This window comes from Xenopus tropicalis, chromosome 9, assembly GCF_000004195.4.
Source record: "Xenopus tropicalis strain Nigerian chromosome 9, UCB_Xtro_10.0, whole genome shotgun sequence".
NCBI lineage: Eukaryota > Metazoa > Chordata > Amphibia > Anura > Pipidae > Xenopus > Xenopus tropicalis.
The window spans coordinates 56,593,404-57,592,878 of NC_030685.2; the positions used below are offsets into that span (position 1 = coordinate 56,593,404).

A 999,475-nucleotide genomic window follows, 5' to 3' on the forward strand; every position below is an offset into this window, starting at 1 on the left:
GTTCCGGTTTTTAATTCATTTGTGCTTCTTTGATTCAGATCTTTTATTAAATGACTAGAGATTTGTGGTTTAAGTGGAAATTAGTTTATTTGTGGTTTCAAAAAACTCTAAAACTACTGAAATCGGAATATTTTGAAATGCACCTCCATTTAATTTAACATAAAAGACAAATAAAGAAGCAAACATGGTAGATTATTAAACATTTTTATTGCCTCAGAAGAAATGAATATAATTTTTGCCCTACAGGTTAAAAAAAAAAGTTGCATGCTCACTGCACGTAAATTAACTCTTATTCCTTTATAGAGTGTATTTGGCTCCGACTTTTGGTCAGAACTGCACATCACAACTGTACCAAACATTCCCTACAAAAGTGTGGGACAAGCATTTTCTACTGTTAGGAAAGGTTTTTCTTCATCTGTTCTTAAAATGTACCAGACTCACTTTCAATTGTTTTTCAAAACCCAGGCAGAATCAGATACCATTGATTCACTTATGAAGTACAGAGGAAAATGTGAGCCCACCTTCCTTTTGCTGGCGGTGAGTTACTGTAATTGGCTATTCATTTCTCTATATGCTCCATGGCTACAGCCCCCTAAATACTATACTGCCAAATTAATATTGGGATACAGACATATTTAAATGGCACCTATTGGTTGAAAATTGTGCAGGCTAATAAAGCACATTAACATTTAGTGCAAGAAATGGTCTTTAGAGCTATGCCATCTGCACCGCACATACGTGTGACAAATTGTGGCACCGGGAGCTCCCTCCTGGTGCAGATGGCATAGCACTCTTTGGAGCATTTTTTTGCCTCATCCAGAGTGCTGCCTCTAATCCCCCTCACCTCTAGTTTGAGAAAAAAATTTCACCAGTAGGTACCCTATAACATTCTTATTTGGCATATGCTGAAAATTGATTAATAGTGGCCCTTTTACTTGTTTACTATAATCCTTATTAAAGGATTGTTTGTAAACTGGAGGACTGCACTGCATTCTTTTTTTTGATTCATAATTTCATTATGATCCAATTCCTCAGTGAATGTATGTATGTATCTATATATAATTATATGGCACTACTGGTACATGCAGCTCTGTACAGTAAAACACATTAATAAAATAAAAATAAATGCAAAATACAGTTATATACTGTTTTCAGTGCTAAGAGGTCTCTGGCTTTCAGTTTGATAGATTGCTTTCTCTAACTGTAGTCCAATTTTACAGGGAGGGGAGCTGGTGGCAGTGGTGAGAGGAGCCAATGGGCCTTTACTGCAGAAGACAATAATCGAGCAACTGGCAGCAGAAAAGAAAGTTTTGAGCCAAGGCTCAGAGCGTCATGTGGTAAAGAGATATTTTAGTTTTAACAAAACCTTACAGACAGAATTGGTGATTAGATGTCAATGAAACATTTTTTGTGTGGATGGTACAATGTATATATGCTGATATAGAAGCTCCTTTTCTCTTTGAATTTGAAAGTCCGACCTGCTTCTACCTTTTTTCTGGGAGTTTTAGCTCTGCAAGTGAAAGGGGGGCATTATATGTATATATATATATATGTAACACTTGTTTGGCTATGGATTAGGTTAAACCAAGCTACTAGTTATATGGAGAGCATGTGTTACATGCAACTCCCTTTCTTAGGATGGGCCTTCGCTTAGGTGGAAGAGACCTGACCGGAGATGAGGGTGTATTTGAACTACAACTCACTGTAGCTGTGTAGTGCAGTTGGTAAGAATGGACGCCAGAAAGGTTCTTGCTGTTGAATTATTAACAAGTTTATTGTCCAAGACAAGATGTTAAGCAGGGTTATAAATACTCACACACAAGCAGATGCAGATGGTATAATAAAGATGGTATATAATAATATATATATATATATATATACAGTATATATCATATTATACAGGTATGGAACCTGTTACCCAGAATGCTTGGGACCTGGGGTTTTCCAGATAAAGGATGTTTCCATAATTTGGATCCCCAAATATTAAGTCTATTAAAAATTCATTTAAACTTTAAGTAAATCCAATAGGATTGATTTCCTCCAATAAGCATTAATTATATCTTAGTTTGGATCAAGTACAAGGTCCTGTTTTATTACAGTGAGAATTAAAAAAATTAATTACTTGATAAAAATGGGGTCTATGGGAGATGGCCTTCCCATAATTTGGAACTTTCTAGATAATGGGTTTCTAGATAATGGATCCCATACCTGTTTAGTGGATAAAGTACCCCATTTTGTAAAATATAAGGATATTATAAGTCACAGAGGCGTTCCATGACCATATAAAAGCATGAGCCCGAGTTGACTTCTGATATCCTCAGCAGGGGTACATTAATTATTAAAATAATAACCATATAATTTACAGGATAGTCATGACTCCTGTGTATTATATATGAATTTATGCCAGGGCCCTCTAGTAATGCAGGGTTTTCTGGGTACAGTTTAGCTGCAGTCAATACTACTATTACTATTATAACTACTGCTACTACTATAGTGTACTACTACTATACTATATTTTCCGCAACGATTTACATTCTAGCCGGTGGGATGGCATTGCAGGGAGATTAGTCGCCCGCGACAACAAAGATAGAGCAGACAGATTCAAGAAGTGGTTGAATGACTTTTTAGCAAGTAATACAGGGTTACTGAAATTAGCACTTAGGTGATCCTGGGACTGATATGATTACCATGGAGTCAGGATAGAATTTTTCCCTCTTAAGGAGGTTTTCAGGTTCTCAACCTGTGGGTCGGGACCCCTTTGGGGGTCGAACAACCATTTCATAGGAGTCGCCTAAGACCATCAGAAAACACATGTTGCCGATGGTCTAGATGTAAAGGTTGGAATTTTTTTTTCAACCCAAATTACTATGTTACAAAAATTATATGCAACAAACTTTCTCTAATTACCTCTGAGAATTTTTTTATAGAAGCTTACTAGTGATGAGCGAAATTTTTCACCAGGTTTCATTGGAAAAAAAACGTCTGTAGACTCCAAAGGCCACAAAAAAAAGTTGCACAATAAAAAAAAAAGAAAAATATTGATAATAAGAGCTGCAGGATAGGGATAGGAGGAGGAGATTTAGGGAGGTACTGGAAGTAGGGAGAATTGTTTTTACAAGGCAGACAAAGAAGGAGCAAAGGAGTTCTGGCAAGGTTAGAAGCAGGAGGAAAGGAGTTCTGATTAAGTTGAAGAGTGCAGGAACACTGGTAATTTGGGGGGAAAGAGAACAGGAACAAAGTTGTGTTTCAGAAGTAACAAGTATCTAGCGTGGAGATATGTTGGTCAGCTATGGAAAGTAATGGGAAAAAGAGTAAAGGCTGCTGAGAGCCACATTGGAGGGTGACCCAATTACATTTTTGGCATTATCATTATGGACTATGTTTTAACTGAATTTTAATACAGATAAAAGATGAGGCTATTCTAGAGGATGAAGATGAAATTGTCCCTGTCCAAGCACAGACTGAGGATGAAGAACTTGGTGAGAGTTTTAACTTCTTGGAACCAAAAATGTTATTATATTGTACCTGTACCTTTTTAATTAAAATTCATGATAAAGGATCAAATTGTTTATAAACCAGTAAAATAAAAGAATCCAGATAATGTTTCTTTGTGCACCTTATTCTTTTGCAATAACAGTCCCGGCAGGCAAATCTTACACCGTGGCCATTATTAAACCAGATGCAGTTGCACATGGCAAAACAGATGAAATTATAATGAAGGTGCGTACCTTGAGAAACATGTTTATTTAGATATAGAAGTTGCTGTTTATTAAGCCATTTTGTAAAGTGACTCAAAGGTATATTCAGAAAGTTAATTATTATCCAGTCTTTTTACAGATAAGAATTAGGACAAAAATGGGAAAACAGTATTCAGTTGTAATAAAGGGGCATGGCCCTTATTAGCTCACAATTTTATATGTACTGTAAGTGTCTATGGGCGCAGGGAGCATTGGTAGCCCTGTTCTCACTGCTTACTCAAGGCAGCCATTAAATACTAGGTTTTCTAGCACTCCAGAGCACTGTAATGTGCACTTTGAATGTGCGGGCAAAGGTGTAATTCACTTGGTGTAATTCACTAGGGGTGGGTACAAGGTGCATGCTGTGCTAATAGCTAAGTTTTGAACTTATTATACCAATGACTGTATCCTTCATTTCGTCTGCAGTCTCCGATAAGAAAAGTCAGTGATTGGTTGTTGCATTTGAATGGACTAAAGTGGCCCTGTATTTTAACAAAGATTAAGATTGTTTTTGCATGTGATGTTTTAAAGAAAGACACAGACACATTTATTTTATACAAGTTAACAAAGAGAAGTAAAATGTCCTTCTTCTGAACTATGGCAACTCTGTTTTCACTCTTTCAATAAGTCAGAAATGCATGTATGGATGCTGTACAGAGCTCAGACCTGCGGTACTAATCCACACACACATCAGCCAAAGGTATTCAGTATCCCAAGTCCCTCTAGTACACTAAATTACTGTAAATTTTGCCATGCCATTATTCAATAACTGATATTATTTTGTCCACCGTGATCATTACTAGAGAGCTTAACAAAATATATACATCTTTTCAGATACAAGAATCAGGGTTTGAGATTTTGGCCAACGAAGAAAGTACAATGACAGAATCGGAAGCAAGAGAGTTTTACCAGCACAGAGAAGGAGAGGTGAGTATAAACACAAAAGGTAACAAAAGGAGTAGTGGGATTTTGTAATATAGTACAGAAAACATTAGTGAGTTCACCAAAATGGTGTGCAGAGGCCTGCAGCTATTTGCACAAAAAAATGCAAAAAGTGCAAAAAAATGTTGATTTGCACACTGTGTGGGACATTGTAAATGAGTCCTGTTGTGTTAGTAAACTAGATACTAAAAACAAAAACCCTCAATAAATTAAATTCTACTTGGTTATCTATTAAATGCTTCCTGCGGATTGTAAAATTGGTGATTTATTGGCTAATATGGCACTATAGTATATGAGAGAGAATATATACAGATATATGAATGTATTTATATGGAATGCAACTCATTCACCTGTTTTGCACTTGCATATTGGTTTGTGTAGGAAAAATTCCAGGAGCTTATCCAATTCATGTCTAGTGGTCCATGTCATGTTTTAATAATATCTAAGTCCGATGAGGATGAGGATGTGATTCCAGCTTGGAGAGAATTTATAGGGCCAACAGATGTCGAAATAGCCAAAAAAGAAAAACCAGAAAGGTAAGTGTAAAAATATGGTCAGGAAGAGGCAAAATATTACACAGTGCGCAAAGTGCACAAAAGGCTACAGTTGGCTATTTTTTTGCACTTTGCTCACTGCTTGGGGCATTGTGCTTTTTGCCACAGACTGGTTTGAATTGGGTGGGCAGGGGGGGGGGCAGAGCTAGGCATGTAGGTGTGACTCTTCCAGCCTCTAACTTATATGTCATTTGCAAGTGCAAGTAAGGGAGCTGAAGAAGGCACTGCCCACATTGGGGCACTGTGCAAGGGGTGCAAGTTTTTGTTATATGAGCACCAAGGGGAGCGCTTTTGCATATGTACCCTTAAGGCTTGTAAACAAGCCCTATTATGTCAGGTCAGCTAACATAACTAACTTGTATGTTTTAAATGCACATTCTTAGCAATCTCAGTGCTAAACTTTTGGGATGTCTATGAAACCATGACTTTCTTGTTTTTGAGGGGAATATACAGAGATGAATATTTTATTTTACTTATTTATTCATATAGCACCACAAATATAGTATACAGTGCAAGGCATAAACACAAACAGTGGTATAGTTATTATAGTTATTAAATATACTAGTTATATATTATACAGTTATAATAGATACAAAGATGCTAGAAGTTTACACAATTTCTCTCCAGAAGAACTTACATTCTAGGGCAGAATATTTGTTAAATTTTAACATTACATTTTGTCTCCTGAGTTTAATCCTGTGACTATCCCATTTAGTATTTTACTATCTTGGTTCGCACACACCACTGATAAATCTCCTCTCTTTTTCACTTCTCCTATTTTTCTTTCTTATATTACTGTATTTCACAAACAATTAATAAAAAAATAAATGGTACAAAAAGTAATATTATCCAAGATATAGTCTTATTCATGTTATTCTAATAATGAATTCCAAGACTGATCTTTGCTGGGCAAAATCCAATTACCAATAATTTTGGAGAAATATGCTACAGATATGGGATCCATTTATCAAGTTCTGAATTATGGGAAGGCCATCTCCCATAGACATTTAAATCAAATAATTCACATTTTTAAAATTATTTCATTTTTGGATTACTTCTTCTTTAAAGGAGGCAACCCAATCCTCTTGGATTTATTTAATGTTTAAATGATTTTTTAATAGACATAAGAAAGATTTGGAGATCCAAATTATGGAACACCCCTTATCCAGAAAACCCCAGGTCCCAAGCATTCTGGGTAAAAGATCAGCCACTGAAATGTTTCTTGCATAGTAAATATTTAGTGAAAATATTGTTGATGCTGCATCTGCCTGCACTAACAGCACCCTTTTGTCTCCTACAGTCTGCGAGCTCAGTATGGCACAGAAGTTTTGTATAATGCTGTACATGGGAGCAATGACCGGGAACAAGCTAGCCGTGAGCTAGCCTTTTTCTTCCCAAATTTCAAGATTTCCAATGAGTCACCAAAGGACTTGACTTCAGTGAGACCAGAAAGAACATTAGCTCTGATCAGACCAGACATCTTGAAGGACAAGAAAGGTAAAAAAAAAGATCTATTGTGTCTGAATTAAAATCCACTATCATGGGCTTTGAAGAAACTTTTATGCAAGCAGATCTGGACTGGGAGCCAAAATAGGCCCAGGAATTTCAAGTACACTCAGGCCCAAACAGCCCCTCCAGCAGCCCACTAAATAATGACTGCCTATGGCATCTTACAGCAGCTCCTTTCGCATTTGTTAGAATCCACAGAATGCTAGTCAGGGCTTGTATACAATGACCAGGAAGGGACTAAAAGTAATCATGTGCAGGACCATGGGTTAACCCTTAGGTCGGGCATGTTGGGTTTGAAATTTGGGTGAACATTGTGGGGTTGGTTTTGGGTCTTGTGAACTACATTCTTGCTCTGCTCCTGAAGTTTCTCTGTCTAGACCCCTAAGGTGTGTGCAGATTAGTGTACATTGCAAAATGACATGGTTACAGGTTGTGTGCGTGTCCTACAATCGCAACATTTTGCGGGTTAGGGTTTCAGGAGCAATACTTCTTGGCCTGACAGTGGGCAAGGATGAATAATTTTCACAGGTTTGATTTACCTGCATGTCAAACCTTCCTTGGTTGTTACATGTATTGTAAAATTCTTAGATTGACCGTGTATATACTTATCCCCCTTATTCCTTTCAGATGAGATTTTGCAGAGTATAAGAGATGCTGGCTTCAGTATAGCAATGCAGAAAGAGGTTATGCTGACTGAGCAACAAGTTCAGGAGTTCTATATAGAACACATTGATAAGGACTATTATCCAGCTCTTCTTAAGCAGATGACCAGGTAAGGGACCTTGCAGCTGATTTACTAAACTGGGTCAAGGTGCTAAAAACAGGTACAAAGTGCTTCTGCCCCCCCCTCCACATCTGTATGGTGCATAGATTTGCAAACAGTGTACATGCACAATCAGCCTCTCTCATTAAACTTCCTCACATTAAGTGCATGTGCTCCTCATTGCTACTGACTGACTCAAGTTCACTTTTTGCAAACTCTACTCTTAAATTAGTAGAGGCAAATTAATGCACCACTGCTAAGGAAGGTATCTGTGTTAAGAGGCCACCTGAAGCTACAAAGCTCATCCTTGGGAACTCCGGCCAGCCCGATACCCGTGGGCCCAGGTACCAACCTTGGTACATCACTTGCAGGTTGTGGGCGGGTTCGGGTTGAGCTCTTACGCTCGCCCTCCCCACCCGCATCCTTACAATGCCGGTTGGCTCTTCCAGCTTCTGTATTTATAGGTGCATGCCTGGCACGCCCCTTTTGTGATGTCATTGTGGGGTGGGTCAGGCGCGGGTCTATAAATAGAGGGGATAAGCCAGGTCGAGTAGGGTTCGGGTTGGGAGGGTTAGGGTCAGTTACAGGTCACATCATTACTCCTTGTGTCAGAAGTACCAGCAGACAGCCAACAGAACAAACTTTGCACTAATCTTCGGTTAGGTGCAAGGGCTTAGGGGCATATTAACTAAAGTGCAAAAATGAAAATTTGCCACAGTATTGGAAATTTTCTGAAACTAAAATGAGTACCACACATTCATCAAAAGTGGTTTTGCCAGAGTGGCCAATTACCGTTATAAAGATACAGAAGACACTGTAACCTCTCGTTATCTACATCATATCCTCTGGGCTAATATATACATACCTCACTGCTTTTTAGCATTAATTCACAAGTGTGTTTTACTCATTACAAATGTATGCATAGTACTAAGGCTACAAAATAATGTGTATACTTAAAGTTGCCGGAAGAATGCTCCAGATGTTTTGACCCAAACTTTAGAGCAGTTAGATGAGGAGAAAATTCACACTTACGCAAATATGTCCTTTGTATATTCAATGCTAAATAAATGTGCCCTTTTACAATCTAATCTCCAGTTATTAAACCCATTCGTACCCACCAGTTCTTTAATGTATAAAGGAAATAAAAACAACTGAGCATTTTCTGTATTAAAACTGAAATTATGTTTGTAAAATCCTAGTGGTCCTGTATTGGCCCTGGCACTGGTAAAAGATCATGCAGTGGATCACTGGAGGAACATGCTAGGCCCTGCCTCATTGAGACAAGCTTTGAGTGAAGCACCAGACAGGTTGGTAGAAAATGTTTATATATATTTATATTTGTGCAGTTATTGTAAAGAAAGAATCAAAATTTCAGCTGTCCCAAGTACTGGACAATTAATTAATTTCTTTTATTTCTTTTCATAGTGAATATCTGATACATTACATGATAAACTAATTTAAAAAGTCTTGCTTAAAAGGCCAGTAACACTAAAAATAAGTGAAACAAAATAAAAATCTGCAGGAAAATGTGTCACAAAGCAAGTTTACTGGAGCTTTTTTAGCTTTTTTTTTTTTTTTTTAACTAGGAAACAATAGGTTTCATTAATGAGTAAACTGTTGTACAAATGAATTCCATTCATAAAAGGTACTCCTTGCACTTCCACATAGTTGCGCTTGGTGGCACTTGGTCCATCACGCCACCTTGTGGATTGCACATAGTGCAGTTATTGACACAGGGAAACCCTGGACCAATAGGCACTAAAGGTGATGGTAGCTTTAGGTTTTCCAGAGTGGCCTGCAGAACTTTTGTCTAAGGAATCGGGTGCAGATGTAACTTTTATTTTTTAATTATGAGGAAAAAAATGTTACGTTGTGGGTAAAAAACATAGTAAAATCACCCTTTGCACATTCACAAGATGCTCATTTTGACTCATAAATGATCCCTCATACTTTTCATTGTCACATTAATGAATGCCTGAAAAGCTTGTCTTTTAATAGATTTGTCCTGATTCCTAGTTTTATTTAAAGGTGTACTGTAGTTTTACACCTTTAGTTTTACACTTTTACTTTAAGGGTCACTGATCCTGTCAACCACAAAACTATTTTATTCCTTTTAGCTGAAAATAGGCAAGTTAAGATGGTCATACAATGAAAGATCTTTCCCCGTTTTGCCCACCTTGAGATAAACAATATCAAATGACATTGAAGGTATGCTGGCCATTGGTACAAAGACCGCATCAATGCACCACATATCGTTAGACCATCTGCAGCTTTTCTTGGCCCGTGTATGGCCACCTTTAGTATAAATAACAAAAGAAAAACTTTCCCTTCCTCCACCTACTGTTTTTGTTTCAGGATTTGCATTCTATTAAATCTGTCTCTGTTTTATAACTTCTCAGCTTGCGAGCTCAGTTTGCTCCCAATGACAGCGATATTAACCAACTACACGGCAGCTCAACTCCAGAAGAGGCTAAGAAGGAGCTCAACTTCTTCTTCCCAGTAGAACACACTCTAGCAACAATTAAACCAGATGCATTGGAGGAACACAGAGGTAAGAGAATGAAAGACTCCTAACCTCTAATATAAGCTGACTCAATATAACTCTATATAATTTCCCTAAGAAAAGTACTCTTTCTAAATTTTGTGTGTAATGTCTCTGACACCTGATAATTTTAAGGAATTTTTTAGGACTCAGTATTGAGTATTGAGGGATCCAGTAATGTCATTAGTTAAAGCCATTGGTTCCAAAATTGTGGGGCTCCCTAGGGGGACCAAGAGCAGTGCTTAAGGGCCAAAGGCCATGTCTTTTAGCAATTCTAGATAACCATGGAAGCTCAGACTGAAGGTTAATTAGGGTGATATTTGTCGTAAAAACTTTATATATCTGTCTGTGAAAAGCACTGGTTTGGACTTCTCAGCATAAATTTATATTGTAGGATTTATTTCTTGTATTCTCTATGTCTTTTTGAATTCTCATTCATTCTGGCTAGTTACCTCAGTAAGCAGGAACATATTTACCAAGCGTCAGCTGGTGCAGAGGGAGATATTTATTTTCTGTTCCCCAAAATGCTGGCTTCTATTCACTTCTGGGGCTAAGAGGAGATGTCTTGTAGAATTCTGTATCTGTGCTAACAGCATGGCACATGTAAATACAGTTTGTGCTCACATTACTCTGGTAGAAGAGATAAGCAAGTGTTTCTAGGATGGAAACATGTAAAAATTCAACCCTGCAAGCAAGTGGCCAAAAATCAGCATTTTTTTATTGTAATGTAACGCTTTTCTGACCCAATTTACCAAACCCAGGCTAGTAGTGATAATGTGAGCATGGGTTACATTGCGACACTTAATACAAAGGGGTGAGCCTCCGCTATATGGGAGAATTAGATGGAGCTGAGGGTGTAGTTGAACTACAACTAGCTGAGGTGTGTAGTGCAAATAGAGAATAATGGACGCCAGAGGATTCTTGCTTAATAACTATGGTATAATTTATTGGACAAAGGCACAACTTTATAGTGCAGCAGGGTATACTCACAGACACAGCAGTGTATGATGTCACAGATAGTACAGCAGATGTGACACTTTAGGCACAGAATAACCCACTTGGAGGATGCACAGAGGATTAGTTGACACCTGAGATATAGACCTTTCAGAAGGGAGTGTTCCGGCCGACTGTGGTCCAGGGGAGAGCTCCTAACACTGGTACCTGGCGTCTAATAAAACCGGTCCCTAAAGAACGACTACAGAGCCGGGGTGGACTAAACCCTTTGTTACAACTCCTGGTTGGGGCTATAGACTGCCCTTACTAAATAGACTGACTACAATCACCTCTCCTAGAGGGTGCTATAACAAATCTGTCTGTGCTGGCTTAACCTCGTTCACGGGGCCCTGTCCCCGACTTAGCACTAGGGTAGGTGGTCCCCTAGGGTACAAATGGCTTCTGGGCCTATGTTCTGGTCCAGGCTCAGTTGGGATCTGTCCAGAACACAGCATGCAGCCAAAAGAGGAAGCCACTTCCTTGTGCAAGACATTATATAGTCTGCCAAGGGGAGTGGTCAACCTGGGCTAAACCTATAGAGGGCAGCCTAATAACAGTAACCTGAGATCAGAGGGCTCTGCCCTATAACAATACAGATAAGATAAGAATAAGAGATAACACCATAGGGAGCTTAACCCTATGGGTCCCTACATTCACCCGGGGGAAAATTCCATTCCGACCCGGCAATGGCAAATAACATTAAGTACACATTTCAAGCAATAACAGTAGTGCATTGATTTAGTGCAAAAATACAGTACCCATACATCCGTTTCTGATACCCTCTCCTGAGGAGTATCCGGTACATTGGATAGCTGAAAAGGAAAATTTTAAGGCACAGAAAATTTTAACTGTTTCGTTACTAGTTACGTTTCTGTAAACCATTTACAATACATGAGTGTCACTATGGATCACTCAGGCACTTACTTATATAGATCCATGAAATACCTTCTGGCTCTGCAACAGAGGTATAACAGGCACAATACTTAGAAATCTTGAGTCACCTTCCTGCCCCTTAACAGTGGTGCTCAGGTACACACTTAGGTATCCTTGATATACCACCTGTAACCTGCAACAGGGATATAACAGATACACTTACACATGAGGACGATCCTGCCTTCACTCAGGGGTCCCCAGGCACATGCTTGGCTGTAAAGAAACTGTTATTGGGCACAATTTAAACTGTAATACATCCCCACCCATCAACTTTATTAAGTCCAGGCCTTCCACCCTAACCCAGTGTTCATGAATCTCCCGACATGCACTCTGTAGGTGTGGATTAGGCAGAGGGTTCTACCCTTAGATGAGGTAGATGAAAATAGAAGTTGAAGTGGGATGGGGCGCAGCAGTCTTTGTTTGTTCACCCAACTGGTAACTTTACAGTCTCTCCTTGAGAGAGTTCCAACTTAATAGAAAACAAGTCCACCACTGTGGACATAACTTGAAGAACTGGGTCACCCTATGGCGGCAAAAATACGGCAGTCTCTTTAGGGGTGCCCAAATATGGTGGGTAATCCCTTTAACAGCTAGGGACATTCTACCCACCTCCCACCCGGGGGAAAATCCCATCAGGGAGGGGCATCCAGAACCGCATGGGGTTTTCCACCCACCTAATGGAGGTTGCGGTCAAACCTGGCCTTTGTAGCCTCGTAAGAGATGTAGTAGCCCGGATGGGGCTTGTCGATCTTGCCTCCACTGGGGAGGTCGGATAACAAAGAGAAATTTCGGTCCTCTTGATACTTGCCACAGGAGCGAACCCGGTGTTTGAGGACGGTCCGGCCAAACCACCACTCTCGGGCGATGTTTGCAAGGTAGTCCACATCCTGGTGGCGTCGCTGTGGGTTGGTGGTAAGCAAGCCCCCAAAGCCAATCTTCTCCCTACGGGTCAGCTCCCCGTAGATCCACTCATCAAGGTGCTTGTCCACCTCATCGTATACCCACTCGGGGGCATAAGGCATATAAAATTGCCAGAGTTCATAAACTTTAGAGTTTATCAGTTTCTGCACCCGGGAAACAGCCCGGTACTTTTCAGGGTCTGCACGGCCTGGAGCCACCCAGCAGGTCTCATCCTTACTGAAACTGTATGGAGGTGGCGGGGTATCCGGCATCCCAATGGCAGCCTCAGATTCCTGTGGAGGCAACTGTGGAGGAGTGGCTTCCTCTCCCTGAGGGTCCCTCTCTATGGGGCGCCCGAATTCCATGGCACTCCAATTGGGTTTGGGGTATTTGCGCCTGGATTGTCCAGGTACTGGGATACCACCCGGTGATAATCCTCCACTAGCCCCATCTGGTGTGGTAGAGCGGCCTCTGCCTAGCCTGGCAGAGAGCCCCAGCAATTGTAGCTGTTTCTCCACAGGGGTGACTTCAACCCCCACAGAACTGGCTGTTGACTTTGCCTTCCTGTTATAGGGCCATATGGCCTCAGACACACTGTCCAGAACCTCTCCTGAGTGGTCGGAAGAGGACAGCAATATATCCCCAGATGATTCAGCCTGGGGTGGTGATACAATTTCCTTGGGTTCTGGGATAGGAATTGGGGTAGTAGGCCTCATGGGGCTTGTACTGGCTCTGAGGGGGGTCTCCACCCTCACTATGGGGTCAGTCCAGCATTTGTTGGTGCAGGCAGGGCAGCTGGCTCTCACATCCTGCAACGCTTTACTAACCTCCTGTCCACAGCACCCACAGAATGGCACTACCAGTTCCTCCCCTTCATCTCCGTACTCAACTCCAAAAGTGCCCAGCCACATATACCTTTTCTGTGGCGGCGGGCTATCAGTGCGGGTCGCCATCTTGGGACCAATGAAGTTATGGCTGCAGCCGCAGCAATGTAGTGCAAACCCCTGTTGTAAGATATCCCACACTGCAAGAGCCTCCTGTAGGCGTGCTCGGGGATCACTGGCCAGTCTAATGTACAGGGTTTGCAAGATAATGATTATTGGGTAGATCCGGATGCAGCCGCAATCCGGTCTAAGCACAGGCACAGTCCCAGTAGCGTAGGCTGTGACGCTGGTATTTATAGCTTCCTGCTGTATATGTCGGTCGCGGCCGCGATCCGACTCTTTATGCAGGTATGGGGTACCCACAGCCGTGGGATACTCACTGTGTCTTGCGCACCTCGGAGCGAGAGTACCCAGGCCGCAGCCGCTGGTCCTGGGGTGCGCAGGTATCCGTTCCAACTGCAGCCGCAGTGGTAGATAATTTCTGGCAAAGGTAGTGCAGGTGAGTTTAGCGTGTTGGCAGTCGCGCAACAAGTTAGCTCAGAAGCTTTGGAGGGAGCTCACCCACATGCGTCTCTTCTGCTCATGCAAGTGAGAGGCACAAGATGGCCGCCGTGACGTCAGGGTCACGGAAAAATGGCTGCCAAATCTCACAAACAACCCGCCTCTCGCGGGATTTCGTAGCAAAAGAGCGCCAAATTATAAGGGCGGTGATTGACAGATCCGCCAGCCAATGGGAGTAACGGGAGGAATCCTCAAGCCCAAACCCACGGCCAATTAGTTATCTGAGATTTCGATCAGGACTGCAGGCGCCTTTTGCCTAATGCGTCCGGCAGTGCCTGTCAGGAAAATTTAAAGCAACACACACACTTTTACTCAGCCCCTCAGGTAATGGCTCCGAAAATTTCAAAATGAATTTAACCCTTCGGGCCCCACGTTGGGCGCCATAAATGTAACGCTTTTCTGACCCAATTTACCAAACCCAGGCTAGTAGTGATAATGTGAGCATGGGTTACATTGCGACACTTAATACAAAGGGGTGAGCCTCCGCTATATGGGAGAATTAGATGGAGCTGAGGGTGTAGTTGAACTACAACTAGCTGAGGTGTGTAGTGCAAATAGAGAATAATGGACGCCAGAGGATTCTTGCTTAATAACTATGGTATAATTTATTGGACAAAGGCACAACTTTATAGTGCAGCAGGGTATACTCACAGACACAGCAGTGTATGATGTCACAGATAGTACAGCAGATGTGACACTTTAGGCACAGAATAACCCACTTGGAGGATGCACAGAGGATTAGTTGACACCTGAGATATAGACCTTTCAGAAGGGAGTGTTCCGGCCGACTGTGGTCCAGGGGAGAGCTCCTAACACTGGTACCTGGCGTCTAATAAAACCGGTCCCTAAAGAACGACTACAGAGCCGGGGTGGACTAAACCCTTTGTTACAACTCCTGGTTGGGGCTATAGACTGCCCTTACTAAATAGACTGACTACAATCACCTCTCCTAGAGGGTGCTATAACAAATCTGTCTGTGCTGGCTTAACCTCGTTCACGGGGCCCTGTCCCCGACTTAGCACTAGGGTAGGTGGTCCCCTAGGGTACAAATGGCTTCTGGGCCTATGTTCTGGTCCAGGCTCAGTTGGGATCTGTCCAGAACACAGCATGCAGCCAAAAGAGGAAGCCACTTCCTTGTGCAAGACATTATATAGTCTGCCAAGGGGAGTGGTCAACCTGGGCTAAACCTATAGAGGGCAACCTAATAACAGTAACCTGAGATCAGAGGGCTCTGCCCTATAACAATACAGATAAGATAAGAATAAGAGATAACACCATAGGGAGCTTAACCCTATGGGTCCCTACAGTAACTATAGCCACAACAAATGTATCAATGTAGTACCAGCTTAGCTAGAAATACTCTTTCCTTCTTTTTAATAGATGAAATCTTAGAGCAGATCCAAGGGACCGGATTTACCATCTCTCAGATTAAGGAGGCAAACCTGAGCAGAGAGATGGCTGAAGAATTTTACAAGGAGCACAAGGGGAAACCTTTCTTTGAACAGCTTGTTAACTATATGTGTAGGTAAGAAATATTTCTTATCAGAAGGTAACGATTTATAAACAATTCATCAAGCATACTCAATGCTAACTGTGTAAACAAGGTATTAACTTTTATAATATGTGTATTCAGGTAAACATTACCATTGGAAACCTTTGATACGCCCATTGGTTGTTTGATATTCCCACTGGTTGTTACACTACAATACCCAGCATCCCACGGGCTCCTTTACTGTAATGTCTGCTTAACTCAGGCCATCCTAGCATCCTTGAATATTTAATTGTGTAAATATGATACAAATCAAAGTCGCAGACTGTAACATAGGCATTGGCCCATCAGCATGTATTAAAGTGTTTTGTAATTCTGGCACAGGTTGTTATAGATACCTGGAAGTGTATGTCATCTGTGCCACGTGCAGTATAAAATATATAACTCAAAACAGTGTATGAGATTACACTACATAATGATGGCTAAACCAGAGTAACCACAGCAGTGTCTGACTGGGGTGTCCAGGGCCCACCAGGGCTGCTGCTTGGGGGCCCCCTGCCCCAGACCGGTCCTGCTACTCCCTCATTCCCCCCACCCTGTACCACACTTGCTCCTTGCAGCATTGATGGGAGGGGGAGCACTGGCGCCCACTGTTATCGGCAGGTGGATTGGGGCTGAGTCAGTGGGGACCGTGGGTCATACAAGGGCTGGGGCCCACTGGGTTTTTCCCGGTGCCCCACCTGCCCAGTTTGACCCTTTACCACAGGGAGCACCCAAATAATAGTAGCTGCTTAATTCTTTTAATTAATGAGCCTCACTAAGTTATTTATTCAGGGGGGTGTACGTCCTCCATATAAATGACTAAATGAAATGATGTACCTATAATTATGTAGTAACAATACTCACATCTTGATGGTGGGGTGAGGGCCCTAGCTTTCTTACTCACCTGAAAATATCTCCAGTACACTCAGTGTAAAACAAATGTACAGAGAGTCTCTGCTGTACATTGGCGCTGACCCCTGCAAAGCCTGCCTTTCTCTACAAGAATTCTCTCAATGTTTTGTTGTCTTTCAGGGGTCCATGTTTAATGATGATTCTCAGCAAAGAGAATGCAGTGCAGGAGTGGAGGTCACTAATGGGTCCCACAGATCCTACTGAGGCTCAGAAAGTTTCCCCTGATTCTCTAAGAGCCAAATTTGCTAAGAGTATTCTACAGAATGCAGTCCATGGCTCCTCCAATGGGGAACACGCCATGGAAAAGATGAAGTTCATTTTTGGAGACATTGACCTGGATCGCATTGTTCACGGTAATGAAATCTGACATGGGGCTAGCCATATTCTTAGTTTCCCAGGTGCCCTTAGCCATGTGACTTGTGCACTACAAGTTGAAGTGATATCACCCCCTCCCTTTCCCCCCAGCAGCCAATCAGCAGGACAATGGGAAGGTAGCAAGATAGCAGCTTCCTGATTGCTAAAATTGCCCCCATCCCCATTTAGAGATACCACTCAATAGTAAATATCCAAGTCCAGCTCAGCCAAGTCATGACTCTTCCAGTAGGAGAAACAATAAGTTACCTGAAAGCAGTTCTAATGTATTCCACAGGCTCTTTCTTAAAGCTCAGCACAATGCACCTAGATGGCTGCCTATACACCAATATTGCAACTTGAAAAAATAATAAATACATTATAATATAATATTTTTTTTGTTTCAAGGATAACATTTTATATTGTAGAATAAATTATTTGCAATGTAATAAAGTAATAAAACAATACCTTAAAAACCCTCTTTCTGCTCCTGGGCAAACTTAGTGCCTTTTATTACATAACCCCCATAATGTTTTCTTTAGTTTCCTTTCCATATAAATGTTTTCTTAATATGTGTTTTATTGACTACATAAATGTACATTTTATTAATAAAGAACCTCTCCTTTACCGGAGAGATACCTGTATCACTCAGTCATTTCAGTAAGTAGCTAGACAAATATGTTGTGGGCAGTGGGCTTTTTAATCTCTGAGGCGCTGCTTGTGCAAATCCCCAGCTGCCACATTGAAGCTGAGCGATCATCTGCAGCTATGGTATTGGCCACAATGACTAGACAGAGCTGCACCCTGTATGTGCTTATTGCCATGAACTGGACTAGCTAGTACATACCTTCTGCACCTGTTTTTAAAGGAGAAGGAAAGGCTAAGTCACTTGGGGGTGCCAAAATGTTAGGCACCCCCAAGTGACTTTAATCGCTTACCTTCTACCCCGGGCTGGTGCCCCTGTTAGGAGAGAACCACACCAGCCCGGGGTAGCTGTAGCAAACACTTTCTCCTTCCTCTTCTTCTGCTGGCGAAATCCCTGGGCCGGTGCATGTGCATTAGAGTGAAAAGATGACTTTCTTGTTAAAGTTCAGCTTTTCACTCTACTGCGCATGCGCGCGCGGAACAGGAAGAAGGAAGTGATCACTGCTACCCCGGGCTGGTGCTGTTTTCTCCTAACAGGGGCACCAGTCCAGGGTACAAGGTAAGTCACTTGGGGGTGCCTAAAATTTTGGCCACTTTGCAATTTTATCAGCTATCTGGTTGCTTGGGTCTTGTTTACCTTAGCAACCAGGCAGTGGTTTTAAAAAGAGATTGGTATATGAATAGGAGGGGGCCTGAATACAATGATAAGGAATAAAAAGTAATAATAATTACATTGTAGCCTCACAGAGCAATAGTTTTTTAGCTCAATGACCCCCATTTGAAAGCTAGAAAGATGTAGAAGAGGAAGGCAAATAATTCTATATATATATAGAACTATACAAAAAAATAATGAAGACCAATTGTAAAGTTCCTAGGAATAAGAAATTTTATAACCTATTAAAATTTAACTTAAAGGTGAATTACCACTTTAATGAGAAATGAATTTGCACTTTCAAAAAAGTAAAGTGAGAAATAATGTGTAAATGCAATTAGGGTCCTTTTCATTTTCTGGTGTTAGATACACTTTATATAGACTTGCATTATTCAGGCGGTAGAAATCAGCTACAGCAGTAACCTGCTATATTCAACCTGCTGTGTAGTCACTATGGTGTTAGAGAGTAATACTAACAATTGTAAAAAATGTTTCATTTGTTTATGTTTTCCTTCAGAATCATTCGGTGAAACACCAGAAACCAGTGCAAGTGATATCAGTAAGAATGCAGATGCACAAGGTGAAAATGTGTGAAAACTATGATTTCTGATTTCCTATATACGTCTTTCTCTGCCATTCTCATTGTATTTACCGACAAAGCCAGCATTTACCCCAAACATCCCACTCCCAAAGGGGGTCAGTGACCCGCTCTTATACTTCTCCGATGCAGAGTGTAACAGCCACACTTTCCCACACATGGAAAGCACCCTGTGCATGCCTGCCTCTCCTGGACTCATTGTCTCACCTGGACATGATTCATCCAGCTAGATTAATCACAGATTGTGTTCCAAACCTGACATTTTTACAGTTGTATGATTTCATTGAGGGTGGTTCTGTAGACAGCCTATAGGGTGTTGTGTATCATGCATACTGTGACTCTCTGCTGCACTAGTGTTGTGTGCAAATGAAGATTCCATTCAACCAATCAGATCTGTAAATATTGAAGTTATAATATATCCTAGTGAATTAATAGGTAATATAAGAAGTCTTTAATTTGCCTGGGATTTAATAGTTGGTCATATTTATTAAGGGGTTCATCATTTATTTTTCATTGATTTTTAGTTTATAATGATGTGAAGTTATAATCACTGGGGTGCCAGATGTTAGGCACACCCCTATGTTTATAACTGTTTACCTGATACCCTCAGGCCAGTGTTCCTGTTTGCTAAAAACTGCAGCAGCCCAAGGTACTTCTGTAGGAGCACCACAGAGCAATCTTCATGCACAAGATAATAAAAAAAGATTGACTTTTGCTTTAAATTCAGCGTTTTAGTTTACTGTGCAAGCCCACCCAATCTGAAGAACAAACAACAGAAGCACTGGGCCAGGGTATCAAGTAAGTGATTATAATCACTGGGGGGGCATACATTTGACACCCCCCGTGATTCTAACTTTACTTTTCCTTCAATGGGTTAAGAAGGCAATTATATATAAGGTACCAATGTAACTTGAAACTGTAATTGAATGTGGTTTTCTCCACAAAAGCTCTGAAATTGTATAGGGTAATATAGTAAGTCCTGAAGTTGCAACAGGTCTTGCAACCCATAGGAACCATTTATTAACATTTGCTATTAAACAGATAATCAGTAAATGCTATCTATTGATTGGTTGCATGCTCTTTAATAATTAAAGGGGGTTTATGCATTAATATCTTTTTTTGATGATGTAGATAATTGTATTTCAAGTTACATTTTGTCTTAATTTTTTAGGTTTTTTTGTGCTCTTTAGATGCTTTTGTTACAGTGTTACCTACACAAGTAGCATTATATTTAAATACAATAATATATACCTATACATACCTTCTGTATAAAATACTGCTGATAAAATGTAATGAAAAACTGAAATAAAAAATGCAAAAGTGTTGTGAAGAGCACTCTGTGCCATTTTGATATATGGGAGAGGTATACGTCCCTTTTAAAGAATCTATAATGCTGGCTCATTCCTTTTTGTGTATTTATCTACAGAAGAAGACCCTGAACAAGATGGAAGTTAAGGAACAGTAGAGCAATTTGCCTCCAGATAAATTCCTGCTGTATTACTCTTAGCAGCTAACAGATATTTTATATGGATTTGCTAATGGATAAAGGATTTTGCCCATTAATGTAACAAAAAGCTGTACAAGAAAAATCTATTATTGCGCTTCTTATCCTGTCTAGAATGGTTTTGTGCCAGAAATCTTCAGGCAGATAGATCACTGCTGATGGATCACTAAGATTCTGACTATGCAAACATATATAATCTGCATTTTGCACAGTTTTTGTGGTCCACCAATTTATAATGCATATTGCATTTCCCTGACTTTACGTGTTCCTGGATTTGCCACCACTTTTTCTGCTCTCCTGAAAAATGGGAAAATGGGGGTTGTACTGTACTGGACCAGATGAAGGCTTCCATCAGACGCTGCACAGCATTACAGTGGTTACACGCCATTATACAATCACCTGTCTGGCACTATCTTCATAAAAAAACGTTGCTGGAATGCCCTAAGATGTATGCAATAAAGGCATTTTAAACAAGAAATACTAATGGTGCAGTTCTAAACTGTTTTTCGTCTGGCACTTTCTTCAGGCATGGCTGTCCACAGAAAATTTTCGGGGGGGAGAGAAAATAAAAAAACAGTTTTAAATAAAAAACTGTTTTTATAAGACCAAGCCTGCATACAATAACTAGGTGCCAAGTTTCTAAGAAATCCATTTATTGACAAAGCCCATAAAGTTGAGTTTAACTTACATCATTGTATAACTAGGGGGACTGTTTAGAGAGTATAATAAAAGACAAACCCCTATATATAATTAAAGTTTGCATAGGTGCAAAAATCCATAACAACCAATAAAATAATTGCTTTACGACTTGTGCAATCTGTTGCTATGGGTTACTGCACCTGGGCAAAATGAGGGTTTTTTTTATATACAGTACCAAGTCTAGTAACCCCTAGTAGCAATTTAGACTTTTTTTCCCCAAATATGTGTTATCAATATGTTTATTTAATGGAGTACTCTATAAAAGAAAGCATTTTTACTTTCTGTCAGTAGTACATAACATTTCAGTTTCTTTGCACCTTCACATAATCCGGGGAATGTTACCTCTACTCTGTGCGCTCACACAAATTTACACAATTTATGCCAGTGTACGTGGCACTCAGTAAATATTGTATTGAAACACTTAGGGCAGCACTTGCTCTGCACTTATGTTTTTGTGCATAAACAAAAAATAATATATAGTTGCACAGTAAGCCTATTAGAAACAAAATGGAACATTGCATGTGAGTGTAATAGATACCCAAAATGTGATAATATCTCTGCCTAGGCAGCTGTGTTGGAAGACATGTCCAAATATATTGGGGGTGAGTGAGGTTGGATTTATACCAGGATTGTTCATTGGTACTGATATGTTCCTGGAGCATGTCAGGGGTTGCTATGTACAGATACACCTGTAACATTGGATTATGTTTAATTAACACCATCTGGAACTAGAAAGGGAATTTTGAGAATAAACTTCATGTTGGTTTGAAAAACGTGAAGTCACTGAATGAAATCTGGATGTTGGTGGCTCCACCCACTTTTTCTAATCTTGGATATCACAATTACCGTATAACGGTATAAGCCGATCCGAAAATAAGCCGAGGTACCTAATTTTACCTAAGAAAACTGGAAAAACTTATTGACTCGAGTATAAGCCTAGGGTGGGAAATGCAGCAGCTACTGCTACGTTCAATAGTCAAAATAAATACCAATAAAATTACATTAAATGAGGCATCAGTGGGGTATATGTTTTTAAATATTTATTTAAAAGAAATATAGTAAACAAGCTCAATCAACAACCAAGCTAAAACACAAAGGGGCTGATTTACTAAGACACGAATTCCGACCGAATTGAAAAAATTCCGATTGGAAAACGAACATTTTGCGACTTTTTCGTATTTTTTGCGATTTTTCGGCGCCTTTACGACTTTTCGGAAATTATCGTGACTTTTTCGTTACTAATACGATTTGCGCGAAAAAACGCGAGTTTTTCGTAGCCATTCCGAAAGTTGCGATTTTTTCGTAGCGTGAAAAGTTGCGCGACGTTTCGCGCAAGTTTTAACACTACGAAAAAATCGCAACTTTTTGCGCAAGTTTTAACGCTACGAAAAAATCGCGTTTTTTCGCAAAAATCGTATTGGTAACGAAAAAGTCGCGATAATTTTCCGAAAAAATTGCAAAATACCGATCATTACGAAAAAAACGCAATCGGACGCATTCGGCCCGTTCGTGGGTTAGTAAATGTGCCCCAAAGAGTTAAAATCCTTCAAAACTATGTATAGAATACAAAGTGCAATGTCTAGTGCAGAATGGGACAGGTGAGGATCGTAGATGAAGATGAATTTGGGGCGGGCCAGGGCACTGGAGGGTCTGGTTGCGGGTTTCCTAATTTGCACACAAAGGACAGAGGGTGCTAGTCTGGAGGGACCCATGGCACCCGACTCAAGTATAAGCCAAGGGTGACTTTTTCAGCACATTTTGGGTGCTGAAAAACTAGGCTTATACTCGAGTATATACAGTATATAGTAAAAACCACTGTGCAAAATGTAGGGTCCCTTATTTTACTAGTGTCTGAATAGCAGCAATTTACATTTCCCCACTGAAAGTCAATGAGTGACATCTGATTGGCGGTTGGTAGCTCCCCCACTTTTCCTACGGTAACTTTGAGTATGTAGTCACCCAGTCACTGTGCAACGTTTGGGAACCCTGGCAACAAACCAATAAAATTCAATAGGTGAAATCTGATTGGTTGTTGGTGGCTCCGCCCACTTTTTCTAACCTTGAACCGCAGTTACCTGGTGCCTAAGTTTGGGGACCCTGGCATTATTACTGTGAGAATGGCAGCAGGTTGAATTTTCACCATTAAACGTCAATAGGTAAAATCTGGTTGGCTATTCACAGCTCTGCCAACTTTTGGGCATCCAACAATCATCATATTTTCATTCAGGCTGAGCCCATAACTATGTGATTCAAGTTTGGGGGGGTGTAGCCTCAAAGCTGTAAGATTGGCAGCAGTTTGAAAATCTTCCCTGTCAAAGTCAATGGGATTGGGGTAATGGGTGTTCGGAACAGCTCCACAAAAAGATGGGGGCAGGATTGCTTAGAAAAGCACAAGCTCCGCTATAGGGCAGGGAAGAAGTGTGGAGAGTTTGGGTGTTGTACCCCTAAAACTGTAGAAGGGGTAGCGTTTAGAAAATGGGGGGAGCTAAGAAGAAGAATAAGCTGAAGTGGAAGAACAGTATGTCGGGTTTTCAAACCAACATAATAACTAAAAAACCATTACAAAGTTGCTTAGAATTACGTTTTCTTTTATTAGGCAAAAATATTTTTGGGGTTGACATGTCCTGAATACAGACTCATGTAAGGAACATGCTCCGTTATTAATTAATTATTAATTGATTCCCTGGGGAAAAAATAAAAGCCTACAGCAACTAGAGGCTTTATATAGGCTCCCTGATTGCTGGGACTCGGGAGGCTGCATGGAGACTTATCCTGGTCCCAAGAAGTTCTGCACTAGAGAATTGAACCGGAGTCCCGCTGGGTCACCCACGTTTAAGTTTAAGCCTCTAAAAACCCCATAGGAATGAAAAGAAAGTGGGTGAGTTTCTCTGTAGTGAACTTTTATCTCACATTTTAATAAATCTGTCCCTAAGTCTCTCTCTCACATACACACACAAGCAGATTTTACCTGCCCCAACACTGAAGCAGAGCCATATTCCAACACAGTGTCATGCAGGCCTCTTTGTGTTTGAGATGCTTCTTCACTAAAATAAATAAGTGTATCACTTCTGGTTAATGGTACAGTGCCAGCCTCTTGCTGTTGGAAGAATCGTGCCTGCTAACTTCGCTAAGCTGAAGGTCTGAGGAATGAGCACACATCCCTAAACATATTGATGAGTTTTACTTCAAATAATTTAATAAATTGCTACTTTATCAACAAAATATGGGGCCTAAGGTAAAAACAAAGCCTGAGACATCCCAAAAACTGCACTGTGCTTTGCCACACCCTTTAGCCATAATTACCCATATATGCCAGCATTATAAGCACATTAACTTCATCAGCACATGGCAGTAAGATTGCTGCAAAAATAAACACCGGCAGAGCTAAAACTAAAGATGGCAGTCTTTAAATTCTTTCATCCTAAAAAGACAGTATATTGATAGTGAGCAGCCAGCAGGGGAGGGCTAACTCCAGACATGCCGTTAAGATGAATACAGAAACGAATAGACTGAAAGCATTCCCTCACACTTGCACAGGCAGAATACCAACACCATGTTCTTCTTTCCTGCTTCTCCCATGGTTCTTGTCCCTCTCACCCTCTCTGCCTGGCTCCTGTAGAACGCATGGCCTTGTTGGATTTTTTTCTCAAGAAGTAAGTGAAGACAAGCAAGACAACATGGGACATTTAAACAGCTATTCGGGACAGCAGGCAGTGAACTGTAAAATGAAATAGTTGGGAGGAAGGTAAAATTCCAGGGGGGGCTATCTACGGACAACCATTACCTCAGGATAAAGTGGATATATTATTTATTACAAAACACATGGCAGATAACCTTGTGTACTGATGGGGTTTTCTAATACTTCAGCCTCTCACAGAAGCAACTAAGTTTTTTTCTTGAATTATATAATTTTCCTAATCTTAGCCTGACTGTACATAGATTTATATAACAACTGAAATAAAAATTGAGCTTTTTAAGACTGTACTGACTTTTTCACATCACACATTACAATCTCTCAACAAGCCATATCCATCATATTGGCATATGGGATGTGTAGCTTACCCAGTGCCAGTAATTCATACTGATGGGTTAAATCACACACCTTACTGTACTGCTGCAGATTTGTCACTGGCATCATTGTATTTTGACATAGAAACAGAGGAGAAGCATTGCTGAGGGGTTGGATATCAGGCTTTAGCTGTCATCATATTTGTCACCAGGTTATATTCTTCCCAGTCACTGAAGATTTGGATGAATTCCCAATGTGCACTCTCTATGGTCCATTCCTGTAGTGGAGAGAGTCAGCAGCTCCAACAGGCTACAGAGGACAGTGACGCCTTTACACTTTACTGACTGTTATGGAAGATAATGTTTAGGGTACTCAAGGGGCTGCATATTTTGCTCCCCACAGATCGGAACATAACCTGCTGTAACTTCGTATTTGTAACAGAACTTCTGGCCCAAGTCTGCACAAACACACACACAACATGATTTTACTTGCATTTATTTAAGTTACAGCAAGTTTACAAATATTTGTCAAATCTTGTTGCTCATACAGTGGCTTTTAGCATTCATATAAACTATCATGTGATTTATTTAACCGAATCTGCTGCATATTTGGAGTTGCCACTTCTTAGCTTGTATAAGTAGGATACTATAATACAAAAATATTAGATTTATAATAAAACATAACAAACCAATTTACAGGTTGATTTATTCACAGGTCATTTATTGTATATATAATCAAGGAGCAAATAAATGTGGAATTCAGTAAAGCGAGCAATGGCTGATTTAGCCTAAAAGAAAGCTAAAGTCGTGACCAGGTTCATGTTCTGAAGGAGATTTTCCCCTAAAGAATGATATAAAATGAAAGTAATTAATGTGATTTATTAAAATATTATTAAAATATTAGTGCAATGTGCGTTTAGTTATATTTTACTTTATTTGCTGAGCTTCCATTAATTTACAATCCGTTTGTCTAAGGGTCATACATTGTCTCCAGTGCGGGCAATGTGTGAAGTTAATGGGAATTGTAGCCAATTAACTGTTTCCTGTTCTAATCCTATTAGCAGAAGCTAGAATGGGGCATGTTCTCACAGTCTGGGAGAATGTGCAGCCAAACAGAGAACAGTTACATGGTTTTTCTCATAGATACAGTGCTTAATATTAGTCTACGGATTTAGTCATACTAAGCACAATTCCACAGAAAAATCTGCGGCTATGTAAGCCCTTCAGTGTATGTTAGTATTACCTTACAAACAGACGTGCTTTTGTTATACCGAGAAGAGTTGCTTTGTCACCTTCCACTAGCAGTAAGCAACCCTCCCGTAAGCCCTGAAAGAGAAAAACATATGTAAGAAATGAATTGCACAACCTAAACCCATGTTCAAAGGCAGCCCAGCTTCCAGGAAAGTGTTCATTTAATGACTGTCAATATTAAGCAAATTAATTTAGAAAAATTTTAAAAAAGTATTATTGCCCATATCTTATGTTTGGGATTCTACGTGGAACCCCAAAACTTGGACAGTGCTAGATATGGATATATTAGAGCTATACCAAATTGAACTCGGCTACCTGGATCCTGCAGCATTGCAAGACCAAACTTGAGCCAGAAAATATTTTATTATACATGATCTTAATTATTTAAAGGTATTGGTCATCATTACTTGAGTGAAATCCAAAAAAAGGATAATATTAAATTAAATGTATAGATCATTCCTGGTCTCACTGGCTTGTTACTGGGAGAACTCTTAGCTGCTTATCCTGGGCTGAGAAAAAGGAGTATTAAGTAAGTTGTTATAGCCCCATCATAATAATTTTCTCACTCTACTATATCTACAGTACTTGCAAGCAGAACTTACCAGGACAGGAGGAGTATCTAGTTCTTCATGATATTGTGTAATCCGCTGTTCCCTTGTCTCCTACAAACACAAGTTCATAATTAAGGCATAATTTTAATAAAAGTTTATAAATCATTTTTATATTATGCTACTAATTTTGCACGGAAGCATACACAGAACCTTTCAGTCACAGTAAACCCATATCCAGTGCATTTTATAATCTGGCTTATAAATCACAGGGAGATCTTCTGTTCAAAGTGATTAATTGAGCTGACCAATCAGAACTATGGTACAGGGGTCAAATACATCTATGGAACATCTTCTACCATGGGGCAATCTGTCTGAGAATCTAAGCTTTTGTAAAAATGAGCTTGAACATACCCCCATGTGCTTGCTGTTTACATCAGAATCCAGATAGTGAGGATTGATGTTGAAAGGCACCAAGTGAAGGGCTTGCAGAGAAGGCGGGTACACAATTGGCATATCATTGGTTGTGTTGATGCTAACTGTGGCAACATTGGTACCGGCACTGGATCCAATATAAGGAACCCCATCCTGGAAGTAGAGAAATACTTTATCTTTATTATTATGTAAAGTTCTCTAAACATTTTTAATAAGAATAATAAAAATATATACAGCAATACTTTAATTAATTAAACACGCTTTGGAATGGGCATTCTTTGCATTTGTGACCACTTAAGCAGAAATGACTACATGCTGAGCTTACATTCTTTGAACGATCAGAAAAATGATCTGCAAAAAAAGACTGCAATGCTTTTAGCTAGTACAATGGTGGTACAGTCATATTTATTGTGTGCTGGTTAGTATTGTATTGCTAGGGGCCATAGTGAGCAAAAATGCTACACAGGCCATTCTAGTTTGTCCATTTACCGTTTCAGATGATTATTATTCAACCTTATAAATATTTGGGATGGGGGCCAAAATAGATTAAAATGATGAAGAATTTTAAGGGAACTGGAAGCTTCTTTACAGCATGTACAAAACAGTTTTCCCCTTTGAGTTTTGATTTGAGCAGGAGGTACTCAAGGAAAAGAGCAATGACGGCTTTTCTTGTTGGTCTCCTCATGCATTTCAAAATAGGTTACCTCTAATACTCTCTTCCTGATGGCAGCTATCAAGTCACTATCATACAGAGCTTTCAGAAGCCGGAATGTGTTACCTCCACCTGTGGGGATAAAATAAGGGTATGTTTGGCTAATGTTACAAAAGCAAGTTCTACAGCAAACTGACCTAAAACTCCAAATGTAACAACCAGAGCCTATAAAAAGAGACACAAGTCCTTCTGAGAATCATGCCAGGCAAAGGGCGTTTGGCGCCCAAGGCAAGGGTGGCAATCTTCCCCCCCCTCTCCCCACACAAACATATAAACCAGGGCTGTGGAGTCGGAGTCGAGGAGTCGGAGGCAATTTTGGAGTCGGCAAAAAATGACTCCGACTCCTGCTAAATTTAAATGGGAATAAAAAAAAAAAAATAAAGCAAGTTTAAATGTCCCAATTCACAAACAGTCATAATTAATTACTTATCTGCTATAAGAATAAAGCCCAATGCACACAGTGCATAAACGAACACGTTGAGTGATCATGAAGCATGCTTTTCATTGACTGTATGAATGTATAAAATACATTAGCATATTAAAAACAGAGGAGTCGGAGTCGGAAGTATCAGAAACTGAGGAGTCGGAGTCGGAGAATTTATGTACCGACTCCACAGCCCTGATATAAACACTGCCCTACTACACCATTACCCTCTATCTGTAAGAGTTTGTGGTAGGGAAGCTGTTAGTTAAGTGAATTTGGTAACATAAGGTATGTTATAGCTAATCAGGAAAACCATTATCCAAAAAGCTCTAAATTATGGGAAGGCAATGTTAAGTAAATAATTCTATTTTTTTTAAAAAATGATTTCCCTTTTCTCTGTAAAAATACAACTGTATCTTGATCTTGAACTGATTTGCATGAATCCATAATGGTGGCAAAACAATTCTACTGGTTCTACAGATATGGGGCCTGTTATCCAGAATGTGCGGGACCTGGGGGTTTTTGGATAAAGGGATTTTCTGTAATTTGGATCTCCAAGTCTACTAAAAAAATGTAAACATTAAATAAACCCAGTAGGATTGTTTTGTCACTAATATGGATTCATGCAACTTAGTTACCTTCAAGTTCCAGCTACTATGTTAATCTTACAGAGAAAAATGAAATCATTTTTAAAAATTTGAATTATTAATTAAAATGAAGTCTATGGGAGAAGGCCATTTCATAATTCAGTGCTTCCTGGATAACAGGTTTCTGAATAATGGATTCAATACCTTGAGTTCATGTTTAAGTGATTTTTTTAAGGTCTGGACATCCAAATTAAAGAAAGATTAAATGTCCAGAAAACCCCAGGTCGCAAACATTTTGGATAACAGATCCAATACCTGTAGCAGCAGGCCAGGACAACTAGATTTCTCCAAATTACTGTGACCTAAATCCCAATAGGAAAAGATAGCTTGGGACTGCTGAAAAATTAAAACACCCAATAGCTGACCTATAACATGGGCTAAACCAAACAGTCACATTTTTATCATGAGTTTAATTGTGCCACCCAGTTAACTATTTCTTACAGTATAGTACTAGCATGGGAAACAACATTCTGCCACAGACATATATATTGTACTAACCAATGAATATGGCTTCTGCCTTTTTTACAGCATCAACAGGGTCAGGGCTTTCATGCACACTGTCCAAACCATATCCTGGAAAATAAAGATAATACTTATTTCAGTATTCATGTGTCACAAGTTAGGTAAAATAGGTATAAATACTGTATATCAGATGATCCTTATGTTCAGCTATGTACCGGAACATCAGTGAGTACAGGAAAACGTGCTTTGCCACCTATTTAAACAGGACAATTAAGAAAATATCTGACCAATTGCCTGTGGGCCAGTTACATAACAGTGCCTACCTTTTATGTGCCAAGACAAAAACTGGAGCTGGAATAAAATGCTAATTTATCAATTTCTGATTATTTATATAGTGCAGACATATTTCCGCAGCACTTCACAGAGACCATACATCATTTACATCAGTTCCTGTCCCAGAGGAGCTTACAATCTAGTCAGAAGCCAATTAACCTATCTGTATGTTTTTGGAGTGTGGGAGAAAACCAGAGTACACACGCAGACACAGGAAGAACATATAATCTCCTTACCGCAAGCGCTGTGGTTGAGATTGGACTCAGAACCCCAGCTCTGTAAGATTGAAGTACTACCCACTGAGCCACCATGCTGCCCCATTAGTCTAACTGGTCTAAGTATGTTAGCATGATAAAGAGTGGGTGTATACTTAACATTAAAGGGGCCATTTACAATGTACCAAGTAGTGTGCAAGTGCTAAAAAGTCTTTAATCTGCCCTTTTAGCAACCAGTTTAGATATTTACCCATAAGCCAGCAAACGGGCCCCATCACAAACTTACCCAGTGCTTCAAACTTCTGTCTTGCAGTTTTGGCATAGGAGTCTCTGTCATGGAGAGCATACGGAATAAACAGCACGCGTTTCACTTGTCTGGGAGGAAAAAAATATATATATCTTGCTAAATAATTACAACTGCTGGCATCACTGGTGAAGTGATGCAAAGAATGCTGGGAGGTTATCACTACAAAAGGAAGTATGTGTTCAAAGGGAATATTTATTGCAGATCTAGTCTTCCTTTTTTTTTTTTTACAAGGGGTGTTTACCCTAAAGCATACCCCCCAACTGTTCTTCTTCAGCAGTTCCTCTCCATATGCGGCTCCTTGCGCGGTGGTGACAGGCCCTTTTATAAGGTTGTGCCCCATGCGTATTGACGTCATATGTACGCACGGGGCGCAACCTTATAAAAGCACCTGTCGCCACCATATAAGTAGCCGTTTACGGAGAGGAGCTGCTGATGAAGGAGAAGGAGGAGCTTGTTTGGGGGGTACTGTCTCAATTGGGGGCACTTACTATGGGGGTGTTGTGTATAGGGGGTACTGTGTATGGGGGCAATTTGGGGCACTTTCTGTGGGGGGTACTGTCTATGGGGGCAGTTTCTATGGGGGGGCAAAACTGGTACATAGTTATAACAGACTTATAACTGACTTCCTTCTCTCTATATTTGTATTTTATATGTAGGAGTTGCTATATTATTTTCCTTAGGTAGTACAGTATGAGGGTATAGCACAATTTGTGTCTTATCCCACTATTTATAAAAGGAGTGTTTTTTGAAAAAAAAAATGGATGGGGTGTGATAATTGGGGCGTGGCCACAAAAGTGGGCGTGGTGAAAAGAAATTGCCGCGCTGCGCGCACCAAATCTTTTTGTCCCTCTTGACATTTTTCAAATGTTGGGAGGTATGCTAAAGTGACTTGTGGAGGGAGGCCAGAGTGCACCTCCTAATGCAGCATGCACATAGCTTGAATCATTCTCTGCCAGGGTCAGTACTTTGGGTGGTACCAGTGCCAAACAACACAAAAAGCAAGAGCAGAATACTTACGTCCCAAGAAACTTTAGTATGTGCTCTTGGCAGTGCTCCAGATAACCCCCTCCGTGCAATGTGGAGTTAGAAATAAGCAGCAAATGTCTCCTGATCGGCATCATGAATAATGTGTCTGTAGAGTCAGTAGAGAGGCTGGAAGCTGCTGGGACAAGAGGAAGGAGGTGGGGAAAGCTGCTGACTCAGTCGCACAAGACACACGGGAAGAGCTGAGATCTGCAAATCTTACCATAGTCTCATGAGGACAAAGTTTGTGCCACTTGCTACAAGAAACTATGTTATCTGCACAGAGATACAGGTTTTAAAGGTGTGTTAACCCCTTTGTTACCACAGTTCAACTACAAACCTTAAAAAGACAGTATACCCCCTTCTTCAACATACGTTCAATGTAAATGACATGTTGTGAACATACTTTTTGCCTAGTGTTTTAAAGGAGAAGGAAATAATAACTGGGTGGTGCCAAAATGTCAGGCGCCCCCCAATAATTATAATAACTTACCTGATACCAGCACCACATGGCAATCTTTTTCCCTCTTCTTGCAGGGTGCAAATGCGCAATAGAATGAAAAGCCAAACTTTAAAAAGCCAACTTTTTTTTTACTCTACCACGCATGTGTCAGCCCAGGCCTTTGAAGAATAAAGAAGGAAAAAAACACAATCACTCCGTGGTGTTCATACAGAAGTACTCCAGGCCAGTGCAGTTATCTACTAACTGGGATGGGGTATCAGGTATTAATTATAACCACTGGGGGATGCCTTGACAACCACAAGTGAATTTACTTTTCCTTCTTACTGTATTTTAAGCACCAGGCAGGGGATAGAACTGTAGCCACGGGAGGGGGCCCCAGAGGACATAGGGGCCTGGGCCATGGGGTCTGCTACATGGTAGTCCCCCTCCCAAGCCCCTTCTGGCTGCATGTCGCAAACAATATACCTAGTGAGTGGCTTAGCAAGGGGCCAGGGCTGGGGTGGGCATTGGGTAGAACAACTAGGTGCCCTGCAAGATTTTTGTGGGGGCCTGGCTCCTTCTAGTTAAGCCACTTTAATGACCCTTCATGTCAATAATACCCATTTCTGCCCAGACATGCTCCTAGTGAACTTAAAGCTTTGTTTACCTTCTGCTATGCACTGCTCCTTTTGAGTCCAGGGATTGTAAATAGTGGCTACTAAATACCACAGCCATTTTACCAAAACATACTCTATAAGTGCCAGTACAATTATTAAATAAAATAGACAACGGGCATATTAACCATAGTCTTGCCAATATTAACAACATATTATCCCACGGTGTGCAAATAATTACTATAGAAAATGGATAATCTGCACTTATTAACCCCAGAAGTGCTAGTACAGGTATGCAATCTGTTATCTGGAAACCTGTTATCCAGAAAGCTCCAAATTATGGGAAGGTTATCACCCATAGACTCCGTTTTAATCAATTCAAATTTTAAAAATTATTTCCTTTTTCTCTATAATAATAAAACAGTACCTTGTACTTGATCCCAACTAAGATATAATTAATCCTTATTGAAGGAAAAACAATCCTATTGGTTTTTTTTTAATCTTTAAATTAAAGAGATCAAAATTATGGAAAGTCCCCTTATTCGCAATACCCCAGGTCCCGAGCATTCTGGATAAGAGGTCCCTTGCCTGTATATTTACTACAGAAAATGGACAACCAAAGTATTTACCCAAGACATGTTAGTATAATCACATCAGAAATGGCTAATAAGCACTTCATTAACAGACAAGTCATTCAGGTGAATGCTGCTGCTCTCACGCTTCTCTCTCTCTCTGCCTCTCTGTCTCCACCTGGCTCCTTTAAAAGATCCAAGATGGAGATCTAGGATTTTTCCTCAAGGATCAAGGAGCTGAGAAGAATTCAAGACAAGCAGGGCAACATGGCACATTTAAACAGCTATCCGGGACAGTGGGTTGTGAGCTGTATGCAAAACTCCAGGGGGTGGCAAAGTGCCCCCTCCTGTCCCTATCTGTGGACGCCCATGGCTGCCAAACTGTTTTTTCACAAAGAAGTGGTTAAGGCAAAGTAAAATCATGGATTATGGTTAGGTATTTTGGTATTAGCTAATTTAAAAAAATACATATATCCATCAAGGTTTTAGAGGATGCCCATAAAATCTTGTAAAATGTATAATAACTGACTGCGCTGTTCTGCAGTTACTATTGCTGAGTATAATTCTATAACTAGGAACTAGGATAAAGTGCTCAAAAAGAGGCTCCCTGAAGTGAGATTTCATATTGTATATATATATATAATATATATATAGTTTACTGTTTTTGTGTTATTCATTTAAAAAGGAGAATATAGGTATGGCATCCTTTATCTAGAAACCCAATTTCCAGGACTCTCCAAACTATGGAACACCATCTCTCATGCAATCAGATGAGACTTGAGTTATATTACAGAAAAGCCCCTTATCCAGAAACCCCAAGTCCCAAGCATTCCAGATATTAGATGGGAAGAGATGAGACAGGTAAAAGTAGATAAAAATTGTGCAAGTGTCAGAAGGGTGGTTATGGGTTGGAGAAAGCTGAATAGAATAGACAAATATTTTGATTTGTTTAAGCTTATGCATGCTTTGTTATGAAGGTATTGATTAGAGCTATCAATATATGCATAGCTTATGAGAGTTGTCTTAGGGCAACTATAAACATGGGGAAGGGCCAATGGAGAGGGGCAGTGGGAAATAATTTTCAGAGAGATAACAATGTGACAATAGGTGGGAATACACAGGCATAATTAAGCTGCTGATTTGGCCACTTGGGAGTCAGCAGTGCTCACCCTGATGGCCTGTATCCCTGTCGCTGTGTTTGTGTTCTGATCGTTTGGCCCTAGTGGTGTGTATATATATATATATATCTATATCTCGTACTGCCACTAGGAGGCGCTCAATATCCAGAGGAATTGGGCAGCCAGCTGTTAGCCCATCCAGGTTCCAGTCTCCGCCTCCCTATAGAAGTGACTGCTTCCTGCCTAAGTCCTGTCACCTCTGCAAATTCGGTCCGAGCACTGAGTAGTAAGAACAATGGCAGCCCGGCTAAGGTTTTTGGGAAAATCTGTTCAACAGCTAAATGGCATCAGTGGCAAGCATGTCTCTGGTACAGCTAGAGCCGCCTCAGTGCCTGCCAGGTAAGCCAGTGCCCCATTCTACTCCCTGTGTGGTGCAATGGGAATGGCCGCTTTAGCAAGCGTTAGGCTGCTTGCCGGCGGGTGTTTGCCCCCTGCGTGTACATGAACACTTCCTGCCCTTACATTCAGCGCAGCTTTAGTTCCACAATGTTTCCTATGTAATATAAGGGCGTACATACGGGCGGGTTCGCTGCTGGTTTGACAGAGCCTGTGCCTGTGCTCTACCCCTTCAAGCTAAGTGTCTGTGTGACCGGACAGGGTCACCTCGCATTGAGCCGCCTCTTGCTTGTGTTTTTCTCACTCACCCACAGAGCTGAACTTTGCCCCACTTTGCTGGGCTTGAGTCACACACAGGCGGGAGGGGCGGGGCCGGCCGAGTCCATCATCAGGGGAGCTGCTCTGTGCCAGGCATACTATACCAGTTAGCTATTGGCTTCCCCCTCTGTTATTTAGCATTTCATTTCAAATCAAGTGCTTTTATAAGTGTGGTGCATGGGGCAGTTGTCAGTCATAGGCGGAGGGCGACCTTTTTGGTTTTTTCAGTTATTTAGCTTTTTGTTCAGCAGCGCTCCATTTGGTAGTTCAGCAGCTATCTGGTTGTTAGGGTCTTATTTACCCTAGCAACAGGTAGTGGTTTAAACAAGAGATGGGAATATGAATAGTAGTAATAATAATAAATAAATAATAATAAAATTGTAGCCTTGCGTACGATTTGGCTGCGGGGGTCAGTGCCCCCCATTTGAAAGCTGGAAAGAGGCAGAAGAGAAAGGCAAATTATTCAAGAACTATAAAAAAAATTTATTAGGAAGACCAATTGCAAAGTTGCTAGGAATAGGCCATTCTATAACATACTAAAAGTTAACTTCAAAGTGAACCACCATGTTAGATGTGTTTTAGTTAGTTTTATAGAGAGAGAGGCAGTGGGTACTGACATAGAGAATAATTTACCCCTGATGTAAAATGTGAGGATAGCAGAGGTTACTGAGGAATTCCATTATTTTATAAAAGAACAAGTGCTTGTATGCAGGTTAGGGAAGTCTGAGGGGTTGCATTATTTTTAAAATGAAATAAAGAATATAAAAGTTAACTAAGTATTGTGACACAAATGACATCATGAGCACCCTTATAACCAGTGACATCACGAGCACCACTTATAAGGCTATATTTTGCAGGATATATTACACTCTTGTGTATAAACAGTAACATAGTGTAGCAAATGTTATTCCAAGAGCCAATGCAATAGACTAATTTGGCTATCCAATAATTGTGGGAGCTGTGGTTCTGCAGTAGGTGGGGTCCTGTAGGGTGAAATATGAAAAAATATATATTTAAATTAGTACAGTGGGCTAATTTTGGTTTTAAAACAGTTTGGGGTGTCAATAAATATCTTGATATTTGAAATTCATCACAGTATAACATAATCAAAGTTAATGCAAAAAAGCACATGCTCATTTATAACACTTTGGGTACATGATAAAGCACTAATCCTTAAGTAGTACAATATAGCTTACTATACACAACAGAAATCTCCTTTCTGTAAAACCAATGGAGCTTCTAGGAGCACTTGCTCAGCTCGGAGCCTTGTGTTTTTTTGCCTTCATCCTATGCGTTTTTCTATTAAAAACTTTCTTCCATTGCAGACATTATAAATACATGTGCCAATTGCAGTGCAAAAAGCAGCAATACGTATTGTAATTCAGCACCCTATTTTAAAAAACAAAGTTTTTATAACAAATACAGTCTTTCTTTGAAAAATGTATTCAAGCCCATCTTGAGTTGTACACAACAGATTTGCCAGATTGTGTGAAGAAGATGGGAGTGTGAACTCTGGATTGGCGGTTCTAGGTGAGGCTGATCTCTCTAACAGCCGGGAGACCAGTTTCACTAGTAGTGGTGGGGAGGAGAGCAGAGCTAGGCCTAAACAGATGGTGGTTATAGGGGATTCGATCATTAGGAAAGTGGACAGGGTAATCTGTCGAGCGGATCGCTTCAACCGGACAGTTTGCTGTCTTCCTGGTGCCAGGGTTCGGCATGTGGTTGATCGGGTTGACACATTATTGGGAGGGGCTGGGCATGACCCGGCTGTCTTGGTACATATCGGTACTAACGACAAAATGAACGGTAGGTGGGGGACTTTAAAGAGTTCAGGGATCTAGGCTCTAAGATTAGGCAAAGGTCCTCCAATGTAATTTTTTCGGAAATTTTGCCGGTGCTGCGTGCAAGTTTAGGGAGACAGCGGGAGCTTAGGGAGCTAAATGCGTGGCTAAAGTCTTGGTGTAGGAAGGAAGGGTTTGGGTTCCTAGAGCACTGGGCTGACTTTTCCTTGGGGTACAATCTATACAGCCCTGACGGATTGCACCTCAATGGAAGGGGGTCTGCTGTGCTAGGGGAGAGAATGGTTAAGAGGTTGGAGGAGTGTTTAAACTAGACAAGGGGGGGGTGGGTGAGCTAGAATTCCATGGGAAAATTAGTGTAGACGGGGAAGGGGGACTAGCAAAGGGTTGTGGGGGAGGAGTGAGGGGGGCATATAGTTTATCAGATAAGGAGCTTCCGTTACAAGGAAAGCAGTCTCATAATTGCCTTAGCTCTAATTCTCCCTTAGCTAATGTAAACATCAGAGGGAGAAGTAATCATCTCCGCTGCATGCTGGCTAATGCGCGTAGCTTGTCGGGTAAATTAGGGGAGCTGCAAGCTATTGCATGTATTGAAAATTATGATTTAATTGGTATCACTGAGACCTGGTGGGATGATAAATGCGACTGGGCTGCGAATTTAAATGGTTATACACTTTTTAGGAGGGACAGAGAGATTAAAAAGGGTGGAGGGGTTTGTCTTTACGTAAAGTCAGACTTAAAGCCATGTAATAAAGACATTACCAATGAAAACGTTGAATCTCTTTGGGTAGAAATTTCAGTAGGGCTGAAGGTCACAAAGAAAATGATCATTGGTGTATGCTATAAACCACCCCGTATAGATGAGGGGGATGAGGCCCAGCTATTGTTGCAAATGGAGGAGGCTTCAAAACTGGGTCAAGTTGTTGTTATGGGGGACTTTAATTATCCGGACATTGACTGGAGTAATGGGGTCAGAAAAAGCTAGTAGGTTTGTAAATATGCTAAATGACAACTTTTTATTTCAGGCGGTTCAAGAACCCACTAGGAATGACGCTATTTTGGACCTGGTGATTTCTAATAATAATGAACTCATCTCTAACATTTGTGTGGGTGAGCATTTGGGGAACAGTGATCACAACATGGTCTCCTTTGAGATAATGCTGCAGAGACAGCGCTATAAGGGAGTAACTAAAACGCTTAATTTTAGACGTGCAGACTTTGCCAGTATAAGGGCATCTCTGCAATGTGTCAACTGGGAAAGGCTTTTCATGGGGTTAGACACAGAAGGAAAATGGAACATCTTTAAAACATTGCTTTGTAGGTATACACAACAGTATATCCCCCTTGTAAGCAAGGAGAGGCATCGCAAAGCAAAACCTTTATGGCTGAATAAAAGTGTTATTGTAGAGGTTGATAAGAAAAAACGTGCTTTTAGGGCATTCAAGTTAGCTGGGACAGCAGAAACTTTCATCAGGTACAAGGAAGCAAATAAAGCATGCAAAAAAGCTATCAGGCAAGCTAAAATAGAAATGGAAAGGGATATTGCTGCTAGGAGTAAAAAGAATCCTAAATTATTTTTTAATTATGTGAATAGTAAAAAAATGAAGCAAGAAGGGGTGGGAACTTTATTATCACGGGGGGGTAAGTTGGTTGATGAGAACGGGGAAAAAGCTGAAATTTTGAACTCTTATTTTTCATCTGTCTATACATCTGAGGAGCCAGATAATGAAGGCTTCCCTTGTAATATGCCCAGTTCTAGTAATTTAGCTACTGGCGCATGGGTCACTCGGGAGGAAATTCAAAAGAGACTTGAACATGTAAAGGTAAACAAAGGTCCAGGGCCGGATGGGATTCATCCCAGGGTATTATATGAGCTGAGCACTGTGATTGCCAAACCTCTTCACATAATTTTTCAGGATTCATTGAGGTCTGGCATGGTGCCAAGAGACTGGCGGATTGCTAATGTGGTGCCGTTATTTAAAAAGGGATCCCGTTCTCAGCCTGAAAACTATAGGCCTGTTAGTCTGACATCAGTAGTAGGAAAACTTTTGGAAGGGGTAATAAGGGATAGGGTACTTGAATACATTGCAGTTCACAATACTATTAGTTTGTGCCAGCATGGTTTTATGCGTAACAGATCTTGCCAGACTAATTTAGTCGCCTTTTATGAGGAGGTGAGTAGGAACCTTGATGCTGGAATGGCAGTTGATGTCATCTACTTGGACTTTGCTAAAGCGTTTGATACAGTACCTCACAGAAGGTTAATGATCAAATTAAGGAATATTGGCCTAGAACATAATATTTGTAATTGGATAGAGAACTGGCTGAAGGATAGAGTACAAAGAGTGGTTGTAAATGGAACATTTTCTAATTGGACCAGTGTGGTTAGTGGAGTACCGCAGGGGTCAGTCCTTGGGCCTTTGCTTTTTAACTTGTTTATTAATGACCTGGAGGTGGGCATAGAGAGTACTGTTTCTATTTTTGCTGATGACACTAAATTGTGCAAAACTATAAGTTCCATGCAGGATGCTGCCGCTTTGCAGAGCGATTTGACAAAATTAGATAACTGGGCAGCAAACTGGAAAATGAGGTTCAATGTTGATAAGTGCAAAGTTATGCACTTTGGTAGAAATAATATAAACGCAAACTATCTACTGAATGGTAGTGTGTTGGGGGTTTCCTTAATGGAGAAGGATCTAGGGGTTTTTGTTGATAACAAGTTGTCTAATGCCAGGCAGTGTCATTCTGTGGCTACTAAAGCAAATAAAGTGCTGTCTTGTATAAAAAAGGGCATTGACTCAAGGGATGAGAACATAATTTTGCCCCTTTATAGGTCCCTGGTAAGGCCTCACCTTGAGTATGCAGTGCAGTTTTGGGCTCCAGTCCTTAAGAAGGATATTAATGAGCTGGAGAAAGTGCAAAGACGTGCAACTAAACTGGTTAAGGGGATGGAAGATTTAAAGGAGAAGGAAAGGCTAAGTCACTTGGGGGTGCCAAAATGTTAGGCACCCCCAAGTGACTTAGAACGCCTACCTTGTACCCCGGGCTGGTGCCCCTGTACGGAGGGAACAGCACCAGCCCGGGGTAGCTGCCGGCGCTTCCTCCTTCCTCCTCGCTTGCGCGCGCATGCGCAGTAGAGTGAAAAGCCGAACTTAAACATTAAAGTCGGCTTTTCACTCTACTGCGCATGTGCCGGCCAGCGGATTTCGCCGGCAGCGCGCAAAGGAAGGAGGAAGCGGTGTCTACAGGTGCCCCGGGCTGGTGCTGTTCCCTCCGTACAGGGGCACCAGCCCGGGGTACAAGGTAGGCGTTCTAAGTCACTTGGGGGTGCCTAACATTTTGGCACCCCCAAGTGACTTAGCCTTTCCTTCTCCTTTAAGCTATGAGGTGAGACTGTCGAGGTTGGGGTTGTTTTCTCTGGAAAAGAGGCGCTTGCGAGGGGACATGATTACTCTGTACAAGTACATTAGAGGGGATTATAGGCAGTTGGGGGATGTTCTTTTTTCCCATAAAAACAATCAACGCACCAGAGGTCACCCCTTTAGATTAGAGGAAAGGAGCTTCCATTTGAAGCAGCGTAGGTGGTTTTTCACGGTGAGGGCAGTGAGGTTATGGAATGCCCTTCCTAGTGATGTGGTAATGGCAGATTCTGTTAATGCCTTTAAGAGGGGCCTGGATGAGTTCTTGATCAATCAGAATATCCAAGGCTATTGTGATACTAATATCTACAGTTAGTACTAGTGGTTGTATTTATAGTTTATGTATGTGAGTGTATAGATTGGTAGGTGTGGGTTGGGTGTGCTGGGTTTACTTGGATGGGTTGAACTTGATGGACACTGGTCTTTTTTCAACCCTATGTAACTATGTAACTATGTAACATGACCAGGCACATTCCTATAAATTACATTACATTTAAATGTAAAAATGAGTTTGAGAGCAACACAAGCATAAAAAAAGTTCTCGGGGGTGCCAAATACGGGCTATTTGGTGGTTTTGTTTGGCAATACACCTGGTTTTTATGCAAACAAAACTTGCCTCCAAACCACCAACATCCAAGGGGTTGGTGAGCAACACGTTGTTCCCGAGCCACTGGTTGTGCATTTCTGCTATAGAGAAAGCAGACCCGGCTGCAGGTGGTCCAGGAGTGTAGAGAGCCCTGGGCTTCCCTACTAAATGAGCTTTTTCAATGTATTTTAGCAAAACAGGTCTTCTGGAAAAAAATTTTGGGGGGGGTTAGGGATAAGATCTTTTTACTTTGAGGCCTAGGTACATCTAGTTAAAGATACATAAATGATCACACTTGTGACTGTTTTTTTTTTTTTTTTAGGTACCAGCACACCCAGCCCAAATCCAGTGATGAGAGGCCACGCTTAGAAACTTCTCAAGCCAAGTCTTTAATGGACATAGGCACAAGGCGCATCTTTAGCTCAGACCATGACATCTTCAGAGAAAGCGCAAGAAAATTCTTTCAGCAGGAAGTGGTCCCCTACCATGCTGAGTAAGTAGTCCGTGTCATACATAATACTGTGCATTGGCTTATATTGGGCAAATTACACATTCGGTACATTATATTGTAACTGCACATAGCACAATTTTAAAGTCTGGCTTGACGGTGTTGTATTGTTGAAAGAGTAAGTCTTGTTACATACGCCATGCTCAAACACAAAATGGCCAGTCTCTTTTTGTAACAGTGCATGACACTCTAAGGGGCACATTTACCAATCCACGATCTGTCCGAATGCATTTTTTTCGCAATGATCGGTACTTTCGTAAATTGTCGCGACTTTTTCGTAGCCATTACGATTGCTTCGCAAAATGTCGCAACTTTTTCGTAGCGCTACGACTTGCGCGAAAAGTCGCAACTTTTTCGCAGCTTTCGCGCCGAGTACGAAAGTTTCGGATTCATTCAAGCTTCAGTATCGTGACTTTTCTTGGACCAGGTTGGAGCTGCAGAGTGCCATTGAGTCCTATGGGAGGCTTCCAAAATCATGCTAAGTCTGAAAGTTTCGCCGCCGCTTACGAGCGCTCAATACGAAAAAGTTGCGACAAGATACGAGCGAATCGTAATGGCTACGAAAAAGTCGCGACTTTTTGCGCAAGTCGCGACTTTTTGCGCAAGTCGTAATGGTTATGAAAAAGTCGCGACAATTTACGAAAAGTCGTAACGGCGACGAAAAAATCGCAAAAAATACAAAAAAGTCGCAAAATGTTCGTTTTCCAATCGGAATTTTTCCGATTCGGATTCGTGGGTTAGTAAATCAGCCCCTAAGAGTTCATAACATTTATATAAGATAAATGTAATGGGAAAATGTATTTGCAGAAATAAAAAATGTTTTATGTTTCCCCATCAGAGTTTAAAAAACAGCTTTACAGGTATGAGACCTTTTATACACGTATAGGACCTGTTATCCAGAATGCTCCGGACCAAGAGTATTCCGGATAAGGGGTCTTTCCATAATTTGGATCTTCATACCTTAAATCTACTAAAAAACCAATGAAACATTAATTAAACCCAATAGGATTGTTTTGCATCCAGTAAGGATTATTTATATTTTAGTTGGGATCAAGTGCAAGGTACTGTTTTATTTTTACAGAGAAAAAGGAAATCAACTAAAAAAAAGAGAAAAAATTTTGATAAAAATGGAGTCTATGGGAGATGGACTTTCTGTAATTCGGAGCTTTCTGGATAACGGGTTTCCAGATAATGGATCCCATACCTGTATAGAAACCACATATCCAGAAAGCTATGAATGACAGGAAAGCTATCTCCAACAGAGCAAATAATTCTTAGTCTTTAATATTATTTCCTTTTTCTCCATAGTAATAAAACAGTACTGTGCACTTGATCCTAACTAAGCTGCAGAAATCCAAAGTGGTGGCAAAACAATCCCGGCTGCCAAACAACAGTTGCTTTGTGAGGCTACAGTTTTGTTATTATTGTTACTTTTTACTACTTATTTTTCTATTTAGCACCTCTCCTATACATATACCTGTCTCTCATCCAAACCACTCCCTGGTTGCTAAGGTAACTTGGACCCTGGCAACCAAATAGTTGCTGCAACCCAAACTGGAGAGCTGCTGAACTGAAAAAGAAATAACTAAAAAACTACAAATAATAAAATATGAAGACCAATCGCAAATTGTCTTAGAATATTGACATCATACTAACGGTTAACTCAAAGGTGACCCCTTTAAGCCATAACCATAGCCATTTCAACTTTTAGCTCCCTAAGATCACAAAATGGTGTATAATCTTGATGTCCACTGGATAAAACCAGTTATCTATTTTATCAAAAGGAGTACAAATGTTTTTTTTCTATAAAGTTTATGTAAAATAAATACAACATTCTTCTTTTTAGACTGTCCAGAGGTTAGAACAAATGGCGTTCAACAATACCCAGTTTTAATAATAATAGGGGTCTGATAGCAAGAACTTATAATGTAAGAGTAAACAGTGGTTTCCTCTCAAGGCAACTTTGGGTGACTTCAGGACACGTATGCCATCCCACCAGCAATTTACATTCTAGCCGGTGGGATGGTATTGCTGGGAGATTAGTTGCTCGTAGAGCTGGGCGGTATGACCAAAAATTTATATCACGGTATTTTTCAAAATTATATCTGTGTCACGGTATTTGACGGTATTTTTTTTCCATGCATGATTAGGTGTTAACCCCATTTCCTAATAAATTAGAGAATAATTACTGCAGTATTGAAAATCAGAGTCAGGCAAGCGAAGGATCAGCAACAGAAAGTCGTAAGGTAAATCAGGCAGGCTTAGTTTCCCAGGCAAGGCCGCAGACAACATAGCACAGGAGGAGGCGTTTGATAGCTTTAAATACCCCCCACGCATGCGCAGAACCAGCGCCGTCAGCGCGTCACGGACGTGCACGCTTTGACCTGGACGTGCGTGCGCAACGTCCCGCGGACAAAGGGACGCACGCACGCAAGGAGGCGCGTGGGACCGGGCCGCACGGGTGAGTACCCTGACACCCCGGTATTGCGGTATCTGAAAAATTACCGTAATATAGTTTTAAAAAAAAACACTGGTATTCGGTATTAAACGGTATATCGCCCAGCCCTAGTTGCTCGTGACAACAAATTCTCGGGGCGTCTAATCTCCCTAAGAGAGAGAGAGAGATCACTGCCCTAAGAGAGAGAGAGATCCTCTGCATTCACCCATTTCAATATATATAGCACATGCACAAGTACTAAAAAAACTACTGTTCAAAATATTAATAATTATTAGTAATTACTTGAAGTTCCTAAACCTGACTGTTTTGCCTGCTTGTAAAATAATCCATATGGTGCACACCATTTGCAGCAACAAAACCTATGTGCTAGTACAAAAAAAATGCACTGAAACAAGGACAGCACTCCTAGGATTTAAAGAATTGTGAGCAAAATGTAAATGCAAAAATAGAAAGGTTTATTACTCGAGGTTTCGGTCTCTATATATAATGTAATAAAAGGACATAATTTATAATTTTCCTGTTAAAGGGCAAAAGTCATCACCATCACTTTTTTTATTTTTTACATAGCCAGAAATTATGGGCTAAGGTTGTAACCTTTTTATGATTTAAAGCTTATTGTCTTGACTGTATTAAAAAAAAACAGCATTATAACTTCTATACAATATATGTTACATGACCACACAAAAATGCTTTTGACTTGATAAGGAAATGCATGGTCACCAAGTCATCCTTTTATTGGAAATGTTTTAAGAACATGCGGATAGAAAATAGGCAGTTGATGTGATCAAAATTACTTAACTCTCATTTGTTTTTGCTCATATAGGTGGGAAAAGGCAGGACAAGTTAGCCGGAACCTATGGGAGAAAGCTGGGCAGCAGGGTCTCTTGGGTACCAGTACCCCTGAAGAGCATGGTGGCATCGGTGGTGATATTCTGTCATCTGCCATTGTATGGGAGGAACAGTAAGTGTTATGTATATATATATATTCAATGTGTTGTGAGACTTCCTTACATGTATTTGATATAGGATGGAGATTGATAGGGATGCACCAAATCCAGGATTTGTACTAAATTCTACATTTTGTACTAAATGTAAATTCTAAATGCGTTCAATTCCCATAGTTCCACTCTCTGCAGTATTGATGGGCTTCAAAAGCCAAGGTCGAGTTTAAAGTTAAATGGTAAAATCCCACCTGAGCCAAGATTGTCTTTGATAAAGAGACTGAGTCTTGGCTAAAAGGGCACTGATAAACTTATGGCTGAATTATACTTGTGAATGTTTTTGCTCATTTGGATAGTCAGCAGTAGTGATGTGTGGGTCAAAATTAATTTGACCTGGTCAACCCAGGCATCTCTAGTCAGCAGTAACAGACAACATGAATGTCCTCACATGTTTCAAAGATAGTTCTTTTTCTTTCATGTTCAGTCATGGTGATTAATGATGAAAATTTTACTTGATGCTGAATTTTTCTTTCTTTCTAGGATGTACGTGAACTGCACAGGCCCTGGTTTCAGTCTGCACTCGGACATTGTAATGCCTTACATCTCAAGATATGGCAGCAAGAGCCAAGTAGAAAAATATATTCCTCAAATGACCGCTGGCAAATGTATTGGGGCTATAGCTATGACTGAGCCAGGCGCTGGCAGGTAATCTCATATCTAAGGCATCTGTAAGTAAATCTATAGCCACATATGAATGTGCATTATGGTAATGTCCAACTAAATTTTACTATAAACTTATATTAGAATTGTAAGCAGCGGCAGCTTCCAGCTTCGCTGCACATGAAGATGGAGTTTAATAGTGGGGGAGTTCACTTTTATAATAACTTTTAGTATGATGTAGACATTGTTATTCTAAGGCAATTTTCCTAATTCAGCAACTATCTGTTTGCTAGAACTTTATATACCCTAGCAACAGGCAGCAGTTTGAATGAGGAACTAGAGGATGAAGTACTGAAAGGACTAAAAAGTAACAATGAAATAAAATTGTAGCCTCACAGAGCAATAGTTTTGTGGCTACTGGGGGTCAGTGGACCCCATTTGAAACCTGGATATTGGCAAGAGAAGAAGGAATAATTTAAACGATTAAGTTAAGATTAATTGCAATGTTGCTAGGAATAGGGCATTCTATAATATACTAGGAGTTAAACTAAAGTTAAACATATAAATGTATATTTTTATATGGGTTTGTGTATATATCTGTCAGAGAAACAATACAATCTTTCAAAGAGGAAGAGCCTCTATTGTAGCTAAAGAGCTATCTCTTTAGCTTGAGGTTGAGAATATACAAAATAATTTTCATTGTTGTGTTTGTCTAGTGATTTACAGGGTGTTAGAACAAACGCCAAGAAAGATGGAAGCGACTGGATACTTAATGGCAGTAAGGTGAGGAATGTACTTTTATTTGATTTCAGCTTTCCTCCAAGCTTGACAAAATATACACAAATTGCTAAAAGAAAGAAAAGATAAAAATGTGTTCCATTTTTGAGGACATAGCTTATTATGTGCACATAACATAGAATGCAAGAGTGTACAATCATGTTATTAAGAATATTAGAGCTGCAGTTTTGATTTATTTAGCCAGCTTCCACTCACATGTGTACAAATGCACACAATACACTTTAAGTGCCTATAAGTACATTTTATTTGACTAGAAATAACCCTTGTTTATAATTCTTGCCAATAAAAATGTGTGCATTGTGATCCATTTTCTCTGCTTTGCAGGTGTTTATTACTAATGGCTGGATGAGTGATGTAGTGATTGTTGTTGCTGTCACAAACCGTGAGGCCCGCACCCCTGCTCATGGCATCAGCCTTTTCCTTGTGGACAACGGAACTAAAGGTTTCGTTAAGGGGAGGAAACTGGAAAAAATCGGCCTGAAGGCGCAGGTATAGATCTAGACATATGTTGAGAGAGTGGTATATTAGATGTATATAGCAGTGATTCCTAGAATGTGGGTCTGGTCCCTTAAAAGGTAGCTGAAATGTTATTTAGGGGTTTTGGGGGTTAATGTATATTGCCAAAGATAATCTTTCCAAAGATATTCTTGGAACTGTGGCTAAATGACTGATACAAGAATGTTTTATATATCTCCAACCTTGTTATGACCTAAGGACCATGATTTCTAAACTGTGGGCAGGCCACCTTATAAAGGGCATAGAGCCATGGCTGTAAAACCTGTCTAAAAGCCACTAAGAGACAGTTTTGGTTAACATTTATTTTCTTTCCCATATAATTCTGAAAATAAACATTTAGAACAAGGTGCTGGCTGAATACCTTTGATGCCCTCCCCAAATATCATGTCAGGGTGGGTTGCACCATCCATAATTTGTAGAAACTGCACTCAGATCATGTCTTTTAGCTTTCAGCCTTTTTATTCACATTCATGGATGTGAAAAGTTGATTCAGGGTTTTGTTAGGAATGGAAAGGGAGGTTTACCCCTTCCCCTGTGTCTATGGAACAGAGCACTACCAGCATATTGGGCAAATTTTAGTACAAGGGTAATAAGAAAATTGATTACTAAATAAAAGAGATAGTAAAAACAGCCTCTATTTTAGTTTCTTTCCTAGCTATTTGATAGGTCAGATTTCTCCTTTGCTTTGAGTGAGCTTCATGATGTATTTTCTCTGTGCATTCTGAGTGGGCTGATAGCACACCCAGCCAAAGAACTATTATTAATGAAATATTACCTACATTAAAATTTGACCCTTTCTGCAACTCGGAGCTATTATATAGCAAGAGCATTTCCTCTAAACAGTTGGCCAAAGCCAACAGAATCATGCATTATGTTGTATACAACCCAGCTCCCTTTGGCAGTGAAACACCTCGCTGCTAAGATTCCGTTTTTACAGGTGCTGGGAAACTTTTTTTTTTTTTTTAACTTCTTATCAGCTTTTAGGGGGAATTGTCTAAACAGAATACAGAACCACCTTGCTTACTTCCATAAAATGTCCATTATACTGCTGAATATATTTAATTGATTTTTGCTTGGCTTTTCATTTCAGGACACAGCCGAATTGTTTTTTGAGGATGTACGGCTTCCTGCTGATGCTTTATTGGGACAGGAAAATAAAGGATTTTATTACTTAATGGCAGAACTTCCCCAGGTTTGTTTAGAAGGGAATATTTATGACAAAGGATCTTGGACCACTATAATATACATTCTGTGTTTTTATTTGGGAGAGGACAGCATTATCCTTTAGAAACAGACTTTTTAACTACAATGGCTTCTATTTATGTTTTAGGAAAGGTTACTGATTGCAGATATGGCTCTCGCTAGCTGTGAATTCATGTTTGAGGAAACCAGGAACTATGTGAAACAGAGAAAAGCTTTTGGAAAGACTATTGCACATTTACAGGTAGGCAAGTCTCAATTATTCTAAATATTGAATAAGTATGAGAAGTTGCTTATGCAAATCCGAGTAGTAAACCACTTGTACTCCTCTTGTTGTAGGGCCAAACGTTAGAATTAGCCTGGATTGTCCCGATATCGCCCACCCGTAGGTGGGGATATCCGGAGAAGATCCGCTCACTTGACGACATCGCCAAGCTGGCGGATCTGAAGGTGTATGGGCACCTTTAGTTTAAAAAAATCACAAATCATCTCCTTTCTCTGCCCAATGTGCACGTGCATTTTTTTTTTTTTAATATTTGTTTACTAAGACTTGGGTGGCCGTGCATAGGCCTATAAAAGCTGTCAATTCGGTCCAGACTGAGTCAGCAGCTTATTGGCACCTGTACGATGCCCTCTGATGGGCTTGCCTGAACCAATATGTTGCAGATAATCAGCCAGATATTACTCAGGCAGATACAGGGCGAAGACTGCATCAGCTCAGTGCTGCGGCCCTTGTCCCTACAGCCTTCCTTCTGATTATTTGTTACTTTAAACAGGAAGAGCCCAGCTTGTCATCAGTGGTCAAGGGTTAATACAAGTATATAGCAAAATGTGCACGTGATATGGACTGCTTTTATACTGTTTTGTTCAGGGTTAAATACATGGACAAGGGCCACCTTTAAATGTTTAACGTTATACTGTCCTTTGGGTTTGATGGGTAGAAACTGAAAATATTAGGGACTACATTTATTCATTAATGTGGAAAACTTTGAACAAGATGACAAATTATGCCTAATTAAATTGCAAGACACATGTCCGATATTAGACTGGAGAAAGGTGGTGACAAAGGGTACACGATTACAGTATATGAGTCCAAGTCATTTGTTTTCGATGTTCTGTATATGATTGATACAAACTGCATTGACACACACATAAAATGATGACTTTTTTAGAATCATTCCGTTGTTTTAAAAATGTTACTTTCCTACTACAATGCAGACTGTACAGCACAAGCTGGCTGAGTTGAAGACACAGATCTGTATTGGTCGTACCTTCCTGGACAACTGTCTCCAGCTTCATGCAGAGAAACGTTTAGACTCCGCCACAGCTTCCATGGCAAAATACTGGTACGTATGGGAAAATAGATCCAACAAGCACTCCTAAAGCATAGTAACTGCCCTGAATTGCACATAGATGTTAAAAGAAAAAAGGATATTAGGTGCTATAATAGTCTACAGCTAACCTATGAAAATGAAGCATGGCTTTTACCAGCCATCTATACCTAACAGTCTATTCTCAACACTCAAAAACTCAGATGGCACATTTATTATCATGGATTCATAAGCCTTGTGCAGCCCATAAAGAACTTGATTTTAGTTTGCCCTCCTTTTCAGAGCTTTTAAGCTGTTTTCTGACTGTACAGTCAAGGAGATAACGTTCATAAGGAAAACAGAGCACTGTTATGATGTTCATCTAGGAAAAAGATCAAAACCCTTAGATAACCTTTCTCATATGTTCTCTGTGTTATTGTCTTTTGAACATATGCTTCTTGACCAGGACCAGAGTGGCAATCCATACATTCTGGCAAATGTCAGAGGGACTGTTTCAGATGCCATAGACAGTCACTATTTATTATGGCTTTTGGGGCCTATGTGTAGATGAAATGCCAGACCTATTTTACATCTCAGTCTGGGCTAATTCCTTGACTGTACATTAGGAAAAACTGTCCAGAAGGTGGAGCTGTTGTTAAAACATTCAATATAAGGGAAGCAGTATCTGTCTGCCTGTTTGCATTAAAATATGAAAGAAGTTATAGCACTCAACAGTTTTTGTGCAGTTAGTAGTTTTTATTTAGCCAATTTTGCCAAGGTGAACAAGATTGTTGTGGAAAACTAGCTAAACAAAAACAGAAATTGCACAGCAAAAATTGGTGAGTGTTACAACCTCTTTCATATTTTAATGAATGGCTGTGCGAATAGAAGCAGCACCACCTACAATTATCTGCACATGTAAAATGTGATTAGTTCTCCCTACCCATCTGTATTCCTATCTGTTTTCTTCCTGGCTTTGACTCGTCGATTAAAGCAGAAACCAGCTAATTTACAGAACCAGCAGTGCAGAAAGGGACAGACTGATACTGCTTACATTTAAATATTAATTTGATGACAAATTGTCATCACAGTGACAGTTTGTGATAAATATATACTGGAATGGTAATTAAAAAAACTTGTATTGGGCAAAACTTAATTTTTGGGTAGTAGGGTTTACATCCCCTTTACTTTTGTTTTATAAACCACTAGAGTGTTTTATTTATTGCCATAACCATCAGGAGTCAGGCCCCCTGCAGGGCCATGTCCAAGTATGCACTTGCAGCAGCCAACAGCATCAAAGTAAGCAGATTTATGCAATAATTGAGCAGAAGTTGATCATGACATATATACAGGAAATCAGAATTTAATGCTGACATTTTTAAAACTTTCATAATTTTTTTTAATCACTGGCATGTTGCATACTGAAGGAGATCTGTTGGTTAGTTTGGGACTACATCATGTAGCCCACAAAATATTGACTTTCTATGATATCTTACAGCAACTTCTATGGCATTTGTCAGAATTTATAGATTATCAATCTGGGCCTGTTTCATACTAAAAACTTAATTGGCTGGGAAAGCACTTGGGCTCCATTTTGCATTCTGTTGTTCCCTAGGCACTCAACAGTATACATAGCCAGGCATTTGCCATTTGCTTAACTAATCCTTTGTTCTAAATGAAGGTTGGGGCTCCAAGGTTTTGCCAAACTGGTGCTCAACTATTATAATAAGTGCACAGCCTATCAGCACTATTGCAGGATGGAGCACCTGCTGTATTATCCAATGATGTGGTTAGTTATAAAGAACTCTTTACCTGCAATAATGCCTTTATTTCAAGTAGTGTTTTGGCTGGTGACATTTGGATTGTTAATTTGAATTGCTGTCAGGAAACAGTATGAGCTGAACAGCAGAGGCCGCTGTTATTTGGTAACAAATTCTCTTTACTACAAGTACAATGCATTCCTTAATCTAATCCCTGTACATAAATACACACAGCTCATCATGATCACTTAGAAAGGGTCTTGTTATTTTCCTGTGTGGGTGCACAGATGAGAAAAGTGCCACAGATGAGTACCGTTAACATTATAATGTCCCTTTTAATGACAGAGAACAAAATATTTTCTGCCGTCAATTGGTTAAGCAATTTCCCAGAAAGTCCTGGTCACCATGGAGCTGCCCTTCTAGCTCTTTCACTAAATTGGTGTTTGTTTCCACTTGATCTTTAAAAGACATCTGCTGAAGAGAAGGCGAACTGTTAAAATTCCACCATTTATAGGCATATGAATCAAGGTTTCATTGAATACTGAGGTACATCCTCTGACAAAACCAAACTGCCAGGTTCTTTTACAACGCAAGGAACAAAAAAATTCTTCGGGGAAAACATTCCTGCATGTTGTGATAGTTACTCTCTTGTTTCAGCTTCTCTGCTATGTTTTCTTCCAAAGGTCAGTTTCTAAATAGGTTTGTGGTGACTTTGTGAGCTGGGAAGTGAGGTTATATTTCAAATATGTTACTTAGTAGTAGGAAAAGTAAAGAAGAGCACTGGGGCCACACAAAAAAAAATTCTGTTGAATTATGACTTTAGAAAGTCAAAATTATGACATTTAAACTCATAATTCTGACGTTTGCCAAAACCTGTTGTTAAAACTCATAATTTCGACCTTTAAAAGTCAAAATTCGACAGAGTTTTTTTTTGGTGGCCCCAGCGGCTCTTCCATTGAAAAATTCAACAGAATGTTTTTTTTTGGTAGCCCCAGCGCTCTTCCATTGAAAAGCAGTGGAAGTGAAAAATGCGGCAAAATTGCCAATATTTACTGCTGCTATCATGAATTATGCCAGTGTTTCACCTAGTGTGACTGATAGGTGAAAACAGAAAAAGGGAACAGTTTTGTGATTTATGTATTCATTTATTTATTTTTTGGAACTGGCACATTATATATTTTAGCTTTAAATGGTAGAACTACCCCTTTATTAGGGAAGACCTTACTCTTTCTTGAAATTGACATTATTTATGCTTATGTAAATTGACCATAACACATGCAGGCAATGTTACATTGTTCCCTTTGTTATAGTTATCGGCCCAACTGATCGGAATTGAAGAAAGCTGCCAGCTTTAGATTTCTGAGCATGTTAGTGTACACTAATGCAAAATCTCTTCTTTACCAGCTCAGAGTAACTAGTTGTTGTTCTTGAAAGATAAAGTAGTACTGCTCTTAATATATGTATATATTATGTTTGTATTTTGTATAGATTTGTATTCGTTAATTAATCTTCATTGAGTTCCCGAGATTTTAGGCCACTGGAGCACGTTTCTCCAAGTCATGCTTAGTACCTTTTTCTTACAGGGCATCTGATCTGCAGAATTCTGTGGCAACTCAGTGTGTCCAACTTCATGGAGGCTGGGGATACATGTGGGAGTACCCAATAGCAAAGTAAGTATAGATTTGCTTAAATCTTTTCCCCATCTTGTGTATGTATCTATCAGCATTGCTCTCTGGTGATTATACATAACTCCAGTGACTGGTCTTCATTCATTTCATATTCAAATGCTACTTTGTATTTATGTTTCTAATGCTTTATCTTGACATCAGTTGTCAACCCCTTCTTGTCTGCATACCATTGGGCTTAATTTGCAAGCAGCAAAACATTTGTAGGTCTCAAAAATTAATAAACCATTTATTTATTTAAAAACTATGTAGTTTTCATTCTGAATTTTTTTTTTACAGTTGAATGCATAATAACTTGGTTGCACGCAATCATTTGTAACATCAAATTGGAATGTCATAGATATGAGTTTATTATCATGCTGGGTTAGGTTAGATGTTATTTAGATTTAACACAATGAAGGAATACCAGTCTTTTTATATTAGAGGTTATATGAATGCCTGCACCAGCCGTGGAATATATTTTTGGGAGGGAGGAGGTACCACCATGCCAGCAGGACTCAAGTACAAAAATTTGCACCAGAAATTTAAGTTACAGGCACATTTAATTTCCTTTTTTTATAACCATTTTCAGCTAATAAATGTTGTCTCAAAGATTTGTCAGCCTTCAGGAAGGTCATTCTTGAGCTGAAGGTGTTTATCCATTATCACTACTCTTCATATCTGATCAGGCAAGCAAAAATAAAAAAAAGCCAACTTCAGAGCAGTCAAATTATAATTAGACCTCACTGTCACACAAGGTAAAAGCACAGTCTAGAACAGCTGATAATAGTACAGGTATGGGACCTGTTATCCATAATGCTTGGAACTTGGGGTTTTCCGGATAAGGGCTTTTTCCGATGTGGATCTCCATACTTTGTCTACTAACACTCAATTAAACTTAATATAAACCCAATTGGATTGTTTTACCTCTATTAAGGATTAATTATATCTTAATTGGGATTAAGTAGAAGGTACTGTTTTATTATTACAGAGAAAAAGGAAGTCATTTTTAAACATTTGATTTTGATTAAAATGTAGTCTATGGGAGATGGCCTTTCTGAAATTTTGAGGATAATTTTGAAGTTTCTGGATAAAAGATCCTAAACCTGTAGCAAAAAATACCAATCCAATAAAAAAAAAAATAGATTAGCAAAATGTTTGTAAAATTGATCCCCTTTTCCCTTTAATATTGTACAACTATAGCATGGGTGAAGCATGGCAGTTTAAAGCTCATCAGATGTTTAAAGCTATATCATATCATGTCTCATAACTTACTCCTTGCTGTTTTTTTATTTCTTTCAGAGCTTATGTAGATTCTCGCGTTCAACCAATCTATGGTGGCACCAATGAGATCATGAAGGAACTTATTGCCAGAGATATTGTAAAAGAAAAGTAGCCTTTCACTGAAATTCTGTTCTTCAACTCTGCCTTAATGTTTTCATGTGCCATTTTTCCACATTTTCATATAGGTTTCTTAATTTGTTGAGCAAAATGATCATAAACACATGGTTCCTTTTTGCGGTTACGGTTGTAGAAAAAGAATCTCAAATCCTGACAGTTTGCCAGTGGACTGGGTGGCTTTTGAGTTTCATTTTGAATTCTTTTCTTTGTAAATCTCTCTGGTAACTGAAGGATTAAAGTCTAGATCTCACTCAAACTAAGAGGAGGCAGCAGCAGCAAGGAATATTTCATGCCAGAGGAAATTGTTGCTAAACCATAGCAATCCTTTAACAGCATGTTCTTTTAAATTGAAAGGTATTAACAAGATATTAGCTGAGGCTGAAATAAAGTGGACATCTACACTGAAATACTTTAAGTATGATGTTGACAGTAGTGAGAAAGTCAGTGGTTGGTCTTTTTGTGTGTGTTTGTGTGTCTTAAGAATTATTTAACTTTAGTTCTGCAGCCTTTCAGTTTGGTATTTGCCAGTGGTTCAGCTGGCAGCCTGGATGGTAGATACCAGGGCTAGTGAAAAATATAAGTATTTAAAATTATAATAATCTATTCTAACTATTATATGCTCTTTCTAGCAAATAGGGTAAACCACCAGGGAAGTTACATACAGTATGTGTTGTGGCATTTTCAGATTACAAAGTGAAAGACTTTTTCATTAGTGTAACTTATAATAATAATAATATTAAGAATAACTCCTAGCAAGATTCAAGCACATGTGGATATTTTTCAGACTGCATTTTCTATATTGGAACTGTGACTAAATATGGAAGGATGCCAGTCCTGTTAGTTCTTGGCTTGAAAACTATTTTTGGGGGGACTGAGAAACACCAGTAATAGCTCCTACAGGCAGTTTGCATTACAATCAGCTGGAGGTGGCAGGGGTGGTTTTGGGTTAAGATATACTGGCAGAAAAATGCTCACGTACAATTTTATTTGGCTCCAAATTCAGCTTGTTATAGAAGCTTCACACTATAGGGAAGCTAGTGATTTCTGAATATAAAAATATTTCTGAGTATAAAGGTTTCTTTTGTGGGTCAGGATAATATTGTTTTGACTGTTAAGTAACATTTGAGCCTTAAAATCTTTCTCTCTGTGTAATGCATGAGTAACCATGCAGTATCTCAATCACCAGTTAGTGCCTGCAGGTATATTAAACCAAGGTTCCGCTTGGCTTCTGGTCAACTCAGGGCTGTAGAATGAATTTGTTCTTGTTGTCCAAATGATAGTAAACCAAATCCTGACCTCTGTGAAATCCATGTTTTGTAAATGATAACATTAATTGGAATAATTTTTCAATAAAGTAAGTGAACAATGTGTTGTGTTTATTAAAAAACATTTGTATAGTTCAGGTCCTGTTGTTATTTGAATAATAATTGCATGTAATTAGCATACTGCTTTACCAGTACAAAACACAGCATGCGCGGATGACAATGGTTGTTACAGGTATTGGATCTGCTTTCCAAAATGCTTGGGACCTGGGGTTTTCAGATAACTGATCTTTACATAATTTGGATCACCATACTGTAGGTCTGCTAAAAATCCTTTGCCGTAGCAAGGAAAACAATTTCTACAGTGCAAATTCATATAAAAGCAATGCTTAGTGAACACTAAGGGGCTGATTTACTAAGACACGATTTCGAATCCGAATTGGAAAAATCCGATTGGAAAACGAACATTTTCCGACTTTTTCGTATTTTTTGCGATTTTTTCGGCGCCTTTACGACTTTTCGGAAATTGTTGCGACTTTTCGTTACCAATACGATTTGCGCGAAAAAACGCGAGTTTTTCGTAGCCGTTACGATGCGCTCGTATCTTGTCGCGCCTTTTTCGTATTGAGCGCTCGTAAGCGGCGGGCGAAACTTTCAGACTTAGCATGATTTTGGAAGCCTCCCATAGGACTCAATGGCACTCTGCAGCTCCAACCTGGCGCCTGATTCACTAAAGTGCGTTAAAAATTATCGCACGCTTTTGCGCGGTAAATTTGCGCGCGATTCACCATAGTATTATCGCGTGCGAAAAATTGCCATTTTCGCATGGGTTATTTCTCGCGCTAGTTTTACCGTTATGCGTTAATTTCCGCGCTGAAAAGAATACGATCGCATGATTCACTATAACTTTTGCGCGCTAAATATCGCATTTCGGCTATGCGAAAATTAACACCTACTACAGGCAGGCGAAAAATTATAGAAAAGTGCAGTAAATGAGTTTTTTGCAATAAAATATGGACTTACAGTGTTATTTATTCAAGTATGTGTTTCCCCCAGAGTAACGCAGCCGCCAGTTTGCAGGGAAATGGTCATTTTTAATACAGTAATTTTCCGCAAGTATTGGCGTGTATGGCTAACATGGCGTGCGTTCATTTGCGCGACTATTTATATTTGGCTACAAGTGATGAAATGTTTCGGCAGGCATGGATTTGCAGCGAATTTTTGCACGTGCGTTGAATTTTTTCGCGGCGGATTTTTTCATGAGTTTTGCAAAACAATCTGCCAATGGCAAAACGCATGAAAAAATTCGCAACGCAAAAATTCACCGCACGTCAAAAAATAATAGCCACGGCCAACAATTTTTTTGCCGTTTCGTGGATCTAAAGAAAGATTTGCTAATTTTTCACCAAAGATAACCAGAACACATTTGCTCATCACTAGTGGCTACTATTTATAAGCATCTACTATTTATATGATACCATTTATATGCTACCATTTATATGTGGCTAATATTTATATACATCATTTATATGCAGCGGCAATCTTTATACACTATTTCTAAGCTACCATTCAAATGCGGCGACTATTCGCGTGCGTAATTTAGCACATGTACCAGCAAATACCGCATTGAAATAGTCTTTGCGAGTTAAATAACGCATGCAATATCGCGCGTAAAAAAGCGCGAGTATGCTTATAGTGAATCGTGCGAAAAATTGCCAAAACTAAGAGGCGGTAAAAATTTTAGCGCACAATAAGAATAGCGCATGTTTTATCGCACTTTAGTGAATCAGGCCCAGGGCCTGATTCACTAAAGTGCGATAAAACGTGCGCTATTTATAACGTGCGGTAAAAATTTTACCGCGTCTTAATTTTGGGGATTTTTCACACGATTCACTATAAGCATACTCGCGCTTTTTTACGCGCGGTATTTCATGCAATAATTGTCGCAACAAACCTATTACATGAAAAACGCGACAATCGGCAGCATAAAAATGGCGACATTTTGCCCTGGGAGAGCACAGAGTGCTAAAGAGGTGCTGTATAAAAGTTTATTTGCAAAAAAACCCCCAAAAATTATAAAAATCTAAGTAAGAAAAAAAAAGAAGTGCTAGAGATAATAAAATAGGGGGGGGGGCATTTAAGAATATTTAGCCAAATACTTAGGGGTCCGTTTGCTAAAGTGGCTTAAATTAAGTTAGAGATTTTAGACACAGAATAAATGGCAAATATGTTATGGGCACTTTATTAAACGGGGACAAATATAATATTGCAATTATTCTGGCAACAAAACATTGAATTGGCAGTTATCACACTCGCCAGAAAATACGCTACTTATTAACGCACGTTTTACTATTCAGCAAAATGGCCTCAAGACAAAATTGTTGCCAGAATATTTGCAAATATTTAACCCATATAGCATATTGATGTGTTACTGATAAATGTAAGAGTGTAGGAGAAACTACATGAAAGTATAGAATACCATATCAATGAAGGATAAATAATGAGACATTACTCATTACTCAGACTTAGCATGATTTTGGAAGCCTCCCATAGGACTCAATGGCACTCTGCAGCTCCAACCTGGCGCCTGATTCACTAAAGTGCGTTAAAAATTATTGCACGCTTTTGCACGGTAAATTTGCGCGCGATTCACCATAGTATTATCGCGTGTGAAAAATCGCCATTTTCGCATGGGTTATTTCTCGCGCTAGTTTTACCGTTATGCGTTAATTTCCGCGCTGAAAAGAATACGATTCGCATGATTCACTATAACTTTTGCGCGCTAAATATCGCATTTCAGCTATGCGAAAATTAACACCTACTACAGGCAGGCGAAAAATTATAGAAAAGTGCAGTAAATGAGTTTTTTGCAATAAAATATGGACTTACAGTGTTATTTATTCAAGTATGTGTTTCCCCCAGAGTAACGCAGCCGCCAGTTTGCAGGGAAATGGTCATTTTTAATACAGTAATTTTCCGCAAGTATTGGCGTGTATGGCTAACATGGCGTGCGTTCATTTGCGCGACTATTTATATTTGGCTACAAGTGATGAAATGTTTCGCCAGGCATGGATTTGCAGCGAATTTTTGCACGTGCGTTGAATTTTTTCGCGGCGGATTTTTTCATGCGTTTTGCAAAACAATCTGCCAATGGCAAAACGCATGAAAAAATTCGCAACGCAAAAATTCACCGCACGTCAAAAAATAATAGCCACGGCCAACAATTTTTTTGCCCGCACAACATTTTTGCCGTTTCGTGGATCTAAAGAAAGATTTGCTAATTTTTCACCAAAGATAACCAGAACACATTTGCTCATCACTAGTGGCTACTATTTATAAGCATCTACTATTTATATGATACCATTTATATGCTACCATTTATATGTGGCTAATATTTATATACATCATTTATATGCAGCGGCAATCTTTATACACTATTTCTAAGCTACCATTCATATGCGGCGACTATTCGCGTGCGTAATTTAGCACATGTACCAGCAAATACCGCATTGAAATAGTCTTTGCGAGTTAAATAACGCATGCAATATCGCGCGTAAAAAAGCGTGAGTATGCTTATAGTGAATCGTGCGAAAAATTGCCAAAATTAAGAGGCGGTAAAAATTTTAGCGCACAATAAGAATAGCGCACGTTTTATCGCACTTTAGTGAATCAGGCCCAGGGCCTGATTCACTAAAGTGCGATAAAACGTGCGCTATTTATAACGTGCGGTAAAAATTTTACCGCGTCTTAATTTTGGGGATTTTTCGCACGATTCACTATAAGCATACTCGCGCTTTTTTATGCACGGTATTTCATGCAATAATTGTCGCAACAAACCTATTACATGAAAAACGCGACAATCGGCAGCATAAAAATGGCGACATTTTGCCCTGGGAGAGCACAGAGTGCTAAAGAGGTGCTGTATAAAAGTTTATTTGCAAAAAAACCCCCAAAAATTATAAAAATCTAAGTAAGAAAAAAAAAGAAGTGCTAGAGATAATAAAATAGGGGGGGGGGGGGCATTTAAGAATATTTAGCCAAATACTTAGGGGTCTGTTTGCTAAAGTGGCTTAAATTAAGTTAGAGATTTTAGACACAGAATAAATGGCAAATATGTTATGGGCACTTTATTAAACGGGGACAAATATAATATTGCAATTATTCTGGCAACAAAACATTGGATTGGCAGTTATCACACTCGCCAGAAAATACGCTACTTATTAACGCAAGTTTTACTATTCAGCAAAATGGCCTCAAGACAAAATTGTTGCCAGAATATTTGCAAACATTTAACCCATATAGCATATTGATGTGTTACTGATAAATGTAAGAGTGTAGGAGAAACTACATGAAAGTATAGAATACCATATCAATGAAGGATAAATAATGAGACATTACTCAGTTCAAAAGTATAAAACTAAAAACTTTTACTTATAAAATAAAAAAAGGGGGGGGGGGGGAAACTTAGGGCTTGCTGCCCTTGAGTTCGGTGACTTCCCTCCTCAGTTCAGCAACTTCCCCCCGGAGCTGGGCCACCTCAGCCCTCACATTGTCCAGGTCCTCCTGCATGGACCGTGATCTTCCCTCGTCAGCAGGAGAACCTGGTGGCTGGCATCCGGGGGGCTGGGAGGGGAACTCAAGGGCTGGGGACAAACTGGGAGAGGAGTAAAGGGGGGGGTGTCCGGGGCCTCCATGGCCTCGGCGGCCTCCTCCGCCTCATCTGAGTCTGGGGCCTGGCTGGGTCCTGGGGCCAATAGTTGGGCCTCGGGGGATGGTGGATGGGCCTCGGGGGCCACAGGTTGGGCCGCTGGGGCCGGTAGAGGCTGGAGGGCCTGGGGTTGGGCCTGGGGAGGAGGCGCCAGCTGAAGTTCTGTGAAATAGTATTGCAAGATGTTATTTTGTGTAATATATTATATATATATATATACATTCATACACCATCATAAATAACGGGGCCCCTCACAACAACATTTTTTGGGCCCCCCTCCTCCCACGCCCCCAATGGCCCCTCCCCCTGTGAACCCTCACATCAATACAAAGGACACACAAACATTGTTAGCCAGGGCCCCCTAAAACATTTGTGGTCCTTCCCCCAAATGACTCACACTATGGGCCGCTCCCTGCTGCTTCCCCCCTGCTTTAAACTCATTTATGCATATGTATTTGACAATAGATATATATATATATACAATAGGAAGTGCTGGGAAGCTGCACACCATAAGGAACAATAATACCTGGGTGCCTGTGGCAAAACAAAATCTAGACAGGCATGGGGTGACAGCACACACAGGATTTTGACAAGGAGTCACAAATATGTGAAATAATATTCAGAGGTTTATTGTGACCAACGTTTCAGTTCCTCACTGGCATTATGGTTGAACGTGATGGACGTATGTCTTTTTTCAACCCAACTTACTATGTTACTATGTTACTTTCATCATCCCTGACATTTCTTACATTTGTACCTTTAGTTCAAATTACTTGCTAAATCTTTTACTGAACGTATACTGTAACAGCATAATAAAGTACAATAATTACCTTCTCTAATTTCAGCGACCAGTTCTGGGCTCCTGCGCTTAAGGTCGGACCACAGCCGCCGGAGCTGGTGGGGGCCCACATCAAGGGCAAACCTGGCGAGCAAACCCTCTCTTAGCTCAGCCAGGATTGCCCTCTTCCTCTCGTGGAGTTTGCTGCCTCCAGGCTGAATGACACAAAATGGCCCCAAGTCGCACATGTCACGAGATTACAAAATCGGCACAAAATGTCCGCAATTCGCGAGGTTACAAAATCGCGGAAAAAAAAATCGCCAAAATATACATAGTAATGTATTTTGCGCGAAAAAAATATTCGCCGCTACAGTACTGTATATTTTGGTGACAACATATTCACCGCTATAGTACTGTATATTAGTAGCGAAATTCCATACATGCCAAGACTTTAGTAAAATTGAGTAAAAAGACACATACTTGAATAAATAACACTGTAAGTCCATATTTTATTGCCAAAAACTCATTTACTGTACTTTTCTATAATTTTTCGCCTGCCTGTAGTAGGAGTTAATTTTCGCATAGCCGAATGCGATATTTAGCGCACAAAAGTTAGAGTGAATCATGCGATCGTATTCTTTTCAGTGCGGAAATTAACGCATGCGCTAAAACTTGCGCGAGAAATAACCCATGCGAAAATTGCGATTTTTCGCACGCAATAATACTATGGTGAATCGCGCGCAAATTATTTTGCGTTTTTTTATTTTTATCGCACTTTAGTGAATCAGGTCCTTAGCATGATTTTGGAAGCCTCCCATAGGACTCAATGGCACCCTGCAGCTCCAACCTGGCCCAAGAAAAGTCACCATACTGAAGCTTGAATGAATCCGAATCTTTCGTACTCGACTTTTCGCCCAAGTATTAACGCTACGAAAAAATCGGTAGATTTTGCGCAACTTTCGGAATGGCTACGAAAAACTCGCGTTTTTACGCGCAAATCGTATTGGTAACGAAAAAGTCGCGATAATTTTCCGAAAAAATCGCAAAATACCGATCATTACGAAAAAACCGCAATCGGACGCATTCGGCCAGTTCATGGCTTAGTAAATGTGCCCCTAAATCTATGCCACTACAGTACCTATTACAATAGCACGCTGGTCAATTTTACATTAAAGGGGCAGTTCAACATTAGGTTACTTTTAGTATGTTATAGAGTGTCCAACTTTATTACCCTTCTTTGCAACTTTTCATACAGTATTTGAATTATTTGCCAGCTTTTGACTCTTTCAAGCTTTCACATGGGGATCATTGACCCCAGAAGCCAAAACAACTGTTGCTCTGTGAGGCTACAATTTTATTGTTACTTTTTATTACTTATCTTTCTATTTAGACCCTCTCTTATTCATATTCTGCTGGCCTGAGGTCTTACGTAAGCATTTCACTGGGGAGAGGGAGTGTAACAAACTGGCACCCCCAGTGCATTTCCCTTTCCTTGTACCTTTAATTAAGATTAAAGAAAAGAGAGAGAAAAAAACATTTTCTGCCCTAGATCTTCAGGGAACTAGGGCTGAAATACAATTATGTTCTGCAATAAAATAACTGTTATAGCATTGGCACACAGTTGAATGCAAACACCATTTACCAAATTACATTAGTTATTTTGTAAGTGAAAAGTAGGAACCACTACTGCAGGAAACATATTTGCAAATGTTAATGCACAGTTACATATGATTTTACAAACTTTAAAACATAAGAATAAAGAAAATACTAATTGTGGCAGGTGCAAAATTTTGGCCACCCTAGTTAGTGTTTATTATTTTAGTGTAGTATAGTATTAGTACTAGTTTAGTATTTAGCAACCTGGCCAGTCAAAATTATGCTTGATGGCACCTGAGGCCATACAATGCACCCCATTCATACAAAACTTTTGTTCAGAGGAGTAAATAGAGTTTTATGGGGCCACTCTGCAGAGGAATTTTGGGGCCCTCACCCAACAAATTAGTTTAAAGAAAAAAAAACCCTTAGCTGTCAAGCAGGTCTAACTTGGCCTAAACCCCAAATCATAGTGCAGGGTGATTCAATAAACAGTGGGAAGACTTTTCCTAATACTCCACCCCTAATATATGATGTGGTTCATCCTTCTCCCCACTGAATAATGCAGCCTCCCTCCTCTGTTGTTCCCCTCACATAACACTGGAAAAAGTCCTAATAGTATAATAAAAAAAAACTGGTGGTCATACAGATCTCTCAATAACTTGGGAACTAGTGCTTTTTCACCAGTTTATTTGCTGGATCTCAGTCTCTCAGGTGTTACTTCATGGGTGGGGTGATAGCTGTACTTACATTTGCCCAGGGTAAATATAGGGTAAGCCAAACCAAGTCATACCTGCATTAATGCCATGTGAGGAACGTGCAAAATGTTGGTGCACTTCAAACCTGTGTGGCACACATGGAACAATATAAAATACCATTTTCCCTCATGCTAGACACTTGTTAGCACAAGAGGGGCAAAACTCACCACCACTGCTTTAGTAGAAAGGGAGCAGAAAATAATAATGACTAAAATGTTAAAATCATAACTTCCCTTGTTGCTCAGATAAATAAGACCAACCAAGGGGTCACCATTGTGGGGGATGTGCAGGAATCCTGTCAGAGCCCTAGCTAAAGTAGGGGGCCCAGACTGCTGTGAAAGGGGCTTGGCTTTTTAGTAAATGGATCAAGATAGAGTTTGGGCAGGGCCAGGGTTGAACTAGGGGGTGCAGGGGCCCCGCACCCCCCAAGGTGCCTCCTCCAGCCGCTTCCCCCGCAGGGGCCCCCACCGCCTCGCACCCTTAACCCCACCCAGAGGCCCCTGTCCGACGTCCTCCCCTGAACGAACGTATGTGAAACGCGTCAGGGGAGGACGCTGGAGGCCAGATGAAGCTGCAATAGGGTCGGATTGGATGGGTGAAGTTTAACCTTTCCCTCCAGCCATCCAATCCCTGTACAGCTGTAGAAAAGGAGCAGTAGTATTTGCTCTTTTTGGTGCCAATTTACAAAGTTTGGTTAACTATAAGGCTTACAGCAGGTTTGCCAGAGTTACATTCCTTTGTAATTACCCTCAGTTTGAGGGGGTGGGGTTTGATTAGTTGACCTTAACAGACTGTTGAAATAGAACCACTGGCACTCTAGTGGAGCTTGCTCTGGTGGTAGGTGCTCTGTAAGTGATTGCTCTTTAAGTGGGGGCTCTATAAGTGGAGTTATAATCACAGGAGTTACAAACTAAGGGAGTTAAAACAAGGTTAAAAAAATAAAAAAAAAAAAATTTTTTGTTTATTTAATAGCCTTTTTTCACCAATTTTTGTTTAACTGTTTCTGTAACTGGGAGAATGAGCGGCAGCAACATTGAAGGTATGACACAGTGCACAGCCTGCCGCATGTATGCAGTTGTGGAACAACAGTTCCAAAGTGCATACCTCTGTTGTGGATGTGAGCGAGTTGCCACTTTAGAGGCTCACGTTAGAGCACTAGAGGAACAAGTTGCAACACTGCGTTCTATTGACAATCTTGAAAGAAGTCTCTTGCTAACTGAACAAGAACTAGCGGGGTCAGATAGTATGGGGGGAGGGGAGCAAGGAAAGGATGATAGGGCAGTAAGCTGGGTGACAGTTAGAAAATCGAGTGTGGGGAAAAGAAAAAGGGAGGCTGCTCCAGGGTTTGCGCATCCCAACAGATTTGCCAGATTGTGTGAAGAAGATGGGAGTGTGAACTCTGGACTGGCGGTTCTAGATGAGGCTGATCTCTCTAACAGCCGGGAGACCAGTTTCTCTAGTAGTGGTGGGGAGGAGAGCAGAGCTAGGCCTAAACAGATGGTGGTTATAGGGGATTCAATCATTAGGAAAGTGGACAGGGTAATCTGTCGAGCGGATCGCTTCAACCGGACAGTTTGCTGTCTTCCTGGTGCCAGGGTTCGGCATGTGGTTGATCGGGTCGACACATTATTGGGAGGGGCTGGGCATGACCCGGCTGTCTTGGTACATATCGGTACTAACGACAAAATGAACGGTAGGTGGGGGACCTTAAAGAGTGAGTTCAGGGATCTAGGCTCTAAAATTAAGCAAAGGTCCTCCAATGTAATTTTTTCGGAAATTTTGCCGGTGCCGCGTGCTAGTTTAGGGAGACAGCGGGAGCTTAGGGAGCTAAATGCGTGGCTAAAGTCTTGGTGTAGGAAGGAAGGGTTTGGGTTCCTAGAGCACTGGGCTGACTTTTCTTTGGGGTACAATCTATACAGCCCTGACGGATTGCACCTCAATGGAAGGGGGTCTACTGTGCTAGGGGAGAGAATGGTTAAAAGGCTGGAGGAGTGTTTAAACTAGACAAGGGGGGGGTTGGTAAGCTAGATTCTTATGGGAGAGCTAGTGTAGATGGGGCAGTGGGACCAGTAAAGGGTTGTGGGGGAGGAGTGAGGGGGGCATATAGTTTATCAGATAAGGAGCTTCCATTGTTACAAGGGAAACAGACTAATTTTCACCTTAGCTCTAACTGTCCTTTAGCTAATGTAAGCTGTAGAGGAAGAAGTAGTAATCTCCGCTGCATGCTGGCTAATGCGCGTAGCTTGTCGGGAAAATAGGGGAGCTGCAGGCTATTGCATGTATTGAAAATTATGACTTAATTGGTATCACTGAGACCTGGTGGGATGAAAAATGCGACTGGGCTGTGAATTTAAATGGGTATACGCTTTTTAGGAGGGACAGAGGGATTAAAAAGGGTGGAGGGGTTTGTCTTTATGTAAAGTCAGATTTAAAGCCATGTAATAAAGACATTACCAATGAAAACGTTGAATCTGTTTGGGTAGAAATTTCAGTAGGGCTGAAGGTCACAAAGAAAATGATCATTGGTGTATGTTATAAACCACCCCGTATAGATGAGGGGGATGAGTCCCAGCTACTTTTGCAAATGGAGGAGGCTTCAAAATTGGGTCAAGTTGTTATTATGGGGGACTTTAATTATCCGGACATTGACTGGAGTAATGGGGTGGCTAAGTCAGAAAAAGCTAGTAGGTTTGTAAATATGCTAAATGACAACTTTTTATTTCAGGTGGTTCAAGAACCTACTCGGAATGAGTCTATTTTGGACCTGGTAATATCTAATAATACTGAACTTATCTCTAACATTTGTGTGGGTGAGCATTTGGGGAACAGTGATCACAACATGGTCTCCTTTGAGATAATGCTACAGAGACAGCGCTATAAGGGAGTAACTAAAACGCTCAATTTTAGACGTGCAGACTTTGCCAGTTTAAGGGCATCTCTGCAATGTGTCAACTGGGAAAGGCTTTTCATGGGGTTAGACACAGAAGGAAAATGGAACATCTTTAAAACATTGCTTTGCAGGTATACACAACAGTATATTCCCCTTGTAAGCAAGGAGAGGCATCGCAAAGCAAAACCCTTATGGCTGAATAAAAGAGTTAAGGTCGAGGTTGGTAATAAAAAACGTGCTTTTAAAGCATTCAAGTTAGCTGGGACAGCGGAAACTTTCATCAGGTACAAGGAAGCAAATAAAGCATGCAAAAAAGCTATCAGGCAAGCTAAAATAGAGATGGAAAGGGATATTGCAGCTAGGAGTAAAAAGAATCCAAAATTATTTTTTAATTATGTGAATAGTAAAAAAATGAAGCAAGAAGGGGTGGGAACTTTATTATCACGGGGGGGTACGTTGGTTGATGAGAACGGGGAAAAAGCTGAAATTTTGAACTCTTATTTTTCATCTGTCTATACATCTGAGGAGCCAGATAATGAAGGCTTCCCTTTTAATATACCCAGTGCTAGTAATTTAGCTACTGGCGCATGGGTCACTCAGGAGGAAATTCAAAAGAGACTTGAACATGTAAAGGTAAACAAAGGTCCAGGACCGGATGGGATTCATCCCAGGGTATTAAATGAGCTGAGCGCTGTGATTGCCAAGCCTCTTCACATAATTTTTCAGGATTCGTTGAGGTTTGGCATGGTGCCGAGAGACTGGCGGATTGCTAATGTGGTGCCGTTATTTAAAAAGGGATCTCGTTCTCAGCCTGAAAACTATAGGCCTGTTAGTCTGACATCAGTAGTAGGAAAGCTTCTGGAAGGGGTAATAAGGGATAGGATAGCTGAATACATTGCAGTTCACAATACTATTAGTTTGTGCCAGCATGGTTTTATGCGTAACAGATCTTGCCAGACTAATTTAGTTGCCTTTTATGAGGAGGTGAGCAGGAACCTTGATGCTGGAATGGCAGTTGATGTCATCTACTTAGATTTTGCTAAAGCGTTTGATACAGTACCTCACAGAAGGTTAATGATCAAATTGAGGAATATTGGCCTAGAACATAATATTTGTAATTGGATAGAAAACTGGCTGAAGGATAGAGTACAAAGAGTGGTGGTAAATGGAACATTTTCTAATTGGGCCAGTGTGGTTAGTGGAGTACCGCAGGGGTCAGTCCTTGGTCCTTTGCTTTTTAACTTGTTTATTAATGACCTGGAGGTGGGCATAGAGAGTACTGTTTCTATTTTTGCTGATGACACTAAATTGTGCAAAACTATAAGTTCCATGCAGGATGCTGCCGCTTTGCAGAGCGATTTGACAAAATTGGAAAACTGGGCAGCAAACTGGAAAATGAGGTTCAATGTTGACAAGTGCAAAGTTATGCACTTTGGTAGGAATAATATAAACGCAAACTATCTACTGAATGGTAGTGTGTTGGGGGCATCCTTAATGGAGAAGGATCTAGGGGTTTTTGTAGATCACAAGTTGTCTAATTCCAGGCAGTGTCATTCTGTGGCTACTACAGCAAATAAAGTGCTGTCTTGTATAAAAAAGGGCATTGACTCAAGGGATGAGGACATATTTTTGCCGCTTTATAGGTCCCTGGTAAGGCCTCACCTTGAGTATGCAGTGCAGTTTTGGGCTCCAGTCCTTAAGAAGGATATTAATGAGCTGGAGAGAGTGCAGAGACTGCAACTAAACTGGTAAAGGGGATGGAAGATTTAAGCTATGAGGTTAGACTGTCGAGGTTGGGGTTGTTTTCTCTGGAAAAGAGGCGCTTGCGAGGGGACATGATTACTCTGTACAAGTACATTAGAGGGGATTATAGGCAGTTGGGGGATGTTCTTTTTTCCCATAAAAACAATCAGCGCACCAGAGGTCACCCCTATAGATTAGAGGAACAGAGCTTCCATTTGAAGCAGCGTAGGTTGTTTTTCACGGTGAGGGCAGTGAGGATGTGGAATGCCCTTCCTAGTGATGTGGTACTGGCAGACTCTGTTAATGCCTTTAAGAGGGGCCTGGATGAGTTTTTGAACAAGCAGAATATCCAAGGCTATTGTGATACTAATATCTACAGTTAGTATTACTGGTTGTATATATATAGTTTATGTATGTGAGTGTATAGATTGGTTAGTATAGGTTGTGTGCTGGGTTTACTCGGATGGGTTGAACTTGATGGACAATGGTCTTTTTTCAACCCTATGTAACTATGTAACTAAGTAGGGAGGGCTAGATATGGACTCCAGCCATCTCTCTATAGCTGAGTGTGCAGCTGAGTGCCAGTGGAGGGTGCCCTGCTAATCTGAGTACAGCATGGCTGGGCCCCCTTACTATCCAAAACCCACAGTGTCTATTTTAGGACTTCTGAAAATCTGCATCCTGCTTTCACCAACATCTAAAATCTTTTTGTATTGTTATGAAATCTTTATCCTACCTCCACTGCTGCTGGCAACAGTTCCATTCCTTATTACTTTTTCCTTACAAGTGTAGCCCACTTATTATACGTTGTGGCACTACCTGCTGATCTTTTACTATACTTGGCGCTTTCAGGAGTCCTGAGCCCCGCTTACTTTGGGGGAACAGCTATTACTTTGTACTTTGGCGTGCCTCCACCCAGGATAGGGATAGACTGAACTATAACTCCCCTCCTGAGACTTAATATACTGCTCCTTTGTGGGGACTCCCAACACTCCTGGCACCTTGCCCCCCTCCCTGGGGTAGTTGCTTACCAGGCAGGTGGATCCTCCAGGAGAGATACACACACACTGATGTAATGCTGAACAAAGTGTTGTGTTTATTGGCAGAGTGGTAGACAGCTTTGGCATACAGGATACACAGGATATATCAGGATACTTTCTCTTTCCCTCAGGAGTCCCTCTCTCCTGGGATACCGGTAACACTCCAGCCAAATGACCCTCCCTTTGGGGTTCCCTCCGGTACTTCTCGCCAGAAGCCCCTCTCTAGGGCACTTCCCGGTACTCCCGCCAAGCGGACACCCCTTGGAGACCTCACTCCGGAAATATCACCCGGCTATCCCCCGGATTAGGTAAACTCCTATTCCTAACTCTTGTATCCCTGACTCCAGCAATCAGTGCTGGGAGATCTTAATCTCATCTGCCTCCTGGTGGGGCCAAGCTGCCCAGCTAAATAATCCTGTCTACCACTCCTAGAATGGTCTATAACACACATCTAACTCACCAGACCCAGCCTGTCACTATCCTCTAGCCAGAGGGGTCCCAGGCAGGAAGACCTGAAGGCACATGGCTGCACAGCCTTATATACTGTGTGCACCTTGTGGCCTAACTATTGAACTGCAGGGAAGCTAAATCCCTGTTAACCCTTATAGTGCCAACCACCCAAGGTGTCCCACTACTAAAGTGCTACCCTCCCTTGGGGTCTATCCTGGGGGCAACCAACCTAGGGGACCCAATTTTGGGGAACCCTACACAAGTCCCAGCTTTCCCATTCATCCTCCTCCCTGTACTGTCACCCCTGGCCCCTCCTCTGAGCAATGTCATGCCTCAACCTTCCTCCATCATTTCTATGGGCTACAAAATGATTGCTCCTCCATCTGCCCTGCTCTATCATCCCATAGACCGCCCCCTTGTGATGTCATCCCCCGAGCCCTCCTACCTCACTTTTCAAACATAGCAGAGCGGATGGAGGGCAAACAATTCTGCAGCCGAGACATCGCATTGATGAAGTCGCAGGGAGGAGGATGAATGAGGGAGTTGGGACCTATCAGGAAAAAGTAAGAGGAGATTGTATAGCTGGCATTGCAGACAGGAGGGAGGAGGAAGTATGGTGCAGACAGGACCTGTCAGCACAAAGTAAGAGGAGATCACATAAATGTAACCAGCAGTAGGGGACGTGCGATGAGGATTTTTTAGCAATACTGAGATTTTATAGAGAGGGCAGGATGCGCTAGAGTTTGGTGCATAGGTGCCCTAAAATGGACACTGGGCCCGGGACGACTGCTCCCCCCCCCCCTTTCCGATGGCGGCCCTGGGTACAGGGGGTACAGGGGGGTTCCTAAAGACCCGGTGCCTTATTTACGCCACTGATTTTGATTCAGTGTCAACCCCGTGTGTTTGGCAACATAAACGCAGCCCACTTCTCGGCTCCGATTGGCTGCTTCTCCACAATAAGCCTTAAGTCCCGCCCACATATACTACTAAATTGCCCTGGTACAACCTGAGTACTTCCTACTGCACTCCGACATTGGCTACAGAGCGACATTTCCAGAGCCCACCTCTCCATACATGACTCCTGATTGGCTTAGAGTTTGCAAGCTGTCCCTGCTTTGAATCGGCGGGGTGTGTTGCCTGGCATTAATATACCACATTGCACAGCCGGAGGCAGCAGTTCTGAGCGCTATGTCTCTGGGGAGGGCTGCTGGAATAAAGCAAAGACAAGAGATCTAGAGCGGAGTGCGCAGTTCTCAAAGCCAGCCGAACCGCGCAGATTGGGGTAAGGGTGCAAAGGGGGGAATATCCTGCTAAATAGTGCACTCCACTGGCAAATGGGAGCCGGGAGGGAGCAGAAATCAGTGCATGGCATCTCTGCGTCATATGTAACGAGCAGGGGCCACAGTGCGGGGCTGACGCACCAGGGCTGACGCACGGGCATTGTTTGGAGGAGGGAATGGGAACGGGACCATAGTAGCTCAGAGGCAGAGCTTTGGATGAGGATAACTTTTAGGACTGGGGACTGATGTGGCAACTTGACAACTGTGGCGGGGGATGTGTACAGGTTGAAGAGGGCAGAGCGGCCAAAGTGCTTTATAAATGTGTAGAAAGCATTTTCACTTTCTGGCAACTCTGCATTCAGTTTATCTGCACCTTCACATAATTCAGCTAATGTTACCTCTATTCTGTGCTCTCATGCAAATGTACACCATTTATGGCACCAGTACACATGACCCACAGTATATATTGTATTAAGGCAGCACTTACTCTGCTTAAATAAAAATATTTGCACACTAATCCTATTAGAAACAAAAGAGAACATTGCATGTGAGTTTGAGAGATGCCCACAATTTCATATCTCTGTTCAATCAGCATGTCATCATGACTTCAGTAGGGGAGGGGTTACTATGTACAGATACATTTGTAACATTGGCTGATGCTTCACTAACATCATCTGGAATGACAGATACAGGGGAATCAATGTGATCATAGCAGACACCCATAATTACCAGGCAGGAATTGTGGGATCATTTTGTCTTAAGGAATATAGGCTGATCTAAGGAACATGCTCCTACATTAATGGCAGGACTTGATGTTCTGGGGGAAAAAAAATCTACAGCAACGAAGGAATCCCAGGTTGCTGGTGCATGGGAGGCTAAGTGGATAACTTTGACTCTGAACCCTTCAAACCCCAACAGTCAATCCATTTAGATGAACCATTAGCTTACAGATATAGGAGAGTGGTGCAGTTTGGGCTACAACTCGGGTAATACAAAATGATAATTTAGAATTTCTGTAGATGGGTTTGCTATACTTCCAGCAATATTTACATATCTATCCTATCGTGATTCTGGGAACATGGGTGTCTGCAGAGAATTTTCCAGATGGGAGAGGTCATCAATCAAAAACAACCTGCTTTTTTAGACCAAGCCTGTATATAATAGCTTGGTTCCAAGTTTGTAGGAAATCAATTTATTGACAGAGCCAGTAATGTTGCGCGCAACTGACATCATTGAATAACTAGGGGGACTGTTTAAAGGAGAACTATACCCCCGGGCACTAAAAACCCCTTTAACTATCACTGCCTTGACCCCTCTCACCTCTCCCTTATTGCATAGTTCCTAAGTTTAAACACTGTCCCTATCGCTAACCCCTAGCTAAAAATGCAGAGTAGCGTAGCAGTGTACCTTTCCGACATTTTCATAGCAACTGAAGACACTTCGGGTCTCTCCGCCAATACAAACCTGCTTGCACATGTGCAGTTGGAGATAGCAGGAAATCCACTTAAACTGCGCATTCGCAAACAGGGTCCGTGTCGACGGTGAGACCCAAAGTGTCACTTGCTAAGAAGAAGTTGGCCAGGTACGCTCCTGCACTACTCTGCTGTTTTAGCTAGGGGTTAGCGATAGGGATAGTGCTCAAACTTAGGAACTATGCGATGAGGGAGAGGTTAGGGGGGTCAAGGCAGTGATAGTTAAGGGGGCTTTTAGCACCCGGGGGTATAGTTCTCCTTTAAGTAGAGACTATAATCATGAAAATGTGCAGCAGTAGACATAACACAAAAATAGGTAAAAAACGTTTACCAGAAGCAGTCACTTATGTGGCCATTTAAGCTGAAAATAATAAAGACCAAAATGCCCTCGACATGGCTTATATACAGTGGAGGAAATAATTATTTGACCCCTTACTGATTTTGTAAGTTTGTCCAATGACAAAGAAATGAAAAGTCTCAGAACAGTATCATTTCAATGGTAGGTTTATTTTAACAGTGGCAGATAGCACATCAAAAGGAAAATCGAAAAAATAACTTTAAATAAAAGATAGCAACTGATTTGCATTTCATTGAGTGAAATAAGTTTTTGAACCCTCTAACAAAAAAAGACTTAATACTTAGTGGAAAAACCCTTGTTTGCAAGCACAGAGGTCAAACGTTTCTTGTAATTGATGACCAAGTTTGCGCACATTTTAGGAGGAATGTTGGTCCACTCCTCTTTGCAGATCATCTCTAAATCCCTAAGGTTTTGAGGCTGTCTCTGTGCAACTCTGAGCTTGAGCTCCCTCCATAGGTTTTCTATTGGATTAAGGTCCGGAGACTGACTAGGCCACTCCATGACCTTAATGTGCTTCTTCTTGAGCCACTCCTTTGTTGCCTTTGCTGTATGTTTTGGGTCATTGTCGTGCTGGAACACCCATCCACGACCCATTTTCAGTTTCCTGGCAGAGGGAAGGAGGTTGTCGTTCAGGATTTCACGATACATGGCTCCGTCCATTTTCCCGTTAATGCGAATAAGTTGTCCTGTGCCCTTAGCAGAAAAACACCCCCAAAGCAAAATGTTTCCACCCCCATGCTTGATGGTGGGGACGGTGTTTTGGGGGTCATAGGCAGCATTTTTCTTCCTCCAAACACAGTGAGTTGAGTTAATGCCAAAGAGCTCTATTTTGGTCTCATCAGACCACAGCACCTTCTCCCAGTCACTCACAGAATCATTCAGGTGTTCATTGGTAAACTTCAGACGGGCCTGCACATGTGCCTTCTTGAGCAGGGGGACCTTGCGAGCCCTGCAGGATTTTAATCCATTGCGGTGTAATGTGTTTCCAATGGTTTTCTTGGTGACTGTGGTCCCTGCTAATTTGAGGTCATTAACTAACTCCTCCCGTGTAGTTCTAGGATGCTTTTTCACCTTTCTCAGAATCATTGACACCCCACGAGGCGAGATCTTGCGTGGAGCCCCAGAGCGAGGTCAATTGATGGTCATTTTGTGCTCCTTCCATTTTCGAACAATCGCACCAACAGTTGTCACCTTCTCTCCCAGCTTCTTGCTAATGGTTTTGTAGCCCATTCCAGCCTTGTGCAGGTCTACAATTTTGTTTCTGACATCCTTGGACAGCTCTTTGGTCTTTCCCATGTTGGAGAGTTTGGAGTCTGCTTGATTGATTGATTCTGTGGACAGGTGTCTTTTATACAGGTGACTAGTTAAGACAGGTGTCCTTAATGAGGTTGACTAATTGAGTAGAAGTGTCTAACCACTCTGTGGGAGCCAGAACTCTTAATGGTTGGTAGGGGTTCAAAAACTTATTTCACTCAATGAAATGCAAATCAGTTGCTATCTTTTATTTAAAGTTATTTTTTCGATTTTCCTTTTGATGTGCTATCTGCCACTGTTAAAATAAACCTACCATTGAAATGATACTGTTCTAAAACTTTTCATTTCTTTGTCATTGGACAAACTTACAAAATCAATGAGGGGTCAAATAATTATTTCCTCCACTGTAAGAGAGTTTCCATAGAAGGCTGGCCGTCCACTACTGTATATATTTTATGGTTTATAAATGGATATATTAACAGATGTATTGAGTTAGTTCAGATGCAGGAAGAGACAAACAGGAACTGGATAGAGCTAAAATATAAGAGACTATATGGGAAGTGAAATACAGAATAAATACAGAGGGCTCAGATTAGGATTTGGTGGGTTCCCTTAATACATCCAGACATGGCAGTAAGATTGCTGCACAAAATGGACAATAAGCACATTAAAGGAACAGTAACACCAAAAAATTAAAGTTTATAAAAGTAATAACAATATAATGTACTGTTGCTGTGCATTGCTACAACTGGTGTGTTTGCCTCAGAAAGACTACTATAGTTTATATAAGTAAGCTGCTGTGTAGCCCCGGGGGCAGCCATTCAATGGAGAAAAGGCACAGGTTACTTAGCAGATAACAGATAAACCCCCATTATATGGGGCTTATCTACTAGTTATCTGCTATGTAACCTGTGCCTTTTCTCCTTTTTTCCAGCTTGAATGGCTGCCCCCATGGCTACACAGCAGCTTATTTATATAGTAGCTTTTCTGTAGCAAAAACACCAGTTTTTTGCAGAGCAACAGCACATTTTATTTGAATTACTTTAAAACACTTTAATTTTTTGATGTTACTGTTACTTTAACCCTAAATATACCAGGGAGATCACTGCAGAAAATGGATAGATTGAAACAAGCTGCTTGCCTGTTTCTGCATCCTGCATAGCTGAAACTCCATTAATGTTTAAAGATGGCTGTGCATTCCACATTGGAAACACAAACACCTTTACATTTTTTCCTCCTAAGCAGAGAGAGGTTTTGGCACTGAGCAGCCAGCAGGGTCCAACAGAGCCATAAGAGAGGTAAGGGGGCTGTCAAATATTCTGTAGGATAACAAGTGAATTGGGCCGTTGGCCCTGTTTGATAGCAAAATCATACCTCCAAACATTTGAAAAACAGAGAGGGACAAAAAGATCTGCTGTGTGCAGCTCTGCCAAATTTTTTTCCCAAGACCACTTTGGCCCCTAAATACCACACCCATTTTACCCTGGTGTGCCAGTATAAATGCTACAGAAAATAGATGATCAGCATATTAACACCAGAAGTTCTAGTATAATTACTACATAAAAATAAACAATTAGCAAATTAACCTATTAACACTTCCTTAACCCCAGACAAGTAAGAAATGGATAAAAGCATTACACTTGCACAGGCAGAATACCAACACCAGAGTTCTTCTAGGACAGTGGACTGTAAGCTGTAAAACTGGACAGTTGGGAGGTATGCAAATTTCCAAGGGGGCAAGTGCCCTAGGGTTGTTTCAATAAATAGGCAAAAGGGGCATCTGCCCAGGACCCACCAGGATTGGGGGCCCACCAGCATATATTTCACATAGGATAACCTTTGACAGATGGCAGACCCCTCATTTTAGTCAACTGGGAGAGCATAACAGCATGGTTATTCTTTGTTTTGTCGCATCACCATTTTGTCATTTATCTTCTCCCAGGAGTGTTGTTCCAGGGCAGCCCACAGGCATCATGTCTACTTTAGTAAGCTCAGACCATTTCTTAATTGCCTGCCTTACTGTATTAAACTTCATGTGCTTGAGGGTTATTTTATAACAAATTTCATGGGGCACTGGGGGGCCCACCAATTACATTTTGCCCTGGGCCCACTGGTACCTTAAAGTGGCCCTGAGTGCCCCCCCCCCCCTTGCCACTGTTTCCTGACAACCAATCAATTTGTATGGGTTGGACATCTCTGCTTTATATGGTCTTCTATCCCTATAAAGCATATGCAAACATTAAAAATACACATAAAGTTGCCCAGGGTACTTTTGTAATATATGAAGTAGTGAAATTTGCTCCTGCTGATATGTTAATCTAACTACTATAGGAACAAAATCAGAAGGAAAACAGAGGACTTTTCTGATGTTGCTTTGCTCAGAAGGTCACAAGCCTCAGAGGACCTTTCTCATCTCTTTCCAAAGCCGATCAACTTCAACAGTTACAGGAGTTGACCAGCAGGTCATGCTGTTGTTACAGAATGAATTGTATTTGCCATTAAAAAGTTAAATAGCTCTGGAAATAAAATAAGTAAATTGCAAAAGTGCTTAGAAAAGCACCATGAACAATATTATATTTATTTATTTTAGTATATGTATATATATATATATATATATACATAACCTATTTCTTGCATTGTTTCCCCTCTCCTCTGTCTCCAGCCCTGGATAAATCAGTTATATATTGTACATATCTGCTAGTTACTTACACACCAAATGTGGCCATGTCGATAATACATTCAATGGAGGTCATATATACAACAATAGGATACTGTACCCTGGTACCAAAGAATCTAAAAGATTGCTCCATTGACAGTGCTGTTTTTAATTAGTGTGTATTTTATGTATTTAACTAATAAAGGTGTTTTTCTATATTTGCAGTGAGACCCCTTTATTGGTATCTTCCTGTGCTGTCAGGGTTTCTATTGGAGTATTTATTGCACATGATACTGGGGGAGTTCTTCAAGGATTAAGCCTTGTGTCAGTAATTGAATAATTATAGTGGACCCACAGTTCCGTCTTGGTTATTTATCTTGGTAAAAAATACCAGGGTGTGACTGTTTGTCAAAGTCACTATCATTCCATTATTTAACAAAATGGAAAGACTACATGCCATCTACACAAGAAGCCTTTGACAGTGCTGATGCTATAACTGATGATATCAACTGTGCTGTATGGCAACTGGAAAAATGTTGGTGCATACTAGAATAAAAAGAAGGGGAAGAAAGAACCTGTTTTTTAAACTATGCCTAAATGTGATTTTTGTCCTGGTTCTCATCACCCCTTTTTTTGGATGGTTCTACTTTTACTTTATAAGTAGTGTATCCCACACCAGTTTATTTTATAAAGAAGAGGTATGCCTGCTGAGGGTGAAAGGTTATGGTTTTTATTAGATAAATGCATTAATTTAGGGTTGCCTTATTTTCGTGAATGAAAAATAAAACTGGCCTTCTTATCTGTTAGATATTTTACCACCTGGACCCGATGGAAATCCTTCATTTGCAATATAAGATTAAAATTCTGTGTACTGAGTCTATAATGAGAATTACGTCTTGTTTAGTATTATTCAAAGCTCAGCATTTACTGGAATGTAACTGTGCTTATGCTGTTATTTCACTTTAAAAAGTCATAGCACTGTGTGGCCACATTAAAGTCAGCCCATTAAGATAAGGGATTTTGATAGAATCCCTAAAAACAATATAATAAATATAAAAATAATAAATAAAGCAAGTTTCTAATATAATTTTTTTTTTTTTTTGTTGAAATAATCCATCCGATCTCCTCTGCTGCCACAGGCAGTCTCAGTCAGCCAGCCCCTTGCTTCGTTTATTCTGTAATGCGATCTGTCTCCTATTGTGTGCAATAGGAACCAATCAGAGGCACGTATGCTCGTTGCTGGATGTCTATTCTCTGTTCCAACGGAGGTCTGGCTGCACAGAGAGATAAGGACAGCCGGTGGCTACCTAAGTTTCTTGAACAGCTGAGGTAGGGCTGGCTGAGGCTGCCTGTTAGAGGTAAAGAAACTGTATAGTTTATCTTTAATACTGTAAGAATAAAATAATGCATGTATATTGAAAATGTTTTAGGGATGCTATCAGAATCTGTTAATTTAATAGGGTGACTTTACACCCCCTTTAATATTTGTCAGTTTAGACTGCAGTTGAATCACTTCTATACCTTTTAAGGTTGGCCAAAGTACGCCCCCTGCATGAATCAAGAAGGTGAAAGGATGATTATTTTTGTTTTTATAGCTTTATTTGTAAAACCCCCATATATACAATAAAATGTACTAAGTTTGCCCATGTGCAGTAACCCATAGCAACCAATAAGTTGTTTTTGTTTTTAAACAGGGTGACCGGTAAATGCTACCTGCTAATAAGCTGCTGTGGTTTACTGCACCTGGGCAAACTAGAGGTTCATTTATAAACACTTAGCAAAATTGCACCCAGGCATTAGTTTGCTTTCATTATTCTACATGCAGCTAGCTGAAAAAACGTAATCATTGATTGGTTGCTATGAGTTACTGCCCAGGTACAAATGTATCCAGTTTTTCTTGTTTCTTAAAAAAATATTTTTTTTTTCCAACAGATCACCCAAGCAAAAATGACCCCTGCTCTTACAGAAACAGTCCCACAGGGGCCTGGGGCTCACCTGGCACCATCCTTTGCCCTACAGAGTCTAAACTCTGACACTATTATTTGCATGGATAACTCCCAAGCTGTGGAGCATATCAGCCTTCCGAAAGCCAATGGTCCCAAGGTTGCAGACAAAAAGCAGCTTCTCAAAACAGAATTTATGAATGGAAACAGCATTGGCTCTCAGACTTCAGGGCATTATCAAACAGTCTTTCTTTTGACTTCCAACACTGCTCTGAGTTTGCCAAATAAAGGCAGTTCTACATGGAAGATGGAAAATCAAGATGTTTGCAAGCAGAGGTTTCATATAACGAAAGGCTCCCCCTCTCTGCCTAATGGTATGAGTTATCAGCCTGAAAGGAAAGCTAAGAGAGAACTTTTCCCTGGGTGCGTGAGCCAGCTTTTAGCAGATGTGCACAAGCTCTGGGATGTATCTTTGACTAAGACTCAGGGTACTGAAGGAATCTGCTTACCAGAATGTATGTTAAATGGACATAGAGGTACTGAATCTCTGGCTGTTAGCTCTTGCCCCTCACTTATTTCACATGTCTCTGCAAATGTACCCAGTGTTGCCTCCGTGAAGGCAGTAGGTACAAATTTGCTTTTGAAATGTCTCAACCATCAGCAAGTGCTCCTAAATCGGGCAAGAAGAAATCAGAAGCGTTTACAGTCTTATTTGGCACAGCATGCTGTACAGCATTTCAACCAACAAATAAGAGCCTTTGTGAATCACCAGATCCATGACAAGCCAGCTGGAATTTTTGATAGCCAACCAACCAAAGTGATCAACAATAATCTAAATGTAGGGTCAAGTGGAATAAGTTCAGCAACAAGCGATGGGTTAAAAAATGGAGTTTATCATTCAGTGAAAAGGTTTTCAGTGTCTGCAAAGGAAATTCTCAAACAGATTAAGAAAGATTTTGATTCTGATGCCACAGGGAGCAGTTCTGATGAAGACTGGGATGAAAAGGCTAGACAAAATTCGGATGAATGGTAGGTTTGGAAAAATTGTCTCCCTTTATCTGCCTCTGCTACCTGGCAATCTAAATGTGTTTATTAGAATGTTAATAGCATGCTAATTGATGGAAATTATTATTTAGTGCCTGATAAAAATGCGCTGTTTAGTAGCACAGAAGAATAAAAGAGAACAAATTGTTTGGCATTTACACTTTTGGGTATTGTCTCTGCATCTTTTTACTCTAAAATCTTTTTAACAAAATGTGCAGTTATCCCATGAAAATCACTGAGAATTGTTTGTAAGAAGGCATTTGTACAAGATTGTAACTGCATTCATCATTATTTTAGGCAGAACCTTCCACTGTGTTCCATACATTTACAATTTCGTTTATTATTTTATTTAGACCACTATTTTACATTGATTATTTATTTCAGACCATTTAGAGTCTGATTTCTGCTACTATTTGATTATGCAATGAAGAAAACTACTAAAATTATAGGTAAATGGCATTGCTGCAATGCCTTCAGACAGGACCTCCAATGTATTACCTCCATAAACTTTATGGGCACGGTCACATGTGATAGATGATTCGCCTTTCTCATCCACAGCTCTACAAACAGGTACTGTGTCGGCTTGTGTGCAGCTACACTGAGAGGACCTTGGTTTGTTAAATGTGAAAGCATGCATTTTTGGGGCAAAATCTGCCCATTTTAGCTGCACACAGACCTATACAGTGCCTGTCTGTGGAGCTACACAGAGCTGCGTAGGAGAGTGGATCCACTTATTTTCAGCCTGCATAGGAAACTATTGGTGATTCCAGTTAACTGGTACGCAAAGGTATTATCAGGCATTTTGTCTCCTATATTTGGTTTTTAAAATAAATAAAAAAACTAAAACAGGACCACTGCTGCACCACTGTTTCTTTTTATTTGTAACATGGTTATGTGCTAACAGGGTCCTAACCAAATGTCAGAAAAAAAAACATAAGAAAAATAAAAATGAATTAGTGGTTGACTTGATTAAAGTTATATACAACTGCAGGGGAAGACACGGTTACTATCGTTAACATCAATCAAGAGTGCTGTACAACTTCCTTGACAGAATCATAATATGAGACATATTATGAGATATATTTATTTCTTATCAAATCTATACACTAACAGTACAGTTGAGACCCTTTGATTTACAGCTTTGATCTTCCATGCTATGTCAGAAAGAAAAATATAGCAGTAATTTCACATACTTACACTCAGCTGGGGTTATCCCATAGCACCCAATAAAGGCATGGGGGTATTTATGAAAAAGTTAGAGCTCACTACAGTACGCTAGAGTGAAATTCCGCCACTCTACACCGATTGCTATGGCATTTTTAAAGGCGTATTTATAAAAGGGTGAACTTTAACTGATTGATAAAAATGGAGAGTAGCAGAATTTCATTCTAGCAGACTGTAGCGAGCTTTAACTTCACTCTTTGCATCTGGGCACACTTTTATTTGTGCCTTTTATTACATACATAGGGATGCATCTATTAGAATAAGCCTGATCACTGTGTGGGTGGTTTTTCTGAATTTTACATTAGGAGTTTTTAAGTATAATTTTAAATGATTCTCAAATCTTTTCCGCCTTATTTGACGCCATATTATAGTGCCATCACTTTAAAGTGTCATGGTGGATAGCTGGTCAAGTTACAGATTAAGATTTCCTGTCTGATTAGGTAAATACGTGTTAAGGTGGCCATACACGTAGCTATAATGATCTTTCCAGCAACGTTTAGGGCTGAATCGTCAGATATGGAGGTAGAAACAATATAAATTCTACCTCCACCTGGTGATTCAGCCCTAAAAGTAGATTTTGCTTGGGCACCAATCAAAATCTTTTAACATTCCCGATTGTCCAGGCGACCGATATCCACAGCCTTTGCGATAAAAGTATAAACTTCCAAGTTCAAGTTTCTTGTTACAATATAAAAATGGCTTTTCTTTAATTAATATGTGAGCTGACTCTTTGTCGTCACCTTTTAAGTGAGAAAGCAGTAATGGGCCTACCTACCTATAAGCTGAACAGTCTGACAGATGTTTGGGTTGGCTCCCAGTTCTGCTGGTACTGCTCAGCCCAGCTGCTCTTTTACCAACCCCCAAGCATGAGTATTTGTGCACAATTAAATTGCTAAGGCAAGTAACAGCCTGCGTGTAGTCATGGCTTATTAAACAGAGTTCACTTACTGCAGAGGAATCCATAAAACAAACAGCTTCCCGCATTCCTGAGCTCCTGGTGGTAAGCTATTAACCATTTCTAGAGGAAATAAACTTTTACTTGTTTAGCATTGCATAGGTTTTCTTTGGAGGAGGGGCTTTCATTATTAAAGCAATATTTCCATGCCCTCTAACAGCTGCCTTTGTGCTGAAGTCCCTTCAGGCCTGGATAAGTTGTTTTTCATTATAATTTCAATAGCAAACATGTAAGGAACACACAAGATGTAGCTGCTGCTGAGATTCCAGCACACCTTTTCCTTTGTATAGTATCATTGTGCTAGTTCCAGCCAGTCTGGTTTCCCCTATTGATTTGTACTGTGCTCTTACAGGCAACATGGAGCATGGAAAGATCTAAAGAAAATGGCACACAAAGAATTATGTGGCTTCATAATAATTTACTTTTTTCATGGGTAAAAAGTTTTGGGGGCCCATGTAATAGAACATGTTGCCAAGAAATAGTTTATTTATAGGTGCTGGATGTACAGATACAAACGCTAAATATGAAGTCACAAAAGCCTCCTTTTAGTACAGATTTATAAGTACAAATTTAACAAAGCAGTAAATTGGTAAGTGATTTCCATTCTTTCTATATTTGTGCTTTGTGAATCAGTTATCAGAATAGTAAAAATCAGATCTTTTATTCTGTGTTGTTGGTGTAGATATGAGAATCACAAGGTTGTGGGAAAAGTCAGCACAGATGCAGGCAGACAAGTTGCTTAGCTTAATTGGGCTCTGCGGTGGCATTTAAAGTGCTTACTCTTCTATTAATTGCCAGCTGTGATCTGAGCGGTGTATATTGCACTGCCATGGAAACTTAGTTATCTCTCATTAGCCAGCTGGATATAGGTGTTTGTTATCATAAGCAAATGATTCCTACGCTTCTCAACAGCTGGCTTTTTATTATTTACTGACAAAATGTATCTTTAATTCTAGAAAAAAAAATGTGTGTGTATGTGTAATATATATATGTACTGTATGTATTAAGATTTAGGTCTTCCCATCTCTGGTCGATTGGCACATGTGATGTCTGTCCTGCTTTTCTTATATAGGCACCTGAGGATTGCCCCCTACTTTTTGTAGGATCTCTAAAGAGCTGTAAATTTATAGTACTTCTCAAATTAAACATAAAACCTTAATTTTTTTTATTAAAACATCCATACCTGTCAATTAAATATTTCCTGTCCGGCCTCTATACCTGAGGCACAAAACTACTTTAAATTCTGCACTTCCTAGACGCCCCTACCCTTCTTACATTTCCCTTGTGTATTCACTGTCTATAAGTATGTAGCCTGTGCAAGGGAACATGCATCAGGTCTTCCTTTCTAACTCACACACAATATTAACAGAGTGGGGGTGAAATCTGTAATTGTAAAGGTTCGTCCTCGGGAGCGCTTCGTCTTGTTTCCCTGTGGTAGAGCACACCTGCATTCAACCGCAGGACGAAATGCACTTCATTTGGTGCATGGAAGCACCAAATGCAGGTGGAACGCAACACGCTTACATGCGCCTGTATGAGTACAGGTACATTTCAAAGACTGAATAGCATTTTGTTGCAGGGTGCATTCCATTGCAGGAAATTCAGGGTGAAACTCCTGTGCACTGGGCCAGGGAACTTCTGTAGAGCAATCTTCAGGTGCACACCTGCTGCAAAGAAGGAAGAAGATTGCTCTACAGAGCAAGAGAGGGAAAACAAATATCTGTTCCAGAAGAAATGTTCAGTGTAAAAGCAGTGAATAAAACGTGATTCTGTTACCCTTCTTAGTAAAGGCTCAAATTATGTTCTGGGCAATATGAAACTATTCCAGAGGGTTTCCGTTGTTAACCATTGCATTGTTTTGTGTGGCTTTTTGTAGTAATGCTGAAAGGAGCTGGCTTTCTGTCAGAACCAGAATTGGGAGTCGCTGGGTCTGGCTACAGTCTCAGATTTCTGAACTAGAGTACAAAATCCAGCATCTCACAGATCTTCATTCTCAGATACGCAAGGCAAAGGTATTGTCTCTTTCTTTAATGCAAATGTGCCATCAACCATATTTACACTTTCTGATGAGAATAGATTTTTCATATAAAAATAAGTTTGGCAGTACCATCACTTTCTAGGATTTTCTTATATATTTATAATCCAAAACAGTTTCTAAAAACAATCCACCTGAGGCTGCATAGGTCATTGTTTGGGCAACAAATTTAAGATGTATCCAGGGATCAGAAAAGACAAGCAGGAAAACTGCACTGCAATCAGAACTTCTAATCTGCTGGATAGAAACAGTTGGTGTGTCATTTCAAATGAGTCTTACTGATCCCTTTATACCGTCCAGATGGAAAATTGATCCTATTTATAAACATGAAATAATACTGGCCAAGGAAATAGTATGTTGAGTACACAGACTATTCTGTCAGTATTTGCACTGATGCAGATAAGTGGTATTCTATTCTTCTAAGTCAATCATAATAAATTCAAGCAAAAAGTGCCATCTTTATCACCATGACTATGGCCTACATAATGTTTCTCTGCAAGCAATCCCTTGACATGATTTTAAAGCCTGTAAATTTATACTGTATCTGCATGTTTTCAGCCTAATAGGTGAATGACAAAGGCGCATCCATTTTTCCACTGGTGGACAAATGTGCTGTTGGCTTAGGATTGCTATTGTAATTCTGACTACTGGAAATACCTCCATCAGAGCAAGTAATATAGCAACTTCCATTCCAATATACCTGCAGAAATTCAGAAAAGGGAAAAAAAATGTCATGCTCGCCATTATTCTTTTTTCTTGTCCACTCTTTATATCTGCATTAAACCCAGGGGACCTCCTCAGCCTTCCCCCATGACCAGATAGTACCTTCTCAGCTTTTTTTGTGTGCACTGCGTTGGCATGGTAGTTCCCAAAACTGTGGCAGGCACTTTCCTTGTCCTTTAAAAACTTTAATAAGAGGAGAAAGATAGAAGGTATCTCTCAGAGAATTCAAATCATATTGAGATTCCAGAGGGGCCTCTGAAACAATTTAAGGAGAGGAAAATACTTCCACTGAGAAATACACTGTTGTTCCCCACTTTTCTGATAACCACATACATGCTGTATACAGTATTACCGGCAAGCCAAGTGACAAAATGCAGATGAAGAAGCTCATATATTTCCAGGTTCAAGGTTACACTATGGAAATACACATGTTGCCTAGAAAACACCATTTTCCTGAAGTACCTTTAACACAAGTCAAAACTTCTGAGGATCCAAAAACAGTTTTATTCCAGAAATTGTGACAGCAGGACCCACAAGTTTTTCCCAGACAGTAAGGTATTATAGCAGCTAAAATACTCTAAGAACTTAGCATGGAGCCAGAATATTTCTCCCATGTAAGTGAACAAAAGGTAAAGATCACCTTTTCAGGCCAAAAGTGCTTTGGCACTAAAAACTGACAAGTGTGCAGTTTGACCAAGCTAAAGACTGGCTATATCTGTATTATATTCATTGTCATTAGTGCAGAGCTCAGGCAGCAGGCTTAGAAAATCGGGTGTGACACCACCATGACAAAAACATGTGGCAAAGCCAAATATTTACCACATCACTGTCCATCTCTAGGCATAGTATAGATCAGTGCTGTCCAACAGACCCCCCTCTGTGTGGCCCCCCACCTGTCTGGCTGCTTTGATGGCTTACCTTTGAGTAAGGTTTAAATGGTATCAATACTGAGATTAACTGCCCCCCTGCATGGTTCCACCTCAGATTCAGGCTGTAATCCCCCTGTATTGTTTAAAAATGTAATCCCCTGTACTGTTCACACCTTTTAATCCCTCTATTGTTCACCCCCTGCAGTGTTCACACCTCAGGCTCGGGCTGTAATCACCCCGATTGTTCACTTCTTCACACCTCAGACATTGTAGGTACTGCCTGGACTATGCTGCCTGTGTGTATGGCACACACAGGGAGCATAGGGTAGGCAGATTATGGCACATAGGCAGCATAGGGAAGGGAGGGTATTGCACAAACAGGCAGGGTAGGGCAGGCAGAGCTTGGCACACACAGGCAGCTAAGGACAGGCAGAGTATGGCGCACACAAGCAGCATAGGGCAGGCAGAGTATGGCACATAGGCAGCATAGGGCAGGCAGAGTATGCCACAAACAGGCAGGGTAGGGCAGGCAGAGTATGACACACACAGGCAGCTAAGGACAGGCAGAGTATGGCACACACAGGCAGCATAGGGCAGGCAGAGTGCTGCCTGTGTGTGCCATACTCTGCCTGCCCTATGCTGCCTGTGGGAGGTGAACCTGGCAGGGGTTTGTTCTGGGAGCTTGTTTGCAAAAAGGCATTAAATGGTCCCTAAGGTGTGTAAGGACCAAGCATTTGGGTTTTTGCTGCACTACCACCATTGTGAAAAAATAGGTGTGGTTTGAAGTGGGTGTGGTTTTAAAAAGGGGAGTGGTCAAAACTGGCTTCCATTAGCAGCCCTCCACCATGTATGCTAGAGAAATTCCGGCCCTCGGCACCGCAGAAGTTGGACAGCACTGGTATAGATTAATACAGATTTATTTGAAAAACATGGGAGATATGTCATCTCTTTTAAAAACATATTTTTTCTTTGAAATGAATTTCACAGTTTGCTTGAGGGCTTCATTGAACTTTGTTTTATATCCTAGGGGACACTGAAGTTTGAGGAACCCTCTAAAGGCAATTTTAAGCAGAAGCTGTGGCTGCCTGATTCAGAAATGTTATTAAGTCTTGCAGAGAGGATGCCAAAATCCCCACAGGGAACAAATCCGTCTCCAACAAATGATTTAGACATGTCACCAAGCAGTCCAACACTGCTACTGAGGAACATAGAAAAGCAGGTAAGGAAATAAAATGTTGTTTGATGTGACCTTTTATGTGTAGCATAGGGAGAGCAACATAATTGTGATTCATAGAAACGTAAAGGAATTTCACTTCAGTTAAAAGCATTCAGCACTTGTGTGAATTAATTTGTAACTTCTCCTGAGGTGTTGGGGTAGTAAAACTCTTTTGTTTCTACCTGCATATCTGAAAATTCAGCTTGTAGCATTACAATCTTTCCACTGGTAGCAGAAACAAGCTAAGGTCCCCATACACATTGAGATTTGCTCGCTTGGCGAGATCGCCAAGCAAGCGGATCTTCACCCGATATCCCCACCTACCTACGGGTGGGCGATATCGGGGAGTGTGTAGGCTAATTCGATCATTTGGTCCTGGGGCCAAACAATCGAATTATATTGGCGGCAATTGGGCAGTTGGTTCAGGGACTGCATCAACGAGCCAATGCGGTCCCCTATCTGACTAGATTTTCTAACCTGCCCGATCGAGATCTGGCCAATTTCAGGCCAGATATCGGTCGGGCAGGCCCGTTGGTAGTCCCCATACACAGGCCGATTAGCTGCCGAATTGGTCTAAGGGACCGATATCGGCAGCTAGAATCGGCCCGTGTATGGGGACCTTTATTTGTATTTTACATTATACTTGTTAATTTAATGTATTGGGCATCCCCAGTAATTATAATCACTTACCTGATTTCTCAGGATTGTGCTCCTGCTTGCTGAAAAGTGCACTGGCCTGGGTTACTATTGTGTTAAACATGTTAAGGACAGTGTCACATGGGGCTGTTTTGACCACATTTAAGCAGTGTAACTCCTCCATAGACTTACAATGAAAGATCTTATCCCAGCACTTGTCACATAATAATTGGTCAGTATCTATGGGGCTTTTAGCTCACTTTAAACGCCTTATTTCTGATTACCCAAAAACATGGTGTTTAAGGTAATATTATACTTTCAAAATGAAAACTTAACATAAATAAATATCAGTATATATTGCCTTTTTACATCTTCTCTGTTGAGCCACCAATTTTTTGATATTCTGTTTGTGACTCGCTTGATCACCTGACAGAAGTAGAAAGGCTCTAACTGTAACAGGGAAACAGGTGTATTCATTGGCTGATGTGACCTAGTTTGTGTGTTAATGTCAATGTCTCATATGATCCAAAGGGGGGAATTGAGAATTTAAAGGATAAAGAAAGGTAAAAACTAAGTACGCTTTATCAGAAGCACTCACATATATGCTGCACTGACTTCTCTGTCTAAAGATTTGTTGTGTCTGTTTTCCTGTGCCAGAGACACACAGCTCTCTCCTCTCTCCTGCCCCCCCTCCCTCAAGAATGCTAAGAACTCACCCTCCCCTTAGGAATGTGGATCTGAGCCAATCAGCAGGAAGCTGACTCTGAGTCTTACAAACTGAGCATGTACAAGGGTCTTGCTCTTGGTGCAGGAGTGAGGCATTATGGGAACTTTCTTTACAGAGCTCAGCGTTTTTTCTTCCTGTCTGGCTTCTGATCATCTGAACAGGAGAAATATGGGGAGACTTAAGGGCACTATTGAGAGAACTGAAGGTATGCCTGCAGCTAAGATTAACTCTTTATTAGCCTTTCCTTCTCCTTTAAAACTGCAGTTTTTTATGGTATTGTCCAATGCCACATATTGCTAGAAATATAGGTTATATATTCAGTGATATACTCTCCCTTTATGCTCAAAACAGTCCCTTGTGACATTGCTTCAAAATTACCCTCCCCTAAAACAACTGGCAGCCTTATTGGAATCACATGAGCAAGGGTTTAAACTATATCGACTTGACCCCTAACATAGCTGGAGGTCACAGATTCCTTGATAATTATGCATCATGTGGTGCTAGGGCAACGTAAGCGCAATGCTATCTGTATTAATGCCAAATGAATGGCAGATTAGAAATTAGGAATGTTGCCCCAGTACCTCTTGGTACATAATATTATTTGTGGTTTTGGTAAATAGCTGCCTAGCTGGAGTTCAAGATGCTCATAACCTATATCTTCTTCTGCTTTGTCTATACATAATGCCTCATTTAAAGTAATATTGAAACTCTATTTTATATGTGTATATGCAGATATGAAGGAGGAAGCCTCTGCACCCAAAGCCGGCCTTAAGCTAATTATATCTATTGGGCCCAATAGGGCCCCTTGCCCATGGGGGCCCAGCACCAGGGGGAATAAGTACATAAAGCTGTCCAGCCCACCCCCAACAACGATTGCCCGATAATTCTGCTATTTGTTCTGGGACATTAAACACAAAGTGGGCACTGCATTCAGTCAGTCACTGTGTAGACTGTGCTTGAGGGGCCAATAATCACTGTCTCACACTGTATATCATATGCTTGGTATGTCAGTGCCCAGTGATTGGGGGCCACATTGTGCCATAAAATGTTGAGGGGCCAATGGAACAAGAGAAAAATAGATGAAAAGGCAGCGTTGCAACATCAGTCACTGAGCGAGAGGCGGGGACTTTTTGCCCACCCAACCCTGGAACCCTGTGCCAGCTGGTAGCACCTTGTATAGGGGGCTGCGCCAAAATGGTCCCAATTGGGCCCCACAGTTTATAAGACTGGCCCAGCCTGCACATCCATTAACTGTAGGATCAATACATAAAAACAATCCTGAAATTATAATAACAATTTCATAAACAATTTGAAACTTATAATACTCATTGCTGTATGTGAAAAAGTATAATTTCATGTCATTCCAAACCACAATATAATATGTAAGGAAAGTGCATAGCCCTAAAATCCATGTCCACTCATCTAGAACAACCTCACTTGATTACTGGTGGGAAAGTACCATAATCCGTGTTACTTATCAGTTTCCTGGGAGAATTAATAAAAAATGTGGTACTAGTGAAAAGGGCTATTGTTATCTAAAAAGGAAAAGAAATGTGTGTTTCCTCATGCTGGCAGCCCTCCAAAATCTATTACCTTAAAACCGGTAACCGGTTAACCATTACCAGAGCATTTTTAGACCTGTGATAGGTGGGGATTTTCCATTAGAAGCTGGCAGTTTTTAGTGAGACCTCATCTCACACATATCACATCAACATTAAGATCATTCATTCCAGCTAGACTGCTCATAGATTCTAGTGCAGTAAGGCAGGTTTAACCTATGTTAAATATAATAATATATTTGACTGGGTCTCAAAAGAACTTATAATAACCGATTAATATTAATTGTACCATTGTTGATGTCCACTCCAAATTAATCAATGCTTTCAAAGATAAAGATATTTGTATAGATAATTACAATGTAAATCAATATTTGTTTATCTGTTTTCTGATCTCTGCACTCACTCTTAGTTCTGAAACATTGTAGCAGAAGTCAGTTCTCCTTCAGGTCTTTTAATTAGCAGTCTTCTGCTGTATTGTTTCAGTAGGCAGAACCAGCAGTGCAGAGATTTAAAGCTCTGCTGAGCAGGTCACTCTTTACCTCTTGTATTTTTTTGTGTTTTTGTATCTAATCTGCATGTTTGTTGTATAGACCTATTTACTGTACAGCAGTGTGAAATATGTTGGTGCTTTATAAATATGTATTTGCATTGTACAAAACCAATTTCTGGTTGATAGCTCTTTTAATATAGAATGTGTGCAATTGTGTGTCTCTGTTATGTGTCTTGTATTTCAGAGTGCTCGGTTGACTGAAATAGTCAGCAGTCTAACAGTTCCACTTCTTTCTCCGAATGATTCTGCCAAATCTAGTGTGTATAAAAGAGTGGCCAATGGATTCTCTGATAGGTAACTTATAGTACAACAGCAACACTGAAGATGCACCCTATTCTAAGTTTGAAAAGTAATATTGGTAAATATTTACCTTTCCATATAAGATTGGAGCAATATTGATTTGTTTATTTAAAACAGCTGGCACTCTAATGATGTGAGTGGCAAACATATCTTAATGATGCACTGTAGAAATTACCAATCCTGCATTGGTACAGCTTGTTATTTCATGTTATTACTTAATTATTATTTCATGTTATTACTTAATTATTATTTGATGATAGACATCAGTTTTCAGATTCAAAATTTTATTTTGCAAAAGAAATATAATAATTACGTTTGAGTGAGGTGTTTTTCTTGATAAGAAAAAACTCAAATTAGAAAAAAAAATCATTCACAACAGATATTACAAAATCCATTCATTTATACAATCTAGACCCTAAAAATAATATAGCTTGAATGTTAGAAATACACCTCTAATTGACTTCATAGACGCTGGTCAAGATTTCTTCAATTGGTCACAAATATGAGAAATTCAAATTAAAAAAAAAATCTTAGTTTGCTTTTTTCTTTATCAATTTTTTATTGCAGACAATGTGATTTTGAACTTTACTAAATCTGCCCATAAGCCCTATCGTTTTTTTTTAAGTTCTACTAAAAAATAACATTTAAACATTAGATTGAAAAAAAATAGGATTGTTTGCCATCACCATGGATTTATGCTACCTTATGTGCTGTCTTATTCATCATGAGAAAACATAATGAGGAATTGTTTAATGACATCTCAATGCCATATTTCAGAGATTTCTAGTAAGTAGATTTTATATCTGTACAGGTATGGGACCTGTTATACAGAATGCTTGGGACCTGGGATTTCCTGAATAAGGCATTAAATAAGGAAATAATTTTTTAAAACGTTATTTGATTCAAATAAAGTCTATGGGAGATGGTTTTCCCATAATTTGGAGCTTTCTGGATAGTTTGATGTAGGAAGTAGGAATAGTGAAAATATATTTTGGTTTTCAGAAGTTTCATCTAAAACAATTAAATATATGAGCATTGTGTAAATTTTGTAAATGGCAGATATTTTTTGTGTTCAAGGATGCATACTGATGGATTTCCTTCATTTAATGAATTCTGTGAGCAACAAGTGAAACGAAGGAAAAAAGTTAGAGTAAAAGCCTCCTCTGCTTTGGGAAGCAATCTGTGCAGCTCAGCCAGAACCAGACCCCTGCAGGCATTGAAAAAACGGAAGCTCTACAAACTGAGTGCAGAATATTCTTATGTAAATAAAGTGAGTTATAGCATAACCAGCACCATCAGCAACTAATCACAAGAATTATACAGAAAATATTTGTGTGTTTAAAGTTCTCACAAACCTCTCTTTTGCTACAGGTGAATCTCTTCTCCTCACCAGTATACCAGTATGAAGAGCTGCCTTCTAACGGAAACCACTGCTCTACATGGAAATGTTCCAAGGTGCTGCACAGGCCCTGGTTAATGGCACAAAATGCCTGTGAGGCAGATTCATGCTTTCATCCTGTCTTGTCATTTCCTTATGGTAAATTACTAATATTTTCTGCTAAATGGTTTATCCAGAATCCAGTACTTAATTTTTTAACCTTGTTGAACATTGACTGGCAATTATTTAATTGATTCCTAGAACTTCCGCTAAATGTACACCTTGCTGCATTGCCAATGAAGAATCATAATATTAAGGGAAATTCAGTGGACTCCATAGCGCTCAGAGGGGAGCTGGATAAAAGCCAATCATATGGTACGTCTTTAGTAAAACTCTGCTTACAAATTCAGCAAAGAAAGGAGAAGGAAAGGTGAAATCACTGTGGGGTGCCAAATATTAGGCACCCTCCACTGATTATAATCACTTACCCTCTACCCTATACAGTGCTTCTGTTAGCAGAAAACTGCACCGGTCCTGGGTACTCCTGAGCAAGCACTATGGAGCAACCTTCTTCCTTCTTTGTATCAGGTGTGCATGCACAGTACAGCGAAAAGCTGGATTTTTCACTTTATTGCTTATGCGTCAGCAGGAGAACCTGGCCAGGGTATCGGGTAATCACTAGTGATCCCCAGTAAAGTCACTTTTCCTTCTCTTTTAAAGGAGGTACTATAAGGGGTTTGTATATCATGCTGTATAAAATTAGTTCTGTCAGACAAATGGTGTACAAAGCAGTTTAATATAGATGGTGAAATTATAAAGCTGTGTATTTTTTTTAATGTTGCCAAATGTAACAGTTATTGTATGCTGTTGCATCTATGATGTGTTCCATTCAAGTCGGTCAGAAAATTTTAAAGGAGAAGGAAAGGTACAATCACTTGGGGGGGGTGACAAGTGCCTGCGCGGTAAAGTGAAAAGCCAAACTTTAACAAAAAAGCCGCTTTGGCCCTGTGATTTTAAAGAAAGAGCAAGTGAAGAGGATCTCTCACTCACATGTACCCCAGGCCAGTGCAGTTTTCTGCTAACAGGAGCACCAGGCCAGGGTATCAGATAAGTGATTACAAATCATTGTGGTGCCTATCTTTTCGCACACCACAGGGATTGAACCTTTCCTTCTCACTGCAAGTAAATTTCTGCTGTAAAAAATTACATTCAATAATGATGTTTTTTGGTGAAGGATCTCTGTTTGAAGCAACTGCTGGTTTTTAAGCTGGAATTTTACACAGGCTGCTTTTATGCTGAAAATTTGCACACAGATTGATAAATACAACATTTTTTACATAGTTAAGTTGGGTTGAAAAAAGACTGAAGTCCATCAAGTTCAACCCTTCCAAGTAAACCCAGCGCACACAAACCTATACCGACCTATGTATACACTCACATACATAAACTAGATACACCAACATCAATACTAACCGTAGATATTAGTATCACAATAGCCTTGGGTACTGTGCTTGTTCAGGAAATCATCCAGGCCCCTCTTAAAGGCATTAACAGAATCTGCCATTACAACATCACTAGGAAGGGCATTCCCCAACCTCACTGCCCTCACCGTGAAAAACCACCTACACTGAAAGTCCTGTTCCTCTAATCACAAGGGGGGTCTCTGGTGCGCTGATCGTCTATAATCCCCTCTAATGTACTTGTACAGAGTAATCATGTCCCTTCGCAAGCGCCTTTTTTCCAGAGAAAACAACCCCAACATTGACAGTCAACCCTCCATCTCCTTTACCAGTTTAGTTGCACTTCTCTGCACTCTCTCCAGCTCATTAATATCCTTTTTGAGGACTGGAGCCCAAAACTGCACTGCATACTCAAGGTGAGGCCTTACCAGGGACCTATAAAGGGGCAAAATTATGTTTTCATCCCTTGAGTCAATGCCCTTTTTTATGCAAGACAACAGTTTATTTGCTTTAGTAGCCACGGAATGAATTCATTTATACACAATAGATTAATTTATTTTATTTAATGAAATAACAAATTGAACAGATATAGCACTTTGGCACTGGCACTTTATTGAATTGATTGTAAGAAAACTTGATTTGAAATTGAACACTTTTCAAACATGTGCACTTTATAATTAATAAGCACTGATCCTAGATTAGTCTATGAATTATATATACCTAATCATAGTAGCAATTAAGGCAGATAGTGTAAGTTTTTAAATATTGTAATTCTAAAATAAAGGGGTTGTCTTTCCTTTACTCTTTTTCTTTTTTATGTATATTACACCCTCAAGGATACGCTAATCTTGGAGAATCTGTATATTATATGAGCAGGGCTCCTATACCCAAGATTAGTTCAATCTAATGTACAGCCATATTGTACAATATATGATCATTCAACTTGTTTCACAGATAGAGGCAAGTGTCTTAAATGGGTTAGTTACCTTTAAGTTAACTGTCAATATGTTATAGAATGCCTTATCCCTATTAACTTGCAACTGATTTTCATTATTTATTTTTAATAGTTTTTAAATGATTTGCATTCTTCTTCTGACTCTTTTCAGCTTTCAAATGGAGGTCACTGACCCCAGCAGCCAAAAACTACTGTTCTGTGAGGCTACAGATTTATTGTTACTTTTTATTACTTATCTTCCAGTGCAGGTCCTTTCCTATTTATATTGCCATCTCTCATTCAAACCACTGCTTAGTTGCTGTGGTAAACAAGACCCTGGCAACCAGATAGCTGCTGAAATTCCAAACTTGAAAGCTTCTAAACAAAAAGCTAAATAACTGAAAAACCAAAGAAAATTAAAACATATCAATAGCAATGTCTACAGCATACTAAAAGTTTATTGAGAGGTGAACTACCCCTTAAATATTTATAAATGTTTTTAATATTTACAAACTTTTCAGAAGCTTCAGGTCTATTAGTATGAACATGTTCACATGTATAATCTGAATTAGTGATTTTCAAATAGAGTTTAACTACAAATAACTTCAGCATATTTGTAAGTATTGACTGTATACATAAAACAAATATGCATTTAACATAGACATGTTTTTTATTGAGAAACTAAAAAGGAAAGGTGTCTGGGTATTCAGACACCAGATAAACCTGTTTCTCTAAGCGGGAGGTCCATTTCCAAGAATGTGTTTGCATGTAAAACTTGCTCCCCCAGGGGTTTAAAAAATCTGTGGGATGCTAGAATCCTTTTCTTTAAATCTATTAAGGCTGCTTAACCCTTTTACTGCCAGCCATTTTGGTCAAAGCGGAACTTGTATTGCCAGACAGTTTTTGAACATTTTGCACTGTTTCACTTTAGGGGCCTTTCCTCGGGGGGACTTTTAGTTTACCAAGGAAAACAATATATCGTTTTTTTCAGAACAACCTAAGCTTTCAAAATATGGTAGAATTTTTGTGTAATTCCAATTCTGTAACAAGATATAGGCTTCTAAATGTCTAAAAATGCAAAAAAAATCAAATTTTCCATAATATAATCACACATACTAGAAACAAAAATTATTTTATGCACGAATATACAACTGATTTGGAAAGTCCCATGTCTCCTGAACGTGCCAATACCAAATATATATAGTTTTATGGAGATTTCTCACTTGTATAGGTCAAAAACTCCCAGCAGTACACTACCAAATTCCCAAAGCACTGCTCCAAAAAAACTGCATACTTTGGATTTCAAGGCCAAAATTCCACTAACAGAAGGTTTATCCCAGAAAATTGTACATTTTTGGAAAGAACAGATTCTGGGGAATACAGAATAGGCACAACTGTCTGTCTACTCCAAACTATCAAGTCGCAATGCTTTCCTAAAGTTATTGGTTTTTATCAAAATTTGTGATTTTTTTTAAAAATCGCTTCAAAGCTTCTAGTCTATAGTATCTTATCTCCTACAGGTCATAAAGTAACCAAATAAAACACCCTAAATATGAATGCCTGGGGTCCACTGAACAGTTTGATGCCCAATATGTATAGGTTTACCTAAGTATGTGGCATGTAGGGGCCCCAATGTGAACATACCCCATATGAACTGTCATTTCTGTAATTTCAGCTTCTGCAAAATCAACACATTTACATCATTATATGTGGGATAAAGCTAGTAAAAAGTATGCTCACCCCAGAAAGTCATATATTTTTGGAAAGTACACATTCCCCCGAATCTAAAATGGGTACCCATGTCTTTCTACTCCAAAGTACCAAGCCGCACAGCTTTTCTAAAGTTAGCAATTTTGATGACATTTCCAAAAATCCCCTCAAAGCTTCCACTTTGAAGCATCTTATCTCCCACATAGCATTAGGTACCAAGATAAAACACCCTGAATTTGAACGCCAGGGGTCCACTGAACAGTTTGATGCCCAATATGTATAGGTTTTCCTAAGTATGTGGCATGTAGGGGCCCGAATGTGAACATACCCCCATATATACTGTCATTTCTGTCATTTCAGCTCCTGCAAAATCAACACATTTACATCATTATATGTGAGATAAAGCTACAAAAAAGTACGCTCACCCCAGAAAGCCATATATTTTTGGAAAGTACACATTCCCCCGAATCTAAAATGGGTACCCATGTCTTTCTACTCCAAAGTACCAAGCCGCACAGCTTTTCTAAAGTTAGCAATTTTGATGACATTTCCAAAAATCCCCTCAAAGCTTCCATTTTGAAGCATCTTATCTCCCACATAGCATTAGGTACCAAGATAAAACACCCTGAATTTGAACGCCAGGGGTCCACTGAACAGTTTGATGCCCAATATGTATAGGTTTACCTAAGTATGTGGCATGTAGGGGCCCCAATGTGAACATACCCCCATATATACTGTCATTTCTGTCATTTCAGCTCCTGCAAAATCAACACATTTACATCATTATATGTGGGATAAAGCTACAAAAAAGTACGCTCACCCCAGAAAGTCATATATTTTTGGAAAGTACACATTCCCCCGAATCTAAAATGGGTACCCATGTCTTTCTACTCCAAAGTACCAAGCCGCACAGCTTTTCTAAAGTTAGCAATTTTGATGACATTTCCAAAAATCCCCTCAAAGCTTCCATTTTGAAGCATCTTATCTCCCACATAGCATTAGGTACCAAGATAAAACACCCTGAATTTGAACGCCAGGGGTCCACTGAACAGTTTGATGCCCAATATGTATAGGTTTACCTAAGTATGTGGCATGTAGGGGCCCCAATGTGAACATACCCCCATATATACTGTCATTTCTGTCATTTCAGCTCATGCAAAATCAACACATTTACATCATTATATGTGGGATAAAGCTACAAAAAAGTACACTCACCCCAGAAAGTCATATATTTTTGGAAAGTACACATTCCCCCGAATCTAAAATGGGTACCCATGTGTTTCTACTCCAAAGTACCAAGCCGCACAGCTTTTCTAAAGTTAGCAATTTTGATGACATTTCCAAAAATCCCCTCAAAGCTTCCACTTTGCAGCATCTTATCTCCCACATAGTGTTAGGTACCAAGATAAAACACCCTAAATTTGAACGCCAGGGGTCCACTGAACAGTTTGATGCCCAATATGTATAGGTTTACCTAAGTATGTGGCATGTAGGGGCCCCAATGGGAACATACCCCCATATGATCTATCATTTCAGCTCCTGCAAAATCAACACATTTACATCCTTTATGTGGGATAATGCTACAAAAAAAGTACATTCACCCCAGAAAGCCATATATTTTTGGAAAATACACATCCCCCCGAATCTATAATGGGTAAATATTTCTTATTGCTACAAAGTACCAAGCTGTAAAGCTTTCCTAAGTTTGCAGATTTATATGACATTTCGAAAATCGCATAAAAATGTTGCAATTTGCCGCATTTATCTCTCACAATTTCTTGATAAAGATCAGATAAAGACAAATCACCCCAAAAAGGAACACCAGAGGTCTACTGAACAGTTTGATGCCCAATATGCATAGATATACCAAAGTCTGCGGTATGTACTGAACCCAAAATGAAAATAGCGCATAAGGATTTCTCGCCTGCCAGCTCAGCTTTTGCACACAGAGCCCCCTGTCAGTGTATTATGTGCCAAAACTTCCCCTAACCATACAGTGACCCCCACAAAACCATATATTTTTGGAAAGTACACATTCTGACAAATCCAACAAGGGTAAAGAGTCCTTTCTACACCAAAGTACCAATCTGCAGAGCTTTCCTAAAGTTATTGGTTTTTATGACATTTCAGAAAATCGCCTAAAAATGTTGCAATTTGTCGCATTTATCTCACACAATTTCTTGCGTACAAAGGCAAGTCACCCCAAATAGGAACACCAGAGGCCTACTGAACAGTTTGATGCCCAATATGCATAGATATACCAAAGTCTGCGGTATGTACTGAACCCTAAATGAAAATAGCGCATAAGGATTTCTCGCCTGCCAGCTCAGCTTTTGCACACAGAGCCCCCTGTCAGTGTATTATGTGCCAAAACTTCCCCTAACTATACAGATCCCCCACAAAACCATATATTTGTGGAAAGTACACATTCTGACAAATCCAACAAGGGTAAAGAGTCCTTTCTACACCAAAGTACCAATCTGCAGAGCTTTCCTAAAGTTATTGGTTTTTATGACATTTCAGAAAATCGCCTAAAAATGTTGCAATTTGTCGCATTTATCTCACACAATTTCTTGCGTACAAAGGCAAGTCACCCCAAATAGGAACACCAGAGGCCTACTGAACAGTTTGATGCCCAATATGCATAGATATACCAAAGTCTGCAGTATGTACTGAACCCTAAATGAAAATAGCGCATAAGGATTTCTCGCCTGCCAGCTCAGCTTTTGCACACAGAGCCCCCTGTCAGTGTATTATGTGCCAAAACTTCCCCTAACTATACAGAGACCCCCACAAAACCATATATTTTTGGAAAGTACACATTCTGACAAATCCAACAAGGGTAAAGAGTCCTTTCTACACCAAAGTACCAAGCCGCAAAGCTTTCCTAAAGTTATCGGTTTTTATGACATTTCAGAAAATCGCCTAAAAATGTTGCAATTTGCCGCATTTATCTCACACAATTTCTTGCGTACAAAGGCAAGTCACCCCAAATAGGAACACCAGAGGCCTACTGAACAGTTTGATGCCCAATATGCATAGATATACCAAAGTCTACGGTATGTACTGAACCCAAGAAAAAGTCGCGATAATTTTCCGAAAAAATCGCAAAATACCGATCATTACGAAAAAAACGCAATCGGGCGCATTCGGCCCGTTCGTGGGTTAGTAAATGTGCCCCTTAGTAATACAATAGGTGCCTTGTTTAGTAAAATCTTTACTCCGATTGTTTGTTTTTTTTCTCTGTGAAAAAAAGTTCTCCTGCTATCTGTTTATAATGTCCTCTAATGTAAAGAGTAAAGCTTTGTGCACATAAGAGACACAATTTGCAATTATTTAATTAGCGGCCTGCTGTATTTCTTTAACTGAAAAAGAAAATATATTATCAATTATAGTATCTGCCTCTTGGAGCACGGAATGCACGTCCAGTTATAGCCCTGACCCACAAACTCCTGCTCACAGCTGGGAAAGAAGGCACCGGAGTGAGTCTGAAGCTGGTCAGTTCTGGGAAAAGGGGGGAACTTGTATTGCATTGTTCGTGCAGGTGGTAACTATTAATATATTTTACCCCCATGCAACAGATCCCAACATGCCTGTGACATTAAACTCTTTTACAGATGCAGCATTACTTGAGAGTGGCCTCACGACTCCAGTCTCCACTCAGAAATCCTCTGCCCAGGTAGGAATGGGATCCAAATGATTGACATTATGTGCAGAAGTGATAGAGCCATTGGATATGCCAGTTTCCAAAACTGCTAGATAAAAAAGGGTCATTCACTGATGTGGGTGCATAGTGCAAAAAACAGGCTCAAGCTGCACCTAGGTAACCCCATGCCCCCTGCCTTGTGTGGCATTCAGATGTGTAAGTTAGAAAGCACCAGCAGCCGCAAGCTGCAAAATACAGGGCTGCCTTGCGTGCCCCAGCGCTCTGCACTTCACACCTTAATCCTGACTTAAGTGCATGTGGGTTCATTGAAATGGCCCCAAAGTTTTATGTGTGCATCAACTTACTGCAGTTCAGCTGATTATTTGTTTCTTTTTTTTTTCTGTTATCAGCAACTTCTAGCGCATGAATCCAGCAGCATGGTCTGTGCAGCGAGGCGCCGGTTAAGGAGTGGGAATTCTTATGACATCAACAACATTGTGATCCCAATGAGTCTTATTGCACCCACAAAACTGGAGAAACTGAAATACAAGGAAATCATTACTCCTAGGTCATTTTGCAAAGAACAATTTTAATTTTATTACCAAAAGATATATGTATAAAAATAATATAAATATTCTATTAATGTAATAAACTTTGTGTATGTATCTTCTCTCTTTAAGGAAAAGTCAGACAAAGTGTATATCTGCTTCTCTTAGCCCTGTGCTTTTCTGCCTGGCTGAGAGCGGATTCGCTTCCATACACCACTCAAGTGTCTGCACTAAAAGCTATGGCAACAGCCTGAGTGTGCACACAGAGCGGAGGTTGGCCTAGAAAACCTTTGCTTTCATGTTTTCCGGGCCAACCTCTGATCCGCTTTGTGTGCGCACACTCAGGCTGTTGCCATAGCTTTTAGTGCAGGCACACAGAACGCTGTACAGAAATGGATCCACTTCTCTCAGCCAGGCAGAAAATCGCAGGGCTGAGAGAAGCGGATATACCTTGCTTCGTCTGACCTCGCCTGAAAGAGAGAAGATACATACACAAAGTATCCACCAATATAAGTTGTAGCACTTTCTGCTTCCTTGTAGAAGTGTATTTTGCCAGCTGGAATTCTCGATATCCAGCACTAGTCCTGCATCAATAATGATAAATAGTGATGAGTGAATCTCTTTTGTTTCGTTTTAAAAATTAGCGAAACAGCAAAACTTTGTGAAACACATTGAAGTCAGTGGGTGTTTTTTCACAGTGACTACACAACTATTTTTTTTTTTTTTTTGCAACTTTTGGGGTCTATCTGTATTTTTTCAGCGAAACCTCACGTAACAATTCGCTCATCACTAATGATAAACACAGTGATAAAGATTAAAAGGTTATAAAAGGAAGCCCAAGTAAAGTGAGTACAATCTCTCCACTTTGCTTTTAATTTATTATTTTAACTGGGGGGGGGAAATAACATTTGATCAAAAAGACATTTTCTATCAACAGTATTGCTTTAAGAAATGGAAACGTATGCAGTATTTTATTATGTTAAACACATGATCCTTTTGCTGAAATGTATGAAAGAGTTGTAACTTAGTGAAACCAGGTTGTGCCTGGCTTGTCTGTTATAACTAAAATACTTAGGTCATTCTGTGAAATGCTTTAGTGTGTTTGAATATCTTTATCCCTTTCTCTTACAGCTGGAAGGAGGTGGTGCTAGAACCTTTGGAAAGTCCTGCTCATGATATGGTAAGATGGAACTTGCTAACTCTGCTTTTCTCTGCTGCCTGAACCTCTGGGTATAAAATAGCAAACATCAATCTGGAAAAACACTATATTTCAAAAGCTCTCACTTTTGAATATGACACTTGAGTAATAGGTTTTATATTTACTTTACATCTTTCAATCATAAAAAAACCCACTAGTGTCCTAAAAGTGGATAGTGTTCGTAGAGCTTAAAAAACAGAAATTTCCTGTATTTGATAATATACAAATGTTGACCTCTACTGGTAATAGCATAGAATGACACTCACTCTATCCACACGCCAATAAGAATATTATAGGAATAATGGAACTAGTACTGTGCAAAAATGTTGCGTGTATTTAAGAACACTGCTCATTTCATTTGCATAGTAGCGTTGTTGGATGTAGAAAGCATTTCAGTGATATGCACGTAATCTTTTCACTATTATACACTAATTAGAGAACAGAAATTTACTTTAATGACTAAGTAACTTTGATGAACATGTCCATTCTAGCAAAGACCACTTACAATTTTAATCAGTACTGCCCTATACAAAATGTCACAATTTGTTTCTTCTGTCTGCTACATAAACTAATACAGTGACATCCACAAATGAAAGTCACAATGATCCCCCCACCCAGTAAAGGGCTCAATCAGTACCTGAAACCACTGAACTTAAAACAGCACTGTTACCCCCTCAGCAATGAATAGCTCCAGCAATTTATGAAAAAGTTACTGGGTTTGAGGCTGTAGTTGCAGTGCCCACAGTAAATTTAACTGGTAAATGTACAAACTATTGAAGTATTGAGCAGAACCCCCCTACTTCCATTGGTCATGATTTGTACCCTTGTATGTTCCATGAAATTCACAGAGGAATAAAGACTCTGGGAACCTGTTATTGCATACTGATGCCCTTTTCTCCCAGAAAAATTGTGTTCCTTAATTTTTTTCTTAATATTCATTAAGCGCTGGCTTGTGGTTCTGAGACTTTACTTAGAACAGATGGCACAGATGTTCAGTTACATGTACAATATCATTTGTAACCTCCTTGGCACGATATTGCATCCATTGTGCTCTACTGCAAGCTGTGGATATTAGCAGTTATAGAAATGTTACAAAAACTCAGCACTTTAAGGGGGATATTAATCACGCTGTGAAAAGTACATTGAATTCAGTACATTTTTAATGTATTTTTGGGAAATAATGTTGTACACAACAATTATGCTGTACATGAATTTAGATCATTCACATGGAATTGGCTCTACAGTATTTCCTTTTTGCATTTGTAATGCTCTTTACCAGTGTTTTGATTTTTTTTTGCCTGAATAATTGTGTTTGTATATTGTTTTTGTCCGAATTTTTTGTATTTTTGCATAGTAGCCCATCACTACAATAACTGTTTAGATTTTCCAAATTTTGTTTTAAAATATGTGGGCAGCACATGATGGTGTAATGGCATTGCTTCCTTTAGCTTTCGCTGCACCTCTTCCATAGAGAAGAAGGCAGAGAACTAGAAAGACAGAGACAGTAGCTGACATTGCTTTTGCTGTTCCTGTGAATGCCCAGGAGTCAGCTGTCCCTGCTAGGATCCGACTGCCTAGAGGTTTCTTTGGTTGGGCTGACTTTCACTCTTTTTATATTTCTTCCTTCCATGAACATATGTATCTACACTATGGGAATGTTTGCCAAAAAAATGTGATTACTTTTGTTTTCACACTAGTTGTTGTGATGTGTGATGGCAAAAAAGTGAGATCAAAAATCCACATTTTTTCAAAGTTTATAATCTTGCTAAACTATAAAGGTTGTGGCTGTGGCGCTGCTTAGTTGGTGATTCTATAGTACATACTTGGAAACTGAAAAGAGTTGGAAGTAGGCAAATAATTAAAAAAACTATAACAAACAAATAGTGAAGACCAATTGAAAAGTTGACCATTCTATAACATACTAAAAGTTGACTTAAAGGTGAACCACCCCTTTAAAGCTACTTATGCAGAGCTCTGCCCTAGTTCTGTCAATGTGACTTTTGGCCACAATAACAGGTAATATATTTGCAGCCAGAAGACTTATCAGATGAGGCCTACATTTCCCGTCATGAAAAATACGAGCTGAAAGAAAAGGCCCGGTGGTCATTGTGGGATCATAGCAAGCGGCCAAAGAGGAACAGGTTTGATTAACTCAATTCCAAATATTGCAGTAGGCTCAAAAGTTTCTATATTAAGTGTGAAGAAGTTCATGCAATAAGGCTACTCTCCAGCCTCCAAGTAATAATACTGTTGGACATTCACTGACCCCAGCACGAAAAAAAAATACTGTGAGGCTTTGATTTTATGGTTATTATGTTTTACTGTTTTTTATTGCTTATGTTACTTTTTAGGTGCACTAATGTGTATCTTCCATTTTGACTCCTCCCTGGTTACAAGGATAATAAACCCCTAGCAGCCAAATATGTGTTTAAATTCAGTGCCCGAGCGGTGCAAAACAAATTCTAAATTGTCTTAGAATTCTGCTTACCTTCATTTTAGAGTTCATAACATTTACAGCATGGTGGCTTCTTTTTATACATTCCAACTCTCTTACAGTGTAGCATGGAAATGAATCAGCTTTTGCATGCCGGCACTTTTTGTGTAAAAGCAGCATATTCTGTCAGAGTCACAGCAGGGCACAACTTGTGTTACAATATCCAGTAGATATCATTATTGTGTGATAAAATAATGGTGTGTTTTTGCTTTTAGATCATCAAGTTATAGCTTTGGCACCTCTCCAAGAACTGTGTTGCTTTCCTGTGAATGCAGCTGTAGCCCAAACTCTCAGGCTCCGTCAGAGGCTCTGCCTAGTGATACAGGAGGCTATAGAACGCTTCATTTTTCCCATGAATCCCCAAAAGGAAAGGTAGATTTTTTTAAGTGTCTGTGAATATTTGAACATCAGGCACACTGATGTGCCTCACAGTCCCGATGGCTTTTGGGAATATAGTTGCATGAAAAACAGTTTTGCTACTTTTAACACTGGTTATGGAGGTCTCCTGTGATATTTGTGTTGCGGTATGCTCATATTCTAACATATTCTATAGCACTTTCCAGTTACTATACATCAATCATATCAGTACCTGTCCCAGTGGTGCTTATAGTCTATGGTCCCTATCATATATAGGCACTATAGTGAGTTTGTCATGAGCATATTAACCTTCCCGTATTGTTTATCTTCCAGTGTAATGAAAAGCGTGTACATTTTTCAAAAAGTGAAGACTATTCTATCCAACAGAGGTGAAGCTAAGAATAAACACCCATATGCCTGGGTGCAAATTTTGCTGCACCCTCTCACCTCAGCCATTACCCACAAAGACCACATAATCCCCATCCCCACAGCCCATTCAATTGCATAGCCTATTCTGGAGTATTTTAGGAGAACTTTGAGCAGTTCTAAAATCGTTGTGTGAGTGTATCTCTTTCATTTATTTATCACTTTGTCTCATTAACTGCTCAGACAATTCACTGGGAGCGCAGAGTCTTCCCATTGACAGAAGAACCTGCCATGGAGTTACTAGGCAAATGTCCTTCACAGGCCCAAGTTAGCACAGTGGACAATCAGCAGTGCCCGAAAAATGACTGTGACTACACATGACGGCCCTGTCTATAATCTTTACTCCAACCCTGCTACAGAGATGGAGAAGTAAAAAGGTAAATATGAGCTGTGACTGTGCAACTTGTGAGTGCAAAAGTGAGCAGACCCACTCCTCATTTGTATGCAAAGCAGAGGGAATACTGAAAGGGAAACCCAGTTTCACTCTTAAAATGCTCACATTCATGGAATACCCTGTACCTGTACCCATTGGGTTTAGAGCACAGCCAAGGCAGTTGCTGAATAGTTCTCCCTTCCACAGAATTTCAGATTTTCAAAGAATTTTGTGCTACACTGACAAGCCCCAACCTCATCTGTAAGAAACTGCCCTGGCTGTGCCTATTTGCACTATTCTAGGTTTAAATTTGGCCCAAGAAGTTTGACACTGTCCAAATGGGCAAGGAGACCCAGGTAATCTAAATCATTAATATAATGTGCACCTTAGAGCTTTTACAAAGCAAGGTTTTACATTTTGTATTAATGAAAACTACTTTTCTTTGTTACAGTAAGTGGAGCTGCAGAAGTAGTGCATCCAATTGATACACGAAAGTGATCTTCCAGCCAGTCTGTTCCTAGTATTTCTGCTCATCATCAAGTGCCTGAAGAGTAATTTGGTTGTGCAAAGAGGGCAATACAATATCAGATCTGGGATGTACATGGCTACTCTTGGTGTAGAGCTCCATTCTGCAAAGAAGACCACTGAAGCATTTTCAGAGTTATGGAACACAAATTAAGTTGATGTTGATTTTATTAGCAGCATGAGAATTTTAGATTATTATAGTTTCCCTGCTTGGTTGCACAGGTACACAAACAGAAGTTCCCTTTCAGAGTCAATAATACAAAGAGTAAATGATTGTGTCAGATGAAGTATTGCTCCATCACTTAGGCAGAGAAAATGAACAGAGCGTATTACTTGCAAGAACTCTAGTGCACATTTCTTTATTTCCCATATAGAGCACTCGTGGGGCTACTTTCAGGTGCTTCTCTTTGAACACAATGGGAAAATATAATGATTCATTCAGGGTCTCGTGACACTGCAATCTGCAGGTTGTAGTACTGGCAGTTCAGATCTATATGGGACACCTGGCACCATGTTTAAAGGTGATGTAAACTTTTCTTTTTCCAAGCTTTTTCTGGAGCACTTGTATAACTCTTTTTTTCATGAAAAAAAAATCCCATTTTATTGATCTCCTTTAGCTAGCTCATATTGCAGTCAAATGTCTGGGAGAGATGTCATTCACAAGTTGCTCTTTTTAAATTTGTTTTTTCTTTAAATTAGATGAAAATTGTTCTGCAAATATTATTTTAACCTACTTCTAATTCAGTTTCAGCTACTATAAGTTTTAAAGGAAGTATCTGCAAGAAATAGCACACCCATTGTTTTAATAAATTATATATATTTAATGAAAGGTAATACGACCCCCTTTAAGATATAGATGGGAAAATATTATTAGTCTTTTTAATAAGTGCATGGCTTTATCCTACTCCCCAAGTTCTCCAGTGCCATCACCCCAGTTTCACTATAAATGCAAACAAGATGAAACTGCTGTCTGCTCAGTATGCACCCAGACTGATGTCTTTTAAAGCCATGTTGTTCGCCGAGGTGGCCCACAGTGGGGGAGGAAAGCCAAGTGGTGTAATTGACATTTGGTACACTTCTGCCCTGCGTCTGGCTGCACTCTGCACCCTGGGCTGACAGAGTGAACACAGGCAGCACTGTATTCATAGGGATGGCTTGTAGGTTGCTTTGCTCTAAAACAGAGTACAGAGACCTTTGGCAATTTAGGAAGTTAGTGTTCAAGACAAACTGAGTGCAGGCTGCTTGTAAATGACCCCTAAGGTCACACAGGTGACACAGGAGCTAATAAATAGGCATTAGCAAATATGAACCATTTCTCCAAAATCTGGACCAGCAAGTATTCAAAAGACACACAGAAACCTTGTCTCTGTAATGTCCTGATTTTTTTATTTAAATAAAAATGTTATTCTCAAAAACGCTGTTTTCATTTGCATTGATACTTAAATATTGGTTCCAAGATATAACTTTTACAAAGATCCCTCAAGGCCACAGTGGCATTATCCCAGCAGCTGTTTGCACAGTAGTCACAAGAGTGGCTGCATGGCAAGCTTGTTATCTAAATGGTTATAACTATGGAATGTTTATTATCCCTTCCCAGAAAATATTTAATGTTTTCCAGAATTTGTCAACTGTTGACAAACTTACACATTTACAAGTGCAGTTGTGGTCCCCGCAGTCCGTTGCACGTAAAACCACTTTCATTAAAAGTACTCGTGTCAAAATGTGCTCCTCACACATTACAACGGTTTAGGTGCCTCAAGGAAGTTACATATAGGACTTGTATGTTCAGTAAAATCGATGGAAGCGCATAAAATGAAACAAAATAAAAATATAGTGCAGATCAATAGAGTAATGGATAAACTAAACACATAAGTGCTTAGCTATATACCAATAAGAGTGCGTGGCCCCAAATTGTAAGCTCTTTTGGGCAGGGCCCTCTTCACCTCTTGTATCGGTTATTGATTGCTTTATATGTTACTCTGTATGTCCAATGTATGTAACCCACTTATTGTACAGCGCTGCGGAATATGTTGGAGCTTTATAAAAAAATGTTAATGTAATGTAATATAATATATCAAATGCTCACCAGACCACCCTATAAAAGAGCATATAGGCCAAACGAGCAGGGCATTGATTGGAGATGGATCAAATTCCACAATTGTATATAGGATAGAAGATGAAGCAAATATAGTGTAAAAACTTTTAATTTAGATATAAAACCCTGCTCAATGCAGGCTACTTACAGTGTAGTAGTAATGTAAAAACAATGAACAATTGAAGTATCACAAGTAGCTCAACGCGTTTCGCGTGCTCTCTACACACGTACTCTCATTTTTGCTCCTGAGGAAGCGTGTAGAGAGCACGCAAAACGCGTTGAGATACTTGTGATACTTCAATTGTTCATTGTTTTTACATTACTACTACACTGTAAGTAGCCTGCAATATCTAAATTAAAAGTTTTTACACTATATTTGCTTCATCTTCTATCCTATATACAATTGTGGAATTTGATCCATCTCCAATCAATGCCCTGCTGGTTTGGCCTATATGCTCTTTTATAGGGTGGTCTGGTGAGCATTTTATATATTATATACACAGATTTGGGGCCACGCACTCTTATTAGTATATAGCTAAGCACTTATGTGTTTAGTTTATCCATTACTCTGTTGATCTGCACTATATTTTTGTTTCATTTTATGCGCTTCCATCGATTTTACTGCACATACATTTTGAGGCTCATCAAAAGGGGAGCTGATATCAAGAGGAAGCAGCACGTGATTACAGGTGGTTTTCACCAAATTGAAGATTTAACAAACACGGATTTTCACCAAGAAGCGCTGGGTTTATTGGGTGTTTTCACTCTTTAAAACACATATAGGACTTACCTCTGAGTTTCAGCATAACATGCAAAACCTGGGTGCCCAACCTAGTCTCCTAGCAGCACCCACACAATAAGCTGATACATTGCTGCACTGTAGGCACATTTAGTATCCAATCAGATTTATTTGCTGCTGTATGAAATTAATCAACACAGGAAGGGAAAGCCACAGACCCAAACCCACTTTGCAGTTAGTCTCCATAGTAACTATGATGAAGAAACTAAATGGGACTTCAGAATTTTGTTTAAAAATAAAAAAAAATCCTTTATTTAATAGCAGCTGCCGTTTGGCTCAGGGCAGAAGTCACCATAACAAACGTAAAGCCTTTCCCCTGTAACTATTCCAGTGACCCCATAGCAAGTCTCCCCATTCTTACTTATTCAATACGGCCCAAACTAAAAAATAAAAGGTGCCCAACACATGCACAGCATTCAGGATAGGGTGCCCACCTTACTACTAGCACTTTGTCCCACCCTAGGTCACTCCTGGGCTGTTCTATCACAGAATGCTCCTGAGCAGAACCATCACAATCCCACTTACAATGCCATAACTATTGGGGTGTGGGGGTGCTACAGAACCTCAGCCCCCCAGGAGGCACCTGCAAAGTCATCAACCAAAAGCAGCCTGTTTGCCTACACTAAGCCAGGACGTGGCAGCATAACCACAGAGGAACTGACCCTACAATCAGAAAGGGACCCAAAGACAGAGGGGGACTAGTAAGGCCCATAACCCCCTCAACTCACCCCAGTAGCATGCAATCCCTGTTACAGACCCCCACAACCCATTTCCTCATCTTATCTTTCATTTTTACATCTAGTGCTGAGGAAGGGGGTCAGTGGACCCTACAAGTGCTGGTGTGTGGGGCCCACAGGTCCTTAGTTACACCACTTGCCTGCGCACCCACACTGAGGGAGCACCATTTGTACACATTACCTGAAGGGATAGTCCCCCATTATGCACACCTATTATAGGAGCAGTAAACCTCTGCAGTAGAAATCTCTCTGCTTGTGAAGGAGGGCCCCCATGCCTTTAGTCTCTAGTTACACCACCACCAATCCAACACATAACAGAGCTGTACTGTAAGGCATTAGGACCGAAACATAGGAGCATTGCAAGTCATTGAGGAAATACTGTGGCCCCAATCTGCAGATTGCCCAAACAGTCAGAAAGCAAGGCTGCTTATCATTTAACAGAAAGATTGGGATAAATGCCACTTGCTCCTCACCAGATCCCGCAGCCAACATTGGGGGACACGTTTGCCCGTGGGAGACCAGTGTTACCTGACTCGTTAAGGCTCATTTACAAACATAGAGTTTGGAACAAATTGCACCTTCCAAACTCTAATCACCATTTTTCCCAAAATGCAGCATTTTTTCCCCAGAATTCCCGGCAGTCATTCGCCATATTGTGACCAGCACAACTGTCCGTGATGCGCCAATAAACAAGCTAATTGCAGTTAACATTTTCACAGTGGGGATGGCGTCACGGCGTACATATCGTCGTTGTCTCTATAGATTAAGCAAAAGAACATCATTTTAATGAGCAACTAGATAGACAAATTGGCCAATAGAAAAAATGGCCAATGAGACAATCTGCAGTTGGTCTTCATCTGAAACACCCAGACTGACCTCTGTAACATGGGCAACCATGGCAGTCACTATCCTCAGCCAGACACTACAGTCCCAGGGCAGGGCCCTACCACGTTGGCTGCCCGAGGGCAGCCATTTTCTAGTATGTCTGAATGTAGACACCTTCAATTGCCCACCCTTTAGGCCTTGGGGTGACTCAACAAAACATTGCCATTTTCAGTGCACAGTGCTTGTCATCAATATTATCCCTGCCTCTTCCTCGTTTTCCTTAATCAAAGCAAAAACAAACATATTTCCCCCTTTGTAATAGACTCTTCCACCATAACTGGTATGCAAATGAGCTGCAGATGCTGGGTATATATAGCCTTGCCCAGTAGGGCACACAGCTCTACTGCTGCTGTGGGAGAGGGAACTGTTATTTAATGGGGGGGGGGCAGCATCACTGCTGGCTGCAGGTTTACCTATATTGATATTTTTACATAGGATTTAGATTCTATTCTGCTGATGAGGCCTAGTTTAGGTGCATTGCTCTATCTTTGACCATCAGGGACTCCTAATGACATAACCTTAATGCAGCTTACACAACTGCAAAGGGAACATTTGCTACAAAACATTGACAGTGTCCCTGTCATTTAGCCAATTGTCATCTTTTTTATTGCTTTGTGTTAAATACCAGGGGTTTTATTCCATTTATTGCTTTGTTGGCACAGACTGTCTTTAGCTGTTTGGCAGATTGTAAAGGCTATACTTGCAATTGGTCTTGATCTGAGACAACTTGCAATGGGTCTTCATTTATTTTTTATTTTATTTAGGTTTCTGCTTTGCATTCCTACAGTTTGGTTTTTAACAGCAATCCAGTTGCTAGGGTCTTCTTTACCCTAGCAACCAGGCAGTAAATTGAATGAGAGTCTGGGGTTGGCTGCATATTATGGTACACTGGCTCCTGGGCAGGTTAAGGGCCAGAGTCCCACAATGAAAGCAAGCTGCAGAGCCTTTTTAAGGCCTTGGTGGGCCCTGGGCCAAAATCCAAAGAGTGGGGCCCTGTTATCCTGCTGCATGCAGCATGGCAATATTTTTTATTTTTAACTACACACACTTTTTGCCCACACCCGTTTCACCAAAACATAAACCCAGACGTGCTAGAATAATTAATACAGAAGATGGATACTCTGCAAATTTACTTAGACATGCCAGTATAATTAATAATGTAAATTAAAAATGTTATCCCCAGCTGTGCCATTATAATGACTGTGGAAATGGCCAATCAAGAAAAAATGGCCAATGAGGCAATCTGCAGTTGGTCTTCATTTATTTTTTCATTTATTTCGGTTTCTGCTTTGCATTCCTACAGTTTGGTTTTTAACAGCAATCCAGTTGCTAGGGTCTTCTTTACCCTAGCAACCAGGCAGTAAATTGAATGAGAGTCTGGGGTTGGCTGCATATTATGGTACACTGGCTCCTGGGCAGGTTAAGGGCCAGAGTCCCACAATGAAAGCAAGCTGCAGAGCCTTTTTAAGGCCTTGGTGGGCCCTGGGCCAAAATCCAAAGAGTGGGGCCCTGTTATCCTGCTGCATGCAGCATGGCAATATTTTTTATTTTTAACTACACACACTTTTTGCCCACACCCGTTTCACCAAAACATAAACCCAGACGTGCTAGAATAATTAATACAGAAGATGGATACTCTGCAAATTTACTTAGACATGCCAGTATAATTAATAATGTAAATTAAAAATGTTATCCCCAGCTGTGCCATTATAATGACTGTGGAAATGGCCAATCAAGAAAAAATGGCCAATGAGGCAATCTGCAGTTGGTCTTCATTTATTTTTTCATTTATTTCGGTTTCTGCTTTGCATTCCTACAGTTTGGTTTTTAACAGCAATCCAGTTGCTAGGGTCTTCATTACCCTAGCAACCAGGCAGTAGATTGAATGAGAGTCTGGGGTTGGCTGCATATTATGGTACACTGGCTCCTGGGCAGGTTAAGGGCCAAAGAGTCCCACAATGAAAGCAAGCTGCAGGGCCTTTTTAAGGCCTTGGTGGGCCCTGGGCCAAAATCCAAAGAGTGGGGCCCTATTATCCTGCTGCATGCAGCATGGCAATTTTTTTATTTTTAACTACACCCGTTTCACCAAAACATAAACCCAGACGTGCTAGAATAATTACTACAGAAGATGGATACTCTGCAAATTTACTTAGAGATTTCAGTATAATTAATAAAATCTATGGCAGCTGAAAGCAACTGTCATGGGAAAAAAATAAGTTTCTTATCACTGATGGGGCAATTAACCGCCTACCCTTCAGAAAAGTCATAGCACCCGATTCCCGAATAAGCCGCACGGTTTGACACCTCATTCATGGGTCTACGACAAAAGGATGTTAATTGCCCCCTGCTGGGGCAATTAACCGCCCACCCCTCAGAAAAGTCATAGCACCCCATTCCCGAATAAGCCGCACAGTTTGACACCTCATTCATGGGTCTACGACAAAAGGGGGGCAATTAACCTCCCCCCCCTGCTGGGGCAATTAACCGCCCGCCCCTAGAAAAGTCATAGAACCCCATTCCCGAATCAGCCGTACGGTTTGACAAGCAGGCATGCTTATGGTGGTACAGGTATGGGATCCATTATCTGGAAACCCATTATCCAGAACGTTCCAAATTACAGAGAGGCCATCTCCCATAGACTCTATTATAAGCAAATAATTCTAATGTTTTAAAATAATTTCCTTTTTCTCTGTATCAATAAAACAGTGAGTTTGTACTTGATCCCCACTAAGATACCATTAATCCATACTGGAGGCAAAATAATCCCATTGGGTTTCATTAATGTTTAAATTATTTTTAGTTGACTTAAGGTATGGAGATCCAAATTACAGAAAGAAACTCCAGGTCCCGAGCATTCTGGATAACAGGTCCCATACCTGTATCATAAATCGTGAGCTGCCCTTGAAAGTGCAAAATATAGGATTTGTGGGGAAATGTAGCCATTGAAAAAGTCATAACGACAACCGCTTCAGCCCATTTCTGGGCCGTGCGGTCACCGGGACATAGGGAGGTTAAGTGACTTCTGTCCAGGGGTCACAAGGGCGTAACCTGTGGTGAGGCATATTTCTAGCTATGGGGGGATTAGAACTACTGGCTGGCTGGCTGGCTGGCATGCCTAAGGCGGGTGCCTTGACCACTAGGCCACGCTTGCTCCTCCCGCTTGTAGGATGTTTTTTTCGTCCGCTTGTCATCGTCATCTTGGCAGTTGGCCTATCCTAGCCGACTGAATGAAATGAAGGATTTTAGCGCAGAGAGGGAATGTTTTAGAAACGTGAAACTTACCACATTTGAAGAGGTTTGAAACCTGTGTCAGAAGATACCCCGCACAAGGGTATAAGTTTTACGCCCGGGGCAAGAGAGGTCCCCAAATTTGCCCCATTAACTAATAATGGGGATTTTGGCGAATAACTAGTTTGTCGTAGACCCATGAATCAGGTGTCAAACGGTGCGGCTTATTCGGGAATGGGGTTCTATGACTTTTCTGAGGGGTGGGCGGTTAATTGCCCCAGAAAGGGGGAAATTAACCGCCCATAGACTTAACATTGAGACCCCAGCAGGGGGCAATTAACCACCGTTTGTCGTAGACCCATGAATGAGGTGTCAAACCGTGCGGCTAATTCGGGAATGGGGTGCTATGACTTTTCTGAGGGGTGGGCGGTTAATTGCCCCAGCAGGGGCAATTAACTACCGTTTGTCGTAGACCCATGAATGAGGTGTCAAACCGTGCGGCTGATTCGGGAATGGGGTTTTATGACTTTTCTAGGGGCGGGCGGTGAATTGCCCCAGCAGGGGTGGGAGGTTAATTGCCCCAGCAGGGGGCAATTAACCACCTTTCGTCGTAGACCCATGAATGAGGTGTCAAACCGTGCGGCTGATTCGGGAATGGGGTTTTATGACTTTTCTAGGGGCGGGCGGTGAATTGCCCCAGCAGGGGTGGGAGGTTAATTGCCCCAGCAGGGGGCAATTAACCACCTTTCGTCGTAGACCCATGAATGAGGTGTCAAACCGTGCGGCTGATTCGGGAATGGGGTTTTATGACTTTTCTAGGGGCGGGCGGTGAATTGCCCCAGCAGGGGTGGGAGGTTAATTGCCCCAGCAGGGGGCAATTAACCACCTTTCGTCGTAGACCCATGAATGAGGTGTCAAACCGTGCGGCTTATTCGGGAATGGGGTGCTATGACTTTTATGAGGGGTGGGCGGTTAATTGCCCCCACAGGGGTGGGAGATTAATTGCCCCAGCAGGGGGCAATTAACCACCTTTTGTTGTAGACCTATGAATGAGGTGTAAAACTGTGCGGCTTATTCGGGAATGGGGTGCGATGACTTTTCTGAGGGGTGGGCGGTTAATTGCCCCAGCAAGGGGGAAATTAACTGCCCATAGACTTAACATTGAGACCTCAGCAGGGGGCAATTAACCACCGTTTGTCGTAGACCCATGAATGAGGTGTCAAATCGTGCGGCTTATTCGGGAATGGGGTGCTATGACTTTTCTGAGGGGTGGGTGGTTAATTGCCCCAGCAGAGCAGGGCGGGGCGGGGCAGGGCCCTACCACGTTGGCTGCCCAAGGGCAGCCATTTTCTACTATGTCTGAATGTAGACACCTTCAATTGCCCACCCTTTACGCCTTGAGGTGAATTAACAAAACATTGCCATTTTCAGTGCACAGTGCTTGTCATCAATATTATCCCTGCCTCTTCCTCGTTTTCCTTAATCAAAGCAAAAACAAACATATTTCCCCCTTTGTAATAGACTCTTCCACCATAACTGGTATGCAAATGAGCTGCAGATGCTGGGTATATATAGCCTTGCCCAGTAGGGCACACAGCTCTACTGCTGCTGTGGGAGAGGGAACTGTTATTTAATGGGGGGGGCAGCATCACTGCTGGCTGCAGGTTTACCTATATTGATATTTTTACATAGGATTTAGATTCTATTCTGCTGATGAGGCCTAGTTTAGGTGCATTGCTCTATCTTTGACCATCAGGGACTCCTAATGACACAACCTTAATGCAGCTTACACAACTGCAAAGGGAACATTTGCTACAAAACATTGACAGTGTCCCTGTCATTTAGCCAATTGTCATCTTTTTTATTGCTTTGTGTTAAATACCAGGGGTTTTATTCCATTTATTGCTTTGTTGGCACAGACTGTCTTTAGCTGTTTGGCAGATTGTAAAGGCTATACTTGCAATTGGTCTTGATCTGAGACAACTTGCAATGGGTCTTCATTTATTTTTTATTTTATTTAGGTTTCTGCTTTGCATTCCTACAGTTTGGTTTTTAACAGCAATCCAGTTGCTAGGGTCTTCTTTACCCTAGCAACCAGGCAGTAAATTGAATGAGAGTCTGGGGTTGGCTGCATATTATGGTACACTGGCTCCTGGGCAGGTTAAGGGCCAGAGTCCCACAATGAAAGCAAGCTGCAGAGCCTTTTTAAGGCCTTGGTGGGCCCTGGGCCAAAATCCAAAGAGTGGGGCCCTATTATCCTGCTGCATGCAGCATGGCAATATTTTTATTTTTAACTACACCCGTTTCACCAAAACATAAACCCAGACGTGCTAGAATAATTACTACAGAAGATGGATACTCTGCAAATTTACTTAGAGATGCCAGTATAATTAATAATGTAAATTAAAAATGTTATCCCCAGCTGTGCCATTATAATGACTGTGGAAATTGCCAATCAATAAAAAATGGCCAATGAGGCAATCTGCAGTTGGTCTCCATTTATTTTTTCATTTATTTAGGTTTCTGCTTTGCATTCCTACAGTTTGGTTTTTAACAGCAATCCAGTTGCTAGGGTCTTCTTTACCCTAGCAACCAGGCAGTAAATTGAATGAGAGTCTGGGGTTGGCTGCATATTATGGTACACTGGCTCCTGGGCAGGTTAAGGGCCAAAGAGTCCCACAATGAAAGCAAGCTGCAGGGCCTTTTTAAGGCCTTGGTGGGCCCTGGGCCAAAATCCAAGAGTGGGGCCCTGTTATCCTGCTGCATGCAGCATGGCAATATTTTTATTTTTAACTACACCCGTTTCACCAAAACATAAACCCAGACGTGCTAGAATAATTACTACAGAAGATGGATACTCTGCAAATTTACTTAGAGATGCCAGTATAATTAATAATGTAAATTAAAAATGTTATCCCCAGCTGTGCCATTATAATGACTGTGGAAATTGCCAATCAATAAAAAATGGCCAATGAGGCAATCTGCAGTTGGTCTCCATTTATTTTTTCATTTATTTAGGTTTCTGCTTTGCATTCCTACAGTTTGGTTTTTAACAGCAATCCAGTTGCTAGGGTCTTCTTTACCCTAGCAACCAGGCAGTAGATTGAATGAGAGTCTGGGGTTGGCTGCATATTATGGTACACTGGCTCCTGGGCAGGTTAAGGGCCAAAGAGTCCCACAATGAAAGCAAGCTGCAGGGCCTTTTTAAGGCCTTGGTGGGCCCTGGGCCAAAATCCAAAGAGTGGGGCCCTATTATCCTGCTGCATGCAGCATGGCAATATTTTTTATTTTTAACTACACACACTTTTTGCCCACTCCTGTTTCACCAAAACATAAACCCAGACGTGCTAGAATAATTACTACAGAAGATGGATACTCTGCAAATTTACTTAGAGATGCCAGTATAATTAATAATGTAAATTAAAAATGTTATCCCCAGCTGTGCCATTGTAATGACTGTGGAAATGGCCAATCAATAAAAAATGGCCAATGAGGCAATCTGCAGTTGGTCTCCATTTATTTTTTCATTTATTTAGGTTTCTGCTTTGCATTCCTACAGTTTGGTTTTTAACAGCAATCCAGTTGCTAGGGTCTTCTTTACCCTAGCAACCAGGCAGTAGATTGAATGAGAGTCTGGGGTTGGCTGCATATTATGGTACACTGGCTCCTGGGCAGGTTAAGGGCCAAAGAGTCCCACAATGAAAGCAAGCTGCAGGGCCTTTTTAAGGCCTTGGTGGGCCCTGGGCCAAAATCCAAAGAGTGGGGCCCTGTTATCCTGCTGCATGCAGCATGGCAATATTTTTATTTTTAACTACACCCGTTTCACCAAAACATAAACCCAGACGTGCTAGAATAATTACTACAGAAGATGGATACTCTGCAAATTTACTTAGAGATGCCAGTATAATTAACAATGTAAATTAAAAATGTTATCCCCAGCTGTGCCATTATAATGACTGTGGAAATGGCCAATCAAGAAAAAATGGCCAATGAGACAATCTGCAGTTGGTCTTCATTTATTTTTTCATTTATTTCGGTTTCTGCTTTGCATTCCTACAGTTTGGTTTTTAACAGCAATCCAGTTGCTAGGGTCTTCTTTACCCTAGCAACCAGGCAGTAGATTGAATGAGAGTCTGGGGTTGGCTGCATATTATGGTACACTGGCTCCTGGGCAGCTTAAGGGCCAAAGAGTCCCACAATGAAAGCAAGCTGCAGGGCCTTTTTAAGGCCTTGGTGGGCCCTGGGCCAAAACCCAGAGTGGGGCCCTATTATCCTGCTGCATGCAGCATGGCAATATTTTTATTTTTAACTACACCCGTTTCACCAAAACATAAACCCAAACGTTCTAGAATAATTACTACAGAAGATGGATACTCTGCAAATTTACTTAGACATGCCAGTATAATTAATAATGTAAATTAAAAATGTTATCCCCAGCTGTGCCATTATAATGACTGTGGAAATTGCCAATCAATAAAAAATGGCCAATGAGGCAATCTGCAGTTGGTCTCCATTTATTTTTTCATTTATTTAGGTTTCTGCTTTGCATTCCTACAGTTTGGTTTCTAACAGCAATCCAGTTGCTAGGGTCTTCTTTACCCTAGCAACCAGGCAGTAAATTGAATGAGAGTCTGGGGTTGGCTGCATATTATGGTACACTGGCTCCTGGGCAGGTTAAGGGCCAGAGTCCCACAATGAAAGCAAGCTGCAGAGCCTTTTTAAGGCCTTGGTGGGCCCTGGGCCAAAATCCAAAGAGTGGGGCCCTGTTATCCTGCTGCATGCAGCATGGCAATATTTTTATTTTTAACTACACACACTTTTTGCCCACACCTGTTTCACCAAAACATAAACCCAGACGTGCCAGAATAATTACTACAGAAGATGGATACTCTGCAAATTTACTTAGACATGCCAGTATAATTAATAATGTAAATTAAAATTGTTATCCCCAGCTGTGCCATTGTAATGACTGTGGAAATGGCCAATCAATAAAAAATGGCCAATGAGGCAATCTGCAGTTGGTCTCCATTTATTTTTTCATTTATTTAGGTTTCTGCTTTGCATTCCTACAGTTTGGTTTTTAACAGCAATCCAGTTGCTAGGGTCTTCTTTACCCTAGCAACCAGGCAGTAAATTGAATGAGAGTCTGGGGTTGGCTGCATATTATGGTACACTGGCTCCTGGGCAGGTTAAGGGCCAAGAGTCCCACAATGAAAGCAAGCTGCAGGGCCTTTTTAAGGCCTTGGTGGGCCCTGGGCCAAAATCCAAAGAGTGGGGCCCTATTATCCTGCTGCATGCAGCATGGCAATATTTTTATTTTTAACTACACCCGTTTCACCAAAACATAAACCCAGACGTGCTAGAATAATTACTACAGAAGATGGATACTCTGCAAATTTACTTAGAGATGCCAGTATAATTAATAATGTAAATTAAAAATGTTAGCCACAGCTGTGCCATTGTAATGACTGTGGAAATGGCCAATCAATAAAAAATGGCCAATGAGTCAATCTGCAGTTGGTCTCCATTTATTTTTTCATTTATTTAGGTTTCTGCTTTGCATTCCTACAGTTTGGTTTTTAACAGCAATCCAGTTGCTAGGGTCTTCATTACCCTAGCAACCAGGCAGTAGATTGAATGAGAGTCTGGGGTTGGCTGCATATTATGGTACACTGGCTCCTGGGCAGGTTAAGGGCCAAAGAGTCCCACAATGAAAGCAAGCTGCAGGGCCTTTTTAAGGCCTTGGTGGGCCCTGGGCCAAAATCCAAAGAGTGGGGCCCTATTATCCTGCTGCATGCAGCATGGCAATTTTTTTATTTTTAACTACACCCGTTTCACCAAAACATAAACCCAGACGTGCTAGAATAATTACTACAGAAGATGGATACTCTGCAAATTTACTTAGAGATTTCAGTATAATTAATAAAATCTATGGCAGCTGAAAGCAACTGTCATGGGAAAAAAATAAGTTTCTTATCACTGATGGGGCAATTAACCGCCCACCCTTCAGAAAAGTCATAGCACCCCATTCCCGAATAAGCCGCACGGTTTGACACCTCATTCATGGGTCTACGACAAATGGTGGTTAATTGCCCCCTGCTGGGGCAATTAACCTCCCACCCCTGCGAAGGCAATTAACCTCCCACCCCTGCAGGGGCAATTAACTGCCCACCCCTCAGAAAAGTCATAGCACCCGATTCCCGAATAAGCCGCACGGTTTGACACCTCATTCATGGGTCTACGACAAACGGATGTTAATTGCCCCCTGCTGGGGCAATTAACCGCCCACCCCTCAGAAAAGTCATAGCACCCCATTCCCGAATAAGCCGCACAGTTTGACACCTCATTCATGGGTCTACGACAAAAGGGGGGCAATTAACCTCCCACCCCTGCTGGGGCAATTAACCGCCCGCCCCTAGAAAAGTCATAGAACCCCATTCCCGAATCAGCCGTACGGTTTGACAAGCAGGCATGCTTATGGTGGTACAGGTATGGGATCCATTATCTGGAAACCCATTATCCAGAACGTTCCAAATTACAGAGAGGCCATCTCCCATAGACTCTATTATAAGCAAATAATTCTAATGTTTTAAAATAATTTCCTTTTTCTCTGTATCAATAAAACAGTGAGTTTGTACTTGATCCCCACTAAGATACCATTAATCCATACTGGAGGCAAAATAATCCCATTGGGTTTCATTAATGTTTAAATTATTTTTAGTTGACTTAAGGTATGGAGATCCAAATTACAGAAAGAAACTCCAGGTCCCGAGCATTCTGGATAACAGGTCCCATACCTGTATCATAAATCGTGAGCTGCCCTTGAAAGTGCAAAATATAGGATTTGTGGGGAAATGTAGCCATTGAAAAAGTCATAACGACAACCGCTTCAGCCCATTTCTGGGCCGTGCGGTCACCGGGACATAGGGAGGTTAAGTGACTTCTGTCCAGGGGTCACAAGGGCGTAACCTGTGGTGAGGCATATTTCTAGCTATGGGGGGATTAGAACTACTGGCTGGCTGGCTGGCTGGCATGCCTAAGGCGGGTGCCTTGACCACTAGGCCACGCTTGCTCCTCCCGCTTGTAGGATGTTTTTTTCGTCCGCTTGTCATCGTCATCTTGGCAGTTGGCCTATCCTAGCCGACTGAATGAAATGAAGGATTTTAGCGCAGAGAGGGAATGTTTTAGAAACGTGAAACTTACCACATTTGAAGAGGTTTGAAACCTGTGTCAGAAGATACCCCGCACAAGGGTATAAGTTTTACGCCCGGGGCAAGAGAGGTCCCCAAATTTGCCCCATTAACTAATAATGGGGATTTTGGCGAATAACTAGTTTGTCGTAGACCCATGAATCAGGTGTCAAACGGTGCGGCTTATTCGGGAATGGGGTTCTATGACTTTTCTGAGGGGTGGGCGGTTAATTGCCCCAGAAAGGGGGAAATTAACCGCCCATAGACTTAACATTGAGACCCCAGCAGGGGGCAATTAACCACCGTTTGTCGTAGACCCATGAATGAGGTGTCAAACCGTGCGGCTAATTCGGGAATGGGGTGCTATGACTTTTCTGAGGGGTGGGCGGTTAATTGCCCCAGCAGGGGCAATTAACTACCGTTTGTCGTAGACCCATGAATGAGGTGTCAAACCGTGCGGCTGATTCGGGAATGGGGTTTTATGACTTTTCTAGGGGCGGGCGGTGAATTGCCCCAGCAGGGGTGGGAGGTTAATTGCCCCAGCAGGGGGCAATTAACCACCTTTCGTCGTAGACCCATGAATGAGGTGTCAAACCGTGCGGCTGATTCGGGAATGGGGTTTTATGACTTTTCTAGGGGCGGGCGGTGAATTGCCCCAGCAGGGGTGGGAGGTTAATTGCCCCAGCAGGGGGCAATTAACCACCTTTCGTCGTAGACCCATGAATGAGGTGTCAAACCGTGCGGCTGATTCGGGAATGGGGTTTTATGACTTTTCTAGGGGCGGGCGGTGAATTGCCCCAGCAGGGGTGGGAGGTTAATTGCCCCAGCAGGGGGCAATTAACCACCTTTCGTCGTAGACCCATGAATGAGGTGTCAAACCGTGCGGCTGATTCGGGAATGGGGTTTTATGACTTTTCTAGGGGCGGGCGGTGAATTGCCCCAGCAGGGGTGGGAGGTTAATTGCCCCAGCAGGGGGCAATTAACCACCTTTCGTCGTAGACCCATGAATGAGGTGTCAAACCGTGCCGGCTTATTCGGGAATGGGGTGCTATGACTTTTATGAGGGGTGGGCGGTTAATTGCCCCCACAGGGGTGGGAGATTAATTGCCCCAGCAGGGGGCAATTAACCACCTTTTGTTGTAGACCTATGAATGAGGTGTAAAACTGTGCGGCTTATTCGGGAATGGGGTGCGATGACTTTTCTGAGGGGTGGGCGGTTAATTGCCCCAGCAAGGGGGAAATTAACTGCCCATAGACTTAACATTGAGACCTCAGCAGGGGGCAATTAACCACCGTTTGTCGTAGACCCATGAATGAGGTGTCAAATCGTGCGGCTTATTCGGGAATGGGGTGCTATGACTTTTCTGAGGGGTGGGTGGTTAATTGCCCCAGCAGAGCAGGGCGGGGCGGGGCAGGGCCCTACCACGTTGGCTGCCCAAGGGCAGCCATTTTCTACTATGTCTGAATGTAGACACCTTCAATTGCCCACCCTTTACGCCTTGAGGTGAATTAACAAAACATTGCCATTTTCAGTGCACAGTGCTTGTCATCAATATTATCCCTGCCTCTTCCTCGTTTTCCTTAATCAAAGCAAAAACAAACATATTTCCCCCTTTGTAATAGACTCTTCCACCATAACTGGTATGCAAATGAGCTGCAGATGCTGGGTATATATAGCCTTGCCCAGTAGGGCACACAGCTCTACTGCTGCTGTGGGAGAGGGAACTGTTATTTAATGGGGGGGGCAGCATCACTGCTGGCTGCAGGTTTACCTATATTGATATTTTTACATAGGATTTAGATTCTATTCTGCTGATGAGGCCTAGTTTAGGTGCATTGCTCTATCTTTGACCATCAGGGACTCCTAATGACACAACCTTAATGCAGCTTACACAACTGCAAAGGGAACATTTGCTACAAAACATTGACAGTGTCCCTGTCATTTAGCCAATTGTCATCTTTTTTATTGCTTTGTGTTAAATACCAGGGGTTTTATTCCATTTATTGCTTTGTTGGCACAGACTGTCTTTAGCTGTTTGGCAGATTGTAAAGGCTATACTTGCAATTGGTCTTGATCTGAGACAACTTGCAATGGGTCTTCATTTATTTTTTATTTTATTTAGGTTTCTGCTTTGCATTCCTACAGTTTGGTTTTTAACAGCAATCCAGTTGCTAGGGTCTTCTTTACCCTAGCAACCAGGCAGTAAATTGAATGAGAGTCTGGGGTTGGCTGCATATTATGGTACACTGGCTCCTGGGCAGGTTAAGGGCCAGAGTCCCACAATGAAAGCAAGCTGCAGGGCCTTTTTAAGGCCTTGGTGGGCCCTGGGCCAAAATCCAAAGAGTGGGGCCCTGTTATCCTGCTGCATGCAGCATGGCAATATTTTTATTTTTAACTACACACTTTGCCCACCCGTTTCACCAAAACATAAACCCAGACGTGCCAGAATAATTACTACAGAAGATGGATACTCTGCAAATTTACTTAGAGATGCCAGTATAATTAATAATGTAAATTAAAAATGTTATCCCCAGCTGTGCCATTATAATGACTGTGGAAATTGCCAATCAATAAAAAATGGCCAATGAGGCAATCTGCAGTTGGTCTCCATTTATTTTTTCATTTATTTAGGTTTCTGCTTTGCATTCCTACAGTTTGGTTTTTAACAGCAATCCAGTTGCTAGGGTCTTCTTTACCCTAGCAACCAGGCAGTAAATTGAATGAGAGTCTGGGGTTGGCTGCATATTATGGTACACTGGCTCCTGGGCAGGTTAAGGGCCAAGAGTCCCACAATGAAAGCAAGCTGCAGAGCCTTTTTAAGGCCTTGGTGGGCCCTGGGCCAAAATCCAAAGAGTGGGGCCCTGTTATCCTGCTGCATGCAGCATGGCAATATTTTTATTTTTAACTACACCCGTTTCACCAAAACATAAACCCAGACGTGCTAGAATAATTACTACAGAAGATGGATACTCTGCAAATTTACTTAGAGATGCCAGTATAATTAATAATGTAAATTAAAAATGTTATCCCCAGCTGTGCCATTATAATGACTGTGGAAATTGCCAATCAATAAAAAATGGCCAATGAGGCAATCTGCAGTTGGTCTCCATTTATTTTTTCATTTATTTAGGTTTCTGCTTTGCATTCCTACAGTTTGGTTTTTAACAGCAATCCAGTTGCTAGGGTCTTCTTTACCCTAGCAACCAGGCAGTAGATTGAATGAGAGTCTGGGGTTGGCTGCATATTATGGTACACTGGCTCCTGGGCAGGTTAAGGGCCAAAGAGTCCCACAATGAAAGCAAGCTGCAGGGCCTTTTTAAGGCCTTGGTGGGCCCTGGGCCAAAATCCAAGAGTGGGGCCCTATTATCCTGCTGCATGCAGCATGGCAATATTTTTATTTTTAACTACACCCGTTTCACCAAAACATAAACCCAGACGTGCTAGAATAATTACTACAGAAGATGGATACTCTGCAAATTTACTTAGACATGCCAGTATAATTAATAATGTAAATTAAAAATGTTATCCCCAGCTGTGCCATTGTAATGACTGTGGAAATGGCCAATCAAGAAAAAATGGCCAATGAGACAATCTGCAGTTGGTCTCCATTTATTTTTTCATTTATTTAGGTTTCTGCTTTGCATTCCTACAGTTTGGTTTTTAACAGCAATCCAGTTGCTAGGGTCTTCTTTACCCTAGCAACCAGGCAGTAGATTGAATGAGAGTCTGGGGTTGGCTGCATATTATGGTACACTGGCTCCTGGGCAGGTTAAGGGCCAAAGAGTCCCACAATGAAAGCAAGCTGCAGGGCCTTTTTAAGGCCTTGGTGGGCCCTGGGCCAAAATCCAAAGAGTGGGGCCCTATTATCCTGCTGCATGCAGCATGGCAATATTTTTATTTTTAACTACACTTCCCCCGTTTCACCAAAACATAAACCCAGACGTGCTAGAATAATTACTACAGAAGATGGATACTCTGCAAATTTACTTAGAGATGCCAGTATAATTAATAATGTAAATTAAAAATGTTATCCCCAGCTGTGCCATTGTAATGACTGTGGAAATGGCCAATCAATAAAAAATGGCCAATGAGGCAATCTGCAGTTGGTCTCCATTTATTTTTTCATTTATTTAGGTTTCTGCTTTGCATTCCTACAGTTTGGTTTTTAACAGCAATCCAGTTGCTAGGGTCTTCTTTACCCTAGCAACCAGGCAGTAGATTGAATGAGAGTCTGGGGTTGGCTGCATATTATGGTACACTGGCTCCTGGGCAGGTTAAGGGCCAAGAGTCCCACAATGAAAGCAAGCTGCAGAGCCTTTTTAAGGCCTTGGTGGGCCCTGGGCCAAAATCCAAAGAGTGGGGCCCTGTTATCCTGCTGCATGCAGCATGGCAATATTTTTATTTTTAACTACACCCGTTTCACCAAAACATAAACCCAGACGTGCTAGAATAATTACTACAGAAGATGGATACTCTGCAAATTTACTTAGAGATGCCAGTATAATTAATAATGTAAATTAAAAATGTTATCCCCAGCTGTGCCATTATAATGACTGTGGAAATGGCCAATCAAGAAAAAATGGCCAATGAGACAATCTGCAGTTGGTCTCCATTTATTTTTTCATTTATTTAGGTTTCTGCTTTGCATTCCTACAGTTTGGTTTTTAACAGCAATCCAGTTGCTAGGGTCTTCTTTACCCTAGCAACCAGGCAGTAGATTGAATGAGAGTCTGGGGTTGGCTGCATATTATGGTACACTGGCTCCTGGGCAGCTTAAGGGCCAAAGAGTCCCACAATGAAAGCAAGCTGCAGGGCCTTTTTAAGGCCTTGGTGGGCCCTGGGCCAAAATCCAAAGAGTGGGGCCCTATTATCCTGCTGCATGCAGCATGGCAATATTTTTATTTTTAACTACACCCGTTTCACCAAAACATAAACCCAGACGTGCTAGAATAATTACTACAGAAGATGGATACTCTGCAAATTTACTTAGAGATGCCAGTATAATTAATAATGTAAATTAAAAATGTTATCCCCAGCTGTGCCATTATAATGACTGTGGAAATTGCCAATCAATAAAAAATGGCCAATGAGGCAATCTGCAGTTGGTCTCCATTTATTTTTTCATTTATTTAGGTTTCTGCTTTGCATTCCTACAGTTTGGTTTTTAACAGCAATCCAGTTGCTAGGGTCTTCTTTACCCTAGCAACCAGGCAGTAAATTGAATGAGAGTCTGGGGTTGGCTGCATATTATGGTACACTGGCTCCTGGGCAGGTTAAGGGCCAGAGTCCCACAATGAAAGCAAGCTGCAGAGCCTTTTTAAGGCCTTGGTGGGCCCTGGGCCAAAATCCAAAGAGTGGGGCCCTGTTATCCTGCTGCATGCAGCATGGCAATATTTTTATTTTTAACTACACCCGTTTCACCAAAACATAAACCCAGACGTGCTAGAATAATTACTACAGAAGATGGATACTCTGCAAATTTACTTAGAGATGCCAGTATAATTAATAATGTAAATTAAAAATGTTATCCCCAGCTGTGCCATTATAATGACTGTGGAAATGGCCAATCAATAAAAAATGGCCAATGAGGCAATCTGCAGTTGGTCTCCATTTATTTTTTCATTTATTTAGGTTTCTGCTTTGCATTCCTACAGTTTGGTTTTTAACAGCAATCCAGTTGCTAGGGTCTTCTTTACCCTAGCAACCAGGCAGTAGATTGAATGAGAGTCTGGGGTTGGCTGCATATTATGGTACACTGGCTCCTGGGCAGGTTAAGGGCCAAAGAGTCCCACAATGAAAACAAGCTGCAGGGCCTTTTTAAGGCCTTGGTGGGCCCTGGGCCAAAACCCAGAGTGGGGCCCTATTATCCTGCTGCATGCAGCATGGCAATATTTTTATTTTTAACTACACCCGTTTCACCAAAACATAAACCCAGACGTGCTAGAATAATTACTACAGAAGATGGATACTCTGCAAATTTACTTAGAGATGCCAGTATAATTAATAATGTAAATTAAAAATGTTAGCCACAGCTGTGCCATTGTAATGACTGTGGAAATGGCCAATCAATAAAAAATGGCCAATGAGTCAATCTGCAGTTGGTCTCCATTTATTTTTTCATTTATTTAGGTTTCTGCTTTGCATTCCTACAGTTTGGTTTTTAACAGCAATCCAGTTGCTAGGGTCTTCATTACCCTAGCAACCAGGCAGTAGATTGAATGAGAGTCTGGGGTTGGCTGCATATTATGGTACACTGGCTCCTGGGCAGGTTAAGGGCCAAAGAGTCCCACAATGAAAGCAAGCTGCAGGGCCTTTTTAAGGCCTTGGTGGGCCCTGGGCCAAAATCCAAAGAGTGGGGCCCTATTATCCTGCTGCATGCAGCATGGCAATTTTTTTATTTTTAACTACACCCGTTTCACCAAAACATAAACCCAGACGTGCTAGAATAATTACTACAGAAGATGGATACTCTGCAAATTTACTTAGAGATTTCAGTATAATTAATAAAATCTATGGCAGCTGAAAGCAACTGTCATGGGAAAAAAATAAGTTTCTTATCACTGATGGGGCAATTAACCGCCCACCCTTCAGAAAAGTCATAGCACCCCATTCCCGAATAAGCCGCACGGTTTGACACCTCATTCATGGGTCTACGACAAATGGTGGTTAATTGCCCCCTGCTGGGGCAATTAACCTCCCACCCCTGCGAAGGCAATTAACCTCCCACCCCTGCAGGGGCAATTAACCGCCCACCCCTCAGAAAAGTCATAGCACCCGATTCCCGAATAAGCCGCACAGTTTGACACCTCATTCATGGGTCTACGACAAAAGGGGGGCAATTAACCTCCCACCCCTGCTGGGGCAATTAACCGCCCGCCCCTAGAAAAGTCATAGAACCCCATTCCCGAATCAGCCGTACGGTTTGACAAGCAGGCATGCTTATGGTGGTACAGGTATGGGATCCATTATCTGGAAACCCATTATCCAGAACGTTCCAAATTACAGAGAGGCCATCTCCCATAGACTCTATTATAAGCAAATAATTCTAATGTTTTAAAATAATTTCCTTTTTCTCTGTATCAATAAAACAGTGAGTTTGTACTTGATCCCCACTAAGATACCATTAATCCATACTGGAGGCAAAATAATCCCATTGGGTTTCATTAATGTTTAAATTATTTTTAGTTGACTTAAGGTATGGAGATCCAAATTACAGAAAGAAACTCCAGGTCCCGAGCATTCTGGATAACAGGTCCCATACCTGTATCATAAATCGTGAGCTGCCCTTGAAAGTGCAAAATATAGGATTTGTGGGGAAATGTAGCCATTGAAAAAGTCATAACGACAACCGCTTCAGCCCATTTCTGGGCCGTGCGGTCACCGGGACATAGGGAGGTTAAGTGACTTCTGTCCAGGGGTCACAAGGGCGTAACCTGTGGTGAGGCATATTTCTAGCTATGGGGGGATTAGAACTACTGGCTGGCTGGCTGGCTGGCATGCCTAAGGCGGGTGCCTTGACCACTAGGCCACGCTTGCTCCTCCCGCTTGTAGGATGTTTTTTTCGTCCGCTTGTCATCGTCATCTTGGCAGTTGGCCTATCCTAGCCGACTGAATGAAATGAAGGATTTTAGCGCAGAGAGGGAATGTTTTAGAAACGTGAAACTTACCACATTTGAAGAGGTTTGAAACCTGTGTCAGAAGATACCCCGCACAAGGGTATAAGTTTTACGCCCGGGGCAAGAGAGGTCCCCAAATTTGCCCCATTAACTAATAATGGGGATTTTGGCGAATAACTAGTTTGTCGTAGACCCATGAATCAGGTGTCAAACGGTGCGGCTTATTCGGGAATGGGGTTCTATGACTTTTCTGAGGGGTGGGCGGTTAATTGCCCCAGAAAGGGGGAAATTAACCGCCCATAGACTTAACATTGAGACCCCAGCAGGGGGCAATTAACCACCGTTTGTCGTAGACCCATGAATGAGGTGTCAAACCGTGCGGCTAATTCGGGAATGGGGTGCTATGACTTTTCTGAGGGGTGGGCGGTTAATTGCCCCAGCAGGGGCAATTAACTACCGTTTGTCGTAGACCCATGAATGAGGTGTCAAACCGTGCGGCTGATTCGGGAATGGGGTTTTATGACTTTTCTAGGGGCGGGCGGTGAATTGCCCCAGCAGGGGTGGGAGGTTAATTGCCCCAGCAGGGGGCAATTAACCACCTTTCGTCGTAGACCCATGAATGAGGTGTCAAACCGTGCGGCTGATTCGGGAATGGGGTTTTATGACTTTTCTAGGGGCGGGCGGTGAATTGCCCCAGCAGGGGTGGGAGGTTAATTGCCCCAGCAGGGGGCAATTAACCACCTTTCGTCGTAGACCCATGAATGAGGTGTCAAACCGTGCGGCTGATTCGGGAATGGGGTTTTATGACTTTTCTAGGGGCGGGCGGTGAATTGCCCCAGCAGGGGTGGGAGGTTAATTGCCCCAGCCGGGGGCAATTAACCACCTTTCGTCGTAGACCCATGAATGAGGTGTCAAACCGTCCGGCTTATTCGGGAATGGGGTGCTATGACTTTTATGAGGGGTGGGCGGTTAATTGCCCCCACAGGGGTGGGAGATTAATTGCCCCAGCAGGGGGCAATTAACCACCTTTTGTTGTAGACCTATGAATGAGGTGTAAAACTGTGCGGCTTATTCGGGAATGGGGTGCGATGACTTTTCTGAGGGGTGGGCGGTTAATTGCCCCAGCAAGGGGGAAATTAACTGCCCATAGACTTAACATTGAGACCTCAGCAGGGGGCAATTAACCACCGTTTGTCGTAGACCCATGAATGAGGTGTCAAATCGTGCGGCTTATTCGGGAATGGGGTGCTATGACTTTTCTGAGGGGTGGGTGGTTAATTGCCCCAGCAGAGCAGGGCGGGGCGGGGCAGGGCCCTACCACGTTGGCTGCCCAAGGGCAGCCATTTTCTACTATGTCTGAATGTAGACACCTTCAATTGCCCACCCTTTACGCCTTGAGGTGAATTAACAAAACATTGCCATTTTCAGTGCACAGTGCTTGTCATCAATATTATCCCTGCCTCTTCCTCGTTTTCCTTAATCAAAGCAAAAACAAACATATTTCCCCCTTTGTAATAGACTCTTCCACCATAACTGGTATGCAAATGAGCTGCAGATGCTGGGTATATATAGCCTTGCCCAGTAGGGCACACAGCTCTACTGCTGCTGTGGGAGAGGGAACTGTTATTTAATGGGGGGGGCAGCATCACTGCTGGCTGCAGGTTTACCTATATTGATATTTTTACATAGGATTTAGATTCTATTCTGCTGATGAGGCCTAGTTTAGGTGCATTGCTCTATCTTTGACCATCAGGGACTCCTAATGACACAACCTTAATGCAGCTTACACAACTGCAAAGGGAACATTTGCTACAAAACATTGACAGTGTCCCTGTCATTTAGCCAATTGTCATCTTTTTTATTGCTTTGTGTTAAATACCAGGGGTTTTATTCCATTTATTGCTTTGTTGGCACAGACTGTCTTTAGCTGTTTGGCAGATTGTAAAGGCTATACTTGCAATTGGTCTTGATCTGAGACAACTTGCAATGGGTCTTCATTTATTTTTTATTTTATTTAGGTTTCTGCTTTGCATTCCTACAGTTTGGTTTTTAACAGCAATCCAGTTGCTAGGGTCTTCTTTACCCTAGCAACCAGGCAGTAAATTGAATGAGAGTCTGGGGTTGGCTGCATATTATGGTACACTGGCTCCTGGGCAGGTTAAGGGCCAGAGTCCCACAATGAAAGCAAGCTGCAGGGCCTTTTTAAGGCCTTGGTGGGCCCTGGGCCAAAATCCAAAGAGTGGGGCCCTGTTATCCTGCTGCATGCAGCATGGCAATATTTTTATTTTTAACTACACACACTTTTGCCCACACCCGTTTCACCAAAACATAAACCCAGACGTGCCAGAATAATTACTACAGAAGATGGATACTCTGCAAATTTACTTAGAGATGCCAGTATAATTAATAATGTAAATTAAAAATGTTATCCCCAGCTGTGCCATTATAATGACTGTGGAAATTGCCAATCAATAAAAAATGGCCAATGAGGCAATCTGCAGTTGGTCTCCATTTATTTTTTCATTTATTTAGGTTTCTGCTTTGCATTCCTACAGTTTGGTTTTTAACAGCAATCCAGTTGCTAGGGTCTTCTTTACCCTAGCAACCAGGCAGTAAATTGAATGAGAGTCTGGGGTTGGCTGCATATTATGGTACACTGGCTCCTGGGCAGGTTAAGGGCCAAGAGTCCCACAATGAAAGCAAGCTGCAGAGCCTTTTTAAGGCCTTGGTGGGCCCTGGGCCAAAATCCAAAGAGTGGGGCCCTGTTATCCTGCTGCATGCAGCATGGCAATATTTTTATTTTTAACTACACCCGTTTCACCAAAACATAAACCCAGACGTGCTAGAATAATTACTACAGAAGATGGATACTCTGCAAATTTACTTAGAGATGCCAGTATAATTAATAATGTAAATTAAAAATGTTATCCCCAGCTGTGCCATTATAATGACTGTGGAAATTGCCAATCAATAAAAAATGGCCAATGAGGCAATCTGCAGTTGGTCTCCATTTATTTTTTCATTTATTTAGGTTTCTGCTTTGCATTCCTACAGTTTGGTTTTTAACAGCAATCCAGTTGCTAGGGTCTTCTTTACCCTAGCAACCAGGCAGTAGATTGAATGAGAGTCTGGGGTTGGCTGCATATTATGGTACACTGGCTCCTGGGCAGGTTAAGGGCCAAAGAGTCCCACAATGAAAGCAAGCTGCAGGGCCTTTTTAAGGCCTTGGTGGGCCCTGGGCCAAAATCCAAAGAGTGGGGCCCTATTATCCTGCTGCATGCAGCATGGCAATATTTTTATTTTTAACTACACCCGTTTCACCAAAACATAAACCCAGACGTGCTAGAATAATTACTACAGAAGATGGATACTCTGCAAATTTACTTAGACATGCCAGTATAATTAATAATGTAAATTAAAAATGTTATCCCCAGCTGTGCCATTGTAATGACTGTGGAAATGGCCAATCAAGAAAAAATGGCCAATGAGACAATCTGCAGTTGGTCTCCATTTATTTTTTCATTTATTTAGGTTTCTGCTTTGCATTCCTACAGTTTGGTTTTTAACAGCAATCCAGTTGCTAGGGTCTTCTTTACCCTAGCAACCAGGCAGTAGATTGAATGAGAGTCTGGGGTTGGCTGCATATTATGGTACACTGGCTCCTGGGCAGGTTAAGGGCCAAAGAGTCCCACAATGAAAGCAAGCTGCAGGGCCTTTTTAAGGCCTTGGTGGGCCCTGGGCCAAAATCCAAAGAGTGGGGCCCTATTATCCTGCTGCATGCAGCATGGCAATATTTTTTATTTTTAACTACACACTTCCCCCGTTTCACCAAAACATAAACCCAGACGTGCTAGAATAATTACTACAGAAGATGGATACTCTGCAAATTTACTTAGAGATGCCAGTATAATTAATAATGTAAATTAAAAATGTTATCCCCAGCTGTGCCATTGTAATGACTGTGGAAATGGCCAATCAATAAAAAATGGCCAATGAGGCAATCTGCAGTTGGTCTCCATTTATTTTTTCATTTATTTAGGTTTCTGCTTTGCATTCCTACAGTTTGGTTTTTAACAGCAATCCAGTTGCTAGGGTCTTCTTTACCCTAGCAACCAGGCAGTAGATTGAATGAGAGTCTGGGGTTGGCTGCATATTATGGTACACTGGCTCCTGGGCAGGTTAAGGGCCAAAGAGTCCCACAATGAAAGCAAGCTGCAGGGCCTTTTTAAGGCCTTGGTGGGCCCTGGGCCAAAATCCAAAGAGTGGGGCCCTGTTATCCTGCTGCATGCAGCATGGCAATATTTTTATTTTTAACTACACCCGTTTCACCAAAACATAAACCCAGACGTGCTAGAATAATTACTACAGAAGATGGATACTCTGCAAATTTACTTAGAGATGCCAGTATAATTAATAATGTAAATTAAAAATGTTATCCCCAGCTGTGCCATTATAATGACTGTGGAAATGGCCAATCAAGAAAAAATGGCCAATGAGACAATCTGCAGTTGGTCTTCATTTATTTTTTCATTTATTTCGGTTTCTGCTTTGCATTCCTACAGTTTGGTTTTTAACAGCAATCCAGTTGCTAGGGTCTTCTTTACCCTAGCAACCAGGCAGTAGATTGAATGAGAGTCTGGGGTTGGCTGCATATTATGGTACACTGGCTCCTGGGCAGCTTAAGGGCCAAAGAGTCCCACAATGAAAGCAAGCTGCAGGGCCTTTTTAAGGCCTTGGTGGGCCCTGGGCCAAAACCCAGAGTGGGGCCCTGTTATCCTGCTGCATGCAGCATGGCAATATTTTTATTTTTAACTACACCCGTTTCACCAAAACATAAACCCAGACGTGCTAGAATAATTACTACAGAAGATGGATACTCTGCAAATTTACTTAGAGATGCCAGTATAATTAATAATGTAAATTAAAAATGTTATCCCCAGCTGTGCCATTATAATGACTGTGGAAATGGCCAATCAAGAAAAAATGGCCAATGAGACAATCTGCAGTTGGTCTTCATTTATTTTTTCATTTATTTCGGTTTCTGCTTTGCATTCCTACAGTTTGGTTTTTAACAGCAATCCAGTTGCTAGGGTCTTCTTTACCCTAGCAACCAGGCAGTAGATTGAATGAGAGTCTGGGGTTGGCTGCATATTATGGTACACTGGCTCCTGGGCAGGTTAAGGGCCAAAGAGTCCCACAATGAAAGCAAGCTGCAGAGCCTTTTTAAGGCCTTGGTGGGCCCTGGGCCAAAATCCAAAGAGTGGGGCCCTGTTATCCTGCTGCATGCAGCATGGCAATATTTTTATTTTTAACTACACCCGTTTCACCAAAACATAAACCCAGACGTGCTAGAATAATTACTACAGAAGATGGATACTCTGCAAATTTACTTAGAGATGCCAGTATAATTAATAATGTAAATTAAAAATGTTATCCCCAGCTGTGCCATTATAATGACTGTGGAAATGGCCAATCAAGAAAAAATGGCCAATGAGACAATCTGCAGTTGGTCTTCATTTATTTTTTCATTTATTTCGGTTTCTGCTTTGCATTCCTACAGTTTGGTTTTTAACAGCAATCCAGTTGCTAGGGTCTTCTTTACCCTAGCAACCAGGCAGTAGATTGAATGAGAGTCTGGGGTTGGCTGCATATTATGGTACACTGGCTCCTGGGCAGCTTAAGGGCCAAAGAGTCCCACAATGAAAGCAAGCTGCAGGGCCTTTTTAAGGCCTTGGTGGGCCCTGGGCCAAAATCCAAGAGTGGGGCCCTATTATCCTGCTGCATGCAGCATGGCAATATTTTTATTTTTAACTACACCCGTTTCACCAAAACATAAACCCAGACGTGCTAGAATAATTACTACAGAAGATGGATACTCTGCAAATTTACTTAGAGATGCCAGTATAATTAATAATGTAAATTAAAAATGTTATCCCCAGCTGTGCCATTATAATGACTGTGGAAATGGCCAATCAATAAAAAATGGCCAATGAGGCAATCTGCAGTTGGTCTCCATTTATTTTTTCATTTATTTAGGTTTCTGCTTTGCATTCCTACAGTTTGGTTTTTAACAGCAATCCAGTTGCTAGGGTCTTCTTTACCCTAGCAACCAGGCAGTAGATTGAATGAGAGTCTGGGGTTGGCTGCATATTATGGTACACTGGCTCCTGGGCAGCTTAAGGGCCAAAGAGTCCCACAATGAAAGCAAGCTGCAGGGCCTTTTTAAGGCCTTGGTGGGCCCTGGGCCAAAATCCAAAGAGTGGGGCCCTATTATCCTGCTGCATGCAGCATGGCAATATTTTTATTTTTAACTACACCCGTTTCACCAAAACATAAACCGAAACGTTCTAGAATAATTACTACAGAAGATGGATACTCTGCAAATTTACTTAGACATGCCAGTATAATTAATAATGTAAATTAAAAATGTTATCCCCAGCTGTGCCATTATAATGACTGTGGAAATTGCCAATCAATAAAAAATGGCCAATGAGGCAATCTGCAGTTGGTCTCCATTTATTTTTTCATTTATTTAGGTTTCTGCTTTGCATTCCTACAGTTTGGTTTTTAACAGCAATCCAGTTGCTAGGGTCTTCTTTACCCTAGCAACCAGGCAGTAGATTGAATGAGAGTCTGGGGTTGGCTGCATATTATGGTACACTGGCTCCTGGGCAGGTTAAGGGCCAAAGAGTCCCACAATGAAAGCAAGCTGCAGGGCCTTTTTAAGGCCTTGGTGGGCCCTGGGCCAAAACCCAGAGTGGGGCCCTATTATCCTGCTGCATGCAGCATGGCAATATTTTTATTTTTAACTACACCCGTTTCACCAAAACATAAACCCAGACGTTCTAGAATAATTACTACAGAAGATGGATACTCTGCAAATTTACTTAGAGATGCCAGTATAATTAATAATGTAAATTAAAAATGTTATCCCCAGCTGTGCCATTATAATGACTGTGGAAATTGCCAATCAATAAAAAATGGCCAATGAGGCAATCTGCAGTTGGTCTCCATTTATTTTTTCATTTATTTAGGTTTCTGCTTTGCATTCCTACAGTTTGGTTTTTAACAGCAATCCAGTTGCTAGGGTCTTCTTTACCCTAGCAACCAGGCAGTAGATTGAATGAGAGTCTGGGGTTGGCTGCATATTATGGTACACTGGCTCCTGGGCAGGTTAAGGGCCAAGAGTCCCACAATGAAAGCAAGCTGCAGGGCCTTTTTAAGGCCTTGGTGGGCCCTGGGCCAAAATCCAAGAGTGGGGCCCTGTTATCCTGCTGCATGCAGCATGGCAATATTTTTATTTTTAACTACACCCGTTTCACCAAAACATAAACCCAGACGTGCTAGAATAATTACTACAGAAGATGGATACTCTGCAAATTTACTTAGAGATGCCAGTATAATTAATAATGTAAATTAAAAATGTTATCCCCAGCTGTGCCATTATAATGACTGTGGAAATTGCCAATCAATAAAAAATGGCCAATGAGGCAATCTGCAGTTGGTCTCCATTTATTTTTTCATTTATTTAGGTTTCTGCTTTGCATTCCTACAGTTTGGTTTTTAACAGCAATCCAGTTGCTAGGGTCTTCTTTACCCTAGCAACCAGGCAGTAGATTGAATGAGAGTCTGGGGTTGGCTGCATATTATGGTACACTGGCTCCTGGGCAGGTTAAGGGCCAAAGAGTCCCACAATGAAAACAAGCTGCAGGGCCTTTTTAAGGCCTTGGTGGGCCCTGGGCCAAAACCCAGAGTGGGGCCCTATTATCCTGCTGCATGCAGCATGGCAATATTTTTATTTTTAACTACACCCGTTTCACCAAAACATAAACCCAGACGTGCTAGAATAATTACTACAGAAGATGGATACTCTGCAAATTTACTTAGAGATGCCAGTATAATTAATAATGTAAATTAAAAATGTTAGCCACAGCTGTGCCATTGTAATGACTGTGGAAATGGCCAATCAATAAAAAATGGCCAATGAGTCAATCTGCAGTTGGTCTCCATTTATTTTTTCATTTATTTAGGTTTCTGCTTTGCATTCCTACAGTTTGGTTTTTAACAGCAATCCAGTTGCTAGGGTCTTCATTACCCTAGCAACCAGGCAGTAGATTGAATGAGAGTCTGGGGTTGGCTGCATATTATGGTACACTGGCTCCTGGGCAGGTTAAGGGCCAAAGAGTCCCACAATGAAAGCAAGCTGCAGGGCCTTTTTAAGGCCTTGGTGGGCCCTGGGCCAAAATCCAAAGAGTGGGGCCCTATTATCCTGCTGCATGCAGCATGGCAATTTTTTTATTTTTAACTACACCCGTTTCACCAAAACATAAACCCAGACGTGCTAGAATAATTACTACAGAAGATGGATACTCTGCAAATTTACTTAGAGATTTCAGTATAATTAATAAAATCTATGGCAGCTGAAAGCAACTGTCATGGGAAAAAAATAAGTTTCTTATCACTGATGGGGCAATTAACCGCCCACCCTTCAGAAAAGTCATAGCACCCCATTCCCGAATAAGCCGCACGGTTTGACACCTCATTCATGGGTCTACGACAAATGGTGGTTAATTGCCCCCTGCTGGGGCAATTAACCTCCCACCCCTGCGAAGGCAATTAACCTCCCACCCCTGCAGGGGCAATTAACTGCCCACCCCTCAGAAAAGTCATAGCACCCGATTCCCGAATAAGCCGCACGGTTTGACACCTCATTCATGGGTCTACGACAAACGGATGTTAATTGCCCCCTGCTGGGGCAATTAACCGCCCACCCCTCAGAAAAGTCATAGCACCCCATTCCCGAATAAGCCGCACAGTTTGACACCTCATTCATGGGTCTACGACAAAAGGGGGGCAATTAACCTCCCACCCCTGCTGGGGCAATTAACCGCCCGCCCCTAGAAAAGTCATAGAACCCCATTCCCGAATCAGCCGTACGGTTTGACAAGCAGGCATGCTTATGGTGGTACAGGTATGGGATCCATTATCTGGAAACCCATTATCCAGAACGTTCCAAATTACAGAGAGGCCATCTCCCATAGACTCTATTATAAGCAAATAATTCTAATGTTTTAAAATAATTTCCTTTTTCTCTGTATCAATAAAACAGTGAGTTTGTACTTGATCCCCACTAAGATACCATTAATCCATACTGGAGGCAAAATAATCCCATTGGGTTTCATTAATGTTTAAATTATTTTTAGTTGACTTAAGGTATGGAGATCCAAATTACAGAAAGAAACTCCAGGTCCCGAGCATTCTGGATAACAGGTCCCATACCTGTATCATAAATCGTGAGCTGCCCTTGAAAGTGCAAAATATAGGATTTGTGGGGAAATGTAGCCATTGAAAAAGTCATAACGACAACCGCTTCAGCCCATTTCTGGGCCGTGCGGTCACCGGGACATAGGGAGGTTAAGTGACTTCTGTCCAGGGGTCACAAGGGCGTAACCTGTGGTGAGGCATATTTCTAGCTATGGGGGGATTAGAACTACTGGCTGGCTGGCTGGCTGGCATGCCTAAGGCGGGTGCCTTGACCACTAGGCCACGCTTGCTCCTCCCGCTTGTAGGATGTTTTTTTCGTCCGCTTGTCATCGTCATCTTGGCAGTTGGCCTATCCTAGCCGACTGAATGAAATGAAGGATTTTAGCGCAGAGAGGGAATGTTTTAGAAACGTGAAACTTACCACATTTGAAGAGGTTTGAAACCTGTGTCAGAAGATACCCCGCACAAGGGTATAAGTTTTACGCCCGGGGCAAGAGAGGTCCCCAAATTTGCCCCATTAACTAATAATGGGGATTTTGGCGAATAACTAGTTTGTCGTAGACCCATGAATCAGGTGTCAAACGGTGCGGCTTATTCGGGAATGGGGTTCTATGACTTTTCTGAGGGGTGGGCGGTTAATTGCCCCAGAAAGGGGGAAATTAACCGCCCATAGACTTAACATTGAGACCCCAGCAGGGGGCAATTAACCACCGTTTGTCGTAGACCCATGAATGAGGTGTCAAACCGTGCGGCTAATTCGGGAATGGGGTGCTATGACTTTTCTGAGGGGTGGGCGGTTAATTGCCCCAGCAGGGGCAATTAACTACCGTTTGTCGTAGACCCATGAATGAGGTGTCAAACCGTGCGGCTGATTCGGGAATGGGGTTTTATGACTTTTCTAGGGGCGGGCGGTGAATTGCCCCAGCAGGGGTGGGAGGTTAATTGCCCCAGCAGGGGGCAATTAACCACCTTTCGTCGTAGACCCATGAATGAGGTGTCAAACCGTGCGGCTGATTCGGGAATGGGGTTTTATGACTTTTCTAGGGGCGGGCGGTGAATTGCCCCAGCAGGGGTGGGAGGTTAATTGCCCCAGCAGGGGGCAATTAACCACCTTTCGTCGTAGACCCATGAATGAGGTGTCAAACCGTGCGGCTGATTCGGGAATGGGGTTTTATGACTTTTCTAGGGGCGGGCGGTGAATTGCCCCAGCAGGGGTGGGAGGTTAATTGCCCCAGCCGGGGGCAATTAACCACCTTTCGTCGTAGACCCATGAATGAGGTGTCAAACCGTCCGGCTTATTCGGGAATGGGGTGCTATGACTTTTATGAGGGGTGGGCGGTTAATTGCCCCCACAGGGGTGGGAGATTAATTGCCCCAGCAGGGGGCAATTAACCACCTTTTGTTGTAGACCTATGAATGAGGTGTAAAACTGTGCGGCTTATTCGGGAATGGGGTGCAATGACTTTTCTGAGGGGTGGGCGGTTAATTGCCCCAGCAAGGGGGAAATTAACTGCCCATAGACTTAACATTGAGACCTCAGCAGGGGGCAATTAACCACCGTTTGTCGTAGACCCATGAATGAGGTGTCAAATCGTGCGGCTTATTCGGGAATGGGGTGCTATGACTTTTCTGAGGGGTGGGTGGTTAATTGCCCCAGCAGAGCAGGGCGGGGCGGGGCAGGGCCCTACCACGTTGGCTGCCCAAGGGCAGCCATTTTCTACTATGTCTGAATGTAGACACCTTCAATTGCCCACCCTTTACGCCTTGAGGTGAATTAACAAAACATTGCCATTTTCAGTGCACAGTGCTTGTCATCAATATTATCCCTGCCTCTTCCTCGTTTTCCTTAATCAAAGCAAAAACAAACATATTTCCCCCTTTGTAATAGACTCTTCCACCATAACTGGTATGCAAATGAGCTGCAGATGCTGGGTATATATAGCCTTGCCCAGTAGGGCACACAGCTCTACTGCTGCTGTGGGAGAGGGAACTGTTATTTAATGGGGGGGGCAGCATCACTGCTGGCTGCAGGTTTACCTATATTGATATTTTTACATAGGATTTAGATTCTATTCTGCTGATGAGGCCTAGTTTAGGTGCATTGCTCTATCTTTGACCATCAGGGACTCCTAATGACACAACCTTAATGCAGCTTACACAACTGCAAAGGGAACATTTGCTACAAAACATTGACAGTGTCCCTGTCATTTAGCCAATTGTCATCTTTTTTATTGCTTTGTGTTAAATACCAGGGGTTTTATTCCATTTATTGCTTTGTTGGCACAGACTGTCTTTAGCTGTTTGGCAGATTGTAAAGGCTATACTTGCAATTGGTCTTGATCTGAGACAACTTGCAATGGGTCTTCATTTATTTTTTATTTTATTTAGGTTTCTGCTTTGCATTCCTACAGTTTGGTTTTTAACAGCAATCCAGTTGCTAGGGTCTTCTTTACCCTAGCAACCAGGCAGTAAATTGAATGAGAGTCTGGGGTTGGCTGCATATTATGGTACACTGGCTCCTGGGCAGGTTAAGGGCCAGAGTCCCACAATGAAAGCAAGCTGCAGGGCCTTTTTAAGGCCTTGGTGGGCCCTGGGCCAAAATCCAAAGAGTGGGGCCCTGTTATCCTGCTGCATGCAGCATGGCAATATTTTTTATTTTTAACTACACACACTTTTTGCCCACACCCGTTTCACCAAAACATAAACCCAGACGTGCCAGAATAATTACTACAGAAGATGGATACTCTGCAAATTTACTTAGAGATGCCAGTATAATTAATAATGTAAATTAAAAATGTTATCCCCAGCTGTGCCATTATAATGACTGTGGAAATTGCCAATCAATAAAAAATGGCCAATGAGGCAATCTGCAGTTGGTCTCCATTTATTTTTTCATTTATTTAGGTTTCTGCTTTGCATTCCTACAGTTTGGTTTTTAACAGCAATCCAGTTGCTAGGGTCTTCTTTACCCTAGCAACCAGGCAGTAGATTGAATGAGAGTCTGGGGTTGGCTGCATATTATGGTACACTGGCTCCTGGGCAGGTTAAGGGCCAGAGTCCCACAATGAAAGCAAGCTGCAGAGCCTTTTTAAGGCCTTGGTGGGCCCTGGGCCAAAATCCAAAGAGTGGGGCCCTGTTATCCTGCTGCATGCAGCATGGCAATATTTTTATTTTTAACTACACCCGTTTCACCAAAACATAAACCCAGACGTGCTAGAATAATTACTACAGAAGATGGATACTCTGCAAATTTACTTAGAGATGCCAGTATAATTAATAATGTAAATTAAAAATGTTATCCCCAGCTGTGCCATTATAATGACTGTGGAAATTGCCAATCAATAAAAAATGGCCAATGAGGCAATCTGCAGTTGGTCTCCATTTATTTTTTCATTTATTTAGGTTTCTGCTTTGCATTCCTACAGTTTGGTTTTTAACAGCAATCCAGTTGCTAGGGTCTTCTTTACCCTAGCAACCAGGCAGTAGATTGAATGAGAGTCTGGGGTTGGCTGCATATTATGGTACACTGGCTCCTGGGCAGGTTAAGGGCCAAAGAGTCCCACAATGAAAGCAAGCTGCAGGGCCTTTTTAAGGCCTTGGTGGGCCCTGGGCCAAAATCCAAAGAGTGGGGCCCTATTATCCTGCTGCATGCAGCATGGCAATATTTTTTATTTTTAACTACACACACTTTTTGCCCACACCTGTTTCACCAAAACATAAACCCAGACGTGCCAGAATAATTACTACAGAAGATGGATACTCTGCAAATTTACTTAGACATGCCAGTATAATTAATAATGTAAATTAAAATTGTTATCCCCAGCTGTGCCATTGTAATGACTGTGGAAATGGCCAATCAAGAAAAAATGGCCAATGAGGCAATCTGCAGTTGGTCTCCATTTATTTTTTAATTTATTTAGGTTTCTGCTTTGCATTCCTACAGTTTGGTTTTTAACAGCAATCCAGTTGCTAGGGTCTTCTTTACCCTAGCAACCAGGCAGTAGATTGAATGAGAGTCTGGGGTTGGCTGCATATTATGGTACACTGGCTCCTGGGCAGCTTAAGGGCCAAAGAGTCCCACAATGAAAGCAAGCTGCAGGGCCTTTTTAAGGCCTTGGTGGGCCCTGGGCCAAAACCCAGAGTGGGGCCCTATTATCCTGCTGCATGCAGCATGGCAATATTTTTATTTTTAACTACACCCGTTTCACCAAAACATAAACCCAGACGTGCTAGAATAATTACTACAGAAGATGGATACTCTGCAAATTTACTTAGAGATGCCAGTATAATTAATAATGTAAATTAAAAATGTTATCCCCAGCTGTGCCATTATAATGACTGTGGAAATGGCCAATCAAGAAAAAATGGCCAATGAGACAATCTGCAGTTGGTCTTCATTTATTTTTTCATTTATTTCGGTTTCTGCTTTGCATTCCTACAGTTTGGTTTTTAACAGCAATCCAGTTGCTAGGGTCTTCTTTACCCTAGCAACCAGGCAGTAGATTGAATGAGAGTCTGGGGTTGGCTGCATATTATGGTACACTGGCTCCTGGGCAGGTTAAGGGCCAAAGAGTCCCACAATGAAAGCAAGCTGCAGAGCCTTTTTAAGGCCTTGGTGGGCCCTGGGCCAAAATCCAAAGAGTGGGGCCCTGTTATCCTGCTGCATGCAGCATGGCAATATTTTTATTTTTAACTACACCCGTTTCACCAAAACATAAACCCAGACGTGCTAGAATAATTACTACAGAAGATGGATACTCAGCAAATTTACTTAGACATGCCAGTATAATTAATAATGTAAATTAAAAATGTTATCCCCAGCTGTGCCATTGTAATGACTGTGGAAATGGCCAATCAAGAAAAAATGGCCAATGAGGCAATCTGCAGTTGGTCTCCATTTATTTTTTCATTTATTTAGGTTTCTGCTTTGCATTCCTACAGTTTGGTTTTTAACAGCAATCCAGTTGCTAGGGTCTTCTTTACCCTAGCAACCAGGCAGTAGATTGAATGAGAGTCTGGGGTTGGCTGCATATTATGGTACACTGGCTCCTGGGCAGGTTAAGGGCCAAAGAGTCCCACAATGAAAGCAAGCTGCAGAGCCTTTTTAAGGCCTTGGTGGGCCCTGGGCCAAAATCCAAAGAGTGGGGCCCTGTTATCCTGCTGCATGCAGCATGGCAATATTTTTATTTTTAACTACACCCGTTTCACCAAAACATAAACCCAGACGTGCTAGAATAATTACTACAGAAGATGGATACTCTGCAAATTTACTTAGAGATGCCAGTATAATTAATAATGTAAATTAAAAATGTTATCCCCAGCTGTGCCATTATAATGACTGTGGAAATGGCCAATCAAGAAAAAATGGCCAATGAGGCAATCTGCAGTTGGTCTCCATTTATTTTTTCATTTATTTAGGTTTCTGCTTTGCATTCCTACAGTTTGGTTTTTAACAGCAATCCAGTTGCTAGGGTCTTCTTTACCCTAGCAACCAGGCAGTAGATTGAATGAGAGTCTGGGGTTGGCTGCATATTATGGTACACTGGCTCCTGGGCAGGTTAAGGGCCAAGAGTCCCACAATGAAAGCAAGCTGCAGAGCCTTTTTAAGGCCTTGGTGGGCCCTGGGCCAAAATCCAAAGAGTGGGGCCCTGTTATCCTGCTGCATGCAGCATGGCAATATTTTTATTTTTAACTACACCCGTTTCACCAAAACATAAACCCAGACGTGCTAGAATAATTACTACAGAAGATGGATACTCTGCAAATTTACTTAGAGATGCCAGTATAATTAATAATGTAAATTAAAAATGTTATCCCCAGCTGTGCCATTATAATGACTGTGGAAATGGCCAATCAATAAAAAATGGCCAATGAGGCAATCTGCAGTTGGTCTCCATTTATTTTTTCATTTATTTAGGTTTCTGCTTTGCATTCCTACAGTTTGGTTTTTAACAGCAATCCAGTTGCTAGGGTCTTCTTTACCCTAGCAACCAGGCAGTAGATTGAATGAGAGTCTGGGGTTGGCTGCATATTATGGTACACTGGCTCCTGGGCAGGTTAAGGGCCAAAGAGTCCCACAATGAAAGCAAGCTGCAGGGCCTTTTTAAGGCCTTGGTGGGCCCTGGGCCAAAATCCAAAGAGTGGGGCCCTGTTATCCTGCTGCATGCAGCATGGCAATATTTTTATTTTTAACTACACCCGTTTCACCAAAACATAAACCCAGACGTGCTAGAATAATTACTACAGAAGATGGATACTCTGCAAATTTACTTAGAGATGCCAGTATAATTAATAATGTAAATTAAAAATGTTATCCCCAGCTGTGCCATTATAATGACTGTGGAAATGGCCAATCAATAAAAAATGGCCAATGAGGCAATCTGCAGTTGGTCTCCATTTATTTTTTCATTTATTTAGGTTTCTGCTTTGCATTCCTACAGTTTGGTTTTTAACAGCAATCCAGTTGCTAGGGTCTTCTTTACCCTAGCAACCAGGCAGTAGATTGAATGAGAGTCTGGGGTTGGCTGCATATTATGGTACACTGGCTCCTGGGCAGGTTAAGGGCCAAAGAGTCCCACAATGAAAGCAAGCTGCAGAGCCTTTTTAAGGCCTTGGTGGGCCCTGGGCCAAAATCCAAAGAGTGGGGCCCTGTTATCCTGCTGCATGCAGCATGGCAATATTTTTATTTTTAACTACACCCGTTTCACCAAAACATAAACCCAGACGTGCTAGAATAATTACTACAGAAGATGGATACTCTGCAAATTTACTTAGAGATGCCAGTATAATTAATAATGTAAATTAAAAATGTTATCCCCAGCTGTGCCATTGTAATGACTGTGGAAATGGCCAATCAAGAAAAAATGGCCAATGAGGCAATCTGCAGTTGGTCTCCATTTATTTTTTCATTTATTTAGGTTTCTGCTTTGCATTCCTACAGTTTGGTTTTTAACAGCAATCCAGTTGCTAGGGTCTTCTTTACCCTAGCAACCAGGCAGTAGATTGAATGAGAGTCTGGGGTTGGCTGCATATTATGGTACACTGGCTCCTGGGCAGGTTAAGGGCCAAAGAGTCCCACAATGAAAGCAAGCTGCAGGGCCTTTTTAAGGCCTTGGTGGGCCCTGGGCCAAAATCCAAAGAGTGGGGCCCTATTATCCTGCTGCATGCAGCATGGCAATATTTTTATTTTTAACTACACCCGTTTCACCAAAACATAAACCCAGACGTGCTAGAATAATTACTACAGAAGATGGATACTCTGCAAATTTACTTAGAGATGCCAGTATAATTAATAATGTAAATTAAAAATGTTATCCCCAGCTGTGCCATTATAATGACTGTGGAAATGGCCAATCAATAAAAAATGGCCAATGAGGCAATCTGCAGTTGGTCTCCATTTATTTTTTCATTTATTTAGGTTTCTGCTTTGCATTCCTACAGTTTGGTTTTTAACAGCAATCCAGTTGCTAGGGTCTTCTTTACCCTAGCAACCAGGCAGTAGATTGAATGAGAGTCTGGGGTTGGCTGCATATTATGGTACACTGGCTCCTGGGCAGGTTAAGGGCCAAGAGTCCCACAATGAAAGCAAGCTGCAGGGCCTTTTTAAGGCCTTGGTGGGCCCTGGGCCAAAATCCAAAGAGTGGGGCCCTGTTATCCTGCTGCATGCAGCATGGCAATATTTTTATTTTTAACTACACCCGTTTCACCAAAACATAAACCCAGACGTGCTAGAATAATTACTACAGAAGATGGATACTCTGCAAATTTACTTAGAGATGCCAGTATAATTAATAATGTAAATTAAAAATGTTATCCCCAGCTGTGCCATTGTAATGACTGTGGAAATGGCCAATCAAGAAAAAATGGCCAATGAGACAATCTGCAGTTGGTCTTCATTTATTTTTTCATTTATTTCGGTTTCTGCTTTGCATTCCTACAGTTTGGTTTTTAACAGCAATCCAGTTGCTAGGGTCTTCTTTACCCTAGCAACCAGGCAGTAGATTGAATGAGAGTCTGGGGTTGGCTGCATATTATGGTACACTGGCTCCTGGGCAGGTTAAGGGCCAAAGAGTCCCACAATGAAAGCAAGCTGCAGAGCCTTTTTAAGGCCTTGGTGGGCCCTGGGCCAAAATCCAAAGAGTGGGGCCCTGTTATCCTGCTGCATGCAGCATGGCAATATTTTTATTTTTAACTACACCCGTTTCACCAAAACATAAACCCAGACGTGCTAGAATAATTACTACAGAAGATGGATACTCAGCAAATTTACTTAGACATGCCAGTATAATTAATAATGTAAATTAAAAATGTTATCCCCAGCTGTGCCATTGTAATGACTGTGGAAATGGCCAATCAATAAAAAATGGCCAATGAGGCAATCTGCAGTTGGTCTCCATTTATTTTTTCATTTATTTAGGTTTCTGCTTTGCATTCCTACAGTTTGGATTTTAACAGCAATCCAGTTGCTAGGGTCTTCATTACCCTAGCAACCAGGCAGTAGATTGAATGAGAGTCTGGGGTTGGCTGCATATTATGGTACACTGGCTCCTGGGCAGGTTAAGGGCCAAAGAGTCCCACAATGAAAGCAAGCTGCAGGGCCTTTTTAAGGCCTTGGTGGGCCCTGGGCCAAAATCCAAAGAGTGGGGCCCTGTTATCCTGCTGCATGCAGCATGGCAATATTTTTATTTTTAACTACACCCGTTTCACCAAAACATAAACCCAGACGTGCTAGAATAATTACTACAGAAGATGGATACTCTGCAAATTTACTTAGAGATGCCAGTATAATTAATAATGTAAATTAAAAATGTTATCCCCAGCTGTGCCATTATAATGACTGTGGAAATGGCCAATCAAGAAAAAATGGCCAATGAGACAATCTGCAGTTGGTCTTCATTTATTTTTTCATTTATTTCGGTTTCTGCTTTGCATTCCTACAGTTTGGTTTTTAACAGCAATCCAGTTGCTAGGGTCTTCTTTACCCTAGCAACCAGGCAGTAGATTGAATGAGAGTCTGGGGTTGGCTGCATATTATGGTACACTGGCTCCTGGGCAGCTTAAGGGCCAAAGAGTCCCACAATGAAAGCAAGCTGCAGGGCCTTTTTAAGGCCTTGGTGGGCCCTGGGCCAAAATCCAAGAGTGGGGCCCTATTATCCTGCTGCATGCAGCATGGCAATATTTTTATTTTTAACTACACCCGTTTCACCAAAACATAAACCCAGACGTGCTAGAATAATTACTACAGAAGATGGATACTCTGCAAATTTACTTAGAGATGCCAGTATAATTAATAATGTAAATTAAAAATGTTATCCCCAGCTGTGCCATTATAATGACTGTGGAAATTGCCAATCAATAAAAAATGGCCAATGAGGCAATCTGCAGTTGGTCTCCATTTATTTTTTCATTTATTTAGGTTTCTGCTTTGCATTCCTACAGTTTGGTTTTTAACAGCAATCCAGTTGCTAGGGTCTTCTTTACCCTAGCAACCAGGCAGTAGATTGAATGAGAGTCTGGGGTTGGCTGCATATTATGGTACACTGGCTCCTGGGCAGGTTAAGGGCCAAAGAGTCCCACAATGAAAGCAAGCTGCAGGGCCTTTTTAAGGCCTTGGTGGGCCCTGGGCCAAAATCCAAAGAGTGGGGCCCTGTTATCCTGCTGCATGCAGCATGGCAATATTTTTATTTTTAACTACACCCGTTTCACCAAAACATAAACCCAGACGTGCTAGAATAATTACTACAGAAGATGGATACTCTGCAAATTTACTTAGAGATGCCAGTATAATTAATAATGTAAATTAAAAATGTTATCCCCAGCTGTGCCATTATAATGACTGTGGAAATGGCCAATCAATAAAAAATGGCCAATGAGGCAATCTGCAGTTGGTCTCCATTTATTTTTTCATTTATTTAGGTTTCTGCTTTGCATTCCTACAGTTTGGTTTTTAACAGCAATCCAGTTGCTAGGGTCTTCTTTACCCTAGCAACCAGGCAGTAGATTGAATGAGAGTCTGGGGTTGGCTGCATATTATGGTACACTGGCTCCTGGGCAGGTTAAGGGCCAAGAGTCCCACAATGAAAGCAAGCTGCAGGGCCTTTTTAAGGCCTTGGTGGGCCCTGGGCCAAAATCCAAAGAGTGGGGCCCTGTTATCCTGCTGCATGCAGCATGGCAATATTTTTATTTTTAACTACACCCGTTTCACCAAAACATAAACCCAGACGTGCTAGAATAATTACTACAGAAGATGGATACTCTGCAAATTTACTTAGACATGCCAGTATAATTAATAATGTAAATTAAAAATGTTATCCCCAGCTGTGCCATTGTAATGACTGTGGAAATGGCCAATCAAGAAAAAATGGCCAATGAGACAATCTGCAGTTGGTCTTCATTTATTTTTTCATTTATTTCGGTTTCTGCTTTGCATTCCTACAGTTTGGTTTTTAACAGCAATCCAGTTGCTAGGGTCTTCTTTACCCTAGCAACCAGGCAGTAGATTGAATGAGAGTCTGGGGTTGGCTGCATATTATGGTACACTGGCTCCTGGGCAGGTTAAGGGCCAAAGAGTCCCACAATGAAAGCAAGCTGCAGGGCCTTTTTAAGGCCTTGGTGGGCCCTGGGCCAAAATCCAAAGAGTGGGGCCCTATTATCCTGCTGCATGCAGCATGGCAATATTTTTATTTTTAACTACACCCGTTTCACCAAAACATAAACCCAGACGTGCTAGAATAATTACTACAGAAGATGGATACTCTGCAAATTTACTTAGAGATGCCAGTATAATTAATAATGTAAATTAAAAATGTTATCCCCAGCTGTGCCATTATAATGACTGTGGAAATGGCCAATCAATAAAAAATGGCCAATGAGGCAATCTGCAGTTGGTCTCCATTTATTTTTTCATTTATTTAGGTTTCTGCTTTGCATTCCTACAGTTTGGTTTTTAACAGCAATCCAGTTGCTAGGGTCTTCTTTACCCTAGCAACCAGGCAGTAGATTGAATGAGAGTCTGGGGTTGGCTGCATATTATGGTACACTGGCTCCTGGGCAGGTTAAGGGCCAAAGAGTCCCACAATGAAAGCAAGCTGCAGAGCCTTTTTAAGGCCTTGGTGGGCCCTGGGCCAAAATCCAAAGAGTGGGGCCCTGTTATCCTGCTGCATGCAGCATGGCAATATTTTTATTTTTAACTACACCCGTTTCACCAAAACATAAACCCAGACGTGCTAGAATAATTACTACAGAAGATGGATACTCTGCAAATTTACTTAGAGATGCCAGTATAATTAATAATGTAAATTAAAAATGTTATCCCCAGCTGTGCCATTATAATGACTGTGGAAATGGCCAATCAATAAAAAATGGCCAATGAGGCAATCTGCAGTTGGTCTCCATTTATTTTTTCATTTATTTAGGTTTCTGCTTTGCATTCCTACAGTTTGGTTTTTAACAGCAATCCAGTTGCTAGGGTCTTCTTTACCCTAGCAACCAGGCAGTAGATTGAATGAGAGTCTGGGGTTGGCTGCATATTATGGTACACTGGCTCCTGGGCAGGTTAAGGGCCAAAGAGTCCCACAATGAAAGCAAGCTGCAGGGCCTTTTTAAGGCCTTGGTGGGCCCTGGGCCAAAATCCAAGAGTGGGGCCCTGTTATCCTGCTGCATGCAGCATGGCAATATTTTTATTTTTAACTACACCCGTTTCACCAAAACATAAACCCAGACGTGCTAGAATAATTACTACAGAAGATGGATACTCTGCAAATTTACTTAGAGATGCCAGTATAATTAATAATGTAAATTAAAAATGTTATCCCCAGCTGTGCCATTGTAATGACTGTGGAAATGGCCAATCAATAAAAAATGGCCAATGAGACAATCTGCAGTTGGTCTCCATTTATTTTTTCATTTATTTAGGTTTCTGCTTTGCATTCCTACAGTTTGGTTTTTAACAGCAATCCAGTTGCTAGGGTCTTCTTTACCCTAGCAACCAGGCAGTAGATTGAATGAGAGTCTGGGGTTGGCTGCATATTATGGTACACTGGCTCCTGGGCAGGTTAAGGGCCAAAGAGTCCCACAATGAAAGCAAGCTGCAGGGCCTTTTTAAGGCCTTGGTGGGCCCTGGGCCAAAATCCAAGAGTGGGGCCCTATTATCCTGCTGCATGCAGCATGGCAATATTTTTATTTTTAACTACACCCGTTTCACCAAAACATAAACCCAGACGTGCTAGAATAATTACTACAGAAGATGGATACTCTGCAAATTTACTTAGAGATGCCAGTATAATTAATAATGTAAATTAAAAATGTTATCCCCAGCTGTGCCATTATAATGACTGTGGAAATGGCCAATCAATAAAAAATGGCCAATGAGGCAATCTGCAGTTGGTCTCCATTTATTTTTTCATTTATTTAGGTTTCTGCTTTGCATTCCTACAGTTTGGTTTTTAACAGCAATCCAGTTGCTAGGGTCTTCTTTACCCTAGCAACCAGGCAGTAGATTGAATGAGAGTCTGGGGTTGGCTGCATATTATGGTACACTGGCTCCTGGGCAGGTTAAGGGCCAAAGAGTCCCACAATGAAAGCAAGCTGCAGGGCCTTTTTAAGGCCTTGGTGGGCCCTGGGCCAAAATCCAAGAGTGGGGCCCTGTTATCCTGCTGCATGCAGCATGGCAATATTTTTATTTTTAACTACACCCGTTTCACCAAAACATAAACCCAGACGTGCTAGAATAATTACTACAGAAGATGGATACTCTGCAAATTTACTTAGAGATGCCAGTATAATTAATAATGTAAATTAAAAATGTTATCCCCAGCTGTGCCATTATAATGACTGTGGAAATGGCCAATCAATAAAAAATGGCCAATGAGGCAATCTGCAGTTGGTCTCCATTTATTTTTTCATTTATTTAGGTTTCTGCTTTGCATTCCTACAGTTTGGTTTTTAACAGCAATCCAGTTGCTAGGGTCTTCTTTACCCTAGCAACCAGGCAGTAGATTGAATGAGAGTCTGGGGTTGGCTGCATATTATGGTACACTGGCTCCTGGGCAGGTTAAGGGCCAAAGAGTCCCACAATGAAAGCAAGCTGCAGGGCCTTTTTAAGGCCTTGGTGGGCCCTGGGCCAAAATCCAAGAGTGGGGCCCTGTTATCCTGCTGCATGCAGCATGGCAATATTTTTATTTTTAACTACACCCGTTTCACCAAAACATAAACCCAGACGTGCTAGAATAATTACTACAGAAGATGGATACTCTGCAAATTTACTTAGAGATGCCAGTATAATTAATAATGTAAATTAAAAATGTTATCCCCAGCTGTGCCATTATAATGACTGTGGAAATGGCCAATCAATAAAAAATGGCCAATGAGGCAATCTGCAGTTGGTCTCCATTTATTTTTTCATTTATTTAGGTTTCTGCTTTGCATTCCTACAGTTTGGTTTTTAACAGCAATCCAGTTGCTAGGGTCTTCTTTACCCTAGCAACCAGGCAGTAGATTGAATGAGAGTCTGGGGTTGGCTGCATATTATGGTACACTGGCTCCTGGGCAGGTTAAGGGCCAAGAGTCCCACAATGAAAGCAAGCTGCAGGGCCTTTTTAAGGCCTTGGTGGGCCCTGGGCCAAAATCCAAAGAGTGGGGCCCTATTATCCTGCTGCATGCAGCATGGCAATATTTTTATTTTTAACTACACCCGTTTCACCAAAACATAAACCCAGACGTGCTAGAATAATTACTACAGAAGATGGATACTCTGCAAATTTACTTAGAGATGCCAGTATAATTAATAATGTAAATTAAAAATGTTATCCCCAGCTGTGCCATTATAATGACTGTGGAAATGGCCAATCAATAAAAAATGGCCAATGAGGCAATCTGCAGTTGGTCTCCATTTATTTTTTCATTTATTTAGGTTTCTGCTTTGCATTCCTACAGTTTGGTTTTTAACAGCAATCCAGTTGCTAGGGTCTTCTTTACCCTAGCAACCAGGCAGTAGATTGAATGAGAGTCTGGGGTTGGCTGCATATTATGGTACACTGGCTCCTGGGCAGGTTAAGGGCCAGAGTCCCACAATGAAAGCAAGCTGCAGGGCCTTTTTAAGGCCTTGGTGGGCCCTGGGCCAAAACCCAGAGTGGGGCCCTATTATCCTGCTGCATGCAGCATGGCAATATTTTTATTTTTAACTACACCCGTTTCACCAAAACATAAACCCAGACGTTCTAGAATAATTACTACAGAAGATGGATACTCTGCAAATTTACTTAGAGATGCCAGTATAATTAATAATGTAAATTAAAAATGTTATCCCCAGCTGTGCCATTATAATGACTGTGGAAATTGCCAATCAATAAAAAATGGCCAATGAGGCAATCTGCAGTTGGTCTCCATTTATTTTTTCATTTATTTAGGTTTCTGCTTTGCATTCCTACAGTTTGGTTTTTAACAGCAATCCAGTTGCTAGGGTCTTCTTTACCCTAGCAACCAGGCAGTAGATTGAATGAGAGTCTGGGGTTGGCTGCATATTATGGTACACTGGCTCCTGGGCAGGTTAAGGGCCAAAGAGTCCCACAATGAAAGCAAGCTGCAGGGCCTTTTTAAGGCCTTGGTGGGCCCTGGGCCAAAACCCAGAGTGGGGCCCTATTATCCTGCTGCATGCAGCATGGCAATATTTTTATTTTTAACTACACCCGTTTCACCAAAACATAAACCCAGACGTGCTAGAATAATTACTACAGAAGATGGATACTCTGCAAATTTACTTAGAGATGCCAGTATAATTAATAATGTAAATTAAAAATGTTATCCCCAGCTGTGCCATTATAATGACTGTGGAAATGGCCAATCAATAAAAAATGGCCAATGAGGCAATCTGCAGTTGGTCTCCATTTATTTTTTCATTTATTTAGGTTTCTGCTTTGCATTCCTACAGTTTGGTTTTTAACAGCAATCCAGTTGCTAGGGTCTTCTTTACCCTAGCAACCAGGCAGTAGATTGAATGAGAGTCTGGGGTTGGCTGCATATTATGGTACACTGGCTCCTGGGCAGGTTAAGGGCCAAAGAGTCCCACAATGAAAGCAAGCTGCAGGGCCTTTTTAAGGCCTTGGTGGGCCCTGGGCCAAAACCAAGAGTGGGGCCCTATTATCCTGCTGCATGCAGCATGGCAATATTTTTATTTTTAACTACACCCGTTTCACCAAAACATAAACCCAGACGTGCTAGAATAATTACTACAGAAGATGGATACTCTGCAAATTTACTTAGAGATGCCAGTATAATTAATAATGTAAATTAAAAATGTTATCCCCAGCTGTGCCATTATAATGACTGTGGAAATGGCCAATCAATAAAAAATGGCCAATGAGGCAATCTGCAGTTGGTCTCCATTTATTTTTTCATTTATTTAGGTTTCTGCTTTGCATTCCTACAGTTTGGTTTTTAACAGCAATCCAGTTGCTAGGGTCTTCTTTACCCTAGCAACCAGGCAGTAGATTGAATGAGAGTCTGGGGTTGGCTGCATATTATGGTACACTGGCTCCTGGGCAGGTTAAGGGCCAAAGAGTCCCACAATGAAAACAAGCTGCAGGGCCTTTTTAAGGCCTTGGTGGGCCCTGGGCCAAAACCCAGAGTGGGGCCCTATTATCCTGCTGCATGCAGCATGGCAATATTTTTATTTTTAACTACACCCGTTTCACCAAAACATAAACCCAGACGTGCTAGAATAATTACTACAGAAGATGGATACTCTGCAAATTTACTTAGAGATGCCAGTATAATTAATAATGTAAATTAAAAATGTTAGCCACAGCTGTGCCATTGTAATGACTGTGGAAATGGCCAATCAATAAAAAATGGCCAATGAGTCAATCTGCAGTTGGTCTCCATTTATTTTTTCATTTATTTAGGTTTCTGCTTTGCATTCCTACAGTTTGGTTTTTAACAGCAATCCAGTTGCTAGGGTCTTCATTACCCTAGCAACCAGGCAGTAGATTGAATGAGAGTCTGGGGTTGGCTGCATATTATGGTACACTGGCTCCTGGGCAGGTTAAGGGCCAAAGAGTCCCACAATGAAAGCAAGCTGCAGGGCCTTTTTAAGGCCTTGGTGGGCCCTGGGCCAAAATCCAAAGAGTGGGGCCCTATTATCCTGCTGCATGCAGCATGGCAATTTTTTTATTTTTAACTACACCCGTTTCACCAAAACATAAACCCAGACGTGCTAGAATAATTACTACAGAAGATGGATACTCTGCAAATTTACTTAGAGATTTCAGTATAATTAATAAAATCTATGGCAGCTGAAAGCAACTGTCATGGGAAAAAAATAAGTTTCTTATCACTGATGGGGCAATTAACCGCCCACCCTTCAGAAAAGTCATAGCACCCCATTCCCGAATAAGCCGCACGGTTTGACACCTCATTCATGGGTCTACGACAAATGGTGGTTAATTGCCCCCTGCTGGGGCAATTAACCTCCCACCCCTGCGAAGGCAATTAACCTCCCACCCCTGCAGGGGCAATTAACTGCCCACCCCTCAGAAAAGTCATAGCACCCGATTCCCGAATAAGCCGCACGGTTTGACACCTCATTCATGGGTCTACGACAAACGGATGTTAATTGCCCCCTGCTGGGGCAATTAACCGCCCACCCCTCAGAAAAGTCATAGCACCCCATTCCCGAATAAGCCGCACAGTTTGACACCTCATTCATGGGTCTACGACAAAAGGGGGGCAATTAACCTCCCACCCCTGCTGGGGCAATTAACCGCCCGCCCCTAGAAAAGTCATAGAACCCCATTCCCGAATCAGCCGTACGGTTTGACAAGCAGGCATGCTTATGGTGGTACAGGTATGGGATCCATTATCTGGAAACCCATTATCCAGAACGTTCCAAATTACAGAGAGGCCATCTCCCATAGACTCTATTATAAGCAAATAATTCTAATGTTTTAAAATAATTTCCTTTTTCTCTGTATCAATAAAACAGTGAGTTTGTACTTGATCCCCACTAAGATACCATTAATCCATACTGGAGGCAAAATAATCCCATTGGGTTTCATTAATGTTTAAATTATTTTTAGTTGACTTAAGGTATGGAGATCCAAATTACAGAAAGAAACTCCAGGTCCCGAGCATTCTGGATAACAGGTCCCATACCTGTATCATAAATCGTGAGCTGCCCTTGAAAGTGCAAAATATAGGATTTGTGGGGAAATGTAGCCATTGAAAAAGTCATAACGACAACCGCTTCAGCCCATTTCTGGGCCGTGCGGTCACCGGGACATAGGGAGGTTAAGTGACTTCTGTCCAGGGGTCACAAGGGCGTAACCTGTGGTGAGGCATATTTCTAGCTATGGGGGGATTAGAACTACTGGCTGGCTGGCTGGCTGGCATGCCTAAGGCGGGTGCCTTGACCACTAGGCCACGCTTGCTCCTCCCGCTTGTAGGATGTTTTTTTCGTCCGCTTGTCATCGTCATCTTGGCAGTTGGCCTATCCTAGCCGACTGAATGAAATGAAGGATTTTAGCGCAGAGAGGGAATGTTTTAGAAACGTGAAACTTACCACATTTGAAGAGGTTTGAAACCTGTGTCAGAAGATACCCCGCACAAGGGTATAAGTTTTACGCCCGGGGCAAGAGAGGTCCCCAAATTTGCCCCATTAACTAATAATGGGGATTTTGGCGAATAACTAGTTTGTCGTAGACCCATGAATCAGGTGTCAAACGGTGCGGCTTATTCGGGAATGGGGTTCTATGACTTTTCTGAGGGGTGGGCGGTTAATTGCCCCAGAAAGGGGGAAATTAACCGCCCATAGACTTAACATTGAGACCCCAGCAGGGGGCAATTAACCACCGTTTGTCGTAGACCCATGAATGAGGTGTCAAACCGTGCGGCTAATTCGGGAATGGGGTGCTATGACTTTTCTGAGGGGTGGGCGGTTAATTGCCCCAGCAGGGGCAATTAACTACCGTTTGTCGTAGACCCATGAATGAGGTGTCAAACCGTGCGGCTGATTCGGGAATGGGGTTTTATGACTTTTCTAGGGGCGGGCGGTGAATTGCCCCAGCAGGGGTGGGAGGTTAATTGCCCCAGCAGGGGGCAATTAACCACCTTTCGTCGTAGACCCATGAATGAGGTGTCAAACCGTGCGGCTGATTCGGGAATGGGGTTTTATGACTTTTCTAGGGGCGGGCGGTGAATTGCCCCAGCAGGGGTGGGAGGTTAATTGCCCCAGCAGGGGGCAATTAACCACCTTTCGTCGTAGACCCATGAATGAGGTGTCAAACCGTGCGGCTGATTCGGGAATGGGGTTTTATGACTTTTCTAGGGGCGGGCGGTGAATTGCCCCAGCAGGGGTGGGAGGTTAATTGCCCCAGCCGGGGGCAATTAACCACCTTTCGTCGTAGACCCATGAATGAGGTGTCAAACCGTCCGGCTTATTCGGGAATGGGGTGCTATGACTTTTATGAGGGGTGGGCGGTTAATTGCCCCCACAGGGGTGGGAGATTAATTGCCCCAGCAGGGGGCAATTAACCACCTTTTGTTGTAGACCTATGAATGAGGTGTAAAACTGTGCGGCTTATTCGGGAATGGGGTGCAATGACTTTTCTGAGGGGTGGGCGGTTAATTGCCCCAGCAAGGGGGAAATTAACTGCCCATAGACTTAACATTGAGACCTCAGCAGGGGGCAATTAACCACCGTTTGTCGTAGACCCATGAATGAGGTGTCAAATCGTGCGGCTTATTCGGGAATGGGGTGCTATGACTTTTCTGAGGGGTGGGTGGTTAATTGCCCCAGCAGAGCAGGGCGGGGCGGGGCAGGGCCCTACCACGTTGGCTGCCCAAGGGCAGCCATTTTCTACTATGTCTGAATGTAGACACCTTCAATTGCCCACCCTTTACGCCTTGAGGTGAATTAACAAAACATTGCCATTTTCAGTGCACAGTGCTTGTCATCAATATTATCCCTGCCTCTTCCTCGTTTTCCTTAATCAAAGCAAAAACAAACATATTTCCCCCTTTGTAATAGACTCTTCCACCATAACTGGTATGCAAATGAGCTGCAGATGCTGGGTATATATAGCCTTGCCCAGTAGGGCACACAGCTCTACTGCTGCTGTGGGAGAGGGAACTGTTATTTAATGGGGGGGGGCAGCATCACTGCTGGCTGCAGGTTTACCTATATTGATATTTTTACATAGGATTTAGATTCTATTCTGCTGATGAGGCCTAGTTTAGGTGCATTGCTCTATCTTTGACCATCAGGGACTCCTAATGACACAACCTTAATGCAGCTTACACAACTGCAAAGGGAACATTTGCTACAAAACATTGACAGTGTCCCTGTCATTTAGCCAATTGTCATCTTTTTTATTGCTTTGTGTTAAATACCAGGGGTTTTATTCCATTTATTGCTTTGTTGGCACAGACTGTCTTTAGCTGTTTGGCAGATTGTAAAGGCTATACTTGCAATTGGTCTTGATCTGAGACAACTTGCAATGGGTCTTCATTTATTTTTTATTTTATTTAGGTTTCTGCTTTGCATTCCTACAGTTTGGTTTTTAACAGCAATCCAGTTGCTAGGGTCTTCTTTACCCTAGCAACCAGGCAGTAAATTGAATGAGAGTCTGGGGTTGGCTGCATATTATGGTACACTGGCTCCTGGGCAGGTTAAGGGCCAGAGTCCCACAATGAAAGCAAGCTGCAGAGCCTTTTTAAGGCCTTGGTGGGCCCTGGGCCAAAATCCAAAGAGTGGGGCCCTGTTATCCTGCTGCATGCAGCATGGCAATATTTTTTATTTTTAACTACACACACTTTTTGCCCACACCCGTTTCACCAAAACATAAACCCAGACGTGCCAGAATAATTACTACAGAAGATGGATACTCTGCAAATTTACTTAGAGATGCCAGTATAATTAATAATGTAAATTAAAAATGTTATCCCCAGCTGTGCCATTATAATGACTGTGGAAATTGCCAATCAATAAAAAATGGCCAATGAGGCAATCTGCAGTTGGTCTCCATTTATTTTTTCATTTATTTAGGTTTCTGCTTTGCATTCCTACAGTTTGGTTTTTAACAGCAATCCAGTTGCTAGGGTCTTCTTTACCCTAGCAACCAGGCAGTAGATTGAATGAGAGTCTGGGGTTGGCTGCATATTATGGTACACTGGCTCCTGGGCAGGTTAAGGGCCAAGAGTCCCACAATGAAAGCAAGCTGCAGGGCCTTTTTAAGGCCTTGGTGGGCCCTGGGCCAAAACCCAGAGTGGGGCCCTGTTATCCTGCTGCATGCAGCATGGCAATATTTTTATTTTTAACTACACCCGTTTCACCAAAACATAAACCCAGACGTTCTAGAATAATTACTACAGAAGATGGATACTCTGCAAATTTACTTAGAGATGCCAGTATAATTAATAATGTAAATTAAAAATGTTATCCCCAGCTGTGCCATTATAATGACTGTGGAAATGGCCAATCAAGAAAAAATGGCCAATGAGACAATCTGCAGTTGGTCTCCATTTATTTTTTCATTTATTTAGGTTTCTGCTTTGCATTCCTACAGTTTGGTTTTTAACAGCAATCCAGTTGCTAGGGTCTTCTTTACCCTAGCAACCAGGCAGTAGATTGAATGAGAGTCTGGGGTTGGCTGCATATTATGGTACACTGGCTCCTGGGCAGGTTAAGGGCCAAAGAGTCCCACAATGAAAGCAAGCTGCAGGGCCTTTTTAAGGCCTTGGTGGGCCCTGGGCCAAAATCCAAAGAGTGGGGCCCTGTTATCCTGCTGCATGCAGCATGGCAATATTTTTTATTTTTAACTACACACACTTTTTGCCCACACCCGTTTCACCAAAACATAAACCCAGACGTGCCAGAATAATTACTACAGAAGATGGATACTCTGCAAATTTACTTAGACATGCCAGTATAATTAATAATGTAAATTAAAAATGTTATCCCCAGCTGTGCCATTGTAATGACTGTGGAAATGGCCAATCAAGAAAAAATGGCCAATGAGACAATCTGCAGTTGGTCTTCATTTATTTTTTCATTTATTTCGGTTTCTGCTTTGCATTCCTACAGTTTGGTTTTTAACAGCAATCCAGTTGCTAGGGTCTTCTTTACCCTAGCAACCAGGCAGTAGATTGAATGAGAGTCTGGGGTTGGCTGCATATTATGGTACACTGGCTCCTGGGCAGCTTAAGGGCCAAAGAGTCCCACAATGAAAGCAAGCTGCAGGGCCTTTTTAAGGCCTTGGTGGGCCCTGGGCCAAAACCCAAAGAGTGGGGCCCTGTTATCCTGCTGCATGCAGCATGGCAATATTTTTATTTTTAACTACACCCGTTTCACCAAAACATAAACCCAGACGTGCTAGAATAATTACTACAGAAGATGGATACTCTGCAAATTTACTTAGAGATGCCAGTATAATTAATAATGTAAATTAAAAATGTTATCCCCAGCTGTGCCATTATAATGACTGTGGAAATTGCCAATCAATAAAAAATGGCCAATGAGGCAATCTGCAGTTGGTCTCCATTTATTTTTTCATTTATTTAGGTTTCTGCTTTGCATTCCTACAGTTTGGTTTTTAACAGCAATCCAGTTGCTAGGGTCTTCTTTACCCTAGCAACCAGGCAGTAGATTGAATGAGAGTCTGGGGTTGGCTGCATATTATGGTACACTGGCTCCTGGGCAGCTTAAGGGCCAGAGTCCCACAATGAAAGCAAGCTGCAGAGCCTTTTTAAGGCCTTGGTGGGCCCTGGGCCAAAATCCAAAGAGTGGGGCCCTGTTATCCTGCTGCATGCAGCATGGCAATATTTTTATTTTTAACTACACCCGTTTCACCAAAACATAAACCCAGACGTGCTAGAATAATTACTACAGAAGATGGATACTCTGCAAATTTACTTAGACATGCCAGTATAATTAATAATGTAAATTAAAAATGTTATCCCCAGCTGTGCCATTGTAATGACTGTGGAAATGGCCAATCAATAAAAAATGGCCAATGAGGCAATCTGCAGTTGGTCTCCATTTATTTTTTCATTTATTTAGGTTTCTGCTTTGCATTCCTACAGTTTGGTTTTTAACAGCAATCCAGTTGCTAGGGTCTTCTTTACCCTAGCAACCAGGCAGTAGATTGAATGAGAGTCTGGGGTTGGCTGCATATTATGGTACACTGGCTCCTGGGCAGCTTAAGGGCCAAAGAGTCCCACAATGAAAGCAAGCTGCAGGGCCTTTTTAAGGCCTTGGTGGGCCCTGGGCCAAAACCCAGAGTGGGGCCCTATTATCCTGCTGCATGCAGCATGGCAATATTTTTATTTTTAACTACACCCGTTTCACCAAAACATAAACCCAAACGTTCTAGAATAATTACTACAGAAGATGGATACTCTGCAAATTTACTTAGAGATGCCAGTATAATTAATAATGTAAATTAAAAATGTTATCCCCAGCTGTGCCATTATAATGACTGTGGAAATTGCCAATCAATAAAAAATGGCCAATGAGGCAATCTGCAGTTGGTCTCCATTTATTTTTTCATTTATTTAGGTTTCTGCTTTGCATTCCTACAGTTTGGTTTTTAACAGCAATCCAGTTGCTAGGGTCTTCTTTACCCTAGCAACCAGGCAGTAGATTGAATGAGAGTCTGGGGTTGGCTGCATATTATGGTACACTGGCTCCTGGGCAGGTTAAGGGCCAAAGAGTCCCACAATGAAAACAAGCTGCAGGGCCTTTTTAAGGCCTTGGTGGGCCCTGGGCCAAAATCCAAAGAGTGGGGCCCTATTATCCTGCTGCATGCAGCATGGCAATATTTTTTATTTTTAACTACACACACTTTTTGCCCACACCCGTTTCACCAAAACATAAACCCAGACGTGCCAGAATAATTACTACAGAAGATGGATACTCAGCAAATTTACTTAGACATGCCAGTATAATTAATAATGTAAATTAAAAATGTTATCCCCAGCTGTGCCATTGTAATGACTGTGGAAATGGCCAATCAAGAAAAAAAGGCCAATGAGACAATCTGCAGTTGGTCTTCATTTATTTTTTCATTTATTTCGGTTTCTGCTTTGCATTCCTACAGCTTGTTTTTTAACAGCAATCCAGTTGCTAGGGTCTTCTTTACCCTAGCAACCAGGCAGTAGATTGAATGAGAGTCTGGGGTTGGCTGCATATTATGGTACACTGGCTCCTGGGCAGCTTAAGGGCCAAAGAGTCCCACAATGAAAGCAAGCTGCAGGGCCTTTTTAAGGCCTTGGTGGGCCCTGGGCCAAAACCCAGAGTGGGGCCCTATTATCCTGCTGCATGCAGCATGGCAATATTTTTATTTTTAACTACACCCGTTTCACCAAAACATAAACCCAGACGTTCTAGAATAATTACTACAGAAGATGGATACTCTGCAAATTTACTTAGAGATGCCAGTATAATTAATAATGTAAATTAAAAATGTTATCCCCAGCTGTGCCATTATAATGACTGTGGAAATTGCCAATCAATAAAAAATGGCCAATGAGGCAATCTGCAGTTGGTCTCCATTTATTTTTTCATTTATTTAGGTTTCTGCTTTGCATTCCTACAGTTTGGTTTTTAACAGCAATCCAGTTGCTAGGGTCTTCTTTACCCTAGCAACCAGGCAGTAAATTGAATGAGAGTCTGGGGTTGGCTGCATATTATGGTACACTGGCTCCTGGGCAGGTTAAGGGCCAGAGTCCCACAATGAAAGCAAGCTGCAGAGCCTTTTTAAGGCCTTGGTGGGCCCTGGGCCAAAATCCAAAGAGTGGGGCCCTGTTATCCTGCTGCATGCAGCATGGCAATATTTTTATTTTTAACTACACCCGTTTCACCAAAACATAAACCCAGACGTGCTAGAATAATTACTACAGAAGATGGATACTCTGCAAATTTACTTAGAGATGCCAGTATAATTAATAATGTAAATTAAAAATGTTATCCCCAGCTGTGCCATTATAATGACTGTGGAAATTGCCAATCAATAAAAAATGGCCAATGAGGCAATCTGCAGTTGGTCTCCATTTATTTTTTCATTTATTTAGGTTTCTGCTTTGCATTCCTACAGTTTGGTTTTTAACAGCAATCCAGTTGCTAGGGTCTTCTTTACCCTAGCAACCAGGCAGTAAATTGAATGAGAGTCTGGGGTTGGCTGCATATTATGGTACACTGGCTCCTGGGCAGGTTAAGGGCCAGAGTCCCACAATGAAAGCAAGCTGCAGAGCCTTTTTAAGGCCTTGGTGGGCCCTGGGCCAAAATCCAAAGAGTGGGGCCCTGTTATCCTGCTGCATGCAGCATGGCAATATTTTTATTTTTAACTACACCCGTTTCACCAAAACATAAACCCAGACGTGCTAGAATAATTACTACAGAAGATGGATACTCTGCAAATTTACTTAGAGATGCCAGTATAATTAATAATGTAAATTAAAAATGTTATCCCCAGCTGTGCCATTATAATGACTGTGGAAATTGCCAATCAATAAAAAATGGCCAATGAGGCAATCTGCAGTTGGTCTCCATTTATTTTTTCATTTATTTAGGTTTCTGCTTTGCATTCCTACAGTTTGGTTTTTAACAGCAATCCAGTTGCTAGGGTCTTCTTTACCCTAGCAACAAGGCAGTAGATTGAATGAGAGTCTGGGGTTGGCTGCATATTATGGTACACTGGCTCCTGGGCAGGTTAAGGGCCAAAGAGTCCCACAATGAAAGCAAGCTGCAGGGCCTTTTTAAGGCCTTGGTGGGCCCTGGGCCAAAACCCAGAGTGGGGCCCTATTATCCTGCTGCATGCAGCATGGCAATATTTTTATTTTTAACTACACCCGTTTCACCAAAACATAAACCCAGACGTGCTAGAATAATTACTACAGAAGATGGATACTCTGCAAATTTACTTAGACATGCCAGTATAATTAATAATGTAAATTAAAAATGTTATCCCCAGCTGTGCCATTGTAATGATTGTGGAAATGGCCAATCAAGAAAAAATGGCCAATGAGACAATCTGCAGTTGGTCTTCATTTATTTTTTCATTTATTTCGGTTTCTGCTTTGCATTCCTACAGTTTGTTTTTTAACAGCAATCCAGTTGCTAGGGTCTTCTTTACCCTAGCAACCAGGCAGTAGATTGAATGAGAGTCTGGGGTTGGCTGCATATTATGGTACACTGGCTCCTGGGCAGCTTAAGGGCCAAAGAGTCCCACAATGAAAGCAAGCTGCAGGGCCTTTTTAAGGCCTTGGTGGGCCCTGGGCCAAAACCCAGAGTGGGGCCCTGTTATCCTGCTGCATGCAGCATGGCAATATTTTTTATTTTTAACTACACACACTTTTTGCCCACACCCGTTTCACCAAAACATAAACCCAGACGTGCTAGAATAATTACTACAGAAGATGGATACTCTGCAAATTTACTTAGAGATTTCAGTATAATTAATAAAATCTATGGCAGCTGAAAGCAACTGTCATGGGAAAAAAATAAGTTTCTTATCACTGATGGGGCAATTAACCGCCCACCCTTCAGAAAAGTCATAGCACCCCATTCCCGAATAAGCCGCACGGTTTGACACCTCATTCATGGGTCTACGACAAACGGATGTTAATTGCCCCCTGCTGGGGCAATTAACCGCCCACCCCTCAGAAAAGTCATAGCACCCCATTCCCGAATAAGCCGCACAGTTTGACACCTCATTCATGGGTCTACGACAAAAGGGGGGCAATTAACCTCCCACCCCTGCTGGGGCAATTAACCGCCCGCCCCTAGAAAAGTCATAGAACCCCATTCCCGAATCAGCCGTACGGTTTGACAAGCAGGCATGCTTATGGTGGTACAGGTATGGGATCCATTATCTGGAAACCCATTATCCAGAACGTTCCAAATTACAGAGAGGCCATCTCCCATAGACTCCATTATAAGCAAATAATTCTAATGTTTTAAAATAATTTCCTTTTTCTCTGTATCAATAAAACAGTGAGTTTGTACTTGATCCCCACTAAGATACCATTAATCCATACTGGAGGCAAAATAATCCCATTGGGTTTCATTAATGTTTAAATTATTTTTAGTTGACTTAAGGTATGGAGATCCAAATTACAGAAAGAAACTCCAGGTCCCGAGCATTCTGGATAACAGGTCCCATACCTGTATCATAAATCGTGAGCTGCCCTTGAAAGTGCAAAATATAGGATTTGTGGGGAAATGTAGCCATTGAAAAAGTCATAACGACAACCGCTTCAGCCCATTTCTGGGCCGTGCGGTCACCGGGACATAGGGAGGTTAAGTGACTTCTGTCCAGGGGTCACAAGGGCGTAACCTGTGGTGAGGCATATTTCTAGCTATGGGGGGATTAGAACTACTGGCTGGCTGGCTGGCTGGCATGCCTAAGGCGGGTGCCTTGACCACTAGGCCACGCTTGCTCCTCCCGCTTGTAGGATGTTTTTTTCGTCCGCTTGTCATCGTCATCTTGGCAGTTGGCCTATCCTAGCCGACTGAATGAAATGAAGGATTTTAGCGCAGAGAGGGAATGTTTTAGAAACGTGAAACTTACCACATTTGAAGAGGTTTGAAACCTGTGTCAGAAGATACCCCGCACAAGGGTATAAGTTTTACGCCCGGGGCAAGAGAGGTCCCCAAATTTGCCCCATTAACTAATAATGGGGATTTTGGCGAATAACTAGTTTGTCGTAGACCCATGAATCAGGTGTCAAACGGTGCGGCTTATTCGGGAATGGGGTTCTATGACTTTTCTGAGGGGTGGGCGGTTAATTGCCCCAGAAAGGGGGAAATTAACCGCCCATAGACTTAACATTGAGACCCCAGAAGGGGCAATTAATTACCGTTTGTCGTAGACCCATGAATGAAGTGTCAAACCGTGCGGCTGATTCGGGAATGGGGTTTTATGACTTTTCTAGGGGCGGGCGGTGAATTACCCCAGCAGGGGTGGGAGGTTAATTGCCCCAGCAGGGGGCAATTAACCACCTTTCGTCGTAGACCCATGAATGAGGTGTCAAACCGTGCGGCTGATTCGGGAATGGGGTTTTATGACTTTTCTAGGGGTGGGCGGTGAATTGCCCCAGCAGGGGTGGGAGGTTAATTGCCCCAGCAGGGGGCAATTAACCACCTTTCGTCGTAGACCCATGAATGAGGTGTCAAACCGTGCGGCTGATTCGGGAATGGGGTTTTATGACTTTTCTAGGGGCGGGCGGTGAATTGCCCCAGCAGGGGTGGGAGGTTAATTGCCCCAGCAGGGGGCAATTAACCACCTTTCGTCGTAGACCCATGAATGAGGTGTCAAACCGTGCGGCTGATTCGGGAATGGGGTTTTATGACTTTTCTAGGGGCGGACGGTGAATTGCCCCAGCAGGGGTGGGAGGTTAATTGCCCCAGCAGGGGGCAATTAACCACCTTTCGTCGTAGACCCATGAATGAGGTGTCAAACCGTGCGGCTGATTCGGGAATGGGGTTTTATGACTTTTCTAGGGGCGGGCGGTGAATTGCCCCAGCAGGGGGCAATTAACCACCTTTCGTCGTAGACCCATGAATGAGGTGTCAAACCGTGCGGGTTATTCGGGAATGGGGTGCTATGACTTTTATGAGGGGTGGGCGGTTAATTGCCCCCACAGGGGTGGGAGATTAATTGCCCCAGCAGGGGGCAATTAACCACCTTTTGTTGTAGACCTATGAATGAGGTGTAAAACTGTGCGGCTTATTCGGGAATGGGGTGCGATGACTTTTCTGAGGGGTGGGCGGTTAATTGCCCCAGCAAGGGGGAAATTAACTGCCCATAGACTTAACATTAAGACCTCAGCAGGGGGCAATTAACCACCGTTTGTCGTAGACCCATGAATGAGGTGTCAAATCGTGCGGCTTATTCGGGAATGGGGTGCTATGACTTTTCTGAGGGGTGGGTGGTTAATTGCCCCAGCAGAGCAGGGCGGGGCAGGGTGGGGCGGGGCAGGGCCCTACCACGTTGGCTGCCCAAGGGCAGCCATTTTCTACTATGTCTGAATGTAGACACCTTCAATTGCCCACCCTTTACGCCTTGAGGTGAATTAACAAAACATTGCCATTTTCAGTGCACAGTGCTTGTCATCAATATTATCCCTGCCTCTTCCTCGTTTTCCTTAATCAAAGCAAAAACAAACATATTTCCCCCTTTGTAATAGACTCTTCCACCATAACTGGTATGCAAATGAGCTGCAGATGCTGGGTATATATAGCCTTGCCCAGTAGGGCACACAGCTCTACTGCTGCTGTGGGAGAGGGAACTGTTATTTAATGGGGGGGGGGCAGCATCACTGCTGGCTGCAGGTTTACCTATATTGATATTTTTACATAGGATTTAGATTCTATTCTGCTGATGAGGCCTAGTTTAGGTGCACTGCTCTATCTTTGACCATCAGGGACTCCTAATGACACAACCTCAATGCAGCTTACACAACTGCACAGGGAACATTTGCTACAAACCATTGACAGTGTCCCTGTCATTTAGCCAATTGTTATCTTTTTTATTGCTTTGTGTTAAATACCAGGGGTTTTATTCCATTTATTGCTTTGTTGGCACAGACTGTCTTTAGCTGTTTGGCAGATTGTAAAGGCTATACTTGCAATTGGTCTTGATCTGAGACAACTTGCAATGGGTCTTCATTTATTTTTTATTTTATTTAGGTTTCTGCTTTGCATTCCTACAGTTTGGTTTTTAACGGCAATCCAGTTGCTAGGGTCTTCTTTACCTTAGCAACCAGGCAGTAGATTGAGTGAGAGTCTGGGGTTGGCTGCATATTATTGTATTGTCTGCAAATTTACTTAGAGATGCCAGTATAATTAATAATGTCAATTAAAAATGTTATCCCCAGCTGTGCCATTATAATGACTGTGGAAATGGCCAATCAATAAAAAATGGCCAATGAGACAATCTGTAGTTGTCTTTATGTGCACACTATGGGTACACATAACGACGTGGCCACCAAATGCCCCCAAACAGGGGCAATGCATAAGGGCAATTTCAGTTGAAAATTTGGGGGCTGCGCTCTATGTGCACTACCTGAAGTTTTTGTAGTCTAAACAACCCCATACCTGTGAATTAACCCCAAACAAAACTATATATTTCCAAAATGTGCACACCTTCAGCTATTCAGAGACACCACTCTTCTCTTTCTAAATAGAAAATTGTGGCCGCAGTCCCTTGCAGAAGTCAGCGCTTTGGTCAGAAATTAAGGAAAAACCAGATACAAACCTAGATTTCTCCCCAAAATCTCCGTGGCAACTACCAAAATCTTATTAAACATCAATCTGCAAGTTCCCCTGAATAAAACAATACCCCATATGTATGGGTGCACATAAACATAATCAAATCACGAAAATGCAATAAAACCACTAAAAGCAATGAAAGAACAATAATTGCAATGAAATCGGTGGTTAGAGCCCTGGATCCACCAATGTCACTGAAAAACTAACCTTTTTTGGGGCACTAAATATGCAATAAAGAACAATGCAAAGAAAACACAATAAAATAAGTAAAATCCAATAAAATCACCTAAACCAACAGAAGATCTACCAACGACACTGCAGAAGCAACCTTTTTTGGGGCACTAAACACGCAATAAAGAACAATGCAAATGTAATAAAATCAATAAAATAATAAAATGCACTAAAACCACTAAAAGCAATGAAAGAACAATAATTGCAATGAAATCGGTGGTCAGAGCCCTGGATCCACCAACGTCACCGCAAATTCAGCACCCAATAGCAATAGAAAAGTTAAAATGCAATAAAATAATTAAAAAACAGAAATCAATTATGAAAACACAAAAATGCAACCAAATAAATCAAATAATTACAGAACAAGCTCAGAAATAAAGGTTTAGTGAAAAAAAAAAGACTGCCAAAGAAAGCAAAGAAAGAAAAGTATAAGTGTAAGTGTGTGTGTAAGTGTATGTGTGTGCTTGGCAAAGTTGTCTGTAAGTGTGTATGTGTGCAAAAGTGTGATAATGAGAAAGACAGAAGAAAAAATAGAAAAAAAAATTAGACAGTTTAGATAGAAATAAGCAAAATAAACAGTGGTGTAGAGTTGTAGTTCAGCTCACCCATGTCAGGCAGGCGATCAGGGGCGACCAATCCATCAGAAAGGCAGCAGGGGGGTCCAGCAGTCCACGTGGCAGGCAGGAGAGAAGGAGGCGAAGGGGGCGCTATTTAAAGGGACAGCAGTGGACATGTCATCATCGCGTGCCCACTGCTGTCTGGCTGGGGGACCGGATCAGCGCGGATCGGGGAGCCGATCGGTAAGTATGACCTTCACTGCTCGTTGCCAAGGGGGTTGTGGGGGGTTTACAAGCGCTGTGCTGCTTTAAAAGCGAGCACAGCGCTTGTAAATCCGAAAGTGTTGCAGGACGTAGATTCTACGTGTGGCACTTAAGTACTTTGGTACCCAGGACGTAGAATCTACGTCCTGTGGCACTTAAAGGGTTAAAGGAACTAAACTAAACTAAAACCCCAAACAATATAAGTCTCTATAAAAATATATTGCATAAACAAGCTCTTATGTAAAACCCTTATTCATCTAAATAATACATTTTCATAAAAATATACTTTTTTAGTAGTATGTGCTATTGGGTAATACTAAATATAAAATTGCCATTTTAAGAATTAAGGGCCGCCTCTTGGGATCATAGAATTCACAGTGCACACAAACAATCCAAGGTACACATACATGCTAGGCCACATCAGCCAATTAATGGACAGAGGAAGAATGAATTTACCTAATCTGACACACATCCAACCCAAACCCAAAATAAGACACAAAGTTTGCCCTGGAGCCGTAACCCATAGCAACCAATAAAATGTTTGCCTGTAAACAGGTGACCAGTAAATGCTACCTGCTGATTGCTTGCTATGGGTTACTGCTCCTGGGCAAATTTAGTGCCTTTCATTACATCACAATCATCCCCTTATTGTTCTCTGCCTGCCCTGACGTAAATGATTGCTCCTTTACTCCATCTGCCTTTTCAGTCATTGACTTTTACTTAGACATGACTATGACATGAATAAGACTTTGCAAAGGGTAAGAAGCACACCAGTGTGTCGGCAATGCCTTTAAATCATTTATTTGCAGAAATGAACAAACAGCACAAGCTTTTGGGGGTGACCCCTTCTTTAGGTGCAATACGTATTGCACCTGAAGAAGGGGTCACCCCCGAAAGCTTGTGCTGTTTGTTCATTTCAGCAAATAAATGATTTAAAGGCATTGCCGACACACTGGTGTGCTTCTTCCCCTTTGCAAAGATACATGGAAAAGGCTTGGGAGCGGCTGTGGAAGTCAAGCACCCTTTGAGAACATGTATGTAAGTTGTGTGCTGAAGATTTTTCTTTATGAATAAGACTTTACCAAAGCTTCCTCTTGTTCCTAACTATATATGTATAAGGGAAGCATCTAACCCCCATTATAATTCCTGGCCAACTAAACCTGAATGCAAAAGGTTCTGCAATAGGTCAATAGCACAATAGTCCTGGGGTTAAGTTAACCTTTCAGTGAAATGGAATATTAGTGCTATATAAATAACATGCATACAAACATGATGTTTAAATAATACACAATACAATACCACTAGGGATTTTGCTCAATTACTGTATATACTCAAGTATAAGCCTAGTTTTTCAACACCCAAAATGTGCTGAAAAAGTCAGCCTCAGCTTATACTCGAGTCGGTTGCCATGGGTCCCTCCAGACTAGCACCTTCTGTCCTTTGTGTGCAAATTAGGAAACCCGCAACCAGACCCTCCTGTGCCCTGGCCCGCCCCAAATTCATCTTCATCTACGATCCTCACCTGTCCCATTCTGCACTAGACATTGCGCTTTGTATTCTATATAAACTATATATAGTTTTGAAGGATTTTAACTCTTTGTGTTTTAGTTTGGTTGCTGATTGAGCTAAGGGGGTAGTACTCTTAAGGTATCATTGTTGATACCATATTGTTTTTGTTGACCCTCTTCTCCACTTACAGAGCTAGTTTACTGTTTTTCTTTGAAATAAATATTTAAAAACATAGGCCCCACTGATACCTCATTTAATGTAATTTTATTGGAATTCATTTTGATTATTGAAACTTAGCAGTAGCTGCTGCATTACCCACCCTAGGCTTATACTCTAGTCAATAAGTTTTTCCAGTTTTCTTAGGTAAAATTAGGTACCTCGGCTTATATTCAGATCGGCTTATACTCGAGTATATACGGTAGTCTCATGTGCCCTCAAGTAGTTCTATGCTGTGTTTACTAATCATAGAGAAACTGTCGGAACTCTCCTAATTAGTGGCTGAGACATTATACAATGTATTCAATACTTGTATTAAATACATCATAAAATTCTCCCTTTATGAGCATATCATACCCTGATTATCTATAGCTGGGAATTTCAGTCGGCCAGGTGCTGAGTTGACTGCAGGGGCTCAGTTAAAGGATGGGAAAACAAAATGTGTTACTGTGTTGATATACATGATTACACTTAAAGGGGTGGTTCACCTTTAAATTAGTTTTTAATGTGTTATAGAATGGCAAATTCTCAAGCAACTTTTCAACTGGTCTTAATTTTTTTATAGTATTTGAATTATTTGCCTTCTTCTTCTGCCTCTTTCGTTTTCAAATAGGAGTCCCTGACCCCAGTAGCCAAAAACTATTTCTCTGTGAGGCTACCATTTTATTGTTATTTATACTTTTTATTATTTATGTTTCTATTCAGCCACTCTACTATTCAAATATAAGTCACTCTCTCAAACCACTTCCTGGTTACTAAGGTAAATTAGACCCTAGAAACCAAATAACTGCTGAAATTCCAAACTGGAGAGCTGGGAAACAAAAAGTAAAACAATGAAAAAACTGCCAATAATAAAGAATGAAGACCAATGATCTCAGAATAACACTCTCTATATCACGTGTCAAACGCAAAGCCTGCCTGGCTGTTTTATGTGGCCCCTGGTGACTGTGACTGACCGTGCAGCAGCACCAATCACCTGTCTGGCTGCACTGCTCCAGTCTTAGTGGCGCTGTGAGTTTGCCTGACTGTGCAATTTCCCGACTGCACCGCTCCAGTCCCAGTGGTGCTCTAAAAGGCCTCTCTCGTTCTGCCCTGCAGGGTTCGTGATGCGGAATAACATAATACACACAACGCACCCTGCAGGCCAGAACATAAGCGTCCGCCTGGAGTGCCACTTGGGCTGGAGCGGCACAGTCAGGCGATTGGTGCTGCATGGTCAGGCACAGTCACCACAGGCCACATAAAACTGGCAAAAGGGTCCTCTTCCACACCACTGCGACCCCATGCAGGAAGTTTGCACCTGGTGGGTAAGTCCTGTCTCACAGCTCCCACAGTTTGTAATTTAACTGTTTTGATTACAGTTTGCTTTGTGCTTGTTGTTATTTTCAGAACATGATTAATGCACGAGGATGGTGTGTGTTTCAGGGTGAGGAAGGATTTATCCTTCTACTACTAAAGCTCCCAACACGTTAAGACTCGCTCGTTTGGCGAGATCGCCAAGCGAGCGGATCTTCACCCGATATTCCCACCTACGGGTGGGCGATATCGGGGAGCGTGTAGGCTAATTCAATCGTTTGGCCCCAGGGTGGCAATGGGGCAGTTGGTTCGGGGACCGCATTATCCGACTGAATCTTTCAATCTGCCCGATCAATATCTGGCCTATTTCAGGCCACATATCGGTCGGGCAGGCCCCTCGTTTCTGCCCCTACAGGGGCCAATAAGCTGCCGAATCGGTCCAAGGGACCGATATCGGCAGCTACAATTGGCCCGTGTAAGGGGACCTTTAATAATAAAAAATTTGGCCTTTGATTGAGTTTGACACCCCTGCTCTATATCATACAGAAAGTTAACCCAAAGGTAAATAACCCCTTTAAATGGCCTCTCACAACAATGCAATATATTTATAAGAAGACAATAATATAAAAGCAAGACTTTTTCTGATTCCCATAGAAATGCTCAGCTAACGCTGTTTCTACTCTCTCATAACATGTAGCATACATACGCCACTCATTCCATCTACTTAAGGGAATACAGTATGGGATCCCTTATTCAGAAAGCTGTGAATAACAGGAAGACCATCGGCCAGAGAGAGTCCATTCTAAACAAATAATTTTAATTTTTAAAAATGATCTGTAATAATAGAACTGTACCTTGTACTTGATCCTAACTAGGCTACATTAACCCATATTGGTGTCAAAACAATTCTATTGGGTATATTTCATGTTTAAATTATTTTTGGCAGACTTAGGGTATGGTATTCCAAATTACAGAAAACTGGAAAACTCCAGGTCCCAAGCATTCTGGATAAAATATCCCATACCAGCATAAGTGCTCTTATTAATATACAGAGCAATGTCCACTCATCAACATTATTTTAACCACAATACAGCACAATACTGGGTACCGGAAAATAGCGTGCTGTACAAAGTGCATGTAATTTACCAATACAGGTGCAAATAAACAAACTGCCTTTTAGCATTTGAATTTTTGTAGCGTTTGTGTGTGTGAATTTGTGTGACTTGCTAATTTCTTGCTTTAGGCACTAGTTACAGTGTTAGCATGAAATTCACTAGGCAGGTTGTACAGGTATGGGATCCATTGTCTGGAAAACCGTGCCTCTTCTGCCTACCCCAAGTTTCTACCCCCAAATTACAGGCAAATTAGGGAGTGTTGGTGGATGCAGGCTGCAAAGGAACCCCGTACTGACCAAATGCCCTATGGTAATATTGCGCAAATTAGTGCTCCTGCATTTGTGGCAGACGTAAATGAGTGTAAAAGCAATGAGAATTATTAAAAATCATGGGTAAAGTAAAATTGGAGTTAATTGCAACTGCACCATACAACTCTCTAAAGTTCAATGGTGAGATGACCCACCAGAGTTCCGTGGTATCAGATTCTGGTACAGAGGGGTGTAGTTTCACACAATCCTTCAATGATGATAACTGAAATTTAGAAGAGATGTATATAAGAACCGCTATTCGCTTTACTAAAGGAACATGCGGCTTCAGACAGAGATCACACCCTCTCACAGGAAACTAAAGTTTAGGAAGCCCCAGAACCAGTAACAACTCACATCACACACAAGGCATGGTATTTTAACATAAGGCAGAGGCATTCTGGGAACTGTAGTATTCTATATGAAAGATAGCATATAATACAAATCTGTAACATACATTCAGCATTAATAGTGTGAAATACAGAAAAACCAATTCGGGGGCATAACAGAACCAAAGTAGAATTTTTGTGCCACAAGCACCAGATAAAGGGGATTGTTTCTCAGAGGAAACAATTTGCAAACGTGTGCATCGTCGAAAGTGACATCATTCGCAAGTGCAATTGCTCTGTATGACGTCACTACCGCTCACTGTGCGTCTGAAGAGAGGCAAGTGCGGGATTGTAAACAGTACTGGGAGACTGGGGATGGGTTGAAAATTCGTCAGATACCTGACAATTTCGGGAGCATTGCCAGCTCTAAATCCTGCCCATTGCATCTTCCTCTCCGTGCCTCTACCTATCAGCCCCCCAAATCTCCTCTGGATTCCGGGTCCACTTCCCAGAGCTGTCAACTTTTTGGGAGTGGCACCCAAAATTTTGCACCTGCACCCAGAACGGATGTCACACTCCGCCGCCTCACACTTCCGGAAGTGACGCCACACGCACGCGCAAATGTGCACAAGTTTGGGGGATGGGATACAAATTGGGAGAATTCTATTGGGCCACGGGGGAAAGAAGCCAAAAGTGGGTAACTCCCGAAGAAATAGGGAGCATTTTTTTTAATTTCCTCCATGTAAAAAATTGTATTCTTGCAGATATTTGTGTTTTTAATGATTATACTCCCTTGTAACTGCACTGACTGGCTCCACGTTTGTGAATTGCCCCCTTAGTGTTTCTGTAGTAAGTAATTGCGAAACTTGGATACAGTCACCTTAACACTCCCACTGGTAAAGACAGATATCTAAAACAGTAAAAAGTTCATCCCCTTTTGTGCAACCAGCGTGGGGCCCACAGCTGAGTACAGAAGGGTCACCTATTGGGGTTGACTGTGCTAATTATTGGCAGTTTGTTCTAATTTTGCATGTACAAGTTACACTTTCAAATCTCAACACTGAATTGTGAGACTGATCTGAATTTCAGCAGGATTTAAATAAGACAAAACAGCTGCTACTTTGTAGTAAGTGTAAATGATGACCGCCTCTGTCCCCAAGTCTGCAGCGCAGCTGTTGCCACCTAAGGACATTTACCACTACACTCATGGAAAACTGCCATGATTTTACTTTTTAATATATATTCCATTTCAATGATATGTTTGAGCTGGTTGAAAGTATATACAGTATTTATACTTTGTAAGTGTAATTGGCTTCAACAAAAACAAATTGAAAAAGTTCCTCTATTTTAATTTTTCATTGTAGTTAGCAGCAAGCAGATACTCACACACTGAGCAGTGATGCAGGATACTATTTGCGGCATATAATTTGCCTGTATCCATGCATAGGGAACCATGTGCACTTGTTATAAGTTTTTTGACTGCCGGGTGGAACACAGCAGTGGTCCACGTTACATCCAGTTTTAGATCAAGTGATCATTTCTGAGTGGAGGCCTATCTGAGAAGGGTGTTCTGGCCAACACTGTATCCAGACACTATTTCTCTCTCTCCGGCCTCCCGTCACCTTATAGCTGTTTTTCTGTTGCTTCTGCAAATTCAGCAGGTACATGCACAGTAAGTGTTCAGTGATGTCACTGGGAGCTTGTGCGCATGGAATGTGTCGTTACTTCCAGTCATGGCCCTGGGCCAAATGATCAGACACAGCAACAGAAATACAGGCTGCCCCTGAATTTTTAAAACTGCCCAATTAACATCTGCCCAATTTTCAGCCTGCCCTACCAATTAGCTTCATTATGTCCAAGTATAGCCAACTTTAGTCAGTGACTATTCACTTTACGTACTTAGCCTGTGTCTCAAGACTAAGGGGTTATGTAATAAAAGGCACTAAGTTTGCCCAGGAGCAGTAACTCATAGCAACCAATCAACAGGAAGCATTTACTAGTCATCTGTTTAAACACAAACATCTTATTGGTGGCTATGGGTTACTACTCCTGGGAAACATATAGCCTTTTATTACATATGGGGGATCTATAGTATAGTATAGTATGTTCTTTGCTGCTGCTCAGCCACAGCATTTTAATCTGTACAGTGGCCTATCTACCAGGGGAGCAGCTGGTGCAACTGCATCCGGACCCATCCCCCAATACGGCCTGCCAGAGTCACTACATTGAGGGGTGAAGGTAAGAGTGCATGCAGCATGCAGTGTGTCCCAGTGGGGGTAGGGGGGTCAGACTGGGGGCATAAACTAGCCAGTTCAGTGGGTCAGTAGACCCATAGTTACCACTGAATCTGTATTACAAAGCAGTTGTATTTGAATCTTTTCTAGGACAAGGTGCACAATAGCTATGAGCACAATCCCTGTTGATTGATTAAAGCAGTGATCTGCATATAGAGGAAGTAAGGGAAATCACACTACTTGGCTTAAGGTATTTTGCCTTGAAAAATATAAAAACACAAAAATGCTGCCGTTGCTCTGTATAGGAATCAAGGTAATGTCTTACCAACACTTTGCAAAGTGGCAGTATAACTTCCTTCTTTCCAATCTTAATTCCTTTTTTACATTTTGCATTTCTACTAGAGGAACCTCGTTTCCAGTAGTGCAGCATCTTTACCTCTTTGAGAGTAAATAACATCATGATATCATTTAAGGTATTGTACACGTTTAATGGCTGTAAACCCAGTAAGTGGTTCTGTACATTTCTCTCATGGGAAACATTAACAGACTTTCTAGAGTGGCAGAGGTTAAAACACATCGAATAGTTCCATCTGCTAATGAGATTTTGTCAGTTGTCATCCGGTATCACTGAGGTATGGCGAACAGCTGAGTGTGTGGGCAGGTGGGATTCTTCCTCTTCAGGCTTTATTTGTTGGATGGTGCCCAAATAGTCTCTTATCTCTCTATCTGTGTTCTCCATGTCTCTAAAATCTCTATGCAATTGTGCATTGCATTCAATGGAGTGTATGTGAGGAAAAGACAAATGAGAGTGTGTATACGTCTAAACATAATACTTACATTTTACACATACAACCTTTGTGCCAAAACCAATCTCACTGCCTGACAGCTAATGCTTTGAAGTTTCCCATTCTACACCAAGCAAAAAGAGTGGATGGTTAGGAAGAAAACAATATATAACATGCTATTGATGCTACATTGTTTAGTCTAAACACATCTATAATTATGTAATGGTTTTGGCCTTGCAATGCACAGGTGCCATTTTTCCCTGGAAATGTGGCCATGTTATTCTCCCTACTGCTTAAATAGGCTTATATTGTGGCTAAAGCATTTGCAAATGATCTATGGGGTAATTAGAAAGAGATACAAGAGCGTAATAGCAGAGGCACCACATCCAGCTTCTGTTTAAAAGGAGCATGCTGGGTCCAGTAAAGGTGCTTGGCTGATGTACAGTTTCAATGTCTTTTATCTTCCCCACACAAGAGGATTCTAGCTATACCAAGCAAGAGAAGCAAACTTTTAGTTTAGCATGTAATTAGAAAATGGCATCAACTCTGCCAAATACTTCTTCATGCGTGGGTGGAGGGTTGATTAAACTGATTTCACAATAACTCATGTATAGAACTCAATCATAACATTTACATTTCTAAACAGAAACTAGTATTGTCATACATATGGTACAGGTATGGGTTCTATTATCTGAAATGCCTGGCCTTGATTTCTGGATTTCCTTTCCTGGGATAGATTTCTGGATAAGGGATCCCATACCTGTACTAGGACAAGGCAATACAAAAATCTTGTATTGTAATTATTTTCAAAAAAGTGTATATCCAACAAGTGTATAATTATGGTAAAGGTATAATCAAAGATGAATTCACATTTTAAGCAGTCAAAGGAAAGTTTAGTTTATTAAATACATCTGGCAGGTTCCATAAAGAAGGGTACATTCCAATACAATGGGGCCTGCCCAGACTTTGTTTAGTTCAGGGAGAAATACATTAGCACAACTTATAGTAACCTATTAGGAGCTATCTTTAACCAGTTGAGTGTAATTTTAAAGATGAAAGCAAATGTTTAATTGGATACTAACAGCAGAACATAAAACATGTTACTGTTTTGAGAATTTTGTGGAATAATCTTGGGGCTGTGTGCTAAGACTTCAGAGCAGGTATATAGTTAGTCTGTATATGAAAGTGCAATATCATAGCACCTTGGTCAAAAAGTTAGAAATATAAGATAAAGGATTGTAATTAGTAATCCTTTGCTCACTGCTAACAATTGGGGAATGTCCTGATAATATTGCCTTTTTGGAGACCCTATATTACTTAAGAGGTTAAAGGATTACCAGTTAGACAAGAGCTGCACTTTATTTTAGACACTAAACACTTAGGTTATATGAATCAGCATCAGCACCCTCTTTATCACCAAGTTCACCTGACAAGTATCAGAATACAATGAAATAGAGAATGAATGAGGGCACCAACCTAACTTGATAAAGTGCTAGGGCAGGGATTAAGGAAATGTTAAACCAAAAATTGCCATAATGATTTACAAGAGGGGTGACCAACCTTTTGTGCTTTAAGCTGTTGTTGGATAAAAACTCCCAGTTCAGTAACTGGAGAAGGGCTTTCTAATGAGCACATTTATTATAAATATGAAATAGTATTGCATAGAGCCTACTGCAATAGCTTATTCCAGATGTTTCAAAAAACTCCATCAGCATTCACATCATTAGTGGTGATATGAATAAATATTGAGAGGAAAATAGACCAACAATTAGGAATTATGTCATATTAGCTACTCCTTTATATATGTTGTGCTCAAGACTTAATGAAAACATCCAAAGTTTCTTTTAATAAAACTTTATTTTTTTGAATACAGAAATAAAATAATTTAACCACTCCACTATCAGAAGGGCCAGTTACTGGAACCTCTGGTAGTGCAGAATTGCAGTGATCTTGAAAAACTGGCCCAAAGCCTTTGGCAGGTTAAATAAAAAGACTTGGTAGCCACCAAATTAGCAAAGGTGTTTATTGACATGTCTTTTTTTTTTTTTACAGTGCTCCATGGTATGGTACACAGATCTGCCTAGAAGATTTCGCCACCAACTTTGTCGGGGGTTGCATCGTCCTGTTTGATCCGTTTTAAATATTGGCAGGGTTCATGAAAGTAAATGTTGAAATTCCAGTGATGAAAAATAAAAAAAAAATGGTGGGTGTATTGTACAGTTCAGTTCCGTATAGTTAGTTGTAACCAGTTGCTGGTTTTTGTACAGTTCTGGTGCTCCCGGTGTTCTGAGACATTCTTGTGACAGTTCTAGAAAGAAGGATGGAAGAAATTATTGTCACTTGGAGAAGACACAACACATGGCATTCAGTAAAACAGGTGCTATAAATGGGAAGAATTATATTTAGTGCATAAGGCACAAGTACAGTGCAACCCAGGAGCACAAACACTGCAGCAAGTTTCATTGATAGTCATTAAAGCTGTTCTTTGTGTTTAATCATGCAAAGTGGAAGTGCCTCAAAACGATTTTATTAAGTTATAAACTTAAAGTCATACTGGATAAGGGTTTATTTTGTGGTTTTCATTATTCACCAGCTAGATGTATAACTAAAAGACTAGTAACCAATTTAGTTGGATTGTTACAGCTTATGGGCAAACATCCCAAGCATTATGCATATCCATGACCTGCTCTATCCTGTTCTATCACTAGAGAACAAACTAACTTAAAGTTTCATTTTTAAAGCTAATAGCCAGTGTGGTTTCACTTAATACAGAATTGCCTATTCTCATATACACATACACACATTCATTATTACTTTGAATACCCATTAATAATTAATTAATGCTAAATTATTGAGCTGCCCTGTGTAAAAATAGCCCTAGGAGCTTTGTTCATTAAAAGCAAAGAAGAATGGCACATACCTTGAGATATCCGCTTAGACGGACATGATGTGTTTCACAAAGGCTGTGGATAAAAGTAGGATGAAGAATTATAAGACATACATTGAATGAGCAACTCATAACACAACAGAAGTATTTAAATTCTGCTTAGCCTTAACTTTCTAGACTTCAAACCCATGTCCATGACTTCCAAACATACTCAGCTAAATGTTTAAAAGCTCCTGGAGAGGTGTAGGCTCCAGATGCCTGTTCTTTAGGAAGGTTGTTGGGCATGGCAAATATGATTATCAGTTCTGTGTACACTGCATCTTCTTAATGACAACAAAGATAGTATGTATAAATTAGCCTTATGCGGCATATTAAGACAAGACAAAAAGTTGCAGCGGTCAGCATAAGTAGCTCCGAAGATCACAGGAGTTAATACTATGGGAAAGTAACACTAGGTAAAAAAGTCCTTAATGCAGGAAATGAACAGCTACCTTCATAGTTGATACAGCCGTTGGAGTCTTCCTGACCTGCCAGAAGAGCTTCTACTTCCTCCTCCCTCATCTTCTCACCTGTTTGGATAAAGTCAATGCATTATATTAGTTATTGTTTTTTTGCAGGACCTTGGAAGATGCACTGGCAGGCAGAAGTGGAGTCCTTACCCAGAGTGGCCAGTACGTGACGAAGCTCAGCACCCATAACAGTGCCGTTGCCTTCCTTGTCAAAGACACGGAGACCCTCAACAAAGTCTTCAAAGGAGCCCTGGTCCTTGTTGTTGGCAACGGCCTGCATCATGGGCAGGAACTGCTCAAACTCAATCTTCTTGGCGTTCATCTCTACAGAAGAAAAAATGATACACGTAAGGTTTAATGGAGGAATTGAAAACATATGAACATATTGATATGCTTAACAAGGTCAGTTGGAAAGTCCTGTGCTTCATAGATACTAAGCAATTCTGTAAAACAAATAAAACAAGTGTTTACAGGGGCTTTACCTCATGTACAGTGATAAAGGTCTGGGCAGCATGATATATGCCAAGGAGCATAGTCTCCATTATGAACTGGGAGGATTATATTTGTATATATTTGACTATATATATGGTCTCACTACACCCAAATAACATTTATTAGTATTTTTTCGCATTGACCTCAAATGCTTTATAGTCATATTGAATGCTGTGGTTTTTAATTATAGCAAATTTAAGCTCCAAGTATCCAAGGCCCTCTACTCACCTTCAGCAGAGGGGTTGCCCAGGACCTTCTTGACCTCAGCATTTGTGGGGTTCTGTCCCAGAGCTCTCATCACATCAGCTACCTGGTTGAGGGCAATTTTGCTGTCTCCTGTCCTGTCAAAGAGCAGGAAAGCCTCTTTGAAGTCTGTAGAAAAAAAACATTAAAACATTAGAATTGATGTGTATAGGGTTAAGCTGGCTATGCACCAAAGATATTTGCCTGGTTGGGGCAACAATTGGATCATCTTAGGGGGCCTATGCAGGCACATTTGGAAAAATGATCATGCCACTGGTTTGCCCTATATATGGATCAATAAGCTGACACAGGCCTTGTAAAGCTCCAATGTACAGTGAAAATGGTAAACAATGTTTTTTTAATTAAAGTGACAGCAATATGAAAATTGTTCTCTACTCATAAGTAGGAGCTGCCATACTGATTGCTGTGTCAGAGGTATTCTCTACAGACATTCATAGAAGATGACAGAAAATTCTTAACAGATGTAGCCTACTAGGAACACTTAAGCCACATAAAGAATTATGGTAGTTCCTGCTCTTTTGACTACATGTGACTATGCATGTTATTTATACATATTTAAGACATGTATACAGATTAAAGGGAATATAAATAAAAAACAAATCCAAGTTACCAAATAGGGCAAACTATGCAACCCCATTTGTCCTATTAGTGTCCATCCAAACTCATGGAAAATGAAGTGAGAAAGAGATTTTTTGCGTGATGCACAGCTCCTCTTCATTTGGGATATATGAAACTGGGTTATTTTAAGAGTAGCAGTGATGGGCTTCCAAATGTAGCCAGAGATGGTTTTTACGAGCCCTGTAATAGCTGCTAATGTTAGCAAAGGGTCAGGCCTCTTGTAACTGGATAGCCTGCAGTAGAGATCCGGCCGAGGAGCAGTACTGTAACCCGTCTGCTACTGCTGCCCAGTATGATAATTGCCATTCTTGGCATACACACCTGTCAGTACTGGGCTCTTTTCTACAGCATCTGTCTTCACAAATGCAAAGTGACAGGCAAGGTGGGGAATCTGGCAGCTTCATTTTCAAAGGGAGCTAAATATGCCAGTGTGTTACTGACACTTATCTTCTGCCTTTACAGCTACAGGGCCCCATGCAATGCCAGCAAATGGAGCCTATTCAGTTAAAGCAGTATGTTATATTTGGGGCCCTGGAGGTGTGGAGTTTTAATATCACTAGCAAAGCACAACAGTCAAAGCTGGCAGGGGATGCTGGGAGTTGGAGTTCAGAAGAGAGTGAGGGCTCAATAAAACAGCATGAAGTTGTACAGGAATAGCAGAACTCCAGCTGATGTTTAACTGTAACTCCCAGGTCAAACCACTCCAGCATGGAGGGGGAATCTGTTTCCCATTGTATGCCTTACATCCTAAGCTGTGAGTGGGCTTTAGTGTAGGACCTGGTAGGAAGTGAAGAGTGCAACTGAAATATCCCCTGCTTGCATGCAAAATTATGTCAAGGGTTCAGTAGTTTTGTTTTTAAATTATATTTGTGTAATGGTAGTTCCTGCAGTTATTTCCTATAGAAGAAGAACACCCAGGGCAGTGCAAGGTGCTCTAAGTATAATGCAGTATTTTACATAATAAGGAGTTAGATACATTCATTCATTGGCACACAGTTCTGCCATATGAAAGACCCTGGTACCAGTGCCCATTATAGACAGCTTTTATCTAAAGAGCTTCCAGACTGCCTCCCTTACAACTTACCATCCTGCTGATCCTGGGAAAACTCGATCTGTCAAAGAAAATGAGCCACAGAGAAAAACATGATTTACTATGGCCTATTGTATGTTTAGGTTCCCAGCATTCCGAAGTCCAAATATGAAACTCGTGCAAACAGGACTGGCAGGCAGCTGGAACCCAGACTGGGCCGGTAATAAAGACAAGACCTATACATCCTGTTTTGTCTATTTCTTTTGATTAACATTGAGATCTTCAATGGTTTTTGGGCAAGACCAAGGAAATCAATAGATGGAAAAACCATAGCAAATTTAAAGGCTTTGCTGTAGCTCCAGCTTAAAGTGACATTGCACTTACCAGCAACTTCATCAGCGGAGAAAGACTGCAAGGGAGAGAGAGAAAAGACAGAACTAGTATTGTTGCCAATGCACTGACAGACTGGAAACATTGCTTTATACGAAATGCACTGTGTGATGGGTAAACTATACTAAGCATCTAGGCACTACACTTTCACATTCTGCTGTCCAGAAACAATGAGTTTATATGCTTCATGTCTCAGGGAGACATTACTGTAGGTAATTAGGGCATCCATTTAAAACCCTGTTATTTATCCTTTCTTCCTCCGATGTTGCTAGACTACCGCTCTCAGCTAAATTCAACATACACACAAAGGTAGTGCAACAACATATGGGGAACTGAGGTTAGAAAACAAGGATTAAAAGGGACAGTAAAACATCAAGATAGATAGGTCTTGATTGCATTCACAAAAATATATATAGTATATACATGCATCTATATGAAGGCATATGAGCCCATTGCCCGACACCTAGAGTATATTATGTTTTGGAACATGTTACATGTATATAGCTGGCTTTATATCAAGCAATGTCAGAACATAATATTAGCTATAAAGCAAGCTTATTCTTAAATGTTGTAGTCCCCTATCATAGCACCATAACATAGGTTACTTGGGCCTAAAAGTGCTGGTAAAAACAAGTTTGTATTTATACAAAATCATTAGCCATCTTTATGCAAGTTGGGAAATGGAAAAACAAATATTTTTAATGATTGTAATAATCATTAAATTGTAGCTAAAATCAGTATTAGAAGCAGAGTCTATGCTGGGCCTGGTATGTTGGTGTCTGATAAATAGGCTGCAGTTTCCAAATGAGATAAAAAGGAAGAGTTAGAGCAGAAGAGTAATATTTGCATTAAGCAGACAGAATGGCTGTAGTTTAACAAGACTCTCCTGAAACTCTTCTCCCTTTAGTATTTGGAAGAAACTCTGTGGCCCATAGGCTAAAGCTGTAGAGCTAAGGGCCACAGTGCTGTACTAGGCAGCCTAGAGCTTGGGATGCTAGAGGAAAGCAGTTGCACCCACCATGTTGAGCTTGGCTTGGGGAGACGAGCAGGGAGCTGAGGGATGTCCGACCGAGGGCTTGGAGCGTGTGGTCCTTCTGCTCTGGCCCTTCTCCTCTTATTTAACCGGGGGCAGAGACACGCCCAGGCGGATCGGGTGTCAGATGGGCAGCTGGGCCCGCCCCCTGGGCACTTTTTAGCTTTCTTAGGGCAAAGGGAAAGGAGGGATCCCGTTGCACTTCCAGCACTTGGGAGGGCTATTATTAGCTCGGCCGGGCCCTGACTCGCTTTCATGGCTTTCACCATCATCAGCACATTTTCTCCGGGGAGGGAATTTTAGACTTTGACTAGATCTGCCAAATTTGGGGTATATCCGAGAGACCCTTAGCTTTGTTTATATGTAATGTCTTGATAAGTTAACTCACAGTATAGCCCTGCTCTTATTGCCTGTCTTCCTTACATCGCCTGCTGCAAAACTTCCGAAGTCTCCTTACAGCTTTTTATGGGATGTTGGGTGCTGTAGTTCAATTCGTGTCTGCAATGCATTACCCCGATAGGCCTTATCGTCTTTATTCTGCCCTCGCTTTCTTAATATGGAATAATTGTCATCGCTTTTTTGTACTGAAGATCTAAATCCAGCGATTTATCAATATAAAGCCAATACTTATAACCTTTACTGTTATCAATACAAGGAGTTCTAAATGCCGTTGGGGGTATTTTCGTGTTCATGTATCAAGCAAATTTAAGTATATACACGTATTTAGCGCATTTACTACACATATAAGGTATTTGAATTTAGAATACTTATATAAATACAATCCTACTTGCTAGAGCAGAACAGGTCCGACCTGTTCTGTTACTATCCCGCTTTAAGGAAAATCTTATTTATTCCTACACCGAGTATATTATTATATATTATTGTGTGTTTGATTATTATAGTATTAGGCATGTGATATGTAGACAACGTGAGCTAAAAATAGATCATTTATTACATAATTAAACGAAACTGGGAAAGGCCAAGCTAAAGGTTTAGAAACGTCTACACATAAGTAGGCGAGAGGCGCCATCTAGTGTCCATAGTGGAAACTTGCATTCGTAAGCCGCAGAGTTTAGCAGCTAATAAAAGGATTTGGGTGAATGGGCAGTGGGGATAGGGAGCGTTACTCGATGCTTGTTTAGTAGGAAGGGTGTAGGTTATACACGTATTCAAATTAAAGCATATACTTGTGACATTTATGTTTAACTTTAAGAGTTTATTTAAGCCACTTCTGCTTTAAAGCAAAATGATCTGTGAGCCCAACAGTAGTGCAGGGTCACTGGACAAGTGTGTTGTTGCCACCCCGGGGAACCAAAGGTTAAAAAATGTCGCATTTATATATAGACTGCTCTGAGTCTGCTGTCAGGGCGCAGATTTGTCTATAGATAGTCATTTCTGCTCATTTAAGGTAAAATGGCAAGAGCTTTCTTTAACACCAGATGGATGCACAGGGAATCACAGGTTGACTGCAATGTTCCCTGTACAATGGCATGTGCTGACATTGCTCAGTGTTATTTTGTTATGTGGTGACCTGAATTACTAATAGGTTCTCTCTCCTACATGCTTTTAAGTACTAATAATACGCAACACAAAAAATGTACTAAAAATAATGAGGTACAGCAAAACACCAGTGTCCTCAGCCAGGCAGTTGCTGGCTGAGAATTCTGGGACTTACAGTACTGGACTAAGAGAAAAGCCACCAATTGGGTTGATCTTGTTTTAAAAATGTACACTCATATGTATATAAGGCAGCATTTGTGCACCATTACATGCCATTAAATATAAATAAAATCAATTCCAGCAGTGGTCAAATTAAACCTATTTGCCTGCTAATATTGTAATATTGTGTCTTTAGACATAAATCCTATCTTTCCTTGCATCCTAAATCCACAGCTTTTGCTGCTGCAGCGTGCATGTGTGCTAATTGTAGTACAGTCCCTTCTGTCAGTGCATTGCACCAAGTTATGAATGGGTTAAACTCTCTCTTGTTACCAACCGTGCCGCCTTCCATCACCGAGAAGTCTCCTGGCAAGTGAATCAGTTAGGAACACATTGGTACATAACATGCTCAACCCAAACACATGCACATAAACAAAAGCCAAAAATAATGTCACCATATGTGCAAAAGGCTTGGCCTTTAATAAACAACACTAGGTACTTGGTACAGCTGCTTCAGAATGCCAACTCCCAGTGTACCCTCTGCTAACTCAGCTCAAGAGGGATGCTGGGAATTAAAGATTCGAAACAACTGTTCTGGTATATACTATTGCCCCTTAGGGTGCAACATGCTGGACTAATATTCAATATGCTGTCAAGATTAGATTGTAAGTGTTAGTATCATAATAAAAGTAAAGATTTTATTAATATTATGTGTGGTATTTCTAGAGGTGGGATTTGGTGGATGGGGCTAAAAGTTAAATATAACTTCCCTGCAATCAGGTCCTTTTAAATAAATGGGCATAAGAAACATGTACCCCGGGTGTCAACCCAAACTTTTTATCTGCAATAGCCAGATCTTCCCAAAATGGTAACCCTCTAATCTGGAAGAGCTTTAAACAGTTGTATTCCATAAAAAGGAGTAATAATCCCTTCACTAGCACCGCCATCCAGGTCAGGTCTGGACTTAGATTCATAATAGGCCCTGGCATTTCTGATACACAGAGGCCCCAAAGCTTCCCACAGGCCCAATAAATAGTGACTGTCTATGGCATTTTACAGCAGCCCTTTTGGCATTTGCCCAAATCTACAGATTGCCAGTGTGAGCCTGATCCATTCCATACATTGAAAAAGCACAGGCATCAAAAGTTGGCCACTGTGAGTTTGTAGGGACCTCACTAATGGGATCTTGGGATAGCCTTCAGCAAAAAATAGAAAATGTGTGTTGTGAGGTACAAAACTCTCTAAAGGGGAAAAATTCTAAAAAAGCTCAGGACTGTGCTAAAATTTGTGCATCATTAGGTGTATGTTATAAGTCTCTGGCATTGGCAAGTCACTCTGTATAATATGGCAATGTTTTAACTATAGCTTTAATTTGGTAGACTGGGTAGGCAAGGGGTTAAATGTATGGATTTGTTGGTTTCCTGGTGTTTAATTCGTTTGTTACCCTCCATACATTGTACAACAGTAAGTGTGCCGCAGACATAGTCCCACAATATCTAAAGGGTTGCTAGTTTCCCCCAGTACTCTGGTGAATGCCAGACAGAACAAACACCTTTCTAGGCTTATAGTGCCAGCCAAAGTAATCCCTTTCCTGGGCCCTTTTATCTCCTGGCATGCACAAACAAAGTCTGGCTATGTGGCTCCAAATACTTCAGAAAACCAAATGTAAATGTAACCTTCATTCTGCCAGTCTGTTTATGCCATGTACATAGCTATCACTGCTGCCATCTGTCACATTCTATTTCAGAGGCATGTTCCTGGCATGGATACACAACTCTGCACTTCAGCTGGACTACAAATCCCAGCATCCCGCACCAGCTCAGTTGATATAGGAAGGGGTGGGGTTTTGGGAATTGTAGTTTCACAACAGCTGGAGCAATGAAGGTTTCCTGTGTTTGCCTAATTATCTTTGTATTAGCAAGTGGCTAAAATAATAACAGTTAAGTTATGGCAACTGGAGGCCTAGTGAGAGCATGCTGCTTTCTAAGAAGTTTTTATGGGCACTATTAACTCTCTTCCATCGCATAATTCATTTTCATAATATGGCCACCAAGCCTGTAGTTTAGTGAAGGGCTGTCCAAAGGGAGGGCCGTGGGCCAGATGTGGCCCCCCATAGGATTTTGATGCCCCCCAACTTGCTCAGAGTCTCCATAGACTTCCCTATATGACATCATTATGTTAATTTAATCAGGCCCTATAACATACAGTATGAGCTATAATTGGCCCACTGCATGTAATTAATTGGACAGCACTGGTTTAGTGGATAACCATTGCATTACATGGAATTAGTTGGCAGCACTGATTTAACCATGTTACTACTTGGAAACAAGTCCAAGTGTAAGAGTAGGCCTAACTAGTCTTATAGTATGACTTTTATATTATATTTGTATACATATACAGTATATTTTGAGTCAGTCCCTAAGCTCAGTAACTGACAGCAGCAGTAAATAAAATGGGGATAAGTTGAAGATCACAAGATCTGTTAAAGCCACAGGCCTTCACCGCTAAAGAACTATGGTGGCCTTTTCTAGTAAAGAAGCCCAAAACACAAGGTATAGTATTTCAGTATTAAGTATTTTTTAAGCTTTAGTTCTTCATTAAAGAGGGAGACCTATGATATATATGTATTCATTAACTTTGGAGACAAACATCATCAGTGATGTTGACCAAAACAACCAATCTGACCAATCTGCTTTTGTTTTCTAACTTGTAGGGGACCATTAAAATCAAATTGCCAATTGGTTGCTATGACAACATTACCAGTGATATTTGTCTTCAATGTTAATAAATACGCCCCCTAGTGTGTGGATGCATAGATTTGGGAACAGCCTGTACAGGAAGAATAAATATGTAATTGGCAGGTGTAGGACCCTTAAAATATGCGGACACGATCTCCCCTTTAAAATAGGATATGCTTTTAGTAAGAGCAGCTGAATATATCCAAATCATTTTACAAGTGTCCACAGTTAAGAGGATGTCTTGTTCCCTGTGTTCCATGGAACTAAAAGACTTTTTAGTCTGACAGTTGCAGCTGCCAGTTTGCCTTGCTAAATCATAACTTCAAAACTGGATAAAAGATATAATATCTAATACATACACACTGCAGGGCTGATTAGTTGCACTACATTACACTGTATCTGTACAGTTTTCTGTATAAGTATGTGGTATGCATCCAAACTAATCATTAACTAGCCCCTCAATGGGCATATTATACATTTTTAGGGAGGAAATATCAATGCCAGGGGAGCCAGCAGCTGCTGGGGGTCATATAAAATGTACATGATGGGTGGCTGTGAAATGTGTCACTCTGCACTATGCATTTTAAAATGGCAATCACCAGTAAATAGGAGGGTCTGCTAAGCTGACAGTTGGTTTAAGTGTACCATTGGGACATGCTATTACATATACTACCTGACATGACCAGCAGATAGCAGTGGTGGGCAGTAAAAAAAAAGAAATAGCTGCAAGGTTTGGTACATGTATGGGATCTATTATCCAGAATGCTTGGGACCTTGGGTGATATAATAAAGACATGTAGGTTGGGGGCAACATTAATTACATAGCATAACTATCATTATTAAACAGACAGTAATGTATGAGCATTCTTAGAGCGTATTATATACAGGAAAAACCTTCTGTGAGAAGAGAACATTCATAGACTTCATTAAATACATCTATACATTAATCAGCCGGTGCTAAAGCATTACAGCAGCTCCATCTATTGTATTAAATCATATAGTCATATATATTGCTTGTGTGTTTAAAATGGCAAGCAATACATTGCAGCTTTAGCCTGCATTTATATGAAAAGAAAAACTCAAAGCTTTCCTGTATATAAAACAGAAAATAATTACTGTGTTTAACAAGATGATATTTTCTAGTGAACTCTAAATGCTGTATGTAATGAAAAGGCAGCCTCTACAAATAAATAGGAAAGGAAACATAGGAGAATATGCATTGGGACACTGTATGTGGCAGCTCTTCTAGTGATGGTTTTGTGCACCCAGTATCCCCATTATAAACCATTAGTTGTAATCTGCCAAATTGTTGCTTCTTTTCTTCATAGATACAGCAGCTGCTAGCCATAGTGCTTAGGGCTGTGCTAGGCAGATATAGGACAAAGCTCCAGACCTGCCATTAATATTCCTTATTAGGAAATTTCCCATCAGATGCAGAGTGATCCCCATTTAAACACCAATCAGCCAGTCAAGGAGGTTGGGTTATTTTGGGAGGGTTAGTGGAACTATCTTGCCACCTGTCATTCTCAACCCCACACACTTAATAACGTTTCACAAGCAGAGAAAGGAACAAGCTGTCAGACCACACAGAAAGCACCATTTCCAGCAAACACTTGCAGTAAGGATATGCTGTGTGCAGTCACTGACATATATGGGGCAACAATTCCCATTCACTTTTTTAACTCATGTCTTAGGGCTCACACACTGTACATAGTGCCAGAACTTTCCATTTAACCTTCAGCAATGGGCTCTAACAGTACTTGTAGCTGTTGTGGAAGGGGTAAGTAAAATGGCTTTCTAAACTCTTCCAGAGGTTCAACAATAATAATAATAAATAAAATATTTTGTATAGAACTAATAGTCATTAACTAATTATTTTCTTAAATGGGGCACTAAATAAACAGTTGTTATAATGTTTTCTGATAGCACCCCTGGACCTGGACTGAACTTACCCAACTGCTACCCTGTTCATTGTAAACACCCCAACTCTGTTACCCTGCACCAAAAACTGTTACCCTGCTTACTGGGAGCCCCTTAAAACTCTAATGTGATCCTGCTTACTGGGAGCCCCCTAAAACTCTAATGTGACCCTGCTTACTGGGAGCCCCCTAAAACTCTAATGTTACCCTGCTTACTGGGATTCCTCCAAAAACTCTGTTACCCTGCTTACTGGGAGCCCCCTAAAACTCCAATGTTACCCTGCTTACTGGGAGCCCCCTAAAACTCTAATGTGATCCTGCTTACTGGGAGCCCCCTAAAACTCTAATGTTACCCTGCTTACTGGGAGCCCCCTAAAACTTTAATGTGACCCTGCTTACTGGGAGCCCCCTAAAACTCTAATGTTACCCTGCTTACTGGGAGCCCCCTAAAACTTTAATGTGACCCTGCTTACTGGGAGCCCCCTAAAACTCTAATGTTACCCTGCTTACTGGGAGCCCCCTAAAACTCTAATGTTACCCTGCTTACTGGGAGCCCCCTAAAACTCCAATGTTACCCTACTTACTGGGAGCCCCCTAAAACTCTAATGTTACACTGTTTACTGGAAGCCCCCCTAAAACTATAATATTACACTGTTTACTGGGAGCCCTCTAAAACTCAAAAAATCTAAAGTTACTGTGTTTCCTGAGAGCACCTGTAAACTCAACTGTTACCCTGCTTATTAGGAGCACACTAAAATACTACTCTGCTTACTGTTTTCAACCCAAAACATTAATGTTACACTGCTTACAGTTGGCACCCCAAAACTGTTCTCCTTCTTAAATCAAAAGTAATCTTTTTTTAATCTACCGCAGTAATGTAATAGTGGTAAATAAGTATATAGAGATAAATAAAAAGCTGAAATATATGTGAAGTCTTGGGTATCACTTCCACAGCTATCTAGACCCTGTGGAAGCAATTATTTATGTCTGAAAAACTACACTAAATCTGTGAAAATCTGCCCATTGTTTAGCAGCTGAAGTGTAACAGTGCTGGGCAGCTGATGGCTACTCTGTTGCAGAAATATTGCCTGTTTCTAGTTAGAAATCTCCAAGTCCCAAGACTGCTTATAGTTGCATAGACTGCCCATACTTTTGCCTTGTTGAGTGTGAGAGACCCCAATGCCATGTCCCTGACTGTCCCGTAACCACACACAGCACATCTCTTTGCAAACCCTGTTACCTTGACGCTGGACAGATCGAATGCAGGTTGTTTGGGCTTTTCTGGTTCTGGGGCAGGTGCAGGTGCTGGGGCAGCAGCGGGTTTAGCCTCAGGTTTCTTCACATCCTTCTTGGGTGCCATTGTGCTGGTTTTAGTTTAACAAGGGGTAGAAATAAAAAAGGAATCCAAAAAGAAAGCAGCCCAAGTGTTTCTTGAGGGAGGAGGTAAGACCAGGATGATCTTCAGCCCAGAGCCTAGAAGTGGGACCAATGTGTTTTTCACTATAAGGCCATATTTATATTTCACTCAGTACATAACACAATCTCCACTCATGCTGCTGGATTGGACAGTTCCCCAGGCAAGGAGGATGTCATGAGGGCTAAGTCTATAAATGGAATATGAGGGTCAGAGCAACATCAACTGATGGGACCTATTTTTTTTAACCTCCACGGGTATTTAGGATAAGTGCAAAGGACAAACACACATGATAAAGAAGCCTGGAAAGCAGTTGTTGACATTTTGTTACAGGTGGGAACATTCTGCTCCCCTTCCCCCCCCCCCCACTGGAATGTTAGATCTTCCTTGGCCATTAATCATGAATTCGCCCTCCTACACCCCCCTCCTCCCTCACCACCTCCCCTCATTCCCAGCAACTAACCCTTTAAATGTTACTAAAGCCTCCCAATGGATTTGATTTCATTCAGGAATTTTTGACCTAAAGGTTTGGTATGCAGCACCCGAGTAATAATATGGAGCCCCCCTTCCAATACTCCCTGATCCTAAAGTCTCCTCCCCAATTCTCTTCTTTTTCATTTGCAGAAACTGTTGATCAAGCAGAGAGGCAGCAGAAGGTTTAAAAATAAAGGCAGACGTATATGGCAAGTCGTCCTTGTCACCTCCTCCTGTTTCATAGAGAATGTACTGTACGCACAGGCCCCATCCTATCGGACATCTCCTGTTGCTGCTTTTGTATATTAATTACATATCGAAACGGAGCCATCTCTTTATTTATTTCATATTGCGTATCCTGCAAGATGAAAGTAAAGCCACAAAGCAAGTATTGAAGAATGGATGAACCTTAGGTTTAGGATAAAATCAACTATGCTAATATATATACAAAGTATATATATTGCCATGTATATGTGTGTGACCTTACTGTGTGTGCGCATAGCTAGAAAGACTTGGATGGATGTTCCTCTGTAAAATTAACAGAACCATATACAGGTATGGGATCGATTATCCAGAAACCAATTATCCACAAAGCGCCAAAATACAGAAATGCCATTTCCATGGAGTTCTGTTTAAGCAAACAGTTCTAATTTATAACCTATTTCCTTTTTTCTGTAACAATTTTTTTTAGTAGCCATATGGCATGCTGCTCTAATGAACCCTTTGCAAGAAAACTCCTGGTCCCAAAGCATTCCAAATAATCAATTCCATACCGGTATTTTTTTATAGGTTTATCTTACACCAGTATTAGTGCATTCTGCACTGTTGCCAACTATATGCTGCCTTTGTATGCCAAATGGCCAATAAAATATCTCCATGCAAGGCATTGAAGTGCTCTGTTACAAGAAGAAAATGGCACATCCGTTATAAGTGCTCGGTGCAGCGGTGAGTGACATGCCGTGTGTGCCCAAGTGTGTATGTGTTTGTCCTCCCTTGTGCCGCCACTGTACGTGTAAATACGTTCGTGCCAAACCCAGTCACTCTGATCATCTCTCCCTGTCTGTGAATGAAAAGCTCCTCGCTCAGCTCCTTCCCACAGGATGGATTATTTTCTGGTGACTTTGGGATAAAATCTGACACTTAAATAGGGCTGCAGACTCCAGCTGTTTCCCTCTAATATGTGCAAAGCAATCACTGCCATAATTCATGTCCTTGTAAATCCGTGCTGGGAAAGGTTTTATATTTAGAAAACACCTTTGGCATCTTTGTGCCAACGTCTTGTTTCAGTTCTTCGCAAAACTATATTTTGCTCTATAATTAGCCCTTTGTAGTGAGGGAGCTCTCCAGAGCAGGCAATTAATTGGTTAAATAAAAGTCTAATAATTTGATTGCATTTATTTATCATTATCTGACATTATCATGGTTATTAGATGTCCAAAGCAATTACTGCAGGGGAATTAGGATCAGGTATAAAACATATATAAATATGATGTGTCTCATCTGAAAACTCGCTTCTGGTTTATATGGGTTATGGCATTTTAAAAGCAAGCTACAATATAATAAAGGTGCTGTTGTGTTTGTGCTATTTCACACAATTATATTGGCACAGTATATAATATCTACTGCCTACTGTGGTGCCAAACTCACTCTAGTTAAATCACACACTGTACGATCAATATCATGCCAGGGAACATGGTGGGAACCCAAAATAACCTGCTCCTCCCCGAAGAGCTTACTTGGTGTGTCAGCAAGATTGCAAGAAAATGCCTCTTCTTCAACACAGTCCTACTGCCTCTCAGGGTTAGGTGCGTGGGAGTGCTACAGTGGGTTTTCCTAGCTCCTAAGCTCCAGGGTGCATTATTATTTAAGGAAGGATTAAAAGCCTGTATATATACTGTATATATAGGGTTATGTTCAGCAAAAGGTAGACTATAACTCATCACAGGTTCCCAGAGGGAAATACCACCACTCACTTGCTTGGGATTTTTAGGGACATATTTATGAGATAGTAAAAGTGAGAGGTTACTATTTGATAAATAGTAAGATCCGTGCTTCAAATGGCAGTGTGTGGCAGCTACCAGAGGTGGCAAAACACTACTCTCTTCCACCGCTGTTCCACTTGCTCACTGCCTCTCCACTGCTCTCGCTTGCCCATTCAAAGAATAAGTCAGGGCAGGCAGGAGCGACATGTGTTATGCAGTCATTTTTTGGGGAAAATTGTGCCCCACGTAGTAGCACCCTAGGCAGCTGCCTATCCTGCTTTCTCCAAGTTCTGGCCCTGTTAGAAAGAGTATGAATTATCATTTCACAACAACACCTGCTTACGTTCCAGTGTATATGGATGAAAAAAGGTTTTAAAACTGACGGTGAGCATAGTTGTTTGGAGCAGAGTTGCTATGACCCAGGCCAAAAAAACCCACTGGTTTGAGAACTCCACCCTCTCACCACCCTATGTGTTGCTCCTGAGTACCATAAAAAAAAGATATTAATTAACTCTCATTACATTATAATATTCTCGTTATAATTTCCATTTCTCTCATCCATTCCTCAATCAAACAATAGATGGCAATAATACAAACAACATATAGGAGATGGCAGAATAAGTATTCTGGATTATTTGCCAGTTGTTCTGCTGGCGAGGCTTAAAGGATTTAAACTCTTGCCAAATTACTTATCAGTCATTTTCTCAACTTGGGCATCCATACAGAAAATAAAGGGTTTTTCACTATGCAAGGCCTGCAGTTATTATATTCTGACACAATTAGCTTCAAGTACATAGAAAGATAGTAAAGCATTTGCCTTAGTACAGACATATGCAGTCCAACTGTTATATCTTTGAATTACTACAGTATATGCTAAACTGTAAAATAATTCTAGAATGTGTGCAGTTTGCAGTCACCCAAGTACATAAATAATCCCTTCTTTTACCCTACATATATTCCCATTTGCATTCATTGATCTGTGCATTACTGTGTTACATTATTACACAGTAAGTATGTGCATTTCCTCCAGCTTTATGAAGGGCACCATAGATGTTGACCTGTATATATATGGTTTCAGCAATGTTCTTGGGATTAAACAGTAAAGAATGCCATGGTTTGCCTGATGGTATTAAAGGGAACATTAATGTACTTTACAAACCATATAGAATTGAAATTTTCAGAATGGAATATGTGTCATTTTGGAAACACATCCTGCTATCCCATTGGATTTCAATTTCAATTCAATATCTTTCAGAGAATCATTTGTACATAGTCTAACACATTGTCCTTGGTGCATTGATGCTTTTATTTTAATGACCTTCAGCAAAAAGTGATATCAGGGCTCCCCCATTGGATGAAATTTTAAGCAGATGATTTACTCCTGCTGCCCAGTTGGGCTGCTACTTGCTGCATCAGATTACTTATGTACCTCTTTTAATAAAATCTTGGATTGTAGTTTGACCTTTCAGTGGACACAATGCTTTTCCATCTGTTTATCCCTGGATATCAGAGGAATTAGCACTTCGGGCTGCAGTCAATGGAGATACTTGAAGGCAGATGGAGAATATGTTGCTATGCCCGAATAACAGCTCTCATCTATGTGAGCACTGAAAGAAATTCTAATGAAGGATTATCACACTTCAGTGCATAATAACATAATTTATTTTCCTTCTGGGCACCTGCTTTCCTTCTTCTGGCCCTTGTGATCTAATAAGTCTTTTTATATGATACTACAGCTTGAATATATGTTCCTATCCTAAAGAATAAGAGATTGTCAGGGGGTTGCATATGAGATAAGTTTCAGCCACTGGGTACAGTTTCAGCATTGCTAATTCTTGCCATTATAGAGCACTAAAATTGTTTTGTTTTTGAATGAAATCCATTTCCACACCATTGTACACAGGCTCATTTGTTCAAATGGAGATATTTAATTTAGTATAAACAAACCCCACCATTCCCTAAACGGCAACCTTTGTTAGAATTTTAGATAACAAAGCAGCTCATCATACACAGTGCATATCTCTAGGCTGGTACATGTGCATTGGAACTGTGGGGCCAAGGGAACTGCCCCCCCCCCAGAATTTTCCTGCGGGCAGCCAGGCCAGAACACAGGGAAGCTAGAAAACTTTCATGCAGCAGCAAACTCCCACAGCCCCTAGTCTGTTTTACTACATACTCTCTTAAACTAGAAAGTAGAACAGGAAGTTAGTTGGTTTTAATTTGTTGTTACATGCAAACATAGTCACACTTGCCTGCCAAAGTACTAGAAAATCTCTTAGTGGGCCTCAACCCTAATTGGCATCACCCAAAGACAGTTGCCATCGTTAAACTTATTTCCACCACATGACCCACATAAAATTCACCTTACTGTTTTACAACACATTTCTGTAGTTACAGACACATTAAATGTATGCCAGTGGGCCTTGCAGCTGCTGTGTTGACTATTGGTTATTCTAAAGAGAAATCTTCAAACAATTAAAATACATTTTTCTTCTCATATTCAATTTAGCCTTGTATATCAGGGTTATGCAGTCATTTTACAGTATTTGTCTTTCATACATTGGGCTGGATGCAATTCAATGCGAACGGCAGACAGCAGAAACTCAACAGAAGTCTATGAGAAAATTTGGAATTTAATTAGATTTTTTTCATCAAATTGAATCTGGACCATTGTTGTGAGATTAGTTGCAAAAAAATGTGCTGTGGTATAACCCGGAGGTTCAGGTCCTCACAGCAAAATCAATTTTAGGCCTCCTTAACCTCTAATATAAGACATTTTTTATAAACTGCTTATCAGTCTGTGCTCTACTGTGCCCCCCTGTACATCCTTGGCTCTTTAGCAGTTGCAGGATGTGCTTCCTTTATAGAAAAGAATGACTTTTCTTCAAAAGCTAAAAATATACCAGAAGTTTCACTTTACTGGGAACCCCACTATCTTTTCCATACAAAGCAACACAAAAACCAATTGGTTTATTAAAATTGATTCACACCCTAAAATGTGGCTTTAAGAATAGCAGGGGTCAGAACAGGAGAGAAAGGAGTGACTGGCATATTGCCAACATTTTTAAGTAGATGTCAGCACAAGGAAATGAGAGTCATGACTGGCTTTATGAATGACTAAATGCCAGTTAGGGAATATAATGGTACCCTTCCTCATTATTTACAGATCGGCCTCTTCAGGCAGAAGAGGCACCTGCCTGTGGTGCAAAGATGGGGGGCGCCAGGCAGACACTCTTGCCCCTGCTACTTGCCCACGACTTGCGCGGCAGCCCCCCCCCCCCCACAATATCACAGCGCATGTGTGTGTGCAGCTTCATGGGTGCGCATGTGGAGGGGAGGGTGCAGCTGACCAAGTGCCCTAGGCAACCCGGCCGGTCACCTCGACCCGCCCCTGGATCTTTTTTAAGAATGAATGACTTACTGTAATTTCCTAAAGATACATCCTTATCCATGTTATTTCTGTCACATCTGACTTGCAGCATGTGTAAAACTATTAATTATCATTTACCTCTCTATGGACACAAAGACATAAATAATCTCTTTTGTTTTGCCCACCTGTTGGAGTATAACCAGTTGTACTGCATGTTAGCTACAATGAGCAAATGCACAGGAGGCTGACAAAGTTTACATCCGTACAAAGTGCCACATAATTTTGGCCCTTTCTTGTCTCCTTCCTTATGTTTTTAGCTTTTTGGAAACCATACAGTATCCCTCATGTCTGTGTGTATTATAAGTCATTCTTATACATCCTGGGGTTTCTCTTTTTGAACCTGTAATTTAGCACTTCTGCCATTAATGCATGGAAGCACAATGCATAAGATAACTTGTGGGCAACATACACAAGCATGCTGCATAAAAAAGATATATTTAGACTACCAAATAGCATTAAAATGAGGCTACCCCCACTTTCCCCATTCATTTCATACTGCAGACATCCAAAATTGATTTCTAAAGCACAGACTGCTAAGGAGCCCTCTCCCTGATACATTTCTGGCAAATTCTTGTAAATTGGTTAAGACTTGAGGATTTGTTAGTTTGAAGTAAAATGAGAATTTTTTAACTCCCACTACAACCTGATTCTATATAACATTCAAAGTTGCTGTATGTGCATGATGACATACATGTTTGAGTTTTCCTTTTAGATACCAGTTGCTAATTTAGTTCATGCATAACTATGCCCAAAACTGGGCATTATTTAACTGGGTGATGCAGTTGATGTGTGTTTACTCACCCAAGTGTTGGAAGGGAGAAACTTATGGAACCACTATGGATGTAATCTTTTTTTTATGTTTTAGTTTCAGTTGTTAGCTACGTTTTCCAATACCCTATTAAAGTTTGATATGCAGATATAGTTGCAATGTATCTGGGGGGAGGGGTTCTATGAAAACTATATGATTTTATAATAGGACCCAATAACATAATAAGTTTTGCCTGCCATGAATCTGATTAAGGACTCTTAACATTTCCAGATGAATTTCCATGATGGCAATCATTGTGATTAAAAAATAGATCAAAACAAAACAAAGAAGCTTTTTGTACAAAATCAAACTTGCCTGAAAAATATATTCATCTTGTTTCAGTGCATAGGACAACAATACTAGGGCTTGCTTATTTATCTATTTAGGGCTTATTTATTATAACTGTATACACAAGTACAAGAGCAGCAAAGGAAGCAAAATCACACCCTGTATTTTACAGACAGCACTGGCCATAGGCAGAAAGGCTGCTACACCTTGCACTCACTGCTACCTGTGCCAGGCTCAGGCCTAAGATTGAGGCACCTAAGTCAAAGCCCTGGCCCAATCACCCCAGCATGCCCCCCCACTTGCAGACAGGGCAGAATTAGGGTAATACAGGCAGAAGAGCCCCCCCCCCCCACCATTGTACCCTAGGCCCATGCCTAATCCTAATTTAGGATTTGATACAGTGGATGCCCATGTGCCACCCCCAGCCCACCCCTTCTGAATACAGTGTTGGAAAATGCAAGCAGTGTTGTATTCATAGTAGGGCCTTTGTGTATTAATCATTGTACAGCAGGGTGCAAAATAGTCCATTTCTTGTACTTTGTACCCTTAATCTGTACTTGATCTTATTGTTTGTGGGTCTGTGGTAGGAAAGAGACTGTAAGGTCCACTGAAGCAGGGACTGGTATAAATGATTAAACAATCATTATATATATATATATATATATATAGATTTATGGTGATAATATAAACAAAAAGAAATGGCTAAATTTATGCTAATATAAACTCAAAACAAACTGAGTAACAATTCCAGTATTATACAAATTTGGGTCCCAGGTCAAAATGTTTTTGGGGTCCCCATTGCCAAAACCTTAATAAAATATCAGAACACTTTGCGGCGATTCACTAAAGGTAGATAAAAAGAGTGCTATTTCTAGCATGTGTTAAAAATATTATCACTTCTTATTTTTTTAGAGTTAACGATCAATTCACAATTCATTAAGAAGCGATGTTCTTGGCATTATTTATCTGGCGATGAGTGATTTTAAGCGATATTGTCCACCATGTGCAATATTTTTCGCCACACTTGATATTAGCACACGCCATTACGCATGTAGCAGTTACTTTCTGAAAACTACTTTTCTGAAAATTACCATTTCCCTGAAAACACAAGCATGCATCACTCTAGGAAGATCACATACTTGAAAAAATCCGACTGCAAACTCCATCTTGTCACCACAGACAATCACCAGCAGCAATTTTGTTCAGTAACGCCTACTCCTGGGAGGCGCTAAGTTTCACAGTAATTATCGCCATATTTTATGGCGTTTACCGCTTCATATGTGTTTGTGAATCATGCGTTAGTATTATTTCTATGTGTTAATTACCGCAATGCAATAAAAATAATGCACTGCGATAATGCGCTTTTTAACGCATGCAATATGAGTGATAACGCATGCGAAATTACGTTGATGAATCGGTACTTATTTATTGCATGCTTTTTAACACAAAAAATAATGCAATAAACATTAACGATCTTTAGTGAATCGGCCCCTTTGTATAAAATCTTTCCTTCAGTCAGTACCCCTACTAGTTCCACTTATACTCTTGGGCCCCAGTAGCCAATGGTTCTTCCGTCTGCAATGTGTCAGGGCTTTGAATGGCAGTTCTCCTATAGTTAGCAGTCTTTATTCATTATCATTTTTTTCTATTTTTTGCAAACATGGCACAACATAACTCAATCTACTTTCTAATGTAATTAGCTTTGCCTGTCACATGAATCTAATAGAGGTTAAGCTCTGAAAGTTTGCAGTGACTGAGGAAACTATCTGGGCCAAGCTTTTACTGTCTAATTTGCTGTCTAATTCTCTGTTTAATCCACTGCTAAAGGCACTTGGAGACTGTTGCGCTCCTTGCTGGTGTGACATGACAACCTGGACGTGTTTCTGAAAATAATGGCAGCAGCTGAAGAAATGATAGCCCCACTGGCAGCTGGCATGTTCACTTCGACCTTCCCCCACCCCATGTTCACCGCTTCTTCGCATTTAACTCTACTGCTCCTTACAAGGTTTTATTTTAGCTTCCGAGCAATGGGGGGGGGGGGGGGGGGGAGAGGGACAGTATTTGCTTCAGTGTTTAAATATATACCAGGGTCATTCGTTCTACGGCTTTCTAAGCAGGGGCCCTGCAGGAAGATGCCACTTAGGGAATAATGGGGGCTGGTATTTGTTCAGTTGCTGGGAAGGTAAATGTGTGGTTATATTTGTGAAAGCAGCAGGGAAAGAGTCAATATGCTACAGAACAGGTGAAGGGTCCTATCACAGAAAACAAGGCAAGGTTGGGGAAATCCCTATAGATAACTACATTGCAATAAGGGGAAAATGTAACATGCAGTGGTGTAACTATATATACAGCAGACCCCGCGTTCATGGGGGGCCAGGGCAGCAGGGGGGCCTGGACCATGGGGGTCTGCTGTACCTTAGTCCCCCTCCCCAACCCCTCTCCTACATTAAATATAGTGGCGCAGTCAGAGCCAGGAGGGGGGACAGGGGAGGAGGGACTGGTCGTGCCAGGCCCTCTCAAAAGATTTTTCTGCAGGGGGGCCCAGCACAACGTAGTTACGCTGCTGATAACATGAACATGTATCTCTGTACAGGAAAGGAACTTCTTATTAAATCCAACTCCAACTGAACAGAAACCAGGACCAACATTTCACAAAAGCCTTTTCCCAAAGTTTAAATAAATACAAAAATGTTTGGTGCAGGGCTGTGACTAACACACCAGAACTCATTTATAACAGAGGAACAGTGGCACAGTGTTCCTTGACATCTGAAGGACAAACACTATGGAAGAAGGTTTACCAAGCAGTTCTCTAAATGCTCCTCACAGCGTTAACAGCATTTCCTCAGCAGTAGGTGGCAATGCCAGGGTTCCTGTGGTTGGAGTGACCTTGAGTCGTATCATTGCAATCTTTCCAGTGAATACCTATTGCATGCTACTGCTCCAAAATCTCCTAGCAGAAGGTGATGCACAAAAAGTGTAGCAAATTGTATTTGTGCACTTTCTTGCACGCACCCTCTTGTGCCCCATCACTGCCTGTAGGCCTGTTAAACCACACAAAATAAATGTATGGTCAGATACTCTTTCAGTTATAAATGGCCCCACCCATAAATGGCACTTGCAAATGTCCCAGGCCTGTAGCTAAAAGAATCATTATATTCATCCATTAAGAAGTACAGCAAATGTAGTAACTTTATTAAACAAAACAAACATTTCATACTTTTCCCTGAATGTAAGCCTATTGTCGTATGGGGGGCCTGTTGATAACTGGTTTTATAGTGAACACTATGGCAGCTCCCATACATGGACATAAGACGATAATGCCACCTTCACTGAATATTTACTAAAACAAAACTAATTCCTAAAAAAAAGACTTGTCTGTACATCAGTGAATATATCGGTATTATGACTTATTCATAAGTATATCCAGGCCCAGATTTGAGAAAAGGCCACAAAGGCCCGGGCCTAAGGCAGCAAAAATTTAGGAAAGAATGGAGCCACGCTGGGTGGGCAGGAGATTTGTAATATGGTTGAATTTCCCGCCCTCCAAGATAATAGTCCAGCTCCATTCTTTCTTTCTGGCAGTGTGGGGATGATGGCAGGCAGGGAGTTATTGCTGTCGGCTTGTGGCGCAGTCATAGGGCGGGGGGGCAAAGTGAGGGTGGTGACGGCAGCAGTGAGGGGGTTGGGCATGAAGGGGTGCACCAGCTAGGGGCGAATAATTTAAAAATCCAGCCCTGAGCATACCATAATTACTCATATGCCAAATGCCAATTTGCTCCTGTCTACCTTGTGGTCAGTGCATACTGACAGGAAAGGCACCTGGAATTGACAACCACAGGTCCAGATTAAAAATAGGCCCTTGCATTTTAAGTATATAGAGGACCAAACAGCACCCCACCAGCCCAATAATATTGTCTATGGCTTATCTTACTATGGCTTATGGCTATTACTAATGGCTATCTTATAGCAGCCCCTATGGCCCTTGCCATACTTCACAGATTGCCAGTCAGAGCCTAACAGCCAGTGCCAGACAAAATCAAACTCAACCTGAAAATCACTTAGGAATTAAATATCCAAGGCCTCCATGGTGCAGTTCTTTTACTATGTGTTAAAGGTTATTTTGCATTGGAGCAGCTTCAGTTCCCAACAGGTGTCCAAATAAGAGGATATTTCTCTGACTTTTTTAAAGTACATTTGTGGCAATGGGGGCTCCTTGGAATGTGAACATACATGGGCTTGTCTGTTGTCACATGCGCCTTTTCTGTTTTGTGATACAGAAAAGCAGAAAGTATATGCTATAAATAGTATGTTACCATCTGGCAGGCCCTCCCTGTTGGTGACATCAGTGGCAGGCTCCTCCCCCTCTGTGACATCACTGGTGGGTTTGGGTTCAGTTCAATGTAAGGGCCACAAGCTCAGGTGGGTGTAGGTTCCTTAGAGGTTGCTTAGGGTCACGTGCAAGTTATAGTTTTTGTGACCTGCACATGAAGTCTTTGCATTTCTAAAGACCTGCACCTGTAGGCCCTCAACCACAGGACAGGGTGAAAAGTTTAAAAAACATGTCTGTCTGTGCCTGTTTTATGCACTTATGAACTTTGGTAATAAATCAGGTCTTTAGGGAGCATTTATAGATTTAAAGAAAAACGTAAAGTATGGCAGCCATTCCCAGTGAGAAGAGAAGGAAAGTAGATATGGCCATTATCTGAATAAAAAGTAATCAAACAACTAAATCAGGTTTCCTAGAGATGTGTTATAGAGTGAGGAAGTGCAAGGGACCTAAGACATAACCTTGATGGATGGATATGGATGATGTGCTGGTAAGAGGATCATTGAGACATTAGAAAAGTAACATTGTTTATCCAAAGAAACTCTGTCATAACAGGAAAACATATATTTTAAGTAAAGGAAGTCAAGATCACCTAATGGCTTTCTCCACTGGTGTTTGGCTATTCAGAAGTAAATATGCCATGGTTGGGGGTTCAGTAGATGGGTGTGAAAGGGGTATCATGAGTTGATGAGAGGGTATCTTTATAGAGGGAAGCTGTCATATTCAGACTGGAGGGTGTTCATGTGAGGGTGTTGAGGTGCTAATTGTAGTAGGTCTATTATACATGTATTATACATGCCTATGCCTACATATGCCAGATAGTGGTGGGATACACTACTTCTTCAGTTAGTATAGAGAGGGTTATTGCATGCTAAAGTAAGGCACACACTTTACAAAGAGCTCTAGATTGCTTGCCAAAATGTTTGCTAGATGTTTTGTAAAGATTCAATATGTCTGGCTGGCCATAGACATGCATGGGAAGTAGTTATTCATAGTGCTGATATAAAACATAGAATGATAGAAATGTAATTTAAACCATAATGAAGTATATAACTTTGTAAATGTAGTTGCAGTTGAAGCCATTTCTACTGCAGATCTGTTATTCAGCTAGCTTCTGTTATTAGAAGCCTTCCTACAAGGAATTGAAAAGGAATGTAGATTGGGTTGTGTATATGGTATACATAACATTCTATTGTCAAAGTGACGAAATTAAATGTACAGCATATGAATACACACAAAGTAAACTGGTATTCAAAAATCGCATTTACATTAGCAAGGAAATCACATAATGCAGTTGGATCAAGTTTTGATGCAGCCAGTAACCTAGGTTGCATAGATAACACATGGAAAACGCTAATATTTATGAAGCCTTGGAAATAATGGAATAAAGGGCAGGCTAAATAAAATAGGCAGATTATTATTAAGCATGACATGAACTTGTAATAAACAAGGCTGATTTTTGGAAATTCGTTTTAGTGCAAATGTTTTGCTTCTTTATGGATGTGCTATAAATGTCCCTGTCCAAGCACCTAGTATGTTTTTTCATGCTGTAATATAAGACCGGTGATTTTGCTTGTGATTTCTTTAGCCAGATGAATTTGTAATTAGCATATTGATTGGCTACTTGGCTTAGGAAGATGTGTATTTTACAGCCTACGGTGTGCATGTTATGTGACACCCAATGGGCCAGGGCAATATCCAGTTTCAAGCTGGTACTGAAGGATTCCAAGAAGTGTTGTTTCATCACTTCAGTCTACTACCTTGTGGCTGCTAGCACTGAGGCTAGTACTGTACTGTATTAAGTCACACAGAGACTCTTAAAAGAGGATGGGCAAGTTTAAAAAGAGGGAGGTCCATCAAAGAACATGGTATCATAACAAGGCTCTGAGTCTGGCTGAGTTTGAATTAAATTCTTGCATGGAATTATCAGCTTAACAGCATATTATGGTGCCACTTTAAAGAGGGCTTCCCCAGGTTCAAATAGGTTACCATGTTAGTGCACTAGTTACAAGTACAGTTCCTCCCAATGCAGTAAAAACATCACTGCCAACATGTCAGGCTGTCAGATGTCAGATTAAACTAGCATAGTGTACAGGGGCTCTCCCAAAAGTACATACCTATGCCCTATATTAGAGAACATATTGTAACCCTTTATATGTTTGTGTGTCAACTTTGTTAAAGAGATTAGAAATACAATAATCTATGTATCATTGGAACAAAAGCTCCGTTTTCTTCTTTACCAAATTTCTACATTGACTCCGTGGGGATCATTTATAAAATTTGCACGGTTTTTCCCCGAAACACATTTTGTACTGCTGTGCCCCTCTTTTTTGTGAATCACAGTTAAACTGTGCAAATAAGATAGCGGTTTGCGTGAGCATGCCCTCTGTGCTTGAATATTGTGCTGATTTTCACTTTGTGATTATAAATTCTCAATTTGCAAAATCAGTGTGCGCATAAATATTTGCAATTAGTGAAAATGCCATATTTTAAAATTTCTTAAGAAAATTTTCATTGCGAATAAAAATTCACAATCATGTTTGCACATTAAATGCACCAGTCTTGTCCAGCTTTGTTAATATATACAGGGGCTGGGAAAATAAGTTCACTGTGCGAATAATTCTGTGTCCAATATAATTTATACCTATACATATAATATATATGCTTCTGTGAAATCAGTGAATTCTGCCCCAACTGTTTAATACATACCAACAACTTCTACTGTGATATAATGCACACTTGTGCCCACAACACTGCTGTAGTTTCCCTGAAGCACATTTGGTATTGCTGTGAACAGTGCTACAGAGGTATTTCAGTGCCATGAAAGTGTGCACAGTACAGCAATGTCAATTGTGCACCAGGGAAACTACACCAGCGCCCTTGCAGTACATTGTACACTTCAGCTGCGCAGTCAATGCTGCCTATAAGCTGGAGGCGCATGCAAGTTATAAGAGCAGTGTACAGTAAATTATGGACACAGATAAATATGTATGTACACATATAGTTAACTACTTACACATGCCCACCCATAGCTATGGAAACATTTTTTTAGAAATGACTGTGAAGGATAATTTTTGCTTACAGAGTATGATTTTTGTTTGTTTTCAGCAATACATAGGAACAATAGAATAACAAGAATCACAGAACTTTAATGACTGCCTGATGGTTTTTAGTCCTTGGCCTGTTGGTTTGTCCATTTAGAGGCTGAGAGTGGGAGAGAGGTGGAACAACTGGTGAGGCTCATAATAGCTCACATCTTGCTTAGCACCTAAGGCTCATCCGCTCAAGGAGTTCTAATTCAGTCATAGTGAAATGCGTCTCCAGGCAGCTAGGGGAATGCCAGGCATTCTCTCCTCCAACATGTGTCTCAGCTCCAACTGGGGAGCTCTCCAGGGACGGTCAGTTCAGGACTCTGTTAACTCCTTATTTGCTGTGTGAGTCGTACAATATGTATGGGTGTAGGTCCTTGTGTTGGCCCTGAGCCAGAAATGATTATTGATGGTCGCAAGTAGTATGAGAAAGTTGTGTCAAACAAACAAGGCTAAACTTACTGTCGGTCACACACCCCTTTGTCGTACTTACTAAACTTACAGCAAACAAAGAGAAACTCATTTCTATGAAATTTAGCTTTGTTTTGTGAATTGAATTCCAAAGCTTCTGCACAAAGGTAAATTAAAATAAAATAAGCTATAGTTATAGAATAAAAACTAACTAAATATGTATATGTGGATTTATAATTTTGTGGGCACCACATTTTATGTTGTTCATACTGGTATATAAGCTTTGGTACTCCTGGGAAGCCTACATGGTGCCAGAGAATACCCATACCAATACTACTCTCTGGGTTCTGGGGTAGCACTCCAAACAATTGTAGCTGCCAGTGAATACTGCCTTCAGCTCTGCCTTCATAATCCCTAAAACACAGCTTTCATCACTACCCTGCAACTACTTCCAATGCTACTTCTAATTCTATCCTGAAGCTGCCAGGCAAACACACTTCAAATGCTACCATTAAACCACCATCAATACCACTTCTAATGCTTCTCTTCAGCTGCCATTAAATACAGTTTCTAATCAGAGATGTAACTTGGTCCCGGTTCCCTTGCAAAAAAGCCTTTTGAGGGGGCCCAGCACGACCATTCCCTCCTCTCCTGCCCTCCCTCCCAGCCCTCTCATGCCGCTATATTTAAAGATAGGAGAGGGGTCGGGGAGGGGCGACTACGGTACCGGGCACCCCAGTTGCCTGGACCCCCTGTGACCAGGGGTCTGCTGTATACATAGTTATGCCACTGTTTCCAATGCTACTCTGCAGTTGCAAGGGAATGCTACATCCACAGCTATGTCACGGCCACCAGACAATACCACCAAATTATTGGGAAATACAACTTCCATTGGTATCCCACACCCAGCAGGCAGCTAAACTGCAGCTGCCGGGAAATAGCACTTTGAGTGCTACCCAGCAGCAGCCAGGAAATACCAATACTAGTGCCACACGCTAACTGCTACCTGGCTGGGTCTCAACCTAGGGTCAAAATTGACCAGGTCCCTGACCACAGCCCCCCTATACCTAGACGATTCATGTCTTTTCATGTCTTTTGTGGTAACATTTTTAGTGTAAAAAAACACCATTTTTTCACGATTTATTAAGCGACAAAACCGTGACAGCTCTGAAAGAAAAAAACACTATCTAAAAGCTGTCGGTATTAAGGTTCCTTGTTTTTGTTGGTGTCTTTGGAGAACTTTCAAGTAAAATGATGCTGTGGAAATTATGATTTCAACTACTATAGATACATTTTTTATAAAAATTAGAGACTGGTTATATTTGTTTTGTGTGTAAAAAATTAATATAAGCCAGGCTTTATGTATTAAGATTATTTTCCCTTTAAGTGTTTTATAATTGTGGCCAATCATTCATCGCCCTGCCTCGTTGGAAAGATGTTAAAGTTTTCAAGGTTTGACCAGCTGCCAAGCAGCCCACATACCGGGCGCTGTCAGCATACAATGCATAACTCCAGAAAATACTAAGTAGAAACATTAGTGATTGATAAGTAACAATTGTCTATACATTGCCTCTTGATAGCTTTTTTTTGCTGAAAATCAGGATTTCCTAGCTGGTTTTTAATTTTAACTTCCCGGAGGAAGAAAATTATGTGCTATATACAGACCCTAAAGTGTAAAGATTATTATAATGTAAGTAACCACTATACTAACCCTATACTATATAACACAAAATGTACATTGCATTATTTTAACCAACTTAAACTTTAATTAAAAAAAACAAACAAAAAACTCATATTTAGGCTAATGAGATGAGCTACTTTAATCCTATATGTACCATAGTAAGCAATTTGGATCTAATAGGCCCATTGCCATGTCAACAATGCACAGCATAGATAGAGCCAAGTAAAACTTAGAACGCACTGTGCTGGCAATACGGTAGTTTTATGCAGGAGCCATAGATTCTGCATTTAATGGCGCTTAAGATTAAGTAGCTGGTCAACCCAGAGCAAAGATCCCATTGGTGGCATTCCAAATCTTATACCCAACAAATCTGTAACAATATGGCTCTCACATAACAGACCACAGAGCAGGAATGCTAATGATAGCAAAGGTTGTATATAGAAGGCCTGTCTTTTACAAAACCAGGTGTGTTAAAAGCCTGACTAAATAGAACATCCAGTCCCTTTCAGACAGTTCCTTCCTTACTACTTTAGTGAAACCCTATGAAGCTGTATTGCTCTGTTATCTTCATAAATATAGAAGTATGAATTTTGATCATTTTGATTCCCACTACAGTCATTGCCTAGATATGTAGCTAAACATCAGCAAAAGTTATGGACTGAACATCTCTCATTCAGTGTGGATATTTCTCTGACTACTAATGCTGACTGCACATTAGACACACAGTGTAAGGCTGATGGCAGTCACCCCCTCTTGCAATAACCCTCTCCAGTTGAATGCCCTGTTATCATACCATTCTCTACTATTCCAAAATGTTATTTTGCTAATCTCTTACTCTCTTAATACAAAGTTAGTTGGATCCAGCCTCAAAGGACTGCCACACCACTTAATCAGCCCAATTATGCCAAAATATTGCTTTTCCATCTCAGGTTCCTCCTCTGCTATGGGGAGCCTGACTGCAGTACCCCCCCCGTACCCCCCGAACAGAAGATACTGCTAGGCTGGGGCAGAACATAATCCTCCCCTATCCTGTCCCCTAACTTATAGACATAATATAGACATCTCAGCACTTTGCACCTTGAGCTGCACTAAACTCCACAGGTGCAGGTGCTTTGAACTTTTTGCACCCTTTTGGACTCAAACACAAATCTGTGGATTTAATCGTTTGATAGCAAAAGAGTCTAAAATGAATAATATGTGACAATTATTTTAGTGTTATTGTTAGATATAATGTTTTCAGATAACAGTTACATGATTCACCTCTTAGCAGGCTGATGTTTACCTCTCCTATTCAGTAGGTCATTCTCTGAGCCAATATATTCACTGACTATACATCAAGTTGTAGCTATGGATATTAACTTAGTTCAGTTAAGCCTGCCAGCATGGCCTCTTCATTGTCTAAAAATACATGATCCCCATTGAATCATTGACTTCAATTAAACTCTGCCACCTAGCTCTCTGTAACTATTATGCTGGCAAAGCAGGTTCTATGTTGTAAGCAGGCTAAGGGTTAAGCAATCCTCTGTCAATGGTTTGGGCCTACATACTGTGATGAGTAGGGATGTAGCGAACCTCAAAAAAAAAGTTCGCAAACGCACGCCCAAAAGCGTGAATATTCGCGAACTTTGCGAACCCTATAGACTTCAATGGGAAGGCGAACTTTAAAACCTATAAAACCCATTTCTGGCCAGAAAACTGATTTTAAAGTTGTTTAAAGGGTGCCACGACCTGGACAGTGGCATGCAGGAGGGGAATCAAGGGAAAAAATTTCTCTGAAAAATACTTTGTTGATACAGCGTTGCGTAAAACCGCAAAGGCAGCTGGCAGACCTAGCGGAAATACGCAGCATTTTTTGCTATTTTGCACTATTAGCACCATGGAAACGGGATTTGCTTACACCAGTACTAGGCTGAAAAACGCCATGTGTGGCTTGTGCGACGTTTTTAGGCCGAGAAAAAACGCAGAGAAAAAACGCAGCGGAAAAAAAAACACAGCGAACCCAAATTGCGAACATACGTGAAAAGTTCGCGAACTTGCGAACATCCGATGTTCGCGCGAATTAGTTCGCCGCCGAACAGTTCGCTACATCTCTAGTGATGAGTTGAATATTACCTGGCTGCTGATGAGCCAACAAACAACAGGTGTCCTGCTCCTAAAACCTGCCAGTGTTTGTATGTATGGGATCCATTATCTGAAAACCCGTTATCCTGAAAGCTCCAAATTATGAGCAGGCCATCTTACATAGCTTCCATTGTAATCAAATAATTTAAATGTTTTCAAAATTATTTCTTTTTCTCTGTCATAATACACAGTGCTTTGTACTTGATCCCAACTACGAGAATGAATTCTCATTGGAGGCAAAACAATTCTATTGGGTTTAATTAAATTTCAATGATTTTTTAGTTGACTTAGTTAGAGACAGATCCCTTATCCAGAAAACCCTAGGTCCCTAGCATTCTGAATAACAGATCCTATACCTGTACTGAATAGTGCTATGTGCATTTGCACACATTTTCTCACAATGCAGTTGTGATGTATTTGAGCAATCTTTAACCCTGTTAGGCTAGTGCCACACAGGGTGGATTCTCAGACAAAAATCTGATAGTTGTGGCTGCACCTGGAGCCATTGCATCGGCCCAGGTATAAGCAGACTTTGGTGCAAAACTACATATTTGAGCAGCCACAACTATCAGATTATCAGAAGAAGCCTTGTGCTTGCTAGGCGTTTGTTCTAAGCTTTTTATGGGGCTAACCCCTAGAATTGTGGTAGCTAAACCATAGCTGGGATGGAAGAACACTGAAAAGGTCTGGTGGCTATCTTGAGTGGTTCTTGCCTTTTGTCTTAAAATGTCTCCATCTGAGGCAAAAAGTAATATTATCTTACATCTACTTGTAATGCTGACCCTTTTAATTGTGTTAAGCATTTATCACAGTGAAGAGATTCTCACATTCTTCGCTGTCAGAAGCAATTTCAGAGGAATGTAGCTCCAAAATTAATTATTCCAAAACTAACTATGCGTCTAAACCAGATTACTGACTAATTTACTGCTAATACATTTTTTAAGTTATAGTCAACGCTCGCTAGATTTTAAGAATAAAAGGTTTATTTGTGAGCTTCTTCACCTAATATTTATTCCTACTGCAGACTACCCAAACATGCTGTTGGTTATTAGGTAACACTGTTAATAATTGACTCATAATGAAACCAGCCAGTTAGCATAGGTCAGTGACTCACAGCCTGAGTGTGTTGAATGAAGATACAAAAATGTTAGGTTGGGCAGTGCTGGGCAAAGTAGCATTGGTGCCTTTGGTAATACTACTTGGACCAGTGCCCTACTTTCCCCCATTCCCTGCTCTCTAAACCCCAACCCTTCCCTCCAAAAACAGTCCATAATTGAGTCTCCCCTCAGTTGTGCCCAAAGCATGCACCTCTCCTGTCTACCCCTAGTTCTAAGTTGAAGAATTGACAAATAAATCATTAACAGTAAGAAGAAATGATAGAAATTTTAATGAAGGCTTAATAAATCTGCTACATTCAATAAAAAGTCACAATGTGATAACTGTGTATTACATGTGAAATGTGGATATTTATTCCCATTTATGCCTGTTTTTACATTTATATTCCATTTAAGCATTTGCCTGTTTCCTTTAAACTTGTATTTTGGTATTTACTGGATGGAGGCTGAAGAAGTAATTTTTAGCTTCAAATCACTGCTTTTACCCAAAATGCAGCATTTTCCCCCACAATTTAAGCACCATTGTGGCTGTATGCCATGTTGCATCCTCCGCAGCTAGCATTTGTTTTGGTAAATCTCATACAAGTTGCAGCACATACAATTTCCCCATATTTGTGCTGGAATGGCATCACTTACGGTACACAGCAAAATAAAGGAATACACAAACAACTTGCTTGCCACAAGGCACCTATTGGACACAGCCTGCTAAGGGAACAAACTGGAATGCAGAGACCTGTATGAATACTGTGCTTCATGTGTCTGGCAGTGCTGCAATAATGTGGGGGGATTCTTCCCCCCATTTCCCAAATACTATTGTCATTTCTCTCAAGGTTCCTCTCTGTTGCATTCACCCACAATTAACCTGAAATCTGCAATTAGTTTTTCCAATCATATTCAGTCTTCTCATATTAATGGGTGTTCAATAAATGGTATCCAAACCAAAGGAACTAACAAACGTCCCTGGGACTGCATTGAAAGACAGTATGACAATATGAGACCTGATAAGCATCTGTTGGCAATAGGCTGTCTGGAGTCACTATTGGCAAAGCACATGTATGAACTATAAAAAGAGTTTTCCATACATAGATGTGGCCTTTGATATGGCTAAATGTATGGCAGTAACTGCAGTTTTCATTCTGACTTGCAATGAAATAAGTTTAGAATAATGCAGTTTGTTTGAAGATGTCTTCTCTAGAATGAACACAATAGCAAAAAGGATAACAGTGGTACAAAGTACAAAATAAGTGAATTGATTAATTAAATGTAAAGTCGTTTAGCAGTTCAGCAATTTATCACAACTGCTATTTTTAGTTGTTCCAGGGCTCACCAATATATAGCATAGCTCTGACATGGCACATTTAGTGCACTCAGTAAGATGATATGCCAGAATATATCACAGAAAGATATATTTTTTATTGTTTTAAAACTTTACTGATTTTATATTGGTTTATTATTCAGGAATTTCTGATAATTCCAGTGGCCCCTTCTATGTGCTACATAAAATCTAGGCCTTGCTTTAATAAAACCTATTCTGTGGCTCTAAAGTATTGTTCACTGAAGCTGACGATCAGTGCAGAAAAGAAAAAGTATCACTGTGGGGCGATGAAACAATAAATATGACTGTAGCATTTTACAGGCAGAAAGATCATGGGCGTCTGCAAATAGGGGCAAAAGGGGTACTTACCCCCCCCTCTGAAATTATAAGTACCTCCCGCTGTCCTGTTTTACAGCTCACAGCCTGCTGTCTCAACTTCTTGCTCCTCAAGAAAAAATCCAAGATGGCTATGCGTTTCAAATATGCCGATTTGCCATTTTCTGTAGTAATTATACTAAAATGTTTGGGGTTAATATGCTGATTATCCAGTTACTGTAGTATTTATACTGGCACAACAAGGATTTAGATGCTAATTATCCATTTTCTGTAGTAATTATACTGGCACATCTGGGGTTAATATGCTGATTTCCCATTTTAGGTAGTAATTACCCTGGCAGGTATAGAGTTTATTTAGTGATTATAATGGCTCATTTGTGGCTAATATGCTTGTTAACCGTTTTCTCTAGTAATTATATTGGCACGTCTGAGGTATATTTTGGTAAAATAGTTGTGGTATTTAGGGGCCAAAGTGGAAGTGGGCAAAAAAAATGACTCTGCATTGTATGTGGCAGATATTTTTGTTCCTCCTTCTGTCTTGTATGTTGAGAGGTATGCTTTTGCGCTTAAACAGGGGTATTGGCCCTGTTCACTAGCTGCCCTACAGGATAGCTGACAGCCCCCTTACCTCTCTTTTGGTCCTGCAGGTTGCTCACTGGGGGGGGGGGGATTAGGCAGGTCAGGGGCTTCTATGAACAGCTGACCAGACACCTTAAAAGTGAGTGGCACTACAGAAAACTTTAGGAAACGGGAGGGGAGGGATTGCACACTGCATCGTATAGGACCCCTAAAGGAAGCCTTTTGACCCTCAGCTTTCCAGAGAGTTGAGAAATGGTCCTTGCAAGGTATAAGCAGATTGTAAAGTAGCCCAATGACCCGTAGTAAAACGTAGGGAAGCAGGGGCATGACAGATACGTTGGTCAGACTTAGCCACTCCCAGTTGCAGGTGATTGGTTAATTCGTAAGGGGTATAAAATGCTGGTAACTGTTCCCGCTTCTCAATCCATTTTAGTCAGCATAGTAAAACGCCCACCCTCCCTCCCTATAGAAGTGGAGGTAGCGGAGTGTCGTTGGCGGGGTGATTAAGTTGGGGGAAAACAATGGTTGGGTTAGGAGGGGAGTTTTATAGTTAAGTGGGGCTGGCATGCTTGGAACCTCAGGGGTAAGAAAGTGGATTAGGAGGTGAGTTTTGTTGGGTAGTTGGTTCCGGGCCAGAAGGGCAGCTGGCAGCGCCAGTTGGGCTGCGCAGTTATTGGATTGTTACAGTGTTTGGTTATTTAAAAGTTGATTTGTTTGTTATACAAACATTTGTGTTATGTTTGAGATGTTGTTTCACATTTGTTATTTATGTTATGTTTTAAATTAAAACTTTGATTGTTGTTAATAAAGTTTCTGCGGCCATTTTTATCCCAAGAATTGGTGTCTGTGTGTTTATTGGGGATGGTAAGTAAAGAGGTAAAAGGGGGGGTGTTGGTTGGGAGAAGGGCGGGTCAAGATCCAACGTTACTCATGTCATGGTTTATTCTCAAACTAAGAAATTATATATATACATCTGGGGGTTTCCAGATAAGGGGTCTTTCCATAATTTGGATCACCATAACTTAAGTCTACTAAAAATTATTTAAACATTAAATAAACTCAATAGGATTGCTTTGCCTCCAATAAGGATTAATTATATCTTAGCTGGGATCCAGTACAATGTACTGTTTTATTATTACAGAGAAAAAGGAAATCAACTTTAAAAATATCATTCATTTGCTTATAATGGAGTCTATAGGATATGGCTTTCTGGATAATGGGTTTCCGAATAACTGGTCCCATATCTGTATACTATATATATATATATATACGTGTTCAGCTAGTGTTAATGCTAAAAAGAGAGGGTTCACTAAAAGGGGTTTTCTTTTTTTATACTGACCTATTAGTTGCTAATATTCAGATATGTGAAGCTGTATGACTCTGCAGAACAGACAAATCAGTAGTATTAGGGGTAGGGCTGTAACTCTTAAAATAAATAAAGATGCAGCCGATGCAACCATCCAGCCTTTACTTGCTTGGGATTTGATCTACATTGTCAGTTCTCCAGAAGCATCCCTAGAGTTATTTATGGGCCCAGCTCCAAACCATTTTTGATCTACATGACCAAATCCCATATTAAATTACTGCTAGTCATTACAGCCCCCGTGGCACTGCAAAGACTGCGACAAAACCCATTGACTGCACAACGACAAGAGAAGACCAATCAGAGGCACCCGCAGACAAGGAACTCCAACACCATTCATTTGACTCCCACCCCTTCTAAATGTTAGCTCAGAGCAGATGGAAGTTAACTCATTCAGAATCTGGCTGCATTTGATTTCAATTTGAATTCAATTCTAGTTTTTAAAAGTGGAAAGATTCTTCTGGAGATTTTTGTCTTTCTGACCTTACTGAAATATATTCTCTCAATGTTTTTAGGAAAAAAAATATCCAAAAGTTTAGTGGCCTCAGTTTGTTCTACTTGTCATACATAGCGCAGCAAGACGGGGCTTGAGTGTTGTATAGCTATTCTCTACTATGGTGCTATAATTTACTGAAGGGTGCCACACTGCTACAGATGTAGTTTGCCTATGGTGTACATTAGCCTCTTTAGATGTAAGTGTGTATACATGTGTGTTAGGTTTTGCCTTCAAGCAGGCCTTCATATTATGGGAGTTCAGTCGAAATAAATGCTGGCAAAGGCACCCAAAAGCAGCAGCACCCACTGATTTCTAAAGTCATGTGATATAGTGGTTTGTGCATACTTGGAGTGCAAACAAGTCCAGCTGTGATATCAGAAGTCATATCTGCAGTGGGCAAATGTTGCATGCCCTTGTGAGCTCTTAAATCTGATTTGTATAAAAGCAGCCATGCAGACTGGTCAAATGTACACAACCTAGGACAGAACAAGGCCAAAACATGGCGCAAGCTTGCAGCTATGATTTTAACCATGTATAAAGCATGGGTGGGTTCTCGTTTTGGTTTAGGGGAGAGTTTTAATGTTTAAGCCATACCTTGGTGGAAGCATCTACTGTGTCATGATATTCATATGTACCTGTGACTCTAGGTGCAACTAGTAGGGCAAAATGTATAGATATGCCTTTATATGATATTCATACCATTAACTTGGCCTGATTTATTGAGTGCAACTGGTCAACAGTAGACCTGGCAATACAAGGATCAGTTTAATGTATTTAGATGTCCTTTGCAGCTGGCACAAATTCCAATTTGACTCATTAAGACGTGGCTAAACCAAGCCCTAGTGAGCAGCCTACAAGATAATTGGTAGGCTGACAGTGCTTAGGTCTAGGTCTGAGATTGCCTATTGGTATCATAGAATATACAGTACTGTATATCATTATTATCTAGAGCAGTTCTGTCCAACTTCTATGGTACAGAGGGCCAGAATTTTTCTGACCTACATGGCGGAGTGCCAATAATGGAGGCCAGTTTTGACCACTCCCCCTTTTAAGCCACACCCACTTCAAACCACACCCATGTTATTACAAACGCTTTTAAGATCATACCCACACTAATGGTGGTAACACAGCAAACCCAAATGGTTGGTTCTTACTGTTGGGATATCACTCTTCATTCATATGTGAAGTAATTATATTATGTCATATTAAGCCACACCCTTAAATCCTTATGCCTCCCCCTCCCCTGTGGATAGTACAGCAACATAAGGCAGGCAGAGTATGGCACACACAGACAGTATACATTGACACAATGCTGGCACTGCTCCTACAGTCTGAGGTGTGAACAGTTTAACAATGTGAGTGTATACCAAAGGAGTATGTGGGGGCTTACAGTCTGAGCCTTAAGTGTAAACAATGCAGGGGGTGAACAATGCAGGGATTAAAAAGTGTGAACAGTACAGGGGATTACAGGTTTAAACAATACAGGGGCCTGAATCTGAGGTGTGAGCAATGCAGGGGGCCAGGTAATCTTAGTACTGATACAATTTAAAGCTTACACAAAAGTAAGCAGTCTCAGCAGCCAGACAGGTGGGGGGCCACACAGAGTCGCCAGTTGGACACCATTAATCTTGAGACTTCATAGCAATTGAAGAGTACAGCAAAAAAAGAAGAGCCATAGCATAATCCCATAATTATAAAGCTTTACCTGTGCTACTTCCTGTGCAGAGGCACAAAAGATTCACTGTCCTGTCCATGGGGCTGCACTATTATTATGCAAACATAGCAGAAGGCCCTATTCACCCATGCATCCTTTTAAATGAACTTTAAACACAAAATATACTAAGGGAACCCCAGAGGAAGGACCCCAGAGGTCCGAAACATGTAGTGCAATGCATCTCTAAATCAATAAACTACACAGAACACATTTGGCTCTCCAGTGGATTTTTTTTTTTTAAATGAGCCCAAAATGAGGCCTATTCACTTGCTTTTGCTTGACCTTCAGCATGTACAAATGCCCCCCCCCCCCCCCATGGTATATTCCATAGTTATAGGGGCCCCTTAATACAACATATTACTATTTCTGCGTGGAATAACTTGATAAAAGAAAACAGACACTCTGATCCACTAACTCTAAATCCAGTGTCCAGTGGACATTTTAGTTCAAGACTGGCACTGAGGTCAATCATTAGATCATAGGTTACTGCAAAAGAAAAATGTTGATGTATCAGTAATTTATCAATATTTCCAAGAATTGTTAACTCCAAATCTCCCCTTTGTAGGTTATCAAGCTGGGCTTCCAGTAATAGTGAAGACACATGAAGTTACTTAGTAGCAGCTACTTGTCATGGCTACTAAATGCCAAAAAAATATCCAGCCATAAACAATACTAAAAATTGTGTCTGCTAAAACACATGTAGAGACAATTATCAGTAAAAGATCAGCATTGTCTATTTTAGTAGTTGTGACAAGTAGCTGCTACTAGTAGCTCCGTGTGCCTTCACCCTAATATCTTGTTGAGCCAATAGGCAATTAGGGCATTACTTTAGAGGAAGCAGACCCTGCAACTGATGGGGACACTGACTGATATGCAATCAATATACTGTACATTTATGAAAAGATGTCTAATTCTCAATATTTAGTGGGCATAAAGTGATATTACTGTGGGGCCCAGTACTTTAGGGTTAAATGACTGTACACATATGTACCCATAACATGCAGAGTGAGTGGTTTGAGAACAAGTACAGTTTCCACCTGTCCTGTTTTGATACTGTAACAATCATCCAATCACAGATCCCTGTGTCATAGATCCACCACCTGATGCCTGCCCTGCAAAAAACTGTAACAAATGCCAAATACATGTGGATACTTTACACATTACTGTTCAGCAATTTGGGCTGATATGTTGCTATGGGGTGCAATTCAAAAATTGTGTACCCCAAAGCAAAATTTCTCTGTTGACTATGTAATAGCTAAATTACTGTAGGCTTCCAAATCTGCGCCACCCCAAAGTAACTTTAATAGGGATATTGAAAGAAATGAGTAAATGTTTTACCTTAATCTTGGGGTTTGGTAACATCTGGGTAGTAATAAAACGTATTTCACATACTGTATACAATTGTTCTGTGTCACCACAGTTATTAAACACAACACGTGGTACCACTGGTATAACCAGTGTCAGACTGGCCCACCAGGATACCAGGAAAACTCTCAGTGGACCCAAGTGTAAGTGGGCCTTGCTCAACCAACCATTTGCCTTGTATGCCTATACCATAGCAATTACTCAATTCTATATGAAAAGAAATTGAAGAAATGAAGGAAAAAATAGATAATAGTATGTAAAAAGAAGTAATTAAGAGATTAAAGAAAGTGAGTGAACAGAGAAGGGGAGAATGGGCCTAAGGTCTTAGGGTTTTCTGGTGGGCCCTTGGCACCCTAGTCCAACACTGGGTATAACTCTTGAAGATTGCACACTCATGTGTACTGCAGGTACTGACTGGGCTCTGCATGTCTCAGTAACCAAGCAGTCATTCCAGACCAAGATAAAATATCTCATACACTCAAATATCAACACTAAAATCGTTTTGGAGGATACCAGATAGTTTTTATAAGCTTTGGTGAATTTACTGCAGCTGAATTGAGCAGCCAGATAAAGGGCTGCCTACAGGCTTACTAATGATGGTAAGGATACAATCAGCCAAGGCTCTGTACCCACAGGCATTGGCATATTTTACAAGTTTGATTGACGCAGATAGAGAGCTAAAAATTTCTGGTTCTGTATAGTTGAAACAGGCCTGAATATAAGCAGCACTTATTTCCATGTAGCTCCCATAAATAGTCATTGAAATATGAGGGCAGAGATGATTTAGATTCCTTCCATGCATGCTGTCTTTAATACCTGTTTTATTGTCACAGCATGTCATGCTATGTGGGACAAAGAATGGGAGTTCCCAGTTCTTAGCAAGGGAGGCAGAACACAAGCTGATAAAAGCTACTGACGGACAGAGTTGGCAGCTTATCGGCCCGTGTATGGTGCCCTCAGGCAGGCCTGCCCAACTGATACCTGCCAAAACTCGTCCAGATGTCAATTGGGCAGGTTTAAAAAATACAGATGGCCTGTATCTTGTCAATGTGATCGGATTGTTTGGGCCAAGGGCCAAACAAATATATATTGCTCACCTCAAGTGGGCATATTGGCAACTTGTCAAAGAAGTGGATCTTTCAGTATATGGCCAGCTTTACTTGGAGGAAGTCACACAAGTAATGTAAGCTGGAAACTGGAGCTATAGTTGACTAAAAAGATTGTGCCCATCTAATACCAAATGCAGAAATATATTAACTAAAGTTCCAGTTTTTTTACAACATGTAAGGCTTTTGTGACCCTTCTGTTTGCTTTCTCCATAAATCTTTCTTGCTCCAGTTTTACGCTATGGTAAATAACCCTGTGAGTGAGAGGCAAGGGTTCTGTCTAGTTGTCAGTTGGTTTAAGGACAGCATCCCTGTTGTTTAATGTAAGTCGTGTATCAATCCCAGTTATTTTTACGCTTTACGCTTCTGATAGGCTGATGCTGTGCCTGTAGGTGCACACAACACAGAGCAGAAGACAGCAGACTGGCTAGTGTGCCACTATTCCTAACCATGCACTAACAAGTAACAAATGGCAGCCATAGCTAGTCCTATATTCACACACTATCCTTGCATTGTGTCCAAAGTAAGGTTAAAAAAAATATTGCTATCTTAAAAAAGGCCCTGCATCCATCTTCAACAAAAAGATGTAGAATGTCTACAATAATTTAAAGTTCCACCAGGTACATATTATCTAGAGATTGAGTGAGGGAGGTTAGTTATAAAGTATATGATATAAATTGTAGGGAACTCCAGCAGAATTCTCATGATGCTATTTTAATCCATGTTTAAACACTTGTCTGTACAAAGGTTTCAGACTTCAATACAAACCTTTTGGTGCACAAGTATCCCAGTCCAGCTGGTGTAAAGCTGCTTTAACAATTAGCATTCTTCAGCATTCAGGTACGTTTGTGCTGCCCTCTACTGGTAAATAAAATATCTACATGCATTCTAACTTTATTATAAAGTGGTTTACCAGCTTTTTATAAAGCCATTTCATAGGAGGAGGCAAGGGCTAGAGGTATAATTTCCAGGCTAACTGTATGAGAAATACAGGACAATGATTTAAGAAATGCAAGGACTTAAAGCATTTCAGGAGAGTGAGGAGTAACAGCCGCACAAGAATTGAGAAACTGCGATGACAGACATATGTTCAGTGTTTAGGCAAATTGCGATGATCTGACCGAATGCCTCATCAGATTATTACCCAGCAGCACTGTTTTGTCGCGAAACAAATTGAGCTTGTTTTGGGATGAGAAAACTCTTACACCCCTCTGCAAAACAGGAATGATTAGGCATGATTAGTGAGTCAGACCTCAGAAAACAAAAGGGACATTTTTGTGTGTGGAGTTGGAGGAAAGCAATTTTGCCTGTGTAACAAAACTGAGTTAATGACTTTACATTGACAACTTGTACTGATTTGGAGTATAATCGATTGAAGGAGAAATGGCACACACTCCTTAATCCACTAAAACTTGTCTTTATTGTAGAGATCTAAAACAAAAAGTCCTACCCACGTATCTATTTTGGTATTTAATTGGAATAACAGTATAATGCCAAACAAAACCTCTGTATGCTAGAAGTGGAGTAAGGCTTTTCTGAATCTGAAGGCCAGGAGGTGCAGTGGCATCGATGTCATTAATATAATGAATAATTCACAACATCCAAAAACACATTCTTTTCTATAAATAAGAAACTGAAATAAACAGATTTTGAGTTAAACAAAAAGCAGCCACAGGTTTTGTGGCAAATAGTTTATTAGGAAATTTGAAACACAAATCAGCATCTATCAAGAAAGGCTAATAGTGCCTCATCCAGTACTGAAACTTTAGCAAGCATAGCAAATACCAAGAAACAAATAATGTTAGTGTCACATCACTAAAGCATTCTTAATATTAATTATTAAGAAAAGATAATATACAACTTGGAGTAGTTATTTAGTAACACTTGTGCTCCTTTCTCCAGTCCAGTATCTTTATCAGTCGCTTAGCAGTAAACTTGTACTAGTTCCAAACCTGTAACAAGTCATTGGTTACCAGAATAGGACAAACTTTCTTACTGTCTTACTACAAATCCCTAAATGCACTTGCCACTGCAAAATTGGTATTTCCTATGCATGGTTTCATTACATATTTACATACATACAGCCATAGAATTCAATCCAGTAAGAGGGATTCACAGTCTGACATGTTCTTAAAGGAAAGAAAATGAAAGTCTGCCCTGTATCTGGCTAAGGGCAGGTACTGTCAGGCAATTTAGAACAAGCTGTGGGCTGGCCAAAAAATGAGGCAACTTTCAAAACACACCTGCTAGAATTTGGCTAAAATGGGGGTTCTACTTATATATATACATACACATATACATGTAGTAGAACCCCCATTTTAACTATACTCTAGCAGGTGTGGTCCATTCTCTCTATATAAGACAGGCCATATATATACTTGGGGGGAAAAGCTGTGAGAAGAATGCAGCAGTGACAACTGCGGTGTCTTTATGTTTTAAACGGTGTGTTTATAGGGATATAATTTACAGTTTGGTAAATATATATAATCTACAGTTTATAAATTATATAATTATAACCTAGACACAGCAGTTGTCACTGCTGTACTCTTCCCTCAGCATTTCCTTCCTGTCTGACTTTTATAATACCTTTACAAATTACAGTAGGGGCTGCATTATCTACTAAATGTGTATGTATGTATATATACACACACACATACACAGTTGTGTTCAGAATAATAGCAGTCCGACATGAGATCACTAACCTGATCAATCACTGTTTTTAGTAGAAATTATATTTCTACATGTCAAATAATTTATTAGTAGGTGTAGTAGAGTAATATTTATCCAACAGACAGTCATGACATGCATGCTGCTGATTCTGTGTAATTGAATCATTAACTGAACTTATTGTTAAAAATAATAGCAGTGTGGGGTTTAGTTAGTGAGGTAAAAAAACAGGTGTCAATTACAGCCCTTTTTTAAGGAAGGTAGGCAGCAAATGTTGTGCATGCTGGTTATAGTGCATTTCTTCTGGGTCGTTCCAGTTGTTTAGAAAAACAACATACTTTTATTAAAACGTTGATTTGAGAGGGGAAAACATATAAAGAAGTGCAGAGAATGATAGGCTGCTTAGCTAAAATGATCTCAATTGCTTTAAAATGGCAACCAAAACCTGAAAGACATGGAAGAAAATGGAAAACTACCATTGGAATTGATTGAAAAATATCCAAAATGTCAAAGACTCGGCCAATGATCAGCGAGTATTGTTACAATTAGAACACACCTATGTGAAGCCAAGCTATTGGCAAGAACCCCTGCAAGTCCCATTGTTGAAAAAAAGACGCGCTAAAGAGGTTACAATTGCCAAAGAACATACTGACTGGCCTAAACATTTGGTGGACTGATGAAAGCAAGATTGGTTTTTTTTGGGTCTAGTGGCCACACACTGCTATTATTCTGAGCACAACTGTATATATACACATATATATATATATATATATATATACACACACACATATATATATATATATATATATATATATACACACACATATATATATATTTATTTTGGTATGGCCTACATTTTTAAGGTTTTTGAATTACTTAAAGGAGAAGGAAAGTTACAATAACTGGGGGGTGCCTAAATGCTAGGCACAGAGTGAGCGTTCCTACTCTTCCTTCGGTCTTCTCACATATGAAGTAGAGTGAAAAGCCAAACTAACAAAAAAGCTGTTTTTTTTTTTGCTCAACCGTGTGTGTGCGGGCCCCAGGGATCACTGCAGTTTTCTACTAACAAAAGCATGGGTCAGGGGTTTCAGGTAAGCGATTACAATTACTGGGGGGTGCCTGACATTTTGAATTCCCTAGTGATTTAGCCTTTCCTTCTCCGTTAAACTTTTATTCACAAGACCCTTTAGTGTGGCATTTAAAGTATGATCTTGTTGCTAGGCTCACTCACTAGCAGCAAAGCATTTGGTTGAAGGTTAGAATAGAGTAGGGTAAAAAAGTAGCCTCTAAATTCAGATTACTGCAGGTAAACCACATTTTTGATTAGAAAGCAAATGTGAAATCCCATGTCCTATTGGTTACAGTCCCACCCAGCATTGTAGGAATTACTGCAACCACCACTTGTATTTTGGCAAGCAACCCTACTCCCTTCATGTGATCATATCATTGGCCTGCAGAGGGGTGTAGAGCAGAAATTTCTAAAATTAATATTGCTGACACTTTTAAGCCAATCAATCACTCAGGACACATAACTGCCCAAGATTTGAACTGGAAATCAAAGGCTTGACTCTTTATCATGGTAAGGATAGTTTTTGTCTTCAATTATACACAATAGGATGAATCTCCACACAAAGTGCCTTTATGATCTATAACATTCTAAATGTAGAATCATTTTGATCACTAGAATAATGAACTACGTTTTCCTTCAATATATACAAAGTCCCTAAAGTCTAAAGGTGGCCACACACGTGGCGATCTTTTGTGCGACCATTGGCCGCACGAAAGATCGTCAGATCCGCCACTAACCTTCAGGGCTGAAACAGGCAGATAAGGAGGTAGAAACAATCGGATTTCTACCTCCTTCTGCCGATTCAGCGCTGAAGGCAGATTTTGGTCAGGCGCCTTCTATGGTGCCGATCAAAATCTTTTAACCTGGCCGATCGGCGAGTCGACCGATATCAGCAGCCTCCTGCGATATTGGTCGACTCACCGACTTGCCATACACGCACAGAATATCGTACCAAACTAGGTTTAGTAGGTATTATCGGTGCGTGTATGGCCATCTTAAGGAATGCATTGTGGCTTGCTAAACTACAGCCTTTACCTCTTTCAGGTAATAAACCAATGACTTGAATTCAAATAAAACCACTTGAGTTGGGGCGAGTGGCCTCAGGGATGCCGCTTTTCTTTCTGAGACTGATAATGGCATCTAGCAGCAAAGGTTTAGTTACATTCGAATTAAAGAAGTGCATTCAAACTTAGCAATATTCTTTTAGCAAAAGGTTGAATACTGCAACATAACTCATTAAAAGGAATTCAAAACTAGAGCTGCTTAGGGAAGCCATAAACTGTTAGGTTGAGATTTTGTGTAAATGCTACTTAAGTCAAGCTAGTTATGACATGAGAAAAAGTTATAAGCTACAGGAACACCCTTTCCCTGCAATTCTCTCTTGAGACTCTTCATCTGCAATTAGTTTCTTATAAAGCAAACAAAAAATACCAAAGCCTGTGAGTGCCTCTGTACAGAAAACACCATTTCTACCACAGGCTTGCCCAAGCTGCCGCTGTACTTGAGCTACAACTCCCTGCATAAAGTGTTTTTCAGGTAAACATAAAAAGCAGGGGGGTCATAGGTTAGACATCCCTTGCCAGTATGTACATGCACAAGGAATACAGCTATGTACAAAGCTGGATGTGACCACTGAATACATAAATCCTGAGCTGACTACTTTAAAGACTCATTGGGAATCATTAATAACATGTCTCGCCCCAGGCAATGTTTGGCAACACTGAATAGAGTTCAAGCAAATCCATTTTCTTTACATTTCAAATGATGGAAATTTCGCTTTTGTGGGCTCCAGTAAATCAGAGAGGAAATAGATAGTTCCAGCCATTCCTACCAAAGAAAAAAAGGAAACAGAAGAGCATAGTAAATACTCATTTTTGGGCCTGAAGTTACAAATGCTTTGGAAATAGAAAAAAAAAAATGAAAAAGTGTTATATTAAATAATATCTACTCAAATTTTCTAGCTTAATTATCCTGGCGTATCTGACTTTTTTTATCTGATTCTAAACCTAAGGGTTAGCACCCAAAACTGGGTCCCTGTGCTATTTAAGGTGGGTCCCCATGAACTTTTTTGTAATACAGAGGCACCTCTTTCTCATAGGCAACAGCAATTCAAATATGATATGGTGTTAATTCTATACCAGCTCATGGGTGCAGATTTCATCTGGGTCCCATTCAGAAAACATTAGGAAACTGCTGTATATATGTATTTCTATTTATATAGAGAGGCAGCAAAAGAGAATAAGAATATATATAATTGTATATTTTAGAAGACTCAGAGGTGACTTCTAATTTATTATTTTAAAGTGCTACATTATTTTTATTCAACACAAGTTTCAGTGAGCCATATACAAGATTTACTTTACCTTCAAAAAGTGAATAAGGGGTGTCTGCAGTTCTGCAACCATGTGTCCCATAATCCATGCACCACTCTGCAAACTGCCAGCAAAAATATAACATGGAAATAGGCAACATGTAGGGCTTATGTCATGCATTATTTAAAAAGCATCCAATGGGCAATTTCCTTTTATAGTAAACTACCAAATTTGAAACTGATTGTGCACATACTACAGCATTCTGTGTATCCTCTACCGCCACATAGGTAAATGGGAAGGGTAAGGTTTCTTCTACATAAGCATGGTTAAAGTCACTTTACTTTATATATTAACATTTAAAAATAGGTTATTCTAAACATTTCCTATTAGCCATATTGATTACTCTTGATGTATACATTCATCAAAATAAATGTGAAATATTGCCAATATTCAGTAAAAGGTACCTTGCAGGCTCTGTAGAGAAACTTGACATCTTTGGTCAGGTTGTAAAGTGCTAGGAAGCTGTATGCATTCCCTGCTGCTCCATGGCATAATCCATAACCTTTCTTCAGCAAACCATAATGCCAAGCCACCTCAGCACATTGTAAAGCATCTACCAGATACTGCTGTTCACCAAAAACCTTAAGAAAAAAAAAATTCAAAATTTATATTTTTAACATTATGTTATTATAGAGTCCATTACTGATTTTTTTAACCTTTATATGACATTTTAATGGCTAGCATGTACTAGGCATTTTGATTGCTACTAAGTAGAAGGAAGGAAAATTCTGGCGGAACACTACTTATTTCAACAAGAAGTATTATAAAGAGCCTTTGGCAGGCGAGACCTGACAAAAATATAAACTAACAATACTTAGTGGCTACTGCATTAGCATGTTTCCATTTCTACAGAATGGGAAGCGGGTGACAAAGGGGGCAGTGGAATTGGGTTTGCTGCAGTTTCCCCTTAAGTGGACTGCAGTTACCAAAACAGGTGTGCACAGGGTCGGACTTGGGGGTGTAGGGCCCACTGGGGCTTCTGCCTCAGGGGCCCTGCACCCCCCAATGGCCCCCGCCACCATCGCAACCCCCTGCAGGGGCTCCCACCACCCGTCTGACCCCCTCCCACAAGTGCATATCTGCAGAGCGTCGGAAAAGAGACGGGCGGATCGGTGGGGCACCCAGCGGGGATTGGGTCTGGGTTGCCGGGGCCCTCCGGGTTTTTTTCCCAGTGCCCCAGCAGCCCAGTCCGACCCTGGGTGTGCGCAATAAGGGGTTCTTAAAGTCAACTGCCATCTGAGGGCCTGGCCTGATGCCAATGTGCTTTTGTACAGAGTGTGTTCCCTACACTAAAACAGTGTCATTTGAGGCGAATTGCTCAACTTTCCCCATGGCAGAATTGGCACAATGGGCAATTTCAGGTATAGGATCTATTATATGGAATGCATGGGAGCTAGGGTTTTATGGATAAGAGATCTTTCCTTAATTTGGATTTCCAAACCTTAAATCTTTTAAAAAAAAGTAAACAAACCCAATAAGATTGTTTTGCCTACAATATCGATTCATGCAGCTTAGTTACTATCACATACAAGGTACTGTTTTATTATTACAGAGAAAAAGGAAATAATTTTTTAAAACTATAATTTCCTTAAAATGTACTCTATGGGAGATGGCCTTTCCATAATTCCGAACATCGTGGATAAAGGGTTTCCAGATATGGTGTCCTATACCTCTACAATTCTAAGTGGCATTTCTAGATTTTTTTCTAGTTGTAGTTTCGGTAAGAAATTAAGGATTAGTCCTAGTACCTTGTAGGCCTGAATAAGCATGTAAATGACACCAGGAGCCCCATGGCACCAGTGTACAAGCAGGTCCCGACGGTCACCAATGCAAGCAGGGAAGTTGCCAGATGGAAACTTGAGACGGCTGACGTATTCCACACTTGGCCGAACAAGGTTCTGCAACTTTTCACTACTGATGTTACATTCAGGCTGAGGAGAAACATGGAGACAAATTATACTGAACTAGATCTATGTCCTGGTGCACCATTATTAGCAAATAAAACCCAATCAAAATCCAAAGTTCAGTTTATTTTTCATTACTTTGCAGTTCCCTCAGCTACCTAGCTTTCCATTGTAAAAAAGCTTTGCATTGGTAAATTATAATGAGTTAATAGCATTCCATTATTTAGTAGTCTTGTTCTCTGCTTCTTTATGGTTATACAGCTTACCCTGCTGCTACAAGGCAGTTCAAATTATTATTCAAGTCATTTTCTATGGCATTTTGCTCACCTGCATTAGAAAGTAGTATATTCCTGCTAATCCATGGGCAGGTCCCACATAGTACTCTCTGTACCATTCGTACATCAGAGGGCTCTGGGATTTTAGGTTCCTTCTCCCCGACAGTCTGTCTCCGGACTCCAGCACAGTGTTACACACCTGAAGGAAGGACATATGGTAAAATGTTATGTTCCAAAAATACTTAATGCTTTCTACTAATTTCCATTATTTTGTGTTCTTGCTTTGGATCCGTCATATTTAGACAAGGTCCATTCAGATAATTTGTATGTTACAGTATATAATGTTCTCACCCTATACCCTCCATTCACTGTGCTGGTATCAATTACCCTGCATGGGTTCTTAACATTTTTTTTTCTTTTTTGTTATTGAAGTGGTCATCATATAACATCATATTCCATTTTAGAGAGAACATACGGGGGGTAATTTACAAAGACCAGGCAAATTCCCACCTGGGCAGTAACCCATGGCAACCAATCAGGTATTTGCCAATATTAACCTTGCAGTCCATGTCATTTCTTTGAAGATTAGTATTAAAGGACAAGGAAAGTCTAAGTCACTTGGGGGTGCCAAAATGTTAGGCACTCCCAAGTGACTTAAATCGCTTACCTTGTACCCCGGGCTGATGCCCCTGTTAGGAGAAAACAGCACCAGCCGGAAAAATGCATGCGCAATAGAGTGAAAAGCTGACTTCTCTGTTCAAAGTTCGGATTTTCACTCTACTGCGCATGCACGCGCAGCGAACAAGGAAGAGGGAAGCGATCGCTGCTACCCCGGGCTGGTGCTGTTCTCTCCGAACAGGGGCACCAGCCCGAGGTAAAAGCTAATCGATTTAAGTCACTTGGGGGTGCCTAACATTTTGGCACCCACAAGTGACTTAGACTTTCCTTCTCCTTTAAGTTCTAGTGGGTGAGGTCTCACTGCTATTACAGTGTAAAGCAGGGATCCCCAAGCTTTTATACCCATGAGCCACATTTCAATGGATAAAGTGTTGGGGAGCAACACAAGCATGAAAAAGGTTCCTAGGGATAGCAATATGAGCTATGATTGCCTATTTGGTAGCCCCTATGTGGGCTGGAGCCTACAGAAGGCTCTGTTTGTCAGTACACCTGGTTGTTATGCAACCAAAACTTGCCTCCTTAGCAGAAATTCAAAAATAATTACCTGCTTTGAGGCCACAAGGGGTTGGAGAACAACAAGTTGCTCACAAGCCACTGGTTGGGGATCACTGGTGTAAAGCAAGGATAGATGCCTGGGGATGCCAGTTAAGTCAAGCCAGGGTGACCAACTTTTAAGCCTCGCCTAGTGTACATCAATTTGTATAAGTGTACGGCTTGCTTTATCAGTGTTTGGCAAAAGTATATTTAGGGGGATACATCTGTGACATTTTTTTCCTAGGCATATCACAGTTCAGCACAAAATTTAATTCTCAAAAAAATGGTACAAGCTTTGTGATACATTCACATAATATATGGACTGTACCTGTTGGATGTAGCTAGAGGGGATCTTCTCCTCTCCAAACTGTTTGTTGACAAAAAGCAGGGAGTACAAGTATCCCATACGCCCATAGAGAAGCTCATCTGGGAGTCCAGAGTCTGGCCTTACCACAGAAGGATACATTTGAATGAGGCTGCAGAGATGCAAGATGTTGTAAATCTGATAACAGGCATTTAACAGACATTTCCTTCTATGTAGTAAATAGCATTAGCGGAAAGAATATTCGGAAAACAAACAAATTTTCTTCTGCGCAACTAATTTTTCCTTTGCTCACAATTAAAATATACTTTGCGACTACTTAGCAACTACTTTGCAACTCAACTGACAATTGATATGAGATTGTGTGATCTGATGTGTGCAAAGTGAATGTTATAATGAAAAAGCAGTTACGTTATGAGAAAAAATTTGCAACACTGTCCCAGGTGTTTTTAAGACATTTGCAATGTAATAAACTGCACAATGGCCATTATAGCATTGCGGAATGCCTGTTTTTATTTTGCGATTTTTTTATTCTTTTTACACATTCAATGACATATCAACCTAAAGCAGGCAAAAGATGCAGAGATTTGGTTGGACAGTTAGGCTGTCAAAAAGTGCAGCAGTTCCTCTTCACATCATGATATTCTGCTTGGTCAGAACAACTTGGAGAACTTGGAGAATTGGACATACACATGTATAATTACTTGTATGGCAATTGTCCTTTCTGCATGGGGGTTAAATGGTCAGAGTATTATATGGGTCAGCCCATGTGTGGCCACTGTTAGGCAGAGGGCAGGAGGGAATGTCTAGGTGGTTTTACAGAAGAATTTGGCAATAGCATTGTAGAGTAGTTAATCTAACAGGAGACAGTGGCAACATTTATTGCATAAAAGAAAAACATGCATAGAGGTACACAGTGTCATAACTGTAATACAGTGGAAAGGAAATAAAGAACCAAATAAATATTTTTCCCAGAAAAACTGCAATAATTATCTGACTTGTCTAACATTGCTGATAGCATGTAAAGAGATTAATAACACTGGCATCTCAGAAAAGGAAATATTCCAATATACTCCAAGCTGGACAGGGGTTCCCAAACTGTGGTTTGTATTTTAAAGCTATTGAATAGTTTTAAACTATTAATATAATTACATTTGTAGCATGCAGATGATAAGTACCTTTTGACGCAATCTTCAGCTTCCTTTATATGCCCAACCTTCTGAAACACAGCTGCTCCCACTGCATAAGGTCCAGCGTCTCCACACAGAAATGTGACATCACGTCTTGTCAGGCAGCGCAGGCTCTTGCTGATATACTCATGGGCCTTTTGCAGAAGGGATGAATCCCCATATATATCAGACAAATGCAAATACAAGAGAGCAATGCCTGAAACACACAATGAATAACTAGAGAGCTGCTACAATGACTATGTGACTAAGTTCAATTACCTTGGTTAGTTATACTTCTTGGAGTGAAGAATATATTTCTCTCATTAAACATTTCTTATTTCACATTAAAGGGCAAGGAACACATAGCTGCACAGTTGATTTAAATTTTACATCCTCCACTGCGGTTAAAACAGGGCATAATAGATCTGACGAGGTTTGGGCATGTTTAGCTGGGCACAACTAATTATTCTGTGCCGCACTAATGAAACAGGTGTCAGCGGATAAAACACCCAAGTGCTTGTGTCATTTGTAAATTTAATTGATGGAAGTATAATTCAAATTTTGGAAATGTGTACATAGGAATGCACTTAATCTGAATTTTTATCTGCATAATGAATGCTCCAGAAACTGTGCATTTCAATTTGTGCTTTGAATCTGAAAACAAGCTTCTTGTTTTATCTCACCAATAGAAGCTTCCCCCCTAATGTTGTATATTCTCTCCAGTGAATACACTACCTGCCCAGCCTGTGTACACAGTGTAGTCTCCAGGGTCGGCAGATTTGAGTCCTTTTTCCATAGCCTGTAGCAGCTCCTTGATCTTATTGTTAAGGCAATGAACAAACTCAAACGTCAGCTAGAAAGGATAAAGAGAAAAGTACGTTAATGACTTATTTAAATTTAAACTTGTTACATTCAGTTAATGGGCCATACAATAGTTTGGGAGGAAAACATGTCTTATAAGGGAACTGAAACTGCAAATTAATCATGATTGTCCTGACCCACTACATTCCTGGCATTGCCCAGGAAGGTCTTCTACCCCTAATTATATGACATACAACACAAACAGCTTTAGCCTGTCCTTGTTTGCATTAAACTAAAGGAAATACCATCTAAAAATCTCTGCAAATTTATATTCCATGTGTTCAAGTCAAACCAAGAATCACATCTGCATCCGTATGGAGTGGTACAGAAATAGATTTTCCCTTTTACAATTGAAAATCAGTGCAGTAAGGGGCAAAAGCCTTACTTAGTGTGCATTGTAAGCATTAAGGGGAAGCATTTATAGCATTAGCCAAAAAATAGTAGGTGGAAAGGAACAAACAGTGGCAGATTATGCTACTTAATTCTTTTCATGCCATGGATTAATATAAAATAAGCAATATACTGCATATGTATACTTGTATGTGCACAGCACTCTAGCACAGATGGGTGAGGGTTATTTGCCCTTTGGCTATTATAGATGTACAGCTCAGTTCAGTGGACAAACACAATCTTCCTCCCCTCCTAGAAAGAGGTTATACATCATCGTCTGCACTTCCTATAATCCATGTGCAGGAGGCAACACACTAGTATTTCTTTGAGACTCCATTATAGGTAACGCACAACTAATTATACCACTTACTTGACCTGTGGAGTTAAAGGATGTTGAGACCTCCTGACTGTAATCAGGATAGGGATTTTGAAGACATCTCTGCTCCATGATGGAACACAGTCCTAAAGGAGAGACACAAGAATATAAAAAGAATTAGTAAAAAAACAAAACAAATACTAAGTTTGTATGATGCTGGCGATTTAAAGCATCAGAATATTATATATATGCCTATATATATGCATTCACCTTTCTCGGTAGAGACGCACCAAGGAATAAGTGTTATATAAAGTCATATATTAATGTCAAGAAGAGTCAATTAAAGAAAATAAATGATGCTAATTACACAAATGAGTTCAACTGGTATCGGTTATTGTGCCTACAATATATGCTTATTTTCCCAGGTACCTACATCCAGTTTAGGTGTGGTTAGCTAGGCAACAAGCATAGTGTTGACTGATACAGCAATTTCAGATGGGATGTTTGGTTACCTGCAGGAAATCTGTACTCTCTGGAGGTGACAAAGCTCAAAAAATACTTTTTTTTCAAATTGGCAAAATGGGAATCAGGGGTAAAAGATAGGTGTATCTTTCCCATGGGAAAATGACATCCCTGTATTTTTTTATCAATTAAACTATACTTTATGCCTGGTGATTCCCGTTTACTGTGCCTCAGGTAAAAGGAATAACAGAGCTTAGTCACCTGGGGGTAGTGGAGATTTCCTGTGAGTGAAAAAGCACCCAGTCTGACATAACCCTTAGAAATTTTTTAAAACCAAAAATAAAAAAAGGAAGAGGAGGTTAAAATACAAAGATGGCAAGGAGTGGGGAACCAACTATACTTTCCAGTATCTTCCATTATAAATGTATATTGCATAAGGATGTTTAAAGGACAAAACATGTAATTATCACCTCTATTAGATATTATATTAAGAGTCAAATGCTTGTGTTTGAGAATACTACATCTGCAGACAAAACTGTTACTTTTCATTTTTTCACCACTTCAAATGGTATTTAATGTGCCCACCTCTAGTATTCAGAAACTTTCCACAAGAACTTATAGCTAATAAGGGTAATATGGTAGCAGTTTTATTGTGCACCCATAATTTCTAACCTGGAGGATTCATCACTAAATTAAGCTGGCCCTGTCTGGGCATGACCGAGGACAGATAGAAGCTTCAACCCTGATTATAGGGCTTGTAGTTATGAACTGACACCCAATAAGTTAAATTTGCTCCAGGATATCTTTGGGACATAAATAGGTCACTCTGCCTACAGCTCTTTGTGAGCATGTGCATTAGCTGTAAACGGAGCCAGGTGTTTCTATATAATTTAGTGTTGTTATGGCTGAGGCTATATTATTATATATAATGTGGTGTTAACAATGATTACAGCACTGTTTGTTAGGTTTATACATTCCACCCTATGTTCCCTCTAATGCATGATTATGCACACAAAATTATTTTGTAGGCTCATTACAAATCATTGTGCGCATTTTTAAAAACAGCAACCCTGTCTGTTTATGCACTAAATAAGGGTTGGCAACCGACTAAAAAAAGTTGGCAACCGAGCCTTTACACTTGTGTCTGTATCTTTATTTCCCCTGGCAGTACCGCTACTAACTGCATGTTGCAGGGCTGCACTGATTGCAAGGAAATTAAATTGCAATCAGGGCAGCATTGCTAGCTGTGTTTTCTAGATGTGTAACCTGTTAAACCTACAGTATAACCCCCCCCCCTCGGTCTGTACCCAAAGACACAGTGAATGCGGATGTAGCCTAAGTTGCCATATGTTGTTAAAATCTATAACACAGCAAACACAAATACCCATGTGTATGAGGGTACAATCAGGTAAGTGATTTGCACTCTACTCCGCCTTCAGTGGGTCTTGCTGCATTTTAATGTGCTCTTATGTAAAGTGAATATATGGGTGCCACTAGTGATTTCACAAACTAATTTGTGAAAAGGCAGTATTTTGCAAAACACTAGATAGATGTTTTTTCTAATAACAAATGCATGAAAATTAATTGGCTGTTTTACTTTTTTTTTTTACAAAAAAATGATGGATAAAATGGACAGATAAGTGTTACTTTGTATGCTTAAATAATACTGACACTGTGTCTAACATATTGATGTCAGTAGATGGCGCTGTTTTCTTCACTTTAAGATGGAAGTGTGTCCCAGGTTAGCTTGAAAAAAAGGCCAGTGGGGCCTAAAAACTACACAGCTTTATATCTGCCGGTTCAGTATCTGCAAATGAAACGAGAAACTCTGCCACACTCTGGGGCAGCTCTGAATCACAGACCTGAATATGAGGTGTATGCCTGAGCATAAACATGTTATACAGTATAACCACCTATGTATGGCCACCTAATTCATTGTAATGGCATTACAGTTTCACAGCCAGACCGTTGCTATTTCCACTGAAGTATTTCCATTACTGCCTAATTAAGAGACCATTGAGACCATCAATATGGGGTCTCAGTGCACTTTAGATTCTCCCGTGTACACGCTCTCACAGATCACGTTATCTCCCATAGTAGAATGCAGGGAGGTCCAATGCCCTTTCTTATATCTCAAATCACAGTTTTTCATAGTGAAACCATTAGCACCAACTTAGTAAAGGGCAAAAAGTTAAATGTACTTGCTGACATCAGATATTGCTTAGTTTCCTGTTAAAAAGCCATCTTAGTAGAGGCAAGAACAATTTCTTCCGATTTGATCATCAGTTTTACCAGCAGGTTAGAGGTATGGCCATGGGGGCCACCTGCACTCCTATATATGCCAGACGGAAAGCGGAGAGGGGAATATTTAATTACTTCCCCCACAACTCCAGACAAAATAGAACATTTTCTACACAAGCGCTTTTGCAAATACTGTGCAGGCACACCAGATTCTGTAAAGATTATTTTATTACTGCATGAAAGGTTGAAGCAGGAGCAGAGTTTGGTGACCAAGAAAAACTGCTGGGTGACATTACAGGTAAAAAAAACACCTGGTATATATTAAAGGGGACATATAGGGTATAAAATTACCATAATAAGCACTTTTACAATTAACACTTTGTTTTTAGATTTCAAGATCATGCATCCTGAGCACCCTCCACTGTTTGGGCCAGTAAATGGCTTTGTACTTTAAAACTAAGCAGTGACATTTGCACCGGAAATTTTTGGATGGCATCACTTTTTGCCTGTGGCGACTTCTTTAGGCTCAATACTGCTGTGTGAATTGGTGCTGCCTGCAGTGGGGACTCTGGAACCGTAATTAATGGCATCAATTTATATGACTGCGCCCACTTTTGCAACTGCAATCATAAATAAGCCCTATAGTAATGTGATTTGAAATATCCTAACAGGCCTATAGATTTTAGGTTGACAAGGGAATCCCTTTTTGTATAATGGCATCACACCAGCAATATACCAATCATTCTGCACTATACCAAAATAACTTTCTAATTTCTTCTTCTTATTTTACTTCTGTTATTTTTAGGGATGCACCGAATCCCGGCGTTTTAAGGATTCGGTTTCGGCCGGATGTGCAGTCCCGGGAGAACCGAATCGACATCCTAATAAGCATAAATTTGCATATGCTAATTAGAATTCAGTTCGGGATTCGGCCGAATCCTGCTGGGTGGGTTTGGAGGTTCCAAAAAAATAGGTTCGGTGCATCCATAGTTATTTTTTTTTTCTTTGTCTACACATATTTTCCCTAGGCAAACAATTTTTATTTTACGCTGGTTAATGTTCTAAACCACTGTCCATTTCCCTTTTGCTAAGAACTTGTCTCTGGTCTACCTTCAGCTGTTTTTTCCATTCACTTAGCTATGGTCTCCATATTATCTTACTGTTACCTCATGGCCAGCACGGCCCCCTGAATCAGAAATACTACACAGCCTGACGGATATCAGGGCAGGTCAGACCAAATAACAAACAAATATCTGACCTTTAAGTAAAAAAGTCATACTAGCAGAAAATCTGCAAGTAACTTAAGGATTATGACACATTTAGGAGCAAATTTATAGCACAAATATCAAACTGGGGAATCCAACAATTTTCCAACAGTCAGAGAAATTACAAAATCATCAAAGCAGATATTTAAAGAGGCTCTACTCTAGAATTGCTAATTCTAAGCAACTTTTCAGTTGGTCTTTATAAAAATCTTTTGCCCTGTGAGGTTACAATGTTACAGTTACTTTTTATTAATTATTTTTCTATTCAAACCACTCCCTAGTTGCTAGGGTAATTCGAACCCCCAGCAACCAGATAACTGCTGGTATTATGCAGAGTTGCTGAGCAAAAAGTGAAATGAATCAAAAGCCACAAATAATGAAAAATTAGAACAGCTGCAAATTGCCTTAGAATATTACTCTCTACACAAACTTAAATACAGGTATAGGACCCATTATCCAGAATGCTTGGGACCAAGGGTATTCCGGATAAGGGGTCTTTCCATAATTTGGATCTCCATACGTTAAGTCTACTAAAAAATCAATAAAACAATAAACCCAATAGGATTGTTTTGCATCCAATAAGGATTAGTTATATCTTATTTGGGATCAATTACAAGGTACTGTTTTATTACTACAGAGAAAAGGGAAATCCGTTTTAAAATTCTGAATTATTTGATTAAAATGGAGTCTATGGGAGACAGGCTTTCCGTAATTTGGAGCTTTCTGGATAACGGGTTTCCAGATAAGGGATCCCATACCTGTACTAAAAGTTAGCTCAAAAGGTGAACAATCCCATTAAAGCAATGGAATGACTAATATACCACTGGTTAAAAAAAACCTTACAGGTTCTGAAAAGAAAAAGAGCTGAGGATAAAAATCACTTGCAGGCCCTTAAGTCTGCATAAATAAGAATTCTTTTTCCAGCTTACTCACGGACAAAAACAAGAACTTACCTGCTGAATTATCTTTGAGTCCGTCTGTACAGTTTCCCACACTTTACCAAACAACTTCCAACCAGAGACACCAGACAATGATTTAAGGTCTTTTGTTCATAGGAAAAGAAATTCCTGGGAAGAAGGAAAACAAACATTCAGAAATAATGTTTTAGAAATAATTTACTTTTTCTTTGTAATAATATAACAGTACCTTGTACTTTATCCTGACTAGAATGTAATTAATGCTCTTTGGGGCAAAGCAATTCTATTGGGTTTATTTAAAGGAATACTGTCATGGAAAAACATTTTTTTTTTAATAAAACACATCAGTTAATGGAGCTTCTCCAGCAGAATCCTGCATTGGAATTGGTTTTTCAAAAGCACAAACAGATTTTTTTAGAATTTTGAAATTTCACATAGGGCTAGCCATGTCTTAATTTCCTAGGGTGTCACAACCATGTGACCTGTGCTCTGATAAACTTCAGTCACACTTTACTGCTGAGCTGCAAGTTGGAGTGATATCACCCCCCTCCCAGCAGCCGATCAGCAAACCAATGGGAAGGGAGCAGGATTGCAGCTCCCAGTAGATAGAATAGCACTCAATAGTAAGAAATCCAAGTCTGGCTTGGGAATCCTCCAGTTACATGGGAGTAGGAGAAACAATAGGTTACCTGAAAGCAGTTCTAATGGTTATGAAAATCAAAAATGTCCCCACAGGAATAACTGGTGCTGAGAAAAAAAAACTCTGTGCTTGTCCAGTTTAGAATACCCAGATCTACCCAACCCTTCTGGTCATACGCACATGTTGCTGCCCTCCTGGATTTGCAACCACAATTCACACTTAGTAAATGCAACAAAAACCAATTTAACATGAATTTTCTTAATCATTATTATTAACATTTATTTATAAAGCGCCAACATATTCCGCAGCGCTGTACAATAAGTGGGTTTCATACACTGGAAATACAGAGTAACATATAAAGCAATTAATAACCGACACAAGAGGATCAGCCTTATTTTATAGAAAGCCCTGGAGACCCCACAAGAGAATGCTGCTGTATAATACTACTTTGTTGTTTGTTCTCATTACAACTGCAGCACTTGATAGGCAAATGATTTGCTAATGAGTTTATGACTGGGGCATTATTTCTATTGCTATCACTTACTATATACTTACATTGTACTTACATGTACTATGATGGCAGATATTTTTGCAGAATATTGACTGACACACCAGAGACGCATTATAAAGACCTGGTATTTAGGAGGTTGGTAACTTATTTCCATGTAACAGTTATCACATCCAGTCAAATAATTAATATTAAGCCCCTCTAATTAGTTGTAGTCATACTTAGGGAGTTATGTAAGAACTGGCAAAAGTTTGTCCTGGCCAACAATTCAGAATTACCACTTTACAGCAACAAGAAAAGCAGCACCACAGTTAACTTTGGTCCTGTCACTACATAACCCACTGATGCTACATTAAAAAAAGCTATAACACTTAGTAGAATAAAGCACAAGAGTCAAAAACACACTGTAAAATATACCCTTGTAATGCATTTGGCAATTGACCTTACGTTGTGATATAATCAGGACAGCCATCTGGGGAGAGAGGGGGGCACACCCGTGCCTCCCTGGTGAAATCTTCTTCCATAAGGGGGCCCATGTCACGTATTAAGTTATATCAAAACAAATGCAATTTACTTACGTAACTTGTGTATCAAGCTAAAAACAATGCAGAGATGCTCGCCAGGGTCAGGCGGGGGGAAAACTCCACTGACCGCTAATGAATTAAATCCAACTGCCCCCAATGAATTGACATATTAGCACATATTCATTTTAACTATTTATACAAACTGCTTATTATAGCGTAACGTCAGATGTTTATAATGAAAGCAATTTCACTGAATCACAGATATTGGGATCCCTTATCCGGAAAGCTGAATTACGGAATGCCCATCTCCCATAGACTCCATTTTAATCAAATAATTCAGAAATTTGAAACCGATTTCTTTTTTCTCTGTAGTAATAAAACAGTACCTTGTAACTGATCCCAACTAAGATATAAATAATCCTTATTGGATGCAAAACAATCCTTTAGGGTTTAATTAATGTTTTATTGATTCTTTAGCACACGTAAGGAATGGAGATCCAAATTACAGAAAGACCACTTATCCTGAATACCCTTGGTCCCGAGCATTCTGGATAACGGGTCCTATACTTGTATATGCGTATCTCCTACATGAACAATCCAGCAGCAGAATACCTGCTTATGGGGCCCCACAACATCATTGGAACCTTAAATTTACGCAGTTTACATAACTTGCAAAAATGTACGTAACTTCCATATCAGGCAATGACAGACGGAGCAGGGTCAGGAAGGAGTGCAAGGTTTAAACTTAAGGCAAACTCCACTGACCCCCAATGTATTGACCATTAATTAGCACATGAATCAATGGACCATTTAATATGAACTGCATTTTATAGAGTAACACCAGCTGTTTATTTAGCACAAACAAGAGGCGTGTCTATAATGTTACTCACGTCTGACTCCCCCTGCAGCTGCCTCTCCGGTATCGCTCCTCCCTCACTCAATTCCTCTCCGGTCTCCCTCCCCCTCCCATCCACAGTCTGAAATCTCGCTCCCCCTCCCACCCAGTGTCTGAAATCTCGCTCCCCCTCCCATTAGCTGTCCGAAATCTCGCTCCCCCGCCCATCCACAGTCTGAAATCTCGCTCTCTCACCTCCCTTTTCCTTTCCCCCTCCTCCGCTCTTAATGCTCAGCCTATGATGTGACGTAGGGCAGGCTAGTTTAAAAGCAATACAGCTGTGAGTGGTGCAGCAATCTTCTTTCTTTCTTCCTTTATTGCATCTAGTTTAAAAGCAAGCAGACAATTGCAAAATGAAAACCAACACCGGTACCTACCCCCCCCCCCCCAAAAAAGGACTGCAGGGATACAAATAAAAATCAGCAAGGGAAACAAAAGCAAAACAGACAAAAGTATAGCATTTTGTAAAACCAGATGCAATGAATAATGTACCCCCCTACCTAAATATATAAAGATATTAATAGTAACCTCAACTTTATGTGGCCTGTATAAATGCACTTGGCCTGCAGCCTTGTGCTTTTGTGTTTGTATCTGCGTTTGCCTGGTGCTACCACTACTGACTGCATGGAAATTAAATTGCAACCAGGGCAGCAGCTGGATTTTCTAGACGTGTCCCTGAATGTGGTACCAGTGATCCTACAGCAGAGGAAGTTGCAACTGGCTATTTCTTTGATAGGGCAGTGGTAATTAAGGTGCACAGAGGCCTCTCCCTCCCCTCGTTGAGAGTTGCGCGCATGCACTTCCATTTATTTCACATATGGAGCACTGGTGATAGTACGTACTGTCCTGTCCCCAATGCTTCATATATGAGGTGCGGCTGGGCAGCATGTCGCCCCTAAATTTGTGCTGCTCTAAACCCAGACCTGGGGGACTGTAAAGTATAATGGTAATTGTGAGGGCGCTGATTTTATTTCAGCTTAATGGTAATTTGCCTTTTTCCCCTGGGTGCAAAAATAATGCCACCCTGGCCACTAAAAACAATGATTGAAGCCAATGTTATTAATATGGGGGAAAAAAGATATAGTAAGGCTGTTTCTTTTTCCAGAAAAGTTGATAACCCAAGCAATTACAGTAATGAGAATTTTTTTTCGCCAGGTTTGGATTCACAGCCAAATTCTGCATTTTTTTTTGCAAAACTATGTAATATTTTGCTGCGAAAAATGCATGAAAAAAAGGGCTCCTGTATAAATGATAGCTTCATGATGTAGCTCCCATTATTCCCCAACTACAGTCAGGAGTCATGTACTACCTCTCTCTAACTGCCTGTTGCAGGGGCTGCACTGCAAGTACAAATATTTTATGAAAGTTTAGTTTGTAATAAATAGGGGGCAGCAAATACCACCATGTAGAAAAATTTACTAAACCCTCCTGTCTTATCTCCCCTGCTGTCACTGGAGAGTACAATGGGAGAATTAGGTATATGATAGCCTATGTGATGGCTGTCTTTTACTGGGGACAGGAGTGCCCCTAAAGGTGACCATACACGTAGCAATTTCGATCTTTCGTGCGATCATTGGTCGCACGAAAGATCGCTCCCATGTAGATTTTAAGCTTGCCGATCGACAAGTCGACCATTATCTGCAGACTTTTGCAATATTGGTTGTCTCGTCGAGCAGCCATACATGCAACGAATATCGTACAAAATGAGGTTTCATACAATATCATTGGTGCGTGTATGGCCGGCTTTAGTGACATTTATTTTGCAGATGATTCATAATCCCCTTTTTCTGTTGTAGGATTTGTGGCAAGCCTTCTGGCACTGGACCTGGCAGTACTATTCATCCCCAATTATGAACTGAACTTGGGCACACTGTATCATTAAAGATGCATTACTCTAGGACTGAGTGGGGCACCTGAAAAAATTAAAACTTTGGAAACAAGTGACAGGATCAATGCTTTGAGTCTTTATTGTGGGTAGCTTACCTCCATCTATAATATATTTTTGCAAAAGGGATCCTGGTGCAGCCGCACCCCCTGCAGCTACATCCCTGGATTCATCAATGCAGTTCATCAATGCAAGCAACCTAGTCTTCATGATCATCTGGTTACTGAAGACATTACTTCACATCAGGGTTGCCAAGTGTAATTTTTAAAACCATTCAATCACAATCACAAAACCAGCAAAAAACAGCCAAAATCTATTTCTACACAGCCACATATACTAATTAGGGCACTGTCAACTTGTACTGTGATCAGGTTAAAGTGTGAATTAGCAGAGCTGTTAACATTTGTGTGGTTTAGTTAACAGGTGCAAGGTTTATCCCAAGACCCAGGTGATATTGCTGTGGGGCCCAATAACTAGTCAGTATTACATAAAAATATTAAAAATAATGTGCTAATAAGTCAGTATTTTAATTGGGGGGGTCAGTGAACTTTATATGTAATAAATAAATAGTTTACGTAAATTGCAGCCCAATGATGTTGCTGTGGGGCCCAATAACCAGTGACTAGGTTTTCCTAGAATTAGTCCTGATCTAAAGTTCTTCTCATTTGCAGTTCTTAAAACATCTCTTCTAGTATTTAACTAGCCCTGTGAGGACACTACTGTCATATGACTTCCAAAACCAACAAATCAGAACAAACAGATGTTGGAACTGCAACACTCAGTCAGCCGATTGATGAAGAAATGTGACTAAACTTTGTGATAAAGTTGCACAGTACACTTTGTGGTGCAAGGTCACAAAATAACAGCTTCCCACTTTTGAAATGGGTTCTACCCCTCGCACAAAGCATTGGAAGAAACTTTGTCCATCTACATCTGAATATAATCTCCTTGATATATACTTCATATGTCATGTTAGTATTGGCAGTATCATGATTATATTCAATTTACATGGGAAAAAAACATTGATCAATTTTGCAGTAGTTAAGATTTTCAATTTAGATATACCTAATGCATTCTTTAAAATAAGCTCTTGAAACCTACTGCAGCTTTGCTTACAATAAAGATTCCGGCTTTATTATCTTTGTGCACGTTCCTTGCCCTTGAACTTTGCATGGGTCATTCTGTTACAAACACAGTCAGAACACAGCAGCACAGTCAGTATCACCTTACTGCCTGCCATAGGGCAAGTGGCAAGTACAGAGCTCCTTTGTGGCCTGCACCAGCCAGTACTCCCTAAGGGCTGTGGCACACAGGGAGATTAGTCACCCGGGAGAAATCTTCACTACCGCGGGAGACTAATCTCCCCGACATGCCATCCCACCGGCAAGAATGTAAATCGCATTGCTTAGGTCGCCTGAAGTTGCCTCTCAAGGAAACTTCAGGCGACTTCGGGAAACCGATTCTTGCCAATGTCAGGGAGATTAATCGCCTGCCGTAGTGCAGATTTATTGCGGGCAACTAATCTCCCCGTGTGCCACTGCCCTAAATTTCGAGTCTGACTGACATGCAAGTGGCATTATGAGGTACATTTAGTTACATTACCTCTCCCCTCATGAATACAGCACCACTAGATGCAGGCAGCTCTGTTTTCATGGGGCAGATGTAGGTCTTTTTGAAATTTTGGATTTTAAAAACCTGAGGCTATCCTGCAAGTACAGGGCATGGCGCGAATGTGCAAAAAATATGGTGGCATGCATGTCACCCTGCTCTGCAGTTTGTAAATGAGGTTTGAGATTTCATCTTAAAAATGTAATGAAATAAAAATTTGGTAGAGCTGGGAAGTTGTATATTCTCTGAAATTGTTGTACTAGAAGATACATTAGGTATCTTCAAGTAAAGGTTGGATGCCTTTTTGGCAAGGGCGAAATATAGGGTTAGTGAAATCAAAGGGATAGTTCACCTTTAAATTAACTTTTAAAATGATGTAGACTTTGATATTCTGAGACAATTTTCAATTGGTTTCTCAGTTATTTAACTTTTTGTTCAGCAGCTCTCCATTTGGTATTTTAGCTGCTATCAGATTGCTAGGGTTTTATTAACCCCAGCAACCAGGCATCGGTTTAAATGATAGATGGGAGTATGAGTAGTAGGGGGCTGCATAGAAAGGTAATAAAAAGTAACAATAATAATAAAATTGTAGCCTTACAGAGCATTCGTTTTTGGCTTTCGGGGTCAGTGAAAGCTGGAAAGAGGCAGAAGAGAAAGACACATCATTCAAAAACTATTAAAAATAAATATTGAAAACCAATTGCAAAGGTGCTAGGAACAGGTAATTTTGTGTCATACTAAAGGTTAACTTAAACCACCCCTTTAATTCTCAGTTGTACTAGAAGATACATTAGATTCATTAGATACATTAGCTTCAAGTAAAGGTTGGTTATTGAAATTAACTCTTGGTTGTACTAGAAGATACACTAGATAGCTTCAAGTAAAGGTTGGCTGACTTTTTAGCAAGGGAGAGATACAAGAATATTGAAATTAATTCTTAGTACACTATTGATCCAGGGACTAGTGTAATTGCCCTCTTGGGGTTAGGAATTTATTTTCCCCCCTCTGAGGCAAATTAGAAAGGCTTCAGGTAAATTTCTGCCTTTCACTGGACCGACTATCAGCCAGGTTTCAGTTGTAGAAAAAAGTTAACTATATATTACAACTCCTCAGTAAGCTAGGAAATGCACTTCACTTTTTTGCATGAACCATTGTTAGTTATAATCACAATACTGCAAAGTTCATTTATGAAGTGTGATGCTGGGTACAAAATGCAAAAATCTGTTGCAAATCACTTGTTTTGCATTTTTGCACCATTCCCTGTACTCTTAGCATAGGTCTTTGCACTCCAGAAGAATGAAGATCTTTCCCTTTCTGATAAATACATTTCTGCGTTTGGCAGTACTTTATTCGTTGGGGGCAAGCTGTGGGTGGCATGTAGGTGTTCCCTATCCCAACCCCCTAACTCATGTGTCATTTAGTAGCAGAAGTGCAAGAGAGCCTTGTACATACTGCCTGCCTTATGCAGACATTAAGTGCAGGACTGCCTTGTGTCTGCACCTTGTTCTGGATTTTGTATTGAGTGCAAGGTGCAGAATGTAGCAATGCCACAGATGCAAATGTTGTGTAAATAAGCAATACAGGGTGCAATGTTGCACAATAAACAGCGCAAAGTTTGGCTCAGTTTAAGTAACTTATTGTAACCAGGTAGCACTCACTAATTTTTTTTTTTTTGCCTAGGCTTACAAGGCATAGAGCAAGCTTTGCACCTGTAACTATATTACCTGATAATAATTTAAACTGCTAACATTACATATATACAGTGCATGTATATGTATTTCTTTTATTTAAGTAGATGTAGACATATGTGTTTTAGGTTAAGCATTAATACCACTGTGCTTACAGTCACACCCAAGTACATAAGCTGTACATTTGTACATTTACAACATTTTACAACTGACCAAATGCACATCAGATAACACTCTTACAAAACTGACTACATTTGGATAAAGAATTAGGAAATAGTAAATGACCAATAACATGCCAACAAGTCATCATTCTACATATTGTGCCAAAAACTGACAATTGCTGAGAATGTAGATAAGAAAATAACCAATAAGACTTGTGTTATTAAACACACCTACCTCACACCATTTTCAAATACAAATTTAGTAATATATGAATAAGATGGTTGAATACAACCATGAGTTGAGAGAAATTGAAGTGCAAACAACAATGAAGATGTTTATAGTGAAAACTATTAAGATTATTATAGAGAAGAAGCTGCTAAATAAATGATATAAAAGCCTTTGTGAGAAACACCAATGAGCCAAGGGGGTGGGGGGACAAAACTGAATTATTTTTGGAGTTAGAACCCTTACATCACAAAATTCCAATTGTTTACTATGGGTTCTTAATAACTAGTTTTATGACCCACCCCAAAATGTTTTTGACTAAAAAATAGTTCCCATACATGCTGCTAGCAACTTACAGTGAGTTCCAATGAACACATTCAGCATGTCTCAATAAACTGTGCACAACTGCATGCATGGACATTAAGTAATCATGGACGTCACACTGATTTCAGCATTCCTCTTACACTTTGTATCCATGTATGCAACTGACTTGTGCCATGCAAAGCAGGTGCTACTGCTATTATTGACTTGATCTATTAGGGTAGGTATGATTCACAAAAATTGTTTAAATGTAAAGGGGAAAAGGAGAAGGAGGAGGAAAGTCCCCATGAGAGTCTATATAAGGGAGAGAGCAGGGTACTAGTTTCTCTTTGCTGAAAAGGGGTGACGCTGGGTAGCCTGAGGCCTGACAAGGAGGTTACAGTTACAAGGAGGAGTAGTTAGGTTAGATACTGACTGGTTTGCTTTGTGGAGCTCACTGTAGTCGAGAGTTAGTAGTAGAGAGAGTTAGTGGTAGGTTAGTGAGATGAGAAGTTAAGGCTATAGTGAGTATATAGGAAGGGACCAGTGTCCCAGCGGTACCTTGCCCAGATAGGGATCCAGAAGGAAGAGGGACTAGGCTAAGTGCTGTGCTGAGTCTGTAATGAAGGGACAGCATTCCTAGAGAGAACTAAGAAGCAGGGAAGTAGGCATCAGGCTGGGGCCCAGTGACCTGGGATACCTTAGATTGCTTATATTATTCATTGGGGAATTTGTGTGACAACAGTTACTTCATAAGCTGTGCTGGTACCTGCCAATAAAGTGATCCTGAGTAAATCCTCAATATGTCGTGAATTTAGTTAAAATACCTGTAGTATTTAACTACTGTGGATTCAGATATTATGCAAAACAAACTCTACACTGAAACTGTATTAAAATGCTCATGACTAAGCATGTTTGCCATAGAATAGTTGGACCTTCACCCCTCAGCTGGTGCAGTTGTGTGAGAAGATACATTGAGGTTGCCCCTGGTTCAAATTTCTAACGCCTCAGTCACATGCTAGCAGAAAATAGTGGCAAACAGACTGCTAAAATATACACGCTTTTATTGGTAGAAAAGGCCAAATATTATTAAAATACTGATAGAACTGAAGCTTGTTAGATTTCTTAATTGACTGGATGATTATAAACGTGAAGTTAATTAAAAAGCAAGTAGTGTATTCCTATTAACTGGTGATTTCATTTCTGCTTTTCAATTTTCACAGTGGTTAGGCTAGGATCCATATATATCTATATTAACTCAAGGGACATGGGTGTCTGGACTGAGATTCAAAATAGGCCCTGGAATTTCAAGTACACAGAGGCCCAAACAGCCCCCCACCAGCCCCCCAACAGCCCAGTAAATAGTGACTGACTGTCTATGGCATCTTCAGCAGCCCCTCTGGCCTTTTCCAGGTTGCCAGTGGTCATCAATCAAAAACTACCTCTTTTTCTAGACCAAGCCTGTGTACAATAACTAGGTGCCAAGTCGTGCACAATTGACATAATTGTATAACAACGGGGGCTGTTTAAGTAGAGAGTATAATAAAAAAATTACCTTTATGTAATCAAAATTTGCCTAGGTGCATAAATCCGCAGCAACCAAAAAAAAATTTGCCTTAAGACTAGTGCTACCTGGTGATTGGTTACTGCACCTGGGCAAAATAAGGGTCTTTTATTTCATAATCCAAAAACAGGGTCTTATAATAAAAGTGTAGAGGTGAATAATACAAAAAGATTAGCTTTTTCCAGCCAGCTGCAAGTTGAATGACAATAAACATTTGATTGGTTGCAATGGGTTACTGCAATTTGCCCAGTGTTTATAAATGACCCACAGTATGTCCAGAGAAATGTATCCTGTCAATGCCCTGTAACATCCCAATCACCGATCACATCCCCAGTCCAACTCACCCCTCAGGAAACTTAAACTGGAACCCTTCAACCCCTTAGGGAAATCTTAAGCCATATTCCAAGCAGTAAAGACATTTTGATGAACCATTAGCTTTCAGATAAGGGATAAAATTATTGTTTAGGGTTTCCACAGTAGGTTTTGCTGTGCCCCTGACAATATTTACTTACCTATCCTATCAGGGTGATGCTGGGACCATGGGTGTCAGCAGAGGATTTTCCGTGAAGGAGACCAAGTCATCAATCAAAAACAAGCTGTTTTTCTAGACCAAGACTCTATAAAATAACTAGGTGCCAAGTTTGTAGAAATCAATTTTGAGTTTGTAGAAACTCAAGGGGCCCCGTTAAGTAAAGAGAATAAATCATGAAAATGTGCTACACTATACATAAATAGGTAAAAAATAGATTTGAAAAACATTTGACCGTAAGCAGTTAATTATGTGGCTGTTCAAGGTGGTCAATAAAGACCAAAAAGCCCTATATAGGCTGTATGAGTTTCCATAGAAGGCTGGCCAGCCACTATTATATCATATATATTTTATGGTTTATAAATGGGTATATTTGACAGGTGTATTGGGACAATTGTGTATCAGGACAGGCAAACAGGAACAGAGTTGCCAATCAGTTGGAAGGACAAAACATAAGAGACTTTATGGAAAGTAAAATACATTACAGAATAAATACAGAGGGGCTCTGACTGGGGCTTGGTAGGTTCCTTTGGTGCAGCAGCTGCAAATATATTCTAACCCAGTTTCACACAGTCTCTCACACAGAAACCCCAGGGGCCCACCAAACACATACTGTAAGTGCACCTGCTGCTGCAGCCATCCCTTAGCACTATGTACATGGATAAGCAAGGCTGTCTCAGCCCAAAAAAAATGCACTGTGTTTTACCGCATCCCTTAGCAATAATTACCCATACATACCATTAAGATCACTGCAGAAATGTCATTGAAGTAAGATTGCTGCAAAAATGGACAATAAACAAATTAACCTCAATTAAGGAAAGGGAAATACTGCAGAAATTGATAGATTAGAAGCTGCTTGTCTGGCTCAGAACAATCCGAGCAGGAATTAGCAGTTTTAGACGATAAGGTCAAAATTGTAAATAATGAAATAATGACTACCATGCATTATTAACCCACTGATTGTAATACTATTTTACTGCCCAATAGTTGCCATCCCCCTGGTGTATTTAAAGGCCTTCCATATAGCCAGTTGAGTAGAGCGAGATGGGTTACATCTAGTGAGGAGCTATATGAGGCAGAAGCGCAGGGTATGGTTAAAAAATTTGTGCAGAGAGGCTATAATGAGAAGCAACTTAATCAAATTAAGCAGGATTTAAAAGGAGTAAAATGTGAGGAATTATTAATTAAGAAAATACAACCTAAGAAAACTAAATGTGAGAGAGGTGGTAGCCACACCCCTAATATAAATAAAATAATTTTAAAACATTGGAACATGCTGCAAAACAAACTGTTTAAAGAAACCCCACTCTTTTCTTACAGGCGGGGGAAATCAATAGGACTGAAAAGTGGGTTATTAGCACCCCTCAAATTCAAATTGGGTACCTTTGCGTAAAAAAGTGGAAAGAAATATGTATCTGAGTTATGTGTGGCCAAACATTTTTATGTTGCTAAGCATACTGTGGCACAAGTCAGATGGACAATATTAGAACAAGTCCACTTACTCAGAGGTGGAAATTTGACTAAACAAGGGAGGCAGTATGGACTAAAAAATTGGATTCTCATTCCCCTTAAGGTTTAAATGAAAGTTTTAGCCTGAAATGTTTTTTTTTATAGATTTTGCAACTGTTTACTATGGGATACTTTGTAGAATTGGTTTTTAATGTGATATTTTGTATTTATGGTTACATGTTTTACAGACTATGAAGTGTAAAGACTCCTATGAAGGGGATTGTTGTTTCACATATAATTGAATGGCTGCTTGGGACTGTTTGTTATTGCAGCCTTGATGGGGTTAATGGGTCACATGATAGTGTCACATGATCTGTTAAGGTATTTAATGACTAAATTGATTACTTGTGTGTATTTCACCTGAAGAAGGGGTTACCCCTGAAAGCTTGTGCTGTTTGTTTCTGCAAATAAATGAGTTAAAGGCATTGTCGGCATATTGGTGTGCTTCTTCCCATTAGCAAAGATACATGGAAAAAGGCTTGTCTGGATCTGCCTTCTGCATAGCTGAAACTCCCTTAATTATTGAAGATCTCTGTATGTTCCACAGTAAAATGGAAATTTAATTTTTTTTTGAAGAGATAGCTTTCACGCAGCAAGCAGCAAGCAGGGCCCAACAGGATAAGAAGAGCGGTAAGGGGGCTGTGATGGACTCTGTATGGCAGCCAGTGAAAGTTGCCACTGACCCTGTTTGAGGACAAAATCATATCTCCCAACATTTGAAAAATAGAGAGAGATAAAAAGATCTGCCGCTTGCAGCACTGCAATTTTTTTGGCCACGCCCACTTTGGCACCTAAATACCACACCTATTTTACCAAAATATACTCCAGGGGGCCGATTTATTAAAACACCCCCAAATGGGAAAAATTCGGAGTGGATACGATAATTTCTTAAAATCGCAAATATCACAAAAATGCTTACGAAAAAATCATATTAGTCACGATAATATTGTATTGTATCCGAAAGTCCCGAAATTTTCGTACCAAACGATTGTAAACAGCGGCAGAACCTTTCTGAATTTTTCGTGCAAACGTACGAAAAAATCGTGCAAGCGCGAACAAATCGGCAAAAATACACTCGGAACTTTTGTGTCTTAATAAATCTTCCCCCATATGTGCCAGTATAATTACTACAGAAAATGGATAAGGAGCAAATTAAGCCCAGATGAGCCAGTATCATTACTAAATAAAATAGGCAATGGGCATAATAACCCTAGATGTGCCAGTATAATTACTACAGCAAATAAAACAATAAGCATATTAACCCTAGAGGTGCCAGTATAATTTTGACAGAATTTGGATATTCAGCATATTAACCCCAGTAATAGTCTCAGTTAAACATTTCCCTTCATTTCTCTTGAAACCTGAAATTACTCCATTCCCTTATCATGTGAGGTGAGAACCCTCATGACCAGCAACCTCAAACAAGATTGCAAAATGTGCCTTCCAAAGTGTCTTTCTTTTAGTTGGATTTACTGTGGATAGTCTCCAAATCTCTGCCCTGTTCCCTTCATATACACCCTCTATTCCTGCCTGTGGCCCACAGCCAGATTTGCAAAGTTGTCAGTACAAAAGTCTGCACAAAAGATTTAGAATAATTGCATGAAATACCAAACCAATGATATTAATATTTGACTAAACAGTAAAAATACAGCTTTTGGTAATGGAATCTGCTTAGTACAGGGGAAAACCTATATTGCCATAGTTTATAATATTGCTCTGCACAGATTATGAGATTCTCCATTCAATGAAAAATGTGATTTATTGTATGTCTTTTCAGTAATGTCTGGTAATAATAATGACATATCCATCTCTAATCCAATTGCACAAACCCAAAAGCAGAGTTATAAAAGACAGATTATGAACCTAAATCTGTAGATATAATTTTAAGAAGAATGAAAAACCATGAAAATTGAGGCAAAATATTTTGAGATCACAATTTTTTTTACTTCAGTTAGTCTTGAAAAAACATGAACATTGAATATCATAATTAAGCTACCTTCCCATATATTATAGCAGTGAGTGGGTATCTTCAGCATTCAAGCTGATAAATTGGCTTTTTTCTGATTTTCACACAGCAGACTTAGAAAATTAATGGAAAAATTTGATTTGTGATTGTTGTGAGAGTGAATTGATTGGATTTGCTGCCTGAGATTTGTAATTGCTGCTGCAAAATAACGTGAATTGATTGGGGTTGCTGCCTTTCTTCTGCCCACAGTCAGGACAGGGGGCAAAGTGATGTGAGTGGAACAATGATGCTTTGGGCTGGCTGGTAGTATCAGGGGTGGAGCTACTGAGTGAATTTTGCCTCAGTTAGGACTCAGGCAGGGTTTTGCCTGGCTAGGGAAGTGTGGGCTGGCCTGAAACTCATAGAACCCACTGGTTTACTCACAGGTCAGGCCGGCCGCCATCCACACAACTTTTGCAGCTCATGGGCATGTTTGGGTTGAACTTTATCATCTGCACACCCTGCCTGTGACATTACTATGCCCCAATTCCACCTCCAGACATTTATTTTGAACTCTTTTGTGAATTTTCATAAATATGCACTGGAAAAAAATGTTGGGGGTCCTGGGGAATAGGAGGACTGTGGGGACAGCTGAAGTTATGTCACTGTCCTTTTGTTTAGTTGCAAAACAAAACTGTATTTTTTTTTTTACAGAATTCAATCTCTATATCTTATTTACCTAGCTACCTGTCCTGTAAAGACCTGAAAGATCCAATATAAAAATGCTTATGTAACTCTGCAGAGAAGTTTAACAGCAAGGGACAGATACTAGCTAGTTCAGTACCTGAATAGAACAATATGACTTATTGTATGAAGCAATAACATGCCTCTCCCCATTTGTAACAAGTGAATCGCACTTTTATGTTTCTCAGGGCCCCCTTTGCCACAGGGCCCCTGACTGCCGTATCCCCTGTACCCCCCCCCCCCCCGATTGCAGCCCTGGGAGAAAATTACTAGAAGATAATGATTAGCACCTAGCATTTAATGCTGTGTGGAGGTATAGAGAAAAGACTGTATGAATAATCAAATTGGTTAACATCAAAAGAAAATCACCAAGTCTCAGCATTGCTACATAAAACAGGTTACGTTTTTATTAAAACAGTTGTTCTTGACATGCAAAATACAAATAAATATTTGTTTGGTGCATTATACAAAAGTACAAAATTAACTGTAAATTATCTGTACAGTCGTTTATTTATATAGCACCAGCAAGTTACGCAGAGCTTTACATTCATTTATAACGAACAAGGGTCTTACAATAATGTAACAAATGTTACAATCTACTCACAAGAGCTTACAATCTAAAGATTGTAGATTGACAAAGTAAATAAACTGTATGATTAGCTGTGATTTTAAAAAATGTTGATAACTAATAAAATGAGGACACATCTTATGTAAAACTGCTTAGAAAAAAAAAATAAGAATTTCCACTGAAGGTGATATATGTTAGAACAACTCTAAAGTACTAATGTTTATTCAATGTTGCAACTAGGTCACATTGCAATGTGAAAATAAAATGTACAAAAATGTGAAGGTGGAGCCTGCTCTCGGTCCGTTCATTGGCCCAGTATGCTCTTATATCAGTTGAAGCTGTCCAGAATGTGGCCTTTTTCCTACCAACCAGTGTGAGGGAGACACTCTTTTACCATTGCTAAACAAAAAGAGCAGAAAGGCTCTAGAAAGTCCTCAGAATGACCAGGATTTTGACAGTTTTTAAGGCTGCCAAAGCCTTCAATGCACCTGCCTGTCGCCAATGGAGCTTTTCCAAAGCTGGAATTCGGTTCATGAGTGTTAAGGTACTTTGTAATCAATGCTCCTCGTTATATTGAGTCCAGCTTTCTTAAGAGGGGTGAGAAAAAAGATATAACCCCTGCTTTTTAGAGTCATTTTGTAGTTTGTACTACTTATTTCACCCAGGGAGAAAGCTGCAAGCAGACCAGATATGCACAGACTAATTATTTTCACTGTTCCCTATGTAAAAGTCATGTTAAATATTTCTTTGAAATAATTGGATTTTCTCTTAAAGTATTTCAAAAGTTTTTGTAGTGAGTTACCACAAGAAATGTCTTGTTTAACTACCAGTTTCATTGACTGAATAAATTGGCTGGACATTACGTTTTCTAAAACTGTCTGTGAAGGTAAATGTCACTTAGATCATTGGAGAGGTTTCAGAAAAACAATACTTAGGTGCCAAGTGTTTGGGTTGGATTTACAAAGCCTGTGGCTATGTTTTCCACATTGCATATAAAGCCATTCCTTAATTTAACACAGAACTTTTTGTTTATGTAAACTGTTTTAATCCAGACTTATTGGTTTGATCCACTAAACTGGAAATACAGGTATGGAACCTGTTATCCAGAATGATGGGGACCTGGGGTTTTCCAGATAAGGGTCTTTCCTTAATTCAGATCTCCATACCTCAAGTCTACTAAAAATCATTTTAACATGAATTGAACCCAATGGGATTGTTTTGCCTGTACTTAGGATTAATTATATCTTAGTTAGGATCAAGTACAAGGTACTGTTTTAGTATTACAGAGAAAAGGGAAATCTTTTTTTTTTTTTAAAAATGAATTATTTAAAATAAACTCTATGGGAAATGGCTTTCAGTAATTCAGAGCTTTTTGGATATCAGGTTTCCGGATAACAGATTCTGTACCTGTGTTGTGTGTCATGAGTGTAAAATGAGTGGAGTGGAGAGGCCAAATTATACAAACACTATGGTACACAATAATATGGTATGCATATCTTGGTCTGGAAAATGCTTTTGTTGACTGATGGTCTTACTTTTAGTCTAGACTCTATAGGACTTTTGCTTTTCTCACTTTCATTAAAGGGAAATCATTATAGAGGAGTGTAGATATATATTGTTTTCATTATTATGAATCAGGAGCACTTGTCCTAGCGTAACCTACTAATCATTATAATGAAGAACCACAGTCAGAAGAATATATACTGTAAAATGAACTGGTATATAATATGCCTGGATTTTATAGACCTAATTAAAAAAGATTTTTGTAATACAAGATTAATTAAAATTACATTCTGTTGATTGGTAGTAGTTGCTATTTGTTCCATGCATAGCTTACACAAAAAGGCATTTGCTTCTCAAATACTGTTACCCAGCACTAATCTGGTTTATGTGTATATGTACCTTATAGACTTGGCTGCATCAATATATTCTATAATAATTCTATCAGACTCTACCTCTAAGGTCTCGTACACATGGATAACTTCTTCAAAAGCAAAACTGAAAAAAGCACAGCATCTTTCTATAGTTCCCTAAACAGTATTATGTTCTTGGTTTCTAACCTCTTTCAGAACCAAATTAGTTCTAGCTCTTTTTATAAAACAGAATGCTGCTGGTCTTTGGCCCATTAATCTAAGTTGGGCAACATCCAGTAAAAAACTGACAAGAAGCACATCCTGCATCAGCACCTTATTGCAATGGTCATTTACAAAAGCCCCAGACTCAATTGCTATAGCACAAAGGGGAATAAAATTGTGACCCTTAGTGCTCATTCACCCATCATTTGGTTCTCTGACATTGCTGCACTGCATTAATAATCTACAACAAGAGGCAGAGTACAGTGCTAAATGCATGCAGTACTGTAATAATTGGGAAAGTGCAGGTCATTGGGCTCTATTCATGCCTGTGAGCATGTTGCAAAGTGTTAAAAACATAGTGGCCTGTGGCTTTTTTGTACCCCTTAGCTCTCTTTACTTGTTATTCCATATATTCAAGGATGAGTCCTCGGTTCCTCAGAGGAACTACTATCTGGTAATCACCCCCTATATGCCTGTATCCTTCCTTAAACCTACCTCTCTTGCTGTTCCATTCTTCATGAATTCCTTGCTTAAATTTCCCTATCAATAGCAGTTACAATCCTAAGGCTGTAAGTTGCAGAACAAAAATGTAAATATATTAAAAAAACACATGCAATAAAAAAGCAGATTGTCTTAGTATACTACTGTCTATATCAGTGATCCCCAACCAGTGGCTCGTGAGCAACATGTTGCTCACCAACCCCTTGGATGTTGCTCTCAGTGCCCCCAAACTAGGTAGTTATTTTTGAATTCCTGGCTTGGTGGCAAGTTTTGGTTGAATCAAAACAAGATTTACTACCAAATAAAGCCTCCTGTAAGCTGATAGTGTGCATAGAGGCTGCCTAATAGCCAATCTTAGCCCTTATTTGGCACCTCCATGAACTTTTATGATGCTTGTGTTGCACTCATAGTAAGCACAAGGAAGGGTGGTATAGAATTTGCCCACCCAACCCCGACACTCCCCTGGCTCTGGCATACAAGGCATTTTGTAGCATTGGTCATTGGTTTTGAGTAGCATTGGTCAAAACTTTGGCAATCAGTAGGAATCAGTAGGAAATGCTGCCATTAGCTCTGTAAATGTGGCATAAATAATAAGCCCTTATAGACTATGAATATAAACAAGTGTTTAGAAATTGCTAACTCTAAAATAATAATAATATTATAATAAGTTTAATTTAAGAATAAACAGTAAATACATATTTTTAAGGACAGATGTTGTGGCTCTGATATTCATAATCATGTGTTCATATAGGCACATAGTGCAAACCTAGTACTGGAGGATGGGACCAAGCTCAAAGGATATTCATTTGGTCACCCAACATCTGTGGCCGGAGAAGTCGTTTTCAATACTGGCCTAGCAGGGTACGTAACTGGTGTAAAGGCACCGACCACACCTTTTCTTTTCTTATTTTATTGTAACTAAAATCTTAAAATATGAATAACAATGAATAGCAAGAAATGAATGGATGATGCCAGGCTTGTTTTCATTTACTTTGCTTGCAGCTGACATAGATATATTTATCTCTTAGTCAAATTATTCTTGTTTTCCCATCAATATTTACTCCCACAAGTTGTCTAGTTCTTACCATGAAGTTCAGCCATCTAGGACTGTATGGCACATTGAAGGAAATTTAAAAAGACCATCAGATTGCAGTTGGTTCACTCAAACCAAAAATAGACCTCTACCAACAAGTAATTGTCAGATGCAGAATGAAAGAAAATATAAACCGTGAAAACAAAATGACATTAAAACAACAGCATCATCTGCTGGTCAGTTCTGCTAACTGGCCTAACAGTCTGGGCACAATTTAAGAAATGTATGAGGATACTCTGCTTTTAAAGTGCAGTGGTATCTGATGTTTCTCTGGTCTTTTCTAAGCAAAGTTACCAGCCCAGTAATATTTGAAATCCCCTGCCTTTCCACCTACTGGCCCATTCAGTTAAGACCCTGCTGATTCAGTCTTGATCTGCTTCAATACCCACTCACATGGCAACCAGCTTCCCTTGACCTGATAGGCCCAGCCCTTATCCCCCAAGTCTCCGTCCCTGTGATATCACCACCCCTTTTCACCATACTTACCCTTCTAATTTCAACAGTGTTTAAAAAGAGCTACCATGAGAAAACACCTTTCCAATTGCAAAGCAATTGTAAAATGTGTCACCCTGTGTATTTTTTTAAACCATATTTAATATTGATTAGAATCCTGGGCTCCTAACATGTTATCTCTGTTTTCTCCTGCTGTATACTTGTGCATAATGTAAAAAATCCCGGTGCTGATTTACAAACATAGGTGCAAAATTAGAACAGTTTAGTTACCAATAGCAACCAATTAGATCTTTACTTTAACTTTAAAATGTGTTGTAGACTGGTCAAAACGAATTGCCTGGTTGCTATTAGCAGCTGCGCCTATTTTTATAGCTGAGCCACCCTGCATCTATGAGGAAGGTTTTTGTATGAGGCATCATGTATCTAATGATCAATGGCAGTGTCCCATGGAGATACTGTAGAAGCCACATATCTGGACTCCACATCATGTGGCAGCATGAGCACAAAAGGTTACAGAGGGATGATGGAGCCTTGTGTTTAATGCCTGTTCTGTGGGCAAAAATAAGCCCAAAATACGGGTATCGTGCGCCCCTAATAAATGGTCCCCTGCATTTCAGATTTTTTTTTACCAAAAATGGTACACTATAACTCCACTATTAAAAGATATCTGATATAATATTATGTTGGAATTAAACAAATTAAGCATACTTTATTGGTATATCTAAATATCAATTATTGTGTATGACTACTACTATTAATAATTTGTAGCATAGCCAAAATAGGCAGCCTTTGTTAATACTGTATGTAATGTATGGATACTGTGTGTAATGATGGAAAATCTGATTAATCTGATCCTAGGTATGTGGAAGCTATAACAGACCCTGGCTACCGTGGGCAGATTCTCACACTCACAAACCCAATCATTGGAAATGGAGGTGCACCAGACACCAAGGCACTAGATTCTTATGGTCTCATGAAGTTTATAGAGTCAGAGCACATCCAGGTAATGTAGCTATGCCTACTGATGACAATGTTTCTTTCTACCTCTTGAAGTGGCAAAATTACATGAAATACAAGTAACTTCAGTAGATGGGGAAAGCATCGAACTTGGAAAAGCCATTAGAGGCTATCAAAGGGGTCACCACAGATTGGCACTTTTCTTTCTGCAAAATCTTGCTCAGTTGAAACTCAGTGAACATCTCCTATTATAGCTATTCAGGTTTTCTAGACTCACATGAACCCCTACATGCTGTATCCTAGTATGTGTCTTTGCCACTGGGTTGTGACCACTAAACTGGTAACCACTGGTGCCAAAGCTGCTCATGCTTACTGGTCCTGAGAAGAACTCCATCTAACACAGCAGATGTACATTCTATTGTTACTTAGGCCCAAAATAATCTTCCTCCCTCTCCATCACAAGGTTACAGGGTGTAGGAGATCCCCTGATCCCCTGTGGCAGGCCTTAGGAGTTGCTGTCACTTACTGACCAATGTGCAAATTACACTTAATTATATATGAAATATACTTCACCTCCTTACACACTTACTCTAGTGTGCTGGTGCCACAGTTAAACTTAGGGTATATCTCACAGGTATCAATGACTTTGGATGCAGGATGAACAGTTTCCTAATCCGCAATGTAATGGGAATCTAAATTAATTAATACGTTTGAATTTTAATTCTATGTATATACTGTTAAATGTTGGTTTCTTAGATCAGGTAACTTAAAGCAGCTCAGAGCTATTGGGGACTTTTTCACGGATCTTCAATGCTGTGGAGTGGTGCTGTACTGAAGCCCAAAACATAAGGGGTAGCCTTGTTGTTTGTTGATGTTTTTGAACAAAACAAGCTGACAAAAACTCCACCATCATTGTCAAACTGATGCAATTTAAAAAATTATTTAGAAAAAATGCAGTAAAAAACACACATGCCTTAAGTGTGTCATGCCTAAAGGCGATCGTAGTATAGATTTGTTTCTTCTTTATTTTCCTTTTAAGTTTAGTAACAGGCATGGACAACATTTAGGATAGATGGGTTGAGAAGATGAGAATAAGAGGGTTTTTTAGACTTGCTGCCTTGAGTTAAAAGACACTTAACCCATCTGATAAGCATAGAGCACATGGTTAGGTCCCTCACCCCCAACCAGAATACTAGATATTGCCCTACTCCCCTGTACCTAGATAGAAAAATTTTAGCAGCGGTGTGGCATTGTCACCAACAAAATCTTGCTGTGTAGCTTCCTGTCCCTGCTGCCAAACAGGAGCATCTGCACTATTCCTAGTTTCCAGTGTGTGGACTTCTGATTGGAGATCAGTGCTAGAGAACCTGGAAAAGACATGGCCAGATATGGTAGATGGCAATTCCATTAGTCTATATGAATCTGAGTCAATAGGAAGGTGAAATGACATTGTGGTAAGGTAAGACTCTTATATTGCTCCCATGTTCCCAATTTCTTCCAAACCTAAGCCCAGACAGCTCTATTGATAGACAGGAGGCTGGACCCTGTGATTTAATGTGTAATGGAAGAGGTTGTTAATAATGACATCAGTGCTTTTTTGTGAGAAACAGAATGCAGGGTGAAATTTCAGCCCATATTTGTGCATGATTTTGCTACTGGCGATTTCCACAGCAACACTGTATCAGGCAAAAAAAGTTCACTAAACCCTACTTACTGCATCTGTTTTACAATGATTCTCTCACCATATTATTACTCTTTTTTATAATCTAGAAGCGTTATTAGTGATGTGTACTTATAATATTATGTATTGTTTTCAGTACAACACAACAAAACACCTTTAATTTCAGTGCTAAAGTGACTTTAATATCACCTTACTTGTTTCAAATTCATTTATACCCTTGGGACACCTATATGGTTGGTCTGGTGTATAATTTCCTTGTGTAGCAGAATACTGTTTTTAGCCACCTTCTGTGTCCCTGTAGGTATCTGGGTTGCTGGTTCTGGATTATACCAATGAGCATAGTCACTGGAGAGCCGTAAAGTCATTGTCAGAGTGGCTACATGAAGAAAAGGTACAGCACTGTACTATAAACAACACTAAAGTATTTGTTATAACATAGTATGTATTTATAGCAATTATTTGAGAGTTATTTATGTTTGATTTATATATATTTGTATTTGAAGAAAAAGACAAAAAACACTGCCTTTTACAATCAGTTTTGTCAGTTATCACTAGGAAGCAGTAGCATACACATGATTTACCATTCAGCATATGGAAACAATATTTAGCATTGAGTTATCCTCCCATCTGGTGGACATTATCTAGTACTGCAGCTAATGCTTATATACATATCTTTATAAGGGTCTTTCAAGTTAAATTTTTTGTACTGTGTTATAGAGTAGAATTTTTAATATGAAGTATAACAAAAGTGGTGTAAAGGTGATATCTCTATTGACTATGTAGGATGATAATCACAGCGAGATTTCAGAAAATGGTGCCAACCCACCCGAATTTTTGTAAACTAGCACCCTACCCTTTTCTGTATTGCCACAGCCATAAGGGAGCACTATACTTAACTTCTACCCTGTATTAGGTTATAAGAATAGGGCTCTTTTGCACTTGCTGACACACATTTCAACCCTCAAGGTGGCTATACACATTAAGCTCTGCTTGCTTGGCGAGGTCTCCAGTGAGCGGATCTTCTCCTGATATCCCCACCTACGGGTCGGCGATATTGGGCGAATTTAGGCTAATTCGGTTGTTTGGCCTTGGGGGCCAAAAAATCGAATTAAAACGTTGGTAATGGGCTCAACGAGCTGATGCGGTCCCCAATCCAACTACATTTTTTAACCTGCCCGAGCGATATCTGGCCAGTTTCAGGGGAGGCCCATTATTGGTGCCCCTACACGAGCCGATAAGCAGCCAAATCGGTCTAAGGGGCCGATATCGGCAGCTACAGTCGGCCTATGTTTGGCCACCTTTAGTCTCTAGTACTTGCATTCAGGGTTATAGTTAATCACCCCACATTTCTTTTTATCTATAATGCAATGTTTTCCCCAGATTACCACTGAAAATAGCAAAATTGTGTGCCTTGCAACATGCACATGTTTCACAATACGGAAGCACATATATATATTATATACATTGCATTAACATGTAATTCATTAGGTGCACGTGTATGTGTAACATGTAATGAGAGCCCTGGAAGTAACACCTCTCAAAGGCAAATTACTTCCTGGGATCCTTTGTATCCATGTAACCTCTGCTTTGCACTTTATTCAGTAAAATGCAACTAAACAGCAGTTCAGTTTACGCATATACTGTAACTTTGTGCGCATGTTTGTACCTTTGCTTCAGTAGAAGTTAAGCCCTAAACTAAACACTCAAGATTCTGTCCCAAAAGGCTTTTGTGCAGGTAGCCCAGTTGAATTCTGTCATTTACTAAAGACTGATTACATATATATAGTGGTGCACAGAAAGACAAAGGCTGAAGTTGTTCAGTATTCTTCATACTGGGCACTGCAGGCAGTAACCACAAGCTTGTTTGGACATGAACCCAAATTAGGTTGAAATTACCAGTCTGTACTACACACAGACATGACCAGAATCGAATAGCCCTTTAGTGTGAGAATTTCCTAGAGTAAAGCATCACATTCATACTCATATTAATTGCAATCTGGTAGTGCACTTGTGTGTGACACCCCCTGTTGCGGCATTATTGTATTGCATTACACTGTTCCTGTTTAAACTGTTCTCTCCTTCAGGTACCTGCTCTTTGTGGAATCGACACTAGAATGTTGGCCAAGAAAATCCGAGACAAGGTAAAAGAGACAAATGAATGCTTAAGTCTTTTAGGGATAAAGGCTGAAGACAAGAATCTCTAACCATTCTTGATCCCCCGTTTTAGAACCCGTTCTAGATCTACTAAAGTATTTCATTCAGTATAAAGAATTTATTCCTAACCCACTATACAAATGTAGATGCCTGGAAGGCTAAGGCTGCATGGTGAATATCAAAATGTACAGTATGTGAGGTAAAAAAAACCCAGTCCACCATTAATGTGCACTATGTGAAGAACAACAGCTGGTGAGGATATAACGTGGCTTTAATGTATGGTTTGGGGTATCTGCTTCCCACAAGGTATTTAGTATTATTATGGCACAACATACATGCTAGGAGTTGTTAAAAGCAGCTACAGTTGGACCCTCCTTCCATAGTGCAGGTTTTCTTACAGCATAGGCCAGAAGCTTGCAAAATGCTCCTCTAGATTAAAGCAACTGTTCTGGAGATTGTATGTCTTGCATATGTGTGTATTTCTTTAATTTTACTATTCTACCATATTGCAGCCTAGACCTGCAGTTACTTGTACAAAAGAGGGGCTGTGCTTGAATATACTTATAGTACGAACAATACATTCTATCATTATGTTGCTGCCAAGCTGCAAATGATGCGCTGTCAGTCAGGTTAGCTTAAAATAACTTTTAGCATCTATCTGGAAGATCAGGAACACTTAAAAAATAAAATGAAAGGACTATATTTTATGTTTAATGAAACTTTAAAGTGACAAAAGTGTGTTCTGACTAATTCCTCCATTCACAGTGCTCCTAACTGATACTAAAACTTTACCCAACAAATACATGGCCTGTGGGCACCAGGCAATAGGTATCTAATGAGGTGGGGGGGAAGGATCCCTTGAGATCAAAAAACCTGTAGGGTATAATATTAGGTTAGGAATAATGCTACCTTGAGCATATTGTAGCATCCTTTACTAGTACATGCTTGGGTATACATTGCAGTCTACCTGCAACCTATTGGCTTGTATTCGCTATATGGATCAATTTGTTTAAAAAAAAAGTTACAAATCTTTTCTCCTTTCAGGGCACTGTACTGGGTAAAATTGAATTTGAGGGAAAGCCTGTTGAGTTGGTAGATCCAAATAAAAGGAATTTAATTGATGAAGTGTCAACTAAGGTAAGTCAAGTTGCATTACTTTTAGATTAAGAACAAGACTCAAACCCCATTGCTGCTGAAGCAAAACATTTTGTATATTTTTCAAAGGCTTTCAAGATGGGTCTGAGCTCAGCCCATAGAATATTCTCATACTAGAATATGTAAAGCTTCTTCTGCTGTGCTGTACATTCAGGCCTCTGTTGCCAGCCTTGTCTGACAGTAGGTCAATTTTTGCAGTCATGGGATTTGCACCCATTTTCTCTGTTTTTAACTGTTTCTTGCCTAAGCAAAACTGCAGCCAATGAGTTAATCTTTTAGGAGGTGTGCAGGGTTTGAAAAATATAAATACATTCAAATAGGTCTTGCAAGAAGTATGAATTGTTCAGAAGACTGACCCATTGTATCCCCTGGTAAAAATGCATCCATTAACTTGGTTTAGGTTAACCCCGACTCACACACTAGCCTGTATGTGCATTTGGAAATAAAATGAGAACTCTCTGACACCCAGCAGATGATAAGGTTCAGCATGTGTAGACTTTTTCCATGTATTTCAATGTCACCCAAAATGCCAGATTGGCATGACTCCAACATGAGCCATTAAGGGTCATTTCTGACCCCAAGTGCTGTGTAATAAGTGCAATTTTGGATGCAAATAGTCATGTTCCTAAATCATAATGACAGTGATCAGTTAGGGAAAAGGAAGTATTGGCAAATAAAGAATATACAGGATGGTTCAGTGTCTATTGACTAGGTGTCTGCCAGTTATTTGCAAGTATATCTATGTTTTATTTTCTGTTTGTATTTTTCTGTTGCTATACTAAGATATAATTTTTTTCCCATCATGCTTTATATATAAAAGTCTCTCTAGCTTAGAATGGCACAAGGGGCATTTTGATAGTTGCAGCCTGGTTTTCCACAGCCTTTGTTATCACCTTCTTGTTGTGTTATCATGCTTTTATAATAACCTGGCAGGAAAATATTACATGAAGGGGGACAGTTTTTTCTCATGTGGCATGTTGGCCAGTATGGGCAGCATAACAGGGGGCTCTATTTTTTTTTTTTTAAAAAGTTATTGTTTCTCCCAACCCAAATGCCCTATTAGCCCACACCTCTGATGTCATTTAGATGAACCATTATCTTACAGATAAGGGAGAATGGTTCAGTTTGGGCTACAATTCAGGTAACAGAAAAAGATTGATTAGGGTTTCCATTTTGCTATGACCCTGGTAATATATACTTATCTATCTTATACCTATACCTATCTTATCATGATGATGCTGGGACCATGGGTGTCGACAGAGAATTTTCAGTATGGGGGGTCATCAATCATAAACAACCTGTTTTCTAGACCAAGCCTGTATACAATAACTAGGTGCCAAGTAAATCGGTTGGCAATTACCTCCCCCCTTTTGCCCCTATTTGCGGATGCCTGTGGATATATTGTAAAGTCTCCAGAGCCTTCAAGCAGACTGGGGGACACATACTGCCAGTGGGTCTCCAGTTGGACATCCCCGGTCTAGGGATTCAGGGGAGTGGTTGGACATCACTGGGTAGTGGCCAGTTAAAAGTGGTGGGTGAATTATTTCCAAGGGAACAAAACTGGCTAGAAAAAATACCCAAGTTTTCTCATAGTCTGTGCAGAGAGATGCTTCTAATAATCTCAAGGTACAGTTTTTGTTCCTTAACCCCAGTTTAATAAAATCAGGTTTTGGAAGTAGTAAATAAGCCCCATACAGATCATGGTTTCCTTGTCAAGGATATATTGAGGTGGAGATATGAGCAGTTCTTCTTAGCTGCATCTTAAAGATCAAACACAGTTACAACAGGCACCAGTAACAAAGGAAGGAATATTTATATTTAATACTGTCTTACAAAAGCCTTAAAAAGCCATCCATAAAATAAAACTGACAATAATGAAATTTACCAATAGCAGCAATTAGTAAACCCAGTAATCTGTCTGTTTTACTGACAAACAGCCACTTAATATAAACCAGCATGAGGCATATTTAATTTCAGCAAGATCCAAAAATTGATTTCTTACCAGCTGCTTCTGCCTTACTTATTAAGTCTGTGCCCACACCAATAAAATTAGGTGGAAATATTTGTGGAGAAAGAAATTATTTTTCCTTATTAATAGATTTGGAACTAAAATATGATATATTCTTGCTATATTATATTATTTCTACCTTTGGGACAAGACAGCAAATCTAGGGCTGGCAATCTATACAGGGTGATAATTCTTCCGGTCTAGTATGCTGCATCTACCAAAAACACATGCCTCCGAGTAATAATGGGACCAATTAAAGTTATTCTGTATTAATGGAAATTTAAACCCTTGAAACAAATTAATGTAAAATTACACAGAGTTCTCTTCTGAGCACTTTTGCAATTTACAATAATGATTTGTCTCCCCTAGTTTTCAATATTAGCATTTTTTTACATTATAAAAAAAAATGAAACTACCGTGCTCCAGCTAATTTCACTATTTTAGCAGTATAAAAAAAGCTCTCTGAGCCATTTTACATTAATTTGTTTTGAGGTTTTACATCTCCTTAAAGCAAGTATCTGTCCATTCAAACTACAGGCTGGTCAATTATTTTTCTATACACATGAATGTCCACTTTGTACTTATTTGGATGATAAACAGTCCTGTTGGTTGGGCCATGCACTCGATGAACCCATACATGAATTCTGTTGTGATTAATGGTCGTCTTGTTTTATGCTAAACAGCGTTAGTAAAAATTGCATCAGGTTGTTTTTTTGCATTTGTATAAAATGATAGCTACAGTATATACACGACTGGATTTAGGGTGAAGTGTTACCACCCTAAATCCTAAGATACTTAAAAAAGAATAACTGTACTCCTTTTGCAAGTAGGAATAGTTTCCATTTATTATTTTTGAAAGATTTGTACAGCATGTTTGTATCTGAACACTTTTATACAGAGTATATATATATAGAATACAGTATATATATATATATATACTTAGATGAACTCACAAGACGTTTCAGAAAGAGATACTATGTAATGTAAAATTTAGGTTTATTTAGTCCAACATTTCAGTTTTTTAACCCAAGTATTATCTTGCTCTAATGAGGTGCTGCTTATCTTCTACTGCTTCTTCTATATATCTATCTATATCTATATAATATAATATAAGGAGAGGAGTCAGCAGGGCTTAAGGTGAAGCCTGTTCACGAGTCACAGTGGATGTGTAAAAGTCACTGGGAATAGGGAGAAACCCTGTAACGGTTCCAGAGTGTGGAAGTTACCCCGGAAGATGAGAGTCCCAGAAAGGGGACAAGTTTTGAACAAGTTTGCTGAACTGTTTCTGGGTGAACTATGTTCCTGTGAGCTTTATGTTGGGAAGAATTTGCCCTAAATAAACTTGCCTGCCATAGCTAATTTCCCCCAAAAATTAGGTGTACAGGCAGTCAGCATGTCACAATATCAATAATAATAGTCCACAAACAGCACCTCACTCCAATCGTGCTACCATGTAACTGCCCTTGTGCATGGAAATACAACATACAAAAAATAAATCACAGCCAGCACCAACATCTTTGTGTATTATCGCAAGTGTATGTACACAAAGATTCTGATATATATATGTATATATATCTAATATCTATATAATATAAATATATATATATATATTGCAGTTGCTAAAGGGCTGTGGTTGCCTTGGGCTATTACAGAAACCCATAATGTGCATCATTTTTACCCTAGGTCTTTGTTAGGTTTTAGTTCTCCTTTAAAAAGGGGGATTGAAATGATAACAAACAGGGATCTTACAATAATTTAACACTCTGATTGTGATAGGAAGCTAACAAAATGATGAATAAGACTTGGCTTTTAAAACATATTTTCCTGTTGGAAATTTAGGAAATCAAAGTTTATGGGAAAGGAAACCCTGTCAAAATTGTAGCGGTGGACTGTGGTGTGAAGCATAATACCATCCGTCAACTGGTACAGGTAAGTGTGTGTTGGCCTATGGATAGTAAAAGCCTATATATTAGTATATTTCATAGCTAAAGCTTCATTGTAGTCCTTACAAATAAACCTTTAGATGGATAACATTGGGAAATAATAAAGAAAATAAGAAAACTTCCTAATTCTGATTGTATTTACAAATACAGAACTCCAGCTTTAGCCAAGGAGGTTGCCCTTAGCTATAGTGTAAGCCAGTGATCCCAACCAGTGGCTCAGGAGCAATATGTTACTCACCAGCCCATTGGATGTTGGTCCCTATGTACTTAATGCAGGTGCTTATTTTTCAATTTCTGGCTTAAAGGCAATATTTAGCTGTATAAAAACTATGTGCATTGCCTAACAGGGCCTCCTGTAGGCTGCCAGTTCACATAAGAGCTACCAATAGCCAATGACAGCTCATATTGGACAACCCCAGGAACTTTTTCATGCTAGGTATACAGTCACTTTCTTTTATAGTGGAGTCAAGACTTGCTGACTTGCTATTTCTGTGCAATAGATTTGGTGTTGCATTCATATTTTGAAATTATAAGATCATTACTTTTTCACTTACTTTTTTTTGCAGAGAGGAGCAGAAGTCAGTCTAGTTCCCTGGAATCATGACTTCTCCAAGATGGAATATGATGGTCTTTTTTTAACAAATGGACCTGGGAATCCTGAGTTGGCACAACCATTAATTCAAAATCTCAGGAAGGTAATTCTAGTACCCAGAAAGCATATTTGGGACAGGTTACATTATGTATACTGACCGATTCCCTTAATATCTAGGTCTTTAACAGTGACCGTCCTGAGCCTGTGTTTGGTGTCAGTATGGGAAATGAAATTGCTGCTTTAGCAGCTGGAGCTAGAACCTACAGACTTCCCATGGCCAACAGGTACATTGTGATATAGAAGGTTTAAGGACAGAAATGTTGAAACAACCAAAGTAATCTAAAGCACAATGTTCTGATTAGCAATTAATAATGTGTATAGGAATTCCCATTTATCATGGGCAATTTAACTAACAATTAATATATTGGTACAGGGGTCAGAATCAGCCAGTAATGAACACAATGAATGGACAGGCATTCATCACTGCACAAAACCATGCATATGGGGTAGACAGTAACTCACTTCCGGAAGGATGGAAACCGTTGTTTGTAAACATCAATGATCACAGCAATGAGGTAGGTGCTTGGCTTTATAGGCCTAATTTGTTATAAGAATGTCTTTTTCAGCTTCTAAACAATTTTCCCCACAGGGAATCATGCATGAGACCAAGCCAATATTTACAGCACAGTTTCACCCTGAAGGCAGCCCTGGGCCAGCTGATACAGAGGTAAAGTGATAGAGTTTATCCATAACCATTGGTCATAGACTGCTTATGAGCCTCATATTTGAGGACTAATACCTAATGTTCAGGAGTTTCCACCCAAAATATTTATCTGAGATATGTGGTACTGATACTGCCTAGGACAGCAGTATTATTTTGCCTACCACTACTGTACCTTGTCAAAATAGACTATAGGTTTTTTTGTATCTTAAAGGAGCAAGTGCAATGGATTATTAGTTTTCCCAGCATTCTGAAAAAACAATATATTCCAACAGTATGCATCTGGCATAAGGCCATCCTTACTGAAATCAGTGGCGTGAGCAGTTAAAGTCTGTTCATTTCTATTTTCCATTTCTCTGAGAAACTGAAACCTATGCAGGCATGTGATAAAACGTATCCTATAAATGCTTTGATAAAACAGATTTGCTAACTAAAGGGGGCATTAAGATAACAGAAGGAAATGTAAAAAATGCAGAGACCTGCAGCTGCCCCAAAGTGTATAGCACTCAGTAGTGCTATATTCATGGAGGCCGGAGGTGGGGGGCAAGAAGTCATCTTCTTTCCACCCTCTAACTTACATGGCATTCAGACACGCAAATTAGGGAGCAACAGAGGACACTTTTTGCAGTGGGACCCTGTCATATGGCAGAAGGGCTTGCTTGTGCCCTTGATGCTGCAATCTGCACCATGTGCCAGATTAGTGTCATCTGGGGGCCCCTTTGTGCTCTTGCACTTCTTTATTCGCTTATTGTTAATTGCCCCTCAAGTCTTATACATAAAAGCAACCATAATATGAGTGATCATTTGCCATTACCTGGATGGGGGACATTTACATGACTGCTCCCTTCCTTTCTCTCTTCAAAGTAGTGCTGCTAAACGCAGGCATCATTATATTTATCAGGGCAGCTGCAGCAATTGTGGATGTTTTTGCACAATGTACTTCTAGTCTTTTATGCTCATATTTTGATTGATGCAAGCATCCATGTAATTTGTTTTAGCTTATTTATCTGCTTACTGTATGGCATCAATAATCAATTTGTTTCTTTACCACAGTTTCTTTTCGATGTTTTCATGTCAATGATAAAGAAGGGTAAAGGCACCACTCTGGCATCAGTAATGCCAAAACCCGCACTGCAGTCTAAAAGGATTGAGGTAAGATGGACAAGCTTTGTAGCCAGTGTTCTAAAAGTGAGTTGATACTGTCTGCAGCAGGTAAGGCAGATTGTCAAACTTAAGTATCTACAGTTATGGTTCTCTTTAACTGATTAGAGTTTTTGAAGAAATCATTCTTCCTTATTAATTACTGTAATTGTCTCCTCAATCTATAGGTGTCTAAAGTCCTTATTTTGGGCTCTGGAGGTCTCTCAATTGGACAGGCAGGAGAATTTGATTACTCTGGGTCTCAGGCTGTGAAAGCTATGAAGGTAAAGTGAAACATTTTTATGTAACCCAATCATTTGTTAGTGACATTCTAACCTGATTTCCATGATTTACAGGAAGAAAATGTAAAAACAGTTCTCATGAACCCCAATATTGCATCAGTCCAAACCAATGAAATCGGTTTGAAACAAGCTGACTCAGTGTATTTCCTGCCCGTCACACCGCAGTTTGTCACTGAGGTTATTAAAGCAGAACGACCTGATGGCATCATCCTGGGAATGGGTGGCCAAACGGCGCTGAACTGCGGTAAGACTATTTGTATTGACAGGATCAAAATCTCCCAACTAGTCATTCCAAAGCCATTTTTGGGCTGCACATACCACATTAATTGTATTATCAGCTTCCATAACTGCAGTTCCCTGACCAGGTAATTGACTTCTAAACTGCATCGCTGGTGCCTAGAATAATTACTAACATTATAACTGGCTTCCTTCACGCTTCCTTCATGGCATTGTTAGCTTTCCTTAATGACTTGCTGCTTTCTGTGACTGGATGACTACTGCCCAAAGCCACCTCTCTGGCTTCATTAATTGGTATACTTTTTAAAAAACAATTCATGGTGAGGCTAATTAGTCATCTATTTTGTGGTTTGCAAAAATATCAGAAAAATGTGATGGAGTTTTTGATCTATTAAAAAAGCTACCTCTTAATAAACTGACTCTAATGTGCCTATTTTTCAGAGGATGAAAAGACAGATTGCCACAGTCCACCAAGTCTGTTGGGAAGTAGTATTCCCCTTGGTGACCCTTAAAATATGCTCCTAAACCTTAATAATTAAGACCCCATATTTTCTTATTATTATGACTATATTTCTAAGTAAAAAGCTTAGTGAATGCAATTTGAACAGATAAAACAGTTATGCAACTCTAGATAGGTCATGGTGTTGTGCAGTAACATGAACAAATTCTGGCTTGAACCAGTAACTGAACATAACCAGTAAAAGCTACATTTTAATTGGTTGCTAAAAGTTACTGGACTGGGAAAAATATGTCGAATTTATTAAACAACCCATTTGTGCCTGCTTCTAATACATTAAATTATATATATATATATATAATGATACATCACATTCTTCTGCAGGTGTGGAGCTGTTCAAACGTGGGGTCCTGAAGGAATACGGTGTCAAAGTTTTGGGTACATCAGTGGAATCAATTATGGCCACAGAAGATCGACAGCTCTTTTCTGACAAATTGATGGAGATTAATGAGCCAATTGCCCCTAGCTTTGCTGTGGAAACGGTAATATAGAGATGGTGGGAGATGTATGAGGGGAGTAAGGTTTGCTTTTCACATGTGAATTAGTTGGTCAGAGTTTATGGCTTGGGTTTCATTTATTAAAGTGAAACATACTGGTCTCATTTATTATTTTGGTAGTAGACATAAATTAACCTTAAATTCAAAATGATGATGATTTTTTGTATTTTTAGATTTCATGATGAGGTTTAAGAAAAGTTTATGCAACACTTTTAAAAATAATGAATGGCTAAGCAATTTAGTTGCTGGCAATTAATTTTTTTGTGGTTTTGTGCAGATTAAAGATGCTGTGGATGCAGCTGATAAAATTGGTTACCCTGTCATGATTCGCTCTGCGTATGCTCTGGGTGGCTTGGGGTCAGGACTTTGTCCAGATAAAGAGACGCTTATGGACCTGGGAACCAAGGTAAAAAATGAGTGGGCACTTCAAGGTTGTAGATATTAGCTGCCAAGTGTATAATTCAAATATCTTGAAGCTACAGTACATCTTGAGTACTCTATGTACTGACTTAATGGATCAAATGCTTTGGTACTGACTGCAGATGCTAAATGGGAAGGTAGGCTGAAGTGGAAAAAAGAGCAAGTAATGAAATAGCACGGTAAATTAAATCCGGAAATGTATATTCAGAAAATAAATAAGAAAAGCAGAAAAAGTACTAAGAAGGAAAAAAAATGCATGAAAAAAGTTCATTAAGTTAAATAAATGATAAAGTGTATAAAAAGTAGGAGGGAAAGGGAACAGAGAGTCTAAATGCAGATAGAAGATGATGTGGGAAAAAAGGCAGGTGTGAGGTTTAATCGAGAGACACATGCACAACTACAAGAATAAAGAGATTGTAAAAAGACTGTTACTGTCTTTGGCCTTATTGATATGGGTGTAAGTGTGCAGTAACAAGCAGCCAACTATTTGGACAGTGAAGCTTTTTTAAATCAATTTTTTCATCTAGATTAAAAAGAATTTCTGAAATAAAACAGTGAAAAAATGGGGCAAGGCCAGAATGTTGTGCTGCGTGCACCATAGAAGCCCGATAGCAAAATGCACTGCTGTTGCTGTAGTTTGTACACCATGCCATAGCAAGGAAATTAGTGGCAGTGTGCTACTAGTTATATTGTATCCTAAACCTTTACTGTCCTTCTCTTTTCTAGGCACTAGCAATGTCTAACCAAATCCTAGTTGAGCGATCTGTGGTGGGCTGGAAAGAAATTGAGTATGAAGTAGTTAGAGATGCAGCAGATAATTGTGTGACAGTCTGCAACATGGAGAATATGGATGCCATGGGTGTTCACACAGGTAAAGGAAATATACGCAAATTCTGATTTTGTGAAATCTTTTCATTAACTTAGGCAAAACTAAAGGTTTATATTTTCTACATACAAACCTAATTTTCTATAAATATTGCCATTGTTTAATGTTAAGGCTTAATTGAGAACTAAAGGTTTTATTGTTAATGCTGTTAATTGGAGATAATTCATATTTTTGACTATTAGGAGATTCTATTGTTGTGGCGCCAAGCCAGACACTCTCCAACGAGGAATTCCAGATGCTCAGGTCCTGTGCCATTAAAGTTGTACGACATTTGGGAATTGTGGGAGAGTGCAACATTCAGTTTGCCCTTCATCCTACATCATTGGAGTATGTGATCATTGAAGTCAATGCCAGACTCTCCCGTAGTTCTGCTTTGGCTTCAAAGGCTACTGGGTAAGCAAATCTTCAGAAACAAACTTTTCTTTCTTGCAGCTTCTGTTATGGCTTCCCAGTGTATTCTGCAGTTTTCAATTGCTATCAATAAAAGATGCAGACGTCAGTGCAGTTGGTCAAACAGGGTTACTTACATGTCTTTCAAATAGATATCCCTTGGCCTTTATTGCTGCCAAAATTGCGTTGGGCATTCCACTTCCTGAGATCAAGAATGTTGTGTCAGGGAAGACTACGGCCTGCTTTGAACCTAGTTTGGATTACATGGTGACCAAAATCCCCCGGTGGGATCTTGACCGTTTCCATGGAACTTCAGGAGTAATTGGCAGTTCCATGAAGAGTGTTGGTGAGGTAAGCATGCAGGACACCAGAAATTTAATAAATGTAGTGTATACAAAACACAGGGTGATTTCATATAAAATGTGTCCACAAATATGATTATGTGGTACATTTATTGCTATGTTTTTACAGGTCATGGCTATAGGTCGCAACTTTGAAGAGAGTTTCCAGAAAGCCCTTAGGATGTGTCACCCAAGTGTGGATGGATTCACTGCAAACCTTCCGATGAACAAGTCATGGGCTGCAGATGCCAACCTCAGGAAGGAAATGGCTGAACCTACCAGCACTCGTGTCTACAGTATGGCAAAGGTAATTAGGTAGAACAATAAGATGGAGTCAATGCATCAATGGGACTGTAGAATTACAGGTTCAATTAATTGAAACACACACACACATATAAATAAGTATGGTGGTCAAAAATAGATTTTCTACTTTTTTAGATGACAATTGCAATGTTCTTCTTTGTTTTAGGGTCTGGAGACTGGAATCCATATGGATGAGATCCACAAGCTTACCTCCATTGATAAGTGGTTTCTGCACAAAATGCAAGGCATCTTAAATATGGAAAAGACCTTAAGATCTACTAGGAGGTAACTGTTCCTCTGTTTTACTTTTTAGCTGAACACTGTATTGCTGCACTTTTCTACTTCTTTAAGGCAGCTCAAGACAGCAGTTTCTTGCCTTATTGTCTTATTACCACATATGTTATAGAATGGCCAATTCTTAGCAACTTTTCAATTGGTTCTCATTTTTTATTATAGTTTGTGAATTATTTACCTTTTTATTCTGACTCTTTGACACTGACCCCATATCTACTGCTCTTTGAGGCTACAATTTTATTGTTATTGCGACTTTTATTTTCTACTCATATTCCATAATACTAATTTAAGTCTCTCATTCAAAGCACTGTCTGGTTGCTAGTGTAATTTTGACCATAGCAAGATATACCTGCTGAATCCAAACTGAAAATCTGCTGAACAATAAGCTAAATAATTGAAAAAACACAGAAAATAAAGTGAAGACCAATTGCAAATTGTTTCTGAATATTAGAGATTTTACTATTTGTTTAGGTAATGCTTGGCCTTTTGCTTATGACTGTATGTGTTTTTTTCCATATAGCCATAACAAATTACCCAAATTATCCAGAACATTTTTCATTTGCTCTTTTCCCTACATCATTAATGGTGTGTCTCTTTAAAACAGGGTTTTTTTCCTTCTTATAGAGTGAGTTTCACAGAATCCTTCATGAAAGTTTTTAAAATAAGTTGCATGCTCATGTCAATCCCTTAATTTGATTTAACGTTTAATTTTCCAATGTTACTACTGTAATGTAACTATTAATTGCCATATAATAATCTCTGCAAATTTTAAAGGGGACCTGTCAAAAAATCTGTATAATTAAGGTCCTGTTCAAATTAAACATTAAATCCAAATTCCATTTTTGTATTTACACATCCATACCCATTATAAAGGCATTTAAAAACCCCACCTGTCAATCATAAATTGCCTGCCAATTACTTTCACTTTCCATTCAGCACTTCATAGATGTCACTGCCCTCCTCACTCTTTCCCTTCCTCCTCACCATCTTATTGTGTAGCCAGTGCTTGGGGGTTCTGGCACATAATCAAGATTTTGACACAATGTAAAGCTTTCCTTACTAACAAAATTGTGCCTGCCTGCTTGCTGTAGTTGTATAATTCAAAGAAGATGTAAATAAATTATGTAGCATAAGTAACGTTTATTATCGTTGACTAACCCAATAGGAAAATATTTGGAATCATTTCTTAGAGTGACAGGTCCCCTTTAATATAATGTCATAAACCTTTCTGTCACTAATGGTAACAAGGAAATTGTCAGAAAAGGAAATATTTTATAGTATATATTTTTACTGTTGTGCTACTGCTTCTGTTTGGATGCTACTGCTTCCTTCTCCTGTCTCCCCCACCAAACTATCCATCAGTTATTTCTCTCCCCTAGTGGATCATTAGGAAACTGCAGCTACATTTATACAAGGAATATGAGGCAAAAAACTGCAATTATGAAAGAAAATGTTAAATGCTACAACTGGGAACATAGCATAAGGAAATAATATAATGTCAAGGGTTTGCTTGCCTCAGTAAATGGATGATCATTGGAACTGCTAAATATGGTGTATTAACATATCCTGGGGGGTGCCAAGTTATTAGGCACCTCTCAATGGTGCTTGTTAATTCCCTGCTACACCAGACTGGTGCTCCTTTTTTCAAATAATGCACAAGCCCAGGGTACTGCTTGAGTGTTGGTTTTCTGCCATCTTATCCCAGCACTGTTCTAGGCAAGCATACTGTATATGCAGTGCCATGATTTCTGTACTGCTCATGTGTCCAACATCAAATGCTTTTACATACACTCTAATTAGAATTCAGCCCTTCCAACTGTGAATGTATGACCCTGAGCATTAAATCTTGCTACAGCTGCTTGGTACTATATACACAAAATTTTAAATTGTTTTGTCATTGGAAAGAGGAGCAGATGTCTATATTTGCACAGGAAATCACAAAGCTGGAAATCTGCTTTATAAACATGTGTTTAAAAATATGATGGAAAGTGTCTTTACTGGGCAAGCAGCAGCGTTGCCGATCAAGACGTTAAGCAGTGCTTCAGCTACAGGATATTTGTCATGCGATGGACTTACATGCAACGAATCATATACAAAATGATATCCTGAGAACGTGCTCTGGCAATTGGATGCCTGCAAAACCTGCTTATCTGCTTTCTTCTTTCTGAGTGTGGCCAATATTAATCTTGCAGTCTGACAACAACTGATGAGGTTAAGTGAGTTATTTGCGCTGTTGCAGTAAATCAGTAGAAGGAATTTGTCCATTGTCCATTATTACAAGATCTTAGCCACCTGTTCCTACATCTGCTTTTCCAGGAAACTACTTTAAGTATTACTAAATGTAAGAAAAGCTTATTTTGACAGCAATGGGCACTTGGAGGGCTGTTTTCTTCTACTTCTCTAGTGTTACAGGATAAGGCTAGATTCAGAGACGTGTTGGCTACTACATGGAAGACCTAAGCGCTAGTTCCACTGAAGGCCGGGGCAGTTGTTTCTTGCTGTTAAGCTAAGGGTAAAGGCACCCTAGGGGGGCCTATTTATTATGCTGTGTAAAACGAAATTCGACAAAAAACAGTGTAAAAAGCTGTTTAAAATAAATGGTAAAGTTCGCTGTCTGAACGCTAGAGTTGATGGCGGTATTTTACGTAAGTTCTGGGGGAAGAAAAAATGGGTAAAAAAAATACGCAGATTTTCCACCAGTTTTTACACAGTGGAGCCTAGTGATGTGTGGCGAATTTTGTGGCCATTTTTTAAACAGCATAATAAATAGGCCCATAGGTGTATGTACTGCTTATCTATGACTTCATTTTGGAGGCAGGCAGAGAGAAGTGGATGCGCTCCAATACCCTTCCGTGTTTAGCTGCAGTAACAGGCACAGCATGGGCCTAAGTGCAGCTACATGGAGCAGAGATTGGCCTGAAAACGCATGTTTTGCATTTATCTGCAGGCTTACAATTCTCCATGTGGCATTAGACTTACACAAATATTGTACTTACAGCCATTCCTAATTAACAATAAACTCTTGCCCATCCATCCCCTAACCTTAGTGTCATTTAGCCAGCAGGCACAAACAAGTTCTGTCCCTCTGAAATGTAGGGGTTCCCCCCCTTCACTAAGGACTCAAGATTCAGATATATTTTTTTGTTATTTACAAACAGTGTAATATCACTATAGTCTGAATGCGTGCCCTTTGTATTTGAAAGCAAATTCTCTGTAGCTGGCAAGTTTCCTACTATAACTGCATTGTTTTTCTTTACCCCTGTTTGTTAAATTATTATAAGTCCCCTGCTTGCTAAAATATTGTTAGCGCTATAAAAATAAATAATGATGATTAGGCACTAACTAGATTTGTTGCACTAACATTTTATATGCTACTTGCTGCATCCTAAATTGAAACTGCGGAGGTGATACTGGAATGTGAAAGTGGGGCACTGCACATGCTCAGTGTGTTCTGGGCAGCTGTTGAGCAACTGAGGGGTCAACACAAGCATGAAATGAGGTTGTCATGTCATATAATTTGATGCTACAGTGCTGATTATTACATTCTGATGTGCTGGTTTGTTATCTGTAATGTGAATCTGATTTAATTGCTAATTAATTATATTTTCCATATATTCTGTGTATTGTTAGTTGGTCCCTAAGCTCAGATAACTGATGGCATTAGAGATGTCAAGCTTTGCAATTCAAAAGCCAGGGGACTGGCTAAAGATTGTTGCTGTTGCCTTGTGACATTACGGGAATCTGGCTGCTTCCTCTAATCCTAAATTTTAAATATAATGGCCTAAGAAATGGGGTTAGTTTGTTTAAATAAAACTATTTTTCTATGTGTTTTCTTCTTCATGACCACAAGAGGCTGCTAAAGATTTAAGCATCGGGAAAAGCTTAACTATATGATCATAAAGGAAATCTAGTTTCTTATCTAGTTTTCTGCATCTGCCCGTCATGTCTGACACTTTGGGAAACGGCACCTGTTAAGCATATAATGAATACATATTTTATTTTTGGAAAGGGAACATCTAGTAACTCTGCTTTAATTCACTATGCTGTACTCTTTAATTCACTATGCTGTTCTTTTTAGGTACATGTAATTTATGCTTTAAGTCATTACTTTTTTAATGGGAAAACAAGGTTCATTTTCTTTTGGCTCTCTTTTTTTAATTGAAACCATTGCTGAAACCTAAACCAGTAAGCAAAGTATTGTTACAATGGCAATACATACTGTATTCAGTTTATAACACTAGCCTGGCAGAACAGGGACGGTATGACTGTTAAATAACTATAATTACCAATATGTATGTTTTATTTGTCTTTAAACATATACCCATCTGACCTGTATGTAAATTACTGGAATCTTTAGACATATTTTTTTTATTGGCTTCAATGCAACTATGCCAGTCTTTGTGCCATTCGGCTGACCAGGGCTGTGAGGCTGTTTAGGGCTCTGGCACACGGGGAGATTAGTCGCCCGCGACAAACTGATTTTTTTGCACTACTTTTGAACTAATTCTATTTTGGTTATTGGACTTTTATACCCTTCAGTTAGGCTTAAAGCCAAAGGAACTGGTTTGAAATACATTTCATACTGTATAAAATGTATTTCTTTGGATATACAGTAACTGTAATCGCACTAGCCGCAGTACCTCTTGAGGAAGTCACATTTGGGATGAAATGGATGTTGGGAATGAAGGGCCCTCCATTAAGGTCCTGCTCACCCATTTGAGGTCTAAATGTATGCAGGCATTTAGTAAGGTGCTGGTGGGATATATCCAGAGATACAAGTGCTGCCTACTGGAGTCATTGGAGATCTGGCTGTGAGGCAGATGTGCACCAATGAGTGAGTGCAAGTACTGTTTGCACACTAATAGCACATGCTAATATGTGTCACATTTAAAGTGGAATATTACATGATTTTCAACTCTTCATAATTTATAGCATGCACTACAAAAATGTATACCTTTGCTTTATGCTGGAGGACATTTAGAACATACAGTATAGGAGAACTTAAAATATTAAGGGACTGCCTAATCACTAACATTCACAGACTATTTAGATTCTTATTTTTTAAGAGGCCCCTCTCTAGCTCTCTTATGGGATAGGCACATTTTTAATTAATTGCTATGATGCTAAAGAATAAAATGTTTATCTTTTAGATTTTGTATTTAAATGACTTTGGAGTGAAAGTTCCAAATTCTAACCTTATTTTTATGCTTTCAATATTTGTTTGGTTCTGTCATTTTATATTGGTCATTGCTGTAGCTGCTATTGATGGATGACAGTGTCGATATGTTATAATACTATTAATAAAATATTTAAGAATATTAAAGAATTATAATGAAGGAACAATATGGCTTAGGGCTGATATTATTTTCTCAGTAGTACAGAATAAATAACATTCCTGGAAACCCTGGGAGTGCAGGTCCCTTATACACATGGGTATTTTTCTCTGCTTGTTGTAATGCACTCAGTTTTGAATGGTTCTGTTTACCAAACTTTGCTTTGAAATGCATTATCCAACCCAGACACCCAGGAAAAAGCCTTTGATAGAACTGAATAGTCCATCCTTACATTGCAGTCATAACTTAGCACTCATAGTTTCCTGCAATTCAAAGCTTGTAGAAACTCTGCAGGGAAACTGGTTTCTTCATAAGATGTATAATAGATGAGGCAAGGCTCAGAGCATTTAATGCTGGTCATGAAACTGTACTCAACAGTACGTGTTGTGAAAGTCAGAAAGAACTTTATGTGGCCCTTACTGATCCACCTTGGCACATTGGCCTTTGACACCTTCCACAATGGCCAGGATGTTGGCAGATGAAAGTGATCAAAGGAGCTCTATGGCAGTTTGTTGAAGCCATAAGAATGCTTAAAATGCTTCAACCATATTTCTTGTGCATCGTCTGATTCCCAAAGCTGCCTTGCTGACAGGTGAAAATATACTTATTAAAATGAGTTTTATTCATCTGTCTTTTATTATCTATTATTAACTACAGCATGTAAAAAAGATCTTTCAAAGAGCAACAGGGTGAAAACTTAAGCAAGCATCAAGCAACCATGAGATGGCAACAAGACTCATCCTTATTTTAATATCAAATCACTGATTTACGATATATTATACAGTATATAACAGGGTATTTGTATTTTTTTTAGCTATTGTTGGGCTAAAACTTTGACTATAGGGTTTTCTACAGTAATCAATACATTTATCAATTTATCCCAGCATTCTATACCCACTCTTTATATATATTCTGTGGAAATCTGTCACTACAGCTAATATCTTTGCTTGGAAATTAGAACATGAAACAAGCTGTTATGAAGGTTGATTTTCTATTAACATTCTACTTTGAAGGCATTATATTATATTTTGTTCTTCCCCATTAGCGAATCTGTCCCAGAAGAGACACTAAGAAGGGCCAAGCAGATTGGATTCTCTGACCGGTACATTGGGAAATGCCTTGGATTGAGTGAGGCACAAACCAGGGAGCTGAGGCTGAACAAGAATGTCAAACCATGGGTGAAACAGGTGAGACAACTTTATGTTTATTTTTCTCTAGCCTCTCGCTCACTCTGTTTTGTTCTTCAGTAAAGGAGTGAAGCTCCTGTAATTTGGTCTTTCAAAAAGCAGTGATTCTCTTCTTCTGTATGTCTCAGTCACAGTGGTAATAGTTTCTATCCAACATCCACAGTTTTCTTGCCTTTATTGTCCTTTATTTCGGAAAGACTGAAATAAGAAATCTTGCAAAGCAAAGGAAACCAAATACAGTCACTATAAATCCATTTTGTGAAACTGGATATCTCATAAAACATAAACCAATGCATTATGTGCAAATCATAAACATTAATATTAGAAATGTAGGAACTACAGGGTGATAGCACCCATTTAAATTAAACTATGGGTTGAAATATATTGTCATGCAATTCCATTTTTTATAAAAGATGATCCTCTACTCTATTTTTATTAATTCCTATTTAATTCTGTTAAAGGGGCAGTACCTGTAGACACATTTCTTCAACATGAGCAAAATAACTGTACATGATTATTCTATTCTACCTATTCTTTTAACTGAAACCAATCCATATGTTCTTTGTTTTCATTATAAGCAGTAATGGAGAATTGTTTTGATTTTATACTCATTATTTTCCTTGTAGTTAGCTGAGTTAATTCAATTACAGATAATGAGCTCTGTATAAACTACCCCTTTCTTTACTGTCTTGATTGTGATTGTTTTGGCCTACAGATAACTAGAAGCCCATTATACTTTGGGGTTTATCTGTACACCGGTAATCTAATAACTACCACATGGAGTAACTTTAGTTTCTCTGTCTACCCTATTTAGCTCAATAAATTATACAAACCATAGATTTTTCCTAATTAAAACAACAGGCAAAAATTATAATAGGCACAAGTCCTATTTATTTAACTTATGTTGAACAAGGGGGTATAAGGCTCCTTTAAAACATGTTTATGGTTTAAACAATAGAAATCTGAGATTTCTCACTAGATGATATTATGGAACTTTCTTTGGAAGGAATTAGGTTAAATACCAGGAAGTACATTTATCCAAGCAAGGAGAGAATAACAGAGAGATTTAGCATCCCTCCTGTTATGAAAAAGTCTGATACCAAAGGCCATTTGAAGTAAAAATGTAAGGTTTATTAGACACATACATGGGTTCTGAGCAAAAGATAGTCAGAACTACAGAACATACCGCTGGGTTTTTACAGACTTTGTGACATGGTAGCATACTATATAATTACGTATGAGTATGGGTGTTGCCAATTTGAACAAAGAACTGTTCTTATACCACAACAGGTGGCACAGCCCTCAAGGCAAACTTGAGAACAGCACCCATCCAAGTCAGGGGGAGCAGTGCCTGCAGCTGGTCTCTAAACAATAGCACAGTACATAGGTGATAAGACCAGCTTTATATCTTTTACTCCATTGTTACCAGAATGAAGGGTAACATTAATTGCTTTACAATATCCTTCATGGACCACTGAAGGGGGTGGGGGGGCATAGGAAATCTGCCTACACAGAATTTATTCTTTATCACTTTTCACTACCAGTCTAGTTTAGTCCATATCCCATTCTTGCAGACACAAATAAAATAATTGTATTAATGAGCCAGTGGATATGTCAGATGACAATGTTATTTACAATGAGTAACTGGATAATAAGAATGAATAATAGCAAGGAATTTTAATCATATCCTTCGTAGAGCTAGTATGCAGGTCAGAGAATCTTACAGCATAAAACAAGAGCTGGGAGTCAAGGTCATTCTTTGATGCAGACTGTTGGCAGAACTGGAAATTCATGAGGATGTTTGGTCTCTTTTAAGGTCTTTCTAAAAACAGTAAAACAAACCGTGCTCTTACAGCTACCTGCAATGAATCTGGAACAAACCAAATTGTTGCTCAGTTTTTTTCCTTAATTCACTCATGTCAGGGGCTTGTAGTTATAATATCTCATTTATAGCACTTGGTTCCTGGAACTCAGCCTTTGTTTCTCCATCTTTACATATTGTGCAGATATTGTACGGGTACTAGAAAGTCTTTCTTAAAACACTAAGGCGGTGCTTTATCAATATTCAAATTTAAATTCAAGTTTTTTTTAGCTAATACGTGCAAAATTAGAATTATGGTTCAAAAACTTGAATGTCTGATATTTAATAGGAGTTGTCCTAGGCAAAGTCATGCCATATTTTCAATTTCAATCGGTTTTCAAATATTATTATTTAAACAACTTTTCCATATAATAAAATTAGCAAGCATTCAAATAAATATTTTTAAAAATGCGAGTTTATTCAAATTATAAAAAAATTTGAATTCACAAACTCGAAAATTTATAAATAAGCCCAAATATCTTTGCACTTCAGTATACATTTTAGCCAGTTGTTTCCTGCTCAGGGTTCATGTGATCACCCACAGAAGACATACAGATGATAGCTGATATGTTTTGATTATCAGCCCTTGATACACACACACACACACATATTGGAGTATATTAAAGTGGATTATAAGGATTATTCAGTATTTGGTCATGTCCTAAAAAGATGGATTTTGTGAAGGAAGAAGGAAATTCTGATTTCCTAGAATTCTCTTGAAGAGGTACCAGTCAATTAGGGTGCAGCACAAGAACATATATAGAGCATTTTGATTGGTTAAGAAGATAATCACCTCTCATTCTTGATTTTTCAACAGCCATCCCACAGCTTAACCCTGCTCTTTATCAAGCAATTTCATTTTCCATTTTCATCATTTCTTGTTTCACCCACAAAAGCAATTTCTGCTCTGCTCTTCTCAAGTTACCATTGAATCTCTGGCGTTCCGCTGAAGTGGCAATTAAACAGTATATAAAAACCTGTAATCATGAAACATCAGGAGCTGACCTGGTTTAAACATGCAGCATCTGGTGTTAAAAAACTAGCCTTGCAGCTATCTCCCGAGGTGCTAACATTGTTTTATGGGCTAATACTTTACTTTAAGTGCCCCATCATTACCAAAGTCATTTTGCATTCATAGGAAGCATTGCTGTTTTAATGAAGTTACTTGGTATGCACTGCTAAAACACAGTTACGTTTGTAGGCTTCATCCTGTCATTTGCCATGAGCTAGTAGAATACCTTGATTTGCCAATTATTGCTTTACCATTCTTCTGCCGGAGACCCTCATTACTGATAATACTGATAAACAAGGAAAGGAAGAATATTTATTAGGGCATGCACTCCTGCGGCACATCCTTAATTGTTATACTTCTGTCGCATTCAAAGGCTTTGCAAGGAAAACGATTTCATACAGCTTTGTATGCACATAGAAATTGCTCTCTAGACACAATTAAAACTTTCCATATGTATAGTGATGTCCAATAATATTGATACAGTGCGGGATTCCTCTGCTTTTTAGCTTGTAGGGGTCACCAGTTGTGGGTACACAGTGTTTTTTTGTGGGCTGCTTTAGATGGCTCTTAGATCTGAGAGGAAAGACCACTTAAGAGTAATGCCCAAGAGAACCCTGCCAACTGCCCAATAGCCTGCCATGTTGGAGAGCTACATAGAAAGTACCGTACCATGTTAAAAGTGCCAGGTCTGGGTGAGCTATAATAAAAAAAAGTCTATATATTTTAAAACAAAGCTGATATAAGATTCTAGAAATAATATAACTGTATGTATATGTTCTGAACATGCAAGCCCAGGATAAAGCAGCTGCAAGGAACAACCACTACCCTGCCATTATCACCTAATTCCAAATAAGGGGAGATAAAATACTCTCCAGCAATCTACTGAGTTTGCAGTGCTTCAGTGTTTGCTGAGAAGTGGGCAATCCACACATTTTTTTGTCAGTAATCTGGCAATTCAAGATGTATGATTTTGCTATCCTTTTCATAACATGGTGTTTATTGAAGACAAAATAACATTTCCAGAGACACACATTATTAGTGAAGCCTTTAACTAAATGTATCACTGCAGTGGAACTGTTTGTGATAACATACCCATAGTGTAACACATACTGTAACTGTATATCAGTGTTAGGCCCTTACAGTCATGACTGGATTTGCTTCCCTAAGCACATTTCTTATATGGTTATATTCTAATATGTTTAGCCAAAGGGGACTTTATTTGTATTTTAAGATGAAAATGGATGCACATTTCTTTTGGGGTACCCCTTCCTTCAGCTTAAGTGTGCACTTCAGAACACATGCACAACCCTTTTCTTATTGCCCACCTTGCACCTACATATCTGTTCTACTGTTTATACTTGCTTTATAGTAAATTCTCAACCATACAGGCTCGCCATTGTACATGTTGTATTAATTTCTCACCTTTTGTTTACATTTTCCCACTTCTGCAGATTGACACTTTGGCTGCTGAGTACCCTGCGATTACAAATTACCTCTATCTCACATACAATGGACAGGTACTGTATTTTATCCATGAACATTGCTCCTTAGTATTAACCTTATTACAGGTGAATTGACCTTACAAAAACTATGAGTGCAGTGTAGCCAGTGTCATCATAAGGCGAAGACACACAGGGTGATTAATCAATGTGACTTTTTAAAAAGTTGGCTTGCGGCAACTAATCGCTGCGACTTTCCCGCCATAGGGTTTTGTAAAAGTCGATGCGACTAATCGACTAATAGATGCAACAAATGGCAGTTGCCTTTCTCACTCTTTTTCCTTTTTAAAGGAGAAGGAAAGGCTAATAAAGAGTTAATCTCAAGCTGCAGGCATACCTTCAGTTGTCTCAATAGAGCCCTTAGTCTCCCCATATTTCACCTGTTCAGATGATCAGAAGCCAAACAGGAAGAAAAAACGCTGAGCTGTGTAAAGAAAGTTCCCATAATACCTTCCTCCTGCACAGACACCCAGACCAGAGTCAGCTTCCTGTTGATTGGCTCAGATCCACATTCCTAAGGGGGTGGAGTGAGTTCTTAGCATTCCTGAGGGAGGGGGGAGCAGCAGAGAGGAGAGAGCTGAAAGCTGCATGTCTATGGCAGAGGAAAACAGACACAACTAATCTTTTTTCAGAGAAGTCAGTGCAGCGTTTCTGTGATTGCTTATGGCTGTATTTACATAGACCTTTCTGATAAAGCTTACTTAGCTTTTACCTTTCCTTCTCCTTTAAATCTGCCATTTGGTTGCTAGGCTTACTGACCTTAGCAACTATTCGTTGCTTTAAATGTCAGAAGAAAATATGAAGAAAAAACATTTTATGGCTTTACTCTCCCACCCCAGCAGAAAAGAAATACAAAAACTCAGGCCTCCTGTTGCCCCTGTATGAGATCTGCAATTCCGATCTTGCACATATGCTCGATGCATGAACCATCTTCTCTCCTGGTCTTTACTGGACACTTCTCTCCCAGGTCTCCTAAAAGTCCTGGGGACCATAGTTGCAGCACTGGAAATATGGCTTAGCGATGGTTTAAACAGAAAGATATATTAAATCAGACAGATTGGATTTGTGTCATTGCATCCATCCAATCTGATGAATCAAGCACAAGTAGACCTATTGACAAAGTGGTACCCTTAAGCTACTGCCACCCGGAAGGTAGTGTGAATTCCAGGGTTCCCAGTGTGTGCGGCAGCCACAGGTGCAGCAACTTGCGCCTAATGAATCACACCTAGATGTTACCTTAACACCGAGTGGCTGGAAATTACTAAAACCTCAGCACAACAATTTTGAATGCAATTGTACTAAGTGCTGTTTCGCACACGTCTGTGATTGCACTGAAACTGTGGGAAAAATCAATATATTTTGGTAAAAAAATATAGGCAATTGCATCCAAAATTACACTTTGCACTGTGTTCCCAAAGATTTTATAAAGTTGCTTAGATTTGTCCCATCCACAGAACACCAAAAGTTCAGTTGCAGGTGTCAACTGCGGATGCTGGGATTTCTAATAATGTAGCTTACAGAATAAGTGCTTCATCATTCTTCTTGCCTTGGAAAATAAAAATTCAATCAGTCTCCTTCCACTAATATTGAGATTAATTGTCAAGCTGCTCGGTAACTGTGACAATTTCGCTTTGAACATTCACATAGATAATGAAATAATAAAGTTTAACTGCAGATTTCATTCTTACAAAATATATCAAGAAGCTTCCTCTACAGTCTTTTATGCTTTTCTTCAGTATCGCTGATGCTTTTTCTATTTCCCATTCAGGAGCACGATATAAAGTTTGATGATCAAGGAATGATGGTTCTTGGCTGCGGCCCGTATCATATAGGTACTTTTGGCTTTATTTTCTGCTTGCTGCTTTAGCATTTCTTTGGTATTTCAGTTAAAAAAATGAAACAGGGTTTCTATAATGATATTACTGGCTGATCCTCTTACTGCACAGCAACCAAAAACTGGAGTAGGAGCCAATATAGCTGTGGTAACAACTGAATAAGGGTCAGCTGCCCAGGAAAATTGGGCAACAATAAGGGTTGTAGAAGGATGGATTCCATAATAACCTCTAAACAAGGGTTCATAATACGCCACACCATGTACCTTACATCCCAGCCATGTTTTGCTCTCATATTATGAGACACAAGCAGATATAACTGGAACATAGATCCATTCTATGGCCTCAGGGTGTGCCCTATCTCCTAGGCAAAATATTACATTTTAGCCTTCTATTGCATGCAAACATTGGGTGCATATGCTTCCTATGCCTACAGGTATTTCTACTGGAGCCTGAACAAATGAATAAAGCTGGACCTGGGCCCTTAACAAAATTACTTTATGGCCAAAATTTAAGATCCAGCTTTGGCCCCATTAAGCAAACCAATGGCAACAAAGTGCCATAGTTGATATTGAGTTCTTACAAGTATTTTCTTACCCATTCATATTTGTGACTCCCAATGGCCTGTCATTTGTCTTTATTCTGCTAGTCATTTAATGACATAAAATGTCAGCAGTTAAAAAACAAATACATTGATTAATCACATCTCTTAGCACATACTTGGCTACATTATCTACCATTACCCTCCCCAGAGATAGCATTAAAATCCATTATAGGACTCTTTTTTCCCTATTCCTTAAAAAAACAAATAAATGAAGGCATGAGGATAAAGCCCATAATATACCAGTGACTGCAGAAATATAGGCTTTGATAAGCCCAAAGGCAACAGGAAGCAAGGGGAAAACACTTGCGTGCCAGACGTGATTGCTCATTGTTAAACTAATATAACATCCATTTAAAGTCTTACCTCAAATGTCTTGTTTTATGATTCAAGATTTATATTCATTCAGTCATTATTTCCCATCTTGATTGCTGCAAGTCTTTAGGTTGGCATCCCACCAAATGCTTTAGTCCATTATCCAGCCCATGCAAAACTCACAATATACTGCTGGCAAGCTCATTTACCACTGTGATGTACTCGTGTGGCCCAGAACTACTCAAATCCTAATTTACACCTTTCAAACACAAATCTTTTAATTATGATGTCTTTGTCACATTTCATATTTGGAGTTAAAGGTACATTCAGTCCTCACATGACATGAACATCAATTTTATGAATATACATTCACCAAAACTGACTATATTACCAGATGGAATAGGAGAACAAAACACAACCTTATTTGACTAGAATTGTTTTTGTGTGTGGGAATACTGTCATAATATATTGTAAGTGCCTTGTCTCAGGCAGCTACATAGACCAGCAACAGATAAGTAGAGAATTCGGGCTGATCCAATAATTTGGCCTCTGGGTTAAAGATCGAATCATACTGCAAGCTTGCCAGGAAAGGACTGCATCAACACACCATTTGGTCCTTGTCCAATGTTATTTTCTAACTTGACAATAGGCACTTGGCTGATCCTAGGGTTGGTTGTCAGGAGGGCCCCAGGGGCTGAAACAGCATCTCATATAAAACCTTATATGGTAAACATTAAACAAACCATTCACATGTCATTTGAGTATGCTCTCTGCCCGATTGGCCTGTGGGCCAAATGGACAGAGAGATTAAAAGGGGCTACACATGGTATAGCCATCTTCTTTTAGTTATAATTATTCATGCAAAGTGCACAAATGATTGGTAGGAAGTGAAGAGGCGCTGCAGCTCCTCCTTACTTCCTTATCTGCCAATTCAAAGACACACGGAGCTACTAAGTAGGAGCTACTTGTCACGGCTAGTAAACGCCAGAAAATACCCTGCCATATACAATACTGAGAATTGTCTCTGCTAAAACACACACACACAACTATCAGTAAAAGATCAGCATAGCCTCTTTTAGTAGCCGTGACAAGTAGCTACTACTAGTAGCTCTGTGTGTCTTCACCCTAAGGGCTTTTTTGCAATTTGGATCTCCATACATTAAATATACTATTTAAACATTAAATAAACTGAATACGATTGTGTTGCCATCAGTATATACAGAATTAGTCACAAAATGATGGCACACTCTTACATGAACTCTTGCAGTGTTGGGGTCCTAGGTTTTATTCCAGCCGGGTCTCCATCTGCAATGAGTTTTTATGTCTGCCCTTTGCTTGGGGCAGACAAACTACAAAACATATTGAAAAGTTAATTGTCCATTAATTGACCATGGTTAATGGTTATGGTTATGGCTAACTGACCATAGAGCTTGCCTGTGATAGGGACCTTAGATTGTAAACTCTACTGGCACAGGAACTAATGTCTGATCTCTGAAAAGCTCTGCAAAATGTGTTGGTGCTATATAAAATAATGGATAATATTAATTGTTTATTAAAGTGAAGGGTGGCGCAACATTTTAGTACTACATACTTATTTTCTCAAGTGCCAGTGTAAAATGGTCAATGCTACATGGATATAAAAAAAGCATATGTTATATGAAATAATTCAGCCTGCCTTCATAAAATTATTATTTAATATAGGCACTTACCAACAAGATGTTATAAGGTCATAATAATATGTAAACATAGCTTATGTATAAATAAATTCTGAGCCTGTCCTAAGTGAGCAATGGAGTACACAGTATATATATTTTCCTTGCTAATATATCAAAGACAGGGATAGGCAACCCTCAGTGTTGTTCCTTGTTCCAGAAAGACAACTCCCTGCATTTTCTGCTATTTTAGCTACTGAGAGATGCTGGGAGCTGTGGCAGTGCAACACCTGGAGGACTGATGATACCAATCCCTTGAGCAGAATGCTACAAGGATCCTATTGAATAAGCAGTTTTATATGGGCTTTTTAACAAGTAACAAACACCCACTGTGTTTTCTGCTTGTTAAGAAGATACAAATTACACTTTTTCAAATAGCGTGTGGTAATAGGTACGCTCTGTAACTTTCTTTGACAGTTGGGGGAAAAAAATGAATGCAGATAAAATTATTTCCCTAAATAACCTAGGAAAAAATTGAATATTTGAAGTTGGCTTCAAATATCCTATGTGTGTAATCAAAACACGTTTTTCAAGATCTTTTAGTGTTAAATGACCTGTAACAAGGCAACGTCAAAAAAAATACAATTACAAAAATAATAAATAAAGCAAATTAGAATTTGTGAGAGGTAATATGCATTATAGTTACTTGCGGCTTATGTTTATTATAAATAAAGTATGGCTGAGAGAAGGGCTTTTTTGCAATGAAGAAAACAACTATGATATTATAGTTGCAATTGAAATGTTTATTGCACAGCCACCCTCTGACACTCCTAGAGAATTATGGGAAACTTACTATATAGGACTATGTAAAAATATCCAACCATACACTTATGTGTATTCCATTCAACATTCCCCTTTAAAAAGGAGACTAACAAAATACATTTAATACTAACACAATACTTACTTTTTCCAGATGTCCATTATCAGATATAGACTCACATGTTTAGTTAAATGTTTGGAATTGATAGTACTGTGAATGCGGGAGACTGAAGGTGGTTACACACAAGCAGATTTTAGCTGCCCATTATCTGACCAAACATTGACGAGATATCAATCGGACAAGTTTAAAGATCCCATCGGAGCAGCCCCTAGGGCTGGGCAATTGGATTAGTCTGATATCGCCCAGATTAAAATGGGCACATGGGGGAACGATCTCTCAATTTATGGCCAGCGAAGTCTGCACTAATGACGCCTAGAAAAGTTTTTTACCCATGCCGCTGCATTTTTTTTCTAAAAGGAGCACCAGCTGGGGAAAAAACTAGGAATACTATATCCCAAGAATGAATACTTAACCATAGTTAAAGAATCTCGCCAAACTGGAATATATATATATATAAATATCAGTAAATATTGCCCTTTTACATCCTTTCCCTTGAGCCACCATTTAGTGATGGGCTGTGTGCTCCCTCGGAGATCACATGACCAGAAATAATGCAGCTCTACCTGTAACAGGAAGAAGTGTGGAAGCAAAAGGCAGAACTCTGTCCATTAATTGGCTGGTGTGGCCTAGCATGTATGTGTGCCTTGGCTTGTTTGTGTGCACCGGGAATCGTATGATCCCAGGGGGCGGCCCTTTATTATGAAATTACCCAATGACACATAGTATTTAGGATTACCTAATGGCACATAGTACTATAAAAGTATATTCTTATGAAAACAGTTTATATAGATGAAGCAAGGTTTTACATATTAGTTGTTTTACGCAATATATTTTTTTATAGAAACCTAATTTGTTTGGGGGTATAGTTTTCCTTTAAGCGATTACATTTACTGAGGGGTAACAGGCAGGGGCAGCTTGTCAGCACCCACCATTGAATGGGGCTTTTCTTGTCTTTTAACAGTGTCAGATACATGCCTATAACATTCAGTGTATAGTTCTTTGGTTGTTGAACACAGTAACTAACATTGCATGGAATTTGACATTTAAAAATATGAGGAATTGTAACCTTAGATGTTGTCCCTTTTTTATTATGGAGCTTTATTCCAGGCCATTGATTGTTTCTTATCATATTTCCCCTGCTACTTATTTTAACCAACTCAGATGCAATTGGGCACAGCCAATTGCTTCAAGAGCACTGTCCCTTTGCGATGTCAATGACATGAAAAATAAATGCTGCACTGTGGGAAAAAAACATAGTGATTGTGCTAAAAATTGCATTTTGCTCACAGCACCTGCAGCCTTACATGTGCCCTTTTGTATCTACTAATGCCTCCTGTCTTTTCCCTATGACAGGCAGCAGTGTAGAGTTTGACTGGTGTGCAGTTTCCAGCATCCGCACCCTGCGACAGCTTGGTAAGAAGACTGTGGTGGTGAATTGCAACCCAGAGACTGTCAGTACAGACTTTGATGAATGCGACAGACTTTACTTTGAGGAGCTGTCACAGGAAAGGATTCTGGATGTATTCCAGCAAGAGGTGAGAGAGGATCTGTCACATCAGTAAATGTAAGCACTGCCTTTAATGTGTTAGCTGTGGGAATTCATTGCTTAGAATGAATAAAATCTAGGCGCTTGTGAATTACAGTCCTGAAACACTAGTAAGCATACATAATTGCTTTTGATAAACCAGTCTGTATGAGTTACTTTATGTAGAGCTTTATCTCCATTTCACATACCATAAAAAGAAATTACTGTATTATTGGCTCTATGACTAAGGTTCTGACTAATCTTGCCTCTCTTTCTCAAGCATTGCGATGGTTGCATTATTTCAGTTGGAGGGCAGATCCCTAATAATTTGGCAGTGCCTCTCTACAAAAATGGAGTGAAAATCATGGGCACCAGCCCACTGCAAATTGACAGAGCTGAGGACCGATCCACATTCTCTGCAATACTGGATGAGCTTCAGATTGCCCAAGCACCATGGAAGGCAGTCAACTCTCTGGTAAGCTAGCTACACGGACAAGCAACCGAGCCATATATATTACATAATATTCCGTGAGAAAGCATGAGTAAGGATCAGCTCCTTAAAAGAATTGTCCTTCTGTTTGTAGGATGATGCCCTACAGTTCACAAACACTGTTGGTTACCCCTGCTTGCTCCGTCCTTCATATGTTCTGAGGTAATTACCTGACAACGGATTTCTGTATCTAGAAATGTTTATAAGCAGACACATGGTTGCTGCAGATCCAACTAACTCGGACAATACCTAGCTGTGGTCAACAGCCCAATACCCTACAAATGAACACTCGGACAAACGTGGGAAAAAAATTGGTTACAACTTTTATTAAATAACAGTACACATGCAGCATGCCAGCTACTAAACATGTCAACAGGCACAACAACAGGAGCCTCCTGCTGAAAGAGTGGTCAAGTCCATAGGCTACAGGCTCTCCCTTTAGCTTAATTCACTAGCAAACAACAACCTCAAAGCTTGCACACTGACAGTCAGGGTCTGTTATAGGCTTAATTTTTACCATATTAACAAATAAGACAAAGGTAACAAATCTTGTAAGATTGGCATATAATTTAGTGTATAAATTGGGTAAGTCATTTTTTAAGGTTCCCAGGTTCTCAAAGTCTAGATGTGGTCTTTCCCACCCTACAGAAACACCAGTGGAATCAAAGGTAAGGTAAGCCCCTGCTTAGTCCAACAGCCATGGACCTCCCCTACCGTAGTGTAGAACTTATTGGGGAGACTTGGTCTATGCTAGGCAGACCAAGGAGCAATCATGTATGTATTAAAAAGGTTTATATTTTTTTTATTCAGTTTGAGGTTTCACTCTTAAGGGTGTATATATATTAACATTGGAGACAAACATCACCAGTGATGTTGTCTATTACAACCAATCAGATCTTTGCTTTTGTCTTCTAATTTTTTAGGAGACCATTTAAATCTAATTGCTTATTGGTTACTATGATGTTTGTCTCCGATGTTAATAAATACGCCCAATAGTGTAGTTAGGACAGGCAACATGTGTAGATCTTGTTACTATTGCTCTCATGTAGGTAGAGGAGTCTAGGCACCTGCTCCCATAGCATCTGTTTGTTATGGGAGTTGCACACAAATTCAGGCACACAATACCTTCTCTTATAAAGCTTCCCTGTAATCAGTGAGCATTTTGCAGATAGAGAAACAAACGTAATAACTCCCGTTTTGACTCCTAGTGGTTCAGCAATGAATGTCGTACATGGAGAGGAAGAACTAAAGAATTTCCTAGCTGAAGCCACACGTGTATCCCAGGTAAATGCTATTCTCATTGATTCCTACTGTCAAAGCACAAGGAACTAGCTGAAGGTTTCACATGTATTAGCAGAATATAAGCAACTCTTCAGCAATTACTGTGTTGAATCACTTATTTTATTAGTGCTAGCACACATGCCTATATGAATGGGTTACATACAGAAACTAATGCAGAGAGCAGCACAAATATATTATGAACATTTGTGATGATCCATATATATATACTGTATATATGCTTTTTATCCTTGAGAACGGTCCTAATAAGGACCGAAACGTTGGTTTTAACAATATATCTACAATAAAAAAATTTTGATAAAACATTGAAGGGTGTGCTGGCCACAGATGATTATTTTTTATATACTGTATATATATATGTATAAATATATATTCAGAATAATAGAAAAAACATTTACCAAGAAAGCAAAACTTCCTCTGGAAGGCAGCAAATGGGAATGCATACTACTAGCATGTGAATCCATTTTATATCAAATTTATTCTCAAACCTTATTAGATTTTCTAGTGAATTGTTTTAATAGAGAGATATATTAAAACATCTTTGATTGGCAAGCCACATACTAACTTCATTAAAGAAGAAGAAAATATTACATGCAGATTTGTCACCATCCTGTTTCACTTATAATATTTACACAAAATGCAATCACATTATATAATCCAAAAACAGTATAAAATAACCACATTAATTTGGCTTAATATAATCCAAATATAATCCATTTTCCTCGGCATACACACTATTGTTGCTTTTTGTGTTGCCATCTGCTGGCAAAGTATTCTGGATTTACGACTATAGAATTCTTAAGGATATTTATACATACAACTCTGTGTTTGTTTATTACAAAATAGGTTATTTGTAAAAAACCATCCCAAAGGGTAAAATAATCATTTATAATATTAACTCATTGCCATAATCTGAAATTGCAGTCTCATTTGCGATCTTCAGAGCAAAGAGCTAAAAACAGGTTCAAATAACATTGTGCAGAGGATAAAGAATAGTTACAGTTTGATTCTTTAGGTCAACTTAGAAAACCAGAAGCAATAAACATTTTAGTGCAACAGTAGGGGAAACACTATTGTACCCGAGTAGTACAGTTTTGCAGTTTTCACTTGCCCTTCCCATTAAAAATGAGCCATGCTTCTCCAAATTTTTTTTACAAAGAAAAAGGTTATTTTGTGGGAAGTAACTTTTACCTCTAGTCTGTAATTTCAGGCCAGATCCCTGAAAGGGTTGTACCTGTGCTATTTTGCTTAGTATTTCTTGTGGATGTCTAGATCAATATTGCCTGTTTGTATTTCAAAACTCTTAGACTGTATTCTAAAAGAAATAGCTATCAGATATTCTTCCCATCCTAATGCAATGTACGGGGAGTCCTGTAAATAATCTTAACCAGTCAATAATAATAAGGCCCTGGGAATGTTTCTGTAAAAGGTCAAAACTATAGATTTAGTATGGTAATCCCCAACCACTGCTTCTTGCAACATCTTGCTCACCAACTCCAACCAGTGTTGCTTCCAGAGTCCTCAAAGCAGCTGCTTATTTTTGAATTCCTGGCTTGGAGGCAAGTTTAGTAGCATAAAAACCCTAATGACAAACATAGCCTTCTGTAGGCTGCCAGTCTACATGGGGCTACCAAATATAATCATAGATCTTAAATGGCATCCCTAAAACTTTTTTCATGCTCGTGTTGCTCCCAACACTTTTTCCATCTGAATGTGGCTCACGTGTATAAATGTTTGGGGACCCCTGATGTAGTAACACAAGAGGCAAAGGGAATGCATGGTGTTCTGTATACAAAAATAGACAAATAAGGATACAGCTGGAAAAATAGCCTAGGAGAATGAGCACTAATGCACTGGGTACATTTCCCTGGCAATAGAACAATTTTCACATTATCTCCTGGTATTAGCATTAGCAAGATTTTTAAACTCTGTTTAGAGTACATCTAGAGGGGTATTGATTTGTAGTGGATGAGGGCCTTTATGGCTGCCTTTTAAGAGCTCTCAAGGTGGTAAAGAGGATGAGTATTTGCAGTATTTTGATCTGAGGAAGGAAGTGGTTTTACTACCGGCTGTGGGAGCTTGACAGGCAGATCACTATGTTGAGCAGCTAACATAGAAAAACCTGTCCCTGTTGCCGCTTCCAAAGGAATGTAGTTATTTTATTTCTACAGCCCCAACATATGCCAGAATGCTGCATACTACAAATCAGATGTATACTAACTTGCAAGTTCATGTTCTCATTAACTGTGAGCATCACATAGACTGTTATATTATGAGATTCTTTTCAGTCGGTTTCTTTTTTCCTTTTTGGGGATTTGAATTTCTTCTGTTCACTTTCTCATTCTGAGGCTAGATCTTTCTTGTTGTTATATTTCTCTTATCACTTGTCTTTCTATTCATACCCTCTCCTATTCATCTTGAAGCCTGTCATTCAAACCACTGCCTGGCTGCTGGGGTAAGTGAGACCCTAGGAACCAAATAACAGAATCTATTTCAAATAGGAAAGCTGCAGATTAAACCTAAAACCTAAAATACAAAAACCATACAGATGGCAAATTTCAAGCTTAGATGATCACCGTATAATACATGTTTTAAGGGGAATAATGCACATAGGTTAAATGATACAGTTAGATAGATAATTATAATGATTTTGCAGATCCTTCCAAACAGGAACTCACAGTTTGCCAGAGATAGCCAGAGTATGGCACTGAGGGCTTATTGACTAACATATAGAGCCTCTCCTTCCATGAGGAAATGTGAAAACCTTGCCTCAGGTGGCAATGTGTGTCAGGGCTGATAAGGGCCAACATTGCACTTTTTTGAACAAGCAACATTGCTTTCTGCACTAGTGATGCAGCCCCTCCTCTCCGCTGGCAAGAATGTAGAAAAGGTAAATCTGGGTGGTGACAGAGTGGCATTTGGAAGGCCACCACAGGTGGCATGGAATGCACAATCACCCTTGATAACACAGGTGCTAACTTGCTGTAGACAGTTCAAAATCAATTGCTGGTGTCCCCTTAAACGCTATAATTATCATTTAAAGTCTCAGTAATATAAATATATGTATTTTTTCTTGTAGTTTACAGTTTTGTTTTATTAATAAAAAGGTGTTTTAATAACAAATTACTTTGGGCAGGAACACCCTGTTGTGATCACCAAATTCATTCAAGGAGCACGTGAAGTAGAGATGGATGCGGTTGCCAAGGAGGGACGTGTAAGTTCCATCTATATTAACTTACTCTATTCATAGAGTAACAGGGGCTGTAAAGTTTTTCAGTCAATCGAGTTTAGTATTGCAAAAATTTCTCCAAATTAAGCCTGAGGAAGGCAAATACTTTAGAGGGCTTCCCATCTCTCTAGCTCTCACTCATCTCTAAGGCCTTCATAGGAAGCAGGTTCATGATGATGAGCTTTCCCTGCCTAACAGATGATTTATTTCCTAAATAAATGTATGACCTTTTGACAACAAAATAATCAGTCTATGCTGTCTGTGATCACTTAGGATACTAAAGACATTTAAGGGCATAGACCATTGGAGTAATGCCTAAAACCACCACTGCACCCCCTGCTTTCACTTAAATGGCAAATGTGTGGCAACACTGGCACTTTATTTTTCTTCTTAAACTTTTCCATTCAAGTGAATAAATATGCACTGTATAATCATACCTCAAATTGAAAGAAATGTTCATTATTTAGAAACAAAATCTTATTATGAGCATGCAAGACAGCGACAGAGGGTAACATTAAGGGGCCACATTCACATCAGCCCTGTTCTATTACCCACCAGCAATAATGGTTCTTCTGAAACACATGAGGAAGTCCATATCTGACACCTTCCCATACAATATACAGATGCTTCTGATACATGCAACTACGTTTTCACTAATGTGTGTATATATTGTGTCTTCTTAGGTCATATGCCATGCTATTTCAGAACATGTTGAAGATGCTGGTGTTCACTCTGGGGATGCCACTCTTATGATTCCCACACAAACCATTAGTCAAGGGGCTCTGGAAAAGGTATGATTTAGGCCACTGACTTTCAGTGGGCCACATTCACATGGCTAATTAAGGTATATGACTGATTACTGAGCCACTGATTTACTAATCCACGAATCCAAATCTGAATGGGAAAAATTCGGATTGGAAAATGAACATTTTGCGACTTTTTCGTATTTTTTGCGACTTTTTCGTAGCCGTTACAACTTGCGCGAATTGTCGCGACTTTTTCATAGCCATTACAAATTTCGTGAATTGTTGCAACTTTTTCATAGCCATTATGACTTTCGTGAATTGTCGCGACTTTTTCATAGCCATTACGACTTTCGTATTGAGCGCTCAAAAAAGTCGCAAAATACCGATCATTACTAAAAAAACGCATTCGGACGCTTTTCAGACGTTCGTGGATTAGTAAATGTGCCCCTAAGTGTGGATATGCTATCTGTGTATTACAGGGCAAGCTTTGACAAAAGGGAGGGAGTGCTCAACACACTTCTATCCTCAATGTATTTCTTCACCCAATGGACTTCACTTATAAAACATGCCAGACAAGCCATTTGTTAGGTCCATTAAAGCATTAAAGTAATATGGGGTCTGCATAAAACTACTAAAAGTTCAGGCAGCCCTGTTTCAAATCAAATCACTCTTGTGGCCAGGCTAACAGCTCCAAAAGTGTATCTATTTGCTCATTATGTTCTGACAGCATTATCCAATTTGTACAGTACTTGCTGAACAGGACAATAACAGGAGTCATAATAAGTTAATTATATGTAGTGAAAATTAGCAGTCAAATGCTCATTAAGAAGAAAAGCGGCTGATCTGTACTTTACCCCTGACTTTTGTTGTTTGACACTTGTCAGCTAATATCACAATATGCAATGGGGTGAAAAAAATCAACAGTGTTAATTACAATTGTCAGACTGACTCCTTTTGAACTGAACCTTTTTTGAGCATTCTAAACAGAGCATTTATTAGGGGTGTTTTGCACATATATATCATGTTTATAATTTATAAGTTAGCAAAGAATTCAAAATATTGTTCAGTTATTTAGTTTAGACACAAGCTGACAGTTGCTGGTTGCATAACTACAGTAGTGCTCTTGGTACAAAAACTGAAAAAGGCTGATACATGGAAAAAAGAAAGGGGTGGGTCACCCTTAAGTTAACTTTTAGTATGTTAGAATGTCCTATTCCTAGTAACTTTACAATTGGTCTTCATTATTTATTTTTTTATATTTTTTTCAAATATTTTGAGTTTTTTTTAGTTATTTGCCTCCCGTTTCTACCTTTACGCAACTTTCAGATGAGGATCACTGACTAAAAACTATTGCTTCATGAGGCTACAATTTTATTCTTATTGTTTTTATTGCTTATCTTTCTATTCAGTGTTTCATGTCTCATTTAAATCACTGCCTGGTTGCTAGGGTAAATAACATCCTAACAACTAGATAGTTTCTGGAATACCAAATCAGAGAGCTGCCGAACAACATGCTAAATAACTGAAAATCTACAGCAAATAAAAAATGAAGGCCAATTGCTAATTGCCTCAGAATTTCTACATCTTACTAAAAAAGGTGAACCACCCCTTTAAAGCAGAAGGAAAGGCAAAATCACTGGGGTGCCAAGTTACTAGACACCCCCACCATCAAAGAGTCCATCATTGTTTTGCAAAATTTGCATTAGATACAGTAGACACAAAGGTTTGTCCAAAAGATTAAACTGTGTGCATTTACATGGCCTTAATCTGTGGGTAATTTCTGCCCTGTACTTACTGCCTGTTTAAGGCAGGGGTTACGCAATAATGTCATTTATTTTCTTGAAAGCATTTTCATTAAAAAAATCAATTTAAATAATGCAAAAAATAAATTTATTACAATTAGTAAAAATAAAAATAAATATATATATATATATATATATATATATATATATATATATTAACACAATAAAAAATACATCTGGCAGTTAGGATAAAGAAAGATCATGCAGTCCCCTTAAAATTGAGATAATAAAGAGTAAAACTTAAGCACCCTTTTTAGTGTTTATAAGTGACTCTTTATTGTCTTTATTTTTATGGCACTATATGATCTCTATTTTTCCTGACTGCCACACATTTTATGAATTTGTGCTAAAAGAATAGTTATTTTTTATTTATTGGCATTATTCTATTTTGCACATAACTTGGATGGAATGTTTCTAATAGAGAATTAAAGCTGATAATGCTAATTATAACTGGTCTATTTGTACACAATGAGACAATTCTTCCGTTTTATATCCTTGGAATATTGTGGGAATGGGTATTTGTTGAAATAACAATTAAATGGGATGTAAATCTTCCCTAAATCTCTGTTGTTTGCATTCCTTAGATTTCCAAATAAACCTCATTAAACTTTATTACAGATGCAGAGAATTCTCCACTGAGAATAATCCCTACCAATGCTATGTCAGTCACCATCCTGTTATCTTACATAGTGACATATTTTGCCCGCCAGTATAAAAACAGAACATTATAGGTGTCTAGAATTAGAGAAATTATGTTTCCAGAGTGTTCTGGGAGTTGTTGTCAACCTTTAAAATAATTTAGAATCCTCGGTTACAATCATATAAGCATCTGAGTTGTTGCAATGCTGCAATTAGGAATCAATAGGATAAAGGAGATGGCTAAGAAAATATATTCCTTATTGATTCTATAGACACTAGAATTTTTAGAATTAGTGTCTGTTTTTCTTCATTATTCTAGCAAAAGAACAAAACAAAAAAACTACAGTTATTGGGTGGAGCTTTCCTTTAAAGCAAAAGGTGTACAGAAAAAGCTAGGATGATGGATCCATTTTCTTCAGAAGGTATTGAAAAGTGGCACTGCAACTTTAATGTCCTTTTGTCTAATTTTCAGGTGAAAATTGCTACCAAGAAAATTGCAAATGCATTCGCTATATCTGGACCATTCAATATGCAGTTTCTTGTCAGAGGAAATGATGTACTGGTAAGATCATGGCACATTCGAATTTAAGCCTTGCTTTTTCATTTTAGACCATTCCATGAATTGGGTACACCTTTCCTTCAATGTTCTTCTCATTTCTTGTGTGATATAAAATGCAGTGTTTTGATAAGGTGCCTAATTAATGAAGGGCTCACCTACTATAAAAGCCACCTCATTCTTTATTTCAGACTTATCCCTACTATTTCTCTTCTTTACCCAAAGTCCATACAACATCTAGCTGAGCAAGCTAAATAGTTTACATGGTAATGTGGCCCCTAAAAGGTTACGCACCCTGTGACATCCTCAGCAGGAAGGAGATAGTAAGCCAGCAACTTGTATGGATATCGATCAGTAATGAGAAACTGTGAACTAGAATGCTCTCCATATTTCCTTCCCTATATCTTCATATTTCCTTACCCATAATAGGATATTCTATAACATACTAAAAAAGAATTTAAATGTGAATTTCTCCTGTAATTTAAAGTTTAGACATTTAAAGCTAACATATAGTTTTAGTGATATCATTCAAGGCCTTTCAATATCAATACTTTTGATCCTCATTGCACATCTAAAGAGAAAATCTTGAAACCTTTAAGTGTGGAACTCCAATATCTTCATAAAGAAAGTGATCACTGTTGCGCTTTCCATCAGATAATGCAGGTCATTCTGCAGCAATGTGCTGCTTACCCGTCTGCCATAGATTTTCAACATCGGACTGGGGTTCCTTAAGCCCACCGTAGAACCTGACCTTAAAGGCCCACCACCCCAGAAGATGATAACTTCCACTCTACCCAAACCCCCAGCAAGAGCCTCCTACTGCTGGAACTATGTGTTCTGGTGTCATCTGCCAGCTTGGCATTACAAATATGCTTTTATCCTGTTAAACAAATCTTTTTTTACCTCTACTTTTCAGTTTTTCACCTTTCTCCATCCCTTTTCCTGCCTCATTCCACAAGCCATTCTATTTTTACACAATGTGCCATTTACTCCAGCTTTCTCCTTCAACCCCCTGACCACAACAACAATATAGTTTCAACCCTCTTTAACCCCTTCCTTTTATAAACTCCTTTCCCAAGTTTTCCTTCTGGCAGTGCTCTCTATCCATTGTAGAGCAAAGAGCTAAGGAAAGTAGTCTTAGTCTCTGCAGCTGTATATGTGCAGCGGGCCACAAACAAACCCACCAGAACATGGGTCTTGGTCAGTGGGACCCTGGCAGCTGGAGGACAAGAGGACCGGGGCCCACTAAGCATTAATAACATATTCTGCAAATTCAGGTATACTGTAATTAATAGAGGCACTCACAACACTGCTCTAAATTAAGTGACTTCCAGCAATATTATTATTATTATTATTATTAACATTTATTGGCAATAAAATATTTGGGTAAAGAAACTGTGCTTTTTTAATTTACCATGATCAGAAAACTGCACTTTCTGTTCATATTTACCTTTATTTAATAAACCAGGGGGTGTTTGAATCAAGAGGGTAAAACACTTACATTTTATACATCAAAGCTTTATGGAATCATCTCAATTTACAAAGCAATTTAATGTCTTGTAGTTTTTCCATGTTACTTCCTACTCTTGCAACACAGACAGCTATATGTGGGCTGCCTGAATAATAGAAGCTTTCCGTGCTCCATCACTGCACTATTGATATGTCAATCATTTTCTGTAAGCTGCTTGACAAGGCATTGATAAGAAAAGAGCCACTATCAGCCTGTATAATACAGTAATACCAGGCTGCTGTCACAAAGAGAACATCTCACCTGTCAGCATGCGTGTTGGTGTTAGACACAGATCAGAATGCTAAAGGTTGTTGTTTTACCATACATTTATTTATTCAAAGGCTCAGTTTTATTGTGTGTGTGTACACTTTCTGCTTAGGAATGGAAAAAAATTCACATAAAAAAAGCTGGTTTACTGTTTAATTTGATTTTTAATGTATTTGCATTAGCCATCTTCATGCAGTATCGTCTTTTCATACAATTCCTTTTCTAGGATGTCCTGGATGGCTGAGTTTTCACCTGGAGCCTGTCTTCACCTATATATATATATTTACAGGACCCATTATCCAGAAAGCTCCAAACTATCGAAGTTGCATCTCCCATAGGCTCCATTTTAATCAAATATTTCAAATGTTTAAAAAAATCCAAATTACAGAAAGGCCCCTTATCCGGAAAACCTCCCTCTCTATATTTTAATTACAGACCCTACTGCCCATAAATAAGCTTGGGAAAGACATGGTTAGATGCACTGGTATCTGTGGATTTGTTTTTTCAGAGGCTGCTATCATTTCCATAAATTTCTTTATATGTGAAACTACTAGTATTCATGCACAATATTTATACCCTAAGACTCTATTTTAAGTATTTTAGCACTCTATAGCCCTTCTTTTTCTCTTGCAGGTATGTATGAGTAGGTGTACTTACCTTTGTTATAAACTTTGTATATGTGGGTGCCTGTGCATTTCTCTTCTTTGCATTTATACTGTATATACGCATGAAAAATTTCTTACACCAATTTATTTGACATGCCCGTATATGTGTTGGTTATAAAAGAAAAGTTGCAAAATTTTTTACAGGTCTAATCGCCCATAGCAACAAATTGGCAAGTAGCATTTAATAGGAATTTGTTAAAAGCAAACACTTAACTGGGTTACTGCACCTGGGCAAACGTTGTGCCTTTAATTAGATGTGGAGGATATACTGTACTTGTGTTAGCTTGTAGTCTGCACATACAGTATGTAGCCTTCACCTTTGTAAATTCATCTCCAGCTGTGGTATATACATAATTTATATATTAATAACAGGGGGTCAGACAGGGCTGGCTGGACACTGGGAAAAAACCTGGTGGACCCTGCTGACCCAGACCTGATTCCAACTGGGAAGCATCAGCACTCCACTGCTGAACTCCCTCCACTAATCCCACCTAGGTAAGTATGAGCTATATGCACTAGGGTGGGTGGGGATTGCAGTGGTCAGGCAGTAGGGGCCCCTGGGGTTGTGGGAGGCCCCTGGGGTGGCAGCCCTGGTGGGCCCTGCACACCTCAGTCCAACCCTGATAATAACCTTGTCAGTATGTTAGACTCTAGTTTGTTAGACTATAGTTTTATTCACACTGCATCTACATTTATTATACCTAAGGACCTGTCCAAAGGTTAAGAAAGTTCATAAGATGGACTGAAATAAAGGACTGAACATATTCAACCCAAGACATGTTGGCATGACAGTAAGGCCAGCAGTTATTTCAACTGTGGGGTGGCAAATTTCCAAAACACACCACCTTTCCAAAAGTTTCCCAAAAAGATTGTGCTAAGGGGTCTGGTAACTACAATAGTTACACCATTCTGAGGCCACACATGGGGATGAAGGGGACTGGGAAGACAACATATTGGCAAAAGAAAACTCCTTCCAGAAACCTCTTAATATAAAGCAAATTGATTTTAGTCAAAAAGCCTGTTATCCATACTGTAATACACTGTGGGTGCTGCTTTCCTGTTTTGTGTATGCGTAGCATTTTGTGGTTAGTTATAGGCATACTCATGTATTTAATTTAGTTTGTGTAAATGGAATCTATAATGGAAATCATAAATCAATTGTATTTTTATTAAATATTATTATATTTAACTTTGTTGAGATGATGAATCCACCTATATCCATAACTACTTTTATGCACAAATCTAAACACTATAATTCTGTAACAAATGATCTCTATATCTTATACCAAATTGAAAGTACCATTTTGTAGAAAACGGTATGGGAGTTTGAGAGATTTATCACGTAGCTTACTATAAATGAGCTCTGAGTGCATTTATATTTAACTTCAGTGAAACTTAAAGATTTATGCTTAAAATGTAAGGTTATTTTAGTATAATTTTTGTACATGTACATTCATTTTGTCATCCATTATTGGAGGAATAAACCTTCAAACAAAGAAACTCCAGCTGCATACACATTTCATTTTTGCTCATTTAGGTGATTGAATGCAATCTCAGAGCCTCCCGATCCTTTCCTTTCGTGTCCAAGACTCTTGGAGTTGATTTCATTGATGTTGCTACGAAAGTTATGACAGGAGAAAAAGTAGATGAAGCTGCTCTTCCTACACTGGCAAGCCCTATCATCCCTGCAGATTATGTTGGGATTAAGGTACAATTTCTGCAATACAACGAGAAGAAAAATAGAGCACAACATAACTTAATAATTTTCATTAGAACAATAACTTACTTTTTGTTTAATAGGCTCCTATGTTCTCCTGGCCCCGCCTCCGAGGAGCTGATCCAGTTTTGCGATGTGAAATGGCATCTACTGGCGAGGTAGTTAATTTTTAAGAAAACGTTGCTCAGCATAGCTTTATCAAAGATGAATTAATTAGCTAAAATAATCATAATACAAAATAATCATTATTAAGAACTAATAATTATTAGCTAAATGCTGGTGCATCAATATCATATCTAATATACCTATAAGTATATATATATATATACAATTGTTTTTTTATTGATTCAATATATCAGTGCTTAGTGATGGAATTTGTGACTCCCTGAAACTAGTTTATAATATTTATTATAATAAAAAATGTACCACTTTTTCAAAATATGAGGATATTAGAAATCATCTCAGAGTTCCATGACCTCTAAAAAATCATCCGGCCTTTAGCCTTGTGCCTTATGCAGTCATGGAACTCCTCCTTTACCTATGATAACCTTATATTCACTATATATATATATATATATATATATATATATATAAAATATGTACCATATATTTATAAGTATATAAATACTGTGCACTAAAAACATAAAATAACACTATAGCTGTCATTAATTTCTCATTATTTATGAACTATTCTACCATTTTTCAACTTTTGTCAACTTATATATATTTTATTAATAACAATAATAACAGTTGTTTAAAACATCAGTAGAGTGCAGTACTTTCTTTTAGTATTCCTTTTAGAATTCCATTAGAATTGGGTGGTATCTAATTGGATTTATATAAAAATTGATTGGAGCAGATTAAACAGACTCATTGGGCCCAATGGCAGTCGATTTAGTCTACTATATGGTGGTTGTGTAATTAAGATGTTGTAAATTCAGAATTAATAAATCTCCTCTTTATTTAGTGGGTAAACTCTGGGTAATAAATAATTAGTTTTGATGTAACACGTACTTTATTTCACAGTAAACACACAGTTGATGCCAGTTGCTGTTGGGCTGTTACCTGTGGGGCATTGCATATATATCAATCCAATTATGATTTTTATTCACTCCTGAAACCTCATGGAGAAAATATGCTATTTACAAAAAAGTACCACCCTGTGTTTTATTTTGAGTTTCATATTTGACAGACGAGGAGTTGTTGCCGTAGACATCTTTTACTGCAAACAACAGCTGGAGATCTACAGATTGATCATTCATTTTCTAGCCCATGATTCTACCAGAGCTGAACCTCATCAATGCCTTTTCTAAAATACACTTATTTACTGCCATGCGTCACTATCTTACTAAGAGGATTTATTCCTGGAAGCGCTACAGCCATTTTTTTTCTAAAAAATATGTTCCTGTTATTAAAAGCATTTCCCCCAACATTGTATATTAAGGGAAAATGCTGTGTTCCATGAAGCTGAGGACATTTATAAAAATATGCCTGCTCTAAATCTGTAAATTTACTGACCTTGGGACATTGGCTTTATTCAGAGAAATCCATTTTTATTGGTTTTGCAACCCTGGGAGACAGTTACACAATGTACTTCACATTTTCTGCAACAAATGAGTTAGAGGCACAGCTACAAAAGGTCATTTTACCCAGACATCATGTCCTGGCATTATTTTGCAGTGGGCACACGCTTAGAAACACCACAATGTTAAAATGGTTCAAATTATAGGTACTGCAAGATTTATTGTAACATAAAGTTCAAGTTATTTTTCAATAACAACCAGAAACCAAATACTAAAATGTTTTGTAACTTATGGTTTTGGTTATAGGTATTAAGAAAATGGATTTTTAAATACATAACTATGTCTTCATGCAATGTCTTTACTCTGGTTTATTGTCTCCTTAAGGTGGCCTGCTTTGGTGAGAATATTTACTCTGCATTCCTGAAGGCCATGATCTCAACTGGTTTCAAGTTGCCTCAGAAGGGAATACTGATTGGAATCCAGGTAACAGACAGGAATTTTAAAAACTTAATTGTAAAAAAAATGGAATTTACAAAAAAAATGGCCATAGGGTAACTCCCATTGATTTTAGATACCAACATTTTACATTCAAGTTTTTAAGATTTTTTGCACAAAAATAAGGAATTGCGGCAGAAATCAAATTTGACTATTGATAAATCAGCCATCATGTCTCAGTAGGCAAGAGAAAGCTATAATCCTTCTCAGCTTCCAATGATCTTTGTTCAACAGATCTTTGGAAGCTGAGGTAAACCCTTAAAACATGAAGATAGAAGTTAGGAATGGACCAGAAAACTTTTCTATTCTACTGGAGACATTAAATCGGGCAGATTTGTCAAAATGTGAGTTTAGAGCTTAATACATAAAAAGTCACCCACATTCTATTCATTCCTATGGGATTTTTAGAAGCATATTTATTAAATAGTGAGCTCTAACTTTCACCCATTGATAAATACACTTCTAAAAATCCCATAAGAATAAATAGAACATGGGGGAGTGTTTATGTATTAAGCTCTAAACTCACATTTTGACAAATATGCCCCATAGTGTAACTTAAATATGCTGAATAGAATCTCACATTTTGATAAATTTGCTCCCAAATTTTGTACATGAGCAATGTGAAAGGCCTAGGAACAGGAATTAACAATGTAGGATGCAGCTACTTACCTCTCTGTGCCATTTTATTTAAAGTGCACTCAGCTATGGTCCTTGTTTGGGTTGACTAATCACATGTAGCTTCATTTGCAATTTTAAATTAAAGACCCAGACTATGGGGCACATTTACTAACCCACGAACGGGCCGAATGCGTCCGATTGCGTTTTTTTCGTAATGATCGGTATTTTGCGATTTTTTCGGAAATGATCGCGACTTTTTCGTTACCAATACGATTTGCGCGAAAAGACGCGAGTTTTTCGTAGCCATTCCGAAAGTTGCGCAAAATCTGGCGATTTTTTCGTAGCGTTAAAACTTGCGTGAAAAGTCGCGATTTTTTCGTAGAGTTAAAACTTGCGCGAAACGTTGCGCCTTTTAAGTTTTAACGCTACGAAAAAGGCGTGACTTTTCGCGCAAGTTTTAACGCTACGAAAAAATCGCCAGATTTTGCGCAACTTTCGGAATGGCTACGAAAAACTCGCGTTTTTTCGCGCAAGTCGTAATGGCTACGAAAAACTCGCGTTTTTTCGCGCAAATCGTATTGGTAACGAAAAAGTTGCTATAATTTCCGAAAAGTCGTAAAGGCGCCGAAAAAATCGCAAAAAATACGAAAAAGTCGCAAAATGTTCGTTTTCCAATCGGAATTTTTCCAATTCGGATTCGAATTCGTGTCTTAGTAAATCAGCCCCTATGTTTATGGTGTTTTAGTTGCAATACATCCATGATGATTATTCTTTTTTGTTTCATAGCACTCATTCCGTCCCCACTTTCTTGGCACCGCCCAGCAACTCAAAGAAGAGGGATATAAGGTACAAAATCGTCTTTTCAAATAATTCATTTAGGATATAGATTTTCCCCACGGTAGCCTCATGATCCACTTGCTTAAGCTTTGCTGTGGATTGGAATTTGTGTGTATTGAAATTAAATCTATTTGTAATCTGCCTCTTTTTGCTTTTCACACTAGTCACATAATAAGTCAGTATTCTTTTTTTTTTTTTAGTAGAATGTAGAGCCTAGAGGGTTATCTTCTGCATCCCATTACCATACTTTTGTAAAAAAGGGCAATAAAGTAAATGAAGATTTAGAAAGTTGAAAGATATTACACTATGCATATACTCATTGTAGTAGTTGTTGCCACTGTTAAACCCTACAAGAGTAGAATTTGTTTTTATTCCTCCCATACAGCTGTATGCTACAGAAGCTACTGCAGACTGGCTCAATGCCAATGATGTACCAGCCACACATGTTGCTTGGCCATCCCAAGAAGGGAAGAGTAGTAGCTCTCCTTCTATCTACAAGTAAGCTGTATCCTATTTTCAGAAAAAGTAATTTTGAGGAGTGACTTCTGTTTATCTCTGATCTTGTTCTCTTCCATCCTTACCATGGATTTAGCTCTCAACAATCCCACTACATGTGTCTCCACACCTTCTTATTATGGGGTTATATAATAAAAAGGAGAAATGTTTGCTATAAGTTTACTCACCTATAGCAACCAGTAGCTGGCATCTACTTGTCACCTGTTTAAAAAACATCTTAAGGGCAAGCTTTGTGCCAATATTTACATGTAGGGGTTAGTATGCCAGTGCTAGTGTAACACAAGAGAAGGTCCCTGGATCCTGTGGTGCAGTACTACTGTACCTTTTGGCCAATCAGACATACAGGAAAGGGTAGACAAGAAAGCTCTGAAAAGTTGTAATGATTCAAGCTATTATTTCCCCAATGATTCCCCAGATTCATCAAAGTACGAGTTTGAATCCCGAAATGGGTAAAATTTGGATTAGATACGATCATTTCTGATGATTGAAAATGTCACGAAAATGCTTATAAAAAACCGTAATAGTCACAATAATATCGTATAGGCGATCCAAAATTCACTAAATTTTCCTATCCGAACGATCGTAAGTGGCGGGAAAACCTTTCTGACTTTGAACCTTCTGTGCATGATTTTGGAAGCCTCCCATAGGACTCAATGGCACTCTGCAGCTCCAATCTGGCCCAAGGAAAGTCTCCCATAGGGCTCAATGGCACTCTGCAGCTCCAACCTGGCCCAAGGAAAGTCTCCCATAGGGCTCAATGGCACTCTGCAGCTCCAACCCGGCCCAAGGAAAGTCTCCCATAGGGCTCAATGGCACTCTGCAGCTCCAACCTGGCCCAAGGAAAGTCTCCCATAGGGCTCAATGGCACTCTGCAGCTCTAACCTGGCCCAAGGAAAGTCTCCCATAGGGCTCAATGGCACTCTGCAGCTCTAACCTGGCCCAAGGAAAGTCTCCCATAGGGCTAAATGGCACTCTGCAGCTCCAACCTGGCCCAAGGAAAGTCTCCCATAGGACTCAATGGCACTCTGCAGCTCCAACCCGGCCCAAGGAAAGTCTCCCATAGGACTCAATGGCACTCTGCAGCTCCAACCTGGCCCAATACAACCTGGCCCAATACTCGGCACAACAAATACGATTTTGTCTCACAAATTGTCATGCAAATAGTCGTAAAGTACGAAAAAGTTGCGCAAATTAACGAAAAAGCTGCAAAAAATACGCACAGTACAAAACAATCGTACTCTGATAAATGTGCTCCCGAGAGTCTGGTTTACTATCAGTGGAAATAAATATTCTAATAACAACCACTTGTTTTCTAATTTATAGAAAGAAACATCACCATTGATATTAAGCGCCAATGTTAGTAAATCAGACCCTGAATACCGTACTTATGTAATTGTATAAATACCAACTGTTCTAATAGTTGCAAAAGGTTTCTTGTGTCTAAATATTGGTAAATTCAGCTCTACTACTGCTGAAAACTTGTTCGCTTATGCATTGATGCTGCTGTCATTCACACAGGTTGATCAAGGAAGGCAACATTGATATGGTGATTAATCTTCCAAACAATAACACTAAGCACGTTCGTGACAATTATCTGATACGGAGGACCGCAGCCGATTGTGGAATCGCCCTTCTCACCAACTTTCAGGTAAGATAGTCATAACGACTAGGGAGAGAAAGGGTGAGTGAAAGAGTGGGTGTTGGTATTTATGTGGGGCCCAGGTGTCAACATTTTGATGGCAGGATACAGATGTCAAATTACCGAATCTTTAAATGTAAAAAACCACGTATCTATTCATGGTAAACCATATCTAATTTTTCTGTTATTGCATTCTTTTTAAAGCAACAAATCCCAAAGAGGCAGCTTTAGCTTAGAATTGTCAATCACTATTCGTTCACCTTTAAATGAACTTTTAGTATGATACAGTGTGTTCTTTTCTGAGACAACTTGCAACTGGTCTTCATTTTTTATTTTGTGTGGCTTTTGAATTATCTTGCTTTTTGTTCAGCAGCTCTCTAGTTTGGAATTTCAGCAGCTATCTGGTTGCTAGGCTCTGAGTTACCCTAGCAACCAAGCAGTGTTGTGAGCAAGAGATTGGAATATGAGTAGGCAAGGCCTAAATAAAAATAAAAGTAACAATAAGTCAGAAAAAATGCATATAATTTGAAAACTATAAAGAATAAAAAGTAAAGACTAGTTAAAAAGATAATGAGAATAACTAATTCTATAACATACTAAAAGTGAACTCAAAGGTGAACAACCCCTTTAACAACATTTATTCAGTAAAAAGTAGTCCACCATTACTAACTGTGATCACACTCGTGTTTGCTGCTCATAGCAAGGCTCCATATTGGTGCAAAACATGTTGCCTTGTCCTCTTACCACAACAATGACTGTGTATACATGTTTTATAGGTGGTTAAACTCTTTGCCGAAGCGATGAAATACTCAGGAGACCTGGACACCAAGAGCCTTTTCCATTTTAGACAGTTTGGAGACACCAAATCCACATAAGCTACTATAGCAGTCTCCCAAATGGAAGAGAAAGGGATCCTCTGACTGCCCACTGTTTACTTAAGTCTGGAGATTCTACAGAAGAATTCAGCTGTTTAGTTATGCACTGTTCTGAGCTTGCACTCACTTTTTTTAAAAGCTGGATACAAAACAAACATAAATGTGTAACATTACGAAACATTTAATTCAAATACAATCAGTGTCCAGAATAACCAGCACTGTTTATTGAACAATAAAAATAAATAAAATAATGTATACAAACATTCATGACTGTGATATGCACTGGAAAGGATCACGTTTCATGGCAGATACAGGGTACAAAAAAGCCATTAATGAATCTACCAATCTTAAATAAAAGAAATTGAAATTAGTGATAAATAATGCAAGGAGACTCATTAAAACTAGATTATTCACATATGGATGCTATGATATATCCCATAACTACAATTTAAATAGAACCATCTATTTGTGCAGTACTGTGAAATATTTTTTTATAGAATTTAGCCTAAATATTAATTTTATGCATACATTTATGCTGTCTTTGTGAGTAGGAGGAGGGGGACATTCAATGTGAATAAAGCAACACATTGCACTCCTGTCTGTTTAATGGACTGTAATATTGTATTACCTATGTAGGTCCATAAATGCATATTCAATTTCATACCCTCATATATTACGTACTTTGTTACCATGAAGGGATCTGCAAGTATTTTCTGAAACATTTAACTCTTGACTTGAATGATTGAATATATTACTAATAAACTATATGACAAAAAACCTTTAATTTTTACTGTTAGAAAGCATACTTTATACAGATCTGCAACATAAAGCTCCAACATCCCTAAACCAGTTTGCTGATTTGGTAGTAGAGAAAGCACAGTACTTATAAAGTCTATTATTTTAACGTTACATATGAAAACAAAACAACAAATATTAACCCTTATGTGTTCACTGTCATCACATTTAAAATTGCAATATAAACCAATAAGCTCAGAAAAAGGGCATGTGCTGAAAATGTGTGCCATGTAAATTTTCTTTTGTTTATAAGCTTACTACCTCCCTTTCCTTTCCTTGTAATCAGGAGTGAATAATGATCTCTGTATATACAAACCCCTCCCTTGTGCATAGTATTTCCAAAGAATCTGGCACTTAGGCTGATGCCACACGTGGCGTTTTTACGCTGCGTTTTTTCTAATTCTCTCAGCGGCTGAAAAATGCCCGATATCATCATCCATAGAAATAACTTGAAAAGACTCGAGGCAAACCACACAAAGTGTAAATACGCTAGAAAACGCCTTAGCATGGATTTTTCAAGCGTTGGCTGAAATACGCCAGTATTTGCAAACAAGCTATTCCTATGTATACATAAAGGTAGCTGCCAGACCTAGCTGAAATATGCTGCGTTTTTTACTATTTTGCACTATTAGCACCATGGAAACCGGATTTGCTACGTCACCAGTTCTAGGCTGAAAAACGCCATAGTCAGGGGCTGTGTGGCTTGTGCGGCGTTTTTAGGCTGAGAAAAAACACAGCGTAAAAACGCCACGTGTGGCATCAGCCTTAGAGACCCCAAAATAAAGTTGGTGCATACAAATTGTCTCGGAGATCACTTCAGTTGCATACAAAGTGTCCCAGAGGTCATTTCAGCTGCTGAAAATTCAACATATTTACTGCATTTTTGTGAGTGAATCTGTTCCATTTGGCTTCGCCAAAAAATTCTCGAAAATTTGAAAAGATTCACGAAATGTCGAAACGTGAAGAACGGCATGCTCCAAAAAAACTGTTGGGTGCATAAAAAAAATTGCGCGTGTTAAAAACGATGTGCACAACAATTTTTTTGATGCTAGTCATTTTTTTGATGTGTGCAACTTTTCTTTATCGTGCAACAAATTTTTCTGTGGCAATTTTTTATGCCTGTTTTGTGAAACAATCCGACAATGGCGAAACACAGAAATTGGCCACAAATCCATGCCTGACGAAAAATTTTGCTCAGCGCTACAAAAAACATGTTGACCCCCAAAACCATATATTTTTGGAACGTGCACTTTGAGGCAAATCCAAAATGGATAGTATTAGGATAGGATTACCAAATGCAGGTATATCTGGAAACCCATTATCCAGAAAGTTCTGAATTACAGAAAGGCCATCTCCCATAGATTCCATTTTAAACAAATAATTCTGATTTTTAGAAATTATTTTCTTTTTCTCTGTAATATAAAAACAGTGCCATGTACTTGATCCCAACTAAGATATAATTACTCCTTATTGGATGGAAAATAATCCTATTGGGTTTATTTAATGTTTAAATGATTTTTTAGTAACTTTAAAGCATGGAGATCCAAACTACAGAAAGATCCCTTATCCGGAAGACCCCAGGTCCTGAGCATTCTAGATAACAGATCCCATACCTGTATCTGGCATTGAGAGAATGAAGTTAGCACATACAAATTGTCCCAGAGATCACTCCAGCTACTGAAAATTCAACACAATTACTGCATTTTTATGGAGTAAAAACACAATAAAATAAACTGACCCCCACAAAAACCAAATATTTTTTTAAATATATTTGGATGTCGCAATGCACCAAACTGCAAAGCTATGCTAAACATTGCGGTTTTTATGTAATTTCTGAAAATTAACTTAAAGATTGCATTTTACCCCATAACATACCCCACATTTCATAATATACCGACATAAAAATTCTAAATATGAACGTCAGGGGCCTACTGAACAGTTTGATGCCCAATATACATAGATTTACCAAACTATGTGGGATACAGAGACACATAAATGAAAATAATGCGTATGAATTCTCACGTCTGACACTCCGGCTACTACAATATAAGCACCTGGTATGTGTATTATGTGCCATAAGACTAACAGTATGGAGACCCTAGAAAAGCATATTTCTTCTGAAAGTACATATTCTGACAAAAATGGGTAAATATGTCTTTCTATTGCAAACTACTAAACTGCAGCAAATGCAGCAAAAGCTTGCATTTTACCCCATTAAATGGCAAACAATTTTTAACCAAATAAAACATACTAAATATAAATACTAAGGGCCTACTGAACAGTTTGATGCCCAATATGCATAGATTTACCAAACTATGTGGTGTACAGAGGCACCCAAATCAATATATACTGTACTGTAGGAGACAAAATTTCTATCAGCAAAAACAAGTAACAAAGAACAATGCAGAATGCCATAAAATCACTAAGATCCAATAGAACCACTAGAATTAATGCTTTTTTCCACCTAGCAGCTGTCAGAATCACAATTTAAATATTTTGCCTTGGCCAAATAAGTTTTAAGGACAGAAGCAAGCGAACAACACCTTTACCTATGTTTGTAAGAGTACTCAGTATTCTTACAAGTCCAGTTGCTTTAGACTTTTCTCCACTAGATATTGTATATCATGACCTGGATGAATGAAACCCTTATAATATTTGTACCTTAAGGAACAGTAACACCAAAGAATTAAAGTGTTTTAAACTAATTAAAGTATAATATACCATTGCCTTGCACTGGTAGTAGTTCTGTGTTTGCTTTAGAAAGACTACTATGGTTTTTATAAACCAAGCTGCTGTGTAGCCACGGGGGCAGCTATTGAAGCTGAAAAATGGACAAAAGGCACAGATTACACAGCAGATAACAGAAAAGCTCTATAGAATACTATGGTGTTTTACAGAACAGTGTCTGTTATCTCCTATGTAACCTCAATTTAAATAGCTTACCCTATGGCTACACAGCACCTTTATATAAACTATAATAGAGTTTCTTTAGCAAACAAATGACTTACCAATACAGGGCAATGGTACATACAATTTTAATAGGAAACGCTTTCATTTTTTGATGTTACCGTTCCTTTAACTTTTGCCTCTTTGAGTCTGTAGTGGGATGAGAAAGGCATAATTTAGAGTTGTCATCTACTTTTAATGACTTTGTTCAACTTTTTTAGATTTTCTTTTTTAAATGGAAACTTACTGTATGGAAGGGGTGTTGCTAAATGACTCTAAAAAACATGGCCACCCATGGTGTTCTAAGTCCTTTCTCAACACTTTATGGTGAGAATCTATTCTTTCAGGTTTATGTTAAATCTGCTTCTCTTCTTTACCATCAGCTTGGATAGAATTGAAATGAACAGACAATGCAGAGAAAATATAAAAAATCCATTGACATATACATAAACACAGACTTGTTTTTCATAACACATTTACGTTTCCTTACTTTAATTACTGTTCCAGTGCAGTAGCCCATAGCAATTTGTAATTTACTTTGCAATTTACCCAGTAATGTCTTTAATAACTTCAGGCTTACTTTAATCCACTAACTAACAGTACAATTCATACAAACCCTCAGTCTCATGAGATTGGTGAGGGGGTGATGGGAGTTGTAGCTTACAGTCCCCAATCTTTATTGATGCTGCAGTTCATATTTGAACATATACAGAACACACAGTCTGTGCTATACACAGGTACCAACATCCCTGACCGATTCCTGGCTGCCCCTTAGTAATGGAATTATTAAATTACAGTATCATAGATTTATAGTTCCGCACACATAAAATAAAAAAAGTTCCTTCCCCAACACAATCTCATTGCATTGCTTTTCTAATTGTTGTGAATAGTATACAACAGTTATATATATAGTTATATATAGTTATGACCTTGCCATATCCTTTTGGGCTATACAATTTCTGCGTGGCATTCAGAAAATGTGCATATGTTGAGTTATATCACAAATATCAATATACCTGTAACTCCCTATGCTCTCCTCCTAACTGGTTCAGAGAAAACACAGTTGACTGATTATAGATTGCAATGTAGGCAGCGCAATAAGAAGTTTTTTTAGAAAATACATGCATAGAAAAAAAAATCATTTATCAGTAAATTATCAGGCATACTTTCCCCAAATCCAACCAAATTAAAAAAGGACAGGATCCTTGTTCCCTTCTCTGTGCAGCTGCTGTAAGCCCTTGAACTGCACAGTAGTCCTCTCTGATAATGAAAGCTGATATTATACCAAGGACAATCCAACTCTGAATAAAGATAATGTTCAGTAATTATACCCCAAAGTGCTACCGCTCGACAGGCTGTGCCAGATACCCACAGCTGCAGGTGCCAGGCTCTAACACAATCAGCCAGATTAAGCTCCCTAATTACATCCCACATTACAGCTCTGCTAATAGGATGCCATTGACTCACATCACTTGTTCTATGTTTCTCAGTTTTGTTTTTTCCGCTACTCGCCACTTGCTTGCGAGCATCGCCAGATCGTATCCTGCACTCTTACACAAAGCCACTTTGTTTAGCAAATCATACAGGGCACGCAGCTTAACTGCAAATAGGTTTTACCACCTGGATGAGGGTTACTGATAAAAAATACTTGGATTATAAGAGATGTTACGTGACATTAAAAGAGACATCAATAATCGCTACACTGCAGAGTACTATATTCATATAAAGCAGCATTAAGGCTTGGGAATTCTGCAGTGGGTATGTTAACCCTGTTAAAAGGTGGGTACCACTGTAGCACACTGTGGTTGTAACTTTTAATGTTAAAGGCATACTAACATTGTATATTTAACCCTTATAATATAACTTAGGTAAACTTACTAGAGGTGGCAGATGTCCAAGGCCTCTTTTACATGAGGATTTACCCCTGTGATCCCATCTGGTGGCTTTTTTTTGTTCCACTGGAGAAAAGCAGAGGGTTCATTTATGTTCAAAAGTGCAGTAAGCGGGAACAAAGTGGCGTTGAATTTAATGCAATTGCGCTTGGCCCAGTTTACCAAAAATAATGCAACTGTGCATGTACTTTGTGCAAATCAGCCAGTTGCACTGAATATTTTCTAAGTCTGATGGACGTCATTTCTGGCATTCGGCATGTGAGTAAAGTGTATGCCCTATTCTTTTGGGCACAACTGCACTGATACAATAGATGCAGGGTGCTGTGAAAACTCTGAAGCTACCACCTGGTCAAGAGATAGGGGTAGCTCAAGGGTTCCCCTGTGTCAATAGGCGCAGGAGCACCTGATTCCGAACGGAAGGCAGGAACGACTGAGCGGCACCAAGTGTAACTACACAGAACTGCAAAGAACACATTTAGACACAAAGTACTGCACCTTTAATGAAAAGGCTTTTATGTGCAACACACTGCAAGCTGTCCACTGCACTTGTGGTCGTAAATGAGCCCTCATGAGTTATTTAACTCGAGCATCTCAATGGGGTCTGTATTTATGGGAGTGACTTAGCTGAAGGCTTAGGGTAGTGCACCGGCCACCTTGAGTATACTTGTTAGTTTACTTCCTTATAGCAAATAAAGCCTTGCAATCAACAGGATTGTTTTAATCACTTTTAGTCTATTGTAAAAATATGTATTACTTGAAGACCTACAATAAAGAGCATGATAACCCATGTTGGGGTCCTGGCCCCTAGATCCCTGATGTAAACAATGGAGTTTTCAGATTGTTCTCCTTCTTCTAAGACCATTGTTCTGTTTTTTATGTAATATCCAGAATGCCAGACAATGAACATTAAAGGTGCTGTTCAGCTTTTCGTAAACTTTTAATATGTTGTAGAATGTCCTATATTTAACAACTATTACATTGGTCTTCATTGTCTATTTTATATAGTTTTTTTCAAAGTATTTTCTGCCCTTCTGCCTTTTACCAGTTTGCAATTTAAAATGTTCTCATGTTGTTGTTGTCACTGATCCTGGCAACCAAAAAACTCTTGACCTACAAGGCTACAATTTTACTGTTACATTTAATTTTATGTTCAGACCCTCTCCTACCCTACTCATGCTTTAGTCTGTCATTCAAACCACTGCCTGCTTACTAGGGTTAATTGGACCCTAACAACCAGATAGCTGCAGAAACTTCCAAACTGGAGAGCTGCTAACAAAATGCTTAATGATTCAACATTTACATAAAAAAAATGAGGACTAATTTCAAATTGCTTTAGAATATCCCTTTCTACATAATACTAATAGTTTATTTAAAGGTGAACTACCCTATATGGGACACTCTGCCAACACTAATATAAACAGTTAGGTCTCTTAGATATCATTTCTTAGTGATTTATTATCTGTTGAAACCTGTTGAAACGTGTGACAGGACTTACACTATGTAAAAGGATTGGATACAACCACATGGCCGCTGAGAAATATGAGCATATAATAAATAAGTAAATAACCCATTATATTGTTTGAATGCTTAAAACTGTTCTGAGGCAGTAACAAATTCCCTTTTGCTCTTATGATAGTGTCCATTTAAATAACTAAATAAGGTATAAGAATATTTTGCCAATAGTCTGTCAGTATGGATATCTAACATTTACCAAAAGAAAAGCTTAATTACATTTGAATAAAAGTTTCCTCTGCATTATCTTGCATGACTCAGGACTCTGTTTAGCTGTTAACTGGGAAATAAATCACAGGGCAGGCAAAAAAGGACAAACCCAGCATCCTTAAATATATACAACAAAACTCTTATTGTCACATCCCTGCTAGTACATACAACAGGGCTTTTATTATTGCAGGAACCCTAGTCAATAGTGTTCTTTCCCTAATACTGCCACACACCAACAATTATCTGCTTAAAACTATTTACATAAATTATCCCGGACACAAGTTAGCTGGACAAAACAATTATTTCAGCTTACCCAAGCAACACCCACCAGACATCATCCTCCTTCCATACCCACAGCTGTAATTCCTGTAGTACACATAGCTGAAAACCATCACATCTAATTATTTGTTATAGGAATAGTAAAAAACAGTAAGAAATGTATATGTCTAATTCAAAACATTTCCTGCATTCTTGAGGCCTTTTATATACAAAAGTAGATGACCAAATGTTTCTTCTTCAGTAGGAAATATTTTAACTACATTTTAGTTTAACAAGCCAACAGAAACAAGGAAAACAAAGCAAGAATAACTTTATAACTACACCGCCTTGGGTACCCCTGCAGCCCCTACCTGCCACCCCCCGCTCCCCAGTGGCCTGTTAGCGTCCCTGCTCTATGCCTGTTTGCTCTCAGGTTGGAAAGTGGCCAGGGAAGGGAGAGTTCTACACAAATAAGATATAGATTGTAAGCTCTACGGGGCAGGGACCTCCATCCTCTTGTGTCTTTGACTCTTAACTTATTGCAACTGTATCTTGTATTTATTTGTGCTTATTGTAATACTTTGTATTTATCTATTTTAATAGCCCTGTTTGTATTAATGTATTCTACTGTTCAGCTCTGCGTACATAAGTAGCGCTTTATAAATAAAGTTATACATACATACATACATATTGAGGAAGCAGTCCCTTCTGTCCAAGCTGCCCTTTCCCAGTGCTCCCTGCCACCATGGGGTCTGTTTCCTCTATAGTTACACCACTGATTCTATGTTGTAGTCTAATGTATGTACAGGCTCATTATTCTTGACATTTGTATGTATGTGTATGTATGTATATCTTTATTTATAAAGCGCTACTTATGTACGCAGCGCTGTACAGTAGAATTCATTAATACAGACAGGGGGTTAAAGATAATGGATAAATACAAAGTACACCAATAAATACAAATAAATACAAGGTGCAGTTGCAATAAGAGTCAGAAACACAAGATGAAGGAGGTCCCTGCCCCGTAGAGCTTGTAGACATTTAAAGGTCCAGCCTTTGGCCAAGGCCTCCCCCTTCCCCCTTGACGGTCCAATTTAGGCTAGAAAATATTGGTGTATCAGTCATTCATTTATAATTTTAAGAATTTCTAGGACAACAAATATACATTGAACCCAAATCAGGCTGGCCATTCAGATGTATCTAGGACAGCATATGGCTGTTCTGCCAAACTCTCACTGTGATTGGCCTTTAGGCTGAGCTACCCTGCTGGGGCCAAACCCAAAGTTTAGGAACACCTGCCTTAGAGAACAAAGGAAGCAGCACTAATTATCTGTAAGTATCAAAAGGCATACAAACAGTGAAGCACACCCGTCACCAAAATAACAGCCCTGGGCGCAGGTCAAAAAATAGACATATTGAGAAAGAGTACCGTGCACTCAGAGACTTGGTGCAAAACAAAAAAAAGTTTATATATATATATATATAAACTAGCTTTGTTTTATATACAGGTTTGGGGCACACTGTAGACCCTGATCATATTACAATTTTTATTTGAAAATGTGACCCACATAGTGTTCACTGTAGCAATAAATTATGTTTAACTATTTTTTTTTTAAATAAAATGCCTGATGTTATGGAAAATGGCTTGATTATAGCAGCTACAATGGAGAGCACTATGAAACATGTGGCACTTCCCATTGCTGTCAGTAGAAAAATCCATGCTGACTGAATGTCTCCTTTTGGACAACATATCATACTGTAACTTTTAACAACAAACTTGTTTTTGTCTTTTACTCAAAGCAGTTTACAAATCAGCAAAGCTCAGTGTAAACTGCAAATAAACTTTAGAAAGGAGCCGGTGAGACAGCGAGTAAAGCACAGGACTGTATTTTCTCTTATCGCCACAAGGAAGCCTGAATGTGTGCCGTGCTATCTGCCATCACGAGAGAGAAAAAAATCCTATTAACATTAATTGGAGGATTTTAACTCCTCAAAGAAGCGGTAATTGAATTGCATTGTCTTCTAAGTGATTAGGATTAATTGCTTCCACCATATCACTTTTCTATTCATTATGTTCTGTAAGTGGGACAATTTTCTTTTTTCATGGGAGTTCATCCATCTAATGGAAACCCTCCTGCTGGTCGTGTGCTGCCTGCCAAGCAAACAGCCATGGCTTCTACCCAGGGATAGGGAGAATATAAGGAGGTTCTCACTGTACAAAAGCTTTCTTTGTCCTGCCCTCGTAGAATAGAATACATCATAGACTTTGATGTTCTTAGTGCATCTGGCCAGACGTGTATCTATATAACTTATTCTGATAATCTGTACCATTTCTACCCGCTGTATACGTGCCAAGACCTCATACATCTACCAATTGTAGCAGCAATGTACTCATAATTTCAGCATGACATCAATTGAAATAATTTGGGTCTAATCATTTATATAAATCATTGTTATTGAATTCAGTCTTGAGCAAATGCAAATGGAAGGCGGTTTATTTTTATATTCCATTACCCTGAAATCTGCAGTCGCTATGGGAGCCGAGGGAATCATTTAGTCCTATTCTTTCTTCTGGTACAGTAGGACATTTCTTCCCCACCCAAGCAGCTAATTTATTTCAGCTTTCTCACAAAATCATCACAAAGCCTATTGGGGCACAGTAGCCGGTCTTCTCCCACCTGCCTTGAACAACTCAACTAGATGTAGAGTAATGAAATTAATATTCTACAAATTGTTAACAATGTGATATTTCTATCTTTAAAAACATTACTTACATCACCAAATAAAAACTCTTTCATTTATTTATGTTTAAGGAGAAGGAAAATCATTTTGGCATTTTACTGCCATAGATTCACCACATTAGTCCACCTAGAACACTATATTTATTCTCCAGAAAGCTTTATCATACCTGAGAAAAGAGCCTTAGAGGTTTTCTGTGTTTGTTCAAGATAGCAGCTGCCATTTTAATTAGCTTCCTGCTGCAGCTCTAGCCTTGGTAGCTCAGATTACATATTTCTAAGGGTGGGGGGAGTGAGTTTTATGAATTCTTATGGGAGGGGGGGAGCAGGAAAGGGGAGAGAGGAGAGCTGTGCAGACTCTGGCCCCGGAATGAAGGATTCAAATACCAAGAACATGTTAACAAAACAGGAGACAAGAAATCCTGTGTTTCTTTTGATAGAGGAGCTTTCTTAGTTTTTAACTTTAAAGTTTCTGTTTGACAGACATAATCTTATTGCAATTCAACATATTTAGAGGCACTTCCTAGGTTTAGTTTACCTATAGCAGCTTAAGACCCATTACCTGTGCCAAGTAGAAGACTTAATAAGATTAGAAAGGTATAAAGCTATGGGGCATCTACACATACAGGGAATTCAGTACCTCTACACATACCTCTGTTTTGATATTTTACTGTATTTAAAGATTTACTTTGGAACCCATGGATGTACAACTGGATCACCACTGTCTGTAGTTTAGAGTAAGGGGAATTTACAGTAAACTAAAAGGTTTGAATTTTTCCACAGGAGAGAACTCTTTAAATTCACTAAGGAATAAAAAGAAAACACCTGCAGCACAAATGTAATATATGATGGACGGTCATTGTATATACAATTAAATCTTCCCTTGTCCCTACTGACCTATAGCAAACCAATCTTGCCGCAGCTTTGCTCTGTCACTCATGATTTATTTGGGGTCAGTGCAGGCTGAAACATTCTAAACAAATTCTTCATAGAGCAGTTTCCGCCGCGTGGCATTGTATACAGCAGCTTTATTGCGCTCTACATAGCCGTATTTTGAAATCTTGGATAGTTTTAAATTCCTCCAGTACACATGGGCCAGCTTTGAAAAAATTAAAGTGACATTCTGTACACATTGGGGATTCATAATCTATAGGTCATGACCAGCTCTTCCAACAATAGAAAACAGTAATTAAAAAGTAGTGCATAACCGTTTCTAAACCATAACTGGGGCGTAAAGCTGATTTTCTGATGTATACACACTGGTATACATGAACATAGGGAGTGAAATGGCAGGACTCTTGCAGTCTGATTCAAGTACAAATGTGTTCAGCACCACAAACAGCTCCACTCGACTGTAGCTGTATTCATGACTCAAAACACCATCATTTGAATTAGTGAAGCAATGCTTTTGTAAAAAAAAAAAAAAATTACAGTTATTCAACTTAAAACTTGTAGGACCCTCTTTTAAATGGCATGTAGCAATCAGATGTCAATCAGAAGGTGGACTTATGCTCTTCTGTGCATCAGAAGCAAACATGCATCACATTATATAACACAATTGCTTTTGTACTTCCAGACTATCTACTAGTAGAGAATGTATAATATTTATTATTCGGAAAGCACCAAATCCACTATTTTGGGATTCACCGAAAACACAGAGGTGAAAAGTGGGACGTGCATCCAGAAATAAAGAGCCTGATTTGGTGCTGACTACCAGCAAGTTTATTGTTTTATTTTGTGTTAGGCACAGAATCTTGCTGTGCTTAATGCTATTATAGCAGTCCAAGTTCCACTTGTGTGGCTTATTTTCTCCATACCCTGGGTGCAGGGTACAAAAGGGTGTAGGGTACATAATGCACATATAATTAAAATTGCTTGGGTAGAATTCAGGATGCAAGTGGTACTAGAACAATAGTCTGTACTTTATTAGGCAAAGGGTTGCTTGCTGTGGTAAATGTTATTATTCTTTAGCAAGTAACAGCTACCCCCCTTGTTTCAGAAGAATTTCGGAAGGAAATTATTGTCCTGTTAGTTTATTAAACAGAGGGCTCATTTACAAAGGCAGTACAAAATGCAATATATAATATTTTTATTACTCTCAATGCAGCATTTTTTCCAAGAATTCAATGTAACAGTGAACTTTCTGGATAATGGGTTTCCGGATAAGGGATCCAGGTTGGCATCTCTTTTCAAGATAACTTTAATTTATAATTATTCATTTTTTCCCATTCCAGTTTGTACAGAATGATGACCCCACAATTAAATCCTTAACATTCCAAGATTACATGTGAGGTCTCCTCTCACATATAGATTACTGAATAATGCTTGCAGTACACTCTAAATATCATCCACCTTACAGCCCCAGTGATTTATTATCTCTGTTTAAGCCTCCAAATAAATCTTGACACTTTTATAGCTCCCATTATTTTGATAGGTTGAGAATTATTATCTTCTTTGTACTGACACTCAAAGTTATAGGTGTAGTCATCTCCTCTGTGGGTAGAGTTGACTGGCGTGGTGTATTTGCAATACATGCCTGACATCCCACTGGCCACTGGGAATTAATGGAGAGGAAGGAAAACATTTCTATGAAACATATAGAAAACTTCTGCAAGGCAGAACTTATATTTTAGTAAGGTTGCTACAAAAATAGTTTTCCCTCTTAGGAGGGGCACAGGTAGTTCTTTTTCTGCCCTATAAAAAGCAAAGAAAACCAGAAGGTCTCATTGTGCAATTATTGTCCTACTTTGTGGATGATTTTTATCCAAGTCAGTTGTAAACACTGGGAGCAGAACTGACAAGATTCAGATTAAAAAGTTTGATATAAAACAAGTCATGTAAAAAACAAAAATAGCAGCATGGATCAGAATAACACTTGCAAAATCCCTTTTAATGTGCCAGTGTAAATTGATAAATCGGCCTATTTGCCATGACTTAAAGCAGGGAAGTCACATTTACATCCACCCATCAACATTATTTTTATATTTATTGAAATTATTTCAAAGTCTGTCCATATTTGTTTTGCAACAAAATAATAATATATATATATATTTTACAATTATTTAAGTAAGAGTATAGAAGTCACTTCTAACTGATGTAGTATTGATGTTAATGCATAGGATTGTTTCTAGTAAAATCCATAATGCTGCCACACAGTTAATGGCAAATTCTCATTGCTTAATGTAAAGGAGATTTAGACAGGGCTGGAACTAGGGGTAGGCAGAAGAGGCAGCTGCCTAGGGCGCAAACACTGGGGGGCGCCAGGAACTGCGCATGCGCGCTGAAACGCGAAGGGGGGGGCGGAAGGTGGAGGGGCGAGGTGGCCGACCCGGTTGCCTGGATATTTAGAACAGTACTCAGTGGAGGAAATTTTGTGATAGACACAATTTTGTAATGGCATCAAAAATAGTTTCTCTTATATAGGGTAAATCTTAAGGGACAATTGACAATTATAAGAGACCAAGACCCTATAGTAGTTGTAAGAAAGAAAATAAAAACATTAGTTTGAAAGAGAGACAGGAATATAAATAAAGGAGGGCCTAAATAGAGAGATAAGTAATTAAAAACAAAGACAAATTGAGAATAGGCCATTGTATAACATACTAAAAGGTAACCTAAGGGTGAACCACCCCTTTAAGATTTCCCCAAGGGGTTGAAGAGTTTGGAGTTAAAGCTTTTCTGAAGGGCTGAGCAGGACTAGGGATGTGATTGGGGGCATGCTGGGTGTGAATGGAATGTTACAGGTCATGGACAAGATATGTATCTCTGGATATATTGTGTCAAGAACAGGTCTTTCCCTTTGTATTATTCACCTCTATACTTTACAGAAAATTTCCCCAAAGCCCCTCAGCTCCACCCAGCTGTTCCACTTCCTGCTTCCTCAGCTGGAGGCTCTTAGCATTTATTTTGTGCTATAAGAGCCGATCAGCAACTAGATGAACATGACTGCTGTCTGCTCTCTCCTGTGTGAAAGCTGAGCTGTGACTGGCTACCTACATCTCACTGTGCTTGTGAATAAGAACAGCACAGAAAGGATCAGGTCTTGGTTTAACAACAGGTCTTGGTTTAATCCTGTAAGGGTATTTCCCACAGTGTGGAGCCACCAAACACTCATGTAATAAACAAAAGACCAAAAAGAATCTCAAATGGGAGGGGGAGTATAGCCTAGGGGCAAGAGACCTTAAATGTGGATTGCTCAGCGGGATCCTAGTTCCATACCCTAGTGCACAACTCCTTGGGAAAAACAGGTTGTTTTGGACAAAATCTCTGCAGACGCAGGTCAAATTTGATGTTAATTTCTTTATAAGTTGTAACAAGTGAGAAAATATTTTTGAAGTGGCAGTACTGCACAGCAGAAATTTTTATAAACAGATTAGATTGGAAAATCAGTAAACTTTAAAACACTTTGGGGCTGATTTACTAAGACACGAATTCGAATCCGAATTGGAAAAATTCCGATTGGAAAACGAACATTTTGCGACTTTTTTGTATTTTTGCGATTTTTTCGGCGACTTTACAACTTTTCGGAAATTATCGCGACTTTTTCGTTACCAATACGATTTGCGCGAAAAAACGCGAGTTTTTCGTAACAATTCCGAAAGTTGCGCAAAATCTGGCGATTTTTTCGTAGCGTTAAAACTTGCGCGAAAAGTTGCGCCTTTTTCGTAGCGTTAAAACTTAAAAGGTGCGACGTTTCGCGCAAGTTTTAACGCTACGGAAAAATCACAACTTTTTGCGTAAGTTTTAACGCTACGAAAAATCGCCAGATTTTGCGCAACTTTCGGAATGGCTACGAAAAACTCGCGTTTTTTCGCACAAATCGTATTAGTAACGAAAAAGTCGCGATAATTTTCCGAAAAAATCGCAAAATACCGATCATTATGAAAAAAACGCAATCGGACGCATTCGGCCCGTTCGTGGGTTAGTAAATGTGCCCCTTTGAGTATACACTAATATTTTAAAAATGATTACAAAAGCATTGTGCATATTATGTTACTCTAGGCTATTCCTTTTTGTCTCCTTTTCTTAACTTGTTGATGTATGTCTAATAAATGCTCCATTTGTATACAATGAGCTACTGGGAACAATGCAATATTTACAACACACAGCATGGTAGAGGAGCCTGGATTTAGTCCATACTTTGTCTAGGATCAATAGGCTGTAACAATTAAAAAAAAGGTAAGGAAAAATAAATCCCACTGTACAAAATTAAACCTATAAAATATTTTTTTCCTTTACAAAACTAGATTTTTTCCAAACACTGAAGCTTTTATATTATATTTTGAGCATTAAATCCCTTTGTATCTACCAGCTTCTCTTCTGCCCTCTCCTGGATGTTCTGTGTTTGTCTGCTGTACCAGATGTTAAATAATCAAACTCATTATCCTTACAATTTGTATTCGCATATGTTTTTCTAGAGAGATTGATTTTCTAAGCTCTTCACCTCCTCCCATGGTTGCTGTATCTGTGGGAATTCTTTACTTACTGAACTTTTTCCCAGTAGTCCTTGCACTCCATGCTCTTTCTCTTCAGATGAACTATACTCTCACTTCCTTACCTCTCTGCTGCACTACAGTGTTTGAAGATAAATCAGTTCAAGTATTATTGCACATGCAAATTATACATTGTACAGGTATCCAGGGCCAGCAGTACACTTAAGTTCTGCTTTATATCCAGACATTCAAAGTAATTCATAGACATTTATATTATAAGTTTAAATGTCTATATATTCTCTGATTACTTATGGTTATAAGCCTTTAGAAATGTTATGCTTCAATCAGGAGAATCCTTTTGATGATCCCGATAAAGGGAGTGCCCCCTTGAAACGTTGATTTTTGTGATTACACTGGAATAATAAAGGGGGCAAAAAATCTTCTGTGTGTGTGGTTTCTACCTGCTACTTTGCAAGCATCCATATACTGTATCTGGCCAAATAGCAGTCACCCACTCATTTATACCATCACAATTAATGTAAAAGCTAAATGTTATAATTAGTCTCTTCCTGTCTGCTGATGCTAGGGGATCATACATGGAACAATGACCAGACAATAAAATGAAATCAAATTTAAGGATCAATTTAAGGATCTAGCAAACGATTTCCTCTCTGTCACACTGTCACCAATATTATGTCACATGCATTACTTGTATTCATTTTAATATAAAATATCTGTGTGATAGAGACTGATGGTGCCAGAGATGGTAGAAAGTGGTGCTTGACGTGGTGAGAGGTTTTACTGAAAGACAGTGAAGAATAGGAGCAGTGCATACTGCATCCTGCATCCTTACAAAGCCTTTTCTTTACAAGTCATTATTCTACTTTTTTATACTATACTATATAAATATATATATATATATATATATATTTATATATATATATATATATATATATATATATATATATTCACTCTGAAAACGGCACTCACGGCATCAAGTCTGTAGACAAATTCTTTATTGGATCTCCAAATCTACGCATTTCGATCCACAAGGGATCGTCGTCAGCATAGTGACAGGAAGTGAGGTGTAACATTAAATACCTATCCCAACCAATCAAAATTCAACAACAGTTAACCCATCAGGTGTATATTGCTATATAAAAAATCACATCAATTACAGTATAAATTAGTGTCAAATATATTTAAAAACAAGGGGCCACCATTGACTCCACTCAAATAGGAAAAATAGATAAAAAAGAGACAGTTTTTATTCTAAAATATCCCCATTTGTATGTATAAAACAAAATGAATGTCGCTAAATATACCCACAAGGCATGGGCATAGTGAGCCACCAGTAGTGAAAGGGTATTCATAAAAACCCATGTCTCAATGTAGAAATACTACCTAAAGTGTACTGTAATATTTAAATATGTGTCAAGAATGAAAGTGATAGATTAAAACTATACGTATACATATAAAAACAATATCAACAAGAGGTATCATATGAGGATATCAATTCATTGGAACGAATCAAAGGTGAATCAAGAAGAAAAAATCATATCCAGATTTCCCAGTAGCTAGTGCCGTACGTATGACCGATCTATGGTTATTCATGCGAGATGAAAAGTTGTAATGTATTTTCCAATATAATATAACCCACAAGGGCACATGAGGCAGTAGATCACAAAGTCAGAAGTACATGATAACCTGTATCATATATGAAACTTTTTCCCAGTATGTGGGTGGGCAAAAGTATTATCAGTGATAAGACATCCACACGTTTTACAACCACCACGCTTAAAGCATCCAGGTTTACTTGTGCTAAACCACGTACCTGGGTTCTCATGTTTTAAATCAGTCACCATTAGTATATCCCTCAACGAGCGTCCACGACGGTAAGCACACCTGGGGGGTGGCATATGTGAAAAAGGCAATCCAGAATCAAGTTGTACAATCGGCCAATGTTTTTTAATTACCCTATTGACTTCATGACTCACCGGTGTATAATCCATAATAAATGTCATCTGTTCCGATTGAGTCTGTCTCTTTAAATCATCCAATAGCTGACTGTGAGTTTCTTATAGCTCTCTCCAATTCACTTTTCAAAAATTCTGGGGAATATCCCCTATCAGTAAAGCGATCAAACATCTTGTTTGCTTATTTTGTCGCAGTTGCAAAGTCAGTATTTATCCTAAATACTCTCAAAAATTGGGTATAAGGAATAGACTTATTAACCAAGGGGGGATGAAAACTATGGGTGTGAAGAATCGTATTACAATCAGTGTTCTTTCGAAATAAAGTGGTCCCCACCCCAGAGGAAGTCCGAAAAATCTTAACATCAAGAAAGTCAATCCCATCAGCAGCATATTTCGAGGTAAATTTTACTGGAGTGGGCAAAGCATTGAGACTGGCAATGAACGATTCGACTCCCATGTGGTCCCCACGCCAGATGTTTAAAATATCATCAATGTATCTACATTAGAGCCCATCGTCGTGCCAGTCTTCTGTACATAAAAGGTTTGCTCAAATTCAAAGTAATTGCATGTTAGCACCAAATGTAATAAAGAACACAAAAATTCAACTGGTGGCAATCCCACATGGCCCTCAACTAGTGCCTCCTTGCAAGCAGATATTCCCTCATTTAAAGGGACAATGGTATATAAATTACATACATCAAGTGTAACAAATACTGTATTACTAGGGAGCGGGCCCAATCTCCTCAAAGTTTTTAACAAAGAAGGGGTTTCAGCAAGATATGAATACATACGGGCACATTGTGGTTGTAAAAAGCTATCAAGAAAAATAGCTACATTAGAGAAAAGAGAGCCTTTAGCCGAAATAATGGGATGACCAAGGGGGGCTGTTAAGTTCTTATATATCTTAGGGAGAGTATAGATGATAGGACATCTGGGAAATTGTGTGGTTAAATATCCAAAACATGACTCATTTATCCAACCGGCAGCCAAGGCATTGTGTAGTTCAGTATCCAATTTCATTTTAAACTTCAAAGTGGGATCACCAGATAATTTCTCATATACATTAGTATCAGAAAGTTGATTTAGAATCTCTTGTCTGTAATACATCAAACCCAATAATACAATCGCCCCTCCTTTATCTGCCGGGCATACAATATATATACAGTATATATATTTATACTTTTCATATTTTTTTCTGTCTGCATTAGTCTCCCCTCGAGGTCATCGTCTTAGACGCTGTCATTGTCCATGTTCACCATGGAGTATCCAAACCTACTGCTTGTTTCATGCTGTTTGTAAGTTGTGCACTAGCAGAATATTGACAGGAACTCACTAGTTGCCCAACCATGGATGGTCAAAGATAAGTAAATCTGCCCCTATGCATTTTAATGTTAATCTTTAACTCAGGCACCATACCAGCATGGAAGAAACAGTTTTGTTATATTTTTTTTATCCCTTACTGATTTAATTTAAGCTTTATTTCAGTAGTTTTCTATAGGTAGGAAAACAAGGTACATACAATGTATATTAAAGTGACAATAAAGTTGATGTAAATACATAATGCCACAAAGAATCTGTTCTTTGTGAAGTCAAAGTAATTACTTTTTCTTTGTGAAGGTCTGCAGAACCCTGTTGGCTCCTAATAGATTGCTAACTGCTCATATGAATAGATTCTGACAGACCTGATTAGGCAATTGCCTTTAGTCCACATTAATATACTGAGGGAACATTTTCCCATCTGTATCTAGTTATAATATCACCTTTTCAATTTACAGGAAGAGCAAAATGCGTAGCAAATGTGGGGAGAGAGAAATGGAACGTTTAACACTTCGCGTACCACGCTAAATGCTTCCAGAAATAATATTCTGTGAGTGATGTCATTGGCATCTCGGTGATGTTGATGCACATAATAAAGCTAATGTAGATAGTTCCATGATATTTTGTTGGTAAAAAAACTGTATTAGGTGTATGTTTTAGTAAACAAATATAGAGAACAACAACTCTGCTCTTTAGCACTTAGCTGCTACAAGTTTTAGAGTGGATTATTACGGTAATAATCCTGAGAATCAATGTGAACATTACAATAGGCTCCAAATACTCTAGGGGTGTTTATTTAAAAGGTTCCTTATCTATGTTTATGTCCCCTTTAAGTTTGTATTCATAAATATCACAGACATATATACATTCTGTAAAATGATTTTCCAGGACAATCAGGAGGAACATATTTTATGGGAGACAGTTGTGGAAGGTTGTTCTGTAAGAGATAATAGGTAATTAATGTTAATGCACTGTATATCCTGATCATCCAACCGGCAGATGAGTAAACGATGATAATCTGAGGTCAGAAGAAGTGGAACATGAAAGTGATCAAAATGTTTTGTAAAACATAGTAACACAGTAAATTAAGTTTAATAAAGACATATTCCCATCAAGTTTTATGCCTAAATATAACCTGTGTAACTGCTAGTTGATAAAGAAAGAAAGCCTCTCTAATTTGCTGCAGAGGGGGAAAAATTGTCTTTCTGACTCCAAGATGGCAATCGGACCAGTTCCTGGATCACCTTTTACTATGAGCTATCTTCCATAACATTTCTTCACTTGCTAAAAAGCTATCCATACACTTCTTGAAGCTATCTAATGTATCAGCCAGTACAAATGATTTAGGGAAAAAAATTCACAACTTTCACTGTAAAAAGACAAAACCTGCTTTCTTGTTATCCGAATGGGTGCTGGAAGGACCTACTGCTAAATAAAGCATTTGGGAGATTATTATAAAATCCCCTTTACCTGCATAGTTGCCCTTCTCTGTACCCTCTCTAACTCAATATATGTCCTGTTTGAGCACTGGAGACCATAACTGCATGGCATATTCAAGATGGGGTTTTACCAGCGCTCTGTAAAGTGGAAGAATAACCCCCTCCTCCCGTGAATCTATACCCCTTTTAATACAACTCAAAACCTTGTTTGCCCTTGCAGCTGCTGCCTGGCATTGCTTGCTACAGCAAAGTTTATTATCTACAAGGACTGGAAGTTTTTTTTCCATTATGGATTTGCCTAGTGCAATCCCATAAAGGGTATAAGTGGCTTGCATATTTTTACATCCCAGGTGCATGACCTTACATTTATTCATATTAAATCTCATCTGCCACTTAGCTGCTTATCAAGATTCTGATGCAAGGATGCCACATCCTGGATAGAATTAATTGGGCTGCAGAGTTTTGTGTCATGTGCTTGGGCAGGAGATGGTGTCAGTGATATAGAAATGGTGTCTATGCCAATAAAAAGGAATTTCATTTGTTTGGAAGACAAGAAGAAGAAAATTGAAAAGAAGCACATTTAAAGCATATGCAGTGCCTTGTATAAGATAACATGGAGAGGTGTAAAACCAAGAGCCTGAATATTATAGAATGACCTATTTAAAGCCAAGACCTCAGTGCAAGCAAGTGGCAAAACATAAAAATTACTGTTTCCTTATCTGGGAAACTTGTTAACCACAAAGAACTGAATTTTAAGAAGGCCATCTCCACTACACTACATTTTAAGCAAATTTTCTCTGTGATAATAAAACAATACCTTGTACATGATGGTAGTATGCTGCATGAATCCATATTGGTGGCAACACATCCTCAGTTTTTGTTGAGAATGCTCAAAATATTCAGTATACAATTCCATTACTTATTCCATAACTTTTAATTACATTGAGGGAAGTTCAGTGGAATCTTCATTGCGGTTTCTGTCTCCAAGTATGGAGAGTGCATGAGAGTTGGGTACGAGAGCCAGGAGAATTCTCCATAAGAGGTCATTACTTCTATGTCAGTTTGTCTTCCTCATCAAAACCTTAAAATACCCCATTTACAATTAGTGGGAAACAATATACAAAGATCCCCCTTAAAAGGCAATCCCTCTTAAAAGGCAACCCCCCTTAAAGGACATTCAGTGATTCATTTTGAAGCAGTAGAAAAATGAACACAGTAAATCCTTTTACAATTATTAAAACTATGGTTCTTTAATGCAAGGAGTGATTTAGTGTTTGCTTCTGTGACTTCCCTTTCTCAAGCATACTTACAATGCTGCAGGGGCAGAACTAGCTGACCCAACAGGCTATATCAATGGATGTGCTTTAAAGTGAAAGAGGCTGTTAAAATTATATAAGTGAGTGCACACCGAAAAGGGATGAAATATGCTTCACATTATCACTTAAGATATTAAATAATCACTTAGATCAGGATAAAGATGAATAATGAGTGTAGTAAAAACAGTCACTATGATGAATAAGGTAATGGTTCCAACAAACGATGAATTACCAAGGTAAAGATGGCAGGAAAAATGCATAAAACAAGGTGCAACATGAAGTGCTTCTAGGGTGTAAGGGCCATTTATTATATAGACAAGGTTTGAAACACTTTCATTTAGTATGGATAAAATATTGCATATACAGTACATTGTTGTTGTATATATTGTTTATACAATGTCTTGAAAACACCTGCCTGGTTTAAGCTGTACACCTGTACAGGGTGTGTCTGACTGTACTGCTCCCGACGTCAGGGAGAGATCATGGTGCCAGGGGATGACGACAGTGTTACTCAAACTGTGAGACTAGTCCCATTCCTCATGCTTGCCTGCAAATCTGGAAACCTGGTTTATAGAACATACAGCAGCTGCTGTTCTTTATAAGACTGCCATTCTTCTCTCTTTCTTTGCTGAAAATGGATAAAGATTTTTTTTTGGAAAATGCATTCTAATAATATATATTTCATACAAGAACAGGAGGCACACAATGTGCAATATATATATTCAATCCAGCGTAGCAAAATTTAAAATGCAGTGACCTTTTCAGCATACAAAATCCAGCAACATTTCGGGCATCCATACCGAGGGATTCAGGGATTCAGACAAAAAATGGAATGAAGGATTTGGTGCAGCCATACTCATAATACACTTATATTTTTACAATAGGGGGTACATTATTAACTATATAACAACACAATAAATTAGCTTTTTAGTTGCACCATTTTACAAACTTTATAACTGTTGCCATGAAAGTGAGGTATTAATACCAGCAGAGAAATAAAAAGCTAAAGGCACAGCCAGGATTATCCCTAAATGATATGAGCTGCAGATTTGTAGGTTTAACCTGTGTTTCATCATTTGAAATCCTGCCATGTCTAAATTAGTGGTTACTCTAATTTATATCAGTAATGTAAAAACAGCTAATAACTTGAAAACTAGGAACAAAATTATGTACACTGAAAAGTAGTTTGATGTGCAATTTTACATTGCATCACCTAAGTGTAAGTGGCATTCATGCTACTTTTAAGGAAATGTAAACACTCCCAAGAAAATGTAAAATTGCTCTTCGAAGCACATATGCAATTCTTTCCTAGCTTTCTAGATATAAGAAAATTTTATTCTGCTAATATAAAGAAAATGCATTGTCTGTGCCACTGGTAAATTGAAAATGTGGATAGAAGAGAACTCTGAGCACTTCTGCATTAATCTTTTTGAAGGGTTTACATCCCTCCTCCCACCCATACCTGTCCATATCTGCTCACCATCCAGAAGTGCAAGTTAGGGAGCAGGAAAGGCCCAAGGCCACAATGAGCCCGCACCTTATATACTATGACCCTATTATACTATACTATACCTGTTTTCAATTTGGAGCTAGTCGCAGAGTGCCGCATTTCTCAGCATGTAAGTGCTTGTTAGATGACCATTAAGGGGAGTGCTTTTGCACCCCTCAGTACTCTAGAAGGTGCATGCTGGGGATACATAAATTACAATTCAAACATTTTTGAATCAAATCAAAGGCAGAATAAAGTACTAGAAGGGCAAAAGGCTGAACCTAAAAACAGAACCAACTTCTTATGCTTAGGGGCACATTTACTAACCCACGAACGGGTCGAAATGAGTCCGATTGCGTTTTTTTCGTAATGATCGGTATTTTGCGTTTTTTTCGGCGTCTTTACAAATTTTTCGTTACCAATACGATTTTTGCGTAAAAACGCGTGTTTTTCGTAGCCATTACGAAAGTTGCGTAAAATCTGGCGATTTTTCGTAGCGTTAAAACTTGAGCAAAAAGTTGTGCTTTTTTCGTAGCGTTAAAACTTACGTGAAACTTCGCACCTTTTAAGTTTTAACGCTACGAAAAAGGCGCAACTTTTCGCGTAAGTTTTAACGCTACGGAAAAATCGGGCGATTTTACGCAACTTTCGTAATGGCTAAGAAAAACTCGCGTTTTTACGCAAAAATCGTATTGGTAAAGAAAAATTCGTAAAGACGCCGAAAAAATCGCAAAAAATACGAAAAAGTCGCAAAATGTTTGTTTTCAAGTTGGAACTTTTCCAATTCGGGTCGGATTCGTGGGTTAGTAAATCAGCCCCTAAGTGTCTATGAACATACATCACTCTTTCCCTTTTCTGGAATACTACTCCACCCACTGCACACAAGGGCTCTATACCCTACCTAGGAAGATATTACTTGGCTCATTTATCAGATATTCACAAGCTCTGGGGCACTAAGGGATGCTATTCACTCACATTTGTACCTATCCATTGCAGTATGCAAATAGAAATATAAAGTGCTAATGGGTATCAGAATTTAAAGCAGAGTTTGTCATCATGTTAAGGATAGTGGGCCATATTTACATACATAGGTGCTACAATCCAAATTGCAGTAGGCTATCCAAATTAAATGCTGATTCACTACTCTTTGCAACTACATTTGTGAAATTCAGCACCTTTGTTTGTAAATCACCCTCACAGTGTTGTATATAATAAGTCAAACTATAGGGCTAATGTACAGCTGTAGTCCCTACATGTAGAAACACTTTTATTAGGTACCTTTGTCAAAATGTGCTCCTTGTATTTTCTTATAGTTATGCTCAGTTCTTCCTGCCTTTTGTTCCAGTTTAAGAGATACTGAACCTATTAACTCAAAGGCAACCTCAGAACCAGGTGGCAGCTCCATGGTTTCCTTGGCAATGTGCACCAATTGCCGCAGTTCAGATGTACCAAAAGAATAAGGCACACACACCACTCATGGGGTTAGGGGGGCAACAAAAGCTGTAAGGGGTGCCAGTGGTGGTTGCAGCAGCAGATACACTTATGCATTTGGTGGGTCCCTGGGGTTTCTGTGTGAAAGACTGCGTGACACTGTATTAGACTATAGCTCTGCGTCAGTGTGGGGTCAGGCAAAACCTGCTTGTGTGTGTGTATGTGGCTCCCATGCGTGTGTGCAGTTAGTGGGGTGGGGGCATGGATACTTGTGGCTGCTGCACCAAGGGAACCCACTAATTCCGAGTCTTAGCCCTCTCTTATTTTCTTCCCAGTGATTGGCAGCTCTGTTCCTCCTCATCCTGCTTTTGAACTATTCAAATATGTCTGTCAATATAAACATTTACAAACCATAAAATATATAGGATATTATAGTGGCCGGCCAGCCTTCTTTGGAAACTCTCATATATAACTCATATAGGGGGCTTTATGGTCTTTATTAGTTTCAGCTTGAATAGCCACATATTGACTGCTTACAGACAGATGTTTTTCAAATGCATTTTTTACTTATTTTTGTGTTATGTACAGTATTGTGCAGCACATTTTTGGTCATGACGCACATGACTTTTCTTATATGAATGCGACCGTGACTTATTTGATGTGGCCTATTTGATGCGGCTGTGTCTTTTTTGGTGTGAATGCAACTTTTGTGACTGCAAATTTTTCCTCACTTGTCTAACATTTGTTGCTGCAAATTTTTGCTGCCAGTTCACAAAAAAATTAGCTGATGGCAAAATGCGGAATTTCGTAGCGAAATTTCATTCATCACCAATCTCTGGACATAATCAATACAACACATGTTCCTGGACATGCCAATAACAGATCTTTCCCTTTGTATTATTCAACTCTCTACTTTACTGAAAATTTCCCAGAAGCCCCTCAACACCACAGCTGTTCCGTTTCCTGCTTCCTCTGCTGGACGCTCCTAGTACTTTACACTAATAACCAACCCGCAACTAGATGAACACGATTGCTGTCTGCTCTTTCCTGTGTAAAATCTGAGCTGCAATTGGCTACCTATATCCCACTGTACCCTATACAAAGTCTCTGGTTTCTGTATATTTTTTTCTTTAGGACATCATTTCTTTAGGACATCAGTCCTGGCATTAATGAAGAAGCATAGCACATAGCAACCCCTCCCCTAGGCAAAAATCCAACCTCACCCCCCCCCCCGACCCCAATCGCTTCAAATGCTGCTGCTTGAGCAGAGATATACATTTTAAGGTATAACTCACATGCAATATTTCCTTTTGCTTCTAATAGGCTTAGTGTGCAAATCTTTATTTTTTCGAGTGCCGGTTTTTGTGTTTTAATACAATATTTACTGTAGGTCATGGCAACCGGTGTCATAAATTGTGTCAATTTGCATGAGAGCAAATGTTAGAGGTGACATTGCCCAGATTATGTGAAGGTACAGATAAACTGAAATGTTATGTACTACTGCCAGAAAGTGAAAATGCTGGCATAAATCTGGTATAAATGTTTTCCCCTTATGTCATGAAAGGCACTAAGTTTGGCCATGTGTTGTAATCATAGCAACCAGTAAGGTGCTAAGCAGCTGATCAGCACCGTTTATTATATGACCGACTGTTGGGATTTAGGAATAAAAGACCCTCATTTTGCCCAGGTGCTATAACCCATAGCAACCAGTTACCAGGTAGCACTAGTCTTAAAGCAAACATTTTATTGGTTGCTATGGCTTTCGCACCTAGGCAAACTTTAATTACATATGGGGTTTTTCTTTTATTATACTCTCTTTTTACACAGCCCCTCTTGTTACACAGTTATGTAAGCTGTGTGCTATTTTATGGGCTTTGCCAATAAACTGATTTCCTACAACCTTGGCACTTAGTTATTGTATACAGGCTTGGTCTAACAAATCAGGTTGTTTTTGATTGATGACTTTGCCCCCCACCTAGAAAATTCTCCATGGACACCCATGAGCATAGAACAAATGTGCTAAGCATATCGCCCCCTTGTGACCAATGATGCTGGTATTCTGGAAAAAACATGTCAATTGTGCTCATAATTGCACTTTGCTCACTGCACTTTCCGACATATGTGTGTCCTTACATTTGTCTGTGTTGTGCAGCACAGTTTGAACCCAACAACCAGCATGTGAAGTCCATCTAAAGATCTAATTATAACAGGACCTGCGGAACAGAACTGAACAACCTAGCCCACTATTATTAGCCATGGAATTCCTGTTTCCGTGTTTTTCCTTGTCCAAAACTAGCAGAAAACACATAACAGGGATGGGTCCTTTTAATTCACAAACTGATAGGAAATATCAGAAAGTGATATAAAATACCAACCCAAAATATGTCAAATAAATGCTTGCCATAAGGTCTCCCTAACCTTCCCTTTCCTATTAGTGTCTGTTCAGCTACAGAATTCACTGCGACCTTGGGTGGTTTAATACCCCAAATAGATTGCAGACTGCTCGTTGGTTTCAAGTGGAACTGTTCTCTTACTGGCCACATATTTGAGTTACAGACTAACTTGGAATTTTATGAAGAAATATTAATCTTTTCTAAGCTAAGAGTTGAAATGAAATGGCTCGAACTTACCTCCTTCCTGGATAAAATGTGCCATTTATCTACTATATATAAAAATAAATCCCTAAATATTTCACAAAGATTTTATAACTTCTTGTGCCAATGTTTTTCTGAAGCTGTTATAAAACTAGCATAATCTTTAAAGAGAAAACTCACTCAAAATAAACTATTTTGTTGGCTTAAATAATCTTATTATTTCAATTGTCCCTTTTTGATGTATACAAACATTTCCTGCCTTGTGTTTCTCCAGCTAACAGTTGTGAAAAGAGACATGTACCTGTACATTTCTTTAATATATCTCTTTAGCGAGCTATGCTATGGCACACATACCATCATAAATTCAGAACTATATATCCCAACGGGGATATAGGCGCTGTTTTATTATAACAGAAAAAGGAAATTAGAAAAAAAAGTAGAATTACCTGCTTAACATGGGCTTTAATGGAGATGGTCTTCCAGTAAATAATGAATGAGTGGTTTCTGGATAAGAGATATCTCTCTTTGGTGATCCAAATTATGTAAAAATATCCCTTACCTGGAAAACCCCAGGTGTCAAGCAATCTGCAAAATAGATCCTATACCAGTGTAAGGTTTGATATAATATCCTATATTCTCATATTCATATAATACAACCAGCATTTAGATTTTGGCACATTACATAGGGGCCGATTCACTAAAGGTCGAAAAAACAAGTGCTATTTATAGCATGCGTTAAAAATATTATCACTTCTTATTTTTTGCAAGTTAACGATCAATTCACTAAAAGGACACTTGTCTGAATTAAGAGGCGATGTTCTTGGTGTTATTTATTTGGCAATGAGCGATTTTAAGCGATATTTTCCGCCGCACTTGATATTAGCCCACGCTATTACGCACGTAGCAGTTACTTTCTGAAAACTACTGTTCTGAAAACACAAGCATGCATCACTCTAGGACAATCAAACAAACCTTTGTACGGAGCAACGCCAACACTGTTGTTTTCATAAAAATCTTTCTTTATTTATCCATTCTTTTTTAAAAAGGCATATTGTGCTAATATAGAAAAAAGACCAAACGCTTGACGCGTTTCGTGGTATCTCACCACTTTCTCAAATGCAGCTTTTGAGAAAGTGGTGAGATACCACGAAACGAGTCAAGCGTATGGTCTTTTTTCTATATTAGCACAATATGCCTTTTTAAAAAAGAATGGATAAATAAAGAAAGATTTTTATGAAAACAACAGTGTTGGCGTTGCTCCGTACAAAGGTTTGTTTGGCAGTCTAATTCGCCGTCTGGGTTTCGGCTGTACGTTGAGCACACACTGATGGTCCGGTAAGTGCTCCCGTGATCTCTACAAAATCACTCTAGGACAATCACATGAAAATCAGACTGCAAACTCCATCTTGTCACCACAGACAATAACCAGCTGCAATTTTGTTCAGTAACGCCTACTCCTGGGAGGTGTTAAGTTTCACAGTAATTATCGCCATATTTTATGCTTTTAACGCTTCATATGTGTGTGTTTGTGAATCATGCATTAGTATTATTTCTATGAGATAATTACCGCAATGCGATAAAAATAGCGCTTTGCAATAAGGTGCTTTTTAACGTATGCGATGTGAGTGATAATGCATGTGAAATTACGTTGATGAATCGGTACTTATTTATCGCATGCTTTTTAATGCAAAAAAGTATGCGATAAGTGTTATTGACCTTTAGTGAATAGACCCCATAGACTCTTTTTTTTTTTTTCAATTCTTTTTTTATTATAAATTTTTCATAGAAAATGGGTACAGAAAAAAGAAAAAGGGGAGGAAAGGGAAGGGATTACAGCAATCAACAAATTACACTTAAAATATATACAATTATCAGCAAAAATTGACAACAAGTCACTTCTAAACACTTGGTAGTATATCTATAATATCTTTATTCTAGTGGGAGGGAGGTTAGTAGCTTATACCTTTATTTCCCTTTATTTCTTTATTTTTATAATGCATCTAGTTTTAAAAAGATTTTAAGACAATCTATAACCTGGTTTATAATGTTTGTAAATAATTAATCCATGGTGACCATACATGCCAATAATATTGGCTCTTATTTTGTAACATAAGTGAAATTTCCTCCATTTTTCTAATCTCTTCGACAGTTACTTGCCATTCAGAGTAAGAAGGAGGAAAGGTTGATTTCCATTTCTTAGGAATTACCGACTTCGCCGCATTGAGAAAAATGCAAGGTCAACGAATCGGATAAGATAATATTTTTTTCAGGTATAGTGTTTAGTAAAATTAGTGCTGAATTCTCTAATTTAAGGGACATCTGTGTAATGTCATTAATTGTATCTATTACTTCTCTCCAGTAAGGTTGAAGCAAAGGACATGTAAGCCAAATATGAAGGTGGGTACCTTCATCTTCATTACACCTCCAGCACATTTCTGAGCTAGTAGAATACATTTTATGGAGTTTAGCAGGAGTATGGTGCCATCTTGTTAACAGTTTATAATTAGCTTCCCAAATTCTAGAAGCTCTAGAGGCCTTATGTGCTAGTCTAAATAATCTATTCCAGATATCCATAGATAATGTAATATTTAACTCCTTCTCCCATGCCTTGCTAAAAGACCAGGAGGAGGTCGACAAAGTATTAAGCAGTAATTTATACATCTTGGATAAAGGTTTATCTAGTGTTTGATTTTTATCTAGTACATTTTCCCATTCTGTTAGAGGTCTATCCCAGTGTTTCTGCTTGGATAACTGAATAAAATAATATAGTTGATTATATCTCCAAGTATCCCTGGGATGTGAACCCCACCGTTTCTGGATATCGGCTAAAGGTATCAATCTATTATCCTCTAATTAAATCGCCTACTCTAGTGAGCCTGTTATCATACCATTCCCAACTAGAAAAGGAACCAGGTTCCATACTTGGAGTAAAGTTTGGATTATTAAGCAATGGTTGAAGTACATATGGGCATTTAGATAGATTATATTTTTCTTTATTGCTGTGCCATACTTTAAGGGTTGCTTGTATGAGAGGATGTGAGCTTACCTCTACTAGTGTCGAATCATTATTTACCCATAGTAGATTCTTAAGGGGGCAAGGCACGAAGGATTGTTCTAGTTCTATCCAATCCTTCCTATCCTTGCCCCAAGTCCAATTTAACAAACGTGTTAAATGGTTAGAGATATAATACAATTTAGTATCTGGAAGTGCCAAACCGCCCTTATCCTTAGGAAGTATAAGAAGATCATATTTCAGTCTCGGTTTTTTGCCGGACCAAATGAATCTTGATATCATAGATTTTAATGATGTAAAATATGCTTGTGGTAGGTGAATTGGAAGTACTTGTAATAGATAAAGAATCTTAGGAATAAAAGTCATTTTAACGGCCTGGATTCTTCCAAACCAGGATAAGTGTAGCTTTCCCCATTTTTCTAATAATTTCTGGAGGGCTGTCATTAAAGGGATGTAGTTATCCTTATAACAATTTCCCAAATCTGAATGTAAGTTTACTCCCAAGTATCTAATGTAAGATTTTGTCCATTTGAAGGGGAACTTTTCTTCAAGAGCAGTTTTTGTTATGTCAGGGATATTAATGTTAAGTATCTCTGACTTAGAGTAATTTACCTTAAAGTTAGAGAGTTCTCCAAAAATTTTCAGTAATTGGACTATATTTGGGAGGGAGATAATAGGGTTAGTAACAAACATAAGTAGGTCATCTGCAAAAGCAGCACTCTTATATTCCTTCCCTTTTATTATTATTCCTGAAATATCTGTGTTATTCCGAATATGTGCTAACAACGTTTTCATAATCATTATAAATAATATGGGAGAGAGAGGGCATCCCTGTCTGGTTCCATTAAAGATTTCTACTTTAGATGATAATAATCCATTTACTCTTATTCTAGCTGATGGTGAATGGTATAATGCTAACACCCTTTGTCTAGTCAAAAGACCCAAGCCGAAGCCTTCCAAAGTTTTATCTAAAAAAGCCCATGAAATCCTATCAAACGCTTTTTCAGCATCTGTCGTAAGAATCACAGCCGTAGACCCCATAGACTCTTGTTGGAGTGCTGGAACAGTAGGTATTTTTATTGGGGAGATTAGTTAAAGTGATACTGAAAAGTTCCTATAACTGTTAAGGATCATGTCAGCATTTCTAATAATCTAGCACTGCATTTTCGTTTTTTGCAAAATACCTCCCCTAAGCTGCCTTATCCCAACTGCACTTACCCCTGGCACTGTGACACAGCAAATATTGCTTGCACATGTAGAGCTGCCAGTCACGCAGCACTGATAGCCATGAGATCTTTCTATAGGCTGGAGTACAGTTTGCATTTGTACTATCAAACAATCACTCCACTCACAACCCCGCGTGAGTCCAGAAAGCTCCTCCCCTCCAGACAAGGCTAAATCTTTAACAATAAAGAGGCCAAGCAAAACAATGGCCACTGGGATCATTTACAAAGGCCCTGGGAAAAAAAGTGCTTTAAGGAGGGTAAAATCATGCCCCTCAGTAAGCACTTGCACCAGAGTCTTGCCACATTTGCACTGCAGCACTAGTGGCAACAAGGCAGCCCTGTCCTTAATGAATGCCATAGGGCTCCCTAGCACCCAGCATCCGCTGATACTTCCTAATGTGTCTCTGAATGTCAGCAGCATTGTATTCATGAAAAGGGGCCCAGGTCTTTGCTCAAGTGCTCACAGTGCAAGGTATTATAAATATATAAATTATAAATAAGATCTTACATGTGCATCAGATTTTTCTCCAATCAATGTAAGTAATGCTTTTACCCTGCTTGGTCTTTTTTTTTTCTACTTTACTTCCCATAAGTAATAAACCTGTAAGGAGCAGCACCAGATTTCTAATCCTGGTGGCCCAAGGCCGCCCCCATTCATCGACCCCCCCCCGCGCGCGCATGCGCAAACAACACATGCTCGCTCTACATCCATACGGAGCAGTGGGGAGAGGTCCCCATTGCTCCGTATGGGAGCAAGATTTCAACATTTTGGTGCAGTGGGGCGGCAAGCCGCCCCCAAATTTGTGCTGCCCTAGGCCCGGGCCTTTGTGGCCTCTCCACAAATCCGGGCCTGCTAAGGATGTGATATAAGACTTATTTCAGTGTATATATTTAGACTATATTTAGTTTGACAACTAGATGGCACCAACCACTAAGGTTGCCCTGTAGGGCAAAAGTTCTTAGAATATATGCAACAGCATTCATGTGGATTTTCAATGATTTTATGCTGTTGTATTACTGCACTGTTGTTTTTCTGGTTTCCTCTTCCTTCCACCATTTTGTTCTTGGATTTCCACACTGTGAAATGTTCTGTGTGTTATCCCTGTGTGATTCACCAGTAAACTTTCTCCCAAGTTGCTGTGCTGAGTATTCCCTGTGTGATCACCATAAAGACCACCTCTGCCAACAGATTATGGGTCCAGGCACAATCCAGCTCAGCGACTGAGAAAAGGAATTGTTTCAAGAAACATAGCTTTGTGCAGCTGAGAAAGTGAGACAGACATGGCTAGAAACACAGAACTTAAACTACCAGTGACCTAACTGAATAATGAGAATTATCAGCTGTGGAAGTTTTAAGTTGAAATGCTGCAATCCAGAGATGACTTGTGGGAAGTTATAATTACAGATAGACCAGATATTAATTACCAGGAATAAGATAAGAAAAACAGAAGGCACGGGCAACAATAAGTCTTTTGATTGATTTTTCTAAGACTTTTGCTACAGAGTTCAGAGATTTATAAAAAAAAGAGTTAGTGTTCTCTCATTCTATTTTTATTTCACAAACTATAACAATGATGGGAAATAACTACACAGTTTCTACTTGCCTGCAGTATGTTATTGTGTAACCTGCCGGTGGATGAGTAAACCCAGGCAAACACAATACAATCTACAAATTGCAGTAGTTACTCCCAGCCTTGTCCTGCAGCACCAAGGTGATGAAGAGTAAACAAACAGCCAGTTACAACATTACATCCATTCTATTCTAAGAAGAATTTCCCTATAAATGATCGCAGAGAGTACACAGTAAAAGTAGTATGTGGGAAAGCAAGCCTGTGCAGGAGCAGAGTTATGGATCACAGAGAAACGTGTGGTTACCTAGAACAAGATAAGCATTACAACATGGCGGAGCTCAGGTGAGACCCAATGGATATTCCATATCTGCTTATAATCAATGGAAATAATAGCAACATTTTCCCTGAGCAAAATGGTACTGGGACATGGCTATCAATTAGCATTGCATTTAATTATATAGAATGAAAGTGCATTCATCCTGCTGCAAGAACATTATGAAATCTTACACCTCTAGTCTGGGTAGCTTCAGAAGTCATGAAAGGAATCATTCCATTTAACGAAAATGGTTTTATTTGTGCCTTAAAATAATATGGACAATAGTATTAGTTAATTTAGAGATTTTTGCTTTTGTTGGTGGTCTACAGCTCCCATAATGCTTTAACCTTTGATATGCAGATTGTTTTGGCTGTTGTTGTTGTATCCATTTTTTCCATTGTGGCAAAAAAATACCAATTCTCCCTAAATTTATGATTATTTTCACTAAAACTAAGATACTATAAGTTGTAGTTAGGGCTTTTAGCACACAAGTTTTTACTCATTGTTGGTGGCTTTTTATATGTATTCCTGTGCACGGAAACGCATGAGTTAATAAAGCCTATTCTTTTCTATTGTGTCTGCGCCCAGGGCATGACAAAGGACTGCCAAACACAGTTGAGACACTGTATACAGCATTTCAACTGCCATTTGCAGTTCTGTATAGTGCCCTGGGTACAAGCACAATAGAATAAAATGGCCTTTGTTAATAACTCATGTGTTTCCTTAGTGGAATGCATAAAAAGCTACTGCGGGGGAACAAATGAGTAAACTCCTGTGTGGGCCCTAAAATTAGAGCTGTAAGTAGCAAGGAAATCTATCTATACTTGGCCCTAGAACATAATCATTTTAAGCCCCCAAAACATCAGGAAGATTTTGCAAAGTGCCTATTAGGCTCCCAAGCAAACACAGAGTCTGCATTACTTGTTGTATTGCGCTTAGTTGGTGCCCAGTGCCTACAGTGATGACTCCTAGCACAACCCTGCTTATAGGAAATTATACAATATGTTGTACACCAGTACCTGACCTGTGTATGTGGGGAAGCTGAAGATAGATTTAAAACCTCAGAAGGGGGATTTCACTCTTAGCAAAGAATGGTTGGAGTTTTGCTTCATGGGGCAGACATGTAACAACATTCATATAAATCACTTACTGGATATCTACATTCTCTCATTTCAGAATGCTGACAACTGCACTTGGCGTGAGTAGCAACCTGATATGTTATCCTACTGTTTCTTTTCTTGCATTTGTTCTCTTGATTATCTTTAGTGTCATCATCAAAAATGTTTTTAGTACAGAGGAGCAGTAGTGTATTGGGGTTATTCTTATTTCTGCCCTTTCCTTCACTCTTCATATTCAGTCACTTATTAAATCATAACACTAGAGAAGATATATTTGCAAAATACTATTATTTATCACCCAAGATGATACTCAAATTCTGGTTGAGTCTCTCAGGGAAGTACACATTGACTGCTGTAACTCTATTAATTGGCCTTCCCCTCCAGAGACTGTCACCTCTAGAGTCCTTAATACTGCTGCTAGTCATCTACCTCTGGAACCACTCCCCCTCTGCCATGCCACTCTGCCAGTCTCTGCACTGGATTCTGCCATACCTTCCAACTGTACTGATTTTCCTGTACTGATTATCACAGGACAGTCCAGATTTTGACAACTCAGCCCATAGTCCCGGATTCTTACTGAAAAGTTCTTTATTTTTCTTTGATCTCTTGCACTGAACGCTGAAAAAAGATACAATGTTTCTCAAACTTAATTAAAATAGTAGCTTTTGGCAGAGAGCCCAGAAAACGAAACAAGTTTGCAGGTGTACATTTGCAGCAACTACACTTAATTTTCTCTGCAGCTAGAGAATACTGCTGAATTTTCGCCAGCTTATACTTTTCTCTAGCGGCTTTATCTTTCAGCGAAAATTCGCTAGTGTATGTGAGCTAGTGTTAATTGTATGAGTGACTATATACAGGACAGATATGTGTATTTATTAATGATGTTGCTGAACTTGGTTTTTTTAAGTGTCCATGGAACCAAAAGGAAGACTAACTGCAGTAAGAACAAAGTCATATGCAGAAAAAAATATTATTGTTACAGCAACATTAACAAGCTATTTCTAACAAATTGCAACACAGGGGTTGAAATTTCTGAGTGCATTAAAACCTGGACAAACAGTATAGATATTTTAATGACTTTAATTAACCACAAACAATTAACAGGTTAAGAGAATATTATTTATTTGGAATCATTTGATTTTTAAAAAATCATTTGATTTTAAAAAACAAATCTTTGTGGGAGGCTGCCAGTCAGCATGTGTGAAATGCACAGTAACAATACAGGAGTGGAAAGTAAAGTTCGCCCTCTAGTAAATTGTACTTCTTTGCCGTGAAAATTCGCTTGACGAAAAGGCGCAAAGTTTCGCTAGTGATGAGCTTCGTCGCCAGCACCTGTTAATAAATAGGCAAATGCGCAGTCTTTTTGCCGAATTTTCGCCAGAAACAGACAATTCGCCCCTTTGGTAAATGTGCCCCTTTATCTCTAAACTCATCTCCAGACACTCACCAAACTGCTTGTTATGCTTCTCTACTGACTTGCTCCTCAACACCTTCATTACCTCCTCACATACCTGCATTCAATATTTAGCTAGGGCTTCACCTTGTGTCTCAGTAAGCTCTTTTGGGCAGGGCCGTTTTTACCTCTGCATCAGTTTTTGGTTACTTTACATGTAGATCTGTGCGTTCAAATTATTAGCATCACCATGGATAGGTTAGTACATATTGCCAAGGAAACCCTAAACAATTATTACCTGAATTGCAGCCCAAACTGCACAACTCTTCCTCATCTGTAAGCTAATGGTTCATGCAGGCCCAGATTTGTGGAAAGGCCACAAAGGCCCTGGCCAAGGGCGGCACAATCTTAAGGGCATGCCGCCCTGCTGCAGTAAAACTTTGAAGCTTTGCTCCCGTATGGAGCAGTGTGGACTTCTCCCCACTGCTCCATATGGGAGTTTAACCATGCGCGCATGTGCGGTTGGGGGGGGGCTGGGTTGTGTTCGCGGGGGGGGGGTGTTTACAAATCCGGCGCTGGGTTCATGGCATGGACAGGATACATATCTCTGGACATACAGGGGGTCATTTATAAAAATTTGTGCAGTGCAAAATTATTTGCACAGTGAACATATTTGCCCTGCCCATGTTTATATTTATAAACCTGGACAAGACTGTAAAAATATATTTGCAAATTCTTCATTCTCAGTGCCAAAGCTTTTTAAATACAGTATATGGAGGCACTACAGATCCCGGAAAGCCATGCTCTGTCTTGGAAGAGCACCTGAGGACCTGAGGGGTAGAGCTGCTGGCCAGAGTGTGTGTGTGGGTGCTGCATGGGAGACAGAGACAGAGATTCGCCCTGCGCAGATTGGGAAGCTGACTGAAATCCAGCCAGTGCCATTCCCAGTCACCAGCTCAGTACTGAGAACGTGGAGGGGAGACCTGCGGTCCCAAACAAGTTGCCTGTCTCACATCTTAGTAGTACTGTAAGTGTTCCACGGTACTGAGATACAGGTAACTAATATATATGTAACTTGTGCAGCAGCAGTAACTGGGATAGCCTGTGCAATATACTCTAGCTCCCTCACACAGACTCTACAGAAGGGAAAATCTGTGTCAGCACTGCACCAAGCCACCGTGGGATCATTATTACTGACCAACACAAAGTGGACTACAGTGAAAACACTACCTAGAATCAGAGAACAGTATACATTTGAAGCTATAATACAAAATTCAAGCATCCTGGATGTAAATTGTTGTTTAAGGGCCCCAATGCTACCGGCTTTTAGGACATTAGGGGGGCTCCCAAACACCCACATTTTGAATTTTAGGTGTTTATTTACTCTGTTGTTAAAACTTAAATGCTAGTGCAGTTTATATTGTATTGCACTATAATTGCCATTGCTGCCTGTTCATACTTTCTGCATTTATCTGCATTCAATTTTTCTAACTAATTTTCAGCCCAGTTCCTGTGTAATAAATGTGGGTTTACTTCCTATTTGTGTTGGTATTTACTGGGAATCTTTGGGGAGTCACCACAGTCACAACTACAGTACATTAAGCCATACCAGAGGGTGGGCTATGGTACTAAACTTTTTTGGTTATACCCTGTGCATGCATTACACAGAAGATCAACCAGCAGTTAGGTTTCAGGATGCCCATGTGTGGACCCAGTGGCAGGGCAAAACCATATGGCAGGAATACTATTTATGTGAGCAAATAAATAACCCTTTCTGTCATATTTGAATAAACTGCTGAGTGCTATTCATCCTCAGTGCTGGGCAGGGATGGCCTTAGCCCAATTGGACCTACTGGATCGTAACAACACCAGTCAAATGGAGAGCGAGAGGCAGGGACTATTTGCCCACCCAGCCCTGCAAGCCCGTGCCAGCTGGCAACACCTTGTGTAGGGGGCCCTGCCAAAATGGTCCCAATTTTATAAGTTTATAAGACTGGCCCTGGTGCTGGGCCAAATAACAGTGCTACATGCACTCGCACCCTTGCGTCCCCTCATGGAGACAGATGGGGGGCAGTGGCTGACTGGTAGTAATGCAGACATGGTGAAAGCAGACTATGGAATGTGATAGCTCCCTCACTCCCACAGTGAGTTACAGAAGGGCTAAAACTAGGGATAGGTAGGCAAAAGAGGTAAATGCCCAGCACCCCCCCAAGATTTGTGCCCTAGGCATGTGCCTCTTCTGCCTACACCTAGACACGGCCCTGCTCATCACTGGATTATGTTATTTATTCAGGCAGTGTGCAAAGTATAAATTAACAGCAGATTGCGCTTGTTTTGTACACTTTGCACCCTGCCTTCCTGCTTGTTAATGAGCCCTCATATGTTTCTTTATCACTTTATCAAGTTCACTGTACACTGATTTTTTTTCTCCCTCTACAGAACTGGATATTTCATTAACATTTGCTCTTAAAGCACTTTAATATGGTGTGTGATTTACAGAATGAACAAAGTGAAGTCACAGACAGACAGAATATCACAGAATATCACAGAATAACACAGAATATCACAGACAGACACAGATCAAAACAAACAGTATTAGGATCCCAACCATAGATGAGAATTAAACCAACTTTTCAGCAGAAAGCCTTTCTAAAAGGGAAATCCTGAAAGGAATCCTTTCTGCCGAAACGTTGGGGTAATTCTCATCTTTGGCAAGTGTATCCGCTAACCTGTGTGTCTCTTTTTGCCTATGCACATTTTTGTGGTATGTATTATTTTACAACTTTATGTGTTTTACAACTTTATGTGTTATTTTCTGTAATTTTGTAATTAAAAAACCTTCTGCATATTAGATAAAGGATAACTACTTATTTAATACTACCACTGTGCTTGTGTTTTCTGTGTGCAAACCCTTATTCTATTTAGAAATTATTGTCCCCAGGTCCAGAGCATTCTGGATAACAGGTCTCATACCTGTACTTTAATATACTGGAATAATTCCTCCTCTACAGTATGAACTGGAGCTACCATATTGCTCTTAAGATATTCATGGGTTAGCACATCTTGTGGTTATAAATAACCACTTTGTTAACCTTTTTGTATGTTACAGATGCAACTATTCTACTCAACTTTTTATTTGACCATCACTGTTTATCTTATGTGGCTCAAAATTATTGGCATTCTTTTATTCACTATGTCTACTGAAAATGTTAAAGCATCTGGTCACCGGGGTCACTGACAATGAACTGGCTGGTTGCTAGAGTAATGAACCACTAGCAACCAGACCATTTCAAAGTCCAAGCCTCAGTGTTGCAAAAATACCAGGTTTTCAAAAACACAAAAAAAATAATGAATGTAAAATTACTCAGAGTGCTCTTCTTGGTTTTAAGCTCAACTAACTACAGGAAAAGTACAAGCGACCTGCTGTGTCGTAGGATGTAAATGAGCCCTTTTTTTGCTGGGTGGGAAGAAGGTGGGGGGGAATACTTACTGTATATTTACCACTTTATATTTTAATCACAAAACAGCAAAAAAAAGCAAAACAAAATAAAAATATAATTGCGTATTTTATTAATGCAGAGCTTAAGTTTTTCACAGCTTGCTAAACTACATATATACAGGCCCCAATATAATACTATTCATTTTGGAATAGCCGTACTGAAGGTTGGTTCATTCAGCAGCCAAAAAAGGTGCCAAATCAAAGGCATTCCCTTGCAATATAAATTTGTCAGCAGCTTCTTGTGTTTTTTTATGGTGTTTTCAAACTTAAACTTCGAGCCCCATACAGCATTCAGCTACACAAAAATATCATTCCTCTTACTTCATTTATTTGGAAACTACTCGAATCATGCCTTTCTGGATGTGTTTTCTGGCTGATATACTTCTTCTGATTTTTGTAAAGAATCTTGCTCTTTGAATTTCCCTAGAGTACATTTTGAAAAGAGCTAATAGAGTCAGCTACAAACTGGCGCTGGCAACTGTCATCACCCATCTATGCCAACATGTTGTCCTGGCACAAGGTGCCATTAAGAATAGTAAAATGGTATGTGCTATTAATTTGCCTGTTTTCTTTACATTTTAGTCAATTAATATTTCATGTATATTCACCTTACACATAATTGCATGATTATAGGGGCCATTGACTTAAAGATTTGCAGCATACAAAGTCCAATTTCATATGCAATAACTGTTTTTTACCTGCAATGCAGTGTTTTTTTCCCCATAATTCAATTGGCACTGCAGCCTCAAGGTGATGATGCATTGAAGCAGTGGCAGCCAATGCAGCCAATGCATCAAAATGTGCACAAATCAGATACAATAGCACTGAAAATTCTGGATGGTGTCACTTCTGGTGCAGCAAAGTAACGTGTCTGATTATATAAGCACAGGATTGCTGTGTCGACTTAGCCCGTGTGGGAACCCTGAGGGTGGCAATAGGTGAAGGGTTCCCATGGGTCAATAGACTACAGGAGATAGGGCCAGATTTAAAAATTGTGCACCCCATCCTGCTCACACCCCTCTCTCAGATCTTTGCCACCGTAGGCACGGGCCTTTGTGTCCTGCAGACAAATCTGGGCCTGACAGGATAAAGGCAGTTGTACAAGGAGCAACTACATGGAAGTACCTTAAAACAATATTGACACATTCCATTTTTAACAGGAATGTGTTACTATGGCCAAATTAACCACAATACTACTATTATTTTGTAATGTATGTGCACCTGTTCTGCCCACCCCTAACGCTAACCTGTGCTGTGGGTCCCGTGGGTATCGGGTCAATATCACATATCACTAACACATATAATATGATTATGAAAGAATAGCAGCAAAAGGGTTTATGTAGGGATAGTATGGCTACCTGTCCAGTTTTGACTTAGACAGCCTGGTTTTCGGAAGGGCTGTCAGGGTCAAAACTGCCTGTCGGTTTCCCCAATTTGGAAAACTGGGCAGGACTCTTTGAGATTGACGGATCACCATGTCATAGCCCTGCCCCGTGACGTCATAGTCCCACCCATGGGATGCCACTATGCCGCCCAGTGACATCACGCCCGCCCTCCTGCCCGGAGTTAGCCACTGCAAAAGGTGGCAACCCTAAGGGATAGTGGCATGTTCTTGTTAAAACCTGGAACGTGTCACTGTGTCACTAACTCTTTCATTTTTTGGAATATTTTGTGCAACAATTTCAGGGTATCTTGCACGAACGTGCACTTACAGTAACTAAATGACTCCTTATTATACTGTATGTGACCAATAGGGATACAGCAGAATACCAGCCTGGAAAATGTAAACCCTCAAGACAAATAAGTGTAAAATTGCTTAGTGTGCTCTTCTGCGAAATGTTTCTCTGTTTCTCTGCATCAGAAGACTTATCTTCCTTTTCTGACAACATCCCCCTATTGCCAGGCCACTTGGCGAAAACTGACCAGTGAATGGCGATGTTGTTTTTTATTATAGTAGCAGTGTAAAAACTGATAATATTTTGAAAACTAGAACAAAAATAATGTATATTGCAAAAGTTTTATAGAATGATATTAATGAAATAAGGGCTATAGAAAGCGTGATTTCTATGGTTAAAGTTCCTAGAAACCAGAAAGGGCATAGTGTGTGAGGCTATATTTATGCCATTAATTACTTCATTTTTCATCCCCTCTCCTATTCATTTTTCCTTTAGCCATTTAAGCTACTGCTTGGATGCTAGTATTAGTAACCTAGTAACCAGTTGGCAAATTAAAAATTTGGGGATCTAAAGAACAAAAGGGAAAAAATAGAAGTACTACCATCAACATCCTATCACTTCCTGTATTTTAGATATTTTCTCTATACAAAGGGAAATATAGTACCGGGAAGGAGAAAACCAAGAATAAATAAATATTATTTATTCTTAGACTCTAGATGTCCTTGAAAAAAGCAAATGCAGTAAACAATGCCAAGGTAGTGGCTGTTAAGAAACAGAAAAACAAAAGTACTTGATAAACCAATGGTTCTTATCTGGCAACAAATGCTGTTTCTCTAGGACATGCATAGCATTTTTGCGTGCAGGCTTTTTTTTGCAATTGTCTGTAATGGGAAGCAGAGACATCTATGACTCCCTCATGTTTTCCTATGATCTCAGCCAGTGAATTGGTAACCACTCCACTTCAATAATGAAGTCAATTTAATAATGCTCTGTCACTAACCTTAATTTTCTGTTGTAGTTCCCATATGGTTGTCTGGATAACTGTGTCCCACCTGAATTTCTCCATGAAGAGAGAATAAGCTCCCAGGTAAATGTCACTTTCCCCCTAACAAATTATCAACAATTGTGTCTCATGTCCCAAGTAGAAGGTTAAGCAGGTAATTAGGCCCTAATGCTATATTTGGCACATAACACTGTATTCTCCTGTGGTAAATACATTTGAATCCCAAGGTTCCTTTAGGTCTGTATTTTCAGGAATGGTTACAACCCCTGCCTGCAACATGTGGGTAGGCTGCTACTCTGCAGGAAAAGGTGATGTACTGTGCTAGCCAGTCAAAATGTTACAGGGTAACCCTTTTGAAATAGAAAATAACAAAAGTGGTATAAAGGTGATACCTTTATTGGCTAACTAAGGTAACCATAGCAAGCTTTCAGAACATTTCAGTTCCTTTTTCAGAGGTAATCAGCTTGAAAAATAACAAAAGTGTTTACTTTTGTTATTTTCTATTTCAAAAAGGGTTACTCTGCTATTTGGCACAGTGTATTTTAGCCTAGAAAAGTCAGCAGAGAAAACACCAAATCTGACACATATAAATTCATATACAGTTATCTCGCACATTATAACCTTAACTAGTGTTATAGGCGTTTTTTAAAAACAGGACACAGGAGAGGTCATTTACAGAAACGCCAGGCACAAGTGCAAGAGCACTAATACGTGCAAATTCACTTTTGCCTGGGATCTGGTGGGGCTCTGTACCTAGTGCGGGAGATTTGAAGTCTGGCACTAGATGTAGAGCACACCACAGATGGGTGCTAGGTAGCCGTGTTCTTACTGCCTACCAAAAGGTAGATGTCCGGTACAGGGCTAGATGCCGTCTGCACATGCCGATGCTCTCTAACTAGCACATCAGATTGCTGAACAAGTTAGCCCCGGGGCAGCCATTCCTGCACTGGTACAGCTGGGGTGTTTGCTACAGAAACCCTACTATAGTTTATATAAATACCCAGCTGTGTAGCCCCCGGGCAGCCATTCCTGCACTGGTACAGCTGGGGTGTTTGCTACAGAAACCCTACTATAGTTTATATAAATACCCTGCTGTGTAGCCCCGGGGGCAGCCATTCCTGCACTGGTACAGCTGGGGTGTTTGCTACAGAAACCCTACTATAGTTTATATAAATACCCTGCTGTGTAACCCTCAGGGCAGCCATTCCTGCACTGGTACAGCTGGGGTGTTTGCTACAGAAACCCTACTATAGTTTATATAAATACCCCGCTGTGTAGCCCCGGGGCAGCCATTCCTGCACTGGTACAGCTGGGGTGTTTGCTACAGAAACCCTACTATAGTTTATATAAATACCCTGCTGTGTAGCCCCGGGGGCAGCCATTCCTGCACTGGTACAGCTGGGGTGTTTGCTACAGAAACCCTACTATAGTTTATATAAATACCCTGCTGTGTAACCCCGGGGGCAGCCATTCCTGCACTGGTACAGCTAGGGTGTTTGCTACAGAAACCCTACTATAGTTTATATAAATACCCTGCTGTGTAACCCCGGGGGCAGCCGTTCCTGCACCGGTACAGCTGGGGTGTTTGCTACAGAAACCCTACTATAGTTTATATAAATACCCCGCTGTGTAGCCCCGGGGGCAGCCATTCCTGCCCCGGTACAGCTGGGGTGTTTGCTACAGAAACCCTACTATAGTTTATATAAATACCCTGCTGTGTAGCTCCGGGGGCAGCCATTCCTGCACCGGTACAGCTGGGGTGTTTGCTACAGAAACTCTACTATAGTTTATATAAATACCCTGCTGTGTAGCCCCTGGGGCAGACATTCCTGCACTGGTACAGCTGGGGTGTTTGCTACAGAAACCCTACTATAGTTTATATAAATACCCCGCTGTGTAGCCCCGGGGGCAGCCATTCCTGCACTGGTACAGCTGGGGTGTTTGCTACAGAAACCCTACTATAGTTTATATAAATACCCCGCTGTGTAGCCCCGGGGGCAGCCATTCCTGCACTGGTACAGCTGGGGTGTTTGCTACAGAAACCCTACTACAGTTTATATAAATAAGCTGCTGTGTAGCCCTGAGGGCAGCCATTCAAGCTGGAAAAAAGGCACAGGTTACATAGCAGATAACAGATAAGACACCATTGTATTCTACAGGGTTTATCTGTTAGCTGCTATGTAACCTGTGCCTTTTCTTCTTTTGAATGGCTGCCCCCATGGTTACACACCAGGATTTATATAAACTCTAGTAATGTTTCTGAAGCAAACACAAAAAACTTTTAACAGTGCAGGGCAGCAGTACATTATAGTTTAATTTCTTTTAAATATATACATTTTTTGGTGTTACTGTTCCTTTAAAGGAACAGTAACACCAAAAAATGAAAGTGTATAAAAGTAATAACAATATAATGTACTGTTGCCCTGCATTGCTACAACTGGTGTGTTTGCCTCAGAAAGACTACTAAAGTTTATATAAGTAAGCTGCTGTGCAGCCATGGGGGCAGCCATTCAAAGGAGAGAAGGCACAGGTTACTTAGCAGATACCAGATAAAGCCCCATTTTATGGGGCTTACCTACTAGTTATCTGCTATGTAACCTGTGCCTTTTCTCCTTTTTTCCAGCTTGAATGGCTGCCCCCATGGCTACACAGCAGCTTATTTATATAGGGCCATGTTGTAATAATGCTCCATCTGCATGTGCCATGTATTTTGCTTCAATTTGCCGTTTTATGCTGATGAAAAATGGCAACTAACAGAGATCAAACTAAAACTGACACATTGTAGGTAAGTTAATAAGAAATGCAAAGTTTGTTACAGGTGTTGAATGAACAGGTGCTGAATGAATGCAAAAATGCCATATGTTATTGCATATCAGGCCAGGGACTGGCAATCTGTGGGTTCTGGCAAATGCCAGAGGGGCTGCTGTAAGGTGCCATTGGCAGTCACTATTAATTGAGCTGGGGGGGGCTGTTTGGGCCTCTGTGTAGCAGAAATGCCCGTGTTAAAGGTTCAGGTGATGTGGCCTAAATGTAAGGTTCTACTTGCTGCATGTTTTTAGAAATAATAGTGGACTAATTTCATTGACCTTTTCTTTCTATAGGCTCTGCGACAGCTGTTAGATAAGGGATATTTCACAACTGTATTGCAGTTCTCTTACAACATGAAGAGTGATTTATACAATTCCAAAGTGATCACCAAATGCCTTGATCTGCTGGAAAGAGGGATTTTCAGGTACAAATGCAGAGCCATAATTTGAGTGACACTCTATTAAAGTGAAGCTTATAGGGTCAGAAATGCCAGGAAATTAAAAAGCCTTGAATCCTTAAAGGAGACCTGTTACCCATCCAGTAAAACCTGCATAATAAAAGTCCTTTCCAACGTAAACATAAAACCCCAATTCTTTTTTTCATTAAAACATCCATACCTGTTATAATTGCATTTAAAAATATCAGCTGTCAATCATATATTGCTTTCCCCACCTCTATGCCCCGGGTGTAGAGACAGGGCAGTCAATTACTTTAACTTTCCATTTTGCACTTCTTAGATGTCACGGCACTTCTTACATTCCCCCTCCCTCCTCACTGCCTATAACTGTATCCTGTGCATGGCCATCAGGTTCCACCTTGTGGCGCAATATTGGTCTTCATTTGTATTTGCACCTTTTGAATTATTTATTACATTACATTAACATTTATTTATAAAGCGCCAACATATTCCGCAGCGCTGTACAATAAGTGGGTTACATACATTGGACATACAGAGTAACATATAAAGCAATCAGTTACCGATACAAGAGGTGAAGAGAGCCCTGCCCAAAAGAGCTTACAATCTACAAGGAGAAAGGGTTGAGACACAAGGCGTGGGAATGGGCGTGACCAGAGTTGTGAGAGGTGTGGCACAGGGTATTGCTAAACTAGATTAGGGTAAGCTTCTCTGAATAAATGTGTTTTTAGAGATCTCTTGAAGGCAGAGAGATTGGGAGAAAGTCTGATAGTTTGTGGGAGCGAATTCCAGAGAAGGGGGGAAGCCCTTGTTTAGCAGTTGAACAAACATTTGAACTGCTATCTGGTTGCTAGGGCCCAATTTAACCTAGCAACCAGGCAGTAGTTTGAAAATGTGACAGAAATATGAGAAAAAGAGGGCCTAAATAGAAAGATAAGTAATATAAAGTGACAACAATAAAACTATAGCCTTGAAATCATTTTTTGGCTGCTGGGGTTAGTGACCCCCATTTGAGTTACAAGAGGAGGGTAATTAATTAAAAAATATAAAAAAGACAAATTAAAAAGTTTCTAAGAACAGACCATTCTAAAACATACTAAAAGTTAACTGGAAGGTGAACCAGCCCTTTAAGCCCTGCAACATGAACGATTATGCCATGGTTGTTTGCTCAATATATTGTTTTTCAATCGTTTTGCTCAAACCCCTATGCTAAATCCTTATGCTCTGGATCCCACAAAGCAGCAAGAGAAGATTGAGCTTGTGCTAAACCTGAGCAGAAACAAAATGTGGGGGGCTACTGGGGAAATCTGTGGAGGTATGGATCTGTACTTCTATGGAGTGCTGTACTTCTGGGCTGATACAGTAAGATGGAAGGTATTCCTAGTCTAATTTGTAGTCTACTTCTTTGATATTCCCATTTAAATATAGTCAACCTGTTATCTTTTTTTGAATTTTTAAGGAATATAATACAAGCTCTTCACATCACAGTAACTTTAAAGACATTATTCAAATGTCACCATAAATCGTAATTTTCCTCCTAGGTTAATTTGTCCATGATAAAATTATTGCAGCACAACAGGATAAAGGCTTAGCAGCACTTTTGTGCCGCACCACTCTGCTTGAAGGGAACTTTTAATACTTGATTATACGCATTGTAAGGAAACCTCTCTTAAACCTGCTGTGGCTACAAGAATGGACATGAAAAGTCCTTAGAAATGGATTTCAGAGGAATGCTTTTCTGTGGTATTTAGTACAAACACAGAGACTCGGTAAAATGCGTTATTATAAATTGCTTTAAAGTTACTGCAGAGTCACCTTTTCTAAAGGCTCCATTCTCTTTGATAGCTTTGCTGACATCCACGAAGCAAAAACGGCCTTCACTGCGTACGAAAATCTTGATCAGAGAGGGATAAGAGCTGAGCCACACACACTGCTAAAAGCTATAAAGGTAAGAGGCACAGTGGCTAGGTACGATATTCTTATTGTTCTTGTGCTGCTATGGGACCTTTCATCCAGAATACTTAGGACCTGGGGCCTTCCGGATAAAGGGTCTTTCCATAATTTGGATCTTCATACTCTAAGTCTGCTAAAAAGTTATTTAAACATTATATAAACCCAATAAGATTGTTTTATTTATATCTTAGTTAGGATCAAATACAAGCTACTGTTTTATTTTTATATTAAAATGTGAATTATTTGATTAAAATGGAGTCTATGGGAGGTGGTCTTTCCGTAACTTGGAGTTTTTTGGATAAAAGGTTGACAGATAACAGATCACATACCTATATTAAATCAGCGGTTTACAGTTTTGGAGAATGCCTTATTGATGGGGTAATATTTTATGTAAGGGTAGCACTAATCTCCATGATTTAATTGTGTAGTAGTTTCCTGTCACACAAATACAATCCAGTTCACATATTACCTGTCCTGTGCACAGGTTTAGGCTTTTAACTACATGCATTGTGGGGGATATCCCTCATTCCCAAACCATTAAAAGTAAACCCTTTAACCTGCATATAATTCCCGGTGAGTACGAGTGAGACAACGTCAGGCCCATTACCAGCACCATTACAGAGTGATTAAGACTCGACTAGGGTTGAGCAGCATCAGCCAGTCTCTAAAGGTTTATATATTAGAGATAAAATTATCCACATTCTTGAAAACTAGTCCAACAATATAATTTATTCACTGACTTTAAGACAAGTTTTTTGAGAAGTATGTGTTAAAGTTTCTCATCTCACTTTGATAAATATGCCATTTAAACTGGAATCCATAGCTACAGGCCACTTCTATAAAAACCGCCAAATTTAATTTCTGTATCTAAGCCCACACCACATTTCTATCACATTTCTATATTTAAACCTTTATACATTAAGTAAATGTATAAAAGAAAAAGCACAGTGTAATTTTTATAGCATACAAAACTAAAATCACACATGTATCACACATACACAATATATTGTTAAATACCCCACTACTTGATTAGTGGCTTGACCACTTGGACAAATTAGTACACAGAAGCTAGTATTTCATCTAACAAACCAGCATTTTTTTATTGTTTAATAAAGCACAGTTTCTGGTCTTTACTGATGAAAGAGCAAACTAGGAAGGAGACCCTGGTGAACCTCTTGTCGAATGAATTTGTATCAAGAGTTGTAGTTAAAGGAATGTTTAGGCGACAATGATTACAGATTTGAGCACATTAAAAAATATTTGCATTAGGAAATATTAGGGGTCATTCCCTGTTTCCCTGCAGACGTACCTCCCCCTTACACCCAGCCCTGACTAATGCATTCAGCTTTGTATTTGTAGGGGTAGCCACAGGCCACAAGAAGGCAATGTGGACATTGCAAAAAAAAAAAAAAATTGCATTTGTGGTTTATTTTCTGCACTTTGCACACTGCATTCTGTTAAGTAAATGGCCCCTGTTGTCACCTATCCAACTCCAAATGTATCCATATAACCCATATATACTGTATCTCTGTACAAAAACATTTTTCTACACTATTATTATTAATATGTATTTATAAAGCGCCAACATATTCTGCATCACTGTACAATAAGTGGGTTTCATACAATGGACATACAGAATAACATACAAAGCAACCAATAACTGATACAAGAGGTGAAGATGCCCCTGCCCAAAACTGCTTACAATCTATAAAAAGGAGGGGTTGCGACACAAGGGGGCACATTCATTAAAGTACGACAGGTCCGAATACGCTTTATTTGCGCATTTTCTGCAATATTTTCGCAAATTTGCACAACTCTTTGTACTTTGTGACACCTTGCGCAACAAGTCGTATTTGTCACAACGGGTGCAAAAGTTTCGGATTCATTCAAGCTTCGGTATCGTGACTTTCCTTGGGCCAGGTTGGAGCTGCAGAGTGCCATTGAGCCCTATGGGAGACTTTCCTTGGGCCAGATTGGAGCTGCAGAGTGCCATTGAGCCCTATGGGAGACTTTCCTTGGGCCAGGTTGGAGCTGCAGAGTGCCATTGAGCCCTATGGGAGACTTTCCTTGGGCCAGGTTGGAGCTGCAGAGTGCCATTGAGCCCTATGGGAGACTTTCCTTGGGCCAGGTTGGAGCTGCAGAGTGCCATTGAGCCCTTTGGGAGACTTTCCTTGGGCCAGGTTGGAGCTGCAGAGTGCCATTGAGCCCTATGGGAGACTTTCCTTGGGCCAGGTTGGAGCTGCAGAGTGCCATTGAGCCCTATGGGAGACTTTCCTTGGGCCAGGTTGGAGCTGCAGAGTGCCATTGAGCCCTATGGGAGACTTTCCTTGGGCCGGGTTGGAGCTGCAGAGTGCCATTGAGCCCTATGGGAGACTTTCCTTGGGCCAGGTTGGAGCTGCAGAGTGCCATTGAGCCCTATGGGAGACTTTCCTTGGGCCGGGTTGGAGCTGCAGAGTGCCATTGAGCCCTATGGGAGACTTTCCTTGGGCCGGGTTGGAGCTGCAGAGTGCCATTGAGCCCTATGGGAGGCTTTCCTTGGGCCAGGTTGGAGCTGCAGAGTGCCATTGAGTCCTATGGGAGGCTTCCAAAATCATGCACAGAAGGATCAAAGTCAGAAAGTTTTCATGTCGTTTACGATCGTCGGATACGAAGATTTCGGATGGTACCACAATATTTTACGTCCACGATGCGAATTTTTGCACAATTAATGCACATCAGAAATTATCGTTGTTAGTCGGAATGTTTTCCAATAGTGCTTTTAAAGGGGACCTGTCACCCTAAGAAATAATTCCAAATTGTTTTCTATTGTGTTTGTCAAGTAAAATAACCTTCACTTACACTATAAAAATTATTTTAATCTTATTTTCTTTAGCCTTGGAATTCACAATTGCAGCAAGAAGACACTGTTTAGGCAAGCTTTGTATCTTGCCAAAATCTTGTTTCTGTGCCAGTAAAGTCTTGGTGTAGGAAGGAAGGGTTTGGGTTCCTAGAGCACTGGGCTGACTTTTCTTTGGGGTACAATCTATACAGCCCTGACGGATTGCACCTCAATGGAAGGGGGTCTACTGTGCTAGGGGAGAGAATGGTTAAGAGGCTGGAGGAGTGTTTAAACTAGACAAGGGGGGGGTTGGTAAGCTAGATTCTTGTGGGAGACCTAGTGTAGATGGGGCAGTGGGACCAGTAAAGGGTTGTGGGGGAGGAGTGAGGGGGGCATATAGTTTATCAGATAAGGAGCTTCCATTGTTACAAGGGAAACAGACTAATTTTCACCTTAGCTCTAACTGTCCTTTAGCTAATGTAAGCTGTAGAGGAAGAAGTAGTAATCTCCGCTGCATGCTGGCTAATGCGCGTAGCTTGTCGGGAAAAATAGGGGAGCTGCAGGCTATTGCATGTATTGAAAATTATGACTTAATTGGTATCACTGAGACCTGGTGGGATGAAAAATGCGACTGGGCTGTGAATTTAAATGGGTATACGCTTTTTAGGAGGGACAGAGGGATTAAAAAGGGTGGAGGGGTTTGTCTTTATGTAAAGTCAGATTTAAAGCCATGTAATAAAGACATTACCAATGAAAACGTTGAATCTCTTTGGGTAGAAATTTCAGTAGGGCTGAAGGTCACAAAGAAAATGATCATTGGTGTATGCTATAAACCACCCCGTATAGATGAGGGGGATGAGTCCCAGCTACTTTTGCAAATGGAGGAGGCTTCAAAATTGGGTCAAGTTGTTATTATGGGGGACTTTAATTATCCGGACATTGACTGGAGTAATGGGGTGGCTAAGTCAGAAAGAGCTAGTAGGTTTGTAAATATGCTAAATGACAACTTTTTATTTCAGGTGGTTCATGAACCTACTCGGAATGAGTCTATTTTGGACCTGGTAATATCTAATAATACTGAACTTATCTCTAACATTTGTGTGGGTGAGCATTTGGGGAACAGTGATCACAACATGGTCTCCTTTGAGATAATGCTACAGAGACAGCTCTATAAGGGAGTAACTAAAACGCTCAATTTTAGACGTGCAGACTTTGCCAGTTTAAGGGCATCTCTGCAATGTGTCAACTGGGAAAGGCTTTTCATGGGGTTAGACACAGAAGGAAAATGGAACATCTTTAAAACATTGCTTTGCAGGTATACACAACAGTATATTCCCCTTGTAAGCAAGGAGAGGCATCGCAAAGCAAAACCCTTATGGCTGAATAAAAGAGTTAAGGTCGAGGTTGGTAATAAAAAACGTGCTTTTAAAGCATTAAAGTTAGCTGGGACAGCGGAAACTTTCATCAGGTACAAGGAAGCAAATAAAGCATGCAAAAAAGCTATCAGGCAAGCTAAAATAGAGATGGAAAGGGATATTGCAGCTAGGAGTAAAAAGAATCCAAAATTATTTTTTAATTATGTGAATAGTAAAAAAATGAAGCAAGAAGGGGTGGGAACTTTATTATCACGGGGAGGTACGTTGGTTGATGAAAACGGGGAAAAAGCTGAAATTTTGAACTCTTATTTTTCATCTGTCTATACATCTGAGGAGCCAGATAATGAAGGCTTCCCTTTTAATATACCCAGTGCTAGTAATTTAGCTACTGGCGCATGGGTCACTCAGGAGGAAATTCAAAAGAGACTTGAACATGTAAAGGTAAACAAAGGTCCAGGACCGGATGGGATTCATCCCAGGGTATTAAATGAGCTGAGCGCTGTGATTGCCAAGCCTCTTCACATAATTTTTCAGGATTCGTTGAGGTCTGGCATGGTGCCAAGAGACTGGCGGATTGCTAATGTGGTGCCGTTATTTAAAAAGGGATCTCGTTCTCAGCCTGAAAACTATAGGCCTGTTAGTCTGACATCAGTAGTAGGAAAGCTTCTGGAAGGGGTAATAAGGGATAGGATAGTTGAATACATTGCAGTTCACAATACTATTAGTTTGTGCCAGCATGGTTTTATGCGTAACAGATCTTGCCAGACTAATTTAGTTGCCTTTTATGAGGAGGTGAGCAGGAACCTTGATGCTGGAATGGCAGTTGATGTCATCTACTTAGATTTTGCTAAAGCGTTTGATACAGTACCTCACAGAAGGTTAATGATCAAATTGAGGAATATTGGCCTAGAACATAATATTTGTAATTGGATAGAAAACTGGCTGAAGGATAGAGTACAAAGAGTGGTGGTAAATGGAACATTTTCTAATTGGGCCAGTGTGGTTAGTGGAGTACCGCAGGGGTCAGTCCTTGGTCCTTTGCTTTTTAACTTGTTTATTAATGACCTGGAGGAGGGCATAGACAGTACTGTTTCTATTTTTGCTGATGACACTAAATTGTGCAAAACTATAAGTTCCATGCAGGATGCTGCCGCTTTGCAGAGCGATTTGACAAAATTGGAAAACTGGGCAGCAAACTGGAAAATGAGGTTCAATGTTGACAAGTGCAAAGTTATGCACTTTGGTAGGAATAATATAAACGCAAACTATCTACTGAATGGTAGTGTGTTGGGGGCATCCTTAATGGAGAAGGATCTAGGGGTTTTTGTAGATCACAAGTTGTCTAATTCCAGGCAGTGTCATTCTGTGGCTACTACAGCAAATAAAGTGCTGTCTTGTATAAAAAAGGGCATTGACTCAAGGGATGAGAACATATTTTTGCCGCTTTATAGGTCCCTGGTAAGGCCTCACCTTGAGTATGCGGTGCAGTTTTGGGCTCCAGTCCTTAAGAAGGATATTAATGAGCTGGAGAGAGTGCAGAGACGTGCAACTAAACTGGTAAAGGGGATGGGAGATTTAAGCTATGAGGTTAGACTGTCGAGGTTGGGGTTGTTTTCTCTGGAAAAGAGGCGCTTGCGAGGGGACATGATTACTCTGTACAAGTACATTAGAGGGGATTATAGGCAGTTGGGGGATGTTCTTTTTTCCCATAAAAACAATCAGCGCACCAGAGGTCACCCCTATAGATTAGAGGAACAGAGCTTCCATTTGAAGCAGCGTAGGTGGTTTTTCACGGTGAGTGCAGTGAGGCTGTGGAATGCCCTTCCTAGTGATGTGGTAATGGCAGACTCTGTTAATGCCTTTAAGAGGGGCCTGGATGAGTTTTTGAACAAGCAGAATATCCAAGGCTATTGTGATACTAATATCTACAGTTAGTATTACTGGTTGTATATATATAGTTTATGTATGTGAGTGTATAGATTGGTTAGTATAGGTTGTGTGCTGGGTTTACTCGGATGGGTTGAACTTGATGTACAATGGTCTTTTTTCAACCCTATGTAACTATGTAACTATGTAAGTATGGGGGAACCTGATGCTCATGCCTATGCACTGGTTACACAATTAGATGTTGAGGAGGGAGGGGGAATGTTAGGAGTGCAGCAACATCTAAAAAGTTCTGAATTTAAAGTGAAAGCAACTGTCTGCCCCGCCTCTATGCCTATGCATTTTTAAATGCTTTTATAATGGTTATGGATGTGTTAATAAAAAATGAGTATGGGTTTCATGCTTAATTTGAAAAGGACTTTTATTATACAGCTTTTTATGCCTGGGTGACAGGTCCACTTTAATTGGTGAAAATTCGTACTTAAATGTGCCCCAAGGTGTGGGGATGGGCAAAGTTTTTCCTAAACAATTTATGTTATATTTCATAGCATAAAGCATCCGATGAGGAGCTTGACAGCATTAGGATTAAAACCTTATTGATTTTCCAGTCTCCTTCCCTGTCTGCTTGGATCCGTGATAGCGCCTGAAACACCTGTCAAGGAGTTTAGCAGCAATTCATGGTCTATCTCTAATATGTCAAACAAAGCAGAGAACAATTACACTGTTTCTACAGTTGTTGTCTTTCTCTCGCAAAGGCAGCACTCCGATCACAGCAGGCCTGCAGCTTTCTTTTAATGCTTTCTTTAGAGAAATAAAATATTCATTTCAGAGACATCAAGAGCAAGCGGCAGCAGAAAGCCTTGAAGTTTCCTATGTAGATTTCCCTTGAAATTGCTTTGAAAATGAATAGTCAGTAGAAGGTACCATTCGTTAATAGCTGGGTATTATTAATACAGTGTTTACTAGATCACCTTTAAAAATGTATTCTCCCAGAACATTCTGAGCACTGGGCCCCATATTAATTTATGTCATGCAAATACACTTGAGTACAAATGAATGCAACAATTTCAAACTGTTTCAGATGTCATCATATTTCTTTCTTTTTTTGGCACTTACAAACTGTGAATATTTCTAAAAAGCTACTGTAAATATTTCAAGGAGGCCCTGAACCAAAGATGACACGATATCAGCAGGTTTCCTGCCTAGTGTGGCATTAATCTTATAGTTAATCTAAGTACCAGAATTTGTGCAGAATTAGAACTTGGGCCTCCCTCCATGCCCAACATCCATTAACCCAATTACTGGGGGTTTAGGAAAAAATACTGCTGATTTTGTGCACTAACGGGCACAAGAGCATGTCACTTAGTGCTTATTCTAAGAGCACTTGGGTGCAGGGTGTGCAGCTCTTTGCAGGGAGCACTGGAACAATTCCTATGTGCCCTGCCCAACTCTTTTGAATCTAGCATGGCCTAATGCATTAAATTCAGCATGAAGCTGTACGTTTCAAAGGCTTGTGGCTATTTACACAATGTCCCAGTGGGCAAATTGTAAAAAACTGCCATGGGAAAGGGCTGGCTTCTGAGACTTAAAGTCCCTCTGCTTTGCAGAGAATCTGTGCGCTGCCCACTATGAAAAGTAGAGAGACTTCAAATCCCAGACCCCAGCACTTAGAACCGATCTGTGTAAATATATATAAATATATAACGTTTTTACAGTTAAGATACGCCAGGAAGGTGTTTTTTTCACCTTAACTAAATTATTCAATCAATAAATAAATAAATGGGCTCTAGAAATATTAGGATGTTTCAAACTTACATTACTTCCTTAGAGTGTGCTACAACCTTTTTCTGGGAGATCTTTTATATGTTTGCTCTATTCCTTCATGGTTTGGCTTAATGGCTTATTTGAAAATAACTGTATATGTGTAAAACTCTTTAATGACTAATTTAATTTGAAAGATTACATGGCACTTCAGTTTCGTACTTGTTCTAAAATAAAAGTAAATTTCCAGCATGCAAGTAGGTTAAAAAAAGTTCAATCCGTATATAGTTTCCATTAGTGCTACTATACTTGGTTATGGGAAAGCACAGCTGCCCCAGACATGTGAGGTCAACAATGATTTCATGAGGAGATACAATTCAAAATTATTTAAATGTGTATCTTAGACATAAAGGCTGTATCACATTCTTATTTGCAGCGAAGGGCTTCTCATTACTAAAACAGGAAAAACAGGAAAAATCTTGAAAAACAGTTCAAGTTTTCTTGGATCAATAAGGTACATACTAAGAGCAACAATATCAAAAAATGTTTCTAAAGGTGGCCATACACGTAGCAATTTTGATGTCGCACGAAAGATCGTTCCTACCCTCCATTGGTTGAATCGTCAGATATGGAGGAAGAAACAATAGAAACTAGAAAGGGAAGTTAGAGAACAAACTTCATGTTGGGTTGAAAAACGTGAAGTCACTGAATGAAATCTGATCTGTTGTTGGCTCTGCCCACTTTTTCTATCCTTGGACCACTGTTATATAGTAAAAACCACTGTGCAAAGTTTGGGGGCCCTGGTTTTAATAGTGTCTGAATGGCAGCAATTTAAATTGCGGGTAGCGGGAGGAAGCAGTGGGGAGTGGGAGGATGCAGGGGAGAGCCAGAGAAAGCAGCGAGGAGCGGGAGAAAGCAGGGGAGAGCTGGAGAAGGCAGCAGAGAGTGGAAGGAAGCAGGGGAGATCCGAAGAAAGCAGCTGGGAGCGAGAGGAAGCAGTGGGGAGCGGGAGGAAGCAGGGGAGAGCTGGAGAAAGCAGTGGGGAGTGGCAGGAAGCAGGGGAGAGCTGGAGAAAGCAGCGGGGAGCGGGAAGAAGCAGTGGGGAGCGGGAGGAAGCAGGGAAGAGCTGGAGAAAGCAGCGGGTAGTGGGAGGAAGCAGTGGGGAGCGGGAGAAAGCAGTGGGGAACGGGAGGAAGCAGTGGGGAGCAGGAGAAAGCAGTGAGTAGCGGGAGAAAGCAGTGGGGAGCGGGAGGAAGCAGTGGGGAGTGGGAGGAAGCAGTGGGGAGTGGGAGAAAGCAGTGAGTAGCGGGAGGAAGCAGTGGGGTGCGGGAGGAAGCAGTGGGGAGCGGGAGAAAGCAGTGAGTAGCGGGAGGAAGCAGTGGGGAGCGGGAGGAAGCAGTGGGGAACGGGAGGAAGCAGTGAGTAGTGGGAGGAAGCAGTGGGAAGCGGGAGAAAGCAGCGGTAGCAGGAAGAAGCAGTGGAGAGCGGGAGGACGCAGGGGGAAGCAGGCCATAGTATGAGGACACAGGGGGGAATTAAGTCCGGCCCCCAAACAGTCTGAGGGACCATGAACTGGCCCCCTGCTTAAAAATTTTGAGGACCCCTGCTTTAGCATCATTATAAATGATATTTCTGCACTGTTAGTTTGTTCTCCACTCATCATTTCTTTGGGGCCCACTTGCAAATATTCGTATTCTTTATTCTAGTTTTAGAGGTTTTTGTTTATGATTTTAGAGGTTTTTTTTCATTTGTACGTGTACAAATACTCTTACCAAAATGAAAATTTGAGGTTTGTTTTTGGATTCTTTTGGCATTTTAATTTGTTTGTGCTTTTTAAATTTGCATCTTTTAATAAATGAATAGACATTTGTCGTTTTGGAGAAAATTTGTTTAATCACAGTTTGAAAAAACATCAGAATGTTAATAAATGTGCCTCCCCATTTTGCCATGCTTTAATACATTTAACCAACTATTAAAAGCAGCATTGTTGTTGAAACAGTAGTGCAACCATGTGACCTTGCCCAAAGGCCAGGGGCACTTCTGCCATTAGGCGAGTTGAGAAACTCGCCTCAGGCGGCAGAAGCGCCCCAGTTACCAGGGGCGGCAAAAAGCCGCTCCTGGTAACTGTAAGAGACGAATTTCCGGTTTTTAAACCGGAAATTCGGCTCTTCTAGTGCAGAGAGCGCAAATGAATAGACATTCATTTGCGCTCTCTGGGGGGGGCGGCATCCAGGAGCCGCCTCAGGCGGCGATATGTACAGAATCGCCCCTGCCAAAGGCATCTATCCACAGGGGCAGAGGAGTGGCTACAAGTTCAGAAGAATTAGAAAATGAGAAAGAAATGTAGCCGCCTGAGCCGCCTCAGGCGGCGATATTTACAGAATCGCCCCTGCCAAAGGCATCTATCCACAGGGGCAGAGGAGTGGCTACAAGTTCAGAAGAATTAGAAAATGAGAAAGAAATGTAGTAGGCACGTACATAGATAGACAGACAGACATACACATAGATAGGTAGGCAAGTAGCCAATGTTTGCAAAAGTTACTGTAGCTCCCAGCAATGCATCTTTATTCTTTCTAAAAAGAACTAAAATACTTGCATTTGCATTTTGGCCTTAAAATGCCCTCTTCTATAGACCCACTTTTTCATTTTTCTAATGGAACATTTACAAAAACAACGTGTGCTGTATTTTTTTACTGATATGATTTAGATTCACATTATCAAAGTAAAAATGATCATAAAATGCAGTGCGCATAAATGATATTTTAGCTCTACTACTGCTTAAGCCCTCACTGTGTTGACTGAGCTTCTAAATTAGACTTCAAAGAGGATGACATTACTCATGGGAGGCATTGCTGCTTTCCACATAAACATTTGATTCTGCATAAATGACATACACCTAACATCTATATCAGAACTCTGCCATGTCATTAGCCTTTTTTCTTGTTCAGATCTCACACAGAGGCCAAATTTAGGACCTTGTACTGAAATAAAGGCAGGAGGTCAATTAAATATTAAAAATAAATACACACATATATATATATATATATATATATATATATGTATAGATATGGGACCTGTTATCGAGAATGCTCGGGATCTGGGGTTTTCTGGATACGATTCTTTTACGATCTTTGGATCTCCATACCTTAAGGGGCTGATTTACTTACCCACGAACGGGTCGAATGGAGTCCGATTGCGTTTTTTTCGTAATGATCGGTACTTTGCGATTTTTTCGTATGTTTTGCGATTTTTTCGGATTCTTTACGAATTTTTCGGATCCAATACGATTTTTGCGTAAAAACGCGAGTTTTCCTATCCATTACGAAAGTTACGTAAAAAGTTGCGCATTTTGCGTAGCGTTAAAACTTACGCGAAAAGTTGCATATTTTTCGTAGCGTTAAGTTTTAACGCTACGAAAAATGCGCAACTTTTCGCGTAAGTTTTAACGCTACGCAAAATGCGCAACTTTTTACGCAACTTTCGTAATGGATACGAAAAACTCGCGTTTTTACGCAAAAATCGTATTGGTAACGAAAAATTCGTACAGAATCCGAAAAAATCGCAAAACATACGAAAAAGTCGCAAAATGTTCGTTTTCAAGTCGGAACTTTTCCAATTCGGGTCGGATTCGTGGGTTAGTAAATCAGCCCCTTAGTCTGCTAAAAATCATTTACATATTGAATAAACCCAATAGGATTGTTTTGCCTCCAATAAGGATTAATTATATCTTAGTTAGGAACAAGTACAAGGTTCTGTATTATAATTACTGAGAAAAAGAAAATCATTTTCAAAAATCAAAATAATTTGCTTATAATGGAGTCTATAGGAGACGGCCTCTCCACAATTCGGAACTTTCTGGACTATGGGTTTCCGGATAACGGGTCCCATACCTATATATATATATATATATATGCTTGCTGGAAGGTGGGGGCTAAGCCCCAGTTTTGGCACATGGGTGTCAAAAGGTGGATGGTAACCTCCTCGGACAAGGGTCCCAGGAGAGTAGTGGATTCTGGTTGCCTGCTCTCACTTGCCCACCTGAAACTGCTGTGGAAGGTGGCTGGCATGGCAGGCAGCCATGGTTGGTGGTTTGGAGTGGGCAAGCATTCCAATGGGCATAACATGGGTGGTTATTGTTAAAATGTTGATCATTTTATAAATTATTTTGGATTTATATATTTACATATTTTCTGTTAATAAAGATGTGGCCTGTTATATCCCATCCTGGATGTCATTATTGTCTCTGAGGTACCGGGGATGGGGGAAAAAGAGCTAAGGAAAGGAAGCCTGTGTAATTGACGCTGCACTGTAATGAAGATTCCAAGTTAAGTAGATATTGAGTTTGACCGGGCACCCTGCTATTATATTTTTGGACTTTGGGCACTTAAGGACTGTGATATATATATATATATATATATATATATAATAGTCCATAGGGTGCAACAAAACCTGGGTGCTAGTACAAAAAAATGCACTGGAACAAGGACAGCACTCCTAGGATTTAAAGAATTGTGAGCAAAATGTAAATGCAAAAATAGAAAGGTTTATTACTCAATGTTTTGGTCTCACACAGAAACCTTCATCTGGAGTTTTTTTTTTTGTTTTTCACTCCAGATGAAGGTTTCTGTGTGAGACCGAAACATTGAGTAATAAACCTTTCTATTTTTGCATTTTCATTTTGCTCACAATTCTTTAAATCCTAGGAATGCTGTCCTTGTTCCAGTATATATATTTATATATATAATACACTGTATATACGTGTTGATGATAATGCGTGTTTTATTATGCCAAAAAGAGCAACAGAGGACAAGGGAAAGGAAGATGTTGGGGTAAAGTGGAGGGAATAGCGGCAAAAAAGTCAAGACAGAAAACAAGAAACATTTCATTTTTTATGGCATAATGTGTTGTATTCACATGGATTTATTTATTATGTAGACAGTTTCCAAATGTAATTTAATTGTCATCTCCCAGTGATTCCACTTTCTGATTTCCTGTTAGTTATTGCATAAGGAATATAGAGGACAATTTTGCGCTCTGACATTTTTTATTGGGCTCGGCACTTTATCTCTTTTACTGTTAAATGCAACATAAATGATAAATAGTGTACATTTTGTTTGGAAAAGCATTGTTTATATTTGAGATAACTTATTGCTCATTGGAATGCAAATAATAGAGACAGACTAATAACAGTAGTACATTACTGGGATAGGGCTGAAGAAAGACATGTTTACAAGTTTGTACTCAAAGAATTTCATGTGGGTGTTTTAAGCTTCTGTTTAGCATACAGAATGCATAAAAAATGTAATTAATTTTCTGCACACATCAACCTCCCAATCATTTCGTTTTTGGCCTTCCTGCTTGTTGTTATACAACAGTCTGGCTAGAGGATAATTTTGTGTTCTGACATATGTAGTTGGACTTGGTTGTTTTGGACACATCCATTACTGCTACAGGCCCAAAAGCCTGAGTGATAAGGGTTGCAAAATTGTGCCCATAAAGGCCCATACATGGGGTGCTTGCTCCTGTAGCAAGCACCCCATGCTAACATGCAATGCAGGTCCCGTATCATATCTGCCTGAAGGGGGTTTAAATAACCAATGATCTGAAGAACAACATATTTTGTTTCCTGGTTCTTTTTTAGTCATACTGATATGATTCCTGTCATTGATAATAATGTCAGTGTTACATTACTCAGGTATATGACAAGAGCATGGGACTTCCTTTTCATTGTTAGAAACCATTATCACTAACAGACATGGATTTGTGAGCAGACCACAAAGGCCCGGGCCTCAGGCAGAAAAAATCTGAGGACAATATCTTGTCCTATCTGGGCAAGAGATTTCTAGCCATTTGAGTATCCCACCTCCCCCTTTACTCAGTAGAGGCACTCAGCAGAGGGCAGGCAGATGGGAAAGACAGGGGGAAAGTGGTGGGGTGAGTGGGGTGGAAGAAGGGGGGCGAAGAGGCTTTCCAGCCTATGGGTGCACTAAGTTTAAATCCAGCCCAGAAGAAACAGTGGAAACGAAAAACAGCTTCAATAGGCCTATGATTAAGTGCCCATGCGCATGTTGGTTTTAACAGAAATGATTAAAAGCTGAAGTTTTAGATGTTCCATGGCTGTCCGGTGTGCTGATTGAAGCTGTTTTTAGTTTGCATTGGATTCGCTCCTTTGGGTTACGAGTACAGGACAGCACCCGGACCATTCATCGACCTTGGTGAGATTTTACTGCTTTAAATTAGTGCTTTGGCTGTGGATATACATTACTTATTCATTCATTCATACATTTTGAGGGTTGTTCAGAAGAAACAGTGGGGCTAATTTACTAACATACTTGCTAACATGCTCAAGTGCAGTTGCCAATAGTAAGTAACCAATCAATCAATCAACCAACTAAAAAAACAATCAGCCAGGTATTTACTTTTATTTTATGACTTGTAGTAGTTCAGAACAAATTGCTGACTGGTTGCCCTAGGCAGCTGTGCTTCTGCAATCTAGGTTTGTCAATCAGCCTCTCTTTGCTCCAGAGCATTAATAAAAAAAGGGTTCTGGCATTTGTATGAGTTGCTTTAAAAACTCAGTGTCTTTTCTGGAGTTCAATTCTCTTGTACCCTTGGTATCAGAATCTAATAAAAAAGTGGTACCGCAAGTAATATTTTAAATCTGCTTTTCAACAAATTTTGAACAAGATTCTCCTAGAAACTGCAAAACAGATTGACCAGGGGAATAAATGATATGTTTTTATAAATCTAATGGAACACTTTTTTCAGGGGGAATTCCAGTATGTCTAGCAGCCAAGACTAAATTTCAAACACAGAGCTGCAGAACAAAAAGGAGAAATCATTCAAATATCATAGAAATAAAATGAAAATCAACCAAAGTTTAAGATGCATATTTATCAAAATGACACTTTTCATGTGTAATTTTTTTTGAAATTATTAATTATTACTCTTGCACAAATTAAAGAATTAAAATATTACTTTCATTGTGTATCTATTGAAATCGACATTGACCCCATGCCATTATCCTAATGTGTTTCATGCTTAGCAAGCTCTATTGCCTATGATTAAGTGCTTGGTATGAAATGTGTAATAGATATACACTCACCAAAAGGATTATTAGGAACACCTGTTCTCATTTTCTCATTAATGCAATTATCTAATCAACCAATCACATGGCAGTTGCTTCAATGCATTTAGGGGTGTGGTCCTGGTCAAGACAATCTCCTGAACTCCAAACTGAATGTCAGAATGGGAAAGAAGGGTGATTTAAGCAATTTTGAGCCTGGCATGGTTGTTGGTGCCAGACGGGCCGGTCTGAGTATTTCACAATCTGCTCAGTTACTGGGATTTTCACGCACAACCATTTTTAGGGTTTACAAAGAATGGTGTGAAAAGGGAAAAACATCCAGTATGCGGCAGTCCTGTGGGCAAAAATGCCTTGTTGATGCTAGAGGTCAGAGGAGAATGGGCCGACTGATTCAAGCTGATAGAAGAGCAACTTTGACTGAAATAACCACTCGTTACAACCGAGGTATGCAGCAAAGCATTTGTGAAGCCACAACACGCACAACCTTGAGGTGGATGGGCTACAACAGCAGAAGACCCCACCGGGTACCACTCATCTCCACTACAAATAGGAAAAAGAGGCTACAATTTGCACGAGCTCACCAAAATTGGACAGTTGAAGACTGGAAAAATGTTGCCTGGTCTGATGAGTCTCGATTTCTGTTGAGACAGAATTTGGCGTAAACAGAATGAGAACATGGATCCATCATGCCTTGTTACCACTGTGCAGGCTGGTGGTGGTGGTGTAATGGTGTGGGGGATGTTTTCTTGGCACACTTTAGGCCCCTTAGTGCCAATTGGGCATCGTTTAAATGCCACGGCCTACCTGAGCATTGTTTCTGACCATGTCCATCCCTTTATGACCACCATGTACCCATCCTCTGATGGCTACTTCCAGCAGGATAATGCACCATGTCACAAAGCTCGAATCATTTCAAATTGGTTTCTTGAATGTGACAATGAGTTCACTGTACTAAAATGGCCCCCACAGTCACCAGATCTCAACCCAATAGAGGATCTTTGGGATGTGGTGGAACGGGAGCTTCGTGCCCTGGATGTGCATCCCACAAATCTCCATCAACTGCAAGATGCTATCCTATCAATATGGGCCAACATTTCTAAAGAATGCTTTCACCACCTTGTTGAATCAATGCCATGTAGAATTAAGGCAGTTCTGAAGGCGAAAGGGGGTCAAACACAGCATTAGTATGGTGTTCCTAATACTCCTTTTGGTGAGTGTATATAAGTAATATTGTATCTTTAATTTGTGTAAGAGTAATGATTATCATGTATTTTCTGTGCACAAATACACTCATTTAAGTATTTATGATTGCCTCTGCTTGATTTGTAAACAAAACAGTTGTCTAAAATTATGCTCATATTTAAGGGACATTTTGAATGTCTTAATTCAAAATTTTGTTAACTTGAATCACATGTTTTTCTATTCATTTTGAAGCTAGTGGAAAACATTGCAACTGGCAGTTTCATGTAACATAGTAAGATAGGTTGAAAAAATCCATGTCCATCAAGTTCAACCTTTTTGTCTATTTGAAGCCTGTCTAACTGCTAGTTGCTCCAGAGGAAGGCAGAAAACCCCTTCTGAAGCCTCTCTAATATGCCTCAGAGGGGGGAAAAGATGACCAAGATGGCAATTAGACAAGTACCTAGATTAACTTGTACTAAGAGCTATTTTCAGATAACCCTTATCTCACTTGCTAAAAAGCCATTCAACCCCTTAATGAATAGTGATGAGCGAATTTTTTCTGCAGGCATGGATTCGCAGCGAATTTCCGCATTTCACCATTGGCGAATTGTTGCACAAAAGTTCAGTGAAAATTTGACGCTAAAAAATCCGCCGCGAGCAAATTTTTTTGTTGCACATCAAATTGGGCGTGGTAACGTTAAATTGGGCGTGGTCACGGCAAAAATAGGCGTGGTCGCGCCAAAAAGAGGCTCAGTTGCGTTAAAAAAGTGCGGGGGACTAAAAAAAGATGCAGGCGACCAAAAATATGTGGGCAACAAAATAGACGCAGGCGACAAAAAAAATCATGCAACAATGTTTTGCGAATTTTCTTGTCGAAGCAAAACGGACAGATTCGCTCATTACTATTCATGAAGCTATCTAAAATATTGCCCAGGGAGAGAATTCTACAACTTCCACAATTCTCACTGTAAAAAAATATTAAGATGGAACCTCCCCTCTTCTTATAAGAATCGATACCCCTGTGTCTGCTTGAAGGACTTACTGGTAAATAAAACATTAGACTGATTATTATATGATCCCCTTATATATTTAAACATAGTTATCATATCACCCCTTAAGCGTCTCTTTTCCATCATAAACAGACCCAACTTGTCTAGTCTTTCTTATAACTGAGATCTTTAATGTAAAGCACCCTGTAAATCTCTGGTGCTATATAAATAAGTGATTGTAATGCTATGCATGTCATTGAACTGAGCTTTTAGGAATGTACTTCATCAGAATTTAAGGTTGCATTTGCTTCTAACATATTTGTTTGTCATGAGCATATTCATTGTTTTATCTGCAATCTTTGCTATTTTCAGGGATATTGTGCTGATTAGATAATTTATGCATGCTGTAATATTTATTTAAATCACATTTTACCTACTGTTGTTGATATTACAAGTTGTGATAGCCTAATTCTTGAGAAATTAACATATTTATGTGCAGTTCTTATTGCATGAAAAAAAGACATTGCTCTTCTCAGATCAGATGAAATTTAAAAGTCTCCAAAAGGTGAACCAAGAAATAAGTTTTCTCTTAAAGGCATTGGGGCACATTTACTAATCCATGAATCCGAATTGGAAACGAACATTTTGCGACTTTTTCGTATTTTTTGCGATTTTTTCGTCGCCGTTACGACTTTTTTGTAAATTGTCGTGACTTTTTCGTAGCCATTACGACTTGCGCGAATTGTCGCGACTTTTTCGTAGTAGTTACGATTTGCTCATATATTGTCGCGACTTTTTTCGTATTGAGCGCTCATAAATGGAGGGCAAACCTTTCAGACTTTGCATGATTTTGGAAGCCTCCTATAGGACTCAATGGCACTCTGCAGCTCCAACCTGGCCCAAGGAAAGTCACGATACTGAAGCTTGAATGAATCGAAATGAAAATGAAAAAGTCGCGACAATTCGCGCAAGTCGTAATGGCTACAAAAAAGTTGCGACAATTTACGAAAAAGTCGCGGCAATTTACGAAAAAGTCGCGACAATTTACGAAAAAATTGCAAAATACCGATCATTACGAAAAAAACGCATTCGGGCGCTTTTCGGACGTTCGTGGATTAGTAAATGTGCCCCCTAGTGTTGCCATTTATATGGACAAAGCAACCCTATCTGATTAGGAAGAGGGTCTGTGAGTTGATCTGCAACTGAATGGGAAACAGCGGTGCTGCAGATAATATTAGCTCTGCTGGATTTTATTCATACATTTTCATACCTGGGTGCCTGTGCAAAATAGCAGTATACAAATGTAGAAAATGACGACACTCACAGGATTTGCATGATTTGAGGAGGCAAAGACCAACAGGAACACATGTCAACAGGAACGTTTTTTTAAGGTTTTTATTTAATCCAACGTTTCAGTTCCATACTGGAACTATGGTTTCCCTGATGGGAACTGAAACGTTGGATTGCCTCTTCAAATCATGCAAATCCTGTGAGTGCCGTCATTTTCTACATTTGTATATATACTGTGTATATATATATATATATATATACTGCAGAAAAGATACTCCGCACTCACAGGACTTATGAAAAATAAAGAAATAATTTATTGGTCAAACAACTAACGTTTCGGCTGGCGCAGCAGCCTTTCTCAAAGTGACTCAGTGTCAAACAAATCCCCTAATTAAACCCAAAAAATGGCGCCAAAAAACCAGTATGACATCATCAAGTGGGAGTGTACAAAATTACTGTGTAAGGTAAATGAGAGAGCAAGAAAGAGAAAATACTAAAAAAGCGAGAAAAGAATATATATAACTAATGTGAATGGGTTGTTGAGGTGGAACCAGTGTACAGCACCCGTGTTAGAAAAGAAATGTTTAGAAAATAAAGAACAAAGAGCTGATCCCTAATGGTACTGAACTATAACTCACACGCGCCAACCGTCTAGGGTTAAAGCTAAATGTACTGATAAAGATAGTAGCGCTCACCAGACGGCCAAGTTTAAGCCAAAGGGAGAGGTGATTATGTACAGGACAAAATAATCTGTCCCAAACGCTGTTGTCATGTGTGCCCAGGCTTGCGAGTAGTATTAGCGCTTGATAATTGCATTGTACATAAAAAATGCCGTAGCGGCATGCATAGAGCATCAATAACATAGTGTGCGCGGCATATAGCGCCAAGCAAAAAACGTCACATGGGAGGAAAAACTAACCACCAAGTATTATATTGCCGTAGTGTCATACGCGACACTAGCTGTCACTACGGCAATATAATACTTGGTGGTTAGTTTTTCCTCCCATGTGACGTTTTTTGCTTGGCGCTATATGCCGCGCACACTATGTTATTGATGCTCTATGCATGCCGCTACGGCATTTTTTATGTACAATGCAATTATCAAGCGCTAATACTACTCGCAAGCCTGGGCACACATGACAACAGCGTTTGGGACAGATTATTTTGTCCTGTACATAATCACCTCTCCCTTTGGCTTAAACTTGGCCGTCTGGTGAGCGCTACTATCTTTATCAGTACATTTAGCTTTAACCCTAGACGGTTGGCGCGTGTGAGTTATAGTTCAGTACCATTAGGGATCAGCTCTTTGTTCTTTATTTTCTAAACATTTCTTTTCTAACACGGGTGCTGTACACTGGTTCCACCTCAACAACCCATTCACATTAGTTATATATATTCTTTTCTCGCTTTTTTAGTATTTTCTCTTTCTTGCTCTCTCATTTACCTTACACAGTAATTTTGTACACTCCCACTTGATGATGTCATACTGGTTTTTTGGCGCCATTTTTTGGGTTTAATTAGGGGATTTGTTTGACACTGAGTCACTTTGAGAAAGGCTGCTGCGCCAGCCGAAACGTTAGTTGTTTGACCAATAAATTATTTCTTTATTTTTCATAAGTCCTGTGAGTGCGGAGTATCTTTTCTGCTGTATCTTTACCTTTAATTCTGCACCCAGGCACCCTAAATCCTGCTGTTACGTGAGTGCCTGATCCATTTGGACTATATATATATATATATATATATATAGGGAACAAAACAGTAAATTCACTGCTTTCCATTTCACATTTACACCATCATCAAGGAAGACATCTCTCAAGAAGTCTGAGTCAGGTCTTCTTGCCAAGAAAAGATTAGCCAGTCAGCTCAGTCCTAGGCCTGACACCCTTCTGCTCCCCGATGACTCACATCTTTCTATAAAGCAATCAATCTTTTTCAGTCATAGCAAGTTCTGGCACCTGCCATTCTAACAGTGAATCATCTGCAACCGATAAGAGTCATTTTTGCTAAACTATAATGTAAATATGACAGTCCTCTCATGCCTTCCAAGAAATTAAAAGTCAGTCTCTTCAGACTACATAGGAAGGCAAGAGCTTCTTCAAAGCCATGCATTTTTGATCACTAGAAAAACACGGTGAAGCCACATTCGACACTTTAGCTTTTCTGATGGGGTATGTAAATTAATACCATTTTTTACTAAATTACTGTAATTAGTACTGCTATAAATAATCACCAGTATAATTTGCTGATGACAATTTACCTGTTGCTTTTTAAGAGGTAGTAGTTGTATAGGGACCTGGAATCAGGGGTATCCGTAGAGAGCACAAAAGGCTTACTACTAGTATAAACGCACTAGGGACATGAGTTAAAGTTAGGTTAAGTCATTAGGTGTAGTAATTAAGCAGCTGTCCCTCTACAAGAGAGAAAAAAAACAGTTGAACTGAGTGTGAAGATCTGAGCTGGAAATAGGGAGTCCTACACCTAGGGGCCTATTTATTAAAGTACGACAGGTACGAATTACAAAAAATTCCTATTTGATCGTACTGTGCATATTTTCTGCGACTTTTTCGTACTTTGTGACAAAATTTGTGCGACAAAATCGTATTGTCGCGCGAGTACAAAGGTTTCGGATTCATTCAAGCTTCAGTATCATGACTTTCCTTGGGCCAGGTTGGAGCTGCAGAGTGCCATTGAGCCCTATGAGAGACTTTCCTTGGGCCGGGTTGGAGCTGCAGAGTGCCATTGAGCCCTATGGGAGGCTTTCCTTGGGCCAGGTTGGAGCTGCAGAGTGCCATTGAGCCCTATGGGAGACTTTCCTTGGGCCAGGTTGGAGCTGCAGAGTGCCATTGAGCCCTATGGGAGACTTTCCTTGGGCCAGGTTGGAGCTGCAGAGTGCCATTGAGTCCTATGGGAGGTTTCCAAAATCATGCACAGAAGGATCAAAGTCGGAAAGGTTTCCCTGCTTTTTACAATCGTTCGGATACGAAAATTTAGTGACTTTCTGCTTGCCAATACAATATTATCAAGACTAATACGATTTTTTCGTAAGCATTTTCGCTATTTTTGTGATTAATCCAAATTTTTTTTAAAGGGGACATATTGGATAAATGGGAAAAGCCTAATTTTGTAGGCAATTATGAATAATATACAGTGCTGGTTTCCCTTTGGGCTAAACATTAATCCTATCTGTAACAATGGCCCCTTTATTGGAGCTCCCTATAGATCCTATTGCTTCTTTGTCCGAGTTTGAAATGAAGAGTGGGCGTGTCCTAACGGTCCCTGCCAGAAGCACAGTAGGAGGGGGAGAGCCAATCACAGCCCTGCAGTCACAAAAGCAAAGACAGGCTTCAGTTCCCTATCAGGTCAGCCTAGCTGCTGATTGGTTCCTATCCTACAGTGCAGTGTACAGAGGGCCGCCGGCCCCCCAGCTCATCCAGAGAATTCAGCCAGCAGGAAGTGGAACAGATGGGCGGGGCTAGTGGGGTTTTGGTGGAATTTCTCAATAAATCAGTCAGAAACACAACTTTTTAAGCACAAAGCTTCTATATCTAGAGGAGTATAATTCACTGGTACATTTTTAATTTTTATAGGATATGTCTCCTTTAATATTTAATCCAAATTTTTCCCAATTCGGCATTCAAACTCGTACTTTGATGACCCCCTAATGTTTGGCAACTTGCTATAGTAAGGCAGAATATACATGGGCCTCCTGTACCTTGGATCAGGGGGTACCCATATCCTTTATATACACAACATTTTGTGCTTTTGTGTATGGAAAGTCTCAGTATATACTGTATAAGCATGAAAGTTTTAACTTGATGAATGTGTGTCTTTTTCAACCTAACTTACTATGTTATTTACTTTGTTACTATGTTGTGCTGAATTAGGTTCTCATTTGAGAATGGCACAGGGGTAGAATGCAAACAGCAAAAAAACGCTTTGTACCTTGCCTCAAAATACTAAATGAGCCATATTGACTTTTACTTGTAGTAAATAAGCAATATATGAAGGTGGAAATAGCAGGGTATTGCACAAGAAAAGAAGGGAAAAAAGCAATACAATGAAAAAGCGAGTAACTTATTAGGCGTATTAACAAACCTTGAACATGTTTTTCGTACTGCAATCCCTTTAGAATTAAGAGAGCTAAGGGTCTATGTGAAAACAAGCTAGGATCAGTAACAAGGCTAATATCTTATAGAAGCTTGTGTACAAACTTAATCAGCCCCAGTGAACTGCTTAGTGCCAGCAGAGTATATTGACATAGAACACAATCAAGGAGAAATAGAATTGAATATAGCAACACTTCCTGGCTGTTAACAGCTCCCTGCTCTGGTTATATTGCATGATTAGTATTGATCTGGTGGGGATAAAAAAACAGTCTCTCTTGTTCCTAGATCAAAAGCAGGATGTTAGCTTTTATCCACTGCCTTCACATTTTATTAAGAAGCCAGTGATGTTTGTGGTAAGGGGGATTCCACTGCAGACATAATATTTATTTGCTCAGTTGTATATGTTTCCAGTGGGTGCACAAATCAAATTTCCAATCAATGTTATGCCAGTTTTTTTCCAATTTATAGTGAATTACTCACCTTAAGGCTACAGGTGCACAGAGCCAGGCCTTCAATGTTCAGATCAACTGTTACGTTTAACCAATATAGTCCATTAAAGCCATTAATTAGTTGTGTTGTTGTGTAGAGGATTTGTAAAAGACCCCAATGTCTGCAAATGTTTTTTTATGCCCCCCCCCCCAAAGGATTGGGATAATATGGACTACTATGGCTGAACAAAAATAAATGGTGCCCACTGTTGGTCCACAAGTTAGGGCTGGAATTTGCAAAACCTTAAAAATGGTTTTCTTGGCTTCTGAGCAGGCTAAATAGGAGTCCAAGTTTTTATTCACTTTGCACCAGGATAATTTTGATAATACAAAATACATAAGACTTAAACTTCTTTTTCCAAGCATACAGTAATAAGGCTATTTGACTTACTAATTTAGTCTCTAATACCACGATCCAATATTATTACAATGAAAAAATAAGATTTATGTTGTCCATCTACTAATGCACAAGAGAGGGCATTAGAAAGAAATCCCAGAGCTAGTTTACTAAACTGTAATCACTTATGTCTGTGGATTTTTTGGGTATCACCTGTCTTTAAATCCATGGCTCCTAAGCTGTTTTGCATGGTTTACAAAAATCTAGCACCAGAATATCATGTCAACGTTGATGTGTGCGTCATTATGTAAAATAATACCATGAGTTGTATTACATTCAAAAAATAAAAATTGTCGGTGAACTTTGTATAAAATACTTGTGAAAAAAGCTTTAACTCCTAGTTGTTGCTCTGTGCTGCAACCAAATACAATTGTAGAAATCCAAAAAATTTCCCTGCTGAAGCTTTTTTCCTATTTTTTGGATTTCTAGAGATATATTACAAATGGGGGTTACTTTAAAAAGCAGTCACTTATGCGGGACTATATAAAATATTTTGTCAGTATCTGAGTCTATCTTCTACTACCTCTACTGTAACTCTGTCCAAGTTCTTACTTCATCATAAAACCATGTAAATTTGTTTCACCCAATCTGCCCTTTATAACACCTTACTTATTACTATTTATAATGCCATTCTCCAAATTGCAATTTTGAATGTGATCCTTAACAAATTTTCAAATACCTTGCCCAATACAAATGTCAAATTTAAATATATTTAAATATATTTTAAATATTGGAATTACATTTTCTTCTAGTCCACTGTTACAATTCCAGAAAAAAAAGGAATCTGAGAGAAAGAAAAAATCAACACTCTAAGTACTCGAGGGTGTATTCCCTCAAGCCCTGGGGCCTTGTTCACATTTACTTAGAGAAAAAGGCCCATTTAATGGTTCCATTTCTGCATGGAGACTTGGTTTAAGTTTTTTGGGTGTTATTAATGACATTATACTTACATTAATAACATCAGAGAATATTCCAGCCTGTAGCTGTAATACTTTGAAACTGTGATCATGTACACCTGCCTCATTACAGGACCACCTATGCACATAACCAGTTAGGCTGATGCCACACGAGGCGTAGGGCTGATTTTTTCGGCAAGCGGAAAAACGCTTAACAAAAATTCAGCCCTACGCCTGCTACTTGTGCCTGCACCCGAATGAATGAGATACGCTCGGGTGCAGGCACATGTAGCCGATATACGCATGAAAACGCAAGACTTTGCATTCTCACGCGTTTTCATGCGTATATCGGCTACATGTGCCTCCACTTCACAGATGCTCCTACAGAACATGAGACAAAGTCCATATTGTCAGTTTGTTAAAGTCAACCAACACAACTGTTGGCTTAAAACAGAACACAGTTTTGTTAAATAAAATCTGTAATTACTGTTGTGTGGATCTTTGCTACTGTGATGGTACCTTAGCATAATAAGATTCATTCCCATTTTGCCCTGATACCTGAAAAAGCAGAGGGTTTAACACTTAGGTAGCTTGGTTATTAGATTAAGTTTCATCCCTTTGCCAATGTTGTTCCTATTATTACCAAAGCCTTGCCCGTCAAAGTATGAAAGTGCTGTTCATCAATAGAGATGTAGCGAACTGTTCGCCGGCGAACTAATTCACGCGAACATCGGGCGTTCGCAAGTCCGCAAACTTTTCGCGTATGTTCGCAATTTGGGTTCGCGTGGCGTTTTTACGCTGCGTTTTTTCTCTGCCTAAAAACGCTGCACAAGCCACACATGGCGTTTTTCAGCAAATCCCGTTTCCATGGTGCTTAGTGCGAAATAGCAAAAAATGCTGTATATTTCCGCTAGAATAGCTTGCGTTTTTGTGCAACGCTGTGTCAACAAAGTATTTTTCAGAGACATTTTTGCCCTTGATCCCCCTCCTGCATGCCACTGTCCAGGTCATGGCACCCTTTAAACAACTTTAAAATCAGTTTTCTGGCCAGAAATGGCTTTTCTAGGTTTTAAAGTTCGCCTTCTCATTGAAGTCTATGGGGTTCGCAAAGTTCGCGAATATTTGCGCTTTTTGGCGTAATATTCACTACATCCCTATTCATCAAGTTAGTCATAACAAGGTTTGTCTGCTGTGGGATAAATGCGTTACAGTTTATTACCATTAATAATCACTTGTGGTGTAATACCCATAACAATTATCATATTAACAGTTAATACATATTGCTGGTTAATTCTGCCACATGTATGATATAATCCTATTAGAACTTTCATGTTCCATGTGTGCATAATATGTACTCAGATAAAGGGTTAAAAAAGAATACTGAGCAAAAAAGTTATACATGAACTGCTCACTTGCAAAGGGATTCAGAAAAACAATTGGTGCTGCATCTCATGAGACAGAAAATGGGCTGTATTCAGTCACACAGGTTTACCAATTTAAATCCAGATCTCTTTCAAGAAACAGTTGATTTCCTAACAAATGCAATTTCAAAAGGTCACTAGTGGTGCAGGCAGCTTCCATCTGAGCCCCAGAGAAATGTACTATATCCAAGGCCAAATTGTATGTGCTGGTCTGGTGGGTTAATTTAGTCAGCCCCATCCTCTAAACATTTACAGAGGGCTCACAAGTGAATTGGATTGTCTGGAAGGGCCAACTTCATTTTCTATTTTTTTTTTTTTTTGTAACATATCTGAAAGCCACTAGAAAAATGATATACTTACTTAAGTCTCAGTAGATCGATTTCAAGAAGGTTTTCCCATTCAGTATATATAGGTATTAGCAGTCATACAGTTCTAAGAATATTTAGGGATTTTTCCATTCCACAACAGTGACCACAACATTTTTGGAGATTAAAAGATCCCCTAAAGGAAACAGTATCTTTACTGTGATTTCTGACAAATGATACATGATCCAAATATTAGTTCTGGAGGTAAGGCTCCATGCTAGGTATGCTAGTTTTTATTTGTAGCCTTCTTGGAGGGAAAGATTATCAGGGCTAGATACGCTTCACTAAGGAGTGTCAGTAGCCTTAATGTGTTTAATCAATCTAGGGACTCAAGTATGACACTTGAGATCCAGTTGCATTCACCTTTTATGGCCGTACATATTGTAAATGAAACCCTGGCGTGAGTTCTGCTTCAGTCTGCAATTAGTGATGAGTGAATCTGTCCCATTTTGCTGTACCAAAAACTGCTGAACAATTAGTGAACGGCGAAAAATGTGCAAAATGTGATTACTGCATGACTTTTTTGGCATGACTGCGACTTGTCTGATGCAACCGCAACTTATTCTCCCTCATTGAATTTTTTGTTGCGCAAATTTTTGCAGCAGTTTCACAAAAAAATTCACCAATAGGGAAATGCAGAATTTCATAGAGAATTCATGCTTGGCAAAAAATTTGCTTATTACTATCCACAATAACTCTGTATGGCATTATGGCATTATGACATCTCAAAGAAATTGTGTACATCTGCACCACACCTTTTACAGTCAATAAATTATTTGATCAATTTGATAATAATACCAATATAATATACAGTAACTGTTTTACTATAACAAAAAAATCTATTTTGCTCTTTTGGAAATCTACAGGTCCACTCTCTAACCTAACCAGAAGCTGGCATACATGGCAAGGGGCTGTGCAAAGTGGTATATATAAAGGCTGCATGACCAATCCACAAACTTATAGGTTTCTAGTCCAGATGCATTTGATTGTATATCTGAGTGGTGACCACTTATTAAGGTTGATTCACTAAAGTACGATAAAACGATCACTATTTATAGCAAGCGTTAAAAATTTTATCCCGTCTTAGAGCACGATTCACTGAAAGGATACTTGCGTTAATTTAGACGCGATACTGTTTGCGTTATTTAAGTTGCAAAGGCTATTTTTGTGCAGTATTTGACGCAACATGCACAAATTGTCACCACATGCGAAAAAACGCACGCCATATTAGCCATACACGCCATTACTTTCAGAAAACTACTGTTCTGAAAATGCCCATTTCCCTGCAAACTGGAGGATGCATCACTCTAGGGCCAACACAGACTTGAATAAATCCCACTGCAAAGTCCATATTGTGTTGCCAAAAGCTTATGAACTGTACTTCTCTATATTACCGCCTGCCCCAAGTAGGTGTTAATTTTCGCACAGACTAATGCGATATTTAGCGCGTCTAAGTGTTTGTGAATCATGCGTTAGTATTATTTCTGTGCGAGAATTAACGCAACGCGCAAAAATTAACGCATTCGGTTGCGCGCTATTTAACGCACGTGATATGCGACTTAACGCATGCGATAATACTTTAGCGAATCGCGCATTTTTTGGCGTCAATTTTAACGCACAAAAGCATGCGATAACGCTTATCGACCTTTAGTGAATCAACCCTATTGTGTGAAAAGTCCCCCCCTTCCTTTTTTAATATACAAGGAAGGACCTTATACTTGCAGGAATTCTGTGTCACCTGTTTTCTGCTGAATTTCCAGCTATGGGTGTGTGTGATAAAATAGTTTTCTATAAAGCAGAAAAGATTTATGTTTTAATATTCTGTATTTCATGCTGTCATGCTCCTCCTCCTTTAGTCATTTATCTACCAGCTTCTGTTGGGACCTGTTATGCATAGTGCTTGGGACCTTGGGTTTTCTGGATAAGGGGGTTTTCTGTTATTTGGAACACCATGCCTTCTACAAGTAAAAAAAATAATTTTAACATTAAATAAACCTGATAGGTATGTTCTACTTCAAATAAGGATTAATTATATCATAGCTTATAATTATATCATATCAAGTACAATATATTGTTTTATTTATTATTTATTATTACAGAGAAAAAGGAAATCATTTTGAAAATTTAGAATTATTTGATTATAGTTGAGTCTATGGGAGATGGCCGTCCTGTAATTCAGAGCTTTCTGGTTAATGGGTCCGATACCTGTACCAGTAAAAACCAACAACTGTGTTTGCATGTTAATAATTGTGAATTTGTGTAAAAGTATAAAAAAGTAGCAACATGAAGGGCATAGCCATGAAAATTATACCAGATCATAGTACATATATATATATATATATATATATGGAAAAGTAAAAGGAAGAGGATAATGATGCCATAAAGGGAAGAGGGAGGGCAGTGTGTCAGAAACTCATCTTCAAAGGGGTCTTTAGCTGTTTTTGCAGGCTTTAATAATGATCTATTGTATTTGTTCTTGGGCATAATGAAAAATAAATTTATAGATCTCTTATTGTAGGCTTTATTTCAGGTACTTCAGGTAGAAGTGGTAATAATGTTATTACAGGACTCAGAAGTACTACTGTATACAGACACCTGCAAAATTGAACAATTGGAAGGAATTGTAGATCACTGCCTTACAAACCTTTTTGTTTTAAAGATAATCTAATGATGGTGCTTTCAAAATGTATTAAATATCACATTCTGATTTTCTACATCTGCCTTTATCTGAGTATAAATTAATGTATCAGGCATTGGTAGCGTGTAGTTAAATGCTACAATCGTTCTATCCAGACCTCAAAGATCTTTGCAGGTGGAACATACAAGCTGGATAAAGGGTGCTGCATAAAGGCCATTTCACACAGTGCCGCAAACTGTCATTTAGCATTTGTACTAAATTACCACTTGGCAAAAAAGGCTTTGTCAGAATAATTGCAATGGGAAAAAAAATTGATTCACCCCAATGGAAGCCATAATTATTTTCTTTGTAATTAAGATATTCTTTTATTGTAAATGATATGAATGTTCTTCGCTTTGCCATGGGCTTTTTTTATGCAGAGCTTATCTCAGATTGTCAAGAGGAGACAATGATTTCCATTTTTACACTGTAGTTTTGGTTTCTTTTGTTCTGAGTTTTCTCTTGTTCTCATACTTTATCTCTGTCATCTGGAGAAGGAGGGGACCTGCTTAGTTCATATGATAATTAGGCAGACGTATACCTGGCGGCATTGTCAAGGTGGCTGAGGTGTAGTCAGGTTTAATTGTAAAGCTTTAGAAAAATGATTCATTAACTTTATTAGCATTAAATGGTGTATGAGAGGTTTTTGAAATGGGACATTCATGAAAAAGCAACAGCGTTTTAAGCCTTTGAGTAGTTTACAGTTCCACTAAAATATTATTTTTAAGCAACAATGTTATATGCCTGCACAGACCCACAGAAATGCACACATGCTCAACAGGGGATAGTTAGAGAGGCCCAAACATAGTTATTGCACAATCTATCAATTCTGTCTATGTTTAACCTGTCATCCGAAGGCAGTGAGTAAATGAGTGAGTTGTACATTAATTTTAAATATAATGTCCCCTATTTTATTTCAGTATAGATGGTGTACTGTCCACTCAGTGCCCTATTGCAAAATAAAGGGGTTGCTATTCTGCATGAAACTCTTCATTCCATAAAGAGAAATGAATCTTTTGAAATCTGTTTTTCAATAAAATTTGTTTAATAAGCAAAAACCTAAAGCAGTCCCAAAAACATGAGTGGATTGAAATTTTTTAACTCGAACCCTGAACCTGTTGCTTCCCAAACGGCACCTCTCTTCTACTTTATGGCTACAATTAGCCCAACTCCATTACAGGTGAGATCAGTTATCAAAGAAAAGAAGCCAGTGCTATTATAATATCATTGGGGAGGGGCTCTGCTTGATCTGGCCCAACCCGCACCTAGGATCCACTTTCTTGGCTCAATCCTGTCCTGCCTGCCGGTAAACTTGCAGATCCCATGAGTTTTGGGTTAACCTGCTCATCATTAGTAGTAACCAACTGCCTTATCAGAAAGATGGGTCACATTATATTTAAAGCCCTGGCACACCTTATCCTTTTTCCAAACCAAAATAAATGGGGTGACTCTTTGCTAGAGGAATCAAAAAGGTCTACTCCATATCTATATTATACATAAGGTATATGAACCAATGCCACACTATTTGTGCTATAGCTAGCAATAATGTTATTACAGAATTGACCCATAGTTCAAAACGGAAATTGAAAAAAATATTATGTTAACATAACTGTAGTCTCTCCTGTATATTCTAATAATTAAAATAATTTAAATCCCTGCAGTAGTATCTCTCTTATTCTTTCAGTGGTCTTTATTTCCCTTATATAAATTCTCTCCACACTGTACCACATTGTCCTTTGAGCCCTAGAGGCTGTCTGCTGCTTTGTGTCTTCTTGTAAATGAGATGCATTATAACCACTTTATCATTATCTTCAGCATTGCTTCTATATTATAGCCACACAGAATTATAAATGTTTTGCACTGCAATGTTTTTCAGTTTTGTACCATTTAAACTTGTTTTACTATTCATAAAACACTTTAAAGGGAATGCTACAAAACACAATTTCTGGATTGCATAATAGCCAACAGAAGAACATGCGTGATCCTTCTGAAGTCCATTAAAATCAACTGCCAGTCAATTCAGCCCTGTAGCAGAGTGAGTATATTAGAGACGGACTCCTGCAGTTGTCAGAAAGCAGTAGAAGAAGGTTTCAGATCCCATTCTCTTGTCTTGAAGTGAGTTGGGATTACATCTGCTAAAAAGTTCAAATAAAGAAAAGAGAATACAGCGTGGACAGTGGGACAGAAAAATGAATGATAGTACATGGCTGTTTAAGGTCATTCTGTTCCCTACAAGATTTTGCTGTAATCTTGTCTGTATCTGAAGACTCACAATGAAATGTGTATTATACGTCAGTCACAGGAAGAGTATTTTGACTTTAAAATACCTTCTTTTAAATTCTTTGCACTCATTAACTCCTACCAGTGAGTGTTGCTATGAAAACTAGCAATCCAAGGATGAATGGAGTGGGAATCATTTCATACTATTTTACACTGTAACCTTGCAAATAATTTAAATCACTTGCTCAAGCAGCATACAGAGATCCAAGGCAGTCTAGAACATCGGAACCCAGAAGAAAAAAAACTGTTGCTAAACAGCTGGAAAGCAACTTTTTTTCTGTTTTCTTTTGAGTCATTTTAATAATTAAAGTTAGCCATAATGATCTGGGGGAAACATTTTGCAGGTATAATCCCATCTCCTACTTTTTGCAGTTTTTAAACCTGTCTTCTCATATTGGTTAATAAAGTATATATAGTACATACAGAATAATATCATTATTATTATTTTACCTGGGTTATTAGCACACAGGTTTCAGAACAGATATATGTCCTGTAGAGTGACTGATTCTATAGACTGCCATGCTGAGCTACACTAGGCTCTGGGCTCTTATTCCTAAGATCCCCCCAACATGTTAAAAAACCTTGCTTCTTAATATCTATCAAACTATAAACCCTAAGGGGCACATTTACTAATCCACGAACGTCCTAAAAGCGTCCGAATGCGGTTTTTCCGTAATGATCGGTATTTTGCATTTTTTTTCTTAAATTGTCGCGACTTTTTCGTAGCCGTTACGACTTTTTCGTAAATTGTCGCGACTTTTTCGTAGCGTTACGACTTGCGCGAATTGTCGCGACTTTTTCGTAGCCGTCGCGCCGAGTACGAAAGTTTCGGATTCATTCAAGCTTCAGTATCATGACTTTCCTTGGGCCAGGTTGGAGCTGCAGAGTGCCATTGAGTCCTATGGGAGGCTTCCAAAATCATGCAAAGTATGAAAGGTTTGCCCGCCGTTTACGAGCGCTCAATATGAAAGAGTCGCGACAATATACGAGCAAATCGTAATGGCTACGAAAAAGTCGCGACAATTTGCGCAAGTCGTAACGGCTACGAAAAAGTCGCGACAATTTACGAAAAAGTCGTAACGGCGACGAAAAAATCGCAAACAATACGAAAGAGTCGCAAAATGTTTGTTTCCAATCCGAATTTTTCCCATTCGGATTCCTGGATTAGTAAATGTGCCCCTTAGTATATGCAGTTAATTTCTGACTGTGTTTATATTTATTCATACCCTCTCTCTTTTTAGTCTATCTACTCTTTTTATCCTAATTCCTTCTTGCTGATTAATGAGCCTTATATGTAACTGCTAAACTGAGGCTAATATAGAATGGTGGTTCACCTTTAAGATAACTTTTAGTATATTTTAGAATGAACAATGCTTAATAACTTTTCAATTGGTTTTCATTTTTAAGGTTTAAATAGTTTTTAAATGATATCGTCCAGTTTTGCTTCTTTCCAGCTTAACTGACCCCGGCAGCCAAAAAGCTATTGCTCTGTGAGGATACAAGTTTTTATTGTTAATTTGTATTGTCTATTCATTCACACCACTGCCTGGTTGCTACAGTAAACTGGACCCTAGCAACCTGATATCTGCTAAGATTCCAAACAACAGAGCTGCTAAACAAAAAGCTGAATAATTTAAATTCCACAAAATATAAAAAAAACAAATACAAATCAGAATATCAGCATCTACATCATACCAAAACTTAATTTAAAAATGAACTTCCCCTTTAAGACTAACTTGGCATCTTATCTGCCACGTCAAAATGCTTAAAGAGACAAACTTAATGATCAGAGTACATTATATATATTTTCCACATAACTGCCAGTTTATGTTGCTGTATCATTACAGCATCAGTAGGCAGACCTAATTTTAAAGCGTTAAAGTTCTTCTGCCACCCCTGCCACTAATGGGTTAACCACATATTCACTCTCTTAATAATATATACTCATCATTATTCTAAAGAAGTTGCAATGTGTCAATGCCTAGTAATCTCATCTGCCATTTACCTGTCAGACGGTCTCTTTCAGGAACTGTAGATGTGTTGTTAGGGGATCTCTCCATTTGTAATCCTGCCATGATTGATTGTGGCGATTGGAAAGAAAATTATGTTAGCCTGGAATTTATGAATAAGCAATGAAGTAATAGGTACTGTAATACAGTGACATTCCTTGGGTCTGTCGTGGTTCAATACTTAACCTCTTGGCTACTAGCTTACAAATGCAACAATTCACTCACATAGTTATGTGTTTGTTAGTGCCATTGCTTTTCATATGCATTGTGGAATATTTCATGTATGATGTACTTGTTTAATAAGATTGTGTTTCAAACAGAGGCCATTAACTGATAACCTCTTGCCTTTGTATATACATAAATATCCTGCGCATTTCTGAAAATTTTCCCAACTGTCGGGTAGATTGGCAGAAAAGATTCACAAATGGCCCTGTTGTTTTATTTCCTATATATTATCCATGTACAGAACTGCTAATATCTTGAAAACTAGACAAAAAAACCTACTGTAAATTCAAGGGTGCTCAGAAGAGGTTTTACGTGTTTCTTTAACTATTTTATTCTGCAACAGGTAGAGCTGATTTTAATGTATATTTAGCTTACAAGGTCATACACATGGCTGCAAGAAGTGGCACAAGGGTGTGTAGGGGCAGGGCCCTGAGATACAACTCTTGGGCAAGGTACACAGGCAAACCCCATAGCCCCAGCTACAGATAGTGAAATACACTGAACCTTCATCTTGCGATAAAATACCAATTACTTGATCATCTATTCATGCAAACAGTGAATTGTACAAATGTAGTTGAATCTTATTCTGTGCAGGAGGGGGGATAGGTTATGGTAGCCAGAAGTGATGGGTAAAAAAATCTCCTGAACAAAGTACTGCAGTGTACAAACTGGTCAAGCAGGGAGGCATTTCAGGTTTTAAAGTGAATTGAAAGTGCTGCTTCTTGTGACTCCCGAACTGTCAAATTTGTGCACTGAAGTCCTCCATGCCGAAGGAGCTGCTTAGGTGGCTGTTTAATAGCCTGAAAATCCTGGGGATTCATGGGGCCTTGTTTTCCAGATGGGGGCTGCCTATGGGGACACCAGCTCCAAAACGGGACTAATCCCCAGTGCTCGGGGACAGATGGTAACCTTATATTAGAGCTATTAGATTCAGATGAACAAGCAATTACCCAGAACTCAGCACATTGCAGGTCAGCACAGGACACATTGCCTGCAAGCCCAGTTACCTATATCCATAAGGGCTACTGGTTTTAAGTCAGAAAGCAAATATCCAGAACTCAGCATACTGTAGGTCAACATAGGAGCACATTGCCTGCAAGCCCAGTTACCTATATCCATTAGTGCTATTGGATTCCAGTAAGCAAGCAATTAGCTAGAGCTCAAAACACCACAGGACAGCATAAGAACACATTCCTTATCTGCTACCCAATAAATCAGGTATAAGCTGGCCCTTGGAAAGTCACCATATTGCAGGACACCAGGTTCATATTCCAGAAAGACAGGCCTCACAAGCTTACCATGAACAGCAGCACTTACCTGAGGCTCCTGGAACGGCATTCTAGGCTGCTGAGTTACAGGGTGGGACCACCTTCAGCACAGCTAGAGAATCACCTGATTATGCTCAGCTGGTGCCTGTACAGACAGGTAGCCATAAGCAACTGCTGAGGTTACACAGAGGCAAATTGGATAATTAGTGATAGTGCCTCCTAGAAGGTCACAAGTCTGCAGCCATTTGTATTTGAAAGTCTTATTGAGAAAATGAAAAATAAAGTTCTGTAGGGTCTACATACACCATTGCCAGATGCCTTTTGGCGAGGCCAGGATGGGGGACAAGCACTTGCAACCAAATGCTCCAATGGCAATACAGAAAGACAACTGAAACACAGGTAGACATAGCTACCAAACATTGCACATGAGTGCCTTACCTGATCCAGGAGCTGGAATACTGAAAAAAACTCAAGTTATGCAGTAATGTCCTGGGAATAAGAAAGGTCCCATGGACCAAAATCCCCTGCTTCCCTTGGGACTGAAAATATGCCGGTGGGTGGGGTTGGTCTATTTAAGATTTGGGGAGGGTCCTTTTGGTGGGAGCAGAAGGTACGTGCTATACTGTTAACTACTGACATCAAGTTTTCATAGAAGGCTGGCCAGCAACTATTATATCCTATATATTTTATGGTTTATAAATGGTTATATTGACAGATGTATTGGGATAGTTCAGAAGCAGGAGGGCAAACAGGAACAGAGTTGCCAATCACTGGGAAAGCCAGAACTTTTATGCACACAAAATAAATAAAGAGGGGCTCATACTGGTGGGTTACCTTGGTGCAGCAGCCACAAATAGCCATGCTCCCTGCCTCACTTACCACCACAAACATGCAAGCCAACTCACACTAGGGGGCAGGCGAAGATTTATCAAAGTGTAAAATTAGAGCTCACCACAGAAAAAGTCACCCACTTTAGATTTTTTTATATGGAATTTTTAGAAGCATATTTAGCAATGCGTGAAAGTTAGAGCTCACCACTTGATAAATGCGCTTCTAAAGATCCCATAGGAATAAACAGAGAGTGGGTGTACTTTTTTGTGGTGAGCTCAAATCTCACATTTTGATAAATCTGCCCCTAAGTCTCTCTCTCACATACACACAGAAGCAGATTTTACCTGCCCCAACACTGACACAAAGCCATATTCTACAGTTTCACACAGCCTTTCACACAGAAACCCCAGGGAACCACCAAAAACATACGTGCACCTGTTGCTGCATTCGCCACTAGGTGTCCCTGCCCTCACTTCCCACTATGTACATGGATGAGCAAGACTGTCTCAACAAAATATGGAACCTAAGGTGTTAATGAAGCCTGAAAGGATTGCCTAGCATTACTAGTGTTCCCATGCTGCTTGTGCGCCCAAAAGATGGGGACACATTCCACAGTGACAAAAAGATCTTCCACTAGTGATGAGTGGAATTTTTTGACGTAAAAAAAAAGGCCCATAATCTGCAATGGGTGAAAAAAAAAATTGTCATACGAAAAAAGCCCATTAACTTAATTTCACAAATTTTTGCCATTTCACAAATTATCTTGCAAAATGAAAGAGGACAGATTTGGTCATAACTATCTGCCATATACAGCACTTGCACAAGCAGAATATGAATACCAAATTTCTTCTTTCCAGCAGCTCCCAAGCTACTTATCTCTCTTTCTCTCTCTGCTTGGCTTCTGTAAAAGATCAAAGATGACCATGCTTCCCACCGTGGAACGCAGAACATCTTGGAATTTTTCTCAAGGAACAAGGAGCTGAGAAGAACCCTTTTGTGATGTCAGAGATGGGGCAGTTCAATTATGGGTCTATAAATATAGGTGGATTGCAGGGTGGGATTGGGTGCAGGGTGGGAGTGGGTTGGATACAGTTGGGTGTGGGTCGACTTTTGGTTGACTTGCACATCTCAACTTTTTTATTTTTGGTTTCTGGCTCATTTAGAAGCAGATGCTTAGCGCCAACATTTCTTGAATTTCTTGAAACATTTCTAATGTTGCTAAACTATTTTTCTTCAACAAGAAGCCTAAAAGCATGAGCTGTAATGGCATAGCTAAAGAAGCATATATTGTTGTATTGTCTAGTACTGCTCCATCTGATAATACACTAGATCCAATGGGTATATTCAGTATGTACGTTGTTTTAAAGGTGCCAACAGATGGTTAGAAGACAGACTGTTTTGCCTCTGTGTAACTGTGTTAGCAGGAGAGTCAGAAAGGGAGAAGGCACAGATTTAATGAAGTTACTTACATTCTGAGCTATTCTATATATGATAGTAGTGAGCAAGAGTCCTGGGGTATGTGTCTAACAGACAGATGACACTGTGAAAATCTATCCACTGGGAAATAAAGGGAAATACACAATATTGCATTACCTTACCCACGCTATAATAAATAGAAATAGCAACATTTGCCAGATCTAACGTGACCAGAGATACCTTATGGAATGCATGTGGCAATCCCATCCATCTGCTGTCAAACAGTTAGTTAAGAATTTTCTGGCAGGTTCTTGTGGTGACATTGATGCAGTGATAAAGTTCTTGGGCTGATTCAATAAGCATTAAATAGACACATCATTTTTTAAAATAATCTGTGCTATTAGGTTAACATCACTATGACTAATATAGTCCCATATTTGACAACTGGGACCCACAGACAGAAGATGTAGCTCATAATTTCTTCAACTGAAGAAAAATAACTTTTTCATACTGAACAGCTGCCATATACAGTATATTAATCTTGTAACTTTTCTGCATGTGTAAAAAATCCCCTGCTAAGGGCTTTTCAGGTTTGAATATTACCTATTATTAAAACCCCTGTTTCAAATGGATGCAATCAGCCATTTTTTCTAGACAAATGCCTTTAAAGTTGCTGTTCCAGGCTTTAGGTCATGTTACATGTGTTCCTATTTGAGCAGGCATTAAGGGCTTTAGAACACCTTGTATTCCTTTGTGCTACTTCCTTGTGAGCCATTATCCCTCAGGGGACGCCTATGTCCTGTCAATGTTCCCCTTGAATGCAGTGCCATTAGCCATTGCTAATGCCGCATACAAATGGCACCTTGTACCACCTCCTTTTGTAATCAGCCCAGCCCAACATTCCAATAAAATGCAGAAAAATAGAGGTAATTCCAGTTTTAAAAAAGAAAATCCTGCCTTCACCTGGAACTGAACTGTGCTGTATGTTGGCAAAGATGTGTCTAAATATTATTTTTCAATATCATGTTCTGGAGAAAACACAATTCTATATTTTGAAGAAAAGCATGACTTTCTAAAACACAATTCTTGTCATACTTACCAGCTTTTTGAGAAAAAGCACAAAGAAGGTTTTCAATACATTGCAATATAAATATTGTCTGTTTAAAATTGAACTTGTGATTTCTATACACAATATGAACATAGAGAAAAATAAATAGAGAGATCCCTTATAAATGTTTTATCAATATCCTTCTCTAGGATTTTGGTTCACTGCTGGTTTACTACTGCTGTGCTCTGTCCTGGCTTCTGTTGAAATATGTTGTTTAATTATGGACTTTGAAACATTCAAACATCTATTAAAAGCCAGGGGTTACTTTCAGTAATGGGTGAGAAAAATGAGTGATTTTGCAATTTAATTATTTTATTTTAATGCAATTTAATGCCAATACAAATGTCAGGTGATTTGTTTTCCATCTCTGCAGAGATTTGAGTAATAAATAGCAAATATAAAGTAAGATGAAAGATATAAGATAAAATAAAAGTAAATATAAAATAAAAATACAGTTATGGCTTTAAATTGTGCTTAATACTGTTACTTAGCAATTTGTCAAGTGAGTCCTTGACAGCAAAAAATCTAAAACTCACCACACAAGGGCTAAACTTGGGTAATACAACTGATAAGCTACTGGGAAGTTTGACAATATGTGGATGATCAACTGGGTTTGGGAAGGCTTATTTATCAGTTTTCGAATTTGTGAATTTTAGAGGGTTTTTTTCAATTGAAATAAACTTTTATATTACTAAACTGGAATGTTTGATTATTTAGAAAAAAATGAACATAAAAATGCGCAAAATTCACATTCTGCCCATCATTTTCAATGGATCTACAAACTGACAAAAAGAAAATCAAAATCTCAAAACTGCAAGGTTTTAAAAGCCAGAGATTTATATTCAAGTTTTTTTTGCACTTAATAAATATTGAACATTTGAGTTTTTGAACAATTATTAAAAATCACGTGTTAATGCAAAAAATTCTAATCATGGCCAAAATTCAAATTTGAGTGTTAATAAATGACTGCACCTCTGCAGGGGGAGTGTTTCCCATGGTGTGGGTGGCAGGGGGGCAATTAAGCCAAAGTGTTTTCTCACCTTTGACTTTAAGATTAATTCAACTTAATAAACACTGTTCCAGCTGACACTTCACATTGTGACATCTGTTAAGTAAAAAAAATATGGTAGGAATTTACTGCATATTAAACCTGTAATGACTTCTGAGCCCTAACCCTAATGTACAGAAAGAGTGTGTCCCATTTTGCACATTTTTGATACCCATCTTAATATCTCCACTTTACTACCACTAAAGCAGGGTAAAAAACTTTTTAAATACATCTAAAACTAGATTAAATAGTGTTACTTTCCCTATATCAATGTGGCTTTTCAACTATGTGGCATTTTATCTTGTTAATGAGCGACTATAGGAAGCAACGCACCTTGTGCAGTCTTTCATATGAGCCAGCAGAGCCTGATTTTATTGCTGCATTTCCACCTACAAGAGCCGTATGAATTCCACCAAGCACTAAATATTTTTCTTCGGTGTGGCTAAATTGTTAATGTTTCCTTTTAAATGGCTGTTTCATACAATTATAACAAGCTCTGAGGAAATGAAGAAAGGAAACAGTCAACTTTATCCCCCCGGGGGGCGACATAGATACCCATTTACATTGTAGCTGTATTGCCATGATCAATTAACTGTCTGTTCCAATAAGCAAAGCAAGAAATCACCAAGCATCCCAGTCTGAAGGTGTCCTTGGGATGTGCCACCACCGTTTAGAGTCTCATGGCAGGGAATCCTTGCCACTGTGGCTGGCAATCTGCAACTTAGCCCCTCCTGGGTTAAAGATGGCATAGTTTCTGCAAAAGGCATTAGTTAGTAGACAGATGGGAGAGCTGCTGGGTCTTCATTACAAAGTGACTGGCTTTGGTGATACCATGAGGGATGTGATGGATTGGGCTTGTGGAATAAATGAAATGAACTCCCTACAGTGGAGGTCTTACAGCAGAGCAATTCTCCCCTTGTATCCACTTTTCTATTAACTCCTTTCTTCCTATTGAGACTCTCCAGCTGTATTGTTCATCACAGTTAATATGAATGCTCTGAACCTTCAGTGTTTTAGTATATACTGTATCATATATTTTAGGTAAATTGGATTTATCATAATGATGTATATAGCGCTATTTATGTGATCTCACTGGTTACTAATAAACATATTAATGGTTACTACTTAAATGTATTAATTGTTTGCTGTTTTATTATATATAGTTGCCTCTGATTTTGCCATATGGATAAAAATAGAGCACAGCAACCTGTGTCTTTCCTATGAACACAGCACTGTATTCATAATGGGCAGACAAGGCAAAGCATTTAGGCATTCCTGTTTCTATGGCTATTGGTATGGACAGGGCTGCCTTGTTCCCCAGTGCTATTCTCTGTTGGAATTTTAATCCTTAAGAAAGACAAGCAATCTGGCATCTCCCTCTTATAAAGGAGATTGTAAATACAGCAATGGAACATAATTTGCTCAAAAGAAGTGTTTATTTAAGGACACGTAATTCTAATTATTACTGTTATGTTTATGAGACTACTAAGAGGAATTAAGACTTTCATGCTTCTGTAGTTTCATAAAAATCAGAAGGATGCCAAGAGCTGATGCAGAAATCTAGCTATCCCAGCCCTAATTTATAACACCTTTTAAGCAGCTTCAATCTAATACAAAAACCAGGACTTCTGTAGTGAACATAGAGAGAAACTGTCTGCTGATTTTAGTCTAATTCTTTAAACAGACATATAAATAAGCTCAAATGTGGCAGAGCAAGGCAGGCTGGAAAGGGTATGTTATTTAGCAATCAAGCAAGATTGTCACCATTTAATTGACCTAACCAACTTCATCAATTCCAATTATATGGCAACCAGAGGCATTTAATGTTAGGTAGGGCATGCTAATTAAATTGCAATAAATATTAGTTTGCATTCTAGTAACAGCCAGCATCTAATGAATTAACCACTAATAGCTCATTTATTAAATGCCAATTACATGCTGGTTGCAGACAATTTGAAAGTAATAGGAAAACTTTGTCTATTTTATATAAGAAATGTCCTCCAACTTTGTCCTGCTGTCTTGTCTCCTTTCCAAAGTCAGTCCTTGATGCAGTGTTACTGGGTCAGCTTGCATTTCACTGATACAGGCGTACAATTAATCACCAGCAAACATCTACCGGTTTGAGTAAGTAAATGAAGGTTGGCTCAGTTTGCATGGAGAAATTCCAGACACGCTCTCTAGAAATTAAGTATTCCTACAGCTTAAAGCATGTTCACAGTAGGTAGAAAGGGTTCCACACGGAGGCTTTTATTGCAGATATTTTATTCCTAGGGTAAAGTGTGTAAGCACCGTAAACAAAAATGGAACCTTGGAGGCTCAAAAGAAAGGTCAAGGTAAAGTTTGCTTTAGAATGAACTTTTAGCTGTATGTGACATTTCAAATAAACATGACATTGGTCTGCCTTTTATAATTTAATTTTTTATAACTTTATTATTTTTAATTGCTTAAGCTGAGAGCCCAGGCTGTTTTCAGAATGTGTGCTACCCTAGGCTTGTACGAAACAAGGTTGATTTGTGCAGGCAAAAGACCAGGCATTAAATTATTATATTGTATGTATATATGTATATCTTTATTTTGAAAGCGCTACTTATGTACGCAGCGCTGTACAGTAGAATACATTAATACAAACGGGATTATTAAGATAATAATAGATAAATACAAAGTACAACAATAAATACAAGATAAATACAGTTGCAATAAGTTAAGAGTCAAAGACACAAGAGGATGGAAGTCCCTGCCCCGTAGAGCTTACAATCTATACGGGAGGGTAACTTACAGACACAAATAGGCAAATGCAGTATAAGTGCTGTAGGTCACAGTGGGTGACACTACAATATAAGTGCTAGTTCCCAGATCAGGTGCTGGGCGAGTACTCCAAAAGGTAGTCTTTAAGTTTAGTTTTAAAAAGACTGGGGGAGGATTCTCTTTGGAGGAAATCAGGGAGGGAATTCCAAATGTAAGGGGCAGCAAGGCAGAAAGGTTTAAGGCGGGAAACAGCAGTAGTAGTGGGGGGCGCAACCAAATGATTGCTCTGCGAGGAACGAAGGAGTCGGCCAGGAACGTACGGAGACACAAGGGAAGAGATGAAGTGAGGAGCAGAGGAATGGAGGGCTTTGAAGGTTAAGAGAAGGAGTTTGTAAGATATTCTTTGTTTAATAGGAAGCCACGATAAGGACTTTAGCACGGGAAGGGCCTGAACTCTCCTGGATGAGAGGAGGAGAATTCTGGCAGCAGTATTTAATATAGACTGTAGGGGGGAGAGATTGGAGTTAGGGAGGCCGGTTAGTAACAGGTTACAGTAGTCAAGTTGGGATAGGATGAGAGCATGCATGAGCAGCCTAGCTGTTGCAGTAGAAAGAAAGGGACGGATTTTGGCAATATTGCGTAAGAAACAGGTTTTGACAGTGGTGTTAATGTGGTCAGAGAAGGAGAGACAGGAGTCAAAGATCACCCCCAAACAATGTGCCGAATCAACAGGGTTGATGAGGGTGCCATCAATAGAGATAGAAAAAGGGGGGGGGGGTAGGACCAGGCTTAGGCGGAAAGATCATTAGTTCAGTTTTTGTTAGGTTCAATTTGAGGTGGCGTTGGTTCATCCAATTAGAGATAGCCAGGAGGCAGTTAGAGATTTGACTCTCAATTTCAACTGTTAACGAAGGGGTCGACAAATACATTTGGATTTCATCAGCATACAGATGATATTTAAAGCCGAATGAACGGATAAGATCTCCCAAAGACAGCGTGTAGAGGGAGATCTCTAGAGGGATATGTTAGCATAGGAGACAGTGAACGAACGGTTAGAGAGGTAAGAAGAGGTCCAGGATGCAGCCTGACTACGGAGACCAATAAAATGCAGAATTTGCATCAGTAGGGAGTGGTCAACCATATCAAATGCAGTGACCTTTGGCAACCTGAAGATCGTTTGTAACTCTGCACAACACCGTCTCAGTAGAGTGCGCAGGCCGAAAACCGAAAACTTCAGAAAGTTAGTAATACGGGAGAAGACAATACGTTCTAAGATTTTGGAGCCAAGCGGTAGAAGCGAGACAGGATGGTAGTTAGAGAGACAGGACGGGTCCAGTGTGGACTTTTTTAGGATAGGCTTGACACAGGCCTGTTTGAAGGAAGAGGGGAAACTTCCATAGGTCAGAGAAGAGTTGGAGATGTGAGGAAGAGCCGGAGTAAGTTCAGGAGCACAGTGTTTAAGCAGAGAAGAAGGCATGGGGTCAAGAGAGCAAGTGGTGAGCGGAGCCAACAAAACAAGCCGGGAGACTTCGGGACCAAAAGAGTTAAGACATGCAGAAGAGGGCTGAGGAAGGAGGAGCTGGTAGAGGGGGGAATCTGATTGCAGATGGACTCCACTTTGTTCTGCAATTATATGTTTCCTTTAGAAGATAATTCTAAAAACTAAACTTAAAAGTGAGGGAGGCTCAGTATATTGATCCAATAAGGGTCAAGAACCAACTCTCATAATGGGGTAAATTCACAAAAGTGGTGATATTCCGACAAAATAAAAGTGGAGATAGATTTGTCGGATTTTCCACCTAATTCACAAATCTCTGTCTCAACTTTTGTGATTTTGTCATTTTATTATGAATTTGTCTTTAGCTCTTAGTAAATCTGTCGGTGCCATCAAAGCTAAAACTAGCATAACAATGCAAATGTGAGGTAAAAACTTTTTATATATAAGATATAAATTGAACTTTTTTTAATCAGTGTTTTACTTGTTTATAAAATGTTAATGAGGCTTTTTGCACCTATTGTTCTAGGGTTAGACAGATACTTGTCCCCTAACAATAGTCTGCTAATCCCCATTAATATGTTAACGATCCCCTAATGGGGCCCCTACCTTAGGTGTGAAATTGAGACTGGGGGAAACAAAACAAAACAGAAGAGTTTAGAATTGATCTAACAGAGCTTTACTCCATTTTGAAAATGACAGGGAAAAATGTCGGGAAAAAATGTCGTTAAAACGTCGTATAAATGTCGTTTAAACGACAAATTCACAAAAGTGTCTGTAAACTGTCTTTCTTTCACCAAAAATGGAAAAGTGGCGGTTAAGTCGGAATTTAGGCGGATTTCTGTTTGTGAATCTGGAGAGAGTGTTTTCCGACAGTTTTTCCACCACTTTTACTCCAAAAAAGGGCTACCTCAACTTTTGTGAATTCCCCCCATACAGCCTTACACTTAATAATCTACAGCTAATGATTCAAATTCCACTGATAATAACAAAGTTCTGGGCTGAAGAGAAGGTGCACATTGTAGTTGATGTATTCTTTCTGCTATCATAGCATTACAAACACACACCCCAGCAGTGTAGAATATAATGTAGATACTCAATAGACACTAGTACCACGTATCATCATAAAGACACCTTTTATGAGTCTATGTATATGCTTGCACTGGCCAAAAGTGTTGTATAGGTACATTATAGTGTTGAGGTGGCCGATTTGACTCCTTTAGTCTCTGTCAGCAGCTTATCTGTCTGTGTAGGGGGCACTTTGACAGGCCTGCCTAAACAATATCTGCCCAAATCTTATTGGAGTGATGAGCTAATTTCCTCATTTATGTCCTGTATCTCAATTGTTGTGATCAGATCATTTGGCCCTAGGGCAAATCGACGGGATAAGTTCATTGTCACCCACCTCAAGGTGGGCATATCGTGGAAAGGTTGCCAAATAAGCAGATCTTATATTGTATGGCCAGCTTTAGTCATTGATCAAAGCAGAAAAAAGTATAGTGATACATTTCTTTGGATAACTTAGTAGATTATAGAATGCAAGCTTTTGGGACTGCTTAGGTTTCTTCCTCATGCATGGTATTTGAAAAAGAGAACTAAGCAGTTTTATAATCTACCAAGTTAGCTAATAAAAGGTATTACTTACTCTACAAAAGTGCTTAGACTGGCTAGCACTGAGGCACACCATTGCTCCACTGCACTTTTAAAGGAGATGGTAAAATCTAAGTAAGCCTTATCAGATCAGATCAGTTCTCTCCTTTCTCCCTTCTCCTGCTCCTTTCTCCCTTAAGAATTCATAAAACTCACTTCCCCTAAAGGCTAGACTGCAAACAGGAAGCTATGAACACCAAACTAAAATGGCAGCTGCAATCAGAGAATGCTTCTAGGGCTCTTTACTCATTTATGATAAAGCTTTCTGCAGAATAAACAGTGTTCTAGGTGGACTAATGTGGCAAATCTATTGGCAGTAAAATGCCAAACTGACTTTACTTCTCCTTTAATATCAGAAATGTTATTTTTAAACCTTTGAAGACATAAAAGAGCCATTGTAATCAAGACCAGGTTTGAACAAAGATTTTTTAAAAGAGATGTTATGCTGGCTCGTATTAAATTGGTGTTGATCAATTAATTACACATTTTATATAGTTATTATGGATTAACTTTTGGCAGGTTTGAGATCTATTATTGGAAGTACTGGGGTTTCCAGGAGACAATGGTTTCCACAATGTAGAATACCATAGCTTTCAGAGAAAAAGCAATTTAGTCAGTTGAACTTAATAGATAAGCCTTGTTTAACCTCATGTACTGTAATTATCTAACAATCAAAAATGAAGAATTGTTTCTTTAAATAGAACACTATGGGAGTTAGCATTGCATTTCAAAGAGTGTGCATTCATCCCTTAACTATAAGTAGTTTTGGAAACCATTGGAATTTTGTGCCTTTTCTATGTTTGTGACCTTTAAACCACTCCTAGTCCTAGTCCTTTAAACCACTCCTAGTTCTAAAGTGCCATGAGTATTAGTATCAAATCAACAAAATGTATGTACTGGCATATGGGTTCCAAACTCTGCTTGTGTAGAATAAAAGAGATGAGTGCATATGATGTTATGAAAGTCTGAGTGATGTCACTCTTTGATTTTTTTTTTTTTAAAAAGCCCCAGTGTTCAATATAACTTTTCCTACTGTTAGTTTGATTGAAATTCATTGCTGCCTTTAACATTTTTCTTTAAATTACCAACAACAAGGGACTCATTACACATGAAAAATACTGTGAATGACACAATATTAATAGTGTTATCAAAATATATTTTTATTTGAGGGCACTGAAATTATTCTGCCTGAACAGTGGATAATGAATCAGGCTAAGTACTGCACATATGTAAGGAAAAGCAGTTTTCCAGTTGCCCAATTACATATCACAAATCCAAATGTATTCTGTGCATCTAAAAGGCACTTTATCATAATAGCTCAAAAAGATATCCAGAAAGGATAAAGGAAACTATAAAACAACAACTGTGAAAGTTTTTATACAAAAAAAGAATAAAATATCACAGATTCTTGTAATAAAAGGGAAGGCTTAAATCAACCCCAATAAGATTTTTCAGCTCAGTCCTTCAGAGTCCATCCTGGATTTAACAATAGATAATTATAAAAATAAAAGATAAATATAATCAGCCTGGCACAAGCTGGACCATGTGGAATTAGTATTTAAAGTTCTATGAACTGATTTGGTTATATACCTTATATATATATATATATTTTTTTTTTTTTTTTTTTTTTTTTAGTTGGTTTGTCATTGGGGAATATACAATTTGGTGCAAATACTAGTTAACATTTTATGCACAGAAATTACCAATATTATTAACTTATTGTGTTTAAATTGGAACTTTTCACTGGTTTGCAATGTCTTTATTAACAAACTTCATAAAATGGAGTCAGAACATACATACTACTTCTCCAGGGACAAACAAAATGCTGCAGGACTGTATACTGGGAAAGGCAAGAGATTCTGCTAAAGAGCCAAGAAGACTGTGCAAAGATGGGACAACAGCCTAATTACACTTGCTTCAAAAATTTCATGCAACACAACATGTACTGAATTTATCAGTCGATGTGATAAGTCGATGTGAACATACTTATGATCATTTTTTTGGTGCTCTGCATGAATAAATTTGTCACCCGTTTGCTTTCAAATACCACATTCCAAAATATACAGTAGATTGCATGAACTTTTTTTTTATTTATGCTAAAAAGTGTCTGCTGTGTGTAGTAATATAGATTTATACACAAAATGTATTGATTACTATATTAATTGGTGCATGTATTTCTGTTACCGGCCTGCCCACAATGTGTTGAATTACATGTGGACCAGTTGGATGGAATTGGTACTTTTATTGCTTTTATACTTCACTAAGCTTTGTGTTGGTACAGTAACTGTTCTTTCTATCACCAAATACTAATTAAGTATGAATCGTATTGCCTGACCTGTGTTAACACCTCTTTGTCCCTATGGACTTCCTGGGTAACTGAAATAATTTCTCTGAAAGAGGATGCTGTGACTGTATATAGCAAGAATGCAGTTTAAAAAAAAGCATTATGGTAAAGATGTTTTAGAAAATGCCAAGAAGCATTTTTATCCATGTTGAGATAGCTACTATAAATAAAGATAAAGTTATAAACTGTAAATGTCGCTGTATGTGTCTTTAAGGAAAATACTCCTAATTGGGATTTGTTCATTTGTTAGATATTTATAAAATGTATAGGCCACATGATTCTGAATGCCACAAAAAGTTTATGTATAGATTTTTTGGTGCCTACATGAATATATTTAAAGCAATTTTATTTGTATTTTGGAGTAAGCCTAATTTGGTGACATATTAAATCACATTCATCCCCATAACCACATTAATCCCCACTCCTGGCTCTACCTAAGCTGATCAGAAAATCCTGCACTACACTGATGAGCCCCAAGAAGGGCGAAACTGGTCTGTAGTTGGGAATCTGATCAGCTATTATCCTGGCTTCTGCTTCAAACCCAGTGGGTGAGCTTTAGCCTATAGGATAGACCCATGTAAATGGGATTTTTTTAGGAGCCTTAATGAATTTGTTCCTAGAATCTCTTTGGTCTATTTGCATATGTATGAGGCAGTCTCCTCAACCCTTTTGACTAGTTCATGAATCCCCACTCCTGGCTCTACCTAAGCTGATCAGAAAACCCTGCACTACACAGATGAGCCCCAAGAAGGGTAAAACTGGTCTGTATTTGGGAATCTGATCAGCTATTATCCTGGCTTTTGCTTCAAAAACCCAGTGGGGGAGCTTTAGCCTATAGGAAAAACCCATGTAGATGGAATTTTTTAATGGGATTTTTTTAAAGGGATTTTTTTAGGAACTTTTAGACACAGTCTCCATTTTTTACCCAGAATGCAATTTTTTTCCATAGTGTCAGTATAATCACAGTTACAAAGAGGAAGTAAGCTTGACACATTTGCCAGAGGGCTTTACTTAAGGCACTCACCATCAATGTGCGCTTGATTCTTCAGATAAAAGTGTGCTGTCCCAAATGACTCAGGCCACTAAAGAAACTCTGGAGCTACCTCCAGCTTTGTGAAATAGGTTCTCTGCATTTTTTTTTGGAATAGGAGGCAGGACGGACTATGCAGCAACAAATGAATAGGATTTAATGAAATCCTATACATACCTTTAATGAATAGGATTTTTTTCATGCAATGACTATGACCAATTTAGCAGTCATAAATAACCCCTTGGGTTTAATGGTTAACAGGATATGAGACCCTATTGCAACGTTTTGTAGCCCATAGAAGCTGCTGACTTGAATTGACTGTAAAAATAAAAAGTTGCCCTTGCCATTCTCCAGGGAAATCATTTTCCGGGTAAATACACACTGCTCTCAGTACTGGAATAAATTATGCTTTGGCTTTTGCTTTTTTAAATCAGATATACCAGCCTTAGTTTTAAGTCGTGAAAGGTTATGCCTCTGGTTACTTGGCCTTGCTGCTATTTTATGCAGACAGATTCATAGGGAACAAAAACACAACCTTGGCAGAGAATGTTTGCTTTTAACCTGTCCCACAGTCAGCATCACTCTCCTTATTGTACTGAAATGTGAATCTATTACTTTATACATCATCATCATTCTACATTCTGCTCTGATGCCTAAATGTCAAAAACCTTTATGGATTGATTTTATTGTTGCTTTTTTGTTCTTTGTTTGTAATGTGAACAGCTTGTTTTTCTACCTGCTAACAAGAATAGGAGCTTTAATTCAAATTCTGTATTTCTAAATACCACTGGGCACATCCAGCCTAAAGAACAATATAATGAAATAACTAAGGATACATTTAATCAGAGTCAGCATTTTTGGTCAAGGATCCACACATTCTACATTCAAATTCTTCTCTTCAATATAATCTATCCTATAGTATATCTCAGCTTTATATCAGGATGAACCTGTATTGCTCTGTTGGGTAGTGAATAGTGGTGGGTTGCAAGGTACCCTTTAAAGAAGCGACTAAACTAGTATATTCTGTAAATACACCAGTGGTGGTGCCCAGTGAAAAAATATCACTAACACACAACATACAGCAAAAAGATCTTTATCTGAAATATATAGGAAAGTGAATCCAACAAAGACTCCTATCAAATTGACTTTATGGCCCTCACTATCTAGTGTCACCTGTACAAACCCTTTCTGTTGCTGGCATGGACCCACTGTAAACTGTAGCAGTCTAATAATTATGAAATCCCACATTAGATTCTCTTAACAATCCCACTTAAATAATTATTGTTCAAGAAATACTATTCCAATCAATATTCAAATGCTCTAAATGTTTTTTTCCCATTATTTTCACTGTAATATTTTTTCTGACACTGCAGTCATCGGCAACTAACAAGGTTTTACAGTCCATATACAGTCTACATACCTTTCACAGTTCCTCTAATAGTGATGAGTGAATCTGTGCTGCATATCTGATGCCAAAAAAATTAGCAAAATATTTACATTGATTGGTGCATTGATGTCAATAGGCCACAATTTTTTTTATGCGTGACAATTATTTCTTACATACAATAATTATTTCTTATGCACGCAACATTTTTCTCACTCCAAATATATTTGGCATTAGCATTTTTTCTCAATTCTACCGTGGAACAATTTTATTCTTACGTGTACAGCTCCTTTTTACGTGCGCAACTTTTTTTCTCACTCCATATACACTAAAGTCAATGGGTGTTTTTTCTCTCCAAATTTTTTGTTGGGGCAAATTTTTGCTGCAATTTGGCTAGTGAAAAAATGCACTCATCCCTATCCCCCACATTCTAGTTGATGTCCCTTCAAATGGGCTTTCCTTGTGGTCATTCCAATACTGGATCTTAGGGCACACACTAATGGCTTATTTATTAACATTATAGAATACATCACCGGTGATCTTGCCCATAGCTACCAATCTGGAATTAGATTTGAACGGTTACCTACAAGATAGAAAACAAAAGCAAAGATCTGATTTGCTTCATCTTGGTTGCTGTTGACAACATCACCAGTGATGTTTATCTCCAATGTTAATAGCAAGTCTGGCTGTTAAAGGGCTGTATCCAGGCACAAAATACATTTTAATTTAGATGTTTATATATATATATATATATATATATATATATATTGCTTGGTGTCAGGCATTGGTTATTGATTGCGGACCCTTTTGCCTCTTTTTAAGTTTATTTTTCCTCTAGTACAAAACAATACAGCCAAAGCCATATGAGAGAGTGTTAGCAGCTAGAGTGACATTAAAACAAGGTAATTTTGTCTTTGTCATTGAAACTCCCTAAACTAATCAGAAGGTGAAAGATACATTCCAGGCTAGCGGCACTCACACTTTATTGCTAGTTGTTTGAGCTGGGTCTCAGATGAGCCAAAGAGAAGTAATGTTAATATGTATCTCCAAGCTCCTGTGATTAATACTTGTGTTTTTAGATGGTGTTCTCCAATGAATTTTAGGTACACTCCTAGCACAATACAATATTTTTTTTCTGCACAGGAGATCACTTTGAACTATTTCCTTTTCTGCAGCCTTCTCGCCTGCAGCACATCAGCTATTATTTGAGCTTCATAGTCATCTTCTTAAGTACACAACAGGGTTAAACCAATTCCACTATATAAACACTGTCCTACTGGTAACAGTTATAAAAATAGAGTGTAGATTTAGCCATGTGCCTGTTGTACTCTGATCACATTTCAGACAGGAAATCTTTTTATTTTTCCGTGTGCAATAAGCAGTAAAACAGTATGCTATGAAACAAATCCGTTGGCCCCGGGATAAGACATGCTACATCTCCAAGAAAAGGAAACAATCATTTTATTCCAGTATTATATAATTCTTATTAAAAAAAGCATTTTACAATAATGTTGGTGTATAAACGCACAATTTTCATTGTTGTATGCTTGATTAATTTTATTTTCTTTGTTCCATGCTGGAACTACATTATTAAATATGTCTAGCTTTATCCTTCATTATCATTAATGTGAGGAATGGCCCAATTCCTGGTAGAAGTTCAGTTGTAAATAACAGTTGACCTGGGGGGCGGGTGTCTAAGAGAGAATAATGTGCAATAAAAACTCCCCATATAGATAGTGTAAGGACACCATTGCACCCCAAAGCAGAACTAAATACCACAAAAGATTTCTTTATAATATCATATACTGTATATTGATGTAAGTTCCCATGGTTACTCCAATGGGTATTGAGTGCTATAAGGATATTTTTTATTGTTATTATTATTGTCCTTTAGAAAATAATATACAGTACTACAATTAGATATGGTATCTGTTTTATTTCTATGTAGGTTTTCTTAACCTTTCTAAATCTTGTTATATTACAGGGGGTAATATTACACATTACCCTATTTTTTGCTAGGGATTAAAGTATTTTGCATAGAGTTCTATCATTGATATTTCAGTGTTCCGTAAAATGCCGAGCTAATGTATTCTTAAATGTAAGTAGAGGTATGGGCCCAAAAACCCAATATCCAAAAAGCTCCAAGTTACAAATTAAAGCTCCAAAGAGTTCATTTTAAACAAGGGTTTTTTTAGTGTTTGTTTTTTTTTTACTTATTCACCTAACCACAGTACCTTGTACTTGATCCATCCTATTGGGTTTATTTAAACCCAAAAGTAGTTTAAAAAAGTTGAAAAAATAGTTCAGTAGACTTAGGGGCAGATTTATCAAAATGTGAGTTTAGAGTTTAATACATAAAAACTCACCCACGTTCTATTCATTCCTATGGGATTTTTAGAAGCGTATTTATCAGTGGGTGAAAGAACTCACCAACTGATAAATATGCTTCTAAAAATCCCATAGGAATGAATAGAACGTGGGTGAGTTTTTATGTATTAAGCTCAAACAAAAACACCTTATCCAGAAAACCTCAGGTCCCAGGCATTCTGGATACTAGTTTGCTTCCTGAGTAACTATGCTCAAAGTCTAACCTAACAATACTCATCTTTCCCTATAGATGTGTGGCTTTGCCGTGTCTCCACAGAAGTTATCAAATTGCTTGAAGAAAAACAGATTGAATTTCGTAGAAAAGGGAAGACTTCAGTTTTATGAGTTTCTGGATTTACTTACTCTGTAAGTTCCTGTGTATAGTCATGTTCAGTTAACGATTACCATCTATTGCTCTAAATTACTTTTAAGAATTGAAAATAAGAGCATAACAACTACATTACAGATGCTAGAAACAGAGGGATAATCCTTCATACCCCACATGCCAGAAAAGCCTACAAGTGATCTCTGAGACTTGCAGGTTGTACATTTATTGTACACTTGGAGTGTGTCAGCATAATAGGTTTGTACATTCAGGGTGGGACTGGGCTGCCGGGATACTGGGAAAAAACCCGGTGGGCCCCAGGGGCTTAGACCTGATCCTTATTGCCGCTTACCCTGTCCACTGATGTCCTCCCCTGATGTCAGGTGGGTGGCTGTTGCCCCTGCAGGGGGTTAGGGGGGTGGGGCGATGTGGCCTGCGGGGGCACCTTGGGGGGTGCGGGTCCCCTGCACCTCCCAGTCCGACCTTGTGTACATTACTTTATATGTGCCCTCCATAAGAAGTTTTTTCTTAGGAAAGAAATATTTTTTCTGTCTATGATAACTTTCTGCAGGGCTAAGAGACGGAACTTGTTGTAAAGGGTAAGTCCAAATAAAGAAACGCTGGAACAGAATTTTATACATTTGGTATTGCTTAACTAAGAAACTGTCAGTTTCCAATATTAGCAAGGGTTCCTTCCTTTTCTTAAAAGATGAACCACGCACACAGCTGTCTTTTTTTTAATTAAAACATTTTTGAGGGGATCTGTGCAATAATGTTCAAATTCTGAGCTTAAAATAATAATAATGTTAAAGTAACATCATAATGTAATGTGCACTTTATTTACAGCTGTGAACCAAGAAGATTTTTTTCCATAAAAGAAGAAAGAGTGGGTAGCACTGACAAAACCAGAAGAGGCATATACAAGGTGAGATGGTCATGGTTCAAATGGGTTTTGTAAATTCTTCCCATATTGAACTGCCTAAAATTGTAATTCCCAAGGCACTGGTCTACACTATACAACTGAAATGTAGAACAGCCACTGTATTCAAAATTAAATTAGAAATTAATTTGTATGTAATTGATTCCTTAATACTTCACTCCATTAATCACAGAAAATCTCTTTTGCCTTCAAAAATATTACTTGGTCCTTTGTGGATCATTGTGTTTGTTAATGAGGGCTAACCTCTCATTTGCTAGTTGCTCATGCTAGTGTTTATTCATATCAGAATTAACCTATTCCTACCAGTAAGATTTTATATGGATAGCCTATCATCTGCCCTTGAATCATGTGCGATAGCATGTACCATGCACCAGTTTTTCTTGTACCTTGCTCCCTCCTTATTTCCACTGGATTTAGATTTAAACTGACTCCAACAAAAGTGCAGTAATGGCAATACCTCCAGGTTATAGTAGTACGCTGTTGATTGAAATGTTTTGGGTGCAACAAGCTCTGAAGAAGGAACTGTCACCCCTAAAATGTTGAGTTGTAATACAAATGTTTATTAATCAATAATCTTATTACTCAATATTAATTCTTGTATTTCCTAATAGCAATACGGGCAGTCTGGATAGGATACCATTCATTCCATTGACACACATTGTAAAATATAAAATCTCTGGCTAATTCTCCTTGATAAACCTACTGTGCCAGTGCCTACATTTTGCATATTATAGTGGCACACATTTAGTGGATTAATTTATTGAAATGACATATGTCATGTCAATATTTAGGACCTTGCCATGTCTGTTATAGTAAAATTTTAACAGCATTAACATTTTAGATGGTTGCTCTGCAAATTCAAAGAATGTGCTCCTAAATGTTGTCTTCATATATGCACAAAATAAACTTGCTGTTATTATCTTATGTGTAACCTCTGTGTGAATAATACTTTAACAGATTTTTTTTTTAATTGCTGCTAAATTTTATATGTTGAACCAGATTAAGATCAATGAGAAAACTTAATTTTAAGGTTTATCACGTGAAAACTTTTCTGCTAGTTCATTTTCTGTTTTTCCCTTAGACTTCAATAGAGTATTTATGTGATAAAAATGTTTTAGATAGAGTTTATCTCATTGAATTGCATCTGGCTCTATGGAAAATCTGGAATTGAATTAGGAGATAAACTTTTCTCATAAAATCGAATGACCCCGTTATCTTGTTATATTGATTTCTTCTCATGAAAATTCAGAAAAATGTATCATACTACAAAAGTAACTGTGTTATAGGAAGACAACTGAAATAAGGTACTTCTGTACCTCCATATTTTAATGTCACCAGATGTCTTCTATGCCATCTATGCTGCCTATGTAAATTGATCTTTATTATGCTACATAAGGGTTAAAGATTATTTCCCCTTAACTAAGTTCGTTATCTGCCTTTTCTGGTACAAAATGTATATTTCTTAAGTCCTCTAGACCATGGGTGTCCAAAGAGAATTTAATGGGAGGGTAGCAAAATCATCAGTTAGAAGCAACCTCTTTTCAAGACCATGCCTGTATACAATAACTAGGTGCCAAGTTTGTAAGAAAACAATTTATTGGAAAAGCCCATAAAGTTGTGCTCAACTTACATAACTATGGAGCTAGGGGGACTGTTTAAGTAGAGAGTATAAATCATGAAAATGTGCTGCACTATACATAACACAAAAATAGGTAAAAAAAACATATCTGAAAAACCTTTAACCTTAAGCAGTCAATGATATGGCTATTTAAACTGAAACTAATAAAGACCAAAAAGTCCCCTTTATGGGTTATACGAGAGGGTTTCCAAAAAAGGCTGGCCAGCCACTATTATATCATATACAGTTTATGGTTTATAAATGTGTATATTGACAGACGTTTTGGGATAGTTTAGAAGCAGGACAGGCAAAAAGGCACAGAGCTGCCAATCATTGGGAAGTGTTCCCTTGGTGCAGCAGTCAAAAATAGTCATGTTTCCACCCCACTTACCGCACAATAATGCACACACACATGCAAGCAACTCACTCTATTTCTCTCTCACATGCAAATTTTGCCTGCACCCAACTCTGACACAGAGCCATATTCTAACACAGTTTCACACAGTCTCTCACACAGAAACCCCAAACCAGAAGCCACCAAACATATAAATTCACCTGCTGCTGCTGCAGCTGCCACTAGCTCCCCTTACCATTTCCACTGCCCCCCACTTTTCGCTATGTACATGAATGAGCAGGGCTGTCTGAACAAAATATGGTGCCCAACATGAAAACAAAGCCTGGGACACCCTAAAAACTGCACTGTTCTTTGCCACACCCTTTAGCAATTATTACCCCTACATACCAGTAAGATCACTGCAGGAATCAGAACAGCACATTAACTACATCCTGACATAGCAGTAAAATCTCTGCAAAAATTAAAAAATAAAAACAATCAAAAACAATAAACTCATTAACATAAAAATATGAGGGAGATCATTGCAGAAAATGGATAGATTAAAAAAAATGCTGCTTATCTGGCTCTGCCTCCTACATAGCTGAAAATCCCTTAGTGGTTAAAGATCCCATTCTGTTTGTATGGCTCTGCCTCCTGCATAGCTGAAAATCCCTTAGTGGTTAAAGATGGTGCATTCCACACTGATATCAGTGGCATCTTTAAATGTTTTCTTCCAAAGAAGAGAGAGTTTTTGGGCAGTGAGCAGTCAGTATGGCCAGAGGAGAGGTAGGGGAGCTGTCAGCTATCCTGTAGGGCTGCCAGTGAATGGGGCCGTTGGTCCTGTTTGAGAGCAAAATCATACCTCCCACCATTTGAAAAATAGCAAGAGGGACAAAACAGTGTTGTGAAAAGTTCTTTGACACATTCACTTTGGCTCCCAAATACCACACCCATTTTACCAAAACATACCACATATGTGCTAGTATAATTGCTACAGAAAATGGCTAATGAGCATATTAACACAGGACATGCCAGTATAACTACTACAGAAAATGGAAAAACATCACCATATTAACCCTAGATGTGCCAGTATAATTACTTCAGAAAATGGTTAATCATCATAATAGCCCCAGATATGCCAGAATAATCACTAGAATTGGCCAACAAGCACTTAATTAACCCCAGACATGCCAGTCCAGATAGGTTATCATATATGGGATAGTATGGGAATGTACTGTTGTACATTCATCACTTCTGCTACAGTATGAAGGCCTATCTAGAAAAAAAAAAAACCATGCTTCTCATTCTGGCAGGGCCTAAGGTCATTGAATTTAAGACACTTCCTCCTCTACAGGGTCTTTTGTGTAAGTTTAGGGGTGGCTTGAGGTCCCTAATATACAATTACTTTATTCTTGCCTTCTGCCAGACTGTCTTCTTACACACCATGGTCACAGCTTAGAGAACTTGCAATACTCACTATAGATATGAATAAACTAGAGGTTTACACACAGTTTTGTTACGGTCTCCAGCAAAGTTCTGAACTTCATTACAGTTAAGGTTCCTTCTTGCATTCTTACAAACTTACAGCATAGGGGTCAGCCCTACGCACCCTAACCCCTACCTCTCTGGGTCCTTAACTGGGCAAGTCTTGCTGTGGAACTGGTCCCTCACTTACTCCTCATTGGAGCCTCAGCTGCTCGTTTATCTGACCTGCAACTAACTTTCACCACCTGCAGTGAGCTCCAACAAATAACTCGACTCTCTCTCTACCACTATATATACTATTCTCATCTGCCAGTTACCTTACTGAGTTGGCCTACTTCATGCTCCATGGCATCATGCACTATTCTTTTTCATTGGCCAAAAGAGGACATGGCTTACTATTTTATCCCTTTTATGGATTCTCCTGGGGGCCAGCTCCTTCCCAACAGTCCCACCTAGGGGCTGAATTAGAAATCACATTAATTGCAATGAGACATTATTTCCACTCCTCACATTTTTACTTCGCATCATCATTCACACAAGACTATCAATCCAATTCTTGGTGCAAAGTTAGCAAAGCTTTGTGAAAAATGTTGGGAAAAGCATTTGAAACAAGAGTCTATATTCGGTTTGGCTCCAGGGCATGTAGCTGAAAATAGCAGTTCAGGCGCAGAAAGGTTTTATTCAAATAAATATTGCAAAAATACAAAAAATAATGTTGATGCAGGCTAAAAAGAGACAGGTTTGTGCTAGCTCTGTTAACTTAGTTCAAGTTTCCTCAAGCGTAAGAAGTAAGTGATTCATTCTAAAATAATGGTCAAAGGGCCTTAAAAATTAGATATTTTAGCAAAAGTTTATATTTTAAATCTTCTTTTTATGCACTTGTTATAAGGCATTCATCTTACTATTCAGGTATTGAGTGTTTGCAGCTAAAACACCATGATTTCAGAAGGCATGTTCATTTATATCAGAAAAGGGTACGGCTGTGTGTTCCAGAAATCATGGCTGCACCATCTGTATAAGGTTTGCAGCATCACCTAGTAATGGTACATGGTATCCTTGGAATTGTGTCTATGACAGTTAGCACTGCTATATCAGAATATTCTATTGTTTCGCTGGAGTAGCCACAGTCCTTTTATCTGACAGGAGTCAGGATCGGGTACATCCATCAGTAAAATAGCTAGATCTGTCAAAACTATCCAGCCATTTCTTGACGCACCTGGAGAATGTACTGTTGTCTTTCCTGGAATAACAAGCAAAACCTTTGAAAATCACACTCCCTGAAAGGACAGACAGTCACAATTTCAGATTAGGAGGAATGTCACAAGTAGAAAATAATCCAGTAGAGGCAGGTTGCATCCCATATTGTAATTTATAAAGAATATGTGTAGATAAAGAGGATTCAGGCTCTCAAAACGAATAAAAATATAAATTACTCAGATTGTTTATAGCTTCATTTATTTTGCTGTTTTTTCAGTCTAAGGCTGATGCCACACCAGGCGTAGGGCTGATTTTTTCGGCAAGCGGAAAAACGCTTGCCGAAAATTCAGCCCTACGCCTTCTACTTGTGCCTGCACCTGAATGAACGAGATACGCTCGGGTGCAGGCACATGTAGCCGATATACGCATGAAAACGCGAGACTTTGCATTCTCACGCGTTTTCATTCGTATATCGGCTACATGTGCCTGCACCTGAGCGTATCCCATTCATTCGGGTGCAGGCACAAGTAGCAGGCGTAGGGCTGAATTTTTGGCAAGCGTTTTTCCGCTTGCCAAAAAATCAGCCCTACGCCTGGTGTGGCATCAGCCTTATACATCGCTTTTAGATTCCTGAGCTGAGAGGCCAGGTAATGTCATCAATCCAACACACACCTGCTATTTAGGAGACAGTTCTTCTTTAAATGTAAAGGTATAGTAACCCTTAAATGGAAACCTGGTATCCAGAAAGATCTGTATTACAAGAAGACCATCTCTCATAGAGTCCATTTTAAGCAAATAAGTCTAATTTTTAAAATGATTTCCCTTTTCTCTGTAATAAATCATTACCTTATACTTTATCCTAACTGAGCTGCACGAACCCATATTGGTGGCAGAACAATCCTACTAATTTAATGTTTTAATGATTTTTAGCAAATTAAAGTTATGATGATCTAAATTATCCAAATTATCTGTAAAACCCCAGGTCTTCAGCATTCTGGATGATAGATTCTATATCACTGAGAATCTCAGGTGTCAGTTTAACAACATTACCATGTATATCATTGTAGAAGGGTGTCTGTGATCACAGAGAGCTGGGCAATGGTAGAAGCTGCTCCCTTTACAGCCCAGCATAGATTAAATATTATAGGTAGCAGCCAATGGGGGAGGCTTCTGCTACTCGCCCTACAGTTGCTGCAGAAGCTGTCAAAGGTAAGTAGTCTTTTAAAATTTAATTTTTTAATAAAAACAATGGGGATAAAATTGCAGTGGCTGCCCCCAGGAGAGCACTTTAAGCACACCTACTTTTTTTTTTTTTTACAAAGGGTATATTTCCCCTTTTATCCATAGGGAAAACAACACTTCACTATATTTCACTGGGGATATGGCATTCATTGTCATCTCTCACATGCTGCTACAGTATATGATACACATTAATTAAAAGCCTAATTGCAATGGGCAATCGGTTACTGCCTTGTCAAGGAATTGTGTGTTATGATTTAAATTCTGCCATTTTTAATGAATTAATATTGATATTATGCAAGTCAAAATGTAAATGAGAGTAAAAAGGAATGCGTGGACAGGACAACCCGGCCTGTCTCAGTATGCTGATTGTTACCTGGTGCCATGTTAATACATGCCAAGCATCGGGGAGTCGGGATTTGTATGGGATCTTTGCATTATCTCCCCACAGAACAAAATGATATCCGACTGCAGTGCTAAAGCTGTCTTAAATGTTCCTGGCTGTCAGGAAAGTTTTGTTAAATGGAAAAAAACATCAATCTTCTGGGAATCCTTCATGATTTCCTATTTCCATGTTTTGTAAATCAGCCTCATAATTTTCTGACTTGTATATATATTTAACTGTGTGTCTCTTACATTCTCTAGTACTGTGTAGCACAGGGGTTGGCAAACTACGGCCCGCGGGCCACATCCGGCCCTTTGGCCTTTTTAATCCGGCCCGCCGCCGACGCCAAGTCTCATCACGCGAGACTTGGTGTCATTGGTGGGCCGGAATTAAAGAGACTAAGGGGGGCGTAACGCTGGCCTGGCCCTGCCCATCCTGGCCCGGTCCGGCCCGGGGGTAAGTAAATGTGGCCCGTGAGCCAAAAAGTTTGCCCACCCCTGGTGTAGCACAACCCCTTATACCCATGGGCATAACTACAGAGGAAGCAGATCCTGAGGTTCCAGGAAGGCCCAGGATTAATAAGCAATTTCAATATATCTTGGTTGAATCTGCCAACTGATCAATGTTTTGGGACCCTAAATTAAATTTGCTGTGGGGTGTCCCAAGAATAGAACATTATTGCACATCTATTTAATGCAAAACAATATAGTCACCTATGTCATATGGCCAACTTCTGCGAATAGATTCACTTTTTAAAAAACCTTTAACTGCCATAGATCATATTATATGTAGTACCTGACTGCTAACTGCCTTACAATCTACATTTCTGGATTCTTAGTTAATCTAAGTGAATAGCACATTACTAAGCAACACTCAGTCCCTAGAAGTTCTTAGTGGCAAAAGGTTAGATAACTACATTTTAAAGGCTTGTATAGCCTTATCAGTACAATATACAGGTCTGAGTGATCACTAGACAATAAGGCTTTAAGCTGAATTCACTGCCCACATTCCTGACTAGAATGTCAAGGGTCAGTGGCCTCACTTGTTTCAAAAGCAATCTTGTTATCAAAAGTAATTTGATAGCACTTTTCCTAGCTGCCCACTCCCAAGAGATGTCACAGGGTGAAAGAAAAAGAGCCTGGAAGGCTTGTTAGATAGACTTTACAGCACAGCTATGTTAAAAGGTAAGCGTTTGATATGGTGTTCAAGTGGGGTTAGATATTTGGATTAATTTATGAAAACTTGGCAAATTTGTACCTGGGTAGTCACAAATGGCAACCGGTTAAATTTTGCTTTCGTTGTTCTACGTAAAAAAAAAGCTAATCGCTCTGGGTTACTGCCCAGGTGCACATTTGTCCAGTGTTCATAAATGAGCCCCACTAAGTTTGCACAGGTGCAGTAATCATAGCAACCAATCAGCAACTAGCATTCACTGGTCACATCTTTGAAAGATTTTTTTTTTTACTTTTTACTTTGAAACATTATAGAATGCAAGTTAAATACTCAAGTAATAATAATTATGATAGTATCTATTTTAACAAAATGTACTAAATTATATAATGTATAATATATATATAATATATAATATTTAGGGATGCACCGAATGCACTTTTTTGGGTTCGACCGAACCCAAACCCACCCTGATGGATTCGGCGGAATACTAAACCCAATCAGGTAAGGGTTGGGTGCAGTGAAAATTTCTTCCCCCTAACATTGAAACCTTCCAAATGCTAATTAGCATATTCTAATTTATGCTAATTAATGCTAATTGTGAATGTGGATTTGGCCGAAATCAAACCCTGCAAAAAGGCCAATTCCTGGCCGAATACCAAACTGAATCCTAGATTTGGTGCAACCCTAATAATATTTTGTATTAAAAATAAGAAAAATTTAAAAATGTAAATACATACAAAAATGTGAACAAAATAATTCTATTTCAAGTAAATAATAAACTGTTACAGTGTCAGGGTAATGGACAATTTTTCAGCGACATCTGCAGCAGTTTTGAAAGATTCAGCTGTGCTTGACCAATTCACAAATAAACCAACCTCCTTAGCTTATTTGTCCAATCTCTGGAGTTGCAGAGCTTAACTGGCGAAAAAAGAAATAGAACAACTGTGTTTTAATTTCACCTCAATTGATATTTCTGAGCCAGAAAGCCAGAACATTTTATAAACCAGCAACGGAAGCCTGAAATTTTCTTTTAACTATAACACCAGGATTTAAGGTCAGTCATCTAGGCCAAAGATTCTTCATTCCCATTTTAAAAGATGTCACAGTGAATAGCCTATACATGTAGCTTGCCAATTTGCTTGGGTCAGTTTTATCTATTCTCAAGTCATTTGTATCAGTGAGCAATTTATGGCACAGTGCAATAGACAGATAAGGGAAGAGTTTTATGTGAGTTACAGCCTGAATCATCCCTGCTACTATATATCAGCATTGGTGTAATTTTCATGGCCAGAGTGCCATTTTTATGCTATATCTCAGCATGTCATTGTTGGAATATGTGGTACAAAGACTTTACAGCTATTGTTTTTTCATGAATACCTTCCTTTAAAACCAAGGGCCACATGACATAGGCTGCATATATTTTAAATACCCCCCACATTATGTTTCTTTAGCATGACCTTACCTGTATGTTGCCTCCAATATTATTCTTTTCTGGATTGTCCTAGCTTGATGATATGAGAACCTTCATGGTGACCCCAGATGAGAAGATAGCTTGTTATCTTGACCAAAGATTTCAGCAGATAGACAGTTGGCAGCTTCCTGAGGACACCATGGAACTATCAAAACTCCAGCGTCTCAACTCAACTCAGCCGGTAAGGGAAGTGGGAGTAATATTACCTGGTATGAAGTCTACTTTGGAACATTTTATCTGGTATTCTGCTTTTGTTGAATTCTAAGTCATGGACAAATACTAGTTAAATTGGATAAGGGGGTTGAAGTTCAATAACTGTCTGGGGGTATAAGGGTTGATACCAATGGAACAAGGTGAAATACAAATAAAATTAAAGCTAATGATAATATTTTTTCAATAACTCCTGAGAATATAAATAAGCAGTGGCATTGCCTTATATCCCTGTATAAACAGTAGTACAGTTAGAAAACTGTACTGGTGCACTTAGAATTTATATCACGGTATTTGGCAGAAAGTCAAGCATTACACTGCTCATGTGCAGAGACCTCCCCCTCCCCTTTGCTGCAGCTACTGCTTGAGTAACCTCTGCTTTTGTGGACGTTTTGATTTTGGGCATTGCTACTGTTTTTCCATTTGCCTAATGATTCATTATCCGGTTCCTGCTTCCATCTCCGATCTTAGCTGAAAGCCAGCATACAGCAGGCCAGTCTAACCTGCCATGTTATAATAAATGCATCAGAAGTTCTTGTGTGTCTCCTGCACCTGTGGTAACAAAGCAGAATAATTTACCTCTTTGCTGTTCAAACAGTTTATCACAATCACAACACAAAGACATCACAATCACAAGGACATTGGTGCCTAATGGTGTCCACTACACATATAAAATAAATGGTAAAGTACAAACTCATATTTGCAAGCTACAAAACACACCACATGAGCGTGACATGAGCAGTCCGGTTAGTAGTGCTTTCCTTCTATTCCAAGTTGGTAGCGCCCATGACTGTGGCATCATTGCGTGGTGCTTCAGTTCAATGTCATATACAGTATATGGGATTGTAAACTCTGACTAACAGACTTTTAACCCCTCGAATACCATGCTTTGGACTATTGTAGCTTGCCTGAACTCTGCTTCCTCCTTGGTCCCGACTTCAACCCAGTTAAGGTCGAGCAGGACTTGACAGATTGTTTTCAAGTCCCTGTACAGAGTGGCTTCCTCTAGTTCAGTAAAACAGACTTTATTGTAATATGTTTAGTATTTTGCTCCCATGCACCTTTGTATGTATTTATGTATAACTTTATTTATAAAGCGCCACAAGGGTATACAGCGCTGTACAATCTTACAATATACAAAATTACACACACGGAGGACAAGTGTTATAATAAATACAATAAATAAGTATAAATACACAGGGAGTAAGTGCCATGTGGTATGAGACACAGTAGGAAGGAGATCCCTGCCCCGTAGAGCTTACAATCTAAGGGGCTGATTTACTAACCCACGAATCCGAATCCAAATTGGAAAAATTCCGATTGGAAAACGAACATTTTGCGACTTTTTCGTATTTTTTGCGATTTTTTTTGTCGCCGTTACGACTTTTCGTAAATTGTCGCGACTTTTTCGTAACTAGTACGACTTGCGCGAAAAGTCTTTTTCATATTGAGCGCTCGTAAACTGCGGGGAAAACTTTCAGACTTAGCATGATTTTGGAAGCCTCCCATAGGACTCAATGGCACTCTGCAGCTCCAACTTGGCCCAAGGAAAGTCTCCCATAGGGCTCAATGGCACTCTGCAGCTCCAATCCGGCCCAAGGAAAGTCTCCCATAGGGCTCAATGGCACTCTGCAGCTCCAACCCGGCCCAAGGAAAGTCTCCCATAGGGCTCAATGGCACTCTGCAGCTCCAACCTGGCCCAAGAAAAGTCACGATACTGAAGCTTGAATGAATCCGAAACTTTCGTACTCGGCGCGAAGGCTACGAAAAAGACAATTTGCGCAAGTCGTAACGCTACAAAAAAGTTGCGACATTTGCGACAATTTACGAAAAAATCGCAAAATACCAATCATTATGAAAAAAACGCATTCGGACGCCTTCGGACTGTTCGTGGATTAGTAAATCAGCCCCTAAATGTCTGCGTAAAACAATTCTAACTCTGCATTTTATATTGCTATTGCTAGACTACAACCTAGCTATCCTTCTAGTGGTTGGATCATGTGCCAATAGTCACACCAATCAGATCATGCAGTTGCATGATCTGATCTTGCATGGTTTTTAGTGCATGGTTGCACTAAAAAATGTTGAGGATGTCATTCAACAAAAGCAGCAGAACTGAAATTGTATGTGCCTCTAGTATTAATGCATTAAGAAGAACAGAGCATCATTTTAAGGACATAACATTATTTTACCAAAATTGTTAAAGCATTTACTTCTAAGACTCTAAGCACCTTCTGTATCTAATAATTCAATTACTTTCCACAGGTAGAAGAAAATGCATTTTATCATGTTCCTTTGTACAAGATTTAATACTGTTGCTGGAGTGAAGGTTTAATGGTGATTTATTTTGGTGCTACTAATTATGCAAATGGCGTAAGATTTTAATATTAAATTAGCGAGAGAAGGTGTTACTGTGCACAGATTTTTTTTAAACAAAGAAACAGCAGAACTTCTGTATTTTCCCACATTCAATTAATTCCATAGGTTTTGAAACATTTATGCACTGAACTGATAAATTTATTTTTGCTGTGTGGCCAGTTGTATTCATTCCTGCTCTCAGCATAGCGCTTTATAACTAACCAAAGGGTCACATGACTTCACAATACATTCATTTAAAGAAAAAAGTAGAGGCAGATATCTTATGCGGTGTAAAAAACTGTGACAAAATTTGCCACACATTGCCAGGCTTCGCCACATAACAAATGACTTGATTTTTTACATGTTTTTTCTGAGAGTGACTTAACCAGAACTTAATAGTGTCAAATCTGCTGTTCGGATGGGGTAAAATAAAATACACCTTGATAAATCATTTTACACAGCATAATAAATAGGCCCCTTATTGTATATAAATAACGTCTACCAACCTACATTAAAAAGAACCACAACCACCTCACTAAAACTCTTCTTGTATTATTGCATCTTTTCAATATATCAGATGGGGAGATATTACAAGTGATCACAAAGATGAATCATGCCATACTACGGCTTGCCAGCTAAGTGGGCTATTACAGTTAAACATTGCAGGTAATGACAGACTACATGCCCTTCACTGTACTGCTCAAGGATAACAAGTGAATTTGCCTCTCCCTAAGCTCCACTGCCCTCACTGTTAACCCACATAAATGTTATGATCACTTGGAAACTGCTGTGGAAATATACATTGCTTGGATTCCCAAGTTCCAGAATGGCCGAGAGGCTGGAGAACCTTCAGAGAGTGATTAATCATACACAGACATAAGTCTGCACACTGCATTGAAGGGGAGCGGAAACTCTCCTCTAATATAGTACAGTGTAGAGCGATAAATTGGAAATGACAGACAGAGTCCAATTACCCCTAGCCTTATATAGTGCACCATACATTGCTGCCAGTTTCAGGCTTTCAATCACAACCCCTAAATATATTGGGCATGGTGATTGTAATACCAAAAACTATTACTAAGCTTTTTGCTAACACATTCACAGAACTGTATATAAAAGGGTAGACAATGCAGTAACCAATCAAATGGATTTTAACCCCCTTAAAAAAGTGGGGTTCATTTATAAACACTGTGCAAATTTACTCCTGGGAAGTAACCCATGGCAACCAATCAGATGTTTGCTTCCATTGTTCAGCTGGCTGAATAAATATAATTACTGTTTTGATTTGAAAGTTCATGTGCCTTTATATAGTCAGGATGACTATTGGTTTCCATTGTGTTATTCCTGCCATTCCTCAAAACTATTGTTTTTACGTTTAAATTTACACTGGTGTTTTGTAGCATCCACACTGATACTATCATATTTCTTGCAACTGTGCCATTGTAACCTTGTTCTCTTGTTGCCCTAAAGGGGTATGTGATTGAAAGCGTCCTATGAGCAAAACAAACCATTCTCCAGCTTTTCAGATTAGTCAGTTGTTAAGACAATTCAACATGGTTATACATAGAAACATAGGGGCACATTTACTAACCCACGAACGGGCCGAATGCGTCCGATTGCGTTTTTTTTCGTAATGATTGGTATCTTTCGATTTTTCGGAAAATTGTTGCAACTTTTTCGTAGCCATTCTGAAAGTTGCGCAAAATGTTGCGATTTTTTCGTAGCGTTAAAACTTGCGCAAAAAGTCGCGCCTTTTTCGTAGCCATTTTGAAAGTTGCGCAAAATGTTGCGATTTTTTCGTAGCGTTAAAACTTGCGCGAAAAGTTGCGACAAGATACGAGCGAATCGTAATGGCTACGAAAAACTCGCGTTTTTTTGCGCAAGTCGTAATGGCTACAAAAAACTCAAGTTTTTTTGCGCAAATCGTATTGGTCACGAAAAAGTTGCGACAATTTCCGAAAAGTCGTAAAGGCGCCGAAAAAAACGCAAAAAATACGAAAAATTCGCAAAATGTTCGTTTTCCAATCGGAATTTTTCCAATTCGGATTCGTGGGTTAGTAAATGTGCCCCATAGAGTCACATCCCAGAGAAACACTGCTATAATAAAGTTGCATGATTAATGATATTGTGTATATCACACCTATAGTATATCACATATGTAGGTTTAAGTTTGCCATTAATGTTGGAGCTGGGGGTCTATGCATCCCCAGAATTTGTACCCCTGGTTCTGAAGTTTTGCAACATGTTTCACCAAAATTTACTCTCACGGCTCCTCGAGCACAAGGATCTTCTGCAGCCCCTGGTAACGGCACAGTTTTGCTTATTTCAGATTCCTTCAGATGGTTTATTTAGGTAACTATATGTTTGGTAGCTGTTTAGTCTGTTCACCTGATACTAGTTGTGGTTAGTAGTGGAATGGGCTCTCAGAGCAATGTTACATAGAAACATATATGCTTTTTACAGCCCTTTAACAGACACTTTATTTGCATATATTTACATTTTACTTGTCAAGAGAAACACAAAGATTGGCCTAGTAGGGTGTTTTAATATTGGCAAGATGTTTTCTCCCCCAGCCATGCAAAAAAGGGTAAACTACAGTAAATGTATTTTCCTAAATACAACTCTACATTATACAAAATAACATGTTGTTTTCAGGCACAAATACAACCGTATAATTGTGAAGACAGTATCACTTTGAATGCTGCATTTGCTATTTTCAGCTGTGAACAGCCGCAAAGCTTTAAATAAAAATGTTTCCAGTATCTGGGCAGTCTGTGGTTTTTACTGTCTCCATTAATACTACAAAACATGCATGTTCCATGCTGTTGAGGGAATAAAGTGGGGTTGTACTTAATTTTCCATCCATAAAAGTCATTCCAAAATTAGTCTTTCAGCCTCTTAGCTGTCCATATGTAAGAGACAGAAAACTGAAATATTTATATTGCTGTTTAAGCCAACAGTCACTCACTTCTCAATTCTTACCCTTATATAATATATTTGGATTTTTTTTCTGATTAACTGGTTAAAACAGAAACCAGCCAGTACTCTCAACACTACCACCCTTGTCTTGCTTTAAATACCAGGCTATGGACACTATATGGGTGTTAATTTCTACATTCTGGTTTTTATTAAACCAAAAGGTCAAATCCATGAAGTGACAGACCTCAGGAGAGGAATTATTTAATAAAGCTCTTGCTGAGTGCTCTGTTGTGATTATGTTATAACAACCATACTCATTAGGCACATAAAATGACAATAGAATGGTGGTGCAAGAAAAAAAAAAAAAAAAAGAATACTGGTACATTTAGCCTAGTAGTCACTACAGCCACATTTTCTGCATTTATACTGTAACGCAGGCTTTTGTTTTGGGCCCAGTAACTAAATGGAACCTTTGCCCCCCTGCACACACATTGCCAGGTAGAGGCCATTTATAAAAATGTTCTTACCTGCCCACCTGCTTAGTTTTCAGTAATGGTGCTGTTCCTTGGATACTTCAATCAATCTGTGGCTTAATACATGGCTGCAGAAGTACTTTTATTGTTTCTTTAGCACTTAAGGTCAAAAGCGAGGTCTAAAAACTGCAGTAGGGTGGATACTAACAAAAAATAAGTACTAGAAATGTGGGTATATATGTGGGTCTGCAAGTCTATAAGTACAACTACCTCTGCCCTTAAAAAATATCATGTCTGGATTCATGATGACATTACTTCGGCCTTATGATGATGATAATGTGTCACCGTTTTTATGGTGACTAACAAGTAGTGGGCCTGGTTGCGGATAAAGCTGTTACTTGTTGGATTAAGCACCAGATCATTGGGTTGGCTTCAGGTCCGCCCAGTGAGACTTGTGTAGGTCTGAAGCTTGGGTGGTTATTTGGAAGTATAGGACAGCAACTAGAAGTACCTTGCAAAAATATGCATCCCCCTTACAAATGTTTTTCATTTTACTGAATAACAAAATCCCAATTTGAAATATGAATTAAAATATGGAATTAAAAATGTAGGGACCCATATGGCTGATAGCCCCTATGGCTTTAAATGCCTTACACTTTCTATTCCCTCAACTATTACACAAAAGCCTTTTTATCTAACTTCTCTAATTTACATTTCTGTATTACTGGCCCATAGGTTTGTGACCACTTCCTGTGACACCATAATATAGTGTTGGGAAATGGATGGGATTTCTTCTTTGGTCTTCATCTGTTGAACCAGGTGGATGTGTCTGGGGAGCATCCCAACTAAAAAAAATGGTAGCTTGTACTCCAATAAAGATTGATAGCTGGAGGTAGCTCTCCCTTAGGCTCTGCTAGGCTAAGTGAATGGACTACAGTACTGAAGAGGGGATCAGGCTTTATTCTTCTCCCTGATCAATTTCTGCTGCAGGTAATCCAGACCACATTCCCAAGAAACTTAGCCATCTCCACAGGGTGTCACATTGCTGTCTATGACTATGACTGTGACTGATCGCTTTTATTTCAATAGTTCCTTAGTTGAATTTGTGAGTATTACCATGTGTTGCTTTGACAATAAAGCCTGCTGTTAACTTTGTCTACAAGAAGCACTGGCATCCAGGGTCAGACTGGAAGCTGGGGAACCAAGAGAAAGCCCTGTGGTTCCGGGCCTTTATGGGCCCCTGCCAACTCAGAACCACTGCCCTGCCTGCACACGCAGCATTACAGATTAGAGTAATCGCAAGATGTTATCGGAAGCAGCACGCGTGAGTGCGTTTCTGTGTGGGTTGGGGGGGGGGTTGTGCACACACATCAGAAGGGGGGCCCTGGAGATTGACAGGTGAGGCCCATTAAGTCGTAGCCCCAGTGGGTCACTACTGCCTCAGTCTGACGCTGCTGGCGTCCTCTATTCTATTTACACAACAGCAAGATAGGTGTAGTTCCACAACACCCCCACCTTCCACTTCCACTTAGTAAATGCTTGTTTGGGGAGATAATCCGCTGTGACCCATGTTTTACTTTTCACTAGCTTGGGAAGGCCTGTTCTAGCTATGACAGGGTTACAAATAATTTTAGTGTAATGTTTTATTTTAGAAAAAAACTCAATACACCTAAAAACATACATATGCAGTTTTAATAAGTAATTATTCCCATCAGTCACATTTGGATATTTTGTAGTGTAACCTTTTGCAGTAATAATACGTCTTTTGGGGTAAGTAAGTTCCAGCCTTTCAAAATTGTTTGGGAATGATTTTTGTCCATTCTTCCTGACATATTTGCTTCAGGTTGTTCAAATGACTTTGATGACACTTGTGCGCTTTAGTCTTCAAATAGTTCTGTCTATTTCAAATTGGATTTTGGCTTTGACTGAGTTATTGGAGGACATTTACCTTGTTGCGCTTGAGCCACTCTATTGTTACTTTGGCCTTGTGTTTGGCATATTTGTCTGGCTGAAAGATAAGCTTTCTCTCAAGCTAAAGCTTTCTAGAAGGATGAAGTGGGGTCTCTTTACTATTTGTTTTTCTATTCTTTCTTTTAATTTGCTAAAATTATAAACCCATACCCTACCACACCTCTTCACTGATTTTGTAGCCAGACTTCCTCAGACTCAGAATACGCAAACAACATCATCCATGAGCAGGATCCAAGAATACTTTTATTTTATATATTTTATATACATATATGTATATAGAATATGCTGTTGTTATAAAATTAGTAAAAGAGTTATAATGCAAAATACTGTAGATATACAAAGAAATATTATAGGATGCCTTGCATCTAACTGCTACTTTGTATTTGCTGATCTATTGTTACTAAATAATGATATACATACATACATACATACTAATGCACAGTAAATTGATCAGTATCAGTGACGTAAATAAACTTATAATGAACCTTATTATTACCTGCCTATATGCCAACATATTCTTCTAGTACCTGACCTAAGTATACTGAATATATATTCAGTATACTCTTCCATTGTCTAACCATACATTGGGCTAAACCTCCTGTCAAAAAGCTATTGTGTAGGTGGACTCTGTAGATCTGATATTATTGATTTTTATGTATTTATTGAGACACCATCTACACTACCCTTAGGCAAAATCACAGCATAAAAATATTGCTCTTTACCTAGATTTCTGAAATGACAATTTTCTCTGGGTGTTATCCATGCTAGTATGAAACAATTTAATGGCCCTAGGCAATCACCCTGCCCTATGCATTGTTTGCAAACTTCCTGTTTAAAGAGTAGAATATAGCTTTCTATCTAGCTTTTTTTTTATTATGTCTCTTTCAGAATCTTTTAATATTTATTTTTATTGGCACTGGTCTGATCAGGTGCACCTGGGAAAAAGGAAGGTAAGGTGTATGCACTCGCCTTGCCTGCCTTCTACTCCCATGTGCACCCGGCTGGACCCAGTGCAAATAAAAATAAATATTAAAGATTCAGTAAGCTAAATAATAAATTGAAAAATGCTAGATGAGCCCCTTTTCTCACTGGACCCCTAGGAACACAAGTGACGCATGCCTTGCCTGCTGTGCCGTGTGGGGGAGGCCTGTGGAAAGTGTAGGGCCTCAAATCTCATTAATCCACCACTGCTCACAGTCATGGCTCTATCTGTTTGCCACTATTGTTCTCTGTTCCGAGTACTAACGTGACCGTGACAAGTCCGGAGCTAACTCCTTTCCTGCAAAACACCTTGGCAACTCCTTCCCTTATCTTATTATAAATGCTTCTAAATGGTTTCCCCTTGTACTGTATAATCTTGGCAAATGTGCCCAAGAAAGATAACTGTCTGTGATACTCAATAAAAAGTGCCTGATAATGTAAGAAATTACCTTTGTCCATGCTGTGTGAATGTTTTTCTTTTCCCTGCAGACTGGAGTTCTTAATGGAACAAGGCCACAACCTCTGCGGTGCAGTAAGTTAAATTCTGTCCTCCAGCAGGGTCTTTCTACTTTCATCTTGCTGTATAAACCTTTTTTTCCTACTCAGGACAGCAAATAACAGAATGTTACAATTCTTTCATGGCAGGGCACAAGAGGAGACAAAAGTAATGCCGTCATCATTATTTTCATTATTAGTATTTAAAATTTGGCTTCGAGACTTTCTTGTGCATTATTATAATTTATTTGAAACCCCCAAGCATACTCTGTTTTTCTGTTCAAATAGGGTGGAATGTACAAATCTACTTAAACAAATATTCATTGGCTTTGGTTGCTTATTGCCTTACAATGTAGATATGTACATATACAAGTACTAAAGAAAAAGAAATTGGACAAAGAGGGGCCCATTAATTCAACAGGTGCTGCTCCAGATCTCAGAAGGAGGGTGCTATTTCATCCCTTTGTCTAATAATGTTTCTGAGCTGCAGGTGTGAAGTAGTAGACAAGGTATGAGGAAATACAGTATGGAATGGAGCTTCCACTCTGGAAAATGTTCGGTTCATCAGGCAGAATGGAACAGTGCCTCTAAGGGCAGTAGCAAGAGTACTTGCCAAATCATGGATCACTGATCTAGACAGTGCACAGCTCTTATAAGAGGACTTGTGGCTAGCTACATATGTCTTTTGGGGGAGGACTGGCTTTGTTGGCCCTGTCATTAGGGGTCAGTTTTCTGTGGGAGACACGTAAATATAGTCTGACTACAATTTACATTACTTAGAAGTAATGCAAGGCAATGAGGCAAGTTTTCTAGGTAGTTACATGGAATATTCATATTGGGTAAAAAAGTTGCAACCTGTCGCTAGTCTGGAAAAAAAAACTACTAGGTTCAATTGTAAGTACAAGAAAAATATATTTTTTTTACACATCATTAACAAGTTGCTGTAATCAGTCTCCTTTTCAAAGAAATCTTGTCAGAAAAAAGACCAGAAACCCCAATGCATAATGTAGTAATTATATAAAACATATAAATACAAGAAAATATTTGTATAGTAAAATGGGGTTAGTTTCCTTCTAGATCAACACATGGCAGAAAGATTAACTAAATTAAAAACTTACTCTGCCTCTGGTTTATTTGAATTACTCTCCAGTTTTGTGAATAACTTTGACTGTCTTTAAGAAAGCATGATAATGCAGACTTTCTAATAGGATAGTGTGGCTGACAATTCTGAAAGCTATCCATCCTTCTTTAAAAATATTTTACCAGCCTACTGTCTGTATTCATTATCCCTTTATAGCTATTTTCCCTGTACCACCTTAGCTTAGCGATTCTTCAATGAATCTTATACTCTATTTCCTCACACTAGGGCGCAGCTCCTAATTTTCTCTCTCGAAATGGGCCACTGATGATATATCTCTGTTTTGTGTTGCTCTTAGGATTCCATCAACAAAAAAGTCAGCATATAATTCTAAAGAGATCATTTATCAAAATGCACAAAAATCTGACTGTTTGTTGAACCATTCCTTATAAAAAACATGCACATACACAAAGGCAGATGGAACAGTGCAGAAAGAAACCGGCATTTAAACAGTACTTTTCTTTTAAAAGACACTGTAGACACTATAAATAGCTAAAGTTGAACTTTGTGGTAATTGAACTACTCAGTCTCTACTTTTCAGTGGTACTATTTCTTTGCCTGCACTATAAATGCATTAAAAGACTCAGCACTACATATTTTGATTTAGCTATAAAAGATATTGCAGGGCTCATTTACAAAGCGCAGGGTGCACAGTGCAAAAAATAGGCTCAAAGTATATTGTCCTGTTTGTTACATGCAAAGATGAAGTTTACATTTCTTCTTGTGGTTTCTTGCGGTAGAAGACATAAAAGATCCACCGCAAGGAACTGCATGAAGAAATGTCCATGTGAGGCCTTGATAAATGTTTGAATAAATCATATAGCTCTTGTAAGGGGGATCTACACCCAAAAAGTTTTGTTGCATAATGAATGAAAATGCAATTCTAATATGAAACAGTTGTAAACAGTGCAAAATATGTTGGTTATTGCTATTGTTGTAAGATTCACATGACACAAAGGGATAAACAGATACTGATTTTTTTTGGCATTATATGTATAAAAACCGCAACTGTATCTGCAATGGTTTAAATTGTTTTGCAATTTTTTTAAGTAGAGATCCCCTGTATACTGGTGACTAAGCAAAGGAATAAGGATGGTTTAGAACTGTTGACTGCTGGCTTGGATGCTTACCTTGCTACTAAAAGTCAATAAATAACATCAGTAAATCAAGGAACTGTCTCTTGCTGTGCCTAAGGGGTTCTTTATCTTAAAATAAATTAATGGTAAATAATGAAGACCACCTGGATAGTTGCTTAAACAGTTCCAGCTAAAGCATGGTAACATTTAAGCTACAGGTACCTTCTCTTTAAATTGTAACATTTCAGGTAAAGGTTAGCTTCTCTTTAAATTGTTACAAATAAACATGAAAAGCACAAACATTAAACAAAAACAATCACTCCATACAAAGCTGTAGTAAGGTATTGACTAAATATAGTGACATCTATATCAACTATAGCTACAAGTTGGTCCCACCCTAGTATTAGAATAGAAAACTTCTCCTATGTTGAGATAGTAAAATGGCCTGTTTATCTTTGTTTTACTTTTTTTAACCTTTAGAGAGCAAAGCTTCACTGATGGATTTACCTGAGGAAAGCTGGACACTTCTGACTCCTGTGCCTCATGTGAGTAATCCTTAAAGCTCTATATTGCAAAAAAAAAAAAAGGTTTTGGTTTCACAAAATCATGTACAATAACATGTCTAGCAGGGTAGATATTGACAGAACACATGTTGTCCATAAATCAGGTTTTTATGTGACAATGCACAACTGACTTCATGTACAACACAGACTTATGTCATAGATATTTCACTATACTCCAGTAGTCAGATCCTGTGTTTTATAAATGCACAGTATATTTATAAAACTGGGGCATGAAAATATATGAAGTGCCACTGCATCTTTAACTTACAGCAAATTCCAAGACCAGTCAATAAAGATTGTTTCTCCAACTGCATCATTTTATAAAAAGTTATACTTATCTGAAAATTACAAAAAGTCACAATGACCCAAAAAACCCCCATAAATATCAGAACATATATTACAAAGCGATGCTTCCTTCAACATGGATAATAGAGTATGGACTCATTTAGCCTGCCCCAACATGTGCGTTTATTTGTATTTTAATATTTAACAAGAAGTTTTGGTACTTTTGGTATATCTAAAATGAGGGCATGCTTTTAAAGCACCTATAATTTTCTTCAAGTTTTGGAAATAAGCATGCAAATAGCATTGTCTGGCCGCACCAGTCTACTGTGCTCCTGATGTAGCTTGACAAATTGGAGCTCCCACAGTGGCTGCCAAGTAATCAGACTGTGACAAATGCCTTACTACCAGCAATTTGTTTTCATTTTACTGAAAATTTCCGCCGTCGTCTTAACAATGCAGCAACAATTTTTTTTTTCGCGCTTAGTCAAAAAGATCTGGTTGAATCACTGTGTCTCCCTGTAGGTTATTAATATTTCCTTTTAGTGCCTGATGTTGATAAAAGTATATCTTAGATCCCTTAACTCTTCCCAGGGAGTGTAAATGCAGAGACTTACCACTGTCACAATTCTGTCTTTTTATTTTTATAATTGTAATTTTAAGAAAAAGCTCAGCTGTTACCTTCTGGAGCACTAAAACATTATTTTGCCCAGTCCTGCGCTTAAGGGCAAATGCCCATACCTGGTGCACTCTTACCTTCCAATTTGTGCCGGTATGTTACCCAACCACTTAGATTATAAGCTCTACGGGGCAGGGACCTCCTTCCTGTCTCATACCACATGGCACTTATATATATATATATATATTGTATTTATTTATTATATCACTTGTCCTCCCTGTGTGTAATTTTGTATTCTGTAAGATTGTACAGCGTTGCGTACCCTTGTGGCGCTTTATAAATAAATTTATACATACATACATACAATAACAGGTTTAATAAACACAGTAAATGGGTGTTAGTATACAAGTGCCTTTTCGAAAACATACAAATTGAGGATACATATGTCAACCTAAGCCAGGGTAGCAGTATGCCAGAACCTTCTACAATCAGGGTCGGACTGGGGGGTGCATGGCCTACCGGGGACCCACCCGACATCAGGCAGGGGGCGCATTGGCATGGGTCGGGACTGGGCCACCAGGGCCCAACGGGATTTTTCTCGGTGTCCGACCCTGTCTACAATTATCTTCACATATGCTTTTACTTTTGACCAGTCCAGTACTGTATTAGGATATATATAATGCCTTGCTGAGATATTATACTTGGGGGGGGGTGTTTGGGTGCTGGAGGGGGTGCATAGTAATTTGTACACTAGATTTCTAAAAGAGCCAAAACTCTGATTCAAATATCAGAATTTTGGCTCTTGAAGTTACCAGGAGGGGATTTTTGCCACCCCTGGTAATTTTAATTTGGGGTAAATGGAAACGACACTGGAGCAAAAATATTTATGGATATTTTACACGCATTTTGTGCCTATTTTAACCTTGTGTGTACAAAATGTATGTAAACTTTTGCATCCTTTTTGTTCTCATTGCCTATGTTTTTCAAATATAACATTTCCTTTGTTCTTTTATAGCAGCATTTTAGCCATTTATTATGTATTTGTTTCTAAAAGTACATTTTAGGACACTGCTAATAGTTTTGACTTCTTTTTAGTAGATAGTTAAAGAAACCATATGGAATGTGCAGTAAAATAGAACAAATGAGCAAGAGAAGAGTTATTACAGTATATTATAAATGCCTGCACACAGTGTCCTTGCTCCCTCATGTTTCAGTCTGCTCGCAAATGCTTATATACAATTCTTACAGCACTAAAAGAAATACTTGGACTTTAGAAAGTGCTTCATAATGGTTTACAATAAAAATGGGTTACAGTAATTTAATGAGGGTTACAGAATAGAAAAGAAGGTCCTTGTTCATAAGAGCTTACAATCTTACCACATCAATTTATATTTCTTTTAACTATGTAAAAAAATAATAATATTAAAAATATTATTAAAAAGCAAGTCTCTTTTGTTGCCCAGAATGTGTTCAACGCACAATGTATGACCATAGAAGTGCACAACAAAATATATATAAGTTTTTAATTAAAAAGTTTATGTAACAATAAAATGAAAAAGTATATAAATATATTTATTTACACCTGCAGTAAAGACTTGTGAAAAAATACAGTTAATCAAAAATACATTATATATTGGTATGCTTAGGAGGTATTCCTCTGGCAAAAGGAATTGGAATAGAATACTGCAGGAAGATCTCTAAAATATGTTCCTATAGTTCTATCGAATCTCACATACTAGCTAAAAGATACTAAAAGATTTACTGTGCAGTTTTCCTTATTCAAAGCCATTACTATCCAGTTTCATGTAACACTATTACTGCCCATTTGCAGATGGCCACAACTTGGGTAATTCCAGACCATGGTCCCCTGAGCTGCTGGGTCTCAGCCCTTGGGTCTTTGTACCATGCCCTTCTTCTGGCCCCTTTTAAAGAAATTATCATTTGTAATTCTACAGGATGGGTCTACCCCATCAGTGTCTCCTTTGTCTGCTCAGCACATAGTCAAACCATATGTTTCATATCTGAATTACTGATAGGGCCATAATACCCCCCTAGTATACCCTCATTTTTGACATTTAGGTCAGTGAATAGGGCACATGCTGAACATACTTTTTTGCCTTTTTTTATTTAGGAAATGTGTATAGTTTTGTTATTTCTTGCACTGAACAAGACAAAATCTGAAACTGAAAGTTAAGCTAAGTTCTACTTTCTAACTACAAGCACAACAAAAACAGATAAGCAGCTCCCTGAGAAGCCTCTGGATAACACCCCCCCCCCCCCCCCTTTCTCCAGCTGCTGCTTTTTTATATGGAGCAGCCTATTATATAGAGTGGATGGCTGATTTGTACTCATCAGAAATCAGAATGTCACTTTACTTTCAATAATACTTTGACAATAATAATAGTGTAAACTACAGTGTAGTCATTAACAAACCCCCGGGACCCCATTTATAAAGCCCATTTTTGCTGCTCATCCGGTGCTAAGCACAGAGAGCAGCTTCAGGATACACAGCTCAGCCCTGTCCTTACTGTCTGGGCCTCCTGACTCTCCCTACCTTAAGTTAAGTGATGTATAGCATGAAACTTTTCTCAGTGTTTTGATGTTTACCTAATAAAGAGTGAACTTGGAATAAACCTCTCTCTCCTGCTACAGGCTCAGGAAAGCTGCACTGGAGCCACTATTAATGTTTACTAAATAGCACTTTCTGAAATCTATGTGTAATCTTCTATTTGACTGTACACAATGGTAAGGTATGCCCTCTGCTCCATAAAGATTTGTTGGTCGGTGTACCTGGACCAAATAAAAGATGTACCAGGTGCCACGCTATTGTAATACCAAACAAAATTGTGTGAAAACACATAATGTGTACTTATTCTTATATGCCCACTCCAGTTTTTTAAAAGTGCACACAAAAAATATTTCTTGCGCACAAAGCCAAGCAGAGAGGAACATTGCTGGGTGCACTAATAAGTGTTTTTAATAAAAACAAATATATAAATAATTAAAAGTATAAAAAATTATACTTGTGTTTATACTTTTAACATGTCATTCCTGTAGCAGTACAAGGTAATATTTCCATGTCAAGCAGTAACACTGGATTTTAGTATAATTTGCCAACTCTGTGTTAGCATATGTTAAAGATTTGATTTACTCATGCTGGAATAAACAGATACCACTGGCTTGATGCAATATTAAATAAGCCCTTGCCCTGGAGCAAATCTTTATTTTCTTCTACTTAAAAGAGCCAAATGGGATTGTTCCATGCAAAAGTATTAAAAAATTATTTGTGGCAAAATAACACATTTCAGATCATAGTGCCAGCTTCTTGTGGCGTTGGAAAAAACTTGATTATTCCTTCAGCAGACTTTTAGAATATTAGATCTCCGATATTTGTTCACTTTTAAATTCTTAGAATACATTTTTGTTTATGTATAAATAGTTTATGGTTTATATAGCACATATTGTTTGGTTTACCCTTAGGACCTTAGAACAACACAGGCGGATAGTGCTGAGAGTCTCCAAAATGAGTACCCTGAAGTGTAGTAACAGCTTGTCATTCTATGATAAGAATAATATATATATATATATATATATATATTAAAAGTCCAGGAATGGTGCACACAGAAAACTCCAGGTACTGCCTGGGTGCATGGTTAACATGACATAATTAGTAAGCACAAACAAACCGCACTCACAGGACTTGTATAAAGCATGTTTCGGCTTCGACTCAAGCTTACTCTATATATATATATATATATATATATATACAGTATATATATATATATATATATATATATATATAAATCACCTTTGTTTATAATGTTTGCAGATTGTTGCATAAATGTCTTAAGAAAATGCATTAAGAAGAAATGCCTTTTAAATAAAAGGGAACAATTGACTAGCAATATAATAATGTCAACTGCCCACCATGTTGTTAAGGTGTAGGCAAATGTTGGTCAGGTCTGTAGCACACATTGTAGACTTATAATATCTATTTGCCTATCATCTTTGTTTATGCACCAGGATAAGAAGTGTTATACTGCGTTGATTCCACCACCTGCCAAATGCTATGCCACAATGTTTTTTTCAAGTTGTCTATGTAAAGGGACCATCTATTTAAGATTTAGCTAAACTTGGGATCTTCTCTAACCTTAGGTTAGTTGTCACTGCTATACACCCAAGAAAGTAGAGCCCATACTGGATGAGACTGACATCCAGAGAACACAAAATAACATAGAAGATCTTTTATACAACATGGAGACTTTGGTATGTATTAATTGATTGCTTAATAATTTGAATCAGTTTATATAAAGTAAATGGTTTAATGTGCACTTCATATAATTAGCTATTGTTTGGCCAGTTTGGGCCACATATTTTACAAAACTAGTCATAGTTCTACTTTGGAGCATAAGGATTGTGGGTGTGTGGATCTTTGTTTAGTAAATCACATCCTTCCTGAGCTGCTGCATATCTGTTGGAAGCTCCCCTGCTAATATAACCATCTTTCGTCTTCTCAATATCTGAGTACACTTTTCCTGGCCTGATCTGAGCTTATTTAACAATTGGATCATTACTTGACCTTCCCTAGATCCAAACAATTACTATCTCTTTTGACCTGCTTTTGCAGCATATCCCTAACTCTGATTAGTGGCTGACTTATATGTCTCAGATAAATTATGGACAAACAATCCTTCTTTTGCTTACATTTTAGTAGCTTAATGCACAGAATGTCTTAATGTCCTATATTTATTGATAATTGGTGAGTGCAGAGGAAAATTCTAGAAAGGCCTACATGGGCCTTACCAGGGCAGAAGACAGGACCAAGGAGGAAGCTGAGTTCAGGTGAGAAGATTAGTCCAATACACAGTATCTGAAGGGTAAATTCCAGGCACAGGTCAGGGTAGGCAGCAATCAGCGTAGTCAGAATCAGGCAGGAGGGTCAGGAATCAGAGGATCAATTAATATAATCAATTTAGGAAGCACCCAGGAACTAACAAGAATGACTTCACCACTAGTGATGGGCGAGATAATTTGGCAGGCATGGATTTGCTGCAAATTTCTGCATTTTGCCATTGGTGGATTTGTTTGTGAAACAGGCGTCAAAATTTGGTGCATAAAAATTCGCAGTGCGACCAAAAAAATTGTTGTATGTGTAAAAATGGTTGTGAGTCAAAAAAAATTGTTGGGACAATTTTGACACGCAACGTTTTCACTGACAAATTTTTCAGGAAAGCGATTTACTCATCACTATTAACCAAAAGGGAGCCACGTCCCGGGTGGCAATCATGGGTGCTGGCATCTTGCATGTAGCGCTGAAGAAGAAAGGATGCATCTTTCTCTTCCCTTGTGGCAGCACAGTGTACTTTTGTGGCTCCCCTTACTACCGTGGAATTCATTGCACAACATTCAGCTCCAGTTTCTACAGCCTCTAATTTAACTGCTCTGCCACCTGCAGTGTGCTTGGTTCTGAAAACTCTCCTGGATTCAGTCCCCTACATTTTTATCTCTTCAAGTATTAAGATAGTTACATGTTCTCTGTGGATGCTAATGATACATATATGCTTCCTTCTGGAACTGGATTCATGGAATAGAAAGACTAAGTTAACTGCCAGATCTGTTATTTCTATACAGTCTTTAATTTGAATACATGTCTTGCCAAGTGAATTCCACTCTGGCAGCTAGAGAGAGGGGGATATTTGGGAGATAAAACTTAAACTACTCTTAATTGGTAAATATTCTTGGAAACATAACAGACGTAGCTATTATTACTATGGCTGTAGTCTCAGATGAATCATCTGTTATTCTGTATCTGCCTAAGGAAAAAGAAAAAAGATTCAGAAACTTCTATATTCAGCTCAGTGTAAAATGAAACTGGGTAAAATAGATAGACTGTAATAAAATAACAGACTGTAAAATAAAAAATAATTGCAATATAGTTAGTTAGGCAAAAATGTAATCTATAAAGGCTGGAGTATACAGATGTCTAACATAATAGCCAGAACTTTAATTCCTGCTTTTAGCTCTCTAACCTCTTAGTTAGTCAGTGACTTTAGGGGGGCACATGGGACATAACAGTTTGGTTAGTTTGTGAGCACACAGGTCAGTTTCAAATGCAAACTAACTGAACAGTTATGTCAGTATGGCCCCCTTCAAGTCAAAGGAGGAAGTAGTATTCTGGCCATTATGTTAGACATCTGCCTAACAGCACTTATTGATTACATTTTTGGCTAACTATATTAAAAACAATTTTTATTCTGCGCAGTCTATCTATTTTACCCAGTTTCATTTTTACACTGAACTGTTCCTTTAAACTTTCTGGTGGCCAGCTAAGACTTTAAATCAGCACTACAGCATAAGCAAGCGTAAAATGAAACCTCCTTCTGCAGAACTAACTGCATATTATCCAGTGGATATAAGGCATGATGTAATAGGTATAGGATTAAGCCATCCCATATCTGATCCAGCACTCTAGAAGACCATTGTTCTCAAGTATGGCAAGTTCTTCAGATACAAGAAAACAAGTTAAATAAAAAATAAAGTCAAGTTTAATATCAAAATAATTAAATTCTTATTGTACATTTACTTTAACTTCCAATAAATCTTAAGGCCCCTCAACATCAAATGTTTAATGTATATTTTTGTTAAAGATTTTCTTGAAAAACTCACTCCTACGGTTATATATTCTAATGATGAATCCACTTTTGACTCTTGTTTTATTCATGAAATGCATAAATACGTCAAACCAGATGTTTTAGTCCAGAAGAGAAATTTTGGGAACCAGCGTCTAATTTACTTACTGATCAATTGATCCAAAAAATCAGTCAACTTTACCATCTTAAGCCTAAATAGCAGCTTAGGAGTGCTCCAAGTCAGGGGGGATCATTATTGTAATGATCTGGTTCTGATTTTCTGGATTTGCAAAAGAAAAAGTGGTTGGAGTTTAACTACCTCCTGAAGACTAGTCCTATTCCAAAGAAATTCTGGGACTTGCTTGGCTATTGTGTGCATTTGCTCAAATAACTTGTGATCAAACTTCTGATCCGCGATTGTTGACCTTTTATGTTTGTAACCCAGACTTAGGGGCACATTTACTAATCCACAAATCCGAATCCCGAATGGGAAAAAATCGGATTGTAAGCAAAAATTTTGCGACTTTTTCATCGCCGTCGCAATTTTTTCGTATTTTGCGCAACTATTTTGTCACCGTCGCAACTTTTCCTGCATTGAACGATTGTGAATGGTGAAAAAACCTTTCCGACTTTGCATGATTTTGGAAGCCTTCCATAGGAATAAATGGCACTGTGCAGCTCCAACCTGGCCCAAGGAAATTCACGATACCGAAGCTTGAATGAATCCAAAACTTTCGTACTCGTTGGGACAATACGATTTTTTCGCGACAGTGACAAAAAAGTCGCAGAAAATATACGACAAATTCGCAACGGCGACGAAAAAGTCGGTCCGTTCCTGGATTAGTAAATCTCCCCCTTAGTATCATCCATACTGAACTGCTGCCTATCTGATGTCAACTTTACTGCCTGTGTGAACAGTGTTTCTCACCAATCTGGATATGTCGATGATCAGTCTAGAGAACTCCACTTATTTTTTGCTCTGTGGATTCTAGTTGTACATATCTGCCTTTTCTTCTGGATTTTTAATCTTAGCAAAGAAAGCCTGAATTAGTTCCCACAGCTGTTATTGGTTTGTAACTGCAATACTTACCTTGGACTTTTTTCCAGCTGCCATTTGAATCATGTTCTGGAATCTAAAAAGAAAGGGGGGAATATCTAGGCTTTTAGAGTTGAGTAAACATTTTTGTGATCACCAAAGACTTACCTTTTATTAATATGGCGTTCTTTTTATCCATAGGAAACTTTCCTATTCTGTATCATTGCTATTGATATCTCGCTTTAAGTTCCTGTCGAATTACTGTCTTTTTGGACCAAGCTGCCAGGCAGCCAAGCAAAGTTCTTTAAGATAGACTGCAGCACAGAACCTTGTAGAATGAGAATGCAAAGTACAGTATGGTCAGGTATTTCTATAGAATTGCAATTTATGTGAAGTGACGCCTAAGACAGCATTATTCTTTGCTATACACTTAAGCACCCTTTTGTAAATTCAGGGTTGTCAAACTGAGATGAATTTAGCAGGAGTGACCATCACTTTAATTTGAAATTACCTTTAATCATAACCCATAGGAATTAACCTTATTCAGTTTGGCATGTTTGTTCTATATTTTTATTTTATATGTGCAGTATTAGCATTTGGCTATTTTAAGCAGGTCATCACATATTGTACATAGTGCCTAGAGCACAATATCCATGGAGTTATTTCAGATCTGCAGTGGGGATACATTTTACTTAACAGTTCAAGTGCCATTGTATACATAAAAAAACATATTCACCGACATGCTATGAAAAATACAATTGCCATTATATCTTTCATAGCAATATAAAGGTTAAATGTTGATTTCATACATTATTTTCAATTTTTAAAATATCAAACTGGCCACCTTTATTTAAATCACATTTTACTTGGGTTGTATTATATATGTACTGTATATATTTATTTTTATAGCGCCACAATTGTATGCAGTTCTTTACAAGGTGTGAGCACAATCAGGGGCATAGTTATATTAAGTTATAAAGTCAAAATGACCCCTAGTGCATATATATATATATATATATATATGGCCTCCCTGTATATTTTTCTACTATGTAAAATTGTACAGCGCTGCATATTCATGTAGCACTTTATAAATAATGTTATTTTTATCTACATATGTAGATTAATGCATGACACCTGTACTTGAACAAGAATAAATGATCTCAGTGCAGACACAATTAGGGCTCGTGGCATTTTTTTCTGCATTTATCAATTGTTTGAGACGCATGTTAAGCGCACCTAAATGCATTTGCTAATTGTTTCCATTATATTCTGCCTGGTTATACTCATGTGCGTTCAGAGATGTGACTTGACGTGCATTTATGAATCAGTAGCATAGAGGGTTGTACTTGGAAATGACAAATCACACTCAGCTTTGTTTGAAAAAACTCATATAAACGCAATATTTTTGTAACTTATCATGTGCCATTTGTAATTGCATAAAAAAATCTTATGAGCCCTTAACCACAATCATAGTTTATTTGTAATTCTCTACAACAGTAACAATCCCAAATCATCTTTGTATACACAGGGTGAGAAATCAAGGTGGGAACTCAACTGGAAGCTGGATTACTATCTGCCTGGCTACAGAGAATCAGCCTTCACCAAACAAAAACCTAGTATGTACACAGTGGGGTATTAAAAGTGACCATTTCAGTGTAGAACTTTCGTCCAGCTTTTACAATCAATATACAATAGACTTTTAACTATCTTGAGAAAGTGCAGTTCTGAAAGACGCCACCAAATGAGCACCCCCACCTTTATTTATAACTTTTTATTTCAGTATGTTCCACATTGCAACAAAATGCATTTTAAACTTCACTACACAGAGACACTTACATACCTCGCAACTTGTCAGCTGCAACACCTTATACTGTAGATATCGACATGCTTGTTTTCATTTATTTTTAACATTGTATGAACATTTTTTTCCACATTATTTTAGGGATCCATGACAATGACAACACTTTTGCTTTTGAATACTACATTTTTATAGAGAAGACAAAATGTGTCTCATTGCCTAAAGAATGATCTCCTATATTTAAGTTCCCAGCCCATCAAGCTGGAAGCCTGGGCTTATCAATTGTTTAAACAAACCTATTATTTCTTTTCAGCAGTAACACAAGTCCCAAAATGTATCACAAAGAAAAGAAATGCAGTGGATGTGTTTCAAAGGTTGTCATCTCCCAGGAGAAGGTAGGTTTAGGAGGACACTACAAGGTTGCAGATCTCAAAATTGTCTATTAATTACAATATCTCACCATTTTCTAATTAAACAAACAATAGTTGCATTATAACCCCAGAAAAAAAGGTGGACGAGATGCTATAATGTTATTAGGGCTAAAACCTTTAAACCCTTCTAGTCTAGTCAAACTTGAAAATAAGAAAACAGCTTGGAATGGATGATGGATAATCCACCTCTTGCTAAAATTTAAGAATTTACTGGGCAAAGCGTGCTTATGAGTTTCACCAAACATTACAAACCCCATAGTACTCAGGAGCGCCCATAGACGTTATGGCTGCATTTTTTTATTGTTCCCATTTTCTAATGTTCGGTGGAGCAGGAAGTGAACAGATGCTCTGTACTGAGAGATACTGGTAGGGATTGTACATTATTATTGGTTACATTAAGTGATGAGCTATTTTTTTTGGTAGGCATGGATTTGTAGCGAATTTCCGTATTTCGGCATTGACAAACTGTTTCGCGAAACTCCCGTGAAAAATTTGTCGCGCGTAAAAAAAATTGGGCATGCTCGTTCCAAAAACCCATGGGCGACAAAAATACGATGCGGGCGACAAAACAGTTGTGTGAAAAATGGATTTTACAAATTTTTTTTGTGAATTTTATGGCAAAGCAAAATGGGACAGATTCGCTCATTACTAGTCACAATCTTCAGGCCACCATACACATAATACAATTCATACAAAGGTATCAGTAGGTGTATAGCCAGCTTAAGACTTTTCTAAGCTAGGAGCTTAGAAATACCAAATAGGTCTAACATAGCACCAATGAACTGTATAAGTGAGACAAAATAGTTAGATTTAGGTAGATCTAAGAACAAAATCAGTATAACCCATAGTTTTTCCACAAATATCTAGTCTTCCAGGAGCAATTTAAGCTTAAAGTTTTGGGACATTAACAAAATGTTATCTGCTATGTCCTGGCTTAAGAATTTTTATTTGCCTTTTGGATTTGCCTCAAATGTTTTTACTCATTTTTTCCACATCAGGTTCACTTTAAGATCACCAATGTATGTTGCGTTTATTTTTCCTACTGGGTTTATAAGAAATAAAATATCATTGATATAAATTTCAAAGGGTGCCCATAATGGTGACATGAGAAATCTAGAAAGCTTCTTCATTGTACTCACCAGCACCAGAAGTAGAATTACCCAGATGTTATTACAGATAAAAAATGTTTAGACAGTGAGAATCCTGCCCACCAGGGCATTTAGTTTGACAATGTTACTCTGTCATCAAACATCAAGGGTAGAGATAGTGCTGTTTATAAGGAAAATATGTCTTATGATCACCAAAAAATGAATGGTAGCTAACCCTATACAGGGTAGGTTTCTAAATGGAGACTTTTCTGCATTCATTTGTCCATTAGCCTCTAATAGCATAGAAAATGCTTTAGCAAACACTTGTGATGAACAAAACTTTTCACCAGGCATGGATTCTCGCCAAGATTCCGTATTCCACCATCTTTAAATATTTTTGTGAAACCAAATATTTAGCAATGAAAAATGTGGAGACAAAATGCCCATTGATTGCAATGTGTTTTGTATGGACAAAGTCCTTCTTCTCAATTCAGACTTGAAATTTTATCAAACTCGAATGTTTGCTTATTTATTCAGATTCCAATATAAAAAACCTTGATTGGATGAAACAATGAAAAGAGAACTGAATGCATTAAATTTTTATTCTTTTCATTTAAGGTTTTACAAACTCTCCAAAAAAATGTGAAGAACTCGAAATACCCGAAAAACCACATACATTTTGCTAGGACAACTCCCATTGACTTTTCCATGAATTTGCAAGTAGTGATGAGCTAATCTGGCTGTTTTGCTTTGCTAAAAAATTCGCGAAACAATAGGAAAATTCTTGAAACAGCAGAAAATCTGCTAAATGCGCTTGTTGTGCTAATTTTTTGTTGCGTGCCTATTTTTGACATGACAGCACCTATTTTGAGGCAACCACGACTTTTTTTTGCCGCACAACGATTGCTTTAGCTGTGGATTTTTTGCAAAACTATTCTCAAATGGCAAAATGTGGAAATTTGCTGTGAATCCATGCCTGGTGAAAAAATTTGCTCATCAATATTTGCAAGCTTTTAGATACCAAAGTTTTATATTTGAGTCGAATTATTTCACCCATCACTACTATTATAGTTTATATAAACTAGCTTCTGTGTAGCCATGGGGCAGCCATTTGTGGCACAGGTCACATAGTAGATAACAGATGCACCCTGTAGAATGTAGAATACTAGTTTATTCTATTAAATAGCTAATGTGTTATATGTTATGTAATCTGTGCCTTTTCTCCTTTTTTAGTTTGAATGGCTGCCCCCATGGCTACACAGTATCTTATTTATATAAACTATAGTAGTATTTCTAAAGCAAACACATAACGTTTACCAGTGCAGGGCAACCACACCTATAACACTGTGCATTAAAAACAAGTTCTAATAAAATTATAAAAGGAAATATTACTGACTGAGAGCATATTAATCCTTAAGTTGTTCTAAAAAAGGAAATTCATTGTAAAAATTATTTTTTGGTGTATGTGCACAGTTATAAGTAGAAGAGCTCCCCAATATATACGTGGGGTCCGGTGCACATGCCCAGGACCTACAGCTTGAGGAGAAGATATACTTCAGTACTTATGGCAGGCACTCATAGATCCCACGAGCAGGCAATAGTAGATAAAAACAAAGAAGCTTTATTGCAGACAATTATACCACATTGTACGCGTTTCGTGCACTTGCCACTTAATCATAGGCTGAAATTATATTTTAGACAAGTATGAAATTTGGGGACAGTCACTGATGTTTGAAAATGTTCGATAAACGTATTTGGAACAAACATTTTAGAGTGTAGGTCTGTTGTAGTTAAGAAAGGGAAATTATGATTACTTTTCTTTGTTAAAGGTTTCCATCCCCCTGCCATGCTATGTCCTGTGATGCTTACAAGTTGGGCATTTCAAGTGGCACAGTTGGAAAAACATCTCAGCGGTGAAGGTCACCTTCTTCTGTCAAAGCACACACCAAACTACTCAAAGTAAAGGACAACTTTTATGGGGAAATATAAATTCAAATATAATATAGAGCAAATCTGCATGTGTGAAAATGATATAATGTATGTGCTCCAGGATTTGACATATGAGAGGTCACAACCAGTTTTTGTACCATCTGCATTCATGTTCTTTTAAAAAATTAAATGGCACTTTCTTAATACAGATATACAGACTGAAAATTGGCAAAAGGACACTCTATAAATTTCTCCAAAAACATGTAAATTGGTTTCTGGGGTATGCCCAAAAGCAAGGTTTTAAAAAGCTTTCTGTTGTTTTTATATAATGGTCAATTAACAGGTACTACGTTCATGTTTGCTCACCTACCTTACTTTGTAGAAGTTCTTTCTCTGATATGTCGCTTTTTTTTTATTAAAAAAAAATAATAAAAGTAATTTTCAAATTAAACATGTAACAAAATTGCTTTTTTTATTAACACATTAACACATCCGTACCCCTTAAAAAGGCATTTAAAAATCCCAGCTGTCAATCTTAAATTGCCTGCCCTGCCTCTATATCTTAGGCATTGAGGCATGGCAGACAATTAATTTCACTTTCCATTCAGCACTTTCTAAATGTCACTGCACTCTTCACATTTCCCCTCCCTCCTCACCATCTAATTGTGTAGCCTGTAGATGGCATGTGCATCAGGTCCCCCATTCTGGCACATTTTGGCATGGTGCACAGCTTCCCTTAATAACAGTGTCCACAAAATGGTGCCTGCCTGCTTGCTGTGATTGAGAATTCCAAGACTGAAGGACACACAATTTAAATAATTTATCTATTGCAAGTTTATGTAGCAGATCATAGGACTCTTCTCCTGTTTTTCTGTCTGTGACATCATCCAGCCCAGTTACAGATTGGAGAGCCCCACTGCGTTTCTGGGAGAAAAGGAGGATCCAGGGAGTGCCTGGCTTTGGAGTCAAAACCATGGGTGGAGCCAGCAGGTTATAAAGGAATCCCTGTGCCAGTGCTAACCAGAGAGAGCTAGATTCGGAGTAAGTAACCAGCTGAGTGTTCTCTGCTTTGCATCGAGCTCCAGATTATAAAGAGAGAGGTATACTTAGTTGCTGGTGGATGCCTCTACCACTGTGTGAGTCTCTAGTGTGTGTCCCCGGTTTGAGGACAGGTGTTTCTTGAGTGCCTGCTTCATGGGAGCAACTGCCTATCCAAAGGGAGAGGTACTTTGAGGCAAGTAACGCTACCTGGGGAAACTAGAGCTCTTGGTGAAGGGACTTTGCCTGAACTGGGCAAGGGTATTCCAACCAGGAGTGGAGTGTGGCACTGGGTCCTGGGAGAGACTGAAACAGGAGTTGGCTAATCCACACGGGTTCCCCAAAGCAGGGTTTATATAGTTTGTATTTTATAGTTATTCCACTTTTCTAAACTGCTATATAAAGTTCATCTTTGCTGCAAAACTGTGTGTGATTATTTCCTAGTGGAATCCCCTTGAGGTGTGTTCCTCAGTGTCCACCAGGTGGAGGCTCTGTGCTAAAATCCCAGTTCCCAGTACCTTTCATCTGCAAAGAGAATTCAGCCCTTTTGAAATAAGCACACCCGAGAGAAGTGAGTGTAATCCAATTTCTGCAGTATGCCAAGAAAGGGTTACATTCATTTGGCTTAAGAAACAAAACAGAAAATCATTAGGAATTATTTCTTAGGGTGACAGCTCCCCTTTAGTATTAGCAGGGGCGGGCCAAGCCGACCGGGCGCCCTAGGCAACCCAGTCGGGCAACTCCACCCACCTCCCCACCCCCCCGAACAGCGCGCCAAAGCACAGGAGGCGGTGCGGGGGGGGCGGGGCGATTAGATCGGTCATTGCCTCCGCCGCTAATGACAAGCGGCGGAGGCAATGACAAAGTAGCACTAGGGGTAGGCAGGAGAGGCTGCCTGGCACCCCTCAATCGTTGTGCCCTAGGCAGCTGCCTCTTCTGCCTACCCCTAGTTCCGGCCCTGAGTATTAGTTAAAATTCTTAAAAGCTACCTAACCATGAAAAGCCTACACTATGGAAGTATATACTGTACACTGTGAATCAAGCTTGGACAATGTTCCTACAATAAATTTTTTACATTTTCCATTACTTGCCCCAAACTTCTAATAAAATAGTTCTTCTAATAACTGAAACATGAAGGTTTTCATACTTGGGCATTTAGAAGAATTACATTTATAACACTGGTTAAGAATGCTGTGGAAAAACCTTATAAATTGTTTTTACTGCCCTTTGATATGACCTTGAGCCTCAATGTGAGCCCTAAATAGGCCTAGTATGGTAGGAACTCATGCATGTGGTTGTTGTTAAAGGAACAGTAACACCAAAAAAGGAAAGTGTTTTAAAGTAATTAAAATATAATGTATAGTTGCCCTGTGCTGGTAAAACTGGTAAGTTTGCAACAGAAATGCTACTATAGTTTATATAAATGAGCTGCTATGTCAACACGGGGGCAGCCATTGAAGTTGGGGAAAAAGGAGAAAAGGCACAGGCACATAGTAGATAACAGATAAGCTTTGTAGAATATAATGGGATTTTATCTGTTATCTGCTAAGTAACCTGTGCCTTTTCTCCTGTAAGGGCTCTGGCACACGGGGAGATTAGTCGCCCGCGGCAAAACTCCCTGTTCGCGGGCGACTAATCTCCCCGAGTTGCCTTCCCCCGCCATCCCACCGGCGAACATGTAAGTCGCCGGCGGGATGGCAGAGGCGAGATTAGTCGCCCGCGAACAGGGAGTTTTGCCGCGGGCGACTAATCTCCCCGTGTGCCAGAGCCCTAAATGGCTGCCCCCGTGGCTACACAGAAGCTTTATTGTATAAACTATAGTAGTCTTTCTAAGGAAAACACACCAGTTGTACCAGTACAGGGCAGCATTACATTATATAGTAATTACTTTTATACACTTTCATTTTTTGGTGTTACTGTCCCTTTAAGAGGCCCCACCTTAACCAATAATAGATTACCACTGAGTGACACCACTGGGATATTAGGGTAACTGTATTGCACATGTACCCTTTTCTTCACCACTTGCAAATAAAAATGGAGATGAAATTCTATATTAGTATGGGCTGAGTGCTAATCACTGGGTCTTAGTAGTTTTTTCTCTTTGATAGATATTATTCCGTTATTACCCAGGATCGCTGTCACATTACAGGTTAGGGCCAGCAGTGCCCTAGTTTTTAAGGTAAATGTTACTTTTGGCCAACACATACATAAATAAGGAGTGCCATTCTGCTAAAAAAAGACCTCAAAATAACGTTACTGGGAACGTGATTGGTAAAGGCAGCGTATGATGCCACTACAAAGTGGCTCTGCCATTTTCTCAACTCAATTAAGAAAAATGAATGCATTTGTATTTAATTGCTGTAATTTCATTAATGAATGTTTGAATAATTGTTGCTATGTTCTTTCCATTGTAATTTAGAAGATTTCATTTTACGTGTTTCTAATGCAGAGACCAAGACTAATTGCTTGTTCTTAGGAGTTTTTCAGATAAAAAAGATTGTGAAAGGCTGGGAGAAGCGTAATAAAATGAAATAGTGAAGGAATGCATCAAATCACAAAGCTATAGGGATGTTGAACTTTACTTGTCTCAGTAAAATCATTTAGCGTTAGGTAAGTGATCTGTACTCCTACAGACTTAAAAGACCTACAGCCATTTAAGGGTTTTGAATTAGTCCACTTAATATAACAAGATAAAAAAACTATTGGGTTATGGCTATTTTTATTAGTGGCAGGACCCTGTACATAGGAGACTTTCTGAGTCTATGTAAGCAGAAGGTATAGGGCTTCCTAGTTCCTAAGGGCCTTCTGGGGTTCCTGTCTTGCACTTCACATCTAGGTATTCTTTGCGTTCCATTCTAGTGAGCTCATTTATCAAGGAAGATATTTCTTTGCTTTGTGGTTTTAGAGGTTTTGGATTTTTTTTTAAGCTGGCTTATGTGACAATACGGAAAAGTCATGGCTTGCACATTTTTCCACATCTTTTTTATGTTCATGCTTTTTCAATTTGGCTCTTCTAATAAATGACATTTGTGGAAATGAGTTTAGTCGTGGTTTCAAAATACTATAAAATCACGAAAATCTAAATGTTAATTAATGGCCTCCCAAATGTTGCCAAGGAACCCTTTACAAAAAACCTGCCATAAGCAGACAGTTGATACAGTATAAGGCTTGTTGGTGCCTTGCGTTCCTTAATGCTCCTGTCCCACCTGGAGAAGTGATGTTAGTGTCATGTCAGGGGCCACCCATGTCCATCTCATTATGCTTCCAGCACTGCCAAGTGTAGATAGAACAGCTTACAGGGGCTTCAGTCTATATGTATCTTCAGGGCTTTGCATATATTTATGTCCCATGGTAAATGAGACCTTAGGAACCTTAGGAGTTGCACTTCTGTTCACAACAGATTGATAGCTTGGGCAGAAAATGAAAAGTTGGCTATTAGCGTATTATGAATACAATGATGGTAAGGATATCTAAAGTTGAGCCCCCTGCAAATTAGTCATTCTTGGTTAGACCTTCAAGAACACCACCAGATTAGACTCTGCAGTCAGTGAAACTACCTCTTTCTACACTGGAAACAATGTATACATTGTATTAGAGGACCGGTCTACTCTCCAGGCCTCGAGCTGCCTCTGTTGTTAGACTTCTGCCATTCAAATAATTTTTTTTTTGAAAATTCCAAGATATTAACAAAAAAAAATATTTAGCAATAGTGCCATCTGCTGGTCAGTTTTCTGACTGATCTAGTCCATTAGAAAGTGATAGAAGAAAGAAAGTGAACTGTTCTAATGTTGCTTTCTTTTGGAAAGACATCAGAAATCTTCTCATGTCTGAGCAGAGCAACAGCATAACAGTTCTCTGTCTTTTTTTTCTGATCTGTTCAGCCATCCTCAACATAGTTTAAAAAAACTGATCAGCAGGTGGGTACAAAATGCGTCAATTTATTTTAAAGGTTTGCATTTTATTTAACTTTGTTAATTGAACTGACAGTTGGTATGGACTTTAACTTGCTATTTCAAAAATATGATCCTCGACTATAGTTATGAGCAACAAATGGTCCAACAGTAATGGTTTATGGTCCAACAGTAATGGTTAGCACACAAGGTAAATTGCAGCATCACTTTTATACAAATATTATCTAATACTAAGCAATAGAGAGCTCCCTGACTTGCTAAACATAAAGAGATAAGATGGTTAGCATCCCCATTGAACTTTATTCATGTTGGTGCTAGATGAGAGCAATGGAATAGTTTCTGAAAAGGGACTGGTGTGCGTAATCAGTTATTTTTCTTTGCTGGTTTGTCAGGAAATTTTCAATTTTGACAAGAAAAAACACTGCCAGCTATCAACACTCAACTCCTGTGCTAGCGGATTAATATAAGGTCAATAGAATTTTACGATACAGTCCTTCTGCTCACACCATCAATGTATTTTCCACTAAAAATGTATGTTTGTCCTGCAAATTTATTTTCCACACCTTGCTGGGGCGATGACACTTTTGGAAATGAAAGCTTTAATGCTCACAGAATGCGGCTGTTTTCCATTCGCTCTCAGTTCTGCCCTTTCCTACCCTGTGCGCCTCTGACATAGATTAGTGTTTCTTGTGACTTTCCACTTTTTAACCATGTCATTTTATACATCTGCAGCCAAATATATTTATAAACTTCATCATTTACTAGAACAGCTCTTGCCATTATAAGAACAACTAGGGGCAGATTTATTCATTTTCATTTTTTTTATTTTCAATTTCAACTAAACTCGTTTTCCTGAATGTCTAATATTTACTTTCACATGGGAAAGTTGCTGTGAGAAAAGTTGTAAAAAAAACTCGACTTTTTCGAATTGTCACTTTGACTATTCGAAAAAGTCCGGTTTCTCGTACAAAACCAAATGATATCTATAACGTTTAGAGACAAAAGAAAAAACTTCAAGGAAGGGAAGGGACCTTTGCCATTGACTTCTACATAAGCTTGGCAAGTTTAATCTGGTGAAAAAAAATTGAATCGATTTTAAAATTAAAAATTGATGGTTAGTAAATGAGCCCTTTAGTCTTTGTGTAAACCTGGTAAATTCCAACATGGCCGTTCCTTCTGCCCTTGTCTTCCGTAAATGTTTTTTCCTGTACCAATCAGATTCTCAGTATGGGGGTAATAATATCAAGTGGTGGTGAATATATGGTAGCTCAGAGCGTAGGTGTGCCAGATACAAAAAGATGTGCAGCTTTTATACTGTGAATACCCCATTATACTTGCACCAACATTACACAGGTATGGGACCAGTTATCCAGAATGCTTGGGACTTGGGGGTTTTCTGGATAAGGGATCTTTCCTTAATTTTGATCATCATACTTCTAAGTCGGCTAAAAAATAATTTCAACATTTAATGAACCCAATAAGATTGTTTTGCCTCCAATAAGGATTATATATATATACATGTAGCCCTCTTTTACTACTGCATGAGATCTTGCACGCATTCACCTGCGTGTGGCGCTACAGGAGCCCTGGGCCTCCGCTATATGGAAGGGCAGGTACACTGATAATGGCGTGCCTCCACCCAGGGCCGGGACAGGTTGGACTGCGGTACCCCTCCCTGGGAAACTTCTCTGATCCACAACACACAAACACAAGAAAGGTTGATGGATTTATTGGCAGGGCGCTATACCTTTAAATTAGCAGAGGTAGATACAGCCTGCCAGCCAGGGGCAACTTCACTCACATAACATACAGTAGGTGGTACTTTCTGAACTACTGAGGGGAATCCCCCACTTATGTGGCAAGTGCTTCAGAGTCTTAGAACTCCCTTTGGCTTTCCGTGCCCTGAGAAGAGCACGCTTTGTTCTTCAGAGCCCTGTACAGGACCCCCTTTCCTTCCGCACCCTAAGAGAGCACGCTTTCTGCCACTGGGGAGGATTCCCAATTACTTTATTATACAGAGCACTGTGTGAGCTACCAACACCTTGCTTGTCTATCTGCTTCCTCGTTCCCAGCAGCACCCTCTCCTCTCTCTTCCTTCCTGTCAGCTCACACAGGGGGTGGGGGCTCCTCCTCCTTACACAGTAACAGCACAGAGGGGAGACAAGTATACACAGCTCCCCTACATACATATATATCTTAGTTAGGATCAAGTAAAAACTAATGTTTAAATATTACAAAGAAGAAGAAAAAAATATGAATTATTTGATTAAAATGGAGTCTATTGGAGATGGCCTGGTCTGGACTGGGATTCAAAATAGGCCCTGACATTTCAAGCATACAGATACCAAAACAGTCCCCCACCATCCCACTAAATGGTGACTGTCTGTGGCAGCCTTCTGGCATTTGCCAGAATTTGCAGATTGCCAGCCCAAGCCTGGAGATAGCTTTCCCATAATTCAGAGCTTCATGGTGGGTCCGGTATGGATTGCTGTGCACCGGGCCCCTCCAAAGATTTTTTTGCAGGGGGGCCTGGTGCACACTAGTTACACCAATGATATTATTCATGTAGTCCTAATCTAAAGGTTGCAGGGGGGATAAAATTAACCAATGTAGATAAGGGTGCTTATGTCGATGCACCATAATTATATCTATAAATGGCACTAGCTCTCTGTTCCATCTCCCTTTTCCTAAAGCTTTTCTCCTGAAACTGTTCTATGTTTTTTTTTTACTGCCTCCTTTCTCTTATTCTTTATCTTTTTCTTTCTATCTCCACTGGTTTGGTTATCTTCTAGAAAACAGAAGCGGGGTCATCTGGTGTGCAGAAAGAAAGCAAGCAATTACAGTGCCATTGTCAGAGTATAATGCTGAGCAATAGGTTCATGAAATATCATGTTTCTTTCAGCTTACTGAACTGCTGAAATCACATCGCGCGGCTGTATTAAAAGAAAGTGATTTATAATGTCAATAGATATAATTACAGCCTGACTGCAAGAATGTGCACATATTTTAGGCAGGAGGAGAATAGATCAGTAAATAAATGAATAACCAAGCAGTGTGTTGATGTGGTGTCTCTGCCTTATGGAGGGCGTGATAAAACAGACAGTGATATGTTCTGCTCCTGTAATCTCTTCATGTGGAACTGTATACTAGATGTATTTTCATTAACCAGTTTGGTGACACAGAGCGCTTGGAAAAGGGCATTATAAATAACTGTAATTAACTAGTTATTGTTCTATCATTATCATTATCCTTTTCAATTAAACCATTGGTTTGGAAAGGAATTTTTAGGATACACTGTATGGGGTAAACAGGTAAATTGGTTTCATCTGGAATTCGGTGTCCGGGATTGACAGATTTGGAGTAAATAATTAAAAATAATAACTAGACGCCCCATACAAAATCCCATCATCAATCAAGTACATTGGGGAAAGGTTAACAGTGAAAACTAGAAGCTGTGAAAACAAGGTATGGCTTATATACAATGCTCACTGCATTTATTACATGTTGTAATCACAATGTTTGTAAAATGGGCAATGGATTTTCACCTTCTAAACTCAACAGTGATAATATGGCAGCTATATGTTTCTGTTGGATTTAACTTCAAATCGTCATAAAAGTAGGACCCTGTCCTATCCTATTATATATAAACATATATACATATATAACTCTTTTCCTTATGCGGAAATCCATTATCCAAAAGTCTTCAGATTAAAGGAATGCCATTTTTACTACAGCCCATTTTAAAGTGGACCTGTCACCCAAACATAAAAAGCTGTATAATAAAAACCCTTTTCAAATTAAACATGAACCCCAAAGTCATTTTTTTTAATTAACACATCCATACCCATTATAGAAGCATTTAAAAGTCCCAGCTGCCTGCCCCGCCTCTATGCCTTAGGCATAGGGTTTTTATGTGTTTTTATTAAAAACTTCACAAAAAAGAATTAACACAACTCAGACCGACATGCCGGCCAATAATTACAAGTTATAACCAAAATTCACACCCCCAGTCCACTGGCCAAATGTCCACATGAAGATCCTGACATATGGACAAAAGTAGTCTCAGTCCTTGGAAGAGTCTATGATTGGGCCGTGGATTTCCGGAAGAGGACGATGGAAAATCAAAACTATTGACATCCTGTTGCTCCCGGTGGTCTGAAGGAGCAAAATCCAACATAGTGGGGCAGACAGTTAATTTCACTTTCAATTCAGAACTTCTTAGATGTCACTGCACTCCTCTTATTCCCCCTCCCTCCTCACCATGTAATTGTGTAACCAGCTAACTATTTATATGTGGCTACTATTTATACGTGGGGCGTTGATTAGCGGACGTTCCGTCAATGGCTAACATGGCGACTATTTATACGCGGTGCGTTGATTATCGCATGTATCGTCAAATACCGCACGAAAATAGTCTTCGCGACTAAAATAACGCATGCAGTATCGCGCATAAATTAAAGCAAGTATGCTTTTAGTGAATCGTGCGTTAAGTCGCGAAAATTTAGACGTGATAAAAAATTTTAACGAACTTTAGTGAATCAGCCCTAATGTATGGGATAGACTAACCAGTAGAAGCGGGGTCTGGTTTTGTGCCACCCTTTTAATCTTGGAAGTAATGCATCTTTCATACATCAGCCTATTTTATGTTACGATGTTTGAATTCTGTGGAATTTCCAGTAATTTCCATGCTATCAACTATTCAATGACTTGGCATTCTAACCTAAACCTACAGGGACTTCTAGCAAAAGGGTGTTCACTTTTAATAAAGCAAAGAAATATAGATTAATGTATCCATTCTGTATAAAGTGCCACTACACCGATGGAGTACTGAACAAGCACATAATAGAGCCACCTTGATTGTGGTGCTTCTTTATTATCATATGCTGTTGTGGCTTTAGAATGCATGTTGCTATGACTTCTGTCCCAAATCACCTAAGTAAATTGTGGGGGTCTATTAGCAATAGACAACATAATATAATTCACCATATTAATTTGAATTGCAGATGTCATTAAGGCAAACATTGCATGAGTTATTTTCATAAAGGAATATTCATACTTGACATATTAGTACCATACATATTTTGCTGTTAAAAGATACTTTTGTACAAAAATGCTAAAAAATAGACTTTTTGGAGTAGGAAAAACACAATATAGTGCTAATTTATAAGAATAAGTAGAATGTGCAAAGTGCAATGTGCAATTTTGGGCCCAAATCATCCTGTTTTTTCCCACAATGCAGCTTGTTTGCTATAATTTCAATTGCCAGTGTTCAAAATGACATCTGCACCCGATTTGTTAGGTGCTACTTTCAGTTGGCAGAGGCTGCTGTGGGAACCCAGAAGCTACTGCCACTCGTAGCTTCCCCTGTGTCAATAGGCAACACTGCATGAAGAAGAGAGGAATGGACCCAGTGGCGCATAGTGTAACTATGTGGAAGTGCACATTACACACCTGTAGTGAATGGTGTCAATTTGTGTAATACAGTAACTGTGGCAAACTGCAAATGGACTTGTGCTTCATGAAAAATCCCTCATTTCTATTTATAAATGTAAATATGCCAGCTTACACTGTTGCTGTAAACCTGACTTGGCAGTGGTACACCAGCAGTAGCTTTTGGAGATATAGGTGTGCGACCGTAATTTGGATCTCCATACTATAACTCTACTAAAACATTAAATAAACCCAATAAGATTGTTTTGCCTCCAATAAGGATTAATTATATCTTGGTTGTGATCAAGTAAAAGGTTAAAAACATTTGAATCATTTGATTATTATTATATTACGTCAATGGGAGATGGCCTTCCCGTAATTCAGAGCTTTCTGGTAATGTGTTTTCTGGGTAACAGATTCTATAGCTGTAGTACCTCACATTTCATGGCTATTAATGTACATTTCACTTGAGAAATGAGAAAAATGAGCATAGTGCAATAGGTCTGTGAATGGCATGCATTTACAGAATGTTAGTGAAGAGACCCCTATGCTATGTATAATCAAAAGCTCCTTCACTTTATCCAACAGGTAATATCACATAATCTTTGCTACAACTCCTACTGGTATAAGAACATAAAATGGACTGTGTAAGGCAGCTGTACAGGCTTAAGTGCAGTTTAGAAAATCAATGATAGTTTTATGTGAAGAGTTTGCATGAATGCTAATGCTAACTGACAGAGAACAAATGAAACGCAAATTCCTTATGGCATCTCAATGTGCTCCAGGTTTTATTTTGGAAAGAATTGCATGTCGCATTCTTCTCGTGATGCCTGAATGTGACGGTAAAAGACAACCGAACAAGTTTCATTTCCAGGAACGCTATAAGTAAATCTCTTTCTCTCTTATCATATAAGACTGGGCTGTCTAACTGAAGCTTCATCACGGCCCAAACATGACCTTCAGTTGGATTCAATCTGACCACCAACGCCGCTGAGATGTCTCCCGTGTCTGCTCAGGAAATCAGTGTAATAACAGGATAAGCCATTTTAAATGTAATGGGAAATATTTCACATATGAAAAAATATAGACACAGCACATATATATATATATATATTGAGAAATCTGCTCCTTTATGTGGAACACTCGGTTGTGCTATAAAATTGAAATGGCTGCAGTTTTTATAGTTTGTTTTCTTAGCCACTGAAAAGAATTGTGATTTTCCTCACATGATTGATGTGATATTTGAATCTGACTTTTGTATGTGCACACACTGCAGAGAAAGGAGTAGCAGCATGCTCGGAATAATGAAGAAAAATTGAAGTAGTTATCCAATCAGTTAGGTTGTACTCTATGTACAATCTGTTCCACAGTGGTAAATTAAAATACTCATGTTGGGCTAATGGCTTATATGAATTATGCAAATCATCCTGGGGGAGTTTTCATATGGCTAAACTTCTTCAATAAGAGGGCTCTTGTTATATTTTGTACTATCTTGAAAATAAACTTGACATTACTCACAGAAATGGCTTCTTTTTACATGGTTTAAACTGACGGGCTGGGCCAATATGTCAGGGGTACAATAAGCACTGTGTAACACAGAACAATCCATATTCACATATACATTTATTTCACTTTGTTGTGAACATTGTTCTTAATATGACTCAACATTTTCACAATCATTTAGATGTAAAACATCAGTTTTGTTTGTATCTTTTTGAGGCTAAATATTATTTATTTCATGATAATTTTTTCAGAGATGTCCATAAAACAGTGAGCACTGTGTTTTCATTTAACATCATTCTTGTGCCCAACAGTGGTCACCTATGCACGCAATCATGCAAGTGCAAAAATTCACAAAAAGAACTTGCATTATGATATTGCATTATAGTTGTTCTGATGCACTGTGATCCATTACATTCATCTTATTTTCCACCATTTTTCTTTAGTCTCCAATTCATCACCACTGTTGGACAGTTATCACATAGAGAGTTATGTCAGTGGAACCAACATGGTATTGGGCATTAGTATTTACACCACAGCTGGAGGGTTTAGACCCTGTAGAACTAGACCCCTGGACTAATATAGGCATTCCTCACAGTAGGAAATGACTATCCCTTAATCCCCCCGCAATGCATTCTGTGATTATTTTATGAGAAATTATTATTAATACCTGTATGTTATTGAATAGCTTTTTCAATATAAAAGACCAAAATCTCTACTTATATTTATAAATATATATTATTTTATTTAAAATGCTGGGGTTGTGTATTAAGGATGGCTATAGAAATACTGGCAATTAAAGATCTTTTCATCTGTATTTTTTTCCTAAATGCACCAGATACCAGATTTTTGGGATCCCAGATTCTCAGTAGAGTCTGAGATGTGGTGTGATGCAAATAGCACAGAATATACTACGGAAAAGATATATTACTGGACTAACCCTTTTTTGATTATAAGGACCTCAAAAAAATAAATGATGTAGGGTTCTAGGGGCTAGATTAGAATCTAAGATTTTTTCATCAAATTGAATATGGCCATAAGTGTGGCCATATTGGGTCAGATTCAATTTGATGAGAAAAGCTTATTCAGTGCCACATTTTGCCATAGAGCAAGATACAATTTTATGAGGAAAACTTCATTACATGAAAACTTTATTAAAGTCTATGGGAAAAAGCAGTAGAAAAATGTTTCCTATATGATAAACCATAAAATCAATGTTTCTCAGTGAATGAAATCTGGCTCTATATCTTGTATTCAACCAGTTACTCTCTCTATGAGCCTTTTCATGTTATGGTATAGTTTAATTTCTGTAAAAACTGTGGACTTGTTTATTGGTTTAGAAGAGAATAACTAAGCTTTGCAGAAGTAACTTCTAGCATGGCAAATTTGGAGGACTTTGTCTTGAAGACAATGGCATTTTAAGGAGCGGTTTTATGTAGCCGCTATATATCTCTTGAGGCTGTTGTTCCCAAACTATGGAAGCAGGGTGGTGCCCAACCTGAAGGCCAGTCAGGTTGAGGTTTGAAGACAACTTCCATTTTTATTCTGAGATATTTTTGGATGCCCAAAGGGTCAAAGTGATAATATGGGATAAGTTGGCTAAAATACTGGGTTCTCTGTTACTTTCACTTCATAAAAATGAACAAGAGATTGGTAACACAAGCCAGATTCTAGAAAGCAAAAGACCTGCTGAGTAATGAGTTCCATGTTATAGACGACAGTATGAATAGAAGCCTAATATATGAACATAGCACATAAAGCCCATGCTTTTTCCACACCTGTATATAAATACTCAGATAACAAAAAGTTCGAGGAAGAGGAAGAATGCTATTAGCAGAAATGGACTTAATTCATTCTGATTCTCCACAAGAACAATCACAGATACTTTTGTACATATAACCTGTAATGAGTCAGATGCAATTCAATGAGAAATATCACTTTTTATCACATAAAAACTCTGTGAAAAAAACTGAACTGTGAAAAAGTGAAAACTGGAACTGAATTAGGAGAAATGTTTTTCTTCTCAAATTGACTCTAAACCATAAATTTTTATACAATAAAGCCAAAAAAAACTGTTTTTTCATTGAATCTGACCCAATGTGGCCAACTTAATTGTGTGTAATACAAAAAACTAGATATCAGGTTCAAATTGTCCAGGGTCAACATGGCCATCTAAATGTAAAAATATTGTTAAGTGGGAATCCTGCCACCCAGTGTTTGGTTTTGTTTTTTTCTAGTGATTGTAACCAGGGTCGGACTGGCCCACCAGGATACTATTTAACCTGTTTCATAGTCATTCCCTATTTCTGTATGGAAACAAAGAAACTTGATAGATGGAAGAATAGAGTATAGTATGTAGAGAAAAAGGGCTAGGATACCAAAGAGTCTGAGGGAGAAGAGGAGGAATTCAAGTTCTGAGAGTGGGTCCATGGTTCAGGGTTTTCTGGTGGGCCCCTGGCATCTCAGTCCCACACCGATTGTTAGTGTTAAGCATGTTCCCTAAAACCAAACATGGAAACGGCGATATGTCGAACCTTATGAGTTATGATTACAGGATTTTCTGGTGTGTTTTTTTCCTATGATGCAAGGATGATAAAAGAAAGGCAAGTAAAGAAACAAAAAACAGAGAATGTGAGATAAAACAGAAATAATGGTTATTAATTCCTTAAGAATAACTGGCTACGGGTTGGGTTTCTAAATGAAAAGTTCTCCTCAGTTCAAGTTACTAAATCAGACAACTTTGTGGTGCATATGTTATTTATACATGTTCCATTTAGCAATGGAAGGACTACAGCAAATTTCACATACGGTATAATTATCAAAAAATATGTCAATAAATAAAATCTCTTGCATCTTTATCAAGTTTATTTAGACAGTGACATCAAAAAAGGCATAGTTACATTTTACAAGGTAGTGAGTGTCAGTCTAAGATACTATTCCATTTTATAGTACAGAAAGAACAGTATTACTTTTTCAAGTCAATGTTTAGACTGTTTTATGTAGGCTAGGGAGCTACTGTATATAAAAGATCAGACTTCACAATAATGTTATCAAAGACTGTTGTGGGGAGGAACCGGATGGCCTTGCTGAACTATAAAAAGAAATTATAAGATAAATGTTTGTTATTGTTTGCATTACTTATTTCAGATCTCCCTTCAATCTAAGGACTAATGAAATATGTGCCCTCTCCTTCTGGAGAATCTTTACATCCACCTGAATTCTGATTCAGAAACTGTAAATTCTATTGTTTTTCTATTTACCTCCAACCATGATGATTCTTTATTAGCCAGCCTGTTGGTCACATTCGTTTGCCTTTCTCCGGATCCCAAGGTAGAGAGTTCAGTCTCTTCACTTACTATTCAGTCCCATAACAATCTATATTAGCTGTATTATTTGTCTATATATAACACAGAACACCAGTTACCAGAAAGACTCATTAACAGACTGTGCAAAGTTTGTACCATATTTTATTGAATTGCATTTATATTAAATTAAAAATATATTTCTGACAGATTCATTTAACAAAAATGCAGAGCATGTTTCAAATTATTCAGTTGGGATGAAGTGGGTGGCATTAAGCAAACACAAAGCTTGATGACTTTCCTAGGGGAAAAAAGTGTTGGATCCTTGAATGGACGACTTGCTTGTTACAAGGGAAAAATATTCATCTGATAAAATGTCTACCAAACCACAGCCACTTTCATTAACAGGCCACCTGAAAAGCAACAATACAGAAGGTCAACTGCTCATCTACACCAAACAGAATGCCACTCAGCAGTTAATCATTTTGCCTTAGTGCAGGCAATTGTCTTACCTACACTGTGTCCACTATTAACTTCTATAGACATTTTACTGTTACAGAGCCAATTACTATACTAGAAATACACATGGAAGTTAAACGATTTGAACTAGAGTGTTAAAGAGAAAGATTTGCTTGAATTATGCATTTGGCATGTTGAAGGAGACCAAACATTACTCAAAGTATATACTACATTACATATGTTCAGAAGACAAAACTACGCCAATATGATAAATTAATTAGAGCATCTGCAGGAAATATTGTACCAACAACTGCTCTGTTTTGTGTGTTAGTCTGCATTATCCTGTTCTCAATAACTGCTGAACAAACCTTAGACTTTGATACCTAATAAAAGCACTTTATTACCTTCGTCATAGGGCAAATACACCAGAAGAACTACGAGAGTATAAAAAGTCAGGTTCTTCAACAACCAAGAAGGAACTAAAGCACCAGAAAAAAACATACCTGCAAAACACTGCACCTTACTCATAGGGCAATTATATCAAAAGAATTAAGAAAAAAATGCACAATATTATAGTAAAATGTTATATAGTAAAAATATATAGCAAAACATCGCACTGTAGTCATAGGGCAGATATACTAGAGAAAGTATCAATAGATGCCTCTAAATTGGTCCTTTAAAAACTCTGTGTTTTTAGCCTTCTTCTTTTCTTCTGCCCAACTGTAAACTTGAGTTGTAACAAAAAGGACAAAGCATTATGGGCTACAGTAGATGCCTGATAACCACATGCCAGAAACCAGGAAAACAACTGTTCCCCAGTCACACTGGTATAAGTAGGGTAATTTTTGTTTGACCAAGTCTTCACATAAAATTAGGTACCACAGAAGAGTTATTTGTATTTATAAGGAGCCCAAACAGGTGATGTGTGACATTTTGTGGCATATTATGTAGAATAATGCTGTTACCTGACTTTTTTTGGTTACTAACTTCTTTTCAGCATTCTAGGCTCTCTTCTCTACCGGTATGTCACTGTCTAAATTCTAAATCATCTTGCTCGTCATAAACACATTCTACTCTTTAATTGTTCCCATTTTTTGCTCTTTTCTCTCTCCCTATCCTTTTCTCTCCATAGTTTTACCTTTTTTCTCCATTCTATCCTATCGAAACATTTTATGTTCTCTCTCAACTCCTCCCTCCATTCTATTCCTACACCTTTTTGTTCTATCATCTTCCACCGCAACATATTCTTTCCATTCCATCGTGTATTTTATGAAGACCATTTCTAAAGACTAGCAAGTATAAACGCTTAACTAGTTCATAAACACCACTACTGAATGCAATCATGGCCAATAGAGGGGTTGGACCAGTCATCAACTTGCCATCAACTTTGAAATTTCAGGCTTGGAGGTCTGATATGTCCATCACTTTCATTAATAGGAAAAGGTTGCATCCACAGAAAATAAAGATCTTCATAATCACATGCTAAAAGTACATTATTTTGTATTATGGATTTTCCTTATTAAAACCATTATCATTAGGAAGTGGCTATGCTTTAGATACACATTTCAGATATCAGCAAGTCAACCAACACTGAACTGAAAAAATGATGTTGTGAGGTTTATTTACCATTTCTATACATGATAATCAGAACGTTCTTTACCTGTGTGATTATTACAGAACAATACATTATCAGTGTAGTGAACAGCAGGTTAAGGAAGAATGTAGCAGTCTACAGACTTTCCAACAATGAGATTGTTTCTCTCTATCAAGATACTTGCTCAAACTTCAACTCCCAGCTACTAAGGAAATAACAGTAAAATGTAATTGTTGGCAGAACAGGCGAAAAACCTAAAGTTTACTTAGAAACTAGTGGACAAGAATTTAGGGTCTTTCCCCTTAGTATAAGCTTTAATATGGGGAAACTGGTGAGTAGCATAGATAACTGCTGAAAAAATGCACTCACAAAATACAATGGATCAAAATTCACAATACAGTACAATATTAATCCAGACCCCCAGCAATCCAATTTAATGAGAAAGAAGAATTAAATCAATAATACCATATTAATAAGTTAACAAAATCTTCATATCCCCGTAGCTCTGTCACAGTGGTAACAACCACTAAAGTAGAGAAGGACTTACCATGATAAGGAATAAAAACTTTATGACAGCAAATCACAAACTAAAAGAGGCTCTTTGGAGGTGAAAAAATAAGAACATGTATGCACAATCATAGCTAGTGCAGGGAGAAAACACATGAGACAGACTCACAAGCAGTGGCTGAAACTAATAATAAGAAAGAGAGGGTATGTAATAAAAGGTGCAAAGTTGGCTACAGGTCGAATCACCTATAGCAACCAATCAGCAAGTACGATTTAAAGGTCATCTGTTTAAAAACAAAGATCTTATTGGTTGCCATGGGCTACTGCACCTGAGGAAATGCTATGCCTTTTATTACATATTGCAGGGGGGGGGGGACAGAATAAAAGGAAATAAACATGAATTTAAAACCCATCAGCTATTCACTGATATATACAATCTAACTAAAAAGAGCAGCTAAATTCCAAAGGAAGAGGCCTTGTTGTGCCTGCAGAATGTATCTGTCCCTATATACAAATTCTGTCTTTCTGGCAAGCTACAAAAATACTATTCACATTTTTAGAGTAACATAGAGTTGTATTATCTGTTTGCTGAAAGGCAGCTAGGTATGAACGCAGAGACTGGACTCAACTCAATGGACACAGGATTCCAACTGACATAAAACCCCTCTGGTAGAGACAGTATGAATGTAAATGTACTTCACTTTACCCCCATGATTTGTCCCCATAATACATAAATGCTGTCAGGACTTATGAAATTAGCTGTGATAGGATTTCAACTTAAAAAAAAGTAGAAAACAATCCTTTCGAACAGACTTGGCCTTGTTATAAACATAAAAAAGGTCTTATCTGAAACGGTGGAGCATGAAGTCTACCAGCTGCTGCAGAATCTCATTAGAAAGGGAACATTTGCGACCCCGAAATTCTTTCCTAATTCATAGGATCAAAGGATTGAGGTATCTTTCAGCAATGCCTCCCTGCCTAGTGAGTCTAGAGGCACATATAAAATCTGTATCATTTTATTTGTTATCGGTCCATACCATTAGTGATGCAGGTCCCAGAAACAAATCTCTATGCCCTCAATGGTGGGAATTTCTGCTCATTGTGTGCTGTAATGAGTACTGTGCAATTATAAGTCTTGCTGGATGTCTTTTGCCTTGTTTCTTTAGACATTTTGCTTGCAGATTTTGCTTTTACTATAGAAACCATTGTGTTTTGTGCTTTTAAAATCTCCTCCAATGCCTGACATCATGCTAAGCCTTGTGTCATAACACAATAACATGAGAAGCAAGGAACCATTTGAGCAATCAAAGGAAAGTACACAAACATTTACAGCTTGCTTAGGGCAGAACATAAAAGACCATATTCAATTCAGTAAGACAAAGTACCTCATTGTTCACGTAAAAACTTGTGGACAATATTTAATATGAGGTGAAAAAACTTTTCATCCAATTCAGTTCCAGTTTTATCCCATAGACTTCAATAGAGTGTTCACATAATAAACTATGAAATACATTTTTCTGAATTGAATTGCACCTCATCCATCGGTTTTCATGTGATAAAAATCTCAGTGAACTGAATCTGGTCCAAAATGTCTAGTACCCGCATTCCCCTTTATTGAATTAAAACCAATTATAGGTAAGCGTATAAGTAAGCCCTAAAGTAAGTCTATTTATTACTGTATGTCAACCATTTAAGACCCCATCAGAGACAAGATATTTTGGTGGTAGTTTTACAATCACTATGGCTATCAAAGAGGATCTGCAGCAGCTAGTGCTTTAGTTCTTTAGTTTCATGGTCAATAAGAGTATATGGGAATATATCTACTAGAAGAATATGGCAAAAGTATCCACGGTGACCAGATGACAAGGTGCAAAGAATGCCTCTATAACTGGATGTGTAAAGCTAGATAAAGTTATTGTCATATTTACTAACCAGTACTGTAGTAACAGAAGTTGGAAAAATGTGTTTCATTAGCCAGGCAAGATAATAATCTGTATCAATGCATTCTTTCTTCTTTGTCCTTTTTATATAATGCCATTACAAGTTGAATCAGGATTAATCTTGCCACAAGATAAAAGCGCAATATATACAACTTAAAGTTATTTACAGGTTTTGGCAGAGACACTTGAATAGCAGCAACTGAACAATCCATGACATATGTAGCGTCACTTACAGCTTGGAACTCATTTACTTATACAATATCATTAGAATGGATAAATAATTGAACAAAAATCTCCAGCGCCAAGGTTAAGCACAAAAAGCCAGTTGTGAGTAGGGTAGAAATGTATTCCAGTAAACATAAACCTGATGTATTAAGAACAAAAGTTGCTTTAAAAGGTAAAATGGCTTACATGAACAAATGGAGTCTAGGTAAATTCATGTATTAAATATTAAAAAAGCCAAGATGTTAAAGAAATGTGAATACTAAAATAAGCTAAATTCTGTCTTAACATGACTATGACTAAATCACGTGACTTCTTCTACAATATTCCATAAATGTTATCAGCGTTTCCTTACCTGCAACTAAAGGGATACTATCCTAACTTGTCACAGATTTTGAAAGCAATATATGCTTTTATGGCTTTTCTGAATAAATCAGGACTTGATTCTACTTAAAAAAAACACGTTGCTCTGGCGATCATCGAAGCAATTTTAGTTCTCCAGAGAAAGCAGTATGACAGCTACCTCACGTAGCCATGAATATAAAATTGCAGTCAAAAGGTCTCGTATTTGTATGACCATATATTTTATAGAAAATGTATACAAAATAAAGTCAATATAAACCCTACTTTTAAACTGGGTTTATATTCCTATACACTAGTATAAGACCATAGGATCCCACTGTACACAGTAAAAGCCCATAAATACTTTTTGTTTTGTTTTTAACTGTAAAGGGTTAAAAAAAAAACCTACATATTTTGGACTTGGGTAAAAAAAGACTGCCTTTAAAAATACAGTTTTCTCAATGGAGAATGACCTCTAAAGAAGAGTTTCATAAAACACTTTATTTTCTGACACATATTTAGTTCTTTTGCTGCCAAGTTTATTTTATACTCCTGGGCCTCAAAAACTGATTCCTAAATTAGTATTTTCACATTATATTTACAGCATGAGCATGGGGATCTCTCTGACTGAAAGGGAAGGTAAAGTTGACTGATATGGAAAGCATTCTCTGACTTTAAACACAAGCCCAAAAGTTGAAGGATTACTCTGTGTCCTTGAACAGGTGCTTTCATACATAGCTGCCCTTCCGCTCATGTTAATGCCTTTCTAAAGAGTTTGCAATCAAGTCCATCGCATTGTCCCCCAGAAGAGAAAGGATTAATACAATCTGACCCATATTACAGCAATACTATGTAAGTTCATTATACCACCATTTAGGAGTATGATGTACATTAAATTCTTCTGTAGACCCAGATCATGATGCTTTTGAATGCTGAATAGGTCTAAATTGTCTTTTCCTCCGATTTTGACTGCTGAGAGAAGCAGTTCGTCCTCCTACTTTTGTGTGAAGTCAATAAATCGTGATAAGAAACCCTGAGCACAGCATCAACTTTAAAGGGAGGTCCATTCTTGGAAAGCTCAGATGCTACTTGAGCCTGACCGTCTTGGTTGTTAGTAAAACTTGAGCAAAGCAACTGGCAGCGTAGGTGAGTAAATTAATAGAGATGATATGCACTGGATTCAAACAACTGGTTCAAATAAAAACATTCCGGCAACATAAGGCCTTAAGGTTATTTTTAACTTCATGTTAGTAATGTAAAGCTGATTTACACTTTGAGGTCATCCAAATTGTCAGACATAAATATCTTCATCATCCACTTGTGATAGGTCTTGGTCTCTATATGATGTTGTTTAATTCACCATCTGTATTACTGTTCCATTGGAAATGTGCTCTTTTAATCTATACAACAAATCATATAGTCACATGTAAACGTTTATTCAGGCCAAGGGCCTATGAAATTCTGGAATTTTACACTCTTATGAACCTACAATTCCTTTGTTAGGGTGAGGGTTTAAACAGAACTAATTCTACATGGAAAAAATGTATTTCAAAACAACTATACACTACTTGCATAACACTAGTGTATGCCTATGAAGATTTTTATTCATCCCGGTCATGATATCTAGTATCTAGTAGAATTAAGTCTAAAACAACTGGAGTTTTTTTTCTTCACAACTCATCCGAGTGGCTTCTTCAGTTCAAGTAGCTGGTAGGTAATTCCTCAGAATTTAAACCCTTGAGGGTAGTACAGTCACTGGCATCCACAATAGTTCCATTGAACATATTCAGTTAGGTGTTGGCTGAAACTGACAGGTATAAGAAGGTACTGTATGATCCAGTCAGGGGAATCCCTTGCCAGCCATGTGAACTGAAGAAGCCACTCTGGATGAGTTGTGAAACATTTTCAAGAAAAAAAAATCAGAAAAGTCCAGTTGTTTTAGACTTAATTATACTAGATAAACACTAGTGTAATTAAAAAGGAATTCTTGGCAAAATATGGCTCTGGTGTTTGGCATAGGACAGGGGTCCTTAATATGTGAGCACAAATGTTTAAAATGAAGGTTCAGTAGCTTTAATTGACCTAACCAACACTAACTTCTGGGTTACGAGCCGCTTGCTTCGCCATGCCTCTGGAGAGGTAAATTATACAGAGAGGAATTTGTAATTGTTGGCAGTATTTCTTTCACACATCTGTTATCAGTAGTTCTGTCATTTTCTTATTGACAAAAATAAAATCACAATGATCAGCTTATAATCATATATAAACATATATAAGCTTATAAACGTATTTATAGCTTAATCTGTAATACTGTGCTGAATTTGTCTGTACAAATGGCCTGTGTATATCTCCTTAGTTACTTAATATTCCACCCAAGCTGGACCAGGTAGCACCAAGGAAAATATGTGCAACAGAAATTCATTAAATTGGCAAAATATGAGATGAATATTAGCAAAATATGAGATGACTATTCATAAAGGAAATCAAGATAATTATGTACAGTTCTGTGCTTCTCAAAAAACAAAAAAGTCCCACAATGAAACACTTGTCTTGTATATTTGTTTTGATATTGGTATTGATTAATGCTAGTGGTACAGTAAGTAATATATGTAATGTTGCTATGTTCTCCCCTGGGAGTGATTCCAGTAAGAAAAAAATCTATAAATTTGGGCACATAACATTACAGGAATCAAATGATAATATTTTAGGGCCTAAATATAGCACTAATCTTAATGAAAATGCTATATTCCATTGGTCGCTGTGTACTTTATGTGCATCCTCCAAATAATAATTTAGATCATGTGGGTCAGAAAATGGATTAGTCACATTAGGGAAGCAATATTTTGGAGATCTTAGGAGCTTTGAGTAATTAATGCAAATACATATTTACTTCTACTCAACTAATTAGTATTTTTCAACCCCAAGCAAACCATATCATCCCAAATGCAACTTACATATGCTGTAAAGCTTCAAATCTTTATGCCCAGTTTAAAAATGCTTAGTCTATTAGAAAAAATAGAGACTATGTAGCAGCACTTCAAATAAAAACTAAATAAGATGAAGAATGGTGTGTTGTGGAACCATTAAATCCATATTGACTTGAAACAACCCCAGTGTCTTTAATAATGGTATATTCCTGCTGTCCCACAAAGGGTCACAGAGCATTTGTTTTTAAGTTTGGGAAATTTCCAAATAAAATCATGTATGTATTTGAGCTTTCAAATTTTCACTTACACATTTCATTCATGCAAATGGCCATTTTTAACCTGTTAACATCTATTTTGCTTTTCCTAAGCTGCTAATGCTACATTTTTTTCCTATAGCTTATATCCAAAGACACTTATCATGACCTGTTTATAGTGAAAGTTCATCTTGTTTCTGCAAATCCACAGTCTCTTCTGTATATCTTTTGATTCTGCTGGTTGCTTTCATATTGCTTCTTTCAAAATCCAAAAATAAAATAAAAAACAAAACAAAAAAATCAAAAACGGTCCGTAACAAGGAAAAAGAGAAGTACATCTTAAGTGCAAAACTGACTTTCTAGGCTAAAGTCTGCAATTCCCTGCTGTATTAATTCTTCCTTACAGTTCATCCGTGGAACTCCCCATTGGCCAGCCCAAAGCTACCATGCATCAGCTTCCAAGAGAACAAATATATTGTTCATTGGATAACTTTTCAAAAATCTGTCTTACTTATTGTTAGTTTGTGCAGTCAGTCTAGACATTAGCACATTGAAATGATGAGCTCTATATCTACAAACAAGAACTTTAGCAGCCACTGTTAAAACTCGGGAAGGGTGCTTTTTTATATTTTCCTTCTGGACAACTTACGAAGTAGAGTGCTGGGTGGTAGAATATGCTGTCATGTGATTTCAATGAAACCAACAAAAAAAAGGTGGGCAATCACAAACTGGCCTCATTGCAAGTCATAACTTGGCATCAGTGTTGGCACTGAAGAGCATCATCACAAGCACAGCTGTTCGGGCTTCCAGGATTACAAGTAATTTTACCATTGTTTATATTTGCATCTTTGACTTTCACATATCTGGCTGGCTGTATTATATTCCAAAGGGAAAGTGAGTTGAGATGAGCCATGATAACTCCTGGTTCTTCAAACTATACCGTATTCTAAAAACATAAATTAGGAATCCATTGGAGAGACTTGCCTTATCAATGGGTTAATGGGTCTGCTAGTCTTTCCCAGTGTTATTGGATCTTAAAGCAGAACTTGACACAATCACCTTTAAATCATAAATTAGCTGGTTCTGTGAGTGTATGGTTCAGCTCATATCAGTATCGATATTTACTTATATTTTAACAGTGCCAGGAATCAATACAATCTATTTTTGCATTCTATTGCAATCTATTTTTGCAAGAGGTGTGATTATTTTAAAAACAAACAACAGAAATTCCAACCACTCGCTTACATTTCTTACTAGTCATAAACAGGAATTCAAATGACTCTACAACGGGTAGAGTAGTAGATGCTGAGGTTTCAGTTATTTTTGATGGTGATTCAATGTCACATATGGAATATGTTCTTCTGCATATCTGTTCTGAATAAATATGTTTCTTTCATAAATAAAAAATACTGAGCTGAGCTGACAACCATAAAGAGAGATTTCTGGGCAGCCATAAGAAAAACTCTAAAGGTGAATCTATCATGAACTGCTGCTTCTGTTTTTTTATCTTCCAGTGGGCTCTCTTGGTTTCTGTAGTACTCCAGTCAACATTTAGAGAATTGTATCTTTTTCACCTTATTATGTGTGCTACGTAATAAATAACAGAAAAAGCCTAGAACATCCTTTCACCTTCCAATGGGAGGGATCTGGCATGGAGAGGAAGCACACCCGAGGAAGTAAGGTGGCTATTAGGGAGGGAGGACTCAACGAATCCAAGATACCAGGGAGGGATAGCTCCCTGTCCCCTTAATACTGTAAATCCTACACAACAGTGTTCCGGTGCCTATAGGGAGGAGGGGGGAGAACAGTGCCTGGTTTCAGAGTAAATTCTGTCAGGTATTCTGGATTTTCTGCTACCACTGGCCTGATCCGTCCATTTTGCTTATAAAAGTATTTTGTGCTGTATTCATGCAGGTAATCTGGATGATGGATGGTGCTCCTTGGTGGCAGACTGTGATTCCAGTATTCTGGATTATCAAATGCCTTCTTGGATTTCTCTGGCACAGTAAGTCCATTATTTTTCAGGTACTCAGCATTTTCCTTGGGTTTAGCAAAAGAGTTCAAATACAAACGCTCTTTGACATATTCATCTTCTGACTTAGACTGTGTGCTGGGCCCATTATTATACTCTGGTTTCTCCACAGCTTGGACATCCCCATTTTTCCTTCGAGATACAAAGGGATTCTCTTCAACTGGGTTTAAATAATCTGGAAGACAAAACAGAGCAGTTGCTGAAAGGTTCTGTCATTGATCAATGTGAGGTCTTAACCAGGTAATTTTGTATTATGTCAAATTCTGCCTCCTAATGCAGTGCTATTATGTATAGCTGACTTATCAGCCATTTCAGCGTCTAAGACATTTTGATAAATTGTAGATTAACAATGAGAGTACAAAAATTACATCATTTTAAATCTATGGTCCTCTTGTATTGCTCTTGACAACGCTGGGCTTTTTTTTTCAAACTAACCCAGCAGAATATCTGTATAATACAAAATAATTTCAATAGCTTATTCTTTAATTCTATATTAGTCTTAAACTATTGTAGGGTTTCTAATATGTGTTTATGGCTTTTAATGTTTTTAAGGATGTCAGGAAAACCACATGTAATGGAAACTCTTACTTAATACATATGAGGATTCTTCTTGGAAAAATACTCCTAAACTGGATCTTAGTTTTTATAGGATATTGACAGTTAAAGTTGACAGAGAGACGTTTATACCCAAAATGTTGCAGGTACTGTATGTGCTACTGTTTGTAAACAAGCAGTCACCCCCGGAGTATGGAATAATTTCTTCTGCACAAATTGTCTACATTATACTCTGTTCCCTTTACCACATGGTACAAGGACACTTGAATACATTCAATATGTTTGACAGGATTCTGATTCGAGGGGGGGATCATAAATTCAAGAAAATATTTACATATGAAAACACAATAATAACTGAAAAAATATCACTAAGTTCTAGTGACCCACATTAAAGTCAGATGCTGGCGGTTTGGTTACTAGACCATGCACACGCCTTCTGACACTTAATACATTATCCCTTTACAGGTAATATAAAAATGCCTCAAAGCTTGCATCCGGTTACTAGAACAGGCTTTTGTTACGTTACCTTGAGTGTGTTTTTACAGTATTACTGTTAGCACTTTCATATGCATTTCTAGTTTTTTTCCTAATTGCTATGGCAGCATCTATCAGTCTGAAGCATCATGGAGCTTTCTAGTACTCACTCCCATGATACAGATGTGCAAACTTTTTCTAAGGTTGTTCTCTTCTGATTGCCCTTCTGTTAATGATCCTTAAGATACCTGACTACTTCAACAGAGATAAAAAGTGTTCAAAAACATTCTCAAGATTAGTCAATATCATATTTTTATACAGGACTATCAACAGTAGTCACTACCTACCAGACTTCGGTTTTTCCTTCATGGGAGTCATATAGCCATCTTCCCCGACAACTCCTCTGGGGTTGCGTTCCGGCACAAATGCAGTGGGGTCAGCACTATATCTCTGCAGGCTGCTCTCCTCTGGTATTCGCTCTGATACCACCTGTTTACAAAGTGTGCCATTGCAACAAACATCATCAAAGACTTCAGCTGTAGCCCCCTGTGCTGTTGAGAGTTCTGTTATTGGGCAGGCAGTGGGTCTGAAGGGAAGATTTACTGCTTCTTGAGTGGTGTAGCCCCCATCTCTATAAACAAACTGGTTCTATGGAAGACAAAGACAGAAGACAAACTTTTATTATTGACAATTTCATAATGATGATTACCAAACAATGTTCTATAATCACAGACAAATTATCTGTTGTAGAAGAAATATGAGGGCAATCAATGAATGCTTATTTTTACTGAGACTCTTTTAGGACTACACAGCTTGCTGCATGTACATAAATGCTGCTAAACAAATTAACAGGGGCCTACATATTGATTGACACAGATAAAGTCCCACTGGAACGGCAGCCACAGCAACATCACATAATGCATTATTACTGTGACACCAATTTCTTTTATGTCTATATAGCAATAACCAAGGGCAGATAAGAGCCCAAAGGAACTCTTTCATAATGTAGTTTAGTACAGGGCTGTTAGACTCTAAAACTAATTTACCAACCTAGGTATACCCATCACATTATAAGAACACTGTGTGTGCAAGTACTGTACACTGCCCTAGGGTCATTGTAAGTGGTGTATGAAGCCCAAAAGGTATGCTGTATCTACTGTAGCTTGGTATTGCACTCCATGTCCAGCTTTTTACTTGGAGTGAGTCAGTCAATCATTTGTCACTGTGTGCCATGTCCTATTAAAATGATGGTATATCCAAAGGTCTGTGGTGGTTAAAGAGGGGATAGTAGCCATGAAAACCACTTGGATGGTTCAAGAAAAGGCCTTCCTAAAAGTTGTGAAAACATACATTGAAAAGGACAAATTTTAGTAAAACTCCAAATAAAGCGGCGGTCACCTAACAATATGTTGATCTGTGGTCTGTGTGGATGCATAGGGGCACATTTACTAAGCCACGAATGTCCGAAAGCGCCCAAATGGGTTTTTTCCGTAATGATCAGTATTTTGCGACTTTTTCATCGCTGCAGCGTTTTTTTCAGATTTTGCGTGTTTTTTTGTCGCTGTTACGACTTTATCGTATATTTTTCGCAACTTTTTCGTCGCCGTCGCAAAAAATTCGGATTGGTTTTTCCGCCATTTACAATTGCTCAATACGAAAAAATCGTGACGGCGACGAAAAAAATAGTGCAAAATACGATAAAGTCATGCTGGCGACGAAAAAGTTGCGCAAAATACAAAAAAACCGCAACAGCAACGAAAAAGTCGCAAAATTTTCGTTTCCAATCCGATTTTTTCCCATTCGGGATTCGGATTTGAGGATTAGTAAATGTGCTCCATAGAGTTTGTTACAAATAATTGTTTTGGATAATATTTTACATAAAAATATCCCTGCAATTGTGATGTGGAGTACACATATTCATTTTAGTAATGATTCCTACAGCGAGAAATGACAGACTTCCTCTCCAGAACATGTCATTTACATTAAGATATATGTATGTATTAATGTATGCATAAGATATTTATATTTATTATACATATCTATCTACGAGATCTATCTACACTCCCTTTATGTGTTTACAGTTTATACCATTTTGTGCATCACTGTATCTGGTTAATAAGCTTACACCAAGCACTAAGAATGTACATCACAGTAAGTCCTGCTGGAAAAGCCAGTGGCGCAGTTCAGTCTTGTAGGTCTACTCAAGTGGAACTAATTACTAAACATCTGTAATTCAGGATGTCTGCAATTCCCCAGCCATTATCACACAACCCTTTGTTTGTAAGGTTAAAATATATAATCTTGCCATTATCTGGCAGACAAAACCCAAAAGAGAACTTTAATGATTAAACTATGTCAGTGGAGACAGAGAACTTTCTAGTAGGATGTGCTAGCTTTCTTTGTTAACTGCATAATTACAGAAGAAATACACATCACAAATTTTTCGGCAGGCATGGATTGGCTGCGAAATTCCGCATTTCCCTATTGGTGAATTTTTTTGTATTACAGGCAGAAAAATTTGCAGCGGAAAAAAAGTTACAGGTGAGTCACAAAAAAATCACAAAAATGATTATTAGGGGTATATTGTTTGTGTAGGCAATATAATATTGCTTTTTGTGGGAAAATCAGAATTTGAAAGCAGAGTTAATATCACCTTTATATAAAACAGGGACTAGAATATCACTATGCTTCCCATTCAAATTTGTTTTATTATACGCATACATTCTTTTACTAAATGCCTACAACTCATTCTACAAATCTTAACAATGCTTGCTAAGAATACACATACCAGAAAATTCATGGGTGTTTGCCGTTAGCCCCTAGTGTCCCAGGCCCCACTGAAGATTGGTTTTACATTTCATAGATAATTCTGCCTTTGTGATGTATTTTTGTGTAGCAAAAAAAGCAGCTTTATAAAAACAATGAATGGACTGTGGAAATGATATAATTCGTTTATGGTGTAAGAAGGGTTAAAGACTGCTGTGATATAACAGCTTTGTCCTGTAGAGTAGTAATTAGTGAAATTTGCCACAGCTTTTGATGACTTGCTGACCTACAGCCTGGGCCCAGCAGCAAAAAACAAATGACTGATTGATTCAATTACCGGGCTGTCTTCTTATTCACTGTCCCCTCTGTGATGGTTCTCCGAACCCTATATTAATGACGTTTCTGACTGTCCCTTCTCAAGCCTTTCTCATAATAAACTAGCTGCTGTCGAATTTCATTTGAGATCCATCTATGAAAACACCTTAGTGTCAGGACACGATTGTAATTATGCAAAAATCTTCACTAATTAACTTTTCCTGGTTCTCGTCAGCTTCTGTTCAATCAGACTTGTCTAAATTTACATCTCAGACCACAAGTCTTAGAGAAGAATGGTAAATCTATACATTTTTTGAGGGAAACTTTGAAGGCAAGGCAAAAGAGACTGCAGATACTAGGGGTCATTTATATTACCCCATGGCTTAAGTGCTGGAGTGTGCTGGAGCTCCCCATGGCTGCTAGACTCCTGTTACTGTCAAACGCATGTACATGACCTTTACTACAAGAAGTAGGCATCTTCATGCAGTTGCGATGAACAAAAAGCACTTTTAATGAACAGCTTCTTGCAGGGAGGCAGGTTACAGACCGGGGCTCTGGTTGCAAACTCAAGGATGATCAATACACACTACACAGTACTTATGCAGACTCATTCTCTCTGCTTTTCACACTCACATACAGTATTTCTCACCAAAGCCTCCAGGACCCTGTCTCCTTAAAGTGTCCAAGCTTCACCCGTAGGTCTCCTAACCTACACCTAAACACTTAAACTCACTACCCTGCATACAGTTACCTCAGGGGCTCTACCCCTAAATCCTACACCTCACTGAGACAACAGGTTGTCCTTTCTCGCTAGCCTCACTAGCTTTCACTCCTAGAGTAAACTCACACCCCACTGCTATCCTCTAATTAGCCCTAAAGGTACCTCCCTATTAGGTCTGCCTGCCTAGAGCATTAGCCCTAAAGGTACCAACACCCTATTCGGTCTGCTAAAGCATTCCCTTAAACAGGCTACTGGAAGGGGCCTTGGCTCCACCTGGTGACTGAAGCTGCATATGATTTAACTATTTAAATATAAAATAAAGTGTTTTTTTTACCTCTTTACATGCTAATAGGTACAAAATTAGCAAGCACTTGCCTGAGGAAAGCTGTGCTCTGCTCCTCACACCAGAATAAGCTTTGGGTCAGGAGGCGCAGGTAAGCCAGACTCATTGCCTGTCATAGGGCAGGAGGTAAGGACACGGCTCATTTGGCATGCACCTCCTACCATTTCTCCTTCAAATCTGAATGACATGCAAGTTAGGGGACGGGTAGAGGTTGGGATTAGGGACACCTAATGCAGGACGCACTCTATTCAAGAGGCTAGCTGCAGGGACGACAGAGGACTGCAGTCATTCTTTAAGAGCCCAATGCAGTATGCAATGTAAACAACCCTTACTAATAACAGCATACATTTTAAGCTACACTTAAGAAGCCTGGGTTGACATGCAAAGTACAAAAAAACCTTTTGGCACTGCTCTTGGATTGTATCCAGAGTCATAGCCCTTTGCACTCCTAAAATGGAGTGAATAGAAGTGCTTTTCTCTGCAGGGCTGCCATCAGAAGGGGCATATGGTGATTAACACAGGGCTGTAGCATGTTAGCAAGCAGTCCTGGAACTAAGGATTGGCAGAAGAGGAACCTGCCTAGGGCACAATGGTGGGGGGGGGGGGGCGTTAGGCAGGTACCTCTTCTTTCACCTATCTCTAGTTCTGGACCCTTTCCCCCCACTGCAGTGGCTCCGGCAACCCGACCGCCCTGTGTGCGCACATCGTGCGCATGCTTGCATGTACACACGGAGGGGGGGGGGGTGGTTGGGGCAGCCAAGCCGACCAGGTTGCCTGGATTAGCAAACTGTCATAAAATGCCACAAGTTGCACCACAGTCTGTGGTGTTTTTACCACCTTTCTATGGCAGGCATTAAGAACCAGGTTGCCTACAAGGTGCAGAGTACAACCTAAATAGACAACTGCCACATGTGCAAATGCTCTGTGCACAGAGACAAAGGGGCACAATTTTGTCCCCCTTGGTGTTTTTTGTACTTGTGTCCATGGCAACGGTAAATCAAGTCCCTTTTAGGAAGCCAAAAAGAAGAGCAAATATTTACAGCTAGAATCTAGTGTTTTTATTATTTATTATATTGGTTTTATTATTAAGTCCTACTAACTACCTGCTCTAAATCTTGTATATTCTCTAGTAAAACAATCTATAATTCTTTTAGCCATTAGCTTAGTCTTTGAATAAGGTTTCCTGAGATAAATCATAGCTGCTCCCACTGCTGTGAAGAAACACAGACAACCAGATAATTACATAAATCATTAACATAAACCCTATTTGTGGACTTGTTTAGTAAGTCCCCCAATGCCAGGAATAAATCATGTGCATTTAGAATAGGGCCTTGAGCAGGATGCACAATGAAAGGCGCAAAAATGCACAAAGGGGCGGAGCACAGCTGCTCTGCACTGGAAGTGGGTGTAAACTCTATTTGAAATGCAAGCTAGCAGGTAAACCCATTTTAAACCCATTCCCCCTTATGTAATTACAAGTTTGCCCAGGATCAGTAAACCACAGCAACCAATAAGATTTTTGCTTTAAAACAGGTGACCAGTAAATTCTACCCATGAATTGGTTGCTATGGGTTACTGCTCGTAGGCAAAATGAGTGCCTTTTATTACATAACCCCCATTAGCATGCAAACAGCTTGCACTTAGCAATAGTAGATAACTCCATTCAAACGGAATACCAACCATTTCATTTTAAGTGTTTTCAATATCTAGGGAGAGGTGGAAGCAAAAGCTCAAAAATTAAATTCAAGAAATGCATGCGTAAAGCAGCTATTCCATTGCTAGAACACCAGAAACATACATAATATATATAGCTACATTTTAAATCATGCAGACGTGTTAAATATTGAAGTACAGCTCCAATAACAAAGTTGTATACTGCATACAGACTGTACTGATAGCACTAGAAATGGAATAAATTGTGTTTGCAAGTGCAGGCAGGAAAATAAATGCAACGTGAGCACAAAAAAACAAAATGCCCTAAAGCAATGTCTTTAACCCCAGCCAACAGGCCTAGATTGGAGGACATCTATGACTAAAAGATTTCGGAATCAATATGAATGAGCACCTTGTTTCTTCCTATTGCTTCTCTTGTGGTTAAGACTAACCTCAAATCCAGACTTATTAGCTAGCTTCTAAGGACTGTGCTGCAAAACCTGCACCATAACAAATATACTGTACATCAATACAGCTGGTAGGAAATACTACTTCTATTGATACAAACACATTTAATATGTTCTCTTTCAATAGGGTTTTACAAAATGCATACAATCTCAGATAGAACTCTAGAAGCAGAAGTGTGGTATATATATTTTTTTTAGCTTTCTGCTTTAATATACATACGTACATAATATACATAATATAAAAACAAGGGCATTATAATTTAATTGCAGTACTGTTTTAATGAAATACACTACTAAATATGCTTGGCAATTATGTACAGTGTTTCTGCAAAAATATAAATTGTATGCAATATGTTATTAAAAATTATGGTCTGTGCACATTCGAGTAGGTAAACATGACAGGTGCTAATTATTACAATTAGTTGCATTACGTCAAAACAATTTGATAAACCAGCAGTCCTACACCTCATTAATATTGCATGGATTAGTGTTTTTGTGCCACTGTTGACGGTGTCGATGAACAGAGACAAAAATAAGGCAATAATTTATATGTTTTACTGGCTAAAAGCCTATACCCCCATATGTAATAAAAGGCTCAAAGTTTGTCCAGGTGCAGTAACCCATAGCAAACAATAAGATGTTTGCTTTTAAACAGGTTACCAGACAATTATACTGCTGTCAGTTATTAGACCTGTAGCAAACTTTGCACATTTTGTGCCATGATAAAATGTTATTTAATGGTTTATCATGTGAAAACTTATGTGCAAGATTCAATTTGAGGTGAAAACATTTTACTCTTATTTCAGGTCCATTTTTTCCCAAAGACCTCAATAGAGTTTTCATATGATAAAGAGTGAGATAAGTATTTATCAAATGAATCTGGTTTCTTATTATATTGCCCCCTAACAGAAAGTATGAGAAATGTGGTTTGAAAGAAAAGATTAAACTCAATCCACTGTAGGCAGGTAGAAGAGAGAAAAGTGCTGGTTCAGGGGAGGGAGTATAAAGGAAGCAGGACAGAAAGTAAGTAGAAATGTATAAACTTTTGGATTTGTAAACAAGACCTGCTGGATGAGAAGGGGCACTAGAGTTTGAAAAGCGAGGCAAGAAATGGGAAGGAAGTACATGCTGTTGAAACATGGATAAACACAGAGAAGACATAAGGCCAGCCAATAAATAAAAAGGAGGAAATAAAAATAAAAATGTTTCAGTTTTACTTGGCTTATATTGTCGGTACATTTTTTTGTAGCCCTTGACACAAAATAGACCCCAACACAAAGAAGAATCTTAAGGGAAAATAGGAGAAGACAGTAGAGGATAAGAAGGCTGAAGAGTGATGAGGAATACTTACTCCTGACATAGGGGTGTAGGCAGGAGGAGGGCTGTGTCCAATTTCACTCTGATAGGAAAGAAAAATGGAATGATGGAAATAAGAATGAAAAGAATTCATGAGCTGCATGAACCTATATAAGAAAACAGTACAGTGATGCTAACAAAATAATATGAGACTTCTGATAAGTCCTAACAACCCAATGAGATAAAACATATGGAGTGGAGAATTTTACATCATGGACAATGTCAGTTTAATATGTCTCCTTTTGCTTATAACATGAATCTTCTTTGGATATCAGTGCATAAATGTACCTTTATATTTCCTTCTATTTTAATGTATATTTACATGACATTAGCATTATACATTTTCTACATGTTAAACTTTCCATCAAATTATCAAAATGATAACCTGCGCACTAACATTTTTTAAGAATTTACATGCAAATGTGCCATTTCTGTCCCCTGCTAATGCCTGGGCAATCTGTGATATTTTGTGCTTTTTATCAGTACTTGTCTCAGATGGGTGCCTATTACAGCTTTCCAATTGCTGAGCCTACGGCACACTAGAATAACTATTGCCTGAAAATTTGGAAGTTTGTGCAACATTTGCTCATCTATATACTCTAATGAAAGAGTACCCTCCAATGGCCTTATACATTGAGCTGTTAAGTATGTGCATGAGGAGCAAAAAAGGTTTAGAGTATGACAAGACAAGGAGATGTTGCCCTATAAACAGATGTGCAGTCTTCAAATTGAAAACACAAAATAAGTTTGAAAGAGCGAATTAAAAGGCTTCTCCTAAAGGTATAATTTAACATAACATTTGCTGAGAAATACCTAATTAGCGAAATGAAATGTGAACTGTTTGTTACTGTACAAACCAGTGGAAAAATATATACCTAGTTGTAGGATAATAGTAATTCAATGAATAATAAATGCAGTAAACGTGCTTCTGTTAAGTGGCTTAATAAAAAACCCACATTTCCCATCTGCTCTCAATATATCTTAATAGTAAAGCATATAAAGCCACAGAATACATATAATAAAAGGAATAAAGGTAGACAATGAAACCCCTTGTTCATGAGCTACCTAACTAATGCTTATCATGGGTGACATAACAAAATTGTCCACCATTCCTTGTTTGGGATTCTCATTCAGTGCACATATATCATGCATGCACTTGTTTAAATAATTCAGAAGCCTTTGACAGCTTAAACAAAATGAAACCATAGTTAGTTCCAATCATCTCTTGATTGCCTTTGCTGACAGAGTTTGAAGCCAGTAACCTATCGGACCTATATCAACTCATTCTACAGCAAACATGACAGTAATAGACATTTCCCTAGGCTTGACATTAAAAAGCTTTGGACACTGCGCAGTACTCTATTCAAATCTAATTTACTGCTCTTGCATGGCTGTTTTGCATTTCTTTAATGCTTTTATGTTTAAATCTATGTTATACTTTTCAGCACATTATGTGAATGGATGGCAAATCAGTATAGGGGACGAGAAGGACATTTAAGGTATATTTTTTGAAAGGCAACATTAAAATCCATCTTATTAGCAATATCTTATTTGGATGTTCTAGAGATGACATAGATTACCTTTTTGCAGAAAGGTCCTAATGCGGACCAAAATGTTGTATTTTTACGATGTGCTCACAATAAAGACATTGTAATGTTAATTATGGTGTGCCGGTCTGAAAATACATTCTCTATGCAATTTACTTGACTGAGCACCCTGCTACGTGGGATTTTTTGGAAGACACTAGAAAAATTATATATATAATCTTTCTAGCGTCTGCCAAAAAATCCACGTAGCAGGATACATTTAAGATAGAAATTATGTGTGCCGTAATTTTTTAGTAGCATGTTAGGAGCAGTAGAGACACTAGGGGGGAGATTTTGCGCGGGCGCACAAAAAAGTCGTGCGAAAAGTCGTGCGCCCGTGCGAAAAATTCGGAAAGACTGCCGCTGTTTGCAATGGTTTGGTACGAAAATTACGTGACTTTCGGATCGCCAATACGATTTTTTCGTGACTAATACGATTTTTTCGTGACTAATACGATTTTTTCGTGACTAATACGATTTTTTCGTGACTAATACGATTTTTTCGTAAGCATTTTCGGGATATTTGCGATCTTCAGAAATTTTCGTTTCCAATCCGAATTTTTCCCATTCGGGATTCGAACTCGGGTTTTGATAAATCTGCCCCTAGGGGTTAAAGGAGGATGTAAGTGAAGGGGGTGTTCTCTTTTATCTTGAACAGCTTTTGCACACCCTCCCTAGAGCAGGTGGTAGAGAATTAGTGGGTTGGTATTAGCGTACAGTGGGAGGGGCTCCCCTGGGGGGTGGTGATAGTACTATGAAGTATAGGGTGTAGCAGGGGTTAAACCGGGGACCAAAGTGATGAAAGGGGTCTGGTGGAAAGGGCATGAGTTATGGAGAAAAGCCGTGCCTAGGAGTGACAACAGGCAGGCCCCTCACTCTTTGTTATATCTGTCTGGAGTGTATAATCACTTGGCTTTACACTTTACTGATGTTAATATTCATATATTGTTTGTTATTTATATAAATGTTGCAGTTGCCTTTTCATCCAAAGTATTTTTATGTATGTTATACTGGATGTAGTCCAGAATGCTATCTTAATAAAATGGGGGGATAAGCTTGGTGTTGTTGGGAGGGCCTGTCAAATTGACCCCTCCCCTGGTAAGTATCTAAGATACACTGATATACATTGACCTACAGAGATCTGCTGGGAGTATTGGGAAATCTCCACTTGCTGAAGCCAATCCCTTTTGGCAAATACCACTTCCTTTCAGTCCATAATAAAGCTTTGCTGCTTTCTGACTTTTTTTGTTATAATGTATGAACTGTGAATTTTGCAATAAACTTCAAATTTTCAGGAGACCTTACTAACTTTTTAAGTTATATCTTATTTATCTTCCGATATATCAGAATCTATTTCACTGTGTTAAAAAAAAGTCATTTAAAAAGTGCTTAAAAAGTTATTTTCTTTCTAAAATATGTTGATTTCCATCAAAGAACTTCATTCGCTATCTGCACAAAAAGTACTGGTAAATCTCACCTAGCAAGCACAATGAGAAAAATCTGCGTTCATAAGTTCTGTGTAAATAAACAACACAAGTTTATTGCCTGAGGTTATTGCAAAATTTTTGCAGAGTTGTGTTTTTCCACTGACCTTTAAGTTTTGGTTTTTAATGTGATATTTCTTTTTCAGCTATGTTGTTACTATTGAGTTTTGTGTGCATGGTCGAGCAGTCACATGACAGTGGCGCAACACAAAAAGTAATATATGCATGAGCAAGGGAGAACCGAAAAGACAGCTTTTAAATAAACAACCTGATATATTATGTTATCAAACAGTTATCCGCTGACATCTTTGCATAGGAAATTACTGTGAAACTCTCTAAAGGGCTTACTCACATTCTACAATTTTGGGCAACTGCATCACAGCAAATAAAACTTTGGGACAATTTGAATTGATCTCAAGATATTGCAGAAGCTATGTAATAAAAAGTTTGTCCAAGTTACCATGTTTGCTTTTAATTAATAAATGTTAACTTCTTATTGGCTGCTGTGGGTAACTACACCTATTACCTATAGGTTATATAACCTATACAAACATAAAAACCTATATACAGGTATAGGAAGCGTTATCCAGAATGGTCGGAATGTGGGGCATTCCGGATAAGGGGTCTTTCCGTAATTTGGATCTCCTACTTTAAGTCTGCTAAAAAAATTTATTTAAACAGTAATTATACCCAATAGGGTTGTTTGGCTCCAATAAGGATTAATTAAATCCTAGTTGGGATCAATAAGGGGTCTGATACCTGTATACGTTCTATATATATATATATATAGGCTATACATAGGTTATATTTAGCCTTTATATATATATATACCTATATATATGGATCTCTTTGCTTAAATAAACTTACTATATTTTTGCCAAGTCCTGGTGAGTGCAGCTCTTTTTTCTTGCTTTATATTTTTTAGCCAGCACCCTGGGCATTTGAATTTCAATAGGGTGTGCTCCGTTTGTTCTTGCTATATATATATATATATATATATATATATATATATATATATCTCAAACCTATAGGTTTACAATCACTGGGGGGCAGGTCTAGACTGGGATTTAAAGATTTAAAATAGAACCTGGCATTTCAAGTACAAAAGGCCCAGCCCACTAAATAGTGACCATCTATGTCCCTCTGGCATTTGCCAGAACACACAGATTGCCAGTCTGGGCTTGCTGGGTGGGTACTCCCTGTTGATTGAAACTTTCCTTCTCCCATAAATTCTTATTCAGTTCCAGATTATTTCCCATAGGCTTGAATAAAGTTTTCAGATGATAAACCGTGAGATACGGTTTTTCTGAATTGAATTGCATCTTAAATTGAATCTCGTCCAAGAGGTTTCACGTGATAAACCTTTTTTCTCACTGTATCTGGGCTACTGTGTGTTAATGTAATAGGGACCTTAGTTCCAGTGGGGGCAGGAAGTGATATAAATGATGTATAAATGATGTATAATATATGTAAGGTGCTGCAGGCATGTGTCAGACCTATATAAACAAAGGAAGATAATAATACAACAATCAAAACTATGTTCAACAAGGTTTGCATTTATCCGATGTAAACTTGGTAACTCCCATTTGTCATTAGCAACCAAAAAGTTAGACAGGGAATTATACTAGAACCTTCTCAACTGTCAGGGCCTGGTCCAGACGGCCTTCTTTACAGCTATACTTGCAAAAAATTAAAAATTACTTGTCAATGGTGTAGTTACTATTTTTGCAGTAACCTTGTTTTATCAATGAAACACTGAACTATCAATCTTTATTATAGGCTACAACTAAAGTCTGTGTTAGAAAAGTACAGGGTGCCACACCTGCCCCCTCCCCCCCAAAAGGCCTGTGCAGGCCATCTGACCAAGAACTCAATTAACACGCAGATCCGGTCCTCGACCCAAATGGAAAATCAAACTTGTCTTTACTCCTACCCCATGCAATCCACATACTATGCTGACATTTAAAAGCGCATTTTGGTCCTCACCAGCTGCATCAAGGAAGCAATGTTGAATGACCAATGGCCCTTTCTTATATAAAATAATGTGCTGTTTGTAATTGTATTGAAAGATCAGAATATCAATAAGATAGAGTGGCATAAAGCGGCATATTTATAAAAATCTAATAATAGAACTTGCACAGTTTGAGTAAAATTATTTAGCTCTCTATTGACTTTTATAGGATTTTAGGACATATTAATCAAAGCGTGATAGTGAGAGTTCACTCTTTGATAAATATGCTTTTAAAAATCCCGTACAAGTGAACAGGGGTGGAATTTGACTTCCGATGATCTGCATTGAGCTCTATTTCACCTATTGATAAGTACGACCCAATGTTGGCAATTTTTGTTTTTCCCTTTCCTAATGTTTCCTGATCAGTGAAGCTGGGGGAATCACACAAAAAGCTTGATGGACAGTTGTAACGTATTAACTCCAAATAACTATATAGCTATTTAACAGTACATTTTGATTATGCAGACTGAAGAGACTAAAAGAGAGTCATTGTTGAGTCCATGATGGTAAAGAGTTTTGCTCTTGCTAATTTCTTGTATTGGTATCTCTTTGGGAGAGAGAACTAGGGATAGAGAGATGAAATAGAACAAATTGGGAAATGTACTAGACCTGTTTAATTCCCTCACTTGCATGTAACTACTAAAAAATACAAGAACATACAAACGGTACTACAAGAAGAATGTCCTTATTAAAACTTAATCTTTTACCTCCTAATTAAGTAATTTATTCATACACTTTGTATTTAATTGAGACTCTTAGTGCATGAACAATACAGGGAGGATCAGTTATTCCCTGACTTGCATTGAATATTGCAGCTGCGCAATTTCAAGTCTCACAATCTGACCTTTCAAGCATATCGGAAAAGTGTCACAAATACAGAAACAATGAGAATAACGGTCTAAAAGAAAAGCGCCAGAATAAGAGGAAGAAAGAGCGGATGAGGAGCTGGAAGTTGTGTCACATTAGTTTCTATGTCCTCTGTATAAAGCTGCAATCAAGGCACATTCTGTGCTTCTCAAAAAGCATAAGTGAGGGGAAAGAAGGGGTTTGCTTTAGTTCATGCAATGAATACAAAACACAGACAACCAGAGAAGCAGTCACTTTACAGAGCTGAATAGATGGTTGATGATAATTTTCATCTCTTTCCTGCTCTTCTAAAAAGGGTTATGGAGCTGCCATCTGTAATTGGGTTCCTTGTCTGGGCGTTTTTGTAATTTTTCAATGGAGCTAATGGGAACTGGGAAAGGTGGAACCTGCCTTGTCCTGGAAGTCTCACAAATACAGTCAGCCAAATATAACCTGTTAGGAGTTGTGTTACAACAATAGAATGCAGAGAGGCAAGCCAGTGTGTCACAAGCAGTGCTTCGGGATAACAACTCATTTCAAACACATTTTTAAATATATTTCCCTGGTTTTATATAAATCTGCCAAGTTCATTGTTTGGCAGAAGCCACATATTTTAGCATTATATGTAGAACACTTATGAAACATGTTATAGAGATTAATTTAAACTATTTGCTGTGCATGGGCTTAATTTGGCTCATAGACAACTGCCAATAGGAATCTGCCCACAATGTCCACATTGCCCAGATACGAGAAAGCAATCTTTTATTGCACTACAGAATTTCAAATGTTATTTCCATTAGTGTGTGTAAAATATAAAGAGTATTAGTTCAATGGCCAGGGCTGCCATCAGGACCCACAGAGCCCCAGAGTTAGCACTAAAGGGCACCAAATGTTAACCCATGCATCAGCTGGGTCCCTGGGTGGAGAGCCCTGCCAACAAATAGAAAGGAGTCCCCATGAGAAAAAAGAAATACTCACAGACACACGGCTACACCCCTGTTCACCTATCCATGCCCATTATGGCATAGTCTGCCCAAATCCCACTCGGGCCTTCCCCATTCATCATCAACAAATCACACAACTGCATCTCTTGGGTTCCCCTCTAACAGGGGGCCCCTGACTGCTGTAATCCCTGTACCCCTCCTGATGATTCGCTTATCACTTTTACTGTTATTTCCATATAGGCTCATGTATGTTCACAATATCGGTGGATGTATGTGATTAATGTAGATTGTTATAGAAAGTCATACCTATTGAATGCTGAGGGAGATGGGGTTCTGTCTAGTGAAGAGTGAATCTGTTTCGGCAAAAAATTTGCGAAACAAATTTGTTGTGCAATTTTTTGTCACCTGTGGTTTTATTTTGCCTGCACTTTTTTGACGCGATCATGCCCATTTTTACACAACTGTGCCCAATTTGACGCACGACTAAAAATTTGTGCGTGCAGCGAATTTTCATAGAAGTTTCCCGAAGAAGTTTCGGGCGGAATGCGGAAGTTTGCTGCGAATCCATGCCTGCCGAAAAAATTTGCTCATCACTAGTTCTGTCCACTATTTGTTTTCCAGCGCCAGATTTCTTATCTGGGCGCCCCAAGGCCACCCCGTTCGTCGTGGCTGCCCCCATGGCTACACAGCAGCTTATTTATATAAACTATAGTAGTCTTTCTGAAGCAAACACACAATTTTTACCAGTAACAGTACTTTTTATATTTTTTATTACTTTAAAACCCTTTTATTTTTTGGTTACGGTGCCTTTAATGAGTTATCACTTTGAGATAAATTTGGTGTCTCCTTGTGTCTCAAAGGCAGTTTCCTTGTATCTCCTTGTCTCATAATAAAAGTTACTCTCTGGGAAGTTTATTTCTTTAACAAATTCATCAAAATTGATTTATATTTTAATTTCACTTAATAGCAGGCCCCTATATTTCATGATGTGAGAGATCTAGCATGACAGATGATGGATAGAGACAGGCTGGTCGATCTGAAGGTCAATTTTCTCCTCATACAAGTTTAACTGAAAGGCTTTATATGGTAAAATGACCACTGGATTATAGTGAGGTGGCATAGATTAAAAAGATACCTTGAGGAAGGAAGTCTCCCTTCTAGATATGTCCTAGGTATTTTTATGGAATACCCTATAATCTACAGTTCATAATCTCTAACCATCAAACCTGCACGACAGCTGGGAGAGACAGTAACGCAGTAACTAACAAGCATCTGAATTAAAATAACATTTTATGTATTAAGATGTCAGTGCTTAAAGGGCAAGTAAAACTCTAACATTAGCTTAAAGCAATACATCATTGTAGAACTGTTCTACACTTGTATACTTCTAGATCAGCTGTACATGAGCTAAATTTGTACTTACCAAATGTTTTACTTACATCCCGGACTCTAATACTGCTCCTTCTGCCTTGTGATGGCACAGGTATGTGTAGGAAAGGCATTGCATTTCTACTAAATACATTTACAGCACGTACTGGCTGGCTATTGTCAGGTATATATACAAAGTACTTCACCCAGCCTAGATCACCTTTTTACTGCAGTTTATATCATGGGTTTACTTGCCCCTTAAGAAAAGTTTTAGGGAGACACACTCATCTGGACATTACATAGTGTATAATTAATGATAAATAAATAATAATATTAAACCATTTTTTCCTTTGCCTTTGTGTAAATTTTCTCTTTTTTCATATTTTAAAAAAAATTGTTTCCTTAACCAATACCTTGAATTCTTCATTTTCACATAATTTTTATGGGTCCCAAAGCTCAAAAAAAATTTGAAATACCAAAAAAACTTGAATTGACTAAACAGTTAAACACTTGCCTAGGACAGCTCCCATTGACCTTGCATGCTTTTAGATGTCAAAGTTTTACATTTTCGTTTATAATGTTATTTTTTTGCTTAAAAAATATCAAAATTTCACATTTAACTGTTATTCAAATTCATGATTTTTAACACAAAATACTTGAATCCTTCAATATATACGAATGTTGATAAATAACCCCCTAAGAATATACAGAATATGATGTATCTGCACTAGTGGATGATAAAGTGGAAAAATAGCCGACTATTTGGGAAAAATAAAGAACGTAGATCCCTGGTTAAATTGTTTCAGGTGTCTCTGTTTCAATGTTACCTTTCCTCTGACTACAATTTATACAGAGGTATAAGATAAATAATTAGTTCCCCCCATTTGTATGTCAGTGATATTCCCTAATTGTTCCATATAGCTGCAGGATACAGAAGAGCATCATTTCAAGGGCATTGTAGTATAATCAGGGATTCCGCCTGCTAAAGGCAGTCCTTGTGAGTTGGGAATTCTGTACAGGGAATTGTAGGAGCCAGCAAAAGCGCTGTGTTTGGGATAAATGAATCAATTTGCAAGCTGATGCTGTAAATAAAAATATTTCCAGCTTGTTTGCTGTGAAATGTTCTCAGGAAAACTATACCGATGCCTCTTTGGATATTTTTATCAGTATTCAAGCAGCATACAGTATATTGGTTACCCGTGTTGTTCTCCCATCAGAGGTGATTTTACCTATTTCATAGTTCCGAAATGTTGCAGTCTAATGAAGCTCATGTAGCAATGTGTGCGTCAGATTACGGTGAAACAGGTTCTAGGGACCTACACAATGTTACAGCTAACAAAGTAATAAGGCTGCCACTGAGCTGTTAGCCATTTAATGAAGAGACGGCAATAACAGCAGCACGGAATACACAATGTTGCTGGGTATGCAATGAACTTTGGTCAGTAAAGCATAAAAATGAAACCGTCACGTTTAATTTCAATGTGACTGCACTTCAAGACCATGCATGACAGTAACATTCATCTAAATGTACATAGGGGAAAAAATCCATAAAAAGAATCCATTTAATGAATGACATATTTCAGAAGCATATGTTCAGCACTGCCATTCATTATCTCATTTATAATTTGATTTCTCTTTAAATTTCCTGCCAATTTCACATTAATAAGCACTTACTCTATTGGAGTCGATTCTCGTCCGGGATGTGTAGATGGGAGGTGGGATGTTAAAGGCCTGTGGCACTAGGTATTCCTCTGCATCCATCATATCTCCAAGGTCTTCTTCATCCAAAAGGTTTTGGAAGAACTTGCTGTCATTGGGGCTGGGGAGTTTCATACGGTCATCTCCCTATTTGAGTTAGAGAATAAATATACTTGTTCAAATGTTTCTATATAGGGAGCACAAAAGTTGGAAAGGGTACAGGGACATTTCTACATGTGCTTCTTCTCTTACGTATGTGACTATATTTATTTCCTTCTGTCAAAAGGTGAAAAAAAACAACCCTGCAATGTTCCATCAATTACTGAACACTGGTGTTGCTTATTTATTATGGGTACTATACCTGCAATGTATGAGCACTCAAACATTTCTGCAAGCTACTTGCCTCCACCCAAGCACGTTAGCCATTGTCTATTAAAAACCATATTCAGTAAGAATTTTCAGTACTACACTGTACTCTGGAGCAAATTATAAAATTTGTGATCTTTCTACCACTGATGGATAGGATCACTATATACTTTTTGGGTTTGCAAAAAAATGTATTGCAGTGTGAATATTTTTTCCATTAATTTTTTCCACTGGGTCTGCTTCCTCTGTTGTTGCATATAAATCCTCTTTCCCTGCCAGCTCTCAGGTAGGAAAGTGGGCTGGGAGTGGGGATTTTTTACAAGTAAGCAGGGGGATGTCTGTATTAGGTGAGCCCTCTGTTTTTTGTGGCTAGGGGTTACTAGAATTTATAGGGTAAGGTAATTATTACATTAACTTATCCTATATTCAGTCCCTGCTGATCCTTGCATTATAGAGATGCCTTCCATGGTTGTCTGTAAAACAAAACTAAGGGGTATGTATTTAGTTAGTTAAAGAGGGTGTCCTGTCCAATAACTACCTGTCCAGATGGAATATATTGCACAGTGTAGCAGATGCATCTGGGGGAGAGGGCACTGTGGTGCATATGGTAAATATAAGGCTAAGCACTACCAGACAACAAAAAGGTCATTTTTTTTCATTGGCCTCATTGCATCTGTGACTAAATTATATATTCCGCAGAGAATATTTCCAAGGTATTGAGGCACTGCGTTTTCTTGAAAGAAAAACATGCCCCGAAATAAGATGTCCTTATCTGATTAAAACAAAATCCTTTCATGTCACAATTCATTTCTAAATTCATTTTTCTTTGCTGTTTTAATCTTTTGGTTTCATTACATTTATTAGAACACAGTTTTAATGTACAACATAGCAGTGGCAGTTATGGAATTACATTTTTATTGCTTACAGTCAAATATTGCTGTGACTGTGACAGAAGTATGAGCTGCTTACAGTTGCTCAATATTTTTCTGGCAATTAAAGTGTAAGGCTGAGAAAGAGAGAAACTGTATTGGAAAAGCCAGGAAAGTGCAATTGCACTATGTTCTATGGCTACAAAGCTTCTTCTAAATGGCTTTCAAAGATTTAAAAAGTGATGTATCTGTATAATTAATTGCTGCTATCCTATAAATGCCCTGCTATGCAATCACATGTACTCAAGTCTACTTTTTAGCTAGTTTCGTTTCAAACACATATCTGCATTAAATAATTACTCAGGATTTAATACTGTACTATACAAATTTGTCTTCTGATAAGTGGCATTATTTACCCAAGCGCAGCAGTTAGTTTTAGCATTAGTTTCTGCAAATTCTTTGGTGCAACCTGCTATAAATCTTCCAGATTTTTTTTGATGAATAGTTTCTATAAATTATTTATTATCGATTTATTAATGTATTATTAAATATAATTCACATAACGGCACTCCGGGTGGCAATAAAAAAAATATTGATGACAATTTTGTCTATATTTAGCGTTTTTTTCTGGCAAAGGTCATTATTGCTTTCTATTGCACCTTAGCAAATGAACACCAGATTTGGAAAAATACTAGATACAGTGGACATCCATTTTAGTGCAATGTTGTGATCATCTACTACCTGTCTTCCTGCTGACATATAATATTCAGTAAACATGAGCAATTTAAATAGCTTATGTGCCTATGAAAACAAAAATTCAAGCATAAAAAACTTTCCAGTTGTTAAGGACTTTCAAAATATTATGAAAGAAAACTTTTATGTTAAAGGAGAAGGAAAGGTAAAAACTAAGTAAGCTTTATCAGAAAGGACTTCTTGTCTCTTTTTTTGTAAACATGTTTGTCTGTCTGACTTCCTCTCTCAGAAACATCCTTAATTCCCGTGGCCAGAGTCTGAGCAGTTCTCTCCTCTTGCCCCTCTCCTGCTTCCCCCTCCCATAAGAATGCTGAGAACTCCCTCCCCCCTCCCTTAGGAATGTGTGATCTCAGCTATAATGCTAGACTGCAAACAGGAAGCTATTTAAAATGGCAGCTGCTGTCTTAAGCAAATGAAGAAAGCTTCTAGGGCTCTTTACTCAGGTATGGCAATGCTTTCTGCAGAATAAATATATTGTTCTAGGTGCTACTAATGTGGCGAATCTATTGGCAGTAAAATGCCAAAATGGCTTTCCTTCTCCTTTAAGGGGCCTAATCATCTTTTTATCTTATATAAAAATAAAAGAATGAGTGAACAAGTGTTTTGTGCCAGTATTTGTGCATAATAACTTCAAACAATCTATAAATATAATCTACATCATATTAAAATCTATAATCTATATATTATATAAAATCTATAATCTATATATGTACCTATTGGAAGTGTCAAAAATAAGTTTTAATAATTAAATATTTAAAAGCTATGCATTAAGATGTCTCGCAGCACAGGCAAAGAAACTATTACATAATCTGCGTGGACATAAAACTGCAGTATCGTTTGCCAGACAGCAAAAGGACAAGGGACTTGTGGGAGGGATGAGAGTGATCGTCCACTACGTGGCATATTTTTCTATTAAAATGAATGGAAGGTTCTCTGCTATCTTTACAATTCTCTGCAGTTTCTTACAATCAGCAGCACTACAATTTCCATACCACACAGCAATTCAGTTAAATAGGACACTTCCAATAGCATCTCTGTAAAAGGTAGTAAGAATTTAAACAGGAAAACCTACGGCACTTTCCTTTGCTGTGCCTTCTTGTGAGGGAAGAGAAATTAAGGGTCCACGTAAGATCATCTGAACTAAGGACTCCTAAAATCTAATATCATCAACCCTTTCAACAATAAAGTTATATAAAGTGGGCTATGCACTGGATAGGACTTCCTAAAATCTACCATTCAATCTGATCTTGTTTTTATATCAGAATAGATTTGAAATGTTACCATACTAAAATGTTGGCCTATTTATTAAGAAAATTCAATATAATAAACAAATTAAGCTATTAAAAACTCAGCTGCATTATGTTCACATTTTTGTGCGCTTAATAAATATCGAACATGTAAGTTTGGGAGTTTTCAGGCAAATAAATTTGAATTTCAGGATAAATTTGAATTTGAACATTGATAAATCAGCTTCCTTAGTGACTGAATGTAATACAGTCAGGATTTCTAATTTCATACCACATGAAAAACCAGTTTTGAGATCCAACAGGCAAGGCTAAAGAACCATAATCTGGGCTGTGCCGTTTAGCCTTGCATGTCAAACTACTGTGTGTCTGCACTTTGGTTTACAGTTGCAATAAATTATATATAATTCCTTCAAATTTCAATGACAACATTTGCCATTGTATCGAACGAAACATGAGCAAGCTAAGCAAACTCCATTTGAAGATGATACAGTCCTTTTAAATATGCACCAACAATCAACCCTTTTTCAAAGTTCCTGAGGTTTCTTGCACCCAGAAAATGTGTCCAATTGCTCTGACCCTGTGCATACTGGTTTGCCAACTACTAAATTAAAGAACCAAAAAAATGTGGATGTTCCTAATTCCCTTTATTTAAATGTTTCATGAGTTGACTTTTCTCTGAGTTTTTCCCTACCTTTTAATTGCACAAATGTGCAGTCCTTCTCATTATAAGCACAAGCTGACACTCCACCAGGGCACAACATTGAAAAATAAAACGAGCAAGAACCCACTAGGGGTTAAACAAAGTACAGTCTCCTTCACACATTCTCCATCATAAATAAACATTGTCAGTCAAGCACAAATAAAAAGGTTACATGAGCCCATCACCATATAGCTCAGAACAGCATTAAGCTCCCTAGCACAGTCCTTTAGAAGCTGCATAATTTGATCTATTCGGAAGACGTATTCAACAAATCAGAAAAGCTATACATCAAGCAAGACTAGCCACAAAGTTTCTCATTGCATCACTCCTTTTCTCTTTCTCTTAAATAGTCAATTTCAGGGCACAGATTGACATGGTCTGATGATTTCTCTTATGATTTTTTATGGTTATTGTTTGAAAATGGAAAGGAAACAAATGCAGTTTCAGTTTTAAACCTCCACCAGCACCAAGAGGGTGACTAAGAGTTTCCTATTGGACTAACACTGTGTAGAAAGAAGCAGCAGGAAAGCAATGCATGGAACATGCAACAGTCGACAGTCCAACAACTGGTGTAACTACTGGGCATTACCCCCTCCTAAAAACATATGTAACAGCTACATATGAATGTTAAGGAAACAGACAAGGCAGCTGAAATGCAAGAGTCAGGAAATGGAAATGGGGGAAGTGGAATGGAATGATTTAAGAACATATATCTAACTATTCCACTGTAGAAGTGCAATGCTGGAGGTCGTTTTATGGACAAAATGTATAAAGCAGAATTAGTTCATGTTGGTCAATTATATTCTGGCCAGTTATAAACTGAAGTAGACTTAACCAGTAACACCAGGAAATGAAAATGACCAAAAAACCATTTACATGTAATGTTCTCTAACGGCTATACTCTCTACTTTGCATAGCAATTTTCTGCTATGAAAGCATTAATACAAGCAATGGTTTAAAATGGGGATCAAAATATTTCAGCCAGCACGACGAGTAAAGTACACTGGCATACACCGTGTTTTACAGGTCTTTATCTCAGCTTTATCTCACTTTATCTCACACACACAATGGTAAATGTTATCAGATGAGTAGATGAAGCACATGCCACCGCACTACCTTGCTGCAAAAAAACTAATTTATTTTAAAATAAATAATTAAAATACATTTGTTTTTTACAACAAGGTTCTGTGATGGAGTGGGCTTCATTTACTTGGTGACTGAAATGTATGTATGGTGGAACGAGTAATTTACCCAAGCATAACAGGGGGTTGATAGTGTGTGGTAGAGAAACCTTTTTGAAATATTTGTGAGCAATGGCAAATGTTATTAGGAACCAGTTAAGCTGCCCATACAGTATGTTAGTGGCATGTGGGAGGAGACTTACCTGTATGACAAGATATCTCTGAGGGTCTCTTGCCATCCTGGAAAATTCAGCAGCTAGTTCTTTAAACTTAGGGCGACTATCTGCGTCAATCATCCAGCCTAAGGAAGTGAGGGACAAGCATATTAATTTGCTGTTCGCTCTTCTATTCATAAATTACAGCCAGGAGTTGGCAGTTGTGAAAATAGAAAATTCTCAATGTTCAGATTTATTGTTATCACATCAGCATTACTGTAATAATGGTTTAGAGCCTATAAAATAAATGCCTTAAATGTTGCTTATGCCAGTTATACAGTTTTTTAAATTTAAATCTAACAGTTACAATTACCTTATGATAAATTCAACATGTGTATAAAATGACTGCTATGGAACACAAAAACTATTGTGCTATCCCAAGGCCATACTGAGATCAATCGTATTGACCACTGGTTTAATTAATTGGTGTTCAGGTAAATCCTTTGACTTGATAACAAACATCTTATTGGATACTAGGAAGTAGGCAAACTTAAATGTTTTATTAAATCCATATTTGTGACTCCTACAGGTTCAAAATACTGTTAATTTTATTTTTTAAATGTCCAGCATTGAAACCTTAAATCACTTCCTTTATGTGCCATGCACACAAGCAATGCATTACCCTTCTTTGTATCAGAGCATATTAGGATAGTAATAGTAATATTGTTATAAGGATGATTACATTAAGGCTGTAGGTAGGCTGCAACAAACGAGTGCTGAGCAGGCAAGTAAGAAAGATCTGGATCTTCGAAAAACAAACAAAACACTCTACAGGTTGATTTAAATGGTACTCAAGCAAACTATTCTGCAACTAATAGTACACAAAAAAACCCCTTAAACATGTTTAATTTTCAAACAACAAACAAACAAAAGCAACAAAATAAATGTGTTTCTGATGGAATCCAGGCATGTGTTTGCATGAAGCACCTATATCAACTTGTGAGATGTCAGCTCATTTCTCTGTGATCTTAAACTGCACCTACACTGCATGCCCAACAGCACAGCACCAATGTAACTACCAAAGGCTTGTTAACATATTCTGATCAGTGTTTCTGTATTATGACTGATTGTGGCTTGCAGCACAGATGAACGCTGGTTTTTGTCCATTAATTTTACAGCCCTCTTTCATACTGAATTTTGTAAGGGGCTTCACTAAAAGCGGCAGGTTATTGTGGGCAGTGATGGGATTTTTGTTCAGATCCCCACCTCCAATGTGGCTTGAAGCACAAGGGCATAAGCTACCCCCTACGGAAGCCTTAAATCATTTTACAATTACTTCTTTACTACAGCAGTGCAGAATTTATTTACTTGGACTTGAGTGAAAAGCACCCTTCTTGCCAGCACAAAACATCACAGAAAACTACATATACCATCTGCATGCCTCCCCTCCCTCCTTCTTTCCCTCTCTCTCAAGCCCCCTGTTTGCTGGTGCGTGTCCCTTCTGTACTCATGCTGAAAAGATGAAGTCAAAAGGATTTTAAAGCATTGCAGTGGAGCTCACAAAAATAAAACTGCCTCATATACTGAACTACTGTCAGAAAATGCATGCCTCTATCACTTCTGAGTTGAAAGGAAAACCTAATTACATATGCTTTAAGCTTACCTTCAAATGTAAAGGTAACAGCAATGTAATGTGTCCTTGCACTGCAGCCTGCACACACTATTATATGCCACTGTGTCCTTCTCTGTAGACTGATATTTGCTGACAGTCAATTTAAGCTGAAAGTCTATTTAAATTAGATACATTAGACACTAATATCTGGTCCCAAACCAATCAGTCTTGGATCCATTAAAACACAAGGTGGTAGGAAGAAGTCCTGGCTGTGCACATCTGCAGCCTTGTGTGCTGGGTATCGATTGTGTATTATGTATAAATGTACAGGATGTAGCTGGAACAACTGCACTACACTATTTTCCCTCAGCAGGGGGCATCACAACACTCTGCATTCCAGTTAAGCACAGAATATACCAGTGTGTCTTATTACGATAAGGCTTGTTTACTTTCACAGGTTTGCGGTGGAGGTATATAATGGCTTTAACAGATAAACCAGACTTAGAAAAGATACCTCTCTCAGGGATAGGGTGGTTATTTACTCTAACATGAAGTCAAAAGTTTTAAGAGACTCTACTTGTAAAGTGATGTACAATCTACTGATATATGCATACTGTGTTACTTGCTTTTTTAAATTACAATACAGTATATGCTAAATTCATTCCCTTTATTTGAATATAAAATGAATACACAAGATACAGCACAACTGTTGCTTTAAAAGGCAAACAATAATGGTTCTATTTCTATAAAACTATGAAAGCAGGAATGAAATCAAACAATCAAAAAATCATGGTATTTGCAGGTATGGGACCGGTTAACTAGAATTCTTGGTTTTTTTTTCTAGATAAAGGATCTTTCCATAGTTTGGATCTCCATACCTTAAAAAATCATGTTTTGTCTTCAATAAGGATTAATTATATCTTTGTTCAATCAAAAATCAAGTACAAGGTACTGTTTTATTATTACAGAGAAAAAGGAAATAATGTCTACATTATAAAAACATATATGAGAAATAAAGCAATAAGCTATACTGGAACTGTAAGCGTGTATAGTTAAAGAAACTAAATCAAATAAGAATTTTTTTTTTTGCAATTTCATTTCTGTGGATCCAGTAGTCAGAGTGTGAAGGATCTGTCTTAATTCATAGCAGTTGGGCTAAAATTCCATAAACATAAACAAATACACTGGATTCATTTCAGATCTACCCACTTAAAACCACACAACAATTATCAACCCTTAAAAAAAAGTATATTAATATTGTTTAGCTTTAAGATACATTTTTTGGGGGGTGTCCAACAGTACAATTGTGCAAAACAGCACAAGCAAAGGTACTTATTTCCATTATTTAATTTTTTTTCAACCCCAAACTTCGCTATAGAAAACCAATATTTACTGGTTTGTTAATTTCTACAGGACCTTGAACTTGGCTACTGCACCCTAACAATGCAGTATACGTAGTGCCCATTATCTAATGATTCCCATGGACTGGTAACTGTTTGCCAGTGAGAACCATCCTGCTAGGCTCTTATTAGGAGTTCAGTTGGTTTAATTGTGTGTCCTTCAGTGATTTATGGTTCAATTATAGCCATCCTGTGTCACTATACCTGACTAATAGATAGACTTTAACAGCTACCACTAGTACTGATTTCTATTTGCTTTCTTATGTTGAACCTAGACAGGCATCTATACATCGACACATAGATTGTTTGAGGCACTTATTTCATTTATTTTGGAACTCATAGATCATTTCCACCATTCAGAGTGCTGGCGATTGTTTGAGTTTTGCTTTCTAATGAGCCAACTTCAGTTGCATATTATTGCAGCATGCCTACACCTCTAGGTGAACAATAATACAGTTGCACATATGCAAAAACTATGTACTAGAAATAGCCGCTATAAAAGTGAGAGTCTTCTAGGAATATAAAGTTAAAGTCCTTTTATCGTCTTTTTTTTAAATTCAGGCGTTTATTGAATTTTAAATTTCACAACATTGGTTCATTCAATGCATTATATACTTCCATTACAATATTGAGTACTTAGCAACAGTATCTTGCATGTAATTAGTAGATAAGCATCAATATGAACAATTAGCATAGTTTAACAGTGCTTGAGCCATTAACTAGTTCATCCCTAGCTGTGCATTGTATAGTTATATCTTAAGTAGCCCAGTCAAGCCATTTATCCCATATTTTGTGGTACTTTTTGGGGCTTCCCCTTTTCTGATAGATAAGGTTTTCAAGTGTGGATATACGTTTGGTTTCTAAAACCTATTGGGAGGGCCTTTTATCGTCTTAAAAAAAATGGTTAAAGAAACCTCTTTACTTTTTATTTCATTTTGAGTTCCCTCAACATATTCATATTGTTCACTCTCCTCCAGGCAGTAGACTAATTCCTTTCCAGAGAAAGAAGCATGTAACATTTGTGTGCATGCCATGATACTTACATTTCACCATGACCATGTAGACATCAATTGTGCAGACTGGTGGCTGAGGAAGTCTTTCTCCTTTCTCCAGTAAGTCAGGGATTTCCCGTGTTGGGATACCATCATAGGGTTTTCCACCAAATGTCATAAGCTCCCAGACAGTGACACCTTTGAGAAATAGTTTTAGTTAAATTTTAAATAAACAATATATATTACATTTTTATTAACTCTTTGCAAACTGAAGTACTTGCCATAGCTCCAGACATCACTCTGATGGGTAAACTTTCTGTAATGGATACACTCTAGGGCCATCCATTTAATGGGCATCTGTATAAGGAGCACATACACAACTCAAATACAGTATATAAACCTTAAACAAGAAAACAAGTTAAAACTCTGACAAAGACATCACATCAGGATATGTAATATTGACACATACTGCTTTGCAAAGCTAAAGACCTAAGCCTAAGATATCATAAATAATGTTTGCTGAACAATGTTATAAACCAGTTTATTACTTAACCTGGTGCATTAACATCTGAAGTGATGATACATAAAACGCAGTTACACATTCTGCCTAGAAAAAGAAGTGTCAGTGCAATTAACCAATTTTAGCCTATTCCAATCCAAGCCGTGAGATTATATTAATCACTTACCTTGCCACCATCTGCATTATATTCTTTTTCATCTCCTTCCAAAAGCCGTGCCAGTCCAAAGTCGGTGATCTTCACATGATTGGGAGACTTGACCAGAACATTCCGAGCTGCCAGATCTCTGTGAACAAGACGCCTTTCTTCCAAATACATCATGCCCTGTGAAAATAGTATAGGTGTGTCATGAGTACTTACAGTAAGATTATGTAATAATTGGTAACTATAAATAATAATGGGTCATTTAATAAGAATAATTTAATAGGAAATACATCTACTTAATCCAGATTTTCCATACACTTTTAAGGTGTTTTTACATTTCATTCAAACATTTATAAAAAAATATAAACAAAGACAGTATGAAACCCACTAAAACCCATACAGGAACAGAATAATTAAAACATTATTCCATGGCTGCCCTTATTGTTTGATAAGTAACAATTAAGTTAAGATATCAAGGTTTTGCACAGAAAATGGTTAAGTTCTTTGCAGATCGTCAGTCCGAGGTATATTTGCAACTACCTAAATGTACTTATAGTAATGCTTAATAGTCTGGATATTTTAATTGCTTTCACAGATTACTGTACATTGTGGTCAAAATTATGAAGTCAAAAAAATATCAGTTCCCAAAACAAGGCCGATCAGGATATTAAACATTTAATTAATAGTTTACTAACATTAGTGCTATGCAACAGCAGTGCGGAAATAAATTGCATCCAATCAGATCTCTGCTGGCATGTTCTAACTCAGGGATCCCCAACTTTTTTTTTTTTACCTGTGAGCCACATTCAAATGTAAAAAGACTTGGGGAGCAACACAAGCATTGAAAAAAACTTTCTTGGGTTCAGCAAAAGGGCTGTGATTGGCCCCTATATGAACTGGCAACCAAAACTTGCCCCCAAGCCAAGAATTCACCGGGAGCAACATCCAAGGGGTTGGTGAGCAGTATGTTGCCCATAAACCACTGGTTGGGGATCACAGTTCTAACTTATAAAATTAACCTCTATTTGGTTACTAAGGATAACTGTGCAGGTGCATGTTGGGAAAATGAGCCCCTCTGAGGTTGCCACACCATGATTCCCCTAAACTATATTGGTCCTTTAAACATACCACTCTTTTGGTGGGAATTAGTTCGAGTCATTCTGCCAGCTCCCCTGTACTTACAGTATATAAGTGAAAAGTAAATATATAAATAATTGACCCATTACTTCCAGTGAGTATTCATTTAGCATAAGTAGCCTCTCAATGCACAGAGTACATTAATGGCACAGTCTCCCATGGCAATCGTCCAATCTGTCTCTTTCTTCTATTAATACTGTATACTTGCATGCTAAGGCGGTTAGACACAATCCATGCTCCGTGTCTGCGCCCAGAGCACATTCACTCCGTTGTGAGCTGTTTGCTATTAATGAAGCATCCAGGTGTCCTGACAGATAAGGCAACAATACATTCACTGTGTGCTTGTGCTTATCCAAAGCATTGCTCAGAGCCTGAACAGTACAACACACATACTCACTGTAACATTCTACTTTACTAACTTCTTCCTGTAATTAAATACTAAAAGTGCTTTTGTTAATTTGTAAATAATGTGGCTAATTCCAGCTTTGCTTACCACTTCTATTTCAGAAGGCTCAGTTTACACTGTATTTGACATTACTACAGGTATGGGACCTGTTAACCTCAATGCTCCATACTGGGGGTTTTCCAGATATGGGGTCTTTCTGTAATTTGGATCACCATATCTTAAGTGTGATAAAAATCATTTAAACATTAAATAAACTCAATAGGATTGTTTTGCCTCCAATAATGATTACTTGTATCTTAGGAACAAGTACAAAGTACTGTTTCATTATTTCAGAGAAAAAAGCAATCATTTTTAAAATTTTGAATAGTTTGATTAAAATCTAGTCTATGGAAAATGGTATTACTGTAATTCAAGGATTTTTTGGATAATGGGTTTCTGGATAACCGATCCCATACCTGTATAAAAGATTTGATAGCTTCAAGATAACAAACATCTTGTTGTTGCAGTGTTTTGAGGTACACAATATATACCTGCAAGTGTTTTCTAAAGTTCTCACAGTAACAGTACATTAGGTATAATTGGTGTGATTTTGTCATCATGTATCATTTTCAAAATTCAACCGATTTTGATTTTTTTTTTATGACATTTATGCAGTAATGCATTTTACTATGTTAGTTGTTACAGCTGACTACTTAGAGCAGTGATCCCCAACCAGTGGCTCAGGGGCAACATGTTGCTCACCAACCCCTTGTATGTTGCTCTCAGTGCCCCCAAACCAGGTAGTTATTCTTTAATCCTGACTTGGTGGCAAGTTTTGGTTGAATAAAAACAAGATTTGTTACCAAATAAAGCCTCCTGTAAGCTGATAGTGTGCATAGAGGCTACCTAATAGCCAACCTTAGCCCTTATTAAGCACCTCAATTAACTTTAATAATGCTTGTGTTGCTCTCTAAGCCTTTTTACATTTGACTGTGGAGTAAGAAAGGTTGGGTAGGATCCAACCTGGCAGTGGTTGAATAAGAGACAGAAGATAGGATAGAACCAGAGGGAATTGTAGTAAAAAGCAATAATAACAATAAAATTGTAGCTTCACAGTTTAACAGCCTGATTGTATGCATCCGTGACCCCCATTTGAATGTTAAAAAGAGGCAGAAGAATTAGGCAAATAATTAATAAACTATAAATTTAAAGAAATATTTTTCTATAACATACTAAATGCTGAATGGTGAACTAACCATATAATTGTGGCTAATTAGAGAAACCACCGGAAATTCCTTAGTACAGGTATTATTATTAACCCACATTTATATGGAGGTGTTACAGGAAAACAAACCCTCCCTGTTCTTGCACCTTATGCAGCCCAGACTTGCCACAAGTACATAGATTTTATTTCTTTTTCTTGTCTTTCTCACATGCCTTTCAGTCATTTCTGAAGGGCAGCAGCATGAAGAAGCTTCATTTGGAAAAATGGGAAGAAGTAGATAGCAGCTCAGCTGAATAAGTCTGTCTGAGAAAAACACTAAATTGTATTTGACTGATGTCTAATACAATATGGCTACAGGAAGAGATGAGATAGGTTACTCAACAGAACGGTCTCTTTAGTTAAACTAAGTTAAACACCTCTATTCTGAGATAGCTTGTACATTTATAAAGTGAAAATATAATGTTAGCATATGTTTCTAATAGCCCTGTTTTGCTATGAAAAGGAACAGCATCAATATATCAGTATCAACATGATAATATTTTTAATTTTCTCTGATCTTTCAGATTTATGATTTCATTAAAGGTGTATTCTTGCTGCCAGCAGAGTCCCTATCTTAACAATATGTAAAAGAAACCTGAGCACTCACTTACTGCACATTTTTATCCTGGCTTTATTTATAGAATAAACAACTCAGTTCTAATTCTTTAATTATTTTGATATTGGGGTTTCATGGATATTTGCAAGCAGTGCAGGAAGCATATAACATCACTATGAAGCATGGTGGGGGCAATAACATATAAAGTAATCCTTATTGGCAAAACAACCCTATTGGGTTTAATATTAATGTAATATTTAAAAGATTTGAGTAGACTTAAGGTATGTAGATCCAAATTACAGAAAGATCCCTTATCTGAAAAAAAAACACCAGGTCCAGAGCATTCTAGATAATGGGTCCCATATCTGTATTCATTTAATGTTCCCAGTATTTATGTGATACCCACTAAGAGGACATCCCTTTTCAGGGCATTCTGAAGAATAGGTTCCTTTTAATAATGATACCAATCATCAGGGACTTTTACAATATTTCTTGACATGAAAAGAGAAAAAAAAAACTCCAATGTTTTATTTCTGAGTGAGGAAATAAAGAGCAAACAGCAGGAATTCCTCGATGCTGACTACCCAATTTTAAACAATCCAAAGTAACAAAGGAAAATACAAAATATATAAAACTGGAAATCTCATTTAAAAAAGCATCACGTGGAGATTTCTTCTAAAATAGGTCATGGTGTGGGTTGGGGGGGTCTGTGCAGTTAAATCCCACACCATGTTGGAATTTCAATGGAATAAAAGAAAAGAGATGGCTGTATGAATGTTGTGTTTCAGCTGAAAGATTTTGCAGTGTCCTGTCTGGAATAAATGAGCTACATTAAGTCAGAAAAGCACCAGGCTGAAGAAGGGATCTGACAGGTGAGAATGCAGCTTGCTTACAGCCATTGTGACCTAAAATCGGGATACAGCAGAGAGCTAGAATAAACCCCCACAGGTTCCATGAGACTTTCTCATCCAAGAGACATAATTATGATAAGGACCTATTTTAAGTGGGTTACAATACCTTCAGTCATGTATTAATTGTGCCTAAAAGTACTTGAACATCAAAGCTTGCATTTCATTAGAGAGGAAAGTGTTTTTTTTATGTTACAAGTAATTACTAATAATCTTCAGTGTAGGCTGCTAACAATATGCAATTTGTTTAGTCTGCTGGCCATGTGGCAGTCCAGTGGATATTATGCAGAAAAACTCCAGGCAGAACCATTCACAGAGCTGTAGGAAAAAGAAGCTTTAAAAAGAGGAAAACATTAACTGCTTAAAACAACAACTGCTCTTAGGTAGCTGGTTGGTAGGAACTGACCTGACACCCCCCGAGACACAGGATGATGGTGTAAGAAAAAGTTTTACTCATATACAGTGATTGCCATACTTTATATATTCCCATTTCTTTGCACTGGGGCATAAACAGGGGTTCTGTTATTTTCCTTTGCAATATTCATTTCTATTTATAAATTATTGGTAGGTTGGTTTAGTTCTGCTACTGCTAAACATTCTTATTTTCTGTTTCCAATGAGTTAATTTACAAATGCTTCTCTTTATGTGGTACATGTAGTCTGAAATATTCAATAACAATAGCAAATATCAAAAGTTAAGCCAGGTAGCCAAGGTTTAAAACAAGGATTAAAACATGTTTAGGGCCACTGACAAATCTAGAATTCCATCTATAAAGTACCCCAGGATGGTTGAGTTTGTGCCAGGAAGCAGGAAATGTCACACAACCAGCAGAATATACACTTCCTTATGGACCTATTGAAAAATACCCACAGTACTGATTAAATGCTGTTAAAGATTTTAGGACACATGTACATTCCCAAGTGCATTGAGCAAAGTGCAATTTCAAGTGCAATTGCCATGTTTTTTTCCCACAATGCATTGCTTTTTCCCACAATTCCAGTCACAAAGCCAAAGCTCTTGATCCAATTGTGCAGCACCACAGCAACTGTATGCTATCTGGTGAAATTAACTCAATTGAACATGCACTTTGATGCAAATAGGTCACAGTTGTGCTTAATATTTTCAAAGTCTGGCATGATTTCTGGTGTTTGGCATGAGAATGAGCCTGGGTATCAGTTAAGGTACTACAATCAGTGGGGGGTGCCTAACATTAGGCACCCCCCTCCCCAGTGAATGCAACTTTCCTTTGCCTTTAATATATGGTTATATGTAATTCTTCCAGCAAAAATCTCAAGTAATAGCTATTTTAAAAGCTCTTATTGATATTCTCTTGTTACGGTCTAAAATTGCCTATTATGTGATGTTACGTGACTATTGATGTGTAAAATGAGCTTTCCTGATTTACTATGAAACACTTATTTAATTCTATTGAATTTATGGCCTCTGTGCAGGTATCTAAATCAATCTCAGATAAATCTGTATAAGGCCCCATTGGGAAGATGGGAGACTCCACCGCAGGAAGCTGAACATAAACTAAATTGCTTATTTTTCCAGAGCTCAACTAGAACATTTTTAACAATACACAGATAAATTAGATTTTTTTTTTATATTTTCTATGTTTTGTTTTAAATATCTTGAAAGTTATAAATAACAAGCAATAAAAAGCCAGGCACAAACATGAATGTATGCAGCACAGTATTAATGATGAAAATGCTGAGTGAGTAACATCCTATGGCTCCCACCCTCAGAAGAAAAATATTCATGTTAGTTCTGTAAGCAGTTCCATAAACGGCATTCTTTATCTGTAGATCATAGCAACCATTTCAATAATGATACAGGACACATTTAAATGGTGGTATAAACTCACAGCTTATTTTTTACCTATAGTAATAAGGACTATAGGACTATTAGTCCTAGCACTGGACCAGATGGAACCATAAATCACTAAACCATCTACTGTATCACTGCAAATAAAACAAATTCCTAATTAAAAAAATGTATAAAATTGTGATTTGTTTTTTTGTGGGATTGGGGAGCAGAGAGGGTGGTTGGTGTTTCTTTTTTCCAGACCATAACTTCAGTAGGGACTAGGTACCCCATCTACCTGAAAATTGGTTACAAAAATATGTTCATTTTAAGAAAGACCCTAGGGCTTATTTGTCACCATAGGTGCAGTTGTGGACGCAAACAAATGGACACAGACATTGTGCATATCGATACCATTCATTAAAGGCACTTTTGTACAAAGATGTTCATTTACCTGCCCTGTAGTTGAGCTCAGTACAAAAGAAAGCCTGTTGATGCAGGGGAGCCCTGGAGCTCAGGATCCTGTGTAAACTCCCTCTAGTGAAGGTCTGGGCCATGGGCACCAGTTCCACCATTACTCATGGTAATATACATACAGTATACTGTACTCCAGCTAACTGATCTTTCCATTTTAATGAACCCTGGAGCTACTAACACATTTAAGCTTGAGGTAATTCAATTGTTCCCTCTGCAGTCTGTGTCAATTTAAAAGATCATTTTCAGCATAAATGTTTTGGTTTCAACAAATTACAAGTATATCTGTACCAGATGTACCTCTTGTCCACAATATGCTGTAATTGTGGGGAATACTTTACAATCTGGGTAAAAAACATGGTAAATTGCATCTAAAATTGAACTGTGACATTGGGGCAAATATGGAAATGTGATTGTTGCTCAGAGCCACCTTCCCATGCATCCCTGCTCTGCACATACTTCTAAATAGTTAAATAAACTACAAGCACTTGCTTTAATGATTCCTGGAAAATCTGTGACTCTTAAAGCATCTGCAACATCTAAGAGCTACCATCCAATTCAAAGGCAAAGAATGAGTGAAAGTGCAGTGTCCCCTATGATTGTGACCATTCCAGAAGTATCAGCTCAGGCATTTGCCAACAATGCAGTACTGTGTCCCCTTTGATTGCTTAGACATTTGACAATATTTTTTATCAATTGTATCTACTGTATACTGAAGTTATACAACATATTTATAAGCATGGCCCACAGTCTTGGCCACCTCAACCTTGCTTATTGTCACCATGACTATACTGGGGACTGACCTAAAAGTTCCAGTTAATCCCACACCCTAACACCCTACTATTTCACTTTAGCCAAAACCCAAAGGGCACTTTGACAGCACAGACAGTGGCAGATGAAATATTAGTTACATCTTGTAGATTGTAAGCTCTTTTGGGCAGGGCCCTCTTCACCTCTTGTATCGGTTATTGATTGCTATATATATTACTCTGTATGTCCAATGTATGAAACCCACTTATTGTACAGCGCTGCGGAATATGTTGGCGGTTTATAAATAAATGTTAATAATAATAATAATCACAGTATCTTAGAAGCGTGGTTACATGTAATCGACTACAGTTACATAGAAGCGAATGCGGCATCTCTAACACAGACATCTTTTACTGTTACAAAATGTTTAGACTCATGTTAATACGTCACGCAGAAACTGAACTTATGGTGATGGAGTTCTCAAACCGTGCAGGGCCTCTGCTATATATTTAAAGATGACGCCAGAATCAACATAATAGGAAAAACAAATATCATTCCAACCTTTTGCTTCTTTAAATAATACTTTTAGTATCCCTCTATCCTTTAGTATTGATTACTACTGAAAATGTATTCTCCTGTTACAGACAATTGCTTGTTTTAATTGAAACTGTACAGAACAGGAACCATACCTTATGCACATTCTCTTGTTATAGAGCCATCTGTGTATTCATTTCAATAGCAAAGTCATAAAATGTCATGCTTTTGATTGTAATGGCTTTTCATACACTATTATTCTTTTTTCCTATCATAGATAAATGCACTGGCTCTGAAACCCCACCAGAACAGAACAAAAACATAAGAAAAAACACAGCACTAAGATGCCAAAACAGCTGCACAGCTTTACTGTTCAAATTTAGAAATGTCATTGCACCTTACTAGCTTTTCCTAAATTTGGAATGTAAACACTCCTTATGCAACCAGATTTGGTGCTTAGCGGGTAATAGTTTAGGATGGCATTCCAACAAGGCACATTAGAAGCAGCATATGCACAGCAGCCCAACTGATATAAGGCACAGGGAACCTCATTAAAAATAAAATAGAAGCACAAAGATAGAGAGTGTGCCTGTCGGGAATGAAAACCTTTAAAGCAGAACATATTTATTAAAACTATATTATACTCACAAACCCATGAGTGCACCAGTGAAAATATATTCGCAGCATTTCTGGAATTTTTACTTTATGCTGTATTATAGTGTTCCATTAATCAGACTGTACTTTTAATCACAAGCATCTCCTCTTAAGGGACACTGGGGCTCGACACTCAACCAGTTGTAAAAGTTTCATTGAGCATTATTGTCTTAAAGTGGCAAAATACACCTATTTAATATGTAAAAAAACCCAGATATTTTGTCTTTTATTTTAATAAAAATATTTATTGTTTTAGTAACTTGTTGCACTACTATCTTATAGTGTTACACACGCCCCATTTGCCTTTGCTAATCCAAAAATGCACAGTAGCGCAGCAGGGTTGATGGGCACTTTCCCATTAATCTTGTCTTCCAAGCGTTCACCAACACAGAACATGCACAGTTCCATATTGGCTTCACCTACACATGCTCCTGGTGTGAGATCACTGGGAAAGGGAGGTTAAGTGGAGTGAGATAGCAACCAACAACCCTGCTGTGCTACTTTTCTTTTTCAATACAGGTAAGGCAAAAGGGACAGTATTAGGAGAGCCCCAGTGGAGAGGGAGACATCCCCGGGGTACTTACTTGCATCAAATGCCCTTAGTTCTCTTTTTTTAATTTAAAAGAGAAGTGAGAGGTGGCAGCCCCAAAATATGCACAGAGCCACCATTACTGCAGTGTCCCATATATTTTAAAGCTACTACTTGGTTACTTGCAAAAGTCTGAACTTTAGGGTCTGGCACTAATCCTCATAGGATAGGTGTGCATCTACTATAGGGAAGTATGTATGTATGTATATTTTTTTATATATTTAGTGCTACTCATGTACACAGTGCTGCATAGCAGAACAATAAATACATAGAACAAACAGTGGCCAATACACTAACAAATATAAATAAATACTAAGTACAGTTACATTACAGCTAAGTGTAGGGGCACACTAAGCACATCATCCACTTGCTTCAGCCTGCACTTTGTATGCAGGTGAAGAAAAGCTGATCCGCTGTTTTGTATTGCTTCATTGATAGACAAGGCTTTGGCCTGCGTAAAGCTACACTGAGCGGATTTCACAATTTTGGGCTCAGTGTAGCACCACACAGGCCAACGCTGTGTCTGTCAATGGCGCTGCACAAAAGAGTGAATGACAGTGGATACGCTTTCCTTTGCTTGAGTACAAAATAAAGGCTAAGGGAAGGCAAAGTGGACGATCCGCTCAGTGTGCCCCAAAGAGACCAAAGGAAGAAGATCCCTGCCGCAGTAGTTCAACAAATAAAAACATATACAAATAGATATTATTCGATTGCCTGCCCGACATCTCCTTATAGGAAACAATGCTAAATAAAACCTCTTTCATAGTCTCTCGAGCCAGCAGTGCAAACTCACGCAAGAGGATCAATTTCAATGAAATTCCTGCAAACCAACAAGTCCTTGTAACTTACTGTTTCTCAATGTTCCGTATATTAGAAGTCTGTTATCAGTAGTAGGGGCCACCACCTCCCTTGTGCCATAGTACATCTTAATTAATTCCACTAAAGACTTCTCAAGTATTCTTCTTAGTATTTCTTAGTGCATTGCATTTATTGAGATTTTAGCACAACATGTTTCAGACCACTAGGGATCCTTTCGGTGTAACTCGCACCCAATGAAAGATTCCTAGTGGTGGCCTGAAATGCAATGCACTAAGTGCAGCACTCATACTAGAATATAAGAATTTTAAATTGCAGCCTGTGCAGACACTTTCCATAGGGACTTAGCAAAGTATGACTGGATTACACTATGCCAACCATGCACTGGATTTTGGTAAAATTACATTCGTACTTTGAGACATTTTTTCCCTTCTCGATCTTCCTTGATTTTCTCTGCCTATTGTTCTCCTTTGCACGTGTCAAGCTTTTAATAAAACACTATGCATTGCAGCAGCATTTGTGTACCAGAGATTAGAGTCTCTCTCCTTCAGATCCAGACAAGAAGTATCTCCACAACATGTGCAGTGAAGGGGTGAATGTAAATTGCCTTTAGGATCAGCGCGCTTCTAAGGCTTATTCTCTGGATAAATATGACGTGTGCTGCAGTTTTGTGAGAGAGTAAGTGGCAAGTCATTATTCCAGCTAGAGGACAGGGAAAGGAGAAAGTCTGAAGTGAGTAGCAAATTGAGATCCCACAGTCTGCTGATCACTGCTACAGACTTCTACTGAATTCCAGCGAGAGCATTTCAAAGGCGCGCAGCTTTCCCTTGTGCCATGGATCATCTCTCTTTGGCTTCCTATGGCAGCATTTCTGCAGCAGCACTGAGCAGCATTTATTTACAAGTCTGTGTATAGCATCTAATATTTATAGCGTTTGGATGTTGCCATCGTATTTGACAAATGCTATTATTGGCCATTACTAAGTTTGTACATTTTCATCATGATACCCCCTTAAGGCACTTCTTTTTTTCTAGTGAAAACAAAGCCAGTGTGTGCATGACAGGTGGATTCCTGCCAAAGAGTCTCACATGGGGAAGTAGGACACCAAATAACATTAGCTTAGGGGCCTATTTTTCAAGCAGAGTGAAATGATTTACACTGAAAAACATGGTAACATGTGGTATAAAATAGCATAGATCCACTTCTCTCAGCCCTGCGTTTTCCGTCAGCCTGAAAGAAGCGGATCCACTTCCCTACACTGCCTGTGTGCCTGCACTGAAAACTACAGAATCTGCTTCAGAGCAGCCACACATGGTGGAGCAGAGCGCAGGTTCACCCATAAATGCCTACTTTCGCATTTTGCAGGAGGACCTACGCTCCCCTGTGTGTGCCTACAGACGCAGATACTGTAGTTTTCAGCGCAGGTACACGGGCAGCGTAGGGAACCAGATCTGCTTTGATCAGATTGACAGAAAAACACAAGGCTGAGAGAAGCGGATCTACTCTATGTTTGACCTCGCCCTAAAGCTGCTCACACTTAGGAGGTGATTTATCAACAGTTGACCTTGATTTTTTTTTCTCGATTCAATTTTTTTTCTTGAATTCGAATTCGAGTTATGGTTGCAAAAAACCTGGGAACTCAAATGTAAAAAATTGCCAGGTAAAAGCTTGTGAGTTTCTATAGAAGTCAATGGAGTTGTCATAGCAAAGTCTACATATTTGAGTTTTTTATTTGAACAAGTTTTCCTTATTACTAAATAATGACCATTCGGTATGCAATTTTTTTCCATTTAGAAAAACAAACTCACAATTCACAAACTCAAAAATTGATAAATAAGCCCTTAAATTTCACTGTGAACCCTGGAATCGACCATTGCCAACAGAAATAGTGTTATGCAGCCAGATTGCCATAATTTGCATCAAATGGTGTAGACTATTCAAGCCAATAGAAAAAAATTATGCGGCAGCAAAATGACAGTAAAAGTGGCCATGTAAAAAACAAGATAAGATTTGAAGGTTACACAGCATTCTTGATGCAAGCGCAGCTGTTAACACCAGAATTTTACAACAGACTCAGCAATCACCTAAAATGAATAGACGACTTGATAAATACATTGGATTTTACACAGCATTGCCTGGCATTTAGTGATGAGTGAAATTATTCACCAGGTTTTGCAAATTTTTGCTGTTTCATTAATTTTCCCAGATTCACTCATCATTAATGGCATTAAAATAGCCATGTGGTATATTTATTTACCACATTTATTTTATTTATTTTAACACAGCTTGATAAATAAGCCCCTACATCTTCCTGAGCCTTATGTGCAAACTAAGTTCTGTGGGGCAGGGCCTGAGCAATTATTGTTACAGTTCTGCACATAACTAGTAGAACTGAATGGAAATAAAGGTAATAGTAATATAAATCTTTAACTGGTCAGTATAATGTTCCTTCTAAGACACAAAGCTTATAACTGTCTAAAGATAGATTTATCATTAGGCTATTTGCCAACTAGATAATACACAATTTTATATGTATGTTTGTATGGTATTAATGCCCTCCAGTAACTGAAGCACAATGTTCCAGTGACCCCCTATGGCCAAAATGATCAGACTGCATTTTCTGTTGCTGTTATAGTATTAAATATGTCATCAGAGAAGCCATAGCCAGTAGAGACACTGCTGTGACTTGACGTGACAGTCCTACCTTAAACGTTATCGGGCAACTCACGTCTGATAAATGCGCCTGACAAATTTCCAAACAGACTGTCCAATTTCCTAATCTATGTTATCCTTCTCCATAGAACCAGCTCTTTTACCATATTAACCTCTCTCTTATAGGCTATAAATACACAGCAAGAATCTGCATTGTCAGGCTCCCGCTCTCTTTCAAAGAAGCGTATTTAAAATGGATTACTTCTGCTTCTTAGGCAGCCGATCAATACGGATGTGGTTGTGAATAAGTAGTGAGACGTCAGTGGACTGAGGGAGTTCTGCTCAGTGCCTCTCGAAAAAAATAATTAAAAATCAATGAGGTGTGCTGTCTATTAATACAGCTGCTGTGGGATTAAGAGACTAAAGAAGGGATTGCTCTACATTGCTACAAGTAAGGGGGATTACACCAATATAAAGCTGCACAGTATTACAGACTATAGAATCCCGAAAAGCTATAGCATGTTGAGCAGTCAGAGAACAATATGGGGCATGCCCTTGTACTTTACTATATACCTTTTTGACAGGAAGCTTGTTTCACCCTTTTATGGCCAAGGCATGAATAAGAATATTGTGATTTCAATAAAGAATATTCTATCATAGGAAAAAATTTGCCATAATGCCAAGTGCTTTAAAGTCACATAGTTTAGGGCCTAAAGGTTGGCAAACACTGTAAGATCTGCTCATTTGGTGAGGTCACCAAGCAAGGGGATCTTCTCCTGATATGCCCACCTACTGGTGGGCGAAATTAGGCTAATTCGATCGTTTGGCCCCAGGGCCAAATGTTGAGCATAGGTGCTGTCGGTTCGGAGACTGCATCAACAAGCCCTAAGCAATTGGCATAATGGGTCCCATACCTGTACAAGAAACTGTTTTATTTATAAAATGTAAATCATTATAAAATATCTGAATTATTTGGTAAAAATTGAGCCTAGGGAAGATGGCCTTCCTGTAATAATGGATAATGGATTTCCAGATAATGAATTCCATATCAGAACCAGGAAACTGCAAACATTCATGTGTGGTTAGCACTGGTCAATAATATAACAAGGTGTGCAGGTCTTTTACAATATTTCTAAAATTGTCAAATAATATAGCACTTTCTCTATGTATTAGCTTTTTTATGGGTCTTTAAGACATGTTATGGACCTAATTGTACACATCGAGCCATGGAATGTTTAGATTGATCTTCTGCTCTATCGAGAAAATGGGGGTTTTCTGCTTTTAGAAAAGATCTATACCCTAATTGCTCTATGTGCTAGTTTCAATTAAGTCAAGTTAAGACAGATGCAAATTGTTGATGGATTTTTGTTAACGCTAAGATCCTACTGAGTGCAGTTGCCCTACTACAGCCTGTCAATGAATCAATTCAGGCACTAGATTTACACATGTTTTATAGGCTGCAGGGGTTTATAAAGGAGGTCTTCAACACCAGCTTGACCAGTTTGAGTACAAGGGCAAATCATCCATATAACTAAGAATTCATTAATATATTAATTATACTAGTTAATATTTTTACTTGAAAGAGTAAGTTATAGAGCATAACGTTAGATACAATATATTTAGAATTATTTTTAAGTGTAGACATATGGCAAAGCCCTGATTTATATAAATGATGCAAATTTTTAAAAAGCAGAGCAGATACAAGAAATTTCTTTTTTTTGCTAAGTCATCGTTCCCTCACCCCCCCCACCTCAGTTTCTCCTTCACAACCATAACATAAGCTGTGAAACTTCTTTAAAACTAATGCTTGATAGCTGTGCTTTAGCATTCATTTTCTGTTATTTGATCACCCCATACTCCACCAAATGTCCCTCTACCCCTGCACCTAAGCCCATTTTTTTATATTTAATAATTCTATTGCCACACCTTCATCCTACCCCTGCGGCCTTGGGATAATCTCCAGTTTCACCACCTCTTTGAAAACTAACTTGCTGCTTTATTTTCACGTGCAGGTGGTAATGAAGCAGGAGTGGAACTAAAATGAAGAGATTTGTGGGATTTTATGAAAGTGGTGCAAAAAGGAGGAAGGGAGTAAAAGTAGAGGGGAAAAAGTAAACACAAAGTAAGGAAAAGAAATTTAAGAGACAAAGGGATGTAAGGGATAGAAATGAAGTGAAATTGTGACAGGTAGAGAACAGACGATTGTAAGGAAAATGGGATTTGGACTACAAATTGTTATGGAGAGGTGAGCAGAGGGACAGGTGGCACTGGGCCAGAATGGAATGGAAAGGATGGCCATTTAAATTGCATAAAGTGATGGAAAAGGAGTTTAACAGAGGAGAAGAATGGTTTTTGTCAGAAGTGAGGTATTATAGCTATTTAACAAAAAGAGATGCACAGATACAGCACCCCTCCTGCTCTTATTCCCCCAATGCCCCCAGTGCACAGCAAATTTTGAATTAAGACAATCCTTCACAAATAAATACATTTCAGATCTTAACCTTACCAGCAAGGTCATTTGACTGGTTGAAACAAAATCCTATAGATTATGATTTAAAAGGTAATGTATTGCAAATATCTCTTTCTTTTGAAACAATATCGTATTTAATAAACCCCAACATCTTTGAAATATATTTCTTTCAGTTTGTTCGATCGGACCGTTCGCGTTTTCTGCGACTTTTTCGTTCCTTGCATTTTAGCGCGACTTTTTTGTACTGAGCGTAAAAAAAACACGACACAATCGTATTGTCGCAATGAGTACGAAAGTTTCGGATTCATTCAAGCTTTGGTATCATGACTTTCCTTGGTCCAAGTTGGAGCTGCAGAGTGCCATTGAGTCCTATGTGAGGTTTCCAAATCATGCACAGAAGGATCAAAGTTGGAAAGGTTTTCCTGCATTTTACGATCGTTCGGATACGAAAATTTCGTGACTTTCGTATCGTATGGCTTTACATTGGGGTGATACAGCAGTAATATTGAATTCTCCCACAGAAATAAAGAACAATTGTTTCCTAATGTATATCATGTGAACCATATTATTTTTATTTCCTATTTTATTTACTATAAATGCAGAACTAGTAATGCAGTAATTACTTGGAAACCTTTATAATAACTCCATGGAAACAGTTCTAATGCCTCATTGTACATTCACTCTTACAAATATGACATGTCAAGAGCTTTCTGTTTTCAAAAACATTTACACCAGGGATTGGGTAACACCCCTCCCCGAAATGTTGTAATTGGTGTGAATTGTGTTATGCTAAAACTTATGGAATAAATAATCACTTTTCACTTACAAGTGGATTAAATAGTAAATAAAGAAACTGTGCAACAATTCACCCAAATCCTTATAGAGATCATTTAAACAAATACGTGTTAGTATACTCATATCTAGCCAGGGGCTATCATTTACACACAAGCAAAACAGATAGCAAAGTTTAACCCACATCTAGATATTATGGGTAGTTACATGTAAATATTGTTTATGCTTTATCCAGATATTTTTATCCCAAATCAAAAGTGTTCAAATGTATGAGCCCCAGTTACAACTTGTGGATACACAGTGTATAATGTTAGAAGAAAACTAAAAGGTAAAACATAATAATGATTCCATTATAAAGTATGTTGTTAAATGGGTAATTTACAAGAGGTGCACCTTGGAACAGTAGAATGCGTATGTAAATGTCGCCCTTGTGCCTCAGGCTCGGATACAATACTTTTATGCCAACTGATTTGTGGTTATAACAATAAATAAACAGGTCTAAAGTTTCATCTTACGAACAAGTCGCTTTAGTTTCATAAGACCTAATTATCACCACTATCTGTTTCCTCTTCTACTATCTGTATCTCTCTTCTTCCACTACTCTAACAAAAGTCATTAATCCCCTAACAAAGCACAATGAACTCACCTATGGATTAATCAGCATGGGACTGTTCAGCAGCTATCCAGGTTGAGTTTATTATTGGAATTGGCTAATTATTTGCTTATGTGATATTGGTTCATAACTGGTGCATCTGTCATTCTGGCAACCAGAGACTAACCCACTTTTAGTCAGACAATATATTCTCTAAAATAGCTCTGTAAACTGCTACATTGTGCTTTATGATTGCTGATCTCCAATCTTCTATTAGGCTCCCTTCATTGTTATTAATACACAACAAAGAGGGGCTATCTATTTTTTTTTGCATAATAAATTTCTATTAAGCACATATAAGGGAAAAAAATTATAGAACAAATGAAAGCAAGGAAAGGAGGATAAAAAGGGAAAAAAGGAGGGGGAGTTGGTACAGCTTCCAAAAATAATAATACATAAAACATCTATAATTGCAAATTATTATTGCAAAGGAAAAGGGGAATGTGGAACTACAATGTTCCCACTTAAAAGTTCCCACTATGATCCTATAACCAATAAGGGTAAACCACATGAACTATAGAAAAGAAAAAGAAGACAGATGACCCACTTTTGTTTTTAGACCTATATACACCTTCCCTTGATACTCAAGAAGAGATTTTTATATTTTTACATGCCTACCTAACCAGTTTGTTTGGCCTTAGGGTCGAACACTCTAATTGCAATGATGGGAATAGGAGCCATCGGACAGCATCAATGGGCCAATCTTTGATCCGATGGAAAACTCAATCCTCCCCGATAGACATCTGACCAATTTTCAGCCAGATATCAGTCAGGTAGGCCTATTGGAGGGCCCCATACACGGCCACCTTAAAGGACATGTAAACCCCACACACAAAAATATAATCAGTGAACAGCCTTTTTGAAACCTTTCAATAATTTAAAACAAGGCTGCAGCGCCCTTATAAATAATTTTCTTAAAGATTTAGACTTAGACTGATAGTGACCTACGTATCCTGAATAAAGAAATAGATGCAGAGGAGCTCGCCTTTACTCTCAAAAAAATGCTGAATGGTTTTCCATACAAATATTATAAGCTTTATCACCATATACTGTCACCCTACCTATTACAACTATTTAACCAATTCATGCAGGGCACACCACTTCCAAATACTTCCTTAATGTCCCATCTTTTGCTATCGTTAAAGGAAGGCAAGGACCCTACCCAATGCACAAATTATAGGCCAATTGCTCTCTTAAATTCTGACCTTGAGCTTTTTTTAAAAAAATCTTAGCTAACCGTTTAGCCCCAATTTTACTAAAGCTCATACATAGAGACCGGGTTGGGTTGGTCCAGGGCTGCCAAGCAGGTGATAATACTAGACGGGTAATCAATCTTATTGAAATACTCCAGAGGCAGAAAACCCTGTCTCTAATTTTAAGTCTTGATGCTGAAAAGGCCTTTGATAAACTAAATTGGCCCTATCTATTTACACTATTAAAACACTTAAATCTTACAGGCCCCTAACTTTCTGCTCTAAATCTTTATAGCATCCCCACAATTTATCTAAAACTACCAGGCCAATCTGGAAAACCTATATCAATATCTAATGGAACTCACCAAGGCTGCCAATATCACCTCTTCTATATGCCTTAAGCATAGAACCACTTGCGGCGGCCATTAGACCCCACCCTGACATTAAAGAGGTTTTAGAAAACTCAGGTCACTACAAAGTGGCCCTGTTTGTTGATGATGTTTTATTGACCTTAACCAACCCATTGATCTCAATTCCAAACTAACTCAATATAGTGCGTTCCCTCCTAAAACATTAGAGATCCTTAAAGGACAAGGAAAGGCTAAGTCACTTGGGGGTGCCAAAATGTTAGGCACCCCCAAGTGACTTTAATCGCTTACCTTGCATCCCGGGCTGGTGCCCCTGTTAGGAGAAAACAGCACCAGCCCGGGGTACCTGGAGCGAGCGCTTCCTCCTTCCTGCTTCGTTTTGCAAGGACTACACGACAGGCGCATGCGCAGTAGCGTGAAATGCCGACTTCTCTGTTAAAGTTTGGCTTTTTCACTCTACTGTGCATGCGCCCGCGAGCGATACAGGAAGGAGGAAGCGCTGCAGGTACCCCGGGCTGGTGCTGTTCTCTCTGTACAGGGCCACCAGCCCGGGGTAAAAGGTAAGTGATTTAAGTCACTTGGGGTGCCTAACATTTTGGCACCCCCAAGTGACTTTGCCTTTCCTTCTCTTTTAAAATAAACTTCAACTATAAATGGAAAACAGATTGAATCACTTATTTAAGAACCCATATCCCTGCAGCCTATGACCGGATATCTGACCTTAATTTCAAAGCTCTTTTACATAAAACCAAAACTAATCTCTCAGAATGGGCTAAGTACAAATTTGCACACTGTCAAAGATATGCTAGAACCCCGGAACCATACAGTACTACCATTCCAGAGACAAAGCCCCACAAGTCAACCTCAAACAATTCGAGTATTTCCAACTCCAGCACTTTCTACAACCATACGCCACATCAGCAAAGACTAACCACCCAACGATATTTGAAATAACAGCAAAAAAAGGCCTCCCACAAAAAGGCTTGATTTCTATTCTCTATAACATCCTCATGATCCCACCAGATAGCTCACAAAATCAGCATAAATATATGGACAAATGGGATACAATTCTTCCCCAACCATTATCCGAAACAGATTGGACAAATATTTGGGACAATGCAAGGAAAATGGCTACATGCGTTAGACAAAAAGAACACATATATAAAATTCTGATGTTCTGGTACCACACTCCAGAATAACTGCACAAGCTCTTTCTGGATCACGCCTTAACCTGCTGGAGAAATTGTGGAATGCAGGCATCCCTGCAACCATTTTCTGGGACTGTCCTATAATCCAATCTACCTGGAAAGAAGTAGCAAACCTTTTATTCTGCGGTGTGGTCCCTCTAGACCCTTCCATAATGCTACTAGGGAAGACATTCCTGAAAATGTGCAACAGCGGACAGGCCCTGATCAATCAAGTACTTACAGCTACCAGACTGGCTATCGCAGCCAAATGGAAAACATCTGTAGCACCCACCATGCCGAGATAATGAACCGGGTAAACTCTAACAGGAAATTTGAATACGGGATAGCTGCTCTCCATAACAATATTCCTCAATATCTTAATGTCTGAGATCTCTGGGAACTGCGGGGCCCAGCCACTTCATTAAGTGTAAATTGGAGACACCCGCCTATCGCCTCTGGTCGCCACTCATTATCTAATTTACTTTCTCTGTTGATCCTTTGCCTCCAACATCTCTCTCAGTTTCCCCATACACTTATGATTTAGCATCCACCACTCACATGTACGTTTAAATTCCAATTTTAACCAATTTGTTAGTTACTATTATAGTTTCTTTATCCTTCAAGGTTATACTACTATTGCCTTCTATAATTTGATTTTCATGATCACATTCCTCTCCACGTTAGGATTGGTAAGACTTTGATAGTTAAAGATATAAAGCACACAATCTATCATTCGAAGCAATGTTTTATTTTTCTTTTCCACTAGATGACTGATACTCAATATACGCTTTCATATTGCATTGTATTAAGCTTGATTTCTTCTGATTTTTTTTTTTCTGTATAAACAAAAAATAAAATATAAGTTACAAAAAAAAATCACGCAGGATTCCTTCTCCTCCTCTAACTCACTTCCCCCCTCCCTTAGGAATTGACTTTGGCTCTGGCTTACTGAACATGCTCAGTTCTTCTCAACTCAGGTTACCAAACACACCCTCCAGTCTAGCCAATGAAGAGATCATACAGGAAGCCCTGAAGCTATAAACGCAGGGGCTGCATCACAAGGGATCCGAATGACCAGCAGCCAGATTACACTGCTTTATGTTTAAAGATTGGCAAATCAGATGCAGCTGTGATTGGGTGAGAAGCAATAAGTTAAGGAGGGGAAAAGCTGGGCTGGGGGTGGAGATGTCACAAGAGAAGCAGTTCACTTCCTTTTTCCTGAACAGGTAGAAACACCCCACCCACCCTCCCATTATTTTTGCATATTTTGTAAAATGCCAGGATATTCTCTTCTTTATGCTCTCATATTATCTATTAATAACAGAATGTGAATGTTTTCCTATATGCCCTGTTATATTGTGGTTTCGGTAACATTATACAGTATGAATGTGAGAGTCTGCATGGTATTATTTATGTTAAATGAAAGTCCAATCCTTGATCCAGGGAATTTTCCGATAGCCAGAGGGGTCAGGAAGGAATTTTTTCCCTCTTGAGGCATAATTGGCACAGGCTTCAGGCTGGGTTTTTTGCCTTCCTCTGGATCAAAACAGTGGCTATATGGTAATGTATTTTAAGTTGTATCTGTCACAGCAGCGGTAGGACCTTGCCAGAGTACTGCACAGGAAATTTTAGAAGAGGGAGAAAGGAGCTTCTCTCCTTTGACTGCACGGTGGGTTGATTGATACAGACGCTACTACTGCTTGTGCTAGGTGACAGCCTGCTTGGATTTCCTATCATCGAGGCACTGCAGATTCTGGACTGGCAGCAGGGCTGCCGAACTTCTCTCATGGTGGGAGATGCAGCTCCTGCTGGTAGCAGAGTTTGGGGCCATCCTCTCTGCAGCCTAATACTCAGTGGTGGATATAATAACATAGTGCTGATCTCAAGTCTTCAGTAAGGGACAGCAGAGCATAGTAGCGTTCTCTTATGGAATTCTGGCTTTGAATATTGCCTTGGGGTGAGGCTGGCAAGGTCCTATTTATTTGATAAAATGTAAATAAATGCTGTGGCCTCTTTTTACCCATTTCTGGCTCCTGGTGTTTTATTAAGGTATGCAACAATGGGGTTCAGAGGGATGGTTGAAAGCGAAGGGCAATTGAGGAGTCCCCTTGTCATGCTGGTTTCCATAGAAACTCTGCTCTAGCTGTGAACTCTGCTGGAGAAACTTGATTTTTCTCCTAACCTTATGTCCTGAGCTCAGCTTAACCATCACAGGGCACAATCCAAGCAGGACTTTTTTTTAATCAAAATACGTTATGCCTGTGTAAGCCTGTATTCTAAATTGCATGAATTTTACAGTGCACATGTGCTGTTTGCAGATGCAAATGTCACTTATGAAGTTATAGAGAAAAATGGCTGCCGACTGAAAGCTGCTATTTGATTTAGGAAAATGTGATGGTACTGGTGAACAGAGGGGATATATGCAGTAAAAATTATGGGGGTAGGGATAGGGTGGGCTGATGTGCCCAACTTATATGCATGGTAGGAAAACGTAGGATTTACAGGTCCTTTAAAACATCATGTAACTTTGAGATCTATTCGGACATAAATAATTTAAGGCAGAATAGTCTATGACCTGCTGCCCCCAGTGTTTATAAACAAACTATTTATAATAATGGCCTAGGTCTGTCTATGTACTCTCAAATCCCAACGGACCTATTTCACCAACAACATAATTGTTTCTTTCTAACCAATGTGTTGTATAATTAAACAGTAATCCCACAGAAATAAACAGGCACCATCTCTCTCATTAGCAGGACACAGCACATTGCTATGAGCTTAACAGCCCTAATAAAGGAAACAGTTCACTAATGAGCTGCTGTGACACCTTTAATTCAATGCCTCACAAATGCACACTAACTTGTTAAGCACTTTACTGCTGCCAGGCATTCACAACAATTCATTCAAGGGAAATATCTGTCTTTCTTCTGTGGTGCTAAAACAGGCAAAATATATCCATCTGAGTAAACAAAACACAAAGGTTATTTAAAAAGCTGCAAAGGTTATTAAAAAGGCAAACATAAGGCATTAATCAGTTAATATAAGACAGAACCTGACTTACAGTTTGCTTTTGTTTAAATTTAGTTCTTGTAACTTTTAAGTAAACAAAAATAAAAAAATCAAAATGATTTCTTTTGCTATAGCCTCAGTTTCCAAAAACTGCATTTTCTTTAATTAAAGGGGCTGCTATATGGATACAAACCCACCAAACTGTAGTGGAGTTTAAACAAACATATTTCCGAATTTGTGAACTAATTTCAGAATATTTTAAGTTGTGTCTGTTTGCACCCTCATCTTAACATCTTAGCTTATTTACTAACACAGGGTAAATTTGCCTGGTGCAGTAACCCATTGCAACCAATCAAAGTTCCAGAATGGAGCTCAAGGACCTGCCCTTTTACTATAAATACAGCAATGCATTTATGATGGGTGGGTCAGGGCCAGAACATCAAAATGACACACAAATTAAGGAGTGCCAAAAAGTACAAGGTGCAGCAGAGCCCTGCACTTACCATCTGTCCATGACACAGCAATCCTGCTGTTTTGATTTATTAGATGAATAGAAAGATGGCCATAACATGTATGAACTCTCATACGGTATCCGTCTGTTCGACCTGCATGATCAGTGGGATATGGCACGGGGAAACACATTTACAGTGTATATGGCTGCCTTATGATAACAACACATTTTAATGAATAAAGCATTATTATGTCGTTCCTTTCTATGTATATTGTGATTCTACTTTCCCTAAGCATCTCTTCAGTGTACAAATATGCCAACTTTGCCAAACTTTCATGAGTGAGATCTTCCATAATCCATACCCTTCCCTTTATCACATAGTTACATAGTTAATTGTGGTTGAAAACAGAAAACTATCCATCAAGATCAACCCTTCCATTAGACCCCTTACTAAAACTTGCAGAGAGGGAGTTCCACAGCTTTATTACTTTTGCACAGCTTCAGTTTTTCTGAATGGGTGGCCTACTATTTTCTATGTGAACAAAGATCCCACACTACCCATTTATAATAGCATTTAATATCCTGATAAAAAGCACCAATTTTTCCTTATGAATTAGCATATTTGTATTGCATTTCAGTAATGCCCCTTTTGAATGATGGGAACCAACGCTGCATTGCATATTTTAGATGAGGCCTTACCAGTGCTTTAAAAGGGGAAGAATCATTCTCTTCTATGTTTAAGCTATACCCCTTCTAATGCAAGACAGTACCATGCTGGCCCTTCCTACTATAGTCTTCCATTGTTTGCTACAACTAAGTTTATAAGTTCTTCATCAAGTATTCACCTGTCTTGTTCCCATTAAGCTTAGCCTGCAAATATTTGCATAACCTTACATTTCCACCGTGAAAGGTAACACATCTTGGATAAGTTCAATTGTGCATCCCAGCGCACTGCAGGTCACCACTACCCCCCAGTAAAATATCCTTCAACCAGTTCTTTATCCATGTACCAATAGCATCACTAAACAAAATGACTGGTAGCATGTGGGATCATAATCTGACATACCTTCAACGACTGATACTCGTTTCTTGTATAGTACCAAGAAAGATACATCTTTCCCAGTTTAAAAGAGTGTGTGCTGCTTTCAGCAGGAAAAGTGTTAACACAGTTAATTTACTACAAAACAAGGATCTAAATACTTAGTGTTAAGCACAGCGGAATTAGATTTATTGTGTGTATACTGCAGTCGTTGGATAAGTAGCTTTCCAAAATCAATATTTAATTAGCTACCATACTGTTTTATTACAGGCGCCACTGAGAATCGCAGAGTATTTTCCCTGCTGCCTTCCCAAGACGCAGCTTTGGTTTCTCGGGAAACAGGCTCTGGCACACCGGGATTTCACAGTGGGGGCTGGACTCCCCTATCTCCAACAAGACAGAGATGTCACATTGTTTGCATTTGATGTGAACTTGTAAACAAATCCCAGCTTGTAGCTTTTATTGTAGTGTAATGAGAGAACAGTAAAGCTTTGGCAACCCTCAGCAAAGAGGCTAGACAGTTGCTTAGCCAGCCGGGTGCGAGTTTGTATTGTAGCGTTCCTCTTCAGATATTGTGTAAGAATCACATTATCTTAATTCATACTTGTTGGATCCAGGCTTTGAAAAAAATGCTACAAACACAAATTCAAAAAGGTAGACACAGAGTAATGATACGCTAAGCTGATCTTGTGTAGCTGCAGTTTCCTAGGTATTATAGTGCCCAAAATATTTATCATTGCTTGCACTGTTTCTCTGGATGCCTTTGAGAACATTCTGAGAAATGTTTTCCAATTATATCTAAACATCATCACAATCAGCTATGCGTATAATCAGATTTTGGCCAAAAAAAGTAGAGGTGAAACTGTCAGAATTGTTATGTACAATTATAGAGATGTTGTCATCATAGTCATTATGCTATCGTGTGGAAGTGTCTATGATATTCTTGCAACTGTTTTGTATAAATGTCTTTTCTTCTTTTCTGGCAAAAAACTGCAGTCCTGTTTTGCTTTAAAAAGGGAATTCTAGATATTACTTAGGATCATTGTGATTTAGTAGCCACAAGGTAGGATCTCTACGGCTTGTCTAACTATAGAGTTCTATTGCAGTGCCATACCCCCATCTTACATGCCTCAAAATATCACTATAAATCATACCAGAAGTTAACTCAAAGGGGAAAAACCCTTTTAAGGTATGGTGATATAAATTATGGAAACACCAAGGTCCCAAGCATTCTGAATAACAAATCCTATACCTGCTTTTCCTTTTAAAAAGTCCCCATGGTTTAGCCTATCAGACACAGACACACAGATTCTGGAATTGAGCTTGGAACAAGAAAATATTTGGTTGCATTGAGATATCTATAAACACATTTCTGTCCATGATATTTTTACTGCAATCTGGAATACTGAATATTGAGAAAGGAATTGCAGATACCGGCAGAGGCAGGGCAGTCGTTGTATGCAATGCTGTTTCATGGTTCTATAGAATCGGTTGCTGGCACCTTATAGATAAATTAAATAAATTGAAAGATCATTTACCCACTTGGCAAACTGTTGTCGTGGCCCATATGTGCCACCTGTCACTCATTTCCTATATGAAATGTAACAGACGGAGAGCCATCAGTTTGCCATGCTTATAACATCCTTCAGCCTCTTGCTTAATAATGGCAGAGACTGTAAGCTAAGAGCCTTTTGATCTTCCAAAGAGATACTATGGAGTCAGTTGCACATCAAGGGATATTAAATGAAATACAGTATGAATGACTTTCCGCTACATTCCTTGCTGTTTACATTATAAACATAAAACAGAAAACATCATTGGGGACCAGATCTTTTCAGAACATTTATCTCTCAGAAGGAAACACCAGTGTAAAAACTGCCTTTTTTTTCAAGCACACAACTATAAAAGCAGCAAAAGGGTATTGATATTCTAAATAATTCCTTTTCCCCTCGGTGACCTTTTATTTTGTGAATATTCAGGGTTTGGTTTGAAGTGTTAAAAAATGCTTACTACTTGAAGGACCAGTAAAACGAGCAAATAGAAATGCATTGAAAGCATTTACATTTTAAAATTCACTTAGTCCGCGCTTTTGAAAATTTGTCACCATTGCTAGAAAGCGTGACATTTGTATATGGAAACACCAATACGTTTTCTGAATTATAAAAAATGGCTCAACACAGCAGCGTGGACGGCCAACACAACATATTTTAAAGTTTCGTTTTTTTAGTGTCAGTATTACACCTATGGGCAATTTTCACCTTGCTCCCTTTTTGTAAATAAGCCAAAATATTTTATCCCTATTTGGCTGAAAGAGCAGCTGTGTAGCAAGGGTTCATACCTGCATGATGTTTATTTAATAAACTGTGTCTTGGCTTCTGTCTCAATGAAGATTTGTGCTTACCTTTGCTATCTGGACGCACCAGTTAAGAAGGAGTTGTGACCCGATGTTATCCTTATGTTCATGCACATAGTCCAACAGGCATCCATGGGGCATTAGCTGTGTAACAAGTTGAATTGTGGGACTTAAAGACACGCCCAGAAGTCGAACCAGGTGTGGATGGTCCATGCTGGCCATAATCAAAGCCTCCTGCAAAAACCACAAAGCATCCATTAAATTATTACCAACAAACGTAAAAAACCTAAATTGGATTATCTCATATTTCCAGGCTGGCCATGACAATGTATTATACACACTTGTTAACATTGGGAAAGTGTTGTGCTATGCCATCTTCCACCTATGCCAAGTGGCAGTTGTTCATGTGTACATAAGGCACCCACGCTCTTTAGATGCTAACAACTGAAGTTAAAAATGATGCACCGAGTTACACTTTTAGCAAGACAGTGCTATTTATGAATGGATTATTAAATAGAGTGGGATATTTCATACTATTTACACCAATTTATACATTTAAAAAAAAAAAACAGCTTAGATTTAGGCCAGTACAGTAACTATTTCTGCTGTGTAGCAAAGTGTGGTTGAAGAGAAGCGCTTGGCAGAAAATTGCTCAACATTTGCATAATAGTTCTGGTTTTGAATAAGAAAAGCTGAAAAAGTCTTAATTACTGGTTTCATTTCTGATTTTTTTCTCTTTGGAAGGAAAGAGCAGATGTCCCAGCTCTGTATTCTTGTTGGCATAATCATATATTCAGAGAAGAACAAATTTATATACATATATTTGATGGTGCTGAATTGCTAGAAAGCAATCCAAAAACTTGTAAGATTATACAAATCTTGGAGATGTGCTGAGTTGTACAATAGTGTAACACATGCGCCCCTTGCCAAGTTTCACACAAACACACAAAATAGGGCTTGATGAATCTTAGATGTGTTTACTTTAGAAAGAAATCTGGTGGACCAATAAAAAAATACATATACATATGCACGGGTCACTCAGGAGCCAGCAACATGCATAGAGTTAGTAATTGCAGTTAGTAATTGCAGGCCCATGTAGTTACACTGTGAGTAGAGATTGGGCAGCTGTGCTTTCTTATTATTGGATAACGTGAATCGTAAAACTGAACCTTTTGTCACAAATGCACTTGGGTCTCCAAAAATATTCAGTTGAAACATCCTTATCATCATTTGACTAAGGCCTTGTATATATTGGCGTAATATTGGTTTACATAAAAAATCAGACACAGATATTCTAAAGGGCACAGAATAGTCTTATCGAAGAACTTTCATTATACATCATAGCGTGAATGGACAAGTTTACATTATGATAGTTGACAAAGCTAAACAACTTGCTGAATACAGTATAAATGCAGGGGCTTCTGCTGCAAAATATTTGAAGAACCAACATTTGAGGCAACAGCACCAGACTTGATCACTCAAACCACAAGAAGGCTCATTTGTGAACCCAAGTGCAACATGCAAAGTGCCAAAAGTGTGCAATGGGCCATTGTTTGTACTTTTCATGCTGCATTTGGGTGTGCTGATATAGCTGCATAGCCACAGAACTGTATATCATTCAGACCTGCAGCTCCGTTCACAAACACAGCACTGATTGCGTGTAAGCGCCCATGTTTGCTCCTTAGTGCACTTGCATCCCCAGGGGTTATGAGAAATACAGTATGCTATGTCTTCAGTAAGAATACAGAAATATATCCTTTTTTTTCTTTCATGTCATCAGATATAACACAGCATTAGCTAAACCTGTGGAAAAATAACAGACTATAAAAGTAAATTCTGTGATGATAGGCATCCCTTTAAAATGTAGATCCAATTTTTCCCATGTCAAATTCATTCAAGATTTTATCAAATATAAACATAAGCAGTAAAATAAAATCAGATAAAATCAAAGTAAGACTTTTACAACACAGTAATATATAACTCTCTTGGAGTGTAGACTGGTCAATGAAATGTTGTCACCAGTGCATTAGAAGGAGCACCAATCAATCATTTCAATACATCCAATGTCATTAGAAGACCATTTCAATCGTTCATAATAAGACACACTCACTGTTGACACTTGACTTCATTAGAAGTCAGTCTCAGTCACTCATTTCATTAACTGCCAGCCAGTCATTAAGAGATAGTATGATTAATTCAAAGGCAATGATATTCATTAATGATTCATTAATGACTCATTTTCTTGGTTTGGGTGTTATAGAACTTAGATGTTATTTCACTAATCTTTAGTTCCTAAAGCACCTACAGATCCAAATACAGAGCAACCCATAAAGTGACATAACCAAGTGACTATGGCCTGTTGCATAGATCCTTAAAACTATTCATGTGACACATCAACCACCACTTCTATAAAACATAGATAACTTGGTTCTTCTGTGTGGATAAAAGAATCTAAAACTATTTTGTGGCCAAATGGGCAGTACGGTGGTGCAGCTGTTAGCACTGTGGTTTTCAGTTTGATTCCTGGACGGTTCCTGATAATACTGACCTACAGTGTCTGGATATGATAGGGTCTTACACTGTAAGCTCCACTGGGGCAGGTACTGATTTCAATGATGCAGAGTTTGGTATGTTGGTACTAGCTAATTTTTTCACCAGGCACGGATTCATGGCGAAATTCCACATTCTGACATTGGAATTTTTTTTTGTTAAACTGCAGCAAAAATTTGCTGCTACAAAAATTCCACAGAGAAAAAATGCCTATTGACTTTAATGTAAGAAAAAATTGTCAAGCAGTAGAGGTGAGAAAGAACATCCATTGACTTTGAAATGCATTTGGCGTGAAAAAAAAGTTGTGCGAATAAGAGAAAATTGTCGCATGTAAAAAAAATTGTCACCTGTTGACTTCATTACACTTTGCAAATTTTTGCTGTTTTGCAAATGTTTTGGCAAGGCGAAACGGGACATATCCACCCAACACTAGTTGGTACGATACAAAAAAAGGATAGTAATTATAGTGACCAACTGAGGGTAAAATACTTACCATAAACAATTAGCTGTAAACGTGGTGAAATTGCAGAAAATTCAATGGCAATAAAATCAGGTTTATTTTTTATAAGCATAAGTATGACTTAATTGAAGCAAGACCATCCAAGACAAATATGACATAATAGAAGTAAGACCACCCAGCACTATTAAAGCAGTAAACAAAGTATAGTATAGGGGAGAAACAATATCTCCAAAGGTTGCCCTTTAATGCCTGCTTGAGTGCCAAGCCCTGCATTGGCATAGTTTATGGTTTAACTAAACAAACATAATATAGGAAAGCAATGATCTTGGTGAAGCAGTCAAATTCTTCATGTGCTTCTAAAAAGGTTACAGAAGAGAATTATTCCCCCAAACACTTCCAACATTATTTATATTATTTTTTAACCACCAGTGGGCATGCTTTGTGCCTGATTATTAGGGGGTAGAAATGATTGCTTGAAGTGTCCGTTTTCCCACAGCTCCCTGAGACTGACAAGACTTACTCACAATGATCCGAAGCAGAGAACCGATTAAAAGGACACCCCATGTGGGATCTCTTTTTAAGCGAGGTTCTGAGCCCACACAGTGCCAAGTCATTAACTAACCCCTGGGGGATTCTTTACAGCTTGAAGTATATGATATTTCCATTAACACCTTCCCCTTGTATTAGCAATGAAACCGCTGGCACTAGCAAATGGCAGAATATAATGGCTGCGTCCTTCACTGTGCTGGTCTAGAAGATCTGTGAGTTATGAAATAGTGTGCTGATGTTGATGTTTAAATGTCCATAGAATTGCATTCAAGGCCAAGTTATTAAGCCACAATATGAGATTTTCTACAGTACAACTTGTTGACTGTTACGTAAAAGGATTGTTACTTTTCATGTTGAAAATTAAATAACATTATTCAGTAAACCAAAAAAATTCAGACAACTAAATTATGTTTGTGATAGATTATGCTACAACAAAACATGACATTTACTATTTCCATTTTTAATAGATTCCCTGTCATAAAAAAAACCTACACTAACTTCTAAAAATACCAGAGGCAGAGAAATATGGGCCTGTTGCAGCCAGGAACATAAAATTAGACTTAAACAGAGGACTACCAAACCTTTGATGTAGACCAATTAAGCAGAATTATAGGAAAATATAGACAATTGTTAAGATTACTATTTTGGTGTTACATCTGCTTGATAAATTCCCTTGCATACTTTTTTCCAGCCCAAAGGGAGATCAGTAGTATGTTCATTTATCGGTAATGTCTCACTTGCACATCTCCAGCTGCTGTAGGGCTACAATTCCCAGAATCCCTTCTCTAGCTTAGGTGATTGGTTATACTGAGAGCTGTATCTCAACAACAATTGCTTACCCTTAGTTAACAGCTGAGACCTGTGGATACCTGGTACGTTTTAGAAGGTGTAACAAGCTGTTAAATAATATGGACTAGTTAAAAGCCAGGAATGTAACATTAAAGCAGCATATGAATCTGGTACTGTTTATGAATATGCTTTCCTAATGTTGTATTTTTATCGTACAGGTATACAGTATAAGATAGGATCTGTTATCCAGAAAGTATAGGGGAGCAAATTATTCCCTTTTTTTTTTAAACAATTACATTTTATTTATCTTACTTATTTCCAGCATTTATTTAGCACCACACATTTCTGCAGTGCTTTACAGAGATTATTATAATATCAGTCCCTGCCCCAGTGGAGCTTACAATCCCTGTCACATTCACACATAGAAGGGACAATTTAACCTTCCTGTATGTTTTGTAGTGTGAGAGGAAAATCGGAGTACCCAGAGAAAACCCATGACATGGGGAGAACATTCAAAGATAAGTGCTAATGCCGGAATCAATCTCAGAACCCCAGCATTGCAAGGCAGACATGGTATTTTAATAGCAGAAAAATAGCATTGCATTTAACTAAGCTGCATGAATCTATATTGGTGGCAAAACAATCCCATTAGGTTTATTTGGTGTGAACCCTCAAAACAAATAAAACAATTGCTATTGAGCACTTTTGAAATTTGCATAGTTTTTTTAAATGTCTTTTTTAGTTTTTAAGATTTAAGAAATTACAGCTAATAAATTGAAACAACATTGTCCATTCTGGTCTGACACACGGGAGAAAAATTTAAGAGAGAAGTGCAACGTTTTCTAATGTTGCTCTGTTTACAAAAAAAACGAATTAATTTCAGATGGCCCTTCTTTCTAAGCATAACAACATCAGACCTCAGTTGGAATTTCTTCTGACCAGGCCCGGATTTGTGGTGAGGCCACAAAGGCCCGGGCCTAGGGCGGCAGAAATGTAGGGTGTGATTTTGCTCAATTAGAAAAAATATGTTTGGTGTAATGCTTACTACCAGCCACAAGAGGGTGTTAGAGGCAAAAGTGTATAAAATGGGGCCACACTCGGGGTCACTGTCTTTATGGGCGGGCAGCACCGCACACCGAGCTGGAAGAGGAGAAGTATGGACCAGAATAGAAGAAGAATAGAAGAAGGCAAGGATAGGTAAGGGGGAAGTGGAGTAGGCATGAGGTGTCTAAAACAGGTTTTGTAGCATGGGCCGCCTAGTGCTCCAATGAAGAGGGTAGCGGGAATAATTTTCCCAGTGGATCATCCACAAAATAGGGACCCAAGTGTACAGGAATAGGCTGGTGAGAGGGGTTTCATAGGCTTTGGATCAGAGGTCTGCCAGTGAGAAAAGGTCTGGTAGGAATAGCAAATTGTCACAGCAGGGAGTGTTGGATTGCTGAGACAGGTGAGGAAAAGGGATTCCCAGGGACTGGAGATGTGTGTGAGAACCCAACCTAGCCATCCTTTGGACAGTATATTCTTGTGTGATCAGTCTGCATTGAATGTTGTACTATTGTGTATGTATGCTTCTTTGAAAAACAACTGAATGCCGCTTGTTGCATGTTTGACTGAAGTTTCTGTGACCTTCATATGTGTAAGATGTGAACTGCTGGTTGCCCTCCCTACAAATATCTTGCAAACTACAAAAACAAATAATAATCATAATATTTACTGTAATTTGAAAAATTGCTTAGAAAAGCACTCAGCAATCTTTTAGCAATTTGTTTGGAGGCTGCTACATTTGTGCAGGGACATTTCTTTGCACAAAGGAAAATTGTTTGCATATTACACATATATTTTCTGTTAATGACTTTTATTACATTCCCACAGTAACTACAAACGGATGGTTTATCACCCTGGTTGATATTCAGATCCATTAACAGACCTGCCAATCCCATAAGGGATGCAGCACAATTCAAACAGCTAATTTGGTCATATGAAACTTGCTACTAAGAAATATTGTGAACACTGTAGCATAAAGTAGCTGCCTAAGGGTACAGGAAATAAAGGTATATTTCTATTTTCATCCTTAGAATAAATATTGAGGAGATGAAGGTGTTGTGTGATGAACAGAATTCCCATCAATGATAATTTTATTAAACTCAATTTTCTAGCAGCATGAAATGCTATTCTGGCATAAACACTCCATTGGATATTGAAATTCCTCATTGCATGCTTGAAGCTTTATTAGGAAGAGCAGACCAGCAAAGAGCTACACTATATAATGGGAAGTTCTTAAGTATAGGCTTTCAATTTCTTATTGTACCATTCTGGCACTAATTGCTTTACTTACAAAGCTGTAATGTACTTACAGTTAGAGGTCTTTGTCTGTTTCATTGTGATGAATGTATCAAAGCTGGCCAGTAATTGTTTGCTGATTTATACATTCTCTTATTATCATTTTAATATGTGCCGCAAAATAAGTACTCATGACAGCAAACTTTAATTTCCTTTCCAGCTGGAAAGTCTCATATGAATATTAATCCTTTGGATGCCAGGGATGTCATCTCTAACAGTCTCTCTGGGAAGACGTTTAGTACTCACCAAGAGCTTCCTGAAGCTCCTGGGAAGTCTGCTAGGTCTACAGTATGTCCTGTGTGCAAGTTTTTGTTCTAAACCCCATATGTAATAAAAGTCACTGTGTTTGCCCAGGAGCAGTAACATACAGCATATATATTTAATAAGATATTTAAGATATTTGACCAGTAAATTCTACCTGCTGATTGGTTGGTAAGAATTAATGCTCCTGGGAAACCTTAGTGCCTTTTATTACAAAACCCCTGTAATTTTTAAAACCTTCAATATTTTTTAATCATACAGGTATAGGGTCTAGTATCCAGAGTGCTTGGTACCTGGGGTTTTCTGGATAAAGGGTCCTCCATAATCTGAGTCACTATTTCTTAAAGAGAATGTAAAGGCAAAATCTAAACTCAGTGTATATATAGCCTAAGATAGGACAGCATTATAAGACATTTTGTTCTAAAATATTTAAATGGAAAAGCAGTTAAAACAGGTTTAAACACAGCTAACTGGGGCCCTCAGTGTCTGCAGCCCAATCAGGAGCGCGTGTGTTTCACTTCCTTATCTAGAATGCTTGGTACCTGTTTTTTTCAGATAAAGGGTCTTTCCGTAATTTGGAAAACTATACCTTAAATCTACAAAAAATCATTCAAACATAAATGCTACCAATATGGATTCATGTAGCTTAGTTACTGGCAAGTACAGGGCACTGTTTTATTATTATAATAAAAAAAAAATTATTTGCTTAATGGGGTTGTTCACCGTTTTAGTATATTATAGAATGGGCAATTTTTGGCAACTTTTCATTTGGTCATCATAATTTATTTTCTATAGTTTTTAAATTATTAGTGTTCTTCTGACTCTTTCAAGCTTCCAAATGGGGGTCACTGACCCCAGCATCCAATAAACTATTGCTCTGTGAGGCTACAATTTTATTGTTATTGTCATTTTTTATTACTTTATTTTTCTATTCTGGTGCTTTCTTGTTCATATTCTAGTCTTTCATTCAAGCTACTGTGTGGTTGCTATGGTAATTTGGGCCCTAGCAACCTGATTGCTGCCAATATTCCAAACTGGAGAGCTGCTGAACAACATGCTAAACAATTCAAAAACTATAAATAACAAAAAATGAAGACCAATTGTAAATTCTCTCAGATTATCACCCTAATTCAACCCCTTTAATATGGAGTCTATGGGAGATGGCCTTTTTCCGTAATTCAGAACTTTCTGGATAATGATCCCCATACCTGTATTTCAAAAACAAACAAAAAGTAATAATGATATAAACTGGTATGAAGTATATGGAAATGACTAGAAAGCATAATGCTGCTTGACTCGAAGGGGCAAATGCATACATTTTACTATTTACTACTATTCAAACTGGAATTATAACTTCAAATCAAGTATTTATTAAGCTAAAAAAAATACTTGAAACATTTAAATGTACAACTGCATCTAAAAGCTCGCAAGGTCCTGTATTATCAGTTGTCATTGTCAGTGAACGCTGTCCTAAGCAAAATGTAAACCATTTATTTAATTCAAGGTATTCAAACTTTTTTTTACCATTATCCAATCCAGTTTTTTATATTCTGATTTTTTAATAAATAAGCAAAAATTGTAAGTAAAAGTACTCTGAAAGAGTAAATACAATGCTACAAAAGTAAACTACACAGCATAACCTGTAGTGTTATGATAAAGTTAGCTAAAAGGAGCTAAAAGCCTGCCATACAAAATTATTTTACACTTCTTTCAACTGGGGTTGCACTGAATCCATCCTTTGTAGATTCTGCCATTCTGGCAAACATCAAGCCATTCACATAAGACTTGGCTGAAAACCAAACTGAATCTAAGCCCAGATTTGCACATTGAAATTTGAGGAAAAAAAACTACATCTCTGAGCAAAAAGTTGCCCCATGTACAACAGAAGTCACGGCTTTAGCTATAAATATTGCATAAATATATAATTGCTTCACAGTCACAATATACAGATTTTTAAAGCAGATTCCTAGGGGTTATGTTGGGTGAGGATATTAAAGGAGAAAGAAAGGTAAAAACTAAGTAAGCTTTATCAGAAAGTTCTATGTAAATACAGCCATAAGCACTCACAGAAACGCTGCACTGACTTCTCTGAAAAAAGATTTCTTGTGTCTGTAATTCCTGTGCCAGAGACACGCAGCTTTCTGCTTTCTGCTCTCTCCTGCTCCCCCCTCCCTCAAGAATGCTAAGAACTCTGGAAGCTGACTCTTAGAGGCAGATTTAACAAAACACGAGTTCGAATCCCGAATGGGAAAAATTCGGATTGGAAACGAAAATTTCTGAAGATCGCAAATATCCCGAAAATGCTTACGAAAAAATCGCATTAGTCACGATAATATCGTATTGGGGATCCGAAAGTCACAAAATGTCACAGCATGCTAACCTTTCCGATTTTTCCGTGCAAGCATACGAAAAAGACGCACGGGCGTCGAAAAAGTTGTGCAAGCTACAAAAAATTAGTCAGAAATATGCTTGGAATGTTCGAATGAGTGTCTTAGTAAATCTGCCCAATAGTCTAACTAACTGGGCATGTTCAGTTTGGTCTGCATGTCTGTGCAGGAGTGAGGCATTATGGGAACTTTCTTTACACAGCTCAGCATTTTTTCTTCCTGTTTGGCTTCTGATCATCTGAACAGGAGAAATATGGGGAGACTTAAGGGCACTATTGAGAGAACTGAAGGTATGCCTGCAGCTTGGGATTAACTCTTAACTCTACTAGCCTTTCCTTCTCATTTAAAAATGAATCTAAGAACTAGACAATTAAATAGGTCAATTAAATCATTAAGTTGAATCCTCATAGTGTCATGCACCCTATAGGACCAGCATAATATCACCATTGTATCAACTACTTAGGTTCTGTGGTTCCTGGTTCTCCTTTGCTCTATGCTGTGTCTTGTGTTTACTGGTAGGGATGTAGCGAACATCGCCAAAAATTTTCGCGGACCCGTTTGCGGACTTTCGGCAAAACTCGCGAATATTCGCGAACTTTGCGAACCCCATAGACTTCAATGGGAAGGCGAACTTTAAAACCTAGAAAAGCCATTTCTGGCCAGAAAACTGATTTTAAAGTTGTTTAAAGGGTGCCACGACCTGGACAGTGGCATGCAGGAGGGGGATCAAGCAAAAATTTCTCTGAAAAATACTTTGTAAAAATAACGCCAAAAAAAAACGCGGCGAACCCAAAATGGCGAACATCGCCAAAAGTTCGCGAATTTGCGGACTTGCGAACACCCGATGTTCGCGCGAATTAGTTCGCCGGCGAACAGTTCGCTACATCTCTATTTACTGGCAACATGCAGGGTGGCAAAATCAAAGGGACCCTAAAATAGACAGCTTTTTTTTTTTTCCTGTGTATGGCCACCTTAGGACTTTGAGGGGAAATAAACAATGAGGGAAGATTTGACATTGCATCATACAGTGCGTAACTGGTCAGTCTGTGACTGGGACTTTTTGTTTTTCCTCACTCTGCGGATTTTTTCTCTAGTTTCACAAAAAAATTTACAAATGGCAAAATGCGGCATTTCACAACGAATTCATATGAAAAAATGTGCTCATCACTAATTGTAACTGTATAAAAGTGAATATGGAAACTGTATAATCCAGATACCGCCATGTCTTTATATAGTCGTGACAAATTACATGTAGAAAAGATCTTTAGATGGATAAGCAATGCATAAAGAATACATGTGTTTGTATAAAACAGGGCATGCCTTTCTATATTTAGGCACATACTAAGAAAATCCTTAAATAATTAGTTGTGCACTCTGTTCATACGTCCCTGATTAAGTTCTTATTTATAGAATGCTGGTATCCTGGGTCCCCCAGCTCCCCCGACTGCCTTTTTCTACTTTCAACAAACCACTTGAGTTTCTCTAAAGGGATTTCTTAAAACAGGCAGCCTTGAATATAAATTGGATAACATGTTAATTAGTTGCAGGCAATGTGGAAAGGGAGAAGTACTCCAGCTCTAATTTTCTCTTCTAGCCTTGATAAGAGGGAAACATGCCCCACCCAGTAATTCACAAAGTGCGCATTTGGTTTTGGCATTTGGTGGAGCGTGTAATCTGAAGAAAGGCCAGGGGCCTAGAAAACTTTTAAAGTAAACACAAATTATTCTTAAAGGAAGACTATAACCCCAGAATGAATACTTTACAGATAGTTTATATCATATTAGGTTTCCTATGAAATAATACTACCTAACCGGAAGATAAATATCAGTAAATATTGCGCTTTTACACCTTTTACCTTGATCCACCATTTTGTGATGGTCTGTGTGCTCCCTCAGAGATCACCTGACAGGAAATTATGCAACTGTTAGTGTAATAGGAAAAAGCATGGAAGCAAAAGAATTTTGTCTATTAATTGGATTATGTGACCTGACATGTATGTGTGTCCTTGATTTGTCCTTGGGGCTTAGTACTTAAAATGGCAATAATTTATTTAGGAGTACCCAATGGCACATAATACAGGTAAGGGATCCCTTATCTGGAAACCCATTATCCGAATTACGGAAAGCCTGTTTCCCATAGACTCCATTTTAATCAAATTATTCAGAATTTTAAAACTGATTTCCTTTTTCTCTGTAATAATAAAACAGTACCTTGTACTTGATCCCAACTGAGATTTAATTAATCTTTATTGGATGCAAAACAATCCTATTGTGTTTGATTAATGTTTTATTGATTTTTTTGTAGACTTAAGGTATGCAGATCCAAATTACGGAAAGATCCCTTATTCAGAATACCCTTGGTCCCGAGCATTCTGGATAACGGGTCCTATACCTATATTAAAAAAGTATATTTTAATGAAAATGGTTGGTTTGGATGAAGCATGGTTTTATATCTGAACTGTTTTATGTGATATATTTTAAGAGACCTACATTGTTCAGTGGTATAGTTTTCATTTTATGTATATCATTTGATGATATGTATCAGGCTTTCAGATTTTAAAAGGGCATCAATACAAGAGAATACAAATTATGGTCAGATGTCCCAGGATAAACAGCCTTGAGTAACATCTAGTATAGGCCTCTGGATGTATTTCCTAAACAACCACACAACTAAATAAACAGAATTCTAATAACTAGATAATGATGGCATCTAGATGGCTGATGACAGCAGTGTTGTAACTAATATTAATATAAGTTAATTGCAGCAAGGCATTAAAAGAAAATATTTAGTTAGAAATGAATGTTTTTTTTTTGTGTTATACCGAGCCATGAACCGAGGAGTTAACACATATCCCTTCTGTATGGAAACAAATTCTGCTGGTGTGAAATAAAATCAGGCAGAAGGAGTGATCATTCAGCCAAGTAAATATTTGAAGAGGAAATGAGCATAAGAAGGAGGAGGAGAGGGGCTCCCAGTGAGCATTTCCAGACAGTCTTCCTCTTAGAGAGGTAGCAGATTGTGATCAGGGCTCAGCTTTGGACACCAGCACTGGCATCTGGATGGGTCTTGGATCTCATAGCCTGAGGCTAACAATGATATGTAGATATGTACATAAGTGATAAAGATGTGAAGAAAGAGCATAAATGCAAGAAATATAAAGGGAGGTGGGAAAAACAAAGTTTAAGCGAGAGGAAGATGAAGAGAAAGCTACAGACAGAAACATATGGGACATTCCTACAGCTCTCAAGCATCAGGATCACTGTTATTATGCTTGTGGTGGCGCAGTGCAGGGTATACACAACACATTGCTCTTGGCTTATCCACACTAAAACCAATGAGAGCAATAATGCTGTTTTTTGTCTGTATTAAATATCCAAAGCCAGATTATATGTTCTCCACCATACACATTACTTGCTGAGATGAATAGTACAGAAATTAAACACATGGTTTCATCTTTAAAGACAGACAAAGGAAATGGCTAATTTTACTTTTGAATTATAAATATGACTGCCGCATTTTGAATTGCTGGCGTTGCTGAAATGCAGGTTTGTCCGGGAATGCTAAAGTTTATATATGCCATCGGAATGAACCCCAAAGCCATGGTTTTGGTTGAGTTAGTAAGTTATTAGTAACCACAGGGAAGCTGATTTATTAAAATTCAAGTTTTAATAAGAGGGAAAAAAAAACTTGAGTAAGAGAAAAAATCCTACAATACTCATGCATTTTTTTTTCTTGAACGCTAGCTTATTTAAGAAAAATACTTAATATAATTGCTTGAGATTATTCCTATTGACTTCTGTAGACCCTCACGAGCATCTACTTGCCGAGTTATTTCTGGTGACTTATATCTGTAATTTTCTTTATTTAATTCTGACTATTCAAGGTTTTAGAAAATTCCTGTGTGAGTATTCAGGTGTTTGTGTTTTTTGCCGTGTTTCTTGTCAAATTAAGAAAAAAAAACCTTGTTTTTTAATAATTTGCTTAATTTTGGTATTTATCAACCCAAATAAAGAATCTAAAAACTTATAATTTAATAGTTTTTTTGCTCATGAATGGGTAAAACTCTCTGCTTCTGAAAGGGTTAATTTATTGGATTATTTTCCATTTTGTAACAGGCACACTCTGTTCTTAGTAGAGGCAATATAATGCTGCCTATTTCTGTGCCAGACTATCCACTCTGATGAAAGTGCTCTTTTATAGTGATGAGGGAAACACAAAGCCAGTCCTTCCTTTGTACATTTTGGCTAATGAAGTATTTGCCACCAGCAGTTTCTCAGTTGGTCAAGACACCTGCCTCAGGCAATGTAGATACCGCTGTCCTTTTTAGTTTACGCAGGAAAATAAGCAATGTAGTTCCTTTGTCAGTAACCAATTAGCAAGCATGAGTTGTGCTAATGTCTATTTTATATTTAGGGTAACTCTATCTCTGCCTGAAGGTATAGTAAAGCAACTAAAACCTAACCCTCTGAAATATAACAGTTTTTCTAGGATGGCATACTTTTCATTTACAGATCTGTTAATCAGAGAACATGTAAGGCTGATGCCAAAAATTCAGCCCTACGCCTGCTACTTGTGCCTGCACCCGAATGAGTGTATATCGGCTACATGTGCCTGCACCCGAGCGTATTCCATTCATTTGGGTGCAGGCACAAGTAGCAGATGTAGGGCTGAATTTTCGCCAAGCGTTTTTCCGCTTGCCGAAAATATCAGCCCTACGCCACGTGTGGCATCACCCTAAGATTGGGAGAACTGGAATCTTGATTAAAACAGAGCTGACTGTGGCAACATTGTTTCACTGGTACATGTGTTCAGAACCAGCAATCAGGTAATAGCAAGGGACAAACAGACACTACTTTAGGAATGCACCAAATTCATAATTTTTACTAATTCTCCCCGAAATCAAAGGTTCAACTTTTAATTATGAGATAAGGGTTAAGGGTTATAAGTACTGTTAATATGAATGCATTTTGCTGGTCACTTTCCAAACATGAAGTCGTGGAGGACGTAGTGGAGGATGTTGTCAGGAGGAAGAAAGAGGGCTGATCTAAGGTTATTCTGATAACTTTTCCCACGTCTTTCCTAACCAGAAGAACATTTCTCATTCCCTCTTTCTCCTGATAACTTCCTCCACAACGTCCTTGACTACTTCATGTTCAAGTGAAAAGCAGAAGGCGCTTTTGTAACAGAATGCATTCGTATTAACAGCATTTTAGCTCTTAATATATTTGGAATAAAAATAAATAAATAATGAATATTAATTTGAAATCAACTTATTTTAAAGGGTTACTTATCGGTTAAGCAAGACTTTTTTCCCCTAAATTTTTGTCATCTGTAACCAAAAGCTTTACACACATGTGTCAAACACAAGGCCCGGGGGCCAAATCCAGCCAGTCTGGCTGTTTGTGTGCCTGACCGTCCAGCTGATCAACTGCCTTACTGCGCCACTCCAAGCACCCACTCTTGTGTATTATGTCATTCTGCACCACATACCCTGCAGGGCAGAACGTAAGAGCGGCTTCTGGAATGTTTTGTAATCGTAAACCATCGTACATTGATAAATGGGCTACTAAGTATCTTAATAAAAACATTTGGCCCACAACTTAGCCTGTGCTTTAGATTTCAGCACCACAAGTGACAGTACCCAAAACCAATCATTAGCATGTTCCCTCATTTGCCAGTTTGTTCATAAAAATTAAAAACAGATATCCCTATCTCAAAGGAGCTTTTCACCCAAAAAGTGATGACATTTTCACAATGCACTGGCTTCCAGGCTTAAAAGTTAACAGCCAAACAACAACACCCATAGGAACAAGCCCATCTTACTAATGAGCAGGGCTGGATGACCAGAAAGATGCAAATGCCGGTTAAAAAGATCCCAACTTAAATTTTGTATTTTATCGACCCAGGCATATTATTTTTCCCCTAGAAATTTATACACAGAGGTCAACCCTATCAGCTAACTTTATAAATTATGATCAAAAAGAGACCAGTACATCTCAGCTAAGACACTGGCATACCTAGCATACCTACCACAAAGTTCCTTGCAACATTAGAAAAATGAATTTATCTTGTTGGGCAGGGTTATCATCCAGGTAAAGGAACTATTGTACTTCACAAAACAATAGGCTTGTTTGTCTCTTTCACCTTTTCCCTACATTGATCGTGGTCATTTTAAGGTTTCTAAAGATGTTAATTACTGGCTGTGATGATGCCACATCCAGTTTTATGGTAGCGAGCAGGTAGCAGGTCATATCATGGATTTAGCAATTGTGGATGAGATCAGGTGGTTCCAAGCTGGTAAATATGTAGGTTACAGGTACTGATGAGATTAAGCCACTTTATATGCCACAATGAACAATATTACATATTTTTGTGGCATATAAAGTGGCTTAATCTCCAGAATTTTAATTACAGAAATGATTGAAGTTAAGTATCTCAAACCTTTTTTTCTCATTTCCCACCCACCCTCTGCTCAAGCTGTGTTGAAAAACCATTTACAAAAGAACTGTGTTCTTTCTCTATGAAATTCCCAAACGGCTTAGGGGCTACAAGTTTCATTCTCTGTTGTTGGCACTGCATCAGTCTCATAGACATCAAAATGAGGAGCACAGAAACACCAGGAAACCTGCCTGTGTAAGCTTTCCACTTTTAGCTAGTAATTATATCTAGTCGGCTAATGGAACACTAGGGTTTAGAAGGGTTGCATAAAGTGCTGTAATAATCAAGTAGACATCAGCTAGTAGCAAAATAAATTTTGCTAGGAAATATAGTTATTATACACAGTGGACCCCTTATTCTAAACAAGAAGTGTGCAGGAAGGGGAATTTTGTTTTTGAGTAAGACCACAGAAGATGTTAATGGGACATCAACTAGAAATTAACCAAATGCTTAGCACATTCATCATAGCTAGCTTAGCGATCTAAATACTGTCTATAAGAAGCTGCCCATATCTACTGCACACTCTTTAATTCACTAAGATAAAGTAACAATAAAGTACATGAAGATCAATTTCTTAGTTTCTGAATTAACTATACCCCAGAGCTAAAATCTAACTCTAACCTGGATGTTCTGTCCACTCCCTTCATCTGTAGCTTGTATTGATGGGAAATGAATGAATGATGGGAGTGAAGCTGCCTATGTGTCAAAACTGGACCTCCTGTTACTTCAGTAATGTATCTTTACCTCAGCATAGGGGTTTAGGACTAGTTTAAGCTAGCAAAGCAATACACTTGCTTAAAACTGATAAGGGATTTGTTTTGACAAGACACTCCTGGTGTTGGTTTTTAGGATTTCAGTTATGTTTGGAGAAAGAAATTAGGCCTCATATATATATATATACAGTATATATATATATATGGGGTATGTGTAAGATATTAATTTAGTACTTCCCTATTTCTATAGGTTACATGAAAGTAAAGAAACATTCTCATTTGTCTATCATTTGCTCACTCACTGCATTTGTAGAAAAAACTTTTTTTTGGATCTTTCACATGATGTTACCAATTGTTTTACTTGTTGTAAACTACTTAAATTAAAATGGGGCAGAAGAGTCACCAATGTGTTATTATGAGGAGCATTTTTTAACCCACACATTTTTTCCCCTATACTTGACACAAAAACAGAAAAAATGGCACTTGGAGATCTATACACCCAGCAACCAACAGGTCACATTCTATAAGCCATTCCCTTTACATCTTACTATGGACAGCAGCAGATCATATTTGTGTCTCATAGGGAAGATATAACCTGTAAATGCAACACTAGGTAAAAATTCATCAGGCGCCTATATATCCCTGAGAAGTAAGGCTTAGGATGAGAATAGCATCAACCAGCCACATATCTTCCCCCACCTCAGCAGATCTGACCTCATATTATTAGGGACTATGCCATTCTGAAATGCAGGAGTACATTCACCAAAATTTGAGCACTAAATAAAGACCACTTTCTATAAATTATCCTGAGAATAGAAAGTTAACCAGCTGAAGATGGGATATTATGCTGCTTCAAGGAAGTGGTTAACATAAATTGAGCCTCTAAGAAAAGTGTATAGGCAAGGTAATTTGGCAATGGGGAAGTCATTTTTTTGTGCTCCTCACCTTCCACTAATGGATCCCTAATAACTGTAACAACATAATGCCTGTTAGTAAATAGATTGCTTGATAACCTATTCAGGGATAAGATGAAGAACAGCACTGAGTAAAAAAATAATCCTTACAAACCTTCATGGCCCACAATACAACCAATTTACACTAAAACTACTGCACTAATTTTGGATGAAATTTTCCATTCGATTTCTCACAATGAGGCTGTTTCTAAGGAAACCCATCTAGCTAGGTGACATAATCATGTAATGAGATTCTTTACCTCATCTTTCCATGAAGCAGGTAACAGTGTAAGTCTCATTCTGTGGGTATCACCAACATTAATGTAAACCTCATGGGCAGATGAGGACTGAACCTTGCAGTTTCTGCTATAGAATAAATAAATGTGAGCTATAAAGGTGACCTAGATAACTAACGTCTCACTACAGTGATGGAGCATTCTATTAACAAACCATATATTGAAGTAATGTTTTAAAAATATTTTAGATATTTAGGAAGGTAAAAACTTCAGAATGTTGTTCATAATGTTCAAGTTTATTTCTTTAATAGGGTTGCTGTTTTAAAGGGGGGGGGGGTCACCTCTTACCCTTTTTTTGCATAATATAGACACTGATATTCAGTTTGCAACTGGTCTTTATTTTTTATTTGTTTTTTTTTGTTATTGAGCTTTTTCTTCAGCAGCTCTTCAGTTTGGTATTTCAGTAGCTATCTGCATGCTAGGGTTTAGTGATGAGCGAAATTATTCGCCAGGCATGGATTTGCTGCGAATTTCCGTGTTTCGCCATTGGCGGATTTATTCACGAAACAGGTGAAAAAAGTCCCTACACAACAAAAAATTGTCGCCGGCATCCAAAAAAATGTTGCACGTGTAAGAAAAATGACATACTGTACGTCAAAAAAAATTGTTGTGCGCATCATTTTTTTGATGCGGGTGACATTTTTTTTAGACCTGCATTATTTTCACAGTTTTGCAAATATTTTTAAAGATTTGCGCATTTTTCAGCCAAAGCGAATAAGGATAGATTCGCTCATTACTACTATGTCTTATTTACCCTAGCAACCTGGCAGCGGTTTGAATGAGATACAGAAATAAGAATAGGAGACAGTCTGCACAGAAAGATTTGTAATAAAAAGTAACGATAAATTGTAACCTTACAGAGCAATAGTTTTTGGTTGCTGGTGTCAGTGACCCCCAATCAAATGCTAGAAAGAGGCAGGAGAGGCATATATTTTGAAACTATAACAAATAAATAATCAAAACCAGTTGCAAAATTGCTATGAACATGGAATTCTATAACATACAAAAGGTTAACTTAAAGTGGACCTGTCACCCAGTATAATAAAAGCCCTTTTCAAATTAAACAAGAAACCCAAAATCATTTTTTCATTACCACATCCATACCTATTATAAAAGCATTTAAAAATCCCAGCTGTCAGTCATATATTGCCTGCCACGCCTCTATGCCTTAGGCATAGAGGTGTGGCAGACAGTTACTTTCACTTTCAATTCAGAACTTCTTAGATGTTGCTGCACCCCTCACATTCCCCCTCCCTCCTCACCATGTAATTTTGTAACCAGTGCATGGACATGGGTATCAGGTCCCTCCATACTGGCACAGAAACAAGATATTGGCAGAATGCAATGCCTGCTTTGATAACAGTATCCACAAAATGGCCCCTGCCTGCATGCTGCAATTGTGAATTCCAAGGCTGAAGAAACTAAGATTTAAATAATTTATATAGTGTAAGTAAAGTTTATTTTGCTTGAAAACCACAATAGAAAACATTTTGGAATTATTTCTTAAGGTGACAGGTCCGCTTTAAAGGTAAAACATTGACATTAGTTTGACAGTTATAGACAGTGATTTTTATACCCCATTACTGTGGTTTTTTTCTTTGGGTGGAGATTGTAGGGGTCATTTACCGAGTTGACTATGATCTTTGAATAACATGCAAATTAGTGGGCAGGTAGGGGGTGGAAAGAGGAATGCCTATATGCCTCCCCCTCCCAACCCCCATGAATACAGCACTGTCAAACCCTGGCAACACTGTATTCATTGGAGGAAATAATGTGTTTGGTCCCCGGTGGCTTAAGTTAACCATCTCTACACATAGGGGCAGATTTACTAATCCACGAATCCGAATCCCAAAAAGGAAAAAATCGTAGTGGAAACGAAAAGTTTGTGACTTTTTCGCTGCCGTCGTGATTTTTCGTATTTGTCGCGACTTTTTCATCGCCGTTGCGACTTTATCGTATTTTGCACAACTTTTTTGCCGCCGTCGCGATTTTTTCATATTGAGCAATAGTAAACGCTGGAAAAACCAATCAGAGTTTTTCATGCCGGCGACAAAAAAGTTGCGGAAAATTTACGAAAAAGTCACAACGGCAATGAAAAAATCGCGGGACATACTAAAAATCGCGACGGGGACGAAAAAGTCGCAAAAAATACTGATCATTACGAAAAAACGCATTCGGACGCTTTTGGTCCATTCGTGGATTAGTAAATCTCCCCCTTAGGGGGGATTTATTAACATTCGGATTTTCATATTTTTATATTTTTTTTAAAACAAAATGACTAAACTCATTTCCATGGATGGCAGTCATTTATCAAAAAATCTAAATAAAGAAACAGGTATGAAAGAACGTTGCGGGAAAAAATGCGAAAACCAGACTTTTCTGATTTGTCACGTGAAAACCACGATTTTTTCGTGTTGTCCCACAAAAGCCAGTGTAGAAAAAAAAACCCAAAAGCCTCTAAAAGCACGAAGCCAAGAAAGATGACTTCTATATGATCTTGTCAGGTTTTAGAGGACGAAAATATATTTGCATTTGGCATTGTTGCGGTTCTGATACATAATACATTGTGGGGGGGTTTTCCCGCAAAATTGGGTTTTTGGTGACAAAAAAGCTGAACCAAAGGAATTTTTGTTGTTCAAAAATAAAATAAGCCAGAAGACATGTTTTGTTAGACAATCATTATATTAACCTGTGGAACTCAGGTTGTAAGTGTCAGGATCAGCTAGGTTTCGAACACCACTTGTGGTGTTCCTGGCGGCATGCATTTGCCTCTGTAGCCACTGGAGGCATTTCGGTCTGTCTGTTTCTTCTCTTGTCTCCTACTTTCTGTCTGCTCTCTTTCCTCCGCCCACCTCATTAACCTCATGTGTTTCCCATCTCCTAATCTTCACCCTTTATAAGCCTTTCCCTGACCATTGCCCCTTGCTTGGTCATTAATTGTCTCTCGTGACCCTGCCTTCGTGTTCCCTGTTCCTGTGTCTGTTCTTGTTCCCGCTGGTTCCAAGCTCCAGTTCCGTGTCCTGATCCTGCCTTCTGCCTTGTTCCTGAGTCCTTTCTAGTTCTGCCTTGATTTCCCGGTTTTGACCTTGGCCTGTCCTTTACTTCGCTTGACTGCCGCTTGCCCTGACCTTTTGCCTGTTTTGGATTCTGCCTCTGCCTGCCGTTCAAGATTCAGTCTGTATATCCTTTGTGTGCACTGTTAAGTCACTAAGTTTATTAAAAGTTCTTCACTATCAACATGGCCTCTGACACCAGTTCTGTGACCTATGGTTACACTCCGGGTTACCCCGTCTTCAGGCTCCCACCTTCCTGGTACTCCACTGGGTCTCCTCAGGGAGATCGTGACAGTAAGGTTCAATGTCCAGATCATATACTTATGATTGACATCCTTGGCAGATAATGCAAGGGCAGATGTAAGATAATTATGGGCCACAGAGACCAATTTGTACAAACTGGTGGAGCAGCTAACAGAAGTGAGGTGGAAAATGAGCAGCTTGTTTTAACTGCTGTCTGGAAGTCGGCATTAAGCAAAGTTCTCGTCAAGATTCTTCATGTGCCATTAGGAAAAATGCTTTCTAAGAAGGTGAAGTAAGGATAAGCTTGTTTCTGTTCTGAACAAATGTACTGAGAATAAATTAGTGATCTCATGTGCAGTTAAAGTGCAGTTAAATGGCCCTATATTTAGTCCTATACATATAGAATGCAGGGTGGGACAAAAAGAGTGACAGGAGTGATTAAGGTTCAACAAAATCTGCTTTTTGATTACACAGACAGACATAACGCACAACAATCCGTCACACCTTCTTTGCTCATGATCCTTTCTTTCCCATTATATTCTTACATTCCTGCCAGCTGTTTCCCAGGCTGGACCATCGCTATGTAAAGAGATCAGAGTAGATGATCCATTGTCCTCTACTTCCCAGCATGCTGCTTCAGCTTCATTAGAAGGGATGAACTAACAAACACTAAGCTCTAGCTTCAGCACAGCTCAGCTTCTGAGGCACAACTAGCACTAACTTGCCTGCAAAAGGGTGTTCATCAGTAGGTTTAGAAAAGCAGATCAACATTGGGTTAGCATTAGGTACAGGTCACTACTGAAGCAGCTGCCCCCAATAGCTGAGCATTAATTGTACTGGCTCTCACCTCCTGCCCCTCATGAGTACAGCACCACCACCACCCTTGACTCTTCTTGGAAGGTTTTCCACTTGACTTGACATTGTTGGTGGTATATGTAACATTGGGTACTCATTTGGGGGATCAGGCCTTGCTTACATTTTGCATTCCAGATTGCCCCGCATGTCAGGGCTCTGTGCAGGCTATTCAAGTTCTTGCTCTCCCCACACCCATGCTGTATTGACCTCACTTTTTGCATGGGGGCATTATTGTGCTAAAACAAGAATGACACTTCCCCAAATAGTTGCCACAAAAGTAAGAATCACGGAATTGTTAATAATCTCATAATGCTCTGTAGCCATAAGGGTTGTTTTTAATTGAACTAGGGCCCTAGCCCAAGTAATATAAAACAGCCCCAGACCATTACTCCAACACTAAACTTCTTTACCGTTGGTATTAGGCATTCTGCCTGGTAGTGTTCTGCTGGCATCTGCCAAAACAAGACCTGCCAGATGGTAAAACACCATATATCACTTCAATAGACTCATATTCAATGCTTCAGAGTGCTACGGTTGTCACTTTTTACCATTTCATCTGATGCCTTGCATTGAACATGATAGTGTTAGGTTTTTTTTTATTGTAATTGTCCATAAAAGCATAAGAATAGTTGTTGTGGTGAAATTGCTATTGGAAACAGTTTGGCACAGAAATGGCACTGTCTGGAAACATTTGACCACATAGTGTGTATCATCCATCAGTTAGCAACAATGAGAATATTCCTAAAAGGTCACACTAATTACATTAATGGTATTCTTTGTCATGATGTTTAAAAGTAAAATTGTGTAGTCGTTTTGTAAATTAAATGTACATGAGATAGAACAAACCTTTCCTGAGTGATCACTATGATAAATACAAACTACTGCATTTTTATCACATAAATGATCACAAGAGTAAACAGTACAAATGTCTGAAAAAATGGTACTGGCCCCCAAACTGTTGAAAAGATTGGTTTCTCAAGCTGCATACAGTAGGCAAGTAGCTGATTTATTTATTCAGCCGAGGATTAGTGACAGGTACACAGCAGAAGATTATTTCCTCTATGAACTCCTTTTGATAGTAAAGGGCAAAGAACCTTCTTGCTTTTCTGGATTTTGAAGAAAGTAACAAGGAGCGATACAATTTTCTGAATTTTATATAGCATATACACAATGCTCTTTTTTTCTAGGAGATAAAGGGGATTTAAATCCTACATTCAAATGAGAAAATATAGTAAAATAACTTTCAAGAATAATGGTAATATCAAGAATGAGTCTAGCACAGAGCTAAGAAAGCTTGAATAAGCCTTTTGCTAAATTATTATACATCCATGTAATGAAACCCTCTACTAAGGAGAACAAACAGCACTACTCGACTGAGATCTGGGGAGGGTATCACTATGCGCTACATGATACTACCATTCGTATTCCTAAACTTGTAGTAGTCTTGGCACTTACGTCCATGAACTCAGCATTTGCTTTAGGTCCAGTTGTCTCATTTAGTATCTTAATTGCCACAGGGATCTTCACAGTTTCTCCTTCAGGAACCCAGATGCCCTATAAAAAGGCAACAAACAATTAGGAACATTTCACAAAACCGTTTAGTTAAATACCTGTATGCCTAACTTACTTACAACTGCCATTAAGCATTGTTCTTTTCATTATATCTTCATAAACGCTTCCTTTTACTCCCTTTTACTATTTGTTTGCTTACCACTGTACTGTCTTCAATTCAGTAATATTTCTTTTGACTCAGTGCCCGTACCGCACCTAGAGCATACTAAATATTTACACATGGATAAACATAAGGGATCATTTACATTATAAGGTGCAGTAATTGGGGGCACAAGGCGATATGTTTTATACCTACAATGAAACATTTTTACCCATAATTCTTCTGTATGTATGGTCACAAGGTGGCAACGCACCTCATGTATTAAGCCACTTAGCTTAAGGAGAACTGCCTGGCCTGTTGCACCCATGTTTACTTAAATTTTGCTTAATCCATGTATTGGTATTTTTGTTGTCTCTCATTAAATATTATTGTCATGGGTCTCTTTAATTGCAAGGCTTCACGCAGATGCTTTGCATTTTTTCTCCTCATACTGATTTTTTTAACCTTAAAATTATTCACTGATTTTTGGATTAGAACATATGCTATGGTTTTGCATGTGCACATGTAAACAGGGAAATAACATTTAGAAACATGTAAACTGTACTAATCAGAGATCACTGTTGTGTTCTATTTGTTTTCTGTTGTATGTATATAGCTACTTATACACAATACACAGCTTTATATTCATCAAAGCAAGTCCTTTTCTTAAATTCAGCCATGCTTGTCTCAAATCCAATCCTCCATCTGTTCTGCTATCACCCTCAGCCAGGCATATTTAATACTATGATGGTGTGTAGGATTATAAATGTATGATCATTTTCACTGTAAATCTAACGAAAGCTAGTGGATAAGTTAAAACTGCCTGTCTTTCGTAAACACTAAAGGGGTTATTTAAAAATGTGGGCATGCAGATTCACTAGTAGACTAGGAAATGTTGTGTCTATTGATGCCATTCATTATACAAAACATGCTTCTTTACTTCCATTTAGTTGTGGCAAGCACCATTGCATCCATCGTATGCAGAAGTGTCTGCCTATGTGCCTACTGATGCTGAGGGTCATTGCATCAATAGGAGCAACAGGCTTGTGCCAAATATATATGTATGTATATATCATTGGGGCTTGTTTTGCCTGAGAGTTTCTCTGTTGCCTGCTATAGTACAGCAGCTCTAATGGACATATCTTGGTGTTGCTGTTGCCACTTTGTCTCAGATGTGGTAAGCAATATTGTAGATTTCACCCATATTTGCAAAACTGTTTGATAAAGAGGTGTGCCTTAAAGCTTCTGATTAGACAGCTACAATACAATTATTTTGTATAACACATACAAACAATTACTATCACACAGAGAATTTAAATGCTTTATGCCTGTAGCTTATTACCCCTAAGGTACTGATATGTATTTCATTGCTGAAGTAGCCATGTGGTTGGGAAATGTGCCAGCCCAAGGGACAGCGAGAGAGGGAGAGATGCTTGCCAGCTGAATATCAATGCGGGGTGTTTGTATAAGGCAGACAGACAAAACAGCAAACAGCTCCAGGCCAGAATATCCCTGGATAAAGAAGCTATTTTGTCATATAACTGGTGAGTGCGCAAGATGGCATAGTCTGGGGATTTTACCCGTGCCTCTAAGCAAGCTGTGCTCAATTGATATGGTCGTGGAAATTATATAACAATTTGTGGTCTACCCGTCCCCCTCTTGTTATACCCCGGAAGTTATATTAAAGTCAAATAAAATAACTTTCTTGTCTGTAAGCAGATGAAATGATTTTGCAGGTAGTAGTCAGCACAATACCATGGATTTATTTTAGATCAGTGCAGGTTCTTCCAATGGCCACTCCCCATCCGGATATCCAGACGAAAAATAGTTTAGAACAGCACCGTTTGTATTTCTTATTTTAAAATGGGTGTTCTAAACTAGTTTTCAGCAGATGAAATGATTGCAACCCATACATATAAGCCAAACGAGTCATCTCCAGGACTCGGAGAAATAGACTATTGCATAAACAGCTGTCACATTTTCCTACAACAGCCTTTTCAGCATGGATAGGAGAGAAATGCAGTTAATGAAACAGCACTCTACAGCACAAGGTCTTTTTCATCTTGATCTATAATGTCTAGTAGAAATGTGTAGATGAAGGCTTTCATCAACAGTCAGAGAGGTGCAGTAATGACCAAGCTATGGCTCTGGCTATTATACTATACTGTAGCACTCTCTCTCACATACAGTATCCCATTTGTTTGGCTCCCCAATTTTAACTGCCTTGTATTGCTAGTGTAAAGGCTTACTGGAGATACAGTATAATATTATACTGCAGTCGCCCCACTAACATCCAGATTCTATACATTGAAATCATTCAAATTTTAATGTCTGTCTGCCTGTTCAAAAATAACAGACTCATGTATAAATTGATATGTTTCACATCATATATCTTAAACAAAACTATAACTATGAGGATTATTTCATTTTTCCCTAGGGTGCAAAACCCCTTAGTGTTCATCTAACAAGCAATTATGCCCCAGGGAATGCTTCATTCTGCTCCTCACTGGATTAAAAATTTGACACTAGTAGCGGACCTTTAAGGGTAAGAACCCATGGAGCAGTTCAGTTGCCCGTGATAGATCTTTGCTATTGCGGGCAACTAACCACTCTAAAATGGCCAACAACAATAGAAATGTTGTTATTTTATTATGTTTTTTATTGGTTTTACCAGCAACTTGCAGTTACAAGGCTAAAGCTCCCAAATGGTTGACCTTGGATGATGACAAAACTATGCTACGGATTTTTTTTAGTGTAAATGTTTTACATAGACTTAATACATAAGAAAAAGAAAGACATATGAAAGACTTGGACAAAGACCCTAACCATATTATTGGATAGGGTCATACATTATTTTCCCATTTCTTGGTTCTTTCATTGCTACAAACCTCAGTAACATTGACCAATGTGTTTCTTACCTTGTAGACAGTCCCAAAAGCACCAGATCCCAAGATTTTTATCCTTTTTAGTTCTGTTTCCTTTAGAATCCTCAGCTGGGCCTGATTTGGGGCTGTGCCACTGGGTGTCAGTGGTTCTACCAACTGAATAGAAAAGTAAAGTATTAGCATGATTACTCTTTACAAGTACATGACATTACATAAACTTTATTATTTTGATTGAAGTCCTGTGAGTGCGGCATCTTCTATGGACTGTATGATATTGTTATACTGCACCCAGGCATAGTGGATCCATTAGTAGACACGAGTGCCTCTCTTCCTCTGCTCTGTATATATATATATATATATATATATATATATATATATATATATATATATATATGTACAGTATATATTTTGAAGGGTCAAACTTGAATGACTTTTGTCTTTTTTCAACCCAGGTTCACTATGTATGTAACTGTAAAATCTAGAAACAAACAAAGATCACTTATTTACCCACATATTAATAAAGTACATGTTCCTTGGATACATAGTGATGAAGCCCCCTTGTGAATGTAATCTGTTTTACTTGCAGCATCTTTATACCTCAGTTGGTAAAAGTGTTAAACAATGCACAGGCCCCTTTTATTAATAAATTATAAATGTCAATGAGATATAGATGTTATCCCAGTGACATATAGAATGAAATTAAGGGCTTTTTCAGGTCTAAAAAAAGTTGATAGTGTCTATTGCAAGGTTAATACAAACAACCTACTGAGAGCAGCAGTCCAAGACCAGCGCAAGCCTACGTGGTTTAATGATTTACGTTCTAATGAAAATTGATTTTTTTAAGCATTTAAGACCAATGTTTTATTGGGTGGATGTGTATAGAAGCGGAAAAATGCCCTTTAAGTGGTGGTATAAGTAGTTACTGCACTTCCATTTTAATTGTAAGGTGGCTGAAACCCCCACAGAAAGTGCCATTACCGAGTATGCAGAAGGAAAGAGCTACTTTGAAAGGACTTCTCAACATTAAAACATTTTTGGAAATGCTGTCATAAACAGCAAGCAAAAGGACATAAAAGTGACCATTTTCACTACTTTGTGTGGTACTAGCCAATTTTTTACACAACAAAGCATTAAGTTAAAAAAAGGTGTAACATTTGATGCAGGTCTGGTCACCTATAAAACATATATGGGGTTATGTAATAAAAGACACTAAGGGGGCCATTTACTAACGGTCAGATTTTTTTTCTGATTTTTTAGTGCTAGAGGTCATTGAAAAAAATTGCATCAAAAGAATTGTTGTGCGTCAAAAAGAATTGTCTTGCTCGTCAAATGTATTGTCGTGCATCAAACGTATTATCTTGCACCAAAAAGAATTATCTCTAGCATCAAAAAGAATTGTTGCACGTAAAACGTTTTGTTTTTCCCCGTTTCGCTTATCTGTTGAAAGATCCACAATTTTTTCTGCGAAATGATACAGGACAGATTCGCTCATCACTAGTTACTGCTCCTGGGCAAACTTAGTGCTTTTTATTACATATGGGGGAAAGGGCAGGTAGCATTTACTAGTCACTTGTAAACATCTTATTGGTTGCTATAGGTTACTGCTCCTAGGCAAACTTAGTGCCTTTTATTACATATGGGGGAAAGGGCAGGTAGCATTTACTAGTCACTTGTAAACATCTTATTGGTTGCTATAGGTTACTGCTCCTAGGCAAACTTAGTGCCTTTTATTACATATGGGGGAAAAAGCAGGTAGCATTTATTGGTCACTTGTAAACATCTTATTGGTTGCTATGGGGTTACATCTAAACAAACACTGTGCCTTTTGTTGTATATGATAATTATTATAACACCTTTACAATGGATTCCTGCAATCTTACCTCTGTTTCAAGGAATCTGCGTAAAGCTCTCTTCTTTTTGATGCTTTTCCTTCTAATGTAAACGGCAAAGGTCAATGCCATGATAACTATTATGAAGAGCCCTCCAATAACACTGGCTGCGATGAGAGGAGTCCTGCCATGTAAAGTCAGATACATTAAAATACAGAAATAAAAGCGGACTCAGGTAACAATGAAAGTGCCAAAGAAAATCATGCAAGGAAAATCTGGGAATGGGCAAGTACCACACAGAGGTAAGATACATCTTTAAAATGCCAGTGATAGGGATTTAACTTGGCCTGGTCAGGATTTTCCCTATGCATGCATGATGGCATAGGAAGAAGCTTGATATACAAGGCCAGATTCAAACTGATGAGAAAAACATATCGTCTAACTTAGAGCCAGATGCAATTCAATGAGAAAAACTTATTTCACGGTCTATCACATGAAAACTCCATAGAAGTCTATAGGAAAAACTTGCCTATTTTCTCATGTGGTAAACCATAAAATTACATTTTCTCATGGATCCGAATCTGGCCCATAATTGGGTAAGACCCTGTATAATTTGATTCACCTATTTAAAGAAACCCTTGTATGAGAGCATATATGGATATATTCACATCTGGCCATCAAAAAAAACCCATACTTAACCAAGATACCTTAGAAAGATAATATATCCAAGATATAATACATCTTAGAAAGAGAATATTTGCAAAGGGGATCTGAACCGACCCTTGCCTTCAAGCCCTTTCAGGTTGGCATTAACTTATGGTGTGTTTTCCTTAGACTGGAGCACTTACAGCAAATGTGATCATTTATATGCATGAGATGCTGTTTTATGTATATATTAACAGTGGAGTTTTGACTATTGCTTTTATTATACCTGTCTTAAACGTGTGTTTAGCAGCACATGGCTAAATAAAGAAAGGAATATTCAGCATCTACCCTAAACTATGTTCCCTTAAAATCCAAATTGTAGAACACATTTTATGTTTATAAAGGTTTTGCACATTTTGCAGGTAAAATCTCTCCTTTTTCCTGCAAAAGTCAACTAGTACTAAGTGGTATGGTGCCTTATTTGTATCAGCCAAGGCTTTATTTACATTTACAATGGCTTTAACTTGCACCATTGTTTTCAATTAAACTTTAGCATTAAGCTAGTTACTATCATGTACTGATGTTTATCTATAAGAATGTCTGCCCTTTTTATAGGGTGTGTCTACTATTTTCAAGTGAGACTTATTTTCAGGGCACTTTATTCCTGTACAATTCATGGCACTGTCTGGCATCATTTTAAAGCCCTGGATCTTTAAAGGAACAGTTCTGTATAACACTGGGTAAAATAGATAGACTGCATGTTTCCAATATAGTTAGTTAGACAAAAATGTAATCTATAAAGGCTGGAGTGAGCAGATGTTTAACATAATAGCTAGAACACTACTTCCTCAAAGCTGTTAGCAGTCAGTAACAAATCATTAACTTTAGGGGGGCATATGGGACATAACTGTTTAGTTGCATTTGAATCTGACCTGTGTGCTCACAAACTAACTGACAGTTATGTCCAATATGCCCCCCCCCCACTAAAGTCACTGACTAACTAAGAGGTTAGAGAGCTGAAAGCAGGAAGTAGTGTTCTGGCTATTACATTAGTCATCTGCTCACTCCACCATTTATAGATTACAGTTTTGCCTAACTAACTATACTAGAAACATTTTTATTTTGCGCAGTCTATCTATTTTACCCAGTTTCATTTTTACCCCGAACTGTTTCTTTTGTATGTTTGAGAGATGTTCTTGGTGTATTTAATGCCTATGTTTAATTACAAACTCAACATAATACACCAAGGAGAACATTAGGTTTTCCTAAGACATCACCATATATTCAAGAACTCAGGCGTAAACAAACCTCTGACATGAAGTCAAAGCTACCAACATTAGCGATTTCAACCCTGATAAAGCAGCACTCTGAGCATCCAATGCTACAAAGTGGCTAATAGAGATACGGTGCTCTGTGCATAGGCAGTCAATTATCTCTTTAATGAAGCAATGGCCTGATTACAACAAAGGCTGCTGATACCTTACCCTTGAGTATTAGTGGAAACGCAAAAGGAGTTCTTGGTTTAGTAGGATTTTGAAGCCCAAGGACCATGCTGTGCTGTCTTATCTCATTATTGGCTGAAGCAGTAACTTGCTAAAATGGTGTGTTAATTTGGCCGAGAAACAATGAAACAAGGTGGACAATCTGTTGTCTGATAACATTAGTGCATTCCTATCATGGGAACTTGCCATCTAAATTACAAGAACATATACACAATTCTGCTCATTTGCCCTCCCTTTTTGCATCTGAATCCAAAAGCAAAGAACCTTTTGATCAGGATCTTTTACAAATATGTTATTGCCTCGAAGATTCCAATTGCAGAAGGTTTTTATGAGCAGCAGCAGTACAGTAACATAATGTTGTATCATTTAAACAACTGTGCTCAACACTAATAGGGAAATGTAATAAAGGACATTAACAGAACAAATATGAGCAATAATGATTTTTTTTCCCTTTTGTTCTGTTGCTGCTCCACAGCCAACGGGCAAAGATTCTGCTTATTGCCATTTGCCCCAGTGTGTAGTGTATGAAATAAACTGTCTTACTGAAACTGTTCTTATTTTGCACCAAACAATGATACAATGTGCAAGCTGTGCAATTAAGGTTCTAATGAACATTATTACATTGCATTTGTTAAAATTCTGTTTTTTAGAAATGTTAATTCTATTTACATCTTTTATAATATACCACTATAAGTGATCTTTGGCCAAAAACATGAGCTATTGGATGGATGCATTTTAGTTCCTAGTTATTGCATTACAATGTAAATGCATTAAGCTAGCTATACATTTGCCTATAATATTACGAGAAGCATATAATCTCATTAATGTGGGTTGGATGAGTCCTACCAATAACTGAATACTATGGATATTAGTTGGTATAATGAGTGGATATGTATGAATATTTCATGTGTCTATGCGCCATGTTGGACAGTGCATTGTGCATCAGATAAGGAAGTGATAATTTGTACTGTTGTCTCAAACAAACAGAACAATAGAAAAGTAGCCATAATGTGTATGTCCACTCATGCAGTACCTTTCTGATCCCCATGTATGCCATTGTATGGTGTATGGTGTGGTTACCTTCTCTAACTTTTAGTATGTTATAGAATGGACTATTCTCAGCAAGTTTTCAACTGGTCTTTATTTTTTATAGTTTTCAAATTACTTGCATTTCTCCCCAGCTATTAAATGGGGGTCACTGACCCCAGCAGCTACAAAACTGTTGCTCTGCCATGATTTTAATCGTATTGTTACTTTCAATTCCTCATTTTTTAATTTATACCCTCCTTTATTCATATTGCTGTTTCTCTTTAAAACCACTACCTGGTTGCTAGGTTAAATTAGAGCCTACCAACCAGCTGCTGAAATTACAAACTAGAGAGCTACTGAACAAAAAGCTAAATAATTTAAAAACTGCAAAAATTAAGGCCAATTGCAAATTGTCCCAGAATAGCATTCTCTGCATCACACTAAAAGTTAATTCAAAGGTGAACAACCCCTTTAATTTAGCTTCATAAGTTTTGCTGAACTCTGAAATGGCTTAAAGGCTTAAATGATGTCTACATTGTTATATTCATGAGTGACAAATATGTCTGTGTCCTTATAGCCCCAAAGGCATGGATTATAAGGGTTAGCCCTATTAAAGGAGAAGGAAAGTCATTTTGGCATTTTACTGCCAATAGATTCGCCACATTAGTGCCACCTAGAACACTATATTTATTCTGCAGAAAGCTTTATCATACCTGAGTAAAGAGCCCTAGAAGCTTTCTCTGTTTGCTTAAGATTGCAGCTGTCATTTTAGCTTGGTGTTCATAGCTTCCTGCTGTATAGCTCTAGCAGTTATAGGTCAGATTACACATTCCTAAGAGAGGGGGGAGTAAGTTCTTAGCATTCTTGTGGGAGGGAGGTGCAAGAGAAGGGAGAGAGGAGAGAACTGCGCAGAAGTTTACAAAAAAGGAGACAAGAAATCCTGTGTTTCTTTTGATAGAGAACTAAGTGCAGCGTTTCTGTGAGTGCTTATGGCTGTATTTACATAGACCTTTCTGATAAAGCTTACTTAGTTTGTACCTTTCCTTCTCCTTTAAGGATGTCTATAATGACTTTTGGTATAACTGTATAATTATGATTTGTTGCAGTAAAGAAATGTGACACAATTTAGGATGCAAATTCACAATAACTGCAGCCCCTGTTCTGATTCCCAGAACTCCACCTATTTGGACCAAATTTTTCTGATCTCTTGGTGTTATTTTCACAGAAATGTTTCAAATATTGAACTGTTTTCAACAAACAACCCCAGAGTCCAAAGGTGAACAGTTCAAAGGCAGAAAAACACAAACATGCTAGAAAGAAAACTACACAAAGCGGTAATTTGGATATTGCTCTGCATCTTAGCAACTATCTCATCAAAGGGAAGTCATTTAGTGTGATGGGGTGATTTGCTGAGCCTGGAAGGTTTAGCCACTGTCGAGATTCCTCTTAATGCAGTAATTTCTGGTAATTGGCACAGTGCAAATTTAAAGCAACAATTTGGTGAAAAGGCACAAAATCCATTTATCTCTCCTGAACAGGTGGCAAATGTGTGCAGAAATTAGTCCCAAATTAGCAAGTATTAACCATGTAGGTACTGCGGGCAGGAAAACATGACTCCCTCTGCCTATATCTGCATTCTGCCTCGGAACTTCTCTGTTTGAGTCAAACTAAATATAAACAGGGGGAAGTCTGCATTTCAAACACTACCCCTAATTTAAAACTGCTTTCTATTTTTGTCCTTTTTTCCAAAAACATTGGTTTAGTATTTATATCTCTTGTGTTGCCCACAGCAGCTCAAATCTCAAATAAGTTCCAATTTGGTCCATTAGTAGTTAATATTTTGCAGTAGAAGCAGCTTCAGCCCCCATTCTGCATGCTCCCTGAGGCATTGCAGCGACTAATGCATTACATTTTTTGTTCTGCATAAGTCTACATAAACATACAGGAGCATGCTCAGTAGGGGCTAAGAAATGTTTAGGGTATACTGTTTAAAAAAAAATCTAAACTACTACTTAATAGAATATTTTTATTCCATAGGTTCAGTTTCAGTTTTTATATGTCAGTTATTTGTTTCAGGGGTAACTTATTTTTGACTATCTGGGTATCCTGGGAGTTATAAGCAAGCAACAGCAGGAGACCAATCAGATTACTTGATGAAATCGGTTTCAGACTAAGTAGAAATCAATAGGGCAGGATGGATGACGAATGCATTGGCATGTATGGGTGGTAATCAGCAAATCAGCACATAATGCTCCCTGGGTCTCACACTGATTTCTTTTTTTGAAAGGCCATAAAATATAATGTCCAATTGCTCTGTAATGTGTGTTCTCAGGTTAAAATGTCTGTCAGGCAAAACGATATGATACCTTCATCTTTATATAATATAAAGTGTAAAAATATTATCTGCATTATACAGTTACAGATGTTTCAATGAGTTACAGTTATTCACCCAGAAGGCCAAGGTGAGAAGTGCAAAGTGCCATGTATTTGTACAAATTGCAAATTCCACTTCAGTAGGGTCCTCATAGGACAGCAAATGCAGGTTCTGTTAGTCACAACTTACATCTGTCATGTAAGGGTCATGCATGTTAGTAGCCCATCATCATCCCCATGCAGCTCCAAACATGTCTACAAGTAGGAGCCCCTGTAACAACATGGCATAACATAGAGACCCTGTACATCCTGCCTGGTATAGGCCTTTCTTGTGCCACAGTGATTAATGTGTGGAACTCTATGGGGCACTTTCAAAAAGACCAAGGTGGCAATTTCACAAGATACAATATTTTGTGTGTGTTATCAATGCTTGTAAAAAGATAACAATATTTCCACGTTTTCCAAAAGGAAATGTATGCTAATTTTTAGCAACTTTTCAATTGGTCTTCACTTTTTATTTTTTATCTTTTTTTTAATTATTTGCCTTCTTTCCAGCTTTCAAATAGAGATCACTGACCTCTTTGTGAAATGTAAATGGCACTGTACTGTGTGGAGCAATTTCTCAAAGCAAGGAGCCATTCTATGTTACGTAGATTAGAATGATATATCACCAAAAAGAGGAAAGTGGAGCATGTGAATACCGCCATACTGCAGTATTTACTTAGCAATGGTGAGTAAAACTTAAAACCTGGCACCGTGGCAGTCTGGTCTCTATCCTGCACAGGTTACAGACGTGTTACCAAGTGCTACAATACCATATGTTTAGGGGTTTTTGTAGATAACAAGTTGTCTAATTCCAGGCAGTGTCATTCTGTGGCTACTAAAGCAAATAAAGTGCTGTCTTGTATAAAAAAGGGCATTGACTCAAGGGATGAGAACATAATTTTGCCCCTTTATAGGTCCCTGGTAAGGCCTCACCTTGAGTATGCAGTGCAGTTTTGGGCTCTAAAGGAAATGTAACTCTAAATTTTTTTAAGTAAAAAAGCTATTCTACCCTGCACCAATAACTGCCCTATCCTGCAAACCACTTAGTATTTTAAATGCTTTAATAGAAAATACCTGCTAAAACTTGTCTTCCTGTCAATTGCACTACAGCGATATGGCGAAGGAAGGAGCAGCATCCACTATGCAACGATCGATTGATCGAGCCTAGCCTATACAGAAAGAAGGCTAGGCTTGATCAATCGATCGTCTCATAGTGATTGCTGCTCCTTCCTTTGCCGAATCGCCTTACTTCAATTGACAGGAAGCCAAGTTTTAGCAGGTATTTTCTATTAAAGCATTTAAAATACTAAGTGGTTTGCAGGATAGGGCAGTTATTGGTGCAGGGTAGAATAGCTTTTTTACTTAAAAAATGTTAGTGTTACTTTTCCTTTAAGAAGGATATTAATGAGCTGGAGAAAATGCAACTAAACTGGTAAAGGGGATGGAAGATTTAAGCTATAAGGTTAGACTGTCGAGGTTGGGGTTGTTTTCTCTGGAAAAGAGGCGCTTGCGAGGGGACGATTACTCTGTACAAGTACATTAGAGGGGATTATAGACAGATAGGGGGGGGTTCTTTTTTCACATAATAACGATCAGCGCACCAGAGGCCCCCCCTTTAGATTAGAGGAACGGAGCTTCCATTTGAAGCAGCATAGGTGGTTTTTCACGGTGAGGGCAGTGAGGTTGGGGAATGCCCTTCCTAGTGATGTGGTAAGGGCAGATTCTGTTAATGCCTTTAAGAGGGGCTGGATGAGTTCTTGAACAAGCAGAATATCCAAGGCTATTGTGATACTAATATCTACAGTTAGTATTACTGGTTGTATTTATAGTTTATGTATGTGAGTGTATAGATTGGTAAGTATAGGTTTGTGAGTGCTGGGTTTACTTGGAAGGGTTGACCTTGATGGACTCTGGTATTTTTTCAATCCTATGTAACTATGTAACTATATATGTGTTACTGATCATCGGCATACTTCCCTGCCGTGAAAATGGCACAGTCTGAAAGCACAGCAATTTACAAGGTGTCATTTCCTGTAAAATCTATATTTTGAAGTGATCTGAACTGTGGCATGAATTAAATAAGAATAACTTTCATTTTTATCATGGTATCCCTCAGTCAAACAGTGTTTCATTTTCAGATGAAGGGCACAGAGATCTCTGTGAGGACATCATTTCTTACAATAACAGTCCTGTGCCAGTCAGACAGGATGAATGGGTCACTGTAGAGAGGAAAACATTCCAATGTACTTACATTAATATTCTCTAGAAATTTTTTTTGGGAGTGGGAGAAGGTTAAAATAAAGGGGAGAAATGAATGAATGAATGCTGTGTTTAGCATGCTTGACAGAACCAAGTATGCTGTGTTGACTTTAACTACTGCACATTTCAATAGTGCTCAGAGGAAGTTGTTCTCTATAACAAAGAGGGACATTTATTAAGCTTATATTAACACTGGATTTCTATGCAGAATCACAGCATTTTCCTAGCAATACTAAATATTAGTGCATTGGCCTCATTTATAATCATAGGAGCCCCCCACGTAGGATTAGATCTTTATGTTCCTGAGCAGACCTGTGCTTTTCTCATAAATAAAGCTTTGCCTGTTTTTGTCAGCCCTCTAATTATTAGGATAAGTTTGGGGGTGCCAGACGGGCATCCTTTTTTGCTTACATATGTAAAGTGCTAAGGAGCTTATTGCTAGAAATAAATACAGGGCTCCCATGCATGTGATTGTGTTGTTTCCTGCATCCTTGGCCACATTTTTAAAACAGATCAAGGTGGTAAGCAAAGCCAAACTCACAGGCACAAGTGCTCAGTGAATGGGTCCAAGGGGGTGCAATTCTGTGACCCTTAAGACTCTTGCACTTGCATTGTGGGATTGTGTATACAGAAGTGGCACCTATCATGCTGCTGGGATGGCATTATTTTAAATGTTCGCTGTCAAAATGACCTCTGTGCATGATTCTTTAGGCGCACATCTGCTTGCCCTTTGTTTGAGGCAGCCCACAGTTTGAACCATGGAATTACCACAAGCCTAAATAGGCAGCAGTTCCAGTGTTCCCCTTTGCCAATGGGCACACTTGAGCATGACTCAGAACAGGAGGGAAGGCAGTCACACCTATGGGGGCATAAAAAAAATCAGAACATGCTACAACTGCATCCAGTAGCAATGATAAAGCAAATGTTCATTTAAAGCCTCATATACAGGTCCTTTTCAAAAAATTAGCATATTGTGATAAAGTTCATTATTTTCTGTAATGTACTGATAAACATTAGACTTTCATATATTTTAGATTCATTACACACAACTGAAGTAGTTCAAGCCTTTTCTTGTTTTAATATTGATGATTGTGGCATACAGCTCATGAAAACCCAAAATTCCTATCTCGAAAAATTAGCATATCATGAAAAGGTTCTCTAAATGAGCTATTAACCTAATCATCTGAATCAACAAATTAACTCTAAAAACCTGCAAAAGATTCCTGAGGCTTTTAAACTCCCAGCCTGGTTCATTACTCAAAACCGCAATCATGGGTAAGACTGCCGACCTGACTGCTGTCCAGAAGGCCATCATTGACACCCTCAAGCAAGAGGGTAAGACACAAAAAGAAATTTCTGAACAAATAGACTGTTCCCAGAGTGCTGTATCAAGGCACCTCAGTGGGAAGTCTGTGGGAAGGAAAAAGTGTGGCAGAAAACGCTGCACAACGAGAAGAGGTGACTGGGCCCTGAGGAAGATTGTGGAGAAGGACCGATTCCTGACCTTGGGGGACCTGCGGAAGCAGGGGACTGAGTCTGGAGTAGAAACATCCAGAGCCACCGTGTACAGGCGCGTGCAGGAAATGGGCTACAGGTGCTGCATTCCCCAGGTCAAGCCACTTTTGAACCAGAAACAGCGGCAGAAGCGCCTGACCTGGGCTACAGAGAAGCAGCACTGGACTGTTGCTCAGTGGTCCAAAGTATGTCATTCGGAAATCAAGGTGCCAGAGTCTGGAGGAAGACTGGGGAGAGGGAAATGCCAAAATGCCTGAAGTCCAGTGTCAAGTACCCACAGTCAGTGATGGTCTGGGGTGCCATGTCAGCTGCTGGTGTTGGTCCACTGTGTTTTATCAAGGGCAGGGTCAATGCAGCTAGCTATCAGGAGATTTTGGAGCACTTCATGCTTCCATCTGCTGAAAAGCTTTATGGAGATGAAGATTTCATTTTTCAGCACGACCTGGCACCTGCTCACAGTGCCAAAACCACTGGTAAATGGTTTACTGACCATGGTATTACTGTGCTCAATTGGCCTGCCAACTCTCCTGACCTGAACCCCATAGAGAATCTGTGGGATATTGTGAAGAGAAAGTTGAGAGACACAAGACCCAACACTCTGGATGAGCTTAAGGCCGCTATTGAAGCATCCTGGGCCTCCATAACACCTGAGCAGTGCCACAGGCTGATTGCCTCCATGCCACGCCACATTGAAGCAGTCATTTCTGCAAAAGGATTCCCGACCAAGTATTGAGTGCATAACTGAACATAATTATTTGAAGGTTGACTTTTTTTGTATTAAAAACACTTTTCTTTTATTGGGCGGATGAAATATGCTAATTTTTTGAGATAGGAATTTTGGGTTTTCATGAGCTGTATGCCACAATCATCAATATTAAAACAAGAAAAGGCTTGAACTACTTCAGTTGTGTGTAATGAATCTAAAATATATGAAAGTCTAATGTTTATCAGTACATTACAGAAAATAATGAACTTTATCACAATATGCTAATTTTTTGAAAAGGACCTGTATGTAGTAAACATTGAGTAAAATCAATGTAGTAAGTAAATCTCCATAGGGCTTGTTGCAGTTTGCAAAAATGGACACAGTCATTGCATACAATGAAACTATTCACTACATGTACTTTTGCCAAAACAGTTGCACACATTTGTGCATTCGTGGCAGGTGTCCTGATGAATTGCACATAAATGCATCTACTGATGCTGGAGAACCATGGAATTTCCTCCATCCTAAAGGCTGCATTAATAGGTGCAGCAGATTTGCACATAAAAAAACACGCACATTTATCATTTTGACACCATGCGCCTGAACTAATGCAATCCTGCATTTTGTCTGAATGCATGAGTGCTTGTTCTGTTCCATATAGCAAAGAGAGCCAGAGGATGTACAAAATCCACTCTAATTTTGGCATGAGTGGTCTGTATAAATAGGTTCACCATATGGAATGTGCAGTGACACCATATATGCAGCATTCATTTAGCTGAGGTGCCCTGATATCATACAGTACTATATATATTGTAATGTGGGGTTCTAGTGTAAGATAATGCTACCTATGTGTAATTAAAGTGTATTTAATGTCCTACTAAAAAAGCAGATCGAAGACATGTATTGTGGATTCTTTAACTATAAAATAATCTTTATTTAGAAATCAGAGTAATTGTTTGAAGTGCATTTAATGTTCTTTCATGGAGCGGAGCAACTGTCAGGGATATGCAAATTAAATAGAAAGAAAGAATGTCAGCTTCAGAGACGGGTTAGGGCTGTATTCTTGTCTGGTGCTGCCCTAGGCGCCAGAGCAGATCAGAACCCTATGGCGACTGGCGCATGTGCAGCACAGCTTGCTTAGAGTGCATGCACTGATCTCCAGAGAAATCGGAACCCGCTTCATCTCAGCTCCACTGGCAGTGCCAAGAGGTGCAGACGCCAAAGAGAAGTGTCATTTGGTGCACTACTGTCCAGGGTCAAAATACATGACACTTATCTGTCTTCTCCTTTTCAATGTGTCTGGGAATGGTTATTATGCCTTCAGGCCGCACTGCATATATTCAGTAAGAAACATTTGTAGATTTACCTGGCACTAAGACAGCACTACTACACCCTGGGTTTCCTCCTTATCCCCCACAACTCTCAGGCACTAGAACGGTGCATTGTACTTTTACAAGCTGGCATCAAAAAGAAGGTGACTATGGCATACAATATTATAACCTATACAGCAGCCAATGCTATTTTCAGGCAATAATCACACCTGTGTACCAGCCAGAGCCCTTCCTTTTGACTATAATCAGAAGCAATAAGCCATTTTGCTCATTTTACCCACAAAAGCATTCCATGGAAAAGTCAAAGTAATCCAAACACTGAGTTATCACCTCATGTGCCATTAACTTTACATAGGAAAAAGCACTAAGCTGTCATTAGGCGTGAATACAAAAAGGGCTAGAGCCAACCATTCTCAGCAGGAGAATGCCTTTTTCACGTGTGCATAATGACCTAACTCAGAACAGGGAGACTAATGAAGCCTTTACTTTCTATTTTCTATTTCTTTTTTTTTTTTTTCATTTCTATGAAAATCTCAAATTCATTCATTCTCTCTGTTATTTAATTGTGAAAGCTGAACTGTGGCCATTATTTAATATTTCACATTCCATGCTCCTATTGGTAGGGTATCTTTCCTGTTTCAATATTTATTATTCTGGTAAGGAGTTAATGTATCCATTCTGTGTGGTTTGAATGTAAGTGAAGTGGGGTGTTACCTAGCATGTTGAGGTAGGGTGAGAGGGTCGTTCCACAAGCAGTCATGGGAGGTAGGGTTGTTACACCTGCAGGCAATCACAGAACACAGTAGGGGGGTCACTGACATGCACAGACATGCAGCATCATGCTCTCTAGCGCCACATAGGGGACAGGAGCAAACATTCCTTAGCTGCTAGCAAGTACCTATCTATGATTCCAATGCAGTCCTTCAAACGTGGTCCTCTACACCTAAAAAAAAATTTGGGAACAGGCAGAGTGAAACAAAAGTAAAAAGTAAAGGAGAAAAGAAGGGAGATAATCTTGATTATAATAGATGTACTTTTAAAGAAGGAGGACATTTAATAAAGTAGTGATAACATGAAGGGCCAATAAGAATGGGCAGTAGGAAAATGAATGTGATAGTAGATAGGTCAATGCTTTTACAGTTCTTATTGGCTGAAAGATGCAGGCCTAAGGAAAAAGAGTACAAAAAAGAAACATATTAACGCTTAAACAGAAAGCACACACAGCATGGATAAAAACATTATATATAAACCCCAGTGCAGATGCACCACTGGCTGAATGTGTTGATGAACTAGAGATTACCTCAGCCACTGGGGTTTAATAACAGCACCAGTGACAAAGGTTATACACCACAAATTAGACAAAAAGATGAAAAAACAAGATCAAAATCTATTACTGAACAGATTTTATCAGTATGTATTTCTGACACTTTCCCCCTAGCAATGCTATTACTTTTCCAAGGGGTTAACTAGACCAAGCCATGGTTGAGGTGCAGTTGAAATAATTAGAGTGTTTGGTTTCCAGACTGAAACAAAAAATAGTCACCAAAGTGCTTCCCGCCCCTCCACAGCTGGTATCAGCCTTACAGGGACAGCCTTCACCTGCACCCGCCAGGAGTCTTGTCACTGCCAAGGTCTTGTTTTTCTGCCCCTCTCTGTTTCTCCGGTTTGCAAAACACAGAGCCCATGATTATTACACAGAATAAGAAAAAGCACATCAGAGCGTATCTCCATTAGAATGGCAGTTTAATGGCCAATGCACAATCATTTTCTCTTTCTTTTCTATTCAAAACCCCAAGAGTTTGAAATCAGAATTGGCAACAGCAGTGCAGACTGATGCAGACCTGTCTTTTTCAAATGAAATAAAGTAAGGGCATTCAAATGGATAGGAATTTCTGAAAGCCAAACAACTTGTATTCAACGGCAAAGCAAGGCTTAAGATTTCACACGCTGGACGTAGAAAACACCTGGACTTTTCTTTTCACTTCCCACCAGAAGCAGTTCAGCCAGGTGCTCATTAAGCTCGTGTTGCTTAGAATTTTGTTTGCACTTTTTAAGCTGCTCCGAATAATGTTCACATGATTAAAGAGATGGAAGGTTATAAAATGAGCTTCTTCTGGTCCTTTTGACATCCAAAAGATAAGATACAGTAGTTCGTATAAGAGGTTGGTTTGCTGGTGGTTGCAGGCTTATATTAATTGTTACTTGTGTTTGGAAGCAAGTTTCCTTCTGAGAAAAAAATTCCATCTGAAACAGTGAGTTTAATCAGTGCTTTTCTCTTGTCATTCATGTCAACAGAAATAAAAGAATCCCTTGCAACAACACATTTCTTTTAAATTGGAAAGGAAGAACTTAATGGAGAACTAAAGCTTAGAAAATAATTAGGCTAGAAATGCTGCACATTATAATTTGGGCTTCTGTAACTGCCCAAGGCAACCACAGCCCTTTAGCTGGGAAGATCTGTGACTCCAAAGATGCCCCAGTAGCTCCCCATCTTCTTTTCTACTGATTTACTACACATGCTCTTAGCAGCTGTCAGTTGCAAGATCTTACAAATATTTAGTACCCTTATATATGTAAAAGTATACTTAGCAATTAATTCAGATTCACATTGCATGGCAGCTCAGAAACCAATGCATTCTTCTTCTAGTATTTAATAATCAGCCCAGTAGCATCAGCCTCTGTGACAGACAAACCTCATTTTCTGCTTGATGATTAGTGACAACCCCTAAAGCTGGCCATACATGCACCAATAGTATTGTACGAAACCTTGTTTCATACTATATTGTGTGCATGTATGGTGGATTCATGAGATGACCAATGGTCGCAGGAAAGATTTAATTGAAAGATGTATGGTCACCGTATGCTTAGCTTCTCAGTAGCTGCCATGAACACATTGAGCATGTGCAGTGTTACTGGCACTAGGGTCTCCACCCGACTGGTATTTGACTAGCCAGCAATGTACTTACTGGTAAATTTTAAAGGGTGGCAACCCTACCTATATACACATCCCATTCCTGACCCTGTCTGCTGCTAGTCACCCCTTAGAAGTAGAGGCCTGCCCCTGCTCATCAAGCCCATTTCCCTGCCTCATCCACCCTCCACATTACATCATCTTCCCTCCCCCAAATGACCTCATTCTCTGCCCCTGACACGAACGCCACTATTAAAAAAAGGTGGCAACCTTATATATATATATAATACACAAGAGCCATGAATACCCTGTAAATGATATAATTAGAAATGGAGCTTAGTGATGCCATTAGTTATAATCAGTGCATAGTGACGTAATTTCACGTCACATGACTCACTGAAACTTGTGTATTATAATAAATAATGTACCCCCTCTTGTAAAATATGAGAATATTAGTACCATGACCTGGAACTCAGCCTCATGCAACTCCTTGGTGACTTATAATATCTCTATATTTTACAACAATAATACAACATTTCTAGCCATATTCTTTTTTAACCTTTAGTTTTTCTTTATTTGTAAATCTTTCTGAATACATTCCATCTCTTCTCCTTGGTACTGTGCTTGTTATCAGCTCTCCTGCTTCTACTTAGCAAGCAGAAACTACAAAAAATATATTTTAGATAGGGAAAATAAGTTGGGCTTTGGCTTCCGAAGCTAAATTGACCCTTTAGATTTTGGGTCTTCTTTAAAATGATTTTATACATGTGTTGCGGATACATTTCTTAACAAAAGCTTATAAATGATTTATATGTTTTGGTATAAATTGCATGAGCCCTAACTACATGACATGGCATGATAAATTTACTTAGTAAAATGGGATGCTTAAAATACAAATTGTAAAACTGTAGGCCAGAACAACCCCCCCTTACTTTCTTTACTATCTTTAGTGGGAGTGGGGAGTACCAGTCATATATTATTTACAGCACCGTGTGCCAAGCTTGTTATGTAGAGTCATTTTTATTTTCTTTTAATAGAATATTTTATTTCCATTTGAAAGGTCATCTTGTTAGGTACTGTAAATATTTTATGTGCCGTTCTCAAATATTGCCCACTGAGCTTTGCAGCAATATATGATAAATGCAGATTTATTTAAATCAGGAACTTGGCACAACTTATTGAAATTTCCATTTAATGGGTGGGATAATGGTGAAAGCCTCACATATTTGGAAAGGTTTTTGTATCATGAATGAGCAAAAGTCAAATCCTGAGTCAAATCCTGGGAAACAGCTGTGCACTGAGGCTACTGAATAAAAATTTATTTTAACCAAGAACTATTCCCTTTAATGTCTTCCGTCTTCCTGAACGGCACCAAATTGCTGTTAAACTGAGCCTGTTTAATTCTGCTTCTTCCCAGAATAATTTCTCTGCAGTACATATTATGACAAGCAATGGAAAAGCATCCTGGTTGAGTTAATGACCCCTACAGATGTGTTTGTCATTCAGAGCTAGCTGAGCTTTAATTGACAAGCAGGTGAGAGCAGCATGTTTGCATAAACTCAGCTCTCAGACGCCTTCTGCATCCCCTGGACATGGGTATCTCTATGTCCTTTATTGTGTCCTCTTCCTGACAGGACGGAAAGATTCCATTCTCTGGGCTGTACTGATTGGTAGCATTGGTAATGAAGGAACCATTTTCATACAGACTGTTCCTGTAAGGTGAGCACACCACCTGCTATAAATACAATCAAGGCTGCAGGCCAAAGACAAAACCAAAATACCGGCATAGAACGCCTCTATAATTTTCTATTATTTTGCAATAAAAAGACAATTACATTGGCGTGTGTCTTTAAATCTTCCTCAGTTTCTTCTTTTGCTTGGTTTTGTATGTTTAATGCAGAAATGATCATATGTTTATCATTAGTGTTGCTTCACATATTAAGGTATTTTGCAGACATCTTATAGCTGATTAAAACAAAGGACATCTAAATGGGTCTCTTCATTTCTCGCTGATCATACATGTCCAGCATTTTTAACAAATAAGCTGCTGTTGCCTGCTATTGCAGCAACATAATGTAACAATTATGTGAAAACACAGATTGCATGTGTTTTTTCATTATCCAAAACACTAACTGCAGGTATAAGAAGAGGGTTTAAGAAGAAGTTAATATATAACCACTATGGCCACAGGCACTATAAGAACAGGCACTGTATTTAGGTCTAGTGCTGCCCTATTCACTGGACCTCCACCAGCTCATCCAATTGTCGGTTGCGTACCCCCACTAGCCATCATCTCCACCACTGAATTTAGCAATGAGTATTAAGCAGCGCAAGGCGGAATTTTTTTAAAGCCTTTTTATATATACATTATATAAGTACCCACGGTCTGCTACCCTACAGCTGCAATCTGGACATGGGGCCTTGAAGCCTACATAGAAATAGGGTCTGTTCAAAACCCTTCAGTGACGGCACCTACCATATGTTGAATGGGAAAACTATACACTAATGAGCCCCTGTAAAAACAAAACTGATCTGTAATTGTCATGGGAAAACATTTTTTCCAAAATGCATCAGTTAATAGAGCAAGATAGCAGCTCCCAGTAGATATCAGAATAGCACTCAATAGTAAGAAATCCAAGTCCGGTTTGGGACTCCTCCAGTTACATGGGTGTAGGGAAAACAGGTTATCTGAAAGCAGTTCTAATTTTTAGCGCTGGCTCCTTCTATAAGCTCAGAATTAGGCACAATGCACTGAGATGGCTGCTTACACACCAATATTCCAACTAAAAAAATATATTTGTTGATTCAAGAATAGAATTTAAAATGGTAGAGTGAATTATTTGCAATATAAACAGTGTAACTTGATGAAATCCCTTTGAGGATTGATCAGCAACTACCTTGTCTTTGCTTTAAAACCCAGAGAGCATGATCCCACATAGCAAAAACTTCCTCCTGGATTCCTTCTGCTTTGCATACAAATGACAAGGTTCTCCTCACAATTAATGCTTTTCATGTGGTTACATTTTCACATATAACAGATGACTTGTGTTTGGAGATGTAATTTACTATTATTTACACTACTGCCTAGGTATTTTGCCCACATGAAGCTATGGTTATTCTTTACGGTGGCCCTGCCAGAGCTTATTGCAGCTATTGCAAATGCTATCTATTGCTTGCTGCATTCTTCTTTCTTGTATTGCACCCAAAGCTCCTTCCTTGTCTGTAAAAGCGTGCTCGCCGAACCCCAAAGTGATGCACTTATGGGAAAGAAAAGAAGAAGACTGCCACACTTCCATCAGAGTCGTTTCTCCCTCGTGGCACTGTTGTAATTAGATTTGTGAAAATGGTAAAAGGTCTCATTGTGAATGGCAACAGCTGTTGACATCAATGTGCTATACTGAATAATTTACTGCATTCATTTTACTTGCTAAAGAACTGTGAGATGGAATTGTCTGGCTCCAGCGACACCTTGGCATTTCTCCTTGCTATATTTGCATTGTTCTTCGATTCCGTCTCCATAAAAAAAAATACATTTCAAAAATAAAATATATGGATGCAACTCCTTTCTGCTTATGTTATAGATTTGTCCAAAGTGTCATCAGACTGAACACCCACAACAAAAGTCGTGCAAGTGTCAGGTTGTCGCACCTATATGGGATGATTATACCTCATGGGGTCATTTTACATAGAAAAACACAAATGTATATTCCTCTGAGAATGTTCTCTATTGACAGAGAAACTTCTAACAGGCCCCCAACTCCAATTTCTCATGCTAGAGTTCGCCAACCTGTTTGGTGCCCAAGGGGTGAAATGAATTGTGTGTACAGCAGAAAACACTGGAGTTTGTTGATAATTTGCAGTCACTCACTATGAAGTCAGTACAAAGCAATTTAGTTTAATCACCATTATACTTGTGCTTCTAGCAATTCTAGCTCATTTCACCTCCTTCCCTCAGAGTTTTTGCTAATAAAGGATTCAGCTCCGCGTGGCTGTGTTCTGATAAGTAGGCCACATATATCATAACTGCAAATAAACAGAGAGCAACAGCTTTGGCACCTGGATTACTCTCCATTTCTTCCTGTCAGCACTAAGGGGAAGAATGGGATATCTCTAGATTTCCCTGCACAATCTAAGACTCCATCCCAGAAAGAGCTGACATCATGGAAATGAAGCAGGGATGGACCTGGGAGACATTTATTTCCCTCTCCTCCCTCCCCTCATAACAGTGCTCTAAGAACTCAGCGAAACAATGTTTTTATTAGTGCTCATGTAATTGCTGCCCATTACCTTTCGGCATTTTGCTGTGGGTGCAGATTCCAATTTAAATTGTGCAGCCCCTGCGGGACCTGATTTCACATTCTTAGACTTGGCCCAGGGGCACTGAATGAGAGCGGAGGGATCTCTGTTTCTCTTCAATGACTGACTGGTTTGCAAATATTGCATATAAAGCACCTCCGCCTTTGCTAAAAGAAACTATTTGTGTTATATTGCATAGCAGACAAGCAGAAAAGAAGCTTTCATGTAGACCATACATTTGGTCACTATTGTTATAAGCTAGAAATGAATTACATAGATTCTTTCTTTGCAAAAGTTATGATATATATCGAAAGCAACCTCTTAAGTAACCCGAGCACAAACGCTGGCTTTGGTGCTGAAGAGGTTAAAGAAAAGCATGTATTTATAATAACAATATACAAACATATAAATATTTAGACTGCTTGTAGTAGCTTGCTGCGAATCCTAATAACCCAGACACTTCACAAAGTCCCCACCACACAAGAAAAAAAACCTTACCCATCTGTACAGTTAGGGTGGCAAGGATGGCATTCTTTGTCCTCATCTGCGTATTTAAAGATGAAGCTGTTTGCCCCTTGAAGACCTTCTGGACATTTTTCCACGCAGTTGGGCCCATCCTTAAAGTTTGAGCATTTTGTGCAGTGATCTGGGCCCTGAAAATAAATAGGTTGTTAGGGAAAATTTGGGTAGAGGGTAAAAATATAACCAACATTATCTTCTTTCGTTTTACCAGATGGAGATTTGTTAGCACAGAATAAAAGTGATATAACAGAACCCATGGGTATTTTTAGGGTTGGACCAGCCAATCAGAGTACCAGAGAATCTCCCAATGGGCCACAGCCCTGGTGGGCTTCCCATGAGCCCTTTTTTTTCTCCCATAGGCCTATATGATATGCATTACATTGATCACTATCTACACTGAATCGTTTTTAAGAAGAACTAAAGCTTAAGTAAAGAAGTAGAGCAGAAATGTTCCATATTATGTTTTGGGTTTCTGTATCAGCCCCAGTCAACCACAGCCCTTTAGCAGGGAAGATATGTGCCTCCAAAGATGCCCCAGTAGCTCCCCATATTCTCTTCTACTGATTCACTGTACCTGCTCTGTGCTGCTTTCAGTTGCTGAGCTTAGGAACTGCCTCACAATATACTTTATATATAGAATATAAATGTCACACACAATATAAGGCTGATGAATAAAAAATTTGGATTAGTACATGGCATTTCTGAAACCTGTATAATTAGCATCAGAATTTATTAATGAGGCCTGCAGCATCAGTTTATATGGTAGTAAAACCTCATTTTCTGATTGATAATTTGTGACCACAACTAAGCTTCTCAACAGTATGTGCAGTGCCACTGAAACTTTAACAAAATCCAAGATAACTCTGAAGACCTGAGTCATTACTACTATAGAGATGCTGAACCTTTAGGCTGTTGCAACAAGTTCAGTATATTACAACAAAACCCCTTAGTAAGTCTGTTTTTATTCTGGTGAAGAAGAAGGTCCATAAGCTCCGTGCGAAGTAAGCTGTGACTAAAGCAATCACTCTAACACGTGCCGTTCCGTTAGGCCTAATTTTCTTTGATATCTCACTTAAAAAGAGAACTATATGGAAAAGAAATGGATCCAGCTTTCAGCCAATTATTGTACAGCTCTGTGTCTCATTACCAACAATCAGAGCCAGCAGTTAAAAATGTCTTGCCATGGATCTGAATCATTGGCCATTTGCAGTAACAAGAAAAAAAAAAAAAGATACTGTATGTCCATAAAGTAATGGCTACAGCAATGTGAGTGCTTTTTGACACTGTACTAAAGACCACTGTGCTAGTCCTTACCGGCCCATAGCAGGTGACTATGCTGTCTTCCATCTTCTCGCATTGAGAGTCACACATTACACAGACAGAGCCATTGACAAATTCACGGGATTCTCTGTAGAAAAATGTTTGAAATGGTGGAGAGATCAGGATATAAATAGTACTAAATATATATGTAAATAAATATCTCTTACTCTTAGCTATTTGTTTATTGTCCGATTAATAATTGCACAGTGCACGTACCTGACCTTGTTAGAGCAACCCTGAAGGTAAGTACTGCTAGAATGTGGTCTGAAATTTACCATTCTTCATAGCCAGCAGCCCTTTACCCTAAAACTAATATTATTAATTCCGCTTAATTCAACTTGGTCTGCCCTTTCTGCTACTTTATGAAAACTTCCTTTATGTTTGCAGATGTGACAAAATACTGTTATGCTTTTAGTTCTATTTCTCCTCCACTAATTAAATGCGCTTTATAAATGAATGCCACAATTGTGTTTGAGCTCATTTCATCAGGAACAGTGAAGTTCAGAAGAGATGGAACTGAAAACCAATAAAACAAAAGCAGAGCAAGTGGGAAAAGGCAAATCAGTTGAGGGAACGTGTGAAAAGAGATAAGGTGTGGAGGAGAGTTCAGCGGGAATGAAAAATGGAAGGGAGCGGAGGAAATGTCCCTGCTTTGCCAGGAAACATCCGCTAATTAAAATGGATGATCTCGGGGGGGAAGAGGATTTCATTACAATGAAAGACTGTTTATTATCGTGCTGTAGGAGGGACACATGGAAATTGATGGTGCATTCTTAAGGATCATTATATTTACTGATACACAAGTGACGGAGGGGGCTAGAGCTTTGTTTGGAAATTCATCAGATTAACCAGTGCAACACATAAAGGCACTAAAGCATGTGAAATGCAAACACAGGGCTGAAGTTGTAACATTGTTATCATTAGATGGGGTTTGGGAAGGAGAGACGTTTAAATATTATTATATAGTTTAACCTATTCCCTAAGTAATTCTAATTTTCCAACACTTAATATCCAACATAATTATTTTTAATAAACAGCACTTTTTATTTTCTTTACTTATATTATATTGCTTTGATTTGCTTCCCTTGAATAAGAGCCAAACAGTGGTCAAATACAATTGTGCACCTTCCTAACACAAAATAAACAGGAGGGATATCCCACAAAATCTGACAGCTCCCTCCTACAGTGCATCTAGATCATCTCTCAAAGATCCAGCAGGTACATGGCGTCTAGCAGCTTTTCTATCTACATGTAAGAAGGTGAAACATGTTCATGCTACTAATAAAGTGTAAAGTGTATAACAGAGAATAAAAGGAACAGGAAACTGAGAGGCGACGGCCTTTTTGGCAGTAGGAACAGCAGTTTTTCTCATAGAGACAGGTAAGCCTGAAGTGGACGTGGGGATACCAGCAAAGGCATTTGTGGTCATCAGAGTATTTTGTGTTAAATAAAAGATAAAATTGGTCAATTGGAGGAGTCTTCCACATATTATTAAGGAGCTCCACTCCAACAGCTAGTCAAATTAAATTCTTAAGCCTTTAGCTAATTGGTTTCAAAACTGAATCCAAGCAGCTTCAGCTGTTGGTAAACTATACCTCCCAGTACCATAAACTGGGCAATATGCTACACTCGGGTTGCCCCTTTGCCAAGATGTTCTGCAAATTTTAGTAACAATTTAACTCTTTCCTACCCTTTTACAACCCCCACTGGCTGTAGAACAATGCTTGCAGTTAAACTTCAACTAGTCAACTTATTTTGATAAGCTGATTTGTACATTAATTTATAGCAGTTACCAAATATTGGCTTGAATTAGGCGTGTCAAATACTTCCCTTATTCTCTTACCCTTTATAAAGGTTGCAGGATCTGACACATGACTTCCCTCGGCTGAAGTATCGACAGGACAGGCACTGATTGGCCCCTGGACCCCAGCACCCAGCATTGGAACAGAGAGGGTCACAAACCATTCCTTCTGCAGCTGCATAGAAATAAGTAAGGTTACATGGCAGTAACAAATTAGCTGGGTTTGAAAAAACTCATTCATAAATTTACCTTTCTTCCTAAATACAGCTTAGCTTCCAGCTTGTCTAGCAACTTTCAACAGCTTTGATAAATATGCCACTATGTTAAAAACTTTACTGAATATCAAGAATCCCCAGTCTGATCAATAATAAAACTGCCCCATGTCTTATAAGAAACACATCACTGAAGCTGTAAGTTCGCCTGTACTGTAACCGCGCCCATTTTTACATGCCCATTTTGATGCGTCCTTGCCTATTTTGACGCACAGCAAATTTTTTCACACCAAAATTTTGCTGAAATTTCGCGAAACAATTCGCCAATGGCGAAATGTGGAAATTCACTGCAAATCCATGGCTGCCGAAAATATTCGATCATCACTAGATGCAAGTACCTTTAATAGAAATAATTTTAAACACAAATAAGCCTTATATGTTTTTATGATTGCATGATGGGGGTGATAGCAGCAGAACAAGGAAAGGCTACTCCCTTGGTAAATTCTTGTCCCTGTACCCTGATGCCACCACTTTGGCCATGCTGAGAGAAGTTACAGAATGTTGTAAAACTGTAGAAACCTCAGGTTTGTCTACAAAGCTGAACCAGCCCACACTAGAGTAATGTATGGGGCAGATTTATTAAAATGTGAGTTGAGAGCTTAATACGTGAAAAACTCACCCACATTCTATTCATTCCAATGGGAATTTAAGAAGCATATTTTTCAATGGGTGAAAGTTAGAGTTAGTTTATATGTATTTTATATTTTCTATGTATTAAGTTCTAAACTCACATTTTGATAAATCTGCCCCTAATAGAGATGTAGCGAACTGTTCGCCGGAGAACTAATTCGCACGAAAATCGGGTGTTCGCAAGTTCGCAAGTTCGCGAACTTTTAGCGAAGTTCGCAATTTTGGGTTCGCCTTAGCTGGAGCCAAATTTTGACCTCTCACCCCAGAGCCAGCAGATACATGGCAGCCAATCAGGCAGCTCTCCCTCCTGGACCACCCCCGGACCACTCCCTTCCATATATAAACCGAAGCCCAGCAGCCATTTTACATTCTGCCTGTGTGTGCTTGATGAGTTAGCATAGGGAGAGAGCTGTGCAGGGGTTTGAGGGACAGTTTAGGTAGCTTTGCTGACTAGTAATCTACTTTCTACTGCTCTGTATGTAGCTGCTGTGGGCAGCTGTCCTGCTGATCATCTGCTATAACCCAATAGTCCTTGTAAAAGCAGTTTATTACACAAGTTTAGAAATGTAGTGTGATTTCTGTCCTTTACAGCACAAAATGCAATGCTGTGTCAACAAAGTATTTTTCAGAGACATTTTTGCCCTTAATCCCCCTCCTGCATGCCACTGTCCAGGTCGTGGCACCCTTTAAACAACTTTAAAATCAGTTTTCTGGCCAGAAATGGCTTTTCTAGGTTTTAAAGTTCGCCTTCCCATTGAAGTCTATGGGGTTCGCAAAGTTCGCAAAAGTTCGCACTTTTTGGCAGAAGTTCGCGAACGGGTTCGCTAACTTTTTTTGTGAGGTTCGCTACATCTCTAGCCCCTAAGTGTTTTGTAAGTAGAAAAAAGAATGCATCTGAAATAATATAATTGCTACCCTATTTTCCTGGTTAAGTGTGCCAAGTACCAAATGACTAGGGCAGAGCAACTGCTACTGATAACATGTACAGCCAATGTCCACATATGGATTAATTAATGTAACTGTGGCTTTAACACTGAATTGGGGGACTGTGCTGGGGACACTAAAAAGAGACACTGAAACAGGGCCTGTCACCAGGAAACAGGGACTAATAATAACATTGCACCAGTGACATAAAAGTAGTTTTTTCGTAAACATATTTCTACAAAAAGTTTTCACCAACCAAAACAATGCTTCCGAAGAGCAAACAAATGAATAATGGAACTTACTGCAGTTTTCTGGCTTCTTGTTCTCTCGGATAGTGGTTCTCTGGTTGGATGTCCGGAAGAGAGATGTCCAGTTGACGGTATGGTAATAGCACAGGTTACGGTTATCAGTGATATATACATTCCCAGCACTGATCTCTTTGAGTGACTGAAACTGTAGGGAGTTGAGGCTCTGCTGCTTTAGAATCAGCAGGGAAATTCCACTGTGGAAAGAGAAATGCAGAATTGCAGAGCATCCTGATACTAAGAGCTGGACTCTAAGCCATAAGAACAATAGCAGGACTCAAAAATACATTTTTAATTTGTACAGGACAAAAGTATCAAATGTTAATAAATCAGGCACTTTCACATATACATCTACATATTATATAATTATTGTTTAGCATTGTTTAGTTGGCAGGAGACTAAGTGCATTGTTGAGATTATACACGTGGTAAGGCACTCTCTCAGGTGTATAGAACGTGCATCTCTGCTGGTATGCCTGTTAATTTATGCCAGGATATGCTCACCACCAGTCACACATGTGTGTGTAGTCTAGTCTTTGCCCAAGCCGGCATATCTTTTTCTACAGAATATGCTAGAGCCCCTTTCAACACTGCACAGACTCTCCTTCTGTCTTGTTATTAAGCCTTGCCTGTATGTGGGAATGGCTTGAGAACAGACTCTGAGGTTTGCCACTGGCTCTGACTTTTGGCTGCATACCAACTACAACTTCTACTCCCTGGGACTCCTGAATCTCTGTGTCTTGCCCATCTGGTAACCTGTAGTGAGTTGGATCTCAGTAGATTAGCAGGCTGCAAAAGGGCTCAGATGAACATCAATGTTTGCAGGGATCTCTATCTATGCTGAAGGCGTCAGACTAGGAAATTTCCCTCTCTACAGGGTCCAGTTTTACAGGTAGATTCCACATGATATGGGCAGCATCTTGGACCCTTTCCACCACCACAATCAGCACCCATTTTAAACTAAAACACTTAAAGAGGCACCACTATTTATGGGTGGAAAAGGCCACAGCCAACCCTGCCCTTTTGACAGTGGTTGATACACAAAATTGCTAGCCTCAGACTTAAACCACTCCTGCCACCACTTACGCCAACACTCTCCCTGCTATTATTATTACCCCCCGATAAGCTAAGGGAGCTGCAAAAGTAAATGGTGACTGACTCCTCCTGTTCTATACCCTTCACTCTCTTCCTACAGCCTCCAGACAAACACCTTTTGAAATACATTTCCCACAACCCCTTGCAATTTAACACCTTCCTGGCTCCCCTAGCCCTGTTATGGTCCTGTCTCCGTCACTTCCTTGCGGTCCTCCAGGGCACCCTGAACAGCAATAAAGTAATTAACTTACAGTCTGTTCTAGTTTTTCCTTTTCCTTCCCTTTAGCCACAATGTTAACATAACATTACACAGATAATACTGAGATTAGATGGTGCTTTTTTAGATTTCCTATGTCTGAATTACCTTTTGGCATGTACATGGCTCACAGACATAGGATAATTACCCTCTGGTTGTTGCTTCTTTATTTTCAAACTTCGGTTACTAAGAGCTGTGGGGTGCAGCCGTAACTAATAAGAGGATAAGTGGATACCTGGCAAGTGTTTGATCCAGTGCTTCAACCTCAGTTTTTAAATGGAGAGGGTTGATGCTTACAGCCTTCCTTTAGCTTAGATTACTTTGCATCCTTCCATTACCCTGAAAAGCATCAACTACTAAAGGGGCTGCCTGCTATTTCAGAGAGTGCTGCCCTACGGGCGCTTTAAGTCAAAAACTGCTTTTGCCGTCACTTCTCCTGACAAGCATAGAATTGTATCATTGAATCTGCTGCTTCGTTTACTGCCATGGACGTTTCATAACTTCTCAGCTGAGGCCATCATTAAATGTGCCCCCTGCCCTTCCATCTCAGCCTCAGCTCATAGAGACAAATAATTATTCCCAGCACCGGTATACAGTATGCCATAACCTCTGTGGGCACCAGCTTTCTTCTGTCTGCTGTGCGGGGGACTGGAAACTCTGATACCATAATTGCTGCCTTTTGTCTGACGGCTAAAACCTGTAATCCTTAAACCCAGTATTTTGCAAACTGCTATGGAGAGCTCTCAGGAATTCCTTTATTTGGGAAATGATGACGTTTCTTTTCAGACATACATTTTTCCGTGTTCTGCTACTTTTATATAGTGAAAAGGATACCTTTAAAAAACAGCCAAAGTATAGTATATAACTGAAATAAATAAGCAATGGCCACCATAGTCTTAATGCACCATATGCTGCTACTTGTTAGCACTGCTGCACCTATTCATCCACAGAAGTGGCCTTTTCACATCAGACAAGCCAGGGTCATTAAAAAAAGTGTCAGCATTTTACAAGTAATTTTAAATCCAGCAATGTTTCACTAAGTAGCAAGCAGCACTCTATGTTTCACCCCTTTTGTGTAAATGCAAGCAAAAAACATGTGTTTAAAAGCATAATTATGGCACATGCTGATCAGATCCCATATAAAGCAGAAGAAAACAATGCCTTTCTTGCTTGGAATATACTACAAAATGGGTGGAGCTTATCATTCAGTTAATTATGAGAAAACCATTGTTATGCCTTGTAACAGGTAGCACAGTGGCCCTGTGATTAGCACTGTAGAGCTAGGGTCCTGGCCTAGCTACAAGGAGTCTACATGCTCTTCATGTTACATAGTTAATTTGGGTTGAAAAAAGACCAAAGTCCATTAATTTCAACCCCTCCAAACCCCAGTACTCATATATAAACCTACTATTACCAACCTATCTATACACTCACATACATAAACTATATATACCAGCATTAGTACTAATTGTAGATTTTAGCATCATAATAGCCTTGGATATTATGCTTGTTCAAGAACTCATCCAAGCCCCTCTTATAGGTATTAGCAGAATCTGCCATTACCACATCTCTAGGAAGGGCATTCCCCAGCCTCACTGCCCTCACCATGAAAAGCCCCCCTACACTGCTTCAAATGGAAGCTCCGTTCCTCTAATCTAAAGGGGGTGGCCTCTGGTGCGCTGATCATTTTTATGGGAAAAAAAACATTTCCTATCTGTCTATAATCCCCTCTAATGTACTTGTACAGAGTAATCATGTCCCCTTACAATTTACTTTTTTCCAGAAAAATCAACCCCAACCTTCACTGTTAAATCTTATATTTAAATCTTCCATCCCCTTAACCAGTTTAGTAGCACTTCTCTGTACTTTCTCCAGCTCATTAATATCCTTCTTAAAGGACAAGGAAAGGTTAATATAAATTAAAAGTAAGCCTAAAGGCATTCCTTTTAAGTACTTACTGCATATCTAAATTCCCAGATCCCTGCTTGCTTCTCTGAGATATGGTGCTGGCAGCCTACAGCAGTGTGAAGACTACAGTGACATCACTGAAATATATCTCTCCTTCCTGTAGGCTGCCAGCGGCAGCCTTCCTATTGTCTGAGCATGTGTGTAACTTGATCCTGTCTCCTGTTCTGAGCTACACATGCCCACCAGCCAAGCGGATCTGGCAGAGGGGAGGGGGGGGAGGGAATGAAACACATGAGCAGTATGAAGCAAGGAGGGAAAGGAAGGGAGAATACCCTTTTAGAGATGGCTGCCTGTTCTAGAAAATGTGAAGTAAGTGTGACTGAGTAAATATCTGATTAGGTGAGCCAAAAGTGTGGCGTTTTTACTAAACAATAGGAGGACTATTGGGCAGTATGCTTTTTAAATTTTGACTTGCATTCTCCTTTAAGGACTGGAGCCCAAAACTGCACCGCATACTCAAGGTGAGGCCTTACCAGAGGCAAAAAGGCAAAATTATGTTCTCGTCCCTTGAGTCAATGCCCTTTTTTATATAAGACAGCACTTTATTTGCTTTAGTAGCCACTGAATGACACTGCCTGAAATTAGACAACTTGTTATCTACAAAAATCCGAGGATCTTTCTTAATTACAGATACCCCCAACACACTATCATTTAACGTATAACTCATATTTATATTATTTCTACCAAAATCATAGCTTTGCACTTTTAAACATTGAACCTCATTTTGCTGCACAAAAGTTCCATTTACCACCACTCCTTGTAATAGGGCTGCCGGACTTAAGAATGGGGACAGGGGAGCTTTGACTGGGTTAGGCAGGCTTTGGAAGAAGAGGGTTACCCTAGTCTGGGTGGCAAGGATCATAGTTCCACTGAGGCAGTCACTGATGTGAATGATGAACAGTATTTGTAAAGAACTGCATAAACATGTGAGAATTATATAAATAATGATAATAATAATAAAAGTAGCCAGGATGATCTGTGCTTTTAAATACCAGTGTGTAAATACATTTTTCAAATAAAATACAAAAACATGAAGCAAAATTCGTTCCTAAGAGTGCTCTTTAGTTTTGATTTAGATTTAGTTTTGTATACTCTGTAGGACAAAATGGGCACTTCAAAATCATCTAAAATGAAAGCATTATCAACAGTAAAATTAGTCTGTAAGTAGGACTTGATGAGCCCATATCTGAGTGATGCTCCTAAAAGCCAGAAGGAGAGCATTAGCTTTTAGGTCTTCAATAACAATGAAAGCCTTTTAAGAAAAAAATGAAATCCTTCCTAGTTATGGTGATTATCTGGTATACATGTGGCAGTGGGCTTGAGTTCAGTAGAAATCATGTATTTTTTAGCTATCTGTCAATATCTTTCCTACTGTACCTTTGAAAGTCACTGTCTGAGTTTACCTGTTAATGGCTTTAGAATAATGAATCAAAGTTTGTAGAGGAAATTACTGTATAAATGGTTGTATCCATTGATATTTATCCAATTGAAAACCAAGCTGTGTTCCATAAAGTAAAAATCTGCTATTGGCTGCAGGGGGTGGATCCTACCTGTAGAGCACTCTGCCTCCTATATTCACCAGGTTGGAAAAGACACTGAGGTCCGTCATATTTCTTGGCCAAGACTGAATATTTAGGAATCCTAGGAAAAAGAACAATAAGAGGTGGCATCAGCTGGGAATAAGATTAACTTTAAAAATTAGATATAGCCTACAATAAAATAGCCAGAATCATTACTGGTTCGTGTTGCATTAGCGAATACAGAGAGGTGCATGGCTTTGTCTGCTCAACTATTCTGTAATACTGTACATACTGTATATTGGCTAGCAGGAGCTGAAGATAATATTTTAAACAAAAATGGATACGGCTCTGGGATAAAATAGGGTTCTGGGATTTATTTGTGTTAAGTAAAGTTTGGTACTTCTTTAAATATTCCAATCAGCCTGCAGTTGAAAAAAATGCCCTAACGCCAATTGGAATAGAAAGAATTTGGCAACAATAAATCCAAAGCTTGTGGTCCACCTGGTCCTGGACCAACTGGTCCACTCTTGATAAAAGGGCCATTTAGTATGGAAAGGAGGCCTCCAGGTACTTGTGGGAACAGCAGTAGAGCACCAAAGTTAATATAATATGATTGTTGATTAACCAAAGCAATTAAGGTCCAGAGCCAAAACAACTTACCTGTGATCTCTCGAACTGTGAAAAAGATGTTTAGTTTCTGAGGTTCTAGTGCAGCTATGTTGTGGTAGGGATCCCTATGGAGTTAGAAAAACATACAAACTATTAATTTATTATTGGAATCATATATTACACATCAATTCTTTGCTAACTGCAACTGATGGGCGAGAACATATTGTTGATTTTAGGGACTAAAGTCCACTATTGGTCATTGTCACAGTTCTGGCAATTAGAATATTTTTAGCAACAGAACAGTAGAAAGAAAGAAAATATATCATGTTATATGTAATGCATGAATTTATAAGATGTAATCTACCAGTTGTTGACCTACAATTTTATGTATCCTACCAAAATCCCTGTCCCTATGTATTTCTTGCCTTTTCAAAGTTAACACAGTGCATAACTGTTTTACATGTAGAATAATTAGGAATACAAACACTGGAACAAATTCAGTGATACAGAGAATGGCTCACAAATATGGTTACTACCAAATAACTCATTTACTACTGCTTAGCCAACTACAGAGAACTAAAACTTAACAAATGAGTAGACTAGAAATACTGCACATTAATGGTGGTTGTCCAAAGCAACCACAACCCTTTAGCAGGGAAGATCTGTGCCCCCAAAGATGCCCCAGTAGCCCCCCATCCTCCTTTCTGCTGATTCACTGCTGTGCTGCTTCCTGAGCTTAGGGCTAGATGCACAATATACTGTATATATACAATATAAAAATCACAAAGCAAGGCAGGTTAGTAATTGATTCAGATTTTCCTAAATAGCAAAATAGAAACCAGTTTAATTTGCATCATAATTTAATAATTAGCCCCATAGTATCGGTATCTGAGCATGTGAGTACAGACTTCAGTCTTGCTTGTTCTCTGTCTGGCCACAAACCTCCTTAATTTATTTCACCGTCTGATGTTCTGTTAAAATCCCCTCACAAGTAGTCAGCAACGAGTATAGAGGGGCGTGGCAGAGTATCATTAATTAAATTTCTATACTTAACACTCTAACATAGTGGAAGTTGCTGATACTATAATAGCACTTTGAAAAAGGGACCATACGGTGATGATTATAACAGAAGGCAGCCATCTGTAGAATATTAATTGAACAACTGAGCATAATCTTACAAAAAAGCAGTAGAAGATAAAATGGTTGAAACTGGACTTTTTTTTTTTAATTAAACACCCTGTAATGGGTGTGTACGGAATGTTCTCCATAAAAGCAAATGCCGACATTGTGTAAGTTAGAACTGAGAAATTATGAGAACCACACTTGTGTAATATGTGCCAAACTAGAGACCACACTAGCATGCCTACTGATCTTTAATGTAGTGTTTGGAACATGCAAATGGCAGAGAGGATATTACTGTGGGCCATAAATGGCGATTGGGGTTTGCAGAATTAATACTTCCCCTTGTTGCATTTACCATGACCCCGGATGCAAGTCCTAAAGCACTAAGGGGGGCAAAATCGTAATTCCTTCGTGCCCCTTGGTGATGAAGAAGTGATTGTGTCCAGGATTATGCTTTGCTCTGCACCTCATTCTAGATTAAGCTGAAGAACTGAGCAATGGTTGGTGCAAGACTGTCCTTCCCTTCCCGTCTGGCATTTCTAAGCAAAAGGACCTGAGCCAGAGGCGCTAATGGCTGGACAGGATGTAACATGGTTTTTGCACTTTGCACCTTCCCCTACCTTCATAAAATCTAGTTTCTAGAGAATACTGTAGATGTCAAATACATGAATCTCCCTACATACAAGTCGTTATTTTGCCTTTTCTGTAACTGTTGTGCTTTTTTATGATTTCTGTGACTAAGTTACAATTTCTGCAACATTTAGACTGTTGGAGCATCTTAAGAAAAATAAATGTGGTTTATGGGAGAAAGATTAAGCAATTCTGTTGGCAGGCATGATTTTCAGAAAAGAGTCCTACTTTTATAGGATCAAGGGAATTGCCTGCAACTGGAATATGATTATACATTCTTCTCTCAATCTTTGCTCTATATGAAAAACAATAAATAGGAGAGGGCATACATCTCGATTATGGTTGATCTATCATTTTGGGAAATTATAAAAGAATCCTTAATGGATCAGTTAAAACTGAATGTTATCCAGGACAAATAGTTCTGAATGGCATTTCATTTCACACTGTAGCTAATTTGGCAATGGTTTATAAATCCCTAAAGTTTGACTCTTTATATCTTTGTCATAGTTAAACAGTCTAATCTTGGGTGTGAGTGTTTCCAGAAAGTGGAAAGAAAACTCATAAAATCATGATAATGCAATTGACTCAAATGTGCAAAAGCTCTCTTTAAGTGCATTGATTTAAGCACCCACACATATGTGGAATATCTTTAAAACTGGTCTCCTTTAATATTCTGTATTTCCCATGACTCACAGGGGTTTGGTGCAGTCTCATAAGACACACTGCTAGAAAGTGGGAAATATTATTGGTATTAGTGCATTGAAACTCTGATATCACCACTCAACCCAGATGAAAAAAAAACACTTGTCATAACTCTTATTTTCTGACAACCATTTCTGCACCAAAAAAGGGAGGGGAATCAACCATTGATGTCTTTCCGGTCAAAGAGGAAATGTACAATACATGTGAATGTGCATGTCATTTTTTTAACAGGTTCAGAACATCTACTCTTTTGGACCCCCATTAAGTCTGTCAGGCAAAGCATATGCATTTGATTGCTTGTAAAGGGTTTCTGGACTGAATGTTGCCACCCCTTACAAACCTATAAGTTTGTGAATAATATAATGTCACTTTTTTCTGTATTAGTAAAACAGTAACAACTGCACTGGTGCTGTATTCCCATTCTTTACACTAGTTTGGCCAAGTCCCAGTTGGTGATATACACAAATGTAGAAAAAAATTAGGGATATCATACATAAAATACCTACTAAGCATAACACAACTCTTCTGAAGGTAAAGCTAAAAGAGAAGTTTATTAACATAGGGCATATTTGTTGTTAGCATACAAAGGCAGTATTGAATACTTATGAGTAAATTAGAATTCAGAAACAAAATTAAAAACAAAATTAAAAATATTTACCTGCAGGTAGCAGTCTAGCAGCTAATTGTAACAGAATGTGCAGCCTGCATGAAAATTGGTTTACTCTGCAAGTGTAACATAAATGCCATCAACTGCTTGCAGGAACTAGCAGAAAGGTTACAAAGACTTCAATAAAAGGCACTCTAACCTCACAAATTGCATCTGATTAATGTTGCCCAGTCAATATTTTTTGTTTTCTCTTATTACAGACAATAAGCAATCTTTGCGTTCGTTTGTGAAGAAAAGGACAGCCCCTACAGTCAAACATGGGGTTGGTTTGTTGATGTTTTGGGATTGCTTTGCTTCCCCTGGAGCTGGTGCTTTGAGTTTGTGCATGGAATTACATAATCAAAAGATTACCAAGGCGTTCTGAAACACAATATTGAACCCAGTGTCAAAACACTGCTCATGGGCCTTCCAGCAGGACAATGACCTAAAGCACATTTTAAAAAGTGGCTATAGAATCAAACTGTGTCCTACTAAATGTTAATAAGTCTATGAAGTCGATCATATTTTCAATATTACTTTTTTTTTTAGATCTGAAAGAATATATTAGGTTCTGAATGGAATATCAACGTTCTGTAATGTTAATGTAATAAACTGTAGAAACCTGGTTTGTCAATAAATATTATTATGGTTAATAAAGAAGAGGAATGACATTGAATATTTTTATGACCAAGAATCAGGTCAAGCTCTGCTATTTCATAACATAAGGACATTGGTAAACTGGTTATAACTAAAGAAATACTGGCTACTAAACATTTACGAACTTCCAAAAGGTAACACCAAGCGCACCGGACAAGGGATATTTTCTTAAAAGTTGATGTTTTTAAATGGACAAATAAAGATCAACTTTTAAGAAAATATCCCTTGTCCGGTGCGCTTGGTGTTACCTTTTGGAAGTTCGTGATTTATCTCTGGCTACGGGTTCGGGGGCCCGAGCACCCGGACCACCCTTGGACTACGGTGAGCTGCCTTATCTCCTATATTTGATAGCTTTGTGACGTTTTGATTGCCTCCCACTTGGGCGATAGACCCGGGGGTTTAAACACCCGGGTCTCCACTACATATTTGGTATGATTTGTTTTTTCGTTTTGGCATTTGTAAAATCCATATAGCGTATTGTTGGCTTGATAATTTAGTGTTAATATAAGTACTACTTGTTCTATCAGTTTTTTTGTTTCTATTTTGCATTTGATACATTTTGGAAGGATAAACCCATACAGCAAATTAATATTATAGTAAAAGCAATTTTATTCTTGCATTTAATTCAATAAAAGGAGACACCGAGTATTTCATTTTCTAATTTATCTCAAGAAGAGGAGAAAGAGATGACAATAGGGAAATGGGAATACATACGGCTTGCACTTTTTAATATGCAGGATCAAGAAATAGCAAAGGCCAGCAGGCTCTTCAAAGGTCTTCCAAGGGCATGTGGGTTGTTTTAAAAGAACAACCTAAATAATAATATGTATTTGTTTACTAATGGGAACCTGAGACATTCACATGTAGTTCTGAATTCACTGAATTATTTCCCTAAGATTGCTCTCTGTCCTGCACTATATTCTAGCTGATGTTATATTCTTGCTGTTGATGATTGGTCACTGACATTGCCTGATTCATTTAATTTAGGGCCCCAAAACATTGGTAAGTTGATCTATTCTACCAAGTTATAATAAATATGTACTTTAATTATGGCCTTACTAGGCCCCCTACGCTTTTAGCCCCCCCTGCAACCGCAGGGTCTGCTTCCTCTGTAGTAACACCTCTGATTACACTTGCTCCAACAGCAAAAGTATAAGGTAACATTAATAGGATGTGTAAACTATAAGAGTAAGAGTGATTTTTCTTATGTAGATACAGTTGATGGTCTCTGTAGCTGCACTTTACATTTACAGGGCATCATTTACTATTGTAAAATTGCACTCCTTTGTAAACATTGTAAAATGGCAAAAAACACCATGACTACCATAGACCACCTCATACTTGGGCACGTCCTAGTTAAACAGCTCAATAATGCATAACCTAGTAGACATAACAGGGGCCACCTACATCCTGCCTACCACCCACCCTTATATATATATTAGCTGAACTGCCCTCATTGTAAGCACAAATGAGGTCTATAGTGTTTCCAATGCTGAGTGTTTTAAAGCTGCTACCACCATGCTGCTGCCATGTTTCTTAGCTACTCTTCCCTAATTTACACACAGAAGTATAGTTAAAGTGGACAACCACTGAGCAATCAGCCTTCATAAACTGCTGATTTAAAATAACTAAAATGAATAAGAAATACACTGCTCTAGAGAGGCCATTAATCCATTTTTTTTGCTATTTCTTTTCTCCTTTTCTGGACTGTCTCCTGTTTAAGTATTGGATAAAATATTTGTGTATCTCTCCATAACAGACAAAAAGCTTTATGTTGGCAAGCATTTCTTGCCATCAACATAAATTAATAATATAGTCATTGCTGGCCCTTAAGGATCCTCACAGACGCTTTCATTATATGCTTTATTTTGCCCATTAGTTTAGGCTGCTTTGCACTGCACCTCTCTCAGCCAGCAGGGGATCCCATCTGACAGAATGAGCTTAGATGCATATATATAAATATATATATATTTATTACTAAACTAAGATGACATTTTCCAACAAAAACAGATTTACAGACTATTCAGGGCAGCAGCTGCAAAATATTTTGGGTATTTTTTTGCTTATAGTATATGAGATGACTGGTGTCATGCTTCCAAAAGTTACACTTGGAAAAATCATTAGATTAAAAATGTACTAGTTAAAATATATCTTTACACATACTTTTTATGTGAATCAGTGCTGATTCTGGTTGCCCTTATAAGTATATTTATTGCTATCCATAAAATGAAGACAGCGCCCTCTATTGCCCAAAAATTCGGTAAATTGCCTTACTGAACAATAATACACATTTATCTTTATCTGAGGAATGGGAAGCAATGTACTAACACAGATGAACTGCCATTGTTTTCATTAAATGCTGGAAGGTCCTCTGAGAGCCATTTCCACTACAAAGTGTGCAAAGTTGTTGTATTCTCCAAAAAATTCAAACAAAAGTACTATCAGTCGAAAAAAGCTTCTAGCATTAAATGGAACCAATACCAATACACATTTCTGACAGTTTTCTTTTAATCCAAATTCAATCAATTTTCCCATGTTCATGTCACTTATTCACACAACATTCTGTGTGACCAGAGCTTGAAAAAAACCCACCACAATGCACCATTGTGTACCCATGTTGAAGCTGGTTGCTATTGTACTGCTAGATGGAGTGGAACTACAGTATCTCTCTGGCAAACAAAATGGTTAATACTTTATCAGCAGCTTTGATCTCATTTTTTACTAACACCCTAAAAATGTGGGTGTTTAAGTACACAGCATTAATCAAGGTCATAAAGCACATTGAAACCAGCACTCTCAAACTAGATCTCATGTTTCCCCTCTCCAAGGGCTATGATTTGTTCTAATTGTGGTTTTTGTCATCTTTGGCGGTGGAACTTGCAACCCCCTGCCTGGGGCCCCCCATATTCCCATCGGGATCTGTCTGTACCCTCACACCAACTCCGCCTGTCACACCTTGTTACTTAATTGTAGATCAAAAGCACCTCCCAGCAGAGCCTTGCTAATGACATCCGTCCTTGTGCAGCACTCACGGCATAATATATGATGAGGTGTGACAGGGGACAATGCAGAGGGGTAACAGCTAAATGAATGTTCCTCCCTAGAGGTGCCCTGACAGCAGCGGGAAGCAAGTCATTTTCCTATTATAATAACATATCTGAAATTAACCTTAGTCTACCAGTTGTTCTGAAACCTTCAAACAGAAATACACAGAAGGTGGGCTTTCTAACCTTCATACGGTGTAAAGGAAATGCAGTGGTTTGGTGTGTACATGTTAATGAAAAAACAGAATGGCAAACAAATCTACACTCATATATTATTAGCAGGGACTCATAAAGATATATTTATCTTGGTCCCGAAGAAAAGGAACAGGAACAGGGGGTGTTATTGCATAAGATCCCAAATCTTTATTCAGGTATAACATTAGCAATTCCTACCTTTACATGTTTACAGTAATTTGTGATTTCCCTCAAGGCTGTCAGCTATGAAATACACAATCCTCAAGCAAAACATTTCAGCCAGAACTTCAAGAGACAGAATGTGTGAAAAAACAAGAGCAGTTTCCCAACTTGTTTTCTCGTGTCCACCCGCCGAAGTATATCATGTTTAAACTGGGTAGGCCAGTATGGTACAAAGTAGCACAAACGGTCCAATATCTATGAAGTCATAACATATTGCTCCCCTTGCTTGTATGGATCCCATTGCAGAAGGCTATGCATGTAAATGGGCCAAAGACTGACACAGAGCTGTATACTTATCTGCCATGAAAGTGAAAGAGCCTTCTAACATCAATAAGAAGCAGACATGCAAATGCATTTATATAATTAACAAACATGGGATCTGAATACATGTGTACAGAGAATTTAGTGGGGCAAGGACGAAACCACTGAAAATCGCTGGATTAAGCAAATTCGGAATGAGACAGAAAAAAAAAAGAATATGGGGTTTTGCTATGGGAATTTATACAGGGGTTAATGGATTTATCAGATAAAAACCAGCAGATACTTGTAAAGTGAAAGCAGGTGTATATTTCTGATAAATAAATTTCACCCACTGGATTGCTGGAAAGAAATAGAATGGAGGAGGGCTGACACATATAGAGATTTTTGGTTGCTCTATAACCTCCCCCCAAAAAACACTGATATTTCTCACATTTTTACCAAAAAGTTCAGTTATGGATACAATTCAAAGTAGTCTCCTCCTGTAACAGAACAAGATGTTTGCAAGTGGCAGCCCTCATGTGATATTTGTTATTTGCTAAACATGTATATATATGACAGAAGCCTTAACAAGGAATGGCCAAATGACTGTAGCCATGTTGTCAGTAAACACAAGATACAGCATAGAACAAAGGAGAACCAGGAACCACAGAACCAAGTAGTTGTTACAATGGTGATATTATGCTGGTCCTATAGGGTGCATGACACTATAAGGATTCAATTAATGATTTAATTTAACTATTTAACTTCTTAGATTCATTTTTAATATCCTCACCCAACATAACCCCTAGGAATCTGCTTTAAAAATGTGACTGTTTAGTATTACTGGCACATGATCTGTATATTCTGATTTTCTGGTTGTCAGGCAATGTTATATTTATGCAATATTTATAGCTGGGGCCAAGACTTCTGTTGTACACAGGGGTGCTCGAAATCCATATTACCTTAAACGTCTTGGAAAATAAAGGTGGCAACTTTTTGCTCAGAGATGTAGTTTTTTTCCTCAAATTTCAATGTGCAAATCTGGGCTTAGATTCAGTTTGGTTTTCAGCCAAGTCTTATGTGAATGGCTTGATGTTTGCCAGAATGGCAGAATCTACAAAGGATGGATTCAGTGCAACCCCAGTTGAAAGAAGTGTAAAATAATTTTGTATGGCAGGCTTTTAGCTCCTTTTAGCTAACTTTATCATAACACTACAGGTTATGCTGTGTAGTTTACTTTTGTAGCATTGTATTTACTCTTTGAGAGCTATTTATCAAAATTCAAATATGTGAGGTTTTTCTTTTACTTTATTTTTTTCATTTTTACTTCCAATTTAAAAAATAACTTAAAAGTTTGCTTATTTATTAAAAAATCTAAATGCAAAAACTGAATTGGATAAACTTGTAGAAAAAAAAACTTGAATACCTTGAATTTGTGAATTTATCTATAAGAAGAAAATGCATGCTTCAAGGTTTATTGGCAGATATTTAAATATACACAATCCAATGCCGCCTGTAACAGCTGAGGGTACCACAGGTTGCCCATTCATGGATTGTTGAGGTGAACATGTCTTGCCAGAACCAAATCTCTGTGTTCATCCCTACCTTTTGCTCCTAGAACTAAAAAAAAAAAAATACTGTTTAAGCACTGACCCGTCAATGCCCGTGACCAGGAAATGCAGATTGCCATTGATCTTGGTACAGTTAATGAATTTGTCTATGTTGCTGGAATCTACCGTCTGTGCTGACTGCAAGGACCCAGTCCCAATCCCGTCACACACTGGAAAACAGACATATGAAATATATATTAATAAACACAGCTGAAAACAGACATACCGTAATCATTTTAGAATTGATAACTAAATGAGTAAACATGAGTAAAGAGAATTGTCTTGCCTGTCTTAGGCCTGGAAGTTCATAGTCAGTCTGGATGCCACTTTACCAGCATTCTTGTATGTTTGCTGCAAGTTTACTTGCAATCATTAAAGGAACAGTACCAACAAAAAACTAAATATATCAAAGTAATTAGAATATAATGTACTGTTGCCCTGCACTGGTAAAAGATGTGTGTCTGCTTCAGAAACTCTACTATAGTTTATATAAACAATGCTGCTATGTAGCCATGGGGACAGCCATTCAATTGAAATAGGGCTAAATGACACATATTGCAGAGCAGATAATGGATAAACTCTGTATTGTACAGAGTTTATCTGTTATCTGCTATGAAACCTGTGCCTTTTCTCATTTTTTACAGCTTGAACGGCTGCCACCATGGCTACACAGCAGTTTATTTTTATAAACTGTAGTAGTCTTTCTGATGACCCTACTACAAACACACATGTTTAACCAGTGCAGGGCAATAGTACACTATCATTTTTTTGGTGTTACTGTTCCTTTAAGCACTGCCTTTTCTCTTAGCTGGTTGCAATTTATGACTCTCTGGGGTGCAGTCTCTGTAGAGTGCTTTTTTCCTTGCTTCATGTACCACTAACATGGTAATTTACTACTAATACAGATATCTCTGTTGACTATGTAATTACTTTATTCCCTTGGGATGAAAACATATTATGAAACCTAAGAGGTTTTCATATACTTCATGTACCAAACCCAGTTTCTGAATTTTCCCTTACAAGACAACATTATTACCTAGTAACATTGCTTGCAAACATTAAACTAAGAAGTGCATGGTTTTAAAAGAAAGCAAAGGTACAATCAATGGGGATTCCAAAATGTTAGGCACCCCCAGTGATTGTAATCACTTACCTTATACCCTGGGCTTGTGCTTCTGTTAGGAGAAAACCACACAAGCCTGGGGTAGCTGTGAGAGAGCAATTCCCTTCCTTCTTCTCTCTTCTTGCCACTTGCACATGTGCAGTAAAGTGAAAAGTGTAACTTTAACAAAAAAAGCTGTCTTTTTCACTCTGCTGCGCCTGCACTGACCCCAGGATTCCAAAGATGGAAGAGGGATCGCTCATTCGCTGCTACCCCAGGCTGGTGCAGTTTTCTCCTAACAGGAGCACCAACCCAGGGTATAAGGTAAGTGATTACAATCACTGGGGGGCGCCCAACACTTTGTAATAATTACAGTTTTTTTTTATCATAGAACAACTAAATTGCAGTATATCATCCCTCCTAATGTTTCATTACAGTGTCATATCAAGAAGACAAAATAACCAAAAATCTCTATGTTAGATATTAAGATTACTGACAAAGCTGTCAAGCATGATTCTTGTTGGTAAATTCACATGCATCTATAATTAAGGGGCAATATGCCCACTCACACGATTTGATGTACAATGGCTCAGCACGCTCTTACAATTTACATACATTTTTTGTTCATCTCATTATATTAGTTTAACATGCTAATATCATGAATGTGTAACAGCAATCCCCTGCTGATCTGTCTCGGCGACAGCTGGACAAATGAGAAATAGTGATGAGCGAATCTGTCCCGTTTCCAGTCGCCATAAAATTCGCGAAACGGCAATAAAATTAGCGGAATGGCGAAAAATTTGCAAAAAGAATTTGTTCCGCGCTTTTTTTTGTTGCTCCCGATTTTTTCGTCGCCCGTGTCTATTTTTTGTCGGCCCTTTTTTTCCGGGACCACGCCCAATGTTGACGCAACATTGATGTACCCTCCATCATACTGTAGTAGAGCTTGTACTCAACCGTTTCATAAGCACAAATGCTCTGTGGATAGGCCATAAGGGATGTAATCTTTATAAATGACCCTTAAAGAGGCCATGTATACTACAATATAGCCTATTGTAAAATTGCTGAGTGTGCTCTCCTGGGCACTTTTACATTTGTTTTTTTATTTTGCAATATTAGCAAATTTACACTATTAATATTATAAATGTGTAACATGAGCACATCTTGCTGTTTGACAGAATTAAGAGTTGCCTATTGCTAACGTACCGTATTATATTTATATAAATACGTTTCATGCAGAACATAGTATTATGTGGATCTGCATTGCTGCTAGACCTTCCTAACTCGCTCACTGAAAAATGGGCCAGAACACACCTTTTGGACAGATGCCCGCACAAGGCTTGCACATCTTGATTCCATTTTCTTCCACTTCCATCTTGTTGCTTGGGCAGGCTCGTACACAGGAGCTGTCATCCACGACAAAGTTATCTGCAAAACACATTATGGTTAGCTTTATTAACTGAAACAAACTTGCCACACTCCATAAAGAACATTTCCAGCCTAGAGTTAGGAACAAGGCTGGGATACAAAGACACCAAATCTCCTGAAGTCATAACTGAAATGCCAGTTGTTTCCTGAATGCAAGTATTTTATAACATATTTACATAATGTTATTCTTCGTACATTCAAAACTTGTATTTGGCTGTTTCTTAGAAAAAAGCTATGCCCTTAAGGTAAGCAAAAGGGTAGATTTTCTCATGTATTAAATTATTTTAGTTGTGCTGTTTCCTTTTAATCCTAGCTGCATCTTTAGCCAGTGATTTCTCTAAATGAATCATGTATACAGTCATAACAAGTCTGTCCATCTGCTCCTCAGGAAAATGTAGTCCTGCTCTGCCCCTATGTTGCTTTGCTCACCGCTGCTGTCTGTGCCTTTCTTCGACCTTGTATTCAAGTGAGCTTTGCTTTGGCTTTTCTCCTCTTTTTTTTTATTTTAGCACTCACATTACAGTGAGAGGAAATCCATATGAAAAGCATGACAGGCTAAAATGGAAGCCTCTTAAATGTCACTGAAGTCCTAGAAGGGTCATTGCAACTGTCTTCTAGTAAATGTCTCAAGAACAGTTAATTCCTCCATGTCACAAATATTTCTAGAGGGACCACAGCTGACAAGCAAGACTGAGATAACTGTATTTCTCTAATGGTGACACTGAATCATTTACCTTGTGCATAAGTGGCTATTGCACTTTTTGGCTTGGAGTCACCTTGGCATAATTACTGCAGGTAAATGTCCCTGCCAATAATTGGCCTCAGAATGGATAGAATGTTTATCTTGGAACCTGCACTGTAATCAAATATCCTGCAAGAGAACATGACTCACGTGGGCACTTGTTGACACAAAAAGCTCCATAGGTATACTTGGCCTTTGGGTTTTGCTCCAGCTGGAAAGCAGTCGGATTGTAAATATTAGGCTGAGGACACTGGGTGACACAGGAACCGCTGTCGTTAAATTTCATACAGGACTAGGAAAGAAGAAAAGGTAGCAGGTATTAAACATCATGATGCCCTGGGAAGGCAGGACTCTAAGAAACATATTCCATTCTTACTCGAAAATACAAGATCATTTCTCCGGCTATAACTTACACAGCCCTCCCTTGTGTCTCTGTGTCCCAGTCAAACCCAGGAAACATTCCAGCCGCCCTTCAGCTCAGCTGACAGAGGGAACACAGAGTTTTTGCATTGGAATTAGAAGGGAGGTGACATAGTTGCTAAGTGTCCTCTACGGAGAAATGTTCTAAAAAGTTATGTTCCTTTATAAAAAAGCAGCCAGCAAAAATAAATATTTTGTTGACAGTGGATGACAGGAGCAGGATGAGGAGCAGTGCTGGTGACAGCAGTTAATAGCTGATGCTGCCTGTATTCCCACTGAACACACTAATGATCTGTGCTTTGGAGGGTTGGCCTGCTGCTCTCCTACGCTACCCGTTTAAATTCCAGCTGGGGATCGAAACTACCAATTAAGAAGTGGGTCTGACATTCATTTCTATTGAATCTGCACAGGGGGAGGTTATCAGTTGTAGAAGAGGAAAAACTAGGTCTCACATCTCCTGGGGGACCTCACACTCCCACCCACCTCAAGTCTACAGTGAATGCTCCTAAAACATTTGCCAAGGTCTGCGTGTGGAGGAGAAGCAACATTTGCTCCTGGGCACTGAAAGTTTTGGTTTGAAGAAATAATGTATTTGATGCAAACTGTTAAACAGTTTCAAGACTCAGTTGTTTTTAACACTGCAGACAGCATTTGTCAGAGTCTTTGATAAACCTGAAAGAACAATAAATAAGGCTACCTTGGATGGACTTGATTAATGTCCTTTCCAAAATTCTAAACTGGTTCATACAGGTGTGTTGACTGAACATCCTAGAATTCCAAAGACCAAGAATGTGGTATATAGAAACACTGTAGGGGTCATTTACAAACACTGGGCAAATTTGCACCTGAGCAGTAACCCATGGAAACCAATCAGACATTTGATTTCATTGTCCTACTTGTCTAAAAAGCTAATCACTAATTGGTTGCTAGAGGATACTGCCCAGGTGCAAATTTGCCCTGTGTTTTTAAATAAGGCCCGTATCTATAACTATTTTCAGTGGCCAAAAACAGGCAATGATTAATAGATGTGGGTCATTTACATTATGCACTGCTAGCGTGAGTAAATGAGCAAATTACTTCTGGAACACAGCGTATAGCAAACACAGGAGCAAGTTAATCACACTGTTTGAAGTGTGGTCTATTAATTTGGATTTCAATGGAGATATACTATATCTGTCTAAATGGCCTTTATGATACTAGCTTGCACGCCAAAAACCCTGGTGCTACATACTATGTATGTTTTAAAAGGACTGTAACACAAATAAAAGCTGATTTTGTTGTAGAAAGCCATAGCTTTTATTCCCTTAGTGGTGTTGGTACCCCCTACTATTCTGGAAATCCTGTGAGCTAAGAAAATCCCGGTCCATGTAACCTATGCCCCTGGAGGGATAGCTTTCCCTAAAAAGCTAATGAAAAAAAGCCAATGAAAGTTTAAATATTTCCTATTAAGGTTTATTAATGTAAGGAGCTCTTTGGCCTCCACCTGCTGAACAGTTTGAATGTTGCTGGGGATCTCAATCTGGGACATAAGGTCCCTGTGAAAAAGGGTGCCCTGGCTAGTGTAGGCCCATTGGGGGTCCCCATACATGGGCAGATAAGCTGCCGAATCATTCTGAAGGGCTGAAGCTAAGCTAGGCGGTATCAGTAGAAAGAGCAGCACTAGGCTCCAAGTTAGGATTGATATAGTGGAGGCAGATTTCCCAAGGAAATCCTGGCCTTAAAGTGAAGAAAGGGACTCAAGCTAGAACTACTCCCTGAGGTTTCCACTGGGAAAGATCTAAACAACTAGCTGGTATTCCAATAGGCGAACTTAAGCCTACCAATTCAGTCTCCATAGTGGTGCCAGCATATTTATGCTCTGTAAATGAATATTACTGCAACCCATCTACCTCATCTGATGCATTGTTCTATGTGAGTACATCTCCTTTTTCCTATCCTATTTTGAAAATTTTGTTCAAGAACTTTCGGCGTCCTAATATTCTCAATAAGTGCAGTGTGACAGCTGTAGTTTCCCATCACCACTCCCTTCCTTTATGCAACACAGTATAACCATGTTCTACCTAAGAAGTATCCAAAGCATCTGTCAAAACCATCATAGGGCTACACTATGTGACAGAATAAGCCATGATGTATGAAGATATTTTCATATCTTCCATAATTTCTATAGTCATTCATGCCCAGCAATCCAACTGATGCAAGAGTATCCTCCGATGAGAAGTTTGCCTGTTCTGCCTACACTCGACTTTCCATTCTTGTTTTTTATGATCATCGTCATGAATATAAATATGATAATATATATATTACGTTCTCTAGTTCTATGAGGAGAATAGCATTATATTCACCCTTTTGAATGTTCACAGTTTAATATTGGCTAGTACAGTCAGTAAGGTTGATTCTTGCTGGAGAATTTACGTTTATCTGTAATGACAGATAACAAAAAATAGGGGGAGCAAAAAAATGTTTCTGGTTTTCAAGATATTAGCAGATAATTCAAGATAATGAAAGATAAACAACATTTGCTTATTAGTTCTGTTGACCAGCCTGATAGTCAGGAGAACATTTTTAGAGGAAAAAGAGGGAAATCAGAAACATCAGATGTCACTGTTCTAATCAAAGCAATATGAGAAGGCTTTCCTCTCCTTCTGAAAATTTCTCCCGAACGTCAGACTGGTCGGCTGAAAAGGCCAGCAGATGGAGCTAATATCTTAAAACTAAAAGAAAAGAACATAATATTAATTGCAGAAGTGTTTAGAAGAGCAATTTTACATTCATTCATTTTGAGGTTTTACAGACAATAGACAAAAGTCAAATACAGACTACTATAATCTACCATATTTATTTTAGGCCAAAGGGGGCCCTCCAGAACTGGAAGCATAGGGAAAATGCACTTACAGAATCATTTACTTGGCCCTGTGCTAACAGCACCCCTAGTGCTGGGACTTTGAACAGTACATGAATATAAGTAGAATGTTTTATGAAACAGGTGGCAGGATTTTGAAGAGAGAATGCTAAATGGCAATTTTTAAACCTGTAAAGTGTTCTACCCAAAGCCAGAAATCATATGCATTAGCACATAAATATGTTCATATTCTTATTTGTAAAACTCATAAAATCTGCCAAGGCTAATGCAGGCTGATGTGTAATATGAGCAGGTACGGGAAAATATATGAAGGAGCTAAACGAAGAGATACACTGAGAGGAAAATGGATGAGTGGGGAGATTCGGCAAGAGCCTGTATATTAAATCAACATGAAGAGCAGGCTGCGGTGGGAGGAAAGACAAATTGTAGGCAACGTACAAAGCAGTCAGTGTCTTTTGGTCCTGTGCAGCCTCCAGCACATTCTCGGTGACAGCAATCACTAACATAGGAACCATAGCATCGGCCATCACATTGTTCTGCGCACACAGTCTTCGTCACTAGGAGGAAAGGAAGGCACATGTGAGCAGGAAGCACAGGTTGTAGCAGCAAAACTATACATTTTGTGTAACAGACTGGCAGGATACATGGTCCACATATCCCCCACACTTGTCACATTAAACATATTTCATATCTAAATAAATCATATACCCAAAACAGGGTTTATTACTACTATAGGCACATTAACTAACCAAGCAAAACTTTGCACTGAGCAGTATATTCAGAGATATTTTTCCTACTGAGCATGGTGAGCACTTTAAGACCCAAAAGTCTTACTTTTCTAAAACTGGAGAATGGAAGCAAAATTGGAACTTTAAGTATATAGGAGCCTAAGCACTGAAATTTCATTATAAGAAAATAGATTACAGCTTTAATCTGTTTATTACTCATTTCAGGGAAAATGCATAACTCTTGATATAACACCATCACACCCCAGTTATAAGGTAGTCAGATTATGTTTTATACCAAGTAGCATTAACCCTTTTCATACTAAAGATCAAAATGTTGAATGGAGTGGGGGCATGCAGAGCTTTAATTTGATTGGGATGATTTTGAATGGAAATCAGGTGTCTGATAATATCTAGTTGCAATTTTGTTGCTGGGCAATTTCAGTAGGAGAACAAATAACATACAAACGCTGCTTCATCCCTCTCACTGAACTCTGGACAAGCAAACATTAAAAGTATCCAAACATTGTTATACCAGATGTTTAGAAGTTCTAACAGATGTTTAGACACCAGTTCTTTAATTCTAATTAATTAATCTTTAATTAACACCCAAAGGTACTATTACTAGAAACAAAAATCCTACCAGGTTGTTATTGTGACTACTATGTGGTTATCATGACTGACATTTATATATACATGTATTTGGGTGGAAAAGCACTCTGAATACTCTTCTGAAAGCCCTTCATATTCTGCAACAGCGGTTTGTTGACTTTTGAATTTCAAGTCCTTCAAATCCAGCATTTGATCTGGACTCACAGTAGATTATAAGAATTATACAGATAAATGAATAAGCCATTCAGCTATAGTCCGAAAATATGCAGAAAATCTCCACCCTAAATCTCATCCTAACTGACCTTCAGGATGGGTTTTCACAATCAACCAAGTGGGATTATAACCATTTTTTCTAGATGGCAAACTAGTTGTCCTCTTTTCCCTTAAGGTGTCCAAAGCTAAGATTTTACTCTAACATAACCAATGTTTAAAGGAGAAGGAAAGGCTAATAAAGAGTTAATCTCAAGCTGCAGGCATACCTTCAGTTCTCTCAATAGTGCCCTTAAGTCTCCCCATATTTCACTTGTTCAGATGTTCAAAAGCCAAACAGGAAGAAAAAACTATGAGATGTGTAAATAAAGTTCCCATAATGCCTCACTCCTGTACAGACACCCAGACCAAGTGAACATGCTCAGTTAGTTAGACTATGAGTCAGCTTCCTGCTGATTGGCTCAGATCCACATTCCTAAAGGGGGGGAGAGAGTTCTTAGCATTCTTGAGGGAGGGGGGAGCAGGAGAGAGGAGAGAGCTGCATGTCTCTGGCACAGAAAAACAGACACAATAAATCTTTTGACAGAGAACTCAATGCAGCCTTTCTGTGAGTGATTTTGGCTGTATTTACATAGACCTTTCTTTTATTTTCTATGATTTTATAAACAAGACATAAATGAAGGAAGGGGGCCCTCAACCTGCCTCACTTTATTGGATTAGTCCTTCCATATCTACTCTTAACACACCGCATTGTTGTGACTCTTGCATTAAATAAAGTTAATGGATATCTTTAGTGTACATTGCCTGGAAAGACAGCAGTGCTTTAGTGAATATCTTTTTATTGTTGGTTCTGATGCATGGGGTTTCTAAGAAATGTGTTTAAAACAACTGTTGAAAAATATTCACATACTTAAACATTGATAAAAGGAATCAGAATTGTTGATTGGCGGGAATTAGGCTTCCGAAGAAGGTGGCACTACGCAATAAACTTAAGTTGCTCTGATTACTGCTGACTTCCTCACACAAAATCTATTACTTTTCTGGCCAGTCTACGGCACTAGCCCACGGTGACCAACAAAAACGTAGCATTTCCATGGTGACTCACGCCAACATTAACCACTGTGGTTTCTCCCCTACATGAGTACTGAATTTATATTGACAACCCAACTGGCACAAACTGTGTTCCAGTGTTGCTTCGAGGTACAACTAATCAGATATGTTTTCTAAGAATTCACTTAGCAAATTCTTCCTGTTTAACCCTATTTGCCTGGTTACAAATATACACATGACACACAACGCTATGGTTGACCCTCGGTTCCAAGATTATTGTACCTAGTACAGAGAGCTAGGGTTTTGCAGTGGTTAGTACATCTATTCCCCTTACAGTCACTCTGCTAAATGACTGTCTGAGTCTACCCATGTCACTTGGTCACTTGGTAGTTCTTCTATTCTTTCCTTCAAAAATAAAAGTACCATCACAATGTGATGGTGCAGGACACACAAATATACAGTGGTGTGAAAAACTATTTGCCCCCTTCCTGATTTCTTATTCTTTTGCATGTTTGTCACACTTAAATGTTTCTGCTCATCAAAAACCGTTAACTATTAGTCAAAGATAACATAATTGAACACAAAATGCAGTTTTAAAATGAAGGTTTACGTTATTAAGGGAGAAAAAAAACTCCAAATCTACATGGCCCTGTGTGAAAAAGTTATTGCCCCCTTGCTAAAAAATAACTTAACTGTGGTTTATCAATTTCAATTTTCAATTTCAATATCAATTTGTGTAGTCACCCCCAGGCCTGATTACTGCCACACATTTTTCAATCAAGAAATCACTTAAATAGGAGCTACCTGACACAGAGAAGTAGCCCAAAAGCACCTCAAAAGCTAGACATCATGCCAAGATCCAAAGAAATTCAGGAACAAATGAGAACAAAAGTAATTGAGATCTATCAGTCTGGTAAAGGTTATAAAGCCATTTCTAAAGCTTTGGGACTCCAGCGAACCACAGTGAGAGCCATTATCCACAAATGGCAAAAACATGGAACAGTGGTGAACCTTCCCAGGAGTGGCCGGCCGACCAAAATTACCCCAAGAGCGCAGAGACAACTCATCCGAGAGGCCACAAAAGACCCCAGGACAACATCTAAAGAACTGCAGGCCTCACTTGCCTCAATTAAGGTCAGTGTTCACGACTCCACCATAAGAAAGAGACTGGGCAAAAACGGCCTGCATGGCAGATTTCCAAGGCGCAAACCACTTTTAAGCAAAAAGAACATTATGGCTCGTCTCAATTTTGCTAAAAAAACATCTCAATGATTGCCAAGACTTTTGAGAAAATACCTTGTGGACCGACGAGACAAAAGTTGAACTTTTTGGAAGGTGCGTGTCCTGTTACATCTGGCGTAAAAGTAACACAGCATTTCAGAAAAAGAACATCATACCAACAGTAAAATATGGTGGTGGTAGTGTGATGGTCTGGGGTTGTTTTGCTGCTTCAGGACCTGGAAGGCTTGCTGTGATAGATGGAACCATGAATTCTACTGTCTACCAAAAAATCCTGAAGGAGAATGTCCGGCCATCTGTTCGTCAACTCAAGCTGAAGCGATCTTGGGTGCTGCAGCAGGACAATGACCCAAAACACACCAGCAAATCCACCTCTGAATGGCTGAAGAAAAACAAAATGAAGACTTTGGAGTGGCCTAGTCAAAGTCCTGACCTGAATCCTATTGAGATGTTGTGGCATGACCTTAAAAAGGCGGTTCATGCTAGAAAACCCTCGAATAAAGCTGAATTACAACAATTCTGCAAAGATGAGTGGGCCAAAATTCCTCCAGAGCGCTGTAAAGGACTCGTTGCAAGTTATCGCAAATGCTTGATTGCAGTTATTGCTGCTAAGGGTGGCCCAACCAGTTATTAGGTTCAGGGGGCAATTACTTTTTCACACAGGGCCATGTAGGTTTGGATTTTTTTTCTCCCTAAATAATAAAAACCCTCATTTAAAAACTGCATTTTGTGTTTACTTGTGTTATCTTTGACTAATAGTTAAATGTGTTTGATGATCAGAAACATTTTGTGTGACAAACATGCAAAAGAATAAGAAATCAGGAAGGGGGCAAATAGTTTTTCACACCACTGTAGGTTTAAAAAATTTTTTTTGGAAAAATCCTATCTGCATCCCCCCTTTGCTTTATATTATAGAAACAGCAGTGTGGCTCCTGCACTGTCTACAGGTCAATAGCTAACTTCTGCTTATGGCTATGGAAGTGGACATATTGCTCCATGAAGCTTTGTAAAGCTTGGTAAGGAAGCAACTGGACGTAAGTGTGTTCTTTTTGCATTTTATTAGAAAATTTTCTACAGCAATATCTCTTTAAGAATACAACCATGATGTTGATGGACGACAGCTCCCAGCATTAACCCTTGATAATGTTAAAGTTTGTTAGAATTTGTAGTCCAGCAACTGAGTAAAGTTTGGTTGAACAACAGTGTTTATATCCCTATTAATATGTGAACATAAATGAACTAAAGGAATAGATCATTGGAATGTAAAACTCATGTTCATATACACAAAGCACTGTTGATAATCTCACTAACAAAACAAATCTTAACTAGACAGTAAAACATAAAGAGTAAACATGCAGCAGCTAAAATGCTTGGCCAGTTTTGGCTTTCTAGTGTTAATGGGCCTTCTGCACCACACAGAACTGGCAGAAACTGACTGTATTACTGATGCTGCATAACAATCAGCCTTGAGATGCCCCAATGCATGTTCAGAAAACGCAGAACATCACTGTACAATAAAATCCCATTCTGCATTGTAGGACTAAGGGGAATTGAATCCAATGCCATGGTAATGCTCTCCCTCTCCCTACGTTGTGACCAGAACTTACTGTGGCATGGCAAACGCAGTAAAGGACAACAAATGAAATCAATACGGAGAACTTCAGAACACTTTCTGTTATTAGCACAATAAACAGATTTTAATTAAAGATGTCGCTTGCAAGGACAGATCCAGACTATAACTGATTGATTCAGACTGCTTTTGTCTTTTTTATAAACTATTACTTTGAAAGCTCTAATAGGTATCTTATAATAAACTGTTTTTTTTTTTGTTTTTTTTTTAAATCTTGCTTGACTGAGTCCACAGTACTCAGAAACATTCTTTAAGCTAGTAGTTTTTTATTATCCTTTCTTTATGAGCCTTCCTCCAACATAATCCATAGGGTCCCAACTAGGTTTTGTGTGTTGCTTGTCTGAATTTAATAGGGATCTGCCATTAAATTTCTTCTCTAACTTGCAAGCTTACTTTGCTTTAAGCAAACCTGGCCATTTGCCTGAGGTTGTACAATCAAGCCCCATGTCAACTGGTCTTGTAGTAAGAGGACCGTGAGACTCTGGGGGTGGGGGTATGCAGTTACATGACTGCAGGGACATATTTATTATAGTGTGTAAGCCAACCAATCAGCAATTAGAATTGAATGTTCACCTACAAGTTAGAAAACAAAAAGCAAAGATCTAATTGGTTTCTATTGGTAACATCACCGGTAATATAAACTTACACACTATAATAAATATGTCCCATATGTATTTGCCTTGTGCATGACAGAAGAGAGAGGTTCAATACAATAAGGGGCATTTGCTGTGTAAAAAACGGCGAGAAAATTTGGCACACATCGCCAAACTTTGCTGTGTAAAAAATGGCATGAAACTGGTGTATCACACAGCTTTTTACGCCATTTTTTCAGTGAATTCGTTTTACACAGCTTAATAAATATGCCCCTTAGTGTCTCTGTACTACAACTGAACTTACAAACAACACTGCATGATGGTTTTTGGGGTGCTGATCAGTACAACTACATGTTCTAATACATCTGAATGGCAGTTTTTATCCAGTCACTGATTACTCACACACTATTTTTCAACTTGGTTAAATAATATGTATTTACTGCCTATTTGCACCTTAACCTTATTTTGAAAGGCTTAGGGTGATATCTACTGATCTATATATTCTTTGAACTGTGGATGAATGTATAATTGTAGTCATGAACTAAGGGGGACCCTGACCAAAGGTGGGTACATCAAGGGGGCTTAAACTAAAAAAGCCCAAAACCGCTGCTTTAGAGGAATTTGTAAATGTTTATACAGGTATAGGCACACTGCTACTACATCATTTCTTTGGTGAAGTCTTTTGCCTCGATAAGTATACTGTATGGCATTATCAGATCTGTAAAAGTTTCTGAAATGTTTTTATCAGTCTAATCCAAGGTACACAGAACCATCTCTGTATGATGCTGCAGTATTAAACAGAAGTGGGCACACAGTTGCCATGGATATGCAATGTCACATTCAGGAAACTTGAAAATCATTATACAAAGAGTATACAAAGACCCCAAGACTCCCAAGAACTGCATTGCACATAATTGTGTCCTGATCTACAAATATGTGAGGAAATGGTTTAAAGCTGAACATACTAAACTGTTCTTGTGGCCGAAATGTATAATCTAAGTCTCACTAAGATCTTGCAGAATAGTAGGCCTCATTTAGTCATGGGGCAAATAGCACAATACAATTAAATCACCACAATTTACCTGCATTCTTTTTCTCCAGAAGTCTTTGATATGGAAAAAGGTTTTTGCTCCTATTTTTGCATGATTTTTGAAGTACAGATCTGTTATCCAGAAACCAATTTTTCAGAAAGCTCCAAATTACAAACAGGACATTTTCCATTAATCTAATAATAATTTTTTTAAAACAATATTTCCTTTATCTCCTAATTCAATTTCAGATTTTCCTGTAGATGCAATTTCAATGTTTATCACATGAAAACTCTATTAAAATATATGGGAAAAAAGCATGAATTAGGAATAAATTAGGCATAAAGAATTCTCGCCCCTAATTTTTTATGTAATAAACCAAAAATAATGTTTTCTCATGGAATTGAATCTGGCCCAGTGTTTGGGATCATACTATTTAATATGGGCAAATAATTTTAGGCTGCATTATCTGGGGTAAGAACAATAATTGTTTAGATTAAACATTCTTATTAATGACTATGAAGATTTTCATTCATCCAGGTAATAGTATGTCTAGTATAAATAAATCTAAAGCAACTGGACTTGTTAAGTAATCATTGAAATGATTCCTTAACAAGTCCAGTTGCTTTAGATTTATTTATACTAGATATTCTTGTTAATAATTACAAGGCAGTATATTGAATTGATATAACAGTTGCTGTCTATTTTTTGCACATGCTGTATCTTCTTCTATATGTTTTTTTGCCCAATAGAGAATTGAGTTTTATAGTTGCAATACATCAGCTCAAAACTTACCATTTTCAAAAAGTACACCACAAAAAAATTACTTTTTTCAACTGATTTTGTATTTTGTAAAGTCATTTTAAAATGTTAGTTTAAAAAATGTTCTAACCTGTAACATAAGTTCATATAGGGGTATTTTAAATGAAAGTATCTGTGCAACTTACATCTCTGGCAGTGTTGATCCGATGGTCCCCAGCAGCGTCCCATGCATGACTTAGGGCACCTCCCACCTGCAAGGTAAAATTCAGTTTTTAAGGCAAGAAAGGAAAGAAAGTAACACTATATACAATGCATTCTTTTTAATATTGGTCTGGCCACTTTTTTCAAAAAACATCCATTAATAGGCAAGAGCAAATAAAAATGTAACAATTTGGACCAGATGAAAGCTGCATTTGCTAGTTAAGTTGAACATTTTCATTCACAGTGCACACTAACAAACCAAGGCACATATACATGCTAGGCCCCATCAGCCAATGAATGCATAGTTCCCAACTGTCCTGATTTTCGTGGGACAGTCCCGCCCGCAGCCACAGTCCCTGATTCTTACTGATAAGTCCCTCATTTCCCTTTGATCTCCTGCGCTGAAGATAAAAAAGATACAAATTTAATTAAAAAGTAGCTTTTGGCAGAGAGCCCAGAAATCTTAATGAGTGTCACCTGCACTTAGAAGCATATTTATCAAATGGTGAACTTTAACACACTGATAAATATGCTTTTAAAATCCCACAGGAACAAATGAAAGATGAGTTTCTGTAGTGAACTCTTATCTCACATTTTGATAAATGGCTATTTGTGGCTGCTACACCAAAGGAACCCATCAAATCCCAGTCTAAGCCCCTCTGTATTTATTCTCTGTTTCTGTTTGCCCCTCATGCTTCTGAACTATCCAAATACGTCTGTCAATGTGCCCATTTATAAAACAGAAAATGTATAGGATATTATAGTGGCCGGCCAGCCTTCTATGGAAACTCTCTCATATAACCCATATAGGGGGCTTTTTTCCCAGGACATCATGTTTGGATATTAATGGAGGAGCATGTATGTTGTATGTGTCAACGTTGGGGCAAAGAAATGGAACACAATGTTATGTGCCTATGTATAACTAGTTAAAAGCATTACTATTTTGCTAACTGAGCCACCTACAAATTGCATTATGCATAAAATCTTAATAATAGAACAAAATAGCAATTATTTAAAGCTGCAGGTGTCAATAAGGATTAATCTATTTTTATAGTGAAAAGATACACAAACCAAACATATTCAACATTATTGTTAAGCACATATAATTACATGGAAATCAATGCATAACTTTAAAAGTGATTCCTAGTGAGAACTAAATGCACTGAGCCATTAAATCCTGGGGAGATGAAATTTTGTTTCCCTTGTGTCATTTATGGGGTAATCAGCCCATAGGTAACATTCTTTAATGGTTCTGATGTGGATTTTAACAATGTATAATTTCCTGTCACTGGGCCATCTGTTTATTTCAATCATAAACTCATTATGGCAACATAATGTAAAATAATTTCTATCTAACAGAATGGGTGGGGGGATAGGGAGGTAGAGGTGCGGAGGAGGATCCATCTGGCACAAATAATATAACTTTAATCAGTAATAATGATAATTATTATTAGGAGACTAGTGGAGCCCTATGCACAAATCTAATGAGTCTTAATTGATTTATAACAAAGGGAATTAGTAATGACTGCAAAGGAAAACATCAGTTTTTTCTAGATCGGGTAAATCTAAATATTCTGGAGAAAGAAATTAGCCAAAACTAGATACAATATGCCTAACTCTGAGGGCACAGACCCCATATTGCTGCATGGCTTTAAAATCACAAGAGAGCATTCCAGTGAATAGAGGTGAACATAAATAATGGAAGAATTGGGTAAGACATTGTTTGATAAAGCATCTCTGCTGATAAACAAGAAAAAATATGGTTTGTTGCCTGAGAAGAGCAAATTGAGCTGATCTCTTTTGGCTGTGGCTAAATAGGGTTATTTGTAGTTAAATTCTCATATAATTGTCAGTAGAAAGTAGAGCCACAGGTGCATTATTTTATGTATGAACTGCAGATAGCATAAAGCCACAACCACCTGCTTAGATTATGCATTACCCTTTTAGGCTAATGCCACATGAAGCGTATGGCGCAAATTTTGAAGCTGAAAAACGTTTGGCGAGAATTCGCTTCATACGCTTAAAACAAACTCCCGTATTCAATTCATTTGGGCGCAGACACAGGTGGGGGAGTTTTAAGCGTATGGAGCATATTCTCGAAAATATGGGTCATACGCTTCATGTGGCATTAGCCTAAACTAAAACTTAGGGATTTACCAAGACCCGAACGATGATGCCAAGATGTGAACGCTCCGAGCTTATTCTCGCCAATTTTTTTGCGCGCCTGCGCGAAAAATTCGGAAAGGCTCTGCCGCTGTTTACAATGGTTCGGTACGATATTATCGTGACTAATACGATTTTTCCGTAACCATTTTCGGATATTTGCGATCTTCAGAAATTTTCTTTTCCAATCCGAATTTTTCCCATTCGGGTTTCGAACTCATGTTTTGATAAATGTGCCCCTAAGTATAGCAACTGCTAACTACCTTAAAAGGGTACTATTCTCAGACAGTATGCAATTGGTCTTTATTTTTTATGCGTGTTTTTTAAATTGTATTTATATAGAAGCTCTCCAGTTTGGTATTTTAGCAGCTATCTGGTTGCTATGGTCCAAATTACCCTAGCAGCTTGGCTTTGATTTGAATGAGAGACTGGAATATAAATAACAGATGGCCTGAATAGAAAGGTTAGAAATAAGAAATATCAGTAACAATAAAACTGTAGCCTCACAAAGCAATAGTTTTTTTTTTGGTTTCTGGGGTCAGTGACCCCCATTTGAAAGGTGGAAAGAGGTAGAAGAGGAAGACAAATAATTCAAAAACTATAGAAAAGAAAAAATTTAAACCAATTGCAAAGTTGATTAGAGCCATTCTACAACATACTAAATGGTGAACAACCCCTTTAAGGAAACCTTGTACTGCTTGGCCATCCTGTGTGACCCTGAGGGCTCTGTACTCCCAGTCTGCAAGGAAGACCAGTGACTTGGTCTTTCATACCTCCTATGGAGGTGGCAGCAAAAAGGTACAAGTTTATATATATATTACACCCGTTTATACCTCTCTAATGGCAGCTTTGGGTCTGCCAACCTTACATTCATAATTCTGCACAGCCTCTGCTTGCCCACTTTCCATAGATTGTAAGCTCTTTGGGGACAGACCTCTTTCCAACTTGTTTATATATAACACACATGTATGGGACCTGTTATCAAAAATGCTTGGGACCTGAGGTCTACTGGATAAGGGATCTTTCCCTAATTTGGATCTCTACCTTAAGTCTGCTAAAAATCATTAAAATACTGTATATACTCGAGTATAAGCCTAGTTTTTCAGCACCCAAAATGTGTTCAAAAAGTCACCCTCGGCTTATACTCGAGTCAGGTGCCATGGGTCCCTCCAGACTAGCACCCTCTGTCCTTTGTGTGCAAATTAGGCCACCCGCAACCAGATCCTCCAGTGCCCTGGTCCGCTCCCAAATTCATCTTCATCTACCGTTCTCACCTGTCCCATTCTGCACTAGACATTGCACTTTATATTCTATATAATCTATATATAGTTTTGAATGATTTTAACTTTGTGTTTTAGCTGGGTTGCTGATTGAGCTAAGGGGGGTAGTACTCTTAAGGTATCATTGTTGATACCATATTGTTTTTGTTGACCCTCTTCTCCACTTACAGAGCTAATTTACTGTTTTTCTTTGAAATAAATATTTAAAAACATATACCCCACTGATGCCTCAATTAATGTAATTTTATTGTTATTTATTTTGATTATTGACACTTAGCAGTAGCTGCTGCATTTCCCACCCTAGGCTTATACTCGAGTCAATAAGTTTTTCCAGTATTCTTAGGTAAAATTTGGTACCTCGGCTTATATTCGGATCGGCTTATACTCGAGTATATACGGTATTTAACCCAATAGAATTGATTTTCCTCCAATAAGAATAAATTATAGCTTAGTTACCATCAAGTACAACTAGGTATTTTTTTAAGACAGAGAAAAAGAAAATAAAGAAAATAATTTTTATAAATAAGAATTATATGCTTATAATAACATCTATGGTAGATAGCCTTTCCATACTTGGAACTTTCAGATAATGGATCCTATACCTGTATTATATATTGAATATATATCTTATAGACCATAGAGCCATTAAGCCCCTATGTCACTTCAGTTTTCCATTGTAAGCTGATTTATACTTGTACTTGAATTCCTACTGTTTCCATTGTGGGTTGTGCATAGATTCTCTGAACTGGTACAAAGTGAGAGAGGGGTTGAATGATTCTGTGAACCTAAATGGGCTTGGGAAACTGAATGAGCTCATGTCAATAAAAAGGAGATATTTTCCCTTATATTAATATTAACTCTACCTCTGTTCATGTTTAAGCTTTATAAAGCACTGCATCTGCTTGCTAAGCTACCATATAAATACATTAAAATATAGATCTTGTATACAGCATATATTTCTACTGGGAAACTGTATTTAGTATCACAGCGATTGAATATTTAACTACTTTCCATCAGAGACTCTTAAATTTATTGTTAAGTAATTCGCTGGAAGGGATTAACCTTGTACACTTGTACAGGCATTAAACTTGGGTTTCATTGTTCATCCAAGAAAAAGTTGATCTTGGTAAAAAAAAAAAAGAAACCTATGGGAAATAACTAGATCTAGCCCAGCAGAATGAAAATATCATTTCTGTGAAAGAATGGTGGCTGAGTATTAACAAGCTAAGAGATAGCATTGTACATGAGAGCTGCTCGGTCTGGGCCTGCGGGCAATGCTATGCCTGTCCTTGTATAACATTCCCCATTGTAATGCTGCACATTCATTGCCTTTTCTATTGTGCAACAGAAGAAGAAAAAAATATAAAGAAATTATTCTCTATCTTAAACTCTGTGGTACTTATCTTCTGATCTCTTAGGCTGCCGGAAGGTTAATTATCCAACTGTAGAACTCGCTACCTCTACTCTTCTGCTTCCCAGCCGTACAACTTGCATTGCACAGTGACTGTAGCAGGAAAAGCACTCAGCCATGTCAGACCGGATTGCTCAGCAGGTCGGTTTTCATATGGTATTTTTGTGTCGTAGAAAGATACTAGATTACATGTGTTATGGTGAGTATGAGAGTTGCATTAATTAGCAATACTTAAAAATCAGCATTAATTGGAACATTTGCACAGGTTAACATCTTCCCTTACAGAAAAGCCATTCTAACACTTATTAGGCCTCTCATTATTGTTTCACAGGTGGCCGTGTATGCAATGGGTGCCGCTCTGAAGCACATAGCAGCCATAAACAAACACAATGTCACAAAGGCCTAGGTCCAGGGCAGCAAAATGTTAGAGGCTGCAAGCAGGCAGCCACCAACATCTATAATAAAAAATTATGAAAACCTAGGTCCAAACCACTATGTAACGGGATGGTGCTTAAAACTTCATTTAGTTAGAAAATAGAGCAATAATTTAATTACATTGCATCCCCAATTTCTGCACAACTGAACTCCTTATCTGATCTAAGCTATCAGGCAAAATGGCAAATACAGTTTAGGATAGGCCTAGCACAATGATATCACCATGTTGTGAAGGATCATGTGGTGACATCAGCGAGCGTTGCCGCAGGGGCACTGTAGCCATGAGGCAAGTTGAGATACTCGCTCATGTTAATTTAAAGATCCAACATTTTTACTTCTAAATCAGCACTCTCGGCACTAGCAATGCAGCACCCCTCAGCCCCCCAAAAAAGCTAAGCACGGGGAGGGGGGCAGCATCCAATAGGCCACCGCAGGGTAGCACTAGGGGCTGGAACGCCCCTGTGTATCTGTATTAAGATTTTAATTTGCTGTTACTATGGTTGTCAGCTCAGTTCAGATAAGGAGTTTTCATACAAGTGCAATTGAGCAGGAAACGGGGATGCAAACGTAATTAAATATGCACACTATTCACTGGCTGAATTTGGCTTTTATATGATTTATATACAAGCTCCTAGATGTTACATAGTGTTAAGCTGGGTCATTGGCACTAAACTGGGGAGTGAAACAGCGATTGGGCCTAAGGGGCCAGAAAGGAAAATTTGGCCCTGAACATGATACAGCACCTGCAAGTGGGCCCCTCTGCCTAGGGTTTCTATTCCAGCACTTATACACGTACATACCATGTCTTACTACTGATCATCTTCAGCCATCTCAGTATAACTGCCTTGGCACAAAGGTCCCTGCCTGTTATCATAACTTATGTTCAGGTCAGTTTAATGGATAAAGATCCAACACCATTGCAGAACTTACATGATAAATGGTGATACAATGAAATCAAAGTTGTAGTAAATATGGGGACTCTTGTACAAATCAAAGTGGTGTTTACAGTTATAGTGACGTTTCAGATAGATGAAGCCTTTGTGTTTACTGTGATGGACATATGAGATCTTGGTGGAAAAGGTTGAGAACCAATTCAATAAGTGGCCTAACTTGCTTCTTAAGACTCTTCCAAAATGTAATTTAGGGTTGGACTTTATCCCAGGGCTCTCTGCTTCTCCTTCCCTGCAAAATCCACCCTCCTTTATGAGGAGATTAAAAGAAAACTAGCACGACAGCTTTTGCTACCTTAGACAACCAGGTGGAAACCACCAGAAATCTCTGTACCAAAGGAGGCAACTAGGACATGTTTACACCTAGATAGGGCCACATATTTTCCCTTCTTACACAAATGAGGCTTTTATCAATGGTCATGAAACTATATGAGAACTAACAATCATACAGGAAAGTTAAATACCTACTCCACCACTACTAGTATTCAATCTATATTGACTGACTGATGGATCATGCAGTAGATACCGCAACCAGCTACTGAACCTTTAAAGCACCGCATGTTTTTGAACTTAAGTCAGTGACACAAAACTGATGATTTGCTGATAAATATTCATGTCAACCACCTTCAAACCTAAAAGCAGGGCAGTGTTAATCACTACATTCCATAAAACGCAGAGGAAGAAGCATTTGTACAGTTAAATCTTATCAAATTTCTTGCCGTGGCTATTTTGAAACATACATTAATTACAGTACAGTACAGTAATATTTCTTTACAGTGATGAATGAATTCCTTAACGACACCCAACACAAATATATAGGTGCGCAACCGAGGAAGTGAATGGATGTCTAACATAATTTTTAAATGGTTTTATCAGTTTGGGTATCCACTGTATCTTTTAGAAAATAATAATAAGGTTATGCAGTAAGCAATTTAATCTAGTCTTTCAAAAAATTTAAATGGAGGAGGGAAATTTAGGTGCGGATGCCAGTCTGCCAGTTCCAGTGAGTTCATCTTAAAAGAAAGACAATGTTGATTGATGTTATACTCCATTGCTGGCCTCCAGACGAACAAGAAGGAAGGGGCTGTAAGGAGCAGTCAGGCTTATGTGTGTTTGTTTCTTATTAGCATTACGTTAAGAAACTTACAAGTGGTTGGGGTAGCAATTTCCCCTTCTCTGATTTATATTCAGAAGTGCATTTATTAGCATCAATACAAAATAGAATTTTATCCATAGAAACCAAAAGACCTAAGGGGTCATTTACAATGTAACAGGCAGTATGCAAAGTGTCATAGCTGGAGACAGGGCACATTTGCGTAACAGTTTGAAAGAATTTTGAAAATATAATATTATTGTTTATTGTATAAAATTCTATGCTTATTTTAAAAGGTCCTATATGGCTGCTGTTGCAATTCTACCATGGATTTTAGCAATTTAACAGTACTTTACCACTGTATAGAGTAGGAATGCTAATAAATGGTACTTAATGGCTCCATCCCAGGAATTAAACAGCATCCATTTCATGCCTCAATAGAAACATTTTCAATATGACAGCAGAACAATTGGAAAATATTTCCTTCACAGTCAGTATACAGTCCTTCCTTCAAATTGGCCCAAGAATGTGCTCTCCTTCATATCTGGAAAACCTAAAAGCAACATGAAGTGGGTGAGAAGAAATGAAGAGCAGAAGCAATATATAAACTGATTTGGGTGCCACTTCTAATGTATCTCTCTGCTCCTGACACCCACTCCAGTGCTGCTCAATCTTTGCATGTGCTCCATAGCTTATTTCACAGTTTCATCGACACTGCCCTTAATACAGCCTTTGAAAGCCGAACAAATCCTTATTCTTAGTTCTCTCCTCTTATAATGATTTGCTTTCTGCTTGGCTTTATTTGAGCACTGCCGCTATCCACAAGGACAACAAATTTCATTTGCCCAAAATACACAAGTTCTGTAGTTCACACAGCTCTGCTGAGGCACGGGAAAAAGAAAACAGAGGTGCCTGCACTAGCCAACACATCCACAAAAGGGCACAGCCTTTAAAGACCGTAATTAATCCACCTTGGGTCCAGCCTGACCAACAATGCAACCTTGATTTAATGGGCACCCCAGCTGAGAGAGACACACAAGCATTATTGCTGTTACTTTGTAATTTTGTAAATGGCTGTGTTTTTTGCTATTTCAAAATAAGCTTTTTAGATATTTATGGGGCTTGCGCTCACAAGTCACCTTCTGTGGTTAGCTGTTTACAATAGTTCCTGCTTCATGGCTGAGGATTAATATAAAAATACATAAAAAAATATGACTTGTATTAATCAATTAATTAATGAAGCAAGAATAATATTCAGTAGGAGATGGCAAGAAATTTTTATAATTGTGGTCACTATGACCATTTTATGCTAACAGGAGCAAGTGGGCCTCACCAACTTGTTATATTGGGGTCTAAGGGCGTTTCTGAGCAAACCACCTTGCATATCAAATGTGATCTATGCTCTGTACCATCTGAACAGCAGAGTTAGTTACAGGACCTGGTGCATGAAAAATTCAAAGGATAGGGACCCCCCAGGCCCTGTGTAAGAGCCACTGAGCCTTAATATTGCCTAGTCTTTGTGAAAGCAGGAGTGCCCAAGATAACATAAGTGCAGCACCACAGTGGCTTTGCTTGCTGCATTGCTTTAATAAATGAATCCTTAAGTGTACTATTTGTAACAGTGCAGTGCCATCAATTTGTTGAAAAATTATGCTGTTGCTTCTGGTCCAGGTAGAAAGCACTGTTCATACCACAAAAAAGTGTACTCAGCCATGGATAGCCATAATGCTGTGCAAATGAATTTTGGCTAATGTGCAGCTGAATATAATATCCATGATATTTACACCACATCATTTGCCATGTGAATACAATACTCACAGTGGCTTAATGACTTCCACCTGGTTGAAAGTGATTTAAAATATTAGCATCATGTTTCCTTTTTTATAAATATCACAATCTGCATTTAGTACAGATATGGGACCTGGGGTTTTCCGCATAAGTGGTCTTTCCATAATTTGGATTTTATACTTTAAACTTGAAATAAACCCAATAAGAATGTTTTGCCTTCCACAAGGATTAATTGCTTCTTAGTTGTGATCAAGTACAAGGTACTGTTTTATTATTAAAATAGAGAGAAAATATTAAAATTCAAACTATTTCATTATAATGGGGTCCATGGGAGTTAGCCTTCCTGTAATTCAGAGCTTTTTGGATAACAGGTTTCCGGATAACATATACCATACCTGTAATGGATATGATTATACTGTAATAATATCAAAAGCTTTATATATGTGCTGTATAATTTACGATTGGGTAAATTACAACCTTGGGTTTTAGGTGTAAAACATGTAACCCAGTTTCATAAATATTCCTGTTAGATTCGGGAGCTGCTAAGCCTAGTGCAATATGATCTAGCACGGAAAGTAAGCGTTTCTTGTTTACAGAGTAACATATTTTTTCTGAGGAGGATCCTAATGATGTGATAGAATCTTTGCTCTGTGGGGCACATTTCAGCTAAACTATTGTTCAGAATAAATGTAAGGTTTATTCAGAGTGCATGTTCTACTAAAGTGTTGCCGTTATATACATCTGAGCATTTTTCATGGTCATTTAACGCTTTATGCACCATGCCATGTACAACTGACAATACTGACACAAAAGGATCAGCATGCTGGCACCGCAGATGGTACATTCTCCGGTTTCTTATGTTTCTGTCAGCACACAGGCCTGCTAAGTTAAATAGAGCTGGCATAGAAAGGGTTAGAAATGTGCCAAATGGGATCAATTTTTACTTTTGTGCAAACATATCCTTTCTAGTGATGAGCGAATCTGTCTTGTTTCGCTTTGGCCGAAAATTCGCAAAACTGTGAAAAAATTTGCGCAAAACGTAAAATGATGCACTTGCAAAAAAAAAATGTTGCGCACTTATAATAAATGAGGCACACGTCAAAAATAATGCTGCAGCAAATTTTTGTGCCCATTTGAAAAAATCCGCCAATGGCAAAAACAGAGTTTTATGCTGTTACTGTATATACACAGGTGACAGACACCTGTTTTTTGGGTTTTTTTGTCCAACTGTTTACCACTGAGTTGTCCCTGATACCCTTAGGTGCAACTCTTTAAAATCAGGAAAGTGTTGTCCTCTCTTTTTAAGCCCTACCTAATGAATTGTCTCTTGCTCTCCGATTACACTGCAAAATCTTCCTGAGACACTTGCCAACCCTATATACTGTAATTTACATCTTCCCTTTTTAACTATGGCAATAAATTTAGCATCTGTTTTGTTCCTGATCTCAACACAGAGTCCCAAACTCAATCTTTCCTCTCTTGCTCACATAGTTTTAATTAATAATAGCAATATCACAAGGCAGCCATACCTTTCTTTATAACTTCCTTTTCAAGTGACTTTCTTAAGTCTGCCGAAATGAACAACAGGTGGAGCTGTTGCTTCAAATGCATTATATTAGCAGTGTGAAAATTGCTATTATCTTGAAATCTACATTAAAAGTTATTAGTATAAATCAGTGCCAAAACTAGTGGCAGTAGTAGCGAAGTAGTGAGGGTGCTGGGCACATACCTCTTCTGTTTATATCCCCGTAGTTTGGGTCATGGTTGACTGACAAAAGACCATTAGAGTGTGAGCAGGGGGGTTTCTTGCCCTTGAGCCTCCTCAGATGCCCCCCCATGCTTACATTAACAGCGCCGGAGGTGGTCTGGGGGGGGCCACATCACTAGCACTAGCGGAGCCGGAAATTGGGCTCTTAAAGTTACCAGGAGTGGCTACTTGCCACCCCTGGTAAATTCGGGGACATTGTTGACTGAGGCCTCATGGTAGCAGCACCCCTGAGAGTGGGCATGCTATTTTGACAGTCAGTGTGCAAAGTGCGTGCTTGTAGGTGCCATCAAGGGCCACTGGTAAAAATTGCAAACGTGCTCAGAGCAACTTCCCATGAATTTGTTTTGAGGGGTTACATTACCTTTAGAAAAAACAACTAAAATAAAATAACTCTCTACAGAAATATATTGCCAAGTAATCTCTGGAGGACATGTTTGACAATGATAGGTCCTTTCCCGCAAAGGATGTTCATTTCCAAGATTAGTTTTGTTTGCTGATCAGAATAGATATGTAAAGGATTTTTAACAACAGACAAATAAGCTTTAACACAGCAATATGCAACACAAAGGTCCAAATGCGTCAAGAATATATTAGTCAAACTCTAATGTTTCTGTCTCTGCAAACAAAACACAAGAGGAACAGTAGGCTCTAAATTCAAGTACAAACAACATGCATTCCAATTGCACACCCATGAACTACTGGCAAAATAAATCCATATATTATACCCAACTCATGTCAGATTTCATCAGGTATTTACTGTACACTAGATCAGCAAGTGAACTATCAAGAACTAAACAAGAGGTTGGGGATTATATGGAAAAGATAACATTGGTGTTTCCAGCAATTGAGTAAGTAATGGTATGGCAAGGGTTATATCCAACAAACATATGAAAAGCCTTAGAAAAATAGAGAAGGGGGATTTTACCATAAGGGGTGCTGCTGCCATTAGGCAAGTTGAGGTGGCAGTGCCCCACAAGTTACCAAAGGTGGCAAATAGCTGCTTCTGGCACCTTAAAAAGCCACAATTCTGAGTCCCTCCTATGGAAAAAGCTGGGCAAGGGGGATACATCCCTTAGTGCTCACTTAAGAAGCACTTGCACTTTGCACACTGCATGGGGCATTAGAAATGACCCGTAAAGTATTCAAATGCCCCTAATACCAATGTATCACTGCCTTAACATGAAAGCAAGAAAAGAGAAGTACCAATCACTCCAGAACAGACTCATATACTAACACTAGGCAAATAACCCACAGCAACCCATCAGTGCTCACTTTTGTTCAGCCTGGTGCAGGTAGAATTTTGAAAGCAAACGTTTGAGTAGTTTTCAGGGGTTTCTGCAATTTTGCTCAGTGATGTGTTATTAATTCAGAGCCATAACCTGGCTTTCATACACCCAATGAATGGAATAAAGGAGATTGGCCGCTGAAGCCCAGAACTTGCAGTGCAATCTAGCAGAGCAAGCAGCAAGACTATAGTGAAGTATACTTGCCAATTCTGCATGTATCATCCCCATATTCACTATGCATCACTTCCATCCCCTTTCTACTGATGTCTATTCTAGATCTCTCTCCTAACTAGGGCAGTGTCAAGTAGGCATAACCAAACCACCCAACATACTTGCCAGAACATCCCATTACTTTAAACCGCTAAATAGAGAGACAGGTTTAGGGACTGGTGAAAGCCACAGCTTTAAACTAATCAATTCTTTTGGCTTACAGTATCACCTCTATGCTGACGATACTCAGATCTATCTTTCCTGTCCTGATCTCAACCCAGAGCTTCTAACTCGCGTCTCTTCCTGCCTGTCCGCTATCTCCACTTGGATGTCCCAGCGTTACCTTAAATTAAACCTCTCCAAGACTGAACTGGTTCTCTTTCCCCCATCCAACACCCACATTGTTCCCGAGGTATCTATACAGGTTAACAATTCTACCATCACCCCATCTTCCCAGGCCCGGTGCTTTGGGGTTATCCTTGATTCTGCCCTGTCCTTCACTCCTCATATCCAGTCGCTTATCTAATCATGTCACTTTCACCTAAGAAATATCTCAAAAATACGATCATTTATCACCCAAGATGCTGCCAAAATTCTTATTCACTCTCTTATAATATCTCGCCTGGACTACTGTAACTCCCTATTAATTGGCCTTCCCCTCCAAACACTGTCCCCTCTCCAGTCCATAATGAATACTGCTGCCAGGCTCATACACCTCTCCAACCGCTCCTCCTCTGCCGTGCCACTCTGCCAATCCCTGCACTGGCTTCCCCTACCATCCAGGATAAAATTCAAACTAATGACTCTCACATACAAAGAAGTTCATAACTTTGCCCCACCCTACATCTCTGAACTTATCTCTTGATACCATCCAACCCTCTTGTTACGCTCCTCTACTGACCTGCTCCTCAACTCCTCTCTCATTCCCTCCTCACACGCTTGCATTCAAGACTTTGCAAGGGCTGCCCCCCTTCTCTGGAATTTGCTCCCACAAACTATCAGACTTTCTCCCAATCTCTCTGCCTTCAAGAGATCTCTAAAAACGCATTTATTTAGAGAAGCTTACCCTAATCTAGTTTAGCAATACCCTGTGCCACACCTCTCACAACTCTGTCATGCCCATTCCCACACCTTGTGTCTCAACCCTTCTCCTTGTAGATTGTAAGCTCTTTAAGGCAGGGCCCTCTTTACCTCTTGTATCGGTTATTGATTGCTTTATATGTTACTCTGTATGTCCAATGTATGAAACCCACTTATTGTACAGCGCTGCGGAATATGTTGGCGATTTATAAATAAATGTTAATAATAGTAATAATAATAATAATTAACAATTCATAACAAATTACAGTATAAACATAAATAACAAATGCTTGCAACAAGCACTACTAACACATGTCTTTTGGACTACCTATCACTCCAGCCATCCAGCCCTGAGGAAGGCCATTGAGCAAGTTACAATAGTCAGCCAATTCACCACCTAGTGGGACCTGTACCTGCAGAGCATTTAACACATTCCAGACGGCTACATAGGCGTAATAAATTAGGGCATAAGCCTCCAAATGGCAAGCATTCCCCTACACCTAACAATAGGTTAGTGCATGTACACACATAGGGACAGGGGTGGATGGGTGAGATGTTGCTTGGAGAGAGTTATAACCCTACCTGTGGCTCTCTTCGCTTTCTCTTGCCAGCGGGCTCTGCCCCTTTCTCCCTATGTGATGACGCCAATGCTGCTCTACCTCCCCCTAGCCTTGTCAGCATCACCCTACGCTACTGTGCCCTGTGCTCTAAATGGCTAATTCTGTATTTTCCTGAGCCACAGACTTGTGCTATCTCCTCCTAGAGGTAACTGCACTACCTACATGATGCAGCTTGCACCCCGTGTGTTGTTCTCCAAAATAAAATGCTGAACAGCCCTAAAATATTTATATGCTTCTGCTATAAAAACAACCTGTATAGTTCTTGATATGAGCCAATATAAAGGATCACAGCATCCATTTTCCTTATATCCACAGCTCTGGGAATAGACAAGAATCTCTCTGGTCTATGTACAGTTACAGTTAAGCCCTTAACCAAGAGCATTGGAGTGGCTCGTACTAGGCTTAGGGGGAATCAAAGCTTTCACACTGGGGAGATTTAACTATAAGAGTTAAAGCATATTGTTTTTGTACAATCCCTCAACTGGGTCATTAAAGGGCAACAAAAGCCTGGAAAAAAATAAAATCTATTCCTGTGCATTTCACACGTTGATGCTGCACCTGTGGGGGTTGCAGTTCATTATTAACACCTGCATTGTCTAAATTCAACTACAGTCTACAAACTGCTAAGCCCCCTATTTTGTTATCTTTATGGATGTAAAGGCAATTACCAACGGTGGACACCAAAATGTAGATATTAAGCTTTATAGCCATTTTCCACTCTTTGGCATAGGAATAAAGCTAGATTTGCTCTTAGACATAACATTCACAAATTAAATCCTTCACTTTGTCTAAAGAGGTATTTAGTGAAGCCCTCTGAGGGATAAGTCCGGGAAAGAGAAATGAATGCCAGCTGCGATTGCTGGCTCCAGCTTTAAAATGAGCCATGAAAAGCAGAAACCCAATATTTTTTAATCTACTGAATCTATTGTACTGGAAAGAGCCACAAGTGCACACGGAGACTGCATGTCCCCAGTTCATTGCTGAGTGCCAACATGCACAAGTGTCAAGTTTATTTTAACCCCAATTTAACATCTACCAAGAACACCACATAAGGGAGTCCCAAGCACAGTAAATTGCTCCCAGTGGAGAAGACTAAGATTAATGTGATAGCAGCCCTTTGACTTCTTGGCCATCTAGCCATCAAGGTGGTCTCCTACCTGCCAAGCAATAGAACATTCTCTCTTTGTTAGAGGTGCCATTGCTTACAAATAAGTAATGCAGATCGTAAATACAGTAATTCAGGAGGAAAAGGATACCCCCAATATTTAAAGCTCTATTTCCCTAACGCACATCTTTCATATATACAAAGTAGCAAACTTTAAAGGACGTCAACCCCCAAAATAATTTTTTATTGAACATTTCTAGTGCTTTACAAATTATTTGTAAATGTAATTGTTATTGAAAGCAGCATTTGCTGAACTCCTGGTTGTTACTTTTTAAACATTGTTGCAAAGGTTAGTCTCCTCCAGCAAGACAGGTCTGTCAGTTTGCTGCCTTGTGTTACATTGTTTCAAATGCCAGAGCCACCAGGGCAGAGAATAGAAAAGGACTACTTATAATAGCAATTATTTATATAAATACAAAAAAAAAAATACAAACTCAAAAACCATTGCACATAGAAATATGTTTTCTTTTATTAAGCAAAAAATAATATATTTTGGGTTTTCTGCTACAGTTTAGGGGAAAAGCAGGCCAGTGGGTAGACTCATAACAGCTGATTTGCTAAAGGAAGGCAAGGTGCACTCTGTTGTTTTCTGTTGTCTGATTTTGGTATTTGGTCTGTGAGTATCAGCACCAGTGTAGCAATAAATCACCAGCTAAGCCAGGGTCAGTATTACAGATTTACCTGCAATCTACCTGCCAGTAAATTGCCCATCCTTCCCTCTATTGTTGAACTGGTCCATAACCCTAATCATCTTTTTAAGCCCTCCATTTTCACTGCCTTGATCTGTCCTGTGGTATCACTGCCCCACCTTGGGTGATGCTGTCACATTGGTATTAGTACATTGGAAAGGTGACAACATTAATCAACACCAGAAGTAATCCTTTTTCTAGTGCTTCTAGATCATTATATTTTTCACATACATCTTGGAAACCTATGATAATATTGGAGAGTGGAGTCAGAATATATGTATTCAACTGCACAGCCTACTGCTCAGACTTGATGCATCAATCCTCAGAGGCACACCGCTCAGCCTTCCAACACGTTTATAAACACAGAGGAGAGCACCTTCATGCAGATTATGTGCTAAAAAATACTTTTATTTCAAGCCCCTGCAAACAAGTGTTTAGTGGCTTGAAATAAAAGTATTTTTAGCAGATAATCTGCATGAAGGTGCTCTCCTCTGTGTTTATAAAAATATTGGAGAGTGGTACTCCTTCTCTACAGTACAAGTAGATCGAAGTGATGGGATTGAGATGCTAAGCAGGTGCATACTCAGAGCCACCATCAGAAATCATGGGGACACATATGTCAACATTTTGTGGTCTCCTACACAAGTTAAAAAACAAAAACATTGGTGACCAGGTTCCCCTCTACAAGTTAAAAAAAACACAGTGGTCAGGGCTCCCCCCATAAAAGTAAAAAAAAACATTGGTAACCAGGATCCCCCTACAAGTTAAAAAACTCATTGATGGCCAGGGCCCCCCTACAAGTTAAAAAAAAAAAACCCATTACATTTTGTGGTCTCCTACACAAGTTAAAAAACAAATAAATTGGTGACCAGTTTCCCCTCTACAAGTTAAAAAAGAACACAGTGGTCAGGGCTCCCTCATAAAAGTTTAAAAAAAATTGGTAGCCAGGATCCCCCTACAAGTTAAAAAAAAAATTACAGTTGTAAAAAAAGATTGTTGGTGTTCAATGAAACTTACCTTTAAAGTTTGGTGGTCTTCTTCCTTCCTTCTTCAAATCCACCAGGAAGACTGTCCCCCTGTGCTTCCCTGATGGTGGCCATGTGCATACTGGGGATACTACTTAGTGGGTGCACTAGTTTGGGGTTTTGGGAATGAAGCAGAGTGTGGCATATACATCTCTGATTGCAAACCTACTCGAAAATTCTACTAGTGGTTTAGGAATGATAAATATTCTATAATTATGTAGTAAGAAGCACGGCACAGCAAGGACGAGCAAGGAACTGCATACTCCAGTAGTTTTACGCCGAAAATCCGCACCATGTCCCTACATCTGGCCCTGTGTAATGGCACCAGATGCAGGCACATCAAGAAGCTTTAAGGAGTGCATGGGTGGATTCCCGGCCTGTGTTCACCCGTAGGTTGAAATCAGCCACATGTGGCAGTAGCCCCAGAGATGAGGAGAAAGCACACACACTAGGAAAAGATCACAAACTGAAGATTAAAATGGTCAAGAATAACCCTGGCTTTAAGCCAGTAAGGCTACCCATTGTGCGGCCAAGACGCCCTAGTTGAACAATATAGCATATGCTGAAAAATACAAAAGCTCTGGTAAGATAAGGTCTGAGTATTAAAAATAAATTGAAAGAGAGCAGAGTGGAAGGGCAAGCGGTTCTCCTCTGCGGTCACACGTTATGTTTCTTTGATTTACAAACACCAGATATTGGCAAAAAGCTTAAATAATACATTGTAAATCACTCAACACAGCATTATACAATACACCAGGCAGCCAGGATAGTGACACAAAGAATGAGCGGGTAGTGGTTGTTAAGAGAAGACAAGGGACCTTTCACATTATCAGGACTTTATGTCAGACAAATCAGTGGATATATTCTAGCTGTGAATCACCTATTATCCCCCATGTACAACATCATCAACCTTCCGAAGACAAGACAAATGGTAAAGTTCGGTGTCTCGCCTGTGATTGCTTTTTCTGTGACTAATTGGATCTGAAAAGCTGTGGGCTCAACTGCAAACATCCATTTGACAAGTGAACAGTTTGCAGAGAATGTTCCTGCTATAATATGACATGCATTTGCAGATAATAAATTAGTCTTAATATCATGTTTTATTCTCCTTCTTGCAGCATGTTTGCCATCTGCAGCTACCTTACACATTGGCATCTATTATCTGCTCCCTGCAGCATAGGAAACAGATCCTTTCCTATCCTTTTTTCTCTTTTTTTCTAATCTACAGAGACTTGGCAGGTCTGGAACAAGTTTTTATTGTTTTGATAAAGGTGTGCAATTTGTACTTGGGGGAGAAGGGGCCATAGAAAGCTTACAGTTTAAGTGATCCCAACAGCCAATTGAACATGGTAATTAGTAAAATAATAAGCAGTCTGTGTGACCTGAACGTTCCAGATTTCTGTTACTACCTAAACTCTGCTGTGGTCACTGTAATAACAGGTATAATATTTGCTCAGTATAGTATAGTATAAATAAATAAATATATAAATACATTAATGCATACATAGTAACTCACAGCAAACAAATAGCACACATTCATAATTCTTACAGCAGTAGATGAGTAAATGCTACCTGCTGGTTGGTTTCTATGGGTTACTTCACATGTAAATATATTCCCCAACACTTGCATGTGAAATACTGCTATATGGACATTTCTCTGTTGTGCCTTCAAACTCCACTAGATTGCAAGCTTTTCAACTATACCAGTGGCTTTCCAATTATACAAATTCCAAAATGCCTAAATGGCCAATCAGCAAATAGAGGGCACAGAGTTCCTGCTCAACAGATGGACAAAAATCTTGCTGATTCCTTAACCTTCTCTTATTAGTAACATTACCCTGTTTTGAGTTTTATTGTACAATGACAATAATCGGTCACTATTTTAAAGGATCATTAACTTGTATAGCCTAGTCTTTTTAATCATTCTCTGAAGAATCCATGCCAAAGATTTATAACTGGAGCATGTGTCTGCCTATACAGGTAATGTAATAGGCCTTTGTATTCGGAAGCAGAAGAAAGTCATTTTCTCCTTATTCAAATGAACTGTGTTTAATTGCTGACACTCATATGATGGAGAGCATTAAGCAGATGCTCAGAGCTACAGTTTATTTCTATGAGTGCAGATTTTTACATCACTTTACTATCTCGTTAAATTGGGCCCGAGCCTCAAAGGACAGAAAGGTTTGTGAGGCACCAGCAGAAACACTCTGCTAAAGAGGCAATAGTAACTGAACATAAGTGCCATTAAACAATGTTATTAGCGATATCAACCAGCTAGGAGGGTCATTGTCTACTTATATGGTCAATAATACCTGCAAAAGAATATCACTCCACGAGAGTCCTCCTGGCTTATTAACTCTAATTATACCCACCGTAGAGGGAGGAAATATATATTGAGGCAGCCAACTGTGGGACGTGATTGTCTCTAAAGGCCCTGTGGCCTAATTACCTTTGCTGATTTAGCTGTGTAAGCCAACAAAACTATATTATTGTTCCATTACACGTGCTTATGCTTCTGTTCTAAAACTTTGCTTGCTGCAGATGTACCTTAGATGTGTTGCTCTATGACTAGTGGCATTGCAGGGGCTGCCACCCAAACCAGACAAGTATATGGTTGAGGCATATAGAGGGGATATGATTAAGAATCAGTAGTTCACTTGATGCTTGGGAGGCAAAAAGAAGGGGTCCTGTACCACTGAACTGATTTAATTGGCAGCTGCATTTCAGCAAGTATGGTGATATATCGCTGTCTCTTTGTATAAAAGGCAGGTGGAGGAAAGAGATGGAAAAGATTATAGTTATCCCTGTATCTTTGAGAAGGAGCGGGTAATGAGGCTGTTCTAGTTCACTAGGCAGAACTAGAATTAGGCAGGGTTCAAATTGTGCTGCACAGTTAATGTGTGTGTGGAGCTCTAGAAGCTATTATATTGCAGGGACAACATCAGTATGATTGGATCCCTTATCCAGAAACCCATTATCCAGAATGCTCTGATTAAGGGAAGCCCATCTACCAGAAGTTCCATTATCAGCAAATAATTCTAATTTCCCGTTTCTCTGTAATAATAAAACAGTAGCTTGTACCTGATCCCGACTAAGCTGCATTAATCTAATCCATATTGGTGGAAACACAATCCTATTTGATTTATTTAATGTTTAAAAGATTTGTAACAGTGTTAAGGTATAGAGATCTAAATTACAGAAAGATCCCTTACCCAAAAAACTCCAAAAGTCCCAAGCATTCTGGATAATAGCTTCTATACATGTATATGGAAAATACCAAGCAAACAAACAGTGAAAGAAATTATTAAACCCCATCAGCTTTGGTTGGTAATTAGAGGTAGCTCATCATAACCTAAGACCAACCGGTTACTAATTCTAGTATTGTTCTTACACTTTGTGCTGAAGTTCAATTGTTTGGAAAACAGAAGTACTTTTTATTATCACCCTGCACTGGGAGAGGATTGGGTTTTATGAAGTTGAGGATTATTCCAAGAATCCGTTTGACATTATTATATAGTTCACTCTTAATAGCAAATTTGATGACCTTTGGTGCTCGTTTTGTAACCCAAGCTACTTGAAGCAGGAGCATGCAACAGATAAGAACTGTGAGCCAAGAGCTGCAAAAATGGCTATACTCCCCTAATGTATTATGTATTGCTTGTCAACACTTCAAAAATAAATTGTATCTGCAAATGTCTAATTGTATTATTTGTGTGCTTATTTTAGACTATGCTTATCAAAAGTTGCAGTGGCAGCTGGAGAAAGAGAGATGTGTGGAATTCTGAATATGTAATTGCATAACATATTGCTATCATAATAAAGCTTTTTCAAGCTAAATAATTGAGACATTGATATTTAGGGAATATAAGATCCTTAGCAATAAAACAACTTGTACAATATGTTCTCTATATTCCATTCCATGCATTCTTCTAAAAACTCTTACCTTCATTATTATCCTTTCTCCACCCCTTTTCTCAGCTATGTAAGCTCTCTTCTCTCTGTATTCATAACTGACTAATAAAACTCTTTATAAAGATAGTTTCTTTGTATGCTCAATCCATAACAATGAAACAGCCTTCAGCAAGTTAACCAATTACTGGCAAACAGTCTAGAACAGGGATCCCCAACCTTTTTTACCTGTGAGCCAGATTCAAATGTAAAAAGAGTTGGGGTGCAACACAAGCATGAAAAATGTTCCTGGGGTTACAAATAGGGGCTCTGATTGGCAATTTGGCAGCCCCTATGTGGACTGGCAGCCTACATGAGGCTCTGTTTGGCAATATACCTATTTTTTATTCAACCAAAACTTGCCCAAAAGCCAGGAATTCAAAAATAAGCATCTTCTCTGAGGCCACTGGGAGCAACATCCAAGAGACTGGTGAGCAACATGTTGCTCATGAGTCATTGGTTGGGGATCACTGGTCTAGAACCAAGGTTAATACATTGTTTAGATTTTCCTGGCACAGTCACAGACATGACACAGTACTCTCTCCTAACAGGAGAATACCCTAATGGCCCTTTCCTCTTCATAAACAGAATCCAGCAAATGTGCCTGAAATACTACACAGGGCAGGGTGGGAAGTTAAAAACTGATTGCAAATATATGTTAATATCCAATAATGGGCACAGCAACTGTACCTCAGCATGAACATAGGAAATCATAAAATGGGAAAATAATGAGATAAAAACTGGCAAGGCATAGAAGAAAATATATGGAGATGAAGAGGAAAGAACACTAAGAAGCTAGAGAATTTGTAGAAAAAGGAGAATAGGAAAACAAGAGATTTTATATTTGAAATGTATAATGGAACAAGCTTTTTAATGGTAAAGAAAACATTAAAAAGTAAAAAGCTAAAAGGGGAGATGAAAGAGGAAACTAAATGGGGAGGCAGGGGAAATAGAAAAAGTAAAAAGTAAATGTTTTTAAAGACATTATGGGCAGTATGGGATAGGGATAAAAGGAACAGGGAATAGAGGAAAAAAAGGATAGTCATGGCAGAGCAAGAAAGAAGACAATGCAGAGACCTGGATAGGCTAGTATTCAGTATTCAGAGAAAGCTGCCGGTAGTAGCAGCAAACTTTGAATGCAACAATATGTTCTGTTCATGTTTTCATCTCACATTGATTGGTAGCATTTATAATTATCAGGCAGAAGTGCAAGATCAATAAGGGGCACAGGACTGAACTGCGTACTGCACCTTGTCATGGATAAAAAAATCAGGTGATAATTGCAGAGAGCAGCACCAGGGGGTGAAGGCCAACCCTGTCCTTACCAGGACTGGGCCCTGTTGTGGCCTGCATTCTTTGCTGCTTCCTAATTTACACATCTGAATGACATGCAAGTTAGGGGATAAACGGTGGGAGAGTAGAAATGCCTATGTGCCTCCCACCCCTTATAAATACAGCACTACCAAATGCAGGCAGCACTGTATTCACTGAGGCAGCTGCAGATCTCTATGCTCCTAAAAGGAATGAAAAGAATAGCAGTAACTCAAGGACAAAGGAAAGTGCGTAAAGTGCCATTTAAAATATCCAATGGTAGATTTTTTTTGCACTTTACACAGTGCCTTAAAGGGAAACGAAAGGTAAAGTCACTTGGGGGTGCCAAAATGTTAGGCACCCCCAAGTGACTTTAACCGCTTACCTCGTACCCCGGGCTGGTGCCCCTGTTGGGAGAAAACAGCACCAGCCCGGGGCACCTGGAGCGCAGCGCTTCCGTGTTCTGGCTTCCTCTTCCTGAATGCCAGCGGTGGGCGCATGCGCAGTAGAGTGAAAAGCCGACTTTAATGTTTAAGTTCGGCTTTTCTCTCTACTGCGCATGCGCGCGCAGCGAAACAAGAGGAAGGAAGCGCCTGCAGCTACCCCGGGCTGGTGCTGTTCCCTCCTCACAGGGGCACCAGCCCGGGGTAAAAGGTAGGTGGTCAAAGTCACTTGGGGGTGCCTAACATTTTGGCACCCCCAAGTGACTTTGACTTTCTTTTCCCTTTAAGTAAACAATGCCTTGTAAAGCATTAATTGCAGCCTGGACTTCTGAATCACAAAGCTAAATGAATTGATAAACCATGGTGGCCAAAAACTTACATTCTGCATTGCTGCTCATTGGGACCAAAGTAGCATTCGGAGTGCGTACAATGTCTTGCCAGTGTATAGTGTCAGCATAGCACAGGAACTTATTTTGTCCAAGGTACACTCCTCCATTCAGGATCTCTGTAACAAGAAAAAAAGACACATATTTAACTTACCACAGATTTACTGTCTTGTGCACAATTTTTACACTTTTCAATAGTGCTGAAGCCTCTCTGACCTTATTGGCATATAGATTTAGCTGCATCCGCACAGCATTTATGGCAATAAATTGCACTGCAGGTGAATTAAACTTATATATATATATATATATATATATATATATATATATATATGTGTGCATGTGTGTGTGTGTAAATATATATATATATAGAAGAAACACTGTTGTTGGCTATAATCATTGTTATTTATGGGCAGCGTGGGCAAATCTTTCTTGTACTAAACAAGACCAAAGAGAGCCATTTCTGTATGTGGGCTGGCAGCATTAATAATAAGAAAATAAAATACGTATTTAGTCAATGTTTTAAATATTTTATTTATTAATTTATTTTTAAAGTCTTGGTGTCAAGGCTTGATCATTGTACTTTTGTATTCATTTTTATATAATGGATTTGGCAGACTTACTTATACACACACTCCAGTTTCTGGCTTCATTATAAGTTATTAATTCAAATTATTGGTTTTGTTTCTATTAGGATAATGAGACATGAAGATGTGTGCCAGCAAAGCTTTTAAAGCATGTGCAAAAGAAAAGAAAGGTAAAATGTGGAGTCGCTTTTCTATGCCTCACACAAGGTTGTGTCATCTAGTAATTCCTAGTTTAATACTCGCCTTCGACAATAGGTGACATATTGTACCTAAGCTAAAGAAACTGCAGCAATTCACACTGATGTCAGTGGTTATTTTCTACTGAAAGCTGGACGACCTGGGGAAACCAGAGAATAAGGGCAGCAAAACACAAAACACCTGCCCATACATTTTCAGGGCAGATATGACAATATTGGGAAAGTGTAATGTACAGTTCATTTGTAGATGGAAATGTCAGCCTCTGTAGAGCTTAAATGGATTTAAAGTCTACCTGCTACCTGTAGCTTTATTTTGTTGTATTTGTTTTTTCTTTTTTGTTTGGGACTTCTGTATAGCAGAATCATACTTTAAACCCCAGCTGTTGGAAGCTTATCCTTCCTGGTTTCAGTCAGGCTGATGCCAGAAAAAGTACTTCAAGAAAGGAAATTCTGGAAAATATAGCCTTGCCTCTGTCTATATACACCTAACAGCTTGGGGCAGGCTGTGCGAGCAGTAATATAGTGGGTTAAAGAATTAGCTTCTGTTTAGGTGCCGACATGTTTGAAGACTGATATGAATTTATTTTAAGAGTTGTAGAACTTTTTAGCTTCCCCTGTCCCTGGTCTTTAAACACAGGGCAGTCAAGTAGGTTGGTCGTTTTCATGTCAGGCCACATCCCATCTGGCTCCCAGGTTTCTTAGCTGTGATCATCAACCAAAAAAATGTGCATTTAAAATGGATCAGATCAGTTTAGGGAGGGCCTTGCATCAATTTTAAAAAGGGTTAGGGCATTTTCTTGTCCTTTTAAATCAGACAGAAGAGGGTCCCCCATAGCTGAGGTTTTAGGTGAGACCCTGCTTTCCAGAAGACAAAAAAAGTTGCAAAACATATAAGCAACTTTGAAAGAGCTGAAAGTTAAGGATAAGACATGCAGTGGTTACATGGCCTCAGGCCCAGATTGGCAGACTGTGAATTCTGGCAAATGCCAGAGATGCTGCTGAGAGATGCCATAGACAGTCTGTTGGGGGAAGCTGTTTGGGCCTTTGAAATGCCAGGGCCTATTTAATATTTTAGTTTAGGGCTGCACGGCTATATTCAGGGTGGTAAGTACATAGTTTTTTTGCTAACCCTGAACCCAAGTCAGACACAGGATTAATAACATACTGGCTGATGGTGTCCACTAAAGACACTCTCAGTCTGATTGAGAAACATTCTGTCTCACACATACATTAGAGTGAATAAAATCTTCTGTTGGACTGCAGTCATGAGATTTTACAGATTTGTCTCTACTACTACTAGGACTGGCATTTAACTTATGCTCCAAAAACTATGGAGCCAAACAATGAGCAGCTGGGATGCTGGCAGGGGGTAAATTATGCTGTGTACATACTAATTTGGTGCAGGCACACAAGTGGGCTACTGAAGTAAGCAAACATCACTGCCGATATACATTAGAAAAGTTTTTTTGATTATTTAAAAAGAAGACTTAATATAGTGGTTGAACTTCACCTTTAACTCTGAATGCATCCAACCAATATGTTGCCTGCTTATTATTCAGCATCAGAATCAAGTAGTTAAAATCCCTGACCATTTCTATAATCCACTTTACTTTTAATCAGGCCATATTAATATTCTTGTTGCAAGAGAGTCATATTAATTTCCATGTAATGTAAATTAAAGCTGCCTTGGATCAATAATAATGCAAGAAATTTGGTTACTTTTTATTGCTTAGCAGATCGTTCATAAGCTGTTTTGCAATCCTATGATATTAATACAATCGTGGCATAGCCTGATTCCAGGAAACATATGAATGAGGAGCTTGAGCTTTTCCCATTGAAAAGAGGCTTACAATAGGGGAATACCTTAAATACTTCATATATCATCTGCAAAATTCAGATTACTATCTACAGACTAATCGGTGATCAGAAATTCAGAAATAGTCCATCTGTCTAACCTGCCCCTATAAAACCTAAAGAAGATGACCGTGTTCTAAGTAAATTTGTGTTTGTTTTCTAAGAAGCAGATGATTAAGCTGCAAAAGCCTTTTAATAGCAGGTTACCTAGGGCAGAATATTTCAACCAATAGTGCTCCCATTAGAATGAATAGTGATCTAACCCTCACTACAGATGTATTTTATCTTATTTTATTATATTAAAGCACCATGGCTTCTGCTATGGTCCCAGTGTAAGTTTAGGTTAGCCTATTTGCAACAATAAGAATTACAAGGTGGTGGCAAACCAATGCCAGAGTTAGGACTATTTGTATCCATTTGCCCATGTCATTGACAAGTTATTATTATGTTAAGTTTATACACAACTTAATGGCAGCAATGTGTTATATTTACATCTGCCTTCTCTTTCTCATCCCATGGTTATTTAATGTCTTTCATTCCTGGGGAATATCAGAGCTCGTGGAGACACAAGCCCACAGAACCCACTGAATCAGGGGTAGGAAGCAGCTCTCAGCAGCACAACTAACCCCAGTGAATGACCAGAGAAGGAACTAGTGAATACCACAGTGTTTATAGCATAACACAGAAAACACACAACAACAACACAGTTAACAATTGTCATACTGGACTGTATCTTAAGTATTAAAAACCTGTTAGAGATGTTAAGGAATATTTTAATATTTAATAGTGTGCATTTAATATCTAAATAGGGATTCTAGCCAATATAATAGTTGCAGGACTAAATGCAATATGTCATAAGAATCATCTGTTTAAAGATATTGGACTATCTGCCAAAATCTTTACCTTGGTAGCATCTTCATCAGATTTAAACTATCCTATAGGAGATACAAGCTTAAGACAATAGGGGTAATATAACAATGGGATAGCAATGTACAAAGTTAAAAAAAATGGGCCCAAGCGACCCTGGAACCTGTGTTCAGCATAGGTGTATAATTGGGAGCTGGGACGGTGTGAGGCATTCTGGTGTCCCCCCTCCCTCCCATAACTTGTGTGTCATTTAGACATTCAAGTTAGGAAACAGCAGACGATTCAGGCCACATAATGGGACCCTGTCCTTATGCCTATGCAGTAAGGACAGGGATGGCTTGAGCCTTCCAACACAGCCACTCCTCTGGACAGAAGTGCTCCATAAATAAGCACTTTTGCACTTCTGCCTGGGAGCACTGAGGGTTTCTCATATAGTACCACCTCCAGTGTACATTTCTGCCACGACAAACTACTACATGCCAGTTAAGAACCACACAATCCTCCACTACACTGAAGAATCTTAAGGTGGGGATTGTAACTCACTAATAGTCATGTAGATAAAGAGGTGTTAGTCTGCCTGCATGTTTATTGCATCTAAGTGATGAAACAATGATAGAGCCAGTAAAGTACTGTAATTAGAACTTAAGTAGTTGTAAGAGTAAATGAATAGTACTAATTGCTAATCGGTTTTATGGTGGTACTGTACAGAAATAATTACTGTGCAACTGAATTGTTGGTAGGGGTCAGCCTTTAAATGCAAAACAGAGATTTCTGCATCCAAAGAATTAAAATCCAGCAGCCATATAGCAGAATTACATTTGCTCGCATACAAAATGAGGTGCGTAATACAACCAAGCTGTAAACCTTCTCTAAAGATTTTAAAAAATCTTTTCCTAAACCCAGACATCTGCATCTCTGCAGAAAATCTCTGCCAAAATTGTGCCTTTTACAGCCCTCGAGGGAGACTGTTTCTGATCATTTATTACTGCTTACTCTACCACTAAACACTGTAAGAAACATTTTAATGGGTCTTCAGAATAGTTACCAGCCACTCTGTCACTAACATTATTTATTTTAGTATTCTTATAAAGGGAACATATCAAGAGTGAGCCTATTTTCCCCTTTAAGGCTAGGTGTGTACATGTGCTGGAGGGCTGATAACTCTGCCTACAGTCTGGTGGCCCATTTGTTAAATTAGGTGACGTTAATGTTTCTTCTCAATGAATGTTAAAAAGGACTATAGCGGTGAAGCATTTTGTCAGTTAACCAAGTTTAACCTTATGCCCCTCACAACACTATGAAGCACAGTAGTCTATGCTTGACTAGTCAGCCTTTGAACCCATCCTTCCTTTTCTGCAGTGGATTTCCGAGGAGCCAGGTTCTACTGATATAAAATGCCAGGATTGTATTAGGGGAGGACAGGAAGCTCAGTGTGCTGTAATAATAAAAATGAGGAATTTAACCTTCTATATTTCAGCTCAGTGACCACACTGCAAAGCCCATGCAAGCGGAAGCCGCATTTCAAGGTATAAGAAGCTTCTGACCCGACTGACAATTTCAAGCAAGAATTACGTGGTCCATTAGCTGGAAGGCAGTCATAACGGGAGAAAAATCTTCAATGACATCTGGGTTTAGTGATATTTACACATCCACGTTAGCTCACAAATCAGTTACGGATACAGCATGCCTGGAGGCATACTATAAACCTAGATTTTGAAAGGATCATAGCAAAAGGGCTGATATTTACGTACATTCTGGGCTGTCTATGCAATGATCATATGCATGTAAATTATGATTTCATTTCTGTTCCCATCTAAAATGGCATGGGTTTATATATAAATTACACTGCAAAAATATTATTTTGCTTTTTTAATCAACACTTGGATAAAAAAAAAAAATAAACTCAATTCCACCCCTGGCAACTTCAAGAGCTAAAATTCCGATTTTGGCTCTTCTAGTGCAGAAAGTGCTATTGTGCTCTCTGCACTAGTGATATGGTCCCCCCTCAGCCCATTTTGACGCAAAAAACCTAATTGCGGAGGGGGAGAATTCTGTACGCCACTGAGGGTGGCACTAGGGGCCGAAACACCCCTGTGAACATGTCTTAAACCTCAAGTACCCTTTATCAAGTGAGTAATCAAACAATTAGCCCCATCATTTATATGCAGGAAGTATTCACCCCCATTCCAATAGGAAACTGCCCATAATGTGAGGGTCTACCACCAGTGAATACAATAAATCATCCATAGTCCATGGCTTCCATTAAAATGTCCATAATCCATGGCATTATATAGTCCACAGAGAAATCTGAGTAATGTTTCTTTGGTTTTATCATTCCTTATAAGGTTTTAGAAATAATATACTATTTATCCTTTATTTGTCCCTATTTTGCAATTGAGAAACAGATTTTATTCAGCTATGCACCTGAATATATGTTTATGCTGTTAAGCTACACATTATTGGTTTATAAACAGGCAACAGATGGAATACGCAAAGATCTGCCTCTGTACCTCAGATACTTCAGCCCAGATGTGGCCGGCAGGCCCATTTTCTGATGATGTCCCTAGACAAAATTATTTGAAAAAGGCACAAAAAAAAGAAGTGTGACTTTGAATTACTCCCCTGCCTGGGAGGGGAAAGCAAAAAAAAACCACTGAGGTAAACAGCAGCGTCTTAATTCCGGCAGCGAAGATGGAAATTTTGCTTTCATAGTCTCTCTCTTGCCAAGGATGAAATGGAACAGAAAATAATGAACTGCAACGGAGCAAGTGTCAGCCTGATATTAATAGGGAGCTCCATTAATACAGACAACAGAAGGAGACAGGTCGTAGGAGTCAGGATATAAACTCTTAATGTGCAAAGCACAGGCAGTGCCTCTCAACAACACGAAGTGGATTGCAAATTGTGCTGGACAGTGACACATCTTACCGTAGCTGGGCTAGTGCCTTATATCAGATCAGTTCTTAACTATAACATCAAAGTCTATTCCGCCACACACTTACAGAATGAGTCTAAGTGAGGGTGTAGCCTACATGCAGTAGCTGGCTAAACCTACTCAGTGTAAGAGTTGGACAGAAGATACCAATTGTGCCTCTATGTATTTTTTGGGAAATGCACACAGAGTGATAGAGCAATGCAGCAAAGGGCTTACACAAGAAAAGTAAAAGCCCTGGAGCAAAAAGGGTAGTGGCTGCATGACAAGGGATCCAAATGACCATCAGCCAGATTAAACGGTTTTATGTTTAGAGATTGGCAGAATCAGCTGTAGTTGTGATTAGGTGAGAAGAGAGAGATAAGGCAAGAGAAACTGGGCCAGAGGGGCAGAAAAAGAGAGGGATGTGATGGCAGGAAAGAAGCAGTTCAATTCCTTATCTTCTGAGCAGGTAGAAACATCCCGCCCACCCTCGAATTTTTGCATATTTTGCAAAAATGTCAGGAGTTCTCTCCTTTACAGAGCTGTTAAACCCCCATATTTCTTTGGGAGTTACCCAGTTTTGAAGGCTGTACCCCATTCTCCTGTCCACAAGCAGCATTCTCCTGATTTTTCCGAAGTCTCACTATGTTCTGGGGTGAATTTCAGGCGCACATGCACAGTCAGTGTTCGGTGTGAAGGTAGAATTTTTCAGTTCCAGCTGCGATCTTGCGCATGTGCGTGATGTCACTTCCGGAAGCTTGTGTGACATCTGTGACGTCCCGTCCGGGGTATCATGGAAATTTTCCCCCAGCTAGCATAGCTGTCAATTTGACAGTTCTCCCTTTATGTTCTCATATAATCTGTTAATAACTGAATGTGGATGTTTTCCTGAATGTTGTGGTTTCCTTATCTTTATACAATATAAACTTGAGGATTAGCATTGTATTAATTCATGTTAATTCCGAATTCTTGATCCAAGAAATGTTTCTGATCACCATTGGGGACAGGAAGGATTTTTTTCCCTCTTGAGGCATAACTGGATTCAGGTTGGGATTTTTTTGCCTTCCTTTGGATCAAAACAGTGGATATATAATAATGTCTTTTAAGTTTTATTTGTCACAGCAGCAGTAGGACCTTGCCAGACTACTGCACAAGTAATTTTAAAAAAAGGGAGAAAGGAGGTTCTCTCCTGTGACTGCACGGTGGATTGATAGCTACAGACGCTACTACTGCTTGTGCTAGGTGGCAGCCTGCTTGGATTTCCTATCATAGAGACACTGCAGATTCAGGTGCGGCAGCAGGGCTGCTTAATTTCTATCATGGTTGGTGATGCAGCTTTTCCTCCTGTGGCATCCTCTTTGTAGGTTGAAGCAGTCTAATATTCAGTGGTGGATATAAATGACATAATGCTGATGTCAAATGGCAACTATGAAAGCAAAATTCAAGTCTTCAGTGAGAAACTCTTTTTGAATTCTGGTTTAGAATATTACCTTGGGTAAGGCTGGCAATGTCCTATTTGCTAAAATGTGAATAATTTCTGTGCCCATTTTACCCCATCTCTGTCTCCTGGCATTTTAATAAGGTATGTAACAATGGGGTTCAGTGGGATGGCTCAAGTCGAAAGGTCAATTGAGGAGTCCCCTTGTCAAGTGTACAACCACAGAGGGGGGAAAGGCAATGCACACCATAGCTTTACAGGAAAATGCATACCCATATAAAGGCAGGCTAGCTCAGACTGACAGATTAATGTATTCCCATAGACTGATAAGCAAATGCAAACACATGGGGTGACATAATAATTGAGACCATCAGATTGAGTGGCACACATAGAGTGACTGTTCAATTCACACTCACAGAATGACGAAAAATGCACACACTTAGGGGGCCATTTACTTATGTTTCGGATTTTTTTTTCCCAATACATATTTTTTAGCACTAAAATATTTTTTTTTCTGAGATTTACTATGCCACAGAACTAAAACAGCTAAAACGTGTCAAGATCATGTAAAAGTCAAAGGCAGATGTCCTTCCCTTTCCTCTTTTGCTTCAAAACATTAGAGGTTTTGGATTTTTGGCACTGATTTTTGTGCAACAATTCGAAAAAGTAGAGGTTCTGCAACTTTTCTGTGACTTTTTCCCATACAGACTTTTTCAGTTCAGACTTTTAAGTAAATTTCAGACATTCGTGGAAATGAGATTATTTGAGTTTTTCAAAATAAAAAAATGAGTTTTAGTACATGTATTCCTCAGAGTGACAAAATGTACATTCACAGAGTGGAAGGCAATGCATGCCAAATAAGTGACAGGGCAATGCAATCAGCAATATTCTTACCTACATAGCAACAGGGTAGCGCACACACAGCGTGCCAAGTTAATGCACAAAGTGTAAAAGTGGTAGGTAAAGTAGGTTGTAAGTGGTAAGTAGGTGGTAGGTAAGGGAAAAAATACCTACAGTGTACTGGAAGCCTCTAGGGTGTCAGGGTACTGTAGTAAATGCTTAAAAAGTTACAGTAAACCACATGCCTACAGAGTATGATATGTCCATTAAGTGACAGTAAAGTCATTATGCTATACAACAGTGTCAGTCTGGGGGAGGCAGGGCCCACTGGAAAACCCAAACAAAGGGCCGAGCACTACGGCCTCACCACACCCCCTCAGCTAAGGGCCCATCATTCCCATATAAATTCTGCTACAATAGCAGTTAAATATTATGCATTACGGCCCCCTAGAGCACCACGATGCAGCCTTTTACAAAAATGAAACAATTAAAGCCTCTAGATTGCTAGCTTTTCCAGAGCACTGTACATAATAATGAATGCAGGCTTCCAGAGCTAACTAAAGATGAATGATAATCATTAGGATGCCCCATGCCACTAAGGCTTTGTACCATTATTATGAAGTTGGTCCCGTCACCTGTGCCATCTGCCAATACATGTTCTGCAACCCCCGGGGGTAGATCTACAGCAAAGCTTCACTGAGTGTGTCAGTGGGATGAGGAAAGATACAATCACTCTGTGTTGCAGCCATCTGGGCTTCTGTCTCCAAAGGCCTAAAATGATGCACTGGAAAAAGTAGCTGAGAGGTTTCCTGGGCAAATCCAAGCCTTTGGAACAGCTACTTTGCATGAGAAAACCCTATTTCAAAGGACAGGGCACTTCTATGTGTAAATATGAGCTTACAATCAAGTAGCCTTGCAAATCTGGAACAGCTCAATCAGTGATTTCATGCAGGGAAACGCTCGCTGCAGTAAAGAAATCTCACAGATTGCGTATATTTATTCCGCTTTGCAATTTGTCCTTTTTTCCCTGCAGGGTTTTAATATACAGTATTTAAGAGGGAATTGTAATAACTGCAGCAGAGCTATAACCCCTTTGCTCACTCACATGTGAATTACTTGAAGAAAATGGATTCTATGGGAGATGCCCATCACATAATTTGGATCAGGTTTCTGGATCCCATATCTATACAAAGATCTGCATTTTTACTCTGGATTTCAATCCAAGAGAGTTGCTCAAACTATGCAGGGCACTTGGGTATTGCTGGGCAAAGTCAGCAAGTTGCCCTTGGGAAACCCTAGGGCACCTTGCCCCACCCCTGCCATGCTTGTTCGTTTGCATGTGTTCATTCGCATGCTTGTTCATTTGTATGCATTCCTTTGTGTGCCAATTATTCGTACTCACTCATTCTTGGTGTATGAATGAACAAGCACAAAAACAAGTGCTGTCACAAGCAGCAGGTGCATTAAATATAGGTATATTTTATTGAGGTAGCAAAACATGCAGAAAACATACCCATACCCATTTGGGGTTCTCATTCAAATTCAACCCAGGGCTTTAGCAGTGCCTAAAACTACTTTGTATTACAAACCATGTAACCTTCTTATGTAATGTAATGTAACCTTCTTAACACTGCTATGAGCTAAGGGGGCTCAAAGAAATGTTGAACCAGCAAGCTGGAACCTAAAATCCAACAGCCTTAACTTAAAGAATCTTCCATATGAGGCTTGTTAAGGAAAACAGTCTGGATACATTTTTACTCTTATAGTATACTGTCCCATGAAAGGGTAGCAATTTAGCTCTTTGCTGTCCCTTGAAAAAGAATAAAATGAAAGCTCCGCTTAGAAATTTCCCACCATGCAGAGAAAAAAAAAACCTGATCACTGGGTAATGAGCACTCTGGTTGCCATCATTCAGGTTTCACCTTTGGATCAACTTTATTCAATTATGAACAGGTTTGATTTACCATTATTACTGAGGACAATTCAGCTCCATTCATCATGTGGAGACAATGCATATTACTAGGCCGATAACTGGATTTAAGCTGTGAAAATATAATACATTTCAAAATGTAAAGCCTTTGAGACTGACTGCATGGCTTATAATCTTCTCCTGTATATCTATAAAGGCTCTATAAGGCCTCCTTCCTCCTGTGTCCCTTACACAAGCCACTTAATCTTTGTAACTGTTTCCCCTCTTTCTTCTATTAATCCATTATAAAAATGTACAGCCCTGTGTATACAAGTAGCACAATATAAATACTGTGAATGATATGAACTAAGTTATATGTATCTTTGGGATCTGGGGAGAACTGGTCAGCTGACCTTAATCTTACAGCCTTTGTAAGTCTATTTAACATACAAGATAATTATTATTTTGGAAATACTATGAAGTAGTTTAAAGGAGAAGGAAAGGTACAATCATTGGGGCATGCCAAATGTTAGGTACCCCCACAGTGATTGTAATCACTTACCTGATACCTTGGGTTGATGCTCGTGTTAGCAGAAAACTGCACTGTCCCAGGGTTCATGGGACCAAGCGATCCTCATCCTTCACTTGTCTATATGCGGAATCCCGGGGTCAGTGCATGTGCTGTAGAGTGAAAAGGCTGACATTCTTGTTTAAGAACAGCTTTTCACTCTATTGTGCATTCGCAAATGGGATGAAGGCAGAAGAATGAAAAGGATTGCTCGGTCACAAGTACCCCAGGATGGTGCCATTTTCTCCTAACAGGAACAACGACCCAGGATTACAATCACCAAACATTGGCACCCTGCAGTGATTGTACTTTTTCCTTCTCCTTTAAACTATTTCATAGTATTTCCAAAATCATAATAATTAGAGGTGACAGCCTCAAAACCTTAACAGGATAAAAGTTCAGTCTTGCCCTTTGGAGAAACATCCATGTGGCAGATGCACAGATTATATGGTTCATTAACCTGATAATACACATATATTGATGGTTAAAGAGCAACACATGTCACAAGTCGGATATATTACTTTCTCTCTCATATTGTTGGCTTGTCTATAGCATGTCAGTGCCAGTGCAAGAATACCACTTCTCTTTGCATATATAATGACACAGAAGCTCAGGAAATTATTAAAAAAACACTCAGGGTGAAACTTGCTTAAAATTACAGATAACAATCAGAAAGAAAAGGTTGAAATTTTGGCAACTCTTTGGGGTTAAGCAAAAAGGGCATCTGCCCAACCATCACAGTGGTTTCCTGAAGAAATTAAAGTATCAGGGATATATAAATACAGATATTTTGAGTACAGGTAAAGTATCGCTTATCCAGAAACCCACTATCCAGTAAGCTCTAAACTGCAGAAAGACAATTTCCCACAGACTTCATTATAAGCAAATAATTGTATGTTATGGTAACTAAGCTGCACAAATCCATATTGGTGGCAAACAATCTTATTGGTTTTATTTAATATTTGAATGATTTTTAGCAGACTTAAGGTATGTGGATCAAATTTACTGAAAGCTTCCTTATGCAGAAATCCCAGGGTCCCAGGCATTCCAGATAATAGATTCTATACCTGTTTTTAAATATAGAATGTCCAGCCCGCATACTTCCAGCTGTTGGGTAACTGCAACAATAACCCCAGGGAGTGCATGAAGCCACAATGGGGCTGGGAAGTCAGGACCTTTGTGACTAATGTCTGAATCTACCAGTCAGTTCCACCTAGTCCCAGAGTTGCTAAGTTCCATCGACAGGCATCATTCAACCCCTAAAAGCTTTAATGTGGCTCCATAAATTATCTGACAAAAGCAATGCAAGCCTATGCCATCCTAATATGAGATGCCTCCAAGGTATAGTTTCCACTATGGGTTTCCTGGTGAATGGCCTTTGATTATTCCTTTAATGGAGATTCAGAGAATACACTGCCTTACAAGGAAGCAAGAGGCATACCAGCAAGAAAACAACACATTAATAGAGAATAACTACTGACCCATTATCTTCATAACAGCTAAAATGACATGTAGTGTATATGTGTAAATTATCTGCCAAATAAATATACTCTCCTGTACTCAGATTATTATACAGATTATAGATTATTCATATCAGTCTCTACCCTTGTAGGGATCACAATCTTGCATTCAGTTTCCAAAAGTCAAAATTACTGGTACACATTAATGTGAAAAATGGCATGTAATGTATAGGTGTAAATTATCTGTAAAATACATATATTCTCCTGTTCTCAGATTATTATTCAGATTATACATCATTCATATCAGTCTCTACCCTTGTGTGGATTATAATCTTGCATTCAGTTTCCAAAAGTCAAAATTAGTGGTACACATTAATGTATAAAATGGCATGTAATGTATAGGTGTACATTATCTGCAAAATAAATATACTCTCCTGTTCTCAGATTATTATACAGACTATACATTATTCATATCAATCTCTACCCTTGTGGGGATCACAATCTTGCATTCAGTTTCCAAAAGTCAAAATTACTGGTACACATTAATGTATAAAATGGCATGTAATGTATAGGTGTAAATTATCTGTAAAATAAATATATTCTTCTGTTCTCAGATTATTATTCAGATTATACATCATTCATATCAGTCTCTACCCTTGTGTGGATTATAATCTTGCATTCAGTTTCCAAAAGTCAAAATTAGTGGTGCACATTAATCCTGCCTGCAGCATCAAGCATTGCTAACAGCTGGAGGGCCCCAGACAGAAAAACATTCTTGCCCTAAGATAGTGATAAGTAACTTTGAGAAACTAACAGCAGATTATACATGGGTGGCAGCTCTCTGTCAGACTTCAAATGCGGAGCCGGGTACCAGCAACGAGCAGACCAACAGAAGGACTTGTTCTAATGATAAAACAGCCTGCTTCATTACACATTCCGTTTATTCTCCTCTCTTCGGGTGGAAGAGATTCACCTACAGGGATAATTATCCTTTTAGAGTCAGGAAATGGTTGTCGGCAGAAGAGAATAAACAGTGTATTAGCGATGTCTTAAGGGTGAACAAAAATTAAAATACTATCTTAAGCGGCTGTGCATATCTTATGTTTTTATCTGCTGAGATTATCTTTATCGTTTATCTATATAACTTGTATTTACATACACAGATATGCTCCGCTATCAACCAAAGCTACAAACCAGCGACAAAGTAATTTAACATGGCCCTTTTCAATCTACCTAGCTCTGGTTAGGACCAAATTACAGCTTTAGGAATAAGCAAAGAATTAGGCATGCTGGGAGGGGAGGACGGACAATTCCACTGAAGACATCAGCAGATTAACAAAGGATTTCCATCTCGGCAGGAAGTAAAACTATTGCCCTTCCATTTACCTAAATGTCAATAATATGGACCCTGCGAGTACACTTGTTGGTCAGGAGGTTATCACCTGATTCATAAGTACACTGCAGGTCAAGTGATTTCCATTTAAATCAATGGAGGGGCAATTACAAGCATTCAGTTGTTTAGCAACAGGCCAAGCTGTAAATAAACTTGATGCAAAATGTGCCAAATGGATGCACTTTTAGCTTTCTAGATTCCCTTTATGTAGCAAGGGTATATAAAGTGTTCCTTCATATGTTATCTATTAAACGTCATCTTTAAATTTGGAGGGTGTCATTGGTCACCATCTGTGAGTTCTAAAATTCCAAAATGGGCACATAGGGGCACATTTATTAATCCACGAATCCGAATCCAAATGGGAAAAATTCATATTGGAAAAGAATATTTCGCAACTTTTTCGTTTTTTTTGCGATTTTTTCGTCGCCATTACGACTTTTTCGTAAAATGTCACGACTTTTTCGTAACCGTTACGACTTGCGCGAATTGTCGCGACTTTTTCGTATTGAGCGCTCGTAAATGGCGGGCAAAACTTTCAGACTTAGCATGATTTTGGAAGCCTCCCATAGGACTCAATGGCACTCTGCAGCTCCAACTTGGCCCAAGGAAATTCACGATACTGAAGCTTGAATGAATCCGAAACTTTTGTACTCGGCGCGATGGCTACGAAAAAGTCGCGACAATTCGCGCAAGTAGTAACGCTAAGAAAAAGTCACGACAATTTACAAAAAAGTCGCAAAATACCGATCATTAGGAAAAAAACGCATTTGGACACTTTTTGGATGTTCATGGATTAGTAAATGTGCCCCATAGAGTCATTATGTTACATTTATGTTGCACTTTTTCCTGACAATGTGTCTTTAATCTGTGGTACGTCTGTCTATCTCTTCTGTGAACAGAGCCAAACACTATGTGCAGAGAAGGTAAAGGGAAGATAGATATATTATAGACCAGGGGTAGGGAAACTATGGCTCGGGAGCCAGATGTGGCTCTTTTGATGGCTGCATCTGGCTCACTGCCAAATCTTTAATAAAAAAAATAACGGGGAGCGTGGCCTGCGCTCGGCAGATGTTCTAAGCCTTAGAACACGTCTTCTATCCGCCGAGCTCAGGCCATGCCCTCCTCCGCATCGCATCCGGCATCCTTGGGACCCACCCTACCTTGCCCCTGCGCTTGGTGGATAGAAGACGTGTTCTAAGACTTAGAACACGTCTTCTATCTGCCGAGCGCAGGCCACGCCCTCCTCTGCATCGCATCCGGCATCCTTGGGACCCACCCTACCTTGCCCCGCAGCATCCGCGGCCAAACATATTGTATGGCTCTCACGAAATTACATTTTAAAATATGTGGTGTTTATGGCTCTCTCAGCCAAAAAGGTTCCAGACCCCTGTTATAGACGAAGCTTTGGGCATCAGTGATTTTTTAAAATAAAATTTCACTGCAACAAAACTGTGACAATTGTGAATCCGACAATACGCCATCTAAAACTTGTCGAGATCATGTCAATGGCAGATGTTCCCTAAACGGTTTCGGATTTTTTACACTGGATTTTGTGTGACAGTTCAAAAAAGTTGCCGTTATCGTGCAATGTCAAAAAAGTTGATGATTTTGGGACTTTTTCCGCAAGTTTTTCTCGTGTGCTTTTTCAGTTCAGATTTTTTGATAAATGTCAGACATTCATGGAAAGAGGTTCATTTTAATTTTTAAAAGAAGAAGAAAAAGAGTTTTAGAAAATTAGAGCTTTAGAAAATCTGCCTTTAAAGGACATGTAAACCCCACATGCAAAAATTTAATCAGTCAACAGCCTCTTTGAAATCTTTCAATACCTGCCACACTGGTTGTCCAGAGGTTAATAGTAAGGCTGCAACATCCACTTAATCACTTAGTTTTGCTTCTCCTCCTGTAACCCACTCGGCCCCCTCCCTCAGGAATTTGCTTTGGCTGTTGGCTTGTGGGCATGCTCAGTTGTTCTAAGCTCAGATTACTAAACACGCCCCCCAGTCTAGCAGCCAGTAAAGAGATGGCATTGCTGGTTCCCATAGAAACTCAGCTCTAGCTGTCTGCTTCCATTTTTTTCTCCTTTCTCTCCTGAGCTCAGCTCAAACAAAGCAGAACTTCTATCAGAGACAGTTGTTCCTGTGTGAGCCTGTATTCTTCATGAAATGTATGCTGAATAAGGGTCTGTGTGTGTGTATGCTGTTTGCAGATTTGAATGTATCTGATTATGTATCAGAAGGAAAATGGCCACCAGGTGAAAGCTGCTATTTGCTTTAGGAAAATGTGATTGTGCTGGCAAACGGAGGGGATATATGCAGTACAAATGATGCCATTTGGGTGGGGGCCCAACTGATATACATTGTAGGCAAATGTAGGCTTTACATGTCCTTTAAGGGGCTGATTTATCAAAGTCCGATATTTCAGAATTTTAGGAGCAGGAAAAAATCGTATTAGATACGAAAATTTCGGATCACATCATGGTCGTGCGAAAATATCGTGGTATGATCCGAAAGTTCCAAATTTTCGTATCCAAATGATTGTAAAAGGTGCAAAAAACTTTCTGACTTAGAACCTTCAGTGCATGTTTTTGGAAGCCTCCCATAGGACTCAATGGCACTCTGCAGCTCCAACCTGGCCCAAGGAAAGTCTCCCATAGGGCTCAATGGCACTCTGCAGCTCCAACCTGGCCCAAGGAAAGTCTCCCATAGGGCTCAATGGCACTCTGCAGCTCCAACCCGGCCCAAGGAAAGTCTCCCATAGGGCTCAATGGCACTCTGCAGCTCCAACCCGGCCCAAGGAAAGTCTCCCATAGGGCTCAATGGCACTCTGCAGCTCCAACCCGGCCCAAGGAAAGCCTCCCATAGGGCTCAATGGCACTCTGGAGCTCCAACCTGGCCCAAGGAAAGTCTCCCATAGGGCTCAATGGCACTCTGCAGCTCCAACCTGGCCCAAGGAAAGTCTCCCATAGGGCTCAATGGCACTCTGCAGCTCCAACCTGGCCCAAGGAAAGTCTCCCATAGGGCTCAATGGCACTCTGCAGCTCCAACCCGGCCCAAGGAAAGTCTCCCATAGGGCTCAATGGCACTCTGCAGCTCCAACCCGGCCCAAGGAAAGTCTCCCATAGGACTCAATGGCACTCTGCAGCTCCAACCTGGCCCAAGGAAAGTCTCCCATAGGGCTCAATGGCACTCTGCAGCTCCAACCCGGCCCAAGGAAAGTCTCCCATAGGGCTCAATGGCACTCTGCAGCTCCAACCTGGCCCAAGGAAAGTCTCCCATAGGACTCAATGGCACTCTGCAGCTCCAACCCGGCCCAAGGAAAGTCTCCCATAGGGCTCAATGGCACTCTGCAGCTCCAACCTGGCCCAAGGAAAGTCTCCCATAGGGCTCAATGGCACTCTGCAGCTCCAACCTGGCAAAAAGAAAGTCATGATACCGAAGCTTCAATGAATAACAAAAATTTTGTACTTGTTGTGACAATACGATTTTGTTGCACAAATTGTTGCAAAGTACAAAAAAGTCATTGAAATTAACGAGAAATCGCAGAAAATACGCACATTTCTAAAACTTAGAAAAGAATATGAATTTTTAGTATTCAGACTCAATCGTACATTGATGAATGGGCCCCTAAGTGTACATGTGTTTGGCTGTGGACAAATATCAGATGGGCACTTCTGATTGGATGAGTAAATAACACATAACTTTCAGGCAGAACCCAACTGCTTAGCACACAGTGTTGTTGTGCTAGTAAATGGGGTTAACTGTGATGTTGAACTGGACTGAATAAAGGGCTTATAGCTGCTTATATCAATGTGCTAGCAGCTCCTCTGCTTTGTATTTGCTCATTGCTCACTGTAAACAGTAATACCATTTGCTTAGTATATTTTAGGAATCAGCCGATGCAGAGACTCTAATCCCTCCTCCATGTCAACCCTCCGAATGGCCCATTTCCAACTGTTTATTCATCCACAGAATCAATTTCACTGTGCTGTCTTTCCTGGAGACGCCGTGTCCTTAACTTCTGCACCTGTCTTAAAGGGGCAGCTTTGCTGTTCAACACATTAATATTTGTTTTGCTTTATTCTGCTTTTTTTTTTACTCCTAGCACTTTATTCTACATCTTTTTGCTTACTGGAAAGAACAGTCACAGTATGCTCACGGTGCGCTAGTCAGCAAACTAGGATGTTTTTAATCATGGTTTGTCATTGATAATGTGTTAAAAGTTAAAGCAAATTGTGGCATAGCACCAAATGTTGGAATAATCCTACAGTCTAAGTGACTACAAGAGTGTTTCACCCTACTCTAGCCCCTCTTTTTGGAGCCCTAATGTTATTTGGGAGTTAAAGAGGATAATCTTTGCACTGAGTACATTGAGACATTGAGGGAAGCCAAGGGAGAAAATGCTAAATTGAGGGAAAACAATGGGAAACTGCATACTCTTCTGTATCTGGAGTAGGAATTGTGTTGCCCCACACATCATACAGATGAGCAATTGTTACCTGTTAAAAAGTTTACTGCCAAGCTAGTTACCAACAACCACCTTTAAGAAGGACTCTGTTTGCTTTATGTCACATGTGTTCCTTATTAGAGAGGTTTGTTAGCAACCCTTGCCATGCATCTGAAATGCACCATACATCTATGATGCAAAATGACACGGCCAATGCAGGGCAAAATGATCCACTCCTCACTGGAAATAATTTATTTTAATTTTAATTTATTTTACAGAAACCTATAGCTGAGCAAAGCCCTACCATAAGTGAAATATCTGTGGTTGTGTTTAGTTACAAGGTTTCCAGTAATCTCTGTAAGCACTGGTATCTGAGTGTGGATAATATTTTCTTTTTAATGCAATCCCAGTATTGTTTTTATTTTTGTCTTCAAAGACACAACACAATTTAATTTGACTTTGTTCACAAAACTGTAACTACAGCAACAGGAAGCATTTTGGGGGACAATGTTAAAGAGACTATAATAAGGTTTATCTAAGTAGTGTTGCATTTTCTACTATTTCCCAGTGTTCTAAATCAGTGGTTCCCAACCTTTTTTGCACCACGGACAGGTTTTAAGCAAGACAATTTTTCCAAGGACCAGAGATGGGGGGTGCGGCTCAACTAGTGCTAGTTAAATTTTATATTATGCACTTTACTATTAATATTATTATTACATACATCTTAATAAAGTACTTTGGTCCTTGTCGTAATCAGTAGAAATCTTCCTGGGCTTCACATTGCTATTGTCATGGCTGTGTAACGCATCAGGGAGTTGGGATCACAAGTAATTGGGAGCAGAGGTTGCCCGGTTCAGCACAGCCCACGGCCCGGCACCGGTCCCTGGACCGGTGGTTGGGGACCCCTGTTCTAAATGACCCTTTTTAAACTCCATGCTCAGATCCCTCTTGAATTCACCTATCCCCTGAAGTTTAGCAATAATTGGGAAATTGCTGGGAAATAAAAGTATAAGTGATGCACAGATTATTAGTTGTATTATTGGTCACCTACAGAATCATAAGCTGCTGTTCTGCCTTCCTCCTTCCCTTTCCTTGGCAATAATAAGGCCCTGTCCATGGTGCTGAAACCAACACACCCTCATAGTTACCATTTACTGTCTCCGACTTAACAGAAACTGTCACTTTCTAAGATCTCACATTCATTTTTTCCACTCCTTCTACAAAAACATTTTCTGTCCTTCTCAGTAACCATAGCAGAAAGCGGTAGATAATGGCTTTCCTAGATAGAACATAGAACGGAAACAACTCCCTTCATTTTTCATCAGCTGATACCTGTATATAGTTAGCGAGTTAACATAAAGCTGCCACTATATGTGTTCCCTTGTATAATTTAAGAATGATTTTAGTATTTAAGAATATTTTAGGGAAAGGCATTGGGAGCTTGACTTAATAGTTATTATGAGCTAAATGAATGGCACACCTGTACCATACAAGGTATACAAAGCATGGAGAGCTCTTACTTTCACACAGGAGGAAGCCGTGCAGTAATGCAAGTTTGTACACATAAGCTCTTCAGTATTTGTGCTAATGCTTAAAATAAAATTAGACCCTAATATTTTTAATACTGTAACACAGTTTTTCATTGTGTATTGCACTTTTCCTATTAATAACTCTGTCATGATGGTTGCATGGAGGATAGTGGGATCTTTTTTTATAGCAGTAGTTTACTTTCTTTATCTATCCCACTCTCTTATTTAATAATACTTGTCATCAGTGATATATACAGTACAGGGGAAATGTATTAATGCCTGGACACAAGTAGAAAAAAACTATGGTTTCTAAAATCTCACTCTTAGGGGCCGATTCACAAAAGGTTGTTAAAACTTAACGCATAGTTTTATGCATTAAAAAGTGTTCGCTAATTAAGTAACGATTCACCAAAGTCATTTCGAATGCGTTACTACTCATAACTAATGTGTAAAAATCTCAATTATCGCAAAGCATTATGTCCGTCACATCTAATAGAAATAATACTAACGCATAATTCACAGACATATTTTAAGCTTTAAAAGCATGAAATATTGCAATAATTTGTGCTAATATTAACACCTACTAGGAGTGGCCATTAATAAAAAAAACATTGTGGTTTGTGAGCATTTGTGAAGACAAGAGTTTGCAGTCAGATTTTTGTTAGATTGTGAAGAAGACAATCAAGTATGTGATGCGTGCTCGTATGTGATGCGTGCTCGTATGTGATGTGTGCTCGTATGTGATGCGTGCTCGTATCTGATGCATGCTCGTATGTGATGCGTGCTCGTATGTGATGCGTGCTCGTATGTGATGCGTGCTCGTATGTGATGCGTGCTCGTATGTGATGCGTGCTCGTATCTGATGCATGCTCGTATGTGATGCGTGCTCGTATGTGATGCGTGCTCGTATGTGATGCGTGCTCATATGTGATGCGTGCTCGTATGTGATGCGTGCTCGAGTTTTAAGGGAACCTGTCATTTTCAGAATGGTAGTTTTCAGAAAGTAATGGTTACGTGCATAATAGCGTGCGCTAATATCGTGCTATGAAATAACACATAAATATATTGCATGCTTTAAAATATCGCTTAAAAATATGTCATTGCAACATTAATAACGATAATAAAATCGATTCTTACAAGTGTCTTTTTTGTGAGTCGATTGTTAATTCTCCAAATATAAGAAGTAACAAATATTTTTAATGCATGCTAAAACAAATTTTTTTTTAGCTTTTGTGAATCAGCCCCTTAGTGTTCAATCACTGAGCAATGCATATGGGGAATAGTTAACCTCTGTACCTCACCCTGGCATGGCATTCAAGTTAGGGGGCAAGTTGTGGCCAGAATTGGGGACTTGCTTCCTCCTTCAGCCCACACCTCATAAATGCAGTATGGCTGAATGCAAGCAGTGCTATATTCATTCAAAAAACACAGGTCCTTTTGCAGCATTCTAGCTTTTATATCTTTATAGGGAATTACATAAATATTTTGAAGCTGACCACCCACCTGGCATCCTCCAGTTCTATATACAGTACCTAATTGTAACTGTGTGTGTGCCAGGTAGGCTTCAAGGTGAGAGGGCAAAAAGGGTAAGGGTCAGTAGCAGCATAGCAAGGACTGTATTATTCTGCTTTAGGACCCCATGTGCATATCAACCTGGCAGAAAGTGAAAGCCACATAAATTATGCAGTTAAGGCAGTGATCCCCAACCAGTGGCTCATGAGCAACATGTTGCTCCCCAACCCCTTGGATGTTGCTCCCAGTGGCCTCAAAGTAGGTTCTCATTTTTGAATTCCTGGTAAGGAGACAAGTTTTGGTTACATAAAATCCAAGTTTAATGCCAAACAGAGCCTTCTGAAGACTGCCAGTCCACATAGGTAGCCAATTAAGTAGCCAATTATTTACTTTTTATTTACTATTTACTTATTTGCACCACAGGAACCTTTTTCATGCTTGTGTTGCTCCCCAACACTTTTTCCATTTACATTTGGCTCATGGGTATAAAAAGTTGGGGATCCCTGAGTTATGGGGTTCACCGACATGATCTCTGGTGTGGCCAAAAAGTGATCTGCCAGAAACAAACTTTGTGATGTCACAAAAACTGCTGTACACAAACATGACATGATAAATGATCCCCTACTGTGTCTCTCATATTAATGATCATTCATCTTGCAATGACACTTTCCTGACTCATGAATTGTTATAAAAATTACACTGTGTCTCAGTCATAAAGCATGACAGGACTGCTGTTTAGAAAAACTCACCTAAAATCCATTCTCTAAGCACTTTAAGTACTTGAAGTAAGTAACCTAAATACAGTACACTGCTGTGAAATATGTAAGTCTTTCATAAATATAGTTTAATAAATAATAACAATTATCATGTTACAAGACTATGCTACTTAATAAAACATGCAAGGTTTTCATTTTCAAATAAAAAATGTATTTTGATAATGGTGTGATTTTAAAGGGTTAACCACTTGGGCTTTAGAAAACAATACATGTCTAAATTGGAACTAAATTGGCCACAGTCAGTTGTGCGACAAATCCCATTTATTAAAGGCACTTGCATGAAAGGATTCTCCTTGTATGTCTATACAGTATCAAGGCCACCACCTTCCTCCTGCCCCCAAATTAAGTGCATCTAATGATGCCACCTACCACCACCTCTGAAGAACTTCCCTTAGTGGGTGTTTTTGCCAGGCATGGGCTGTGCTCACTCTCCCATTAAACTCAGTAAAGACTCAGTTATGTATCAGAGAAGGTGTATTTACTGCTAGTTAGAGCATTGATCTCTATAAAAGGGTTACTGGGCAAGACTGGTTTTTAAAAAGGAAATAAGGTCAGAATTACATTTCATCTTTTTATTTGTTATCATGGCATAGGGCTGCTATGTTATTTATAGTATCCAGCAACTATATGCCTCTGTTATGTTATAGCCCCCTTGGACAGCACTTCTGCCTGGCAGCAATGGGGTTTTAGATTAGGTTCCAGTCAAAGAGCTATATTTAAGAGGTTTGTATGTTCCCATGTTTGTATGGGCTTTCTCTGGTTTCTACCCATGCTCTAAAATACTTACATGCAGGTTAAGTGGTTCCTGATAATACTGACTGTACTTTGTGTGAATTAAATTGGGGTTAGATTGTAAGCTCTACTGGGGCACGGATTGATGTATAATCTCTATAAAGGGCTGCAGAATATGTCAGCTCTGTATAAATTATGAATAATGATAACAGTGTGCATTACACCCAAGGCTAAAAGGAGAAGGAAATGTCATATCCTTATTATCAATAATAATAGTCCAAAAAATATTGTGATTTTTTGTATCAAAATTGTAAAAAACACTTTCTTTATTGTATCAATGTTTCAACACTCTTTGTGGTGTCGAAACATTGATATAATAAAGGGAATATTTTTACAATTTTGATAATCAGAATATTTTTTGGACTAGGGAAATGGAGGGGGATTGCTGAGATTCCCCATGTAATTTGCACCTGGTGAAAAGCTTTGGACTGTGTGCAGGTCTGTTCTTCAAAAGTGTATTATTATTATTATTATTATTATTATTACTACTACTACTACTACTAATAATAATAATAATAATAATAATAATAATAATAATAATAATAATAATCCAGGTATGGAACCTGTTATCCAGAATTAGGATCAGCTACAAGGTAATGTTTTATTATTACAATGTAATGGCAAATCATTTTTAAAAATTCTAAGTAATTGATTAAAATGGAGTTTATGGGAGATGGCCTTCCTGTAATTTAGAACATTTCTGGATAACAGATTTCCAGATAACGGATTCCATACTTGTAATAATAATAACACATTACATAAAGTTGCACGTACAGAGAAGTGCATAAGTGTTACTGTCCCTTTAATCTCAATTATTATCCTGTATGGCAATATCAATTCCTCCTTAAACGCAGTGACTGAATCTATAACAACCTGGATACAAGCGTAGTTTCCATTTTACAGTTCTGTCCTATATACCATTTCCTACACTCAAATATTAAAGGATGCTTTGAAGTTATTTTGAACTCTCATGATTTTACATTCAGCTAAAGAGATGCTTGGATGTTGAAACGTATTAATTACGACGTGTGGCAGCCATTAGTAGCCAGATGCTGAGTTTCAAATTACTTTCTGAAAATATCATGTCATTTGTCGAAAGCCACTAAGACTGCCTATCTCTCTTTGTTACACTAAATAGCTCGGTCTAGCCTGTCCACTTTCATAAACCGAGAATCTGTAAATAAATACAAGAAACGCCATTAACTGTGAGAGGGGAAAATCTCATTACACAACATCCAATTGAAACATATTTGTGCTGGTCCATTGTTACAATACAGAATAAGTGCCAGCCAAATTTGCTACCATGGAAACCACTGCTACATACCAGAAAGCACAACACATGGGGGGGGACCTAATAGCCCCTTAACTCCCATTTTCAATCTTAAACACATAGGGAGATTAAAGTAGTGATATCAGTAACATCATTATTAGTACTAAATTCTAAAAGGAGAACTCAGCTATTTACATATCACTTTATGACTGTGGGGCTGCCCTCACCTCCATGGAAGCCCATAACAGCTGATGAAGAACCAAGTCTAAGGTCAGTTAGGGTGAGATGCAGACTATGCTTATACAATGTCTTGGGTGCTCTTAAGAACTATAGTAGGGTGGTTGTTATACATATACCTTTATATATATTTGTAACAAACTTTAGGAGGAAAAAACAAAACATCTATGGGTTTCAACCCTGTCCCCCCTAACAGATTTTTCAATTACAATCTAATATATTTGAGACACTTTACTACTTGCAACACAAGACTTGCTCTAAAAGGGTAATGGTTTGCCCTGTCCACAACGCATGACAACCAAAATTATGTTTAAACACTTTTTCATTAACTACAGCTTTATGTGAGAGCTCAGACACCATTTATTGGTCACAGAGGTTCAGAAAAGTCATTCCTTTGTTACTGCAACTTATAATAGCTTCAACAGGGTTTTCAACAATTAATCAGAGATGGCTGTTTTATAGGCAGCTCAATAAGAGGATGTGTTGCTAATAGTAGGTTTGCATTTACTAGAAAGCAAAAGTAGGAAATGTTGTGCTACATGCTCAGTTGACAGGAGGTGACTTCCCCTGGGGGCGTTGTTCTGTGCAATTCAGACATTTTATTAGGTGTTTTTTTTTACCCCTCAGTTTCTTATAAAGATTATCATGGGACCCCAATTTGTAGAAGATACAATTGGGGATGACAACCCCCCAAAGGTTTATAGCACACAACTGTACATAAACTGTATGCAACTACACTTCCAGCCCATCTCTATGGTCTGTTGTACCTAACAATTTTATTTGATAACATGGACAGGGGTGCCCGGTATTTACGCTACTAACAAAGGTAAAAATCTAGCTATATCTTCTTTGATGACAGTTTCAGTTTTAAAACACAAGTAAAATCACAAGTGCAATTTCATACAAAACTGCAATTGCGCTTGAAATGAAACTTTGCGCACTTGCACTTGCGGACTTAAATTACTCCTGACATGTCCGTTATGTCAATTTATTGAAACATTCTTAAAAATGGACAACACTTTGTTAAGATGACTAAATCTTTGGTGACAGTGAACTGTTAGGCTTTGTTTGATTCCAAGCTCTCCATGTAGAACTCTCTTAAGTTAAATAGATTGTGCCATTATTGATCAAACCCATCCCCCTTAGGACCTCTGATAGTTAATGAACTAAAGAACAGCATGTTCCAGGAGATATATTTTGGGGTTTTCAGACAAGATCCTAAACTAAAGCTGATGTATTTTCTACCGTAGCTCATCCTGATATAATGAAATCCCTGTAAGCCAAATAATACTGAAAAATTCCTATTGCAGCACTCCAGGATTAAAATATTGCCCTGTAAGATTCTTTATGGGGATTGAAACCACCATTTACATCTTTATATTGCAATATGTCCCTCTTTTCAGTATTTCCCCATAGATCACAGATGAGAGCAGTGATAGCAAGCCTATAACACTACAGCCGGTGTGAAATACTATTCCCATATATTTTAGCCCTCATACCAATGCTCAACATACTAAGTTTTCTCTCCTTAAAATGTGTTCTATGCATTAAGCCAGAGCTTTTGCCAATGATTTTTTCCTTTTAGCATAAGTCTACAAAAAACAATTTCAATATGAATAATATGGATATCAATCAGAATTGGTGATTTTTTCAGACAGTGTACAAAATAACGCATTTGATTTACTGGTACAGGTATCGGACCCCTTATCCAGAAACCCATTATCCAGAAAGTTCCAAATTACGGAAAGGCCATTTCCCATAGACTCCATTTTAATCAAATAATTCACATTTTTAAAAATTGTTTCCTTTTTCTCTGTAATAATATAACAGTTCCTTCTACTTGATCCCAACAAAGATATGATTAATCCTTATTGGAGGAAAAACAATCCTATTGGGTTTAATTACTGTTTAAATAAATAATTTGTAGATTTAAGGTAGGATATCAGAATTACGGAAAGACCCCTTACTCATAAAACCCCAGGTCCCAAGCATTCTGGATAATGGGTCCCATAACTGTAGTGTGGGGCCCATTATCTGAAATCCCAAAATCCATAAAAAGCTTTGAGTTATGGGAAGGCCATCTGCCAGAGACTCCATTTTAATCAAATAATTCAAGCATTCTGGATAAAAGGTCCCATAACTGTATATGCAAATAAGAACCTTATACAAGACCCAGTTTGCTTATTAGTAAATAAGAAATGCTGCAAAACTCCTGGGTTTGGCAGAGATCCCAAATACATATATATGTATATAGCTATAAACCAGAATGCAGACGATTTTTCCTGATTGGCTGCCAGAAATAGAGAATCATAGTGAATGATATAATAAGAGGTATGATGTTTTAACAACCGCTTGTAACTAACAGCCATCAATCAGCAGAAAGCATGTACTACTTTTGTGTTTGCGAGCAAACATTTCATTCTTATGGGCTTTACTAATCTACTTTTTTAGTAAAAGCAGCATTGTACTGTAAATGTTTGATATTTAAATTTGGGTATAGAATGAAAGGATATTGTAAGTTTGTAGTTTTAGTTTGCTATGGGAACTCCTATATGTCCACCCAAGAGATTCCATTTTGTCAATTCTGCTCAGTCAGCAGACCTTCTGTTACATGTCACACAGAACAGGTGTCACTCTCTCAAAAACCTTAGTCATTGCAGCATTTCTAAGCAGTGTTTGGCCTTATTTTTAGGATGGGCCTGGAGGGTGACTTAGTGACCTACTTTTGCACGTCACTTGAGCTGGCACTGGGATTCAGGGAATTCTACAGCTGCCAGAGCAATAGAAGTTGCCCTTGAGTGACCTACATAATCAGGAACAAGGGGATCCTGGGGCTGGTTCTACAACCATCTCACCCCCCCCCCATCCCCCACACACACAGCAGGTCAAGGAGGGGGTCCCTCATAGCTATTGCAGAGAGCACAATTGCACTCTGTACACATTTTTAGTTAAAAGCACAGCTATCGGAGGCTTGGAAACATGCCACTTGAATAGGTTAGCCACCTGTCCAGTTTTGACCCAGACAGCCCAGTTTTTGGAAAGGCTGTCCAGGTAAAACCTCCTGCCAGATTTTCCAAGTTAGGAAAACTGGGCAGTACTCACCGAGATTGATGTGGCGATCGCCAATAGGCGATCGCCATGTCACAGTCTTGCCCAGTGATGTCATTGCCCTCATCTTCCCTGCCTCATGACATCATGGGCCCACCTCTACCCCACCCAGTGACATCACCACCTGCCTCCTGCCCAGTGAAAAATCCAGCAGGGGTGGCAGCTCTACACTTGAAGCAAAATTTTTACACTTTTACACATTTTTACACTTTCCTAGGGTGGAGTAGATATTTTACACATATAAATAACCATATAATTACACTGCATGAAAACTGATTTATTAATTCATCTTTATAAGGGGAGGGCCAGATGGACAACTAGCTTGGCCCTACCCATTGCTGTTACTTCTGCTGATGAGAAGCAGCTAGAATGTAGCCATATTTTAACCTCACATAAATGTTTTTTTGCGGAAAAATGTCTTTCTCCACTAGACACTATGGAAAAGAACAGAATTAAAACGCTAGCAGTGCATATTTTCCAGCCGAGCTAAACACCTAAGTACGTGCTCTTTATTCTCACACCCTAAGAGATACAAACACCCTTATCCAATCTAAAGTGCAAATTTGGATATTTAGCAGCTGCCATTCCCTTCTTACCAATGGACTAATCCTTTAATCTCCAGGCATTTTTTCTTTCTCTTTTAAAAATACAAATATATATAAATTCATAAACGAGTCACAGGCAAAACAAACGCAAGACGGGATCAAAAAATTTAATCAGGATGCTTAAAATGCAATTACATTCATCAGGGTTTTCTGTTAGGCAGGGTATTAAAGTTGGCTTTATTCAATATCCTCCTTTTATTATAAAGCAATATTTTTCCACTCTGTAAAGCATCTGATCCCCAGGCTAATGCCGCCCCCTTACAAATATTAAAATAAAAAGATGCTGTAATGAAAAAAAATAGAAGAGGAGGGGGTGACTTCTGCTGGGTTTTCCAGATAGCTTACATTACACAAGACATGGCAGTTAAAGGCAAGGAAAGCCTATAACAGAGGGACAAGGCAAGGCCCCCTATGACCCTAGTCCCCAGATTCTTTGTGCCAGTTGATTATTATCTGTAAAGTTTGGGCAGGTTCAGGATGGCAAGTCATAACAGTATAAGGAGTATCCATGGGACGCTCTAGTAGGTGGTACTAACTGTTATGAATCTGTTTTTTAAATGACACCTACATCTGCTGATCACTGACTTTAAAGGCTAGAAGATGATATCTCTAAACCCTAAGTCCCCTAAGTCTACCATGATATGATCTGTATGTTATAAATCTAGTTCTTACACTGACATGTTAAACATTGCTTTTTCCAGTATCAACAGAGCCTCTGATTAGCCTGAAAGGATCGATTGTCTACATCAATATTATTGTTGTCATAATTATGATAACTGATAATTAGATAACAATAAAGATGGTAAAAGCAGGCCTTACACAACATTTTCATTGGCTGGTTATTAACTAATTTTTCCAAAACTATGCCATCGACTCTTTACTTAAAGAACTAAACCCTAAAATGAATGTAGCTAAAAATGCACTATTTTGTATACTGAATGTTGAGCACCGGCCTTAAAGTTCAGCATGATCCAGGCCTTAAAATATGTGCGCAGATTCTCACCATCTTGGATTTTGTTAGAAATGTCAGTGTGCTCTGGGAAACTGTTGAGATGCTAAACTTAGGGGTTCAACACTAATCATGAAGCAGAAAATGGAGTTCATCTGTCATAGAATCTGATGCTGCAGGGCTGAATGTTAAATTCTGATACAAATTGTACTGGTTTTTAAGCACGATGTAATGTGTTTCTAAATTAATTACTAATCAGTCTTGCATCATCATGTTTATATTCTTTATATACAGCATATTGTGAGTCGGCCCCTAAGCTCAGTAACTGACAGTTGCACAGAACATGTGTGTGTTATGAATGGGCAAAAAGATATGGGGGCTACTGGGGGCACCTTTAGAGGCACAGCTCATCTGTGCTAATGGCCAGTGGTTGCCTTGGGCTATAAAGAAGCCCAAAACATAATGTACAGCATTCATAACCTACTTCTTTGTTAAGCTTTAGTTCTCCTTTATGTTACAAGGACAAAAAAAAATTCAGATCAATGTCAACAATAAGACAAGGCGGGACCCATATGTTCATTTAAATACATTGCTAGCAAGTTCTCAGTACTCAGTCACATGCACTACTGTTTTCTTAACAAAGCTCTGGCCCACAGATGCCCTACAGGTCACATTGCCTGAGACTGATTCCCGGGGATGTGAAAAAAACAAACGTTCCATATTTAATGTTTATTCTCAGAATGAGGATGTCGCCTTGATATCATTTCAGAGGCAGATTTGTGTCTGCAACCCACGTCGCTCAAAGATCTCCATTTCTTATTCCTCACTTTGCAATCTGCTTATTATCAAATCACTGCTGGGTCAGCACCGGCGCTGGGAAATGAGGATCTTGTCTGAGATCAACCTGCAATTCTCTGTGTGCTGACATCTCATCAGGCGCTGCTATTGTTTTCCAGCATATTACATCCAATTTGTTTCACTTCACTAATGCTAACGCCGGATCAGTTATTTCTAACGCTGTAAACACTCGGCAGACGTTGTCATCGAGATGTTAACACACAGCAGCTATTGTTGCTAAATTGTTGGTAGGATAACTGGGGTTTTAACTCATACAAACTTATCTTTTATAGACTGTACCCCATGGGGAATTTACAAGGTGCCATTGTCAGCCGAAGGAAAGCATTGCATGTGGGAAAGGTAAAGTGGCAGCATGTAGCACATTTACATTTCTTTCCTACAAACACGCAGTCTACACAAAAAGGCTTTTTGATACAAAATTGGACTGACAGGACCTTTTACTGAACACATAACACAGTGACAAGCCAACAGATTGGGTTTCTGTACACTGCCATTAATTGTTATATCTCTATGGAAACACTCTGTGGGTTATACTGGTTTCTTCACATTCCGGCTGGATCACACAGTTTACTGTTATTTAGGAACTGTGTCCAGACCATGCACCGACAGTGCTATAGGTGTTATCTACCCCCGACACCCATTTCCTTTTCAGTGATTTGGGGTGTTATTATGGGTCATTTATGAGCAGTTATAGTCACACATATCTGATCTCATTTGAATGCAGCTGTGTGGTTATTGATGCAGAGGAACCCTGGCGCTACTGCCACCTCCAAACCAGGGTTCGAACAGCAGCCTATGTCAATCACCGCAGTGTAGTGTGATTGAAAGAATAGGGCACACATATTACTTGCACACTAAATGCCACACATTACACAAATTTCACTCATTTTAACATTTAAGCATTGTCCGCAACTGCCTCAGGCTGGGCAACCAGGGGGCTGGTTAGGAATTTCCCAGTGGTGACTGCTGTGCAACTGGAACTCTGGGAAATGCTGCATTGTGGGAAAAACATGGCAATTGTGCTCATAATTGCACTATGCTTACTGCACTTATGGTCATAAATTACCCCTATTGTAAGAACGTCACATGCTGGTGATCCCGGCCCTGATATATGTCTTGATATCTGATATCTCATAGCTTTTTAATGTACAGCTCCAAAGGCTTCTTCATCAAGGGCCATGAAGCAATCACTTAAATCAGTGCTGTAGCTGCTCTACAAATCCCAGAATCTCCAATAGATGTTTAATGAAAATCACTTTAAAATTAACTGTTTAATTATTCTAGTAATATTCTATATTTTTAATATTTAAATATTTTTAGTAGACTAAAGGTATAATGATCCAATTTACATTAAAAATTTACATTAACAGAAAAACCTAGGTCCCTCTGGATTCTGGATCACAAATCCCTGTACTATAATACTGTTTCTGTAATACCCCCAGGGGCAGCAGAAGATGTTTTTAGATGGAGGGGCCCACGAGAGGGCGGATTTGAGATGCACATTGTACGCCAGCAAAGATTTTTTAACACGACCACTTTTTATTGCCAAAGAAAGCCCCCTAAAACCCACCAGTGCTGTCCCTCACCCTCCTGGGTCATGAATTGTGAAGTTGTAAATTCTTGCTGCATTGGTTTCTGTGTTCAAGGGTCTAATCCTTTTTGCCATACAATCGAATGTGATCCCCAACACCATTTTATTATCCTTCCCCCCAAGTTCCATTTAGAGATATAATATAGGGCAAATTAATTTGTCCTCCCTTATAATGCAGGATACTAGGGCACATTCTCTTACCTTACAAAATTCAATTTAAAAGCAGTCGCTGAGTTTTCCCACAATACATATTTTTTCCTAGAATTCCAGCATCACTGTAGACGCAAACGGCCAATTCTCTTTACACAATTGCGCTACACCTACCACAGTTTTGTCTGATTTGACAACATGGACACAACTCTGCAAGTACTCTGTAATCAGGCACAGTTGTGACAAATATTTTCTATGTCTGCCTGGTGTAATTTCTAGTGTTCAGCATATGAGTGACATATGCACCCTATTATTTTGGTGCAAGAATGTTGCACCTATTGACACAGGCTACCTGCCTGCTCAAGAGGTGGTGGTAGCTCTAGGGTTTCCATGTGTAAATTGGCTCAGCAGCATCCAGTTTGGAAAAAAGGCAGTAAGGATTGAGTGACACAGAGCACAACTATATGGAAGCTCAAGGAGCACATTTTGACGCAATTAACTTTAAAGGAGAAGGAAAGGTAAAAACTAAGTAAGCTTTATCAGAAAGGTCTATGTAAATACAGCCATAAGCACTCCCAGAAACGCTGCACTGACTTCTCTGTAAAAAGATTTGTGTCTGTAATTCATGTGCCAGAGACACGCAGCTCTCTGCTCTATTCCCTCTTCTGCTCCCCCCTCCCTCAAGAATGCTAAGAACTCACTCCCCCCCCTTAGGAATGTGGATCTGAGCCAATCAGCAGGAAGCTGACTCATAGTCTTACAAACTTAGCATGTACACTTGGTCTTGGTGCAGGACTGAGGCATTATGGGAACTTTCTTTACACAGCTCAGCATTTTTCTTCCTGTTTGGCTTCTGATCATCTGAACAGGTGAAATATAGTGGGACTTATTGAGACAACTGAAGGTATTCCTGCAGCTTGAGATTAACTCTTTACTAGCCTTTCCTTCTCCTTTAATGAAAGTGGTGTTACGAGCAATATACTGCAGGGAAAAACACAAGTTATTATTATGTGCAACCCTACAATACTAAGGAGGTGATTCTCTTTCGTATTTAGAACTGGAAGACTACCATATGAATATACAGGAATCCTGCTCTGAGTTTGTTGGGCAACAACCTACAAATTCTGCACCAAATTGGCACAGCGGCTGAGGCAGCTTGAGTTGGATGGCATTTTGTCTTCTGAAAGAAACACCATTGTCTGAGAAGCGGCATCACTGCCAGCTAAAAACTTTATCTTACTTAAAGGGCCATTAGAATGAAATGGATATATAAATGTCTGAGACAAATCCACACATGGAGCTAATTAGCTTCATAAACAGTTCTGCTAGTTTTCATCAAAGCCGGCTAAGAAAAATCAAAGAGGATGGAAGAAATTGAAGAATTGCTGAACCATAGATGCAATTTGCATGCAACAGGAATGATAATGATTTCTTTTGGGTAGGCAGTGCGTCAGTTACAATGTATGTAAATTACTTGTGGTACTATACCCATTTTAAAAGATCACAACAATAACTGCAAAAGCAAATCATTTTGCATGTATATGATCTAGACCACAAAAACCTCTCTGCAATGCTCCATCTACGGTTCTAGAGGTGAGAAGTTGCAGGCTGCCAAACAATGACCTAGAACCAATCAAAACCACCCATTAAGATGAAACACTTGGGAGTTTGTGAGTCTATCTATAATCTATATCTATCAAATTGATTGAGTTTCCTTGAGCATCAGCCTATTAAAAAAAAATTTTTTGTCATTTGAAGATTTTTTTAGACTGATAAACTTTAAAAATTCAAATCTGAAAAACTAATTTCTAAAAAACTCAAATTAGAAAATAATTAAATTTTTTTTTTTTGCAGCAGTTTTCTTGAAACTTAAATTCAAACTTTAATACATTTGCCCTTAAGGGGCAGGTTTACATTCAAATTCAACTTTTATCGCAATTCAACAAATCTGAATATGAGATTTTCAGACTTGAATTTCTGAGATTTATTTAGCACAAAAAAACAAAAAATCGTGAGCAGAATGAGATTTCCCTGTGTTTTTAAATAAATAAAAATATATTTTTTTTTCATCAGCCTCCCCGTGTTCACCATAGGAGTGTTTAGGAAAAGTGAAGTCTACCCTATCCTGAAATAGCTCAATAAATGTATTTAGGCTGCATGTAAGTAGTCTGGTACCCAAGTCCAACTATGTGCCCAGATACTGGCATAAGCTGGCCATACAGTATGGCAGATCAACAAGACGACCAATATCACAAAGGCTGCTAATATCGGTCGTCTTGTCGATTGGGCAGGTTAAAAGATTTTGATCGCCCGAGCAAAATCTGCGTTTAGGGCAGGTGGAGGTAGAATCCCTATTGTTTTCCATATCTGACAATTCAGAACTGAACAACAATGGGGGAAACAAACAACCTATGGTCGCAGGAAAGATCGTAATTGCTACCTGTATGGTTACATAGTTTTATATAGGGTTGAAAAAAGACCAGAGTCCATCAAGTTCAACCCATCCAAGCAAACCCAGCACACACAAACCTATACTGACCTATCTATACACTCACATACATAAACTAGATATACAAACATCAATACTAACTGTAGATATTAGTATCACAATAGCCTTGGATACTATGCTTGTTCAAGAAATCATCCAGGCCCTTCTTAAAGCCCCTGAAATGGTCAACTTTAAACCTGCTTAGAAAAATGTTTAAAGAATAGAAAGTCCATGCGGATGTTCTCTCATCTTATTCTTACAAATAATGCTGAAATAGAGAGCTGCCTTATATAGATGTTGCGATTTGCTCTCAGCCCAGTAATTACACAAAAAAGCACAGTTAATAATGGCTCATTATACTAAATTTGGTGTTAAGCACTCTTAAACCGAGAAGCAAGCTTCAACTATTCAACCACATTTAGAAGAAGAAAAAAACGTCTAAAAGACTCTTTATTCTAACCCCCGGCTGGCACAGTATGCAAATAAATGAAACTACACAAGAAAATAAATAATTAACTTTTTTGTGAGTCCTACGCGTATTATGTGTATCTGGATTTAATTATGGTAATACAAATTTTTGCTATTTAGAACCAAATCAAGATGAAGAATTCATTATGTTTGCCACTACATGTAACACAGACTCCAACTCATTAGACACTAACATAAAAAGGAAAAGATTTTATTTGGGACGGTAAGTATTTATGTATGTGTATGAGTGTATATGTTTTATAGTTTGTTCCTAAAAGCAGTCTGACAGGACACACTTTACTTCTTCTCATCCCTTTTCTGCTAGTAAAGATGCGTATTTCCTAGTTTGTGTGGCTGTATCTACTGCCTTCCTGTTTAAAGAACACAGCAGCCCTGTCACAGTCACGGGTTATGAAAGGAAAGCAAATCCTCAAAGGAACCTACCCCTGTTGAGTCTGTAATATCAGCTTTCCTCCAGCAGCTGTGATAACTAAAAGGTAGTAGAACCAAAAAGACCAAGATGTCCAACCGGGTTTTTGCATGTATGGCCACCTTAAAACAGCCATACTTTTTAACATTTTTATTCATGTATTTTTCAATTTTAACAAAGAAAAAATTAAGTAGAAAGTTAAAGGGGAACATAAACAGAGGAGTGAGGAGAAAGTTAAAACAACCATTCTTCTTCTACAGTGATAAAACTAACAGGGGCAAAGGGGAAGGAGTAAAAAACCTAAACTCCTTGCACTGTCAAGACCTACTTCCCTGTACCCTGTTAAGGTCCATAGCAGCCTATGAGATGACATGATCAAGCCCTTACCATGCATTAAAGGAGAACTAAAGCTTAACTAAAGAAGTAGGGCAGAAATGCTGTACATTATGTTTTGGGCTTCTGTACGAGCCAAAGGCAACCACAGCCCTTTAACAGGGAAGATCTGTGCCTCCAAAGATGCCCCAGTAGCTCCCCATCTTCTTTTCTGCTTATTCACTTACCTGAGTTTAGGGACCCAGTCACAATATACTGTATATATATAATTTATATATATATATATATATATATTTCTGCTTGATAATTTGTGATGACCCCTAAGCTTAGCTTCTCAACAGCTGCTCAAAGCATACTGAGCATGTGCAGTGTCACTGACACTCCTAACAAAATCCATGATGAAGAGCTCCTGTGACAACTTTATAATAGTAATGATTCAGGCCTTTAAAGTTGATGCTGAACCTTTAGGTTGGTGTAATAAGTTTGGTATAAAATATATAAAATACAGCATTTTGTAGCCATATTCATTCTTAAAGGAGACATATCCTATAAAAATTAAGAATGTACCAGAGAATTATACCCCTCTAGATATAGAAGGATTGTGCTTAAAAAAGTTGTGTTTCTGACTGATTTATTGAGAAATTCCACAAAAACCCTACTAGCCCCGCCCATCTGTGCCACTTCCTGCTGGCTGAATTCTCTGGATGAGCTGGGGAGCCGGCGGCCCTCTGTACCCTGCACTATAAGATAGGAACCAATCAGCAGCTAGGCTGACCTGATAGGGAACTGAAGCCTGTCTGTGCTTGTATGAGTGCAGGGCTGTGATTGGCTCTCCCCCTCCTACTGTGCTTCTGGCAGGGACCGTTAGGACACGCCCACTCTTCATTTCACACTGGACGGAGAAGTGATAGGATCTATAGGGAGCTCCAATAAAGGGGCCATTGTTACAGATAGGGTTAATGTTTAGCCCAAAGGGAAACCAGCACCGTATATTATTCATAATTGCCTACAAAATTAGCGTTTTTCCCATTCATCCAATATGTCTCCTTTAAGGATTGATTGTAAAATTACATAAAATGGAACACTTGTAGTTGTTGGCAGATCTTTTAAAGGTTTTAAAGATGGGCAAATGTTCAATGGCAACAAAATATAAGTATGTATATACTGTATATGGCAAAAGCAGTTTTGGCCAAATCTACATAATTAAAAATCCTAATCATTTTCACAGATTATTCCTTTTGAAGACAGACATGAATTTTAATCAGTGCCTCTTTGGGAATACTAGAGCATGAATTAATAATTAGTCAACGACCCCCTCCTGCAAATATCACCAAGTTCCTTTTGCACAATTAGAAAAAATAATAACTACAATTAAAAAATGAAAACAACTGAAAAAATAAATGTGTTCACCTCATTAGTGCTGGGCTAAAGACATGTGATTCCAACTCAGAGTAATTAAGGAAAAGCTCATTTGTAAAATAATTTACACTTCAGTAGTTCCAGAAGACGAGCCTGCGTCAGTGAAGGCATTTACTGTATAGGGATACTCGGTGCTGGCCGGGGAATCAAACAATCATAGATGTGGAAAAGTAACAGTGTGAAACAGTATGAATTATATTCAGCCCACAAAACAAAAAAACTTTATGGTGAAACAAATTTTCTGATTCCCTTTTTTGTGGGTTTTGTTTGGCTGCCTGTTGATCTGGCATCTTCACTCAGGTCCCTGTTTGCCCAGGGTCATTTTAGTCAAGATGTTGCTTACCAGAATGGGACAGAGAGTGCTGGATCTTGTACCTACAGGAACTTAAAGGGCATATAGCCTACATCTGAGTAAACTATTATTATTACATTTATATACAGTATATAAAGCACCACCAGGTGATTGAAGTACAGGTATGAGATCCGTTATCAGGAAACAAAGTATCCAGAAAGTACTGAATTATGAAAAGGCCATCTCCTATAGACTCCATTATAAGAAAATAATTCTGATTTTTTAAATGATAAAACAGTACCTTATACTTGAACTAGAAGATATGCGTATTGGAAGCAAAACAATCCTATTGGGCTTATTTAATGTTTAAATGCTTTTTCAGTATATTTAAGGTATGGAGATCCAAATTACAGACAGACCCCTTATCTGGTAATATATTAATTGCAGTAATGGTGGCATTTATATGGTTAAACCTGCCTGCCCCATCCACTCTCTAAGCTTTACTCTTCACGGCTCATTAATAAAACACCAGTGGAATCAGCAGGACCAAGGCTGCAGCGACCAAACCAAAGTATATTTTAATGATTAGGTTTCTATTCTAATAGCCAGCTGAGCACTGTGTTTGAATCCTGCAAACGTCTAATTGAGAACTTTGAAGATGAGGCAGTTGAGCCTGCTGGATTTGTGTATTCTATCAATGGTTTTAATTACTTGTGACAATTGCGTCTGGGGAGCCTTATTTATGTGGGACACCCCCCCATCTGTTTTTATGGATTATGCTAAGGCGTTTAATACATATAAGAAATTCTGTACATTTCGCTTGATTAAGACTTGGGAAGCTTATTTTCTTTCCAGGGGAAAATATTTTATCATGAACAAAGTGTATAATGTCTACTTTTGCCTCTACTGAAACTTTGAAAGTAATTATTATTTGTTTAATGATTTTGAATGCAGTTTGCCCTCTGCTATAACATACTGTATGCAAAACTGTAAATACATTTGTTATACAACTGCCAGGAGGCACCCTCCCTTCTGTTGACCATTATGAATATATTAATAAAAAAAACTGAGAAACTATGGAAAAACCCACAAAATGGCACAATTTGGCTGATTGGTTGGAGTCAGGGGGCATCTTTTCTCACTCCAAATAAATGTCAATGTGTGTTTTTTCTCAAGTTTCTTTTTCTAAACTTGCATATAGTTTGTGCTTAGCGCAATCAGTCCTTCCTGCCTTCCATTGCTAACTGAGCGCTGCTGCAGCTATTGACATATGGCACTATGCAAACCCTGGAGCTACTATCACCTCCTGATAAAGCAGTAACTCCACGGTTACCTCAGCACCTTGTGTCAATAGACGCAACACACTTGTGGCTGAAGAACTGGGGCGCAGACATCATTCACAATGCCACACAGACGGCAAAAATATTTGGTGGAGTTGCCTCCATTTGAGAGCTTAAATGCAGCTATGCCGAACACAGTGCAGTTGTCCGACAGTCAGACACAGCACAACTACATACCTGCATTGCACTCACAATGACACATGAATTCTAGGGACAAACTGGTGCATTGTGTTTTTTTAAGCTTCTTTACGTTTGAACCTTCATCATCATCTGATCACGTAAGCCATAAGCCATTGGCTAGTAAGAAATAACTAAGGAAAGACCGGGCATGGACAGGGCTTGGGACAGGCTGCATCACCCAGGGTAGTGGGTTTGGTCAAAAACAGGAAATCATCTGATGCCTGCCAAATTGAAACTATTCCTTTTTGGACTAGATGAAAGCACTCACAGTCCATTCCTTTGATCTTCACATATTTATTTATTCACGCCATAAAGTGCTTCAATACATCTACACATTTTCATCCATCTCAGACCATTGTCAGGGTGCCCAGCAGACGTGATCACTCATTTTAAATATTTAAAACAACGAACAGACAAATATTTTATTAACTGCCTGTGGGCCCTAGTCTACCTGCATTACCCTATCTTTGATTGTCAGGGGCTCCTGGAAGTTGATAATGAACAACAATGGGAATTCTAATGTAGCACCATGGGAAGGGGGTAGAGCATGAATAAGGGTGGGCCACAGTATCAGTGTTGGCTGCAGACTTAATATTATAGTTTTTTTCCCAGTTTGTTTTTTTTACACTCAGCTCATTGGCCCTAGTTTGGATGCATTTTCTCCATCAGGGAATCCTACCAGTTGTTATAACTCAACCATGGAGGGCTCTCTTGCTACACACCAATGGGTGTTGCTGTTATTTAGGCAAATATTCACGTATGTATTGCTGTGCTTTAAGGTTCTGCTAAATCCATGCAGTTGCACTGTGAGTTCTATGTGCCTTATTCACATTGCCCATAATACTGTAATTAACACTAATAAGGATACTGTATAACCACTCAACACACATTTATGTTTTATATATTTACTAGTAATAAGCAAATTTGTCCCATTTCGCTTTGCCAAAAAAATTTGAGAAACTGCTGCATGGCAAAAAATGTGAGAAATGTATTAAAGCAAATCACAACTTTGACAAATTGTTCAATTCCAATTTTTACAAACTTGGATTTCAGCAATAGAAAAAAAATCTTTAAAAATCTAGTTGAAAAATTTGCCAAGTTACTATGTAACAGTGCTTTAATACTTTTGTGGAAATTATGGATTCAGTGAATCTCTAACTCAATGTAAATGAATTGTATTTAAAAATACAAATTATTCATATACCACAGTCTTTTCAGTAATACAGCACAGTCTGCTATTTATATGGCCCTAAATACTGAGTTCAGTGGATGGAGGCTTAGTGCTTAAATGTGGTATCATCAAGTCGTTGCATCACAAAATGGCTATTGTATGTCTTGTGATCAGCAAAATGCTAAAGGAAGATGGTGCCCTTGTGTGATCATTTTTATATTTATGGCATTAAAAGGATAAGCTAATGAGGTAAAATATGTATCAGGGCATTGTTCCTGTAATAGGCAATACCAGATTATTTTCTCTACGTCGGGGCTTTCAGAATAGTTACTGCTTAGTGCTGTGGTTCATTGCGTTCATTGCATTAAGCAATTCTAAAAGTTCAAGTAAATCAAAACCCTGTACTGCCGGTGTAAACGGATGAGACAAAAAGAGTTGTGCAGCTCATCAAAATTGGACTGCACATTCAGATTATTACCCACAGGAGAACAATGTTGGAAGGAACAAATAAACTCACTGCCCAAAATACACACAAACACATAGACACACACATATATATAGGGATGTTCCTAGACAGGATTCCAAGACTTTTACATGACCAGAGGAAACTTATTGAACGGTAGGAGACCACTAGTAGAGGAAGAGTAGAACCATCCCTATCCTGTTGCAAACAAAAAATGACCTGAATAAATATGGGGGATGCAGACCCTTGGGAGAATGTACTAAAATTAGTAAATGGAAAAAATTGCACACAAATAAGAATAGAAATTGCATTGTGAATATTTAAGACGTGCTTGAAAATTACCTAATTATTACACAAAAATGATTTTTTCATTAAGAAGTTTATTACATATACTGTGCACTGGCACAAGGTAAAAATTTGCAATCACTATTCTACTGTTGCATAAAAGGCAAAGGGTTCGCAAAAAGTATATTACATTCACACAAAATTGTTTGCAATGTGAGCATTTTTCCCGTTAGCAATCTATATTACATACCCCACATGTTTGCTACCTATTGGTTACTAGAGCAGATCAGTTTTAGGAAACATTTATGTAAATTGAGTTTAGCTTTGCCTTTGTGGTGCAATATATGATGAAGTCCTAAAAGTCACTCAGCTACCCAGGAATAGCCAAAACAGTAAAAACCATTTACTGTCCCCCTCCCCATTTACCTTGGGCCGCTCCCTCCCATTGAATTTAGCCAAGTAAGGCAGAAGAAATACCTGCACAATCTGGGAAAGGCCCAATCCCAAATGCAACTGTGCATACTTATGTAAGGCAATTAGCTTTGGGGATTATACTGTAGTAGATTGCAGAAATTTTATGGCATCAATGCTGTTGTAGAACTTCTACCACCATCATTCTTTCTTGGAGCTAGTGAATGAAAGCTGGAAGTAATAGCCGCTAAGGGTTCTATTATAGCTACATAATAAAGGGGTCCTTTATGACGTTGAAGGAATTGTGCAAAGTGCACATAATTGGCACAATACACCATGTTTTTGTACTTTGCACCCTGTCTTCCACAATAGATGAATGGTTATGAAACAGAGAGCAGAGACCTACAGTAATGCCTATGTCTGGCACGGCTGTATTCATGAGGACCAGTCAGCGCCACCTTAGGGGTCCTAGCTGCCTGAGGCGGCCAAGTTGATGCTGCATTGTTAGTGCAGAAAGCACAATAGCACTCTCTGCACTATGAGAGCCAAAATTCCAATTTAAAAATCAGCTCTTTTTGCCACCTTCTCGCCTCAACTTATCTCAAGGGAGCAGTCCAAGGCAAGGTGTCCCCCATCTTTACCACAGCCAATCCTTGCATGTCATTCATATTTGAAAGTTAAAGAGTAGTGGCAGGTAGACACCATATCGTGTCCTGTGGAATGCGATAAGGACATGGCTGCCTTTTGCCTGCTGCCAGTGCGCTCAACACCCTTTCAGAATGAGCACTGACTGTGTGTAGGAAACACATGGTATTCTCATTTTGAACTAATTTTGCACACGTTTAAGCTTGTTTGCCATATTGTCCTATAAATAGGATTTGTATGTGATATTTAGATAAACTGTTAAATGAAAGACAGAAAAGAAGCATAGGGCTGTATGCAACTCTCTTGGCTTGTATCAGTGCTATCCAGTCTATGGCACTTCAGCTATTTTACTATGACCACTAACAGGGGCATAAGCAGGGGTTATAGTTTAACATCAGCTAAAGGATTGCAGCTTACTGAACCAAATTATTTATTTTACTTTATTTTTGCAAAAACCCATGAACTGAAAATCTGCTTGGCTTTTCTGGTGCAACATTATATAAAATGAATGGAATTAAAAGTGTTAAGTGCTTGGGGGCTGATGAATGCAAATTTACATGCTCCAGTCAAACCATAAGAGAGATTCTACTGCTTTCCATCTACGTGGCGTATTTATATGTAAGTCAGTCAGACCACTGGAGAGATTCCATTTCTCCCTTGAAGTGTTTTTATTGGGCAGACTGGACATATTTATATATATTTAATGTGCAGAAAGGCTCCTCACCACATGGAATTCTTTTCACATACCAGTTTATTAGTCATCGCTCACAGCAGGGAAGATTGTGCTTCGGTCATTTCTGAGACTGGCTCACATGAATATCAGCAGATAGGTCCCTTGAGACACTCAGTACTCATACAATTAATGGCGGAGCATTGGAAATGGCTCTGAGGGGAATATGTGCCGCTACTTTAAAGAGTTTATTATTTGGCTGCTACTCAGAAAGATTCCGATACATTGACAGATAATGTACAGTTAACTTGCTCTGCTGGCTATCTGCCCATAGAGACATTTATCAGAGCAATTGCCATCAGAAACATGTGTGCCCATACTGTCCAGGAAAAGACACGTTATGTTCTGCACTTGGCAACTGTCTCACAGCTTTAACTCCCAAGTTTTTAAAAAAGAAATGTTGCAATTTCATGTCTAACATCACAAGTTGTTTAAAGATATAATATAGCATCATATGGATCCAAGCCGGTAACATGTCTATATAAAAGCCAAGATTATGTCCCCTTCTGCAATACATTGGTTTAGTGTAGCTGCTAAGCAGCACAAGCTGTTGTCTTTTTCTGCTGGCATATATGCCATAGTGCTTCTGCTTTTTATTTGAACAGTAAATTCTTGAAAAGATGGCTGGGTAGGTGTCTTCTAGTACTATTATTAAAGTGGTGACTGCATTAACTAACAACAGTTGTGGTGGCTGCATTAAATAACAACAAATGTGGTGGTTGCCAATTTATTTGTGCATACATGTTTGTTTATAGCATTTTCAGAGTTGGGGTTGCATAATTTAGGGAGTGTTTGCATTGACTGTCTACCAGGTCCAGGGTGGCAGTAGCTCCAGAGTTTACTTGCATCAACAGATGCACACGTGCACCATTCATTGGCAAATTATGGACACTTTGGCAACCATATGAATTGCAGGAGCATGTTTGGACACAAGTACAGTACCATACTGAATTTCATCAATATTTGCTTTCTATTGTATCAGTTTTACAGTCTCCTAAATTGAAAAAATGATCACTATCATCATTAAATACAACAATTCATTCAACTGTAAGAGATCCTTGTACTGTGGATACTGGTTACAGTGCCTAAGGACCAGGGGTAAAAGGCATGACTGCAACTGGTCCTGCTCCCCCATGGGGCCCGTTGGGGACACTAAGGCACCATGACAGAGGATGCCAGGTATAAGTTTGTGCACAGGCTCAGACCCAGACTGCAGTAGTTATACTGCTAACTGGATATTTGCCTAAGTGTTCAAGTTGTGGCAAATGAAAATGTCCCTGACTGGTTTCTTGCCAGTCTCATCTTTCCCATTAATTATCATATTTCAAAGAAAGTAGTTTTCATGTTTATGAGCCACTGTTCTAGATACAAAAAGATAGGTCTTGATAATGATGCCATTATCTCCGCGTATATAGGAAACTTACCTCAATTGGCATTCTTCTGCCACCACTATCCTATATCATTTATTAAAAAGCTTAATTTTATGAAAGAGTCATTCAATGTTAGGCAAATCTGAAATATCCGAGCAAACAAAGGCTTATCCAGTTGGTTAGCTTTGAAGGGGTTACCTAGACTTAACATCATTTCTGAAACTGTTTATAATACTGGACTCTCCAAATATTACTCTTTGCAAAGCTGTAGGATTAAAAAGATTGTAAAATGATTTAACCGAAGCATGAATTAGCCAAGATTTTAATTAGTGCGTAATCCTGTGTGTGGCGCTGAACTCTGAATGATAAAGAGAGGGGGGGGGGTCTTAGTATAGTCAACTGAATTCAGCTGATTAACTTTCCCAGTCATGCCCCCGCTAATGGATAGTCCCTTCCTAAATACGGCTGTGTTTTAGGGCTTCTCCTTTAGCCTTTTACCATGGATCACAGAGCAGTGCCAGGTAGTGTGCCCCGTCAACCCTGGCAGAGAAAGTATTAAGAAAAGATGAGGCACCTAAGTCTCACTTTAATCCCAACTTATCTTCAAAAATAATTGCTGCTCGGAGCTCAGATTTAGGAAAATAATTACAGTTTAGTATTAAGTGGATAATGTTTGAGTCAGATAATTCTAACTATGGACATTTAGTTATAAACCTTAAAGCAGGCCATTCTCCACAATGAAATGAATAGCTAGGGTCATAGATTAACCAAAATGCTGAAGCCAATGGAAAGAAACATAGTTATGTCAAGGAAATATGGCAGCTCCAAATCCTATGTATTAAAGACAGCATGCAGATAATGAAAGATGAGTTTACACATACAATTTAATGAAAATAACTGTAGTTTAGTGTTTTAGCATTGTAGTCGAACAATGTTATGGGGCATTGTCAGTGATTGTAGTATTGCCCTGAGACACTTCCACTCTCGTATTAGTCATGCTATAATAATAATAATAATAATGTCCTCTAAGCTGGTCAAATGTAGTAGTCCCATTGGCTGATAAGAAATGCAGAAGCAATTTTATATGGGGCTTTTGTTTTCCCTTATAAACAATCCTCATTGGGGTAGGTTAACATATAGCCCACTGGCAGTCAGCTTCAACCAGTCAGCAATAGTTAGTAGTTATTAATAATAAGCCATCTAGCCTAATGCTATCTTCTATTGCAAGCCTTGTGTTTCCTATCAATGTATTCAGCAGAGTCTGCAAACACGATGAATTGTTCTTATATATGAATCCTGGGTACAGTAACCCGGCAGGAACATCTTTGGCTGAATTGCTGAGCAAACACCAGCAGTTTGAAGCATGACGCCTTAGCTTCCATGTTTCATTTCAGCTGTCTGGCATAATACACACTAGATTTAGAATGTCCTGCGGCCACACAACACAACATGTGCTATTCTGATTTAAACTGATGCCTGTTCCATTGCTATTGCAAATGCACACTAGCTTAACACAGCAACACAGCATTCCAGTCGATGCCCAGCATACGAGGATACTAAAGGACTTCTTCACTGAATGACTTGCTGACAAGATAAGCAGGGTTGTGTCAATTATTGAGGCAAACCAGGCGTTTGCCCAGGGCCTGCTAAAATATCATCTCCTATTAATGTTTATCTGGACAAGCACTATAGCAATATGTATGTATCATTTAAAGGAGAACTTAAATTCAGAATATAATTGGTTAGAAATGCTACAAATGTACCAGCCTAAGGCCACCACAGCCCTTAGCAGTGAATATCTGTACCTTCAAATATGTCCCCCTGTTCATCTTCCTTTCTGCTGATTCCAAGCAGGCTGCTGTCATGTACCGAAACTAAGAACTGACCAACTCCCAAATATATATATATATATTACACAAGAGCCAAATTATATTGAAACTGATATTGATATATGGAATCATTAGTGATATCATCATTTTACATCTGCTATTGTCACATGAATCACTGAAATGTGTGTATTAAAAAAAATGATGCACCCCCTGTTGTAAAATATTAAAATATTAAAAAAAATTTCAGAGTTCCATGACCTCTATAAAAGCATTCATCCTGCAGCCTTGTGCTTTCATATGGTCATGGAAGTCCTTAAGTTTTAATTTTCTTCTAATTTACGATAGGCAGTCCATTATTTCTTTTATAATATTAGTAATGAATTTAGTTCATATTACATGGCAGAACATGGTAATAGAGGTATCAGTTATACAAGAATATGCACCCGCACACCCTGGCCTTTCCTGAAATGTATCTCCTGGTGCTCGGTACGAAGGACGAAAGGGTGTGCCCCAAAATGTTACTTTTGTACTTGCACTAAATAAACACGCAGGGGGTCTCCCTGCTTTGAATTGCCACATTGTGCCAGCGCATTTTCTTTGGAAGTACAGGTATGGGACCTGGGGACCTGTTATGCAGAAAGATCAGGGCATGTGGTGTTCCAGATAAGGGGTCTTTATATAAACCATTGAAACACTAAATAAACCCAATAGGGTTGTTTTGCCTCTAATTATGATTAATTATATCTTAGTTGGGATCATATACAAGGTACCGTTTTGTTATTACAGAGAAAAAGGAAATATGTTATAAATATGTTATTTCTGGTTTACAGGTTTCTGGATAATGGATTCCATACTTGTATAATTATAGCTATAGTACCAGCTTCTGTCCATTGTAACCTTACTTTCTGCTTAGGCTTTAATTAGAGAGAGCACACTGAGCATGTGCAGAGCCACTGAGACTCTAGGGCAGGGGTGTCCAAAACGTCGATCACGGTCCACCAGTAGATCCCCCATGGATTTCTGGTGGACCACAACGAAGCTGGGGATGCGGAAGTGCTGCATGAATGCGTACGTACTCTGCATTGCATACATACGCATTCACACCGCACTTGTGCATTCCACATTCCCCGGTCGATCGCGGATGAAGAAAGTCTGGCCCCCCCTGCTCTAGGGCAAGGGCACACAGGACATTTTGTTGCAAGCAGTAAATCTGTGCTACCACGGATGACAAAACATCCCTAGTTTCCTTCCCACTGGAAGTAAAGTGAAGTGCTGGAAAATGTATCACAAAGTAGGCCAATGTTTTCTTGTGAGGCAACTTGGGGCTGCTTCGGAAAGCGGAAGCAACACGTTTGTTTTTGCACCTACAATGCCCCTACAATGCTTGTAGTGGGAAGCAAACTAGGGACGTTTTGTCACCTGCAGTAGCGCAATTTTAGGGTGCGTGACAAGGTCAGAAGATGGAAGTGCTGTAGACAACTTTGTAGGCATAGATCTTTAGTGTTAATGCTGGGGGGGGGGAGGCACTAAGCACATATTTGTCCAGACACTGAAGCCTCTCGGCTGGTACAGAAAGCTCAGCATATAAAATAAAGCATTTCTACCAACAGTCATCTTTAGGCTTTAGTCCTTCTTTAATAACACTGTAGTGCCATTAAAACAAAACAGGGAACAAACAGAACCCTGACTGCTTTATTTACTTTAAACACACCGCCCCTAGGCCCGGTAGAATTAAATGGGTATTCTGTTAACTGTTAGGGCCGTGGCAGACTAATCTCCCCGAAATGCCATCCCACCGGCTGGAATGTAAATCACCTGTGGGATGGCATACGCGGCGCCGAAATCGCCGAAGTTTCCTCTCAAGGCAACTTCACCGATTTCGGCAAATCGCTGCGCCACGTATGCCATCCCACTGGCATTTCAGGGGTCGCCCGTGACAAGGGAGAATTGTTTGCTGACAATATCTTTATTTTTCTGGCGAACAAATGCAAAATTTTGTCCGATTGCAACCATTTTTTCTGTTAGCGACATATATAACATTTCCCCATTAGTATACTGAGGGCACTGACATTCTACAATAGTCTAAATTTTGTGTGTGGCTTTATTATTTACCTTTTCTGATTTGTATCTTTCTCTCTAAACCATCAGCAGGTTGCTAGACTTAATTCTCCAGCAACCACCTGAACAGAAAAAGCAACATAATTTAAAATCAAAGTTATAACCTACCATAGAACCCATTTAAATTTTTGGAGACTAAACACAAAGGAAGACTTGCTCAGAAACAATTTAAAATTTTGCCCGTTTTTTTGTTTTTTTTTTAGCAGAAAGGTCCTGGGGCCCTTTGTGAGTAAGGCTAAATCATTCTGAATATTCTAAATATTTTGCCATGGCAGTATCTTCACTGATGGGGTTAAACAATTATAACGTGAGGCTACGCCACTGCTTGTCAAATTCTAGGTGATAAGCATTTTCTGTGCAATTAAAGCATCTGATATAAGTCCTTGTACAAGTCATGGAGATTCAGCTAATTGAGAAATTATGTTTTTTCAACGCTAATGAAATTCAGATATTTCCTTCGCCCATTGATTCTTCAGAGCACAATAGATTCGAGGCACATCTTCCACTTACGCAATATCTTTTTCACCAATTCTAGGGGAGGGAGGCTGTTATCAATATACTGGCAGGCTTCAGAAAAAGAGATATTTTCCTTGTGCCTTTGTATCACGTTTCTGAGATGCAGTTTTCTCTAATAGTAGGGAGAGGAGATGAAATGCTTAAACAAGTACTAATATTGTAGCTTTGATCCTCTTCACTCTCCATTAATGCCTTCTGAATTTAAATGTGAGACATTCTATACACATTACACGAGCTGTACAAACATACCATGACAAAAGGAATGAGGAATGCAGCGTCCTCTTGTGTCCAAGGTATTCCCATTGTTTCGTCATACTGAATTTAATTTTCTTATCTAAAATGCTGAAAATGCTGATTATTCATGAAGAAGACTATCTGGGGTATATGTTTTATAAATACTAAATGCAAAGAAGTGCCTTATCAGTAAAAGGTTTGGCAATATTGCTAATACATTTTTCCCCAGGTTTTTGATCCACTAGTATTTGTTTATGGTGGCCTAACTAGAATTTACTGGCCCATAACAAAATGTTTTAGGGCCCCCAAAACATTGGAAAAATTCACTTGCACACTGAAACTGAGCAGCGGGCCTCATTCTTAAATACTGGGACCCCATAAACTGTTCAGCACAACAAAAACTATGAGGCTGATGCAAGAACAAAGTTATGGGGGTTCAGAGGTTACTGCAGTTAAAGTAGGTGCAGGATCCCCATAAAAAGCCAAAATAAAAAGTCTTGAATTTGCAGGAAGGTTCAGATGGTTCTGGATGTCTGCTAAATGATTACCGTATATACTCGAGTATAAGCCGAGTTTTCCAGAACTCAAAATGTGCTAAAAAAGGAATCCTCGGCTTATACTAGAGTCAAGTAGGAGGGCACTGCTGGATTACCTGTGTTATGAGCGAATCCATTGTCTGAGCATGCGCCGCACACACACACCCCCCCCCCGGCGTCGCCCGAGCACGCACGTCGGAGTGAAGCTCTAATGATGATGTTCCGCTTGTGTTTCTGATGCATAATTCTATGTTGTGCGCGCTCTCTGCAACCCCCCCCTGCATGTACTTGCCCGTTCACACGCACGCATATGCAACCGCCCCAGTGTACGCCTGGGGTGGGGGGTGTGGTTGCGCTGTGCTCCCCGAATGAATTCTAACATTCCTCTTTCCCAATGAACAGACGTGTTCCCTAATCAGCAAAGTAAAACAATCAAATAGATGGCTAATACACGCTGTTATTCTATGTATATACATTTGGGTGGGCCGGGAACATGTTTGGCTCTGCAGGGGTGACCTACAGTAATCTTTGCCCAGCAGCCCCTTCAGCAAACACCAAGAGACGCTGCTAACAAAATTCACACATGGGAAGCAAATTGCCATTAGACCACATTGGTTGCTTGACACTGCCATGAGAATGAGATTAAATGTCACCCAATGGCTGCCACCCTGCCCATGCGTGCACGTGCGGGTGAGGGGGGCACGCCGAATGCCAGTGAGGGGGGGGAGATCCACCCAAACCTACCCCACACCTTCACAAGCCCTGTCTCTTTTTGTCACCTTCAAAATGTATAGTTTTGTTTCTTGGGGCACCTTTAGCCATGAAGCCCATAATTGGAGCACCCTGATGGCCCTAGCACTGCATTGGGATAGCATTTTGATTTATGTTTCTGTGATTGTTCCCTAGGCTTATACTCGAGTCAATAAGTTTTTACAGTTTTCTTAGGTAAAATTTGGTACCTTGGCTTATATTCAGACCGGCTTATACTTGAGTATATACGGTACTTATCTGGTGGACAGAAAGGAGATATTAATTCCAAATATAATGTAAATTATTTGCCTGTCTCAATCTTTGCTGGGAATAAGCTAAACAGTATATTGTAGTGTATGTAAAACACACCTGTGCCCCAAGTAACTCTGGAATTTTGACATTTCCGTAAAATAAATAGCACTAACACTACACATCTTGAATCTAGACACCCTTAACTCCTTGCCCAGGGCATGGACAATTTAGCTCCAGTCTGACCAATGTGAATGATGGAAGAGGTAACTCAGCTATTTTCCAACTACCTACCTACTACTGGTTTGGATACTAGGAAAGTAGATATAATCTGCATAGCTTAGCAAATCAGGAAGCAGAAATGGGTGTTAAACTAATTGCTACTGTATTTTGATAAAAATAACGTGTGAGGCTAATTACCATGCCCAAAGGCAATGTGTAAAAATGTAGTAAATCAGTAAATATTTGTCACTATTGGCATAAGCAAGAGGAGTCATCTCTGCAGGAGCAACTGGACCTGTATAAATTTATGGATTTTGGGCTGTGCAGTTTCGTGCTATGTTTATTTGATTGGGGTAGGGGGGTGGTTGTTTAAGCAGGTATGGTGGAACTAGACCACAGCAGTTCCGTTTGTACCCTTTTGAAGCCAAGCCAACAAATATATTTCAGTCTCCCTTTAGTTGTGTTTTTGTAAAGAAAACCATGCCTCCAAACTTAGACAGAAAAATGCAGTATTGAAGTCTGTTGTAAACAACCTCACAATGACAGGCCATTGCTTTATCAGGTGTAATAAAATATTTCACAGTTTGATACACTTTTCTGCATGGTTTACCTTAAAGTATTTAGGAAATGTATTACATCTTGGACCGTGCAAAGCTTCCAAAAATTGACATCATTAATTAAGATTTGTGACTTTGTTTTCGCCTGCAGAATGTTGTTGCTATTAATCTGGACAGCACTTTAATCTCTTAATGTCTGATGATGCTGTACCTTCTCAGCTCCTGGGATTTCTATAAACTCCACCAGTCAGCGACAGAGAGCTTGGATCCCAGGCATCTCTTATTACATAGGATGCATTTACTGAACAGTTATCAAACAGACACAAGCCAATTACTGGCTGTAAGAGACTGCACCTCTGACAATGAGAAGAGGCCTGTAACATCGTAACTAGCAGCACAAGATAATTTTCCTTTTGTACAATGGTGGGAGCTGAGCCAGCAGTTCATGAGTACAGAGACCTGGCTCACCCTCGCATCCCTCCCAGTTCATGAGGGTAACTCCCAAATTGAACAATATACTATTTATTTCTCCTCTCTTTCATATGAAGTCAAATGAAGATAACAGAGGGGATTGCTATGAGATACTTGAAAATAAACACAGAATCATATCTGGACTAACAGCAATCATAAACAAAGATATTCAGAATGGGTAGATAAAACCTATTGTACAAAATCTGCTTATTCTCTTGCAAGTGTGGCAATTAAGCTTCATTAGAGTTTGATCTTACTTTGTAACTTCTTCTAAGTGCCTATTCATTAATGGCATTCACCACCTTTTCCTATTATAATTCTTCTTCTTACATGTATTTATAATGTGCCAACATATTCTGCATTGCTGTACAGTAAATGGGTTTATACTTTGAATATATAGAATTACATACAAAGCAACCACTAACCAATAAGGGCCCCTGCCCAAAAGAGCTATCAATCTAGATCCTATCTTTAATTGCACTGGCCCAAGGCAAAACAAGAAAGAAGACGAGGTAGAAGGCCGCTCCGTTGTGCTAATACAGAAGTTCCCCAGGTTGGCCTAGTTTTCTGTTTATTGGAGCCAAGGGTATCAGGTAAGCTATTGTAACCACTAAGGGTGCCTAAGAATTGGGAACCCCTAGTGATTTTAACTGTTCTCAGTGCTGGGTCAAGCCATCTGGGTGCCCCCTCATTGCACGTACACATGGGGGGATGAACGGGGAGGGGAGTGCCAAGCAGCTGAGGGGAGTGGGTGGTGTATGCAGGACTAAGGGTAGACAGACAGAAGAGGTAAATTCCTAGTGCCCCCTACCTTTGTGCCCTATGCATGTGCCTCCTTTGCCTACCCCTAGTTCCAGCCCTGTTCCTTCTCCTATAGGCCAATTACGTTATAATCTGGGTTAATGCTTATTTGCTGACAGTGTAACTGTTTTGATCATATTTTTAAACATATGTAGGCTTGATGTAGCTAAAATGGGGGCCAGCAAAACTTTAAATGGAAACATAAAACTTAAAATATATCTCCACATGAGGTCTCACATGAGGCATACAGAAGAGAACCCCCTTCTATGTATTAATGCCATATTAAAGCTTATTTTCTGCACCCAAAGGCTCTATCAATCAAAAATTGTAAACCAACTTTTATACTATTTTTATTTCTTCACTGAATTATGGCACAGAGTGGGGTGTGTTGCTTATGTGCCTCACATATAGCCAGCAATGTACTTACTGGTAAATTCAAACTAATAAGCCCTAAGTCATGCACTTCGTAACCCAACAAACCTACTTTAACTACAGCCCTTAACTGTTACTTAATGTATAGGTCACTGCTGTCCGCTCAGCACTACTGCTTAAACCTCTGCTTAAACCTCTAATGCATGAAAGTAATAAAAGAACATTCTAAGATGTGTTTTGGTTTGCTGCTAGGATTCTAGTCCTGCCTGCATGTCCCTTGTTGACCTGCGATGTGAGGTAAACAAAGTGACAGTGATCTTAAGATCTCCATTAAATTGGGATGAGTAAAGCAGGCTTAGGGCTCCCTTCCCACAGGCTGCGACAGGCAGTTAGCTGAACCCCCTGTAGTCTCCTTGGTTTGCAGATAATCTACAAGAAAACTTCAAGGCCCCAGTAATTGGCAAAGATTCACACCAACTGGTTTATCGTTTAGAGGATTTTGCCAGCAAAACGGAATAATAAGGGTTCTGAGATAAACACTAACAAGAGCCTGCAGTTTTTCTCGTCTAACATGTATCTGTGTATTTATTGTGGGCTCACTGATCTAAACCCCAATAAAGCCTATATAATTAGTGCAGCTGGCGGCACACTGCTAAAATATATTCATACGCACACCCATATACTGTATGTACATACTGTGGCACAGTGACTGTAAAAACCATAGAGGGTAGTTATGTCTTTCCCAGAATGCTTTATGAGACACAGCACATGTGGAGAATAACAGGGGCTGTGTTCACTCAGTCTGATAAAGCCAGTGAAGGTGCTCAACTTATTAAGTCATCACCTGGGAAAAAAGGTTGAGTATCTGTACTTTTTTATGGAATACTCTGCCCTGAAAAAGACTGAGGCAGTATCAAGGAGCAGGTTTCCTATATATATGCATACTTATTGCCAGAAGACACTTTGATTCTGGTTTCAGAAGAATTATCTTTTATTTCATTGTTGCCTAAATTCTATGCAAATAAAATATATTTTATTGAAAAGCAACTCTGCTGTGACTAAAACACAGTTTACCTGCTTGAAGTTACCCTGAGAGTACTTATTATCTCTTACTTTGGAAAAGATACAAACACATATATAGACAGTTTTCTCCAGATTTAGTAACCCAGAGCAGCCAATCACATCTTAGCTTTTCAAACACATTAAACACTCACATTCCTGACTGTCCCATGCAGTCAAGTACAAAATATCCAATAAAATCTTTGGAGCTACCAGGTACTAAGTGTAAAATCTCCCTGCAAATATTAGAATATCAATCTGTAGAACTTTTTAACCACATTACAGTCAATGTTACTGCTGAAGGACAAAATTGTGCTATCAAGTTTTCTTGATGTGGTAGTCCTGGCCTTTATGCTCTTAGTCTTAAGCTGGCCATACACGTGGCGATCTCACGATGTTTCGTACGACCGTCGGTCGCACGAAACATCGTCAGATCCGCCACACACCATTCAGGGCTGAATCGGCAGGTAAGGAGGTAGAAACAATAGGATTTCTACCTCCTTCTGCCGATTCAGCTCTGAAGGGAGAATTTTGGTCAGGCGCCTTCTATGGCGCCCGATCAAAATTTTCTAACCTGGCCGATCGGCGAGTCGACCGATATCAGCAGCTTCCTGCGATATCGGTCGGCTCGCTGACATGCCATACACGCACCGATTATCGTACGAAACGAGGTTTCGTACGATAATATCGGTGCGTGTATGGCCACCTTTAGCTGCAGACTAATCATAAGATTGATGGCTTAAAACTGTAGGTCAGCCTACATTAAAAACTTCACAAGAAAGAATTAACATAACTCAGACCGACATGCCAGCCAATAATTACAACCTACAACCAAAATTCACCCCCCCCCCAGTCCACTGGCCAAATGTCCAGATGAAGAACCTGACAAATGGACAAAAGCACAGACTGATGTTAATGATGAACACTTTCTGTAAAGCAATGCGGAACATGTTTGCGCTTTATGAATAAAAGATAATATTAATAATACTATGATATACAAAAACTATAAATCCCCTATGGAAGGTTAGGGCACTATTGATGTTACTGCTACAGAGAAATCCTCACTGCCTCCTGGTGATTTCCTCAGTCTCAGAAGATTTCAAGATGACCATGACTGGCTCCCCATGAATGCTATAGCTTAAAACTGATCTGAGCTGCTTCTGAGTGAGTGTTATAGCCTCAACAGAATCTGACTGCCTCCCAGAGAATGTACCTTAAACTGTTTTTGAAATCCTATCAGTAAATATAACACCTCCTAGTAAATGCTAAAGATACTCCAGGCTTTTCTAAATGTCGCAGGAAAAACTGACACTTGACCTTCTTCCTGTTAATTTGTACAACATTAAAATGGTCCTGTCTGCCTCCCTCCAAATATGAAAGCTTGAAACTGACCCTATCTGCTTCCCAGTGAATGCTACAGCCTACAATAACAAGACTGCCTCCTAATTAGTAATACAGACACAAACAAATGCCAGCTGCATTGCAATAAATGTTACAGCCTCAAACTGATCCTGACTGGCTTCCAGCAAATGTTAGGCCTCAAAGTGAGTCTCCCAGCTGCCAGATGAATAGAAGAGCCAAAAAAGAACCTGATGCTAGTACAGCATTAAACTGATTGTGACTGCCTCCTACTGCATATAACAGCCTCAGACTGACCCCCATATTTCTTTGCAAAGTCTTAAACCTATTGTGATGATGTAATGATTCTCACTAAGAATTGCTAAAACTCTTACTAAGAAATACTGTTTCCCAATGAGTATTACAATTAAACTAAACCTAGTTGCCTCCCAGTGAGTGCCTTGTACAGCCAGTGCTGCAGCCTTGAAGTCATTCTGGCTGCTTTCTCAGTAATGCATCCCAACTTGCTGCTCAGATCACACTGTATTTTTGACATTTCATTCCCCTCTGACAAGTAACAGCTGTATATATCATCTCACCGTTCTCTTCAAATATTTGCCTAGAAAATGATATTTATTGAGTAAGCACAGATGGGTGTAGCTAATTCATAAGGGCTCACACTCCCAACCCACAGTAATTAAACACCTAAGTATTTAAAAACAAAAGACCCGTAATGCCTGTTTTAGCAACATTTCCCATTCGTACTTAAAGTGGTGACTAAAGCAAGAGGAATAATTTTATGAAGCCATTCATAGCCATCCATCCTCATTCCTTTTTTGTTCATAGTGCATAAGGGGTGCCGTTATTATGTAGGTTTGCACCTAATTGACATTTTTCTCTGGCTTAAGTGGATATCACAGCCGTTACCAATAAGCAATTATTCAACATATTGGGAGTTGTATATTGTTGTCTTGCCACCACTTTTTAGTTGCTCACACTCACCTGTCAAGTTCCTTAGACCCAGTTCTCTCAGTCCGTAATTCCCATCTTTGCGGTAGTTCAAAAAGATGGCCAGGGCATAGCGGTCCTCGTACAGTTTAATTCCACGGATGATGCGGAGATTCTCTAGTGGAAGGTAATCAAACTGGTTGAGGGCCACAAGGACATAGCCAGTCACTTCTCGTATTGACTGTGTTGGGAAAAAAGAGAAGTCTATGATTAGTCAGCAGCATTGAATTTTAGAATCATTTCCATCAACAATGCAACCAATAATACAATCACATAACATCATCACATAATGTCAGTATAACATTTTATCTACAGATTTACTAATGAGCACACCTGACCAAACCTGAACAAAACTATAAATTATATGATAGTAATGCTTAACTACAGTGCTCTATCAATATATGTAAACGGAGCAGAAATTGTACAGACCTTAGTGGTTCTTTCTTCTGAAGGACATAGTAAGATATACTGCCCTGCATTACAATGCTATCATTTTGATAAAACCAAATTAAAGACCCCCTTAATAAAGAAAAATAGCATGTCCCATATTTTTTATGCTGAAGCCATAGGTAAGTCAGTCAAAGGCAAGTCTAGGCAACAATGCTCTATATGCTAAGGAGCTTTTCATTAATAGGGTTATTTAACCTACCATGTCTCTTTGCTCTGAGCTAAATTTTGCACCATAAAACATGAAAGAATGCATAAAGGAATGCTGTTTTATATTATGAAATGGAATGCAAATCATGCAAGCACAAGACGTACTTAAATTAATTAGAATATATTGCTTTTGAAACTATTAAACACCTTTCTGCATTTCACCATTGGCAGATTTTTCACAAAACGGGCACAAAAATTTGCCAAATGAGGAAAAAGTTGCGGTTGCATCAAAAAAGTCACAGTTGGCAAAACGGAACAGATTCACTTATCGTTAATAAACTATAATACTGGTGGATATTACTACATATGATGCTTTATCTTCAGGTATGGAATCCATTATTTGGAAACCCATTATCCAGAAAACTCTGAATTACATGATGGTCATCTCCCATAGACTCAATTTTAATGTAATAATAAAACTGTACCTTGTATTTGATTCCAACCAACATATAATAATCCTTATTGAAGGCAAAAACAATCCTGCCTGTATATTACTTGTTTTTATTATTTTTTCTCTTTCATTGTTATTGTACGTTCTGTTTACAAAATGAGCACTGCCACATCTTCCATTTTTATGGTTGGTTCTATTATATCTACTATGTTGCTACTGGCTTCTTAATTACATTAGATGTGTGATATATATTTATTGTATTTGTATCTATTTGTTTTTTTTTTTGTATTTAACTACATAGTTTACATGCTATGTAAAGCTCAATTTTCCCAACCATCTGGCTTTTTATTCCTTTCCTCTCCCTTTTCCCTCTATTCATTCACAGAGCAGTTTAGACCTTCCCCCTGTGAAAGATTTTATGTCCAGCAAATAATTAAGAGTTTCTAACAGTGCTTCCTATAGCTTTAACTCCCCATTATACTCATCCGATTTATAGAAATCTTCTCTTTGAATGGCTACTTTTGTTACTCCCATCACTACTTAGCAGTAAAACTGTTAGAGCATGAACACAGCTACAGAGTAATCAATAAAATGCTGTTTTCCTCCAACATCTCTGTACTATGATCAGTAACTATTCAAAACATATCTTTTAAGTGTCAGTTACATATTTATCCAAAATCGGGATATTCCACTTTTTCTTCCTCATGGTCATGGATAATTTTTCATATTATTGAAAGAGCGACATGTTGTTTTCTTAGTAATGTTGCAGAAAAGGGGGAAAGATTTCCAGAGGTCATTTTTCTCCTGGTACAGATGATACACTGAATTTTAAAATCTATGTGTCAACAAGAGAACACATATAGTTACACATTGCTCAGAATCCCTGTCTATCTTTATAGAGCTTTATCATTCTTTATACACGAACTGTTTGTCTACAGAGCTGCAATATTAGCTGATGCTAAAAAATAATTGGTTCTCAGTCAGGTACATTATTTGTTGCTCTATTTATAATCTTTGAAACTACAAAACTACTTCTGGTTGTTTTAAGTACAAAAATGTCATAATTAGATGCTGACAGGCTAAACATGCTGACTGTGCATCTCATGTGAATTGAAAAATCTATAACAGCAGTGGGTGACAAGTAGACCAAGTGCAGCATAAAGAGCCTTCTAAGCGTATACAGCAGTGGCAGTACATTGGCAGCCTTATGTCAGGAAGAAGCTGCTAGAAGCTGTGATTCAAAATAGGTGTAGGGTATGAAAAGTGGCCTGCCCTCTGCTTTCAGTCCACATTGCTGATTTGCTAAAGGGAAGGCCCCATTCTACTTGTTGGCAAAATCCGCTGTCAACAATCCCTTGTGACTAATAGGTTAATAAGTGGGGCCCTCTGGGAGGAGTGCCCTGCTAAGTAATAGTGTGGGTACCATATTTCCTGATGGCAGTAATGCCTATGACAACTTATAAGATATCCTTTATGGGAATTTCTTTGCACATCTATTATGCTTGGGACCTAAAGTTGTCAGAATAAGGAATCCTTACATGATTTGGCACAAATCATTCTAACATTAAATAAACCCAATAGTATGATTTTGCCGCCAATATGGATGCTATGGATTCACTAAACTTTGTTAGTATCAAGTACAAGATACTGTTTGATTATTACACTGCAAGAAATGAAATTATTTTCTAATTTTAGAATTATTTGCTTAAAATAGACTTTTATGAGAGATGGCCTTTCAGTAATTCAGAAGGGGGCTCATTTATCAACACAGAGCAAATTTGCCCTTGAGAAAACATAGCAACAAATCAGTGATTGGCGTTTTCAGCCAGCAGCAGGCAGAACAATGAATGCAACAATTTGATTGGTTGCCATAGGTTACTGCCTATGGCCACATTTTCATAGTGTTGATAAATGACCCCGTTACAGGTTTTTGAAAATAGATCCTATACCTGTAGTGGAAAAAGCTGGGAAACCCCAGATTTTTACATCTAAGACACTTTCCTTCTTCTCTAAAATTGTATCAAGACCTACCTCTACTCATAGTAATAGATCCAGACACAATAGAGCAGAGACACCACAAAAGGAATGAAGGGTGATACACAGGGTCAGACTGGGTCGCCGGAACACTGGGAAAAAAAGCGGTGGGCCCCAGCGGTCCAGACCTGAACCTTGCCGACACTCCCGTGGTGGACGATGATCATCCCCTGACACGTTAAATTTACGGGCGCTCAGGAGAGGACGTCGGGTGTGGGGACCCTGCGGGGGGTTAGGGAGGCTAAGCTGGGGCTCATGCGGGGAGGTGCAACAGGGGTCTTAAAGGGGTGTGGGGACATGGCCGGCAGGGGCACCTGCAGCAGCCCCAGTGGGCCCTGCACCCCCCAGTCATACCATGGTGATGCATAACTTTAGAGGAAGTTTGTACCAATCCTATTCACAGTTATACATTTGTTCATCAATGCCTAGCATTACTGCTACAAGCAAGGCAAGGCTCTTTCACTATATTTCTGCCTTACGGGCTGATAAAGCTTTCAGGCTCCAAATCAACAATGCAGCCATATCCAGCTATAGGTTACTTGTCTGTCAAACAAATGAACTAGAATAGAAACTCTTCTTTATTATTTCATTGCTGCTGGTGTTAGCTTTAAGTTTGTTTCTTTGTTTAATTGATTCACCCAGGGAATATATCTTTACTTAATATTAAAAATGCGTGTAGTTAAATTTGCAGACTTGCTCATAAAATTTGTTTGCGAGAATGATGCATGTGTTTCGCTTGGATATGCAAATGTTTAATGTCTGTAGTCGGACAGGACGTCGTCGCAGAAGATTTTAAGAATTACTTACAGCTTTGGAAAGATGAAATTATAAAGAAGATATATGACCTGCAAAGTCTAGTGGAACATATCTATGGCGGGGGTAGTTGTAAGCTGCATTACTTCAGAGTCTGGTGCTAAAGGCACAAAGGGAGGCAAGCCACAACTTTATTGTTAAAGGGGAAGTTCACCTTCATGTTAACTTTTATTTTGTTATAGAATGGCTAATTCTTAGCAACTTTTCAATAGGTCTTCATTTTTTTATTTGTTTTCTTTTTTAACTGTTTCCAGCTTTCAAATGGGGTAACTATGAACTATGGTTTTTTTTAATGAATCTACTCTATTAAGCACTCTGTTAAGGCCCTCTCCTATCCACATTCCAATCCTGGTTGCTAGAGTAATTTAAAACTCAGCAACCAGATCGTTGCTGCAATTCCAATATGTATTAATATAATTATTATTATTAGCAATATTATTATTAGCAATATTATTATTAGCATTAGTAATAATAATAATTACAATACCACAAATAATAAAAAATTAAGACCAAATGCAATTTGTCTCAGAATGTCGCTCTCTACATCATACGGAAAGTTAATTTAAAGGTAAACAACCCCTTTTATATCAGTAGAAGGTCAGAATCATTGGCTACACTCTCAATATATCTCTGCTGGTAGCTCCATACTAAGTGGCAGGGGATGTCACCACTTAGGTGGGAGAGAGAAGAGCAGGGGGGCTGGGCATGTCTAATTATAGGAAAACACTCTCAGGGTCTCCACTGATTTTGTATTATGATGAGCTGTATTATATTTTATAATGTAATAATAATAATAATAATAAAAATAAAGTGCATAATATAAAATGCAATAATTACATTTACATTATATATGTAATAATTAAATCATATACTATGCACTTTGATTCCTCCCCCCCCCCCTTCCCACCAGCAGTCCTTGGAAAAATTGTCTTACGTGAAACCGGTCCGTGGTACAAAAAAGGTTGGGGACCGCTGTTCTACTGTATATTTGCCAATACAGACACAGAGCTTAACATTTCCCCAGTGCTCTGCAAGGAAAAGACTTTCCTCTGTATATGTCTCAGCTGATAACCTTAAGCATCACGTGAAAGTCACATATATAAATACAGTAAAAGTAGTGCAAAACTACTATTCCGATATCATTTTGTTTGGATTCCCTATACCCAGAACTGAATAATAATGATTTCAAAATGTTAATATTTAAAAAAAAAATCAAAACATCTTGGCTACATAGCTAGAAAATAAACAATGGAAATTGCACTGGGGCCATTAAATACCTTAGCGAAACTCAATATTTGTGTAACAGGAACTAATATATGCCTGAAGACTTGGGAGGCTTATCATATGATGACATGCCAACTATAAGGATGACAGATGCGCAATATGTCAAATGACACTTAAACTCATTGGACAGCAAGCGGTTACTTTCTCTGTTAAAATTTTAGCCCAAAGACTAAGAATTAAACCAAAAATAATGGACATTGTTTTTCGTACCAGACTGGAGATACATTAATTTTTTTGACAATGCAAAACAATGAATCCAAAATAATCCCCCAATGCTTCATTATCAACAGCAAACAGGATCTGTTATGTGCAATTCTATGTATTTACAACATGGCAACTCATAACATAAAGTGAAACTATCACTGAAATGAAAAGCTGATATAAGTTTCCCCTCACTGTAATTATTAATTCATTATGGTTTCAGAAATTATCAGGATACTCTTTACTTCCCACCCCCAGAAATCTGCCCCTTTTCTGTGCAACTTTGTGTTGACTATTTTGAAAGGCTCTTATACATTGTTTAGGCAAAGAGCATCAATGTATTTCGCCTGTCAGTCAAAATCTGACTCCAACTCCTGTATGTAGAGAGACAGGTTGTAAGGGGTGGGGTAGTGAATATTAACTTTATTATTGTGCAAATGCCAAAGACTTTTTAATTTATTTAGAGAGTTCCTTATTTTGATGAGATAAAGGTTTTAATTTATTTTATCATTTCCCTTTTACTGCTCTCTTGTTTCTCGGGTTAGTGAGATAAACATATTCAAAAGAAGAATAACTGGAGTATGCCTGTAGTTTGTTGATTTTGGTCTTAATTCAGAAACAAATGCCAGGAAACAAGTCAATATAAAAAAATGTTTTTTTCTAGGCTTTTTGTAAAGGATTTTGAAAGCATTTTTTATTTCCTTTCAGTCAAGAGACCCCTGAAAGTGAAGCAGATCACTCAAGGTCTGCAGGTACACTTACGGTACTTGCTAGGAGAAAGGCCAGCAGCTGGCTGTATGCTAGATGTCTGAGCAGGCTGTTTTCTCAATCAGTCTCTAACAGATGACACAGACTTAAGCGAGCCAGTCTTTTAGATTGATCATATTTATGTTTACCTTTTTCCCCAAAAAAATATTTCATGCGAATGGAGCTTAATGTAGCAACATGCTGAGAACATCTCGGCAGGGACTCAGTGACAGATGTAAACAAGCATCATGCCTTTCAGTCAGGGAGTGAATAAAGCTACCATTGCCAATGGTGAGAAAACCAACTGTTTAGCTGGTGCTGCTGGCTGGGATGGATTTCTGCTAAAAATAAAAGCAGAAGATACAATAAAACTTAGCGATGCTGTGTGCAAAGACTTGGGATAAAAAACACAGACACCATATTCCTGGCAAGGCACTAAGTGATCTGTTAATATTCATTTAGTGTCCACTTGTATGTACATGCTTTAAATCCCAAACTTGTACTCTGTGTGCATCAGAGAGCCAAAGCACAAAATGCAGAGATAGCCGAAAAATAAAAAACTTGTATGCCAGCTAAAGCTATAGAGCCATAGTTTTTAAATTTATAGGTTTTAGGAGAAAATAATTTGTCTTCTCACAGGTAAGAATCATAGAGACAGCTTACCAGCAGACTCTGTTATACTAGGAGGGGTAAGATGCAGATGAGGGGTAGTTCCTAAGGTGAAGGCAATAGGTAGTTGAAAAAGTGAGTGGGTAACTGGGTAGGCCTAGAGTTCAGGGAAAGGTGGTTAGCCTCCGATCAGGACATGAGAAAGGAGCCAGGAGCCAGGCTCTGGGTCAGGGTCAGTACGCTGTTTTCATGGGAAAACATGCTTTTGTCCCATGTTCGTTGTACAACCTTACAAAATACAAATACACATGGAGGACAAGTGTTATAATAAATAAATACAATAAATATATATAAATGCACAGGGAATAAGTGCCATGTGGTATGAGACACAGTACGAAGGAGGTCCCTGCTCTGTAGAGCTTACAATCTAAGTGTGCCCCCCATGTGTCTTGTCCTCTGATAAACTTCAGTCACACTTTAATGCTGAGCTGCAAGTGATAACCCCCCCTCCCTTTCCCCCCAGCAGCCAATCAACAGAACAATGGGAAGGTAACAAGATAACAGGTCCCTGACACCGGCATTTCTATAAATCCTCCCATGCCCCACCTAGTGCATTTCTATAAATCCTCCCTTGCCCCATCTTGTCAAAGGTATGAGAATAGCATTCAATATTAAAAATCCGGCCATGACTCTTCAGTTACAGTGAGTAGGAAAAGCAATTGCTTATCTAAAAGCAGTTCTATTGTGAAGTACTGGCTCCTTCTAAAAGCTTTTTTGACATGCTCAACGGTGGCTTTTTTGATGCAACCATGACTTTTTGATGCGACTGTGACATATTTGCTGCGGTTGCAACTTTTACCTGGCTCTGCAAATTTTTGAAGCAGTTTCACATAAAAATTGGGAGTGGGATGCAATATTATAATGCACTGGCCTTGTAGTGATAACACCTGAATGAAAGTTACATCCTTACATCCAAGAGACCCTATCATTATGACCTAAAATGTACCACTGCACATCTTCAAGTGTTAACTGCCCATGCAAGGACTTGCCATTATTTGCCAGAAAGCGCTGTCTGTGTTTGATTCACTAGTCCTTGGATGTGCTCTTCTCTTGATAACATTATCAAAGGCTTTAGTGATTCTGTGCATCTCCAAATGTTCCAAACCACAGTCTAGACCCAAGCAGTGCATGTTCTATTGGTGGCGATGCCTACTTTTGCCTCTGCATTTTTGTGGGCAGTAAACAATGCACAGAGAAGGCTGACCTTTGTGTGACTGAGACTTTAACATCCTCATTACTACAAATGCTGATAAAGCATTGTTTGTCCTTTTAATTAACATCAGGGGAATTATTTAGCAGAGTTTTCCGACGTCAAAATACAATGCTCTTCCAAATTACTTTCTTGTTTGTGCTTTCACTAAGGGTGTGATTACTAACCTTGGAGAGAAATTTACAAATATATTTCCATTAATTCTATTCTGGTGAATTGAAAGAGTATACCGTATAATCCTGGATGACTCAATACTGAAACATCTCCATTTCTCTATACCTAGTAATCTTTCCACCCAAAGCCAGTTGCACCAGCCTCCTACATCAGTATTGACAGTATCATAATATACTAGATAGATATCTGTCATTCTAGACACATGCCTCAAATTTGTAATGCACAGCTATTTTTTGTTAATAACATAGGATACCCCTTTCTTTGCTAGTCCCACCTTAATCATAGAAGTGATCTATTCATTCCTGCCTCTACTGTCTTTACCTCTGCAATTCTGACTTTTTTTAAAGAATTATTTTACCTCCCCAATGTTTCACCTTTTCCTAATTTGCTTGCTTTACTTAATATCCATAATTTCTTCTCCTGTATATATTGTGACCATATTATTTTCTACCTCCATGTCCCTTAAACATGCACCCTCTCTATGTCCACAAGGCTGTCACTGTCTTAAAAATTGCCTCACCCACCCCCCCCCCACCATTGAACTTTACATAATCTAATTCAGGGGTCCCCAACCTTTTGTACTCGTGAGCCACAGTCAAATGTAAAAAGACTTGGAGAGCAACACAAGCATCATAAAAGTTAATGGAGGTGCCAAATAAGGGCTGTGATTGGCTATTAGGCAGCCTCTATGCACACTATCAGCTTACAGGGGGCTTTATTTGGTAGTAAATCTTGTTTTTATTCAACTAAAACTTGCCACCAAAAAAAACCTTGCCATTCAAAATAACTACCTGCTTTGGGGGCACTGGGAGCAATATCCAAGGGGTTGGTGAGCAACATGTTGCCCCCAAGTCACTGGTTGGGGATCACTGATTTATTGAGTTCCCAGAACACATTTTAGGGACAAGATTTTGAAGATGATTTTGGTGGAGTGTGCTAATGTGACTTATGGCTTATTATATGACTTTTGAAGCTACAGACAGTTTACCTAAATGGAGTACTTGCTTGGGAAAAACTTTTGTGATTTGATTGCCTGGGGAATGCTTAAGATATTGGTACACAATTAATCCACCTTTCCTTCCATATTTATAATTTCCATATTTCTATACATAAGTTATCATATTTATCTCTTCTATAAAGCTTCTATAAAACATTTCACTTAAAAAATAAGTTCTTATGCATGAATGAATGTCATACATTGGGATTGCAGAATGAATCCATTACAAAGAGCTTATTGGTGCATTTATAAAACTGGGCCTATTTTGTATTTTATTTCACCTGAGACCTGCCATAACTCATGAAGTCAATGGGATAATTTCAGGAGGGATAGAATATCTGGGTACAAAGCAGTGCAAAAAGGGGTGGCACTTGGCACTGGCTTTTACGCAGTTTTTTTTTTATTAGACCCTACACATTCTTAGACATTTAGACATTCTTTATAAATATGCATGATTTTACACAGTGTATCATGGCATTAAGGTGTTTCATGTTTCAATATTCCTTTAAACATCTTAATAAATATGCTTCAAAGTCTGTAAACAGCAATCACTGATGGTAAATAAAACATAAATACCAACAGGAAAATACACTTTACACTTCTCTAATTTACCTGATGGTGCTTAAGGTTTAAACCAGCAAATAAAACGTATTATTTTTCATGATTAAGTCCCATTAAGCAGAATTCGAACTTGAGTAGTACATCAATAAATCTACAGTGTGGGGAAGGGCAAACAGTGTCTAAATAAACCCTTTCAGAAAATGTTTCTGACATCAAAACCTGATTTACAGTACTTAAAGAAGTTAAGAGGCGAACTTCTTGGCTAAATTGAATGCAAAACAATCTCCTTGATCAATAAATCTGCTTATGACTGATATAGAAATAAATATGACCATGCATCTTCGTATAATGAATTGGCAAGGTATACAGCTAAATGAACATGCCAAGAGACTTAATGGGAGCTATATCTATTGTGCACATAGACGGGGCGTTGGAAGCAAGAAACTGATCTCTATGGCAATCGGAGAAAAAAGGCTTTTGCACTTTGTGATAATGATTCTGGGCAGTAGGTGGGTGCCTATCTGTAAAGTTACTAAGTAATAATTGGCTTCTCTCCATCGTCCCTATGATATTTGGTAGTGATGAAGGCTCAGAGAAGCTGAACAAACTCCTGTCCATGAAATTAAACTAGTAGTGAACACAGCAGCTGGATTTGTTTTCTGGTCCTTAAAACGAATGTTTCCCTCTTGTGATTCCACAGTGTTTGCTCGCTCCTTGTCACAAACATGCTCTAAATTCAGTTAATGCAGCACAGACATCACAAAGGGAAAATATGTTTTTCCTGTTGGTATTGCATTCTGTATAGGAGCACTATTTGAGGCAAGTTTAATAAAAACTATTGGTCTATATATATATATACATATATATACAGTGGCTTGCAAAAGTATTCGGCCCCCTTGAACTTTTCCACATTTTGTCACATTACAGCCACAAACATGAATCAATTTTATTGGAATTCCACATGAAAGACCAATACAAAGTGGTGTACACGTGAGAAGTGGAACGAAAATCATACATGATTCCAAACATTTTTTACAAATAAATAACTGCAAAGTGGGGTGTGCGTAATTATTCAGCCCCCTGAGTCAATACTTTGTAGAACCATCTTTTGCTGCAATTACAGCTGCCAGGCTTTTAGGGTATGTCTCTACCAGCTTTGCACATCTACAGACTGAAATCCTTGCCCATTCTTCTTTACAAAACAGCTCCAGCTCAGTCAGATTAGATGGACAGCGTTTGTGAACAGCAGTTTTCAGATCTTGCCACAGATTCTCCATTGGATTTAGATCTGGACTTTGACTGGGCCAGTCTAACACATGGATATGTTTTGTTTTAAACCATTCCATTGTTGCTCTGGCTTTATGTTTAGGGTCTTTGTCCTGCTGGAAGGTGAACCTCTGCCCCAGTCTCAAGTCTTTTGCAGACTCCAAGAGGTTTTCTTCCAAGATTGCCCTGTATTTGTCTCCATCCATCTTCCCATCAACTCTGACCAGCTTCCCTGTCCCTGCTGAAGAGAAGCACCCCCAGAGTATGATGCTGCCATCACCATATTTGACAGTGGGAATGGTGTGTTCAGAGTGATGTGCAGTGTTAGTTTTCCGCCACATATAGCGTTCTGCATTTTGGCCAAAAAGTTCCATTTTGGTCTCATCTGACCAGAGCACCTTCTTCCACATGTTTGCTGTGTCCCCCACATGGCTTGTGGCAAACTGCAAACGGGACTTCTTATGGTTTTCTGTTAACAATGGCTTTCTTCTTGCCACTCTTCCATAAAGGCCAACTTTGTGCAGTGCACGACTAATAGTTGTCCTATGGACAGATTCCCCCACCTGAGCTGTAGATCTCTGCAGCTCCCCCAGAGTCACCATGGGCCTCTTGGCTGCATTTCTGATCAGCGCTCTCCTTGTTCGGCCTGTGAGTTTAGGTGGACGGCCTTGTCTTGGTAGGTGTACAGTTCTGCCATACTCCTTCCATTTCTGAATGATCGCTTGAACAGTGCTCCGTGGGATGTTCAAGGCTTTGGAAATCTCTTTGTAGCCTAAGCCTGCTTTAAATTTCTCAATAACTTTATCCCTGACCTGTCTGGTGTGTTCTTTGGACTTCATGGTGTTGTTGCTCCCAATATTCTCTTAGACAACCTCTGAGGCCGTCACAGAGCAGCTGTATTTGTACTGACATTAGATTACACACAGGTGCACTCTATTTAGTCATTAGCACTCATCAGGCAATGTCTATGGGCAACTGACTGCACTCAGACCAAAGGGGGCTGAATAATTACGCACACCCCACTTTGCAGTTATTTATCTGTAAAAAATGTTTGGAATCATGTATGATTTTCCTTCCACTTCTCAAATGTACACCACTTTGTATTGGTCTTTCTCGTGGAATTCCAATAAAATTGATTCATGTTTGTAGCTGTAATGTGACAAAATGTGGAAAAGTTCAAGTTGGCATCACTGTTGTGTGATCACAGGCAGTATGCAGTATTGCATGCATATACTGCCTGTGATCACACAACAGTGATGCCAACTACCCGGAATGGGCGCAATTGATGAACGGGTTTCCGACATTTTACCCCTAATGGACATAATAAACAGTAATGCCGAAACCGGCACTATATCTAACACTGATCGCCAGCTCTATTGCTGCACGCACAGCATTGTAAGTACCCACAGCAGTCCTTTCTACCCCACCTTATAAGCCGGCACACATACCATCTTAAGTACCCATAGCGGCCCTCTCGACGCAACCCCATTTGCTGGCATATATGCCATTATATGTACCTACAGCGATCCTCTCTACGAGACTTGGTTTTGCTGGTAAGGTCCTTTTAAGATAGCTATTGCCCCGAGACGAATTTTGATCTATAGGGACTCCCAGTTGTTTCGCCCTGAGGATCAAGGCTTTCACTATCTGACTAATTTTTTATATTTTTATATTTTTTATATATTTTCCCACTACATATACTCTTTGGTTCTATTGAGTTCTGCATTTCACCTGTGGCTTTAACTGTAATCTCCTCTCTATGTCACTTTGTATCTTACACTCCTTACAATCCAGAGAATTTACTCGTAACTAGTTATCTGATACATTGTTTCTTTGTACTTGACACTTTCTCCTTATCCCCTGGTATCGTTCTCTATAATTGTTGATTTGGTTTGAACACAATACACACTTATGCACAGTGTAGTAGAAATACACATTCTATGTTAATTAACACCCCTGTGTTGTCTGTATTTTCCCGCCAGTCAGTGTATTTAATGTTAGCTTTCACAGTGTGTTTTAACTTTGAGAAAGGCTGAGGTGTTCAGCCGAAACGTCAGTTCACTGATTTACCATTAAAAGTTTTTTATTTTTGCACTTAAGTCCTGTGAGAGCGGCTTCTTTTCTTACTTGTGTTCGTTTTGACTTTGAAGATTGCACCCAGGCCAAGCTGTGGATTATACGTGAGTGCCAGTATTTCATTTTGTTTTTATATATATATATATATGTGCAGGGCCGTAGGTAGTGTGTTATTAAATATAAGAAGGGTTATAAAAGGGATTGGGGCTGGAAACATGTGTATACATTGCCTTGTAATCTTTTGTATTTAGAGCAAAAAAGGATACTCAAGTCTAGAAACATACAGTGACTTGCACTGGCTAGACCAATGAGCCATTAGCTTGTTGGTTGCTCTGGTTACTGCTCTTATGCAGTTTGCCCTTATGGTGATAAAGGTAGTCATACACAGTAAGATTCTACACGGAACTTTCTCCCGATATGGTCACCTAAGGGCCCACCTAGAGCCAAACAATCAAATCACATGATCCTATGATGGGCATAGGAGCCGTCAGAGCGAGAACTGCATCAATGAGCTAATGTGGTCCCCAATCCAACAGGACAGGGAAAACCTCAATCTGATGGGCCCCTCCCAACAACACCAAGCTCCTCCCCCCTTCCTTCAAATAACAAACCAAGCCACATGTGAAAAGGCAGTGAAAAGACAGCAGCTTGTTTATTAATTGAGGTAAATAACAACCAACATAAACCAACAGTTAAGAGTAAGGCAATATACAATCACATTTATATAATATTTAACTATTAACATCCGATAGCCACTAAAGCCTATGGGCCACCTGCTGTACTTCCTAGGCGTGGCATTCCTCTGTAAATCACTTTCCTTCCACCGGCCCCATCCATCACTTTGGCCCTAGGCCTAACCCCTTTTTACGTCCTACACTTTATACCTCTATCACTGGGCCATCACAAGGTAAACTAGAACACTCCCTTCACTTCACTCTTTTAACCCCTCACGTCTCCTCCTATCCCCACACCATTTCCCTTCTCCATTTCCTACTATTCCTGTCATGGCCCTGTCGTTCCCAGTTCCTGGCTCACTCCCCACATGCATTCTGGAAAATCAAACCTGCCTGATGGACATCTAGCTGATTTTCATATCGGCAGCTTAAATCTACCAATGTATGGCCACCTTAAGGGCTCTGGCACATGGGGAGATTAGTTACCCGCGACAAATCTCCCTTTTCGCTGGCAACTAATCTCCCCGAATTGCCATCCCACCGGCGAAAATGTAAATCGCCGGTGGGAGAGGAAACAAAATCAAAAAAGTTTCCTCTCAAGGCCGCCGTGTGCCAGAGCCCTTAAGGTGTTCTAGATACTCAAAGGAGTCCTAGATTGTGAAAACCAGATAAGCCTGTTTCAGTTCATTATCAGCCTCTTATTTTACTTTGTCTTTATGTTAAACTAGTTTTAAACTAATTTTTCAGGAAAACAATTTCTGAATTATACTTTGCTCTTGGTCAGGGCTGGACAAATCCTTTAATGATGACATTTATCAGTCAGTTACTGAGTAAAAAAAAAAAAGAAGTTTCTTTATTGTTACATATCCATTACCCTGAATGTGCCTCTACCATTTCCCCTCTATACACAGAGTGATTTGGCCTTGACCTTTGATGCTCTCTTGTATTTGCCAGAGCTGCCTGTGGGTACCACTTCAATCCGCTCCTATGTCACACAAGCTGAAAGGCAAGTGATGCTGTAACATAGGGCAGTGCCGCAGACGGAGATGGATATTTTGAGACGTGTTCCGGTTGTCTCTATGAGCAGCGGCTCTGGCAAGCAGCAGGTGATACTGCCTTAAAAATCATTGTCCAAAAATCTCCAACTCAGATGGGATTTGAAAGCATGACATGCAACTAATCAGCAGCATTTGTGAGATGTGAGCACGCGGAGCGATGTGAAGCCACATCATCATTGTTTATTAGCAAACAGACAGAGGGACAGCAGCAAAGGGGGGAGTTAAAGGAGGGGTGAGTGGTGTTGAAGGGATAAAGGATAATTCGGTTCTACAGATTGCAGGGGAGTAAAGGAAAGGACAGGCATGTAACAGAGACAGGCAGAGGTGGATTAAAGAGAGAGAGAGAAACCTGTGGGCACACGGCTGAGAATTTTAGACCACTTATGAAAAAGCAACCAAAGGATCATAATAACTATGCGGTTTTGTAAATAACTATCAGTTATTTATAAATTATCCATTTTTAGATTAAAATGACTGCTGAAGTTTTTAAAGTGATTTTGACAGTTATCCTTTAATTCCTAAGATGCGTAACACTATTTTGGACGTTTCCTTATTAAACTGTGACTATTTTACATTGGCATGTCCGTGGGTTCCTTCCTGTGAGTGCCTATCCAAGTTTGTGTATACAGGCATTCGCTCCCTCTAGCTGAAGGCTTGGCGCTTGGCGCTTGGACCCCATGTGTTTACTGGTGATAAACTGTTACACTACACATTTTTTCAGACATGGGAATATTTTTCCTAACAGAGCACATGGTACCAGGGTCAGGGTCTGGGAGACTTAAGGTGCTTAAGGATCAACACCACTGCTTCAGGGCCCAGAACAGTACAATGACAAAAGTGGGGCAATGGGCACCTTATGCAGAAGGCCTTTGATTGGAGAGGTCTCCTAAATAATTGACCCTTGAGTCACTAATCTTAAGGCAATGCTAATCCAAGAATCAATAAATCATACTTTGTAGTTATTCATCTGCATAAGGGTTTGGGTTATTTACTTGGTGCTATATTGCAGCACATATGTAAGTAATTTTTATCGGGTTAATTAACCATATGTTCTGGGTAAAGATGCCAGGGGACTAATAACAGGGGTATAATATTCAGCAGCAGCAGGGGTCCCAGGCATATAAAGAGTGCATATGAAGTCCTGACTGATGTGCTATTTCAACATATATGTCACGAAGACCTGCAATCTCAGCATTATGAAGCCAGTTTAAGCATTTTTTGCTAGGTGTATCAAGGCAACAATAACCCTACCATCTTCAGCTCCATCTGCAGTATGTGTGTGGGAATGGGAGCAGCAAAAGTGGTGCAGAGAGCAAACATAGAAAAGCAAAAATCATAGGGGTGGGGGTGACTTGAAATGGAAAATGTGTGTTCCTAGATGGCCAAACAAAATAATAAAACACCCTGACAAGACAAATCCGTCTCTCTAATCAACGTACTTGCCATGTGGAGGGCGGCATATGATGGAGTATGAGGCCTGTAGCTGGCTCGGTGGGGATATCTGTCCATGTCTCTCACTGTAAAAGATTGCTCTCTCCACGGCAGCATTGCCAAGGGATGGAGGGAGCTGATAATGTCCCAGTGCAGTGGATGAATGGCTGTATCAGGCTGAGCGCCATGCTGACAGGACCAGCACAGTGCCAATGCCATGATGTATACCAAGGCATGACATTTGGGGGGGGAGGGATTTATTTCAAAGAAAATAATAACGGGGTAGACATAGGATAAGGTTAATTTTTTCAATTAGAAATAAACATTAAAAGGGCTGCAATTAACCTTTAAACCACCCCCCACACTGGCCACCATTAGGTGACAACTTGCCTGTCCAATGTGCAAAGAGGAAAGGTTCATAAAAGCTCAGAGCAATGTAACAGTCACTACTGCTGCCTGAACTCAATAAGCCTAGAAACAACTCCACACCTGCCACCATTCCATGCTGGAACTCAATGAATAAACATTAAATGACCATAGAGCTTGTCTCTTGCATTTATTGTGTAATAAACCTCTTAATACAATGACCGTAACAGCTAAATACTTTATAATTACACTCAGCCCTGACAACATGTTAAACATTCTATGGGGGGCAATGACAGGGTTATTTATATAGGTAAGGAATATACAAGCTGCTGGACAATTTATTCATTATGCCCAGCAGCTGGAGGCTACATGTTGGGCAGTCTTGATATTTAGGATAACATTGCCATACTTTAGCAGGGCACCCCCATAAAATGTAGCAGCATGGGCAGCAGATCCTGTTTGCACCTCCTTAATGATAATTTTGCACAGTATACAGGGGTGGGAATATCCACCAGTCCAGTATTCAGTGAATAAGGAAATACATCACTGGGCAAATAAAGAAATTGAATCCCTTAGTAATCCCTCCTGATGTTTTAAAGGAACATTATACCAGTACTATTGAATTCACAAACAATGCAGGTCTTATAAGTCTTTTGTTTAATAAATGCACAAACTGCAGCTTATTAGTGACAACTGACATGAAAGTAAACCAATATCTGTGTATTTGGACATATCTACAGAAGCTGTGTGTACAGCACTCAAGTGGCCATGAGCAGTTGTCTTTATAAACATTACTAATGATTATAAGGGGCATTCCTGCAATGAAACGTAGTTCCTTCAGTGCAGTTAAGCACAACTGAGCTCTCTACACTAGCATTCCTATACCCTCCACTAAAGCTAAATAGTTTTTCCAACACTGGAAACTGTTTAGAACCATTTCTGCCAATGGAGAAAAGCTTGCAAATTTTATAGTTTGCATCGTTGTGCAGTGTATGTAATAAAACGTCTTACTGAAAAAGTTATTTTTGCTACAAAAGAGTACACCAACCTCAAGCATGCCTTAATAGTGCACTATATGGAATTAAAATTCTCAATGTAATAACTAAGAATTTTACATTGGTAAATGCAAATTTTTATTTTTACATAAGCAAAAAAAAAAAAAATCCCTTCACGCCATTTATAACTTTTATGAAAATGGTAAAAGCAGGTGAAGAAATAGGTGGGGTGGCATTGGGTCTGCTGTCTCCTGTGTCAAGAAGTCTTGTGTCAAGTGCTTGTATCTTTTTCGGAATTTTAGTACATCAACATTTCCTGTACTTTTTAATTTTCACTAAACCATGTAGATAGTTGTAGCTGTTAAGCTATTTTGCTGATAGTGTTTTATATATATATATTTGTTCTGCGTAAGTCCGTTTAAATTGCACTTCACTGAATATTGCTCAGTTATTATACTAACTGTATATATTTTGTACAATGCATTAGACCTTAATCTGGCAGTGGAAAACAGGCTGAAGGCTACTGCTTTCTAAAACACTTTCAACCATACAAAAGCCTGAGGCAGTTTTGTTATGCCCACTCCAGTAGCACAGATAATGTTAAACCTTGTGCTGGCCGAGGTGGGAGTTTGGAGACAGACTGGGTATGTGTTTTGCATTCCAACGTGGGCATGTCTTCCTTCCAGGACGTGACAGCTGCCTGTGTTTGGCGGCACGTGGTTACAAATAGAGACTAAGCATATTTGTTGCTGTAGGAGTAGCTTTAGTTTGATGCAGCACACTCTGTCCCTTTCTGTAATCATGTGTGCCCTGTTGCTATAAAACCTTCCCCTGCTTACAGTGGCATGGCTAAGCACAGCCTTTGTGCTATGTCACCTATAATCCGCAGGTCTGCTAATGAGAATGAATGTTTCTGCACTGACTTTATTTCAAACTATTTAAAAATATTCTACTTTTAATACAATCAGGTAGTGAAAAATGCATATTTGCCTGTTTTTATTCCAGCTTTGTCATGGGTCACTAGAACAGGTGTTGATTTCATTATATTAAGGGGATCACTAACTCCAGCATTCCGTTTGACCAATTCTGAACCCCAGCCACGTGAATGAACTGACAATTGAACAATGTGACAATTTGGTTTAGTATTACAAAAATGATAGTTTTGGTGCATCCCTAATTATATTACCTCTTCATTGCACTGCTTTAGGGTCTCTGCTGATACTTGCTATATTAAACTCTTAGGACAAACCCCTTGCTCAAATGGCCTTTTGTTCTGATGGTTTCTTTGTACAGGTATGGTATCTATTATCCAGAAACCCGTTATCCAGAAAGCTCCAAATTATAGCATCTTATTCTAATATTTTAAAATGATTCCCCTTTTCTCTGTAATAATACAACAGTACCTTGTACAGGTATGGGATCCCTTATCCGGAAACCCATTATCCAGAAAGCTCCGAATTACGGAAAGCCTGTCTCTCATAGACTCCATTTTAATCAAATAATTCAGAAATTTAAAACTGATTTCCTTTTTCTCTGTAATAATAACACAGTGTCTTGTAATTGATCCCAACTAAGATATAAATAATCCTTATTGGATGGAAAACAATCTTATTGGGTTTAATTAATGGTTTATTGATTTTTTAGTAGACTTAAGGTATGGAGACCCAAATTACGGAAAGACACCTTATCCGGAATACCCTTGGTACCGAGCATTCTGGATAATGGGTACTATACCTGTACTAACATATAATTAACCCTTATTGGAGGCAAAACAATCCTATTGGCTATATTTGATGTTTAAATTATTTTTTAGACAAAGTATGGTGATCCAAATTACTGAAAGACCCCTTATACAGAAAACCTCAAGTCCCAAGCATTCTGGATAACGGGTCCTATGCCTGTGGATGGCAATTTCATGTATGCATTGCTGTTTTGGTATAATGGTGGACATACATGGGCCAGTCTATGTGCCAAATGAATGTGTTTGCTTTTTCTATTGTTCTGTTCTTTTGGGCTGTCTGCCTGAGCAGAACAGGTTACTCTTCACTTTCTTTTGGACAACTGACTAGAGCTGCAACTAGGGTTGCCACCTGGCTGGTATGTTACTGACCTGACTGGTAAAAAATGATGCTTGATGCCAATGTTATTATTAAGGAAGCAAATTAAAAATGTGCCTGTGATTTAACAATCAGGCTTTAACCTTATTCAGGAGAGATAATCCCTGCTGCAAGTATGTGCAAAGATGTATTTATAGAGAGGTGCAAAATCTGCGCCATTCCATTCCTGTCCTAATATAGGTCACTGTTGCTGGGGAAGAAATGATAGGAAGTTGTCTTTTGTTCAACCCAAATGAACTCTGTAATACACAACAGTATAATACAGAAGTAAATACAGAGTAAATTGCTCACAGATGTGCAGCTTGGTCCCCAGCTACTGTATGGAAAGCTTGGTTTGTGGAACATAATTGACTTATTTCGAAAACATCTTAGAAGCAATGGGGGCTATGTAGGAACAAAGTTTGCCAAACAAGTGACAGCTAGGTTTTTTTGCGGCACGGCAGCTATAATAATCCAGGAAATATCTGCTCACTTGCTATGGGTTACAAGACCAGGGCGCATTTGTTTGTTTGTTTGCATGACTGCATTTATTTTGATACTGACTGATTCCTTCAGAAAATCGGGCACATTTATTATGCTTTAGGCCGTCAAAATAGAATAAAGTAACGTAGAAATAAAATCACAATGCAACTGTAAAGGTTTATACTGCAGTCCCTATGGCCCAGGCAGCAAGAAGCTTGAGTTTACAGTTTAATAACAGCTAGAAGACCAATGTTTCTTTAGTGGATAGTGTTGAATACATTACTTTAATAAAATGCTGTTTCAAGGGTCAGTTAATTGTTTTTTCTTCTACAGGAACAAATGAAACTTCCAGGGTTAAAGCTGAATGGGGCTTTTTAAGGTCAGGCCCAGGATAATTCAGGTAACAGGACATGTACTGCCTAATGGACTGAAATGCTGCAAAGCAAAAGACACAAGCTCCCCCCGTGAGAATGGATGCAACAACACTAGAAGTAAAATATTAAATGTTAAAAGCTTGGAAGAGACTGCAGTACCAGCTGCTAAACTGTGTATACATATTTCTGGCAGTCAGGGAAATCAGTCTGCATTTACAGAAATGGATCGGCAGCAACATATTGTCTGCAGGGAGTATGTATTCCTCAAGCTATACTGAGTCCATGTACGACATGTACTAAAACACAAGACAAGAGCTTCCATCTACTTCAGATTTACACCGGAACCTGAAGTAATGGCACAACTTGGCTTTTTCTGAATATGATAAAGACTGAAATAAAATAGCAGTCTGAAAAAGAAATAGGGTACTCAGAGGAAGCAGAAAATAAAGCATAAAAAGGGAGCTACATACATGCAAATAGCTGGAAATGAGTGTGTACGAAACTGATGATGGAATAGTGACATTATATCAAGGGACACTGCATAACAACACAGAAGGCAGAGAAATGAGATTGACAAGAGACAGAAAGATGTACTGAAAGTAACAAGGGCAAGGTGGGCACCACTTCAGTAAATACACAGCCCTCCCACATTCATCCAAAATTATCCGGTATACTTCAGAGCTTAAATCATATACATATGATATAGGCTAGATAACACAGTGGTTCCATGACAAGTCCTCCATGATGAAATATTGCACACGCGTACGTGAATATTGCATATCTGACCTAAGCAGTCCCTGGGCCTGTTTTTGCTACGGTTACTCTCTAGGTTATGGAGTCTCTACCCAATTCTTTCCTTTGACACAATTAAAGATGCTTTATCCTTTTGCTAAACATGACAGTTCCATTTCTATTTTCTGGACGAATTAATACATAGGTGAAAGGTTTTGTAGTTATGAAGTAGGGTAAGTGGAGTTTTAAATTTGACAGTAGGCGGAAGAGAATCCAAGTATAAACAACTGGACAGCAAAGAAATACAGAAAGCCAAAATAACAAACAGTGGAGATAGAGGTCATACAGGTAAAAATCTCTAAAATACAGAATAGGGAAAATCTTCTTAACCACCCCATGCTGGTTTGCCCTGAAACTAAAATGATGAGCATGCACAAGTTCTTTTTTCATGGACCCAACAGAGCCCTATACATTTTTTAGCTGAATGGAAAACTAATTAAGCTTTTGGAGAGGGCTGTTCCCAAGACTGCAAGTGTTAGGGCTCTGTTTGGGCCACCAAGAACAATCAGTGCATTTTCTGTGGACGTTTTTGCTGTGGACTTCAGCTTGTAGAGGCACCAGTGCTTTATGATGAATTTGACAGTGTATGCAACAAATATTATACTGAGTAGCAGTAAGAGAGCCATCTACTAATGTGTATCGTATTATACTTCTGCTTCACGATCATCATCAGTGCTCTAGAAGGTCATAGGCATTGCCGTTTCAAAATGTTCCACAGTTGCAAACTTTAAAAATTGAATATATATATTTAGATAAAAGATAGGCAAATCTGTTCTCAAAAAAAAGTAAAAAGCACTTCCAAAAAGGTTGCTTTGGGTTCTGTTGTGGCTGAAATTCAAGTAGTAGTGCACCATAGACCATGTCGGCATCCTCTAAAGCAAAACATCTAAATTTAGCATAAAGAAAATAGATTAGAATACAGAATCATAAAAATATTATCACTTCTTATTTTTTGAGAGTTAACGATCGATTCACTAAAAGGACACTTGTCATAATTAAGAAGCAATGTTATTGTTGTTATTTATCTGGAGATTACATATTTTTAAGCAATATTTTAAACCATGTGATATATTTATTGCGTTATTTTGTAGCACACGATATTAGCGCACACTATTACGCACGTAACCATTACTTTTTGAAAACTAGCCTTGTGAAAATTTCCCATCTCCCATTTCATTTCCCTGAAAACTCTAGGATGCTTCACTCAAGGGCAATCACATACTTGATCCTCTTCTTCACAAGCCAACAAAAATCTAACTGCAAAGTCCATCTTGTCTTGCCAAATGCTCACAAACTACAATGTTTTTTAAATACCACCTACTCCAAGTAGGTGTTAAAATTAGCACAGATTACTGCGAAATTTTGCGCGTTTAACGCTTCATATGTGTTTGTGAATCATGTAGTATTTCTATTCGATATTTTCTAATGCGATGGAAATAACGCTTTGCAATAATGCGTTTTTTTGCACATGCGATATGAGTATTAACATATGCGAAATGACTTTGATGAATCGTTACTTAATTATCGCACACTTTTTAATGCAAAAAAACTATGCATTAAGCGTTAATGACCTTTAGTGAATCGGCTCCTAAATGTCACAACCAGGTCACTTATTTATAGATTTTAGTTTATGGATGTTTTCATGGTATGTAGGATAAATAGTAGCGCTGTGCCAAAAGAGGTAAGTTTGACATGGGCACGATTGTCACAGTAATGAGCTTGGAAGGCATGACTTTGGAGAATGTCTGGTTAGCTTAATAATGTATGACATGTAATAAAACTGCAATAAGCAGGCAAAACTTTCAGTGCTAGTAAAAGCGCCAAGTTGATTAAACGGATGTGCATATATATATGTAACCCTTTCTTGGCTGTAACAAGCCAACAGCACGGCTAGATAGGCCTTGAGCATGGGGTACACGTGACTCAGTCCTTCAGGATGGGCCTTCGCTATGTGGAAGTAACCAAACGGAGCTATGGTGTAGTGCAACTACAACCCACTGTAGCTGTGTGCAGTGCAGAATAACAAATGGGCGCCAGAAGGTTCTTGCAGTTTAACAGTAGAACTGGTTTATTTTCAGCAACAAGCAACTTGCAGGGTTATGCAATATACTCACACACATCAGTTAGCATAGCTTTCTCTGAGGACAGCACAGAGAGGGTGCACACCCGCTCCTCCCAACTCCCCTTGAGCCAGGCAGGATCAGTGCCACCGGTTCAGTTGCTCACTCTGTGGAACAGCTAGCTGGATACCACACTCCTCAGGCCCCACGGCAACTTTGGATCAGGGTTCAATCTACCTGCCTCCTAGGTCTAAACCGTGGCCCTACACTAAGGCAACAGTGCCTGTCTGGAAGGGTACTCCCACAGCTACTTTCCTCTGAGCCAAACTGCTCGTGCTCTCTTCCCTCACTATCTCACTTTCCTAGAAAGTGCTCCACAAAACTTGCTATCTAACTGGTCCTCATTCACGGGGTCCCTGTCCCCGACTTCACCAGAGTGGCTGACCACACTCTGGGGCACATGGCTTTACTGGAGGCCTAGTTCCTGTGCCTCCAGCACAGTGCTCCTTCCCCTGTGAACACAGGCAGCCAAAGAGGCAGACCCACCCCCCTGCTAAACACTATATCAGAGTGCCAAGGGAGTGGTCTCCCTGTGAACCAATAATCACACATCTGAACTCAAAACTGATACAGGGGTCTTTGCCCAGTAACAGCACAAAACCAGGAAGCTGCAGGGTTTAAAGCCATAGGGACTAGTTAACCCTATGGATCCCTACATATATATCAGTCCTGATGGTGTCTGCACTCCGAGGCTTTAGTATTCTGTGGGGAGCACAGCCAAAATCTGAGTATTTAGCATGAAATAATCCATGGTCGGCACACCCTTAAAATTCAAAACATTTTTTATTGAAAACTCATTGTTAAAAAACCAACGTTTCGGTCCTCATTAGGACCTTTATCAAGGGTTAACATCCTTGATAAAGGTCCTAATGAGGACCGAAACGTTGGTTTTTAAACAATGGTTTTTCAATAAAAAAAAATTTTTTTATTTTAAGGGTGTGCCGGCCATGGATTATTTCATGCTATATATATATATATATATATATATATATATAGAAAGAGAGAGAGACACAGAGAGAGAGAGACAGAGAGAAGGAAGATAAAAGATGTTAACAATTTCTAACAAGACTAAAGTATAACGTGTTTTATATTTATACATATATTTTATCTGATTTAAGTTTAACTGACACATCTCTTTCACTAGAGCGCATATGGACTGGAAGGTAGAAGTCGTGCAAACTACACATCACAGCAAGTTACTCCTTAAAAGGGAACTCTACATACTTGCACTAGAGACCCTCCATTTATATACAGGTATATGTTATCCAGAATGCTTGTGAGATGGGTGTTCCATATATGGGATCTTTCCATAATTTGAAGCTCCATACCTAACTGAATAAACCCAAGTGGATTGTTTTGCCTTCAATAAGGATTAATTAACTTATTAATATAACTTTAATTAATTTATGTAATTTAAATTAATATAACTTTAATTAATTTAAACTTAATAAATAACTGTACACTGAATTGAGTGTGCATTGAATATATACAGTGATAGATGGTGTTCTCAGACGTGCTTGTTCTTGCAAGACTGTAAGTCTAGAATTTGTGACAAGGTCCTTAAGCCACTTTCCCAATTGAGTACAGGCATACTGTGGTCAAACGGTAAGAACAGCTAGAGAATACTCTTCCTGACTCCTAGACTAGTCAAAGATCCAATAAAGGCATTGACCTTACTGGCACTGCATGCTGTTTACTCTCTTTACACCCCAGAAGTCAATGGATCCACAAACCATGCATGAAATTGCACAGAGTGAGGGAAATATAAGTGGCACTGTGATTACAAGGGCTCTGACCTTTAATGTCAGGAATCTCTAAATTGTTATAAATTACACAAAGCCAGAGGGAATGTACTGTAGTTTTGTTTCTCTGGCTGACGGAGGACTAAATACAAACTGAGCAACCGAACTCCTGGGAGGTGTACAGTCGGAAAAACGATTCTTAGAAATTCTTATACATTTACACACCCACAATTATTTCTGCAATAATAAAGCACTGGTTGCATTTTATAATGCTAGAAAATTCCATTCTGTTGAAACCTTATTGGTCTAATTTGGCCAATATAGAGATTAAAACTAGTCGATAACAGGCAACTGTTTTCACCCCAAGAATTAAATGTATCATATTTAGCTAGCATTTTGAAAATGGGAAATGTTTATAAAAGGACATACAGTAGCTTTCTGAGTGCAGATAACTCTATTCCGTTCTATGGGGCATATTTATAAAAGGGTGAACAGATTCATACAATAAGTTTGATAAAAGAGAATACTAAAACTCTATTTAAATGAACAGAGTTCTGGTGGTCTTTTGTTTGTTTGTCTGTTTAAAGTGGACCTGTCACCCAGACATGAAAATCTGTATAATAAAAGTCCTGTTCAAATTAAACATGAAACCCAAATTCATTTTTACATTAACACATCCAAACCCATTATAAAGGCATTTCAAAATCACAGCTGTCAATCATATATTGCCTGCCCGCCTCTATGCCTTAGGCATAGAGGCGGGGCAGACAATAACTTTAGCTTTCCGTTCAGCACTTCCTAGATATCACTGCACATCTCACTTTTTCCCCTCCCTCCTCCTCATCTAACTGTGTAGCCAGTGCATGGGCATGGGCATCTGGTCCCCCATTCTATTACATAAACAAGATTTTAGCATGATACAAAGCTTGCCTTAATAACAGTGTCCACAAAATGGTGCCTGCCTGCTTGCTTTGATTGAGTAATTCCAAGACGGAAGGAAACATGATTTTAATTATTTATATAGAGTAAGTAAAGTTTATTTTGCTCAACTAACAATTTAGAAAATAATTTGGACTTATTTCTTGGGTGACAGGTCCGCTTTAACAGTTCATAAATGTGCCCCCTAGGGCAAAGCAGAGTGCAAAGTGCAAATAAATGAGCATTTTGAGCCCTGCCTTGTATTTGTCTCAGTTTTCGCAGGTTGCTGCACTCCAACATGGAGCTTAAAGACTTGCATCCCTCCATGAATTCAGTGCTACCTGTGTCCAGCAGTGCTGTATTCATAAGAGGTGAGAAGCATATAGACATCCCCCCCCTGCCCCTACCTGTTCTCTTACTGGAACATTATTCCAACAGAGCTACTTAGTGTCTACCAGTGCTGCACTCTACACCTAAAACCTGATTTTCATAACAGCCAGGCCCTGGACACAGGTGCAGGGTTGTAGTAAACAACTTTTAATGTCTTTCATGGCCTATTCTGTCTTAGTGGCCAAAGAGAATAGGCAATGGTATAAAATACTCTATGTTGTATTTGTAAATACAGTATGCAGTATTTCCTTTCTGGTGCAGGTCACTGCCATGCTGATTTATTTATCAGACACGCTCAGTTGCAGCAACCAATCCTATGAATGAGGTGTAATACAGGGCTAATAGGCTAAGCTTCACTGGAACTAGTGTACCTTTTCATAGCACAAGTCTTGCAACCACCAAATCAGAACCCTGGAACTACAACTTACTTTCTGTGGGGCAACCTGACACACACGACTCTCAGTGTAAATAAGGTTGCCTTTCCTTCTGCTCATAGGGAGAAGTTGTATAATATCTATGATTTTCCTTTAAGAAAACAGGTGCTCCAAGATGCTAGATTCTTTCAGAAATAGAAGATCTGTAATTTGAAGCTCTGCTACAACATTAGAAACCCTCCTATTTCTCCTGAGTATGTTAGCGGATCTGAAAAGCTACGCCTGCTCTATGCACCTGCCGGGATCATAGCAGAACAGTTTTCCAACAATCACTCACAAGACTCTCTGAACTCAGTAGAAGAGTCCCTCTTCTTTATAGAGCAAGAATAGTAGAATTTACAAGGATGCCAGATCAAAGCCAGAAAGGAAGAAAAAAAGCATGAGAGAAATTGAGCAAGGAGAGAAGGGTGAGGAAAGCGGATGAAGCCATCTCTTGCCCTTTCCTCTACTAATTGTCAGCAAAGCCCCAAAGGAAGTTGTAAAGGGTAATCTCTGCCAGAAAATCCAGCCAGAATACTATTGTAGGCTCCAATAATAAATACACTACATAGGACTTAATTCATAATCCCCATGATTGGACAAAAACAATGTGTTTCCACTTTAATTCCACTTTGATTTTAATTACCTCTTTCTCTTTAAAGGGGATTTTATCAATAAGAACAAGACTAAGAAAGACAAGATATGGCCCAGGAAGTATTAATTGTGAGAAGTATGGACGTATTGGTTGTTAAAGAGGATGGGGATTGGGTGTTTGTAGGGGAGATTAGGGGTGTTGAAAGGAGTAGGCAAAGGGAAGTGGATTCCAGATGAAAGGCAGGTAGGCTGTTTTAGTTGATGGGGAATTTGAGACTTCTCAGCAGTAGTTTTCACATGCCAAAATTCTACACCTAATACTTCATAAATAAGGAACATAGAGACTATAATATTATTCTGGATTCATTATTTCTACTTCTACCCAGATAAGAGCTTTCCTCCTTTCCATATACTGAATTTTTTTACTGTGTGCCCTTCAGTTGGCAGGGCTCATTTACTGTATGTGTGCAGGTGCAGTAAGCAACTTGTGCTTTTCACCACAGTCATTTGCATGTAAAAATCACTTTCATTAAAGGTACTTGTGTCAAAATGCGCTCCTTGCTCCTACTATAGTTATGCTCGGTGCTGCTTAGTTCTTACTGCCTTCTGGTCCAAATCAGGAGCTGCTGCTCAGGGTAACCCAGTTGCTACTGCCACCTCCTGGCCAGGCCGTAGCTCCAGGCCTCCCTCAATGCCCTGAATCAATAGGCGCAGCACACTTGCACTAAAAGTATATGTGACTCACACTCTCAACACTGAAAATGACTGCAGCAAACACCAGAAATGATGCCAGAAAGACAGACTATTTGGAGCAATTGTTTTTGATTTGCAACAAAGCTCACATGCACTTGGGTCCATTTTGGTAAATCAGGCACAGTTGCAGTAGGCACAGCACAATGGACCAATTTCGCCCTCAATCATGCCGGAATTATGGGGAACAATAGTGCAATGTGGGAAAAAAAAGATGATAATTGCTTTGGAAATTGCTCACTGCTTGACAAGTTCTGCTGCCAAACTGAGAACTTCCAAGCTGTTTAGAACATAACCAATAGGCAAACCATCAGTAACAGTGATTGCATCTTACTAAATAACTGACAGCATTGTTATTGCCTTTGGTTTAGACATATAAGCTTACCTTTACAAGGAAAATCTATAGACTCCCTGCAGTCTCTACCTGCTATAACTACAATAATCATATGCTACATACTTTAGAATATATACATCAATCAGTTTGAAACCCACCATAATATATTTGCCAGTGTGTAGGTTTGTTGAATACTGGTCCCTGCCCTGCAATAAGACATGAGATGTCAGCACCCCACTCCATCTCGATCCCTGATATACATGTACCGTTTAGCTCTAAAAGGTCAGTCTATCCCGGGGGTAAGTAGAGAAAGGTCAGGCTGCAGGTATACAATAGACCTGTGAAGCATACAGAGCCCTTCTCTGTAAACTAAGACTTAACTCTGATTTTTCTTGGAGTGACTGGTCTATAATCATATGTGTCAATAGGAGAAGTAGTATCAGCTGTTCTGCGGAATTGATTTGTCATAACAGATACAAACATCTTCCAACAGGAAGATCAGAGCAGTTACTGAGTACTTTGGAGGCCTCTGATCCAGCTGTAAGTGATAATTACAGGTGTGAGCTTGCCTCTGTCTAAATTTAAAGCACATCATCTGTCATTTGTAAATGGACTTCGATCCTTGTGTTTTCTACAATGTGTTCTCATAGGGATGTAAACAAACTGTTTCCTGAGCTCCGTCTGGCATGAAGCTGTGAGTCAGAAGAAGCAGAGTGGGTGAGTGCTATGGATTTGTACTCACAGAACTGAAAACATTTAATATAATAGGCTGTCTGCGAGTAATAGTATCCAACTGTTTGGAAACAACCTCGTGTTTACATCCATGGCTGAAAACAAAACAGTTCCGATCATTACTCATGTGCAACTGCTGGGATTCTATTAAGAAGATACGCCAGGACAATGACTTTCATTCATTCAAGCTTTAATACAATGAAAGCTAAGATGAGTCGTTGGCTAGAGGAGGGTGCCTTGGTTAGTGTTTAGCATTAGCGCTAGTATCCCCAAATATCCAGTATCCTGTAGTATCCCCAAATATCCAGTATCCTGTAGTATCCCCAAATATCCAGTATCCTGTAGTATCCCCAAATATCCAGTATCCTGTAATATCCCCAAATATCCAGTATCCTGTAGTATCCCCAAATATCCAGTATCCTGTAGTATCCCCAAATATCCAGTATCCTGTAGTATCCCCAAATATCCAGTATCCTGTAGTATCCCCAAATATCCAGTATCCTGTAGTATCCCCAAATATCCAGTATCCTGTAGTATCCCCAAATATCCAGTATCCTGTAGTATCCCCAAATATCCAGTATCCTGTAATATCCCCAAATATCCAGTATCCTATAGTATCCCCAAATATCCTGGTGGCTTCAAACAAACATACAGTACAGCCACTGTCTGCAACCACAAAGCTATACTGTTTAAATAAAAAAATAAAATGGGCTACTCCCATGGCTGGAAGCCACAGGCTCATTTATCCTTGGTCTAATTTATTTTCCCCTCTAAAAGCACATATTGTACAACTCTTTTGGAAGACTAAATATGAGGGGTCTGCCATTTCTGGGAGATGTTTTCATTTAGATTTTACTGCAGGTACATCTTGATCTCCATACGGCTGGCTCAACCTGCTGTTAAAGGGTTAATCTAATACAAGAATTCTTTTCAAGACTTTACTCAATGCATTTGGCTTATCAGGTGGATCTGCTCCCCAACAGAAACTTTTGGCAGTCCCCCTGACCCCCACCCAATCGAGACAGCAATGGAGAAGTATAAGGTACAGGGGGGGGGGGGACAGGGAGCCCTGAAGGGATATGGAGGCTCTTGAGGTGAAGACCCCAATGGGCCACGGACACCCCAGTCCAATGCTGCCAGATGCTGCCAGGGGCCATTCTGTGACGACCTGAGGTGGAATTTTGGCTTATAAACGATTTTCTTTTTAAAAAATTTAAAATACCCCCCCAGCCCTGGCTGAAATGTTTCTGCAGGAATCTGGCACCAGAGCTGGGGGGGGGTGTGGGGGGGTGTGAGGGGGGTAGGCTGTGCGATGCAGCACATGTGACGTCACTTGTACAGAAGTGACATCACACACTACCAGACGTGTGCTGTGCATGATGTCACTTCTGCAATCTCTGTGGTGTATTTAGGTTTAGTGCCTAGGGTGGCAGCAGACCTAAATACAGCACTGCACTTAAAGTTACCAGGAAAATTTTCTTGCTGCCCCAGCAACTTAAGGGGCACTGCCACCTCATAGTAGCAGCACCACTGGATACTGCACAGCTATCAAATATGAAAATCCCTCTGCTATGACATTCATAAGAATGTATATTTTCCTTTCTTTGTAAAATATCAACACCACGATTCATCAAAGATTCTTCCAAAATATCCCATTGTGTCTCAGCAATCCATAGGAGTGCTGACAGTTTAACTTTCTGTGGAAGGAAAAATTCCATGGCAACAGTCTCAGCCAATAAGATACCTTACTGTACTTGTGTTGTTCTTTGAACCACTATTGCAGAAGGGTAGAAAGGTGCCTGAGCCTTTACTGATTGGCTGCCCCGGCCCGATTTACACAGCCTGACATCAGCACTGGGGCAGTTTTCACTGTCAGATCCGTGTCCTTTAATATTTAATTTCTCTTGTTTTTGTTCTTCCATCTTGAGCCAAACAATACGTTAATTACCCGGTGAAGCATTATAATTACTCTAACGGCTTTGCTCTTGCTTATAATTACTGTACCAAACATTTTCTTTTTCATATGCACCAATCTATACCTATTATACTGTCACTGTGAAGACACATTAACATTATAATACTGTATAATTAACTGATGAGCAATTAAATTATTCCAGTAGTGTTGGTTCTCTTCCCTGGCAGCCACACATTGGTTCTGCTATCACCCTCCCTCTTCCCTGTGATTGCCTATAAGCAAGAATTTTCCTCCTTTTAAAGCAGGAAGCTTCAAACAATCTTTTCTTTGTAAAGCGACTGAAATGTGTTTAAGTGTTTTCTGCTTGTTTATTTAATATTCCTCAGACTTGGCTTCAAAGCTCTTTCAGCGCAAACGCACCATAAGCAATAGCAAATCACTTGTATGAAGCTGTGCAGCCTGTCGTTACCACTTTGCTTACAAAGGGTAGAAGAAAGGAAGGCTGCCGTACACACAAGTGCACAAGAGCTTTCCTCCCGTGGGATTCATATGCTGCTATGAAAAAGAGGGTATAAAATCTCTGAGTGAGCTGCATTGTGTATTCTGATGGCACAAATCTATCTCCACCAGTCTACTGTTAGGGTTTTTTAAAATAAAATTTGGAAGCATCTTTAGATCCAGGGAAACAGCTCAAGTTGACTATAAAGTTTAAAAGTATCTATGCAGATGGGCATATTTTTACTCCATTAGTTTGTTTTATTGCATTAAATGTATAAAGTCCATTAAGTCAATATAATATCTAGAAATCAATATTCTAAGTCAAAATCTAGATAACTATTCTTCCTCTCTGTGTGCCAGGTTTGCTCGCCCCAGGTTTTATTTAAGAATAGAGAACCATATTCTTATTTAATTCTAAGTAAATTGCCCTCCATGGCACTCATACATATGACTTTGATATGGTTGGCATTGGCATAATTCAGGTAAAGGACCTGTTATCCAGAATGCTGGGGACAAAAAAAATTAGTCAACTAAAAAATTTTCCTCTAATTCAGGGATTTCGGGATAATGGGTTTCCTGATTATGGATCCTATACCTGTAGTCAAATAGGCTGTGCTAAAGGAACAAAAAAGGATTCATTTACGAATGAAGTGTGTGAAGTAACATTTTTTGGATGCAAATCGACATGTTTTTCACATATAATGCAGAAATTTCCCAGACCTCCAGTCTAATGCATCTATGTGGAAAATAAAAATGAATGCTACTGGCAATGCACATGTTCACAAAGTTGTTGCTTACATTTTTTTAAGATACGCATTCCAGTGTGCATATTAAAACTGCATTAGTGCCTGTTGTGCCTATGGGACCAGGGAATTACCTCTACCCTCAGGGTGGCATTAGCTACAGGGTTCCCCATAGTTAATAGGTGCACTAATAGGTGCACCGGGGGACAGGGGGGCCCAGATCATATGAAGGAGGGGTGGTCAGGATGATGGGAAGTTAGGGGTGTGCGGGGAGGGGGGACATAAGGGTCAGGCGGATGGGTTGAGCAGTCAGGTAGTGCTTGCATTGCTTTGCAGGGGGGCCCAGTGGTCTAGGAATGTTATGATTGGGCATGGATGGTCCTGTGACACTCCAGCTCTTGCTCAGAGTTGTATTATACCAGTAGTTGTAGTTGATTATGTAAACAAGGCAGAAGTTAGCCAGCTATAGTCACTAGAGATGAGATGTGTTTTTTCCAATCCATACAATATATGTATTCGTTGCTAAGTGCATACAAACACACCCCCATGCATATGTATAGAAAAGTCTTTTTAGCCAGGTCTGGTGACTCAGTAACGAGGAACAAATCAAAGCCTTCCATTTCACTCAGGTTCTATCATGGAAAATATAACTTTACATTAATATCTGCATTGGCAATTTTAATAGGCCCTTTATAGCTATTACATTGTGTGCCTTATATTACTTCATTAAAGTATTTTTAATTATACATGTTTCAGCAATACAACTGGCTTGTGGCTGGGCCAATTCAATCCCTCTGGTCGCAGAAACAGTTAATGTTCCCTGTAATCCAGAGATGAGGCAGACTCGCGGTGAAGTTGGTAAATAAATTGAAGAGGCCGCTATATTGCTGACAAGTTTTCCCTCTGTTCATTACTTTAGACGTGTCGGGAGATCACAAATACCCGTTTCCATGTTATCTAAGTGATGGAAACGCTGCCTGCATCCTATCAATGCTTCTCAATTGGCTGCAATCTTCTTAGGGTAATTACCTCTGAGTTACATTAGAAGCAAACCGTAATTACAAATCGCAAACCCGCTGTGAGTGTTAAGTCTTTATGAGGTGGGATGTGCATGTAAGCAACAAGCCTGGGGACATCCTCTCTCAGCTCAAATTGTTCTCCAAGTGCCTATAAACTATCCGGACTCTGAGAGAAGCCTCCAGAACTAGTACACTCGCTGGGAATGTTCATGCTACCAGGGTATTTTCCTACTACTGCCACAGACCTGAGCAATAACAAGGCCAAGAACTATAGTCTCCCTCTCTGCCTAATAGTAGGTTTAAAATGTACTTACTAGCTAGATCTTATATTCAACATAGTAAGTTAGGTTGAAAAAAGACACACATCCATCAAGTACAAAATGTCCAACCTGCCTAACTGCTAGCATATCCAGAGGCAAAAAATCTAGAAAGTTCAATGTATGTCATTCTATAACATATCACAATGAAATGAGGCTCTACTTGGATTATGATCTAGATTACTAATTACATTGGAACAAAACTAATTTCCAGAAATTCTTAAAAGATTTAAATGACTGTAGGAAGGCAGACCATGCACTAAACAGATAGTTACTAACTCTAAGCTATTGCCTGAAAAAAAACCACACTAAGACCTTGGTTTCCATTGAGCCAAGCAGGCCCAGATTTGTGGCAAAGGCCTGGGCCTAGGGCGGCATAAATTTAGGGACGGCATGCATGAAAATGATTTCCTTTGTCTCTGTAATAATAAAACATTACCTTGCACTTATTCCTAGCAAAGCTGTATGAATCTATATAAGTGGCAAAATAATCATATCAAGTTTATTTAATGTTTTAATGATTTTAGTAGGCTTAAAGTATGGTGATTCAAATTACAGAAAGATCCCTTATCTGGAAAACCCAGGCACCAAGCATTCTGGTGTTGGGCATGTGTAGTAAACCTTAAAGGAACAGTAACACCAAAAAATTAAGTTTATCAAAGTAATTACAATATAATGTACTGTTGCCATGGTACTGGTGCAACTGGTGTGTTTGCCTTAGTGAGACTACTATAGTGTAACGCTTTTCTGACCCAATTTGTAATAAACCCAGGCTAGTAGTGAATAGAGAGCATGGGTTACATTTGCGACACTTAATACAAAGGGGTGAGCCTCCGCTATATGGGAGAATCAGGATGGAGCGAGGGTGTAGTGGAACTACAACTAGCTGAGGTGTGGTGTGCAAGTGGTAAGAGATGGACGCCAGAGGATTCTTGCTGATCAACTATAGTACAAGTTTATTCAAGGCACAACCAAATAGTGCAGCAGGGTTATACTCACAGACACAGCAGTGTATGATGTCACAGATAATACAGCAGATGTGACACTTTAGGCACAGAATAACCCCTTTGGAGAATGCACAGAGGATTAGCTGAATTCAGGAATGGATGCCCTTTATCTGGAATGGATCCCTCCGGCCGACTATTGATCAGGGTGAGAAACTGCCTGAATACTATGTCTTAACCGCGGTCCTGCAGAAATGGCACACAAAGCCTGGGTAGACTAAACCCTTTAGTTACAACTCCTGGTTGGGGCTATTTACTGCCCTTACTAAATAGACTGACTATGATCACCACTCCTAGAGGGTGCTATTAACAAAACTGACTGTGCTGGCTTTACCTCGTTCACGGGGCCCTGTCCCCGACTTATCACTAGGGTAGGTGGTCCCCTAGGGTACAAATGGCTTCTGGGCCTATGTTCTGGTCCAGGCTCAGTTGGGATCTGTCCAGAACACAGCATGCAGCCAAAAGAGGAAGCCACTTCCTTGTGCAAGACATTATATAGTCTGCCAAGGGGAGTGGTCAACCTGGGCTAAACCTATAGAGGGCAGCCTAATAACAGTAACCTGATATCAGAGGGCTCTGCCCTATAACAATACAGATAAGATAAGAATAAGGGATAACACCATAGGGAGCTTAACCCTATGGGTCCCTACAATAGTTTATATAAATAAAGCTGCTGTGTAGCCACGGGGGCAGCCATTTTAAAAGAGAAAAGGCACAGGTTACTTAGCAGATAACAGATAAAACACCATTATTTTCTAAAGAGTGTATCTGTTATCTGCTGTGTAGCCTATGCCTTTTCTACTTTTTCCCAGCTTAAATGGCTTCCCCGATGGCTACACAGCTGAGGTGAGACAGGGACTGATCTAAATGGACCAGTTAGTGTACACAAAACTATACAGTGTATATGATGTGCTACTATGCAGGCTAAAGCTCTACAGGACTCTTTGACTGGGAAGGTGTAAAAAGAAAGGTCATTTTTAGTTTTTAAAGCAATAGTCCAATGCAGCAGGGGCCCTTTGGCCCTAAAAGCCTCGTTTATCTCCTTATTTGGACTCATCTTTACACGTCTCACATTTGTTTTACTTTTCCGGTTGAAGATGAAAATGGTATCAATTAATTGCTGTTTGATTACCATGTAATTGCCTCATGACTCAGAACGGTTTTAAACAAAGGCAGCTCTATCTGCGTCTTAACAGCACGCTAGATGTTTGACTAATATTTCACAAAATTTGGTAAATATGTTGTGATTTGGATGCTGCTTTAATCACATCCTTTCTGCGCTGGCGGAGCTGTGAAATTGCGTTCCGCTCTTATTTATCAGCCAGAATAAAGCGCATTCATCTTCTCTCAGTGAAAGAAGATGAATAAATATAAAGAACTAGTTTAATTTTTCTGGTTACTTGAACAGACTGGAGTCAAATATTTGAAGGGGCAAAGTAAGCAGTGATGTTTAATGGCATGGAAGTAAATACAACCAAACAAATGAAGAATAAATGCTGTCTTTCAGGAACAGAAATATTAAATCAGTCTGAACTGGCTTTAGTGGGAAAACCTAGCGGGGAAAGTCTGCACCAAGGCTGCACCAAGGCTTTCATATACCAGCCAATCAGAACTTTGCTTTCTTTCTAACCGGAATAAATCAAGACAAGAGATCCTCTGCACTCACCCATTATCAGTATGCTAAGGACATTCTGAGCATTAAGCTACCCATCCCCTAAACAAGGACCGTATGTCCATATATTGTAATATATGCAAGCTGGCCAACTAAGTTATCCTTGATTTGGCCAGTCCTACACTTCATCTGATTCATTAATAATTCTATACAAGATATGTAACCTGCTATCCAAAATGCCCAGGACCTGGGGTTCACCAGATAAGGGGTCTTTCTGTCATTTGGATCTCCATACTTTAAATCTACTACAATGTATTTAAACATTAAATAAACCCAATAGTATTGTTTTGTCTCCAATAAGGATTAATTATATCTTAGTTGTGATTAAGTACAAGGTCCTGTTTTATTATTACAGAAAAAAAGGAAATCATTTTTACAAATTTTAATTATTTGATTAAAGTAAAGTCTATAGGAAATGTCCTTTCTGTAATTCAGAGCTTTCTGGATAACAGATCCTATACCTGTACTTTATTATACAATTTTCTGAAGGTTTTACCTGCAACTTACTTTCCAAGGTTAAAACACCTACTTGGCTGCCCTTTTATTGTCCACTGAATTATTATTATTATTACCGAAGCTACATCATGGAACAACCTACTGCTCTTGTTATGCTACAGCAAAAAGGGAAAGTTCAGCTCACCACTAAATACTGAGAGATTGTATGGGTTAAATACCTCAGGGCTGGTTTCAAAACAATGCAGGGTTTGGGCCCTGGGCTCCCAGCGCAGGCCCCCCCTTAACCAGGAAATATTCTTTTCAAAATATACAGATTGAATATTAATTCATATTGTAGATTGTATTGTACATTTGTAAAATAGATTTTAAAAAATGGTAGTAGCAACTGCATAAAAATGCCTTTGTCCATCATTTTTGCCACAGGATTATAAACTGGCACTATCTTATCAAGCAGTGAAAAAAGTAAAACAGGAAGTCACGAATACAAAGAAAATTGGTTCCCCAAACACTATGTTTGCCTTGGGCTCAAGAAATACTATTTCAAATATCTTAAGCACAATTATATTGTATGTGTTTATAATTATATATGCAGGTCTTGTGAAAGGTCCCAGATAAAGCATGGAACACTGAACATGCCCTGCAGATATATGTTTATTAAAGTCATTTAAAAAATCCATGAGCATACAGATCTTTTTCTAGAAAATTTAGTGCATAATAATCTCCTCTGCCGTAATGCATGAGGACATTAAAAGTAATAGAAATGTCATAAGCAAATAAAAGCATGGCGCTGCAGGCTCGTCGTGGGTTCATTACCTGTTATATTACAAGCTTCGAAAAGAAAAATAAATAACACAGTTAAACCCTCTATGCATATATAAAATTATCTTACACCATATTGTTATAATTATTTAGTGTATATGGTATATAAAGCAATGTTACATATTGATATCATTTTTAAGAATGAATGCTGCAATGGGGAAGACTGTATTCGGAACAGAAAAATGCTGAAGCAGTCATGTATGTGGACAGAATTGTACCTAGAACGTTCCCTACAAGCAGCTAATAGAAGGGTAATATACACTAGTGCAATTACATTTTTGATAGTAGATATTAGTTGGGAAGGGGAGTGGCTAGAGAACAACCAGAGAGAAGCTTCTTGCGCAGTATAATAGTTTGTCTTGCAGATAGTTTGTTTTGCAGTATATATATATACCCCTAAGCCTCCTTAATATGCCATCACAATATTTGGGCTCGTTTATGTCTGCAAGCACAATGGGCAATCTGTGCTCTTCCCTGCAGTCAGTTGCACCTAAAATCATTTTCATTAAAGGTACTAGCGTTCAAGTACAGGTATGGGACCCATTATCCTGAATGCTCGGGACCTGGGGTTCTCCGGATAAGGGGTCTTTCCGTAATTCGGATCTCCTACCTTGTCTACTAAAAAATGATTTAAACAATAATTATACCCAATAGGATTGTTTTATAAGGGTTAATTATATCTTAGTTGGGTCAAGTACAGGTATGGGATCCCTTATCCAGAAACCCGATATCCAAAAAGCTCCGAATTATGGAAAGCCTGTCTCCCATAGACTCCATTTTAATCAAATAATGTAGATTTTTTAAATTGATTTGCTTTTTCTCTGTAAAAATAAAACCGTGCTTTGTATTTTATCCCAACTAAGATATAAATAATCCTTTCTGGATGCAAAATAATCCTATGGGTTTAATTAATGTTTTATTAATTTTTTAGTAGACTTAAGGTATGAAGATCCAAATTACGGAAAGACCCCTTATCCGGAATACCCTTGGTCCCGAGCATTCTGGATAATGGGTCCTATACCTGTACAAGGTACTGATTTATTATGGAAGTCTATGGGAGATGGCCTTTCCGTAATTCGGAACTTTCTGGATAATGGGTTTCCTGATAAGGAGTCCGATACCTGTACTGTGGTCCTTGCAACTCCCTATACTTGGGCTCGGCACCACTCAGTCCTTCCTGCCTTCCATTCTGAATCAAGCACTGCTGTGCCAACTGATGCAGGGAATACCTGAAGCTACTGCCACCTGCAGACCAGGCAGTAGCAAAAGAACAGGTGCACACATCCCTTGCAACACCAGAAATGACACCAGACTTGGAAAATATTCTGTGCCATTGCGCCTGATTTCTAATAATTTGTAATAAAGCACATGAACAGTTGACTCCATTTTGGTGAATTGGATGTGACTGTGGTAGGCAAATTGCAAGGAAATTGCCCGTTTGTGTCCGCAATGATGCCAGAATTGTAGGAAACTGCTCTTTGCTGACTATGTCTCGGTAAAGAGTTCCAAAAGGGGCAAGAGTCATTTTCTAGACTTGCTACTTTGCCGAGTGGCATTGATTCATTTTGAATATTTGTGTCAAAATATCTGTCACTTTTCAGTAATGATTAGGGTTCTGTTTCCAAAGTTGTGCTGGAGCATATAAGGTATTTAACAGGTAGTTCTAGACAGAATACCATGAAACCTTAGTACAGGTATAGGGTCAAAAAAGTTTTTTTAGAGCTGAATAAAATTGGCTTATACTAACCCCAAACAATTGTGGGTAGATACATGGAAGCCTAACCTCAGTGATGCAGCCAGCTGGCTGGAGAGTGTAGGGAGTTGTGCAGGCTGGATATATTTGATCCTAAGGTTTGAGATGAGAAGCAAAGGTGGAAATTATGAAATGCAGGCCATGGATCAGTAACTGAATGAGTTAAATAGTCACTCCTTTGTTGCTTTGTATTTTGGAGCTTTGCAAAGTCTGAGCATATTTACTAAATTAGCCTGCAAGCACACACATATATTGGAGTCATCGCAGCAAGCAGGCAGCAAGCTGAGTGCGGAACACTGAAGAGGTATGTGAACTGATCAATAGCAGATATGTTCCACGCTGCATGGGCAGAGCACTAATAGACTTACACTTTTCTTGTCACAGTAGTCAGGCTTTTACCTGAGGTTCATATCTATATCCATATGCTGGAACTAGAGCTGCCATTAGAAACACAGGGGCCTTGTACAACTAAAATATCTTTGCCCCCCATGTCCTATTTAACAACAGTAAATAATGGTGTGCAAGGGTCCTATAGTTGTACAACTGTAACCCTGATGGCTGCCCTGACTAGAAACATATGTTAAGCAAGTTTCTCAGTGCCAGTCAGCAGGCTAATGTAGAGATGCAACTAATTGGTTCACACAATGTATCTCATATGCAAGCAATTCTATTGGATTCCTTGATTATATTACCAGGTAGTGGTCACTTGGCCATGCTCTGAATACTCTTACCTATGGAAAGCAATTTTCCTGTAGTCCATAAGGACACCTAAACAACCACAGTATCTCAAATGTAGAGCAACTATAAGCCACTTTTGCCCCTGTTCTTGCTAAGAATTCTGTGTGATACAGGTAATACAGGAGAGATGTTTGGGGGGATCTGTCACTGTTACATGGCTGCTCTACATGAAATGTGGTACAATAGCTAAAAGACACAGACTTATTTAAAAGTGCAATTGAAAAGTGCAATTTTGCACACAGGTTGCCATGTCTATTTTACCTTTTTAGAATGCATAATTTTGTACAATAATTCCAGCACAAATGTGGCCGTAATGGGGAGATGCAATTATGTCTGATTTTTAAACTTCTGCAAGAGACTGATCACTGACAATTAGCCCAAGTATATCCTTGGGTGCACAGATGCAGTAGACAAAGCAAGAATTCCTGCAACAGCATTACTTTATGCTGCCATAATATTGTACTCTAGTAAACCTTATCTTATTAAATATCCTTTAGTAATAACATCTATTCTGTGATTGGAAAGAAGCAGATATTACAGGTACATATGCACAACAAAACCATTGAAGTGACCAAAGCAACTTTTTAAAATGAAATGAAACCGCTTTTCAAAGTCCTTTTAGTATTGACTAAATAGTTTACCCAGTTTTCAGTATAGTGTTCCTTTTAACTTTTAACTACAGTACATAGGACTTTAGTGGTTGATGGGAAACTCTAAGAAGGGACAGGCAGAAAATGTTGGCGGGGTTCCGTCAGTGGAACAAAAGCAATAAGCCCTTCAGCTCCATCCAGCTCCGGCCACTCACCCTAATCTCCAAGTTACAAGGGCAGCCTTGGAATGCTGAACACAATAGGGCAATTAATCACTAGTCCTGCTGACGGGCTCTGACTGGTACCTTTGTTCCAAGTTCGCTTTGCTTGTAAGGCTCTAATCACTTTAAATTCAGCTCATCCATCAGAGCAGAGAACCACCTGTGTGCACAAAAGGATGGCATCATCATCCGCCTCCTGATGGAATCAACCCCTTCCATGCCAGCAGGGACCAGCACAGTGAATAGGGTCAGTAGTACTGTTTGCATAAGAGACATCCTAGATATCAGTAAGACATCAAGCAACGCAATAGCTTTGTTCATTCCCTTTATACATTTCCAAGTTTCTCCGTATATTATTTACACCGTCCTGCTGCCAGCCCCTGTTCGTTGTAGAAACTTGCCATTTATCTTTGTCTGAGCTGCCATTTGACCTGCCTACTACGATAATTACATTTTAATAAGTGAAAGTGGACTATTGAAGAGAGTTTCTCGTTCTGGCATAATGAAAAGGCAACACATTTCTTTTTCCAGCTGCAAATTGAAAGCCTTATAGCTGAGGGCTGTGGAAAAACTGGGAAGAATGTTTGCTGGAAGCAGCGTATGATCATTTTGAAACAAGTATTCATTTCCATTCCGCAGCCATAGCAAAAGTGCTGTGTTAGATCAAGTCAACAGATGGCAGCGATGGGTTCTTTGGGTTAAACTGAGCTAAATCGTGTCTCTCAAAATGAGTCTTTAATATTCCCCCGGTAACCTACCCCTTGTTTTCAGACTTTATGTGATCAGTGTTAGAAATAGAGTTTGCACTGCCAGCCAAGGTCTTGTTTTTCTTCACCTTGTGAAGCCACTCCAATGCCATCAGCACACCAAAAAAGTCTCAGATTGAAGTCCAGTAAGTATGAGGAATTTACTGTTCCAGAATGCTACACTTATCTTCTTTTCTGTTCTTCACTATTCAAAGTTCAGAGTTCGAAAAGCTTTTAAGGAAACTTTAATGCTCTGGAAGATTCAGCGGAACAGTTACTGAGCAGCAGGATATCCCATCAGTTAAGCACTGTACGGGATGTCAATACATAAATACAGTTTATTAGTGAGAAACAAAGTGAAAATTTCCTAACCATGTTCTACACTGCCAGTACATACAGTATTGCAAGACACTATGTGGTTTTTTTTTCAACAGAAGAAAATGCAAGAAAAACTGACCATTAACTCCAATACATGTGGCATGAGAAAAAAATGCATTTGGTACAGAGAAATAAAAAAAGCACATTGACCTTCAATGCATTTGACAAAATTTGGGCTTTTCGTTGTTATGTAATAAAGGCACTAAGTTTTCCCAGAAGCGGTAACATATAGCAACCATTCAGCAGGTAGAATTTTCTTGTCACCTGTTTAAAAGCAAACATCTTATTGGTTGCTTTGTGTTACTGCTACTGGGTAAACCTAGTGCCTTTTATTACATATGCAGATATGGAATCATAAAGATCACAAGTGCATGTCATAAGAAAGAGAATTAAATGAACTGCAAACAAAACTACAGTATTTGTATGCAACTGTATAAATAGGATCTCTAAGTACAAGAAAATGGTACCGTTCTATGTAATATTGTGGACAAGATTAATTTGAAGGGAATTATTTAATGAGCATAATGCAATCCCTTAACTAAACAATCTACTGGATGTTCTTAGATCTCTCATATTATAAGTATTTCAGTATTCCAGGCATGACTACATTTGCCAACAAAGTGAATACACTTCCAAGATGAAATCCTCCGTACACACTCAAGGCTTAATAATAAATTCTTCTGAAAAGGTGAGATGGGCTTTGAAAATGTTAGGCAGGATTCTATGTATATAGTCAATGTCATATTAAATGTCATATTAAATATGTGTAATCAGTTAGTCCCTCCACAGAAAATGGTACAGATATTGTTGCAGCTCCCTCCTTTAATTTGTATCATGTAATATCCCAAGTACAATGAATTGGCTTCATACAGGCATGAAATTCAGGGTGAATGCTGCTTTAATTCTAAAGATGGTAAACAAAGAACCTGTCCTGTTTATGAGTGGGGACTAAACTCCATGGACAATGCCATGCAACGCAAATAGGAATCCTGTTTGTACTCATCCACTTTACCATTCACTGTTACTTTACCACATACAGTAATATGAGAAATTAGGTAGACTTCAAATAAATGCAAGTTGCTGGTCAGTAAAGTCTTTCAAACTGGACCGAAGCATCTCATATTCTTCACATGATTTAATAACCTTTATTTCCTGTGGTATGGCTTGAAGTGCTAAAAGTCTTCAGCTGTTCAACAGCATGCGTGACATAACCAAAGAGAAGAGGATGAATCTGAGTAATATTCAGGAATAATATAAAGGTGGGTATCCACAAGCTGGATGTGACCATCCAAAAGATTTTGGCAACCTCTAACCATGTCCAGAAATCCGCTCATTTCTTATTATTTCATTGTCATTTCTGTATAATCTGGCATCAAATACTGGTCAGTAGACAAGTTTCACTGCAATGTGAAAAGATAGTCCTACATCTCCAGCTTGCATTTAAGATTACAGATAATGGAGAACACAAAGCAGTTAGCCTGTTTATTATACAAATATTGGTTTTGGTATATTTAGCAGAGTGTACAGATAAAGAGAGGGAGATAAACATCAAGGAATTTTAGGGCCATATATTTGATTCTGATATTTTGAAGTACACTATACTACCAAACTTGGATACCCGCCTGTACAACAATTTACTCCTCTCTTTGCTGCTATATTAGCCTCTACTCTACCAGGAATCTTTTCCTTTGCATGTTAAGCACTTTTGTTAGGTGAGCAGGCCTGGCTTGCAGTCAGCATTCCAATTCACCTCACAGATGTTATATTGGGTTAAGGGCAGGGCATTGTGCAGGTCAGTCAAGTTCTGCTACTTACATTTTCATTTCTTTATCGAAATAGGGGCTTTGGATGCTAAAACAGGAAAGAACCTTCCACAAACTATTGCCGCAAAGTAAGAAGCATTGAATTGTCAATAGGGTCATTGTATTTTGTAGTGGCACCTGTGTTGGCAATGATGGGTGTGACTTAAATTGGGGGCAACCACATCATTTTGGCTGTGTAGCATATTTTACTGCCATGTTCTTTTGCATAAGCCATGCAGTTTCCATTGAAAATAAAAGAAAGCATTTTGTCACAATTCTCAGCATTTTGATTTCTGCAGTTTTGGATACTTTGCCCAATCTGACTCCCACATTTCAGTGCAGTTTGCTAATATCAATTTTACTATTGAAACTGCTGCATGTTGCATATTCACTATTCTCCCCCCAAGGCCTCTCCATCCCACAGAGGAACAGAAGAAAAAAAAATCCCCATCTTTGTATATTCTGCATTTTCATATCTGCAATCAGTGTCAGCAGTTTAGCTGTTTAGAAAACACATCACGCCATTGCCTTAGAATCCCCCTAAAGACCTGAGCTTTGAAAAACCCAAGAATAGTCTTTTTTCCTTAAGACAGAAATGCCATGCCAGAGCTGTGAATATAGCACCAAGTGGCAACAAATAAACTTATTTCATGGCAAGGGAACATGAAAAGAATTTTCAGCATTTAATTACTAAAATATCTGTGGAATCTGTGGCTTATTCTTACTGCTCATTATTTCTGAGAAGTCATTAGGCAATGTTTGGGATATCTTGTACAACATTCACTCGCAAACAAAGAGTATTTGTATGAATCACAGCGTATATAAGTATCGTTATTGGGATGACATTTTATACTAGTAAAACCATTAACAATATCCTTTTAACAATATCTGTTGTATATCTTATCTACAAATTGAGAATATACAGTGCTTCTATCACAGCAAATATAACAAACTCAAAACTTTCTGACCAGCAATTAGCATCTTAGGGACACACCGAATACAGGATTTGGATTGAGAATTAAGCCAAATCCCAGCATTTGGTTCCCTTATAAATTGTGCAACACTTTTATATTTTGGCTAATGCAGGCTGAGAATCAGCCCCTATGCTTGCAGAGCAGATTTTGGCACAGAAACACATGAGTATGGCTTCGGGTGCAGACACAGAGAAAGGCTGATGCCAGCATAGGAGCTGTTTCTTAACTTATGTTTATCTTCAGGCCATGAATAAGCTCTGTTTGGCATTAGCCTACCTGCATATACAGGTATGGGACCTGTTATCCAGAATGCTCGGGACCTGGGGTTTTCCAGATAAGGGATCTTTCCGTAATTTGGACCTCCATAACTTAAGTCTGCTGAAAATTATTTAAATATTGAATAAACCCAATAGGCTTTTTTGCCTCCAATAAGGATTAATTATATCTTAGTTGGGATCAAGTACAAGGTACTGTTTTATTATTACAGAGAAAAAGGAGATCATTTTTTAAAATTAGAATTATTTGCTTATAATGGAGTCTATGGGAGATGGCCTTTCCGTAATTCGGAACTTTCTGGATATCGGGTTTCCGGATAAGGGATCCCATACCTGTATATTGTTTCTTAACTGCATGTGGTCCTTTAAAAGGTTATCTGGAGGCAGGTTTAACCATGCTCAATTATAATTTAGATATAGTTTAAGAATTATTTTTTTCTAAGTTTAAATATACACATATGGGCTCCAACACCAGTATATTCCCTCATAGCCTGTATAGCGAGAGCACAAACTATATATAAAATATAGCTCTCATTCTTTCTTTTCCATACACTATCCCATAGATTATTCATTGACCTGTTTTAGGTGTAGCAAACAAAATTTCAAAGATAATGTGCCTTCATACACTTCCAGGCAATCCATAGGAGTTGAAGCATACTAAAGGCTCATTTGCTAATAGCAGTGCATGGCACAAAGTGCAAAACATTGGTTTTCATCACAAAGAGGGATAACAGTGATGGCAGAGATACTATTTTTGTAAAGCAACAATAGAGCATGTTCTACATGATATTCTCACCCAAGGAGAATCTCCCGTTATGAGGAGATACAATATAATAATGATTAATACAATCACTTCAGATCTATATTGTTTGTTCATCACATAATAATGTAAAGTAGAGGCTACCACCTTACTACTATACACACTCAGGTAGTTAAGTACTTTCTATTGCACTTGGTTTCAAGGGGGAGAAAGGCTTCACTGGATGTCAAGATAACAGAACCCAGACATAGATATAATCAAAAAGTAATTGAACTGATGTCAGCAGCATGGAATCGAAGAAAGCACCAGCCATGAGCAGCTGTTTCAAGAATGCAGACATCTTGGGGCAGTGCCAGGATTATGAGCACGTTCCATAAGGTTATCATACATATCTGAGCAAACATGTGCTTGTTTATGTAAGTGCCTCATATGTTTATAAATTAGAACCTTACCCAGGATCAAGTTAACCTTTTGCCGTACAGAGGATATCTATAACATGCAGTGGAATATTAAATACATAACAAATGCCCATATGCTATGTTAGCAAATGATTCGCTTAAAAGCATTAAGCAAAAATAGATTCTCTCTCGCGGCTGACACATTACAATGAGAAATGGATTTATTAGGTTTAAACACTCTTCACGAGCCACAGTGACGTTACTACCTTTTACCTCTGGGAAAGGCAGAAGCGATTTAGACTCGGCTTAAATGATATGTGTAATGAGTTTTGTAGTTTCATTTCATCCTTAATTAGACAGAGATTGCAATGAAAAGGCTGTTTTGCTACATTTGCTGCTTATGGAAGACAGTGAACCTGCCGGATTATTAGCACATCATTGACTACCCTTTTGTGTATCAGCCCCTCATTGAGCATTTCTAGTATTTCTCCCACACTGGTTTTCTTTAGCCAAAGGGAAACAACTTAGGTGGCATGGATAAAGCAGCCTCAGTGAAGTGTAGCTCACATGTCATTTGACTTGACAATATCTCCCTCAGTTTCCTTTGTTCCCCAGAGCCAGGGTTCAGCAGCAAATGGCTCATGTCAACCGATGACAAGCAGGGAACCTATCTCTGTTTTCCTCTTCTAAAATCTGCAAAACTCGTATCGTCACATTAGATGTGTGTCCACGGATCATAACACTGCCTTTCAGAAAGGACTTAGGGATTAGAAGCTCAATTCTATCACCAGATCTCGAATTGTAGACAGTTTCTGGACAATATACTATAAAAATCAACAGAGGGGAAACTCTGATTTTGTGCATTCTTACATATTAGTGTTGCTGTGTTTAGTGCTAAACTCTGGGTTTGGTAACCAGACAATCTTTATGAATATATCTATATGTACTGTTGAAGTTCTGGATGCTGTGTAGCCCTTTTCATATATGTGATGTCTACATATAAGGCCACCACAGGCCTACAGAAAACATACAGAATGTAAAATGAAAAGGAATTTGTTACCCGGAGAAAGCTGAGATTGCGTCCAGGTTCGATACTAGTGATCTCCAAGTTTCCCATCACCACTTCACAGTTCTCGTAATACTTTCGTAAAGCTTTGTACTGCTGCTCCAGGTCTGACAAAGAGCTCAGTTTGTTTTCTGTGCCGGCACACACTGCAATAGAGAATAAAGGGGGAAATGAGAACAGATATTCAAACCAATCAAGTCTTTCATCAGACTTACATTCAGAAGTGCTCTGTACAACTAATAAGACAGACATGTTAAAGGATGTGAATGTAATATTAGTAATAATATTATGGACTTCATCTCCTAGACAATAATCTTGGAAAAACAAGAAATGGTTCTTTTCTAATTCACTTTAGCAGGGACTGTTAGCCAACATCTCTACATTTGACAAATTATTTTTAGTTACTGAGCAGCTAAAAAGTACAAAAGTTCAGATGGTTCAGATGATGGCCAAAGAGCCCCAACCAAACATTAATATCCTGGAAAGTGCTGTTTACCAAACATATGGCCAAGACTAATCGCTAGACAGAACTAGCATTTACATGGCAGCTGCATGATAAAACCATCACATTCAGACTGCCTGCCTTACATCTTACTTTTTTTGTATCCCAGTTGCTACATACAGCCTTAAGCTGGACAAACAGGAATATTAAATGATCCACCTCTTGGCCAGGTTGCCAGGAGAGCAGATCTTTACTAGATTAAGCCGCTCATGTGATGTGACAAATAAGCTGATCCAAACCTTTGGCTCTACAATTAGATGTCACTGGTGGCCAGGCCTCAGATAAACAGAATTTCCTCACAGTCCAATAAATATCTGAATTAGTCCAGTTCTGGTCTTAATATACAAATTAGCACCCAGTGTCAACTCTTCAAAGTTTACCTTTTACTTAAAGGGTTGGTTCAGCTTTAAGCTAACTTTTAATAAGTTATAGAATGTCATATTCCTAGCTATTTTGCATGTGGTCTTCATTATTTATTTTCTATAGTTTTTGAACTCTTTGCCTTCCTCTTCTACATCTTTCCGGCTTTCAAATGGGGGTCACTGACCCTGGCAACTAAAAAGCTATTGCTCTGTGAGCTTACAATTTTATTATTGTTACTTTTTATTCCTTATCTTTTTATTCTGGTCAATCCTATTGCTGAGCTGTCAGCTTTGGCCTTGCTAGGTAATCTACCGAAATTCAAAATAATGGTCATCAGCCAATTTTATTTAGAAATTCAGAATTGTTAAAGTAATTGTTTGCTGGACCCACACATGGAGCAATTGTCAGCTTGTTCACAATATTTTCTTGTTCAACAAATACAATATATGTGTGTTTAAAAAAAAAAGGCATAGTTTCGTACTAAACCTCAGCTCCAGTTACCACTCTAGTTATAGCTGCCAGAATCCTTATCTAATCAGCATTTGCAACCAGTGTCTTAACCATGTTGTAGTAAATCAATATACAATTTCCTCCAAAACAAAAGCTACTAGTCACAGGGTTAATAGGGATATTTGGCCTCTCCTAATACTACTGGCAACATTTGTATTAGATGGTGTAACAATGGAAATGTTTGTCCAGTAAGTAGCCCAGTAAGCCCAGTAATCCCTAAAGGCCAATCAGAGATCTACTTTTATTATTATCTATGCCCTAGATGGGTAAAAAACTGCTGATTGGTGAATAATCAAACAAGTTTAATGTTTATTACATAGCTCCAAAATGCAACAATGTTAATACACTTATTTGGTTACTTTTCTGAAATCCATCACATTTTATATCTGCATTAAGTGTCACTTTCTATCAGCATTATCACAGATTTATCTCAAGCTACCGAGATAGCGCTGCTTTTGTTAATCCCCTCTCTTATTGTGAGTGAAGAAACTGTTCCACTGACCCAGACAAATACTGGCAAACGTAGTACAGCACCAGGTTAATGTTATTCCTAATCCTTTCCCAAGGGAAAACTCAGTCACTTCAATGCATACTGCAGCCACAGGGTTTATTTTCTGAGTCCCACCTAAAAGGTCAAAGTGATTAACTTTTTTATTATTGCATAAGAGTCTATTAACGTTTTGTAGGAAAAAATAAATAATAATAAGGCCAATAATGTGAATCCTTTAGTACCATAAAAACATACATCTTTCTACTACTGCTAAAAGAAATGTGTATACTATATATATATACAATTGTATTGGTTATAGTATCCAAAACAGTAATAAAATGCTAACAGTAGGAGGTTGCCTTGCAAAAGTAGACAAAATATAGCAACATGTTTTTACTTTTTACTACATTTATGTATAATCGCTACTGTCTGTATAAACAGAAATGTATGCCTGTCTGCATGCCATACAGTGCCTCCTACACAAGTGGGTTATATAAAATTATAAACATGATGCAAATAGTTTTGATTAACATTATCTATGCTATAACATGGGTGCTTGAGTGAACTGTCACTTTCCCTGTCCTCCTCCTCAAAACGGCTGTCACTTGACCCAGATTACTTCCTTCCCAATCTTCTGCACCCACTCTCAAAAAGTGAAATATTAAAGGAGACAGTAGGAGGTGGATATTAAATCACAGTTCTGCAGTCACACAAGCAAAGACAAAAGCAAAGACCAGCTTCTGTTCCCTATCAGGTCAGCCTAGTTTCTGGTTCCTACCCTATAGTGAAGTGTGCTGAGTGCCTCAGGTTCCCCTGCAGGCCCGGATCTGTGACGACGCCACAAAGGCCCGGGCCTAGGGCGGCACAAACATGCCGCCCTGCCACAGGCAAATTTTCAAATTTTGCTCCCATACGGAGCAATGTGGGACCTCTTCCCTGCACAGCCTGGGGAAGGAGCCAGCAAGAATTGCAACAGGAGGGCAGGACTAGCAGGGTTTTATGAGACATTTTCAATATATCAATATATTATTGTTTTTTACACAATATGTCTCCATTAAAATAAAAAATTGGCCCAGTATTTCTACCTTAGTATTTCCATAAAAAATCCTTAGTATGTTAGACGTTAAATATTGATTGAGACAGAGGACCTCAAGCACCTAATTCTTTTTAGCCACATCCTTAAACATGTCCTTTTAGATAAAGTTGTCGCAGCATACCTTACGGTGCACAAATATAGCTTTCAAAAACTGATTTGGGTCCTGTGGAGAGAACATTACATGCACAAAAATGATTTCAAAACATAGACAAGTACATTTTGGTCTAGTGTTTCCACGGTTGGTTACTGAGAATTTGCCATTGTAGTATGAGTCTTATAAGAATAATCTATTATTGCACTTTTATTAGGAAATGGTGCCAAACTACAGTACAACCTTAAAAACCACAGCAGGGACCTATGGAGAACTATAGGCACAAATAATGTCATTTGTGATTGAAGAAAAAACTGCTGTATGAAGGGGTCACAGTCTATAATTCCACAAGCAGGAGATGAAAGGCATAGGTGCAAGAATGTAGTGTGATGAAGAAAATAGTGGTAATTGAAGACGTCCATGGTTCAGGGTTGCTAAAGAGGTTGTTATGTAAAATTTTGCTCAATGACCCAATGGTCTCAATATGGGTCGTTTCGATACAAATTTTGTGTTAGTAAATCTACTTTTAGATTGTTAAACCTGCTATGCCACTCATGTTGCATATAATTCCTTTCTCTGTTGCTTTTTTTTTGTTGTTCATGCTTTCAGGTTGCTTAACACTCTTATTAGAATGGACTTGACAAGTAATTAAGGGAATAGATTTGCACACCTTATACATTGCCAATGAAGTGATCTGCCATCTGTGCCATCAGCTGTTCTTCCTTGAGGTCTTCCCGTATACCCAAACTTGTGTTTGTAAGGGGAGAGGGGGCACCAGCATGTGATCTGCCATGGGCATCAATATGGCACGCAAGCAGAATAAGCAACCAGCCCCCTGCTCACACCTTGAAAAGGCCTACAGTGCTTATAGCCATCATCCTCTTTGTTAGCATTAAATTCATGTTATTCCACATACAGGCAATCAAGATTATTAATATCCACATGACCTACAGAGGGCCAGAACTCTAACACAAGGCAGCTGTCACAAGCACATTAAATTATGTCTAAACCTAAACCATGTTCTTCTTCTAGGAGCTAAAGTATTTCTTTAAATATGTGCAAATGCTTTCACTCCTTTAACTCAAGTTATGTATTATGCTCTTAACAAAGCAGTTTGTGAGGCGACATCCTATATGCAGTTAAATTTCATGACATTATTATGAAACCTCACAAATGTACCACTGTAAAGGGATTTACTTTTAACAACACATCTATGATTTTTGGAATACAACAATAAAAACAGAGATTGATCTCAGGTTAAATGGCCTTTTAGAAAGCCCTTTTTAAAGCACTGTCAGCAACATCCTAAAGATTCAGTGTTTAAACATATCCCATCAAGGAAAAGTTTCCATTTGGATTCCAGTCAGTCCCATAAAACTTCATACAATATTGGAAAGCTCCACTGCAAGACTTTGGTTTGGGTCTACTCTCTTCTCATCACATCATGCAACAGTTTTGGTCATTTTAATGTACAGACCAAGAAAATTCCACTAGAGACTCATTACACACAGTTATCATAGAGATACAAAGAGGTCGCTGATCCCTAATATATCTTTAAGACATATATTTCTGCCTTCCATACAAGGTTCCAAATCAAGTCTAGCTGACTATTAATGTGGTACAGGTAAGGTACCCGTTATCCAATGCTTGGGACCTGGGGTATTCCGGATAGGGGATCCATAATTTGAATCTCCATACTTTGTCCACTAAAAAAATCATTTAAACATAAAAATAAACCCAATAGAAATGTTTTGCCACTAGTGATGAGCGACTCTGTCCCATTTCACTTTGCCAAAAAATTTGCAAAACTGTGAAAAAATGTGCAAAATGGCAAAAAAATTGCAAAACACATGACTTTTTTTATGTGCGCAACTTTTTTTTTTTTCTTGATACTCGCTCTTTTTTGGCGCACCGTGATTTATTGCCATGGCAAAATTTTGTGGTCATTTTGCAAAAAATCATCCAATGGAAAAATGTGGAAATTCGCAGCGAATCCATGCCCGCCGAAAAATTTTGCTCATCACTATTTGCCACCAATATGAATTCATTATATCTTAGTTGGGATCAAATTAGGGATGCACCAAATCCAGGATTCAGTTCGGTATTCGGCCAGGATTCAGCTTGGCCGAATTCAGATTTTTTGGAAGGGTTTGGTTTGGGCTGAATCCATGGTCCTGGCCGAACCGCATCCAAATCCTAATTAGCATAAATTTGCATATGCTAATTATAATCCAGAAGGGTTTCATGTTAGGGGGGATTTTTTTTAACCCTTCATGATCCTAATTAGCATATGCTAATGAGGTTTCAGATTTGGTTCAGTATTCGCATCAGGATGGTTTCAGCCGAACCCAAAAAAGTAGGTTTGATGCATCCCTAGATCAAATACAAGGTACTATCTTATTACTACAGAGAAAAAGAGTCTATGGGAAATGGCCTTCCTGTAATTCTGAGCTTTCTGGATTATGGTTTCCAGAAAACAAATCCTATATCTGTATATTTTATAGCTGGTAAACTTTGCTGTATCTCTCTAAAATGTCAATCCTCACAGTCAGCAAACAACATACATGCTCAGAAGAGACCAAGAAATGTATGGGCCACTATACTGAATTCAGTCATGGTTGGCCAAACAAGCATGTCATTTAAATGCAAATCCTAGGCATCCCACTAAATGTTACTTAAATATGGGACCTGTTATCCAGAATGCTTGGGACCTGTGTTCCAGATAAGGGGTCTTTCCGTAATTTGGATCTTTGTACCTTAAGTCTAAAAAGTCTACTAATTGAACATCCAATAAACCCAATAGGACTGTTCTGCCCCAATAAGGGGTAATTATATCTTAGTTGGGATCAAGTACAGGTACTGTTTTATTATTACAGAGAAAAGGGAATTATTTAACCATTACATAAACCTAATAGGGCTGTTCTGCCCCCAATAAGGGGTAATTATATCTTAGTTTGGATCAAGTACAGGTATTGTTTTATTATTACAGAGAAAAGGGAATCATTTCTAAAAATTCAATGGGAGATGACCTTCCTGTAATTCAGAGCTTCTTGGATAATAGGTTTCTGGATAAAGGATCCCATGCCTGTATAATAATTCCTGGTACTGGGGATACAATAGGTACCCATTGTGTTTATCAAAAACAACCAGGTGCGTATAGTGTCTGATGGTTACACTACAGGTTGGGTGGAAATTTTAGAGACTTTCTTAAAAATTTTAATGAGGCTTTGCTTCTATAATAAAAAGCCCCTGGGTCTTTTAATCCATGGTTATGCCTTATTGCACTTTGCCTTTATTTTGCTTATTAAGATAAAAACTCAACTAAGCATGGGAATTATCTCAAAGGCCTGGTTTTTATTCTCACTCCATATTCTAATTACACTTCTATCCAACAAGGAGGACAGCTCAGTGTTTAACTGTGTGCAAGGATACACACATTCTGGAAATGCCTTTGTAATATGCAATTCCATGCATTCCCAATGACAGGAATACCTTGTGGGACTACTACTTAAAACAGATTAATCCTTATCTGCTTTTGATATTACAGCTCATTACAAACCTGAAGCTGGGTAAACAAATTGCGCATTCATGTCAAGAAAATTACAGCTGCAAGACCGCTAAAAAAAAGAGCGTAGCTCTGATCTTATTAAAGGGATTGTAAACCCAACGATACAGTTTTGCATAATTCCAGCCAATGTAAATGATATTACAATTATAGCCAGGCATAGGGCAGCAAAAATATAGGGGTGGCATGCCGCCCGATGGCTGCTTCTGCATTGGGGACTGGATGGGAGATATTTACAGCTGTTTAAATCTCCCCCAGAGCAGCCAATCATTAAGGGAGATGTGGGAGTGGGGTGTGCCCAGAGAGGAAGCAGGGGCGTGGCAGGTGGGAGCACAAAGAAAACGAGAAAAATTAGTAAAAGTGCAAGTGAGTAGGGATGCAGGGATATAACGACCTATGGGTACACCACAACTAGATCTGTCTCTAGCACTACTGGTTCTGACTACTGAAACAGTGTTGCAGAAATCATCTCCGGGTGTCCCACTGGCCCAGTCCAACCCTGCAAGCGTAAGAGCAGCCATTTGCAGACAGCCAAATGCAGCATGCAAAGTGCAAAAAATATGCCCGATCTTTTTCACTTTGCACTTAGCGTTCAGGTTTGCAAATGAGGTCTTGTGTCAATGGTACAAATGATATTTATAAAATACATTTTAAAATGATTCAAAATGTGAAGTCAATTTACACTGGAATATTGGTTAGATTATTATTATGCAAAAATTCATATTTCGATTTACAATTTCTTTAGGGTGTGAGATTATATATATGTATTTAATAGTATTTATATATTATCATGCTTTAGAAATTATGTTAACTGTGTCTTTAAAGGTATTAAAATCCATAGTGACAATGTATTATTACCATAAGTACATAGTTACCCTCCCTCCTGTGCTTGGACTATGGTAATTTTTTGTCTGCTAATTTTCCTTTACAGTGACACAGAAATTGGCCCAATGGGAGATTGATTTCTTTTTTATCTGACCCTAGCGAAGGTAATTACTTAGGAATTATTGTATAATCACTCATTCCCACTCTGTCTTTTATTCTCTATTATATTATGGCAGGGCATTCTATTTGATGACACACAGGAAAAGTAATAACCACTGTAGGTTTCAAAAAGGAATCCCACCATGACGCCTAGCTTTATCATTTTCCATTTCGCTGACAGAGAGCTTGCTAAAGAACACAAAGCTGAAGTCTTGTATGCAACAGGGAAATTGCAATGCTGTCACATTCCCAAAAATTGAACCCACGGTGCTATTTTAGTTCAGGCCGCATTCCCGCACGCATGTCTCCTGCATGCATCCGTTCCTTATTTGTGACTGTAGTCTTAGCAAGAGGGGGTGGTAATAAACAGCGGTCTGTTCAGAAGCAGAGCCTGCCGTTGTACTGGGCATCAAAGCTGGATACCAGAAGGGAACATAAAGGCAAATAAAGGCTATGTTGGAAAAGTACAGACATCATCAAGGATGGTAATCAAAAGAAGCATTAGTGACCCCATTGACAAATGTCAGATGGAAAAACAAGAAGAGTTTTCCTAAAAGGCTTAAGTGGATGGAGGCAAAACAGCAGGGAAGTGCGCACAGAACATGCACCTTGCAGCGAGGAGATGCCAGTTCTGTACGCTTTCATTTTGAAAGAAATAACCTTTCCGTAAACACAAGTGGTTAGCTGAACTGGACCTTACTGGTGTGTTTTTTCAAGGGAAACGTTATATTTACAACCCCCGGGGCAGTAATGTAACATATAATGAAGGGAATATGACTGCTTTGTACTTCGCATGCAAATGTATCATGGAAACTCTTACCTAAACTGGCCAAGACTAGGCGGCAAAAAAGTTATCCTTCAGGTCGTAGGTGATCGATTGTGGATAAGTTTCTCTTTTAGAGGTAGATTCCCTTGTTTGGTGAGGTTAGTAAATGAGCAGATGTTTCCCCAATATGCCTGCCTTAATATGTGCGATATCGGATTGCATTAGATTGCAAAGGATTGTTCCCAGGGCCGATGATAAGATCACATCAACAGGATGCAGGCCATTGGGGCTACGACCACATCAGCAAGCTAATGGGATTGCCTGCATCTGGGAATTGGTTAAACCCATCAGATGGCCCCATACATGGACCAATACACTTTTTAAGTTTAAGTTTAAAGGTTTTATCAGCCCATATATGGCCACCTTAAGAATGCATATAATTTACATAACATTTGCATCCTTTAATGGGTCAGGCTTTTATTGGAAAATATTTGGCTTGCTTGCAGGAAAGGTGCAAAGCCACCTTTAATAGAGTTATCCTGGATCAGGGCTGAGGGATTCAATACTCTCACAGCTGACTGGCAGAAAGGAGCTGTCGCGAGCTCATTAGCACTTGCACTAATTGCAAACATCATTTTTTGATGTTGCCTTGAGCCAATGCAGGCGATGTTGGCCTTCTGTTTTTCAGCTAGGGAAATAAGGAGTTACACCAACTGGGAAAAAAAGATGAATCTACAATCAGCACTGAGAAAAGAGATTAATCCAGCAAACTGTTCCACAACTAAACAGAGAATGGAACACATTTATGCCAAATTTCAAGTCATGGAACACCAGAGGATTTTGGACTCTTAAGGGCAGATTTATTAAAATGTGAGAGCTCATCAGAGCAAAATCCACCCACTTTCTATTCATTCCTATGTGGGATAGAAGTGTATTTATTAAATGGTGAACTCCAACTTTCACCCAATGATAAATGCACTTCTAAACATCCCATAGGAATGAATAGAAAGTGGGTGAGCTCTAATCTCCTATTTCTACCCCTAAGGGTGATGGCACACAGGGAGATTCATCACCCACAAATCTCCCCTGAATGCTTTCCCACTAGCAATAACATGAATTGCTGATGGTAAAATAAATGCGGTGCTTCACTTTCCAAGTTGCCTGTAGTTTCCTTACCGAATCCTAACTAGCAATCTAACTGTGGGAAAACTCTTATTTGTGATATGCACAACTTTAACAATTCATTCGTTAGAGCAATCTAATTTATTTTATTAAAGATTTTAAAACATTTTTTGCACATACCACTTCTTCTTGTTATCTCCTAAGGGTTTGTATGTCTGTTATTGAAAACTTTGCAAGAAAAGATTAAAATAACTCAGACCGACATGCCGGCCAGTAATTTCACTTACACTATACAACCAAAATTTACTGCCCTCCCCACCCCACCCCAGTTCACTGGCCAAATGTCCTGATGAAGAACGAAAAGTTGCTGCTGAATCACCCTCAACCTATATAGAGTTTAATGATAAGCATTCTTAAACCAAATATTTAGTGGAATATTCATTGGAATATCACAGTTGGGGTGAAAAATACAGTGGGTTTTCTGTTCTAGAATTACCTATTACCTAAGTTGATGAGTGTGTGGCACATTTAAGTAGTTATTCTATGGTGTTACTTTACACAATTTGGGTCTTTGAAACTTTGTTCACTGACCCAATGTGAGTGTGTGTATTTTTAAGTATGCTACGCCACATTATTTTTCTTTCTTCTTGTTTTTGCCAATATGCCCAATTTTGGAGCTCTCCAGCAACACATTTCTTAAATTTGGAGGCATTGCTTAACTAATTGGAGAAATTCCTGCCACTTTGAAAATGGCGGAAGAAGTTTGGACAGATTGACAGCAAAACGCTATGTACCGTTTTGAATTTGACAGCGCACAGTCACATCTATTATGCACCAGCTGCTATACCAGGAGGTGAGGATAGGGAAGAAAATATTCTTCCCCCAAGAGAGTTGGAGATAAACACAAGCAATTTAGGTGTAATACAGAATTGGGCTCTTACAAAAATATTATTGGGCAGTCAAATTACAGTACATCATTTATCAGCAGTAAGGATTCCTTGGACTTAATATTAAAGTTTCCTTTGTTTACCTCTGTGGTGCTTTCCAGCCGCTCAATTTAGCAACCAGGCACTTTGTAAATGCTCAAGGGAAATTAAAAATGGCTGCTAAAACCCCTGTATATTAAAAAGACACAAGTCGACATTCTATTAAATAATGAGCAAGCATAACCAAAAAGGGCAAGACTCACATAGCCATTTCCTTTTCTTTAAAATATAGGAAAAGTCCACTATAGCCAAACTTGTCTTTTTACCTTATAAATTATAGAATTTTGTTCCAAAACAGTCAAGAAATTATAAGCAGAACCTCTTATAGAGCCATTCAGTATAGTAATAATGTATTTATTTGGATACAGGAACCTAAATATATATATATATATATATATATGTAAGTGTGCGTTATACAGGTATAGGACCTGTTATCCAGACTGCTTGGGACCAGGCATAGGGGGACTTTCTGTAATTTCTATTACTATACTTTAAATCTAGTAAAATATAAGTTATACTTTAAATAAACCAAATAGGACTGTTTTGCCTCCAATAGATATTAAAGAAGAAGGAGAGGTAAAATCGCTTACCTTATACCCCATGTTGGGTGGAGAAAACCACACCAGCCCGGAGTACGTGCAAGACAGTGATCCTCTTCCTTCTTCTGCCCTCGCACTGCTTGCGCATGCGCAGTAGAGTGAAAAGCCGATTGTTAACAAGAAAGTTGGCATTTTCACCCTACCGCGCATGCCCCAGCCCCAGGATTCGGAAGAGCGAAGAGAGACCAAAGCAGATCTCTCGGTCACAGATACCCCAGGCTGGTGTGGTTTTCTCCTAAGACTAATGCCACACGTAGCATATGGCGCATATTTTCAGCAAGCTGAAAAACTCTTGCCAAGAATATGCTTCATACACTTAAAAATCCCCCTACCTGTGACTGCACTGAATGAATTGAATATGCTTGGGTGCAGGCACTTATAGCCGATATCCACCTAAAAACACGAGAAAATGCCAAGTCTCACATTTTCATGTGGATATCGGCCACACGTGCCTGCACCTGAGCGTATATTCAATTCATTCGGATGCAGGCACAAGTAGGGGAATTTTTAAGCGTATGGGAAATTAAGCACCATACGATACGTGTGGCCTTAGTAGAAAACCACACCAGCCCGGGGTATCTGTGACCAAGTGATATATGCGCTATACCCTCGTGTGGCATTAGCCTAACAGGAACACCAGTCTGGGGTATAAGGTAAGCAATTATAATCACAAGAGGGGTGCCTAACATTTTGGAACCCCCCCAGTGATTTTACCTTTCCTTCTCCTTTAATCATATCTTATTTGGGATCAAGTACATGGTACTGTTTTACTATTTCAGAGAAAAAATAAATTATTTTTAAAAATTTGAATTATTTGGTTAAAAGTTTATAGGATATGGCCTTTCTGTAATTCAGAGATTTCTGGATAACGGGTTTCTGGATAACAGATCCCATACCTATTATGCATAAATCTTAGGACATGGGGCTTACCATATAAAGCTTTTAACATAAACAATAAAAGTATTGTATTGGCATCACTATAGATTTATGTCAGTTTCCTTACCATCAACTCTTTGGGTACCAGACAAAAAGCAAAAAAGGGTTAAGCGTGACAAAGTGACAAAAAAGAATTCCCAGTTGGCCATAGTAACTTTGTTGCTAGACGTGCCAACTGAAAATGGCTAGATGATTCCTCATTTTCCTTTATTAAATTTAAAGCGATGAAAAGAGATTTCTGTTTCATTAATTCCCTCGTTAAATGCATTTTTTGTTTAGTGCTTTCAGCTGTGTAGGGCCCATTTATTATTGCGGCACATTCTGAATGTTTCACTTATTATATCATCAGATTAAAGTATACTAAATAATGAATGACTCTAATTATTGAAAAACTGCTACGCAGCACAGGAGACTGTAGATGGGTAATCCCTGGGATTATGGCACGACAGAGCACCGTCTGTTTACTAATAAAGCAGCAGTGGGGAAATGGCTTTGAAATGGCAACTTCTAAATTAATCTCACACATCCTATATATGATTTATTTTCTATCCTCTAATGCAGTGACAAAATCTATATTTGTATGTGCCTACAATGTCATATTATTATCAAAACATCAGAAGCCAATGCAGAATATTCCATCCCATTCCTTGACTATGCCAAGGCTGTAGGTAGTGTTGCCCCCTTGTCCAGTTTTGAATGAATTCAGCTGTTTTGGGTAAAATGAGCTGTTGTTCTGTTGAACAGGAAATCAATGGCTTCCACCATCTAAACTTCACTTAGGCTTTCCTAAGCCCTAAACATATTAGAATTGAGCACCACCCTAATAAGCAACAGGTATACTTATGTTCCAAACCTTCACTCAACCAAAATAGCCCTACATTTCAGACTTACTTCCAAAAACTTTGTATTTATTTTTAACATCCAAATACTTTGTATTTATTTTTAACATCTGCCTTTACTACATGTCCTGCCTGCAAATCTTGTTCTCTCTCAAGATATTTTATTAGGAAATCAAAACTCTGAAATGGTTTCAGGGGTTCCTCTAATGACACACTGGAGCCCTCAGCTCTTCAAAGCCAGAATTACATCAAGAGAACACACACTGTGCTGAACAAACCCAAAGGAAGCAGTGATAGGAAAAGTTTTAAATGATGAGTGCAAGGTTACTGTAACCACAAAGCAAAAACAACAGGAATCTATGATTATTGACTGCAATTACTACTGGGATTTCATGTATCATTGGAGCCCCTAGAGAGATCCATTCTGTTTGGTCCGACAGAAAGAAAATAGAGTGAGGGTACACTCAAGGCATACTCTGCTTACACTACCTATGTAAGAAAGGGTGATGAGATGCCATCTTCTGACCCAAATCACAGTAAGAAATATCCTAAATATGTGTACAGCAAAACCAATTACAGCTATCAGAAACTCTTTTGGAAGGTGTACTTCAGGTGCTGTTTCTGAAACTTAAATTTAGTTATATATTTGTTCTGCAAATATATAGGTAGGTTAATTGGCTTCTAATAAAATTGGCAGCTTCCAATGAAACTGGCAGCGGAGTGTGGAAATTGGTGTGTTTGTGTTTTGGAGAGAGTGGTCCAGCATTATAAAATATCCCCATATATAACTAAATCATATATCTCTGCTACACACATACACCTTCCACATAATGCACAGATATGTGCATCTAATTGTCATAAACTAATATATTAGGATTATAGGATTATAAAGATATAAAAATCATACATAATCCATCTATGAGATTTGCTTTCATCTCATTATCTGAGACATCCACCTTTGAAAACATATGATATATGTCTAGTGGCAGATTCTTCTGCTCCTTGCCCAGTCCAACAACTACCGCTCATTGCTCTTACTAATATTTCTTATAATCGTCTGCAGTGTCTTCTTCCATCTCCATGCATTTATCTGCTCATTTGTATCCTTGATTTATGGACATACACTGTCTACGATGACAAACCCATAAATTCAGGGGAACAGTTCAGTCACGGCTTCTGCTCACAGATGTGTGCACCACTCATGGAACGTAAATGGAGCTTATGAATCGCCATTCCACAGCTCAATTCTAAATAACGGAGTTTGTACATCGGAATTTTGGCAATTCATGTCTAGGTAAGACAGTTTGTGCTTGTGGGGGTTGGTGGGATTGTTGTCAATTTTTAATCTGGCATTACGCTCACAGCCACCAGTTCATCTTTCTGACAGTTTTGAGAAGTTTACATGTTTTTATTTCTGAAGAAGAACCTATAGTTAGCAATAACAACATGATCTAGGACAATGTATCTCAACCATGTGTGATTGCATTCATTTCCTTGTAGACATTATGCATTGAGACAAGCACAAACAGTAAATTCATTAAAACCTCTATACCAGGACTTGATTTACAGGTCCTGCTTCCAAACATGAGCTTACAGAAACAGTATTTAAATATATTTTTAATAGTCACTAGAAAAACTCATTAAACTTGCTAAATGGAAAATGGTTGTCCACTCTTCTTTATTCTCTGCCTGAGTTCATCTTATACTTGAGTCTCTTTCTCCCTGGGTCAGCATAAAGCACACATCTAATTGTTCAAAGTTATCTATTGCTCTGTTCTCTTGTCTGAAACAAAGTGCAGAACCATAGTTGTGTATCAATTCTCCCCCCGTCTCTGGCTGTCTACTCTTCTGCCAGGGTAAGGAACAAATCTCAGTGCTCAATAATAGAATGTATGTCTTGCAACTTTCTCATTACACTCCCTCTCTACAAAACTTCACCTACTTTTACCTACAGAACCAAATGTAGAGTTCATTTTAAGTGTCCCTATAATGGAACATAATGTAAAACTAAATAAATTTAAAATATTTGTAACTCTTGTGAGAGATGCACTGGCCAAGGTTAATGTTTGGTGTGTTTTCCAGCTGTGTTAAAGGTGGAATAAAGGGAAAATTATTTTGTAGCAAGTAGTGCTGATTTCATTGCGGCTTAGGAAAAGCCAGATAAATGAGATGGTGAGAAGGATTCCATTCCATACTCCATTTAGTATTTTCAGTTGGCTAGCTGTAGGTAGCTGCCTGACTAGGCTGCAAAAGATGCAGCAAATAAAAGAGCTGTGGGGACTCACAGAGAAGGTTGGCCCACAGGGTGGGGTTCACTCAGGAGCGGGGCACAAGGCAGGAAGGATGCCCGCCGGTGTTAGAAGCTCCCAGAGGTGCTGGGTGCTGCCTCCCACTGCAAGAAGCAAAGGGAGCTGTGACCAAGTGTATGAGTGCCAGAACGACAAGGCTGTGAGTGAGTGAGAAGCCAACGTGTGCCAGAAGCTGGTAAACAAGGAGGGGAGAGAAAGTAGGGCTGATTGAGTAGAAATCCACAGCTTGCTTCTTAGGTCCTAAGTGATGTCTCTGAAGCTCTCAGAAGTCCCATATAACATAAACATCATGACTAATATATTCTACTAAGAGTGCCACTAATCTTTAATGAGTAAAATAATTGAAAACAATGAGACAAAAGCCTTCACTCTTGACCTTGAAAAAATAACTCTGCATGTTCTGTTTCCAGGTAACTACTGCTGAATAATAGCTCTCTTCATTTAAATTAATTAATTTAAATAATTAAAGAAAACCAGCATAAGATAAATATTATACCTTAAGTATAGGTTATTATTTTGTATTTATATTGTGCTAATAACTTTGTGCATCACTTTACAGAGATTGTTCTCTATCCCAGTGCAGCTTATATAGTATATCCCATTATTATTTTCTCACAACCATTGCCCAGGCCAGGCTTCAACTACCGATATACCTTTGCACATAAAAGGAGTACTGTTTTGTAATGTTTGAAAACTGTAGGATATTCATATTATTGCTATCTGTTAGTGCTTTATTATATTTTTGCTATCTTGTTACCTGTATACTGAATTACTCTGATAGATTTATTTGCTTGCCAGTTTAGAAAATGTATCCTGATGCATCAGTTCCCATGCATAAAAAGAATGTCTGTGTTGCCCAAAAGCATTTCTTACACACCCAATGCACTCTGAATTTATTTTTTGTGTGTGCTAAATATACACACAACTCAACTAATTGTATGAAAAGAACTACACTGCAACTATTATAGGACACTACAATGAGGCACCAGTGTTACTGAAGAGATCCAAATCCAAACCATTGAATTTCAATGAGTTTCACTATCATTAGCTTAAATAAAATCCTCCATAGCAAAGCTAACAGCTCAATGGTTTACAAATTGTTGAACTGACCCACCCAAGGAGCAATGCTTTGCTCCCAAGACTTTTACTGAAGCCCAGTTGGATGGCCAGGAAGGGTGATATTTAAAGTAAACACAGATTTGCTGCCCTATATGTTCAATTTATGTATTTATTATTATATATATCTTTAACATTGTTACAAGTTAAATGAGGCCCTTCCCAAAACCAAAAAAACTATAGCATAGTCCCACACTCTATGTTGTTGTTTATTGTAAATGATTTATCATATTTAGAAACTAAAAATTGCTCGATTGTACTGCAATGTAGTAGTTAACCATAGAGCTTGTATTTGGTAAACACCTATCCTGTCACATTATGTCCTTGAATCCAATCACACCTTGCTGCAAGATGACAGTGAAGGTTAGCGTGTGTAATCTGATAATAATGAGAGTGCAAGGATATTAGCCAGAACCTCCCCTGGGCCCAATACAGCTTCCAACACAACAGACGGTGAGAAATATGACACTGGGACAATGGACATCGTTTGGAAGAGGATGGGACAGATGTCACAAATCTTGGCCCAGCGTCTTTCTTGATGTCCAGCATATGAGCCCTAATGTCAGGCAGCACATTGGGAAAGATCTCTCAATTTTGTATTGACTTGTTCTGGCAGGAAAAATGATCTGAAAGTGTAAGACAAATAACAATGGAAACAAATAATAAGGGTATATAATACCTATAGGTGGTACAAGTGCATGGGAAAATAAAAAGAAGTAACCGTCTAATGGAGAAGATCATATTTTGGTGGGAGAAAGCCAAGTAAAGAAATGAAAAAGTATGAGAGAGCTGGAGTCAGGATGGAAAATGGGGTATATAAAAGAAAATAAATAGCAATAATAAGCATAATAATAAGATAAAGGACAAAAAAGATGAAATGGAAGAACACACGTAATATTCTGTCACATCTATTGAGCACATCTATTCTAGCACATATTAACACAACATATGCTTATTTACGTATTTATCTAATTTTATCTGCACTAAGTAGATCATCACTCACACAGGAACAGGAAACACTGAACAGGTCAGACACATAAGTGCAAACAGACACAAAATATCTCAGTAACAGAAGGTTTCTTACTAACAGAAAGGGGCTGAAAGGACTCAATTAGGATGCATGGAATCTGGCACAGAAGACTCAAAGTCATGGAGGTTATGTAATGCAATACTGTTCATATGTAAGCTTATCACTTGTGTATCAAGATGTTACCTGCCTGTTCCTAGTATATCCCATGTTTTCCATGCCATGCATTAATGCACACAGTGCTAATTATATGCTAATGCCACTATAGCTTGTCTCCTTTAATCATTTGTCACCATTTTCTACTTTATCTATTAGAATAAAAAATACATAGATCTTCTAGTTTCTTGCCACTGAGTTATCCAATATTGCATGTATTAAATTCTAATCAAACAAATGATTAACCTGGCATTATATCATGTCTGAAAGGATAATAATTTCCAAAGAAAAATAATAAATGCACAGCCACCTACAGTACCAGCTTCTTCATTGTCTTAAGGTTGCGCTATCTAATTAAAATATAGATGAGAGAAGTAATTCTTTTTATTTGGTTTTCTTTGTCCTAGGCCTTCAGTCTAATAGCTATTTATATATCAATTTTCAATTTTGAAGCCAAAGTTCTCTCGATTAAAAGGAAATAAGAGTAAAGCCTTATTATGGATTAAGTCACATTGGTCTTCCAGTTCTTTAATCAAGAGCAATGGCATCAACCAGCAGCCTTTGGGTAATTTTCCAGTACAACCTATATCACCTATTTTGGGCCCCAAAACCTTCATGAAGATGATCTGTTCCATAAGCCTTTACTGAAACCAATCATGATTATCATTATGATTATAGATTGGAATTAGATGTCATTTCAAATGGACCAACTAACAGGAGGGGCAGTAGGCGAACGTGGTATTGTTTAAAAGTGACTGCAAATCTAGTGGGTATCTTGGAACAACAGACAGATACATCACTCTAAGACTTTGTTTTGCACTGTGTGTTGTGGGTGATATTGTTTTATAAGATTTTAGCACTCTTATAAGCAATTACAGTTTCTCTTGTTCATATCTAATACAAACTTAGCAGGCAAGACTCCTTACTTTTCTGGTGTTGCATCCAAGATGATGGCGCCCATAGGCACCACATGTTTTTAGAGCACAATGACATCACAACAATATCAAGTTTGGCATCAATTTGAAACAGAAAGGTCAAGAGGACCCAAGTACAATACCCAATTATAGGACTTTTTTTTGTAAATGTCTAGGTGTGCTCTAAATTCTATTTTTGACTTATCTTCTGGCTTCCGACTCTCCTCTCTGATTCTGACTATTGTGTGACTATTGAGTGTTGCCTGCCCTGACCTGTGCCTAAAATTCCACTTGGATACTTCTTATTGAACTACAACGGCTTGCTTGAACTCTGTTTCCTCCTTGGTCCCAACTTCACTTACCATTATGGCCAAAGGACCTTGACATTAGAGCTGTGAGTACAGCTGATTACATCAGAGGGTAACATAGTGTACATGCTTTTTAGCCAAGCTCTTTTGGTGCCATGGTTAAATGAAAAGATAAAAGTGTAGGTGGCTGGATATTATTATATACTGTACAGCCAACCCCACTTGAGTTGGGTTATTTATTCAACCTAATATCATATGAGCCTGCTTGATTCCATGCACACAAGTAGATACAATACTGCAATATTCAAACTGGCAGATTCCCACTGATTTGGGCTATTGCACTGTGGAAAAATTGACAGTTTTTCCAAATGCTGAAGTTAATTTAAAGAAGTAGATGATTACTGCAACAGGATAGAAACAAATAAAACTAAAAAATCTCCAGACACAGTCATTTTTTCATTTTTTCTGTATAAGCAGTGGTGGTACATACATATATGGGCTAAGCCAGTCATTTGTAACACATGAGGGCAAAATAGTAACAGGTACAAAATTTACAAATACAAATATCTACTTGTAACAAATTAGGCACCTAATATCACACTGTAAAAAGAAAATACATTCATAATACAAATTGCAAATTTAGCTCTTGGTATTTGTACAGAAAGCAGCAGATGATCTAATAAACCTCTAGTGATGATACTTTGGGAGAATAATTAAACATATTTAGTTCTATGGTTCCATACATAAAGGCTAATTAATGATTTATTATGGGCAGGTGAAAGGCAAGCTCAGACCAGTGACAGTCACGAAGTATCCCAGACATGTCCCGTCCCAGCACGTTGCTCTGGCTGGAGATTTATGGGTGAGGGGAAGTGTAGCATGAAGGGGAATCTCACACAGTGCGGCCTGGCAGGAGCCTCGGCAATGGGCACGCGGTTAATGGGAACTTTGCGGCTGGCTGATGCTAGGATTTAAATGTTCTGTAAAATTACCGCCATGATTTCAATGTCATCGGGATGTGTTTTTATGATTATGAGCCCTGGCTGCCTTTTAATAACGTTTGGTTTAACACCTCAGTATCTATGCTGCAGAACGCTGGGTGCTGCAGGTAGGAAAGCGAGCTATTAACTTATACTCTGGCTACGGTGCCAGGGACAGCACTGATGTCAGTGCTAGAACAAAGCATACTGTTAAAAGAAAAGAAGGGAATAATATTAACTGTTTCAACAAATACTTTGCCTTTAATTCTGTTATTTGACTTTCACTACATCAGTAAGAGAGGCCCATGAAGCTACTGTTACTAGCAGTGATACATACAAGTCATATTATAGGCAGTCCAGGCTCCTGGTGTCAGACTGCATTCCAGAAGGGGAAGCTGGGTAGGTTTCTATAGACTGATCTGGTTTAGAACATGTCACCATGATTGGCTTATTCTTAGGGCCACCTGGGTAAAGAAAGAGAAACCTTTCCAAATGTCACACTATTGTCTACTTACCCACAGAGACATTAACAATGCAGAGTAAGTGTGGCAGGCCGTATACCTAGCAAATTGTATTTTAGCCTTACTGTCAGTTTAGATTTGCATATTTGCCACTTCATTAGTAGCTTCTCTTGGGACAGGATCTATTACTATATACATATTTCTAAAAGCTTCTGTTTATTAGGCATATTTAGAGTCCTATACACCCTTGCATGTCCTGTCAGTTAGTTGCCGTTTTGTAGTTAGGAAAATGGCATTTGTTTCCCTCCAGAGCCTATTGTCGAATGTATAAGTTTAATTTCATGTTGTGTTGCCTCTCCCACATAATTGCTTGCACCAAACCCATCATTTTAGGATTCAGCCAAATGGGAAATCCTCTGTAAATGATTTGGCAGAATACTAATCTAATTTAAATCCTATTCTGCACATAAAAATTTTAAAGAAGTTTCAGAATTACATCATTTTGAACACCTTCAAAAGTCCAGTGTTTTAAAGTCACATACTGTAGCTTTAAAGGTGAAAGTCTATGCAAAATGCAAAAAATGCTAAGTCTTTGCAAAGTGCAAAAAAGGGCACAGTCAGTAATTTTTTGCACTTGCTACAAGCGTAAAGGCCACTGATCGCAGCAGAGAGCAGCAGACTCCTAAGTGCAAGTGCTACTAAAATGAGCATTTGTACTTGCGCCCAAGGGGGTTGTAAATGACCTTTTAAGTGTGCTATTTTTAATTCTTTTACAAGCTTTTTGTAGTGATTGGACTGGGAGGCAATGTTCAATAAGAAGGCTTGAAATGTTACTGCACACTCACTATACAGACATGCCTACTTATTTGCCACTGGCTCTGACTCCATTCATTAGTCAGTGTGGCTGCTAGCAAAGGGCCTTTGCCCCATTCTCTTACGCAAAACATACTAAGAAAATAATGGAAATGCATTACAAAGAACTCATTTATATATAATAGAAAGTATTTGTTTCAGAGTCTTTACATCTGCAATAAGGATTTCATACTTTGTTTAGTCCATCACTAATGATTTAACTGAAGACAAATTCGGCGTTTTGTTGCATTCCTAACTCTGAATAAATTGTTAAGCCTTGCCCCTGAAGCCAGATTTGTATATGTTGCATATGTTATTTATCTAAACCACTGCAGGATTCCCTTTAAATACATTTCTGAAAAAGAATTAATAACAATAAACAGTAGAACTCCAACCGCTGGGAACTACAAGCCCCATCATTCCCAACCAGTCACATGCTGGTCAAGTTGTACCAGGATTTTTAACAAGTCTTTGTGTTAAAGGTTCAGCCTAGTAATGAAGATGTTAAGGGGAAAGAAGCTCCGTTAGGGGCCAATCCATCTTTTGCTGTCAGGTGCCACTGAAAAAAATGATCTCTTCCCAATTACACTGAATAAATCAAATCTTTATCTCACTTTTTCTGTGTTTGCCTTTCATTTAAACAGTCAGATTCAGCTTCTGGGGAGAATATCAATCCCAATGTATTCTAGTTTTTTTTCCCTAATAAATTACTCAATCTAATGTTACACCTTTATTGCTAGTTTCCTGAAGCAGAAAAAGATTAATGTTTAACTTTTTGACTTTCATATCTTTGACTTTCATGAAGTGCAAAACATCATTTGGGGCATTTTCAGCCAAACTAGAGAAGCATCATGACAACCAGATCTTTCAGTTGGACTATTTCCAGCCAAATTAGAGGAACACTATGGCAACCAGATCATCCATATTTGGCATTGGGCTTAATCAGAGACCTACCATTCTCTATGTTGGGGAGGAAGTACTGTATTTTGGACATGATTTCATAATACTAATCTAATTACAAGAGAAAATAATTTGGACAAATGACCCACATTGACATGTACAATAGGTAGATTCTAGCTCTGCCCAAAGTCGCCTACATATGGCCGCACAGAAAATTAAAAAAAAATAGAACATAATCTCATATCTAAGGTAAATAATTTGTACTGTACTGTACTGGTCTCACTAGTCTATTGCTTATCCCTCCCTACTACACTCTCAATAATAGCCTAGACTGTGACTTTTCCCTTTTATATGCCTCTCTGTAGACTTTGGCTTTGCCCTCTAACATCAGTTCATCACTTCCTCAACACTGAACTCTTGTCTTCCAGGCCTAGGGCATTGTAATTTCTTCTTACAAGCATCTGCCTAAAATTATTACTGCATTTCAATGGAGTTAGATATGTGTTTCTTCTGCCACTTACTCCTTACGTCCATTTCACCATCTTCCTGGTTTCTGTGCTGCCCTTCATTATTTAGAATATAAATTATTCAATTACTTAATAGTGAAAAACAATTTGCCTTCATTGTTTTATGACATTATTTAGGCCAGTGGTGTTCCAAAATCATGTAATTGCTAATTGGAAATAGAGTTTGTGTGTTTGCATGTCTATCCTTTCCTTTATTAAATCATTAAATGAATATAATAGGTGCGAGTTTTGAGCTTTATTAATTGTGATTTGTTTTTCATTATCAGATAATTGGCAATCACGAAACATGTCTGATGTGAGGAAAAGCTTTCTTTTTCGTGCTTAAAGGTGGTCTGTTATAGGAAATACAGGTCTCTCTGCGACCATAAACTTTTAGGGTTTACCAACATCTTAAGGGCTGAAGGATGCCCATAGCTGATGCAAGTGGCAATAGGCTACATCTCATTCACGTCCAGTCTTATGTGGCAATTTATATTATATTAGTATATTATATGTTATGCAATGTTCCCTAATTATTACATGTGGTAGACCAGAGAGGATTTCCATGGACCATAAGAGCAGCATCAGATTGACCCTTGCTGTCCCTAGAACAATCTGTAGCACAGTTTGTTTAAAAAGGCATCTTTTATTCACAGGCTGTACAACATTTTGGGGGGACCTGTCTCAGGTACAAGCAAACTGGCAAGTAGTATAAGGCTAAGATGGCACTGGGTGCATGACTTGCTTGCTGTGTGCTTGGGGTTGGACCGGTAAGCATGCAAGCCACAAATGCTTTCAGCAAACTATTTTGGGAGTAAAACAGGTGCACAACAAAATAGTCTCACAGTATTTGACATTGGATTATATGTTTCCTTTATCTGAAAACACCTCAGTCATGAAGAAACAATGACTATCCTTCATTTATTGAAAAGGGCGCAAAATGACTGGTGGCTATTTCTCAAGGAATCCATGCAGCTGGTTTAACTAGTTAAAGATCTGAATAAGAGTGAAGCACATAACTATGCTAATTTAACATTATTAACATGGCTGCTGCTATAATGGAGGGAACATGTCAATGTTACAATAGCAAAATTAATATTAAGCCTCGTAGAATGATAAATAACATCAAATATCAAATATGAGTGTGATGTGAGCATCACAAACAATCGAATTAGCCTACATTTTCTCTGATATTGTCCACCCATAGGTGGGGATATCGGGAGAAGATCCGCTCGCTTGGCGACCTCACCTCACCAAGCGAGTGGATCTTCACATGTATGGGCACCTTTACTCTTCCTGTTTGTGTTATAAATAAACACAAAACATAAAATATACATACATACATTTACTGTATTACAGTCTACATTGGTTTTACTATAACATGGGCACATTTGTACTCATTGTCCAACAACAGTTTTTTTGTTTCTAGATTGTACTGAAATCATATTATTACATCTGTCTGAACTGTCTGAACTGTCTGAACACTATATAGGAGTGGACTAATATTTTAGTCTGAGGACAATGCCTAGCTTATCTGATGGACATACAGGTTGCCAGATAGTGTAAATACATGAAAATCTGTGTCCTGCACAACTACTGGAGAGTGCCACACTCTTAGATAGTATGTAGGAGAGTATCTCATCTCCTGAAATAATGTTTGTCTTCTGAAATGTGTCTCAGGTGTGATATAACTTCAACATTTCATGACGGTTGGCCAGATGGTCCTCATTCTGGTGTTTTCCAGATAAATCAGGGCTGTCTTTGATACTCAGCCTGAAGCCTTTATTCGCGAGACAGGCAGTTAAGGGGAACACAAGCAGCCCTGAGGTGTGTATTCTGAGTCACTTGGCTTCCGCTCTGTCTGTGATATATTAACTGCTCCAGAAGTTTCCCAGCTGTTCCAGTGTATAAGTAATGGCAACAGAGAGCCCATATTTAACCTTCCTACTGCAGGCTGTATGCTTCGTAACGTGTCAACGTTCTCCATGCTAATCTCTGCTGGAAATTCCATCTTTAAGGCTTTTTTAATTGGACATTTTGTCTCTCTGAATAAGGGAATCCAGCAACTGTGCCTCCGGCTGTAGTTTAACCATGATTCCTGCCAATCCCAGTGACATTAATTCTCTGACCAAAGGCATCAATTAGCTCACAACACAATGTTTTCTAAACATCTTTTCTATGACTCTTGGTCGATAAAACTATGCCACAACTAGGTATTTATATTTTTAGTCCTACTAAATAAGTAAAACAAGCTAAATAATTTGCTTATAATGACATCTCAGTGGGGCTTCCTGGGAAACATGGCTACCTACATACCTAATTAATTCAGCATTTGGTTGGCAAAAAAGTGTTAAGCCCTGGTTTGAATTTACAAATGAGGTTGAAACCAATCAACTAAGAGTAGCCCCAAGAGTGCCAACAAGCACAGCATGTTTATAAACACTTTTATTTTAATGGCTGCAGAAGTCTCTACATTATTAGGACCTGTTAAAAGTTGTCAAACAATTATACTTCCTAAGAGTTTCAAATAAAATTATTGGAGTTTTACTCTCCGCTGCAAGTGTGATATTGATGTTTTGCGCAGCCAATCACAAACCAATCTGAAAATCAATAAGAAGTGAGCCCCTTGGGAAGGTAAGAGAATTTCACTTGTTTTTATGGGTCAGGGAACTGTTGGTTTTTCCAAGAATTTAATCAAGTATGCTAAATTTATTTAGAGCAGAGCCAGCCAGAGTCAATTCTGCTAAACTGCTCGAGATTTTTAATAAAGGAGGAGGTCACATTTTCTAATGAAGGGTTAATCTTAGATATTGGGTTCTTTTATATTTGAAAAGCCATGGCATTTTTATTTATTGGCCAGGATAATATCATTGAAAAAGAATGAGAGGGAGAAATAGAGAAATAGAAGGGAGAAAAACTTGAGTGAAAAAACGTGTAGCACTTGAAGGGGAGTGGTCCAACCACTGCCAATAAAGTTGAGTCTTTGTTATTAAAGATATTTTAATATACAGGAGTGTGGTATTATTTTTCAGAGTATCTTTCAAAAAGTTCTATTCAACTCTATAGTTCTTTGACATATTACAATATATAGGACTGTAGGTGTGGGCTTGAATTATCCAAATTCTATTGATGTTGTATGTTCCCATATATTCCAAAAGATTTCCAGTATTTAGCATTTTATTTCTACTGTAGGTAGAAATCAGTTACCAGTACACTAGTGCACAATCACTTACTGGCCCACTGACTAAAGGGCTCATCTACTAAAATAGTAGAATTTGCAAAAAAAATTAAAATGGGCCAAATTGATTGCCCTGGGGGGGGTGGGATAGAAAAATATACTTTTCCACATGTAAAACACTTGATGCATGACGTCACTTCTGGTTTATGTGATATCATTTTCTGGTCTATGCAACAATTACTAAAGTTGTGGGTCAGAATTAATTTCACGGGGAAAAGAAAGTGGCCAAGCCGGTGTAGGTTTGGGCTTCATGTAACTAGGTAGGGGCTGGGTGGGGTTCTACACAGATCCACGCAAGTATCTACTTAAATCTATTGACTGGTAGTGATAATTTAAGAGGTGGCATGTGAATGACATAAGGTGTTAAGTATAAGGTTCTCTTGAGGCCCTACAGTGCCTTGCACTACATATGGCAACATAGGTGCAACCATCACAAGGGTGCAGTGTACTCCTGATGGAAGGGTAGTCACAAACCCTATATAAATGGCATCAGCAATGTATGCTAAAGAGTGAAATCTTGTACCTAAGCATATGAAGGCACTTACAGCCACACCTGATAACCACTCCTAGTCCAGTAAGCAGTAAGTATTATCAGATACTTATGTGTTATGAGGGTGAGCTGGATAGAGCAAGCAGACAAGCCTCCAGGACATCACTGATACCAGCCGGCTGGGTGTCATTGCGATTAGCTTGCTGCAAACTGAATGGCAGGCATAGAACAGATTGTGAGACAGTCTGCATGCTCAACATGAAGTGCCAAGGAAGAATGTGTTGTCTGTGAAAGGAACGGGTCCCTGGCAAGGTGCAGCAGTGTGCCTCTGCCCTATAGCAGTTATAGATTACAAAATGGATACACATCTGACCCCTTTCCGTAACAAGAAACTTCAGAGAATATTCTCTGGGAAATCAGAAATTGTACCCATCAGGCTAGGATTGCATGTTCTGCCCCAATTACTATGCCATGAATGTGACACTATATAACACTCTAGCAGTGCCAAGTTAATAGTTCCCACATGGGTCAACATTAAACTAGAACAATTCCCTTTAACCTGCATGGAATCTCAGCTCAATGCAGAAACACAAGGGCTTGCGGAGTATAAAGAACACATTCAGTTATACCTTACAGTACCCTCAGCTTTTTTACAATATAAATGCTACTAAAATTATAAGATGACTATTAAATCTTTATGTGCCCTGAGTGAGTGATAAAGACAGATAGATAGGCCTTCCTAGAGATGTTTATGCATAGGAAAGTTACAGCTAGACAGTAAAAACAGAAACAAAAAAACGGATATCATGGGGATAAAAATCTGGCCTATCTGCTATATATCACTGCTCAGAGGCTTGATAATATATGTGCGCGTGCTCCAGCTGAAGGGCCTGCGCAAATCTTCATTAATCCGCAGCCATCAAGTATCGAACCGCTGCAGCAATGGGAATAACTCTTTACTAAGGTGGCATCTGAAACCCTATTGTTCTATCAAATTAGTACAATGCCGTAAAAAAGATATATAAATTTATATTTTACTTTTTTTCTAGAGGCTCACAGAATACCCAGTGAAGCTTTGCAGCACTTACTAACTACTGCATGGGGGGTGCTGTGTCTAGCATTTGCAGCTAATAACCATCACTTACTTGCAAAGAAGGCACCACTTTATAGCACTGTAGTAAGTTGAGCCTTTAATACAAGTAGTAGCAACTAAGTAGGAGAAGGGGGGGGGAAAGAAAGAGTAGCTGCCTTGGATTAATTATAAAACAGGATATAGCACAATTGAAACATTAGGCAATGTGTTCACTAATGTTATAAAGACAGATAAATTGTGCAATATGGTATCCCTATAATTAACTATAAAATATTTTTTTTAAAAAAAACAAGCAATCATGCTCTCTTTAATTAGCTAGAATGCAATTAGTAATCTCATCAAGAACATTTCACAACAATATTTTACCAGAAAAAAAAACATTTCATAATCGTTACATACTATTTCTATAAACTTCCACCCAGTCAAAATTTCCTGCTGTTTCAGAACATCACTCTGAAAATAGGAGGTGCAACTTCCTTTGTCTTGGCGCATTGGGCGCAATTGCAGCAGGCTCACCTCCGTTTATGGCAGCACATATCCTGAGGTTCTGGATTGTGGATAAAACACATGTTGATTGGTGCACTCGCAAAAGACCCTTTAAGTTTTGGACTGTTTTATGTGCCTTTGTTAAAAAAGGCTCTGTTGGAGATAGAATTACTGTATTCTGTGAATAACAGATTTCCTGATAACAGGTCTTTTCAGCTATTCTACAGTATTAAAGGAGACATATCCTATAAAAAATAACAATGTACCAATGAATTATACTCCTCTAGATATAGAAGGATTGTGCTTCAAAAAGTTGTGTTTCTGACTGATTTATTGAGAAATTCCACAAAAACCCCACTAGCCCCGCCCATCTGTACCACTTCCTGCTGGCTGAATTCTCTGGATAAGCTGGGGAGCCGGCGGCCCTCCATACCCTGCACTGTAGGATAGGAACCAATCAGCAGCTAGGCTGACCTGATAGGGAACTGAAGCCTCTCTGTGCTTGTGTAACTGCAGGGCTGTGATTGGCTCACCCCCTCCTACTGTGCTTCTGGCAGGGACCGTTAGGACACGCCCACTCTCCATTTCACACACCGACAGAGAAGTGATAGGATCTATAGGGAGCTCCAATAAAGGGGCCATTGTTACAGATAGGGTTAATGTTTAGCCCAATGGGAAACCAGCACCGGATATTATTCATAATTGGCTACAAAATAAGCGTTTTTCCCCATTTATCCAATATGTCTCCTTTAATACCATGCGTGACCATGTAAAGCTGGCCAGGCAAGGGACAGGCTGATCGGGAAGGCTCTAGGCAGCCTGAACAGCCCCCTCGCCCCCAACCATGCGCATACACGCACATTGACAAACAGCGGGGGTAGAGGTACAAGACATATGGGCAGTTGGAAAGACAAGTACTTTAATGAGGTGTAGGCAACAGAAAAGGTATGTGCCTTGTGCCACAACACTCACTTTATTATATATAATCTTTATTTAAACTATTAAATATATAGTACACAGAGAGGATTACACCCTATACAAGTCCAAATGCCCTTGGTGCAGGTCAAAAATACAAGTTGGCGACAGGGACCCCATGAATGAGGACCAGTTATATAGTTATACTCTGTCAAGCATTTTCTAGGAAAGTGAGGTAGTTAGGTGAAGGAAGCAAAAGTAGTTTTTGGCTCCAACCTGGAAAGTAGCTGGAAGTACCCTTCCATACAGGCACCATTGCCTTAGCATAGGGCATAAGACACAGGATACAGGCTAGTACCTTAACCCTGATCCACAGTCGGCTGAAAGACTCTTTAAAGTCTCTTTTTAAGGTATTCAACCTGAGGACTGAGGTATTTATCCAGACTGCCTTCCATAGGGGTGCCGAGCTGACTAGGTGCTTTACCCTGCCCAGTCTTACAAAAAGAGGTGGGATAAACCGGTGGCATCTTCTCTTGTTGTCCTCAGAGTGTACTACTGCTGTAACATCTGCATTTGTGAGTATATGAGCTAACCCTGTGCACTGAATTATCTAATAAACCCAGTTATTGTTTGTTCACCATCAAGAACCTTCTGGTGTCCATTATTTGCTATTTTACTTTGCACACAGCTACAGTGAGTTGTAGTTGCACTACACCCCAGGCTACATAGCGAAGGCCAATCCTGTCTAAGAGAGTCACATGTACCCCATGCTCTAACCTATTCTAGCTGGTGTTTGACTGTTTTCAGCCAAATATAAAGAATCAATTGAGAATAAAGAAAAGGTCCTTTTATCATTAATGCTTTGTGGCCAGAGGAGATTGAAGCCATTTTAGAATCAGAATAGGTCTGTTCTACTATAGCCAGGCTGCTATTATGGTGCCTGCAGATGAACCTCTAATACATGCTGGGAGTACTGTTTTAAAGTCACAACTGCTTGAAGGAAAAACATCACACTTCCGAATTTCCTTTGCAGTTAAAGCCCACGGTTGCCTGACGGGATTATCTCGCCCGAAAGAAACTTATCAGCCAGCAAAGTGTTAAGTGCAAATAACATCCATTCCACCTGACAATAGCCCACTTGATATTTACGCTTCCTGACAGTGCTGAGTGTTCATGTTGATTAGCGCTGTACATTTCGCTGCCTGTTACTTAATCCCACCAATCTATTCACACTGCCATGATGGGCTCTTTGTTTGGGCTGTAATTGCACAAATCTAATTGCTACATGAAGGTAGAAAATTAAAATGGCATCCTTAGAGACAGATCACACACATTTCCAAATGAATTTCATTATGGACAAGAACACAGGACCCCGCTCCATCCTGAACAATGCAGCAGGGGCGAGGGGCATTTCACGCAGGGTTAATTCGGCAACCTGGAAAAAGGGGTGGGTAAGTGTTAATGTTCCTGCTATGTATACAACCCATATGGTATACCTAGAAATTTACCTCTTACTTTATCTTTGCAAAATGAACCTCAGACTCCGGTCTGCTTAAAAGGAAAATATTTATAAACACATCCATTTGTTTTATCTTGGAAGTATGTGGTAAAAATACACTAAAGATAAACCATACATATAAATAAGGTATATTTCCATTTAACTGAACGCAAGCAAGGGCAATTCTGGCCTATGTGCCACCCTTGGCATCCTTCCAGATGCCTTTACTTGCCTTTTTAGCTTTTGGGGGGGCTGGGGGGCATTGCTAGTGCATTTGGAAGCAATACACTCACTTTGAGTCGCCAGCATGAGTAAGTAATTTGCAATACACTACTGACACACAGCAAGGATGAATTGCTTGCATACTTTCATATCTCAAAAATTATAAGAAAAGATGATAAAACATATTTGTCAAAAATAATTATTAAGCAACCAGTACTGTTTGCTTATCTTAAAACAGGGAAGTTCCCCTTTAAATGTAGTATTTAATTTATTAAGTTATTGGCTATAATTTATAACACTGCGTCTATGGTTGGTATTATGTAAAGCAGGGATCCTTAACCTTTTTTAATGAGCCACACTCAGATCTCAAAAGTGTTGGGGAGCCACACAAGCATGAAAGGAGTTCTTTGGGGTGCCAAATAAACACTCTGATTGGATATTTCGACTGCTGACCTGCAGGAGGCTCTGCTTGGAGTAAAACTGTGTCTCTGTGCTTCCAAAACTTTCCCCTCAAGCTACAAATGTAGAAATGGGCACCTGCTTTGAAGCCACTGAGAGTGACATCAAGGGGTTGGTGATCAACGTGTTGCTCCTGAGCCACTGGGTGGGGATCACTGATGTAAAGCTTCCATTCAATGTTGTTATTAATAATTTAAATGATTTAAATAATCAATAATCTCTATCTCTGGATCATCCAGTTATACTTCACCTCCCAGCAGCCTCCAGTAGCCTAACGCCTGACTATTTGCCTTACCTAACACCTGAGCAAAATGAAGGAACCCACACCTTTAATGTCCTCCTATGGATAGAGTTCTCTGCAAAATCCTCTGAAAGGGCAGATGGAAAGTTACCACGGTAACGGTGATTCGTGCCTAAATGCTTGAACGATCACAAGACTTTCAGGTCTCCTCTGGTCTGATGTCTTCCCACAGGAAAGGGGGACAGTGAGGAATAGCAAACCTAGCAGCCCCATGCGCATTATAGACAAAGCACCACTGGCATAAACAGGGAAACGAGTTATAAACACCCAAAAACTGATCTGTATGCCTAATTTACCCATAGCCAAAAGGCATATATGCTGTTAGAAAAGTGGGGTATTTGCTTATTTTGGCAAATAACTCTTTTTTGTTAATTAGGATTTAGCTAAAGTAAATGTCACAGAGTATGTTATAGCTAAAATGGTTCTGCTATTGTTGAGAAATGTCAGTGGACATTGATTATTCATATGGAGTGAACCCAATAAAGATGTTCATCTTTCTACAGATAACTCATAGTTATATAAACATAATAAAAAACAAAATTGTGTTTTAGCTGGGTTCTCATCTTTGCTGGGGGCTTTTTTATAATTGTCAAAGCTAGGGAACCAGCGAACACATTGGCTTCATTGTTACATACAAGGACATGTAAAACCCTTGAAATGAATGAAATGTAGAATTGCTCTGCTGGGTATGTTTGCGACTGCATGTAGTTTTTTCTGGTTTTCAAGATATTAGCAGTTTTTTACACTTTAAATATAATTTAAAAAGGGAAACAACATTGTGATTTGCTGGTCAGTTCTGACAACCGGCTTCACAGTCCGAAAGAAATTTCAGAAGAAGAAAGTCGTCTGATGTTGCTTGCTTGGTATTCCACCCTAGGTTGTATGTATCTATATGTATTGATTTTTTATTGAATTTATGTAGCCTTCTTAAGGTAATATTAGAGAGAGAGAGGTAGAAAAATGTAAACTAAAATTTGATTGCTCACTATGGGCTATTGCCCAAGTGCAAATGTGGTCAGTGTTGGTAAAAATACCCACTTTAGGTTTAGTCTGCTGTCTCATAACACCATTAACTCAGACAGTAATCAGGTATATATGCATTACTGTACCTTTAAAAACAATTTACAATTGACAGTGTCAATGGGCACCTTAGAAACCCCACCAGGTCTCCTTGCCTTTCAGTAAATCTTTCCACAAAGAGCTCTACCGGCTCTGTAGGGCATGTAGTTAGCATGAGATATTACTTCAGCACTTCTGCCAATCATTCGCCATATCTTGTCTAACATGTATAATGTGGCACGCAGTGGGAATACCTACATAAAAACACACACTGTGCCTTGTCTAATAGATTAGGGTATTGTAATCTTTGGCAGCCAAGCGCTGAAACGCTGAAAGGCTTCCAACATGGATAATGGCCAAGCATTATAACATTCTTTATGCACAATAAATAATATACACACAGTTTAATCATAAAAAACCGGCTGACTCACTATATCTTTAAACAAATCCAGCTTGTCTTATAAAATTTCAATATCCTGATTCGTGCTAAAAAAATCAGTAGAACAGAGGAGCCGGGAGATCCTCATTTTGGCCTGAAGAGTCTGTTATATGCTTTTCCTTATTCGTGTTCATTATGAGACCATTGTTAAGCAAACACAATGTCAAATAATGTGTTGAATCAAGTATTTCTGTCTCTCTGATTACCCAGCACATTACAAGTATTTCATCACAATATAGACTTATTTATTGCTTCTGATATTAAATGCATTGGATCACTCTGCAGAGATGCCTCAAAGAAGACCATTTTTGAAAGAAGCTAATTCTTTTGTTGAGCCGGTAATTTACCAACTGGAAGGGTTTAACAGCATAAGAAATTATTTTACTGTATATATGATATTTTTCCTTTGCAACTTAATCAACCAATATTGCATTTTTCTCATTAATAAGGGCCTTAAGCCTTGCAAGCTGATGATGGAGTTCTACCCCCTGTCTGATTGCAGATACTGCTGACTTACTCCCCAGACTGATACTAACACTGGCTCTCTACCTTAAATGGTGGGCTGATACATAGTGGGCTGAGGACTACTGATATTGGCTTGTGACATTATAACTTTAATTTAGCAGACACAAGCAAGTCATACGTTAGCTAAAAAATGATTGAGTAAAAACAGGATCAGACTGGCCCACTGGTGGTAAGGGGAAATTCTGATGAGCCCCAGTCTGGTCCTGTGACAATTGTAGAAATCCAAAAAAATAGCTTCAGCAGGTTTTCTGCAAAACATTTATTGTGGGTAGTGGTAACACTGTTCTACACCTATACATAGTGCTCATCACTCATCACATCATGTCTTTGCTAAGTGCCTAGAGAAAGGATGTGATAGAAAATGGTGTACAGGGCGACACTGGTGGTAGTGGGCTTAGGTCAGTAAGAGAGGCTGCTTGAGATCATGTTCTCTGGTTAATACCAGGTGTCTGAGTTGGACACTAAGTAAAAAATAAACATATAGAAATATCATAGTATATTGACACTATTCCTACATTACACAGCAAATTGTAAGCATGGCTTTTATTGGAGTGGAGAGCATGTATGAATTGCATCCCAGAGTTCCTTTAAATAAAGGTGCAGTATCCAAGAGAGGCATAAACCCCCATACCGGCACAGAAGAGCATACACATTTCCTACAGCACATAGCAGGGTGAAAGGCTTGGCACACTGTATTTCTTTTTTGTCCTGTAAATAATACTTTTGTACTTCTTATTTTGTGATCTAAGAGGGGAAACCCCAGAATAAAGATAGCTCTGAAAAAGTGGCAGATGCTTTAAAAAATAATCACAGAAGCATAAAAAGTCCACTGGCTTACAGCACTACGTTCTTTTTTCAGCAACTCCAGGTTTGAGCCATTACTGCTAATATTTATAACATGTGAATTGTTAGTTTCAGCATTTATTCAGTGCACTGACTACTAGAAATATACTGTTACTAGCACAGAAGCTATGTTGACATGAATATATAATGTAGGTTGCTTTCCTTTAATATTACCAGCCAGATTCTTCACCTGAATTTGAATATGTACTTTTTGTAAGAAAAAGGGAAAAAAACACGAAAATGATATTTATGACCTCAACTCTGCCCTTACCAGTCCTCCCCACCCCCCCAACCGGATCATGTCTTGTTTCCTTTAAATAGATTTATTAATCCCCAGGGTTGCTTTGCGGTTTTATACTTTTAGTGATAATAGATGTAATATATCATGAAAACAAATTTTTAAGAGCACATCATTACAGTGATGCACGTTGGTAATAAACCCTTTCACACTCCGATGAGCTTAAATCAGTTTCTCCTTATTGATTTTTGGTCATAACATAATTTTAAAGTTCAAGTCAGTTAATAAAAAAGATTTGCTTGTGCCTTTTGGCTTTGCTGCTACTTTGTGTCTCTCTAATTTTTGTGTAATTGTCCTTAGGTGCTGTGAAAGGCACATCAATATCAGAGGTTTCAGTGGGTATTTGTAGGGATTGGCAATATGGTGACATATGGCTCTGGGGTCAATTAGTCCTAATTTTTATAAATTTCTTCTGGGAGAGTGTTGTCATACGCATAGCAGCACCCCTTTGTAGCAGCATCCACAGGGACTTGTGTGCCACAGCCGCCCCCCACCAACTGTTGTAGGGGGTAGACAGTAGATACTGTATCTTAGTCACTTTACAGTTGGTCCTTATACGTGGTTTGGGCACATTCACTGCAGGTTGAATGCCTACTTTTATTGTTTCTAATTACAATTACAGGCATTTTGGGTGTGAACAAGTAGCCATAGGCTGAGTTAGTCAGCAATGTATTAGTAAAGGGCAAGTGGGAGTGAGGTATGTAGGCATCCCCCCCACCACCCCATGCCTTTACAGTGACAGGAGGCACAGCCTGCATTGGGTCCCCTTTCCTTACCGCCGGCCCATTGCAAATGCTTGCAGAATGAGCACTAAGGACTCTTATTTGAGCACTTTCAGGAACATTTACCCCTTTTGTCTTGAGAATATTAAAAGTATATGTTTATAGTCCTAAATGAATTATATATATATTTAACTAAAGATACTAAATTAGTGGTAATTCAAAATGGCACAGAACACAGAATAAAAACTTATGAATACAAATAGAAAATAGATGTTTCATTACACAGCTTGCATTTATTGAAACTGGACATATTTGCAACAGTGTAGTGAGCCACAGAAGTCAGTCAGAGATACTTTTATCATGAAACCTGAAGAGGAGTGATCAAACACCCACAGGTGTTGTCCCTTGCTTTCTTTTCCCACTGCACAGAACCTCTAATCTTTGGGTTCCCACAAAAAGATGGGCCTGGGGCAATTCCCCCTGCTCAAACCCCATAAAGCCTATCTTGTCTCTAATATGAAACAGAAAACATAGAGAGACATTTTGCTGTCTCTGACCAAAGCTACCCACTTCAGTGGTCAGACTATCTCTCTTCCAGCTGCACTGCCAGGCCTTTTAACTGCGGATAATAATAAACCCAAGGTTGTAAGTATAAATAAAAATGAAACTCAATTATCTTCCATTGCCAGCTCAGCAGAAAGAGACAAGGAAGGAGAGATCTGCGCATCAAACTGTTACAAATAAAAAAGGGGGGAAAGAAGCAGAGGGAAGAAAAGAGGTGGAATAAAAAATAAGGGGCATTAAATCTTGCTGTCCAGCCGGGTCCCTGGTAAATGACTCTAAAGGGACAATTAAACGTGGGGAGAGAAGCAGTGACCGTGGCAGGCAGCAGTCTCAAAACACATAATGAATGGTGACAGTGATGGATCACTAAGCTCCCAGCCCATGCAAATCTGTTAATGACACTCTATAATATGATGTCTCCCTTTCTTCTTTATGTGGCTGTCTCTTGATGTGCGGGATTCATGTATGTCTCATACAAGCATGCTGCGACTCAAAACAGCAGTGCTTGCAACACAGACACCTTTTTATGGCAGGAAAACTAGCACTCGACATAAGTCAGACTTACTAACCCCAAAAATAGCCATTTTAATGCATAATACAGCAAGTCACAGTTGTGTCCATTAGAACAATGTAGGAACTGATCTACATATGTAAAAAAGGCATTATGTTTGCTCTGGTGCAGTAACCCAGGGCAACCAATAACATATTTGCTTTTAAGGAGGTAAGCAATATATGACACCTTCTGATTGGTTTCTATAGGAGACTAGACCTGTAACACATTTAATAACATAACCCCATAAGTCTGCAGTTGCAGTATGGCTTTCTATAGGGAAAGTTCAGCCAGGAATGCTGAGATTGAGAATGATTTTTCTTAATTATTAACTAAGATCACAGATAATTATGGAACACACAAGCGCATACAGTCTTTACACTTGTAGGGCAACAGCTATGTCTTATACCAATCCCAATATGGTCCTTAAGGTATTAGTAGCTTTATTTAGGTTCAATCCTCCTTTTGCAGTCAAATATTAATCAGTTCCTTTTAGCATACAACAAGGTTGCAGATACGTGAACTTATTTTTAACACTTGCACATATCCAATAGAGTAAATAAGCATTTACCTTTACATTTCATCCTAACTGCCTTTTAAAGGAGAAGGAAAGGCTAATAAAGAGTTAATCTCAAGCTGCAGGCATACCTTCAGTTCTCTCAATAGTGCCCTTAAGTCTCCCCATATTTCTCCTGTTCAGATGATCAGAAGCCAAACAGGAAGAAAAAACGCTCAGCTGTTTAAAGAAAGTTCCCATAATGCCTCGCTCCTGCACAGACACCAAGACCAAGTGAACATGCTCAGTTAGTTAGACTATGGGGCTGATTTACTAAGACACGAATTCGAATCCGAATGGCAAAAATTCCGATTGGAAAGCGAACATTTTGCGACTGTTTCGTATTTTTTGCGATTTTTTCGTAGCCGTTACGACTTTTTCGTAAATTGTCGCGACTTTTTCGTACCCATTATGACTTGCGCGAATTGTCGTGAATTTTTCGTAGCCGTTACGATTTGCTCGTATCTTGTCACGACTTTTTCGTATTGAGCGCTCGTAAACTGCGGGCAAAACTTTCAGACTTAGCATGATTTTGGAATCCTTCCATAGGACTCAATGGCACTCTGCAGCTCCAACCTGGCCCAAGAAAAGTCACGATACTGAAGCTTGAATGAATCCGAAACTTTCGTACTCGGCGCGAAGGCTACGAAAAAAAAACGCATTCGGACGCTTTTCGGACGTTCGTGGATTAGTAAATGTGCCCCTATGAGTCAGCTTCCTGCTGATTGGCTCACATCCACATTCCTAAGATGGGGGAGTGAGTTTTTAGCATTCTTGAGGGAGGGGGGAGCAGGAAAGAGCAGAAAGCAAAGAGCAGAGGAAAACAGACACAACTAATCTTTTGACAGGGAACTCAGTGCAGCGTTTCTGTGAGTGCTTATGGCTGTATTTACATACACCGTTCTGATAAAGCTTACTTAGTTTTTACCTTTCCTTCTCTTTTAAGCTGGCATCCCTTTCCAGTGCCCTAGCCTACCTGCAGTGTGGCTTGCCCTACCCCAAGGGAAAAGACGCCATAGGGAGAAATATAGGGTATTTTTTAGCAGCACTAAATTGATAAATGAGAGTCAGACTTCCCATGTAATCTTAGCCTATATGTGTTATCTCTCCCTATATTTCTGTACATGTGATCTCTCCCGGTGTTTCTGTTAATTAAAAAATGTACGTGCAGCTTAGAAGGAAATGTGGTTTTCCTTAGATACAGTTGGGAGATGCCATTTATAAGGTTGGTCATTTCTGCCCTGTTCATTTTGAAAATGCCAAATTTCCACAGCATTTGACACCCCTGTGCAATCAATGGGGCAGCTATGTCAGTGCCGCGACAGTTGTGCTGATGTATGTGCTATGTATGACACATGCTGTCAGGGAGAACCGGAGTGGGCAGTCATGGGAATGAGGCAGAAGGAATGATAATGTCTCTGGCATAAATGCCATATGCATGTTGGCCAGGGAAATAGATCACATAGAGTTGATCATTCACAAGTGCTACAGCAATGTATTCATGGGGGAATGCAGTAGGCATACAGTACCTACTATTCTGGAGCTATGCCCACAGGTTTTAATAGCTTGGGCCTGTTTTTGCACTTTGCCCCCCACCTGTAAATGAATTTATATAATTGAGCTATAGTATGTGACCTTAGCACAAAAGACTGGATCAGTAAATTATTTTTTTATCCAGTCCAGTTGCCTTTTACCTTCTCCTTGTCAATCAGGATTATTAAACCTCCTTCATTATTAATGCTCACTGTCAAGACTGCTTGCTGTGTAAGTTAACAATACTGATAAAAGGTAATACAGCTCATACAGCATTCGTAATGGGCATGTGTTCAGCCTGCTGCAGACAGTGTCCATAGAAATACATAGTAGATGCTTTTCCATGGGGTTTATTCTGTTGGGGGGCCGTGCCTAGGTACCATACACAGTGCTATTTGTTAGAGTTATGAAGGGTATACTGTATCTTAAAGGCTTCATATAATTGAAAAACCACAAAAAATGTAAATGAAGACTTATTATAAATTGACATTGAATATCATTGTCTACATCATATTCAAATGTAATTTTAAGGGGAACTACCCATTTAGGTTAATATCACTTAAGTACAATATAAACCAATTCTGTTTTAATGACACAAATAGAACACCCTCTGCTGGTCACACACAGATCGTGCTGTCACTTTGGAACCAATGATCATAAATAAATGATGTTATTTATTAAAGGTAATGTTCAGATTTAGAACACATAGTAATCCACCAGATTGCTGCCATTGCTGAGGTTTGCATTTCCAGCAGCTAAAGGCCTGTGAGTTTGACGTCCATATCTTATGCTAACATTACATCTATGTCTGCCCTTCTCCTAACAATCTCATTCCTTCTCTAAGCCGACGCTGGGATCCAGAGGCTAGCCATTCTTCTCCTGGTGTCAGTTTAACTGCACATCTGCCCAGACAAATGGAGCTTTTCTACCATATAGTAAGACGTGACAGGCCTGCAGGAGTCATTTCTGAAATTCTGAGCTGTGACATAAACAATTGCGTCCATGACAGTGACAGAAAGTGAGCTGTGTCGTGCCTGCGGCTGCTTCTTTTATGGCAACCTTGGGACACAATACAAAGTGTAGAAATGTGACAACATAGAGTACACTGTCATTTCACACTACAGCTTAGATAGCTCAGGTTCTTGCATGCTGTTCTCATAAGGCACTAACCATTACTATTTATAAGCCCAGGAGATTTCAGGTACCATACAAATGTTTGGATACTCTGTAGCTTTCCTATAAAAGGGGCATGGACTGGTACTACATCCCACACACAGTACCTGCTCCTCATGTGCGGATATGCTACAAAATGTATTAGGAGAAGCTGTTACGTGTAATGGATCTCCCATACCCGGCACATAAACTTTATTAGCTGCATGGTTAGTATTCGGGCAGTCACTGTACCTGCAGCATCGCTTCAATCACCTGTCAATGCCATTTAAATGTAATTGTTAGTGATTTGCGAAACGCATTTGTCGCACAAACGCATTTTTTTTGTCGCCTGCATCTTTTTTGTTGCCGCAGCTATTTTTTTGTCGCCCACGATTTTTCCGATGCGACCACGCCCAATTGTGATGTGACTGCGTCCAATTTTGATGCGACCGTGCCCTTGTTGCCGCGATCGCGCCCAATTTGACGCATGCCAAAAAAAACCTGTGCAATTAATTTTTCCACGGAAGCTCCCTCTGATAGCAGCTGCCATTTTAGTTTGGTCATGGTAGCTTCCTGCTGCAGTTATAGCCATTGTAGCCCAGATCACGCATTCCTAAGGGAGGGAGGAGTGAGTTCTTATGCATTCTTATGGGAGGGAGGAGAAGGAGAAGGGAGTGGGAGAGGGAGAGAGGAGAGAACTGAGCAGACTCAAGCCCCAAACCTAAAAGAGAGGAATCAGACACCGAAGAACTTGTTCCCAAAAACGGAGACAAGAAATCCTGTGTTTCTTTTGATAGAGAAGTCAGTGCAGCACTTCTGTGAGCGCTTATGGCTGTATTTACATAGACCTTTCTGCTAATGCTTACTTAGTTTTTACCTTTCCTTCTCCTTTAAATTCCTAACTGGAGAGCTGCCGAACAAAAAGCTAATTAACAGAAAAACCACAACAATCAAAAAAATCAAATCCAATTGCAAATTGTTTCAGAATATCAATGTCTATGTAATACTAAAAACTGTAAGGTAAACTTTCCCATTGATTCTTTATATGTTTATCAGGCAAGTAGCCTGTTGTCTGTTGCACAGCCCGTCCTATGTTGAACTATCATTATCCTCTGTCATCAGCCCAGCAGCTTGTGAGCTGTATTTTGCATTCCTTCGTTTGATACATGATGTCCTGGCAGGCTTCCTTTTTTAGGATATTTAGTAGTCCCTAAGGCAGGGGTGAGGGGGACTGTTCATACAATGGTGTTTACAGAAACCAAAGCTAAGGGTGTTTGCAGATATTCGCCACTGCCAGGCTTCTATTACATTTCCGTGTGGCAGAGGCTCTTATTTCTCAGCTGGCTGGAACATCAACAAGCTAACGGCAGCGCTTACCCTGGGCGGTAAATACTGTGAACTGTGAGCTTGTAATTACAGAGTATCTGCATGTGGTTCATTTATCTGCATTGGCAAGTGTATCCACACTGATAATAAGGGAGGCACTGCCTGGTGTGCAAGCTTTATCCCTGTAGGGTTACATGGGGGAGTTATTACATACTGATCACATGGAATATTTTAGTCGGAGATAGGTTTTCTTTTTTTTTTTTTTTAACTCATGCCTAGTGTAAAGAAATACCCCTGTCTATTAAATGATTGACATGTTATTTTGTAAACCCCATTAAAGGGGTTCACCTGTTCAGAAGATCAGAAGCCAAACAGAAAGAAAAAAACACTGAGCTGTGTAAAGAAAGTTCCCATAATGCCTCACTCCTGCACAGACATGCAGACCAAACTGAACATGCTCAGTTAGTAAGACTATGGGGCTGATTTACTAACCCACGAATCCGACCCGAATTGGAAAAGTTCCGACTTGAAAACGAACATTTTGCGACTTTTTCGTATGTTTTGCGATTTTTTCGGATTCTGTACGAATTTTTCGTTACCAATAAGATTTTTGCGTAAAAACGCGAGTTTTTCGTATCTATTACGAAAGTTGCGTAAAAAGTTGCGCATTTTTCGTAGCGTTAAAACTTACGCGAAAAGTTGCGCATTTTTCGTAGCGTTAAAACTTAACGCTACGAAAAATGCGCAACTTTTCGCGTAAGTTTTAACGCTACGCAAAATGCGCAACTTTTTACGCAACTTTCGTAATGGATAGGAAAACTCGCGTTTTTACACAAAAATCGTATTGGATCCGAAAAATCGCAAAGTACCGATCATTACGAAAAAAACGCAATCGGACTCCATTCGACCCGTTCGTGGGTAAGTAAATCAGCCCCTATGAGTCAGCTTCCTGTTGATTGGCTCAGATCCACATTCCTAAGGGGGGGAGTGAGTTCTTAGCATTCTTGAGGGAGGGGGGAGCAGGAAAGAGCAGAGAACAGAGAGCTGTGTGTCTCTGGCACAGGAATTACAGACACAACTAATCTTTTTTCAGAGAAGTCAGTGCAGAATTTCTGTGAGTGCTTATGGCTGTATTTACATAGACCTTTCTGATACAGTTTACTTAGTTTTTACTTTTCTTTCTTCTTTAATGGAACTAAAGTTTTAGCGCACCAACACAATGTAAAGGGTTAAGCTGTCAGCTATGTGTTTCTCTGTTATGTTCAACAGATTAAAGTCGTTAAAGCACCCAGCAATTTGCTGTTTACACAAAAAACAGTTGTTGCATATAGGAATGTTCCACTAATGGGCAGAGCTGGTTTTGTACATGGTGGGGACCAGTAAAAAGTACCCGCACTGGGATGAGAAAGGATCAGGTATTTTTCTCCTGAGGAGGTAGCAGCTCTAGTTATAAGTTGAGTTAAAGAGAAAATATACCCACAAACATTGCATGGTTCCATAAAATATATAAATAAATATGTTTTTATTTTGTAACGGATTATGCAATATTATAATGATAATTAAAGTTTACCACTTACTGTACTTTTAGACTCATCCATACAAACCTAATGTGCAGTGTGGGGTACTTCATGCACCAGGGAAAAATACAAGAAGGGCTGTAGAAATTGGCACAACAGCACCATGGCATAGGACTAATAAAAATAGCAAGGTAACACAACTGTTTGAGTTCATACATCTGTTCTTTGGTTTGTTTTGTACATCAGGCTTGTCATTTACTAAACAATGTAGTCTGTTTTACCAGGCTTCCAGAATAACACTCTACCTAAATGCAATGTTTTGTAACTCTGCACCAAAATGCAATATTTAGCACCATTCCGCCATACAAACAGTTGTGCCAGTTCATAAATGTCAGTTGTTAATTGTAGCTGTGGTACATAGGTATGCTGCAGAGAGAAATAGCTACATATTTACCACCTATTCAATTGCATGTGATTTTAGGGGCAAACCAGTTGTACAAAAGTGTTTCAGTATTGTGCTCCTTTGTACCTCTAACTTAATTATGAATATGCAACTGGGACACTGGCCCTAAACACAAGACAATTTAGGCACAACTGCTTTGTACATTTATTTTTAGTGTCTAGTGATTGTGCAAATTTTTGCACCTAGCAGTTGTTCCCTGAGGTATAATATAAGGCTCAAGATCAAGTACAACCCATGTTTAGCTGTGAGCTCTAATGCAGAGTAACCATAACTCACACTTAGGTGTCAGAATTATTGTACTCAAAAGGTTCCCAGAACAAAGAAACCCAAAAGGTTACCGACAGGTTAGTAAATTTCTTCCAAATTGCTCAGCAACAAATCTGCTTGTACAATTCAATCCCCATTATGTTCTTTGTGTTGCTGGGTGACTAGAGGAGAATATGCTATGCATCTTATTAGCGAGCTGGAGCTATGTTCCTTTCAAATGAGAAATGTATCCATGGGCAGAGTTTTTGTAACATGTATTTTAGTTTGTTCTTCTTATATATATATATTTACAGTGCCTTTCAGCTTTAAAGGGTTAACAGTGCAGAGGCGGCCAATCAGGTGGCGGCTCTCAGTGCTGCAGGACAGCAGTAGATGTAAGAGGATGTGGCAGCACCTTGGAAAAGGTCTGATTGCATTAGACAGAGCACAGCCGCAAGAATAAATATTTAGAAGCAGGAGGTGGCACTGAATACATATCAAAGTGTCAGATCTGATATCAGCCAGCTGACAAGCACTCATCCATACGGCACCCCCCACCCGTCGCTGCCCCTCCCACACACTTGCTCACATTGCTGCTCCATGTTCTTTCATATCTAGGTGAATAATTCGTAATCCGAAACCTCATACACTTGCCCCATGTTTCAAGCAGTTATATAATAATACAGCATATAATAACACACATATGGAAGCTATCCATCACATTGATTTTCCCAGTGCTGGTACCGTTCAAGCTAATATGAACCATTCCCAGCAACCTCATCCAACCAGTGATATTGCTTTAGAAAAGTTCATAGGCAAATTAGAAACTATTTTACAATGTTAATACTTTGTAGCAGCTCAAAAGACATAGAGTAGTTTTCCTGTAAGTTCCTTGTTTAGTATGTTAAAGAATGGCCTTTGTACCTTCGTCTTTTTCTGTCTCTTTCCAGCTTTCAGATGGGTTGACCCCGCAGCCAAACAAACGATTGCTCTTTGAGGTTACAATTGTATTTTTCTATAGGGAGAATAATATACAGGGAAAAAGTATATTTGTTGTAAACTCCCCAATTGTATACATTGAGTTTTTACTACATTTAATGGGACAGTCAAAACTATTTGTTGTGTGCGATGGCAGCTTATTGAAAGTGAAAGGTAATGTTCTTGTTTTTTAACACAGAGCTGACACATAAAATTGCAGCAGTTGTACCCAAAGGCTTATGCTGTTCCTGTGACACTTGGCCTCCCTAGATTTGGGGACACAAAGCTTTTCGGTCTGTCAGTTTTATGGAGACTGCCCTACAGTGACTATCACACTAACGGAACAATCTTAGCAGTGTGGACACGAAGGCAAATATGACCAGCAAATGCAGAAAAAGAAAACCGGGAAAAAGGAATAGCACTCAGATTACCAGTTTCTGGGGTTACTTGGGGTCTGGACCAATAACAAATTGTCTCAGAATATCACTCTCTACATCATACTAAAGATGAACAACCCCTAAAGACTATGAAAACAAAAGGTGGTCATACACATTGCAATTTTTGCAAACTACTCCTTTGGCCAAACGATCAGATCTTTGCCCGATATCCCCATCTTAGGTGGGCCATACAATTTGATCATTTGGCCCAAATGATCTAATTAAAATGGAATGCATAGGCGCTGTCGGACAGAGGGCCGTGTCAATGAGTCAATGCAGTCCCCAGGTATGTCCATACATGGGCAGATAAGCTGCCCAATCAGAATCAAATCAGCAGCTGAAATCTGTATGGCCATCTTTAGGATTTGGCCAGATCTAATACTGAATTCAGTCAATCTCGTTGGTCAGACTAATGGCTTGTGTCTTGACCCCTTGCTCCTTTTAGAATATAAGCACTTTTGGGCAGGACCTGGTTGTTTTTGTATGTAATCATGCATGTTCAGTGTATACACTCATTTATTGTACACCACTTTGGAAAAGACTAACACTTTTCAAATTTTCATCTAATGTGTACTGTGTATAGTCTTCATCATATAACATACTCTGTCAGTGAACACTTAAATATTCAATAGCTCAGCATAGGGAGTTCTTCATACGATCATAAAAATGGGTAAAAATAACACTAATATAGTTATAATAAATCCATATATCGATACAAAATAATCACATACAAATTATGAAACCATCTTATCCCATAGTACTCTCATGTTAAAAAGTTTTAAATATAATGCAACTCTCTATGTCTATAAGGACATTTAAGTAAACCCACCATATCAAACATTGCTCAAAAAATATCCATGATATAAAATTAAAAACCCAACAAGTTCATCAAAAAAAGTGTAAATATATTAAAGTGAATAAAAGTAGTGATATTTCGCTAGAAAATGTGAAGGGTGTGAATCTCAACTCTGAAAACATTAAAAACATCTTGTTAAAAAAGATCTTGTTAAAAAAGATCAAATGAGGAAATCAGTATATAAGAGACCATAGATATCACATCACACAAGATAAATATCCAAATCACAATTGTTCACAGCCCACAAGTATATTAGATAAAAAATCCATATACTGTAGGCCGCAAGGACACATAATGCAATATATAAAGTATTCAGATGTGCAGGAAAGCCTATGTCGATCCAAAACTTTTTCCCAGTATGTGGGTGGCCAAAAGGTGCCCCTGTGATCATGCATCCACAAGTCTTACAATTGCCATACTTAAAGCATCCAGCGCCCACGTCGATATGTACACACTGGGGTTGACATATAAGCAAATGGTAGACCAGAGTCTAACTGTAAAATTGGCCAATGTTTCTTAATTGCCACATTAACATCACGAGTCACTGGAGTAAAATCACTCACAAGTACCATCCGGTCTGGTTGAGTTCCTGTTCGTATATATATATGTGTGTGTGTGTGTTAATAATTATAGTTAATTTGTGGTTAAGCAAAAGAAGGGAGAAGTGACTGGCACTAAAGTCAGATATCTTTCAAAATAATGATTTTCCCCTCCTTATCTGTGGAAGTGAGCAGTCCGATCTCCTGGCTGGCAGTGAAGACTTTAGGAAGACCTCTGCCCTGCAGGGTGTTTGATTCAAACTGTTCAATTTAATTGCTAGACTTAGTTAATTTTCTGTCTGTGTGCTGAAGGGAGCCATGCACGCTTCTGCTGAGCTTATAAATCACAAGTGCTGCGCACACCATGGCCCTCCAGTTGATTGATCTTTTTTTACTGTCTTTTTTAATGCAGTCCCCCTTTCCCCTCCTATTCCATTCTTTACTTCTTTATACACACAAGGGTTCATTAATGTTCACTAGTTTAATAATGAAACCCTTTTTTGGCTGTAAACAGACAATTGACCAGCTAGAATGGAATACAGCATAGGGTACACTTGACTCTAACACACAGGAGGGGCCTTTGCTATGTGGAAGTATCTAGGGGAGGTAGCGCAACTGCAACTCACTTATGCTGTGTGCAAAAATAATAAATAAATGACGCCAGAAGGTTCTTGCAGCAAACTCAATCAGAATTGGTTTATTGTCCAAGACAATTGATCCACAGGGATAAAATGAATTAGCAGGTCAAATGCAGAGCAGGCAAAATAAGGCTGCACCACTGTGGAGAATAGCAATGGGTCAGTAACAAAGTCCTTAGGGTTTCTACCTCTAGTGGCTTGGATCCCATACTGCAGACCTGGATCAGGGTCTAAGCCTTATACCCTTGTCACTACTGCAGTCCCTTCACTAAGGCAGCAGAACCTGTAAAAGAGAATATTCCCTGATACCTCTCCTGGTTGAAGGAAATATCTGCTCTTGCCAGCTATTTCTGATCTGACTTACTTTTCAAGAAAGTGTTTTAACACAAACTGACCTGCTCTAACTAATCTAATGCTCATTCATGGGGTCCCTGCTCCCCAACCTCACAAGAGATGATGGCTTTCTCTAGGGGTTGAAGACCCCTGGACTGTGTGGATCCCAGGCTTCCTGGAGAACATCCACGCAGATCAACTGCTGAAGGCTAAGAAAGAAGAACCACCTCTAAACGAAAACTATATTGGCAGGAAGTGGTCATAACTTATGGGCCAATAAAGTATAGATATGTAAATATAGCAATAGGCAACATAATAGTCTGTAGGGAGGTAGGCTATAGGGATTGTTAACATTTTAGGTCCCCACAGTAAGCATAGTGCTATTTCATGCACAATCACCATGTTATTTTTTTCATGCAATGAAGTGTAGAATTTTGCATGACACAATTGCACTGCACCTGACACATTTGCATTTGATTTGCCAAAAATAACACAACTATACTCCTTTCAGCGCAAATTGCATGGAATTCCACAGAAGTCTGCCTGACATGATTCCCACCAAAGAGAACCCTGGAGCCGCCTGGTCACGAGGTGGAGATAGCAATAGGCGCAACTGAGCTCCCCGAGCCTAACTATATGGAAGTGCAAGGAGCGCATTTTGATGCATTTGATGAATGTGGTTCAATGTGCATCACTGAGGGGAAACATGTGGAAGTTCAACTGCACTTACGGTTGTAAATGAACCCTACAGACATTTCTTCCTTTCTCCTATCCCTCTCTTTTTACAATTCTGCCTACAGGATGACTTTTCAAACTAAGCAGAAAAGGCCTTAGCTGTCAATTTCAGTGGAGGCTTCTTTACCACCATCTACTGACTTTCAGAGGCTGCTAATTAGCGATTGAATTTAGAGCTGAAAAACCCTTGGAGCATACCTCCCAACATTTGAAAATGGAAAGAGGGACAAAAAGAAATGGCGCACCCATGCCCATTTTTGCAACCACCCTAAATACCACTCCCATTTGACTAAATTTGGCAGGTTATTTAAAGTTTGAACACATTTCTGGGGGGTTTGGGGTCTTGTTTTATGTGTTATTACAGTTTTGTTAATTGCCTTGAAATTGCCCTTTTAGCTGCAAGTCTCAGTTCCCCCAAGAGACCTGTTTAGCTTATTAGTTACAGTTGTATCTCAGTGCAGGGGGGGGCTTTTTAACTTTCTGGGCTTTCTGTTAAAAGCCCACTTATTTAATTAAATGTGAGAAACAATGTATCCAAGTGCAGGTATACTGTAGCTTGTTAACTTTCTGGGCTCTCTGCCAAAAGCTACTTTTTAATTAAATTTGTATCTTTTTTAGCTTCAGTGCAGGAGATCAAAGGGAAATGACGGACTTATCAGTAAGAATCAGGGACTGCGGGCTGAGCTGTCAAAAGAGGGACTGTCCCGTGAAAATCGGGACAGTTTGAAGCTATGTTGGAGGACACAGGTTGATGATTATCTACTTTACAGACTCTCTGAGCAGTCATTGGCTAATCTGAGGTGAGATGGGTCTAAAAGAAAGCCATCAAAAGGATAATTATACAGCATGACTAAATACTTGGAATTAGGATGTAGATTGCCTAAATAAGGGATCAGTTATGAAATCACATGAAATCATGTGTCCTTGATGCATAACTATAGCAATTTTAGGTAAACCCCTACCTTAAAGATCACTGAGGAGTTCATTTATTACAATGAAAGGCTGGACATGGCTGCATCTGCTTTATAGCCTGTGGGAAAGTTACAAAAAATTGTAAATTCAGTAACTTTCCAACTTGGCCTACCTGGCACTGCAATGAAGCAGGACCTATCCTTCAGCAGGGGTGGGGTATGATGTGCAAGGATGAGGGTCACATGATCCACCAAGGGAACTCTCTACATTACAAACCCAGCACCATAACCATCCTAGCACCATTATAAAGATGAATGAAACATTCTACATTCTAAATAGTGATGATATATTTTTGTGGTCAGATATTTTCTTGGTTCATCTTACCTTCATCTAATCATTTCTAATTGTTCTTCTCTCATACAAACTCCCAACCTCTTCTCCAGCTCCACCATGCTATTTTTATTACCAATTAACAACTTTTGATTGAGTTATGCTTTATTCATTTTTATTCTCTCCCCCTCTTTTTGACACCTCTCGACCCCTTTCCAACTTTGCTGCTGCCTTCTCCCTCCCCACTCTCTCTGTTCTTCTGTTCATGTGACCCAGCTGGGAATTCACAACAATTTAAAGAAAGCCCTTCCAGGCAGCAATATTCTATGCCAAACCAGAATTTCTCTCTCTCTCTCAGGCTCTTCATGAATTCCTCATGAAGAGAGAATATTGAACAAGGTGACAAAGGACGTCAAACAACCACAGATATTAAACCCTCAGAAATGTCTGGAATCAAATGCACACAAGGATAGTATAGCCCACTGACCTACTGAGTAAAGAACTTTCTACAATATAAATGGATGCCTGGATAGTCATAACATCTATCAATATCTATTGCTAAGAGACAATAATGTAATGTTTGGTGCTTGTCTACCTGTGTGTGATCCAAAGGCTAGGTTGGATTGGGAAATAATTGTTACAAAGAGAAGAAGATTAGATTCTGGAAATATAAAGCTGATATACAGTATAGTCTATACCCAATGAAACTGAGACACAGGATGGGATTCTAGGGGTCTAAAAGCTGACAAAGGAATAAAAACAGGAGAACACAGAATACTGTATTATGACAAGATGAGAGTTAGATTTACACAACCAGGGTTCTTTCTGAAGAATTTATATTATAAAGTTGAATCCATTTATTTAGGTGCCATGTAACAAAGCATATATATAACATGATTGCATAAGTTCTTGGCATCCATTAAAAGAGAAGGAAAGGCTAGTAAAGAGTTAATCTCAAGCTGCAGGCATACCGTCAGTTCTCTCAATAGTGCCCTTAAGTCTCCCCATATTTCTCCTGTTCAGAAGATCAGAAGCCAAACAGGAAGAAAAAACGCTGAGCTGTGTAAAGAGAGTTCCCATAATGCCTCGCTCCTGCACCGAGACCAAGTGTACATGCTCAGTTAGTAAGACTATGAGTCAGCTTCCTGCTGATTGGCTCAGATCCACATTCCTAAGGGGGGGGGAAGTGAGCTCTTAGCATTCTTGAGGGAGAGGGGAGCAGGAGAGAGGAGAAAGCTGAAAGCTGCCTGTCTCTGGCACAGGAATAGAAAAATCTTTTGACAGAGAAGTCAGTGCAATGTTTCTGTGAGTGATTATGGCTGTATTTACATAGACCTTTCTGACCTTTCTTACTTAGTTTTTACCTTTCCTTTTCCTTTCCTTTAATGCTTTGGAATATAATAGATATCAATTAAATTATTCTCTGATAAAGTATTATCATCACCTACATGCACCCAAAAGTGGAACTATGAATCTACAAGCCTGGGGGCAAAAACCCCCTAAGCCCCTCACCCATAACTACCTGTCTCTAAAAAGTAATGATAGTGAGCCCTTATGAGTAGGTTTTAGAAGAATGCTGTATAAGGCATCAAAACAATAAAATCAAAATATAAAATATTTGTATTTTTTAGTAATTCCCTTTCCTTTTTTAAGAGCAATAATAATACCCTTTTTCAGTGTCTATGTCATTTACTGCTTTCTCTAGTAGTTCCTCAATGAAAGCACTGAGTATTAGCAATCAGGGGAAACCATCTGAAACAAGCCAAGAAGTATTCCCTGTAGTCAAATCTCATAGAAACAGTTTTTATGTCATAGCCTTGAATCAGCAGTGGGACAAATAATCATTGTATTACATTTACAGTTACTGTAATACAAATAGTAACAAAGGGTAAAAGTAATGAGTATTTCAGTACCATGGACAGTGACAGACTGAGAAATCCTATCATTGCTTCTCTTTGGGCTCCCTGCCCTGATCACACAGTCAGCACCAGCCGCACAATGCAAAAAAGCATTATTTTGGCAATAATAGAGAAGCTTCAGGTATCATATTACCCTGTTCTATTGTTTACAAGCAACAGGCCTTGAAAACAATAACCAAAACACTGCCTAATTATATTATGGAAAAGGTAAATTTCAGAGCTAAGGATCTCAAAGAACTACAATTCCCAGAATACCCCTAGTATGGCTAATAGAGGGATCCTAGAAGGAGTCAGAATAGTTAGATCTAATAAAAACGAAAATGGATAAACAGCAATATCTTCAGTAAAGTGTTATATTTTTGTTGAACCCAGTGAATCTGGAATGCTGAATGTAGGTTCAGAGAATGGGTGTGGACAAGGCATATAGGCTGCTCCTAAATCAGTAACATGCATCTTGTGTGAGAATATGGATTGCAAGGCAAAGGCAGAAATCTGCGCCACAGTCACCCAACAACAACAATGCATTAATTCTGGAGGTTTCTCACAAACAGCATAAAGATCACAACTTTGGTACAAAGACCTCTGTGCTTTATGTCAACTATATCCAATCCCAAATCTGCAAACATATTGTGGGCCTATTTGGTCTTAAAATAATATTAACTTGCTGATACACCGATTTACGTTGCTGTGCACATTTCTTTTCTATTCTTCACACCTTAAACCAGGAGTTTCCAATTGTTTTTACCCATGAACCACATTTAAATGTAAAAAGAGTTGGGGAGATACACAAGCATGAGTTCAGGGGTGCCCCTCTGGTAGCCACCTGCTTTGGGGCCACTGGGAGCAATATCAAAGGGGATGGTGAGCAACATGTTGCTTGTGACCCACTGGTTGGAGATCACTGCCTTAAACCATAACCATAACCTGGCATGACTATAGCCAATGAATATAATAAAATCCATATCCCCTTTTAAACCCTTTTTTTAATAAGGGATGCACAAAATACTCAATTGTTGTATAGGACAAACAGTTAATCCTCCACCAAAGTTCCATTTACATTCTGAGCAGAATCTGAATCCAAATTTGCATTTTTAAATTTGTGTAAAATCAAAAATCGCGTGAACACAAAATAGTTGCATTTTTTTTATCTAGCACAATAACGTCACATGCCTTTAGGGATTTGTATTCATTTCAGCTAAACACTTAAAATTCAGCTGAATCTGAGTCCTACAAAAAGTGCTGGGATTTAGCTGAGTAATGAACCAAATACTTGATTTGTGGCCTTCTTATTTAAAATAGTACTTTATCTTAGAAATGTAACTAATTCTATGGTATTTTCTAATTATTTTTCCATACATAGAAATATATATATATAACAGGACCAGCACACCATTTCACAGCAATTCTTCTATTTATTCATTCACTGTGCGTTCCAATGTTTCGGTCCCTCCTGGGACCTTTATTACCTTGATAAAGGTCCCAGGAGGGACCGAAACGTTGGAACGAAGAATTGCTGTGAAATGATTTGCTGGTCCTGTTTATAGGTATTTACATATTTTGACTTCAGCATCCATCTGGTAAACTGGTTAAGAGTGTGGAAACACAGCTTGACATATATATATTGATATTATCTAAAAGATACGAAAACCTAAAACACAATCTAAAGAAGAATCAGAACAATGCTGTGAATGTAATACTTAATTAGTATTAAGTCAAAAGACACTGACGGACAAAAGACAATTACACAGCCTATTATTTATATTTTTATATTCATTACAGTACTTGCCTAGAATGGAAAGATCTGTTGTGCAAGTTTTAAGCCAAATTTACATTCCATAGGTCTGTAGTTTCTAGGGCTTGGCTAGCGATGGATGCAAGGGAGATTAGTGCTGCAACAGAACACTGATGTGTTAGCTTACGCCTCATACAAGAGGTTTTTCTATACCTGCCAGATGTACTGCCTGTCTATCTCCTGCAATCTTCATGCCCGATTTATTTCCTCACTCTGTTTGCAGATACAGACAGATGAGCAGGTCAGCTCTTCACAGGCAAGCTGGAGGGAAGATGGTGGTCTTTTTATAATCCCACGCCTACCTGCTTGCCTTGCCAGTGGGAAGGTGAGTTAAGCATTGGGGAAGCAGAAGAGAGGATACAGGTTACATTCTGTAACTGTTGGAACGCATAATGTGATGATTGGAGGGCGCAATTAATTCTCAACCACCAGCTCATACACTGTGCTATGTATACAAGAATAAACCTCCAAGGAGAATTATATCTCATGCAAAATGGCAAAGTAGAGCAGTGAGAAAAGAAATCGTCAGAGAAGAAAAAATAGGAACAGTCTGTATGATACAGACTTACATAGGGCACTGCATGCTATCTAGTTTATTGCTATGCGCAATGACATGTTTATATACATGAATATTATGTATTTATTCCTGTTACAGTATATTAACTATACCCCTTGTCATGGGCTTGTTTGCTGTTCCTAGTTTTACTGTATCAACAGTAAAAGTAGATTCCATGTGGGTGATTTAATACCATATGATACAAGATAACATATGGCACCAAGTCCCACCCCCTCAGAAGCCATGTTCCAATATCTTGCACTGATGAGATCTAAGAAGATCAAAATAGGCAACAAGTTGGGATATATGGCTCTGAACTATTAGGCTGTATCTGTGCTATTAAACCAGCTGGATGCATAGTTGACCAAGGCGACATTAAGGAGTGATTTGCATGTCTCCACCTATAATGCCATAAGTAAAAGCCAGAACCTTTTATTTTTGGTTTTAAGGCAATGCTATGTGTGTAGCATGAGGCATGTGAATACCATTTTAAAAAGGCTCTCAATGCTTGTCTTGCATGTAAAAAGGTTTCTTGGGCTTCTTTTAGCCCCTCTTTCCCTAACCTATATGATTGTTTTCCTTAGTGCCATATGGTAGTGGATATGCAGGGCTAAATTATTCTGAAATTAAGATATCAATCTTGTTATAGCCCTTAGAGGTACTGGTGCCATTCTGTCTGCTGAACCCAACACCTTTCAATATGGGAGCTCCACCCTTTACTCCATTTCCTGTCCATACCATATCTCCTTCTTCACAACTACTGCCCAGAAAGGTTATCATACAAAGGGATGAAAAAGCATTCCTCTTTCTGAGGTGATGGGCGAAGGAAGTCAGCAGATAAGTTAGGAAGTATGTTCCAAGGGGGTTGTGAGTAACTGGGTGGTTTTTGGGAGACTTAGGTTAGTGGAACACGGGGGATTAGTTGTCCACAGTTAAATCTCAGCTACTGCAGGCGACTAATCTCCCCAAAATGCCTTCCGACCGGTAAGAAAGTGAATTGTGACGTGTATGCCATCCCAGCGGCGATTCACTTTCTTGCCAGTGGGAAGGCACTTTGCATCTTTATCCTTAAAATCACGGGACTTTTCATCACATAAATACGATGTTTGAACATTTTTCATGTGCTGTGCGTGTGATTAGGGTCTTTAAGCCTTCCTTGCCCTAACTTGCATATGCAATTCAGTATTCTTTCACAAAGGATTTGGGGTTCAGCCAAATCCCAAAATGGATTTGATGCAAAGTGGATTTGGTGCATCCCTACATTTAAATTTTGTAAAGCACTGAGTGCACTTGAGGTGCTATATATATATATATATATATACTGTATATATATATATATATATTATATATACAATGATTTCACTCACTCCTTTACTAAACTATAGTACACACTCTGACAAAGAGACCTAAGTGGTTTTGAAAGTTTGCACTATACTATCGATTTAGTTAGCCAATAAAGGAAGAAGCATTAATTCCCCTTTTTCCTGTTTCAGTCGATAACGAGCACATTTCAACCTTGTGCCTATTCACACTTTAGCGCACGTGTTCCTGAAAGTGTCAGACTAGACACAGGTTATGTCTTGCAGTGAATCTGCATCACGCTGCATCAATGCATTTACTGTGACAGGAAGAACACAAAAGACCTCCGTTATTGGACTGCCTCCAGGATCTGTCAGCCCAATATTGTACTGTTCGCAAAAATTCCCATTTGTGTTGAGCACTGACTTCGTTATTCCAGCTGGTTTGACCCTAGTGCACCCTGTGTGGCCTCAGCTCCCGCCAGAATTTTGCTAATCCAGTTAATATCATTAATAATTAAAGCGTCCCTGTTGAAATATAATTGAATTAACAAAGATCCAACTTTCAGTCAGCTCATTGGAATTTAGAGTGTTAACCCATTTAGGGCATGGTCACTGAGGGATGCGTTCTCTTGCTGATCATCAGCACCTATAGGCTTCTGTTTATCCAATAGTCAGTTGGCAACGCAAACTAAAAAAGTCATAAATAATCAACGGAGTTCATTTGTTTGCCAAATAAGAACTGATCTGATCAAAAGCTGATTATGGTGGTATGAAACTGGCCTGACATTTCTAAGCATCGCATTCCCATGTATATGAATGCTGTTTGTCTGTACTTGGACTGCAAGAGACTGTAGTAGATCAGCAGGCTAAGGAACACTAGGGGGCAAATTTACTTATCCATGAATGCTCCGACTGTTCGCTCGATCAGTCCAATTGTATTTTCCGCAACTTTTTCTTACCTTGCACGACTTTTACGTATTTTTAGCACGAAAAAATCGTATCAGTTTTGCTGCTGTTTCGGATCGCCAGTACAATATTATCATGACTAATACGATTTTTTCCAAAGCATTTTCGTGAAATTTTCGTTTCCAATCTGAATTTTTCCCATTCGGGATTCGAACTCGTGTTTTGATAAATCTGCCCCTAGGTGGTGTGATTCTAAAAATATATCTAGACACCTTTGTTCTCTCCTACTCTCGGGATAGGGGTAGGCAGGAGAGGTTTCTGCATGGCGCCCCCCAATCGTTGCGCCCTAGGCAGCTGCCTCTTCTGCTTACCTGGCTCTGGCATTGAGCAAACTCCTATTTATGTTATCAGCAATGTCCTGACTGCCTCCAGACTGAGTAGAGAATATTGACCAATGGAAGCGACTCACTTTGACTAAACTAGATGTACCTTAGTAACTATATTAGTTGCTTAGGTGGCACTATCCTCACGTGGAAACTCAGGAAGAGATCATAAAGTTATTCTGTTAACAGACTGAATTTCAATGCATTACGTTACTCAGGCAAAAGAAGGTAGGTGACTGCTCCCCTTTACTCTGAGTTTTATTAAACAGCGTAAGGGCTTGGTGCCGCTGATCTCCTTTATTCTTGCACTTGGTGGAAAATGAGGGCTTACTGTCATGTACATTATACCACCTAACACAAGTGAATACACTGTTCATTGTTTATTCTGCGACAGATTGTTGCAGATAAAACGCGCTGAGCCATTCTTCCACCAGTCATCACTACATTAAAGTTTGTTTTATAGGATTATTATGAGGACTGCTAAGCAAAGAATTCTGGGAGACAGAAATCTGTAATTCCCTTTACTCTGGTACCTAAGAGTGGTTGATCTTTATGGAAGGATCTTCATATTAAGAAGCTGACACCTAATCACACCTTCTGCAGTATCAACGTGCAGCTCTGGCGGCACAGAAGGGACTGTCACAGTGTCACTTTATCAAGCTGCATTTTATTGCACATCAAAAAAATTGCTTTTTTGTAGCTACATCTCCAGAGCCAGTAACAGTAAGAGATACTAGATGGGTTCTGATGTTGAGAGAGGAGGCAGGCAGTGTTACAAGGCTCTCTGGGACAGTTTGCTTTGACACAGTCACACTGCATTTCTTTCAGTCTGGTTTGTGTTCCTTTGTTACTGCCTCGTGCCACAACAATCTCATTCCCCTTCCTGTCCATCGCATGGAGTGCCTGCCAGGGCTCTTCTTTAATGCAGTTGGGGCTAATCAAGTGCTCATCCCAGGATTATGAAAGCACTAGTTAGACTGAGACACAATAGACACATAAGCCACAAAACCAGAGGTTGCACCACTGCCAAATGCTAACTGGACTACTGCATTGTATATACAGACAGAGACAGCATTTAACTGTTCAGTGGGTTATTGTACCATAATGTTACAAGTCTAACAATTCTAATAATGGGTAAGGTAATAGTAGTCTGCATTAGGTGTAGTAACCCACAGCAACCAGCTATACATATGCTTTCTACCAGGTGATCAGTAAACGTTACATGTAGATTTGTGGTTTATAATTAACAGACCTCATGCAAACGTTTATTATATAACCTGTCTCTAAGGAGGATCAGCAGTCATGTTGGAAGGTTTTTTTCCCCAGGTTAGTAACAAATCACATGTTTATGTTCTTTATTTCAACTTTATTAAACCAGGAACAAACTACTCATTGCTATGGAATACCAGCCATGTACTCGTTGTTTAGAACAGGTAAATTATGGGATCATGCAACCTGCTAAAAATCTGCTACATTTGACAAAGAGACTCCCTGAAGAATGGCACAAAACTTTTGATTTCAAGCAAATTATATAACTTAGCAAAGTTTGGAAGTGATTGGGTTAATGAAATATGTTATGTTTCCAATTTGTATCCAGCCTTGCTTTATGTTTTCAGCCCCAAACCTCTGTGCTGTAGTCAGTCTGTTGAATGCACCTTCTCCTGACCATTGATGGCCCCTAAGCATTTCTATAGTGAGGAAATTCCACAATGGCTGGACTTTATCACACAGCACTCCATGCCGCCAGAAGATAAGATGCTTACACAGGAAAGCCTCTGTCCTTACAATAAAGACTCCATCTCAATCCCTGAGATGACCAAGCAATGAGAAGTATGCCTGGACGCGGGCTCCCCTAGCTTTTTCATATTAGTAAAGTGGCGCTGCCTGCATTTAATGTACCCACTGCTCCATGGAAGCCATTCACTGAGCAAGAAAAGGGAACTTAGCATAACAAACAGAAGCCCACTTCCATGGAGAGCAGGGAATACACAACAAAGGCAAATACGGAACAAAAGAACCGACTGGCTGCTCTCTGTGTTACTAGAGGGAGGTCTTATTACCAAGCACACAGCCTTAGCTAAATCCATAGCAACATTTTATTTAACAGGCGTGAACCTAGTTATTAGTTTGCCTTGCCTTCTACATGCCAGCACTGAAAGAGTAAAGTGTGATGGAATTTTTGAGGCCTGTTGCCTAATGCTGCCTACACAGTTTGCTCTGCAGCACCACCAATGTGGCATCATACAGTAAAAGGGTGGCACCTACAGCTGGTAAAGCCCCCTAATAGCTCCTTGTAAAGCTGGCCACACATTAGCCAATTTCCTGATTCAGCCCCTCCAGACCAAGCCAGTAGCTTGTTGCCCTACTGGCAATTACAGCCACCCACATTGTTAAATAGAAAAAGATAATAAGGGACAGAGTGCCATTAGTATAAAATATAAGGGTAACTGCAAGATCGTCTGTATTATCTTTAGTTTTAAATATAGGGTTCTTACATTACATAGAATATGATGGAAGCTCATAATGGAGTGTGTTTGTGTTGTGAAAGTGGACTAAACAGGCAGTGATCAGGTTATATTTGTCGCTGTCTGGTGTCAATGAGTGGTAATTCAATGTATATATTTCACTGGTTATTTCAATTATACTGTGTGCACTTGTGTAGATACACTTGTCAGACTGAAGATATACACAGACACTGTAATATGCAGGTTATGTGCCAGTAAAACTCAGAAACACTACAGTGGAACAATGACAGTTTCGTGAAAAATTGCCTGCCATAACAATAAAGGATTATAAAGGAGCAAGACTGAGGCAAATAGGATTTATACTGCCAGCTATAAAAGCAGAGTAGTATATAATTCTCCATACAGTACTTCTGGTAACTTGAATCTGTTCTAATGTGACAAAAAAACAGTAAAGGGCAAAGAGGTGGCCCATGTCTGAGAGCAGAAAGTGGAAGAATAGATTAATCTCAGGAAGGTGTGAAAAGAAGAAGAGTTCAGAGCAGGTCTGAGCATGTACAGTATTCACACCACTCTGGGCTACAACAGCGGGTTATAATAAAAAAATCTAACAACTAAGTTAACTAGAGTTCAGGACTATAATAGCATTCTGTACACGGACAAGGTACACTTCCACTGCTGCTTTTAGCTCCCTGTTCGCGGGCGACTAATCTCCCCGAGTTGCCTTCCCCCTGCCATCCCACCGGCGAACATGTAAGTCGCCGGTGGGATGGCAGACGTGGCGGGGCGATTTCGATTTGCGCAAAATTGCGCCGCCGCGTCTGCCATCCCGCCGGCGACTTATCTCCCCGTGTGCCAGAGCCCTTAATGTCAGACAGACAGACAGACAGACAGACAGATAGATAGATAGATAGATAGATAGATGCCTGTATGTCACACCCGGAAGAACTGCAGAATTCAGAACAGCCTTCCCCACCTGTGATTCCTTCCCTTCTCTGCTTATGGCAGATGCTGGCAATGATAGACAGCCCATTCCCATCTCCAGCAGAGCATTACCCATTCCTGTGAATGGGAAGTGGTGACAGGCAGGTTTTGAGTATTTTCAATGTCACTTGTTCTCCTTGAGAGCACAGCGGCAGTCAAAGGGTACCTGGTACAGTACCACTCACGTTTATGGTATGTATGCTGAAATAGGTAACATTTTTCTTAGCTAAGGTGCCAGATGAAAGAAGTGACTTCTTGTCCCTGATTAACCAAAGTTTGGGTGCATCTCCAGATGTCTCAGTTGCTTTACAAAGCTAAATATACGACAGCTGCCTATCAGTGTAGCTGAGAATACAGCAATGTTTCCCTACATTATATAGAACCCTAGTAAAAAGCTCCCACAATCTTCATGCTGGCCACATTTACAGGTTCGTCATTTCCTAACTCTTGTTCTCTTGCTGTAGAACGTAGAGGAATGTAATACACAAACCATGATAATTGTAATAATGCCATCTCATAGATTTTACAGATTACAAGATTCAAGAAAGCTGGAAGCGTAAAATTTGAGCAGATAACAGAGGCCTGATTTAAAGTGGCCTAAAATCCATTGGACTCCCATTTAAAAAGCTCATTATTGTGGTATTTTGTTTGAATGTAAAGTAGGCAGCCTGGTATAATGGAGCTGTTATTAAGCAGTGTTGTATTGGTTATTGAGGGATAAAGACTATTGTATACCATTAAGCTTGCCCTATATTTGCAAAAAGTTAATGATTCCATCTGAGGTACAGAAGATCTCTTCCTAACCAGCCCAAAACCTTGACATGCATGAGATCCTATGTCCAATGACTTTATCCTATAGAAAGACCTATATGCATATACATTAGAAACATATTACCCCTCAATAACAGCATTAAGCATGACTATTAGTCCTACTGTACATGCAAATACAGCTAGTAATAGTAAGGTGCATTAACTCATTATTTGTAGACACATTTCCTCTATTAGGGTACACTAATGGAGAAATTTAGGGTCATTACAATTTATATATTATAAGTTCAACAGGCAGTGGCATATATAGCTATAGGCACCCAATGGCCAGATTTTCAGGACAGTGATTTACTCCTCCTGCAATGACTGTTCAGGAGTATTCCCTGTGTGTGCTGTCCTTACTGCCAAGTGTTTGCACACTTTTGCAGGTGCTAAATTCTCCACTAATGCTGTTTAGAGAAGAAGGGGGGGTCACACTAGCATTAGGACTGGGTTAGCTTGGATAAGATACCCGAGCCAATACACATTTTCTACAGGCAAATGATTCTCACAAACATACTGAAAAAGCAGAGAAAGTGCACCCAAACTTGGAAGAAGGTGCAGCACACATAGGGCATGCCGTTACTGAATGGGTGCATTATCTCTACGTTTGTAAGGAGCATATACTGGAGCAAAATGAATAACAACCAAGCTTTGCACTTGTGTTCGTAAGGTCATTTTTCATGGCTAACAGGTGCTTTGTTTAGTTCATGTCCTAAATTCACCCTCTACTTCACGTTAAGGTCCCCTGTTAGTTGCATGCCACTGGAAGTTTCTTTTGTTTGTCAGTTTTCATCAGTGGGTATGGCCTTTGTAACTAAACACAACATTCTATGCAAGTCTAACCAGAATCCAGAAAATTGCAATATAACCTCTCTTCTAGTAACCTGTTACCATTTTATTAAAGTTTCCTACTACGATATAATAATTTGCAGGTTATCAGAAGCCATACATGTTGCTCACTTTCCTGTTACTTATAAAACAGCTACAAAAAGTAATTTATGAATATGGGAGTCCATGATTAGGAGACCTTACTTATAGGTATGCATGCCATTCCTTGCCACCTGTCCAATGCACTATAACCAGCAAGCAAACACTAAGCAATCATTCAGCTGAGCAGAACATTTTATTCCAGTGCTGGTTGCATGGATTTGTTGGGTGCAAATGATATGGCAAGGAAGACTTTGTGAAGCAGGAACACATAAATATCCTAGGAACCTAGAAATAAGCCTACCTCTAACCCCTGCGTGCACCCATTTTATGACCATTGCCCACGCATGTTTCCACATGAAGGCATTCTCCACCTCCTGCATGCAATCAAATTACCTTGACAATAATAATAAAAGATGGCGCTTCACAGGTGCTATCTGATGACTTTGTAAATGCAAAGAGACCAGTGTTGTGGAACAGACAATCTAATGACATAGTGTTTAGTGTTCCCTAAAGCAGGAGACAGATGAAGAGGAACAGTGAACCGGCAACCTAAGCATAATTAAGACAAGGTTGAGTGCTTACTGCTCTGCCATTACATTAATCTCACATCACTGGCACATGGGTGAAATTTACGAGATATGTTAAAAGGTCCTTCTTGGCTGACCTTGCTAAGATGGCGTTATTTATCACATGAGCCCATGGCAGAGGGTCAGGGGGGAAACATACAAGAGGGTTTCATTGTTAGGAATATTACTGCAATTATGCGGTTTGTATGTGGTACATGACTGAATGTACAGGACAAAGTGTAATCAATATGCTCAGTAACTATATGGACAAGCTTCACAGCGGCGGCCAGGCAAGGTACAATTATGTATCACCTAGGAACCTGCAATCAGCAGAACAGGCAAGCACCTACTGACCTAATGTCAGCCACAGAACTTATATCAGGTTAAAGAACAATCATCTTATAAAATGTCGTTGATCATTCCAGTTACTTTTGTTCTTGTTTATCCTTCCAAGCAGGCAACCCCTGAATAAGAGTCAATCATCATTCGATGCAGTGCAGGGGTTAAACAGCACCCTGAAGTCATTGGTATGGATGCAAACATGTGCTCCTGCTCCCTTGTGGTCAACAAATTGTTATTGTGCTTACATTGGGATTTATGTAGTACTGAAAGGACAGTAGTACTAAACTCATCCCACATCTATTGCAAATTGTACTGGGGGATTCTACCTTGTCATCGCAAAAAACTACAGCAATGTAATAAAGTATTAAAGGAAAACTGTACCCACAGAATGAATACTAACCAACAGTAAGTTTATATCTTATTAAGTGGCCTATTAAAGAATCTTGACAAACTGGAATATATCAGTAAATATTGCCATTTTACATTCTTTCCCTTGAGCCACCATTTAGTGATGGGCTGTGTGCTCCCTCAGAGATCACCTGACAGGAAATAATGCAGCTCTGACTGTAACAGGAAGTAGTGTGGAAACAAAAGGCAGAACTCTGCCCATTCATTGGCTGATGGGGCCTAGCATGAATCCTATGATCCCAGGAGACGGCCCTTAAATCTTTTGGCAATTTTCTATTTAGGATTACCTAATAGCACATACTACTAAAAAAGTATATTTTTATGAAAATGGTTTATTTAGATGAAGCAGAGTTTTACATAAGAGCTCGTTTATGCAATATATTTTAATAGACCTACATTGTTTGGGGGTATAATTTTCCTTTAATCTGCCTACATCTAGAAAGGCTTAGCAGCCAATCAGATTTTTGTCTTCAAACAGCTAACAGTAAATGCAACCTGTTGATTGGTTAATGTTTGTCACTAGACAAGTAGCAAATGTAAGATCATTCCTGAAAAAATATTGTTCTAAGTGAGAATTGTGGTTTAAAGCTTCATTTTTTCAAACATCAAGCTTAACACACACACGATCAGCAGAGAGTTTTTATACAAGAGAAACAAGAAAATATTCTACGTGGGTTTGGGGACTTCTGTTTGAGGTGCGCAGGCAGTAACTGGATCTCTGTAAACCTTTCCTTCTAGAAAGTTACACAGTCATCTCTTAAAATTCTATGAACCATACTTGTCTGTAACCTTTCCCCAGGAAAGGACAAGTGAGCAAAGGACTGACAGCTTAATGTGGCACACCATGATCTCCGCTGTGACGTGATGCTGTGAGGGCTTTCATAACAAAGCCTCCGTGCACTAACTTCCACCTCTAACAAGGCCGATGGGGAAACAATAACAAGCATTGGGGATTTGTGTTTCCTGCCCAGTCAAATTCAGGAGCTTTATTTCATAGGGTAAGTTGAACGACAGGCCATGATAAACATAACCCTCTGCTTGTTACTTTGTGCAAGCACATTCAATAGACTGAGACTGCCAGTAACTGGGAATTGACCTGGCTTATCTCCTCTGCTCTCTTTCAGTAAGACTAAAACCTTTATTTAAAGCTTCTTCACTTTTTTGATACAACACTGTTAGTGATAGTCACGATATACTGCTTGATATACCTAAAACAAAAGTGGAAATATGTCTTTTCCAACATGGCTTTCACTAAAGTAATTAGAGCCTTTTAGTTAGTAATGTAATGTCCACTAACAAGTATTCACTAGTCAAAAGTCTGTTAGAGATTTTACCTACCAACCCAGTTTTGGGGGGTTCCATAGAGTTCCCATTCCACAGTGCCAATTCCAAACCTGTGGAGACATTCAGCTACACCTACACCTACACCAGTCCCGCAAGAAAACACACAACCAAGAGGCAAGACACAGAAGCAAGTATCCGCTACAGCAGTTGCTTGTGACATTAGTTGACTGGATCATGTAACTATAAGAAGACTTGTACAATGAACATCTCATTTTGGCTAGTGACCAGGGTTGACCAGGATCCTAGAGAGGAAGTTGCTACATGAGGTTGATTTGTGAGTAGGCAGTTCTATAAATTGTAAACAAAAAGTTGTTATAATAGCTCATTGCCTACCTTCTAAAGAAACTGAAGCAACCAATATTTCCACCTCAACCCACTTTTGTTGATCTTCTATGTGTTAAAAACATTGTATTCCAATTAAGGTTTCTCATTCCCCCATAACTTCATTGCAACGCTGTTGGTCTTGAGAAATACTAATTTATGAAACCTGCTGGACAGTCCAAATGAATAACTCATAAGATCTTCATCATTCATAGAGACGTCAGCAGAGATTGCTTGATTGAAATTGTATGCTTTTCTTTCTAAGTAAGAAGTGAAGACATACAGTATTTAAAACCAATCTGGGTGATTATATCTCTGGTCTCCTGAAACAGGTTTATAATCACTGAGTATTGGCATTCACTGGTTACATAGAGCTAACTCATAACTCTCATAACCTAGTTTCTAACATTTCTAAGTAACATTTAGAAACCAGTAAGATTTTTATTTGCAAACTGGTGACCAGTATATGCTATTGCGTGAATGCTACAATTGCACATTGTGCCAATATGAACGCCTTCTTGCACCAGTTGAATGCAACTTCCACTTGTTTTATGACACGTGGGCAGATTTAGTGCTATTACCTTTTGAAAAAGATATAAGAAATGTTATGTGCAAGCACAGGTTTAGAAAATAAGTCCTCTGGTGTAAACTTTGTTCTGGGTTCAAGGTCTACAAATGCTAATAAATTCAAAATAATTCAGAATGCGTTGTGCTTATTAGGCCCTTCGGCAAATGCGCAGAGAGCCTAAGAAAGGATTATTGATTTCCAAATCATATAAAATAATCCCAATTTGCATATTTAAATGTGGCATTTCTCATTCTTCCACAGTCAGTACGCGGCCCTGTTGCAAATCATTACACAGCTGCGACACTCCACATATTGTTGTCTAAATAAAAGTCTGAAGTGTACAGAGTCCCCTAATTTTTTACGATGTCGTTGCTGTCAAAGTCTTATTTAGATGGATGTGAATGCAGAGGAAAGCACAATGAAAGAGAAGCTAAAGGGGGAGTAAATAGAAATTTGTAGGGAATAAAGAAGAGAACGATTTTTACATTACAGGACTCTTTCCAAGTTTCCGATGAACTTTCCCATGCACAAGGATGCACCCATGAAGCCCGCTCCGCCAACACACAGCAAATTAGCTTTTCCAGCCAATTAAGGCAGATTGCTTAGTGCTGGTTTTAAAAGAACACAAAAAAGCTTCATCTCCCTCCTTCTTCTCCTCCTCCTCCTTTCATCCCAGTCTTTGTTGCTCTTGTTTACTTCCCAGCCTGTCACGGAACTCTTTGTCTAATTAGCTGTTGATAGATCTGCTGCCCCTGTTTTCACAAACATTTAATTCCTCCGTCATCCACATTTACGCTACTGCATGTTGAATTGTCTGTTACCAGCCTAATTTGGTTTGAGTGAATGTAAATCCCATTAAGCAGTCAGTATGTACCTATCAAACTGTGGAGCACAATCTCCAAAACCTTCCTATTTATAACAGCAAACACGCAGACCAACAGACAGGATGTCTGTAGTATGGCTTCATCCCCAGTCTCCAAAAACTTCAGCTCTCAAATGCCAAGAGTATTTTCTAAGGCAAGTATTAGGAAAAATACTTGGTAATTCTGAAGCCCAAGGACCTACAGCCAAAAAAAGTGCCATATTGAATTTGTTTTTTGCACCCTGCGTCACCGTCCTTAAGTGAGGCCTTTGATCTTTGACCATTGGTTTTTTTAATTGTAGCTCTTCTAATATATCTCCTAATAATTCATGGCTTCTTGATATCACTTTATCCTGTCAATAAGAAAACAAGGCTGTCAACACTGAGAAGCCTGTAGCTGCCAGGCAATGATAACGAGAGACTATATGCAATTCATACTCACACATTTCAGCATGTTACATTTGTCTCACTGAATGGGATCAGTCAGGGCCACTTTAAGGTACCCGTGGGCCAAGGGCAAAGATCTTATAGGTGCACAACTGCTCCAATAAAGCCTATACCAACACTGGTTGGGAACAAAGATAACACAAGTAACAGTATTTTATTAAAATATATCTTTTAGAAACATTACAATACAAAGACAGCATCTAGTAGAATTAAGTCTAAAACAACTGGACTTTTCTGAGTTTTTCTTGAATACGTTTCACCACTCATCAAAGTGGCTTCTTCAGTTCAAATGACTGGTAGGGAATTCCCCGGTATTTAAACCCGTTATGGTAGTATAGTCACAGACATCCAATCACAATACAAAGAGTTACGTTGGGCCCTCCCAGATGATTAAAATAAGGGGTTTGCCATTTCTGGCATCAGTCAAAAGTTAAAGCAGATGGAAGACTGATGGTGGATCCACAGTCCTGGTTGGCCTTGGGCAATTGCCCTTTTTGCCAATTTATCTGGAATCAGTTACTACTTAAACCAACAGCCAAATAAGAAGGCACATTGCTGAAGATTTAGGGTTTCTCCTCTATGGTTTCAAAAGTCAGACTCAGCAGTGCAGAGAATAGAAAGGGGCAAACTGATTTTGGGGCTAATTCACTAAAGGTCGTTAACACTTAACACATAGTTTTATGTGTTAAAAAGTGTTCGTTAATTAAGTACCGATTCATCAAAGTAATTATGCATGCGTTACTACTCCTATTGCATGCACAAAAAACAACACCATTATCACAAAGCGTTATTTCCATCGCATTGCGAAAATGATCTAATAGAAATAATACTAACGCATAATTCACAGACATATTTTAAACATTAAAAGCATAAAATGTGGCGATAATTACTGTGAAACTAAACGCTTCCCAGGAGTAGGCGTTAAATAACATTGCAGCTGGTGATTGTCTGTGGTGACAAGATGGAGTTTGCAGTCGGATTTTTTCAAGTATGTAATTGCCCTAGAGTGATGCATCCTCCAGTTTTCAGGGAAATGGTAATTTTCAGAACAGTAGTTTTCAGAAAGTAACGGTTACGTGCGTAACAGCGTGCGCTAATATTGCGTGCTACAAAATAACGCATAAATATATTGCATGCTTTAAAATATTGCTTAAAAATATGCCATTGCAACATAAATAACGACAATAAAATCACTTCTTAATTCAGACAAGTGTTTTTTTTGTGAATTGATTGTTAATTCTCCAAATTTAAGAAGTGATAATATTTTTAATGCATACTATAAATAACGGCCTTTAGTGAATCTGGCCCTTTGTTTTCAACGGCAGTTACATGCAAAAACAACGTTGAAACTATTAAAAATGTATACTGGAGAGCAGCTAAGAATTTCATTATGGAGAATGTAATTTTAAGTTTCAAAACCCCTATCAGTAATGCCAGTTACCGTCAAAACATAACAATGTAGGCTGTGCAAGTTCTGTAATCTACTTTTTGTGCCCTTTTTTCTCAAAAGATCATTTAACTTAATGACTTCTAAGCCCAATTCCCTATATAAAACAAAACGATGAATAATGCATGGCAATACTTAATTCCTTGTCCCAGCCTAAATAGAGCTTTACTAATTCGCCAGCCGTTTATTTGCCGCATGTATTCAATTGTTAGTTAAATGCATAACAGTAGATGTCAGGAATTGCATGCAGCTACAGAAAATATTCAACTCAATTACAAGAGGTTAGCAAAGGCCATTTCTGAAGGAAGCACAGTGCTCATGTTATATAAACAATCCATGGAAGGTGCTAAGGGACACCGAGGCCTGGATAATCTATCTGTGCCTGTAGGCAAAGACACAACAGAGGGAGAAGACATCCCTCGATGACCCAGTGTACAGTATTAACTAGATGGCCAGTGATATGACAGCATGGAGGGAACCAGCTGTCTAAGGATATTACACCATCTGTGCCCAAAATATTGCTGCCAATTGGACTGGCCGAGCATAATCAGCGGAGCACATAATCGGGCCATAAATCACAAGCAGGTCCTGTGCATTGTCAATTAAACAGCTGATGCATTGATTGCTTCTGATGAATCATGATACGTTGTCATCCATGATATCAAGTCTGATGGGAAACATCATCGACCTTGAATGAACTTGGGCATAGGATCTATGTGTCAGCACTGAGGGGTTTAAATCTAAGTAACGGTTCTTGTTCTGTCTAGAAGCATCTGGAATAAATAGGTGCATTTGTCTGGAAAACTGCTGACCTTTGCAACATAATATAACTGGAAGAGTTTCCCTCGTATTTAGTATAAAGCACGAGCAACCGCACTTGCACTTTCAAGAGGAAAAATATTGCACTTTATATTGTCATCTATTGCCCAGGAGTAATGACAATTCTGTATTTCTATATCATTTCTTTCTAAGTTTTGCTTAGCAGGAAGCGAGTCCAAGGAGCGGAACCAGGCAGACTTCCTCAGTTTCTAAATGCAGCAACGAAATACAAGTAAATGCTTTGTACTTTGCACCTTGTCCCATTGTGACTGGTACTTGCTGCAGTCACCATTAATACATACAGGAGGGGCAGGAAGTGGGCAACTAAAGGACACCCTTGGTATGGGACTCTAAGGGCTGCACTTTTGTGACTCTTAACATAGCCCTATTCCCTGTTATCTCTATATTTTTTTTGTTAATAATGATTTGTAAACATTTATTAACATGATTTTGTTAATAAATGTTTACAAAAGTATTCAACCCCCTTACTGACGCTTGGTTGAAAGTTCAGGACAATCTCTGGTGCTGTTGAAAATTGACATGTACATAATAACAATTGATATATACTGTATAATAATACATAATAATGTAAGTTAAAACACCACTATTTAATGGCTGCATAGGTTGACTATACAAATTATTAAAATGTGGGGCTAGTAAACAAAAAGTATCTCAGAATTCTTAATATAGATAAACTGATTGATCCACCTTGTGGGCAAGGTCACCAAACCAGATGGTATTTGCTTCAATGCTATTCTAGGACAGACTAGACACATCAGTTGGATCACATTGCATCCCCAGTCCAATGTAGCCAATCTTCCACCCTGCCCAATCTTCCACCCTGCCCAATCTTCCACCCAGCCAGAAGACTGCAGAAAGTGGGCAGATGAAGCAGGGCCAATATCTACTGATATATGGGCACCTTAAACTTGCAATTAAATTTGCATTCCCATCAGACATGACTTTGTGTCCTGAAGTATGCAAACTTGAAATGGCTATAGGCTGACATAATTTATACATAGTCTTTTAGGATTGGCTGTTTGAACCACAGCCTCTCTGTAACTGCACATTTCTTGTCCCCGTGTATAGACCCCAGTCGACAGTAGATAGTAACATAGTATAAATTGCCTAAAATGATAAATTTACAACCTTAATATTCAGAAAGTGATTACTCTACTCCCATCTCTGCACACACTAAGGCCACTGATATGAGTACTTTTGGCAGGATTGTGCCAGAGCAGTTGGATTTTCCATTATTTGACGTGACATTAAGTGGGTTTTACCTTACCTACACCAAAGAGACCTCAAAAAGATTAAAAAAGCATGCTTGTAAAGAAAATAGCACATTTGCATTTTCATGTGTTACTCTATTCTATGAGAACCTTGTCAACTGAGCAGTGAAATAAATTGCTGTAATTGCACCCAAAATGCATAAACCTTGCATCACTTTCTTATTTTATTTAATATTTATCATGTGTGAGCCTGCCTTGCATGTGTAAGAGGCACATAGGGGTACAGAGGTAATTTAAGTTGCACTGAGCAGGCAGCACTGTCTCTCACCTCTGCTCAGCCTCTCATTATGAAGCTTCAGTGCCAGACAACCACATAATGGTTGGATCTCTTATAAGTGAGATTTTGCCTCAATAACCAAATGTGATACTCATCTTTATCTTTTTAGTTCAAACCCTACTACCCTTCTCCCACCCCCCACACACCTATTGGAAGCAGATTTTTGGATTTGCCTGAAACATAGACTAACAGGGGAAGCAGTTGTGAACATGCCTTAGATCTGTGGGACAGTATGGCAGCTATCCAAATAGCACTGGCAGGCAGATGGGTAACCTGACTGGACTGCAACCAACAACCTGACTGAAACGAAGCTGAGCAGTCTATCAGCTCAAGGAAACTGCTTTCGGCAGGATGGTTAATCCTGTACATTTTTATTTTGACAGAAGTTGGCACTTTAAGGCAGTGCTATGCCAGGTAAGCTTGGCTGTTGAAGGGTCTGAACCCATTTGTCATTTGATTGCATTGCGGCATCCATGCCTGCTCTACTGATAACATATTCATGTGCAAATTATCAACATTTTGGGCACCTTTTTAGCTACTGCTCCCTGGATATATATATATATATATATATATATATATGTACCCCCATTAAATCCCTCAAGCACAGAATGGGACAGTGTATTTGTGACACCAAAGGCATAAACATTCTGTCAATTAAATTTCTGCTTAACTGATGATACACAATACATGCCAATGCACTCATAATGATGCCAAAACTTTTGCATCAGGAAGTAAAGAGTAACTGTGGCTTCTAGTGATGAGTGATTCTGTCCCATTTTGCTTCCCCAAAAAATTAGCTGAATACCTGACGATTTTTTTTACACGCACCACTTTTTTTGCGTGCAAATTTTTTCTCTCACCTCAAATACATTGAATTTAATGCCCATTTTTTGTCCCACGTGATTTTTTTTTTTTACCCGCACAACTTTTTTTATGTGTGTGACATTTTTTTCAAAATACATGAACGTCATAAGGTGATTTTTTAAATTTTCTGTTGCACAAATTTTCACCGCAGTTTCAGAAAAAAATTGGCAATGGCAAAATGCGGAATTTTGCCGCAAATCCATGAATGCTGAAAAAAGCACAATAATGACTTCACTTCTTCATTCACTGTCCAACAAGAAAATAGTTCATAGATATGTTCTGGCAGCATATAGGCACTGAAAATGATTAGGTAATATGTGTATGTCCAGCTTAGATGGGCTACAAACTTACTCAAAGTTAACCTGTGAACACTTTTGCAGTTCAGATTATTTTTCTATTTTTAGTGGTTTCTGAGAAATTAGCGGTTTTAGAACAGGCTTTTGGTTCAAAATCTCTCTTAAAGTATAGGGTCAGCAAATCTAGGGTTAACTGACTGTACTTAAAGTGATACCATCACGTTCCACGTTTCAAGAGTTTGGCCTGCCCTCAAAATGAAGAATTGACTGCTGGGACATAAAGAAAAGGAGCTGAGTCTGACTTTAATACATGTCTGTAACAGAGGTCTGAGAGGAGAGGCAGTGGGGCAAGAAGGTCGACAGGGAGGCAGTAGCGGGTTTATTAAAGGGATATTAAAGGGATGTGTCACTATCCCTTTAAGCGCATAAAAAGTACAAAAACAGTTAGGGCCACTGACACTCAAAGAGAACTGCTGGGCTGAAAACCTGGAATTAGTCATCTAAAACTGCTAATGTCTCAGAAAGCATTAAAAGTAAAAAAATTATATTTTATTAGTGCTCAGAGGCCCACTCTTAATAAGTATATACCAATTACAATTTTAGGTTAAGAATTCTCTTTACAACTGGCACTTAGCGCAGTAAATCAAGGGTGTAGCCTATTGGAAAGCTTTTGGTTTGAATTTATAACCAACTGCACAGCGCAGAAGCGCGACTATAGTATGAATCAATCAGTTCCACCCGGCAGTCTCATAAGAAAATAATTCTGATTAGTAAATGTGAAGGAGGATTCAAACAGTGCACATAATACCCATGGCTAATTAATGAACACGAATCTAAACAGATTAGTAATTAGCCTTGCACCAAAAGTTTTTTACTTGTGCCTTGTTTTAAAGGGATGAACTAGTAGCCTTAGCTGTGACCATTTAAATGAATCAGACAATCTACCAAAAGGGCAGCAAAAAAAAAAATTGCATAAATGAAAACCTATTGATCCATGCAGAAAGTTTTTTTGTCGCTGTGAGTGACAGGGATGATTGTACATGTTAAAGAGACGCCTGCTGAACTCAAATATACTCAGTAGCAACAATTTATTTGGCTTCTTTTTTTCCAATCCCTCCCTAAATCTTTCATTTTTATCTCTTACAAAAGAAAAGATGAATAACCATTCAGGGAAAAGAGCTTTGCACTACAAATTTTAAATTGAAATTTATACGGCTGCAAACAGGCTGTAGATCTGCTGACTTAATTCCACTAATTACATACTTAATCGGTATGATAAATGAGCTATGTAATAGAAAACCGGGGATCTTTTAATAATCTTCATTAGACCATTTTCAGTGCAGCTGAATAGAGTATTTTAACCCCTGCTCAGTTAAGAATAATTAGAAGCCAGTCAATAATACATGTGACTTGCTGTATGACAAGGAAGAACATGGCTTTTAGACTTCACTGGTGGGACATCCTTGAATTTCAAGGACAGTTCTGGTTTACTTACACAGAATCAGGGACCAAGAATTGCAGCCAGGGTCAGACTGGGGGGTGCGGGGCCCACCAGGGCTTCTGCCTCAGTGGCCTCTGCACCCCCCTTTAAACCTTCCCCCGCAGGAGCCCCCAGCATCCTCCGACCCCTCCCCTGAGCACAACTAAATGAAACTGCGGCACGTCACAGGCGGGAGACAGGCGGACCGTGGGGGGTTCGGGTCTGGGCTGCCGGGGCCCACCATGTTTTTTCCTGGTGCCCAGGTGGCCCAGTCCAAAGCTGATTGCAGCAATAGTTTCCTGAATCCACATACTAATCTGATCAGTTTAAGCAAAACCATTTCAGGAGGACAGTCACAATTACAGGACTTTGGCCCCCTGGCATATTTTTAGGTGCAGAGCCCCATCTGCAGATACCGGCTAATGTCCCATTTTTATGTTTATTAAATTGAACTTTGTGAACATGATCTTGACTGGATGGGGAGTGGTCAAAATGTATTTGTGGTGGAAATTAAAGTTTGTATGGAGTATTTCATTCCTTGGACTTTTATAGGTTTTTCCATTTTTCACCTGGTAACCTGATCAGTTGGATCTCTACAAGTTTCTAATTCAGGCTGGCTACTAATTCTGCATAAAGTGGGTTATCCACCAATCTAGTTTGAATGGTCAGCAGCAGCAAGCCTGCATTATGGCAGAATCATTGGATATTCTCTGTATTTGTGGTGACTCACAAAACGGATAACCTATATCAACCAATCACATCTTTGCTTTATTAGTCTTAATGCAATAAAATGGCTAATGCTGATTGGCTGCTGTTATTATTTCTCTCTTACATGTCTAGCTCTCTATCATTTTCCATATTCCCATTTAGGCTGTGGCCAGACAGGGAAATATTCTTTCAATGAATTCATCTGGATACCAATATTGCCCCCAAAATGAAATGCAAATTGCACAGACGTTAGAAATATGTCAGTATTAATAGCCATTACATTCAGTGCCCTGTACACTCACATACTGAGCTGACCATCTGCCTTACACACTGCCAATTTAGACCATGGCAGCCTTTAACCTCGAGAGTAAAGGAAATGATTTTAACACATTCTCACACTTTTCATTTGTATATAACCCTGCATGTAGACAAGGGAAATACAAGTGTTCTCTGCAAAACTGTTCAGTAACAGAAAAAAAGAGATGATCCGACTGGACAGATGATATAGCAGAGACCGGAGGCACCAATCCGTCACAAATGGATACAGAGAACACTGGAGACTAGGCATATTGTCCCAGTCATCTCTACAGAACAGATTGGTCCTGTGCTTAAAGCACTTCTGCAGGCTCCCAACTGAATCCCTTGTGCGGCTCTTTCTTTCTGAGATTCAGTAAAGTTTGCATAATATCTTTATATTATCATAAGAATTAATGGTGATGTTGTAGTGTTAGCGTTTGTCCCTGACTTCTCTGACCCTCCCCCTTGGAGAGAATGCCAAATGGAGCTATATCATTGTGTAAATATGTTGCCTTTTGTTTGGGAACAGATGCACCTCAAATGCCTTTGGACAGTGGATTTCTCCTGTGTGGAATTGCATTGACTTGTGCGGAATTAATTAACATGGCTCAGTCTGGAGTGAAATGATGAGCTAATTTGTAATGAGCAAAATAAGAGAGGAATAAGGTTATAGGGGGATGAATGCCCCCCTTAGACAAGACCGTATCAGACAAAACATGCATGCTATTACACTCTACACAGCCTGTAGCAATGCTCTGCAAGCTGCTGCACACTAATTCTTGCTCTGCAAAAGCTTATTATAGTGTTTTATATACAGAAGAACATGCAGGATGGAGAAGAAATACAAAAAAGCAAGGAAGTAGGACTTAGGCAGATAGAAGATCTTTGTGTTTTTCCATAATCCACTTGCTCAGCCCATTTTGTCAAGCTGTTTGTCTATGATTTGCCCACACAATTAGATTCCAAGAAATTTAAATATATATCCTGAGCTAAACTAGTGGATCTTAAGATACATACTCCCCTACAATGGAGCAAGGGTTGGTCTAATTAGCTAAGAATGTACATTGCCCAAATCTCATCTCTACATGTAAGGCTAGGGACATGCATACTGTAGGTGCCATATAAATAATAACCCATAGCAAACAAAGAGGACACATGCACACATTTGATGTATTGGCACAACATAAAACTATGTTCCAGCATAGGTCCTTTGAGAACTAGTTTTGGGAAACATTTGCAAACCAGCAATAGTTATTGCAGTGCTAAACTCTCTCTCTCACACACCTTAGTACTATCTGCCCCTGATAAACCATAGAAAATCTTCTAATATTTTATTTCTGTTCCATATTATTTCAAGGCACAATGCCAGCCAAAAGGCTAATTGTAGCCCTTCAGATGCCAACAAAGGGAAGAAACCAATATTGACTTCCAGATGTTTGGTGCTACTTTGTGGCACCAGAGTAATTTTTGTGCCAGAGCCATAAACCTGCCAGAAATTATTATATATGCAACATGTCTTGTAGGCGCCCAACCTGTTGAAGAAGTTTATTCCAGTGGTGAAGCATGACCTATGGCCCTCAGCATTTTAAGTTCTATAGTTTTAATCATTAATGTTTACCAACCCAAACTAACTCCCATATGTAATAAAAGGCACTAAATTTGCCCAGAAGCAGTAACCAATTGCAACCAATAAGATGATTGCCTTTAAACAGGTGACCTGTCCAGTAAATGCTTCCTGCTGATTGGTTGCTATGGGTTACTGCTCCTGTGCAAACTTAGTGCCTTTTATTATATAATCCCCTTAGGCTGATGCCCCACGTGGCGTTTTTACGCTGCGTATTTTCTAATTCTCTCAGCGGCTGAAAAACGCCCGATATCATCATCCATAGAAATAACTTGAAAAGACTCGAAGCAAACCACACAATGCGTAAATATGCTAGAAAACGCCTTAGCATGGATTTTTCAAGCGTTGGCTGAAATACGCCAGTATTTGCAAAGCAAGCTATTCCTATGTATACACAAAGGCAGCTGCCAGACCTAGCTGAAATACGCGGCATTTTTTACTATTTTGCACTATTAGCACCATGGAAACGGGATTTGCTACATCACCAGTACTAGGCTGAAAAATGCCATAGTTAGGGGCTGTGTGGCTTGTGCAGCATTTTTAGGCTGAGAAAAAACGCAGCGTAAAAACGCCACGTGTGGCATCAGCCTTAGTCAGGGATCCCCAACCTTTTATACCTGTGAGCCACATTAAAATGGAAAACATGTTGGGGAGCAACACAAGCATGAAAAAGATTCCTGGGGGTGCCACTAAAAGCTATTACTTAATAGCCCTTATGTGGACAACAGAAGGCTCTGTTTGTCATTATACTTGGTTATTATGAAACGAAAACTTGCCTCCTTACCAGAAATTCAAAAATGAGCACCTACTTTGAGGCCACTGGGAGGAACATGTTGCTCACGAGCCATTGGTTGGGGAACACTGCCCTTAGTACTCTTCTGAATGTCTATTTCTACCACTCTCCATTTTTCTGTCTTTATCCTTTTTTATCAGTATCCCTGTCTCAAATATTTCATAAAATGTGCTTTTTAGTTTCAAATCAGGCAGGGTTTCTCTCTTTTTTATTATTTACCTGATTGGGAGCTTTTCTTTGTAAAGGTCCCCATACAAGGGCCGATAGAAGCTGCCGATATCAGTCCCTTGGTCCGACTCGGCAGCTTATCTGCCTGTGTAGGGGCAGAAACGAGCGGGCTGGCCAACCGATATCTGGCCTGAAATTGGCCAGATATCGATCGGCCAGGTTAAAAGATTCAGTCAGATCAGGGGCCGCATCGGCTCGTTGATGCGGTCCCCGAACTGACTGCTCCCCGATATCGCCCACCCGTAGGTGGGGATATCGGGGGAAGATCCGCTCGCTTGGCGATCTCACCAAGCGAGCGGATCTTACCGTGTATGGGGACCTTAAGTACTAGGCACTGGGGAGTTGTTTGCACGAGGGGCAGGTTTGACCCATTTCTTGCCACTGAGACTCATTGCTGGTGAGTGTGGTATTGGGTCACTGTATGGAATGTGTGTGGGTTTCATTTGGTGTGATTTCACACATTGATGGCAGGACATTTTAGCCACTTTTTTAGATAGTGATATCTGAGTTATAGTGGTTCAGGAATCTAATATATAATTCAGCATTCCACGTGTGTTATATAATCCAGTAGTGCAATTGTTTACTGACTTTTTTTCTCCCTTGGGAGTTTGAGCCCCCTTACCAGGTAACCCTGCGCTGTTTTGGATAATTTTAATATATTTTATTTTTTTCAAATTTTCTGTTATTACACCTACTCATGGTGTGCATTTTATTTATACTGAATAAAAATTATATTTTAATGAGAAACTTTGTCTTGGACATCCAAGAAGGGGAGGTGCATCTTTATGGTCATACTTTTTCTTTTGCAAAATAATAGGTTCATATATTATGATCTTGCACACTTTCTTCGATTCATTTTTGTTCCCCTTTGCAGTAATTGTATAATATCCTACTCCTACTTTATTTTCAGCAGGATGAACCCTTGCAAGTTTAATGTCCCTTGCAAGTTTAGTGTCCCAGTATAAATCTCTATTCCTATGTCCGCCACCAATATCTCTGTAGTTTCAACCTCTAACTATCATATATAATATACATATTATATATACTATATAATAGAGAAGAGTCCGCACTCTGGCTTGCTTAATTCCTTAAAGGACATGTCAACCTCAAATATAATTGTTTGCCTAATAAAAGAAAGCATAATTCTAAGCAACTTTCCAATATCAATTTATTAAAAATTACTAGTGCTTTAAACGTTATTTGTAAATGTAATTGCTATAGAAAACAGCATTTGCTGAACTCCTGGTTGTTACTTTTTAAACAATGTTGCAAGTGCCAGGCTCCTCCAGCAAGGCAGGTCTGTCAGTTTGCTGCCTTGTGTTACATTGTTTCAAACGCCAGAGCCACCAGGGCAGAGAATAGAAAGGACAGGCAGACACTGCTTTTAATAGCAGTTATATATACAAATAACTAAAAAACCATTACAAATACGTAATAAATGTATATTGCAAAGTTTTCTTATTAGGCAAAAAATTATTTTTGGGGTTAACATGTCCTATAAGTGCACAATTAACTTATTTATGCAGCATGTAAAGTAAAGTTTAAAACACGTTGGTGCACAGAACTGGAGTGTTGGTTCATTCTTTGATTTCATATATATATATAGCAAGACAATGAGCCGCACACGCAGGGACTTTGTTAGAAAACAAAATTTTTTTTTAATGAAAACGATCCAACGTTTCGAGCACCAACTGTGCTCTTCCTCAGGGACAAACCAGATATAAATAATATATATATAATGTCTGTCTATAGCTCGACTTATCTGTCTATAGCTCGATCCTCGATCTATCTACAACTTGCATCTAATACCTTTTAGACAGTAAGCTCTAATAAACAGGTCTTATTTGTATATCATTTGATGTAAACACCCTGCTACCGTACAATGCTGCTTGGTGTTGGTGCTTAATAATAATAATAATAATAATAATAATAATAAAAAAAAAAAAAAAATATCAGTGTCAGTATCTCCTGGATAGTTGCAAAATGCAATAAAGGATCTGATTTTAGCAATGTATTTTTTTTCATTAAGTGCTACAAATATTGTATCATTTAGCAGCCGTATTTAGCTCAGAGCATTTGGGCTCCTGGAAAGCCTACAAGCCGAGGGGTTAAGAGGAGAGAGATAATTACCAGGCAATACTGTCACAGATGCTGACTGGCAATATCTCTGTTAATAGCACTGCTTGGATTAGCACGTAAAACAAATGTGTCTTGGAAACGGCTGGCTTGGTCATTATGCTAAAATGACCACAGCATGACCTTCTGGCTCCACCGATGTTCACAAATGAATCGGTGCTTGTTGGAGCAATAAAGCATCAGAACAAAGAGAGGAAGAATCCTAATTAGCGTCACTGATCACTGGATGGAGAAAATGTATCTGAAAAGCAAAATGCATATAAACTATAAGCCTCCCTCATATGTAACACAGAGCAAGAAAGAGTAGAGAAGGGGGCATCTGCCAGAGATGGCCAATGTGCAGCCCTCTCTTGCGGAACTACAACTTCTAGAACCGGTTCTTGGCGCAATGCTGGGAAGTATGACTGAGCAACATCTAGAGGGCTTAGTTGACCATTATACCCTCTGTGGCCTCCAGTAACAAGTGTCTGGGATACCAACTTCATGTTTTCTTTGCAACCCAGAATAGTGGGGGTCGACTTAACATGGTCTTATTAACTTACCCATATTACAGTACTTTTTTTCCCATAATTCCAACATAATTGCGGGTCATATTCTCAGTTGCATTAAAGTTGCACCTGATACTATGAAATAGATGCAAGTAGTGGGGGTTGTGCACACCCTCAGATGTTTGCATTCACTTTACTAAGTGCAAGTCTGGTACACCTATTGACTCAACTGCTGTGGGGACCATAGAGCTACCGGCAAGTCCATGATGGCACCAGCTCCAGGGTTCTTTGGTGTGAATAGATGCAGATGCTCACCATTCATTAGAAGACTAGGAATGAATGCACTAACATCCATACAGAAGTGCAGGAATGTGTTTGAATGCAAGTACCTTAATGAATTGCATCAATATGTACTCTCCATTATGTCCATTAATTTATTTACGACCCCTTTAATCAATCAGTTCAACTAAATTCAAACCCTTGCAATATTTGGACTTTTAAAGCTCTGGCTGGGCAACTGAGCATGCCACACTTTTTAATTCAAAGATTATTTCATTTTTATTTTTTGACAAATTTTCCCAGGCAGATTTGATATTATAATATTGTTTTGGTTTTATTTACCTTAGATTGTTAGCGCCACTTGGGCAGGGACTGATGTGAAGGATGTATAATCTCTGTAAAGTGCTGCAGAATATAGGATAATAAAACAAAATAAATAACAATAATAACACAAGGACCCATTTTGTCTCTATCCTTTGACCTTCTATATATCAAATGACAACTTGAGTAAAATTATTTTAAAAGTAAATTAAGCATTAGAAGTTTACTAAAAGCTCTGGCTACACTTTTGTTTTACTCAATTCCCACTCATTAGAGAGACACAGGCGCTGGGATTTGATGCCCACAGTCTGCAGGGAGCAGAGATGTGCCAAGAAGGGAACATTTGGCCAGGGTGCTGGATACACTGATTAAACAACACCTGTCTGATGTGAGCAATCAGCTCTGCCAACCCTGTGAGCAGCTAATCATCCCATCATGCCAGCTGGAGGTGCGCTCTCATTAGAGGGGCCATGATAAGGATGAGGGCAGTGGGAAAAACAAATGACTGTCCATTAGGGCACTCAGAACATCTTTGGTCGGGATGGTTCAAAAAGCACTTAAAGGGAATCTTTCATCACTGGCAAAGTACAATCACCTCTGCTATTGCCTTTGCTTTCCTATAAAGAGTTTTTAAACACCACAGATGTGAAACAAAGCAAAAGCATACGATCTTTAATGATAAGTTGTCTTTACTTTTATTGTGTGTTTATGTTAGTGCACTTAGCAAAAGTGTACATTTATCCATTTTCCCCACAAACAGAGAGTAAGTACAGAGACTGCTGAGACATTTACAGGTTATATTTTCTATACCAGCATCCAAGGGCCGTTGCCATGTTGGAAGTTTCAGGGGGTGTTGTTTGTGTGCCAATACATAGGTCGATTTAAAAGAAGGTTTGTGGAGGCTACGTCTTGCCAAATTGGTGCCATGAATTTCCAGCAACACAAACAAGAAGGGTATTATATACTGGACATGATGAGAATGTTATGTATTCCTGTTGGTATTATTGATACAACTGCCGGTGCATTTATTCTACAATGTGTTCTGGTTGCTATTATGGGTGAAATTTGTACTGCATTTATATTGCCATAAGTACAGGGGTTATTACACATTAAATTGGCACTGTATTTATCCTACTGTGTGCTGTAGGGACATCATACATGGAATACGAATCTCCACAGCATTTATCCTGCCATAGGATGTATTATGCAATGTATTATAAATAAAATGAAGGTGTGGTATGGAAATTGCACATTAAATTGGCACCGGGATGCTATGAATCAACTTGTCCCTATTAGCAGCCATTTATTTCTATATAGGAATACATTTTTTTTTCCAATCTCACCCCCACACCCACCACCAGAGGGTGCTCCTACAGTCTATGTAATGTGCCTGTTACAGTTAGAGCTGCATTATTTCTGATCATCTGATCTCTGAGGGAGCACACAGTCCATCACTAAATGGTGGATCAAAGGTAAGGATGTAAAAGGCCAATATTTACTGATATATATTCCAGTTTGGCAAGATAATAGGTCACTTCATAGGTACATAGTTACATAGGGTTGAAAAAAAGACCAGAGTCCATCAACTTCAACCCTTCCAAGTAAATCCAGCACACACACCTAACATAATATAAACTATCTTTTGGTTAAGTATTCATTCTGTGTGTATAGTTGTCCTTTAAAGGAGAAGGAAAGTCCTTTTGGAGTAAAGAGCCCTAGAATCTTTCTCTGCAGTTGCCATTTGTGGGGGAGAAAAGGGGAGAAAGGAGAGCTGCACAGACTCTGGGAATGAAGGATTTTTCTGAGAGAGGAAGTCAGATACCCTAACAACACGTTTACAAAAAAGGAGACAAGGAATCCTGTGTTTCTTTTGATAGAGGGCTCGGGTCAGCATTACTGTGAGTGCTTATGGCTGTATTTACATATACTTTTCTGATAAAGCTTACTTAGTTTTTACCTTTCCTTCTTGTTGAATAATAAAGGTAAGGTGTGTAAATGCTGGTGACTTGCCAGGTCGGGTTGGGAGCGGGTGGGTTAGGTTGGTGGGCCGGTCAACTTTTGTCATCCTGCACATCACTAAAATATACCACTGTAGACATCAAAACTTGTATGTACCGGATAGGGGGTGGAGATAAGTTATAGCAAAAAAAGGGAAAGTTGTGCTTACCACTAAATTCTAAACCATTAGGCGGGGGTGCAATGAGGCTGTGACCACAAAATTCACACAGACAGAAAGACAAGCAAAAGATCCTCTGCCCTCACCCATTATCAATAAATACTGGACATTAAGACATTCTGTGCCTTAAAGGGGAGGGCATATCTTAGTAGTTTAATGCACAGAATGTCTTAATGTCCAGTATTTATTGATAATGGGTAAGGGCAGAGGATCTCTTCTTGTTGTCTATGTGGAGTTAAGTTATGATGAGAAAGAAAAGATCAAAGAGGATTTTTTTCTCCCATAATACTTTTCTGTGGCCATGAAATTACATTTTGATACATGCATACCCATTTTTTTAAACCAAATATTGCAGTTATTATAAGGAAAATGGTGGAGGAAAAAGTGCTTTTTGGCAACGTACATGGTGCTGTGTGACATTCTGGCATTCATGGACAAATAAACTTTATTTTGGGGCCTCAGAGGACAGTGCTGCAAAAGAAAATGACACATGCTTTATAACAACCTGTGCAGTCAAATGTGTATGCAAAGGTTCATTTTTGGCACACAATTCCAATGTTTGCACTTTTTGCATCTAATATCCTTGGGCTGTAGACCATTTTTTATCATGAAAGCTCTCTTTTGTGCTCTTTGTTAAAAAAAAGTAGTACAAACACTGCTTAGTTTGCTTTAAAGGAATAGGTAAGAAAGTACAAGGTTTGTACATCTGCCATCAGTTTCCTCTGCTGGCTCCCTCCTTGTGGGCTATGGAGCCCCAAGGCAGATTTTAATGACCAAGAGCCTGGGGGAATATAATGACAATATCACTGATGTCTCAGAAGTCCCTCCTTTTAGCCCACAATGTGAAATACTGGAGGAAAGTACAGAATTTGAGGTTCCAGAACAAAGGAACGTCAGCACAGGGACTTGGAGTTGCAAGCTCTAATAAGCAGAGCCCTGACTCTGAATAGCCCATTCGCTGCCCATTTACAGACTTTGCTTGGCCCTTTCCTATGTGCCTTTAAACGAGATAACAAATATATAACAACCTTGGCTATCTGATAAGTAACTGGAGGCAAACATGGACAGATAAGATTCTTAATAAAATAATAAGTCATAAAAATATTCCAAAAATAGAAACAGAATATTTCTTTCAGATTACAAAACCCCAGCATATTTCACAGCCACGCTGCATGTTAGCTTACATGATTCAGCTATTCCAGGAGCTTGACAGCTACCCACTCTGGCAGTCATGGGGTTAATTCAGGAAGCACTGCTATCCACAGAAGTAAAAGTATGTAAAGCCCCAGAGCTGGAATTTAATTACACTCACATTAATTGAGCGCATGCATATTCAACACAAATTGCCATTTGTAGATAAGACATCAATTATTAACTTGGGAAAGAAGGGGGGGAAAAAGGAGAAAGGGAATCTTTGCTTTGTAAAGTGCTCATCATTTGGATCAGAAGCTGCGCAAGCTTCAAGTCTTCCCTCCGAAACAGAGAACACCAGCCTGCTCGGGGGAATTACAGTCCTGCCAATGCAGGCAGTCTCTCCCAGTGTGTGCTCTTGCATAACTGTCACGTAACAGGCTGGGGAGTTGCATGTATATACCCACACAAACACATAATAGGAATGTACCATTCCTAAACAGGAGCAGTGACAGGTATACAAGCACAAGGCTTATGTAATCAACATTGCTAGGCATTAACTAAAAAGACTATGTATGTGCATGTAAAGTCTTTTGATATGGTTGGAGCTAGATAGATAAATAAACAGATATAGATAGATAAGTGCACAGATAGTAAATAGTTATATAGCTAAATAGACAGACAGGCAGACAGACAGTAGCCCAATGACCCGTAGTAAAACGTAGGGAAGCAGGGGCATGACAGATACGTTGGTAAGACTTAGCCACTCCCAGTTGCAGGTGATTGGTTGATTTGTAAGGGGTATAAAATGCTGGTAACTGTTCCCGCTTCTCAATCCATTTTAGTAAAACATAGTAAAACGCCCACCCTCCCTCCCTATAGAGGTGGAGATAGCGGAGTGTCGTCGGCGGGGTGATTAAGTTGGGGGAAAACAATGGTTGGGTTAGGAGGGGAGTTTTATAGTTAATTGGGGCTGGCATGCTTGGAACCTCAGGGGTAAGAAAGTGGATTAGGAGGTGAGTTTTGTTGGGTAGTTGGTTCCGGGCTAGAAGGGCAGCTGGCAGCGCCAGTTGCGCTGCGCAGTTATTGGACTGTTACAGCGTTTGGTTATTTAAAAGTTGGTTTGTTTGTTATACAAACATTTGTGTTATGTTTGAAATGTTGTTTCGCATTTGTTATATATGTTATGTTTTAAATTAAAACTTTGATTGTTGTTAATAAATTATCTGCGGCCATTTTATCCCAAGAATTGGTGTCCGTGTTGTTTATTGGGGATGGTAAGTAAACAGGTAAAAAGGAGGGTGTTGGTTGGGAGAAGGGCGGGTCAAGATCCAACGTTACTCATGTCAAGACAGATGAACATATAGATAGATAGATTATCTGACCGTACGGGCGGTCTGTGGGCACCCTTTAGATGCAGATGGATGAAATGTAGGTAGCCATTTTGGTGGAAACAAAAAATAAAAACGTCACGTCACTTCCGATTTTCATGAAAGGATGTGGGTAAGCAGGTGTGGTATGGGGATAATCGGGTAAGGGTCAGCGCACATCTCTAGCCTATATTACACATCCCTTTTATTTACACAGGTGTCCAAATGTAGTCTTTTACTTTTAAGGGTGAATACACACGGAGCTACTAGTAGCAGCTACATTTTCACAGCTACTAATCTCCAGGAAATAACCTGCCATAGACAATGCTGGCAAGACCACAAAAGCCCGAGCCTAGGGTGGCACGAATTTAGGGTCGGCATGCCGTCCAGCCATTCTTCAACTTTACTCACATATGGAGCTGGGGTCTAGGTGCGCTGGGGATTTCTGTGCATCCTGTCGCCAGTGCTCTGTGTGCAAGACAAATGGATGTGCTTCTGCATGGTCCTGGGAGGCCTTAGCGAGAGGGGTCCGGCGCTGCAATAGTCAGTAAATGATCAGCATTGTCTGTTTTAGCAGCCGTGACAAGTAGTTGATCCTTGTGTCTTCACCCTAACAGTAATTATGATAGCTATTGCTGCATGCTTCACCTCATAATACTTTATAATATACTCAACTAAACTAGTATGAGTCTAAGTGCATGACAAAGCAATTCTATTATTAAGTTTCAATGTTTTTATTCACAAAACAAAAACTGTAGTACCGTGTTAGCCAGTGTCAAAAATAATAATAAAAAAACAACAAAACACAAATACAAGAGTATTGTAGAAATGATACCTATATTGGCTAACAATAAAAATACATCGCAAGCTTTCGGAGCTCTAAGGTATTTTGCCTGATGAAGGGGCCTTAGAGCTCCGAAAGCTTGTGATGTATTTTTATTGTTAGCCAATATAGGTATCATTTCTACAATACTCTTGTATTTGTGTTTTGTTGTTTTTTTATTATAATGTTTTTATTATCATTCATGCATGGTTCTCCAAATTATACAAATATCCCAAATCCGGGAAACACCAGGTACCATGCATTCTGGATTACAGTCTTCATACCTGTGAAAATGGCCTCGAGGAGAACTGGCACACAAACATCTTAGGTTCCTTAGCCAAATATATTTGTTGTAAGATTGAACAGGCCGCGGTTCCTTTGGGTGTTTACAAGTTGCCATCTTAAATCCTTTTACTGTCTCTCTCATATGCATATAAAAGAGATCCAAAACTTGCTTGATTTGTACTTTTTGGAGCAAATAATAAGATTCTAATTCTCCCATTTCTTATTCATAGGAGGAGTACTGCACACAATATTCAATTGTTGTGCTTAACACTGTGATAAATAAGCTTAATGATGCGGAGCATACATTATTCGGCTGACATCCACTTGGGTATATAAGCCACCCACTGCTAGCGATTCCATTTCTTTCCTGATAAAACCAACAACGAGAATAAAATCACTAGTGTATTCCTATGTATTGCACTTCCACTTCCACTTCAAAGTGTAGACTGCTATTATGTATAGAAGAAATGCAACAAACATGTTAGTCTATGTTTGCAATGTACAAAATCCAATGCTTAGGAATCTCCAATGCTTATGAATAGGAGAGGACCTACATGGAACAATTACTTACTAAAAAGTAATAATAACAATAAGTCTAAAGCTTCACAGAGCAATAGTTTTCTGGCTGTTGGGTCAGTGACCCCCATTTAAAAGCTACAATTGAAAAGTTGCTTAGAAATGGTCATTCTATAACATACTTAAAGTTAACTTAAAGGTGAGAGACAATAGAATATTGGTGGATGGAGGATGCCAGTTAATCAGCTCAGCATTGTGATCACAGTTATTCTAAATTCTGGCTCATACTGTGTGTGTATATATATATATATATATATATATATATCCAATAGTCTATAATTAAACAGAATAAAAATAAGGATAATAATAATGAGGATAATATTTTGCCTCCAATGCTTTAGTTCATTTAAGATCATATAGAAACACACAAGTCACAGAGACCTCTCATACCTTTTTAATAAACAACAATGGACAAGTTATCCATTATAATAAATGCAGTAGGTTTATTGTAAATATAAACAGAATAAATATGCTTTTTAAAACATTTATATGGGAGATGAGTAAGAGAGAGCAATTTTGGCTTGCAGTCAAAGTTTATTTGGAAGGAACTGTACTGCATACATGCATTTATCATATTAAAAATTAGAAATTCTTTGTATTTTTGACCGAATGCCTGAACAATCAGGTGTATAGAGAAGTGGAGTATTTTAAACCACATTCAGTCTACAGGATCTATACCCCGCTCTCTACTGATACTCTGCATCTAGCACATCTATCTTTGCCCCCCCCCCCCCCCCCCATTTTGAGATAATCCAAGGTTCCATAAAATCTGGATACTGTGTTTGATATTGTTCATAAAAATATAAATGTTATTTGCCTTATAAATAAATTATTAGAATATTTAATACCATGTATGCCAGTATTAGCTCTGGGGTGGCTATCAGTAAAAGACTAAAGAACTTTTTGTAGGTTTCTCCTTCTGTCTGATAGTTAGGAAGCCTGTGTCCAACATGAGTTCAGTCTTATTAACTAGAGCTCTAACCTGCATGATTAGCATGCCAGGGTCCTATAATTAACAACTGCAACATAGATCCCCCCCCCCCCCCCCTGCTGAGAAGGAGATGTCAAGTTGCTCTACTGCTTCAGAATAACAGGGAAGACAGATGTTCAAGGATTTCTGCTCAGGAAATATCTTTAGCTCATCCTTTTTGCTGCCACCAAGAACCGCAATGAGTGATGACAGCCGGCCAATAAAATCAGCTTTATTTTAGATTCAGGGCAGAGAATGACACAAGCAACGTTTCGCGCCTATGTGATGAAGAACCTTGTTTCTAAATGAATGGCAATTTTATTGGAGTGCTGTCATCCAATGAAGTATGTGGAAGTTACAATGAGCGTGGTCAGTGCTGACAAGTGCATGATATTTCCTTACCCTGGAGAGTGTGCTGCTATGCATTACAGCAGAGAATGATGCATAAACAGTGCCACGTACCACACTTGTGTGATTAGCCAGGTACTGGTACAGATTACTAGGAAATCAAACTGTGATAGTGTCAGTTTAATTGATGAACATTTGCCTATTTCTGCATAAATAAATATCTGCGGTTATGTGTTACCTATATTGGTAGGACATGTAAGGAACATTATCAGAGAATAGTGATGAGTGAATTTTTTTTAAAATTCTTCATTTCTCCATTGGCGAATTGTCTTACAAAACTTTTGCAAAATATAGCCGCAAAAAATTTGCAGTTGTGTTAAAAAAGGCGCGGTCGCATAAAAAAGGGGCAGAGTTGTGTAAAAAAAAGTTGCAAAGTTTCACAAATTTTTCAGCGTTTCTCAATTTTTTTTTTTTTTTGCAAATGTTACGGCGAAGCGAAACAGGACAGATTCCCTCATCACTATCAGAGAATATAAAACTCCTAGAGGAATCCATATATCATACCTCCCAACTGTCCCAATTTTCTCTCAGCCCAAAGTCCCGGATTCTTATTAAAATGTCCCTCATTTCCCTTTGATCTCCTGCACTGAACCCAAAAAAGATACAACCTTTCTTAAACTAAATTAGATAAGCCCAGAATACTCAACACCTGCACTTAGGTACAATTGTAACTAATACGATAAACAGGTCTCTTGGGGGAACTGAGACTTGCAGCTTAAAGGGCAATTTCACCTTTATTAGCAAAACAGTGTCTAGTAAGTAGTGTTCAGCTGTTTGTAAATATCCAGTACACAGCGGATTCCTCTAAGACAGTGCTGTCCAACTTCTACGGTGCCGAGGGCCGGAATTTCTCTAGCATACATGGTGGAGGGCCGCTAATGGAAGCCAGTTTTGACCACTCCCCTTTTTGAAACCACACCCACTTCAAACCACACCTATTTTATCACAATGGTGGTAGCACAGCAAAATCCCAAATACTTGGTCCTTACTGTGGGGATATCAACCATCATTCATATGTGAAAGAATTATGTCATATTAAGATATACCCTTAAATTCCATATGCCTCCTCCTCCCCTGTGGATAGCAGAGCAACCCCCAGTACATAATTACACACCTTTGGGACCATTTAATGGCTATTTCCAACTGCTAACAAACCCCTGCCAGGTTCACCTCCCACAAGCAGCATAGGGCAAGCAGAGTATGGCACACACAGGCAGCACTCTGCCTGTCCTATGCTGTCTGTGTGTGCCATACTCTGCCTGTCCTATGCTGTCTGTGTTTGCCATACTCTGCCTGTCCTACACTGCCTCTGTGTGCCATACTCTGCCTGCCCTACCCTGCCTGTGTGTGCCATACTCTGCCTGCCCTACCCTGCCTGTGTGTGCCATACTCTGCCTGCCCTACCCTGACTGTGTGTGTGCCATACTCTGCCTGCCCTACCCTTCCTGTGTGTGCCATACTCTGCCTGCCCTACCCTTCCTGTGTGTGCCATACCCTCCCCTGACCTATGCTGCCTGTGTGTGCCATACTCTACCTGCCCTATGCTGGCTGTATGTGCCATACTCTGCCTACAGTACCTATGTCTGAGGTGTGAATAAGTGAACAATGGGAGTGATTACAGTCTGAGCCTGAGGTGTGAACACTGCAGGGATTAAAAAGTGTGAAAAACACAGGGGATTACATGTTTAAACAATACAGAGGAATTACAGCCTGAATCTGAGGTGAGAACCATGCAGGGGGCCAGTTAATCTCAGTACTGATACCATTTAATGCTTACTCAAAGGTAAGCCATCAAAGCAGCCAGACAGGTGGGGGGCCACACAGAGGACAGCACTGCTCTAAGATATACTGTAAGAAGTCCATGCAACATTTTCCTGGAGCTCAAAGGATACAAACACTCTGCCCAAGATATCTCTAAGCATCTAATCATTATTCAGTACTGTTTCCCCGCTTCTCAGATATAAGGTTGTGTATTCCCATTTAACATCAAATAGTTCATTGCCACAAAGGCCTAGAGCCTAATTAGCCCATTCTATCTTTTTCTTTTAACAGCAAGAAATGGACTGAGCAACCTAGAGAAAATGTTTTGCTTGTTATTTATCCAACGCTCTGATTTGCAGCATATTATTGTGTGTTTATGCTGATTGCTCCCTCTGATTAATCTACCCTTGAGAAGATGTAGACAGGTAAATACAAGGTCACAGATAACTCCTATAATCACCTTGCCTAATCATTGCTGCCCCCATTAACAAACACAGCCTTGATAGACATTTCAGCTGTTGTCATAAAAGCTTATTTAAGCATATATACATGTCAAGAGAGGCTGAAACCTCACAGAGCTTCACAAAAAGCTCACTCCAGAGAAAGAGTGCAACTAATCACAATGCAACATCACACACACACACACACACACACACACACACACACACACACACACACACACACACACACACACACACACACACACACACACACACACACACACACACACACACACACACACACACACACACACACACACACACACAGGAGTGTCACTTTAAAAATGTTTCTGTTTCTTCAAATGAAGGGTGCACTGATTATATGTATAGAATGCTATTGAGTTGTGGTCCTCAGCCTGCAGTGGGATAGGAATGAGGCTGTGGCACTCAGGGCATTGATGCTTATATAAAGCTGGCCCAAGAATACTGAAATAAAGAGTATGTGTAACTTAATTTCATTAATATGCAATTAAACAGGAACAAAGACACATTTATCTAACTTAAAGAGTTTGTTAACCTATGAGTGCATTTTTAGTATGATATAGAGAATAATATTTAATAATACATTTTGCCATTGGTCTTAATTTTTTTTAGTGTTTTTTTATTATTTCACTTTTTGTTCAGCAGCTCTGCAGTTTGTAATTTCGGCAGCTATCTAGCTGCTAGGGTCCAAATTACCTTAGCAACTAGAGAGTGGTTTGAATGAGAGACTTGAATACGAATAGTTGAGGGCCTGCATATATAACTTATAATTATAAGTAATTAAAATAGGTCCAGACTGGGCTTCAGAATAGACCCTGACATTTCAAGTACACAGAGGCCCAAAGATCCTCCCACCAGCCCAATAAATAGTGACACTCTATGGCATCTTACAGCAGCCCCTCTGGCATTTGCCAGAATTCACAGATTGCCCCCCTGGGTCTGAATCGAAAGTAACAATCACAATACAGTTGTAGCGTACAGAGCAATAGTTTATTGGCTGCTGGGGTCAGTGACACTCATTTGTAAGCTGGAAAGAGGTAGAAGAAGGCGGCAAATAATTCAAAAGCTATAAAAAATAAATAATGAACACCAATAGAAAATGTGCTTAGAATTGGCTATTCTATAACATACTAAAAGTGAACCACCCCTTTTGAAGTATGGCATTAAAAGGGCCAGCCCATGCATTTGAAGGCCTTATTCATACAACAGCATCAACCACAAGGTGCAGCAGCTACAAGTAACATAGTACAGAAAGGATTCCTGTCAACTTCAGATGTGATGTATCTGCCATACGTTTTGTTGCCCCATCACGTTGTTGCCCCATACCCATGCAGGGAGTGCTAAACAGTTGGCTCTGAAAACATTTCATATAATCACCAAAAGTGGGAAGTCAAAACACATGACCACATGAAAGTCTGGGCCATGCGAATTTGACAGCTTTTTTTCTAAAGGCTTATATGGGGAAACAAAATCTATAAACACATAAAAAAATATTATGTATATTATTATACATGAAATAAAGCTTAAGAGAAATAAGAGCAACTAATATATCAAATTGTATCAATATACCAAATTGTTTGCTGTGCTTCTCTATGGGAAATATTTGGAGGAGGGATAAGCTTATTGATTTACAGTATATATGTCAGCATCCCACAGGCTACTGAAAGCTGTCATTGCTGCTGGGAAATGTAGTACAGTAAAACTGGAGGGCTTGTTGGGTATCCCTGATTTATGATGTATTTATGCTCAAGTTCAGAGCCCTAGTTTTCTGGTATTGCTCAATGCCCCACCTTCCTTAATGGCAGCCTGGAAAGGAGCTGTGGTTCTAAAGTGCCATTAGTCAGTTCCAGTATGCTCTGTGTCACGGGTTAGTGGATTAATGAGTCTTCCTTTAATATATTCTGCCCCCACTAAAAATCTGTTTCACTGATTTCAACAAACAGTAATTTTTATGTATAACCTCTCAACTCTAAAAACTCATTATATGACAAAAAAATGAAAGAAGATGTGATTAAAAACTGATTACAATGATAACAACTTGTCTTTAAATGGATCTCAGAACAGCTAAGCCTTATCCGTCTCATCACACATCTTAGCACGTACGCTCCAAATCTCATATAACATTTCTGGCATGCAGTGTAACCACAGGCGAAGGTTTTATTAGATGAAAATAAGTCTGTTGTAGAAGATTTCCTTGCAATTACAGAGCTGCAGTTACACAGGGTGCTTTTCAGGGCAGCTTTTTAAGTGTATTCAGTCGGGCAACCTAAGCACAGTGGGTTAGGAGACGAGCATTACGTAGTGAACTGGTCTAGTGAAAATGGGACCAACACCGGATTCAGTTGTCGCATAATAAGCAATTAAATGGCTGTGCTAAAAACAGGAAGAGAATAAAAGGAACCTAGCACTAAAATGAAAAGCTGTGTTGCTGTTTTCCTTAGATATCAGGGATTATTGGTAGCCATAATGTGAAGCTGTAGGTGGGAGGATCAAGAGGGGTTATATATATGGAAATTGGGCCTGTAATATCATTACTTGATACTTACTGAATATATACAGTAAGGTCTTAATAATAGGATCAGTAATCTGACAGCAGATCTGGGAACATATCAAAGTGCAAATACACACAGGTTATTATACAAGATACAGGGAAGTTATGGGATTGATAAAAGCAGAGAGAGGCCTTTATTTATGTTCATATTAGGCACATGAAATAAAACTTTTTATGATGAAGGTTGACTTTTTTCTACACCAGTTTCTTTGATTTTTGTCAAAATTATTCACTTGTATTATATATGACCAATATATAATATGAAAAATATCACCCCCCCTCACTCTTATGTTCAAAGTCTGGATTTTTTATAGAAAGCCCTACACTGTATGCGAATGAGAGGGGGCAACACTGGCAAGTAGATAATTTTCGTCTCTAGTTAAGGTGAGATAAGATTTTGCATACAAATAACGGTGCAATTCATGTTTTGTTTTATAAAGAGAATGAATAATTGTCATATACTATAATGTAATATATTGTAATATACCGTATCAATGTTTTTTCGTTTATTGTTCTGCTGAACAGTGCACCATACATAAGTAGAGCTATATCAATAAAATATACATATATTTAATGTAATAAGATTCATGAATAAAATTCCTTCTGGTATGAAATGGGTTAATACATAATAGGGGTAATTTTTTAATTCATCAGGAGTAAGTGCAAGAGCACTAATGGGCGCAACAGGCTACGTGCCTCCTGTCCCTCTTGGATAGACCACTGCCGAAAGCAGGCATCGCTCTATCTGTGCAAAGGGGCAAGTTGCAGGTCTGTGGCCATTCTTCAAATGCACCATGCAGTGTACAAATAATTGGCCAACTTTAAAAATGTGTTTAGTCCTGAAAATGACCAAACTAAACCATAATAGAAAAGATCCACTTATTTGTCCAAAATAGAGGAAATTTATATGAATACTCAAATGATAGAACTAATTGGGCCATCAAACGGACCATACACCTCATCACAAGCCTTATCAGATATTTACTGGTCAATGAGCAGCCAATGGACTATATTAGCCTACACACCAATATAATCTATGATGGTCAAGGAGCATTCAATAAGACTTATTTACAAACCCTGCAGCAAGTGCATCTTGAAAAAATGCACAATGTTAACCATTCATAAAAGATTCTTGCACCTAAACACGTTCCTTGCACTTTTGATACAGGTATGGGACCATTATCCCAAAATCTGTTATCCAGAAAACTCTGAATTACGTGAAGGCCATCCCCCATAAGCTCCATTTTAATCAAATCATTATTTTTTTTAATTATTTCCTTACTCTGTAATAATAATAGTACCTTGCACTGGATCCCAACTAAGATATACTTAACAATGCTATTGGGTTTATTTTTATGTTTAAATAGAGCAATCTCGATAACAGGTGCCATACCTATACTGGCATTCTGGGAAAAAAACACTACATTTTACAGAAAAAAACATGATGAAAAAACATGATGAAAAGTGTACTTAGAATATGGATTGCATACGTAAATGAAGCTTTATGTATGTTACTTGTGCAGGATACTATGTTTGTACATTGACAAGCAATTTTGTGATGTTCTAAAAAGTTAAGAGAAGCCAATTTATATGGATTATCAACTAACAGAGAATAGAGGGTACAGAGTTATGAACAGTTTAAGAAAAGGCATTACACGGAAATGATTATATGAACCAACACAATGGAGAATGCCTGCACCGCTGTGCTTACTGTATACTGCACAGGCGGGTTATATAGCGCACACTATAATACAATGCTTAGGATGGGTTATATGGAACAATACAGCGGGGAGCCTCACATGAAGCGGTTATATGGAGGGTAAGTCACGACTAAAAAAAAGAGTTTGCCAGATTGCCAGAGGGTTAAGGAAAAGGCATTTATACTGTTATATATTATATATACACATACATAAACACAAACATTAGACTACTGTATATTCCTCAAGCCAGCATTCTTGCAAATGGAAAACTGCTTTCATTTAAGCAATGTTTCCACCCCTGCTGGGACACAGTATTTCTTGTTATAGTGCAGCATCTTTAAACTAAACGGCCACAGAAGGTCTTCTAAACACGGCGATTTCTCTACTTCATATCTTCAAGGATTAAAAAGCCTTTAATGCCTTTGGAGGGGATCTCCTATACACATATATTTCCAATTAAAAATGTATATAACAAACCTGCGGGTCTATTAATCAGCGTGCTTCTGCTGTATTGCCTACATTTACAAACAACTTTAAAATCAGTAAAAATTTGTAGTAAATGTATATTAGAAAGTTGCTTTTTTCATAATTTCCAAAATAGTTTTTGGGTGGAGATTCTATTTAAACTATGGGCATAGGCCACAAGATAACAGAACTAGTTTCTTCGATTCAATGGCACCCATGGCACTATTTGTGTGCCGTTTCCTCCCACAGTCTAAAAACATGAATAAATGATGTCCAACAACCAAACCTTACACTGTTGTTAAACTACACCTCCAATCACTGCTGCAGCTGGTAGGGATGTTGTTCAACAGAAGCTATAATACTTAATATTAAATACTTAATACCAAAAAATATTTGCCTATAGCTACATGAAGAGTACTATAAAAAAAAAAATCTGCACGTCTAACAAGAACCAATCTTTGAGCCTGAAGCTTCTATAAATATAGGTGCCCATGTAAGAGGATGTGGTCCAAAGATTGGATCACAGGACCCCATACAACTATAGGTATGGAGTCCCTTACAGAATTACAGAAAGGCCATCTCCCGTAGAGTTGATTCAAATATTTCCTTATTTTTTCTGTAATTTTTTGCTGTAATAAACACAAAATACAATAATAATAAAAAACAATAAGTTTAATGTCCTTAATCCAAACTAAGCTGCATGAATCCATATTGGTGGCAAAACAATCCTATTGGGTTTATCTCATGTTCAAATGATTTTTAGTAGACTTAAGTATGGTGATCCAAATTACGGAAACATTCCTCATCTGGAAAACCCCAGGTCCCAAGTATTCCAGATAATTGATTCTATACTTGGACCAAGGGATGCCAATTGGCCCATTGGTCACCTGGACCGCTGGGTGGAGGGACCTGTCAACAAGTAGAATGGGAATGGAAATAATAAACACACGTCCATACCCCTGATCCAGCTTAGTTGCACCCATTATACTAAAAGCCCACTCATGATCCACCCAAACCCCAACCACTCTCCCACAAGCCTCACCCCTATCGCAACCCCACAGCTGCCTGCATCATCTTGACACAGCAAAATGCACCTAAAGAATTGGGCACAAGCCATAAACCAGAAATTATGGCATTGGAAAATCAAAGATTTTCAGAGCAATTGCATCTGACTGAAAGCACATATGCAACTGCATTTGTTTGACCACATTGGCTGCTACCGCATCAGGCACCACCTGCAAAATGCTGCATTGTGGGTAAAAAACAAAGCATTTTGCCCCCAAAATTGCATGCGGCACTAGTGCTCATAAACTAGGCTGCCCATGAATGACTTTCAAAAAGCAATGAAAATAAAGATCAGTCACGCAGGGTCCCGCCCAGTGCTTTATGTTTGGTGACATCTATAAAGCTTCTGTGCCTTCACACAAAGACAGACTTTTTCATTTTCCTTGTTTATGTCCCTTGCTCAATCCCTCACCGAAAATTAACTATCAGCTTCTGTAATACACTCAATAAATTATTTCCAATGGGGAGTGGAATTTATTCCACGTCTGCGGCCAGAGCACTGCGGGCTTAGTTTATGTTCTCCATATAAAGACAAAGAACAGAATCTTCTGCAGCTGTTCAATGGATAAAGTATAACCCAGGGAGCTGCCAGCCTTAACCCCGACGTTCTTGAATGACTGCCCCTTCCCCCTGATGCTTCGGCATACTCAATAGAAACAACTGGCTCTATTATTCAGCAGCATATCACTTGGAAATAATCGTTTCTCGGGGGCTTATCACCTCCGAAGGTGCTAAAAGATATGGGCATAATATGCCATTTAAATGGATTTCAGCATAAAGCTAGGCAACAGCTATTTAAACATTCTAACAATTTGGCCACTGCCCAGCTAATCAGCTATTATACATTCTGTTTCTTTGTGTTGTATATGAATGGAATGTGTGCTTCTATGAACAATCTGTGTACTTTAGCACTACCAATCATACACAGAGTCTTACTAAGAATTTATCGGGCGCAGTCAGATCCCGTCTCACAGAGCTTACAATCTTCTTTAGTACCTAACTGACCCCATGCTGATCCTGGACTAAAGGTATAGGACCTGTTATCCAGAATGCTCGGGACCTGGGGTTTTCTGGATAAGGGATCTTTCCATAATTTGGATCTCTATAACTTAAGCCTGCTAAAAAATCTTTTAAATATTGAGTAAACCCAATAGGCTTGTTTTGCCTCAAATAAGGATTATTAATTAATTATATCTTAGTTGGGATCAAGTACAAGGTACTGTTTTATTATTACAGAGAAAAAGGAAATCATTTTTAAAAATTTTAATTATTTGCTTATAATGGAGTTTATGGGAGATGGCCTTTCCGTAATTTGGAACTTTCTGGATACCTGTATAGGTTTTGTAAATATTCTGTATACATTTTTAGCTCATGGGATGGCATGTGTGATACCAGACATGTTGTACGTTTCTATTACACAGTTAAAGTGAAATGTGGTTGTATTTCATCACAACTTTTCTTGGTAAACAGTCATAATAATAGGAACTGTTTTAGAACTCATTAGATGGATGGCTGACATTTGCCACAACTGTTATGCAACTCATAAACACACCCTGGGGCTCTTTTACCAACGCATCGCTATAATAGTCGCAGAGGCAAAACTTTTGCCCTGCGCATAAGCATATTTAACAGTATAGCGCAAACACAGTCGCTTAAAGTTTCATGCGCTAGTTTTGACGCAAACCGCTGCACCATACAAACATGCGCATATGATGTCGCAAAACTGCACATATGACGACGCAAAACTTGTCATAAATTGTGTGCATAGATGGCGCAAGCTAATGCTCTAATAAACCCGTACCAACTACATGCTTCCAACCTTAAAAAGCTAGTCAGTTGGTGTTTAAATGGAAAAAAGATATGAAAGACTCCATCAGATTAACAAGGGAAACTGCCTTTATAGATAAAAACAAATTTAAAAAAAAAAAGGGTAAATGTTATTAAAACATTGTAAACAAATTAACAATTATATTTCTCTAATAATGCTAATCAACATGTCATAAATTAACATTAACATGGTTTTATCAATGACATACCTAAATTAGTTTATTGTAGCGCAAATCTGCGAATATACTAGCGCAAATGTTGAAGAACGCGCAGTCAGAACTGCGCCACAAATGAACAGGCGGAAAGATTTCAATGCAGCAGTGCCTGCGCAAATCTGCCCCTATATATGCGCAAATAGCACATATATAGGCGCAAAGGGCGCACTCTCGCAAAAATTGGGCACTTAAAACACGCCCCTAGCCACACCGCCACAAACATGTTGTTGTTTGCGACATTATTGCCCAGTATTTGCGACATGTGCATAAAAAGAACTGGCGGAAAAATAAATGAACCGACGCAATGTAACGCATATGCAATTGCGTGTGCCCACAAAATGGCGCATAATCATAATTGCGTTGGTTTGTGTGCTGTGATGCATTGATAAATGAGCCCCCCTGTGTATGTAAGGGTTAATCACATCCTCTTGCATAGCCATGGCTTTTCTGCTCTAATTACCTTGTGACTTTCTCTGTGAACAAATACTGCATGCTTAATGCAGCAACAACCGCTCTTTATTTCTTTTATTGCCTTTTAATGGCTCACCCTTATTTTCTGCCCATCTCATCTTTCTCTGCTGATCTAAATGCATTATAATTATATATACATATACAGTGTCAATGCATTTATGCAGTGCTTTCAAGAGATTGTTAAGTATCACCACAGTAATGCACTGGGGTCAATGTCACAGGAGCCAATTAACTTGCTTGAATGTTTTAAAGGGTTGGAGGCAACAGGAGCACCTGGGGATACCTATTGTGGAAGAACATACAAACTTGTAGATAGTGTCCTGGTTGGAATCAAACTCAGTGCTTTATAAGTCAGCACTGAGTCACCATGCTGCACTATATGGTTTTTAAAAGCCACTTATTCATAAGAACCAAAAAATGGTTAAAAGGGAAATTAAAAACTAGAAAAAAAATCCAGCTTATCCAGCAGCCCTTTGCAAGTTAATGACTCCCCCCTTCACTTTCCAGATGTTACTGCACCGGCTGCATCCCCTTAGCTTTGGATGCAGCGCACTGATCCATGATGGCCATATAACACTGAAATTCAAATCTTTTACATCAAAATAAGATTTAAAAAATTTATTTAATTCTAATAAATAATATCTGTCTTATATGATAAACAGTTGTACAACTTATTTCTGATAATGAATGCATTATTTATTACCTATATGTAGTATTTTTACTGACCTGCAATAAAGGAGAATATTTGGCAGTTATAAGCTTATTAAATATTGGGTATTGGAAAATAAGTTATTTATAACAAAGCTTTTATTACTGAGAGATTCAATTGGATTGTTAGCACGTAATGCAGACTACACTGGAATTACATGATGTGAGTTTGCTCTTGAGATTTATACATGCTGTACTTAGCACCAAATTAAAGTCTTTAGCTCCATAAAACATAAGACTGAACTTGGCCTTTGGGGTGGACTCATACATTTTAAACTTAGAGGCTACTGAATCATAATGTCAGCCCCTTAAAAATGTAGCTTGTATCGTTATCTAGTAGAACTTTATTTTTTGAAGAATCCCATTAAATGTACATAGCACGTAAAATAAATGATTTCTGTATGATCATCCCAATGATGTATTGATGTTCTGCTACAGTATATAGTGTATGCTTTGCTAACACCTGTAGTGTCAACGTATGATAAATTACTTTGCAGTATGTGTGCATGCTGGGACCCATTAATATATGTATGTATTGATTTTGGTTATACACAAAAAAAGAATACACAGCTCCTTATAAGTTCACTGAGTTCTCTAAAGCACAGGCAACTGAGAAAGTGTTGATAGAAGTTGTTATTACTGCAGAAGGCAAATGACACCAAGAAGGAGGGCAGCCTGCCCTGAGAGATCTTCCAGCCAAAGTGGCTAATGACCTCATTTGATCTGGTTCATAAATTGCACAATAAAATGTTCACGCTTGTAACCCCTTGGCTGCCAGTGCGGCCTTCCGTGAAATTCAAAGGCAGAGAGAGAAAGGTAAAGCAAATCCCAATCTACCTTTATTATGTTCATTGTACTGCTCTGCAACCCCTTAGGTTTCTTATGAAGGGGAAGCAATTAACAATGCAATAAGTCACTCAACAGTCCATCAGAGTCAGAGAACGCAGAAGTCCCCAGAGCGCCCAGCTCACCTCCACTCCGATAAAAAAAGCGGAATTTAATTAGAAATTGAGTCAGCTCAGATTGGCTCTGAGATATGCAAACACCCAATGGACTCACAGAGGAATAATAGACTGTTTTAAAAACTATTATTAACAAATCCTGGTGAAGTACCATAATTAATCACAAAGGTAAAGGCAATCTTATAGATATGCTGCTCCTGTCACTTATAGGAGATAACAAACCTGTGGCGAGCGAATATGGAATGCGGCCGAATGAATGTTGCAATGAATCAATGTAATAGTGCTGAGATGTAATTGAATAAAGAGATAATAGTGTAAATCAGCATAGGGCAAAGTTTTGGACTCTGGCTGTTGCAGAACATCAGCTTTCAGCATCGACAACTGGCTTGACAGAGGGAATTCTGGGACTCATAGCTCATCAACAGCTTTTATATCAAAGTTTATCTGGCCCTGATATATTCTTATTGATAATATCATGACAGATTTATAAAAGTATGCCAGTTTTCTAATTGGAGATGGGCGGTGACTGCAATATTTCACCCAGGGCATATGTCACTTTAAAGAAAGCCTGGGAGCTATTAGTATATAAAGACTAACAGGCAATTAACAGTTGTCTACTCACTGCAAACATTATGAATAACATGTAACCAGCTAAGTCTTTAAAACATACTTACTTGTTACCGTGTAAGATATATATACAGTATATATGTATATATATATTCCTGAAGAGCCCCATAAATTAAATGTGCATTTAGTTATATAGCAATGATCCCTAGGCCAGATTGGTCACCATCCTCTACTGCAACAGCACCAATACTAATGGGCCAAAAAAACCAAATCTGTTTCAAACATTTCTTACATAGATCACATACTTAGTCATTTTTCTTAAATCCATATTTAATTTTTACACAGTCTGAAATTAGTGCCCTACAATATTTTTTTCCAAATAAATATTTTAAAAGTACTTTGGATATCTTTGCTCTGTTTAAATTAACATTTTTTACCTTTAGGCTATTCACACTGCAGAATTCAATAAAATTTTTGACTGATGTCTTTCTTGCTCTGGGGAGAACTGACTTACCTCTGATAAATGAGTCAACTAATAGAAGCACTAATCGGAGAATGTACAGCAAGGTGACACTCTGTAGCACATGGCATCATACATTCTTGTCGAGGTGCTACTCTGTTGATCTGGAACTTGTTAAAAGGGTGATTATATACCAGTGTTTTAGGTAGCATCATGCTTTGAACGTAGTTTAAAGGCCATAAAGCATGAATGTATTGCTGTTTCTGTGCAAGCAAAATAAAGAGATCTTTTCAACTAATTTAAAGATAATCAGTTTACAAAAGTGTTTCTTTATTTAATATAATACAGTTGTGTTTGCAACACGGTATACACCCTGAGACCGCCCCCTCATTAATCCCCCCCACTCCGATCTTTTAAACTCCCATACGGAGCAGTGGGGAGAGGTCCCCATTGCTCCGTATGGAAGCAAAATTTTTGTTCTGCGAGGCAGTATGCTGCCCCTAAATTTGTGCTGCCCTAGGCCTGGGCCTTTGTGGCCTCGCCAAAAATCCGAGATAAAAAACAGTATTCCGTCTGACAAAGAAGCCTGCTACCATCACCTTTGCATCGAAGTCTGTTTGTCAAATGACTTTTGTGGTGTAGGCGAGATCATAAGCTACTATTATTATCCTGCTTTTCTTCTTAAATGAGGGGAAGCTAAATCCAACTTTGTTGTTCCCTTCAAGCCTGCAGTTAAACACTCTTAACTCCTTAGCACTGACAGAACACTAATGGAAGAAGGTGAAAAAAACATGAGCGGGCTACTCTTTCATCTGTGCTCTTAAGAGACCACCCTACCCACCATTAGTGCTTAGTAAAAACACAATGCCCATGGCCTTTATGTAATTAGCTGCAAGATCTCCTTGTATGCACGAGCACCTCCGTGGTTGGCTTGTATGGAACTGTTCCTGGTTTCTCTACAAAGCATAAAGCTCTGTATTCTTCAGGGCCAAATTCTTGGAGAACAAAGCATTAATAATAAGTTTAGTAGACTGAACAAAATATCAGCCTTAGGAGGTTAGGATCTAATTTATCAGGAGATTTCCATGGTAAGTGCTCAGAGACACATACACCGTGCCTCGCACCAGATGCTTAAGGCGCAGATCAAAACAAAAAGTGCTTTCTGCATATGGCCTTACTGCTATTGCACTTGTATAGCTGTATATTTCCCCAGTAGGCTTTAGAGATGAAAATGTCTCCATTAGGTGAAGAAAAATAGATAATCATATAAATGTAAATATGCTTGTGTTAACCATGTATAGTGTTTAGCAATTAAAAGCTGCAAAAACTAATGTCCCATTTTGTAAAATCTTTAATTTTTCAGATGCTTTGGTGACATTATGGCTGCTGGGTTTGTATTTAAGATCCATTTTTGGGACACTTAATCACCTAGGCGTGCGTAGCCCAGCAAGCCTGCATGAAAGACAAGCTGGGCCCAGCAAAGCTTGGAACATGAAGGACATACTGTGCTTGTTGAGACATGGGCATTTAATTTATGTGGACACACTGCACCAAGCAAATACACCTTCAAAGAAAACACAAGAGCTGTTTACAAAATAATTAGCAAGCGGTCTTTCTGTGCACCTGCCAAGTGCCTGTCTTTTGAAACAGCGGTTCTTTTTGGGCCAAAAAAATAACTGAATTTCCCTTTTATGTGGAAAATATGTATTCTCTTCTTGAGAACCAAGCATTTTCCCACCATCCATTTAACTCATTCACACAGAGTTTCTAGCGTGCCACTGGTTTAGCATCCCACTTTTATCAGTGAGTTTATTTATATGATAAGCCATGCCTGGAAGGTATTTGTAATACAATGGTTACGGGTGCAAGGAAGGCCAGAGTTAACTGGGGCTGGAGTGTCATTATTGTGAAAAACACAGGCATTAGCTCTCTGGATTTGTACTCCTTTTGTGGAGTTACAGTTAATACAGATTTTTTTTAAATGTATTGACATCTTACCATGTACTGTTACAGAACCCCTAAGAACAAGTTGCAACAATTGTTCCTGTTATAGTTAATGGGAACCTGAAAATTGAAATGGGTGTGCTTTTTGGATATAATCATGGTCACGTCCGGGAAACTGCCTTTTGTTTGTGTGTTATACTCACAATATCTCCCTATAAATCTATTTCTTCTTCTTTGTCACAGAAATATGTGTATGTTTCACAAAAATATTGAGTTGGGTGGATACAAACTGAATATTTAGTAATTAAAATATATGTTTACTGTTGGTGAATTAATGCTGGAACTGTAAGATAAACCATAATAAATCTGGCTAAGAAATTTAAGAAATAGCAGTATAACAGTAGGTCAACAACCAAAATAAGGCATCTTTGTTGAAACAAGTAGAAGGTGAAATGAAAAAATATATATGAATGCTTATTACGTGCTGCTACTCACTATTCTGTACCTGAAATGACAGCAAAGTAACCAAATAACCCTTCAATTAATTTATCTGCCTCTGCCACTTGGCTTTCTTTCCCATAATCTATTATAACTTAGGTAGTTACTTTCCTGGCCAACCACTAGCATTTGATTGTACATGGCACAGAGAGTAAGGAGTTTTTACTGAAATCTCATTCTGAGGCCATGCGTTGACCCTTCATTTTGGCACCAGCATTAATATTGTATTTTATAAATCCATGGTGGAACCTCAGCCATATCTTTGCACAGTAGTGTAAGCCTAGCAGTACATCAACAACAGTTACAGTATTTCTAACACTACCACTGTCTTTATCTCAAAATACAAGGGAAGGCTAATTCACTGGGTGTGCAAAAATGTAAGGCACTCCCCTTTCCAATGTCTTTTTCCTAAAGAAGCACCTTCTTACTTCTGAATCCCAGGGATTCCTTGTGTAGACTTGGGCTTGTGCAGTATATTATAATAAGAAAAAGTTACTACACTGTGCATGAGTAATTCCAAGTCTATGCAAGCAATCCCTGGGAATTAGACGCAACACCATCAAAGGAGCATTGATTGGGGGGGTAACATTAGGGCAGCCCCCTAAAACTAAGCCTCCAGTTTAGTGAAGGGTCCATTTATGCTTCCATGGTGCAGTGCCAGTTGCAAAAATTGGTGCTAGTCAAAATGTCATTCACAGTGGCAAACTATAGGTGAGGTATACACATCTCCGTGACCCTCCATCCCCAACCAAGTTTCCACCCATAATCAACATTCCTGACACCTTCCCACCTCAAGCATTTGCAGGTGTGGGGGAAAATGGGGGTTGCCCAAGTTATGCTGCTGGTCATTAAATGTAAAGTCAATAAAGTAACTGAGCCTGCACCTTTCTGATTTGCACAATTAGACACAAGGTGCAGTACACTTTGGTATAAGGGAGCCCTTTACACTACACCTGTCTTGGTATTCTTGAGCCCTGTACCTTGCACCTACAAAGCTCCTGTTGTGTGAGGGTGGAGTAACAAAGGTCACAGCTGACCCAGAGACTGCGGTATAGTAGTGTAGATTTAAGTAGTGATATTAGCTTTGTGACCCCAAATTGTTTTATGCACTTTGATCAAGTCAATTTTATGTTGTAGGAGAAAATGTAACTGTATTCAGCTGGATCGTGGTCACCCAACTTAAACAGTATTTTGGGCCCTGACCCACAGGTTAAATATACCTGCCCTTATATATTTTGCCCTTATATATTTAGTTGCAAATTTTGCATGGGGAATACATTGCTGCTAATAATAGCCAATATCTAAAACCCAATTTTCCTTGATAAATCTGGCCCATATGTGTACAGATCCCATTCCCAAACTTATTAACTTGGTGGGTCCAGTAATTTCCAGTAATGCCATCTAATTGGCCAAACTCTTGAGGAACTCCCATCACCCTTTCAAAAGATAAACAACAACAGCTTGAGGGCCAACAAACTGAAAACTCCTGGAAACTTTTGGAAACACATAACTGTAGGAAGAGTGATTATACCTAGATTTTTTTCATGGCAATGTTCAGTGGTGCATTTGAACAAAAATAAATAATAAAAGCACACAAATCTGCGCTTCATCTCTTGTATACATAGGTCCCTTTGTGTTTTTGCTGTCCCCAGATCCCCACAGCTGGACACATCGTTCTTTGTGGAGGGTGAGTTACCTTCCCCACTGCCAAGTTTCCCTTCAAGTGCAGACTGTGCTGCGAGATCAGAGACCCCCAGCTGGAAGCTCTTTACTTTGTATCTCTCGGCTTCTTTCGCTCACTGAGTGGGAGAAACATCAAAAGTCTCTGCTAGAACAAAACACAAGAGGATTCTGGCTCCAGATAATGAAGAAAGAAGTGTAGCAGCAAGTCCCAGAGGTGATCGCAGAGCTACCCGCACAGCCAGATTTCTGGGGACTTCCTGGTAATATACAGTTAAATTTAGGAGCCATATGGTTATAGTCATTTATCAGCAATTGACTTCAATGGGATAATGCAGCCTTCCACAAACTAGAAAAACTGCTTTTTGTCGCCACTTAAACTCTCAGACTCCAACACTGGATTGCAGCCGATCAGCTGCTCTGTGCCTTCATAATGGGGCATTTGTACCAAAGCAAATAAAGGGGCAATTTGTATATGAAACAATTCATTTATTTTCTCTGGCTGGGCTTTTCCTGCGTGATGGTGTTGTCTAATTTTAGAAAGTGAACACGGCAGAAGAACACTTAACAATACAGTGAAGTTTGTAAATTATATGTTTGCAGATGATAAATGTAAGATGTGCTTTCACCACAGATCTAAAAGCATTTTACTTTCAGTCATTTAATTATATGCTCATACAGATTTACCATGCCTTCTCCACAACATGCACATACCCTCTCTTACTTTCCAGATTATTATGCAATGCCCATATGTATGCAAGACAATAAATTAATCACAGGAGCATGTGACACTGGTGTCTAGCCAATCAGGCCTTGAAGGGATGTTCCTCTGATTTCTGCTACATTGTTTCAAGATTCAGTCCCAAATAAAGGAATTAATAAACACTGTGATTAAATGTGATTATATTTTCCTTATCTGAAGATGTGTGGTATAGACTGGCCCACCAGGATGCTGGAAAAGATCCCGCTGGGCCCCAATCCTGTTGGGCACTGCCAACTGCCTGCAAGATTTAGTAAAGATTCAAATAAAATTAAAGATTGCTATGCATTGCACAGCAGAACGCTCTGCCATCATTAATTGTTTCTCCTAACGTTGCAGCCTGACAGTGAAGTAAGTGGTGGAGCTGGAGTGGGTCTAGGGGCCATGGGATGTGGTGGGTATCAGGGTTGGACTGGGGGGCAGTGGTGATGGGCCATGATTCGGGTACCCATTGGGGTCCAGTTACCCCAGTCCAACTCTGTATACTAGTGTTGGGTGTAATGGCATGGATTCAGATACTAATTCAAAGGCAGCAGGAGGGTGGCACCAGGGGTTAGCACTGGCAGAGCCGGTGCAGTGGATTCAATTCTGAAAAAAATTGGGAGTGTCCTCTCATTCTCTGGGTTTGTTAATTCCAGGAAGGCAAAATGATTCTCAGTATATCTCTGTTCACATCATACTAAAAGTTAATTTATAAATGAACTAGCCTGTAATTGACACAACTGAATTCTATTTCTTGGCCTGTGGTAGGAAAATAGTATTGTAAATTCTGCATGGAATATACTACTTTGAATGACAACTTGTTGCTGCAATACTGACCCTAAATGCAGATACCATGTTTAGTACCTAATAATACCTTCCCATGTACATGGGAGACATTGGGGGACATTTTAGATGGTGTGAGGCATGGAGAGATCATGCAGAGTATCTAGTAGTGTTACAGTGACATTGGCTTCAGTAAATAATGAGATAATATTGTACATAGGTCTGCCTGTGCCTAGACGGGACAGTAAATTGAGTTTCCATCCATTAACACCTAAAAAGCTTGGAGTTCTTACATTAAGACAGTAACACCAAAAAATAAAAGAGCTTTAAAGTAATAACAATATAATGCACTGTTGCCCAGCACTGGTAAAACTGGTGTGTTTGCTACAGTAACACTACTATAATTTATATAAATAAGCTGCTGTGTAGCCACGGGGGGGGGGGGGGGGCAGCCATTCAAGCTGGAAAAAAGGAGAAAAGGCACAGGTTACATAGCAGATAACAGATAAGTTCTGTAGAATACAATAGTGTTTTATCTGTTATCTGCTATGTGCCTGTGCCTTTTCTCCCTCGAATGGCTGCCTCCATGGCTACACAGAATCTTATTTATTTAAATTATAGAAGACTTTCTGAAGTAAACACACAACTTTTACCAGTGCAGGGCAGCAGCACATAATATTTTAGTTACTTTTATACACTTTAATTTTTTGGTGTTACTGTTCCTTTAACTTGTGTGACAGAGAATTAACTAAAAGCCATGTATAAGGGAACCTTTAGGAGGTATCATTTCTGCTTAGCTCTGGGCGTTCTCAGGTTGCACCTCTGCTCTCAGAGAAGTGACAAAGATTTAGCAGACAGCTGCTGAGGATCAATGTCACCGCACATTGCGGAGCGCCCTCTGATCAGATATCGGGGGCACAGTGCGAGGGGCACGGGCCTGCTTCACTGCTTCCCCGGGAGTCGGCATAATGGCAGAACATCTCCCTGAGCCGTGTCACTGAGAGTGCTTCTATGGAAAAGATCTGCTCCACAAATGAAGTTTTTGTATGTGAGTCTTTACAATAACTTGATGCTGGTGACAGCACATAGCCTGGCAACCTGCTGTTGTAAAACTACAACTCCCTGAACTTGTGTCAATAAGGGGTGAAAGGACTAAGTCACTTGGGGGTGCCAAAATGTTAGGCACCCCCAAGTGACTTAGATCGCTTACCTTTTACCTCGGGCTGGTGCCCCTGTTCGGAGAGAACAGCACCAGCCCGGGGTAGCAGCGAGCGCTTCCTCCTTCCTTTTCGCTTGTGCGCGCATGCGCAGTAGAGTGAAAAGCCGAACTTAAACAAGAAAGACGGCTTTTCACTCTACTGCGCATGCGCCCGCCCACGGATTTCACCGGCAGAAGAAAAAGGAAGGAGGAAGCACTTCCTACAGGTGCCCCGGGCTTGTGATTTTTTCTCCTAACAGGGGCAGCAGCCCGGGGTACAAGGTAAGCAATCTAAGTCACTTGGGGGTGCCTAACATTTTGGAACCCCCAAGTGACTTAACCTTTCCTTCCCCTTTAAGGGATCTTTCTGTAATTTGGATCACCATACTTTGTCTACATAAAAATCATGTAACCATTAATTAGACCCAATTAGTTATTTGATTCAAATTGTGTCTATGGAAGATGGTCTTCCGGTAATTTGGAGTTTTCTGGATGATGTGTTTATATCTTTGCATTTTAGTCACAGTTTATTTTTAGGAATGCCTACTTGGGGCCCCAGTTCAATGACTCACCAAGGTACTTCTTACATGATTTAGACCCCCCAACACTGTTTTATTGCAGAGCATTCCTCCTTCCATGAGAGGTCAGTGTCACAGGTGATTACAGCTGCTGTGCTGCATTGGCTCAAATTTATGATAAAACTGCGTATTACCAATTCCTCCAAGAGTAGCATTTCATCTGTGAAACTATTATATGCCACATTACTGCACCGGAGTCACTTGAAACCTTGGTGCGGCAAGTGCAACACGCCATCTAAATTTATTTTATCCACATCCAACTCTATCTAATTAGATGTTTTTCCAGTTTGCAAAAGCAACATATATAATTTACATATAAAGCACAGGGAGCAGAGAGCAGAATAGCTGTGCTGTACTAAGCAATGTATGCAGTCTCTATAAAGTGGAAAGTAGAGAGTGAATGATGTATCTTTGATACACACAAGCATGCATTCCTGGATGTTATCTGTCTGGAAGGGATGCTAATCATCTCTTTTCTCTCACTGTCCCCCTCTCTTCACTCTTTGGCGCTTTAATCACTTTTCTTTCCTTTGCATTTTTTATGCACCTTTCTCAATTTTTCATCTTGGTCATAAATTCCTTATTAGGCGTCTAGCTTAGAGAGAGTTTGGATCTCACTGCTGGATCCGTATTTACTTTATGGGCATGGGTGGCACAGTTAGTATTGATGTTAGTATATCTAGTTTATGTATAGAGTGTATAGATAGGTCAGTATAGGTTTGTGTGTGCTCGGTTTACTTGGAAGGGTTGAACTTGATGGACTTTGTCGTCTGTTTTCAACCCTATGTAAGTATGTTAGATGATCAAACCTATATTCACCGAGCCCATGTAATATCCCCTCCAACTCCATTTATATATATTCTTGAGGATTAGTAAAATGGGATTTAAACTCAGGTTGCTGTTTAATTGGAATTGAAAACCGCCTTGAAGATTGTCATGCCATGAATGACATGTTTGGATAGATTTTAAATGACTACTGGATGGTTCCTAAGCAGGTAATTTTGATACATTTAGTAATGTAAATGTAATGTAATGTAGAGTAATGTAACCTTTATATTACTTTTAGCATCATGTAGAGAATGGTATTCAGAGACAGTGTCCAGTTGGTCTTCATTTTTTATCATTTGAAGTTCTTAAATTATTTAGCTTTTTGTGCAGCAGCTCTTCAATCTGGAATTTCAGCAACTGCTGAATCTGGTTGCTAGGGTACAATTAAACCTAGCAACCAGGCAGGGGTTTAAAAGAGACAGAAACATGAATAGAGGAGGGCCTAAATAGAAAGATAGTTATTAAAAAATAACAATAAATGTATAGCCTCGCAGAGAAATAGTTTTTTGGCTGCTGGGTTCAGTGAACCCTTGCTGAAAGTTGGAGAGAGTCAGAAGAGGAAAGTAAATAGTTCAAAACTACAAAAAAAAGAAGACCAGTTGCAAAGTGGCTAGAATAGGATATTCTAAAACTTACTAAAAGTTAACCTAAAAGTGAACCACCCTTTTTTTTAAAAACATAAAGTGTCTTTAGATGCTTCCAGTCAGTGTGCGTCACTATATACAGTATGGCTGCAGGAGTTGAAAGGGGCTGTATCACTTGACATGATTTCAAACCATTTTGCTGGCTATATCAGTGGATGAGTGCAATTTAGGAATCTAGATATATATTAGATAACCCAAGTGTTGCCCTGTGTTTGTCCTGGTCACATCTTCTGCTAAAAATGTTACCAAAATAGTGGCTTCTCTATGTGTGCAAAACAGATCGTATTCCCAACAGTTTGCACACCGTAGTGCCCTGTGAATGAAACACAGGCTAATGCCCACTTAAATTTACCCTGAGTGCCACTGGCTTTTACATTGGAAAAGGTGTTATCACTTCTGCATGCATTCCTTTATTGGCCATAGAGTATTTAATGGGGTAGTTTACCTTTAAGTTAACTAATAATATGCTATAGAATGTTGAACAGAGCAAGTGGTCTTCAAGTTTTCAGTTTTTGTATATTTTTTAATTTTTTGTTACCCTTTTCTTCTGCCTATTTCCATATTGGACCCCAGCAAACCAGAAAGCTACTAAAATTCCAAACTAAAGGCCCCCAAAGAAATCTAAATTATTCAAAAGTCTAAATCAGTGATCCCCAACCAGTTACTTGTGAGCATCATGTTGCCCTCCAACCCCTTGGATGTTGCTCCCAGTGGCCCCAACGCAGGTGCTTATATTTGAATTGCTGACTTGGAGTCAAGTTTTGGTTGTATAAAACCTGCTGTACTGGCAAACCGAACCTCCTTTAGACTGCCTAATAGCTAATAACAGCCCTTACTTGGAACCCCAGGAATGTTTTTCACCCTTTGTGGTGCTCCCCAATGTCTTTTACAATTAAATGTGGCTCATGGGTAAAAAAAAAGTTTGGTGACCCCTGGTCTAAATGAAGACCAAAATCAAATTGACTACACCCCTCTAAAATTTAATTTAAAGGTGACCTTTGCCTTTACAATTACCAACCCTGGCAAAGTATTGTCTAGGTTATAGTTTTTAGAAATCTGGCCAAATTAGCTGCAAATAACAATGCATTTAAAGTTGGTTTAAGTTTGGTTAATGCTGGTCACCTACTGTAATACCAATAGCATATTTCCCAATAGAATTGTCAGTTGTTAGTGTTTAGGGCTGCTTGGTCACATTCCATTCTATTATCTCCTTATTTCCATGTACCACATGGATTTCATACAGATACCAATCTTCCCATTACAGGTAACTGTACAATATTCCCCTGGAATAACTTTTCAGCATATAAGTAAATCACTCCACTTAACGTGGCCCCGTCTAGCACAAGGTCATTCAAAATCCAGGACAACTAACAGTTTTCATGAATTTTGGATATTTGCCTGCATCAAAAATGCATTTATTATAAGCTGTGAACACTCAGCATCAGACAGCCCCAGAAGAAGATGCTGGGAGATGTGTCCATGTTGCTGCATTTTAGTGCTAAGGGAATTTATGCAGAACAACCTTTTCAGCCTTAGCTATGAGATTTATGAAAATGCAATAATGGTCTATTTGATTTTCTGTCAAAACTGAGCTGTATATGCATATAATCCTACAAGCTATAAATACAGGTATGGGATCTGTTATTCAGAAATCCATTATCCAGAAAGTGCAATAAATTCGCTGTAGTGTCTTATCCCATACTATTAATCATTTTCTGATTGATCTGCTGCGTAATAACAAAACCGTACCTTGTAGTTTATGGTAACTAAGCTGCATAAATCCATGTTGTTGGCAGAACAATTCTATTGCGTTTGTTAATGGATTAATGTCTTTTTTTATAGCCTACAAATTATGGAGAGATCTTTTATCTGGAAAACCAGGAGCCAAAGATTCTGAATAATAGACACCATATTGTTATTATTAATGCATTCTCTCTCAGGCCTACTTCTGTATAAGGAAAGGGTGTTTCATGTTTGTCACGTAAGGGCACCAAGGGTACAGTAGAGGTCAAAACTAGAATATTCAGCCCCCTTCCTGCTGCTCTAACACAGGTACTGTCTATAAGATATATATATAATTACTATGATTATATATTCCATCTGAAGGAACCATTAAACATGTTCTCCATCTAAAAGCTGACTCACAGTAAGCCAATATGCTTACTGATTGGACTGGTCTCAGGGAATGACACTCACTTAACTGGCCATTAAAAGCAATGTCCATTCACTGGTCTGATACTCACCAAGCTGGTCTGTGGGAACATTAACATAACATAATAAATACATCCTATAATTTTACTGCTTCCATTTGCTGCCATGCTCACTCATCTGATTGATCTGTCGGAATGAGAACTCACTTATTGGACTTGTCTGTAGGAACAGCACTACTCTGTGGTACAGTAGCCTGTACTAATAATACACATTAATGCTACCTACCAGACTGGTCCATAGAAACTCATTAGAATGATATATAGAAATAATGCTTTCTAACTAGATAAGTCTGTTGGACAAATACTTGCACCCGAGACCTGTAAGAATGATACTCAATGGTACTTTTTTTACCAAAGCTCTCTGTTAATTTCTGGAAACCGAAGCAACGCCTATGCCATCCCACCGGCAATTTACATTCTTGCCAGTGGGATGGTACACACTGCCCTAAAGGAGTGGGAAGGATTTACATTGTTTTTAATTTTAAGTCGCCTGAAGTTTCCTGTCAATGCAACTTTGAGTGACTTAAAGAAAACGAAGCAATGCATGTGTTATCCGACTGGCGATTTACCTTATTGGTGATGGGAGAACCTTTGCAGGAGATTAGTTGGTCGCAGAAGAGCAAATTTATAACGGATGACTAATCTCCTAGTATGCCATCAGCCTTAATTGGCCCAAGTAAAGCAATTTACTTGCAGTAATTCTGTTGTTAGCGCCCTAGGCGACCCGGCCGTCCACCTCACCCCCACCACTTCCCCCCTTCCCGCCCATACGAACGCACGCACACACGGGGAAGCTGAAGAAGGGGGAGCGTGGCGTGCAAGAGGCAGGAGTAAAAGATCCCAGACTAGGGGTTGCAAACAGAGCTGCCTGCCTAGCGCCCCCTCACTGTTGCGCCCTAGGCAGGTACCTCTTCTGCCTACCCCTAGTTCCGGCCCTGGTGACAAGTAAAACAAAGAAGAAGTATATTACAATAGGCAATGAATTTGCTGAACAAGCCCTTTTTTTAATTCCTGTGCAAGCGACAGCAGCCCCCTTAATGCATGCAATGGAGGAGAACAAGAGCCGGAAAACAAGGCCTTAATTACCCCCATCAGTCTCTAAGACAAGGCGCTTAAGAATTTTAGCTGCAGTAAACAGTCCCCTGATAGCAGATAAGGAATGTGCTGAGAGAAGGTTTTGTGTGGGGAAACCTTAGGGGGAGAACAGTTAATCATAAGTGGAAGATTATGGCGCGGCTACGTCCACACTACAGACGTCGCTTGTTTGTTTCCTCTGGAGAGGAATCAGGAATACAAATTATTTTACCCCGGAGGTTAACAAGGCAGGTGCCATTCCTCACACTGGCAGCAAAGGGGTTAACGCTAGCGGCTCTTGCCGAAAGGGAACTCAGTTTCTATCAGACGTTAAAAAATCTCCCGCGCGGTTTAAGGCTTAGAGCCTCTAAATATATCTGCACTATAAACACGGCACAAAATGAAATGGAGGTTTTATATTTCTTTTTCTCTGGAGATCTCCAGATTAAATTTACAATGTCGTTTACAGTACAGGATGCTAGGCCGCATAGATTTTATTGCTAATCACAAAAGCTTCTGCATGGCGTTGTGCAAAACAGACCTCTCGCGGCACAGCCGAGTGCAGATTTTCATACAAAATTCATTTGAAATCGCTGTTTTCTCATGGCCATGAAAAGCTTGCAATCTGTGTCGGTTTGGCTGAGGCGCATTCTATTAGGCATTTAACATCACTATTTGAAATCAGAACAACATGATCAGATTTATCTGAGTATATACTGTATATATATATATATATAGATATATATAGATAGATAGATATATATGGATGGCTAATTTTCCAATTAGAATATCAAATTAGCATTGGTTAAATTAGGTTAAGGTTGATACTCTGTTGGCAGAGAATATGCCTCATGTGCCATAAGGGTACATGAGAGCCCATAAGGGGTAGATTATGTTAATTTATCACAAATAAATAAAGATGGAGGCAACCTAAGTAAATCAACAAATAGTCTTTTTGTTTGTTTTAATGTCTTACCCCAGTCTGAAATTTTAAAATACTATCAAGCATTGCTAATCATATCAAATCACATTGATTTGAGTGACATATGTAGTATTATTATTATTTAATTCTATAATACTACTAATAAAATAACAATATAAACTTCAATATTTGTATTACTTTACTTTACTATATTTATACATTAAACCAAAATATATTACATTAATTTCTATTATTAGTACTCTTTTCAATCAAACAAACAGATGTCCTTATATTCCTGATAATATGCAATGCAAAATAATATAAAAAAACCATATGGGCGCCACTATGTACGGGGTTTACAAAGACCCTAAATGTGGCTGTAGTAGTGGGAAGGTTTCTCTGCAGGTCAGCAAACAGTTGCAGGTTGCTAGGATCCCAGATAGGTGCTCTATTTCCAGAATGCCTCTGACAGCCCTTATCATACCCCTACAGTGCGACTGCGGATGAGAGGGTTCAGCCTTGTCTGCCCTTCCCAATGTGCTGATAAGATACAGTGCAGAGGGGCACTGTTTAGTGGAGCCTGATATCCTTTGTTCTTCCCAGCGCCTGAGAGAATAGACATTGCAAAAAGCAGTGATTATTGACAAGGATAACTTTGCTGGAAATGTTCAGTAAGACTACACAATACACTAGAGCTTTGTCTGCTTAATACAACCCATGCTTACACTGGTTATTGCCACTTTTCCCTATATAAGTCCCCCTAGTATATTAGATCATCATTGCGTGGATTCCCAGTTTATTGGCTACTCATTGATTATCTTCCAGTGCAAGTCATATGTTTCTTAAAGGAGAACTCTGTCTTCCCAACCAAAAATAAGGGAAAAGAGTGCTACATAGGGTTGCCACTTGTCCAGTTTTGACCCTGACAGCCTGGTTTTCAGAAGCGCTGTCCATGTCAAAACCTCCTGCCGGTTTTCCAAATTAGGAAAACAGGCAGCACTCATTGAGATTGATGTGGTGATTGCCTAATCGCCGATCGATGCATCATAGCCCCGCCCAATGGCGCCACGGGCCCACCACTTCCCTGCCCCCGCAACATCACGGCCCCTCCTCTTCCCCGCCACCATATCACTGCCTGCCCCCCTGCCCAGCGACAAATGCCAGCAGAGGTGGCAACCCTAGCTCCAGACACCCCTAATATACCTCTGTAAACTGTTCCTTCAAAAAGTATGAATATATTACATTTTTATATGCTGAAATCTAGCTGTGTGCAGGGGATTGTGGGCTTTGGGGGATGCAGATGAAGGCAGGCTGAGGACAGTCGAATACTGTTACATTTTTTTTAAGTCCCAAAGTAGCCAGCCAGATCAACAGGGGATCTGGGGGTCAGGCTTATGGAACTGTTCCAAATCACATTATGACATTAAAAATAATGAAAAAGCTGCATATTTTTTAATTGAGGTATATTGCAAAGTTGCTTGAAATTATGTTTATTTTTTCAAAAGCTTAAGTGTTTGGGTGAAGTTCCCCTTTAATGGATACTGAAGCTTTCCTTTATGAGCGCGAGTATAATACTATATTGCATTATCAATGGGGCCTGCGACATTCTCCCTGCATTTGTTTACTGTTCTGTTGGGAACACCATGTTGTGCGTGCCAGCTTTAGGGAGTTTAGATTGTAGGCTCTTCTACGACAGAAATTGATGTTAACGACAAAGCATGTTCTTTGTACAATGTTGGCCCTATATAAAGAATACTTTATCTACTAGCTCTAAATTTATCTACTAGGTGCTTGTTTTCAAATTAATATTCCATATGGGATCATAGTTGTTTATCCAAAAAAGATGATGGTTCCCATCAATGCATTTTCTGGCTGACCTGAAGTCAGATGGTGGCACCCTATCCCAGTTTAATCAAAGATCCAGCTTTATGGAACAGTGTATACTTTAGCTAGTTGTTAGCCATCCACTTGTGTGTTTAAATACAATCATTCACCCATCAGAGTGCCTCACACATGGGCAGAAAAGCTGCCAACTCGGACTGAAGGAGCCAAATCGGCAGCTGGATCTGCCCATGTAAGGCCACCTTAAAAATGAAAGGAAAAGACCAGTTCATCCTAATTGTGTAGCATGAATGAACTTTACACATAAGTAATGTTTATGCTTTGTTTATCCACTCAGAAAAATGTAGCCCCTAGAATACTGGCATTAACTAAATGGACATGAGGATTTGCCGTTCAGTGGATAGCAGTAAGTGCACCCTCTGTATTTATTGTAAGGCTGAGTATGGCATTTAGCAGATCCAGTGACATCATAAAACACCAGGCAGAAGGTCAATTGTTTGTAGAATGTCACATCCACCCTAAAAATGCTATTGTAGTTTTAATTATACACATATCTGGGGAGAGTTATTGTTTTATATATCCAACAGCTACTGAGATAGAGAAGGTGAGTGAGGCGGTAAAAATACTGCAGAAGGGAAAGGAATGAGCGAGTATAGGATAATGGCACAGCTAAATCTTGTTAAACAATCCCCAAATGGTTCATTTTGCTAGAAATAATGGCATTCAAAGTGGTTGAAACATTTGAGTTAGAACGCGTCCAGGTCCTGACTTTCTCACCAGTGACCGCTAGCTACAAAGACCAATTCTAATTCCGAAGTTATCATTCAAGCAGTAATTTTATTGAGCTTGTCCTCAAAGGCCATGTAGTGCTCTCAGGCTCACAAATCATTCAGCGGTGATATTTAGCACAGGCAGATTAACCCCTTAGCAGTAGTGTTCTTCTGCAAAAAGAAGCTGTAGGAGTTAAAAAGGAACACAAGGCCTTTCATCGTTTATTAGCTAAGGAGACATATTGCCATTTCACATGTACTAAAGCCCAGTGCAGTTGAAATTTTAGCACTAACACCAACTAACATTGCACAGGTACACTTATACACACATATAAAGTTGTGGGTGCTGCTAACCTTTACTGCCAATGTAGTTTCTCGGGGACAATACCTGAAGATAGAAATGCACATCAGCAGGTCCTGGAGGCTGCACTAAAATCTGACTCTAAATTGCATGTAAGTGGCTCAGCATTCTCCAAACTCATACAACATAAGTGCTTGCATCAGACCAACCATCGGGCAAAACTGTTAAAGGGGTGGTTTACATTTATGGTAACTTTTAGTGTGTTATAGAATGTCCTAGCCATATCAACTTTGCAATTGGTAATTACAGTATTTGCCTTCTAGTTCTATACCTTCCATGCTTTCAAATGGGGGTCACTGACCCAGACAGCCAAAAACAATTGCTCTGTGAGCTTACAATCCTATTATTATTGTTATTACTTATGTTTCTAGTTAGCCCCTCTACTATTCATATTCCAGTCTCTCATTTAAACCAATGGTCTGGTTGCTAAGGTAAATAAAACCATAGCAAACCGCTGCTGAAATTTCAAACTGGAGAGATGCTGAATAGTGATGAGCAAAACTTTATGCCAGGCATGGATTCACAGCGAATTTCCGCATTTCGCCATTGGTGAACTGTTTCGCAAAACTTCTGTGAAAATTTGGTGCGGAAAAATTTATCGCGCAGAAATGTTTTTGTCAAATTGGGCACGGCCGCATAAAAAAAGGCGCGGTCATGTCAAAATTGGGCGCGGTCACATAAAAAAAGCACAGGCAACAAAAAATAGACGCGGGCGACAAAAAAACTCGCACGACAAATGCGCTTTGCAAATTTTCTTGCAGTTTCATGATTTTTATGGCAAAGCGAAAATGGACAGATTCGCTCATCACTAATTCTGAACAAAAAACTAAATAACCTGAAAAATCTCAAACAATTAAAATGACAACCACTTGCAAATTGTCTCAGAATATCATTGTTTACATCATACTAAAAGTTAATTTAAAGGTTAACATCCCCTTTAAAGACAGACCAGAGTGAGGTGTTAAGGGGGCAGTGTATTTACTAAATTAAGCAAAATGTAATTCCCAATCTGTTGGGTCTCCTTCCTCCACATATCATAGGTAAATAAACTGATACCAGTTTGACCCATACTCTACATTGAACAAAGAAATTGTGATATTGTAAACAAACAAATCATGATATCACAACACACCATTTCCCTTTCATTGTTAACCCTTTATGCTCTCCTCTCACATTGAGCTCTCTCTTTTTGCTGCTTTCTGATCTACTCTTAAAATTTCCATATCCTTTCCCTTTCTCTTTTGCTATCAGCTTGTGTTGTCTTCCATTTTTGTTTTCTGTCTAGGGGGGAGAATGGCTGTGTAAATCTAAAGAAGAGAGAGCACTGTCAAAGCAGAAGGATCTGCAACAGGAAGAGTTAAACAAGCTTCATTCACTGGCCAATTCTCTGAAATACTATGCAGTTTTGTGTCCAAATATCACCTACTGTAATCAGCAACTTGCATTATCCCCAACTCATTTAGCAATATATGCAAAGTAACAATTGTTTTCTTTCCTTCATTTCAAACATTAAATGCATTTTAGGATAACCTTTGATTATTGCAGTCAAATCAATATTTAAAATGATTTATCTGTTATCCAGCAAAGATCAACTTTTTGGGTTGCAGAATGGACTGGAAATAAATCCTCTATACTCCACCATTAACTCAAGTTCACACGTCTTTATGTCAGTAAGTTTGTGCCCTACACATAATGGCTCCAAGCTATTAACTAAACACCGGTAGTTTCCTTCAGATATTTGAATAGTACAGGTTCACTATTCTGACCTCTGTCCTACAGAACAGCAATTAATACCTATCATTTTGTATTCTCTGTCACAGTCATATTTACAGCTTCTTGGCAAGGCTATAACTAATGTGTCAACTATATGGCTATTATCCTCCTCTTGGTGGCTGTGCCTTTCAACTCTTGCTCTCCACGTCTAGTACATAACAAATCATAAGACACAAGACCAGAGCTTTAACTCCCCTATAAATGGAAAAGAGAGTTCTGCAAACATGGCAAAGACCTCCTTGTTTAACAGTTATAACAAGAAAAACCTTGGATCTTCTAACATACAGGGTTTGTGTTATTTCCCAAGGAACACTGCTGAAACCATAGCTCTAAAAGACAAGAAAGATCATCAACACCAATTTATTCTGATCGTAACACTTTTTGGATTTTTAATTTGTGATGAATGTGAAAATGAATTTGATTAAATTAGACTGATTGAGATTAATCCTCTAGTTAATCTTGTCAGTGGTCCATACCAATGAATATTGATCCTGATCCTCCTTCAGCGTAGTTATTCTGTTCCCACCATGTCATTGTTACATTATGGACCCGCCCCTCTATATCAACTCAGTGTGTCATCGACCTGCCCCTTCCAGTATTTAACTTTAGAAAAGGTGGCAACCTTAGTTGCACATTTACTCAGTGGTTGCCAAATTTGCCTTGCAGTGCTGGGATCCTTGGTTCAATTCCACCCTGGACACCTTGCTTGCCTGGATTTCTTCAAGATAATCTGATTTCCACCCAAATGCCAAAACACACAGGGAGGTTAATTGGCTCTAAATAAAAATTTACAGTAGTGTGTGTGAATGTGATAGGAACTTTATATTGTAAATTGCAGAACATGCTGGAATAATAAAGTAAACTTTGTCCATAGCCAACTGTAGAATCACATGGAATTCAATATCTCAGACTCCCAAAAAAATGGAATTAGAATTCCTGAAGGAAAAACTGCTCTTATCAAACGAGGTTATTAAGTCAAAATGCTGCAGGAAATCTGTAGGATCGCCCATTTAGTCATTAATCAATCTGCCTCAGTCTTTTCAATGAGTCAATTATTTAGGTGGAAGCGATCCGATTCCAGAAAGAAGGCAATACCAAGAGAAGGGAAGGGATTGGGTGGATCAGGTGGGTTATACACAACCATACTCAGAGCAGCCCCACACATACAATATACACTTGGCCAATCCCATCTCAATTTACAAAGTTTTATCCACTGCATTCATTTCCAAAAGCAAAGCAGGGAGAATCGGATGAATGAATGCAACATTTGCTTTTGTGTGTGACAATGTATGAAAGAATTTCTTTTTTGGCGCTGACAGAAGGCGATTAATACCAAAATGTAGCATCACATTAGCGTCTCGTCGGGTCATTAGAACCAATTATCAGGATAGCACAGCAGCAGGACAGCATGATCAAAGGAGCACGTGAGCCCAAATGACAAGTGTGTGTGTTAAAAGTGAATCAAGCTGCTTGCATTTCTCATAGCCAGTTTTACAGTCTGCAAACACTAAAGAAAGAACAATGGAGTAACTTTAAATGTAAATATGACAGGTGCAAAGATCTCATGTGTTCTTACATATCAGTGTATATGTTTAATTCAGCAAGTTTCAGCAGCAGCTATTTCTATTTTTTTCACACTTTCCCATATTATCAGAGGTTTTTGCTAGCCTTTAGTCATACCTCCCAATAGTCCTCTTTCATGCGGGACTGTCTCTGGGCTGCACATCCAGACATTTAAACAGGAAATATACCCTGGGGGTAAAACTTAAGGGTTGTGGCTCTTACTGGTGTTTTTTCGAGTGCTAATTACAGGCACAACCTTCAGTGCTCCTCTTTCAACTGAATTAGCAGCAATCCTAAATCCCATGTGTGCCATAGCTCCAATGTTATTCTAGCTATATTTAGGCAAGAGATCAAAACATTTTAAAGGCCATTTAAGAACACAAAGTGCAACCTTTGGACAAATCCACAGTTTTTTTACCCATAATGACCCAACTGTGCCTGTGTGTCAAAATGAATGCATGTGACTGTGTTAGCAAATCCCCTGCAAGCCGTGGGTTAGCTTTTTCAGAGTAGGGATTGTGTCACAAGCGATGCATTAAAATGGCATTAGCATGTGATTCTGCTGTACCTATATATGCATCCTACTTTGGGAACCCCGGAAATACTGCTACATTCAGGGTGCAATGGCTCCAGGGTTCCTCAGAATTCTTAGGCATACTTGCATCTAATTCAGAAAAAAAGAGAAAGGACAGACTCTATGGAACTTAGGGCAGCTATATGGAATGGTACAAAATGTATTGGATATAAGTGCATTTAGGGAATGGCATCCAAATGCGCAACATTTGTGTCTATTTAAGTGCAATGCTATGTCACACGCATGCACATAATGATTGAGCTAGGGCATACTAGGGACTTTAACCCTAGCAACCAGACAGCTGTTTAAATGCCATAGTGAAAGATCACAAAGCAAAGGTTAAAAAAAAGGATAACCAATAAAAATGAAGGCCAACTTCAACTAGTCCTTCAAATCCTACTTTCTGTAAAACAGAAAGTTTATACTAAGTTTATTAAGTTTATTCTTAATAATAATAATAATAATAATAATAATTGAAAAAGTTAACATTTTGTGATTCTGTTTCAGCCTACTTTTCACTACAGGGAAAGAGAGAACAAACAAAGAAGTAAACAATCAGAAAATCTTAATATAGAGAGGCGAACTAGTAATAATTAGGAAACTTCGCAGGACACAGGCAAATTGAAGGACAACACTCAGGAAAGGACCATATCTATTTAGGCAGGGGCTCCTGTTTTCTTTTTAGAAATTCTAAGAAAAAGCAAATTTGGTTCTCTCTGTTTGCCTTGGGGCTCAAACCACAAATGTTATTATTTTCTCATAAAAATGAGATGAATAGTAACAACACTGGTATTGATCTACAAGGACATAAAAACTGGTCGGTGCGCCAGAATCTGCACATTATACAGAGATCTCATCATCCGATGGAGCCAGGGACAAAACTCATTGAAGTAAAACTACATCAAATTTGTCAAAAAAGATATTTCAAGGCTGTTATCCAACTCACTATTGAAGAGATCATGACATGGATCTTCTATTAAAAAAAGAGGTTGTATAAAAGCCAACTGTCTCTGTAAAACTGACAAGTACAAACAATGCCTGCTCCTGAACTGCAACTCCAAGATCTGCCCATGTTACTAGGTCTTCTAGAACTGTCTCAGCCTAAATAACCTTGCACAATAACCATTTATTGCAACAAACTCTATTTCAGCACATGAGCAAGGCAAGCAGCTAGAGAATGAACTGTCACTCAATGAGAGGCAGTAAAAGAAATAACAAATGGTTAACCCCCCCACACACACATATGCCTACTAGTTAGATGAATTTCACTGCATAGACTGCTTTCAGGCCAATGGATTCCCTGTCCTGAAGAGTATGCATTCTAATATTATCGCCAGAAGCACAAAGAGATAAACTGACTTGCCCAAGGACAAATGGGCTGGTGCAGCAAATGAACCAAGTGTCTCTGTCACAGATTTCACAGCCCAATGTCTTTGCCCCTCAAAGGAGCCTTTCCATTATCCACTGTTACTGGCACAGAACAGATCTCACAAGGGACTCAATGTGCAGCCTTTTAGGTGCTTTGCAACTACAATTCCCATCATCCTCTTCTGTTCAGCAATGCTCAGTAGTAGGGCTGGGCTATATACCGTTTAATACCGAATACCGGTGTTTTTTTTTAAAAACTATATTCATTTTTCAGATACCGCAATACCGGGGTGTCAGGGTACTCACCCGTGCGGCCCGGTCTCGCTCGCCTCCTTGCGTGCGCGCGCGCGTCACGTTGTCCGCTGCGCACGCGCGTCCAGGTGTCAGGCGTCAAAGCGCACGTACATGTCAAAGCGTGCACATCCGTGACGCGCTGACGGCGCCGGTTCTGCGCATGCGTGGGGGGTATTTAAAGCTATCAAACGCCTCCTCCTGTGCTATGTTGTCTGCGGCCTTGCCTGGGAAACTAAGCCTACCTTTACGATTTTACCTTCGCTTGCCTGACTCTGATTTTCAATACTGCAGTAATTATTCTCTAATTTATTAGGAAATGGGGTTAACACCTAATCATGCATGGAAAAAAAAAATACTGTCAAATACCGTGACACCGATATAGTTTTGAAAAATACCGTGATATCAATTTTTGGTCATACCGCCCAGCTCTACTCAGTAGGACAAGAGTGGCTGTAGAATAGATTCCAATGATTGACTAAGGTTTTCATTGATGTGGAAGCACATTAAGTACAAAACGGCATATATAAATACCTTTGAGAAATATAGAATCAAGTCCATATGAATCATTTAAATAGACTCAAGTAAAATGATGCTCGAAAGGGGAATTTTTAAAAAAGCCTTATGCATATTTCAAGGGCAGAAATGGATATGGCAGACTTGGTAAATACAAGTAAAAGGCTTCCTATCAGTATATTCCTAGCCAGTACATAATTACAATATTTGGCGAAGATTCATTCATTTTTGAAAGTCTGTAAGGAAGCTGCCCAAAGCTATGGAAGGCAGTGTTGTACTTAGAGATGGATTTATTAGACACTGCAAACCCAATGCTTACACTGCTTTGCTTTATACACCGTTTGCCCAGTTTTCTGGAATATTTTAAAGCAAACTCTTAAATATTTTATTGCAGCAACTGCCTGGTCTGGATATGCTATTCTGAATGCCGAAGGAATAGGTTAATCTGAGAGAACCTCACGGGCTGAAGATTTTCTAACATTCTCTGTCACTTCTCAGTGATCAAAGGCACTTACTTCATTTACTTATTTAAAGCCTGGAAATAAACTCCATGTGACTGTGACTCCGGGGGAAGAAATGGCTATTAGGGGATAAATATACTAATACTTGTTATATCTCAAAGGTACAATGAGTGTAAGGGGGGTAGAGGGGTGATTCGATTTTCTGCGCTATTACATATCAAACGTTCTATTAACTCCTTCACAGCAAATTGTAGGGTGCCAACTAGGGTTCCAGCTTTTAGCAGCTTGCACTCCGAGCAGGGGGGCAGGTGGTGACATCACAGGGGTGGGGCACTGACATCATGGGGTGAGGCTAGGGACATTGGGGCGGGACCATGGTGTCACAGGGGCAGGACTACAATGTGGCAGAAAAATGGGCAGGCGGTTTTGCCCTCCAAAAATAGGGCTGTCTGGGATAGGTGGCAACCCTTACACCAACTGGCAGCATGCTACCTCTGTATCTTCCATGGGTTACAACAGAAAAATAGGTTACTCTGGGCCCGATTCACTAAAGTCCGAAATAAGGAGTGCTATTTATAGCATGCGTTAAAAATCTTATCACTTCTTATTTTTCACTCGATTCACTAAAAGGACACTTGTCATAATTAAGAAGCGATGTTCTTGGCGTTATTTATCTTACGATGACATATTTTCAAGCAATATATTACGCAGCGCACAAGATATTACGCAGCGTGCGATATTTTACGCAGAGCGCAATATATTACGCAGAGCGCAATATATTACGCACGTAACCATTACTTTCTGAAAACCACCATTTCCCTGAAAACTGGAGGATGCATCACTCTAGGGCCAACATATACTTGAAAAAATACGACTGCAAACTCCATGTTGTGTTGCCAATAGCTCACGAACCGCAATTTTCTTTAAGTACCGCCTGCCCCAAGTAGGGTTAATATTCACACAGATTAACACGATATTTTGCACGTTTAACGCTTCATATGTGTTTGTGAATCATGCGTTAGTACTATTTCTATTCACTAATTAACGCAATGTGTTTTTTTTGTGCATGCGATATGCGGATTAACACATGCGAAATGACTTTGATGAATCGGTACTTAATTATCGCATGCTTTTTAATGAAAAAAACTATGCGATAAGCGTTATTGACCTTTAGTGAATCTGCCCCTATAACACTTATCGTATAGTTTTTTTCATTAAAATATGTCATCGTAAGATAAATAACGCCAAAAACATCGCTTCTTAATTATCACAAGTGTCCTTTTAGTGAATCGAGCGAAAAATAAGAAGTGATACGATTTTTAACGCATGCTATAAATAGCACTCCTTATTTCGGACTTTAGTGAATCGGGCCCTATATGTCTATAAAATAATAATAGCACAAGCTATATTAGACATAATCGGCCCACTACATGTACAGGTACATGAAAAGGACCTCTTATCCTGAAACCCATTATCCAGAAAGTTCCAAATTACGCAAAGGCCATTTCCCATAGACTCTATTTTAATCAAATAATTCATATTTTTAAAAATGATTTCCTTTTTCTCTGTAATAATAAAACAGGACCTTGTACTTGATCCCAACTAAGATATAATTAATTCTTAATGGATGCAAAACAATCATATAGGGTTTATTAAATGTTTAAATAATTTTTCCAGCAGACTTAAAAGTACAAGGAAACTAAGTCACAAAATGTTAGGCACCCCAAGTGACTTAAATCGCTTACCTTGCATCCCGGGCTGGTGCCCCTGTTAGGAGAAAACATCACCAGCCCGGGGTACCTGTCGAGAGCGCTTCCTCCTTCCTATTTGTGCTGCAGCCAATTGTATTGGAAAAAAACGCATGCGCAATAGAGTGAAAAGCCGACTTCTCTGTTAAAGTTCGGCTTTTCACTCTACTGCGCATGCGGCGATGCAGGAAGGAGGAAGCACTGCGCTCCAGGTACCCCAGGCTGGTGCTATTTTCTCCTAACAGGGGCACCAGCCCGGGGTAGAAGGTAAGCGATTAAAGTCACTTGGGAGTGCCTAACATTTTGGCACCCCCAAGTGACTTTGCCTTTCCTTCTCCTTTAAGATAGAAGATCCGAATTACGGAAAGACCCCTTATCCGGGAAAACCCCAGGTCCTAAGCATTCTGGATAACAGGTCCCATACCTGTACTAAGACGGACAGCACTGCTATAGATCAAAGGCAGAGGATTGTGGAATAGGTAAATCTGATATAGTTATGTCCCTTTCATGCTTATATACATAGGGGGTGATTTATCAACATTCAAGTATGATTTTTTTTTTCACAATTTCAGAGTTTTTTTGCGATAAAAAAAACTCGAATTTGTATTATGGTTCAAAACCTTCAATGTTATTTTATTTGTTAAGTGCAAAAACCTAAAAACTCGGATGTAAAACTTCTCCATCTTAAAGTTTGCAAGTTTATATAGTCAAAGGGAGCTGTCCTTGGTCTACTTCACAAGGAGCCTTAAGCCATAACTACCACTTTGTAGTTTGTATTTCTATTATCCCTTAATCCCAAACACCACAAAGTGATATCTGTGTAGTTAATTAAAGGAGACGTAGACAAACATTCCCATTCACAGAGCGCTTTAACAGGACAGATCCTAAACATGACACAGTAACACTTGTAACCTCCTCTATTATACAATTGTGGCATTTATCCACATGAGTATTACAACATAGATTCCACCCAGTCTTTCTTCCATTGTTATGTTTTACTCCTGTGGCATTGTGTATACTCTCTTGTGCAGTGATCCCCAACCAGTGGCTTGTGAGTAACATGTTGCTCATCAAAGTCTTTAATGTTGCTCCCAGTGGACCCAAAGCAGATGCTTATTTATTATATATTGAATTCCTGGCAGATTTTTGTTGCTTAAAACCATTTGTACTGCCAAACAGAGCCTCTTGTAGGCTGCCAAACCACCTAGATTAGGTGCCCCAAAGCCGCCCCCCATTCGCGCCCCCCGCGTTTCTGGCGTTTTATTTGTAATTACAGTTTTGCTAAAAAAAAGCTGAAATTACCCTTTAAGCTGCAAGTCTCAGTTCCCCCAAGAGACCTATTTAGCTTCTTGGTTACAATTGTATCTAAGTGCAGGTGTGGCTTGATAAGTTTTCTGTGCTCTCTGCCAAAGACTACTTATTTAATTAAGTTTGAGAAACATTGTATAATTTTTAGCATTCAGTGCAGGAGATCAAAATGAGGGGCTTTTCAGTAAGAATCTGGGACTACAGGCTAAGCTGTTAAAATCAGGACTGTCCCATGAAAATTGGGACAGTTCGGAGGTATGTTTTTAGGTAGTATAATAAAATACTCAAATATGCTCATGTAATAAAAGCTGAAAAGTTTGATCCATCATCAGAGACCCTGCCTCAAACAATATCGCAATCCTATTTCCTTAGCACAGGGTCTGGAGGAATCACAGGTACTTACCAGGCTCCCTTCCTAGTTACACACCTTGGATTGAGGGTAGCACAAAAGGTGGGGAAGACAGTGAAAATGTATTACTCTACATTGTGAGGCAGCAAATGCCAAACACAGCACTCTCTATTTCAGCTTAGGTGGTCTCCCAAAGTTACACAAGTCCAGGCTGCAGGATAGGAAGTATTTCATAGGCCATAATGGAATACTTGCCAGTGTAACTTTACAATTTTTCTTTTCCTATGCCCTCCTTCCTAAGGAGTTGAAAATAATTCTCTTCTGATACAAAAAATTGACACAAATGTAACTAATAGTCATTCTTGTCCATAGCAGTGAGAGGGAGAAGCCCGTAATATAACTGGCAAACTAAGTGCGGAAAAAATAAATTAGGCATTCTATTCCCTTTCCAAACTCTCTCTCCATCTTTGCCCCGCACGAGCGGACACGCATTCATTTGCAGATCAGGTACTCAGCCAACTGATTGATTTTCTTCTGCTGCCCTGAGACTTTATCAATTGCCGTTTTATTTCGCAGATGTAAAGATAATTGAGATCAGAGACTTACCTGCCCCGGATCAGTGAGATGCAAGAGGACGACGGATTCCAGAAAACAAATCTGCTTTCATCCAGTGCTATTGATGGAACTATTTAACCCATGGCTTCTCAATAATCACAGATCTGAATAAAAGCATATGTGTTGCCTTCACAACAAATGTACCCTCACCTTTGTAGATGTCAGTGACAAGGGCAGCATCAACCACCACAGGGAAAAATGCCCCCCTATAGCATTATCCCCTTTTAACCCCAACCCGTTGCACCTGACCATTTGTGACCCATTCTCCCTGAGACACAATAATGACGTCCATTTTTGGGATTCAATAGGCCACAGCTTTAATTACAGTTTTAAAGGAGAAGGAAAGTCAAAATCTATTAAGCACACTATTAAGTAGTACTACTTACTGCTGGGCGGTATGACCAAAAATTTATATCACGGTATTTTTCAAAATTATATCGGTATCACGGTATTTGACGGTATTTTTTTTCCCCATGCATGATTAGGTGACCACCCCAAACACCCCCCCCCCGCCACCCCAAACACCCCCCCCCGCCACCCCAAACACCCCCCCCGCCACCCCAAACACCCCCCCCCCGCCACCCCAAGCGCGCACACTGGTATGCCGGTATGTTAAAAATTTATATCATTTTTTTTTTAAAAAACGGTGTTCGGTTTATACCGGTATACCGCCCAGCACTAGTACTACTATTGCTGTGTAAAAACGCTATATCCTGGCTTGCCTAGTGAAAGATTTACCGAGATATACATACTAGAACTTACATACTTGTTTCAGTGAACGGCGCCGCCATCTTGTCCAGCATGTCTCTACGGTCTGAATAGCACAAGCCAGCCCCCCCTCTGATCCCCGCTCCTGCAACAAAGCCTCTGCCGCTCCCCGCTCCTGCCACAACCCCCCCCAAGCTCCACAAACCCCCCCACTCCCTGCTCCTGCCACCAACCCTCTGCCGCTCGCTGTACCTGCCCCCCGCTCCCCCCACCTGCTTGTCACAGAGTTCTCGGATGCTGCATCGCCATGGCAACCGGACGCTCCTGCTCTGTGCGCATGTGCCGCCTACAGTAACAAGTCGCCAAGTCTTGAAGGAGCGATGCATTATGGGAATCTTCTCTACACTGGTCAACGTTTTTTTTTTTCCTATTTGGCTTCTGATCTTCTGAGCGGGTGAAGTATGGGGAGACTTAAGGGCACTATTGAGACAACTGAAGGTATGCCTGCAGCTTGAGATTAACTCTTTATTAGCCTTTCCTTCTCCTTTAAATACATATATATTAATTTCAATATATCAGTTTTACAAACCACCATGTATACAAACTTAAAACATTAATAAAAACTTGTTTCCAAGCTTGTCAAGAATTAACCATTATCCACCTTCCTGGGCTACCTGACATGCCAGCCACCCAACCCCTAGGAGCCGGATGGGCATATCTTACCAGCCAACCAACGGTCACCACCCCTGTGGGACCCATGCCCGTCAAGAGCCTACGTCACTACCAGATGGCTATTTAGCCATACCAAACCCTGGCCATAGGCACCCAAAGGCAAGCATTTCACCAGCTGCTGTGACAAAAATTAACGTCCCCACGCACCTATGACATGTGCTTACCCAAACTCAATCCAAGGGCGGGTGGTATGCTGCTACGGACCAGACAAAATAGGGTCTTTAATTCCTGTCTCCCTATGTCCCTTCGCCTCTGCGTCACATCCCACTCGCTTCCTAGGCTTGTCACTCTCCTTCTTCCCCACACTGCACTCCGGTACGTAGTCCCTATTTAATTCTGTCCCATCGTTCTTAGCCAACATGCACTTGTCCAGTGATTCCATTCAATTACTTTAAATAAAACACTGTATCAAAATCCAATTAACTTTACAGCATTTATAGGCAACACGAATATACAGCAACAGCCAAAGTGAGATCTGTTTATGATCACTATGGGTGCTGTTTCTCTTTTTCACTAAAGAGAGGTACTGGCTGATTCCATTAAAATAGTAGCCCCTTTATTATGTGTCAGTGCAAACATATAGAGAGGTCTATGCATAAATCAGCTATACAACCCTATTTTACTGCATCAGAGGGGAAACTAGAAAACAAACCCTACCTATAAATAATGTTACTGTTTACTTCAAAGGCCAGCTAGCATTGGACATGTTGCATCTAACAAACAAATATAATATTCTATTGTTATAACAGTTATACTACTATTGCTACATAATAGAAGGGAACCTTTACTTCCCTGGCACCAGTACATATACAGTACACTGATTCACACTAGATAATAGCTGTATGATTTTTTCTGGACAGAACCTCCTGTGCTCTCACTAAAAGATCTCCAAGGTTCATTTCAGCCGGGAAGTGATAAGGCTTGGAACAGTTCTTGCATCCAGCTCTCAGAGGCAGAGCCATCTATCAGACTTGTTCATCCATGGCAGAGAGCTGTCCTACCATGTCCATAAAATCCACAGGAAGAAAACCTTCGTTCAAACACTCTTCACAGAATGATGGGAAACTCTCCCTTCAAAGACAATGCAAGTGGCAGAGTATTATACTTATTACTGAGCGCACAGCCCATAGCTGACCCACGACCAGAGCTGGATTTCTGTCTGTCACAAACTTAATGACAGAAGCGTTACTGCCTAAAACGTTTACACATAGTGAAAGAAAGTTTTTTTATGGCAACACTGAGAAATCTATAAGATCGGCAATATGTAGCAGGAAAGAACTGGCATAGTGTTCTAGAACAAATAAAGGCAACTGTCAGTAGTCCACCAGAGCTGAAAAGGGGTGTACTAGGATTTGTAGCTCTGCATCATATGGCATGTCAGTGTTATTAGCTCTGACACTGTATAAACCTCAGTCTATATGATTGCTCTGCATAGAACACGCAAGTTGGGCTTTATTATAAGTAAGGCCTTCATAGGTTTTGTTGTATCCTTATTATGATAGTGACAATTTTTCCATTATCACTATATTGCAAGCTCGAACAAATGCAAAACTATGCAGATAAAGCATGTAACAGGGCATGTGAAGTCATCCCATTAAGTTAACGAATTCTAGTAGAATACATAAAAATAAGATATTTTGTAAATATTATTTTTTTTACAGTTTTAAAAATATAAGAGCTCAATTATGACCAGAGCTGCAACTGCAGCTGCACAAGAATGGATGCAACTTGTTGATGCCATTACATACATCCAAAAATGATCCTTGCATTCAGCAAAAGTTCACCCATCCTGCCTTCTTGTGAATTACCCCTATTCGCCCTGTTAGCCATATAGCCATCCTCCAGTTCACTCCGTTGACTTGGGCAGCCTCATACAGACCTGCTTATGATAGCAAGGAATCTATGTGGTTACTGGTAGGACTTTCTTCACTGTGCAATGGGAGCAAATTCGAAAGTATACATGGGGCAAAAGTGTATATTCATGTATACTCACTTGCACAGAAAAGATAGCACCAGGAGACCATGTAGATTTCTTCTGCATAAGATGCAGTGCTGCTGGAGGCTATATTTTATAATTACAAAAAAAAATTTATATATTACAAGCTAGCTTATTTTAAAGGTTTATGCTAAAACAATAGGCCTACAATTGCTCCACTTCAACAGGACCTGATGGAAATGATTAAGCACCCAGCTTTATCCAGCTGTTACACAGAATGCTCAGGACCTGGGGTTTTCCAGATAAGGGTATTTTTGTAATTTAGAAGTCCATACCTTAATTCTATTAAAAAAGAATTTTAACCCAATAAGATTGTTTTGCCCCCAATAAGGATTTATTATATCATAGCTATGATCAAGTACAAGGTACTGTTTTATTTTTACAGAGAAAAATGAAACAATTTTTAAAAATTTGAATTATTTTCTTAAAATGGAATCTATGGGAGATGGCCCTCCTGTAATTCTGAGCTTTCTGGATAATGGGTTTCTGGATAACAGATCCCATACCTCTGCACATGTAACTAACTGTAATATTGGCCTCGTCTGAGATCGGTTGATGCAAGGATGGAGAGTTAGAATCAAAAAGATGGTTCTGATATAATAATCCAACTGTATGTTAAGAATATCAAGCAGATAACCCAGTTCAGATATAAATTTTGGGTATGTAAATTGGACATGGAGAGTCACATTTCTCTAGTAAACAGCGTCTGACCTTTTGTCAGGATAGAAACACGATCTAACCTTTGCAGATAGTGTATTTTGTTCTAAGGTCTGTGCTGAATAAACTCCTCTTAGCCTGATACAAATCTGTGTAAACTGAGGGAAATGCTTTTCTCAGCATTTTCAAGTTAAGGTATACACGAAAATAAGCTGGTATCCCAGAGACGTCATTAAAAATGCATGGATACAAAATTGCCACAGGTTTAGCGGAGATTTCATATTTACTGAGAACCAAAAATACTTTCAGAGATGAGTTTCATTTTCCACATCAGAGAAACTAGTGAGTGAACAAGGCAAGAGCTCGATGCCCCAAGCTAATCAGAGCACGCAGTATATATATTGGAATCCGTCTGCATCCAAAACTAGGAGCAGAAAGATTCATCTGCTGAACAGGACTTCCACTGACTGTGACTAAGCCCTGGGCCCTGGGCAAGCAACGCATCGTGTATTGAAGGAAGAAAGCCATGTCACTTTAGGAGTTAAATTCTGGGAACCTAAATTTAATCCAAAGAATACTTTCAATAACATTTTTAAGGTGAACTTAACTTTTCATTACAATAAATTGGACCTTAGAGTTGCTGTAAGAGATAAAGTTAGAGCACCTTCATGTGTTGTCGGCCCAGTGCCATATAATGACAATACAAAGGCCTCTAAAGGTCATAAGGCAGTTGCAGGTCTGTATGCCTACCCTATGATAAAGGTCAGTTTAATTTGTCAGGGTTACCCTATTGATGTTAGCTTTGTGTGTGTGAGAGCTAGATGAGATACCCCTTTAAACCCTTAAATGGCTGTCATTGTTCCCAAATTGCTGGGCTACTGATGGGAACAGCCACAATTTAGGCCACAAACATAGTCTCAAAACCAACGTCTGACACCTCTTAGGACATGTTACACTTTCTACAGAGTCATTTGGACACACCCTGACCACACCCAATTATACATCAACCACACCTCCATTGTACCCTAGCTCCACCTTAACATGGCATATATATACAGTTCTGCAGTCAATGTCAGGAGCTGGTTGCAGCCATTGCTGGTTGGAGATACTGGGCCATGTGCAATGTCAACTTTAGCTTACATGAATTAGGAGATGTCAGAGGTTGCCCATTGTAACCAGTGGATGAATTAAATCAGGGGTCCCCAACCTTTTTTGCACCAAGGACCGGTTGCTATGTGTTAAAATTTTAAGGGGGATGGGGGGGTGTACGGCGCGAATTTCAGGTGATTATTTGCCCCTTTATGGGCTTGACGCATTCATTGCGCATTTGTATGGTGCGTACGGTTGCACCTCTATAAGCGTGTCACGTTCGTCCACGTCTTTATGTGTGCGGTGCGCTTATTTGTGCGGTGCGCTTATTTGTGCGGCGCTTTTTGTTCCATTGGTAAGCCGGCGGCCCAGTGCCGAGCTGTCCACGGCCCGGCACTGGTCCGTGGCCCGGCGGTTGGGGACCACTGAATTAAATGATGCTTACATAAACATACATCTGCTCCAGTTCTACAATAACAGAGCAGTACTAGAATATAATGTTTGTCAGTCAGGGTGATGGCACTGCCTTAGGGACCTCCATCTTGCCAGGGTAGCACATTAGTTTAGAGCAGCATAAATAAACAGTGAGGTAGTAAATCTATTACAACACCGTTAGACTATAGACTAAGCACAGAAGCCAAATAATGGGAAAGACAGAACTCTGGTTATGAATGTACCCAAGAGAACTGCTATTTGGGCACATCATGCAGTCCTACTAGCAGGGTAGCGTCAGTTTCTCTTTATAGGGGGATATGGGCATGCAATACCTCTTACACGGGGATGAAGAAATGTCATGACCCTCTTTAAAAACAATGTCAGTGAGTGGACAAATACTGGGTAATGATAAATTGTGAGCATCACCTGTAAGCTTGGACCATACGGCTGTCACAGCAAGACATGTCTGCCAAAGCTAACAGATGGCTGCTGGAGGCTAGGTGACCTCTGCTGCAGGAATATGTACCCTATTTGTGCCAGGAGACAAAACCATTCTTTAGCTACTGAGAGGAGACATAGAGGCTGTTGGTGAATTTGTGTGTTCATAAAAGGAATTATAACATGACCAAAAAAAAACTAGAAATGATGGGCCTATATTCCCCCACTCCCCCAGAACTGGCATGGGGTGCTCCAGTCTGATTTTTGTGGTTTTATCTTTTTTTGAAACCACAACTAAACACATTTCCACAAATGGCAGTCATTTACTATAAAATCTGAATTAAAAACCACAAACGGCATAAAATTTAAAGAAAAAATGTGAATATTGTAACTTTTTTTGCATCAAACCATGACCTTTTTTATATAGTCACACAAAAGCCAGTTTCAGAAAACCTTGACAACCTCTAAAGCCACAAAACTAAAAAAAGATCTTCCAGTTGTAAAAGGGACATCTGCCATTGACTTCTACATGATCTTGACAAGTTTTAGCTGGTGTATTTTGCATTTGGAATTGTTGCAGTTTTGACACATGATAAATTGCAGAAAAAATCTAGTTATTTCCCTGCAACAAAATCAAGTTTTCAGCGACAAAAAAAACGAACCGAAAAAATCAACCATAAAATAAATGCCCCCATTAGTGTACCAGTAAGATTCTAGGAGGAAGCAGGGAGCTTTCAATGCCCTAACAGCCAGCCATAATTCATGCCAGGCCTATAACACCAGGCTGTGTGCTTTATCTGTAAAAGCCAGTTTATAGACAGAAATACGTCCCTTGGATATTGAGTTGATATTCGGTGGGGAAGCGCACTGCTGTGCTTATTAATGAAAACAACCAATTTCACAACACCTTTACGGCCCTTATTTTTATAAAAGAAAGGGATTTTCTCAATCTGTTCCTGGCGTGAATGCTTGGTGGAAGCAGAGGGTTAGTACTGCCTGGTGGCCCATTCACTGGGAATCTGCAAAGCATTGTTAGGCACTAAAGGTTTTGATAAATGGAATATTGAAAACAATAAGTTCCCCGGCAGACAGCCTCGGCAGCGAGCTATCGACAACACATCAGCCCATTCAGTCCTTAAAGCCTAAAGGGAATATTAATACTACACTTATTCTTACACTCTTACAACCCTGTGCTTATACCACAATGGAAAATACATTTATTGTGGTTTTTATATACAAGACAGTCTAAGAAGCTTTTCTATAATATATTAGCCACAAATGAGTTTTAACAGGTTGTCAATATTACATTTTTTTATAATTCAATATATTTTTATACATTGTTTCCCAAAAGCATAGAGTTTGTAAAATACATATTGCTGCTTAAAGGGGAAGCTCATGTTTTAGTTTAGTACAAATATAGACTTTTATAATTTCCCAACCTGAATACGAATAATAGTTAGTATCAAGGTTCAGCCACACCTTTTTTATAGTTTGTTTTAATATTCATTTGCCAAACTGTTATTCTCTTCTTTGCCTGGTTGCTAAGTCAAATGAGACTCTGACAACTAGGTACCAGTTCCCATTCCAAACTGAAGAGCCCCTGTTCTAACAAGCCTTCCTTCTTTATACTGTGGGCCACACATACCATATGTATTTACAGGTATAGGACCTATTACAGGAAGGCCATCTCCCATAGACTCCATTTTTAACATATAATTTCAAATTTTCAAAAGAGATTTCTTTTTTCTTGCTAATAACTAACAGTACCTTTATTCACCAAGCAGTATAAGAAAGAAGCATCTCAAAATGGGAGTACTCTTGTTTTAGAATGTAATGTCCCTTTAAAGCAACACTAGAGACTCTGGCAGAGGTAAGCTGGCACTAGAGATGAGCCTGGTACAGTTTTGTGGCAAAATGTGCATTTTTGTGCAACTTAAACTGGTGCAGTAACTTACTAAAATTATTGGTATATATTTACATTAACTGGTCACCTGTCAATATGCATATATAGTGACAGCTACTAAACACAAATTAGGTGTTCGTTAAGTTGTTAAATATTGTGCTATAAAATATTCCAGCATTAATGAGTGATGTTTCATAGTCAAATTCATACGTTAGTAAATGGACACTTTTAACCCTAAAATGCATAGTAGCCTGGTAATCCATCATATACTTTTCTATTCTAAAGCACTTAACCACTGACATAAAATATATAATTTAGGAAGCTTTCAATCTACAGGATGTGGGGCAACAAGTTAGACTCTAGGGTTAGGGAATAAAATTGAAAATTAAAGCCCGAGGACCGGTGGAATTATCATGGGGAAAAGAAATGCCACTGAATCCCATACTTTCACCTTTGGCTGCCTGAGTGCATTTGCAAATTCAAACTTACAGAAGCAGAACTGCAATAAATGTCCCAGACTGTACACAGCCTGCAGCAAATAAATTAGCAATTATCCAATTGCAGCTTAACAGAAACCCAAATGGCAAACTGAAGCTATGCATATGTTGTTCCATACCAAACATATTCACACATACATGTTGGCAATGAAGTTAAATGCCCCCTAAACAATTTCCTCTAGATCCTATATAAATTGTTAGTTAATGCTTGCAGATTCTGCCTTCCAATGACATTCTTCTGTCTTGCCCTGTTACCATAATCTTCGTTATCTGATACAAAGCCCTCCTGTTACTCTACCCACAAGAAGCCACCTTGGGAGTATGGTCTGGCATCAAGAGTTTCTCTCCGACAGTGGCCAAATGAGGGAAAGGTCAAGTAAAGCAGCAACACAAACAATCGACTGGGTTGGCTAATAGCCTAGTCACTGGATTGTGTGTACAAAGCATAAGTGAGCATTGGTGTCTCTTTAAATAGAGGCATGAAGAATAAAGATAGAAATCTGGGTGTTACAAAACCTTTTCCCATGGGATTATTATTCATTTTGCCATTTCTTCCATCCCCTGCCTACAAAGCTTGCTATCATGGCATTTTAACTGTGACAGTCCATAAGGAACCATACATTTTTGATAGCTCCCAGTAATGTGCATTTTAGAGAAATACTTCAATACTCCCTCCAATATGGGCAGTAAAGCTGCTAGTCAGTCTGCTCCTGAGGGCCGTGATTTCTGCACGTATTAATTAAACAACCCTTGATTGGAGATCTAGGAAGCAGTAAAAATGATGTATACAGCAAGATCTTCACAGGCTTAATGTGGCTTGAAATTACATAATGGATCTGCTTAAATGATTTGCTTGAAAATGTACACACATAAAAAGGAAATATCAGCACGCTGATTTAAATATTGAATCTAATTAAACAAAAACATATATAGAATATGTACGTGTCTCTATAATCTGTGTGTGTAATAATAAGCATTAGGGCCACACTGCACAGGTTCCCACATACATAAATAGTTTGGTAGAAGGATAATATGGGAATGCTGCTGCTTTAATTAGAATACAGATATCCTACATTGCTCTCTCAATGAGCATCCTGTGAACATGTACAAGTCTAATCCATTGATATCATGTCTGTGTGACCTTTAACTAGAGACTATTAGGTGATCAACTAACTCCTGGTCATGCTTGCAGCTATCATTAATTCTTACACTGTAATTCTGTATTTGTGTCATTTAGTGATCTGTAATGATCCTTAAGAGTTGTCCTACTGATTTATTTTCCACTTATTGTGCAGCACTGCGGAATATGTTGGTGCTTTATAAATAAATGTTAATAATAATAATAATTTACAACAAATGCAGAGAGTCATTAGACTTACTATGCTAGCTACTATTAAACAAAGGATTCCCTAAGACCCTAGTGGGTCTCTGGCAGACTTTCTACGACTGAAGTTAATTAAAGAGACTGTTCACTTTTAAATTAACTTTTGCTGTGATGTAGAGAGTGATATTCTTCATTTTTATTATGTGTGTTTATTTAACTTTTGTTCAGCAGCTCTCCAGTTTTGAATTTTAGCAGCTATCTGGTTGCTAGGGTCCAAATCACCCTAGTAACCAAGCAGTAGTGTGAGTGAGACAATAGAATATGAGTAGGAGAGGCCTGAATAGAAAGATAAGTAATCAAATAAAACAATAACAATAAAATTATAGCCTTACAGAGCAATAGTTTTCTGGCTTCTGGCTGGAAAGATTAGGAAGAAGGCAAACAATTAAAAAAAAATAAAAAATTAAGACCAATGGAAAAGTTGTTTAGAATTCTAAAACACATTAAAATATTAATATTAATGAGCTGGAGAAAGTGCAGAGACGTGCAACTAAACTGGTTAAGGGGATGGATGATTTAAACTATGAGGTGAGACTGTCGAGGTTGGGGTTGTTTTCTCTGGAAAAGAGGCGCTTGCGAGGGGACATGATTACTCTGTACAAGTACATTAGAGGGGATTATAGGCAGTTGGGGGATGTTCTTTTTTCCCATAAAAACAATCAGCGCACCAGAGGTCACCCCTTTAGATTAGAGGAATGGAGCTTCCATTTGAAGCAGCGTAGGTGGTTTTTCACGGTGAGGGCAGTGAGGTTGGGGAATGCCCTTCCTAGTGATGTGGTAATGGCAGATTCTGTTAATGCCTTTAAGAGGGGCCTGGATGAGTTCTTGATCAATCAGAATATCCAAGGCTATTGTGATACTAATATCTACAGTTAGTACTAGTGGTTGTATATATAGTGTATGTATGTGAGTGTATAGATTGGTAGGTGTGGGTTAAGTGTGCTGGGTTTACTTGGATGGGTTGAACTTGATGGACACTGGTCTTTTTTCAACCCTATGTAACTATGTAACTATAAAAGTTCATTTGAAGGTGAACTACCCCTTTAAATCATCATTCACGTCCTATACAGAGTGTCCCAGATTAACTGGGAGTCTCACAAATATCCCCACCCCTTGGTCTTCCGATAGCTTTTAATTGCTCCCAAATGGTCACTGGGCACACGCAGTAATCATTCCATAACGTCACGTCCATTGTGCGCATGCAAGATAATGTCACATTATGCCACGTGGTATCAGTGGTCAGCTGCTCGAGTTGTACCCCCCGGAGAGAGTCTCCTGGTTCTGCCTATTCTATTCTATATGCACCCCATATTAAAGTCACCAGCAAGCCCAGATTTTCATGGCACTGTGCCAAACACCCTTAGCATGCTAATAAAAGGACAGCATTAACTGTTAATAATAGAAATCCCAAAGGCCTTGCCATCAGCAGCCAATGAGATGTGCACCGGGCCCCCTGTATATATCCACTTAAGTATCATGAAATCTAGATGATTCAGGAACAAAAAAAGATCAGCGCTGTTTAGTTGTAATTGAGTTTATAATCTCTTGCAATGTAAATGCTTCCCTGTGGTTAAAGCCAAACTATTGTGGGTTTATTCTCCCATTTGTTAGACTGCTTTGCTTTATGGTAAAGAGACCTCATTTATTTTCAAATTGTCCTTAAATTGCTCTCTCCGATTCCAACTCTTTTCTTTTGAATCTTCTCTTTCAAGTGACATTTGCTGTGTTACTGGAGCCTGATTTAAGGCCTTTTATCCGAGCCATTGCTTTTTTACTTAACTATATTGCTTCTAACCCCGGTGGGAAGCTGCTGTGCTACTCATTAACATTCAGACTGGAGCAGGCTGGAGGCAGAGAGAGCAGCAGCTACTGGAAGCCGCTTCAGGCCTAGTAAAAGACGATAGAAACACTTTGCACTATTAATGAACTCACAAAATTGACTTGGGCGTTAGGTCCGGCAGAACACTGCAAACTTCCCTTCTAGTGAACCTTCTGCGATCAGATCAGAGACCTTCCGTGCACAGCTCTGCCAAGTGCCAATTGATTTTAACTCACTCCCATCCATTATTATGAACCTTTACTTTATATCCTGGCTCGCTTTTTCATTGATAGAGATTTGCTATAATATTGTAACCATTTACTACCATAACATGTTGCAGGATTTTCCTTTCCAACATGTCTGTACATATACCTGACAAATGTCCATATTTTAGTAGTAAACTACTCCAACGATTTTCTTGTTTATGGGGTCACTGACCCTGGAGAACAGATATTAAATTTTAAAGGGTTGTTCTCCTTTAAATTAAATTTTAGTATAAAGTAGAGAGTGCTATGACCAGGGCAGCGTCAATGCACTTGGTCGTCCCATAATAACTCTATAATAACTCTACTAGCCCACCTACCCTTCCCCAAGGGTTCCTAAATGAATTGACATAGAGTAGAGTCCAGGATGGAATTGTACAGGCCACAGCTTTATTTATACAATAACAGTGTTTAAACATTAAAATGTATACAGAACAACTAACAGCCACCACAATATACTCCACCGGAGTGAAAGGGCCCCCCTCCCTTCCATGCCAGCCACCAGGTGCAGCTGCACTCTATTGGGCAAGTAGTAGCAGGTAAGCCTCCCTTCATATAGATGCATCCTTGGACTAATACCCAGCGAGGTACTGACCCATTCTCCACTTGGCAGGAGAATCTGAGCCCCTCACCATCTGGCAAGCATTATCTACTTACTAAGGAATTAAAACTACCCAAACTGCAGCAGGGCTGTAAGGTGCCCTGGACTCTAAACAAAAATTTTATCTGGGTCCACCCTTGTATATCCACTTCCAAGCAACTCCTATCTCACCAGCCCCTTTTACTGCCCAACTTCTCTCCATGTCCTCCCTGCCTTCCTAACCCAGTCAAGTTTCCCCTTCCATTAAACCCTGTTGTCTGGGGACGATCATTTTGAGACAATTTGCAATTTGTCCTCATGTTTTAATAATTGTGTTTTTTTATTTATTTAGTTTTCTGTCCAGCAGCTCTCCAACGCAGAATTTCGCTAGCTATCAGGTTGCTAGGGCCCGATTTAACCTAGCAACTATGCAGTGGTTTGAAAGAGAGACAGGAATATGAATAGAGATGGCCCAAATAGAAAGATAAGTAATAAAAAGTAACAATATTGTAGCCTCACAGAGGAATAGTTTTTTGCCGGCTGGGGTCAGTGAATCCCATTTTAAAGCTGGAAAGCATCAGAAGAGAAAGGCAAATAATTCAAAAACTTTAAAAAAAATTAAGACCAATTGAAAATTTGCTAATAGGCCATTCCATAATATACTAAAAGTTAGCATGCAAATGAACCACACCTTTAAACTTCAAGCTAGAAAAGGAGAAGAATAGGAAAGCAAATACAGGTGTGGGATCTGTTATCCGGAAGCTTGTTATCCAGAAAGGTCCAAATTATGGGAAAACCATCTCCCTTAGACCCCATTTTAAGAAAATTAATTAAACAGATTATTTGAAAAGGTCAATTTATAGCATATAAAATAAGTTTAATGGTAAACTCTTTCTTTAACCCCTGATGGATGATACTTTCAAAGGTATGATAGGTCCCACCAGGGCAATTTTTGTACCTATTCTGGACTTAAGAGCTTTGTGGACATCAAACAAATGTTACACACAAGCACAGTGATGCACAAAATGGCAAACAAATGTTACAGAGACAGTTGCCTCTCGGTGCCTTTTTTATACTGTAACCCTCATCAGAAACACAATCACAGTTTTTACATTTACTTGATTACATAAAAGAAACAAATGCATTTTCCAGCCTGCTCTGTAATCTTTTCTGAATTGCTATTTACAGATTGGCATTAAGCACCCAGCAAGGATATTCTCATCTATCTGCATGATAATGAGATGGTGTGATGTGCAACATGACATCTTGTCACACTGCAAGCAAACACAGCAGATTGTGGCAGATACAAACATCAAACACCTAAATATTTTAGGAATCTCATACAAAATTCACTGTTTTTTTATTTTTTAATTTTTCTGTAAAAGCAAAGAAAATAGTTCTTGTTTTCCAAATATCATGACACCAATATATTTTACAGGTATGTGATCCGTTATCTGGAAACCTATTATCCAGAAAGTTCGTAATTACAGAAATGCTGCCTCCCATAGACTCCATTATAAAGAAATAATTCCAATTTTTAAAAATAATTTCCCTTTTCTCTGCCATATAAAAACAGTACCTTGTATTTGATCCCAACTAAGATATATAATCATCATCATCATTATTTATTTATATATATAGCACCAGCAAATTATGCAGTGGTTCACAATAAATGTAAACAAACAGGGATCTTGAAAAAATTAACAAACAAGGGTATACAGAGTAACAATTGGATCACAGGGCCCTGCTTGCAAGAGCTTACAATCTAATGACTCTGTATTGGGGCAAAACAATCCTATTGGATTTATTTAATGTTTAAATGATGTTTTAGTAGACTTAGGTATGGAGATGCAAAATACAGAAAGATTCCCTATCCTGAAACCCCTAGGTCTTGAGCATTCTGAACTTGAAAAGGGTTATCTGTATATTATTATATATAACATGTCCCAAAGGGGTTGTCACATATTAAGAGCTACAGCTGGTTGCCATCATCTCCTTCATTAGGTAATAATAAACCCCACAGAGAAAAGCTATTATTTCTTATTCTCTGAAGCCCCCAAACTATAAGAAAGGAAGTTAGTAGCTGCTACCTCTCTTTGACAGTACAGGTATAGGATCCTTTATTTTAAAATCCATTATCCAGAAAGCTTCAAATTACGCGAAGGCAAATAATTATAATTTTGCAAATGTCCTTTTTGTCTGTATTACTAAAACAGTACCTTGTACTTGATCCCAAGTAAGTTACATTAATCCATATAGGCGGTAAGACAATTCTATTGGGTTTAATTAACATTTAAATGGTTTTAGCTAGAAAACCCCAGTCAGCATTCTGAATAACAGATCCTATACCTGTACATGGTCCTTTGAAGGACAGTTGCTTGATTTGTGCAATAACTGATTTGTCCCGAAGTCACATCATTGGCTCTACATGGTTGCATTTGGCCAGGTGATTTTGACTAGTTTAACCATACTGACTGAAAGTCTGAGCATGTATAGAGTCTTTGAGTGTGTGTGAGGCAGAGCAGTGAGTTTCTACAGGTTCTACTATATAAGTGTCTGTGCAAAGTAAAAATGTCACCTTATATGTACCTTCTGGGTAGATAGGGCATAAGCCGAGCAGATGAAGAAGTGAGGGAAGCTGGAGATCCTCTGAAAGGCAGACAATGATATTTTTGCAATACACAATTTTAATGGGGAACATAACTCTAAAGTTAGCCCATCTATAGCCACATTTAGATATATAGAAGTCTATATAATGTTGAATTTCAACTATTGTACAGACCCCCAAAGCATTCAGGTACTAATTAAGACAGACACAGCCTTGTGTATTTCGGCTTATTTATAGGTTATGTCTCATACCCCCAAAGCCCAAAAGCAAAGCTATGCTATTTTTTGTAACAGTGTCAGTGTCCTGTACAAGAATACACCATCTGCCCAGTGGCCTGATGCCTGCCCTCAACAGTCTTTCATGCACTGAAATGCCAGCAGTGCTTTCTAAAAGAACATTAACAGATGCATTAAAAAGAAACTGCTCATTTCTGAATATACCCATTAAGGCAGGCTATTTAACTTAAGTTAGGTGCCAACAAAGACATAATTACATAATTATGAACTGCACTCATAAAACACATTTTGCTGCATATACTTTATACAGATATTGAAAAAAACATGGATATTTTATTATTTTAAATGAAATCTGTATATTACTGACAAATAAATCATTCCTGACAAGCGTCCCTAACAGAAGGGTTTTAAAGAGACAGCATATCCAGAGTAGAGGGCTGGTGCAAAGCATCAATAAACATCTGCTAAACAAATTATTTTAGTCATATTATGGGAGATGAAGAAACTAATACAAATTTGTTGTACAAGTATGGAACCTCTTATTCAGACACCTGATATCCAAAAACTCCATCTCCCATAGAGTCCATTTCAAACAATTACTAATAGTTTTTATTTTCTTTAATTATTAGAACCTTGTACTAACTGTACAGTAAGCTGGTACCTAAGATAATATTTCATTTTGTTTTAGTAGACTTGAGGTATGGTGGTCCAAATTACAGAAAAAAACCCAAGCATTCTAGATCAGTGCTGTCCAACTGGCGGCCCGTGACCCCCCCTCTGTGTGGCCCCCCACCTGTCTGGCTGCTTTGATGGCTTACCTTTGTGTAAGCTTTAAATGGTATCAGTACTGAGATTAACTGGCCCCCTGCATGGTTCACACCTCAGATTCAGGCTGTAATCCCCCTGTATTGTTTAAACATGTAATCCCTTGTACTGTTCACACCTTCGCATTGTTCACCCCCTGCATTGTTCACAACTCAGGCTCAGACTGTAAACCCCACATTTACCTGTTGACAATTTAGACAGACTGTAGGAGCAGTGGCAGCATTGTGTCACTTATGTACTGCCTGGACTATGCTGCCTGTGTGTATGGCACACAGGCAGCATAGTGCAGACAGAGCATGGCACACACAGGCAGCATAGGGCAGACAGAGCATGGCACACACAGGCAGCATAGGACAGACAGAGCATGGCATACACAGGCAGGGTAGGGCAGGCAGAGTATGGCACACACAGGTGGGGTAGGGCATGCAGAGTATGGCACACACAGGCAAGGTAGGGCAGGTAGATTATGGCACACATGGGCAGGTAGATTATGGCACACACAGGCATGGTAGGGCAGGTAGATTATGGCACACACGGGTAGCATAGGGCAGGAAGAGTACTGTCTGTGTGTGCCATACTCTGCCTGCCCTATGCTGCCTGTGAGTGCCATACTCTGCCAACCCTATGCTGCCTATGTGTGCCATACTCTGCCTGCCCTATGTTGCCTGTGTGTGCCATACTCTGCCTGCCCTACCCTGCCTGTGTGTGCCATACTCTGCCTGCCCTATGCTGCCTGTGTGTGCCATACTCTGCCTGCCCTATGCTGCCTGTGGTAGGTGAACCTAGTAGAGGTTTGTGCTGTGAGTTTGTTAGTTGTTGGAAATAGCCATTACATGGTCCCTAAGATTTGTAATTATGTGCTGGGGGTTGCTGTGCTATCTACAGAGGAGGAGGAGGCATATGGATTTAAGGGTGTGTCTAAATATGACATAATATAATTGAATACAAATGATTGTTGATATCCCTGCAGTGAGCACCAAGCATTTGGGTTTTTGCTTTTGCTGGGCTACCACTGTTAATGTGGGCATGGTCTTAAAAGCTTTTGTGATAACATGGGTGTGGTTTGAAGTGGGTGCAGTTTAAAAAAGGGGAGTGGTCAAAACTGGATTCCATACTAGAGATATTCCGGCCCTCGGCACCACAGAAGCTGGACAGCACTGCTCTTGATAATAGATCCTATAACTGTTCTCACCTTTACCAATTATAGTATCTACGCAAGAGCCAAGACTGTCTGCATTGTTAAAGAGGAAACTATTCCTTATGGAACTTCTGTGACTTCCATCATCACCGCTCAGTAGCCTAATATTATCCATTTCCCAATAAAGGATAATAACAGGGGGGACCCAGTATGCAGCTAGCATAAACCCCCACCTCCAGTCAGGCCCCAAGGTGTATAGGTTGGAGATCCTTTGTAAGGGTGGACCCAGATATAATTTTGTTTAGAGTCCAGGGCACCTTACAGCCCTGCTGACAGAGCAGTTTGGGTAGTTTTAGTTCCTTAGTAAATCTAAGTGGTCTCTCAGAATTGTAGGGGTTATGTTTCACACTTACGTATGAAGGGCTTAAAAGCCTTACCATGACTTTCGTAAAAAAAACCATGAGGCCATTTCATTTGGAAACTCAATCTCCTTTGCACCTGTGAACACAATTAAAATGGAAGGCACAACAAACTGCCCTGAATTAAGATGACTGCTTCATGCAAACAATTTTGTTTGGCTAGTTATTACATTTCAGATCTGGTGTCTTTCCATATTTAGGTGTATAGATATAGGTGTATAGATTTCTGGTGTTCTGTAATAAAAAGCAAAGAAGTATTTAACAATTTAAAATTTCAAGGACAAGATCAGTAATGCAGCCTGTCTTGTTTGTAACTGGAAGACTAGGATGCTGATGCCTGCCTTGTATCCTTTCCTAGGTGATCCTAGATTATTGCTAGTCTTGTTTATATGCAGGAACGCCTTACACATATCATATAATCCCTGTGGCAATGAACAGGTAATTTCTTTTCCCATTTGCATTGCAAAACAGGGTCTGAAGCAATGGGTCTGCTGAAAATCCCACGTGTAAAATCGAACACCAAAACGCTCACTATAATGTTAATTAGATTGTACTGCGCAATTCAGCTAAGGCAGTAGAATGACCGCAGGCAACACTATTGACTTCCAGCACAGGATAATATTGTGCTTGCGTATAATGCCATTTAATTACCCTTAAGCTGAACAGGATTGAATAGCTAAAAAGAGGAGACCAAAGTATAAAATATGAAATTAAAAGGGGATTTGCTATGTTTACTTCTAGAGGCAAAGTCAAAATCTATTGGCGCTGCTATACGAGCAACTGTTCTAATAGCAGGTTCAAAACGGACTATGGTTCCCAAATTTAGACACTAAAGGAAAACAGTGATTACAACTGATTATTAAAATCATGGTGCCACCTCCCAATAACTAACCCACTGCAACCCAGCACAGGCTATGTACATTAAAGGGTTTAGAGAATATCAATAATTGTGTTGCTGACAGTGTCCCCAAGCAAAAATTGAATGGTCCTCCTGCAGACTTTTAAACCTTTTGTAGTTTTGATAAAGACACCAGATGACAAAGCCTGGCAATAATGGTTGTTGAGCTGTAGAGGCTCTAATGTGTGTGCCATTGACATTTAATTAACAGTTTTTAAAGCCATGACCCCTGACACACCCTATGTGTTACACCCCCTGCTTCTGTGTTGTACTGCAGATACAGCAGAATGACTTTGGGGATATTGGCAATTGGGGAGTGATACTGTTTGATTTGCAATTAATGGACCACTAATGGCAAAGATCATAAGTGGGAAATGGGAAATAACATGGATTCCTCTCATTTTGCTCAAAGATTGTACAAAGATAGAACATAGCAACTGAAATCTCAAGAGGCATGCTAGTGTTATAAGCAATCATAAACAGGTTAAAATTATTTTAATTTGTAGTTTTATCAAGGACTACACAAGCCAAGGGTTTCCTTTGTAGCCTGAGACTTTGTTCTAACCTAAAACCAACCCTAGACTCCAGAGGCATAACAAACATGTTTTGGTTATGTTGAAACAATAACACATTCTCTTTAACCCCTTTCCCGTCAATGTACAGTTAACTTAATACCTTCATTATAGCAATTGTGGCCTAAGAACGTTTTAACAAATTCCTCCTGTTCTGCTCCAGGCCTCAAGGTAAGCTCCTTGGTTTGGTCCTGGACGTCTGCTATAAGACATCCTGCTTTAAACTCTTTGGTCAAAGTGGTCTAGAAGTTCTGTAATTAAGAATGGAATATTATATATAAAACCAATTGTCCTTCATGGCCAGATCAATTCTGTCACTGCCAGCATAACTTGCCATGTGGCAAGAAAAGATGAAATACAATTTCTGTTATCTATATGCACATGAGTAGCATATTTTCTTTGTGAAAATCTTGTAAGGTGTTTATTGGAAATTCTACAAGCACAGTCATATTTAGGTCTTCCTGTTAAAACTAGTTAGGTTGAAAGGTGTTCTTACACTGCCAGATAATAGCAAGGTTCCAAAAAAGGCGTAGGATAGAAAGGAAACTGCTTCTAAAAGCACTACATGCGTTGGGGCCAAGCAGGCAATGATTCTGTTTTTAGAGAGAAATCATTATTTTACTCTTTCCACCCAACTCATTTTTGCCAGAGGCTTTATGCTGAATATGATCAATGAGGGTAAACGGTGGGGAGTGAAACTGTGAGGTCAGATATCCTGAAAATGCAAACATCAGCCAGAAATTGTTCCTAGGACTCGCACCGATATATTTTTACATTGTGGAACAATGCCAGCCCAAAAAATGATTCCTGCTACAGCAAGCTCTCTGTGGATAGCACACTTTAAGATCAAATCCCAGCAGAACCAAGCCAGTTAAAAACATCTACATAATGTTTTGTTGCCTCAGGGGCTGTTCCCGGGTTCTGTAGCACGTCATGAGGAGAATTGAGTGCTCACCTGCCCTTCCATTATAGTCTAATATCCTGAAGGGATGGTATTCAATTAAAATGTTGCGGACTACATTTTGATTTTCCATGAATTAGGAAAATATAAGTGCGTACGCTTTGTGTGGGCAGTGTGCTTGGTCAGCATTTGAAGTACAAATTTTTCCCCTTATTATTGTCTACCTTCTCTCTGGGTTAGGGCAGTCAGAGGATTTTTCTCTTTTTTTGTTGAAAGTCAGGAGAGTATTCCACTTCTGACTGCCCTGTACCAAACCATACAGCTTTATTTCAAAACAAGCGAGTTCTTTTACATGACTTTCTCAATGTCACTCTGAAAAATGGCTGTGCCCTCACTGATAGAGTTTAAAAGAGTTTAAACATTTTTAAGACCCAGAGAAATAGTGTAGAGTGTAGAAGTTTTAAACAGTTACCTATGACAGTGCCTTAGCTGGTCTATATGTAACTAGGATCTATTGTGACAGTAGATAAATAATGGAACAGAATTTCAACAATGATCAAGTCAGGCAAAATCATGGCACATTGCATATTAATACATAGGATTAATCACAACTGAAATAGTGCAGTAAATTCCATTGTTTAGACACTGGGCTGTGGTTGATCCCTGGTTTTTAAAGCACCATTTTTGTGCATACTAACTGGGACATCAATTGAGCACATCAATTTCATCTACTCTGCTCTGGAAGCAATAGTTAAGGTACCAGTCAATTTCCATATAACCATTAGGCTCAAAGGCCACACAATATCACTCCAAAAATGAGTTAAGGGCAGAACCTGTCCCTTCTAGCTTAGCTCCTGAAAAGGCCAATTACAAAATATTGGACTGTGAATTATCACATTAAAGCACAAGACGTTGTTTTACTCTGCTGTGAATTTACCACTCTGAGCAATCTACAATATCACAGAAGACCTGGGATGAAGGGTGGACCCTGTCCTTTCTAGTTCAGTTTATCCAAACTAGTTTACATAGATCACCTGGCAAGAGCAATTACAAACTACTGAAATTACTGACTGAATAGAATGTGCTTAGTAAGGGTTGGTTGGCCCAGTCTATGTGGTTTTATGGCAGTGTCAAACTAATGATTTGCAATGTATCTTTCTATACATATTTTTGAAAATTGAAAGTAAATGCAGTATCTATACCAAATAACTATAGAATGCTTTAAACTGCTATGTTAGATAGACCCCCAGTGATCACTGCTATTGGCCAAATTACCTCTTCCTCTGAGACAGGTGCAGCACTTCTATGCATCATCAGCTTCTTTCCAGCAGAGAGGGAAATACTAAATGATCCCTAATTGAGAGCCTGCAGTGTAATCAACCTGCAGTCACTGCATGATTTTGGTCTTTACATGGATGTTCAAATCATTCCAGTATGATAATATTCCATGTACTTTTTGTTTCCAAGTTCCAATTGTGGATCACAATCCTCTTCTAAACATATTCTACTTTGCAATACACGTGTGCTGTTTGTACCATTTTGAAGACAAAAAAGGTACATTGAAAATAATATATATTGCAAAAAGCACCAACTTTAAAGTTCTGATCTTAGAATCACTACACTTTGGGGATATTTACATCCATTTTAAGGAGTGAGACTCATTTAACAACACCACTGGATCCGCCAGCTCTCAACCCCCAGGACACCATAACCACTCCCCTGCAATGACACAGTCCTACCTGATGATGTCATAGCCCCACCCCACGACACCCTCCTTCCACTCCCACACACCTCACCTAATAACTGGTAAGAAACCTCAGTAATGGCGGTAACACTAGTTACTACCCAAAAGCAACTTTGCCCACTGTTGAGAAATGACCCTCGCCGAGGTTCCTACTTAACTACTGCACCCTCTACTGTCTTGTTCCCAGTATAACTTGCCAGCCATTATAGAGGTTACTATGTCCTCATTTCTATAATAAGGTACATTTGCATAGTTATATTTCTTTCCTTAACGATAAGCTATCTATATGGGGCATGTTCATTCATGGGACTCTTATTGGAATAAGCATGATATAACATTTACTAATGTAATCTTGAAAGTTTCAAAGATTTTAGGGGATATGATAACAAAGTTTTTTAACATACAGTTTTTTTCTGCAAAATGGAGCAGTTTATTTCCTCTGCTATTTGGTAATACGTACACTAATCTGTAAGACAACGCAGGACGTGTAGAAAGCATAAGAATACAATTTCCCCCTAAACTAAGAATAATAATAATTTATATATAAATTATAAGAGAAGTATTTTATGAATTAATGAAATGGTATACAGCCCAGGTATAAGATCTACTTTCTGGCATGCTTGGGACCTGGGGTTTTCTAAATAAGGGAACCTTAATTTGAATCACCATACCTTAAGTCTGCTAAAAAAAAACAAATATTAAATGAACCCAATAGCATTGTTTTGCCACCACTATAGATTCATTCAGTTAAGTTACCGTCAAGTAGAAGGTACTGTGTCATTATTGCAGAGAAAAAGGAAATCATTTTAAAATGATCCCATACTTGTATATCCAAGAGTGGTGTGCCTGAATAGAATAACCACAAATTATAGCACCAGTTTACCTTTTAGTGTAGAAATAATAGTGAGTAACATAACTTTTCTTCTCAGTCCCCCTTATCTACGAAAGACTGCAGCATGAAATTGACTCCCAAGCTGCTGCGGAGGAACAGCAAGCTCTGCACGGCTGCCCACTTTCCCAGTCCTGCTGTAACAGATAGAAATCAGCACATTAGCATTTGCAGCCGTGCTGAATCTGAGCTGAGATGATAAGCTGGATTTGTTTCACTTTCCCTCTGCCCAAATGATGCTCAGGACGAAGTTGATAAGATTTAATCACAGATTGTTCAGTGGCCGGCGCAGAAAGTCTATCGGAGTATTATAAAGCCGTTTTGTACTGGAAGGAAAATTAGCCAACTTGTAATCCTCTGCAGATAATAGGAGTTAGACAGGCTTAATTTGAGATATGGGACCAAAAATGGCACAGTGGGTGTTATTAGATCTCCAGGGGATGAATGTTGGAGTAGTAAAATCTAATGTTAAAGGAGTAGTTGACTTTTATATACATTTTTTGTATGTTACAGATTTATTCTATGCAACATTTCAACTATACGCAGAATATATTCTGTATGTTACAGTAAATATTAGCCTTCCTGTTTTGATCTCATTGCTGGGATCACTGACCCCAGCAACCAAAAAAAAAGGCTTTGGTTTCATATGTAGTTATTTTTCTGAAAATTCTCACTGGTTGGTAGGGTAAAAAATGCTAGCAACCAAATAGCTTTTAACATTCTAAGCTCGAGAGCTGCAAAAATGAAAATGTAAATAATTAAAAAACATAAAGTAAAAAGTAAGGACCAGTTGCAAATGATCTTAGAACTTTTGTGTCTATACTATAATAAATGTTAATATAAATACACTACAGGCAGTGTAAGGTTATGGGGCACTGTCTGTGCTATTAGTACAGCTAGATCTAGGAAAATGATTTACTTGACCCCATGGATTATGTACAATGCATTATATCCTACTGTATGTGCTGAAATTCATTATGTTGCTGAGCATCCAAAGCGACAATGCCTGTGGCTCCTTGTATGAAATGTGCTGTCACAGAACACTTCACCTCACTACATTCTACAGTGATGTCCTGTTCATCAGAATACTGTTCCATCAGTTAGAGCGCTTTAATAAGATTGCCTTGTGGAAAGCATTAAGAGCAATACATACCTCAAAGATTTTATATGACCTTCATTGCTTGTCAGCCGTGAATGCAACAAATACCAAAACCAATGAATCACAATATGAAAATGAAGAAATCTCTGTATTAAAATTGATTCATAATGTCTTTATGACTGTTATATATAATATGTGTGTTTAATAAATACACAATTGTATTGTACTGATTCCGGCCCTTTAAAAATAAAGTATGGGATCTCTTATTCGCTATCCAGAAAGCTCTGAACTACAGAAAGGCCATCTCCTATAGCCTCAATTTTAAATGAATGATTCAAGATTTTTCTAATAATTTTCTTTTTCTCTATAATAATAACATAGTACAGGTATGGGACCTGTTATCCAGAATGCTCAGGACCTGGGTTTTTTCCGGATAAGGAATCTTTCCGTAATTTGGATCTCCATTACTTAAGTCTGCTAAAAATCATTTCAGTATTGAATAAACCCAATAGGATTGTTTTGCCTCCAATAAGGATTCATTATATCTTAGTTGGGATCAAGTACAAGGCACTGTTTTATTATTACAGAGAAAAAGGAAACAATTTTTATGAAGTAGAATTATTTGCTTATAATGAAGTCTATGGGAGATGGCCATTCCATAATTCGGAACTTTTTGGATAACGGATTTCCAGATACGGGATCCCATACCTGTACCTTGTACTTGATTCAAATTGAGATGTTATTATTCCATATTTATGGCAAAACAAAACTGTTAGGTGTATTTAATGTTTAAATGTTATATTAGTGGACTTATGGGTATGGTGATCCTAGTAATCCAAATTCCAGAGAGATCCCTTTTCTGGGAAACCCCACATCCTGAGCATTTAGTTAGAAAAGCTCTTTCCCACTATGTTACAACTGTTCTTCACAGAAAAACAAAGCTACCATGTTGTTTATTTCTTCCAAACAATGTGCCTGGACAGTTCCTTAGATATAGGGCTCCCAGTGGTTGTTTTAAAAGGCAAGGGGCAGGCATTAATGACATCTATGTAGTTTTTTTGTTTGTTTGTAGTAAATAATAGTAATAAATAATTTGACAGGCATGGATTATAGGCAAATTTCACCATTGCCTGATTTTTTTGCTAAATGGGTGACAAAATTTGCCCCAGGAAAATGCGGTGCGTGTCAAAAAAAAATGCTGTATGTGTCAATAATTTTTCACCGTTATTTGTTTGTTTGTTTTTCTGGAGCAACAGATCATATGGCAAAATTGTACTATGGATTCACAAAAAAACATTGCCACTAGTAAAACTTTGACTGCAAAAACTGTACTGGGTGAGAAAATTAGATCATCCCTGCAGCTAATTACTACCATTTCTAAATTCAGCGCTACTAAAGCACATCACAAGCTACAGGACCCATTCCGTGGGCATGGGATACAATAATGGGTTAGATTCCTTCTGTGCTGCTCTACCAACACTGGATATTGCCATCCCTAATCTGCACATTTACCTGTCTTTTTACAGACATTTTACAGACATTTTTTTTCTTTTTGCTGTGTAACTGTCACAATTCAGTCTTAAATGAGCAATATTACCATTGCATAGCACAGCTACTAAGAGCATGGGCATCAAAGTGAATAGTCTATAGGCAGAAGAGGGCATACGGTGGTTGTCCCCTGATCTGTATTTGAAATTTCCCACCTTTATGGATTCATGCAGCTTAGTTACTATCAAGTACAAGGTACTGTTTTATTATTACAGAGAAAAAGAAAATCAATTTTATATAGTAGAATATGGAAGATGGCCATCTCCTAATTCTGTCTCCTATGGGATAATGAATCCCATACCTGTAATACTGTAAATACTGTAAAATTTGTAGCCAAATTCTGCCACAGTTTGTTTCCCTATATACATTAAATTACAAGTACTGATATATGCCTAGTAAAATTCCCAGCATCTAATTCACAAATAAGTTGCATTTAACCACTGACATGACATAGGATAACTAAAATAGGTATTGAGTAGAGCATGGAAATAATTACTCTTTACACTCGGCTCCCTCTAGCTCTTGGCTGTGCCCAGAGCTTACACTGGTCAGGAACTGATAATAGTAAGAGATGTGCTATAAATATCTGACTTTGATTACAAACAACTAACATAGCTTCTACTATATGTGCTTATCCTTAAATGCAAAACATTATAGATATATATTGGTCATTCTTTTGTATATGAGCCACTTGCATGTGAACAATAGTTTCCCTATTCTTTGTCAATAAAAGCAATATTTGAGTATAGTGATATCCCAGCATTACTATTACATCCAATAAAACAGCCCATTCTTGTCAAATATCCTATTACACCCACGGCAAATGTGCGTTGGAAAGACAATTGCCATTCTCAGCCTGAACCCAAAAGGAAGGTAATAATATTGTTCTCTGTAAGATTCACTGAGTGTCACATTCATTAGATATTGCCTTGATGTTCCTCGCGAGCAAGAGCTAGAGGAACGCAGAGCAAAATGAACCTAAACATTATTATGTCTCACAATAGGAATATTCAATATTCCAAAAAAAATTTTTCTGAAATCAAGTCCCCCTGCCATGAATACCATTATGTGATGTATTTTCCTTCCTCCTATATTTTTACAGGCCTGTATTATTGATATGGAAATGACTATAATTAGCTGCGCAAATGATCTGTTATTTATGATGCAAGTTTGAAGGCTAAATCACTTGTGGATGACTCATTATCATGCAAATGAGAGGGAGTGGTTAATGGGGCATAGACTTGACACCTATAAGTTGCTGCTAAGCTTCAGCGAGAATGGAAATATATAAAAATGTTAACTCCTGAAGAACTGGTACTGAGTGCCTTAAGTCCACCTTTTGTTAGCTATCTATGCTCCATAATGCTGGGCTAGAAGTGCAAGATTGGCATTTCCATGATCCAAGTGACAGAAAATGAAAGGTTGGGCCACCTATCACTACAGCTATGTCAACATCAACATGAGTTACAGCTTTACAGGTGGCTTTTGGCCAAGGAAGTATAAAAATGAATGTCTTGGATGCAGGCCATAGCTCAAAGTCTAAATGTGATAGCCCAGGTGCTACCTAGGACAGCAGGACCCACCTGCCAATATGGCACAGCAACTCCAGATAGCAAATACTGCTGAATGCTACATATCATATAGCTGGAGCAAGCTAAATCAACAGGGTTATATAACAGTTAACCCCTGAGGAACTTGGATTGGGTGCATCAAGGCCACCTTTTGTTAACTATCTATGCTCCATAATGCTGGGCTAGATGGGCATTTTCATGATCCAATTGACAGAAAATGCATGGTTGGGTCACCTAGCACTGCAGCTATGTCAACACAAGTTAAAGCTTTACAGATGTCCAAGAGAGCATAAAAATAAAAGTCCCATGTGCTGGCCATAGCCCAGTGTCTAAGTGTGAAAGCTGAGGTGGTACCTAGGACTTCAGTTCTGGAACCCAACTGCCAATTTGGCTCAGCATTTCCAGATAGCAAATACTGCTGAATGCTACATATCATATGGCTGAATCGAGCTACATCAATAAAATAATGCAGAGGGTGTTATTTACTATTTGACACTGGCTTTTGGGTAATGTCAAACTGGTAACTGCATCTACCGTAGAGGGGGCACTACCTACCCTACTGTTGTTCTGTTGTGTTGCAGTAATTAAATACAGTAGGATGAAAGAAATGCGGATAAATGAAATCCACCAGAGAATCAGTGAATGGCTCATTCATTTTAACAGCCTATTCCTAGGTACACTGGCTTGAAATAGTCACTCATAGGTGGTCTAGTACTGCCCTGACCATATATGTTCTGCATTCTATTATAAATATGCATTACTGTTTCAGGCACTGATTCATAAAAAGGACATTATGTAAGTAAGCAAGCTGCAAGGAAAAAAAGAATAGACGGCTAAATGATACTGTTTAGTCAATAAAATGGCAATTTGATTACAATGCATGTACATTCAGAGACAATGTATATATATCCCAAGGGAATGTTTTATCCTAAGGACTGCATAAACAGCTAGATCCTAGTCCTCACATTACAAGCACAAGTGATTTCAGTCACAAAACGGTTCTCCAAAAGAAGGAGCCTTAGCTTTCATTTTCCCAATAGACTTAAGAAGACATTTACCTTTTAAGTTTATTTGGGGCATTTAAAGATCAAATCATTAGTTAAAGCAAAATAAAATTAACCTTTAAATTTCAAATGTGTGTTCTAAAAACACACTCAATATTCCTTATCATAATACACTTATTATTTATTAATCAATTACGGATTGCGGATCAGAACAATACATTCATAAACTGGACTTTCCTTTTGCACACATTGTGCCTATGTTTTTTTTCAGTAAAGTCAAGGAAACATTTTACTATTATTCAGATATAAAAATGTATCATTCATAACAATATATAAAATATATATAATAATTTGCTAACTAAAAAAAATGTTTCAGCCAAGTCTTATTTAAGGGCTTGTGTTGGGCATACTTTTTTCTCTATTATTTTAAAGGAACAGTAACACCAAAAAATGAAAGTGTATAAAAGTAACTAAAATATAATGTGCTGCTGCCCTGCACTGGTAAAAGTTGTGTGTTTACTTCAGAAAGTCTACTATAATTTATATAAATAAGCTGCTGTGTAGCCATGAGGGCAGCCATTCAAAGGAGAAAAGGCACAGGCACATAGCAGATAACAGATAAAACACTATTGTATTCTACAGAACTTGTCTGTTATCTGCTATGTAACCTGTGCCTTTTCTCCTTTTTTCCAGCTTGAATGGCTGCCCCCATGGCTACACAGCAGCTTATTATATAAATTATAGTAGTGTTACTGTAGCAAACACGCCAGTTTTACCAGTGCAGGGCAACAGTGCATTATATTTTTATTACTTTAAAGCTGTTTCATTTTTTGGTGTTACTGTTCCTTTAATAAACAAATATGTATGCAATTTGGTATTGTTTGTGATGTGAGATGGAAAGTGAAGCAATGGTCTAATACCTGATTCGTATGAGCACAGCCAAAACAGAACACTAGCCCAATAAAAAGTCCTCTGTATAAACAAACCTCTCCCCTCCCCCCCGTTGCATATAGACTTTTAGGTAAGGAACAGTTTATTATACAGGAGGCTTCTCAATACACTGCTGGTTTGTTTGATTGTAGCAAGTAGAATGTGACTTTGCTTTCAATTTCAGATGTAGCAGTGTTTAGTGCAAGGACCAATGAAAGGCATGCATATTTTCACAATTAAAACAACAAGTAAAGAAAATGTTTACATTGCTTGCCTAATAATACAAATGTGCAGCTGAATTAATCTCCCTGTGCAGAATAATGAAGTACATAGAAAAAAAATACAGAGACAATAAACCATCATTATAAAAGGTGGTACATTTACCTTTCAGATCTAATTCAAACAAAAAAGATGTCTAGTCTTTATTGACTACCAAACTTTCTATTATTTATATAATCATTGCTTTATATGTAGAACAATGATATCTGTATATATAATGTTATATAGATATTTTTTAAAAATATGTATATATTTGCAGATATAATTTAAACCAAAATTGACAGCAAGGCTCTTCCCATCATTTATGTAAACTCATGGAAATCTTTTTTTTAACTTTTTAGCCAATGAGCTTTCCCTAATAAAAATATCTTGGGTGTTTTATCTACCCCATAGATGGAAATTGCCAGTGGATCTAGAAAAAGCGCACGCCTTGGTTCTCCTAGAGCAGTGCTGTCCAACTGGCGGCCCGCGACCCCCCTCTGTGTGGCCCCCCACCTGTCTGGCTGCTTTGATGGCTTACCTTTGTGTAAGCATTAAATGGTATCAGTACTGAGATTAACTGCCCCCCACATGGTTCTCACCTCAGATTCAGGCTGTAATCCCTCTGTATTGTTTAAATATGTAATCCCCTGTGTTTTTCACACCTTTTAATACCTGCATTTTTCACCCCCTGCAGTGTTCACAACTCAGGCTCAGGCTGTAATCACTCCCATTGTTTACTTCTTCACACCTCAGACATAGGTACTGTAGGCAGAATATGGCACATACAGCCAACATAGGGCAGGTAGAGTATGGCACACACAGGCAGCATAGGTCAGGGAGGGAATGGCACACACAGGAAGGGTAGGGCAGGCAGAGTATGGCACACACAGGCAGGGTAGGCAGGCAGAGTATGGCACACAGAGGCAGCTTAGGGAAGGCAGAGTATGGCACACACAGGCAGGGTAGGACAGGCAGAGTATGGCACACACAGACAGCATAGGACAGGCAGAGTGCTGCCTGTGTGTGCCATACTCTGCCTGCCCTATGCTGCTTGTGGGAAGTGAACCTGGCAGGGGTTTGTTGTGGGAGTTTGTTAGCAGTTGGAAATAGCCATTAAATGGTCCCTAAGGTGTGTAATTATGTACTGGGGGTTGCTCTGCTATCCACAGGGGAGGAGGAGGCATATGGAATTTAAGGGTATATCTTAATATGACATAATTCTTTCACATATGAATGATGGTTGATATCCCCACAGTAAGGACCAAGCATTTGGGATTTTGCTGTGCTACCACCATTGTGATAAAATAGGTGTGGTTTTGAAGTGGGTGTGGTTTCAAAAAGGGGAGTGGTCAAAACTGGCTTCCATTAGCGGCCCTCCACCATGTATGCTAGAGAAATTCCGGCCCTCGGCACCGTAGAAGTTGGACAGCACTGTCCTAGAGGAAATGCTCTTGTATTCACAGCAGAGCTAAGACAGATAATTACCCCTAGTCCTTGAGAAGTGGTGCCATAAACCCTTTGTTAGGTGTTTCCATCCACAACAACTACTGCATTGGCTTTTTCTATGCTGCAGGGCACATTTATGAGAGCAGTCAGCAGTCAAGTCAGGTGCTCACGTCATGTGTTCTTGTCCTTAGATCAGGTGGTAGAATAACAGCATCTACAGCGAGTTAATGTTTTGGAAGAAAAGGAGCACTGGAGGTTTGCGATCTTTAAATGCTACAGTGCTAAGAATATTATGACAAGAAACACAAGGTTGTCTGGTCACCCATTGCAATTAGAACACCTTTAGGCAACAGAACTTTACAGCATGAAGGAACACAGCTATGAGTAGAAGTTTACAAAGAGCTCTAACCTCTACATTTGGTTTTGTGCATCTTTCCATGGATATAGGCTAATTCTATTTAAATTCTTTGTTGGTTTTGTAACTGTAAGAGAAATGCCCCATGCCAGCTTTTCTCCAAGAAAATGCTACAAGAAGCACAATGATTTGGTTCAAGCACCATTATATATATATATATATATATATATATATATATATATATATATATATATATATAAAAGTATTATTATTATTATTATTATTATTATTATTAATAATAAAAATATTAATAATAATAATAATAATAATAATAATAATAATAATAATAAAGGCAGTAAATAACCAAGATCATTTTCAATTCATGGCAGCAGGCTGTCTACAGAAAATGTAATACAAGTGAACATAATATTAACTGATCAAATCATGAACTTGATCATTTGTTGGCCCTGGTGGCCTCTTCTGCTGTACACCAAGTTCATGCCCTAAGTTCATGAGTTTTAGGGGCCTATTTATTAAGCTGTGGAAAATTAAATTAGCTGAAAAAAATGTTTTAAAAAGTTGTGTAAAATAAATGGAGACGGTTGCAGTCTGAACACCAGCTTTTACGCTTTATTTTCATAAGTTCTGGTGGAATTAAAACCCGTAAAAAACATACCCAGATTTTACGCCATTACGCCTGCCGATGTGTGCCAAATTTTGTCACTGGTTTTTACACAGCATAATAAATCTTAATGTATAATCAGAAGATTGGATCACTCTTGGTGGTGGTTGCAGGAAGCTAACAAAATGCTGTATACTACTAAACAAACTATAGTTCAAATAATTTATTTAACTGATCAAAGGAAAACTATAAGGGCAGGTGATTTATTAAGAAGGGCTACCACCCCCCACAAATATGCAGAAAAAACAAATCCATATTTTTTCTTTGTATGAGTACTAAGTATACCTTGCAGCTAAAAAGAAACAACTCTTGTTCCTTGAAAAATTATACATGGTCTTCAAAGTGGTAGACTAGTGGTGGTTATTGGGATGTTTGCATGAACCACAATCAAGAAAAGCCGACCACAAAACTCCTCTATAAAACTCCTGGTGATGTCAATATACAATATATATGACATGATCAGCTAAGAAACATACCTTAGACACCACTTTCATGATCATTGAGCTCCACTAAATCTACGGCTAGCAATTAATTTGTGCTTTTGCTTTACAAAGGAGACAAATTATGATGCTGGTGACACTGGCACAATCCCAGCTATAGATTAGAAATGGTAAATAAGACAAAGTGCTATGTGCTAGAATATTCCATACAATAGATTCCACAGCGAGTGTGCTAGAAGTGATTTATAACACACACAACTCAATAAGTGTAACTGACACCTTGCAGATTACAAGCGATTGTGCTCTCTGCACAATGTAAATAACCTTGAAAAGTGTTCCACTACTTTCCACTCCTCGGGGAGTCTCTGCCTTTTTCAGCTCTTATGGTATATCATGTTTTACAAAATGACAACATTCCTCTCACACACACGTTCCACATGCCAAATCCAACTACCTTCCTGAAGGACAAAAAGGGAAAAAAATGGAATAATTCCCCTTTGGACAGTCTGCACAATAAAATGTAGCCTTCTGGAATCAGGGATATGACAAAATAAATTAGACACAGATAAATGAATACTAGTTTATTACTGTCTGTGTTTAAAATAAAGGTTAACAGTGGTACATAGATATTTGGACACTTTCTGTAGGCTATATGGTCTGCTCATCCAGGGTACTTCCCTAATCTACACACAATTATATCTGGAGATGTTTCATGGGAATTAATCTTGCCATTTGAATTAGTCAGATCCTTGTAACTGTAAAAGTATACATTTGCTATGAATTCATTTTAAAGGTCACATAACATGGTACAACTGTAAGCTAACAAATGCCTCCCCCTATTTTCTCTTTGTAAAGTACAGATTTATGTAAAGTACCAGAACCTGACAAAAAGCATTAAGCCTTCTAATGCCTACATGTGTATATCATTGGGTATCATGCACATTGGTGCTCTGAAGTTCAAATGATGTGGCTGACGCATCATGAAATTACATGCCCTTTTCAGTCAATATTATTGTATTTCAGCATTGTATGAAACTGGACCTTATATGGTAAAGACAGTTAGAATGTTTTGTATGCATGGGCATCATGGGAATCAACTAGAAGATATGATCTATCTCAGTGGTGTCCAAATTACTCCATGCTGTGGACAGATCATTTCATACAAACTTGTTTGTTGGTCACATTACAATAAAATATTGATTCCTATAAATCAGCTTAAGGAGCCCATGAACGTTTGGAGGCCATATCTATAGTAAAGTCCAATGCATAAATGGCTTAAGCAGAAAGTGTCATATATTTGCCCAAAAAGTGTACCTTATTAGGCCAGCACCGTACCAATTTCTAAAGTGGCAATCACAAGTATTTTTGGTTGGGGTTAATTTCCATATCGTCTATAATAGACAATGGAAGTGGGGATTTCGGGAAAACTACATGTGATAGGCATGAAGCTTTCACCCTACTCAACCTGCTGGAGAATGGCAAAGTGATATAATGATTAAATAGCTTGATGATGCAGTGCTTCCCCTCTCTTCATCACCCACATGGCCTATCAGGCTGTTGAGCAGGATGAAGAGTATCCATTCTTCTCTTAGCAAGTGACAGACAGTTTAAGAGCCAAGCCAAGGCACTTGATGAAAAAAATAATTAGATCTGGCATAATGCATTCGTGCACAGTTATTAATGTTGCTGTTTTCAAGTACAGGGACGTATTGTTTAATCAGAATGAGATGAGCAGATCTGTTTTCTGCCATGCAACAAGATCTGAGCACTTACCTAGAGGGACAGCAAATTAGTTAATAGCCAAATATGTAATTTAAGATCAAAATGTAAAGAAGAGGTTCAATTTCTACCATTTATTTTCAGAGAGATTAGATCAATTGGCAGCCACTTGTTAAACTACTTCAATCTGCTGTTCTTTTATCTCTCCTGCCGGCACCTTTGCACCATATAGCCCTCGTGTAGAGCAATGCCAGTGTTAAGAAAAGGCTGATTTTTCTCAATCAGAAAGTGAACTAAATGAAAAAGTAATCACATTCCAGTGCTCTGTCTGCCTATATGCAGCCATTCTTATTTGTTAAAAGGTACAGATTAACTTGTCTGTATAATGTCTCTTTAATTGGCTCATTTATTCCTCTGGGAGACCTGGGTTCAAATTTTGATGATGGCATGACCTTGGGCAAGTCACATCATACTTAGAGTTGAAATTCAGTATTAAATACATTATTGCTATGAGTAGCCATAATAATTTAAGGTTTCTTTAGATATTTGCAGTCTCTCAGTTGTTCTTACCATGCTGAGAATTCTGCAACTCTATGTCCTTGCTGTGTCTTACTATGACCTTATAATAGCAAGCCCAGAGTAGCTAAGTACAGCCTATTATGAGTCATAAATATATATCAAGGAGAAGAATATTCTAGAAGGCTGAATTTCAGCTACAGTTTTCTTCAAATGTGCAAGTGTGTTTATCAGTGGTTAGGGGAATGGCTTTCAGCTATATGTAGCAAGAGTCACAAGCCTGTGACAGGTGCTGCTAAGCCTTGCCTTGTAGGTCAGCCAAGAAATAGAGAGGCCGTGCCAGTATACAGTATAATATGCAGCAGGACTACTTCATATTCTAGGAGTTATTTAGGGACCCAATGTCCTTAGTTACTCCCTTACCACAAGGCAAAGCAGACACCAATAAATACTATACATATGCACTAATACATGTAACACATATATGTACATATAACACATATGTGTAACACAATCCAAAAATGGCTCAGAATTTCACATATCCCTGACATATTACATCTGTAGCGCTGCATTTCAATAACATATTTGTTAATCAGACTTGGAGCTACAGCATGTACAGTATCATTAAGTATTCATATTAATGAACCAAACACATTGTATACATATAAATTCAACCTCGAGTGGAAAAAAAATAATCAAAGTTTAAAGTTATTTAAAAGGTATAAAAGCCTTTTGGCTTGCGTAGAAATTAATATCTATGAATAAATCAGGAGTCAAGTCATGATTTATTTCTGATATGCTGAGCAATAGTCAGGTCATGCTTTATTTCTGATATGCTACCTCTATAACTGAGCATATTATCACTGTATTCACCAATTCAATGTGAAACCCACTAGTTATATCACTACAGGATATATAGCCCTTAACAGGATCTACTTGATGGGTTATTGAGATATACTGAACAATGTACTCCTTGTTGTTCAAGATAAAGGTATTAAATGCCAAGAAAGATGCATGAACATAAGGCAACTCTTTAAGTGTTTTAAATAAACTTCTATTCAACTCATGTTCTTATAAGAGGGGTACCATTTTTTTTACCATTTTTTCCAGTGAAAACAAAACAACTGTTGAAATCCTAGCTGAATTTAAATTGCCAGATTCATCTGTCAACCAGCCAAAAACATTTGCTCATCCCTAGACATAACATCACTAAGCATGATAATAACCCCTGACATCATGCAGAACTCTTTATAAGAACATGTTTTACAGGTTATTCACGGCTCCAAGGATACAACTCCATGCAAATATCATAACACATAATTTAGAGAGAAACAGATTCATAAAACAAATAAACTTTAAAAATAAATAATACCATCACTATAAGGAATTAATCAATAATTATGGTGGTGTGGTTAGACTCCCAATATAAGTCCAATAAACATGGGCATCTGCAAATAGGGGCCAGGGGTCATGTTATTAAGCCAGCCTTACTCATCCATTTACATAGAAGGGAGTGGGGTGCAGCCCAAGTTCCGGCAGAAAAAAAAATGTATTCGGAAGACTATAGCAAGGTGGATGAATTGCTGCAGGTCTCTGTTTCAGAGCAATGAAACCTACTGTTACTGCTATAAATACACTGCTGCCTGTATTTATTCAAGGTGCGTAGGCCCACACACCCTCTCTCGCACCCTAACTTGTACTCGCACAGGCTGCATTGGGCCCTGTACTTATCTGCTGCATGGTGCAAAGTGCAGCACTTCCACTGTGCAAAGTGAATGAGCACTAAAGGGCGCATATTTTTGCACCCTTTCTAATGCTACATTGGCAAATGATCCCCAGAGTCACAGCACCCTAGTATAGCTAGAAGTTATTACTAACAACCTAGTTTACTTAGCAAGTTATTATCCTTGCTTGTTGTCTTCTGCAGTTTGCAGGTATCACCCTTCTGTGTAATCTTGCTTACTAAAACCTTGTTATCTTGCTAAGGGCCCCAACTCAATCTCTAAACTCAATCTCTAAAGTACAGACTTGCATCATTTATCCCTTTCTTCTGAGAGGAGACAGCAGCTCTTTCTAGACTATATTTTACAAGAAAATTAAATATTCATATAAAGCCACACACACGGCCCTGTTTATATGCTAACAAGCAAGTGTTTGCAAATCAGCCTGTGCAAGCCAGAAGGAGGTGAAAATAGCATATTCCAGAGTCTTGCTGTGGGCATAATTTGTTAGAATTGAAGGCATTATTAGCACATCTAGAGTCATTTCCCGTAGGCCAGACTGGACAAGTAAGCAGCAGACAGAGGAAGAGATAATCTAAACAGGGGCACAATAGGCAAAATGAACAACAGTTTCATACAGATTCTTTCATGGGCCTGTCTATGGTATTAGCTATGTGTAAGTTTATGCTTTATACATTATATATTCACTACTACATTAGTGAAACCTTGTCTGTTTATGCATGGAAAAAGATAATATTGTTGAAAAAACTATATTGTTGGCAGTTAACGGTGAACAATGGATACAAAGACAAGACTCTAACTGCAAGTTGACTCAGTAATATCATTTTAGATTCTAGAGGCTTTGCCACAGTGCTCTGTGCCTTCCTTCACTGATATACCACTGATTGAGTAAGCACTATATTAGTGAAGGATGGTCAGGGTAAGGCACATAGCTGTCCCCTCCTGCCTCCATCCAACCCCATACCTTGCATGTCTAAATTCAGACACATAAGACTTAAACCCACATGGGACTGGTCAGGCAGACCCCTGTCCTACCTGAACCCGATGATCTGCAACTGACCCACACTTGCCACCCCGCTATGCCCTCTACTACTCAACCCTCCAGCAATGGGTTAATTTACCTTCCAACCTGGGGACCCTCAAAACTGGAAGTGACATAACCATTGACTGGAAATTACATCATTCCAAAGACAGATCAACCAGGTAAGGGTGAAAAATATCATTAGCATCAAGAGTGGGAGGAAACACACTTTAGCCAGGTGTTCAAGCAGGGTACCCGCAGACTGCCCACATGATAAGGGTATGGGGGGGCAGATATTCCGCAGGTAACTGACATGATACAGGACTCCAGTGCAAGGTACAGTGCAGCAGAAGGCGTAGCCTGCAAAGCAGCCCTCTCCTTACTGCCTGCTCTAAGGCAGACAGTATGGACAGAGCTGGAATTCATCTTCTGACACTACTCTTTGCATGAAGATTTTTGACCCAGTGCTCTGTCCAAACAGCAGCAAACTCCTAGGTGCAAGTGTTCCATAGACCACTAATGTTGCCCTATATAATGACATTACAATAATATACTGGAATTGACAGCAAAATACTTTTTCCCTCCTAACCAAACCTGGGAGAAATGCCTGTTTAACAAACACATATTAATAGTGGGCATCCTTAAAGATCCCACTGAACCCTTTGTACCAATGGGCCCTGGCAGCTGCAGGGTCTGCTGCCTTTATGTTTTTTACCCCTGCTTCCATACTGCTACAGATTATGTCTGCTGCATGAGCCAGGATATTGGTACATTATGTACATGAAAGTATTCATTCTGACAGAATGTTTTCACAGTATTTAAAACGGCTGTTTAATATTTTTATTGCATCAGCGTATGGGGATTGCTGGTAAAATGTGCCTGCGCAGCATGTATAAAGAGGTGTAACCTTTATAAAATGCTGCTAAGAATTCTATGAATTTTAAAACTCAAATATAAACAGTTAATACGAATGAATATACATTTTTATCAGATACATTTAAAAGGGGGGGGGGGGATTTATGCATCATCAGCAGTTTTTCCTTCTGTGTGTTTTTTAAGAAATGAAAATGAGTAGTTATGTGTCTTAGCACTGGAAACTGGTAAATGGTAAAATAATATTGAAAAAAAACCTGTTATTCGTGTTTATTGCAGAATCCTACCAAATCACCTAGCAAACTTACTTAAGGCTTAAGCCACACAGGCAGGGTCGTTTCTGGCCCCTGAGCCACCTGAGGCAGCTCCTGCGATGACAACCCCCCCCCTCAGCCCCCCTACGCTTAGCTTTACAGCACCAGAGGCGGTCCGGGTGGGAGGGGCACATCGCTAGTTTAGAGCAGAGTCGAATTTCAGTTTTAAAGGGGACCTGTCGCCCTAAGAAATAATTCCAATTTCTTTTCTATTGTGTTTGTTAAGCAAAATTAACTTCACATACTATATAAATGATTAAAATCTTGTTTCCTTCAGTCTTGGGAATATACAATCACAGCCAGCAGGCAGCTGCCATTTTGTGGGCACTGTTGTTAAGGCAAGCTTTGTATCATCCCAAAATCTTGTGTATGTGCCAGAATGGGGGGGACCTGATGCCCATGCACTGGCTACAGAATTAGATGGTGTGGGGGAATGTGAGTGCTGAATGGAAAGTTTAAGTAACTGTCTGCCCCCCTCTATGCCTAAGGCATAGAGGCGGGGCAGGCAGTATATGATTGACAGCTGGGATTTTTAAATGCATTTATTATGGGGTTGAATGTATTAATATAAAAATGAATTTTGGTTTCATGTTTAATTTGAAAAGGACTTATTATACAGCTTTTCATGTCTGGATGACAGGTCAACTGCAAATTCGGCTCTTAAAGTTACCAGAGCAGCTTTTTGCTACCCCTGGTAACTTTGGGGGCCCTGCCGCCTGAGAAGTGTTTATCAACTCGCCTCAAGGCAGCAGCACCCCTGCAGGCCGAGAATTAGACTTTACACACCAATTAGCTTTCTGATATGCCTGAACCCATAGTACCTGTGTTGGGCCAGGTGCAGGCACACGGAGCACATTCTGGCCCTGAATTGCATGTTCGCTCATTTTGGTGCCAAAATCCACTCCTTGTGCCTGCACCTGGCCCAACACAGGTACTATGGGTGCAGGCATATCAGAAAGCGAATTGGTGTGTAAGGTCTAATTCTCGGCCTGCGTTTCTCTGGACAGCGATTAGCCCCGTCTAAAACATTATTTCTAATCTATATTCTCTAGAATGTTGGGGGTGTGGCTTTCATTTTATCCCTAGGTGGGACAAAATGACACTGTGGCTCAAGAGACATCTGTTGGAATAGGCTCCTCATAGGGTCTTCGAACTGACATTTTGCCCTTCTCATCCATTTGCAATACCTGGCTCTTTATGAAAAAAATATAACTACATGCATAAAGTGCTAAGAGGGATTTCTAACTCTGCAAATAATGCACTGATAAAAACCCTCTATATTGCTACAACTAATACCAAAATGTAGTGTATTTCTCCCTATTATAATTTTAATATTGAACAGAAGAGGGTGTTGCTAAAGGATTAGACTCGGGAAAGGGCAAGCCACAGCCTGCACCAATATTGTTTCAGAGTGCCATTTACTTTGTGTGGGAAATGATGAGAATGAATAAACCCAAATGCTAACTATAGATTTATTAACGATATCCTGTCACCAGTGACAAATGACACGGCATTACGCTTTTCTTCGTGCAGTCTTTGGGGGAGACCGCTAATCACAAATTTGTTGTTTTTTTTTTTTGTCACCAAGATTTATTAATGCCAGAAGTGAAGCAGACTTGGTAAGTACCATAGAAGTGTGTATCTAACAGCTTTATGTGTACAGCATAGTATTTCCTGGGTACTGACCCAGGGACTGACAGGGACAGCACACAGGGTGTAACAAGAAATGAATATATATGTCTCAGTTATGCAAGTAATAACTGGAGGCTGACAAGCCCTGATTGATATGAATATTTGAAGCGTCACTAAAATAAAGGGTTATTGTCCCCTATTGTAATGCATTACTTGTCATACGCCACGTCTACATCAAGACACAAAGCTGACTGCTAATATTTGCTTATTTTAAAACAGAGAGTGTTGATTGTGACACAAGTAACCGCTAAGCACTGATTATTAAATATAATCAAATAACAGATCAGTATGGAATGCTTAAAGCTGTATATGTTATAGGCTATTCATGTCAGGGTGTATTAAAAGGATATAAAGCATATGAAGGTGTTAAACTTGCTGTCCTGCATCTGTTTCTGACTTGCAACTCCCAGAAACCTCTGGGGTGCTGCATCTCAAATGCACCATTTCCTAAGTAATTTAAGAGGTTATAGGGGGAATGGCTCCATATTTAGTTTACAGTTACAGAATATGATTTATGCAATTATAATTATGCTAATCTTATATGCTAGTATTTACTATACACACAGCTGTGCGCTGACAAGCCCTGAGCCGCACTGAATTGTAGGTTTATTGAGGAGTTGTGCTGCGCTCTTGGATGCCTCTTTTTTAGCAGCTGCCCTGAAGGGTGAGTAGCACAAGCAGTTTGCTTGCTTGCTTTCCAATACAGCAGGGCACACAAAGTCAGACCCAGACTCCTGGGAATGGGGCTGATTAATGTTCTCCCCTGAAATCTATCTATTTAACAGAAGGGCAGAACTATGTTCGCATTTAGGAAATAGATACATGCGTTCTCATGGGGGCTCGTTTATTATTATGGGGCAAGATACAAAGTACAAAAGAACAAGTTCTGCTGTTTGCACCTTTTTTTATGACACACTCATGTTACAATTAAATGAACAAATGTACCCGCCAAACTAAAAGATAGACAGGTCATAGGAACTCCATGCTAGAGCTATATATGTATATATGCCTATGTCTGATTTGTGCAGAACAACCTAGTTCTTTTGTGTTTTGTGGGTGCTCCTTGGCCATTTCCCTGGCCTCACCCTAGATCACACTCCCAGTTCTGCCCAAACCTGTTACCAGAGGACCATAGAAGGATTAGGATGTTACTGCAGGAGATAAGAGTGGGGTGCACATCAGGGTGACTCCCTTACCGTCAGTGTAAGCCGACGTTATGAAAAGTTTCCGTTTGCCTATCCACTATTGTCTCATAATAATATGCAGTTTTAACTGGGAATCATTCTTTGTGAAATGTTTGTGTATGTAAACTGTTATGGTATGTATCTGTATCCCCATGTAAAGCTATGCATAATATTGCCATAAGAGATGCCACTGTGCCTGGCAGCCGGGGAGGTTGGGCTAGTAATAAATGCTATGCAGAAGAATACAGCCAGCAATAGGTTTGCCACCTCTGCTGGCTTTCTTAGCCGGGCAGAGGGCGGGGTTGGCATCACGTAGAGGGGGGGGCATGATATCACAGGGGCGGGGCTATGACACAGGGCAATAGCCAATCGCTGCTTTAATGCTACTGAGTCCTGCCCGTTTTCCTAATTTGGGAAATCGGGCAGGAGGTTTTAACCCTGGGCAGCCCTTCCCGAAAACCGAGCTGTCCAGGTCAAAACCAGACAGGTGGCAAACCTAGCCAGCAAGAATATTTACACACCTATGTGTATTTCGGTGCTAACCTTGAGTGTCTGCCTGCTCCTCTAGAAATGCCTCCTGAGTTTGTACATAAATAACAAGAGTGCACATTCTGTGCTGTGTCCTAGGTGAAGCCAGAAAGCGGCATAATGAGCCTGGACATCACACCAACACACCAATTTACAGTTTCTAAAGCAACCCAGCCTCAGAAGAATTTGAATACGCTGACTAATGTTGCTGTGAGGGAACTATTTTTTCCCGTTATCTGCGGGATTAATTAAATTTGCTGGCAGTGTTATTTTTAAACCAAGGATAAATAAACAAATGACTGAACTATATATGGTTTGCTTTCTGGTGTGCCACACATCTGCCACATTGCTCTATTGTTATAGCATTGCCAATATGACCATGACCATTGTAAGTGGCCTTCTCATTCTAAGCAAAGGGTGGCTATTTAACCCCTGTAATTGTCTTGCTACTCCAGACTTAGTCCCCATAATAATTTTATACTATAACCTCAACTGAGAACCAGAAAATGGAATTTGCCAGTTCAACCTGCATAGTTGTCATCTATTTTTTTTAACTGAAGCTGGCATATTCAGGTATTTTGAAAGGCAAAATATGCACCTATCTGCAATATGAGCCCTGCTATAAGGCCTGGTTTTGCTCTTAGTTTTTTTATTTGTTCCAATAAACAGTGCAGAACAGTGAAACTGCAAGAAGTTTTCTTCTTTCTTCAAAGTAATTGTGGGAAAAGGAAACACTATTGTATAAAGGACTCCATATCTGTAATCCAGAGACATGGGCAGCACCTGAGGCAAGGGTTTATTAATATAAAGATAGCTTTTCAGATTCCAGAGGGTGGGCTGGAGAGGTAGTAAGGGTATAAACAAAGCAATGATTAATTTGTTCAGTAAAGGTCTGCCTTCAGATATTTTGGGGCAGCAGGCCCTCTGTGGGCACCACTGGGGACCCAATATTGTCCCTTCCTGGAAGTAAGAAGGCCCCAGAGGCCCAGCTCCGGATTTCATATGCGAGCGCCCCGAGGCCAGGGATCCCCATTGCTCCGTATGGGAGCTACATTTCAAAATTTTGGTTCACACAAGAAGATAAATAGTGCTTGGGTGGAATGTAACATAAGACATGTATTGCTGCACATTTATTATTGTTATCATCCTTTATTTATATAACACAAACACATTTCTGCAGAGCTTTGCAGAGATTCTTCATCATTTACAGTGGAAATTAAATGAAAATCTTTGACTGGTATTGTTTTTATTATTACATAAGTGGACACATACCAGAGGCGGGCCAAGCCAGCCGGGCATCCTAGGCAACCCAGCCAGACACCTCTGCATTAAAATTTTGTATGGTACCTCCTTCTTGGCATCCCAAGCCATCAATCGCCAGCAGTTTAAAATTCCTACCCCACCCCTCCATTACTCATTTGCTTCAACCCCCAAGTAAATATTTCCAAAAGTTTCACTTTCTAATGTTATTTCTCTCCTAAACCTTGTAAATCTAGATGTTTTTTTTTCTATTCAAAGCTTTTTATTGAATAATGACATCATAGAAAGGTACATTGTACATATTATTCAGTCACTATAAATATATACTTTCTATTGATTCAATTGAACTTCGTTTTAACTAAGACTTTCAAGTTTTATACATAACAGCAATAACCTATAGATTTAGTAGGTATGCATGAATATCTTGGTTTTGGCATATTGCGTTGTATAGTTTGTTTTCTTAGGTAGTTGCATCCTTAGTAGATTTATTGCCACTTTTCTTTATTTTGCCTTTTCCTTTAGTGGTGTTTGTTTGTCTATGTATTCTCTCCATGGTGTAAATCTATATTTTTATAACGGTTTATAGCAGGTTTTAAAGGGGGTATAAGAGTGTGGCCCTTATTGATAACACAGAAAGCACTTCTGTCCAGTGTCTGGTTGCTTTTTGCTCCAGATGCTGGTTCTGTCCAGCAGTAGTGCAAGCAGCCAGACAGGCAAGTTAGGGGACAAGTAGGGATGGAAGAAAGGACATCTACATGCCTCTCCACTATTGCCCCTCATGAATACCATGCTGCCTAATACATTGCTGAGGGCGGCTGCAGAACTCTGTGCTGTGAGAAGAGGCAATTGAAATATCACAGAAAGCAGAAAGTGCAAAAAGTCAGGGGTTGTACCCTGTCTACCTCTTCATAAATTACCCCTTTAAAGTGCATTTTGTTAAAAAAAAATATTAATTGCGCAAATAACTCTAGTTCTGATATGGGCTAGAATGTTTGCTTCACTGCATACAGTAAAATGTGGGTGAGTTGCATTTCTTAAGTGGTTCTGCTAGTTAAACAGGGCAGCTCTTCAGCACATCGCTCCTAAAAGCCAACTGCAATACCTTGATATCGAAGCTTTCTGGTAATTGCTGTACAAATGGCTGCTTTCCATCTGTTGCATTACGTGCGCTGCGTTCATCTCATAAAGAGCTGTTTAAAACCACAATATGTGCAAAGAGTTCAGCTGATAATAAAAAGAAGGGGCTATCCCTGGCTCCTTTTTGTTCCACAAATGACAGCATCTTTAGCTATACAAAAAACAAATGCTTTGACAGGACAATGCTAGAAAAAATCATATATTTGACACTAACTCCTTGAAAGCAAATCTGACAACAAAAATGTATAAAAAGCAACCAAAAAGGGCTCATTTACAATTTACTGTAAGTAGGGAGGTGCAAAAAAAGAGCTGCTTTTTACTTTCACTTTGCCCCCCAATGGGCAGCTCCCAGGATGCAGTAAAAAGAGTCAAATGAGATGCTTAAGAACAGAACATCTACCTTCTAACCTACAGTACAGCTTCCTTGAGAGGCAACTTCGGGTGACAGAAAACTGAAGCAACGTGTATGCCATCCCACCAGCGATTTGCATTGTTGCCAGTGGGATGGCATTTCAGAGGGATTAGTCACCCAAGGTAGCAAAGATTTACCGCGGGCGACTAATCTCCCCATGTGCCACTGCCCATAATGGTATATTCATTATCAGCCAATAAGAGAGCCATCACTGTTATCACTTTTTCCTTTAGCTTCCAACAGAATAGAATAAGAAATAACACAGTTCTATATTCATCCCTTTTATTTATTGAAACCAGAAGATTTTTTATCTCTTATAGGGGTGGTTCACCTTTACATCAACTTTAAGCATGTTATATAAATATTCCTAGCAACTTTTCAATTGGTCTTCATTATTTATTTTTTATAGTTTTTTAATTATTCCTCTTTTGTCTCTTTCCTTTTTGCCTCTTATCAAATTGAGGTCACCAACCCCAGTAGCTTAAAAACTATTGCTATGTGAGGCTACAATTTTATTGTTACTTTTTATATCGTATCTTCTTATTCAGACCCTCCCCTATCCATATTCCAGTTTCTCATTCAAACCACTGCCTGGTTACTAGGGTAAACAAGACCCCAGCAACCAGATAGGTGCTGAAATTCCAAAATGGAGACCTGCTGAACAAAACGCTAAACAACTGAAAAATGACAAAAGATAAAAAATGAAGACCAACTGCAAATTGTCTCAGACAAAGTTCATTTAAATGTAAACTACCTTTTTAACTGCAATAAAGAGAAGAACCCCAGCTATGCAGCATTCACCATCCTTTTTAAGTAAAAACATTTTGTAAATGCTCTATAATAAATAATTAAAACTAACCAAACCTTTTAATGATCAATATAGTATTCCATAGATACAAAGAATTTGGTTAAAATGGTCTATATCATAAAACGCCTCTTTTTAACTTTTTTTTTTTTACTGCAGTTATAACTTTGTATTTAATTCTGTATAATAACATTCAGCACTTATATAAATTAATACGAAGCATCCCCTTGCCAAGTTATTTGTCAGATAAAGAAAGGTTGAATGCGGAATCCTATCCTGGTTGGGTTAATCTAGCATCTTCTGCAGGGTACTGGCATTTGGGCTGGATTCTGAGAACCGCAGAGCTCTGTGCAGTTGTGAACGACTTCCAAACCAATCCTCTCAGCCCATCAGGAATCGTGTTCAAATATATTTGCAGATGCTCTTTTCTGCTGAGCGGAAGTCAGTCCTAAACGAAACACTTAACTGCATTAAGTTGAACAAGATTACTGCTCTATAAATTAGAGCCAACACACGTTTTATTAACTGGCAAGACAAAAATTAGATTTGTCTCCTATGATTAGTAATAGGAGCTGGAGGTGGAAATGATGGCAGCTGAAGTGACACGTGAGTGGATGGTGAGATCTCCAGGCGGCCTTGGGCACATGGCGGGATGTGCTAATTTCTCTGTCTGGAAGCATCTTTCCATTGCGACTGAGTGTTGAGCTGACAAAAAGCAGTGTCGGAAGAATGTAGAATGCACTGCCTGCACAATACCTGCTTCCCTTTCTGCCTCTCTGCCCCATTCAGAAAGAACTAAGTAACCTGTTTTGGTTTTTCCACCCAAATATATATTTGTGGACAGTGAAAGAAAATGTAAATCTAAGGAGCTCTAAAATATATATTTGTTACACATTTTCATTTTGTACATTTCATTAATGGCAGAATTTGTCTGACTGTTTCAGTGTCGGACTGGAGTATCCAGGCCCCACTGGGCACCCCTAGTAAAGGGCCCACCACCCCACCACATGGAAGTCCAGCATTGCAATGCTCCTCATTACACCACACTCCCCCTCCTCATTACCCACTGCCCAACGTTAAAGAGGCCACAGGAAATAAAAAAAGATGGATCAGCCAAATTTCCAAAGCTGCTGGCAAGTGGAAATCCCAACAGGATCAGGGCCCAGAAGGATTTTACTCAGTATCCTGATGAGCCAGTCCAACCCTGGACTGTATACAGTCTCTGCACTCCTGCCTCTGACTCCTGAAGCAATGTTGCAAGCCAGCTGATTAAAGCTGATTATTAGACCTAGAGGAAACCTGACTTCTGTTACATTGTTTTAAGACCCAGAGAACAGAAAGAGATTAACAAAGTGACTGCTTTCAACTGCAATTACATTAACAAATAACAGTGGAAAGTTGTAATTCATGTATATTGAAAAGTTGCTTAGAATTACACTTTCTTTCATTATGCAAAAAAGTTGTTTTTGGTTACATTCAGTGATGAGACAGTTTATAAATTGTGACAAAATGTAGAAACTTATACAGGTATCGGACCCCTTATCCGGAAACCCATTATCCAGAAAGCTCCGAATTACGGAAAGCCCGTCTCCCATAGACTCCATTATAATCAAATAATTCAGAATTGTAAAACTGATTTCCTTTTTCTATGTAGAAATAAAACGGTACCTTGGAATTGATCCCAACTAAGATATAAATAATCCTTATTGGATGCAAAACAATCCTATTGGGTTTAATTAATGTTTTATTGATTTTTTAGTACACTTAAGGTGTTGAGATCCAAATTACGGAAAGACCCCTTATCCGGAATACTCTTGGTCCCGAGCATTCTGGATAATGGGTCCTATACCTGTAATAAAAACTTCTTATCTACAAACCAAATTCTAGAAAGTACAGATATGTGCCAAAATCAGACGTTTTTAAATGGATGGTTCACCTTCAGGTTAACTTTTAGTATGTTATAGCATTCAAATAGTGGTCACTGACCCCAGCAGCCAAAAAACTATTGTTCGGTGAGGCTACAATTTTATTGTTATTGTTATTTTGTATTGCTAAGCTTGCTATTTAGGCCCTCCTCTATTCATATTCTTGTCTCGCTTTCAAACCACTGCCTGGTTGCTAGGTTTAAAGTGGGCCTTAGCAACCAGATTGCTCAAATTCCAACCTGGAGAGCTGCTGAACAAGAAGCTAAATAATTCAAGAACACCAAATAATAAAACATGTAGACCAATTGCCAATTGTCTCAGAATAGCATTTTATACATCAAATTAAGTGGCCGATTCACTAAAGGTCGATAACACTTATCGCATGCTTTTTTGCATTAAAAAGTATGCGATAGTTAAGTCCCGATTCATGAAAGTCATTTCGCATGCATTAAGACGCATATCGTATGCACAAAAAAACCCATTATTTACCTCGCATTGCATTAATTCTTGCATAGAAATATACTAACGCATGATTCACAAACACATATGAAGCGTTAAATGCGCTAAATATCGCATTAGTCTTTGCGAATATTAACACCTACTTGTGGCAGGAGGTACTTAAAGAAAATTGTGGTTCGTGAGCTTTTGGCAACACAATATGGACTTTGCAGTGGGATTTTTTCAAGTATGTGTTGGTCCTAGAGTGATGCAACCTCCAGTTTGCAGGGAAATGGTCATTTTCAGAACAGTAGTTTTCCGAAAGTAATGGTTACGTGCGTAATAGCGAGCACTAATATAGCAAGCAGCAAAATATATTGCGCACAGCGGGAAATAACGCACGCGGCGGGAATTAACGCAAGAAAACGTTCATTGCAAGTTAAATAACACAAAGAACATCGCGTCTTAATTATGACGCCTGTCCTTTTAGTAAATCGAGCGTTAAGTCGAAAAAAATAAGAAGGTCATCATTGACCTTTAATGAATCGGCCCTTAAAAGTTAATTTAAAGGTGCACCACCCCTTTAAGCTTTAAATTGGCATTTCAGGTATGTTTATACACTGAAAATTCTACATAATTTGCTTGGGTTTAACTGAACCTTCCTACTTGTTTCCTATCTCATAAATGTCTGGCAGTAGCAGCCCTGTCAGCCACCAAGGAGTTAAACAATGTGCCATTTCACCACTGTTTTGCAATGATTCTACTTTCGGTATGAAGTTTGCATTTCTCATGAACCTACATTTCTGACTGATCATGCAGGTTATTGGATGTGTTTGTGACACTGTATAACTGGATTGTCAGGAAATGCCATGCAACCTATTTAGGAGGCTGAATAATTATGGAGTGGCCCTTCCTAGTTATATATGTTCAATAAAGATTAGAGTTTAACGATCAGTCTTAATACCTGGACCCTTTCTGTATTGCTGGTTTTGTCTCTTAAAACAATATAGCAGAATGCTTCTTTACAGGTCTGTTAATCAGTTGGATAATGCTACATTGTTTCAAAAGTCAGAACGACCAGGAAAAAGAACAGAAAGGGACAGACAATTATATCCTAAAACTTTAAACGTTAAAATCACTGAAAATGTGTAATTCATGTATATTGGCAAGTTACTAAGAATTATTTATTTTCATTTTTTTTTCTGGATTTACATTCGCTATATACAGTGGCACGAATGCAGACAGTTCAAGCAAGGTGGAAAAAAAGCTGTAATACAGTAAAGTTGCCCATACATTATAAGATCCACTTGTTTGGCGAGGTATGCACACTTAAAAGTGGGCATTATCAGGGCTGATCCAGTCACTTGGCCATAGGGCAATACGATTAGCTCACAACAGCGGCAATACACGCTGTTAGAACGAAGACCACATTAACAAAATGGACGCGGCCCTTGATCTGACAGGAAAATTAAACTTAACCAATAAGCATCTGGCCTATTTTTGATGAAGCCAGAGGGCCCCATACTTGGGTAGATAAGATGCCGAACTGATCTAAAAAGGCCAAATGGGCAGCTGAATCTGCCTGTGTATGACACATGCACATCATTTTCTTATGGGGCAGGGCTTTAAATACAACTGTATTTTCATTCCCTGGGGTCTACGTCCAAGTAAATAACCTATAATTTCTTCTTCACAATCTATGGACAGTGCACAAAAAGAAAATAAGAAGCAGCAAATTCATTTCACTTATATATTTTGTAAATATCCTTTAATTTCAAAGCAGTTAATTTCTAAGATAGTCCTTCTAAGGTAGTTCAACTTTAATTACCTAATTAGAAGCTGATTAGAGAAATCCAAGATCTGACTGGTCAGCAGCTCCCAGTGACTGATTAGGCAAGCAAAACGGAATCTTGAATGGCACAGAAGGTGTAATGGTGGGAGAGTAGCACACAGAGTCTTGCCTGGCACAGAAGGTGTAATGGTGGGAGAGTAGCACACAGAGTCTTGCCTGGCACAGAAGGTGTAATGGTGGGAGAGTAGCACACAGAGTCTTGCCTGGCACAGAAGCTACAATGGTGGGAGTGTAGCACAATGTACTGCCTTTATTACACAAACTACATAATATAACTGCTGCTTAATTCTCATTATAACGCTGATTCTTCCATTGCACCTTTTGCATTTTGTACCTGTATAACATGATATCCTGAATGGTTGAGCCATCCTTTAAAGCTGAAGCTACAGCAGCTTTGCTCCCTAAACTGCACTTTGTATATGACCCTTAAAGTATCTTACAGCTTTCAATTAAACCTTTCTAAACCAGTACCAATAGGCTATGATAATGGCAAGGGTTAACTAACAAGTGTAAAACTATACCAAAAAAAAGTAAAGTAAACTTGGCCTTGTGCCGGGCAATTCATTCCATTTCACCCCCCATTACTACATTTATTCACTTGCTTTCAGTATCATTCTACTGATTGTTATTTCTGCCATCAATGAGAATCCTTGAACTTCATTAGAAGAAGTGAAATAGAGGCATCAGCTTGTTTCCTCTTTCACAGCAGCACAAAACAAATAAAAAGCAGAATGTTACTTTTTTGGGCCAAGCGCAGAAAGCGCCATTGTTAAACATGTGCTTTTTTTCAATGCGCAGCAAAGTTAATGCACAACAGAAAATGGGGCTGTTAAAATACCTCTCTTTGTAATGAGAATATATTCTGTGCAGCAAAGCAAAACCTATTCTCTGCAAGAGATGAATATATTACATTGATTATTGCTGAGTGAATAAAAATGTTAAACAATATACATTTAACAGCTTGAAAATGTATTGTCACCAGCTAAGAGTGGGAGAACGATCCTATTGGAACAAAAATTGGATATGGGCCTCTTCAAGACCCATCACAGTCAAGAATAGCTTCCATATTAATGCAATAACCCAGCAGAAAATGGGGCAGTGAGCTGTTTATATAAGAGTGGTGTGTTTCTAACAGACATTGGCATTCTCCTTTATGTTTGATATTATCACCAGATTTATATCTGCATCACCCCATTTAATATTATTCTTTTTTTTATATAGCACCGACATATTCAGCGGCGCCTTACAGAGATTATATATCAGTCCCTGCCCCAGTGAAGCTTACAGTCTAAGGTCCCTATCACAATTATACAAAATATTGCCAATTTTATCTGGAGCCAGTTAACCTGACTGTATGTACAGTATTGGAGTGTGGCAATATACCATGGAAACATGCTCCTGCAGAGAGTGCCCTGTTTGGAATTAAACCAGCGGTGCTGCAAGGCAGTGCCAACCACTGCACCAACATGCTGTCCAAAGTCCTAACCTCTTGGCCTTTTCCATATACTCCAAGTAGGGGTGTATGTGTGCCAGGCTCCCTGCAGGGGGGCAGCTGCATGTAGTTATGCCACAGGGTCAGTGCCTACATGGATGCAAGGATGTGTTGGTCAGTCCCATGCAAGAATGTCAAAAAAGGACAATTATCAATAGCAGGTTCCAAAATGCTAAAGGCTACAGGTTGCAATGTTCGCAGGTTTAGTGCTATTTTACCTTTGGCCACGTACAGCAAATTAAATACTAGGATCAAAAGACAAGCAAAGGCTTACTTGTGTCAATTTGTAAGGCAACCCCCTGTGGTTATAATCTCTAAACACAGACCCTATGTTGTTGCTCCTTGTGCCAGCCTGGAGTTGTATTCCCTAGAACACTAAGTTCTGATTTTACTCTATTGCACATGTGCACAGCCCAGACTGGCCACAGGGGATCCCTGGAAAAGGGAAAAGCAATTAATCACTAGGGGATACCTAACACAGCAGTGGGTGATTAACTCTTTCACTCTCCTTTATACATCTATACACTTGGAAGAAGTTATACATGCATTTAATTAAAACAAGTTAAAGTAAAATTGAAAATGTAAACCAAAAATAATATTTTGCCTGATGAAAGAAAGTGGCATCAAATATAAATTGATTACAAATTGTGCCTCTCTAGGCTTTATTGGCTCTGACTTTTGAAACAATACAGCTTAAGTTAGTAAAACCAGTACAGAAACATGAAAAGCATTGTGAAAATTGTAGTCTTGGTTGGAGGGGAGCCGGCTTCTGTTACCCTGTATCAAAAAATCAGAAATGGAAGTGCAGAAAAGGACAAACGCATATTCTTTTCAATAGCAATTACCTTTACAAACAACTTTAAAACCAGTGATTATATTGGATAGCTGCTTAGAATGACATACTTTCATTAGCCAACATTTGTTTCTAATGTATGTATTTAAGGCTTACAGTGCAACAAGATGTCAAAAACGCATTAATTGCCAATTGACAACTCCATCTTCTGTACATAGGCACGGATTTCAGGACACTGCATGGTCTAAGGTCTGTATAACTGTATAGCAAACTGTGCTGGGACAAGAAAAACAGGGATATAAATCTTGTGACAACATTAACCCTGGTTGCCAACATTCCTTCCGAGTAGCATTTATGTTTCCCCAAGCTGTGATTACATTTAGCAGGTTATTCTGGGCGGAATGCAATAAGTTGCAGCTTGTTGTCTGTACCTACATATTTAATTCTCTGTTAAAGGCACATTAACATTTAATAGTGCATATTCTCATATTCAATTAAATAGCTTTTATCCAATAACGACCCTTATTTCTATAGCTGAATGTTTATATTAACATAAATACTCGAGGTGGCTTGCTTATTATGTAAATGGCTGATTTTGGTACCACCCCACTCAATTCTATTTATGTAAAAACCCTTTCTGTTTAAATAAACAATTGCATCACTCATGCTTTCTGATCCTAAAGAGAAAATACTCCCTTATAGAAGTGTCTGGCTTCCATTGATTTTATGTCACACAAAGAATAGCAGATTGTAGAGCTTTTCACGTGCATACAATAACTTATATACTCTATATTTGGCTTTATACAAATGGGTGGGTGCTGACATATTGATGCTATGGATGTGGCATTCTCCATAGAAACCAAGACAACAGGGTGCTTCCCCATCTTTATATTCTATATATATTCACTGATCTCTTTAACTAAAAAACACAATTACCTGTAATAGGTAATTACTACAGGTTATTTATGATGTGCAAAAACTGGTGCAACCCTCACAGACACCTGTGTTGAGCCACTGAAGACACTGCCTGGATGTGCCTGGGTTCAGCAGAGGGTGACAAAGCACTCAATGCCATAGCCAGTTGCTGGCCTGTTGTAATCACTTCTTTCCTTGTTTTGCCCATATCCTACCACCAGGTGATGTTACCACTTGTACCTCCCCTCCCCTGGTGACATGCACATACCTTCTAGTGATGTCAACACCTATATATCACCCACTTTTAATGTCATCTTAGGCTGCAGGTTGGGCATGGGAGTTTAAAACTGGCCAGGGTGGGCACAGGGTTGGACTCCATGGCAAATTCAGGTGCACTTCTGCATAAGTTATTAAGTCGATGTTTTGATGTCAGTATGGCTTTACAATCAAGCTGGAAAGAACAAGTCTTACTTTTCATTAGGCTAGTGGCTGAACTGATCAAACAGTATAGGAATTAAGGGCATTTTCATGCAATTATAGCCAAAGGATATTACAATGTTTGCCAATGCAGTCAATGCAAAGCGACCTGTGTTGATTAGATTCCGACCCAGCATATTCCCCAAGGCTTCCTCCCTAAATTGCCAGTGGGAAAGCAGCCAGCTACAATGTATCAGCATTGCAGGAACATGGCCATTGTTTTGACAAATACTTAGAAAATAAAACCCAATTATTTCAGACAGCATGTAGTAACATTCCCGCTATAACATTCTCTGAAAGCACAAGAGAAAAAAATCAATAGTGATAAAATAATTCCCCAAACTGATAAAGAGTGTAGATATAGCCAGCTATACAATCCAGCTATACAGTACGTGTCTTACTAAAGGGGACCACATAAATAAAGAATTTGCCAAGTTACAAGGAAAGAGATTTTTAGTTGCTTCATGCTAATTCATTGTTAATCAGCACAATGTTTAGCTACAAAATCTAGATGAATAATAAAGCCTTTCATATATGATAATCATGTTTCTGGGATTAGTCATTTAAAGGAGAACTAAAGATCAGCAAAAAATTAGGCTCCAGATGTTAAAGGAACAGTTCAGTGTAAAATTTAAACTGGGTAAAATAGATAGACTGCACAAAATAAAAAATGTTTGTAATATAGTTAGGTAAAAATGTAATCTATAAAGGCTGGAGTGAGTGGATGTCTAACATAATAGCCAGAACTCTACTTCCTGCTTTTAGCTCTCTAACCTCTTAATAAGTCAGTGACTTTAGGCCACATAGGACATTACTGTTCAGTTAGTTTGTGAGCACACAGGTCATATACAAATGCAAACTAATTGAACAGTTATGTCCCGTATGGCCCCCTCAAGTCACTGATTGGCTACTGACTGCTAACAGCTTAGAGAGCTGTAAAGCAGGAAGCAGAATTCTGCCCATTATGTTAGGCATCTGCATACTCCAGCCCTTATAGAATACATTTTTGCCTAACTAACTTTAATGAAAATATTTTCTATTTTGTGCAGTCTATCCATTTTACCCAGTTTTATTTTTACACTGAACTGCTCCTTTAAGCCTTATGGCTTTGGGATTCTATACCAGCCTAAAGAAATCTGTGCCTCTGAAAATGCCCCCAGTAGATCTCCATCTTCTTTTCTGCTGAATCATAGCACATGTGCTGTGCTGCTGTAAGTTGTCTGAACTTGCAATACACATGTAACACAAGGCTGATTTATAATATAGTAGATGTGATTTATTTTACCATCCCTAGTGTAAAACAATGTATCTTATTCCCTGGGGTAGAGAGGAGCTCCCATAGTCCCAGTGGCGCTGACTATAGTTCTTGTTCTCTAGCCCCCCTGGGGGTGTGTGGGGGCCATAGCAGGGGCCACTTGGGGGGTGTGGGGGCCTCTAGGGTGGCAGCCCCAGTTGGTCCTGAACCCCCAGTCCAACCCCTGGATCTAACAACTGCTATACCAGGCAGAAGGCACAGACAAAATCTCAGTGGGATCCCAGAGGAAGTAGGCTACACTAAATAGTTAGTTGTGCTCCATACATATTCCATAAAAGACCTACTGAGTTATTGGTTTTTACTTATGTGAATGTTAAAATATGTAAAATAAAGAGTTAAAAAAGGCAAGTGGAAAAAGGTCATAGTGAAGTGGGGGGAGATATAGAGAATGAGGGCTTCTAGACAGTAGCTTCTAGCTCCTTTTATAACATACTCTAGGCGTTGTGACAAAGACAGCCTCAACTCGTAAAAGCAGTTTGTATAACCCCGAGGAGAATAAAGAGTTGTCCAGGTGGCAATCACCACACTGAAGGGACTCAATTGGATACTAGGAACATTCTAGTAGAATCCATTGAGGTCAAGGTACACTGGGGGCAGACACCTGTAGAACCCATGTCCATTTTTCTGACCACACCCCTAAATACCACTCCTATTTTACAAAATTTGACAGGTAAAGTTTGAATACATTTCTGGGGCTTTTGAGGTCTTCTTTTATGTGTTATTACAGTTTTGCTAATGAAGGTGAAATTGCATCTCAGTTCCCCCAAGAGACCTATTTGTGTTATGAGTTACAATTGTATCTAAGTGTAGGTGTTGAGTATTCTGGGCTCACTGCCAAAAGCTACTTATCTAATTAAGATTGAGAAACTTTGTATCTCTTTTGGCATTCAGTGCAGGAGATCAAAGGGAAATGAGGGACTTTTCAATAAGTATCCGAGACTGCAGGCTGAACTGTTAAAATCGGAACTGTCCCGCCAATATCAGGACAGTGGGGAGGTATGTATACTTGATGTATGATCTGATATTGGAAGTGCTTTCTTGTTTTATTTCTTCATTATATGTTCTGTTTTAAGAACCACTGGTGCCTAAGTTACAAGGCTACAGGTTGGGCTTATGTCTGAGCTAGGAGCTCCAGTACATACTGTATCTATTCCAAAAGAAAATGAAGTTTTATACTGTACTGCCCAAGCATAGGTCATAAGATTGAATTTGGAGCCTGTCAATCCTGCCATATGAGCCCAGACTTCAGCCAACACACTTGCGTTCTCTGACTTTATTCCCAACAGCTTCTGAAAGCTAAATTGTCTGTGAAGCAAATTCTCACTTATTAGCTGCAAAAAAGGAGGATGAGATAAATTCAAAAGAGTGGAAACAAAACCTCCTCTTCAGGAGCCTGGCAGTAATAATTAAATCTTATCAAATGTTTCTTAAGAGGATGCCAATCCTGCAGTAGGAGTGAAACTTATTATTTTGAGATTTCCAGGGGTTAGTGGTGGCACCTCATGCATAACTAATCCACAGAGCATCTCCTCAGCTAGTTAAATGGAGGAATCATTTTAATATTCCATTGCCTTAGGTGCTGAAAGCTGATAGACAAGTATTTATGTGCATTGAACACTGCTGGGTCATTGCAAAGAAGGGAATTAATTGTTTAAGTGCAGATGGAGTTTGCATGCAAATTTGCCCTTTGCTTTTCTTTTATTTCTTTAGCATTTTGTCAAGACAGAATAGCGGCTACATGATTGACCCAATGCTGGGTTCTTGCGAGCTACTGGATGAATCCCTCAAATCACCTTTGACATGAATGTCCCAGTTAATTGGGAGACACTTGCTCAGAAATGCAGAGAATTAGATTGAATGCTAGCCCCAGTCAGATGCTGGCTCGGTGCAATTTTCTCCGCTACATTTTCTTGTACCATGAACTAATGCTAAATGACAGGTTCCGTTTATTTGATTAATAATCTAATGACATTGCTTTCAGCTTAACCCATTCTATGGCAGAGTATGGCACTGAACCTTTTGACTTCCTTTCACATTGAAAAGATGCTTAAAGCCCCACCAATCAGTTTTGTGACTTCTAGTAGCAGGCTTCCATGTCCATGCATGGAGTATATGCAGAGAGGCTTAACCTGAAGGCCAATTAGGGTAAGATGTTAATGCTTACTTTATAAACCTAAAAGCTCAGCTTGAAGGCCATTTCGGGTGAGATTTGGCACACATGTTGGACCTGTTGCTGAGGATAAATTCTTTAAATTGTAATACAACCATAACAGAACCTGTAGCAAACAGAATTTTCTTTATCCAGGGACTGATTCATATCTTCTGGTCAAGGCTGGAATTAGGGATAGGTAAAGTAGACACATGCTTAGAGAGCACTAGAGAAGGGGCACATTTTATAGGATAGTTAAAAGGAAGTAAGTGACAGGGGCAGGAGAGGTTTAGGGAACGATGGCAGCAGTGGAATGAGTAAGTAATGAGGAGCAATGGCATTGACAAGTAGTATTGCCTTGAGCAGCAATACTATTTGGCCCAGCTCTGCTGCTGGAGGGAAAATACAAGATTTAGTTCATCAATACTAGCAACTAAGATGTATGCAAGGTTTTTGAGAATTGCTGGTACACAAGCCCTTAAGAATTCTTTAATATTTTCACAAAGAGGCATATTCTAATATGCAGCCAGCGACAGACTTTCAATATCAGCACAGAACGTGGATTAGCCGTGTAAAGCCCTTCCCACAGAGTGCATGCTAAAAGCCTAATCATTTATTTCTCATCAGTCAACAAAAGCCGGCGCCTCTAATGACTGCATTTGAATACGTTTTTGCACATTCGCCAAAACCTTGGAAATTACAAACATGATATCTCTAGAGTGCTAGCACATCTAAAGAAGGTCAAGATATTTACTTAGCAATAGAGGTGCAAGGGATTTCAGCAATGTGGGAGCCCTATTCAAATCTGATCACGGAAAATCAGTATTACGTTGCGCTGCATGCAAAAGAGCTTCTTTAATTATGGCAGCTTTCACTCCACTGTAGTGTGCGGTGATTAACTAATTTTGCAGTATCTAGGGAAGCATTTGCATCTTTTGGGCCTATTATGCTTGTGCTCTGCCATGTAACCATTTCCTACCTGGAAACACATTGTATGAAGCAGAACCTTCTTTAGAAATAAACAGGTTAATAAACCGGTTAAGAAACCTTTGTGGCTGCAGTTTGAGGCAGATGAAAAAAGGAAGCCCAGTGGGAGTAATACAGTTAAAGTAATGAAACACTGGTGAAAGGAGGTCAATCTGAGAAATACAACTTCACCCTGATTATCCAGGTGAATGGACAATTTGATTTAGAAGCAACAGTAGAGAGTAGAACAAGAAGGAATGCAAAACCCCATATGTAATAAAAAGCACTACGTTTGCCTAAAAGCAGTAACCAGTAGCAACCAATAAGATATTTGCTTTTAACCAGGTGACCAGTAAATGCTTCCCGCTGATTGGTTGCTATGGGTTACTGCTCCTAGGCAAACTTGGTGTATTTTATTACATAACCCCAAAAGGCTCCTAAAAAACTGTTTATTTTTTCTATTTAACTAAATATTCATTCCACATATAGCCCCAAATCAGTTTCCCTTAGGAGACTTGGTCATCTTATTCATCATTTACCTGCTACTAGCATTATTCAACAAAAGACCATGCCATTCTCTCCTCTGGTACACTTGTTAGGCTGGCATCAGGCAGCTTTCAATGGAAACAGTGTTGCCAATTCTGATATCAGAACTCTCCAGGTGGGCCAGAAACATCCGTGGAGAAGCTCCTTTCTAAGATTTGGTGGACTGTTTCCTCCCAGTGCCACTTTCCTGGTTTTAGAAGGAGGGGTAACTCTATACTAGGCTGTCCATTGGGTTTTTCAAACATGCCCAAGAGATATCTGGCCATACAACAGCAGATAAGCTGCCGACTCAGTCACAAGTGATGTGCCAAGGACCCGCAAGTGATGTGCCAAGGTCAGCCCGAACCCGCCCGACCCGGGGGGTAAACCCACTGGTCCCGCGAGTATTGGGCTGGCCCTCACATCATTAATACCAAGGTATGGCAGTGCAGTTTGGCTGATTTCAACCTTACTTCTGGACTAAATGGCAAGTATGTCCCCAGGGTGTCTGTTTTGACTAAGGATTGGACCAAATGTGATCTGTTAAAAGTAAAAATTTAATTTTGCACAGCAACTTATTGTTGGAAACAGAAAACCTGAGACAATAGAAGAGACTTCATCATGTCCTACACTGGATGGGTTAAGGATTCTTTTAATCAGCCCACAGATGAAACCCGATTATAAAGAGTTTCATTTTTATTTCAGGCAAGATGAAGGTAATTTGCTTTCCTTGCATCTGTTCTCCCACCAGCGCAGTAAGGACCAGGCTAATTAAGGGAGGAAAACCATATGGTCCTATGGATAGGCCAGATTGCTTGTCAATCACACACTCAAAATGCTTGTAGTGCGTAGCGGATATGAGAACCTCTGATTGCTGGAGGAGACGGAGTTTAGAAGAAAAAAAAATTCAACATATTTAATTATTGTAAATATTCATTGTACTAGTTTGCCAATTACCCTCAATACAGCTTCCTTGTGCTAATCCTTTATGTGAGTGCATTATTAACCAGCTGTTGTACCTGTAATTATAATTAAAAGTCATTTGGCATGGAGTGTGTTACATAATGAGAATTCAGCACAGCTTGGCCTTGTATTGGCCTATCAATTAAGGGGTCAGTTGCAGACACTTTGCAGGTAATCTGGGCATCAAAATACCCATGGGCCTCAAGACTCTACATATATATTTCTGCTTTCTTTAGACTAGGAAGTCTGCTCTGATTTAAAGCCATTCAACTAAAAAATAACATCATGCAACACAGATAAAGCACATCAAATATTTTCCATGAGTAGAATGAATGGGTAGACAAAGAGGCAAGTGTTACTGGGTGTTTTGTAAAATATCATGAAGTTTGCTACAATTTTATTATAAGCAATAACAAATTCTCAGTTTTGTATTTTGATTTATGCTACTTTAGAAGGATCTGACTTACAGAACTCTAGATATTGCCTACTTAAGCAAAGAATTGCAGGTCAATGAGACTATTCAACTAATCCTTATTAGGATTAAGCTCACCAGTATCAGAACAAGGCACTTTTTTTTTTTTAATTTAAAAAAAAAAAAAAAAAATATCCATTGCAAAAGGATACCAGAGTAACATAAGATTTGGCATATATAATCAGTACAGGGTATGGTGGTATACGTAGGTTGTCTTGTGTTTGATCGTCTTGGAGTTCAAAAACGATAGGGTAATTGGCTCACGCTTAGGTGTGCCAATTTACCGTGAGTATGTTGTGGAAGTCCGATTGATAATTAAATCATACAAGCAAAAATATAGTATAAAACTTCTGCTGAAACCAACATAAACTATATACATTTAAGTTCACCGGTTCTGGACAAGGTTATTTAGGGTACCGAACAAGGCACTTTTTAACGATTTACTTGTTTAAATTCACTTCATACGCAGACTCATCTCATAATTAAAATTGCCACCATCCATAGGATCCTTGGCACCTTTAATGCTTCAGGCTTAAGGGGCAGTTGTATAGGGTCCGTTGTCTGGTCCCTCCGAAAATGCAGGACATAAGTTCCTAAGGGATCTTTATTATTAAAAGTTGGTAAGTTTAGTAGCTGATGGTCCAGGGTGGTCACTTGGACCTCATGACTACTTCAGTAAGAACAGATTACTTCTTTATTGCCTCCATTATTAAATTTAAGTTTACCTGCTTGAGGCTCGTTCTATCAAAAATGTCTTGGGGTTGTGGGAGCCCACAAAGAGATATTTGCCCTGGGCCCACTGGTAACTTAAAGTGACTCTGAGTACCCTTAAAGCTAACACATTAGTAAGTGTCCAAGATTTTTGGTCACCTTCTGCTTTCTAGCTCTACCAGCTCTCATAGTATAATTACAGAGACATACGTTCTATTACAGCGCTAATCATAGAGTTCTGATAGTTGCTGGAAGATTTGCATACATTTCTTTGGATTCTGAAATCAAGAAGGGGACACTGGTGGGATATCACATTCAACTCAGACATGTACTCATAACCTTTCTGCAAAGCTATATTTTGCTTCAATTCTTCCCAAGTGTTGTACTTGCCATACCACACTTTGCCATGCTGTTTAATCTCTTCTGAGACTGGGGAAAGGTAAGTCTCTAGCCACTGTTTGCTGAAAAATCATATGCAATGACATGTTCTAAACCATGTAAGGAAGCTTCCTTTTACATTATATAATTGTGAAGATTACTACACTTTTTATACACTGGAGCAATTTGCATTTTGGCTATGAGTTAATTTGAGTAAAGAGACTTGAAAGGGAGCGCCTTACATCAAAAACACCTGAGATGCTACCTATATTCTCTTGTGATCTTGTCTTGTCAAAAGCAGGTCCCTTGCTGTGATTCTGCATAGTTAAACCCACATCTTCTGTCATTATTGGGACAGCACTTTCAGATCCTAAATCAGAGCTGTCCCCTGCTGACCAGCATACCCCCATCCCTCTGCCCATTTAATATAGGAGATGACAGACTTATCAGTGTGGGTTTGGACTCAGTGGATTTTTCTTTCTTGTGATGTTAAATATTACATTACGTTAAGCAGAGCCTCTCCAATTAGCAGGCGAGGACGCTGCATGAATCTGCAGGAGCATGGTGTAATTACAGGCTTATGCGTTTGTTTTTCTTCCTTGCCCGGAAAGCACTCGGAATAATAAAATCCAGCAGGAGGCTTCTATTTCTCAGAAAATCCAAGTGGGGAATGCAATTGGTTAAAACCTCCATATCTTGCGCGCGGCTCTGCAGTGACAAACCTGTAGGGACCAAATGCTACAGCAATTTGCATCATGCTCAGAATGTATTCAAGGGGGCAAAGGGATGTAACCATGTAAATATGGTGTGCACCATTCAGTTGTTTATATGGGATATACAGCCAAGATAATATCCTCTGGCTGACAATTTGACACCCTGCAAGGATTAATTAGAAACACACACAATTTGGATGGCTTTGTAAAAAAAACTGAACATATATATATATATATATATGCTGACATATATCATTAAAACCTCAAAGACCCTTAATCACAATGGAAGCACAGCTGTAGCGTGCATTAAAGGGTTAATTAATTCCAGTGTTCTGTACCCCATGGAATGATGCAATGTTCCCGTAGTTATCTAAACATAACAAGTTTAGACTCTACATTTTTACTTGCAGCCAGTGCACCCCCACAGTACATGCTCAAGACTAGTGATCTCCAACCAGTGGCTCACAAGCAACATGTTGTTTACAGACCTGTTTGATGCTGCTCACAGGAGCCTCAAAGCAGTTGCTTATTTTTGAATTCCTGGCTTGGGGGCAAGTTTTTGAAGCATAAATACCATGTGTACTCCCAAAGAGAGGATTCTGTACAGACCTGTTACTCCCTATGAGCTTTATTTCAAGTTTATTAAACTTGAGTAGATAAAATGATAAGTAATACTAGTTGAGAGCAAACTGTACAAAAAGGAAAAGGTAAAGTAATTTAAGTTTTTGCATGTGGCTCAGCAAATAAGTTTCCTATTTAACCGAAAGAGAGGCAGCATTGGCAGACTTGGGACGTGTGAATTAAACTTACCTTCAGCGCATCGGAGGAGGAAGACTGGCGGCCGAAGGGAGTGCCCAGCGGGTATCTGCTCTGCCCAGCTCAGTCCGAACCTGCACATTTATATGTCAGGGTAGTCATATCAAGAATTTGACTAGTAAGCACACTGTAGGAGTCTTAATTTGGCTCTGTGTTTGGGACCACTGTCCTACTATAAGACAAGCTTTCACCCAACCTTCCATTTTAACAACCTGCTTTCTTTAAGTATTTCCTGTACTTTGCACCATCCTTCGTTCTTTTTTATCAAGATGCCCAGTTCCTGCAATCGGAATACAGCCCAATAGCATCTACCCCCATATCTGCTCCACCCATAAAAATGCTCTCATCTTCACAGAACCTTTTTTCCCACAATTCCATTCACTTTCTTACAGACTTTAATGTACAGTACTTAAGTATGAGTCTTTTTGAGTAATGGCTTTTTCAGTGGCACCCTCCCATACTGGCCAGTGATAGTTCTTGATTAAGTTGCACCTTTACTCCAGTCTCAGCTACTGAGCCTTCTCTTACACGTCCCCCTCTTGTGTTGGGAGAGAGTTTTAAAGGCCAGTGTTTTACAGGGAGAATGCAGATAAGTGACAAGTAGCTTTTGTTTCCTGATACCAACAGTGTCCAATGCACATCCAAAAACTTGAATATTATTTTGTACCCTTTTCCTAATCACAGAGCACATTTTACTGTAGTATTTATTTAGTAAAACTAGAGAACTGGTCAAGACTCAAAATACCTTTGTGAGGGTGCTGCATAAAAGGTTTAGTTAGGCAGGCTTAGGGGCAGATTTACTAATGCACGAATGGACCGAAAGCGTCTGAACGCGTTTTTTCGTAATGATCGGTATTTTTGCAACTTTTTTCGTCGCCGTCACGACTTTTCATATGTCCTGCGATGTTTTCGTCGCTGTTACAACCGTATCGTATATTTTCCGTGACTTTTTCGTCGCCGTTGTGAAAAAATCGGATTGGTTTTCCGCCGTTTACAATTGCTCAATACGAAAAAATTGCGCCGGCGACGAAAAAGTCACGCAAAATACGATAAAGCCGCGACGGCGACGAAAAAATTGTGCAAAATACGAAAAAAACGCGACAGCGACTAAAAAGTTACAAAATTTTCGTTTCCAATCCGATTTTTTCCCATTCGGATTCGTGGATTAGTAAATGTGCCCCTTAGTCTCACTTCAACAATTGTTTTAATTTTAGGTTTTGAACTATTTTCTTTATTTTCTATAGTTCTATTTTTGCAAAGATCGTTAAAAATGTGCTGCACAGGCATAGTGATAAAGATTTACTGCATAGGACACAGGTATTTTTCAGCAGTAGTCCAGGGAGCAGTGTAGCTTCATATATTAAGATTGTGGGATTAAAAGCTTCCTTGCTTGTCTAACTACAGCCCCTGAGCAAAGAGTAAGCGAACATGGTTCTACTGTTCACTGGTCTGTTGCATGCTGTTGCTGGGAGATTAATGATTTTAAATGTGCCAAAACAGTTAGTACACCAATAGGCAGTGTAGGACTTGTGTGGCATTGATGCAGCATTGAGTGTTGTGAAACTAATGCATTTTTTAAAACATTTATTTATAAATATTTATACAGCCTCTGAACTGACAATTATTTTCTACCATTTTTTGCAAACATAAATGAATATAATTTTTGTTACTTAATAGCTGTTTCTGGAACTGAGAGCAATAGGCACAGAGAAAAGTAATATGAACTGCAAACAAAAGGCTGCATGCACATCACAAAATTCACATGAATCACTCGATGTCCTTTCTTGTAATGAAATGAAACCTGGTGATAGATCCATGCAGCTGCTTAGGGGAGGCTTCACTGCACAGCTCCTATAGCCTAACAAGTCCCCGCACTCATCAAATATGGAAATATAGAGGCATTTCATCTTATCAATAAGTTGCCATATGTGCCGATACACCAGTGTTTTTGTTTGTGATAATTTGACCATATCATATGCGATCCATCTCTGCATAATATGTGTGTCACGTAAGTGCTGACACAGAAGGGCTGGCGAATGTGTGACTGTGATATGCTGACACTCACAGACGCAGGATGGAAATGACACAGAATAGGTCTTTCAAGATTTAGGGCATTGTTGTGATGCTTTTAGAAATCCAAAGCATTAACACTATTTTCATAATATATGCAACATTTTCCATAAAGATATGAAACAGCAGTAATTAGCTCAGCTATGGAAAAATACAACCAGAAGAAAATTGTATAGCACAGTTTGACAGTTTGCACCTTTTATTGATTTGTGCCAGAAATTTTTATTTTCCACTTTTTCATTTTCCTAGTTGTTGCTTTTTAATCTCTCCATGTGATTTTCCACCAGGTAATTTCAGAGTAGTATTGAAGGAGACCATCTTGGCTTTCATCCAGAGAAAAACCTAAGTAAGGCCAATGTATTGAGCCGAAATAACTGCACTAAAAGTGTATGCACAGAACTGGTTAAATGAACATGACACAGGTATGGCATCCGTTATCTGGAAACCCCTTTTCCAGAAAGCTCTGATTTCCTTTTTCATCTGCTCAGTTCCAAAAATATATTTGAGAATATACAAACAAAGGTGTAGAATGCCTTATCTGCAAATCTGCTATTGAGAAAGCTCCAAATTACAAGTAACCCATCCCATAGAGTACAAATAATGCTTACATTTTTAATTAGTTCTCTTTTTCAACGATCAATGCACCAGAGGCCCCCCCTTTAGATTAACGGAACAGAACTTTCATTTAGAGCAGTGTAGGGCTTTTTTTACGGTGAGGGCAGTGAGGTTGGGGAATGCCCTTTCTAGTGATGTGGTAATGGCAGATTCTGTTAATGCCCTTAACAGGGATTTGGGTGATTTCTTGAAGAAGCATAATATCCAAGGCTATTGTGATACCAAAATCTACAGTTAATATTGATGTTGGTATATATGGTTTATGTATGTGAGTGTATAGATAGGTCAGTATGGGTCTATGTGTGTGCTGGGTTCACTTGGAGGGGTTGAACTTGATGGCTTTCAGTCCTTTTGCAACCCTAATTAACTATGTAATATGTAACTATATACATAAATCACAGCACTTGCATGTGTCTGCATAAAAAAATGTCACAAACACTTGCACCAACAAACAGATTAAACCATTTGAAATATAATTTTCTATAAGACAGGCAGGGACAATGAAATCATTAATAAACGAGCAGCCTGGTAGCATTCAGGTAATAGATCCCTTTCTACTGTGAAATGTTTACCCTGTATCTGTTTTAACAGCCAGCACTGAATTTTCCACTATCAGGCTCGCAATCCAAATTGAAAGTGCTCCTTGTCTGTATGGATAATGCTGGCGGCTGAAGAATGTTTTCTTTAGGGACATGAGGCTCTGCTTCCAGGGCATTTAGAGGAATCAATACGTTTGCAAAACAGCAAATCAGAATGCTCGACAGAAGCCTTCTACTGTAAGATCACTTCAGGCAGCGAGTAAAGTGAACCATCCCCATCACAGAAAGGCATTAACTCTTTCTTGGCTGCTACCCAACGCCAATAAAAATGTAAACGAAAAAGATCAATGTAATGAGTAAATATACAGTCAACCGTGGTCTTCAAATGCATTTAGCAGTCTCAAGGGTATTTTTTAATATGTTGTTTAATTTCCAAACTTGATAAAACAAGAAACACATACAAAAATATATTCAATAAATTAAAATAAAATATGATATATAAAACATCACAGAATATGCAATAAGGGAGTATGTATAGTCCCAGATATCAGATAAAGTGTATAGACCTAGTATTCAGTATTAGTATGTTACGTATTTGCCCCTGACCTGGTTCAAACCTTGTCCAGCGCTCTCAAATCAGGAGCGCAAATTGATTTGCCTTGTGCTCCAAGGTAATAAAAATGTGACTATTTCTTGAGAACTCAGAGAAAAAAACCTTATGATCCTCTCACAAATATTAAATTGTGAATTGTTTCAATCCTCCTTGGAGTAAGACAATCAAATGTTTTAGTGATATTATTGGTGGACCATTTCAAACAAAAGGAATTCTGGGAATGAATTCCAAACTCTTAAAAAAAATCCCATTTACATGGGTTTATCCTATAGGCTACAGCTCATCCACTGGGTTTGAAGCTGAAGCCAGGACAATTGCTGATCAGATTCCCAACTACAGACCGGTTTCGCCCTTTCTGGGGCTCATCAGTGTAGTGTAGGGTTTTCTGATCAGCTTAGGTAGAATCACCATGTGATTCTACAAACAAATAAATAGGGTTGAGGAGACTGCCTCATACAGACAAAAGCAAACAAAAGGAATTCTGGGAATGAATTCCAAACTCTTAAAAAAAATCCCATTTACATGGGTTTATCCTATAGGCAACAGCTCACCCACTGGGTTTGAAGCTGAAGCCATTTGAAAGACTTTGTTTAGATTAGAAACCCAGAAACCTAAGTCTTTTCTCAGCCTGGCATTTTTAATTCTTAAGGTCACAGGAAAAGTGCATTACTTGGCAACGTGCGTTCACTGTAGTGTAACATTAAACCTGCAAAAATAGTATCTACACCATCAGCAAGCTGTTGCCTTCCTTGTTGACAATGTAGACTCTATATTGTTGGCAAAGGAAGTGTGAAAGTATATTGAATTTTACCAATTACATTTTTATTACATTTGGTTAAAAATGCCCGTTAAAAATAGAAGGTTGGAGCTATATTTGTGGATTATCTGAAACAGAATGTAACTTGATTTGCAGGGGGGGGGCGGGAAAGGGATGTAGATATTGAGTAAAATGCTGTATTTTGTATGTATTAAGGGTTCCATTAGGTAAGATACAACCAAGATCAAAATCTATAACAATGTTGAGGAATAAAAGCAATTTAGAAATGTTACGTCCTGGAGAAGTGACCCCTTATTTTGGTAGTAAAAGTAGTAGCCAAAATGTAGGGTAAATAAGTTCTTCTTATTCTTAAATGAATATAGTTTTTTTCAAAAGTTAATAGAGCTGAATCCTGCATTTAAATCTGTTTTTCAAAAACGCAAACAGATTTTTTTATATTTAATACTGAAAGTTCACATGGGGCTAGCCATATTCTTCATTTCCCAGGGTGCCACAGCCATGTGACCTGTGCTCTGATAACCTTCAGTTAGCAGTTCTAATGTGTAGCGCTGGCTCTTTCTGAAAGCTCAGACTCAGGAACCTACACACCAATATTACAACTAAAAAAAATAAATTTGTTGATTTGACAATAACATTTTAAATTGTAGAGTGAATCACATGTTATGTAAACAGTGTAATTTAGAAATAAAAAGTACACCATAAAAATCATGACAGTATCCCTTTAAACCACTGTAAGTTTACAATGTCTGGTCAGCTAGTCTCTTTTTATAAGGAGAATTAGGACCTTTTAGAATGTGATACCATTTTAAAAAATATTTTTTATATTATAGAATAATCATAGTAATTATTATTTACTATAGTAATATCACCCTAAATGTATGTTTGGTTTTTTTTAGCTCACACGTGTGTGTATGTTTTTTTGGAAAGGGAGAATCTAAGAATTAGTAGCATTTGCCTGTACTGTATGTTTGAGCCTTCTGCATGTAGGGTTGCCCAACCAATACAAATAGTACTTAAAGTCAGTTATTGCTAGGATAGGAAGAAAACAAATATTTGGGCAACTCTGTCAAAAAAGGATTGAGGCATAAAGGACAAAACTATGCAAAACATGTTCTCTACTCTACTGTAGAGATTGTACATTTATCAACACAATCATGAGAACAAAACTGCACACATTTAAAAGGTATCTATCACCTAAAAAAGTTTCCCTCACTGGAGTAGCAGTCTAGCAGTGCCCATACTCCAAATGGGGGAAATTTTTATTTTTTTTAATAAATCCCCTTACTAAGCTTGTGAGTTGCTCTAATCAGAGTATGAATCTAGAATATCTTCTGCTGTTATTTTGCAGGAAAAGAAGGCAGGCACATGACTATGGCCCAATCGCACTTAAATTTGCTCACATATGGAACACTAGGGAAAACTTCAGTGCGTCTCATCCCATGTGCTCCATTTGCGAGGTGTAAGGGTGCCCATGTTTCGCGATGCTGATGGGGGAGGGGGTGGAGAATGGGGACGGCCTCTGGGCGCCCTGAAAGAGAAATCCGTGGCCGAAAGAAGGTAGAGCCACTAAAACAAATGCAAGGCACACAATTTCCCCACATCATCACAAAATGTAACTTTCAGAACTAAATCTTCCCAAACTGAACTACTTCAAACATAATGTTTTAGGCACCAGTAAAAAATGTATTTCAATTAAAGTTTTTCTAAAACTGGGCATATTTTGGCATTTCTGTTCCTTTAACCGGCAGCCTCAACCGACCATTGCAGATGAAATGAGCTTCTCTTTCTTGCAGGGAAGCAACTGAACATCAACAAATTGAATTAAAAAAATAAATAAATAACCAACAGGCTGCTTTTGTTTTCAACGGAGCGAAGTAAATAAACTAATTGAAACTGTTGTGACATTATTCGTGGCATTTTCTAAGCGCCCTGGATTCGTGCTCAGCGTGTGAATTAACCTCTGGTAAGTGCTGCTGCAGTCACTCAGCTGTGCTGCCTTGTGCCAGAATCCCACTGTGCCCTCCCTAGGATACAGCCTCACAATCCCGGATCACAGAAGCCTACACGACTGGGGCTAATGGTGCACCCGCACCCAAAGACACCTAATGAGCCTTTAATCCATTAGCCACAAGACACTTAGCAAAGAAAAAAAAGACCAGGGGCATGAACAATGAGAATCAGACACAAAGCAAGGCAAACTAATATGTCCTTAGCTATAATATTGGAAAATCTTGAACTGCATCAGCACAATCCTTTCTTTATTTCAGGATCAGGGATAAAAGAGACTCTCAGAGTTAAACAAAATTTGTACTATGATTAAAAGAAGATTACAGTCTGCCTGATTTAAACTCTCTAAGGGTGAAGACACACAGGGCAACTAGTAGCTGCTACTTGTTGTGGCTACTAAAACTGACAATGCTGATCATTTACTGTGAATTGTCTCTACGTGTGTTTTAGCAGAGGCAATCTTAAAATTGTCTATGGCAGGGTATTTTCTGGGGTTTAGTAGACATGAAAAAGTACCTGCTACTAATAGCTCAGTGTGTCTTCAACCTAAATCACCCAGGCCTAGATAACTCCAGAAGTGTGAGCACCCAACTTTAGAATAACTTTGTAAATCAGGTTTACCCAGCTTGTGAGCTTCCTGCTGTTGTTGGACTCCAACTAACAACAGAGCTCCAATGTGAGATGCTAAAAGTTCTAATAAGAGTTCTGTAGGAAAAGCCTTCTGTAGGAAGGCTATTCCTGCTGCATTTGGCTAAGGGATAACTTATATTATCTTCAGCTTCACTTGCTTTATAGTCAGTGAAAATGTGCTCAGAATATAGTGAGTAGGACTGTGATGACAGACATCATACCCCCCAACTGTCCTGCTTTCCGCGGAACAGTCCCGGTTTTAATAGTGCATCCCGCTGTCCCGGATAGTTCCATGAATGTCCCGCATTTCCGTAATAGATTACGGAAATATGGGACATTCAGGGAACTATCCCTGACAGTGGGATGCACTAGCTTGTGCTGCTTCTGCTCCTTGTCTGGCAGCGAAAGGCCCTTTTATAAGGTTGTGCGTATTGACATCACACATACGCATGGGGCGCAACCTTATAAAAGGGCCTGTCGCTGCCGTACAAGGAGCAGAAGCCGCTGAAGGAGGAGCGTCTATGGGGGGTACTGTGTATGGGGGGGTAATGTCTATGGGGGCAATTGGGGGCACTGTCTATGAGGGCAATTGGGGGCACTGTGTTTGGGGGGTACTGTCTATGGGGGCACTGTGTATGGGGGGTACTGTCTATAGGGGGGGCAAAACTGGTACATAGTTATAACTCACTTATAACTGACTGCCTTCTCTCTATATTTGTATTTTATTTGTAGGAGTTGCTATATTGTTTTCCTTAGGTAGTACAGTATGAGGGTATAGCACATTTGTGTCTGATCCCACCATTTCAACTATATAAAAGAAGTATTTTTGGGGGAAAAAATGGGGTGTGTTAATTGGGGCGTGGTCACAAAAGTGGGCGTGGCCAAAAATGTCCACGCTGTGCACGCCAAATCTTTTTGTCCCTCTTTTCATTTTTCAAATGTAGGGAGGTATGAGACATATGAAGCTTAAATGCACACTACAGGTATAGGATCTATTATCCAGAATGCTTGGGACCTTCTGTAATATGGGTCTCTATGTCTTAAGTTTACTAAATGTTGTTTAAACATTTAATAAACCCAATAGGATTAGTTGCAACCAGAATGAATTCAAGCAGCTTAGTTACCATCAAGTACAAGGTACTGTTTTATTATTACAGAGAAAAGGGAAATCAGTTTACATATTAAAATGACTTCCTTAAAATAGACTATATGGGAGATGGCCTTCCTGTTCTTCAGAGCTTTCTGGATTATGGGTTTCCAGATAAGAGATCCCTTACCTGTATATGAAGGACAATTTAAAGGAAAACTATACTCCCAAACAATGTAAATATTGCACAAACAAGCTCATATGTAAAACCCTGCTTCATCTAAATAAACCATTTTGATAAAAATATACTTTTTTAGTAGTATGTGGTATTGGGTAATCCTAAATAGAAAATTGCCATTTTAAGAATTAAGAGCTGCCTCCTGGGATCATAGGATTCACGGTGCACACAAACAAGCCAAGGCACACATACATGCTAGGCCCCATCAGCCAATTAATGGACAGGTCTGCCTTTTGCTCCCATACTACTTCCTGTTACAGTCAGAGCTGCATTATTTCTGGTCATGTGATCTCTGAGGGAGCACACAGCCCATCACTAAATGGTGGCTCAAGAAAAAGGATGTAAAAGGGCAATATTTACTGATATATATTCCAGTTTGGCGAGATTTTTGCATGCATAACTTTATTATTAACTTACCTATTATTTAAACATTCTGGGGGTATATTTTTCCTTTAAGCAGAAATGGTATTTTGATACAACACTTGTATCACTCCTGTGAGTCTCTGAGGGAGATTTATTAAGACACGAACGCTCGGAGCATTCATTCATCCGAGTGTATTTTTGCTTGCGCGACTTTTTCGTACGCCCACGTGACTTTTTCGTACGCTTGCGCGAAAAATTCAGAAAGGTTCTCCCACTGTTTACAATCGTTCGGTACAAACATTTTGTGACTTTCGGATCACCAATACAATATTATCGTGACTAATACGATTTTTTTGTAAGCATTTTCGTGATATTTGCGATCTTATCGTAATTATTATCGTATCCAATCCGAATTTTTCCCATTCGGGATTCAAACTCGTGTTTTAATGAATCGGCCCCTCTGTGTATAAATCTACCCCTGATAGCCACACTAAACAGGTAGTTTCCTATACACAGCAGAAGCCAGCACCGTTGTACAGAGAAAAGGCCCCATTATCTATAGCTAGGTATATTATGTACTAGCATGACCCATTATCTGTTTTCTCTTGCTCTGCTTTGTTTTTCCATCTTTTTACTCCCTATTACTGTCTAACTGAGAATAATTATACATTATAGCATGCTCATGATCATTACCTAGATACTTACCATCATAAAATAGTGTTCACTCTATGAGTGCGCAGATAGTTATTCTCATAAATGGCCTCATTATGCCATGCATTATGCAAGCTTTAATACTTCTGTGCAAATACTGAAATCATTAGACCTATAGGGGTCTATTGATGAGGCTGTGATTAAGCAGTTTACCTTTTCTTTTTCATTTGCTCCGATAAATTTGACATTTGCAGACTAAAATGACTTTACTATTTTACTAATGCATAGTACTGAATTGAAAATACAGGTATGGGATCCGTTATTTGGAAACCCCTTATCCATGAGCTCCAAATTACCAAAACAAATAAAATAATTAAATTTTTTAACAAACAAAACAATCCTATTGGGTTTATTTAATGTTTCAATGATTTTTAAAGTATGGAGATCCAAATTAGGGAAAGAGCCCTTACCTGGAAAACAGGTGGATAACAGGTCCCATACCTGTACTCTACAAAGCCTATTCCCCTTTGTGCAGAGGAAATGTACTATGCCCCCAGACTGCACCATGAAGCACTTTGGGAAGTTGGTTTGCTGTCCACTCCCAAAAGAAAAAAAATGACCTAGCTTCTGTTGGTCTGTATTTTGCTGCTTCTCAAGCTCCAAAAATATAGCAATTTTGACAAAATTGAATGTCATTTCATGAACATAAGGTATTGTGATAACAGTCCTGCATTACTTATTATTACTTATTATATCATTACTGCTTTAATAAAAAGAGTCAGGTAGTGGGTAAGACCCTACTGCATAAACTTCCCATTCTTTTCCTAGTTCAACCCCCTGCCCTTTACAAAATGGATATAGACTGATAAAAACTTAAACAAAGAGAATTTGTGTTTGAAAACACTCTACTATTTTTATTTTTTAAAAAGGGGAACAAACAATACAGAGAGAATTTATATACACTCTTATAAAGAACAACAAAGTGGAAATGATGGGGGTGTGAATCAACTGATACAGTTATCTAGTACTGACATCTGCATTGTCCAAGTCAGTTTGTAGGTTGTCTCTAGTTGTGTCATCATTATGCTGTGCATGAAAAATAATAGGGGAACAGGGATATGGGGAAGAAGGGGTACAAACAAGAAAACGAAAAGAAAAACTAAAGTTGACTGCATCCAGGTGCCTTATTTCAGTGTAGTTAGTTTGTCTTGGAGAGAGGTTCCCAAGGGGACCTGATCTTGAGAAACTGGGGTATTTTATTTTGTAAGCGGGCCAAACTGTATTTAAACTGCATGATACCATCATACCTCCCAACATTTAAAAAATGGGACCACACCCCCTAAACACCACTCCAATTTTGCTAAATTTGGCAGGTTATTTAAAGTTTGAACACATTTCTGGGGGTTTTGGGGTCATTTTATATGTTCAGGGAAAATCTGGACATTTGGGAGGTATGTACTACTGATCATTTGTTTTACTTCCAAGATCGAGGAGATAGTCTGTGACTTCCATTTTGCTGCAATGCTTTTTCTTTCTTCTTGTATGTGGGCTTTTATTTATATATATATATATATATATATACATCACTACCTGTATATGCAGAGATAAGAGAGACAGAGATCAGTGCAATACACTATGAATATGAGTGCCAACAGACACATGAGCAATGAGATCCCTGTCCATCAGAGCTAATAGTTTAGGTCCCTGTGTGTTATTGTTTCCATTAAATAGATATACATATTCAGGACAACTGATGGACCCTCTTCTGCCACAAATCCTGGGATCATCTAACAACACATCTTGATTAAAAGTGACTGATTCCACCTCAAAAATGCTATTACTTTTACACCATTAGTGTAAAGTGTAGAGAAGATTTTGCAATTAAAACATTTGCTTTTCACTATTGCTTGTACAGTATGTTTTTTAAATTACTGTAGAGTTGACTGGTATGCAAAGAAAACTCCTGGCAACAGGTAAGCTCACCACACTCCTGGTTGCTTTTCTATGTGTTGGCGAATGCTCAGGCCAGGCAAGTGAATTTCTTGGCAAATAGCTGCAACATTAAGGTCTCTGCAGAACCACATAGAACAATGTTCTGTTTCTTCTCTGGAAGAAAGTAAACATTCTTCTTTCCAAAAGTGCAGTTCATGGATAACATTGCTATCAGCATTTATGGTGTTGACTTTATTCCATTACAAATAAGATAAAGGCTTGATATCAGTCTTTGCCATATAACACTTGAATTATACAGGTCCTTCTGGCTCATATTCTCAGTTCAACACAGGGTCACTTGCCTTATGGAGGGGGCCACTTACCTGAGGCTCACCCATGCAAAAACAAGGCTGCCAACATGCTCTGGAATCTAGATCTAACGATATGTAGCTTGCCCAGAAACCATATACTTTGGCTACGAACTGTAGTTTATTTTCTGAATGTTGTAGAATGTAATACATTTAAAAACTCAGAGAAGATTTGTTTCAAACAAATACAATGAAATTCTGCAACAGTTAGCCCCCTACCTGTCCCACTATATTCTTGGCCTTTCCATAAGTGTTAGGCACACTCTCTCTATTTTTCGGCCCTTGGTTTTAGGTAATTTGCTTACATTTTCCAAAAGTAAAGGCACTTTCCTGATATTTTTATTAGACTCTGCCACAATATTTCCACATTGTCCTGGATGCAGGCAACACAAGCCCAAAGGGCTCATGTTTGTCCAACATCAATAGACACATATAGACACAATAGACAACAGCACATGTGCTCCTAAAAATTGGGCACAGGCCTCAAACACAATTGGAAAAGATGCAAATGCATTTGATTTGAATCAAAATGTGCATGCAGTTGTGGTAATTTTGGCAAAATAAATGCAATTACGGTAGGCACAGGACAAATGTAGCAGCGGAATATGTTGGCGCTTTATAAATAAATGTTAATAATAAAATGTAGCATGTCGCTACCTTGTAAATGCAATGATGCTGAAATTCTGGAAAAACACTGCATTGTGGGGGGGGGGGGGGGGGAATGCTGATTGTGTAGGAAATTGAACTTTGTTCACTGTGCTTGCGGACTTACTGTACATGTACCCTCAGGGGTTTCATTCCAATTACATGTCCTTAGCAGAGCAGCTAGGGGTTAATTATGCCCTTTCATTCCCAAGTGGTGGCAGAACTGGAAGATCATGACACTGCATTAATATAGCAGTCCCTGTGGCAAAGCAACCTTTTCAGTGGCTAATTCAGTTGCAGTTTCTCCAGCTGCGATTGGGGAAGAGCTATTTTTGAAGAGGGCAAGAATGTGGCTGTGGGAGAGATGTATGCATGCAGACGCAAGGCCAGCAAAAGAAACAAAAACACAGGTAGAATATTTAGAAGCAGAGAAATAAAACTGTATTTAAAGGGCCAGTTTACCCCCTTTTTCAACAGTACTTCATTGAATAGGAATTGTGCTGAACATACTTTTTTATTGTTTCAATTAGGAAACATTTATAGTTTTTATTTTTTGCCCTGAAAAGGGCAAAGTTTTCAGGTTCTTACCAGTCCAGCACAATCAAAACAAATCAGCAATCCACTGCAAAGTCCTCTGTATACTAAGCTGCTCCTTACTTCACAGTCTAACATAGGCTGCATCTAGGGGAAGGGGGGATTGTTTATACAGAGGGCTTCTCTGTGGACTGCTGATTTGTATTGTACTCATGCAAATCATAAAAAGAGATTGATTCAGATTTTGTCCTGTTTAATGCAAGATTTAAAAAAAAAATTAGATATTTCCTAATTAAAACAATAGGCAAAAAGCAACTAATGCTGAAAATAGGGATATTCTGCCCTTTAGGGATCATTCTCCCCAAGACTTCATGCACCTAGAATTCTGAATATTAAAAATGTAATTGTGACTGATATTACTAAAACACAAGAATGTCTTTTATTTTCCTTTGTGTCTATGCTGAGTGAACTGTAGATAGTACCTATACAACCTGCAAGTAACCATTACATGTATTGTATCTGTTTTCTGCAAAACCCTTTATGCAGGAAGCTCTGAATTATGGGAAGGCCTTCTCCCATAGACTCCCTATTAATTAAATAATTCAAATTTTACAAAAAATTATTTCTGTTTTCTCTGTAATAATAATAATAGATACATGAAAAAAATTAAAAGATCCCTTATCTGGAATACCCCAGGTCCTGAGCATTCTGGATAACTGATCCCATACATGTACTAGGTTTCTGTAAGATCAGTTGCACAGCCGCAATATTAATGAATTACCTGTGCATGTGAAACTTTATCCAAACTCTTTCCTCTTGTGGTAACAAACACATATAACCACATGTTATTTTTATACTGTATACTTTGCACCCACCTTTTGCACTTTGCCACTTTGTTGCAAATGAGCCTGAATGGGTTAGAACTTGGAGGGCTATACGGGCAGAAGTGGTTAAGCTATCCACTAGGTTTCCATGTCATTGTTTTTAAATAGTAAATGATTGTCATGGTGAGAAAACTCAGGGTTAAATAAAGAAATCCAAGTAGTGAAACACAGAGATGATTTATATGGAAATCTAACAACAGAGAGAATAACAGACTCAAATTCTGTGTACATAAATAGTTCTTTGAGATGCTTTCAATAGCTTTTTTTCTGGTACATACCCTGATCTGCAGTCGCTACCATTATAGAAAAGGACAAAATAGTTGAGGTTAAGGACAGAATTAATGGTGCGACAAAAATATGAATTCCCTGCGTTCCCATGCTCAGGACGCCTAACAGACAAGACCAGTGTTCATATAACATAAGCATTTTACTGAACTGGATCTTACTAGATGCATTGCAAATTAAGGAGCTGCTGGTGCCTCTGGCATAGGGTAATTTAAACCAGCAGAATGCAGAAGTATGAGTTTTTCTAGTGGTATGAAATACAGAAATGAATCTTTTATATATCAATATGCATATGATTAGAATATAATAGATATTATGTTAATGCTGTTTTATGGTAATGGAATTATGATAGTCTGGCCACCCTCTAGCTAGATGCATAAACATCTGTGAACTAGTTACTAAACTGCTCCCTCATTAGCCCTAGTTTTTGGTATATTGCTCTGATAACTCCAAGGAGATACAACTGCGTTCTGCCTTCCCTTTTAATGACTGATGTATCCAGCGCCGCCTCAGGGGTTCTAGCTGCCTGGGGTGGCCAAGTTGATGCTGCCCCCCTCGCTCCCCAAGAATTTAGCTATTTTGCGGCACAGGGGTGCAAGGGGGGTCACATCACTAGTGCAGAGAGATGAAATTCTGAGTTAAAAATCAGAATTCCGGCTCTTTAATTGCCAGGATCTGCTTTTTGCCACCCCTGGTAACATGTCGGGCGCTGCAGCATGAGCCAAGTTTATCAACTCACCTAATGACAGCAGCGCCCCTGGATGTATCACATGGACATAACAAAAGAATGCCTGATATGGAGTACTATTACTTAAAGTGATACTGACACTAAAAAACAACTCCTCAAAATATGAATTTACATAAAAAGTTGCCTATAGGTCATGTTGATTGATTTTCGCTGAGAGATTTGCTTTTGTAAATAATTGTTACTTGAAGTTCCTAAACCTGACTGTTTTGCCAACCTGACTGTCCCTTCTCAGCCTGTCAGTTATAGCTTCCAATGCTAACGGCCTCCTGCTGGACAAATATGGCCGCCCCCTTATAGGGGAACATGGGGGATCAGACAGGTAATATAAAAGCATTGGGCAAATATTTTTATGGCAAAAATAAAGGTCATGCAAAGACAATGTTATGATAGATGTAAAAAAAGGTTTAATTTCTGGTGTCAGTATCTCTTTAAGCCTCACTTAAAGGTAAACCTGCAGTTCCCGTGGGTATTAGGCTGGCCTATCACTAACCAATAACTAATTTTCCTGACATTAATGGTACTGCTCAGCTGGCCTGGTATTAGGGGTAGGCAGACAATGGCCAAAAGGGTGTGGGAATGGTTGGCACAAATTATATCATTAAATTCATATTACAACTGATAAAATCACAAAGCAACATTTATAAGGATATATTTTAATAGTTTATTAAAATAAATTGCAAGTCCAGGTTGAAATTTAAGTACAGAAGAACTACAAATAAAAAGTTGTATGTCTGTACCGAAGATAAGTATATACAGATAGCCCTTTAGTAAAAATGAAGACAAGCAAAAGATATTTATAGAGCACTAGCTGTAGAGTGAATTATTTAACAGAACCTATTTACAGTAACAAATCCTACTTAATATCCCTCCCAGTACCTGTTTGTATTTGTATTTATTACAAGCAGAGAGGATACAAAAGATATCCTCATTTTGTTTCTACATTTACCTCTGTAAATACTTGGGTATATGCTGTTCTGCCCGGAGGCCCTCATTTTATCATACACGTGGAAGCTGCCATACTGTCAGGGGAAGCACTTTCTTAAAAACAGTATCAACTGCAGGTGCTACGTTACTCACAGCTTTTGCTATTCTCGGCAATGAGAAGCAATAAACTGTGAACTGCAGATTTTGATGTCCCCCTCTGGGGTCCCGTTGTATCTTACTGTGAAGGAATGTGTTCCTCAGAATCCAAGCTGATCTCTGGCTGGCAGAGCCTGTACCTGTCACAGTTCAGTTGTGCCACAATGAGCAGTGTATAACTGATTAGGCAGATCCCCTGCCACAAAGAGCTCTGTATAGCATACCAGGCTGATGTAGGAAATCTAAAGACTCACACTAAATTCTAATGAATCACATGCAGTCTGATACTGGCAGAACAAATGACACTAATACAGAACAAATGACACTAACAAATGAAACAATAATGTTGACACAATGAATATACTGTTAACCGCAAGAGTTTGTTCAGGGCCAAATCAATGAATGCTGCCTGTTACAGGACTCATGTGTGGCAACAAGCTGGATCAGAACTTTCCATAACATAAGCTGCATATATTGAACAGAAGTTGCATATTTTAAAACCTGTATATGTCACATGGCATATACACTACAGGTATGGGACTTGTTATCCAGAATGCTCTGTACCCGGGGTTTTCCAGATAAGGGGTCTTTCTTTTAAGTCTACTTGAAAATTATTTAAACATTAAAAAGGATTTTTGGAGGCAAAGGATTGTTTTGCCTCCAACAAGAATTAATTAAATCTTAGTTGGAATCAAGTACAAGGAATTATCATTTTTAATTTGAAGCTTTCTGGATAATAGCTTTAATGATAATGGATCCTATACCTGTACCAAGCATCTATTCATGAAAATATCTATACTGGGATACACAAGTGCATTGACTCAACCCCACAGCTAAGCAACGTACCATTTTTTTTTTAAAAAGGGGGGAAAATATTTCTGCAAAAAAATCACCTAAGGAATTCTCACCCTCTTAGTAGTATCTACCCCGGACCCACATATTCATACAATTCATTACTATTGGTACCCACATGTGTTTCCCTGGGTAACCAGACAGCCTGAAAATCTGTAGTAATGCCTTGATGAGGAAAGCTTGTTCTTATTTGCCCTTGTTTCCCAAAAAGTAGAGCTGAAAGTGATTTTGTGCATCTCAGAATCTGAACATTTCATGACTGATGGTGAACTGATATAAAAGTCAGATGCTAGTTTCCCTTTAAAATGAGGCTGCCCAGGGTTACTGAGTATCCCACAGTTGCTGAGCAGTGTGTGCCTATCATTGCTGCACTGTATAATATTGCTGATTATTCCAGTACTGTCTAGGTGTCCGTGACAAGGACCTTTGAAGCCAGCACTATATGAGAAAGAATGATGATTATTATAGGGCTCACTCTGCTGTGACCTCCCCCGTCTCTCCTCCAAGACTACCCATCCCTGATGTGGTTCCGCCAACAAATATCATTCCTCTTTTCCAACACTGTCAACTATTAATCAGGTGCGGGGAGGGGAGCGACCTCTCCAACACGTTTCCAAACCGCCACGGCTCGCGCACGGTTGGTGAAATATACAGAAAGCAACCTATATAAATGCAAATATATGTGGTAACTTTAAAATCAGAGGTGTGTTAACACATCTGGCAATGAGAACAAAAATGGGCATGCCAATGAAGCATAGAGGGTGTTTCGGGCAACAGAACAAGGAATGATTGCCAAACGCCACGGTTCAAGTACCAGTGAAATCATTGTATGCTCCCAGTAAGGACGAGCAGGATGGAAATATACTATTATATATGTTTAGCATTCTTTCCTTAAACTACATGTAGTGGCTATATTCTTATTTATGCTGCTGCACCTCCTCGCCATGTTTGTGTTTTCAGGTAACACCTTTCACTGGGGGTTAAGGTAATCAGCTGCAAGCATTGAAAATTGTGGCACACACCGCCCACATGATCACATATTAACTCTTTTACAGCCAGGTAAAATTTCCTGCAGGGCTGTATTAGGCATCCAAGGGCCTATACCTTTAGGGGGTGGCCTTTAAAATCAGAAAAAAATAAAACACCTCCCCAGCTGCCAGATGATACCTGTGCAGATCTGGTGGCGCAGCTGGAGGGGGTGAGGGGCAGAGGGCAATTGCGGATGGGGAAGTTATGTCACATCCACAACATAAGAGAACTTTTAGGTCCGATACCTAGGGTAGCCCTGTCCTTATGGTATCAAATGCCCCAGTGCTGGACTGGGGTATGGCGGGGCCTACCACGGCTGCAAAATAGGGACCCCAGTTGCAAGCTTCTTTGCACGGCAGGGCCAACACCAATTGCAACCCTGCCCCAAACAAACCCCGTACCTTTTGCTTATTCTTTATGGTCATGATCGAGGGTGAAGGGGGGAGCACCTGGGAGTGCCCACAGACAGTTCCCGGTGGGGACGGGGAGTAGGCCTGGGTCAATGGGGCCAAAGTCCTCCAGGTTTTTATCCAGTGTCCCGCTGGCCCAGTTAGTACAAGTACTAACGAAGATGCTAATTTGGCTGATTGCTAATAGCATGGTCATAAGGTCCCTAGTGTCGCCACCTCTGCTGGGTAAGAAAGCTGGGAAGGGGGCAGGGGTGATGTCATGGGGGCAGGGAGGAGGTGGGGCCATGACGTCACTGGGCGGAGGAGACAGGCCATTGCTTCCTGGGGTGGGGCTATGGCGTAGTGATTGGACGATCGCCTGCCCGTTTTTCCTAATAAGGGAAACTGGGCAGGAGGTTTTGACCCGGGTAGCCAGGCTGTTCGGGTCAAAACCGGACAGGTGGCAAACCCTAGAGGTCCCACTCCGCACTGAACAGGGGCAGCTTTGTGACTGAATACTGACACTGAATTAGCAGAAAGACGCACACCCATCACACCTGTAGCATAGGCTTTTTTGCTCATTTAGAATTGTCTTTAGAACAACCACACTACATACTATGATTGTTTTGTTGTACCTGTATTGTTACCAAGAATTCCATTCCAGGGCCAGATCCAATCTGATGAAAAAACATACCTTGTGGTCTATAGGGAAATCTGTAACCAACTTTCTCATTTGCATTAAACCTGGTCAACTATCTCACATTAAGGGGAGAAATGTATTAAAAATAGAGAGCGGGAAAATCGCAACTAAAAAAAGACTTGGCACTGTTAAAAAAGCACAATATTGAACAAACACACCATCAAGCAAAAAATAGCTAATTAAAATCTTGCCAACTTATCAAGATGCCATAGAAGTCCATGGGAAGTGTGGCAATTGTATTTTGCCATATTTATGCACATTTTCAAATTAAAAATTTATATTTCAATAAACATGTCCTTTAGCATCTTAAAGCAACTAGGTCAAATAACAGTGGGCCAATTTATTAACCTTCGTTATTTTACTGAGTAATACTGTTGGTGACAGCTTAATATAAAATATCATATATAAATAAAATATCAAATCAGAGGGGTGTTGGAGTTCAGCTTTAATCCCCCATAGTGCAAAGTGGTGTCAAATATGTCACTTTTCTGACTGTCAAGAAAGTGTTTTGGGGGGCTTGTATACACATGGGTTTTAACCTCTGTTCCCCTGTAGTGGTTTTTTTTATGCATTCTCCATATGGGAACACATGGGTTTACACAGCCCACTGCCTCTTATACTTACCACCTAATTGAATTGCATTAAAAGAGCCCTTAAAACCTTTAGAATACCTCACTAAAAATATTAGTGATTGATCCTTAGATCCAGGAATGGTTTTGTTAGTTTAAGCCAAGAATTCAAAAATAAGCACCTGCTTTGAGGCCACTGGGAGCAACAGCCAAGGGGTTGGTGAGCAACATGTTACTCACATGCAAATGGTTGGGGATCACTTCTATAAAGAACAAGATACAGATATTGCAGGAAAAAATGGAATAGAAGATGACACAATGTTCCCATGTGACCTGTCACAACTTTCTCCCTAAAATCCTGCCATTACACCCTACTAGAAAAGAGCAGTGATGTTCAGTAGTATGCTTCCATTAGCCAGTCAGCATTTAAATATATTCCTGCTTTCCTAAACCTAATACCTGGCTTGCTGTAGCCCTTAGGCCTGGGGCTGCCCTGGAGTTAAGCAAAGTGAATTTTGAGACCCAGTAGGAGAAAACGTATTCATTGCTTGGAGGAAACACCAAAAATCCAATACCCCAATAAGATTTGTGCTATCTGTCTAGTATAACAAGCTCCCTAAGTGATTGTAAGGCTTCTCGATGAGAGAATTATCTCCACCTTGCAAGTTAATGGAGGATGCTTCCCCCTTCAAGCCAAACAATTTCTCCAAAGGGACTTGCGCTAAATGAGAGAAGTTGCTTTAGGGAAGCTCTGTAATCCATATGTAGGTGTATACTCTACGTGGTCTACTTACCAATCACCCTCTCTGTTTGTTAATTGGATCCATATAGCCTGTCAAAAGGTGACCCTCTGAGGGAAATTTTAGCTGTAATTGCAGCAGAAGTTGTGAGAACTGATTCCTTGATACAAATACATATATATCTTATATATCCTTAATTCGGAATTTAATCTTTTTGAACTGATTTCATATTCTTAAAGTCTGAAAGGGGGAAAAAACACAATCTGTCTCCTGTGTGCACAATGCAACCTTTAAACCAATACAAAGGCACCAGATTATAGTGGTTGCACAAATGTTACAGAAGTTATTCTGCAAATAAACAGCGCCTTAATCCACTCCTTGCCATATAGTTTGATTCACCCACCTGCCTGCCCAGGCCCCAGTGCCGGCAATCGGGGGAACGGCACCAGCAGTAACAGCAGTGGGCAGTAGGTGCGGCTGTTTGAGTAGGGGGAGTGGGGGATATGAGGGGGACAGAGGTTCACACAGGCTAGGGGTGCAAGAGCTTTAAAGTCGGCCCTGGGCAGAAATGACAACACATATGATTTTCGGCCCAACTGAGCCCAACTTGCATTGAAGTGCATGTGCCACTGCGTGTATTTTAGTGCATTTGTTACAACTGTGTCAGGTACTTCCCCAGCTTGCTCTTGCCCATGCTGCTTTATGGGAAAACAAATATTGCTGAAATTACACAAAGTGGTGCAATTTATTTTATTTATTTACTATAATTTATTAAAGCTAAGAAACATCAATGTTTTGGCCCAAATATTGATGACATTGACATTCAGAAATCAGATCCACTGTCCTTATCAGTAATTATTCAAAATACTAGAAAGTAGGGGTGCAGGTATCTGTACTAGCCTAACCACTCACCAGTTGTGAACTTTGAAGAAAAATGAGGACAAATACCTGTAATTGCAGTACAACGGGGTGATCCCGACTTTTATTTCAAAGTGCTCTTAACACTTCAATTACTTATTATTTATCAGTAATTAGACTGCAACCTCTTCAAAGAAGCTTCTGTCCAGTAAAGGGTGCTAAGGGTGTTAAGAATTATATTTATCTTATTAATACTTCAGTTAAATACAAGCTCTCTAACTACACTGTCCTTTTATTAAGGCAAAAGAATCACTGAGGGTGGTTTTCATCTTTTTTCCAGACACTAAAATAATAACTTGAATAATGTGAAAATACTAGAGCTGTTCCCCACTGGAGAGCTTCTCCGTATTTAATAAATCCACACCCTGGTTGCTCCGTATCAGCAATATTATATGCAAGGTAAGAACCAAATAAATGCTAACATGAGTATTTAATCTGTGCAGTCTCTATGGCCACATCTCACAGCACAGAAGATTTCTTACTGCAGAAGTTTTCCTTTGCTCGTATGGCTCCTCACATGAACAACAAACAGCTGACACCGACACCCAGGGACCCTTATTATGGAGTCTAGCATAATTAAACACAAAACAGAAACATTGCCCAATGAGACAGACTCCTGCGCAGCCACAGTTTCAGACAATTAGATCACCTCTGCGATGTATTTATTTCTGGCAGCGACACCATGCCTATAATCTTCTAGATGTTGCTGAACTATAACGCTATGACCCTCTCTTGCTAGCTGTGGGAGATAGGAAATGTACTTCAGCAGCTTCATGGCTGCATATTAATAAATGTATGGAACTTTTTATCCAGAATGCTCGGGACCTGGGGCTTTTAGGATAAGGGATCTTTCCGTAATTTGTATCTTCATAACTTAAGTCTACTAAAAAATCATTTAAACATTAAATAAACCCAATAGTATTGTTTTTTCTTGAATATGAATTAATTATATTATAGCTTTCTAAATACAGGTACTGTTTTCTTGTTACAGAGAAAAGGGAAATCATTTTTAAAAATCTGGATTATTTGCTTGTAAGGGAGTCTATGAGAGATGGCCCTCCTGTCATTTTTTAGGAAACCCTATCAGAATTAAAAACATATTTTAATATGGCAGGCTAGGCTAGTCAGCCAATACTACACACTGAACAACCATCCCATTTTTTAAATTATTACATTTTAATTAATAATAACAATTGTTAAATCATTGTAATTGTTAAATTATTGTTAAATAAATATCAAATTTTAAATACGGTAAGTATTAATTATAGAAAACAATAAGGAAGATAAAGAGAACTATATGGTGTCTATTTGCCAAATGCACAGTTCAATGAGGAGGTTAACTCCTTGACCTTTGAGCAGCCAGGCAAGAAAAATAAAACAGCATCCTGCCAATCTGATCTCAATAAATAATTATTAGGACAGGGCTGCCCAACTGGATGCTTATATGCTTAGGGATGTCGCTTCTCTGGTTTTAACCCGCACAGTCTGGTTGTTGCATGGGCTCAAAACTGCCTGTCCAGATTTCTTACTTTAGAAATCCAGGCCAGGAATGCTAAAGCAGGGCCTTATTTATATATAAGCACCCAAAGGCTTCTGCCTAGGGTGTCAGCTTTTGGGGGGCATCCCTTGTATGCCTATATATAATATATATGGGGTTTTTTTAAGTTAAATATTCCCCCAGCCTCCACTACAGATTTCCTTAGGAATTCAACACTGCCTCAAGGACTAGCAGAAGGTTGTGACAGACGTTTGTGAGTAAGTGGGGTGCAAGTGCCGTGGGGGGGGGGGGAGTCAGTGGTCCCTGTGATATAAGGGTACAAAATCTTTTAATTAAGCCCTAGGGTCAACAATGGGTGCCCAAGGTGTTCATATCTTTCTGTGTATGGCAAGCTTGAACCTTCTAGCAATACAGCTCGTGGTATTACTGCAACCCTGAATGATAAACATTTCTATTTGCCAAAAAAAAAATCTGAGACTGCTTGATAAAGACTCCAGGAAACCTAAAATACATCTGAAATAGCAATGTTAGCGGCAATGTATTTAAAGGTCAACCAGATACAGCAATTGACGTTCCTCTTCTGTAACGTAAATACTTCAAATCTTTATGAGTAACTATGAGTTAAAAATGTCTTTAAAAAAGTGAATTCTCCAGGTTTCATTATGAACGAATACTTTGAGCTCCCAGGGAAACTTTCTTTTCCCTCTAAGCTGAAAGGCACCTTGACCAATTAGTTAAGGCTGCAGTCAATTTGAAATCATCACAGAGACTGTATTTTTCTGCTCGGGCGGGCATTACTGCTGAAATAAAAACCCGCTGGTAATTCCCTAAGAAAAAAGTTAATTCTTCTCTTCTAAATGTCATGGCACTTCCATAATTTCTGGTCTCCAGGCGGAAACTGCTCAGCTCTTCATTAAATCAGCAGGTCCACTCGGAAAGGTGTGCTGCAGCCATAATACAGCGGAAGCACTCACCCAGGTAGCACTCCATCACCCATCACGGCATGTTTCATAAATCAGATTGCAGGGATGCTATTAAGGCCTGGTTTGCAATAACACAATATCAGATCTGGAGTTTGAAGGAGAGCGAATAAAGACTTGCTGATGTGAATGAAGTATATGAAATGTATTCTTCTTGGCTGCTTTCTAATTATTGCAGTATTGCGTGTGATCAAAGAAATCAATATTCTCTTTTCTGCTTAGATCAACACTAGTTAATGCATATCATAAATGTCCTTACATTGTTCATATTTATGTCATAGCGTAATTCCAACATTTTTTTTTTGCCTGGCTGCTATTTACTTCTTCTTGCTTGTTGACTCAACTGTTATTTTAACAATTTTCTTTGGCTGGGCGATCAACAAGTAGACTTTTTAAGAAATCCTTGCATAATTTTCTAATAAAGATTTAATTTAATTTGTAATTCAATTGCAATTTAGCACCTATTTTGCATATGAGCCCTCTGGCCTGTATTAGCACTTCCCAAACCATATTAAAATGTTTTCAAAGGGAAATGAAATGGATAATATTAGGTTTTAGAAATCTGAAAGTGATATACTTTAAGAGCCAAAGTTCCAAAAAGCCCCTGGCCAGTGGAAAAGCATATCAGGGAGATAAGTTGTCTGCAGCAGCCCAAGATTTAACCATGGGCGTTAAAGCAGAGGTCCCCAACCTTTTTAACCTGTGAGCCACATTCAAATGTAAAAAAAAGTTAGGGAGCAACACAAGCATAAAAAAAAGTTCCTGGGGGTGCTAAATATGTGCTCTGATTGGTTGGTAGCCCCTATGTGGATTCAATTTAGTAATGGGCAGCACCTCACATACGATTTATTATTCCATGGCTAAGACCAAATACAGCAATGTTTCAAGCCATTCTGTGGCTCTTTTTCAAGCCATGTGGACTAGCAACATACAGTAGGCTTTGTTTGACTGTGTATATGGTTTTTATGCAACCACTTGCCACTAATCCAGGAATTCAAAAAAAGGACCTACTTTGAGGCCACTGGGAGCATCATCTACTACCCATATGACTACCTATAATAAATGTTTTGCAGCAAACCTGCTGAAGCTTTTTTTCCTATTTTTTGGATTTCTATGTTGTGCATGAGCCACTGGCAGGAAAAATGGTCTCTGTGTACTCATGTGTGCAAGGGCCCTATAGGGTCATGTAGACAATGTCTAGCTCGTCAGGTTAATAAGTGATGGGGGAATGAAAGCTAAGATGCAAATATCAAATTCTCAAAGTTGCAGCCTTTACCCCACATAGCATGTGTGTTTTCCAAATTGGACTTTTTATGCTGCTGCAGCTCTACAACACTAGAAGGTACAGTATGGAACATTCGTTGTGTTCTGGAAATGCTCGTTATATTTGGAATGTCCCCATTTGTAGACCCTTCTCTAAATGCTTTGGATTGTGTAAAGTACAAAATCATTTCAGTAATTTTCATTTCCCACAAGCAACAGCAACAAAGTCTGAGACTGCACTAAAAATAGTCCCTCGGCTCAAGTGAGTAACCCAAAGCCAGCCACATGTGACAGCAGGCAGATGTCATTAGGCCATGACAGGACAGTGCTAGACATTCAAATCTGTACCGAGCACAGATTTAAAGGACACGGCAACCTAATATATAACGCAATTTCCACATACAAGGTTAGAGGGGTAATGTTTAAAGCATTTCTCTCTTTCATTGGACTAAACCATGTACTAAGCAATGGCCCATGGGTCAGCAGGGCATGCTAAAGGTAGCACATATGCAGCAATAAAGATGCCACCAGGGAAAAGCTAGGAACAAGGGTGCAAGCAAGAATTTATCAGAGAACCCATCATTCCACTGGAATGAAAGGCTTTTGTCTCACCCACCACTATCAGGAAACAACTTACTGCTAGACAGTACTCTTGGCAACAGCTAGAACTGCATAATGCACTAAGGCCCAAACAATAAGTCCCAATCTTATACCTTTGCCACATTAAGCACACGCAGTAAGCAAAGCCAGGGAGAGACTGATAGCTGAAGATTAGAAAGGCCAGTAGTATTGACTAAAGTAGACATACTGGGGTGTAAGGGGTTTAGAGTAAAGCAAATTACTGTAGCAAGAAAAACTGTCTCTGCAGGAGCTACCATAGTGCTGGCTTCTACAGAGTCAAACAATATTACCGCTAGTGTTAGACAACATATTATATTTCTGAAATCAGGTATATTTTCCACATTTTAACACTATTAGAGAACAGCGGTTTAATTTTCAACGGTAACTAATCCTAGCAACCAATTCAGTGTTCTGAATTTTATTTTGGAATCTTTTCCATGGAAAATATTGCCTGCATTTTCCCACTGACTTCAGTGGGTTATACAAAGTCTTAAGTGGCTTAAAATAACAGCACTAATTTCGATTTATGTGTCTTAAAAACACACCTTTATAAGCATGCTGCCCTGTTAATTCACCTTCATCATATTTTAAATATGCAATTTATTTTACACCTTATACATATACATTTTAATTAAAATATTACATACCCTCCTACCCCTATGGCTGGTTTGTGGCCGCACTGTTTAAGCTATAGCTTGTACATAATTGTAGGCTCAGCGCAGCTAAAGGCAGAAGTTGGAGGAAGCTGTGGGAGAGAAGGCTGCAGGTATGCTAAAGTTCGCAGTGACGTGGGCTGATTGTGCACAGCAGACCTGCCCAGTTTATATGAACAAGCTGCTGAGCAAACACTTCTGGGGCCCATGCCCTGAAGCAGCAGGCAAGGTAGGAAGGTATCTTGCTGGCAATCTAGATACACTGTAACCAGCAAGAGAAACATAAATCATATTGTTGTTTGCTTTGTAAAATAGTTCATTTGTAAGGTCCTCAGTGGGGTCCCTCAGGGTTCTGTACTGGGTCCACTTTTGTTTAATTTGTTCATAAATGACTTAGGGGAGGGTATTATGAGTAATGTATCAGTGTTTGCAGATGACACAAAACTCTGCAGACCAGTCAATTCTATCCAGGATGTGTCATCCCTGCAGCAGGATCTTGACCAACTGGCAATCTGGGCAGCTAAGTGGCAGATGAGATTTAATGTGGATAAATGTAAGGTCATGCACCTGGGATGTAAAAATATGCAAGCCCCGTATACCCTTAATGGGACTGCACTAGGCAAATCCATAATGGAGAAGGACCTTGGAGTCCTTGTAGATAATAAACTTGGCTGTAGCAAGCAATGCCAGGCAGCAGCTGCAAGGGCAAACAAGGTTTTGAGCTGTATTAAAAGGGGTATAGATTCACGGGAGGAGGGGGTTATTCTTCCCCTTTACAGAGCGCTGGTAAGGCCCCATCTAGAATATGCTGTTCAGTTTTGGTCTCCAGTGCTCAAACGGGACATTACTGAGTTAGAGAGGGTCCAGAGAAGGGCAACTTAACTGGTAAAGGGTATGGAAAGTTTCAGTTATGAAGAAAGACTGGCCAAGTTGGGTCTGTTTACACTGGAGAAGAGGCGCTTAAGAGGTGACATGATAACTATGTATAAATATATAAAGGGATCATATAATAACCTTTCTAATGTTTTATTTACCAGTAGGTCCTTCCAACGGACACGAGGGCACCCACTCCGTTTAGAAGAAGGGAGGTTCCATTTAAACATTCGGAAAGGATTTTTTACAGTGAGAGCTGTGAGGTTCTGGAATTCCCTCCCCGAATCAGTCGTGCTGGCTGATACATTATATAACTTTAAGAAGGGGCTGGATGGATTCTTAGCAAGTGAGGGAATACAGGGTTATGGGAGATAGCTCTTAGTACTAGTTGATCCAGGGACTGGTCCGATTGCCATCTTGGAGTCAGGAAGGAATTTTTTCCCCTCTGTGGCAAATTAGAGAGGCTTCAGATGGGGTTTTTTGCCTTCCTCTGGATCAACTAGTAGTTAGGCAGGTTATATATAGGCATTATGGTTGAACTTGATGGGCGTATGTCTTTTTTCAACCCAACTTACTATGTTACTATGTTACTATGTAACTATAGCACAGGGGCTGCAGTCTGAACACCCATGATTTATTTTTTACTCTCAAGCTGGGAATCCAGATAGGATACATGCAGGTAACAAAGCACTGTAACAAACCACAAGCTGAGTGCAGGGCAAACTGCCAGGCTGTGAATCCCCAGCATCTCAGCATTCCCAGGAATATAGCACCCAGTGAAAGAAGGAAGATCACCGCTGAGCCTAATGCCAGATGCTGATTTGGCAAAACACAAAAATATTTTAGATTTAAAGAGGTGACATGCTATATAGATATAATGCACAGTTTATCCAAATCTGTATAGGCCAAAAAAAAAGTTAATTATATCTTTATTAATGGTGTGTTCATACATCAGAATATGCCAGTTACAACTTAATGAGACAATCATTCTCCCCTGCCTTTTTCTTGCTGGTCTGCTGGCACCAAAGCCAGCCGGCACCCGATGCTTCCATATTGTCTATTAAACATACCGTATATACTCGAGTATAAGCCGATCCGATTATAAGCCGAGGTACCTAATTTTACCTAATAAAACTAGAAAAACTTACTGACTCGAGTATAAGCCTAGGGTGGGAAATGCAGCCGCTACTGCTAACCAGTAATGTAATAAAATTACATTAAATGAGGCACTAGTGGGGTATATGTTTTTGAATATTTATTTCAAAGAAAAACAGTAAACTAGCTCTGTAAGTGGAGTAGAGGGTCAACAAAAACAATATGGTATCAACAATGAAACCTTAAGAGTACTACTCCCTTAGCTCAATCAGCAACTGGAGGGTCTGGTTGCCGGGGCCTAATTTGCACACAAAGGAGAGAGGGTGCTAGTCTAGAGGGACCCATGGCACCAGACTCGAGTATAAGCCGAGGGTGACTTTTTCAGCACATTTTGGGTGCTGAAAAACTAGGCTTATACTCGAGTATATATAGTATATATGTGAATCAACATCCTTCTGTGGCCACAAGTGTTGAAGCTGCATAAAGACTGAATAAAGTTGAACTAGTATCCCTCCAGTTCTTACTGAACTACATTTTACAACATCCAGTCCAACAGTTTCCAGCATACTGGGAGTTGTTTTCCCACAGTACTAGAGACAGCTTGTATCATCCTGATCAGGCAAAAAAAGGCACAGTACATACACATGCAGTGCATGAGAGTCTGTCGAGTAAATCTCCTATTGGTTTGTATGCCATGTTGGTTGTAACTTTGTTGCTATAAGCACTTTACATTCCAACTGGGCTGATCTGTGCTATCTATATAGAGTAGTGAGTGGCCTGATAATCTATATAGAACACAGGCCTGATAACAGGCTGGGAACCCGATCTGCAAGTGAGCAAAAACAGTTGTCACTAGAGTGCAGGGCTAATGCGCCAAACTGTCACTCAGTACTGTGCCTGCATGTCAGATCGACTGCTGCAACAGATAAAACAATGCGTATTGTCGGCTGGTGCTTTACCCCAATAGAACCAGTTCCTCCTCCCCAGCCCTACTGTACTGTCTTAAAGGGGCAGTGTACACCCATATCATAACATGAGCATAAGAAGTACAATACTGCAATAAGGTGAGCAGACAACAATGGGGCACAATTCTAGTTACATAAGAAATCTGGGTATGTCTGCTGTTGGTTTCCATTGTTGGGCTGGATGTTCTAGTCTTTCTATCATTGAATTGCATTTAGTAATGCAAAAATTTAAATGTACCACTGTCTCTTATTATTTACCAAATGCTATCTCCCTAGACCACCACCATGGTCAAAGCACAGAGACCTGCCATGGACTCTGTCCAAACTTATACCATTAGTATGCTGTAACTGGCCCCCTCTTCCACGGTGACACAGGTTAACCATCAAAACCAAGCAGCAAATTCAATAAATCAATTCAACGCACAGGGACATCCCTGCGCTTGTCAGTATGGGACACCCAGTTGCAGAGTGGTTCTATTCCCTACCCTTTTCCTCCTGTTGCAAATGGAATGTAATGGATTTGCCACACGGTAATAGGAATAATCTCCTTTACACTGCAGCACTCTCTGCCCCAGGTCAGAATGTTATGAATGAGAAATTGGCAGGTATTGGCTACCAATTTACTGTGCAATTGTGAAAATGGGTTTGCAAAATAAGGTTTATTTAACACATAGGTCTTCAGTTCACAATGGGAAAAGGGTGCTGGACATTATTCTGCCTATTAACCCGTGTTTAACCTGTGCAAATGACTGCTAGTAAAGGCAGCACCAAGCATGTACTGGGAACATCACAATAATGGAATATAATATAAAACATAAATGAAAAAATAGAGCTTAAAGAAGATAGAAACTTTTAGATAGAAGCATTTTTTCCTAATAAAAGAAAATGTATTTGTAAGTAACTTTTCAATATACATTCATTACTCATTTACAATGGTTGTAGTGTTATTTGTAAAAATGACTGCTACTGAAAGCAGTATCTGCCTTCCTCTTTATTTTCTGCCATGTTGGTTCTTACATTAGACAGCTGATGAGCAGACCTGAGAAAAAGCATTTAAGGATGCCATTTGCTACATTGTATCAAGAGGCAGAACCAGCAGTGCAGAAAGGGACAGCAAAATACCTTCAACTGCAATTACATTTACAAAGAAATGTAAAGATCTCTGTTTTCTATCATTGAGTGAGGTTTGTATGCCCTTTTAATGTAAGTGGTTTACATAGTAACATAGTAACGCTGACCAGTAAACACATCTAGTAGCCAAGTATTATTATTATTGGTCTCCTACGAGTAGAATTATGAAAGGCAGCATTCAGGGCAATGAGACACTGGGGGGCCATTATCTAATGACAGCTTTAGCCACCAGTGCCAGTGCTCAATTCATAAATATTTTATGCCTTTCTATAAATGTGTATGCTATGAATGTCGGCATTTCTTCCAAAGGAATCCAGGGTAGCCCCAGAGCACTAGACACACAAGGACCAACCGTACTGTCCATTTCAATTAAATTGGCAGGCCATCAGTCCCGGTGGTACTGGTAAATAAAGCCTCAATAAAATAGCTGGAAACAGCGGATGCTTAACTCAGAGATAATTGCTTGCAATGTGCACGTTTGAGTGTCAACACCGATTTTGCTGTTAATTTGGCTGGCGTACATTAAACTTTCATAATATCTGCAAATACAATGAGATGCTAAGAATTCTGGTTCTCTTTGCATTTCCAACACCCAGTGTGTCAATCATCCCAGCTGGAAGCTGTCATAGGTCTCCACCGCTCCTTTAGCTCGCTCAGAACTGAGGTGACTGACAGGGTATATCGGACATGAGAATTTTAATATATGTAAAGAGTTGCACCCTTACTTCACTCAACAGTTCAACAAACCTTCCCAAACAATCTCTTATGGTAATGTTACCTTCTATTTTTAGTAGGACTGGTTCATCTCAACTTAGATAGATTTCTTGTACCTGTGGAACGGTGCTCATTCTGTTGCCTTTCAAAGACTGTACTATAAAATATACACTAGATTTTAGACGGTTTTATCCTCTAATTAGTTTCCTCTGAATAGACAGCAAAGTATGAGGGTGACGTTATGCGCAAAGATTATATATGAAATAATTATTATACATGCAAAACTAGCATGCATGGGGGGGAGATTGGTACTATCTATTCCAAAGTGGTACTGTTCTAGTGGTACCTTCCTACTGACAGTGGCCATCAGATGTAATAGCCAGGTGGGGCACCAGTTGGAGCATCCCTAGTACAATAAGATATATACATAGATACATACACAACACGGACTTTATATAAAGATAAATAAACACTCCCATTCCAACTTACTATCAGACTAATACATCATTTGTATAGAGCTGCTGTATGAATTCAATTGAACAAAATTCCTGCACACGATGAGACAAAAAGTCCAAATCCAAAGTGTAAATCCTAGCAGTGTCCCATACAAGACCAATGGGCCATGTGGTCATTGATGGTCAGTAATTATGCAACCCAATTCCTAATTTAAAAGAACATGTTTAAAGATTTAAACATACAGTATATAGAACATACATTACCTAGAGTCTGTGCATAGGGTTGTGCATCTTGCATCTTACCCTGAGAATGGAATTTTATACTGCCTTCTCACCCTGTTATAGAACAATATAGGATCTCTATCTTTTGTATCGTATATACAGCAAATCCAGGGCCAGCGTGGCATTATAATACACTAATATAGACTTGCTAAAAATAAATATAACTAAAGTGTGGATACGAAAAGGAAACCAAGTATACACTCAACATTACTGTTCAAAATAGGTATTCTCTAATTTCTACATTTGTTTTATACATTATGCTGGCACTTATAAACAAAAATTCCAGTCATATAAACCATCTGGTTGATAATAAACAGTGACAGATGACCATTAAGCCTATCAGGGTGGTCATCTGGGGCCCACAGTTCCAAGGGGGCCCAGCTCTGTGGAGCTGCATCATAGAGCTTGGCAATGGCAAGGGCATGATGAGCAGGACCAAGGGTTGGTGACAGAGAAGCTTTAATAATCTGAGCTTTTATGGTTCTGACCACAGTGTCGGACTGGGGTGCCAAGGGCCCACCAGAAAACCCTTAGATCTTAGGTCCACTCACTTTCTTTAATCTCTTAATTACTTCTTTTACATACTATTATCTATCCTTTCCCCCATTTCTTCAGTTTCTTCTCATATAGAATTGAGGAATGATCATGGTACAGGCATACAAGGCAAATGGTTGGGTGAGCAGTAGGGCCCACTGACTCCTGGGCCCATCGGGGGTTTTCCTGGTATCCTGGTGGGCCAGTCCAACACTGTCTGACCAGACCAAAGAGCACTCTGGTTACACATTCATGACATTAACAATTTTATCTGCTTGTGACATATTTTAAGGAAATGGATATGGCAAAAGTGCTTAAAAGAAAACTCTGAGCAATTATATTTAAGTTATATTTAGGGTATTTGTCCCTTTGAAGTACATTAGAGTGCAAACCTTTTAGTTCCATCTAATAAACTTGAATCCTTCTTTATCACCTAATTAGCAGTTTTCTATGCAGGATATAACCATGTCTTTCACATTTAATACACATCAAACTTTTTCATTTGTAAACAAGGCGGCAAGATGCTGAATCAGCACGGAGACAGACCATGAAATAGCAGGTTTCCAGCTCCAAGTCTGCGCTACAAAATGAGATGCGTGCCTTTCTGTGTGTATTAGCCTCCTCTGCTCACAGCATGCTAATTTAGGCAGCAATCAAAACAGTTTGCGCAGGAGGCATAATATATGTCAGCCTCCTGTTACAGGACACACACTTCATAAATTTCTGTAATGGAAACACAGCGCACCCTTAACACCTGCAGTACTAGGGCCAAGAGGGTAACTGTGCACTGTGGGCATTTCGGAATTTTTTGTTGGTTCTTTACCATCAGGACAGGTCAGTAGCAAAATACTTGTAGCTAGTTGAAGTGAATATCCCTTCTGTTCTTACAATGTATATGGTTTTCAGAGAAACCCTAACTGGCTGGGTGAAATGATATCTGATCGGATATGTATATGTAATATGGCCCACAGGGATCCTCTTTCATACAGTAAAAATGATAGAATCTTAGTGAATGGTTTGAGAATAAACTTTTAATACATTACAATGTCATCACACATCAATTCACAACTGTGTTAAATAATTTAAAGAGAAACTATAGTTTGGCGCCATGTTAGAATATTTTCTAAACATTTAAAAAATGAAAGTCAAGCGCTAATTGGTTGCTTAGGGACAATGCATTTGTGTGATTTTGAAACTGAGGCATAGTCTGCATAAAACTGCATTGCCAATACTCCAAGACAATGACATCTATGGAAAGCGATAGCTCCACGTAGTTATTTCAGTGCAAGAGGGTCACTTCCAATATAGGGTGTGCAGCTGAGTGGGGAAAGAGGATTCACCAGGAGGGAAAGCACGGGGCTAAACCAACAAGATGAGGGCATCTGTTGCCCAGGCCGCCAAATTTCTACATCTCCCACTGTCTAACCTGACATGTACATTCAGTGGTTGCACACACCCTAATCTAGAGTAAACAGTCCTAAACATACTTTGGGGCACTTTGGGGCACCTACTTTAAAGCAGTCAGAGGGGGTGCAAAACCTGTTACAATTAAGGGGCCAGCTGATCTATAGTATCCTCCAAGCTTTTCTCACATAAAACTGTTGTGCATCAGCACCATTGCTTGTATAGGTAGTCCTTCAAAGAGTGATATGATCTAAAGCGTACAATCAATAGAAAGGTGCACTTTTACTGTGTAAATGTATCTCTATTGGCACTGCCACACGGAGTGGATTCTTGTCCTGTAGAAAAACACTGACTGAGAATCTGCCTCTATGGTCCAGAAAGCTTTTTGTGTGCCTGAACCATTGCGTTGGCCCAGGTGCAGGCACGTGGAGCAGATTTCAGTGCAAAACTACTCATGTATGCAGTTCCACACCAAAATCCACTCCGTGTACCTGCACCAAGCCAACACTATGGTTTCATGTGTAGGCACATCAATAATCATTATGAAGCGTAGAGGTGGATTCTCAGCCTGTGTTTATCCACAGACCGAAAATATGACCCGTGTGACAGTGTCTTATACTTGCACATTAGCCTACAGCAAAAAAATCCAGTAGCACACTGAAGATGCAAATCGTGAAAAAATTGTATTTTATTTGCCCAAGTACATAAAAACAAGCAAAGAGCAACATTTCGGGACCCTCCGGACCCTTTCTCAAGCTTGAGAAAGGGTCCGGAGGGTCCCGAAACTTTGCTCTTTGCTTGTTTTTATGTACTTGGGCAAATAAAATACAATTTTTTCACGATTTGCATCTTCAGTGTGCTACTGGATTTTTTTGCTGTTGGATATTGACCCCCATGCAAGGTGAGGTTCTTCCAGTATTTGCACCTGATACCCGTTTGGGTAAGTTAACAGAGGGTTGAGCTCCCCAATACTGCTATTGTTATACTTGCACATTAGCCTGGCAGGATGGCAAGACATATGTGATGCCAACAGTGGAATTTAAAACCTAATTAAAAATTCTGCGGAAACCTCCAGTCTGTGTCAATGAAGAGATTTAGATAATTTGTCAAATTAAGAAAGATGAGGTTAAGTTGTCAGTGACATTGTTTCTCCTATTTTCTGACCTATAAAACCACAATATTTTGGTGTAAAGTGTATTTCCAGCCAGTAGAGAAGCATCTAAAAACTGCTCTCTCCACCTTCTCTATAAGCTAAAAAACACCAATACTGGCACTATCAAGTGTTGATGTGATTAGTGGCAGAATGGATTTCAGGTAGGGAAAATGGCATGTGTGCCATCATCCTAACATATTCATCACTTTCTCAAAAAGTTCCCTAATCTCCAATGTGACAAACTACATTGCATAATTAGCAGGTTTGCCCTCATTACAGCCAATGACAAGCTTGACCTTTCTGTATAGAGATACCGAGAACTAAACTGCAGACCGCAGCTTGTAATAATGGCAGCCTACGAGCCAAGCTGCTACTGCAGCACAATATAATAATTTGCCTGAGTTTTGCATGTTACGGAGCCGAGGAAAACATCTGTGCGGACATAATATACAATATGTTTCCATCTCCAAGCACTCTGCAAAAAGGAAAAATCATAAGCCACTATGCATTTAATGATGGAATCCTTCAGTGTTATCAAGGGACACAAAACTGCAGCGCACACCTGCATAATAGCCTCAGTATTCAATCACAATGCGCAATCCTGAAGCCCATTCAATATTTTCCCCTTAAACAAAATAGATCCAAAAACCCTTCAAAGTTTATTAAAAATAAACGTTTTTCTTTTTTTTCTGTCGACTGCCAGGGACATAGCATCATACCTTGGGGAAATACAGGGACCTGCTAAGGAGCGATTGGCCTTGGGAGCCTGTTCTGGATCAATGCATTTTATACTTCTTCTGAAATACATCTCAGGAACTGACATTTACCCACTCAGTCAACCACGGAAGATGGTGTAGCTCTACAAAGGAAGAGAGTGGATGGGGGCTCTAATACAGAGGATTTCGAGAGCAAAAAGGACTATATCACGGATAGGAGGGTAGGTTTTGTATGAATGGTGTACTAGACCTCATGCGCATGAGTTGCTCTAGTAAAAAATAAAAAGTATCTCTACCAAGGCAAGTAGTAGCTTCCAAACATAGATACAAATCTTAATATGCTGGGTATGTTTGGTTCACACATTAAGGGCTATGACACACGGGGGGAAAAGTCGCCCACGACAAACCTCCCTGTTCGCGGGCGACTATCTCACAGTGTGCCTGAGCCCTAAGGTCACACCAAACATCTATTTAAGGCAAAATATATGGCAGAAAACTAGGCATACAGTATCTTCCTTTTAAACACTGTTTAATGCAGCAGATGGTTGTTGCTTTGACATGTTGATGTCAAATGTGTGCTTGAAAACCTGAAGTAGGCTACTCAGTTTAGCAAAATATTATTGCCCCTGGGCACTGGGAATGCCTTAGTGACCTTGTTATGTAAAAACATGGTTACACTTATTAGAAGTAAATATCACAGAAAATGAGAAATATTTTTTTATTAACTTAATGAGCACTAGTTTATATTCCACTGATACGCTTGCAGTGAAGACAAATGGGAGTAGACCATTATAGGAAGATGAATTACAAATTGATACAAAAGGGAAATACTCCTGCATACTCCTGTGATTAAAAAAAACACAATTTCAAAAACTATGCCAGAGTCCTCCCCATGGCTCCAGAGGGGTTCTTATTTGCTACAGCGCAGCTGCTGCAATATCAAGGCCATTGTACCATTTTGCAGTTATTGAAGTCAAAAAAAATATAACACTGCACTGCTGTTGGAAACAGGTGGGTTAAGGTTCAGATTGTATTTTTTTTTCAACCTGCTCATCATAATAAGTAATTCCCCACAGTGATAACACAGGGGTTTCATCAATTCACTATTCTTGCCCTGTAATACTAAGGAGTGCCTCTGGGTCCAAACTGGGTGGCCCTGAATTGAATGGCTGGCTGCTTAGTGTTCCAGATTTTGTGTACCACCCAGTCTCTAAATTGTCCTATTCCAGCACACGTGCTAGCATCTCTACACAGAGTACAACCTGTTATGTAAACTTCCTCGGAAAACTCTGGAACAGAAATATTAACTGTTTATAAGAGATATAAATGTCATTTTGGAGTCAGCAGAGATAGTGACCAGAGTGGCAAGGCAGGCTGCAGTTTATGGAAAGTGAGAGTAGCCTCCACTGGGAAAATAAATTGTTCAAACTAGAACAGACTGACACCCATCAAAAGGTCAGCTCGATACAGATCAAATTAGACCAGTCAGAACAAGAGGGAAAAAACATTTCAGGGAATAAGCCATAATTATTCATTTCATTAGAAGAATTCATCCAATTCAACAAATCCATCCTAGTAGCTGAGCATTAAACCAGGAAATACAGTATAAACATATATTCCATTCCCATTAGCCCAGCAATTCTCTTAACTACAGGTACCCGTATAAGACATTAGCCTGCTCTAGGGGATGCTGGGAGAAGCATTCTTATTTTTATAAGAATTCTTAATTATTCTCTTATTAATTCTTATTCTTATATATCACCTGTTGATTGAAAACAGGAGTAGACCCTAAATGTAACAGCAAAGGATTTAAAAGAAACATAAATAATGTAGTGCCTCAACAGAGTTTTCCCTATGCTATAGGCCTTGTCTGCTGCACAACCCACCAGCTGGTGGCACTGTTCTGATTCAGGCCATGGAAAAGAAGAAGCAAAGCAAGAAATAGATTTTGTGCATTCTCTGTCTAGATTAAAATATAACTTTTATTTTACATTTATAAGTAAAAGTTATATTTTAATCTAGACAGAGAACGCACAAAATCTATTTCTTGCTTTGCTTAAGTATTTATGGGTGGGAGACACCTTGTGCTGCTCTGTGCTGATGTAGGATAGGTGTATCGAGTATTTTCTTTGTATTCTCCTATGGAAAAGAAGATCCATCAAGTGGCAAACCTACAATAACTGCAAAAGCCTTACTTGCTATAGCTTTTCCATATAAAGTGATGAATTCCCATGTATCTCTATGGGGTATGATCTAATTTAGTTGTATCTAAAAGTGGCTAAAATATTAAATATTAAAACTAAAATATTTGTGTCCCTGCCCTGTAATGGTTACCATTTATGATAAGTTCTTAATGCAACAGGCTATTTAGGTATTGAATCCTGATCGTCCAGAGCCATAATGCAGTGACAAATACAGAAATATCTTTAGGGATCATGTTTCTCTAAAAGGAACATGCATTTTATGCACTGGACATATTGGTCTCTGCCTCTCATACTTCAGTGATCTGCACTTCTCTACATTCATCTACACCAGGGGTCCCCAACCTTTTTTTCACCACGGACCTGTTGCAAGCCGAACATTTTTTCCACGGATTGGCGGGGGAGAGGGGGGGTGCGCATGCGCATGGCGTTCATTCACATGTTCATGCGCACCTTTTATCTGTGCCTCCATGCGTGTCTTTATATGCGCGACGCGTAACTTTGAACGCACAGAGCATCATATTGTGCCTTTTTATGTGCGCCGCCTCCATTTTTACTGCAGGGAGGAACAGAGGCGGCCCACTTGAAAGCTGCCCACGGCCCGGCGGTTGGGGACCCCTGATCTACACTACACATAAGCACATTATACTGAGACAGTGTAACAGTAATAAATATGCATGGTCAATGAACAACTGTGCAAAGCACACAGCACATAATTTAGGCTCATGGGGTCTTTACATTCCTCCCTCAAAAACTTACTGGTCAAATATATAATTAAAAGCTTGTCTCAAGAAGGAAGCCCATTATTAGCCACTATGATGTAAAAAAGACACCCATCCTTTGGCAAATGCATTGTATCAAGAGAATTTTTTTAGAGAATTAGCAGGGAAAGGGGGGCAATGGAGAGAGGGATATAAAAGCCTCCGATGGGGGAATGTAGCAACGGATTGAGAGAGAGGTCTCTGTCGTGAATAAAAAACAGGGGGCTGAATGTGGGACCATGCTGGTCTATGCATGCTGTGCTTGAAAATGTGAGGGGCAACATGCAACTCTTTGATAACAATGTGACGGTAGTGCTTTGGAATGCAGAGAGGGGGGCATCCTGAAAGTCTGTCCCTTGGCTGTGTGGCTACAAAATTCTTATGCCATATTCCCTTATTTAAGTTATAGCAACCTAGACAGCCAAGTGGAACATAACATTTTGAAATAAAGGAGGGTTACTGAGAACAAAAAAAAAGTACTGACAATTCTCATTTTTACAAATTAAATAGCTCAGTGTCAAAATGCAGTATTTTGTTTTGTTTCCATTTGTGTAAGATTATAGTATGGCTGCACTTGTAGGTTGGAGGCCAGTCTCTTATGGGGCTCCTTGCCAGCCTTAGTCAAGCCCTTTTAGCCAAAGTGACTGCCTTTAACTTTGTATTTCATCCATGAAGTAGAGAACAATCAACTGCACATTTATTTCATGTTCTTCAAACAAAGACCAGATGTAATTCATGTATAATTTATTTAACCCTGAGGGTCTTGAATTCAATCCATGGGAACCTCGACTACAGTGTTGTTTGTAGGGAATTCTTCACACAAGAATAAGCAATGACATATATCTTTAGATAAAAGATCCTGAGCATCTGATGGCTTGGGGGACATGGGTGGCCTACCTATGAACTGTGATCACATTAACAAACAATTGCAGGTAGGATAGCACTGGCCAAACCGCCTGCACAATCCATATAGAATGCAAGCCCTTGGGGTAATATATGTATATCTTTATTTATGTATGCCTCTGTTCATTAATTTATTATGTTGAACTTTCCCCAGTCCTTCTAATAGTAGCATATTTATTCTGGATTTACACATATATTACACAAATACATGAGGCTGCCATACAGACTGGCCAGTTACTGAACAGCGACAAAAGAGAAAGGTTGATTATCCTTCACTGCTTTCCTCCTTGGCACTGCCATTTAGGATGACTTGCACCAGTTATCAGCACAACAGCCTTCTAAACCACCTGTAATTATAGGAGACTGGAAATAATGGACGTGAGATTTTGTTTGCATACCCTACACTCTTTTGGGGGACTAAAGATCCACAGGATTGGAATTCTCTACCCTGAATAGTATCACATAGGTTTCCATGGTTAGAACATTTATAAATATGTTAGCATGCCTGGGCTGACAAACTGTACATTCTGGCAAATGCAAAAGGGCTGCTGTAAGCCATAGACGTAGACAGACAATTTTTATTAAGCCTTTGTGAGCTCTTTGGGCCTCTGTGTACTTGAAATGCCAGGGCCTATTTTAAATCTCAGTCTGAAGCTGTACGGTAATGTTTTTTTCCCTGCAAAATGTCTCTTCAAAGGTGCATCATGTTTGCACTTCCAGTCGTTCCATTACTTCCTACTAGGCTAAATGCCCACAAAAATGTCATGACGTCTGCATAAAGCGAGGACAGAAAACTGCACTTCTCGGTACTGAAAGCCAATTTTTAAAGCAAATACTCTTGAAAAATACAAAGAAACTGATTTTAAATGTCACAGCGATAAATTGACTTAAATTGCATCTGGTAACAAAGTCTACAAAAATAAGCTGTGTTGTGACATGGTGAGCATGCCCAGCAAAAACAAACAAGGGTAGTTTACTTTATTGTAATACAAAAGAATGTTTCAGATTTCAGTGGCAACCAAGAAAACAAATGAAAAACTTATATAAATACATATTTTAAAAGAAACAAATATGCAGCTATAGTCCATTATTAAAAAGCACAGCACAGGAGATTTGGCTAAATAAACACTGTGATGATTAAAATGCTTATATTCATGGAATGGGCCCTGTACCCTTATTACTCTGCAGACCCCTCTGGTGGTAACAAGGTTAATGATTTCCGAACTGTTCCTTCTTTTACGCTCCACTGCTGTTCCCAATAAAGAGCAGTAATTTGCAGAAAACTTCAGAGTTTATTTTCATCTTCCCCTCTGTACACAGGGAGATATAAGGTGAATTCGGCCCTCTCTCTTAATAAAATTAGCATCTCAAAAAATATGTCATTTCCCCGGAACATGGAGCGTGTCTATTAATGCAAGAAGCAGATTGTCTTTCTTCGTTCCTTAATTTGTTTCATCTAAAAGCAATTCACTCAACATCTTGTCGCCCTCTGGCAGCCTGGTTTACTTATCTGCACTTAATTTCTCATTTGGACCAAAACAAACTCTTTACACCAGCCTGCTAAGCGGCCTGTGGTGTGTTTGAGAGCACCGCAGGGTTACCCACCCAAAGCATGATTAACTATGATTACTGACCCTTGTAAAATCTAACTGTCTACTTCAAGCTGACAGTTTGTGCGACTTCAATCATCATTACTGTTTGTGAGATCAGAACGTTTTTTTTTTTTCTTTTCTTTACCCTAATATTTTTATTCAAAAAATGTAATTTAATTTTTTTTAATTTGTTTGGCAAAATGTATTGTTTAATACAATTCCAGCATTTACATATTTTTTTTTCTTTTAAACAAAGAGCCTGTAGCGTTGCAAGTGCAAAAGTCTGGCGCGTGTGATGACAAAAGTATATTATTATCTGGCTGTGTAATCTCCGACTGCCTAATAATGAACCAACATAAAAGCATGTGTATTTTTAGCAGTAAATTTTCCAGTTTGCTTGGGTCTTTGTGCCAGAGAAAAGAAACTAACATGATTTTTCGCTTAACTGGTAATACGGCAATACACCACAAACACTGATAGACACAGTAAATAAACACATTTGCTTTACACATAGTATATAAAATTGCAAAAACAAAAATTGAGGAGGGGGGGAATCACTAAGCATTCAGAAGATTCTATTCACATTTGTATTTGTCCTGAAGCCACTACAGCTAAATGTTGGTATATGTATATAAACACACAATAAAGGAGTATTTGTATAAAGTTATTGTGTTTCAAACTGTTAAACTGGCTGAATTTATTACAATGCATCACCAAATCAGATTTTTTTACTGTTAATATAATATTTGTATATGTATGTGTTTCCGGTTTGCTCAAGTAAAAGTGATTAAGTAGAAAGTGTTACAAGATATGTGGTTAGGTGTGAGTCTGTATTATGATCTCCCTTTTGACACATGTTAATCATTATACACGAAGTGAAGGAGATTGTGTTAAACTCATCATAAAGAGCTAATAATTTACCTGGGGTCAATAAGGATTTATAAGGCATACTACTCTATATGAATGTATGTATCTATGCATAACGCCACATGTAGAGGCAGCATGGTACAGGTGTAGAATACATAGCACAGAGACAGTTTTAATAATCTGCTTTATGATATTATTGATTTTTCTAGAAATATGTTATAAAAAGGAAAATTAAGCATAATATGTATTAATAAGCAACAGTATATAGAAATAAAGCTGGACCTATCTTACTGATTTGTATGCTCTTTAGCAATAAGCTGCAGCAGGGGAAACAGCAAACAGTGGCAGGGAACACATTATTTTCTTATGTCCTGCAAACGGCATGAAAGAATTCTCTAGGACAAGCCTTACAGACATTCCAATTGGCCATCAGAGATGTCAGCATTCAACTGTCTGTGAGTCAATGGGAATATATTTTGTTTACCGACATGATTACATTGATTGACCATACAAGTAGGATCCAGGGCTCTGGCACTGCAAGTGTTAAAGAGAGGGAGTGTCCCCATTACTAATACCTTGTATTCCTCCCAGAATACTTGTCTTTAGTAATGCAAGCTGTGCTAGTGTCTAATCATACTCAGTATTTGCAAAACAAAGGGTAGGATTGGTGGGTTTTAGTAAATGCACATACTGTATAACATATTTATCCTGCCAGCTGCCTTTCTGCTAAAGCTGCAATCGTTTAAGGGAGGAATTGGCCTCCAACTATTCTAAACATTATTATCATTTTCAAGTAGAAAAATGTCTTGGAGTTATTGAAATCAACAAATCCCACCTCAAATAACTATGGATATGTGCAGAGAAAAAAATCATCTAGCATATATATACCAAGAACACTGTGGGTAGCAAATGGTGATTAAATAAACTGCCCTACTGACTCCAAACCCCAGAATTCCAAGGTTATAAAACAGGGCACATCAGAAATTCCTTTTGATTAAGGTCTGAACAAAAGGAAAGGGCTTGAAAAGAACACTTAAGGTCACCAATGAAGAAGGAAATGATAAGGTCATGGGTGAAGATGACAAATGTTGGACAAGGACCAGACACATAACCCTTAAGATTACAGGCTCCAAATATCTCTATAAGAGAACAAAATGCTAAAGAATAGAATTGGGGGGGGGAACAAAAATCTATTGAAAGAGCATCAGACCTAAAAAACATCATTCTTAATTTGTCATTGTGTTTAAGTGGGGATAGGAAAGATTATTAAAAAAAATAAATAAAAACAGAAGCCTCCAAGCACTAGGGCAAAATAGCACCTGCAGACTCAGGGTAGCATTAGATTTGAGGATCAACATCTCTCCAAGTACACAGTATCTGTAAAACTGTGTGTACACACTACATATCTCATTAAATGAACATAAACTAGTGTGAGTTATCAGGCCAGCTCTAGTGTAAATAAACAGAGGAGGTTACAGGGAAAGAGGCCAATGGCAGTTGGATGTGGGTTCCTAGCCAGCACAGGAGTGTTACCAGGCTGCAGAAGGTCGCAGGAGGCAAACCTTAACTAAAGAAAATACCCCCCCCCCCTATTCTTTCATTCTTTTACAGCACAAGCGTGCAAAGGCTCACAATGCGACTTCACCCTTACAACAGGATTGACAGCTGCCTTACAATGGGACAACCCTCACAGTGTCAATATAGTTATTTTTATTGACAAAGACTAAAGCTTTCATATATGAGGGACAAATAAGTTTGTGTGTGCGCGTGTGTACGAAAGTAAGACAAAGTCACGCCTGATGCACAGTTGGAGAGACGGTATTACTACACGCTGATATATCTCAGTCACCGAGCAGCTAAGGATTTGTAATTGCCTGGTTATTTCTACCTACAAATGCTGAAAGGCAGAACAGACAAGGGAAGAAATCAGCCCCCCGCACGCCGCTGCACCTGCTGCCTGTGAAACCATTCCAACACACACAAGTGAGAAGTCTTGTGAGCCAGTCAAACAGGCATGACCAGAAGTGGAGAAAATGATATGCAGACAAAGAGACAAGGAAGAGAGATGAATAGCAGTCTGTAATACAGAGCAGTCTGTCATCACTCTCCGATAAACAGTGCTGCCCACCTGCTTCATGGGACATAGCCACACTGTGTAGCGGGAATCAAGCATTAATTAACCCCAGGAACACCAGCCCCTATTCATTGGTGTCTCTACCCCCCAACTCTGAGCAGCACTAGGGTTCCAGTGCTACGCCTGCACGCTGGTTTGTCTTGCTTTCATCTCCTACCATGCAAGGGGTTAAGCAAATAGTTTCATGACAATGCAGTCCTTTTATAACGGTGTGAGATTTATACAAAGTGCTGCACTGGCACAGGCTGCCCATTCACTGCAACCAGGCAGACTGAGATTTTGTGGGTTTAACTCCAAACCCCAAGCACTGACGATACATGTGGGGTACCAAGAGGTGTTTATAACTGGCACCCCTGAATCCTCCTCTTACTTTGAGATCAGGGACTTGTTTATACAAAATATGTATACAATAAACCTGAAGTGATCGAGGACTAGAAAACGTTTAGGATGCTGGAAATGAACTGATCAAAGCCTGAGGTTATATCACAAGCATCCAAATATCAATAAACTACAAATCCCACAATTCCAACAGCCACTGCCGAAAGTTGCCGTTCAAGAGAGTGATGCAGACTGCTGAGTTAAATCAAGCAAATCCACAGTTGCCCCCCAAAACCTGTCACTAAATAGTAATTGATAGAAAATCCAAGCTGAGCGTTTTTGGGCAGTTACACTAAAATGCTTTGGGAATGTGCATATACACTTTTAGAGGGAGCTGGCAGCAACGTTCCTCTCGCAGGGTGAAGGGATAACTGTCTATGGTATAGACTTCAGTTTTACCCCTCACTCCAGACACACACACTAAAGTGATTATGGGTGTAATATAGTGTAGGAAGCATAATGGAAAAAGAGTATGAACAGAGGTGAGCAGAGTCAAGTGTCTATTATCTCAACTCCTCAAGGTCCAGACACAGGGACCCGCACTGCACAGCACTGAATGGCTTGGCAGACTAGCAGAGCATGAAGGCTACAAGTGCCACATTAGACTGGTAATTAGAGGGATACACTCAAGAAAATTAAAATCCATCATGCCCTTACACAGTAATTGTAAAGGGTTTCATCTATCAGATAAAGGGTTAAAAAATAAGAAGGCAACAGGTAAAATTTAAAGGAGGGGACTGAGGGGCTGATAGGGCTCCTAGGGGGACATTAGGGGGAGGGGGCTGACTCATTTGGCACAGGCAGGTTAAAGGGGTGAGAGTTGGTTGGGGGTTTGTTGGCACAAAACTGGCAGAGGCAGCTTGAAAGAATGGGGGGTGTTAAATTGGGCAGAGAATGTGGTTTGGAAGACTTGGGTAACAAAGTGATGGATCAATGGTGATGTTTGGTTGTATGAAACACTTGGATTTTGTGTATCAGTTACTACTGACCAGCTAGTTATTCCACTATTCCAATGCACTTCTCTTGTGTAATAGCTTGTTCTGCCCAATGGCACTTACCTGACTGGCCACAAGCTGCTTGTAGGGTGCCCAGTGCCCACAGCACACTCAGCCATACTGAGCACTGAAGTCTCCCAGCTGAACACATCCTCATGGTGATGAAACCTCAAATACTCTCCAAACTCACATGTCCCACTGGCATAGCATTCCCTCCAAAACCTCACCGGATCTCTTGGGGGCAAGAGACGGGCGCTTGGTGCCGCCCCCCCAGAGTAAAAGGAAAGTTATGTCCAGCCAGCTGTGCCCTCCTTGCCCAGTGTATTCCCGCTGGCACTGCCGCTTTCCCTGCTCTCACTTTACACAGATAAGTCCCGGGGTTGGCGCTGCTGCTCTCGGTTCCTGAGTGTGTCAGCGCTGCACAGTGCGAGCCGCCTGGCTCCATACAATCTTATGGGAAGCGACACGGACAGCGGAGAGCTGCCACACTAGCCACGCCCACAGCAGCTACTGATACCGCCCACTCACCCAGTCAGAGCAACTGATTGGTTAAAGCGCTCCCACTGAACTTGAAATCCACTGTGCACCTGTCGCTGCCGCTGGTCGCAGTAAGGACGGCACATGCCAATGGGAGAAGGAGGGGGAAGTTGGACCTGGTGGTCGGCTGCGGCGTGTGCTGGGGCAGCTGGGCACTTGGCATGGGGAGACTGGGGAAAGGGTGCGGTGGGTGGGAGATTATAATTAAAAGGGGCTATTTAGGGACAAATGCAGGAGCGTGTTGAGTAAAAGAAGGGAAATGGATTATATGGGATTCGGTATTTATTGTAACCATTTATTGTCATAACCCATTGGCCTCTGGTAAACTGTTTCAGTCCCGGAATGTCTGCAGCGTTTAGAAGCGCAGTGTGGCAGCTCCTACAGACGTTGCTGAACGCGAAAATCTAGTAGTTCATTGAGACTTAACATTTTAGCCAATATTTACAGGGACCCCCCCCCCTCCAATTTAGAACTATGTGTATATACAGTGTGACTGGGACCCTAGGGGCCCACTCTCCAAAATATTTTTCCTCCTTTCCTCACCCAACCTCTTTATTCTCCTAGTCTCTTTTATTTACATGCTAGCATCTATTCTTTCCTCTATTTCTCCTCTTTGTTCCCATTCAGAAATAGGGAATGACCATGAAGAAGGCCAAATGGTCAGGAGCAGGAAGGCCCACTGACACCCAGGCCCAGCAGGAGTTTTCCTGATATCCTGGTGGGCCAGTCCAACACTGTGTGTATGGGATATAGTTAGTTGCCCCCGGAAGCTTGGTAAGAGTCAGAACCTGCAGTGCAAATTCTTCTTAATAAAGAACTATGCACAGAGGTTTTGAGTGCTACATTGGGTTGCCAGGTTTTATATGTTTGACTTTACATCATATTGGTATCAAGCACTGGTGTCATTGGCATCAAAAATTATTTTTAAACATTGTTTTTAAACCTTATTTTTAAACATTGGCATCAAGCATTATATTTACTGGCCAGCTGGCAACCTTTGTGATTCAGAACCCTAGGAATTGCTTCTCTGCAGATGGGAATGATAGTGCTTATAGAAATATTCTAGCAGCAAGGCTTGCCATCTTTTCTGGAACAAATGCCAGTCTTTCTATATGATCTACTATTTTTCACCCCCATAGTTAACATTGGAATTAAGTATCATTATTTCAGGCTAAGCTGATTAAAATACCAGCCCATTGTAACCCTGGTAGCATTACATGTTTGCCAAAAATTAGAGTATTTAGGCAAGAAAAAAGTGACTTTACTCAATGTTTACCCACCACTGCAGGAATTACTGTCATGACACTATATAGAGCTCTGACCTTCAGGCTGTGCATCACTGGTCCCAATAATAGGCTTCATTCAGTTACATGTGTCCCAGTCCCCAAACTCTCCTCATGTATTAAATGTAATATTCTTATAATGCAGTGCTGTCTAATTGTTTCCATATAATGCGCCAATTACTTAATATACCTAAATATTCAGAGGGACACATTTTAATAAAATAATAATGTCACCCAAAGAGATCAATAAAGCTCTTTATCAGTCCGGAGGCCATAAAAATGTCTCATTGGCCTGTAGTTGAAAAGTCTTCATTTAATATAATATGTTAATTAGACATCTTCAATGTTAAATGATGCTGGGAGTTGCATTGTGAGAAAAATCCAAATTTAAAGGAGAAGGAAAGGCTAATAAAGAGTTAATCTCAAGCTGCAGGCATACCGTCAGTTCTCTCAATAGTGTCCTTAAGTCTCCCCATATTTCTCCTGTTCAGATGATCAGAAGCCAAACAGGAAGAAAAAACGCTGAGCTGTGTAAAGAAAGTTCCCATAATGCCTCACTCCTGCACAGACACCCAGACCAGTGTACATGCTCAGTTAGTTAGACTATGAGTCAGCTTCTTGCTGATTGGCTCAGATCCACATTCCTAAGGGGGGGGGGGAGTTCTTAGCATTCTTAAGGGAGGGGGGAGCAGGAGAGGGGAAAGAGCAGAGAGCTGCGGGTCTCTGGCACAGGAAAACAGACACAACAAATCTTTTGAACTCTGTTTCTGTGAGTGATTATGGCTGTATTTGCATAGACCTTCTGATAAACCTTACTTAGTTTTTACCTTTCTTTCTCCTTTAATACAGAGAATATAATTTACAGCAAATTAGTAGTGCTGCCAGATACTGTACAGTTACTAGTTTTAAAAGCAACTCTATCACCAGGTTTATTGAGGACAAGTCAGTACTGGCCTTCCAGCCATAGCTGAACTCCCAGCCTAACCCAACAGCAGAGGAGCTACACTTCATAACAAGCTGATGCTAGTTGATACTGAACTACATCTTTCAGTATGGCCCAACAGCAGTAATAAGAAAAAGGGAAAACTGTTTTATATGTGTCCTGCAGCAGAAATTTAATAATAAGGGGGCTCCCTGCTTCTGGGTTGACTATTGTGCAAAATTCCCTACTGAACCCTATGACTTGACCCAACATTTATAGTACTGGGCTATCTCTTATGCTCTTTCTTCCCATATACTGCATCAGAAGCTGCATGAGCCCATGTGGTCCCTGATCGGACAGGAAAAAAAAATCTGTCCAGTTTCAGGCCAGATGTCGGTTGGGAAGTCCAATCGGTGGTGCCTAATCTCTCTGAAGGAACAGCATCATTAGCTGAAATCTGCCCGGGTATGGCCACCTTTAGTCAGCGACTTGAGGGAAGCCACTTAGGACATCATTGTTCAGTTAGTTTGTGAGCACGAGTCAGATTCAAATGCAAAATATCTGAACTGTCCCTTTTGCCCCCCCCACCCTCAAGTCCCTGATTGGCTACTGAATGCTAACAGCTTAGAGAGCTGTAAAGGAGGAAGTAGAGTTTTGGCTATTATATTAGACATCTGCCCACTCCAGCCTTTATAAATTACATTTTTTCCTAATTAACTATGTTAAAAACATTTTTTTATACAATTTTGTTTTACTCAGCTTCATTTTTACAATGAACTGTTCCTTTAAAGGAGACATATTGGATAAATGGGAAAAACCCTAATTTTGTAGGCAATTATGAATAATATACGGTGCTGGTTTCACTTTGGGCTAAAAATTAATCCTCTCTGTAAAATTGGCCCCTTTATTGGAGCTCCCTATAGATCCTATCACTTCTCCATCTAGTGTGAAATGAAGAGTGGGCGTGTCCTAACAGTCCCTGCCAGAAGCACAGTAGGAGGGGAGTAGCCAATCACAGCCCTGCACTCACACAAGCACAGACAGGCTTCAGTTCCCTATCAGGTCAGCCTAGCTGCTGAAGGTGTCGCTGGTCTAGAAACCAGCATACGTTAACATGTCATTATGGGGTTAAAGCTTGCTGATAGCTGTAGTTTAGGAACATGGTTTCTTGCTTGATTACATTTTCCCCAACTCCCCCCAAGTCAGTGACAACTCCCCCCAAGTCAGCCCAATTAATACAAGAGAATCCCCTAATGATCCCCCACCTGTTCTGTGCAAATAGACTCCAAAGGGGTCATTTATGAGGACTCCAGCCAGAAGTACAAGAGCATGCCTCTTAGTGCTCATGCAGAGAGCACTCTTCTCCTGGTCTGGCTTTGGTCTGTACATCGCACTGAATAAAAATTCTGGCAAAAGAGGCAGAGAATAGCTTTTACGGGCACCGCCAAGCCCTGTCCTTAGTGCCTGCCAGATTTTTTATCCAGTGCGAACTGCAAAGCACTAACACTGTCACCCTGATACAATAATTACAGTATCTATCCTTAGGGCTGCATTTAAACCTGCATCTCAAATGTGCATTAAATGCCCAAAAAATACACGTGTAAGAGCCCTTAGTGAGCCCCCCAGTGAGACCGACACTTCAGCTGAGAACTGTCATGAATGCTTAGTGCAAATGACATTTGCCCAGGTTAATAGAATAGATCTGAATTATATATCATGAACTATATGAAGTGTGCCTGCATTATTTGTGCATTCCAAAATACCAAGGCTTGGCACATCACTCAATCACCTTGGCACATCACCTCACTAGTGTTATAACCAAGTCGAAGAGAACTGCACCCCTACAGCAGAGAGTTTCTAACCTTGCCCCTGGCCAAGGCTTTTGTTTCCTTGCTGGTGTTATATGCCCTTTCTAAAGCACAGTTACAGCCTTGGGTAATGGCTATAGCTGGATCCGCAGAGGGTATAAAAGAGAATGATACTGCCCTTCACAAACATCAAGCTAAAATGCCTTCTTTATTCAACAAACCCCAACATTCCCCTAACGACTGTATATGGGTTAATGGCTGCCAGTTGGCAAAAAGCAGCTGCATTTGCCTCTGTCATACACAGCGTTTCAATTTCATCCTGCGTCAGTGTGTGCTTATTTCATGTGACTGATCTCAGCCGACACAGAAGATTAAATCAGCAAATTGAAAAGGATACGGTTTTAGATCTGTCATTTTGCAATATTGTGCCACAGCATTCTCTGCCCACTTCTACCCACCCAAACTGGTATCTTTATTTCTGGGTGCTTGGCTAATACTTCTGGTTGAGCTGGCAGACCTCAGATCAGATTATTATGCTTTTTTGTGACTGTCAAACAATGTTTGAACACATGGGCTTTCACGTTGACAAATGTAATGAAATGCAGTAAGCATATAAACTGGTTGGGGATTATTAGATTTTTTTAGATAAGTAAGGTAAGTGATGTCAATCTTGCTTGCTAGCATGCACCTGATATATGCAATGATCATTAAGTTAAGTAAACCAGCTATCAGTACGAATGAGCCATGGGCTGCTATAGCATTTGCTGCCCATATTATACATTTGCTGTTCTTGTTCCATTACAGTGGGTCAGGTACTCACAAATACCCAACATTGTGGGCTGGAAGTAAAGGTAAGCAGGCAGTAAGGAGTCAAGGACAGAGCTGGCCTGTGTCCTTTGTACACCTCATGTCGGATTTTATATGTTTTCCCAGGCAGATGAGCACTAAGGGGTGCAGTTTTGCCACCCCTAGTGCTCTTGCCCTTCTGAACGAAAGAATCACAATTTACCCCTTATATGTTACTATACATGTTCCCAAGAAATAGCAGAGATACTTTATAATTGAGGGTTAATATCTGGCGGTTTCCTTGCAACTGATGTATGTATACAGTGAAGTTTGAAAACTGCTGCTCAGAGTATAAGCCATCAATCAACACTGTTATTTATGTCACCGGTAATTTACAAAAGGGCTGTATATTGAAAGCACAATAGGGAATGCCTGTCATTTACAAGACTGCTTCATCTGGAAAAGAAAGGCATCTCTTAGATGAGAAATTTTGTTCAATATATGAATAAAATAGCTAACTTCACACGTTAGCAACCAAATCACAGCAAAGATGCTTTTAAACATAGGTTATAACGGTATAACAATATAATACTTGTACATATCTCTGAGGTCTGTAAAGTAAGAGGGGGAGAGTGAAATATGTTATTATTGCCTGAGCTTGCTTGAAAAATACTCTGTAGTAATCAGAAAATTTGTGTAGTTATTGTATATTTTACTAAGAATGTATAGAAAAACAAAGTCATCGGTGTGTATCATATATATTCATGTTTCTTACCATGAGCAGGAGCTACCATATTGGTTGTTCTGAATAAGACTAACAATGAATAAATATAGCAAAAACCTTGTGTGGCTTTGCCAAGCAATGACTTTAGCTATGAATACTGACCCTTAAAGAATTAAAAAATGGGGGAAGAAAAGGTTTAAAAATAGAAAAAGATTGTGTGATGACCTCTAAAAGGTGAAGCAGCACATATATTACTGATATGTGGGAAGATAAAAAACCTGTAGATATGTATCCAAATATCCTGTGTATTTCTAGGTTACAGTTATGTTTATCATTTTAGTGCTATTAGAAGAAATGGGGCTACATCTATACAGGATATACTGGCTTATAAAAGAAGGTTTGGGGAATATAGATGGCACTGGAGCCTCTGATGGAAAGGTATCTGCAGGATAAGTGTGCAGGGGCTAAGGCAGCAGGTCCAGCAGCAGTAGTGGTAAGGAATCATTTTATTTCTTTAATTAAGACTGTTACACCTGTGGAAAGCTAAAGGCCACAACAGGGATAGGTGCAGGGAAGGTTTATATCCTCTTGGAGCAGAAGACTGTTGGGACATGGGACCCTTTTGTGGCTTGTGTGCCATCAGCTTAAGGGTGAAGACCTACTAGTAGCAGCTACTTTTTCAGGTTTACTAAACTCCAGAAAATACCCTGCCATAGACAATACTGAGAATCGCCTCTGCTAAAACACATGTAGAGATACTTATAAGTAAATGATCAGCATTGTCTTTAGTAGCTACAACAAGTAGCTGTTTCTAGTAGCTCAGTGTGTCTTCACCCTAAGGTGAAAAGCCAGGGGAGCAGCCAGGTGGTAGACCTGCTACCACATTGGACCAAACACCACATACACTTTTGCATGTTATGCTTCTCAAATTTGGCATATGATAGTACAGCAGCTCTCAGTCAGTCTAGGTAAGCTGCTAGGCATCCTAGAAACTAGTTGAACCCTGTAGGGATCTTAATAAACAGAGCTCCTTGCATAAAGTGTGTTAATATTATGTGGAACTGTGCCTCCTTTATATTCCACAGATCATAAAATGTGCATTATACAGACAGGTTTTTCTCGTAGCTGGACCTATAAAAATACATCAAAACAGGGCGAATCTGATTGAAATATTCAGTCTAGCTTTCCTCCCGGAAGTGTGACAGGAGCCTGGCTTTCAGTCACTCTTTGTGCTGGGGTTGAACAGCAGTTCCTTGTGAGTTTCCTCAATACACCCTGAACTGGGGAAAAAATTATATATATAAATAAATATATATATATATATATATTTATACACAAACTCTCAATATGCAGTTAAGCTTCAGCCAGGATTTCATAATTGTACCAGCCCCAATTGGCATCTGGTGTAACGCATCTTAAACACAACATTCTGCTCTGATTTATTAACTGTAGCTTACATCATAAACAGAGCAAGATTGATATAATGAAAATGCAGACATTTTATTGGCTAAATAACTTGGCGTTAATCTCCCAGGAGTGCCCTGTCTTTCTCACATTCCAGAGCAGAACAGGAGCCCAGCCAAAGCAAAAATTTATATGGAATAACCAAGAGGAAAAACACAAGACACACTATTGGTTGTATAAAAACCCTGCCATTTAGGATCCAGCGTTATTAAATGTACCGTTTTGTCTTGAGTTCTGTTTTTTCAGCAGCTGAATAAAAGCTTGTAGTCACCCACCATAAGGACATTTTTCAGAGCTTTTATAATTAAATAATGTACCAGCAGATTAAAACTTACTGGTTCTTTTAGACATTTACTATACAACCCTGTCTGCACCCACCAAATAGTGTAAAGCTTATATGTAAATAATAGCAAGACAAACCCTTTTATTGTGCAGGATATGCATCACAGTCACACACAGTAAGAGTGAATGAAGTGGGGCCAATAAACAGCCTCTCTTCTGCAGCTCACATGCACAAACACACAAATACAAACCATTAGCCTAACTGGATATGTATCTATGAAGCCCACCACCACCTACTGGTCTATATCAGCACGTTTCTTAGTTGAACACATTCAGACACATTGGCAAATCTATCTACTTTGGTAAATGTTTACGTTTCTGACTTAAAAATGTTTCTGAATGCCAGGAAAGTGTTGTTAAATCATAAAACAGATTGAACCCCTGGAAATCCATCTGTATTTAGTCCCAGAGCAGTTTCTGAATGCTGAAATCAAGGCCGAGCTCTGGATAAATAGCAGTGTGAGTAAAAGAATAAAACTGAGCTTTCAAAATCTGTAAAATATGATGTTTATTTTATCGACTGCTTGCTGGAAACACTGGCTAAAGCTGGTTACATTATCATACCTCTTGCAAATATTAGCGCAATATCACAATAAAGTATATCAAAATAATTTGTGTTTCAAGGATAACAAAGTTTGGTAGACACCATTTTGTATTGCTTCCTGTGCCACCTGTGTGGCTATTGCAAAGGGAGCAGCAAGGAATTTGATTCTCTTGCATTTATGCTCAAAGCAGCAAAATATTAGTTTCACATGCATTTTAATCTTGTTAGGCTATCGTCCCTCTAAGGTATGTGCATGTGTGTATGGGCTAACGTCATTAGTCTCTGAAATATTCTGTCATGCCAAGTTCATTTATATAAATGTTAATTGTTCTAATCATTCCTGTATGTAAATTGATCTCATAAAACCATTTTCAAATCATCTTAAGAACATAATTACATACCAATGCCTGCTGCCTGTGTGTTAGCTGAATAAATAAAAGTACCTCACACAAATTGCAATTTGTAACATTATTTTTGTTTAATTTATGGGAGTATGTATTGTTGCAAGCTGATTACTTTTGCATAGACAGAAGTTTTGCATGGATTTTCTAATATCCATGGATGGAACTTGGTACCTAGTAGACATTATGGACATTACTCTACTAACCTTCCCTATTCCAATGGAATTCCATGTCTTTACCATTATATTTTCTCTCTCTCTTGTTATCCCATCCTGTTTGCTCTTCTCTTTACAAGAACCTTTAAATCCCCCCAGGTTTGATCATTTGTTTCCAACCTTTTCCCATCTCTGTATAATTTCTTATTCTTTCTATTCTGGTCTCCCCTTTCAACACAGGTCCAGACCAGCAATCTGTGGATTCTGGCAAATGCCAGAGGGGCTGCTGAAAGATGCCATATAGACAGTTACTATTTATTGGGCCTGTGAGGAGCTGTTTGGGCCTTTGTGTACTCGAAATGCCACAGCCTATTTTGAATCCCAGTCCAGACTTCTCTCAACCCCTCAAGTTCATTATACATTTGCTAATGCTAGTTTCTCCTTACTTTTCCTCCATTTTACCCTTCTCATCATTTGGTTTATGCTTTCTAGTTCCCTTTTACCTTTATCTTCTGTCCCATCACACTTTTTGTCCAGTTATGTTGTTTTTCTCCCTCTAATGTATTAGTGTTTTATTTTTTCCCATCTTTATCTGGAAATTTTCTATTTGTAAATGTGAGGTATGCTTCCAATTTACTCTTCCTATGTACTCTTCTGCCCAAAACCTGTTTAGATTACTCAGAGGTAAGGAAACAGTATAAGAATATACTGCAAAAGATGACAACAGCTGACAAAATAAGGGGTCACACCAATACAGGAGACTTAACTAGAAACAATCCAGTCAACAGAGTTTTTCCTGGTAGTGGGTCATTCTGACTGGACAGGGGCTTGAGGTACTTGAGGGTTATTCCCTGGGGTTGCTTATTAGTGATCTGCAAATAATATAAGTAAGTCTTTACATGACAGGTTGATACACTAACAGGAGAATGTAACAAAACGTGCAAGAAGGATAATACATCATAAACAATTGCAAATATGTTAAGCTAAGAAATATTGTTCATTAGACAGTTATTACATATTCACATTGTGTGCATAGTGGGGTTTTTTAGGTGTGGTAGTAACACCTCATTTTTTGTAAAAATTATTTTTAAAGGCAAACTAAGCGCTGGCAAACTTTCTTTCTTTGTGTATAATCAATGGCTTTTTATCGTTTATAGCAGCTGGTCAACTCCAGATTGTGGGTTAGACCGAGCGCTGGCACAATAGTGTGTTTCTAGCAGCTGGTCAACACTACAGCGTGGGTTAGACCGAGCGCTGGCGATTTCTTTCTGTGTTTTGTGTACAAATTATAGCCAAATTTTGCTTCTAGCTGCTATGTAGCCTTTAAACCAATGAATCCCTTTCATGTGTGTGCTAATGAGCTGGGGCTTAAAAGCTCCCTGCTTTTCCACTAGAGCCTTTTTGAGCTAAAGGTAGGTGCAATAGGTCTTAATTCTCAGTCACATTGTTTTCTGGGGGACTTTATTTTAATTGGATCACAGACTCAAAGTCATTAGACAGTGTAGGACTCATGTACAATGAGGGGCCTTGGCGTGGCACGTGAGCTTACATATTTTGGCCAAAGTGTGGTACTAACACCTCATTTTTTGTAAAAATTATTTTTAAAGGCAAACTAAGCGCTGGCAAACTTTCTTTCCTTGGGGTTTTTTAAAGGCCTGCCTAGGCTACAAGTGAGTTTTATTTTCTAAATACTGTATGTACATTGTTGCACTGTATGGCAACATACTGCTTGCCAATGATTCCCCCTGCACATGTTTCTTCTCTGCTAAAGAAACCTTTATTAAAGTACAGCTTGCAAAATATAAACCTGGGAGTCTTTATCTGCCCCTTTGAGAAAAGGGGCAGTGTGAAATGGGCATTAACTAACGTGCCCTACTATTGCTTGCAATCCAGCTGGCACAATATTGACCACCTAATTGCAGTCTGCAAGGGAACCCTACGCCTAACACATCACTTTACCAGGTGGTAAGTATAGAGTCCCCTTGCTCCAGAACATGCCATGGGGCTAGCACAGATGAGCAGAAAAAGGTGCAAAAGCTTGTTATATGGAATTTGTTTGGGTGCACCTGTTTGCACATATTGATTGTGTTAACACTGATGTATTGTGCAGGATATCTATTAGCCTGTATGACACTGTAATTATTATTAGGGCTGAATAATCCATCTCTTAAAGGCATCAGAGAAATCAGTGAAGCTAGAGTTGGACTGTACTCTCCTAGTGTCTTAGTGGCTCCCTGCTCTCCTTGGAATGTGTATTTAAATGGTGCCAAGCTTACTGGGCACCTAAACTGACCCAACTCATATGGACAGAAGCACCTACAAAAGGTACCTACAAATTTTAAAGCTCAACACTCACTTGGCTCATGCTAAAAAGAGTTATATATACATTTTCCGATAGTATTTTTTTAATCAGGAACCAATGAACCTGCCTGTAAGTTTTTGGAGTGTAGTTTTTGTAGTAAGTCACATGCAGGAGGTACAGGGAGGTATTGGTGGATAGATCCATTACTATTAAAAGCTTCCAGGTATACAGACGGACCTGTAAGAAGGGACACCATGGTCCCTGGATTTTTATTTGGGGCTTTTGCTGCTCCTTAAAGTTAAGTATAGGTTGGAAAATGCAGAGCACCAAAAACCATAAAGAACCCAAAATTGCTAGCTAATCTGAGGGGGAAGAGGTTATTTATAGCAAGGGCTTTATACAATTAAACTTCTCTCCTCCCACACTGCGGCTGTTCCAAGCAGTGACCCCACACTCTGCTACACATAGCTTCACACTATGGTCATGAAGCAAAACTGAGCAGCGAGAGTTTGTCTGTACAAGCCCTGGACTTTGCTTACTAAACAATGAATTCTGATCCTTAGATCAGATATGTGTCCAAGCATGCAGAGATGCCCCTTCAACTTCACAGAGGCACAAATTACTTACATTTGGAGGTGAAAATTGAGTTTTAGCAGTGCCTTCAGATGATCTATGCAGCATTGGCAAATGAGAATGCTTACAGTAGAAAAATAAATGTGCCTGGCACATGATACTGTTTAACATAGAAACACAGAATCAGTCTACTGTAGTGACAGATGCTCTTTTAGGGAATATTCACATATATCTGAATACTGATTACATTATAGATTGATATGACACAGAATAGAGACTATTCTAACAGAATAATCTGAGCCCAGTCAGTGTGCATAATCTGTGAGTAAATGCTTTCTGTGGATGAAAAACAAAAGACATAACCTGGTAATAGATTATTTACACACCTGGCAGGCTTGAGATTGGAGAAAGAGAGGAGTCGAGTGCTACAGAGGGGGCAGATTTAGCTGCAAACTTACTTGTTTATTCGAAAGAACATACAGTAACCAAAACCTTCAGAGGGACTCACTCCAAGGCATTTAGCAACCCAGGACTCTACTGAGCAGCTTTACTTCACATTTCTGTACCTCAAAACTTTTGGGATTCCAGCAACATTAGCTAATAGATGAGGAAATACAATCAGTGAATATAAACATTTTGATGTACAGTACTACATCAACAGCTGAAGGTCTGGGGGTTTTAATGTAAAGTATTTTCTGCCATCCTTCCTTACTATACCTGCTACCCCACTGCCACCATCCCTTCCCAGAGGCTATTATCCCCCCCCCCCGCTACTATAGGCACCATCTCTCCCTATTATACCTGCTATCCCACAGCCCCAGTCCCTTCCCAGAGGCTATTATTCCCACTGCTACTATAGGCACCATCTCTCCCTACTATACCTGCTATCCCACAGCCACAGTCCCTTCCCAGAGGCTATTATCCCCCCACTGCTACTATAGGCACCATCTCTCCCTGCTATCATTTAAAAAATCCTTTGCAATGTGTGCCTATTAAATATTGTGAGCTTCTATGTCTGTGGTTGTCTGGTTTTACTAGGAAAGCACTTTCAGCTTTTTAAGATTTTTTTGTAGGACATGAACATAACGCTTTTGGGTGCTTCATTTTGCATTCATACTTCTTGCCCCCTCTTAAGACAGCTCAGTCCATAAATGTATATAAAGCAAAAGGAATGTTTATACAGAAGCATGGATAAATATATGCTGTTAGATGTGTGGAAGCCCAGTAAAACATACATTTCTGGACACTGCATGTAAGCATGTTATCAAGTAGAGGTGACTGAGGGTTCTTTTTCCAAGAACTAAAAGTGTTTAGACTTTACTGCAGTGCTTTGGTTCAAGCCTCCAGTGGAGGCCAGACAATAGGTTAGGATTACTGATACCTAAAAATATAGTTGTCCTGTTTATCCCATCATAATCTAGGACAGCAAATAATTGTTTTACTTCTTTCTCACCCAAACTGGCCATCAGTATGCACTTTAATAAATAAAAAAATAATTATATAAAATCAAACCGTTTCAAATTTCAGCCTTATCAGGTTTAAGGTTACCCCCACCTTAGGGTGCATGTACCACTCAGTTTGCAGACCTCTCATTTAATGCAATTAATATTGGCAAAGGTTTTTTCTTCATGGCTTTATTGTATCTCTATACAGTTTATCATATTCTTTTGCAGCTGTAAAAAAAACTCATAAAATGCTACTTTAGGTGATTTGTAAACCTCGAGTACAGCTTTACAGCAGCCTGTGATCTTGCCTGAATAGAAAACGCCATAAAAATGCAAATTGCAATTATTATGCAACCGTTCAAAGCTGGAGAAAATAAAGGTAAACTTTGCAGGCAGTCATGAAAACTGTAACAGGTCTAATTAAGTGATCCTTATTTATCTGTCATTGCTGCTCATGAAACTAAAGCGCGCCGGATTCATTTCAAGATCTGCTTTTGTCTCGCTAAAATCTGTCCAATAGTTCTCAGTAGCTGTATTTCTATAAATATATGTGTGTGTGTGTTGCACAGTACGTATCAGTGATATTTTCTGCATTATACTAGCATAAGCCAGTGTAGGTGTTTTTGTTTTATAACTGTTGTGATTGCTTATAACGGGGGGGCATAAACTTTTTTTTCTGTAGTGTTGCTCCACATAAATGTTGCTGGACTATAAATGCCAGCATTTTTCAGCATATTATGAAACATAGTGAGAGCTGTGGTCCAACAAGGCCCCGGCATTCCAATGGAGCCCCCAAACAGCCAGTAACTAGTGACTGTCTATGACATCTTATAGTGGCCCCTCTGGCATTTGCCAGAATCCACAGATTACAAGTCCAGGTCTGTCCCTCCCTGAAATTTTGTATTCATCACTACTCATAGATTGCTGTTTAAATGTCCCACATTGCCCATCTTGTCCTGAGTTCTTATTAGCTCTCTGCTCATCCAGCAAAAAATGCATGATGGTTGTGCATTCCAAAGTGAAATGCACAGCCATCTTGGATTTTTTACAGGAGCCAGGCAGAGAGAGAGAGAGAGAAACAGCGTGGGAGCAGCAGGAAAAAAGAACTTTGTTGTCAGTATCTCTGCCTTTGCAAGTGCAGGTGAGGCAATGCTTTCAATCATGTATCCATTTTTGCATTGATGTCACTGGCTTGTCTGGGGTTAATGAAGTGCTATTTCTGCAGTGATTATACTGGAACATCTGAGGTTAATATGCTGATTATCCATTTTCTTTAGTAATAATACTGGCACATCTAGGGTTAATATGCTGGTTACCCATTTCCTGAAGTAATTATACTGGCATGTTGGGGGTAAATATGCTGACTATCCATTTTCTATAGTAATTATGTTGGAAAGTCTAGGGTTGATATGTCAGTTATCTATTTTATTTAATAATTATACTGGTTCATCTAGGGTTAATATGTTCATTATCCATATTATGTAACAATTATGCAGGGATGCCTGGGGGTATATTTTGGTAAAATGAATGTGGTATTTGGTGGCCAGAGAGGATGTGGCCAAACAGTTGTCACAGTGCTGTGGACTGTCCCTCTTTAATATTTTGCAAATTTTAGGAGGCATGATTTTGCACTCGAAAATCACCAGTGACCCCAACACAGCCTCCTTACCTGTCCTCCGGCTGTGTTGGGCCCTGCTGGCAGCTCACTGCCTGAAAACTTTCTCTTCATAAGATGAAAAAAAGGAAAGATGGTTGTGTGTTCCATTATGGAATTCATGCCCATCTTTAGCCATTAAGGGAGTTTCAGCCATGCAGGAGGCAGAGGCACACAATCAGCATGGGAGCACTAGTTATGCTAGGCAATCCTTTTAGTCTATCCATTTTCAGCAGTGATCTCTCTGGTATCTTTGGGGTTAATGTATATATTGTCCATTTTTTTAAGTAGCCTTACTGCCATGTCTGGATGTAGTTAATGTGCTGATAATGCATTTCTGCATTGATCTTACTGCCATGTATGGGCAAAGTACAGCACCAAAGCCTTTTCAGAATATTTAGGGCAGCGGTTCTCAACCAGTGGGTCGCGACCCCTTTGGGGGTTGAATGACTCTTTCACAGGGGTCACCTAAGACCATCGGACTATGGACTATGTTCTGAATAGCAAATATAGCAATAAATAATATTAATAACTAGAAAGGGAAGTTTGAGAACAAACTTTATGTTGGTTTGAAAAATGTGAAGTCACTGAATGAAATCTGATCTGTTGTTGGCTCCGCCCACTTTTTCTAACCTTGGACCACAGTTATATAGTAAAAACCACTGTGCAAAGTTTGGGGACCCAGGTTTTACCAGTGTCTAAATGGCAGCAATTTAAATTTCCCCACTGAAAGTCAATAAGTGACATCTGATTGACAGTTGGTAGCTCCGTCCACTTTTTCTAACCTGGAACTGCAGTTACCCAGTGACTAACTCTGCAAAGTTTAGGGACCCTACGATTATTAGTTAAAGAACGGCAGCAGTTTAAATTTAAACCAATAAAAGTCAATAGGTAAATTGTGATTGGTGGGTGTGTCCACTTTTTCTAACCTTGAGTTAGTGACAAACAGTGGGCACCCTGGCATATATAATGTGAGAATGACAGCATTTTAAATTAAAACCAATAAAATTCAATGGATGAAATCTGATTGGCTGTTAGTGGCCCAACCCACTTTTCCTATTTTTGAACTGCAGTCCCCCAGTGACCAACTTTGCAAAGTTTTACACTTCACCATTGAAAGTTAATAGATGAAATGTGATTGGCTGTTGGTGGCTCCACCGGTTTGTTCTAACTTTGAACCAAAAATACCCAGTGACTAACTTTGGAAAGTTAACCAACCCTGGAATTAATACTTAAGTAATGGCATCAGTTAAATATAAACCAATGACATTTAATGAATGGAAATGGATTGGCTGTTGGTGGCTCCGCCCACTTTTTCTAACCCTGAATACGTGGTCAGCCAGTGACTGACTGTGCAAAGTTTGGGAACCCTGACATAAATAGTGTGAGAAAGGCAGCATTTTAAATTTAAGCCAACAAAAATTCAAAAGGGGAAGTCTGATTGGCTGTTGGTGGCTCCACACACTTTTTAAAACCTAAAAATGCAGTCCCCTAGTGACTCTGGTGTTAATACTTTGGGAATGGCTGCAGGTTGAATTTCCCCATTGAAAATCAATATGTAAAATCTGGTTGGCTGTTGGTGGCTCCGCCCACTTTTTCTAACCTTGAACCGCAGTTACCTGTTGCCTAACCCTGCAAAGTTTAGGGACCCTGGTGTTATTACTGTGAGAATTTTCAATTTCAATTTCTCTATTAAAGTCAGTGGGTGAAATTTGATTGGCTGTTGTTGGCCCCTCCCACTTTGTCATCCAACAAATGTCACTGTTTCATTCGGGGTGACCCCATGATTATGTTATTTAAGTTTGGGGGCTGTTGCTTCAAAGCTGTCAAAGTCAATGGAAAAATTGGGGTGTTCAGAGCGGCGCCACAAAAAGACGGGGGCGGGATCGCTGAGAAAAGCACAAGCAACCTGCTCCGCTATAGGGCGAAGAAGTGTGGAGAGTTTGGGTGTTGTACCCCTAAAACTGTAGGAGGAGTAACGTTTAGAAAATGGGGGGGCTAAGAAGAAGAAGTAGCAGAAGAATACACTTAAGTCGAAGAAGAGTATGTTGGGTTTTTCAACCCAACCTAATAATAACATTTGGAGTAGGGTGGCCATAGCAACTAGAGAGCAGTTTGAAGCAACTATATTTTTGGATTCCACTCATACACAACACATTTTGTAATTTTTTAAACGGCCAGGATTGACCAGGGGGTTGGTCTAAACTAACTTGGGTAGGAAATGGGGTATGTGATCAGGGCAGAAATGATTATTGCTTCTGAGTTATGCTACATTTAGTTCTATGAATACTGTTATCCCCAGTGCTCTTTTTATGTGTACAGACCCTTAAATCAGTGAAACCTTACATTAAAATTTAGAAGCCTTAAAGAATGAAATTCAAATTTTGGCACCTGTCAAGAAGGCTCTAAGAGAGAATTATAGTTACTGTATATAGTTCCACTCACTGTCTCACGCTGCCCTCAAACCCATTAAGCCAACGGCCATTCAGATTCACAACTTTTGCATTTGCTATACACATTTATTCCAATAATGAGTTTTATGTTTGCTTTTTCTCTCCTTTGTAGTATTGATTTCCTTCCTGATACTGCTAATAATGATTGTGGCATTATGAAGCTGCTCCCCTGAAATCTGGTTACCCACCTAGTGACTTAGTGCCTGTGATCTTAGGAATTCCAGCTTGGCTTGCCTGTCCGTGCCCTATGATCACAATGAGATAGCCCCTTTGATTGCAGAAACCCTGAATATTGGTGGGCCTGCCTGCAGGCGCAGAAGAAAAAAGGGGATTAATCATGCACTTTCCCAGGCCCCATGTTTTAGCAACATCCATTATTTTTGGCTTCGCCCAAACCCTGAATCGTAAAAGATTTGGCCGAATGCCAAATGAAATCCAAATCCTAATTTACATGTCCGTGTTCATGTAAACAAAAGTCACATGATTTTAAGGATTTGGATTTGGTTCGGCCAGACACTTGGATTTGGCCAAATCCTGTCGAAAAAAGGCAGAATCCTGAACCAAATCCTGGATGCGGTGGATCTGGTTGCATTATTATGGGAAACAAGTTTCTTGGAATATAGAAGTCATTTACTTTGACCCCAGAAGGGCAAGACCACTGAAAATACATGCCATCTGAGATTTGGCTGCCCTCTGCCCTCAATGCCAAAATTTGTAATCCATCCCTGGTTGAATAAGCCAGAGATCTGTTGCAGGTGGGTTGCCAAAATACCAGCCAAGGGTGTGCTGTTATTACAAATTTACCAGCAATGTACTTGCCAGTAAATCTGTAAAAAGTCAATTTGCCTCCAGCCTGCCCCCAATCCGCCCCTTTCCTCCTATCCTAATGCGTATACTTGCCCAATTCCTTGCCAATCCATTCTTGATGAGCCGACTCTGCCCCCTTCAGCCTCATCGCTCCGCCCATTTGAGTTTGCAATCCCGACCCTGAAATGAAAAACTGTTGTTCATGGGTTAAGTTATTCACTCAGTTGTGTTTCTGTGGAAATATGGAGCGTTCCAAATTGGTTCTTTATTTGGTAAAATAATTTTTCAAAGACTCCCTAAAAAGCCCCTAAAAAAACCCTAAAATCCAGTAATAGTGGAAATGGTTTAACCCAATTTATGGAAGAGGATCCTGAGAATCCTACCTGCTCTGTTTTCTCTTGGTTTTCTATTCTTGGTTTTGCCTCAGAGGTCATTAAGAATTTATTTCTAGCTAAACATCTAAACTGCACCATGCTCACCTCTCTGAAGTTTGATTACAGCGTAACATTAGCAAGCAAATATTGCATGATAGCGCTGAAGCCAGTTTGGAATGCCGACTTTGGAGAAATAGTTTTAGAGCAAGTTTACATCAGTGGCATAACTGGGAGTCACTGGGCCCCACAGTAAAATAATTTTAGATCCCCTTCTAAACATGAGGAATAAGATGTTTTTCATAAACATGTATTGAATCAGTCAGGCCCACTGTAGTCATGGTCACCACAACATATGTTGAACCCAAACTTTGTCATTAAACAGAACAAGTCAGACTGGAGTAAAGCAACCAGGAAATTCTCTTTAGTTTCACAAGTCGCACACACTCACTGACATATTCACCCTTAGCCTCCAGGACCCCTGTCTCCTTACAGTGCCAGAGCTATACACAGCAGGCCTCTCATGAAGTCTCCAGGGCCCCTGTCTCTCTCTTACAGTGTCCAAGCTTTATAAAGCTGCCTCTCCACAGCTTTACTATTGGGCTGCTAACCTAATCCTAAGCACTCACAACCCCTATCTGGTGTACAATTGCCTCTGGGCCCTACCCCAAAATCTGACTCCTCATGTTGACCCAAGCTGTGCTTACTACTTAACCTGTCTAGCTGTCATTCCTAGAACAAGCTAGTTATCTCCTTCTATTTCTCTACCTACCCTAGTGTTTCATGGTTGGCCCAGCTGGTTTTACTCAGTGTCATTTAGTTGTCTGAAAATCTTATCAGGCCGCAAGTGCACACTAATACACTGCCTAATATAGGCTTCCAGGTCGGCTTGACACCACCTGCTGGCTGGCCTTGCACATAACTTAACTACTTACACTAATTAAATAATTTATTTCACCCCTTTACACCCCCGCCAATCCCACTTTACCTACGGGACCACCTAGCAATCACAAATAATGCTTTCTCTATATTTATGCTACTGGTTTACATTCCCTTTGGCTAACTTGCTTTGACATGCCAATCATTTAATAATGTCTTTTATTTTTATAATATTCTGAAAAAATAAATATAAATTAAACCTAAAACACATAGGGGCCGATTCACTAAAGGTCGATAAAATGAGCGCTATTTATAGCATGCGTTAAAAATGTTATCGCTTCTTATATTTTGCGACTTGACGCTCGATTCACTAAAAGGACACGCGTCATAATTAAGACGCAATGCTGTTTGCGTTATTTAACTTGCGATGAGCATTTTCTTGCATTATTTCCTGACACGTGCGTTATTTCCTGCTGCACATGATATATTTCTCTGCGTGCTATATTAGAGCACAATATTACACACGTAACCATTACTTTCGGAAAACTACTGTTCTGAAACAGTTTTCCCTGAAAACTGGAGGCTGCATCACTCTAGGGCCAACACAGACTTAAAAAAATCCCACTGCAAAGTCCATATTGTGTTGCCAAAAGCTCACAAACCGCAATGTTCTTTAAGTACCGCCTGCCCCAAGTAGGTGTTAATATTCGCACAGACTAATGCAATATTTAGCGCGTTTAACGCTTCATATGTGTTTGTGAATCATGCGTTAGTATTATTTCTATGCGAGAATTACTACGATGTGAGGTAAATAACGCATTGCGATAGTGTGTTTTTTTGCGCATGCGATATGCGTCTTAACTCATGCGAAATGACTTTGATGAATCGGGACTTAATAATCGCATGCTTTTTAACGCAAAAACGCATGTGATAAGCGTTATCGACCTTTAGTGAATCAGCCCCAGAAGCATATGCTGCAACACTTTACAGAGGTTATAAATCATTCACATCAGTCCCTGCCCCAGCTGAGCTTACAATCTAAGATCACATACTATGGTTAATATTATCATAACCTGCCTGTATTTATTTGGAGTGTGGGAGGAAAGCCAAGCCAGAACAAGCCGAACAAGCACAGGGAGAACCCAACCACTGCTTTTAGATAATGCCCTGTAATAGAACCTGATAGCCTACCTGATACAAGGAAGCAATGCTTACCTCTATGTTACTATATGTGTCTACTGCATAAGACTTTAGGGACTTCAGACAATGCTGATTATCTCCTATATTGAATTGCCCTATACATGTTTTTTTAACTGCAGCCCTGACTGTGCATTGACTTCAGAGCATTATTTGAATAGAAGAGAGTTGATGCTGAATAATCCCATATTCTACTTTCACAGTAGTTTACAGTGCTCAGTGCCTTTTCTGTGTGGCATGGAATGGCTTTTGCTGTACCAGATATGTTGCCACACACATGCTTCTTTTCATTTTGATTTGTAACTGGTTATGGCAGCGTCTGCCAGTCTGAGAGGCGCTCTAAACTGTTGGAAAAGATCATCTGGTGGGTGTGCACTATATAATATCATAGCACAGTATGGAACCTTGCAATCAATAGAAATATGTTTGTGAGCTATTTTAGTTCTCTGAGCCAGCACAAAGTATAGGTGTAACTGTCCAGAGATCACTGAAACCTCTAGAAGGATTAATAATTGGTATAATGCAATAACAAAGAGTAATGGCAACAGACATAAGAAAGCTGGTTTTATACTAAAGGGTATATATTCCCCAGTAATAAATGATAAAGTGAGTGTCCAACAGTGTTTTTAGGTGACTGTTGTACAGTCTTTCCTACTGCTGTTAACCCCTGTATTAGCAAATACGACCATTATAGTATCTCTTTAATCATCAGGCAGGTGATAATAAAACTAACCAAAGTGCTCTATCATGTTTAATGGAACATATATGTAACTGACTTTGCTTGCATACATTTAAACTTTTATTTAAAAATATCACTGCATTATCCTTGTAGTGTGTTATTGTACCCCTTTCTGTATTACATGATAGCCGCTAACAATAAACCAATTTCTGAATTTCATGCAGATGGTCACCATTTCAATGTAAATAGGATGCATTTCCCATTGTGGAATAATTCATTTTGCATTCAGTATAGTTTCCCTTGTGTAGTCCAGTTGTACATTAGCAACTGCATCTTTCTTGGCCAAGCACCTTTGTACATTTACGTACATTTATGTGCATTAGAGTGGCCTAGCTTGATCAGCAGCGGCATCTAGTGGTGGGTATATGTAATAATTCAGAAACTGCTAAATAGATCATGTCACTGTCTTACATAGGAAAACAAAATCATTAGTATTGTTATTAGCCTTTATTTATAAAGCAACAACATATTCCATAGCACTTTATATTATACATCATTCAGTCCGTGTCCTGGAGGAGCCAACGATCTAAGGTCCCTATCAGTGTCACACACAGTGAATGATTTTATAAAAACTGATTAACCTGTCTGCATGTTTTTGAAAGAAATTGGAGAACTAGGAGGAAACCCAAGCAGACATAGGGCTAATTTACTATTCCCTCAGGTAGAAGTGCAAGAGTGCACCCCTTAATGATTATTCAGTCTTTGGCAGGCAATAGGGACACAACCCTGTGCAACCTGCATCCTGTGTCCTCTCCCGCTTCCTAATATGTGATCCTGAATGACAATTAAGTTAGGGGACAGGTAAGGGCAACTTGTGGGATGCCTAAGTGCCATTCCTGCCCACTATTCTTTAATAGACTACCACCAAATGCAAATAGCCCTTTGTTCAAATACAGAACCACAGGTGTCAGCACCCCAAAATAGAATGCAGAGATATGCAGTTATTCTGCAATTGCTAAATACAATGTGCAAACTGATAAAATGGGTGCATTGCCCAGATATTGGTAAATGACCCTCTACAAACTCCTTGCAGATAGCGCCCTGGCAGGAATTAAACCTAGCCTTGCTGGTATAAAAAATGTTTTGTTCTATCCAGTATGAATGTATTACTAGTGTAGACTGTCCTGATGTGTACAGTAATTGTAGGGAGTAGAAAAATGTAAATATTGTTATTTAAAGTTCAGTCACCTGGTGGCGATGTTAAACAGGAAAAGTCCCCATGAGAGGCTATATAAGGGAGAGAGCAGGGTACTAGTTTCTCTTTGCTGAAAAGGGGTGACGCTGGGTAGCCTGAGGCCTGACACCGTAGCCAGGTACAAGGAGGAGTAGTTAGGTTAGATAGTGACTGGTTTGCTTTGTGGAGCTCACTGTAGTAGGAAAGAGTTAGTGGGAGGTTAGTGAGATGAGCAGTTGAGGATCTAGTGGATATATAGGAAGGAAGCAGTGTCCCAGCGGTACCTTGCCCAGATAGGGACCCAGTTGGATATGTAAACCCCTCACTGTTTATTCAGTACTAAGGTGTACTACACACTGTCTGGTGAGTGACAATACTAGTTGGCCAAGGGTTTCAAGAAGTTATAGATCACTAGATAAGATCATTAGAGATACATTTGTCTACCCAGTGCCTTTGTCCACCTTCCTCTTAACCTCTGCTTCCTCAGATCTCATCACCATCAACCTACTGTTGAAGAAGTACAAGAAGTACAAGTGAAGAAGTACCTAAACAGAAATGCTGTATTTTATATACTGAATTTGCTGTACCAACCCAGAGGTTTAGCTGCCCTATAGTAGCAATGACCCATGCCTTCAAAACTGCCTGCATAAGGGATAAAGCAGTTTTAGAGTCAAGATTTAGGCAATTAGACATGGCAGGCAGTGACAAACACATAGGAACAAGCCAAGGGATTAAAGCAGAGATCAGGAAAAGTAACAGGAATACTCACAAAACAAAGGTTGTCATGTACAGTACATTGGTGACAGAGCTGACCTTTTAAATGCTGAATTGCGCCCTATAAACTTCTAACATTGTTTATAATTAAAAAAAAATTAAAAAAATTAAAAATGATAAAAAAAAACACCAAGGGGTGCAGTTTTAAGACTGGCTTTGCTTCAGCTTATCCCTTAAGCAAGGAGCTCTACAAGTCATACTTGGAAAAGAACCTACATCAGTTGCAAATCTGCACCTGCAACAGTTGCAAACCTGTTCCACACATTAAATTTTTGTATTTACTGCCCCTACTTCGCATGCATATGTCCCTATGTTACAGGGGACTCTAAAGTTGTCAGTAGTGTTTTATTAAACTGGTAGCTGATCTAAACTTTTGATCCCAGCGTTGGTATTTAGCACAAATGAACATAGTATAGATATGAAAGGGCAAAGCTTCTTATCCCAAGTGGCATTACCTGGAACATCCCAAGTGGCATTAACTGGAACATCCCAAGTGGCATTACCTGGAACATCCCAAGTGGCATTAACTGGAACATCCCAAGTGGCATTACCTGGAACATCCCAAGTGGCTCCAAATTCTCAAAAATGATTGGGCCATCCAGTCACTTGTGGAGGTTTGGCAGAATACAGAAACTGGGTGTCACTTGATAACTTACATTTAAATAATTAATTTCATTTTGTAAATTGACTTTCTCCTCCATATCCTGAATCAAAAGAAACTGATCAAGCTGATTTTCCCCTTAGGGCCATGAGTAAGTATTTTATATTGAGCTCTGTGACGCAATTGTTTTAACACCTCCCTCTTATTCTTTGATTCATCAATCAGAACTATACTGTATTTCCACCCTTGACAGCACCCTTAATAATCAATCCCTTGGCCCTTTAAGGGCTACATGTTCACTTTTGGTAAATTATCATGGAGTAACAAGCATTTTGATTTTTGTTCCCCCCCCAGTATTACTAAGTTATTGGTAGCCCAGTTATTTACCAACTTAACATGGGAGCCATGTCTCTTTTGTCTCCATTTTTTAGCCATAGACTCCATAAGACCTCATTAATGTGTCAATTTAGTCTTTGTCAAACCAGATTATCAAACCTGCCTGAAAGATATCTGCCCAATTTCCAACAATATATTGGTCATTCTGGCATCAGGGGGGTCCCACACACAGGCCAATAAGCTGTGAACTTAAGAGCCTACGTTGCCAGCAGTTTTCAAGCCATGTATGGCCACTTTAAGGTATTGTGGTTTAAATAGAGGGGAGGAATAAGGATGCCTGGGGACTTTGAAGCAAAGCCATTTTTCAAGAATTGTATTAGAGAGTCTGTCTACTGATAGCTTTCACTACATTATCCAATGGCCAGGACTATCATTTGGGGGTCAGGCTGGAGCGATGCTGGACCTGGAAAGAAGTGACTGTCTGAAGTGCAGATTGTAAAGAGGGCAGACTGGGGTCATGGCCAAAAGCATTTAATTAGATTGACTTTTTTATTTTTTAAACACAGCTCCCCTTTCTACTTAGCTGGAAGGGACCACCACCAAATGGGCCAGGCCAAAACCAAATAATTAATATGGGCCATGGCAGACTACCATAAGAGCATAGAGGGTGAAGCTTGGGCAGGCTTTGAGCAGATCTAAGGCACGTCCCATGCTGGAGTAGAGGATTATCCACCCCTGAGTATGGCAGCCCACCATACATGGTCTTTTCATAAATATTTATATTTTTCCATTAAGGGATGACTTAAAATATGTATTTAGGAAGGCAGGAGATATATTACAAGTAAATGGAAGAACATCAGCTCAAGACCCATGATCCTTTGCTGGCAAGAGCTGGAAATAAATGATTGAACAAGAAAAGTTGGTTTGCCCCCTCCCTGTATACAGCGCACCCCTTGTTTTTATTCAAACTGCCCAGCAATCAGGCTGATCAAACCTGTCTGAGCCAAGACAATTTATATTTCTGTGCCTGTTTCTAACAAATGTCATTTCTACTTTTCCCATTTAAATGGTTTTCTAATGCAGATGGGCACAAAGCTGCTTGTTGGGTCGATTATGCTACGTTATGCTCGTATAAAGAGCTAATTTCAATGGCCACACAACCATCTGTAAATGATTCTGTTCCAGGGTTGCCGTAGTGTAGCGCCTGGGTAACAAATAGGACAATTGTACTGCTGTGACAACGGTGCACTAAAAATAATGACCTCCTTTTGCCGCAACTTCTGTTATTGCTGAAATGTACAATTTACACATTTATGGAATGGAGCCATAAAACACAAGTACATTGTCACAAGTCCTTTTAGAGTTCATTCTTCAACGGCAGGAGTGCATGCACGGGATGGGGGAATTGCATTAGCTCCATGTATATTTGCCTGTTAAATATCTGCTGTTGCATTTCCATAACTCCTGACAGATAATCTTTTATTCTGATTTACAATTCCCTTTTTTTTCCTTCCCCCTGCTTCTAAGCATCTTGATTGTTTATGTCTGGGAAGTGGAATCAAATATTCAAGACATCAGAAAATTGAAGGCGCAGACTAACTCGCTGCCTTCCCCAATACTCATGATAAATTTGAATAATCTAAATCTTTATTGCAGTCATATTTTTTCCTTAACAAAGGGGCTTTTCTTTTTTTGCATTAAAGCCAAAAATTCTTAATAAAACTGTTCAATCTAAAACAGAGTAAAAGAAGCTCTTAACAGCGATGACAGATTGTGGAAAATGATTACATGCCGATTCTCCTTTAGCTCCTCAATAAATCTCTTTTCTATTTTTTTTCACTCCTGCTCCTTTTATTAATGTTACAGTTCTGGCTGTTTTATGGCAAGAAGAATGCTGAAAGTTTTCTCCGAGACGTAGAACCCATAATGTGTTATGGAGGAGGTTATTATTTAAAGGGGAACTATTGGAAACATGAAAACTTTATATAAGCTTTGACTCATGGAAATTAGTCATTTTTCAAAATATAAATAAATAAACATTCTGTACCATTTCTCCATTACCATTCCTCCTCTCAGAAATGTGTCTCTCTACATGCAGCTTGTAGTCAGAGTTATTTCAAAAACAGCTTTAATACATTGTCTGGTCAAAAGAGCACACACACCAACATATCTTATCTTTCAGTCAAAATCTGACTCCGACTCCTGCATGAAGAGAGACAGATTGCCAAACACGTGAGTTAATTGGTTATTTCAGAAATGGTAGAGAATTTTTAATTGTTTATATTTAGAAAGTGACTTATTCATATACGAAGAAGCTCATATTAAATTTTCATTTTGACTGTAATTACATTTTAAATCAATTGGCTCCTGCAGATGGTTTCCATATGGTGCAGTGCTAGGCATTCCTTGCCTAATCCAGGGAACTAGCTTGGTAGAGCCATACTGCTTTTGATCAGTACACTGACTATCATTTGCCCTGTACTGGTTTAGCTTTTGTTTCCTTACTCTAACATAGTTGTGCCAGCAAGGTAGGGCACCCAAAGCAAGCCTATGGCATCATTTGCCCCCCTTCCCACTTGGCAACTACCCCTGATCGACAACTCTAACTCTGCACACTAGACATGTGACTCTTTTGCCCCTATTATTAGCCCTGTACTCTCTTACCATGAATTGTGAGGCCAGAAAGATCATTATCTTCCTGCCCAACACATCACTATGGGTAGTGTACACTGAAACACATTTTTAGTCTACCCTAAGATCTTTGCCCCCATATGTAATAAAAGGCACCAATAAAAAGTGGCTGTTGAACAGGTGACCAGTAAATGCTACCTGCTGATTGGTTGCTATGGGTTACTGCTACTAGGCAAACTTAGTGCCTCATATTACATTACCCCACTGGATAATAGGTCATTCTCCTTCATTACCCAGGAAGTATCCCTTCATAGAGATTATATTATAAGAAGTCCAAGAAGTCAAGATGCCAATGGTCATGTGGGATCTTACTGTATAGACTTTCTTTAGCTCTCTATTTACATAGAATAACCTCAGTAGTACAATCCAGAATGGAAAATATATTTATGGATTTCATATTGTAGTATTTCTCAAAGGCCCCACTGTCACGCCAATACCATTCGAGTGCATAAAGGAAATAAGGGTCCTATTTATAAAGTATGGAAGTTGGAAAGTGTTTTTTTTTTAGTTGGAAAGTGTTGCCATTTTTCAAATTTAACTTTTACATTTTATGAAAATGTTTATTATGATATAACGCTAATGCTACTATGACTTCAACCATTTCTTATTACTTTTCTTTACTGTTGTTATAAAAGACTCTTTACCCAAAATGTCACTGTAATTTGACCCCCAGCTCAGATCCACTAAAGTCTCAAATCTGCTACAGTCATCTATAGTTTAATACTGTTATAATAGGAATTCAGTGCTCCATTGACATTGCCCCAAATTTTATTGGTAACTTTCTAAGTAGTACAGAACTGACTTGAGTATAACGTATAGAAGAGTAATATAGTGCCATCCTCTAGTTGCAGGTGTTATTATGGGAAACTATGCCATACCTGCTATTTTAAGTACCCCTGAGCACGGTTTCACCTATATGGGTGCCCTATGGGAAGTTATTAATAATTTGCCAGGGTGAACTGTGGGAAGTTCCTGATCCATAGCTGATACAAAGGAGAAATATCCCATGTGCTTGTAAATTGCTGGCAGGGCTAAATGCGGAAGAAGACCTTACTACTGGAGGAAATGTATTGAACTCAGGAGACCAGGACACCTTGAATGAGGATCAGATAGTTTAGATTTAACACACCCCAATGGTGTTAGACAGACAGGGTTAGTGAGTAACAGCTGCTTTGTGCTCCAACCAGGAGAAGCAGTTGGGGGTAGTAGTCTCCAGGTGAGGGCCACAGTAAAAATGACCCAGGCTATATTTCCCTCCCCTGAGTAGCGTTTATTGCAGGTATGTGGCTTAAGGAAGGCTTCCATCTGTGATGAGTTACTACCTCAACTGAGTTGTGACAGTGACATGGGCACCTACACTCACTCTCTGAACAGTACAAGAGGACAGTGGCGCCATGTTAGAAAGTTGAGTACCATACCTAAAATTTTATAGATACAACATAGATACAACATATTATTTGTTATAAGTACAGGATCAATGTGCTCCCCCACGCCATCATTATCTTTGTGATGTGCAGTAATAGAAATACATGGACTTTGTTAACATTCATGAGCGGTATTAGAGTATATAAGACTATTATTATCCTGTTAAGATATTATAGAGACATTAGAGTGGTTTACATGTAGCTGTTACATATTGCTTACTGCTTGCCCCATAGCAGGCAGCAAAGGTAGTGCTCGCCTGGACATTATGATGCTGTTCCCTGCTCCTTGCACCTGATTTTCAATTCAGTGTGAGATGCAGAGTGCAGCTTAACCTATATTTGAATTAAGCTGAAAAAAATGGCAACACTCAGTAAATGCTTTGTTGTACAGTGTGGGTAACATACTCTTTTCCCAGCAGTAAATTGTGCCTTCAGCCACTTTTATTAAAGGGGACTTGCATCACTTGACACCGCTCAGTCCTTCCTGCCTTCTGTTCTGAATTGGGCCCCTCTGCTACTATTAATGCAGGAGAACCCTTGAGCTACTGCCGCCGTCTGACCAGGTGATAGCTACAGAGTTCCAATTGCGTGCCAATAGGCGCAGCACACTTGCACCTAAAGAACTGGGCACAGATGTTATTCGCACAGTGAACACCAGAAATTATGCCAAGTAGACTTTTTCATGAATAAGATGCAACTGTGGTAGACCCAATGCAAATTTATCAAGAGAATTGAATGCTTGCCCCTTGAATACAGCACTGACTCTTAGGTCTCCATTGTTGAGGGCCAGAAGGGAGGCAGGAAGGCAGGTAATTCATTTAGATGTACAGGTAAGGAGCACCAGAGAATGCAGCCCACAAGAGGGCCCTGTCCTTACCGCCTGCCCTATGGCTGACTTATTAAAATGGATAAAGTTAATTGTTACTTCTATTCTCACTCTGTAAATATTTTAAAAACTCTTCCTATACATTACAAGCACAGTAGCACAATTAGGCCTGTTCTGCCTGATAAGGCTGCGCACAGCGGCACATCCAGGCTGGTAGGTGATCTCCTCTGAATCGTGCAGACATTTTACTTGATATGCAAATATTCAGTTCATATACAGAAAGGGAGGTAGGAGCGGGGTCTCTAGAAAGCTATGTTAGCTGAGGATCAAAGGAACAACACAAACTCTGAGTTCCCCAGAGCTGAAAGCCATGAGTTTCGAAACAGTCTGTGTGGGCCGTAGAGAATTAGCAAGAACAAGGGCTGCCCTGTTCTATCAGTCGGCTTTCTCCCAACGGGGACAGCAGTGTCCTACTAAATGCTAAACATGATACAACTGTGCCCAATGTACCTTTAATGAAACACGGGGGACAGTGGCAAGGACATTGGAATTGCTAACTGTCGCTTTATTGCAGAACAGTACCTTCTGCCTGAATACTCTCTATTTAGTAATTGTACTGTATTTTCCAAATGTATGAAATGTGGGCACATTTCAAAAGTAATTGCTGAACATGTGTAAATATAAACATACCTAATCTAAACCCTCCGCCATGCTGTCCCAGTGAACCCCCAATTGTCTACAGTAGTTGAAAACTTGATTTAAGGTTAAGTAAACCTTTAAAATAAGTTGATGTAAAGTTGAGGAGTTCTATCTAAGCACTTTTGTAAGATATTAAGGGTTAATGCACTTTTAATAGGAATGCATTTTGCTGCAACAACACCACCTGCTGGCCACTTTCCAAACATGAAGTCATGGAGGACATAGTAGAAGTTGACAGGAGAAAGAGGGAAAGAGGAATGTTCTTCTGGTTATGAAAGACATGAGAGAGGTTATCTGAGGTTCCTAATGTCTTTCCTAACCAGAAGTACATTCGATCAGCCCTCTGTCTTTCTCCTGACAACTTCCTCCACATTGTCCTTGACTATGTCTTGTTCAGAAAGTGGCCGGCAGGTGGTGTTGTTGTAACAAAATGAATCCATACTAACAGTAATTTTAACCTTTATTATCTTGGAAGCATAATAAATAATGAATGTAATTTAGAAAAAGTACTAGAATAGCAATCACTTCAATTGTACATGAACATCAATTTCGAAGGTTTCCTTATCCTTTAAAGATGCGAGATTCTCGAGATGCAAGAATGCTGCTCAAGCTTTAAGGGTGGCTTGTATGACTTTTTAGACAGACATGCTGAAATTACCAAAGCTATAGTCATATGAAAACCTACGGTGTCCCTCCAAAAGTGCAGTGGATTTCTCTACCTAAATGGAGGCAGGGATCCATGTAAAGGAAATTCCCAATTAATTAAACAAATCAATGTACAATTTTTCAGACTGAACTTTTTTACTTTTCAAGATTTTAGCTGTTTCATACCGCTAATATAATTGAAACAACAGTGCCATATACTGGTTAGCTTTGCCATGCAGCGCAAGAGGAAAGTCTTGTGGCGTTGCTTTAAGAGCCTGCGCTGCCTCCCATACAAACGCACTGGGCAGTCAGCAGCAGAGCACAGGGATGCACAGAATTAGCCGACTAAGGCATTGGAAAGGGATAACAGAACTAATTGGCTGCACAGATCAGGAATTAGAGAGCGTGCCACAGTCATTCACATTGTCACCTTAATCTTCTCCAGTTGAGCTGTTTAAATATTAAAAATGGGTTCATAGTTAATGATGCTTTAATGATGTCTAGAAAGCCTTTGTACTGTTGTGCTAAATGAAGGCTTAGTAACAAGACACTATTAGCACATATGTACTCAAGGTGTATTAGGTGTATTGCTATACAGTAGTGATGAGCGAAAAAAATGTTGTAGAGACAAAAATGTCACCAAAAAAAATGTTGCTGAGACAAAATAGTCGCCACAGAAAAATGGCCATTGACTTTAATGCATTTGGAGTAAGAATAAAAGTAGCATGTTAAAAATGTTGCATGCGTTGTGCTTAAAAATTATTGAGCCTGTTGACTTTAATGCTTTTCTTGGATTTTTCGCCTTTTTTAGAAGTTTTGCCAATTTTTCAGCGAAGCAAAACAGGACAGATTCGCTCATCACTATTATACAGTATATACAGTACAGCCAGGAGGAGACATAACCTAGGGGGGGCATTTACTAACAGTCTATTTTATCAAAATGCCCAGTCCCTGCAAATGAAGAGCAGCCGCACAGCACGGTGCTACTTCACTGAATTTACAGTGTTATTTGAGGTTTGGGAAGTGTGGGTAGCCATAGTACTGAGTCTGCTGTAGCAGAAGACTTTTGTTTATTTTCTAAATATTTTTGTTATTGTTTTAGCCCCCTACCAGGACAAATAGAACAGTCTGGTGGCGGCAGAGTGCATTTTTTATATTCACCAGCAGGTGGAGCCTAAGGCCAAGAAAAGTCATAACAAAATGTCAAAACAGAACAAAGAAAGAAAGATAATTGGTATTTGTAATATATTATAATTGATGCTTTATTTACAGTACTAAATCTGGTTGTTGTCCTATTTAATTTCTCACTAAGGAGATCTCTTCCTAATCCTGTCACTTATTCAGATTTTTGGCAAACAAAATGCTTTCCAAAATGGAAAACAGACATCAGTTCTTTAAAAATGAGTTCAACAAAACAATGGGAGGAATGTAATAAAGCCGTAATCTGCATAAAGAAGAATAAAAAATTCTGTTTCGCAATGTATTATGCTTCATTAGGCAGTTATTGCACTGTAAATTTTAATTGCGCATAATGGCATGCTCGAAGGTGGCGTAATCTTTTGGAGCAAGGATAACAAATTTTCAGTAAGAAGTTTGTTTTCTAGACAAACTATAAAATTTGCAATCTCGCTGTTTGATTGCCAAATAGGTTCCAGGTATAAAGTATATTGAATTTGTGCAAAGGAAAAATTGTTGGAAAGTCATACATTTTTGGTATTATAAATATGTTTCAGTTAATGACTTCTTTACATTCCTTGATTGTTTAAGCCTCAAATTTGGATAAAATGTCTAGTTTTGCTCTCTGATCAGGTATAAAATACAGGGGTTCCCTGAACCCTAACATGCTCCCCTATGTGTTTCATATACAAGTAAAAGGGGCAAAAGCTGTATTGATGCTTGGTCCTCTGATATTAAATGAGGCTCATTATATGTTTGTCAAAATTATTTTTGCCACACACACACACACAAACATTTAGAGATGCAGTTTATACAGTACATGTGTTTTTCCCCCTTAGGAAATGTCAGATTTTATATCATGGCACAATACTGACATCTAGTGGCGAAACAAGATACCATTATTTCTGCAACATTATTGAAGACCTAAAATATGATATAATATGAACTATGGCTCTTTAATACAATATTAGGAAGTCAGAAGCTGCCAATAATTCTAAATTTCTAATTTCTAAATTACAAGTTTTAAAAATAATTTGTTTCATTCCCCGCTCACATTTTCAGTAACTGCTCAGTAAGGGAGATCCCTAGCTTTCAAATCCCTTACAGTTTGATTCCTTAGTTGATACAGTGCTTGGAAGCAGCTTCAGCCCTTTTTTTTGTTGTAATATTGGTGTGTAAGCAGGATTTCAGTACATTGTGGCTAAGTCTGAGCTTTCAGAAGGAGCCAGCGCTACACATTAGAACTGCTTTCAGGTAACCTATTGTTTCTCCTACTCCCATGTAACTGGAGGAGTCCCAAGCCTGACTTGGATTTCTTACTATTGAGTGCTATTCTGATATCTACTGGGAACTGCTATCTTGCTCCCTTCCCATTGTTCTGTTGATTGGCTGCT

At 39.2% G+C, this 999,475-nt stretch overlaps 9 protein-coding genes and 1 long non-coding RNA gene across 21 annotated transcripts in view; 6 read left to right on the forward strand and 4 right to left on the reverse strand.

The window, feature by feature from the left end:
* The window catches only part of nme9 (NME/NM23 family member 9), a 23,918-nt gene extending 2,929 nt beyond the window's left edge, over positions 1 to 20,989 (forward strand). Inside the window, exons 4-17 of one of the 2 annotated variants that reach the window (XM_012970127.3) lie at positions 466 to 537; positions 1,221 to 1,337; positions 3,404 to 3,479; positions 3,638 to 3,720; positions 4,572 to 4,664; positions 5,061 to 5,215; positions 6,534 to 6,730; positions 7,370 to 7,514; positions 8,705 to 8,812; positions 9,905 to 10,056; positions 15,699 to 15,843; positions 16,882 to 17,114; positions 18,927 to 18,989; positions 20,434 to 20,989. In XM_012970127.3, coding sequence (XP_012825581.1) covers positions 466 to 537; positions 1,221 to 1,337; positions 3,404 to 3,479; positions 3,638 to 3,720; positions 4,572 to 4,664; positions 5,061 to 5,215; positions 6,534 to 6,730; positions 7,370 to 7,514; positions 8,705 to 8,812; positions 9,905 to 10,056; positions 15,699 to 15,843; positions 16,882 to 17,114; positions 18,927 to 18,989; positions 20,434 to 20,462 — 1,668 coding nt within the window. In that variant the 3' untranslated portion in view covers positions 20,463 to 20,989. Of the gene's footprint in view, positions 1 to 465; positions 538 to 1,220; positions 1,338 to 3,403; positions 3,480 to 3,637; positions 3,721 to 4,571; positions 4,665 to 5,060; positions 5,216 to 6,533; positions 6,731 to 7,369; positions 7,515 to 8,704; positions 8,813 to 9,904; positions 10,057 to 15,698; positions 15,844 to 16,881; positions 17,115 to 18,926; positions 20,340 to 20,433 lie in introns of those variants that run through there. The other variant, NM_001127984.1, reaches the window with a different exon arrangement.
* Positions 20,990 to 25,701: 4,712 nt separating this feature from the next.
* dpepe (dipeptidase E) lies at positions 25,702 to 35,093 on the reverse strand. 4 transcript variants are annotated; one of them, XM_012970425.3, is made up of 9 exons: positions 34,900 to 35,019; positions 31,570 to 31,711; positions 30,532 to 30,620; positions 29,734 to 29,808; positions 28,157 to 28,236; positions 27,432 to 27,605; positions 27,072 to 27,131; positions 26,462 to 26,544; positions 25,702 to 26,059 (listed from the first exon to the last, which is right to left on the reverse strand). In XM_012970425.3, exons 2-9 carry the CDS (start codon positions 31,671 to 31,673, stop codon positions 26,002 to 26,004), a joined length of 723 nt encoding a protein of 240 aa, XP_012825879.1. In that variant the 5' UTR covers positions 31,674 to 31,711; positions 34,900 to 35,019; the 3' UTR covers positions 25,702 to 26,001.
* Positions 34,491 to 55,423, forward strand: acadl (acyl-CoA dehydrogenase long chain). The gene is made up of 11 exons (NM_001045785.1): positions 34,491 to 34,720; positions 41,162 to 41,332; positions 44,629 to 44,766; positions 45,287 to 45,451; positions 46,123 to 46,189; positions 46,529 to 46,693; positions 47,811 to 47,912; positions 48,051 to 48,164; positions 49,139 to 49,266; positions 52,574 to 52,660; positions 53,957 to 55,423. Exons 1-11 carry the CDS (start codon positions 34,617 to 34,619, stop codon positions 54,048 to 54,050), a joined length of 1,335 nt encoding a protein of 444 aa, NP_001039250.1. The 5' UTR covers positions 34,491 to 34,616; the 3' UTR covers positions 54,051 to 55,423.
* A 14,303-nt stretch (positions 55,424 to 69,726) lies between these two features.
* kansl1l (KAT8 regulatory NSL complex subunit 1 like) lies at positions 69,727 to 106,542 on the forward strand. 6 transcript variants are annotated; one of them, NM_001079110.1, is made up of 17 exons: positions 69,734 to 69,840; positions 77,508 to 77,655; positions 78,230 to 79,269; positions 83,340 to 83,475; positions 86,118 to 86,309; positions 89,963 to 90,072; positions 91,156 to 91,348; positions 91,450 to 91,615; positions 91,718 to 91,831; positions 98,956 to 99,057; positions 99,178 to 99,239; positions 99,617 to 99,774; positions 100,886 to 100,934; positions 102,984 to 103,093; positions 103,662 to 103,818; positions 104,413 to 104,606; positions 105,054 to 106,542. In NM_001079110.1, the coding sequence occupies exons 3-16, from the start codon at positions 78,245 to 78,247 to the stop codon at positions 104,548 to 104,550; spliced, it is 2,712 nt and encodes a 903-aa protein (NP_001072578.1). In that variant the 5' UTR covers positions 69,734 to 69,840; positions 77,508 to 77,655; positions 78,230 to 78,244; the 3' UTR covers positions 104,551 to 104,606; positions 105,054 to 106,542. The 6 variants fall into 6 exon arrangements, with proteins under 6 accessions (XP_012826007.1, XP_012826008.1, NP_001072578.1 ...); XM_012970556.3 differs by lacking the exon at positions 69,734 to 69,840 and adding an exon at positions 70,280 to 70,559; XM_012970557.3 differs by lacking the exon at positions 69,734 to 69,840 and adding an exon at positions 70,280 to 70,559 and having other exon boundaries at positions 77,508 to 77,626.
* A 70,342-nt stretch (positions 106,543 to 176,884) lies between these two features.
* Positions 176,885 to 190,064, reverse strand: myl1 (myosin light chain 1). 2 transcript variants are annotated; one of them, XM_012970239.3, is made up of 7 exons: positions 182,255 to 182,619; positions 181,231 to 181,255; positions 179,163 to 179,306; positions 178,593 to 178,766; positions 178,425 to 178,502; positions 177,967 to 178,009; positions 176,885 to 177,354 (listed from the first exon to the last, which is right to left on the reverse strand). In XM_012970239.3, exons 1-6 carry the CDS (start codon positions 182,255 to 182,257, stop codon positions 177,981 to 177,983), a joined length of 453 nt encoding a protein of 150 aa, XP_012825693.1. In that variant the 5' UTR covers positions 182,258 to 182,619; the 3' UTR covers positions 176,885 to 177,354; positions 177,967 to 177,980.
* A 29,582-nt stretch (positions 190,065 to 219,646) lies between these two features.
* Positions 219,647 to 238,094, reverse strand: lancl1 (LanC like 1). 2 transcript variants are annotated; one of them, NM_001016046.3, is given in 12 exon segments: positions 219,676 to 220,267; positions 220,607 to 223,562; positions 224,099 to 224,171; positions 224,512 to 224,688; positions 225,856 to 226,038; positions 226,339 to 226,485; positions 227,827 to 227,974; positions 228,999 to 229,206; positions 229,725 to 229,842; positions 230,611 to 230,702; positions 235,478 to 235,591; positions 238,004 to 238,077. In NM_001016046.3, coding segments are annotated over 9 exon segments (1,209 nt in total). In that variant the 5' UTR covers positions 230,689 to 230,702; positions 235,478 to 235,591; positions 238,004 to 238,077; the 3' UTR covers positions 219,676 to 220,267; positions 220,607 to 223,485.
* A 127-nt stretch (positions 238,095 to 238,221) lies between these two features.
* Positions 238,222 to 239,952, forward strand: LOC116407607. Its single transcript, XR_004220429.1, has 2 exons — positions 238,222 to 238,288; positions 239,805 to 239,952. It is a non-coding gene; the product is annotated as an uncharacterized LOC116407607 (long non-coding RNA).
* Positions 239,953 to 251,081: 11,129 nt separating this feature from the next.
* On the forward strand, positions 251,082 to 309,359 carry cps1 (carbamoyl-phosphate synthase 1). The gene is made up of 38 exons (XM_004917848.4): positions 251,082 to 251,279; positions 254,063 to 254,172; positions 255,716 to 255,860; positions 257,797 to 257,886; positions 259,580 to 259,636; positions 260,694 to 260,786; positions 264,652 to 264,741; positions 265,322 to 265,450; positions 265,525 to 265,631; positions 265,781 to 265,922; positions 265,997 to 266,074; positions 267,122 to 267,220; positions 267,397 to 267,492; positions 267,565 to 267,754; positions 268,589 to 268,746; positions 269,039 to 269,167; positions 269,908 to 270,052; positions 270,250 to 270,460; positions 270,610 to 270,808; positions 270,929 to 271,105; positions 271,268 to 271,386; positions 277,774 to 277,915; positions 282,240 to 282,305; positions 284,056 to 284,119; positions 288,981 to 289,162; positions 289,433 to 289,627; positions 289,737 to 289,804; positions 290,851 to 290,926; positions 294,078 to 294,155; positions 294,854 to 294,961; positions 297,830 to 297,919; positions 301,893 to 302,063; positions 302,156 to 302,230; positions 303,980 to 304,078; positions 305,495 to 305,554; positions 305,931 to 306,043; positions 307,580 to 307,709; positions 308,477 to 309,359. The coding sequence occupies exons 1-38, from the start codon at positions 251,175 to 251,177 to the stop codon at positions 308,573 to 308,575; spliced, it is 4,485 nt and encodes a 1,494-aa protein (XP_004917905.1). The 5' UTR covers positions 251,082 to 251,174; the 3' UTR covers positions 308,576 to 309,359.
* Positions 309,360 to 341,887: 32,528 nt separating this feature from the next.
* Positions 341,888 to 444,462, forward strand: LOC100493066. Its single transcript, XM_012971365.3, has 14 exons — positions 341,888 to 342,072; positions 343,223 to 343,244; positions 350,751 to 350,819; positions 353,837 to 353,967; positions 355,804 to 355,906; positions 408,099 to 408,214; positions 409,020 to 409,098; positions 418,050 to 418,196; positions 427,417 to 427,459; positions 430,117 to 430,181; positions 435,256 to 435,366; positions 440,294 to 440,381; positions 440,877 to 440,958; positions 443,912 to 444,462. Exons 1-14 carry the CDS (start codon positions 342,008 to 342,010, stop codon positions 443,997 to 443,999), a joined length of 1,209 nt encoding a protein of 402 aa, XP_012826819.2. The 5' UTR covers positions 341,888 to 342,007; the 3' UTR covers positions 444,000 to 444,462.
* Positions 444,463 to 465,221: 20,759 nt separating this feature from the next.
* Positions 465,222 to 966,812, reverse strand: erbb4 (erb-b2 receptor tyrosine kinase 4). Its single transcript, XM_031892892.1, has 28 exons — positions 966,413 to 966,812; positions 732,248 to 732,399; positions 684,762 to 684,948; positions 628,832 to 628,957; positions 605,772 to 605,837; positions 598,176 to 598,294; positions 594,608 to 594,749; positions 593,602 to 593,715; positions 591,229 to 591,355; positions 582,169 to 582,242; positions 581,539 to 581,629; positions 576,668 to 576,867; positions 574,582 to 574,714; positions 572,733 to 572,826; positions 571,395 to 571,549; positions 564,588 to 564,632; positions 552,336 to 552,468; positions 550,489 to 550,611; positions 547,375 to 547,473; positions 524,081 to 524,266; positions 498,018 to 498,173; positions 497,613 to 497,688; positions 497,383 to 497,529; positions 493,376 to 493,473; positions 488,033 to 488,203; positions 478,115 to 478,162; positions 470,846 to 471,146; positions 465,222 to 469,644 (listed from the first exon to the last, which is right to left on the reverse strand). The coding sequence occupies exons 1-28, from the start codon at positions 966,504 to 966,506 to the stop codon at positions 469,199 to 469,201; spliced, it is 3,903 nt and encodes a 1,300-aa protein (XP_031748752.1). The 5' UTR covers positions 966,507 to 966,812; the 3' UTR covers positions 465,222 to 469,198.
* Between the last annotated feature and the right edge of the window lie 32,663 nt (positions 966,813 to 999,475).

Coding starts and splice junctions, on each gene's coding strand:
- dpepe (XM_012970425.3), bottom strand. CDS start 31,673: ATGATGCCGATCAGGAGACATTTGCTGCTTATTTCTAACTCCACATTG. Junction 27,606..28,156: donor TCAGGAAGAGAGTATTAGAG/GTAACCTATTTT, acceptor CTCTACTTCCAG/GATGGGGTTCCTTATATTGG. Junction 26,060..26,461: donor AAAGCACGTCTGTTTGTAAG/GTAATACTAACA, acceptor ATCATTCTTTAG/GGGAAAATCTCCTTCAGAAC.
- cps1 (XM_004917848.4), top strand. CDS start 251,175: ATGACCAGGATTTTGACAGTTTTTAAGGCTGCCAAAGCCTTCAATGCA. Junction 269,168..269,907: donor TTATGGACCTGGGAACCAAG/GTAAAAAATGAG, acceptor TCTCTTTTCTAG/GCACTAGCAATGTCTAACCA. Junction 277,916..282,239: donor TCAAACCATGGGTGAAACAG/GTGAGACAACTT, acceptor CCACTTCTGCAG/ATTGACACTTTGGCTGCTGA.
- erbb4 (XM_031892892.1), bottom strand. CDS start 966,506: ATGAGGATGTGTTCAGCTGGGAGACTTCAGTGCTCAGTATGGCTGAGT. Junction 574,715..576,667: donor CAAGAAGCCAGAAAACTGCA/GTAAGTTCCATT, acceptor ATTTCTATGCAG/CTGCAGAAGGAATGGTTTGT. Junction 493,474..497,382: donor CTACATGGTCATGGTGAAAT/GTAAGTATCATG, acceptor TCACTTCCTTAG/GCTGGATGATTGACGCAGAT.
- acadl (NM_001045785.1), top strand. CDS start 34,617: ATGGCAGCCCGGCTAAGGTTTTTGGGAAAATCTGTTCAACAGCTAAAT. Junction 46,694..47,810: donor AAATCGGCCTGAAGGCGCAG/GTATAGATCTAG, acceptor TTTTCATTTCAG/GACACAGCCGAATTGTTTTT. Junction 47,913..48,050: donor TAATGGCAGAACTTCCCCAG/GTTTGTTTAGAA, acceptor TTTATGTTTTAG/GAAAGGTTACTGATTGCAGA.
- lancl1 (XM_031892662.1), bottom strand. CDS start 230,688: ATGGAGCAGAGATGTCTTCAAAATCCCTATCCTGATTACAGTCAGGAG. Junction 226,039..226,338: donor TATACTACTTTCTAATGCAG/GTGAGCAAAATG, acceptor GTTTCTCCTCAG/CCTGAATGTAACATCAGTAG. Junction 223,563..224,098: donor CCCTTATTCACTTTTTGAAG/GTAAAGTAAATC, acceptor TTTCTTTGGTAG/GAATGGCTGGAACTATCTAT.
- myl1 (XM_012970239.3), bottom strand. Junction 179,307..181,230: donor CTCCGCTGATGAAGTTGCTG/GTAAGTGCAATG, acceptor TTTTTTCTACAG/ACTTCAAAGAGGCTTTCCTG. Junction 178,010..178,424: donor CGGCTGTATCAACTATGAAG/GTAGCTGTTCAT, acceptor TTTTATCCACAG/CCTTTGTGAAACACATCATG.
- kansl1l (XM_012970553.3), top strand. CDS start 69,808: ATGAATGAGGGAGTTGGGACCTATCAGGAAAAA. Junction 99,058..99,177: donor CCGGAGTGAGTCTGAAGCTG/GTCAGTTCTGGG, acceptor ACTCTTTTACAG/ATGCAGCATTACTTGAGAGT. Junction 100,935..102,983: donor AAAGTCCTGCTCATGATATG/GTAAGATGGAAC, acceptor ATATATTTGCAG/CCAGAAGACTTATCAGATGA.
- LOC100493066 (XM_012971365.3), top strand. CDS start 342,008: ATGGATCACAGAGAAACGTGTGGTTACCTAGAACAAGATAAGCATTAC. Junction 343,245..350,750: donor TGCTGACAACTGCACTTGGC/GTGAGTAGCAAC, acceptor TTTCTGTTGTAG/TTCCCATATGGTTGTCTGGA. Junction 430,182..435,255: donor TTCTGACTCCTGTGCCTCAT/GTGAGTAATCCT, acceptor CTCTAACCTTAG/GTTAGTTGTCACTGCTATAC.